The sequence below is a fragment of the Pteronotus mesoamericanus genome, unplaced genomic scaffold (genome assembly GCF_021234165.1).
Source record: "Pteronotus mesoamericanus isolate MK-2021 breed Mesoamerican mustached bat unplaced genomic scaffold, CSHL_Meso_final contig_181, whole genome shotgun sequence".
Classification (NCBI taxonomy): domain Eukaryota; kingdom Metazoa; phylum Chordata; class Mammalia; order Chiroptera; family Mormoopidae; genus Pteronotus; species Pteronotus mesoamericanus.
Window position 1 is genome coordinate 7,597,717 of NW_026555077.1, and position 994,784 is coordinate 8,592,500.

At 35.4% G+C, this 994,784-nt stretch overlaps 1 protein-coding gene and 1 pseudogene across 3 annotated transcripts; both read left to right on the top strand.

The window, feature by feature from the left end:
- Positions 1 to 197,997: 197,997 nt before the first annotated feature.
- On the top strand, positions 197,998 to 198,426 carry LOC129065575 (chemokine-like protein TAFA-2; annotated as a pseudogene).
- Positions 198,427 to 487,112: 288,686 nt separating this feature from the next.
- On the top strand, positions 487,113 to 973,365 carry ADGRL2 (adhesion G protein-coupled receptor L2). Of its 3 annotated transcripts, XM_054566901.1 has the most exons (24): positions 798,272 to 798,422; positions 831,759 to 831,931; positions 889,130 to 889,343; positions 918,560 to 918,669; positions 924,787 to 925,587; positions 931,612 to 931,905; positions 932,453 to 932,556; positions 933,431 to 933,616; positions 934,460 to 934,498; positions 937,564 to 937,747; positions 947,401 to 947,526; positions 947,705 to 947,910; positions 948,938 to 949,111; positions 950,005 to 950,214; positions 951,145 to 951,365; positions 952,694 to 952,760; positions 961,081 to 961,172; positions 961,982 to 962,026; positions 962,312 to 962,338; positions 963,003 to 963,171; positions 965,961 to 966,089; positions 966,646 to 966,742; positions 968,432 to 968,560; positions 971,898 to 973,365. In XM_054566901.1, exons 2-24 carry the CDS (start codon positions 831,859 to 831,861, stop codon positions 972,650 to 972,652), a joined length of 4,452 nt encoding a protein of 1,483 aa, XP_054422876.1. In that variant the 5' UTR covers positions 798,272 to 798,422; positions 831,759 to 831,858; the 3' UTR covers positions 972,653 to 973,365. The 3 variants fall into 3 exon arrangements, with proteins under 3 accessions (XP_054422875.1, XP_054422874.1, XP_054422876.1); XM_054566900.1 differs by lacking the exons at positions 798,272 to 798,422; positions 961,982 to 962,026; positions 962,312 to 962,338; positions 968,432 to 968,560 and adding exons at positions 487,113 to 487,182; positions 764,463 to 764,504; XM_054566899.1 differs by lacking the exons at positions 798,272 to 798,422; positions 961,982 to 962,026; positions 962,312 to 962,338; positions 968,432 to 968,560 and adding an exon at positions 797,140 to 797,237.
- The last annotated feature ends 21,419 nt before the right edge of the window (positions 973,366 to 994,784 follow it).

Sequence of the window (994,784 nt, forward strand, 5' to 3'; positions counted from 1 at the left end):
ATTCATCCTAGCTTTAAAACAGTCTTACTTGAAAATTGCCTCATTTGCATAATCAGAACAGAAAGATTAGATGGTTATAGCTTTATTTAATGAAGAAAAAATCTTAAAAAACTAAATATTGTTGATAAAAATAAGGAAATCAATAATAAGTAAATTATAATTATCATTTTGAGCACCTGTTTGGTGCCAGACATTACAGACAAATCTCCCTCACAGCACCACTGAAAGTTAGATGTTAGGCCCACATTCAATACTATTGCATGGAAGCTCAAAAGAATTAAGTTGCCCTAAACATAAAACTAGTGATTGTTACAGCCCAATTTTGAACCCAGCTCTTTTAAATATTTTAACATTTTTTTCTCAAAATCATTTTTTTTTTTTACTCTGCTGGACTGCCTGTGCCTATGATCCTTCACCCATAGCACCTGGTTCAACTGAAGGTCAAATATACTACTCACACATTAATGTCAGGCCCAAATGAAACAGGGTAATTCCATGCATGTTTAACAATATCTGAAATCATTATTGTGCTTCATGATTTTTAGATGGATGTGGAACAGACTTGTAAATGCCTATACTTGACGTTTCTTTTACCCAGCCAATTAAAGTATTCCTAACTTAATATGAAGAAAAAAGGGAATAGTTGGACAGAACAGATAGTATTTTTTTTTCAAATTTCCGTGAAGACACAGGTGCCTCTACTCCTTCAATAAGCAATAGCTATTGCCCAAGTTTTGTATTTGGGTGGGATTATAAACATTACTCCTCTTTCCAGCCCAGAATCTCACACATGGGAGTGAAATTTCATTTAAGTGGAATTCTCCAAGCACCAAATAAAGGTCCTATTAATTTCAACAGACTGTTTTCCTCAGACTTGTCACTTGGAAGTTAGTAAGCAAAGGTCACAAAAACTGGTTACCTGGGAGTTTTGTTTATTAACTGTAATTAATTTTGAACTATCAGAATTCCAGCATTGTAGAGGAAGATGAACATATATTTGAAGAATATAAAATCAGTTGATGTAGTCTCTGAAATAAGGAGCTATAAGAAGAGGGGATGCAAACAATTTTCCTATTGTAAGTTTCATTCCACAAAAGAGACCAATTTCTACCTCATACATCTGGTCTGGCCTCCAAAAGTTAATCGCCCAGTTGCTGCCATCTGGCTATATAAACCCAGACGCTGGCCCCACCCCTTATTTTGCTTTCTCTGAAATGCACATATTTCCAGCACATCTTTATTTCCAACTCTCGGAAAAAAAGAAATAGTTTCTATACTTACTTTAGATTATAGCTGAGCATGAGTGAAGGTTAGAAAAGCCCAGAAAAAAAAGAAACACACTAATCAGTATTCTGTAATTGTTAAGGATAGAGAAAAAGATTAGACAAGGTAAATTTGAATGTAACTATTGCTTTTCCATAGAAGGTAAGATGTAAAAAGCAGGAGTCATGGCTATTACTTAAAGCAAGCCATAGTTGTAAAACATAACAGGGCAAGGTATAATAATCCAAAATACTTATTAAAACTCCTCCCAATCAATACAAGAAAAAGAATAGAACTGCCAAAAATATAGGTAACCATTTCACAGAAAAGAGAACTCAAATAGCAAGGTGCTCAGCTTCATTAGTAATCAGAAAAATCCAAACTAGGAGCATAATGAGATGCTACTTTACATTCCTGGATTGGCAAAATGTCTGAAACTGGCAGAAGTGCAAGAAAGGATGTACATCAATGTAGACTCTTAGATATTCTTGGTGGGAGTAATAAATTGAAAAAAATCCTCCTGGAAATCAGTTTGGCAGCATCCTCCAGGGCCATACACTCTTAAACTCTATGATCCAGAGATAACATTCCTAGGGGTATGCCTTGTACATAAGAAGATAGATACCTTGGGGTATATTTCTTGAACCAAGAAAGCTATATATAATGTTCATGGCATCATTATTCACCATAGGAAAAAAAAACCCTGAAAAGAACACAATTACCCATTGATGGAAAGAATGAGTAAATAAATACAGCATATTAGAAGGACAGTATATTTTAGAGCAGTAATAGTGAATGACCCTTATCTGCATGTTAAAGCTTGATGATGCCTATTAACATAATATTGAGTTTTCCTGTTTGTGTTCTTTGTTCACAAAATGGTATCATGTCGAATGTAACTTTCAGTTATGCCCTTGGGCATGAGAACTTTATTTAGGTCTTAGTAAATTTTATATAGAGAGAGTTGGCAATTCCATTTACCCTACTCATGTGTTTAAATGACTTCTGCCCAAGATTTCTAGCTTTTTTGGATTATTTATATTTGAATATATACATGAATATGTATTATATACATGCACAATATATTGTGTATATATTATATATAATATAAATATGTACTACAGTTTTAAAGGTAAGGCAATGATAAACACTAAATTAAAATAATGGTATCTCTCTCTAGAAGAGAGGTTGGAAAAGGAAAGATCATAGAAGTAGTTGCAGTTACCTTTGCAATACCTTAGATATTAAATATTGGCTCATGGGAATTTATTTAATTGTTACATTTTATATTTTACATATAAATTGATGTTTTCATTTACTAAATATTATCTTCAATAATATTGTCAAGGAAGGAATAAGAGAAAGAGGAGGATAAAAAAGTGGAAGAGGAGAAAAGGAGTTGGAGGAAAGCAGAAGAAGGGAAAGGAAAGAAAGGAATACGGGGATGGGGGGAAGCAGGAGCAATGGAATGAGACCTCAATGCAAAACCTTATTCTAACAATTAATGAATGTTTGAGATTAGACGAGATCTTTAACATATGTGAGAATTCGGAATACTAACCACAAAATTTCACTTAAGGGGCTGAGGTGAATAGTAAAGGGGATTAATTCATGTAACCCATTCAGTTATTTCTACTAAGCACTTCTGCTTATGCCTTCCTCACGCTTTCTGTACTTAGAAGAACGAGATAACTGAGGGGTGCAGGAAGGAGGGAACAAGATGGTGGAACTAATCACTACTCTTTTCCTGTCGGTCATGTCTTCAGGAAGGACACTACCCACAAGTGCAAAATAAGTGATGTTTACCGCCATGGTCTTCCAGACCCCATCTCTGCAGACATCCAATAATCTTAGGTTCTAGAATACAATATTCCTAACTTTTTCTTCGTGGTTTGAATCAAAACCTAATGCTTTCAAAGACTCAACAATTTTTGTGAAGATCTAATTAGGAAAATCACAATTAGCTGTAAATACAGTTTTACCTTCACTTGGTGAGAGATTACATTCTAAAAGAGAAATTTGTTGACTAAAACAAATCTCTGGTGAAAGGTAAGCTGGAAGTATTTGTGAGCAAGGTACACCCAACCTCCCACTCATCCTTACCTGTTCTGCCACTGGAGAGAGAAACATAACTAATCAGCTTGGCAGCTGTCAAGAACCCACATCTCTGACAAGACAAGCCTTAAAGGCTTCAATAAATACACACCTTCATAAATCCAGAAACTCCAGACATGCATGGTGGAAGATGTCTGCTTAATCAGATCACCTTAACACCCGGTGGTTTTCAATGAGGGGAGATTTCCCCCCAGGGGTCATGAGGCCATTCTGGAGATACTTGCAGTTTCACAAGACAGGGGCAGCAATTACTGGCATTTAGTAGGTGGAGAGGACATGGATCCTGGAAACCTACAATGCACTGGACAGAAACAACAAAAAAAGAATTGCATAGCCTTAATATGTCAATGGTGCTGCTGAGGAGAAACCCTGGTTAAGCTGTACACAAGACATATTTAGCTGTCTTTTGTCTGACCTGGGAACCCCAAGCTAGCTGTGTATTGCAAAGGAACTGAACATCATGGGGCTCATAATCCTTTAATGCAGGGGTTAATAAGCCAACAATCCATGGGTTGGCTTAAGGTAGTTCATAAAAATCTATGAAATTACATGTGAATTTTGTTTATATGTACTGTTTTTTTAAATATGGGTCTAAAGTTAAAAATTTTTTGGAAACCTGTCTACAAGACTCAAATGACTTTTAATATTTCCCCACAAGACTCTTAACTCTCTAAAATTCTTAGCAAATTAATGGATTTCTTTAAATATAGTGAACTTTCATTTTGGATATAAATTCAAGAAGATGGTGTTAAACTCAGATATGGATTTGAAATGCAGACACATAACCATTGAGTATGTTTCCAAATCTTTATAATAGAAAATAATTACTTAGATTTAATTAATGCCAGTTAATTCACCTAGTTATGCCAAGTACTTAGTAAACAGTAGCTATAGTTTTATTGTTAAAAATAACTTGGCTTTAAAGCTTTGCCGGTAGAAGATTGTGGGTGGCATAAAATATGGCCATACAAAAATATTTTAGGGGTTATTTCTTTGCTATGTGAGTTAATAGAGGGAACATGAAGAAAAGAAGATTCGTATAGAGATTTATGAAGTATTTAATACCTTCTCTCCTTCTCTCCCTCTCACATACATACACATATCAAAACGGATGCTCTAGAATTGACTATGTCCCTTTTATGTGTTCTCATTGGCCTCTGTACTTTTAATATATAGAATCTATTACAATTGTAATTAATTAATTATGTATTAATGAAGCATGGATTATCTGCTTAATATTTCTCTTCTCCATTAGACAGCACTCTTAGTAGGCTAGGATGACAGCTGTCATACATACACACATACACACACACATGCATGCACACGCACACACACAGAGACTCACATCCAGATGCTTGGATTACACAGCCTAAGTTCTTTTTATTATGCCCTCTAGAAAGAGTAGGCCCTTTGGTATTTAGACATATATCAAAGATAGTTTGAAGGAGGGAAGAGTAACCCAGAGGATCAACTGTTTTTTAGGAAGGTACCTAGAAAAACACTGGAGCTGGAAATTTAAATAGAAAGCCATGGAGAAAGGTACAGTCCTCCATAGAGGAGACATTTGTTGAAAATAATGAGATTCTACTTTGAAGGGGTTCAGAATGACCCTCTCAAAAAATGTGCCACAATAACACATGGATCATTTTGAAATGAAGGCAATCAAGACACTCCGGACTGAAGAAAACTTTTATCTCACCTTTAACTACCTAAAAGAATTTAGATTGGGGGGCTGACCCAGAAAAATAGATATTACCAGAAATAACTTTTTATATTTTTTTCTGCTTATCTGAATGACCAGTCTTGTGGCAGAACAAGTGCCCAATTACTAAACAATTGCCCTTAGATGAATTACCTTGTTGCCTTAGAAACTCCAGATCCCTATGACATTACTTAGCCCAGGGGAGCATATAAGCCTCAACTTCCTGACCTGTCCTGTCTGGGTCTCATATTCTTACGGATGAGCCCTGTACCCCACCACATACACAAGGTCTGTCCAGAAGGTATCCAGCCATGAACTATGAAAAATTCATGAACATTTGCTGAAGATAACACAAGATACAAGAAACATTGTACATAGCACAATGCCACCTCACTCCCTGTCAAAGGAGGCACCTTGGGGCCTCACACAGTTCTCCCAATCTCTGTCAGCTGCCCCATTGTCTTCTCCTGAATCTCATCAAGGGTCTGAAATCTCTCCCCTTTCAAAGGGTATTTTAATTTAGGGAAAAGCCAGAAGTCACAGGGTGCCAAATCTGAGTTGTAGTAGGGACTGGATCACCTGGGTGATTTGATATTTTCCCCAAAAAACTGCACAAGACCTGATGCATGAACAGGCATGTTGTTGTGGTGAAGCTGCCAATCTCCAGTTGCCCATCGCTGTGGCCTTCTGAATCATCCAAATAGTTTCCATAGAGGAATGTTTAAGCTTAACACAAAATTTGATGCAGATTTGTTGCTTAGCCATTTGGAAAGCAACTGTCACACAGTACATATGCTTACTCAAGGACGTCTACAGGCCCCACTGACAAGTACAGTGAAGTTGTCATTGATCACACATGCACATTCTAGTCCACTCTCCTTGGCTACCAGGTTATATCAGTATTATGCAAACCATTCTCATTGTTTTAACAATGGCTGAACTTTTTCTGGACAGACTTTGTATAATTAAATTTGCTTTTCTCCTGTTAGTCTGTCTTGTATTAGTTGGGTTATTACGCTGCTCAAAGAATTTAGAAGAGGAGAAGAAAAAAATTTCCTCCTTAACTATTTCAGCCACTTCCAAAGTCTTTAAAGCCAAGCCTGGATGTTCAACCTTGAAAGCCATCTCTGCTCACTTCCCACTCACTTCTAGCCCTGAGGATCATCTTCTAACTGACACTGTGTTCTCCTTTCCTTTTCTTCTCTTTTCTACTTCCTCAGAGCTACCAAAGTAAAAGGTAAAGACTAACTTGGACACACTGAATATGACCTGTGGGGAAAAGAAGGAACTTGAAGGAAAACAAGACCTCATGTCTCTTTACCGTACATGTTTTGTTAAGTACAGAAAGTTCATCAAATTGACACAGAAAGTCACTTTAAAAAACTGCCTTGTCATAATCTAGAAAGTTGAATTTTACTGAAGCTTTTATTCATTCATTCATCCAATCTTTTTTTTTTTAGTCAACAAATATCTATTGAGTCCCTGCAACATTAGCCAAGTACTCTGCTCATCACTAATACACTTGAAACAAAATTGACACCATTCTAGCCTACTGAGTGCTGTCTAATGGAGTAGACAAATATTAAACAGATAACCCCTGCTTTATTATTACACATTTAATTACTTAGTTATAATTTAACAAGATCTATATATTCAAAGTACAAGGGTCTATGAGAACACATAAAAGGGACACAGTCAACTCAAGAGCATCTGTTTTGATAGATTTTTCCAAGGAACTTAGCAAAAGAAGGAGTAGAAGAATGTTCCTGGAAGAAAGAACTGTATCTTCAAAGACAAAGTGAGAAAAAAAAGGGGGGGTAAAGAAAGATAACTTGTTACCAAGTTACACTATATGGAAACATTTACGCTATTCCAGATGTTTTAAAGACTTCAAAGAGTTTCTGAGCTTTTGCTCTGATAACATGCAAAATAAAAAATGAGTCCTTCAACTCTCCATTATCAATAATTTTGTTATTATGTGAATCAACGTCAGGGTTAAAAGGAAAACCACAAGTTTTTAAAAAAAAAGAGGTTGAAGGAGGAAATAAAAACCTTCAGTGGTGAATTGAACATATGAGCCTATTTAAAAATGTTTCTCTTTCTACCAATGGGTTATTTTCACCTGGGCCCGTGGGCCCACCTGGCCTCGCTGGGCTCCTGCAGCTCCTGAACGAAGGGAAGAACCATCACTGCAGTTTGATCCCCAGGATGCAGAGGTGACCAAAGGGTCACGGGAACAGAAGCTGGGCCATTATAGAAATTGGTAATACTCAAACAGGAAAATCCACTCCCAGATCATTTAGAGCCAAATGGAGGCCTGCTAGGCTCAGGGAATCACCAGCTGGGTTTCTATTTGAAATGTGTAATCATCAGATCCATTCAAAGCCAGACCCCACATGGAAACCTCGTGGTTAGCCATATGTTTGGGACACCTTTGGTGTTTACTAATGCCCCAGGACTGTGAAGCAGAAGATCCACCAGAGAAAACGCCAGTGCTCTGAACAGAGAACACAAGGAGATTGGAAGAGAGCCCCTTTTGTTTGTGGATAAGTGATCAAAGCTGGGAGCTTTTCAACAGTGAGCTACTGTGCTGAACACAGAAAATCTAAACGCTTTAAAGTAAGCCCGTTCACGTTTCACAGAGTATCTTTAGAAATCAGCCTATTCTTAAGAAATTGTGTGGCATTGTTTTACATTTTACTTTTTCTATCCAGCTTAGTTAAAGTACACACATGCAAACACATACACGCAAGACCTTCATGTAATCATGACAAAAACTGACACAGTCACTTTGGGTTTGAGAAGACTGATTATAAGGATTTCTGAAGACCGAAATATTTCTTTTTTCTCCCTAAAAAGACTTTGGGGGAAACAGAAGGCTATATATGTTTCTTGGACACAAGGAAAGTCTGATGAAAGTCATTTTTCATTTTATTTCCATCCTGTGAATGAATATTCACGCTATTCAAACTACCACAGCGATCTGGTTCTCAAGTTAAACCACGAACCACCAGTCCACGGGGGTGAAAAAAACTATTTTTATGCACTGTGACATTTTTACCTTGTAAAACATTGCAAATGTAGGTGGTAGTTCTCACAGTCTGGTATATTTTTGGAGTTTCATAATCCTTCGAGCCAGAGTTCAGGGGCTGCCTTTTTTCAACATTTTGGCATGTCGTGGCCTTTTCTCCATAATTGTACATGTTTAAAAAATAAATCTTTTTTTTTCACTGTTCTTCCAGTCCTCCTGTTGAAAGGCAATGGAATGGGAAATTGAACACACACATATACACACTTGATCCTGCCCTGTTCTCTTCCTTTCTCTCTTTGCCTGTTCTCATTCTTCCCTCCCCTTTATCTTTTACTTTCTTTCATGCCTTTGTTGCTCACATAGATTTCTAGGAATAGACTTGATTGCTCTATTTCAACATAAATGATGCAAGTCAATGGTTAATCAAATCATATTTCATTTATACTTGTCAATTATGGCTCAAATCACGTAATCAGTGAGCTAAACTTTTGAAATGTATGATTATCAAGATGATGGTAAGGTAACTGGTTGAAAAGGAGAACCTACTTTTTGTTTATGTTTAGAACCCAATGAAACATAATATATATTTTCTCCAAATTGAACCATAGTTTAAAGGAATTGATCATATTCACTGCTTGATGAAAGGACACCTAAAGGTATAATCATAGAATTCTAACTGTCCTATGAGGCTATGTGGTCCAGATAAGTCTAATATAACGATCAAGAAATGAATACCCAGAATGCACTTGACTAATTTCAGCAAACTTCGAAGCTCCTAGGTCCAGTTGTTAGAAAGTGTTTTCTTATATTAAAACCACTCTAACTTTCCTACTACTAGCATCTGTTTGTCCCAGTTCTTCCCTCTATAGTAAAACAGGGTGACACAAAGCCTGCATGGACCCTGTCCTTCTCTTAATTTCACACCTGGAAGGGTTTTACTTCAATTTTTCCTCACCTACTATGATCCTCTCCTACCATGGAAGCCCTCTCTTGGGAGTGGTCTAGTTTATCAATATTCTACCTGTTGCTGTGTGACCATCAGAACCAGTTGCTTCAGGCACCTCTGTTATTTGTCATCCAACCAATTCTTTTAAGTATTGGTCAACAAGTGTTTAGTGAAACAGGGAAAAATTCATAAATTAATATAAATTTTATATACTTTTCTTGATATTTGGAAATAACATGTCAGTTGTTCCGCTGGCCCTTTTTTTTTTTTTTTTTTTTTTTTGAGCTCTCCCCAAAATAACTTCTACTCACAAGAAAACAATGTTTAATTTTCTAAAGATTTATTTGCTGGAATGGAAGAGAATATAAACTGAACATATCACAGCATTGTCCTTGCAGTTTCCCAGTTAGACAAGCCTTCCCCTGGCCTCACTGACATCCATTTTCCTCTCACTCTTTCCCCTAAATTTACTCAACTTGTTTAGTTATTCCCTCTCTTTTTTCTCAACCTCCGATTTTTTCACTCATACCTCCTACCTCTCAAATACCTCTCCATTTTTTAGTCCAAGTAATTTAGTTCTGTCTTGCTTCAATCTCCAACACCCTACATCCCCTGCCCACTTCTGTTTCTAAGAGTGCCAGAGACCATTAGGATGAAGATGGCAATCTCGTGTGTGAATGCTCAACAAACAAAAGACCCTATAGTTAGTACAACTCGCCCGTCTCAGAAAGCAATAGGAGGTTATAAATAACTTTATTTTTTCTGTCACACATTCAGATTCAAATAAGAGATTTCTTACATGCTCTGGCCCTGGATCATTTTCTTTTTTGACAGTTATGTTAGCAGTTGCTGGTGCAAACCAGAGTTAACTAGAACCATATTTCTGGCTATTTCCAAAGAACAGATTTTTAACACCTCTTATAGACTGGCTGTCCAGGAAGTTACCAGTCTGGTGTATCTTGGTGTCAGCAATGACAACATAAACCAAGGTAATGTAATCTGATCAATAAAGACTACAATAGGACTCTGTACTCTGCCATTGGCCGTGATATTTTAATAGCTAAATAGCTGTTGGATTAGTTTTATCCTTTTATAGCTTCCTCAATCTTTTTAATGTCAATTGCTGACACCATCATGCACTCTTGAAACTGATTTTTTAAAGTCCCTGATTATTTATACCTAAACTCATCCTGTTTCTCTTTGATTTGAGATTTAAAATCTAACCTAGAAGGTTTACACTTAATCTCAATTCAGAAATGTTAAACTTTTTCTTTTTCTAGGTTTGGGCCATCACAACTTTAGCAGATTTCAATGCTTTTATATAGAAGCCAGATTTTCTTTTAACGTCTTCAGAACCAAACAAAGCATCATCTGCCAGCACAATTAAGACCACTGTTCAGTGTTACACCCACCCACCAAAAGAGAATTTAGCTATTCAAAAGTGCTGAGATGGTATTTGCAGATAATATTAGGTATAAAACATCCATTTTTTAATTTTTAAGACCTGAAGATTTATGTCTTCAGACATATTTGGAGATTTGTACTCTGCATTATTATTATTTCCTTTTTTGTTTTTAAGTAGATGAGCTATTCTATAGCTCAAAATCCTCAAGAAGAGAACAGAAACGACAATAAGCAAAGCAAAGCTAATGTGCCAAATATAGTTTTTACCATGTTTCAAACACTTTCTAAATAAGTGGCATACAAACATGACAATCTGAAAAATGATACAGGTAACTTCAAATCAGAATTTTCCTACATACAACATGACACCAAAGAACATTGGGACAAACCAGAAATAGTTTTCTTTGACACCAAATCTACAGCTACTATCCATCCCTATAAAAAAAGAAAAAAAAAACAAACCAAAAACAAACAAATGAAAACAGGAGGCCACTTCAAAATACTACCTCACTGTCATTAAATAGGAGATGGGATTATTTGAAGATGAAGTATTCAGAACAATTTGCAGTGAGAGCAGTGAGCTCATAAATATTTCTTTACATACCCCAGGTGAATACAGACTTAGAAACAGTTTATTGACACCATGAAGAATTTATACAAAAGTATACTTGGGACTCAATGATAACACCATGGATGCATTTTATGTATTGAAAAAGTCTAAAAATAGGGTTAAATAATATTTCTTTTTTTCAATTTCTGTGCTTAAATTGTGTCTGCTTAAGAAGTGTTTATTTTCATTTAGTAATAATCCTATTAATAATCTATAAAGTTATTCTAAAGGAGAATGCATCATTTAATACCTATTATTATATATATTTAATGCTCACTTTTTATATTGAGAATGTAAAAATGATTTCCAATATTTTAAGATAAACATTGAACATTTTTGGTACTGTGAAAAATAAATGCCAAATTACTAATCTTGCTATTTTACTCAGCTCTTGTAATCACTGGAACATTGGGTATTTTTGCTTTTTGCTAGTAGCTGACTATTCAGTGAAATATATAATCATTCAAATCACACACCATTATTATTAAATTCAACATAGATGCTCCAAAAATTGTTACATTCTTAGAAACATTGTTCACATTTTCTTGATTTTGCAATTTAGTAATCCTATCACAAAACTTAAGTGAAGATTGGTTCCTAGTGGTCACTATATTATTTCCTCAATTCTTACAAACTGTTCATTTTAGATGCAAAATGATGTCCAACTTCACTGAAAATGGAAAAGAAAATAAATGCCATGTTTGATGCATTCAACTGGAAAATATTTAAAATGTGGATAGTACCTAATGTTGGTCACTGTATGTATGAGTGTTAATATCTCTTTTGATGCTATTTTGCATTACCCATTACAATTTTAAATGTGCATTATTTTTACCAAAAACTATCTTGCTGGGTGAATCTCTTAGTAATACTAACACATGTTTTCTGGGTCATAGACCTGTCAGTTCCTTGCACTGTTATTTGAAACAACTTAGTAAACCATGTTAACCCATGCTACAGAACATCCTTTAGCCATAGTACCATAATAGTATTGTACTACGATTCAAGAGTAGAAAACTAGGAAAAAAAGGATTTTCAAACACGCATATGGCTTAATTTATATAGCATAACAGCCACTCTCTCCACCCTCCTGCCTGGGCATTTGAGTTCATAAGTTGTTTCATATATGATATTCTATTCTTTATTCTATTCTCTCATTCCTATCCAGAGACATAATCAAGTTATGGTGTCCATTATTCATTTCTAGCACTCTGATTTTTTTTTTTTTTTACAGCCTCAGGAAAAAGTTTCTGTTCTGAAAAAAAAAAAAAAAAAAAAAAAGCATTGTACAATGTCCAATTTGAGGACTATCCTTCCAGAAAAAGATGAAAGCCGAAAAGCAGCTTTACCTTCTGGCTCATGATAACATCACTGTTACTCTTCTTTCCTTGTGGTTCTTCATGTAGTTTTTCAAAGACCTCCTTTTTATGTTGGGTTTTTCCCTGTGAGCATTTGTTAATGCAGACATTTTTCATTCTGGTCCTATTTATTGTAAAATATCTTGTAGAATCATTAACTTTCCATCAGGTCACACTCCCAACTTGAACACTTCTCTAGCTATTTCAGAAATAAATAAGTAAACTCTCTTTTTTAAAAAAAGTCACATTAAAAACAAATGTGACCTGGGATAAGTAGAAGCAAAAATACCTTCAATGCCTATTTGATACACTAATAGTTTTCCAAATTTGAAATAAAAGGAATTTGCATTTATTTCTACAAACTTGTTCTTTTAAAATTGTTTAATGGGCCACTAAAATAATGGCCAAGGAGTCTGGGGGACTTGTCTTACGGCTGACATGTTCATTGACAGTGCTTAGAGTCCTGGAATGCCTCAGGGAAATCAATACTTTCAAACAGCCTCTTTTTAATATCTGTTTCAAGGGAAAGAGAGACATTGGTGATGCTGAGACGAGATTTTTATTTCCATAATTTAGTTTGAGTGTCTCAAAGCACAGTTAGTTTGATTTGCCTTCTAACGTTCTGGACCACAGGTGTTTCCCATTAAGACAAGCGAGCTGACTTTAACGGAATCCAGCAGAGCAGCGGGCACAGAATGCCTCCTGTGAGCTGCCAATAATTATTTGTCCTGGCTTTGTTTCTGGAGATTCTGCTTAAATTGGTTCAAAAGCTGATAATCTGTTTCATCCCGAAAGATTAACCCCTTAAAAAATGAGTGTGCTTCCATGTAATTGGACTGCATAAAACAGCTCTCTTAATATCATTGTTAAATTAGAGAATGATTTTTAAAGTGTGATAAAAGGAAGCTTTGGAAGAGCACTCAATATGTAGCGCTGCTAATAAAATAGCTTCATCAATTCACTCAGTCTTTGCAGCAGACAATGCGATGAGTAATAAATCTAAACTACTGGTACCTAAATGCTTATATTATAAAACATGCTGACTGCTGAGTCTGCTCTAGAATATGAATTTAAACTTAAGATATCATTTACAAACTTATTCTAATTTGCAGTCTTCTGTAAAACCAAGATCCACCTTTTAAAATTTGCTTCTCAGCAATCCACTGATCCTAAAGTGGACATAGTCACTTCTCAAAGCATGAATAGATGGACACACTTCAACACCCATTGTGGTTGTGGTCTGCCAAAGCCAGGTGGATTACAATACAAGCTATTTTTATTGCAGCCCACTTCTCCCTCCTTTCATTTAAATTCCATTGCGTGGCTTCTTCTATGGTGGGCTTGGGTGAATTCATCTCTTTAAATATAACTGATCTCAAAAGAAAATCTGTGCTTATTCACTGTCTCAGGAAAAAGATCGGATCCCACATGTACAATTTGTCTGGCTTACCATAGTAGAGCCACTGTTGCAAGATAGTCATTTGAAGTATAGTTCTTGAAGGAGTCTCAGGAAGACTTACAGAATGAGATAATTTTGATGATGAAATTTTAATGAATTCTTTTCATATTATTCCTTATTTTTTACTAATAACTTAGTACTAACACATATGACCAATATAAATTAATTAAAATAGCATTCAAGGGTGAAAATTTAATTTGAAATATATAATTTAGTTTAAGAAAATTAATACATTTTTATAATAACTAAAAATGTAAAAACTAATTTAGACACCAAATTAAAAGAAAAACATAAGACTTTTAATTCAGTTGCTTTTATTTTGTAATACATAGTGCACAAGATGCCTAAGAATTCCCTGGACCCCAGGATTGATAGAAAGATAGAAAGAAAATAACTACAGATTTTAAATTTATCTTTCAGATAAAAAAGAAAACCTCCCAGAAGACTAAGCATTAGTAAGAGTTAGCTCAGAATTACTGAAGAGACTCTTGAATAACCATAGAGAATGAGAGCAATATTAAAAACAACATAGAAAGGCAGATATCCAAATTTTCAAAATAAGGGAAAATGCAGGATCCTTGAAATTATGAGCAACTATTATGAGAAACTTATGTTTCTATGAAAAATCAGTGATGTACAGTAGTTATTAATCAAATGGTTTCCATATACTTAGAATATAAAGAGGTCATTAATGACAATCAGGGACATCCAGAGGAGAAAGGCAAACACTCTTTCCTTTTCAATAGGGTTGGTTACTAGTAGATATTCCAGTGAATACTGGAGAATAATTATTTGGCTTTCAACAAGAAATCTATTGTTATTTCTTACACTATTCTTAGAGATAAGATAGAAAAATTTGGGCTGTATGACAACTGTCATCAAGGACTTTAACATCTAACTCCACATTCTTCCTTTGCTTATCTTAGACTTGCAATGCAGGACTTCAGATACTGTTTACATCATCTACGTCTCCTTCCAGCAATGGCTGTAATGATCAGCTCTGCATGGGCTCATACTATTTTTACTCATATGCACCACCCTTTGGGTCCACCACATGCACTCCCACCTCCCGTTGTTGAATTTTTCTGTGGACTCTACCTTGTGGGATGTCTTAAAACTTCATTTGGCACCCCATCGGCACAACCCAGCATTTCAAGGAATCAACACTGTATGAGGCAAAACGCTGACCACAGGGCTCTAGGAACCAATTGAGAAATACTCACTGTTGGTCCTAAGATACATTTCATCTAGCTTCTCACACTCATACAGAATCAGGAATTTTTCACCCATAGCATAGCCAACCTGATGATATTCCTCATATTGGCTCCCCCTCCTTCTCTGCTTCTTGATTCTTTCTTCCCCCAACAACTTTGTAGGCCTCACAGTTTTTCCTTTTGTATCCTTCTTTGACCACTTGAATTGTACTAAACATCTGGATCTTTCCGCTCAGCCTATAAACATGTTCAAATTTCTCTCACTTCCCCCCAAAAAATGCAAAATAAAAAAAATATGATATAATGGCATATTTCTAGATAATTATTGTTTCCTTTCTTTCCCATCAAGGATCTCAAAAGAAGGAGCTACATTTAATATCTCAATCCTTCACCATCTACCTGCTCATCAACCAACAACAATCTTATTCTGACCCCAACATATCTCTAAAACTCTTCCTGCTAATTCCATCAAGGGCATCTAATTGCTAAATAAAATTGATACTTATCAGTTATTTTACTTGACTTCTTTTTTTAATCTTTAATAGTACTGAGCAAACTTCTAAAGACTGTTTTTTGTTTTTGTTTTTTCCAGTGTGGCTAACACCATGCTATAATTGCTGTTGTTGTTGATTTAACACCCCCAACAATTCTTTTGTAGGACTAGTATGTATTCTTTTTCTGTGTGCCTTTGTGACGTTATTATCCTTAAACTTGTAGAGATTTCCATCTTAACCAGTGGCAATATCATTAATACTTCTTTTTTGTGCAAAATTCTATCTGACCTGTTCAAGTACCCTAATCTCTCTCTCTAAGGCTGACTTTGTGGGAGAATTTTAACTTCATCTATCTGGATGACCTACAAGCAACAAAAGTTTAATATGTTCAAAATTATAGCCATGATTTTCTCTTTGTTTGCTTTATAAACTTTGTTTCTTTTTACCCTTTTCAATCTCAGTTGTTTTTTGACTACCATCAAGTAAGTCAACCCACTCAGAATCAGTGGAATCTTTGTTAATGCCTATTTTTTAAATCATCAAAATAGATAAATATAAACACTTGGAGGTTTATTTTCTACATAGTTCTTGATCTGTCCATTGCCACTTCCTTGATAGTCTCAACTCTGTTACTTCCATTATCACAATACATTCCAAAGAAGATTAACTACATTTATCATAGCCTCACTTTTTCTAAGGGAAACTGTCCTTATCAAGTGGCAGCTCTATGTAGTAATGTATATGACCCTATTTCCTCTGGCTATGATTGACTAGAGTTGGTATGAATATACAAACTGAGGACAAAAACACATGAGGCATCTAATATGAGAAGCTATATCCCAACTGAGTCATCCAGATTACCAAGGTAAAGAAATTGTAGGGCATGAAAAAAATCACCCAATACGCTAGAGAAGCAGGAACTAAAAGATTGCCAACGTAGAAGCAACCTAAAAGGACATCATGGACTGCTGTTAAACTAAAGTCAGGAGTTGTCCAATGTTATAAGTATAGAGAGAGTATGAGGCAGAGGCAGGAGTTGTCCAATGTTATAAGTATAGAGTATGAGGTAGAGGATAAAGAAAGTAGAAGGTAACATAATCTCTGGATGCAAGATTAGACACAGTGAGATGCATATTGAAGAAGACACTGCAGAAAAGTCAAATTACGTTATAAATGGAGCATTTCTGTGAACTCTTAAAACTAAGGTCTACCACGGTACCTATTACAATTCCTGTTCGTACATGTGTACCCCTGTAAAAGCCTCCATTACCTAAATTAGACTTGGTTTCTTATAAGCAAATAAGTTTCCCCAGAGTACATTTACTAGTATGGCATTCTCTGTGCTCTCACTCCCAATACCTAACATTAACGCTGTGGTATAAATTGATGTATCTATAATGATACAAGTTGTTCTCCTGCTTTACTCTTCCCTCCCTGCAGCAACCACCGGGCAAAATCTAAGTTCCTAAGCATGGCATTTAAAGTCTTCTGAGATCTGGCTTCTGCTTGGCTTTTCAGACTCTTGCCACTCCTTTGCATATACTTCCCTTCAAAATTCATACTCAGACAATACTAAAATACAGCATGCTCTTTCACAGTGTGTTTTTGCTCCATTGTTTACTATTACTAGATTGTTTAACTTTTACATACTAACTTTTCAACTCATGTTGAAAATGCTGTTTACATATAACTGAATTTAGCCTTTTGCTAGCACCTATACAGAAATATTTTGTAATGGATATTACATTGCATTTAAAGCAGTAAGTTTCCCCCACCACTGTCCCTCTTTACTAGACTGTGACCTTCTGATACATCTTTTTTAACTCCAGGAAAAAAAATCACAGAACATGGCATGAAAAAGAAACTCAGTAAATCTTCTTACAAACTGTGTCAAGTAAATACAGCTAGTTGATAAGGTAGCTTCTTTGGTGCCTACTTAGAGGTTGTCTCTAGTGGACTGCCACCAGACTACTTACTCATTAGTGAGCCTGTCTAACATTTAATACTGGCAGTTTTTAACATAGTTCAATGGGGCTTCAATTTCCAGGAAAATGCTCAGAAGTTCTCCTATGTGTAGGCAGCTGATCCGTTCAGGGGTGTCCAGCCTGCGGCCTGCAGGCTGCACACAGCTCAGGATGGCTATGAATGTGGCCCAACAAAAAATTGTAAATTTACTTAAAATGCTATGAAGTGTGTGTGTGTGTGTGTGTGTGTGTGTGTGTGTGAGAGAGAGAGAGAGAGAGAGAGAGAGAGAGAGAGTATGTGTCACAACGTATTCAATGTGTGGCTCAAGACAACTCTTATTGCAGTGTGGCCCAGAGATGCCAAAGGTTGGACATACCTGAATGAAAACAAACTCTCTAATCCTATCACCCACTGCTTCCACTTCTATGCAAACATCTCACCATTGCTAGACTTTATACTTTGTTTCTTTTGGCTTTACCATCTTCTTGGGTCTTGAGTGTCTTCTCCCTCATTCTTATTTATCAAAAAGTCATACTGACTGGCATGACACTCATTCATAAATCCTTGGTAAAATATATTATGAATGAGCTTTGGACAACACTACTTTAAGTGCATATTCACCACTTAGAAACTAAGAAATTGCTAGCAAGCTATTTAAGTCTCTGGGTGTTTTTAAAAACTTTTTGCTTGCAAAATGAGAATAATAACCCCTTCTTTCACAAGTTTTTGGGTATTAAGTTAAATAAAATATTTCAAAAGCATTAGAAAATATGTCCCCTTGCTTTCTTGGTGTGAATTTTGAATTTTGACCATGACTATAATTCTCATCATATACTGTATTTCTGTGTTTTATAGTAACTCTTGTGTACATGACAAGTCCTTTATTAGTAAGTAATTCAGGGGATGATAGAGGGAGAGGAGAAATAGTTTATTGGTCTTCATTTCCTTATAGTATTTCACAGACCACATTTATTCTTAGAAACTATATATGTATACATGTGTATATATGCACACTCATATAATGTGTGGTTAAAGACAAAAAAAATCTTTATCAAACTTATAAATAACATAAAGTTGCAATAAAAGACTATAACCTATATGACAGGGTCAAGATACAAAATATTTCAATGGGGTGAAATTAGAGTTTGAACTTTCCACGAACAAATTAGTCCTGAATTTTTAACAGTATTGTCAGCAAAGTAAAGAAGAAATATCTTGAAGTATATTTCTATTTTTACCTTAGAATTGACCGATTATGAATTAAGTTTCTCAACCAAATAATATGAAGTGCCTTAAATTAATTGAACTATCACAGGCATACAATAAAATTACAGGCTTGTTTACTTCAACTTATTCATGTTACACTCTGCGCAGGTTGTTCTATCTTGGAACCTCTAAACAGAGCTGGGAAATTTCCAAGGAAATGCAGCCAGCATCCTGAGGGCTCCATGAATGTATATCGTCTATAGCTCAGATTGTCTAGGTTGAGGGACCAAAGATAGAACGTGACACCTGACTGCAAGTATTCAAATGGTTGTCATTAGAAAAATATTAGATTTAATGTCTGAGATTCTCAATGAGAGAATAATACCAGTGGAGAGAAGATGCAGAGAGGCAAATACTGACTTACTATAAAGAACTATAAAACTTTGAGAGATGACAATAAATATAACAGACTGCCCAGGGAAAGAGTAAGTTTCTATCAACTAGGAAGTTGAGAGATTAGGTATCCATCTAATAAGGATGCTATAAGGGAAATTGTTTTGAGTGAGAATTTCAAATAGATAATATGCAATGATTCTATGTACACAAATTGTCAATTAATCTATTAAAACAGGTTTAAAAACTTAAAATATATTAAATACTCATCTTAATTAAAACTTTTAAAGAGGAGTATATTAGCAAAGTATTAATGTTCCTTAGTGCACATGCAGTTAAAGAAGAAGTAACATATTTCTACAGGCAAACATTTTTAAAAAATCTGTAACTTTGGGAAAAAAACCAAAATAACCACATTTATAAAGCATTAAAATAACTGGTTCCATATCTGTTATAGTGCTTATTTGTCCATTAAGTTAATTAACTCTGAAGGCTAGTAATTAACTGACCCATGTAGTCACAAACCAATGAAAACATGAACTTTTCAATCAATGAAAAAAAATTATTGATTTATGTTCAGTGATTCCAGCCTTAGGAAGTACATTCATACCTTTAATTCTGAATGAAGTTATATGAATTATACAATTAGGCAATATACATTTAACTACAGTCAACAGAGTTCTGATTTGCCTGCCAATTATTGCTGCATGTTGACTACCACTGAAGTGAAATATGATGTGGAGGGTAAAAGACTACCTCATCAAGCCTAAATCCATCTTTTTTTTTTTTTTAACAGATCCAAGCCTACATTCAGCAGGCAATTAAATCACAAAATACTAGACACAATGTGACCTCCATGGCAAGTATCAGAATATATATTCACTTCCTAGTTGACAAGCACTGCAGTTATTTTATAGAACTTGAAGTGGTAAGTAGTTCCAAGTCTCCTATAGAATTATGCAGGATACAAACTCCAAATAACTCTGGGTTTGATTAAAAAGAAAGAAAGAAAGAAAAGGTGGGGCTTGAAATGCTTGATTGAGGAACAGGTGAGGTTAAAAATGACTGAAGAGTTACTGAACTCATTTTGACATGTTTTAAAATAATGGCCGGAAAATACAAGGGCACGTGCAGTGCAGTTAAATCTTTCCCACTCGTTAATAGAGGGGACACAAAGGTCACTGCTGTGCAAAGAGAGTTGACTAATCCCTCTGATGCATGGTGTACCCTGTACCTCTTTTATTTAATTTTGTGGAGGAAAGCTGGTCTGAATTAGGCCTTCAGTAATTATTGCAGGGACCTGACACAAACCTTAACAAGTCCCATAATGCCCTATCTATATATTCAGGCCAACGATTACAGACTAACTCATGCCATTGGGCTGAAGATTCTGCTGCTCACCCAGAACCTTTTTTGAATTATTCTACAGGTCACACAATGGGAAAGAAAATAGCTCTGTAAATTAGAGAAATGAAGAGAATACCACCCATGGTGGGGGGAGAAGACGGGCAGCTCATTCTTAATGCATTGTTTAACTGAAATGTGATTTCCTCTTTAAAGCCTGCAATTGTGCTTGAAGTTGCAATTATAGTCTTCCTGGCATTCTAAGATATAGAAAGAGATGTGATAGGTTTCTTGAAAAAGAGAACAGGACTGGTGATGGCCTTATAAGTAAGACCCAGACCAGCAGTCTATGCTAAGAATGACCGCAAAGGTGTAAAGGACTAGATGCCATCACTCTGGGAAAGTATGAAAAGAAAGAAGAAATGGGTAGTTATCAGTACAACTTCAATTCCTGCCAAGGACAAGGCAGCCTGACATTTAACTCCTTCTCTCCAATTATACTGAATGTTCCTAAATAAAATACACATATTGGTATTTAATTTACTATCCTTGGTGTAATGCTGAGCCCAGGGCATGTTGTTAACAAGTCTGCCACTATCAAATGTATCTTTACATCAGTAGCCACTTTCTGCCTCCTAATTTGGAGAAGACATCCTTTTTTTCCTTCTGTTTGCTTATTCATCACTAGAAGGTTAAAAGTGACACTAGTTTTTCTTCTTTATTTCCACAGCTGTTACTAAAGTTTGCTATAAAGATTTTATTAAAATATATGAATATAGAATCTGTGTTAAACATGACCTGTAGATGATCTTAAGCACAATGAAATCAAAACCATTTTCCTTCTTTTCTGTTACAAGATTTTTATCCCTTGCTTAACTAGTTATTGCAAAATATGCTTTTCCCTCCCTCAAAAACACATCTTTGTGTCAAAAATGATGAAAATAATATAATACTAACAGAAGACAGAAGCTCACTAGCAGTATTTATTTACTGCTCAACACATGTTTCTCTTACTTTTGTTTTGTAAATCTTATAGATTTAAAATAAACTACTAGACTGGGATGAGAGGTTGCAGTTCTACCTCTATAAATAATGCAGCTTACTAAATGCAAATGTTTCTTGCAGTCCAATGTTTCAAGGAGTAATTTTTTGCAACTCTTTTGGGAGAAAGAGGTTTTATACATTTGCTTTTCATTTTTTAAAAATCTCCATGATTTAAATTATAAAGAAAAATATTTATAAATTAAGCCCTATATTTCTGATTCGCAAAAGAAATACACTAGATACTATGTTTTCAGAGAAGAGCATTGGAATCAGGGTAGAGATGTGCTTGCAATTTACTTTCAGCTTGCATATATTTTTAAAAACTAGCCTCTGGGGGTAATGCAATCACTTTCATGATATTTCTACCCTAAAAATATTTTATAGATTTAATCTGTGCAATCCAATCAAAACCATCCATCCACATTGAGCCTTTAAAATTACATTCTTTGGACACTGATTATAGAAAAATTTACAAAAAAAAAGCTTTACAACATTAAAAAATGTTATATCAGAGTAGAAAGCAACCTTGAATAATTTACCCTTTTAAAATATCAATGCAACATAGAAAAAGATTTGGTCTCCAAAATCTGCCTATTAATGTCTTGTACACAGTTTTTCTTTTGTTTATTTTAGGGCAAAAAAAAATTACTGCTGCTATTGAAAGGAACCTTGAAAGAAATTCAGTTACTAGAAGCCCCAAGGTCACTTGAAGCAAGACCATGACAAACTTAACAGTAAATGAATAAAAGTGAAACACAAATACAGTTTTACTCAGAATCACCATAAGTCAGGAACCAAATGGAGGCATTCAGATATTTGTTCCTTTGAGAAAGTAAACTAAAAATATTTGTATAAATTGGAAAATAATCACAACAAAATTACAGGAGCAGTAAGAGAGAAGGAAAGAAGGAAGGAAGGAAGGAAGGAAGGAAAGAAGGAAGGAAAGAAGGAAATAAAAGTGAAGGAAAGAAAAATAATGGAAAAGAAACTAAAAAAAGAAAGCAAAATTAGTGAAATAAAATGCTAATTGTTTCACTAAATAAATTGTTTCAGTTTTTGTTCACTGAAAATGCCTCATATGGCATCACAGGTAGTATCAGACATGTAAACACATTCTTCTTTGGATTCTTGTTAGTGATTATTTTTGAATAGGAAGAGGGAGAGAAAAAATTTTATAGAGGCATAAATCTGTGGATAGGACAAACCATACCAGAACCAAAAAAAAAAGTAGAAGAAAAATGAATAAAGATTGAAATGTTATGTCAACAAATTGAAAGAATTCTGAAACTCATTGCTTAAATGCAATGTGTCTTTCATTCATAGCATACCATGTATGGTAGCATGGTAAATACAGAGACCTTACTATTGTTAGCTTCTCAGCTCCTTTTTCAATAGGCTAAAGAGAATGAGGGTGGCAGGTTGCCTCAAGATGTCAGCAAGTTCAGGTTCTGTTACAGAAAGACACCCTGCCCAAGGTCCTGCCCTTCCTCCAGGGAAAGCTGCATCTGGTACTGAGTGAGGCAGGCTCGAAGGGCCCATTGGTTCTGCCTAAATGCACACACTGCCCTATAATGTTCACAAAGCTCCCTTCCAAGTGTGGTAGAGGCTTTCTTGGCCTGTATTTTTAGTTTAACTTATCTGTCCCAACTGCTTCTTCCTCCTTGTCTTTACAGGTGAGAACCTTATATCTACCATCTTCCAAACTCCATTTTAGCTTCTACTTCCAGACAAACTAACCCATAAAAGTGGTTATACTAAGTTTTAGAAATATTAAACTGTGAAATGGGGGGAATCATGATTTTTCACACACACTGAGTGTTTTTAAAATTCATTGTACTCTATTTAAATGACTATGCAACACACTTTCTATTTATAACCTCCCTGCCATTTAATCTTTACCATCCAATTAGGTAAAATTTTTAGACCCACTTTACATATGAAGAAACCGTGGCAGTGAGTTCACACTAAGTCTTCAAGGGATAAAGCAGAGAATCAGATCCTGGCAGACCAAGTTAAGAACCCATGTCATTAATTTTTCAGTTTTTAATATGCTATCATTCTTCAAAATTAGATTTAAAAGAAACATGTATACATGATCCCAAATAGTCAGATAAAAATACAAAAAAAATTTCATAACTCAGATATACCCATGCTTGCGTCCATGTAGTTGGGATATTTGTATAAGCAATATAAAATTTCAACATTTGTAAGGATATTACACACTGAAAAATGTAGCAAACATTTAATATACAAATCACTGTCATGCAGTACTATGCTAGGTATTGAGTGAAAAAAATAGAAAAGAAAATGGCTGCTACCTTTAAGGAGCAAAAATCTTTTAATGAAAGGAATGTGAGCCAACAATTCTGTCCCAGTGTATTAAGTGCTAAAATGAAGGTACAAAATACACAAAGTTTATGAAGGAAGCAATAGTTCGTGTTGGAAAAGTAAGAGAAGATTGATTCCTCACAGGACACAGGCTTGATTAAAATTAGGGGTCGTTCCTGACGGAGGTAATAGGCCAGCAAGGATGCAAAGGCATGAGCAGGTGAGGTATGAGGAAAGGCAGGTAAGCCATCTTGAGTGTAGGATATACTCTGACTACTGGGTCATATCTTTTCAATGGCAGTTTCCTTGATGGCCTGACCACCTAAAATATAACTATTTCTACAACCATCTACCTTTCATTCTGGTTCTAAATGACCTTGAGTGGTATTGGTTCCATTTTCAGTGAATGTTGTAGTTATATATTTTGTCTCTCCATTTAAGAAACAGCAGGAGAATGCTGCTGTAACCCATTCCACACTCAAGCCTGAAATGCCAAGTGTAACAATAAAACAACCCTGACCTCATCCCACTCTCCCCATTCACAAGCACTCAGACCATACTAGAGGCTCCTGCTCTGTGCTCCCACGACACTCACAACTTTGCAACTGTGAGCACTCACCATTCTTTATTGTTTTTACTAAACTCTAACTTTTCCCCACTAGACCGTGAGTCTATTTGGCAGGAACCATCTCTAGCATGCGCCGCATTGAAGGAATCACTAGTGTTTAGAACTTAGCAGGTTCTTAATAGATATGGGTTAAATAAATGAATGAGTTGACTAGAGAAAAACTTTGAGATGCCTTAAATTTAATTACACCAGGTCAAAGGGTAGGAGGAAGAGACAAGGGATGTTAATCAGCGCGCAGCCCTCGTCAGGGACAAGCAAAAGACTGCGGAATTCCTTAATGTATATTGACACTTTGAATCAACTTTCAGGCAGCTGGTTCAGCTTTTATCTAGAAAGAATAGCTGACCACCAGAGGCCACTTCATCCCGTACAAACTTTTCAGACTATTGCCCACAACCAATCCAGGAGCATCAAGTATTTCTTCCTCGCTGACTATTCACCTATCCCAGAACTTTCCCTGATTTACCTTTCCTGGCCCCTTTATCTATAGCCAATGTAAATCCTTTTGAAACAACTTCCATCTTTTTTCCGCAAATAAAAGAGCTCTGTCAACCCCAGGATGACAGACATGGATATTCTCCATCTAGTCTTGGTGCTGCTGTCTTATACTGCATGCCCCAGGATCTGGTTCTTTCTCTGGATAGTGTATAGCTCAATAAGCCCTTTCTTTCAGGAAAGGAAAAAAAAAAAAAAAACTCAATCTCAAAGGTTTTTATTTAAAAGAAAGAAGCCATTGTTCACTATCATTTATTTATAAAATTGACAGATATTTATAGAGCACTTACTAGTTTCTAGACACTGTGTTAGGCCCTGGAACACAAAGTGAATGAGGCAGTTACTGCCTTAAGAAGTAAATAATCTAACAGATTAGTCTAAACACCCATATAAACAATTATTGTTGAAGTACCTTCTAGTAAGCATTAAGGACTCAGGATCTCTAGAAGGTTGAAACTCGATATAGGAGGCTTAGATAAAGATGTCATGAAACCAGTGCTTCAATTGGACGGAACAGGTTGTAAAATGTAGAAATCTTTCCAACATACCCAGTTTAAACGTATATATATACACATATGTGGAAGTTTTGACAGGATATAGTGAAAAGGGATTGGATTCAGAATAGGTTAAACTTCATTTAAAATTCTAGTTCTGCCACTCAGTAACTCTGTGACCTTGGGAATATTAACTTAAATATATTAGTGTTAATTTCCTCATCTGTTTTATTAATCAGGTTAATAATTCTCATTACCAGAGTTCCTTGTATTACCTGAAGTTTCATATGTAAAGCTCTTAGCATACCTCGTGGGACATAGTAGTCATTTAACTAATGTTAGTTTCCTTTGCTAATTTTTAGTCTAACCTAGCTTTAGAAACCATCAGAAAGGTGAGCAGAAGTTCTTTACTCCAAACTGTCTTCTCTATTCTCATGCAAAATTAATGTTACATCTCTAACAACACCTAAGGTTTTAAGAGACTTTGCAGATAAATACCCAAGTGAATTTTATGAAATGTTTTCAAACATCCTAGTTAGATTATATATGTGTCTATTTGTATGATGATACAAATACTGAAGGACTAATTTTGCTTATATTTGTTTCAATAGAAAGTATTTGTATTATTGTTGTCACTATTTTGCTCTTTAATAAAAGTAAACAGTGATAGCATAGTCTCAGAAGATGAATTAAAATGTACAAATGTGTATTCCCATATTCTCCTGTATCTATGTCTGGCAAAGTTTTCATGAATCTCCTCTAGTCTACTGGTTCCCCAGTACACTCATGTTCAACTGTGAGAGCTGGCAGCAAAATTGAATAAATAAACAAACAAACAAATAAATAAATAAATAACCAAATAACCAACCAACCAACCAATCAGCCAGCTGACCGACCAATGAGGTCATTGCAGCGAGTGCAAGAGTTTTGTTGAAATGCATGACTTGTGAGATGTATTAAGCCATTTTATTTTCAATTCTTTATGCTTTTTAGATTTATTCTCTTAGGCCTCATTCTTTTCATGCCTGTGGATGAAATTTAGGTTAACTCCCATGGGTTTCTGCTTACTCTCAGAGAAAACAACCACTATTCAATAATTAATATTATTTATAGCTGTGATAATAAAATCTTTACATATTTTTCAGTGAGGGATCCTTATCTTCTTACCATCTTGGACCTCACTCATGCTAAGCACCTGCACTGAGGGAGAAAAGTATATTTGGCATTTTCTTTCCCCATCTTTAATTTTTTTTATCATCTTCATTTTGCTCACTGATATTTTCTAACTCCTTGTGGGAAGAGGAGGAAAGAGAAAAGGAAACTTCTTTTTTGTTAAATCTGCCACACTCTATGATTGGAGTCATGATTTCTGGGCAAGTCAGATGTTTAAACTGACCTTTTTACCTAATTGGGAATAGTCACACATTAGCTGAAACATTCCCATCTTTAACAAATTTTTACGTGCAGTTCCCTAGATGAAGTCAAAGGTATCACTTCCTGATACCATTAGTTCTTTCCTCAACCCTTTACCTCACTCCACGACGTTGGATTCAAAGGCAGCCCCTTGGTTAGGACTTAAGATGGTCCTATGCTGGCTCCCTTTTCCATCTGTGCTGGAGTAATCTCATATAGCTTGTATCTGGTCTGTGGGAAAGTCTTGTACTTCATTTACTCCCTGGGGGATGCATGTTACCCTGATAAGACATCTCTGCCATGTTCTGTTATGCTTTTGATGTCGTTGGCAGTCAATTACGTCTCTCAAGCTCTGGGTTACATATTTCAAACCCTAAGTAATTCAGTTAAGTATTTTTTCCTAATGTCTGAAATAGGGGTCAGACACCAAACACTCCCATAAACCTCCCATAAGGAAGTGGAATGGGACTTAACAGCATATCTTTTTCCAAAAATACCCTTCTTATCTCTACTTTTAACACTTTCATACTTGCAAAATAGCTGAGAATGTTTAGATTCACAAAATTGGACTTCATAACTTTTTTTGGCAAATCCTTCATGGTGGTCTCATAACTCAGCTTGTAACGTGGCACTGACTGGCTTGAGTCCTCAGCTGAAACTAATACTGAAATATTTCTATTTTATTACCCTGTCACATGAGTTTTTCATAAAATTAAATTTATTTAATAAAAAAGATTTCTTTATTTTAAAAATGTGCTCCTTCCCTTTTTGTGATGTGAAAAAGTTCTTCTTTAATGCTATCCTGGTAATGGTATACTGTGATTCATTTTATAAATGTGTTTCCTTGATAAAATTAAGACTTAATCACCGGCTCTCTTGGCTCTTTATTTGATTTTTAATTTACAGGTTGGCTTATAAATGCTTTGAAAGTATTAATTTGACACTACTTTTTAAAAAAATAAGGAAATTAAAATCCTGAAGTGGCAAAGTGAAAATCCCAAGCAACTTGAACAAGTGAGTGACATATTCAGAACGAGGATGAGGAACACAGTTTTCCTGCCTCCTAATCTCGTGTTCATTCCACTGACGTTCATTTAAAGAGTTAGGTAAATTGTTTAAAAAATAAAAGCTTAAAATAAAGAGATCAAAGAGGCTCATTATAAAAGAGATAGCCTGAAAAATGCCTATGATAACGCTACAAACAAAAACTAAATCTAATGGGGCTTACAATGTGTCAAACACAGAGCACTTGCATCAGATAAATTCATTTAATTTTCACAACACCTCTATGAGATACCACCATTTTCTCCATCATACAAACAAGAAAACTGAGGTGCAGAGTGGCTTTGTAGTTTACCCATGTCCACAAAGCTGGTGGTACTCTTAAGCACTGTAACTTATAACAAATTTCTGTTAATAACCAGCTATACCTAATTCAGAAGTCATTTACATTTATTAAAATAAAATATATAAAATTAACATAAAATCATTAGGTAATAGAAAGATGGAATTAAAAAAGCAGAAATAAAGACTAATATCCAATTGTTACTTTTTAGGCACATATAAAATATAATTACAGAAAAAGTATAGAGGAACCAGAAAAATAGTCAAGAGACTATAAATGTCATAATTTGTATTTCCATATTCTCTTCTTATATACTCTAGTTTTTTTGAGCGTATACCAAGTGTTAAAAATAAATACTGATGAAGTCGGATTTTAGAATCAGATGATACTCCCATTAAAGTTTTCATATTTCAGGAGTTCATTACAATCTACTTACCATTTGTGTTGAGCTTCCAAGTTTTAAAATGACATTCTTTTAAAAAGATTTTAAATTAGTTGGTAAATAGGAGAAGTTTGCATAATAAGCATGGTTTCTTCTTCCTCCACATCCTTTTTTTTTTTTTTTTTTTTTTGGAAATAGCATAACAACTTGATCTTAAACACTGACACTGTGCAGGCTTTGTTGGACTGTTCTTTTCCAATTTAAACAAAACATAAAACAGAGGAGACATTTATCTTTGAAGAGTGGCTTTCACCACTGGGACAGCACCTTATTCTTTATTACTCTCCAGGAATTCTAAATCTAGGCAAAAATATATAGCAGGGCTTGAACAACGTATTTCAGTGAAAAAAATTAATTAGCCAAGGAGTCAAAGACTGCTTGGAGCAGAATGAGAGATTTGGGGAAGATTTCCTATAGAGTCACAATGCTGAAAAACAGATTCCATGTTGAGAAGCTTGTCCCTATTATATTTTACCTAACCTTTGGCTGAAGCTATGTTCTAGCAATGTCACCTTATTCTCCCTAAAATGTTCTGAAAACATGTTATTATTGTTATTGTTGTTTTTAATTTGTCCCCAGCTAAACATCAATTTTTTGGTCGAACAAAACAAAAATATCCAAATGATATTCCTATTCTTGGCTTCTCCATTATAGATGAGAACTTAATTTTTTCATCAATTTATATTAAATTTCATCAGATTAAGAAATATTATTTGAAACAAACTGACAGTGAAATGCCTTTCAAAATACTGTTTTGGCTTAGAACTGTCATTCTTCAGGCTTAATGGCTATAGCCCCAGGGCTGAAAAGTTACACTAGTATTACAGCTGTTCGATGTAATATTCAAATAATGTTTGCTATTGATTTAGAAGACTCAGGCAGCTTAGAAGTTTTTCCCTTTCATTTATGTTCTTAGTATCAAAAGTTGCACAGTGTTAGAGTAATATAGTAATACAGTTAGGGAAAAAAGTTAATTCTGTTGACAATCTGATCATGATCATTTTTTCTTTTCCTTATTTTCTCACTTCTATGACTTAGCAAAATTCATGTGTTCACCATTCACCAGTAAATAGTGGAGTGCCATTTGTAAACCTGAAAGGACAGTGAATTATGAAATTATTCTGACAGTTCATTCATATGGAGGAGACCTTGGACAAACAGAGATGCAATGCCTCCCTGTTGACTCAGGGCCTCTTTTGTAAAGGGCTTAACCTTGTGTTACTTAATAAAATTCAACCCTGATATGGGTCAGTATACTATGCAGTGAACCTTGAAGGGACCGTTTCTGAAGGCAGCGTAGTTTAAAGGAGAAAACAGAGAAGTTCAGAATAAAAATTTCTAAATCAGCAGTGGACATGGTGCATGACCTTGGGCAAGTTGCTTAACCTCCTCAGACTTGAGATGCTATATCTGAAAGCAGGAAAAATGCTTTAATATAAGCATAAAAAGAGCCCATTACTTTTTATTTCACAAAATTGGAGTAAGGATTAATAGGATAATGTGTGTAAAGCAATTTGATCTCCTCAGAGAAAAGCATTAAAATACATATTATGAGCATTATTATGCATAATTATTCCAGTTGATATATTTGTAAAGGGGAGAGAGCAGTTTGACTCTGCGTAGCATAAATACCTTGGGAACAGGTTTGTTTGTTTATTTATTTATTTATTTGTCTATCTGCATCTCCCAAAGAGCCAGAAGTTAATTGTGTTTTGAACTAAGAAGACAAGATTTTGACTTAAGCATAGTAATTGGCCCTGGCTAATATGGCTCAGTGGACTGAGCACTGGCCTGTGAACCAAAGTGGTTTGATTCCCAGCCAGGGCACATGCCTGGGTTGCAGGCCAGGTTCTCAGCAGGGGCGCATGAGAGGCAATCACACATTGATGTCTCTCCCTCCCCTCTCTTTCTCCCTCCCTTCCCCTCTGTCTAAAAACAAATAAATAAAATCTTTTAAAAAAAAGCATAGTAAATGGATCACTTGAGCAGCTACTGAATAGATAATAACTTAGTTCACCCTATTCTTTGGGATAAAATGTTGGGAGTTTGAATACACATAAAGATTGAGAAATGTTTATTCCTCCAGAAGAAAACAGAGCATGTTGACCAAGCACATTTTCACAATTCCTATCAAAGGGCTATTTCAAGGCCTTGGCCTTGGTATGAAATGCATAATTTTTAAAGTAAGAATTTACTTAATATACAGACAGCTTTCATGGTCTGCCATCAAGCTAGAATTTCATACATCTATTGAGAGATATAAGCAGGGACAAAATCAGTAAGCTTCCTAAGTGGTTCTTTCCAGCAGATATTAACTAGCACTCTGACTCTAGTCAAATGTATTCATTAATCCATGCACTATTTATAGATAAATCTATTTTTTAGGCCTTATATAAGATTTTAGGAACACAGGAGAAGATATACCTTTTCAGGGTTTTAGGAGAGAGAAGTTAGAAACAGGCCTGATAGCATAGTAACAGTAGTGTGTTGAAATAAAAGTCGCTGATGCTCACTTGAGCCATAAATTCAGGAATGAGCAAATATTCAGGTGTGGCTAAAACATAAAGACCTTGAGGGAAAAGGCAGAACATGAAGTTTAAGTGATACAGTGGGCAGGGGATATCAGTCAGAACAGCTCTATTAAAGGGTTTGAATACTACCTGGCAGACTAGTGATTCCCCACTGCACACATCCTTACCATAGTCTGCCACAGGTATTGATTCAAAGACACTTAGTAATATCTTTAAGTGTATTAGGGAAATCTAAAAAGGCAACAGGAGTCATCTAAAGATTTTAAACAGAAATGCCACGTGTCTGATCTGTGTTTTCCCCTATATAATTCTATAATTAGATGTACAAGAAGAATCCTGTTTGCATAGTTACATCTTTCAAATAGCAGGGGTACCCTGACTTCACAAGTGTTATTTGGATCAGTCTCCAGTACTTTTCAAGGTCTCTTTATGCCTTGTCTTATATTTCCCTATACGTTTGATCCAGTAATAATTTGCTATATGTCTAACATTTGAAAAAATAATTATAATAAGTATACATTCAGTGGTACAAATTTCATGCCCAGAAATTCTAAAATTTCAAAGTAATTTCCCAACCCACAAGAAGATAAGGAATAAACAACTGAAGATCATATTTCTACTTCCAGCAAAACAAGTTACTAACCATGTTACCTTGGGACTGTTAATTGGGATAATAGTACCAACATGGCCTAACTTTTATGTGCTTGCCAATATCATATGAGACAATAAGTATGAAAATCCTTTGACAAACTTTAGCATAGGGGGACAAAAGGATTTATCAATTTACCAATGACTGATCCACACTCCCAAATTTGACTGGAGAAGATCCATAAAGAGCCAAATGTTCAGAAAACTATGAGGGAGGTCATGCCCTAGGAACAGTAACAGACCAGGTAATTTAAGTGAACTGCCTCGTCTATAATGTCCTTCAGAGGCTCAGCTGAAAATTCCTCTCTAGTAGAGCAATGAGCTGGAGTTTCTTGAAATCTAGGAAAAGTTTTTGTTACACATTTAAATTCACATAAAATGAAGAGTATAAAATTGAACCTTTATAAAGTATGGAATATTTTTAATAAAAAAGACTATTGGAAGTAATAGCAGAATAAGTCACAGAAAAAACATTTTCCAGTGCTATTTACATTGACTGTGATTTCCTTGTGAGCCATCTTTATTTATCTTTGTGTTCCTAAAACTACACAGTTCCTGGCTCATAGGATTTATATAATTGATTTTAAATAAGTTAATAGTTAAGAAGACTTTCTGACATATGCATAAAATATTGCAAGTAGTAAGTGAACTAAATACAGAAATCCAATTTTTCCAGCATAAATCTAAGTACACTAACCTATTATCCAACAAAAAGTGTGGTATAAAGCTTTTAATAGGAATTTTAAATAAACAAGAATGACATTAATCTTAATGTGCCTGTTTAACCTTAATGTGCCTGATAAAATGGAGGAAAGGGAAACTTAAATATCTAACCAATCATCAGTTTAAGATACTGCATACCTGGGAAAACTGCCTGATGTCTGGCATCTTTCTAGAAGGAATGAAGCCATTACATGTATATGATAGAAGATGAAAAAAAGTTGGGTCAACAACTTCCCCATTAACCCTTCTAAAGAGCGTTCTTTAAAAAAAGAAAGACAAGTTCAACAATTATCCACCCTTTCGATGAGAAAATGCCCATGGGGCAAAACAATTATTTTTGTAAATAAAAGTTTCTTGCTAACAGACAAAAGACAGCCCGCATAAGAAAGCAATTGTTTCAAAATTAGTTTACTCCTAAATATACATACTTTTAAAAAGCTGAGGATGGGGTCAATTAATATGATAGGATTAATTTCAAATGAAAAATATACTAAATGACTACTCAGCATCAAGAAATGCATTATCTACTGGAGGAAACATGGTGAAGAAAATCGCATAGCCGTTTCCCTAAAGGAAGTAAAATCAGGTAAATTATGTTAATTATTTTATAGATATTTAAACACATAGCTATAATGGGAAGCAGAATATATTAAGTGTTGTAGACATGGAAAGTTATGTGACCACAGCTTTCTTCTCTACTCATCTCCTATATGTTGAATTTGTTCCATTTTTAGTCCTAAGTCCCCACTTTATACTCTATTACTAAATAGTATTATCCATTCCTGCAGTTTTAAATAACATTTATAGTCCAACAATTCCCAAATTTCTCTTTCCAGCCAAGACTTCTCCTTTGAGCTTCAAACTTGTATAGCTAACTCTCTATTTAATGTCTTCAAGTGAATGTCCCACAGGCGTATCAAATTAAATGACTTTATCAGTCATGGTTCTCAGTTGCAAGCAACAGAAACTGACTTAGGTTGAAAATCAAAAAAGAATTTTAAAAAGGATATTGATAAGCTTACAGAATTGTTGAAAGGGCTAGAAAACCAGGTCCAAAGCTAAACTTCTATGGGAAATAATCAGAACCACAAAATAAGACTGCCCTGTCGAAAAAAACCACAGAAGCTGCTGCTGTTATCAAACTCTGGAAGCTACTGTTTGCATGACTGCCATAAAGTTTGGTTTTTCATATCTGGCCACCAGCTCTGATGTCCAAAGCCAGGAGGACAATCTTGAAACCCCTGTCCCCACCCGTGATAGCTGAAGCTAATAGAGTCCATTATCAGAATTTCCTGAAGAGTCAATCAACCTCTTTCATGAGCTTATGTGATTGATGACCTTAACGCCAAGTTGCAAAGAAAACCAAGAATGCTATTTTTTGGCTTCTACCTTAGGCAGGCAGATTTATAAAGCAGAAAACTTCCCCAAGCATAGCAAATGTGGTGAAAAGGTATGGCATACACAGATAGAACATGTTGTATACCACGGTATCCAAACAGAACTATTTATTTTCCCTTCCAATGCATCACTCCACTTTTAGTAATTTACATTTTATAAAATGTTGTCTACATCAACACTGTTGTTAAACTCAAAATTTAAACATTTCCTTTAAATCCTGTTCTTCATACCCACATCTAATCCATTACCAAGTTTGGTTCATCCAGATAGATCTCAACTCCATGTACCTCTTTACATATCCACTATTTGCCTAGATCAGGGGTCAGCAAGCTGTTTCTTGAAAGTCCTTATAGCAAACATTTTAGGTTTTGTGGTCTATATAGAGTCTGTCACATATCCATCTTTATTTTATACAACCTTTAAAAATGTAAAACACATTTCCAATTTATAGGCCATATGAAGCAGGTCACAGATAGGTTTGAATCCACGGGCCGTAAATTTCTGACTTCAGTTCAGACCATGCTACCGTCCTTCAACTAATTTCTAGACAGGCACTAAAAGCTTTATGTGAATTGCCCTCTCCGCTTCATTATCAACATTCAATCCATTCACAAAGAACGGCCTGAGTAGTATTTTAAACTATAAATCTGATAATGTTGTGTTCCTTCGAAAAATTCTTTATTGGTTCTCATTGCACTTAGCATAAATACAAAACTAATAAGTGGCCTACAAGGCCTGTAACCATCTGGCCCTGTTTACATTTACTGTGTGCATATTACTTTTCAGCTACATCAGTCCTGCTTCATTTCTCTGAATGCCAAACTCTGTCCCAACTCAGGGACTTCGGCCCTTCTTTGCCTGGAATCTTCACTTTAGGTTTGCTTCACTTTTCAGGGCCAGAGTCACTTCTTCGGGGTCTTTTCTGGCCATCCCAAACAAAATTAGGCTCTTTTCATTTTTCTTTCTATGAGCGCTCAGCTTTTTGTTTTTTGTTTGTTTCTTTTTTTGCATACTACATATCTATATCTGCTATATCTGTTATATAATTGTTTCTTTACATTCTTATGCCTGCCTCCTCTTTAGAAGGTAAGTACCAAGAGAACAGGACCAGAGCTGATTTCTTCATTGCTATAAATTCCATGCCTAGCATCTTACTATATTCTCAAATAATTATTTGTTGAATAATGAATAAATAAAGGAATATATAAATTAATAAATTATATAAATTCAGGTGGAGATGTTTAAGAAATGCCTCTGTGGCGCTAGTGAATTTTGAACTAAGTCTTGAAGAATGGGAAAAATTTAGAAAAAAATTAGTAAAGTTTCAAATGTAAAGTCTAGGACACATGCAGAAAAGAGTGAACTATACACAGTATATAGAGTTACATGTTACATAAGGGATATATAATGACTTCATCCTAGAAAAGTAAGTTGGAAGCACATTTTTAAAAGTCTTGTGTGCAGAGATAAGGAATACACTTTATTCTAGTAGTCAAATCGGGTATGCCCACATAGTGGTCCCACAGCATTTAATATGTTTAAACCACTGTGACTCTCTAAAGGAAGATTGTGGTAAAAGGAATCTAAGGTGGCCTCCATGGTCCCTACCTCTTGGCATTCAGATCTCTGTGCAGTCCCCTCCTCTTGAGTGCAGGTAGGACATGTGACTTGCTTCTAAATTATGGCAAAGGTGATGGGATGTCACGTCCATGGTTACTCTATGTAAGTTTGTAACAAGTATTGCTAAGGGACATTCTATCTTATGGTTTTGGTAAAGCAAGTTGACCATGTTGGGCAACTCATGTGGCAAGGTACAGAAAGTGGCCTCTGGAGACCGCCAGCAAGAAACTGAGGCCCTCAGTCCAACAGGCTACAATGAAGTGAATTCTGACAACCGCTAAATGAGCTTGGAAGCAGATCTTCCCAGCAGAGCCTCAAGATGAAACTACCGCCCTGAATGATACCTTTGATTGCAATCTTGTAGGATACCCCGCTGAACCATGCTCAGATTCCTGATCCAAGGAAACTCTTTGATAATAAATGTGTTGCTTTAAGACACTAAATTTGTTGTAACATTGTTATGCAGCAATGTGTTATGAAATAAATTGTGTCCCCTCAAAAATGTATATGAAGTCCTAATACCCAGTCCCTCAAAACATGTGCACACTGAGAGGCAATTACATTGCAATGAGGTCAGTAGGGCAGGCCCTGATGCAAACTGACTAGTGTCCTAATAGAAGAGGAAGTTTGGGCACAGAAACATAAGGAGAAAAAATGATGTGAACACATCTGTATATAGAGGCCATCTATCAAGCAAAAAGAGAGGCTTCAGAAGGAGCCAACCTTTCGAACACTTGATCACAGATTATAACCTCCTGAACTATAAGAAGAACATTTCTGTTGTTTAAGCCACCTAGTTTGTGGTACTTTGTTACTGTAGCCCTAGCAACCTAATACATGGGTTATTTTAGGAAACATCTCTCTCTTTTTTTAAGGAGAATCTATGAACATCTAAAAGACTACTACAAATTTGCAGAGCCCAGTTTAAGAAACACTGCAACGCACAATGTGAATGATGAATTGTTGAACCAGGGTATGACATGATTAAAGCTGGTTAAGTAAATTTCTCTATATTCTCTTTTTTCCTCAGTAAGAATAAGTATATGCTCGATGAAGATATGATATTCCTTAATAAGAATATATTTCTTTCACTCTACATTCCTCAATCAATTTCTCTTGAAAGGTTTGCCAGTATGCATTTTTCAGACCTGTGCTCAGTATGTTAAAGCACTCCCTAAAAGTCATTTTATTATACATTGTATTTCATAAAGGATAATTCTTAAAAAGCAACTATAAAAATTAGTTTCAATATTCTAACATGTGAAGTATAGTGAAGTAAAGGCATTTTAAGCAGTTGGGAACATGGGTTTCATCACAGTGAAACATGTGCATGCATAAAAAATCAGGAAGAGAGATTTTTAAAAATGCAGTGAACTCAAGAGAATATTTATTGGAGTTGGCAATATCACTCAGCAGGATGATGTTTGGAGAAACTTGATTGAAATTATTGCAAATGGCCTTTGTTGCCCCATCTTTTTGGTTCAGATCAGGGTTGTGTGTTCTCTTACATACAATAAATGTCAAAGTACTCGTGGGTGGTTTTTAGGCAATAAATATGGTTTTCAACTACCATTTGCCAAGTTTTGGTTGCAAAATCACTTTTCTGAGACAGGATTCTCAGAAGTTTTGATTGCATAATTTTAGCTGGATGTGTTTGGAATGGTTTGAGTAGTCATTGCTTACTGGGAGTTCCTATCCATCTCCCTGACAGCAGTACCTTCTTCTTTCATGATTTAGTTCTTCCTGAAAACCTCCTACATCAAGTTCATGGGGTCCTTTTGTTGACCTCTGACTAATCCCTAATCTTGATCATTTATGGGCATCAATTTATAGGCTATTGCACTGATTCAAGGTATTATTTAATCAAGGAAAGACACGTTTTGCTTTCTTTGCTTTGTAATTAGCTCTTTCCTACACACAAGTTTATTCTGCAAATAAGGTTTTCATGTTCATTAATTTTCTGAAAGAAATCTCAGCAGATTCACCAATGATCTCCTCATTGCCAAATCCAATAGGCTGTTTTCAATACCCATTGTATTTGGTGGCTGAGCCCTCTGCATATCTGAAGTTTTTGACATTACTAAGCTCCTCTTCCTTTGGATTACCTGATACTGGTTCCTCAGTTCTCCTATTACCTTTTTATTTAAACATTATCAGTATCCATGATTAGATCTTCTTTGTCTGTTCTTTAAAAATATTATTATAACTTATTTTTTCTCCTAAGAACATGTCCTATTCTCCATGTTCTCTTAGGGTGGTCTCATTTAATCCCATTATTCCAAAAACAACTCTACAGACTAACTGATGACTACAAAATTTATATGTCCAGTTCAGACTATTTTACAGAGCTCTAGACCTCACATCTCCTCATCACCAAAACAGAACTCATCACTTCAGCTTTCCCTTCCTTCTTGCCATCAAACTTGTTATTTTTCTTGTAATCACTATCTTGCCATCTCGATTAATTGTGTCAATATTCTTCAAGATCAAGTTGACATTTTATACCAAACTGTCTATATCTAACCAATCACCTTAATACTTCTTCCATCCAGTTATACTATCTCTGTACTGCTGCTTACTATCCTAATTCAAGCCCTCAGCATCACTCGCCTGGCTTACTGCAGTAAATTTTCTACTGTTTCTTCTACATCCATTCTTGGGTCATATTAATTCATCTTGCATAACTGGGCCACCTTGATTCATCTTGCATACCACTGCTAACTAATTTTCCTAAAAGGTAATGTTTATGGTATTCCATTGCCTATGTTACCTAAAGAACTATTTAAACATAGAACATCATTCTTGATCTGGTCCCTGTCTTCTGTTCTGGCCTCATCTCCCCCTTTCTTTGCCACCATTATCCCCATGTGTTCTCTCTTTCAGTCATGCAAACTTTTTATTTCTTTTAATACCCATGTTTACCCTGCCTAACCTACTGGAACGCTCTTCTCCCAGACATATCCACTTTTTTATATCACGTGCCTGAACAATAGGTCATCATTGCTCATGACTCAGCTTAAGCAATGACTCTTCTTTGTTTTCTAAAAGCACTAGCTAAAATTGATCACTTCTTTTCAGGCCCCTTTAAATATTTGTATTATAACATCTTAATCACTCATCTTCAGCACTGCTGAAGGTATGGTCTACACACACGCATGACCTAGGTGGTTGTTAGATACCCAATTCAACCCTCTGCTCCCACCATGATATTCTAAATCAAAGTCTCTAAGGATAAACTCAGGACCTGGTGCTTTAACAAGCTCTCCAGATCATTGTCATGCTCACTGAAGTTTGAGATGTACTGTTCTGTAAATATATTAATATTATTGTCAGAGATCTAAAAAATAGAGATTTAATATGGCAGGTGGAAGTTTGATAGTGAAATAATCTGAAAGACACAAAAGGCCTTTGGAGAACCTAGTGGAAGAACTACTCTGTAGCCAAGAAACAAAAGTGAGGTAAAGAAGGAAATAATAAGCTGATGTACATGATGTGACTCAGTTCCTCTCTCCTTGACAAAATTAGAGTGGATCCCTGCTATGTGTGCACATTGAGTGGAGTATATGCCAGGCAGGTTGCTGGGAGGCCTCTGTTCTTCTGGAAAAGAGAAAAGGAACAATTTCAGCCTGAGCTGCTGGAAATAGGACCACTGCCAACACAGACACAAGAGAGCGATTAGCTCAAGGTAGGGCTGAAAGTGCCTGCATGGCCTTTTCCAAGGTTTGCCCATGCATGTCCAATAGAGTGTGGGAAAAACAAGATGTCACCATTTAAATACATTTCCATTTTTTAAAAAAGATTTTTTTCCTTAAATGTTTACCATGACTTTGTAAATACTTAGTTGTCAAAATCTTTCCAGTAGTGTGAAAGAAAGTAGTGGCAGAAGGAAAAGTCATGGTACAAAACATTTCCACAGAACCAATTACCTAGAAGGATTCATGAAAGATAACAGCAAATATACATTTTTAAAATATATTTCACTGTAGCAAATGTCAAGTCTTTAAGGACAGAATGATGTCTTACTTTTTTGACTAATGAGGAGCATAGTTCCTGGCACATAGTAAGCACTCAATAAAGCTTGTTGAATAAATAGTGAGAAAGGCTTTCCTTATAGCATTAATCATAAAATTTTCCAATTTTAGCTGCAACATTGTTTTAAAGAGATGATAATCTGTTAGCTAACTTGAATATTGCTTTTAAAAATCTACACACCATGTCCAGCTTAAATGAATCATTCATTACTGTTTTATTTTTTTATTTTTTTTTAACCTAATGGTTTTATGTATTTTTTTATTGTTGTTCAAGTACAGCTGTCTCTATTTTTCCCCTGCCACTCCCTGGATCCACCTATCTCCACCTCCTACCATCGAACTTACCCCCTTTGGCTTTGTCATTACTACTTTAAAGATTCTTATTCAACACCACTCCTGGCAATATTGTGTATATTTTTAAACACCAAATAGACAAACTGGAAACATAACTACCATCAAATGCCTACACAGAGAGGCTGACCTACACTCTGAGAGGTTACTTAAATCTACAGCCTTCTGGATATATTCTGTTTGTTCAATTATCTACAATGTGTCTATCCATGACTAAAACCACCTATGTAAAATAATTTGATTATTCAACACCCAATAATGCTGAAATTTATAATTTTAAATATATGCAACTAAAAAATCTGCTAATGTCAATATTGCATTTCTTCTAATTCAAAGTGATATATTATAGCAACATAAGCAAGTAATGTAATAATTATAATTACCATTTCCTGATATAAGGCCCAGTCGTGGCCATTTATGTTTTGATCTAATTATCAAAAACTGAGACACAATACCCAGTCTCAGCACAGGGTGAGCCATGGAAAAAATTCTCTCTAGAAATCATCTATTTACAAATTAACCCTTTTAGAGATAAAAGGACTTAGAAGCTCACATTTTTCTCTGCTCCATTATTGGTGTCACTTCTTTTCATCTTTCTGCCCATCCCTTAATGTCCTCGCTCACAAGGCTCAGTGGTATTCTGTTGTTTGTTTGTATTAGCTATTCTAGCAAAAATGTTATGGAACTTTTTTACCATGCTAATGATGGAACAAATAGTTTTATGATTTTTTGTTGAGTATTAAAAGCCAGGAAATTTGCGCACAAATGATAAAGTTTCAGAACTCTGAGATATATCTTAAGTCAGTGAGATATTTAAATGCTTTTATTTACCATGAAAATACTGAAAGTTAAAATAATTAGATGAAACTTTACTGATAACCTTGTTCAAAGTCACTGACTTCCCATCCAAAGATAAAATACACACACACACACACACACATACACATATAAAGATGTATATATATTTCATTCTGGCTGATATACTGTTTTTGAATTCTACTTTCACTTGTATATTTTTCTTTGAGTTCCTCATGTACAGGCACAAATAGGAATGATATGAACAATATTATCCATTGTATCATTTCATGTTCCTTAAACAAAGTGCTTGACATTTAATAGTCAACCAATAAATATTTGAAGACCATATTTATTAATTAAATAAGGCAAAACAAAATTATTATAACTTAAAGGTAAATCTGTATATATATTACAGGTGGCTTTATGTGTAAGTTGTAATACAACTTTTTATGGTTGTGTGTATGTGTATGTGTATGTTTACATATATATATATTACAGTTTCTTGAATATCCAGTGAGAACATAAAAAAGACCTACTCCATAAAAATTATATTATTTGAAAGATAATTACCTTAACATAGCAGTTTATGAACTATGATATTTTCTTTTATGACATATTTTTTATCATAAAGTCTTAATAACTTATCTCTCAATTATAACACCATAGCCACAGATAAATACAACCAGCTTTACAATGAGGTCCTTTGAGATATAAACATTGTGGAAAAAAATGTGGAAAATGGATTATTAGAGTAAGTCTATATAAAAGTTAACATTTAATTCATTGAAAATAGTAATTCATTTTGTTGTGGTGAACACAGATCTATGCGCATACCAAACACCATGCTATTGTTTTGGGAGCTAAAAAGAATTTACAGAAAAAAATGATTATTTCATCCCAAAATTCACTTTATAATTGTATTGCTAATATGCAAAAATAAGAGGAAACAGATGGTGCCTGATAAAGAGAAGGACAGCCTCAAGATGAGAGGTGCCATTAACTATGACTCTTAAGCCACCCAGCCACCCAGGCTCACAATGGGAATTTGATGGAGAAAGAATGTGCATTTCTTTATAACACTGAGATTAATCACACCAAAGGTTTGGAGTAGAAACTCATTATTTTGTCTGGCTAGCAATGAGATTGGCACCCCAATCATTATGGGGACTATTCCCCTATCTCAAGCTTGGAATTTGATTTAGATATGCCATTTATTTATAGACCATACCACTGTCCAGTTGATTAATCTAGATGTAGGCACCTTATTCAAGTTGAATCTATCACAATCTCACATTCCTGACAGTACTGAATTGGTTTCCTGGCCACAGAACAAATCAAAACCCTTTAATAAGGTTATTATTTGTGTTTTTTTAAATACAAATTTGGGACCAGGAACAAAGCTCATCCTAGGAAGCCCTATTGCATACTGTCTTTATTCCTCAATTAATGGTCAGGCCACTGAAGCAGAGGGGAGCAAAGTGACTCTCCAATGAATCACACATCTAGTAGTAATTCTAGAGTTGGAATTAAAACTCAGTTTGGCTCTAGAGTCTGACACTTAACTACCAAATCTGCTGGCCTTTAGTGTATTGTTCAGTGCAGAGAATCTTTGATCCATCCTTTATCTCAGGTTCAAATCACAAAATAATACACAGAATTCACAGGGTAGCAGAAATTTTCAAATGAATTTTCCAATCCCTGAGTGCCCCTACATGCAAAGGTCTTAATACTACGCTCAGATCAACAGCACTTACAGGATACTTTAGAACAAGGCGTTTACTCAACAACACATCTTATGCTTGAAGTATGGTACTGTCTTAACTTCTAGACATTCTTCTGCTCAGCCTTTTTCATTTCAATTCCTCTTACTCCATTCTGTAACTTCAGTCTCAGTTGTCATCTCTTTGCCTTTTTCTTTATAGCTGCTCTGTACCCCCATTAAATCTTAAAGGGTCACCTATGAGTGAACAGGACCTTTCTCAATTCCCCATTCAACTTGACTAAGAAAGAATTACACCTTTACCATACCTACACAATGAAATTGCAGCAACAGGACACAATTGATGTGTGTCTTACTAAGGACTTTTTCCTTGTAATGAATTTTGCTGAAAAGTCTGTACATTTTTACCTCTCATAGCTTTTGACTAGCTTTTCTGAAACTGCCATATGGCTGCACAATGCTGGTACAGAGTTTCAGGATTTATTAGGTACCAATCTTGATCTCAGTTTCAGGTATTCAGGAAACACAGCAGTTACAGTTCAGCTATTATGAGGTAGGAAAGAAGCAATGGAAAGGTAGTCAGCAATTTTCAGGAATGAAACTGGGAATGTGAAAGAGATACATAACATGAACAGCAACCTAAATTTCAGAGACCAGTTATAAAACGCCATCACTGACATCCCAGCGTTCACACAGCACACCTGCCCCCATCCAGCCTCCCACCCCCCGCTTAAAGGAGCAAATTTAGTCACACTGTCTGTATCATCAACAATGATATATTTAGCTATTGCTTCTCTGGAGAAATAATGAGATAATAAGCAGTGGGTGGACAATTTGGCAAGAACTGTGGTAATTGCAGTATTCATAACAGGAGATAGTTCCCATTGCTCTTGTTTAAATGAAACTATACCAGAGGTAGCTTTATTTCCATTCCTGATCCTTCAAAGAGTTCTGGTTCCTTGTGATAAATTTCTGGATTTATAATGCTGTATGTGTGTATAATATTTCTAAAATACTTTTGCTATATCTGTGAAAATATTTTGTAATTACTTTTATATATCTGCGATGATTATTAATTCATCATAACTACAAAGAGTATTATATTTTAAAACCCTATATTTTTACTATAACTGATTTTTTAAAAGATTTTATTTATTTATTTTTAGAAAGAGAGGAAGGGAAGGAGAAAGAAAGGGAGAGAAACATCAATGTGTTGTTGCCTCTCATGTGCCCCCTATAGGGGTCCTGGCCTGCAACCCAGGCCTGTGCCCTGATTGGGAATCAAACTGGCAACTCTCTGGTTCTCAGGTCAGCACTCAATCCACTGAGCCATACCAGCCAGGGCTCATTATAACTAATTTTATCAATTACTTTTGGATGACTGAAAGTGAAATTGCATTATGGTATACATATCAACATGCTGATTTATTTTTCTGACTGCAAGTTACCTTCAGTATATTCATGGAATTTCATTCATTTTTTTCTATTTTTTTCATTTCTTTTCCAATTACTCATAAGTGAACTGTCATTTTGTACTATCAGAAATCTATTTAGAACTTGATCACCATGAGAAATACATAGTATATATGTATACTATATATATCATAACTAATGCTGCCAGTATGCTTTTTATGTAATGTTTTTTATCAGTACATTTCTCGTTTTCCTTCTCTTTTGATTGCCTACATAGTAAATAAGCTACTATGATCTCTCCAGCCATCATAAAATATTCCATGCCTTTGTTGTTGGTTCCATGACAGTCTCAGAGTAAAGAGAGTTTAGCGACAACATCAGAGGGTAGCTTGCCTAGATTAAATGTCACACATAAACACCAGGCACTTTTCTACATGGAATATCCTATATAGCCAATCCTTAGAAAACTACATAGCTGACATGGAATTAAAGCATTCTTCATTCTAGTTTTATTATAGGAAAGTACTCTGTGGAAACAAAGGAAGAGTTCCATTTTAAGTTGGATTGGGCTTCCTAGAAAGTGCTCTCTTAGCATAGGAAGCTAACTTTTGCTAAACACTGTGTGCTAGACACTTGGCAAAGATCTTTATAGGCACTTAAGCCTTACTACAATGCTTGCAGAGAGAATAATTATTATCCACATTTGACACATAGAAAAACTGAAGAACAGAGCTGTTATGTAAATTGTACAAGGTTAAAGCAATACTACATGGTAAACCTAGTATAAAAACCATATAGTTTAGCCCTGACTGGCATGTCTCAGTGGGTTGGGCATCATCCCACAAAACAAAAGGTCACCAGTTTGATTCCCAGTCAAGGAACATTCCTGGGTCATGGGCCAGGACCCTGGTTGTGGGCGTATAAGAAACAACCAATGGATGTTTCTCTCACATACAATGTTTCTCTCCCTCTTTTTCTCCCTCCCTTCCTCTTTCTGAAAGTAAATAAATAAAATCTTCTAAAAAGCCATGTAGTTTAATATCATAGACTATATACCTTGCAAAATAACTAGGTTTCTTTTTCTTTAAATCTTTAAACTTGAGTCCTAATAAAATTAATGTCTAATTGTCTTTGGAAGTGTGCTATAAAAGTGTTAGAAAGACCACTTGTACTTCCTGCTTAAGGTAGTAGTAGTTAGAGTGGTGTGACAGATATTATTGTCTCTCTAACCCCAAACCCATTTCCAGATGTACATTTTCTCACTTGTCAGCCTTCACTATACAGTCTACCAAATCTAATTACTCCCTCCTCCCCCCACCTGTTTTCCCTTATACATGGAAAAGTAACCATGTGACACAATTTTGTTAATCGATGAATTTAATTAGAAGATACAATGGGCTTCTGGGGAAACTTTTGCCTTTTCTGATAAAAATTGTATAGAGATAGAACAGAGCTCAGCAAATTCTCTCCCCAAAAAGCATTGGTAAATCTGCACGAAACTGTCAAAAACAATTTCTGTTCTCCAGAAGAGGTACCAAAGGTATACAACAATTCAAAAGCTTTAATTCAAGAAAAACTACTGAAATTTATATTGCAACAGTGGGAATCTGTGGTAATTTAGCCTGAGATTGCACCTCTCCCACCCACACTCCCAGCTCCATTAACCTAGCAGTTCAACCCACAAGGCAAGCTGTGAAAAACCTCTGCCACCACAGGGGGTTGACTTGATTTGGAGCAAAACACACCCCCAGGGGTGCGGTCAAAACAATATTAACCTTGGTGACAATGATTCAAGGGAGACCAGCATCATACCTAGTCCAAAGTTTTGATACTCATGTGTTAGGCCATAGATTGGTACACTAGCCAGAAATTTAACACATATATCCAAAGAATAAAAACAACAATATTGGGTTTTGATATGTGTTCATATATCATTGTAGGCTAGAAGCCAGATTTTAAATACATATATCCAAAGAATGAGACAACCATACTGGGTCTGGATATGCATTCCCATATGCACAAGAGTGTGTTCATGTTCAGGAGACACCAGAAAGTTTCCTCAGTGCCTGTTTATCTGTGACTGAAATGTGAGACCTGATGCAGAGAGGAGACTTGAGATGGCCTAGCAAAAAGTGAAAGCTAGGGCATACTTGTAAACCGCCTGCCTTTATAATGCGTTCCTTAAATCACACACAAATTCACTGGCAAATCATGGAAGATTTGTTTGGCTCAAGGTGTTTAATCACAATTTTGATCAATCACTGTCTGACCACTGAGCTTGCTGATTCACCTTTAAGATGTCAGGCGTGAAATGAAAGGAAACCCTGAACAGATATCAGTGGCCACACATCAAGAAAGAGAGGGACTCTACAAAATTGGTCTTTGCAAGTCACTAAACAAACAGAACAACAACAACAACAAAACAACCACCCCTGGGAAGAGAGAGAATCAGAATCTAGATCTGATACCAAATAATTTCCAAGGTTGCCGTTAAAAATGCAAGGCAAGCAAAGAAACAAAAAAAATGATATATGCTTAAGGAAAAAAATAACAGTCAGTAGAAATCATTTCTAAGGGATACATGGATGTTGAACTTAGAAGACTCTAAAGCAGCTATAATACATATTTTCAAAGAACTAAAGAAAACCATAAGGACAATAGCCCATTAAATAATGAATATCGGTAGACATAGAAATTATAAGAACCAGTTGGAAAGTCTTCCGTTGAAAATACAATAATTAACTTAAAAAAATTACTGGGGAGTTTTAGTAGCCTAGGTAAGTTGGCAGAAAAATCAACAAACTTGAAGATAGAACAATAGAGATTATCTAATCTAAAAAGAAAGATAATATGAGAAAAAACAAAGCCTCTAACACCTACTGTACAATACCACCTAACACTCCAATATGTGCAAAATGGGAGGCACAGAAGAAAAACAGACAAAGGGCCAGAAAGAATATTTGAAAAAACAATATCCAAGAATTTCATGTTTATTGAAAATCCTTAACTTACATATCCAATTACACAACAGACTCCAGGTGGAATAAATTTAAAAAGATGTACACCTATCACCCAAAATCTAACTGTTCAGTCAAAAAACAAAGAGAAAATCTTGAAAGAAGCAAGGAAAACAACTGATTGCATAGAAAGGAACCACAATAAGATTAGCAGCAGCTGACATTTCATTAAAAAAAATAATTGATCCCTGGTTGGTGTTGTCCAGTTGCAGGCATGTGAGAGGCAACCAATCGATGTTTCTCTTGCACATAGATGCTTCTCTCCCTCTCTCCCTTCCTTCCCTCTTTCTAAAAATAAATAAAATCCTTTAAAAAAATAAAATAAAAAACAAAAAAATGGAGACGCAGAGGTACTGTGATGACATATTCAAAGAAAAAAAAAACACACATCAACTAAGAATTCCATTTCCAGCCAGATTATCCTTTAATAAATAAAAGTGAAATAAAGTCATTCAGAAAAATATAAAAACAGAGAATTTCTTGTCAGCAGACCTGCCATATAAAAAATACTAAAGAAATTTCTTCAGGCTAAAAGAAAATGGCATCAAATAGAATTATAAATTCACACAAAGAAAAAAAGAAACACTGGGAAAAGTACCTATGTGGTAAATATAAAAGGCAGAATATATTTATTATGTTACTTTTTATTCTTTTAAATTATTTTTTAAAGATTTTATTTATTTATTTTTAGACAGAAGGGAAGGGAGAGAGAAAGAGAGGGAGACAAACATCAATGTGCGGTTGCCTCTCACATGTCCCACACTGAGGACCTGGCCTGCAACCCAGGCATGCACCCTGACTAGGAATTAAACTGGTGACCTTTAGGTTCACAAGTCAGTGCTCAATACACTGATCCACACCAGCCAGGGCCTTTTTAATTACCCCAAAAAATATTTTACAAATGGTATTTGGGGCCTATAAATATAAAAAATTATTACATATAACAATGTTCTCATAAAGAACAAGGGAGACTATATGCTGAAGTAAAGTTTCTATATTTTACTGGAATTAAATTAACATTGATCCAAAGTAGAATGTATAAGTGGGATTAATATTTTGACCCCAAGAAAAAACACTAAGAAAATAGCTAAATATGCACAGTGAGATAACCAAAAATGTGGTTTTTATATATGTATTTTTATATATTACAGCATTCTAGTGTACTACAGAGTACACTAGAAAATGTCTACTTAATACCTAGCAAGACAGTAAGGGAAGAACAGAAGGACAAAAATGATATGACACATATAGAAGAAAAATAGTGAAATGATAGACATAATCATATCAATAATTATAATAAATATAAATAGATTATACATTCCAAAAAAAGCATAGATTTTCAAACTGGACAAATATAATAAGCAATAATCAGTCTATAAGAGACACTCTTCAGATTCACAATATAAATATGCTGAAAGAAAAGGAACAAAAAAAGGTACACAATGCAAACAATAACCTAAGGGATTTGGAGTGGATATACTAACATCAGACAAATAGATATTAAAACAAAATTTTTCCTAGAGACAAAATGGGACATTTTATAATGATAGAGCAATTAACTAAATAGGAATATAACAATTATAAACACATACACATCTAACAATACAACCGCAAATGGATGAAGCAAAACCTGACACAATGTAATTTGAGAGAAATTAACCTCAAAGCTCAGTCTAATTAATTGATAGAATAGGTGGAGAGAAAATTATCAAAGATAGAGAAGACTGGAACAATATTACCAAACATTGGACCTAAATGATGTCTACTGAACACCTCACCCAACAACAAAATCTACATCTTTTCAAGCATACATGAGCATCTTCCAAGGTAAACAATATGTTAGGCTATAAAACAAGTCAACATAAATATAAAACCATTGAAATTATACATTATAGTTGAAGTATATACTTTCCAAGCATATTAGATATCTACAGCAGAAAGAAATTGGGGAAATCTACAGATATTAAGAAATTAAACAAAACAAAAAGAACTCATGGGACAATGGAAAAAAATGAGAAAGGAGATTTGAAAAACTTTCAAACTGAGTGAAAATTAAAACACAATATATCAACTATGATATGTAACTATAGCAGAGCCTAGTAAAATGTGGTATCTTTAATTGCCAATAAAAGAAAAATAATAAAAAATCAGTAATCTGCCCTGCAACAAAAGTTTCTGAGTGCCTCAAAAACTTAAGTATATAACTAACATATGACCCAGCAATTCCACCTCTAAGATATATACCTAAGAGAACTGAAAAATATATGTTCTCATAAAGAAAAGCTTGGGAAAAATTGCTTGACAAAGGAATTTTATCCAATATTTAAAGATTAAATAATATAAATCCATTATAAACTCTAGATAAGGCAACACTTTCCAATTAATTCTCTGAATTCAGTATAATTCTGATACCAAACACCAGCCACAGATATCATAAGAAAACTGGAGATATTCTCATTAAATTATAGTAACATACAAATTCAGCAACATATAACAGGTTTATACATTATGGCCAAGTGGGATTTATCTATAGAATGCAGAATTGTTTTAACATCTGAAAAATCAATTAATTTAATATATATTAATAAAATAAAATAAAAAATTAATCATTACAATAGATGGAAAAATAATGATTTAAATTCTTAAAGCAGGAATGAAAGAACATTCACAGCCTGGGGAATCTATGAAAGAGGCTACATCGAAAATCACATTTTGGTGAAAGTAGAAATGGGATGTACATGTTACCATAAGGAGTTTAAAAAAAAAAAGGAAAAGATAAAAATAAACAACACTGAAACCAAGCAAGAAGATAGAGGACAAGAAAGGCAAGATTAAGCATTTCTGAGTAAAGGATTATTGCCTCGCATGTCTTTTAGCCTGATGGGTTCTTTAAAATGTGTATCACAGTTTCTTTCTTTACTAATATTTCACATTACTAATAATGTATTTTTGTGTATAAAAATGATTTTATTATAATTTGCATTAGGCCATATGCTTTATGTTGGTTTTTGCTTATTCATGATAATATATTGTTTTACTATATTTTCTGTAATCTATCATTAGTTCCTATTAAAACCAAGACAAACAATGGTAAAATATTTGGTATGATAACTGTAAAGTATGGCTGTAGAAACAACGCTCTCTAATTATTGTTTTGAAAATAGATCTATAGTTTACCTATTACCAAAGAACTTGATTCAATCTATCATTCTAAGTACAGATAACTTAGGCTTTGAGTCACGATGTTTTAACAGCTATATCATAGAGCTATCCATAGATGAGCCTCAAGTATAACCACAAATGCTTAACATTATGACCAATGAAAATCTGATTTTATTCTCAGTACAGTTATGTTTAGGTAAATGAAAAAAATTGTGTTTAAATATTCAATGATATATTAAATTTTGGAAACACATGAAATTATTGAGGTGATATTAAAATAAACAGATGATTTTTAAATAGGTTAAATTAAGTTGTTAACATACAAAATATACTCAAAAAGTCTCAAACAGTCATTCAAATTTCAAATCAGGACTTTAATAACATCAGATTTTAAAATGCAATAATGTTTACTATGCAATGACTATGAATCAGCTTTTATATTCATTGTGCACAGTGGTATATCATATTAATTTTATTGCTTTATTATTTGCACAAAGAGATTAGTTATAGTTACTAAGGGAACCATAACTCGGGATTTTTTGACTTACACATTTAGAAAGCTTGCCCTTAATGTTTTATTAATGTAAGATTTTGCAATTAATTCCCAAAGCAAAAAGTAAATAAATTAAAGAAAGCTCTGCAAAAAAATTTCAAACTCATAATTCACTTGTAATGGATTCTCTTTGAATGTGATTTGAAATTCAGCAAACAAAATTTTAAATGCCTAATTATGTATCCTTTTATAAATTTGTTTCCATTATAATAAATACAGCTATTATACTTTTTCTTTTCCCAGAACTTTTCACCTGAAGTAAAAATAAATGCCACAATTTAAAGGGCCAGGCTATTTAGTGTAGAACTCCTAAAAGAAGCCCTATAAATCAAGAGAAAATAGTCATGAGTCATCATTCTGTGCAAGACCTTGAATGCCCTTACATCCATTCCCTAATTTTACTCCAGCGAATCCTAGTTCCTCTATTACACCAGTTATGACTCAATAGTAGGAAACAGTATTTCCCACTCTTACTCTTTTAAAACTGCATCTGTTGCTTCTTCAAGGCGTTTATCATTTTGTGCTTTATATTAGATTCCTTCTAAAGTTTAGAAGTCAACTCTGATACTTCCTACAATGCCTGGTAAAGTATTTTGAGCATATGATCAAAAATATGTTTGGACTCAAATTAATATTTTGAGACACTCCGCTGTCAAACCCTGTGTTCTAAATAATCTGACCAATTCTAACAACTTTTCTCTCAACCCCCTGATCTCAAAGGGAGATGGGATCCCACATTCACTGTAAATCCCAATACTTAGGACACTGTCCTGTTTACTTACCACAGAACATACATGTTTTGAATGTGCTAACTTTATGTACATTTTTCTTTTCCCCAGAAAGAAGAAACAAATGAATGGTTTCACTTTATAAGGTCTTAGAGCCAACAAAATCCCAATCAAAATCCAAACCCTTTCTTGTCAGGTGAAACTTGTCAAATTAATTTTTTGTTTTAAATACGAATGCAAAAGATAAAGAAGAGACAAGAAATTCTTGAAAAACAAGGTGAAAAACTTTAAAGTTCCAGTAATTAAGACAGTGTGATATTGGTACAAGAATTGAATGGAAAAGAACAGAAAGATGAAAAGCTCTAAGGGTCATAGATAGGGTTTTGTTATCTTAAAAAGGTATGTGATAGAATGCATTAGTAGTCACTAAAATTCACTGACCCTCACTGCAGGAAGAAAATAAGTACACAAAATTGTTGAACTGTTGACCATGTACTAGCTTTGGCCAATGAAATATGAGAAATTAGTATCACCTCAGGGCAAAAGATTGATGCCCCTACGCTGGCTTCCCCCTTCCTCTCCCCTGTGCCACAAAGACCTGCAATGTCCCAGGTAGAGGTTGTAGCATAGAGTCAGAGCCCAGCCATGATGGACCAGCTCTGTAAATGAGAAATAAACATTGTGGTGGGAAACTGCTAAGGTTTGAGGATTATTTGTTGTTACAGCAAAACCTAGCCTTTCCACGTGATGAGTTTACACTGGAGAGTAGTAGGAAATTATCCATACTCTTTTTGGTTAATTGTATTGGCATAAAAAAAGCTCCACATTGAAAAGGATTTTTAGAAATTCTCCCCTGCTTCACATCATACACAAAAATTAATTCTAGTGAGTTGCAAGTCTATAGCAAAATAAAATGCTATTAGGAGATAATGTGGGAATATTTATGATGCTAAGATAGTGAAAGTTTTTCTAAACAAAACACAACAGCATTATTTACAAGAGGACAGACTAATATACTCCAAAGTGATGGAACATCTATTCATCAAAATGTACCATTATGCCTCAAAGTGGGAAAAATATATTTGCAACATATATAACTGACAAAGGACTTTATACAGAATAAACACAATTTCTTTCACCAATGACAAAATCTGTAAACAGATACTTAAGCAAGAATGTATCCAAGTGGCCAATAAACATAAAAAACAGCATAACTCCATTAATTAGTGAAATGAAAATTAATACCAAATTATAACATCAATACAGACCCACCATAGCAACTAAAATGAAAATGATAATATCATCAAGTGTGAGCATAGAAATGAACCAACTGAAAAACTCTCATATACCTTAATAAGGGTGTAAATAGTACAACCAATTTGGAAAAGAGTTTGGTATTGAGGGAAAAAGTTAAAGGTACATATATTCTATCACCCAGATACACACTTGAAGAAAATGTACCTTTGCTGGTCTTGGAGATCTGCTGCCATTCAAGGAAAACCAGCTTCCCAGAGGCATCTCAGGAAGTCAGTATACACCCTCCAGTTATCAGCTCCCCAATTATGTGCTTCAGCAGCAGAGAGCTCATCACCTAAGGGCATGCCTTTTCCCGGGCACCGGCTCTTACCCACACCTGTTACTGAAAGAGGCCAAGCTCCGAGGGCTGACCCATTTTGGCCTGCTGTACTCGCTCCTGACCTGCCTTCCAGGTTTGCCAAGACATTGTCAGAACTGTATTTCAGTTTAGCTTTTGACTATGCCCAATACTGCTACAACCTTTTTTTTTCCTTTTATAGTTGTTAGTCCCTAAAGAGCACTACATACCTTAAGTTCTATCTCAGCATGTGCTTCTGGAAAAATCAACCTGTAACAGCTGGTGTTAGGAGTGGTCTGAGAATGTATCTGACAAATTAGGATCTGAGGCTATTTCATTCACTGCCCAGCTGGTGATGAGAATTCTATCAGAGTAGTAGGTGGTACACAAGCAGCCCCTGGTGCACAGGTGTCTGTCACATTGTAAAAATTTCATTGGCAGTGAATGGAGAGGGTGTGCTGCTGAAAGGGAATACACCTGTATCAGGCTTTGAAGCTGTTTGGAGAAAACAGTAGCTATTAGGTATTGAATAACTATTGCTAAGCACCATTACTGTTCTACAAAAATAAAACAAATAGCTGAGGGCAAGGGACTGGCAATTCAAAGCCAGTTGTGAAACCCAGAGGGCCTTCTGGGTTGCATACTAAAAAGCTCTCATCAACTCTCTTAGTAGGGTTGGAAAAACTGAGCATCAAAACAAGAAATTAACAGAGTAGCTGAATTTTGAAGAGAGTTAAATGGCCAGCTAAGGCAGTGAACGCTAACCTCTCCCAGCTCACAGCCCTATGGAAGACCCTGATGATCAGCTAAAGATGGAGGAAAACTTACGAACTTGATACATGGATGGTGTTATGGGCTGAATTGTGCTCCTACCACTTCCCCAAGAAAAACTCATATGTTAAAGCCCTAACTCCCAGTAATTCATACAATGACTGTATTTGAATGTAGAGTCTTTAAAGAAGTAGTTAAGTTAAAATGAGGTCACTAGGGTGGACCTTAATCCAATATGACTCACAGGAAGGGACTAGGATACACAGGAACAGAGGGAAATCCATGTGAAGATAGAAAATGGCCATCCACAACTCAAGAAGAGAGGCCTCAAAAAAATCAAACCCTGCTGACCTCTTGATCTCAGACTTGTAGCCTCCAGGAGTGTGAGAAAATAAATTTCTGTTGTTTGAGTCACTCAGTTTGTGGCACTTTGTTATGACAGACCTAGCAAACTAATACAGATTTTGGTACCAAGAAGTAGGGTGCTGCTGTAAAAAGAATACCTAAGAATGGGCTACCGGCTTTGGTACTATTGTTACATAGAGACTGAAAGAGTTTTCACTTCCCTATTCCTAGTCAGACAAATCATTCTACATCCACTGGGGTCAATGGGAATGAGAGAGGGGAGACCTCAGGAGCATTGTGTCCATAAAGCTCCATCAACATAAAAGGGAGCATCAGGTGTGGTGGGTAAGCTTTGCCAACGTACCCTACATTGTTCCCAAGGCTTTTGTTACTTTAAAGAATTGATCTTAAACGTTAAACTTAAGGACTCCTGGGGTCTCTGACCCTTCCACCTATGAGAGGAGAACAGAAGAGCCCATCAGACAGCATTGGCCCCACTTTCATGAGGCCTTTCCTTCAACACTATTTCCTTTGAGCATCCTCTTGTAACCACTGGTGGGCAATAAAGACTTGAGTCCCAATGATTTGGGGACTGAACTGATTTTTTTTTCAAATACATTCGTCTCTGCCTACCTCTCACACTTTCCCTTGCCCCCTGCCTCCTCCCCTCCCTCCTCCCCTCCCTCAGCTCTTGCCCTTTGGTTTTGTCCATGAGTCCTTGCTATATGTTCCTTGACTTTCCCCTTCCCTTCCTTTTCCCTGACCCCCCTCCCTCCTTCCCTCTTGTCTCTGTTGGTTTCTTTTCCTTTCAGTGTTGCTGGTCTTCTTTTCCTTGCATCTTTGTATTGTTGGTTAGGTTCCGCTTATAGGTGAGATCATATGGCATTTGTCTTTCGCCCCCTGGCTTATTTCGCTTAGCATAATGCTCTCCAGTTCCATCCATGCTGTCGCGAAGTTTAGTAGTTCTTTTTTTTCTTTCTGCTGCATAGTATTCCATTGTGTATATGTACCATCACTTTTTGATCCAATCATCTACTGATGGACACTTAGGTTGCTTCCAACACTTGGCTATTGTAAGTTGTGCTGCTATGAACATTGGGGTACATAGGTTCTTTTGTATTGGCGTTTTGGTATTCTTAGGGTATAGTCCCAGCAGGGGAATCCCTGGATCAAAAGGCAGTTCCATTGTCAGCTTTCTGAGGAAATTCCACACTGCTTTCCACAGTGGCTGCACCAGTCTGCATTCCCACCAACAGTGGACTAGGGTTCCCTTCTCTCCACAGCCTCGCCAGCACCTGTTGTTTGTGGATCTGCTTATGATGGCCATTCTGACCGGTGTGAGGTGGTACCTCATGGTGGTTTTGATCTGCATTTCTCTGATGGCTAGTGATGCTGAGCATCCTTTCAAATGCCTCTGGGCCCTCTGTATCTCCCCCTTGGAAAAGTGTCTGCCCAGGTCCTTTGCCCATTTTTTGATTGGATCGTTTGTCTTCTTGGAGTGGAGTCGAGTGAGTTCTTTATATATCTTGGAGATCAAACCTCTATCTGATGTATCATTAGCGAATATATTTTCCCATATGGTTGGCTCCCTTTTCATTTTGCTGATGTTTTCTTTAGCTGTGCAGAAGCTTCTTATTTTGATGAGGTCCCACTTGTTTATTCTTTCCTTTATGGGACTGAACTGATTTTGACCTAAAAATGATTACACAGTACATTAAGCACATCAAATCCAAAGGCCAATTTATAATCAAGGCTGGAAAGGTACTCTTTCTGATTCTCATATCCAACCATGTTGTCAAAAATAGGCATCAGAGAAACTCTGGGATCAAAAACAAATGAGGATAATGAAATAGTAGGACGTCAATTTAGAGATATTCCAATCATAAACTATAAACCTGAATATCAAGTCCTCTGTAATTATTAAATTCCCAGAGCAAAATTTAAGTCTAAGGATTAAGTCCCCTTTGCAAGACAGGTGCTGGAGCACTAACTATTGTTTCTGTGCTCCAAGGAGTAAGGGGAGTGAAATAGAACAACTCCTTCCTAAACTTCTTTGAAGAATTCTGGGAGTCTCATATATCATTTTCACTTGCACCTCCTTAATCAGAACTTAGTCATGTAGCTTAACAGAGCGGCAAAAGGGGCTGTAAATATCTCTATCTTCAGTGGCAATTTGCTAGAATAAAAATCAGGATTATTTTAATAAAGAGAACAATGATATTGGGGAAAAACTAATAGTGTTTGTTTTGCTACAGTAGATCTTGTCTAAATTTCCTCCTTTGTATGCAAAATTTTTCTGTTTGCCTGTAAGCCCTCTGTTTTTAACATATTAAGAAGAAAGACACAATGACCATGTTTTCTTATAATTAGGCATTTTCAGACTTACGCCGTACTGCCTGTTTCCACTGCATCTTGCTATAGTATTTATCAGGACTAAAAAAAAAAAACCAAACAAAAACAAAACAAAACACTTTAGTGGATAAGGAAACATTTGATCTATGGACATGTGGTATGAAATTAAGATAAAGTTCTTCTCAGAACTCAGAAGCTCGCCCCTCTCAGGGTCTATTCCCTCTTCTGTCTCCAGCAACTAGACCAATAAATACCATAAAATAAAAGCACAGCTTTGAATGCAGATTTGTGAGCCTGGTATGGAGGAAGAGACTAAATGCCAAAAGAGCTGCAGAAAATAGCTGGCAGGTATAAGCTTGAGTCAGGAGAGTGCCTGGACTGGATCCTCAAGATGCTAAATTAGTAAGTGGGGGTGGTGGGAGGTGAAACATCACATTTCCTAAGTTTTTTGACATGAAATTACTCTCCCATTGCAGAGAACCCCTGACGAGGCCCCAGGAGATAGTGCCAACATGCTGTTATGATAGGCCCTGGAAGCTTAGAAAAATAGATGACCTACTTTAATGGAAGCAGAAATGTAGAAGCATCTTGGTACAGATAGTAGAGAACAAATAGGAAAAAAAAAGGTTACCATAAGAAGCATGCAGATCTGAAGTGCAAGGGGTGAACTGTAGTACATTTAAGGTGCTCAAGCACCCATTCCCAAGCTTCTGGAAATTATCAACTGCTGATGTCTCAGAGCTGTGCTCCCCAACATTTACTTGAGGTCTGGGGTTAGCAAACTATGGCCCACGAGTTGCCTGTCTGTTTTAGTAGGTAAAGTTTTACTGGAACACAGACACACCAGTTGTTTAAATATTGTCTATAGCTGCTTTTGCTCTGCATCAGCAGAGTGAAGTGGTTGTGACAGAGAAAGGATGGTCCATAAGATCTCTGCTCTAGGTCAGAGAAAATGTCTTGTACAAGGTAACCCCTTCCAGAAACAGGCCCCAGCTAAAACTGCTGATGCAGGGATAAAACTATCTGGTCCTCTTACCTCAATTAGGAACAATTTTGGGTGTAGCAGTTCCATGGGTTGAAGACTCAGTGGTAATTTCTTTGAGGGTCTATTCTTTTATTCTGCCCAGTCCTGCATTCCTGACTTCCTTATAGGTGTCCTTTTTGTAAATACTGTTGACCCTTAAACAATACGATCCACTTACAATAAATTATTTTCAGTAAATACAGCCAGCCCATGACCCTTCCTATCCATGTGTTCTGCATCTGCAGTTTCAACCAAGGGTGTATTCCAAACAGTATTTTTGTATTCCCAACTGAGGTTTCCCAACCACAGATGAAAAAAAAATGTTTTTCATCCATGGTTACTTGTATCTGCAGATGCAAAGCCTTAACTGTAGAGTCAAAAGTTCTATGCAGATTTTTGGCTGCACAGGTCAGATTGGGAGCCCCTAAACCCTGTGTTGCTCAAGGGTTAACAGTGCTCCCTAATAAACTTGTGCATGCAGCTCTCAGGTTCAGACTGTATTTCCAGGGAACATCAATTAAAAATACATACACAGTGATTTAGTGACCCCAATATTTTATATAGGCATCTGATTTCACTTATTCTGTCTTCATGTTTCGGACTGAAATTTCCTTTTCAAAACTAATTGACAAATTCCTACTCATCCTTTATGATCTACATTCAGTGAGTTTCATTACTCCTTAAAACAATTCAGTTATTCTATCAGTTGCAATCTGACAACATCATTGTATGGATTTCTGATATTCTTCTCTGTATTTACATGTGATAAAATAATAAAAAAGAAATAAACAAACAAAGAGAAAATGCATACTCTCTTTGACATCTGAGGGACTCTGTAGTTAATTGCATATGTGAGATATCTCAATTATGGTTGTAAAGGAATTCAAAACCTTGAATGTTCCTGAACAAACAGAGTAGATTTTTCAGTCATTTAATTAATTAGTGTATGTATGCATATAGGAATGTGTATGCTAGGTTTCTCTTTTACCTCACTCTTTCATTTACTTTTCAGCATGGTAAAGAGTTTTTGGTAAAATACAGAATTTTAAATAATATAATATTAATAATATAGGTATATCAAGCACTTCTTAAGCACCAGACAATATCGTATGAGTCTTATGTGAATTAACTTACACAGCCTCCAAGCAACCACAGAGCAAGGCCCTATTATTATCTCCATTTTGTAGATGAAGAGCTAAGATTCAAAGACATTAAGTAACTTGTTATGGTCACACAGCTCATAGTGACAAGAGCCATGATTCAAATATAACTTTTGAGCCCTCCTTAAACCTTAACAATTTATCAATTTATTTATAGCCCAGAAAAGACTGTTTTCCTTTCTTTAAAGCTATGCTCATGATTTAAGAAGCAGCCATTACTTATAATAAAACTGATTGTTTAATGTCTTTTTCCAAAAAATCTGAAAGTTCTAAGTCAATTATTGCCATCATCATCATAAGGTGACATAGCTGTGTGCTTCCAGAGTGGAGGCTGCATCCTAAAGAGAAGACAGAGTGAGAGAAAAGACCAAGGGGACAAGGAGTGATGAGGGGAGAGGAAAGGAGGTCATTGTGTTGGGTCCTGTATACACTCATCACAGCTCTGCTATAGTCCGGCCTGATTAGGAAAGAAATGTTTTTGCACCAAATTTTGGACTCTATGTGTGCATGTAATCAATTAATAGTGACATTTATTTTTTTCTGGTAATAGATGAGAACTTCTTCCTTTCCTAGACATGATGGGTACAACCCAGAGCTTACACATGAATGCAAGTTTACTAACACTGCAATGTGTGCAGTTTCTTTGCACAGAATAGATAACTAATAAATGTCTCTCTCCTTTAATTACATTATATCTCACACACTTGGTTTTTCCTTAGTGAAGTTTATCCCTTAATTTGACAGAATCAATAGGAAGGATTCAAACTAGTAAGATGTCATTATAAACAGTTAATATGTTTATTGCAGTGGACTCAATGATAAAATGGATAAGATTAGAGAATATTTCACACATTGGGGAAATTTCAGAAGAATATTTACTTTCAATTAGAGGCAGCGAATTTTCACTTTCTTTGGGAGGTAATGAAGTATAATGAAAATATTTCTGGACCTGTAGTCAGAGACTACATTCTTACCCTTAATTGGGCCATGAGGAAATTGCACAATCTCAGGCAAGCTATTTTGATTTTCCTTAGCTTTCTCTTTTCAGGAATATTGTGAGACTCCAATAAAATAATCCATGTCACAGCCCTACAAAAATCCTGTCACACTGGAAAAATGTTATTTTGTTATTGATCAATATACTTTATGGACATCAGGTCTTCCATAAGAATCTGCTGATCATAATTAAATTCTTTCATCTTATCATTTCAATAACACATATATGAATGTTTCTACTGATACATAAAAGTATATTATTAAAAATAGATGATATGTTTGAATTATGTTATGTACAATATTTAAATTATCCTTATAAGAACACTGAAGTCTCCATTCTTGTTGTACCAATTTCACCCACGAAGATTATAGAGACTACCTAACTGGTTATGAAGTTTCCTAACTGGTAAATGCTAGAGAAAGAATTCAGCATAGGTCTTCTAAGTATCAATATCCATTTCATTCCCATCATAAAGTATTTATTTAGTTTATATATTATTCTTTCAATGATGAAATAAATAGTCTCAGGGCAGAAAACATACTCATTATGAACTCACAATTATGAAACAAGTCCCCAAATAGTCAAGCATTTTAAAGCAAATGCATGCACGTGCACGCACACACACAAGAGCAAGTATTTATCCACATGATATTAATGAACACCATGAGAATAATGCATGTCTGTGCTGAAATCTCTATGTTCGTGGAGCTATTTCTCATTTTGTAATATCTTGGCTTTATATAATTATCCTTTCTTTCAAAATGAATGCAATTTGGAAGGATGCTATTAATTTAAAGAAGCTTCTGTTTGCAATACCACTAAGATAATCAGAAATGGTAACCTGAAGGAATAATATTGTCACAGACCTACCTTCCCATATTAATCTACCATTTCCCAAACAGTTCCTACAAAAATCAAAAATTTTATTCAAATGGAAATATTTATTTTAAATAGAAAGAGAAATATATGCTGAAGTCTTCAGAAGATGTCTGATTGCCTGTGAACCTTAGAGGCACCCATCTATACATTAGCATAGAGAATAATTGCCTGCTTTGATGATATGTACGAATTTGACTTTCCTGCTACCTGTTTCCATGAGCAAGTATAAAATATTTACCACTTCTGGCATCTGACCAACTAATTACCTTCAACAATTCAACCAGAGTCTGCATAAAACATAAAATTAAAACTTTTAAAGTAGTTTCCTTGCATTCTTTAACTTTATATACGCTTTTAATTCTAAGTAGTCCTTGGGGCTAAAAGTCTCAAAGTGCTGAAAAAGTCATTTGGAGATCCTAGAAAAATAACTAAGGTCATGCCAGCGGTATTTAAACACACTTTATGTGTTTAATTGAAAATCACATTTTCTTTGCCTTCTTTCAGCATATATTGTACTTAACACTCTGAACATTAGCCCTCAGAATAAAGACATGAATAATATATAAGTTGCTCTTTATTATGATTTTGAATCCTGATTTAAAATTAATTTTCCAGACTATTATGGAATACCAAATGTCATGTTCACTAGTACCTGTATGCTACTTCTCGACTGCAATGTGCTGTTTGCCACAGCCATCTGTTCCTATCCTCTCTCTTCCAACTTGAATGAGTATTGACGGAACCTCTTCCTAAAGAAAAAGAATTAGGGATTTGAAGCTCTACATATTTTCCAGAAAGTTCATGTAAATTTTACACTCTGTATCTAGTAATTATACAAAAATACAATTATAGGAACTCACATAAAGTCATTTGTAATATGCTTGAGTATGCCAAAAAAAGTCTGTTATTATATTTAAGCAATAGGTCTTATTGCACAAATGCTTATAAAGTATGTAATAGGAAGCCAATAGGAACTATGGACACAAATACAATGAATAATCTATGGGATGTCATACATTCTAAAAAAAAATAACACTGGAAAAAAGACTTCCATACATATGGATGCTAAAGGCCCAAACTAAAATCTTCAGCATGTCATATTTATATTCATCAAGCAAGAAAAACTTCTTAATGTTTAAAATAAGCATTTCTTGACTGCTGGATGCAACAGTGTCTGAAACAGTGCAAACTTTTTTTATAAGTAGTGTTTGACAGTTTCCAACTTGTAAAGGTATGTCAGTCCAGACAGAATGGATTTATACAGTGAACAACATTTTCATGCATCTCTTCTTCATGGAACACTATTCTAATTTGGGGGACTGAAGAAGGAAAGAAAGAAAAACACCAAGTAAATAACTGATATCCAGTAGGAAAGATATACAAGTTAATACACTGTCAGGAGAAAGAGGATAGAATATCATAAAATCTAGTAACAAATAAAATAAACAATACAAGAAGCCATCATCTCCACTAATGTCAAAAGCAATGTGCTTTATGTAGAAACTTTCCTTTTGAAAAGAAATTAGGTAATCTAAAGAGAATAGCCCATGAATATGTCATCGCAGTGTTTCTATATTCCCTAAGAAGATTGAAAAGATGGCTTTGGCAAAGTTTACTATGTGAAATAGTAGGCATGGGACACTTTCTCTCTCCTTGCTGATAAAGTGTAAATAGTGCCTGGTCCCTTTCCCAGATCAATTGCCCAATGCCTGGAATAAATTCCAGAAGTGAATATGATCTGCCTGCGACATCTTATCCCCACTGATCACCATGTCTGATATAGTTCATCAGGCCAGCTCCATAGGCATGATTTCTGCCTCATCACTTCTTGTGTGTCATACTAAAACTGTTATTCTCAATCAATTTCCAGGTAAAAGAAAACATATTCTTAAAAATAAGGCTCTGGGAGGACAGGAGCTCTCTTGCTACAGGCTCTGAAAATAGACTTCATTTAGAACCATTACTTAATTCAACCATTTTGAGAATGTAGTTTTCTATTATTTAGTATACAACTTACTGTTTTGGTCATGTCTGTAATATCACTAAGATTGCACAGTATCTCTGACAGCCATGTCTGTAACATTTCCAATTGGCATGAGCTGCCAAAACTGAATCAATGCTACTACAATCGTGAACAATCAGCGGCATGCTCAAATATATTCTGACTGGCTGAGCGGCAACTGAATTGATTCTGCTCTATGTATTCTACCACATTAAATCTTCATTTTAATATAAGTCAAGAAAAAACTTTAATTACTAAATCCCTCCAAAGTATTGTCAAGGCAATGCAATATTGGTAAAAGGCAGAGTTTCAGCTCAGGGGCATCTGGAAATCAAAAACAAGTAAAAAAAGATGTCAGAATGATAACAATCAGATATTATAAGTAAGGACAAACACATGCCTCATTCCTTAAGAGAGAGTATACTGTTTCATTAATTGGATATTCCCTCAGATAGATATCAAAGGAAAAAAGATGTGTCACACATACACACACGCACACACATATATGTATAAATATATATATATATATTTAAAGTTATTTGCCCATTACTGAAAAGAGATTACTCTAAAAGGTATCCAAGAGAGCAAAAAAGGAGACTCTAATGTCCTTTTTCCTTTCCCAGACCATCAAGTAAGCCGAAATAAAGAGCTTGATACAGCAGACCGGCTTTTAGCTGAATGTGTCAGCATGAAATACTAGCACTGTAGTAGCAAAGGAGAATGGATTATATGTTTTCAAACCAATGCACATTATATAACCTACCCTGTGGTGACCGTGGGGTGAGGCACATCAGGTGGGGATAATCAAGCAAGCTTTACGAGTAAACACTTCCATGTAGATTTTTTTTTCAATAGAAACCACATTTCCAAGGATAACTTTTATTCAACTCAACAAACTCCTGTTTTTAATAGTTTATTTAAGCCATTTTTAAACAATTCATTACAAACTGCAAAAGGCTCTGTGCGGCATTTTGAAGTGGGCTTTGCACTAATGTGATAAGAGATATCTTTTGAAAAATAAAAGAAAAGAAAAGCCAGCAGAGCATATGGTGCTTACCACTCAGACATTTCTGGCTTTTTATACTCAAACTCACCAGAGAATCCTGGAATTTTTAGGAAACAAACAAAAATACTTCCAAACCTGCAGGATGTTCCTGTTTATCCCCTATTTTAATTAATTTTAAAAACTATATTAGTCCATCTTTTAGAAGCAACCTTAAGAGTTGGATAGGAAGAAAACTAATGATTCTTGTGAACCTACTCTTGTGTTTTATTCCAGCCATTTTGCATTCGCTATCCCATTAGAGTCTTCAATAACCTCTCAAGGTGTGTCCTATTATCTCACTTTACAATGAAGATGTTGGAAACATTCTTGATGTCTCACAGCTTTGTTTGACAGGTCGCCGGATATTTATGCAGAACCCTAATTCGTGAATTCAAAAACCACATGATAAGCAAAATAGGCCAGAAAAACTACAGTCAACAGAACCAACATGCCCCTGCTTTCATGGAATCAATACCCTGCCAGTATAACAAACAAGATCCTTGGTGTCTTTTCTAACAATCCTACCTGGTAAGCGCCTTAGGGCCTCCAATAGGTCCGCAGTACTCTGCTATGACATGAGCACTATGGGACTGTGAAGAGGCTCTTCCCAGAGAAAGGACTAGAAGAATGTTTAAGCTCAGGGCCAAGATAGTATTTTTTTCCTATCCCTTTACTCTCTAATTCCCCTCGAGGGGTGTTCAACTTTTGTGGGGCAGAAAAATTAGGAAAGGGATAAAAAAAGTGGATCAGAAGACAAAAGCTCTTAATCAGTTATATCTTTAAAGTTAGATTTTTCTTCTAAATGTTTCCATTTGATTGGAGGAAAAAAAATCACAAATGAAGGAGTTTGGAGAGGCTGATAGCAGAGGGAGTAAATGGAGAAAGAGAGGAAGACATGCATTGTTTAAAAAAGCTGGCATACATGTGTCCAGTGGAAGAGCATATGCATGACAATAAACTTTTGAGAAGATCAAAAGGCTATGGAAAATGCATAAGAAAGAGGTCAAAGTGGGGCTATCACCATTTATGGAATGTCTAATTTTACCAAGAGTTCTTTGCATAATTGTATACATTTATCACAGTGACCCTGAAAATAAAGTGATATCATTCAAATTTGACAGCATAATCTAAGGCTCAAATTGTTTAAAACAACCAACTCAAGGTAACACAGCCTATCGGATACACGTTTGAATCCAGAGAACCCGATCACAAAGCCATGGTCTAGGCATTAACACTCTTCAGTCCTGCCCTTCCTAGCTGGGGAGATGGGAGAAGTGTATGTGACTGTGGGTACATGGCTTTTTTATAATTTAAACCACTGAGATACTCGCAAATAACTAGACACATGCGTTTGTGTATCACATAGCCGCAGTGGTGTCCATACCTCCTCAGAGAGGAGAATCAGGCTTCCCCTCTACTCCCACACCCTCTCCCCTATAGCTCCTTACTGTACACAACTGTGACTGCCACTCTGCCTCTTGGAGCTGCTCAGGTGGGACTGGGGAAGCCACCTGTACTGGGAAATTAATAATCTCCTCCCTACCTCCCAGCAGCTCTCAGTTAATGGCATGCGTGAGTGAGTGAATAAATGGTTCAGAGTCCTCACCCCCAGGTGGAAAAGCTCTGAAGCCTACTCTCTGCAATAGCTCAGAAGTCCCAGAAGCATAGAGCCTTAGTTGCCTACAGAGGTATCTGCTCATTAACATATCCCACCCTTTCCCTTCTGACTTGTCTATGGATGCTTCCTGGAACCACTTCCTAAATATGCCTCAAACACTCCATCCTTATTTCAGCTTCAGCTTCAGAGAAAGCTCAGCCTAAAATGGTTGATGATGCTTCAGAGAGAAGGCAGAACTTAAATTGGACCTTGAGAAAAATAACTGGAATTACAAAAGGCAGGGGCATAAAAGAATGAATAAATGAAAGCCAGGTCAAAATGTAGGTATAGAAACGCCTAAGGCAGTTTGGAGAATAAACCATTAGACTGAGCATGATACATCCTTATAAATACTATAAAATAGCAAATACTCTCAGTTATTTCTCTTTCCTTGAGAAAGGCTTAAATAAGTTATCATTTGCTCTCACTGTCACTCTTTTTTACTCAAGAGGACAGAAGTGTTTTTTTTTTTATCATGAACCATTTAATATTCACATCCTGCCTTATTCCAGAAAGGACTAGAAAAGAGTGAAAGGTTGATATCAACTAATGACTTACAAAGTTTAAAGTTCTTATTTTCCTGTTCAATTCTTGTATCAGTCCTATTGATAGAAGTGTTATGATAATGAGAAAAAATATGAGAAGGATGTGTTAATGCACTAATTGATATAAAGAACAGTAATTGAAAGTTTCCTGATCACTTTGCTATAAAACGCAATTTGTTAAATGAGGGTTTTAGTCCTGCCTTTGACTTATTATATGGAAATATAAAATGTTTTTAAACTTAAAGTGCTTATAATGCCATCAAAAAAAATTTCTTTTTGAGAAAGGAGTAAAAACTATCTTTTGGACTCCAAACACATGTTTTGGATGCCTTAGAAATTTAGGAATGAAATGCTAAACCTTTAGCAGGAGCAGGGTATTATTCTTGATATTTATTGTGAAGAGATGATATTTTCTATCTTGAACAAAAAAATATTAAAACTACATTTTTAAAAGGTATTTAAGACACAGAGCTAATCATGTTTCTCTCATGGCTTCCCTTTTCTTTCCTTTTTTTTTTTAATTCTACTTGCTTTTTGCCTGTTGCGAAAACCTTGGAGGTACTTTCAGGTGCAGAGTTAAGCTCACCGAAGTGTAGTCGAGAGCATGTAGACTACAGTTTGCTTTAGGGATGGCAATTAAGTCTTCACACAGTCAGAAATTGCTGAAGGGTACCAAAAATCTCCAAAATAGACACCATTAGATTTGAGGAGTAAACAGCTTTGCCCAAACTCTACCTAAAGGGCAGCATTTGGAATTGGGGAAAATTATTATATTTTCTCTTTTCTTCTTTCATAAGACAGCAGCACATAAAAAAATATTTCAAGGGTTCACAATCTTTATTCTACCCCTAGACCTCAGTGCCTGAATGGTGTTGGTGATCCTTGAGCTTGTTGGAGAGCAAAAGTGCATCCAATTTACAAAGTTATTTCAGGTAACCTTGAGATTCCTAAAACTGCCAAGGAGGGCCTGTGTGGACATCATGCTACTCCATTAGGAAAGCACAATGGGAGGGATTACATGGAAATTTCAGCTGCAAAAGTGGTATATTTAGCATTGTAATTTAAAGAGTTGAGCTAGGGATTTAAAGAATGAAAGCATTTTTATATTTAAAAGGAAAAAATATCTTAAATTATTACTGTTTTGCAATGAGTTTTTATGTGTCTGTCTCAAAGGATGCAAGTGAAGTGTGCTTTTCTCCTTAAAGCAGGAGAAACTAAATTGCAAACCTGCTTTGTACAGAAATACATATGGGGACATGATAGATGCCTTAAGATTTATTAAATAAACATCATAGTTTGTACGTTCTTTTCTTATTTTAGAAATTGATTTTGAAGAGTATAAAATTATATAATTATAATGAATGATAATACTTTCAATTTTAACTAGATAAATTCTCTAAAGATTCAATATTTCTATTCTCGTATTGTAGTAGGCAGAGTAATGGTTCCCAAAGATGTTTACTTTATAATCTCCAGAATTCGTGATATATTATATTGCAGAGCAGGAGGGAGTTAAGGTTGCACATGGAATTAATTGTAACAGAAACTTATCTCAAGCTAAAAGAAAAAGAAAAAGGATGAGGAGAGAAGAGAAAGAGGAGAAATGGAAGAGGAAAGGGGAGGAGAAGAAGAAGATAAGGAAGACAAGTTGTTAAAGTTTCACTTATCTCAATCTACTGTGGATTTTTATGCAGCTGGGTGGTTGTGCTCACAGAACACCCTCAGAAGCATGTCTCCTGTTTTAGCACTCTCCCACGGGGCATTTTTCTTAAGCAAGGTCTTTCTCGAGAGTAAAAATGATGGGAAAGAGGATGTTTTTTGACTTTTTTAGGCTACCTGATTCTTACCACCTATGATTGCAAACACAGACACTCACTTTTTCAATGTCGCTGTTGGTTTCATAATTCACGCAAACAAGTATCTATTTGATATCTGGTGATTGATACTGTATCTAGAAATTATGAATGCATCAGTGAATATGATAAAGGACTTTATCTTCACAAAGCTTAAACATTCTGTTGAGGAAGACAGATCCATAATAACAAAAAATAAATGAGCCCTGGCTTGTGTGGCTCAGTGAACTGAGTGCCAGCCTGTGAACCAAAGGGTCACCAATTTGATTCCCAGTCAGGGCACGTACCTGGGTTGTGGGTCAGGTCCCCAGTAGGGGACATGTGAGAGGCAACCACACATTGATTTTTCTCTCCCTCTCTCTCATCTCCTGTCTCTAAAAATAAATAAATAAAATCTTTAAAAAATGAGACAATTATACAACATGTTAAAAGATGATAAGGTTTATGTTAAAATAAAAATTAAAGCAGGGAATTTAAAATGCTAGGGGTAGGGGTCGGGTTGTAGTATTAATTAGGGGTCAGTTAGGCTCCCTTAAAAGAGTGAGACAACGCAAATGTTCAAAGGAGATGGGGGAGCGAGCTATGTAAAGAACTATTGGAAGAACGCCCAAACAGAAGAAACAGCCAATGATGCAAAGACCCTACTACAGGTGAACTGTTAGTATTCCCCCAGGAAATACAAGGAGGCTGGTGTGGCTGGAGAAAAGTGAGGAAGAGAAAGAGTAAAAGAAGATGGTTGTGAGGGGCAAATCATGTGGAATCCCACAGGCTGTTTTAAAAACTTTGACTTTGCTCCAGAGCAAATGAGAATTCAAGCAGTGTTTCAAGCAGAAGAATGGCACCAACTGAATTACATTTTAAAAAAAGCCATTGAGCTGTGTGTTGTGAACTGATTTAAGTGGACAAATATAGAAGCCAGTTAGGAGGCTATCGCAGTAATTCAGGTAAAAAATAATGGTGGCTTGACCCACAGTAATAGCCACAGTAATAACAGTTGAAATGTAGTAGTGATGAAAAGTGGTCATATTATGAATACATTTTGAAGAGAAAGTGAAATGAATTTTTTTGCTTGGTGAGAGAGTTACAAAGAAATTAGGTATGATTTCATCATTTTTGGCCTGAATAAGTAGAAAGAAGAAGTTACCATGAATTGAAATGGAAAAGGCTGTGAAAAATTTAAGTACTGGAGGGAGAAAGGAAATTTTGTTCTGGACATGCTGAATTTCAGTTGTCTGTTAGACAACCAGATAGAGAAATCAAGGAGGCAATTGGATATATGAGTCTGGGGTTTAGGACAGGTCTCTGGGCTAGAGATATAATTTGGGAATCATCCACATATAAATTATATCTGAAGACTGGATAAGATCAGCAAAGTAGTAAGAATAGATAAAGAAGTGATCAAGAAGTGATCATTCTAACAGAGAAGTTAGGAAAAGAGATAGAACTACCAATGATGACAAAGGATTAAAGTAGGAGGAAGTCCAAGAGAATGTGGTAAAGTAAAAACCAGATGAAGAAAGCATTAAAAAGAAGGAAATGGTTAATTGGATCAAATGCCTCCTGGGAGTTGCAATTAGGACTAAGCATTGGCTACTCGACTTGGCAGCAAGACGGCCACAGCGACAGGGATGAGAGCCATTTTTGTGGAGTAGACTCTAAAGACCTATCCAACTACATTTAGCAGAGAATATAAAGAAAAGGAATAGGGGACTACATGGCAGTAACTAGAAAAATTCTTGAGTGCTACTGAAAAAAGGAACTGGTGGTAGATAAGGATCAAAAGAAAGGTTTTGGATTTCATATGGCAGAAATAATTTCATGTGTATATTTTAATGACAGTTTCCAGTAGAATATGAGTATGGTGACATAGGAACTAGAAGGAAGAGTTGTTCGAACTATTTCTTTGAGAAGGTAAGAGGGTGCTGAATCTTGTATTCGTATTCAAGGAAGGATTGGCCTAAATAAACACAAAGTTATTCATTTACAGAACCACGTGGAAAGCAAAGTATGGGAGTGAAGAGGCAGTGTAGGAAGCTGGTTGCTGGGAGTGGAATTGCTGTCAAAGCTTTAATATTCTCAGTGATGAAGGAAGCTAGAGAAGAAGTGTTGAGGCTGAAAAATAGAAATGGGAAACAGTCACCAGAGTGGGATAATGAAGGGACTTGGGACATTGGATGATGGCTGGCTATATTAAGTACACTCTTGAAGTTCCTAGTCATAAATTTGAAATGAGACCAGTCAATCGGGACGGTGAGTTTTCCTTCAACTCTGTTTAGCTGCACAAGTACAGCTATAGAATAGGTAAATAGTTGAATCTAACTAGGATTTTACCATTGCCAAATTAGCTTAAATTTCCCAGGACACATGGAATATGTTTAACTTGTCAAACACAGGTAAAGTTAAAGGAATTTTAAACCTCTTGGGTATCATATTAAGAAAAAAAAAGTGTCTTATTCCTAAGTACTTATTTACCTAGGGATTTTTAAGGCTCTCACATATCTGGCAAGAATTCAGCAGCATATATAATTGTGCAGTTGAGCTTTAAAAGTTTGTGTAATGGCCAACTAATTGAAAGTTATTTACAAGCGATTAAAAAAATACTGAAATAGTACCTCTTACTATGATACACAAGTCAACATTCTATTGTTGTATCAGCATAAAATGTAGTTAAATATACAACTGTCATTTTCATTTATTGTTAAAAAGGTCTCTGTTTTATTTCCTAACTAGAGTGACTGTTTATTTTAGGCAGATACTGTGCTTTATTTTTTGTAGTCCCTACTGAATGTAGCATGCAACAGAGCACACAGAAACTTGTTTTAATTTTTTTTTTATTGATTGAAATTATCAACTTTACTAAAACAGTTCCTGACTTGGTCCATATAATATTATCCAAAAATTCAAATTCACTCTTCTGATTTTAAATTAAAGCACATTTTTTCAATTGGAGTCACTTCTGAATATTAACTAAACAAAAAAGTTTAAATTTAAATTCTGTTACTATCTTATTTCAGTAACAAATATAATTCAAAAACTTTTCCACAAACAAAAAAATAACTTGTTTACAAATAAGATATATTTGGCCTTATCTACTCTAGTCTTAAAAATATATATAACAGTAGGCAGATTTTTAAGACTGAAATATAAACTCCTGAAAAAAATAACATTTTTAACAGAAATGCTGACAGATCCATAATCATAGCAGTGCTAGCAGGCGCCTCTCTAATACTGAACATCATCAGCCAATTTACCTCTTCATTCATGTCTGTTGCTAAGTGTCTAGTTACTGTAAATGCTTTAGATTTTGCATAATTTATGTAAATTATTAAACACCTGTTCTCTTCCCAGAACAAAGATATGGAACAGTCCTTAGTTTAATTGATTCTTGGCTTGAGTTGTCATTGTTTCCCCAGCAACTACAAGGCAGTTGTAGCTCCCTGATGGTCAGATATTGTTGGAAAGACACAGATGTTAAGAATTGATCTTTCAGAAATGTATATCTGTATAGCTTTATGTGGTTGGGTGAGCATATAAATGAAGAAATGAAAATATCATTGTTTCTCCTGAATGCATTTAGACAGAATGTGTGCACTATCAATAATACTAATTGCAAAGCATTTTTACTGTTTTTTTCTACATTAACTTTTTCTACTTTCAGTATCATCCTTAAATTAAAAAAATAAATAAATAAACAATGGGTCATGTTTTCCTTTAATGAAACAATCCATACTCGTTTCAGAATACTCAATTCAAGTGATTTTTTTTTCAAAGATTTTTCAAACATCTAGTTCAAGAGGTTTGTGCTTAAGGTGTAGAAAAAACTCAGTGTAGTCACTGAAGCCTATTAGAAAAACACATTTTTGTGATAAATCATTAACTGTTATCATGTTGTTCCTTATCTAATTGCTCAAAACTTTCTGGATCAAAGGTTCTTTCACAATTTTTAGCATTTTTTAATATTATCTTTAAGTTTTTTATTTTAGAGAGGGGAAGGGAGGGAGAAAGAGAGGGAGGGAAACATCAATGTGCGGTTGCCTCTCGCGTGCCCCCTACTGGGGACCTGGCACGCAACCCAGGCAGGTGCCCTGACTGGGAATCAAACCAGCTACCATTTGGTTTGCAGGCCAGCACTCAGTCCACTGAGCCACATCAGCCAAGGCTTTAGTTCCTTTTAAAAACAATTAAAAATAATCAATATCTAAAAAAAAGGCATATTTTGGAGTGACACAACTCTGTTTTCCCTCACCACTTTGCTTGGTTTATAGTTTTCCTAAATGCTGTTTTTTATAATTACTGATAAGAATTTTTTATATTTATAAAATGAATGCTTTAGTTTATTTTTAGAAGACAGAAAAAATATTTTATTTGCCTAATTGTATAATATCAATTTTAATTTTCTGATTACAGTATGCTTATAAATTATGACATGAGGAAATAGAAACTAAAGGATTTTGCTGTAAATGTAGGCAATTTGAGGACTGTGTAGTATTTAATATATTATAGCCCCTTTTATAGCCTCTTCTGCAGTCTTTCCATAAATTGCATACAGCTAACTAATATGTTTCTGAGAAAGTAAAAGATGTTTGCATAAGTAAATTTTAAAAATTAATTGCAATTTTTCCTTAATTCTCTCATTTTCAGCTCCACCATTATTAAAATTTTAAGGTTTAATTTAATTTTACTTGAGCACATTGCAATAGAAATGATGCTGCCACCCAAAGAATTCATTCTGGGTAATTAAAGCTCACAATTATTTGTTTTGAGATGTATGTATGCCATAGAGAGATCCTTTAGAAACTACTTGGGTTTGTCAGGTGCTCTAACTAAGATAGACTCTTGACTAGCATGACATCTAAACACATGGCCAAATGAGGACTTTCTATTAGTTCCTCTTCATGGTACACTGCAACATAATATGAATGGTTGACTTTAAGAAGAAAACAAACTATATTTGCATGATTTTCATCCATATCAATAGAAGTATATTTTTGTCAGGCTATATTCTCAGTAATACCAGCAAACTGTGTGCAAAGATTATGTTAAGTTTAGGATATACTTCCTCCCATGAGAGTCAAAAGGTTATATAACTTTTAAAAATATCTTGGTTGTCAAAACTACCTGGTTTCATTGTCATATTTATTTTCAAACATAAATCTGACTCTTATGTCTGTAGTATAGTTAAAAACCTGACTTCTAGTACTAATTCACCTGCAGACTATATGGGGAACTTGTGTAAGCCACTTAATATTTCCTTACTCTCAATTGCATCATCCCTCAAATAGGAATTATACAAATCTATCATTTCTACTGTGCTCCATAGAGCAACGAGGACAAATCTAAGCATATAAAATGTAACCATTTTAAGTCATTTTCTGTGTGCAATACAGTTTGCTCTTGTGAGTTACATGAGTTTGGTTTTTCATTTATCCATAACTTTTAACATGAAAGAGTTGTTAAATATTACTAAATATGTTTCACTTGATAACCACTGATGATATTTTCTAAACATTCTGAAAATTGGTTCAAATCAAAGTGTATAAAATGTTGGTTCAAATCAAAGTGCATAAAATGATGGGGCAAATTTTCTATAATTAGTCTGCTTTAGTGATAAAACTTGAAGTGTGGAAAGTAGTTTTCTCAAGTCCTTTTCTTTAAGTTTTGCTTCTTTTTGCTTCTCCAAGCAATAAAGGTAACATTAAAATTTTATTGCTCCCTAAAATTAATTCTAAATATTCCCACATGCCCCTTAGACAGATTTGTTGTGAATGAGCTGGGTTACTTTTTTTGTTAGTTTTACTCATGACATAAAAAGATATGCATGAGTCATTTTATATTTTCTTTAATCTAGATTTTTCTTTCTGATAGTATATTTGCAGTTTTGAAATTTTATTAATTAATTAAATCTCAAGTGGCATAAGAGAAACAACAAGCTAATTTTTTTTTTTTACCTCATTGATATCCTACCATTCTCATATAGGTAAATTATACTTCAATAATTTCAATGTCCATGGTTTTATACTTACAAGCACACATAAACTTAAAACTGGCTTATAAGTTAATACTAACCATATAAGTTTATAGGGCTCCACGGCTTAAAAAAAGTAAGACAAGGGTCGAAAGAAAGGGAAAACATGTGAAACAAAATGTCCTTAGACTCCTTGTGGCCAAATCATCAATTAAAGAAAATAATTCAGGATATCAAAGAGTACAAGGCTCTATTCAGCTAATATGCATGAGGGATCACCTGAGGAACAGGTAACTCTACAAGTCAAACCAAAGTCAGAGTTTTATAGTCGGAGGAAGAGTTTTATGTTCTTATGTCTTGGTTCTGAAGGGGTCCCAAACTGGCCTCCCCAAGATGTGCTACATTGTCATGTGGATTATTTTGATCTGAAGGCAACTGAGGTCATGTGGGGCCAAGAGAAACTTTTACTTCTCCCTTAAAGAGTTTAAATTGCCTGTACTAAGAGTTATTACCAGAAATAACATGATGACCTATCTGTAGGGCAGGTCAAACTTCCCCTTATTATATGTCGGCTCTTCTGATTGTCCTGTGAATGGCCTTCCACTCTACTGAAACCTCAGGGCATCCCTTGGCTGAAGATATCATGTATATCTCATTTTCCCTTTCTGTCTCTGAACCTCTCATGAATTTGGGATCTCTGATTCTCTCATGTATGTAGGATTCTCATACATATGTATGGAACTCAATTTGCTTATTTTCTTTGGTAATCTGTCTCATGTAGATTTAATTATTAAACCAGCCGAAAGAACATAGGATAGAGGAAAATTTCTTTCTCCCCCATACCTCAGATTATACTTTTTGTCTCTAATTGCTCTGAAAAATTGTGGTTACAACAGCTGGAGGTTATTCTGGCCTCTTCCTTGGTATTATTGGTATAATTCTGTCCTGATAACTGCTTGTATACTTCTTTCTAGACCTCTTATTTACAAGCCTTGTGGTTTGGTTAAGATTCAGGAAGCAGATAGTAGCAAAAAAAGAAATGTTGGGGGTGACAAAGAGGGAAGGAAGGAAAAAATGGAAGAAGTTAAGGGTTGAAGGTTAGGGAAATTGTGGACTCTGTCATGCCTACTTTAATTTTCTTATAGGTCTTTTGTTAAAATTGTGAATATCTTTGTCATCAAATAAATGATCACTTGGGTCTAAGAAAACACATTAGGAATCAGAAAAAGGCTATGGAGTTTATAAATTCTTTGAATCTTTCTCCAAGATTGTATTTTATAGCATTTTTAAATTATATTCCATAACCCAGATATCAGTAATGCCATTTATTCCTAATAGTTATTTGCATAAATAAAGTCTTGATACTCAGAAATTTATATGATACAGAAAAGACCGAGTTCTAGACATCTATTGGAGAGAAGTTACTAGATGGTAAAACAAGCAATTCAATTACTGAAAACATTCCCTCCCCAAAGACATTAGAGAAACAATTCTTCCTCTTTCACTTATGGTAAATTTCAGTAGTTTGAATAGATTAGAATTCACATATGGTTTCAATAAATCTGAATGATAGAACAGAATGGAATGGAGCCATTAATGACATTGGAATGAACCCCTTATAATCTGAAAGTTAACAAGGGTCTTATTGGCATTCAGTCTTATTCTCTAGAGCTCAAAAGATAGTTTTATCTACATTTTGTTAAATAACCAAAATTTAACCAAGTAATTTTAAAGATCAAATTGACTTTATTCAGCGATTCACAAATGGGGCAGCATCCATTTAGCAAATAGTAAGGAATTCCAAAGGGCAGGACAAAATGGAAGATTTTAATGACAGAAAGAGGGCAGAAAAAGGAAATTATTAGCAAAGGATGCATTGTCTCAGGCAAGGTTATCCTCCTAAGAGTAACAGCAAAGATCTATCAGGAGGATCATCTCTTGAATGCTGACCAGGTAATTCTACATTGACTAGTTAAATGTTACATACCTAGGAAGCTCAAACCGCAATTAGGTTAAGGATTTATTGTTAGTTGGCTTATGTGGGCTTGGCACAACTGAATCCATTTTGGGCCTCTTGCTTTTTAATAAGCGTAATGCAATGTTTTATTTACAAACAATCTTTTTCTACAGCTATCTCTTTTTAGCCCAGCTCTCTTTGGAAGAATGAAAGGTCCTTAACATGAATTCCTGTTTGCTCCTATATTGTTATTACTCACCCTATTGCTTCCAGAACAACCCTTTTGACTTGTCTCAAAATGTTGCTTTAGAACCCATTATTAACACCTCAATTTTTCAGAACCAAAACATGACCAAAACATTTGGAAACTTTATTAGTGTTTACCCAGCTAAATTTGTCTTTGCTTGATTTCCTCACTTTAAAATATGTTTTTCTAGACGTTATATTAATTGTGTTGGAGTGTGTTAACCAGTTAACTCTAAAAGCTACCTCAAATCTATTCTTGTTTAGAATAACTAGACTTTGAACCAGAACCTCTCTGGGATTCTTACTGTTTCAGAAAATGTATGAAAAAGATAGTAATTTAGCAACATGTGCCTTATAATTAGCTTAATCGCTGACAGCATGTAGCTATAAACCAAATACCAATTAGTCCTATTTATATATCCATGGGCTTTTCTCGTTCTCTTTGAGTTAAAGTTTCTTATTTGTGCAACTTAGAGCCCTCCCATTGTGCAAGGGAAAATGTTTTTTATACATTTTAAATGTGCAAATTAACTGCATATTTAGTTTCACTATGCAAATGAGCTGATCTAATAAGTTCTTATTAGCAAAAGACAGGTTTTGTTGAATTTTGTACTTAAAATTCAACAAATGTAGAAAAGCAATCTGCGATATGCTTCAACAATCCACCAATGGTGGTTGGATATTATTAGAGATTTGGTTACTGTTTAACCATCATTTAATCCCCATAGCTTCTTGTATTTTTAAAAAAATCTTTTTCCTAATTGAAGAAGGCATAATATATCAAAATGAACCATGTTCCCAAATTAAGACAGGCACAAATAAATAGCATCCATGCTGAGAGAAGTACAGAATTCTGAAAGAGATTCAAACGTATATGAAGAAAGGCACCCATAAGCAGAGTAAGTCAAATACAAACAAAAAGATCTATGAATGCTCAGACAAAAAAATATATTCAGGAAAAAAGAAACACATTTCAGTCTAATAAGTGGATTCTAAAGCTTTATAGAAGTGTAATAAATGTTCACTGAAACCTCCTTCTTCATCTCTGGAAACAAAGATCATATTTTTCCAGCCTTGGCTGCATATGCTGTCATGTGATTAAGTTTTTGGACAAAGGAGTGAGAGAGGTAAAGAGTTCCACTTCCATGGTTTTCCCATAATGACATCCTATGTGCCTTTCTTCTGTGGCTGAATGGGATGGCGATAAACTCTATGGTGACTTTCGTAGTTCTTTGTTAAAGATGTTAACGATTATGTTAATCTGTGTAGAGGAAGAAAAATAATAATTCCTCCGCTCTTCTGGATTCTTGGTCGAGACCCCTTCTATAATAAAAATACAGAGTAACAAGAGAAAATCAAACCAAAATTTAATAACACTGGGTATATATCTCCTATGTGTGTGGGAGATTCGCAAGAAAACGAAGTTCCCCAAATGGCCCAAAGCACCTTAAATAGCATATCCAGCTAAACACAAACGAAGACACTGGGAGGTAGAAAGCTGGTTATGGGAGGTTGTCAAGCAAAGCACCGTGTACCCTGGTATGTTGTCATGCAGATTAAGTCAACAGCCATTTTAGTTGATAAGAGTTTCTAGGGATTTCCTCATCCCCCTTTTTCTGATACAAAAAGAGAGACACCTTTAGAAACTGAGGTTTTCTTTATAACTATAAGTAATTTCAGAAGGGTAATTTCTTCTTGCTTTTCAGAGATTCTTTAAATGCCTGCTGTTTCTTAAAAATAATCCATTCAAGATCATTCTTATGCAAAAAGGCATTTTGGAGTGACATATTCTGTTCTCCTTTACCTACATCCATGACTGGGAACTGAATCCCTCCTTGACTCTTTCTACCACTTTGCCATCCACCTTGACCTGTTAAAAGAAAGAAATGTATTTCTACGATATTTGAGCCATTATACAATACATCTTGATCTGTTACTTTGACCTGTTGTGTTTGGACTAACAGTGAAAGAAATACAAACATAAAGGACATTTTCCAGTTGATAGCCAACTTTCTATTTTTCATTAAAGATTGTCAAAACTTTTTGAGTCGAAGAAAATACTTGCTTCAGTGGACCTGACTTCAGTTACTGTTAGCGTATGTAGCTAGCTAGTTTTAATAAAGGAAGGGAGCCAATGGGATCAGGCTTATATCTGGAAGTTACAGCTTCAGGCTCCCCTGGGGTACTGTCACATCCTCTGACGAAGGGACTAACCCCTGGCAATCTTTGAGTAGGCAGGAAGACTCTCCCTAGGAAACAACTGGTCCATTCTGCACAGATGACCAAGGGGAGGAAGAAAAAATAAAGGGAAAATTCCTCTCCTGGGCATATGCACAGTAGAAGCCAAGATGATTCAGAGGGAGGCGAGCACATGCGCGGTAGAAAACTGATGATGCAGCAGAACTTTGGGGCATGCGCAGTAGAAACCTAGATGGTGCAGGAGACGGTCCTTTTACTATGAGGCAGGTGCAGGAGCTAAAACAGTGACATAAATGAAAGGTGCGAAGCCTAGGGAAAGGATCAGATTGGAAGAGCGCATGACACCCTGGAAAATCTAGGAAAGGGATGGGACAGGAGGGTCCAGCACAAGCCCCCAAAAGCCAAGAAAGAAATTAGTTGGATAGAAAGCTTGCTCTTTCCCACACCTGAGATAATATAATCAAGCTTAACAAAGGCCTCTCTCTTAGCACACATTTGTTCATTCACACATTTATTCACGTGTTCCCTCTCCATTAGAGTCAGGTGGGCTGGCCCCAGTGCGGAGTAGCCTGGGTGTGGCAGCACAGAGCCAGCCAGAGCACAGCTGGGAGCAGGGACTAAGCTAGCCAGATGGGGTCAGAGGCTGAACTGGACTAAGTTTGGCATGGACTAAACTGAATTACAGCAGCTTTGGATTCCCTGCTGACGCCAGGTAATGGCACATCTCTGGGCTCTGTTTCTTCTTCTGGTCTTGGTGAAGGCAAGGCTATACTTCTTCTGCAACAGGATGAAATTGAGCCACTTGGTTGTGGATGAGACACCGGACACCTGGGAATAGTCTTTTGTTTCTATTCCAATAAATCTTTACCACTACACCTCATCTTCCTACATGTTGGTCCCTGAAATGCTTTTCTCATGACTCCATGGAAGAGCCCTATTTCCACTGGCAATACTACCACGAAGTCATTGTATTATAGGTCAAATACCGAATTTAGTGAAAGATATAGGAAAGTATTGTATAAATAGCACTGGACTAGAAGTTAAAAGTTACCATTATTTTCATGATACTGTTACTTCCTAGCTGATGACATAAACAAGTAATTTTTCCTAACTAGACTTCCTTCTATTTCCACTTCTGTATGGTGTGAACACTTTGATAAAAGTTTTATCATACCATACTTATCATTCTGTGATTTTGTAATTCAAAAGGGCTCAAAATACTACAGAGATTCTTCTCTGTAAATCACAATAAAATTAAGGAAGTTGAAAAATTATACCATATGCTTTGTTTTCCTTGTATTTTCTCTGGGACTTTTGAAACTCAAGCTCTATTGTTGATGTAATCCTGAGCTAGTACATATTTACTGTCTCATTTCTTTATAATTCAAAAATTATAGGGTAATATGTACAATTTCTAAAATTATTTCAAAATCAAATTCACCATGGCACTGAATAATAAAATGTTAATCTCTAGGAATAATTAGTATATTGGAAGTTTGTTAAATGTACCTTCCTTCTGTGAACAAAAGAATAATGTAAAAAACTATCTGGGTTTTGTAAAAAGATCTGTGTGATAATGAGCAAGTTGCTTAACTGCTCAGGATCTTATTGTCTTCAACTGCAAATGGAAATTATCATTGGCCCCCTGCTGCTGTTACCAGAATTAAAGGAGATTAGAAATGTGAAGGTTCCTAGTTTAGCCCTTGCCATGCAGTAGCCTATTTGTAATGTGTTATTGGCTTATCCTCCACTTTACTGTACAACGTAGAAAAATATGTTGTACAAAAGGCCCAAGTGGGATCCAAAGCATGTAGGTTGTGGCAGAAAACGAAATAGCGATATCATTGTAAAATTATTCCTAATCATGATGAATATTTTCCTGGAATTACATTATTTATGTTTATGGAATGAAAATAGTTGTTTTTATTATTTTTTATATTAAGCGACTATTTGCTTTCAAAGTAGTGAAGGTAATTGACCTTATAATTGTTATAGAATTTAATAATCAATATCAAACTTTTGAGGTATATTCCCTCTCCCTCTATTATTTAGGTTAAAAAAAATCAGCCCTGACCAGCGTGACTCAGTTAGTTGAACATCATCCCACAAAGCAAAAGGTCGCTGGTTTGATTCCCAGTCAGGTCACATGTCTGGGTTGCAGCTTGGCCCTGGATTGGGCTATGTGCAAGAGGCAACAACAGATTGATGTTTCTCTCACACATCAATTTTTCTCTCCCTCTCTTTCTTCCTCCCTTCCCTTATCTCTAAAAATAAATGAAATAATTTTTTAAAAAAGGTCAGCCTGAGTCACATGCTCAAACAATCTGTTGAACTAAATGTAGGACAAAAAGCCACATATAAAGCCAAATCCAAGTTTGTCTGGCTCAAAAGGCCAATTTCTTTTTACTACATTACATTAACCTTTAGTAATAAAGTCTACAACACCTCCAAATCATTATGCTTTAATTCACCAACTCTTATTGTACTCATAATTCCGTCAAGTGAGTTCATATATTAAAACTCAGAAAAACAAATCCCAGGGGATGTGGGGGTACTATAGCAACTCATAGGTTTACTAATCCTCTCTAAGTCGTACTTTGCATTGAAAAGGACACAATTGCTCCCAGATATTTAAATGTGTGTATTTATTGGCAGGAAGTGTGGAGAAAATAGGAGTACTTTGATATGTGGTTAAGTCAAATAGAACATGTTTAGCATAGAGAACAAACAAGAGGAACTTTGTTGTGACAGTTGCTCTGCATGATGTCATTTGGTTTTTGTTAGTAAAAACCTGTAAATGACATCTGTTTATCCATTTGTGAACAATACACAGTCAAATTTTGTACCAAGTTTCTCTGCGAAGTCCCCTGAAGGAAAACTCCTTGTAAGTGATGATGTGTCAAAAGTCACAAAAATCTGTTAAAATTCTACTTCTGCTGAGAAAATAGTGTACTTGATGGATATGTGTGTGAAATGTATTAAATCCAGATGAGAGTGGTATTTTTGTCTCCATTAGCAACAAACACCCAAGAGAATGAAATGTTTAACTTAAAGAAAAGATTGTTTGTGATCAGAATGGCAATTTCCTCTAGAGAAGCCAAAATGCAGACAACTCTACTACCTGAATATGCTTCAAAATTTTAGTTCCCACCATCCCACTGCAGCATTATATGTGCACAAGTAGATGGCTTCAGAAAATGTTTTACTGGTATCTTTGGAAAGAATTTCTTCATTTTTTTACAATGCTCTATCAAGAATCATTATTCATAAAACTTGCAAATATTGTCATCAAAACTACAAATTAACTTTGTTTTTTATCATAGGGATTTTTTGAAATACTCTTGCATCTTTGACACATTTCAGCAGAGTTCCTATTTATGCATCATTTGTGTACCAAAGGACTCAATATTCAAATGAGGAAAAGTTCCCTTACATTTACACATTGTATTCTTCTATTAGGAGACTCAAAGGACTCAACCAGGTAAAATCTGTGGGTATCCACAATGACTGCAATGGGTGTTTGCATGTGTTGTACATTTATATCAAACCATAGAGGAATTTTCATTTACAACTTCTCGTGGGGGGGAAGAAACTAAAAGGAACACTAATATTATGAGATAAATATATACTAATTCTTTCAGTTATTTGCTGTTGCGGGGCAGAGGGGGGAGCTTAATAGCCTAAAGCTATTAACAATTTTATTTGCTCACAATTCCACAAATCAGCAATTTGGGCTTGTCCTAACTGGAAGTTTTTCTATTTTTCTCTTGATCTCCCCTGAGATCACTCATGTGATCACCCAGGTGTCTACCAACATTAGACAGCTGAACTAGAACTGAATGATCTACCTAGTGCCAACTCACATGTCCAGTGCTTGGTGCTAGATGTTGGCAGAGGCTGTGGAGACAACAGCGCCCTTTTCCCCCTCATATTCAGTAAACTTGCCCTGGCTTCTTTATGTGGCGGTCTCAAAGGACCTAATACAGAACAAATCCCAAAGTGCACGTGTTTTCCAAACCTCTGTTTTCCGCCATTTCTTTAATTGGTAAAGTTTGTTTAGTGGCGAAGCCTTGGTCACATTGCAAAGGGACATTCATACAGTGACAATTTGTCCTCCAGTCACAAATTATTCACCTTCCCCCTGTATGCCAAATACCCTCAACCCAATCCAAAGAATGAGTCTTCTTTTTACTCTGTTCTGCTTTGTGATCAGTGCTGCCAACATTAATGTCTTCAGGACTCATTTTTCCTTTATTGCAGTACCAAAGGTTCTGTGCTTCCCCGTGCTTTTTTGCTATATTCCTCTTAGCTCACATCTCTCTGCACTGCTCTTAACTTTGGCATGATTTTTCACACCCCTCCTGACTCTTGTTAGCTGTCATCTGAAATTTTCTAGGAACTCATGTATCCTGCTCTCAGATAGTAATGGATAGAAGTTAGGCCCAATTGTTATTTTAGAAAAAAAGCAGATTAATGTAGCTATTTTTCTGGGATTTTTTTTTTACATACTTTTTCTTTTCTCAATAATGACAAGGTAAGGAATGAAAAATTCATATTTAATATGTAAAATGTCTTCCTCATATTTAGACAGTCACTAACAACAAAACAAGTTAGACCATTTGCAAATTTAACTTAACAGCCAATATGCCTGGATTACACGAGTTAGTATTTAGGAACATACCTCCCAGATGTAGACAACCCCTTATTATTAAAAATAAATACTTATTGATTTTAGAGGGAGAGAGAGAGAAAATATTATTATGTTGTTCCACTGATTTATGCATTCATTGGTTGCTTCTTGTATATGTCCTGATTAGAGCATGTTGTATGTGCAACCTTGGCCTATAGGGATGATGCTCTAACCAACTGAGCTACTCAGCCGATACTAATGAGCCCTTAGTTTTTATTCTAGATGTCTGGCAGCAAAGAGTATTGGCTAATCCATGATAAACTCTATCACTTAATTCTTCTAAATTCTTCTAGTCTGGGCTCTTGAAATTATTCAAATATGTTTATGTAAGTGCTCAGACAAGACCAAACATATAGAAAATATCATCCCAAAGGATACCCAATTGGAATCGCCACAGACTCAAATGTTTCAGGTTGCATCCTTTTTCTTAGATAGAATGCACTGCAAAAAATAAATAAATAAATAAATAATAATAATAATAAAAAATAGTGAAAACAGAGCAGTTTTACTAAAAATTCAAGTAAGTCTCAAGATTTGTTTAAGTTTGAAGTAGCCCGAATCTGTATTTGAATACAAGATTGATTGCATCAATAGGGGAGTGTTTGTAAGTGGCTTCCTGGACATAAGCTCCCTAGGCAGAGGTGGATCTTCATTTGAACCATATACTTCCGAGACCATGACATGGTTTCTAAAAATGTATTCTCATGCTTATAATTTTTTGTAAATTTTTCAAAAGTGCTGTTTAACCACAATTTTATATCTTAGCTATCCTCTTACACTCCAATATCCCCTTAGTCTTACTTCACTTCTTGTCTGGTGGCTTTAGTGTGTACAAGCATAAATAGTAAAGAGAAGGAAAAGTGTGATATTTTTTTAGTTGTGTTTGATGCTTTGCAGTCACTTCTGTTTATAGTTCAAGGGTTGCTTGCTACCAACCCAGACGCAGGATGGCTTCTGAACCACCACTGCTGACACATGGGATTGTAGCTGATACTATAGGTCCAGAGGTCAGATAGCAGTGTGACAGAATTCTATGACATCTGGCATTAGAAGTCAGTGACTAACAGTTAATAGGTTTGTTTTAAAAACATTAACATTAGTTTTTGAACAAATATTCTTGAAATTCTCTATCTTAAAGTTCATATATAAAAGAATCTTGAAAGATATTTTTCCAAATTTGAAAATAATCCTAAAAATATATTTGACATCACCAGTAATAAGATATAAGCTGAATTTTTTTCTAAAACTAACAATAAGAAAATATTTCAATCAATAAGGATTAAATTATTTGAGAAAATATTGAATTGTTAGTACTTCTAAGTAAAATGATAATATGATATTTTCATGTGAAGAGGTAATAAAATAATATACAGCCAAATGTAGGAAAAAATATAGGCAAAATGTGTAACAAATGTCTCAGGTAAATTATAAATTTAAAAATATTGCTAGTGACCAGAGGGGAGAGGGAAGGAGGATAATGGGGAAAAGAAGGGGAAGGGTCAAGTCAAGGAACATGTGGAGAGGACCCACGGACAAGGACGATGGGGAGGGAGGGGATTGAATGTGGGAGAGGAGGGGTGGGCAAGGCAGGAGAGAGTAATGGGGGAAAAATGGGGGCAACTGTAATTGACCAACAGTAAAAAATTAAAGCATATATTGCTATTTCTCTGGATTTTGTGGTATTTGTGATTGGCTTTTTTATAAATTTGGAGTTTTTATGATTTCTTTTCCAATTTTATATATAATTTTTATTGTGATTGTTTTTTTCTTTTAAAGAGGGTCCCAGAAGTCACAGAAGCTTCAGGCCCTACAAAACGTGAATCTGCCTCTGCCCCTAGGGTACATAGATTGAATGAGATAGATAGAGAGACATCTAGAAAAAGTGAACAGCTCTCTCTCCTTCACTTCAGCTATTAGGAAATATAATTAATGAAAGCAGACAGCACCCAAACCATACCGGACTTTATGGATTAAAATCAATATTTCAGAGTACCAGCTTGCACTTAGGAGCTAAGAGCCATAGCAAAACACATAGTCGACTCACATAAATAAAGCTAACCTCCTAATGGAGAACATGTCAAAAATTAAGACAACAGCAACAACATCCCATTTAAGAAAATTAACTGAAGAAGCCAATCCCCTTTGTAGACATGGTGTATTCTCAGAAAAACCTTGGAACACATTAATAGGACAGCCGCCCCACATTTTCCCATAATTAGCTGTCTGTGCTCTTAGTGAAGACAAGAGAGATTTAGGAGCCATTTGAATTTGGAGGGTATTTTGTCTAAAGCTATCTTTACGATTAGGTAAAAAATATCTCCATCAGAATATTATTACTACTTTGACACTCAGTAAAATTTCTGTTCATTAAAATAGAAACTCTGGTTCTGTTTTTTGCTATTTTTTAATAAGACCCTTTATGATTTGTATTACCATTGACTATGGTGCTTAACTAAGTTGGCTTCATTGTCTCTCAGATTTTCAGAAGTTTACAGCCTGTTCTGAAACAACATGTTTTTGGATGAAGCCCAGTTTACAAAGATGTGCCTGAGAAGATTTTCTTTAATCTTCTCGAACAAGAAAATTTCAGTTGCTAATACATTTTTAATATAAAAACACAGACTTTTCTTCTTCTTAAATAAATAAATATCTAAAACGGAATTTCCTAAAATTATAACCACACAGCACAAGATTTAAAAAGCTCTGAAGATAACAAACCTGTATTTGTATGCCAGCATTGCCCCTTCCCAGGCGAGAGACCTCTGCGCAGGTGGCCTCAGCTCTCTGAGCCGCATTGTACTCATACATAAAATGAACCTTGTCATGGAGCCTAAATCTGAGTCCTGTGGTGAGGGTTAAACACGATCCTAGGCAAGGGCGTTTTATCACAGTGCCTTTATGAAATAATTAAAGGCATTGTAAAATTTCTTTGCAACTTTATATTGTTAAAATTAAAGTTACTTTGCTGTTAAAATGCTGGTCCCAAAATTTTGGGAAAAAGTTGCTAAGGAACTAGGATGACTGACTAACCCAATATTGAAAACACAAAAAAACAGAAGAAAATTGCAATACGTAACTCGAATTAGTATATATACACACATATATAATATTTTACATATATTATATATAATTCACAGAATGTGTGTATATATGAATATATATGTGTGTGTATATATAATAATATATAAAAATATATACATAAGTTCCCCTATGGTAGAGTTTTATGTTCCCAAGTCAAGTAAATATTTCTCTGAGTTAGTAACGGTTAGGGTAATTCAGAGTAATAAACATTGCCTCTGTTTTATGCTTTTAATACATTTTGCAAGAAAATGCAAAATTTATTCTTCTTCATTCTATTAAATTGTTTTTGGGGAGCAGGGATTGCAGTTCAGATTATTTTAGTAAAGAAACAAATACTGTATCACATTATCAAGGACTTGAAAACCAATTCCGTGACTTAGCACATGTCATACACAGACACACACATATTCACATACATTATATTTCTAATTTTTTCCCTTAGGTGAACAAAGAAGCAGCTTATAACTTTGTAGGTGGTAGAAGAAATGACTGTGTACTAGTATTTGCTTTAATTGTTCTTTTTGATGATTTTTAATAATTGTGTTTATCTTTCTTTTCATGAAAGAAAGCAACATAAAGGAGTTGTTACTATCCAATTATAATTTATATCTTTAACGTTATTTATTGATATCACATTTGAACCTTTTTAAGAATATACTAGAAATGTTAAATAGTAATACTCTAAAAATCCTAAACTTGGCCAAGTTCTATATTACTGACTGACAGCTACATAACAAGAATAGTTAGTGTGCTGAAGCACTAGACTAAATATTTTATTATATTATCTTCTTTATTTTTTAAAAGGTCTTATGATATGTCATTTTTAATATTTAAAAAATGAGAAAACAAAGTAAGAGCAGATAAATCCCTTGCCATGGGAAATTTCTGGGTATAGATCAACTTCTAACTTATATTTGAATTCAATAAACTATTTATTGTATTTTATTCTCCATAAGATTATCCAGAAAGAACTACTCTCTGGGTTATTGTTTGGCATACTAACAAAAATACTAATAGTTCATATTTTTGAACTTTTACTGTGACTAGACCTCTATTAAGAGCTTTACATATATGATTTTTAGAAATCAGTACAAAGCTTTACAATTTTAATATTTTTATTATCTCTAAATTCCAGGAAAAGTGAATCTCAGTGAGGTTGAAATGTGGTGAAAAGTCACAGAAGTTTGCCTGTTAAAGCCTACTTTATGTATTGCTATGCTAGGTGCCTTCTTCACATGAATTAGAGAGGAATTAATACAACATAAATTGAAAGATGCTATAGTTTTCCCATAAGATGTCTCACATATGGGGACTTTGGGCTGTTATTGTTTAAAGGCAAGTGATAGGTGGTTTATCCATTAAGTTATTTTCCCCTAATCCATGACACAGCCAAAGCCAACCTAAACCATACAGGGAAGAGACTAGTGAAGAAACACAGAAGGCAATTGGTAAGAGAAAATCTTTCCCTAAAAGGACAATTTAACTGGAGCAAAACAGTCTAGCTGTGATATCAACTTTGTGACAAAATATAGACAGAACAAGCTTAATGTACTTTAAAAAAAATCTTAAAAATGACTAACATGTACAGAGCAGGATCTCAACTTTAAATGCAACAAATACATGGGTAGGCAAAAGGAGGTTCACAGTTGTTTGTATTATTTATAATTAATACATAATAATATGAGAATAAACTCTGTGTTTCACTTACTCTCAAATGTAAACCCACTTTTGCCCATCCCTGTTTATTCACTTTGGAAGAGATCAATGAACTTTGTAAAGCAAAGTATCTCTAGAATTTCTGTTGCATGCAATTTTCCAAATGGTAACAGTTTCATTTTCACTTTGGCATTGTTATTTCTTTTGATTTGATTAAAAGGTTTGGAGATAAAGCAGATTTTCAAAAAATTGCTTTATATAGATTTTGCTTAAAGCCACTTCCCACACTATAATAGATTTTGCTTAAAGCCACTTCTATGTTGATGTGAGATGTGTAAACTAGCAGAGTTAATACTCTGTCTACTAAGTGCAATAGATATCTTTTCATATGCAAAATAGATGAGCTCCAGAAAGGTAATCTTTATAGCAATATTCATGGATTAAACAAATCTATATTAAGACACAAAGTATCTGCGTTCCCCAGAAATGTACAAGGAAACAAAGGAGTGGGTATTTAGCCATTACATTAATAAGCACTGTTGTAGTTCATCTGGGGTATATTTTGTTGACACTTCTGAATAGCCATGACAATTTTTTCCATGACAACATACAACGTCTTCTTATACCAATGAGAAACGAATACATCTGTTGAGCTTCTGTATTCATTTTACTGATTCTAAGAGTCTCAAATTTTTGTTTCTACTCTCACTCAGTCTTTGACCCTTTCTCAGGATCTCCAAATGGGGAACTTATAAAGACTTTTGGAATCCCATGGTCTAGGGAAACACTATTAAACACACACACACACACACACACACACACACACACACACACAGTAGAGCCTTTAAGTTATAAACTAAATGCATCAGTCTTTCTTGTTTCCTGGCTCCTGACCTCTCTACCTGACATCTGTCCATATTCTCCTCTATCTTCCATCCTTCAATTAACTAAAAGAAGAAGATCTGAGAAAAAATTTTAAATGGCCCACTTTTCTCATCTACAACTCACATTCATGGTTTAAGCTTTCTTTTTTAAACTCTTTTTCTGACAAGGTGCTCTCCTTCCTTCTCCAGTGTATTGCCTTGGAGGGCAAGACATAGTCCTCGAATATTGTAGGTACTTCATGAGTGTGGAAACAGAATTGGTACCTAATGGGAGGGCTACAGTATTGTTAACAACCAAAGAATAATTTTTTGGTGTGCTTGTATTTCTTACCTTTTAAATATCTATTCAACAAGCATTTAAATACCTGTCAGATCTGTGTTAGTTTCTAGGGATAAAAAGATAAATTGGACATGGGTTCAACTTTCAAGTGTCTTTCCATTTAATATAAACATGCTTTAATATGCCTAGGTATATATTGATTATGGTAGATTATGTTTCCAAAGATGGTCATAACAATATTTCCCCTCATATATGCTGTTTTTCGATGGTATTTTGTCACTCTCCTATAGAAATATATAGTTGATTTTTCCTCCCTTTGAATCCAGGCTTGTTCTGTGATCCTTTTTGATCAGTACTATGTGAGGAAAGTGGTGTTGCCTACTATTCAAGGCCAAGCCTTAAGTGTCGGTCTGGAATATTCTTTCTTGGAAACAAGTCACTGTTTTGTGAGGAAACTCAAATAACCAAATGCAGAGACCAAGTGAAGAAAACAGAAGCTTCCAGCTAATAGAGGCTTGCCATACCTGTTGGCCTGTGGATGAGGCCATGTTTGGATCTTCCTATCAGCTCTGACTCCCATGAAATACCACATGAATCAGAATAACTTCCCAAGCAACACACAGAAAATGAAATTAACACATTATTGTGGTTTAAGCCACTGAAATTTAGGGATTGCTTGTCATGCAGCAATAGGCAATTAAAAAGTATAAGTACATAGGTTAATTTTTTTTTGTGACTGGCCTCCCATACTTAAATACATAAATAAATGAACACATGTATGTGAATAATATATTGTAGTTAAGTGAGTAAACACAAATTTTATTTTAGTTCTCAGAAAAGTAGTACTATGTAAGCAATCATTCCCACTGTGCAGTAAAATTGGGAAGTAGTATTCTCTTCTTTATTCAACAAGAATCTGGGGGACTCTACTATAAGTCAGGCATAAGTCTTGGCACCGGGGCAGGAAGTAGGCCCTCCACCCTTAATAATCCTCAGTCTAGTGAAAGAGGGGAACAATTGCACTTCAGAAATAAATGATGTGTTACAATGAAAAATGTAGCCGATGCCCTGGCAGGTGTGGCCCAGTGGATTGAGCGCCTGCCTGCAAACCAAAGGGTCACTGGTTCGATTCTCAGTCAGGACACATGCCTGGGTTTTGGGCCAGATCCCCAGTAGGGGGCGCACAAGAGGCAACTGCACATTGATGTTTCCTCTTTCTCCCTCCTATTCCCTCTCTCTAAAAAATAAATAAATAAAATCATTTTTTAAAAAAAGAAAAATGTAGCTGACTTCCTTGATATCCTGACTTCCTTGATACCCCATCTTCCTACCCCTACAGGCTGCTTCCAAATTCGGCCTCAGTTACTATAGAAGTTTCCGTGTGTGCTCAGACTCACGTTGCCATGACAGGGATCTATTTCAGGCTCCTGTCACGCATCTTTCTGCTTTTTGCTTTAGAAAATTCTCCAACACAATGGAAGCCTCTACCTGAACATTTAGGGGACTAAGTAACACCAGGAGCAATTCTAAATGAATGAGGAAAGACAGGCAGTGAATAATGGAAGCTGTGGACAAGTCTGAGAAACACTCTGCATGCTTTCCAGGGTTTCCAAGGGAATTAAGCTTTCTGTGGCACCCTTAAAAATGCACACTTATGTAGGCTTTCTTTCTTCTGTATTCCACTCTGATTTTTCCTTCTCTCTTCACAAATAAACTACCTGCATCAAGTTTTGTCTCAGACTCTGTTTTTGGGTGAACTGAAAACAAAACAATGAACAGTGGTCCAGGAGCATAGATGAGGGCCACTTGAGAATGGAATAAGATAAGCAACTTGTCCTTGGTCTAAAAGTGTGGTCAGCACAACATGTGTTGATTGAATGATGGATTGACCAAGTGATTAAAGGAAGGAGCTATCATCATTCTAATCTGAACAATAGGCATGTGTTGACTTTAAATCTGCAGTACCCTAATTCAGGTTCTCTTTTGCTATTAAGAAAGGCAGGAGAAGAAAATCAGAGAGAGTAAGATGGTTGAGAATCCGATGAATAAATGCAGTTACCAGATGTTCTTTTTAAATTTAAAATTAATGTGGTGAAAAAGTATATAGTTTGTCAAGAGAGTCTATGGAATGGAAAATATTAATAACAAGAATGTCTTATAAACGATGTACTCCCCAAACAGCTGAGTATACAAGATAAATTCAATTTCAAAGCCCTTGTGTCATTAACAAACTACTCATGCTTCTCTCACTAGGCTTATGGATTCTCCAGGACCTTCTGTGCATTGCCTCACATGGCAAAAATTCATTAACTTCTCTTTCCTATTTTGTTATTGTTTGACCTCTGAATTAATCTGTCTCTGTAGAATTTCCATCACCATTGTTTTTTCAGACAAAATTAAAGAGTAAATTCAATTTGAGCGAAAAATGTTGTACAACTTCTCACTACTTCTGTCATGTTTGGAGTTGCTTGTAGGCCAGTAAAAGTAGCAAGGAACAGTGTTCCACTACATGAGTAGTTTTCATGTTTTAACAAGCTACTTTGTGGAGAATTGTTTTATTGGTGCAGAAGGAATGATCCAGGGGCTAATTTTTTAATAATAACTTATCCTCACCTGAGAACATTTTTTATTGATTTTAGAGAGAGAGGAAGGAAGAGAGAAAAAGAAGCATCAATTGGCTGCCTCCTATATTGGACCCCAGACCAAGGATCAAACTAGCAATCTAGGTGTGCACCCTGACAGGGAATTAAATCTACAGCTCTTTGGTTATAGGACAATGCTTCAACCAACTGAGTCTCACAGACCAAGTTCAGGTGAGGGGCTAATTATTATTTTAAAGTTAGATAAAGCTAAATAAAAGAAGTGTGTTCATGCTGGAGTGCAATGGCTCAGAGTGGAAATGAACTCTTCTGAAAATAACCATTCGTTTTCCCTTGTGTCACTTACAGCATACATAAGAAGACATAACAGTTCATTTTCTCATTTCCTTTAGATTTGGCTTTATTTGTACGGAAGAGTGTGAAGAAACTGTTTGGGAATGTGTGAAGTGAATCAGAAACATACCTGGACCATGTGTATTTAAATTAGGTTGGCAGGATTTCCATTTATGAGGAGTTTGATCTGAGCATCCTTCCACAGAGTAAAAGGTTCAATTCCCAGACAGGGCACATGCCTGGGTTGTGGTGGGGTGGGAGCCAAGTTCCTAGTTGGGGCCACATGCAAGAGGCAACTATTAGATGTCTCTCTCACACATCAATGTTTCCATCCTACTCTCCCTCCCTACCTTTCTAAATAAATAAATAAATAAATAAAATCTTTTTCACAAAAGAGAGTCATGTTAATTGTTATATAACATAAAAACCAAATTTGTGAATTGGGCCACATATTTTAAGTTTAACCTGTGCAAATGTATATGCTTGAAAATATGTCTATTATAAGTTACATAGCAATCTCTTTTATGATGTTTAAACTAAAATTTCTACAATTATTTGCAACATACTTAATCTGTTTAATGCTATTTTTTTCCTCAACATGTTTTTACTAGTTTCTGTTTCAAGCCAAAGAGTAAAGGCATTATTTTTTTTTAAATACCTGTATGTATTTTTCTCTTTATATATCTCAGCTGTTTCTTAAAAACTATTTGTCAGATTTTTTTTTTTAATCTACCTTTTGAGGCATAGTCAAGCCTTGATTCTGTAACTGTGCTTTTCAATGGTTCCAGATAGGCACTCCGCTCTAGGGTGAATAACTAAAGCTGCTGTCAGGGAAGAACATTCTGAGAAAGATGTCTTTAATGGTTGCTTCAATCCTGTTTTTGCCCATTTTGAACTTCTATATCTTAGATCTGGGAGAGTTCACTTTATTTAGGTTGAAGAATAACAATCATCACTATTATTACAATCCCCTCACATTTTGGTTCTGCATAGAACTGAATAGTTAGGAATTCTGCACTGCTGTTGAATCTCCAGAGCCCAGAACAGTGCCTGACACATAGTAGGAGCTCAATAAATATTTTTGATCAAATACATCATCATTAAGTATAGTCTAATATTAACAGTAATGATCATTTTATTGATTTGTATCAAGCACACTGTGAAAAAAATCAGGCCTTTTTATTTCATTTTGAAATGTACAGTTGAACCTATAGCCAATGGAGAGACCCTGTCTTATGTACAACAGTTTGGAAACTTCACAAATCCCAAAGCAGACTGGGCACGGCAGAATTCATCAGTGTGTCACTTATCCTAATACTTTCCTCCCCTATGGCCTTCAGAATAACCCTCATGAACCCGGTGGCCATCTGTCTGCTACATTTTTGAAGCATTGTCTACGCTGCTGGGCATGTTTTCATTTTTTCCTGCACCCTCCCACACCTTACATCCCCTCCGCCCCTCCCGAGACACCCATGCCAAATTTGAGTGTGATCCTCTTTATAGACCCACATAAATTACGATAGTCCAAATATAGGGCAGGGGCAAAAGCAGGTATACAGTTGTGAATATGTGAAACAGTGTTCATTCTTGTATTATTATTTATTAACTATTGTATTGTTTTCCATATAAACAATTGTAAACCTATTTGTGCCCACCCTGTATATACACTGGTACTAATTCAGAATCTCTCCAAACCAAAAAGCAAGTGTTAATAATAAGTAGGCATGGCAAAAGGATAGTCTCTGTCCTGGCCTGTATAAGAGCAACATTCTCTGCATGTAATAATGATGTTAGAGATGCTTTAAAACTCTCTGAGTGGAAGAATATTTAAATTAGGGGACGCTAGATTGCATATCATGTACACCAAACATATGTAATGATCTAAATACAAGAGAAACGGTTTTCTCACTCCAAATTAATTCTGTTGGTCAGTCTGTTCCACTTCATGCAGTCATTCTGATCTCTATGATAACAAAGGTAGTATCATTTTTTTTTTATACATAGGTTTCCAAGTTGCTGTAGAAGAATTCTCCATTCCAATAACATGGAAGAAGAAATGAATGGCTTTGAGGAATAAGTTCTCATTGGCCATACCTGGAAGTTGCACCTCAATTCTTCTCACAATTGAATAGGAACTTAGTTGCCCTGCCTTACAACAAAGAAGGTAGAGAAATAGAATCCAGCTAAAAGCTCATTAAGAAGAAACAGACTGTGGCAGCCATGAACTCTCAGAGCTCACGTCTCCTGCAGCAGAGCGCATAATTAACTATTGTGCCCCTCTCATTCCACTGCTGCATAATGACAATTATGCCAAGTCTAATACTATTGTACAAGTCTTCAAAGCACATCCTTCACCATGCCTTCTTCCTTAAACTCTACCTGAACCCTTATCCACAAAGCTTCATGTAAAGACTTACATGTGCCAAATAGAATGTAGTAGTTAAGAGTATCGACTCTAGAGCCAAAAAGTCTGAGTGACCTTGGGCAGATTACTTAACCTCTCTGTGACTGTGTCTTTATCTGTAAAGAAAGGATTAAAAAAGTTATGCATATGAAATACTTGGAAGAGCATGTGGCACTTAGTCACTCTATATAACTATTAGTTGTTCTTATTCTGCCACTCTGCTCTCTGAGATTCTAGGGTTAGTTTTTAAAAATTTTTGAATGATCTTCAGAACTGTCAAGGTGAAGTTCTTAGACCACTCATTCCAGCTTTAACCAAAGAAGCTCGAGTTTTGTCAGATTATTTGTGACTTTGTTGGTGGACACTGGTTAAGGTTTCAAGGTCTGCCTCAGTTACAAAGAGCTACGTTAGCCAAAGGCACATCCATCCCAGGGGTATATCTGATGGCTATTCAGCGCAGGGGTATAAAAGGCCTAGCCATGCCATCCACTGCTGGACAACTGTGACAAACCACACATGCTTCAGAGCTCCCTGTGGGTTTGGGTAAGGCTTTGTCTGCTACTTTGCAACTGAGCTTCTTCTTATGGCAACTCTTGCTTCCTCTCTTTTTCACAGGTGTTGTTAAACCCTCATAAACACACTGCATGCCACACTTCCTGTCAGTGCTCAGGGTCTGTGTCTAGAAAACCCAAACTGCAAGACCTTCTAGGTAAGATTCTTAAATACAAACAAAAGAAATCACTAGTCTTTTCTGTACAGTTTAACCACTTATAATGATCTCTAACTGCTTACTTTAGGATTTTCATGCAGTTAGATTATAAGGTTCTCAAAGGCAAGAACTTAAATATATAGATGAAAAGGCCAAATGCATACTTAACTTGGCTCACTGACTCTTAAATATATTTTACTGATTATGCTATTACAGCTGTCCCAAGTTTTATCCTTTCGTCCCTCTCCGCCTTGTACCCCCCATCTCTTCTGGCAACCCCGCCCATTAGTTCATGTCCATGGTTCATGCATATATAAGTTCTTTGACTACTCCATTTCCTATACTGTTCTTAACATCCTCCTGTCTATTCTATACCTACCAATTTGTACTTATTAATCTCTGCATCTTTTCCCCCATTTTCTCCCTTCCTCCTCCCAACTAATAACCCTCTAAATGATCTCCATATTTATGATTCTGTTTCTGTTCTGTTTGGTTAGTTTGTTTTTTTGATTCAATTGTTGATAGTTGTGAATTTAGTGCCATTTTAATGTTCATAGTTTCAATCTTTTTCTTAAATAAGTTCCTTTAACTTTTCATATAATAATGGCTTGGTGATGATGAACTCCTTTAGCTTTACCTTGTCTGGGAAGCACTTTATCTGCCTTTCCATTCTAAATGTTATCTTTGCTGGCTAGAATAATCTAGATTGTACATCCTTGTTTTTCATCACTTTGAATACTTCTTGCCAGGCCCTTCTAGACTGCAAATTTCTTTTGAGAAATCAGCTGACAGTCTTAGGGGAACTCCTTTATAGGTTACTATATGCTTTTCTCTTGTTGCTTTTAAGATTCACTCCCTATCTTTAACCTTTGGTATGTTAATTATGATATGTCTTGGTGTGGTCTTCTTTGGGCCCATCTTGTTTTGGACTCTGTGCTTCCAGGACTTGTATGTCTATTTCCTTCACCAAATTCAGGAAGTTTTCTTTCACTATTTTTTTCAAATAACTTTAATTTCTTGCTTTTTCTCCTCTCTTTCTGGCATCCTTATGATTTGAATATTGGTACATTTGACATTGTCATGGAGGCTCCTTAGCCTATTCTTTTTTTGGATTCTTTTTTCTTCTTGTTGTTCTGATAAAATGCTTTTCTCTTCCTTATGTTCCAAGTCATTGATTTGATTCTCAGCTTCATCCACTCTATTGATGATTCCTATATTTTTTTCTTTATTTCACTTACTGTAACCTTCATTTCTGCCTGAGTCTTTTTTTATGCTGTTGAAGTACCCAGTGAGTTCCTCAAGCATCCATATAACCAGTGTTTTTAAACTCTGCATCTGACAGATTGCTTATCTCAGTTTTGCTTAGTTCTTTTTCTGGAATTTTGTTCTGTTCTTTCATCTGAGCCATATTTCTTTGTTTCCTCATTTTGGACGCTTTCCTGTTTTTGTTTCTGTGTATTAGGTAGAGCTGCTTTGACTCCTTATCTTACTAGCATGGCCTTTTGTTGCTAACCCAACAAAAAGCTCACCCATTTGTTGGATGGGGAGGAGCTTTAGGTAATCACGAGGGCAGGGCAACCCATCTGGTTGATGAAGTCTCCGCTCTGTGGCTATGTGTTGGGGAGGGCTCAGAAAGGGGGCGGTGGCCACTGCCTGGTCTCTGGAGTTTTGTCCTGGAGGAAGCTATCCCAGGGCACTTGGCCTGATGTAAGACACTTCAGTTTCTCCCCATATGCCACTGTTGCCTTTCCAGCTGCTGCCCCAGTGCTGGAACCCAGAGGGAGTGAATCTGCATAGGTCCTAAGACCATTGCAGGCCCTTCAATAGGAGACTCCTGAGAATCCTGCAGTTTCTTCCTCTATCCCAGCCCTCACTGGTTTTTATAGCCAGAGGTTATGGGTAATTATCTTCCTGGCGCTGGGACCTTAGAATGGGTGGTCTGGTGTGGTGCTAGGATCCCTCACTCCTGAGGTATCCCTCCCAATTTTTATCTACCACACATGGGTATGAGATCACCCTTTCTACCTCTCTGCATCTCCAAATATGACCCTTTCACCCATCCAGATGAATGTGACTTCTTTAATTCTTTGGTTGTTGGACTTCTATACAGCTCAGTTTTCTGATGATTCTGAATGCTAACTGTTTTGTAATTTAGTTGTAATTGTTGCTGTGGCTATGTGAAGAGGAGAGGCATGTTTACCCATGCCTCCTTGGCTGGAAGTCCTCACTGACTCTTTTGCTGGTTAATTGATGGGAATTTATGTTAAATATATTAGTGATCCACAATAAAATTAGCACATGAGTTTATTCCTGACTCCCTAATATAGGTACCCGAAATATGACACTTCAAATAATTTATCCTAATTTCAAGAAGGAAAGACACAAGAAAAACATTGTTAAGTTCAAAAAATTAACTATCACATGTCTGTTAACCAAAGTTTTTAGTAATTATTTACTACCTTCCCCAAATTTTTGATATTTTCTGTCTTAGTCAGGCAGATAATAATCTACTAAACACAGCCTCATGTGTCAACATTTGTCTCTGAACATTCAGGCCCAATCTGGTGATACCCCCAGGAGCCAGAGGAGATGGTTCCAGCAGGATCTGCCTTCCAGAGACTGTCACTGATGACTCTAACAGTTGAGTCGTCTTAACAGGGAACTGAAATCTGCCTCAGTAAAATTTTCACCATTTTTTTTTCTTTTTCACTATTTGAAAAAAATAAGTCTGCATTCTTAAAGATTACAATCCTTTAAATATTTTAGGACAGCTCTTGAAATTCCCTTATGATGTTTTCTTTACCAACCTAACAATTCTTTGTTCATTTAAGAAATGAGATTTTCAGACTTTTTGCCATTCCAGCCATCTTCTCCTGGATGTGTTAGAGTTACTCAGAGTCTATGAGAAATTGTGGCAGCCAAAAGTTAATATTATATAGCATAGTTCATTGGGACTATTAGTTTCCATGTTTTGAACACTGTTTCTATTACCACTGTCTACATTTGCAGTAATTTTGTAGCTCCTAGTTATAAGGTCCACCATAGTGGCAGTTCTGTCAGATCTTTATAATTTTACTTTTCTCCAGTTTAATTAGACGTTTACAACATTAAAAATTCCGTCTCACCTCTTCCTTCCTCCCCTCCCTCCCTCCCACTCCATCAAGGATAGAATTTCCTCATTAATATCCTGGAAAATGTTTCCCATCTGGCCTTTTTAAAAAATCATTATAAGTAAGAATCTTACTCAGATGTTGAGTGACATGGTTCCACTTACTGAATACTGGCTCTATGTGTATACTTTATAGGATCTCTGGGATCACTGCATATAAAATATAATCTATGAAATAGAATTTATTTTCATAAAGATAAATTGATTCAGAAGGAAAAATTGTCCCCAAACCTTCTGAAAATTCAAAGCAATGCTAGTGTCTTTGCAAATTTTGTTGTTTAGTCTAGATTTTATACTTCCTTTATATTGAGCTTAGTCTACACACCTTTATAGTTCCTGGGGTCTAGCTTGTTCTATAATTGCTTCAGAAATGCTATCCTGTGGGACAACTAGCACAAGAAATTGTGTAAGCATATTTTTTATTTTAAATCTGAATCTTATACGCAGTCTGGTGTCAGGTAAAGCCAAGAACAAATTATGCAAATTACTGACACGAATATAACACAATCTATAGTGGTTTATTTCCTGCAAAAATGTGATTATCATTTTTATTATTTATGAAGCACTGATTTTTCCAGTGGTTCAAAATACAATAGGAAAGTAATAGCTAGTATTTACTCACAGGTTGTTATATATCCTTAGTTAGTAACCTTGAACTAAAGTTTCATGAACTTTTGTCTCTCCCCAAAGCAACCTTTATATTACTTAGGGAATTATGAAAGGAAAATTAATCTCAGATATTTTCCAGAGTAAATACTGTTTACAGTCAAGCAATTTAAAAAGTGGAGACCATTGTTTTGGGCCTTCAAATTCTGAGATATCCCCTCCATAACAATACTCTGAATTCCCTTTAAGAAATGACTGTTTCAGGCTCATCTTTGGAACCTCGGTTCCTAGCACCAGGTTGGTAACAAGTAGGCCCTAAAGAAATGCTTATGGATTGAGTGAGTAATAAATGAATAAAAAATCAGTGCCAACTTTGAGAGACAGCATCTTGTAACAGTCACAGACATTCGACTGAAAAGATGTGGGAGCAAAGGATGATCAGGGGAGCTACAGAGGAGGAAATGTAATTACATTGTTGGGAGACCAGAAGAGGGCAAGATGTAGCAGCAGGATGGGAAGTCATCATGAACCACAGATATGGCAGGGATTGGAGGCAACAGCAACATGAGCAGAAAAAGAATCCAAGTGCTTCTGGAAAGTCTGTACAAGAAAGGAGATGCACAGTGTACATGGAAACCATGTGGGAAGGCTGCTCTCAGTGCGCAGGCAGAGCATATGTTGCTCATTAATTGAGGGACTTAAATTTTTTATTTGATATACGAAATTAATAAAGATAAAAATTTAAAACGAAGAACAAGAAAATGAATGCAAAATCCTTAACTGCATGTGTTTAATGATCATAACAATTTATCATAAAATGCTTATAGCTATAGTCATGCTCATGGGATGAATGATTTTCATGAAATAAAAACAGCTGTGGGGAAATCACAAACTGTAACAATATCAATAAAAGCAGTAAAATTAAAAGATGTACCTTGAAATATTATTTAAGTAAACAATACATATGCAGTTATCTTTTGTGCTATATATGACTCAATTAAAATGCAATTATAAAAAATGGCCATATGTGTAAAAACTCTGTATCAGCCAATATAACCTACCACTGGAAGCTTTTATGCATTAGTATGTCTTGATAAGTATACACTTAAAAAAGATTATATTTCACCCTCTGCATTACAACCTGCAAAAGAATAAGAATAGAAAATGCTAGGTAGATGGGGTAGAGGACTCCAAATTTTGTATGAGAACATCTGTACTATGACTAATAGATATGGATCAATATTCATTAGGAGTAAAAGCCAATAATAACATAGGCCATAGGCATGAGAGAATCTCATATTTAAGTTTTAACTGAATAATATATTATTTCATAATATTAGCAATATTGCTAGAGTTTTTTTTTCTTTTTTTAAAAAAGACTTAACGTGGATATGCAAGTCGATACATTTTTTTTAGATTATGTGCGCATAATAACTTTTTAAGTTCCATATGTTTCATTTTATTTGAATGTATTTTTGGTTTTCATTTTTATCTAATTTCTGATTTAACAAATTCCTGATCCTGATTATTTGGGGAGAAACATGCTCCCTTAAATTCTTATGTAACATGATATGTGACTCAATTCATAATGTATTTTGAATTTACATAGAATTTTCTTAGTAAAGATTTTTGCCTACTTTCTCTTTTATCACAGCAATTCCATAAAATAAGCAGATTAGGTACAATAATCTCCATTTCAGAGATAAAGAATGAGAAATAACGAAGTTAAGTATTTTGATTAAGGTCATATAATTACTTGATTTCCTAGGGCTATAAGTCAGTTTCTCCAAATTGCCTTTCTTTGAAATCCCTCTCAGGCCTTTCTGCCTTCTGTGTCTAGATGTCCCTGTCACAAAGGGCTGAATAGAATCTCTAGTCAGAGTGCTAAAATTCAGAGCTGAAGGCAATCAGGGTGTTTACTACAGGTGAATAATAGCTGCCACTTGTTAGGTTCACATCTTTAAGGCCCATGCAGGTTACTTCCCTCATTTCCAAAAAATAATAAAGTATTAACACTTTTAGTCACAATGATCACATTGACTCCCTCAAAAATAATTACATTTTAACAGATATTAAGCAATCATCATATTAGGAAGAAATAGCATTAAATAGTGGAATTGTAATGATAAAACTTTATAAAGAACCTGGCTGTAGTCTTTATGATGAGAATATCTCTATTGCATGATATAAATTTTAGAAATGTAAGAGGTGGCATATCCTTCTGGACAGAAAACCACCTATCTTCTCAGGAACCTTGATCATCTATCACCATAAACACTCTGCTCCTTTTCTGATTCCAGCTCATGAAATTTTTACTATCATTCTTTTTTTGTATTAGTTTTGATTTTTTATTTGACTCTCCATTATGTCATTAACACAATTCCATAGAGGCTTCTTTCAAGTAGATTGAGAGCAGTACTTAATTACCAGAATTAGAAATGACAAACATCACAGTTTTTATCTAATCGATCTCCTCTAAGCAGTTCTTGTGTAAATTTGAATAATCTTAAATATACGACATTAACTTTTTACATAGACTTCTAAAATTAACTTTAAACTATTTTTATTGTTATTCTATTACAGTTGTCCCTATTTTTCCCCCTTTGCCATCCTCCACCCATCCTACCCCCTACTCCCACAGTCAATTCCCACACTATTGTCCATGTCTTTGGGTCATTCATGCATGTTCTTTGTCTAGTCCCTTTCTCTTCTTTCTGCTATTATCCCTCTCCACCATCCCCTCTGGTAACTCTCAGTCTGCTCCATGTGTCCCTGTCTGTGGCTCTATTTCATTTACTAGTTTATTTTGTTCATTGGATTCCTCTTATAGGTGAGATCATATGGTATTTGTCTTTCACTGACTGGCTTATTTCACTTTGCAATAATTTTTAACTTTTTTATTCAATTTCTCCCAGAAAAATGCCAACTTCTGTCTTTCTTTTCTTTATTAACATGAGCCATAATAAAAATAGTAGCCATCATGCAAATATTAGCTTTTGTTTCCACTAAAGAATTTTTTCTTCTTTAAAGTTGTTTCGCATACATTAATATTAATAAAAACCCTAGATAAACAAGTTTATCTATGAGAATGGTTTGGATTCTTTCTAAGTTATAGAAATTGACATGACTAATATAAGCACAAAAACTTGTTGGGAGAATGACAGATAGTTCCAAGAATCAATGGAAAGATAAAACAGGTTGTGAAAAAGAAAGAGATAAGAACAAGGTCAACTGTGATAGTTCAAGTGTCAAGAACTACTCAGCTCTCTAATCAAGGCTCCATTGGAATGAAGGATCTTAAGCCATCTTGTCTATCGATTCTTTCAAGAGTCAGAGTACCAACCATGAGAATCTACTGGCCAAGTTTTGTTCATATACTATACCTCAATTAGGATAAGTCAGAACTGTTTCATTTTGAGTCTCATTAAGAATATATAAAATGAGGGGAAGACAATTTTTTTAAATAAAAACAAGATATTCTTAGCAAAGGAAGAAGCAAGAGATACAGGCAGAAAACAAAGCAGCAGTAACAAAACATGTTCAACACCATAAATCATAATGCAAACTGTTTTTAAAAAGAATATAATACCAGGAGCTAACCGAAATGCAAGACATACATAACTGTTCTTTGTTTAGTGTCCAGATATCCAGAACTCAAATTTCTATAGTCACTTAACTTTCTCAACACCTGCTACGTTTCATTCCTAGCAGTCAACCATCAGCACCCAAATCTTTATCAAAATTGGTATGTCTAAATTATCTAATCATTTACTTTTGATTGAAGCCAATGAACTTTCCTCTCTGTTCAATGGATTCACAATCTTTGTGGCATCAATTCTAATGACTACAATCTATGTCACTTCTTTATTATTTGACAAAAAAAAAGTTTTTAAGTACTTGTGCAACTGTTACTCCCTAGATTGGAGAAGTACTAAGATATAGCAAGGACTCATGGACAAAACCAAAGGGGAAGAGCTGAGGGAGGGAAGAAGGGAGGGGGCAAGGGAAAGTGGTTGGGGGGAGGCAGAGACAAATGTATTTGAAAAAATAAATTAAAATAAAATTTAAAAAAAAGATTGCTGGATCCTTGAAGGTTTCACATTTAAGTGGGACACAATGAGTTTAAAAAATTATGATATTATATACTAAGGGATTGCAGAATAAGTACTTACATGCTCACAAAGAAAAAATACTATTGGATAAAGAAGGATGAAACATGTTATGTGCAGAGAAAAGGATGCATACAAAAATTCAATCATGGTATAACAGAGAATTCACATCACTGCAATAAGTTACATGAGATTCAAGTTAAGAGTGTCAGGAGCTGAATTTGTATAGCTAAATGGGATTTCATTGTAAAGGCATTTGTGTGACCTAAGAAGGGATTTAAATGTTAACCTATAGTGAGTGGGGTGCCATTGAAAAGTGTTCAAAGTAATCATCAAATTTGTGTAATATGAAGACTAGCGATGGTATAAATGGGGATAGCATAGGAAAAGAAAGAGGAAGATGATTTAGCACTGCTGCAACAATCCAAGCAAAAAATCAATCAATCAATCATGCATGCTAAAATAGCTGTCTTAATTTCCTAGAGCAGCTATAATAAATTAGCACACACTTAGTGACTTACAATGGTAGAAATTTATTCTCTCAGAATTTTGAAGGCCAGAAATTGTACTTGAGGTATTGACAGGTCCGTGCTCCCTCCAAGAACCTGTGGGAGATTTTGTTCCTGCTGTAGGAGATTTTGTGGGAGAAGTTGTTCATCCAACTTCTGGTGGCTGTTGACATTCCTTGGCTGTGGCCCTGTCACTCGCATCTCTGACTTCATCTTCCCATGTCTTCTATTCTTCTGGCTTTCAAACTTTCCCCACGTCTCTTACCAGGATGATTTAATTTAGGGCTCACCTGGATAATCCAGGATGATCTCTTTTTTTCAAAATATTTAACTTAATTATATCTGCAAAGATCCATTTTGCAAATAAGGTAAGGATTACAGTTCTAGGAGTTAGAATGTTCACACATCATTTGGGAGAGTATCATTCAATCTACTGCAGCAGTACAATGGAAAGGGAAAATAATGAATGGCAGATTTCATCAGGGATTGATAAAATTTGCTGAGTAATTGATGCGCTGAAGAACAGCGCTAAAGAGCAGTTTAAAAGGGATTGAAAATTTGAGGATGAACTCTTAAATTTCTACCTTGGGGGGAAAAGGACAAACTACTCTTTACTTGTATCTTTTTGGAGGGGGGGTATTCTTCATATATAGAGATTTCTAATTTGAAAAGAATGATTTTGTGACAAAAATATATGTTACATTAGTTACTTCCTAAGTTACTTTTATCTATGACTATCCTTATGGCCAAATTCTGTAAAGAAGAGTCTTCTGGATGGGATTTAAAAATGATTTTTAAAGATATTTCACTTGGTAGACTTACTTTATTTGCATATTTACCTTTTATTTCACTTTCCATCTTCCTCCTAAAATGAACAATGATACAATCAAGTCTCTAAATGCAGTGTCATCTTATGATCATGAAACTGAAAGCCAAGTGCTAAGAATGGTAGGTAGAGCAGGAAGACAAAAGAGTTCTGAGTCCTTTCTGGGGACAGAACAGAAATGCTGCTCCAGCCTTAATATTCAGGCACTTCACTTGAGAGAAAAATAAATTAAACAAAAAAGTTACGACAGACAGAGGAAAGAGCCGGAAGGAACAGGTGGAAAAAAAAGGAATTTGCAGAGTAACAAGGAGGTAGGGTAGGACAAAGGGAAAACAATGAAAGTGGTATTTAGAAGAAAAAATAAGAAGTTTTTTCCAATTGTTTCCTTATTTTTCAGAGCTATCTTCAACTTCTTGCACCTTAAACTATTGTTTATTAAATGCCTATTCTGTATATGTTTATTGATCAAAATCAACTTACTTCTTTGGATATTTAATTCACCTTTATGGTTTTAACTGTACTTTTTTCCTGATAATTCACATCATTTACTAACTAAAATTATATCATTAACCCTGAGCTCTCCATTTGTATCTGTTACTGAACCAAAGTAGGTTTCAGCTGCCTGCCACCATCAAAAGACAAACTCTAGAGACAGAGTCTGGTTAGAAAGAAAAATAATTTTTATTTAAATGCAGAATGATATGCAAAAATGGGGAACTCCCCATCTAATAGCTCATCTCCTCCACAAAACCCAGACAAAACCCAGCTGTCCTTAGCAAGACAAAAACACAGTCAGACTGCTCAGAATTGCTGCTCCCTTTTAAAGTATCTTCCTTTAGACAATGAGGCGAATTTTTTTTTCTCAGCAGTCATCCTGGTAACTTAGCTCATCCCCAGCTGCTGTCAAGCTTCAGTCTCCCCTCCTGGAGGTTATGCGTGGAGCGGTGCTGCCATTGACCATGTGGTCTCTAGGGCCACAAAGTCCCATGCTGCTGGGCCAGAAAGTGCACGAAGGCACTGGTGAATGCTCCACCAGGTTAGCAGGAGGGAGAGGTGCCCTCCTAGAAGCCATGGGCCACGTGATCACAGTCACATGGGCCATGAAGAGGAGAGACCAGCACATTGCCTGAGTGCAAGTCCCAACCAGCAGCCAAGAGCAAGAGAGTGATCCCTTTGTTCCAATGGGTTTAGTTTTATATTAATTCTCTGTGTAGGAAGGACGAACTAACTCACTAAGCTTGCACGTGCTTTGGATGGGTCCACCTCCCAACCCTTCTTTCCCTAGGCTAGACTGACAGGCCTCTATAGCCCAGCACTTCCCTCTGCCACCATTTTAACTTCTATTGCATATGCACCTCTGTTTTCCTGGTCCTACCCCAATCTGGTATTGGAACTGGGTAGGAGGGCTTTTTCCCTCTTACCCAATTATCTTGCTAGCCTTGCAAATGATCAGTTAAGGAACTCCTCCTGCCACCATCTCACCTGGGGGAAGGGAGAGCATGTGCCTGGTTACCTGGACAATACAGCCCAGGTATTGGAAGTGCTGCAAAACTCAATATCTTGGCCATGCCTTAGGTGGTTCCTGAAGATATTGTCTGGCTGGACACCACACCCTCAGTTCGCTCCCAGTGGTCCAGACAGCCTGTTTATCAGTATCACAACTACCTACAAATCTTTTCTTTCCTTTCTTCCCATGACCAATGATTCTAAAAGATTTCACAGCTTTCTAGATTTTAAGAAGTTTCATTGGCTTTCATTCCATTTTATGTTTTGTCTAACAATATCTGAAGTTAGACAAATTATTAGAAGGTTCAAAAAACAAATTATGTAAATTTAAAGAAATAGAAGGACCTCTCTTAATGGGAGTTTATGTTTAGGTTTGACCCTGCCATATCTCATATAGGAAGTACTCAGAAAAACAGAAAATGTTATTTTTTATGACTAAATTACAATGACTTTGTAGATTTCAAAATTAAAATGTACATCCATAAAAAGTAGCTGCAGATTCCCCCCCAAAAAAAAAAAAAAAAAAAAAAAAAAAAAAAAAACCCCTAATAGTAAGGTATGTATATTGAGCAAATTTGTTCCACAACTTGCCCTTACAAAACTAATTTTACATTATTTTAACTAAAATTCCTAGTGGCCTCACTGCTGAATTACTCTAAAAATAGGAGCTTGAGGCAGGCATTTGGATAGGCTCATGAGGTATGGTCAGGAACTTGGGAAAGAATTGGCCTGACTGTTCTTGCTTCAAGTCCCTCCTGTGGGGACAAGTCAGCTGTAAGCTGGGGCTGCAGTATCTGAAGGCTTTACTGTGCTGAATGTCCAGATAGTCACTCACAGGGCTGCAGCTGATGGTGGCCAGAGTGTCCTCATGAGATGACTTTTACATGGTAGTTTCTAGATAGTTGATCTTCTTGTATAGCAGCTGGCTTTCCCAAGAGTGAGCATCTCAAGAGAAGAAGGCAGAGAGGCTGCGCTACCTTTTCTGATCTTGCCTTGAAAGCTGCCCAGCATGACCTCTGTAGCATTCTTTGAGTTATAAACAAATCATTAAAACCAGTCTACATGTGAGTGAAGGGTCATAGACTTCCTGTTTTAATTTTAAAATGCCTGGGAAATTATCATAGTAAATATATATTTTAGTTTTCTTAATGAGAAATGTTAATTTTTATAACCAATGTATACTCTATTTAATATAATCATCTTTTCATGATTTTGGTTATGGGCAAGAAAATAAATCATTTGTTTAATATATGCTTTTAATGATCAATTTCTTACATAACAAATAAATAATATAGCCTGTTGGGTTTTGCCTTTCTACCCTTTACCCTTGAAGCAAACTTAAAAAAAAATCATTACAGTTAAACCTTAATTTATTAAAGCAAGAGACTACCTCTGGGGAGGAAAGACTTAAAAAGTAGTGAAGGCCTTGTTCTTTCAAGCTGTGAACAGCAGTAACTTTAAGTCTTGTCTCTGCAGGAAGAAAAAAACAAACATGACTCCTTAGAGTAAAGGGGAAGGAGAAAAGTAAGGTCTCATATGGACATTGGGGGAAATTGAAAGAATTCTTTTCCAGTCTGGGTTAGTCTCCCCAGAAACTTCCCTTAAAAATAGGCAAAGTAAATTTTAAACATTTAAAAACTGATTCATTGACTGTATTTCACTCATTTATTTTAATTCATCCTAACTAGTGGCTTTTCATTTTCAATTTGAAAATATTTTGGAAACTTTTAAATAAAGAAAAAGATTAACCAATTTTTAGAAAACTTTACTAAATAAAATTTCTACTACTTTTATTGTAATAACACAAGCAGTTGAGAGCTATCCTTTGTTTTACAAATATCTATTTTGATAATAATTTTAACATTTCAAAAAATTTAAATTCACTCCTTATCCATATAATCATTATCTTTCATGCTTACTTTTTTTTTGGGTCCCATGCTATTTAGTGTCCAGAAAGTTCAGATTTCTGTGTTTCACTGTGCTACCATAGCAATAATGGAAATAAATTAAATTTGTAAAGGACAGCATATAGTTTGTCAAGGGGTTATTTCTATGATTCTGAACCTGCCAGTAGATGATGACACTGTTTTTTGTAAATGTATAGGAATACTAACTAGACTTTTATTTCCAGCATAGACAAATGGTAGCTCCAGTTTTCTGTTTTCAAAGTTATGATACCTGAAGAAGCTGCTTGAGACAATAAAGGAAGTAGGCTAATATGAAAAGCCAACATCCAGAAAAGAGAAAGTAGGGGACAGTCTTGGTATTTGATATATTTGAATAGCTAAACCAATACTATTCTACCTTTGAACTCTTTCATATATGCTATAAACAAGTCTATTTATCTAAGAGACTTTTAGATAAATATTTTATTTGAAGAAAAATATCCAAATGTCAGTATTTAATTACAGTGTTTTACATGCTCTACAGAGCCAAACAATTCTATTTGCTTGTGGTAAGAAAGATTTTTGGAGTTTGGGTCTCATCATTTTATCTATTACTGATCCTCACTCTACTAGAGTCAACTACATTTTTCTGTAGTTAGGGTGTATTTAGAAATGGTGATTGGGACCAACTAATCTAGGGAGGCTCACAGCCATATTGGGGTGAAAACACAGTTTAAGAGCCAAAAGAAGGTAGCTTTGACAATTGTCTTAAAAAAATCTTCATTTTTAATGGGCCTGCTTTTCAAATGCATAGTCAGTCCATAATCTTACTATACAGGGAGTCATTTTTAGGGAAAAGAAGTGAGAAAGCTGTTAACTACTTTTTTCATATCCCCTTCAGATGTGATTTCTTTCTGCTTTTAAAGCTTCCTTTGATGTGGCTTTTAGCTTAATAGCTCTCATTGATCTACAAATGTCAGTGGGACAAACCACAGCATCTCCTTACTCCCATATATTGTTCTATGTTTGGGTTGGACTTCAAGTGGTTGTATTCTTTCACCTGTTTATTCTTAAAGCATCCATTGACCACAGATTATATGTCAAGCATTAAATTGGTGCTGGGAATAGGAAGGTGACTAAGACATAAATTCTACACTCACATTCACATAACCTTAGTCCCTTATAGAGTGTATACATAAAGTTATATATAAATGCTATAAATGCACAAAGGAAGAAGTGGGTTTTTTCAGAGTGGGTTAAGGAATTTTCCAGAGTAGACAATTAAACTGGGCTTTGAAGAAGGGTCACTAGACAAAAACAGACAGCTGGACTGAAAAAGGAGTGTATGAGCAGAGACACTGAGGTATGAGAGCACATAAGGGTGACAGGAGCCTAATGTATATAAAATCCAAATGTTATGCAACCATGCCCTGGATGGTGTGGAGGGTCTGTAAGGCACACTGACAATTTTAAACTTCTAAATATTTTTATAAAAATTTTATTTTAAGCCATGGTCGATAGCTCAGTTGATTAGAGCATTGTCCCAATATGCCAAGGTTACAGGTTCAATCCCCAGTCAGGACACATATAAAAATCAACCAATGACTGCATAAATACGTGGAAAAACAAATCAATGTCTCTTTCTCTCTCTCTCTCTCTCTCTCTCTCTCTCTCTCTCTCTTTCATGCTTACCTCTCTCTCTCAAACCAATAAATAGGTTCTTTAAATTTTATTTTGAATTTAATTAAAGAGTCACAGAAAAATTTTACATGGTGACATGTGATAATAAAATTTATATATTAAGGAAATAACTAGCCCTGACAGAACTTTAGAGTATGGCTTAGGAAAAAAAAAACGCTCCAACATCCTGTTTAGTCTCCTGACCAAGAAAAAAAAACTCTCAAAAGCATTTTTTTTTTTTTTTGCAATGGATTACTCAAATTGCTTTCCTTTTTTCAGTTCTAAATTTGGCTTTCTGATTACTAAACAAAAGTCCTTACTGAGCCAGGCATACCTGCCAGCAATTTGATAGTGGCTTCTTCCCATAGAATTTATCTCCCTGGTATTACCTTCATTAGGGGGAAAAAAAATATTTCTAAAGGAACCAAGGATTCTTGTCTTCTTTGAGTATTTTTAAATATTTTAACAAATTGAAACTGAAAATAATAGTAAAAACAGTTATTGGATATTCAAAAGAGTGGGTTATTTTTTCATATTTTGATTACATTTAAAGTCTCATTGAGTCCATGGTAATATTGCATTTGTTCAATTATTTTAGGTCACTAAAAGCCCTTGTTACTGGCGTTGTACGACTGCGTGCAAAGTCCCTTTTCCTGTAACCAGTTTAAGAGCAAACCCTTTCTCCATTTAGTGCCTGATAGTGATGAAACTTTGGATGTCCGGGCATGTCTTCTCATGTCTTCCCCATTTCGTTTTCTGCAGGTACTCATCACAGAAACACTAACTTATGTGCCAAAAAGCACCATTTTCATTTGTGTTTCATTTTTCCTCATTTTCCCTTCCTTTAATCCTAAAGATTTCTTAGTTTATGACACTAGGGATAGCTTAAAGAGAACAAAAAGATTCCAAAGAGTAGGATGAGTTTACCATAAATGGGCAAATTTATATGAACAAAATCCTAGTGGGGATTCCTTCAGCTATGTGTCATCTTAGTTTTTATGGGAATTAGCATAACTTAGTGGATTATACTCAGGTTGACTGACAGTCATTGTGCCTGTGCTTGACTATCTCTGACAGATCATCATAGCAGAGCGTGATATAATGGAAAGAGCCCGTCATCTGAGAGTCAGAAGGCCTTTGTTCCATCCTGGATCTGAAACAAACTTTCTAAGGAAATGGAAGGCAGTCCTTTACCTTCCAATGCCTCCGGTATATCGTATATAATATAAAGTCTACTAGAAAATTCGGAAGTCCAGTCCCTTCATGCTTTAAAACCCAGTAATTCTTTGAGCGAACTTTAAAACAAAGAGCTATAAAGACAAAACTCTGGTTTGTCTTTAAAGTCATAGTTCTTATTATTAAACCAAAACCAGTCACTAGCCAACTAGGGGTAGGGGGGCCTCACCTGAAATTTACATAAATATATCTTACTCTGCAACTAAATGTTTAATGTCTTGTGTTGCTGTATCTAGTTTGGTACAGCAAGACATTTCAGTTACCACACATTTCAGTACAATGCCCTTCTCAGGAACTTCACTAATAGAGCAAGAGGTAACAAAAAAGGGAAGAACAATATAGAAAAGCGCTACGTCTAGTGTTAACTGCAAAAAAAGATCTTTTCATATTCACCTCAAAAGGGAATTGAGTTCTGCCCCTTACACATTTCCTAACTTGCATTCAGAAACAGCTAGAGCCACATACTTAGGGATAAGGTAGCAGGTGCTGTCTTATGGGTATTCCAGCAGAGCGTGGCCTTGTATCTCATCCCTTCCAATCTGGGTGACCCAGAACCAACTCAGAGGATACCAAGAACCTCCAAAGAACTCTCCACGCTTCTGAACTCAAAATGAGTTGGTAAAAATGAGCTGTTTTTCCTCAGATAACGAGTGTTAATTGAAGTATTACTGAATATAATTTTTATGAGGTCAAAAGCAAGAAGCACATTGTAACAATCTTCACTGAATCAGCTCAGTTTTATGACACAAACCATAATCATGGTAGTAGGAAAACAGGAATTAAGGTTTTGTTTTTAAATGAATGAGATTTTTATTCCCAAAATGTGCAAATTATCCTATAATCATTTTTAAGAATCAAAGAAACAACCGTTGATAACTACTATCATTATTTTGCTATAATTTCTTCTAATCTTTCTCCCATTCATTCATTTTTATTTTTCATGTATATATATGTATGAATGTATACATTAAATATAACTGATATACACACTTTTATACCTTTGTCACTTAATATTACATTGTTTACTATAAGCATAACTTGTTAGTCTACCATATAAGCTATCATAATAATAATATTGAATTTAAGGATATTTCTCTTTTTGTTACTAGGATAAAATATGATATAACAGTTTTAAAAAGCTTCTTTTATAATCAGATAGACTATATTTTGATGAGAAATATAAAATGCAAAAAATCTTAACAGACAAAATTGTCCTCTATTAAATGCACTTAAAGACATACCTGCATTATAGTATATATTATGTGTATTATTTTCCTATGGCTGCCATACCAAAGTATCACCAACTGAGCCATAACAATTTATTATACCACAGTTCTGGAGGCTAGAAGTCTGAAATCAAAGTGATGACAGGGCACGCCTCCTCTAAAATCTGTAGAGAAGAAATCTTCCTTTCCCCTTCTGAGAGCTCCTGATGTTTGCTGGAAACCCTTGGCGTCCCTCAATTCGTAGAGATGCATCACTCTGATCTCTGCGAGTCATGTCTCTATCTGTCATTCTTTCCCTTCACTATAAAGACATCAGTCATCTTGGATTAAGATTTCATTCTAGTATGACCTGATATAACTAATTACATCTGCAATGATTCTATTTCCAACTAGGTCACATTTTGATGTTGAGGGGCTAGGGTTTCAACATATCTTTTTGTGAGGACACAATGTAACACATACATGTAAGAGAAAAAGTACCATTCTTACTTCTGCCTGTGCTCATGTTATTTCCCCTGTTTGGAAACCCTTTGCCCTTTCCTGTTATTCCACACCTTCTCCTTCTTCAAGGACTAAATTAATTATAGCTTTCTCCATGAATAATGACTATGGGCCCCACTCATCAAGTGCCTATGAAAAGCCAGGGACGTTAAGTTCGGAGCACTTTATAATAGATTAAAATTTCAGAGTGGTGGTGATCTTTTCTCCAAAATTCCCATAGCAATAGATGATATTACAATTCATATCTTCATGTGCTGTTAGTTATTTCCAGTGATCTCTCTTAATATACATTATTCATTGGAATAAATAGTGTTTATTTTTTCATGTCTTTCAACACATATTTGAGTAAAATGTGTGACGATTAAGTAAATGGATAAATGAATGAATGGTAAAGGGATGGACGAAATTTCCTATGCATGAGTGCTTCGTAAGATTCTGTGAGTTTTTGCATTTTCAAGGACTGGCTCCTCTAGGAATCTCCACTGTCTGCTTTTATTTTCAACTTCTCTACTGTCTTATTCTCATTTTTATTCAAACATGTTTGAGGATCTTCCATCTTTAAAATGTTTTATCTGACCACATATATCTATCTCTTCTGTTTCTGTATCATTTTAATCTCTTCACAGTCAAGCAGTTCAAAATATTAGAGACAAATTATTTCAACTCCCCTACTTGCCAGTTATTCTTTAGGATAAAAGTTATAATATTTAAGGTTACAAAAAAGTAATAGCTGTAGAAGTTAAGACCCCAAGCTGTATGCCATAATCGGCTTAGTTTGATTTATATTTATTTGTTTACATTTAATGTCTTGCAAATAAATATATACTTCTTGAATTCAGGACTTAGCCTGTCTTCTTAATCATTGTAAACAAAGGCAAGCCAGATACAACAAATATGTATTGCATAAACAAACAAACAAATAAATATTTCCCTCCTAAACAATAAACTGAATAAAAAGAGGGACAGTATTTTTTTCAGCCATATATATCCAGTACCTAGCACACAGAGTAAAGCAATATATTCTTTTTAACAAATTAAGACATCAATGAGACTATTTAGTACATATCCTAACCCATTTTTAATATTAATATAAATTACAAATACTATAAAAGATGAATTGAGCTATTTTTCCCTTCCAAAAGGGAAAGGACGTAAACTTCCTGAGAAATATAAAAGTCCCTCCTGAACTAAAACATAAAACTGTTAACCTTTTAATTCTCCAAAGAATTCTTCTTTGTATGATTAGTCAAAGAAACGTATTTGTTTAGGTTTGTTTGTTTTTAAGATGTCTAAAAATTCTATTCTATAGACCATGAAAAACAATTTTGTCACATAAAGGGCTTATAACATTTTACTATCTCTGGATAAATAAAAACCTCAAGCATTAACATAGTTCATAGTGCTTTAAAAAAAAAGGAGAACTCTACTTTTAAAGACAACATATAGACAAGCTCATATTGTAAGTTGTTAAAGACTACCACTGATATAGTAAAAGCTCATGTGTAATAAACTTACCTGTATGTTCTCTGGGCCCCTTATCTTCATCTGTGCCCTGAGGTATTGGTCACAGTGAAGATGCTATCCTCAAGGAGTCCAATCTGTCATGATAAATGAGAGCAAATAGGACAAGATAAATACCCTAGAAAAATCAACTCCACTAGCACTGCTTTTATAAGAAAATAACTACAAGCTTCCTAATTGCCTTACAACTTCAGGGACACCTGTCAATTATAATTAAAGAATCAAAGACTAAATATTCCATAACACTTAATAAGGAACTATGGGAAAAAGAAGTCAGCAGGAAATATAAGTTACTGTCTTTCCCAAGAGTTCAATAAAATCTGTCTGGGTCACTTAATATTACATACAAATCACAAATCCATAACAAGTATATCACCTAGTATAAAAAGCAATAACTTTTGTCAACATACATTTTAATTCATAATGTCAGAGATGCACTATATTTTGGAATAAATTATTAACAGATAAAAAGACTTTCCAATTTTTCATTACTATGTCACCCAGTGTGGTTTCTTTACAACTTAAGCTTTGGGAAAAAATGTGTCTCTCATAGATTATGAGGAAGGGACATGAATTATCATATCAATATTTTACATATTAATTTTTTATTATTGTGAGAAATTTGTTTACTGAATATATTCCTGTGTTAATATCTTTTTTCCCCAACTTTCTAATCAACAGCAGCCAATGGGATGTTATGGCAATGGATTCAGATGATTTCTCCACCTGCAAAATTCACCATATTTCTACTCTATGATACTTGAATTACAGCTGTCATGATCTAAAGTGAGGTGATAGAGGGTCATGTAAAAAACATAGGTTCAGAGAGCAGACAAATCTGACTTGTATGTTGTATGTTGGCTCTACATGTCCTTGAGGAAATGCAGATGTGTCTCTAGGCTAAGACTCTTCATATCAACAGCTTTTACATTTGCTAATGCTCTGTCTTGTACTTCCTTTCCTAGATCTTACATTATTCCTTATCTTCTTAAGACTTCGATCTTTGAGAGACTTTCCAGTAGGTTGTATATTATGCAAAAATCCTCTTATTCTCTTCATTCCCCACCTCCCAGCAGCTCTTTATCCCATTGTTGTTTTTCTCACTATTTGAAATTGCACTATTTGTTGATTGATACACTGCAAGTCACACATACCCCCCAACACAAACACACTGTTAGATATATAAATCAATGGTTTTCATTCAGGAGGGATTTGGTTTTCTAGGGGACATTTGTCAATGTCTGGACCATATTTTGGTTGCCCCTACTTGCATGGTGGCTACTGACTCTTAGAAGGTGGAGCTCAGGGATTCTCTTCAACATTCTAGAACTGGTAAAGATAATCCTCACCACAACAAAATTATCTGGCCCAAAATGTCAAGTGTCATGGTTGAGAAACCCTAACTTAAATCCATGAAAACAAAGACCTTGTCTCTTTAAGTCCCTGTTGAATCCCCAAGAACTAAAACATTGGCATAAAGTAACCTCTTGGAAATATTTGTTAAATAAATCTAATGAAAAGATGGATGATTGAGAAGAGTTAACAGGATAGGCACATAAACCTCTTAGCAGGGCTATATAAATGTGTTTTCTCCCCCATTGTAAACGCATATTACATCCTTAGTAGAGACCTCTGACACATGTGGTAAAAATTGTAATCTACCTGGGTTCCTTATGCACTACTTGATTGAACCCCCAACAATGTTTCAAACTCTGTTAACTGTACACCCACATGGCTTTTCTGTAGAAGGATCTATTTTGTGATTCCACTTATTTTTATGATTGCTGATAGCAAATATATCATATCACCCCAGCTTCAAGCAGTGTGTAAATCACAGATAATTTGCACCATTCTTGGTAGTTACAAGACTTCCATTCAACATTCCATGGCATCGTTATTCTTTTAATATTTTTTTCAAGGGCAATACAAAGAATATACGAAGGCATAACCTTTATCTGCGTCAGATTCTGAACATGTGTAAGACAATGTCTATGTTTATAGGTGGTATTCTTGCAATCTATCCTCCTTCAGTAAATAATCCGTTGTCATTTATATAATCAGAGTAGATGTTTATTTTTCCTGACATTTGTATTAGCCAAGTAAGTTAATACTAGATGTAGGTTTGGCACAATAAATCAGAAAATTATTTTCAATTCAAGCTAGCATCTGTTGCCACCAGAGACTTCCTGGGTAATATATAAAACATCAACAGTTCATTCTATACCTAATGTAAAAGTTTAGACCGTAAAGTTCAACCAAGTTAAAATACACGCATCTATATTCATTTACGATAAATAACATGCCACAAAACAAACTTTAGTACATCATATTTAGCAGGTAAGAAAATGGCATATTTCTCTGCAACACAATAGATTCAGAACTCGGTGTTAAATTTTGTAGTATGCAGTGCACTTTTTTCCTTTTGCTCCTAAAGGTTTCTCAGTAAATGAAACATGCTACATATGCTTTGTTGGAAAATTTTTATATTTAGTTATTTCATTACCTATACAAATGTTGTCTTATATTTACATTTTCCTTTAATCAAGTAATTAAAATAAAACAGTACTTCATGGTGGTAGAGTTAGTTATTCAATGTACATGCATAAAACAATGTTTCTGAGTAATCTTAACAATAATATTAGAACTGAAATAAAAAGTTGTTATATATCTCAAAGAGGTTATCTTATTTACAAAGCCACCAGTTTATTCCAACATGGTTGCCCTCTCAATGCCATTTTTGATAGACCATCAGAATCCTTGACACATTTACATATATATTCTCAATTGTTTTTGCCAATGGAGTAAAATTTAGAATGAGCCAGAATCCCTTGGGATTTAATAAATCTTTGAAGGGCAGGCATTTAATATTTGTTTTGATTTAAAAATAAAATAAAAGCTGAACAGGTTTCCCTGTATGTTTTAAAAAACTGTTCTAAAGATAAGTTAAAGAGAGAAGTTTCAAATTCACAGCAATATTTTTGACATACAATCTTCTTAATTGATTTCTTATAAGTAAACATAGAAATGAGGAAAGCAACTTGTGGTACTTTTTCTTGAAAAAGGCTTTTAATAAATGCCTATAAAATAACTGATATAGATAAAAATTTGAAAAATGGTAGTCAGGTAAATTTTTTTAAATGAAAGGGGCCTTCAAAGGAGCTTACTAGAAAATAGACAGATATAGTAACAAATGATAAGAAAAATAAATAAATAATAGAGAGCATAAGCAGTTTGCACTACCTATGACATGTGTGGCTTTTTTTTTTTTAAGGGTCTGGTAGATGACAGGAAATTATATCCCAGTCTTCCTATCTTGTAAACAAGCTTGTTTTATTTAAAAAATCTTAATAATACATATATGAAATACTTTGCTCCTAAAGATATGACTAGTGAAGTAATGCAAATATATTTAAAAATTGTGTTACAAATGACAGATTATGCAAATGCTAACAGTTGTATACACTTTGGTAATAAAATTTAGGACTCTCAGTACTACCAATGGCAAGAGGGGTATCCTTACAGGTGCATATTGTAAACTATTCTATCAAACATATCAACCACAGAGCATACTTGTATCTTTTCACTATTTGTGTTTGAAAAGTGCACTATCACCATGGTGAGTTTTGCTTATGCAAAAGTAAATTGTAGGATTTACCCTTGGCTTACTCAAAACTAACATTTTTGTTTCTAGACACACAACATAGGTAGTGTTTTATACATAGGATGATTTTTAATTAAACAAAACCACTGCAACAAACTCAAAGAAAGTCAGTGTATTTACATGGACATACAAAGTGAACAGCCAGGTTATGAGTACAAGGATGCTAGAAGACCAAACACACTGGCGACCTGAGGGAAGAAGGTGGGTTAGCAAGAAAAAAGAAGTGAAAGAGAAAGCTGTTTGAACCAATTTGAAATATAACAACCTGAAAATATAGGTTTCTCAAGTTTATGAAGCACAACCTAGAAATTTGAAAAAGTATTGATGATTCTTTGATTCTATGTGTTCACCATACCCTCGTGCCACATCTCATCCTAAATGAGATAACAAGCCTGGAGCTCATGAGATTACACAGTAAATTGAGCGATAGATGCTTAACTCAGTAAAAAAGAGCACTTTTATTACATGATATCACCAGGCTTTTATGGTGAGCTTTATGAGATCTCACATGGTGATTTACAGTCACTCTGTGTCACCAGTGTGGCACTACTGTTGCATTGTTTTGGCTATTAAAGTAACTGCCTCCTGAACCAATTTGGGAATGCAGACAAGTCACAAAACAGCTGTGCTTTGTACTGTAAAAATAGATGCTAGAGATAATTGGGCAAGGTGGTGTCATGTCACTTGTGTGCAGTTCATTAATTAACTGCTTGAAACTGCTATAAAATAATAGCCATGTCATCAGGATGAAAGTACAAGAGTGCAAAGGAAATAAAACTTCCTAAGAAGACAGAAGTAGATGTTATGAAGAAAAATGTTTCCTTCCCTTTTAGTACCCAGTCTTATTTCCCTGCAGTTACAAACCTGCACTTCAACTTTTCTTATTATTACTTGTTAGTGTTTATTGGGTGCTAGATGATGCATGCTATTTATGTTCTCCCTGAACTGCAGATGCTGATGGATTGTTTACTAAAAGAGCTCAGGGATCACTGCCACAGACACAGCAATATCCAGTGATTTTCCTCCCACAATTCGGAAACAAGGTCTTTATTAAAGACCTTCCCCAGAATGTCACTGATGGGATTTCTAATTTCAGCAACAACCAGATCTTTAGCAGATACAGTCATGAGTCAGGAAATAAACATATCTAGGGGAACAGTTTTGCCAATAGCAAAGTTCTTTGCAGATATATATACCGTGTCATTTAAAAAATTTGTATTGTCAGGCCTACTACTATTCTTTAACAACAAGAATGGTTAATTGGCAACTGCATCAAAAGAACACAGCAAAACTGTAAGTCAAAATGTGGTTACTGAAAAGTATTAGAACAGCAATTTTGTGCACACCATGCCAATAACTGTATCTTTCTTCCAGTTACCAGCTCCATGGCAACCTTAAACCTGAAGTTGTGAGTTGTACTTAACAACTGAAAAAATAGATTTGGGGAACCTGCCTGGAGATGCATCTGGCTAACAGAATATGCAATATGATTACACACTACACATAGCCTAGATAATAATAAGACTGAGTACTTAAAAATATTAAGTTATTTCTCTATCAATCAGAGCTCTCTCTCTATGGCAATAAGGCAATAATGAAAGAACTGGGTCACCTCGCAATGGTAATTCCCTCAGAATTATGGTACACTTGAGTCAATTTGATCTCCTTTTAGCTGAACATTGAGCTAAGGGGCAGTGCAAAAAAGAAGCAACCCATCATCCTTATCGCTGAATAGAGGAGACGAGTGTCTGCAGAATGGCCTCTGAGGTCTGTCTCTGATTGTTCAAAGGCTCAGGCCGGTGAAATATTTCCTGTCAGGACTTATTCCACACCTGACATTTCTCATATTTGATCTGTTAATGGTTATTGCCCACCTTGCTGGTTTCAAAGGTCAGATTCATAAAAATGTTCTATCTGTACTAATTGAGCTCTTCTCGAGGAGTCTCATTTAAAATATGTGTTGTAAGCTATGGTGACAAGTGCCTGATCCTTACCAGGAGTGCACAGGGGAGATGGCCCATTCCCAAAGGATCATTTGTTTTCCTGGATTTTGAGGAAGATAATAGCAGTAGCCCTTCCAGAAGTGTTATTAGAAAAAAATGGATTTTCTTTCATGTCCATTTTCACACTTCTTTATTAGATATAAGAAATGCAAAAATTATAACAACAAAGATAGACATTTGGTAGATACTTACCATTGATACTGTTAATCTAAAGTCAAGTATTTGCTAATGATAACAACCTAAAGCAGACTAAGTTGGCAAGATGAAGCATTATTAGTTTCAGAATAAGACAGATCATATAAAATACCTAGATACAACTGTACTCAAAGGATTGAATCCAACAAAAACACCCTTGTATCTCAATCTCTAGGTATCTGACTTATTGTTTCTTGTCACAGACAAACTTCTTCCAAGTACTCTTGGTATTGTTATTGGAAAACGAATAACTCTCTCATTTTTAGTTTTAAAAACTGGAAAGACCTTGACTGGCCCAACGTGGGCTTCTCATCTCTTGACTAGTCCACTGGAGGCTACGGAAAATGTATGCAATGGCTGACTCCCTGGTACCAAATACTCCCTGGTATACTGGAGGGTGGGGCTGATCGCAGTTCCCAAAAGGAGTTGGAGTGAGAGAAAGAAGGATGCGAATAGTCTGTTTTCAAAAGAAGAGAAGGATTTGCTGACCAAATAATTGTGTTAAAAATCGCATTGGAAACTTTATTTGAAAGTCAAAATGCTATGCAAAAGACCTCATATATATGTAATTAATTTATATACAGGGTCCAGCAGAAATAAGGCTTCCTTGAGTGTGGCTGGTAAGGTACATGAATGTCTTGCACAAGATGGACAGCAATTTGAATGTTTCACCTAAAATGTCATGTGGTGTGCTTCAGTGTGATATTGCTGTTACAGAATTACATGTTTATGATTTTGTAATAAAAAGGGGATATATTTGTACATGACCCTGTATTTATATGTAACTAAATACATATAAATAGGTACATGTAAATATAAATAAATTAATATAACTAAGTATACATATTACATATATGTGTATGTATTATGGGGGATATATATACACATATGAGGTCTCTCAGGAAAAGGTCCAACCATTGTTAATATAACGAAAATAGATTGCATAGCACCAATGTAACCTGGTAGCCAATGGAAGTGGACTGGAGTGCACATGTATGCACAAAGATGACTTCACCATACTGGTCAGTGGAGACAATAGACACTGAGTGAGCATGTATACTGTGTGGCTGGCTGTTGCATTCAAAATGACTGAGCGAGTAAAGCAATGAATCTACATCAAATTTTGTCTTAAGCTTGAACATTCCTCCTTGGAAAATATTCAGATGATTCAGAAGGCTGCAGTTATGGGCAACTGGTGATTGGCAGCTTCATCATGACAACATGCCTGCCTATGCATCACATCTTTGCAGGGTTTATGGGCAAAACATTGAATCACCCAGGTGACTTGCCCCCTGATAGCCCAGATTTGGCACTCTGCAACTTCTGGATTTTCCCAAAACTAAAATCACCTTTGAAAGGCAAGAGATTTCAGACCTTCAATGAGATTCAGGAAAATACGACGGAGCAGCTGAAGGCAACTGGAAGAACTGTGTGAGGTCCCAAGGTACCTCCCTGGAAGGGGGCTGAGGCATCATTGCATTATGTACAATGGTTTTGTAACTGGTATCTTCTTCAATAAATGTCTCTATTTTTCATAGTGTATGGCTAGATACTTTCTGGACAGACCTCATACATTTCATTAAAATGGCCTTGACCTTGTAGAATTTATATTCTAGAGGGGATAATTAAACAATAAACAGATAAATTAAAATTATGTATAATATCAATAGTGTGGAGAATAACACAGCAGAGTAAGAGGATGGCAGGTAGGCAGTGCTAAGGGAGTTGGTTACAGGTCTATGTGGAGTGGTCAGGGAAATCTTCTCGCAAAGGTGCTTTTAAATTGATATATGAGTCATGCACATATCTAAGAGAAGAGCCAAATATTCTTGAACAAAAAACTGCTTTAACAAAGTTGAATTTGAGGTTGATGTGAAGGATAACAGAAAACATAACAAAACAATAACAACAACAACAAAAAAACACTGACCTAAAAGCTACTCTAAGAAGTTATGAAAATTTACAGATATTTTAATCTAGGCCTCAGTTCTTCATCTGTAGAATAAACACATTTTAAAAAATCTTTTTTGCCATACCTTAAAATTCTTAATTTGATAAAATTATTTCTTAGCATCTAATTTAGATACACCAATACTGAGCAGTTTATAGGTGAGTCTAAACTCCCTAATCTTTTGCTTGGTCTGTACCAATAGCTTCACAACTCATATAACTCCGATAGCTTCTGTTTCTCTCCCTGTCTCAGCTTGTGCTACTGTTAGGGCATAAATCAGTTTGTGTCACTCTTCTGCTCAGTCTTAATGGCCCTCCATTGTGTATGAGTGAGTAAAAACCCAGTCTCTTAATGAATTACCTGAACAAGGACAAAATACTCCCTATTATGGACTAAACTGTGTCTCCCCCAACAGAAATCAATATGTTGAAGCTCTAAATTCCAGTGTCCTTGGAATGTGACTTTATTTGGCAATAGTGTCTTTTAAGAGGTAATTAAGTAAAATCAGCTTATTTGATTAGGCTATAATCCAACATGACCAAGGTCTTATAGGAAAAGGAGATGCCCTGGCAGAGTGGCTCAGCTTGTTGGAGCATCACCCTACACACCAAAAGGTTGCTGGTTTGATTCCCAGCCAGAGCACATACCTGGATCCCAGGGAAGGGCATGTACAGGAGGCAACCAATCAATATTTTTCTTTCTCTCCTTCCTTCCCTCCCTTTCTTTCTAGAATCAATATCCTTGGGTCAGAATTTAAAAAAAAAAAAAACAAGAAGAAGAAAGAAAAGGAGATGAGGAAATACGCATGCACAGAAGTGACATATGAAGACACCAGAAGAAGATGTTCATCTGCAAGCCAGGAGAGAGGTGCCACAAGAATCCAAACTGGCCAACACCTTCATTTTGGACTTCTAGCTTCTGAAATTATAATAAAATAAAGTTGTGTTGTTAAAGCCACCCAATCCGTCTACTTTGTTATGGAAGCTCTAACAAAGTAAACACTCTCAAACTGAGGTGTCCAACCTGCAACCCATGTGCCACATGCAGCCCTGGATGGCACTTTATCACTTAAAATAGTAATTGGTAAAATTTTATATTGTTTATGGTCTGTCTCTCTCCACTAACAGCTGAACTACATGAGGATAAGGATAGTCGCCAGTATGGCACCTTTTTAACCTAGAACCTTGTCTAACACATAGAGGATGTTCAAGAAATATTTCTTAAACGGGTAAAATGGAATTGATAACTGGACAATACTTTAAAGATTACTTAGTTCAATTCCTTTTTGGACTAGGTAAAAATCAATATTATATTTAATTTTTCTTAGCTAAGAAAATCTACAGCAATTATTTTCAGAGAGTAGGCATTGATCTACTTCTAATAAATACCACTTTTGTTCATTGAAAATTAGTATCTAAAATATGCTTTATACATTTGTTGTCAATCTGTAGACCCAATTAACTATGGCTTTACATTCAGCTTTCAATAGCCAAATCATGTTATTATGACAAATGTTCACTAATTTTCATTAACCTAAGACTAATAGGGATTTTGTTTTTGAGCTTGGAACTGTTCATTTCATAATGAATTGTGAATGCATTTTGGAGACCTGGGAAGGTGTCTGCTTCACACAGTCACTCAAAGCTGTCTTTCCTATCCACTGAATCCATCTTTCACTAAGTCCAAAGAGAAGAAAAGTGTAGAGAACTTACAGGAGGTGTTAAGGACGAGCTTTAGAAGTTGCATATATCACTTTCAGCTATATTCCATTAGCCAGAGTAGTCATTCGGTTCTACCTACATGAAATGTAATTGAACAAACTAGCTGGCAAGAAGAGGTGAACACACATATTGGTGAAGAGTTGTCTTTCCTTTACACAACCATTCTCAGATGCAGGAAAAGCTGAGACCAAGCAGGCCATTGGTGCCGCATGCAAATAACAAAAAGAATCTGATATTTATCATGGCCTGAATTACTGAAGATCAAAAACAGAAAACTAGCGAGATTTCTGATCACTTTAATTTTGTTATTTAATTCAATTTTATTGTTTCATGTAAGTCACCAGAATATTAAATATATTTATTCATGTGTACTTTCAAAATAGACTACAAATGTAAATTATTTTATGTGTGTCAACCAACATTTTTACTTGAATTTTTCCCAATGAGTGCAGGTAAATAAGAGTTCATTGCACAACAGAAAGCACTTGAGAACACAAAGGAAAATTTGAAACACAAGTCTTAGCTACCCCCAAATTAGTTATCATTTGACTAATGGGGAGAAATCATAAACCTACATCTTCTTCAAGTGCTTTTTTGTTAATAAGAAATTAAATTGTACAAAATAATAGAATTAACTCTTTCTTTAAAGATAGAGTTTTCTGAGCTTAAAACAATTATAGCAGTGTACCAAAAACTGAAAGGATTTTTTTTGTTTTGTTTTTAATTAAAACTTGCTTTCTGGACCTCCATACCTTATGATCCATTAGAGTTGAAAATACATAATATTTTAAGTTTTTAATGGAAAGAATATGGATTTGGGAGCCCGATCTAGTGTTAAGTACTGGCTCTAACACTTGCTAATTGTGTGAGTTGGCAAATCACTTAATTCTCTGAAACTTAGTTTCCTCATCTGTAAAACAGAGAACAATAATTCTTACCTTATAGAGCTGTTACACATTTTAGAATTAGTTATGAGAACAACTTGTTCAATCCTTCCCCCATTTTAGGCCCTGAATACACTATAATTCTTCTTATTATTGCTCCTTAAGGTAGTAAATTTTAAGGGCCAAAATAAGTTCTGGATAATAACTGTAATGAAAACTAAGATATATGGGAAATAAAATCTAAGCTGAAACAATGGGGAAGGAAGTTCAGGTGGAACTTGAGCTGAACTTTAAATTATTGGTAGTTTTTGGATGGAAAAGTGGAGCAGCAGGAACACGGTGGATTTCAAATCAGAAGTAAATATGAGCTGTTCAAAGAATGAGTGGAGCAACTTAACTAAAGAAACAAGCATTGAAATGTTCAGGATGCGTACATATAGTTTACTCTCCTGCTTTTGTACACTCATTGAGATGGATATCAGAATTATCAATGTCTGATTTATAAAAATTGCAGTTTAATAAAATATTAAATAAGTACTGGCTAAGAAAAATATCCAACTATTACTAAAAGATTTGTGCAACAGTAAAAATCAAATGGCATGTGCTTAGTCATTTATAGACTACTATTATAAGAACATTTGAATAGTAGTTTAAATTTCATACTTATTACTTTTGTAATCTGAACAATGTTTAAGATAAATACCTAGGCAGGATATATTAAATTTCTATTTAAAACACCAAATACCGGTAAAATTTTATAATTCTTTCACTTGTTAAATTATTGGGTAAAAATGACTGTTTGCAGAGGTATGAATTTTTATTCTCCTGATTATTCTTTGACCCTAAATCAGAGAGAAGACAAATATGAAAATAACATTGAATATGGTATCACTTTCCCTTTCAATATATGCCATCTGATAACTTTAAAGCGATGACAAATGTATGAAGATAATACTTTGTCTTCTATAAAGTCCTACTTCAGAAAAAAACTTCATTAAAATAAACAAACCAAAAATTGAGTAGGAATACAAACTATTCCTTTATACCTTGCTCAAGTGTACCCATATAACCACAAGTTCAAATTCGAGCTAGAAAGTTACTTTATTAAAAAAAAAAACACAAAACTTATTTTTAGCAGTGAGTGTTAAATGGTACCTCAAATCCAAATAAGATGCATTCTCAACTCGTCCATTTGCTCTCTTTTTTGGACTATCCCAGTGCCAGTCAGAAGCTGAAACTGAGATCAGTGCTCCCAGTGCCAGTCAGAAGCTGCAACTGAGATCAGTGCTCCCAGTGCCAGTCAGAAGCTGAAAATGAGATCAGTGCTCTATTGCATACACTTGGTATCACACACAGTAAGAGACTTCAAAGTATTATTTTCTAAGATATGTGAAATAATTTTAACAACTCAGGAGAATTTAAAGTTTGACAGTTAAAAGAAAAACCAACCTCATGTACTACTTTTTAAAACATTTTTTTAGTTCACTACAGGGCTGTATGATGATATATAGTCCTATGAGCCAAAATTTCCTGTGAGCCAAAATTGCAGCCCCCACTTGATAACTGATAAATGTTTTAGAGAATCAGTTTCAGTCCAACAGTTGCCACCAAAGAAACATCACACTAATATACATTTGTTACATATGGATTGATTAATATAAAGTGAAGTATTTTATTTACAGTCATACTTTCATATGGGAATTAGTAGGCCAAAAGCAATAACCACTGAATTTATCCGAAATCCATATTCCATGAGTACATTTATCTCTACCATTATAAATAAAATATAAATTTTAAAAAAGTACATCAAGCTGGTATATAGAGCAGTGCACCAAGCAATTAAGACATTACAACTTCAGGCTTGATTTAAATGTCATGTTGAATTTGATTTTTTTCCTCCTCTTCCTCCTTCTCTTCTTTCTTTCTTTCTTTTATTTTTTTGAATTTATTGAATTTATTTTTAAATGACAATTCCTTCACTGTTTTTAATATAAAATTCACATCTATTACTATGGCATTCAAGAACCATTATGAACCTGTTTTATCAATGCAACAACTATCATTACATATTTTCTAAAAGCATAATCTTTAGTAGATTCTGTGATTACAAAAATAAAAAGACAGTCACTGCATTCTTAAAGCACACAGTCAAGTAGAAATAGAAATGATCAAAATTTATTGAGATCAATTCTTTTTTCTTTTTTAGTGGGTGTTACATAACTTCTTTTTTGCAGACAGAAGTACAACAACGGATGGTGCATATTTGTTTTTCAGAAGAGATCAATTCTTAAATAAACTATTGTATCAATGAGGAAAAGCAGCACTTAATACTTCTGAAAGAGTGTCAGCACAAATGTTTTCTCTCTTCAGAATGATGACTACGTATCCAAGCAATCATGCAATAAATATTGAGTTCTTACTATGTGCCATGTATTGAATTATGGAGTAACAAATACATTTAGTAAAAGTTTGGTGAATGAAAAAAAAGAGAATGAATTATAGATTAACTTCTAAAACTTTTACCTTTTTTTGATGAGTCCCACAGAAAGTTTGCAGAAAACTGTGGTGGACTCTTAAAGATTCTCTCTGAAGACTTGATGGAATGTATTCTTTCAGCTGCCTACAGTGTTGCGGGCAGACAGCTCTCAAGTGTAGTAGGCCTTTTGGATATTGTGTTGTCTAAACAGAGTTGCCTGGCCAAAGATGATGCCTTTTTCCTATGTAGCCTATAAGCCAGTAACTAATTCATGTTAGGGAGAAAAGGCTCAGTCTCCTCCCCCAAATACCTTAACTTTGGAGCTCCACATGGGATCCACTGGGACCTTTGCTGAGACCACATTATAGACTAGCTTCCACACTGTCCAATTCTGCTTCCTTCCTTTTCCTCCCATTGGTGAGGACCCCAAAAGCATATCCAAGTAAAGTTTCTGAATGCCAATATTTATCTCAGAATGTGCTTCCCAGGGAAATCTATCTGGGACATAGGCACGCCTATTTTTCTCCCTTAATTACCAAGTATGAGGTTGTCAGTCAGTATCTCAATATGTGCTTCTATCACAGCAATGAGCTAATAAAACTCTGAACTGGTCCACAAGAACATGATACCCATTGGGTTAGAAGGCATAATGAAATAATGTCTAACAATTATTAAGGATTGTTTTTAATAAATTCTACCTCAAATGTAACTATATAGATGAGACTAACATAACTAATGTTCATCGTTGTACATTAAAAGCAGTCAATAAGATGTTAGCAAAATCATAAAATTATGATTGTTAATGATGCATCTTTTATAGTCAGATTATTCACTAACAACTGAGTCATACTAAGAAAATACAAATCTCTGCAAATACAGTTGAAATTTAGAATTCTAATTGAATTTTAAAACATATACAAACCACTAAATATTCTTTTTTCTTTTTATAATTTATAGAGTCTCCTGTAAATTCTTAATGATTGAAATATTTGAAAAGTAAAGATAAATAAACACTGACATGTTAATTTATTATGTTTGCTAATATGCATGCAGAACTATATGTTATTGCAGTAAATCTGGTTATTGTGAAGTGTCTTACCTTTTTGAAAACACTATGTAGTACTGACAATTACAGTGGATAATGAAACACCAGAAACTTAAAATAATAGATAACCTAATAACCCTAAAGAAATTAATACAGATTTATACTTTTTTTCAAAAATGTTATTACTGTTCACCCCATATTTTATATGTATAAAATTAAAATAATTTACATTAACACAACTTAAGACTCAAGGTTTAAACCTTAACCTGTAAGGACACTCATAAGTTTAATTATTATTGCTACATTCTTACTTAACCAAATCCACATGTGGTATTTATTATAACAAAGACATAAAGGCAAATCTCTATTTCTCTAGGTTATTTCCTTTCTTTTGATAAAAATATTACCAACATTTAAAAATAATACTACAATGTGCTTTTTCTTGAGCACCTAAAAATTTTATTCTCCAGTCGTTTTAAGATACTCTAACATAATTTTTATCATATTTTAAGAGAAAAAAATTACCTGGAGGCAGTCACCTATTAGTATTCTGCATTAACTAAATGGATTATGGACTTTAAAACTAACCTGAACACATCTTAAAAAGGTGCTCAAGCTTAACTATCTTGTCCTAGAAATATGGAAGACACTTTGACAAAAATTGGATCTCCCTAATACCCATATGGATTCAAATATTGCAGAAAGGAAATGGATTGTAAATTTTGGCAACTGAACCTAACTATACTTCCATATGTATGCGTTACCAACCACAGGATTTGGAATTCAAACTGTTGTTACAAACCATTTTTTACTAATTAGAAGAGTCTTCATTTTTCACCTTCACAGTAAAGTTGCAAGAAGCCCAATGTTCACCTCACTTATCTCATATTCCCATTTGGCAGGCAATGTGAAAACTAACTCCCAAAGAGCTATCATATGCCCAGAGTCTCCAACTTGGCACAACTACTCGCTTTGACCTCAGGGAATTTTCATGTGTAAGTCCTCCTGTGGTTTACCTCTGAGAGTTCTCTATAAATTGAAAAAGAGCAAGAGGAATGGGTAAAACAACAGCTCAACAAGCCAGGTTTATTTTAAGTGATGCACAAAAACAGTTCTCTAGCAAGACCAAACTGCTCCAACATGGTCTCATATAATTACTCTTACAAAGTAATTCAGGAAAAACAAGGCCAATTAGCTTAACAATTAAAGGTGCGTTTACAGCATAACACACATTCATCAGAATTAACACCCATAAATGTTTCTAAGGACATCAGATTAATCAAAGTAAGAAATATAGATCTTGGAGACTATGCCCCTGATTATAATCAAATACCATCCACTGTCATAGGGTCTGATCATTTCCTGTTCATATTTCAGCCACCATGGGCAATTTATCTAACCTGCCTCTTTGTAAATACTCCACGATGACCAAGGCAATTATAAAGAAAAACTAAAACTCAGGCTTTAACGACTTTGAACTATTATTATGTATTTCTAGATGTCAGCAATATTTTAACTGTGTAACATGTTCTTTTCATGAATCCATCTGGAACATTTCCAGTCACTGCTGAATTGTTAGGGGTTTCCATTTTCACTGTACAGTGGTGGAGAATCTGGTAAGCAAGCTCCCTGCTTCAAGTCCGAGCTCTGTCATCTACTAACTAATTTTAGGACAATTTAATTAAATAACCATTAATGTGATCCATTTGTCTATTGGCCCTCAGATTTATTCTCTGCTCTTCCCTTATTCACATTTTTATAAGAGGAAACTACATTTCTCAGGTATCCTGTAGGATAGAATGAGAGTGTGGTACTCCTCTGCCTTCCTCTCTGCCACATGCAAAGTCTCTGCAGAGTCTGTGCCTCAAGGTGCTACTTGGATAACCACTCATTCATTGGGGACACATCAGGCAGTCCCGCTGTGGTTTTACCTTGTGCAAGGTGGCCCCAGACCCACAAGAGGCACTATCTCTCTGTGTATCTCTACAGTTGGAAATAACTTCTTATCCTCCCATTATTTATGCAATAAATTTCCTATATATAGCTCTCTCTTTTTGAAAAATATCAAAAGATTCCCATTTCCCTGATTGAACCCTCATTGGTAAAACGGAGTCAATAATAATAGTGAACCTACGGAGTAGTTTTCAGAATTATTCAATGCAGTTGCTCGTAAGTTTTAGGATGTCTCATAATCATTTGGAGAGTTTATTGCAGTGAAAATTTCAAGTTTTCACCCTCAGAGTTTCCGATTCATTAGGTATAAAGTGCAGCCCAAGCATTTGCCTTTCTAACAAGTTCCCAGGTGATTGGATGCTGTTGATTTACACACCGCACTTTGAGAACCAAGAGTGAAATATTCTATAAAATTCTTGAATTAATGCTCACAGTCATAGAAATTAACACCCATGAATGTTTCTATAAACATCACATTAATCAAAGGGTTGTTTATACTTTGTTCAGACACTGCTGCCATGTCTGGTCAAACCAATCTGCTACCACCTTAGAGACAAGATATATTGGATAAACAATTGCTCCCCAATAACACAGAACTTAGGTTTTATGTTTAAAGAAACTGAACTTTAAAGATATGAGGCATCTTTGTCAAATGGGGTGTCCATATAATACATCATGACTTAAAGCTTAGGTTTTCTAATGATAGAACTATATTCTTTCCACTGTATGACTGTGCCGAAGTAGGAGTCATTATTGACAAACACCAATATGTTAAGTACAGTCCTTTGAATAGTATATTGAAGAAGGAATATGTTAGTATGTTAGTGTGGACCTGAAGGAAATGGAACTAAAGCAAGCCTGCTAGGATGGATACTCCATCAAAAAGAGAGAAGATATTTTTTGAAATTGAAAAAACTTTAACAGAAAAATATTTTATGAGACTCTCTTTGCAGGATTTGTCTTCACAGGAGTGATAAGAAATGATGGCAGAGAATTAGGAGAATTAATAATAATGATGACAGCTTTTTTTTTTAATGCACATTTATTGTATGCCAAGCATTGTCCATGTAATATTTTATGTAATCCTCTCCATAACCTTATGAAGGAAAAATTATTATCCTGACTTTTCAAGCAAGAAAAGTGAGGCCTAGAGGGGCTCAAGGTCATATTATAGTAGAAACTTTGTTTAAAAACATAACACTACTGTGTGCTAGACGCCGCCATTCTAAGCTCTTTAAAAATACAAAGTAAGTTAACCCCTATAGGAGGGTTATGAACTAATGGTTATTGTCATATTATTATCCCCAGTTTACAGAGACATTCTGAGCCAGTGGTAGAGTCAGAATCTGAGTGCTTAATCACTCTGTTATGCTTGGTAAATGGTAGGGCTGGAATGTACATTCTCTTAAGGTTGATTTAAGTGCAGATGCTCAAAAAACTAAGCTTAACTCTGTTCCTCAACCTCAAAGTATGTGTATATAAGGACAGGTAGTCACAGAAGGTGATGTATGGCTAGAATACTCTGGTAGGTAAATGAAAAAAATATTTAGAAATTAAACAATAACAAATAGAGTCCATCCAAGTTGTCCCTTAATCTTTATGCCATAACAATGACAATAATAAAAATTATGATTGCATGCTTACAATATTTTAGGTACTATAAATTACTTTTGTATTTTCCTCATTTAATTCACACAACAACCTAGAATAGTACAAATATTACCATTTTCTAAATGAAGAAGCTGAGATAAAAGGAGATTTAATAATTTGCCCAAGGTCATGGATCTAGTAGTAGTTGGTAGATTTATGCCTGAACCCCAGGCAACGCGAATCCTAAACTGATATCCCTAATCCCTCACCTACATGGTCATGACCATGATCCCTGAAAATAACCATAAAGATGGTGTGGGGTCAACACAGGGCTCTCCCACGACCTGTGGGGAAGGCAGGCAAGGGGGCCCCTGGCCAGAAGGAATGTATGTTGTTTTGGAATTGGATTGTAACTCCCTCCTTATCTCCTTTTGGGAGAAGCTTCTTGTCCTGTGACTGCCTCTTGATCTTCTCCTTCTGCACATGCAACTGATGTAATATAGCTCCAGATCACACATAGGTTTGTGCAACCTGGACTTGAGCTGCCTTTGTATCAGACCCCTTATAATGAGCCTCAGACTCCAGGTGGGTGGAGTACTGACCCACAGCCATCAGTGCACTCCCCTGTAATGTGAATAATAAGTGTCATATCCACACCAGCTAGTTCTCTGGGTGATTTTTTTTGAATATGGCAAACACTTAAGCAGCTCCATGGTTTGAGGTTCCTGTGCTAAAGAGGGTAATGTTTTATAATTCAAGTGCTAATTAGCATAATTGCATCTTTTCTGGGTCCTAACAGGGCATGGAATTATCCTCTTTTTGTATTAGAAGATTTACTCCAAATATTAACCACACCACTTGTATTGATTAACACATACACAAAGTACATACATATATACACACATACATGTATGCTAGTGTAATTTTTGAAGCATTTTTCTAATTTCTATATCTGTATAGTGATTATTATAAGAGCAAGGAAAAAGCTAAAATTGATTAATTGAACTTTGTTAAAGTAATGTGCAAATTCTCCATTTCTACTTACGTATGACTCCTTTTTGTTTAAATATATGCTGTTTTGGACATTCAGTAAATGCAACTTTTATTTCAGTTCTAACAATAGCTGTAATGTTACACTGCACAGAGTACATACATGAGAATAGAGCTGTGTTGACTCCTGTTGGCTTCCTAAAGCAAGTATTGCAGTGATGATGGGAACTAGCCATTGAACACATCTCCCTCTTTGTGCTCTTTGTTATTGCCAATATACAGTAAGATTTTCTGAAAATTCTATTCCAAATGAAGAAGAAAAGAAAGAAAGCAGTTAAAAGAAAAGACTAAGAAAAGAAGTTGGTGATAAGAGAGTTAGTGAAGGAAACGAGCTTGTAATTAACTCTACAATTCAAGAGAACAGAGCATTATGGTAGTGGAGAACATCATCTAATCATGAAATGAAAATAAGAAGGTTAACCAACACACTTTTTTCTTGGTATTGGGTGATCTGTTTTGGAGGGAAATTCATAATTTGGAACTTGGGGTGGAAAAGTTAAAGATGTATAGGAATACCTTCTTTAACTACTGCTATGAGCATAAGCTTATTTGTTGTTACGTCCTTTTGTGAAAGAAAATTTTGACACTGAATTACAGACTCAACAAAATTTTTACAGGGGAAGAATTTTTTCTAATATAAAAATACAATAATCCACCCTGGCCAGTTAACTCAGTTGGTTGGAGCACTGTCCTGATGCATCAAGGTTGCAGGTTCAATCCCAGGTCAGGGCAAAGGTAAGAATCAACCAATGGATGCATAAATGGGTGGAGCAACAGGTCACACCCTTTCTCCCCCCTCCCTGCTCCCTTAGTCTCTCTCAATAAAATCAATAAATAAAAATTTTAAAAAATACAATAATCCAACAACACAACAAGCCTGATGTACTGTCAATAGACACACATGACTCCTTTTCCTCCTTTTGGGACTAAAACAGTTAAACTTCCCCCATGTCTGCTCCTTTTCAGGCCGTCAGACTTCATCCTCATTTTAGCGTGGGATCTGATCCCTTAACATATTAAAAAGTTACTTCATTCTGCTAACATTTCTTCTTAATTGCTAATGTGTCTTATATGACATAAATTATCTGTGCTTATCATGAATTTCTAGCCTAGAAAGAAAAATTACCTTTAACAAGTCTTTCATTTCATTCCATTTCATTTCATCAAATTGCATCTTGATGGATTAAGACAATTGAGTAAAGTAATTTCCATTATCTGATTACCATAACATCTATTTTTATTAAAAACAAACAAATCAGTAGTTCAGTGTTTCATATATTTGCAGAGTTGAAATTCTGTGCACACTCAGAGGCCGGGTGCGCGACACAGAAGGGACCCATGTAGACACTTTGCTCTATCAGGAAAGCAATTTCCAGGGCTGGGTTTCTGAAACTTCAAAGTATGGCCCTTGTGAAACATTCTGACACTGTGAATTTGAAGTCTCCTTGTATGGTGACTGCCAGAAAGTTTAAAATGTTAAATAATCTCCCAAACTTGCCCTAAAAATTCAAGTTGGCTTACTAAAGTTTTTTTCTTCCCTTTTTGAAAAACTTCTTTGTTTCACTAACAGCAAATCTCTTGTGTTTTGTCACGTTGTTATTGAACAAGTTTAATGATTTGCTGAGGACCTCATCTAGAGGCATTACCAAGCAACTCGAGATTAGAAACGTATGGTGGTAGTGGCTCTCCTAGAATAAATGAAAATATTTTATTCAGCTACTGAGAAGGTCTCCAGAGATCAAATTAGAAGCTGGCTGTGAAGGGAGATGTTTAGGCATGCTCTGGAATTATTTATCAGCATTTTCTGCTTCTGTGAAAATAAGCAGACATTAAGTTTAAATTAAACAAAGGGGGGAAGAAAACAAGTTGTTTTTTTTCAGTAATTTGACTGCTAATGATATTTCTGAATTATTCTCAGCTTAATAGTTTAAATAATTTGCAATGATAATAATTGTTTCTGCTAAAGCTCCAGTAGTGTCAATTTTTTTTTTTTTTTTTTTTGCTTTTTGCCAAGATTAACCCCCTTTAAAACCTTTAATGGACACGTAATTGCAAATTTATTGTGGGCTTTCTTAATTTTTAAATCTTTTTTCTTCTTGACATTTCTTTTAATTTTATTTTATTACATTCATCAACTCTATGAGAAACTAACTTAAAAGTCCATTAAAAAGGAATAAATGTTCTTTATGTTGCACTTGTTTATCTTTATTTATAATGAGGCTGAGCTTGTAGATAGACTAAAGGCTGCTTAATTATTACTTTCAACATTAATGCACTGTTCTTATGAACTCATTCAAAATAAGTACGCTTTTAGGGTTTGTTGGAAAGAGGTAAACATGGGGTTGCAATTGCACCTTAAATAATTAAATAAAAAACCAGACTATATCCCAAATTAACACACAAGCCTGCATTTTAAATACCATCTAGGTGATAAAGTTGTACTAAAAACAATTAAACTTTGTTCTGAACAGAAGATTGCATTTTATCACAAATAACGGGTAATTGAAAATATTTTCATGTGAAATTCAGCAGGTGACTAAACTAGAAATTGAAACCCTAGGTGCTATGGCTGTTTTCCATATACAGGGAACCTAACTATACAGCTCAACATTTTGTCAGCCAGTAAATTGTCTTTCTCATGTCCTGAACTAAGTCACCTTATCAATCATCCACGTAGAACTGGTCAGGACTACAGCTCCCCTTGGCGCTCACTGTTTCCAGAGTGAAGTGCTTGAAGGAAATGACGCTGTTTCTAGAAATTCAAGTTGCATATTTCAATATTCTGCATTTATAGTAACTCTTTTTAAAAGGATCTGGTTATCCTCAAATAATTTCCATTAACTTATTCCATTGTGATTTTGAATTAAATTGTACTATAAATGCAAAAAAGAGTGAAAAGAAAAAGGAAAAGAAAAAAAAAAGTAAGCTAAGGTGAACTGAGGAATCAATAAAATACAATACTTTCCTGGACAGAGGAAAAACATTCTTAAAATTTGAAAATTATAAAACAAATTCCCTGTTTACATGATTTGAGAAAGAGATACAACTTTGTACAATTTTTTTGTTTAATCTGAAATCCCAGCAATGTTAATGATGTTTACACACTTTGGAGTTACATTCAGTACTCTCTGCAAATACTCTATTGTTCTTGAAATCAAACAATATAAGGTGAGATATCAAAGCAGTAAAGAAAGCAATATAATATTGTTAATTAAAGTAATAAAGAGAACTGAGTTACTGACATAAAGGAAAGGAACAATTCAAATGGACATTAGTAATCAAAATTTAGTAAATGCCTTAATATTAGTTTCTTTAAAAATATTCTTAGATATTATTTACATTTATATATTCTTATGTTTTCTTACCTCAATTACTTAATATTCTGAAAAAACATACATTGTTTTTTTAATAAGTTTTTTCTCATAGTGACTAAAATCTCAGATACCCCACAAAATGGATATTTATGATATGTCTTTTTTCATAACTATAAAGGCAGTTTGTTATTGCTTTTAAAAGTATAAACAATTGCTTTGCAGCCTTTTCACAGGAAGTGACAACTACTTTCAAGTATATTCTACCTATTTCCTTCATAACCTATTGTATTATGTGACTTTCTCCTTTGTCCCTTTCCTTATCAGCTCCTGATGCTCCAATAAGGGTACAGAAATTCCAAAAAGGGTACATTTTTATCATTCATGACATAATTGATAAACTGTACATGCATCGTAATTAACTGGATAGTATTGGTGAAGCATGGGCTTGAAAAGCCATTGCAGATAGCATCATTGTTCTGGATAAATGTTTAAGAGGGCAATTTACCGCTTTTAACATTTATTTTGAATCCTTAGAGGTAAGGTACTATTCTACATGATAATCTTCCTAATACACATATCTGTATGTCTAATTTATGACCCACTGATCCTCTCTTCTTTTCTGTCTCTATTCTTCCGTCTACCTCATCAACATTTTTAAACTTCCAAATATTTTTCATTATTTTCCTCACACATCAGGAGTTTTTGTCACATCTGCCTGGAGAAAACCCTCCCTATTTTAATACAACTGTCCATACAGGTATATGGGATGCTGAGGTTTGAGGGGTGAGGAAGCACAGGAATCCCAAAATCCAGCTGATTGGCACCATTCTAATTAATTTTCCTCCAGACTCTTGTAGGCCTGCCTTCCTTATTTTCTTCAACTTAAATATTCTCCACCCTTCTCAAATATTTGGGCCCATGCTCTTGGTAATTGTTCTGACAGATGAATACATTCCTACTTCACAGAAGTCAGTCTCATTGCAAAACTGCCAACCTTCCTTTCTTTTTTCTCTCCTACTACAAAACAGAGCATGTCCTCCCTGTGGTAAAAGAAACTCTTCACATCTGCTCCCAATGCCAACCATTCCTGTCTTCTTAGAAAACTTAAATACCTTCTATCATTATTGTCTTTTACTCTTTTGTCTTTACATATACTGAAGACAATGTCATCTTACAAAGAGGCAAACAAAAGTCTGCCTTTACTTCAAACTCCCCCAGCTATAATTTCCTCCTGTAAAAAATGTCACATAGTTCTTATCCACATGCTGCCTCTTCTTCCTCATCTTCCATTCACTTAACCAGATACTGCAACATTCCCAACCCTCCACAGTATGTATGTTCTCACCATAATCACCACTGACAGGTTAATGCTAAATTTTTGTGGACATTTATCAGTCCTCATCCTACTTCATTCCTTGGTACCATTTGACATCATGGACCCCTTTCTTGTTCTGATAACCTCTTATAGTTGCCCTCCTGGTAATGTATTTCAGGGATTGACAAACTATGTCCCACAGGCCAAATATGGCCTATCACCTGTTTTTTTAAATATAGTCTTTTTGAAACACAACGATACCCTTTTTTTAATGCATTGTCTATAACTGCTTTTGGAGTGTATAGTAGAGTTAAATGTCTGGGATAAATACCTATGACTCACAGGTCATATTTAAAATATTTATTGTCTTATCTTTAGCAGAAAAATTTTGTCAATCCCTGTTATATTTCATGATACTTTTTATAAAATTACTTTTTCAGTGATTGCAAATTGGTCTCCTTACTAGGTTTTACTGTCTTACTAGATCTTTTAAATGTCAATGTTTATCCAGGTTACATGCTGGGTCTTATCCTTGTCTTAATCTCTACAATCTCTCTAAAAGATCCCATCTGTATGGGATCATCACAAACTAGCTGGTCTATGTGTTGATAACTTCCAAATGTGTCCATCAGCTCAAACGTCTCTTCTGAACTTCAAAAACATATAACCTACTGCTAAAGTCCTTTGTAAATATCTTCTAGGTTTGTAAAATTTAACAAACACAAAATTGAACATACCATCTGACTCACTTCTCCAACCTGCTTTTCCTTTGTATTCAGTCTCACTGATGGGCCACACTCAGTTGAGTCATAAAGTGAGGTTTTATAAGGGCTTCCTCTTGCCTTTTACATCTAATACATCAGGATGTCTTTCTTGTATCACCATACTTCAGGTCCTCTCCATCTCTTCCATGGATTACCTCAAAAGCTAGCTAACGTTCTCTCTGTCCAGTCGTCAGTCTCAGTAATGTTTATACTTCTGCACACACTCTCTTGTCTCCTCATTTCTGCCCACATTCCCCTACTCTCACACACACACACACACACACACACACACTTGAATTCGCTAACTCCTGATTAAGACTTCATTTTAGCCCTCAGAGGTTTTACTTCTCCACAAATGTCTGCAGACTATCTTACTACCTCTTTTTTTAATGCTCCCTGACTTTCTCATGCTTCTTCTTGTCCTTATTTTTCATATTTCATTCCCTTTACTATATCCAAAGTCCATGGCAAATATTGTGTCAACATTCATTATGGCCTATTAAGCAAGTTGCACAATACTTAGCTTAAAGTAAGGCACAATAATTTTAATTAAATGAATGAATAATAAGTTCTGGTCAATTTGGAGAATCATTCATACCTCATATGCTGTCTGAAACAGCTGATAAATTTTTAAATAATTTAATATCATGAGTAACCTTTTTTTAAAGTTCTTTCCTTCAGTTCTTTCACTTCTTTCTTTTTTTTTCACTTTTTTATTACCATTGATCCCTTTACATCTCCTCTCCGCCAGTCTCACAGCAATCAACACACTGTTGTCCATGTCCTTGAGTCTTTCTTCCTTTTTGCTCAATCCCTCCACCTGCTACCTTCCCCACCTTAGCTGTCATCCTGCTCTCTATCTATGAGTCTGTCCCTACTTTGCTTTTTAGTTCAATTTGTTTATTAGATAGAAGATTCTATATCTCTTGTGGTACTACTCCTCAAAATGGCCAGTTTTGAATATGCAATGCTGATCTGTGTCTCTTACAGAAGAAATACCTTTACCCATGGATCCCTCTCTCTTTGTCAAGGCTTGGATACAGGGATTTTGCATACACAAAAGAATAATGAGCTGTTTTGCAAAGTGCTGCTGGGCAGTATAAAGCTGTGACCAAAAATGTCACCACTATAATTTGAAACTAATAAATTTGCATTTTCCAAAAGCCACATAATCATGTTTAATCTTTACTTTTGCATTTTAAAATATCATTGCCTTTATGTTTCATAAATGAAATGCATTTTTATGAATTTTATAAATGTAATCAATTAACAAACTCATAAGTACAACTTAACTTAAACTGAAGGATTAACAATAGTGGAATTCTTCTCAACATAGGAAACACATATTGTCAAATTACCACTTGTCATCTCAATGTGTTTCCTCAAAGCAGGGAGAATTCTAAGCCATAAGACCCTTTATTCTTCACTATAAAATTGCAAGCTATTTCAAGATACAGGCATAGAAGACAAAACATCTTTGTTTCTCCAATTTGTACAGTTTATCTAGTTTTCATGATTAAATTTAAAACCTGCAAAAAGAGGAATATTTAATAAAAATCCGGGCAGACTCCTAATGATAACCAAGTGAATAGACCTCCTGTACAGTTTCTTATTGATAGAGAATTCTCCATTTACTAAGGGAGACAAAGTGAAGCATTTCTTGGCAGATTATATTCTCTTCTGTGCTGCTGCCAAATGAAATACTTGAACAAGTGCAATTCCACATCCTTCACTTGATGTGAGTCTAATGTCACTATATTTGGAATGAAACATTGCTTGAAAGTTGGTAACAAAAATATTTTTGTTTTTAATAGGCCTCAACTGTTTCTCTTCTCCCTCATTTCTTGCAAATAATATGTCTCAGATTCTTAAGGGAAGATTCTGCAGAGAATTATAGCCCATTCCCACCTCAAGTCGTTGTCTATAAGTAACCAGGTTAGAGGTATCCATTAAGAAAAAGTCCCAAGCCCTAAAACATACTTTATCATTATGGTTTTAATTCATAGATGACATTTCAAGAAATGTTTTGTGCCCTAATGACAGAGAAAAAGAAGCAAAATTTCATTATACTAATCTCACATTTCTGCCAGCAGAGTAACAAAGCATTAGAGACATCCAAGCACAGTGGGTACCAAGGGATAGCTTCAAAGTGCTGATGTCCACATATTTTTGACAATACTCAAATATTGCCATTCGACTTGTCTTGTACACTGATTGTAACACACCAGCCTATACTTGAGGAAATATCTTCCTCCTTCCCGTCACACAAAACCAAAATTCTCCTGTTTGCCCTTCAAAGTTGCTATGCTCTTACCTAATGCTACATGCTTAGGTAATGCTTTCTTCACCCCCATGAAACTCGTTCGTCAGTGCTCCAAGAGCAAAGGTAATGAATTTTTAGGCAGAGGAGACTAACATGGAAAGGAAATTTAAAAAAAGTAAATGTGGTACCTAACCATAATTAGAAAAGCATGCACTTAGGAAAGTTTGAGCTTAATCCCAGGTCAACCATTTAGTAAGATTAATCCCTTCTGAAGACAAAACCATAACCCTACAGATGACAATACTTAAATGAAGAAGACAAGTAATCATTATTCCCAATCCCCTCATCTGTTTCCACTGCACGATACTAGACATGTTAAATACTCTCTTTGCCAGGCCCCTATGTAGGGAGAATTGGCCATGGAAACAGGTGTGGTCATTCAGATGTAAATAAAAATCTGCTTGGCAGCTCATGGAAAAGGTTTTGTTTTCCTTATATTAGAGGCAGATGTCACTGGCCACCTTGCTCTCTTTATTCTTGGCCTGAACATGGATGCAAAACCTGGGTAAAAGCTGCCAGATTTTGACCATGATGTTATGAGATATCATATCAAGGGGGGGAGCAAAATAGAACAACAGAGACAGCATATATTGCATTATTGAACCACCACAATAGCTCTAACCTGCTCTCCTCCAAGCTTTAAGTTAGATGAGAAACAATAACCCCTTACTATTTAATGACCAAAATCCAGAGTCAGTTACTAGTAGCCAAAACATTCTTAACTTACATGCTAACTTAAATATGCTCCATTCAATGTACACTTAGTATGTTAGAAAAAGAAAAAAATCTAACAGGTTTTATTTATTAACTAGTCAAGTCTAGAGAAAAGATATTTCATATCCTAACAATTTAGTACGTATTGGTTTTAACACAACTTCTTAAACTTTGAAATTAAAGTTTGATTCAAAGATTGTGGACACTGCTACCATCAATTCCTGTTCCACATGGAAATTTGCATGGCATTTCCTTTTTTTCACATCCACTGAAAATCTAGCTTCACAAAGATATGATGTCAGTGAAATATATGATGGTCTTGTAGCAATCTACTGTCAAAACTGTAAACTATATTGAGATATTGATTTGTATAGTTACCAACTGATGTCACTGTATTTCCTTTGAGAATTATCTATGTTTGCCTTTCTGAGTTTGGCTTGATGAACTATTTGGGAACCACAGCCTTAATTTTCAGAAATGTTTAGATTATAAAACAATGTAATACATATAGTAAATGCAACTAGCTGGCATATAACAGGTCAGCAATAACTTGGAAATATTCGTGGTAGTAGAGTTCTCATCAATTTTTGGACCTACTTTCATAAACGTCTCCCTACAAACAATTCCTCTAAGGATAGAAAATATTCTGTTCCTCATTCTCCCATATCATGGGCAATATATGTGACCAAAGAGTAGCACAGTACTTCATGGATTCCACTCCACACATGCACATATACAGGCACATATCAGTGTAAAGGTAAAATCAACTACTCAGAGATGAAGACCTAATATGGCAAACCAAAGTACAATACTACAAAGATATTATTACCCTAAGCTAATTCACCACTTAGAATTTGAAACTTAGAATTTGAATTAGAATTCACCACTTAGAAAATGTCATATTCATGAGTGCCTCCTGTTTGCCTAACACATGTTGGAGGCTCAAGTTATAGAAATGTATAAATGTAAAGAACATTGTTTGACTTTGATGAGCCTGTATTCAAGAATTTACTATCTCCTGGTTGGAATTGCAGTTCTGCAATTATTTCCTTCCTAAATTACTCTCCCAGAATTCCTAATGGTGCTTTATCACTTACCTTGTTTGTGTTCTTCACAATTAAATTTGAGTGTGGGTGTTCCTGGTACATACAATCCAAGGGGCCCTACCCATTCTCCATTCAGTGTGAATAATGTTCCCATCAACCTTGGATTGTTGCACTTAAGCTTGATGACCAATCTCTCAGATGATGGGCTTTTTCCAACATCAGAAACTGGGGGCCAAACCTTTGTTTTTCCAAGATAAATTCGTGCTGTGTTCAACTGGACAAGATGTCTCAGTGGTCCAAATAATTCAAGTTCAATGACCTCAGAAAACAACAGTTTGTCTCACCCAAAAGGGTTCAAGGTCAAATATTGGATATTTCATGTGAACTGAAAGTTAATTTCTTTAGAGGCATGAGATATAGAGAAACATGTCTGTACTCGTCAAGGTCATTGTTTGCTTGAAGAACTTTAAGGCATTTTCCAATGCAATACAAGATAAATTAGACCATTTCAAGGAAGCTCAGGAACCAGGGTTTTAAGTACTGGCTGAAAACACTGTGCCAGGCAGCAAAGCTATTGGCTTCTGGGAAGCTAAAGCATCAAGAGGTCTGTCCAAGGGGATATATAGCATGAGAAAAAGATTGGTGGGGTTTTTTGTGAGAAAGTACTGGATAAGCAATGAAGCCCAAAGTAGTGAGCAATCATGCAGGGTGACTGTAAACTGCATACTTGCTTTCAGTCAAGTCACAAGTACCTATCGCCCTTGGAGGAAATACTATAGAAAAAAGAAACACATTCAGACCCCTTTTCAGAATTTTCAATGCATAGGCAGATTACTATCTCACGTAAAATCAGTAGATTACATGGGCATAGCAAGTAATTTAAGTAGCTAAAAATACATTATTTAATTGTTCATTCTTTTTTATCATTTCATTCCTTCTGTTCTGCCACTCCTCTCATCTCCCTGTAATATCCTTTGTTCCCCATAATTTGGGAATAAAAATGCCAACTGGAGGATAAAACTCACACTAGCTTGCAAATCCTGCCACTACAAAAAGAATATGACATATTACTCTTTGCACACCCAAGTTTTCAAGATACTTGTCTCAATGACTTACATAATGCAAAATTGAGATTTATTTATTTAATTATGATATTGAATTTTCAAACTACAGTATTTGATACTGGACCAAATAACACAATATCTGTGGGTGTTTTTAATTTTTATGCAATTAGAATGAACTGTGACATGTCGATTAAAATTTATATGAAGAAGAGCTAGTGAACAGTAAGCCGAATCAATAGCTTAAAAACCCTGGATACCATATGTATTAAACTCATTCTATGATCAGGCTAACCCTTTGTCTTCTATTTCACTGCTTTAAAGTTAGAATTAGTGAGATGAAATTTGTAGTCAGATCAAAGTGCACTATATCAATATTTTAATTTTTGAGGAAAATATTATGGGTGTTTGTGTTGTATACAGTAATGAAAATAGAAATTATTTACTCTGGGGATCTAGGCTACTTATTTTTTAAATTATTTGCATCCTGATAAATGATTTGCATGCTAATGAGCATGTATTCCCAGAAAAGCCTTTCCCAAGTTTTCTCTATGGCTTTCGTATCGGGTCTAAATGATACCATGTGATAGAAAGAGGTACAACTTCAAAATTGTAAAATAAATTATATCATTTTTCCTTTGCAGTGTGCTTTTGGAGAATTAATGAACAGTCTATTTTAAACTTTCCAGCTTGTTGCTAATAAGTTCATTCTAACTGTATGTAATCTTTTGCTTAATTATATATTTATTTTTTTAATTTCCCTTCTCCCCAAGCTTTTGCCACAGTCACCTTGCTTGTCATGAGACAAAGGGCTTTACTATCTGCTGTTCAAATGACATTAAAACTCTGTCCCCTGATAGAAGAAAAAAAATATTCTGTCAGAATTCTTTTCTCACTCCAATGTTTTGCATTTGACTTTTTATTCGTATGCAACCCAAAAAGGAAAGACAGAAAAGGAAACTCTTCTTTAGATTGTAAATCAGGTTTTGCCTATTTGAGTGAATTTTAATTCTTCTGTTTCTTCTCTTGAGTAATATTTACTATTATGATCTCCCCAGAGATGGTATTCCCAACATCGACCTGGATTAAACTACTGCACTGAGGACACATATTTGATCTGAGATTCTGCAGATAGGTATTGCAAATAAAAATAAGTCAATCATCTCAAGGGGGTTCTTACACTAGCTAAAATATAACTTGAAAGGTTAGTGGGGAAGGGCTTAGTTCCCCGAGGGAAAGGCTGTTTCCCTACACTTGCTTTTTGGAGGATGAATACACTAATTGGAATACTAGAAGTTCTGGGGATTTGCAAGTGGAACAGGTGAAAATATAACTGGTGATAATTAAAGGCTAATTATCTTCAACCCACAATTGGCCACAGGAGGTTATTCTGAGCCACATAAAAAGAAAGCCTGAGTGAGAGAGAGAGAGAGAGAGGCAGAGACAGAGACAGAAAAAATATACAATTCTTTGATATGCCTATTAACTGCTATTAACTGTAAGTGGGGATTGAACTCATGTAGTAATTGTTGGTCAATGCCTGCTCACCATTCTAGTCATCTTCCCTCCCAACTCTATCTAAAGATTAGTTCACCTTATTATACATCAGCATTAATAGGATCTATCCGATTTTGAAGTTCACCTGCTGATTAGAAAATAGATGCTTCTCAGACATCCTGAAGCAAACAATTTCTAACCTGCAAAGTTACTGTATTAACTCTTCCAGAAGTTCAGGGATAAAAAAATGTTTCCATGAATCTCCACTTTGTTTGTGCAGCATCAAGTTCAAAAGAAACATAGGTCCCTTTTCTGGCTCAATTTTGATTTATTTAGACACTCTATGTTAAGAAAGATTCCAGAACACCTTCTCCGTGAAGTCCAGAGCTGTGTTAGGTTATAGGAGAGGAGCATAGTCCAACAGAAATGTACTGGTAGAATTGCCATTCCAGGAGCGATGGAATAGTGAATGTGTCTCCAGTCTTGTGGGAGCACCTGGTATACCCCTTACACCACTATTTCCTCCTCAGCATCTAAGTGGGCCAATAGCCTATCTTTTCTCCTGGATCTTCTTTCCTCATTTATGCAACCCCCTTAAAACTAATATGCTCATTCATACACCTATATCTACCCTTACTAAAGTTGAATGATCCAGAAATGCGCACTGATCTAAGCCAGGAATATCAGGAAACTTCTATAGGATTTTTCAAAATGAATCTGAGTGACAAAGGTAATCTCTCTCAGGTAGCAAGAAAAAAAAATGTATGGGATAAAATTCAAAAGCTGTCAACCACCATGTTTTCCACTCTGTAGAAAAAGCTATTCTACAGTAAGAGAATTAGGCTAACAGGAAGAAAGTGTATTAAGGACTAGAGAAGGAAGAGTCTTGTTACCTCTTGAGCCCCAAATTTGTTGGGTTCCAAATGTACCTACGTTCTCTGTGGTTTGGCTATTCAACTCTAATTTTTGACTAAAGTAATTTGAGATAGGATTTTGACATTAAAACTGAAAGATTTCTAAATGAAAGCAATGTCATGGCATATAATTTAGAAGCATTAACCAAGGGCGTTTTTGTGTGTATGTCATTGTTGCCAATCCACATGCCTCCTGCCACTAATAGAGAACACAGCATCTTCCCGTTTGGCTGAGCCCTAGTTAGAGGGAAGGTAAGTCACACCAAATGGGTTTGGAGAGGTCCAAGAGCAATAGGGATTTATTTCTTGCCACCCTGGTGATGTTTGAGATGTCACTACAACTTTTAGAGAAGGCCTCTGAAAAACAATCTGGCAGTTTTTAGTGAAATTGAGTGAGCACTGACCAACAGACTCCTTCCTGGGCATATATACTGCATAGCCAAGCATGCTAATCAACATATGCATTGCTTGTGGTTGCAGAAAACTGGCCACGGTTTAGTTGTCTGTAACGGGGGGAATGAGTAACTTTAAGTAGAATCATTTGAAATTGCTAATATTTGACCATTTTCACTATACGAAAATATTTGTTTCATACAGCCCAATCTATTACAATGTGGTAGGTATATACTATGAAGCAGATATACAAAAAGTAAATTGAATTTTCCTACAGCAACATACATATACCTTAAAACTTCAAGATAAAAATACGTAGATTCAAGATAAGATTTATAGCATAATGCTATTTACATAAATTAAAAACATACTCAAGAATACAGTGCATATCTTACAGGGATAGATGCATATATGAGGATACATATCAAATGTAGTTAATAGGGATCCTATTAAGGGGAGGAAATAGGAATATAACATGGGATAGAAGAGAAGAATCAATTATATGCAGAATTGCATGGACCATCGAGTATGTGCCATGATCCAGAGAGTAACAAACCCAATTTTCTGCACCTGAGGAATAATAAGAGTAGGAGAGTCAGAAGGCCAAGGAGAAAAAAGCAAAAGGTCTCTGTACTAATATAAATCCTCTGCAAAAAGCAGAAAATGAGAGGGAATGTGTCTAGGAAAAGAGGATCTGAAACACTTTCCAAAGTTTTCTATAGTTCTAGAAAAAAAAAAAAACTATAGTATTTCTGAATGTTTTCCTTGCCTTCTAGTAAGCCAGATGAGACTTAAAGAGCTGAGAGGGGGAGGCCAGACAAGACAAAGTCTCTTTGTGGTGACTAACTGGACACTGTTAGTGTACGTGGCAGAGATCATAGAAGCTAGGGCCAAGGTCAACTGTGAATTAAAGTAACCGATGTTGTAGGAAATGAGACCAATGATCAAAGACCTGACATCATAATTTACATCTCTGCAGAGTGTAGAAAAAGGTAAAGGTTGCTATAGCCAAGAAGGCGCCTGCATTCTCACTATCCATGCTTCATACAAGTCATGTGCATTATACCTACACTTTCTAATTTAGATGCAATCCGAGGACAAGCGAGAGATGAGTATCCTCTTTACTAAAAATAAGAAATGACTAACACTAATTTGAGTTTAATTGGTGGGAACTTGGGTGAGATGGGAATAGGGATTTTATTTATAAATTACATTTAGTAATAGAAACATGAAAGTTTAATTATGCACATGTATATTCTTTTCTAAAACTTGTATTAAATATATATATGAACATCAGTTACTCACTGCTTATTACTCATTTTAACTTATCTGTCTATGAATTTATCTTCAACATAGCATGTAAATTTTGGCTCTGTATACATTATTTTTGCACAGAGATATTACAGGCATGCTAGAAACAAGCCAGAGGTTAATAGACATGCCACTGGTATCTCAAAATAAACAACACTTTCATTAGAAACTGCTATGTCAAAAAGGTAATTATTATTCCTGGCTGCTCTTCACACAGGCGTTTTTTTGGCTTTTTTTTTTTTTTTTTTTTTGGAGTGTACGTTGCAGTTGGAGACCAATAGCTTTGCAAATGTATGTAATACATTAAAGGCGAAGAGCCTCCTTTTAATTAATGGTAGGGCTCAAAGTTGATCGAACTAAAACAGTATCAGAAAGAGCAAGCAATGTCACCCCTTTGCATGTCACAGCATGTCTACCTTTCACAAAATTTTCTCAGGAGATTCATCTGCAGGAGAGGGGTCCTGGGCCAAACGTGCACACTTAAATGATTCAGCTAAGGAAAAATTCAGTGCCAAGTGGAAAGTTCTGCTCTTCATGTGTAGTATTTGAAAAGGAACTGAACAGAAAAACAAAGAAGTGTCCTTCAGAGAACATCACTGGCTTATAAAATTGTATTCAACAGTAGAATTCATTTCAATCAAAATCCAAAAATGAACTCAGTTAAAAAAATCACCTGACAGCAGAGATGCTCTGGCTGAAGGAGCTTTAGAGGGCACTCAGAAGTCATGGTGCTAAGTCCCACTCAAAGCCAGAAACAGCACCCCACTGCTTTGCGACACCCAAGGACTTTGCCAAGCACACTCTGAAATGACTAGTGGTAGTAATCAAAATATAACAAAAGGAAACCTAATACCAAAAGCTACTTTCATTTATATCTTACTAGCTGCTGAATCGTTAATCACGCACGTCTGTCAATCTCTCTGGCACCTTTAATCCCCAGGTTACAGATAAGCAAATTATAGCTCCAATAGGTTAAGGCAGTTGCCAATATTACTAAGCAGGCTGTCTGAGTCTGGAAATCTGAGCTATTAATCACTTAGACTATAGACCTTTACACCGGGTGACTTCTTGGTCAGTGATGGTGTTAGCAGGGAAGAAAGGGGCACTAAAGAAAGAAAAGGTTTTCTTGGAAAAACAGTGGAGGGTAACAGTACTTTAACTCAGGACATGTTATGTGTGAGGTGATACTGAGATTCCCAAACAGACTTTTATAAGCACTTGGACACATGGAACAGGGATGCAAGAGAGAGATCAAAGGTAGCAAGATATAAATTTCAGAGCAACATTAACAAATAGAAGATAGATAAAGCCAAGAACGTTATACAGGGGAGTAATATAAGAGAAAGGGAAGTTAATAAGCTTTGGAGATCATTAGCATGTAAAGTTTGCAGGAAAAGGAGTGAGAGGAAATCAAGAGATTAAATTGCAGAAACCTGAGAAGAGGAGTACGTAAACATCATCAGGGCAGGGCTTGTGGGTTTTTGGGGTTTTTTTTTTCCTCTCTGTTCACTAATATGTCCCAAGTACCTAAAATAATACCTGGTATAATACAGTAAAAAGGTCAATAAATAGTGATATAAGTACGTTAGTCAGGATCAGGTGCTATGGGGAGGAAATTGGTCTTTGCACTTGAAATGTTCAGAAAACTTATATAGATAGTATCATTTAAATATCCTTAAAACACTCCTTTCCCAAAACTAAATTCAATATAAGCTGCATGTTTAAATTTCCTCAAAGTAATTTTAAAAAGGGAGATTTAATTATACAATTTTCTGTGCCTAAAAAATACTAAACATCTCAAGTATCTCTACATGCTCAAATCTTTTCAAACTAGTTTTCTAAAAAGGAGATAATTATACAACTTCTTATGACTAAAAAATACTAAATATTTCAGAAATTTCTTACTAAAAATTCATTTCCTGAGATCAATAGTGGAGTTAAAGAATTTTTAAGGAAGTAAAAGTCTTAAGAGTTGTATTAATTTTTAGCCTTAGATTTGCCTTCTTTTATACACACCTACATGTTAGAGTGTTTTCATTAATTTTTCAGTTGGGCTTATGATTTATGAAGCAGTTAATATTAATTCAGGAATTATCTGCTTCTAAAAATGCATCATAATTTGTATCTTAGTAACAACTATTTCAAAAAAGAAAACCACAGTCATCACTTGATTGTGTTGGCTGACAAACCTGGAGTAATTAATCTTTGTTTTCATTGAATATTTTATTAAATTAATTTTCAAAAATATGTACAAATTAGAGTATTAAAAAAAGCTCTTATGTGTGACAGTGAAATATAATGAAATGTACTCAGGCTCAGACATAAACACCTGTCAAGATTTGAAAAATGAGCTTTTCTTTTAACCCCCGAAATCTGGAGAACTAGTAGTTTGCCAAATAAATAGATGTAGGCATGTTAATTATTATATATGTGGTCACATGCTCACTGTTCACCTGACTTTATTCATGGTACTATGGCATGAAATATGCCAGGCTTTGAAGACAGACCTGGGTTGGACCCTCCTTTGCCACTTCCCAACAATGTGATTTTAAACAAGTTATTTTGCTTCTCTGTGTTGTTTGCTTGATCATAAATTGAAGCTACTTAGATGCCCCTTGCAAGGTTATTATAAGCTCTGCAATGGCATAAACTATATCTTTCTTGTCCAACATTATATACCCAACTCCCAGCATAGTAGGAGTTTAAAATACTTGTTTTATTAGTTAGGTGAATATGGAGAATACATGTTTAGGCCTCCTCACACAGAGCGTACCCAACAAATGGTACTTCCTTTTCTTTCTTCCAGATAATTATTTGCAACAGTCTCTCTCCAAATATTTCTGGTTTTGGAATGAATGTGCATTTTAACCTTGAATTGTCAGAATAATCATCTAAATCCCCTAATAGCCTTTGGTCTTTGGAGACATCACATCTTTTACATAAAAAATATTATCATTAGTCATATTTGATGCACTAACATAAAGCTACCCAAATATTGTTCCCAACTCCCCATGGTAGCAGGAATTAATTTCACTTTCATCCTTTTACATGACATCCATAAATTCCAAGTTTAATTATCATAATAGAATTGAGTTTTACTAGTGTTTTGGTTACATAGATGACAAGGCTTGACAGGCATATTGCCTTTGGTTGACAAGCATAACATATGTCTCCCACACTGTAAATTCTACTTATGGTTCTGGTGTCAACAGCAAGTGGTGTAATGAAATATGCACTGATTGTTATTAAAATTGAGACAACCAACAAAAAATATTCCAAAGCAACTTTATTATTTATCTTACTAAAACTATCGTAAAATGGAAGCAGTGACATTATTCAACTTAGCTTTGCTTAGAACTATTGATTTTGATTTTTTGTACAAAGAAGTCCATTTGGGCTACAGCTCTACACAGAAAATCAAATTGCTTAAAATGTTTCCTTTTATGCATAATAGCTTACTCATCAAGGACTGAAATTCTGCATGTGGGTAACACTGCGGTCTCCTTCCTTCTTGCCAATAGCTGGAAGCACTATGTAAATTACAGTTGGAATATTATGGCAAAAACTTGGAGGCCACCATCTTTCTATAAGGTTATCGAATGTCAATAATGATCCAGGAAACCATTGAAAGCTGAACCTCAGTATGAGTATCAATGCTCTCAAATTTAACTTTTAAAATGTGCTTCTATTCATTGAGCACTGAAATTTTGTCCAACGATAGACAAATACAAGCAAGTAGTTACCCACTAAAAGCAGTCTGGTCCCATGTACAAACTAAAGATTTAAGATTAGAAGTATTGAATTCAATTCTATTTCTAAAGGTGTCACTAACTAACAACCAGACTTCGTGAATTTGGCCAGTTACTTAACTTTTTTTAATCTAATTTTCTTATTTATAAAATTGGAAAGTCCCTTTTAAATCTAAATGCTTCAATTAAATTAAGAATTATGTAAACAGCTCATAAGTTGAAACTATGTTATTTTAATGTTGAAAATTTAAAGAGTGGTATTAGAACTTCTAAGACAGGCAACAAAAAGAGCATTGGGACATTCACACACATATATTTACTTCAGACATTTTAAAATGTATATAGTTTTTTGTAAATTCAAAACAGTTTTATTTTGTAAATCATATCAATCAATTTAGAAATATAAGATCTTAAATAGTACTTTCCACATGGTCTAGTAAACAATGTATTAATTAAATAAATTACAGAGAGACTGGGAAGCAATTCCCAGAATCTAATAAGTCATTTCCCTGAGCTAAGTAAACTTATTGTGGTAATCATTCCACAATGGAGAATATATAAGTCAAGTCATTATGCTGTACACCTTAAACTTATACAGTGCTGCATGTCAATTATGTCTTAATAAACTGGTATAAAAATAAAGTTTCTGTATCGGTCTTATGTAAACTTGAGCACATTGCATTGATAATTTCTCTTATTAAGGTTTAGAAATGAATTTAATGAGATGCAATGTTACTGACTTTTGCTATAAACATTACTCCTCATTGTGACAATAATTTTTTTAATGTTCTTTTTAGTTTATCTGGTATAGACCTAACTTTCTCTAATATGTCACACAAATTGTATCCCAACTCTAAGGGAGATAACATAGTTCTATGCACAGATATAAAATATACTTGTTAATCCTATGTGTACATATTACATTTTGCCTATGATCTGCTTCCAATTTCCTGAAAGCTAATTTCAGAATCATTTTCCCATAAAGATCTAACTGGGAGTGTCTCTTCACTATAGATGTAATTATTTCCTACTATACCATGAACACAACACACTTCTGGCCTTATATACCCTAAAGAATTTCAATTAATTCTAGCTATTGTGAAACATTAGGAAAGTAATTCCTACCTATTGCACAATATGCCTAATTTGTATATATCTAAAGAAATGCGATCCAACAAAGTCATATTTTACTGGAGGCCAGACAAAGGACATGAATGTGCTATTGAAAGGCAAATCTTCTGTGACTGAAATTTGTTTTTCTTCCAGAGCACAATTTCTTCAAAATTTGTCAGAAACAAGGATTATTCCATTTTCTTATGCGTAAGGGGGAACGGCTAATCTTTTAACTCTAGCAAATATGAATGCATTTTAATAAGGTTTTAAAAAATCTGAAATTAGCATAGCTTAAAAAGATATTAAGCATCTTATCAGTAACTACACATAATAACTTATTATTGAGAAATTATATTTTTCTAAATATTTATAATTTTCTAAATTAATCAACCTCAGTAAACAAATTAGCATAGTCTAATAGGCTGGTCTTCTTTGATTCCAGCTGACTGAAATCTGCTGTCTTTTCAAAATACAGTTGAACCAATATATAGAATGATGATTGAGGATGTAGTCTCTAGAGTGAGACTGACCTGGTTTACTCGCTATGGGAATTTGAGTAAAGTTCTAATATTCAAAGTCTTAATATGTTCTTCTGTAAAATTCAAATTGAAATAATGCCTTCTTCATTTTCTTCATCAGGCTCTTTATAATAATTAAATAAGATAAGGTATGTAAAGTTGTTAGAAAGCACCTAAAACTTAACAGTGAGACCAACAGTAAGTAGATTTCACTCCACATTCATCTGTCCTAGAAGTCTCTCATTTGGAGAGAAATTTGTACAAAGTGAACATAATGGCATTAGCCCTTGCCTGGTTCAAGGTAGAGTGGACTTAAATGATTTGAAGTGATTCCCAAACCATCCTCTCTTGGTCCTAATACCACAAGACCCCTGTTTAAACCAGAATATCTGTTCACACTCAGCAGTGAAGTTCTTACTAACCTGTCCAGAAGTACAGCACCTCCTTGTGTTTTATTCATTATTATCTGGTTCCAAAGGATTTCATTTCTATGCTTAACATTCCTCTCCAGCAGGAAATTCTTTGCAGTTAAAGAAATTCTTCTGACACAATTAAAGATCATTTGGTCTCCTGTTTAAAATTGATAAGATAAGCTTGTCAGCATTCTTGGCATAAGAAGCGTTTTTATACTTAAACACCAATATTAACAATGTGACAGAAAGCTTATGCAGGGTTTAGCCTTATGTAATTTGGCATTGCTAAAAACACAAAAGGAGTATGGATTATACTTAATAATTTACAAAACAAAAACAATGATACCCAACTTAAATCTCAAAACCCTTTTAGTTATTAAGTTTTAACTTACACAAAATTTAAATCCATTTGTCTATGAAGTAAGCTTATTTTCTCTTGTTCTCAATAAATAGAATAGCTATTCATTTTTTTTGCCAGTAGTTTTTATCCTTCTATAAGTTATTCATCTTTACTCAAAATCCTTTTTATCCTTGTCTTAAAAAGAGCCACTTGCCTTGTTTAAATTTGTCTATTTTCATAATAGCTCCAATAATACTTATGTAAATCTGGATGCACTTTTCCTAGCTAATAAAAACACTGCAAGTAGTTAATATCTCTATTCTTTTTCATCATGTGTAAGTGGTTGTTATTATATATTGAAAGTTATTTGTCTATATAGTCCTGTTTAATATTTTGTCATACATACTTCATTTTGAGTACATGTTAATAGCAACTCATTATTTTTTTTACCATATTTCCTTATGCCATTGCAAATTTACTTTATTAACATATTATTAGTTTGATTAATTTTATTCTCATAGCTTGAGTATTTATTGATGTGTCATAATATATTTCTTTTGGAATATTTTCTTTATTTGGGGGTTGAAAAAAGAGCATCTACGTTTCTTGAGAGAAAATGAAGTCCCCTTGTAGCTTCAACCTCTGCTAGGTTTTCAGAAATAGAATCATCAGGATTCAGTTCCCCCTAATTAGCTTTCTTTCACCCTCCTAACATTTGTTAATTCCACGGACGCCTACCATACACCACATTGTCCCAAATTTCTTGTAGTTGTCTTTATTTTCTGTAGACTTATCTACATTGTTTCTTTCTATGAGTAAACAAGATAAAATTGATCAATATCTATCCCTGGAATTTGTATTTTCAATTAAGTACTGCACTTACTCTGAGTCACTTGGAATTGGAATTGGTATACCATACTGGTGGGGTGAGGAAACAGCTAAATTAACGTCAACCTAGAAAAACAGAGATGTTCACCTTTCTTCTCAACTCTCTCCTTATGCTAATCTTAGCTCAGAAAATATCACCATTCTTGCATTAACTTTCCAAGCAAAGCCCTCAGAATAATTTTATCATCTTCCCTATGCTTTACCACTGACTCCATTTCCATGCCAAATGCTGTTTTGTTGGTGTCATTTATTCTTAATGCCTATAATGGTGTTTTTTCTTTTCTAGCAACCTCTTTATTCCTAGTCTTAACATAGGGTTTGCTCTTCCTATACAATGCCCATTAAAATGTTAATCAATTTATAGCACTCTCCTAAAAGTCTTAATTTTCCAATTGATTATTTGTGTACAATTAAATGTACCTATGCTTTTTTAAACCTGATTCTTCAACCTAAAATTATGTTCTTTGACTATTGAGTCTTATTAATAATGTCACTGAATAATGTCATCAGTGTAACTATTATTTTTCCTGCCATTTTCCCACTAATGTTTAACTTTGTATGTAATGTTTAACATCATTTCTATCTTGAATTATTTCTACCTTACATCATTCCTAACTTCATTTTTCATTCTAATGTCCACATTTGTTTTAATCTCAGTTCTACAATTAAATATATTCTGTACCCATTACACACATTGGTGAACTGAGTGTAATGTATTGGTAGATTCTTCATATGTTTTTGTGGACATGGTATTTTCTGTTTTCGAATGTTTAATACCTGTTTTTCTATAACATATATACTTGAAGACAATTTTTCAAGTCAAAAATCCTTGGCTCACACTTCCTTTCCTAGAGCATCTTGAGCATTTTACTCTATTTTCTTCTGCATTTTGTCCTTTGTAGAAATATGACAATATGATTTTTTATTCTTAAAAGTTACTTGACAAATATTTGGCAATTATAATATCTGAAGAGGGATAGGAACTGCTAATATATAAAGAACTTCTACACCTCAACAAAAACACAACCTGATTAAAATGGGCAAAGCATTTAAGTAGCTATTTCTTCAGAAAAGATATACAAATGGCCAATAAATGTAAATCATATCTACATTGGATGCCACTTTACAATACTAGAATGGCTGTTTTCAAAAGCAAGCAACAAAAAAAAACAAATCAATGAAAAATAGCAAATGTTCACAAGAATGTAGAAAAATTGTAACCCTTCAGCATTGCTAGTGAGGTTGTAAAATGGTGCAACTGATATAGAAAAAAATATGGTGGTTTCTCAATAAATAAAAGAGAATTACCATATAACTCGGCAATTCTACATGGGATTTATGCCCTAAAGAATTGAAAGCCAAGACTCAAACAAGTATTTATACACCTTATAGCAGTATTATTCACAATAGCTGAAAGGTATGAGCAACCCAAGTGTTCATGGACATATAAATTGATAAATTAAATATACATACAATGGGATTCTATTCAGTCTTAAAAAAGGAAGAAGATTCTGACACATGCTATATAACATGAATGAACATCGAAGACATCAAGCTAAGGAAAATAAGCCAATAAAAAAAGGAAAAATACTGTATTATTCAATTTATGTGAGGTACCTAGGGTAGTCAAAGTTATAGAAACTAAAAGTAGAATCATGATTGTTGGGACAGAGGAAAGGGGTAAATGGAAAGTTATTGTTTAATTTGGTGCATAGCTTCAATTTTCAAGGTAAAATATTTCTAGAAATGGATGGTGGTAATGATTATGTAACAATGAGAATGTACTAAATGCCACTGAACCGTCCTCTTAAAAATGGTCAGTAGTGAATTCCATGTCATGTATATGTCACCACAATAATGTATGGTAATAGAGACAATAAAAGTGACTATTATAAATAATAATAACTAGTAAGAGATGTAAGAAAATTTCAGGTGCTAATATTCTATATATTGACTGAGTCAGTGATTCCTAGGTTATGCACTTGTTAAAAATTATCAAATGGTACATATACATTCTCTGTATTCTTTAGTATATGAGTTTTACTTTAATTCCAATGATTAGAAATAAAACAAATTGTCATCTTTTGCCTTGTTTGCAGAGAAGATTTTTTAACCCTAAAAAGCCAGTTTCTATTTTAAGGTACATCCTTCTTTATATCCAACATCAGTCATGTTTCCCAGAAGATGGTATATTAATGTACTTTATAGACATGATTCTTCTATTATGTATTTTTTAAAAATGCTTTCATTAACTGCACATATAAATATGTGATTTTTAAAATTGGGTGTCTTCTTCAGAGACTTTGAAAACATCTATTTTTTTATTCTCTCTTCTTATATTTTCCAGTTCTTTTTTTCTCATTCACTTGATGGTTTTGTTTTATTTTTTTAAATGGCTGAGTAATAAATCCAGTTACCATACAGTAATTTCATAATTTTTAATATGCATCATCTGCACTAACATTGTGACAGCTCCATTCTTTGAACTGACACAGACTCCTTAGAGCTGATTTATCCTATTTGGCCTTTAGGTAAATAATAAATGTTTTAAGATTGCCTAACTATACCATTCTGAGCAGTTTCATTCTGCCAGGAAAATACAGAATTTTTTCCCTCTCTTTAAAAAAAATAAATAACAAAATAATTACATTTAAATAAATAACGTTATGATGATGTCAATTAAAAACTCACAGTCATGCCGAAGTCTTCTTTCTAGTTGCACTGCTGCTCAGCCCTGAGCGCGAGAACACTGGAAAGGGCAAGCGGTGTTTTTCAGAAGGAGCTGGGCCGAAGCCATGGGAGCGGGGCTCCTTCTCATTCTCTTACCTTTGTTTCCTTTCCTCGCGCTTTTATTTTCCATAAGAGAGAAGTCGGCCTTAACAGTGGATTCAGGGGGGAAATCCCATTACAAATCAGGAAACAACTTAGACATTTCCAGTGCTTAACCGCAGGGCGCTTGCTTCCAAGACCCTTGTAGTAACCTACGGTTTCTGTTCAGCCCCAGCAGCTGCTCTTGGGTGAGCGGGGCAGTCAGGTAGACTGCTGGCGAGAAGATGCTGAGCCGACGGCGGCACCTAAGATAGCAAGCATGCCAAGAGATCTGTGACATCTGTGTGAAAGTGTCTGTGATCAAAGATTGAATTGTTTCCCCAAATGAAGTAGGAATAGTTCTGTCATTTTAAACACACAATACTTAGGAGGCATGTTTTACTTACAGTGGAAAATTATTCCAGGGACAAAGTCAACGCAAACAAACACACAACAAAAAAGTAGCAGAAGAAACAGTTCAGTGCAGCCCGCGAGTCCAGCAGTTCATCCAGGCAGTCCGCGGCGTCCATCCGTCCATCCCATACTGAGGTGGAAGGGTCAACTCATCAGGCAGCTGTCATCACGTAGCTCTTCCTGAACTTTCACCAAAGTAAACCATTCCATAGGCTGAAAACAAACAAACAAACAAACAAACAAAAAAACAAAATTACGTTGTTTCCTTTCTCCAAATGAAATCCACACTAAAGGTCCTGTGTGAGTTCAAAATTTCTGCACATGCGGGCGCCACACACAACAGCGTTGGCCTTCCTGCGTACTAAGCGCCAGAACGGAGACCAGTCTGAGCAGCAGATGCTGAACAAGCCGATCAAGACGTAAGATGGTGAGAGCATCATCATCGTTCTGAGCGTGTACACCTGGTGGCGGCCGTGAAGGACAAGGATACTGGGAACCAGTGGCCAGAAGAGGTTTTCTACTTTACTTTCAACTCTGATGCCAAAAGGAGACACTGCCTCTCACTAACGCTGGAGCCATCCATCTCTTGGTGGGCAGAGGTCCCTGTGGTTGAACTTGATGTCAGCACTGCAAACAAAACCCAGCTGGCCTTAAATCTCCTTAAAGACAGAAGTCACACCTGAACACTAAAAACCACACCCTGGATGGTATAGCTCAGTGGATTGAGTGTTGGTCTGTGAACCAAAAGGGTCACCAGTTCATTCCCAGTCAAGGCACATGCCTGGGTTTCCAGCTAGGTCCCCAGTAGTGGGTGTGTGAGAAGCAACTTCACATTGATGTTTCTCCCCTTCTCTTTCGCCCTCCCTTCACCTCTGGATCAAAAAAGGAAAAAAAAAAAAAGCCCTCTAGAAAACATGCACACACAAAACAAAATCTGGTTGCGGCAGTGTCTCCCCACCCACCGCTCATCTTTTACCTCTGAGCAAAAACTCTGAGTTCTTCCAAGTGAGGATAAGTAAGGATGGTGCCTGGTGCAAGCGGATCAGTTGGGATGGACCCTCCTCAAGGGGACAAAGCTGGAACCACCACGCCACCCCAGAACCTTGAGGAGCTGGCAGATAAGACAGTATTTTGTTTTTCATGTGAAATTACAATTTTTTCCTTTTATTTATTTTATTTTTTTGTTTTTCAATTAGTTGTCCCCACTTGTCCCAGTTGCTCTCCCCTGCCCTACCTACCCCCCACCTTCCACTTTCAATCCTCCTTCCTGTTGTCTTTGTCCATTGGTCCTTTATACAGGTTCCTTGACTTGACCCTTCCCCTTCTTTCCCTGTTATCTCCCACCTTCCTCCCCTCTGTTCATTGTCAGTTTGTTCTTTATTTCCATTCCTCTGGTTCTATTTTGCTTGCTTGTTTGTTTTGTTGATTAGGTTCCACTTAAAGGTGAGATCATATGGTATTTGTCCTTCACTGCCTGGCTTATTTCACTTAGCATAATGTTCTCCAGTTCCACCCATGCTATCACAAAGGGTAAGAGTTCCTCCTCTCTGCCGCATAGCATTCCATTGTGTAAACATACCACAGTTTTTTCTATCCACTCATTTACTGATGGCAACTTAGGCTATTTCCAGCACTTAACTATTGTAAATAACGCTGCTATGAACATTGGGGTATATAGGTTTTTTTGAATTACTGGTTCAGGATTCTTAGCGTATAATCCCAGCAGTGGAACTGCCAAGTCAAAAGGCAGTTCCATTTTTACTTTTTTAAGGAAAATCCATATTGTTTCCCACAGTGGCTGCACCAGCCTGCATTCCTACCAATGGTGTACTTTTTTGTCAAGAATTCCTTTTTCTCCACAACCTTGACAGCATTTGGTGTTTGTTGATTTGTTTATGGTGGTCATTCTGATGGGTGTATCAGAAGAAGTGGTGTCTCACTGTGGTTTTAATTTGCATCTCTCTGATGGCTAGTAATACTGAGCATATTTTCATGTCTCTGGGTCTTCTATATACACGCCACCATTATCCCATTGAGATAGTTTTAAATAAGAGTACAATAACTTTAACATCCTGACTAACTTTAATTTCCTACATATTGTACTTTATTAGTTTTTTTCCTGATATCTGGTTTGTCTTTCTCTCTACCTTTCCAGGCTGGTTTTTCTCTACTCAGTGATGAAAATCTGGAGAAAACATGAGACTTTTCCTTATTCTATATATTATTCCTACATGATCTCATTTACACATATCTTTATTTAACAATTATATTTAGATGACTACAAAATTTATACCTCTAACATAGACCTCCACTTTGAGCTGTGAATCTGTACCTCCAACTATATTTTTACAATCTTCATTTAGATAAATCAAGAGTATCGGTAACATTCATATTTATAAAATGAAGCCAAAGTGGACTTTTCTCACAGTATTCATCATTACAATTAATGACTTCATTTACTATCAAATTAAGTAAGCAAAAACCTTAGGAATCAATCTTGATTTTCACATAACCGTCTCACTGTATCAAATCTATTACCAAGATTTGTTGATTTTATCTATATATTTCTCAAGTCTATTTATTTCTCTTTATAACCATAGCAACTACATAACCATAGCAACTACTCTAGTACAAACTCATCATCTCTATCTAGCCTGAGCTACAACAGCCTCCTAACTGCACTACTTCACAGATAGCCATTCTTGTTTCTTTCCAATCCGTTTTCCATAGCAGCCATAATTTTTTTCTAAATACAATTTTATGTCACACATCTACTTAAAAACCTTCAAATAATTTTTATTGATCTTGATGTACAGTCAGAAATCCGATAAGGCACTGAATACCTGGTTCCCAATATCCTTATCTAATTTCATCTCAAATTGAAACCCTTCATTCTCTGCTTTCAAGCAACAATGTTTCATTTTGATTTCTTACATGATTCATCCCACATCCTGCCACAGAGATATTTAAAATGTTCTTTTTTTCTTTTAATGGAATGCTTTCTCCTTCTCTTTATTTAGTTAACTTTTTATGCTCATTTTTATTTCTCATAATGAATCATGACTTTACAAGAGAAGAGAGCCTTCTTCATCTAGTCAGGATCTACGAATATCTTTATTTACTGTACCATGAAATTTTGTTGCTAACATCACATTAGTCATTTTATGTTTTTTTTAGTGTGATCACTCTAATAATGTGTGGTTTAACCACCAGAATTTATTCCATTTTTGATGACACACTATATTTGTTTTGCTTATAATTTGCTCCTCAGTGTCTAGCACAGTGCTTGTTATTTAATAGGCAATAAATAAATGTTCAATAAATAAATAGTATGAGATAATTCAGAATATTGAAAATTGAGACCAGATCATTCAACACAATGCTAGGGAATTGATACATGATGATTTGGTGGGTAAGCAATAGAAAGTCAGTGGAGGGTCCTGGTCAAGGGAATAGCATGAAATGAACTATTCATTAGAAAGAGTAATGTGATAATGTTTGTATGTTTGGTGGAGAATGAGGTCAGTTAGATGTTAATATTTACAGGTGAACTAAAAAATAACAGACGTGCACAGAAGATAGAAGTTCAGTGAGACTAGATGGAGATTTCCTTTCTCTATAGCATCATGTGTGTTGTAGAACAGAACAGAAGGAAGAATCAGTGTACTTTCAGACAGGTCAAAGATTACCCATACTGAAACGAGAGAAAAGATTATGAAAAAATAAAAAAGACAAGGTGTGAGAATTGAGGAATAACAAGAAATTATTGAATAGTCATTTGATTTAAGTCTCAAAGAAAGAGAGGAGGGAGAATGATGCAGAAAAAATATTTGAAGAGTAAATGGCTGAAATTTTTCAAAATTAACAAAAGATATCAATCCACAGTTTCTTGAAATTCAAGAACCTGAGATACAAAGAAGATCCCAGTGGACATGATAATCAAACTGCTGAAAACAAAAGTTAAAGTGAGAGTTTTGAGGTAAGAATACAAAGGAAAATACACATTACCTTAAAGGGAAAAATAAAAATGGCAATTGAGTTATGAGAAATGATGAAAGCCTGAAAGTAGTGGATATAACTGTTGGGGGGAAAAAATGACCTAGAAATGAATATCTGGAAAACTATTCTTTAAATATGAATATAAATAAAATAGTTTTTAGACGAATACAAACTTAGAAACTTTGTCAACAAAATAGTTAACTAAGTGTTAAAGGGCATTTATACTAAATGGAAAATAGTTCTATAATATAACCCAAATTGGTAAGAAGGAAAGAAGAGTTACAGAAATAGAAAATATGAGGGGGCAGAGGACGGTGGTGGGGGGAAGGCAGAAACAAATGTATTTGAAAAAATAAAGAAAATAAATTAAATTTAAAAAAGAAAAAAATATGTAGGAAAATATGAAATAACATTTTTCTTAATTTCTTTAAAAGTCTATTGACGTTTGAATGTAAATATGCTAAAATGTACGTTTTATAACACAAGAACATAAAGAAGAGGGAAATGCAAATTAAAACCACAATAACATTTACTACATATCTACTGCAATGGCTGTGTTTAAAACAACTGACAAAATTATGTTCTCACAGACACAAAACATTTTAAACTTCTCTGTGTTTCTGGCGGTACTGTAAAATGGTACAACCACATTGGAAAAACTTTTGACAGTTTCTAGTAACAATAAGCACACATGTATTATATACATTATCCATTCTACTTTTAAGTATATATTTTAAACAAATTAGAATGTATATTCACTAAAAATATTTTCATGAGTTTATTTACAGCATCTTTATTCATAAAGCCAAAAACTAAACATAATGCAAATATCCATCAATAAAAGAATAAATAGCTGTGGTGTGGTATATTCAGTTAATACAGTAAGGAATAATGAACTACTGATAAATGTAACAGCAAAAGTATTGCTTTGATCAAAAGGAAGTAATATGAACAGTACATACTATAAACTTATATAAAGTTAATGCCAGGCAAAACTAACCTATAATAATATAAATTAGAATACTAGAGAGTATTAACTAGAAAGGAATTCATTTTAATGTGACTTTTTATTTTGAGATAATTGTAGATTCACATACAATTGTAAGACATAATAAAGAGAGACCTCATGTACTATTCACCTATTTTCCCCAATGGTAACATCTTGGGCAACTGTCATGCAACACAACTGGGACACTGATACTGATACCAGTCAAGTTACAGAATATTTCCATCACCACAAGGACTTTTTTATAGTTGTATTTGTTTTCCTCCTATTCTACTCCCTCCTAACCCCTGACAACTACTAATCAGTTCTCCACGGAAAGAGAAGTGATAAAAATAATCTATGTCTTGATTGGAGGTATGAGTTATGTGTGTGTTAGACAAAACTAACCTGTTTATTAAAATGTTTGTATTATACCATATGTGAAAGGTACTTCAATTGTTTAAAATTCTTAATATTCTCAAAGGAAGAAAGAACTATACCCATAAAAGTAGACCAAGTAAAAATGAAATAACAAACAAAAAGACATGAATCAAAAATAGATGGATGTAAGAAGAAACTAATTAAAATCCAAGAAGTGAGAAATATAAATAATATATAAAAATAATTTAATAAAGTGTACACTGATGTAACTAAACAGAAAATAAATAAAACGGAAGTTAATTTGAAGGAATAACAACAGAATGAAGCACAAAGATGGGAAAATATAAAAAGAAAGTAGAAATAAACAGAAGATAGATTGACAGACTCTACAATGAGTCTAATAGTCTTACAGTTAAGACCATAGATTTGGAGACAAGTTCTGCTTCTTGTTATCTGTGTTATTTTAGGAATCTCTACTTCAGTTTCTTTATGTGTAAAATGGTGATTATAATAGTTCCTACTTTGAAGAGTTTTGTGAGCTTAAGTTAGTGGAAATATTACAAATTCTTAGAGAAATTTCTGGTAAATATTAACTATGCAATAAAAATAGGTATTTTATGGCAATTTTAGAAATAAAAATAAATTGAATGACAGACCAGCAATATTTGACATATGACATATAAAGGCTAAGATATTTTTAGAACTGCAGAAATAGATTCAAATTAAAACACATTGCAAATTTTGACCAGTAAATAAAAGTAAATTTAAAGCTATCAAAGAATATTACATATTTTCTACAAAACACCCCATAGCTGTACTAATGACTAATAACTAAATTTATAATAACTGAAAGAATATGTTAGTTCATTGTATTTAAGCAGCAAGAAAAAGCTGGTAAGTCTAGATGTAAAAAATTGGAGTGTACAAGCTAAGTATTTAGTAAAAGATTTTCTTAAATGAAATTATTGATAGAAAAAAATAATTTACTTATTCAAAAATGATCTATCAACCTAGATTATACTAGCAAGTAAGATAAGAGAATAATCATATAATCATCTCTGCTTTCAAGTTTATTGCAATGATATATACATATATGCATTAAAATAAGAGTAATTCTTTTTCTAGACAAGTAGGAGAAAATGAAAATAAAGTAATTATGAACAATAGAATCAAAGAAAAAAAGGAAAGAATAAATCCCAAAGAGGCAAATTAAAAAACTAAATAAGATGATAGTACTTAGTAATTTTTATACTATATATATATATATATACACACATATATATATATTTACTTACTCTCATGAGAGAGAGAGAGAGAGAGTTTATATGTTAAAATTCAAAGAGGTTAGTTTGGTATGTGTGTGTCTCTGTGTGTGTATTTAATCAACACAGAAAGTAAAGAGATAAGAAAATCTTGATGGGATTATTAATCAAAGAAAAGCTAGTCTGCACTACAGTGTTACTATTAGACAAAACATAATTTAAGAGAAAAAGTATTGACAGAAATAAAATGGGTTACTAAATATTGAAAACTGCAGTAATCCATCATCAAGAAATAACAATCATGAACTTGAATACTCATAAAAAGATATTCTTTAAAGATGCAATACAAAAACTTAGAGATTGAAAACTAAAAATTGATAAATCCATCATTGGATTTGAACTTTCGAGATTTTAACAAAACTTTATCAAAAACTAATCCATCGTGTAGTTATCTTAAGCACTAATAAAATATTTACAAAATTAAAGTTGAAATCAATAATTGAAGGTAGTCTAAATAAACCATATATCTGGAAATTATATAATATTTAGACCTGGGAAACACAAAATATATTATTCACTAAAACTTGTAGGATGGAGCTAAGATGATATAAGAAAGTTGGAACTTTGTTTTCTGTAGCCAAAAATAGCCTGAAATTAAAGAAGTACTCTACTTCAAAATAAAGCAAAGTACAAAAAGTAAACCTATAAAGTGTGAAAGAATAAAATAACAAAAATAGCAGAAATTAAATAAAATAGAACACAGAGAAAAAATAAATGATCAGAAAAACCACAAGTTGATTCCCAGAAGAATCAAAAAAGGGAAGAACTAGAAAAACTGGTTTTATATAATAGAGAGAAAGAACAAATAACACTGTTGGGAACATAAGAAACACAACCACAAACCTATAATATTATAGAAAAATTCAATTTAAAACTATTCTAAAAATGAAAACAAGGATGAGTTGGACAATTTTGTAGAAGATATAAATTTGAAACTGAAAGAGAATTAATAGAAAATCAGTATGAACCAGTAACTACTAAAGACGTTATATTAGTAATCAAACATTACTAATGAAACTCACAAAAACAAGAGTTTAAATTACCTTAAAAAAAGTGTTGCCAAATCCAAGAAAGAATTTGTTAACTTGTAGAAGTATTTCAAAAGAAAGAAAATAGGAAAATTAACCAATCTGTTGAATGAAATGAGGATAAATTTGAAATTTGACTGCAAAGTAATATTAAAATAATAAACCAATTACCCTTATGTATATAATTCTAAAATCCTGAGTAAAATTTAACAAATAAAATTATGAATTGAAAGAAAAAAACAATAATACTGAATCTTGAACAAATAGGGTTTATCTCAGAAATGGAATAATTTTTAAACCTTGTAAACATATCTATACAATTTACCATAAAGGAATAGAACATAAAATTTCTCTAAATACAGAATTTAAAAATTAACCAGTTAATGGTAGAAAAATAACTGTTAGAAAGCCAGGAATAAAATAATATTATATTAATGACAAAACCAGACTATGTCATTCTTAATAGGAAACTCTAGTAGCATTCCTTTCAAGATTTACAACAGAAGAAAGCTAAATAATAATTAGTCACTTTAATACTTTCTTAGTATTCTTATTCAAAGATTGAGACAAGAAAAATTAATGCAATAAAAATTATATACAAAAATATTGTCATTATTCTCATGAATAAAAGTATAGATAATTATATATGAAATATAAGAAAATCTATAAGCAAACATTTTAACTAATAAGAGAGTTGCATCCTAGTTTATGGAAACAAAATCAATATATAAATATTAAAACATTTTATTTATTCATACTAAGTATGTGAAAATTTAATAGAAAAAATTACATTTAAATAACAGCAAAAGCTATATAGTACCTAGGTATAAATATAATGGAACACGTGCCAAATTTAAGGACAAACACTTAAATGTTGGGGGTGCAGTTATGAATTTTTATTATTCTTGTTCATTCTCTTAGAGTTGGCCCAATTTTTCCCCCTTTGCCCTTGTCTGCCTAGCCTGTCCCCCACTCCCATAGTCATTACCCATACCATTGTCCATGACCATGGGTCATTCATACATGTTCTTTGATTTTTCCAAAGAAGCAAAGGGATACTTGAATTCACGAGCAATATATCACATTAATGGAAAAAAACAACATCAAAGATATATCAGATTTTACAAAATTAATCTATGAATTTTTTGCAGTTGCAATAGGAATCCACTAAAGGTTTGGGGGTTTTTTGTAAAATTTAAAAAATAGATTAAAAATCATATATAAGTAAAGTGTAAAGAATAGCCATGAAAATTATGCAGAACATATATGAGAGAGAATTTTGGGTATCTTCTAAAAAGATGTTTATGAAGCTATATAATAAGACAAAATCAAATTTACATAGAAATAGAGAAATGATAAATGAAGCATAATTAAGTGTCAAGAAAGAGAGCCAAATATATATGGGACCTTGGCAGGTAATTGAAAATCTTTGAGAGAAAAATAGTAGGGCAGATTTCATCTCAAGCTATTTTTTAATTTCCTTTGAATTCTTTAGTTGTTTAACAACATGTTTAATTTCCACATATTTCTTAGCTTTTCTGTTTTATTTTCTTTATTGATTTCCATCTTCATTTCATTGTGGTTGAAGAAGATATTTTGAATTATCTGAATCTTTTAAAATTTTACATAGCTCTATTTCACATACATCAACTATATAATCTCAAGAATTTTCTAGCAACCTTTGGTAAATTATAGTGTATGGAATCAGAAAAACAACAACTAAAAAATATAATAGAATCTCTCTATTGTATAAAATTAGCTTAATGATATTCAGGCAAAAATGCACAGAAATGCCTAAGACTGAAAGAGAAGAATATCTAAAAAGTAAAGAAATTGGGGTAACATAAAGAAGAGGGTAGAATATGAAATGAGATATGAGTGACAGGATGATTCCAAGAGAGACTAAGTTATTTTCAGTTCTTGAAACAGTGGCATAATTAAAGTACTTTGAATTTAAGATCATTAAGAAGCTTTGTGGAATTCTTCCATCTCAAGATGGAGTAATTGGAACCAAATCTACGCTAGTACTTACAAGGAGTCAGGGGTTGGGGGAGATCTGGGTTGAATATATCCAACCAAGCATTTCACATATTGGACAATAGACAATATAGCATAGTGATGTCTAAGAAGGAGAAAAACCACTGAAATGAGCCTTACAATTGTCATTTGGTAGAGTATCCTGGTTGCAATAAATAGATGGAGAACACAGCTGTAGTTCTCCATCTATTTATTAGAACAAAGCTGTTGGAGACAGACTATGAACTAAAACTTAATACAGGATGGCTGTATTAAGGAGAAGATGAGAACTTTCAGAGTCTAGGGCAACTGGAATCATGAGGCAGAGTACCAGAGAGGAGGATGCTGCATGGAAAAGAAAAGAAAAGAAGAATTCTTGACATCTGCAGATAGTTCCTCTTGAGTGCTCAGTTGAGTATTGATCAGCACAAGCATATCAAAAAAAAGAACTACCCTAAGAGAGGAGAGGAAAAGAGGGAGTAATCTGTAGAGATCACAGAGGTCTGGGAATAGTTTGTGTCTTCACCAACTATAGTGGAAAACATCATAATTCATGGAGTATAGGGTGCTTTAGTCAGGAGATTGCCCTAGAAATTTGCCTAAAATAGCCCTAGAATAAAAGTTACTATGTTTTAACCGTCCTAAGCTAAAAAGCAAACTTCAAAAGAATCAGATTCCAAAGTTGGAGGACAGGCAAAATCTGATTTCAACACCTTTTAAACCTCTACAGTAATCAAGACAGTGTGGTATCAGCACATATATAGATAAGTAGGTCAATGGAACAGGAATAAAGAGTCCAGACATAAACACAGATGTAGATTACAAAATTAATCTACATGTATATGTATAGTCAATTGATTTTTGACAAAAGTGTCAAAAAGAATTGAGTGTGAAAAGATAATCTTTTAAAAAAATGATGCTGTAACAATTGGGGAGTTACATGTAAAAAGAAAAATACATTGACAGTGGCCTTATACCATATACAGAATATTAACAGGGAAGGGTTGGAGACAGACTATGAACTAAAACTATAAACCTTCTTGAAGAAAATCAAGAAATAATCTTCATGATGTGGAATTGGCAAAGATTTCCTATATATGATACCAAAACACTTACTGTGAAATTTAAAAAATCAATAAATAGGACTTATTGAAATGAAATACTTTCAGTTTTTAAAAGACACTGTTAAGAAAAGAAGACAAGACAAAGGATAGAAATGTTTGCAAATCATATACCCAACAAAAGATTTGCAACAAGAGTTATATATAAAACTCTTACAATTCATTAAGAAGACAACACGATAAAAAATTAGCAAAATTGCTGAGTGGAGACTTCAACAAAAATATGTGCAAATGCCAAATAATACATGGGAAAAAAAGACAACATCATTTATCATTGGGGAGATAGAAATGTAAATCATCATTCGATGTCACTAGATATTCACCAGCATGGCTAACACTAAAAAAACCTAGCCATACAAAAAAGCACCACTAGAATTTTCATACTAGTTGAAATGTAAAATAAAAAACAGTCAGGAAAACAGTTCAGCCGTTTTGTTAAACATGAGACACACCTTAACCTATGACCCAGGCTAAGTATTTACCCAAGAAAATAAAAGTATATATTTTCACAAAAATCTATACATGAATGGTCATAGAAGCTACATTTATAGTAGCCAAAATTGAAAACAATCAAATGTCCATCAGCGGGTGAATGGGAAACAGATTGTCCTGAATCTATACACTGAAATAATTCTCAGCAATAATGGAATGAATTATTGATATATGCCATGGCATAGATGAATCTCAAAGTACTTTTGTTGAATGAAAGAACCAGGCAAAAAAAGGAGAAGAAGAAGAAGAACGAGGAGGAGGAGGAGGAAGAGGAGGGGGAGGGAGAGGGGAGAGGGGAGGGGAGGTGGGAGGGGAGGGGGAGGAAGAGGAATAATAAGAAGAAGAAGACAAAGGAGACAGAGAGAGTCAGTAATGCATGATTCAATTTATGTAAAATTCTAGAAAATAAAATTATTCTGTAGTTACATATCAATTGGTTGTTTGGATGACGGGGGCTGAGAAGGAGAGGAGATTAGAATTACAGAAAAGTACAAGGAATCTTTAGGGTTGATAAATATACTCATTATCTTGATTGCAGTGATAGTTTCACAGGTTAATATATATGTGTTAAAATTTATCAAATGATACCCTTTATATATATATATATATAAATGTATATATATATATATATATATATATATATACACACATTCTAATGTGTATCAGTTTTACCTCAATAAAACACACATGCATCAACAAACAAAATATATACTATTCTAGGAGATCAAAAATTCCATAAGAAAAAATGTAGAACAGGAAAAAGGGAACCAAGAAAGCAAACAAGGAGGCAGAGGCTGAAATTTTGAATAAGGAGGTAAAGTAAACCCCATTGAGAAGGTGACACGTGAGGAAGCTCTTGAATGAAGTGGGTGAGTTAGCCGTAGGGATATTCAGAATGAACGCAAAGGCTCTGCGGCTCCTGCAGCATTCACCAAGAACAAGGGGACAGGATACCTGAAGAGGAGGGAGTTGGAGACAATAGTGCGTAGAACGGTCAGAGAGGCTTAGGACAAGATCAGGGAGAATTTTGTGTACCCCTGGCTTTTTACTAGAGTGAAGCAGGAGCTGTTGACAGTTTTGAAAAAGGAACTTGTGAACAAATTTCCATTTTAAGAGACTGTAGCGGGACAGAAATGGACTCAGGAAGTCAAGCTAGAGTGGATGAGACTGAGACCATAGTAAATGCAATGAGTTGGGTCCTGGATATATTTGGGGTGCTGAGATGATAGCATTTTATACAGGATAGTAGTTGGGGTGTGAAAGAAAAAGCACAGTTAAAAATAAATCCACAGGTTTTTACCCAAAAGCTGCAGAAGGATGGAGATGCTATTAACTGAGATATGGAAGACTGGTTTTGATAGGCACACATCAGAAAAGGCATCACATGGTAACTCCTATTCTATCGAGTGAGTACCGAACACCTCGCACCTAACAGTTGATAGGTACATAAGAGTGAACAAAATAGTCAAGTGGGCTGGTTGATAGACAGGGGACAATCCAATAATATAACAGGAAATTTTCTATGAGAAAATTATGCCTAATTTCTTATAACATCACCAAATCTGGGAATACTAAAATGGAAAGAGCAAAATGTAAATTGTTTCAGATTAATTAGATATCTTGACCAAACCAGTAGTATACTTAGGAAGCAAATAGAATTCATTATTGATATTAAGTAAGTACAAGATGGAGTTAATGTAGTAAATTTTCCTCAATACTTTATATCCTTTCTTTCATATATTCAAGTAATAGTGGAGCTAAAGCCATCATTTCCCAAACCAGTGGCATGATCAGCTCACATTGACCACATCCTTGCGATTTGGCGGGACAGGCTCCACCCTTGCTACAGTCTGGAGGTATACTGGCGACAGGTTAAATTTACCTACGTTCAGGATTCCCAGATCGGTTTAAAAGTAGTGAGAGGTGCTCTGAAGATAGAATTCAAAGCAAATGCCAACAAAACTTCTGGAAGCAACATAAAAATTGTGAATGTGAAAAACTAATAATCTTCCCCAACTAAATTCAAATGTCACGTTGTCAAAGTGATGATATGTGTGCACCTTATGGCAGTTTAAAAATGATCTCGCCCCATGGAATAAAAACAAAAAAACAAAGCAAACAAAAGAATTGTCTTGTTCATAGATTGACATTGCCAATACACTGCAGTCTGTTTCAAAAAATATATTATTTACCAAAACATCTAAGTAAATGTGTGATGTGAAAGAAACATAAGCAAAATTAAGAATTTGAGAAAATATGCCTCCCTTTGATGTTGATCAAGGCTTGCAGCCATGTCTGTGTTTTTGAAAACCTCAAGTTGAATGATCTGTGGGTTTGACACCTACTGTCTTCCAAGATATAACACTTTATTTATATTATGGAAGTAATCTGAGATTATAATAAATATTTGGAATACTAACAAAAAATGCAAAGAGTCCCAAGCAGAAGAAATCATTTTAATCTGTTCTCTTAGAGTTAACCATTGTTAATATTTCAGTGTTTGTCCTAAGGGGTATAAAACACATATTTTGGAATAAATGTAAACACAAAAACTTTTACCAATTTCTATCAGAGACAATTTTGAAGAAAAGATTTATATGTTGAGATCACATACTGATGAAAAAGGTGACAATTAAGGTGAAGTAATTATTCTAAAACAACACTACTTTCAGACATATTTTAGAGGAGACTCGTCTCCAAAATAAAGAATCTCTAAAATCAAAAGAAAGTAATAATCAAAGTAATAATAAAAATAATAGTCACTACATATTTTATTTTCTTACAAAATTTTTGGCATACATGTTATGCATTAAGTGTTTCTATTCATATATTTCTATTCCCTGTGTCTTTTCCATCAGCATCTCCAAAGACTCACTGCCTATGGTTCAGCAATTGTTAACCATCAAAAAACAATTTTAAGATAGTTTTTACTCAGTTATTTTTTAAAAGCCTCAACAGTTAAAATGTTTTGTAAATCTTAGTTTTCTTGATGTTAAATAAACATTTATTTTTATTACAAAATAAGCATTTTCAAATTATAAATTTCTAGGGGGAAATTATTTTTTCCAGGAAAGAAAATATTTTGAATGTTGAGTACAGCAATAGAACAGCACATCTAAAAATTTTATGCTTATAGCAAGTTTTTCTGTAAACATATTTAGTAATCTATGGTCAAAGGCAAATCTAGAAAACCAACAGAATAAAGCCTACACTCTTCTGCAGTAAAATCTGATTATGAAAATTTTTATTGACAGTTACATTAGTAGCGTTTCTTAGTTGTTTTGTGTTAATGCAATCTTCTTCAGTTCTAGAATTTTCAGCAGATTTTTTTAAGTAATAAAAGATGTAAAGGATAGTAAACAACCCAATAATGATTATTATGCAGTAAAGTCACCACAACCTCTTCCAGAAGTGTCCAACCTTTTGGTATCTCTGAGCCACACTGGAATATGAAGAGTTGTCTTAGGCCACATATTATACACAAACACTAATGACAATTGATGAACCAAAAAAAAAAAAAAGCTTTAGGTAAATTTACGATTTTGTGTTGGGCCACATTCATAGCCACCCTGGGCTGCATGCAGCCTGTGGGCTGCAGGTTGGACACCTCTGCCAGTATCTAAAGCTATGTTGACCGGAACACCTTTCCCCAGCTTGGACATTAGCTCCAGGTCTTTCTTTGAACTGGTATTGACCTGCTAACTCTTTTACGTCATCAGAAGGCAGCCACTGGATTTTTACTTTTCTTCTTATGTTACTTTACCCACTTACCTCCTATTTCTAAGCAATTATACTCTTCTGATTGCCGGCTTATACCCACAGTACTGTTTATTTTCAAATGTATATCAGTACATTTTAAACACGAATAATTTTTGACAATATATTCCTTGAAACTAAGATATAACCTAAGAAATATGCTGCTTTCTTAAAAGACTTCTGTGGACAATTACAGTTCACTTTATAAACATATCCAAAGTCTAAATGCATTTTCAATGTCCCTCATAAATCTAATTTCTGATATTCTTATTAACGTTTTTTTTACCTAGGTTAGGTTTTTCAGCATTGAAATGCAAAGACCAGAGACAGATTATTTCATAACAAATACTTCCATAAATTTGTAAACTTGTGATGTAAAGATCTGGATTCTAATTTACTAGAAATGAGAAATTGATCTTGGAGCTATGCTGAGCAGGCTCCAGTCTTAAAATTTATATAGGCTTCTATAAATGAATTGAGGGTAATAAAACACTGTTTCAAATTTTCATGAGAGTCATAGGAAACCAACAAGAACAAAAGGTTTCTATAATTCTGAATCGTCCTCCTTATATGATTATATCCAAAATCAATATTGTCTTTCATTATTAATGCAGAATATATATTTCTAAAAAATGAAGTAATGCAGTTATATTCCTCAATAATTTCAGTCTCTGATTTCATGTTTTTGCTTGTTTGTTTGTTTGTTTGTTGGCACTGGGTGACATAATTCTAATCTCATGTATATTCAGGACCATTAGAAAGTATATACTAACTTTAGGTTAATTTTTTTTAATTTATCACATTAAATTGTTTCTAAGTGTCTCTCAGACATGATCTAGATATAATACATTATAAAGAATAAAATGATGAATAAAAAGCAATCTCTCTTCTCTAGGGTCTAACAATGTTCTGTGGACTTTTGGTCTAGGTAATAAAGTCAGAATGTACGCTGTTTGTATTTATAGCTAAGTTTCACATGCTTAATTTAAAATTAAATTCCTATTACACATTAGTCATGACTGTATAAAGATAATGTCAAATGTGATTATATCAATGATGATGTATAAATATACAGTCTCTCATGATTGCATGACAATATTTAATCTTTCTGAGAGGAGCAGGAATGCATTCGTGAAGGTGCAGTTATTTAGGGTGGACATGGAAAAAGAATTTCCAAATATAGAAAGAATAGTAAGAACAAAAGGAATAAAAGTGGGAAGGTACAGGGCATATTATGAAATAAGTACTTATAAGCTAAGAAACATAAAGTTCACTCTTACTAACTAGAGATGATAGTACATGCAGTGAAGAAATTTGAAAAAAACTTTAACATAATGATAGAGAAATATTATTTCCATTCTTGAATTTGAATTTGGGAACAAAAAGCCGTATTTAATTTCATAGGCAATTGGAATCTGATTAGGTTTTAGAAAAATAAATGGTAGAGTTAGAGTTGTAGTTAAAAATAAAACGCGCCCAATGAGTAGTAAATGTGCTTTTCTAGAGTAAGGAGGTACGGATATCAAGATCATGATTTTCATGATCCAGAAGAAAATTAATGAAGACTTGAACAATCCTTGTGTCAGTGGGATTAGAAAAAAGGAATGATTTTTTTGTTGTTGTTGTTTTTAATGAAAGATGATCTAATGACTAGTACCTAAATGTTTTGAGGCAATATAGAATGAAGATTTAAAGATAAGCCTAAGGCACTTACATTGTGTGGCAGAAAGAATTCTGCTCATATTGCAAACTAGAAAGTCAGAGGCAGGGATAGGTTGTGGGAAGAAAATGGGAGAGTTGATTTTAAGGGCTGACAGTGTTTTCGGGTGGTGTTGTACAGAAAACTTGGAAATGTAAATCTGAAGCTCTGCAGAGAGATGAAGGCAAGCAAGTACATTTAGGGATCATCTCAACAATGGGCTTGTTCAATCTACATGTACCTACTTACTGCCAAGCCTATATTTAGTATTTTATAAAATTTCCTCAGTCAAAAAATTTATTAAAGAGCTGTCAACACATTTTCTTTAGTAGGGTTTTAACTGCAACTTAAAATGGAAATTACATAATTTCTTTTAGTTTAGTGAATATTGTAATATCTTTGTGATGTAAGAATAGAAAAAAAGACTGCCCTTATCTCAAGACACCTAAAGCTTCAAGGATTACATAATTCTTAACAGCATGCTCTGGACTCCAGTTCTCACCACAGTAACATTGGTCGCACAATTATGAATACATTATTTAACTTCTTAATTAACTAGAAACTATGAGTAGTAACCTCTACTTTATCACCCTCATAAATGTGCATTATTACTGGGACAAAATTAAGCACTATTGAGAGGTAAAAGGTGATGATTATATTCTCCCTCCACCTCTATCTTGCATTTCCACATGAAAAATTCAGCCTACTGGATGGCAGAGGCATTATGTGCCAATTGCCAGACCTCAAAGGGGCTGCGCTCAGGGTTTGGTAGGATACGACACAGACTTCAAGCATAGGTGTGAGACGTGATGTTGTGCTTGTGGGCATGAGCTACGAGACTGGGCAAGTTAAACTGAAACTATGATAGAAGATCTCTTAAATTGTTGTGACTACTAAGCGCTCAGAAATATTAGCTATAGACTATTATTGGTATGGGTTCAAATTTTCAGTCTGAAAGTTGGATTAACAAAAATGTAATATTTATTTCCTTGAAAAAGTAAGAGTAACGTACCTCTGCAGCCTTTATTCCAGCTACTGACAAAATTCTTTTAAAGAAATTTCTTTTTCAGCAGTCATTTCTGATTTTTAAATGAGTTCAATTCAGAATTTTGACTCAGTTAATTAAGGTTTTCACACTTGCTCCCTTAGCATCCATTCATCTCTGTTGCTTAATTATACTCTGGGCCTCAGGTCAGGGGTTTCTGGTCCACATGCCCACATATCATCCTCTATCCTTGCTGCTCTCTGCTGGGGTAGAGCTTGTTAATCCCAGGACTCATCATTGCAGCCTGGCATCTAGTGCTGACAGCCATGCTCTTAGTGGCCCCTGGTTGAGTAGTTCACAGAGTGTGTCTTCATTGTACTCACCTCTATTGATTGGCTAAGTTATGCAACAGTGAAGAATAATCCCCAAATCACAATGACTTATAAGAGCTATAACGGCCACATAATGGACCATAAAGCTTCTGCTAGTAAGTGCTAATACCACTTCCAATTATATCACATTGACCACAGGAAGTCACACGGCGACGTGTGATTTTAATAGGGGTGAGAAGGTAAGTAGAATCATCTCTCAGAGAAGAGGAATAGCAATTTTTTTTTTAGAAAATAATGTAACCTACCCTAACACACAAGGTTTCTTTGAGTCCCATGCCCGGTCCCACCCCACCCCCGCCAATCATTTCTCTGGCAGCACCGTACCCTCCGCAGAAGCCGCATGGCCTTTTCACAGGTGCCATCACACCCACACGAGGTGAGCAGGACAGAAGCTGCCCTCCATTCCATCTGGCAAGGCCCCAGACAGTGCGGAATTCCAATTTGTGGAGAGGTACGCATTTCCTAATGTCAGGTTCCAAACGCTTTTAAAGCTCAATGTCTAATCCAATTCCAAACATAGCAGGCACTCTAACAGGCCTCCTCCTAACATTTGCAGAGCCCGAGGCAAAAATACAATGGAAGCTCCCATATCATGTCTAAATATTTAAAATTTTGACATGCTATGAAACTATTGCTTAAAATATGCTCTAACTTATCACTTTGACAAATAAATCTTCATTAAGCCTGGGAAAGCTAGCTCTTTATCAGAACATGACAGAACAGAGAAAATCTACCCAACCCCAGGATCCAGGCCAACTTTGATGGGCCTTCCCTTTTCACTTCCGCCCTCTTCAGTTGTCAGAGGGCCTGGCGCCCCCGCATTAAGACGCTCCAACCAGCCTTCACACGCTCTACCCACATCACCCGCATCCTGGGTTGCATTCACCAGCAATAGCTTGCAGATTTGGAGGAAATATCCACACAGGACTTGGAAGCTATCTAAGTGACATTTGGGCTAAAAATTTAGGGGCTCTGAAACCTGTAGAATGATCTAGAAGCAGGTACCTTAGGGTCTGTCCCCTATGAAGAGGGGTGATAGCCAGAGGATAACAAAACAAGGCCCTTGGAACACATGGTATGGAATAGGGGAAGCCTGACCTGTGATCTAAGGGCGGCTAACTTAAAATAACTTTAGAGCATACAAGTGCAAGTGACCTCCATATCAAAGTATACTTTTAGGTATTTTTATATCAGCAGTAGAACCTAGTCATAAAAAGATTCTAACAGATTATGTTTTCAGGCTATATGCTCTTCTCCTTTCTGTTCAGTCACAGGCATGGATTCATCTAATTTCTAAGCAAAGCTGGTGGAGTCAGAGAGCATTTTAAGATACCCCTGCCCACCCACTTTACAAAATTACTCCTTTTGGAAAATAATTCCCTGCAAGTTTCTTATAAATAATTATTTCCTTCAATACTTTTAAAAGAGCACTATTTACAAAAGTGTGTACTCTTTTAAGACTTTTCTATTGTGCAAAGTAATATCTATTTATCTTGACAAATAACACAAATTCTGACTTTTGTCTAAAGACATGATCCAAATTTATCAGCAGGATGTCTGTGTCAGTGTGATGGATCACTAAAAGACTTATCTGCCTTTCTCGGCATGATGCCTGCTCTGTGAGAAGGGTGATTCCTTTTACACACAGCTGGCCAAGATTCAAGGACTGTGCCTATGGCCAAAACAGAGAAGTTTTGCTCTGAGTAAAGTTAAATGAGACTCCAACTGTGGCCTCACTAGTACCCAAACTTCAAGTTCGCTGTTCCCAATACTATCACCACAGACCATTTGCTTAAATAAGTAAGTGGAATTTATGAGCAGGCTGGCAAGTCTGCCTGAGAAAAAGGCAGTGTGAAAATGCTTTACAAATGCAAGTGATGACATGTGAGTTAGAGTTCTGCTTGGTTTAAAATATCCAGTTGGTGTGTTTTTTTTTTTTTCCAGTTTGTCGCTCACTACAGTGTTTATTTTTTTAAAGCCAATTTGTTTTTATCTTATGTGTATTTAATTTTTTGATCCTCAGATAAGGAAAACATGAAACAAAATCTCATGTGTAACCAAGCTGACAAAAGAAAGACAATTACTTTTCCCTAATGAAATGTTCTATTTCCTTAGTTTGTTGTTTCATTAGTTTCCCGACTATTTTATGCTGATCTAGATTTTCGTAGTTTTCCCGGAGCACAACTTGAACTAAAGACACTTTAGATTTGTTCCAAAAAATTATTGTGTATCCATTGTGTGAGAGGTGCTTTTCTATGAGCTGGGTAATGGTAAAAGGCAATCCACATTCCTACTGCCACACAACTTTCATTTTAGAGCTGGAGTGAAGGCAGATTAAAACAGGCAAAAGAAATAAGAATTAAACGGAGTGATAATAATCACCAAGAACATTTTTTTTAAAAGATTTATATGACAGAGAATGACTGGGGGACACATAACCTTCATAAGGCCTTCTATGAACAGATAAGATTTGAACTAAGAACTTAGTTATGAGACACAGAAAGCAAGATGTGAATATTTGGAGGGATGCTTAGCTAACAGAGTGAACACTGATGACAACAGTCCATGGCAGAGACCAGTTTAGTATGTTCTAGGATTAGAAAGAAAGTTATTACAATGGGAACATAATGAATAAGGGAAAGAGTGATATAAAATGAGGAAGCACCAATATAGGGAGGGTTTGGAATGTGTCATATTCATTACGGTATACAAGGATGTTGTTAAAATATATTCCATTTTATTTTCAGTAGGAAGTCATTGAGGATTTCCAACTGATGGATACTGTGATATAATACACACTTTATGGACACTAGTTTGGTTGCTGAGTGTATACTGTATTTGGGGCCAGGGTGTGAGGTAGTGGGGAACAGGGTAGGAAAGAGTGAAAAACAAGGAATCGGAACATCATTATGGTCTATGGCTGGATCTTTTTTTGACTTTAGGTTTCTCTATATAGAAAAATATGACATTATCCAAACTCCATATTATCCCAATCTTTTTCTTGGCCTTTTACTTGGATTCATAATTTCCGGGCCCTTTATTTCTTTGTCTCTTTTTTCTTCTTTATCTCAGATATACTTTGAAGTCACTTATATTTCCTGCAAACATTAAGAGCTTCACCTCTGACCTCTTGTGCAGAGCTATGTTCAGAATTCTCTTTCTGGAAAAGACATGGCGACACATAGTAATTGCACTTAGCATTTCCAGCCCCTGATGTACCCTAATATCCAGATGGACAACAGTATTTACGGAAGTTACCCACTATTATCGAGAAGTTGAGAAATACGTATAAGAGTATCGGTGACCCAGTAATTTTAGATAATAGGCAAATATATTTTATTTTTGCCTCTTTCCAGCTTAATCACCATAAGTTCTTAAATTATAGTTCATCAAAAAACAACTTTATTAATATTAAAATTACTTTCAGCTATGAAAAAACAAAAGGGCTTTTTCTGTGTGTGCGACTTCTCACCCAAGTTATTGGATGCTGGCAGCTGAGTAATATTAAAAGGATTAGACACATGCATGGCCTTCTGTTTTATTTTCTGTTCTTATCATGGATGTTCATTCTAATTTCTGGAATATCACTTTTGTCATCAGTTATTAATCTTTCTGAGGTAGAACACTCAGAAGTTTTGGTTCAGTCAGTAACTTCTCCGGTGTTAAAATGCTCTTTAAATGCAGTGGCTCATGTGTGCCGGTTACTTTCATTTCTGGCCAGGTGGGTCAGTCTCCCTGTTTGGTGAAGCCATGATGGGGACTGGCTCGATAGAACTTTTTATTAAAAAGCCTCTGGATTTAATGGATAATGAGAAGTATTTCCCATTGCTGGGTGGTGCTGGGTGATTTCCACAAGTCATTTCTTTCAAAACCTCAACCTTGTAATTTCTATGCTTTCAATGAATGGGTATTCACATCAGAAATGAGGTTGTAGTTTAGACTGAAAAGGTCATAAATAGGGAGAATATCCAACTGTTTTCCAACTGATGTTATCTCTGGCTCAAAACTTATGTCTATCAAATTATTGAAAAGAGCATTTGTAACATCATGTCTCAGTAAGCAATAGAACAGAAAAGACAATCTCAATCTATCCTTCTAAAAGATTCTATGTATTGAGAATTAACTTCTACATTTGGGCAGGCTGGTGCCATAAACGGTAAAATTTAAAAGATGTGTCAAGATTCGTTTTTGCTTTTCTGATAGTAGTCTTTTTTTCTTTCCTAAAACAACTACCATATTCATTAGATTAATTCCAGATAAATAAGTATTCACTTTTCTTTTCTAGGAGGTACTACCTTTGTTTTAAATTTAGTAATGGGTAATTCAGTACATGTCAGTATTCATGGAATAAACTGTACGTGTAATACTCAGCAGCCCCCACTGTCTTTGTTGCTACCTGCTTTATGTGATCCACTGCTTCTATCACTGAAGATGTAGAATTTAATGCAAATACTCTAATGAGATGATTGTGGACTATATCATGTATTAATGAAATAGCTTTCCATTTTCCAACCTACTCAATTCAGTGGAAAATCCTGGATGCTGACTGTGAACTTGGGATTAATTTGCTCCTATCAACCATTACTTCTACTTCAATCCATGTCTTACTACAAATGACCTTATAGGAATGTAAGTTCTTTTAAAACAATGAGCCAGGATAAATAGGGTTGTGCTGTGGTAGAAATCTTAGTGTCTTCTTTATTGCTCACATACCTTGGCCATTGAAATAAACAAGGTGTACCTTGCTCATTACACTCAATGTGGGATCAAGCTGAATGCAAAGCCACCATTGCCACCAATGCCACTTTCTGAGCCAAAGGAATAAGAGTGATGCAGGGAGCAATTAAAATGGCCTAGCCCAACAATGACACACTCACAACTCATTGGTCAGAAGTAGTCACATGGTCCCAAGAGGCAGGAAAGAGAGAAATGGTTGTGTGCTGGTTGCAAGAGGTATAATTTTACACGTGTCCTAAAAGGAAACCAAAAGCATTTTCATAAACACCTTAATGATTACGACAGTACTCCACCATTGGCTTTCCAAAGGCTTTTTGAACTATTCCATTGATTTTCAAGTAAATGGTTTCTTTCTAATAGTAACTAAGCCTGAGAAATCGGTCCTTGAGGGAAAGCTGGAAGAGAAAAGGCTGCTGAGCTAAGAAGGATGAGGAAAGAGATCACACTTGCTTTTCTGCATTGGATTTTGATTAATTAGAAAATACAAGCTAGTGCTGGTGTTAGTCTCCTCCCTAACAATAGAGACTCCATGAACTCACTTGCCCCTGCACATATCCTGATGCTGGTGGAAACCAAGAATTTAGTTGTACTATGTCTCCGAGATTTCCTGTGAGAGAACTGAGTCTATCTGACACTTCCCTGACATCTTTGGACTTCTGCTTCTCTGTGAAATACTTCTAAACCAGGAAGTCAAAAACTATTAATAATCATTCATTTGGAAGATGGAGCAGACTGAAAAACAAAATTCTGAGTCATACCTGGGCTTTGCTCAAAAGATTTCCCTTGGCCCACTCCCAAACTTTCTGTTAACTTCCTCAGATTTCACACACCCCAAAAATAATGTTAACCAGAATCTCAACTTGGTTGTCCATTAGGCCGACATGTTTAACTTCAGCTGATAATGCTGAACTGCTGCTGTTCACAGTCACCAGGGATATAAGCTTGCACTTATTTCTACTTAAAATTAAGAACTCAGCTAAGGCTTTCCATTCTGATGTCCCCCTTTTTTAACAGCTTTGTTGAGGTATAATGTACATCTCTTAAATTACACTTTTAAAATGTTCAATTTGATGTGATTTGACTTACAACATCAGTGAAACCATCAACACAATCACAGAATGAACATACCCATCACTCCCAGAAGTTTCCTGGTGTCTAGCCCATTTTTTGTCTCTCCCTTTTACTCTCTTCTTGTCTGATTCTCAAGAAATGAACGGTCTGCTTTCTGTCATCAAAGATTGAGTCACATTTTCTAGAATTTTATATAAAGAAAATAATAGAGTACATACTTTTTAAAAGTTCTTCTTTCACTTAGCATAATTGTTTTGAGCTTTATGTATGCCATCGTACGTATTAGTGAATAAGCCCTTTTTATTGCTGAGCAGGGTTACACCCCATGGATATGTCCCCATTGTTCATGTGCATTCATGTGTTGATGAACATGTGGGTTGTTTCCAGGTTTTTTTACTAATAAATCTTTCATTGTAATTGTGTACAAGTCTTCATAGAAATATACAGTTTCATTTTTCTTGGTAAATGCAACCATCCAATTCAGAAAATTAACATTTATATATTATTACCACTTAATAATCAGAACTCTGGTTAAGTTTTGCTAATTATTCCAGTAGCGTCTTATAAGCGTAAAAGTCAGCTCAGAATCACATGTTGCATTTACTTGTCATATCTCCTTAGTTTATTTTAGTCTGCAACATTTCTTTACCCTTTCTTAGACTATTAGGGCCTGACACTGTTAAAGATGAAAGATCAGATATTTTGTAGAATGTTCTTCAGTTCAGTTTTAAATTTTGGGTATGCATTTTTGACAGGAATATCCAGAAATGATGTTTAGTTTTTCTCATCAAATATTAGTTTTTAAATAAAACAACTTCATTAAGGTATATTTGACAAATAACAATCTGCTCTATGTAAGGTATACAATTTGATAAGATTTGACTTGTATATATGCCATTGTCACAATCAAGATAATAAACCTCTTTACAACTCTCCCAAAAGTGTCCTAAGGCCTTTTGTTAACCCTCCCTCCAACACTCCTCCCCAGATAACAAATGATATGCTTTTGGTCACTGCAGGTTAATTTATATCTTCTTAAATTTTATATAAATGAAACCATACAATATGTATTTTGTCTAGCTTCTTTCACTTGGCATCTTATTTTGAGATTTATCCATGTTGTAGCATGTATCAATATTTATCCATGTTTATTTTCAAAGAGCATTCTATTGCATGGTATACCACAGTTGTTGGCATTTGATGAACATTTGAGTAGTTTCCAGTTTTTGACTGTTACAAATAAATCTGCTATGAACATTCATCTGCATATCATTGTGTGCACATATGTTTTTATTTCTCTTGGGAAAACACTTTGGCATAAAATGGCTGGATCATATGGTAGATGTATGTTTAACTCTTTAATAAATTGCCAAATAGTTTTTAATGTGGTCATGCCATTTTACATCCACCAGCACTGGATGACAGATCCAATTTGTTCCCTTCCTTACCAGCACTTGGTAGGTTCAGACTTTTGAATTGTATCCATCTATTCTAAAAGAGTTTTAGTTCACATTTAAACCCTAAAGACTAATGTTGAGAGTTTGTTTGTGTGCTTGTTATACATATATCATAAACTTTCAATGAATCACTAAAAATATGTTAACAAAATTTCATAATGAACATCTGTGACTCTGCTTCCCTATATTGGGGAGTGGTCAAAACATCTTTATTTTGTGTTTCAAGTCAGTACCTGCCTCTGTATTTAATGCTTGAAACCTGTTACAATCTTCAGTTTGATTTTTTTCAAAAGTACAATTATTCAGGGTCAAGATGGTGGCGTAAGTAAACAGGAGGAGTACTCGAAACCTCCTACAATCATGTCAAAATTAAAACTAAACTACAAATCAACCATCATTCAAAACCACTTGAACAATCTAGCTAAACAAAAATTCTATAACTAAGAATATAAAGAAGAAGCCACATTGATACCGGTAGGAGGAGCAGAGACATGGAAACAGCTGGTCCCACACTCATGTGTGGCTGTTAAAAACCAGGAGATATATCTGAACTCAGAATGTCCCCCTGAGGAACAAAGGGTCCCAGCCACACATGAGACACCCAGTCCAAGTTTCCAGTGGCAGAAGAAGAAGTTCCCAAAACTTCTGGCTGTGAAAAACCACTGGGTACTGCGGCTGAGGAGACAAAAGGCTGCTGGAGTCCTGGGCAGTTTCTCTTAAAGGGCTGATGCATGGACTTATTTAGATTCACTCCCTTTGAGCTCCAACACTGAAGGTAGGAGTTCAAAAGACACCAGGGACATAAGGGGAGGAACTCAACTCTCTGGCATCAGTGTGAAAGCTGAGGGGCAGGTTTCTGCCAGAAATAAAGTGCTCTCAGAAGCCATTATTCCTTTTCTGAGATCGTTCCACACACAGAGCTGGCAGACGGGTCCCATCTTCATCAACCTGGCTTACACTGTTCACCCTGCCCAGGTGATTCCCTGAGACCTCACCACACCCAATTTGTTGTTTTTGGTGGTTTTTCCATATAAACCACCTATCATGGCTCATGCTACAGACTTTCCTAAAGTCTCTCAAAGTTTCACAAACCACAAATAAGCAGCACCTGGCCTTGCATTCTCAATACCGCCTGCTAAATGACACCAGGACCGGCACTAGCAGCAGATGGCTTTAGTGCACAGCTTGGCCTCTCCTGGCTACCTCCACACTCAGTGCAAGTGGCAGCCATCTGCATATTGCTTTATAGCTCATGCCTTGTGGTCCTGTGCAGGGCACACATGGCAGCTAATCTTGGCCTGCACCTCCTAAAAGCTCCAGAACCAGCACACCCAGTAGACGCACTCTAGGGGTGGACTCAGTTGTCACCAGAGCCCTGTTGAAGAGAGTCCTTCTACATGGGGTCAACCCTTACACAATAGGTCTTCTGTGGTTGCTGCCAGGCCTCACAACCAATTGGTCTGGGGGTAAATTCCTTCCATGGACAGCAGTCAAAACTCAACTATAAAAGGAGTCCACCTGGGGGGTGCACCTGGAGCTCCCAGGTCGGGTGATAAAGGAGGTTGTGCCACTGGGCCTTACAGGACACTTACTACATAAGGTCACTCTACCGAGACCAGGAGATGTAGCAACTCTACCCACTGCATAGAAACAAACACAGGGAAGCAGCCAAAATGAGAAGTCAAAAAAATATGTTTTGGAGTCTGAATGGCAGAGGAGTGAATGGGAGTCATGCTGACCTCCTCCCAAGACCAACCTGGAATTGTGACTAAATAGTGGAGAAATCACCTGGAAAACAATGGAACGATAGAGGGAGAGGAGCCTTGGAGCTGCGGACAGACAGTGGATTCAACTCTCACACATCCCAAAGGGTGAGAAGTGTGGTGGAAGCTCGAGAGGGTGGGCTGGGTGCCCACGGGCACCAGCACCAGAGGGTCATTGAAATGGCCAGTTGGATCCCCCTGAGAAGAACCGGGTCTGAACCATAAACAGGGACCCCTAGACTACAGTAGCTGAAATTAGGAAAATGCACAGACAAAACACAACCCTGAAAAGCTTAGGGGCACTCTCTGCCAGAGACAGGTGGCTGGAGATGCAAAGAGACATTTAAAGGGCCAACGCAAAAATTTGCAGTGGCAGCCGCCCTCCTTGATCTCTGGGTAGAGGCAGCAGCAGAGTGGGCTGGTGCCTGAGGAAAGATTGGCGAGGAAAACTTTGTGAAGAGAACAGAGATGGTGGCCAGCGAAGCCCAGGTCATAACTCACCTCCCACTCTGCAGCTACCCTCTCACCCAGGCATAAGAGAATCAATTAACCTGCCTTTTGTGCGCTCCGCACACAACTTGTGGGTGTGTAGACTAGGGGCTGAGTGCAGACTGGCTGGAAGAAATAGAGGATCTCTGGCCAAAAGGGGCACATAGCTACATAGAGACCCTTGAGGAGAGACTGGAGACAGAGTGGTTGGGGAAAGAACAGGAGGATTATCTGAGATCCCCGGAGCAGAGTCCCTCCCCATTCCATAGTCCCCATTTGCGCAGGCAGGCCGCTCCCCTGAAGAGGCAGAAGCAGCACTGGAGCCAGAAGGCTCGCAATTACGGTCCGCAAAAATAGTGGCTCCCTAGCCAAAGGGGTCACAGAGCTGCCCAGAGACCCTGGAAGAGACTGCAGACAGGATTAACCGGAAAGTCCCGGAGCTGACTTCTTCCCATTTCCCTAGTCTCCATTTTGTGTGGGCAGGCCACATCCCCAAAGAGCCAAAAGCAGGGAAAGCACACAATAGAAGACCCTAACCTGACCAGTGCCGGGGCACCCACCATGCACGGTGGGCAGGTGGGCGGGCAGGCCACAAGGTCAGGCAAGTAAGACCCCTGGGGCTGGAGGGAAGCGTGCAAGGCCGGACTGTGGCCACGCCCGGGCAGGCGGAGGATCCCGGTGGGGTGGGGAATGCGCTCAAGGAGGTGGTGTGAGAGTGCAGAGCAATCCACAGAAATAGTGGATCCCTGGCCAAAGGGGTCATACAAAGGGGTCCTGTCCAAAGCAGGACCTGACTAAAGCAGGAGTGGAAAAGGGGACTCCCCACAGAGAAGGCTAACTGAAATAGAGGCAAAGGAACTATCAGATATTGAATTCAAAACAATGGCTCTAAGGAAGCTCAATGAGCTCAGCCAGCTCAAAGGTAACTATGAGACACTGCAGAGAAACTATCAGGATCTTACAGCAAACTATATCAAGCTGGAAAAGGACATAGAAACTATCAAGAAGACACAAGAGGATATGAAGAATACCATTTCTGAATCAAAGAACACAATAGAAGGAATCAAAAGCAGGCTGGATGAAGCCAAGGATCAAATCAGTGAGACGGAGGATAAGGTAGAAAAAAGCTCCCAAAAGAACAAGAAATGGAAAAAAGACTCAAAAAGAATGAAGAGGCATTTAGGGAAATGCAGGACAACCTGATACACAATAATATCCTCATAATAGGGATACCAGAAGGAGGAGAAGAACAAGGGATAGAAAACCCCTTTGAAAAAGTTATGATGGAAAATTTCCCCAATTTGAGGAGAGAAAAGGTCTCATGGATCCAGGAGGCACAGAGGACCCCACTCAAGAGGGACCCAAGGAGGCCCACTCCAAGACACATCATCATTAAAATGGCAACTATCAAAGACAAAGAGAGAATCCTCAAGGCAGAAAGGGAGAAGGAGAAAGTAACATACAAAGGAGCCCCAATCTGGCTAGGAGCTGACTTCTCAACAGAAACACTACAAGCCAGAAGGGAATGGCAACAAATATTCCAAGTAATGAATAGCAAGGGCCTACAACCAAGGCTGCTCTACTCAACAAGGCTCTCAATTAAAATAGAAGGGGAAATAAGGAGTCTCCCAGACAAAAGAAGGCTAAAAGAATACATCTCTACCAAACCAGCACTCCAAGATATGCTAAAGGGACTGGTTTAACAAGATGAAGGGAAAGAATGAGAAAGAGAAAAACACAGGTACAAAAAGAAAAAATGAATAGGTTTCTATCAGTAACAACTCTCAATGTAAATTGACTAAATGACCCAATCAAGAGACACAGGGTAGCTGAATGGATAAGAAAACATGACCCACACATATGCTGCCTACAAGAGACCCACCTCAGAGCAAGAGACCTACACAGATGGAAAGTAAAGGGATGGAAAAAAACATGCCAAGCAAATGGGCAAGAGAAGAAAGCAGGGGTTGCAATACTTATGTCAGACAAAATAGATTGGAAACAAAGGTCATAAAAAGAGACCCAAAGGGGCACTTTATAATACTTAAAGGAAGAATCTATCAAGAAGACATAAACACTGTACACTTATATGGACCCAACATAGGAGCACCAAAATATATAAGGAAAATCTTGGATGACTTCAAAAAACATATAGACAGCAACATACTGATAGTAGGGGATTTTAACACCCCACTGTCAAAAATGGACAGATTTTCCAAACAAAACATCAATAAGGATATTGTGGAGCTGAATGACGCACTGAATCAAATAGACTTAACTGACATATATAGAACCTAACATCCCAAAGAAGCAAAATACACATTCTTTTCAAATGTTCATGGCAGTTTTTCAAAGATAGACCACATGATAGGACACAAAGCAAACCTCAGCAAATTCAGGAAAATTGAAATGATACCAAACATTTTCTTGGACCATAAGGGCTTGAAACTGGAAATCAACCTCAAAGAGAAACTTCAAAAACTTGCAAACTCATGGAGACTGAACAGTAGACTATTAAATAATGAATCGGTCAATAAAGAGATAAGAGAAGAAATCAAAACATTTCTGGAAACAAATGAAAATGAACAGACAACAGTCCAAAACCTCTAGGACACAGCAAAGGCAGTCCTGAGAGGAAAGTTCACAGCAATACAGGCTTACCTAGAAAAGATAGAAACATTTCAAATAAATGACTTAACACTACAACTTCAAGAACTGGAGAAACAACAACAAATAAATCCCAGAGCAAGTAGAAGGAAGGAAATAGTCAAGACTAGAGCAGAACTGAATGACACAGAGACCAAAAGAACAATTCAAAGGATCAACCAATCCAGGAGCTGGTTCTGTGAAAAGATAAATAAAATCGAAAAGCCTTTAATCAGACTCATCAAGAAAAAAGGAAGAGGACCCAAATTAATAATATCAGAAATGAAAGAGGAGAAATAACAACTGATACCACAGAAATACAAAGGATTGTAAGAAACTGCTATGAACAATTATATGCCAAGAAATTTGAAAACCTTGATGAAATGGAAAGATTTTTAGAAAAGTATAATCTTCCAACACTGAAGGAGGAAGAAACAGAAAGCTTGAACAAACTGATAACAGCTGGGGAAATTGAAGCAGTAATCAAGAAACTCCCGGTACACAAAAGCCCAGGGCCGGACGGTTTCACAGGAGAATTTTACAAAACATTTAAGGAAGAGTTAACCCCTGTCCTTCTCAGACTATTCCAAAAAATCCAAGAGGAGGGAAGACTCCCAGACTCTTTTAATGAGGCCAGTGTCACTCTAATCCCAAAACCAGAAAAAGACCCTACCAAGAAAGAAAACTACAGGCCAATATTGCTAATGAACATAGATGCTAAAATCCTCAACAAAATATTAGCAAACTGCATCCAGCAATACATTAAAAAGATTATCCAACATGATCAAGTGGAATTCATCCCAGGGATGCAGGGATGGTTCGATATACACAAGTCAATAAACGTAATACATCACATAAATAAAAGACAAAAACCACATGATCATCTTGATAGACACAGAAAAAGCATTCAATAAGGTACACCACCCATTTATGATCAAAACACTCAGTAAAATGGGAATAAATGAGGCATTCCTCAACGTAATAAAGGCCACATATGAAAAACCTACAGCCAACATCATATTCAACGGGCAAAAACTAAAAGCTTTCCCACTAAGATCGGGAACACGACAAGGATGTCCGCTTTCACCACTTCTTTTCAATATCGTATTGAGAGTCCTAGCCATAGTGGTCAGACAAGAAAAAGGAATAAAAGGCATCCAAATAGGAAAGGAGGAAGTAAAGCTATCATTGTTTGCAGATGACATGTTAGTATACATAGAAAACCCTGTAGACTCCACCAAAAAACTCCTCAACCTAATAAGTGAATTTGGCAAAACAGCAGGATACAAAGTCAATATTCAGAAATCAAAGGCATTTTTGTACACCAGCAATGAAATAGAAGAAGAAATCAGAAAAAAAAAATACCATTCGATATAGCAACAAGAAAAATAAAGTACCTAGGAATAAATTTAACCAAGGAGGTAAAAGACCTGTATGCAGAAAACTATACAACATTGAAAAAAGAAATTAAGGAAGACACAAATAAATGGAAGCTTATACCATGCTCATGGATTGGAAGAATTAATATCATCAAAATGTCCATACTACCCAAAGCAATTTATAGATTCAATGCAATCCCTATTGAGATACCAATGACGTACTTCACAGAAATAGAACAGACATTTCAAAATTGTATATGGAACCATAAACGGTCCCGAATAGCCGCAGCAATTTTGAGGAAGAAAAACAAAGTAGGAGGGATCACAATACTGGACATCAAACTATATTACAAAGCCACTATAATCAAAACAATCTGGTACTGGCACAAGAACAGATCCATAGACCAGTGGAACAGAATAGAAAGCCCAGAAATAAGCCCAGGTCTCTATGGGCATCTAATATTTGCCAAAGGGGGCAGAAGCATAAAATGGGCAATAATAGCCTCTTCAACAAATGGTGTTGGGAGAGCTGGACGGCTACATGCAAAAAATTGAAATTGGATCATCAGCTGACACCATACACAAAAATAAACTCAAGATGGATCAAAGACTTAAATATAAGTCGCAACACCATAAAAGTCCTAGAGAACATTGGCAGGAAACTCTCAGATATCCCACGCAGCAATTTTTTCACCAATATGTCTCCTAAAGCAAGGGACATAAAGGAAAGAATAAACAAGTGGGACCTCATCAAAATAAGAAGCTTCTGCACGGCTAAAGAAAACATCAACAAAAAGAAAAGGGAACCAACCCTATGGGAGAATATGTTCGATAATGATACATCAGATAGAGGTTTGATCTCCAAGATATATAAAGAACTCACTCGACTCCACTCCAAGAAGACAAATGATCCAATCAAAAAATGGGCAAAGGACCTGGGCAGATGCTTTTCCAAGGAGGAGATACAGAGGGCCCAGAAGCATTTGAAAGGATGCTTGGCATCACTAGCCATCAGAGAAATGCAGATCAAAACCACAATGAGATCCACCTCACACCAGTCAGAATGGCCATCGTAAACAGATCAACAAACAACAGGTGCTGGCGAGGCTGTGGAGAAAAGGGAACCCTAGTGCACTGTTGGTGGGAATGCAGACTGGTGCAGCCACTATGGAAAGCAGTGTGGAATTTCCTCCAAAAGCTGAAAATGGAACTGCCTTTTGATCCAGTGATTCCCCTGCTGGGACTATACCCTAAGAATCCCAAAACACCAATTCAAAAGTGTAATCTTGGCTATTGTAAATAGCCAAGTGCTGGAAGCAACCTAAATGCCCATCAGTAGATGATTGGATCAAAAAATTATGGTACATTTACACAATGGAATACTATGCAACAGAAAGAAAAAAAGAACTACTAAACTTTGCGACAGCATGGATGGAACTAGAAAGCATTATGCTAAGTGAAATAAGCCAGGGAGCGAAAGACAAATACCGTATGATTTCATCTATAAGCGGAACCTAACCAACAATACAAAAATGCAAGGAAAATAAGGCCAGCAACACTGAAAGGAAAAGAAACCAACATAGACAAGAAGGAAGGAGGGAGGGGTGGGTAGGGGAAAAGGAAGGGAAGGGAAAAGTCAAAGAACACATAGCAAGGACTCATGGACAAAACCAAAGGGAAAGGATTGAGGGAGGCAGGGAGGGGGGAGGGGCAAGGGGAAGTGGTGGGGGAAAGGCAGAGACAAATGTATTTGAAAAAATAAATTAATTTAAAAAAATGTTCCACATGAAAGCACAGAACAAATCTCTAGAAAAAGAACTAAACAAAATGTAGATAAGAATCTATCAGAGTTCAAAACACTGTTATAAGAAACTCAATGATCTCAGTGAGAACTTCAGCAAAAACATAGAAAACATAAAAATGGAGATATAAAAAAAAAGAACCAGTTAGAAATGAAGAATACACTAACTAAAATCAAGAACGAATTATAGAGAATCAACAGTAGGGTAGGTGAAGCAGGGGATCAAACCAGCATTCAGAAGATAAAGGAACAGAAAACAACCAGCCAGAACAGCAAAAAGAAAAAAGAATTAAAAAAAATTAGAATAAGAAGTCTCTGGGGCAACTTTAAGGGTACCAACATTCATATTTTGGGGATGCCAGAAGAAGAGAGCAAGAAAGGAATTAAAAACCTATGTGAAAAAATAATTATGGAAAACTTTCCTAACCTGGTGAAGGAAATAGACATACAAACCCAGGAAGCACAGACTTCCAAACAAGATGAACCCAATAAGGCCCCACACCAAAACACATCATAATTAAAATGCCAAAAATTAAAGACAAAGAGAGAGTCATAAAAGCAGCAAAAGAAAAAAAGTTAGTTACCCACAAGGGTGCTCCCATCAAAATGTAAGCTGTTTTCTGAACAGAAACTTTGCAGGCCAGAAATGATTGTCATGAAAAATTCAAAGTGATGAAAAACAAGCACCTACAACCCAGATTACACTGCCCAGCAAAGCTATCATCCAGAGTCAAAGGACAGATAAAGAGCTTCCCAGAACTAACTAAATAAATAAATAAATAAACAGCTAAAGGATTTCATCACCACCAAATCAGTATTACAAAAGATGTCAAAGGAACTCCTTTAAGAAGATGAAAAGATAAAAAAGGTGAATAATAAAATGGCAATAAAAATATTATCTGTATGTTCATTGCAGCATTATTTCCAATAGACAAGATATGAAAATAATCTAAGTGTCCACCAGTAGAAGAATGGATAAAGAAGTAATGCATATGTACAATGGACTATGACTCAGTGATTAAAAAAAAAAATGAAATCTTACCATCGACAACAGCATGGATGGACCTAAAGGGTATTGAGCTAAGTAAAAGAAGTCAAAAAGAGAAAAACAAATGCCATATTATTTCACTTAAATGTAGAACTTGGAAAACAAACAAACAGACCAAAACAAACTCATAAATGCAGATAATATTTTGACAGTCGCCTCATGCAAGGGTGTTTGGGGAAGATTGTTTAAAAAGGTGAAGGGATTTAAAAGTGCAAAGTGGTAGTTACAGAATAGCCATGGAGATGTTAATTATAGTGTATGGAACATAACCAACAATATTGCAATAGCTCTGTATGGTGTCAGATGTGTATTAGATTTACCAAGGTGATCCTTCCATAAATTATGTATGTAAATGTCTAATCACTAGGTTGTACGCCTAAAACTAATATAATAATGCACATCAACTATAATTGTAAAACAAAAAAGTATTTTAAAAAAGTAGTTATTAAAATATAGAAAATCTTGCTTGTTTCCTTCAAAATATATTAGTGGTTGTTAAGGTTTGTTGCTTTATGTGTGTTTGTTTACTTTGGTGCTCAAAGTTTACTGATTAGAAGCATTCTATGGTTCTCAGACAGACAGAAGTAATAATAACATTTTCCATGTAGTTTTTTGGCTTTCTCAAACAGTTTTTTTTAATATAAGATATTTTATTGTATTTTTTCCCATTACCATTTTTCCCCTTAAAGATTTTTAATTTCCTCAGAGTTATATATTTCATCCTAGAGATAAAGAAGTGATGCTAGAAATAAAATATATAACTATTTTATGCACATTGGGATACAAATAATAAGAAGCCTGTTTCTTCTCTCTTTTGCTTACAGCTTACTACAATCCCAATCATCCCTTGGAGTTAAGTGTGGTCATATCACTGAGTTCTGACCAGTAGAACAGGAATAAACATAACGTGCCACTTCCAGATCTGGTTTATAAAAACCCATTCCTTGAGCTGCTCAACATTCTTTCTTTTTCTAGATGATCTTGAGACAAATGCTGAAGATGGCAGATCAACAAGATGGAACAACACTAGGTGCCAGAATCACCATTTGTAAGAAAATCACACAGGAGCCAGTTTGATAGATTATGTGAATAACTTGCATTATTTTAAGCCACTGAAATTTGGGAATCTGCCTATTACAACAACTAGCTCTACCCTTACTAATACAGAAGTCATTAGGGTCAGAAATATATGTCACTATTAAGGTTTCTATATTTTTCTACTGATGCTCTTTCTCCTTATTTGGACTTCTAGCCCTTGATGTAATACTAAAGTCCACTGAGAAAACAGTGCTTGGAGTTTAATTGAAAGGCATAACTACTGTGCAACAGTCCTTTTAATCAAGATGTTAAAAAAATGTTAAAAGGGAACTTTATTAAACTGTGATTGAATATATAAAATTAAGATGTAATGCATTTTAAATATATTAGCTCAAATTATAAAATATTAAATTAAATTTTAATATATTAAATTAAACACGGATTAAACTAGATTGAAAAAATACTTTGAAACATCTCAAATACACCAGAGGAATTATTAACCATTTTATTTAAAAGTGAAAGTCTAGCACATATCAGAGAGATAAAAGAGGGACTATCGAAAGGAACCTTGCCACATGGGTACAGAGCAGTTGCTCCACAAGGTAAATGCAATTATCAAAAGACTTTAGAAATTTGGTTCTGGATTAAAGAGTGTGCAAATGAGAGTAAAATGTAACAACATGTTGAGTACACCAGACCCATGAGATCTCCGTGGCAGCGCCGACCCTGATGGTGAGCACGCAGCTCGTCTCTTTAGAGCTGTTACGTTTTCCCATGCCCAACATGAAAGCTTCTTGAAAGTGATTTTGTTGTCTATGCTTGTATATTTTCATAAGACAGCCTGGCTCTAACAGATTCTGACCCTGTGGTCTAACAGGAGACTTTTCACACTGAAAAAAATAAAGAGAAGAGTATCTTTAACCAAAAAGTGTCAACTGAAGAAAAAAAGAATTCACCTAAGACTCCATTTTTGATGTTTAATCATGAAGGTAAATGAATGCAAGCATTTTTATTGAACTTGATAAGTGCTGGTACAAAAGTCTTTAAATAAATGTGTCTCATCTAATTTTTATAATGATCCTATAAGAAACACATTATTTTTCCAATTATATAGATGAGAAAATTACAAATCAGCAGGAATAAGATATTTTCCAGGAAGGAAACAGCTAGAAAGCCATGTAACCAGGCTCAAGTTTTTGTCATCTTATTCCAAATCCTATGCTCTTGCCATTAATGTAACGCCTGTATGTGTATGCGTGTGTGCGTCAATGTGGGCGCGCCTAGGCCAGATAACAACAGTGGTCTGTATTTACGGCTGGATTATATCCATAAAGGAAGGTAGGCAGTTTCCCAGATGACAAATCACTATGCATAATCACAAGGAACTAAAATACAGATGATAATAATAATAAATAATAATTATAGCAGTTACAATTTATTAAGTACTCAATGATGTGAAAGACAATGATAAATACTTTGCTCGCAATAAATCATTTGATCATGTGAACATTTGTGAGATAAGTGCTACGAATAAAATGTCAAAAGCCTGAGACTTAGAGAGTTTAAGAAACTGCCCAAGGAGAGAAAGTTTTTAAGTCACATGGCTGGAGTTGCCTCTGAGTCAAACTCAGAGTTGCCTATTCCTGTTGTCCATGTAAGTACCCTCCATTGAAGTGCCTGGAATATTTAGATGAACTAAGATGAGAGAATGAGAATTTTGGAGCACTTTGGGTTCTACTGTAAACCCACTCAGGTCTCTCTTTCCAGGTCTTAGAATATATTGGGCTTACATGAAATTTTTGTCATAATACTGAAATAAGCAGAGGAGATATGTCTGAGTGGTATTATAAGTGTCAGATGGGAATAAAATCTCATTTTATTTAATATCTTTACTCACTTAATTTCACTTTTCAACCCACAATAATCTGACTTCCATCTTTTCCGCTTCACTGGTTTACCAATGCTAATTAATTATTACATTGCAATGGCCTCTTTTGAGACCTCATTTCTTTTTGCTATAGCCAAATTTCAATCTCAGCATGGCTGCTCCATTTTTATCTTTTACACTTGGTTATCTTCCTGGACTAGTCTATCGCCTACTACAGATACTGACTGTACACTAAAAACACCATGTTTCTTCTCTAGTGTCTCTTATTTTGGTCAAAGGTAAAAACTTCCAGATATTTTTTTCCTGATTTCCAAAGCCAAATTTTCAACCTTCTCTACAATGAAATATCTAGACACCTATATCTAGATATTAAATGCAAGGTACTCAAAATAGATCTTATTTTAATTAAAGGGTGGTTCAGAACATGCTCACTAGAGCCTAATTCTTCCATTTCACTTAATTGGTGTGACATTGAGCAAGTTACTTAATGTCTTTTTCTCATTTCCTTCCTCTCTAAAGTAAGGATGATTACAGAGCCTTCCCCATACTGTAGTATGACTAGCTCTGGTCTAGCCAGGTCTTCTTTGTTTGGTTTCTCTGAATCTACTAATTCCTATTCATGTACTATGCTAGCATGCTTCCGAATGTTCACTGATCTGAATCAAAGCTGACAGAGTTATAGCAAAAAGTCTACTCTGTCTATCTGCACATTATCAAACATCAACTTTTGGTACCTGAGGCATGAAGGCGTAACAACCAAATTTCTCTTCTTCCAGAATGTGATTCACTAATTTTACTCAAAATACCTATAAAATGTTTGTACTTTAAAAAGTTCAATTTTTTGGCCCAATACAATAAAATGTCTGCTACAGCTGCCTGTTACCTGAAAGTGGCTTTCCTGTATATGTACTATGTCTGTGAAAGGATATATCCTATAGATTGTAAAGAACATTCCTTCTATTTTCCTGAAGAAGGTGAAGTTCAAACAAGTTCAAAGTTGAGTACTAAACATATACACACAATTTCCTATTCTTGGGGTGAATCCATGAGTGAGTCATTCAGTTTAAACTACTTTCAGTACAGCACTAGCAAACTTGCCACCTGCCCAAATGTGTAATTTAGTTATTTCAAGCTTAATAATGAGCCTATATTTGCACTGATCTTTCACTGTGCTTATAATACTTTCTTGTTCATTTGATGCATTCCTGTTCATGCTTCAAAATCTCTGTAAATATCATCACTTTAATAGTGTCTTTCATGATTCACTTAGGCAAAATTATGGCACTTTGTGTATATATACACATATATGTATATATTCATATAATAATCAACAACAATGTATTTGATAATAACATCAGGTCTTGCGTGCCTAGTAAGGATGAAATCCTAACAACTTATTAGGTAATATCTATGTTTTACAGATGAGAAAACAGACATTCAGTGAGACTGAGTAACTTGTTCAAGGCACATGTTTAACATGCACTAAACCAAAGTTTAAAGCCAGTGTTTCTGCTTTTAGCTCACATGTCCCCTCCTACTGCTACACTTTGCACACAGTCTGGTTATCTTTGTCTATCATACCCAATATTATGTAGTCTCAAGAATAAACATATTTTCCATTTCTCCAACACAATATCTAACATATAAAGTTTAAAAATATTTGATGAGTGAATTATTTAGTAATAAATAGTAATCAAATGATACATTTGTACTAAAACTACAGTATGTTGATGCTTAAAAGTTAATGACAATAGAAGACATGGGCTCAATTTCAATTCAGTAACAATTTAGTAGCAATATGGAGTAGTATAAAGATAAAAGAATAGGCTTTCGTAGATTTGAATTTGTAATTCTGACTTTGCCAATACCAGGATTGGCGGTCATGTAATTTCTCTCTTACATGACTTCGTGACTTCCCCAAAGCCAAAAGGTTACATTATGTCATAAAAAAGCTAGCTTCTACTCACAATATGTTGCTTCTCTCTAAGAAAGTCAATCCTTTGATATCAAATCCTTTCACTTGATAGCATGATTCAGTTCATATGTGTAAATTACTAGCATTTAGTGGTTTGGTTTCAACCAAAAACTGGTTTGAAGAATTTGTAAAAGAACACTTCAAAAAGCACTGGTTTAGGAATCTGTTAAACTCTGTGAATGGGTATGGATAACAAAAGGGTTAATCTAAGCATTTTGCTTTTGTTACTTTATTTCCTCTAGAACCCTGAGATTCAATTTTCTCTCCTTATAGTGGAGACTCTGAAAATATAAAAGTCCTAACCAGGAACAAACATGTAGTAGGTATAGGCAAATACCATTTCCCTTTCCCTTGTTGTCTCTAATCATTTACCCTACTATCTACAGACGTTTAACGTCTTGTCCATCTAGTACATACAGAAGTGATCTTCAAAACATATATGGCATTTAACAGAGCACCAAAACTTACCAGTCAAAGCAGGGCTCACCTTCATCATCAGGGAGCTCTAGACAACATGCAGGATCTCTGCAGGTGTGTCTGGTGGATTATCAACCCGAATCCAAATTATCTGTATTCCACAGTCAGAGACGCACTAATATTCCTTACTCAGTTTCGGTGCATCTACTTACTTTGCTCTGACTCAGCAGTGGTGTACAGCAAAGCTTTAATATTCCACAACCAGAAACCCAAATTTCACAATTTTCACAATTTATCCTTACACTTGACATTTCCCTCAACATGAACTTTTAACATACTTGTTCTTCTTAAGAATCTAAAAAGCAATCAGGAAAATAAATGCTTTTTCAATACAACCATGATAAACAAGTAAAAAAGTTATAGAATGTTTATATTTGTCAAGTGCTTACATTACACAAGGCATTACAAAAATGATTGCCAGCAGACATGGGACCAAGTGATAGAAAGAAGTCTCAAAATCTGTAGCTTGATTCCACTATAACAAAATAAGAAATGCTAAAACTTACCAATTCAGAGTTAGGTGTAATTTCATGATCTGTCTATGGTTCCCATAACATTTACATACTTATTACTTAATTTTTGACCAACAACTTCAAAGTCTGAATCATTTTAAGTTTTTTAGTAGTTTATTTTTATTGTATTTTTCTATTACCATTTATTACCCTTAGACCCTCTTCCACTTCCATCTACCCCTGCAATTACCACACTATTGTCCGTGTCCAAAAGTTCTTTTTCTTTTTTGCTCAGTTCTGCCACTCCTCTACCCCCCGCCCCCAGAGCTGTCAGCCTGCTCTCTATCTATGAGTCTGTCTCTGTTTTGGCTTGTTAGTTCAGTTTGTTTATCAGATTCCGCATATGAATTAAATCATGTGCTATCTGTCTTTCTCTGACTGGCTTATTTCACTTACCATAATGTTCTCCAGGTCCATGCATACTATTGCACAGGGTAAAATGTTCTTTTTTATGGCCAAGTAGTATTCTGTTGTGTAAATGTACCATAGCTGTTTTATCCTCTCATCTACTGATGGACCCTTGGGCTACTTCTAAATCTTGGATATTGTAAATAATGCTGCAATTAACATAGGGGTGCATATATTCTTTTGAATTGGTGTTACAGGTTTCTTCAGATAAATTCCCCAAAGTGGTCCCTGGGGATCAGGGGTTGTAGGGGCTCACGGAGGGGAAGGAGAGAGGCAACTGATAGCAAAGCTTCCCTCCAGCACCTGTCTATATATTAAGTATGGAGTTTGCCTTCGTTCTGCAGTTCCTTGGATGAGTAAGAGATACTTACAGAAAGCAGCAGAAGGAAAATTGCTAATACTGATGTTTTTTGTAACCTTGTAGGGGAAAGTTGTACCCGTTGCAAACCATCTATAAAGCTCATCATGTTAAAATGGGCACTTTGTGGGGTGGTGGCTCTCCACAGTTGCTGTGATAAGAACAAGTCAGAAGAACGGTCACAACTGTCAAGTGCTTCTGCTTCCCCAGGCAGAGGCAGGCACCACACAAGCTGCTCCACCTTGCGTGGATGCTTCATTAGTGGAACAGAAATGGTGGTACCACATGCAGCCATGTCTCAGGAGACAGTAATGTGAAGCTCTTCCAGATTGGAAAGGATGGAGCTGTTCTTTTGGGAATAAAGTAAAAACAACTAAAGTAACCCATTAACTAAGAATAAATCAAGTGATCCTCAAGGCTGATTACATTCAACATATGCAAAGAAAGTAAACTTCTGAGGTGATCCTGAAGGAAGATTTTTATACTGCTCAGAAAAGGCACTCCAGAATCTTATTTCCAAGAGATTTCATGGCTCATTTGGTTGAAATCAAGACTTTTGAAAAGTCAGACATAAACTTCTATGTCATGAAGGGTTCATCAGATTTGAGCTGTTCAGCTTGTAAAATCCCACTTGCTAAAACAATCTAAAGTTGCCACCTGACAAACTCGTGTTTCCGGGTGATGTCAGAGACACTTGCCTTTTGGGCTCTCAGCTCCAAATATGACTGCTTTTCTTGTTTCTGAAAGTCTCCCAAGCACACTGGCCTGTCGTGGGTGTGTCCCTGGGTGCAGTCCTGTGTTCAGTGATTACTGGAACTGTATATGGCTTTAGTGATGTTTCCTTTACAAACTTCTCCTCTGGCATGGTGTGGACTGAGATAATTTTATTTGTATTCTAAACTTGGAGCTCTGAAAACCTACATGTTTTAATATCTTAAAGTTGCTTTTGTTAAAGGAATGGAAAAATATGCTCAATAATACTTAATTATTGTTGGCAAGTAATAATTACCTGAATATATCAGTCACATAAGCATGTATAGATTAGCTGACATGTTTCCCAAAGGCTAACACACTACTGTAACTCTCTGTTATTTAAAAAAGCAGTAGTTAGAACTGAATTACCATTTTCATTATATACTATTTTGTGCCTATAGAGCACTCTCCCTTTCTGGGTTTTTTTTTTAATGGATTTTATTTATTGCCTTTGTGTATTTATGTTTTCCTTTCACAGAAATCAGCAGTGAGCAGTCAAGTATTTAGGTAGCCTTCAGTTTAAAAAATTGCAAGGGATGCATGTGGGCTTCTGATTTTTTAGCTTGAAAGTTATTTACAATACTTACATTTCTTCTAATATATTTTTTTAAAACTCTCCTTCTTATCTCATTTTAGAAGACTATCTCTTGGTCAATCCCAATAATTGTTTGAATGTTGTTTATTCAGTCTGTTGATAAAAGAAATTGTTCATTTTCCTTGGTCTCAATATTACACATATTTGTTTATAGTTGTCCCATTTAAACAGTTTCTTTTTAAAAAATATTTTAGTTATTTATTTTTAATAACTAAGTGGTTGCCACTTGCACGCCCCTAGCTGGGGACCAGGCCTGCTACCCAGGCATGTGCCCTGACTGGGAATCACACCAGAGACCTTTTAGTCTGCAGGGCAGCACACAGTATACTGAGCCACACCAGCCAGGGCCCATTTGAACAATTTCTTATGTCAGTTTTTGCCCGCATATTTTGTAGTCATTTTAACATTTGTGGTTTTCAGTTCCACAAAAAAATTTTATAAATATTTAAAGGCCTTAAAATGTATGTACCTTTTCCCCTAAATTATTACATAAAGTATAAATTTATACTACATTTATTTTGTTTCATTTATGATGTGAAGGAAGAGGAGAGTGGAAATTACAAAGCCATTCTGTAATAATATTGTGCAAACGTGGTTTGAAGGAATGTAAACAGAAGGACTTCTGTGTTCGGCTCATCTTAGACTAATAAGAAGATACTTCAGAAATCATCCAATTATGAGTTTCATTATGTAAGAAAAGGTGTGGACATCGTTTGTGTTTTTGAACCTCACTGACATAGCCACTTAGGTATATGAACGTTTCCATCATGGATGCTGAGACAGCCTGGAAATCTTCAGTGTTTTAATTGGTAACAACTTTCAAAGAGTGATATATTACCCAAAATCTTTTCTGGGCAGAGCAATTAAAAGTGTTGTAATTTATTAAAAATTAAATTTGTAAAAAAAATGCCAAACAAATGACCTGAAAAAAAAGCTGGGGTAGCAATATTTATATCAGACAAAATAGATTTCAAAACAAAGTCCATAAAAAAAGACAAAAGAGTACACTATATAATACTTAAGGGAGCCATCCATCAAGAGGTCATAACCCTTGTAAACATATATACACTCAACATAAGAGCACCAAAATATATAAGGAAAATCTTAGAAGACTTCAAGAAAGGTATCGACAGCAACACACTCATAGTAGGGGATTTTAACACCCCATCGTCAACAATAGATAGATATTCCAAGCAAAGAATCAACAAGGATATTGTGGCATTGAACAACACTCTAGATCAAATGGGCTTAATGGGTATATACAGAAACGTTCACTCCAAAGGAGCAAAATATATCTTATTTTCAAATGCACATGGAATATTTTCAAAAATAGACCACATGGTAGGTCACAAAATAAGCCCTGACAAACTCAAGAAAATTGAAATCATATTAAACATCTTCTCAGGTCACAAAAGCTTGAAACTAGAAACCAACCTCAAGGCAAAACACAAAAACAAAAATTAATGGAGATGGAATACTATACTATTAAATAATGAATAGGTTAACAATGAGACCAAAGAAGAAATAAAAAAGTTTCTGGAAAAAAATGAAAATGAACACACAATAGCCCAAAACCTATGGGACACAGCAAAGGCAGTCCTGAGAGGGAAGTTCATAGAAATACAGGCCTACCTAAAGGAGATGGAAACATTTCAAATAAACTACCTACCCCTACATCTACAAGAGCTAGAGGAACAAAAACAAACATAGCCCAGAGCAAGTAGAAGGAAGGAATTAGTCAATATCAGGGCAGAACTAAATAACACAGAGACTGAAAGAACAATTCAAAGGATCAATAAATCCAGGAGCTGGTTCTTTAAAAAAGTAAACAAAGTGGACAAGCCTTTAGCTAGACTCACCAAGAAAAAAAGAAAGAGGACCCAAATAAAAAAATCAGAAATGAAAGAGGAGAAATTACAACCAATACCCCAGAAATACGAAGGATTGTAAAAAATTACTAAGAACAAATATATGCCAAGAAATTTAGCAACCTTGGTGAAATGGATGTATTCCTAGAAACATATAATCTTCCAAAACTGAATCAAGAAGAAACAGAAAGCCTGAATAAACTGATAACAATTAGTGAAATTGAAGCAGAAATCAAAAAACTCCTGGCACATAAAAGCCCTAGACCAGATGGCCTCAGAGGTGAATTTTAACAAACATCTAGGGAAAAGCTAAATCCTATGCTTCTCAAACTATTACAAAAAATTCAAGAAGAAGGAAGACTCCTAAACTCTTTTTATGAGGACAATATTATCCTAATTCCAAAACCAGATAAAGACATAACAGGAAAGAAATCTGTAGGCCAATATCACTGATGAACATAGGCACTAAAATCCTCAACAAAATATTGGCAAACCAGGTCCAGTGATACATTAAAAAGATCATACACTAGGATCAAGTAGGATTTATCCCAGGGATGCAAGGATGGTGCAATATTTGCAAGTCAATAAATGTCATATACCACATAAACAAAATGAAAGACAAAAATCACATGATCACATCAATAGATGTTGAAAAAGCATTAATAGCACCCCGCCCCTATTAATGATATAAACACTCAGCAAACTGGGAATAGAGGGAGCACACCTCAACATAATAAAGGCCATATACGAGATACGAGAAACCTGCAGCCAACATCATACTCAATGGGCAAAAACTAAAACCTCCCCCCTAAAATCAGGGACAAGGCAAGGATGTCTGCTTTCACAACTTTTTTTCAACACAGTATTGGAAGTTTTAGCCACTGTGATCAGACAAGAAAAAGAAATAAAAGGCATCCAAATTGGAAAAGAGGAAGTAAAACTGTCATTATTTGCAGATGACATATAGTGTACATAGAAAACCCTATAGGCTCCACCAAAAAACTACTTGACCTAAAAGTGAATTTGGCAAAATAGCAGGTTACAAAGTCAATGCTCAGAAATTAAAGGCATTTTTGTAAATCAACAATGAAATAATCAGAAACAGAAACTAGGGAAAAAAAACCTTTGCTATAGCAAAAAGAAATATAAAGTACCTAGGAATAATCAAGAAGGTAAAAGACCTGTATTTGGAAAACTACAGAACACTGAAGAAAGAAATTAAGGAGAATACAAATGGAGGCAAGCTTATACTGTATTCATGGATTGGAAGAAACAACATCATTAAAATGTCCATACTACTCAGAGCAACCTATACATTCAATGCCATCACTATTAAAATACCAGACATATTTCACAGATTTAGAAAAATGTTTCAAAAATTTATATGAGACCAAAAACAATACCAAATAACTATAGAAATCTTGAGAAAGAACAAAGTAGGAGAGATCTCAATACCCAATATCAAACTATACTGCAAGGTCACTGTAATATAATCAAAACAGTTTGGTACTGGCATAAGAACAGGCTCTTAAATGAATGGAACAGAATAGAGAGCCCAGAAATAAACTCATGTCCTTATGGTCAATTAATTTTTGACAAAAGGGAGCAGGATCATAAAATGGAGGAAAAATAGCCTCTTCAATAAATGGTGTTGGGAAAACTGGACTGGTAGATGCAAAAAAACGAAATTAAACCACCAACTTACATCATACACCAAAATAAACTCAAAATGGATAAAAGATTTAAACATAAGCCACAACACCATAAAAGTCCTGGAGGAAAATATAAGCAGTAAAATTTCAGATATGCCACACAGCAATATTTTTTGCTAGTTCATCCTCTAGGACAAGGGAAATAAAGGAAAGAATAAACAAATAAGACTACATCAAATTAAAAAGCTTCTGCATGGCTAAAGAAAACACCATCAAAATGAAAAGGGAACCAACCAATGGGAAAACATACTTGCCAACAATACCTTGGGCAAGGTTTTGATCTCCAAAATATATAGAGAACTCATATGACTCAATGCCAGGAAGACAAACTATCCAATTAAAAAAATGGGCAAAGGACCTTAACAGACACTTCCCCAAAGAGGACATACAGAGAGAAGGCCCATAGACATGCTCAATATCACTAGCCATCAGAGCAATGCAAATTAAAATCACAATGAGATACCATTTCACACAGGTCAGAGTGGCTGCCATTAACAAGTCAACAAATAACAAGTGCTGGCAAGGATGTGAAAAAAAGAGAACCCTAGTGCACCATTGGTGGGACTGCAGACTGGTGAAGCCACTGTGGAAAATAGTACGGAATTTCCTCAAAAAACTAAAAATGGAACTGCTTTTTGACCCAGTGATTCCACTGCTGGGATTATACCCTAAAAATCATAATACACCAATTCAAAAGAACTTATGCATCCCTATGTTCATAGTGGTGTTCTATACAATAGCCAAGGCCTGGAAACAGCCTAAGAGCCCATCAGTAAATGAATAGATCAGTAAAATGGTGGTACATTACACAATGGAATACTATGCAGCAGAAAGAAAGAAGGAACTACTTCCTTTCATGACAGCCTGGATGGAACTGGAGAGTATTATGCTAAGTTAAATAAGCCAGGTGGCAAAAGAAAAATACCATATGATCTCATCAATAAAAGGAACCTAATGAACAAAACAAACAAAGGAGCAAAATAGAACCAAAAGCACGGAAACAAGGAACAAACTGACAGGGACCAGAGAGGAGTGGATAAGGGAGAAAAGAATTGGAAGGGCTTAGTTAAAGAAGAAGTATAAATGACCTATGGACATGGACAACAGGGTGGGGATTGACTTTGGGAGCGGGGTGGGGTGGGGTCAGGACAAGGAATAGCAACGGGAGAAAATTTGGACAACTGTAATAGAACAATGATTTTTAAAAATTGAAAATAAAACCATAAAAAAAGACACACAAAATATAAGAGTCTTGCTTCTCTGAGTGTGGTTGGTAGGGCAATCATATAGGTATAAAAATTTATATTTTTAATTTGAACATTTCACCTAAAGTGTCATATGTTATGCTTGAGTGTGATAGTTATATTATAGAATTACATGTTTATGATTTTGTAATAAAAAACAAAACAAACAAAAATTCCCTGCAGTGGCATCACTAGCTCAAAGGGGAGTTCCATTTTTAATTTTTGAGGAAATTCCATACTGTTTTCCACAGTGGCTGCACCAGTCTGAAGTTCCACCAACAGTGCAGAAGTGTTCGCCTTTCTCCACATCCTCACCAACACTTGTTTGTTGATTAATTAATGCTAGAGATTCTGACAAGGGTGAGGTGATATCTCATTGTCGTTTTAACTTGTATCTCTCTGATGATTAGTGATGTTGAGCATCTTTTTATATGTATTTCCTCTGTAGAGAATTGTCTGTTCAGGTCCTTTGCCCATTTTTTAATTGGATTTTTTTGTTTGCTTGCTTGTTTAGGGGGGTCGAGTTTTATAAGTTCTTTATAAATTTTGGATATCAACCCCTTGTCAGATGTATTCATATAATACTGTACATAGAGAACCCTAAATATCCCACCAAGAAACTACTAGAACTGATAAATAAATTCAGTAAAGTAGCAGGATACAAAATTAATATCTAGAAATCAGATGCATTTTTATATGCTAATAATGAACTATCAGAAAAAGAAATTAAGAAAATAATCCCATTCACAATTGCTTGAAAAATAATAAAATACCTAAGAATAAATTTAACCAAGGAGGTAAAAAAACCTGTAATCAGAAAATTAAAAGATACCGAAGAAATTGAAGAACATACTAGTAAGAGGAAGCATATACCACGTTGAAGGATAGGAAGAATTAACATCATTAAAATGTCCATACTACTTAAAGCAATCTATAGATTCAGCACAATACTTATCAAGATACCAGTGACATATTTCACAGAACTAGGATAAATATTCCAAAAATGTATATGGAACCACAAATGACCCCAAATAGCAACAGTGATCTTAAGAAAGAAGAACAAAGTTGGAGGAATCATGCTACCAATACCAAACTCTACTATGAGGCCATAGTAATCAAAACATCATGGCACTGGCGTAAAAACACATACAGAGATCAATGGAACAAAATAAAGAGCCCAGAAATAAGCCCATTTTTTATAGTCAATTAAAATTTGGCAGAGGAGGCAAAAATATACAATGGGCTAAAGGCAGTTTATTCAATAAACGGTATTGGGGAAATTGGCAGATATACACAAAAAATGAAACTAGACCACCTTCTTAATATCACACAAGAATAAATTCAAAATGGATATAAGACTTAAATGTTAGACTCAAATCCATAAAAATCCTAGAAGAAAACATAGACAGTAAAATATTGGACATTGCTCATAGCAATATTTTTTCTGATATATCTCCGCAGGCAAGGGAAACCAAAGAAAAAATAAACAAGCGGGACTACATCAAACTGAAATGTTTTTGCACAGCAAAGGAAAGTGTCAACAAAATAAAAAGACAACCCATTGAATGGGAGAGCATATTCAATGATACATATGATAATCAGTTTATTTAAGTTTTAAGAAAAAAAAAAACTTTAGTGACAACATTGTCAAGGAGGTTCTTAAACATTGTGGAATACTAATTTCTTAGCAGGAGATTGTATATACATGAGACCTTAGCTTTTAGGGTCATCCTGCAAAACATTGGTCCACAAGTATTTAGACCAATTTATCCAGGATATTTTTGTCCTGCTTTTTCATCCAATACTGTAACTAAGAGTATTGTTTAAAAAGTTATAAATAACCATTTCTGGTTATGACACAAAGACACTTCACATTTCTTGATTAAAGAGATGATAAGGAAAATTAGTCACTAGTTGAACATAACTTGGCAGAAAATTGCTAAGTACACAATAACTACTTAAAAGCAGAAAAAAAAACCTTTATTAATGGAATGTCACAAAATATCATGGTTCATTATTCCTAACTTCCTCTTCCTACTAAACTAACTATAGATTTTTAAGGAAATGGTCCCTTTTATGCACATATCTTTAAAAATACCAAAAAATATTATTCATTAAATTCAGTAAATACAATTAAGTACAAAAAAATGTAATTTTAAAATATCCAAAAGCTTCTTACTTGAAGATTACAATGTGACAAAATATCTAAATTCAACCAAATTAATTATTATAAAGTAGCTTTAAGCTTTGATTTTAATTCTTGGGTTTACTGAACTTAAAGTATTTAGAAACTTGTTTATGTTTTATTATGTGTTTGTAATTAAAGCAGTAAATGTATTCACAAGCACACTTATAAAAATTATAACAGCATATATTTAGAGTTCTTGATTTTGTTAACAGTAAAGTTAAAAAAAATTAAAACTTTAAATTTCCATGTCTTTGTATCTTCATTTTATTCTTTATTTATTTGTAGTATTAAGTAATGATTTTCTTGGTTGATTATATCAGGCCCTTTTTATTGCAAAAGCTTCTATATGTGTGAGACTTCCCTAACTCCCTAAATTAAGGAGTTGAATTCTTAAATGAACTATTAGCATTCTGACATTATTGTCTATTGACATTAAAATGAAATAAAGCAGTGAAAAATGTATGTGAAAGTATCCAGGTCTGGTCATACCCATAACATTCTCTTAATTTTTTCAGAAACAATAAGGGAAGATAACTTATTAGCTTCCTTTACTTTCTAGTTCTCTTTCTAATATTGTAGGTATGCAAGTCATCTGAAATGGAATCAAATAAACAATAAGTATTTCTCTAACTGGATAATCAAAGTAAAATATTGATTTATAATTTACTTTGAAATCTACTGAAACAATAAATATTACATTGTGGGACAAAAGTAGGTTTACAGTTGTTAGGATATGAAACAGAAGTTTATTCTTGTATTATTATTTATTATTGTATTATTATCCACACAAACAACAGTAAACCTACTTTTGCCCCACCCAGTATTGTTATTTTAACATATATTTGAAAGATAAAACATATTGTGAATAATATTTCCCTTGAGGATCTCTCTGCGCCTACTTTTCATAATTATTTTGATATGTATTGAATACCTCTAGCGACCATTTTGCATGTAATGATTATAATTATAAGCACTTGTTTATAAATATTTTAAAGAGTTAAACCATGTCTGTATCTGTTCTTATGCCATATATATATATACATATATAGTACTTGTATATTAATATCACAATTTACTAGCTGTTCACTTAACTAGAATAGTTTTGCTTAATACAACATAAAACCATATATTTAGAACTTAAGCTTGGAATTCTATAACTCATGTATAGTTAAAATTGAAGTTAAACTTTTCATTTGGTTTTAACAGAAATGATGTTTTCATGGATGATAGTACAGTATTTTCTTAGCACCAAAATTTGTTCCCATTTTATCTTAGAAGGCTTGATCTAGTTCATACATTATACATGTATTTTGGCTGAATGTAAAGTTCTCAGAGGTGCATGAGTTCAAATTTCAACAATGTTGCAAAACCAGGCTCTCTGAACTCAGACTGCTGTATCAGATAGTACAGATATCATTAAAATATTTCCTTTGTGCTATTGTCAGATAAAAATCATTCTACCATCTGAAAGTAGGAACAGAAGTCTTTAGAAAAAGTTGATAGAGGTTTCAAGGAGAAAGCCTTCTGAAATTCTGGTTTAGCTCAGAAGGTAACTAAAGCCAGAACAAATAATAAATTAGTAATTCAAAAATTAGACAACAATGGTCTGAAAAAGTAATGTTTGCCAAGAAAACCCAGGGGAAAGGTTAGCATCGGTAGTTGCTCAATAAGTTGTTTGTTTGTTTGTTTTTAATAAACAGGTACATAAACACTCAAGATCAGGGAAGGCAAATTTTGATTTATGCAGGGTGTTTGTTACTGGTCCCTTTCTACACCCTCACAGTTAGAAACACATGCCACTCAGAGATGGCTGGGTCTATCAGGGAGAAGAGAACCCAAAGGCTCATGCAACTTCTGATTGTGCAAAGACAGAGATACTAAAAATTACCAGAGATTTTTATGTGCCCCTGAGTACAAAACAGTGATTTTTTTTTTGTAAAAGCAAAAGGAAGTTGTCCAAAAATTTTCAATTGAAATCTGTGCAACAAAAATGAAAATGATTGTGGAAGTCTGATAGAAAGTAGCAGGTTACAGGATAAACATTGCCACCTGTTGTCTTGCCCCTGGAATTTTGATCTTTACTATTGAGACAAAAATGACAAGGAAGGAAAGAAGGAAGGAAGAAAGGAAGGAAGAGAGGGAGGGAAGGAGAGAGTAAAGGAGGGAGGGAGAGAGGGAGGGAGGGAGGGAAGACTTAATATAACTTTCAAAAACCAGCTTAAAGGAGGCCAGAAACAACTAAAATGAAGAACAATGGCATTTTTAAAAATAACAAGAATTTTCCCACAAGTGGGAATTTGGTGTGGAGTGAATGAGGAATAAGATAATATGTTAGAAGGTGTATCTTTATCTTCGCTGGTGTGGCTCAGTGGATTGAGTGCTGGTTCCCAGTCAGGGCACATGCCTGGGTTGCAGGCAGGGTCCCCAGGGGGGAACATTCGAGAGGCAACCACACATTGATGTCTCTCCTTCTTTTTCTCCCTCCCTTCCCATCTCTCTAAAAATAAATAAATGAAATCTTAAAAAAAAAAAGTGTGTTTTCAGGAGGGTGAAAATAAAAAGAATAAAATATGCTTGTCAACATATAAATTGGTGCACAAAGTTTGTGCAAAAAATAATAAAAGATGTAGTACTGGTTGTCTTTTTTAAAATTCAAAACCTTGCATTTTTTATAGAATGAAAAAAATGAGTATTTTGATAATTTAACTTGAGAAATACAGTCACATAAAAATATCAAACGCTGTGAAATAAGACTTTGCAGGAATGAAAACACAAAGTGAAGAAGAGAAATGCATCCAATTGAAAACTGCAGGGGAACTAAGGTGACTGAAAATCATTGTTCAAATTGGAGTCTATCCAGAATACTGAGGCTGGAACAGGAGCTATGTGGAGCTCAACACGTGGAGTTTAAAGAAAATATATACAGAGCCAATGTGTGGGATCATGGAGTCTCACACATGTATAAGCACTTCTGGAAGGTCAACACACTTGTGTAATTCCATATAAGAAAGTGATTCTGCAGTCTATTATATTTTGACTCAGAAACTGAATGATAGATTATTACAGTCATAAGCCACTTAACAATAAAAACGCATTCTGAGAAATGCCTCATTAGGTAATTTCATCATTCTGCAAGCATCATAAGGTATGCTTACACAAACCTAGATGGTATAGGCTACTACACACCTAGGCTATGGGCTAGCCTATTGCCCATAGAGCGCATCCCTGTACAGCATATTACTGTATAAGACAACATGAGACTAAATCAAGTACAAGAGAAAATGGCTCAACCAAGAGACATGATAAACATGAGATATGAAGCTGCTTCTGTCTGTGTAACAAGGCATACTGTCTTACAGAAAAAAAAAATTAATAAGTAAAAAGAGTACACTCTGAAATAATAAAAAGGGTAGTAGAGTAAATACGTAAACTAGTAACATAATTGTTTACTATCATTATCAAGTACCATGTACTATACATAATTGTACGTGCTCCACTTATATACAACTGGCAAAGCAATGGGTTTGTTTATATCAGCAACACCATCAACATGTGAGTAAGACATTGCGTTATGTTACTACAATATGACATTACTAGGATATAGGAATTTTTCAGCTACCTATACTCTTATGGGACCACCATCATATATATGGTCCAACATTGACCTAAACATCATTATATAGCCCAAGACAGTATAGTTTCAATCACTATTTAGTAACTAAAAAATGAGTCATATAATAGTAGTCAGCATTCATAAAACAAAGTCATTAGGTATACTTAAAAAGATAAAATTTCCTTACTGAGTATCAAGTTCAACCCCAAACTGATTTCTCTTTAAACAACCAGGCATGCTACACATATTGGGGGGAGGGCGGGGAAAGGAGGATTAAAATAAAATGTTCTCAAAATGGCAGTTTTTTTTTCTATTTTACCTCATGGAATACAGCAGTAAAATATGATAAAATAAGATTTATATGTGTTTTTCAAAATTTCAACATATTTAGCAATTTCATGAAGACAAAAACTTCGGAGTTTGTTTTCAGTTTAACAGAAGATACTTTGATGTGATTCACTTCTAGTGGTCTCATTATGAAATAAAATGTATTAATACTCTTTAATGTAAGATAGAAAAACAATGGTAGGGGTTTTAAGGTCAGGAACCCTGAGTTTGCATGCTAGCTTTACTGATCACAGACATGCAATTTAACTCCTTTGACCTTTATTTTCATGATGAAGAGTAATTAAATAATACTACTTGGCCCCATACAGTTATTTTGAGAATGTGACGGCTTGTTGCCAGTGCTCTATGAATGCTGTACTCAACCAACAAATTAATTTTGACTAACACTGGACTGGCTGCTGGAAACAGAAAATAAAAATATGTAGCTTTCTTGCCCTTGAGAAGCTCACTCTCTAATGAAAACACAGACCTGCCGTTACAGCACAGGGTAATAAATCTCTAATACAGCCTTGTACCTAGTGCTCAGGAGGCCTGGATTGCACATGGAAAGAAAATTCAAAAAACCTTGACCCAGCATAGAATATAACACTTTAACTTTCTTGTCTACGGTCACTGCAGTGATCCCAGTGGCAACGAGACCATAAAAGTCAAGTCAGCAAAAGCCATTCCCAGCGCCTGGGGAGGTATGAGCACATGGAAAATCTCCATTCCCAGGAAGCTGTGAGATCATGTCTGATTTAAGTCCCAATCCTAAACAAAGCAGGCCTCATGCTGGGTTTCACGTGTAGACTTTCATGTCCAATCCCTGTAACGAGGTGATAAGGCCTGTGTCACAGTTAGTCAGTAGCAGGCGATGGCAATTAACAAGATTGCACTAACCTGGAGATGTGCCAAGCTGGCAAAAGAAGGATTAGAAAGTAAATGAAGTGAGCAACCATGAACCAGCAAATAGGGCTTAATGGACAGTACAAGTCAGTGAGGCAAAAATGGGCCAATTTGTTCTCATTGATTTTCACTGCCCATTGAGCTGCATTCCTCTTTTGCTTTCTAATGCATTTATCTTGGCCTACACAAGTCCTCTGGCTGTCATTCTGAGGACAATTCCATTGACCGCAACAATACCACGAATGGCTGAAAAGGAGGACCAAAGTAAAGTTTGACCTACAGAATTCTATTTCAGGCACCCTGATGGGATGTTCTAATGACCTGGAGAGTCAGAGGAAGAAAATCCAACGAGGGCTTACATTATACCCGTGAAATCACTCAGGAGACTTTTTTTGAGAGGAATGGAAGTAAGCATTGCTAAGTTTCATTCAACTTGTGTGTTCTTCCCCCTTTAATAAATAATTTGTCAAAGTAAATAAAAACATTCTAACCTGCCATCCTACTGGTTCTGAACCACCCTCATTGGGATCATCAAATGATCTCTGCTATCCAGAAAAAATAAATCTTGGTGACCCATTGTTGTTCACTGGTATTATCAAAGCCATAATCTTAACCTCCGGGAACAGGCAAACTGTGCCAGCTAGGCTAGGACACTAGGCAATATTGCCACCTGACAGAAGCCCTTCCACCTCCGCTTCCCTCTTTTTTTTTCTTATTGCATCTTGTCTCCTGGCTTTTTTTCCTCTTTATTTCTTTTTCTCTGGCTATATCTCTCTTCTCTCTTATTCCTATTTACTAGATGCTTTCTTCTTTCTTATTCCCCTTACTCCAAAAAGTAAATATACTGCCTACTACATCAAAAGCCAATCAGGAAAATTCACCTTTGACCACTGGATTATCTGACAATTATGTTGCACATGATTTCTTCATACCCCTGCCACTTATGATTAATCTCAGATGGCTTCCAAGATTTCGAAATTTCTTCAGTTTATTGAGGAACAAAACTTCTCTATCCAGTTTTCAAGTGGAACTGAACATCTTGGAGTCAAGTTTTCATGTCTTTAAAAGAAACAGACTGGACAGAAAATATGTATCTACCCATAATAGAAAGATTTTACTGTGTTAAAAAGTAAGAGACAATGTGCACAGAGAATTGTGGTTGGTATTTACCTCAATGTGAACCTCCCTAGGAAAGGAGCCACACTGGTACCTTCAGCAGTTCAGGGTCCCTTATCATTGGAGAGAGCAAAAGGAACACATGTGGTTACCAGTGCTGCGTGAGGAAGTCTCCAAGTTTTCCCTGGCTCCCGAGAGTTAATGAGATTCCAACCTGACACAGAATGGATACAGGCCTGAAAAAGACCTTTTTCCCCCCTCCAAGTTAGTTAACAGGCTTTTTCATGAGTCCAGTCAAATAATCATTTATTTCTCTCGTTGCTGTTGTAAACAATGTCTCATTCAATCATTTGACACTGTGACACACATTCCAAAAAGTGATCAGGGATAGCCAGTGAGCATACTGACTTGACACAAAATGTGATTCCTTTGTTTTCTCGTTTCATTTTAAACTACTAACAAACTTGAGAGGGAGACAGACAGACAGGCAGGCAGAATGAGAGGGAAAGGACAGAGAGGGGCGGGGTAAACCTTGGATGTTACAGGTCATATTGCCTCCGGGTATTAGTTCTTCCCTCACCTAGGTTTTGGTTCCCCTGGACCACTCCTCTTCCATTAAGAAACTCTGCATTCCTTAGATGCAGCCTGGCAATTAAACACCCAGCTGCTATGGTACATTCCTGGAGCTGCTGCTACTGAACCCTGAAGAAGAGATGCAGGGGGCATTTCAAACTCTAAAAAGTGTTAACTGCAGCTGCTAAGCAGAAGAAAAAGAAATTCTTAGTCTAAGTTATGCATTGCATGACACATGCATTTGATGTTTTTTTCATATGTTTCCAAAGAAGCGTATGCAACGTCTCACATTCAAACTGTCACCATCTGAAGCACAGAGTAGCTCACAGGCAAATGTTCCAGTAAGAATATATTGTGCGCATGTGTCCCACCTGAGGCACCTGGAAATAACTAAACTTCCACACACAGTATCTTTGCTTTAACAGAAAAGGAAGCTTCTGTGTTGAAATTAATTGAATTTTAGCTGGATTAATTTACCCTAACAAGGACCTTCCTAATATTTTATTTTTCCTGTGGGTTAACCCAAATATCCTTGGAGTTGATCTGTATTTCTCTATTTCCTTCCTAACCCTTACTTATGCCGTCAGATTTTCTTCCGAAAAATGCACATGTTTTTTCTATATCACTCCTCTACTTGAAAACCATCAATAGTTTCCTTGATACCAAAAAATTAATCTCAAATGCCTTAGCTTGACATTTAAAGTTCTCTACTCTCTGGCCTCAGCTTGCTTATGGTACCTGCCTAGTTTTCTGAACAGTTAAATATAATTATGCTTCAAAGTGGTCACTGCTACCCCATTAAAAATTTCCACGGCCCCCCCATACAAAACCCTATGGGTTTTCTGAATACTAATTCTTTTCCTCTTTGCTTAAAATGAACACATCTCCCTTTTCCATTTGCCTTTATCCTGTCCACTGTCTAGCTTCCACTTGCTCTGGAAGGGTTTTCCTCATGTGCATGGCTCTTGGGAATAGAAGAGTCCCCTGGTAAATGTGTTTCTGGGGCGGAAAACAGACAAAGTCTAGAAACTAGGATGAAGGACTGGATTTTAGTTCCAGCCCCAATACATAACAGTAACCTGACCTTAAATGGTCACTTACCCTTCCTACCCTCCATTTCTTCATTTGTAAAATAGGCTTAACAATAACTACCTTCCATATAACTCAATTTCAAAATCATTTAAGAAAATGTTTGGAAAAGTACTTTGAAGATAATAAAATATTCTTTGAGTATAATATAGGATGACAATTTTCTTCCAAAGAACTAGCATTCCCTGTGCACTTATGCCAGGCACTGTTCTGCTTAACCCATAACAACATTTTACAACCATAGTTATTATTCACATTATGTAAATAATAAAACAAGAAGTCTAAATGACTTGTCCAAGTTAAAAAAAATGGATAAGAAAAAGAATTGGGATTCAAACCAAGAAAACTGGGCACCAGCACCTACTTTCACTGTACTACATTTTACTGCCTCCTGTTCTGTCTTGTAATTAATTAACATGTACTAGGCTTGTGAAGTCCCTAAGGCCTATCATCACAGCTTATCTTCTTTGTATCTAAGTTTCACACTTGCTCTTTCCTTTGCCTAGAATGCTTGATGCATGGTTTATAGGGCTCACAAGAACTTTGCTCAAAAGACACCTTCTCTATGAGGTTTTCTCTGACCTCCATATTTGAGATTATAACCTTCCAGCCTATCCTATCCACCTCATCCACTGTATTTTCTCTGTGTCACCTTCCTACACATTTTAGGTTTTTATGTGTTTTCATTACCTTGTTCCATTAGAATGTAAGCTCCATGAAAGCAGGAATTTTTGTTGTTTTACTTACTATTGTATACCCATTGCTTAGAACAGTGCCTGAAACATATTAGCTACTCAATAAATATTTGATAATACAATAGCAATTTAGTTTAGCATGTGGTTCAACAAATGATTCAGAACTTCTTCACTAAAGGCCATTAACATTTTTTATTCAGTCATGTAGAATTACAATATAGACAGTTTCTATAATTGTGGCATTCAAAAAATCAATCCTTGGAGAGTATCATTTTCATTAAGAGGTGCAATGAATACACTTTGAATTGGACAGGTGAGTAGGAATTATAGTTTATCTTTAACTCTGAACAAGTTTTTCTTTTGTTCGGTCTCTTAAATCTGCAATAAAAAGTGTTTAATAAGAGACAAATATCTCCATAAGATAAGTTTCTACTGTAAAAATTCTATCCATCATAAAAAGGCATATAAAGGGTCTGGCAAAGTTGGTTTACAGTCATGAGTATGCAAGAGTTTATTCTAGTATTTTTCTGTATGAACAACTGTAAACCTACTTTTGCCCCACCCCATGTGTCCATGTTGATCACAGAATAAAATCTAAATTCCTAATCATGAGCTACAGGTCGTTTTAGGACATAGTCTCCCTCTGCATGTGTACATTCATTATCATTCTCCATTTCAGAGGTGAAATAGCACAACGCCGACCTCGCAAGTGCTGGCGGCAACTCCCCAGGACTGAATCCCTTGTCACATTAACGTCTGTTTGTCTCAGGTTCCCCATCAGTAAAACAGGGATAGAAATATTAATTAAACCCTAGAATTGTTATGAAATGAAGCTACCTACATGAAACACTAAACAAACTGTCCAGCATGAACTAAGTTTTTGGTTATTGCTATGTTTAAATTAGCTTCAGTTTATAATTCAACTATGTGCAGTTCCCCAAATTTCGCACTCCTCCCTCTCAAGAATTTGTGGCTCTGAATATCAGGTTCTTCTGTGTAAAACGCTTTTCCTAAGTTATCCAAAGAGCAAATTCCTACTTACCTTTCAGGTCTCAATTTAAACGCTGATTTCTCTAAGAGGACTTCCCTGGCTTTGCAATTCAGATGAAACAATTACCCCTCGGAAGCCTCAACTTCATAATGTACATATTTTGCTTTGACAGCATTATGCTCCATTGGTTTCCTACTGCAATATAAATACCTTGAAGACAGGTAACATAAATTTAATTTTAGTATCACTAGTGCCTGGCGAGTAGTTATCACTCAGTAAAGATGTATTGACTATGTGAATTAATGACTTGAGTTTTCATTTTTTTTTGTTTGTCTGTTAAGTGAGATTCGCCCTTGAAATTACATACATCTATTTATACCTTATTTTTTTTTATTCATTCATTCATTCATTTATTTATTTATTTATTTTTAGAGAGGGGAAGGGGAGGATGAAAGAGAGGGAGAGAAACATCAATGTGAGAAAGACTGATAAGTTGCTTCCTGTATGCGTCCCCGACTGGGGAAGAACCCGCAACTCAGGCATGTGACCCAACAGGGAATCTAACCAGCAACCTTTTGCTTTGTAGGACTATACCCAGCCAACTGAGCCACACTGGTCAGGGCACTTTGTACTTTATTTTAAGATTAAATGATTATTTAGATTTTTGGAGGGATATAAAATTCTTTTAATATCCTTTGTTAGGGGGAAACACTTTTCCCCCATCCTGATGTTTTATTTTGTTTTCAATGTGAAGCAAGGTCTACTTGTGCATATTCCTGGCCTTTCTGCTTTCTCATTCATGCCTCATCACATATGAGTTCTTAATCAGATAGAAGAATTTGGAATAAAAACTGCTTCTGCTAAGCCAAGTCTCTTTCCTGTTTTTTCAAGAGTAGCTCTTGAGTTGAACTGTTATGGTCAAATAGTCACCTTGGCCATGAAAATTTTGTCTTCATGGTGGAAGTTCTTGACTGTTCAAAATTCTATCGTTTTTGAGTTTCAATATCAGGAATCTGGTTTATCTTCAGTTTTAAGCCACATTGGGCAATGAGGGCAATATCAATAATAAAGCTGATATTTTTTTTTGTTTCTCATTTGCCTTCCTCTTTTCTCCTATTTTTCAATTTATTTAGAATTCAGGTGTGGGAAAATAAGTCTCTTTACCAGACCTCTGAAACTCCAAACATCTTTTAGAATTTAATCATGCTTGCACTATGACACAAATTAAAATGCATTACCCATCATTGTTCTAATGCCTGCAAATTGAGTTCTTGTATCTCAAGGAAACTTGAATGTATATAAAAATCTATACAAGGAAAATGTTCACTATGATTTTGAAAGAAAATGAAATAAACCTTTTGAATCTGCAATGTGAAACATGGACTTCCCCACCAATAAAAGTCTTTGTGGAGATACTCAAATAATATTTAAGACAGAGGAAGTGTAAAGTGTAAAGTGTAAGTGTAAGGTATCTGATTGGTACCTTATTGCAGTCTTCAGATTCTCCAGGCAATATCTTGCCTGCAAATTTTATTTTCACAGAGTCTAACATGCTATTTATCTAGTGAATTCTATACTTATGCATGTTTCATGAATCCACTTATTCCCCTTTCCATTGAAAATAAGCCTCTAATGAATAAAACGTTGTTTTTTCCACTTTATTAAGTAAAACATTAACATACTGAAAGACAATTTTAAGTTGCCTTTTCATATCAGATTGTGTCTACTTGCTAATCAGACATGATTATAAGTGACAGAAGTGGTTTGCATTTTCATTTTACAATATTGTAATTCTGTAACAAATAAGAATAAGAAATTAAACAAATTACAGTCATACTAAAATATATTTTCAGGGAAAGTGGGGGAAATAATTTCTTATCACTGTATAATTACAGTTCTAAGACTTCACTAAGGAACTACCACAGGGTGTTGTCTTTATTTAGTAGTTTACATTTTCATATAGATTTTCTTTATTTCAGTCACTTTTATCTGAAAAAGCAAGAGCCAGCCATAAATAGCACAATATATTACTCATCTATTTGCATTCAACTGAAATGCTTTTCGCTCATGCAGGCTGTTTGTTCAAAATTTTTGTAGTTAATTATGAACATTTCAGATACAAATTATATTTTTCTTTCTTAAATCCAGAGTAAGTTGCAATTGATGAAATGTTTGTAAATTTAGAGGATCTAGAGCTACTTACCAACATATATTGGATGATATCTCTGCAAGATGTTTCTCAAATCTTTGAAATTTCATGAACCAAAGCCCTAATATTGCGATTCCATCCAGTTTTCTGAATACCTTCAAAAACATTTAAAAAGTTTACAGGGTGTTACAGGGTGGAAAAGGTATAACATAAGTGATATAGACTAACCTATACCTTTAAAAATGATGCTAAATATTTAATTTATACATTACTGTTTCTGCCTTGGAAGGCTTAGGAAAAAAACTCAAAACTTTGAAATATTCGTAAATTTATAACTGGAAAAAAGGAGATGTCATTGAAAGGAAGAAGAGTGCCCACATTCATTGAAAATTCTTACAAAAATTCATCCAAGTGCTTAGGATATGCCTGATATGGTATGTTAGGAAATTAATGTCAGATAATTCTTCATTTTTTTTCTATTTTGCAAAAGTGTTTGCACTCGCTTGTACTGCTTGAAATTTCATCATTTAGAAACTAGATCTTTCTATATTAAACAAGCATGTTTTGATTTCAAGTAATGCAATCGTCTTCAAGCTCTTAGGGACAAATTAGCACTCATCTTTTATCCCCACTCAGGCTAGTGCACCTTCCTCTTTGGCAATGGTTGAAAAGTTAAAACTATGCTTCTCAGGCTGCCTTGAACCTGGCTTCTGTACAAAAAAAAAAAAAAAAAAAAAAAAGAGGTTCTTCCAAATAGACTCACTAAAAAGACAATGAAATGATAGAAAAGATGCAGAGACCATGTGCTACTATCGTTTATTATTTTTACTGGTCAGCAAGGTCATGAAGGAGTAAAATAGTTCTGCATTAACATTCCATTTTGTCACTTCTGGCCCTGAAGTGTTAGGTGGCAATTGAGACAGAATAGATGCCAGGAACTGTATTTCAGTGTGCAGACTCCAGTGTTTATGATGGCAAAAGAAGATTCTGGAATAAGGGGCTCACTGATCCTGGTTCTTGCTCCCAGACTTGTGGGTCCTACTTTGAGGTCTTAAACTAACAGTTCCCTTCACTCCACACTCTGGATGTCATCAAGGTTATAGCTTCTCTGGCAGAACAATTCCACAGTGTTCTGGAAGTCTATTCTAGAGGTCCTATCCTCTAGGCTTTTCAATCATTTTGTAGGCATTTAATTTACTATTTCAATTTTTTTCTGTTTTAAATATTTAGTGGTTTCTATTTCCTGCAATGAACTTTAATCAATTATTGGCTTAAGCTGAACAAAACTGTAAAGAGGATTTATTGGCTGACATAACAGAAACACCCAGGCATCAGCATGACTGCAGATAGAGTAGGTCCAGGAACTCATAGAAATCAACATAACTCAGTACAACGCTGCTTTTCCATTTATTATCTTGGCTGAATTCTCAAGTTGGGTGGAAAATCGTTGTAGCAGCCCAGCTTCTCATCTTCCCAGATTTGAGTCATATGGTAAAGACCACCTTCCTCTTTAGCAACTCCAGCTAAAGCCTTAGTAAGCACTATTGGTTCTAATTTGGTCATAAGTCCAACTCTAACCTCATCATTAAGAACAAAGGAATAAAATAGTCCACTCACCAGATTTGTGCTTTATGCCCTGCCCCTGGTACTGAAGTAGCACAAGTGAGCTCCACTCAAAAGGAATAATTACAGAGTACGAGGATTTTCCCAAGAAAGCTTAGATGCCATTACCACAACAGTAAAATCACATGCTTTGAAGCCAAATAACAAAGGTCTACCACATGTTTTCTTTAAAATACAAGCACCTCAGGGAGAATTATAATTTGTAAGTCATTTACATATTAGTGGAAATTTACTTTCTTTTCAGTTTTAATGGAAAATTGTTCAATGTAAGGATTAATGTAATTAAATATTTATTAAATTTCTACTATGCTGTGTAGACTATAATCTCTGGATTCTCCTGAAAAATTGTCCTTAAGAATCTTACAAATCAATAGTAAGACAATTGTGTAATTCATTACAAGTAGAAAAACAAAAGTTTCATAAGTAGAGATTGTAACACTCAGAAGAAGGAAGAATTACCTTAGTTGAAGAAACTGAAGAAAGAAAACAGTGATGTCTTAATGACAACTCATAGGCTCAATTGCATCAAGTTCACAAACATGGGAAAATGTCAACAAAGGTATGTGATAAATTGGGTAAGAGGGAGAATTTACTGAGAAGTTTATTGAGAACTGTAAGAAAGGATTTTTCTAAGAAAAGTTGTAATTTCTTCATGATTTCTATTTTTATGCAGTATATAGAACTTGAAAGAAACAGGATATTGGAATATTTGGAGAGGGTGATTCAATAAAGTTTAGTGACTTGAAGTTGTCTATTTGTTTTGAAATTTACTTATATCTTATTTGATTCCCCCCAAATTTGAGGTGACTGACCTACCAATTGATTGGATCTGAGGAGCAAGCAATTGGCAAGAGTGGCAAGAGACAACAAAGATATTCTGGAAATGCCACTATATAGGAGTTGGGCAAGACAGGAAAGAGTTGATAGGAGTTGATAGAAAATATATTAGAACAAACTCTTCTCATGTTTGTAGCAACAGGTACTTACTGTACCCACCCACACCCCCAAAAAAGGCAATTTATTTGTCTTGAGGCGGTCCTCACAAGCTGTGTAAATGTTGTCACTGAACTTCAGCTGTGGACAGAACACCCAGTATCCTAAGTAGGGTAGAGCATACATGAACAGACAGCAAGTGGAACTGATTTTGTTTGTGGTATAGTGGGACTCCCAAATATTCCAACCTTTGCAACTGTAATTCAAACAATGCTTTGAGCTACTGACGTCATGGCACTTACTTGCGTTCTACCAGAAGTATTACACTCTCCTTCATTTCTCTCTCTCTCCCCCCGCACCCCCACTCTCTTTTTGTGTCTGTCTCTTAAAACATGCATCAAAGGCCGCTCCTGATGACTCCAGACATCCTAATGTCACCATTGCAAAACCATCCAGGGAGAAGAGTAGGGCACATCATTTGAGAAACAATTGTTTCAGAATCATTAAAGGTTTGAGTTAAATTAATGTGTTCTACAAGGACAAGAAATATTCCCAATATTCTTGTCACATAGAAAAAACATCACCTTGACTTTGTAGGTTAAAACAAAGAAAGGAAAGAAGGTTGAGAGATTTGTTCAAATTTAGCAAGATTATTGTTATGTGAGGAATAAATCAGACCTGGTTTCTGACAAAAATCAATGTTTTCTGCTTTGCCCACCACATTTTAGCCGCATGATTTGCCTAAAGCAACAATACAGAAAGCAATGCCCTCCTACAAACAAATCACTCACCAAACTGGTAATTTTATTTGGCCAGTTTGGAGTAGGCATTATAAGTCTAAATTCAAGTCTATAAGATCCAGACAGACCTGACTGTACACTGGGATAGATGACTTAAGTCACAGTTTTGTCATTGCAAAATAAAGACAACGATAATACCTTTTTCATAAGATAACTATTATTTTCAGAGAATATGCTGGGCTAAGCATGCAACACAATGTCTTGACCTATAATGTCATCTGAAAGCATTAGTTATGATTCCTAAAGTCCTTATCATGATAAAAGTTTTTTTTCCTGAAAGATAAAGTTCTAGTTTTAAATACATCATTTTCTCGGAAATAATTAGCATGTTTGCAGTGATCAGTACCACTCATTTTAGAAGGAGTAGGAAACGAGAGACTTCAGCCCTCCACAACCATTTCAAGAGTAGTCTTTTTAACAACAACAACACTCTGTGGTTTAAATCTTTTATTATTCACTTGTGCATGGTGAATTGAGAAGGATACTTTATCCTCCTTGGATGTGAAGACCAAATGTGCTCAGCTGCAGACCAATTATGATATTCAAGTATTTTCAAGACTGCTGAATGGGAAATGAACTGTACTTGTGTGATTAGCTTCATTGATTTCTGTATAAATGCAGTATTTAACTTCAATCAGTATAGTAGTTCAGTAGTTTAAGAAAGTTCACCCTTCCTCTAAAACGCACAAGGAATGTATAGTACAAAGCCAGCCTTGTAAGAGTCACAATGATGATTTACCAAAACGAGATGTTTCGGGATTGTTCCCTCGTTTGAATAGATTAGACATTCTTATAACCCAGATATGTATTTACAGTCTTACCTTACTTACAGATTATACTGTGCAATTACTTGCAAACAACTATTGATTACTTTAAAACTAAATAGGGATCCATTATAAGGGAGTCTCCACTGTTTCTTTTGCTCAGAAATGTTTTACAGTCTTCTAGTTGAAATAGTAATGTCTTGGGCATGGAAGATGAGAGCCATTCACAAAAAAAATATGAAGGCTTTTAGCACAATGAGAAAGCTTAAGTAGAAAACTGGTGGTTAATGGATCCTCAACCATAACAGATATGCAACTTGGTGAACTCTTAACTCAATCTATATCCCATCTATTCATCTAATTATTTCTATGGTGCCTATGATCTAAGTTATTAGGCGAGCTGACAGAGATATTAGAATTTCAATGTAATAAATGAAGGAAAGAAGGTTTTCCCCTGACGGTACTTGCCTGGAGCCATATTGGGAGTGTGTTAGAGTTTATGACATAATACCTACAATGTGCCATGAGCTTAGAGGAAATCATTATAAAATTTTAAAGGCTAAATTTTTATGCTTATTTTACATTTACTTTGGGTGAATCTTTCTTTGCCAACTCAGGTGAAATTTGGCCAATCAGTTTCTCTCAACAACTTAATAGCCATGATGTTCAAAACTTTGGCTGATATTTCTAATTATGCAGAAAACCAACCTGAGGATTGTTCATCCTTCCAGTGTCAAAGCAAATCTATTCATGGAGATACTAGCAGAAGCAAATTGTACACTTCCACTTCTACTTGGACTTCTCATGAAGATCATTATCTAAAGCAGAATCATATCCAAAATGGCCTGCTCATCTTTGCTGAAAGGAAGTCCAAAACCATGAGTCCATGATCAATAATGTGGCGAGTAATTAATATCTCCAATACATTTTGGAATATTATTTTCAAATGTTTCCACAGACCAGTGTTGAAAATATAGATGTTTTTCTGTTAATCTCAAGATTTTTCTGATAAAATATGGATTTAATTTTGTTAGAGTGTCAGAAATATTCATAATTTAAAAGTAAAACTCCCAGCCTACTTCCTCTCTTTTCTCTCTTGTGTTAAACTCATTCCACTTTTCCTTTTGTAAGACGGTATTTATTAAAAGTCTCCAAGACAATGTTCTATTGGCCAGTTATTATCTCTTTTGCATTCTGCCCTGTTAACTCACTGAAGTGTTTTGTCTTTGAGAACATGCAGATAATTGAGCCATGCATAAAAGAATGAAGATCAAATGACAGGTCACATGTAGTAGATTCTAAGGCTGGTGAAATCTGGGGGTTAACTTTCACCTGGGTTGTTGTTACAGAAGTAATAAAGAAATATTCCTCATATTTAATTCTTCAACACTCTTCATGTAGAAATCATGAAAGCTCTCACAGGCTTCTGTGGGGTTCCACCAAATTGAATAAACATAATATATACGTAGTCAATTCATAAGGGCTTAGCCACTTAAACTTTTGGGACAACACTATTTTGATTTCCCACTTGAGAATAATAGAATGTCCTTGATTGAACAGTGTAGATAATGTTCAATAGTAATACAAGTAAAGATCTAATTTGTTCATTCAAACAACACATATTTGCTTTCAACAAATATATTATATATTCATCTTTTATGGTAACAGAATATGCTTTTGTTCCAACAGGAGGTTGAATTTTCATTGTAATCTTATGTTTCTTCTTTTGTCTGCTACTTTATATTGTAGATAATCAGAGCTAACCTATAAAAATAGTATAATTTTAGGACACTTTATAATTTTTCAGATGTTTGGAATCCTACATCTTTTTTTCTATGACAGAATTATTTTCAATTTGATTTTATTTTTATTTGCTTGTCACTGTAATAATGTATCAGAGGGCTATTGTAAATGGATATCATTAAAAACACACTATTTCACTTTGGAGCTCACTGTTTCCAGGTTAACAAAATATTGATAATATTTTATAATGTATTCATTGCAACAGCACATTAAATATGCCCAAGAAAGGGGAGCAGAATTTGTCACCCAAATATAGCTCTTTGGAATAAAGACTATTTTAGGCTTATTATTTTTAAGAAACAGTAGACACATGAGAAACTCTAAAAACAGTAGATATTACCCTTTTGCACTGGACCTTCATTTGTTTAAGGGGAATCTCTATTCGTGTGTGTTACTTTAACAAGGAAAATGACTAAATCTCTAGAAATTTGTCAATGGAGAAGGCAAGACCTCAATCTGCATAACAACCTTACCTTTGTTTACTGTGACTTCCACCTTACCTGGTTTCTCCCACCCTCAACATCTTTTGTCTTTAGCTGGAGAAGGTATTTAAGGTGCTTGATGGCATTTAAGGTGACTTGGGCAATTTCAAAGAGTCAGTTTTCTTGGTATCTCCCTTGGATACAGGACGTATACATGTTATTAAACTTTTATTTATTTTCTTCTGTTAATCTGTCTTTTTGTTAGAGGATGTCTCAGCCAAGAACCTAGAAAGGTAGAGGGAAAGTTATTTTTCTTCCTCCACACCACACATGAGACAGATGCTTTGCTTTTGGATCTTCTCCCATCTGCTTTAGCTCTCAAATACAAATCTCCTGTGCACCAGTACATGTTTTTGAATGGTAGAAGAAAAAGCTTTTCCAAACTCTGTAGGGTTAAGCCATGGCCAAAAATCAAATGTCAAAGCATGACCATAAATAAACTGTGTACATTGCTTGTAAGAGTAATGCCTGTTTTAATATGATTATATTTCATTCTCTGTTGACTTGAGCAGTTCCCGCCCGCATGAGGTCAGATGATCCTCAAGGTCTACCTCAAAGTATCCCTCTGCTATTTCTGGAATGTGCGAGAGAAACAGTCATATGCATTATAAAATTTGCTGCCACCTTGCTCTCAAGTCACCTCAGGTTTCAATTGTAAAACAGCTTTTTAATCATTCTCTGTTCTGTTTGGATGTTAATTGGTACTATCCGTTTGCCACGGATGAAAATGTGTCCATTGTATAAGTTTTATGAGGCTAAAATGTAACTTGTTGCCAAAAGTAAATTTTAAAAACCTTATTTGGTTTAATAAAAATATCAAGAAGGCATTACAGAATGTTAAAGGAAACATTGCTCATGGACTTCTGCTTTGCAATTTGTCTGTTGAAGGATTTGAAAAGAAAAAGTGTGGATGGAGAATTAAGTAGGTCTAAGTGGAAGGCTACAAACCCTGATTGTTTTCTAACAAAAAAAGAATGAAGCTTGGTGCTTAGAAAGTTTTGCCTTTCTATGGAAAAATCAATAAAAATATTTTACTATATACTCTTTTGGTGAAAGAGGCTAAAGTCTAGGTGGAGTTAAATGTAAACTATTTTTTTTGAAAATTGTGGATGACACTAAGAAGCAAAGTTTATCCTATTTTTTAGTCCAGAGATGTGGCAGAACTCTAGAATGTAAGATTGCTCAAAAACATGTGCAACTGCTAGAAGTTAACCTATGGGAATAAAGCTTTTTTTTTTTTTTGTATAAATGATTAGATTCTTGGGGCTTCAAAGAATCTTAATTACTTCGAAGATAACTACTCCAGTTAAAAACAAAATATTCAAGGTGAAAAACACACAGTGAATTAAGCTGTATTATTTCAACCTTGAAATTGAAGCTTTATCTTATCACTGTATTACACTGTAATGGAAAACTGAACCTATGGTAATCAGTATTCCTGATTAAAAATAGGGGAATTGTGGGGATTTTCCAGAGCCTTTTATTTTAAATGAAATGTCATGACCATGGTTTAGATAGAAATATTTTGCAAAAGGTAAAAGGCTTTTAAAATTCTGATAAACACAGGCTAACTTCTGAGATTTATAACTTATTGAACTTGTTATGCATAAAATATTTAGGTTAACATTTAAATAAATGATTGGGCTGTTCTGCTGTCACTGCCTCAGCTGTGCCTGTTTGGTCTTTCTTTTCCTAAAGTACATTTAATGATCAGCTGAGTACATTTAAATACAATTTGTCCCGAATAAGAAAAACCTGAAGACAAAGTAACTGTAAATAACGAACTAAATAAATAAAGCTATAACAATGCAAAGGAGAAACACAAAGCTGAGAATTGAATGGATAGGGGAATTGCAAACATTGAATATTGATTTGGATTCTAGTTCACAATAAGCCTACCTTATTGTTTCATACTTCTAACGAGGCCAAAAAATGGATGAATATTATTATTATTTTGGTGTATAATGTCCTTCATATCATTCCAGCAACACCTGTGGTGAGATGTTGGCAAACCAGGCTTGGGGTGGTAGACACGCATAGTTTCTAGATGCTTCAACATACACAAGACAAAATGACATCCATATCTCTAAATCCCAGACCAGTTTTATATTAGTAAGACCCTAGTTCAGACCTAAGTTCTATGTTATACTGTGGCAGAAAACATTTGTAATTTGGACAGGTAATGACCCAGATTCTAGGGATTAAGTTTCAAGTTTCCCCATGATTCTGATTCAACTCCAAGACATAAAACAGAAAGTGAAACTTTGCTCAAAATAGTATATATAGCTATGTTTTTCAAATTTCTTCAGCGTAAGAATTGAGCTAGATCTGACACAGACTGGAACCTGATTTTTTCTTCTGTGCTCTGAGACTTCCTTTTCCTGAGATTTCCAGCAACTAAAGGCCCAGAGTCGATCCTGAGGGCTCATGCTCATGGCCGTAAAGAAGCCTGGGACCCACAGGTCTCCCTGTGGGATTTCTCTCTCATGGCTCCTGCTGTTGTTTGTATTCTCTGGCTGAACCTAGCATCTGTAAATATCAATGTATTTCATTGTTTTCAGTAGAATTAGAGAAAATTTATACAAACCGAAGAGAAACTAGAGCATGAGATTTACAAGAGTAATGCACCATAGACCAAAGTTCCTAAGGATTAAAAATAAAATTACTGTATATCTACGAATTCAGCAGAAAAAGGAAAATAGGTTTTAACCAAATTGTGTTCTGCTTTAGGTCTTTTGGTCATTTTTTTTCTCCAGTACATTAATTATTTCCAAAATGAAAATGAGTAAAAATAATACGTACATATTGAAAGTGTTGGAAAGCATTAAAATGGTGTCTCCTCTCTTTTGTTTATAGGCAAAATATATAAAGTACTAAAACGCTGACAAAGGGATTTTATGGGGCTCAATGCTCTGAATTATATTCCACTCAAAAGCAGTCTCCTTTTTGACAAGAGCTTTACTTCCAAAGACAAAAGGTCATTTTTTTTCCTGTGGAAATTTTTACTCTTTTCTGACTTTTTATCCTGTTGCCCATCTATCTCCCTTGCTAGTTATTTTGGGTTAGTTATGCAGCCTAATTTGATCATTAGCACAGTAAGAGATCAGACTAATCTGGTTTTCTCCTTTTGGATCATTTACTGCAAAATGTTCTAGATCCTATTAAATTTCAGGATTCCTCTGACAGTAGCACACAGACAAGGAGCATCTTTTGACATTTCTTTGTCTTTAGACTTCCTTCTACATATTGGCAAGTGAAAATAAATGGACTGGGAGATCAAATGTTCTCTCTGAAATGTAATTAGCTCTCAGTCTTGTGGCATGTTGTTAAATATGTTTTAGAAAATGCACAAATCACCTAAAGGTGTACACACGCACACACGCAGAATAACCTGGAGCAAGAATTCTCTGCAGGATATCTCTGAACACATTAGCAGTATATATTGAGCTCCCACAGAGTGTCAAACCCTGTGCGAGGACCCTGTGGTACTTACGAAGAATGCTCGAAGTTCCGATTTCACCCAGATAGCAGTTTAATGTTAGGAAAGTTGTATATACAATACACGCCAGTAGAAACACAGATGTTGAAGGGTCTCAAGGTGTAGTGCAAAAATTTATGAAGCCCAAGTCAAATGCACCTGCATTTGGATGTCCATCCCTGACATTCCAATTTTGGGACTGTGGGAGGGTTACTGAGTCTTCTGAGCCTCAGTTTCCCACATACGAAAAGAAGCAGCAGCGGCACTATCACCATATATAATGCTTATTAATTACTGTGTTCCAGGCATGCTCTTTAGTGCTTTGTATATTTTAATTATTATTCCCTGTAACAAACTCGATAGAGAAACATATCTCCAGTTTTACAGATGATGATGAAATTGAGCCATGAAGATTAAACATCCTCCTTAAGGTCACAAAGCTAAGCAAGAGAAGTTGAGAGCATCTGATCTCAGGCAGTTTGATTCTAATATCTGCATTTGTAAATTCTGTTCTACACTACCTTGTGAAACTTACATGAGAATTAAATGAAATAACATGTCTAAGCTATCTAGCAATGTGCAGAGCCATGACTTCTAAATACCCTCTGATTCCCTGATGAACTGAGAAATTTGCAAGAGGAGAGTTTACTTGAAAGTGAAATCTGACTAATGACTTAGAGGCAAAGGTAATGTAAATTTGTTCCATTTTTTAAGATGTGAAGCATTTACCTGAATTTTACTACACTTGTGTGGATGTGAAATTCTTCTTCCCTGTTGGAGTACATTAATTTATTCCAAACCAGATTCATGTTTCATCCTCCAAATTATTCTATTGACAGTTTTGAAGGTAAAATCAGGGGTGAGGTCATTCCTTAGAAGTAGTGTAGTTAAGATACATAGATTTCAACATGGAATATAGAATACAAGGTTTTCTACAAAATATATAGAAGCAAGAATTATTTTGCCTTCTTTGTCATTCATATTCTTAATCAGTGATGTTTACTAATTCAGTGAACATTTATTCATTAAGTAAATACACATAAACACCTATTGTGTACCAGACATTTCAAAGCCCTGAAAAGACAAGGACAATTTTATTGCATTACTATGACAACATTGTATTTCTTACTCCCTGGTATCTTCTTCCATCTTGGAACAAGTTTTCCTCAATTTGGTTTAGAGAAACATGTGCTACTCCTCACTCAGCTTACAAATTTTGAGAGAGCCTGGTATCATTTCATGACTTCCATCACATGGCAGCCCTCTGGCTAGAATGATTTGTTCCGAGATTGGTACATCAGTTCATTCCACCTATCCAATTGAACCTCAACAGTTTGCTAGATTCTAGTATAATGACATTGATTCTCTCACACTAGGTGACATAATGTGAATATGAAGTCCTCAGAGCTTCCAGCAGACAAATTTTCATCTTCAGGGAGATAACTGAGGTGGAATCAACCCCATAGATGCCAGAGGGTTTGGATGGGAAAAATAATCACAACAAAAATAATTATTTATGCTATCATTAAATTGCTATGTTAAGCCACCCACGAAATTTGAAACCTCCCTGCATTTCAGTTATAGGTAAATCAATAAATCTCTCTTTATTATTTAAGCCAGTTGGATTTGGATTTTTTTTTTTAGAAATGATGGATTTATGATTGCTCTAAGTTCCTAAAGTGAATGTGATCTAAAGTTCTCATCTTTGATAACTTTGAGCATGCACTAGCAAAATGAGTTGATCTCAGTCCCAAATATTCCTGAAATAGATTTTAAACCATCTGGATCTGATTAGTACTCAACTACTTGGCCAAAGGGTCTATTAGTTAGCTGAATTGCCAATGTCATTGGTTTGAGTTTTTATTATTTTGTTATATTTGTTATATTGCCTTGCTATATTTTCTGGTATGATTGCCAAGAAGAAATCCAAGATTTGGACAAGTGTCTAATCATTTTTATAATTTGTTGAAATGGTTCAATTATATATAACAATTTTGATAATCAAAGACTGTGTAATAATAAATCTCTGGATCACTGTCCTTTTAAATATCTTTAAAGACATTGCATTGTATGGGCTATTAACAAAATGTCTTACAAACACTGAATATATTAGAAAGAACAAGAGCCATAAGAGGGAAACATTATTTCTCTGATTCTTCTGACTTATTCAGTTTTTATGCCCTCACCTGCTCTATCCATCTTCGCTAAACCTAAACCTCTTATTCCTCCTCGATACGATAGGCATGTTCCCACCTTTGGGTTTTTGCTTTGGCTCTTCTTTCTATCTAGTAGATAGCTGGATTGATGATGTTCTTGGTGTTTGTTCCTCTAGATATCCAAGTGGTTCTCTTCCAAACTTTTGAAAACCCTTACTCAAACATTTCTTTTCTATGAAGTTTTCCCTGCCACGCCACCTAAAACTGTAAACACTCCCTTTCAAGCCAGTAATATCTACTCCTTCCCTGCTCTATATTCTTGATAGCATGCATTACCCATTAACACACTATCTGCTTTATTTCTTTGTTTACTGACTGCCAGTACCCACTAAACCTTAATCTTCAAGAGGGCAAAGATTTTTGTTTTGTCCACAGAAAAAATTTTTGTTTTTTTCCCCAGTGCCAACAAAAATCCCTGGCACTTATTGGCTGAAAAATACATTTGCTAAATAGAGGAATCTGGCCTTGTGCTGAAATGCAATTATTTACATCCTTAGATGTCACACTGCAAGAAAGTCTCTAAGAAAAAAGAAAATTAAGGTAGATGTATTTATATATGAGAGAAAAATCAAGACAATTAAGACTGAGTGGAATTATGATTGAAATATTGAAAGACTAGAAAAAGAAAACACACCTTGACACTTGAAAAAAATAGCATGCATGATAGGGTGTGGGTGAGAAATCAAGACTTTAGACAGTAGACTGTAACATGTGATGAGAAAGTGCCTGAAATGGGTAACTCCTGGGTGAATAAAAACCAGTTCAATACGGGGAAGCTTGAAAATTCGCATCTGTCTCAAGCCTTTCCCATGGTGGTCCAGAAGCCCTTAAGGAGGAAAAATTGCACATTACCTGCTCCATAGATGGGGCAGAGGAGAAGTGACATTTGGATTAATCCCACTCTTAGAAGTAAAATCTCAGGACAGAATTCAAACGGAAATTTCCAATCTCTGTCTTGAGAAAAGAGTCAAGAACCAACACCAAGGGAATAAGACTAGAACTTTGTAAATGCCTGTAACCTTTATCATGTTCCCACGTTTGTTATTTTTATCTCTTCAATGTTTTCCCCTGAAGAATTAGCAGTAAAATTCTTAAAACAAAAGAAGACTGTGCAATTTGTCAAAGATAGATAAATAAAGAGTCAAACTGGCCAGACTTCACAAACTTCTGCCTTCCTTCTTGGTGGATAACAAAACCCTGAAAGATAGAGTGGGCGACAGTGGCTATCAAAAGGAGTGGAAAATAGGCTGAATCTTGCCAGCTTGAAGCAAGGATGAAAAGAAGATCCCAGTGTGAGAGGGACTCTGAAACTTTGCTGTAGAAACATCTTTGGGCTCCCTAACATTTAAATTTTTTTCTCCTCTAATATACATATAAGCTCTTTATTTTATATATATGTGTGTATATATATAAAGTAATATATAATTTTGAATATATTTTGAATATATGTATTCAAAAACTTTTTAAAAATACATTTCTGGTATAACTAATTTATAATGGATAATTCAAGCAAATAAGGAATATTTAAATTTCAGTTTTGGACCGTGATGTTATGCTAAGCATCTCTAAAAACCTCAGAATATACCTGGATGAGCACCAGAGGCCAAATCATAGACTGGTCGATGATGAACCAGTTTGACTGAATATGACAAGTGTGACCTTCTGTGGTTATGTTGAGTAACAGCCTTCAAATAAATGTGCTCATGATGGTGCCCTCAGAAAAAAAAAACCTCCATTAATACATTTTCATTTCTCCCCCATTAATAGACAAATGATTCTGGGTCCTAATGGCACATGCCTCAATTGCATTCTATTTGGCATTCTCATCTTGATAATTCATTGTAGGTGACCAACAACCTGAACATCAACACTTTGCTCTCATTTAAGCTTCTCAGCAAACAATTGTGTCTACTGACTTCTTAGATGAAAAATACCAGAAGAAACTAAGTTAACAAGAAGTGAAGTGAATAAACAAGGTCTAACTCAGATCTGTTGTTTCATTTGGAATAAGTCTTCCATAAAGTGATGAGATGTCCCGGATGGCAGCCCAGACACATTCCTTGAACGATGAGACAGGTCCCCAACAATAGTGAAGTGTTCTATCAATCCCCGAGTGCTGTAACAGTATACACATGCAAACATTCCATCCTAAAGAGAGGATTTCTGGTAAAATATTTTGGCTCACTCTCCCAATTCAAACAACTGCAGATACATTCCAATGTGTCATTTTCAATAAAGACAGGTGGCCTGCTGGTTCTTCATACCGGAACTCTGCTCTATGCTGTGAATGATACGTAAGCTGCAGTTTAGTCATACACCTGTATAAAACATTTACAGCGACATAAATCAGAGACTCTTCAACTGGCTTTATATCAAGCATTTCTACTCTGTGCACACTTCATAGAGTTAGAGGGTAGTCCCTCTTTTTTTTTTGAGAGTATGAAAATTTGAGTCAGTGAACCAGCGTGAATGTTATGAACTTTCTAGCAACTGAATTAAGTGACAGCAGTAACACAGAGATAAGCTGTACTGTGCTCTCATTCCAAGCCTGAATGGTTCACTGTATACTTCTCATCTTTGCTATTTCATGTGGCACCATGTATACACCCATCTTCATGTTCTTAGAGTAACAACATTACACTCTTACAGAAAGCTTCGAGCCAGCCAGGCAGGAGTCATCAAAGTATAGAAGAGTTGTGTAAGAATTTAAAATGGATGGTGCTGCAACTGTGGTGCACTCACTTCTGATTATTAATGGAGCTATTGGCGCCAAGTGTGGCCAATTCTACATTGATCTTGCCAGTAGATAAGGACTACCATCTGGGTGACAGCAACAAAAAAAAGGATTATAATCTTGACCCATTTGGCTTGGCAGAAAGAGTGCAGTGCTGTACTAAAATAAAGAGGAGAGTTTAGGAGGTGGAGGGCTTGAAGGAAAAGGAAAAAGGACTCATGGACACAGACAACAGTGTGCTGATTATGGGCAGGAAGAGGGTATAAGGGGACTAAGTGGTAATGGGAAAAAATACAGTAAAAAATTAGGAAGAAAGAAAGACAAAAGAAAGAAGAAAGAAAGGAAAGAAAGAAAGAAAGAAAGAAAGAAAGAAAGAAAGAAAGAAAGAAAGAAAGAAAGAAAGAAAGAAAAAGAAAGAAAGAAAGAGAGACTACATAAAGTGAATTTGCTTCAAGGACCCATCTCCTAGGGTAAATAATATTTTGCAAATATATATGATAGAAAATGAATGGCATCAAAATGTTCTAAATTTTGTTAAAATCTACAAATAGTTGTTCCAATTTTAAGGCCAAAGCAGTGTCTTCAGATTCTTAACACCACTGTGTGTCCCTGAACATGCTCATATATATACCCAAGCTCACTTTCCTATAATCTATCCTTTAGAAAATATCTAAAAGTTCTTATAAGACCTTACTATACTTAATATAAACTCTCAGTATAAGTTTAGGGATGATAATGAAGAAATTCTACTTGAAATATATAGTTTATATAAACAGTTCATGGAGAAGTCTTAATTGGGGGGAAGGCAGTATAAACACGATTTTTCCTCAATCCCTGCTATTAGTCATGCTGCATTAAATTTCAGTTCCTTAGCCATTAAAGAGAGTAGGAGATGCTGCAAAGTTCTGGATGCTTTTGACAGTGAAAACTCAGTTACAGTTGGTTTAAAAATTCAGTCTTGTAGTTGAAGCTCTTCTTCTCCAAGTAGAAATGGAGCTCCCAGGCATTAGGAACAAAAATTGGAGATAGAAGCTTCGCTTGCACACTTTATGCATGTCCCTACCACCTTTATTTATGACGTTGGGTGAGGGAAGAGAGATGAAGGGAAGGGAGAAACATCTTGTTTTGTAACAGCTCAAGTGTTGCTGTTGCTTCAGCTGGTACCGACTAGCAGTGCTCTGTGTCATCCCTGTTTGAATGCTGACCCTCATGGGATCTGAGCATGACTTTCGGGTGGCCCCATGGAGCTTCCTCAATACTAAGCTCAGACTCAGGCTCGAACTCAACCCTTCAGCTTTTAAGCAAGAGCAAATGGGGTCTCCACATCCTGTAAGGGGGTGCCCGACCTTCGGTGAAGGACTAGCAGTACTGCCTTAGCTAAATTACCTTCCATGATGCCCTTACTCGTAGGAAATTCAAGGACCAGTAACTTCTCTTGTTAGTGGTAGTGCAGGCTGAATTTGGAATAAGGGGTTAACCTAGCTTTTTTTTTTCCTATTTTCAGCTTTAACTTTAACTAAGGTGACAATCAGATTCAATATCTATAACATTTAAATGGAAAAATGAAAAGAAACTATGAAAAGTAGCATCAAATTGCTGGCTTAAGTGACAGCTCCACAATTCAGGATCTCTGTGACCTTGACTAACTGACAACACCTCTGGGTTTCTAGGTTTCCTCAGTTGTAAAATGCATAATGCTAGCTCCTCCTTCAAGGTTAGCTTAGTTATATAAATATATCAGGTTAGCTATCTTAATAAAAAATATTTTAAAAATCCAGATCCCTGTTTATGTGTTAAGATTAAAACTTCAACAATATAAAAAACAGCAAACTTTTATTTCCGAAATGATTTCACATCTAGATATTTTCTACCAAAGCTATTTTTTTCTCTAAATGCCTTCTAAACATTTAAAAAAATTATTTCCCATTTCCTTGAGGAGATTATAGTTTTGAAGATTATTTAAGCACATCAGTCTTTTCTAGAGCAGTGAGTCTCAAACTTTATCTGTGACTCACTCACAAACATATTCAAATGCATTTTTCTAGGCACAACCCTCTGGTACTCTGATTTAATGAAATTACGATGGGGACCAGAGATATATGGTTTGCCAAACATCCCCTGCTTCCCCAGGAATTTGAAGCAGGTGATCCCCAGACCACATTCTAAGAAACATTGCTTTCTGATGATTGGTAAAGCTTCTTACCAACTGAATCTTGTGAATGTTTTCAGCTACGTACACACTAGTCTGCAAGTAATGCCTTGAAAATAATTTTTTAAAAAAGAGAGTCAACTTGTATGACACTAAATATGTGATTTTATCATTTATTCTGTATTTCTAGAAATAAAATGATATTTTAAAATAATTCTAGCACTGTATACTTATTATGCATGGGCAAATCTATTACCAAGCTGTGTTTCTCAATGGCGTAAAAGAGAAAACTGACCTCGAACACCATGCAGCAAGGAATTGTAACTATAACTAAGGGGAAGATGACAAAGCTCTATTTTTGTAAAAATAATGAACATTTAATAAAAGAAGTAAAGTTTATTAAAAAAGCAAATGATTTTTATACTTTTTAGAAAAATGTTTTATTATGTTTTATCTCTATGTTAAATAAGAAAACATATTTGAAATCTAGTAACAACAAGTGGGCATTAGGCTAAAAGTTTGCCTAAAAAGATTTTAGATTCTTGATTTAAATTTGAGAATTTCTACCTCTGTCTCTCTCTCTATCCTTCCCTGATTTTAAGCATTTCCTTTACACAAGAAAATCATCTGGAAAATCATTTTATTATTTTGATATAAATGATATTTTTCCTTTTTGCTTTCTACCCCACCCTCCCCCTAAGCCTCACCCCCAACACACTATTCCCCAACAGCTACGATGAATAAAATATCCCTGCTCTCAAGCAAGAAATACATTTAAATGGAAAGGGGCAATAAACACAGCAGTGATTATAACATTGAAATTTTTAAAGAAAATGATGGGCTAACCACTTTGTATGCAGTAAGGAAATGATGCCATAAATGAATAGCTTTTTTTTCAGGTAAACTTCTCTTTATCTCTGAGTCAGGAGAGACCACCCAATCATCCAGACTTTTCTACAGGGAAAAGATTTGTAAGTGAAAATTGCTGGAGGGTTTCTTTACTTATTCTGATGTCTATAGTAGCTGGTGATGTTGCAACTAGGTTTACCTTCTTTTAACATAATTTTGGATCTAAACCAAAAAAAAAAATGTATTGTCTAGACTCAGTATGATTTACCATAGTAGTTCAAATCAGTATTAAAAGCATATATAAAAGATGAATTTGTTCTGTGTCTTTTCATGTGCAATGCATAATTCAGTCCTGCAGAGAGCTCAGTGCATTCAGACATTCAACTAGCATGTGTGAACCTCATGTTATTCGGCCCTTTCTCAATATTTAAAAACTGATACGTATCTTTTCAAGAGGATAAGTGTTTTCCTAAGTTTGAAAAAAATCAGTTCATGTTTGGCCTGCATTAACTCTATTGAATTCTTCAAATACATACCAGGTTAATGAAGGCTAAACCACGGTAGGCTAAATTTTTTGATAAATATCGAAGTCTTCTTTGATCCTGATAACCCACAAATGTTCAGCATGAGTGAGTTTTCACGGTCAGCATGCAGTGATTTTGATATTTAACTCAAGCTCTAGACTTACTTCACTTAGGAGAGGTGGTATGCTTAGAACTAAGAAGCGGGAAAAATTGGAAACAGCCAGAAGTCTGCATCAGTTACTCATGGCCTCAAGGGCTCTCTCTTTGTATGTGAGTTCTTTTGAAGTAAAACAAACAACAGCTCAGAGAACACTTTTTCATTTTATTTTATTGACCAGCCTTTGTCTGCTTTCTTTTGTGACTCCAGGTCTCACTTCTCTACAATGATAAGGCAGCAGGTCTTTCCATGACGTGGCAACAGGAGGTCCAGCAAGGATGAAATGAGGCAGAGTGAAGGTGTGTAAGCCGACATGCACTGGAAATAACTTGTCTCTCAGTGCTTAAGTAATAATGGATAGCAACTTTCAATAAATGCATTGTAAACTAAAAATTCCTCAATTCTCCCTAAGTCAGAAAAAATCTTCCTTCCAGTTTGTAAGATACAATGGCTTTTTTAGGATTCAAATGGACAGAGAGGTGTGCCCATACATATATATGTAACTAACTCTGTGATTCCATTTAAATGCCCTTAGAAATCAGAATAGTGATTACTTTTAGAGTGTTATGAGCTAGAAGGGATTATGAGGGGGCTTCTGGGGTGTTAGTCATCTTGTTTCACTTGGCCTAGCTGTTACATGTTTGTATTTACTTTGTGGAATCTTTTTAAGTTCTATATTTACAGTATACTTTCTCTGTTCTTATACTTAAATAAAAATAAATAAATATACACAACCCAGCATTTCTTAATCTCAGCTATTGACATTTTGGACTTCAATTCTTTGTTGGGGCAGGGGCTGGGGGTGGGGAGGGGATGCCCTGTGCATTGTAGGGTGTTTGGAAACATTCCTGACCTTTATATATTACATGCCAGTATGATCTCCCCTCCCCGGTCGTGACAATCAAAAATGTCTGTACAACTACCAAATGTCCCCTGGGAAACAGAATCTTGAAAAACTCTGATGAAACCTATCATAGCAAAATAAGTCAGATGTTTAGAAGAAATAATTTGTTAAGATACAATTTTAAAACATCATGGCAGTAAGTGGTATTATCAGACTTGTAAAAAATTATGTGGGTTTGGCATTACTTGAAATTCATGCCGTCTTCAAAATCATAAAAGTTTGTTATAGTTTTGATACGCCATGTTTCCCACTGCTTAACGTTCATGTCTAGCTTCTATAAATCAAATATACTGGTAGTCAATTCAAAAATCCTTTTGACAACTGATTGATTGATTAATCTCAGTTGTGAGCAGACTGAGGAGAAAGGCAAGAAAAAGGAACCCATTAAAGGACTACATTATTTATAGAAACAAGAGGGCTCAAAATTACCTGCAAGACAAATATATGAGAATATTCTCAATTCTAATAAGAAAACCTGACTTTACAAATGGCCGTTGAGCAGACAATTAAGTAATTGAAACGAATGAAAGTTGCCAAATCCTTCAACATGGATAATTACTAATACAAGTTCAGATTGTTCACAACTGATAAAATTAGTAGTGACTGGGTTATTCCAGAGGGAAGCCAAAGAAGAAATTCTGATATAAAATACCATGGATAAAGATTAAAACAAAAAAGTGTTTAAAAAAATGGACATTAATGCTGTAGGCTAACACTTTAAAAGGCTTGTAGCACCAGACTCACAAACACCAACAAATCTTGATAACTTTTTTTATTAGGACAAAATGTTCTCTGTTTAAAGGGCATCCAACATATTTTTGTTGGGTTTTTGTTTTGCTTTTGGTTTTCTGCTATGTGTATTTTTTAAGACAACTTATGGCTTGAAAAGAAAAATAATGCCATCTGAATTCAATGTTTTACCCAGCACTGTTTATCAGTGCTTCACTCTGTGCACTCAGAGCATAAATGCTTTCTTTTTTCCTGAAGCCAGATTTGGATCACTCACTTGAGCTGAGCCTGGGGGAGAAACACAGCGTGTATGATGAGCTGATTAATTACCAGAAATCAAATGCCTTCCAGTCAGGAGCCTGTGCTTGAGAGCAAGCACCAGGACCAGAGGAACGGTGAGATCCGCAAGCATGCGGGACAGACAGAAACACCTTGGGGACTGGGTTTCACTGCAGCCTCTAACAAAGGACCTAAGAATGATTGTTTATCCTTGGCAGTGTGACCTATGTGATCTTTTTTCACAAGGCCTTTTAGCATATGAGTTTTAAAGTCAAACAATCCCTGTTAAATCAACCTCAAGATTTTGTCTTCATTCAAAAAAAAAAAAAATCACCATGATATTCTTATTGCTTTTCTACCCCCTTCACACTCTTTGAAAGTTGGGTAGTAATTCGTAATTAACAGTTAAGATATGACTTATTTCAAGTCTGTGTGCATAAACAGAATCCTTCGCAGCGATCTCTTAGGAAGAGCTCTCCCCATTTAAAGTGGAGTGTGTGGCTATGAGGGAAATAAACAGAGACGGGAAAACATGAAATGTAGGGAACAATATATTGCCAAGCTCTGAAACTCTGAACACCATTAATAATCATAGATGGGCAAGATCACCCTGTTGACAAACTTTTATTGTCTTCAAAGATCCTAGAAATGTGCAACTTATTCTCTCAATTCACTGTGTAGTTTTATTTCCGTTCCATGCCTAATATCCATAAAACCCCCATTAAGATTTCAGATCCATTTGTATAGGAAGACTAAGTTCAAAGGGTGCAGTACTGAATTCTCACACAGGAGAGTTTACCTACTTTTATTGCTGTTTTATTTTAACTTTTTTGTTACGGTCATCATTTGTTCCCCAGAAAGTTCTTATACAATGTACTCTCTGCAGCCAGGGAACCACCCAGAGACAGGATCCAGAGCTGCGATGTGGCTGTGTGGCTTCACATGGAGGGGTTTCCTCCGAAAGTAGTGCTACGCGGTTGCTAAGTCCACATAGGTGCCCTAAAGAATCAGGGTAGTGGTTACCCTTCAGGGGGATATGGTCTAGAAAAGATCATGAGGGGGCTTCTGAGGATCTGATCATCCTCTTTTACTTGCTTTGCTACTTCAAATCACTAAAACATCTGAGCTCTTCTCTTAAACAGGTAATTTTTTTAATCAGTGTGTTTCGCCAAGAAGGGTATTTGGCAAAACTATTCCTAAACCATTGAAGTTTATCTGTCTCAGCAAACAGGTGGATTGTGAGCTCTGAAAGTTAACATAATATTGTTCTTTATTATTGACTTTCTTCTTAGATTGTCTTAGAAAGTTCTTTGGCATTAAGTCAGTGAAGGAAGTCAGATTAGAGTTTGTCAAATTTGAAGAAAGGAGAACAAGTCAAATGTGTACTCTAAGTACTTTAACATTAACCAGTGATATGAGTGAGGTTTATATTTAAAAGTTACAGGCAAGAAGTAGCCAACACCAATAGAAGAAGCTATGTGATAGAAACGCTTTAAGATGTGTGTAGAATTTATCCACTCTTGTCCAATGAACGACTGTTCTGGAGTCACCCATCTTCGCCTGACTCACGAGTCTAGCATCCCGTGGTACACCAAGGCATCGGGCAAGGCTCTTATTAAGAACCCAGGTGCTATCTGGGTTAGTGAACCTTTTGTTGCTAATTAGGAAATTAAACTTTGGAACTAAAAACATGTATAAGAATGTGAATTGAAGAGATAAAAACTAGTTTGATTAGAAACACTGGAAAATAGAGAAATTAGGAAAAAAACATGAAAATCACAATGATTTGAAAATGTATCTATTTATACAAGGCTCAAAAAAAATCAACGCTTTTTAAAAATTTGAATGGAATTTGTTTTGTTTCCATTACCCATGCGCTATCTTTTTCCTTCTGCCAGGACCTTACTTTTTTTTTTTTAATTGCTTTCAAGTTTGCTTTTTTCCTTGCCTGCATTATTCTATCCTACCTCCGAAAGTGGTTTACTGAACCCTTCCTCTATTTTCTGGGGGAATATTGTAGCTTGGCGGTGAGACGCATGGGGGAGGTGCCGCCATGGGTTGCTGCTCCGTCCCTGGTCCCAGCAGCAACTGCCACGTTGCAGAAAGCGCAGCACTCTGGGATCTGAGGGTAACCGTCTGGGGCCAGCTGAGATGGGAGCGGGGACTCTGAATCCCGCAGAGCCCATCCCAGGGTTGTCACAGATGGGGGGAATAAACACAAGTCCTCGCAAACACTTCTCTGTTTGCCCGGAGAGGGGATGTGGCACATCCCTCTAGTGGGGAAGGCCCAGCGTCCCTTTGTTCAAAGGCTTTTATTGAAAGGGTTATCAGTGGGGCTAGGTAACAGGAATGCACGGTTATCTCATTACATCAGTATGTTAATGTTCATAGAGAACGGGTGATGTTTTGAACAAAACAAATGGAAGGAACGCACCGATTTACATGGGTCAGAGAGGAGACTAGTAAACGAGAGAGACGACTAAACATGAGAGTGTAGTAAGCACAAGAGTGCCTAAGGGTATAGGGTTAGGGTCTGTGAATAGTGTAAATTTCTTTCCCAGCCTGAGCTGGCTGTAGCTTCTGAGGAAAGAACAAAGCTCACTTTAAAGAATTTACTTTTAGGCCTGATTTCCCTGGGAACAACCAGATCTTGTTTAGGACTGTCTCCAGCATTGTTTCGAGCCTGAACCAGGCAGGGGGAGGGAGCTGCCAAGAGACGAGGAGACAAGATAGAGTGAGGACTCCGGCCATGTCCAAGCCGACGCAAGGGGTGCGGCTCTTTTATGCCCTTTTCCCTTGTCCCCCAATTTTTTGTCTGCTGCCAATACCCCATAGATATCTGTCTTAGGTTGTCATCTCTGCACGAGATAACTTACCCATCATGGATTACCAACCATCACATTGGCGAAGCTGAAGAGGAGGCAGGAAGTCAGGTTCTGTCTCCTCAGGGGGCCTGTTTCTCCAAGGCCTCCCTGATTATTTCCAGCCTTGAGGCCCTCCAGCCTGTTGGCGGGGTTACAGTTCCTGAAACCAGACGGGGCATTTCCCAACAGCATATGATGATGGAAAAAGGCAAACAAATAATTATTGTCCTCAAGTAGCTATTCCTATACTTTCACTGCCCAATTTTCTATGCCAATTCATCGACTCGCCCCACTATTAAGTAAATATTATTCTATTTACCTTTTTTCATTTTTCATTTTTTCATTTTCCTTTACTTTCTAATTTTTTAATCACCTGTAATGCATTTTATAGATAGTAAATATTTATAGAGTTCTATATATCTTTCTATAGCTTTGCAATTTGTTGATAATTTACAGGAGATTCATGGAATATTTTTTGTAAGAAAGTGCAGGTTTAGAGACTTTTAAAATTTATTTTTAAAGATATTCTCCTCATTGGACAAGTGATAATCATTTTTGGATGATATTTAACTGTGGGTTTCTATGATATGATGATCTTTTGGAGATGTATAAGACTTTTTTTTTCAAAAATTACATTTGACTTTGAAATGCATTGTAAGATTTCCCCTGTTTCGCAGAAAATTTACCCTTCTAATTATGTTTACCTTAGCCTAATATGAAAATTAGTTTGCATTCCTTGACATACAAACTGCCTCAGGGAGAGGGCCCAGGAAGAGGGACTTGACCCAGAAACTGCAGACAAGGGAGAAGTCTGCCCGGGGTGAGGATTTAACCTAGATAGTACAGAACATGGATAAACCACAAATATGTAACCAAGAGGCACTTGTTTCTAACAAGTGAACAAGAAACTTTATTAAAACTTTTCTTTCTTGCTATTTTTTTTTACTTTATTCCTTATCCCTGTTCAGATAAAAATCATAAAACTACAATGTTCTCTTTTTTTTTTATTTTATCATTTTCTCTTTGCTTCTATTGAGGAAAAAATATTTTAATTTTTGGAAAACAGAAGGAAAAAATAATTCAGCTGTTTTTACTTGGCAAGAATTTGAGTTGTACTCTTCCTCCCCTGCTTTTTTTGCAGCAACCATACAAGCCTTGAAACGTAGCTTGGTTGCTGTCTCTTTTTCCCCTTATCATGAAATCTAAGCAATAGTAACAATTATAATTAAACAGTGCTTTTCTCCAAAGAGCTCTAAATGATGTATAGCCATTATCTCAGTTGTGGACATACTTTCCCCACGAAAAAGGCAGGAGATAAGTAGTAGTATGCTCATTTCACAGATGGAAAATCTGTGTCATAGAGAGGTTAAATGAATTGTCCAAGGTCACACAACAAATTACTGTATGTTCAAGCCACATGGTGTATCTTCTTTTAGAACCTACTCTTTAGAGATTCAACCATGTTGTATACTATTAACAATATACTTTATTACTGACGACTGTTTGATCAACATAAAGACTTTCATTCAAGTCTTCCAAGTATGGGGTAGTCAATAATTAGATAAAAAGATACACAGAGAAAGAAAATATATTCTTCCAAGGGTTTAAAGCATAAACTCAATCATTCAACAGCAATGATTTTATTGCTCTCCATTAATATACTTGCAATGGGGGTATAAGTAAACACTCAGATCTTGTCTCAAAGAACTTAAAATTTGTTTGAGCTGATGACTTTAAGACACAGTTATATTTATTTGCAAGAAAGTGTATAAGGCTGCATGATCATATACTAAATGGGTCCAAAATTCAATTTTTAGCTAAAGAATCAATTTGAGTCTCGTGGGACACATTTCAGATCTTTCTGATTTTCCCTAATTTCCCAAGTCACATGGTTCACAGGTCATTCCATTCACCTCTAACCCCTCCATTCTATGGAGGTCATTTTTAATCTTCTATAACACTATATTAAACAAAAACTAAATAGTATATATTGTCCAAATTATGTGTGTGTGTGTGTGTGTATACTTAATTTCATAATCCTTATTTCAAAACTTAAGGGACTTTTTTCCTAGTAAATGAAAAAGCATTAGAGCCTAGATTCTCTTGACATCTAATTTGGAGAACTAAAGATGCTTCAGTTTGAAAGTGTTCCTCTCAACATCAAGATTAAAAGATGAGTGTCTTCTTCCCAACAGGTATATTTTATTGTCATATTCTAATAACTTGATTATATAATACATATCAGATGCCTCCACCAGTCTTCACAATGGTACTTTAAAGCTACTCTAGCCCCCTGAGACATTCTCCCTTTCTCAGGCTCCACTCAACCATGTAGTAGCTTTCAGGAATCACTCACCGATCTCCTCATTGCTGCTTCCAGTACCATCTTGGAAACTGTACCATATGCTTTCTACAAAGAGTGGGAATATGCATGTAGAAATCATTCAACATATTTTAGGTAGCTGAGAAAATCAGCACATGCCCAGGGCCTAAAAGATATCAAACATTTTATTTAAATTAAATTCACAAACTTCTCTTCAACATTCTACCGCATTAGAATCATACCTTTGGAAAGTGAGTATTGGATGGATTTAAATACATATCTACAAAAATGCAGATTTTTGTACTCCAGAAGGTTGAGGGTTCCATTCCCAGTCAAGACACTTACCTAGGTTGTGGACCCAGACAGGGCGAGCATGGGAGGCAACCAATTGATGTTTCCATCTCAAATCAGTGCTTCTCTCTCTCCTTTCTCTCTCTCCCCTCCTCTATCCACCCCCTTCCTCTCTCTCAAATCAATGAAAATATCCTTCACCCTAGGTGAAGATTAAAGAGAAAAAATAAACTTTAAAAAGTGCGATGTAACATCCTTTTCCATTCTTTTTAAATGTTTACAGCTTTACTGAGGTATAATGAACAAATAAAATTGTAGAAGTCCTGCCATTTGTGACATCATAAATGTAAGTGGAGGACATTATGCTAAGTGCAGTAAGCAAGACAGAAAAAAAAGAATACTGCATCGTATCACTTACAAGTGAATCATAAAAAGTCAATCTTGAGTTAATAAATCCAATGTCCACCTCCATTGTTTCTTGTTTTGCTTTAAGTGTGTAAATACACTCTCTCTGAAACAGATAATAAAATTTGTTTTATTATTCTACAATTGTCATATTCTTCTGGACACAATGACAGAAACATAGGCAGAGATTTGGAAAGTTTGCTTTTGAAGAAATCAAATGTCCCAAGACAAATTAGTGTCCATATTGTCCACATTCATTATTCGGTATCATTTTTCTGTTCTATTTGTCTACCCAAACCTGAAGTTTTATATGTTCAAAAGTTAAGGGTCATAGTTGTATGCACTCTTCAGTCTTGTTTGTAATCAATAATGTCCTAGGTCCTTAGTTATTCAAAAATGGATGTTTTAGAACCCTGGGGATAATGTGTCTTGACGTGAGGTTTCACCATGCACAATTGTTCAGTTTCTCTACTGACCAGTAGTATTATTTTTCTCTATGGTGAATATGAAAATGTTTAATGATAGTAACAGAACAATTAGATGAATGGCTTCCTTTCCTTGGGGAAAAATAAATGTGCCTAAACTATGATAACCAAACAATCTTTTTTTCATTGAGCTTATAAAGTCATTAATTTGAAAAGCAAACCTTAAAAAGAAAGAATGAAGATTCAAAGAGAATTCATTTTTGTACTGCTACTAGCATCATTTTATTTTTTAAATAATTAAATCCTCTTTAAGCATTTGTCCCCCAAAGGAAAGAAAAATAGATCATTAACAATTCTAAAAGAAGTGTCAAAGACACTACTCTTGTGTTTTTGTTATTGTTATTGTTTGTCTTTTTGAAGTGCTGATCTCGTTTTCAACTGTTGTTTTTTTAAGTATGCAGATGTGGTAGGAACAAAATTAAATATGCCCTTTCAGATGTAGGTGCACCTTAAAAAGGTCAAGTCTTTGAAACCTGACCTTTTTTGTGGTTTTAATTGTTAAAAAGGTAGCACAAGTCTTGTATAAGTACCCTTGTTTTTATATTTCCTTCTTTTCACATTGTTTCTAGCACCAATTAGCAGAGCAAAGTGCAAACTCACAATACTCATTCATTAAGCAAGATACACAAAATGTTTCTTAAACATATACCACATGCCTTAACGGTTCTATAGACTGGGACATGACATACAATGGAGAATGAGACTTCTTGTAATTATAAAATGTATATTTTGGGGGCATAAGGAGGTGATATGGAAAATAAGGTTATTTCAGACAAGGTAATGTTGAGGTTGGCATTGGAATAATGAGAATTAGTTAGCCAAGCAAAGACCTAGGAAAAGTATGTTCTGGACTTTAGAAAATCACAAATGCAAAGGCTCAAAAGCAATAACAAGCTTGGCATGTGTAAGGAAAAGAGATGGTGAGAACATTGAGCAAGTGCAAAACATGAAGGAAATGAGGTCAAAGAATTAGTTGGAGGCCAGAACAGAGGGGCCTTAATGACCAAGGTAGGAAGATTCAATTTTATTCTAACATAAAATCAAAAACCCGTGCATGGTTTTAAACAAAGGAGTGCTATGGTACAGTTTATATATTTAAAATATTCATTTGTTTCTATGTGAAAATGGTACCTCAGGGACATGAGACTAAAAGGAAGATCAGGAAGCTAGTACAATAGACCAGATAAGAGATGATTGTAACTTGAAGTTGGGTAGTTAGAGTGAAAATCATGCAAAGTACTGTAGTTCAGGAAATGCTTTGAGATAGAGCCCAAGACACTTGCTGATAAATTGTGTGTAAAAAGTGAAGGAAAGAGAGGAATTGAGAATAGCTCCTGAGATTTGAACCTGAGCAATTTGGTAGATGATAGCTCCATTAATGAACATAGAGTGTGATGGGGAAGGATAAGCACCTGATGATGGGAATTTTAAGAGTTCTGTCTCCTGACACAGGCATGGCCTCTGCAATCTAAAGCTAATAGAGCATGAACCACTAGCCACTGTTTGATTACTTCTAGGGACAGAAATTTCACTATCTTAAAAGCAGTTCTAAACATACTAGGGGCCTATCACAATTCCAATGCCATTCCTGTGAGGAAACTGTTGTTATATTTTCTATGCAGATAAGGAAATTAAGATTTAGAGAGGTTTGTTATATAACTTCTGCAAAATATGCACAGTGTTTATGAACTGAGAATATACACTCAGATCTAGCTGGCCCCAGAGCCAAAGCTCTGAAATAATATGTGTCAGGAAGAGAGCCCCTGATAGAGAAAAAAAGTTTTCCAGTAGAGATTCCAAGGCAGAAAGCAATTCCCAAATCCCTGAGAAATGGATCTGGATTTAGGAGATTTGGTCATAAGGATGAAGACAGAATCCAAAAAGTAGATCCAATATCAAAGACGGACTAACAGCAAACTGCCTTTGGCTCACTCCTGTGTCCTTAGACTAAAGAACATAAATTCCCTGTCCCTGGGAAGAAGATTTTTCCAAGAACCAGAGAAGGAACTTCATTTGCCAGTTGGTTGTTAAATGATCCCAGTTACACGGATTGGAAAGATGCTGGTTCGGGGATCATTCAGTCAGTTTGAAGGAAATTTAATCTCTTGTACTAAGCATGACTTATTGGACAGGACATGAATAAGTGGCCTAAGCAATCATTTCTATCAGGCTCTAGCCAAGGCTGGTGCTAGGCCGGATACTGAGAGTGATTTAGTTAAATCAGATTATTCTCAGAGTTCTGAGCTGCTGAAGCTGAAGGAGTGGCTGTTTAATGGTATTTTTTTTTATTGAAAGTTGCCTGCTTATCTAACTCACCAATTGATAGTTTTCTCTTCAGATTCTTTCCCAGATGAAATATTCTTCCATAAAATGTTTAAAATATCCTCGTGCAATTATGATAAATTGGAGACTACAGATCATTGTAGATCAGACAAGGTAGAGCACCAGAACCTGAAATATAAGGTCATTTTAGGGTTAATAAGTAAGGCCACAAGACATTTTTTAGAAGTTGGAAGAAGCAGCAGCCAAGCTCTCACATAAAAGTGCTTAAGATCCTATCCAATTTGTTAAGTAAGAATAATTTAAAATTTTATCTGGGCCATATGCTATAATTTCTGAATATAGTTTAATGAATTAAGTTGTTTATTAATATAACAATCAATTAGTTCATTCATTCAATGGATGATGTATAAGTGCTGATTAGTCTTCAGGCACTATATTGGGCATTCAATACAATTCTGGGAAAAGATCTTTGCTCTCTTGGAGTTAACAGTTTGATGAGTCAGGCAAACAAATGTGTACAAATGGAAATTTTGCTAAGTGGAGAGGATAAAAGTATAAAACTCAGTGGGAGGGAATGATAAGGAAGACCTACTTTGCCTTCCTAAATTGGCTAACCAAGGAAGGTTTCTCTGAGAAGGCAAAAGTTGAGATCTGATGTAAGGAACTCAGTCAAATGAAGAGTTGCAGAAGGAGGAAGGAAATGCAGGCAACTAGTCCAGCCTATGCAAGGACTCGGGACTTGGAGAATCCGGGATATTGAAAACCACTGGTGTGGCTGGAGGGAGAAGACAGGTGGAATGAGATGAATTTGAAGAACTGTAACCAGATCATGAGAGGTCTTACTAAGACGGGTGGGCATTTTAATTTCCTTGCTTCCAAATGCAAGAGAAACCAGGAATGTGGCAGAATTTGATAGAAGTTCTTCAAAGATCCCTGGCTGTTATGTTAATAATGTATTAAAAGGGAGCAAGAGTAGAAGCAGAAAGATATATTATTAAGCTATATTTCAAAAGAGGAATAGGGATGGCTTAGCCTATCAAGGATGTTGACAGTAAAGATGGAAAGAAAAGAATAGATTAGACATTCATTTTGAAGGTAAACAGAGCTGTGATGTACTGTACCACGGCTGAGGAAGCAGCTGGTAAAAAGGACAATTTCCAGGCTTGAGTCCATGGGTAGATAGAATTAATATAAAGAAAATCAGCATCATTTTTATTCTGTTTGTATAGTTAGGTTAGTTTTATTTAAATTATTTATTGTTTTGCCAAATAAGCTGCCTGATTATTTCTCCTATTTTGGGCTGAAACAACGAGAGGCACTTTCCCCAGGGAACTCACCTAAAGAGAACTGATCTGGAGGCCTCCCTTTTTGGCCTCTGGAAGTATTGACTGCCCACGTGGAAAAATGCTGGGAGGGTAGTGTGCAGAGGAATATGGGGAATTTCTGGTTTAATGATTGTGTTTTCAAGTAAAAAATATAGTATGCTTTCTTTTCTTTTTTTTATTTAAAAAATAAGTAACAAAGCTCTCTGTCTTAGAGCTACCTGATTACCAAAAGGAAAAAAAGAGAGAGAAATTTTTAGCCTAGTTATTAAGAGGATATGACAGAATAAGAATAAGTCTTAGTTTCTTATATTCCTCTGGAGCAGAATATGTTAGAGACTGCGTGTACCTTACATCTTATTTTTGTTTCTTTTGAAATCAGTAAAATGAGATTCAGTCTTATAAAGTAGAAGATGGTTCTTAAAGTATATAAACATTGCCTATATTTTAACTATTCTATTAATCTGCTCTCTCTCATTGTCTCTCATTGTGTGTGTGTGTGTGTGTATGTGTATAAATCTTTACACTGCACTTAGACTTATGAGAGCATGGAAATTTTTATGCTATACCTTCTGCCAATTTGAAACTAATTTTGAATCTGTTCCTTAATACAATATATTATCTGATCTAAATTTTCTGTATATATACTAATCAACTACATATAGATACTAAACTCAAATATTTGATATCAAAGTATAGCAATTTTGACTGGTGTCTTGCATAATGACTTCAACAAGACTTCCTTCCACCGCTGAGCATCTTATGCGAATTGGAATTCAAATTTTCACTTTATAGAATGACTTGGTAGGAAGATTAACTCCATTTGATCTTCTTGAACGCTTATTCTGAAAAGAATGTATAAAATATTTCACTTATGGGCAACTAGTCAGCATATAAACAGTGTCTATTGAGCATATTTATAGAAAGAACACTTGGGGCTATAGATCATTGTGAAGGACAGAGAAGATTTAATCCCACACTTTAAGAAATTACTCATTTAAAAGGTAAGTATAGTATTTTTTGGCCTGGCTGTCTCTTTTACATAACCAAATCTATGGTCACAAAAATCAAAATAATTAGAAATTAAGATGCCTAGAAATTTAAAGCTCAGGAAGAGAGGGCAAGTAAAAGTGTCCATAGAACGGCAATAAATGTTGTTCACCTTATGATTGGCTGAATCTAGCTTATTGGTTCAGTGGATTAAAATTGAAATAATTTAATGTTAGAGCATGAAAACTACCTTGGCAGGTCCCCTATTTAATCCCCTGGCTTTTAACAAGCATTTCTCCAAAATCATTTCTCCAAATTAGGAATATAACTACTTAAGATTTCTAAGTAAAATGCAGAAATATTTTCCATCAAGTCCAGTATAGTTATTAGGCCCTTATGTTAGAAGCTGTTCATAATGATATTCAATTGTAAGGCCAAAACCAGTGTTTTAAGAATTACTGGACACACAAAAATGTATCCCCTACAACACCTATATCCATTTACTCTCACTCATAGACACACGTTTACCCGCATCCTTTCGCATTGTTTATTTAAATTCTTGGAGTTCACTTTAACCTTTCACTGTATATCGATTATCTAATTTCCATATTCATTACTCAGTAAAGAGTCTGATCACATCAGATGTTATTCAGCCCCCTTAAGCATGGAAAAAAATAACTGTTGTGTCATGATGTTTATATAAACTTAACTTGAAAACGTTGTGTGAAACACATTCAATAAGTATACGTTCATTTGACTGGAGGAAAGAGGAGTTTAGAGCAGTATCTAAAGGCAAAATTCGATATGCATCACTTTTCCAAATTTGGATATACAGATGAATTTCTCAATGTTTAATTGGTCAGTGAAGCCCAAAACTCCTGAGGCATCAGAATGATAAAAAGAGAATTAAAGGACACTTTAAGAGTGTAAGCTTCCCTCAGCTGGCTCTTTCAAGTCTCTCCAACAAAAAGTGGTCCTGTCTTAAAACAAAATAGAAATGCCTGGAAAATGAGGGTGAATGTTATGGAACAGCAGGCTCACACTTTGTATAATCAGAGGTGTGCATAAATACCACTTTCACACCAGAAACACCCACTGATAAAGTCAACCCCTTCAGAAGGGGTTGAGGTAAATATAGGAGGTTCTGACAGATAATTTAAGAAAATGAAATGGAATACAATGTTGCACTTCATTATTAATACAATCACAGTCTTATTATCTGTGATATTTTTCGCATTTTTAAGAGTTAGCAGTGTTGCATAAAACATTCATTACAGATACACACATGTAATTATTAGGTCACAATATAAAATATAATTCTTCCTCTTAGTAGAGGTGCTTAAAATTTGAATAACCTTACTAGGATTAGGTATTATGTCTTTGCAAATATCTTGTGAAGAGAAATAGATTTGTTACCTAACCAAGAAGAATGTCATCAAGCACTTCCTCGGGAGAAGAGATGAAGGAGACACACTTTAGGTCCCTGGAGGCACAGCAGGAGACCTGCTGAGTAGATTCAAAATAGAGAGGTAGAGGGATTGCCAATGCAAAGCACGATTTTCCCGGCAATTTTCTTCTGGGCCAAACTTAGAATGATGATGCAAAGCAGGTGATCAAGAAATCTTTGTTGAATAACTGAATGAGTATAATTGCTTAAAGTTTGTAGGGTTTCCTCAAATAAAGCACAGAATGAAAGCTCCGTGACCACTAGAACAGATTAAACCTAATCAACAGCAATGTGAGACAAACTGCCCTGGAGGCCTGCCGGCCCCTGTCTCCCGTCGTCACCATTCCTATGTGGACAGGCCGCAGTCGCCAACAGAAAAACGGAGGGAGGGAAACAAATTTGGATTATTTAAAACTGCTTTTTTTTAAAAAAAATAGTCGATCAATGTTTTCTCACCCAGTGAAATAATGAAGTATATGTAATAGAAGTGAAAATAATGAAGTAAATATATTTCGTGTTTATAATTTTTGAGATTTGGCATATTAGAGTTACACATGAAAACATAATTTCAGTTTGAAATGTGTAATTGTTATAGTCTGTGTTTTAGAGTATAATCTGAAATTAAAAATTAAAAAATTTAGTGAGTTTATAATTGACATTGAAACATTTAAAAGAACTTAATACTTAACTTATTCATAGGTTAGTTATACTATGGAATATTAATCAACAGACAACATTTACCTGGAATTAGATAAAACTTGAGAAGTAAAGAGAAAAACTTTTATTCAACAAGAATTTAAATCCTGTCCTATTTCTTATAAAGGATTTTAAAAATAGGGCAAAATGAAATGAAAACTCAGATTAAAAATCTCCATTTTCCCCTCAGTCCAACAATGTTCACTTCGTTTTAGTTGTGCTTTTTGGATCTTTTTACTTTCTTTCTTTCAGTTGATGTATAATATTATTACAGGTATGATTGTAATACAAATATAAATACATAGATTATGATCCCAAGGAACTTAAATCTTCATTAATTTATACAGGTTGAAAAGACATACTAATAAAAATATAAATAACAATGCAAGAGAGAAGCTGACAAGGTACTTAGGGTATGATAAGACAAGCTCCACAGGAGTTCAGAGGTGGAAAATAATACATGGTTTGGGCCTTGAAGCACTGATAATAATCAGAGGGGTTGAGGCATAAGGATAAATAAATACCATAGATGCCGGGCCAGGAAAATAGAATGAACCAAAGCATTGACATAGGAGTGGACTGGATGTGTCCAGAGACTAATGGATGTACCTGCCTGACAACTGCAAAAGATTCGTAAATCAGGTATAAAAAACAAGAATAAGAAGGTAGGTGGAAGAAGATGCTAGGCATTGCATCTAAATTCTTGGACCCTTGTACGGGAATCTAGAATCTAAAGGACTAGATCAAACATGTTAGTATAAGATGACCCAAACCTGCCCTTCTCACTCTTTTCCTCTCCCTCCCTTACCTGATTGCTTCTGGGTTAGATACCTAATACAAGCTGGATGAATCAGATAACGTTTTCCAAGGATTTAGAGCAAGAACCTTGTGAAACTGAGTCATTTAACTCTAGGAAGCAGAACAGCAAGATCATGGAGGCAAAGCAAGTGCTACGGCTCACTGCAGGCACATGCAAACTGTCGTTATTGTGGAGAAGCAAAAGGGACCTGAAGGAAGGGAGAAATGAAGCCAAGCACACACAGAAATACATGGTAGAGTGTCTAAACTTTTGGTTTCTGGGACCAGACCACCTGGAGTCAATCCCAGCTCTTCTGGTAATAAGCATGTTCATATTAGGAAAGTGACTAAGCCTTCATATAAAATAGGATAAAATAGAAACAGAAATTACCCTTAGGCAATTGTGAGAATTAAATGAGATAATATACAGAAAGTACTTAGAATGGTACAAGGCACACAATAAGTAATATCAATTATTATTATTATTATGCCATTATTTTCAAGTCCTGCCCATATTTTCCACATGCGGGGCCTTAACCTCTTAAAATTAATTTGTCCTTCAAAAAAAATAATGCCTGTGTGTGTGTGTGTGTGTGTGTGTGTGTTTGAACTAGTTTAAGCAGTCCTATTTTCTTCATAACCAAATACTTCCTGAACTAAATGACTTAAAAAAATAAACTTGGGTCAGATAAGAAAGACTTTGAATATTCTGCTAAGATGGTTGAAGTCAGACCACTACAATTTTCTTCTTCTAGATCTTCTTCCTTCAGTTAACAATTTCCCACGGTTCAAACATATATGCTGAATTTCTCACTTGGCCAAAATTTCTAATTTGGTGAAATGTAATAAAATGCAGAAAACTCTGTTCAAAAAAATACAGGAAATCTTTCCATGTTTTGCTCTTTCTAAATGCAATTTGAATTTGGGGATTTTATTAAACATTTCCTGTAATTTTCAAGGTGCTTAGAAATTGAAGAATTTAAACTAACACCACATCCAGACTTTAATGTAATTTTCTCCAAATCCTCACTATTCAAGAAACCCAGTAAAACTTCATTTCTAAACAAAGATAAGAAACTCAAATTTTCTGAAATGGTTTGTTCTGAGGTTTGTGAGTTGTTTTTTTGGTTTATTTGTTTTTTGTTTTTAAGATTTTAAATATTTATTTTTAAGAGAGAGGGGGAGGGAGGGAGAGAGGGAAAGAAACATCAATGTGTGGTTGCCTTTCGTGCAGCCCCTGCTGGGAATCTGGCCAGCAACCCACACATATACCCTGACTGGGAATCAAACCGGCGACCCTTTGGTTCGCAAGCCAGCACTCAATCCATTGATCCACACCAGCCAGGACTGAGGTTTGTGAGTTCTTATGTGAAGAAATTTAACAGTCTTCAGATGCTCTATTCCAGGTAGGCTCTCACACATGAAAGCTAGAGAGCATTTTAGGGAGATTTTGCCATGTTACTTTTTTACCATATTTTATTGATTATGCTATTACAATTGTCCCAATTTCCCTCCTTTGCCCCTCTCCACTCCCCTACTGTCTCAGGCAATCCCCACACCATTGTTCATGTTCATGGTTCATGCATGTAAGTTCTTTGGCTGCTCCATTTCCTGCACTGTACTTTATATCCCATGGTTATTCTGTAACCCTATTTGTACTACTTAATCCCTTCTCACCAGTTCACAGATTCTTCCATACCCCCTCCCCATCTGGCAACCATCAAAATGCTCTGTGTTTCCGTGATTCTGTCTCTGTTCTTCTTGTTTGCTTAGTGTGTTTTTATGCTCATTTATGCAGCCCGGGGTTCTCAGTGGTGGAAATCTGCAGACATGGGGCTGGCATATGCCATGCTATTTTAAATGATTTTTTAAAACCCATTAATTTTCATTAGCTGTAAAGAGATACTCCACTTTATATAGGTATTTTTAAAGTTAATATTGAGGGGCTTTCCAAGATTAATTAGTTTTTTATGTCCATTTCAGATTTTTGTGTGATTTATATTCAGGGAAGAAAACAGTAACCCACAAATGATCATCTCTAAGAATTTGTGGGTGAACAGAAGTCTGAAAAGTTCATTATTCTTAACAAATAAAAAAATACTTATTAGCCATGTTTCTATTGTTACAACCTCATCTGAATATGATAATCCTAATATTAATGGTTTATGACACTTACTTGAATTTAAAAACAAAGTTTTTAGCAAGGTACTTTAAAATTCCATAATACTAATGACAACACAAATAATCCTTGTTTCAAAAAAAATGGTACAAACAAAATGGTATTTACATCCTATTCTGTTTCTAAATCCAAGTCAAACAATAAGTGAGTATCTAGATTTATGGAAAAACTACAAAAATAGTAAAAAAAAGTTTCCATATACATTTTACCCAGCTTCCACTACTGTTCATTAATGTTAATATCTTATATAACCACGGAATAGTCTTTAGAGCTAAGAAATTATCAGTGATACAATACTGTTAACAAAGCTAGAGACTGTATTCAGGCATTGCCAGCTTCCCACTAATAACTTGGTCTCTTCATGGATCCAATCCAGATGCTGTACAGTATTAGTTATCATGTCTCTTAAGATACTCCCAATCAGTGAAAATTCTCAGTCCTTTGTTGTTTTTCATTACCTTGACACTTCTAAAGAGTGCTGGTCAGGCATTTCGTAGAATGTCCTTCTATTTGGGTTTGTCTATTGTTTTCTCTTGATTATTACACTGAGCTAAGGATTTGGAGGAGAGCAGCACAGAAGCAACATATCCTTTGCCTCCAGTGTAACAGAATATACATATCAGCATGACGTATTTCTGATGATGTTAATCTTTATCACTTGGCTATGGTGGTGTCTGCTGGGTTTCTCCCCTATTTTTCAATTTCTATACTCTATTTTTTTGGAAGCAAGTTACTCAGTCCAGCCTATACTTAAGCCCTCCACTCCAAGAAAAAAGTAATAAATAATTTGTAATAATTAATAAGTATCTTAGAGAAATACTTTGAGGCTATGCAAATATTTAATTTATCCTTAAAGTTTTACCCACTAGTTTTAATATCCATCATGCTGCAATTATTACTATGGGATTTTCTATTTTTCTCATTTTTTGTACATTTGTTTCTTGGAATTATCTGATGAAGATACAGTCAATTCTCCAACATTCATTTATTATTTGTTTATTAATCATGTATTTATATCACTTTGGATTCATGAGTATTTAATTTTATTATTTCCTTATAACACAATACTGTCATTATTCATTTTATTGCTCAAAACATTTCAACTTTGGTCATTACAGCCTCTTCTATGTTGACTCTAGTATTCTTTTTGACATGACCCCATCCTTTTTTTTTTCCTAAAATACTTTCTTATTGCTCCAGCTCATTTTTATTTCTTGCCCCAACCCTAAAGTTAATCATCTCTCCAAGAAACCCTGTATTCTTTTATTGGAAAATGGTACATAGAATCCAAGATCTGTGTGTTAGGAGCGGTTATTGCTAGTAGGTACTACTGCTTTGAGTATATCTGAAGAGACAGAACTAGGAAATATATATGTCTATACTACCATTGAATATAATTCTTTTTCTATCTGTCTGCACATAAGTGAAAAAACATGAGGTTAATCTGATATATTTAACACTGACAAAATTCCCATATGCAGATTTTAAGTTAACATGGATTTTATTTATATATAACAGGTACTCAAACAACATTTTGATCAACACCATTTTGTTATAATATTGATGATATGCCCTGGAAAGCTGTCTTGTCTATATTAATTAGCCTATTATAAAATTGGTTTTAGTATCACAAAACTTGTTGATGGCATTAACTGAGAGCTTACTACATGTATACACTTACACTGAGCTTTTTAGCACCCTCTGTGTCATCAAAAATTCAATCAAGTCACTGACCTATGTTTTAAGTATTATATTAAATTGAACTTATTTTAAATATGAAAAACAAGTGTTACATAGTAACCAGAAAATTATATTAACTTTACATTCATTCCATAATCACTTATTGAGCACTTATTAAGCACAGAGAAAAGTAGCAACATTAACACTTAAAAGGCATCTTCCTTCATAGAGCTTTTAATTGAGAGTAATATGCAATATTTGCAGTGTTTTAATTGTTCATAATTTATTAAATTTTATTGTATGTTTACCACAAACATAATCTCAAAATACTCAAGACAGTTGTTCTCTAAGGGTGCAATATAAAGATGTAATAAAAGTTTGACCTTCATTGCATGATCATATAGGGTATCAGTATGTAACTGAATTTTTATAGATTAAATTATTCTAAAATGCTTCTTTCCCAGTTTAATTTTCCACTTTTATGAATTTTTTTAATATTCAATCAAATAAAATGTGTTAAAGTGTTTATTAGAATAACAATGAATGTCATTTGTGCCTTTAAAAAACTGATCAAACTCATCACAGCAGCTGATGTGGTATCAGGACTAGCATCTCAGCAATCCCAGTCGAAAATGAAGACTTGGTACCTACATTTGTTGTATGTACTTGGCCTTTTGGCTGCCAAACCCATACCCATCTGTTTAGATGGCATGTTGCCTACGCACAAGTTGGCTGGCCTCTTGTACTATGACATGCGTTCCAGCCAATGACAGCTAACAAAATGCTTCAGGAGGCAGCTCTTCTTACAGGAGGTTCTTTCTCATGCCAAAGATAGAGAAGCAGTTGGCATGATACATCCATCTAAACTTTGTTACACCTGTTGACACTTTTGTGCCAAAAGCAGACAATGCAACAAATGAACAAGAGAAAGCACAAAGTATTTAATGAAGTGTAAAAATAACCCTTATCACCCTCTTAGAAATAGATGCCCAATTTCACTGCTGATTAGTTACATAGTTGACATTTAATTAATAGTAAGTAAAGATTGTCTTTTAAGTGACTAGAAAAGAGTTTGCAGTAAGGTATCCTATAGCTCCCGGATATAGGCCCTTTATGCCCCATATTGTGTCATGCGCACAAAAATAATTACACTAACTATCTCCTTTGTCTGTTTTTTAAAAGTGCAGACCTATGTCAATCAAAAATTTCTTTTAAGATACCTTTCTTTTACTAGGGAATTATGGTGAGTATTACAAGGTTCAAACATTTGCATAAAAACTTAGGTTTACTTCATTCCTAGAACAGGTAAAGGTTACTAGATGGGGAAGTATACATGTAATGTTGTTCCAGAACTTCATTTTAACAAACATCAAATTACCATTTAAAATATCTCTATATATACCACTCTGGCTGATGTGGCTCAGTTAGTTGGAGCATCATCCCATAAATTGAAAGGTCATGGGTTTGATTCCCAGTCAGAACACATGCCTAGGTTGCAGGATAGGTCTCTGGTCAATCCCCAGTTGGTTCCCCTGCTACAGGCAGCTGATTGATGTTTCTCTGTCACATCGATGTTTCTCTCTCCTTCTCTTCCCCGCTCCCTAAAATCAATAAGCATGTCCTCTAATAAGAATAATTTTTGTTTGTTTGTTTTAAGTAACTGACAGGCTTGAAGATTTAAAAATAAGAAAATAAAATAAAATATATTTCAATAAAATTTTATGTTCAAATATAATGAAATATGCTTATATATAATTATAGTCATTATTTGTTTTGTTGTAATTGCCTGTGATTTACCGAGTTTTATTTTATCTTTTACCACAAACATATTCTTTGAATGTTTAAAATGTGTCTCTGTAGATAAAATGAATCATACTTTAATTATGATAGCGCACAATTCCCCACCCCCATTTCTCTTTGAAATAACAGAAGACCAGCAGCACATCAATATTCAATTCAAAACCAAGGAAATTATTCTGGGAAAAAGGAGAAGTAGTCATTATAATAATAATAATAATAATAATAATAATAATAATAATAAATCATAAAATGATTAAACTAGCAATACATAGTGTCTCAAAGGGTCTGAGGAGTGGGTGGGATATCTAGTTCCCTAACCTCCTCTGCAACGATCCTAATTAATGATTTCTTCCCCGCTTATTTTGCAAGTTGAACAGCAGCAGCAGCAGCTAGCATTTACTGAAAACATTATTTATCAGATTCTATGTGAAATTCCTTAAATCCATAACTCATTTAATACTCAAAATACCAAGTGAGATACCATTTCTCAATTTCATAGATAAACTGAAGTACAGAGAGATTAAGTAACTTGCCTCTCTGCAGTTATGAATAAATAGCCCAGTGAAGCTTCAAATTCAAGCAGCCTGTCTTTTTGAGCCCCCAATCTTAATCACTATGTATAACTCCATCTCTTCTTTTATCATTTGTATTTTAAATTCTGTGCTCCAGTGGATATTGAATTTTTTAAAGTTCTTCCAAAATACCAGTCTCACTTGAACCCATTTTGTTAGTCTGGACTTACACTTCCTTCTCTCTATCTACTTCATAGCAGTAAGTTCTAAACATCTTTAAGTTCTCAACATTGATATCACTCTCATCCTTAGTTTATATCACTGCCCTCCTGATGCCTTAATTTTAGGTTCAGTGTTTCTTCTGCATATTCTCATTATATGTCTCTAACAGCATTTTTGATGTTGCATAGAAATTGAATGAATTAATGTCTATCTTGCGATCTAGACCATAGGTATTCTGAAGGGGAAGACCCCATATATCTTGTTCATTTTTTAATTGCAGTATTTAGCATGGTGAATGACACCTAATAGACTTTCAAAAGCATTTGTTCATTTATTCAGCTGATCAACACCTACCAGGTGGCAGGCAGTGTTCTAGGCCTTAGGCAGACAACAGTGAACCTGAGAGAAAAAGTACTTGCCCTTGTGGGGCTTATTTTCTTGTTGGGGATGGGGCTAAGTTATAATTAAAATAAATGTGTATACTATGCAATAGATGGTCTTAAATGCTATAGAGAAATATAAGACTGTGAAGTAGGCTGGAGTTTGTGGTGAGCTTGAAGACTTTAAGGAAGTTAAGCAACCTTGACAAGAGTAAGAATAGGTGATTGATTGGAGTATCTTGACTGGATGGAGACATGGTGCAAAGATAATAAGGAGTTTATCTATCAAAAGGGCAGAGAAATGATAATTGAAGGAGAAAGAAGGTTCATAGAAATATTTTTCTAAAGATACTAGGAATTAACAGTATATTTGTATAATAATGGGGAAATTCCAGGAGAGACTGAAAACTTGATGATATTATATATATATATATATTTTCTAGAGCTATGTGCTTGAATCAGTGGAGTCAAATATCTATAGGCTTTATATAAAAACATTCAATTAACAATTATTTTTTTTAAATAATGGAAGTTTATTTGTCTTTCATGTAACTGTCAAGGTAAGAGCAGATCAGACCTAAGATGTTTGGACCACAATGTCAGGATCACAGGTTCTTTGTTGGTTTATTCCTCAACCGCCTTTAAGCATGGTTTGGTCCACATTGCACAAAATGCCTCATAATCACATTCTAGCAAGGAGGGAAGAAGAGGATGAAGCAGGGGTGTGCATGTTCTTTCTCTCTGAGGGCAGGAAGTGGCATGCAATACACATAGTATGATCCAATGCAGAACTTAAACACAACCCACAACTAATTTCAAAGGCTGCTGGGGAATGTCATTCTTATTCTGGTCTACAAGAGTTTAAAATTTGTGATCCCTTTTCCTATAGCAGAAGGGAAGTTGGGATTTGACATATTTTCAACTCTATAACCTTTCCAGTCAGGATCATTAGAATATATATATATTGTTCTTCCTTCTACCCAACCTCCACTCCCCAGTTTATCCCACTGGCTGGTAGCTGTAGCAGGGAAGGGGGTGGGTATGGGGGTGGGGAGATTCTATTCTCTACTACATAAAAGAAAAAGGTAATTTGTGTGTCCAGTGGAAGGAGACTTTTTCCTAACCCCAATGTGATAGTATTAGGAGGTGGGGCTTTTGAGAGGTAGTTAAAATTAGATGAGGTCATGAGAATGGGGCCCTCAAGAGTGGAATGGGCCCTCATAAGAGTCAGGAGACAACTTGCTACTCCTGCTTTCTCCCATGTGAATATTTGAGGAGAAATTGGCTCTCTGCAACTGGAAGAAAGCCCACACCTGAACTCGACGATGCTGGCTCCCTGATCTTGCACTTCGAGCCTCCAAAACTGTTGTTTATAATCCATTCAGTCTACGGTACTTTGTTATAACCTCTTGAATGAACTAAAGCAATCTTGTAAGTTTGTTTTGATTAAACTAAAACAACAAATAATAATTTCTTATTCAGTGCCTGACATATGACGTGCATAGTGTATTTTCACTTAATATCTCCTTAATGTATAACCTCTGAGGCCTTGAACTTTATATGACTCACCACTGCCTCCACAATGCACACACAACACCTGGAATAATAGGTAATTGGTAAGTATTTGTGAATGAATGTGATGCCATTGATGACAATCTAGCATTTTTTTACAAGTATTATTAAAATAAAGCACGTGGTCTAAGGTCTTTTTCCTTTCTATCATTCTGTTATTACAAAGCTCTGCCACTATGTAAGCCCTTCACTTCATTATTTTGGGCTAAAAATTAATGATCCCATTATCTTTCCTTATTGTACATCAGGTTGACCTAACTCAAATCATTTTCAGGCAGTCCGTACCAATTCCACAGAGCTTGAAGGTCAGCTATCAATATCCTTGTGGTTCTTCTGCCCACTGTGCTTGAATAACCCAGTGATTATTCATACAGTACACAAGCCAGCTCAGTGGGTCTGTTTTAATCTGAATTATAGTGTATATTGCTTTAAACAGTGTGGTCAAGCACCACCTACTTAGTGCTGGGAAACTTTTATAGCAAAGTAGAGAAATACTGGGATGCTAATGAAATTGTCTAAGAAACTGGGTGTTAATGTCTGTGACCCTACCAAAAGACCGCAGTCCTGAACGATGGAAACTACTATTGCTCAGTGGACTCTTCACTTAATTTTTGAGAAATGATCTATTAATGAATCAGAAATACATTACCTTGTATTTAGCCTGTATTCTTCTTGATTGAATCAGAATATTGCATTCCATTTTGTAAAGCAGTATTCGATTAGTAGTATTTCTAAAGAGATATGAGGTATTAATCCAAAGGAATGAGGTTAAAATATTTTTGCAAACCACTTATGATATTTGCCTTCCATTGCAAGTCCTCATCTATAGTCTTTTTAAACTATAGTAGAAAATTAGTGCTAATTTTTAAATGGCATGATAAATAAAACATTTTACTTCCCAAACTAAAAAATACATAAAATAATTTTCTGAGAAGCTTTCAAGGAAAAAAAACTACAAAATTCCTTTTTCTGGGTAAATATAAATCATCAATACTATATTACAGTCATGTCGGCTTTAAAACAAAGAAGGGAACAATAGAACTTGTTTATAAACTATAATTTATGCTTAGGTTAGGAAGGAAACTATATTTTAAAAGTGTGTGCATTCCACAGATTTAACTTTCATTAAACCCTTCCCTCCCTTTATGTATCAGGATAAATCTCACTTTTACCCTGAAGGAAGCTTTACATTCCACAAAAAAAGAAGAAACCAGATGAAATCAAGTGTTCTCTACACAACAAAGGAGTCTATATGTCTGCAGGTTTTTACTTTTTTCAATGACTTTTTCATGAAGAAAGGAAAACTTGCTGTTTGGTGGGAAGGGGGTTGTAAGTATTCTTTAGCCCATATTTGTTACACTTTTACTATTATCAAAAATAGTTACCATGGTAATAGCTCCATTTATATCTAATCTTAGAGCTGAATTATAGAAAACATTCCCACTGAGTAGTGTACAATGCCTTTTGATGGTTTCATCTAGCCTATTATTTAAAGTGGGAATTATTTTAAATACTATCAAGTTGTTACATTCTACTCATGACTGCCCTTTTGTTACTCTCAAGCTCTTGAAATCCTTTGGTGTGTAGTATTGGAAAAACCCTGTTTAATTTCAATATGTATTCTTTAATAATGTTTCATTACTCCTCCTTTCATGAATGCTTTATAAGCTTAGGTATAGATGATACTTTATTTTCTTTTACAACTTAAAACTCAAATGGAATTATTAAAAAAAACCCTAACTTAAAGGGGAGAGACCTGGGGACCTGCATGAAAGAGGTGACAGAATTAAGCAAAAAAGAAAACAACTAAACTAATAGACACAAACAACAGTACGGCGATTACCGGAGGGAATGGGGAGTGAGTGGAGGTAGAAGAGGGCAAAGCCGGGGTAAACGGTGATAGAAGGAGACTTGACTCAGGGTGGTGAACGTGCAACATAAGTTACAGATGATGTATCATAGAATTGTATATCTGATACCTACCTGATTTTATTAACCAATGTCACCCTAATAAATTCAAATATAAGATAAAAAACAATTATATTAACATAAAATATGTATGAAATAATAATATTAGCATCATTTAAGGACCCTTAAATATAAGAGAATCACTTTCTCTAAAAGATACTCATATCTTATGATCAAAAGTCATAAATAAATGAAAGATGACCATAGACTCACAAGCTTTAAAGGAACTTTGAGGGACCATTCAATTTATCCTTCCAACTTTAGTCTGAACCAACACTAAATCACCCAATATGATTCTTTTTCTAGAGAACATTCTGTAAAGATGATCCTTACACCCTCCATGATCATATACTTCAATGTTTTACAACCTTACTTTCCAGAAATCCTTCCCAGTATTTGACTGAGGTGCACTATGCATCAGTTTAACTAGACCTTCCCTAGCTCTGTGCCATGTTTACTCACTAACACTTACGAGATAATCCTCAGCAAATTGCTAATATGCTTTAAATTAAAATTTTGTTAACGATAGCAAGCTGAATATGAAGAAGGGGAAGATACCATGCACTGGCTATATGGAATTACTAAGAAAATAGGATAAATCTACCTCCAGGATAACCATTAAAATTATTGTCTAAAACAACTATTTACAAATGTTGAAAAGCCTGATGATACATTGTAAAAGAAAAGGAGACCATCTCATTATAACATAGCATAATTATAACCCAATTTAAAAACTTGACTATAGAAACCTTGAGATAAATAAAATGATAATCATTCTGTTATAATATTAAAATGTGACATTTTTTACATTCCATTTGCTAGCTTTTGGCATTTTTTTTTTAAAGAGGAAAGAATAAAATGAATGAGGTAAGCACTCTCATTCATTTTACAAGTTAATACCCATTTTCAACCTTCCCTTTATTGTTGGCTTTCAATTTGGAGGCTGAAGGAGGCAAATAGAACCAAACCCTGTCCCCTCCTGCTTCCTCAGCAAAGAACACTAATTATGCAACTGTCTGGATAATGAAATAAAAGCAGATGTTTGCTAAGATACATTTGACAAAATACACTTTCCTGCAAAAAATTACCGATGGCTATCAATAGTTATTAATCCTCTACTCACTTACCTATTTTTCCAGCCTTGAATAGAGATTTCATGTCTAAATGGAACCCTTATCTAAGAACCATAACAGAAAGTCTAATTCTGGTCTTGACATCATTTAACTACTCCACCAGCATGAGCAATTTTGAAACTCTTGACATGGAAGAAAGACAAACCTCTATTTGTTTCAGCCATGACTGCCCAAGTTTTCTATTCCTTTTAACCAAAATACTTTTCTCTTTGGTTCAATATGGCACATACAATTTCAATATTACTATGAGTTTGATAATTTTGTGAAAAACTTTTCAAGAAATTTAACACTGCACCTGAAATTCTACATGTTTGTGTTAAAATATGTTACTTGCTAGTTGTTTAAAAAAAAAACTTAAAGTAAAATTTTTCAATAGAAAAGGTTAGTGTTGTCATTAGATGTAAATGAGCTTTCACAAAGATTTTGACAAAGGAAGAGCACATGAATGTCAAGTCAATGATTATGTTTTCCTTATATATTACATAGTTTTACATGTTTGAAGAAACAGGCTTGGCAAAATTCAGATGTGACATCAAAATAAAGTCATTGGCATTTGAGTTTTTCTAGCTTTTGGTTCATCTTTGACAAGTTTTCAAGTCTGAAACTTTCAGCAAGCATGCTTTCTAAAGTAAATTTTAGTAAGTAGTAAACTATTACTATTGGCATTTACAATGAAAATGTTCCTATAGAGTACATATGTGCCCTATGAATTAGTGGGTCCTGTTATCAAGGTAGTTAATGTTAACTTGAGGAATAAAATAATTAAGAGATTTTGTGTTTTCATGGATAGATCAAAAGCAAACCAAGAATGTGTCCTCATTTTGACACTGTCCCTTTCAACTATACTAAATTTGGAGATTGCTGTTTTTATTTCAACAAGCAATGAGAGACATTGTTAGGATGATGATAAGACGAGGATCCTATAACAAATAAAGTATTTCCGACTTCTAGCTCTTATTTCATCCTTTTGGCCAGAGAAGTGGCAAAGACAGCACCCACATTGCTTACCTTAATATTTTCCTGAAGATCATTCCGACAAAAGATTTCTAATGCAATTCTCTCTGATACGAATCCATCCACAACCATAAAGTTGTTCTTGGTGAACTCCAAGGGTTCTGTTTTTTCATAAGGGACATTAATATTCACTTTTAATTTTTTTTCCATCACAAAACAACATCTGACTCTGTTTTGCATCTAACACCCGGTGCAGTGCTGAAACCCACAATCTCTGGTAATGTTCGAAAGTCAGATCCAAATGCTTCAAAAAGTACCTGAGTTAAAGGCCTTTTGGTACAGAGCATATCCACTAGTGCTTTATGAAACCCATTTTAATACCCCCTTTATACTATCTTTGTTCTTTCTGAAAGGATAAATTTTTCTTCTCACTATACAAATGTTCCTAGAAAACCAGTTGTCTTCCAAGTGGCAGTTAACCATTGAACCAACCATGGTGTCTTTGCCCGGAATAAAAACTTCTTACTAAGCTGCTTACTAAAAAAAGAAGAAAATGGAAATAATACTACATGGACTTTGAACTCATGTTCAGGGTTACATGAAGGGGCATTTAAAATATTTTTCTCATTAAAAATACCGGCACAAAAATATTATTTTATAATTACATATTTATTTTATTTCTATTATACAAAGCCCAGTTTGGCTGCCTAGAGCTATGAAATCATCTTTGACTCCACCACTATCCTCAACATTTCTTATATGAAAATAAAGCTAATTAAAAAAAAAAGCAACTCCATCACGAAGGTGTCTGAAGAAAAATGTTTCACATTCTAATATTACCTAGTTAGAGATCAAGAATCTCTTTTTAAGTACAAGAGATTTCACCAATGACACCTTCAAAGATGCGTAATTATTAAGTACCTTATACATGTTTTGAAACTCTTCTTTGTTCCCTAGTTCTTGCTACAACAAGTTCTTGCAATAGTGTTTAACCTACTGAAGTTATAATGCCATAGGCTTATATGAATAGGCTCACATATTTATGTTTGTATTTCAGTAGACATTGTTAACCTAAACCTGTTCTTACTATCAATAAAAGTAGACGTCCTTTCTTAGGAAAATGGAACAAGAAAATATTTGATACATTTGGCACAGGTAGGTTGAGACCAGTAAGAAAAAACAATTTTATATGCTCTTATGAACAGATACAGTGATTATCTCCAATAAACAAATTAAGTTTAGCAAGCAGTATACAATTTCTCTTAAATAATCCTCAATTTCACCATTGAAATGTTAAGAAATGCACTCTTGTAACAGGGAGAATGAGAGTGAGAGGGGTGTATATTCTAAATTCTAATTATCCCACTTGGAAAAATTATAGAGTTAAATTTAGGTCAAATTTAGAACTCTGATAAAGGGCTGTCTTTTTTTCCTTCATGTAGGAAAAATAAAACAGCATCAGGTGAAATGGACTTTGCTATGTTTGCAAACTTTATTAGAAATTAGCTGTTTCTAGGGAACTAAAACATTTCAACTGGAGCCAAGAGTACAGAGGGGAGGAGACTTTGTATTTTCCAAGAATAATGAAACCAAAGAGTTGCAGCCAAATTTTGAAGGGAATCTAAGTGCTGTTTGGGGAAAAGATGACTAAATGAATTACCAGTGGCTGTTTGTCACCTCCCTAAGCCCTGCCGAAAAAAGACAGTACTGAATAGCTTTTATAATCTTTTTTCTTATCCTTTTTCTTTCAAATCAAGCCAAGAAGAATATAGTTAAAGGCTTAATTTTCACTGAAATCTTCCATGTGAAATTAGACCTCTGAATCCAACTTTTCCCAGCTGTCTTTTTTTTTTTCCCTGAACAGTAAGTAATCAGTGTTTAATTACTTGACTTTTAGATGGTACAACCTTTGAGATTTTGCTGACTTACTGAGGCTTTAAGGTGCATTGTTCAGAATGTTCAATGACCCTGGATGTCCTGTTAGTCCTAACAATGTTAAGATTAGAAAAAGGGAAAGTGGACTGGAGCAGGCTCTGGGTATACCACTGCACACACTCTAAAGGCCTTAGATTTTATTAATTTTTGATGTGATCAGACATAAGGTAGAAATGGGAACATAGATCCTTGTTTCTGTTTTTACTTATGAGTGCAGTTTCATTACTAATTACTGCAGCTTAAGGCTTTCATGTGGGAGATATTGTATTGTGACTACAAAACAGAAAAATAAAAAGGAGAAAGTAGTTGGAAAAAGTCCTTTTATTCTATCAGAGCAAACAAATATACAATTCAAAACCAAAAACAAAAAAACCCATAAACCTGCTTTAATGATTATTTTAATCTCTAGTTTAAACATATTCCTTCTTTTATTTGAAGTTTTGCAGCAATAAGTGGAAAATTTTACAGTTATGCAAATCTCAACTTGCTACTTTTAAAATTATTTTACAGACTCAGTGTATGTAAAAATCACAGCATGAACATATGGTTTCTTTATTAATTTTAATCAAATATCAAGAATCAATTAAGTCAATTTAAATATCAGTAATAAATCAAGGATTTGTGTGTAATTTAAAGAAAAATAAATCAAAAGAACTTGTGTGATTTTAAATATATGTAATTTCTATTCTATCCACACCAAAAAAAAAATGAGATTCATTACACACAAGGACATATATTATAAAAAAAATTTTAAATCTCACAAATGACAACTTTGCCTTGTGAAGGCCTAAAAAAATTTTACCTTAAAATAGCTTTTATTCAGCAGTTGAAACTAGACTGAGACTCTTTGACTGGGGAAACCATTTATATTGTTAACTGATTTATCCTCAATGACTAGGCTAGTGCATGGTACAGTGCAGGTACTCCTATAAACATGTGTTCAATAGAATTGACCATGTACACAATAAGTGGACAATGTCAGTACTTTTTTTAAAGGCAAACTATTTATATTTTTCTTATCCCTCAAATATACCTACAAAATCGGAGTGTTAACATGCATTAGTTATTCCCGACTGTTGTCAAGATTTTATTTTCATTTTGCTTTTCTGCATTTTCAGTTTTATGCAATGATTACATACTTATCATCAGAAAAGCAATTAATGTGATTTAAATAATTGTTAGAATGATTTAAAGAGAAAAACCCAGAGAAAATAGGCATGTATTTACCTAGAACCAAGGTTGTCTATATGGACTGAGAAACTTAAAAAGAAAAATATACATGTGAAGTATACTTTTAAACGGCCATAATGGTTTGATCACTCACATTCTATTTTTTAGTGTACTTTTTGCAATACAAATGTGCTATAATAATAGGTATTTCTTAGAGTTACCCTGAGGTTCAAATTAGATAAAGTGAATGCATAAAAATGTCTGTGCTTGATGGAATTAAACATCTGAAGGGAGAAGGAGGAGAAAGAAAGGGAGGAGACAAAAGAAGAGGAACAAGTGGAGACAGCAATGAGGAAGAAGAAGAGGAAGAGGAAGATGAGGAGAGGAAGAGTAGGAGGAGGGATAAAGGAGGAAGAGGAGAATGAGACGGAAGAGGAGAAGGAGAGAAAGAGGAGGGGGGAAAGAAAAAGGAAGGTAGTAAGATGGAGAGGAGAAGGGAAGGGTGAAAAAGAAAGGGAGCCAGAGGGGAGGAAGGAGGGGAGGGGGAGTAGAAGAGGCAGAGGAAGAATCTGACACTATTTTATATATTGCTGCTTTTCTTTTTCCCTGCAGCTGTAAATTGCGTATCTGAATTATCTGTATAATTTTGACATTCTTTTCTTTTCTTTTTCAATTTCTGTTCACATCATTTTATTTATTTATTTATTTATTTTTATTTTCAAATCATGTTTAGTCTATTACAGTTGTCTCAATTTTTCCCCCTTTGCCCTCCTCCACCCATCCCACCCTACCCCCCCACAGTCAATTCCCACTCTGTTGCCCATGTTCATGCGTGTAAATCATGTATCTGAATTATCTGTATATTTTGGCATTCTTTCCTTTTTTATATACTACCACTGCTACTATTCATGAATGACTCACATACCAAATTAGGCCTTTTACATTTTAAAAAAATCTCATTTAATCATTACAAGGGTCCTATGAGATGGATATTTCCTCCATTTTAAACATGAAGAAAGTAACATTTGCAGTGTTCAACTAATTTGCCTAAATTCACACAAAACTAGAAATGGCTCAAACAAAATTTGAACTTCAGCCTGTTCATGTATTAAGACTTTTAAAGTCTTAAAATATGTATTTCACTTAAATCTCTTTTTGCTTCCTTGTAAAGGATAAGTAAAAAATAACAATATAAAAAATAACTATAAATATGAAGAGAAGCAGAAAATTGAATTTCAAATTAGTTCTTTTCAGATTACAGTATAGATGATTGCTTCAGTTGAAAGAAGATAATGAATCTCTTTATAATGATTTCAACTGAAATAAGAAACATGTTTCAGCTTCACTAATTTCAAATATGAAAACTCTCCTCCATTAAAAATTTACTTTTAATTCTTGCTAAAAAGATATGCTACATTATTCCATTATTGATTTTAAAATATAAACAAAATCAGAAAGATAATAAGCAAAATATCCTACATTTTTAAATACATAACTTGTTATTTTTGTTAAATTCATGTCAGATATGTCCTTTTTCATTAAACTGACAAAATAGTTCTTATTTCTTTACCTTCCTCTTTCTTTGCCCCAAACGATTATTTTGGCTACTTAGTTTATACACACCTAAGCAGGAAAAATAAACAGTATTTGCTCTTTAAAAAGTCGTAAGATAACATTTGACCAATGAAAAATTTTAAATTATTGGCCAATTCTCCCACACCAAAAGTTTTTACTTAATTTTATTTATCTTTAAATTAATGTAAAAATATAAATTTTATACTCTTCTATTATATCCAGTGTTTTTTTTAACTATCTGATAAATGGTTGGACATAAAACTTATAAAATTGTCATTTTCTCTGGATTCTTTGCCTTTTTCCAACAAACAAATGCAAGTGACTGACTTATTTTCTTGGTTTAGTCTAGTCTGAAGCTTAAACTGACTTCAAAATGAACAACTGACCTACTCGTGTACACAGTGGAGGTATTTAACAAACAACATTAAAATATCTGCCTAGATTGATTACAAAATCAATGTTCTTCAGCTCATGTAGAAGTCATTGTAGCTTAAGCATGTTACATGAACTACCTGCCTAATGCTAATATATCTTTACATCACAGACAATCCAATTTGGTGATAAAGGCTATGAAATGTGGAAAGGAAATTTAAGCATTCTCAAGCTTCTTTCAATTTGCATTTTTTCTTTAAAAAAAAGTGCTTCCTGGCTTTTAAGTTGTTGTTGGTGGTGGTAGTTTTAGTTTTTAGGAGGTGTGTATGGAGAGGAGGGGTTGTTGCCATCTTGCTTTTGATTTTTGGTTTTCAGGATGTCTGAGAGTTCTCCTGGAGCTTAGGAGAGAGTGGGCTGGTAAGAAAGCAGAAGCATAGCCCTGGCTGTTGTGGCTCAATGGATTGAGTGCCAGCCTGAGAACCAAAGGGTCACCAGGTCAGTTCCCAGTCTAGGGCACATGCTTGGGTTGCAGGCCAGGTCCCCACTTGAGGGTGCATGAGGAACAACCAAGCATTGATGCTTCTCTCTTCTCTCTCTCCCTCCCTTCTCCTCTCTAAAAATAAAGCAAGCAGAAGAATAGATATATTACATTAAGAACTACATCAAAAAGGAAACATAATCTTTTCTTTTCAAAACTATATTGTAGAAATGGATATATATCAATGACTTGAGGTGCCCCACCTGAATGACCGCAAATAAAAGTTAGCTGTATCTTTGGGCTGCCAGGCTATGATAAACTATAAAGGGTTTCTGTTCAAAGTTGATTTAATACTATTAACAGGGAAAGAAGCCAGCAGGGCATATCCTCTGGAGACTAATATTCTTCATATCTCAAATTCAGCTTTGGTTAAGGACTCCAAAACAGACTTTAGAGATTGGCAACCTGCATGTTTATGCAGTGGAATTTGACAAGCATGACATTTCTTGCATATCAAGCATGCCAGGTAGCATTCATGAGAGAACCCTAGTTGCATGTGGTTTTTGCTAAATTAAAAGTCTTTCAAAATACACAATTGTTTTCAGATTTTAATTTGGAATATGTTTTAAAATGCGCATGTATGTCTATAGGTGTCAGGCAGGGGAGTCGGATTACTAATTGAGCACATAGAAAAGAGAAAGCAGTGAAGCTACCCTCTTTTTTTCCTAAAACTGGATTTTAAAAGTTAATTGAAATATTATTTTTCAAACATTTTGGAAAATAATTGACAAATATGATTGTATATATTTAAACTGTACAGTTTGATGATTTGATGTATATGCATATTGTGGAGTGATCACCAAGATCAAAACAACACATCCATCCCCTCACATAGCTTTGTTTTGTGTGTTGTGAGACTGCTTAGAATCTACTCCCAGCAACTTTCAAGTATACAGTACCATGTTATTAAATATAGTCATTACACAACACATTAGATCCTCAGAACTTATTCTTCATAAAACAAAAAATTGGTACATTTTAACCTACATTACCCCATTTACCCCTCCTCCAAGCCCCTGACAATCACCATTCTACTCTCTTTCTATGAAGTAGGGTTTTTTTTTTCTTTTTACATTACACTTATGAGTGAGATTGTGATACAATATTTTCTTTCTCTGGCTTATTTTACTTAGCATAATGCTCTCCATTTTTGTTCATGTCACATAAGCAGGGTTTTCTTCTTAATTTCTTCATTCGTTCATTCATTGAAAGACAATTATATTGTTTCCATCCCTTGCCTTGTGAGTAATGCTGTAATGAACATGGGGTGTGCAGATGTAGCCCCGAGACACTGATTGCAAATCCTTCAAATATATACCTAGGATTAAATTTGCTGGCTCATACAGTAATTCAATTTTTAATTTTTTGAGGAGCTGCCATATTGTTTTCCATATAGCTGTACCAAGCTACATTTCTGCCAAAAGGGTAAAAGAGTTCCCTATTCTTCATATCTTTGCCAACTTGTATCTTTTGAGTTTTTTGTAATGGCCATTCTGACAGGTATGAGGTAAAAGCCTGATTGTGATTTTACTTTCATTTTTCTAATGATTGGTGGTGTTAATTCCATTTTTATGTAGCTGTTGGCCATTTGTATGTCTTCTTTGGAAAATACATATATTTAGGTTCTTTACCCACTTTTTAGTTGGATTATTTGCTTTTTTGCTATTGTGAGTTCTTTATATGTTTTGGACATTATCCACTTATCAGTTACATTGTTTACAATTTTCTTCCATTCTATAGGTTGCCTTTTTAATTTATTAATTATTTTTGTTTTTGTTTTGTTTTGTTTTAGCTTTTTTGCCAATGCTTTTGGTGTTTAACCCAAAAAAAACTGTGCCGGAATTAATGTCAAGGATTTTTTTTCTCTATTTTCTTAGAAGAGTTTTACAGTTTCAGGTCTTAACACTCAATTGTTTGCTCCATTTTGAGTTAATTTTTGTACTCATGTAAGATAGGGATATTCAGTTTTTCCAACTTCATTTATTGAAGACTGTCCTTTCCCTATTGTGTATTCTTAAAACCTTTGTCAAAAATTAGTTGGCCATTTATATGTGGATTTATATCTGAGCTTTCTATTCTGTTCCAGTGGTCTATGTGCCTGTTTTTATGTCCATTCCATACAGTTTAAGTTACTAAAGCTTTGGAATATAGCTTGAAATGCAGATGTGCAATACCTCCAGCTTTGTACTTTCTCAAGATTACTGTGGCTATTCAGGGTTTTTGTAGTTTCATGCAAATTGTAAGATAGTATTTTTTTAATTTCCATAAAATATGATGTTGGAATTTTGATAAGAATTACATTGAATCTTTCGATTGTTCTCAATGTATGGATATTTTTGCAATATTAATTCTTCCAACCAAGAACATGGAATATCTTTCCATTTTTTTTCTGTCTTCTTCAATTTCTTTCATCATTCTTACAGTTTTCAATGTACAAGTCTTTCACCTCCTTAGTTAAATTTATTTGTAACTATTTTATTATTTTTGACATTATTATAAATAATATTGCTGTCTTAATTTCTCTTTAAGATAATTCATTATCAGTATATAAAATACAACTTATTTCTGTGTGTTGATTTTGTATTTTGCAACATTCCAGAATTCACTAATTAGTTCTAACAGTTTCTTGATTGTTTAAGATTTTCTGTATGTAAGATCATTTCATCTGAAAAGACACAATTTTACTTCTTCCTTTCCAATTTGAATGATTGTGTTTGTTTATTTATTTATTTATTTATTCCTAATTGCTCTTGCTAAGACTTCCAGTGCTATTGGTAAATAGAAATGACAGAAGTGTGTGTAGCCTTGCCTGTGTTCCTCATATTAGAGAAAAAGCTTTAACTTTTCATAATTGAGTATGATGTTAGTGATAGATTTACAAAATGTAGCCTTTTCTATGTTGAAGAACATACCCTCTATGCCTAATTTGTTGAGAGTTTTTATCAAGAAAGGATATTGACCTTTGTCAAACACATTCTGTTAATATGATGTATCACATTTATTGATATTGTAACATTGCACCCTCCTTGCACCCCAGAGATGTGTTCCTCTTGATCATGGTGTGTCATCCATTAACATGCTCTTGAATTCAACTTGCAAGTTTTTTGTTTTTTTTTTTGAGAATTTTCTTGCATCTGTGTTCTTCATGAATATTGGCCTGGAATTTTCTTTGTTTATCCCTTTCTGGTTTTGATATCAGAATAGCTCTAACCTCATCAAATAAGCTTGGAAGTGTTCCTCCCTCTAATTTTTTAGAAGAATTTGAGAAGGATTGGTATTAATTCTTTAAAAGTTTGGTAGAGTTCCCCTATGAAGCCGTCTGGTCCTAGGCTTCTGTTTGCTGGGAGAAGTTTAATTACTGATTCAACCTCTTTGCTCATTATTGCACTGTTCAGACTTTCTATTATTTCATGATTCTGTTGTGTGTTTCTAGGAATTTATCCATTTTTTTCTAAGTTATCTAATTTGTTGGAGTATAATTATTCATAGTAGTCTCTTTTGATCCTTCATACTTCTGTGGTAACAGTTGTAATGTCTTCTGTTTATAATTTTATGAATGTGTCGTCTTTCTTTTATTCTTAATCAAGCTAAAGTTTTGCCAATAAGTTTTCATTTTTAAAAAAATAACTCTTAATTTTGGTGATATTTTCTACTGTCTTTCTGGTCTCTCATTTACAAATAGGAGCCCAAAAAATGGAACTTATTTATAAAAAATTGTGTATTTATTCTTACATGTTTAAACTTCAGTCACCTTCAAAGTATTAGCCACTTGATGCGATACACCTATCAAGATGTTTCTTTTCACTGCTCAAAACAGTTTTTGAACTCATTGATTTTGATGCCTTTTAGTGCTTTGTCTTTTTTTCCAACTTTTTCACATGAGCATAACATTTCCTCCTTTTCCAGTTCTTTGAGGGAATTAAAATATTCTTATATTTTTGCAGTAGTACTAATAAGTTTGGAGTAAATATGGTATAAATGAAACTTTTTTCTCTGCAGGATAAATTTGCCAAATTTTATCTAACAATATACTGTTTTGAGCATCATAATTTCCTTCCACCTGGATAGGAAATTTGAACTCATAGCAGTTCAATCTTAACAGTCAATATCTATTGTCTTAACCTTGACTTATAATGTCATTAAAAATCTTATATGTAATATATGTATGTACACATGCAATAGCAATCTTATATCTATTTGTTAAGAATGGCTTTTCCTGGATATTTGAAAAAGGAAATAATTCATGTTATTAAAAATTCAGTTTGCAAAATGCAGTCTGATATTTTGAGATTAAATAAAACTGATACTGTGCCCTATCAAAAGATGACTTCCTAAAAAAGTTTATTAAGTAGAGTATAAACATTACTTAATTTTTCCCCAATTACCTACATGTAAAAAATAAAATCACTTCTCATAGAGTTCATATGGATGCAAATTTGTCTATATTTTAAAACATTGAAAACATGAACTAATTATTTCATGTGTATGTTTATAAGAATATAATGTACTGAAGAGAGATATGAAGAAGAATGTGGGGGGAAAAAAGCTTTACCTTCCAGAGTGGGCAATCCAGAAGGACATATTTTCAAATGTACATATAAATACAATACAATCACATGTGCACATCATTAAATAAAATTATGAAGTATTTGAAAAAAATATTTTTAAAACCATTTCTCAGTCTAATATTTTTAAAACTTTGCCTTCTTTTTCAGAAGTGAAACAAATGTTGCTGGACATACATGAGACAAAATGTTCTGCAGATATGTTTATTAACAGATGAAACAAAATATATTTATTTTGTAAATTATCTGCATGCCAACAAGAAAATAATACATATTAAAACCTCTCTTGCACAGGAAAAAACATATCTGATTCAGTAATAATTTAACACAACATTATACCTGGCTAATTATGTTCTAACACAAAACCATGCCATTCAAATAAAACGTTTTTCTTTTTATAAAGCATGTCTTGCTGTAGATGCCCGCTTTGTGTGTGGCCTAGGCTCTTTGGCACAAAGACTTGGAGCATTGGCTCCAGAGACATCAAATGACCATCATCCATATCTAGACTCTTCTGCTTCAAAACTGAATAAACTCAGACAAGTTCTTTACTCTGTTACAAAGTTTTCTGACCTTCCTGCACAGCAGCAACAGTATCTTTCTCATGCCTTCTCAGTATAAATTAAATAACTTAGTCTATGTAGAGTTTGCTTAGGACATGATAAACTCTGCATAATATAGTCTATTTCATCTAAAGGCATTCATCTTTATAAGGGGTAAATGATAACATCTAATTTACTTACTACTTCATAGTTACATCTAATTAAGTTACTATTTAAGCACAGTCATTGAAAGAAACCATTAAATAATGTTACCTTAATAATATATTTATTCCACATAATAAAAAGAAATGTTTTTTGGTTAGTATTTATGATATGTACATTAATGAATTATAAGAAAAGGCTCAGTTGTTAAAAGTTTGACTAATTTTGGTTCCAGTCTTAATTCTTCTGTCCTGCTGAATCTTCTCTCGTTTTAACTATGGAAGGAAAGAGTCAATATCTTTTGCTATCTCTCTGTCTGCCCATCTATTATTTATCAGTCTATTTCTAAGGTGCCTATTGTTGTTCTACTGATATTGTATCTAGTGCATATTGTAAATTCAAAAAAGCAGGAGTAAAGAGGGAATTTGCAGAAGGCCTTGAATTGGCAGATCCAAAGGGAAAGAATTTTCAGACATGAGGGGCTTTGTTGTCTAGTGAGATAACAGGACAAAGAAAACATATAGAGGATGAGCCAAGAGAGTTCTGAGGAATAGGAAGAAAATAAGATATTTAAGTAGTGTTGTCAAATTTCTGAGAGTAGGAAGAAAATTAATGTCACCTCTGCAAACCATGTACTTTCTCAAAGAGGTTAGCTGTAATCAAATCCTTACTGACTTCAGAGTTTTCTTTCAAAGCAGTGTTTTTCTATTGGTGGAGACATTTTATAACATGTATTTGTAGAACAAATTTTTCGACAGTCTCACAACAGGGGGATTTCATGGAGATCCTTTAACTTTAGTATTTTCTGTAGGAAGATCTAGGTTCATTGGAGTAATAGAAGTATTTTGAAGCAAAGATGTGACCCTAAAAATCAACATAAATATTTTACCTACTTATTGATCATATCACTAACAAAAATTATGATTCAGTTACTATTATAATGAATTCATTATAATGAATAAATGAACCCAGGGAACTGAGGCTTGGGAAGTTTAAATAACTGGACTGAGGGTTAAAGCTAACCTATGTGCCAGAGGTAAAATCCAAGTACAGATCTGGGAAGATAAATAGAGAACCGGTTACAAAGAAACTACAAGGTATGTGTGTATGTGCACATGATGAGGGTAGAAGGAGTTCGGAGGAAATCCAAACAGGCAGACATAACCCTATATAAAAAGAGGGTGGTGAACTTTTGAACCTTGCTAGCATACAAAGCATACAATAATCCCCACCCCTTGCCCCCCGTATTTTGCAGGTAATACAATCACAGTTCTCAGAGTAAATAAGAACTAATCCCACCAGTGTGTCCTTCAAATAAGAACTTTATTTCTCTAGTATTAGTTCCTTGTTTTTTCAGTTGTTTCTAAGTCCTTTAAAATTTGTGTCATCAGTATTGCTCTGGGCTTCTAAGTTTTTAAAGATAAGGACCAATAGTTTAATTTTTCAATGAAAAAACACCTAGTAATATATCAAAAATATAGAATTGCGATATGTTTTTTTAATTATAGTGGCATTTTCTGCTTCTGTTTCCCAAATGTAAATTAAGTGTTTAATTATTTAATTTAATGATAATTTAATAATTTTGGTATGTCCTACAAATTGAATAAAATAATTCTTTTTAGAGGTTAAAATATTACTTTGTTATACCCTTTTATTTCATAGGGCCCAGTTAAGAGAAAAGAAAAACAACTTGCTGCCTTATCTTTCTAGTATGTTTTTCTCTATCTAGTATAATTTGCATGCTCTTTGGATCTTATCACTTTTAATCATTAGTATTATTCAAATTTGACAACTTGTACCAAAAAGCAAGATAATCATTTTCAGAGAAACTGTGGGTTAAAGAATATTTTTTGTTTATCTACTTGTCTTTGTCCAAAATATTACCAAGATGAAAAAAATCACATATAAGAAGTTATGATGAAAAACACGTACATGAACTCAAATGGGTAAAAAGCAGCTAATAATGTTAATATTAGCCAGTTGCTTCCTACTTACCAGCATGTTCTGTGGATTGTTTCCTTTGTCCTTCTTGTGTCCTTTAAAAAGGGTTCTATTATAAGCTCACTTTTCAAATGAGGAAGAAAGAGGCAAAGACATGTCATTTATCCAAGATGGCACAACTAGTAATCACTACACCTAACAGACTTACACTGAGCCCTTGACTCAATATTGCCTTCCTCTGTGTAATGCAATCCTTTGTGAGTAAACAAATAAAATTTTAGCTCTTATTCAGTATTTTTGGTTTTCTGCTTGTTATTTCAAAATCAAAAATAATAATAAACAAAATTGTTAAACTGTTATAAAGTAAATTGGAGGATTTTTCTATAATACATGGCACTTGCTTTTTGTCACACAATCTGGCAAAATGTCATACTTACATAATATTTAAGTGAAAGCACAATATATATTACAATGTCAGAAACTGTTATTTAAAGGTAACGAGGCATTGGTAAGTTATGGTGGAACTTATGCTCTTATAGCTCAAAATTATTAAAATTTAATGTCGTAGTATCTACACTGAAAATATTTTATATTTAAGGTTGCTAAATAAAACTTGAGGAATCATATGAAACCTATTCATTTTTTGGATTATTAATGAAAAGTAGTTATGCAGCATACAAGCCAGTGTGAAGCAATTCATGAAAAAATTTCAGTTATAGAAATTCCTTTAAAGTATATTGCTGCTTTCATACATAAACACACACTTCCCTAATATTTCATCTTATATAATACATTTTATTTATTTATGATATAAACAAAGGCATAAATACTTTGCAAAGTTGTATATTAATACTAGACAGTTTGATGTCTCTATTTCATTTTTGCATTTTTCTATTGCCATTTAGCCCCCTTATACCTTCCTTCCCACCACAATCACTACACTGTTGTCCATGTCCTTAAGTGCTTTTACCATTTTAATTGATCCCTCCACCAACTAACCTCCTCACCCAACTAGCTGTCATCTGCTCTCCATCTATGGTCTGTCTTTGTTTTTGGTTTTTTTTGTTAGTTCGGTTTGTTCATTAGATTCCACGTATGAGTGAAATTATATGATGTTTTTCTTCCTCTGACTGGCTTATATAGCTTAGCATAATGTTTTCCAGGTCCGTCTATGCTGTCATTTTTTTTTCTTTTTTATGGCCAAGGGTAATTTTTTTCTTTTTTATGGCCAAGTAGTATTCCATTGTGCAAATGTCCCATTGTTGTTTTATCCACTCATCTATTGATGGACTTTTGGGACCTGATTACCCACTTCTCCAAAGAGGACATACAGATAGCCAATAGACATATAAAAACATGCTCAGTATCACTATTCATCAGAGAAATGCAAATTAAAATCACAGCCCTGGCTGCTGTGGCACAGTGGATTGAGTGCCAGCCTGAGAATCAAAGGGTTACTGGTTGGATTCCCAGTCAGGACACATGCCTGGGTTGTAGGCCAGGTCCCCAGTAGGGGGCACATGAGAGGCAATCACATATTTATGTTACTTTCCCTCTCCTCCCTTCCTCTCTGTCTAAAAATAAATAAATAAAATCTTTTTTAAAAAATCAAAATGAGATATCACCTCATGCGTGTCAGAATGGCTCTCATCAATAAATCAACAAACAAGTACTGGTGAGGATGCAGAGAAAAGGGAACACTTTTGCCCTGTCGGTGGGAATGTAGACTGGTGCAGCCACTGTGGAAAACAGTGTGGAGATAATGGAGATACCTCAAAAAAAAAAAAAAAAAAAGGAAGGATCTGCCTTTTGACCCAGTGATCCCACTTCTGGGAATTTATCTGAAGAAACCCAAAACATTAATTTGAAAGAATATAAGCACCCCTATGTTCATTTCAACATTATTTACAATCACCAAGATTTGATTTCTATATTTTAAATATACTAAATGCATGTAGCATAAAATAAATATCATATTTTGTTAAATTGTGAGTTGTTTTGTTACTCCTTTCATATATGCTTGATACATATCACATATACATGTCATTATTCAAAAAGGGTTATGTATATGGTCATAATTAAATAGAGTTTATTACTTACAATTTTTAATTACAATAAAACAATTGGCATCCTTACTGACAATATTTCTTATCTCCAGGTGTCAGAGGAAGATTTTCTAAATATTCTAAAGAAAACAACAAGATTTTAAAATTATCCTTAGTTTGGCGAAGAAAGAAAAAGATATTATCCATAACACTGAAAATGTAATTTTTGTAGGATTACTTTGGGTAACCTTATGTCACTGGTTTAGTTTGCAGAATTAACTTAAGTTTGTTCAGTTAACACCTAGCCATCATAAAATGTTACAGCTCCTCCTGACTTCTACTTAACTTCTTAATTTATGGAACTTCACTGGGAAATTCCAAAGATTGAGTGTATCTTATGGGAAGCTTTTGATTTTTCTCTTCTAGCCACTATATATATATGTATTTTTCCATATTAAAAATGAAATATAAAAGAAAAGGTAAATGAATAACTTTTCATTTGGAGATTGTCAAATGTGGTATTAAAAATATTTATCAAGTATACACTTTTAACCTTGTACCCTAATACTGAGCACAGTGCCTCACTTGTAGTAAGTACATAATAAACATGTATTGGATAAATATATTATGTTTAACTTCATTGGATATTAACTTCATTGGAGCCTAGATGCACAAAAAAATATTTAGGTAGGATAACACTGTTGCTTCTAGTGTAAACATAAACATAATTTGAAAAGGAAATGGCAAAATCTTAGAAGTAAAACAAGTAACTAGCATTTCCTAATATGCTTCTCATTTAAAAACTTCTCAAATATATAATTAAAAAATCAGTTAGGAACAATGTTAATGTTTCAAAAACATTCAATTAGCCTTTGCAGCTAAATTTAAACCAAATTACTTTTTATGAAAGACATCAGAGAATAATTACCAAGCAAATCACTATCCGTGAAAGGTAAATTCATAATTCTGAGTAATACACTCCATTAGCACACACATTTCTCCTTTCTTAAATCTATGAAATCTTTTTTACTATTATTTTATTGTTTATAGTATTTTCTCAAGAAATGCCCAAAGTAAATTCATAAATTCTCATTTTATTACATAGTAAAAATCAATGTATTTAGAACCAATATAATCTGTAAGCATCAAATTTCTTCAATGATCAGACATTTGTAACTTGAATCTATACTTATACAAGCCTCAATGCTAAATAAGAGGTTTTTTTATTGGCAAAGACATGAACCTAGGAATAATTATCTGTTTTATGTTATCTTTGACTTAATCCAGACATTATATACTATTGGTGAAAAATCAAAAAGGCTGGTGTTTTGAGTTAGGGGAAATTAATACATTAAACTAGAACTCAGTTTGTGTAGCCCACTCTATTCACCATTATTTTTTATTACTGTGGACAAGCATATTTTCTTCATGTATCTTTGAATAAATTATGATATTTTCTATATAATAAAGCTTTATTTAAAATTTACACATCTCACATTTTACAGTTGGATCACAAATTCCACTTGTAAATTTCCAATCACAGGCCCACAAATTACCTCCCAAAAATACGATGCTAATTAATGAATCGGTTAAAAGTTCTTCATCTTATTGGGAGTAGTCACTGGCTTTGCTTCAGATCATTTTCTATACTGTTTCTCAAAGATAATATTATGTTTTTTCTTGCAGTGTCTTAGAGCACATATTTTTCAGGATACTTTATAGTGTTTTTTTTAAAGTTCTAATATTTAACATTACATTCAGCTTTTAAAATTTTGTAAAATAACAACACATTCACAACTAATGTAAGTTATTACACATAATGATAACTTGGACACTGTTATGATTATTAACTGTATGTAACTTCTCCCAATAAAAATAAAATGATAGAGGTCTTCTAACAATTTATTTAACATCACCCACTATATTACAGTTGTGACATATTGTCCTTGACATTTGATGAATGACTTATACTTTTAAATGAAGATGATATCCAATCAAAACAAATAAAGAGTATTACTTTTCAGAAGAAAAAATAAATCAAGGTGATCCTTTAGAGTCACATTTCTACAATCATCTGGTATTCATGAACCTAAATGTGTAATATTTATGTGCCGTCCCATACTGAATAGGATGTTATTTTCTTACTGCAAAAGACATGAAATTCAGGACCGATTCCCAGCTTTTCATATTGAGTCTTTGACTTAATCCAGACATTAAATTTGACTTTTTACATACCTTCTTAATAAATTTAAAAATCAGTATTTTCCCAGGTAAATTGTTACTTTCTACAAGTTGTAAAGTTTATTTCCTGAAGAATTTTGTGTTGATAATAAAAAATCTCAGAGAAAAAAAGTTACATGCAAATTTACTTCTCCAGATGTCTAGTTTTCATAATTTTTTTGGAATGAGGCTATAAAGTAATAATTGTAAAGTTAGTGCTTTAAACAAATGACATTGGGTTTTTATCGCCACTGTTGAATTATTTTAGAAAATTTGGGGGTTATGGAATAACCCCAAATAAGGAAATAAGGAAATGTAAAATAAGGAAATACAAATAATACAAATAAGGAAATGTAAAAATCAATAAAAATAGCAATAACTTGTATAAACAACAACAAATAAAATTCTGTAAAGTTGAAGAGCTCCACAAACTAAGTGTGGGTCTCCGTAATAAGTGAACATTCCATTTATCTTGTTTTTTCATGACCATTTCACGCAAAGAAGACCTATTGAATAGTAGATTGTCTCTGCTTATAAGTATTTTTATAGAAGGCTGTCCCAGAACATACAGTTCCACACTCTTTCCATGGCCCTTTGCGTACGTCTCAGGCAATACTGTCCCAGGCAGTATTCATTCCACCTCCACTCTTCAATAACATTTCTGGGATGTGACTTTCCATTGTACTATGACTCTCTACTAAATTGTATTAAAATGTTGACTTTAAAAGTATGTATTGAGAAAAACCAGTTTAAACTGTCCAGCCTTTTTATGAAGTGTCCAAATTTTGTATTCTTTTTTATTTTTTTTTATTGAATTTACTGGAGTGACATTGGTTAATAAAATTATTTAGGTTTCAGGTGTATAATTCCATAATACATCATCTGTATATTGTATTGTGTGCTCACAGCCCAAGTCAAATCTCCTTTCATCACCATTTTTAACCTCTTCTACTTCCCCCCAAACTCCTTCTCCTCTGGTGATCATCATCCTGTAATCTGTGTCTCTGAGGATTTTTTTTGTGCTTAATTCCTTCACCTTTTTCATCTAGCCCCACAACCCCTCTGATAGCTGTCAGTTAGTTCTCTCTGAGTCTGTTCCTATTTTGCTTGTTAGTTTATTTTGTTCATTAGATGCCATGTATGAGTGAAATCATATGATATTTGTCTTTCTCTAACTGGCTTATTTCACTTAACATAATGTTCTCTATAACAATCCATACTGTCACAAGGGTAAGATTTCCTTTTTCTTAATAGCTGAGTGGTATTCCATTATATAAATGTACCATAGCTTCTTTATCCAGTGATCTACTGATGGGCACTCGGGTTGCTTCCAAATCTTGGCTATTATAAATAATGCTGCAATGAACATAAGGGTGCATGTATTTTTTCAAATTAGGGTTCCAAGTTTCTTCAGATAAATACCCTGAAGTGGAAATTCAGGGTCGTAAGACAGTTCCATTTTTAATTCTAATAATCAGAAAGAAGATTCCAGTTTTTTAAGAGAGATAACTTTGGGACTTGGAGTAGTCAAACTATAAATGTGATCTAACCCACAAATTCTGTACAAAAAATATTTGAAATTATTTTAACAATATTTTCAAAAACCCATATATTATGATTTATTATTATTGCCTCTCAAAGTCCATTATATACATTAATAATATCATATATACCCATATATTCATAATATGAACATTTTCTTTTATAATAAGAATGAAGAAGGCAAGCATAAAGATATAGGTGTTAATTCTAAATAAAGGGGTATGTATTTGTTAAAATACAAGGACTATCCTATATGATTCCTAATGGTATTAGACAGTTCCATAAGCCGCATATCTCAGGTTTTGCTCTCTCCGATTAACTTGTCTATCAGGCACTCTAATTACCTAAGGCTGATAATTGGCATTCAAAAAGGTAGCAGAATGCACCTGCCATTTTGACCACTGCTGACCTTCACCATGAACTAACTGAAAAATCCATGTCAGACAGCTAATTGAATGAAGCTGTAGACTTGTAAATGGTAATGGTTATGATTAGTGTGTAACATACCACATAACGATATAATATGTGTCTCAATAGACCTCTAGAAGTTTAAGGAGTCATATTCTAATGAAAGGAAGAATAAATGACAAGAAAACTTTAAATGGACAGAGCTCCCCTGCTCCAGTCTCCAAAAGAGAGCTATTCATTCCGATTTGAAAGGCTGGTGGGTGCTCCCTTGTACCCTTGTACTCGATAGCTCCTTAAGGTAGATAGGCCTGTCAGCACTCCTTTCATTTAGGGCTGAGGAGTTATTCTTCATTTGCAGCAGGGAGTGAGGAGTCAAATTGGCCCTGCTGACTGTGCCTTTCTTAGCAGCCAGTGAATTGCATGTTTCAATGAGGTGCATGCTGAGCATGGCATGTGTATGTGTAGTAGCTTACCAGTTACTTTTTTGATGCATGTTTTCAGAGCTATTACAGTAATAAGATTAGTGATGCACAAGCTGATCATGCTTTCTGTAGACATTACACTTTGTATACAAGTGACAAATATGAAGTGAGCAGCCAGAAAATGTCATTTGGTAAGAAAGCCCCATGTGCGGGTGTTCTGGCTAAGCACACACTGTGTGCAGGATGGAAGAGCTTTTGTCGACTAGATGAATCCTGCTGGGCTCTCAGCCTCGGTGCTCTCAGATAAAAAAGAAAGCTTGTCCTGTGTGAAATCTGCTCCTGACTCAAGTTTATCCCATGCTTGTTACAATATGACATCTTGTAAATACCCTCGGCAAGACATGTTGCTGAACCTCAAAATGAGAAAAATGAAGCCTTTCATAGCAAGTATATCAGTCCAGTGACCAGCTTACTCATGAGCAGAAATTGAGCATGTGTCCAGAAATGCAAAGTAAGGCTTTAGAATGTACTGTCAATCCAGGATATTCTAAATGCGGTTGGTGCCTCTGTAATTGAACAGCATCCTGTGGTGTGTAAATGGATTGCACTTCTAGTATTCTTTCCCATAGATTCATATATGAACTGCGTAAATGATACTTGAAGTTAATAGTGACTAGAAAACTGCTTAATGGAACTCAAGAGCAAATCTGAGAAATGGCATTGGTCTACCAATAGAGCTATTAGAATGGTCACAGATTTGCATCACAGATGCTACATTAACCTTGCAAGTGCATCAACTAATTCCATAAAGCCTGGTGTGTTTATATTGTATCCTGTCAGTAGGTTTGCAAGCTGTCTGCCATAAAACTGAAGTCATGGTATGAGACTATTAGGGGTGCAGCATATGTCTACTATGTATAACCTGCATGAAAGGTAGAAGGATTGTTCTTTTCTCCCATAGTGTAAGAAATATGTTTTCAGTTTGAGTCAATATTGATGAACAAGGAAATATAAGATTCTGAATTATAAGATTAAGAATATGCATAATAAGCAAAAACTGGGAAGGAATAGTATGATTAAGAAAAATACTGTGAGGTCAATGGTAATCTTGTCAATTCACCGGGGCAAACTTTGTCTTCCAGGATATTGTTTTCACGATATGAGTTTAAATATATATTAAATTTTTTAAATTTAATAACTGGCAGCCAATTCAAAGTAGAGATTTATCCAGTACCTGGAATTTTTTTAAAAAAGAAAAGAAAAGAAAAGAAAGGAAAGAAAGGTCATGTCCTGAAAATCATCTTAGAATATTGCATAAAAATAACTTCCTGGAATTTATGTTTGGTATTGTAATTGATTCCAACCTAATGAGTAGAGCAGGTTTTTTAAACACAAGACTTCTCCGTTTACTTAACAGAGGTAATTGAGTGAGGTTTACATGAACAATTGTGTATATACAAAATGTATCTTTTAGCACAGTGTTGTTCAACTTAACCAATTATTCATTTGATCAAAAACACTGAGAAATAAGATACTTTCCACTAAAAAAGATATCTTAAATTAGTATTTTACTTTCTCATAATTTTGAAATCAGAATTTAAGGAGCATCCTCAAATATATTTGCACTGGTTTCATCTCACTATATTTTTCCTGTGTTTTGAAATCATACAACACCTTTCTATACTCTGGCATATACATGTAAACATATATATGCATATTTCATGCTATTAGTCTTAAGGATGAAATTGTAGCCAATAAACACAAACCAAAATTGAGTGAATATTGCAACCTAATATTTCTAATAATGTAGGCTTAGTTGACAAATAGCAGATATTTGTCAACATTTTCAAACAAATCATAAGAGAGTCAAAGTGTCTATCTTATGTGTAAGAAATTATTCCAAGCTTTATGATGGTTTGCAATATTATAGATGTATATGACATATACTGAGCTAGATGTGTGGCCAAAAAAGTATCTTTTACTGTCCATGGATTTAGATCTTTCCCATTACCTGTCAAACTGACAGAGACTATGAATGCAGTTTTCAAAATTGCCACAATATATGCATATATTTAAATCATTTTTATTATTATTCTGTACAGTTGTCCCAATGTTTCCCCCTTGGCCCTCCTCCGTCCATCCCACCCCGGCTTTCACAGTCACTTTCCACACTGTTGTCTGTATCTGTGGGTCATTCACACATGTTCTTTGTGTAGTCCCTCCCCTTCCTTCCACCACCACCCCTCTGGTCACTGTCAGTCTGTCCCATGTTTCCATGACTGTGATTCTACTTTGTTCATTATTTTATTTTGTTCATTGGATTCCTCTTCCAGGTGAAATCATATGGTATTTGTCTTTCACCAACTGGCTTATTTCACTTAGTATAATATTCTCCGGTTTCATCCATGCTGTCACAAAAGGTAAAAGTTCTCTTTTTTCTGCTGCATAGTATTCCATTGTGTAAATGTATCACAGCTTTTTGACCCTCTCATTTACTGATGGGCATTTAGGCCGTTTCCAGCACTCAGCTATGGTAAATAGTGCCACTACGAACATAGAGGCACATAAGTTCTTTGAATTGGTGACTCAGGATTCTTAGGGTATATTCCTAGTAACGGAATCGCTGGGTCAAAAGGCAGTTCCATTTTTAGTTTTTTAAGGAAATTCCATACTATTTTCCACAGTGGTTGCACCAGTCTGCATTCCCACCAGCAGAGCACTAGAGTCCTCTTTTATTCACATTCTCACCAGCACTTGTTTATATGGAACCAAAAAAAGACCCTGGATAGCTGCAGCAATCTCAAGACAGAAGAACAAAGTATGAGAAATCACACTACCTGATATCAAACTATATTACCAGGCCATGGTAATCAAAACAGTCTGGTACTGCCATAAGAACACATATATCCATGAAACAGAATAGATAAATCCAGAAATAAACTCAAATCTCTACAGTCAATTAATATTTCACAAAGGCATCATGAGCACACAAAGCAGTGTAGATAGCCTCTTCAATAAATGATCTTGGGAGAACTGGACAACTGCATGCCAAAAAATGAAATTAGACCACCAACTTATACCATACACGCAGAATAAACTCGAAATGGGTAAAAGACTTAAACATAAGATGTGACACCATAAAGATCCTAGAGGAAAACATAGGCAGGAAAATTTCAGATGTCCTATATAGCAATATTTTTACTGATATGTCTCCTAAGGCAAGGGAAATAAAGGGAAAAAATAAACAAATGGGACTACATCAAGCTACAAAGTTTCTGCACTGCTAACCATCATCAAAATGAAAAGGGAACTGACTCTATGGTAGAAAATATTTGCCATTGATATATCAGAAGAGGGTTTGATCTCCAAAATATATAAAAAAAACTCATATGACTAAACACCAGGAAGACAAACAATTTAAGTTAAAAAATGGGTAAAGGATCTGAATAGACACTTCTCTAAGGAGTACATACCAATGGACAATAAACATGTGAAAATATGCTCAACATCACTAATCATCAGAGAAATGCAAATTAAAATCGCAATGAAATATCACCTCATGCGTGTCCGAATGGCCATCATTAATAAATCAACAAAAAAATTGCCACAATATACATACTCTTGCACTTAACGCATACAATTTAACATTCTTTTAAGTCCCAACTACTGTAACACACCTGAAGAAACTCACACTATATTTAAAACTGATTAATCCACTTGTTAACTCTGCTTTACCTAAGAATTTCAGAAACCTCAGAATCCATTCCTGGAAAATATTCATGCTAGTTGCAGTGTATCTTATACAGAATAGTGCATTAAAAATTAAATATTGTCAGCTATGCATTCTAACTTGCTTATTTGTCAGTAGTTTGTCATGTTCTTATTTAGAGATAGAGAAATAATGCACATATAAAGACTCACAAAAAAAAAGTTTAGGTAGGCAGAGTGACAACAGAAAGTATTAATCCAAAAGAAGATTTTAAATAAAACATAGTATTACAAAGTTTGAATAATTTTAAGTTACTAAAGTTAAAGGAAAATAAAAGCAATTTATTGAAGGTATGGCACAATCAGTACTAAACCTAATAGAAGTAAGAAAATAGTAAAATACCGCTATTATAACACATGTATCATCTTATACTCTATTTCTCTTAGCAAATTAATTCAAATTTAATGTCTTTCAAGAGAGTAATAACTTTTATATAAAACTTTGGGGATAAAAAGCAAAACCTTCTCTTTTGTAACAGTTGCTTCAAGGAAAACATTTTTTTCTGAAAAAAAATAATGAAAGTGACTGGTTTAAAGTCATATTTCAAGAGTATTAAATGCCTATCACATTAAGAAAATTTTTTTAAGTCATATTATGGCTTTAGGAATATACTTTTATAACTTGGATAGAAATTTTTTTAAAAAAACAGTTCCAAAAATTTTTAAGTGTGAAAGCTTTTTAAAATTTGAGTGGGTAAAAATAATATTGTTCTTGCAAAGTTTTTGTATATCCATAGGTGCTTTTATTGTTACTTTTGTTTCCATTTTGTGCGCTAAGAATGAAAACAGCCAACATTTTTTAGAATGTAGGAATGTAAAACACGAAGAAAGTCATAGACAAGAATGCACTTATCACCCTGCACATAATCAAAACAACAAGGAACCACAATCATATCCTAGTGCCCAGTTGTGTACAGTCCCATCTACATGGGGGAGAGAACAGCACTGATATCCTTTAGTAACGAGACTTTTTGATGAGATGTACTTGGCATATGACAAATGGGTTTCCATTTCAGATCACTTGTGACAAAGGCAGTGAGTAATGTTAGTAAGAGATAGTTGACTGCCAGGCTCAGTGTCTGCCGTAGCATTGCTCCACTACTGTTATAATTCATTGAAATCAAATTGCAGGCATAAGTCTGATATCTACTATTCGTTATAGAAACATGTCTTTAGAGCTGATTTTCAGGAGAATAGATGTTAACTTGAAAAATCAAAATCCTCAAGTGTTTGCGCTTTAAATTTTTAATTCAAAGAAATTTCAAAATTTATGAAAAATATTGTTAATTGATCTTTTTAATTTTAGCAACCAGATTGTATCTACTCAAAACAAAAGACACTGTTTATTTGGCAAAAGTAAGTAAGTAAATAAATAAATAAATAACCAGTCAAATTGATCATATCCTATGTGATTAAAAATAAATGTTTCATTTCATTATTCAAAACGAGAGAAATAAGGTGGCTGTACCTACTCGCTACCAACCAATAAAAAAATAATAATAATAACCAGGCAATTGCCTATATTTTGGAAACACCTAAATTTCTGACAGGAATAATCAGTTATTTCCAAATATAATGGTATTATAAAAATACATTAAAATTATATATTTTATATTTTGTTAAAAATTAAAATCTGTTACTATGCAGCAGAAAGAAAAAAAGAACTACTAAACTTCACGACAGCATGGATGGAACTGGAGAGCATTATGCTAAGTGAAATAAGCCAGGGGGCAAAAGACCAATACCATATGATCTCACCTATAAGTGGAACCAAACCAACAATACAAAGATGCAAGGAAAATAAGACCAGCAACACTGAAAGGAAAAGAAATCAACAGAGACAAGAGGGAAGGAGGGAGGGGGGGCGGGGACAAGGAAGGGAAGGGGAAAGTCAAGGAACATATAGCAAGGACTCATGGACAAAACCAAAGGGGAAGAGCTGAGGGAGGAAAGGAGAGAGGGGGCAAGGGAAAGTGGTGGGGGGTAGGCAGAGACAAATGTATTTGAAAAAATAAATTAAAATTAAATTAAAAAAAAGAAAAAGTAAAAAAAAAGTAAAAAAATAAAATCTGTTTAATCTACATTAAACAAATTTTTTTAAACTACACTTCTATTATTTTGATGGTAACTTGCTTCTTAAGTTTCCTTTTCTTATTTTTTTTGCCATATTTTAATATATTAAGTGGCATTTCATACTCTTTAACTTCTTGTTGATTAAAATAATTACATTTTGTCCTTAACTAAAGCTTGTATATTCTTATATTTTTGTTTATTCTCATTTGTATTTTATATTTACACATTTTTCTCTATTTTCTGATAATGTACAACTATATTGTAGGTAACAAATTTAAAGAAAATTATCAGTTAATTGCAACTAAAGTGTAATGTATGACTATTAAAAAATCATTCTGATTTTCTGATTTTATTTATACTACATTAACTTACATATAAATAGTCTAAATTGTTAAAGTGAAATATATTCATCTAACTTGCTGTTCTAGGTTTTCATTTATCTTTTGTTTTTGATTATTTGTTGTTAATTTAGCCTATAAAACTATGTTATGTTTAAAAAAACATTTTTCTGTAAATTTTACTCATATAATTCAAGGGGGTATTTTACTAAAACTGGCAAACTTTTTCCTTTTGGTTTTATGAATACAGGAATGTGAACTATCTCTTTCAATTCACAAATTCAGTAAAAAAATCTACTTTCTATATTTAATCAAGGTGCCTAAAACTGAAGTATGTTTCATTTATATTATTCTCAGCTCTTTGGTGTTGGGCCATATCTTGCAAATTAGTTTATTACAGAAAAACTTTAAAACAGGTATCACTTCATGCCTACTTTCTAGCTTTTTTCCCTGAGTTCAGCCTGCCACTGAGGTAAACATGATGTAGTATTGTTAAATACTGATGTGGATGTTAAAATGAAGTAGGGCATTGCTCCAAAATGAGGGGAGGAGGGAGAAAGAAAAAGAACCTTCTCTCTGATGCTGCTAGCAAGGCTTTATCTTTATGACACTAACGATAATCCCTTGTGTAATTAACTGTAGAGTGGTTATGCATGCAGCATGCAGCCCATGACAAGCCTCATAGAAAATACATCAGTATTAGCCACAGGTGAATTCGTTTAGAAAGATTAATGACTGCACCTGAATTTTAATGTCTGAGAAGGGATGGAACACTGAATCCTTAATTAAAAAGTTGAATGACTGGTATGGTTTGTTTAACATCACAAATTTCAACGGGAGGGTTTTGTATTCAAATGAAGTATGCAAAATGAAACTTTCCTTAGATAGTGTGAAGTAAGGGTGAAAAGCAAAAATGTTTTATGTGCTTTACTTTGTGTAATTCGATACATGGATCAGTTGTTTTGATATGGATCAAATGTAGCATAATTATGGCTCTTTTCCGTTTACAGTAAATGTGAAGCAAAGAATTCTTACAGAACATCAGTGGCATTACCTTTAAACGAAGAGAAAGTTCACGTTGGCCAGGGGGGTGGGGGGTGCAATAAAAGAAATGAGTAATCTTATTCTTTTCAGAATGGGAAGCAGTTTCTTCTTCATTATTATTTTACAAAGTTTTTTAATGAAGAGAAAAATAACCTTGAAAAACAGTTTGGCAATGCCATTCCCAGTAGGGTTTTAACTCTGCTTTACAAACTCTTTTACTGAGAAAATTTTTCGATGACAATTTTAATCTCCTTTTTTAGGACTTAGAAGGGGACTAGGGAAAAGAAACTTGGGCAGGCTTCAATTTCGAAGAGAAGAAAATAGCTCAGATTAATCATTTGCTGTTGGAGTTAGAATTACTAAAAGCAAATGTCTTAAGCCAGAATGACCTAAAGTATTATTTTGGCCACTGTGCTTACAAATTTAAACTCTTTTTTATTATTTTACAGTTAATCACAGCAATAGTTAATATGATCTGGAGCTTTAACAATATCTGAGTTGACCAAAAAATAAAATTAAATAAAATTAAAAAGAAGAAAAACATACATAAAGAAACGCCCAACATACCATTGACCTATCAAGTTGACAATTGACACGCTTAGCATAGCTGCATAAACAAATTATTTTTTCTTTAAAAAGAAAGTTTTATTATCACAATGTAAGGTTTTTAAAAAAATAAAACCAAGAATATATCTAGTAGATTTCTACTAACAGTTTATACTATGGTCTGCATTTTCTGTTTGTTCTTTGCTTTTAATGGGAAGTCCACAAAAAAATTTTAAAAGATATCAAAGCATATTTAAATTCCTTTGCCTATTTATTTTCTAGCTCAAAATGCTGTTCACATTCATGGCAAAGTAGAGTTTGGTGCTCCTTAGCTTTACACATTGCCTGCTGTACCACTTTTTCTGCCAAGTAAAAGCATGGCTTTTAGTTCTGTCCACTTTCCAAGGGAACACATTTTTAATGAAAGGTCATTTAGGAGTATTTGTTACTTCCTGTAAAAGCTTCTTTCATGGTTTTGTGTGTGTGAAGATAAAAAAAAAATCAGCTTCTTAATGTTGTAGTTGTAACTGTTCCCAGTTACCCAGAACACTAGAGAGGGGAGAAAGAAACTCCACGTCTCACAGATGTATCAGATGTTTTTAATAATGGATTGAAAAAGCATGTGTTCTATGTACTACTAGCATCTCTGAGATTATTATAAAGCAAGTTTATCACTGCCGATTCACATTTGTTATAATGCCCTGTGCCATAGTGTGAGACAATGTCATTGGCACATGAACTACAAATATTTTTTAGAGATTGGATTTAGTTTTAAAGTAAACACTGACGTCCTAGTATGAAGCCAAAACTGAAACTTAAAGAAATGCTAATACTTTGGCAGTTCTTGTCTGCTGAATTCAGTTAATCTATTAGGAGTCAATCTGTGGGATAAAGTTTGTGGGGGTTTAAGGATTGGTATTATTAATACCAGTTAAAATAATTTACAGAGGTGTTCATTAAACCTGTCAGCAAAGTGTTGACGGACAAAAATAGTTGAGTCTGGATCTGCCCAGAGTTATTCACATTAAATGTCAGTTAATAATGTCTGTTATAATTTTAGTAAGTAAATGTCTGAAAGTTCAGTATTGTAGCTTTCTCCCAGTTGTGTACCTAAATCTTTTTCCAGACTTACTTAAATCCTCATCACTAAAAGTTAAGCATAGTCTCAATGGGTTCATAAGCATTGTTGGAAGGGTCCCTGTAATTTTCTTAAACTCCAGGGGGTCATGTTCACTCCTAAACCGATTAAATCAAAAAGAATAAGCAACTTGGAAACTTAAAAATTAAAGGATTAAAACCAAAAAAAAATTAAGCCACTTCTTAAATATGTTATTGCTGCAATTTAAAACAATCATTCAAAGTGATTGTTAAAGAGGAAGTTATTTAAAGAAAAATTGGTGTTACTCCTGAAAGACTGCATTTGAACCAAAATGTGAAATGGGACTAAAACTTATATTTATAAGTAATCCTATATAAATATAAGATCTTGTACACAACTCTGGTGATACACAATAAATTCTCACATCTGTGACATCTTACCCTGTTCATTAACTTGCCCCACAGAGTGCCTTAGTAGATAAATTTTGAACCACTTTCCTCCTTGCTGAATAAAGGGGTAATATGTTTGTATGTGAGTCTCCGTCCCTCTCGCTGCCCCCAAGCAAAACCAGTTTTTGATCTTCATTGTATACAATTCTTCTAAATATAGTAGCGATCTCTTGTAATATTTATCTGCTCACTGGAAGTTACATCTCTATATTTAATGATATAATTTAAATATATATATTTATGTATGTAAACATTAACCATATAGTTTTTAAAAAATAGTATAATCATTGCCAAATGTCACTTTATCTCTCTATGAAAAATAAGGAGTCCTCAAGGAAGCCAATATTAATATGTATTGATAATTTATTATACAACAGTCAGTCACTATATTACAGGTTTCAAATATTATCTCATTTGATCTGAAAATATGTTTGTAATGGATGTTGTGGATATTGTATCGACCACATTTTGTAGAATTTAAAAGAAAAACTGAGGTTTAAGGGCTGTTTTTTTTTTTATTTAAGGTGCTATTTTGTGCTAAACACACAAATTTATTTTATTCAATAATTTGCCATTTCTCCTCCCACTCTTTTAAACTATTAACCATTAGCTAAATTAAGAACTATTAAATCTTTACTCCAAAAATCCTAGAATGTTTGCTCTGGAGTTTGTTTGGAGAATTTTTATGCAATTTGAAGGCCAATTTATAGCAACAAATGCATAAATAAGACATTGCAACTAAATTGGAACTTCTTTTGGGCTGTGAATGTGGTTAGATTACATATAAAGTTTGCAGTACTTATAAGCCAATCTTTCACAGGGACATCTAGAAGATAACAGTAGATACTACCCTGGCCAAGTGGCTCAGTTGATTGAGCACAGCCTTGTGCATAGAAATGTTGTGGGTTCAATCCCAGATTAGGGCACATACCTAGGTTACTGCTTTGATCCTTACTTGGGTCGTGTGTGAGAATCAACCAATTAATTTTTCTATCTCACATCAAAATTTCTCTCCCTTTCTCTCCCTCCTTCTCTCTATATCTATGAGTCTGTTTCTGTTTTGTTTTGTTTATTCATTTGTGCCACTTTGCTTTTAGATTCCACACATAAGTGAAATCACACAGTATTTGTTTTTCTGTCTGACTTATTTCACTCAGCTTAATACCGTCTAGGTCCATCCATGTTGTAAGTGGCAAGATTTCTTTTTCTTTTTTTTTATCCACCCATCTCTGGAAGGACATCTAGGTTGCTTCCATATCTTGCCTATTCTAAGTAATGCTATAATGAACATAGGGGTGCAATTACAATGGCCTTGTAATATAGTCTAATATCAGGTATTGTGACACCTTCAAATACTTTCTCAAGATGGTAGTGGCTATATGGGATCTTCTGTGGTTCACCTATAACTTCTTGGAATATATGTTGTAGGTCTGTAAAATATACCATTTCTATCATTGGAACATCCTGCTTCCTTGGTTTAATGGGAGAAGGGAACGTAAGGCAAGCTTCAAATGGGAAATAGAAGTTATGATATGCAGAAAAAAAAGATGACATTTATAGATATGAAGGCACTCAGTATAATCAACTAACATCTGCTTCTTTGGGTTTCGGTTTTAAAAGCTTTCATTGATTCACTCCAAGCCTCTTTTTCATTCTAAGTCCAAAGTCTTCAAAATACCAGGGAGAAATATTAATGATACTGTTCTTCTTGTGGAAGGATTAGTTTTCATTACATACTTTATACTTCTGTAAAATAAAAGTAACTTAATGATTTAGAGGTAAGAAGCATGATATTTTTACATGTAAAATGCTTAAGATATATATAGTAAAAAATAATTATACAGTAGAATCTAAGTAGTGGGTGTGTGGCTTTCAACTTTTCAGTATGTTTGAAAATTTTCATAATAGAATGTTGGTTGGAGGGAGATTTGAATACAAGTAATAAGTACAGACCAAAAATTACACATCAAACTACTAACACATGATTAATGCTGTGAAGGGTAGGAATTAATAAGAAACTTTCACTTCCTCTGAATTGTTTATACAGTGTGAGATAAAAGTAGTTTAATACAATAATTAATAAATAATAATACAAGAATAAACCTTGTGTTTCATGTACTCACAACTGTAAACCCACTTTTGCTCCACCCTGTATTTTATGCAAAAGCTTGTGTTGTAAGAAATGTTACTCTATTTTATGTATAAATTAAGATTTATATAAAAAAATTATCAGCAAAACGGGAAATGGATCACTGGGCTGCTTTAAAATTATGTATCTTTTTGATGAAGAGTGAAAAAGAAAATAATGTTACTTACTTTGGAGAAGTTCTTTCACCCATGTGTTGTGCTAGAGGAATTACTTTTCAAATTTTCTTGGGATCCAAATAATAGAGAAGCAAAAGAACAATCACCTATAGAGTATATTGATACTCTATTATGTGCAGTACATTGTTGGAAACATAGAAAAATACACATTACATATTAAATTGTCACCTATCCTCAAGTTGTATATAATTTAGTTGGAGAAATAAAACTGATATAATGACAGAAAAGACAATTTAAAGCCAACCTCTCTTTAAAAGGAATTTCTAAAAGGCTTAAGTAGAGTGCTCAGGCAGGATTAATATATTTGAGGGAAACTCCAGGAGGAAATACCCCCAAAACATTTAGATGAAATAAATTAAATATACATATACATATACATATATCAGGATCATACTGCATAAACAATTTTTAACCCATTTTTATGTATATAGCATGAGAACTTGCACATACCATTACTCATTCTTCAAGCTACTGCTTTTAATTGCTGCCTGGAATTTCATCAAGTGGGAGTATCTTATTTTATTTTATCAGTCCTTATTTTGCAGATTATCATGTTTGGTCAGCATTTAATTAGTATTTTCAGGAATGTGAAAAAATATTCTTATATGGAATATTTTGATACTTTTATATGGCCTAAAACAGAACTCCTTAATTTTTGGTTTTTCCTTTGCTTTCATTTTGGGGTCTGGGATAATGGATAATTTTTATTATCCATTAATCATAGACGACATATAGCAACAAGTGCTCTGATTTAAGGAAAAGCCACATATGAAAATCAATTTCTCCATTAGACCTAACTGTGAAACTGTGGGTGTGTTTAAAATACATTTGTATTAATAACATTTTATTTAATATCTTAGTGTATAAAATTCTGTTAATACATATATTGAGTTCATTTTACTATAATTTAGATATATATTTTTAAAGATCAAATGTTTATTTATTTATATTTATTGATTGATTTTAGAGTGAGGGAGAGAGAGAGAGAGGAAGATCAGTTTGTTGTTCCAATTATTTATGAATTCATTGGTTGATTCTTGTAGGTGCCCCGACTGGGCACTGAACCCATATCCTTGATATGTCAGGATGATGCTCTAACCAACTGAGCTATTCAGCCAGGCCTAAATATATTTTTAAAAGTAAAATGAATTGATACGAACATGATAAACTTTACTTTTATGTACTTTTTATGCTGATTTTATTAATAATAAACTGGTGTATTTTATATCAAAACTATGCTGAAAATTATTTTAATATCATCCACAAGCTTGACTATTTGTATCAAGCATATCAGAAACCCAGATGTTAAGATAATAGAAAATAAATTATTCTTATAAATGCAGAGATTAAGTATTTTGAAGATGAAAACGCTTTCTCTAGTAAAGTATTCCATTTCCTTTAAAGATTTAATATTTTTCCAAATGTGGTTGTATGAAAAAGCTGAAGTGCAGCACTTCCTGCAGAACCATTTGTCATTTACCTACATTTACTGTGTTTACAGTCCTCTGTGTATTGCTAAACTTCACTTTTAATAGGAGAAAATAGGCCTTAAAAGGGAAGCTGTATTTTACTGCTGAGCCAGAAACTATTTGTATGCCTCGCTCGAAGCCTGCCGAGAAGCATGTAGAACGGCTCTTGACCAAAGGAGATGGTATGAATATTCATATGGTTTATGAATCACAGCGTTGAGGCCGTATGGTTCTCCCATTTATCAATTACTGCTTTAGGATTATCCAGCCAAAGAGTTGAACTGATTAACAACGCTCTTTTTGTTTGCGCTGTGTTGAGGTGACACAGCCCAGTGACAACTGTATTATTTCTTGCCTCTTCAGCTGTCCACACTTGTGCAATAAGCTTAACATCCTGTCAGGTTTCATCATGTAGCCTCTTTATTACCGCATTGTGAAAATTGTTATAGCTGTAAATTAGAACGACTTTTTAAAGTTTAATTTCTCATCACAGTGAAGAACCTGTGGTTACTCTGCCTAACAAGCATGGCTAATCATGCCCATCGTATGTGCTCCCAGGTATGCCTGGCATCTGACTGGAAAATTAAAGTTTTAACAGTTAATGACACAGGCAGTTGAGAAAAGCAGCTGTCGTGAGAAGCATTGGAGGGATTCAGACAAATTCACCTTGATTAATTAATGTAGCATACTTATTTTGGTTTTGTTTTACACTTGTTTTTCTTTCTCTTTCCCTAGGACCTCCTATTTTAGTTCCTGTTTAAACCGTCACTAGATTCCTTGGAGAACTTCTACTGCTATTAAAATTAGAGAACAAACAACAGTGAATTCTTTAGTGGTTTGAGAACTCTACTTTTCAGATGCTCTAAATTCTAAACCGTTTTTGGAAAGGGAAGAGAGTAGTTAGTAATCTAGAGACTTGATCTTGTTTTCCTTCTCCCTACCTCTCCCTCTCTCTCTCTCTCAATCCCCTTAACTTCGCCGTTTGCCTCCCATTCCCCCCCCTTTTCATGTTTACTCTCATCAGTATGCAATGGTATGTTTTAATGGGATAGTGTGAAAATAGTCAAAGCCTATTCTCACTTTAAGTGCTGAAGTAGCATTTTTTTCCGAGAGAACAATGAAACTGCTCATCCCGTATTTAGCAGTTGAGATTAAGATCCAAATTTTCTTTTTTGCACTGTTAAATATTGATTCCTGCTTTATCCCTTTTTCTGTTTCTTTGTGATTTAGTTTGCTGTCTTTGACTAGGCTCATCTATTTCAGTTTGTGTGTGTATAAGCATCCCCATGCTTTGTTCTCTTCTTCAGTGATGGGCAGCCAGTTTCAAATCTATAGAAGACTTTTTTTTTATTTTTGCATTTTGAATTATTTCTGACATTTTCTTTTAAGGTGAATGTGAAGGAAATCAGGCTGCCTCTACAGTCGACTAAATATCCCAGTGCAGTCTGAATTAGCTGTCATTTAGTTCTTCTATTTCCATACAACTTTACTGCTAACTTACTTGGTGAAAAGGAGCCAGGGAAAAGACAGAAGAGAGACTGCCTTGTGCTTTAGTTGTGTGATTTGCCCTAATGTGGGGGAATCTAATTTTCTCTATGAATCTTGGACTACACAGTGACAAAGTTAGTATCTCCCAGCATTTTTGAAATCCCTCAAACAGCTTTGGCTGACAAAGTCTCTGAATATTTGGATCATTTACTCTTAAAAAACCTGACACCAAATAAATAAATAAATAAATAAAAATGCTGTATAATTTAAGTGGGTGTAAATGAAGCCTAGAGTTGGGAAAAATAAACTAAGCTTTTTTTGGAAAAAAAATCACTTGTGGATTTGTGATCGAGTGTAGGACTCTAGCACATCCAGACAGACCGTGTTAATGCTGTTGAATTATTCTCTCAACTCCGAGCATATCATTCTCTGCAGAGTAGGGGGCTTTGGCTGTCTGGGATTCTGAAAATTCTGTTTGTGAGGCAATGAACAGTGTCAAATTCTTTGTTCAATATTCTGAACACCAAGGTTCACATTATGAATTCTGTTTTTCTGGTTCCTAAATCCTGAGTGGTTGCATACAGTATACATGTGGGACAGAGATTAGAAAGATCCTGTCTGTATATGTTCTTACTCCTTCCAAAGCATTTGCTTTATTCAGTGAATGCTACTCAAATACATCCACACTCATTTCTTTTTCTGATGAGTGAGTTAACTTGTTTCATTTATATGTTATCAAATAGATTTTCAACATTAGGCACACTCTAAAGCTCTAATACCACAGCTCACTTCTGATTTAGATTGCTGTCTTCTTGATCAATGTACGTCCAAAAATGATGATGTATTTATTAACAAAACAGTGAATAAAACACAGGGAAAAATAAATGAATCCATAAGAAAAAGAGAAATAACCAACAGTCTCCAAGATATAGTTTGTTTTTCAATAACGTTGATCTCTCACCTATTCTCATGCCCTTTCTCATATACTTTTCTCTTCCATTCATTTTCTTTGCATATTACAGTGCATGTATAAAAAACATCAAAAGCAAGAATCTCATCATTCTACATTGCCACTTTTAAAATTCAAGATCTTGCTAATTGCTATCATTTATTCAGCTGCTAAGTAAAAAAAAATTATAATGCACAATGTTCTTAAAATTTTCTGCATGAGGTGGTTGTATCTAAAGAGAAAGCTGCATTGAGCAAATGACAATGGAAAAATATGGCTTAAGATTTTTAAATTGACTAATGTGTGTACTGTAAACAGTAAATGATGGCAAATATAAAATCAACGTGAAGCGTGAAACCAAATCTCTATTTGTATAAATGGAGTATGTCTCCCTCCACTCTTTTAATATAGACTTTATTTTTTAGAGCAGTTTTAGGTTCACAGCAAAATTGAGCAGAGAATACAGAATATTCACACATACTCCCTATCCCCACACGTGCACAGGTTCCCCCACTATTAACATCACACCAGAGTGATACATTTCTTTCAATTTACTTTTCTATTTGTTAGTGAAAAGAGGTAACTCTCCGGTGTGGAATCCATTGACACCTGGTTAAAAAAAATCCCATTTTTAGCTCAGTTTCCAGCCTTGCTGAGGTCCATTATTTCAAAAGACAAATGATACTCTGAGTGCTGCTAAATTCATGAGACTAAATGAGTTACTGAGGCCACACTGTGTTCAATGCATGACAGGGAAGGGATACTAAAAGTAACAACTTGGAAAAAGTGTCAATATAAGAACTATTTGGTTTATAGATGTAAATTGGCAAATGCCTCACAGAGATTACACTGGGGATGAAGTCTAGCCATCCTTGAGATTTCTCCTTTTTCTGCTATTGGCAGTTGCTTCTGCCTGTGGGTGGACAGAATTCCAGATGTAATTATTCAACACTCAAGCCCTGCTTCCTCAGTCTGCTTCCTAGTAGGACTATTAACATTGAAGGTCTACAGAGAAATTAAAATGGAAGTCATCATATCATCTTCAGAAGAAATAACTAGTTTTTAAGCCAAACAAATCCCAATATAGGAGAACAGCAAAATAAAGAGCAGAGACTTAAGAGCAGACGAAACCATCTGAAAGTGATGGTAATTAGAAATAATACACTCTTGGATAGCCTGAGTTTTTTCAGGCTATCATAAGAGCATAAACATGCTTTGTCTGTAAAGTCAAATGGTGAAGCTTTCTAACAGCAATTACGTATGACTGTGGATTCCAAACATTAAATACAGTGCTGCAGGTGCTTACAAAGCCCATGAATCAGTAAGATATCTATCCTGTTTGGTCATCCAGGTCTTGAATATTAAATAGAAAAGCCTTAAAAACCCGGGATCCATAAGCTTTCATTATATTGGAGACAGATGTATTTTTTAATGAATCAGAACTATGTATTGATTCTATCAAAGAGTTCTGGGAGCATTAACAGAAAAGAGATCCTCATGATATCATGTCCATCAACATAATATGTGCATATTATCTATGTGAGCCATGTATATTTTATAAAATTATTGATGAGAAAAAAGATCCCTTAAGCCTTTACTCTTTAAATGATATAACGATATTTCTCCACCGTCCTCCTAGCTTGTTGCTTTGAGGCTTTTCCAAGTGGTTGCTGGTTCATGTATCCATTCAATTTTTCCACCAGCATCTTCTCTGCTTGAGGAATTATCCTAAAGCTTGCAGTCGGTCCTTATTGAGATTCCCACTGATGTTTTGCTTCCATACCCCTTTCTACCTTACCCAAGCCCCACAAACTATTTACCAAAAAAAATTTTATTTAAGAGTCACTTAAGCATTCACAAATCTCCTGCTTTGCAGGAAAATTGGCAATGAAATGGAAAAGCTGATGCTATAATCAAATGATTAAAACACATGTGAACTGAGTTTTCAGTTTTAAGGTGAACAATATATAAGTCAAATATAAGTTATTATTATTTTTACTGCCTGAAACTAGTTTATCATTGCTTGATATATATTGTCAGTGACATTTAAGTTATTTCTTATAATACTAACTTATTTCTATCCATTCAACAGTATCTTACACTGTTGAATAAGTAAGATAATTTACATATCCACCCTGACACACACAAAAAAAATACTCTATAAATATTTATTTTATAGATAAATGAAGAAAAGCTTTCCATTTGGCATTTGGGGTTTTCTTTTCACAAATAGAGTATTTAATTAAATAAGTATGAAAAAGCATGACCAAATCCACATGAATACATACCATGAAATATTTGGGAGCTACTATTTCTTTAAGCATTAGTTTTTTGGGGGGTTTTTTGTTGCCTCCAGGGTATACAAGGCAGTAACAAGTCTTTTATAGTGGCATAATATTGTTGAAGAAAACTATGGATAAAAAAACAGAGCTTTTTTTCATAGATTTGCTCTGACAGAAAAAAAGAATTGGTGGTTTCGATCTGTGTGCTATACTACTGAAGGCAGACAGTTACTTAGGGCTCATTACATGTGGTTTGAATGGCTAAGAATAGATATGTTCAAAGCATAGATATCAATGTCTTAAAAGCCACTCATGAAATAGACAACAGCTTCTTCTTTAAGCCACTTAATTTTTTGTCTTGAAATTAATATTTCATTATCCCTTGGAGCCCTTGACATGGTCTTTATGGTTTGAAGATGTACAGCAACCACCATACAAACTAATATTAAATTGTGTCTTCAAAACCCAGAGAGAGAAGGTGCTACAACTAAATGCTTTAGCACGTAACTGAAGTAATTAACTGGAGTAGACAGATTTAATGCTGTGATGGTTTATTTTAACCAAGCACAAAGGTAGAGAGAGGTAGGGCAGCAGAAAAAAAATGATGCAGTGGAAAAGTTAAAAAAAAAACAACAATTAAATAAATGAGTGTTGCCAATGTCAGGAACAGTGGCTCCCTGATACTTTCTGAACTACCATGTTCAAAGCTGCTGATTTAGGCTCCTGCTGGTAAACATGCTTTTTTATAACCTCAACTCATCCATATTTCACACAAGAGACTTCATAAAAGAGACAGATTTATAATTTTCTGTCACTGAATTCAAGATTACCAATTATTTCTTTATTGAAATTTTTGCATCCTTTACTGGAATAGGTATTCATAGCTTTATAGACCTTTTTTTCTCACTCAATTTAGATTTATGGAGCCTACAAGTTCTCTCCTACAGCAACTCAAAAACATTCTACTTCAAATTCACAGTGCCTCAATCAATGTAATTATTTCCAGGAACAAGCCACAAGTTTGAGAATTTATAAGTTTTAATAACAAGTCTATATTTTTGGATTATGTAACAATTTTGGATGAATGAAAAATAAAGATTTTCAAGGACAGAATATATGAGCATATATAAAGATCCCTTTGTAGCTTAATTGGACATTCATATTTAAATTTTTAATTTTCCTCTGTACACAAGCTGATGTTTAAAACTTTTCAAAACATACCAACAGTATACTTTCAGAACACCAATTACGGTGAAGTTTTCAATAATAACAGAGAATTTCAACCCAAAGATTATACAATGAAACAGCAAATATGAGGATAAGAAAGTTTATGGAATGTGCATGATCTTTTGAGCCTCAGAGTTTAAGGTCAATGCCTACAAATGGATGGATGACATATATGTTTTACGGGCACTATGCCCTGTCCTGTTGATAGATTTTTTCCTCTGGTATAATTATGATTTGTGTGGAATTTGTGGGGATATTAGAAAAATATGACCAGGCACATTTTCTAAACTATTATCTGAAAAATGGTTAAGACATTTAGAAACATGATCTAAAATATATCTTAAAGAATCTGGCATTTGTTAGAAGACTAGAAGTCATCCTATTCCACATGAAGAGCTGAGCGGTGATCCCAAGGAAGAGACTTAGGGTTATCAACACTCTGGCTTTTGAAGACCGTAAAAAAGAGTCCTTTGCCCCAAGCAGACACAGCACCTCCCTTGCCAGGTCACATGACCTGAGGAGCGTAGAGGAGGCTGATTTTATCCCTCTGGCTACCAGGCACCGCTGACAACCTTGAACAACCACATGGCATAGCCCTTAATTACGTGCCAGGCAGTTCAACAGTGAGGGCTGATACAGAAAGTGAGACCCAGATACCTCTCCCTTCCAGGCTCCTCCCCTAAAATATTCTTCGTGAACACCTCCAACATACATTTATCACTCAGAATGAGGACGCTCTTTAATAAGGTTTTCAGAGTAAGTAAATAACATAGAAGTAGGAGTCTTTAAAAGCTGAAGGGCCCTACGTTATCTGGCTTGAATACTATGTGTTTAGCTAAATAATGCTTATATAAACTATATATTCACGTTTATAGTTTACGTTAACTTCATGTTGATCTTCACAATTCTGTAAGATAGACAGTTTCCAATATTTTTATCCAAATTTTCACATTAAGGGACAGTAGCTCAGAGAGGTTAAGCAACATGCATAAAGTTACACATCAAGTTAACTAGTACCACAAGTAGAATTAATTTTCTGAATCAAAAAAAAAAAAAGAGGAAGTGGGGAGAGAGAGTACTATTGAGATTTACATGAGAGAATCAGAAATTTTTGGACTGTGAGATTTTATGAAATCATTATTTTTAGCTTTTGCTAAATATTGATGGGAGCAGAGTCCATGGAAAATACTGAGAGGTCATTTACAGCTATGTTAGCATTCTATTTCTAGTTTTCTTTATTTTTCAGGCATTTTTCAAAATATGCAACAACTCACATTAATTTTATGTTTCTCAATTTGTTTTGTTTGTGAGTGTGTGCTTGTGAGGGTATATGTGTAATGGATACAAGAATAACTACAACTCATTGAAGGAGGTTCAAAATAAGGTACAAGAATAAAGGTTTAAAGAGAGATATTTTAATAAAAATTGCTAATAAAATTTATTGTAAGAAAGTTAACAAATAACATTATAGAATTTGTTCTGATCATTCTCATAGATATTTAAGTCTTCGTAGGATATCCTCAACAACAACAACAAAAGAAAACACACACACACACACACACCCAAAGCAATGAGTCTCACATGTAAATGTGAGTCACTTTTGTTCTCTTGTTTTTGTCCAGAATTTTAAAAAATAAAATGAAAATCACAGGTTAGATTGGGTGGCTATTAAAACTACATATTCTCTTAAGATTCCATGAAATAAAAATGTTAAAAATTTTGAGATTCTAGAGTTGGTACAAGAATTGTAAATATTCTCTTTTATGAGTGATGTAAATGTACTATACGTAATGTTGAACAAGTCACATTGCAAATGAATTGATATTGTGCAATTCTAAGTTTTTGTTTATCCTCAAGGGCATATTGCTCTTATATTTTAAAAACATAAATATAACAAATGACAGTATCAGAGGCTCTTTATAGAGTCAAATTTAGTGGTGTAAACTCCAAGTTGCTGTAATGTCAAAAACACAGTATAACTTGAAGATAACAAAAGACCAAAAAAAAAAGCAAAAGAAAGTGCATTTTATGTAAAATATTTTGGCTTACACTATCCTAAAGAGGGCCAAAAAATTGTCAGATTGTAACATTCATACATTGTTTATGAACATGCTAACAGCAAGATCTGGGATTCACAAAACCTGTCCCAGTCCATTTATTTTTCATCAATACTTCTGTCTTTTACGCTATCCTCTAAACAATACATTGAAAAGAGGAGACATATAATCAGTGAAGTTTTCAAGATTCATTTTGATAGAAGTAAAATCAAGTAAACTTGCTTATATTCTCCAATAGTGAACCACACCATATTGTAATCTAGCTTCATTTAATGCATTGATTTTTATCCCTTGATAGTGTGGCGGCGTACCTTTAAAGAAACAATTTGCAATAACTTTTAAGGTGGAAAAATTTTACATCTCAATTTGTACCTGTTTTCATGGAGTAAGAATATCAGCAATTTTTAAGTAATACTGAAATGAGATATATAATAATGAAAAATGAACAGTGAAAGAGAAATCTGGGTAGTAAGAGTTTGAAACATACCAATAGACAGGTTCTGTCACTACATTTCAGTTTCCTTTCTAAGAAGAAATCTTCTTTTACTTTCTTTCTTTTCCTCTTAAGATTTAAGAAATCCTCCCAAGATTTCACAAGCTCCTTTGGTGGTTTTCCGTAATGTTGGCTGCTGGCTATTACTTCATGTGACTGTGAAATCTTCTTCATAGAAGTCAGTTGAAATTATGCTCATAGTTAGCATACTGAATTTATCCTGAAAATAGAGCAAATAAGTACATATGGGATCAGTTTTTTATATTCAATTAATTTGCATTTTACTCAGATAATTAACATGAGGATGAAAATGACCTAATGAAGCACTATACACACATTTATATAGCATGCATTATTTAACCAGGGTTAAAATATTATCATTCTGCCTGATATGCATATGTGAAAGCAGAGCCTAGGAATGAAGCATTTATAGTAAACATCCATATGTTTCAGTAAACACAATTGCATGCTTTCCAGAGTAAACAAATGTGTGAATTCCTTAAGTGGTACTGAAGAATTAAAATACTCATTCTTTTTATATCCCTAAAGGAAAAAAGCCCCCACTAAGTATCATACTTTGAGGTTATAACAAAATAACAGTGACAAAAATATATTTGGATTTAACACATATATACATATCCCTATCATACTAAGCCAACACTTTGGGCCTTAATATTCTCATATTTTACAGAAGGTTGACTTTAGACAGACAATTTAGTCATTTTCAGGTGATAGCTGATCTAGTAGAACTTAAGGTCTAGTCTTAAATAACTAGTTAATTATAATAAAGCTCACATTTACATTGTATTTACCAATTTGAGGCACTGGGCACTTTTCTAAGCGGTTTTCATGTATTGATTCATGTAATCTACATTATTTGGTTGATTTCATTATGATCTTTATTTTACAGATGAGGAAACTGAGACACAGAGTGACTAAATAACTTGCCAAATGTTACACAGCTAGTAGATGGCAGCAAGAACTTAAATGGAGCTATCCTAGCTCTGAGGTGTGTCTTAACCACGCTTTGGCTTAGATGCAGTTTTGTTAGCTTAAATGGTTTGAACCTGATCTGAGTCTGATAGTTTTCAAATCCTTAACTTATAAATATTTGAAAATATTCAGTGGCACAGGCCTCATATGCTATGCTTCCCGCTCTGCAGTAGTACCCTGGGAATCCCAGTCGTGATCGGAGCGGTGGCGTCCTTCCCCTCGTTCAGTTAGGGAATGCGTTGTCATAAGATCATTCACATTTTCAGCACTTCCTGATTTCGTGACATTGGGGGAAATTTTTTGACCTTCATTAACAGTTTTTCTTTTAGGGTAGGTGTCCCCAGATAAGGTAAATACTTTTCAGGCTGTTAGGTCAAGGGAGGAAAAAAATAGGAAACAAGGGGCATACAAATACGTTACTGTCGTTAAATCAAGAAAAAAGGAACTATGTAAATTCAACTGCTTCCAGTGGCCTTCTAGACTTGCTGCATTCCTAGGCTGGGCATAAGGGGTTCGAGACTCAGGTGAAGGTTCAGGAATGTAGTAGTCAGGGCTCCAGAGGTGCCCTTGCACCTCTTATGAGCAGCATGGTTTGAATACAGACCACTTTTCTAAACCTTCATCGGATAAGACAGGCTCAGGAAACATCATGAAACCAACCAATTTAGGTATTGCTGGGATTCGTTTATCCTGTGTGACTACAGTTATCACAGCTGTGGGAACAAAATCTCTTAACTCTTACACGTTTTATTCTCTGAAGCAAAGGCCAGAAGGAAGAAAATGGCTGTTTTTACACTAATAACTAAATGTTTTAAAATTTACCACCAGAGCTCAATCTCTATGTCCCTGGGTTTGTTTTCATCTACAACTTCCGGCTTGTGATTGTTGAAATGCATTTTACAACTAGCCTCCCAACTCCCAGCCTTTGCTCCTAGTATAATCATTTCTCAAATCCCCAAAACTTTTCTATTTTCACTGAAATTCTGTAATACTTAGAGCACCCTAATGACTCATTAAGATAGAGTACTAACTTTGGTTAGCTACCCAGTCTTCACCACCAAAGAGAAATGTTTCCCCAATGAATATGTGAGCCCTCATATAAGTACAGCATTATGTGGCATGTTCACAACTATGGATACAGGCTCATTCATTAATGCACAAATATGAATTAATACTGTGTATATGATTTAACACCTCATCCACATTCTCAGGCTTTATAATGTATGAAACCAGTGTTCAGGTATAACCATTGGGATTTCCTATTACCATCACATTACTATTCCTATACTGATGTTTGTAACTTAGCCTTTTGTTGGTAGAGGAGGTATGTGGGATATGTGGCTGTCAAGGACACAGAATAAGAAGAAATAATGTTAGGAGCAAGTCATCGTCCAATTTTCTTTCCAAGGGGATTTAGCAGGGCTGTGGGAATTGGAGAAAACTTGAAATGGCAGTAGTAAGAATTAAGACACTGAAATGCTTTTGCCCACTTGGACTTCTTCCCTTACCTCTTGTCTCCTCACCCCCCCTTTAAAATTTATTGTTATGTTGTAAGTTCCTAAGAAAATATGAAATTATTGTGCCAACATTAATAACAAGCAGTCTTTAAACACTAAGACCTTGGGGAAAACAACCTCTGATTCCATTTCTCTTTCCTTTCCTTTCTTCTGTACTCTTTGCCAGTCCTCCCCCTATCTTTCCTGGGTTGTTTTTTATTTTTCCAACTTGGCCCTGCTTTTCTCCACTGACAGTTGTTCATAGTCCTTTTCTTCATGGAGCAAAATTTGGTTTCCAGATCATTATCACAGTTCCTTTAGTGTTCAGTATCTGGCTTTTTTCAGACAAGATTTCTGATAATCAAAATTTCTTGCTATTGGGTAGTTTTTAACAAAATAAGCTGGAAGTTATCAGATAATGGGCAGATCTGTCAAAATTGATTTGTCTCTTGTGCTTAAATAAGAGGAAAATAACCATTTGAGTCAATGTCTGAAGAGGATATACTGGCAAATTCATTTAGCCTTAACCATTTATATCTCCAGAAGGGGATGGATTTACTCCACTTAAATAGACACATTCTTGATGCAAACTCATCTTTAGCTATAAATACATTCACTCATATTAAAGAAGTCTCTGTAATTAGTTTTATCCTATATAATAGAAAGGTACTCTACAATATGTTTTTCTACATCAGATGAATTATTCACTCATTCTTTACATCCCAAAGTGATGATTTGATTATAAAACCCAATCTGTCACTCTCACTAAAATCAGTCTATTAGCCCTTAACCAGAATAATTTTATTTATTGTTCCAATTGTGCTATAAACATAGACTAATAATATTATCATCTTCTAATTGATGTGTTTGCAAAGCACTTTAATATAGTGCCTGACCTGTAATAAAATCCATATATTCCATCATTATCTTCTCACTAAATCCTCACAATAGCAGAAAATATTATGGTTCCAATTTACATATGAAAAATAGAAGCTATGAAGTTAGGTAACTTGTCAATAATGACACAACTAGTTATTAACACACACAGAACTTAATTGTAGAACTTCTGGCTCTAAATGAAGCACAGCGAAGATTCCCCAAATTTTGAACATCTTTTCCATTTATTTGTCTTTGTACATCTGATAACCTGCAGATGAAAAATATACAAAATTCATCAATAAAGTTTCCTGTTATAAAGAAGAAAAATGATAAGAAACAAAGATTTGTGTGTTTACCAAAGGCAGTACTATATGATCCAAACTGTCAAATAAACTATTTGATCATAGCAAAGACTCCATAATCCACATACCCTACCTGATCACTTCTTCTAGGGACAAATTAATTCAGTGATGACAATAAAGTGTCATTGCTTAAGCAAACTGAAGGATGAAGGTGGGAAATTATGTAGACATCTGTTTCAGCAATGGGGGGTAAAGATAATTCATATTCAAATCACAGCATATTGATAGTCAATGCTTTGGGGATATTAAAATCTAAAAATACTATTAGATCAACTATATACTCTGCAAGCTTAGTTGAACATCCCATAAGAAACTAAAATGGTAACAATTAAGCTAAACTAAAAATTAATTTATAATTAAAAGCAAGGATGACAGCAATTAAAATCCTGTCCAACTCAAGACAACATTTGTTTCCTCTATAACAAATCATCCTTCCCTAAAACTGATGAAATATTGTCAAGCATTGTCAACACTTCTGAGTATAAAACTGAATTAGTCTTCAGTAAGCTCCAGCAAATTGATATTTTTGGTATATAAATACCAAATGTTAATATCATATGTTCCTAGTAAAACAACAGAACAAAACAGAAACCTCTCTGTTACCAAAAAAAAAAAAAAAAAAAAAAGATAAGATAGATCTATGGAAGAAAGTCTGATTTTTCTTTAAGAATGAACAAGACCACCTGTGTACATTTCAATCAGTTTGAGGCTCTTCAGGAGGTCTCTTATAGCTCACCAATGTATCAGAGAAAATTCTTCGAGAATCACTGTGATAGAAAATATTTATGCTCATCTCAAAGGGAGTGAAGTTATACTTTTTTTTAAACAATAGAAATTGTTTTGTGTCTCAAAACTGTTCTGGGCTTTATGATGAACACAAGAAGATAACACACCTTTCTAACTTTGAAAAGATTTCTCATGCACCCTAACTTCTCTCCCAATTTTGCATTTCTTACTTGGTAAAATATCATCATTCACAAGACTATTCATGTACCAAACCTCTTTTTCCCTGTCACATGAACGACCACTGTCATCCCTACTTCCAAGTGTATCTCAAATTTTTTTCACCACCTAGTTCAAGCCCTGGAGTCTTCAGGACCCGTGATAGCTGCTTAATTAGACCTTCTATTTCTCTTTGTGTTTCCTTACTCTCTCTACTCTACAGAGTGCTCTTTCCAAAATGAAAATCAAGTGATAACACTTTGACGTATCTCTACCAGCCACAGCTTCCCAAGACACAGAAACCCAACATCCTTCCCATCATACTCACTTCCTACCCCTTCTCTCCTCACTCCCTCAGGTTAGGTAGTCACATGCCTCCTTACTGTTCCTACAAAAACCAGGAATGTTCCCACCGCAGGGCCTTTACACTGAGAATTTTCTCTGCCTGGAATGCTTTCCCAGGAATATTTGCATGGCTTGCCTCTTTGCTGCATTTGTGCCTCATTCTTACGTCACTTACTTAGAGATGTCTTCCCTAAACAGCCTATCCAAAATGTATACTCTCATTCTTTCTCCCTTCACCTCGCTTCATGTTTTTCTGCCTATTCTTTATCACTACATAATATTATAGTATATGTTCAAATGTTTAAATATTAATTGCCTGTCTCCCCCACTACAATGTGAGTTCTATGGAGCAGAGACTATTTATCTCGGTATCCCCAGTTCCTAAAAAGAGTTTCTCATACATAGAGCATGTTCGGTACCTATTTCTTAAATGAACTAATGTCTATATTTATGGCTACACTTTAGGCCATTATTGGGATCAATTTAGAAAACTGTCTAATGATGCATTCGGGTAGCATATTACTAGAGAGTTTCTCTAGAATTCTTACTCATTTACAATATACTTGATGTTTTCATAAGCTCCCTGAGACCCAGTAACCATATCTCAAACTAGGGGGAAAGCAGGATGGATTTCAGTTTCTTCCATTCATAGCTAGCTGGACATTTAACATTCCAGAATTAATCTCTTGTTTGGAAAAAAAGCTATATCCTCACAATCACCCCACTCCAACCTGGCTCTTAGATATCTTAAACAACCAAACCACAAATCGCGTGCCCCTATTCAAAACAGTGAATGACAACTATTTGTAATCCTACTTTCCCCCTTATCTTTGCCACTTCTAGGAAAGAAAAAAAATGTATAAGAGCCCCAAACATTAACAACTCTAGGCTTTTTATTTTCTTATGACATTTTGACTTGCTACCTAGGATTGCAAATTAGAACCAAGCTATACTTTAGGTTAGATACCTATATTTCAACAGGGGAAAATATTAAAAGACACATCCTGGGAATATCATGCAAAGCTAATCCAATTAAGAACATTTCCAACTTAGAAAAGGTTGGATTTTTAAAGATCTATAACTATAGTTATATTGAAAATAGTTGAAAAACTAACATTGTAATATGCTATAATTGAAAACATGATGTATGAAAAATGGATATTGTATATTTTTACATTAATGATGAAAATAAAGAAAATAATATTAACTATAAGACCATTTGACAGGCAATATAATAAGCACTTTATAATCACTCTGTTCAAATATGGGGCAGGTAGCATTGCCTCTTGCGTGCATTATTGTAGTGGCTTCCTAACTGGTCTATCTGCTACTTCCCTTGACCCTTAAAATCTGTTTCAGTAAGGCTGCCCAAAGATGCTTTAAAGGATAAATCATGACCCTCCTACCAGTCTGGATGAATGTTTAACTCCTTGGTTGATAGAGTTCCATGAAGTTTGATTTTTCTGGAAGTTCTGATTATTTATTGTTTTCAAATTGGCTGTTATCCTTTTCTTGATTGTGTGAGGAAGCAGGGTGGGGGTGGGGGAATAAATGGGAGAAAAAATTGGGACAACTGTAATAGCATAATCAATAAAATATACTTTAAAAAGAATAAATCATGTCATAATTGTTTTCCTGTTCAAAATTCTTTGATGGCTTTCAACTTCTCTTAGAGCAACATGTAAAGCCTTTACCATGTCCTAGTAGGTCCTGCACAAAGGCCCCAGGACCTCCCTGATATCATCTTCTCCCTTCATGCATCAGCTTCCATGTTGTTCCTGAAACCAGTCAGACAGGCTCCTTCTCCTCGGCCTTTTCACTGGCTATTTCCTCCACCTGGAACACTTCCCAGATTTTTGCATCACTGCTTACTTTTTCTTCTTCAGGTCTTTGCTCACATGTCATCTTCTCATTGACACATTTTCTAACCACACAATTTAAAATTGCAGTCCTCAACCCAACATTCTTCTTTTCTCAGGTTTCTTCCATAATAGCACTTATCACATTTTATACACGTTTACCCACTGATTTGTTTTCAGCCTCTACCCATTAAAATAGAATGTAAGCTCCATTGGAGGCTTTTCCTTTTTCTTTCTATTTTTTTTTTTTGGTCTGTTTTATTTACACTGCATTCCTACTCCTTTAGAATAGTCTCTAGTACATAAAATCCAATAGATGTTAGTTTTTAAAATAAATACATTAAATAGCAATAAGCTATCATTACCTATCAATTAAAATGAATAAAATCCAAAACACTGACATGAAAACACCAAATGTTGACAAAGATGTGAAGCAGCAAGAATTTTCACTTATTGTTTGTGAGAATGCAAATAGTATATTTGCTTTGGAAGACAGTGTAACAATTTTTTACAAAGCTAAACATAATCTTACAATATGATCTACCAATTGTGCTTTTACTCAATGCGTTGAAAACATGTCCACACAAAACCTATGCTTGAATGTTTATAGAAGCTCTAATCATGATCCCTAGAAACCAGAAGCAGCCAAACTACCCTTCAATAGGTGAATGAATAAACCAACTGCAATACATCCGTGCAAAGAGATATTATTCCATGATAAAAAGAAATGAGTTTTCAAATTACAAAAATTCACGGAGCAACCTTAAATATATGTTGCTAGTGAAAGAAGCAAGTCTGAAAAGGCTACATGCTGTATAACTCCAGCTATTTGACATTCTGGAAAAAGCAAAATTATGGAGGCAATAAATGATCAGTGGCTTTGGGATAGGCCAGGTGGGAAGAATAGGTGGAGGACAGGAAATTTTAGGACAATGACACTATTCTGTATGATACTGCATTGGTGAAGATATGACATGCATTTATCAAAACTCAGAGCTGCATAACACAAAAAGTAAACCCTCATGTACACTATAGGCTTTAGTTAATAATAATGTTTACAAAATGATAACAAATATAACAATAAGGGGTGTTGGGGATGAGGGTACCCTTTGTACTAATTTGGTAATAGACAAGTATATTTACTTTTCCAATCATGCCAAAATTATTCTGATGTACTTTCTGTTCTTATCGTCATTTTTAACATGGGGAGACTGACTCGCCAAAGATAGGTGACTTTTGTCCAAGTTTGTACAGCTAGATCTTTGGGGCTATAGGTGTGGGACCAAGAATGGACCATCCCCAAAAGCAGCACTCTCAACTTTACACTCTCCAAAGGCTTTAAATTTACAAAGGAAATACAATGGCAAAAGAAGAGCTATAATAAGACATGCAAGCCTAAGCATATTTCTCCTATATTTCCTACCACGTATGCACTGATGGCTCTTGCCTTGTGGTCAGAGCGTAGAGGCATCTGTATGCCATAGTTGTGCTGAAAAGAAAATTGCCATTCAAAAAGGAAGCCTGATAGTTTAAGGGTTTTGTTTGTTGTCCTTGTTTATTATCTTTGCTGTTGACTTTGGAAACAATTTGATCAATATTGACATACATAATTTTTGGTGATAAATATGAATCTTTTGTACATTACTGCATAGATCTCAATATAGTTGGACTCAGAGACACATCTTTTTTATTTCACTTTTTAATCCATTTGTGAGGCTACTATGTGTGTGCTATAGAAGGAAAATGTGTCGTCTAATTTTTGGAAAGGGTTTTTAAGTAAACTTGAGGTGGCACTGACATAAAACTGGAGGTATGGTGAGACAAGTCATCGAGTCTGAAAGAGCAAATTCCAGTGAAGTGATGAGGTAGCCACCAGGCACAGGATCAAGAGCTTTATGGTTTTCTTTATTAAGTAGTTTCTAGATATTCTCTTATAATGACAGTCTTTCTCAAAGTCTGGATCTTCAAAATGACCTTTTCCTACACTGCCTAAAATAAAAATCTAACTCCAATTCTGCCTGTAGCAAAAATAAAGGAACTCTAATATTCACCCTCTTTCCAGATTATACAGTCCATAATAGGATATCATAACTTTGTTCCAAGTATAATATCTGTCCAATTAACCCTGAATGTGTTTTAAGAAAACTGACAATAGAAAAGAAAGTTACATTGTTGTCAAAAAGTATGACTCACCAGGTATAATAGAACCCGGTAAAATAATGCCTATCAAAAGGTTAACATTTAGCACATTACACTAAGGAAACATATTGTAAGAAATATAAGAAAATAAATAAGTAGAAAAATAGTAAATAGTCATTACATTTGAAATACACAACCAAATGAACCTAAACGTGTACAAAATACATTAAACACTATAAAGCAATACACACATTTTTGTATTTAACATAGGAATATATTTCACCATATAGACATTATTCTTGCAAATACTTATTCAAGGAATAACAGATAAAATAAAATTATTTTTATTGCCCCTTTGTGGTGTCACAAGGTTATCCTATGAACAGGTTACTACTATATCCCCTTACTAAAAGTCAAAGCCTTTGAGGTACAGTGCTTGGTAAGAAATAGGAGGGAAAGTCTTTCACACTTATAGAAATGGAGAAAATTGCTAAAGAAAGGGAAAAAAGCCCCCTTGACAGATAAGCAATAGCTATGCTTACACAGTAATTTATGGTAATATCAGAAAGCTTTTGATAAAATTTCACACATATTGCAGGGCAGGACACTGGAGAAGATAAAGGACTCAAAGAGATAAGGGAAAATTAAACCATTTATAAGAGGGGGAAGTATTTTGTAAAGAAAAAAATTGGCAATTGGTTTTGATAGTCATAACAATTTATGCGTGTTAGACACTTGCTGTCTATAAAAGTGTCAGCCTCACATTTCCCCAATTGCTACAAAAAGTCTTTTTTGAGAACAATAAATATGAGAAGTTTACAGTATTATTGTAACACAACATCCAGTCATGTTCGTGAGCTAAATTTCTGTCATTTAAATAGTTCTGTCCTTTTAAACTCTTATCTTTATTTTATTTGGTAACAAATCAATTTTCCAATAAAATAATTTTGTCATTGCAGTATTATAATGAAAAAGCAATTTAAAATACATTTCTAATAAACACAAAAAGTACTTTCATATTAGATATACAGTAAATAAATGAATATACATTCACATGAGTTGCTACTTCTTTACTTGTTATCTGAAAAATAATAAGCCTTAATTGACATTTTTTTCATCAACCCCTAAAACACTTATTAAGGTCAAAGTTTGAATGTAATATATTTTCTATTCTACAGAAATTTATATTTTGAATATAAAGTACTATTAGAGGCTCTGATTTCACTTTCTATATTAAAAATATAAGTTGGCATCAATGAAGAGTTTTTAAATGAGTTTTTGAAATATTTTTCAATGACCGTTTTTAATAAAGTAGCTATGCCTTCCTCTGAACTTCATTGAATCTTTGGCTCCTTTTTACTTATTTGATTTTTCAACTCAGTTTCTGACCACAACCATTATGGACATCTTCAATTTAGGAAACATAAAAAGTTTTGTCATTCATTAGAAGCACATTATGAGAACTCTGTTACTTGTTTTTAAAGAACACTAACAGGAAATTTTGGAAGAAATGCCAGGCTTGTCTCTGTTCTCCCTAACAAATTTCTCCTGAGGCAAAGCTTTAATGAGGAATTCTGGAAATGTCTTAGACAATATGTGTCACTGACCGGAATGGCTGGCCCTTTCAAGCTGGCTGATGCTATTCAATAAAGATACTATCAGAATATGAAGTAACTGGTTTAAGTTTCTAAAGTATTTTGAGGAAATATTTTGTGAGAGTGGGAAGTGTGTTTTAATGCCATTCACATGTTTCCCTGAGAAGGAAAGCTGATCTGTAAGGATGTTGAAAGCATTACAGATTAATTTCACTGCAATTTGGGGGGCTGGGAGAGAGACTGGGAGAGCCGGGGATTTGGTAGGGGTTCAAGAACACAGAGGTGGACAATGTTGACCCATTGGAAAATCACTAAGTGCTGGAGCCAGCTCCAGAAGGCTCATGTTTTTAGCCTTTACAGCAATTGCAGCTCTCTTGAAAATTTACACTGTCATTTTATTTATAGCAGATGTCTCTTAAAGCAAACATTTTTACTTTATACTACACAAATCTTACGTAAAATTGCAAACATAACGTGGAGTTTGGGTCATGCTATAGAAATCTACAGTATTTTCTATAATGGATTATGAGCAAAGGGAAAAAACTGATACTGATCTAAGGCTGAAGGATAAAGGGTAATCAAAACAAGGCTTCTGCAGATGCTTTTATGAAACTTGTTTTAAAAGAAAAAGGCAAAGGTTGAAACTGTGGATTAAACCAACTAAATTAAATCATCTTGTATTCAAAATACATTCCTCACTTCAGAATGAAATGACCAGAAGCCAACATCAGCCATAGGAAAGGCATTCAGTTGCTTGGACAATTCCACTGTCTGGGCTGTACAAAAGGGAAAAAAAAAAGTAGTTTTGCTTGGATTTTTCTAGGTAAAACTTGTACTTCTTTCTGTGTTCATCCAATGAAAAAGACAATCTAAAAATGCACTTCATTTTTCTAGCTAGTTCTTCATTGTAGTTTTCTCATAACTCAATTCTAAATATAGTGAATTAAATGTGTTCTGTAGCTGCTCAACAATTGTTGAGCTATCTGATGAAGTATCATGTGAAATTCATCTCTTAAGATAAAAACAAAATTTGCAATTAAAGGAAAAAGTAAATTATGTCTAGAAAGCCATACCAAAAAATATAAATAGACAGGAAACAAGAGGTGTTATAATTTTCAAAAGTGAATGTTAGAAACTTTAATTCTCCAAATAATAGTTCATCCAGCTACAGATATATACTTCTGCATTTGTTTTCCTAAATAGCAGAATTTAAAAATACAGTATTGTTTAAATTTTAGAAATTGAAATCCATTTAAGTAAAAGCTATATTTCTGAGAATTTTCTGTTCATTATGCATGGTTTGTAACTACACATTTCAAAAAGGAAGTCATTAAAGCAATGTGGTGGTTGTGTTCTCACAGGCCTTAGTGAGAGTTTAACCAATACAATAGCATAATCTCTCTGGACTTTAAAAACGTAAGTCCATGAAAAGGACATGAGATTGACGGACTTTATAATCATATATTTTTTACTTATGTAATAAATGTATCATTTCAAGACCATTATTAAAAATCTCCCCACTGTATTACAATGTGGGGATTCCTATGCTATTTTACATTATTGTCTGCAGAAAACATTGATATTCTTAATAATCTGCTCTCAGTGTTTCAGTAGATTACTTAGTATTACAATTCTGTTCACAGAGAAGGGTTAAAATATCTCTAACCTTTACAAATGTATTATGAGGCACCATTGACATACCTTTATTGCAGATAAAATCTATGACAAATTTTCTGTATGACAGAAGAACATGATTTCATGTTAAATTCCGATGATAAAAACATATTTCTCTGTACTTCTCAATGTTTTGGATGAGTAACAATGGGCAATGCTTCCTCTTTCATTACATCAATAAAATCTACTTCATATTTATGGGTCTAAAGCCTCAGTAAATATTTTTTAAGCAGAACTGAAAAACAGTGCAAAAAGTGTTCAGAATTCAGCTCACTTCTCACAAAGTGATCAAAACAGACAAAACATTCACTGGTTAGATATAATGAGAAGCAGAAAGAGAAAGCCATAAAAGAGCCTAGACATTGAGTGTTGCCATGAAGGTGTATAAAAGCTCAAGCAAAAGTTTCTCACATACAAGTGTCAGGATAATGGTAGGTCCCTCTGACAGTCACTTAAAAGAAAGAATAAAGCCTATTATAGTAACTTTATGGAGTTATAAAAACACTTCACTTTTCATGGAACCACAGACTTATAAAATATTTCTGACATTCCATCAAAAAAATTGGTATTATGACATTGTCATAATACACAATCATACAGTCAAGGAATGATTGGAAGTAAATCCATAATAGCAGATTCAAAAAATTAAATTTCACATTGCATTCCAGACATGTTTTTTTGCCATTCTTCCCTTAAGATAAATGATCAAGATAGATAGTAAAGTACATTGTTTCACCTGATTTTTTTTGCAGACAACCTCTTGGAAAAGATGAGAAATCTGGTTGATCCATATTTTCTCGCAGGTTTTGGATTGTGAAGTGCCTCAGCTCACCCTGTATGAGGACCCAAAGTATCAAATATCATGCTGAACACTTCTCCAAATTTACCTGCTCAGGAGAACGTGTCCCTTAAAATTGTTAGAGACTTTTAGATTCTTGAGGATTTGCTGGACGTAAATCTTCATCCATTGCCTTCTCTACCTGTCATTAGAGGCTGTCCTAGACTACTTAGGGAATAGGCCTTTAACCATAGGATTACTTGAAATTCTACGCAAGCTTAACATATGGAGTAGCCAACATTTACATAAATATGCCTCTCTACCCCTCCCAAAAAAGGATCGTGTGGCTTTACTTTTATTTAAACTATTTATTCTTTTAATTTATTCTTTAAAAAATCCTCACCCATTGCCTAAGCCTTTAGGCATATGCACATAATAAAAAAAAATTGCTGAACATAAATAATGTGCTTTAACTGTGCCTATTATGGTTCTCAAAAAAGTCCATCAAAATGACTTATAGTCAGAAATCTCAATTGAAAATCTATTAGTAAAATAATTCTATTAAATTGTGTGATATTACTAACATCAATTAATTACATTTATATCCATTTCTATAGTGTAATGACTTTTTAATATTAATTTGGATTTTAATTTAGGAAGAGAATTTGTAAGTCTGTCTCAAGTTTTAGCATTTAATGGTTTTTCCACATTTAGGCCATGTCCATACATTGAGACTTTTTCCATTTTTTAGTTAAAACATTGATAATTTCTAACTTCATCTTATAAGAATTTTTTTCTAAGTAGACCAACTTAATTGGTTTTGTAGAGGAAAAAAACCTCAGTAAAATAGACAAACTAAAAGTTAATACAGAATAATGTTTCATTTTGTACATGTACTGTTCATTTCTGGCCATATGACCAGTAAATTATTTTCACATATATTGGAATTGAAGTTTCCTATTGCAAAAGATAGAGAAATCCAATAATCTGTTTTTAAAATAGAGTATGCCTTTCCTGACATTAGTTGATAAAGCCAACTACAATGTCTTACTGAATCAGCACTAAACTGATTCTTTCACATAGTCAACAAGCTTTACAGCTGGTCACTTCAACTAGGAAAGCAAACTAGTAGATTACCTGGGTCTGAATCTCAGCTGCTTTCTATAGAAGCCACATACCTCTCTGTGGTTCTTGTTTCTTCATTTATAAGACAAAGGTTGACAATGAAATGAGGCAATGGATGTAAAGTGCTTAGAACAGAAGTCTCAATCAAGTAATCTATAAATGTTGGCTATAATTCTAATTCTTATTATCACTCAACCTAATATATTTGATAGGCCAAAAAAGTCCATTTAGTTGTTCCATAAAATAAAAGACACATGTTTCATTTTCACCAATAACTTTATTGATTTGGATATTTTGAGTAGGTCAGCTATCTTCCACTATTGGCTTCTTATGGGCAGAGGCCAGGGGTGCAGCTAAACATTTTCCATTACAGAAGACAGCCCCACAGGAAAGAATTATTTGGCCAAAATGTCAAAAGTACAAAGAAACTTTGCAAGCCACTTTTGACATATTCCATCAGTCACATTACCTTCTCCGTACAGTGCTCAAATCTTTTTTTGCATTTCAGTTGCTTTTTACCTTTCTTGAAATAATAAAAAATAATACACCAAAAATGTTGCCTTATCTTTTTTCCATCTTCAATATTAAAATGACTGCACAAAAATTCACTGATTTTCACAATTTTTTTAAAAAGTGCATTCTGATATGACAGCTGTAACAATAAGATCTAACCAAATTGTTTTGAATGAAGTTAAAGACAATTAAGCACTACTAGAACCATCATACGGAGAAAAACTAAATGATTTTTTTTGGCCAACACAAAAGCTATTCAAGCTTTTCCCTTTTAATATTTTAAACTCCTTCCCTGAAATGATCTCCTCCATCTGTCTTATCTTTGTAAGTTTAATAATTTCTTCATGGATAAGCTGAGCACCAGTCCAAGGTGATCTCTTTCTTCTTGGAACACGTATTGCATCTTTTTTTTTTAATTTAATTTTTAGAAAGAGAGGACGGAGGGAGAAAGAGTGGGAGAGAAGCATCCATATGAGAGAAAAACATCAATCGGTTGCCTGTTGTATGCGCCCTGACCAGGGACCAAAACTGCAACCCAGGCTTGTGGCCTGACCAGGAATGGAACAGGCAACCCTTCGTTTTATGAATGGCACCAAAACAACAGAGCCACACTGGTCAAGGCTCATGTTGACTCTATCTCAAATTGCAGTGGACGATGTGTTTATACCTTACATCTTCAAGAAAATAAAAGGTAAGTACAAGTTCCTTGACAAAGGAAGAAGGAAACACTTTCTGTATTTCTTGTGCCCAGATTTGACAAGTAATACATGCTTTACAAATATATCACAATTAGCTACCCAGAATCAAAAAAATTAACTAGTCTCTATTGAGGACATCTTTATTTTTCTGGTCAAGTTAGACAACTATAGTTTTTCAGCAGTTGTCTAGTTTGTTTTTGTTTTGTTTTTGCTTAAAAAAATAACTTATGTTCCTTTAACAGTGACTCCATATCTGCCTTTAGATTATAAAACAAATTTTTATACACTAAATACTTTGGATTGAGTCCAACAAAGTCAAGGGTTGTACAGTTTCCAAAACAGGTTATATGTCTTGATAATGCAGAGTTCCCAAAACAGATAATATGTCTTCATTTTGCATTGCAGAATATAAATATAAATTCTTGGATATGTCTGTCAGGCTCCTTCAATTCTCTGAAGACAAAAGAAATATGTCCACTATGAATGGCACAGGTAAGGGTTACAACTTACAGGTCACAGTGTTTATGCACATGCAATTCCCATTGTCAACAATGGGAGTTTCAAAAATTTAAGATTTATACTTGTATGTGGATTTCATTTGACCCCTTAGAAGTGGCTTAAATGAAGAGGGAATAGTTAAATGATTAGATGTTCACAAGGTGATTTTTTTAAAAATGTAATTGTCTCCTAGTAATAAAAATATCTGCTTATATATTAAAATGAAACCCCCCAAAATCTGATTTTATGGCTTGTTTCGTTACTTTGCTGAGAACATAGTTCATATAGTTATCATTACTTCTTTCTCATCATAAACCAGATTTCTTTCATTCCTTCTCTGTGTCATAAAAGATTCAGTAAATTCGGATCTGCATTTCAAATTCAGCTCTTTTTCTTAGGACATCACATTCAATGACAATTACATTATTAACCTCTTTAGCACTATCAGTGGGAAGCCAAACTCAAGTTCATTCTGACTGAAGCCCAAAGATGGACGGTCATCCAATACTCCTCTTTTTCAGTAATAGTGATTTTTTTAGGGGGTGAATTCTTCATTTTATTTTAATTAATCAATATGTGTTTATTTAAGCCATTTGCTTTTGTTAGATATTTCATACTATTTGTCTCCTTCATTCATTAAGAAAACTTTATCTTGTTACTTTTGCTATAGAAAAAGGATATTTTCCAGGGTTATTGACACAGCAATATTTCTGTTGTTACTTTTTCTTGTAGAAATATTAATTGAGGAAATTATTTCCATAGAAATTTGGGATGATATTCTTCTACTTTGTTTTTGTTATTTTTTAAAAAACTGAAATAAAAAAATTAAGTACTCATACACAAGTATATATGTCAGTGCATGTGTGTGTACAAATGACATATACAAATATTTGGACATATAGTGCCATGGATAAATATAAAACTAGCTCTTAAATAAATGCTCTGTGAATTAATCATTGCTATATAATTTTTGCTGTATATTCTCTACAAATTTTACTGTAGAGAATACAGGACTTTCAAAAGACTTGTCACAATTACATGCAATTATATCCTATATAGTTTATTTCTATTTTCAAAGACTTGTCACAGTTATAACACATTATATTACAGAAATTATACACAGTTACAAAAATTATATTTCCAATAATAAATGTTGCTGACTCTGTGAGGAAATAAACATAAATATACAAAGAAGTCATTATAACAATTTAGTATTGATTAATAAAGGGACTATAAAATATTGTGAGATACACATATGGCCAAGAAATTGAAACTAAAAAGAGAAATTTTTATTTTTTTCTATTTTTTGTTTTTTTCTATTTATTTTTTAAACCATTTTTATTCTTTTACAGTTTGTCTTAATTTTTCCCCCTTTGCCCTCTGCCGCCCATGCTACCCCCTAACCCCACTCCCACAGTCAATTCCCACACTGTTGTCCATGTCTGTGGGTCATTCACACATGTTCCTTGTCTAGTCCCTTCCCCTTCTTTCCACCATTGTCTTGCTTCCCCATCCACTCTGGTTACTTTCAGTCTGCTCCATGTTTCCTTGCCTGTGGTTTATTTTGTTCATTAGTTTATTTTGTTGAAGAGATTCCACTTATAAGTGAGATCATATGGCATTTGACTTAGCATAATATTCTCCAGTTCCATCCATGTTGTCACAAAAGGTAGGAGTTCCTTCTTTCTGCTTTTTTGTTTTAAATGCAGATTTATTTTATTTATTTATTTTTTAAATGTCAAAATCCATTATAAAATATTAAAAATTAAATCCATTAAAAAGTCTAAGCAATTAAAACAACACCAGCACAGAAATAAACAAGTAGATCAATGAAGTAAAATGAGCATTCTAGAAACAAATGTACATGTCTGCCTAACAATGTAATATATGATTAAATTGACATTTCAAATCAATGGGGGAAATAAGGCTTATTCAACAAATAAAGTGCATGGACCACTATTACTTGAAATAAAACTAACATAGAGCCCTATTTCACACATTATACCAAAAATATTCAGGTGAGTTAAAAATCAATATGTAAAATCTAAGGAGTTTTAGGAGAAAATACAAACTAATATTTTTCTTATCCTGAAATAAAACATTCACACCCAGTAGCTATAGAGTAAAATATTGACAATATGATTATATTAAACATTTAAGACTGTACAGTAATATACATACAGAAAAAGTTAAAGGGCAAGTGATAGAATAGGAAAGTATTTGCAACACATCTGAAAGTATTAAAAATGTTGTTAATATCAAGTATTGGTGACTGTGAAAGGAACTGGGTATTCATAGACTCTTTTTCTTCATCTTCTTAAAGCAGACCCTTTAGCATGTCTTTTAGTGCTGGTTTGGTGGAGATGTATTCTTTTAGCCTTTTGTCTGGGAAACTCCTTATTTTGCCTTCCATTTCAATTGAGAGCCTTGCTGGGTAGAGCAGTCTTGGTTGCAGCTCTTTGCTTTTCATGACCTGGAATATTTCCTGCCACTCCCTTCTGGCTTGCCGTGTTTCTCTTGAGAAGTCAGCTGCTAGCCGTAGTGGGGCTCCCTTATATGTTACTACCTCTTTCTCCCTTGCTGCCTTTAGGATTCTGTCTTTGACATTTGCCATTTTAATGATGATGTGTCTTGGAGTGGGCCTCATTGGGTTCCTCTTGAATGGGACCCTTTGTGCTTCCTAAACTTGTGTGACTTTTTCTCTCCTCCCATTAGGGAAGTTTTCCATCATTACTTTTTCAAACAGGTTCTGTATCCCTTGCTCCTCCTCTTCTCTTTCTGGTATCCCTATTATACAGATTTTATTACATTTCAGTTTGTCCTGCAATTCCCTAAATGCCTCTTCATTCTTTTTCAGTCTTTTTTCATTTTTTTCCTCTTTCTGGGAGCTTTTTTCTACCTTATTATCCAGCTCACTGATTCGATCATCTGCTTCATCTAGCCTGTTTTTGATTCCTTCTACTGTGTTCTTCAATTCAGAAATTGTATTCTTCATTTCCTCTTGTCTCTTATTAGTAGTTTCTATGTCCTTTTTCATGCTGATATAGTTTGCAAAAAGTTCCTCATAGCTTCCCTGTAGTTTTTTGTAATTCTTCTGAGTTCACTGAGCTTACTGAGCTTCCTTAGAACGATTGTTTTGAACTCAATATCTGATAGTTTACTTGCCTCTGTTTCATTTAGTTCTTTGTGGAGATTCCTCCTTTCCCTTTGACTGGGGGGTGTTTTTTGTCTTCCCATTATTTGTGAGACTCTTCTTTTTCGCTTCTGCTTCTTAAATTGATCTGTCTTGATTTCCTGACTTTGTGCTGTGAACTTCTGTGGTAAGAGACTGCTCTTTTTTCTTCCTGGATCTGCCTCTGATAATGTCAGATGTTGATCCTGCCTGAATTTAGGCAGTCTGTTAGAGACTTCCAGGAATCAACTGCCTGTGGCTGTCTCCTTCAGTTGTTAGTCTAGTCACTCTGCACTCAACAGGCCAGCTTAGACACCACAGGGTGGGGTGGAGTCCCTTCTGGAGGTGGGGTTATCAGGTCCCCTCATGCTGTTGCTGCTCAGAGGAGTCGTTTACCTGAGCAAAATGGCTGCTGATGTATGGGGGATGAGTCAGCACCAATATCCCACCAGCTACTTTCTCAGTTCTCTCCCCAAAGCCTCCTTCCCCAGTCTCTCCTCAGGCATCTCTAGACTACTCTGCACACCCCCCTTTGCCTGAGACCAGGGTAATGGCTACAAATAAAAATTTATGCATTGACCCTTTAAAAGGCTCTTTGCATCTCCAGCCACCTATCTCTGGCAAAGATAGACACTTTTCACAGCTGGTTGTTACCTGTGCACTTTTTGGGCTCTGTTGCTGTAGGCTGGAGATCCTTGCTTATGGCTCAGACTCTGCTCATCTCAGGGGGATCCAACTGGCCATTTCAATATCCTTCTGGTGCTGCCACCTGTGGGCGCCCTGCCCACCTTTTCAAGTCTCTACTGCACTCCTTAACAGTTAGGTTGTGCTGAAGGTGATTCTTCTGTCTGTCCAAGATTGTAAGGCTCCTCTCTCACTATTGTTCAGTTTCAGTTGTTTGTTCCAGGTGATTTCTCCACAATTTATTTGTAATTCCAGATTGGTCCTGGGGGGAGGCCAGTGTGACTTCCATTCACTCTTCCACCATCTTGATTTCTCAACAAGAAATTTTTAAGGGAAGTAATATAGATTTTCAAAATATTATGTTATATGTAAGTGAAATTTATGTGTAGAGTGGAGATTTTAATGTATGAAATTTTCTAATTTCTAGTTTATCAAATTATTTGAAATCATGTTTTATTTAAATCACAAATTTAAGATGTTTGTGTTACTATTTTTAAATTTTAAATTTTCAACAAATTAGATATTTGCATTAAAATTTTATCTTAAAAAGCATAAAGATACAGTTCAGTTGAGAAGTACAATCAGATCACAAAAACAAAAAATATAATGTCATTTATGTATTTTTAAATCCATATATCTGTTTTGATTGCTTGAACCTTCTAGTTACCCCAAACAGCTATTATATACACATATTGTATTAGGGATGAAATGATATTCAATAAACACTTGTTAAATTAGATTTTTCCATGACCAAGGTGGCTCAGGTTCTTGGGCATCATCCCACAAAGCAAAAGGTTGCCAATTCGATTCCTCGTCAGGGCACATGCATAGGTTGTGGGTTCAGTCTCCAGTTGGGGCATGTGCAAGAGTCAAAATGGGTGTTTCTCTATCACATCAATGTCTCTCTTTCTCTCTTTTTTCATCCCATCCTCTCTCTCTAAAAAATAATTTTAAAATAAATAAAATTTTAAAAAATAAAGAGCAGATTTTTTCTAAAAAATTAAATTAAAAGGGGAAAAGTCAATAAACTATTAAATTTTATGACCAAGAAATTCCATTATTAGAACAGAATAACCTAGTTAAATTAGCCTGAAGAATTATTTGATTTGATCATCATTTTCATTCCTTATACTGGTGTATGTATGTTTGGGTAGACACAAGTTCAGAATACTATAGGAGCAGTGGAATAAGGAAATCCAATATTAAAAAAAGAGAGAAAAAGAGAGAAAGAGCTCATGAACACAAACAGAAGTGTGGTGATTGTGGGGGCCAGGGTGGGGGTGTGGAGTGAAAGAGGGTATAAGGGAGATAAACCGTAATGGAAAAAAATACAACAAAAAATAATATTTAAAAAACCTACAATGCAAGAGGAAATTTTCCAGGTAAATTTAGTGTAAAAGGTCTGCTCAAGTTAAGAACTGTGTAAATACTTAGGAAATAGGAAAAAAGAAAATTTTAAAAATTGATTACAAAAATATTTGTCAGAAAAGTATGTTAATGTAATAAATAGTAACTTTTCTTAATAAAGTATTCTTTTATCCACCCTCGTTATATCTAAATCTTTCATTTTTCACATTTAATAAGAGAAATAAACAATAAATGTTTCAGTTACTATTTTGATATACTCCTGAACAATAAAATGTAATTTTTTGTTAAAACTGAACTCTAAGAATTGTCTGTATTATTATATATACATATGTATCTATTGAAAATGTGAAATACAGAAAGAAAATGAACCTCTGTGATGCATTGAAACTAACATTTTAATTTTTTTAGAATCAGTCTCATTGTAGAAAAATATCAGCAATGAACTGACAGTGTCTAAATAATTCTCTAGGTTTAATAGCACCCACAAAACTGTGTCTACTCAAACCAAAATAACTAAGTGAAAAAATATATTATTATTATTACATAAATGATAGCCACTAGCCATTTATCCAGAGATTAAGAAACAATTTGATATCTTTCTATTAAACAAATATTCAAATATTTGGTGTCTTGTTAACCAAACAACTGAATGACTTGACTGAATTTTCTAGCAGAATGTTTGGACATTATGTAGACAAAAATCAATGAATTACTGTATTTTTAAGAGACTTGAGGTAGATCTATAAACACTCACACAGTAGTGTTCCAAGATATGGCAACAAGTAAAAACAGCAAGCTATAAAAATCATATGGTTTCATTTTGTTAGACGTAAAGAAAAAAAATCTAACAGATATACACTAAAGTGTAAACACTGCTTATTTCTGGGGTTGGCATTTTGGAGCATGTTCCCTGTCTACCTTATGTATTTCTGTATTATTTGATCACATATTAAAAGTAAAGTAAAAGTAGTTAAAAAATAAATTTAAAAACACAAAAGGCTTGAATAAGTTCCAGGAAGTTTCTTACGTGCGTAAAGATAATGAAGTTGTATATGACTTTGTTACTATATTTGCCTTGAAGAAATTTAAGTCTTGGAAAAATTAATTTTTTTTTCTGATTTCAGGAGGGAAAGTATAAATATATTCTTGTTCAAAATTTCCTCCTTTCCTTTAATGTATATAGCCACGGAAAGAGACCAGAAAAATGTCTCCTAGTGGAAAAAGGGACCAATGGGAGGACACAGTTGGCAAGCAATAGAAGTGATGGTTGACAGGGCAGAAACAGAAAAGACCCCAGGGGCAAAAAATGTGGGGAAGCAGCTACTCATGGATTAAGGAGTATGTGGAGATTATGCAAACTTGGAGAAGACAGAACTATATTGAAACCAGACGACATCTAGTTCCCATATCTAACATCCACACATTCACTTAATTCTGGTATCCTAGAATGTGAGTATTCTAGACACAGCTTTTACCATGCTGCATTGAATAAGTTCAAAGGTAAAGCAGAGTATGAGTTTCACTAACTGAATTAATCAGAGAGCTTTTGCCTAAATAACTACTATTATATGTTTAAGAAAACATCATTTCAGATGCATATTCTTATGTAGAGGGAAAATAAAGAAATAAAGGTTTGGTTAAGATGCCACAGAATTAAAAACTACCTTAATGCAACTCTAGCTATTTTCTTTGTAATCTTTCTGCACATGTTGATATAGACAGAAAAATAAGTAGCTAGAGGAAGAGAAACCCATCAGTTGTGTCTTTAAGAGGATTTGTGAAATTAGACTCAGAAATAGATTTGTACAGACAGGCTGTCTTGGTAATTTCCTTTTTTCCAAGGAAAGGTGTTGAAATTGCATATGTCACTATCCACATCATCTGTTTCACTGTAGAAAAATCTGAGCAATATATACCATCTTTTAAAAACCAGAGCTTCTGCCAATCTTTCGACCATTAACTAACCACCAAACTCTCTTTCAAAATACTGCCATTTATTTGTGCTTACCAAAGTCTATTATTTATCTCATTGGCAAGACCTTTACTTATATAGAAATACAAAGAAAAACAATGAAATGAAATATATGATATACGCTATCTATAACCCTCGGCAACTTTCTTTAAATAATTTAAGCCTTTCCCTCATTGTCTTAAATTCATATTTTTTGTACTAAAGACACCAAAGGAAATTAGTAGACAACTGAATGCCTTAAATAACCTAGGAACCAGAAAATATGTGGGATCCTATTCCAGAAATTTCCACAAAAAAATTTTGAGAAGTGTGGTTTATTACACTGCTCAAAAGTATTAAAATAAATAAATTAGTTATAAAAATAATAATAATAATGGACATATTGAACTGATTTCAGTATAACAGTTTCAAATGTTTTCAGCCAAGGACTTCTATAACATTTAACTAAATTTCATAGACTTTGCTTTCTGTTTTACTTGCCTTTCATACCCTGAGGCCAATGCTTAAAATAACTCCAGACTCAGGTTCCCTATATCATCCTCATTTGTGTTCCCCAAAACATTTCTTCTCTCCCTCATTCTGCCTACATCCCTATCAAAGGAACTATCCATGTCGTTTTTATTTGCACTACATTCTCACTATGCTATTCCTGAAATCTATTCTCTAAGACCATGTTCCATGTGAAAGTGTTATAATTAGATCCTTCTGGTTCATTTGGTAATAAACCCATCTGGATTTGATCCAAAATGTACTAGTTTTATACCAAATCTGACCTATTTATGGCTAGAATTACGCTGACTACTCCATGTTCTTTCTTATTTAAATTGGGAGCAGTCATCCAAGGATTTTAAGCCATAAACTATGAAAATTAAGCTTACATAAAGATAATTTAGTTAAAGAACACATTATAAGGTGTGACTTTTCTAGAGGAAAGCCAGGGACCTAGACAAATAACTTGGTTTGGGGTCTACTGCTAATTAGAATAATGGCTCCCAAACTATTTTGACTTGCACCCATTTCAACATGGCAAATGTCCTTGAAACTCACCGTGCCTGTCCTTAATTTTCATTAGGAATATCACTGCAGGATAGCAATGAAATGTCCCTCACTGTACAACAGATTTGGGGAAGGAGGTTAGGATTTGGTAATATGAATGATTTATGTATGATTCACAATACCTATCTTAGAGTCAAATAATTAGAAGATTAGAGAACATAAAATTAGTGGTAAAAGTATGCCTTCCTACTACTATAAAGTTAAATAAACAACACACAGCAAAGTGGATCATGATGAAACCAAGCTAGAAGGAACTTATAAAAAAAAGCCAAACAAAATATGGAAAATCATCACCCATATAAGACAGGTTTCACAACATTCGTACAAGCAGCCTTCCTGCGAATGGTGGAGGTGCCACTCATCTCAAGAAGCTTCTAAGAAGCCCCGTGTGGTAGCCAGAGCACTTAGTGGAGAAAGAAAAAACTCCAACAAATTTCAAATTATACAAATTTTTATTTATAAGCATTAAATCGTGGTAACCCTGAGTAAATAGCATAACATTTTAGTGTTAAGTAGACTTTAATTGTAAATGAAGATGAAATGCTATGGAATCACTTGCCATTGCTCCAAAAGAACAAAAAAAAAAAGAAAAAAGAAAAGAAAAGAAAGAAAGGAAAAGTGAATATCGCTGCAGCAGTTCATAGACCATCAGTGGACCAAAGACTCTAATTTAAAAAAAAAAAAAAAAAACTGCTTGAGTCCCAATCTCATAAAAAAAATAGATGCATATTTGATATGTTAACCTAAAAATTTGCCAGTAACCATATTGTGGATCATTTGGATGATGACTCTGTAACCAAATACTATAACTTGCTTTTAGCTCCCAAATACACATTTGTGTTCAGGATATTACTGGATCAAATTGCACCTGTTTAATTGTCTAAGGTTAGTGAGAAATGTACTTCATAGATACATGAGAGGGTACTTGCTGAGTAAAAGTTACCCAATGTGATCTGAAATCCTAATAAATATTTCCCTATCATTTGAATACAGAAAATGGTGAGAGAATCAAGTCATAATAACTGACAATAGAGCACTGGCATTCCCAAATCAGAAAAGCCTGATTGTCATTTAAGTTGTGAGCAGCAATTTAATTTCCACACAAACTTCATCTGTCCATTAAATTAATGATCTTAAATTTTATTAGTTTTGTAGTTTTTATTGACTTGAATGGTAAAATGGTTTTTCTTATACATAGTTACATAAAGCTGATAAGCACACAGTTTATACCAATTTTTAGGTTTAAATGTATTTAAATAATACTATAATAAGAATAATTAAGTCAAAGTTTAGGGTTATTAAGAATCATTGCTCTCAAAATGGGCTATACAATAGTGCCCTAGGTTGTGGTACAGAGAAACAGTTCTTTGGCCTTGTTACAGTTTATTACAGCGAATCTTCAAAAGAACAAAACCATAAAATGAATGGAGCATGCTGAACCTAGAAAGAAAATGGGTGCAGAGATTAGGAAACGTTTCTGTAATCAGCTGTAAGGATTATCGTAGAGAACTGTTGAACAAGAAGCTTCATCAGGCTTTTTGAAGATTTCTGGAAACCCAGGCAACTGGCACCTCCTAGTTCTTCTAAAGAGTTCCATAAGAGCTCCAAAACATCTTTCTCAAACTTCCAGAAATCGTGTGTGTTGCCAATTCTCACTTGTCCTCACATCAGGTCAAATTCCAAGCCCTATTTACTTCCAAACCCTTGCATCAGAACTCTCCCCATCATTTCCATTACTACCATTGCCAAAAACAATGATTTCTCCTCTAAGAAACTGGAAGTAATTCCTTCAACATTTCTTCCATGTGAACATCTCTCTCATTTCAATGCATTTTATACACTCTTCAATATTCCCACTGAAAAGTTCAGATCAATTTAGTTGCCTGCTCCAAAGAGTATGAATGTTCACATTGCCCATTAAATTCAGCATTCAAGGCAATAGGCCCAGCATTCAGTCTTTTATGATCTGGCTTCAGTCTCTCTTCCCAAGTATATTTCCCAATAATCTTCAAACAATGCAGGTTTGAACTGTACAGTCACTTGCTTCTGATTTTTTTTTTTTTTTTTCAATATAGCCTGCCCATCGTATTTGAGGACTTGGAATCCCCGGATTCAACCAACTTCAAATTCAAAACAGTATTTTTGCATTCCCAGCAGCACTTTCGCAACGCGGAGTCCCAACTGCTAATGGAAAATACTGTTGTCAATCCACAGCTAGTTGAATCCTGGGATGCGACCAGCGAACTGTAAAGATCTTACAGAGTCGAGAGTTATATGTGAATTTCCTACTGCACCGGAGTCAGCACTCCTAACTCCGTGTTGTTCTTTAACAGTAAGTTACTAAGTGTTCATACCTATCACTTTCCCACCTCCATGGATTTATGCGAACTATTTACTTTAAGGAAATATTCGCTCTTCCGACTCTGAGACTCTGAAATGAATACACAGGTGCTTAATTGGAGAGTGCTCTCTGGATTGATGCCTGTAAAAGGGCAAGTGAAACGGGGCTGTTTGGGCAGAGGCTAAATTGCAATGGTGAGCTTGGCTGATCTGAGAACTCAGAAGCTAGGAAGGCCTCTCAGAGATATCCCCAGTCTAGGGAGAGGAGCCAAGCAAGCCTTTGAATCTCTGTACTGACCAGTCATTGGATGTAGGTTGTCTGGGAAACAGGACATAGACTTTGGGCAGCTTTCTTCAACTGGTGTGGGAAGAGAGAGGGGATATAGCTGGCTGTGAACAGTCAACAGCCAAAATCAGGCAGATCCCAAAAGCAGACCTGCACAGCACAGTCACTTATGTGACTCCTTGTGCAACTCAGACCTACTTGCTTTGTAGAGCAGGTTCACCCTTCCTGTAAAAAAGTTCCAGAATTCTGACTTTTCTCTTTTCTCGGGGTGACACAGAAGAGACAGGTAAGTGGGACAAAGTAGAACCCAAGACTATGTCTTATATTCATTGTCCTTCCTAGTCTACCATCTCTGCTGGTTTAAGTACAATAGTTTACCATGCAGGGTGACCTAGATCCTAACTCCTAACTTCTAGCTTCTCAGACCATAGCTGCTCCACTTTTTCCTCTTACCGTAAAATTGTGTAGGGGAATACCAGAAAAAGCCCCAGTGGATCACCTGGGTTTCTATCCTCTTCTTCTTTGCCCCTGTTGTATAATAGCAGCCTTACCTCCTCCTGATGATAAGGATCAAGTAATTAACCTACAAAGGTCACTATAGCTCTCTGTGCCTATCAATCTCTTGGCAAAAAGAATCTGACGTGACTTGGTAGAAACATGGCGTTAGAAGGGTACTAGATTCACTGAGATGATCAATTCATAAGTTACATAAATGTCAAATCACGAGGTTATAGACCTCAAACTAATGTCATGTTGTACACCAACTGTAATTTTAAACATCAAAAGAAGGAAAATATTAATGAAACTCATGATCTATGCCTTGCGATGAGTGCTCCCACTTGAAGAACAAGCATTTCTAGACATACAGAGTCTTGAGTGCCCGATCTGGGAAGCATGAACTTTCCAAGTAGGCTGATGATAAAGATGAAAAGTGAGACCCCTTATATATCCACCCCTTGATTCCCAGACTTATGTTGTCTACCTGTTGGGGATGGAGCACCCTATAATATCGGGTATTTAATTAATTATTGCATCCCATGGGGTGGTACCAGTAACATCAGCAATGAGCAATGCTGTCTATTTGGTTGTTTAGTGACTTTTTCATAGTAGATGCTCCCTGGTGAAAATTAGTATGTAATGCAAAGATCACCACACTCAATTCACGTGCTTCTTCTATAGACCTCTTTATTTGGACTATTATTTTCTTCCTCTTTTCCAGCCACTTACCCATTTGATGAGTAAGCTGAGCCATTTGATACTGTCCACAAGCCCATGTATATTCTTAGCTATACTATTAATACTTTTCTTCCATCATAAAGTGCTTAACTAGGTACAGTGACCAAAACTATACTTAATGGGAGAATTTCCTCTTAACACACTCTGTTGGGACCATCCCTGAGTAGAACTCTAGTGCACTTGTACCCACATTTCAAGCCAGTCCAACTGTGAAACACTTTCAGTCGCTTTTCTCTTCCATCACCTGGTTATAAGGGACACTCCCTCATGTGGCCATAGCTATGAACTCAGGAAAAGGTGACATTATAACTGTGATAGGAAACATGAGGCCCTGGGCATCCTGTTCAAGACTTATACCCCATGTTTCTCCTCATACCCCATCCCAGATGAATCTCTTCCATCTTATACTGGTCTGTGACTGGGCCTGCCCAATGTTATGACTCTGGGCCAGCCAGAACTCAGCTCACAGTGGGTATCTCTGGCCCCATGAACACTTGATGTTTCCTGGTCAGATTCCACATGTCTACCAGAACTCAGTAGCACACAAGCAGCTATTTGAATAATGTATCACTCAGTGCTGCAGAGGGCATGACTGGCTCCAGATTACTGCATGTCTATATTGTAATTCTGTTTTGGAGTTTTACCTACCACAGATACCTATAACACCAGAGAACAGCCAGATTGTATAGCTCAAGTTGCTGGGCTGTTTGAATTGCCACCTGCATTGCACAGAGCATATTCCTTAAAAGGTGGCAGCCTTATATGTCACTGAGTAAATGTGTAGGAGCAGTAGTCCTAAATGTGGAATATGCTGCCTCCAGAGCCTGAAGAAGCATACCAAGTACCATACATAATCCTTAGTGGTAAGAATATAAGATGTAATCATTTGTGTTTAGTTGGAAAGTGATGCCCTAGCACGCACTGTTCCCCTAAAAATTTCTCCAGTGAATCAGTTCCCTGACTCTGTAGAATTTATCTCCAGTCTTCAGAGAATACATATTTACTAAGGCCTTCAATGTACTTACCACTTTTTGCTCATTTGGTCTGATTAACATAAATTCACCAATATAGTAGTCCAGTGAGATATTGTGTGGCATGTATTGATGGTCTAGATCCCTTCTGATTGCATTTTTATAAAGAGCACAAGATATGGAACAAGGTAGTAAATAAATGCTTGTGTTTACCTTATGAGAATTCAATTTGCTTCTGGTCCTCATCCTTGATGGAGATGGAAAAGAGTACATACTCCAATTCACTGGTAATATACCATGTGCTTGAGACCATATTAATCCTTCTAGCAAAGACAGCACATTTGGCATAACAGCTTCAATTGGTGTTACTACTTGGTTAAATCTGACGATGTCTGTTGTCATCTTCTAGGCTCCATCTGTGTTTCCATAGAAACTAGGCTGGTGAATTAAACGGAGGATTTTATAGAGACCATCATTCCTGCATCCTTGATATATTTAATAGTCACACTAATATCTGCCATTTTTCCCAGGGTGCAGTATTGTTTTTAGTCATCTACATCAAGTAGGGTTTTGAGGGAGAAGTTTTAGAAGCTTCTGCTTGGCTTTCTATGTAATAGATTTTATTCCAAAAGGGTGAAGAAGTCAATGTGAGAATTTTTTCAACTACAATGTATATGTCTTACTGGACCTCATACACTCTAACAGATACACTGGATAAGATAATAACTGACGCCTGTACCCTAATGGTCCTCAAAATGCCTGGATGATCCTCTTTTTGCAGTGTATAATGGCATAGGCACTTTAAGTATTGATGAGAAATGCGTATTAGTTATTATTGTACATTTACTTGCTGTAATATTGCAGGATCTTTCTTTCTGGGACCTTCTTCTTAAGTCAATGATTCCAGATCTGAAATCAGGCTGTTATAGATATTGAGAAAGAGATTTGCTTGTGGCAGCTGACCTTGACCTCCTGGTTATCAATTCTATTTTTTAAAAATGCATAGGTAAAGAATATCCTCAATGGCTGCCCATTTACCTGGAAATAACATGTTCCATTAATCTTCTTTATTGCTCTCAGTGAATCAGCATCTCACCACATCCTGGTTACCACTCTAGCCTTGCTTGCATTACATCTTATCTTGCTTCTAAAGTACCTATTATTTTGGGATTCTGCCGTCACCATTGTTGTCAGAGTATAGTTCCTTTCCCCAATCAGCAGGCTTAGCACTTATTCACTGGATTTATTATTGTGATTTGACCCTATTCATTGGTTTGGTGGCCAGGAGGAAATGTTGGGTTACATTCAGAGGATAAGTATAGTGTTTAGCAAAGCAGAGACCTCTGCCTTATCTTTAAGAAGTAGCTTTTAAGTGGGAGCCGTGGGCCAGTTCTATAGTCCCAGAGAATTCAGAAATATCTAAGGATTCAAGTATCTTAGAACAGAAATTTAGATTTCTTTAACTCATGTCTTCCCTTGGCATAACAAATTTGCTAATATCAATAATTCAACTTCTTCTGGAAATGTCTTACTCTTATAATTAAGCCCTGGGCTGACTCAGCTTCTTCAAGCTTCCAACCAAAGATGAAAGACTTTTGTATGCTGTTCAGGGAAACTCTCTAACTTTCACACTTAGCTTATAAATGGTGGTTACTCTCTGCCTTCCATCAGCTAACCCCAATGTACAGATTTCCCTAAGCAACAGCAAACTAATGTCATAACACAATTACGATTTCCCTCAAACCTCTTGAACAATATCCTGAGATATTGCTCCCACCAGTGTAACCCCTTCCAACAATATCCTAACCCAAATACAAATCACCATTGATGAAAGTTTTAACAATCATCTTGCTATAGCACAGCAAGAGCTATTCATGCTCCAATACTCATAGCTAGTTGGACTGTCCAGCTCCAAAATTTCATTTTATTGTTCGCTTTCTAGCATTGCCACAGTACCAACTGATTCAAGCTGAGTTCCTAGGGAAACGTAAGTAAAGATTCTGAGATTTGTGTGTATAGGTTTATTGTGTGTGCCACTGAGAACAACTGTGAGTGATGAGAAAGGAAAGCAGCACTGGGCAGAATGAGGAAGTTGAAACATGATATAATTGCAGGAGTGGCTTCAGCTGATCCCCTTGGAAGCTCTGAAAGTGAGATGAGATCATTTCGTTCCAGACCAGGGAGCCAGATCTTTGTAATTCCACATTACCTAGTCCTGGTTGTGAGCTCCCCTGGGAAAAGTTGTAAACTTGGGAGAGACAGATTCTTTCAGTCAAAAACAATTACTGCAGAGGAGCATGACTAGGAGCTCTTAACATCCAGTACTCACGGGAAATGAGTATTGTCATGAGTAAGGGAGTGTCCTAAAGAGAGTCACTCACACACATTTGTGTCTTTCCACAATGCCAGGTTTATTAGGGGAGACCTCCACAATAAGCCAATAGAGGAAACACAGGTTTCACACAAAGAGGGGGATCAAGAAGCCAGCAGAGCGAGAGTCTGGCCAAAAGTCCCAGTCACTGGTGGCATCCACAGGTGGGAAGGTGGGGGTTGCTCTCAAGCTAAGTGGCTGCAATGGCCACACACATCTAGGGGAGTGGAAATTTGGCAGGGCTCTGAGCCTGACCCCTGGTACAGCCAGGCTCCAGCGTTAGGTGGTCAGAGCTCTGAGAACTTCTATTTTGTTTTGTGTGTTCACCACCCCAAGTCAAGTCTCCTTCCATCACAGAGTTCTGAATTCTTATAGCCCACAATGGGCAGAAGTCTCACTCATATCAGGGTCCAGATGAAGTCCTTATCCAAGTGTCCAGATTTGTGGTTTTGGGCATTATGGGCCCCTCCTAAGAACATTCTCTTATACCCCATTACCTCAGTCTTGACATAACTTTTGACATAAATGTCATATCTGACATTGAATCCATATTGGATTGTCAGAAGTGTCCAGAAAGTCCATCTGCTCTTGCTCTATACAAGTACCCTGATCATAAAGAGATATTTTGGTGGTATAGCACAGTATCCATTACATCATCTCTGAAACCCTACATCAGATTCCATCCTTATCCTTCCAAGTTGGAAATATTCTGTCTTCTTCTGAACTCACATTGGACTTTGCTATAAGTTTCTTATGACATTTTCTATCTTCTACAGTATGTATAGATAAATCTAATCCTACCTTTTATATTTAAAATTCTTTGGATGTAGAATTTGGGTCTGATTTATCTTTGAGTTCCCTGCTAAGTCTATTTCTGTATTTTCTCATGGTATAATCAATATTTGTTTTTATCTTGTAAACTTTTATGCATCTTAAAATCTCAGTGTACAAATCATTTCTTCAAGAAACCTTCCCTAACATTCCCAGACTCAGGGAGGTTTTCAGTATTCAAAACATGTTCAACATGTTTATCATTGCATTAATTACAATTGTACTTACTTTGTCACAGAAGTACTCGCTGGTGGGAAAAAAATCATTAGGGCAAATCTATGACTTTTTGTTCACCATTTTATCTACAGAAAGTAGCACAGTGCCTGGCGGTGTACAACTGGTCACTGAATAGATTTATTGAGTGAAAGGATGAGTGAATGAATGAATGAATGAATGAAGTGAAGAGGAAAATCTCCTTCAGGATGTATGTCATTTGGTAAAGAATAGAAATTAACAGTCATTCCTAAATTGGTCCATGAGCTTGTATTCTCCTAAGACCATGCCAGGATCAGCAGCACCAACGGGCTGGTTTGATGAGGAAATGAAAGATCAAAGTATTTTAGGCATTTTGATTGCAGGCCAGAGCTGAGTGAAAGACTCCAGAAAGGCTGGTCATCTTGAGCCTCTGAAATTAAGGATAAGATAAAGAGGCACTTCTCTATGAATAAGGGAGGAAAATATTGATAATACTGTTGAAGTCAGGCTTTGTTTTGTGTACTATTTGACCACATCCCTCCAGCAATGATCAGAGGACTGCATCTGAGCTACTTCAAAACCTTTATATCTGAGCCGCCTCACTCTGCCTTCCGAAAACAAGACCAGGAGGAATAATGCCCCTGTAGGCTTTTTCTCTTTCTTTCATGTTTCTTGACCAAGTTGCACTGTGGGCAGTAAAGATCATAATTACTTTCTTTTTTAGTCCCATCATGATTAGGGGTGACCTGTGTGTGTGTGAATGTGTATGTGTGTGTATTATATATTGTATATCTAATGTGTATATACACATCTATGTATATATAATATTTATTTATTTATAAACATATATATTCTGTGTGTCAATGTGCCAATATGTGTTATTTAATTTTAATAGTTTTAACTTATTATAGAGGGTGCACTTTTAGTGTCAGAATATCTAGGTTTAAATTCTGCATTAACCCCTTGTGAAATAAGCTGTCTGAAAACTCACTTGGGCTGGTTTCCCCATTTATAAAATGAAAGTTAATAGGAAAAGCTACCTCAAAGCTATTGTAAGGAACAAATTAAGGAATCAGTACGAAGCACTTTGTAGGTGATAAGTCACAACCCCTAAGATTAACTCTGGTAATGACAGGCCACACTCAATTAAGAACTTTGTCAAGGCATTTATTGATAAGGTTATGGGTTTCTTCTAAGTACTTTATTTGGGGCAAATAAAAAACACCATCATAATCTAAATTATTATTTTAAATATTAAAAGTGCTTTAGAAGAAAACACAGGCACTCACTCAATGACTGCCTTATAACTATCCAGCTGGCTGATGTTTGTGGACAATTAGGCTAGAAATTGGGGAGTGGAAACATTTTCAGTTGCAGTAAAGCCAGATCATTACCAAATATCACTTACAGTGCCTTCTTTTTACATTGTGTATTAAGATTTAGGGAAATAATTGGCTTACTTCTCTAGGTCAAACTATATATCTGGACTTAGTCTTCATTTTCTCATAGCCAAATTTAATCCTTATTTTTATGTCACTTCTTTATGAAGAAATTCTTAGGAATCACAGGTTTGATTGAGTTCCTGCCAAAAACATCTTCCAAGTAAATCTGCAATCCAAGGGATTTCCCTTGGCTTTCTGCCAGGTGACTCTGCATATGCAGCACAGGCAGGGCATCAGCAAAGCCCTCCTCTAGCCCTAACTCTTCCAAACGGCACTGTGAGTTTGGGCATACCCAGGCATGCCTGTGTTCTCATTTATCAAATTAGGAATCTATTTCAGCTAACATTTCCTGAGCAGATACTACAGTCAAGGATCTATACAGGGACAGAGAGCGGTTCCAGTGTGCCTTTCACAGAACATAGAACTAGTGTTCTATTTTTGAAATCAAAGATGTTTTCTTTTATTCTCAATCCATTTTCTGCATATTTCTCCTCATTCCCTTCACTCCCTTGTAATATATGTGTACATATTTTGTCTCCCACTCAAGTAAAATTTCCGCTGAGTACAGGGACTCTAGTGTAAAGTTTTTATCTGTTACCTCCTCTTCTTACTGTTAGTATTTAACAAAGCAGCTACAAATATTAGGCACTAGAAAAATTTAAGTATATAAAAATATTAATAGCCATTATCACAGGAAGGACCAGGTAAATGTCATAATAAAATTTTACAGAATTTACTCTGAATAACTAACATTTTTAAGCTTCTATTGTGTTATATCAGAAGGCAACCTCATAAGACAACAAAATATCCTTGTATTTTTACTAAAGAATTCAGACTCAAAGTAACCTAATAATTCATAGATCAGTCCTGGAGTCAAACAGAAGCCTGTCCAATTCCAAATTTTAATGTTTTTCAGGGTATCGTGAGACAAAACATATCCTAAAGAGAAGGACCGAAAAGGTTTCCTAAAACTAGTGATATTGAGGTAAATTTTGAGATTAGATAGGTATCTAAAAGAGAAATGAGACAGAAATATGTCCAGCAAAGGGAAAAATATAGCCCAAAATTGTGGAGCTTGGAGTATGATTGGGAGAATTATAATCCAAGTCAGCTATAGATTCTGCGATATATTAAAATAATAATAAAAAGACATTATGTTAGTAATATGATGCAAAATTATTTATATACTTCTGTTAATTTTAAAACACGTATATTAAATTATCTTAGTCCATTGCTTAAAATGCTCTAAGGATTTTCCATATCATTCAGAATGAATCCAAGACCCTCTCTACATGATTCCCATGTCTACCACACTGAATTCAGTAACTGCTGTGCACTTGTGTGCACGTGCACGCTCGCGCTCGCTCGCTCTTGCGCTCTCTCTCTCTCTCTATCTCTTTCTCTCTCTCTCTCTCCTCCTACTTAATTCCATCCATACTAGCTTTATGCTACTTGTTCAACCCACCCATGCCTCACTTCAGGGCATCTACACTGCCATTTCTTGGGTCTAGAAGTTTTGTGTGTGTGTGTGTGTGTGTGTGTGTGTGTGTGTTTCCATAGATAGTTCGATTGCTGGACCTCTTAATATATTCCAATTTCAATTCAACTATCTTCTCTTCAAAAGTTGACTTGCCTGGCCAGCCTATCTGAATTAACAACCCCCTTTACTATCTAACCATTTATCAAGCCTGCTTTTCTATTACTTCTTTCTAACAAACATTAAAATAACTGTCAAGGTCATCAAAAACAAGAAACATTTGAATAAATCTCATAGCAAAGAGTTGCCTAAGAGATATCACAACTAAATATAATGTGTTATCTTAGTTGGGATCTTGGGAAATTAGGTGAAATTTAAGGAAATCTTAAAAAGCTATAAATTTAAGGTTAATAATGTAAAGTTTATTTTAACAAAAGTGTGTTTGTGTGTGTGTGTCTACTGTTTGTTTGATTACTACCCTTCTCCATGGAAACTCTTGTTTACTGCTTTATTACCAGTCTTAGAACAATGTCTGGTTCATAATAGATATTTAGTAAGTATATGTCTAATTAATTAATGAATTAGTTGTCATTTATACCTCACACAAATCCTGTGATGGGCTCTGTGACCTTAAGTAATATTTGCTAACTTTTACAAAAAGCAAGAGTTAGAGCCAAGATTCAGACTCACTTCAGAACAATTCCAAAATTTGTGTCCTTAACCAGAATTTTAGTACTGAAAAGTGAAATCAGAGTACTAAATTTGTACTTACTATACATAGTAAGGAACTTTGGAAGGTTTAGAACAGAGTTAGTAGTAAAGCAGATCTTCAAAGGAAAGAATGGATTAAGAAGGACAGAGCCAGTGATGGGAAGGCCAACTTGAAGAAGATGACAATGATACCGATGAAAAGCAATGAGACATAAGCTAATGGCAATAGGAATAAAATGAACTAGAAGAATGTAAAATATATTTTGGCCTAGGAATATACAGGACTCATAAGTGGTTCATGGTAGTAAGCAAGGAGAAAAAATTAAAGATTAAATTGAAATAATGAACCTGATAACTAGAATAATACCACTATTACCAATTATAATGAGGAATAGTAATTCCTCTCTGACATTTCTACATATGCACATATTTTATTTGTTTTGTCATAACCAGTATGTAAAATATAAATATAGAAAAATAGAAAATTCTTTGAAAAAGTTAAAAACATTACTTACACACACTACAAATTACTTTTGAAATCTTTTTTATTTATAAGATTTCTAAGTGTAAAGCTAAAACAGTAGAATTTATTATGCCATCTTAGTATATACTTTGTTTTATCTGACAAAGCATTTTGAAAGGTTTTATTTTTTTATGTCTCATGTATAAAACTGCTAATAATAAAAAAATCCCTGTAGAAAGCATATTGAGACCTCTGCTCTCCACATCAGTCTTGGGGTTATTAAATGATAATTATTACTGTTAGTTAATCTCTCTCTGAGACTAACACATACAACCTACAGAACACATGAAAGATGTTACCCTGGAGCAAAGTAATTTTTTTATGATCAATAGTCTGTCATTAGCAGAATGTTTATTTTATGTATCTGCAGACTTTTTATCACCTGAATTGTGGTTTATAAATATTAACCTATTGATCTTTGCTGCTCTTCACCCACTATAAGAGTTTCTGATAAACATCATCACTTCTTTTCTCTGTACATGAAGGACAAAACAATAAAGCAAATCTCTAAATAGCTGATGACTGGACATGGCTATAGAAAGATTCAGAAATCTAATGTTGTCTAACCACATAAATTCTTCATATTATCCTAAAGGTTTACATTTCAGCTTATTCATAAAATCCAAGCTGATAATGTGCTCCTTTAAGTAAAAATGCAGAATGAGTACAATAACATACATATATATGTTACCCAGCATTATGACTTGCGACTTACATATGCTTTAAAAATTACCAAATAACATGCTGAAAATGTACTTGGTTTGTTTCACAAAAATCTACTTTCATTTATTTTCTCTTTTTTTTTCTTTTTCAAGTGTTAGCAGCAATTTATTAAGCAAAATTTCCCAAATTCTTCTCTGGAAATATGTCTTTCTAACTTGGGGGGAGTTTGTTACTCTGATAGCGATCTGATTTCATTTAGTAAGGAAAGATCAGCTCTTTGAATGACCAAACTAATATACCCTTAAAAATAATAAAAATACACCTATGGGAACCTGAAAAAATCATTATTCTTCCTAAACTTTTTTTTAATTCAGTTTGTATGGATTTCCTGATAGAAAGATTTATTTTGTCCATTATTTCTCTAATTTATTTTACTAAAATAAACCTGACATATGACTGAAACCTGAGATCAGCATTTGAGTTATATTTAATGAAAATTTAAAGCACAAAAGCACTTCAATTATTCATATTTCCTGATTTATACTGAAAATGGGTGCACATATGTGTGTTTCTTTGATAGGGTTCAAATTAGCAGTGAGCTTTTGAAAATGGGTCCTTAGTAACTTGAACAAATGTCTTTTTACTAGCTTATCTTGAGCAAAACAGAGACTTTTATATCAAACTTCTATTTCATCTACTTCTTTCTTTATTACTGAAATGAATAAAGTGATTTTGTATGGAAACTTAAATGCTTATCAAAATTGGAAGCAATAAGTACAACAATAAAACCATTTGTTAGAAGCTTCATATATTATTATATCGTATTATTATGACTGTGGTGATACAATCGTTTTTTTAATAGGGAGTTACATGAATTTCTTAAGCTGCAAACCCAGACCTGCCATGTCTGTGCAAGGCAAAGGACCAAAAATTAAGTCCAGTTGGACTCACTGAAATTTGTTTATGCAAAAGAACTTAAGAACCAGGAACCAACAGCCCCCATTTCACGACTTGCAATGCACGTGCGCAAGCACACACACTCACAACCTCTCAGTAAGAGGTCCAACAAATCCACATTCAATTCCATATGGTCATTTACCCTCCCTATGTCTTTGAAAGTAAAACTCTGTGAAGGTGGCACTTGAATTTTTGGTGACAAATTACTTTTCTCAATGGAATCAGAGGCTGTGGTCCTCTGCAATGAAGTAGATGAGCCACAGCTGGCTTTCATAATAATCAATCCTGATTGTGGCACTTCCAGATTGATTGGGAGAACCTGCAGTGACAAACAGCACTGACCAGTTCAGTCACATTGACAACCACTTATTTCTCATGTTTAGATATATATTCTACCTTATGTCATCAGAGGAAAGAGAAGAGATGGAAATCATCCAATGTACTTGGTCAATCGTGGAAACCTGAAAAGTCTGAAAATCTTTAAACTAGATTTGGAGACCTAAACTCTCTACATTATAGGCCAATACTGAGACTACATCTGTATTTTATCATTAAAATAGGAAACGACAGTTTACCAGGGACTTCTGTCATTGCTTCCTTAGCCTACATATGCACCCTAAAGAAAACTGCCTTCCCAACAACTCCTGCTATATGAACAGTAACCTACTTGATTCTGTAGTTTCTCTTATGTCCCAAGTATAGCTGTTTCAATCAGTGATGGACACCAATGAAAAGGCAGGCAGTTCATAGCATGGTAGTGTGGCCTAAGCTGATCACTGCTCTTTTGGGAATTTGGAATTGAGCATCTAAGACACTGAGTTAGTTAGCTGTTGAGAATTCACTTAAAAATAATATACCAGTAATCTCTAAAGCTAGGTAAACGGTTTTAGGACAAACATTAGTGACAGGAAAGGAAAAGTGACTAACAAATGGTAAATACATACTTTGTGCTAGACACTATGCTGAATGTTTATCAACCACTATTTTAAGCCTCAAATCACTATTAATCCTGTTGATAGATACTGTTATTATCCCTGTATAATTGATGAGAAATCTGAAATTTGGAAAGATTAATTAAATTCCCCTTATCACATAGGTATAAAATAAAAACAAAAACAAAGCTTAATTCTTTTGGACTCCACTTGACTATTCAGCTACAGAATGAGAATCTATGTGAGAGGGTAGAGATGAGAGAGGGGGTTGGGGGAGAGAGACATAGAGAGAGATAGAAAGAGAGAGAGAGAGAGAGAAATGGAAATGACCTCAGTATGCAGCTAGTAACTTTCTGTTCTTTTATAGCTCCTTAACTGCTCTTCCTACAGGTGTAAATGTTCACTGATACCTGTCCTTGGGCTGTCATGAACTTCCACTGTGTCTCTAGATTGGTTAGAGCTATGGAGAGAATTAAAACAAAGGTAATACTTGTCTTCATTTCTTCATATATTTGTTTCAATGATTGGTAATTTGCATTGATTTCAGAGTTCAGAGATTTGATTTTAGCATGTATTTTTCTGAATATAGGACATGTAACTGACTGTGAATAAATGTGAAATTTAGATTTTTTTCAGCAATATCCTACTTTTCAATTTATAAGGAACACCCAAGGCCAAGTCAGAAAAAGACTTACTTATTTATCGTTAATACTCTACATGATAAGTGAATATACATGTGCCTCTTCTTTCGAGAATCACTTTCATATTGTGAGAGTACAAAATCTGTTCCAAATCAATAAGTCACTAATAGCTTCAGCTCATTATAACATTTGGATCCGGTAAACAAAGTCCCAATTTGCGGACAGCAGAGTCAGTCTTTTTTCCACTCTTTAGCAACTAAACTGTTAGGATGAGACATTGGGGGTCTTGTAGCTAACCATCTCTTCTCAAAGCCTCAATACTATTCAAGAAGATGAGGAAGGCCTGGATGATTCAGACAGCACATTTCTGAAGAATGCTGCTCTCTTATGTAACAGTGACATTCAAAGGGGAACAAAAAATCTGTATTATTTTACAGCTATGTTATTTGTATATTTCAGTGCCCTAGATTTGATTTTCCCAGGCTTTGTCTGAGGGAGGGAGTTTTAACTACATTGTCAAATTGGGCAAATTCAAGTTTCAATTGTTCAAAGGCAAGATTCTTCGTGAGTTCCATTGCTAGCCATGTGGCTCTGTCTGGGCAGAAGCCCCACACTGCCTGGGAGTCCATCAGCATCCTTTGTTCCATGTTCCACAAGCACACAGTACAATCAGTGTTTCTTCTCCAGAGGTGACTACTGCTGTGTTTGGCAATAGTTAACTGTTTAAGCAAATCTAAGATCCTGAAACACTTAAGGATGTACAGGGTCCGGCACAAATAATGCTCATTTTTTATTACAAAATCATAAGCATGTAACTCTGTAACATAACACTATCACACTTAAGCACACCATATGACATTTTAGGCAAAATGTTCAAATTAAAACTATAAATTATCACCTTACCAACCACACTCAAGAAGGCCTTACTTCTGCAGGACCCTATATAATGAAACACAGAAATAGTTCCTTAGTATGTTCTACTTTCATAAGGCTCTGTCATCATTCTCCCTAAAATTGTTTCTCTTTGTTTTTAAAGGAGGAGGGGGAAGGAAAGTTTATTTATTGTGAAAATCTAAAGACTCTTATTTTCTTTAATATTGTTCACCAATTCTGTTATTTCACACAAATTGTTGAGATTTGCAGATAATCTTTTCTCAAATGCTTTATACTTGTTCTGCTATATTTTTCCCTTAGAATAATGCCTTTGCTATAAGCGATTTTCAAATACATTAGCACATTTTGTCTTTGATCCTTTTCATGTTAAATAACTATTAAGTCTATACATTGCATTCATATCAGTAAAATATATAAACATTATTTAAATATAGATATATTTTATATAATTATATCATTCTATTGCATTTTTTTAAGGTTGATACTCCATTTGCATTTATATGAGTAGAAGGGCTTTTGCTACACCAAAATAAATAAATACATACATACATACAAGCCTACATTTTAAAATGATGTAAATATAATGCATGAAATATACACTTATTATATGTGTAGGGGAATATTAAGAGAGAGAGTAAACACTCTCTTTTTTCCTTAGAGTTTTGTTCAAGATTCCAAATGCTAAGATCAACAGATGCTATAACATCTAGTAGATAGAACTTGTTATAAGGTTGTAAAACTAGTGTAGCAAATATACCTTGAGGACATATACAAATAAGTCATGAGATTGATAGGAAAAGGATTTCTTTGAAGGTAGTTGTAGATGTGTATATGAGATCAAATAAAGGAATTTCTTAAAAGCTACTGAGAACTCCTGACATGTGTCTCCTGGAGTTTGAGAGTGAGCAGAGGGAGAAGCCCAAAGGAAAGTGGCTGGCTAAGCAAAGCAGGAGGAGAGCAGTGCTACTTCCCCACCAAAATAGTGAGGGAGGGGTGGTGAAGGACTGAAAGAAAGGAATTCTCTCCCCCTGGCCAAGAAAACCCACAGAGGGTAGCTGGTCTTGAGTCAGTCTGAGGAAGATCTAATGAGAAAGAGGAGTTGTACACTGAATGTAAAAGCTGATGGTTGATTTTAGACATTCAATCTAAGTTAAGGAACAGCCCAGCAAGAGAGATTACTGAAGACTTCACAAAACTTCCTCCAAAAAAAAGAGAGTCAATATTTGGGTATCTGCCACACCCAGAGAGCACCTGTTCCAGTGTACAGTAGCACCTTTAGCTATGGCCTCTATCCTTCCTTTCTTAGCTCTGACTTGGGAAACAGAAGAAATGGAATGGAATGGTAAGATATAGAAAGAATGAGGAAGCCACCCCGGCTCCTTTCTCATCGCAGTTCACTTATATTAGTCAGAACCAGACTGGGGCTTCTGTATCTTTAAATTAGAGCAGAGAATGAGACCTTGATAATCAACTGAACTAGATTCTAAAATCTGGAACACGATTATGTGTTATTTAAAGAGAGTGGTCTGGAATGTAAGAAAATACGCCCAAGAGTTTATATTAGAACAGGAAAAACAATTCAACAGAGTCCTGTTGACAAAGAAACTGAGGAAAAGAATAACATTTTATGCTGCTTAAAACCCTACAAATGCCAGCTTCTTCATTATACACATACATTGAAATGTCTATTCAGGATTAAACCAAAATACACTGGTTAAAAAACAAACTGTTTTTTAAATATGCATACATATGCATATTTAAGAAAATGAGTCTACTGAAGTAATACTGCATATTCACTTCAAATGTTTGTGGAAATATTAAAATGCTCTGCTTGCAAAAGTAAGACAGAAGAAGAGGGCCGAGGGTGATGGTGGGGGAGTGGTATTATGCTATGAAGAATAGCACCTGTAACAAGGCACCATTTGAGTAGATACCTATCAAACTGATAGAATCCATGTTCAGTTTGGGGAAGGTCAACTGTGCAGAGGATGCAACACGTACAAAGGCCTGAGATCTGAACATGCTGGTTGTGTTCAAGGACTGATGAAAGGTCCAAGAGGCTGGAATGTGTGGAAACAGAAGAAGGTGGTAAGAGGTGTAGTCCGAGAAGTACCAGATCAAGTAGGGCTCCACAGGCAATAGAAGGGTTTTACATTCTATTCTGGGAGAAGCGGGGGAGGTGATATTGGAGGGTTCTAAACCAGTTATTTTCAATGATTGTGCCTGCCACAAGAATTTTTAAAACATGACAATACCTATTTAGTCAAGGGGCACTGCCTTCTTCTCCGTTAGGTTGTCAAATAAAAAAATGACAACAGCCAACACAACAGCAGCTGTCCAGTGTGAATGAATCAAAATCATACATATTGTCAGATGAGCAAAAATATGCTTTTGGTGTGCTGCAGAATTTGTGTAATTAGTTCATGTGTGCCATGAGATGAACACGGTAGAAAAATGCTGTTTCTAAGCAGAGGACAGCATGATCTGATGTACATCCCTAAAGGCTCACTCTCTCATGTTTTGTTTTCTTAATTGCTGTGTGTGTTTGGGGTTGGGCAAGGTATGCACTGTGCTAGTGACTGTGTTTCATTATCCTTGCTCTGTTGTCTAACATGAGGTCTGCTTCACTCAGTCACTTTACCTTCTTGGCCACTAGTGGCACTTGAATTTGTAACCAGACTCCTACAATTTCTGCCTTTTACCGCACAATAGGAAAACACTTTTAAAACGTAAGCTCTTAAAACATAAGCCCGTTATGTTTCATTTTTTTCTCTTGATGGGCCAGGTCTCCCAGGCATTGCCATGTTCACATTCTGAATTGTAAAGCAGTTCTAAAATCGTGAGTCTTCTGGCACTTGCCGCAGCCTTCAGAACAGTTGGGGCCTAAAAACTAGACACACCAGAGCTCTTGAGCTTGTTGCCAATTGGAAGTCAGGTTGGTTCTAAAGATATTTTTAATTTCTCTTGAAGAAGAACCAGGCAGAACTGGATCAGGACTCTGTCTAGACAAAGTCATCCCTAGGGAATGAGGAGGCCAGCCACAGTACATCATAGGGTATACTCTTTGTCTCCAAAACTTTGTTACGTAAATAGAATCAGTTGAAAATTCTCTTCCAAGAGAGACTTAAAGAAGTAAAGAAATATTCAAGGAGTAGTCTAAACATGTTTGGAAGTGGAAAGAAAATGGTACCCATTTGTTTCAGTAATGGCATTGTAAGAGTCAAATTTGGGGGGGAAATGAGACAGATTTTGTTCTCTTACAACATCCCCTCCCTCTAGCTGCCTCCAAAGGTACCGAGCATGGTGAGAGTGTTCAGAACTATCATTCCCAAGCACAGTACCTTCTAGGAACCCCAATTAACATTGTATATAAGAGCAAATATGTCATATTTTGACATTTAGTTCACCTTCTTATGAAATTCCCAGAGCTGGCTCAACAATATTCCAGAATTAAATGAATGCAGTCTATAAAATTCCCCCGGAAAATTTATTTATTTGCTTAATATGCATTACCAGTTAGATTTATTAAGCATGTACTATGTCAAGTTCTTTGGGCCCTGGATATTGAATTTCGAGTATAACAAAAATAATAACTATTCTGTCCTTGATGAATGCGTGTTCTAGTAGAGTAGACAGAGCCATTAATAGATAAATAGTAATGTAATCTATTTGGTGTTACTACTGAGCTAGAAATAAAGTATGAATACACAGAGGACACTCTCTTGCTGAAGGGAGAAAATCACATGCAGAAGTGAGCACCTACCTCACTTTTTGTTGGCCACTCTACATTTTAACTCATGTTAGAATCCAGGAAAAATAAATTCACAAGTCTCACAAATCCTATAAGGTTGTTAAGGCAAGAGAATAGGTGGGCTTGAATGACATCTTAAAGATATAAAACTGTATGTTATAGCAGTGGGAATCTGCTGAGAATGTCTAAGCAGAAGAGATACTTAACAGTAATTACATTTCTTCATTTAGATCCTTAGACCAGACTTCTAGCCTGAACACATATATCAAACAGCCTACATTCTTTATGCCTCCATTTGGAGGAATCATGGGTTTTGCAAACATGACATATTCAGAACTCTTCATTTCCTTCCAATCCAGTTCTTCCCCAAATCTTTGTCATCTCAGACAGTGACGGGCATGATCATCTACTCACTGCTAAAGCCAGAATTGCAGGAGACATCCTCAAGTCTTCCTTTATCCTCATCTCTCGTCACTGAGGCCTCTCTTTTGTTCCTACCTCCAGCTTTATTGTGGATGTGTCCATTTCTATCCATTTCCATATTCCACCTAGTCTAAGCCACCTTCCTGCTACATCTTTACTGGGCATTGAATTCTGCCTTGGTCCCCCCACTGCCACTCACTCCTGCCTTGCTCCAGACCATCTTCTACAGCAGCCAGTAGTGATCTTAAAATGGAAACTAGATGAAGTCCCTCTTAGTTACCCCTGTCCCACCTGGAGGCACCATGTAAACCTCCCCAAAGTCCTCATATTATACTTAAAGTTCAAATCCTCACTGTGGCTTTGAGTTTCAGAACGCTCTGGCTTTCTCACCTCTCCAGCTATACCTCCTGCCATACTCTCCTTCACTCTAAGTTCCACCCCAGCTCTCTCTTTATACTTGAATGTGTCAGACATTTCACATACCAACCCAGGTACGGTACATGATGCCTCCCTTCGCTGCAATGTTCTTTTCTACATCCCTCACGTGATTTTTTTTTCTTACTCTTCTGTTTTCCTCTTAAATCTGAACTCTTCCTTGAGCACACTGCTCCTCTACTCTTTTATATCATAATACCTAATTCACATCCTACATAAAACATATTGTGGCTGGTGTTGCTTAGTGCATTGAGTGCTGGCCTGCAGACCAAAGGGTCGCCAGTTAGATTCCCAGTCAAAGCACATACCTGGATTTCAGGACAGTTCCCCAGTAGGGGGCCTGTGGGAGACAACCACACATTGATGTTTCTCTCTTTTTCTCCCTTCCTTCCACTCTCTAAAAATAAATAAATACAATCTTTAAAAAAGGATAAAAAATACTTTAAAAATATAATGCAGCCTATAATTAGATAGATAGATGATAGATACATACGTACATACATAATTAAGAGACCAACTGACTGACGGGTGTCTGTTGTTTACTTGTTTAATGTTGGCCTCACCCATTAGACCATTACACTTCAACCTCCATGAGGCCTGCTTTGTCCATTGTATCCTCAACATTAGAATGCTCAATCAATTTTTGTTGAATGAATGAAATACACCTTTTTCTTTTTTTCCATCACTTTTCTTTGAATTTAGGTAACTAATTTGTATAGTTTCTAATTTATTTTACTTAGATGTCAAAAAATTCTCTCAACTGGTCACTTTCTTCTATAAGGTGTGAACAAGAATGGAAGGAATAACATCCCATCTACCCTCTTTTCACTGCCCAGCACTAAGAAAATGATATTGCAGCATATTTTCAAATGCTATAATGTTTTTAAAATTCCCACTGACTTAAAACGCCCACTGACTTACTGCATTTCTCATATTCCCATATAAGACCAATTTCTAGATTTATTGGAATGATTATTCATATACATATTTTTATTATCTTCTGTTACTAAAATGAAGCACATAGTTAAATGTGCTTCTCTGTTGTTTGTGTCATGAGCAAAAATTTTAAAAAACAAAAATTCTGCTCAAACTTTGTTTCTATATATAAAGCAGTGTAGGTGACTTTCACTGCAAGTGCACATAAACATTTTTCTTGTGTTATTTCATTCCTAGTTTCTAGCCAAGACATTAAAAAAGACTGTTCTTAAATCCTTGCAGAATTTCACATCTTAGTCAAGGAAGAAAGTCCCAAAAATCTTTTCAGAAACCCTGTTTGGGCGCTATTCCCAACCTAATTTTGCAGACAGAGATGTTTGGGCAGTCCTGGTATGCTGGGGATAAGCAGTTGAGGATTTTAATCTGAATCAAACCCAAACCCCAACCCTCATTAAAATACCACAACATTGTTAACTCCTTGACTGTTAGACATTGGTTTAGTTAAACTAATTCCACTTCTGGAATACAGCCTCTCATTTATGTCGCTGCTGACTGCTTATATTTTTATTTCAGCTCTCCCATTGCTTTTCAAAGGATAGAATATTGTCCCACTTTGTGTTGCTATGCAAACATCTCTAGAGTTACATAAAAAAGCAAAATTACTAAAGCCAGATAACACAGATATAGTAACAAGACCTTCTGGAGCTTTCTGTTTTATCCATTTTTCTCCCTCTGGAGAGTGGGAGAATGGTGGAAGTAAGAATGGTGGAAAAAATTATATATATAAATTGGTAAGCAAATTTCATTTAATGTTGGTATGGAAGTTCACAGTCCCCTATGTAGGAAGGATGAACTGACATATTGGTGCAAACTCTTATGTGTTTATATGACGTAGCTACCAGTTGGTAAGAATATGCCCTAAATAATTTGAAATTGCATCAGAGAAAATCAGCAAAGAACATATGTTCTCTGCCCCTCTTCCTAAGATGGCTTTACATGTGTGTCCACATTTTGATACTGTTCCCTTCAAACCTTCTTTATGCCCGTAAATTTCAACTTGCATTTCCTGTTGCCAGTGCAGTGGCTAGTCCCTCATTACTATTTCTCTCCGAGTTCGGGAGCCCAGAATGAAGTCAAATATAAAGTGACAAGTGGAAACCAAGGGGCTTCAAAGTACAAATTGGATATGATCTCCTTGCCATAACAGAATAGTGTCATCGTCCTGTAAAATTAGAGCATCTATGCTCTGCTACTCCACAGAATTAGGAACAGGAATTCTATTCAATAGCTAGTGGAAATTCTGGAGAGATTTAGAAACATTACCCAGAAGTAACTGAAGTAGGGTGTTCCCTGATTCCCCACATAAATAATTTTCTCAAATCATAAACATACCATTTATTAAATTGAACACTTATTTAGAGACATTTCTCCTCAATGCTAAGTTTAAAGCAATGAGAAAAAATGAAAAATGTCTCTGCCATGAAGCACACGTTCTAGGTGGGAAGACAATTAAAGAATGGGTTAAGTCCTCTGTACTTATGCATATCGTATGTTAAGTGTATATTAGTTTGGAGGATAAGAGAAGCAGGGAGAGAGGGCGGGGCTGGACTGGGGATGAGAGGTGTTGGGCAGTGGACGGAATTTTAAGAGAATGATCAGGGCAGTCTTCACTACATAAAAGACATTTCAGAAAAATCCTGAAATACTCATGCTGGTGAGATGTCTGGAGGAAGGACATGCTGGGCAAAGGGAACAATGAATACAAAGCCCCTGAAGAGGGTGCATGCCTTATGTATTGGAGGCATAGCAGGAAGGCCACAGAGGCTCAAGTGGAGAGAACAAGCAGGAAAGAGTCAGATATGATGTCAGAAAAGCCAGGAAGAGGGGAGAGGGAGTCGAAGTAGAGCCTTGTGAAGACTCTGGCAGGTGTGTTTTACTCTGAATGAAGTAAAAAGCCGCTGGCACTGTGTTAGTTCCTAGGAGTGTCTTAACAAAATACCACAAACTAAGTGGCTTCAAACCACAGATTTTTTTTTCTGTCTTAATTCTGGAGGTCAGAAGTCCAAAAGCAAGGTGTTAGCAGGGCCATGCTCCTTCCAAAGATCCTAAGGCAGAGTCTTTGCTTGCCTTTCTCTGCTTTTAGTGGCTCTAGGCATTCGTTAGCTTGGGACTACGTCACTTCACTCTCTGCCTCCCTGTTCACATGGCCTTCTCCTTGGTGTTAGTATGTCTTCTCTTCTGTCTCTTGTAAGGACAGTTGTCATTAGATTAGAGTCTATCCAGATAATCCAGGGTGATTTTATCTCCAGACCTTTCACTTAATTATGTCTACAAAATACAGTCACATTCCCAGGTTCTGGACATTGGCATAAAGACATATCCTTTGGGGAAGCTGCCATTTAATTCATTACATAGTTTTGAGTAGAGGAGTGTCAAGGTCTGCCTTGTGTTCTAGCAGCTTTATTCTTTTTCCTGTGTTGAAAATAGATAGTAGGGAAGCAGGAAGATGACAGAGCAGCATCCAAGAGAACATAGGACACAAAACAATAATTAGAGTGACTATGTGGTCTATACCTGGACAGTAGAAATGGAGGTAGCGAGAAATGGGTGGAGTCTAGATATATGTTAAAGGTGGTGATGGCAGAATTTACAGGTTTTATGTGAGATCTAAAAGAAAGGGTAGAGTCAAGGGAAAATCCAGCTTTTGGTCCTGAATACTTTATCTGTGAGTTGCTATTATATATATAATAGCAGCTATATATATATAGCTGCTATAATAGTTGCTATATATATATAGCAGGAATTACTCCTTTCCTCTAAAGCTTTTATATTCTGGGGTCATGGTCATTTGCTAGCTGCTATTCCTCTGCCATCAGGTCTCAGGTTAAAAGTCATTTCCCTCTGATAGCCTTCTCAAACTTCAATAGGTTGCATTATCATGTCTCTATGATCTACACCCTAAGGTTATCCCTGTCTTAGCTCTTTTTTGTCAGCTGTCTTTGTTTGCTTTTGCAAACCACCCCAAAAGTTAGTATCTTAAATAAACAGACAAAGAAGAAACCATGTGTTTAGCTCATGGTTTTATATGTTGACAATTGGCTTAACATGGCTATTCTTTGGGGTCTGGGTCATGGACCACTGATCTTGGCTGGATGTGCTCATGCATCTGCAATTAGCTAGTGAGTCATAATGGCCTCAGGTGATATGGCAGAGATGACTGGAGTCTGTCTCCTTGGGCCCGCTCATTCTCCACAGGCTGGCCTGGGCAGTTTACCTTGCAGTCAAAGGGATTCAGGAGTGTAAAAGCAGAAGCTGCAAGACCTCCTGGAGCCTAGGTTAAGAGCTGGCACGATTTCATTTCCATCAAATTCTATTGGCAATAACAAATTACCAAACAAGCACAGAATCAATGGAGGAGGAAATAGACACACCCGTCTGTTCGAGAAGTCACTAAGTATTCTTGTAATTTTTGTGATCTGCAGCATCATTTAATATAATTACTTATTTTGATGTCTCTCTTCACTGCTGGCTACCCCACAAACAAGGCTGGAAGTTTCTCTTTGTTCACTGTTACAACCCCACACAGTAGATACTGAATACATGTTTGTTTTAAAATATGAATGAGTGAATGAATGAGAGAATCAATCGGTGTATAAACTAAAATGCAACTCTGTCTGCAAAATGTCATAATCACTTGTTCAGCCTCCATTCTCTTGAGTTCTGCATCAGGATATTCATACATTCAATATCTATACTTTGTATTTGCAGGTGGGGTAAATATTGCTTACATCTGAATTAATGTGGACATATGCAAGAAGTGGTCAAATAGATGTTATTTCTTAAATTTTTCAAGCATTATAAATATTAGGGATAATTTTTTAAGGGAGCTAAATACTCATTTGCTTCATATTAGCCTAGAACAATGAATTATTTTAGTTTTCTTTGAAACTGTTGTATTTGTATATACATACAAGTTAACGATATCCTTGCATCATGAGTTATATATAGTCACTTTATGTAGACCCATTTTTCCTTAAGGTTCAGAGTTCAGGTAAATCTCTTCTTTGCCTAAATCATTTGGGTCTCTTTGGGAATGTCTCACAGAAACCAAAGCTTTTCTAAAGTATTCTTATCCTTCTTGCTGATGTTCACTTTAGAATCCAAAATACAAAGAACTCATTAATGGTGATATGACTTTATTGTTAAACAATGCCATTGTTTGGGAAACTCTGAGTGTTTTACAAATGAAATGCAGTGGCAAGTTGTTACTTTTTTTTTTTTTTTTTTTGCAGTGGGAACGTTTAAGTGCCTTGTTGATAGCGATAAGAATTGAATTAAAAATCCCTGTGCCCAATCGTTCTCACTAATGGCTTCATTCCTAAAGCTTCATTCATTTTTCTCTGCTACTCCACGTACCACGAAGAATTTATACTACCTACCAGTAAGCTCCTTTTAGACTCTCTTACATCTTTCAAACCCTGCGTAATGTGAACTTCTTTCAGCACTGAGCCTGAATGTCTTCCAGATCCTTATTGATCTAAGTACATCAGCATGTTGTTTGTGCTGCTTGTCTATGTTGCAGTCAGTCTATTAAGTCTACTGGACGATTCAGTTCTGTGTTTGGTAGTGTGCCTGTGTTTGTACTGAATACTCCAGTGGTGTGGAAACAAAGTAGTAACCTGAGAAGCAATTCAGTGAGAGCAGATCCTGGAGAACCCTTAGCTCTCCAGGAATCTTTCATTGTTCCAAGAACAGGAACACCTGGGAACAGAGGCCTAGCGAGGAGCTATCTAGGAGTTCTACAGATATATGTAGATAAAGAGCTCAGTTCTTCAGAAATTGAAGAGAAGAAATAAGAAGCAATAAAGAATAAGTTGGTTCCACATCAAGTAATATTGTTTGCTGTTAGGAAGCAGTAACCTGTGTCTGTTAGGGAGCAGAGCCTGAGAGGAGTTAGACATCTCAGAGTTTTATCAGGAACCCAAGCCTATGAAAGTCAAATGCTGGCAGAGGCAAGGTTGGGCAGGGAAGTGTTAGGGGAATCCTGCGCTGGGCAGAAATGGACAGGCCCTAAGAGCCCCTCTGCATGCTTAGCCATTGTCGTAGGCTTGAGGAGGTGAATTGAGAAGGCACTGATAGCTGGCAACCTGCCAGCTAGCTTCACTCCTTACTGCGAAACCACAAGATTTTTCTTGAAGGGAGATCTAAGTGGCACACCTTCTTGGCTGCCACGAAACGTTAAGGAGTTTTAAACTATTTGAAAAAGAGCTGAATATTGAACTAAGCTGCACTCCTTCTATGTCCATGGGGGGAAAGGTGGAAGGACTGCAATCAAAAGATAATTTAGAAGAATCTTAATGTATTCAGTGATTTTGTTAATCAGCATAATTTTTTTAATCATTTGTGGTTTGGGTGCCCTTTTTGGAGGTTTTACTTGTCATTGAGTTTATGGGAAATTGACAGTTATTAATTTTAAGCTTGAACCAGTCCTTATTAGAATTCAAATATATTTCTCACTACTGGGTCAAATATCTATGTAATCATTTATCTTACAGTGAATTTTACAGTAAGTGTAATATTTACAAGAAGCAATTTGTCATTCCTGGGTTAAGCATAGAGACTTCAATATTTTCTGGATAAATATGTCAAAATAAGTAAGATTCAAGCAATAGAAGAAAATGGGAGGTTTATAATATAGCATTTTATATTAGAGTTAGGAATTTTTATATCTGGTTTGACTCTGTTATCATATTGTTTTTATAAATATGATTTTCCAATTATTAACCATCATTAGTATTAATGGCATTAATGCTGGTAATCTGTCTCACTAAGGATTTCAAAGTACTGTATTTTTTATGTGCTAAATGAGTTTCAGGGCTCCAGCAGTGATTTCTACCTTGATTTGCTACATCCCAAAGTCTCCAAACACAATTAATTTTAATTCATATATGAATATGCCATAAGTACTTTAGGTTAGGGAATGGAGCGTCAGACGCTCACAAACAGTTCCATGGTATCTCAGCTCCCTAAAGACTTAATTCTCTAATCTAATTGCCAGTACATCCCGTTTTCTCACTGGGGACAGCACTCCTTGTCATTTAAACACTGTCTTAAGTGCGTTTCACAGGACTAGGGAGCCAAATGAATATACACGCAAGGTATCCAGAGGCAGAGGACAGACAAAGGTCCAAGGCTCAGGTCCAGTGGTACACAGGATCAGCTCTGCTGGCACCCAGTCCCCCCTCATTGTGACCTGCTCCTCAATTCTTGCCTCATGTTCCAGTCACATCTCTACATTTCTACTTTATGCTCTGAGCATACTGGAGTGATGGTCCCAGCTGGTTGTCTCCCTCACGCCGCCCTGTCTCTAGACTTATGTTCACTCGACCTGGAACACACTTGCTGCCTTCTCCTTCTTCATGCCTTACTGGCCCCAACAGCTCCCGCTGCCTGCAAGAGTCATATCAAGCATTGCACAGTTTGTAAAGGCTGTCTTAATTATCCCAACTTTGCCTTCATTGGCTTCTTTCCTCTGTACTTTTTTCCCTTTGTACAGATGTCCAGTATTACAATCGATCTGTTTACACATCTATTTCCATCATCTCTACTAGAAATGAGAGCAAGGACCACTTGTTTTCTCATATACAGCCCAGATTTTTGCTAACGAAACACTCAATGTATTTTTGGTGAATGAATGAATGAATGAATTCTTGCTCCTTATCCCAGTGCACCAGGGGCAGCACTTCCATGTTACTCCCTGAGTACCAACCACAGGCCCTCCCACATACTGAAAGATGCAAGTGCACACAAGCACAGGTATGGTCTTATCCTTGTTAGTGCTTCATCCCCCCATACCGTTGTACCCCAAATGAGTTTTATCTTCACCTTTGTCAAAACCTGGCTTTTCCCTGGCATCATTGATCTTCAGCTGGTTACTAGAAGAAAGTTCTTCTGATGGAATAATTAAAACTACTATGGATCCACGTGTTACTCTAACTATAAACTTGTTAATGTGTTAATTCTGCCAGTAGTACGTGCATTGAAAAAGAAAATGGGAAGCCACTAGAACATAGAAATGAACCCTTAATGGTGGCATTTCAGGAAATAGGAAAGAACAGATGGGAAAATATTTCTGGGCCAGGAGCTTCTGGGTGCCCTTCACATTGTACCACACAAGCCATTTCCTATTTCTATACAGAAGGTTGGATCTGCTGTTACAACTTGCTAGCTCTCCTGAGAATAGTATTTCTATTTCTGTCTTTTATAAAAATGTAGAGACACCAGTCCTTCTGGTTGTCAGGGACCTGAAAAGAGCCCTCCTCATACGATGGCCAGAAAAAAAACCAAGAACAGAGAAAGAAGTTTCCTTCTTCTACACATGGTACTGTAATGACAGCTTCCAAGTTTAGAGGGAGACAATCAGGCTCAGTGGAAACAGATTTATAAAAATTATAAAATAGCATGCACTGATTACGTGTTTACTAGGTGCTATGCTAAATCCTTTTCTTTATTCCTTACACCGATCATATAGTAAAGGTCATTTTATTATCCCCATTTTACAAGTGGGGGGGATATTTATTATCCCCATTTTACAAGTATCCCCATTTACAAACAAGTTATGTAAATTGCTTGCAAATTGCTGATAGCTGTCCTAGTCAGCGCTGGTGATCAAAAAGTTGTGGCTCAAATACTAAACATACCTAAACATAAAGAAGGGAGAACTTAAGCTTCTGTGTCAGTTAGCAGTCCAGCACTAATGCTACCCTTATTGTGATCCTAATATGGCACAACATTTACATTTTATTTATTCTATTTGCTTTTATGTCATGAGGGTACAGAAGAGATTGTAATTTCTGAATCCAATTTCTACATTAAGCAACTGGTATAGAGAATGTAAATGTTATGCCATTATTTCTAATATCTTTTCCACAAACATATATGAGACATTTAAAATATATAAAAAACACACCTTCAAAATATTTGGGCAGATGTTCTAAAGGATATTAGATTATATGGTCCCTGACTCCAAAGAATTTATGACCTGAAAAGTAATAGTAAGACCTCATTAACATTCCAACTCCAACCTGTGTACAAGCTGTGCCCAAGTTGATACCCAAAGCCATCCACTCAGAGAGCAGACTATTGGGTATCACAAGCATAAAGTAACTGTTGTCTTCACCCTTTTATTTTCAAGCAATTGTTTACTAAACACTGTTATAGTCACTAAGTTTGCACACTTCAGAAATTCCAGATCTTTAGTAAGTCACATGGAAATGTGTGTTGGCATTTTCCTTGAGATTTCTTTTAAAGTACCACTTCCGTCCATCAAGTCAGAGTTCTTGTAAGCATAGTGTGTTTAATCTTCTTTATCTTTACTGACAGAATGTGGAGTCCCAACAGCAGCAAAAATCTAACTGTTCTCCTTGCTACTCTCTGCAAATATTGCTTACATGTTTATGTTGAGAGTTTTCATGTCATATGTTGAAATGTATTTAAATGATGTCATTTGGTCCACACCAAGTTTATACTGGTTTCCCCCAAAGCTATGATCAGTTCATTCCACCAGCTGGTTTGACTGATTTTTCCTTTGAATCCACCTAATTGCCTGGCTGTTTGGGCATCTGCAGACACCTTTTCACAAAGAGAAGGCAGGCTTTATGTTAACTTGCTAAATGAGGGTTATTCTTTTCTTCTGAGATCTGCCACGGATTTATTGAGTGATTGTTGGCATGAGTTACAATCATGGCCCCCACATCCTCTTTCCCATTTTTAAAATGAGAATACAAATATATAAAGCTCTGCAGATGCTAAATGGAAAAGCAAATAATAATTGTATATTTAAAGATACATCTCTATATTATAGAAAAAGGGAGTTCTGTTTTGAAATGCCAGAAAGAGACAATATGAATAAAAAATACAATTAACAACTTAAAGAAATTTTTTAAAAGCTCCCTTTTAGTTGTATACTGAGGTTCTTTCAGATAATCAATCAATGATAGATATTTAGATTTTTTTCTTACATTGCAGTGTATACCACTAGCTCTTTAAAAGTTAACAGGGATTGATTTTCTTCCAAAATAAATATTCTACTTAACAAATTGGCTAGGTTTCTTCACTAACACGTATGGCAATTAAGTAGAAGCTCTGATTTCATTCAAAACTTAAGGGTTTTATCCAAATTGTTTACCTGTCTTCTAATAAAAGATTTTCAAAATATCATATACAATCCTGATGACAAAACAGAAAGAGTCATAATATGTTCATAAAAATCGTATCAGATAGATCATCAGCTAACCTGGGTATATTTCCCTATGATTAACCAGTTCTTAATCACAACATTTCTTATCTTACAACTGTGACATGAAGAGGGAGCTGTAGCTCTTCTGAGACACAGTTCTGCAAGAACCAGCTTATCCACGCTCTCTGATATCCTGTCTGTTTCTCTTTCTCTCTCTCTCTTGCGCGCTGTCCCTCATTCATTCACTCTTCCATCTTTTTGCCATTGTGCCAGCTCAATTTAAATGTATCTGCTCTGTATCTGTTCAAGTGGAGATAATCCATGCAAATCAGGAGCAGTGGCTTTCAATGCTTGGTTCACAGGACTCAGCTTGAGGAGGTCACTCGTTCACAGCCGCTCCTCCCATTATATTTTTCCCCTTATTGCAGAACTGCTGTATGTATACAGTGACTGAAAGGACTCAATTTACTGCATCTGCTGCCTGGCTTTACTTACAACTTTGTTTTTTTTTTAAATAAAGGAACTTACCTCCATCTGTCTTTCAAGGTAGGAAGTCTGATTCTTCTAAAGACGCATGTAATGCCTCCACTGTCTGCTCATTATCAAATGTCACTTGAATGCTCTATATTGTTGCTGGCATTAGGCACAAATGCTGTGGTTCCAGGTGTCTCACGCTTTTGTTACTTAACGGTATAGGTACAATTGTTTAAGTGCCGGGTATTGTATGTAATGTTTATTTTCCCTGCAGCCAGCTTCAGTTCTACAATGCCAGAAAGATTATAGTGTCCACTCTCTAATCTAGAAAGACAATCCCTATCAAGTTCTCCCTCTTAAAAAAATAGTAATAATTTCTCAGTATGTTTTAACTTATCGTGTACCCTGGGCAATAATAGTCAAGTGTAAAATACAACCGTGTTTGTCTTTCCTTTTTTTTTTTTAACCTGGAACCATCCTGCAGCATTTTATGTAAAAAAGAACTAACTGTTGAAATGTTTTTAACAGCAAGAAAAGGATAGATTTTACTTCATTCTGCTGCAAAGCAAGAAGCTGAAGGCCTTCTTGCTAACAAGCCTGTTAAATAGATTTATTCTTCACAATTCATAAATTGTTACTAGGTTATGCAAATGTATCAGAATTAGAATTGTTACTGTCATAATACATACTATTATTTATTGTTTTGATATTGATTAAACTTTACATTATAAAAAAAGTTTAATGTAGCAAGGCAAAAAAAAAGTTTATGTTTGGTGCCATTTTTTAAAATTGATTTCAGTAGCCAAGTGGTAATGTTTAGATGAAAAATACATTTAAGAAAATAACAGATTTGATGAAATACATGCTGATTTATGAAGGTAATTCTTGAGCTTACATTACTTCATATTGAAGTGTTTTATTGAAGTTACTTGTAATAATATTTTAGTCATTCCTTAATCATTTAAATTTTAAAACATACTAAATGTCATAAAATTACAGACTCAAAAAATCTTTTCAATTAGCATAAATATAACATTCCAGTTACAATTTTGATTTCATAAATGTAATATTTTGGACACACTCCTTATTAATATAATTTTACATTTATTCATTTTTCTAAGAAGTTTTGACATGTGGCTATGACAAGACTCTTTAATTTCTTGTACAGTATAGAATGGAACATAAACAGTAAACAAAGTTGACAATGCTGAAAAGAAGAAAAATTATCCTCTGGTCTACTGGATAGTTTTGATAACATAAATTTTAGATTTCATCTTCTAGGTAGATACTTGCAGTTAGTGGAAAATTTATTGTCCACATAAAATATTTCAGTGTCAAAAAACATGCAATTCTTTTTCTTTTTGATAGAGTCTTCTACTGTAAAAAAAAAAAGAAAGAAAGAAAGAAAGAAAAGCTCCAATTTTTGAATACGGCGCAAGGCACGAAGCCCTGTCATTGTTAGCATAAAGAAGACATCTGCACTAGTATCGCTGTGCAGAGGGCAATCTTTCTGTCTCTGGCATTTGTTAGGTTACTGTACATAGAATTTAACAGATAAATATGTTCTGCTTCGTGGCATTTCAGTGAGCCTATTGGTATGCAGGCTACTCTGCCAGGATAGCAACAGGGGGGAAAAAAGATATATGTTTCATAGCAGTGGGTAATAAAAGCTCTTCACAGTGAGAGATGAGGAATTTGACTTATTTCATATGCAGTAATTAGAATTTCTTTAAAACTCTTTGAAATACTGAGTGGAAAAGTAAACTGAGGCTTCCCAGTAAGGACTAATTGAATTTATCTATTTGAATCGTGTAGTTGCCCATGAATATCTTCTTCCCAGACACTGTCACTGGAGGATTCCATTCACATTTTCAGCATTACAGGAAAGGAAAAGGATTCCTTACTAATGGTAGAGGGTCATTCTTTCATAGTTAAAACGAGTTTGAGAAGAGCACCCCACACAGGAAAACCGTAACAGAGAGAAAGGTGTGTGGGCTTGCCTGTTTGTGTGAACTTGAGACTAGTGTGAAACTAAAGGATGCCCTTTCAGAACAAAGGAATGCCATATAACACTCTGTCAGCAGTCAAGCCGAGGATAGATGTAAAAAGTGGCCGGGGAGATCTGTTGGGGACTGAGAAAATGCAAACAACTAGGCATTCTCTTCCCAACCAATTTACCAGTATTTGATAGGTATGATGGTATTCCCCCATGGAATCTCAACCATCATTTCAGGGTTATTTCAAAAGCACATACTTTACAGACTTTCACATTTGTTTTCAAACTTCCTAGGGAACTCTCAAAAGACCTAAGTTGTATGCCTTATGTTAGGTTTTACTGTGCATCTTAAATTAAATGGTCACAGCCTTCAGTTCCTGTGGGTTCCTTTTGCTTCATCTGTAAACTTGCCATTCCTCTAGTAACTCTTCAAGATAAGTTACGGTTTACTCCACTTTAGTGTGCCTTGCAGCAGGATCTCTGGAACTGGTAAAACTTGTAGCTGTATATAATATCATGTTGTTATTCCCACCTGACTCTTCTCTGCTGGTTTTACTGAGTACAGTGAAAAAGATAAATTATCATTTTAAAAGGATGCTTTGGAGGGTGTTAATAAGTTCCCTGTAACTTCAGGAGTGTTCAGTGGGGCCAGGGAAACTTGCAGCCTTGCTTGAGGGGAAACGATGTGCTTCATCAGCAGACATTCAATGCCTGTATCATCTGTAGACATGCAAAAGATGTCAGGAAGGATAGTATCATACGATATAGGCTTTCTAAATCTTGGAATTCCATGCTGTATATGGATTGATTATAATATTAAGTGAAAACTCAGCAGGCTAATCGCTTTATCTGTGTTAATTTAATCTGCATATCACTGTAAGGTTCATGGGACCGTCCTCCCCTTTTCATAAAGACATCAAGGTACAGAGAAGTTTCAGTAACTTAATTAAGACCATACAGTTGTGGTAGAACTGGGATTTGCAATCATTTATTTTGATACTGGCTTCAAAATATCACACAGCAATATCTCCCTCCTAATTAGCTCAGATAACTAAATACAATAAATACATTCCACTCCCTCCAATAGCGAAAACATTTCTATGTACCCATTTATAGTCTTGATACAAATATCTGATTCCGATTCCTCAACTCTTTTCATAGCTCCTCATTGTTATCCATATTACCATTATAGCAGAGTTTTATAAAGTTGTTTCATTTGATGCACGCCAGGAATGGTTACTCGTGCAGGACATTTGTCTTTTACCTCAAGGAGTTAAGAACTAAATCAGATCTGTAATTTACTGACTTGTCTGCTGACAGCCTTTGAAGTACTGCCGGCACCCCCCACCCCCCCCAACACACACACTTTTTTTTTTATTCTGTCTAAAGACCAGGATTGACATCTCTTTATGTGTTTGGAATTTTTCAGTGGTGTAAAGTGCCTGGTAATGATGGAAATTAACCTGAGGCTTTATCTAACTACGTTTCCTTGCAACTCTTTGGAAGTTCTGGTAATAATTAGAATTTTCATGCAAATAACTGTTCCTATCAGAAAAAAAAATATATATATACTTTTTTCTGCCTTGTCATATCTTTTTTTCAAAATCTTCTGTGCAGGGAAAGGAAGCCCTTTCCCTTGACTTTCTTTCAACTGAGCTCATCTGAATGAAAATTTCTCTAGTTGAACTAGATCGGCACATTAGAAAAGCACATACAGAAAACAAATGAAGTGAAAATGCACCTTTAAATGGTGAGATTTTCAGACATTGTGCATAGTTATCCGTCCTTGTGTCAGAAAGTGTTATTTCCTCAGGTAGAAATGGGCAGGACAGGGAAACACTTGTGGCTACCCTTCAGTCTGTTTATGTGGGGTAGCTTAACCTGTCTCACCCTGTTTTTTCCTGCCAGTGTCAAAAGATGAACTATAATACATGTAACTCATAGGAATCTGATTCAAAAGACTGTGTTCATTTGATCTTTGAATATCAAATACATAATGTAAACAAAAATCTGAACAGCATTAACACATAATGAGGTGGCAGAAAGGTGGCAGACCTGGGACAGTAGCAATTGAGCCAGCTATACATTTCTTAAGTAATGAAAAACAATTTTGATGCCATTCTGAGATACCAGCATTCTTAGTAGATCTTAGTTGAAACATCAGGCAGATGAACTGCCCTATATATCCAGGAACCCTATCTGCTAGCAAGCAGAAAGCCTGAGAACCTATCTTTAAAGTTATTATAATATGTCAGTTTTGCCCAGATTAGCTAAGTGAGACATCCACCATTTGTGTAGGATAGGCTGGGATTTAATTTAAATTTGAGCTTACCCTCCCATCATCTCTTGCTGAGTGAGTTCTTTTGCTGGTGAGACATTTTGTTCAGATTCGATTTCTCTGTTACTTGGTTGGTGTTCCCACCTTGAAAGAAAGAAAAGGGAGCAGGAAGAGAACAAGGAATGATGGTTATGAGCTATGTGTTGATATAAACATTGAAAGGAGTTAAGACCTAACTAAAAACATTTGAAAAATGTGTCCCTCGTTGCTAAATTCTTCAGCTGTATAACTGGATTTCCTTTCTAAAAATGTCAGTTTCATGAAATTAAAAAAATAAAGTTAAAATATTTTTCTCACTGTGGAAAGCTTGTAATAGGAGCAAAATATATTCAAATAGCTTCACAAATTACTAGCCATCAGTTCAGACTGGACAGCTATTGATATCTTTGCACTCAAAAATAAAACATCACTAGCTAATAAGATCCACAGTTTGGAAACTAAATCCAAAATTTGTATAAAGTATTCAACTAGGATTGGAAAGTCTGTTTGTTTATTTGTTTACGGCTGTTGTTATATTTGTTATTCTCTCCCAGAAGCATTAATGAAGTGCCCTTCCCACAGTCATTGAGACCTCTTCCCTGTATTTCCACAGCACCTACAGTTCATTCCACACAAGTCAGCCACTGACTGTTCTTTTCTCATATTTCTCTAGTTGTTTTATGGGTAATATTGTTGTACCTCATGTAGCCTGAAAATTATTTATGGTAAAAGTCAGTCATACTTAACTCCGCTTCCTTCACAGACATTGGCTCAGTATGAAGGCCAGGGATTATCTTGATTTATACTTGAATGAGTAATTGAATTTTTAAAAAGCTAGTTGGTTTAGGTTATATATTTTTTAAAATTTTGTCTCAAATGCAAACTGAGAAACATCTATCTCATTCAAAACATTTCTTAAGGCCTACCTGTATTGTATACACGGGGTCTATACCCAGTGTCAATTTAAAAAATAGCAACAGGGTAAGAGATTAATCCAGTAGATAAAATTGTGTGTGTGTGTTTCCTCATTTTGGAAGTTACAGGGAGAGGCAACTCGTAAAAACAAAGGTGGGTGAGAGCAGGAGGAAAATAGAAAAGACAAAGAGAAAAGGTCATTGAGAAGATGGTGAAAGAATAGAGAAGAGATATCTTGAAAGAGGAGGAGAGAAGGGTTTAGAAGATTTTAAGATTTCAGATCTTGGAATTTCTTACTAACCGCAGTTTACAGCATTTTAACTTCTATCATTAAATCTTCATACACTATAAATGGAATAGAAATAATAATTAATCCCAAGAGAGACTATTCTTTGGCCTGAAGCCTTGGCTGCCTGGGAATGCCTACATTAAGTGGGGCTGAGGTCCTAAGTAAGGATGAAAGCAAAGAGGATATAAGGTGGCTTTTAAGGCAAACTATAAAATAGTCCATCTAATAAGAAATCCCACAGAGAGAGCTTACAACCATGAATCAAACTCTACAAAAAAAAAAAAAAAAAAGTTGTCAAATCCAGTCTTACCCAGGCAGACATCAACACCGAAGCAGGGTGGAGATGCAGCCTGTCAGAGGCGTGGGTTTCAGGGCAGCTTCAAAGATAGATTGTGAGCCAGTGCAGGCTTGGAAAAAGCCTGGGACATCTTGACTAAGACCCAGGCTTCAGGAAGCAGTGCTGGCAGGAGGGAAACATGGAGAACAGTTTGGGGATCATCGACCTAGGCAGAAAGCAGGGCTTCTCATCTATCCCCTTCTGGGTGCCAGGGCCTGGAGGAAACAAATCTCCCGTTTTCTCTGGAGATTCAGGATCAAGGCACTAAACCTCTTGCTGTCCCTGCTCATTGGGGTATGCTGGCCTCATGCTAAAGACATTTTGTTATCTCAGCTCTCCGTCATTTTATTTCCCGGCCCTTAGTCATGGAGATATTAAAGACTGCTTGTGATATCCTTCTGGTTAGTATGTAAAAAGCCATTGCGTACTGGCTCCTGGGATTTTGCTGGATTCAAAGAGAGATAGAGCAGCCTGTAGGTGACGGAATCGGTATTGCTAATTGAGGAAAATTAAATAAGACCACGGTTTAAGTTTACATTCCTTATTGGAAAACAAAAATAAAAGGCATTTAAAATCATGTAAACTGCCCTGGCCGGGTAGCTCAGTTAGTTGCAGCATCATCCCAATGCACCAAAGTTGCAGTTGGATCCCCAGTCAGGGCACATGCAAGAATCAAACAATGAATGCATAAATAAAGGGGAACAATAATTTGATTTCTCCTTCTCTTTCTCTCTCTGCCCCCTCTCCCTCTCTCCCTCTAACTTCAATAAATAAAAAATCTAAAATCAAAAGAACTGAATATACAGGGGATGCATAATGAAACAGAAAGAGCACAAGCTTCAGACAGAAGGACCTGAGTTGGAATCCCAGCCACTGGAGAAATCATTTAATCTCGCTAAATTTCAGCTTCTTCATCTGAAACTGCAAATAAAAATATCCACTTCTCAGTTTTATAGTAAAAAATAAAATAATATCTGCTATATGCCCAAACAAGGCTGAGCCATAGAAGACACTTAACAGTACTTCCCCATATTCATTTTATTTTCTATTCAAAATCAAATCTGCATTACCCTGGATCCCACTCATAGACATATGTATTTAAATGTTTCATGGCTTAATTTTAATCTGTGGCTAAGAAAAGAAAAAGATTCATGGGACAACAAAGCTCTAATTCTGTTACTAACATAGCATCTGAGGGTAGTCTGACAAAATTCTTAGGTCTCCTCACATGGCAGTGAAGCAGATCATAGCCGTGAATAGCAAATCCTTTAAAAAAAAAAAAAGATTTCCTATGCCAGGAATTATATTTATAATTTTTACTGAAATTAATATAATTTTACCTACCTCTAGTTCTGAGGGCTTGACTTAATATCCTCAAAGCCTGATGCCTAATAACCAACATGTGTTAACTTCTACGGCTGTTAAGATGACACGCCTGTCAGCGCTGCCAGGCAGAGGGGTGAAAGGCGCTAGCTACAGAGCGTGCTGAACATTCCCCCTAGTAGGGCCAGTGCAGGACACTGCGTGTTTCCAGAACCCAAGTTCAAAAGCAAACTGAGAACATTTCGAAGAGTTGACTATGAATTAGTCAAATATAAAATCCATCTAAAAGAACTTGTTTTTTATCCTTAGCTTTTTCTGTGTGTGAGTTGAGCACAGAGCACATGCTAGAAGAAAAGAAGAATTAGGACAGGAGAAACTGAGGAGTATATTTCACTGCTTTGTAGGATTTTTCTTATTTCTTTGGAACCTATGTAAATGAACTTCTTAAACACAGACTGTCATTGATTTTTCCCTGATGCTCATTGATTCCGTCGCCATTGCTTCATGCATGTGTTCTCCCAAAACGTCTAGTAGCGATATTTCTCTCCCTCAACTCTGTCCCCAATCCATTATAAGTATATCATTAAAACCTATTTAATTTCCTATGAAAGATTATATTAAGTGCACTTTCAGTGTAATTATGTCAATAGTGGAAGATAAACATGTATTAGGTAGTTTGAAATGCTGATTATCTGTCAGGGCAAATCTGTTTATTTCAGAGATAGCAATCTGACAACCCCCTGGTGTTAATCTGAAAAGTACAAGCTCGAGCCAGGTACAGTGTGGTGGGGTCCCGACAGCGGAATGCTCTCAATGGGCTCCTGCTGGGACACAATCTTCATCCTATATAAACCCATATACATGTGTATGTAATAAAATGCAGACATGTGACTTGTGTTTTAGGTGTACATAATATACTTACATTTTGGTGGCTTTGAAGGTATAGAAAACAAAGTGTAATGTGAGAAGCACCAAAGCCTAGTCTGTATTAGCAGCTCTGCATAGGAAGGAATGGCTTCGGAAAGAGGATTAGGCTGCATTTGAGCTTGCGTCCAGGGCAGAGTTTGCTCTCACTAATGTCAGCTCAGACCCGTTTGTATTAATCCACAGAAAAAAGAAAGAGCCAGTGCAAAGAAGGGGAATCAAGAGACATAGGTCTGGTAGAGGATGTTTGTTTATCCAGTTCTCAATGCAAGCAGGCTTCTTTTACTGCTTTAACTCTTCTCTTTGAGAGAGTAGTAGCTAAATATATCCTAGAAACACAACTGACTGCCAGCTGCTATTGGGCAAGAAGTTTCTCTTCAATGAGATAAAGCAGTATCAGGAAGTCAATATGCCACACATGCAGTGGCTGAATTTCACCAGGTTTTTGTGCAGCCAAAAATAAATCAAAATGAAAATTAATTTAATATTCAGGCACAGTTTGCCAACCCTTCTGAAAAATAAATTTGTCTGGCTTTATTACATTGTGATCATTTGCTGAATGCCACAAAATGCTGAGTAGAATAATAAAAATTGATATGTATATTGACATTTCAGTTTTCTAAATAGAAGCTGAGAAAATATAAACAGCATTTGGTCTTTGCAACTCTTCCTACGAACCCTTCGTTTGCTGACTAATTCACTTACTCTCAAAAACCTCATTCAACATTAATATAAATGTCTTCTGAAATACCTTCTCCGCCGTAGATTATGCTCATCTTCAGTTTGATTCAGAATTTACATGTGTAGTTTGCATAGTTTTGCATCAGAGTGACTGCTTTAAATTAGGTAAAGGTCACTGTCATTCATAATCAAGAAGAAAGTGGATTAAAGGTCACAACTCAATAAAAAAAATCTGATTAGATGTACAGGTTTGTTCATGTGATTCAGTATCATTGAATAAGTGGCAATTGTGAGTCAACAAATTAACCTCAGTGAAATGGGTGACTTGCTTCACTGTGATCAAAAATATTTGGATTTCTTTCCTAGTGTATAACTTGTTTGTCTATATGTAGCAGTGACAGTTACTTGTGTTAATACTGTTACCATTAGGTGTCTTTTATAATGTCATTTGGTTTTAGGAGTGACATAAATGACAATTTTATCCCCAAAATAAAATAGTAAGTTATAATGAATTAATAATAGACAGATGGGGATTAGCAAGTCCCCAAGGACCTACAGTTACTTCTACGATTTTTCCCTGAGGTAGTTCCAAGTTCTTCAGTTCTTTTTAAAAGATGGAGCTGTCACTGCACATTTTTTTCTCTTGCATAACTATTTTATACCTATCACAGACACCTAAGAGCCCCTATAAACCTTTCCAAATCCTGACATATGCTCAGTATATCTGTCTCTGATTAGAACTATATAAAATAAATGTAGCCTGAGGCAGACAATTACATCTTTTCAATTTGTTAAACTTTTAAGGTATATTTGAAAATGACTTGAGTAAATGGAAAGCAGTTGAAAACAAACAAATGCTAAGTTTCAGTATGTATTTATTTTGTCCAAAAGTCAATCCGAATACCTGAGGTGTTCACAAATCTTACTATAACAGAAATCACTATTACTGCCCAAAAAAGTAGAGCCTTATTTCTTCATCTTATATTTCTTTTCATTTTCACATGTGCTCTTGACTTAAGGGGAAATCTTACTTTCTCCCCTTGTTTGTCTACTCTCTTTGCTCTGTTGGCATCATAGTATAGGATAGCACAGGATCATCCACCAGAAAAAAAAAAAGGAAGGCGAGAAAGAAGGAAGGTAGGAAGGAAGGAAGGGATGGAGGAAGGGAGGGAGGGAGGAAGGCAAGAAGGAAAGAGAAAGATGAGAAGGAGCCACCTTTTTAGAGCACATTGTTTATTTTTCCAAAGATAATCAAACATTTTTACAGGAACTATAAAGGTTAAATGGTTTAAGCAGATTATAATTAGTTAATTTTGTTAAACATATATTGGATCAATTTTACATTATTTTAATTACCTTTTGGAATAAATGCTTTGGTGAACAAATTCACTTGATGTTCAGGATCAAACAAAATTACCTTTCCTCTGGGTAGGCTTAAGTTTCACAAAGTGATTTGGAAATGACCTCCTTTGCTTTCATCTAAAAATAACTTTGGATTTAGAAAATGATTAAAGTTGGATATATTGTGTTTTAAGTCAATCATATTTTATGATTTTCATAGCTTATTCTTTGTTTAAAGGGGAATATAATGAAATTTCACTAAACAGACTTCCCATCTGAAGAGCATCTTGGAATCCTTGCCATATAATGGCATTTGTAAGGTTGATTCAACTCTTATTTCTGCCAGAAGATGTACATTATATTCCGTTAAGTTTATGAGTTTTTAATAACAAGACACAGGAATAAAAGCTACATAATTATTAAATGTGGTGGCCAAATCAGAGATGTTCTGATTTACATCTCTGCAGTGTATGTGTGTGTATATATACCAGTATTCATAGCTATAAATAGGTAATCTCTAAATTGTAATTACTAGATCTCAGATAGTTGGATAGTACATAAGAAAACTATGTAATTGTCTTTCACCCTCCCCATTTTAGGACATCTAGGGAGCCACTGTGAAGAGTGCAAATACAATTTGCCTTTTTTTTTTTTTTTTTGGTGAGACATTTGGTAATATCTGGACACATTTTTGGTTGGGCGGGCGGGAGTGGGGCAAGGTACTTGCTGGTAGTACTAAAGCCTAGGGAGTAGAGGTCAGGCATGCTGCTCAACACATGGGACAGCCTCCACCCACAACAGTGAATTACCCTATTCAAAATGTCAGTAGCTCAGAGGATGAAAATCCTCCCTTATAGTAAAGAGGGTCATGTTTTTTTATAATGCGTCTCAATTCAATAATACCACCTTTCCCACCACCCAATTTCACATCATCCTGACCTGCATCTGGCTGATTTCTCTTCATGCTTCAGTGCCATCAGGGCACTCATCACCTCATTCTGAAAACTGCTGGTTTGTATTCTAATTATAATTACATACCTTTGTGTTATCACACCACTGTAGCCCTCTGAATTCTAATGATTGATTTGCTTTTCTGTATCCCATGCTGAGCTATAAATCTCCTGAGTATTATACTTTGTACAGGATGGGCAAAAGCAGGTTTACAGTTGCGAGTACACAAAACACAGTTTAGTCTCATATCATTATTTATTACTGTATTATTTTCCATGTGAACAACTGTATTGCTAACATCTAACATAGTTTGTGGGATATAACTGTCTTATGAAGATTTGTTGTTGAATGAACTCAAGCTTATCTCTAGAACACCTCTAGAAGCAATACTGTGCAGGGTGCTTTGGTTTAGTCTAAACAACACTTAAGATACAACTTTAGACATTATGAATTAAATATGTAAATGGTAGTTGCTCGACTAAGTGCATGGCTGATTAATTTTTTTTTAATTCAATCACAACCATGGTAGGGGGTCTGTCTGCACATTTATTTATGTCTATATAGATGGATGTGTTTTAAAACATCATCATGTGCCCTACAAAATCATTTTCCCTACGAAAAAAGTAGAGAAAAGGGGAGAGAAACATCAATCGGTTTTCTTGCACACCCCCAACCAGGGATCTGGCCTGCAACCCAGTCACATGCCCTAACCAGGAATCCAACTGGTGACCTTTTGGTTTGCTGGACAACACTCAGCCCACTGAGCCACACCAGTCAGGTTAATCCTGTGTTTATGAAACATGACATGATTGCATGTATATATTTTTTCAATTAAGGTATAGTCTTAATGAAGACACTCCAAGATACTGGATTGGCCAAAAAGTTTGTTTAGTCTTTTTCATGGCTCTCGTAGTGCTTAAATGTCTCTAATTTCATTCAAAACAATTTTGTTAGATTGTATCATGACAGCTGTTATATCAGCATGCATTTAAAAAATGTCTATCAAAATTGGTGAATTTTTGTGCAGCCATTTTAATATGGAAGATGGAAGAAAATACATATTTTCACTGTATTGTTCTTTCTTATTTCAAGATAGGTATAAATGCAACTGAAACACAAAAAAGAGATTTGTGCAGTGTATGGAGAAGGAGCTGTGACTGATCAAATACGTCAAAAGTGGTTTGAAAAGTTTCTTGACATTTTGGCCAAATAATTCTTTGCTATGAGGCTATCTTATGTATAGGAAGATGTTTAGCAGCACCCTGGCCTCTGCCCACTAGAAGCCAATAGCAGGAGATAGCTGACATACCAAAATATCCAAATCAATAAGTTGGTGAAAAGGAAAAATATTTCTTTTATTATACAGCGGAAAAAACCAAACAGACTTTATGGCCAACCCAATATTGTAAATTTAGGTTATGAAAATGGTCAATAATGGTCAAATTATGAAAATACATCTCTGCAATTGAATAATAAGTGATCAGTTAACTTACTGATTGGTGTTTATTGATAAGATTTTAGGACTACCTTTTACATTAGTTATTATGCCTTTCAACAGAAATGTTGTAAACTCTGCATTTTGGCAATACTGTGTGTTCCTTATAATTCCACAAAGAGAAAGGATGAAGTCTACATCTGGCATATTCCGATTTGTAAATGTCAATGTAAGTGGCTAATTTGGCTAAGTAACAAAGTATTACTTCATAGAGCTTAAAGAAAAATTTATTTCCATTTTTGGCTCTGCCATTTAGAAGCTATAAGACCTCATGCAAGTTAACCCCCCTAAGCCTCGTGTTCATCTATAAAATGGGGACAGTACCAACATCTCCTAATGCCCACCTCACAGGGTTGTTGTATATATAAATAAAGTGACATTTTTAAAAAGAATTTTTATGTACCCATAAGCACAAAATTTTGCTTCAATAAATTGTGTGTATTATTAACATAGTAGTTGCAGAAGTTACCATGTTAATAATAGCAGTGGTTGGAGACTATCAATCCAGAGTGTCTTTTATACTCTGGCAAATATACCTAACAACAATTTCTATAATTTAAAATTGAATTTATATTAGAAAGATATTTACAGAAGAAATTTTCTAATATGTTCTCTTCTTATTGCAGTCATAATATTCAGCATCACTTGTTCTAGTAACTACTGTAATCCTCTCTCTTTTCTTCTACTTCCATCCTTATGTTACATGTAACATTCATTTTATCCCCTATCAATTTCATTATGTTTTCAAGTTTGAAAGAAACTTCTTTAGTAAACTCAACAGTGTTTTTCTACACTTCCATGTGCTGCCACAGCTCACCAGAATCAATGTAATCATAAACACAAATTCAGAATTTTTTAACAGGATGCATCATCGATAAGAAAGGTTGTGAAATATATAAATTTCTCATCAAACTTGGAAAATGCCATCCATTTCTCCTCCATTGATCCCAATGTGCCAATGTGCCAATGTACCTTTGGCAACAGCATTTCTATAAGGCTGGCCATAGAGCTTCAGTTCAACAAATGCATTCTGAATGGAACTGGAAAAATGAACCTCTATTAGAATTACAAAGGCTAAAATAATCATGAGTTGAGTTATCTCAAGTGTTTTTATTGCATTCATTAATTTTATTTTTTTAAATAAAGCAATAATTGAAGAGGAAAATAAGACCCATTTACCATTTTGTCATCTAGGCCTCCTTGGTCATTTTTAAAAATTATCCTTTTAATATTTATATAAACTATATATAGCTGAAATTCATAAGATATGGTTAGTATTAGACTTTAATAATTTAAACTTTTTGTTTTTAATTAATTTTAAAATAATTGAGGCACAGCACTTATTTTAAAACTTAAGGAAATGAAATGCCTCTGACTGTATATTTGGATGAACTACTATTCTTTTACCAAAATATTTAAAAAGCAAATGCTGAAATTTTTTAAAACTTAAAATCAGCTTATTAAAATATCCATGACTTATATGGACATTCTGTATAGTATGTAATTATATGTGCATTACCAACCAAATGGTGTGGCTACTTGACACCTACCTGGGGATGAGGGGGGGTGAAATGCAAAGCCCTATCCGTGGCCCTTGCTCTTTCTACATTGAATGCGAACAAAGAAAATACCCTTATCAGACTACACATGAAAAAACCTGAAAGAGATTCTCAATAATATATATGCCAATGAGCCATAAATGTAACTTGGCTAATAAATGTAACTTGGCTAATAAATGTAACTTAGATAATTCTGTACATCAGTTAAAAACTTAGATGCACAACTTTAAATGGGAATGAGTCTTTCTAGCTAGGAAATTTAGGGAGAAAAAGATTTATGGGTTTTAGTTAATCATAAATTTAATATGCACCAATGGTAAGATCCAGCTGCTACAAAAGCATACCACCACCTTAGGCTAAATTAAGACATTGTAAAAAGGACATTGGAAAGAACAGTACCATTATAGAGTCTCTAATTATTAGATCACATTTAGCATATTAAAATTAGTTCTCTATATTTAAAGGAGAACATTGAAATATACAGTGTCAAAAAATGTGTGGCCAAGTTGGAGAGACATTAAAAAACTATGTTGTATATGGAATAGTAAAGGAATCGATGTTTGGCCTAGAAAAAAGAATAAGGGGAAATACAATAAATAATTGATATGGGCTGTCTTTCAAGAAATATTTATTGACACCCTGTGGCAAGCATTGTGCTTAAGTATGAGATAAAGAGAGAGAGAAAATAAAAAGGAAGCTACTCTTTAATTCCTTTGTTACCTAATTTTAAAGTCAAGAAGAGGGGACAAGGCTTTAAATAATCACACAAAATGAACATTTGAAAACAAACGATGATAAAAAGAAAGGAAAGCTATATTGTCAGATAAGGCTCTCTGAAGAACTGATATTTAAATCAAATAAATAAAGATAGCGGAGTAGACTGTTCCAATCAATGATAACAGCATATGCAAAGTCTCATAATCAAGGCCTCCATGGTGGGAAAGAGCTTAGCAGAATTGAGAAAAGGGAAGAGAGAAGGATTAGAGCATATCAATGAGTAAGGAAGAATGGTGTGAGAAGAAAGTGAGGCCAGACTGTTATAGCCCTTATAGAGCCACATTAAGCCTTTTATTCTACGTGCCAGGAGAAGCTACAGAAGAATTTAAGCAGAGTGAGAAAAGGAGATTTGCTTTTACAAAGATCGCTCTGGCTTTGCGAATAATGTATTCGGATGGGGTTAGAGGTAGGTGGCGAAGGATCGACTTCAGAGGCTGTTGCTGAAGAGGCAAGAGATAAAAGGTCATTTGGCCTCAAATGGAGAAGATGGAGAATGAATAAAAGAGAGAGACTGAAAGACATGGTAGACGTAATATCAAGAGAATTTGATGATGAATTGAATGTGATCGTGGAGTTGAACAAAAGGTGAGCTAAGCAAAACCATTTTCCAGTATGAGTAACTAGATGAATAACTGAGTAAGAGGTAAAGAAAATTTAAAGCAAAATGTCAGCTGCCTTGTTTGGCCACAATAAGTTGGAGGATCAGGATCAACAACAAATAAGTTGTTTAAAACAATAGCCACCACAAAAACTGTAAAAACATTTTTTATATTATTTGGGTGATTATTTGGGGAATTGTCAGAAGAGAGAGCTAAATTGTTTTGTTTCCTTCAAAAAGAGCAGATCCTTGACCACAATGTTATATTTGCTTAGAAGTCAATTCTAGCTCCCTACACAAGTACACAAGAAACATATTTTTAAGAACTAGGCTATTTGAAAAAAATGAGGACTTCTCTAAAAGGGGCTAAGTTTTCCCTCACGGAAGCTATGCTGGCACAGACTAAAGTATAGAGGAGATGTTTTTTAAAAGATTTCTACAATTTGTGGAAGACTGGACTTGAATTTCTCTCAATACTCTTCTTTTCAATTTAAGACACCAAGTTTTAACACCTTGAGGAGAAAACAAAGAAGATTCTCACTTAAGTCCCTGCAGGTGTTTGGTAAACCATTTAATTGCTGATTGCCACTGGGCATGTTCCTGATACCTTCCCACCAGAAGGGTTATTGATTGCATCAAGCAACTATTGGCTGATTACTGAAATATGTATACTTTCCTTCTCAGGTAAGGGAAGGTCAGCAACATGCAAAGGTTAGAAGCTGAGAGTTCTCTTCCATTATGACCCCAAACTCTCTTATTGCAAATGTCAGTAATTTATTATGGCTTGCTTTCTTGCTGTTCTTAGCCTCAAGCATCCTTCTCGATCCAGTACTCCCAGACAATCAATACCCACTGATTGGCATTGTCATTTGAGATGATATTCAAGTCAGTTGTCAAGAGTGCTGAACCCCATGACTCACAGCTCTTAAAGGTGTCTACTCTTATAGGCGCCACCGGGGATGAGAAACTGTGATGATTTCTCCTAGGCTTGTAGGATCTCACTGAGAATTAATACAACTTGTCAGCCAGAATACTATTTACATTTTTCCTCCTCATTGGTGGTGCCTAATTTTTTTCTCTAAAAAAGCTTTGTGAGTTTAAGAAGATTCTTCAGTATGGCATATGTAAGTATGTGCAGGTGGAAAGACTATGATGTCTTTGTCATAATATCTTGGTGTGTCACCCTGCCTTAAATGGAGAGCAGGAGAAAAAGTTGGCTGCCCAGCCAGACATCCCATGATAGACGCTGTACCTAATCCGAGCCAGAGGTTTGAGGCAAAATACTCCAGTCCTCAGGGGGAAAAAAAAGGCTTATTTTTCTTTCTCATAGACCGAGTCTTCAGTAATAATTGTATGCTCTGTGATTGTGGTTCACGGATAGTACCTATCACATTAGAGTTCAATTTTAATATATCTAGAGCTCTTTAATAAGACACTGTGTTAAGACTAGGGCACTGACTGATTAATAAGTTGGTTCAAGTAGACTTTCATTCAGGTCTCTGGAATAAGTGCTCTGTCTAGTTGATAAATTTCCACACTAAACACAAACGTTGTTATTTGTCATATACTAACTGTTTTAATGGGCCATTCTTCATGATCTTTAACAACTATCAATTGATCTCTAGGACCCAAATGTCGTACTGCAATCCAGCTATGTTCAAATAACCTAACTTTAAAAGAACTACAATACAAAAGAAGTAATGAAAAAAAACCCATAAATTTGCTCTAGAGACAGAAATATATTAAGCACATTAATGAAGATGTGAACAACAAGCAGTGACTCAGAGCTGTTATTTTTCTCCATAACAGATATATAGTAGCCATCCAGATAGTTATAGCCTCAGATCCTCAGGTTTTAATAAAGGTATGTCTAAGAATTCTATTTAGATTTTCAGGCCATTACATCTTGAATCATCAAAAAATAATCAGATATGTTTTAAATCAGCTGGGAGATAAACTGATCGATTTCATACTTGTAAAACATGAACTCTAAAGGTAGCTTAATTCTCACATTCATCACTTGTGATTATTTTTCCAGTTCCTCTTTGCCCAAAAAAGCTATATATCAAACTCAGATTTCCCTTCAGCAGACTGGTAGGCCTATGCCACTTAATACAAATAAAACCCAAAATGCTAGAAATTAAACGAGTTTTTTTTTTTAAAAAAAAAAGAGGTTTAAGACAAACAGTTATGTCCTCAGAGTACAAAGGAATATGCTTACTTCTTATCTGATAGTCTCCAGCGGCAGCATTAGCACATTGATGTTTCATGCATTTCATACATAATGTTCAGTGTGATTATGAAATCCAGAGCTGAATTAACTTTGCTGAGAATGGAGTAGGATGGGAGGAAGAACATGTGCTATTGAGAACAATCATCCTTTTCCTTTATCTTCTAGGAGATCAGTGGAAGTCTTTCTTTTGGAAAGTGCTCAAAGACAGATCAAATGCGATAATAAAGGTTCACTATCTGAGCAGGTCTGCCCTAGAAATAGTGCTTTGGAAATTTGAGGTGGGGAAGAAAGGCAGCCTCTGCCAGAAACTGATTAAATTTCAGTCATCTATCCAAAGAAGTCCCTAGTTGCTTGTAAAATGCTCCATATAATTACAGTAACTATGGGTTTTAAAGGAATTTACACATTAGCCTTTATCATGGGACTTTCTTTGTGGGTGTATTTCTACTTTAAAATCAATATCCCTAAAATAAACTTTAATAAGATTTATTAATTTTATCTATGTGGACTTTTTAAAAGTCAATATCAAATATCTTTCTCTAGATTCTTCTTGGCATTTGAAGAAGCTTAGGTATAATCAAATACCATGTCCTTTGTATGTTAAAAAAATCATTGTTCTGTGACTTTGCTCTTATATACAACTTAGCCCTATTTTAAACTTTGAAAGAGTTGTGAATCAATAAAAAGACTATTTAAAGTGTACGGGTCATCCTGATGCATGATCTCAGTACTGTGGACAAGGCACATTAGTTGCTTCTGGAGCTATTATCTTGCTCAGTGTTAGCTCTGAATAACCCGCGGAAGTAGTTTGACAGCCCCCAGCTAACCCTGCACTACAGTGGTTAAAATCACTTTTTCAAAGCAGTCTACAGGCTTTACAAAAAACGAAAAGGCTGTTGGAAAGTTGTGCCCCAGAGAAAAACAAGACTATTACCTTTCATTGAAAATATAATAAGGATACCCGAATTTTAAACCTTTTCCTTCTCAGAAGAGACAGCACAAACATTTCTTTACGATCAGCTTCTAACAGAAGGCTCCTACCAAGTACACATCCAATAGCTTCCTGTTAGGTGGCTATAATCTTAATCCAAAGAAGAAGGAATTTATATTTTTCACTGGAAGGAAGACTTCCGAGAAAGTCAAATGTTAAGATTTTATTGATGCCAGGGGAATTCTATCAGTGAAGCATAAAGGAAACATCAAATTTTGTTACCCTCTGAAAATGAAACTGATTTCACCCTAAATCTCAGACATTTGAAACATAAAAGGCAAGCCAATGTTCCATCCTGAAAAGAAAGGTACAAATTAAGCCTCAGCACTAGATTGAAAGCAATAACTGTCTTTTCTGTCTCTATTCCACCCTCATTATGTCTAGTTTCTTGAACTATAAGTTTCTATGTAATTAAGGTCTTTATACTGTCCTGGAAAGCTTTTCATCAAATGAATTCATAATATTGAGACGATGGGTCAAGCATACCATAAAAAGATGATAATTTAATAGTTAATGTCATCCTTCCACTTGCAAAAATAGAAAAATATTCCCGTATTATAACATGGCTAACGAGCCAGGGATAAGGATCACCTCAATTCTAATATCTATATCCACCCAACCCAACAATAAGCTATCTCTAACTTCTACCCTCTCCTTCCCACACACAGAAAAATGTTATTTGACACTGCATTGACTCAAAACATCAAAGAGCATGATGTACTTCATTATCGTTTTATAGTCTGCCTTTTAACTGGACTATTTAAATTTTAATTTCCTTTAATTTGCTAGTAAATGATATTTTATATGACCTATGGAGGATCTATCAGTCTATACTAGAATTGCGTCTAGTTGCTTGTGACATAAAACCCAATGACTTAAAACAGCAAATACGTATTTTTTTTTTCATGCAAAATAAGCCTAAAGGTCATCTCCTCAGGAGCAGTATGGCGGCTCCAGGGTTAGGAGACATCCATGTTCCTGTTGTCTTTTCTCTTGGCCACCTTGCATGCTGGCTTTTTAAAAATTTTCCCCATGTTTGCAAGACAGCACTAATGCTCTAGACATTATGTTATTTTTCCAAACATCAGAGGAAAAAAGGGGAAAGGCATGCAGGATGACCCTAGTGCATTCTTTGCCTAACACCACCGCCGCCACATGCCCACACTCATCTTTATATCTCAGCACCCACCTCTATTTTGAAAAGAGGCTGAAAAGTAGTTTTGTAGGGGGACACATAGCTGTTCACAACAATATAGGGATACTGTTATTTATGGGAAAGAAAGAATATGTATTAGGTAGGCAATTAACATTCTCTGTCATCCAATCTTTATATTTTCCCTTTAAATGTACTTCCAAGTTGGCTTATTTGGGGAACATGTAACTGCAATTTAATGCAAAATGTTTCTCAAAAGCTAAATGGAGATTCTGTTAGCTGAGTTCTTTTTACCTACGTATTCGTGCCTGAGCAGCATTGTATTTTAGAAGTGAAAGCTCTAAATGTAAACTGCAATTTTAAAATAATTTTATTTAATTAAAACTGCCCAGACCACGAACATTTTTTAGGTACCAATTTATTTTTCACTTCTGAAATTTTGAAGTGATAGACATCTATGGTTTAAGCAACTGATACTTCAAACCTTAAGTGATTAAGAAAGAAAATGTTTGGCTTTCACACTATTCAATGTTCCCATTCTGGTTCCTCTGAAACATTACAGTTACCAGCACATTATTACATTGCTCTAAAAATCGTGATCTCTATAGATGCATTGTCATCTGACAGTTCTGCTGGTACAGATTTCCTCCTTTTGCATTCACGTTTGTAATGATCAGTTTTTAATTTGAGTCAAGGTGAAATAGAAAGAAAATTGCCATGTTGATTAAATTACTCTTAAGTAAATGGCAACATTTTTGATCATCCAAAAAGCTTTTGAATTTCTAACTGGTATTTGCCCTAAACTAATAATCCACCGCATCATGAGATTAAGGATTATTTAAATATGAATTTTCCGAACCATGTTTAACATCTCTTCATCATGATGAGGATGATAAAAATATCTGAATTATGCTGATGTTTTACATAAAAATAGGGTCATAAGATAATCTCAAATACTGACCTAATGACGAGTAATTCAAACAGATTTCTGGAACTGTCACGTGCCACCGAATGAAACACATGTGATACACTGCCTGGCCTATGACATATGTAGGTTATAGCTGCTTAAAGAAAAGAGAAGTTACACACTTTTATAGTTGCATGGGTGCACACTTCCTTGGAAAATATTCTACTGGTGGGGAACATACAGAGAATGCAACTTTAATTAATCTAACTTCAATCCAAAATTATCTAATGTATCTCACTTGATCAGAGTCAAAGAACACTACACAGGTTAGTCATCTGGAGTGTTTGAATGTCCTTAGGTCAGAAATTATTATTTTAAACTGGGATATATTGAAAATTTAGTCAAATTAATAGGCCTTTCTTTTATACCATGCCATTGTCATCTAAGTACACAAAAGCTGTTAACACATGACATACCTGATCATCATCACTACTGGCTACCAACAGAGGTGTCAGTCACAACAAATGTATTTTAATAGTGCCCTGGAAAGAACTGTTTCACACCTTTGGACGATGACATCTGCACCATGTAGAAGTGCAAAAAAGTGTTTAAGGTCTCCATTTAGTGTTACCTGTTCTGTGCACTTGAAGAAACACATAAGGATTGCTCAAAGCATATGCTCGAGGAACTAAGAATATTAATATTAATTACTGTCGATGAGAGCATTTTAAAGTTTAACAACATAGAATTTGATTGATAAATACATATATGATTGAATCATACATTTTATGAGTGCTTGAACCATGTCCTAAACTTATTTGCATACCCCATACTGCCTGGCACAGCACCTGATAAATTGTACGTCCTCGGTATATATTTGATGACAGTGAGTGTTTTACTTTACATCTACATCAAACCAAAATATTAATTAAAAAGTGGAGGGTTTTTGACATTTAGATCTCTTTACTTTCTTATACTCCTATCTCATTTAATTTCTTTTTTTTTTAATCAACTAATATAGGACTGCCTGGAAATAGGAAATATGCAAGAATGCTAAAGACAATAGATAATTTAGAGAGATTTCTCATTTGCAAGTTAATTGGATGGTTTGGGAATTAATTCATGATACTAGTTAGGCTCAGAAATAATGACTAGGTAAATTTTGACCTTGTGTGGGTATGTTCTTATTTATTTAAATTTTGGGACCATGGCATTCAGGCAGTGGAAATATAGACAATAATATATGAAGTCACTGGCATGATAGAGCAATGACTAAGTGCTTAACTTTTTCAGAATGATTACCTCCAAGTTATATTTATTTTCCCCAAATAATTATTAGCTTTATATAAATAATACACTTTATTCCCTTGCTAGTGGAAAATGATGTTTGACATTAAGGAAAGGTCAGGTATCATGAATGGGAAACCACAATGAGCATTGCCTTTAAAGATTATTGAAGTATGAGGTACGTATATTTGACAAAGTATAGAAATCAAATAGCTGCCATGTTAGCAGTGCCCTTTTACATGCCATAGATTTATTGACATTTATGGAATATAAAAAAGAGTTGAAACTATGAGCAGTTACTCTGCATTATGATGAAAAACTTAATATTACCTCCCTGAAGATTATATGAGAACAATTTAACCAGAGTAAATTCACCAATTGATTGGATATCAGATCAGAGTATAAGTTAAACAAGATATTTAATTTCAGAAAATACAGAAAAATAAATTAGTTAAATCATTTATGTCAGTGTAGTTGAATCTGTTGACCTAGGTACAAGTTAAATCCATATTGTACCCACATGCATACATCAACATAAATGTTCCATAGGCCTAAGTTGTACTTAATATTTTGAAGTGACAGATGAATTCTGCAGTTCACAAGGGTACTTACTGCTATAGATGTCTGAAATGAGAAGAAAAAATTGTCCAACTCCACACCTTTCACAATGTAGATTTTATATTTACAACTATAGTGTGAGAAGTCAAAAGAAATATATGCATTCAGGGTTATAGAATATTTACTCTTACCACTTCATTTATTTCCTGATAAACAATACAATTTTTGCCTTAATTTTGGAGTCTCCCATTTAATTATTAGTATTTTTGATCAGTAAAAGAAATATTTTTTGCAGAGATTGGGAATTTTTTTAAAAAATCAGAATTTTATAGAGATTTTAAAGTCTTTCATATGCTAATAAAGTTGGATAAGTACCTCATGGGGCCAAACTGATTTACGTTCATCAGATTTAGAGATATCTGTGTTCCAAGAGTTTCAGAAATGTTGAATTCAGACCTCTTTGTGGAAATACAATTTAATCCCAGGTAAATGTTCTTGTTTGCCATTACCTGAATGATTAGATGGCCTTTGAATCTTACAGAAGCTTGAAATATACCCAAAATGTTGGACTTCTCTAAGGAAATATATATTTAAATGTATAACAATAATACTATATATGAATTTGAACCAAATATTCATAATATGTGTTGTTTGCCTTATTTTCTGTAGTAACACATCAAAACAAGAAAGTTGGTTTATAAAAGGGGGAGAGAAGTAGATTTTATATGAAATTTGAAAATACTTAATTTAATAGGTTTTGTTATTTCATTTTTAAAACTGTTTGTCCCTAGTTTTGCTTTATTTTCCCCAGAGAAAAGTGAATCATCATGAGATTATAATATTTCCCAATCAAGAGAGCTTATAGGTCATACACTAAAAAGAACAGTGGCCTGAGAATTAGGAAACTAATTTCTGAAATGAACTCTACCATCCTGCAGTTGTATAGCTCTGGGAAAGTCATGAAGCCTCTCTAGACTTTGTACACATTGTTGATGATGTTGTAAAGGGAGGAAATCAGGATAAATCATTTAAAGGCATTTATTATGTCAGTGTTTTACTTAGCATCTGCCAGCTGCATGGAGGGAAAGAAAGATAACCCAAATGCATAGATTTTATTACTGGCTGGGACTCCAATCCTGAATCTGCTCTCCTGCTTAGAGGAAGTAGGCTGAAAAAAATAAAGAAAACAAGAATACTCTTCTTGTTTTACTCTTAGTGCCTAAACCAGAATTAAGCCAACAGACCCAGCACGTTAGCTGCCTGTACCTGAAGCCTGTACTTCAGAGCTAAGGGTTTTCCATGTCACCTCCCACCACACACAGACACACAGACACACACACACACACACACACACAGAGTTATTTCTAATACTAATGGGAAGTGATGAAACAGTAGTCGTTTTCTGTAGTAGTCTTATTCTCTTGGAATATTTTGACTCTGAAACTTATGAGGAATTTTTCCTGTCTACTTTGTGTCCCGTAGCCCATTTCAATAATATGAGTGTGGATAGCATTTCTCAATATTTACAACTCAATGGCATCTTTAAGCCTTCACAATTAAAGCAGAATGATTACATACAGAGAGACAAAAATACTCTACAATCAGCCTGTGTCCTTGTCTCAGCTTTGCCACTTATTGCCTGTGTAACTGAGCAAGTTGCTTGATTTCACTAGGCCTCACTGTCCCCATTTGTGAATTGCAGATCACATGGGGACTTTCCTCCTCAGGTCTTCTAGCATATCTGGTCTTTGACCCATACAGCCTTGACTGCATAATCCATATTCTTTAACACTACACTGCTTCTCATCCTACCCATTGTGGCATTCTTCATCCCAATTTCCATTAAAAAAAGGTTGTCTTTGACTTATTTAACACTTCCTAGAGCACAACATGGGAACCACATGGAATAGGACATTTTCTGTTTGCTTGTTTAAGTAAATTAAAACATAGTCTTGACTTGGCATGTATTTGATATCAAATAAGTATTAGTTTAACTTCCTGCCTTTGTGAGCACCTGGCACAGTGCCTTGCCAATATAGACATTTACTATAACTATGACCATTAAATAAGGTCTCTATTTCCCTGAAAAGCTACATGAGGAGGGTGGCTAATTGCTGACCTTACCATGTGCCTTAACCACAATGGCTTGCAAGAATCATTGTGGTGTGAGGAATTTGGCCAGTCATAAAGTCACGAATTTAAGCAGGTAGGTAAAGCAGGAAAACACATAGGCTTCCAGCATTCATTCATCCACCATTACTTTATTCATGCAATAAATGTTTATTGTGATGCTATAATTGAGCAGTGAATGATAATTTGCTCTTACAAACATTCTAGTTAGGGAAGATATTCAATGAAAAAAGGAAAGAAATAAATAAGCCAGTTAATGTTGGATAGTAAATGCTTAAAAGACTCTTTTTAAAGGGTAATGTGATAGAAAGTGACTATGGTAGACTGGGATGGTACTTCAGGTGATCAGGAAGGCCCCTCCAAGGAGGTGACTTTGAGCTGAGATCTCAGTGACAAGGACAAGCAGACACAGATGATCTCCGTAAAGAACATCCCATTCAGAGAAGCAATAGAACAAGCACTTGGAGAAAAGCAAGAAGATCCCATCCCCATGGCTGATGCTCAGTGATTGAGGGAGGAGAGCACATGTTGCCAGATAATGTCAGAGACCTGGATACCTGCTCAACAGAGGCATAAATGGCAGGCAGAAAAAAGTGTAGAAATCAATCTTAACAATATGTCCAAGGCCAAATTTGAGCACCTTTGGTTTCAAATCTCAATTCTTCTTCCTAATTTTGAGACCTTAGGCAAGTCACTAAACTTTGGGAGTCATACTAATTACTCCTCGTGTGAGAGTTGAATGACATAGTGAATGTAAAGAGCCTAACACAAAAATACTCACCAATGACAGGAATGTATAACTATAATTCTTATCGTGATGATGCCATCATAATGGTGGTGGTGGAGGATAGCTCCAATTGTCTACTTTTCAGTCGAAGATATCTTCTGCTGAAATAAGCTAAAAAAATTATGGTTCTTTAACCAAAATACAAAATAATGTCACTATTTATTTTTATACATTAAAATATGAAAAAAATAAATCCCTTATGCTCAATTCTGGTCACTTCAAGAATACCCAGTGCCCCATTAATAGTCCCCGCTGAGTTTTGCCTGGATATGGATCTGTTTGCAATTCCAGTCTTCAGATCCAGCATTAATGATGAGATTCAAGGAGCAAAAGGCACAAGACTTCTCCCAAAATTCCCAGAACTGCATCAGGTTAACAGCACAGGCTCTGGAGCCTTCCAATCCAGATTTCAATCTGGCTCCACCTCCTGCTGACCATCAGCCTGGGCAATGTGCTCATCTTCCCTGTGTCTTCCTTTTCCTCATGTTTAAAAGTGATACCTAGATCTTGGCAATCTTGTGACCATACATTAGATAATGCATGCAAAGTACATGTAATAGTTTTTTACATAAAATGCATTCTAAAAAAATTAGCTGTTTTTATTACTATAACCCATGAACCAGTATTTCTGCCATACAAGTTTTACTCCTTTTAAATAGTTCTCTAATTTTAGAATGAAAATTTAGAAAGTGATTTCCATGTTGCAATCTCCCCAGCTCTATCCGGACATTACCCTTTCAGTAGGTTAAAAGAAATACCAGTTTTACAGTTATGATTTTCTGGCCAATACACTGTTAAGTTACATGAATATATTTTTCTCCAAAGGCCTTAGTAAAACAACAAAAAAATTAAAAAGAAAGTAGTTTGGTAATATTTAAATGGGGTAGTAGAATTTCAGGTGACTTTTACCGTACTCTCTCTCTCTCTCTCTCTCTTTTAATATGGCCTATTAACACATCTACTTTTCCAGAATTGGCACTTGTAAAAAATGGTTGCTCACCTCTGCCCAAAGTCATTATCACACATTGATTATCAGTCAGCACCTTAGAGGGATTAGTAACCAGTCAGAGACACTAAGAATCTTCACAGGATGAATGTGTGAAGGAGAGTGGAAGCTGAGGGACTGAAGAAAGTGTGCCAGGAAAAGGGAAAAGAAAGACATCTAGGGTGACCATTAAATGAAACAGGGTATGCCAAGTGTTTAACTTGTTCCTTGGCTCACAGTGAATTCTAGTACCACTGAAAAGCCTTCTCCACTTATGACTAATGATCACAAATTCCTTCTTTTAGAAATGAGATTAAGTGATTTGCCCAAGGGCCCATATATGCAAGAGCCAAAATATGAAAATGTGTTGGTTTGAATCCAAAGCCTTATTAATGCCATGATAACAATAAGATAAAAATACTTTAAATATTTGCAAATGATTCACCACTTTTTTAAGAAACTATTTGTGAATCATTTTATCTACCCCCACACAAACACACAAACTATTGAATATCATTGTTTCATTTTGTAGATGAAATTTCAAAGTTCAGAATGTGCAAGTTATTTAAAATCACATAACCAGAGCTGGATCTTGAACCAACAATTTCTGACTCTTTGTCTAGTGGTTTTCCAGTACACCACACTGGTATATTCGTTAATTGATTACACACAAAAAAATATCTTATGAAGTCTAAGACAATCCCTTACCCCAAAGCAAAACTGTGATTCTTGTATGCAAAAACACACAATTTAGAAATAAAATTTCAAAGAACACACACACACAAAAACCTAACATCCCTTCCATAGTACAGATGAGCAAATACAGGATTAAATATAATTAGCCTATATGATTCCAACTGCCCCTCACACACTCCTTCCACCTCCATTTTCCCCTACTATTAGTCATTCACAATCAATTTTGGAAGAAGGAATACAATGGATGCATTTCTTCCGTCATCTCTCTCAGGTTTCACTGATTTTGAGATTCCTTTCTTCCTTTAGTCATTCTATATTTATTATATCCTACTAATAGCTAGATTCCTGTAACAAGCATTGAGACAATAATGTTAAAAAATATATTATCATTCTCTTAGGGAGTTTATCAATTCTTTAATATTTGGTGGAAAACTTTTAGTTCAGTAAATATTAAAATTAGTTGAAATCTGATGTCCAAAATTTCCAAACATTTTCTTCTCTTCAAGTCCCTGTTTTAAGTGTAAGACTCCTTTAAGGGTGGCTGTTTGTGAGACAGGAAAGATTATTATCATAGTCCCATGGTGATGACCTTCACTTTATCTTTCCTTTCATTCCTGATTAACGCTGAGTGACTTGTCAGAGCCTCTCCTCCTCTGTGCCAATCTACCACTTTCAGATGTGTTCCCCTCTCTTTATTGCCTGCAACATTGAGTTCCAGGATTTCTGAAAATTGTTTGTGCAAGCTATAATAATGGTGCCTTTTTATCAATACACTGATAAAAATATTGAGGTGACAGATTGCGATACTAATGAAGGATTAAGAAAAGGGAATAGTTCCACCGCAGTTCATTGTTATCCCTTGTTTCTCTCTTCATGTTGATTAGAAATAGTTTTATAATTTCAAATATTAGCTAGACACAGAAGCAGATGAGACTGTCAATCTTGGTGGCACCAGATAATTGTGTCCATCTCTATAATCTTCCATCTGAAGGAATATTTGTTCATTGCCTTGATTATTTTCTTGTTCTCATCACCCAGGTCCCAGAGCACTGATAACGTGAAGTACAACTAGGCCTATGTATCTATGGTTGTCAATGCACAAAGTTATTCTGTTAATACCACAATCCACGTAAGTGGGAGATGATTCAGCCTCTGAATCATCTGATCATCCTCTGGAAAAAGGATCAGTACACAATCTGATCATCCTCTGGAAAAAGTCAAACTGTTGCATATGTCACCCTAGCATTATGAGATCTCACAGAGCAATAACATTTGTTTTAAACTAAAGGAGACCAAATCTTCCGTATGTTCCATGGCCGCTACTATACAATTATCTTTCAAGCTCATTACCAAGTTATTCCACTATCCATATCTACTTTCTTTTAAGATCTCCATTAGTCTACAGGATTTGGTAGGGAAAAAATTGCAAGAATTACAATAAATTTTATACATTAGCATTGGCATTTTTTTTGTTCAAAGTAATTCTCCAAACATGATTTTGTATCACATGGTCATTCCCAGTCATCTGAAGTTTTGTTATATGCGTTACGAATTCCGTGACTCCGCTCAAGTCTTCAGTCAGATAATTTTCAAATGGGGATCCAAATAGAACCAGAGTGCTTAGTTATGTGAAATATGACTCTAAGATTTTAATTCTATTGTTTAATAATCTTCTCTATATAGGAAAAATTATATACATGTTTATATATATAATTATTTTAGAAATTGTTTACCCTGAATGTGGTGTTTATCTATCACAATTAATACTCCTCTTAACATATGGTCAACAAATATTTTAATGACATCAAGGCTAGACCAGGCACTAAGTTATTGACTGATAGTACAAGGGTCAATGATAGTGTGTTGGCTTTCACAGTAATAGAAATTAAATGATGACTAAGGAAGGGCAAAAAATGCTCAGGGCCCCAAAAAGCTCCTGCACAATTACAGATTTTACTTTAGACTAACTCCAGCACAAACCTGGAAATGTAATAACAGTAGTTAACAATTTCATAGCATTCACCATGTGCCAGATAATGTTCTAAGTAGTCCCTTACTCCACCCATAGAAAATATTGGTATCCTTTTGCAGATGAGGAAACTGAAGCACAGAAAGATTATGGCACTTGACTAAATTCGGACAAACCACAAATGGCAGAGCTAGAAATTGAACCCAGACAGTATGACTGACTGCAGTGTCCATGCTCTTCACAAGCACATGATCCAGCCTCTCATGAATTCTGCTCTTGACCTTTGGGTCTTAAAACACCCTCTTCTTCCATTTGCTTTGAGAGTTTTGCTCTTTTCTTATTATCCCATCTCATTGCACAATCCTAATGCCTGGAATGCTCTTCCCCAATCTTCTTCATCTTCTTCTTCTTCTTTTTTTTGTACCAACTCCTACTCATCCTGCAAAATTCAATTTATTGACTCTCAGAAACTCTCCCTTAAATATTTGGTCTAATTTAACTTAATAGATGTATCTCTTATGTGTTCCCATAGTGCCTTGTATATATAGGTGTATATAATAACTAATATTTATTGAGCATTAATATGCACTGGGCATTAATGCCTTTCCACAATTAGTTTTTTTCCATCTTTTGAACAACCCTTTAGGGAAAACACTCCATTTCAGAGAGGATATTGAGGCATAGCGATAATTAAGGAATTTACTTAAAATTAAAATAAACAATTATTGGTAACATCCAGGATTCAAACTCAGACAACCTGATTCCAAATGCCTTGCTTTTGAGTACCGTATCCATATATATGTTGCACATGCACACAACACACACAACACCACCCCCCACACAATTATACTCACAATGCTTGCCACATAAACATAAATATTATTATGTTTCTCACCTTTACTGACAGCACCTTTAGGGTCAGAGCCATTATTTATTTGATCTGTATTCCCACTTCCTACCACAGTGCCTGGCAAGTAAGTATAGCTTGAATTTTTAACTGCTGTCTTTCTGATTCTTCCTCATTTATCCCCTCCTGTTTTTCACTTTAGTCCTTCATCTGGCACTTACTCTGTACTTAGTCTTCCCATGACAGGTGAGATTCACTGCTATGATTTTAGCTCCCACCTATATATATGTATACGCATGATTTTCAAAATACCAGTGCTGATGTCTCCTGGAATTTGCCTTTCTCCCGCCCCTTTTACACACTGATCCTTCTTTCTTTCCTTTCTTTGACTTGCCAACTCCATGTCAGCTTAACCATGAGCTTTATTGGGTTCTGCATTTGTTTCTCTGTACTTTTTCATCCATGTTTCTATGTTAGCAGGATTTCTGATTTGAATATTTAAAAAATCATATGTTAACCAATATCCCCCCCTAAGGAACTATCAAAAAGAGCTGTGCTATCTTCATATCAGTATTCCCGTGCCTGGGAGAGTGCATCTCATAAAATGTGCTCAAGAGCTTTATTTAGTAAATGAATGAATGAAGAAGTCTGAAGAACGTATTTTGAGTAACGCTATAGTTACAGAAAGATGCTTTTTATTGGGAAGTTTATGTTAGTGTTTTGTTATTTTATAATGAAAGAGGTTTGAAGGCATTGCCACAGACAAATAATATGTTATTAACTCCTTTATTTCAAAATATAGACCTAATGTAAAATTTTACTTTCTTTTGTCTTTTTCATGCTTTTTCACTATATGATTAAAAATAGGAGGACACATTAACCTTGTCACTAATATCAAGCCTCTGCTTTTTGAAGCATCAAAAATCCTTTGCCCAACTTGTGCTTTCCCTGGGTTATGAGTCCACATCAATGCTTCTGGTACAGAAGCAATTTTTTTCTCTCTACTAGGGTAGCAGGGTCATCTGATTGGACTTTCCATGGTCCTGGCTGAATAGGAAGGGAATTAAATTGTAGTGTCAAAGGAAATTACTCATTCTAAGAAGCATTCACGTATTATCTATGGCCAAAACCATCTCTGACACTCATTTATGATTAAAATTAAAACTAAGAAAGAAGGGGCAATTTGTCTGCACTTCTATGACAATAAAAATGTGAGGACCAAATTAAATTGATGGTAAAAGTCTGTGGCACACCAGATAAGAAAGTGGTTTTATCAGTAGTGTTTTATAGTTTAGAGGCATACCCAGGGAGATGGAAAAGAAATGTGTACCCAGGCGGAAGATGGTATGTACAGAACTTCATTCTAGAACAAACCTTATTTAAGGTTATGCACAGTAAGTTCAACTCACCCAGGAACTCTCTCACTGGAAGTTTTTAAGGAGCAAAAGCCTTCATAAATGGAACCCCTAAAGTCTTAAAAGAGAAACCTTCTCAAAAGCAAGCTCATTCATACATTGTCAATAAGCATGTATTCTTGTGCCTAATTTTATTGTTACCATAGTCCCAGTCATATATTTGAAAGCTGTGTGCCTTTTCTAAGGTAATGGGTGTCAATGAGTGGTGGGGAAGATAGTAATTTCTTGATACTGTATCTGTGAAATAACATGGAGTTGAGGTAAAATGCATGCTTTAAGACATTTCAAAATTATACAGCCTGACTTAAAAATTGTGCTGAATCTTCTGCCTGTAGAGAAAGTAAAATTAAAATGTTAGATTTAAAAGGAAACTCAAATTGATTGCTAGGAGTAGAAATGTGGTTTTTTGTTGTTGTTGTTGTTGTTGTTGTTGTTTGTTTTTTGGAAGGCTATGGAACTATTTTAGTCCTTGTAATAAATATAGCAGGAAAGCTAGTTTAAAGGAGAAAGCTTATAGATTTATTTAAAAGACATGTCATCTCTTTGGCCTCTTCACACAGGGCAGACAGAACAAAAATGATTTATCAGCTAGGCCATTTGCCTTTTAGAAAACTGTGATTTGTTTCTTTAAAAGGCCTATTTTTATACTTTTATTTTATCATCTGATGTTTAAACACTTAAGTTTTTTTCAAATACCAGCTTTCTCAACAGTGAATATGTATATTCTCCATATAGAAGCAGCCTTCTTTTTAAAATTTCAAGTAACAGCAATCATACCAAGCATATTCTCTGACCAAAATGCTTTGAAATTAGAAATAAACTGCAAAAAGCAGGTCTCAAATAACAGTGTACTATTTATTTTATTCTGATACTTAAGCATGGAATGTAACATGTTGCATTCATGTGATCACACTTCTAGATGATTTGCTACTTGCATAAAAATGTGTTTGCGGTAGTCACTGGCAGCTATGTACATTCATGTATCCTTGTATGTACCTATCTGCTACACCCTCTCAATACTAATGGAACATTAGGACCGATGACTATAGTACATGTTAATAATTTTATCTATTTCAGATCAAAACTTGAAAAAAACAAATATAAATTTAAATTTTAAGTCTGTATAGTTTCTTTTAGGACATGTAAATTTTATGAAAACTAGTTTTTTTCTGAGGGGAAGAAGAAATAGGAGCTGAGTAGAGGTTATTATTGTTCCGGCAAATATGTTCAAATCAAATTGTGCTGCAGACTGTCTCGGTGAGTGGAGCAGGATTTTCTGAATTAGTAACAGTCAGATTTCCTGGACATCAAACTTAAAAAAAAAAAAGTAAGAGAAAAAGAGAGAAATTGTTTTAGACCCAGCTACAGGGCTGGAATTATATGCTGAGAATAAGTATGTAAGAATAGGCAACCATTCAAGTAACAACCAAAATTTCCTGCAGGATTTTTCTTTTTGGTAAAATCCTTATTATAAATACTCAAATAAATCATTTTTAAAATCACTTACATGTTTTAGAGCCTATGTTAATAATCCATAGAAATTAAAACAAATGTTGAGGAATTAGAATTACACTGGAATTGATCAAACCAAATTAGATCTGTATTCTAAATTCATCGCATGGTGTTTGATAATTCTCTGTTCATTTTATAATGATTTTGCAAGAAATTGATTGACCATGTCTGAATTTGGCTATGCTACTCATTATTATCAAGATATGCCTTCACTATAATTCATTGGTCGTTTAACCATATTACAACAAATGATAGCTGGAAAAAGCTTCCATATGACAATTTAGATATAATTTTAAATCAATGTCAGTGGAATTTAAATTTACTTGGATCAATCATTTCAGCAGGGAAAAAAATAAGTAATCAAATTAATTTAATGAATTTTAATTTTCCATTAAGTAACTTTGTTTCTCTTTTTTTTTTTTTGTCTTTTTTAATTAATTTTATTGAACTTATTGGAGTGGCACTGGTTAAAAAAATTATACAGGTTTTGGGTTCATGATTCTACAGCACAGCATCCGTACACTTGGGTGTTCACCACTGAAGCCAAGTCCCCATCCATCACCATTCTTCCCCTCTACATTCTGCACCATCTCTTCCCATCCCCCCTGCCCCCAGCAATCACCACATTGTGGTTCATGTCCGTGGATTCTTTCTCTTTTTTTTCCTTTTTGCTCAATCCTTGCACCACCACCACCCAGCCCTCGCATAACCCCTCACAGCTGTCAGCCTGCTCTCCATCTATGAATCTGTCTCCATTTTGCTTGTTAGTTCATTTTGTTCATTAGATTCTACAAATGAGTGAAATCATATGGCATTTGTCTAGAGGCCAGTATTATTGTCCCCGACCTTACAGATGAAACAAATCAAGGCCCACAATTGTTAGCCAACTTTTCTTCTAACAGAGAGCTAGTAAGTTATGGGATCTATATTTGAACTCAGCTGTTTCTGTTTGCAAAACATGGCTCTATCACAACATCAGTGTTTTCCAAATTGTACTCCATGTTCTTCTAGAGATGTTTATAGATATTCTGTAAAAAAAAAAAAAACAAGTAACATGTTTTATCAAAAATTTAAAAAACTAATGTACATGTAAAGAAAATAAAGATGCATATAAATATATAATAATTTTTCATTAACAGTAAATTATGTTATAAGTGTGTATAATAAAATATTTTTTAAAGCCAGTAAAATCTTAACAGAAAATCAGAACCACAGTTTCTTTGTGTCTTAGTCTCCTCAGGCTGCTATAACAAAATAGTAGAGACTGGGTAGCTTAAATAACCAACATAATTTTTTTTACATTCTGGGGGCTGGAAAGTCGAAGATGCACATGGTGCTAGAAGTTTGGATTCTTGATAAGGGCCCTCTTTCTAGCTTGTAGCTGGTCACCTTCTCTCTGTATCCTCATATGGTGGAGGGAATGAGCTCTGATATCTCTTTCCCTTCTTATCAGGGCACTAATTCCATCATGGAGACTCTACCCTCCTACCTCATATAAACCTAATTACTTCCCAAAGGTCTCATCTCCTAATGTCTTCCCACTGCGGGTTAGAGATTCAAATTATGAAAGTAGGGGTAGGGCACAAACATTCAGTCCATAACACCTCAGGTGAAAAATATGATAGTTTAGGGAAGTAAAACACAAGTGTATGTTGTTGTCAATAATCTAGTGTTTAAGTTTGGTGATAGACTGATATAGGGTCATCGTATTACAAATTTTTTTTTTAAAAAATGATTGCCATAAATGAATCGATGATGAAGATGAGTCAGGAGTGACAATTTGTCCGATTTATGATTGATTCAGTTTTCTGCACTTGAGATGAGGGAGGTGGGAGGAAAGGGGAGAGAGGAAGGAAGAAAAAAACTGTTTGCCATAATGAGAAACCCAAATAATCAAATAAGACATAATCTGATTTACAAAAGGATGGTGTTTAGTCCTTATAGTTAAGCTTTGGCAGCCTTTACCAACTAACCTCCACATTAATTTCTGAACTATGTTACATGGGTTTTTTTTTCCTTATAACTTCAATTAGTAATTTTGATTGTTAATTTTTCCTATGTTAATTATACAACATAAAATTTCTGGTCAATAGAATATTTTTTTAAAGTATTGTGTCCAAGTCCAATAAGCAAATTTGGAACATTTTAAAATGCATATCAGAAAACAGACTTTGAAGTTCTTAAAAATCATACAGCAATTGTTTATACAAAGCAGTTATTTTTGAAGCAAAATTCACTCTGTAGATAATGTAATTAGTGATTTTCTTTCCCTTAACACTCTGTACTCATATCAAACAGCTAAATGATGTTTGTAATCATTTTCTCATTTGTAAAAGATTAATTTTTCTTGCATGTAGAATTTTCCCCAAAATATAAAATTAATTATGTTCTGTGTTTTCCTTTATCCTTTAAGATTTGTTTTTTATTCTTAAGAAAATAAAATGATTTCGCTTTCATGCTTTACTGACAGTTTGGGGCTTAGTATAAAGTTTGTGTGATATTAGCTATCTATTGCTACTTAACAAATTATCTCAAGACCTAGTGGCAAAAACAACAATGAACATTTTTAAAATTAATTTGAGAGAGAGAGATCAATTTGTTGTCCCACTTATTTATGCAATCATTGGTTAATTCTTCTATGTGTCCTGACCAGGGATGAAACCCACAAACTAGGCACATCACAACCTTGATGTATCAGAACAATGCTCTAACCAACTGAGCTACCTGGCTAGGGCTAGCAATGGACATTTTTCTCTCTCACACTGTTATGGGTCAGAAATCTAAGAGAGGCTTAGCTAAGTGGTCCTGACTCAGTTGCTCATGGGGTTAAATTTAAGACATCAGATAAGGTACTAGTTACCAAAAAGCCCAACCAGGCCAGTAGCAGTGGTATGCTGGAGCTGGTTCACATAGTTTACAAGAGAAGATTCTTAAATTTTCAGTAATTGTGCAAGTTAGCTCTTAAATATAGTTATTAAATATTAAATTATATAAAAATTATAATAAATTATATATAAATATATTAAAATCAAAAGTAATACTCAAAACAAATCACTGTTAATAATTGTGCTGTTTTATTGCAATCAATGTCTTTGAAGCAATCTACTTTTATGTCTGTGTAGTGGAAACACTACAGAGCTGTATGCTGCTGTGTATCTATTCTCAACTCCACATTCTGTGACGTAAGTTACTAGGTTGAAAGCGGTCATGGTGTGAGATTTATACAATAAAAATGGACAAACACTTATAAATTGGGCCTTGATTTAATGTTTTGTTAATTGCCTAGACTTCAGAAAGTGATGCAGAAAGTGTTAATAATGCAAAATATATCTGTAAGTCTGTTGTGTCGTTAGCTATCACATCGTTGATACCATAAAATTTTGAAATATTTTTCTGGTATTTTAAAACTGCGTTCCAATTAGACAGAGAAGTTATTTGTGCTATTGATGAACAAGTGAAGTTTCAGTTTACATGTTTGTTTTTCCACTTTCATTGTAGTTATTATAAACAAAAGTCTTAACCAGCACTCATCACAAAACTACACTAATTCGTCAGTGACATGAATGACTTCTTTGCTGAATTGACTAGTAATCAAGCACTTATTCAAAGTCTGATTTTTTGACACGATTGTTGCCAAAAAATGACAGAAGCTGACAATGAATTTTACAAGAAATAGGTCACACTGAAGTATAGTTATATTGATTTATACTAAAGAATACTATATATTTTATTGTTATTGGTAAAATTTATGCTACAAAATTTTTATAATAACTACTGCGAGTGTGTATGCATGTGCAGATATAGAGAGATACATACATTCTTTTTCAGGGAACAGGAAAACATTTACCAGCCTAGCACTGAGCCAATCGGCCTTCTGATGTGGCTCACGCACGTGGCTGGGAAGTTGGCGCCTGTTGATAACAAGAGATTTCAGTTCGTCACCATGCAGGCCTCCCCACAGTGTTGCTCACAATGACGTCTGGGCTTCCCCAAGAACATCCAAACCAAGAGACAAAGAGCCAGATGGAAATTCCACCTTTTTCAGGACTTAACCTTAGATCTCACCTAGCATCTTCTCTATTTCTTGAAAAGAAATTCAAAATATAAGGCTGTTCGCCAAAAACATTTCGATGTAAGTCACTACTATTGGCTGTGTCTCCCCCAAATTTCTGTGTTGAAGCCCTAACATCCAGTGTCAAGGTATTAGGAAGTGAAGTCTATGGGGGTGCTTAGGCCAAGAGAGTGGAGTGTTACAAGGAGGCCGGAGCTTTGTAAGAAAGGTTCCCTTGCTCCCTCAATTAGGTGTGGTCACAGTGAGAAAATGGCCATCCAGAACCAGGAAACTCTCTTTCACCAGACACTGAAGCCACTTGATCTTGGATTTCTTAGCTTCCAAAACTATAAGGGATAAATTTCTGTTGTTTAGAAGCTACCCATTTTGTGGTATTTTTGTTACACAGCAGCAGCCCCAATGGATGAAGTCAGTCACTGAGCCAGGCCACATCTGAGGGAGGGAAAAATCAAATTCATTCATATTCTCTCTCTCTCTCTCTCTCGTTCTCTCTCTCTCTCCCCCCCTTCTCCCTCCCCCCCACCCCACCTTTCCCTCTCCCCACATCCTACTGTCATCCAGGTGATAAATTTATCTCAAGAACAGCTGTCAGTATTCCAATGTATAATAGTTTTGAAAGAGCCACACTGGTCAAATAGGTTTTGAAAGCCATGCATCCTGCTACATTGTCCCATCTGTTATTACCCCCCACAAAATGACTTTATGAAAGTAATTAGAAAAGTAATAGTATTTTTGCTAAAAAGTAGAAAAAATGATAAGTAAATAATCTGTTAATACCAAAATAAAAAATATATATATATAGCACAATTTCATCTTTATAAATAGTAATACCACAGAATCTTTTCAGCACCTAGAAAATTCAGGTGAACTACTTTTGCTTACTAGCCATAACTGTCCTAGATTTAGAATTATGTCATAAAAGAATGAGAGGTGGGGGGGGAGGAGGAGAGACAGAAAAGAAGACGGTAAGGAAGAAACTTCATGTATAGTGCTGTAAATTTAATGTTTAGGAAAATTTTAAATCATATTCTAAAATTTGTTAGTAAAAATCTAGACATTCATTTGAGATTATGAAGTTTAGAATAGTCATTATATATTCTATTCACTTTCCTAAGTACCATTTCAAAAGATTTGAGCTTTTGTTGGATGTGCTCTTGGATTTTATGAATAAATAATTTTTTATATTTCTAGCTTCTATTGTTTCACATTTGATTTCCTGTGACAAGATATAATACAGGAACATTAACACTTTTCTCTTCCATAACAGTTTCTGCAGCAAGTTTATAAAAGTATTGTCTGTTAACACAAACCTAAACTGCATGCTGAGAATTATGACATGCGCTTGGGTTGAGGAAGGGAGATAAAAGGAGGTGGACAGGGGAATACTCCTCTGGGAATACAATGCTTCCTACACAGGCTTGCAAAATATTTGCAAAATGAAAGTTATCCATCATACTTAAGTAGAAATAGGTCACAGTCGTATTTCTTGAAATTTTTATAATTTTTTTTACTAATGTCCATGTTTGTGGCATTATAATCTCATAATTAGAAGGAACAACTTGGCAAACCATGTTTACCTCAGGGTTGGATCTTTGTTCACACGCTACATGCTCCACATTCCATATTTCATTACAGCAGCATCAGGGACTGCTATGCACTGAATTTTGTCCCCACACCCCCGACTTTACATCTTGATGCCCTAATCCCCAGTGTGACCATATCTAGAGATAGAGTCTTTAGGAGGTGATTAAGGTTAAATGAGATCATAAGGAGCTCAAATCCAATAGGATGATGGCCAGTAATAAGAGGAAGATATATCTTTTCTTTTTCTCATTCTATGACTCCTTGTCTTTCATTCCCCACTGTGAGCACATAGTGAGAAGATGGTCGTCTATAAGCCAGAAAGAAGCCTAACCAGGAACCAAATTGGCCAGTACCTTGATCTTAGACTTTCCAGCTTCTAGGGCTATGGGAAATTGCTGTTCTTTAAGCCGTGCAGTCTGTGGTGTGTTGTTATGGCAGCCTGAGCTGACAAAGACTGATGTTGGAATGGAGAAGTGGTACACTGTTATAATGTGTGTCTAAAAATGTGGAAGTGGCTTTGAAATGGGGTGATGAGAAGATCCTGAAAGAGTTTGAGGTATGTGCCAGAAAAAGTTGAGATTGCAATGAAAGCACTGTTGGTATAAATATGGACATTAAAGGTGATTTTTGATGAGGGCTCAGAAAGAGAACTGGAGAGAGAGCTTCATCTTCTGAGAGAATACATACATGATTGTGAAGAGAATACTGTTAGAGATACAGACATTAAAGGTCACTCTGGTGAGGTCTTAGATGTAATTGAGGAACGGGTTATTGAAAGCTGGATTATTGATTTTTGGAAAGGCGATCCTTGTTATAAAGTGACAAAGAACTTGATTGAATTGTGTGTTAGTGTTTTATGGAAGGTAGAAATTGAGAGCAACAAAACTGGATGTTTAGCAGGGAAGATTTCTAAGCAAATTATTGAAGATATAGCCTGGGTCCTCCTTACTGCTTATCATAAAATGCAAGAAGAAAAGAGGAATTGAAGAAGTAACTGTTAAGCAAAAAGAAATGGAACTCAAAATGTATAGAAATTCTCAGTTTATCCATATTCCAAAAAACAAGAAAACTTGTTCTCATTTTTCTCACTTTTCTCATTTGCTCTCCTGTTCTCACTTGGTGTTGAAGAAAATACTAAGTATATGGTTGAACAACCATTTGATAAAAGCTTGTGGTTGCAGCTCATGGACTTAATCACTTATCTCAGCAGAAGCCAGGAACAAGGAAATTTTACCCGCAGAGACAGTGCAGCTTGAAACAAAGAGGACCGAGAAAGGACAGAATGAAGGATATTGGGTTTTCTTGAATACATAGGACCAGACCGTAGAGCTACTTGGCTGTAGCATGTGCTATCTTTCAAGAAAAAGGAAAACTGACCCCAAAGCATTCAGATATCATCCAGGCTGCCACTCCCACCACAGAGTTTAAGGGGAGGCCTGCCCTGCAGAACCATGGAGGTGACACTGCCACCTCTGTGGTCCTGGAGAGAAGAGCATAGAATGAAAGAGGATTAGAGCCTTAAGATCTAATGGATCTTAACTTCTATAAGAATAATCTATAACATACCTCCCTGTCCACACCACTACCAAGCACACACATCACTAGCATATTTTGTTCTTTAATTGTATTCTGTCCATTAACATTTAGTCCCCTTATACCTCCTCGATCCCCCACAATCACCACACAGTTGTCTATGTCCATGAGCCCTTTTTCCTTTTTCTTCAATCCTTCCACCCCCTTAGCTGTCAGCATTTCTCTTTCTATGAACCTGTCTCTACTTTGCTTATAAGTTCAGTTTGTTCATTATATTTCACATATGCGTAAAATCATATGGTATTTGTATTTCTCTGGCTGGCTTCTTTCACTTAGCATAATTTTCTCCAGGTCCATCCACACTGTCACAAAGGGTAAAATTTTCTTATTTTTACAGCTGAGTAGTATTTCATTGTGTAAAGTCCCATCGTTGTTTTATCCACTCACCTACTAATGGATACTTGGGCTGCTTCCATATCTTGGTGATTATAAATAATGCTTCAATGAACATAGGGGTGCTTATGTTCTTTCAGATTAGTGTTTTGGGTTCCTTTGGGTATTCTCCCAGAAGTGGGATAGCTGGGTGAAAAGACAGATCCATTTTTAATTTCTTGAGGTCTCTCCATACTGCTTTCCACAGTGGCTGCACCAGTCTGCATTCCCACCAACAGTGCCAAGAGTTCCTCTTTATCCACATCTTCACTGGCACTTGTTGTTTGTTGATATATTGATGATAGCTATTCTGAGAGGTGTGAGTGAGATGGTGTCTCATTGTGGTTTTAATTTGCATCTCTCTGATAACTACGGACATTGAGCATCTTTTTATATGTCTATTGGTCCTCTGTATGTCCTCTATGGAGAAGTGTCTATTTAGGTCCTTTTCCCATTTTTTAATTGTTTTGTGTATGTGTGTGTTGAGTTTCATAAGTTCTTTATAAATTTTAGATATTAACCCCTTATCAGATGTATTGGCAAATATGTCTCCCATTCTGTGAACTGTCTTTTTATTTTGTTGATGTTTTCCTTTGCTGTGCAATAACTTTTTAGTTTGATGTTGTCTCATTTGTTTATTTTTTCCTTTTGTTTCCTTGCCTGGGGAGATATAGCTGATAAGATATTGCTACAAGCCATGTCTGAGATTTTACTGCCGATGTTTTCTTCTAGGACATTTATGGTTTCAGGTCTAACATTTAAGTCTTTGATCCATTTTGAATTTATTCTTGTGTGTGGTGTAAGAAGGTGGTCTAGTTTCATTTCTCCACACATATGTGTCTCATTTAATTCAGATAGTCCTACTGTTTCAAAACAGGATCATGACAAAAGCAATTATCTGGGATTTTAATGTTTTTTAGTGCTATGCAGAATCTAACTTCTTAAAATTCATCCGTCTCTTTCATATCTATTCCACTTTGTGGATGACAAAAGTCGCAATGTGTATGATAGGTCTACAGTGCGATGGGTATGAGGGGAGGGGGCAAAGATGACTTTGTTACAAATGGGACAGTTTCCCTGAGCCTGGCTAAAAGAAACATAAAATGAGATGCAAATTCTTGAATTTGAGAGCCAGATTTTTAAAATGTCAAAAAATAAATGAAAACAAAATGCAAGAATGAATAACAGAAAGTTCACCATGAATTGCTTTGAGAGACTGCTTCTTGCTGTCATTAAAACATTAAAATAGCATTTGAATTAGGACAGTACAAAAATATGAGGTGGTCCAACTAAGCCTTTCTAGTGTAATACTGGGAAATAGTAAACAATTATATTATATAAACCAAATGTCTAAGCGGAAATGGTAATTAAAGTCATGCAGCTGTATGCTTCATTGATTTATGAATTTGTTTAATGATTCTTGTTCAGAGTAGCAACAACTATTATGTGTTCACTGATTTAAGGAGAAAATATAACCGCATGACCTTTTGTGGCACCAATGCAAGTAATTTACAGTAATATACCAAGAGATTCAAATGGTCAAACTGATTTTTGATTACATTTTAAACCATATTTTTTTTGCCTTCATTGAAAAAGTTTTATGATTGTGTATTCATAACTATTGATTGTTTTGGAAAGAATCATGGCACCTGAGCAAAACTGCTTCCCGAGAGCCAGGGTTAGGCTTAAATCAATGCAGGCAAAGCCATTAACTGAGGTGGGAATCTTGGCCCTGGGGCCGGGGCCTCACCCCACAGCCACTAAGGTGTCTGCTTGTAACCAGTTGCTGCTGGTCAAATGCTAAGTGGCAGGTGGTTGTTCTTATCAGGGAATGCTTTTGTTTATGTGGTGTTCAGTCACAAGCTGATCTTTCTATTCATGTCTTGTGGTATAAACTTCCTTGTTTGTTTTCATTTCTTTTTAACCTGGGAGCCAAAGACCTTACCACGCAAACTAACCTGAGAAGAAAAAAATAATTTAAGAGTAACTGATGACAAGAATGGCAGGGATGTAGGAACAGTATTAGTCCTCTGAATTTTGAGCTCTTTGAAAGCTTCCTTCTCTCTTTCTCTCTCTCTCTCTCTCTCACTTTGTACCAATCTCTCCAAAAAACCAAAGACAGAGATGTTAAAGAGAGACCTGTTTTGCAAGCTGAATACACACATACATATCAGCATTTATTCACTCAGTAAATTCAAACATTCTCTCCTCAGCACGTCCATGCTTGACTAGAAGCAGATATAAGAAAAATATGGGAACAGCCAATTTGCCATATCAGATCATACCACACCCTTATCTATTTCTGTACCTTGCCTCTGGGAGTGACCAGTTTCTAATGCTTTATGGGATAGATGGTAGGGAAAAAAATCAAACAAAAGAAAAAACATTTTCTTACACATGCTTTACATAGTCATTCCCTAGTCAGGATAACACTTTACAATCTTCTATTTCCATGCTCTTTTAGCTTTTTTTGCCCCTGCACCTTCCTATTTCATATCAAACTTAAAACAATTACTGCAAATGCATTTGAGTATTCTGTGAAATATTTTGACAACCTTACAATTTATTATTCACCTCCCTTTTATTTCTCTTGTTTTGAGATTTACTGCTGTGGAAAAGTTCATTGTGATTTTAGGAATGATTTTTTAAGAAAAAAATATGAAATGACAACTCTCTGATTTTATGAGTGCATAGCTATAACTATGCTGCTCCATTTTCTGCATAAGATGTGTTGTATTAAATGATGCAGTTATTCAACCTACTTGAGAATGTTCTAACAGTAATCCACGTGCTTATTGCCGTCAGAACTTTGCACAGAGGCTATGCAGAGATTTGAGGTTGATAAAGTTAATATTTGTAAAATATTTGTCCTTTCAACCAAGATTAAATTGGATATTCAAGGACTTCAGGAAAAAGTACCCAAAATTATTTTGGAGTCAATTTGAAAAGAATTGACAATATTTGAATCTCAAGAGTAATCAGTGAAGAAGCCAGTGTAATAACACAAAAGATTGAGAAAACAGTTGAAAATATTTGAATATAGAGTTTCTTTCATCACTATAGAATAATTTGGACTCCATTAACAGACTCTGGGGGCCAGATTGCATGGAAGTATAAAGTAAGCACAGGAACATAGTCTACCATAATTAAGATCTTTCAGTGGCAAATTTTAATGACTATAAAGCAAGATTGGGATATTTGACAAGTTTAGCATCTCATATTGCAATTTTAAAATTTTAATTTTGTAACATGTAGGCATTTGCTAATACATATGCATGTGTAACTTGTAATGCAGCATTAGACAAATGACTTAAGTGTTGATTTTGTAACAATAACATGGGTTTTCTATCAGCATATATCTGAGCATAAAAAAATTTTGCTCATTTTTAATGACTTAAACGACTCAAAGGCATGATTCTGAGTTAGCAATGTCCATTATGTTTTCATTGATTTTCATGAATAAATGCAAAGGTATAAAAAATAAAAATGTTTAAAATCTGGAACATATTTCCCACCAGGTTATTACAATTTAAAACTTGGTCAAAATTTGACCCTAAATTATTTGACAGTGTCCCTTTAAGCCTTTTAAGGGTCACTTAGCATTTCCATTACAAATCTCGACTTTCAGAGGTTTAACGCTTGGCAGTTTAAAGTTGCAAGAGTCTGGAACTTATACAAGTTGTCAGACCAGATGTTTTTTATTTATTTGTGTGAGATTTTCTTTTAACCCTTTTCTGTTTCACTAAAGTGTTTCTAAAACTGCTGGTAACTTTCAAAGTACACTAAAACTAAAAACTTTAAGCTTTTTATTTTTCTGAGCCAGAGATATAAATATTTTCATTTAAAAATATGGTAATATGTAAGGAGTTGCTCCCCAACCCCATGATGAAAATAAGTCTACTCAAGTCCAGAATTGATTATATGTTTTATGATGAGGATAATAAACAAAAATGAATTTTAAATACCAATGAGAAATAACAATCTGGACATATAAACCAAATGAAGATATCCTATTGAATAGACAAGGTATTTGACAAATGTCCTAAGGAAAAAAGAATGATTTCAGATTAGTTGTGGAAAAATCCTGAGTGTCCTTTATTAAGCATGTAAAACCTGCATGTGGGTGAAAGAAGGTGTGAATCCTAGGGGGGAAATGCTGAATGCTCAGAATCAAGTTAGAGTTAAAAATGGTTTTAGTGCTTACATTTTCAGCCAATAAAAAGTAGTCCTGTTACCAAGTGTACTTGCTTTTTAAGAACCTGAATGATTACATAGGTGACAAAGTTATAAACCCCTTCAAATAACTGACAAGTGTCTAAGTCAGTTTTCAAAGATTAAGAGTGTCTCCCTTGTTCTAAAATTATACAAAAGTGCCATTTCACTTTTCAAGCAATTTGAAAGCCACTCATTTCAGTGGCAGGTAGCCAAAACCCAGAAGCTAGAGAATGGCAGCCAGCATACACACGTTTTCCAAAGGCTGTGCTGCTTCTGACCTCAAAGGCACAGCCTCAATAAGTTGCATAGATGAAAGAGTCACAGCAAAGATCTGCACTAGGTGTAAGCATGTGTTCTGGGCTCTGGCTTGCTCTGACTTACCCACACTGATTGCCATTGTTCAGCTGAACTCTTGAGGCTGACGTCAGTGTGAAGTTGCAGGCAATCGAGCAGTATTCGCATCATCCCAAATATTTGATGGACAAAGTCTAAGGATGCCATTGGACATTCACATGAACCATACCTAGGTTTTAGTTTCAAAAATCTTTTTTGCAGCTTCTTTACCTGCAACCTATCAATTAGAATGACACAAAGTCTGGAAATATATATGCAAACAAATACTCCATTTTTTTCTCCCTATCCAAAGTAGTTGAAATAAAACTTTGAACAAAAACTTAAGCTGTAGCTGTAAAAAGTTGAGTTTGAACAGCCTGATATGGTGTAAGGAATCGTTTAAGTCATAGGCTAGGCAGTGTGCTAGGGAATTATACTAGAGCCTCCAGTGGGAGTTGGGCAAACAAGACAGTTTTGTAAAACTTGGGAAATTCTGTTGTACTTCACAGTTCTACCTTAAATTCTCAAAGCCAATTGTTATTAAATAGTGTTGAGGTATTGTTTGTCCTTCCTCCCAATTTAAGATGTGCCATGTAAGAAAAGAAAGAATTTTTTAAAGTTTCTTTGGTGAACCTCATGCACTTGTTTATTTCACAACCATTCATTTTAGTCATGTAGAAACTTTCAGTGTAAAAAGCAGAACACTAAATAAAAAATTAAAGCAGTCGCAATTAAAGGGAAAGGAGTATCTAAATGTGACTTTTTGAGTAAGAATACAAAAGGCCTCAAAAATAAGACATTAAAAAAGGTGTTTCAGGAATAAAAATAACTCCAGCTGTTGCGGCTCAGGAGTTTGAGCGTCATCCAGCAAAGCAAAACGGTCACCGGTTCGATTTCCAGTCAGGGCACAAGACTGGATTGTTGGTTCACTTCCTGGCTGGGGCCCTTATCAATGTTTCTCTCTCACATCAATGTTTTTCTCCTTCTCTTCCCCCCATCTAAAAATAAATCAATAAAATCTTTTAAAAATACTTTTAAAATAAAAGAGATAGAAGGATTTAGTCAGGTAAACAAATTAGGTTAGGATGTTTGATAAAAAATCAAAACTAATATTTTAAAAATATTGAGCACTAGGGGTTGCAGAGACAGTTAGAACTAATTATACCTAACATATGATGAGTGCCTACTAAATAGTGGGCAATATTCTGCATTGTTGTATATGTTAGTCAGTCAGTCATCACAAGGACCCAACAGTCAGGTGTTATCGTTAACCTCCCTTTACTTAGAAGGATTTGCACTGGGGAAGTCTTGTTGCCAGATCTTTGCACTTAGGCACCACCCACACTGCCAGTAGCAATGAACAAGACTGTACTGACCAGGAAGGGTGAAAACACCAAGAGTCATGCATGTCATGATGGACAGTTCAAACTGGGTCCTTTTACTCTATAGATATTATGGAGCTTTTGAAGATTTTTGAAATGAATGTCAAAATCCAATTCGCTTGTGATCAAAATCAAGGACAGATTGGAGAGGAGCAATCTTGGAAGGAGAGCACTCATAGTACATAATATATGGGCCTACAAACACACCTGAGCTTAGAAAGAGGAAGGTTTGGGGACTCCACACCATATCTGCAAACGAATTTGTGAGACGATGGGGGCTTTAATAAGTGGAACACCAAGAATGTCAGAGAAAAGGGAATGAATTTCAAGAGAAATATGTAAAGAAGATTATACAAGACACGACGACTGACTGGAGGTGGAAAGATGAGAAAGAGGGAAAAGTCTAGGTTATCTCCAAGGCTTCTGCGGGGGGACTCACTGGAGAGCAATGTCTTTAAAAAGTGAGAGAACCCAAAAGGGAGAAAAGGGTGAATGCTGATGCATTTTAAGAGGGGGACCTGTCAAGGATGCTGTGGTTCTGGAACTCACAAAACAAATCTTGCACAAAGTTACGATTAGCAGTTGGTATAACTGATGGTGGTCAAAACCATGTGAAAGGAAGAGGGTGTCCTGGAATACAAGGCTAAGTGGGAGAAGAGCATCAAGCATGAACCCCTGGCAAGTGTAGCAATCAGTAGGTGAGAATCAAATAAAGAATGTGAGGAGTGTTGGAAAAGTTGTAGAGTTGAAATGTGAACAAATAGCATGGAAGAACTACAGTGTGAGATTGTGGGAGTAAGATAACATGATGGCAAAAAACATGGACTTTGAAGTCCAGCAGACCTCAGTTCAAATTTATTGAGTCATTAGTATAAGCTAAGCATTATGTAAGTACTTTTTATGTATTATTTTATTTAATCTCCCTAATAACTCTACAAGCAAACTACAATTACCAGTCTCCTGTCACTGATAAGGGAAATATATCATAGTGTGTTAGGACCTTATTCAACATCACTTAACTAGTTGATAAGGAAGCTAGGATTCTATTTCTTCCCTGGAGCCGCAACTAAGCACATGCTATACTGCCTCCATAAGTCCATTTTTCAAATGTAAGGACATGTATATCTTGTTGAACATTGTATTTCCTTGTACCTACGCCACTTCCATAAATGAAGTAGTTTCTCAAAAAACATTAATTGAATCAAAAGAAAAGCAAGGGTTGAAGTGTATCTGTTGTCTTTTTCCATACCATTGAGACCCCTCCCAGAATGCTTTTCTACTAACCTTATTTGAAACCAGCCCAGCACCAGCCTCACATTTACATCATAAAACCCCATCCGAAGACAGGCTTCCTTCTCCCGTAATCATACATTTGTCTGTACCACTTACCTAGAATTTATTTGACCTTGGCTTGTATAATCAATTCCCTTTCTGGATACCGATATCTTGCTTTAAGAGCAGGCTACAAGCTTTGCAAGAACATCTATGTACTTCTATGTTCCTCCGGTCAAATAGCTCCATGGGTTTTACCAGATAGCTCTTAGTAATTGTTTGCTGATGGGTTTAAGTGGGTAAAATCAGAATATTAAATGCCACTTAACCCATGACTATATCACAAATATCACAATCCTCTTTTCATCTTTTTCAGAAAGATTCTAAAGGATGTAAAATGTAGATTTTAGGAAAAGCAACTGCACAGGAAAAAATTACATGCCAGACATTCTCAGTTAGTCTCTGTAATATTCTTTGCTACTTAGCATTGCAGCAGACAGGCTTTTTCTGTGCTTTCATAAATCCCAATTTTCATAGCTTTTAAGTCTTACGCATTTCAAGTTATATTCAGTTGAATCTTGGCATATAATTTTCAGAGTTTCAAATATTTCCATATATATATATATATGTATATATATATATATATATATCCTCTTAATCTATAAAGTTGTTTGAATCTATGACACAAAAGTAAATTACCAGGTGCCTAGTTGGATAAGATAAAAGTGAAGGAGTCTAATTGTCCATAAAAGGAATATAATGTCTGCTTGCATTTGGGAAAGAAAGCACTGCAGTTCCAGAAAGTGTACTGCAGGCAACACTAGCAAAGCTTTCATGGAGGACAAGAGGTGATTAGAAGTAGGATGACTCTGAGCCTGCAGCTCTCACAAACATAGCAGTTTCTGAATTCTCGCAGGTATATTGTGACCAATAAGCGCTGCTTTTTGTCTGCCGTTATCCAATAAATGGTGACCTGTTCTCTTTCAGCCTAATCTTGTCACTGTCTTTGTAACCCCTGGATTAGACCATTGCTCTGCATTTATACAGATAACATTGACAATGGCCTAAGAGCCTCATCTTGTGCAAAATTAAGAAAAAACGTTTTCTTATCGCCACCATTACATATTTTTTCCTCCTGGTATTATTCTTTTCATCTGGGGTAGGATAGGAACATTGTTTGCTTTAGGAACCTTGACCAAATGCTTGCCAGTTGACATGAAATTATTCTATTGGGTAATGATTTGCTGGTGCGTAGAAATTAAAGGACCTGAGATAGCACTCCAGGACAATTCTCAAATGCCTCCCTCATTCCCACCCCTAATATTTATACAATTGTTCTCCTCAATTAGATTTAAAATGAACTAAGGGAAATGGTGTCATCTCTAACAAGAATGTTAAAAAAAAATCAAGCATTCTAAATTCAACCTAAAATTTCACTGAGGCTTAGGTTATAACTTGCAAAATGCTATCACTCCTTTCAGGGAGGAAAAAAATTCTCAAATTATGTCAAACAAAGGTGTGGATCAATGAAACCAATAGGGGATTTTTTTTATTTTTTATTTTTTGCCAGGCATAGATTCACCTTCTGTCTCTTTGACTTACTATATGACCTTGGACATATTACTAAGCTTGAAACTAATTTTTGTTGAGAGGAAGACTCAAAATATAGAAAACAAGAAAAAAGAGGAAGAAAGAAGAGGGTCACATCCAATTCTTTGTGAAGGAATCCCTGCTTATTTTCTCTGTGTTGTGGAATGATGTGTACTAGACTTTTCTGACAGAAGCCTCCTAAACAGCTTCTCAGTGGGACGTTTGTATCTGCCTTCAGAGGAGCATTAAGAAGGTTTCTTTTTTAAGAGTCACAGTTTTCCTTTCATCTAAGGTACTAGGTACTTAACGCTCATCTGTCCAGGAGATGGCTAGATAATGGCTACTCACACACAAATACCCTCTAAGAAAGAATGCAAACACAGTTGAGACTCGTCTTCCTGGGTTGGCCCTCCTCTTTAGCCTGAAGAGATAAACTCAGAAAGAGGAACACAGAGTCTTTGGGCATTGTGCATGGTTTGACTTATCCTTTGTCTCAGGATTTGTATTCAGAGGCTATGGAACACTAGCATTTTGTGATCAGGCTCTCAGACATCCTTTTTCTTGTTTGTAACTTATGTATATCCTACAGCTGAAAATGTAACATCTGCCTCCCTCAACCCCAAAAGTTTTATTCTAGACTCCTTTACATTCAGTTGATTACTTTGCGAAATCCTACATTTACTAAAATCATCTATCTTCATCCTTGTACTAGATGGTTATAGAACAGAAAGAGTTTGTCTACCAGTGTTGGCAGAGCCAAACACTAAACACTGACAATTGAAATGGAAAAATACTGGCCATTTTATTGTAAATGGTGCCACTCAGGAGAATGGAAAGCTAATGCTCAAGAGCCCAAACTCCCAATGGTGTGTAGGTTACAGATTATATAAGGCAAAGTCACAAACCGCCATGCATTAGGGGCTCAGGGTCATGCTGGGAGCTGATTGGTCGGCGGTGAGGTCAGGGCAATGAGTCATGTCTTCAGGTCTTGAGGACAAGCTCTGAGGTCCTTTCCAGTGCCCCTCTGTTCAGTCTCATGGGAAAGGAGCCGGGGGTTGTTTCACCTTAGGGCTCAGGACCTGAACATAACTTAGGTCAAGATGTTATCTTCAGCCTGACAGCGGTTCAGACCCTGTGACCGTAAGTCCGGCCCACACAACTGTCTTCTGCTGCCTTGGGGATTGCTGAATATCGGTGCAGAAAATGCTAGGTCTGTGAGAGGTATAAACAGACAGAGAGAGAAAGACGTATCTGATTTCTGGAGATAGGATTTAAAACTAAGTTTAGTCAAAGTCATGAGGCTCCTCAGTTTCAGGTCTTTCTTTCAAAGTTTTCAGCATTTTGTTGGGATATAACTCAATTTTTAATCCCTTTATTTATTGTGATGTAGCACAATGTTACAGAAAATATACTCCACTTAGTAAAAACTCTTAGTACCATTTTGATTTTTTTTAATTGACACATGTCTAATAATTTAATATTTACAACAAAGATATGAGAGAAATAATAACACCAGCATATTACAGGTCAAATAAATGAGGCTTGGCAAGGGTGGAAAGAAGTGGGGATTAAGGGTAGAAAGGTTAATAAGTAAGGTGCCTAAGGCCCTACTGCCAGTAACTTATAAAATCCATGTACCAACCTAGCTCTCCTGGTTTTAACATGCATGCTCTTTTCACTAAACTATTGTGCCTCTGAAGTTATTTACACTCCTTAAGACTTAATTCGTTCATTGACAAAATGAGGATATTAATCTCTGTGTAGCTCTTGTGAAAATCAAATAAGTGAAAGTGCTTGATAAACATTAGAATTTTATAGAAATATGGGGTAATAATAAAGTAAATTAGCAAATGCTGAGTGACAATCATTTTCTTATAAGTTAATACACATGTTAAACTAAACGGCACTTATTAATATTAGCCTTTTTTACTTAGAAGAATGAAGCCCTCCAGTATGGAAATGAGACCTCTAATTCCCTTGTCAACATAATTTTAAAAAATAATCACAAAAGCTAATTTATGGAAACAGAGTAAATTTTGCACTTTTAAAACCGTGTGACAGGGGGTGAATTTCCAAGGCAATGTGGGAAAAGACAGGTTTTTCATAAACAGGTATGAGAATATTTTTCCCACATCATATGAATACGATGCGGTGAGAGAAGGCAGTGACCTCCCCTCTCTTGAAATGAGTGTGCCTTGATGACCAAGTCGAAGATGCCATCGCATGCCCTGTGTGCTCAGGGTAAAGTATAAGCAATGAGTCTACATTTGTCGCAGCTGATGGTGTCCTAGATTTTGTGGTATTAAATGCAGTCTGAATCTCTGAATAATCCCAATTCAAAATCAGATACGTGTGCAGTGAAAACTCTGCTTTTGTGTTCTTTTATTCAAAGACACAGTACAGATGAAATTCTCTTCCTGGTAAAAATTTTATTAATAGTTTTATCAATTTTCATTGATATAGTTAAAAATCAGGTAGAATAAATAGAACAACCTTGGTTTTTGGGGGGTTTTTTTCCTCGCATTTTAGAGATGCCGTAATTCTTTGGAATGATGTCCTTTGGATATTATGAAGGTTTTTTATCTTTATTAAGCACCTACTATTGTCCTTGACTACATAAAATGGTGAGACAAACAGACCTGTTAAATTATAATTGGAAACTAAGATATTAATCAAACAATTAAACAGTGTATAGTTAAGAATTTTAGTAAATGCTCTAGGGAGATTTACCAGATGATAGGGGAGAGACCAACTCAGTGGGATCAAAAAGAGTCCCCTGAAGAAGTGATACCTGAGTTAAAATTTGAAAAATGAACAGGAGTTAATTAGAGGAAGAGGATGAAGGAAAAGGGGAGGGAAAATAATTCAGGGGGAAAAAATAGCCTATTTAAAAGCCCCGATACGAAAGGGCCTTCAGTTCTCCCAAAAAGGTTAAAAACAAAACTGTGTAGTTAGAAGGGTATAGGGCATGACATATATAAATGGAGGCCAGATCCTTCGTACGTATAGACACTTTCTCAAGTATAAGCAATAAATATAAAGGCTTTAAAATGACTGTAATAGCTTAATGCTTAAACTTGATTGTTTCATTCTGGTATATTTATTGGGCATTAGCCATTGAGAAGCACTATGCTGCAAGGGTGACTCGAAATAGAGGAGCAAACAAGAAAGAAATGGCTTCTGTCCAAATGTAGCCTGTAGTCTATAGTTCCTATCCATCTTTGGTGACCTATGTGCTTCAAAGGAGGAAATAACTTCAACTTTTGATTGAAGTTTTGAATTTTAAGTAGTAACCATTTAGATGTTACATTCTTTCACTCATTCATTTCATGTCCTCCATTCTGGTTATACTTTCAAAAAAGAAGCTCCATAAACTGTCTCTGTGGACACACTATTCTACTACCTGGACAAATTCATAAATAAAATTTGTGATGAACTGAAATATATGTTTACAAACCAAAATGTATGTATGTAGGAGAAAGGGTGAGTTAGGAGGCTCAATATTTTATATGAAACTTGTTCCTGGATCTGGCTTAATCATTTACTGGAGAATCATGATTATTTTGCTCATTCTTTTTCCACTAGATTATAACTGTCTGTACAGATCTGGGTATAAGTTCCCAGTAGGTATAAGAGGAACCATTACCGAACAGAAGTTGGGGTTCTGCTGCCAGCTGCCCATAGGCAAACTCTGGAGTCAGAGGTTTGGTGAAAAAAATGGAAGAAGCCATTTATTCAAAAACTACATAATTTTGGAAGAATGGCAGGCATCTGCCTGAAAGCCCATCCCTTCAGGAACTCCCAGAGGAAACCACCCCCCAACCCTCTGCCAGACCAATCCAAGGCTGCTCCCAGAGTTCCTTTTCCCATTTAAAAATACCATCCTTTTGGAAACTGCAGGTAGCCACTGAGTCGTTCTCTAAGCAGCGCAGCTTCTTTCCTGATTCCTGTCAGGCTTCAGGCTCCTTTCTAGAGCCTGCAGCATGCGGACTGTACCGCCATACACCACTGCTGCTTCCTATGCTGGTAAGCCCAGCGGTTTGTGCACAATTGCACTTGCTCACCAGCCCATGTGCAGCTCCCAGAGGAGGAGAAGAGGGGTCCAGGTCCAACCATGCAGCGGGGAACACACTGCAGCCTCCCACAGGTCACCACCAGGGCAGCGTCCCTGAGGCATAGCCCAGCGCACACAACTTGGCCTTGACTGGGTCCTTGACCGGGTGAAGAAGGAGATGACCCAAAAATGGTGTGTTTCTCCCTTCTTTATTTGGATCTCCCAGCCCAAGTTCCACCTGTCAGGAAAGGTTCAGACTCACAGCCAATCCCATCCTTTTCCCGGGCTAGACTGGCAGGTCTGCACCTCCCCCTGTTGCCATATTAACCTTCAGATACACCTGCCTCTGTGTCAAATGGTTTCCCCCTCAATCAGGAACCAGAAGATGGTAGAACTTTTCCCAGATCCAGATGTTTCTCCTAGCCTCACGCATACTCTGCGAAATAACTGCCTCCTGCTGCATCTCCGCCCCAGGGCAGGGAATCTGTCCTCAGGCACTGTGCTAGATTGGTTACAAGGGAAACACAATACTGTCGTGCTGCCTGGGGCCCCTCCCTCCTGCCCCCAGCACCGTGCCGGTAATCAGAACTCCTTGGGGAATTCACGAGCGATTTCTGCTCTGAGAATAGCTAGATCAATTTAGTAATAATATGATACTTACCAAGACATTGTCATTGGAAAGGGCTGGTTGCATTGCTTCACAATGAAATTTTAGACTTTATTTCTAATCTTTTTCCAATCTTCTGCCACTAATCATAAGAGAGAGAAGATGAAGAGGGGTGCATGTGTGTCACTGCCCCAACTGGTATATGGGAGGAGGGGGCAGGTCTAGCTTGCTTCCTGAACTTAGAATTAAGTTTCTATTGCCGGCCCTGATTGTGCTCCTGAGCTCCAGTATCGTATGTACAACTGCATACTTGTCATCCCTACCTAAATATCTAGAAGGTATCTCAAACTTATTATAGCCCAAAGCAGAAATTTTTGTTTACTAACATACACCCCATACTCCCAACATGTTTCTCTCCTAGTCTCCCACAGTGTGTAATAAAAACTGCCATTCTAGTTTTTCAGACAAAGCCTTATGAGTCATCCTGGATTCCTCATCCTTCCAACATCCAATCCATTAGCAAGGGTTTTAATCTCTACCTCCAAAATTTATGCAGAAGCTATCTCCATCGCCATCTGTCATACATAATAATCCTTCTCCACACAGTAGCCAGGGTGATCATTTTATAGTAATGATCAAATTGTGTCACTCCTTAACTTACAGGTCTCCCGTTACTGTTTATTTGTATAGAATCTGGACATTTGACAAGGTCTCCCAAGACGATATATGATCTATTCTGCCTAATTCTCCCACTTCGCCACATACCATGCTTTTATTTCTGTTATCTATTATTGCTCTAAGCTTATCTCGTGCTAGCTAATTTTCTATTTCTTGAACAATTTAAACAGGGCCTTTGGACTTACTATTTTCTTCGCTTGAAACTCTCTGTCCCCAGATCTTTACTTGTTTGTGTTATTTGATTCTCAGTGTTACTTTTACTTCATCAAGGAGATTTTTCTCAACCACAACTATGATGTAATATCTTGCTCATTCAAATTATTCTCTATAATTTGATCTACTTTCATTTTCTGCTTTGTTCTATATTATTCTTACTATATTTTACTTAGAATAGATGTGCTTACTTTCTGTCTATTCCAAGGAAAATATAAATGCGTAAGAATAGAAAACATATCTATCTTTTCCATGTCTATATTGCCAAGATCTTATAAAGTGATGTATAAGTGTTTATTAAAAGGAAGGAGAAAAAATGAAGAGAGGAAGAGAAAAAAGAAGGAACAAAAAATGAAGGAAGAAAAACAGGAAATAAACAACTGATGTGTTCAAAAAAACAAGTTGGCACTCATTTTCTCTCATATCCACTATTCAATCTAGATATTATATAAAAGAAAATAGAATAACTTTCCCAGAGCATTCCCAAAACATTTTAACATACCCTAAGGAGAAAGTCTACTTACCTCATATCTATATAGAAAATTTATTACTGAATGTGTGGATAAAAGAGGAATACAAATGATAAGAGACAGAAAAAAAGAAAGACCCAAGTTTGTACTCTTGAGCAATGTTAGTTGCATTATCTTATTTCCTCTCTCATTTTTGGTAATCAAAGAAGAAGAAGAAAAACAACAAACCACAGTGGCAGCCCAAATGCATGTACTGGGTATCATTCATTAGATGACACACTGGGCTACATTCTCACAGTGCCTATTATTCCCTCTGAGCAGAGCTCCATTGATTTCAAAGTCTCTAAGCTGCCATTTTGGAGACTGCTGAGTGCAAATATTATAATGCCGTTTGGGATACTCTAATGTGCTTTTGAGAAAATTAGTCTCTCAATTGTACTCAAACTTACCCTGATTGAGGTTTGGCTACATTCTTACTAAGAAAAGATGGCTCTCCTGGCTCTTATGCTTTATTTTCAGCACTTTAAATTTGACAAATCATATCAGAGTTCTGTCCAGGACTTTATTAATTTTACAAAGGATGGCCGCGCACCTTCAAGTCCATGGGCAAGGGTTCTCTAAGGACAAGGACTCTATGTTACAAATCACTGTATCACAAAGGGGAATAGTATGTTAGAGGCACTCAGTAGATGTTTGTTGAATAAATAAATGAATAAATGAATCAATGTTAATTTCTACATTTTTAGTAAGAAAAAATTAGCAATTTGCCCTGTCAGTCTGATTTTTCACTTCAGGTATTCAGGAGTGGAATAGAAACTTTCTTTACCAGTCCAAAAAGGTAGAAATACTCTTCCTTTATTTTCTATACAACATTTATCAACCAATGTGTTTATGCAAGGCATTGGAATGAACAGAAAGCAATTTTAAAAGATCTTCTGCCCTAAAAGAAAATTGATTGAGACATCCCCATGAAGACCTATACTTATCTTTAAATTTTTTCCTGCTTTCCCTACCACAATTCTCTGCTCTTAGAGAGTAGACAATTTTTTTTCAAAAATAAATTCCCTATTAGTATTGCCCTTCATTCCTCAAAAGCCCTTGGTCCTCCTGATTTATGTTTAGTTAAGAATATAGAGCCTATTATTTCTTCAGGCTTTAATAGACACTGTGTCTGGATTCAGATATCACAGCAAGCTAAACAGTAAATGATACTTTTTTGGCCCTCAATAGGATTTCATTCTCCCAAATACTTTAGTATGGTGTCCTGGGCTTTCATTAGGTATTCCTATAGTAAAACACTCCAGGAATCTCACCTTGACATTTAATATAGGGAAGTGCTTTGAGCATAATTTTTTCATTATATCACTCTATGTCCCCTCTGTCTATGAAATGTCACATGAGAAGATTTTTCTAAACTAGGCTGGGTAAGTTCTCACTTCTCCCAAAGAATTCTCTTCATTATATTCAAGGTTAACCTTATAATTTTTGTAGTTGCCTCTTGATTTCTTTTTGACTATCAAAAAGCTTAGAGTTAGAAATACAATCAAACTTTAGTCATTAATGGAATTACATTGTTCTTCTATCATTATTCTAACTTCTCCACAGAGATGAGGAAATAAAGGCCTTCAAATTTATATGTAAATTTTTTAATGAAAGCTAATTTCAAAAACTATAAGATATGTTTTGCCCTTTTTTCAGAGAATAGAGAGCAGGTGATCAGATCAGAAAGTACTTGTCCTCATAAAATTTATATTCCTTTTATTTTTCCTCACTTTTTTTGAGTATGAAAAGTGGAAGAAGAATACCCATCCCTTGATCACTCATTTAAGCAATCACACATGACAAATAATTTCCTTATAATTTGTTTAGATATAAAAACTCCCATGTTATTAAAATCTTTTCGCAAATGACCAATTAATATATTATGATGATTATTATTATTACTATTACTATTAGGTGAATATACCTGATTTGCTTAACATACCCTAACACCTTAATTTTGCAGGTCATTTCCTGTTCTTTAATTATTGTAACTCTGTTATGTTAGTCCATAGGACCTTCCACCATTTTTTGTTAGATTACTCCAGACACACACATATATTACTTTATTGTATTCACCACAATAGCCTTTTATGTAGTTGCTGTATGTATTTGTATACTAGCAGAGATTTAATAAACAAAATGAATATTTAAGTCATTTGAGTATCTGTATGTAATCACTGACATTAAAAAATGCATTTTAATAAGACTGAATATTAAAATATGTAGTATTTCTGACAGCCATAAAGATCAAGAGTAGGAAACGTTGATTTAATATTGAAAAAGGAGGCTTTCTGTGATATTTCAATAATCCCCTTGTTACAGTCAAGCATGCTAAAGGGTAACTTAGTCATTATTCAAATTAGGCTATTAATAAGTCAATCCTATGGTAATCCAGCTGAATAATTTTTTCTCTAGAGATATCTATACATAACAAATTTTCCATAAAGTTTGACAATTTAAAAAGAGTGTTCTAGTACCCTCCCTCTGAGGGACTGCAGAACTATAAACGGGGTAGAATTCTCACATAAGAGTAGTCACCAGAAAGCTTAAAGCTATGTTTACCCTGCACCTAAACAGTTGGTTCATTTGGTCAAATAAATAACAAGTCTTTCAGTATGCTGTTAACCAATCAACTCATTTAAATGTTATCTTTGCATAGCAATAACAATGTAAAAGAGCTGTGTTTTGTTTTATTTTTTCCCAATTCAGAGAAGCAACTTTCTTCCAAGTTAAAAGTTTTTCTGAAATACACATTGTATGATAAATGAATGTGTCTTTATAATGTACTAAAGAAACAATAGCTTAGTAATGAAAGCCTATAAAAACCATGGCATTTTCCTCTGTAAATATCTACTCTATTAATGCATTCCTATTTCTAATATGAAGTGGAGAAACTCAAGTAAACCCCATTGCAAATAAATTTTCTGAGAGCATTTAATTGACGAACTTATGATTTTTTGTGAGGGTGAATCATTTTTACATTCTCTGTCTGTAAAGGATTTAAGTCATTTCTCAGCTCTTCTCTCGGCTGTGTTTTTGTTTTAAATCATCTATTATTACAGCTCTCTTTTCATCTCCGTCTGTCCCTTGTTTCCTACTACTCTAAACACCAACAGAAAGCCAGGCTAAGAAATAATATGGGAAGGTGAACTTTTGACTGAGAAAAGGAAAATATGAGCCCTTAAATTTTCTATTTTTACTTTTATATTTTTCCTTGGTCAGAGTCATGTTTTCTTTTATTCAAACCAGAGTGAAAGCTCACCATTTGTATTTTGACCAGTTTCTTTGTTCAAAGTACATAGTTCTTCGTGTGTCTTCTCTGCAACTAAAAATTTAACCTAAGTATTCACCCCATGATTAAAAACACAGAGAGTAAAGATATAAAAAAGAGTAGAATATTGATCATTTTGAATGTGATGAACCCAAGTATAGGACAATTAAATTGGTAGTTATGGAAATGTATCACTGCTGTCCAGACCCAGCAATTCTTAGCATGAAATACAGTAAAATAATTGAGTACTCAATAAAAAAACTTCATTTTTATTGGTATTTTCACTACTTTAAAAAAAGAGGAATGAAATAATAGTAAAAACTACAAAATTCTAATCAGTATTCTTGTAATCATTCAGTCACCAGAATTTTTCACAGCCAGCAACAGCTTTGAGGATTCAGGAATAATAAGATAGTGGTAATTAATATTTTAAATGTGTGACTTATCTGCAACTTGGATTAGAACAAGAACTGGTTGTTCTTGGCATTTATTTGCTTTTATTTACTTCTGCATTCTATCTAACAGCCAATTCACCTGATCTTAGAGCTTAGGTGGAGGTATACTAGACCAAGACTAACTGAGCTTCCCATTGGACATTTTACCTCAGAGGAGTAGGACACTTTAACAAATAATCCATTTGTGTGAGGTAAATCAAACTGGGTCAAGCCAGGAGGGAGGCAGTAAACCATGAATTGGAAGATGAAGTGGTGGTTTAGACAATAAGGCCCATTGAACCAAGGAAGAAACCACAGTGAAGACTGGTGGCATAGAAAGTAGACAGGAGTGTAAAGCTGTTAAACCATAGGGAAAGTAATGAAATCTATGGACACCGATTTTCTGTTGCACTCCCAACAGATATAATACATAGCAAATATAATACATACCTCACACTCTTTTTCTAAATTGGAAATAAACATTTTGTTATGTGTGCCACCCTCCCTCTTTACATCATGATTATCCCCACTCCTGCTATGTTTATTTCTGTCAAGACTAAAAAAATATCAAATGTTTTTATTCCCTCTTGAATCAAAAGAAGTGGACTCCTGCTTTGTGACATAAGACATGTCTCTTCATGGCACTGAATTATCTAGTAATATGTGGTGACCACAATACCCATAAGCATGACTGGGACGCCATCTGTATTTTACTATTGTGATTCAACTCTTACATTTATTCAAACTTAGTTGAAATCTGTTGGATTTTAAACAATAATGTTGACTTTGGGTCCTTTAACTTTGAATAATATTTATGTCACTGAAAACTAGCTACCTGATTTTCAACACATTACTTGGTTTTTCCAAGGTTTGGTTTTTTTCATTGGCAAATGGAGTAAAATATCTGAAAAAAAATGTTTGAAAGGCTGAATGTGTCTATTAACTCATATGGACACTATTAGTAGAGGACATGACTCCTCATGTGTTCTAAAAGAGTAGAGTTTCTTTTTATTCTCTGCTACTCTAGAAAAATTCCTTCTCTTCTGATGTATAAGAGAGACACTGGGGATTTTAAGAGGATTCTCAACAGGTATTTTCATACCTTCCTCTTGAAAATTATCAATGAAAATCTTTAAAGACTGGCTCATTTTAGTCATCATAAATTTCATGTGTGTCCCTGTTTTTGAATAACAAGTGAACTGGTTACTACAGCAATGTTTTAGAGTAAGGCATGTAAGTAGAAGGAATCTCATGCATCTCTATTATCTTCACAAGCTCTTTACTAGAGAACTCGCCTAGATGTGTACAAATGGCTCCAGAAAAAGAAATAGTGAATCCAGTTTGTTCTTTTTTAAGATGTGTTCTTTTTTAAATCACATTTATTCAAAGAAACGGGTTCAGTGCCCAAATATGTATAGCAACACACCAGAAGCCCTACAAAACCACTGTCACCAGAGAGTAGTAAAACAAAGAATTGTAAAATTAGATGAAGAACTTATTTTATACAAATTCTAGGTTTTCTATCTAGTTCGTTTGTCTGCTTATTTATTTATACTTCACTGTTGCTGTCTTTATGGTTTTCATTAGCCCAGGATCACATACTTTTTTTTATGAGGATTTTAAAATTTTTTCTTTTAGTGATTATCAAATATGCAATACAGTATTACTAACTTATTAACTATCGTCACTATACAGTACATCTTCATGACTTATTTTATAACTGGAAGTTTGTACATTTCTACCCACTTTCCTCATTTTGCCTATTCTCTAACTCCCACCTCTGGCAAACATTAACCTGTTCTCTCTACCTGTGAGCTTGGTTTGTTTTGTTTTAAATTCCACACATGAGACCATACAGTATTTGTCTTTGTCTGTCTTATTTCACATAGCATAATGCTCTCCATGTCCATTCATGTCATCATAAATGGCAACATTGCATTCTCCTTTATTGCTGAATAGTATTCCATTATATATACATGCCACACCTTCTTTATCTATTCATCTATTGGCAGACACTTAGGTTGTTTCCATATCTTGATTATTGTAAATAATGCTGCAGTGAACATGGGACTGCATATATATTTCCAAATTAGTGTTTTGTGGAACTGCTGAATCATAAAGTAGTCTTATTTAATTTTTTGAGCAACCTCCATACTGTTTCCCACAGTGGCTGCACCAATTTACATTCCCACCAACAGTGCACAAGGGTTTTTGTTTTTGTTTTTTTATTCCTCAGCAACACCTGTTATTTCATATCTTTTTTGATTTAGCTATTCTAAAAGTATGAAAGAGTACCTTATTGTGGTTATAACTTGCATTCTTCTGATGATTAGTGATATTGAGCATCTTTTCATCTACCTGTTGGCCATCTGTATTTCTTTCAAAGGAAACTTAGTTGAAAATTTGGAAAAATGTCTATTCAGATTCTCTCCCCATTTTTAAAACAGATTTTCTTTAATATTAAGTCATATGAGTTCTTCATGTATTTTGGATATTAACTCCTTATCAGATATATGATTTATAAATGGTTTTTTCCCATTTGGTAGTTTGCCTTTCATCTTCTTGATGATTTCCTTTGCTATGCAGAATGTATGCTTTAAGATTTTTCTGTCAACTTCTTAAATTCTCTGGCCTCTGATTGGACATGAAAATATTTTGTACTAACCTGAATATAATATTTGAACTATGAATTTAACTAACCTTTCTTTGAAGTAAAATAATATGAAATGCCTCAATATTTGAAGTTTAGCCTTATATATCTTTTTTAGACTCTCAAATGACATTTAGTTACTTCTTTTCAAATCTATGATCTTGAAAGCCTCTCATTCATTGGATTCTATGTCATAAGACTCTTCATTTTTCTACTTCTTTGATCATTTCTACTTCTCCTCTTCTCCTACCTATCCTTAAGTATTATACCCCCAGTGGTATTTATCAATAATTTTATCCTTTATAATGCTACATATTTTCCAGAGATGATATTAATCACCCTCTGAATACTTAAAATTTATAAAATCTCCCAACATTAACTTTCTCCAAAATTCCAGACTTATATAGCCAACCTATTATCTTACAGTCACACATTCAAAATGCCTAGCAGCTTTCTTTGCAAGCCTGTTCTTTCTCACATATCTCTTTTCCTAGTAAATGTCACCAATTTTCACAAACTTGAACAAGCCTCTAACCAGGCAATATTCTTAACCTGTTTTTCCTTTTTCTTTATCTAATCATTTGTCAATTCATCAAATTTCTCTCCTTAATATATCTAAAAGGTTAGCTCTCTCAACCTCCATTGACCATCCTTTAGTTAATGCCTACATATTTCTTCTTGCCCCATTTCTCCCCATTCACTACTCGTCTGCTGGAGTTGATTCTTCTAAATGTACATCTGAATGCATCAATACATTCTTTAAAAGTGTTTAATGACTCTCTGTCCCCTATAAGATCAAGCCAAAACTACATCAATAGCATACAAAAACCTTTGTCATATAATCCCTAACATTTTCAACATCTGTCTTTAATGTCTTTTCTTTACACTTTACATTCCTACAATACTGCACTTCTAACACTCCGACCCACTGATTCTATACCCTGCTTTCCCACCACAGCACGCTTCTGTATTCCTTCATCCCCCTGCGTACACCTCACTGATACGTGACATGTGCAAACTGACTTCTCCACATGCCCATCCACTAGGGGCACTCATTCTCATTACTCTACCCCTTTTCATGCATAACCCCCCTACAAAACCTTCTCTAGCACCATAAAAAATCTTGCAAGGCAATTTCTTTCTCCCTCCACCTCTAGGAAATCTGGATCATCTCTCTCTCTCTCTCTCTCTCTCTCTCTCTCTCTCTCTCTCTCCATGAGTACTTTGTGTGTGCATGTGTTGTAAGGACCCAAATGACAAATGTTAGCTTTTGCTCTGAAGAAAGTGAAAAAAGTAATGGAAAAAAATTAATTGTTTGTAAGTGTGTGTGTGTGTAAGAGACAGACACAGGCAGAGATTGAGACAGGAGATAGTGATACATGGAACAAGAGAAATGGGGACAGAAAGACGGAGAATGCACAGTATGTATTTGAGGATTTGATAAATTCAATATTTGGAAACAGGAATAAAATTATCATTGAAATATTTGTACTTTTGTTTATTATTTCCCCTTGAAACAATATCATCTAAGGATTTATCTAAGAAAAATCTCTAAATATTTATAATTGACAGTAGTATAAAGATATTAATATATGTACTGATAGTAGAGTTGTATTTCTTGTTTTGCTTACCTGGTAAATCTTTTTAAAAATGTATCATCCCCTTTAATCAAGTGCTACAATATGTTTAATTGCATGCTTTTTTGACAAATGACCCCTAATAAATAGTGATAGAAAGGCATGTTTATTCTTCTATCAAACTAGGTATATCTGAGATTTAAAAAAGAATACATGTGCTTGTGCACATGTACATATACACTTATATATGCATTTACTCATACTCATATATACACACATATTACACTTACATAAATACACACACATATATGTAAACATACACACACATTAGTTGTCTGAGACTCGTAGTCGGCCACTTGGCACAATGCAACATTTCCAGTGCTGTTTTTTGTTTCAGTTAAGGTTAAAGGATTTTGTACAAAGCATTCAGACATAGTCTACTTCTGGCAAAATGCATGCCTCTCCATACAGGGCTATTGTTCTGCTTCTAAAAGCAATCTTGCTTCAGCTGAATGGATGACCTTATTCTGAAGTGATTGGTTCACTTTAAAGGCCACGTATACTTTTCTTTTTTCCATGAGCAAAGGAAAGCTAGACTAAATCAATTTATATTTCCCATGAATATGAAAAAAATCTCTTTGGTTCAGAAAAGCTATCGCAGAAAACCAAGCCATATAAAATAAGTTAGCATTGAACTTGAACACTAATTTACATGAAACACTTGTAATCTTATTGGAAGTGCTAAACTATCTTTGGCATTGGAATTATTTTTACTTCTTAATTTTTTATTATTACTAAGTTTTGGTATTGAGGTATTGTAAACTGGACAGCAGCTTGCACTGATTTCCACAGCCAGGGAAACAGCCTTGAGAGCTTCTTTTTACAGGTGATGTCATCAGTCAGCCAGGTCCCGTCGCATCCCACATGCTACCCAAGAAGTTCCTCTCTGTATTAGTTCTACCTTCACCTGCCAAGAAAAGAAAATACACAGCTTCCCTTATTTCACAGTTAAACAAGGTCATTTGGACACAATTTGGAGGAGAACTGCCAGAATAAACAAAAAGAGGCTTTAACTTAATATTTCCATATATTTAAATGTTCTTCTAGAATGTGTGACTTTAAATGATTTTTACATTTTTTATGGAATATAACTGGCAGAGTAGAAATCCAACTTTGGCATTGACCAAGAATTTAAAGAAAAGACACAAAACTTTATGAAGACTAAAACTATTAAATCATTACTGGAGGCTGTTTCTTGTTTTGTTTTGTTTTGGTTTTGCCTTTCACAAAATAGCACAATACTTATTTTTAACAAAAATAATCCTAATTTTATTTGAAGTAATGCTTTTGTTTGTTTTATCTGAGAAAAATTCTAAACAAGGTGATTTATTAAAAGCTCACTGTATCAAAAAAACTTAAATAATTGCTATTGTTTCTACATGGAAATTATTCACATTATTTGTACAACTAAATTTAGGCATCTTAAAGATACTTGTAGTTTTCATTCTCAGAAGACCATCCTTGCTAAGCAAGGTTACATATAGTAAGCTCTGAAGACGGTTAAAACTCATCTTACCATCAGAATGCTTAAGACAGAGAACTTAAGAAATTCTGAATTATTCCAATCCTTTTAGAAACACATTGTAACTCTTACGATTATCTCATTCCTCATTAGATATGATTTTACCTCCTTATGCTTTTAAAAACTTTATTTTATATAATAAATTTTCATTTGGAAATACCAAAAGTATTAAGTTACACAAAGTGTAATAGAATCATTGATATTAGAGATGAGAAAAACACGTTAGGCCTCTCCTTTGAAGTCTCATGAATGGCAGTTTTCAGAATAGTGTGTGACTTAGTGAGTTTTCTAGTCTAGTGTTTAATGGGAATTTTCAGTCTGCCAATAAAATCCTTTTTAAAATCTATTTGGGCCATGTGTACCCAAGTGAGGTAGATGTTACTGGAAGACAGAATAAGTTTTCATCTTCTGTAGTTCATTAATATCGGCCTTGAGAGGAAAGGCGGTTTCTTTAGGGTCTCCACAACTCACAGAACCATCAAATGAACCAAGGCCACTAGAGCCAACCACCTGTCCCTGTCGTGCCTATTTGGATGATGGCCTCAGGGACAAAACTTTAGTGTTATACACTAAATTGGGGTATACACAAATTGGGGTAGCTATTTCCTCAAATTCTACTTTTATATACTGAGTTATGTATTTTAACATATAGCAGAGAAATGAACTAGAGCTGGACCAAAATAATTAAAAGATGGAGAGTAGGATAATGATGAAGGGAAAGTATAAATGAAAAGCATGTTTATGGAATTAAACCTGGGTTCTCAAAACTGTTTCCATTAAAGTTATTAAAAATGTCTGCTAATATTCTCACTTATGAATGCTTGCTTGTTTTGAATAAAAAGTGAGATAAGAAATGTGAAGTATCTAGCATAATGTATGTATTCTATAATTAATCACTTTACTTCTTTATAAATGAAATGTTCTCTCATATGCAAGAAGTAACCTGATACAATGTAGAGGTGTAGCCTTAAATTTCTGTGATAGTTTATACTGTAATTGTCTAGGGAATATAGAGGCTATTTTTCACAAAGTATGTCATAATTTTGAGCAAGAAAAATCATGCATTTTGTCATATATTCCTTCATTCATTTATCCAATAAAAACTTATGGAACAAATCAGCTCTCAAACATTGTGTTAATTGCTGGGCAGAGGTGAACAGAAAACCCTGTGTGCTCAGGTCCCAATAGATGTGACAGGTATATAAAGAGACAAAGAAAGAACAAAGGAATACGTGCTGAAATGGACATGTGTTGTAGGTACAGCCAAAGGGCAGTCCTGGGAGAAGGGTCAGCATAGGAGCCCTGGGACAGAGAGGCCTCTGTCTCCCCTCGCTCCCCAGAAATAAGCTGTAGCATAAAGATCTTAGATACCACACACCAATGTGAAACAAACAACCTATCGTTTATGTGAAATGGCAGGTCGCCCTTAACTCTGCTGCATTAATATGACCTTATACACTCTGAATCAATCGGTTAAAAAAAAAGTAGAAAATTATTACAGCAATACTTCAATTAATATCTGAGAATAAAGATGAATAAAGTCAAACTCTGTTTAGACATAAAAAGTGAGCAAAAGTTTTTGTAAATTATTCAAAGAATGTTAGTGTATCACAGAGCTCAGGAACCATGACCCTCTAAGATATAAAGGTGTTTGGCAAGGCCAAAAAACTATTGCTTTGTGTAAGAAGGTAAAAAGGGTCAATTACAAGGAAGAAATAATCAGTGCAGTCAAGTTTGCTTTTCCCATTTGTCCCCTACTCACCTCCATTTTCTAGCACCTGTACAACCTGATAAGCTTATCTGTTGCTGGACTTGCTGATTATAATTTACTATAAGCTCCAGTGCGTTACCTCATCAGATTTTGGTTTCCTGTGCTTACGGCTTTTTAATTAATTAATTACTTGATTAACTTGCTGTTTGTTCTTCCACCTTATTTCAAAAGTGTTTTTTGAGGTGATGATTTTATGATTGTTCAATAATAAATTTTATCCCCATTAAAATAATGTACACTGACAGGCAAATGGAGAAAGATTTTCTTTCCATAAAGGGATCCTTGAAACTAAACTGTACTTATCCACCCAAGTATGATTAAGGCACAGATCTATGATGTATTCCCATATTATTGTGGTTAGGCACTCCTCTATTCTCCAGACTCATGCTGATGATGATAGTATTGCAATACTATAATTATTTTCTTACATATGTGGCTTATTCCAATAGTTCTTCAACTTTAATATGCATTATCATAATTACTCAAGGGGATAAGATTTGTTAAAATATAGGTTCTAAATCAGTTCTGAAATTTATCTTTCTAACAATTCCTATGTGGCACTAATGCTGCTAATTCGGGAACTATACTTTGAGAATCACTGTTGAATCTTGGTAAATACCTAACTGGTAGTGCTCAAGTCTTACCTCTGTATAGAACCTTTTAGGAAGTTCTCAATAAATGTTGAAAACACTGAATAAATGAATGAATAATTGTACCTGGTTTAATTCTTCAAGGAGAAAAAAATAAATAGCTCCTGATCCCACTTCTCAACATGTTGGCCTTTGAAAAACTCTAAGTAGAGTGAGCTTGGGGGCAAGACCACAGCGGGAGCAGAAAGCCGTCAAGCGGAAATGTCAAACAGCGTTTCGATCTTTGCTTTTCTCAATGAGAGACAAATGAACTTCACATAAATCCTTGGCAAGATTTAGTAATATATTGCTAAAGAGATGGGTTGTAAAAAAATAAAAAGGGAAGCCTCAATCAAGAGAATCTTACCCATTCACTAAGGACAAACAGAGAATGACAGGCAGCACTTTTTTTCCCTTAGCTATGTTACTTACTGAGCTCGTCGTGGGAACTAGGATATGCATACAGTATCTGGGACCACAAAAATACCTTTCTTCTCATGTACAGCATGCTGTTTATAAAAGCAGGAATGCATCCTTTGACAGTCTGTTAGCACAAAAAGACCCGTATCAGGTCGTATGCTTATCATGATCAATATAATAAATGAATTCATTTCTTAATTCTATAACAACAACATTACCACCAAGATAACAGTAAGTCCTAGCTTCCACTCCCCAGTGCATTGGACTCTGCCACTCCTGGTGTTGGCCCTGCTCACTCTTCTTTTTACTAGACTAAATAATACAGATATTCTTTGCTTTTCTTCACAAATTAATTTATAAACTTTTGAAATTTCATTTTTTTCACTTCAGAATTGTGAAGTCTAAAGTTTGACATACTCATTTGTTGCTAACCTATTCCAGAGAACCATTAGGCATTTCCCCAGCTGCCTGTGGGCTAACTTTTACTTTTCACACTTCTCATGAACTGAGGAGGGAACAACAGCACACTGCCAACCAAGAAAGCATTGCCTAGTGGCTTGGTAATCTGGGAACTTTTCCAGCCTGCGTTGTGGAAGCAGCCCAAACACCACAGTGTTCCCAAAATGCTGACTGGGTTGACTAAGCCTATGGTAATTTCACAAAATTGTACGTTACAACCTTGTGAATTACAAACATCACCACTTCCTTCCTTTTCTTCCTTTCTTTCTTCCTCCTGTTCTCCTTTCTTCCTTTTTTGCTTCCTCCCTTCCTCCTTTCTCCTCTCCCCTCTTCCTCCCTTCCCTCCCTCCCTTTCCTCCCTACCTTTCTCTTCTTCTTCCTTCTCTCCCTTCTATATCTCCTATCAATTATCCAGCCCTCAACATTTTGCAATTTGGCATGAGGGACACTTTCCTTGTGCATGACAGGAGAAGACAAACACCCCAGGAACTGGTCAGCACCTTACTGAGACCCACCAGACAGAACATGGGCTGTAACTATTGGAGTATAATGAGTTCAGACAGAGGTTGCCAGCACGAACAGCGCGGTGCTTGGTCAAGAAGATAAATGCATGCAGTTTTGTATTTATCAAAAACAACCAAATCAGAGCAAAGAAATAAATAGTATATTCAGAAAAAAAAATCAATTTTCAACAAATATGTAAAATAAAGATAACTATAATATTGTGAGGCTACTCCAAGAGCAAGGAATTGCAAGAAAAGTACTCAGTACATGTATGTTTGCCTTTTAATTAATAAAATGCTCAGTAAATGGTACCATCATTATCATCACCTTCCTCATCTTTTAATTATTGCCAGTACCAAAATTAACAAAACCTTAGATTAAGGCCAATTTTATTGAAACCACATCTAGGTATTGGTTGGCTCTTGCCTGATACATACTCACAGTAAGACTTACAATACCCCAGAGGTTCCGGAAGGGAACCACGTAACACTATCATCAGCCCATGCCTAGGTTGACTATTAGCTTCCTATTGGTGTGACAAATTTATGATAGGACAACCTGTGTGAGTATTTTTAAGTGCCTGACAATTGTTCTTCATTTAGAAAATATCTTACTTTAAAGTGTTATGCCTTAATTCTTCAAAACTTCAAAAAGAGAAAATGATGTATTATTCATCTCACCACCTTAATACCACATCTCTCAGCATTTTATGTATTTTATTTTGAATTCTTATGCACACTTTAGAGTCATAATAATGTGCATACCATGGTGTTTCACATTACATATATTGTGGTGATTAACAATAGATTTTGTCATCAGAGTGTCAGTATTCAAGTTGTGGCTCTGTTGTCTATTAGGAATGTAATCTCACAAATCTCATAACCTCCCTGAAACTCAATTTCTCCTTCTGTAAAAATGAGGTAATAATAACAATAACAATGTATACCTCATTGTGAGAACTAAATTACAGAACCCATGTAAAGTGCTTCCTGCAAGGCCCAGAACTTAGTACTCAATAAACCTGCATTTTGATCTTTGAGGGAAGTCTCTAATCTTTTAACACCCTTTAACGGGTTGTTAGTAATAATGAAACATTATAAGTGATGTATAGGTAACAAAATTTCAGGTTTATACCACCCTTCCTATTAATGAATGTTTTCTAAGTTTTTTGCAGATGTGATCATTGAAAGATAGCATCATATTTCATATCTGTTAATATCACCCTTAGCTGTTTATTAAAATTCTTACTTCAATGGTAATAGAAAAAATACAATTAAAGAAATAATGTGAAAAAATTCTTACTTCAACTTAACTAAAGACATAATGGTACATGCTGGCTGGACTTTTTCAACCAAGCTTCCTTCTTTTACCCCTCCCCCCACCACCGAGCCACCTTTACTCAGGACAGCTTCAGGGAGAGAGCGAGCTGCAGGAGACAGGTCGCCATGACAGGGCTTTCTCCCTTTCATCCACAGATCACCCTTTCCCTAACACAGAAATCCCAAGACTCAAACCGCTTCTATTCACCTTGTTTTTTCAGAAGACTGAGCTCGAAGAACGAATCGTAACTTGTTTTTCAAATCTAAGTTTAATTTGTATTTCTTTGACTACTAATGCGGTGAACATTTTCCCATATGTTTGTTTACTACTTGTATTTCCTCTTTGGTGAATTGTCTGTTCATGTCTTATATCCGGTACTTATGATTTTGTATAGACTTTTTAAAAATTACAATGTTATTAATTCTTTATCAAGTATCGAGAAGGGTAATCTTTGTGAAATAAAGATTTTACATTTATAAAACTAAATTTATTGGCATTTTTTTCTTTAGAATTACTTTTTAATCATGTGTAAATTGTCTTCTATCCAAAATTCCAATTATTTTTCACTCTTTTTTTTACCTTAACAATGTTTTTCTTTTGTTTAATTTTTAACAATCCACTTAGAACTTATTTTGGACTCTATCCTCTACCCCTTTTGTCTAAACCTTCCCCTCCCCATTTTATTGATTTACAATCATTTTATTATACAAGACATTTTTATAAGAAATAATTACTTTGGGGCTACTTTTCCTTTTCCATTCAGCTCTCTATTTTTATGCCAAATCCATGAATTTACTTATTCTGTTTATAATGTGTTTTGAGTTGTGGTGGTAGGAGTGGTTATTTCAAATTGACCTTGATAGTCTTTCTTGTTTATCTTTCTAAATGAATGTTATGTTAGAAAAAATATTTTAAATTTACCCAAAAGCTCTTATTTTATTTTAATTACATGAAATAGATAAGTAAATGTGGAAATTATATTACACATATAAATAAATGTGGTTCAATCATTTCATTCAGAATCATGTTCTATTCTTAATTAAAAATCTCAATAAATTTTTTTTCATTTTTATTTTATATTTTACTTTAGATAACAATTATATTTGTAGTTTTTATATATGATTTAGAGATTTCTTTTGAAAATTATCCTGGGTTACTGATATCTTTTATTGATATGTTTGACTGTGACATCTTTTAATTGCATTTCTAGCTTTTTATTAAACAGAACTATATTTTAAATCATATTAGTACTATTTTATATGATATAGTTCTTTGTGGATTATAAATGCTCAAGATGTATACTCCATTTTTATTTTTACATTACATTGGTTAATCAGAAATCTCCAAATAATAATAAAAAATAATGATGGTAATGGAGACCTTTATGCTATTCCTAGGTTTCACCACTAAATAAGTATTGGCTGTTGGTTTAAAACAGTGACTCTTTATCATGTTCACAGAATAGTCTATTCTTTTTTAATTTTTTTCATAAAGAATGTCTGTAGACACAGTTTCCTTTTCTGCACCTTTTGACATAAAATATAATTTCCTTTTAATATATCAATTTGCTATTATCTGTGAATAGTATTGTAATACTGAATCATGCTTTCTCTCCTAAGATCAAACCTCATGTGGTTCTGGTAAATTATTTCTTACAACACTCCAATAATGGACTTATAATCAAAGAATTTAAACAAATAATAATTGTTGTAGCAAACATTTCCCCAATGTCCTGATCTTATAACCCCACTTGCCTTCCTTTATCCACCAATTTGGTAATCCTATTAAAAAAAAACACACAATTAAGCCTGTTTTGAGGGAGGTCATGCCCTTCATTGGTCATGATTCCTTTGTTCAACAGTAGTTTAGTTTTTCTCCCTTAATATTCTTTTTTATGTTTCATTAATTATAGACACAGAAGAATTATGTAGATATTCTTCCCAAGTACTAGCTTAACTGAGCCCTTCTGTGATTTAAGGTTCTAAGTAAGTCTCAGCATAGCATGGCATACATTATATAATAATCATTATATATATTTTCCTAGCGGAGTTATTCTTCTGTTCATCAACAGTTAGCAATTCCTCTGCTCTCACACCAAATTACATCAGCATTCATAGCTATAGAGCAGGTTTTGTTTTTCTCAGCCTGATGATAATTTTCAAGTCACCCAGACTCAACGTACGGAATTTTTCAATAGCCCATTATTATTAAGACTACTATTTTTATACTTGCTTAAAATAATAACTATGTGGACATCTATTCACATAACAGGGTTAGCTGTTTTGAGCTACTTGTTTAGACATATTGTGTGCCTGGTGACCCACACATGCCTGAGATAGAAACGGACTGTTTTCAATTTCATGCCATTGTCTTGATTATTTGCTTTAAAAAGCAACTTTTACATTTACTTAATATTGAGAGAAATTACAAGGCACTGGGAAAAAACAGGCAAATAAAGGACAAAGTAGGAAATTCAGTGGATCAAAAACAAGCTGTATTTGAAGAAATGCTGAAAAGCAAAAATTGGATTGATATAATTGTTATCTTTCAATCCTAGAATCATAGGGAGAAATAGGAAAAATGAAATACTTTCATTAAGTGTGTTGAGAGAGCCTATTCTGTTAACCCGGTGATTACAAACCTTGAATCTTTCCATAGGGTCCCCAACTAACATATGGTCTGGGGTGCTTTTATTTATCAAAGAAAATTTCTAGGATTCTTCCTCTGATATATTTTCCTAATTGCTTTACTCACATATTCAGCATTTACAATTTTCCATGTATCCGTTCAGCCTATCTGTCTGGAGCACATAAAAGTCAGGCACTGTCCTAGACTTTAAGCAAACACAGTGAAGAGAAGTCCTCCCGCTTCCAGTATTATTCTCACTCACACATTATCTGCTCTCGCCATTCATCACTCCAACTGTCTTTATTGAACTATATTGAACGATAGCTTAGATATATATAAAGAGTTTATTCCTCTAGAGTTATTTTAAATTGAAAACTCAACTCTAAATATTTCTTTTAACTTGATTTTAGTTGCATATCAAAGTAATCGACCTGAAACATTTCACTTAAAGATTTGACAGCTAAAAAAAAAGCTTTTGGATTTTGAGTGTCCCATAACAGTGGGGGAGAGAGAAAAGGAGAGGAGGGAGAGTGTGTGTGTGTGTGTGTGTGTGTGTGTGTGTGTGTGTGTGTGTGTGTGTTTGGTTACTCAAGCCACCTCAGGTGACCATATGTTCTTCATTAGTTAACAATAACAAAAAGTTCTCCAGAGAAGAGTTTGTCAAAGATGATCAGCTTCTCTAATAATTAAAGAAGTGTTCATTAAAACTACAAGGCATACTTTATAAAAATCTAAAGGCTTTCATATTACTCAATCTTGATCAAGGCTTAGGAAAGCAGAGTCTTTGTGGACTTCTGGGAAAACTCGTGGTACAACATTTTTAAAGGAAAAAGTTGAAAATGTCTATCAAAACAAAATGCACAAGCCTTTTCATTCATTATAGCATTTCTGTGCATTCTTTTTAATAAAAATTCTTATATAAACATGCAAAAATCCATGCAAAAATGTACATTATGGCTTGTTTATAATTGAAGCAATCTAAATGCCTATCTGATGGTGACTGGTTAGATAAATTAAAGTATCCTTATAGCAAGATACATTATGGAACTTGTAAAAATTAGTAACATCTGTATGTGCTATATATTGGGAAATGTGCCATTAAAGATATCTTAAAATAGGTTGCTGAAAGATACTACAAGTTCATTTGCATAGAACAGGAGGCATGTGCATGTGTCTGTGTGCTTAAATGACTAGAAAATTACCAGAAAGATATTTAAGAAACTCTTAAAACTCGCTACCTGGCTAGAAAGGATAGGCAGGTCTGAGGGAGTAGGTATGGAGACTTACTTTTCAATTTGTACCCCTTTTTTATTGTTTTTTATTAGTATTTTAAATTAATCTTTAAATAATGAAGCATTCATTTCCTTTTTGGGTTATAGAAAATAACAAGTTTATAACAGATGTGAAATCAGAATGTACCATACTACTTCTGCCTCTATCACTATAATTCTATACATTGTGTGCTTTTTTACAAGGTTTTATTAATAAGTGATCTGAAACATTTGAATATTTTCTGTATTAATCTGCTCATGCTGTCATAACAAAATACCAGAGACTGAGTGACTTAAACAACAGACATTTATTTTCCCACGGTTTTGGAAGCCGGAAGTCCAAGATCAGGGTACCAGTATGGTTGGTTTATGGTGAGACTTCTCTACCTGGCTCACAGAGAGCTGTCTTCTCATTTTGTGTTCACATGACTTTTACTCTGTATGGCAGGAAGAGAGAAATCTCTGGTGTATCTTCCTTTTCTTATAAAGTCACCTATCCTATTTTTTAGGGCCCTAACATTAAAAGCTCATTTAACCTAAAAACCGCAAAAAGGTCCTACCTCCAAATACAGTGACATTGAGGGTTAGGGCTTCAACATATGCATTGGTTGGGGGCTATAACAAAGGCTATATATGTTTTGAATACTTAAAACCCTTTAAGTAACAATGTATCAAAGATAACTAATATGTTAGAAAATGTGGTTTAGAAAGGCTGTTTCATAATATATGTGGTCATAGATTAGGACAGTGATTTACAACCTTTTCTCATCTCATGGCACACATAAACTAATTACTAAAGTTCTGCAGCACGCCAAAAATATATTACTGTGCTGATCTGACGAAAAAATATAGGTGTAATCTTGACTCATTCACACCAGACGACTATTGTGTTGGCTGTTGTCTTTTTTTTTTAATTTCACAGTCTAAGGGAAAAGATTAAATAGTCAAGTGTTGCATGTTTTAAAAATTCTTGCAGCACACCAGTTGAAAATTGGTAGATTAGAGTAAAAGAAACAGCCAAGTTATCCATTTTGTCAACTCACTTCAGGTAAAAAAGGATTTTAAAATAATTTTCATAGAAAGATAGTTACATAGATAGACATAGATAATATTTTCACCAATTGTTAATGTTCATGAAAAAAAATGACTTTATCTTCCTGCTGTTAACTTTGAGCACCATAACCCAATGGCTACCATAACAGCTACATTTGTGCAACTTGATAGCAAGTTGTAACCAGCTCTGTACATGATGCCTGAAGTCAGGTAGTCTTTGATAAATATAGAAAAAGGAAACATAGTATTCCATTTCTTTGTTCTTCTGCCACACCTGAAGAGAATACTTAAATTTTATCAATACTATTTCCACATATTCTTTTACTATATGACTGTATAAAAGTGATGCTTTTATACATTTATTTAAAACACACTACTTTTATTTAGTGAAAGACAGCTATTGGGGCATGGCTGGGTACTGGAAAATCATAAAGCCATGTGAATATAAGCCTAGTATGAAAATATAGATTCTAAGCTGACTTTATTTTCCTGAGTTGAAATGCACTCCATAGGCTGCATGAGAGTTAGAAAGATGCCGTAGTACTACATTTGTAAAACATGAAAATTTCACCTATTCACAATGGTTGTTGTCAAGTAAAAGGGGAAAAGCAGATGAAGTTTTTTATCAATGAGAAGAATAAATATACAAGTAATTTAGATAAAACATAGAAAAATATTTCCTGATACACAAGGCTATTAAGCATTGTTTTAGAGAGAGTGGCAAGGAGAAAATTCTTAGATAATACCCAGTGAAGCCATAATGCCTGCTCTAGAATTATAGAAAGTTATGGTAATCATTTAGGAAAATTGGAAAGTGAGTTAATAATGTGTTAATAATAAAATATGTGCTATATTTAGTCAGTAAAATAACTAAATAAAAACGAAATAGTGTCTGCAATATTTATATCAAGATGGTTCCCTGAAAGAAAAGTAAGGAGACAATTCTATTTTTCTTATCTAGAGTTGCTGCTAAGTAAATATAAAAATTTGCTCAGAAGCAAAAAAGGAATCATCCCTGAAATAATTGCTAAAGAAAATGAAAGGTCTTCAGAAACCAGGAAAATAAGTGTTAACTTGAAGTCTGAGACCACATAGCTCAATATGTTTCTATAATTGTCTAATGTCCTTTAGTAACTTGTGGCTAATTACAAAAAAAAATCACTACAGAGCAATCTTAATTTGTTTTCTGTTCAAACAGCACAATCTATTATGTTTCAAATGTCTCTAACTTGAAAGAATTTTATTTCTTTTTCCTGAAAAAAAGTCCCATTCTTTACCATAAAAAATGACAAGTACAAGGTCAAATTCAAAGGTAATCTAATGACCTGTCTGACTATTCTTCTATCTAAATGAAATAAAACAGACACAGGCTCTTTTATAAAGGTCCTAATAGAATAAACCTAGTAAGCAGGAAAACATTTTATTTAGCTTAGTTGTTTTGACCTTGGTTTCAAAGGTGACCAGCAGTCCTGTGTGTGTGGTAAGGTGGTAATCAAACTGGTTTTGTTTGCTAACAAAGCCTCCATAAAGCCTTCTCTCACAGTGTTTTTCGTATTGTGCACCAAAACACCCTCAAGATATGTTTTTCTCCTCTCCTCTTTAATAATTACATGGTAATAGATCTCCAACCAAGGCCAAATGAATATATACGGGTACCCACCATGATTTTTTCTGGTGTCAGAGAAACAATCTAGAAACATATATTGTCTTTGTGCTGGTACCCTGTAGCTTTGGTGGCCATGCCTTACAAAAAAATATATACCAATCTAATTAAAAAAATACCTTAAAAGAAATACGATGTGTGTATATCAAGTGTAAAAGATCTCTGACCAATTTGGTGCAAAGAACTGGTGCTAAATAAATGTTCACTGAATCAATGGTTATTATGGAATATGGCTATTGCTGCCCTCTCATAAATAGCAGCAGACTTTCAAATGTACTCTCTATGATACTGTCTTTTTTTTTTTTTTTATTCTCCTGCCCTCTCAATATTTAATCTATATAATAGGAGGATAGCGAAGATCAATGTTTTGTCATTACTTTGAGAAGTGGTTAGTCAATATGTCACAATAGTAGACAATCATGACTTTTTAAAATTGATTTTAATATAGTCCAAACTTTAATGAAAGTTGATTCTATTTTCTGAATAAGCTGCAGCTGGTATTGCTTGTGATTTAAGATTCCACAGAATGTTACCCATTCTCCAGATGATGGTAGTGTTGGAAAAGTCAGTCATGGAATGGTACATGTTAAAGTGCTTTGAACTTGTAAGATAATATACAATATTAATTATTGTCTTTATTGTTCTTTGAGTCTGTGCCAAACCCTATAGAATATTCATTCACCAATATTTTTCCAAAATAATTCAAAATCACAGACAAGCAGGTTATACAAGCAAAGTATCCTGTTGTAGAGATAAACTTCTGGAAAATAAGAAAAATAAACTAAGAAATTTTTCATATATATATGAAATCATGCAAATAGTCATTTTTTTGTAGTATGATGACAAAGCCAATTTACATCTATTTTTTCCCATGTAAGGCACTATTTCACATTCTTTAAATACTTATTTAATTCTCTCTACAATCATATGAAATAAATACTATTATTAACCTCTTTTACAGAAAAGGGACCTAAAGCTTAAAGATACAAAGTAACTTGGCCTGTGTCAGATGACTGAACAACCTCATATGGCAGTCCAACCCCAAAGCCCTCAGTCTAAAGTACAAATTAGCTCATTTATCCAAAGTTATTTGTTAACTAAATGCCGTATTTCAGGCACTCTGTTTTTTGCCCCCTGCAATTTCATGGTGATGTAGGTATTATGCTTCTCTTTCTACTTACCTTGCCTAAGACTAGGGGTGTTTCTTGAGCCTGTGGATTTTATCTGTCTTTAACTGAGAAAAAAATTTCAGCCCTTTTCTCTGCAAATAATGCCTGTCTCATCCTCCCTCAACTCTCCTCTGTCATATGTGTTTACCTTTTCTTCTGTATTTTCCATCTTTTTGTGTCCCTGCTTTTTCTCTAAATAATTTTTCAGATCTACATTACCAGTGTTTTATATCCTGTTAAATCTGTCCTTCCTTTTGATTTTAATCTTGGTTTTTGAAGTTTTCTATTCCAAAAAAAATTTAAGAGATTTTTAAAACTTCTCTGTTGCTTTTTAGAGCTCCTGTTCCTTGGCAGCTACTTTTAAACTTGCCTTTTAATTCCTTCATTGTGGCAACAGTATCTCGAGTCTCTCTGACAACCCCAGTACCTGAAATCTGTAGGCCTGCCCCTTCTGACAGGTGTTTTTCTCAGTCCTCTCTCACAGCGCTTTGTTTCTTCATGTATTTAGTCACAGGGATTCCTTGAGGTCTGGCACGGAAGTGTCTTCCTTTAGACAAATATATGTTCATTTCTGCCAAACACCTGGAAGCACTAGTTGTTGGAATCACCTCAAATCAAGTTCATAGATGGAAGAAACCAAGACCACCAAAGCAATGCGTACTGTAGGCTGCAAATCTCACACACACACACACATTAGCAGCAACTTCTTTAGAACAGGCTGTTTTTCTCTTTCCTTCTCTCACCCACTTCGTCATGTGCCAAATCAACGCTCACTGCAGTCCCCAAGGAGCATAAGATGGAAAGGGATGGACATGTTTACTACTGGTTCCCTCGTCTTTTGAGATGGGGGGCTTTTTAGGGCACCCGGCCATAAGATGCCCTTTTACACTCCCTTACTAGAAGACCCTCAAACTGCCTTCCAAAGTACAGCTCTATTTTGCCGGAGTACAAATACACCCTTGGGACAAAGGCAGCTTAAGTACCCTGTGCTCTACGTGCTTCTCTAGATCCCCATTTTTTCCTTCACTTTCATCCTATAGAACTTCCTACTTTGTCACCTCTCAGAAGCTTTTAAGAAAACCTTTTTAAGGTTTTTGTTGTTGTTGCAATTTTCGGGAAGAGGATTTCTCTGAAAAATGTAACCTTTATTGAACCATTCAACATTCAATAATGTAGCCATTATTGGAAAGACAGTCCCTATAAATAACGAAGACAAGGTCTTTTTCCTAAGAGAGACTGTGTTCTAGTTGGAGAATCATACCTAAAAGAAGTAAAGAGACAAATAAAATGATTGTGAGTTATGAAAAGAAATATGAAGAAAATAGACGATGGGCTGAAATAGATATTAATGGAGGGATGCAGAGGAGGGCAATTTAAAATTACATAGAAGTTAAATGTTTTGTGACAAATGATTTAGGCAAAGTATGATTTAGGATATAAGAGGAAGAGGTCTGAATTGGGAATGGGTTTGGATGATCCCTTGTGTTGTTTACCTGCTGAATGACCTTGGGAAAGTTTTCTAACCTAGTCCTTCTAATTCAACCAATAACCACAGAGATTTTAGTATCTGTAACTGCAAGCCATTGTGCTAAGCACTGGACGGGAGTGGTCACAGGACGTGAGTGTGAAGTGAACAAAGCACAGTTCCTACATTTCATGCAATGTAGAGCTAATGTAAGGCTACAAAGACACTGTATGTATGTATATATGTTCACACCTGCTGATCTGAATTCTGAACTCAACTCCTTAGCTTGTTTGACCTTGCGTCAACCACATGACCTGATGGTGCAGATGGTGGTGGTGGCTTGTGGTGGTGGTTTTTGCACTGAGTTTCCTGTAAGGTCAAGTGTTTCATGAATTCCCCCTTCCACCCTTTGCCCCTCACTCCTACTTTAGGCTGTCCCACCACAAGGCTAGAGGGGGGCTGAGGCTTCATTCTGATATCCGAAGACTTCTGCTTTTATTCATTCTGACCTTCGGCTTTCCTGTAACATTTCCTGAGCATGAACCAAGAGTGGTGCAGCTAACAAACATTTGAACACTCACAGTTTATTTATATGTTTGTTGAAAGGGTAAAGAGTTAAAACTGTGGGAGACTGTTTTTTATTTTAGTGATGAAAAGAACTATGGGAGAGCTATAGAATTATTGCAAAGGACATTCGCAGAGAGCCAGGTACCCAATATTAGCCACTGGCAGAGCATATAGGTCTTAAGTGAAGAGGGGGGAGGTACACACACACACACACACACATACCATGTGAGACATATATATATATATATATGTATATATATATATATATCATGTACATAATACAGAAAAAGAGATAATAGGTAGATATGCTATTCTGATTCTTTAAATACAAATAGTTCATGTTCATAAGGGGAAATTCAAACACTATAATAGGCCATAATATGAAAAGTTAATGTCCTCTCCCTATCAAGTTCATTTCAACTTATTGTACATTCTTCCAGCATTCTTCCATACTCTTCCTAATAGGTTTGTGTATTTTTTTTTACAGACAAAGAAATTATACTGTACATTCCATGCTGCAGTTTGATGTTCTGTCTTAATATGGCTTGGATAATGTTCTCTATCAGTACATGTAAATCTGTTACCTTCTTTTTTAGTACTTGAAATATTTCATTATGTGAATGCAGCATAATTTATTTAACCAATCCACAATGAGCAAACATGTATTATTTTGTTTTCATGACCTGTCTTCAGTTGTTTTGTTATTACATGGGTGCTACCACAAACACCCTTTAGATCACCAGTTTTGAATAGAAGTGGGAGCTGTGTTTGGCAGCTGCTGTGTCTTGTATTTTTCTCAATCAAGGGATAATTCAAGTACAAATACTCATGACATTTTTTGACACTTAAAGGAAAGCCTCCTGCTAAAATCATTTGGTAACTACTGAGTTAGAAATTCATTTTAAGCTTTAGTTTAGCATATGGTGTTTTGAAGTATAACAGGCAATCAAGTTTGTTAGCAAATGAGATAAGTGAATGCCCTTATCTGGAACTCACTGAAATTGATTCATTGATGCAGCAAACTCATTTTTTGAGCACTTATTCTGTGCTCAGGATTGGTGATACATGAATAAAAAATAGCCCTTTGCTTGTAGCACTTATGGGAAAGATAGTCATGTTAACATAAATTGCAATACAAGGTAGCAAACGCTACATGGAAGAGCTACCCTGTGATTTTGCTATTTTAATATAAACCCTGAAAAGGATGAACTAGAGCTCTTTCTTTCTACCAAAGTATGTAGGCAATCATTCTTCAGGCATTTTTAGTAACTGTTCAATGTTTTTTGCAGAAGGAAAAGAAAACTGAAGTTGGCAAATGAGCTTCAGTTTTCATGTACTTTGCAATCATTTCCTATCAGCAGTTCACACGTTTTCCCTCTAAAATAAAAGAAAGATTTATTTTTTTTACTCTCTCCTCTCTAGCAACTCCTCTGTTTTTTTATTTATCTTTATATGCTGTGTGAATGCATCAGAGGTTTATCCTTTCAGAAGTTAGCCTATAGTAAATTCAGACCAACATTTGACAATTTAGCCACTTATACCTCACTCTCTATCCAAATCTAAGACACACTGAGTGGTATTTAGTGTCTTTTTTACTGATCAGAAGATGCCTGTTTGGATTTCTTTTCTGGAAAGGAAAATTAGAGGCTATCTAAGAACAATTATTTTACTGTGGTCAATGAACATTAGGAATGCATCAATAATAATAACAATAGCTACTATTTATTTACTCCTTACCACTGTGGTAAATACTTTACTTGCTCTACTCAACACTTTACATTATCATCTTATTTAATTTCTGTAGTAATTATTATCTCCAATTTACTCATGAGAAACATGAGGCATGGGAGAAAGTAACTCACAAAGTCATAAAACCAGCAAACCACAGAACTGAGATTTAAATCCAGGTCTATCCAATGACATTGTGCATACTTTCAACCACCACACAGTACCTCTATAATTAAAGGTTATATTCAAATCTGGATAGTATCGCTATCTCTAAAGCACATGGGAAAGCACCAAATATATCTACAACCCTTCACCCCAAGCCCCCCAACCGACACACACACACAACAGCAAGATTTCCTGAACTTAAGGAGAAACTCTGGGCCTCAATACCAGAAGTAAAACTCAAGTGCACTTTAGGAGAATGATTGTGAGTATATTTGCTATATTTAAGTTGTATATCTATTTTCCCATGTAACTTTGCAGCCTTAAGGTCTTTGTGGATACTAAAGTCTCATCTATTTTTACCAAATCCTACTAAATTATACTGGAGGAGCAAGCTAATGCTAACAAAGAAGCTATCTTGCTAGATAAAGCCCTAAGGAAATAAACAAAAAAAAATTATCTATATTAGAGTAGTATTAGTCTAATTCCATATACCAAAATGCCATATTTGGATTAACTAATCTCTCTAGATAAGTAGGATGTAAATTACCAATGGGAGAGTTGGTCCAATCTCTCTGCTGGAAGCATATTATGAGGAGATGATGCCCAATAGTATTAGGGAAATATGTGTTTGACTACAATCTTGAAATCCAGTGGGAATGAGTACCAACTGGCAGGGGTTTTTTTCTTTTTCTTTTTCTTTTTTTTTTTATTAGTTCAGCCTCTCTTGCTTATATAATGTGGCAGAGGTAAAATCATTCACATTTTATAAATGTAGTCATCTACTAGAAACCATACCTGTCTGTCACTGACTTAGAAAATCTTTTGCAAAATCTTGCTCTAATATAATCCATCTCATCTTATTGATTCACAATATTTTTCTGAAAACAGACAAGTGTAACTTTTTGTGCCCTATCCAACCGAATCATGCTTCAATAAAATTGCTTTCCTCTTTCATTGTTTGTACACATTTTTTTGATTGTCTGATAACATCTGCACAAGAGTGTAAATTTCAACATTGTTGATGTTTCCAAATAGTTATAAGTTCCAGCTGTTAGCCCTTTCTCTCCAATGTTGGAGATCTAGCATTACAAAGGAAAAGAGGAGGGAAAAACTATATATGTAACTAGTTCCCTTGTCTCTCATTAAGGAGGAGATAAATTGTATGGTAAAATTCTATTAGAAATTACATTTTAACAGATCAGAAAATCTCAGCAAGCAATATATAAATTTTGCCAGTTGTCTCTATAGTTTTGGGATAGGGAGGTAATCAGTGATTACAATCTAGGTATACAAAAAGTTCAGAGAAAACACAGAACCACCATCACCCAGAAAAATCATGACACGTATGTAGAATTACATGAAGAGCATCCCCTTGAAGTTCAAGAACATTTGTAAAATTAGCACCAACTATTTTACAAGTGAGGCCCTCTTCAGCTAAACAGCCTAGGTTCCTATTGCCCTCTAAATGAAATCTATGCCAGTTTAACTTTTGGTAAGAAAAGAAGAGTCTACAAGTTGTTTTTCCCTTTGTAATTACCTGAGAGTATTATCTGTTTTACTCTAGCAGTGAGAAAGAAATGCCAATGAGAAGGTGAGGTGATTCAAGAGGTAAAAAGATGTTCCCTATTATCCGTCTCCATCATGTACAATAACCTAGCCAAAGTTTAATGTTGAGTGGATCTGTAACAAATGGCCGCATAAGGACAGTAAGTAGGGAATCTACCCCATATTATAGATATGCATCAATCACCCAATTTATAATTGAACACCTATTATGTTAATACCAGCGTCTTCATTTTGAGAGTGGTTACGAGAGTACTTGATTTCTGAGAAATTTTTTTTCATCAACTTCAGGAAATGTCGCAGTCATCCAGGACATGATTAAGTAGCATCATTTTCAGCTACCTGCTCAAATTCACTATGCATTAGTGGATTTTCTGTTTAGGGGTACAAAACGTACATAATTGTGTCCCATTTTTAACCTTTACACTTAAAATAAAATCAACCCAAATATATACAATGCTTCCATTTCTAGATATATTCTCCCCTTGAAGATAATAACTGGTTCAACCATATGGAAGAAGTAATATAATAACCAGACTTTCTCTCTAAAGGATTGGAAGCAGATTTCTTTTTTTTTTTTTTTTCAGTTCCAAGAGTAGTAACTAAACAGATATGAATTGGTGAGGGAAGGCGTAGTAGATGACGCACTGTCTTTCAAAATAGGTAACCAAAATAGTCTATCTTTCTTTTTTCTCAAATATCAGTCCATCTAGCCTCTGTTCTTGACTAAATGAGAAGATAGCTGTCTCCCTATACCACGGGGTTATGATAGAATCCTTGCTGTTTTCTTAGCCTGGTGCTTTTCCCATTGAGTATGTCATCCACAAACAGACAACACAGTGTCTTTGGGAAATTGAGGTCAGGAGAGAATATGCCACTCTGCCTGCCGGGCTCCCTAGTATGTTATTTCACCTGCTGGGTACTGAAATTTCTCTCCAGAGTTCAACAAAGAAAGTGCTTCCTTGATTAATCACATACGAGTTCCTGTATCCAGGGGTCACTGGGTGATGATTCCTTGATACATAGCAAGAGACTCTACCACATAAAGGTGATATTACTGCTCCCATCACCCCTCCTGGTATACATTGTTCTAACCCGCAGGTTCTAACCACAGCCAGCTTGTTTTAATAAGATTACAGAAAGGGACTCAACTCAAAACTAAAAAATACAGGGAAAAAAACTTTAAAATTTCCTGTTAAACTCCTTACTTTCTTCTAAAACAAAATGCTAAGTCATGTTTTTCCTTTTAAGTTGATCTTCTTTATGTATTTTTTAGTTTTCTTAGAACTATTTTTCAATATGTACTACTTGAAATAACAATGAAATGGCATTATACACAGAGCATTCTTGTACGCACAGCTCCCAATACTCACTGATATGCAACCAGTTTTCATTTAAACTACTCACTGCCCACACTCCTAAACAACCTTGTCAGAGGCCAGTGACTTTTGTTTATTTATTTGGCAAACATTTATTGAGCAGTTATCCCACTCTTTTCTGGATACGCTTCTAGTTGTCAGAGATAAAAGAATGAGCAAACCAAAATTAATACTTATATTCATGAATTCATTGAAGTTGAAGACATGCGTTTTTTTTTAAACAATCATTTTTAAGTGTGTAATAAAAATTGTGACAGGTATAAGACAGAAAGTTTTGTTCAGTTGAGGGAAGATGTAACCAACAGGTCTGATCTACTCAGAGGAATCTAGGAAGATGTCCTGTTGAGCTGACCTTGGTAACAAGCAATTATTTCCACAATAGAAACAATAAAAAAGAAGCATCTATTGGAAATTGCATGAGACTCTTCAATGATAATATCTCTAGGTTCTCATACCAAAATTAGTGTTATTTTCAAAATATTTACTATGCAGGTAGGCTTTGGGAGAAAAAATGGACTTAAAAGTAAATTGCCAGAAAAGAAAAAAAACACTTTCACAAACATTGTCCACAGTTTGTATGAATTGTGTTTCTATATTTTGGTCCTTATTTGTTACCACTCTTTCCTTAAATGACAGAGACTATAAAATAAGAAAGTCAGCATCTTTGGATTTTATCAGATGTGATCATAGTATCTTAATTGATAGTTAAAAAATCATGCATAGACCTCATGCCCTGTTAGCTTCCTTATAGCACAGTGAAGCTTGTGGCTTCTGAAATCAGACATATAGAATTCCAGCCTCTTCACTGCCACCTACTAGATGTATGATCTTAGGCAAATTATATCAACTCTTGGGGCCTCAGTTATATTTGCTTTAAAAAATGAAAATTATGTTTTTCTATCACGGAGAGTTCTCATAATAATTAGATGAGAATATATTTTAATCAACATTTATAGAGTGCTTAGGGTATCCCAAACATTGTTCCAAGAATTCCCCAATATGCATTCAATTAATTCTCATAACAAACCTATAAAGAAGGTTCTCATGACTCTTTATTACATGTTACATGTGATCTGGCCAAGGTCATAAAACTAGTAAGAGGCAAGGTTCAGATTCAAACCCAAAATGTATGCTCTCAGCCACTTCAGCCAGAGGCTTTAAATACTCACCAAGAAAGCATGAGACAAAATGCCTGAAATATTGTAAGCACTTAAAAATGTCAATTACTGTTCTATCCCATTATCTATACACACATGTTTTGATGAATGATCATTCCAACTTTCCCTAGACTACTAGTATATTCTAGGTAGAGAATAAGATCTCTTCTTCCTTTTCCTTTGTTTTCTTCCTCAGTGTTTCATTAAAATTATCATTCTCTTTCTCTCCTGTGCACTCTTAGTAATTAATTCCTTCTAATGGACAAATATATGCTATCCCATTTTTAATTTATTATAACAGACTAGTAGAAAAAATACTATGAAATACTTACAGACTCATATAATATCTGAATTGAATATAAACATGTCTTTTAGCAAAGATTCTAAAAGCCATGTTTATATTCTCAATTTCCGGTCACTCCTCTACAGTGTTGAGATTTTAGTACTTGCGCTAATCATTTATTGTCTTCTCAATGTAGAAATGGCTGTTAGTTCATACCACAGAGTACACAGATTGCCCTAAATTTTATGATGGTTCCATAACAAGCCTAAAAACATATGCAAGCATTTTCTGAGGAATCCTCAATCTGTGAGGGAGAGCATGCTTAAAACTAAATTTCATTGAGATACTATCACTCAACACCATGAAAAAACTGGAAGAAGTAATTTTTTTTTTTTTTGCATTGCCAATGATTCTGTGTTAACTTAGAATTGATAATCTATTTTGGATAAGACAAGACCTAAATTCCAATCTACTTCCATAAATTTAGGGAACTATTTGAGATGCTACAGTATTGTCATACTTTAAATAATATCTCACATTCTCAACATAATAATAGAGGCTGCTTTCATAAGATTTTTACAATTTTCCAGTAAGTAAAAATTACTTGGGTAATAATCCTCCCAAAAATCAGGGTGGAATCATGACTGTGGCATGTAAGGAAATCATTCTTATATATAATACTTTTATTTCATTTCCTTTTAAAATCCAACAAAATGTTATCTTCTCATGAAAAGTTATAAAATTTTAGTCCTCTTGAACAGATTATAATTAATCTGAGGTTTCAGATACATATTTAATCTATTAGTTGAAAAATTGCCCATCTGTACTGTAATTATCTTTAAAAAGTTGGAGATGAGACTTTTAAAAATCTTTACTCATACATTAAACAATTTTGAACATTGCTCTGTTTTACTGGGAACAGAGACCAAAAGGAAGTACACTCTTAGCTGCAGTATAAAAGATGTAGGCTAGAGAGAGAAATGGCCTCTGGTGGTTTTTACATCATGGATTTTTTTTTTTAATCAGTGGAAATCACAGACCCTCTGTGTTAAGGGCTTCACAATAGGATTTTCACCTTTCAAATACAATTTAGGTTTAACACTGTTTTGAGATAAGGCGTGAACTGAGTGACATCCTAGCATCTTTTGATCTCTCACCTTGAGGGACTGTACTGGACTATAACAGCACCAGTCTTCAGTGGAACCAATTTTGCTAAAACATCTGAAATATACTCCTCCTAAATAGTAACACCTGGACATACAGAAAGTCCCAAGGAGTCTTTGTTCCCAGGAGATTCCCCAACCCAGTTTTCCATTACCCGAGAGGCTCAGGTTATACAACTCAGGTGGAAGAAGGAAAGGCAGACGTGGATCCAGCCTCTGGGCTGTTCTTTAAATAGAATCGCTTCTCTCACTCTCCTTTCTCTCAAGTTTTGACTACAATGCAATTTCGACCATTCCTATTGATATTCTTCTGTTAATTAAAAATAACAAACGACATTGTTGTCTGAGAGGAGTTTCGCTCTCCGTGGTGGATGCCACCAGAGCCAGAAAATCACTGACTTTGGGGAAAGCAGAACTCTGCTCCCCAATCAGCAACATCTGTAATGTGAAAAGGGGCTCTGGAGGTTAAAACCAATTTAAGCTTGTCAGTCTCTCAGCAAATGCCACAGAATCTTCAGAAACAGCTTGTGAGGGGACTGTTGGATAGAAATAAGCTCTATCAGCCTTTCAGTTTGGATCGTTGAGAACACTGGGATTTTTAAACGTTTATTTATTTATTTATTGTTGTGTTGTGTTTTGTCTGGTAAAATTGGTTTAAGCCCTTTATTCCCTGTCTGGTGTCACTTGAAGAAAAGTGCACTTCTGTGAGATGTATTTCCTCCTGTTTCAAGAAATCTTCATGGAAGAGAAGTTCATTGCTACCATCTGCACTTGGTTTAGGAGATCTTTGATTAATAAGGACCACCCTATTGTTCATTTGTTTGACATGTGGAAATATTTGTAATCTGTTCCTGGTGAGAGAGATTTCAGCAAGGACCCGGTTTGACTTTCAAACCCACATTGCCAATGAAAACCAGCCTCCTGAATCCAGGGAGGTGAGTGGGGAACAAGCGAAGGTGTTTTATCCTGCCCCTCACCCCTTCCTGCAAACAGCAACACCTGTAAGAAGCGAGGTTGAAACGATCCTGTTGGAGCTCTGGGATAGAGACCCAGTTCCAGCCTGAAAGAGGCTCTGATGTGTGGCGTATAATGAGAGCCGGATACTGCCCACCGCTCCACATCATTATCATTCAGATCAGGAAAGAAAATGAAATGGTTCAAGCAGATAACAGCTGTTTTTATTCTGCTTTTCAAAGATTCTCTTACACAACCTGATCTCATTGCTTTTATTTAAGGGTGAACACCCAACTGTAAACATAGGAAAGATGCATTCTCATGATGTCAGTAATAAAAGCATGTATAAAGCAGCATGTGTATTCTGGAAAGCTAACTAACCATTAAAGCCAAGAAACATAGTCTGGCACAAATCTTATTATGTGTCCAAGAGGACTTGATGGTATGCACATAAGAAAATGTAATGAAACAGCAGGAAGGAGAAAAGAAGGGAGGAGAAGGAGCCGGGGGTGGGGGGGGTGCACAGTGTTATATCTGTGAGATGTTAGGAAAATTAGGACAGCAAAGCTGCCAGGATCATCTGAGAAAAGGGTTTGCAGAGCAATTTTGTTTCTGTTTCACTAGATGTTGCATTACAAAATCACCTCTTTACGTTTTTATTTATTAGTTATAGACAATGAGGCTGTTACACAAGACACACACAAGAAAAGGGAGGAGACCCAGGCTCCCTTTAATCAGGAGTTTAGATCTCATTTGGAGCTGATGTACATCTATTGTGTCTGTAATTTCTGTGATCATTATTATAAGCATTCAGTAGAGCTCGCTTGAGGAATTCAACACCACATGTTGCTCATCAGAATTTTGTAAAAATAAAAATGTATGCCAGGGCATTTTGACAGGGTAAACCTTATACATAGCTGGTCTAATCGATATTCATCATAATTTTTCATTTTTTTCAAAAATAGAGCAAGAAAATAGGCAATCTCTTCTAGATGTACTGCATGACAATGCTCATTTTTTCTTCTACTAGAAGTACAGGATGCTACTAAAGTAATAGCATCCTTTATGAAATAGGTCATATGTATTAATTAAAGCAGAAATAAAGTACTCCTTTAACATATTTGATAATTTATTTTGTGTTTGAGGAAGGACTATGTATGGGTGTATATATACATATGTGTATACATATGTAAAATTTACATATATGTATGTATATAAAATACATAAAATGGCCCACATAAATTCTAACTTAAAAAAAGATGAGTTTAAAATTGGGGAAATCTATTGTTCATGTGCTTTGACTTGTGCTTTGGAAAAAAAAATAGAAGGCATTAAAAATGAGCTCCATAGCTTCGCTGCTGAAAAAATTCCTGTTCACTTGTGCATGAAATACAACTGCCCCCAAGGGTGTACAATTTTACAAAGGCAAATTATTCTCATACCTGTCCAATGCTCAAACTATAATGTATTTCAAAATTGAACAATATAAACTACTAACTATGAGGTTATTTAAGATAGTTCTGCCAAAGGAAAACTCGATTGAATGATATGGGGTCTTAAATTATAGCTAGATTTTCTGCTCTTAGATATTCATCAGTTTACATGGAAAGAGCCAATGAAATAAAATGGCACCATCTTGTACCACTATATCACTTTCTAATTCTTGGAATCAAATAGGAAATGATGTGGATGCTTTTGACGTTTTGAAGTGCCATTTCCAGCTCTGTTAGGAACAATGTTCAGATGAACTGCAAAAACATTTTTTTATCAGTGTCAAAAATACTGACTCTATGGGCTTGTGTTAAAATCTAGCAGTAATGTGAGCACAGACACTCACACACACAAAGTGGTCATTCCTAATGACTTGAACTAATATTCCTTAATGTCCTAGTCATTATGGACTAAGGTTGTGTTAGTTTTCCAAGTTGTGAGTTATTTTGACCCCAAACTCCTGTTCTTTTTTTTATTTCCTCCTACCTGTCAAGGTTGGGTCATTCTCTTGCTCACTGGTGTATCCACTACCAACAAACAAGTACAGATAAAAGGAGAATACATCCACCGCCCTGGAGAGGAACACAAAAAGCACACACGTTTATAATGATTAGCACCTCTAAATATCTAACGAATAAATGGTTTTAAACAACTGACACAAAATAGAATTTTCAATCTGAGTTGGTTAGGCAGCTAGGCTAGGTGCAAGGTATAGTTCAGAAGATTATTTCTATTTATGGCACATTATATAGTCACATGGCTACAAAACAGGAATTTAGATGCCAAGTGAATAGCAAGTATGAAGGCTGAGTGCCAAGTGACTTTAAACATCTGTGAAGTGAAAATATCCCTGATCCAAGGCATGCTACTGTGTTGAAAACAATTGTTACTGATCATTTTCTCACTTTACATAAAGTACATCTCTTCTGATGGGAACAGGTGTACTGATGGCTTTGTGAATCATCATTAATCAAATCACAAATAGATGCTCACCCCACTCTTTTGGTCAATGCATGCAAACAAAATCGCAATACTGCAAAGAAAGAAACCTGTGATTTGTTACGGAGGAGGGATAAATTTCACCTTCCACCTCTCCAGGACTCACTATACTCCAAAATCAAGTGAACAAGAGGCACTTTGAAAATATGCCCCTTTTACCCCCTGCCTTCAGTATATTAATGACTACAAGATGTTGAATGAATATTTGAGCAACAAGAAGAACCTACTTCCCAAAGGGAAAAAGAAACTTGGAACAGACCCGAAGGAACAATAAGTTAGTGAATAGGCCTAAAAAGCTCTGAAGTCAGCACGTTCCAAAGCTTAGAAACAAAGCTTAGACTATTGCACGATCTCTACATCAAAAGCAGCACGAACATTTCTTTCATTATGACTTCTAGAACATGACTTATTTTTCATAAACAGGCTTTTTTTTTTTACTTTGGAATTCATTGTATGATGCTAACAATTATTTAGCATTCTGCCATTGCCTTTTTTTTTTTTTTGTCCTCACCTTAAAATGGTTAACTAGCCAGCTTAAAATAATAATAATAATAAGGTTAGGGACCAGGGGTCATTTGTGTTTGAGGCCATGCATTGAATTCAGCCTTCTCTTTAAAGGATGGGGTAAAGCAAAAATGCCCTGCTTTCTAAATGCATGTTTTGATTTTGAAGAGCACTCTCACTCGTGTGCCATTCTTTCAGTTGCCTCATTTTTCCTCCACGCACCCATGATGCAGATTAGCGCAGGCCGCCAAGCCCCAGGCATCAAAGGAATTAGGTCAGACCCAGAAGAAATCAGGTTGCAGGCAAGAAAAAAAAATTTTAATAAAATAGGATCTCTGCCAACCTGCAACTTCCATATTCCTTCAGGCAGAGTAAGGAGCCCCGACCTCAGATGTAACAGCATTAAGTAATTGGTATGTGGGGAAAAGGCAGAAAAGATTTTTGAGAGACCAAAGATTTTAATAATATTAGCAACATGATGATATGCTGAATTTATTCCAAGCCAGTCTCTATATACTGCTTAGATAGGCTGGGTTCTCAGCCTCTAAAAAAAACACAAAATAAAATTTGCAATTAAAAATAATTCCAGAAAAAGAGCCAGTGCAAATATCTGTTTTCCTGTAATCTGCGTTTTTTTTTTAAACCAGCTTGTTTTTGTGTTTCTTCAAATCTACAGGAAGTTTATTTTATGTTAGCATGGTTAATGTTTATTTACTGAAATAGTATTACATTATCTTATTTTGGATTATTCTAAGGACAAAAGAAAAGATAGATGGATTTTAGTAGAAAATGTCCACACTTAGTTCATTCTTTAGATGACCATTTTAGTTGCCAATATTACTGCTTCTGAAATGATTGGAAGAGGATTTCAAATTCAACCTATCATATTATTCAAGGGCATTCTATGAATAGCTGCAACCCAGAGCAAGTTCTGGCAAAGATGCACAGGCAGCCTATCAAAGTCAGCAATAACATTCAAGAGTGTTTTCCAGAGTTAGCGAATGCAGATGAGAATATTTATATGTGATCTCTCAAACTATAGAAAGTATTTTGGGACAGATGTTTTTCAGATTCCTTAAAATAGCCATTATGTATTTTTTTAAGCATTTTAAAGGGTGGGATTTGGGGGAAAATGATGAAACAAGTCTTTGGGTGATGCTGGTCACATTTACACATGTCCTCCCATTTAATCTTCCCAGGAGCCCCATTAGGGAGACATTTGTGTCATTAGCATCCCCATGTGTGATAAGAAACTGAGGCACAAACATTAAGCAACCTTGCCAAGGCCTCAGAGGTGGCAGATAGCAGGGACAAAGTTTGAACTCAAGGCATGTAAATGAAACTCTAATGCTTTCTCTATCTTTCGGAAAGCAGTTTTAAGTTTTAGAAAAGGTGAAATCTCTATGGCTTTTGAATGAAGTAAATCTCAGCTTGTGATAGCTCTCAGACATCCCTTTAATCATTGTTATTATCATCAATAAGTTAATATTAATAGAGAGAAAATTATTCTAGCTAATACATATTGAGAGATTATTTCATACCACATATACATGTGTATAAATTAATTCAATGCATACTCTAAGAGATATAATATTATCCCCAATTGAAGAAAGGCAAATTAAGTCAGAGAGATGTTGAGTGATTTCCAACAAGTTATCAGCTAGAAAGGAGAGGAGCCAGTATTTAGATCCAGTAAGTCAGGTTCTAGAGACAGTGCATGTAACCACTAAGTTCTACTGCTTCTTCACATCAGTTAAATGAATCATTATATCCTGTTGTGTATACAGGAATAGAATTTTGTTAAATGATTATGTTGTGAATATAACTGAATGTCCATTATCAGCAACATGTTTTGACACAGGCAAGATAGCAGCATAGGTACAACAGCTCACCTCCTCACACAATCACATCAAAATTACAACTAAAATGTAGAACAACTATCAGAACCATCGGAAATCAAGGTGAATGGAAATATGACAACTACGGAATTAAAGAAACCACATCCATCCAGACTGGTAGGAAGGGCAGAGACATGGAATGGATGGGTCCCACACCCATATGTGGTAGATAAAAATTCAGGAAGGATATCTCAGGAGCAAGGAGTCCCAGCCACACAACAGGCCCCCAGCCCAGGGTTCCAGTGCCAGGAAGATAAGTCCCCATAACTTCTGGCTGCAAAAACCAGCAAGGATTGAGACAGTGGAGGAAAATTCTGGAGTTCCAAGCAGTTCCTCTGAAAGAACCCTCACACAAACCTACCCAGATTCATTCCCTCTGAGCTGCAACACTGGGGGTAGCAGCTAGAAAGGCACTGGTAGCACACAAGGAGAAACTAAAGTGTCTGGCAACAAAACAAGAGCTGGGGACAGCTTTCTCCCAGACAGAAAGAAGAGCAGAGGCCAGTGTCCCTTTTCTGAACCCTCCCCACACACAGCCATAGAGCCAGCAGATGGGTGTCATATCTGAGACTCCGTCAACCTGGATAACACTGTTTGCCTTGCCCTGGAGATCCACAGAGACTCTGTCCCACCCAGCTCCCCCGCAGGCTGCTTTTCCTATGAATGGCTGGTTCTTAGCTCATGCTTCACAACTTCCTAAATCCTCTCAAAGAAGCAACAGCCGCCTCAGTGAGTCCCCAGTCCCCGTACCTCTTGCTTAGTGGCCCCAGGCCTGTCATTAGCAGCAGCCAGCCTAGATCCAAAGCGTGGCTATGCCTGGGAATCTCCAAGCCCAGTACAAGAAACAGCCATCTTAGATTGTTTTACAGCTTAGGCAGAGTGGCCCCAGAAAAAACACAGGTGGGGCTGATCTTGACCTGCACCACCTGGGGAAACTCCTTAAGCTACATACCCAGTGGGCTGCTATAGACCACACTGGAGAACCATCACCCTGCCCCCACATAGTTGATCCTCCACAGAGGGTGGAGGTTGGTGGTCAGTAGACACAGCCAATCTTTGCAACTGACTGGCCTGGGTAAATCTCTTTCATTGATCTGCCAACAGCAATCAAGGTTAAACTACAGGAGGAATGTGTACTCAGCCCACATGAAGGACGCTTCTCAAGTACCCAGCATGGGTGATAGGGGAGGCTGTGACACTCCCCTCAGGACATCTACTATGCCCCCAGCCCAGGACATCTACTATGTTAGGCCATGCTACCAAAATGCAGAGTCATAGCAGCTCTACCTAATACATACAAACAAACACAGGGAGCTGCCAAAATGAGGAGACAAAGAAACATGACCCAAAAGAAAGAACAGATCAAAACTCCAGAAAAAGAGCTGAATGAAATAGAGATAACCAATGATCAGATTCAAAGTTCAAAACACTGGTTAAAAGGAAGCTCAAGGAACTTACTGAGGATCCCATCAGAAACAAAGGATACACTAATTGAAATAAAGAACAATTTACAGGGAAACACTAGTAGCGTGGTTGAAGCTGAGAATCAAATCAGTGATTTGGATCATAGGAAACAAAACACAAACAATCAGAATAACAAGAAGAAAAAAGAATCCAAAAAAAAAAGTATAGTGTAAGCAGCCTCTGGGACAACAATATGCATTCCAACATTTGCATCACAGAGGTTCCAGAAGGATAGGAGAAAAAGCAAGAAATTGGAAATATATTTGAAAAAATAATGAAAGAAAACGTCCCTAATTTGGTAAAGGAAATAGATATTCAAGTCCAGGGAGCATAGAGTCCCAAACAAGATGGATGCAAAGAGGCCCATCCCAAGACACATCATGATTAAAATGCCAAATGTTAAAGATAATGAAAGAATCTTAAAAGCAGCAAGAGAAAAGCAGTTAGTTACCTACAGAAGAGTTCCCATAATCCTGTCAGCTGATTTCTCAAATGAAACTTTGCAGGCCAAAAGGCATTGGCAAGAAATATTCAAAGTCATGAAAAGCAAGGACCTACAACCAAAATTACTCTGCCCAGCAAAGATATTGTTTAGAATCAAAGGGCAAATGAAGAGCTTCCCAGACAAGAAAAAAACTAAAGGAGTTCATCATCATCAAACAATTATTTTATGAAAAGTCAAAGGGACTTATTTAAGAAAAAGAAGAAGATCAAAATTATGAACAATAAAATGGTAATAAATACTTATCTATCAACAATTGAATCTAAAAAAACAAACTATGCAAACAAGTAGAACAGAGACAGAATCATAGATACAGAAAACATCTTGATGGTTGCCAGATGAGAGAGGGGTATGGGAGAATGGGTGAAGAGGTGAGGGGATTAAGAAATATAAAAAGGTAATTACAGAATAGCCATGGGGATGGGATGTAAAGTACAGTATAAGAAATGGTGTAGCTAAAGCACGTATATGCATGACCCATGGGCATGAACAATGATGTGGAGATTGCCTCAGGGAGTGAGGGGTGCTGGTGAATGGGGACAAGGGGGAAAAATTGGGACTCCTGCAATAGATAGTCAATAAAATATAATTTGAAAAATAAAAACACCCCAAAGCTAAAAGAAGAACATGTTTTGTATATGCCATGCTTTTTGCCTAGAATTACCTTTCTTCTTTACTGTCTACCTAATTCTTCCTACATTTAAATATTCAACTTTAAACTTAGCATTTCCAGGTCCATCATTCTGATCTACAGGCCAGTCCATCATCATAAGGTCATGCTATCATAGCATTTAACACACGGTATAATATTGATATTCTTAACTTTCCAACTGGACTCTAAGCTCCTTGAGGAAAGGGACACCATCTTCTTTGTCTCTATGTCACTAGTAACAGTGTTTTCTTATGTAGCAGCCACCCAAACAGGTTTGATTTATGAATGGATAAAAAATAAAAGGTATTAATACTATAAATAAAATGTGTATAAATTCTTTGTTGTAGATGGATGATTGGATGGAGGATGGATGACGGAAACGTAGATGGATGAGTAGAAATACAAAAGACGAAGCGACATACATGTAGGAAACATTGGTAGTCCAATGTATGTGCTAGCTTTGAATAAACAAAGCTTCTTGGACATATCTCTAAAAAAAAGAAACATTTTTAAAAAGTGACACATTTCCCTACCTTATCTTTAAATACCATTCTTTCTTCCATTGTTTCCCTTTAATGGCCATTAATGATGACTCAGCAAGTTAGTTACACATTTGCTTTTAGAAATTTTCTCTACCCTTTTTTCTTTTTTTGTCATGTATATGTTAAAGATTCTGAGTGTGATTTCACCCTTGTAAGTCAGACATCCTGATACCTTTTGGCTGGAGTTGCTGCACTGCATTCCCTCGCTGTCTGGCTGAAGCCTCTGCTTTCCTCCACCATTTGTCTGGCAGGTGCTACTTGAAGATTTGGCCTCTGTTACCCCTGGTAGATTTAGCAATGAAGCAGCGTGAAACCCTAAACCTATTGCCAAGTGTGAATCTTCTTTTTCAGAACAGATATATCATCCTGGCCCTAACAAGGAACAGATAACGTAACATTTTCAAGATTTAAATAGTATACCACTCCAAGTGTCAAACTATATTTACCTACCTGGCAGAACAAGAAAAAATGTTTTTATCATTCCACAACATTGTAAAAAATTAATTTTACCTTAAAAAAAGACATGGAAACTGCAGGATACCATGACAGATACTCGGTAACAAATGTAATTACTGGAGAGTCATTTCTCCATAAGAGATGTGGAGTTGTTTATAACCAGAGAAAAATTATCCATTGCTTTCAGAATTACATTGGACAATTACTAGTCAAAGCTTAAAAATACCAAGGTGAGTAAAGACTGGCCTTTTCCTCGAAGTCTACAGCAGTTCACTAATTTTTGTCAAGAAAAATAATTTACTGGATTTCCTTTTACACTCTCAAACTTCCTCTTGTTTTTCACGTGATAGATTAATTATTTTCCACAGTGATACAATTTTTCCCTTCATTATTTCCCCAGATATTGATAAAGAATCTACCATTTGCGAGGCACTACAGTGTTATATATTTCTTGACTAGCGCTTAAATATCTAGTTTCTCTCATACTGTGTTTTCGTCTCCAGTGACCTAGTATTTATGACTACACAAACTTGCCAGTCAAAATCTCCAAACAAAATAACATTGGGGGCAAAGTATGTGTGTCTGTGAGTTTATTTTAATTGATCACAAAGTAGTCCCCAGCTTACATAATGTTAAACTACTAGAAATTTGAGTCAGCTAAAGAACACATAAATTCACATTGTTGTTGGTTGCTACTCAATGGTAGGAAGGATGACTGGACTCTTGCCATCATTTGGTCATGTGGTCATGTAAATTAGAAAATATGCATAATCTCCACTTAATTCTTGTTTTAATCTTGATGAATCAGTCACAGAGCCAGTACATGTAAAAAGTTTGTGAAAACCGACCAATCACTTAATATACAAAAGTCATCACAACTTTTAAAGGCTACCAACATAATCTTTTAAAACAAATTAAAAATTACAAGTTGGAATATCAAAAAATTCTTTACGTCTGGCTTGCTCTGCTCTGACTCTTATTCTTGCGAGTCTCATGAGATGCTTCTTAAACACACTTCACCTTTCTTTCTTCAGTTTCAGGGTAGAAAGGGTCCCTTCAACTCCTGGAGACAGTAAATCACAGTTTGTGTGGTGGTTCTCAGAAGACACTTACAGAACTGAATTGGATGCTCTACATAGCACCCTTGCCAAAAGCGTTCGGAAATGACTTCCAGCTTCCCACAGTAATAAAATGGCACTGTTTGGCATCTTAAAGGTAATAAAAATGATTTTTTTTTTCACTCTAGTAAATAAGAAGAGAGGCCTGGTTGTTTTAAAAACTGATTAAAATTCATGTGTTTTCCTCAAATTATAGAGTGTGATATGAGCACACTTACATGTGAACATCAGACCATCTCAGAACATTATTATATTCAGCTCGCTGAGGAAAACAGGATGTGCTAGTTCGTGGGTGGGTGGAAGGAAGCCTGGGAGACCCATCAGGTGCTGTGAATGCTGAGGCCGGGGTTCAGTAGGTGACACTCTTTTCTCTGAGTCAGTGGTGAATGAATGAGGAGTGTGCCCTTTGGAGGATATTTCTTTGAAGGAAATGTTTTGAAATTTCCTAAGTGTTTCTGGCACCTTAAGCAGCTGCTGAATTTAATCGCAGACTGGCTGCATTTTGGTAATGGGAAAAGCTCTAGAAAACAGGCTTCGTGTCTTCCAGAAAGGGCTATATAAGGCATTGTCATTTGTCTAACTGTATAAGACAGGTTTCAATTGTTTCACTCTCCTTGCTGTGTCAAATCTTTAGTCATTCCTATTTGACTCATTGGGTCCAGGAGGAAGTTTGATCATTTTCCATTTCCTATCTGGTTATTCATAAGGCACCTGCATCTCAGTCATTTTTACTAGACTAAACAATGCTAACAACTGAAAACAAACATTTTGTAAAGGAAGACCACCTTTTAGAAAATGCCCCTGAACATTAGAAGCTCATCAGCCAAAGGCACAAGATACAGTTTTCTATCCTTATTTCAACTGTACTGGAAGTAGAAATTAAAATTGTTTTAACCAGAAAAGACAAGATTGATACTTTTTATGTAGTCTAATCCACACTTGTCTTTGTTTATAATGCTGCAATTAGAAGGCTATTACAAACAAATTAGTAGTACAGGGAAGAATTTTTAATGACTTACTGATTTCAACTATTGCCAAATACCTTTGTCTACCTGTCACATTTTTAATTAAGAGACACTAATGGCTGTGTTTATATAATCTCTTTGTTAAAATTATGCAATAGTGTCCTCGGCAGTCAGGGGTAAATCCATTAATTAAGTAGATAAAACTATTGAAGAAGTTAAACAGATTATTACAAAAGAGGCAGGATGTAGACACACCCAGTTTTACAATAGTTAGGAAGGAGGTATCCCTAACAAAGATATGAGAGGAGGAAAGGGAAATACTTCTGCCCTTAATGATGGTCTGTAAACACTTGAATACATGTTTATTAAGTTTATGACAGCTCACTTCAACAAAGAGAGAATTAGATGTAAATGGTAATGCCTTTTGCTCACAAATACTCCCAATGAGTATGACCCAAATCAGAGCATCTGACTTTAGTGTGTAACCATCTGTGATAAAAAGGAGAATTTATTTTTTCTGGGCGAGCACTGAAATACCAACGGAGGCAGCATTCCTGCAGCTTAGTCCTTGACATTCACCTTCAAGTACATATTTACCAGTTAAATTATGTGGTCTCCAAGCGGACTCATGACAGAGGTTTAAGAAAGAGAACTGTAGTCCCTGATCCACTACTGATCATCCATAAAATACAACGTAACGTGTTTATAGACCTATACTTGCCCTTATCCCTTTGTAATGTAAATTACAATATTTTCCTCAATATTTTCCTCAATATTTTGAGCTATGAGCTTTTCATGGTGAAGGACCATATTTTATTTAACAATGAACAAAACAGGCAGTCAATATGTATTTGCTGAATGAATGAGTGAATAAATGAATACATAAAAGCAAGTTTCCCATTTTCTTCATTGCTAAAATAGCAGTAATCTTACTTTCAGCAAATATATATAAGGGTAAGAACATTCATGTTCTTTTTTTAAGTGTAATAATGTTATCCCTAAATACAGGAACTATCCTCTGTTTACTCAAAACAACCTTACTGCTTAAAAATATTAAATTGTTTACTTATTTTCTGTTCCAAATATTATCACATACCTGTAGTAGATAAAAAAATTACCTTTGAAAATTCCTTATTGTGATTCTTTATTCTAACATGTATATTTTGTATCCAAAATTTGTTTTTGTATAATGAATATAATACTGCTTATACATTTATTTAACATATATTGGTTGATTGCATACCATGTGCAAGATAATCTACCAAATGCAAGGATGCAAGAGAGATATTCAACTTCTCTTTCTTTCACACATTTTAGAGTTAATCCCACTGGTTTACTTAAATTTGGCTAGTAATTCTAAATAATCATACAGGCTAAACATTTGCCTTTAAGAGAGTGATTCTGAAAGTTGTTCATACTTAAGAAACATGGGTGACGATGTATGCAGTGAAGCAGGTTCTGAATTTCATTCTCCTGGCATCGGGCTCAGTAGATCTGGCAAAGAACCTAGGAGTCTGCAGCGTTTCAGTGTTTCCCGGGTGGTCCTCAGAACATGCGCTAAGAATCACTACCTTGAGAATTAAAGAGTTTTTTATTTTTAGGCCATTCTTTCTTATAGATACAACAAACATCTTCATTTACTTCCTCATTATTTTTTTTCCTATAAAATACAGTTTAAATCTTTCTGAATTATGCTTTATAATTACAATGGAATCTGTTGTGACCCAGGAGGAATACCGTAGGGTTTTTTGTCCCTCTCAAGGAGGTATGAATATAAATTAGGAATATTAAAATGGGATGTTTTTGAAAAACTCACATTTTCATGATAAGAAAAATAGTTTAATTGCCATATTTTATTCTAAATTGGTATTCATTATGATGAAAATCATTGATTTCTGGATGTTAGCTTTGACTATTATTTTATAAAACAATTTTCAGAAGTTTCTACTAGGTGCTTTTCTTTAATGCTTTCTTTTCTAATTTTCTCCTAAACTATTCCAAGTCCCAATATAAGTTTTTCCTATGACTTTAAAAACATAGTAATAAGAGAAGTGAAATTTATTTTCCTCCTTATGTCAATAACATCTTACTTTAACCTCTTTGAATAGATTTTTTCTCTCTACAAGTCCTTCAGTAGTATGGCATCATGTCATGGATTGTGAACACAGTGACATTATTTAAGGTCAGGGTGGATAGAAAATTTGTGATGAGCTTCTACTTGTTATATTAGGTAGGGTCTGCCTTTCTCCTACAGAAATGTAGGCTTCTTAGTTCATACTTTGAGTTCAGGATATGATTTCCTTGCTTCTAAAGTTGACAAACCATTTTTTAAAAGATTGGACATATTTCTAAACTTTTATAATTTGAATATTGTCATTGTGTGGTATGTTTTTTTTTATTTTTAATGTAAATCAATAGTCCCTAAGTTGTATTGGGAGGCTTTGGTTGATATTAATCCTAAAAGCCTCCTCCAGTCAAATGTGGCACCATTTAAACATTTTCTTTGCATTTCAACTTCACATTTACTTTTATTCTTTTCTTCCTTTTAAAAAAAAGTACTTCTATTAAGAGGCTTATTTGGAAACAGTTTATAGTAATAGACCATCATGAAATGTTCAGTTTCACCAAGTACTCCAACCGCATTCACCTTGAGTAGTCCAGCTCACTAAAGACGGAAATCTATTCTAGCTACTTGTGAACACAATGTCCCACGGTAGCTCTCCGACAAATATGCTAGAGCTAATTAAAATATAATAAACCAGAATATCTTCCCTTCTAAAAACAAACAAAAAAGTAGATTTTTATTTTGAAAGTTTAAAAGTCTAAATAAATTTGAAAACCTGTTTGAAATATGTGTGTACTTCCACATGATAATATGCCCTAGGGCCTGGAAACAATTATAATAAAATGCTGTGGAGAAAACTCCCACTGTTTCTGTGGTGGCATTTCTGCCATGGTTCAAATTAGAACTCCTATAAATCTTGGAATTGAGCAAATAGGGAAATAAAAATCTCATAAAATACCTGTCTGAATTCAGGCTGAAATAATGAATTTGGATAGGATTACAAATCAAACTTCCTCACTTGTTTGAGATTGATACATTTATACCTCCTTTTCAATTTGTGGCAAGTTATCTAAACAGTTCCAAGTTAGAATAGAAAATACACTTCGATCATTCCTTTTTAAGTAAAATTATGATAATTTTGGCCCAATTCCCTACACTAATGTAGCCACTTCCCCACGTGGAGTTCTGTTAGATGCTGCAAATAAATAAACAATTGAAAGGTTTTCTCCACACATGATGATGAGGCTGAGAATCCAAGGTGCCCATGCACTCACTGGCCCACAGCAGCTGAAAAAGTGGAACTCAGCCCCAAAAGAGGATGGTAACTTCACAACGGTAAAGTGTAAGCTAGAACACATTTACCATCTTGACTCTTTCCTTTTCAGCAATCTGATACAGAGAGGCTTCTTTATTTTTTAAAATGTCATCCTTGCATAATTACAAATGTTATGCAAATTATCTATTTACTTGTCGAGGGGCAAACCCAAAATACTAAGCGCCCTCAAACTTTGAAAACTGCATAAATAGCTCCAGGGCAGTATTTTCAAATGATGCATAGGGGTAAATATAAATGCTTTTGAACCATGGACAAAGCTTTAAGAAAAAAATCCTTAAACAAGAAAATCTCTTAAGGAGAGGGCTGGCTCTGGCTCTATGAATAAAAATCACCGCAGTGGGACAGAGAGGAGCCTTACAGTAGCGCTAGTCCATCTAATTCCGCAGAGGAGGTACCACTCAAGTATGTGCCTCACAGTGAAATCGCTTACAGTGAAAGTCTAATTGCCTTTGCTGTCTTTCTGGAATATATTATTGGAAAAGGAAAATATCCTTGGTCTACCATAAGCAGTTAAAGGATTAGATATAGTCATGACAGGCAACAGTTGTTTCCCAGTAGACCTGTAATTGTAATGGAAGTTCATAATCCTCTTTTTTTCCTCATAAATTCTAATTTACAAATGTTAGAATTTTGCCCAGACAAGAAAAGAGAAACAGAAATAAAGGGAGGCAACCTAGCCTATAATCTGTTTTTCAGTTGCTTACCAATAATGTCAAAGCAAAAAGAGATTATTAAATTAGGTAATGTTTTGGATACTGAAATGTATTTAAAGCATTCTGTTTAATAATTTTAATACCATAATTCTCATCAGCGTATTGCATATCATCCTCAAAAGACTTCAATCTCATTAAATGCCTATGCTATCTCCTATGCTTTCACTTGTTGAAAGCCTTTTTAAAGTACTTTATCTGTCTATCTTTCTAACAATCTATCCATCTATCTAAATATCTCTATATTTATATCTATATCTATCTAGTTATCTTCTAAAATTAGAGGAAAAAGGGTTTTGTAAATACCACACCAAAAAGCTCCCACACTAATAAACAAATAGAAATGATAAGAAAATGAGTTTATCTTCCAGGTTGAAACCAGGGACATCTCTCCCTTTTTACTTGATTTCAGCTCAGCATGATTTTCCGTACGTTTTCTGAGTTTTCTCAGTGTTCTTTTGATAATGAGACAAAGCACATGTTTGTCCTCCAATACTGCAGCATGATGTTAACACAAGTCATTTTGATTTGAGACTGTTTATCTGGCATAATTATGCATTCTGCCCAGAACTCCATTGACAGGAAGTAAACTGTTTCTCTCCTCAGTCGTCGTGCGAAGGGGAAAAGCCAGATGGGTCCAGCAGCTAAAAAAACCAACGAAGCCTTCCTAGGTCATTGGTGGGAAGTTCAATATTATTGCAACCCTAATAGCAGTTCCTTCTGTTTGAACTCAGAGTTATGAAAGATGAACTACATTAGATGGCAGATCATTAAATAGCGGAGTGAAAGCACTGCGGCGCGTCTCCCTGCTTACGTCACCAGCATCTGCCCTCTCAAGTGCAGAGTTGCTCTTTACAATCATCCACTGAAACACGGACAGAAGGGCCGAGGCTGAAACCGCACCAAAAAACCTCAAATAGCATCTTTTGGGGTTTCAGTTGGTGGGTAAATGATCATCCACAAATATTCAGTGGTGGAACTAAAGCACACTGTTGGATTTAACACAGCTATAAAATATTTAGGAAGGCATAATCCCTTTAGAGCCTCATTTTTCTCCTATTATGTGTTTATTCTTCAGGAGAAGAAAAACAACTGTTTAAATTATGTCCATCTAATACCTTAGATTTATTGCAAAGCCTACAATTTGCTAGTTTCCTTTTACTATTGATCCTCCTCTTACTTATGGGGATGTGAACCTCATAACTAGAAGTAAAGCTCACACTGATTCAAAACTGAAATTGACAATAATGGATACCACAAAGAAAGGCTCGAGGACCATTACAAAAATGAGACCTTTCTCATCTCCTTCAGTTGGGTAGCTGAATAATTTCAAATGGCAATTATAGTTTTAATGTCCTACTCCCTGCCTGACTCGGATTTATATTAGTTATACTTACAACTGCAAGCAGTCACCCTAAGACAGTGATGCTTCTTTATCCTCATGCTGCATGTGCTTTTATGGTGCTCTGCTCCGCTGTGGGTTTAGTTTGTCCACATAAGTGCTTGGGTTGTCATTATGGTGTCATACTAGCTGCCAGTTTTATGGCAAGATACCAGAGGTAACCACAGAGCATCCCAACTACATATTCCTTCTACCTTCCTTGAATATATCATTTTGAAATAAAAAAACAAAAAAATTAAGATTCACTTTTAGATTTTCAATTAGTCATCTCTCTTTTGTATGAGACAGACTTCAGGGTTGCGACTTTCAAAATTGGGGCAGAAAACATAAAGTTTAATTGCATAGGATATGCTCTACCAATCACTTTTATGGCAGGTTCATTTTCAAAGTGCATCCTGTCATGTCATTCCCACACGTGTCTCAGCTGTGAGCACATTACCTTCTATAGACAATACAAAGAAGGTCTCTAAATTTTTTTTCGTTTTTTTAAATATTTTATTTATTTATTTATTTTTAGAGAAAGGGGAAGGGAGGGGAAAAGAGAAGAACAGAGACATCAGTGTGTTGTTACCTCTCGCGTGTCCGCTACTGGGGACCTGGCCTTGTGCAACCCAGGAATGTGCCCCTGACTAGGAATCGAACCTGCAGTCCTTCGGTTCACAGGCTGATGCTCAGTCCACTGAGCCACACCAGCCAAGACAAAATTTCTTAGTTTTACTTACAAGCTCATTTGACTCAAAGATGGATGGGAGAATTTTCTTTTAATTTCTATTAAAGGAAATTATATAATGCTCTTTATATCAATCATAAAACAATGAAATATTGAGAAAAAATTGTTTACTAACATTCTACTTAGTACAAAAATGCCTGAACCTTCGAAGAATACATATTTTTATATCTATTCAACTTTTTTATAGGAATTGTATTATTTTGAAGCCATAAAGATGCATTGTATTGTAAAAGAAATCTACTTTTTCAGTGCTTTATTAATTAGCACCTATATCCATAGGGAATATTATAGGGCAATTTATACACACAAAGTCATACTGTTGTTTAGAGAAGAAACAGTTATATACCCTTGTAAGAAGTTGTAAGGATCTGAAAGACCATCTTATTGTGTAACCTTAAGCAAATTATTTATCAGCTTTGTGCCACCATTTTTTCGTTAGTCTAATAGGAGTAATAGTGTCAATCTCACATACTGTGAGAATAAATAAAACTTGTAAGGTACTTATCATAATGCCCGGCACATAGTAAGTTCTTAGAATAAGTGAAATGTTTTTGTCCCAAATGCTATCTTGATCTGTATAATCTGCTTCAAAACTACCATGTAGTTTTTCATGTTTCCCATGACCTCTGCCCTGCTATACATTTACCAAATAGACACCTTTTTACAGCTTGTTATTCCATGTGTTTTATCCACTGAAAGTTTTTCAAAAGCCAACCAGTGAGACTAGCTTGCAAATATATTATCAAAAAAACATATATAGCATGTGGCTTCCTCCTTTGTGATGTGAATAGACAAACAGAAAATGTCTAAGTGTCGTGTTTTAGAAGAAATATAAATCTTTGTGAGCTGCTGGACATGATTGTGCTAAATGGAAAAGAAAACACAATAATTTTGATAAAAGTAAACTTAACTGTTTGTGACATGGTTACCCTCATGTTAACTGCTTTTAAGGTTTTATAGGCCTGTATTAATAGTCAGGTAAAACTGAAGATGGTTGAATATGTTTTTGTGGCACTGGAGGGTAGATTGAGCTGGCTGGCTGGTATGTGGAGTTACTGGCTAGAACACAGAAGCAAGATATATACCTATTATTCAAGACTGTCTTTTCATTGTGTTAAAATATGTATATATCCAGACAGCCCAGAGCATTCACTGGACAGAAAAAAGTTTCTAGAACCTGAAAGGGTTTGTGTAACTGAGAGGAAGAAGCATAAATCAGTCATATGGAATCTATAATTCTAATGTTGAATACTGAAAAATCTAGCACAATTACAAACATTGTTGAGTCATTCATTGTCCTGCATCTTTGTCAATAGAAGACAATTATTATTCCTATTATTTTCTTATTCCCATGATAATGTTACACACATAGATGTACTCTATGAATAATGAAGCTAGAAGCTTAAGTGTTTCATGTTAAAATGCTACCTGAAATGTTAAAAGAAACCACTTCATTTCTTAAATCATTTTAACTAATTTCATCACAGATTATATCATTCAACAATTCATGTCAGTACTGAAGCCAAAGTTTAATTGCTATTTTTAGACAATTCTTTATCTTTTAATATATTTATTGAGGTGACATTGGTTAATAAGATTATATAGGTTTCAAGTGTAGATTTCTATTACATATGATCTGTATATATTGCATTGTATGCCCAGCGCTAAAATAAATTGCTCTTTTTAAAAAAATATAAAGCTAATCTTTAAAGAGCTTTACAATAATGAAAGGGCTGATTGATCTTCCCTTACTCTCCTCCTGAAGAAAAAGTGATTTATCTATCTACCAATGTATCAGGCTCTCTATATAGTTAATCATTCTTACCTGTAACACATTAGTTAAAAAGTTTCCAAGGACAATACTTTTTAGTGTTATATTGCACATTTTATTTCTTAAGGACACTTCAATTTCTCTTCATTTCTGGAGGAAGATGAATTTTGTCATTGAAACTTCCAGACCCATGTTGCTCGAGAAAAGTCAGTTGCACACCAACACTTGCGGAAGTCCAGCACTTGGGTGTCAGAGAACACCCAACAAAAGTATGAAGCATCACCCGCAGCTGCCATCTGTTGAGCTTTTTTCTGACAGCTGTATCTCTTGACCATCGCAAGTGTAGATAATCACAAAAGGCATGAAGGAAACGTGCAGCCATCAGACACAGAGGAAAATTCCATGTTTGACTGTGAAACAACATTGTTTTTAATTACACCATAATGATTTTCTAACAGACACTATGGTATGTAGGGTAGCCTGAGAGCTGATTTAAAGCACACAATAGACCACAGCGCAGCTGAAAAACCAGTTGAGATATCTTAGTGCCCTGAAGGATTTTGTCCTACATGATGAACACATAAGAGCATTCCCACCAGCGACTCGGTCCACGATCCACTTTTACCAAATATACCCACCTCTGGTATTGTGCAGACGCAGTTTTCAAAAGTAAATAAACATTTATTTCAAGTAGCAATGAAGTTAAGCCTTGGTTTTATATTTAGTCTTCATGATATACAATCATAAAATAAGACAAGTTCGTTGTGTAGTTGATGGCTCCAAATCTCACTTTTTAAAATTTTTTAAAACCGCTTAACATTTTTATTCTTCCTCTTTAGTGTGAAAGTCTTCCCTGCGTGACTGCCTGATATTAGTCTTCACTTCTTATAAAACATTCTCTGACATAGCAGTTGAGATGCTATTGAGATGATGGAATTGGCTGGTTGGACATCAAAACCCTTGGTTTCTTAATAGGGGAAATTAATAACAATACGGGAGGCTGCCAGGATTTGAGGACCCAACACAGGGCCATCTTTCTCTCAATACTTCTGGGTTTGGACTTGAAAGATTCCAGTCAAAACGCCACTTTGTGCAAAAGCCTAATACTGTTTCTGGGAATTCAGTTGTCAAAATATGATGGATTAATCAGCAGAGGCTTTCTAAATTCCCCAGCCCTATTCTATTCTGTAGCATAAAAGAATGAGAAAGGCAGAGAGAGAATGGAGAATGAAGGAAGCTTTAAAAGACCTATACTTTTACACCCTCCATTAATTTCATTATTATTAATATAATAACCAATATGCGTAGACCCTATCATATATACACACAACAGACACACATGTGCACACACATACATGCATACATGCCTTATGTACTTTAAATTCATTTTCTTCACCAACTGCCACATCTCACTTATTTGTGTACTGTTTTATTACTACGTGTTACTGCTGCTCAGAAGTGTGGCAAAAGCAGATATTGGATCCAAATTTGAAAACAAAAAATCTGTGCAAAACTTGCAGCAGATACACTTGAGCTCATCCTCTATTTGGGGGGTGGGGGCTGGAGGGTGGGAATGCACCTAAATGAGCCACTCAAGCCTAGAAGTGATATTTTTCAGAAAAAAAAAAATTGAACCAGCTATCTAGTACCCCAGATGGCTCAAAAGTTTGGTTTATAAACTTTTGAAACCTACCTGGATTTGTGAGCTATACATAATGCGTTACAAAAATAACTTGTTCTAAAAAGACCCATTCTTCTTGGAAGTAAAGCCTGACTGTGAACCTCACTTCCCAGTTTCCACTATTCAGTGAATAATTGTGAGAGATAACAGTCAATTGTGCTGTCACCTGGGGGCTACTATTACTTTTTTTTTTTAATCCAATAAATGTTTTCACTCAAATAGTAAGTAAATATTCTCTTTTCATTTTTAAAAAAAATTGAATACACTATTCAAGAGATATAAAGAGTCAGGAAAGCTAAGAAGCCATGCCTAATTTGGGGAGGAAGGAACAAGGTGTGAATACAGCCTCACTCTGTTTAAGGAATCTGTCTTATCCTTAAATCAGTCGTCAGGCACGATTTCAGCCTACTCTGGGACCTAAGAAACGTGACTCCTGCTATTCAAAATCAGTTGCAGTGAAGAATGCATGTACCAAATGTCTGCCTCCTTCAGTTGTGCCACCAGGGACTCTTCAATCTCTTTCTTAAAACAATGGTTACCGTATACCAAACAGTGCAGGGTCCACACACATTTTTTTCTTGCCCACAATAAAATGAGAAAAATGAGGACTATGTAATTATGCACGTATAAACAAAGCAAATATACTGAATACCTCACAGGTATCAGGCAATATTTTGGGTAGTGGAAGAGAAGAGGTGAACAAATGATACGAGGCCCATGACTTCATGAACTTTATATTGACATGGAGGCAATGGATAATAAGCAAACAGATGATGTCTAGCCAAGCTGTAACGAGTACTTGAGGAAAAAATAAAGCAAAGTAAGGAAAAGGAGAGGGATGGAAATGGAGAGGGAGGAAATGGGGAAGGAAGGGCATGTCGGGGCTTTAAACAGTACAGTTAGAAACATCCTGCCTCTTGTAGTTGCAGTTGAGTGGAGGGCTCTTCCAGTGTCCCAGGGATTAGATTTCCAGAGGAATGGCGGGAGCAAATGTGGTCAGGTGGGGCAGGGCTGGACAAGTTGCAGGAACTGGCTGCATCTGAAGGCCTTTGTGGCATGTAGGCATGAAAGTTGCCAACTTCTCGTTCTTGCTAAGGGTGCTTTGGGTTCTGAGATGTGGCTTTCCTCCTCCCTCCCATTTCCCACTGATGTTAATATGTCCTTTTTTTTTAAGAAATGACGTAAGAACTCAATGTTAGTTGTGTTTTTATAACAACCTAACTTGGCAATATAAAATGTTGGCAACCTTACGTTGTTCTCTCCGCCGCCCCCCTCCCCTGCCCCACCAAGCTAATTCATGAAATACAAAACTCTTTAAGGACTGGCTTACGATGAGGTGTCCTGGAAGCGTCGAATCTCCCATTGCCTCCATGGAAAACTCCACCGTAACCCACTCCTAAGTGTTCATTTCGTTTTACTAATTTTGGTGCTTTCTTCTTATTTTCCAGGTTTATTCTAAAAGAAAAAGAAACACTGTGCTCCCCAAATTCACATTTTATATGTTTGGCTTACTTGATTTTGTTTTAACGTGAAAAAGTGGTAGTAAAATATATCCTTTATTCTTTCATAAAACAGCATGTCAGCAGAAGAGGTTCGGGAAATGGGCCCTCCCAAGATCTTTTATAGTCTGACATCAAATTAAATTGGGATGTGGAGAGCATCAGGGCCCTCCCCCTTTTCTGTCTCCCTCCCAGGATTTCCAAGGGATATCTTGTTTGTTTAGCGTTTGTGTTTGGGGGGTAAGGTGGGGAGCCAGAGAGCTGCTTTTTTTTGTCTTCAAGAGAAAAAGCGAAAACCAGATATTTTCAAGGGAATTGACTAGTAGTGGCCAGTCTAACAAAGAAACCCCACTAAGCCTAACCACAACCTGACAGAATGAAAAGTGATTCCAGAGCTGCCACTCACCACAAATCCCCCTGAAACATGCCAGGAAACCAGCTGAAAGCAGTAGAGAGGCTGCTTTGCAGCAAGGGCCACAAATGTGGCCCCCAGAGAATCTTCTGGTCCCATTCAAATTCGAAGTTGTAAAGTGGGGGAGGGGTGGAAACTGGAGACAGAATTAGCGGCCCTGTGATCACTTTCAGGGTTATGATGGAACTAATTTAAAATGCAAAACCACATTCCATTGTAAACACAGAGACAAACTGGAAGCTGAGAGGAAATAAGATTTCATTTGGTGATTTTCCATTTTAGGATTTGAAATGGGGATGGGAAGAACCACGCTATTGATTTTTCCAGAACTGAGATTGCCTGTTCTTTTTTTGTAGGATAATATTACTTCTTTAGGCTTCTATGCTAATAAGGCATACTTCCCACAGAATCTGACAGAAAGAATGAATACCTTGCCCTGCTAATGGTTAATTTATAGTGGCATGTGTATTTCTTGAATGTTCATGAAGTTTTCTAATTCATCAGCACACAATTGGGCTTTTTTCCTCCCTCTAAACAGAATGAAATGCAGAGAGGGCAAGGGGTTTGGGGTGTTGTATTGTCCCTCAACCAGTGTATTTACTACCCAAAAGTTATCGCTAACTTTTTCTCTACCTCGGGAACAAAATTGTTCTTTGGCAAATAATGTAATACTGACCACATTTTAAAATGTTTATTACTGTTGAATCTGTCGCAGGTTGCAGCAAGCCACAGAGATGCTAATCTAGCTCATGTATTTGAAACTCCCCTGGGAAACATATATTTGTGCTTACTGCTGAGTGAACATGACTGGTAGGATTATGGAGACCATACAGAGTGAAGAAAAGCAGCATCGCTTTTCTGACTGGAAAGTAAACAATAGGCCGATTGTCAGCTTACACATTGGGGACAACAGCCCTACTGCTGAGGAGCTGTATGTAAAAACCAAGATCAGCAAGCAGTCTTGATGTTTTCTTCTTGGAGTTGGATGTTGTCAAGGATTCAGATGAGCCACCCCAGTGAGTATGCAGGAAACAAAACAGGATATTCTTGTTTAAGGACTGCTTTCTGTAATTATGTTGATTTTTTTATGCGGCACTTGAACTTTTAAAAACTCAAGGATGCATAAGAAGTACTCCAGAGGAGAATAAATGATTGGAATTTTGTCTTAAATGAAATGTTATCATGCGTTCTTAACAAAATTAACTTGTTTGTATTTGGGAGTGGGTCTGTGAATTAAGTATACTTAGACCTTGCCTGTTTCGTCTCTCCCACCTCGCCTCCCCACCCCCATTGTCAAGCAAGAGGTCAAGTTGTCTTTGGAAAATCGTATTTCCTGCTTGGAAAAGGCACTGGATTGTATAATAGTCTGACAGGAAGGTTTCAAGAGGACCAGGAGTTTCCCTGGAAGGCTCGAGGAGCGGGGATTGTACAGCATCTACAAAGTTCTTTCCTTTGAGCTATGGTGAGCTGCTCTCTGGTGTGTATACAAAGTCTTCTGGATGGAAACAGCTAAAATAAGCTGTAAATACCCTAAGGGAAAATGTCTTTGGAATGACAAGGCTTGCTTGGCACATTTGCACTTTTATCTGTCCCTCGTCGCGGAGGAAGGAGCATCTGGCTCAGTGGCTTCTTGGTTAGTGCCGTCATGCTGCAGACATCGGTCACTCCTTCCCCATCCGAATAGCAGTTCTGTGTATGAGACAAGAGACGGACTGTATTTGTCTGCTAAGAAATGTGATTTGGTAATAATTATTGGCCCTTTAATTTAACAAAATTACTTTATCATCCTTTTCTTTAATCAAAACGCCACACAATTTCCTATTTCACTTGAATAATTCTCATAATTTTACTACACAATGAAAAGATTATAGATGAACAGGTCAATCTCCTCTATATCCTTCTTATTTTTCTTAAGATTCTAATCACATAAGGTCACAGACAATATAATACTTCCAGGCCAAGGACACAACAAGGTCCCTTTGAAAAGTAGCCCGGCTGGGCAATCACATTCCAATGGCAGTGTGCCCCACATTTTAACCACTGTGATTCAATGGAGAGAATGAAATGTAAAATAGTCTGCAATTGCCAAGTTTAGTCAGAGATGCCCTGGGAATGCTGACCTCACTCTAGGGTTAGACCATGTAGGGTAGAATTCAAAATAGTGCTCAGGGGTCAGTCTTCTAGGATTTGGATCCAGACTATACCATTTGATGAGCAAATTACTTAACCCCTCTTTCCCTTGGTTTTCTCATCTATAAAAGAAAGATTATAATTGTTCCAATTACTCATTGCTGCAAAACAAAACACCTCAAAACTGAGTGTATTATAACAACTATTTTTTTTACTGTCTCTCACTTTCCTATGGATAAACTAGTACATGGGAGGGAAAAAAATTATACTATCTTTCTAGGTTCTTTTGGCTGGTCTAATAATTAAATTGACATAAGACAGACTTACAAGAGAAAAATAAATCATGTATGTACAAGAGCTGCACGAAGACACGGGAGGTTCCTGACAGTCTGGTAGTAGAAGTTTATATGCCATCTTGGGTTAAGAAGAAGAGGTTAGTGATCTGGAAAGGAAAGGAAGACATTCGTGAAAGATAGGAAGGTCAAATGTTTGTCATGCCCTGCGGAGGCAATGGGACACAGGCAGGACTGTGAACCAGCAGGCCCAGCCGGGCTCCCCGTGGCTTGTTACGACTAGCCCATTCTCTTTCCAGTTATCTCTGGAGACCAGGCCCTCCATCTAAATCTATTTAGGCAGGTAAGGGAGAAGTAAAGTTCTCCTTGAGTGTGCTGGGTCTTGACTGGCTTTAGCTCAGAGTAGTCCACATGTCAAGGGGGCACATTTTGGGGTGGCTCATTCTGAACCACTCTGCTAGGCACAATTGGGTGGTTCTTACTTGGAGCTTGTCTTTCTGGTACAATCAGAGAGCAGCAAGAATTGGAGTCCTTTGAAGGTGTGATGAGGCAGCTGGCCATCTAACATGGTTCATGCGCGGGTTGACAGTACACTGGGAGCTCTCTTGGGGTTCAGTTTACACCTAACATGTCTGTGTGGCTCAGACTTTCTCAAAGCATGGAAGCTGTAGTACTTCTTATGTGGCAGGTCAGTGCTCCAGAAGAACAAGGCAGATGTTCCAGTCAACTTAAAGACTAGGCTCAGTCTCATTTTATTCATCAGGCAAGTCAGTAAAGCCAATTCAGATTCGGAATTAAACTCTACCTCTCACTTTTGAGGAGTGGTTAATAATTTGCCACCATCCTCATTCAACAACAGAGTTACCACATAAAGTTTTGTGCGAATAGATAAAATAATCTGTATAATGTACGTAAAGCAGTATGTGGCAATAATATTTTTTTTTAAGTTAGTTGTTAGTGGTATTTTCTAGGGCCTTACTCCACTTAATTTTTCTTCATTGTATTTATCACTATTTGACCTTACTTTTTAATTATGTTTGCATATATGTATGTATGTGTTTATTTTCTCCCCCTCCCATCCAAATATAAACTTCACAACTACAGAGGCTTCATGTTTTTCCAGGGCGTAGGAAAACGTCTGCTATATAATGAGAGTGCCATACATGCTTCTTGAATTAATGAGTGAATAAGTAAGTGAAACTCTATTAAATATAAAACTAGAAGAAAAAAACATTTTGGATTTTTGTTGCAGAAAGTGCAAGTGTTTTTGGGGATAGGGGAGGCTTATGAACAGAAAGGTTGACATTCTGATTTATTTAAATGTATTAAAAATTAGGATCAATATCATCTCCCATCTGGAGCAGTTTTTAACTAAAACTGTTCTAGGAAGCACAAAATATATGAACAAGGCATACTTTGCCTCCAGAATAACTGACCGCAATTGGGATCATACGAAAAAAAACTACATTTTGCGACCTGCAGGCCTTAAAATCAGACAGGCCTGCGTCTAAGTCCTCTCTCTGGCTCTGCTGTGTGCTTGGTTCTTGACACAAAAGTTTTTAACTACTCTTAGTTGCAAAATCTGTAAAGTCAGACAACAAGGCATACTCCATGGAATTCCTGCGAGCTGAAAAGGGTTTCAACAAAAGAACGGGACAACTGATAAAAATGTACCAATCCCCCAAAATATTAATGATAAAGAAACTTGAGTGACATGAATTTGTTCTACTTTATATTAGAGTAGATGGATTTTTCATGCTTGTTGTTCAAAAATTCCTCTCACGTTTGCAAACACAGTAGAAAATATTAAAATAATATTAAGTTCACTTTTTTACTAACTCAACTTTCAGCGTGTAAGTATATTGATTCATGAATTGACCTTTCTACTCCACGAGTATTTGATAAAGAAATTGAAGCAGAATATGGAATAAGTTTTAGCAACCATGTTAAAGATAAATATTTAATTTTATCAAGAGAAATTGTGACATCAAAGGAAGTAAACATCACTTCCAAAGAATAACATCCTAGAATTCAAGGGGAATTTCCCCAAGCACCAACCCTGTCAGTGAGGATGTCCAAAAGTAAATTACTTAATCAACAGATGGTGATTGTTAAGATTGCAACATATTCAAAGCACTCAGAACTTTGGGGAATATTTAAAGGGAAACTACTTGTATTTTAGAGCTCAGTGTTTTAAAACAAATTTATTGAACACGACGGAACTAACAATTTATTTCCTCAAAACATACATGTATGAAGTAGAGCCCCAACTGCTCTCCCATTGTCTGCAACCAGAAATTTTGTCTTTTTCCTTTTTTAACAAAGCTACCCAATACCTCTTTCACTGAAAGACAGCTCTAGAACATGTGAAAGAGGCAAGCTGGAAAAAAGAAAAAAGACGATTCAATAAAGAATTGTATGTCTTTAAAATGAAAATATTCAGCACTAATGTTGAATGTTACTAGCCAGTACACAGTACTGCATATATTCTTTACTCCAAGTAACAAAATACCAGAATTGGCACATGGCAGACACAGCTCAGGTTTGCAACATGAAGGAGAATGTTCGGGCAGAAGTCACAGCATAGAATAGTTAAATTAATGGATTTGTTTTTGTTTGGATGTGGCTATATAACCAAACACAGGCACGGCTGCCTGCCACTTCAAAAGCCACTAATCAAGGGATGGACGCTGATGTAAAGGAACGTGGTTTATTTTCAGGTGCCAGCCACCTGGAAGATGGGGGATTCACGTCTCAAAGCTCATCTCAATATCTCAGTGCAGGCAGGGGTGTTTTTAAGGAAGGAGAGGGGAAGCAAAACAAAGAGGTTAAGGCAGGGGGTTGACATCTTTTCTACGTGTGGACGAGCACAGTCCATTCTGATAAGACAAGTGATGACCCAGTGTGCGTCATCTGGTTTTACGTCATCCTGACTCCACGGTGGAAGGTCAACAAATCTCCTGGAGCTGAGATGCCTGAAAGTAGAGTCTATATCTTTTGAAGCTGGTTCCTAGGATGCTTATACAAACATGCTGTTGATGTACAAGCTGCATATTAGTCAGAGTCTGCACAGAAATGATGTCAAAAAGAACGGTGGATGGGTTACAATTCCCCACTATTACAGGGAGGCCCCAGAAATACAGGACTCGCTAACAGGTTTGATACCAGAGAGGGGCAACATTAACATTGCATATTTAACATACCTGACAAATACCAGGTGGTTAGTAAATATTAGTTTTCTTCTTTCTTTGAATTATTTGTTCTCTTTTTTTTTGGTCCATTAGTCTAATGTCTCGGTCCTATTACCGGGAGTGTGCTGATATCACAAGTAAACAAACATTAAACATTGGTTGGTATTAACCAATGGTAGGTGATTGGCTCTGTCAAGAGGAGGAATGGGGAAAGCAGAGACCAGAGGAAATAAACATAAATTCATCTGAGCATTTCCATTTTTCCATATTTAGTTTCTTCATGATTCATATATTACAAAAAGAAGTATGACAGAGCTTATCTCTCTGTGAACCCCACTTAACATGAAAGGGGAAACACTTATTATTCTTTATCAGGTTCTGTTGGATCAGATTATATATTTATATAATAGATATTGATACTTATGCCACCATTATTTTTACTCTACAGATATACTAACAAAATAACTTTTTTTTTCTCCTTCCAGACCTCACCCCTTTGAGAGAATGTCTATAATTCTACTCCATAAAATAGTAAATCTAAATGTTAAGAACTCCCACAAAAGGCATTTATAGACATTTATCTGTTGCTTCCATATCTGTAGTAAAATAACTAATGCCTGATAGTTTTTATTTTAGTTTGTTCAATTCATCAGACCAAGACAAAAGCCCTTTAAGGGAATTTCAGTGTCTCGTCTATTATTTAACCTCACGAACAAAAATACCATATTCACTCACTTAAAAGGATTCATTGCAAGGTTTAGAACAGATAAGGATGGGTGTCTACAGTCTCCTGGAATCCCAAATGTAGAAAACAAGAGAACTAATATTTTTGAACTGTTCTTGAAAAAAAAAAAGGGAGGGGGCTTTTTCTAGCACTAGGCAAGCAACAAGTGGTTTAGTCTCATAAATTTACATATCCTAAGTAGTGTCATTTTTCAGGCAGAGTAGATTAACAGGCTTTAGTGTTATCATCTAAGGAAAAGAAAAATATATCCAAAGTCATCTGGTTAATTGGAGGAGGTAGGGAGATGAAGTTGCTTCCATTAAGTTCTTTTGGAAGAATTACAAGATCCACAAAATCTGTTTTTAGCTCAGTCATTCATCCTGTTGAATGTGTGATGTGTTCTCAATTTAATGATAATTGCCCTTTCTATTTCTTTGATAATTGTTCTCTCTATTATCACTTATGGAGATTGAAATTATAAATCAAGACAAGACAACCAGAAAAATATTATGATTGTCCCTTCTGAGGCCACGGCAACTCAAGTTACAATGCCAACGTCTGAGAGCTTAACTGTTTTCATTTGCATGTTTCTGAACATTTTATTTTAGTAGGACCCAGTGGTTTTCCTAAGAGGAGGTTGCATGACAATAATAGAACTGAATGATGATGAACGCACAGAGATTTTAAGTTTAGATCCAATTCAAGGGTTGTAAGTTTGTATTTGAAATCAGAAACTTGCTCCTCTGACTGAAAGCAGAGGTGAGGAGCCAGCTAGAAATGTGTGCTCCTAGTCAGCTGGTTTTCCATGGAGGACTTTGCGCAGCCTGCTTCCTGGGAGCCCCTCTCTCCCTCTCGCTTGGCCTGTTTGCAGAAAAACACACACACACACATAAATCTCACCGAATATGCTCTGATGATGCACACAATGAGATAAGTGCAAAGATATCACTGAGCTCTCATTCGAGATTCCTGCGACTGTCTCCCCAAACTAATGCAGGAAAATGTGCCCCCAAGAAATGGGTCTTTGAGGTGGTAACCATGGTGGGCTGGTGCCAGCTGTACCTGCTCAAGGACGCTATTATTAAATTTTCACCAATTTGACAAGCTGTTTTGTTTTTCCAAAGAGGTGCTAGTAGAAATTAATTATATAAATTGTGAGTTAATACATTATATTAAAAACAAAAGTACTGAATGCACAAAACCCATCATTTCCTGTACATTACATTGTTTTCTATGTTCCCGAGGATATTTTCATATTATATCTGAAGAGCAGAAAGAACACGTAATGGTGTGACACAGAGCATCTCCCAGCTCCGCATTTGGTAACTTCATGTTAGTAGCTAGAAATCAGCAATGGTATTTACACTTCTGTACCAGAAAATGCTGCAAATCATTGTTTTTTTCCCCAGGGAGCGGGTTGTTACATATTTTGCAGCCCAGCTCTGACGATAATGTAGTTTTGTGATAGAAAGAACCTTGGAGCTGGGATGACCTGGGTTTCCTTTTAGCTCAGTGAATTAGTAACTATATGATCTCGGACAGTTAACTAAAACTCTCTGAGCCTTCAGTTTGTAGCTCTTATGTAATCCCTTCAGTATCTTCCCATTACTCTTAAGATAAAGTCCAAAATCCTTAAGGCCTTTTTCCTCTTATCTTTGCCCCAGATATTTTGATTCCTCAATCTTGCAAGTCCCTCCTGCCTAAGAGCCCTCCAATGCCCAGTGCCCTTTTCCCTTTTTGTCCTGCTAACTCCTAACAATGATTCAGGTCTGTAGAAATGTCACTTTCTCAAGGTAGACTTCCCTGAGAGCCACCCCCTGCGCCACCTATATAATAGTTTGGATCTTTAATGTCGACTCCCATAGAATCAGGAACTTTCTTTCATAACCCTTATCAAAGTGTAACAGAATGATTTTACAAGTGGCCATTTGCTTAATGTCAAAACCTACTCTTTTGCCTGTGTTTCCCGTACACAGTACTATCCCTCTCAAGGTCAGCCCTATGCCCCTGGATGTCTGCTTTGCTAAACTATCTACTTAAATTTAATCTGTAGGATTTCTGTTTTAACAAGAGCAAGCCTTTTTTCAAAATCACTCACTCTGCCTAAGATGTACTACATCATTGTAGTTAAGGACGGAGACACAGGCTAAGTTCTTTATGTTTGAATACTGACTTTACTGCTTATGAGCTGTATGGACTTAGGGAGCTATCTGTGCCTCCATGTCTTAATTTATAAAAGGGAGTTAATAACAACATCTACTTCCTAGGTGTTGTTGTGAAAGTGAGGTTAACCCCTGTAAAGTCCTTAGACAAGTGCTGATCATATAGAAATCAGTATTTGCTGTTTGCTAGTGCTCTACTTGCCTTGATTCTAGTTATGCTTTCCCCTAATTATGTCATTTCTTAGAACTTCTATGGAGACTCTCATTTTCCCCTACCTTTATTGATAATAGATCATCCCACAGCTTTGACTATCTTGTCCATTAGGTGGAACTAGCTCTAGTTTCTCCCTTAATTTATAATTTACATGTCCAGCTACTTAACTGTCATCTCTGTGAGACTTTTTGACACATCGAACACAATGCACGATACCCGGATTCATCATTATCCCATCAAACTGGTTTGTTTTTTGTCATCTGTATTTCTGTTAATAGCATCCCAGTTTCTTCAGTGAGGCCCCAACTTTGTAATCGCTTCCCTCTTCTTTACTACATATCTCAGCAGTTGCCAATTTCTATCGATTGTCTCTGAAATGCCTCTTGCATCTTTTTCTCCCTTTTAATTCCCACTGCTCCCACCTAGTCTAGGTTCTCATTAATCTCTTTCTTGTCTGGACTATAAAAATAGCCTACTATACATTCTTTACAGCTTTAGACTCAGCTTAACATAACAAGAACCATTCTTCTAGAATTAAACACTTTTATAATACATGATTCTCTCCCTCCCTTCCTCTCTATCCATTGTGTGTTTCATGTCTGTCTTCTGTCCGTGAAAGCAGAGACCTTGACCAACTAGTTCACTTCTGTATTCTCAGTACCTAATAGTAATGAAAAAGATTATATACTGTTACATTTAGTAATACCATTATTAAATATTACTAGAGTATCATAATGTTTTATTATTAAAATAGGATATTATTTTTAAATAGCACTATTAAATTTTAAATATTGCTAAAATTATTTATTGGGTTAATTATTGAATAAATCAATTTTCTGTCCTGCTCTGATCTATAGTACACACACTTTATCTACTTAAATTGTATTTCTGGTTAATTCACTTTCTTGCTCAAACATCAGCAGCCCCTCCTAAATGATTGCCTACTGTCTAAGTTCCCATTCAAGAATATGAAGCTCCAATTAAGAGGCCAGACTTACCTCTATGAAAGCTCCATCCCACTCAGGATATTCAGAGTTATTGTTGTTTTAATTAGGGAAGTGATGATATTAGTTGAGATTTCAAAATCTTCCTCAGGCTATAACATGCAAGAAAACAGAAGTGCTAATCTTTCCTTATCAATTATACAAGCTCATAAAACAGAAAGTACAGGTAGTTAGAGTTTATCTTCATAGTCCAGGCATGAGGATACTATTCAAGGAAAAGAAATGTGACTTTTTAAATAACAAAAATATTAAGGCTGTGAAGTTTTCTCAAAACTTATCAAAATAATTTTTTCTCTTTTAGATGTAAAAGGTAACATAAGATGACACTGGAAAGTTCCTTTATTTTACTTAAATTCATTCCACTTCACTTTTCTCTAGATGAGATGTCACTGGATGTACTTTTTCTCTAAACTGACATTTTTTCATTCTTGAGCTTTTTTTCATACTGATTATGCACTCTTTTCTCAGTAGATACTCATAACTATACTTTGTTCTTTTTCATCTTGATGATTAAAATGTTGCTTTAATATTACTTGAAACATTTTTTTCTTGACTATCTTAGAGCTTTTCCCCTTGAATTTCAGTTAAAAAAATTTTCTTTCTCCAGAAGGCACATAGAAAGATGCTCAACATCACTAACCATCAGGAAAATGCAGATCAGAATTACGATGAGACGCAATCTCACAACTGTCAGAATAGGTGTTGTCAAAAAGATAAAAAATAATAAGTGTTGGCAAGAATGTGGAGAAAATGGAATACAGTTAGTAAAGCTGGTATAGCCACTATGGAAAACAGTAGAGAAGTTCCTCAAGAAATTAAAACTAGAACTACCGAATAACCTACCAATTCTACCGTTTGGTATGCATCTGAAAGAATTGAAAACACTAATTCAGAAAAGACATATGTACACCTATGTTCATTGCAGCATTATTTACCATATTTAAGATAGGAAGCAACATATGTGCCCATCATTAAATGGATAGATAGTATTGCGTGCGATGGAATATTACTCAGTCATCAAAAATAAAACACAAAATCTTGCCATTTGTGACAACATGGAGCAACAGGAAGAGCATTATGCTACCGCATATAATGAACACCCATGTTTTTGACCCAAACTTTCAGGAAAAAAATATCTTTCATTTTATAGTATATAGATATGGAATTAGTACTACCCATGTATAATATTCATCCTTATTTTTCCCTCAGAAACTTGGGAAAAAGCCCTAGTTGTTGTGGCTCAGTGGACTGATTGCCAGCCTATGAACCAAAGGGTCACTTGTTCAATTCCCAGTCAGGGCACAGGCCTGGTTGTGGGCCAAGTCCTCAGCTGGGAGCGCAGGAGAGGCAACCACACAATGATGTTTCTCTCTCCCTTTCTTTCTCCCTCCCTTCCCCTCTCTCTAAAAATAAATAAAAATAAAATCTTAAAAAAAAATTTGGGAAAATAGTGCACATTACACACTGCAAAATACGGTAAGTCAGACAAAGACAAATACCATATGATTTCACATGTGTATAGAATCTAAAACACAAAACAAACAAAATAACAGAATTAGATTCATAGAATACAGAGAACAAATTGGTGTTTGCCAGAGGGACACAGGTGGAGGGATGGGTAAAATAGGTGAAAGAGATTAAAAGGTATAAACTTCCAGTTATAAAATAAATAAGTCACAGGGATGTAACAAAAAGCATAAAGACTATAGTCAATAATACGGTAATAATTTTGTATGGTGACAGAGGTACTAGACTTCTCATGAGGATCCCTTCAAAATGTATATAAATATCAAGTCACTATGTTGTACACCTGAAATTAATATATTGTAAGTCAGTTATACTCCAATAAAAAACTACTCTGATTTTTTTAAGCCCTAGTTTGCATTTTTTAATACTGTTACTACCACTACATGATGAATACGTTACTCAAACACCTGGCTTGTTTATTAAAATGCTATTGTTTTGAACTTGGAAATTTTTACAAAGACACTTTGTAGACATTTTTACAAAGAATTTTCTTTGTAAGAAATTTTTACAAAAAAACTGACCTCAAAATTTGTAGAAATTATACATGGAGCAACTCTTTTCAAAACAGTTTTTATTCAATAACTGTAAATAACAGCTGTATTCAAAGGAGACGAGTAAGCCAAATTCTGACAAATAAGGCATTTCAAACTTTAGCAAAAATAACACCTTTTATACATTTGACTGCACTTGGTTAATGTTGCTCTCAATAGAGTTACCCCCAAAATTAATACAGTAGTCCTCCCTTATTGGCAGTTTTTGCTTTCCGTAGTTTGTTATCTATGGTCAGTAGCAGTCCAAAAATATTAAGCAGAAAATTCCGGAAATAAACAACTCATAACGTTTAAGTTGAGTGCTATTCTGAGTAGTGTGATGAACTCTTGCATCGTCCTGCGCCATCGCTCTCCCACCCCGGCTGTGAGTCATCCCTTTGTCTAGCTTATCCGCCACTCTGTACAATACAGTAAGGTATTTTGAGATAGGGAGACAATGTTCAGATAACTTTTATTTCACTATATTCTTATAATTGTTCTATTTTTTTCCTTTGGTTATTTTTCATCTCCTACTGTGCCTTATTTATAAATTAAGTTTATCATAGCTATATATGTATAGGAGAAAACCTAGTATTATAGGATTCGTACTATCTGCAGTTTCAGGCATCATCTGGATGCCTTAGAATGTATCCTACTTAAATAAGGGGGGATTAATGTAGGAATGATCTATATTTAAAAGAGTGATATAGAAATTAATTCTATTTCTATTGCATCTAAATTATCCAATATGGTGTTCCCTGAATCTTTTACCATGTATCCAAACTCTCAGAAAAAATCTTAAAAACCCCTTGAGTCCTGAATTTGCAAGTATACTCGTAAATGCCTACTTTAAAAATAGAAGTCTGGCTATTAGTTCAAAAGCTATACTCATTACTACAAATGTAAACAATTAATCAAGTACCTTGTCCTCTTAAGGTTGGCATAGTTTGATAGCCAATGTTAACCCATCCTACAAAGACGAACTTTTTATTACAGATGAAAATATCTCTCTGTCACAAAACTACACATTCAAATATCCATCCTTTCTGTGTTAATCACATGTCTGTTACCTTACTATGAAATGAAGACATTGGGAAGAAAAAACTTTAAGTGCTACTTTATTCCTTTATCATTTTCCCCATAGTAATAAGATATTATGCTTGTTTATGACTATATTTAACCAAAGGGAGTGTGACGCCTAGAGGTGACTCTATCTAGCAAATTTTTGTTACTCATCACAGAACTTTTACAATTATGTTAGACCCTCCCCGTAAAACATAGTGCTAGGGAGCAAAATTCAGTGTTAGATTTGTTTAGATGCATCCACACTGTCATGTTGATGCCAAGTGCTATGGTGGAAGGAGGTATGTCTACTCCTCATCCGACATTATAAGGTCCAGTTTTGCAGTCTCACTCAGCAATCTGATATTAGCCTTTGTATTCATGAAGTACTTTTTTATCCAGCTCCATTTCATGTCAAACTTATAGCATGTTGGAAAGTTAAAAAATGCTGGTCTCCCAAAACTTAGTCCCTTGCTCTCACAGTAGTAATGTACATACGTAAAAGTGTCAGAGAGCTGTATTCTTTACAACATACTTCAGTCAAGGATGTTGAAGTGATATTTACCAACCCCTTTAAATTCAAGAAATAACTGATCTAAGCCTCCAAAATATATAAAGTTTTCCAAATTGTTACATTGGAATTCGATTGTTTAAAAATTTACTAAATAATTATTTTTAATAGCCATCGCTTTTTTTATGTCAGCCCTCTTGAGAAACTCCATGGCTCTTTTAACTAGAGACAGTGCTTGATTTTCCCTTGCAGCCTAAGATACACTTGATAGAAAATCTGCCCATCTACCTACTATATACTTAAGTAAGAATGAGTTTTAAGTATTCAGAACTTGCATGCAACACTTTGACTTTTAGAGACTAAAATGAGAAGAGAGAACAGTAGTTAGTTAACAGGTCATCTCACTGCTTTGAGAAATTTTAAGTGTCTGCTACATTTCTCTATTCCTCTCCTAAATTAGCATTTTACTGTTTGCAAAATGTTTTTGACCAGAATAGGAAAGTTCAGCATAGAGAGAAAGCTGTTACTTGGGAATCAAATAAATACTAACTGCTTGAATATCATGATCAATAAATAGTAAATATACATACCATCAAAATTAAACAAGGTAAATTAACCCCACTGGTTTTATTAAAGAGAATGACTACTTCTCTGCTACAAAGGCGGGATGATCTGCAGCCCTCCCAGCGCACACCTGACGCCTGGCCAAGCACAGTGTCAGAAAAGGTTGGGAGGCCCGTTTATAGCTAGAGTCTGCAGAAGCTGAGAGAAGCAGATAATAGCATCTGAGGAAAAAGGCTCTATTCCCAATATACATAAAATAAAATAAAATTTCTTCTTGTTGACCAGTGGTGAACAGGCATGCACTTTGCTGTAGAAAATATAAAATGTTTCTTTTGAACATTTAATTGTTGGCAAAACACTTCATTGTTGGCTAAACTAATCTTCCTTTATGTTTTTGGGAGAGAAAAATTGACACCTGAAAAAGAGTGATTCTCAAAGACCATGAATGCAAGCAAAACATTTGTAATAATTTGTGCATATTTAATATATGGCTACTTCACATCTGAGAAAGTTGCCTGAGAGGAAAGAAATTCCTCTGAGTCATTTTAATTTTTACATTTAAAATGTGTCAGGAGTTCACATTAATATTAACTTTATCAGCTCCTCATATTCTGGTATTTTCATCGAGGAGGAGACCCCGCACCCTCCCTTCTCCTCGGGTGAAGACTTGCTTTCGATTTGCCCTCACATCTGCGTTTACCAGGGAACAGATGCTCAACTTCTAAGGGTCAGAGTCTGGCCTTTTCCCTCCTATCACTAGAGCAGAAAAGAAGGGGGCGAGGAGGAGGGGGTTCCGAAACGATGGTGGCAGCTTTCCAATGGCTGGCCTGGAGTTTTACATTTAAAGCAAGCAGGTGGCATCAATGGGCTATCTAATGACTAACAAGATAAGAGTGCAATTGATCTTTTTATTAACCCGTTTCCCCAGGAGCAGCCCGCTCCTCCCTCCTGGGTTCAGTTACATTGTTCAGTTCCAGGAATCATTTTAGACCCTTTCACTTTTTTCTCTGAGCTGATACTCCAAGCACAGGGCCACAAACACTGATACTCCGTCTCATCTAAATTCTCCTCTCTGAACCACCAAACTGGTAAATGCCTTTATTATTAGAATCTGAGTCAGAGCACTATTTAACACACATGTGAATATATCCTCACTTCTCTTTTCATGCTGACTTTGAACTGTTTTTTTGTTTGTTTGTTTGTTTTGTTTTGTTTTTGTCTTCTCTAGGTTGCAGACCACTTACTCTAAACATCACAACTAGTTCCGAAGAATATGGAGCCTACCTAGGTTCTAAGGTAAATGATTAATTTCAAAATAAGGTACAATGGATTCCATTATAGTTATAGTATGAATTTCAGCATTGTGTAAATGTGTTGTCCTTTTTCTACTGGAGATTTTCTAAGTGATGATATCAAGTAATCTTTCAGGAGAGGGCAGAATCATGATTCAGGATAGCTGCTGAGGGGAAGAACAAACTATGTCTGTGGGTTCCCTCTTTTCAGTGTCAGGCGATCTGTTGCATATTGCACAAGGCTGGCTACCTACCCAGACTTCTTACAAAAGTATTCTTGTAATCCTTTAGGCGGCTCCTACCCTGAAGTATGTCAGGACATCTCAAATCACATAGTCGAGCGGAGAGAAATGGGATCTGTCATTTTTATCAAAGAAGCCTGCAATGATTAGGCTGTGTTTCTTTATAGACATAGGAAGAGGTACAAAACGTCCCAAGGAGGCTACTGCTACCACAGACGGTGTCAGACATGGCAGTATGGGACAAAGGAATTCATAGAGAATGTCCTCGTATTTCTCCTTCCCTGAATCACGGTCACCACTTGCTTTTCTGCTTGTTAAATAATTGTATATTCCTGAAGCTACTGATTCTATATGAAGGTGGACTGATACGCGATCTTTAATCCCACCTATAATAAAATGATTAATAACCTAGGTTCAGAGCCAACCTAAATTCAAGTTGTGGTTCTGCATTACTAGCTGCAACACTGTGGGCTTCAATTTTCTTCACCCTACAAAGTAGGAGAAACAGTATACACTTCCAAGACCTGTGGCATAGTACAAACAAATGGGGAGATGTGAAGCGCTTAAAATGTTGCCTGTCACCTGGTAATCCCTAAATTTACTGGTTAACTAAAGCGCTTCCATTCTACCTCCTCACATTGTCTCAGTTTTTCAGTTCTTCTTTAGTCCAGAAACTCTGTGGTTGTGGGAATTACTAAGGAACCAAACTCCCAATTCCCTTTCAGCCGACTCCCTCCTAAAAGAGATATATTATACCCTTAATGTAAATGCCAGGAAGGAAAATAATTGGCAACCCATTGCCCTTTGAATGGACCCCTGGCTAGCCCTAGGTGGTGTGACGGGTAAAGTGACCTGAAAGCAGGGGACCTGCCAGCTCCGGGCACACTGTAGTGGGAAAAGCAATTAGAAGGCTCCTCACCATTTCAGAAATATGCAAACATCAACTGGCATAGAGTTTCAGGAAGCAGAATAAAAAGGAACCTACAAAACAAAAAGCCTTTCAAGGGGATGGAGGCACCGTGCTTCCAAATCACAAACGGATGATTATGATTACCATTAGAACTTAAAAAGTCTGTATATGGAGAAAGAATGACTTCGTCTCTCCAGTAGATTTGCCAATGGTCCACGTTTCCACTTGTATACATCTACTTTTAGGAAGCAAAACGTGGTGCTCGTTGGTCAGAACAAGTCATTGGATATCCCCCTCCTCCATGAGCAAAAGCATATTTCTCCAATATACCATCCCCCTATTTCCTGTCAGGACTGAAGGTAACAGATCAGAGAAAAGAAGAATAACAGTACTGTAGGATTCACAGTCTCCTACAACACCTGGGTTCAATCCAAAAGTAGTCATTAACACTGATTTGGTTTTCTCATCTCCACGATGTAATTTGTCACTATCCTGTTTCCTAAGTTAATTCTTAAGATAAACATATATGAGGGTAATCTTTTAATACATGTAAAGATATGGTTTACTTAATTTAGGTATTTGTTGCAAATGCAATCATTGATTATGGCTATATTTTTTATTTCAATAACCCAAATGCAGAAAATGGTATTAAGGTTTAAACAAGCTATTGGCTAAGCCATTTAAGACTATTAATTTGAATAAGAAGATCTAAACTCAAGTTGAAATATTTTTAAGTAGCCATATTATTATAATATTTAATAAACAGTGATAGTGTTAAAAACATTTAAAAAGGCAAAATTTGGCAAAGTAGAAAAAATGATCTATCTTCTAAAGCATAAGGATTAATAATAGCTTTTCTGTGTATTTGCTTTTTCTGCTAAAAGCTTTGTTTCCATGTGATCTGACATATAGGAGCAGGATCCAGGGTAGTTAAAAGGATGCCTAGTGGTTTCAGGGAGAGACTCAGGCAAAAGCCAGATACCAGGGGAACACACAGGGGCCCCTCAATGTCCTCTGGGCTCCAAAGGCTCCTAGTTACACGTGAGGGTGAGCCTTCAGAAGAGATACTTGCCCAGACCGGCCTCGCACCCACGGGCCACCCTGCAAAGATTAGTCAGGTGGTTGCCCATCTTCTTGATGAGTCTCACCTTCTCATCCAGGAAGTGGTTCTCCAGGAAGTCACAGGGAGAAGGGTCTGTGTGGGTAGAACCCAGGGCATGCAGTTCCCAAAGGGCTGGATTCAGGTTTTTCTCCATGACCATGATACCTCCATGGCATCCTAAGTTTCACCCCACTCATTGTGGGAAGGCTCCTACAGGTCCTAGAACAGAACACAGCCACTGCACTGGTTTTATATCTCGAAGAGACGCTGAGCACCCTTGTGCTTCTTCTCTGCCAGCTCCCAGGAGAAGGGGCCCACGCTCTCCAGTGCCACCTCGTCGGGGTGGAAGTAGAAGACCAGAGAGAGAGGTAGGTGTAGGAGGCCACAGATGCAGGTTGACCAAGGGGTTGGCGGAAGCCTCTACCTACACGGAATAATTCTGACAAATTTGGGAGCTCTTGGTTGTCTGACAATAAGGAATTAAGGTCAAAAAATGATGTTGGTTGGTCTCAAAGGCTGAGGATGGCTGAAGTGCTTCCAAAGGTGGTGACTAGATAGAGAGGTTTGGAGGGTGTTGGAAGCTAGAAGAAGGGACGTCCTTGGTCTGTTCTGTCCAGACAATGTTGAAGCAAGAGACAGATCTGAGGGACCACCAAGGGCACTGCCAATAATAGGGTTTTTTATTGGAAGAGGAAACTATTCTTAAAAATAAGATACTATTTCCTATATGAAATCTTTACTCAAATTTCAGTGCGAATATTCTTTAATTTTTCTACTTTTAAAATATAATCCAGTAAATGTAACATATCCTAATTAATACAATCTTGAATGATAATTATACCAATATTACTGTCTTAATATATAGACTCAAGTATCACACCACTACAATATTAAACCAAGATATGTAATATCTATGGTGGAAACAATAATGTTAGCTATTAAGACAATGTTTTAGTATAATACTTCAGAAATTTAAAATTGTTTTATGTTAAAATAGTTCAGCATTATTTTTCTTGGGTCTTTATGCTATAAATAAACTTCGATTGCTATGGTAATATAAGAAACATAAATGGATAATGTCTATTCCTGTAACAGGAAAAATGTGACTGTTATAAACACATGGCTGGGATAGCATTTTTGGGTTCTAGTCCCAAATCTGCATCTGAACTTTCTGCGTGATCTTGAGCCATTAGCATCCATCTGAAGAAATAACGGAGACTCAAAAGTGAAGTCTGATTTTTTAGGAAAAACCTTCAGCAACAGATTCTAGAAGGCAGTAAATCCACACTCTGCTCTCAGCCTTTCCTAACACCGTTTTTCTACTCCTCCTGCCCCGCTGATCCCACCATTTGAGAATAAAAGGATTAGTTTAAAATGGATCCTTTTTAATGTCATTTGAAACTTTAAAATTACAAAAAAAGTACAAACTAAATTGACTTTTTAGTCTCACCAACTAGATATTTGGAGACTTTTTACAAAAAAGTCATTTAACTAATTTTACTAGGGGGTATGATATGTCCAAAACTGCTCCACAACAAAGCAGTTTTAAAAGAATATAATGTGCGGCTCCTGCTCTCTGCAGTTTATAAAGGTAAAATCAACATATACAAAATAAATAATATCAGTAAAAATATGTGTATGTTCTTATGTCAGTATTATAAATAATGAATTTTGTACGCATTCTGATGGAAGAAGTGGGATACCAGATGTGTTTTAATAATGAATAGAGCTTGGTATGTATAGTGCTTCTCTGGGATGAACAAGAAGTTGTCCTATATTGATATTATGCAGGATCTATACCATAGGCTGTTAGACTGGTAAAAGCAAAGCAAAGGAGTAGTTGAAAGGACTGATATTTCTCCATGAAGCAGGTAAATCCCAGCAAACAAGTGTTTCACTTTTCTGTGCCCAATGCAAGTACAAATAGACCTCCCACACGAATCCTAAACTCAACTGGAATATGTGGCTCTCCCCTCAGATTGCAACCATGAAGATTGCAGGGTAGGTAGAAAGAATCCATTCATCTCAGAAAGAAGCACAGTCATGGTAGCTGAGTTAAGACCCAAATGTTAGATTTAGGTATAAAGCTCACTGACTAACCCCAAGTATCTGAAATAGAAACCCAATGTCTCAGAGGCTCATCAACCCTAAGCATACGCTCCCTGAGGACTCAAGTCTCCTTGGCTCTCCTGATGGCCCATCAGCTTTGTTGGAGTTCCTGTCCAGGTCCAAACTGAAGCACTTGAGGAAGAGAAAGCTGGTACCATTGACCTTGACAGAGCAAGATTTGAGAATATAGATGAATCCTTTTCATATCTCATTCTATGAATTAACCATTTTCTAGCAAAGGAAAAAATGAGATTATTCTCATATTAATAATCCAAAACTTGAATCACACAAAGAAAACCAAAATTAGATATTTTTCTTGAAACACTTAAGTTGCATTGTGTTGACAGTAAACTGTGAGTATGCTAATGACAGTGATAATTAGAGCTACCAGCTCTAATTATATTCTTATTAATATTCTTATTAAGAGTTTATTGTATACCTGGCATTCTCTTATATACTCTAATGTATGTATATCACATTTAATCCTTACAAAATTTATCTTAGGAAGATGATATTGTGCCCGGTTTAAAGATAAATGAGGCTCAAAATTTTAATTTAATCAAATTTAACAACTAGCAAGTGGTAGAGTCAGGATTTAAAACCATATCTATCTATCATCTTTCTTTTTTTTTAAATTTAAAGGTTTGATTTATTTTTAGGGAAAGGGGAATGGAGGAGAAAGAGGGAGAGACACATCAACGTGTGAGAGAAACGTTGACTGGGTGACTGGAGACCTGGTCCGAAACCCAGGCATGCTCCCTGATCAGGAATGGAGCTGGTTCCTCTCAGTTCACAGGATGATGCCCAGCCCACCGAGCCACACCAGTCAGAGCTGAACCCATGTTTTTCTGAGGCCAAAGGCCATGCTTTTTTTTATTATGTACACTGCCTTTCAGACAGTGCTGCCTCCAATGTCTAAGGATGCTTTTATTTAATATACTCAAGTATACCAGAAAGATGGTAGACAGTTTTATTGCATATATGTACATTAACATCAACCAATACTTATTATTTAGTCCCATGTAGTCAATGAATGTTTTGCAAGCAGATGGGCTACAGATTCAGAAAAATCAATGAATATTTGACTATGCAAGTGAATTATAAAGAGTAAAAGCATTATATGTGCTTTTTCTTGGAAGTAAAGGGAGAGCTATAGTGTTAATAAAACAGACCCAATGCTAATGACTTAGAGCCCCTAAGGTAGAAATCAGTCTGACTCTAAGGTTTTGCTCGTTCCATAAACTTACGTCCCAATGGGAGTTTCTTAATTTTGACATTCATATTACAGAATCCTGTCATGGCTCTTTACTTTTAGATTTAAGGCCAGTTTACTTCATAATCTCTTCTCATTTATTATTCACTTTCATTTAGGTTCACTTTGCCTTGTTTTCACATTCTTTATGTTCTTACACACTCTGTAACAAACTGTTCTCATTGCCTGGAAGATGTCCCGTTGATCTTAACTTTTCTTCCTTGTATCTATCAAATCTTCATTGTAGTCAGCTTCCAGAATCTGTAGTTCTGATTTTGCCCAAAGCTTTCTCAATTAATTAAATATAAAATACTGAAATCTTTCGATGGAAATCATCTTCCTCCCTAGCCAACTGCATTACCAGTAGTAAAATGTATTTATTTTGTTCACAACACAAGTTTTAAATGTTAGATTGTACTTTATATTGATTTTTTTTTCTGGTTAGAGTAGAAATGCTATTGTAGAAAATTTATAAATATCAAAACAAACAAGAAAATAAAAGCCATTGTTTACGCCAACCCCTTAAAAAAGCTTTGTTAACACTCTTGTTATATTTCTTTCCAATCTTTTTTCAACATATATAGTTCTGTTTTAACTTTAACTTTTCCTGCCTTAATATATTTTTATTTTGCTTTGTTTCTCCTAAAATTAAACCCTCTAAGATTTAGATTCACCCAGTTTCTGGATTCATAAGAGCCAAGTAGTCAATAAAAGGGTTGACCATTAACAGGCTTGGAGAAGCATTGGTTCATAGACATCTAGAAGTTTTTCTATTTCTGGGATTGTTTACAAAGACCTAACTCCTATGTGGTCTGGGTACAACTCCTGGGTAGTTCTCCTCTTTACTTTCATCATATGTTAATGTCCTATAAATTAAAAGCACTCTTATAGAAGCTAGAAAAATATATTAATATTAAATTATATAAAGCATGGCATTATAAAACAATACATCTTTTTTCTTAATTTCTAAATTAAATTATATATCTAAAACACGATTTTATGTGTATGTAATGTAAATTCGCTCTGTGGTTTTTTTCTCCCATGTTCGTGGGCCTATCTTAACTATATGAAAGAAGAAATTTTCTTGTTCAACTTATACCTTTTAGATATCTTGCCTTTTATGAATCCCTCAGCTCATTTTATCAAGAATTCATCAGCTTTTAGCTTTAAACAGACATTGTCTGAAAACTTACCTTTCTCCATGTGACTAATCTCATCAATTTTGGGGTTCAAGTTTTTATCATTTGGTATTTTGGAAAGGACTTTGCTCTAAATAATTGTTATACATCTCATTTCTTCCACCTAGTAAAAAAGATTTAGATATTTATCCAGTTTAGCTTTGTTTGCTAATCAGACTTTTAAAGATACTAACCAACTTTTCACCAAAAATATATTAACATATAACTTCATAGGAGAAATAGCTTCACAGTCTTACCAAACACCATTCTCACAGTTCCCTTGATAAAAAGTGTATTCTCAGCACCCAGCACATAGCATGTCATCATTAGCTGTTTGTAAATGAATAATATTCTTCAAGGTATCAAAACTCATTCCCAAGCAAACAAGAGTACCGACTGATGTAAGCTAAAGATTTTCATAGTTTGGGAGAGATGGAAAAACCTTTTCTTTCACACACAAAATAATATATATATTTTTAAATGCTATCTATGAACCACTTGCCTATGAAGTTAGCATTTCTCCCACCTTTTTTTTTTTTCTCACACAACCCCTAAAAGAGATATTAGAGACTATCTAAGTTAAACCCTGAGTCTAGAACTTCTGGAAAGTATAGTCACGCATTTGTAGTGTAGATCTTATAACAGTAAAGGAGCTGAAGAATCAGCACCATGCTGATGAGCCAAGAACTGAACAGCTGTGGGTGCCCAGGTTCCCTAGACAATGGGGACTCAAGAGGACCATCGTGAGGTGTCAGGACAATCAAGACTCCGCAGTATTTTAAACTGCAGACATTCTGCATCAGTGCAGATTCTGCCAGCAAGAGGTCTGTGTTTTATTGAAGTCTAAACTAATTCCCCTTGTTTTATGCTACTGAATGGTTCATTTGCTTTGGGAGCCTCAGGGGGTAAAGGTGAGGGAAACAAATTAAGTCAAAACTGCAAAGACTTGTTAAATCTGGGCAAGGTGTGTCTAGCTCTCTTATTGTTATATGATATGCTAGGAGAGAAAAAAAAAATTGGTGGGAATTCCACCCTGGCTGACTCCATAACAACTCACAGCTGATTAAGTTAACCTTTGAAACAGGCATTAAGAACACAGAGAAAACCCGACTTAATATGCAATAGCATAAACCAGTCATTGTTTCATTTTCTGGAAACTGCGTTGGCACCAGGATGAGAAGTAGATGAAAACACTCCAAGAATAACAAAGACTTTTCTGTAAATCAGTTAAGTTTACTGATTAATGAAGAGCCAGACTTTGATGTTAAGAACTTGATGCGCAGTGATTATGAGCACGTCCCTCCATAGAGGCTGCCACTTAAGAGTTCCAAGGAGGGACTCAAACATGTGCTTAGAGAAAGAGGGGAATAGAAACGTTTATGATTTTTGCACCACCCAATGTACACAGAAATACACCCTCACCTAATCCCTGACTATAAAACTTAATATTTGTGTTAAAATATTAACACAAATTGGGATTTCACAAGTTGTAAATTGGGAAATCTCAGGCATAAAACTCTCCATCTTTTAAATATACAATGGTTTAGTAGACTGGTGATTGTGGCCGGCTTGCTGATTTTTGCTTTTTCTGGCAGCAGATGATACAAAATCATAGGGAATCCATATCTCTAAAACCAAAGAATAGCTTCCCAGTCATTTGTGGCATCATTAGCAACATTGTGATGTCCCTTCAGGACAAAACACATAAATGTTCTTCTGTCACTTACAATTGTGTCAAGTAGAAAACCAAAATAAATTTGCAAAGTCATGCACCAGCTCAGTTTTGGAAGGAAAAAATCTCCCTTTGAAGGAAATAAAATCAATCCCCAGTTCAAATTAAATTTTGACTACTCTGTGAAGCTTCAATACACAGTTCCAATAACAATCAGTACTTCGGACTTAACGTGCAGGCAAATAATGTTTCATTTAAAACAAATTGAAGGAGGATTACTGAAAGAGAAAGTTTTGATGCCATTTTGTCATTAGTTAAAGTTAAATCATGCCATTATCGGCTCAGTCATGACTATCTCAGTCCTCACTCTCCCTCCCCATCGCACCCGCCCCCAACTTGCAATAGGAGCCCTTTGCCTGGCTGGGCTTGTGGCTTCATCTTATTTAAACTTTGTCAGGCAAATGTATCATAAGTGTAACCTGAAGACTTTGGTCTCATGCAAAATTTAGCTTAAATTCTACTGGCATGAAATACTTCATTATGCAAAAACCTTCTGTTTGGTTTGCTGACATTCTTCTTAGTCGGCTCTCATGGTGATTCATTATCGTGTAATATAGATTTCCAAGTATCATCTTTGTATTGATCTTTATATCTTTAATAACCACTCCACAGAAGATGGCTCCACTGGTGTCATTGATCGCATCAAAAATTCAAGGCTTACAGAAATACTAGAGGGCTAATTGGTAGCAGAACATTTCAGGCTTAATCTTAATGCAGTCTTAATCTTCTGCATTAAACCTACCTGAAGGTTTCCTCTAGGAGTAGACAAGGGGAAATTTAGGCCTTCATTGAAAAGCACCTGGTGAGAGCATACAAGAACATTGAGATACATCGACTGCAGAGAGGGAAAATGCCATGAAACAAACATTCAGAAAACGAGAGCAACCCTTTCCCCTGGAGCTGGCGTCCCTGGAACGCCCCTTGTGCTCCCTGTTGCTTCTGGCCCCACCAAGCCAAGTTGTGCTTCTGGGTTTTAGAACCAAAACTGTGAAAGAAAAATCCCCCTAATTCTACAGCATGTGCCACCCTGGGTTTGATCATTTTCCCGTCTGACAGAAATTCAGTCCTGTGCAGAAACCCAAAGTGAACATCTTGTTTGTGTAAATGCTTTTAAGCAACACATTTAGGATGGCTGACGCGGGGCCGGCAAGTCTGGAGACCCAGTATTTGACCAGGTATGTCACATTCTAACTCACTCCCTTCTACACCCCATTCATTCGATATCCAGATCTGCTTTAAGTCATTAGAAACCTAACCGAAAGGGAGAAGCAGGTACTTTGTGCAAATTTTAAGAGTAACTTGATTATTAGGTAGAACTTGGACTTAGGGTATTCTTTCCAAAAACTTTTTGTGAGCCTACTCTGTGCCAGTTACTGTATCAAAGCACAGTAACAGGTATAACCCCACAACCTGCCCTGAAGAACTTTACTTTCATTTCAGAAGGTTATGGATGGAAGGTGGAAAGGAGACTGGGACATATTTGATAACTAACTGGAAGGCAGAATGTACAAGGATGTGGGCTTTTAGAAATGGCTTGTAAATAATATCTTTGGAGCCACTTTACACTGGAGCAGGAGCTGCCATGACAGAGGAATTGCCTTGCACGTCCCCTGGGTCAAATCTTTGGAATGTTAAAACAGGGCAAAGTAGCCTTTGGACTGGGACTAAGCAACGGGGGTGTCCCAAAAATCTGTTTGCAAAGGTAACAAGTGAGCAGATATTATGAATAGTGGACTGATGACTACCAGACCGAAAATTTAACACATTGTTTAGAACTGGTGTTACTGTGTTGTTAACTTTACCAGTAGACATGCTTTCCTACTGTTGATGTAATCATTCCCTTCCCCTTCTCATAAATATTTATTGCCTTTGTCTCCTAATTGGAACATAATTTGGGCTTCTGCTTAAATTAATGATTCCCAAATACCTATTCTTATTGATCTCAAATAAACTCATTTTTGCATTTTACTATGAAAGAACTCTTTATTTTAAGTTAACAAGGCAAACTTTAATTTCTTTTTCCCACCTCTGACATTGTGCCATGTGGCACTTGGTAGATTGCTGCCTCGCTGAAAAATGGTGACATTTAAAAATCTCCTCCTCATAATAATAAAATGATGCAATGCATGCAATGATGAGTTTTAAGCATGTTATTTATGCACCCTAAAAAGATGTGTTACCTATTAGAAGACAATAAAAGAGGAAACTGTGTGTGTATGTATGTGTGTGTGCACGCGCACATACATGTTTCTTGCTGTAGAAGTTGAGGATGTCTTATGAAAAGGTGGAAAAGGGGAAGAAATAAAAAAAATGTATTATAATGATTTGGGGGCAAATGTTAGAACAAAGAGTTAAACATATATGCCAATTCAGCATTATAGATTTTGCGTAAAACACTGAATGGAATCTAGAATTTTTAAGACATTTGCAGTCAGAGAGAAATTTTAGAAAGACTGGCAAAATGAAGAGATGAGTCAGGATGGAGGCCATAGTGACATAAAGGCCATGATGAGTTCTTGATGTTTAGCATTTAGGTGCTTGAATATTGGGATTCAAATAATTCTAAAAATATTAGAAATTATACCTGCAAGTTTCAACGTTTCTCATTTTGAAAATGAGATGTAATAATCTAATAAAATAATGAATTTGTAAGGGTCTACACAATTCATTTTACTATCAATGCATTGTTAGAATTTATTGCTAAGATTATCTTCAAAATGTGACAATGTAAGTGTGGATTTCAAATAACTTACTTAGGATGTGATATTTAAAGAAATGGCAGACACCTGTATGGTACAAATTATTTTTCTTTTGAAGTCATTCTTCTTCTTGAATAGTTATTTGCTTCACAGAACTTAGTCATGTATCTGGTCTATAAATACCCATTTATTGATGAAATTCAATTTGGACTTTTATTGCATCCTCTTTCCTAAACAGGCTACAGCTTTTAACCTGGGAGAGCAAAACATTTTCAAGCAATTTCATTATAGATGTTTTTATTTCATCATTGTGTATCTACCTTTGGAGCTGCCGTCCCATAAAGTAGTTCCTGATATTACACTTTCTCAAAGACTGCATCATCCCACTTTCCTCCTTCTCCTTTCACATTTTATTTTCTTCCTCCTTTGCTTTCTCTCTCCTTTTCCTTTTCTGCTTTCTTTGGCTCTTTTGCAAAGCTTTTACTGATTTTTCTCCAATTCACTTCACTGTCTCTTCTCCCTTCATTTTTTCCTCTTTCCTTAATCGTGTTATTGCCTAAACTGAAACCCAATGCACAGAATGGTAAGTTCAATTCAAATGTTATTTATCCTTTGGACATTTTAAATAACAATACAAGGAGTCCCCCCGTGTGATGCTAAATACATTTTCCATCTGTTATAAAGAAGGATTATGACATGAAAGGGAACAAAAATTATGCTAAATGCAGATGCTACATAAATGCAGTAACGATGATTGTCAAGTGCTGAAAAAAATTTTATTTCTTAAGCTTTACCTTTGTTATTCTCCAGTATAAGAGAAACAATTAAGGTTCTTTGTAGTCCTCAATATAGAAAAAAGTTAGTTTTGCTCGAGATAGTATGGAATGTGAACATTAGTTTTCCATTTTCTATTTTTAAAAATGCCAAATACTATAAAAATACAGGTCTTGATTCTTAATACACTAGAAAAAAGTTAGACATTCAATATTAACCAGCTTACTGTTTCTAATTTTTTTCCTTTTTTAAATAATATTATGTATTCTTTACCACTATCAGGTAATTACATTTTTACTTATTAATATAATGTTAATATTCACAATATTTGATTATTGCCCAATAAGCAAAGGAGTGGAATATACTAAAATCCTACTAATAAAAATATATGTATATAATTTTCCTTTTTATTAAATTTCTCTTTAATAACTACAAAAACTACAAAAGTGAGAGTTAACAGAGATTTCCAGCCCAATGAATTTAAAAAATTGGGTTTGTATATAAAATGTCCAAGAGATGAAATATGAACATTTGGCTCTTCCCAGGCGCTCCCTTTCCAGGGCTTTCTCCTGATCACAGCTGTTACGCTCTCCAAACGGAGGCCCCGCATTGCTCCACAGAACGGGCCGCCTCTGCCATCCTTACTGACCCATCCTTGAGAGCAAACCACAAATGCCTTTCAATTTGCCACTGTGGAATGTATGTATTGTAACATTATGTCGTAAGTTCAACATCCAATGGGCAAAACTGGCATTCCAACTTTAAGTTAGGAGATAATATTACATGCCACGTCTTACACAACTATAATGCTTGTACTGGTATTATCCCGAATGCTTACAACGATCCAATATGAGAAATATATATATCATCTTTACTATACAAGATGGGAAAACTGAGAATCAGATTTTAAACAATCACCAATGTTGCCCAAATGTACAAAATCAATAATTATTCCACAGACTTTCTTTCTGTTTGGCAAATATCAATGTCTTCCAAAATAGCAGTTTGGCAATGGTTAGTAAATGTTTTTGTTTCATTTTGTTTTATTCATTGTAGTAAGAACATATATCACAAGATCTAGCCTCTCAAGATGGTTTTAAGTGTACAACACAGCATGGTTAACTATAGCCAGAATGTTGAACAGTAGATTTCTATAATTTATTCATCTTGCATAATTAAACATTCAACAGCAGTATTTGTGTATTTAACACGTCTCCCCCCACAAATCGGATATGCTTCTAGGGGCTTGAAGAGTCACCTCTTTTACTTTATAAACAATGAACAAAATGATCAGAAACAGGAGTAGACATTTTTTATCTCCTGGCTCCTACTACCAGGCCCCATGTCTAACCAGGCAAAAGACATGCACAGACATTGCTATAAGCAACATTTCCATGCTCTAAGTCTTCCCTACAAAATTGCTGGAATTTTTGCCACTTCAGAACCATCTATCTTGCATGCCTCAGTCAGGCGTACATTTTATATCCAGTATAAGAAACAGCAGCACTCATGCAGATGTGTGGCAGCATATGGTCAGGATTTAGATGAGTGAATACTTGCACCTGGAAATCAAATATCATCACAGGCAGACCCCTCCTGCTCGCCCAGGGCCACGTCCACCTAACAGGACTGGAAGAGCTGCCAGATCAAATACGATCCAGATGTCTCCTCCATCTCCTCCTCTTTCCCATACAACCTTCATTGCTATTTTTTTTTAAGTCCTTTGGCAATATTTCTAAGTTTTTAAAGAAGTTAAAGAGCCCAGAAAATAGAACTAAATATGTTTTTAAAATAAAACAAACACATCACCCATTGAACAGTTAAAGCTTTTTAAAAAATAATTCATTTCTTCTAGTCTTTTAAAAGGTTTTGCTTTCATTATCTTTTTAGAAAACATGTCAGATTTTATAGTAACCTTTGGTGGAAGATTTAGAAGGTGTCTTTCATGGCTTAATTTTCAAATTGGCTAAGGCAGTTTTTTAGAAAGTCCCCTTTCAGAGGTCACAGAGTGTCAGTAATATCCCAGGCACCTGCACCAATTCTGGCTTTTACATAGTGCTGTCCTTTTATTGTGTAGTGCGCTGAAATCAAGTGGGTCACTTGGGGTAGCTCCCTAGTAAAGGATCTTGTTTTATCTTTTCAAAACATTTTTCTCCCTTAGGCATGTCATGTAATCTCTTTGTACTTTAATATCTATACATATAAACTTTAGAGAGATAAAAAATAAATGTTTTAAATGTGTTGAGAGCTTCTGATTACTCTGAAGTTGTAATTAATCATTCAAAATCTCCCATATAAAGATAGAGTTATAAAACAGGCCAAAACAGGTTTGGGAGAAGGACCTGGCCAGGAATGAAGGAGTAAAATAAAATCTAAAACTAGCCAGTAAACACGAATTCTTTAAAACAGAAAAAAAATAGCTGATAGTACAACAACAAAGAAAATAGGGAGGGAGGAAGGAAAGGGAGGAAGGAAAGGAAGGAAGGAAGGAAGGAAGGAAGGAAGGAAGGAAGGAAGGAAGGAAGGAAGGAAGGAAGGAAGGACGAAGACAGAGAAGAAAAACAAAAAAAAGAGTTAGCTTTATTAGTTCATGATTGTCATTCTCAATATTTGGACAAAAATGCCCACTTAGGAGCAAACTTAAAGTGATAAGAGATAGTAGCTTCTGATGATTAATATTTTTCCTACAAGATCTACAAATGTGACAATTGACAAAGTTATCAGTCTAATTCTTAATTACTTTGTTACTAGAAATCAGCCTTGTTCATATTAGCTCCTTTCTCCTGTATTATTCATGCTTTAAATATTTGACTTTTATGACTTTCTGGTTAGTCAAGATCTAAGAAAGCTATCCATATTCTGAAAAAAAAAACAAGCTGTTGTGTTTATTTTGTAAAAAGATCATTTATCAGTGAGGGCATGGTAAAGAAAATTAACATAGAAAAATAAAACAAATTGTAGAACACGTGTATAAGAATATAAATAATCATTGTCTTCAAGTGTGTGTGCAGCAAGGGGAGAGTTGGCATCAGACAGACGCGGACCGAACGGAACGCTGAGCCCCTGCTTCCCTGACTGCGCCCTTGGTCTCTCTGCAGCTCAGTTTCCTTCTCAGTGAAAGGGATAGAATAATTTTTGTGACATTTCAATCAAGCAGAAGAATGTAGACAAAACATTTGGTATTTGGTCACCTTGTTAAATGTCATTTCTCCTTACTAATTTTTTTCTTCTAAATAGTTCTACTGTTTTGTTTTGTTTTGTTTTTTCAACGGTGATTCCCAAACTAAGAACTGTTGTTACGAAGCTGTTGCAAACACGGCCCTGGAGACTCAGACCTGCCGCTGTGGTCTGACTTCAAAACGAGGAACGGTGCCTCTCTGGCCTCTTTCCCCATCTCGCTGACTGGAAAGGTGTTGGGAACAACTGAGTCTTGTTTTTGTTTGTCATGGACTCTCTTTTTGGGGACAGTTACCTAAATTAGTAAACTATATAGATAACAAAAGAACCAAAAATGCAATAATTCGCTGCCCACTCAGCCCTGCACGACTTACCTCATGAGATGCTGCTGAGGCTGTATAAGGAGATGGACGTGTGTGCGAAGTTTCAATTCTTTGCCCAAAGTATCATTCGTGTCATTATTTATTACCAGGAAGAATGAAGATAACACTACTGCTCTCATTAAATTGTATTGAAGCCAACTTTAAACGTGTTTCTCAGATTTCTCCTCGTAATATGGAAGATGAAAAATGTTTCTTCTTTCTTTCCCTTTCTCTCTTCTTTTTATTGCCAGCAAACCCTATATGTGTATCTATATCTAAAGGAAGAGAATATCGCACACATACAACCATATTAGTCATATGCCCTCTCAGAAAAACTTGAAGTGATTGATATTTAAAGTATTAGCATCTCAGGTGGAAGCTCCCATCAAGAACAAATTTACAACGGTTGCATATTTTCCTTGTCTTTCTTTTCTGCAAACATGTAATACAAACCCCAAAGAATCGGGCTTGCTAGCTTTCTTTTTCTCTAACCGGTGCCCTCCCCTTGTCTCCCTACCTTGCCTCGTTACCCAGCCCCACTTTGGACACATTCTCCATCCTCCCCCACCCCCACCCCCCTCTATAGCTGTGTGAAAAGAGAAAAGCAGCTGAGTATCTGGGCAGCCTATCAGTTTGCTGAGGTTCATTTTAGCTAATCCAGACATCCCACACAGCAGGGGGGAAACTGCTGTATCTAGTGAAACAAGAGCATGAATAATTAAAACTCTGTTATTAATGAACTTGCAGTCGTTATGTAAATGAAACTGATTTCAAGACTAATTTGTCAGCCTGAATTCTTTTTCTGTTCTCCCTTTGTCTAGGACAAGAACTCATCATAATGGCCTTGATAATAAAACACTAGTAGACATGCTGTGTGCAGTGCCCATCTGAGTTAGAGCTTTTAGCGTGGTTAATTGATACAGTTACTCCAGAACAAGTCTATAAGGCATTTCGCATGGCTTTAAGTTTTAAAAGCCGCTCTCTTCCCCTTTGACAGGGCTGCCTATTCTTTGCACATACCTCATTATCATTTACCTTTACATGAGGGGCGGCATACAATTACTGCCTAGTAAATAGTTTCTTTTGCAATATCCATGATGTTCAAAGACAGCAGAGTTCAAAAAGGTCCAGGGGAAGGAAAACCCTCCAGTATTCCAAGAATGACAAACAGCCAGCAGGGAGAGAAGAGAAAAAGGAATACTTGACAAAGCACAAGACCACTGAGTACCAGTTGCCCACTGTTCCACCATCAAGTGTCACGCATGCTATTGGTGGCATTGTCCAAGTGATATCCTCATGTCTGTGGTGACATAATTCAGCTATATTGTTTAGATCCACTGTATCGTTTGTGAAATCATTCACTATTCAGTGCAGCTTCGAATACTACCAGCTGATTTCCTAGACTTACATATATTTTACAAAACATAAAAGCAATAATTCCTTCAACAGAAAGCTGGTCAGCAGCTATCGGCTCATTGAGAATTTACTGAGCTGGGATCTCTAGGTTTGAATTTTGAAAATGCTTCTATATTATTTTTAAGGAAATGTATAAATTAGATATCAGAAACTAATTAGTATTTTAGATTATTTGGCACATGATTTTATTTCTAAAAAGCAATGTGCAAATAACATAGATTTACTCCTATTTTGTATATCTTTTTACATTTAAATAATTTTGCTCCCATGTTTTTAGAGGGAGGGACAAAACATTCAGAAAAATCCTAAAGCTTTTAAATGGCAGATGCTAATAACATGATTCTTGCTAATCTAGTAGGGGATTTTCATGAATAGAATCTTGCTTCACAGTAATATTAAGAACCAAAAAACTCTCTAGGCCCCCCAAATATTGGTGCACCATCTCCTAGGAGGTTTTAGATCCCTGTACTGACATCTGTAGTTCCTTTGTAGCATTGGAATTAGAGAAGTGTTACAGGCAATGTTTTCTTCTGCTATCTTTTGTTATTTTGTAACAGTAACAAATAATAACTAGTATCCTAATCACAGGACATATCAGCATCTGCTGAAACAATACAATCAATCCTCAGGGATCAGTTATTATAGACTCAGAAAACATTTTCAGTTGCCAAAAATGTGCTAGACAATGAGCTAAGCAATAGAAATAAAACTTTGAAAAGAGAACAATCACTTTCAAAAAGATGGAAAAAGGTCAATTAACCAATATTAATAACTTGATGTGAAGAGGTACTACAGGTGCTCCTGGACTTATGATGGGGTTATGTCCACATGAACTCATTCTAATTTTAAAAGAATCATTAAGTCAAAAATGCACATAATACACCTAATTTAACGAACATCATAGCTTAGCCTAGCCTATCTTAAATGTGCTCACAACAAAATATACAGAAAATGCTGGCAACACAGTACATTGTAGAATATCGATTGTTTACCCTCGTGACTGTGTGGCTTTCTGTTGCTGGCCAGCATCATGAGAGAGTATCATACCTGGCACTAGCTTGAAAAGAAAATCAAAATTCAAATTTTGAAGTATGGTTCCTACCAGAAAATCATAAGTCAAATCATTATAAGTCCAAGACCATCTATTGTGTGTGTGTGTGTGTGTGTGTGTTTCTGTATACATAAATATATAGTGTACAAAAATGTGCAGTGTCAGAGAAGCATCCCAAAAGTAATTTGTCGGAAGCCAGTGACTCAATGCTTCGGAGGATGCTGTCCTTTTTACTTTGTCTCATAGCAAAAAATATTATCCAGCCCAAGACACTCTTAGTGTTATCAGGCATGTGCATCTGGTTACAATTTGATTCCTGTTCTTCTGGATGCATTATGTAAAAATCCATGCCTCAATTTCCCAGGCAGCTAAAGGCATACAGTTATTCCAAAAACATGTCTGATTTTCCTGATGTCACAGTATAGGTTAGCATGTGGGTTAAGTTCCATTTCACAGGACCTCGCATGGCATCCCAGGAGGGACAGCACGCTGATCATTCGCTAATTTTGATAAACCCTGGGATTCCTCTAAGCCAATCTAAACCTAACAACATTAAAAGACAAAAACACCCCAGTGATAAAGTCAAGATAGGTGATGACATTTATCATTTACACACATACATGTGCACACATACACACTGTACCTTCCTACTTTGATTGATATTAAGGCTCATGGGGCTAGAAAATCTGTTCTTTCTAATTCCTAGCCAACTACTGGAGAAGTCATAAAAATATGTAATCTGAAATTAAAGTCAATTAAACTACGTTGCTTCTTTGTAAAGTTAAAAGGAAAACACACATAAGTAATAGAAATCAATTATTGTATATTCCCAGGCCTGTTCTTATAAGCTGGAGAGGTAATCAATCACTCCAGAGAATTCTACAAGGTAATTACTGTTTATTCTTTAATGATAGCACCGTCTTCCTCTTCTTACTTCTCACCAGCCTCTTGCAGCTGCCACCTCACAGAAAGCTAATAAGCTGCAGTTAAAAAGAAAAGATTGGAAGAAAGTTGATGTTCTGAATAATGTGGACAATAAGATAGCTGAACTTCATCCCTTTGTGTGACCTAAGGCTATAGTACTTTATGGCCCACGCTATATATACACATCATAACTGCTTTTCAGTAATAATCGCGGCCGTGGCTTTGAGAGGGGGCACCGCTGCACAGGGAGAATTAATGAGAAATATCTTTCTTGTGGATGTTTAGTCACGTAAAAGAATGTAGTTTGAAAATAATAAGCAGCTGCAAAATAGCATGGGCCAATTAAGAATTTAAAACAAGTAGCATCCAACTAAATCTCTTTCCTCTCTTAAAAAGAAGAGGAAAATAATTAAGAGTTAAAATAAATGCTGCTGCTATTATCGAAAACCAAAAGCACTAACCAAAAGATTTTACAGTGTTTCAGTCAGAGCTGAGCTAATGAATATAAGTTACCTTAGCTGGTTTTAGCTGACTTTGAAATTAAAGTTCCAAAACCTTGCATGCAGGGAGAGCTGGACTTCAGCAAAATGGACTTAATAAACTCCATTGTGTGATTAGATCCCTAGTGAGATTTCCTGCCCATCCATGACCAATTGGCATTATTTTTTCAGTGCCTGGTACTTTTGTGAGCAAGATGGGAGTTTGTGGGAGTGATTAGCACTTTTCACTGTTGATTGACAGGTTCAAACAGAAACGAGACAATGGGAGGAGTCATTAGGAATTCAAATGCAAGGGTAGTGTTTGCAGGCTTTGCAACTGATTTTAATAGGAAATATACATGTAAGAAAAAGAAACGAATGTTTAAAATGTTAACTTATGAAACATAAGTTAATTTTTCTAGTTTCAAAAATATTTTTTTCAGAATTGAAATTAATCAAAAATAAGAAGATGAGACAGCAATATTTTAAGTGTTCTTTCTAGAAATATCTTGTTTTGGCTGTTGGTATTTAAGACCTGAAGATTTAAGATCTTAGAGAAATCCTCAGTAGTAAAGGTTTAGATTTGATTTTCTCATAGATTTTTGGTTTTCTCCTAGATTAAAAATCTTGTTGAAAAAAAATATAAGTATTGTTTTTCTAAGAAAAGAAACATTATGAAGCCTTCCATTATATCCAGGGAACATTCCTTAGGGAAATAATTATGGTGAATGATACTAGCATTGACCAGAAATTGATAATTGGCCACAAATAATTAGAGTAGAAAATCTTTACTTGTACAAATTATGCTAATATTTCAGCCTTGTCCCTAGGTGCTGATGTTGGTTTCTTATAAGTAATTTCATTTTAAATTTACATTATAAATTTAGCATACTGTATTTGCAAATTTAATCTTGTTTAGCATCAAAGCAAGGTAGATAGTACAGAATTTAACCAATCTAATCAAAGATGAAAAATGAGATGCACACCATCACTTTTCAGGATGTTTTGGTAAGAGTTGACTTCTTCTGGGAAACAAAGTTACTGTAACAACAATGCACACAAAAAACAAAGCAGAGAAAAATGTGTGACTAGAAGTCACCTCACAAATTTGAATAGAAACATTTCCAATACCTCCTAAGTTGTTAATATGGAAGGGACGATAGAATAAATCCAATACCCGGTGCATAAAATGATCACCACATCAGATTTTTATGCATATCTTGTGTGTAGCTCAGCATTCAAGCTGCATTTTTGAATATGTTGTGACTAATTTATGCCAAGTTTTCATCAACCTAGCATTTTTCATTTTTCAATTGACATACGACGTTCTGTAATTTGTGTGCTCAGTATGTTAATATACCAAGATAGTAAGAGAAGATTCAGTGCATCACAATAACAGAATAAACTGTCAGGGAGCCTCCCTGAAGTCAGAGGTCAAGAAAACAAGCACAGCCCAGGGAGTGGTAGTGTTAGGATTTCTGTGGATCATTGATAATGCACACTTCCCCTGTCAAGAGATGATTTCCTTCCTCCTTTTTTGATCAATCTATACACCACTGGCCCTTCCATTTCCTTCCCAAATTTCAAGGCATGCTCTACGAGTGCTTCTCACACTTTTCAGAAAATTGGAATCACCTGGCATCGAGAGATTCTTCTAAGCTTTTCAGAAGATTCTAATGTGTAGCAAAATTTGGGACACATGGCTATATATGCTTTCTGCCTCAGTTTTCTCTAAGTTGGCCTGAACAGACACCAATGTTAAAAGAAATACTTCTCCATTTACAGTGATTTCAGGCACACAGCTCCCTGATCGGCTGTCCTTTCTGAGAAGGATCGTATCACCATACTCCGTGCTTCTCTGCTGAACTTGCTAAAGCCTCTCATCCACTCTCAACTTCTTTCTTATTTTCCTTTTTATACTTTCTCATCCCCTAAATTACTACAGAGCAGTGGTTATCCCTCCAAGTTTTCAGCCCTTATTCAAGTCCTTATCTTTAGCTATCTTTGGTATCTTACTGCCAATCTAAACATGAAAAAGATTCCTTTTCTTTGTTGCCCATTTCTTTCTCTTTACCCAAAACCCACAGGCAGAATCTATTCCTTTCTCCAGTCTTCATCCAAGAGCCAAGTTAAGACCCTTAGTGATTTTCTATGTCATTATAGTGGACTTCTCTGTTTCAGACTCAGGTTTTCTACCTGTCTCCTCACAATAGACTCACTGCTTTCCCGTACAAAATGCTACTGTCACAGACTTCTTGTCATTTCTCCTGCTTGTTTAAACACCTCATCACACCATGTCAAGAGATGGTGTAAGTGTGTTTTTAAACACTTCCTATCCAATTCATGTGCCTAGTATCTTTCCCCAGAGGCTCCTGCAGTCCCAAGCTAAACTGATGATTAAAGATTTGGATGAGAATCTGCTAACAATTGATAGCAGCATTTCACTTAATAAATGCTTATGTACCAAGAACGTGCATGCAGAGTGCTGCTGCATACTATCGATGGCCATGAGCATCTCTAGATTTCCTGGAATTACTATAGGCCTTAGAAATGCATTTGTTCCTTAATGTGTTCTTTTTCCTTTCCTCAACTCATTTTACCCAGACTCATACAGCTAACACTGAGCCAGGATCATCCTGAGAGCCAGGAAGGAAGACACAGGACTGAGAGTTATAAGATCTCTCCAGAAAGTACCCAGCCATGTAATATGAAAAATAGAGGCATTTATTGAAGAAGACACAAGATACAAGAAACATTGTACATAGGACAATGATGCCTCAGTCCCCGTCAAAGTTGGCACCTTGGGACTTCACAAACTTCTCCCAATTGCCTTCAGCTGACCTGTTGTATTTTCTTGAATCTCATCGATGGTCTGAAATGTCTTCCCTTTCAAAGGTGATTTTAGTTTTAGAAAAGCCAGAAGTCAAAGGGCACCAAATCTGTGCTGTGGTGGGCCTGAGTCACCTTGGTGATTTGATGTTTCACCGAAACACTCTGCATGAGACATGATGCATGAGCAGGCACATTGTCAATGATGAAGCTGCCAGTCGCCAATTGCCCATCGCTGTGGCCTTCTGAATTATCCACGTAGTTTTCACAGAGGAATGTTCAAGCTTAATGCAAAATTTGATGCAGATCTGTTGCTCTACTCACTCAATCATTTTGAATGCGACAGCCACACAGTATACATGCTCACTTAGCAGCGTCTATTGCCTCCACTGACTAGTACAGTGAAATTGCTACTGTTCATGCATGCGCATTCCAATCCACTCTCCTTGGCTGCCACGTTATATCAATGTCATGCAAACTGTTCTCATTGTAGGAGCAATGGCTAGACTTTTTCCAGACAGACCTCGTATATGCATCTACGTCTGTGTTCTGTTCTGTGTTAGATGATGCAAATTGTACACTTATTAGAAAAAGTATTTTAAATAAGAATGCCTCCTTATCTTCCATCTGAAGGGCCTGATTCCATGTAAACTATGCTTTGTAAAATCGATCATCATCCTTGTTTCTGTCTACCAATGCACCCACTCACCATTTCCCTTCTCCTCAGATTCTACACCCAACAACTTTCAGCATTTCCTCTTTCTTGTCTATATTAACCTAAGTTTTATATTCTCATTTGTTAGGTCATTATCTTGGATTTTTTTCAACTTGCTCTTGTAAATTTATTTCTTGCATGACATTTTTTTTGATAAGTCTTCTTTCTAAGGAAACAACAACCAAAAAATAAAATTTTAAAGTCAAATAAATGTACATCAGTGAGAGAACCCTATCTTCCTTCTGGATGCGTTGTATTTCTAAACAATTTAATACATACGTATCACATGGTTATGTGTCAAGTCCTGGGTGAAGAAATGAGTTAACGGTAACACACGAAAGAGAATAACTGCTCAGTCATCTAAAAAGATTCTATTGTAACGTAGTGAGTTTCTAAAAGTAAATGACTGATACAATTATTTTAATTTATTAATTTTAACTGAACTCATTAACATATAGACATATAAATGTATCACATATACATTTATAAGGAGAAGAGTGGCTTCTCTCTGAGTTTGGACTTGGAAATTGGACAGATTTGTTTCAAGTCTTGACTGCCATTTTGCTAGTTGTGTGACCCTCGGCAAGTAACTTAACCTTTCATGGTTTCCTTGTTACAGGTGTAAATAATATTTTATTTTGAGGATATTTTTAAGGTCTCAATGGGATAAAATCTGTTCAGCACACTGTAGGGCTGGGATAGGAGGAACTCTGCAAACGCTGGTTAACACTGTCATTGACATGCCTCAGTAAGCCTGTTACCGAATAGCTAGGTATTTTCCCTATATTTCTTGGACAGCTCTGATATAATTCTTTTTTCAGACCAACCCAAACCCATCCCTGTTATTAGACATTTCAATTCAAAGAGAGTTTATACATTCTTATCAATGCCTTAGCACTTTTCAGTATTATGTATACTTTGCCTATTTTTCATTCCAGTGAATAATAAATGAAAAACATTTTAACATACTCTATGGGCTTTTAATGTAGCATATCTGTTATCAGCCTCTGTAGCCACTAGATGTCAATACAATGTTTACCTAAAAGGTTTAATAAAGACTCATTAGTATCCTATTTAATGATTAAATAATGTATTCCCTTTGCAAGGTATTTTAATATTGAAGGGTTTCAAAGTACTTACTGTAATATTTATGGAATTCACGCCACTAACAACTGAAATGCTTCACCTCATCCAAGTGTAAACAGTTGTTGAATAGAAACAGTTTTAAACCTGAATCAAATTAAAATTGCTTAGAAAAATGTACATAGACAGAATATAATTGCCCTAATTAGATTTTTTTTGCAGGTAATTTACTTGCAGAAATATGTGATCTTTATTATTTAAAACTGGATAAGACCTACATCTTATGTTTGATTTTAAAGTTAGCATCTTACCTGTTCATATTTACAATAGTGATTCTGAGAGAAGAAATAATCTGAAGTATTTCTAAAATTATTTACCTCAGGATATTGGCTATTTTATTAGTGATTTGGCTAAAGATAATTTAAATTCTTGTCAAAACTGAGCTTTTAAAGGTTTGAGCACTCACTCTTCAATCTTTAACCCTGAAGTTACAGTCATAACCTTTCTCTGAACATACTAAATGTGTCTTTATTATTTTTGAAGCCCCACAGTGATAGAGAAATCTAATTCAAGTAGCCTTTCCTTTAACATTAGATTGTCATGACTTACATGTAAAATAGGGAGAAAAGACCTCAGAACAAACAAAGTTAAATAAACAAAGAAAAGAACCATATTTATCTTTATCTGAAGTAGTTATTACATGTATTTTTTCCAACATCAACTTTATATTTTTTCCCTTAGATTTTGTGTCATATAGCCTATCTGCTCATTTCAGCCAAAATAATAATGATAATAATAATAATGATAACTTGGAAAATCTACTAACTAAAAGAAATCTTTAGTCTAAATATCATTTGTTATGTGCCCTGATAGAGTGGTATCCTATATTGCTAGCCCTCAGTGCTAAACAAATGGTACTATAATGAAATTTTATGACAGGAAATGAAATTTTAATACTATATTAGAAAGTTTCTTTTATTCTTTGCCCACCTTTCCATATCCACATTGTAAGTTGCCGATGTTTTACACAAGATTACAATTTAGCATAGTCAATACTTTAGGGAAAAAGAAAGTAAAAGTAGGGAAAGGGAGAAGAAGAAACTAAAGGCAAGGGAGTCTAGTTGAGGATCTGTTCATTAACTTCCAACCATTTGATGGAAATTCTCTTCACTGTTAGGACTCCCATGTCTGTTATGTGAGTTGGATAGATCAATGTAAGCAAATCAGACATGGAAAAGAGGAGGAGAAGGAGAGAGTGATGGAAGGTGTGTAGGAATGACAGAAGGGAAGGTAGGAGAGGCAAGAAAGCTTTGGGTAGGTTTAGAATGTTGAATTGACCTTCCAATTGTCCAAAAGTGTCAGTTGAGGGTCAAAAGTTGAGGATAAATAGTCATTGTTACCCCACTTCAAAGTAGGGACTGAGCAGTGCAGTATAGTAGTTTCTAGACACATGAGTGTTGAACTGGCTCATGGGAACACGGAAGACGGTGAGAGGAAGTGAGATGTGCCGTGTGAAATAGCAAACACCAGTTTTCAAAGACGCGGCCTGAGAAAACATGAAATATTTTTATATTGATTATTAAAATAATAAATTTTGGATTAATTTGGATAAATAAAATGATTATTGAAGTTAATTTTAGTTTTTCTTTTGACTTTTTATATGCGGCTACCAGAAGATTTTAAATTACTGTGACTTGGCTTCTATTTCTGTTGGACAGGACTGTACTACCCCAGCCAGAAGTTACCAGCCTTGATCGTAGACAGCAAAAATGTTTCTGCGACTCTTCTGCTATCACCCATTCCCAGCTTAATATTGCAACATTGATTAGCAAGTGAATGCCTTCTGAAAGAGAAGGATAGGCCCCTCAAAAGTAGTGCTGTGCCATCTTCCTTCTGTTGGGCAAGGGATGTGCTTTCTGCCCACTGCAAGCACAGCAAAGAGGAACTTCAAAAGAAAACCATTGGTTCAGATCGAGATGCACATCCAAAGGGGAGCCTGACACTGCATGCTGTATAGGTATCTGTAGGATTGCAGAAACTCTTAGATGACCCCTTCCCCGGTACATGGAACTAAAGGTAGTAACAGAGTGCTTAGAAAAACTTGAAATAGGCTTCTTGCAATTGTAGGGAGTCAGAAGCAGGAGTTAGGGAAGGGGCAAGAAAGGAGGGTAAGGAGTTAGAGGAGAACACTTCCCCTCTCCCTGTTGGAGGTGCCTAGTGTGGGCAGGTTGCACTTGAGAAAGAGAAAGGAGTTTTTTTGTTTGGATAGAATAGGCATTTTAATAACTGGAAGTAATACTTCTAATACCAGTAAGCCTATGGAATATGCCTAAGTTCAGAGGCAGAAAAATGTCTATAACTGTATTTATGGTCTGTCTCCCCATTAGCATTTGAGCTCCAGGAAGGCAGGGCTGTTTTATCTATTTTCTTTTGTTTTGTTTTCACTTGCATCCTCTGAGGCCTAAAATAGTATTTGGTATATAGTGGGTATACAATAAATATTGGCTGAATAGATGAATAAATGAATCTGATTGAAAATCAGTAATATGATTGAAAGCAGTAATGGGAGAAAAAAATGCTTCCTTTTGTACCTCTAGAGTCTAGCATGTTCAATAAACTCGACACTTGTGTAAGGAAAAGCAATGCCTATGTAATTTAATGAGCATAAAGTGGCTATCAGATAAAAGGAGGAATTTCTGGTCAGTTCAGCAAATGTAGTCCATTTTAGAAATTATAGAGTATAGTCAAGTCACTGTATGATGCTATACTATCATGGACTCTTTTACATTTTCCTTGACAATAGTCTCATATTTCAGCTTTTGGTGCTTAAAAATATTTCCACTGTTTTCGCATTATTGAACCTCTTTCAGTCAGTATAATGCTTCTTAAAATTTCTTTCATCATTCATGGCCAATTACTTTTGTTTTTTCAATTACTGGTCATTTAGTTTGAGATGAGTTTTGAGTATGCTGAATATGTTGCATCGTTATTTTATGTAGATTTGAGGTACAGTGAGAAAGATCGTAACTTTGCAAAGATACATGCTGCCACCTGTACAGATTCTACCTTTACTAAAGAATACTTTTTTTAGGTGCCATGTGGTAGCCGCACTGAGGACCCAGGATGTACAAACATTCAGGCAGCATGATTAGTTCTTTAGGCTTCTAAGGCTTTAGTGCTTTGTTTCCTTAGTTTTTGAGAACTCACTGGCATCAGTTTTGTACTTCAAAGTCAATGAGAATATTATAAAATATTAAGCTTCTAGATTAAAAAGTTTGTGCCTGAATATTTTCTGAACAATGTACTCATGGCATATTCATGATTATTGTATTTCAAAGTATAGATGGTGATTATTACTTTACCTGAGTACGTGAACTTAGCTAAAAAGATGTAAGCATAATCAGCTCATCTCCCAAGAACAGGTTAGCCATCACAGTTTCCATTACTTTGATTCATGTACCAACAACTCTATCTCTTTCTTTACCACCTGATATTTTTGTTCAAAGGTACCAACTAGCCTTTAAGCTATATAGATGAAGTTTTATTGAAAGATTTGGAAAAGAATTTATGCATATTTTAAAACATTTTATGAAAGGGAATTGGGGATCTTTGGTTTTATATTTCTTAAAATAAAAAGAGGCCATTTTAAGCTAATATCTATTATTTCATAGGTAGTAGAAAAAAAATGTTACAACCTTTAAAAATTTTGGAAATTATTTCATCATTCTTAAGGGGAAAAAAAACAATGAACTAAAAAGAGAATTCTACAAGAAGAGATGGGCACAGAAGTACAAGGACAGCAGTAAGAGATAAAGTCTGGGACAAGAAAATCAAATAGAAAAGGAACAATGCGAAGATATCAGACTGTTGCCAACTCAAGTGTCAACCTGGGTTAATAGTTACTTTCGTGGAGTAGGTTATTTAGAAAAAAATTTAAGGCCATTACAACCTGTGTAGAAAAGAGGGTCATGATCACAGTGCAGGAAAGGGGAGTATGTCACAAAAGCCATGTGTTTCTGTTTTTATTCTAGCAGGTAAGGTTCTCTGCCACAATGAGAAAGCCAGTGGGTGTTCAAGGAACCCGAGTTATCACCTATGGCAGAGAATCTTAGCCATGTCAACATTGAGGAACTAGTTCTGAAGTTTTTTCTCACTCAGAAGAAAATACTTCACACTCGATATTTAAATTTAAAATAAATATATGGTTTGGGGAAAACATAAACCGAAAGGATAGAGGAAGAGGAGAATAAGATTGACTATTTCATACTAGTTTACATATTTGAGGTCTCTGTTATTATACCCCAGATTACTGAGAGAACTTGAATACATGATTGTTGTGCCACTCTAAGTAAAATTACAAGAATTAGGAAGGATGCAAAAAGTGCTGGAACCTAAGTTTGAGGTAAATAGTCTTCTGGTGCATAAAAAAGAGAGAAAAAAATGGATTGTATTTACCATGGAAACAATGACCTTCTTCCATTCCAAAGTGAAAACCTCCACCTATGCTCCCTCTCCTTATGCCAGGACCCCTCCTCTTCCTCTTACCAGATTTATTGTAAGACTGGTTTGCCTAGTTACCTTCCATTTTTCTTCTCTTACTGACCTCTCAACTCCTTGCAGTAGATTCCATTTCATTCTTCTGGAAACTCACAAATTTCCTATCCAAAAAATTGCTAAATGCCCCATTTACAGTGCATCATTAACATATTTTATTACACCTTCTTTCAGATATCATTGTGTTATTTTAATGTCCAAGAACATATGTTCTTTCTGTAGTTGTCCTACCTCTTTCCCAAGCTCATCTGGCCCCTCCTACTCAATATGAGTATACTCTTTGATTCTGCCCTCCACTCTCCCAATCCAAGTATCTTTCCTGGGAATGTTAGCAACAACCATAGATTAATAGTTTGTATTTATATCACTGAAGCCTCAGTCTATCTGCCTAGTCTAGGCTTTCTAAATGTTGGCTTTATGTTCCAGCTCCCCAGTAGAAATATTCATGGTCGTCTTATACATTCCTCAGGTCAACTTGCTCAAAATAAAATTTATCTTCTCTGTTCACAAACCTGCTTTTTCTTCTGTTCTCCAGATTGGTTGACCATTGCTGATGACTTATTCTTAAACCAATACCCTGTAGCCACCATGCACTTTGTTATGGTTTACATGTGCCATATCACATAATATGCCCAACAATCCTCAGAGATGGATTATGATACCCATTTTACAGATGAGGAAGTAAAACACTTGCCCAAAAGAACACTAGGATAGTAATTTGTGGAGCTGGGATTCCTATGACATCTGACTATCCTAAGAGACAATAACATTTTTATATCAACCTCAAGGAAACATATGTAAGGTGAGATGAGTTTATTCTGCTTCTACAGAGGGTAGAACTAGAACAAGGAATAGAAATTATGTGAATATGGATTTCAGTCAACTTATCAAGGAACTTTTTAAGAAGTAGTGTTACAGAGCAGACACAAGTTTCCTGGAAAAGTAATAGCTTCAGACTCAGGAATGTTGCAGAAAAATCTTTTGGATGGAGGAGAAATTTAGAATGCACAAATTCCTAAATTTCACAACAGAACAATGTTTCTTGGCACTGCCTCATTTGGACAGTCAATTCAGTAGTCTGCTTATTAATGATATAAAAATGAAACAGATACACGTGAACATTTAATAAATATACTGCTTATTGGATGATCAATGTTCTGTATATTAAACAGTCTAAGTCATGAAAACTTTGGTAACTTAAAGTTATCATTTTAAGTAGGAAAACGATGTAGTTTTTTTTTGTTTGGTTTAGTGGTTCAGCTACTTTCGGTCATGTCATGTTCCCTGTTTGGAAAAGCAGCTACTCTGGCTGCTACAAATATTTCTAAATGACCTGTCATGTATGAGAGGGGACCCAAAATACCTGGAATTTATTTATAAAAAATTGTGTATTTGTTCTTACGTGTTTAAACTTCAGTCACCTTCAAAGTACTCTCCATTTGATGCAGTACTCCTATTGAGATGTTTTGTTCACTCTAAAATTTTGATGCCTTTTAGTGCTTCTGCCGTTTTTTATTTTACCTCTTCCACATGGGCAAAACATTTCCCTTTGAGGACTTTTTGCATCAAGGAAACAAACAAACAAAAAAAGATCACTCAGGGCAAGATCAGATAAATAGGGAGGGTGGGGTACCAGTGTTAAGCCTTTTTTGGTCAAAAACTGCTTAACACTCAGTTTAGTGTGGACAAATGTGATTGTAAACCACCCATCATGAAATGGGCAAATGAATTGAAAGAGTCTTCAAAAAAAAATTCACTGGGGCCGAATGCAGCCTCTCACAACAACACCAGCTGGTACACTGATACAGATGGGTTCCTAGAACACTCTCCTAGCAGGTGAAGCCTATACTACACGGGACCTGCCCTCCAGAAGATAATTCTGGGCTTTTTTGGGTCCTTCCTCATAATGTCATTCTGGCTACAGCATCATCTTATGTGGTTTCAATAGAAAAAGGAATGAAAAGTGTGGATGGAAAAAATTAACCCTGTGTAAAACTGGAGAGAATATTTCTTGTATTTTTGTGTGTGATTTTTGCTTTTTCTCCATAGGTATATTACATTTATGTTTTATGCCTTTTGGTTTTTCATTTGTTCATTTTTTTATGTAGATTTTAGTCTGGTATTTTATTTTTGTTTTTGTTGTTTTTGTTGTTGTTGTTGCTTTAATCTCTGCTCTCAGAAAGGTCTTTGCTCAATATGTTGCATCATATGCTAATTATTCCTCAGGAGAACTTATAAATAGGTGCAAAGGGAAAGAGGAGTCATCACCAACTAAAACCATGAAGGGGAAAATCTGAAAAGCGAGGTATCAGAGAAGTGATGCCCAAGGCTCTAGCCTACAATGAGACTATGTGCATCCCCTTTAATTAGCACCTCATCACTTTCAAGTTGGTGTCACCCAGCTGCTTAGAGCAAGACGACACCTTCGGCTTGAAGTGGGCTTTTTTCCATTTCCCTCCATCTCAGTGAGACATGTGGTGCTTTCTTTAAGTTCAGCTGGGGCTGTCACTTTTATTGTAAGTTTAAATCTCTGTTTGGAAAAAGGGGATAAGAACAGTTTGTTTCAAGGCCCTGGTGTTTAAGCTTTAAGAGATTCCCAACAATTACATTCAAGGCCCCTTCTTATTTGATGACTACAGTTTGCAGTCTTATTAAGAGTAGCATCATTCAGATTTTCCTTAGTACAATGCACCCCAAGGAAGTCTCTACATGAACATCACTGTTTCTCTGCAGTTCAGAGTTTGTGTTGATTGATTTTAGCATTTTTAGTGTTGCTTGCTGATCAGTGCAAATTATGAAAAAAATACCAGCATCTGTGTGCATTTATTTGCAGTTTCTTTCTTGTTTCAGTGGCACAAAATGGAACGCTTACTAGATGCATTTCATTTTGTTGCAGCTCTTCAGTAACACAGGTACTAATATCCAACACTGCACAATGAGCTACATGTGAGAATAATGTCTTCTGTTTTTCTATACAGTTTTCGTTCATCAGTATTTAACTCATTTCTTTATAGATTATCTTGATGTGTGTTGTGTTTCAAAGTTATCATATTAATAACATGTTTATTTATTTTATCATCAATTTATGTGTCTCTTGGCTTTTGTCCCCAAGATGAGTTGTTGATTAAAACATTTCCATTTTCTTTGATTTCTTCCTAAATCCCTTTATATGCTTCCTAGGCATCAGGTACAGAAGATTTGGAGATAGAGAATTTAACAGTGCATTAAAATTATTTCACTTTTATATAATATTCTAAGCAATCTACAAGATATCCTCATTTTGGTCATTTAACTTCAAGATCACTCCTTTAAAAATATCATTATAAGTCATCATGATACCTTAAATTATATGCGAAGTGTTTTCTGGACATTATCTGATTTGGTTCTCATTGCAGTTCTGAATTTTATAGGTAAGGAAACAAATTTAGACAAGTTAAATGATGGACTGGGATCACCAAACTGATAACAAAGCTGGCAGACCCCAAGCCTGGACCCTGTTATACAACACAAGGCTGGAAACTTGCTGCTCCAGATTGAACTACCTACCTTCCACTAGAATCTCTGACCTAGTAAACAACAAACAAGAGCAACCAGGAGGCCTTAGGCATTTGTAAGGGCCTCAGACATTATTCACCATGTACTGAGCCCTAGTAATTGAACTGCTCAGAGCCTAGTTTTACATTTGTAAAATACACAAAATCATTAAAGACTCACATGACTGTTTCTGAAGACTGGATAATGTCAAATATTTAGCACAGTAGTAAATGTTACCTTCATTTCTCTTATACAAAAAATATAGGTGGCTAATTTAGTATTACCAGATGAAACTGAAATATTTTCAGTTGGTCAGTTAAGAGCTCTATGATGTTTATCTTCACTATTTGTCCTGAAGCAGACCAATAGTTCAAACATATTTGATTCCAAGAACTTACAGTATAAACCAGAGGGGAAATGTTTTTTAAATAACAGAAGATATAAGTAATCATATTGGGAAAAGGAAGTACACAGTTTTTAAATTTATTTGATTCATAATAATAATAATAGACTAATAGTAATAACCAACATTCATTGTTCAACTACTACATGTTTTTTATAAACTCATTTTATCCTTACAACAAAACTATTTGATGTGTAGTTTTTTATTAAACCTATTTTGCAGACAAGGAAACTGAGGTGCAAAAATGTAAGGACATCCAGGGTCAGAATTTATGCCAATCAGTTTTATGACAGCTCCCTTGTTCAACCATCACAATATAATACCTTAAGATAAATTAACTGCTACTTGTAAAAATAATTTTATCAACATGTATATCATACTAATGAAGAGATGCCCTGAATGTTTGTTCCCAGATTAGAACATACACATATTTTAACATCTGTCATTTCTTTACTTATTAAAATCAATCATGGTCAATAAAACTACTCATTAAAATTAAAAAATAGATACAAATTAAAGAAATTTAATTTGGACTTTGGATAACACTAAAAATATTTGTTCATTAAATGTTTTCCATTTATTTCTATCAGTGTGTAGTGACAATTATTTTAAACATATTAAAAATAACTACAGATATTAGAAAATAATTTGGAAAATGTAGAAGAGCTCATTAAGATTCTAAACTAGAAGACCCAGTAGACTACATTAAATGACAATAAAATAATTCCACAAAATTCAAGCTTTAGAAGAAACAAAATTTTCCTGTTCAAATTCTCAGATGTAAAATCACAGGGGAAATATTCCCTGCCCACCCCCCACCCCCAGGGGTATGTATTAATTCCTTAAAGAGAGAGAAACAAATTAAAAGAATGCAACATCCAACATCACTTATAATGTTTTAGTCCTTTTTTGAGGATGTTTCCACTATCTCCAGTAGCCTGAGGGAGGAACAACTGGGCCCTTCCTCAGCAGCCCTGGAGCAAATGGGCAATTGCCTGGGCCCGGACCAGCCAGAAGCTGCCCACAGCATTCCTCCCCCTGATCTGGAGGAGAACCACGATTTGTATTTTGTTCATCTGGGTAACCTCATTTTCTTCCCATTTAACTAGTGGGAGTTAATTGAACTACCTGCTGAGATCTCTGGCACATAGCTAAATGAGGTGAAATGAGGTTACAGTGTTCCCTAACCCACTTCTGGCCCCATTTACAGAATGGGCTGGCTTTCACAAAGGGTCAGAGAACGCTTCGAAAATGGCAGATTACAACCAACTACTTTGTAGCTACATCTACGTAGGTTCTTTGTTTTCCTATTCATTAACCCCACCCTCCTAAGTATTTAGTCTTCTCTGTTTCTTCCCCTCCATCTCATCCAGATCTGCTTCCCATTTTTTCAAGCCAATTACCAGCAAATCCTTAGGACCTTCCCGCTCCTATCTACATGTTCCATTATGTTTCCAGATATGTCAAGTCCACAACTGCAGTTCTCTGCAGCTCTTTGTCACCTAGCGGACCTCACCAGTTCCTGTGTCCACTTGGAAAAAACTCTATCTATGCAAGGTTAAACATTGCCTTGCAAAAATAAAAATCCAATCCACCAAATGTTTATATTATATTAAAATATCAAACTATCTGTTATTTTAGCACTGCTATGACTGATTATTTCAACTTTAATAGAAGTAGATACTGGTTATGTCTTACATGAAGAACAGAATATAGTTTGTGACAGTCTCCACCCCCCCCCCCAAAAAACATTGAAAAAATATAGTTTTCCCTTGGAGAAGTGCTAATGGAAGATAATTTTCCTTATCCCCTTAAAAATGTATATTATTCTTTTACTACCCAAGTAATACATTACAGAAAATTTTTAACTCAAAATATGTATAATCACTGTTTTTGTTTTGAACACATAAGTATAAATTATTATAAAGAAATAAAGTAAATAGCCATTTATATCTTGTCTTGTCTGTGTGATTCTGAAGCTGAAGTCAAAATGCCTGAGTTAGCCATATATATAAGGTCCCATAATTTTCACTTCACGTTAGAAGGATTCACTAAGTATTTTGCCTTTATTTTTAACTGATGTTTTCATCACTATCAGTTCTTCATGCTAGTTAAATAATAGTAATTTTAAAACTGTTTATATCACAGCATGAATACACCTTTACTTCATATTTATGAGCGCAGTAGACACTAGCTAGGGTTCTGTTTGTAGGTGTTATATAAAAATTTCTCCTTATAGATTATGATTTTAAGTCTACAACCTGCATTACACACATTCTTACATTTTACATTATGCACCACTCTATTTCTATTTAAATTTCTTACCTCCTCCACCTTGACTTCTCCTGTTCTCACCAATATGTTTATGTCAGAGTCACCCACGTTTTGGGGGTTATTTTCCTTACTTGGGCCATCTCCAAACTTACTGTGGAAAGCGGACGACCATGCTGGCACCACAAAGGAGAACAAACTGTCACCCTCAGGACTCACCATAAAACAACTCTCCATCAGGCATTTTATAAAACCAGAACCCAAATCCAATGTGAATTATCATAGAATCGTTTCTAAAATTCCATCTGTCTTACGTAGCCTCTGATGGGACACCATTTAGACATGTAAGTTCAAGTTCAGAGTGCCAAGTGCCTTTTATAGTGCATCTTACTTAACCCATTTAAAAAAGATTCATGGGTGTTTTATCCTAACAAGATATGGTAGATGAATCATTCAAGCAAAATATGAAGCTGTTGTGTTGAAAGCTCAAGTATATTTGTGCCTTTAGAAGCATAGACATGTATTGACAAATAGCAATACTCCTGGGGTATATTGAAAAAAAAAAAAAGGAAAGAGGAGCAAAATAGTGCATGCATGAGCCAATCTTCTGATAAACTGTTATTTATAATTCACTCTTTCAATGATAAGACTATGTAAAATCAAAAACTGCAGAGGAAGTATAACCTTTTTCAGAACTGCTTATATATGGCAACATATAAACAGAATCAAGAAGCCAGGCATGATGAGGTCTTACCCACATTTCCCATAAACTGTCACTCACAGAATGATTACAGGATAAAAATAGGAGAGACATTGACCAGGTTATTTTTTACATTGGATTTGACTTGATGTTTGAGCTTAAACAAGGTGTTTTCAAGCATATTTCCTTTCATAAAACTTTTAGGATGGAAATGGAAGACACATGTTTAACAATTATAAGATAAGCTCCTTTGAAACTCTCTAGACTAAGGCTGAACATTCTTTAAATCATGGTGTCTCTGATTTTCAAAAGACCAAATCCTCAAAAGAAAGCAATTGTGATGAAGTTAATTAAGAAAACTCTATGGCTATATTTGATCATTTTTAAAGGCTATAAGTTTCTAAAGGGTATAAGTTTTCATGTTTTAAATTGTATAAGTCTTCAGTATAAAAGACCAGTTCCGCTCACCAGATGTATATGTGTATCTGCTGAAGAGTACTTATGCACACATAATGTGGGGAAAGAAAGCTCCTGTTGATCTGATTTTTATAACTTTAAATTTAAGAACAAAATTCAAAGATTAATTGATCACAATCACAGAAGCAGATTAAAAAGACAAATGTATCTATATATTTTTTATTACATCTAATTATTTAATGAGTACAGTGTTAAGTCTTAATCTCTTTTCTAGTTCAAAAGTCTGATTGGACTACAGAGGAACAAAACAATTTGCCCATGCCAACAAATCATTTTAGTTGGGCTCCAGGTTTCTGAATGAACTTCTACACAGACCCTTGTAGACATCTGAATTCCATAAATCCACAGGTGTTTAAGGAACCCTGAAAGGTTGGGTCAGATAGCAGATTCGTTCCACTATAACTTTACAAGGATTTTATACTGTGTAAACAACACTTGCAAGGATTTCTCGTTACTACTGAGTTAAACCAGTAGCAAGGAGAGCCACTTTTAGTTTTCTTCCTTAAACTATGATGTGGTTCAGTTTTATTTCAGTTATGAGCTATGTATGGCAGGTTATCTTGTATATAATGTAGGTAGCATGAACAGGACACTTGGGCACAAAGCATCACCTCTTAAAAGGAAATAACACCCATCTGGGAGGGGAAAATGTATTCTGCTACAATGATTTTTTAAAATCCATGTGTTGTGCTAAGAAAATAATTTTGAGATGCTCAAATACCATTTATTTGTTTCTCTTTAAAATTAGAAGGTTTGCACATCTCAGATACATTTCCTATAAGGGAAATTTGAGTGAAGTTACTATGAGGAAATGATGGATTCCACCCATAAAATGTCTAAAAAACATCTTTGTTCTTTTATTTTTGTGGTGTTGCTTTTTTTGTTCTGTTTTAGTAATTAAACCAGAAACCAAATTCAGAGAGCAAATTTTTAAAAAAAAGCTTCATAGGATGATAAATATACAATGTCTTGACTGCTATGACAAACTATGATATTTAAATGTCCCTCAGCAGAACATTGCTAGTTCAGCCTAGACAGGGAAATTGAGTCTAAAGAAGAAAAACAAGAAATTTAAACAGGAAAAAAAATGTGCTTGAAGAGTGAAAATAAAAAATAACCATAAACTGGGAAAAGAAATAAAAATCACTAAGCGATTTTCAAAATCAGAACAATTCAAAGAGAAAAATGTAAAGGACTATAAGAGGAGTTTGCCTGCAAAGACCTAATTAACTCAAATAAAAAGCCCAGAGTATCCATATTGCCCTGTTTTAGCTATCAAAATATTTTAGAAATATGTTTATGATAAAAGTTTTCTGTCATAGTAAAATGGTAAACTTTGGAGTGTATTTGATAGTGAGGCAGAATAAAAACATGAACATCAAAATGTTCCCCTGTGTAAGTGTCCAAGAGTTGTTTCATCCACTCCTCTTCTCATGGGCCCTTGGGCTGCTCCCATATCTTGGCACTTGCAACTAATGCTGCAGTGAACATATGGGCGCTTATTTTCTTTTGAATTAGTGTTTTGGGTTTCTTCAGATATATTCCCAAAGGTGGGGTCTCTGGGTCAAAAGGCAGACCCATTTTTAATTTTTTGAGGTAAATCCATACTACTTCCCACAGTGGCTGCTCCAGTCTGCATTCCCACCAACAGTGCACTGGGGTTCTCTTTCTTCTACATCCCTGTTAGCACTTGTTGATTGTTGATTTATTGATGATAGTCATTCTGACACATGTGAGGTGGTATCTCATTGTGGTTTCAATTTGCGTTTCTCTGATGATTAGCGACACTGAGCATCTTTTTGTATGCCTGTTGGACATCTGTATGTCCTTTTTGGAGAAGTGTCTATTCAGGTCCTTTGCCCATATTTTTAAAATTGGATTCTTTGGGGGTTTTTCGGTGGTAAGCTCGATGGAATACTACTTGGCTATAAAAAAGAAAATTGTACCCTTTGCAACAGCATGGATGGAGCTGGACAATGTTATGCTAAGTTAAATAGGCCAGTCAGAGAAAGACAAATACCATATGATTTCACTTGTATGTGGAATATAATGAACAAACGGAACTAACAAGCAAAAAAAAAAGACAGACTCATAGATAGAAGGCAGGCTGACATCTATGGGGAGTGGGAGGATTGAACGAAAATGAAAACGGGCTCATGGGCATGGACAATAGTGTGGTGATTGCAGAGGGGGAGTATAAGGGATTAAATGGTAATGGAAAAATTACAATAAAACATTTTTTAAATGTTTCTTTAAATGGTCACTTCTGTGCCTTGGTTTAAATGCAATATTTCATTTTTATAGATTTGTTTCTAGGATGCCTCAAGAGCAATGAGCACGTCCCCCAGGGCAATAATAATTTCTTAGACAGCACTGCTGTAGAGTACACACAGGCATCAACAGGTACTAGAGTCTTGTGACCTTCTGCATCAGGAAGGTTTCCCCTGCCTCACAAACATTTGGGGAAAAGGGAACCAGATCCACTCAAGTAAACATTGATTAGCAGTCCAGCCTGAGCCAACCATCAAAGAGTCATGTATAAATGATGAATCAAGTAAAAGACCTAAGATCAAAGACCCTCAGCACGTAAAAGTAAAGAGTCAGGATTGACCTTCACATAATTAGACATCTACCAAGCTAACACCTTCTGCTTTATGTACAACACCCTCCTCATGCTTTGTGTGCATGTACAGTTTCAATAGTTCTTTTTAAATGCCATCTATATATAAATCATTATTCTAGCTTTCTAGTAAAAATGTGCCTAAATTTTTCCTTCGAACATTTCCATCAGGAGATTGTAATTTCTGAGAGGAATTTGGCTTTAAAAACAAACAAGAGTTATTTGTAGCCTTATTTAGTGAATCAGATGATTAAACAAGCCAATCAATGCATGTGTAGTCAAAACCCATGTGTGTGCATCCTTCCCTCTGGCTGTTGCTATACTTTATTGACATTATGTTTATAAAGCTGATCTTTCCACTCTACCAGAAGCTCCTCAAGGACAGGAACTAAGCTATGGTCACCCTTCTATTTAAACTCCTAGTATATTCTCCATTGGTTGAAAAAAGCTGTAGTTCATAGGTTATCTCTGAAAGCAATTCAAAGGAGAATTGTAGAACATTGGCATCTCTGTAATCAATGTTATCTACTTGACAGAAAAAAAGTACGCATTCTGAGATTTTAAAAGCTAAGTCCAATTATTTATAGATCAGTGCAGAATATCTTCTACAAATTGATAAAACTTCAATAAAATGTCAGTGCTAATAGGTAGATGGGGATTCTTTAAAATGCATATCAAGTTATATCATTATTCCTATTTTCCTCCCAGAGTGCAGTAAAGAGATTGTGAGTCTATCTCTTGCTTCCAGAGTTATAGAAATATTCTCCCGTGCCTTTTGCACATTCAGACAAGCACACGGATATGCATTTCTCATGTTTTGGATATATGAGTTAGAAAACCTTCCTCATGTTTGGCTGATTTTCAAATGATTGAGTTATTTTCATTTCTAATTCTAGTTTGTGATTATTGACTCAACAGGAAAAAAGTAATTTCAACAAAACGTACACCTGTTTGAAAGTGTTAAAGACTTGAGAAATGTAGCAGGACTACCAGACAGAAGTAATGGGCAGGCTAATTGTTGTATGAACTTCAAACAAAGGAATATAAAAGAGGGCTAATCGCACCTCTGAAATTTAAACAATATAAACCCATTTGAAAATATTTTAGAAAATGAAGGATATTGCTGAAGTACAAAGGAGCTAAAGTTGTATATTTAATACTATTGTCAATTCACATAACCATTTCAAGGTTATACTCTAGAGCAGAGACTTTCAACCTTGTTCATCTCATAGCATACATAAATTAATTACTAAAATTCTGCAGCACAGCAAAAAATAGATACTTTTGCCAACCAGACCAAAAAAATAGGTATAATTTTGATTCATTCACACCAGATGGCTATTGTTGTGTTGACTGTTGTCATTTTATTTATTTATTTTTTTTGGTAATCTAAGAGAAAAGGGGTCAATGCCCCTGGTTAGATAGTCAGGTATTACATGTTTTAAAAATTCTTGTAGGTGTTGGAAGGGTGGAGGGAAGAGGAGGAGGGTATGGGGAGATCAATGGTGATTGACAGAGACTTGTCTTGGGGTGGTGAACACACAGTCCAGTGTACAGATGACTTGTGGAATTGTGCACCTGAAGCCTAGATTATTTTGTTAAGCAGTGTCATCCCAAAAATTTTTTTAAAAATTCTTGCGGCACACTGCTTGGAAATCACTGTTCTACAGTTTGAAAAACAGGCAGGCTGAAGAGGAGATGACATCAGTCTACACAGCATTGTTTTCAAAAATTCTTAGGAACTGCTGGTTTCTTAGCTACACATAGTAATATATTTATTCAGTTCATTGAAATAGTTTAGTAAAGAATACATGCATTAATTATAAACTTTTTGTTTGTTCCTGGTAGGAAATAAAGCTGCTGATCTCTAGTGATATTTCTTTCATCTTTTTTCCAATCTAATAGTTTGATTTTCTTTACCGAATATGTTTGAAAACTCTCGTGACTTGACATATGTTGTTTGAATCAATAAAAAAGAAGAAAACTGAGAGGTAAATACCTAGAAGACATTTTACGTAAGTCTTTTTGTGAAATGACCAAAGAAGTGAAGAATACTTTAAATTCTATTCACTCTTTTAATATCAATTTTCAAGTAGATTTGTGTATGTTTCATAAGTTCAAAATTCAGTTAAATGGGAAGAACTGTATTCTGATAACAACAGTCTATTGACCGAGGTCACATGGGAATAAGAAATGTAATAAAACAGAAATACTTAGAGTATTGCTAGGGGAAAAAAGGGTTGTAAATGAGAACTACTTGGGCCTAGACGTGTTATAGTATAAATGTGTTTCTAATCATTGAAAATCATCACTGTGCAATATTTAAACTTAAACTAAGAATACTTTATTTCTAAACTTGGAAAAACTGATTTCATAAGAATAAAATCACACTCAAAATTGGATAGAATGTTCAATATTCTGAGTTCAGAAAAATGTTTTAAACAGCAAGGCATTTAATATTGCCATCCAAACACTGTTCTGATGTGCTGATGCAGAGTGCACTCCTGACGTTGATCGGACATTTGCTGGCATAGGGGCTGGTCAACACACTTCCACTCTGGATTTCTTTCCTGCCCACAAACAGAACAGGAAGTTCACTGTTTGAGGAATAAAAGAGTATGTGAGTAATATAAAATGACTTGGATTATGACTTCTTCTGACATCAAATATCTAATGTATATTTTTAGACCCACAAACAAATATAAAAGTACATGTACGTGATATGTTAAACCTGCAAAAAACGGGATAAAAATCTTTAAATATATATATTTATACGTATATATATATATATATTCCTTGTACTAGTGAGAAATACTTACATCTGACTATTACACAACTCTAACCATTATAAGAGACAAAGTTATTCAACCTCAAGGAGATCAGTGAAATACAGGGTCTGGCAGAAGTAACACCTGCTTGAGTGTGGTGGGTAGGGTACGTGAATGTCTCACATGAGATGGACAGCAATTTGAACATTTCACCTAAAATGTATGGTATGTTTGAGTGTGATATTGTTATGTTACAGAATTACATCCTTAAGATTTTGTAATAAAAAAGCAGTGTTGCCCTGGCTGGGGTGGCTCAGTGGATTGAACACCAACCTGCAAAGCAAACAGTCGCCAGTTTGAATCCCAGTCAGGGCACATGCCTGGGTTGCAGGCTAAGTCCCCAGTAGGGAGTGTGTGAGAGACAACTACACACTGATGTTTCTCTTCCTCTCTTTCTCCTTCCCTTCCCCTCTCTCTAAAAATAAATAAATAAAATATTTTTTTAAAAAAGAAGCAGGGGGTGTTACTTGTGCTGGACCATGTTTATTTCAAGGGGCAAATAAAAAACAAAATCCTTAAAAAAATAAATGCAATAGCGTGATAGCTGAGCAGATATAATATCAGGTTGTCCTGCATGTCTAATAACAAGACAGTATACCACAGTAGCCAAAAGCGAAACTCCTAGTGAAAGAATATTTTTCTGTCCATCAAACCAATGGTTACAATAAATATTTCTTTCCATATATGTCTGGCTAACTGCCTATCTTTAATTTCAGGACCTTGAAATTTTATCTCATGAAATATTAAGATATGCTGTGCTCTCCTATTTTTAGTTCCATTTTTCAAAAGTGTTCTATTTGTATACTATATCAGAAAAGAAAACAGAGTGGCCGTATGTTTCTTCCCTTTGTTGGAATATGTGGAAGGAAGGGAGTGGAGGTTATTTTGGGCACAGGTTTATCTCTGATCAGCTGAAACACAACAGTGAAGTAATTTCTATTCAAGTGTTGGCTTTGCCATTCAGTTTGTAATAAGCCAGAAGTATCAAACAGAAATCAGGACATAATCAGTAATGGTTGCCAGAGAAAGCACCAGAAGAATTACATTTATAAGGCCAGATGGAGTGGTCATTGGTCATTCACAGCCCAAGCCAGCAACCCCATCAGAAATTTAGGTCAGTAGGTGCCGTGCACCTGTTTCAAAACTTCCATAACTCTTTAAAACATGGGGGCAGCTGGATTGGTCTCTCTCTGACTGTTGATGTGGAGAAATAAGAGGAGTTGTTGGGTGAGTAGGACAAGGCAAGGCACTTTCCAAAACAATTTTACATGAATAGCTCTCTTCACTTTTAAATGAGCTCAATACCCAGAGTGTTAACATTCACAAACTTATGTCTCCTTCATGTTTTGACAACGTTCACCGACTTAACAGCATCAAGTTTTGCAAACGCTCTTGCCTAAATGCCAATTCTGCATATTAAGTTAGCTCCATCTTGCTAAGAGTGTCAGAATCTTGCTGATTTTCACTCACTGAAGTGGAAGACGTGCTTCTATCAATCAGCAAGATTCCTAGCAATTTATCCATTCTGTAAACTGAAGCAAGATACAGTGTCCCATTTTTAAAATTTAGTCTATACTCATCATTTTTAAAAGTGCAATCAGAAGGCCCTGAATCCTTCTTCTGAAGGTGGATAGTTTATTTTGAAATGGTTTTTCCCTGGGCAAGATCAAATGCCTATGCTGAAGTAAACCATAAAGTAACTTTCCATCATCTGCAGTGTGTTTCATAGGAATAAATAACACAGTCACACAATTATACTGGTGGAGAAAACCTTTAATATGACCTATCACATTCATTTTTATGTCACCATGGAGGAAACAGAAGCTCAGAGAAATTAAGTAACTTTCCTAAGTGTGCGCAGCACTTTGGTGGCAGGTTATGGGCTGGCACCCACAAGTCTTGATACAAATGTTCCCCAAACAGTACACATTAGCTTTTATCTTTCACAAATTCTCTCTCTCCTTCTCCCTCTCCTTCCCCTCCCCCACCCCCAGTTCTTCAGTTTTACTTTTGCTTCACCTTGGGAGATTTAGAATCAACAATTATTTTCTTGAAATACTTTTCTAAAATACATTACTTTTGTGTTGTTGTTTCTTGCTGTGTCTGTGCTCAAGGCCATTAATAGCGAAAGTGTTCAGAACTGACACATTCCAAAAAATGAAGTGCTAACCTACATTACCTTTTTTTTTTTTTTTTACTTAACAAAATTCATCTGTCCATGTGAACTCTGGAAAGGGTTTGCACTTAGAACTCACCAGAGAATGGTATTTGTGACAGAGATAGATAACTATTAACTCCTTTTAAGCTTTTGACTACCTTAGGATGTCAGAGTAAAGAACCTAAAAATTGCAGATCTTATTCAAATGAATCAGGATGGAGCAGATGGTTGAAGAAGGCACACAAGCAAGAAGGAAATCTCCTGTTCTCCCTTTCTGACTGCATTGCCCACAGAGGAATAACGATTCAAAGAAAATCAGTAATCATGGCGGTTGTCATTAGCATATTCCCAATAAGGGAGCTTACATAAAAATTCCTAGAGAAAATGAACGACTGCTTTAAGATCAATGTGCGGAGAGCACATTTCCTGCTGCCTACCTTCTCCCAGAACGTGAGCTGTTTAAGACTTTTAAAAATTGCAGTTTGTAAAAGATAGAGGCAAATACTGAGGGATATTTAACAATGATGATGATTATAAGCAAAATAAAGCAGGTATATTTGCAAGTTTGTCAATGATTACAATGCTGTAGTACCTTATGTTTTATATTCTTTAATTGAATTCCATTTGGTCTGCCACACATTCCAAAGGCTTATTAAAATATTGCACATACCTTTTCTCCTCACCCCTTTGTAATGTAGGATTAAGCAAGCTACAGTGAAGTGCCTTCACTGTTTTATCGTGAGTCCGTGGGTAAAATGTGTTTCTCTCTCTTAATTGATGTGCAGAAATCATGGAAACAACACACCTACTCTAAAGAAAAACCTGCATTAAACAATTTTACAGAGGGAAAAATTCTAATTCCGGTAACTATGAATTTAACATGCCAATATTGAGAAAACATTGTATAAGATGTGCTTTTAATTAAATGCTAAGGAAAGAATAGAAGCTTACTTAAAGTCAGACATTACACATCTGATGAGAGCTTGTCATTGGTATACACTTGTCTTTGCTTCCTTGCACAGTTTCTAGATTTCTGTGGGACACGAACATCAATGGTTGTTCGTCGAGCTAAAGAGGTAACCCTCAAACATGACACTAAAGGATTTTCCCTTTATAGGAGGGATGGCAGTCACCAAATATGCAAACATTTTTATCGATAATAAATTTCCTTTATAAATTACCCACGAGACAAAATATTGGCAGGGCTTCTTGTTAACTAGAGAGGACCTAGGTGATGTCATCATTGATTGGACCAGTAGGAGGCAGATGGCTAAATAACACAATAGAAAATGTCACAATAGTTTCAATCTTTTTTATTGAAATCCAAACTTTCAGTGGTGGTAGACAGATTGCCTTCATTTTTCATCCATAAAAAAAACATCTTGAACATTTCATCAAAAAGAACTTTTTCTTACACTGGCATTGCAACCAATAAAACCTTTTATGCATGGCAAGTTGGCAGAAACTATTAATAAAATGTCTGTCAACCACACATCTCTCTTTTTTTCTTTAGCAAAAAAGGGGAGAAATCATTAATTACAGTTTTTGTCACATGTAAAAGACACAGTGATTGTTCTGGTTTCTTAACAGCCTGAATTCACCTAGTGACCACCTCTTCTGTTGAATTTGAAAAGGGATAAGTCCTTATCCATCTAAACAAAAAGCTTCAGAGGAATCTGAACACATTGCCTGTGTCTGTCTGGGCAGCAAACGTGGTATTTTAGGTTGACTCTGAAAGAGGATTATGAATATGGATTGAATGCAAATACTTCATCTATCTTAATCAGAATACAGGAATTCAAGCTGTTGAGGGGGAAAAAAAAGAAAGACCTTCGAATTCCCATACAAGGAAAGAAATTTTATAGTGCTTATTGAATTTAGAAGGCAGAGATCTAAAATGAACTTAATGAATTGCGTTCATCAGAAAGCAAACAACAGACTTAGTAACAAGTGCAGATCAATTACCCTGATGACAAATACAATGAACTTCCAGAGTGGGAAACAACTCCTTAACACAATTAAAAAAGAAAGCAATTTCTTTTTCCTTTGGCAAATTTGCTTTGTTCTCACTTTCTACCTGATAATTTTTCCCTCTATTATTTTTAAACCCTTTCCATTCTCCTAAAATAATCTTTCCTCATTCAAATTTTGCAGATGTTAATAGTAGAAAAGAAAGAATATAACTCTACAGTTTCTGTAACCAAATATATAAATGGCCAGCAATGACTTGCATAGGTTCCTTCTGAATTTGTAACAAGGTTTCAGCAATAGCACTGTAGAAAGCTGCCAGTTTTCTTTATTATTTCAATTTATCTGCTCCAAGTAAGTCAATAAAGAGGTGTAGGTAGGTAGCCAGGTTCACCTCGTCTGGGTTCCCCATTTCTTTTCATTTAATGGATGCATTTGTGCTAAGGGTACTGAAATACAAGAGGTTTCTTTCTTTTTTTTATTTAAAGAAACTTTTCAATGTAGTATTCCTACATTGAACACTGATACTTACTGTGAACACTAATACTATGAACACTAATAATTACCAGTCCATGATGCTATAAGTTTTTAAAATGCATACTATAATTACTTTTTGAAGTTCATTCAAGGATTTCTTTATGCAGAGTGGGAAATCTGAGGGATTAAGTTTAATCTTATGGAACAAAAGGCTTTATAATAATCTATAAGTATAAGAAGATAACAATAGTTATTTGTTCTTAGCCTACAAGTTTATTACAAGTTTATGTTATATCTAGATTCAAATCCTAACTCCACTTGTTATTAGCTGTGTAACTTTAAACAAGTTGTTCAACATTTCTGTGCCTGTTTCATCATCTACAAAAGGAGAAAAATACTAGTAGTTACTTCACCTAAGAATTACATGATTTGAAGTATACAAAGTGCCCAGAACACTACTGGGATGCAGTAAGTGCTATATAAATGTTAGCCATTGTTATGAACTGGTCTGTTTTTATTTGATCCAAAGCCAAAAATGAAAAGAAGTGAACTAAGTTTATCAATGAAAAGATCAATGCTAAATCTTTACTCATTCCTGACTGCTAACAGGGTAGATATGGTAAAACTTCTAATTGGAATTTTACAAAATGAAAGTAGTGACCACTCATTATGAATGGGATCCTATAAGCAACTATTTCATTGAGAGACTGGAGACAATAGAGGACAATAATGTTGGTAATATTCAAGTGTGTATTGTTCTGTCTCAGTTAGAAAAATGACTACCAAAATCTGGCCAGTATCATGGAGTTTATTATCTTGTTTATAAAGTTTGAATTCAAAGTAAGAGGTGGCTGTGGTCCTTCTTATGTGACCTACCATAGGCATATACACAGATATATGTCACTTTGTAATATTTTTCTTAAAAACCTCTATTAAATAGAACTTTTTATTACCACTGGTTAAAAATGTCATATCATAAGAATCTGGCAAGCATTCAAAACCATTTAATCTTTCATCAAGGTTTCATCAGAAGAGGTTTATATCTCTTTTGTGCATTGTCAAGTGCCCACCACAATTTGTCTCCCGCGTACTGGACTGACAGATTGAGCGAATAAGCAAAGAGCCGGAACATTTGAGGATAATTGTAGTGTCAGCACTGTTAGCTGTATTTATGAGAAGAGAGTTAACACTGTGACATTAATAATTTCATCAGATTACACATGTTTGCTTGACAAACAAGCAAGCTATTCTCTTTAAATTATCTGTGACTAGTGCCATTTTCAGCTGAACAGCCATGAATTCCAGTTTAAAAAGAAAAATAAACTCACCAAAACACTATTCAACTTACAATGTTATGTTTTGGGGAGAGGAAAAAAAAAGTCTTTAAATATTTGCATTGAGCCAGACTTTATAAATCCTGGTTTCCTGTCAATACAAAGAAAAAATGGTTAGGAACGTACAATAAAAAGTAAGGGCCAGGAAGTATAATAATTGTGTCTAGCTGTACTGTAGTTCAAAAATAGCTTCAGGCAGAGACATGAAGTCTTTTAGTTTGCCTTGACTTTTTAAACCACTAGATGCTTACCTGCACTGGTTTCTGTGATTTGTGGCAGCTCACCAAAGGCACAGGATAATAAAGACAGTTTGTTACCCTCTAATTTTGGAGGGGCATAACACTAGAAGCTTGTACAGCAATCTCTTACCTACATATTTCACTCCATAAGGGGAAACAATAAGAGAGAACATGACATGTATTAGAGAAGTAAATTACAATGTTATACTCTTTGGTCCAATAAACCATTGTGAGCTGTCATGCTCCTGACTACTGAAGTGTTGTTTTATGCTACAGCTTAATCAGCTGGGTCTAGGCTGTGCTTTTTTAGGCAGGTGCCTTAGGCAGCATAAATGCTATGATTCACACACATGATCTCAGGAGCCTATATGATGAGGTCTGTACAACCTGCCATGGAAGTTATTGGTCGAGGTGATGGATCTCCTTGCACTTAATTTAGAAGAGGGAATGGGACTGGAACCTGATTGTAAAAATTATCACAAAATACTGAGCCACCTGTTTGTCTTATTTAATATGAGCATCTTTGCTTGTGTTGGTTCCAACAAAGGTAATGTTTCATCATTGGAGCCTAGGATCTATGCCCTTGTGAGAACCTCGCAGGCAGGAACCATCTGTACTTATAAAGCTTATGTAAGGCAGCATGATGTGGATTTGAATGCAAAATTTTAAAAAGATATATATTGATTCCAACATTAGCAAACCCCAAAACAAAAGTCCACACCTTCTATAAATACATACAGAATGAGATGACAAAATAAATATTTGACCTAACCTTTTTTATACTTCTGGTAGTAGTTTTATGTTCACTTTCATTATGATAATGAAATAGAACAATAGTAACAGATACATAGAAAAATATAGATGATATTATATAGATATAGATGCAGAGAGACAATATATGCATATATAGATATAAAATCTCCAATTACAAATAAATACACTATTACTATAATCTTGAATAAAACTAATCAATTTTTTTAAAGTCCAAGAATATATTATTCTTTGGGCTGAAAAAAAATCTCAACTAGTGTCAACAAGTTAGAAATCATATCATCAGAGTTTTAAACAAAATGCAGAGGAAAAATATTTATAAAACATAAAAGATAAAGCAAGCTTTCCCACCAAGATGACTATTATAAAAAAAAGTGGAGGTGAAGATGGGGAGAAATTAGAACCTCACACGTTGCTTGTAGAAATGCAAAATAGCATAGCCCCCATGGAAACAGTATGGTAGTCCTCAAAAAATTAAACTTGGAATTATCATATGACCCACCAGTTCCACTTCTCAGAAGAATTTAAAGTAGGCACTTGAATGTATATTTGTATACCAGTGTTCTTAGTAGCAAAAAATGTTGAAACCACCCAAATGTTCATCTATGGATAAATGGGTAATGGTGTACATATTTAATATATATACACCACATTTTGTATATGTGGTATATTATATATCATAATACTCCATTTTACACACATGAGTACAGGTATGTCCAGAAAAATTCCAGCCATTGTTAACATAAAAAGAGTGGTCTGTGCAACATCTATGTAACCTGACAGCGAAGGAGAGTGGACTAGAATGAGCATGTGTGAACAATGATGACTTCACTGTACTAGTCAGTGAGGGCAGTAGATGCCACTGAGAGAGTGTGTACTATGTGAGCGCTGCATTGAAAACAACTAAGTGAGTAGAGCAACAAATCTGCCTCAAATTTTGCGATAAGCTTGAACATTCCTCTGCAAAAACTATTTGGATGATTCAGAAGGCCACAGCCATGGGCAACTGGTGACTGGCAACTTCATCATTGACAACATGCTTGCTCATGCATCATGTCTCATGCAGAGTTTTGGCAAAATATCAAATCACCCTGGTGATTTAGCCCCCCTGCGGCACAGATTTGGTGCCTTGCACTTCTGGCTTTTCCCCAAACTAAAATCACCTTTGAAAGGGAAGAGATTTCAGACCCTCGATAAGATTCAGGAAAATACAATGGGCAGCTGATGGCGACTGGGAGAACTGCGTAAGGTCCCAAGGTGCCTACTTTGAAGGGGACTAAGGTGCCATTGTCCTATGTAAAATGTTTCTTGTATTTTGTATCTTCTTCGATAAATGTCTCTATTGTTCATATTACATAGCTGAATACCTTCTGGACAGACCTTGTATATAACATAATGGAGTATTATTCAACCTCCAAAAATAATAAAATTCTTATACATGCTACAACAGAGATGAATCTTAAAGACATTATACTAAGTGAAATAAGGCAGGCACAGAAAGACAAATACTGTATGATTCTACTTATATAAAGTACCTGGAATAGTCACATTCATAAACACAAAAAGGTATTTAGTATGTTTAGTGGGTAAATAGTGTGTTTCATGAACTTGGGAGAAGAATGAATGAGGAATTACTGTTTAATGACTACAGAGTTTCCATTTGTGGTGATGAAAGTTCTGGAAATGATTAGTTGTGAGTGATAGTTGCAACACAATGTGAGTGTACTTAATACTACTGACCCGTATACTTAAACTAGTTAAAATGGTAAATATTATGTTTATATATATTTACCACAATAAGAAAACAAGTTTATTAAAGAAAAATAGGGCCTCTCCCCCAAAACTATTTGATACACAGAACTAATCATTTAACTACCAAAAGGGAACTAATATAAATTTAGAAACTTTAATTAAAATGAAATCTCAAGGTTGTAGATCTCAAATTGATGGTAATATGTTCAAGCTAGGTCAAAACTTCCTACGTGTTGAACTCATACCCCTTGTCCTAAAGAACACAAGTGCTCATTAGGACCCTCTAGATTACAGTTCAGGGGTAAAGTTTACTGCTGTTGCAATGTTCATTGTTTAAGGATAGATTTGATTCTCACATTAGAGAAATGCAAGCATGAAAGTAATTTTTGAAACTCATTCTGTTCTCTACTCAATGTAACATTTTAGCCCTCAAACTATGAGTAAATTTTTATGGGTTTTACCCGGGACATCTGAAAATTCGTCCATGGGTACCTCTCAAGAACTTATAGGTATGCTCTTCTGCAGAATTTCCACTGTGTGATTTTACTCATACTAGCTCCCTGGGTCAGCTCCTGTGTGTGTTGAGAGTGTAATGCAAGTTATTTTTGCTTAGGGCTGCTGTAACTTGAAATCCTGTTCTCGTAATAACTTATACTCTGTTCTGAAAGTGTTCTGTATGCCTTAGAAAGTTTGCATTTTGGCTCACCTATCAAGGTGCAGAGCATGTCTCTTTGTTTCTACATTAACATCAACTACAAAAGCAAGTTTCCAAAACCTGAAAGTGAGAAAATCTGAGTTTTAATTTTGTCTTTACTTTCTTATCTCTACCTCAGTTTTTGTTCTTTAAAATGGGATTGATATCATTACACCATTCTCATTAAAATCACTTGGAAAACACCACATTGTGCACCAGGTGGGCCTCAGTATTGTGCAAAGATCATCACATGCAGTTGGGTTCCTTTTGTTTGTCCTGGAGGAATTTCTGTTCCTATTCTGAGAGACTGGTGAGCATGCAGAATTATAGGAAATGCAGAGAACAAAAGGGCAGAGTAAACAAAACTGTGGCATTTGCATCAAATACAGGTCAAAAGTAACCTTATTTTTGTGTGAAATTCAAGAATATGTTGAGCCTGGAAATGGTAGCACCTTTCTCATCAGCTTATGAAAGGCTGCCTCATAAAATATTAAGAACTTGCAGGGAAGGGGTGAATTTACCCTGATAAAAGGTTCACTTAAAATTCTGTGAGGTCAATAAATTACCACTTAAGATAACAGTTCCCAAAGTGCGTTCCAAGAAATACTTATTCTAAAAGGGGGGCAGGGGGAGTCCCAGCTTCCAAGTGGCTTTTACAGTATATCTTCATTGGAGATTGACGATGCACATTCAGCTATCAAAGACTCTGTTAAGTTCTGAATTAAAGAAGATAGTTTTGTTTATTCCAGACTTTCTCAAACTTGCTTGACCTTCAACCCATTCTCCATGTCCCCCACCCCAATACACACACATTCCTTTATCTAACAAATGTTTATGGAGGACCTACTCTAGGCCAAGCGTTTTTCTAGGTCCTGAGGATACATAAGTGAAAAACACAAAGATTTTGCCTTGGCAGACCATATTATTAGGAAGTGATAGACAGTAATAAGCAAATCAAGTGGAGTACATAAAATGTCAGACAGAGTTAAGTGCAATGGAGAAAACATTTTAAACAATAGCAGGAGGAAAGGGTTGCTATTTTACAGAAGGTGCTCAGGGGTAAGAGGACACTTGAAGCACAGGGGAGATGTGCTGATTTGGTCACTGGGAGTGGGGGGCGCAATGGAAGCCCCAGGGGAGTATGTGAACACTCTCCTGGAGAGGGGGCCCCGCGGCACCTTCTCTCTGACAACAGGAGACAATATCGATAAGAAAGTTCTACGTGGGGGCACCAGTATTAGGCAGTTCTAATAAGAGATTGATTTTACCAGTGTGAATAAGTAAATTGCACATCTTCTAAAAGCAAATTAAGTCTTTGGGACCCCTAGGGTATTGTTCATTTACTAATTCATTTACAAATTGTTTGCTCCTTGGCTTCTAATTAGTGACATTTCCTTGGTGACCGCATGTTTTGGAAGTGAGTAACTCTCAAGTCCTTCATTTCACATTATATGGTGGCCATTTATCTAGCTCCTTGGGAGGGAGGCAGCACGTGGGAGCGACTGGTCATACATCATTTGTCATAACCCGAAAGATAGCCTTCAAGTTGCCAAGTGGAACAATGAAAGGGGACTGACATGTTTGCTGCTTGAGTGGATTTTTGATACTATAAGAAGGGGCTCCAATTACTATTGTTGTAATCGAGATTGAATGACACTCCTTCAAAGATAAAATAGTTTAGAAAGATGGGAAGTTCACCTCTTGCTCTTTGGGGACACATAACATTTTCTATTTCCCTGGCAGAAATATTTCCTACTTTCAGAGCCAGCTACATAGTTTCTCAGGTTCAGAGAAAAATTAAAATATGAGACTTGTTCAAAAAGCAGGAAAAAATATTTTTCTTTCCTCCATGGTCTCTTTCTTTTGACTTGTGTTAGTGTTTACTCACAACTTAATTTCATTCTAAGTAATGTTTTAAATTACTAGCATAAATTTTTTCATTCAATTTTATATTGTGCCATGCCCTTTTTAAATGCAAATATAAGAGCATTTAAGTCACATGGAATTGCTAAAATTACACAATTCGTATTTCATAACTTAGATAGGTATATGCATTTCATTCTTATCAGAAAAGTGGAAACACTATGCAAAACTAACTCAACTGTTTCATTTTACTTCTTGATACATGTATGTTGTACCATCACTCTTTATCTTACCAAAGAGTAAGAAAAGTTTAAAAAGAAAAAGGGCTCTTTTGGCCTGCATTTCGGTTCCCTTCTATGTCATCATCATTGACACCACCTGGATAACAAATGCAATGCACTTTGCTTGTACTCACTTTAGGACTCACTGAACTCCCACATATAAGTCCAGAATTTTGTGCTCATGAGGCATAACAAACACTTTGTGTGAACGGGGAGACAAGAGATGATAGACACATATATTGTGAGTTACTCCGATGTTCACGTGCATGCTCCATTGTCTTATTGGACTTCACTTTACAACACAGTTTCAAAAATAAAATTATTAAGAATTTTACACTAAAATTAAAAACTAAAAAGCTTCTACACAGCAAAAAATAAAATCAACAGAATAAAGGGGCAACCTACAGAATGGGAGAAAAACATATTTGCAAGCAATCTATTAGATAAGGGTTTAACATCCAAAATATGTAAGGAAATCATACAGCTTCACAGGAAAAAAAAGCAATAATCTGATTTAAAAAAATGGTCAGAGGACATGGCTGGATGTTTTTCCAAAGAAAGCATACAAATGCCTAACAGGTACATAAAAAGATACTCAACATTACTAATCATCAAGGAAATGCAAATTAAAATCACAGTGAGATATAATCTCACACATGTTAGAGTGGCTATTACTGAAAAGATAAGAGATAGCAAATGCTAGTGAGGATGTGGAGAAAAGAGACCCCTTGTGCACTGTTGGTGGGAATGTAAATTGGTGCAGCTACTGTGGATAACAGTACATAGACTCCTCAAAAACTAAAAATGGAGCTACCACATCATCCAGTAATTCGGCTTCTGGGTATATATGCAAAGGAAATAAAATCACTCCCTCAAGGAGACTTTTGTACCCTATATCCATGGTAGCATTATTGATCGTCACCAAGGCATGGAAACAACCTAAGTGTGGATAAAGGAAATGTGTGTGTACGTGTGTGTATGTGTGTGTATGTATACATACACACACACATATATATATATATTTATGATCTGTCCAGAAGGTATCCAGCCATTGAATACGAAAAATAGAGACATTTCTTGCAGAAGATATAAGATACAAGAAACATTGCACATAGGACAATGACACCCCAGCACCCTTCAAAGAAGACAGCTTGGGACCTCACACAGCTCTCCCAGTTGCCATCAGCTGCCCTGTTGTATTTTCCTGAATCTCCTGGAAAAGGTGATTTCCCTTCCAAAGGTGATTTTAGTTTGGGAAAAAGCCAGAAGTTGCCAGGCACCATATCTGGGCTCTAGGGGGGCTGAGCCTCTTGGGTGATTTGATGTTTTGCCAAAAACTCTGCATGAGACATAATGCATGCGCTATCACGTAGTCAGTGATGAAGCTGCCAATCACCAGTTACCTATAGCTGTGGCCTTCTGGATGTTCTCAGTCATCCAAATAGTTTTTGCAGAGTAATGTTCAAGCTTACACAAAATTCGAGGCAGATTCATCACGTTACTCACTTATTTGTTTTGAATGCAACACCCACACAGTACACACTCACTCAGTGATATCTACTGCCCCCACTCGCTAGTACAGTGAAGTCATCATTGTTCATTCCTGTCCATTCTCCTTGCCTGCCAGATTACATTGATGTTGAGGAAACCATTCTTGTTACATTAACAAAGGCTGGACTGTTTCCAGACTATGTATGTGTGTGTATGTATGTATATATGTACATCTATATGTATATCTATGTGTATATTTATGAAATATCATTCAGCCATAAAAAGAAGGAAATCTTGCCATTTATGATAACATGGATAGATTCTGAAGGCTTTATGCTAAGTGAAGTAAGTCAGGCAGAGAAAGGCAAATACTGCATGATTTAATATACATATACAATATTTTTTTTTAAAAGCCAAACTCATAGTAATAGAGAATAGAATGTCTGTTGCTATACCCTGGGGTTTGGAGGAAATGGGGAAATGTTAGTGAAGGCTTTAACTTCTACTTATAAGATGAGTAAGTCCCAGGGATCTAATATTCAGCATGGTGACTGTAGTTAACAGTACTATATTATGAACTTGAAAGTTGCTAAGAGACTAGGTCCATAATGTTTTCTTTATGAAAAAAAAAGTTGTAATTATGGGAAGTGATAGATATGGTAACTAACCTTACTGTGGTAATCACTTTGCAGTATACATATATATCATATCATCTTATACATCTTAAACTTAAACAATACTCCATGTCAATTCTATCTCAATAAAACTGAGAAAAATTAAAGGGTACAGAAGGAAGCTAAAAAAAGAAACCCCAATTAATAGGAAATACATTCTGATAAATCAGATTAATTCCAATCTTGAGTCTATTTAAATAACAGAATTGGTTAATAGCATAAAAATAGGATTAAAGAAGGGAATAAAACTCTTTTTTCACAATTTGTTTCAAAATATTAAGATATTCGCTGGCTGATGACATATTATGTCAATTTGATTGTACTGGACGTAATAAAGCAAGCCCTATAATAGTGAAAAGAAGGAGGAGGAGGAGAAGGAGAAGGAAGAAGAGGAGGAGAGGGAGGAGGAGGGGAAGGAAAAGAAGAAAAAGAAGAATTTCAAGATTGTGGCAGCAGAGCATGAAAGCAAGCGCTAGGCCCTCCTGGAGGGGGGCCTGTGCCCTGGCTGTGCACCCGGGAAGCTGGCCCTGCCAACTTTGTGCAGCGCACACCCGTAGGCAACGTGGGAACCGCAAATAAGGGTATTGCCATCTCACAAGGAATGTTACATACGCTGTTCATTTATTTTCCAGATGTACTTCTGACATAACCTTTAGAAGATGAAATATTCCCTCAAAATATGTATTACATATTAATTTTAAAAAAAGCTTCAGGACTTAGTTTGAGCAATTAAGCTCATAAAGCTCCCAGCTTATATGCCCTTTTTCTTTAGGCTCAATTCAGGAAACTTACTCCACTGATGAAACAGTTCAACCATCTTTCAGTATACGCAGTATCATTCCTCTTTCCCTCTTCTCGTGCTAAAATCACATTTTGTTTAAAGTTGCCCATTGCTCCTCCTTTCTTTCAACCATTACCACATTTCTTGTGTAGCAAATCCCTGTCTTTCAGAATGATTAAAATCTAGAGTAATGGAGTACTTCAACTGCCAAAATGATTTGTAGATCAATGCTCAAAAATACGTGACGCCAACAACCACTCTAGTAACTCTGACACCCCCTTAACTACATCTTAGGGTGTGGAGGCCTATGTTTCTTCTCTTTGGGACAACATAGCCCTTGTTCTGCTCAAGTTGCATGGTCGTCCTTTCATGGGAAATCACTTAGAATATATATTTAGGTGACATGGCAAAAAGATACTGCCTAGAGCAGAACAGAAGCAAAAAGCTGCTTACTCGCTCTATCCTTTTCCCCACCTCTCTGTCATCCTACACTGCATTGAGCTTTTGCCTTATTCCGATATGTGCTTTGTAACTGATGTGGAATAGACAGCATTTTGACAGACAGTTCATATAGATTTACTGTAAACCTAATGCCTGCCTGTATGGTGGTAGAAATCATATTACCAGAATCCTAACAAGAAACATTATGATGTTAGAAACTGTGTAAAACAAAAACAAAAACATGAATGAAAAGAAGACCCCTTTACAGAGAGCCCGAAGAACTAGCTCAATTAACAAAGACCTATTTTCCATTTTTTATGTAAAGCAAATGGATTAACAACTGGCACGAAGCTAAACTGACACCCTGACTCACTCTGCCAGGCAGGCTCTCTATTGAATTGTTTGTACCAGCCATTTCTTGTGTGCAAACAGGAGGAACTTGTTCAGGCAGCAGCCACGCTGAATGGTATGTGAGGATTTAGTGAAATACATGCTCAGGACAGCTTTCTTAATCCCTGCAAGTCTGCCCAATGAAGGGAATTCCAGGGTGACAGATGAAGGACGTTTCTGGTTTCTCAGGGCGTCCAGTCAAGTCCAGAAAAGAAAGTTTGTGGAGCTTTGTTATATATTCAGTTTCTGCTCACCCAACAAACACCACTGTTAGGAGAAAAAGTTAAATGAGTGACAGTAATAAACAGGCAGCTACTTTGCACGTATGAAAGTGTCACGATGCCTCCCTAGAAATCAGAGTTATCCTGCTAATGAACTAAATGTGACTGAACTAACATTCACGTTCATAATTATTACTCACAGAGCTAGCTGCGTTCGAAGTGATCGTGATAATGTGAAAGGTGGATATAATAATATTTCTCAGGTGCATATCCTCCTGTTTAAAGCAAATTCAACAGGAACATGCAAGTACCCCAGTGGCCTAATTTTGAGGACTGAAGGGAATTTTTTTCAGAATAAGGATAGTAGATTGGGTCCTAGGTGAGTAATGAAAAGAAAGCTGAAAAACAAAACTCCTTATTAGAAACAGAAGTGTTAACCTGACAAACACACTCATTCAAATTCTTTAATACTGTGTATGAAATACATATGGTACTCATTTTTCCTTAAAATGAGCCATGATTAAAAAAAAACAATTTCATATTCTCAGAACCAGAAAAGATATGCATTGGTGATAATATTGATTTTTTTTAAATTCTACTGAAAGGCTGTTATTAGACCTAGGTTATAGTTACAGTGAAAACTGAGAGCTGCTTTTAATCCCCTGTGGGGGAAAAATGATGTTGGCTCCTTTTTGTCATTGTCAAGGTGTAGAAAGAATGAAAAATACTTTGGTGTATTTCATTATTAGTACATATGAACAGTTTGAACTCTCTATTATTGGCTTGTCTTTTTTCATAGTTCATGCCTTTTTCAGCCTCCCTTTTAAAAAAACTATTTGACAAGGAGAAAATGGCTTTCTTGGTTTGACATGTGGGTATATACAAGTTCACACAAGTTTTCACAAGAAAGTAAATGATGAGCATGCCCGGCAAGCTTAATCACATTAATGCTCTGAATACAACCAAAGCTTCAAATTTGAACTCTATCTTAGTGCTAAGTGTGAATGGTAAACAGAGACTAAATGCAGATATTTCTTGATCCTAGACACATTTTTTTTGACAACTAAAATCTATCCCACCCTTTAAAGTAAAATCTATATTGTATCTAAAACAATATAAGCTATCTCAGTTAGTTACAGCCACATACCATCACTTGACCACTTTGAAGGTGGCATAAAATTCTCCTAAAATCAGCAATCACAGACAGTCAGAATGCTCCTGATACCTTAAGGGATGTTGTATCACTTTCAACTAAAACCACAACTAAAGAAGACCACAGGCATTTCAACACACCGATGACAAGGGAGCTTTAGGATTGCTATTTTAAATATTTCAGTTCTCTAAAAGTATTGCTGTAAATAATTAAGGGTAACTTGCTCCTTTATTTTCTTTGTGTATGGTAAAGAAGGTGGCCAAATGATTTTTTAAATTAGTGATCTCCCCTTTGACATCGAAGTTTAATTGTTTGATATGATTATACTTTCTACATGTTTCTCCTGTTCTCCTGTGTTGCTTTTTCTTTTAAGACAAAAAGAAAAACATGTTTCATGTGAATATTTGGCTTTGACACACTTTGGACCAAATCGTAAGGGAAACAATGCTGTAGGAATAATTTTTTGTTGTTGTTAAACTTATGAATTATCAGGATACCTTAGTGAATCAAAAAATCACATTTTCAAAATTATTTCAGTAAAGGATGGGGAATTGTAAAAACAACTTTTTAAATCTCAAAATTTTACAATAGCTTTTTTTAATTTTTTTCATACAGGAATGCTAATTCTTAATATCTAGGTGTTCGTCCATGATGTATGTCTGTGTGTACTTAGGATGGATTTTACCTCATTGTGCTAAATGAGCAAACAAAGTGATTTTAAACATACTACATTTCTATATATGAGCCTTCAGCCTACTGTGCTTAGTTTTCACCAGTTTATAGTGTGATGTTTCACATCAATTTTAAAAAAAGATGAGAGAATGGGTTAGTTGAAGGGTTTGTTTCCTTGTAATCAACTGTAAAGAAATCAAAGTCATGTAACAGGACTTTCTTTCTTTCTTAGCAGGAAAGCCTATGTGAATGCAAATTGCTATATTGGTGAAGGGAATTAAAATTATAAAAAGCCAGGCTTAAAGAAGCGCAAAAATCAGGGCTGAGTCAGAGCAGGACAATATAATTGTGGTATGGATTCCCATATGGGACTAAATTATCTAGATTTTTGTAATGTCAGCAGTTCTGTGTAGTTGCTGGAATGCGGCCAATGTGCCATATTTGCTTCATTTTTTAAGATGGTTCTGATTCCACACAATTTTAAATATGCAGAAAGCTAAAGTTGTTAGAGTATTTTGGTGGCGTTTCTCAGATACATGCCTATGCATGTCAGGAATTTTATTTGGCTATTAAAGAGGAAGTGATACTGATGTGTTTTATTTTTCTAAGCAAAATGCCATTTATTATCATCTCTATCTAGACTATAAAGTCTTCCCAGTAGGGGAAAAAATACCCTCTTCTGTGAGTACATATCAAGGTTGTCTTCCTTTACAGTGTACCATTCAGTAACACTGTTTTGTAGCAACTCAATAAAGCTGATAGTTTTTCTGGGTAATTACCCACAGCCCCCTGCAGGACAAATTAGCATTCATGACCTGAATAATGCTCACTAGAAAGAGTTCAACGGAATTTACTTAATCAGAATCATTGCTTTCTCTTGGCTAATTTTCTTTTTTTTACCTAGTCCCCAGTCCTTTCTAATAGCAAATATCTTTCAAGCTAGTATTTAATACTTGCTAGAGAAAAAAAAGCATAAATCTTTAAACTTTATATTGTTCTTGTGGTCTCAGGGGCAATGTGTATTTTTACATTTAGTGTATAAAAAATTAAGATATCTACGTTCTTAAAATTTTTTCTTATCGGATTTATAGGATTTTGGGGTTTTTTTTCCAACGCTAATTGGTTTTGAAAGAGAAAGAGAGATTTTTTTCACTTTCTAATTATTCCTCAACAGTTTCTCAGTTTCTTGAGGATAAACTTAGAAAATTGCTCATGGTCTTGGAGTGGAAGTTTTGTAATATCTCTGTACTCCTGGGCATCAAAAATTAGAGAACTTTATAACAGACAATAGCTGTTGTTTTGATGATTTGTTTGGTTTTTATTTTGTTTGTTTTAAACAATGATGTGTTTGGTGAGTTAAACCAAAATACCAAAAAAAATGTAGTTATTAGGATATTAGAAGAAATGAGGAGAAAATAGCATTAGTTGAGCTTCTACTATGTGCAAAAAATTGCCAGATAAACAAATCTATTTCATTAATTTTAGAAATGGCTCAGTAAGGGAGGTACTAGTATCTCCATATTTGCAAAGGAGGAAAATGAACTTCAGAAGTTAAGTATTTACTCCAATTTATACATCTGTAACCAAAACGTGATCCAAAACCTGCCTGAATCAAGAGCTTATACTTTCTTTGTTTTTGTTTTTGTGTTTACATGTAATGATTTTACATTTTTAGGAAGGCAAGAAAAGGAAGTCCTACACCAGTTCCATTGACTGAATTTCTAATCTGGAAAAGACTCCTAACCTGAAGGGCTGACATTTCTAAAAAGCACCTACAAATCTGAAGGACAACCCAGCAGATAGCAACCATAATCTGAAAAGGGTGGAGTGGTCCACCGCAATGTGATTAATTGTCTTCCAAAGGTTATTTTAGCCCATCTCCCCTCCTTCCAATCGTCTTTTGTGACTCCCCACAACCCAGTGGAGTAAAAAGCAGGTGTGAACTGCTGGAAAGGGGGTTTCCCTGATGGAACTTTACTGAGGGTTGGGAAGTAGTCCAATCAAATGAAGCTAAAGGGCAAAAGTATAAGATAAGATCCAAAGTAACAAAGCAATCAGGGAGGTCCAGTAGTGTTTCTATGTACTTAACTCTGTGGAGACACAAGAATTTCTGCAGGATGGGGAAACTTGTCTGGAGAATTAGTTTGCATAACAACCTCACAGTTTTTACTTAGGTGGTATGGTTGTTTGGGTTTACATATTGCATTTGTTTATTGTTTATTTATTATATGTTTATTGGAGGTGACTTGAGGGGAAGCTGGTGATTATATGGAGTAGTTAGATCCCCAGAAAGAAACCTTTTGGCTCCTCCACTGATTCCGTTCCATAATTCAAATGTATTAAAACAGTTCAGTACAACTGAAAAAAGAAATTCATTCATTTAGGCCCCTGTGCCATGCGGTGCTGAACTGAATTTGGTACTTAATTAAGTTTCCTGGGGTGCAAAATGGTTATCCCATTTCTAAATCTAAATAAATCAAAATGTTTTTTCAACTTTGGGGGTTTCAGAAAACCCACAACACATTTTTTGCACAGATTTTCCTTCCAAACACTAGAATATTGCAAGAAAAATTCAATCCATATGTTTCAGATTTAGTTAGAGTTTTATCAAAATCTTATGTTGCAATTGACATTTGATGTTCATGAAGTTTTCTGAATGCTTTTGATTTGCCTTTAACTCAAGAACAGAAAGTTGATTTGTCAAGCTTATATGTACCAAAACCCCAAAATATTAAATTTGGGTTGAAGACAACAAACTTAAAATTCTGCATCAGGCATAAAATTTAATAAAGCATTTGTCTTGCCATCTCTACAATGTTGTGTTTTTGCAGCTATGCATATATTCCTGGCAACATGGAGTACATAGAAACAAACACCTGCGATATTGACATAGTGAAGAGAAAGCGAGGTGATAAAAAGAAACAGGGTCAAATATTTTCTTAATTCTGGTCCTCCTTCCTGATTTAAGTATTAACAGTATATTATTTATAACTTAATGCAAAAGAAATAGGCAGTGACAGCCTATATCTAATTTTCTTCCATCCTTCAGTATCTGATTGGCACTTGAGCTCTTCATCTCCTGCCAGTGGGCAAAAAATGATGTATTTTCTGGTCAGCAACCCCTCCCATCACTATGCAGACAGATGACAATGGAGGAAGACAGGCAAAAGTGAAAATAAATAGTTTGAAGTACAGCATTAGTAGCGACATAGGTAAGGTGGTATAAGAAAATCTGCATCTGTTGCTATTAATACTATTTTAAGGGGTTCTAAAATAACTACTTCCTTTTATCTACGTTAATAATGTGGTTGTTCCTGAGCTTAGAACATAACAATTGATCCTTCTAACCAGAATTTGTTCAGAGAGCAGCATTATAATCCTAAGGAGCAAAGAACATCAGGAAAAAAAAAAAGGTTTTTTTTAGTACAAAATAAATAACAATGTTCTATCATTTTTTTTACAGCGTAGGAACAGGCCTATGACTTTGTTATGTGATTTGCATATGCCACCTCTTTAAAATATTTACTTTTTTTATTTTCAATGTTTTTTTCTTTTAGAACAAAAATGGTTTGTAGAAAAATAGTATTTCCATGTAGAAAGATAAAAAAAGTATGTAACCAGAACAAAATTAAAAATTCTTGAAACCTGAGTTCTCAAAGATAACTGTCACTTATGCTTGTCATATATATCTGTCCTTCCATTGTAATTTCCATACATAAACATGCATGTATTATATTTTTTGCAAAAATGAAGTCTTACAGCATATACTACCTTATTTACTAGCAGTACAGAGCAATAGAAGATTATGCTACATTTTAAATAGCTGTGTCTGGTATTCCAATATTGAAATGAACAATTTAATCATCCAAATATTCAAATTTAAGTATTCAAATTTAATGATTCTAAATTGTAATTTTCAGATTGTTCCAATATATTGTACTGGCTACATACACAATAACTACAAATATCATCTTTACTTAAATTTTTGCCTATATCAATAACTGTTTACTTAGGATGAGTGTCCAGAACTAAAATGAATAGTCAAAATGTTAAAGCTTTTAAAACATATTTACAAAAATAGCATGCGCTTTACATTTTTTCATTCAAAATGAGAACGGATATATGGTTCTCTCTCCATGGCTTCATCTGATCCTTGTCAGGACCAGTTGCCCACTTTTGCAAAAAGACTAGAAGGCTGGGAATGTATCAGTATCAGGTGGTGGGTGACCACAAAATAAAAGCAGGCTGAGAGTCCAAAGTGGCTAAAATACATGTATTCTTCCAAGACTCCAACTCATTATTTAGATTCCTGTATTTCCTTCCTGCATCTTACTCAAGACATTTTTCACTCCTCCAAAGTTGTTACCTGACCTATAAGACTGTTCCTGAGTCCCACGTGTTTTCCATGAATACAGACCATTTTTTTTACCGAATCCGATAGTTTTATGAAATAATATTTAATTGTAGGAAAGGTTTCCAATGTTGAAAATTCTTATAATACGGCATTGACCAACTTCCATTCGGGGGCATAGTCATCTGTGATATCACTGTGAGTGGATAGGAATGAAGTGATCAGAGAATGCAATCACTCTATTCTTGCTTAGGGACAAGACAGGAGAACTAATTGAAAAAATGTGTATGCACAGAAAACGTCCCAGCGTTTATACCCAACCCTCTACTTAATCCCTGTGTGACTGTGAGCAAAAGGCTCGTGCTATCTAAGCTTCAGCAATCTCTCATCAGACACTAATAATATCATCTTCATAGCTTCATACAAGAAGTCAGTGGTACTGGCAAAGGATCTTGTGTGTCATGGGTGCTTAATAGTAGATACGCTAGATATGTTTTGACAGGAAAGATGCAAAGTACTCATTGAAAGTCATTTTAAATGCCTCTAGCCTATGACATCCAGAAGTCCTATGGATTAAGATTTGTGTTGTGCTACAAGTAATAGAAAAAGAGTAACAAATAAATAAGGGGCTTACTTTTTCCCACAGAATTCCACACCCAGAGGTAGGCCTTGTTGCTGTTAATTAGTGGCTTACGGGTCACAGAATCAAGCTGCTTGGGATTAATTTAGCCTTTTCCCTCAGCCATCAACATCCGGCTGCTGCTGCTGCTGCTGCTTTAGAACCAAGGCCTTATGTTACGAAAAAAAAAGGGGAAGTGACCAGGAGGGAGATGACACATCCACATGAGAAATTCAGAGCAGACTGAAAATATCTCATTGGTCATTGCTGCTCCTCACTGCAAGGGATGTTTGGAGAGCTGACACTTGATTTCCTAAAGAAAGCCCCAGTAATCATCAGCCTGCCAAGGATGTCATTTTCCCTCCTCTTACCACAACCTTTCTCTTATTTGCTTCCTATTTGAGATGGAGTAGGCTCAGGTGGCATAATTTGAAGGGTGTTTCAAATCCCACCCAAAAATTCTTTCTCACCCACCTAAAATTTTATCATCAATGAATTAAGTAACCACTCCTTTTTGTTTAAATGCCTTTATCTCTGGAAAGAAAGTTAGCACATTGCTTCATGTCTGCTATTAACACCACAAAACACCAATAAGTTTGTTGATTAGATCCTTAAAGAGGAACTTACGTGAAACTAGGTTGTTAGTAAGGAAGGATGAAGAGCTCAGATCTGAACGACAGGTACTAGCCAGTTGGGCACAAAAACAGGTAACAGGAAAGGGGATGCAGAGTGGTCTAGAGACTTTTGAGGAGAGACTGGAGACAAAGGTGTTGGGGAGAGAACTGAGGGAGTAGCCGAGGGGAACTAGGTGCTGACTCCTCCCCCACCCCTCAGAGTCCATCTTGTTCAGGCAGACCACTCCCCTGAGTGACAGCATCATGAAAGGACATAATAGCCCTGCCTTCAGGAGGCTCTGCCCCGCCCTATGGTGCCTAAGCCTGACAGCTGAAGGCAGAGTAACTAGATTAACAACTGCAGGAGACAGAAACAGACAGTAGATTCCTGGAAGTCTCAAACAGACTGCCTAAGGTCAGACAGGGTCCACATCTGACATCATCAGAGGCAGATCCAGAAATAAAAAAAAAAGAGCCACCTACTACCATAGAAGTTCACACCACAAAGTCAGGAAATCAAGGAAGATCAATTTAAGAAGCAGAAGCAAAAGAGAAGAGTCTCACAAATAATGGGAAGAAAAAGAAACACCTCCCCAATCAATGGGAAAGGAAGAATCCTCACAAAGAGAACTAAATGAAACAGAGGCAAATAAACTATCAGATATTGAATTCAAAACAATGGTTCTAAGGAAGCTCAATGAGCTCAGTGAGCTCAAAGAGAATTATGAAAAACTACAGGGAAATTATGAGGAACTTACTGCAAACTACATCAGCATGAAAAAGGACATAGAAACTATCAACAGGAGGCAAGAGGGAATGAAAAATACAATTTCTGTATTGAAGAACACAGTAGAAGGAATCAAAAGCAGGCTAGGTGAAGCAGAGGATTGAATCAGCGAGCTGGATAACAAGGTAGAAAGAAGCTTCCAGAAAGAGAAAGAAAATGAAAAAAGACTCAAAAAAATTAAGAGGTGTTTAGGGAAATGCAGGACAACCTGAAACATAATATCCACATAATAAGGATACCAGAAGGAGAAGAAGAAGAGCAAGGGATAGAGAACCTGTTTGAAGAAGTAATGATGGAAAACTTCTCTAGTTGTAGGAGAGAAAATGTCACCCAAGTTCAGGAAGCACAGAGGGTCCCATTCAAGAGGAACCCAGTGAGGCCCATGAAGACACATCATCATTAAAATGGCAAACAACAAGGCAAAGAGAGAATCCTAAAGACAACAAGGGAGAAAGAGGTAGTATCATACAAGGGAGCCCTGATACGGCTAGCAGCTGACTTCTCAACAGAAATACTACAAGCCAGAAGGGAATGGCAAGAAATAATCCAAGTGATAAAAAGCAAAGGTCTACAACCAAGACTGCTCTACCCAGCAAGGCTCTCAAAAAAATGGAAGGCAAAATAAGGAGTTTCCCAGACAAAAGAAGGGTACAAGACTACGTCTCCACCAAACCAGCACTAAAAGATATGCTAAAGGGACTGGTTTAAGAAGATGAAGAAAAAGAGTGAGAAAGAGAGGAACACAGGTACAAAGGGAAAAAATGAATAAGTACCTATAAATAATAACTTTAAATGTAAATGGACTAAATGCCCCAATCAAAAGACATAGGGTAGCTGAATGGATAAGAAAATATGACCCACACATATGCTTCCTACAAGAGACCCACCTCAGAACAAAGGACCTATGCAGACTGAAAGTAAAGGGATGGAAAAAAATATTCCAAGCAAATGGACAGGAAAAAAAAGCAGAGGTAGCAATACTTATATCAGACAAAATAGATTTCAAAACAAAGGCCATAAAAAGAGACCCAGAAGGACACTTTATAATACTCAAAGGAAGAATACATCAAGAAGACATAAACATTGTAAACCTATATGCCCCCAACAGAGGAGCACCCAAATATATAAGGAAACTCCTGGAGGACTTCAAGAAAGATATAGAGAGCAACACACAGGGGATTTTAACACCCCACTGTCAAAAATAGATAGATCTGCCAAACAAAACATCAACAAGGATATTGTGGAACTGAATACATACTACATCAATGGACTTAACTGACATATATAGTACCTTTCATCCCAAAGAAACAAAATACACATTCTTTTCAAATGCACATGGAACATTTTCAAAGATAGAGCACATGATAGGACACAAAACAAGCATCAACAACTTCAAGAAAATTGAAATAATAACAAGCATTTTCTTGGACCACAAGGGCTTGAAACTGGAAACCAACCTCAAAGGAAAAAACTCAAAAACATTCAAACACATGGAGACTGAATAGCATACTATTAAACAATGAATGGGTCAATAATGAGATAACAAAAGAAATCAAAAAGTTTCTGGACACAAATGAAAATGAACACACAACAGTCCAAAACCTATGGGACACAGCAAAGGCAGTCCTGAAAGGGAAGTTCATAGCAATACAGACTTTCCTAAAAAAGATAGAAATATTTCAAATAAATGACCTAACCCTACAGCTTCAAGCACTGGAGAAACAACAACAAACAAATCCCAGAGCAAGTAGAAGGAAGGAAATAATCAAGATCAGAGCAGAATCGAATGACATAGAGATGAAAAGAACAATTCAAAGGATCAACCAATCCAGGAGCTGGTTCTTTGAAAAGATAAACAAAATCGGCAAACCTTTAAGCAGACTCATCAAGAAAAAAAGGGAGAGGACCCAAATAAATAATATCAGAAATGAAAGAGGAGAAATACAACTGATACCACAGAAATACAAAGGATTGTAAGAAATTATTATGAGCAATTATATGCCAAGAAATTTGAAATCGTGATGAAATGGACAAATTTCTAGAAAAGTATAACCTTCCAACACTGAATGAAGTAACAGAAAGCCTGAACAGACTGATAACAGCTGGTGAAATTGAAGCAGTAATCAAAAAACCCAGCACACAAAAGTCCTGGACCAGATGGTTTCACAGGAGAATTTTACAAAACATTTAAGGAAGAGCTAACCCCTGCCCTTCTCAGACTATTACGAAAAATCCAAGAAAAGGGAAAACTACCAAACTCTTTTTATGAGGCCAACATCACCCTAATACCAAAACCAGATAAAGACCCTACAAAGAAAGAAAACTATAGGCCAATTTCGCTGATTAACATAGATGCTAAAATCCTCAAAAAAATATTGGCAAACAGTATCCAGCAGTACACTAAAAATATCTCCCACCATGATCAAGTGGGATTCATCCCAGGGGTGCAAGATGGTTCAATATTCACAAATCAGTAAATGTAATACATCACATAAACAAAAGGAAAGACAAAAACTACATGACCATATCGATAGATGCAGAAAAAGCATTTGATAAGGTACAGCACCCATTTATGATAAAAAACACTCAGCAAAATGGGTATAAATGGGGCATTCCTCAACATAATAAAGGCCATATATGAAAAACCTACAGCCAACATCATGCTCAATGGGCAAAAACTAAAAGCTTTCCCATTAAGATCGGGAACACGACAAGGATGTCCGCTTTCACCACTTCTATTCAACATCGTATTGGAAGTCCTAGCCACAGTGGTGAGACAAGAAAAAGAAATAAAAGGCATCCAAATAGGAAAGGAGGAAATAAAACTATCATTGTTTGCAGATGACATGACAGTGTACATAGAAAACCCTATAGGCTCCACCAAAAAACTACTCGACCTAATAAGTGAATTTGGCAAAACAGCAGGATAATATTCAAGAATTGAAGGCATTTTTGTGCACCAACAATGAAATATGAGAAGCAGAAATCAGGAAAAAAATCCCAGTTGCTATAGCAACAAGAAATATAAAGTACCTAGGAATAAATTTAACCAAGGAAGTAAAAGACCTGTACACAGAAAACTATACAACACTGAAGAAGGAAATTAAGGAAGACACAAATAAATGGAAGCATATACTGTGTTCATGGATTGGAGGAATTAACATCATTAAAATGTCCATACTACCCAAAGCAATTTATAGTTCAACACAATTCCTATTAAAATACCAATGAGGTATTTCACAGAATGAAATATGACAGCATGGATGGAACTGGAGAGCATTATGCTAAGTGAAATAAGCCAAGGGGTGAAAGACAAATACCATATAATCTCGCCTATAAGGGGAAGCTAATCAACAAAACAAACAAGCAAGAAAAACATAACCAGCAACATTGAAATAATAAAGAAACCAACAGAATCAAGAAGGAAGGAGGGAGGGGGAGGTGGGGAAAGGGAAGGGAAGGGTCAAGTCAAGGAACATGTATAAAGGACCCATGGACAAAGCCAAAGGGTTAGGGGAGGGAGGGGAGGAGGGGGAGCATGGGAAGGTGCTGGTGGGAAAATGGAGACAAATGTATTTGAATAATAGGAAGGAAGGAAGGTAGGTATGAAGAAAGGAAGGAAGGGAGAGAGGGATGGAGGGAGGAAAAGGGGGGGAAAGGATGGAAAGGAAAGGAAAGGAAAGGAAAGGAAAGGAAAGGAAAGGAAAGGAAAGGAAAGGAAAGGAAAGGAAAGGAAAGGAAGGGAAGGGAAGGGAAGGGAAGGGAAGGGAAGGGAAGGGAAGGGAAGGGAAGGGAAGGGAAGGGAAGGGAAGAACAGGTGACAGGGAATGAAGAACAGGAAGTGCAACATGAAGACAGTGAGAGAGTAAAAGCTGTTATAAAATATTAGATAAGCACATCCATAACAAATGCCACCTTCTTTACATTTTGTCTTAGGAATAGCTTGATTGCTCTCTTCTCTTTAGTCCTTAACACTTGTGGATATGTCTAATCATACATGGAAGTTTATATTGATACACATGACACAACAAAGTACCAAAAAGAAGAAAAGAAAACTTGCCTAACCTGTGCTTGATATCCTTTTCGATCCTGTTTCAAATTCCACATTAGGTGATGCCTGATGTGACTACACTCAGGACCCACTATCCAAAGGAAGGGGAAGCGCTGGCTACATAGGCTGCTGCTCAGGTGTAAGTCTTCTCATTTGATGTTAAGGGATGTATTAGGAAGGAGGCATTATCTTTAATACAAAAGAAATAGTGTAGTGTTGTGATTCAAGCTAGGCTTTCTGGAACAAAACTGCCTGGGTTCAAATCTATGACGACTGTGGGAAAGGTGTTTCACTCTTCTGCACCTCAGTTTCTTCATCTGTAATATGACCATAATAGTGGTATTTATGTCTTAAATTTCTGGTGAAGAGGAAATGAGGTAACATAGTTTAACTACTAAGAACTAGGTCTGGAACATAGAAATATTTGCTAAAGCAAATAAGTTAAAAAGCATTGGGTTTTCTTTCTCTCAATTTTTTTCTTATATAAAAATTATATATCCAGAGTCCTTAAGAGTTTCCAAAGTGTTCTCCTATGTATTTACTCATTTCAGGTTAGGTAGGCCATTTTTATTATCTCCATTTTACAAATGAGTGCTTGGAGTAGAGAGCTCATGCCCCAGGTCACACAGATAGTGACAAAGTAGAAATTTCAACACAGAAATTAGAAGACAAGTTCAATGAACTTTCTGTTATGCCACATTAATTTCTATTTGGATGAAAAAAGATTGAAACCATAGCACAATGAATATTTCAGAATCAATTCTGTTTGCATGTACTCATGATTCCCAAAAGCTGAATCTTTCTTTATGTGTAATTCACTATACTTACCTATAAAACTATAAGGAGTGTTTGACTTCCTGATTTCTATGTAATTTTTGCGCTATTCCTAAAAGGCCACAGTTTATTTCCCTAATATTGCATGACCCAGTTTAATTTTAAAAGCCAAAAAGCAAAAATAACCTAAGTATTTTGACATAGGATTGGTTAAATAAACTAAGATACAATTCAAAGAAATCATGATATCCACAGTAACTGATATGTATTTATTGAGCATTCACTGTGGGCAATGCATTTCACTAGCTGCTTTTAAATAGCATCTCTTCTGACTTCCTAAGGGTTGGGCATCACTGTCACCCTATTATATAGATAGTGCCACAAAACCAAGGTCTTACGGCTATGGAGAATGATATAGCTACGGACTCATCCTTTGACCATTCTTGTTTTGTTTGTTTGTTTGTTTATTGCTAATGGAGCACTGGTTTCGTTTGAGAAAAAAGGCAAACGGCCCAAAGAGATGAATCAAGAATAATCTAAGCTGATTAGAGTAGTTCCCCTCTTCTTTGTAAGTAGTAAATCCAAGGATGGGCATCTGATAAATTTCTGATCAATGAGACTTAATAATTTGCTAGGGGCTTCTTAAAAATAACTTCTCCCAACTTTTATTTTTTCCTTTTCTTTTTCTGCTCCCCTTTGCCTTTGAATATTTTCATGTAAGTAGATTATGCTGAAGGCTAAAGCAGCAATTTGGGGATCATGAAGGGATTCAAACAAAATGATGAGAATGATGAAGTAAACAGGAAAATCATCTAGGTCCCTGACAATGTAGTGAGCTGCCAAGGTACCCTGGGATTGCGTGCGTTTGAGAGTTTGTTATGTTTTAGGGTTTTTTAATGGAAATACTATACATCCTCTTGGTATAAATCACTGTTCATCTATTGTTAATACTGAAAGCAATTATACTAGTTAGAATTAGATAAAACAGTGAGTGATTTAGAACCTGAAGTCTCTTTTGTAAAAGCCCATGATAAACAGCCTGGGGCAAATGGGTCATTTCACAAAGTCCTCAGAAACTCAAGCGTTTCCAGTTTTCCGTTGCTCCAACCCAGCAGCGTGCTTTCGCTGCTGGGATCCGGACGGCTGCGCGGGCTGCAGCCTGCGTCAGTGCGTCCCAGCCGCCTGAGAGGGGGAAGGGCCAGAGAAGAGCAGAGTCCTTCACTTTAAAATAAAGCCAGGAAATTTCATACATCCTTTCATGCATATCACATCGGATAGAACTGCTAGGCACAAGAAGGCAAGAAAATGTCATCTTCATTCTGGGAGGTCATATACTCAGCTAAAAATCAGCGATTTAATTAGTAGGAAAAACATAAAGAACATTTAAAGGAAGACACATACAATGAGGAGCCCACAACGATCAGTCTCCAAAGTCATGTACTTACTGTTATATTTCATTGTTTTTTGTAGATAGTTAGGCTATGTAATGATGGGAGAATTCTTTTATGGCGCTTCTATACTTTATTTTTAAACTTTCACAATTTTAATATATTATAAAAAGAAAAATGTTTTTAATATGCTATGTAGGATAAAATTGTATACAAAATACATATGGGTAAAAAGGTGCTTTAATAAGATTTGAAAGAGAGGTTGTGTTTGAATTTAGGAACATGACTGAATCAGAGATTTATTCCTACATTCCCCTACTTTTTGAGGCTTCTTTAATAAACAAGTAATAATTTTATAATAAAATTATCTTACACATATATATATATCTTATTGAAAGCATATGAACCACACAGAGAACCTTTTTATGTAGAGTCACCAAGCAGAGTTTGTAAGTGGCGGATTTTATGAAGAAGAAAAATGATAAATAGCATGTCATTTGATGCTTCATAATTTTTGGTTTGTAACTTCTGGGTCACTGATTTCTCAGAGAGTTTTCATTCTTTCCGCACAGTAGTTAGGTGACTGAGGGAGGTGTCAGGCTACTGAGACATGATGATGTGGAGGAATTAAATTCTTTCTTTTGGCTGAGTATACAAAATACTCAGTATGATATAGTGTCCACCCCCTGTGTGCATGCATTAACCTCTGTCTGCTGTTGGCACTGTTGAGAAGACATTGTCATTGGCATTCAAATGAGATACATACTTTATTTTTTTTTAAATGCACTGGTTTAATAAAATCAATGCTAAGAATTGATGGAATGGTAAGTACCAAGAAACTTGAGAAATGGGAAAAAAGAATTGCTGGTTTATGTGATTAAGGACTAAGTTGAGAAAGGGGTCAGAAGTAACATGATTAGAGGATCATGATGAATATAATTTATCAGTTCAACAGATCATGATCATTCAATGAATACACATTCATAAGTTGATTAAGTGGTAGCAGGGATGGTCAGCAGCACATATCAAGAAGGAATAGAATTCTGGGATTGTCCTATAAGTGAGGTATAAATTAAGAAATTATAGGTATATGCAGTTTAATCTATACTTTTGGTGACTTTTATATTTGCTTGCTTGCTGGCTTTTTAAGAGAAAAAAGAACAAAAACTTAACATTTTAAATAATTTAAACATGTAGACTAACATGTAATTATAATAAGGGGTAAAATCTACATTTTAGCTCTTAAATTGTAAGGATGCTAAAGATAACTTTTTTATTTTATATTCATTTTCTAGTCCAATAAATTGAGTATAAAAACCTTACCATTAATTCAGTGAGAAGTCTATGACATTTCTAGTAATTTATTTACATTCAAAGGTTCAATAGAAATTTCATCTTTGAATATGTCCTTAGATTTCCTACTTTTCAATTTCTCAAAATTCAAGAACTATAAATTGAGGTACAATAAAAGTTTGGCTTCTCAATAGCAACAGCAAAAACAAACTATCTGGGAGTAAATTTAGCCTCCCTTACACCCAAATGAGAAAACACTATATGATGAAACCTAAAAACTACTAAAAAACAGAAATGACTTGAATAGCTATAGAGGCATACAGTGTTCATTGGATAAGAAGTCGTACAGCATAAAGATGTCTATGAATGAATAAGATGTACACATTTCCATAGAATAGTTTTGTATAGATACCAAAAAACTGTGGTTAGGATATAGGGGGGATGGGAATTTTCTAAATCTAATTTAGAGAGGCAAGGTAAAAACAAAACAAAAACAAAAACAAAAAACACTCACAATGAACCTAACATTCTATCAAACATAAAATTGTCAAAATAGATGTCTAGGTGTACTTTCAGACATAATTTGTAAAATGTCTTTCCAATTCTATATTCAGTGACATTGTATTGGTAACTGGAAATTGACACTCTGGTGGGAGTATTTTCCCCAAGGAAATCATCAACACTACATAGAGTTTTATTGGAGTTGGGGAGAGGGAAAACACAGTGCTGGCTCAAATGTTCTAACTCTTGTCATGATTTTCTTTGAGACTTTCAAATGGCTTGACATTCTTTCCTAATACATGGGTTTACATTTACCTGACAGTAAAGCTGATGAGAGATGTGTAATAAGAGTAGATAAGCTTAATGCAAGTGGAATGCTAATAATTAAAAATATATCCTCATCTTAATGCACAACAAATGGCATTCATTGAAAAGAATGAGCATAGAGACACCACCTGCTGCATTTTCTGTCTCATTTTTAAACAATTACATAAAACCTAGAGAAACAAATTAAGCAGTTTGCAAGCTTATTTTTTCCCCTTGTATCATCTAATGCATCTCATTTAATATTTGCTTGTTTTATTAATAACTGAAAGCAACTTTGTAACATATAGGCATGCAGAATAACTTTGAATTCTTTTCAGAATTCAAACTTTTGCAGAATGACACTATGGTCATTAATGTCTAGAGACAGTGGTCCAGAAATTATATGAGTTATTACAATAAAACCCATAGTCAGCTGTTTTACACATAACTATGTACTATTGATATTTTCCTTACAAGAATACCCTGGTTCACATGGAATTTTTACAACAAATTCATCTAGATATAATAGCTTCATAAGTAGCAAACTACTTATAAATAGATATATGGCCATAAACTAAAGTTAACCTTTTAAAAATAAATTTGAGGAAAGAAAAAGCAAAATACCATGCATCTTCAAAAGAAAATTGCTTTGAATGTGAAAAAAAAAGAAATGTAATGTTTAATAGCATTTTGTGTTAAACTTTTATAAGGCTCCCTTCTCCTGAGGTTTTTCTCTGGAGTAACTGTATGTTCAAGAGAGAGAAGATTTTGCGTTGGGGGAGTGTTTATATTTTTCTTGCTTCAGAAACAGCCTCTCCTTTAAGTAAATATATCTACATAGTTGTTACTTTTGTCAGTACTGCTCAAAGGGAAGTCTATTTCAAATACACAGGCTCTCCATAATTAAAAATACAAATTTATTATGTATTTTTGTTTATTTTGTGTTATTAAAATTCTAAAGGAAGTTTGTTAACACAAGCACACCCTTTTACTGCTGTAATGCGCATATTTACTTGACTTGAAAGAGTTACATTGACCATTTTGACATATCTCTGACTCTGGCACTTGTATGGCTCTCAGGTTAGTGGATATGCTTGGGGTTATTAAAAATCCAAAGCCAATGGTCTTTAAATCATTTTAGCAGTGAAAGTTGCAAAAGCAAAAAATCAAATCTATATACAAAAATCAAAATGTTTTTATTTAATAAATTCAAATTGAGCATTTAAACTGCTAGGTATCATTAGCATCACTAAAAAAAAAATGCCAACATGGATCTACCCTTTTGGAACCTGAGAGACAATGAAGATCATTTATCATCTGTATAAATTTGAACAAGTCACACAGCCTTCCTAAACCTGAGCTTGCTCATCCCACAGTGATATCAGTGGGAATAAAATATGCACTATGCATTTGGTACCAAAATTAGTGATCCAATGGGTGCTGCAGAAACTAGAGAGGGAGAAACTGAGGTCTTTAGAATGTAAACAGACCCTTTAATCATATCAGGAATCTGAACACCCAGCACAGTGCTTGGCATAGAGGGAGCGCACTCCACGGACACCCATTGCAGGACTCGACTAATCAGTCATTCCTTACTGACTGAGAGAAAGAAAACCTTATGGATATAACTTTAAGTCCATCTTGAAGGATATCAGGCTTTGTATTGATAAGCAGAACAGGAAAAAGGATATTAGAAGTGGGGAAAATAGCAGAAGCTTAGCTCTGGAGAGGAAATGAGAAGAGCGTTTTAAGAGGACAATGAATAAGATTTCCAGACTAGAACTAAGAGCACATGGAGCCAAATCTAAATGTTGCTAGGAAAGGTGAAAAAAGATTTATGAAGAGCCTTAAAAACCAGCGGAGGAGTGTGGACTTTATTAGGTAAGTAAATGAGCAGTGGAGGAAAGACATGATGAAAAATGCTGTTTTAGGGAGTTAACCTGGCAGCAGTGGGGGGAATAGAATCCAAGGAAGGAAGTTTGAGCTGCGGCCCCACAAGGGGAAGTCGATGCAGCAAAACAGCTGGTGTCGAGGTGAAGGGCAATGGAAACAACCAAGAGGAACAGATCTGGGAGAAATGCTAAAGTAAGAATCCAGAGCATTCAGTGACTTTCAGTATGAAACATGAGGATGAGGGGCCAAGAAAATAGGATAAGTTTGGTGCTAATAATAGACTGCAGTGAGACTAAACAGCATGTTTCAGATGTTCCCTGTTGGCATTCTTCTGAGAATAATTGCATTAGTTGTTACAACTAATAAAATATGTTGGATTGAACCATCCAATATATATTAGTCACAATTGAGAATTAATTGAATGCTTACTCTTTGTCCAGTCTACTAGGTATGATGGAGAGTAGAGAGGAAATGAGTCCAATGACATAGATGTCCTTAGGATACTGGTTAAAATAAATATAAAGAATACTAAGACAATATATATTAAGCACATAGTATGCACTAGCTACATTAAAGAGAGTGTGTTATTTAACCCTCACAACTTTATGAGGAAGGTACTACAATGCATCCTCAATTTACTTATACAGAAACTGAGTATTACAGTGATTGATTTATTTTTACAATGTAACAACACCAGTAAATGGTAGATTTAGGAGTAAATCCTACCATCTGACCCCAAAGTCCACAGTTTCAACACTATATAATACATGACTGACATGTATGGAAGTCACCAATGGATGGTCAAAGGCTAAATATTGTCAAGCAACAATATTTGTGGTAGCATGAATTTTGTTTTAGGACAGGAAAGAGAGAGACAGGGCTTACAAGAGAAGTTGTGTAAACAACTATACAGAGATGAATAAATATAATGTGCCCAGAAGGTTGGGGACATCAGCATGAGGGTGAGTAATGAAGATAAGAGGGTTGAAGGTACAAATCTGGGCCAGACGATGCCTATAGGGCTCTGAATGCCTGGAATAGAGTTGTGACTCAATATCCATTGGAGTCAATCAGTTAATACTGACCACTAATCACTTTTTCCAGTAGTGGCAGGCCTAGGAGTTTGGGATGAATGGACCTTCTTCTCACACTTTCCAGGCTTTTCCTTCATACCAGAACAGGCCCAGGATGCAGTCCATGCGGGCGTACATCTTACCTGAGATCAATTCAAGTTGCTTCTTTTTCAGGATGACATGAACTCAAAGCCATTCCTGAGGTCTTCTTCATCCCACTCAGCTACATAGAGTTCAGTCTTTACTACACTGGGACAAAATCTCTAGAGACTCTGTGGTAGGAGAAGAGTAACATTTTTAGTACAGAGGTTGGGCTAGAGTTTAGAAGGTTAAGTACCTGGCTCTCTGTGAGATATACACCTCTATACAATAAATATTTGTTGGAAGAAGAAACTTAAAGAAGATATTCTAATCAAGTTTGAGAAGAGGACTTGTCCTAGTAGAAAAGGATAATTAGAAATGAATCAAAAGATATTTCACAGGAAAAAATCAAATTAATAGATTAGATATGTGAGGAAGGAAAGAAAAAAGTCATGACTACTCCAAGTTTTTCAACCTGTATATTTGTGATGAGGTTTACTTGAGAGGGGAACAGAAATTCCCAAAATTAGGGTAGGAATTATATCTCTGGTTCTCTGTTGTAATCCAGAAACTAACAGCACACTTCATACATAGTGGACAGGCAATAAATAATTAGGGTATTGAATAAATAATCTATTATATTTAAGAAGGAAACCAAACTTTAATATCCTGAAGCTATGAATTTCAACTCAGACCAAGGGCATTTATTGCTAAGATTCCATGTCTTAATGAACCACAGTTATGGAAGGGACTTTGTTATATCCTTTAATAAGTTTGAGCAGGAAAAGGAAGCAAACAAAGTTTGAGGACCACTGCTTTAATGCCTAGTACAAATGCTTAGCGGCATTCTTCATTTAAAGTTACAGCTAGATCAGGTCTAAAATGAAGGGCCTTTGTTAGGTACTGGCTAGATTCCTGAAACCAGCTCCAATATGAATTTATCAGGAAGGTCAATGGATTCCTCACTAACATAAGCCCTGATATAATTTATTTTTAATTTCTTACATTTTTATAAGCTTCAGACACCACAAAACCTGGACCTACATCTGAACCACTAGCCATACATGAGGTCTAGCTGGTGCATGAAAGTATTTGAATTCCTCTGTTGCTATTTTATGATACCAGATAACTGAAGTTTACATCCTAGACTTTGGGTTGAGTTAGAGCTGAGTCTAAATTCCAGTTATGCCATTTATAAGCTCCATGGCTTTAGTCTGATATTTCTAATTTCCTCATCTGCAAAAGGGGAATACTAATAACTACCTTCAGGGTTACTTTAAAACATAAATGTGCATGGGAGTCCAAATTGTATTTCTATTATTATTATTATTAATTAGTCCAGGGATTTTTATTCACGTTTTTCCCATTTTATGTTTAAAATTTCATATATAATTGACATTTTGTTATAAATCCTCAGAAGCACATTAAATAATACTACCATAACTCTTCCTTTACTTTTCAAATTATCTTGTTAGGAGAATTCCTGGACATGTTCATTTGCAAGAATTATGTACTAATTTCAGAATGTGTGTGTGTGTGTGTGTGTGTGTGTGTGTGTATATTTCTACAATCTCAACATTCATTGAGTATAAGTCTAAATTTAAGCACTAGACTTTTATGAATAATAATTTGGGACTTCCAAGATTACCATCTCACAAAGTCATTCCAAGTGATTTTTCAGGCCAAAAAAAAAACCTAAATTCAGAAAATAATTTAGTGGTCATTCTTACCATCTGGAAACTCAAATAAATTAGAAAAATCAATGAATAAAACCACATAATTTGTATTATAACAATCACAACTAAAGAGTGACATAGTTGGGATGGAAAATACTCTCACATACTTTTGTGTTTTAACATGTTTCCCTGAAAATTATTCCCAACTTACTTTCCAGTACAGGAAGAAATGGATTAGACCAAAATTTCCCAAACTTTTAAGGCCTCAGGGGTCTTTTTCCTAGTAGTCGTATGTATTTAAAAGTATGAGGGAAGAACCCCTAAAATGGAATTTATTTATAAAAAATTGTATTTATTCTTACGTGTTTAAACTTCAGTCACCTTCAAAGTACTCTCCATTTGATGCAATACACCCATTGAGATGTTTTTTCCACTGCTCAAAACAGTTTTTGAATGCATCGATTTTGATGCTGTTTAGTGCTTCTATCATTTTTTGTTTCACCTCTTACATATCAGCATAACATTTCCCTTTAAGGACTTTTATCATCTTGGGAAACAAAAAGTAAGTCACTCAGGGCAAATCGGGTGAATAGAAAGGGTGGGGCATGGAGAATATGCTATTTTTGGTCAAAAACTGCTGAACACGCAGTGCAGTGTTGGTGGATACACTCTTAAATCACCACTCACCATGAAATGGTCAAACACCTTGAAAGGGCCTTCAAAAAAAATTCTCTGGAGCTGAACACAGCCCCTCACAGCAACACCAGCTGGCACACTGATCCAGATGGGTTCCTGGAACGCTCACCTAGCAGGGGAAGCCTGTACTACAAGCCCTCCCTCCAAAAGATAATTCTGTTTCTTCGGGGGGCCCCTCTCGTATTCCTTAACTAAAAAAAAAAAAAAACAACTACAAATTGCTACTTTGAATTCAATAATGCTTTCAGATGAATTTTATCTAAAAAATCTTAGTAGCAGCTACATATTGGAAGTATAGTAATACAACTGTGTGTAAACGCTTATATATAATATATTCTATTACAGAGGTTGGTGTATGTTCTTCTGGAAATAACTCCATGTCCAGTCTCTCCTCACACCCTGACTTCATCCAAGGATCCTAAGGACGACCAACTAAGAATCATTGTTTTAGGCACTTCAGAATTAGGCAGAATCTGTCCTTTTTTGCTCATTCTGTAAGTCTTGACTCCCTAGCCTGAGAGAAAACCACAATATGAATTCAGAAAAGAAGGGGTACACATGGGGCTGCATTCAGGCCCCATGAAAATCTGAAAAAAACATCACCTTTACAGACCATGATAAACCCAAGTTCTAATTCTGGTCCTGCATCCAACAAAATGTGAGTTAAGCAAAACAGAACAAAATTCCTCATAGACAGACAACAGTGTGCTGATTACCAGAAGAGAAAGGGGATAGGGGAAAGTAGAGGAGGGTAAAGGAGAGACAAATGGTGATGGAAGAAGGCTTCACTTGGGGTGGTGAACACAATACAATATACTGATAACGGAGAACATACTTGCCAATGGTGCATCTGATAAGGGATTAATTTCCAAAATATACAAAAAATTTATACAACTCAATACCAGGAAGACAATCCAATTTAAAAAAATGGGCAAAGGACCTAAATAGGTAGTTCTCCAAAGAGGACATGCAGATGACCAACAGGCATATGGAAAAATGCTCAGCATAACTAACCATCAGAGAAATACAAATTAAAACCGCAAGGAGATATTGCCCCATGCCTGCCAGAATGGCTACCATCAATAAATCAATAAACAAGTGCTGGCAAAGATGTGGTAAAAAGGGAAACTCCATGCACTTTGGTGGAAGGGCAGACTGGTGCAGCCACTGTGGAAAGCAGTGTGGGGTTTCCTCAAAAAATTAAAAATGGAACTGCCTTTTGATCCAGCAATTCCACTTTTGGGAATATATCCTAAGAATCCCGAAACTCCAGTTCAAAAGAACATATGCACACCTATGTTCGTAGCAGCACTATTTACAATAGCCAAGATCTGGAAAGAACCCCAGTGCCCATCAGTAAATGAGTGGATAAAAAATCTGTGGTACATTTAAACAATGGAGTACTATGTGGCCATAGAGAAGAAGGAAATCTTACCTTTTGCAACAACATGGATGGACCTAGACGTTATTATGCTGAATGCAATAGCCCAGTCAGAGGAAGACAAATACCATGTCATTTCACTTATATGTGGAATCTAATTAACAAAAAAACTGATAAACAAAATAGAAACAGAGATACGGACACATAGAACAGGTGGACAGCTGTCAGAGGGAGGGAGGCAGGGGCACTGGATGAAAGAAGGTGAAGGGATTAACCAAAAAAAATGTATGTATTACCCATAGACACAAACAACAATGTGCTGATGGACAGAGGAAAGGGGGGCAGGGGACGGGTAGAGGTGAGCAAAGGGGGAGAATGGAGACATCTGTGTTAGTAACACCAATAAAAAGAAAGGGAAAAAAGAAATATCTAAAAGAAAAAAAATTTTTCCTTTTTCCAATAAGGGAATTGAAACTCAGAGATTAAATAGGTTCTCCAAATTAGTTTTAATTAGTGTTTGAGGCAGATGCCTAGCAAGGTCTTCTGATTCTTAACTCCTGACCTTCTGACTACACCCACTGACCCCAATTCTATAAATATAAAATTCTAAGAATCATGTTCTATCTTCGAGACACTCTACATGACTTAATGCCTGAGGATACTTTTTGTCTGGTAAGAGCAGAAAAATGCTGCTGTTCTTTAAAGTTTTTTCAAAGGTTACAGAAACAAATGCAAGCTATTTTAAAAGATGCTTTTTTAATTCAGATACTGGGTGAAGGTTGTGATATTTTTATTTCGATGACAAGAGCATACATTTAAGAAGATTCCCTCTCTCCCCCTCCTCCCAACACTTTTTAACTCACAATTAGGACTCGCTGGTTCTAAGCTTCTTGGCATCCTTGGATGAATCTTAGTGATATGAAATAGCTGCTGTGCAGTACTTCAGTCCAAGTCTGGCCTAAGTGCACACAACATAGAAGCAGTTCTTTTCTGAGGACTGAGACTCTAAGATTCCAGAATGGTTAAAGGGTTTTGTTTTCTCAGAGCTGTCAAGTTTCTTTGAAAGAAATGAAAAGAAGCAACAAAGAAAGATGTGAGAGTGATTTTAAAATATTTTAAATATCTCTGGCTTTCCAGTCTTTTTCAAATTAGTTCTGTCGTTAACCATTCCAGAGTTAAATGCCTCTGTCTTTGGAATGTTGCTCTGTAGTGATATGACCCTTCTTCATTGTTGTCTGTGAGTGTGTGTATGTGAGAGTGTGTGTTCTTTTCTTTCTTTCAGCCTTTTCTCTGAATGGTAAAGGTTCATCACAGACCAAGAACTCCTTATCTTTCCAAAAATTGAATTTGTAGTAAAAATGATTTGATCTTGAAATAAAGATGGAGAAGATAGGAAAATAAAAGTAACTGTAAAAGTAAGGAGGGAGAAGAAACAGACAGCAGACCAAAGCTGCACAGCAGACCATGTTTAAGTGATTTACTTGGGGTTATATGTTTTTAAAAGCAGCATATAAATGCATAGCAGGATTCTGGCGGATGAAATTATGTTGTGTTTACTTTAAGGATTGCAATGATGATATACAGTTATTTAGGACAAATAGAATAACTGATGGTGCAAAGAACACTGAATTAGATACAGTTCCTGCAAAGTAGGTTTGAAATCTAAATACAAATTAGGGAGGCAGGATATAAAACACCCAGAAAAAGCCTAACATTCTACACATTTAAAAATGTCATCATGGGCATTCTAAGTGTACTTTCAGACATAATTTGTAAAATTTCTTAACTGCACATACAAACATTGTAAATAGAGTCATTTTACACAGATTTGATGTGTGCACAGATGTAAGCACATGGATCTCAGATGCGCAATTTCAGGGTGATTTGTTTAGCTGTTAAATATAGGCATCCACCTGAAAATTGCTGTTTTTATTGCTCATCTCCCTTACATGTTTAATGCCTTCTAAATTCCTTTTTAAATTACAAGTTTGAATAAGCATGCAAACATTTGTTGTTTCAGAATACTATGTGTCAAGATATATTCGAGTGAAATATCTTCTAAATAATTCGTTCATTTTGAATTTCATCGCTGTAATTGCTGTTTGCTCATTGTATGAAAATGTTTTCCCTTTTTTTTTTATTGGCAATATGGAAAATTGAAGAGATGGTAAGAAAAACAATCCAAATTCTTCATGTGGACAATTGTCTCACAGTGATGTCTTCAAAGCAGGAAGATTTCTGCTCTTTATTTATCAGAGATACCTAGAGATAATTTCATTGTGCACTGATTTTCTTTAAGGAGGGAGGAAGTGTGCTCAACTAAAACAAAGCACTGAAAGGGCACTCATCAGCCATGGCTTCTCTTCTTTATCTTCAGAACTTGCTCTGATTCACAGAGGCTAATTTGATTAATGTGGTCCCCATGTTTTCATGTCCTTCTTTGCCTGTTTCTTTTGGTCACGTTTTATGTTTTTAACAAACACGGTCAAACTTATAGAATGAATTCTCTGAGTTCTTTTATTGGGATATTCTTATTGGCCTGGGCTATAAACACAACATATTGATAAAATGGGAGCCAGGACAATTGTAAACCATTCAGGAATATAGTCATTCACCATTCATGCAGCCAAACCTGTCTATTAGTGCGAGTCGACTGTACACAAGGCCCTGAGTTAGGCACTGCATAAATTTATTTGGTCCTTTAATCACAACATAATTATGAAACGGTCGTCATGAGAAAATATAAACTTCCCAGTAGACCAATACTGTATGAATTAAGGATGATTAATTTTAAAAAAGGATTGCTGTACACTTTAACTACAAAGAACTACTTTAGTTTTGAAAAGTACCTGTTAAACATATAAACAATGTCAAATCCCTTAACTTGTATTTATTCTGTTTTCAAATTACTGTTTTTAAATTTGTAGAATATGTCCATTATATACATTGGGAAACTTGGCATGGCATTGTATACATTTGGAAATTAGATATACTTATTTGTATATTTACATATGTGTACAAATAGAAAAACAAGCATCATGCTTATACCAGAAACACATATGCCTGTGCTTTTCAAATTATGAATGAGGACTCACAGTAGTCCTCATTCTATTTTTAATTTAAAAAAGAAAATTTTTTGGAAGTGTGTGGGCGGGCAGGGAAAAAAGAAATGGGTGATGATTAAAGGTAAGCTTTCTGTATTAAGAAATAAATAAACAAAGTTTAAAAGAAAAAGAAACCAAATTTAAAAGGAAGTTTAGAAATGTGGAGTTAAATAACAAGTAAATAGGTAAAAGTGCTTGATTTCAAAGAATGAAAATTTGCAGTGGGGAGAATGACAGCACAGAAGTGCTATTTTATTATTTTTACAATGGGAATGTTATTTGTTTCTGTTTTTGTTTTTTAATTTATTTATTTATTTTTCCAAATACATTTGTCTCTGCCTCCCCCCCACCTCTTTCCCTTGCCCCCTCCCTTCTTCCCTCCTTCAGCTCTTCCCCTTTGGTTTTGTCCATGAGTCCTTGCTATATGTTCCTTGACTTGCCCCTTCCCTTCCTTTTCCCCGCCCCCGCTCCCTCCTTCCCTTTTATCTTTGTATTTTATTATTAGGAGTGAACTTGCAATATTTCTCTGTGTGTTCTCAAATCTTTTTTATGCCAGTTCCATCTTCTTGGTTATAGTGAAAAATAAATTAATAAATAAAATGTCTTTTTCAAATTGTTTGAAATTGTTTTTCAAATTTATATTCATGCTACTTTTTCACTTATTATTAAAAATATTTTTAGGATTGGCTGTTTGACAAATTCTGTGACTTGTGCAAGATTTTATATGTATTTTGCTCTTAACATATATATTAGATAGGAATCTAGTTAAGCTCTTGTAACAAAACACAGAGGGTCAAACAGGAAAAGTGTTTATTTTCTCTTGCAGTTTTGATGGGCAGGACTGTTAGCGCATAGCGGCCATACAGTGTTAGGGACAAAGGCTCCCTCTGTCACATTGTTCTGCCATCCTCAGCTATGGATTCTGTCTCCTGACCCAACAGGGCTATTCCAGCTCCAGCCCTCATGTTTGCCCTTTAACCAAAGAGAAAGAGGTAGAGAAATGCATGCCTCTTTCTTTTGAGAACATAATCTCTGAAATTTTCACATATAACTTCTGAAATAATTTATAGTAGATATTCAGGCACCACCACACTGCAAGATACAATGGAACAGTGAGATGCTTGCACCTACACACAGAATCTCTGAATTTAATCGCCATGTTATGTTGAAGCAGCATTATGGTGGGTGATTTTCTGGAGTGGGACAACTCTTACTAAAGTTTGGAATAAGACAACATAAAAACTTCCCTCAATTTACATAGTTTTTGCATTAATGAATAATCTGTGTGTTAAAACAATGTAAAAATTAAAATTAAAAAAAGAAACCTTCATGGGGATGTAAGAGAGAATTAGGTTCCAGACTCAGATAATTATAAACAGGTTTTTAACTTATAGAACCATCTAACAGTGTTTGAAAATAATGAGAGATGTAGAAAATTTTTGTTCTGTGGGACTTCCCTTTACCTCTTGCAGGGCATTTACCATTTCTATTCTTGACCACAAAATTCCCTCCTCTAATTATTTTAATAACCGAAAACAGCTCCACAAATTTCCAAAATGTTGCCCAGGGACAGTCCACTCATACAGACAGCTTTAGAGTTACAATGTATGTTGACACATGGTCTAAAGTCCAACATATCACAGATAAAAATTTTACCAAATATTTTGCAATGGTCTAATGAACTGTCATCCGATTTTTAATCATTAGCATCTATATCATTGCCATCCTCCACCCAATGCCAAATATTCAAGGTGTCTTTTTTTCAGGGCTGTGCATCACTTAAAGGTACCAAATCATGTACCAGTTATGAGTGCAGATGGTTATATAGTATATATATGAGGAACCATTTATATATATTTATATTTTTATATATTTATATTTTATATATATATATATGAACCTTCAAGTTTATTTCCTTTATATGTAAAAGTTTTTCTAGGGATTCCTGGACTCATGGCACACTGATAATTTGGGGACCCTGGTTGCCTCTCTCTTTTTGCCCTGCCATTCTCACTCTACAGGGTTGTCATTTCAGGGATACAATGTGGCTGCTCTAGCTCTAACCATTACAGCTATATTCCAACAGTGAGAAGGGACAAGATAAAAGAAAAAGCATAATCCTTTCCTTTAAGTGCAAATCCCAAAAATCTACACAGACTTCTCCATGCATCACTTTCTCTAGAACTTAATGCTTTTATGTTTGAAATTCTAAGACTACATATTGTTGATAACTCTAAGCCCATAGTAGATATCTTCCTACCAGATGGGTGGCATAGCGAAATAAACCCCAACCTAGAAATTTTAATTCCGGCTGTGCTGCTAGCTAGCTTCAAGATCCCAGGCAAGTCATTTAATTTCTAGGATTCTAGAAATTTCAAAATGAGAGAAGGGGAGTATAATAGGTTATTTCAAATTTCCAAATTCCAGATAATGCCTAAAGACATTTAATGACTACGTTCAATCTTAAAACCTCTTTTTTCCTAAAAAAATTTTAGTCTATTAATTGTAGATGATTGATGTGTATGTTCAGAAACCATTCCGGTTTTACAAAGTACAATAGGAACATAGATTTTTCATTTTATGACAATTGCCCATGTCCATTTTGATTGGACAGTGTTATGCTGGAGTGGTTACTTAAATATACTTTAATGTCATGAGAGATGTGTATCCTGTTATTGACATCTGTCTCCAATAGGGGCCATTTTGTTATTTGATTCATTTGTTTTTACCTGTTCCCAAACCTAATCACATCTCTCCTCAACTTTTATACTACTTGTAATGACTACTATCTATTCCCTGCACTACTGCCTTCATCTCCTATTTGGTTTTCTGCTCTTACTCTGGTCCTCTCTAGTTCTTACTCCACAAAAGTAGCCATGTGATCTTTTTTTTTTTTTACCCCCCTTCACCTATTCCTCCTACCCCTAAACACCCCAGCCTTTGGTGTTTATATTTTGGATGAGTTCTTTATATGTGAGATGGCCAACACGACATTTCTTGTCTTTTTGATATTAGCCATTCTAGTAGGTATGAGGTTTTGTCTCATTGTGGTTTTAATTTTTATTTCACTAATGGTTAATAATGTTGATCATCTTTTTAACTACCTATTGGCCATCTGTGTCTCTTCTTTGGAAAAATGTTTATCCAGAGCCTCTGCTCATTTTTTTAAATTGGATTGTTTAGGGTTTTTTGCCATCGAGTTGTATGAGTGCTTCATGTATTTTGGATATTAACCCCATATCAGCTATATGATTTGCACTTCTCTCATTTAGTATGCTGCCTTTTCATTTTGTTGATGGTCGTCTTTGCTGTGAGAAGCTTTTGGTTTGATGCAGTCCCACTTGATTAGTTGCTTTGGCTTTTGGTGTCATTGCCAAGACCTATGTTAAAGAGTTTACTACCTATGTTTGCTTCTAAGTGTTTTATAGTTTCAAGTCTTATTTTCAAGTCTTAGTCCATTTTGAGTTAATTTTTGTGTACGATGTAAGATAGTACTCCAGTTTTTTTTTTTCTTTTGCATGTGGCAATCTAGTTTTCCCAACACTATTTATTGAAGAGACTGACCTTTCTTCACTGTATATTCTTGGCTTCTTTGTCATAAATTAATTGACCATATATGCATAAATTGATTAATGGGAAGAACACAAAGCTTAATGAAAAAATTTACTTTATGTCTTTGTCATAAATCTTTTAAACAATTATGTATTGAACAGTGACCACATGCCAGCCACTGAATTAGACACCAGAGATAGAATGGTAGACAATATTGGCAAAATTTCTTTTCTTGTGCAGATAAATAGCAAAAAAAAAATTGTATTTTATAGCAATTGCTCTGAAAGAAATGTGTAAATGTCTAAACAGGAGACTAACAGTGTCAAGGAGCTTTAGATAGGGTGGTCACAAAAACCAGAGACTTTTACAAGAGAATAAGATGGCTGTGCAAATTGTGGGGATAGTGAGAGCATTCCAGGAAGAGTAAAGAGCTTGTAGAAAGATCATAAGACTAGAGGGTGAAAGGGTGCAGGTAGGAAAAGGAACACTAGTGTGAGGCTGTATCATAATGTGGAGTGAAGGAAAGGGAAAGTGACCCAAGAGGAGAATGGAAAAATAAACAGGGACTAGATCATACAGATACTGGTAGGCCCTGAATTGCATTCTAGTTTATTTTCAGGAAAAGGTTAAGACATTACAGTGATTCAGACAGAAGAATCATATAAATCAATTTCAGTTTAACATCGTTTTTTTTGGGGGGGGGAGGACATAAAAGGGAAAGCTGAGAAACCAATAAGTAATCCAGGGAGAAATGTTAGCAGTTAAGACAGAAGGGTGGCAATAAAAGAAAAAATAAAAATACCTTGCAAATTAACATTTAAAAGTTTTAATTATACCTAATACTATATTACAATCAGAGAATGAACAATCACATTTTTGGTCCTACTATATGTCCAGCATGAGAGTGAAAGGTGCATGATGTGCTGTCCCTGACACAGTAAGTCCTCTAGGAACTTGTAATTTATTAGGGGGAACAACTAACATGTAGGAAACCATGTCAATAATCTCATTGAATCTTCCTAACACCTTAAATATCATTTCTTTGGGTAAACAGGGAAAATATGTAGAAATTTGAAGATAATTTTTTTGTATCATAGCTGTTTTTTGTTATATTTATAAGCTGGTTTTCCTATACCAGCAATCAGGATCTGAGCAATGTCCAAATAAATATTTCATTCCATTCCACATATTATATTTTTCCTTACTTAGACCAGGTCTTCAACATGGGGTAGATACCAGATTGCACCAGGTGGTGGGAATATTAAAAGAATACTTAGTTTAGACTTTGCCAAAATATTCCCAGCACTCACTCACACCAGCCTACAAAGACCCTGAACTCTGGCTTCTTCACAGAGCTACTTTTGCAAACACTTCTGCCTAAATTAGAGACAAACTCACAGATGGCCAACAGAGGCTATTTGCTTTCTAGAAATTGTAAGGTACTGATTTAAATTCAAGAAGAAGAGCTCAAATGTAGCCAGTGATCTCATTTAAAATAATTAGTGAACTTTATTCGAAGTATCTTTTCAAAGCAATATCTTAGAATACATTGAGAGTAACTTGCCTCTGACTTAAAGGGCCTGGATGAAGGAAACAATATTTTTGCTGCTTAAATTACTCTTTGAGGCAAATTTTTAAAAAATATTGACATTGGAGAACTTCTTGCAATAGCCCCATGTCAATAGCATGGGGTTTCAGTCTGTACTATGGATTTAGAAACTACCAGCCTTCATATTTGTAACAGTAACCCCAATTCTTGTGGAAGGCAATGTGGATGATCCCCTGAGTGTGTAAAGGAAAACTGGAATCAGGAAAATAAAAAAGAAGTTAGAGACCTGATAAAAAGCCATTCCCATTCCCAGAGTACCTTTTGCAAAAGTGGGGAATGGTGATTTTGATATCCTGGACACATTTTAAGCTGAATAATAACACTTTGCCTACTTAAATGCACCCTGTAGTTTCAATTAGCCAGACATGCTTCTGAACATTCTTTTGCTGTTAGGCGAAGCATGGTTACAGCCAGCATGCGTTGCTTCAGCAGTGAATAAAAGCATGTTCTCACCTAGAACCAGCTTTTCAAATCTGTGTAAGGGTAAGAATGTAATTTAAACATTTAGGCCCTAATTTGCAAGACATTTTCAGAATTGTATGGTCAATAACACTTGCATAATATTTAATATATGGAAGAGGCATAAAATCCAAGAATGCAGTGGCCTATTACTTTATTAATTCAACAAATAGCATCATGACATGATTGCTACAGAATGTCTAGTTAATAACCATACAACAATACTCCAACAATTAAAGGAAATATAAAGGGTATTTGTAATTCAGCAATGGATTCAGATTTTACAGTAGATGTTTCTCAGCAAATAATATTGGTTCTAGAAATCATATTTCCCTAACTCAAGATTTCTTCCACTGTTCAATGAAAAACTGGTGTGTTTGGAAGTATTAACAGATGCCTATCATGTTATCCAACAAGTTTGTGGTATGCTGGGTTGAATAAAGTTTAAAAAAATTTTATTTTGCTTTTACAATGCATTAGTATTCTAATGCTTGTTTTACCGCCAAGAAAAGGGACATAGAATGTAGGACTTCACTTCCCAAAGTCTTGTGACTGTAGGACCCTGGCACATATATTACCATAAATGATACCTATTTACACTGGTTATTCCTCTACTTGGAAGGGTCTCCCCTTGGGAACCACAGGGCTCACTCTGTCATTTCCTACAAGTCATTTGCTCAAGTGGCACTTTCTCAGTAGGCGCCCTCAGTAACATGTTTATAATGCCAACCTGTATCCTCCCCCATTTGGCTCCCTTTATCCTGCTTTACCTTTTATCTATTGGAGTATCTATATAATTAAGTAGTTTATTATGTTTATTTTCTAACTCCTTCTACTAGAAAGTAAACTTCAGGAAGAAATTAATTTTTTTTTTATTCATCCCTAGTTCCTAGAACAGAGCTGAGACTATATTAAGTTCTCAATAAATATTTGTTGGCTGAATAAAAAAAGAGAATATTTTTCATATGTTTTTAAATTCAAAATATGTCATATGAATGATAGGTTTCTTTTTTCCTTTAATAGAATTTATGATGTATGTTATGGTCAGTAATGTATTAGAATCTGGGAAATATATACATCAGGGGGTCACTTGCATTTTTCTGAACTCACTGCTTCCAGAGTTAATGTAATATCTGGTAAGAAAGAAAGAGCTTAATAACATTAGTGACTTCTCTTTCTCTAATTTTATGACTCCTACTCCTCCATGTACAATTAAGTTTTTTACTAAGTTGCCAAGCCCTGCCAACTCTATTTCAAGAATAACTTTCTCATTAATTTCCATCCCTTCTTTCCCACTAATAAGGGCACATGGTGGGGCACGGCTTGGAGAGGAGTAATAATCTTGGAGAGGAGGCCAGAACCTTATCAGAGGTGGTCTTTGATGTAATTAGACTTGCTCTAAGAGGCAATAGTGAGCCACTGCATTCTTTTAATCAAGGACAGAATTTTTATAAAGATAACTCAGAGAAAGGGATGTAGCAAATGGCCTGGAGGCCGGCATGATTCATATTCCTAATTCTGCACTAACTCTTGTTTTCCCTTCCTGTGATGCCTTTGCCATAAGTTTCTCCTCTGCTTTCTTTTGGGCCACCTACTCATATCTCAGACCTGCTCATTCTCCAAGACAGTCTGGATATGCAAAAAAGACACAGGTTCAAAGACAGCCTTGATCCATCTCCCTCACTCCAGTGCTTTCCATCATGTCATCTTGCCTCCTGTGGTATGGAAGGCAAGAGCCACGAGGACACATACTGGCCTGGCCTTGACCCTCACTACTAGATGGCTTGTCGCCTTGGTTATCAGTGAGCCCTCTGCTCTCCCTGCTGTCAACATGCCTGCAACAGCCATTTATCCTGCCAGTGTTTGTGGTGGAGAAGGAACAGCCCTGAACACATCAGTGCCCTTAAAATAAAAGGTCGTTTTTTTATCCTCTTTTCCTGTTTTGTTTTAACAGTTTATATCCCCTCCACCACCACCACCTTCCCCTACAATTGTGCAGAAGAGAAAAAACTCTAAAGGTTAAGATACAAAAATTATAGTTCAATCTCAACTCACTATCAAAGCAGAAAAGTCCTCTCTAAACTTTAAAATTTTATCAGTTTTTCCTGCCCAGCGCTGTGGGTTGCATGGGTGCTTGGCAGCATTTTATTTAGAAAATCAGAGACTGGCTTTTCCCTTTTTTCATTATTTAATAATCATCTGAGGTTGATTAGGTAGTTGAGGTTTTCAGTAAAGGCATCTAAATTAGATAGTTGTTAATTTGCACCAAAGGAGTACTTACTAAAAATACTCCATGATATAAAGACTAGCGCAAACAAAGACTTCGAAAAATTTAATTCCCATAGATATGATGATATGACACAATAATCATGATAATACAGAAATATCATAAATGTAATTACATTATGCTCAGCAGTACAAAGAAATGGGGTTTCTTTCTTTCTTTTTAACTGATCAGACTTTCTTCACAATCCCATACCCACCAGGTAGTTTAGAAAAGCTATTTTGGTTAATTTTTTATTTAATTTTGTTTTTTATTTATTGATTTGAGAGAAAGTGAGAGAGTGAGAGAAACATTGATTTGTGGTTCTGCTAATTGATGTATTCATTGGTTGCTTCTTATATGTCCTTGAGTGGGAATTAAACCCACAATCTTCACATATCAGGATGATACCCTGATCAACTGAGCTACGTGGCCAGGGCTAAATTGTTGATTCAGTCTTAATTGGTAATTCATTGCATCTCTTTATGTAACCCAGTTTCTGCTTAGATGAGTCCGGGAAATGCTTGTCAGAGTTCTGCCCTCTCCACTGGGTATATGTTGGATGAGTGAAGTGTATGTAACCTTAGGGGAGTTGGAGTTCTGACACTCATTGCATGAGTGTCCTCTCAGCTTTCTGGGTTTGACCCACTCCCAGGGTTGTTAACATCTCAGGATCGATTTGTCCATATTCAGGACATTCTGATACCCCCATTGCTAGAAATTGCCCATAGTGATTGTCATTCATATTTTGCTTACTCAGCTCTAACAGAGATCTGGGATACCATTTCCCCTTGCTTACCAGTTCCCATCTCCACGTCACTGACATTATGTAGTCCCTGGAACACGAGTATGGCTGACTATTGGGCCTTGGTTTAAGGTAGAGGACTTCATTTTCCTTAAGCAACTTCCTTTGGCAAAGTTACCTGGCGGGTCCCTCAATTCAGCCAGATCCTTCTGGGTTATTCCACAGGATGCGAGGGAATTTCTAGATAGCTACCCTAGAAGCTGAGGGAATTTCTGAGGGGTTTAAACTCAGACCTTTCTGAACAAAATCATGTTAAGCCACTGAATTTAATTTGATATAACAGCCCCTATGTTTAACCAGAAACCTGTAAGGCAATAGTTTCCAATATCCTCTTGGAGGGCAGAAGCCACTCTCTCCTCAGCATGTCCCTAAGCCTGACGACAACACCTCTACATTTCTCTCCCACTGAATCCTGTCACAAGTGAGTGTTTCTTGCTACAGCCTTTCCTATAAGTTAGCCACCAATCTTTGTCATGGACCAGAGGTGCCGGTCCACCTATATGGCCACCAGCCCTACAGGTGACACATGTACCAACACAGATGACTATGCTGTTCTCTCAGCTTTTATTAATGCAGGTTCAATTCAAACCTATAATAACCCAATAATGATGATAATTACTTAGAAACAATCAGTAATAACATCACACAGGATAATTGGAGGATAACAAACCTGAGTCCCAAGAGTCCAAATCAGGTCCAGGTCTGGGAGGCAGTCAGTCAGCATCTTGCAAGGCAGAGTCTACAGTGGCTTCAGAGTCAACTAGAGCAGGGTCTATCAGAGCAGCAGAGCATCTCTCAGGGGTTTCAGCTTCTCTTGGCCTCTGATTAATACATGTTATTTGTGGCACCTTGATAAGCACATGTTGATTATTTTGCTCTACTGCGCATGATTTGAGAGGGTGATATTGGTGTGACCCTTCAGATAAGCACACATTTTCTACCATATTGTACTGCACATGCTCCAGGGGTTGCATCATCCCTCTGAGTCATTGCACTACTGCGCATGCTCCAAACATGAGTTTCCTTGATGCCATCTTAGTTGATAGGGCTGGTGTCATCTTAGTTAAGTCCTGCTCTCCACAAACACTCATCTCCAGGAATTTTTGAAGAGAAGAGAAACTGAAGCTCACCTACCTCTCTGACTTCTAGCTAGAATCCAGTAGGAACTCAGAAGCCAGGATTTTCCACCTTCTTCCTAACCTATCTTGCCCTCCTCTCTTTAAGTCTCCCTAGTATTGTTAGTCTGGCCAGCTTCTCAATATGTTAAAGAAGAAATAAAGGAGTTTAGAAAATCTTTTTCTTTCTTACAACCCAAATTTTATGACTACTGTATTGTCTCAAAAGAGTCAGCCTATGAGATCCAGAACTGATCAATGGCTTCTTTGTTTTAACTTTAGGAATGTCCAGCTTCTTCCCTGGGGCTATGTGCTCAGGAGGTAAAAGTTTACAAGGGAACTTTACTTAAGGGAGAAGTGTAAGTACTTTGATTTATTATTTCAAATGATTCAAATATTATTTCAAGTATGATTTCAAACAATTCTCATTATAACTCCCACTGAAATAAAAATATTTTGTTTTTAGTATGTCAGATATTATGTGCCAACATTATTTTATTTTTTACATGTCTTAAAACAACCTAATTATTAAAGTCTTATTACACAGATTTTCAGAGAAGAAAACCAAGGCTTAGAATGATTCACACAGTTGGTAAGAATTTCTTGCCCTTAACTACTGCAGTCTAGAATATTGTTTCTCAGTTTGACTGTAATTCACGTAGAAACATAACTTATATCACAATCCAGATACACACATAACTAGAGTTTCACATAACAATACTTAAGATCTACTCATTATCTTATATTCCATGCAATTCTATTACTTTTTTTTTCTTTTTAATGCTGGTCACAACCAACTAAATTGATTTCACAGCCTATTAAATAAAGGGTCATAATTGACCATTGAAAACACTGCAGCAGCACCTGCAGTATCAATATCACCAAATTTTAAAAGAAAGTTTATCAAACTATTTAGCCATTTGGAAATAAGACAAAGGTAATTTTTCATGTTGAAGTTGCAATTGGGAGAGCTTGAGTATGAAAGATTGAAGCAAGTAAAATAATGAGTAAAATGTCAATTAAATACTGTTAAGTAGCTTTGACACTACTTAGCAAGAGGAAATCCAGAAGCTGAACAAACATAGATCTGTGGTTTAAAGACATGCCATTTCTTCTGTAATTCATAGTCTGTGAGAACTTATATCTAGGTATGTTCACGCTTAATGTTGATCTGCAGGACTTAATTATATCTCAGAATTTTAATTTTTTCCCAAGGATTTAGATTAAATAGCACCATCGCTTCCTTCAAAATTGTATTTCAAACCTCTAGTTTTAAAAGAGAAAGGCTTTCCTGAGTTCCAAATTCTTAGATCATAAAGGATTTGAGTCAGTAGACATTCTGCACTTAGAGAATAAGCAAGAGAAATCCAGGATTAATAATGCCAATTAATAATTTTGGGATAAGTGACATTTCAGGAAATGGATAGTTCAGAAAATGGTCAAGGATTTCAAGATCCTAAGAACCTAGAAAAAGTCAATAGATTTCTGACTTTTCAGCCCAAGGATCATTACAAGGCCATGTGTTGAAGTACCTTGCTTTAAGCGACTTTCAAGTAAATAAAGAAATGAGCTCTCTCCCATGTTTATTACACTTTCCCATTCTCACTAAATTATACCATTGACCTCTGAGACATTTGCAACAGCACCAGGATGTGGTTACAAATTGGATTAGTATTGCCAAGTAGATCCTTTGGCATGCTGGAAGCCCTAATCCATCAGTTACCTACTGAAGCCAAATGGATGACCTTAGTAGCTTATAGGGTTAGGTTTTCAAGATACACAACTGAAGGACAAAATTGATGATTTTAAAAAGACGGGGAAAAAACTGTTCAAAATATGGTAAAAGGGACGGTGCTTGAGTAGATGCTGGGAGACCTGGGTTCTAATCCTGCAACCACTGCAATGTTGGTTGCCTTACAAAGTTACTTGGCCATTTTAAACTTCATATTTATCACTTGCTAATATCTCCTAAGCTTATCACCTATAAATGGCCATATAGCTACTAATGTTATACCAAATATTTGAGATCAATTATTACCCTTAAATTGCACATAAGATCAAACTCACCATTGCAGGGTCGTTTTCCTCAAAACCTGCATTAGATTACACACTTCGGAGAATACTATAAATCAACAGTTCTTCTGGTTTCCAATGCCCTTGAGAAGAACTTAGTTCTAGTGGTCTGGGGATAAGGTTAAAAAAGTGTAGATTGTGGGAGGAGAAATTCCTATAACCTGCAGGGGGCACTGAGGTACTTTTAGAAGAAGGATCAGATTATGGACAGGAAAGGTACCTGTTACCCCAAATGTAAGGAGGAAATGGGAAGAAAGGAACAGAGATATTTTCATTTATCATTCCTCATATGGTTCTGTTACTCTGTCTTCTATCTCAAGTAGACAGCCCAGACAGCAATCAGTGATTAGAAAAGATAAACTACTAACTGAAAGGAGACAGGGAAAGATCCAAAAAGAGAAGCTTCTTTCTAATGATTTGATAAATGAGCCCTTGCTACCTAGTAACTTTAGGATTTGCCATTTAGTCAGGATTAGGAAATCCAAGGAGAAAACGTTGAGAGTTTATGACACATTGATTATTGGCAGAGCCGAGGTAGATTACAGAGAGAATTCTAGGAGTCTCAGTTCTTCCTTTATAGGGTAGGGTCAAAAGGGCATTACAGATGGAAGGCTCAAGTCAGTGCCTTATATTGCAGGATTGCTTCTCAGAAAGGAGTGAATCCGGTTAACAATGATGCCCAGAAATGCCCTTACATTTGTATAATACTTAACAATTGTAAAGTCCTTTTGTATAGATATTATCTCACTTGATCCTCATGATCGCCATTTTATATTTGAAGGTTTGGGGTGGGGGGTTAAGTGGCTTGCCCAAACTTACACAGTGAATTTCAGAAAGAGGGGTTTTTAATGGAAATATTGATTTCTAGTGATTTTTAAGAAATATTGAGCTGCTCTACAAACCAAGTGTGCTTTGTGGGGTTTACTCACAATGGAAAATTTCTATTACAAGGCCAAGAGATGTCAGATTATGCCTCAAAGTGAAAATCAAATGGCAGCTATTTACAAAGCAAACTAAGGAAAATTTCTCATCACATGCTTTGTGGTTCCAAGAAGCTAACAGGAGTTTTCACAACAGTGTCAAGCCAACACAAATGGCTAATCTTAACAGTATGCTAAATCGGCAGTCTTGTCATCTGCCTGATCAACAATACGCCATACTGTTTAAATTTACCCTGTTACAACTCCTCTGGGTGAAGGCATTATTTCCAAAAGGTCTGTGTCACAAAGTAAATAGAATTCTAATACTAAAAGTTAAATAAAATAGTAAAATAAAAATTAAATAAACATTATAAAAGTAGAATAATGTATGTCTTCCATTTCCCTATTCCCCCCTCAAAAAAAGATATTTACTACTGCCGGTATTCCAAAGCCTCAAAGCCAAGGAGAATCTAAAGTCGAAACAGGAGGAACAAGTTTGGGTGTGAACTCCACAGGGAATCCTCCAGTCTCATGATGAGACATAATGAATGATGTCATGAGGTTGAGGAGGGGCTTTGGAGTCAGTCCTGGGATTACAAACAAGCTCTGCCCCTTAGAAGTATTTACACTCATTGAGCCTCATGTTCATGTCTGTGAAATGGGGATAAAATACTGACCCTGTTAGTTGATGTCAGAAGAAATAATGCATATAAATGTACGGCATATAATAAACCCTTAATAAATAAATGATAACTAGAATTTTTGGCAGGGTCCTTGAGGCATGGTGGGAAATGTGGTACAAAGCCCTGAAAATAGCTTGCCTTTTTCCCAAACCTGCCTAAAGTTAGCCCTGACCTCAGGCCTTGTGGTGGGTCTGCACATCCAACAGGTAAAGGACTCTGTCAGACATCTTTTGCATGAGTGTCACTTTAAGTTCCAAAGTGTAAGTATTTATTATACTTTGATTTGTATGAGTCCTCCAAGATCAAAGATGCATTCTGAATGTTAGTTGTCAACTGAACAAATGATTGTAGAAATATAAAAGCAAAGGAATTCATGTTGCCACAGGAATAGCTCATTTGCGAAATCTAATACGCTATTACATTGACATATTTCCTCATTTCATCTATTAAATCTTTAGTAAAACTAGTTTGTCACAACCAAATGCTGCATTTGTGTACATACTGTGTGTGTATAGTTTGTCCGCAGTGTCTAACAAAAGTGGCCTGATAGGAAAAAAACAGGAAATTAAGGTCCTGATATGAAAAACAGCCTCTTCATTTCATATATTTCTGTGTGGCCATGTGTTTTTAATTCTTCTAAAATTCACATCTTTGTAAAATTTTACTTCTAACATATAATTAGAACTAAAAATTGTTCTTAAAAAATCTCCATTGAAAAACCTATGAAAATAGAAACTGTGAATTAAAACACCCTCAGATTAACTGGAGTGTGTAAATGGGCACTGCCACTGAGATACATTGGAGATAAGTACTCACTTTCCTGTTCCCTGAGCTTTTGTTCTAATGTTGTATCTAGGACTTGGCCTACTTTATTTGAATTTGCCTCAATTTGGCCTGGGAAAAAATGTTAAAGATTGGCCTCTGTTTGGTCTCTCAGCTAGTTCAAACTCCTCTGTACACTATTGACGAAGACCTTGAAGAGTTCTTCAAGCTTCACTAGGCCCCAAGAAGAGTCTATTGAGAGTCTCAGCCTTTTTCTTCCTGCCAAGTTATTTTTTTTTATGAGGCTGATAGACTCCTGAATTGTTGAAAAGCAGCTGTTCATAAACAGACTTAACTTATTCTCATGGAGTTCCTGGCTGTAGGGGCGATATATATGTGCCTGAGATGCCTTGGTCCCTAGCACAGTTAAACTTAGTGACCTCTCTTTCTAGCTTTAAAAAAAGTGCCTGGAATTTGGTGGAAACACAGCACTACTCTTCAGAGAAAGCCGTAGCTACTCAATTTCCTTTTCCTTCTTGTCTCCCATCCTGATGAGGATAGATGTCTATAAATATTAAGTTTTCAAAATTAGGATTTCAAGTGTTCACTTGGTGAATGCTAATCAGATATGCTAAATGGTTCTTTCCTGAGAGAAGGAAGGGAAAGGGGAGAAAGGGTAGGGGAGACAGAGGGAGAAGAGGAATACAGAAGACCAGGGGAAGGGAAGAACAGGGGAGGAGGAGGAGGCAAGGGGAAAAGGAGGGGGAGGGGAAGGAAGGAAAGCGAAGAGAAGGGAAGAGAAGAAAGAAGAGTGGAGAAGAGAGGGGAGGGGAGCGGGGGAAGGAAGAAGCAGTGGAAAAGGAAGAGGAAAGGAAAAATAGTCTAGTCAGAACTCTAAGGCTAAGTCTAGTCAGATGCCTGAAAGGGTTTAAAACTGTTAATTTTCACATATTGCTCAAGTAAGCAAAACAAAAGCATTCAATTTTTCTAATAATCTCAGACATGGTTTCCTTATAATGTACTACAGAATCTGTATTGATTACTCTGTGGGTGAGATACGCATTTAATAATAAACATGCAGTCTAAAGTGAAGCATAAAATCAAACTTTAAATTACTATTTTTGAAAGCTACTTTCCCCCAGTGTGTCAAAACAAAATGTCGACTGGGGAAAGAAAGACTTACATTTCAATTGTTTCTTGAGAAACTAATTCATAACAGGCATTAAGATGAACATGGCAAAAAAAAAGGCAACAGAGGACCAGAGGAATAAATTCTACACTTTTTAAAAACAAATTAAATATAAGAACATCTTCCATGAGATCATATGGGGACACAAAAGAGATTAGCTGGAAGGTTTAAAGAAAGAACAAATTTTTATGCTTCCAAAAAACAAACAAAAATTTCCAGTATTACTTGAAAATTGTTGAATTCCTAAAAACATTTAAACATTGATCCACTAAACCTGCCATTTATGTGCAAATAATAAAGATTAGAGTATAAGCTTTTAGCATTATTTACAAAGGGCATTACATACCTATAAGAACAAATGACTGTCAAATTTAAACAAGTTTCTCAGTGTTTAGTATCCCCCAAAGCAGTATATGCAACTATGCAAAAATTTCACACATTTTTAATGCTCTTCAGAAGAGGTCCATAAGAAAGGAAATTGTAAATGTGGAAAGTGGTAAATACAAGGGGTGATTAAAAGGAAAAGCAAATTTATATTTGTAGTAGTAGAGGGTGCTGTTGTTTTTGATTTGTTAGATGCTTTAATCTGGCATGCTATTTCACCCTTCATGACACACATCAATACATTCTTTATGTCTGGCTATTACCACTCATTTAAAAATCTATTTTACATGATTCTTCCAGCCAAAAATGGACCATAATGACACAGAATACAGCATGTGCTTCATAAATTCTGAAAGAATCAATACTTTGGCTAGAAATTTGTCAGTCTTTCAAAGTTATGCATCATTAAACTTTACTGTTATTACAGTGGACTCTTCTTCAAAGTTTAGTACCTAGCTTGTATTGGAGAATGGCTTTTAGGGCCAGGAAAAGTTGAGAGAAGCAAAAGCTACTTGCAATGGGATATGCAGATGATCCTTAATTTGCAAAATGCAAATAGAACAAAAGCTATTTTGCTTATGTATGGGTAGGTAGTTTATAAGATTCTGATTACCTTTATCTAATGGTCACATGAGATGATATCCAAACAAGTGTGGAGAATAGGAACTGTATTCATCAACTGACCAGATTCCACAATACTTTAAAATTACGGCATAGAAGTCAAGAAGCAAATGACACCTGAATATACAAACAGGTTTGGAGAATAGCAAAAGTATCCATCTAGACCTGGCTGGTGTGGCTCAGTGGACTGAGTGCCAGCCAGAGAACCAAAAACTTGCCAGTTTGATTCCCAGTCAGAACACAGGCCTAGGTTGGAGGCCAGGTCCCCTGTCAGGGGCACGTGAGAGGCAGCTGTTCAACGTATCTCTCACACATTGATGTTCTTCTCCCTCCATTCTCCTAGCTCTAAAAATAAATAAATAAAATCTTTTGAAAAAGGAAAGTATTCATCTACTGACCAGATTCCACCTTCCTTCAAATACTCTAACAATTATAGCAAGCAAGGAAAAAATAGATGATGCCTGAATTCTTTACCCATTTCCACTGATCCCTGGATTAACTTGTAAAGAGAACACCCTGATGTCTTTTGTTTTCCCCTTTGTGAGCGATGCTTGGGGTTTGTCATAATGACTGGTCTCTGTAGACTCCTTCTCGCAGCCACACCTATAGGGATTCCAGCTGTAATCATGTCACCTACCAAGGGCCCGAGGAGCCTCACAAACAAATATCAGTGGAGTTCTCTTTGTAAACTGTCTCCTGCGTGCCTCTCCCATCTCATTGAGGCAAGATCTCACTATTCTTCTAACCATAATGAAACATGTAGAGTTCCCAGAACAGAGAGTTCTTGCTGGTGGCTTTAAGGCTTTGGCTCCTGTAGTTCCTTTCACCTGTACTGCCCTTTCCCCTCCTAACTATTACTTTCTTAATGATCTCAGAGTATTTTTCACCTCTGGGAAGTCCTCCTTTATCACTTAGATTTTGTTCAGTAAGCACACTGGTGAGCACACTATATTACCCTACATGAAATGTATACTTAATTAAATTTCCTGTTCATTGCCTGGCATTGACAATTGAGATAGGGACTGTGTTTTATTTGCCATTGTACTCCCTCACCCAATCCAGTGTCTGGCACATAGTAGGTGTGTTACAGAACCTCGCCTATCCTGTTCTGGAACAGCTGTGGGGATCGATTGCCTACCACGAAGAAGTGTGACTCCCAATGCAAGTTTGGTGAAAAAGGAAAGGGGCTATTAATTTACAGGTTATACAGATTCAGAATAATGGTGGATTTTTGCCATTAAGTCCCACTCCCTTTAAAACACCTCAAAACACATAATCTTGCCCCACCCCCCATTTTTCAACCCAAGCCAGTTTCAAAATATGCCAGTCAGAGGTACCACCTTTCAGAAAAGCTGAAATCTGCAGCTTAGCATTCCCAGTCGCAGCTCAGCTTTCCACACATCTCCCACTAATCCATGCCTGGTTAGACAGGTCCCCACACAGCTCCATCTGCCATGCTGCCATGTTCTCCAGACAGGTTTCCCAGCAGGTCTCCTCTTTCTTCCTCCAGCTGTTAATCCAAAACTGTGGGGCATCTCTTTACTCCAACCACATGGCATCTCCTTTTCTCTCAGCCCTCATGGCTGCTACTCGCTACTAACCCCATGGCTGATGGGTCAGCCCTACTATACCCTTTCAAACCTTATGGCTGCTACCCCTCCTATCTCTCAGCCTACACCTATTTTAAATGCTGACCTGGAGTTTCCTACTGTGGCTTCATGTCTGGCCCCTCCTACAGTGTGCTACTTTTGCCAGTTCCCCCTTCTTCCAGCTGCAGTCTTTAGTCAGGGCAAGAGTACAACGTGACACAGGAGTCTCGGCATCCTGCCTCCCTTGCAGGTACTATATAAGCACCCCAAGCTACCACATGAGTCACTATATGGTCTGAAAGTCATGTAGACATTTAACCTGAACGGCAGCACAGCTACCAGCTAGCAATCAACTTCCTATTGTTATGAAAAATACCTTAACTGCCCTGTCATCCTTTCCCCCATCCCCCAACCATGGGCTGTGGGGAATATATTCGGGGACCTCCACTTTGCACCCCTTCTCAGGTGCACACAAAAAAAATCATCAATAAATAAATGAAGCTTTCCAGGTGCCTAGTAGAAGAGTAAACAATAAAAATCTCAAAGAGGTATAAAATTAAGCTCCTGTTTTTGAAGGGCTTACAATAGTGTAGGGAAAACTATGTTTGTTTTTAACATAGATTTAAAAGAAAAAAAAGAGAAGGAAGAAACTAAAAAAAAAAATTATAAAATTTATTTTAGTCAGCTTCAATAAAGTCTTACTTTCTTTGTAAGAATACCCCCAAAATATTATTTCTCCAATCAGTCATTTACAGACTACACAAATAAGTAAAAAATAAATGGTCATTGGATGAAGGAATTATATTGTCAGAACACCTTTCATAGCGTGTTTTCACTCATTCCTGTGGCTGAAATGTCTCACCCACTCGTTTGTTGACAATGCCTTCACGGTCACATTACTACATGGGAGAGTTTGAAGTGCAAAGACTCCTTTATATTCATTCTTTTACCCACAATTTCAGCTCTAGATATATTTCCAAATTTGGCCTAAGCTATTAAAATTTTGTCTTGGGATTCCCTGGCTGTGGTGGCTCAGTGGATTGAGCACTGGCCTGTGAACCAAAATGACACCGGGTCAATTCCCTGTGCTTGGGTTGCAGGCCAGGTTCCCAGCAGGGGGCGCGTGAGATGCAACCACGGACTGATGTTTCTTTCCCTCTCTTTCGCCCTCCCTGCACCTCCCTAAAAATAAGTTTTTTAAGAAAATGACAACAGCCAACGCAACAATAGCTGTCCAGTGTGAATGAATAAAAAAAAAGTTTTAATGAAAAAAAATTTTTTTCTTGGGAAAAAATAAAGCCTGATTCTCACTTCTTAGATGATTTAGCATAATGAAGTGCTTACAATAGTACTTGGTCCCTGGTTAACTTTCAATGTGTATTTATTATTCTTATTTCATACCCCATGATATCTTTAAATTGCCCTTCAAAAGCACTATATCTAAGCCATAAAGCAAGTACATATGGAGAAGAAAAGTGATATAATGAATCTTGCAGCAAATTCTGAGACTATTTAACATGCATTTGAAATTATAGTTCTCAGTTCAGTCATTGGGATTGGCTGCTAAACAATAGGAACTGTACCTGGCCTGGGTAGGTGTAAGCAAGTTGGAATCTGCAGCAAGTAGGGTCTTCACTAGTCAGTCATTCTGGCTGTGTGCTCAGTCTTTCTTCCATAAAATTCGTCTCCAATTTTTCTATGAGTCTGCAAGAGGTCTGAGGGTTGGTCATCCTGCCACCATATGCTGAAAGACAGCCTAGCATCGCGGGCCTTGGGGTCAGAAATTCCTGTGTTTGAACCTGGCCCCATCATTAGCTTCCCCCAAACCTTCTTTTCTTTATTTGTGAAGATGGAATTAATTAGTAACTAGTTATACTCCAAAATCTCTTATGGATAAGTGCTAATTAAATATAAAAGTAATGATGGGGTATGCACTGATCTTGATAAGAGAAAAAAGGTAACTGGTTAATGTCAGTTATAATAGATAAAAATACTATGAAGAACTGGCATCATGTACAGTTCAATAACATGCTAATGCATCACACTATATGATCTGTGTTCATACACTATGGTCCATATTTTTAAAATATAGACCACACAGTTTTACACTTGTTCAGAATTCTACAGGCATTTCTTTTTAACTGACTAGAATTCATAAGAATAAGAGACAACTCCAAAGGTGTGATGGGAATATGTAAATCTTTATTATCTTATTACCGTGCAAACAATAATTTCCAACATTGCTGAGTTATCTGATTTATATGGGAATATTTTTTTTAAAGTCTATCAGTAAAGCCCCAAAAGGTCTTATAGAAAAGAAATGGGTTTCTTGACCTACTATGGGTATTGTATTTTTTGATTTCTAGGGAGCAATGTTTTGTTTTCTTTTATTTGGCTCATACGGAGTGTCATGAGCAGCACCTCAGGTAGTGCACTTCTTAAGGACATCACATCTGTAGGGCCTCATTTACATCACAAACACCTTTACTATTTTGACTTTCATATGTACTTGGACCTCCAAATAAATTTATATATTTATTAGGACAATTTTCCAGCAATGGCAGTTAAGTATCTTTTTCTTAATAGATCAGAAATTTCCAGTAGATTTCTAACAGAAGAAGGCAAAGTGCCTTGAGGAAGAGACAACCTTTTTTTTTAAAATTCACACAAAGACACCATAAAGGCTTGCAGTTGCCTATTTCCACAGTGCCTGACAGTTGTGAGAAGAAAGTAGGATGTTAATAAATACTTAGTGAGCAAACAAGTGAATGAACAAAACTTTTCAAAGAGTACAGGGTTAAGGGTTGTCATAATAAAAGGCAGTATTGTCAATGGCCAAGGACACAGACTCTGGAGTCAAACGTATCTGAGTTCAAGAATTAATTCTGTGGCTTACTGTTTGTATATCTTGGATGAGTTTTTTAACATTCTTATGCTTCATTTTCCTCATCTTTAAAATTGGAAAAAAAATAGCATCCATTTTACAGGGTTGTTGGGAGGACTAAATGAGTTAATACATATAAAATATTTAGTATTATGTCCCGTTCAGTGACAGTCCAGAAAATTATATTCTATAGTCAGTGTCCAAAAGACTACAGCTTCTACTTTTTAAGTGTGTCTAACACAAAGATTTGTGCATATTAGCAATTCAACACTTATTTTTGGATTGAGTAGAAATTATAAGAATAAGAAAATTGTAGAAATACTCCTGAAACTTGAGAATCTTGTTACCGTTCACATCAAAATAAGTATTCAATAAATGTCAATGAAGGTGACCATGGTGAAGAAGGAAGAGGAGGAGTAAGTGGAGGAGAAAGGGAGTAGGAAGAGAAGAAAAGAGGAGGGGGAAGAGGAGGAAGAAGAGAAAAGGAAGAAAGTCAGACTTCACAATGGCTTACAAGTTCCTAAATGATCTGTAAAACCACCCCAGCTCCAGGCACATTATGCAACAACCTATCTCCCTTTACTCCCTCTGCTTTCTCTGTTTCAGCCACATTTCTCTTCTTGCTGCTCCTTGAATGTACCAGACACACTACTGACTTGGGACTTTCATTGAAATTATTCCTTCTGGCTCAAATACATTTTCTTCAAATATTCTTGGGATGATGGCCTTACTTCTTTAAGTCTTTGTTCAAATGTCACTTGCTGAGTAAGACCTACTTATCAATGCCACCTTACATATACCACCTATATACCGCCTATATCAACCATATTCTCAACCTACCTCCACATACTCTCAATTTTCCATACCCTACTCTATTTATTCTTTTATCTTTATTGCATATTACCTTCAAGTATATAGTTTATTTGTCATGTTTGTTACTTACTGTCTCTCTCCCTTCACCCAAGGATCCCTTCCCCAACTACAATATAAGCCTCGAGAGGGTAGAGATTTTTGTTGATTTATTGACTGATAGAACCCAAGGACCTAGAACAGTACCTGACCCAGAGTAGGTGCTAAATAAATATTGGTTGTAAAAGTTCTCATTTTCTTAAATCATTCTCTCTGTTGTCATTGTTCTTTCTTTCTGTTTAAATCCAATGTTTTTCTCATTTCGTACTGATATTACTTTGGTTATAAGATTTTAATAAAACAATTAACACTATCTGTCCTGGTGTAGTTCTAACAGAGCAAAGACCATACAGAGCTTAGAAGCACAAGATTTTGTTTTTTCAGTTTTGTTGTCCTCAACCAAACATTCATGTATTTCCTGGCAAGTTATAAAATTAAAAAGTTTGCGTCATTTATATAAAAACACCCTTGATTCAAATCTTTCTTAAAGCCAAAATATTTTTTTATTTTAATTTTTAAGGTACATGTAAAGCATAAATGGCTTTCCAAGGAACTCAATCAACATTCACAATCTTTAATATGTATTTCTGATTGTAAAGAAAAGTACTATTTAGCCCTGGATGGTGTGGCTCAGTGGATTAAGCACCAGCCTGCGAACCAAAGGGTCACTGGTTTGATTCCCAGTCAGCGCACATGCCTAAGCTATGGACCAGGTCCTCAGTATGGGGTGCTCGAGAGGCAACCACACATTGATGTCTCTCTCCCTGTCTTTCTCCCTGCCTTCCCCCCTCTCTAAAAATAAACAAATAAAATCTTTTTAAAAAAGGGGGGAATAAAGGTACAATTTAATAAATATTGAATAGATGATAAGGAAAATATAAATAAAGAGGGGGGAAACCAAGTTATACAAAAGAGAGGAGGAAATTACATAATAAAATATAAAGTAATTTAAATTTTGTTGAGGCTCTCAGGCAGGTAAGAAGGATAATTCAATTGGAAATGCCAGTAACTTCATGCTGTATATAAATTTCCACGTGTATATATACATAAATGCACTATACTCACACATATTTTCATATAAATCGAAGAAGTAATCACACCCAGACTGTGTATGTTTAATGTCTTTGAAAACTAACAAACTAGGATCAAGAAATTAACTCTTTTTTCCTAATACAAACTTAATTTCTCTATTTCTACATTTAAATTATCTTTTATGCTGAATAAATGTAAATACATGTTATTTGTTTCCATTTAGTACCAAATATTAAATTATACATTTTAAGCTGTAAAATATAATTTATATATTTTTACAGACTTAGAGACTTAGTTAATTTACTGCTATTTTCTAGCAGATATTTCTAAGATTTAAGCAAATTCAGTATTTTTGTAAACTAAATGAATTTTTCAGTATTTTAAAAATATTTGATATCAACATACTATGAATATTAGGAAATTTGGTTTTTATATTTACTATCTGTCTAGTAAAGTCTTTAGAGAATTGCTTTTCCTATTTTGGGTTAACTGTTGTTTAATTTCTAATTCCAAGTGGTTAATTCCTAGAATCAAATATTATGAAATGGAATACAATTTTATTAATATTATTTATATAATATTTCATATAAACTTGTAATTTTATTCATTCATTCATTCCTTTATCCATTCAACAAATATTTCTGTACTTCTTTAGTACTAAAGCAATGGTTGGCTTTTTGACTTTGACTTTCTAGGTCTCATTGTTAGGTGAATGCCACTTTGTGCTGGATATTGTGATGCATTGTATTTAGCTATCAATATCTACAAACATTTCTCAATATGACCTGAGAATGTTAAATTGTTTACAATATTTCCTGCAATTATCTCTTCAGAAATATGACAGAGGAAATGGGCTAATGTCACCCATAAGATTTGAGGAGCATCTAATGAAAATTATTGTAACCTGGCTTTTATTTTAAGACATTAAATACCAGTCATTATCATGCACTTAGATTATTTTTGTGTCTTGCAAAATATTTTAGAATGGATTTTATTGCTGTTCATTCTCCTGATGTTCAGGTCACTATTATTTCCTTTTTTTAATGGGAGTTCTTTGATTACTTAGGGATTAGGGCAATATCATTTGGGGTTAATTATCAACCTCTTTTGTTGGAAAGCATTACCTAAAAGAGGAAGAAAGAGAGGAGATGAGAGAGACATTCAAGGAACGGTGAATATACAATTGGCTTGTTTTGTTTGTCTTATCAATGTCATGCATAATGTAGATGGCATTATTTTATATGTACTTCAGTGACTTACAATGTAGACAGAATGAATCTTACACCTAAAAGCTCCCTTTTTCTTTCAGTGAGGAAACTAAAACCAGAAGAGAAAATAAAATTCAAGTCTCCTAACTCTAATGCTAGCATTTTTCTGTATCTCTTAATAAATCTTTGTCCTGCCTATAAAAAGCTTAATCTCAAAACAGGCATACTATACATAAATATTAGTAGCGAATTTCATCTTCTTATACAATGTATTTGCATATGCAAAAATTGCATTTGTACCCAAATACACATATTTGTAATAGAGAAAGCAGAGTTTAAGGTATGGGAAATAATATAGTTCTTATCACCACTAACCTGACCATATCTCTTATCAGTAAGCAATAACAAAATAACACCCACATGTACCTTTAGATCCTCTCCTCCAGAGGAAAAGCTTATGTTTGTTCATTGATATTTACAAAATTCCATTGATTATTAATTTTCCCATAGAAATAAGAATATTATAAATGCAAAACAAGGTAGATATAGTTAATAAATTTAAATTAAAATTAAGAAATAATTGTATAAAATAGTGTACACTTTCTGAGTGCCTACCAGATGCTAAATATTATTGTTTTGTTTTCATGATGTCGCTAAAAATAGAAAAATTTTTTTAAAAACCCTATGAGGTAGGTAATATAGATAGATTGTTTTACAGATGAGGAAAGGAGAGAATGAAGATATTAAATAATTTCCCCAGTGTCTTAGAGCTAATAAATGACAAATCCAGACACAGCCCAAATGTTTCTAATCTCAGAGCAATGATCTTATCCACCATGCAGTTTTTATAGTTACTGACATCAAATCCTTTTCCAAAAGTAAACTGTATAGTGGGAAGGACATTGTATACATAAAGGGTAGGGAAAAAGAATTCTGTTAAAGCCAATGTATTAGTTACATATTGCTGTGTAACAAATTTCTCCCAAAACAGCAGCTTAAGGCATAAAATATTTATCTTCTCTCACAGTTTCTGTGGGTCAGGATTTGGGCACAGCTTAACTGGGTCATCTGGATCAGATCCTCACAAGACTTTAGTTAAATTGACCACCAGAGCTGCAGTCACCTCAAAGATGGACTGGAAGAGAAAGCACTCTGAAGTTCACTCAAATGGTTGTTGACAAGGTTCAGTTCCTCATGGGATGTTGAACTAAAGACCTCAGTTCCTCATAGGTGTTGGCTGGGGTCTCTTTCAGTTCTTTGCAACATGGGCCTCTTCATAGGGCACTCTAGAGAATGACAACTGGTTTCCATCAGCTTGAGCAAGCAAGAGAGCAACAGAGTGTGGGCAAGACAGAAGCCAGAGTCTTTTTGTAACCTAATCTCAGAGGTAATACACCATCTCATTCATCATATTTTATACTTAAGAAGCAAGTCCCTAGGTTCATCCCATACTCAGGATTTTACATGAATACCAAAAGGAGGGTACGACTGAGAGCTATCTTAGAAGCTGCCCACCACAGTCAAGAATATGTTTTCAGAGGATATTGTGGATTGAAGGCTCAGTTGACCTTAGGTACATCTGTCTCTAGCAAAATTCTGAGTGAATGTCCTTCAGTAGCCTTCATCATAATTCAGGCAGAGTTTAACATTACGCAGAGAGCAGCATGCCAGCTTCTAGCATGAACGGAGAAACAGTGTGAATCTACCCAGGAATCACCTACACCAAAATTCCTTTCTTTTCAGAACTAAATTTTCATCTAAAAGATCAGGAAAACAAAACAGTAGATGTAAGCAGTACCCATTTTTGTGTAATATAATGAAAAGAAGGCAACCTTCTGGATTTTTCTGACCACATTTAAAGATACATCTTGAAGATACCAGCTATTTGAACACAGGAAACCTTATTTATCAAAGCCTCATCTTACAGTGCTACTATAAAGATTAAGGTGATCTATATGAAAATATCTTGTTAATTGGAAAATGTAACATAAAAGTACACATTTTGCCAGTATTCCCCTTAGCTGAACAACAGGATAAATTTTTAAGAACAGCTGCTTAGCATATTATTTATCTTATTAGAACAATATATATCTTTAAATATGGATAATAAATGGGCTGTTTGGATACCATTCCACATACCACATTTGCTGTTCTTTATGAAAGAGAAAAAACAAAAAAGATGTCCATGCAGTTTGTTTCGAAGAAGCAGTTGGGGTTTTAGAACTCTCATGCCTTGATCACACTGCAGAGGATTCAAGGCATTGCATAAGCTACCTACAGTGTTCAGACAATCTGACAGTGTCCACTTCCTTCAGCCGTTTTCCTTCATTCCACTGCTCCCAGTTAAAATGTTCCCATTGTGTGTGTCTGGCTTGAGAGAAAACATTTTCCTATTTCATGTAAGCACTGCATGGACTTTAGGCCCCTGATGGGCCAGAAGAGTACATTAGCCTCTCTTCTTTAGTGGCCCAGATTGAAATCTCATCTAATGTTTTCCCATTAGAAATGAGATGGCAAGATATTTTCTGGGAAGTGATTTAGGTACACTAAACAATCTATAAGGATCTATTGATTAGAAGTAGACTTGACTCAAACGTGATTTGTGTGCAGTGAAGTACCTTGGAAGGTGATGTGATTGACAGGCAGTGCAAAATAGATCGGGGGCTGGTATGGTTATAGTGCAGCTCTTTATGAGGTACATGGATAGTGTTAATCTGTGGAGAATACAAAAACTGAAAAAGAAAAATAATGAATTAAAATACTGAAATACTGCGTACTCTGTGGTTTTGGTAAGGCATATAAATTCAAGCAAACAAAAAAGAATTTCACATGCAGTTATAGGAGGAAGTAAATTTCAGAGTGTGTCTACGAACTTTGAAAATATTCCTATTCCATAGCACAAAAAATACTTTTAAAAAGAAAATATTCCTATTCCCCCAAATATGTATTGGTTGCCATTAGATTATTTTTAATTAGTTTTGGTTGATCACATAGCTTTGAAATTACTCACCAGACTTACCCATTTTAAATGGAATCAGTGAAGCAAACAAAAAAAAACCTAAATCTAAATGACTTTCCCATAATCTTATAATACATCATGGTGAGACAAGGAAAGGATAAAATGATGACTTAGGAAATTCACAACTGAAGTAATAAGGATAAAATATATATTAAAGTAATAAGTCAAACCCCAGCCAATATGAAAATATAAGAGTCTGTTGAAAATTTTGCATTTTTATGCCCTTTCACTCCACAAATTTACTTAAACTCCAATCATCATGTAAGCAACATTTAAAATAATATAATATTAATATCTCCGGGCATATTTTGCCTCAGATGAAACTGAGACAAATATTTTAGTTGTTCATATAATTAGAAAATCATAATTTGATAGCATTTATTCTGAAAATAACTCTTAAAAAACTTGTTTAAGGAAATTTCAAAGTAATCATTTACTGAAACAAAGAAGAAATGACGTATTAATAAATCATAAATTTGAAACAACTAAATTTAAATTAAATTTAATCTGAGCAACACAACTTTTTGCAAAAAGTAGTTAAATCTCAAACTGTCTATATATGCAAAATATTTCTAATGGCAAACTTTCTCTAGTAAATTTAAGCCTATAGATTTTTAAAAAAACCCAAAGATTGATACTTTTAGACTTTATCAATGTGGGAATTACAGTGTCAGAAGGTAGATATTAGGATAATCAATTGTTGTGAAATTAGCTGGTCTCTTAAAAAATCTGGCCATAAATTATCAAATCCTGTGTTGTTTAGTATGGTAGCTACAAGCAACACATGGCAATTTAAATTTCAATTAAAATAAATAAAATTAGACATTCAGTACCTCAGTTGCACTAACCACATTTCAAGTGTTTAACAGCCACATGTAGCAGGTGGCTACAATTTAGGGCAGATTAAGGCTAGTATATTTACATCATCACACAAACTTCTATTGACAGCACTGAATTCTTCCTCTCATTCACCATGTCCCTATGCATGGTCTACGTCATCATGGTAGACTCAGGAAAATACGTAGAGCTCTTGATATTCTGTCCCAAATACTGATAATTAGATAGCATTGCTCCTCCTCTTTAAAAGTTAATGAACACAAAATGCTTCATGGCCCAAGGTGCTCCATTAAACTATGGAAGTTATAATAAAATGAGGGTTAGGCACACTTAGAATTACATGTTGAGTTCAGCAAAGCACTAAAACATGTTTATCAAGTCTTCATTTGTCCTCTATTTGGAAAGCAGTTAATGGAAAAGAGCATATTTTTTAAAAATACTTTTTATACTGAGCAAAACAATATTATGAAAAGAAGTTCTCAATGTGTGTAAAGATTAGAATGTTACTTAAAATATCTGATAGTGTGGAATGGGCTTCACTCTGCAGGGAAAACAGTACTTCTCTTCCACATATTCCAGTATTTTGTTCTTGCAGTCCTTAAACTAAATGTGTTTAAATGTTCAGCCATCAATAAGTCAGAGTATTTTATTGTATCTGAGAACTTGCTATCTGAGGATCTCAAAGTAATATATGTAATTGCTGAAAAACATTTAAAAAAAAGTCAGCCTACCACATGTTCTCCTGGTTTTTACTGCTGGTTCTGGTGCTAAGTGAAATACAATGGCTTCACTGAGAAAACCAAGAAGTCTGAAACCTCAAATTGAATCATTAATATGGTGATTTAAATAGAAGGCAGATTTTTTTTTCTAAGAAAAAAATGTAATGATGTTTTCCACTGTCAAGGAAGGAAGAAGGAATGAAGGATTCAAGGAAGAGGAAAGGAAAGGAAAGGAAAGGAAAGAGAAAGAAAAGCAGAAGGAATGGCTTTTCTTTCATGTAATATATTTCCAGAAACTTTTCTTTCATGTAATATATTTCCAGAAACTGGGATCATTCTCTCTGAACTTTCTTGACCTTAGCCTGTTCTCTTTTGCTAAAGTCATTAAAATGATTAGAACCTAAAGGAGGGTTACAGCACCACATTCTTTTTCTCTTTTTAACTTACTCTGAACTGAATCAACAGCTTTAAATCCTCCACACATCCTATTAATCCCATCTAGCTCTTCGGTCCGTCTGGATGGGTTTCTTCAACAGATTCCCTGAATATACATTAAAAAACATAAATCACTGGATTAAACTTGTAGAGAATGATGAAAGCTAAATTCATGTATATACATGTAGTGGGACAAATGGACCCTTTTATTATTTAACCTGAATGAAAGCAATAAATTTGAAACAGGTTTAACTGATGATATTGGTAATCCACAACAGATTTCATAAGTGTTTCTGAATGAACATTGGTTTTATTCAATAATCCCTTGGATTAAAGAAGGGTTAGATAACTCAAACAATCTGCAAAAAATCTTATTATTTTGTGATTTACCTTTTATTTTTACCAAAAAGCAATATGCATGGTTTAGGCTTTAGCAAATTAGACCGAAGTCACATTTGTCATTTAGTTTTTTTTTTAATTTGTGGCTGGGGTTAGACTATATACCTATGTTCTTGAGCAGTAGCTTGTTCTTCATCCTCTATTGCTTATATGTAATATTAGGGAGTAGTAATAAGCATCTTGTTTTCAGGTATATTGACCATAGCCTCTTCTCTAAACTACTTGCTTTGTTGACTTACCGCATTCACCTTAGGTGTTCAAAGTTGTATAAACTAGCATGAAGGATATGTTTTTTTAAAAAAATTCTATGGATTCACTTAGTTGTCAACCAAAAGAGTTTTGGAAGAATTTTTAGGTGCATACTTGCAGTTAGTTCTAATAATAACTGAAAGCAAATAATTGTTAATGTTTATTAAGCAATTACTACATGCCTGGCAGTCTTTAATACATTATCTCATTGAATTCCTCACAACAATTCTATGAGCTATGGGCAAATGTATCCCCTTTTCTGCAGATGAGGAAATAATATAATTAAGTAATCAGCCCAAATTCACACATCCAGCAAGTAGTAGATTTGGGATTCCAACAAGTTGCATGACATGAGAGTCCACACTATCCTATACCATATTAGTTATCTATTGCTGCATAACAAATCACCTTAAATATTAGTGGCTTAAAACAGTACACATTTATCATCTCATAAATTCGGAGAGTCAGGAATTTAGGAGTGACTTAGCTGATTGGTTCTGGCCTCAGGTCTCTTAGAAGGTGGTCGTCAAGATGTTAACAGCCACTGCAGTCATCCAAAGGTTTGCCTGGGGCTTCAGGGTATGGCTCCAAGAATGCCCACTTGTGGCTGCTCGAGGAATGCTTCAGTTCCTCTTCAGCTATTGGCAGGTGGCTCCGTTCCTTCTCACATGGCCCTTTCCAAAGAGCCACTCGAGTGTTCTCTCAACATAGTAACTGTTTCTTTTTTTAAAAAAGACAGAAATCATAATGTCTTTTATGATCTAGCAGCAGAAGTCACACTCCATAATTTCTGCACTATCCTATTGATTACACAAATCAGCCCTATTCTGTGAAAGATGAGACTACATAAAGTGAGAATCAGGAAATAGACTATCTTGGAGTCTATATATCTACTAAAGTATGGTATCTCTTGAAACAAGTTCTAAATTCCCAGCATAAAATGTATTACTACAAACTTATGTATTCCAGTTTTTCATATCTGTACTTATAGATATTGAACAAAAGAACAGCATTAAAATGGAATTCCAATAGCTACTAATTTAGATCTTTAATGAAGACATTTGTATTATTATATAAAATTTCCAGAACAATATTTACCTCATATTCAAATATGGAAACACAATTATAGCCAAAAGGAGATGTTGAATGCTTTTTTTAGTGATCCATCATTTTGCACTCACCCAAATTATCATTTTGCTCTAACCCAAATTACTAAGATTGTCTATGCTACTTCTATAAAGGGCCAGATAATAAACATTTTCAGCTTTGGAGGCCATACAGTTTTTGTTGCAACTATTCAGCTTTGCTGTGGGAGTGTGAAAGCAGTTGTGGACATTAGGTAAGAGAATGGGCAAAGCTGTGTTCCAATCAAATATTATTTACAAAATCACATGGTATGTCAGGTTTGGCCCATAGGGCACAGTTTAAAAACCCTTGATCGAAACCATTCTTGGGTGGACTTTTGAATAGCTATTCCTTTGTCTTAAGGTAACTAAAATTACTTTAAATTTTATGTGACAATCATCTTATGTGGTTTTGTCCATATAACATTGTTCAACTCTAGGAAATTTGGCAGCATTGTCAAGATAAGAAAAGATGAACCTCTGCAAAAAACAGAGCATAATATTACAGAAGACAAAGAATTTACACATTAATTGTGTTCTAAAAATATCAACTCATTCTACAATATAAACTGATTGGGGTGATGAAATTTTGATAATTAACTCTGTTGATATCTGTCTATAGATTATTTTATTTTTTTGGTTGACCTTGAGTAGTCTAAACTTTATGCACTGTGTTTGTTGAATTAATTAAACATCTTTTCTCTTTTACTTCTTCTGTACCACACACTCCTCAGCCATAGGCCTTCGCTACTGTTTCTGGTCTTTTCAGTAAGTTTGTAAGAGCATATGAAGCTTACTGATAGTTTTGCCTTTAAGAAATTTTTCAACAAAAAGTGAAGGGTAGGTAAGAAATAGCTATTAGAAGTTAACTAAAGATATGCAGACTTAAAAACAAATTAGAAAATTATAGAATAGAATGAACATTGACTTCAAATAGACCAGCTAACAGGAGCAATGAAGCATCAGACAATAGGGTAATTGGTGAGGAATTTATTGGCCTCTGACAAAGCTATTAAAGACCAATTTAATTTAGTCTTTCTCACCTTCACTTCTGTTATTTTTGAGGCTAAGGATTAGTTTTTTTGAAACCCTCATTCTAATGTGGTTATATCTATAACTTAAAAAGATATCTACTTCAGTATTCATTCATTCATTCAAACAAATATTTATTGAGTGCTTACAATGTACCAAGCACTATGCAAATTCTTAGAGATACAATGGAAAACAAAATATAGACCCTGCCCTTAATGTACTTAAGAAGCTGATAGGGATACAAAAAATTCAACAGGCGGGATAAAGATGAACAACATCATAAGGTATAAGTTTATATTCAACTTAATGAACTGCGTTTAAACAGATGTTTTAAGCTTTAATATTCTGGTTTCAAAGACAGTACCTACTGCGTACCTCAGCTCTTTGTACTTTTTAAAACAAAAGCAACAACAAAAAATTATAAATATTAATACTGACATGTGTTGCTTTATAACCATGTTTCAGAAAATGCAAATCATTAATAGTGCTTTAAGTGAAAAAAGTTTCATAACCAATTACTTTTAAATTTGGGTTCAATATAAACAGGGCTTTTTTCATGGCAGGACTTCTCAGTGCCTGTAATGTAATAAGCATGGTGCCAGAAGGCAAATATAGTTTAGTATCTTAAAATGTTTTTGAGCGGCCTACTTTTTTAAAGAAAGCATTCATTAATATCTTGAATAACATAAATGTTTCTTAGAACATAGTTTTAGAAACACAACCATATACAATTTATTTAACTGAACTAACTATCTAACTGAAATATAAATTACATTCTTTTGTTAGGCAACAGGTTGTTTTTTCAAAGCTCTCTAATTTTGCATCTTTCAAATCCAAAACTTTGTTGCTTTGCTCTTTTTAAAAGAAACATTTGGGCTTTGGCTGGGTAGCTCAGTTAACAAGAATTTTGCTCTGATATGCCAATGTGATGGGTTTGATCCCCAGTCAGGGCACATACCAATGAATGCATAATTAAGTGGAACAATAAATCAATGTTTCTCTCTTTCTCTCATCAACAAAAAATTTTTAATTATTTTTTTAAATCATTTTAAAAAAGAAACATTTGCCCATGGTCCCATTAAAGACTATCAGGTTTTGCTAATCCCCAGCTAGTTATGTGGCTGTTAAGGGAGTCCAGCTGGGGAGCAGAGGTATCCGTGGTCTCAGCCTGCAGAGGACAGCCATGGATGAACAGATTAAACCAAATGATGGCAGCACTCAATAGTGTTCCCAACTTAAGCATCCTTTTTTTCTTCCCCCAACTTCTTTCCCCTTCTTATTACTTCATATTTCTACTCTGCTTTTGTTGTTGGGGGAGGGGGTTTTTTGTGGGAGGGGGGTGTTGGGTTTTTTTGTTGTTTTTTGCTTCCCCTCCCTTTTACTTACCTCCCTTACCAATGGCTTAGGTCTGTCTACGGCCACTAAGGTTTAACTTTAACCTGACTGATGGCCATTGTGGCAACAATATTTCAACAGTATTTTATAACTCAGTTATGGGAATAAAAACAGTGAAATGGGCCGCTCACTCATAGCAGTTGAATGGGAAAGAAGCTGTCATCATCAGCACAAACTGACATCTGGTTTCACAGTCTCCTTTCTGCTGGCTCTGTTGGTGCTGGCTCAGTCTCGCACGAAGTAGTTTGGGAAGGGAAAACTACACCATCCTAGTGCATGTGCATGGAGGGGCACTTCTTTGTAGGTAGGTCTGACCTAGAAGTTTTCTCAATACTTACTTTGAACAATAAAATACTGTTTGGAGAAGGCACCCAGCCTTAAAGGAACTCAAACAACAATAGTTTTTGAATGTTTAAAGAAGTCTCTAATTGAATTGGTAAAAATAGGAGACAAAGAAATTTAATGCAGCCAGTAATTATTTCTGGAGTGTCTTGCTTCATAATTGGAAGTGTTAGATAATGTTGTAAACAGACTTTATTCAGATAACTTTTAAAAAAAACAATATAGTAAATTATTACAAAGTGGAGATCGAACCGATACCTACAAAATGATTTTTTTTTAAATTTATAAGTACTTTTAAAAGAAGCTTATAGGAATCCCTACAGGCTTAAACACTAAAATCATCTAACATGCAGTGAGTACTTACAGAAGGGGGAAGAAGCCGGGGGAGGGGCAGGGTATGAAAATGAAATGGCTTAAGCTACAGAAGGAAGGAAAATCAGAGATTGGTGACACCAAAGGAAGCACCTGCTTTCCGGAAATTAAAATCATGTATTAGGCAGTTCTGACTTAATTGCCAAATGGGGTGTAGCCCAGTCTCTAATGTAAAAGGGTCTCAGATTATAATTGGACATCATGGATTAAAATTCAATACCTGAAAATTTCCTTACAAATGAATAGGCAACTGGGACAGACCGCAGAGCCCAGTACAATATACTTCCCGCAGCTGACACTGGCAGGTCATTTTATTTGGCACCAAATAAAGTTCCCAAGTGGTCTTTAAGGGCATTCAGCTGCTGAGTGCTTATTTCATTCATCCCTTATTGTGCTGCCAGTGGCAAATCCAAAGAAGTAGCACGAATCAGCTGTGTGGATGAAATTTTCTCAGGCTGAGTAATGGAGATGCAACTGGACTGACTTCGCCTCTTTAGTGGGACCTCTGCTAGCAGCAATACCCTGAATGGGGAACGGTTTTCACGGAATGCCCTTCAACAGGAAATGTTAGGGGGTACAGGATAAAAACGAATGCTAGGATGTTTCCAGAACAGATTCCATTTGGTGAGGGAAAAAAATCACAAGTAAGAAACATTATTATATTTCTCATCAGCATAGACCTTAGAAAATTGTGAAATAAGGCTGTGTGGCCTTCCTTTCTGTGTACCTCCAGACGCAAAGCAGATGCTGACCCTTAAATTTCCTACATTAAGAATAAAGCTGCAGCACTATGTTTAGCTCTCTTTAGTTGCTTCCTTGTAAGATTCCTAGAGGAGTAAAAGTCAAACCATCTAATATCTTTAGCTTTATATGTGTTAATTTCAGAGCATAGACTCAATATCAGAATTTGTTTCCTTTTTTTCCATCAATTCTAGTAAAGTTTTCTGATCATAAAGCAGTATTTTGCATCCTCCGCCAAGCCAGTTTAAGAACTGCAGGCGCTAGAGCAATTCTACTGAGGTCATGAACCTGTCTGATGAACTGCAGATGAACATGAAATATTCTTCCAAGCTAACAGGCTTTATTAATGTGCAGTTCCAGTACACATTTTTTATTTAAATTCATGGAAAGGTTAAAAGGCAGTAGTTTTTATTATTGTTTTGCCTTTGGTTTAGGACAAATTCTGCATGTTTCCATTATAGAAACAGTCTGCTAATGATTTCATATAGATCACTGTTAGCAGCAGTATCTAATAGTGTTGCTATCACTGAATAGTTAAAGTTTTACATTTCCGTTAGAATTAGGACCAAGGGCTAATTATTTTGGTTAAAGCTAAATTTGATCTAAACTGGAAGCACATTTGGCATTCAGTCTGGAAACCTAGGGCTGTTATAAAAAGACTGCTTGTGAATGCAGATATTAGAAAAACAGTTTTTTTGGTTTTCCACTTTTAGGAGGACTTGGTATAGTTACAGTGGGATCATTAACATAAGCCTAGTAATACAATACAATTAATATAACATGATCTGTTTATGGCCAGATTTTGCAATATAAAATTAATTAATTTGCCCAAGTAAAGTTATATAAGTATCTAAATGTTTCTCCAAATTAAATTTCTTTTAAGTGTTTATTATGGAAAATTCAGAATTTATACTAAGGCAAACAGAATAGTATAACCAACTCCATATACCCACTACCCAAATTCAGTGATTAACAACATATTATCAATCTTGTTTCATCTATACCCCAACCCTTCCCTCTTCACACCTTTTCTTTTAAGCAGGCTAAATGTAGAAGACACATAGTATGAAATTTAAAAATTGGTAGAAGTTATTTTTTAAAACTGTTATGAATTCAGGATGAAACATCTTAGGAGGCATTTTCCCTAGCTTACTAAGGAAAACAGTGGTGTTCTATACCCACAACATGAAATTATGAATGAAATGAATATTTAGTAAAATCATACCTTGAACACCAGAAATTCAATGATCTGTGTTTTCATTTTCTAGGTAATCAATATGGTGTTCTTTTTCAACAATGGGATCTCTAGTCTTCCAGTTCTACCACTCCTCTAAACCTCTCAGCTTTTCTTTCTTTCTGTCCTTATTTATTTTTGTCTCTCTATAAATCATAGATAATAATAGTTCCCACATCATAGCTTGTTAGATTCTAATGACAGCCTCCAAGGACAGGTGCCAGTTAAATGAAACATATAATTAAAATTTGTGCTATTCTAAAATTGGGTTACTTGGCAATACTCCAATCAGAGACTAACCCCATTCAGATGATAGGCATGTAGTGCTCATCTGGTTACAGAGTGTGCGGCAGATTCAATGCAGGCGAGTCTGCTAGGTGCCAAAAATATGGTAGAATGCTTAGTTCAGCACACCTTCATTTCAGGTGTTTCTCCTTGGCATCTGAATAAGTGTTCTACTCCTTGGGACTTTGGCAACCAGTATTTGTGTCCTTGATTAACTCAACAATTTAGGTAAAGGCTATATATGTTTTACCAAGCAATTAATTTAGATATATGTACAAAGTCTGTCTGGAAAAAGTCCAGCCATTATTAATATAACGAGAACGGTTTGCAAGACATCAATGTAACCTGTCAGCCAAGGAGAGTGGGCCGGAATGCCCATGCATAAACAATGATGACTTCACTGTACTAGTCAGTGGGGGCAGTCGATGGCCATTGAATGAGTCTGTACTGTGTGGCCGCCACATTCAAAACAACTGAGTGAGTAGAGCAGCGAATCTGCATCAAGTTTTGCATTAAGCTTGAATATCCCTCCGTGGAAACTATTCAGATGATTCAGAAGGCCACAGCTATGGGCAACTGGTGATTGGCAGCTTCATTGCAACAACATGCCCGCTCATGCATCACATCTTGCGCGAGAGTTTTTTGGCGAAACATCAAATCACCTAGGTGACTCAGTCCCCTAACAGCCCAGATTTGGCACCCTGCAATTTCTGGCTTTTCCCAAAACTAAAATCACCTTTGAAAAGGAAGAGATTTCAGACCATTGGTGAGATTCAGGAAAATACAACAGGGCAGCTGATGGCAATTGGGAAAACTGTGTGAGGTCCCAAGGTGCCAACTTTGAAAGGGACTCAGGCGTCATTGTCCTATGTACAATGTTTCTTGTATCTTGTCTTTTTCAATAAATGTCTCTATTTCTCATAGTACATGGCTGGCTACCTTCTACATATGCAATAAATATGATATTATAGAGTTATTTAACCTCCGGTACTTCCTCACAAAGAAACAGAGAGGCATGACCTCAGTCTCAGTTCCAGTCTTGAATGTGCACATCACCTTGCTTATTCTTTCAGCCATCATTATCATTTTCCTGCAAGGAATATCTCTTAAAGTATACTAACTTGGTGCATGAAGCTCCTGAGACTCCTTTGGCATTTACTCAAGAGCAAGCTCTCTCTGATTGTTTCTGTCCTGTTAATTGTGCTCTGGTAACTCTTCGATATTTCATGGATTTCTGTATCTTTGGATTTGCCATTTCTTCCCTGCACCACTCTGCCGAGGGAGAAACATACTTTTTAACTGTAAAAAGTCACAATCTTTTCACCTGTAGCTCTCAAATATTGATGCCCTGCATGAATTTGTGCCTGGCTCTAGTTCTCTGGGCCCCACTAACCACTGAGACACATTCGCCTCTACTCTTGAACTCCTGGGTCTTCAATCTGCATGCTATACATGGTCCTCTGACAGTGGTCTCCTCTGCCTGTACAGTATCTCTCAGACAGTATGACTTTACTGGCAAGTCTTATCTATGTTCTTGCCAGGCTCCTTGGTAATGCACTGGCTGGCAGGCACATCAACCAGACTCAGCTCTGTTTTGTAACCAAGTCTTGAGTGTCAATGATGTCTCTGGGCCTCTGCAAATCAGCAAGTCATTCTGCAACTTCTCTCCAACTGGTGTCACTTGCAAGCATTATCCTGTTAGGAAATTAGCCCCTTCTCTGTGCTCACTGATCCAGTTTACTATTTCAATTTTTTTCCTTTCTCCCATAGCTTTGAGGCACAGGGGGGAAAGTTTCTACTATTCAACCAGAAACACTTTTATTTTTAAAGCATTGAAATGTTTCAGCCTTTCTTGCCCCAGTGTGTGTGGGTTTCAAACTAGCAAATGCTCTATAAAAAGATGGATGTATGTTTTATTTGATTTTCTTTTGATTAAATCTGATTTTTTTTTTTAATCAGTAAGAAAAGGTGCGAACCATTAGGAACACATTCAGGGTAGATTAATTGCTTATCAAGTTTTCATTCTCTCTTCAAACCATATTGAACCACTTGTTTTACATGAATTTCAAAGGCTGGCACTAGCTTTCATTTCAGGAAATAAATGACACAGGGTATTATATTTTAAGGACCATTAAAACCTAGAAAGTGCACAATGACTTAAAAAACAAGTTATTTAGCCTGGATAGCTTTGTAATATTATACAATGGGGAAATTCATTGTTAAATGACCCTCCCACTCTCACTTCACAAATAATGCTTGGCAGGAAGAGGAAGGAGAAATGAGACTAGCATCTGGGTACACAGGATGCAATAGTGTGCATGGTGCAGGACACGATGGGCCTGTGTACCACATGAGTCAGAGAGAGTGCACTCAATCTTCCCCAACTTGTATGCTCATTGGCCCACGACTGATGATTAGAAACTAGTACTTTTGCCTGGACAATGAGGCTAGTTCATGTCTGTTGTCATAATTCCAAACCTCTATATTCTGTTACAGAAGTAGCTCTCATCTCTATGTTAATATGTTTGAGATAAACAACAGAAGGTAGCTGTGATATTAATGAAACTATTCTAATATAAAGGATTTGGGAATTACATTAAGTGGCATTTGAATCTAGAGTTTCTGTACCTAGTTTATCACCTTTCTAACCTTTTCTTTTACACCTATATTAGGACAACTATGAAGGTCATTAAAGCTCGCTACCAAATTAAAGATAGAACAAGACAAGTTTTAAAATAGCAACAACGATAAGATAAAGAATTCTTTTGAGCAAAATTACAAAACAACAACAATAAAAAGCAAAGCAAACCCCACCTGTTTTTAAGATGAAAACCAAACAACATTTGAACCTATAAAGAAGCAATAATTGCTTAACTAATCAAAGTGATTCCATTCATTATTTTTCTATTGCAGGTTTATGTGGTTTTCTCCCCTGAAGCACACACATAATTGGGGTTTTTTAAAATATGATTTGCATATGGCACTTGAGGAGAGATGTTTTAGAAACCCATAAAGTGCCCTCCCTGGTAAAGGCAATGTCCTTTCTTGTTAATGCCAAGGATGCTTCCCCTCAAGCATTCATTCCTTGCTCAAGACAGCGTAGCCAATAATAAGGAAAACTCAGCAAATACCTCAGTTGAATATTTTCCTTGTGTATCTACAGGAAGTTCAATCTGCAATAGGAAGAACCCCTTAGTATCAACGAGTATGAAAGTGCTCAAGTTCTGCCAAGAGGAAAGTTATAAAGCTTTCATACCCACAGTCTAAATTAATCTAAAGCGAAGCAAAAGGAACTCTGATTATCTGAAAGAACATCAACCACACTACTTCCATTGTCTCCATTTATAAAATACATTCCATCTTATTTACGTGGGTCCCGTCTCCAGTTACAGGGTCACTGGTTGCCAATACTAGAAGATGTGTATCTAAAATGACAAACTCTGTTACTGGCACTTGCCACTTATTAAAAGTATATGATGTTTTCCAGCCTATTTGAGGTTTCCAGAGTAGTTCCAGTTACTGGCAATCAGTCCTTGAAAACGACTCTTTGCCCAATAATAATGAGCACCTTCAGATGGATTTTTTAAGAAGATGGCATTAATTCAGAATATAAATTAAGAGAATACGTTTGATGGTGAAAAAGTACAAACCTACCCACACGTTACAGTTTCATGTATAAAATATAAATGGCATGCGAACTCTCCCTTGTGTCCTCAGAGAGACCTGCAGCTTTTTTTTCCCTTCTGAAGGCTGTTCAAAATATACTATTTTAAACATAATAACCCATAAATAAAATATGGTGCTTGCCAAAATTATTTTTTCATATATATATGTATATGGGGCCTTTCGTTCTGAACCCTGACTTTCTCCTGAGATACAATTTAAGAGCTTTAAAAAGTCTTTAAAAGACTTTCTGTGTAATATGCAGGGTTTTTTTTTTTTAAATTTGTGTTTCTCTAGGACCAAATTGCTCTGTTGTTATGAATACTGTATGTAAAATTACCAGATTGCCTGGCATTCCATTTTTAGAGGGGATCCTGCATCATTAAGCATTGAAAGAATATAACTACTCAAACTGCTTAAAATATTTTGTAACCATAAATTATTATCCAAAAATATTTTTCAAGTAGATAAAAAGAGTTGTCAATTCTGCATAGTGAATGCCTCATAAGGGGCTCGTTTGTGGTTGAAAACTGAATAAAAGCAGTAAATTAAGACCAGACTTAACCATCGAGAAGCTGTAATCCACTGCAGATTTCCTTGGTGAATGAAGTATTGTTATGTGGATTTATCCTCCTTGCTTGTACAGTTAACCAGTCACATCTGTGGCTATAGTGTTGTCTGTGCTCACAGACAATGTGGGTTCCCTAACCCCAAGGAGGTAAGCCTACGCTGGTTTACATTGTATTGATAGGCACAAAATAAACTTCACAACTGTTTCATAGAGGCTGCCTTTGAAAGGGCAGATAGGGCCTTGAAACTGGACCATTGTAAAGGACAGACAGGGGTGTCGCAAAATGAGTGGGCTCTTGAGAAGCTGCAAGCTGTGTAGACGTCCCGTTTTCTCACAGGCATGATGTTAGCAGAGGGCACCGCGATGCAGCCAAGGGAAAGGCGGGTGTGAGAACAGGACAGGGGTATCTGGGGTTTCTGAGCCCAGCCAGAGCTGGAAACTGGTGGAAATATGGTATACATTAAAGGAGCATCACTCTTCATAAATATTCAATTTCAAGAATTTAAATAGTTTACAGACATAGAAGCCCTTGATGATTATTTTATCCAGCATTGTTGATTTTCATCTGTTGTTTGTCGGCAGCCACGATAATTAATGAATAAGACCCAGGAAGTCTTGACAATGAGTTGGTTTCATCTTAAGTCTGCATATTTTTCTTTGTGATTACATGCCAATAAAATAACTGATTTGCCTTTCTGTAAGTTAAAATAAAGGGAGCCAAATAAGCCATATCGCTGCTATTATTATTTTTTTCTTCTTTCAGAGCCCAATATTTCCAAAGGACATTAATTTTGATTTCTCTGATGAAGGCATATGGCGGCCCCTCATGCTTTACAAAATATTACCAAGTCAGAGCCAAGAGAATCATAAATGAACAATATTTCAAAAGACTTATTTTTCATTATTTAGGAAAAATTCTCAGATTTCTCAATAATTTATCTCAATATATTCCCTTTGTAAGAGTGTGGGGTAGGGGGGAAGGAGAAAGGAAAAAAGTGAGAAATGTTTTATTCTGTAGAGGGCTGACACCTAAAAAATTTTAAAAGTCCAACACCTTTCTAAAATAGTGTTTTATAAATAAGGCCAGCTTGCAAGGAATAAGTTTATTCTGGGACATAATTATTCGTCCCAATTATTCATTACCTTAATGCAATGTACGGACATCCTAGCTTCTTTGAATCTTTCAGATAAAGAAATGTTTCTTGGAATTTTTCAAAATTGATATTACTTTTTTTAAGAGGAAAAATATTTAGTCAAAACTTTATCAAACTCAGTAGCTCTACTGAAGTGTAAACTAGGTTATCTGCTCAAGAAAAGGCCATTGGGAGTAACATGAGTGTCCTTTTATTTGTAAAGTGATCCCAGAAAACATTAGCTCTTCCTAATATGTGCTGAATTTGGTTTGATTCCTTAGAATAAAGTTTATAATTACCATCTCTGCTTAATTAAGGAAAACCACAGCTTGATTATACCCATTACATCTTTACAAGCAAAGATGTTTCTAAGGAAAGCACAATCTTCAAATCACTAACATTTCAGGATATATATTATATCAATATTTCTGTAGTTTCAAAAGCTTTTTCTCCCAATTAGTGAAAAGGGGTACTGGGCTAGCTGTGTGTCGGTGTAGCTCAAATAGACTGTAGATATTCTATGTGCTTGAACCAAAAGACAACCCTTTTTCTAATCAAATACAATTCTTTAAATCACCCCACCCCCGCACACACACCCTTTGGAAGTTGCAGGAACATTTCAGTAGAAACTATAATTGGCAGTAAATTACTCTTTGATGCTTTGGAGTTACATTTTCTAAAATGTCTGCCGATTGATCAAAACAACAATTGATTGTTATACTTTTCCATAGGTTCTATGAACTGCAAGAATTTCATAAAGTAATAGGACTTCCTCCTTAAAAGAAAGGGTGCTCATTAGCGTTTGTAATTTCATATTGTGCATCACGTTAAGTGTCGTGAAAAGGCTATGGATCTACTCCCTGTAGCATCCAAAGTGTAAAGGTGATAGGTGAGATTCTTTTTGTTGCAAGTGCTGAGAAATAATCATTTAAAGGTTAGTCGCACACACAAAAAAGAATATTTGTTTAATAAGTAACTCATTTTGGGATATGCTGCACTTTTAAAGGTTACAGAGTAAACCAATTTGCTAGTGATGGCAACAAGAAGTACTATTAAAGTCATTGGGCCTATTAAAACAATCCTTCATAAAATTCAGATTGCATTCCTTCTCACATATTCCAGCACAGCTAAGCTATTTATAGCATGGCTTCAAGTAGACATTGCCTTGTACACTCTAAGTTCTCAGCTCTTCTTAAAACAACAGGAGAGAGTTAACAGGAAAATATGTTAGTACACACACATATGTAGCATGCAACATAGGATCATTCTATTCTGCTTCCTTCTTTCAGTTTTATTAACTTCTAAGAACATGTGCCTATGTGTCATGGATTATAACATTTCTCACTGCATCCTACACTGATAACCATCTTGCTAGGAACTCTTACATAAATGAAACAAATATTAAATAACTTACATAAATTTAAAAAACTATTTATTTCTATAATTTTCAATTCCAAAATCAACTTCCCTCCACTACTCTTCCCCCAAAAAGTCAAAGAGAATTTGGTTTGGCAATAAAATTGGGTATTAATATGATATATAGGCAAAAGAGAAGTAAAAATAATTATAATATGAAGTAATATGAGCAAATTTTTAAATAACAGGTTTTTCGCAAGATCTGTATGAAGGTAGTGGTTTATTCAATGTAACTTTTGTACTATTAAAATTTTGCCGTTAGGGAACTGATGCACAACAGATAAAAGTTATCTTTAAATATTTAGCATTTTTGAAGCAGTGCTTTAAACTGATAATAATTTTCTCTAGAAGATTAGTTAGCTCTTGGCTTGAAATGAATATATGAATAAAATGACTTCAAGGAAAATCTCTGCGGAAAGCAATATGCCTGAACATGTGATTGCTTAAGATTTAATTTTATTTATTATTTTTTTTTTTACTTTTCACATAGGTTGCAAAGTTTCCTAGTGGTGACATTTTGTTGGTAAACTGTGAGTTCTCAGATTTTTATAAGGAGTTGATTTTCAACATGGGCAGAATAAGACATTTAATTATAGTACATTTTCAGGCAAACTCCTAAGATTCATTATTTAGATTAAAGGAATAGAAAGCTTATAACCCTTACCCTACTGTAAAGTAAGAACTGTCTTTATGTACATAAGACATTTGCAATTAGGAGAAAATACAACACTCTTGTTTTAAGCAACCTAGCTAAGAATCAAGTTATTCTCTTAATTTGCCTTGCTTTTCATTTGGAATAGGGAAAAATCTATTTCCTGGGCAATTTTGCAGAGCAAAGATATTAATACTTTGGGGTTTAATTGTATCCTGTGTTTAAATACACTGTGGGTGAAACCCCAGACCTCTGCTTAATTGCTGTGAGAAAATAGCCTGATTTCTCTGAGATTAGGCACACGCTTATGTATACTTTGACCCAAGAGTGCCTCCTTCAGAATTAATCTTCTAAGGTAGAGGGATTTGCTTTTATATGTGCAGCAGGGCCATTCGTGACAAACGAGGCCTAATAAACTAACTTCACCCTCCGGACCTCGCTTTTGCTGTCACCATTTTCTTCCTCTATTCATTTCACACATCTCTTGTCCAGTGGCTTATTAGCCAAACCCTAAACTGAGCAGGAGGGATAATTTTAATGATGTTTTTTTAATTAGAGGACTTTGAAATTTAAATCAAATACTTCAGAACTAAAACTGATAAAAAAAAAAACCAACTTTCATTTTTACTAATGAAACATAAAGTGTACTAAAATAATTCCATTTAAGTAAATACCTTGGCCCTGTGAAAAGACAAACAATTCATATTTACTTGAAATTTTGTTCTGCAGCTGTATTTTGTTGGATTCGTCTAATGTATGAAAGCACTTTTTTCTTTCCCATCAGCTACATCAGAATTGTTTTTGTAAGATGTAACAGAATGTTCTGCTTTTTAAATATTTATATTAATCAAAGTTAGGGCTGTTTATATTTTTTGGCAACAGGGCTTTTCTTTAAAAGTGATGCACTTCCATTTAACTAAACAAAAGTGTTGAAATGGCCTGTCATATAAACTTCAACAGAGTACAGTTTGTAACAGAAATTTTGAAGACAAGAAGAAGGAGAGCTGGTTTCTAAGCTTCGGGTTAAACATGGATTAATAAAATGTGAGACACTGGCAATTTCCAAGATATTCTTGAGGAAATATCATTCATTGCCACTTATAAACTATATAGTTACCTGGTTGAAAGGTTTGCGTTCAAGTTCCTTGATCTGATTTCTGGGGGAATTGGTAAGTCAAGCCTAAAAGCTGGCTGCAAACATGGCAAACCACAGAAGCTGGAGGCTTACTAAATCATTGCATTCATTAAAATTCATTTATATTTTATACATTTCTAAACCATTTTCCTAATGAAAAAATACCTTCATGTTACTTACCTACAATCCTCTATAGTTGTGAGCAGGAATAGCTCAAACTAAAGCATTTCTCGAGTCAAATCTCCAGTTATTGTTATTGCTAAAAAGATTTAATTAGTTTATTTGGAATCATATAGTCAATCCAGATTTTCATAAGGGAAATGCAGTTTTTATTGAAGACATTTAAATAGCAAACCAATCTTGGAGAAATTCATAGTGTATATAATTGTTTTTTAGTTTGAGCAATCTCAAATATTCTGGAAGACTTCATTGGGGATTTTGGTGTTATTTTTGTTTGGGAACTCAAATTGTATAGATTGACTTCTGTGGGAAATAATCCTAACAAGGAAGAGTGGAGCCAGAGCATTTAGTCACTAACGTGGAAATTTCAAATGCTTTTGCTTCGAGGGGATGGAAAGCATCTATGAAACAAACAGGAAGTATTATTATGCATTGCAGGCAGAAGGACTAAAGGTCTCTGGTTCGAACTTTTGGCCCTTCCAGAATCCCTGATCCTTCATTATTTTGTTTAACTTGATGTAAGTCTTGACCAGTAGCTGACTCTGAGAAAAACATTTCCTGACATCATTTTCAGAGGTGATGTGGGATTATTATGCCTGCTTTTTCATTTTGGGTTGAGGGTGAAAAGTCCAACAGTGGTTCCTGGTGAATACTCCATGTATGGTCCTTTAATTACAAGGCCAGGCTAATTCATTCCTCTGGCCTTTAGCATTACAACTTTATTTTCAAACATTGGTTAAAATAATCAATGCACACACACACACATCCACAAACACACAAATATATTTAAAGAGGCAATAATATGCTATAGTAGAACAGGGAAGAATAGACTCTTTTTAATTACCTCATTCATAATATGAAGTGCTGAGGGAAGAGCAAGAAAGGTCAGGGTATAATAAATATAAAATTTAAATCTCTAAGTTAATTTACTTTTTTTACTGTACCAGCTAAAAACCAATGAAAATAAACATGTATCCCATTAGGTTACACCATTATGGATTATTATTAATATCTTGTTTCCAGTTTTATGCAATTTTGATATAATCCAAATCTGTGCCTTAGGTTAAGTAGGGGGTTTGGCTTGAGGTAATTGACATTATATAGTCCAAAGCACAGAAAGAAGAAAACATATCTATAATCTTTACCCATTTCCAAATAGGGAAGGATAATCAGACCAATTCTTCTATTGTGTGCCCTCCCTCTTCATGCAGAGTTCCCTTTGAAGTCAGAGGGAGCTGGAGGAGCCAAGGCTGAGAATGTGGCTGGAGAAAAACAATGAATATTATTATCAGGTCAGATTCTCATAACCAGGTTTTATGCCACATTAACCATTGAGTTCCTACACTACAGAGCCTTTATTATTGTTTTCCTCTTCTGGTTTATTCCAAGATCAGTAATATGATTTCTCATAATATACTGGGGATTTTTCTTAAGTATATTTATTTGAACTTCCTAAGGCTAGATCCACAATCCAACCCCTCAAAAATATAAAGAAATGATTTTTCAGTAAAAGCTGGAAACCTAAAAAAAGCATTGTTTTCTGCTTATCTGAAAGTATAGATGGTAGAAACACTGGCCAATTAAACTGGCTTCCAGAGTGACTATGAAGTTAGTGGGGTTTACTACTTGTAAAGCAATTTCTTCTCTCAGTTCTCCCATGCTTGCCACCACCTTCAAGGAGAGAGAAAATAGAAGCTTGTATTTATGTCACCTTGCTAAATTTCAGTCTTGCTAATGCCGCTTGGAAATTTATCTTCTGCCCCTGTTATAAATCACAGGGAACATGAATGTGTGTGAATGCGTAGGATGTAAAGTTACATAAACATATACAATGATGGGCTGGAGGCATGGACAGCCATTTGACATAGGTGAACAGACAGTTGTCCAAAGACTCTCTTCACTTCCCAAATTTCCAACAAGAGGAAAATGATTGAATGCAGGAATTGAAACAGAACTGACCAACTTGTCAGGCTAAGAAACTATCTGAAAATAAGCCAAGTTCTTTTTATCTATCTATCTATCTATCTATCTATCTATCATCGATTTACCTATCTACCTATCTATCTCTCTAGCTAGCTATCTTTAAGAATACTCTTCTAAGCCATGTGATAATTAATACAGATGCAAAGACAAATCACATGGTTCTTGAAAAATTCAAGTCATGTAGAGGAGAAAATCATGTTAATAAACAATCACAAAAAAACATGGCAAGCATTATAACACAGGTGTGTGCTGAGCACTATAAGAGCACAGGGAAGGGCTTTGTTAATTCTCACTGGAGTTTGGAAAGGAGAACTGGATTGCTTGGTAAGAGTTTCACAGAAAAGTTAATAAATAAGCTGTGTCTTAAAGTATAAGCAGGTATTCACAAGCAGAAGAGGGGCCATCTCAGGCAGAAAGAATAGCATGGATTTGAACCAGAGGATGTCTCATTCAGGGACTAAGAAGTTGTTGCTCCTGACTGCAGTTTATGGTGTACAGCCTTCATGGAGGGAAAAGTGTCTACTGTAATTTGGTTTCAAATTGCAGCCCAATAAACAAAGCCTTGTATGTTATGCTGAAGAGCTGAGACTATCTAGGAAACAGTGAAAAGCCACCAAAATGTTTAAGCAGAGGGGTAACATGATCAGAATAGTATTTTAAAAGGTAGTTGGCATCAGAATAGAGGAAGGCTTGGAAAGTAACAGCATAGAACAATGGTCATCAGTTACAGTGGAGCTGAGAATTGAAAATGACTGAGAGCCTTGGCTATGGTAATAAATTAAAGAGAGGTTTTAAGAGCTCATTTTTTTTTTAAATTGGCAACTTCAATCTATATAATTTTTATGTGCATACTATCAGATTTGGGTCAGAGTGATATGAATGGAAAAAATATTTTTCCAGCATAGTTAATAGTAGAAGATGGTTTCGTAAGTCAGAATTCCTAAAGCTGGGCCTGAGATTGAAATTTTTCTGAACGTGATTTATTAAGGGAGAGCTTTCAGGAGAAGGGGGATAAGAGAAGAAGAATCAGGCAAAGAAGACAGCTGAGAAGGCTGTGGCCTCAGTTGAAACCTGGCTGTAGCTTAACCTGGTCCCTTGGAGAGATATGCAACATAAATTATACCTCGAGGATAGCCCCTCTTACCCCCAGGAGGGCAATTCTCAGGTGAGCTGACCCTGTTCTGCTAAGGGTAAATCTTTGGCAAGGGTGCAGCCATGAGCTGTAGCGGCCAAACACTCTCCACAGCTGGGCAAGGGGAGGGGTGCCAACACCAAGCCCGGCAGCCCACCCACTGCAATGCTCAGACCCACTTGCTTCTTTTATTAAGTTTACTCCATCCAGGCACAGCTGTGTCGGGATTCTGGTCAGTCACATTGTCTGGCCTCTTTGTAAGAGAAGAGTTAGCAGAACAAACTCTCCCTTCCTCTGCCATACCTCCGTCCCCTGTCCCCCTTTGAGATGCTCCTCCACGGGGACCAGTACTTCTGCAGGTCTAGGTATATTGCCAAAAGAGGGGAGCCAAACTGTCACCTCTGCGGCACCGGAACACCCAATTATCATGCCCTATTCAGGCTGTGGTTGCCAAACTTGCTCATTATAGTTTAATAAGGCATGAGAAGACAAAATATGCCCCAATGGGTCACCTGAGGAGTGACAAACACAGTGCTCTCTGCCTTCAGTATGTGACAAGATTGCTGTCTCCTCATGATAATCAGGTCAGCTTCCCTGCCAATACACTAACTTCATTCACGCCTGCTAGTACACTGGTACAAGGAGGACAGAGTCACCTGGAAATAGCCATAGCTTTAGGGTTACTGAGACTCCTGCTGTATCCTCTGGTGGAGGTTTCCTCCCACAGGGACCTAGGACCTCTAGACTCACAAAACAGTAATTATTAGGAACGGATCCCTGGAAGTGATGGTGAGTGGAGTCCATATTATGTTCACCCTTTGATTCCTGGGTTCATGTTTTCCACCTGTTGGGAACAGAGCGCCATTCAATATCCATGTGGTTAACGTGTGTATTAGACCCAGAGAGATGGTACCCATCCTCACAGGGTGTCAGCCCTAAAATGGTGCCTTTGTTATGCTAGACTGTGGTGGACCAGCGAGCCCCATGGTCCTGTGCCCACTGCCCTTCCTCCTATCATAAAGGGAGTTCCTTTGTTCAATTAACCTGATGCTACCCAGACAGTGCGTAAAAATTGAGGCTCTGCGGAACGTTCAGACACTCCCTGTCCCTTCAGGCTGTATTCTGACTAAGCTGTAGAATTAACATGGCACTGAGACAAGGCCATGGCCACTGTTGTTCAACCATATGAATGTAAGCTATTTCTTGATCCTCCTTCCTGATGGGTATTTATAACACATTTGTTAGAACAGTAACCACATACCTTGGATCCACTTAACTTGCCCTAGTGCATTTATCAATTACAGCATAGCAGCTGCAACTGCAACTACAACTTGGTTGCCAGTAGTCCACTGTCATCCACCATGATCCATCTGGTTGGTGTATCAACTAAGAATGAATTACAAAGGGGTATGATGGGGATCCTTCTCTGCACCCTTTAAATCTCTGAGAATGGTACTAATCTATGCAATTCCCCTTAGGATGTGATCACTGATTTTAATTAACTAACTTGGCAAAGGAGATAGTTTCAAGGATTTTTATTTGTCCTTTGGTAGCATAATAGCCAACCAAGAAAGCAATGATAGTATCAACTCCTAATAGGTCCTTTCCAATCACACATTCAAGGACTAGGTAAATGACCACTGGGTGAGTGTGTAAACCCAGTAGACCCATCATGAAACGTATCTGAGTTAGGACTCCATTTACTTCCTGACATTTAAATATCACCACTCTAACAAGGGGCCCATTACGATGCTATCAGCATAAACTCATACCTTGTATCTATCAGTCCCAGGAAAATCTGAGTATCCCCTTTTCTCCAATGTACAATTTCCTGAGTAAATAGCTCTTATGCTTTTAGGTGTGGACTGGGGGGAGGGTGTCACACACTTGCCATAATGTTACAGTTCTTTTCTCATAGGGACCCAGCATCTCCTTTAGTCAATGGATTCCAGATCTGAGAACTGGCTCAAGGCCAAAGACAAAGCAAGAGATTAACACTTTCCATCACATTACCTGACCTCAGCCTTTTGCTCATCTATTTTTTTCAAATTTCCTGATTATACATACCAATACATACCTTTGTTGGCTGCTCATCTCTTGTGCCCTTACACAAAGTAGCATTTTTCCATTTCCATAAATACTTTGGGACAACTTTCGTCCTACCTGCTAAACAGACATTCCACTTTGTGGTGGTTGCACCAACTCTGCTTCTGATGGTCACATGCTGCCCTGTAGCCGCTGTTAATCTGTGACCCTACCATCCCCACTGCCACAGTGAACCCCAGTCCTGTAACAGCACCGCCCACTATTCCTGGCCTAAGAAGGACTAGGCTGCTTCACAGTTGAAATTCCCCTTATGATCGGAATTGGAATTCTCTTTAAGGCCTCCTGAGAAACATAGTCAAATATGGATTTTTCAGTCTTACGTAATGGGCTCATTTAAAATATGTGTGTGTGTGTGTGTGTGTGTGTGTGTGTCTGTGTTTTCCTTCCTCCACAATCTATTACTACAGTGCTGGGATCTCTACTTAATTTCATGTGGGCCATCATTTTTTCCAAGTAATTAAAATCTATCCCAACCTTATATTAGACCTATAACCCAGGGCCTCGGTAAACTGTTAAATACTGTGTCACAACAGAGTAATACCACATCAACATATAGCTAGCTATTGAGCTTTATGTTCTGCACACCAAGATGTAGGATCCTCAGGATCTACTCCCAGGCAACTTTCTGGGCACACATGCCAGCCAGCTCCTGGCACTCTCTTGGAATATCTCCATCCTGAGTAGGCCATTATATTCCTAACTTGGATAGGACAAGATATGGCCCAAAGTGTCAGTCTGACTCCCATGAGGGAAAGTACAGAAAGAACCTGAGGTTGGTGTTACAAGAAACCTGCCATACCTGAAACTTCTGTATAGTCTTCAAGAAAACATCCCTCTTTTCCAACAAGATAGAAGAGGCTTACTAGACACTGCTGCACGCCAAAAGTGTTCAGAAGAATATGTAGACTTAAGGTTCTCAACTACGCAGATAGCCTATCCCAAAACTCAGGATCCTACTGCTTTTCTTCCAGGGCCCTGAATTTGGACTTGTGTAGGCTGAGAGTTTGGCCTTCTTAAAGGGTATGCCACTTTTATCATTATGATGTGAACCTGATCTTCAAATCTGTCTTCCCTCTAGCTAAGATAGATGTCTCTTTAAATGCTTCTAATAAGTCATTCTGACTCCCACAGTGCTTTAAATTCCGAAGAATAGATCTGAGCCTGCATGGCAGACACACTCTAAGATGGTTCCCAATGAGCCCTGACCCTGAACATTCACACCGTTGTACAATCTATCGCTTGAGTAAGGGCTGGTTTTGTGATTTGCTTTTAATCAACAGAATATTGCAAAGATGATGGGATGTTGCTTTCATAATTAGGTTGTATGAGTTTGTCACTTCCTCCTGGCAAACAGAATCCCACTCTTACTGGCTTTGATGAACTGATCTGCCATGTTGGAGAGAGGCCCATGTGGCAAGGAACTGAGGATGGTCATTAGCCAGCAAGTAGCTCACAAGGAACTGAACCCCATCAAAAGTGGCATGAGCTTGAAAGGGGGTATTTTCCCCAGTCAGGCCTTCAGGGGAGAGCCCACTGCTGGATGACACCTTGATTGCAGCCCTCTAAAAGATCCTATAGCAGAGGCCCCAGTTAGGCCACAGATTCCTGACCCAAAGCAACAGAGTGTGTATTTTTTTAAGCTGCTAAGTTTGTGATAAATCATTATACAGCAGTAGGAACCAATAGAGCTTATCATTTTCTCCCTTCAGATCATCAACGATACTTAGTTATTATCACTCAAATCCATAGTCCTTATAGTTCCAATTCCCCCCAGTCTCTCAAAGCTGGAAACGTTACACTAGCTAAGGTATCCCTTCCTCTCTGTGTATCAACCCATTCGACACCAGTGAGTGAATATTTTAGCCTAGAGTTGACAGTTTTTCTATAAAGGCCAGGTAGTAAATATTTCAGGCTCTGTGGGCCAAAGAATATCTGTCTCGAATACTCAGCTCTGACAATACATAAATGAATCTGTTCCCATAAAACTTTTTTTAGCGCTGGCTGGTGTGACTCAATGGTCTGAGCACTGGCCTGAAAACCAAAGGGTTGCCAGTTTGATTGCCCATCAGGGCACATGCCTAGGTTGCAGGCCAGGTCCCCATTTGGGAGTGTGTGAAATGCAACCAACGGATGATTCTCTTCCTCTCTTTCTCCCTCCTTTCCCCTCTGTCTAAAAATAAGTACATAAAATCTTTAAAAAAATAAATTAAAAAAACCTTATTTACAAAAAGCAGGGAGCTCAATTTGGCCCACAGCCATCATCTGCTGACCTCTGATCTTAACAACCATACTGCTCTGGAATGCCAGGGACTAACTATACTGTACCTACCACCAGTGACAGGGGCCTCATTGCCATCTGCTGAGAATCCCACCTTAGACTCGGCTTCCTAGGTCCACATGCAGTACCATCCATCTTGACTGGGGTTCCCTAAAAGCAGAACCTAGGAGAAAGGTTTTCATAAAGGTGACGTACTGCGGGAGTACTCTTAGACGCGGAAGGGAGGAGACAGAAGAGGGCAAGGAAAGAAGCTAAACAAGCACGTGTGTTTAGGTGAAAAGGACGGGAGCCCGGTTGCACAGGAAGCTCCTGAAGTACCAGAATTCAATTCACTCTTGCAGCAAAAGGGGGAGCCTGGAGGGGAGAATATTTATACCCCTATCAGTTAATTGTTGGCTGCTGGCTGCCCCAGGGGAGAACATTCCAAACAAGGTAGTTTCCCTTTTCAGAAGCAGGGGACAGCTGTTAGTTAACCCAAAACTCACAGCAGCTGGGGTATGGGGTCCTTCCCTATCCCTACCCTGGGGCAATCCTCTTAAACTTTCCCAATTAAGCTTTGGTTAATAGCTTGGAAGCATTTTTATTCATTTCTAAGGGATGGAAATGGGGGGTTAAAATACAAAGAATATTAATGATGCCAAAAATGGTGCAAAATAATTTCTGGTAGTTTTCCTTACATACTTTATAGGTGTTGCTGATTATCATTTTCCTTAGCCCATGTGTCATAACTAGAACTAACCTAGTCAAAGCAGATAAAATTGAATGACAGTTTAGGGAGCAATTAAGGGAAACAATGGGCAGTACCAAGATGCAAAGCAAACAGGTCAGCTCTCATATCATTTAGTGCTCACTATTACACAATATAATAGCAAATAACACAGAGCCCAGCTGCTTCAATTTCTATCCCATTCTATCCCACACTAGCTGTGGGAACCTAAGCAAGTTAGCTAAAGTTGTGGGCCTTAGTTTCCTATCTGTAAAATGGAGCTAATGCTAGAATCTGCTCCAGAAGGTCATTGTGGGGTAAAATGAACACATGGAAGTGTTTACAACAGTACTTGGCACATAGTACACATTTGGTAAACGTTAGCTTTATTATTGTTGTTGGTGATGGAACATTTATTGTGATCATTAATTTATCTATTGTTATAGTTCTATTTTTTACCAAGAAACAATTTTTATTTATTTTTGAAATTATTTGTTTTATTTTAAGTATAGTTGGGATATAATATTATATTAGTTATATTAGGTTCAAGTGTACAGAATAGTGATTTGACTTTTTATTGTTATATTTATATGTATCTTTTACAATGTACCCTTAATTGCACTGTGCTATGGGCTCTATTTCCTCTTAGCCCTGCACTTCAGAATACTAGAAAAATAGAATTAGATTAGTCTGCTCTCAAGCAAAAATCCAAGTCTCTTTCCTAGACCCCAAGGGAAATTCTGCAGAGTCATATTCTTAAGCCCCTTCTCTAAAGAAAGAGTTGAAAGTGTACCTATGCTTCTAAGCAAAATCCATGAAAAAATTTTTTTCTCTATCCACATCTGAGGTAATAATTCTCTAGTAATAAAACTTTAAGAGCCTCCAATTTGGGGGTTTTTATTGTGTTTTTTTTCCTATTACCATTTAGTCTCCTTATATCCTGCACCCCACAATCACCACACTGTTGTCCATGCCCATGAGTCCTTTTTCCTTTTTGTTCAACCCCTGCACCCCCTAACTCCCCACCTTAGCTGCCATCTTGCACTCTATCTATGAGTCTGTCTCTGTTTTACTTGTTAGTTCAGTTTGTCCATTAGATTCCACATATGAGTGAAGTCATATGGTATTTGTCTTTCTCTGACTGGCTTATGTCACTCAGCATAATATTCTCCAGATCCACCCACACTGTTGCAAAGGGAGCCTCCAACTTTTGGTGAGGTAAAATTTTGCCTTAATTTTGTGAAGTTTGGTGGCCTGGCTGACCATAAACAAGAAACTTCAGAGACTTCAAAAATATTCTGCAGTTTCCATACCTAGATTTGCAACTATGTATATAGAAGCTCGTAAGAATATTATTGTTTGCATTGTATATTTATATACAATGCCTCAGGAGATAAGTTTCCAAATTTTCAATTTATAAAATTACTCTTAAATTTATAATAATGCGCAGAGTACAAGATTCTATACCTTGGACCCACATGAAATATATCTGATTCCTGTCAACTGTCCAGCATTTCTACTTTTTCTCTTCATCTTTATAAATCCCTGCTTCTCTTTATCTTTCTAAATCACTGCTCAATAAACAAGAAAATAGAAACCAAGCAACTAGGGAGATTTGGAGGGAAGATCACAATTATGTAAGGGGTGAAACATCTGGAAAAGGATCATGGCCTCATTATCTTTCAAAAATAGTTAATGAAATTCTTCTTTTAGTTGATCGAAGAATTATAAGTGGAAGTGCTATATCAAACACTAACTAAGAAAATGTATCCCAATGCTTTGGATAAGTCAAGTTGTCATTCTGCTCCATAAATATTTATTCTGCAGATGGTTTTTAAACCCACCAGTTTCCTTTTTATAAGTAAAAGTTAAGTTGGTATATTTATCTTATATTACAGAAATTTTCAACAGTTGAGACTTCTAAAAACATTTATTCCTCTTCTTTTCCTATTTAAAATCGGTGGCTTGAATTGAACAGACCATCGTATAGTAGGAATTTCACACTTACCCGGTGAAAAATCGCTCTCATGTACTATATCTATTATGTCTTTTCCTTGGCAATGTAGAAATCTGTTTTAAAAAATTAAAGTCCTTTGGAAATCCTCCTCTTCAGAGAGAAAATATTTAAAATCAATAAACCATTATTTATTGGAAGATAATTAAACTAGAGAAGTAAATTATCTTTAACCCAAATGTGACCATACCTTTCTGATTTAAAAGCTCATTTTAAAAAAAAAAAAAAGTCTCATTTTTTTTTAAGGACTTAAGTATAATGTAATATGGAACAACTGGTGTCATGTGAATCAAAGAAAACACATTAAATATCAACTCACAACATTATGTCTATTTGATTCAATCACCAAACACACTGAGCACTGACTAAATGCCAGGGACTGTGACAGGTGCTAAGGATGCAAAAACGAAATAGTAGTTTCTGCCTTCAGGGAGCCCATAGTCTAATGTAGGCGACAGCCACTTCAGCAACTGTCTACAATCCAGTACGACAAATGCTGTGCTAGCAGCATCAGCTAAGTATTACGGGAGCCGGGGGGCGGGGGGCGAAGTGCCCAAATGTTGTTTAAAAATTAAGAATTTCTTAAGACCCAAGGGTCACAAAGAATCAGTCGGTATATGCATTAAGATTAGCAAAAGCCTTTGTGGGAGCAAACATACAGGAACTTTAACTATGGCTTCTCAGGAGAAACAAGAGCAAAAAGATATAGAGAAATATTTTGTGAGCAATGTGCCTATTTTTAACATCTCCAGAATATTTCGACGGAACCTAAGTTGTGACTTTAACAACAGACCTCATTCTGTGCAATAGTATCCCTGCAACTGCTAAAATCATTAACAATTACAAATAATCATTATTTCAATAGGATAGTCAACCACATGCTAAATCTAAATTTACACCATGGCATACTCAGTTCTGAGTCAAATGTGGTCACAATTATTAATATCTAAAAAAATTGTAGTGTGACAAAACTGAAGTGCTCAGCTCTTCACTGAGTTAATAAAACTCATTTAGTCAGCAAGATATAATTACATGAAACTGCAGTATGAATGTATTGCTTTGGCATTTGTTTTCATATCTCTTTAAGCTATTAAATATACTACAATCATGGTTCTTTATCTGACTTATCATCTCCTTTGCCACTTTGCTTCTACAATACATAGATTTTTTTTTTTCCTAAACAGGTTTCTGATTAAAGTGGTAAAAGTAACAAAAACCTCTGGCTTGGCAAATTTTTTTCCCCTGAAAAATTTCCCACACATTTGCTTTTATTGGGGAGGTAACATATAGGGTTAAATTGTCTTTAAATCGCTGCCTCAAGGTTCAGCTTGCATTGCAGGTGGTGAATGGACTATGAAAACTGCTGCTGCTTACATTTTACCCCCTGTAGGTCCCCCACCTGTCTATTTTTGGTCACTAAGGTGGGTTCACCTCATCTTTCTGAATATTTGAATAATATGATTTGAATTAACTTTCCAAAGCATTCTACAACATGAAGATTTAAATATGGTCTCTGCCCTGTGAATTTATAATATAATGAAAAAACACCTTTCAAACAAAGAAAAGATGGAAAGATATTCTTCCCTAGAAAAGTAGTACAATAGGGAAAAACCAGTTGTCTCGTTTCTAATTCTTTGTCTTTTGACATCTGTCATTTGGGGGAGAGGGTTATGTGGGTGTTGGGTGGTATTACATTAGTACTTGGAAGGTTCTCCTCATTCTGTGGTGTTAATTCTCTACCCTTTGTTAATAACATCTTACCTTACATTATTACCTTCAGGTATTTTTCTCTTTAGCTCACAGCTAGAGAATTGTATTTGCAAACATTGTATACCCTTGAATTAAAGTTTGAAAAACACGGTAGCAACAGGTATAATAATGATTAAAATACATGAATTTATTTAGTGTTTCACAAATTTCAAAGCACTTTGTACATGTTATCTTATTTAAGCCTCACAATAACTGTGTGGAAAGGTATAGTTTTCATTTTACACAAGAGAAACTTAACTACTTTGATTGGGTTTCCCCAGAAGCTTATAAGACAAGGATTCAAGCGCATTTAATTTATATGGGAGCTGATCCCAGAAAACACTGACAGGGAGTGAGAAATGAGACAGGGAATGGAAGAAAGCCAATAAAAAGTGCATTTTCAAGGCAGTTTCCAATTTGGCAACTGGAGCTCAGTCCTGCTGGGGAACTCTGAAGGATGGCGTATTGTAGAACACAATTCAATATTAGCCCAACCAAGGGGTGAAAAAGCTGGGCTATTTATCTACCAACTCCCCGTCCATCTTTGGTTGAAGTTGGCTTCAATAGATAACAGCTCTAGGGTACTTTGGCCATCCTTTTCTGTAAGCTGAGTGTATTCTCAAAGCCAGAAAAGAAAGTCCTCAGTCCCAGAGTCACAGGTATTTATGGTACACAAACTTTGGGGTTCAGAGGTGAACACTTAGGGAACATGAGTGGGGCAGGACAGAGTCTGCTGACCAAGCTCAGCAAGGACAGGCGATTTCTCAATCCAAAGTCCTGCAGGTAGTGCAGGCAAGGTTGGGAAGGGGACTGACCATCTGGTAGATTCTTTACTGTAGTAAAATTTGATGGCATTCCTTGTGATCAAAGTATAAATTAGGAATAGAGAAGACAGAATATACTCAAACAAAAAGATATCCTTTGAAACTGTCTTATGGTAAATAAAGATTTATTCACCATATACGATATGTATAATAAAATCATTCAAAACTTATAGTTTTTACAAAGTGTGAAGTAAACATCAACACATTGTCCTTTATATAGCAAGCATACTAATTCTCTGCCAAAATTTTCAATTGGAGGCATTTTGCCAAGGACACTGGAACAAATTTTAGTATTTACAAGTGCCATAATACATTTAAAGGACATGTACATTGCAGAAAAATATGACAAACAAGTGGTCAGGCAAACATTATGTGGAAAAGTCGCAGCCAGTGTGTATGTGTCACCATTTGACAGCCACTTCACATCAGCATCACTCAATCATCAGTATTAGTAGGTTTTCACAGTTGTAAAATATTTGCATACAGATGTGAAGGTATTCTTGTGGCTTACTCAATAAATGAGAATGGGACTTTATGCACCCCTGAGTTTTCAATTAATGTTGTTGACAGAATGAATGGCTATTTATGCCGACCAGTCTTTCATGTTCATTCATGTTACACAATACCTAAGTCTTAAAGATCTCATCTAAATGCCTCCCCTCCGAGGAGGGTGCCTATGGATTCTATTGTATCTATAGGGTAGCATAAGGTTCAATGATTCTAGCTAATCAGCAGCAAGGCTCTTACATTTTAGCAAAGGCTGCTGAAGCCTTTGTTCTGCCAAGGGGTGTTATCCCTCAATTTCTACAATAACTCGAATGTCTGATTGTAATAAGATCTTAGGCAACTCATGCCTGAACTTAACTTTCCCAAGTATACCCATCCTCACTACATCCTTTTAGGAAAAAGGATCCTACACAGGAAAATAATTTTCCAACGTGTAGTAAATTCTTCCTACACTCATCCATCTGACAGTGTGAACAGGGGCCTAGCACATAGTTGGAAACCAATAAACGTTTACTAAATTTGATCAACAAACAAATTGCAAAATTATCAGCCTTGGCCACTGTGTATTCTGAGATTTCTACAGCATGATACAGTTTCCAGGAGGCGAGAGTGAGGGTGAGTACCCTCCTTCACCCCACCATCTCACAGTCTCTTTTCACAGGGAAAGGGATGTGTACGTGTCACGTGAAAAAAGTGTTCATGATAAATGGGTAAAATTCCACTCCTCTACTTGGATTAGAAATGAATTTCAATGGGCTTACTCATTATTCATATTAATTAAAACAATATTTTTTTCTTTCTATACAGACTTATTGTTTAAATATTAACTTTCACAGACACATGATCTTTTTTTTAGTCGCAGATCAGCCCTATGAATGGCTAAGCTTAAATGTTGTCTCCAAAGTTGAGTATTTAAGTGGAAGGAAAACTAGAATTCCATTCAGGTGACATCAGAAAGTAGGATATTGATGCAAATTTATCAAATGTAATCTAAAATAACACATTTAAAAGTTCAGACTAGGTTTCCCAAGCTTTGAGACTCCATATTAAAAAAAGTGCAAGCATGTTTGTTTACTTCTGCAAAGCAAATTAAATGTGTAGTCCATGCATTATTGATGTCTATTATTTTAATTCCAAGAAGTATGTGTATCAAATTGCCTTTACAAGAGAAACCGTATTAAAACAACTTGTATTTACATGCCTTTTAGTTTTCACTTGAGTGTTTATTTTACCACTAACTTTAGTACAGTGATATAACGGAACACTAGTTTCAAACTCTGACATGCTCGTGGCTGTTCCGGAGCACAACTCAGTGTTTGTATACCAGGAAACCAGTCCTGGATGGGCGTGCACCAAGACTGGAGGTTCCTCGTTAAGTGTTCATGTGCAAACAAGAGAAGGAGTCAGACCAAATGGTCACCAAAGGCCTTGAATTCTGTAAACAAACCCCAAAGGATCTGTTTAGAGTTTTTACATCATTTGCCCATCAGTTCTAGAAGAATCTCTGGTGGTTTTAACCCATCTCTAACTTAGTCTTTTCGAGTATAGCTCATTTTCTCTTGAAATCTTTTTCCTGCTCTATTGCCAGCACAGGCGAGAAGGGGCAGACAAGCCCAGCACAGACCCCACACCTCCTAGAGCTATTTCCGGGCCAAAGCACAGAGATGCCTGGGGCAAATATTCATGAGGCAACCAGGAGCTCCACCAGCAGAGGAAATCACTGCCCAGTTTACAGCTTTATACTACAACTATCAGAATTTTAAATCTGGAAGAGAAATTTAGAGATTATTTCATACAGATATACTCACGGATAGATTAGGAATAGGAAACGAAACTGAGAACTTAAATGACTTACCCAAGTCACTGGCAAAGTTAGGGATAAAATATACCACTCAGAGTGGGATAGAATATATGTATTTTTTAAAAACAGGAAATGTAATCAGGACAGACCAGTGGTAAGGCTGGCAAACCAAATTTGAAAGCACAGGATTTCTAAGTAAATCTCGATTTATTTAGAAGCCTTGTGACAAGATAAAGTTCAGTTTGGCCTCCTTGCCTAAATAGCGAGGTTAGTATTTATTTCTGAAAAGGCTTAGATCTATCATCTAAAGCCTTAAATCACATTCATTCAATGCCATGCTTAAGCATTGTAGTAATGAGAAGGCACAGCCAGTCTGGAACACAGAGGCTGCTGATAGATGCTAAAATAATGAGTGTGCTTCCACCTTCCACCCTGGGCCTAGGTGATCACTGGTGAGAGGAGGGCATGACTAGCAACTGCAGTATGGAGTTGAGCAGGATGATTTATAAACCTGAACACACTGAAGACCAAAAAATAAATCATTAAGTAGCATCGCTCATGATTCAACTTGCTTCCCCCCCCCCAATCATGAGTAATAAATTGTGTGGGCTTTAATAATTTATAGGAGATGTTGTTATAATGTGAGAATATTAACTTTGGTGAGTCTTTTAATTTGCTTGTGGTGTCCGTAGTGTGCTGAAGTGTTTCTTCCACAGGACAGCAATACTGCTGGTGTTCAATTGTATTTTGACACTTCAGTCAGTCAGAGGCTCCGGGGACTAGGAGAGGCAGTTCACTTTAGCACCGAGCTTATCAATTTGGTGCATGTCCCACAGGAATTACACGCCACAGAGAGAATTAAACCCAAAAGTTTGAAAGCACTTAGAATCATATTAGCACATTTACATACAACAATTTTCCCCCGCGTCCTTGTGGAAGCAAAATGTGACAAAAGCCATTTTATTTTTGCCCAAGACTACTCCTCAGGCTTGCTGAGGGGAAAAAAATAGTTGAAAGAGAACATTTAGAAACTAACAGAATGCGACACCGGGAAAGCCACCGAAATAGTCTAGATTTATCTGGGAACGTGGCCAATCTCTTCTCAGTTAATAATGTCCTCCAGAGAGTCCCTCAGATGTTATCTAATCATCTCACAAATATGTGACAATAGTGGCCCTCTCGCATTTTAAGAATAATTCCTCACTGTCCTGCCTCTGTTTCCACTCTGGAAGGAAAGAGCCATACAACACTCTAGTGAACAGCAGAACCAAAAAGGAGGCAGAAGGAGAGAGAAAGGAAGAGGAAAAACTCCAGATGATGCACAAGAAAAGCAAGTGTCTGTGAGACAGGACGGAAGAAGCTGAGAACATCAGCAAGTCACCATTCCCAAATGCTAACTTTGCTTCGGAAGTCACACATAGAAATAGACATACCTCCTTTTGTGTTTCAAAGCAACATCTCTCTGATATATACTTTTTAATTTAAAAAATGTGAAGCAGTACAATTGCAGAGATTAAATGAAGTGGCCAATATAGGGAGAAAGCAGCAAAATGAGAGAGTTCAGAAACCATTCGTGGTACAGTGAGGAAGGCTGGTGTTAATGTCTCATCACATGATGGTGGAAAGGAATGAATGAGTGAGTGGAAGAAAACTGAGCAGAATCAATGGCTTAATGCGAAGTCCCTCTTTCATGTTTCTAATGACTATTCCTACTTCTTTGAATTTTCATTAAAACATTTTTCCTGTGGCCTGAAATACTTCGTTCTTCCCTCCAAATGTAACCTGAATTTAGGCCTTCCTCACATTACCAAACTCAAGAAATTCTCACAATCTCAGTTAGCTATTTGTTCTTGAAACGGCACTTAATGGCCCTGCTTCTTTTACAGGTTCTAGCGCAAGGTCTGGCTCTTTCCAAAGGTGATTCGTGTGCATGTGCACGTGTGCATAATGATATGTGCCTTACAACACATAATTACTGTTTTTTTAAGAAAATGTAGATGCCTATCTATGTAATAAATCCCTTTGATGACTAAATCAACCTGTAATAATACCAGGTGTATATGCTAATGCCAAGGCTGACCCACAGGATACCATACATTTCTGATACACTAAGAAAAATTTTGAAACTGCAAGCTTTTAATATTGTTTTCTTATATTTCAAAGTGCCCCCTATTAACCCCAACATTCTGAGTAATGCGCATGTGTGGAATAGTGCATGGTAGTGTTTTCTGTCGCTTAGAGTGGAAAAGACTTTCTGAAAGAAAGGACAGTTGGGAAAACTATTTTACAATGATCAATATACAACTACTAGTGCAGTATTTTTTATCCCCAACCAAAGAAGGGAAAAAATCAAAGACTGTTCTATCAAAGGTTAGTCTTACTCCTCCCCTTTTCTTAAATGCAGTCTGGCTTACTTATTAAAGTCTAAATAAAGTTACTAACTTGGTTAGGACGATGGTTCTTGAACTTTGTTTAACAAAGGAACATCTTTTCACTGGCCAATCTTCCATAGAGCCCAATACTTTTTGTTTTAAATCCTCACCTCAGGATATGTTTATTGATTTTAGAGATAGACAAAGGGAGAGAAAGAGAAACATCAATCAGTTGGCTCCAATACACACCTCAACTGGGAATCAAACCCACAACGTTTTGGTATATGGGACAATGCTCCAATCAACTCAGTCCCTGGCCAAGGTGAATGCAATATCTTAAACAGGATGTGGAGGAGCTACCTTGGTCGAAATGGTTAGAGGAGAGCCGGAGCTCCCTGTAAGGCTCTCCTTGGACTCCTGGAATTCAGTGAGATACGGCCTGAAAACTCTTGCATTAAAATGTAACACAAGTTGCATTCCAGTAGAACCAAATAAATAGTTAAGGTCAAAGCAAATTGTCAGAGCAGCAGGCAACAGTGCCAAGTGCAAGCAACCATCTCCCACTGTTGAGTTTTGATGAGCAAGTGATAAGAACTGAGAATCAGTCAAGCCCAGGATGAAGGGTTTGAGGATGAAAGTTTTTCATTGCAAAAATTGGGACAGTTGGTAGCAAATAAGACAGTTGGCCACCCCACCAAGGGGATCCTCTAATGAGAGTCCAAATGATAAGTCAGATCATGTCTTTCAGTGCAGAGAGTCTACATCTTCATATAGAGAACACAGCACATTGGGATTCTGCTGAGCCACGTGTGGTTGAGTTTGGAAAGCTCTAAGTTCTTTGATAGGGGAAATAGGAGAGACGATGAAAAAGCACCCTGTTAAAAAACCACAACACAGAGGCCAGGTCAGCAAAGGCACACCCACATACTTTGAGAAAGACTTAATATGTTTATTTTATTTTATTTTATTTTATTTTTTTAGTACCAATCACTTCTTTCTTAGAGTAGATAACAAAGCCCTGGCATATAATCTCATTTCAGCCTCCAAACTGAGAAATATTACAGATGAAACTGAACCTCAGGTCTTTTCACTCCAAACTTAGTGCCCAGTGTCCTACGAACCACATAACTTGGGGATATGATTGAGGGTCACAAATAAGAACAGCATAGAGGCAGCAATGCCCTGGAATACTAACATGCCTGCCGCACGAGGTCAGCACAAAAAACCCTTCCCCCAAGCTGCAAATCCTGTTGCATCAGCCCTGTCTGTGGAGATTGGGCCCTGCTTAATTACAAGGCTGAATTCTTAATGTGCTTGGTGTTTGTCAAGTCAGGAAGAGGAAAAACTATCCTGTCTGTGATTTATGTGTGCCCAACAACAAACTATATTAGTCAAGTGAGAAGAGCAGATGGCCCCAAAACAAGGCAGTTATGGCCTACAATTATAATAATTATAGTACCCAGTGGATCTCCAGGTTATCAAGTGAGCAAGAAATCTAACAGTCACCCCAAAGACACTTAAAGGGAAAGGAGTTTAAACTAAGCCCCAAGTAATAAAGCAAGTTAAGACCCTTCTTCATCAAGATGAAAAGATTTATTTCCTCCCCACAGAAGGCAGCACCATTAGGGAGAGTGTGTCCTGCATAGACCATGGCCCCAGGCAGGACTGGCAGCATCTCTGGGAATGGCACCAGCTACGCCTGCGAACATCAACATTGTGAGCAAGGGCACTGTACTGATTTGGATTATCTTAGGAGAGACCTAACTTCTCTCGGGCTGATTTACATCAGTCATTTTTGTCCCTTATTTCCATTGCTGACAGTCTGGTTCTATTGTCTGTGATGATTAGATTTTTGCAGTCTTGAAAATAGCCATGCAAATTACCAAAATGTTTTCCATTTGAGACCTTATACATATTTGAATAAAATCAACTCTAGGCTGTTAAATGAAATAGGCTAAGTCTGATGACTGAAATTTTAAAACTTCTGTAAAAAGGCTCCCTCTAACCCACCCCCTTTATTAATGGCCAATTGTTAAATGGCTTTCGCACATGGAAACACCATTTGTCACTTTTTTTTTAACATGTACTGAATTGTACGTAGTTTCAACTCCCCCTACTCAATTTAAGCATCAAGATTTATAGCTCGTCGTGAGCTCCTCTGTCTTTCTGTTCCTTCTTTGTACCTCTCCAAATGCTCAAGTAGCTTTTTTTAGAATAAAATGAAGATAGTTTGTACTGAACTCAAATGGAACATTCTGAGACTTGACTTTCAAAAATGTATATTCTCCCCTATTCCCTTGATCCTATTCTCTCCCACAGTAGAGTCTGTGTTTCTTCTCTCCTGTCCCAACATCACCGATATTCTATATGAGCCTGCATTTCACATTTCCTACCCTGTGTATCTTTGTTTTTGCTTTTGGTTCCTACTATTTTAAACCAGTCTGCATAATCTTGATTGGCCAGTAAAGATTTATTTGGCCCACAGCAACCAATTACACTAAAAATTCCAAGCTATTTCATTTCACTTGTTCTTTCTGTAATGTGTGGCAAAACTTTTGTCAACAAACTGCTTAGTATTACTTTATCTGTATAGAGGAAAATTTTATCAAAGACTACAGAAAGCTGATACAACTTCTACATAAGCCAATGGAGACAGTGGGCTACCAAGAAATGACTCCTACACACACACACACACTTCATTTTAGCTTATACCCATCAAATATCTGTTTGGTTTCCTTTGGTTAACTTATCTGTAGTAGGAAACTAAGAATTTGGCTATGGACTCTGTTTTTTCTCGTACAGCCTATTGACTTTCTTCTTCTTTCTTTCTTACTTTATCTCTTTCTCTTTCTTCCATCCCTGTCTCTCACATACATATATCCTAACATAGCCATACAAACATGCAAATGAGTGTCTCTAAAAAAACAACTTGTGTGTGTGTGTGTGTGTGCAACCTAAGTCTTTCATCTACTTGCTTATTCATCTGTTGTTTTCGTATAAGTACTTGACCTCTATAATCATGTGACTAGAAAGCCAGAAAGCAACTCATACATTTCCGTGAATCAAACACCTGAAACAATAAAATACCTCTCAATCATTTAACTTTGACTTTATAACCAAATGCAATGCTTTCATGAAGTGAATCATTTCTATGAACTTGCAAAACTCAAGATTACTTGAAAAACTTCACCTCTTAAGTCTTTAATTTCTAATTTCCATAATTGTTAAGCTAACCTTTCTCTTTGAATTCTGCTTAAATCACCCCGGAGCCAATCTCAGGAATATACCTTTCTCTGAGTGACTATGCCTGTTAGCATATATATGAACATGAAATTAATATTTATGCTGATGTAAGTTTCCCCAAATGCAACTTTGGATATCAAAATGTAAATTATATTCTGGTAAACCAAAACTGTATTAACTGACCAATTTATTAAGCATTGATTTCCTGCCAGGCAATTTGTTAGGCTCTGAGGACTAACCAGTGAATGAATACATGTGGTCCCTGCCATCCTGGAATTTATTATCTGAGGGTAAGTGGGCAACTAAAATGATAACCAAGTGTAGTAAAGGAAGTTATAAAGGGGGCACCAAACTAGTTTCTTCCAGACCAGGTGGGCAGATCAGGGAACATTTGCCAAAATAAGTATCATCTAAGCTGAGGACTAAAGAACAAATAGCAATTAAAGAGGTAAAGATGAGACCAAAGAGTTCTAAGTTGAAAGATAAGCACAAGTGAAGTTCTAAGGGTAGGAAAGACACATTCTCTTCATTATTTTTTTCACCCTTGTATACATTAATTTGTTTCTTATATTATTCAAACATTTAGCAATGTGATTGTCCGTATTTTAGAGTATTTATATTTTAGAAATTTCTCCCAAAAGCATTTGCCTAACTCTCCAGCATCTCTCTTTGGCAATTACTAAGTTTAGAAAATCTAACAAATTCCAATGGTTTAGCTGCAGTATTATGGAAAGGAGATAAAGAAAACATCCATTAAAAGTAGCTTTTCTTTTCCTCTCTCTCCGTCCCTACAGTTTATTCTCAAGGGCATTCTCAAGGCCATAAACTCATGAACCTTACTAAAGTGAAACACCTTCATAATATTTCTCTCAGGGCCAACAAAAGAAATCATTGAGCATGTGTGAGCATTAGGCTGATGTTTAAAAGGATGTAGTAAGTGGGTTTCACTGTACTGGCAGCTCTCATGGGTTCATTTGTTCTGCTACACTGAGTAACACGTTCATATCCGATTTTCGGTGCATGATTGGTCCTGGATATCTCTCAGTATTCCTGCTTCAGGAAGGTTCAGCTATTCAATCCATGTTTTTTCCTCTGGGTGAAGGCTCGGTCAGGAGGTAGAAGCAGACTGAGAGCTGTTTCCCTGCTATAGATGTTCTTCATACGTGAGGCATGCAGGATGGAAAGTTAGACTCTGGCCCCAGAACTAGCTTCACACGCTAAAGACAGCACTGGTATTTTTTTTGGCCAGTTTTCTATCCATAGCCTTTATGTCTCCCTAAGAAACTTTTTCAGAGTTTGTTAAAAAGTGTTATAGAGAAAAAAAATAGAGTCCCATGTTCACTCAAATGTTTAGAAAATATAGGATAAAACAAAGTTAACAAAGCATTTTGTTTTGTATGTGTGTTCCCTAAAATGCCTCTTGGAGCCTTTAATATACTCATGTGCACTGTGGATATTAGACGAGAGGTTTATGTAATTTTATTTAACCACTAAATTTTTTTTTCATAGTATTGTACAGGGTTGATATTCCAAGAAATAAACTTTGGAAATCATAACTATTATTCTTCATTGTCTATTAAGGACTAAGGACTCATCCTGGCCAGGTGGCTCAACTGGATGGAGCATTGTCCATACACCAAAAGGTTGCACGTTCAATCCTCTGTCAGGGCACATACCTAGGTTGAGAGTTTGATCTCAATTGGGACGCAACTGACTGATGTTTTTCTCTCTCTCCCCCTTTCTTTAAAATTAAGTTTGTTTGTTTTTTTAAAAATGCATATTCTCTGGTCAGGATTGAAAAAAAGAAGCCTAAGGACTCTTCTGTTGTTGACTTTTTGTCCATGTACCTATTCTTTAGTATTCTCTCCAGTTTTCCTTATCCTTATTCCTCTGTTCTATTCTTCTTACTTCTTTTCTCCCCCTACCCTTTATTCTCTTTTGGAAATTTAAAATAGCTAGTGAGTCACGAAAATAGTGCCTCCTGGGTCCAGTGCTGGTCAAGGCCAGGGGAAGAGATCTTTGAAGACCTTTGCTCTTGGGAGATTTACAATGGAGTGGGTGTGGAGTGGGGTGAGCAAAAGATACTAAACAGATAAACAAATGCAGAAGTGAATTTTATCTACTAATTCTTGTAAAGTAAACCACTGTGCCTTTGCTATGCACAAGTCTCAGGCTCTTTTTGGTAGATAATGAATACTGCCACAAGCTGTAAACTAGGTGTGAGCCACTTCCCCGATGACCTTGCTGTTAGGTTATAAATGAAGGTAAGACTCATACCAAATTCTGCCACACATAATGAACTTGTATTAAATAAAACTTATTAGCAAGTAAGTGTAACACAGTTAATAAAACCTGTTCGGTGGCTTGATGGAATACCATCTTTGTTCTTTTAGGTATTCCCACCATCTTACATAAAAGGTTCCTTCAAAATTGTTGATGTAAAAACATCCAAACTTGTAGAGAATTTTTATAAAAACGTATTCGAGCAAAACAGAGGACATACCCGAATGCAATGCAAGATCTCATCAGAGTGAGGTAGATGCTTCCAAGAAATTACAGTTTGCAGCTTTTTTTTTTAATGTGTTTAGAATTCAGGAGGCAAACAGAAGGAAGATTACCTGAAGGTGGGAGAAAGCAAGGCAAGTATCAGATTACAAGGCAGTTAATAAGATTGTGTGCTTTCTTGAGGGCGTCATGCTTTAGAAGGAGGGGCTGTAAAAAGACATTTCAAAGGTATGTTCACCTGCATGCACAGAAGCAATGAGCAAGACTTACTTATGGCAAAGGGAAGCCTTTTACCAAGACGTTATATGCCTGGGGCTTGACTAGGCACCATGACCAGCCCAGTTAAGAATTTATGATCAGATCATTCTGTGAGGCTATTTTTGGTGTACCCCTTTTTTTATGACCCACAAGATGGATGTGACAAGAATTCTGCTACCCTCCTTGGCCATTAAAAGTCTTCTAAACCAATGGCTAGACAAGAAAGTGTTTTCTAGTTTTCCATACCTTGTTCATGCCAGATATAACCAAAATGTGTTAGACACATCTACCTTTAAGTTTATTATTATTAGTCAGAGTCCATCTCTACCTTTCATTCTGCTAATTAACAAGGCACTACTTCCACCAATAAAAATCCATTTCTGGCATTCACTATGCTAATTAGCATACATGTTTATCAGAGACAAAGATAGTTGAAATGCTTGTAGTAGCCTCCTCTGGAGTGTGGCCTTTCTGTACAGTGTTAGCTAACAGCCTCCCACTCTCTTGTGGGGGAGTGAATTCCTGATTAGAATGCTATGTGCATTTGGGTGCAACTCCAACTAATTCATCCTTAGATTACAAGATCTATTCTAATACATTTTATGTAAATTACAGTGTGGCCTCTCTAAGTTCTACAAAGACAACAAAACAGGTTAGTGACATGGAGTTTATTTGAGAAGGTCTCTAGGACAAGGACAGGTGATATCTAAAGATAATCAAACTAATATCTGAGTGAAGAGAGCAACTAGACTTAAAAACATCTTGAGGAATTGCATTCCTCACAGAGGTATAAGAAAATGCAAAGGGTCTGATACAAAAGTAAGCTTGATGTGTTCAAAGTGCCAACACAACTCTAGTGCAACTGTAACCAAATACAGGTCTGGCTGCCTGCCCCTTTGAAAGCCAATACTCAAGAGGCAGCTACTGATGTAAAGGAAAGTGGTTTTATTTCAGGTGCCAGCCACCTGGAAGTTGAGGGACACTTGTCTCAAAGTCCATCATTACTCCATCTCAGTGCAGGCAGATGTTTTTATACAGAGGGAAAAGGGATGCAGAACGAAGAAGTCAAGGGAGGGGGTCACAAAGTTCACTACTACAGACCAGCACAGCCCATTCTGACAAGGGGGGTTCACTGTGGCTCATCCTGGTTTAGTCATTCCGCATTACATCATCCCTACTCCATGGTTTAAAGTCAACAAAGCTCCGGGAGCTGGGAGGCCTGAAGGGTGGAGTCCCGATGTTTTGAGGTTAGTTCCTAGGATTCTTATACAAACTTGCTGTTGAACTACAAGCTACATATTAGTGTGAGTCAGCATTTACAGAAACAATGTCAAAAGAATGGTGGGGTGGGTAACAATCCCCCACAGTTACATGGCTACGCAATGAGACAATGTTCAAATGAGAGGTGAGGTCAGAAAGATGAAGAGAAACTCAATCGTGGAAGGCCATTATTAAGGAGTTTGGATTTTATTCCAAATGGATTGGTAGTGTGCGGAGAGATTTAAGTATGGGAGTAATACGGGATTTATATTTTGAAATAGGTCTCTGCTGAGTGAGGAGAATGGATTGTAGAGGAGCAGGAGAGGAATCTGTAGGACCACTTGGGAGGCTATTGCAGTTTATAAAAGAGATTATGGTGGTCTGATTTAAGGTGGTATTAAGGGAGATGGAGAGAGGATGATGGAGAGAAATGGACAGTGTTAGTGTATATTTGGACATAGAGCCAGATGGATTTATTATGTATGAATGGGAATTAGGAGGCACAGTGAGGTTAAAAGGAATCCAAACTTTAGTTTGGGCTTGGACAACTAGGTTGCTTGTGGTACCATTTACTAAAATGGGGTTGGACTGAGGGAGAAATACAATTTTTTTGGTGAGTGTATGGAGAGCAGAATCAATATCCACGAATGAGATCCTCCACATGTAATCTAGGATCTACCTATAAGGCCTCAAGTTTTAAATCAGTGGTTCTCAAGCCAGTTTCTTGCATCAAGCCTAATACATTTTTTTTTTTTTTAAGTTGGTGGAAATTGCTAAGGGCATACTAAAGCCTTTAGTGGCATTTTGCCATACATTCCTTTCAGGAGTCTTACAATCAAAACCCTTATTCTTTTTATCTTAAGAATCTAAAAACTGTGTGAAAATAAAATGTAGTTCCTTTTCATATAAAGAGTAGAAGCCCTGCTGTAAGAGTCATAAGGCTACAAGGTCGTTAGTGAGGAACTGAATACATCATGACTTTCGGATTCAGATGATAAAGATCACATTTTGGCTGTGCTCCTGATTCACACTATGGCTTTAGACAAGTCTGAAAGCCTTTGGTTTTCTCCTTTGTAAAATGGAAATAATCTATGAAGTGAGCATGGAATGGAGTAATGTATGTGAAAAGAAAAATTAAACTGCTACATCATGTTAGCCGTTACTTTTGTTAGTATATTTTAAAAAAACTTAGATAACAAAGACCTCATTTGTGAATGTAATATATGTGAAACCCACTCACTGAGCCCACTACATGAAGGCCCTCATTTTAAAAGCCTTTGGTATTTATAAATTACAGATTTTAACAAAAGTATATTCTCCGGAGCCTCCAAGAAGCAAATCTGGATAATAAATGACATTACTGTTAGCCAAAAAGTCATTTTGGCAGGTGGTATACAGAAGTTTACTGAAGCAAAATCACCTGTGGAGACTTCAGAAACATTTGCCTTGTCTTAAACCTGCAGAATCTGAATCTCTGAATGGGACCCCAAAAATCAGTATTTACCAAATACTGCCCTAGTGATGTTGATGTAGCTGGCCCACAGTTTAATACTTAGGAAGCTGGTTTCTAGGAGAGAAAACTGAAATGCAGAGAGAAAAACAAAAACACAATGAGCCAAATAGCACAATTAGATTGAGATCCTTCCTCTTTCTTTTTTTTTTTTTTTTTTTCCTCACAAAATCACATTTAATGAGACAAGGTATCTGGGTTTGTTTTTTTCTCAAATTACCATTAGTTAATTAGTCAACAAATTATTATCTGCATTCTTAAAAGGACATAAAGTACAATGGAGGTAGAGATAATTCTTAACTCTCCAAGACTACAGATGGCTATACACCAAATTAGAGGCTTCTCATGGTTGTCTTTTCCTTCTGACATCCTCCAGCAGTGTTGAATATGACAGAGTTCATGTTCACATCAGATTTAGAAGTTTCCTTTTTTTTTCAAAAAGAGAAAAATATAAAATACATCAAGTTTTTTTTTTTAAAAGTGTGTTCTTATTTGATGTCTCCATTTCACAGATCAGTGTTCAGATGCAAAAAATGAAATTCGTTCTAGCTGGTTCATGCAGGAAGGATCTGCTACAGGTATTAAATTGCTTACAGAATGAAAGTGGAAGTTGAAGGAAGACTACAGAGTGAGCTTTAAAAGAAGAGTTAACTTTAAACGCTACACTATAAAACTTGATTGTAAAGAGAACTCTGAGTTTTTTCCACAATCATGAAGCACTCCGATCAGCAAATACCAAAAATCAAAAAGTTTACTCCAGAAATGCCAACATGCCTAAGGTTGAGCTTAGCAGTAGAAGCTGAAGAAGTATCTTTCTAATCTAGACTAACATACCTTCCATTAAATTTCACGGGCACCATCCAGGGCCTGACCTTGCTGATCCTTCTAAATAATAAAACCTTGAGGGGAAACAAGAGTAAGAGCCAAGCTTCTTCGATGTGAAAAACAGTATGTGGATCCATGTTCAATTTAATCACAAAAATCAGTAAGTACCCTTAAGACTAAAGTTCAAAGTGAATCGGAATGGGCTCAAGGCAAGTAGATCAACAGGCCTAATAAAAATTTGACAGAAAGCCTCTACTTTTGCATATACTTGGTCTCTTCCATGTATTTAAGTTGGGGGTTCATTGGCAATTGTTTGTTGTGAAATCCTACAGATATTTTATTCCTATTTTCTGTCATATGAGATTGCAAAATGATGTATTCCAAAAAACGTGGGAGCTTTGGGGACAAATCTATATAATCTCAAAAATGTCTCTCAACCCCTGAGCCTCAAGTTTTCCAGTCTAAACAAAAATGGTTTTATCCACTCTGCAATGTTTTATGAGTAATGTACACAAAAATACATGTAAATTTCCTAGCATATAACTAGCACTTGTTAAATACTAATTATCTTTGCTGTTGTTATTAGTAAGCCGCATATACTATGCAAGATACTGTGGATAAGAGGTGATCATGACATGGTCCCTGCCCACAAGATATTTAAACAAGCAGGGGTGACAGACAAGGAAACATATTGCTATAATAGTATAATTTTAAAAGGGTGGACTCTGGAAGAAGTTTGAATCCCAGCTTTGCCACTTACTGGCTCTTGGACAAGTTACTTAACTGAATATGAAATTTCCTTGTACATAGATCTGAGATCAGTATTATACTTGCCTCCTATGCTTGTTTGTGGTGATTATAAAGCCAGTGCATGAAAACACATAGTGCAGAGTCTCGAACATAATTAAGGGCTCAATAAACAGCTATTATCATGGTTAACATGTTATATTAGAAGTGGGCAATGGGTGTGATAGAAAGGAAGGCACCAAACCAAACCCAGCGGTGAGAGATGGCTTTGGTGTACAAAAGCCTGTGAAGGAGGTGAGGCCAGAACCACATCTTGAAGGTCATATGGAGATGACCTGGAGAAGAAAAAGGAGTGGAGTGTTGAGCAGATGGTGCAGTTGGTACTAAGGTGGGATGGAGTCCGGGAGCTACAGATAATTCAGCCTGGATGCCACGAGCAGACAGACATGGAAAAGAAGCTGGGAAGATGGACAAAAATAGTGAAAGAAGTGTCTCCTACAGGGCTAAGGAGTTCGGACATCATCCTGCAGGAAACCCGGAACCTTTCAAAGATTTTGAGCAGAGGAGTAGCGCAAGTAGATTCGTGTTTTTAAACAATAAGAATAAACAGTATGTTCCAATGGAATAAAAAAAGCTAGAGTGGGGAGAGATTAGCACTTATAAATGTGAGCAATGCCTATGAACACTTTCTGAGCTGAATGACTTTTAAAACAATTTCCATTGCTGATTTAAGAGACTTTGCACAGATGTGAAAGCACATTTTTTTTTTCTGACAGAAACTCATTTATGTTCTAAATTCTTTTTATCCTTTTGTTTGCCCTCATTTGTGTTTACACCACCTGTCAATTTAGTATAATCTGTGATTTTAATGTGTTTCTCCTTCTTCCAGATCATTATTAAATGCGCTAAATAAAACCAGACCCATCCCTGCCTCTGGCACTTCCCCCCCACCCGCCGCCCCAAAACTTCCACCTAGTTCAATATGCTGATTGTTATTGGCATAATACCTCTAAACTCCTTGAAACTTCCTTCATATGCTCTAGTCCATGTCTATAAACAAGATAAATAAACAAATGTTTTCTCTTTAACTAGTTAAGATCAGGGCTCTCTAGCTTGGTCCTGTGAGCCTTGACCATCTTGATTGAATCCCTCACGAGGGCACAGGTATGGAGTCCAAAAAAGAGGTTATTTGATGAGGTACCTGCAAATCAATGGGCCCTAGGATGCAAATGTCCTAGTGGGTAGATTTAGTCAATATTTTTATTCCGTACTACAATGACTGGGGAGTGTGCTTGTGGGGGGGTGGGGGGGAAGATGGGCTTCTAAAGCCAGATTTCATGGGATCGAAGTCTCTTCTTTACAGAGGAGCAAGAGGCCCAGATATCTTTCATGTAAGTCTGACAATGCATGCGTTAGTCACACACATCTTCTTAAGCAGTCAGGTCACTCCAGCCTTTCCATCTCTTAACTCCACCTCCAGCTCTACTAGAGTCCCGTTCTTCCGAAGGTCAAAGCCAGGGTTCATGGGCATTCTGAAATGGCATGTGTACAGAAAGAGGAAAGGCTGTCTCCATGGCAGGAGGCAACTCTAAAAGCAGATATCAGTACATTAAAAAGCAGTAAACATAAACACAAAATACCACAGACCATTCTTATCTGGGTTCCTAGATTTTGTTTTTCCATTCACCTCTTCAGCAAACATCTTTCGAGGTCCCATCTAAATGAAGAATGAGAGGAATGATGAGGGGAAAGCAATCCAGAGCTTGTGTTTTCTTGCACTCTAATTCCTTCTCCCATATCCAAAATGGCATCCCAGAGAGTGGTTGTATTATAATGATGCCTTCAGCTGATTAAGTTGGGAGTTTCAAAGCAGGCAGCTTCAGACTGCATATACCAATCATTCCACCAGACCCATGCCTTCTGTCACGGCATACACATACCTCGCGCTTCCACCCAATGTCAAGGCCTAAAACAGAGTCTGCTTTATTCACTAGTGCTATAGTCCAAGCCATCCCTAGAAGCATTTGGGGACTTAGCATCTCAACCAGTTCAGGACCTACCACAAATCATCCAAGTTAGGAGGAAGCCACACTGTTAACAACTCATATAGGTTCCCTGACAGAAACTTTGGAAATGAATTTTAATGAAGCTCAGAAAAGAGGAATCAGGTAGGATGTTTCCCCCCAGTCCCATTCCCTTCCGTCAGACAAGCGCAGGATCCAGGGAAGCTGCCTCATCTCCCTAAACAAGAGGCAGGTCTAATCAGCTGAGCTTCTCTACTACATTTGGAATATTGCAAAGTCTGGCTATTTCTGGTCATATGGTGCCTGTTTGAGCTCAGTTTCTCTTTTCAGGTCATGTGTCTTCACATTCATCTCCGAGGGTAGAGGAGTTTTCGGAGAAATTGTACTCCTCTGACTGTTCATTCCCAAAGGTTAATTTGTTGCGTGTTCTCTATCTTATAAAACTACTAATTCCAAGTCTTCAGCCCTGTGATCCCTTTCACTTTCCCTCTGACGCTGCCTGCTCATTAGTGTCCAATTCTAGTTTTCAAAGAGGTTAGACACTCACTTTTCTGGGCAAGTTCATTGAACATCAGCCCATGAGACTGCTAAAAACATAACAGACAATACCACTCACAGGTATTCTCCACTTGGGTTACTCATTGCAAAGTCCCAAATCTCCAGCAAAGCAGCTTTCTTTCCTGACTTTTGGTAATAGTCTTAGTTTTTCATTTCTTCTTTTGATTTTTAGTACTAGGTCTCCATGTGGAATTTGAACAATCACGGATTTACAAGAATGTCATTGATAAAGGGCACGCAATCCACACAGAGAAACTTTTCCTTTTCAAGAACAAACCTGGCTTCTTAGTTGTAACAGAAAGGTAGCAGAGCTCAGATCTATGTCAATGTTTCTTTAAAAGGTGCTTTCCATTGCGTACACCATTCCTGTAGCATAATCTAAAATATTCCCCATAGAGTTACCTCCACAAACAAACACACCTCAGTAAGTAGCCCTTTGCCGGGGTCACTGGAACAAAAATGAACAAAAATAAAATTCCACCCACTCTTATTTTTGCTGGCGACCTAATGTTACCCTCAAAATATGGACTGAGCAACACCCCAGGGCATAACCTTAGTTGGTTATGGACCTTTCCCTTGGTTATAGCCCTCTTTTACTTTCAATTGCTGAATTTTTACAGCTACATAACAAAAGCTTTATTGTTAAAGGCCATGGTGCTTGTTTTCCCTCCTTGTAAGGAGTGTATCTTTGTCTTTGCAGCATAGGCAAGGCAGGGAGATTAAAAGAGCATTAAACTGGTATATTAAGTGATTTATTTTTATCATAGGTAGTTTGGATTATGGTAGTCGACACAGACATTTCACTACATCAAAGCATCGGGAAACAAAGCTTAAATAGTAAAGTTTTAATAGAAACATCAGTCCTTGGTTATCATATAATAGCTTCACGGATCCCTTGCCCCGATTCTCTTGCCATCACTCGTAATGCACCGTTCCCAGTCCACTCAGAGGCTACTGTCTAAACAAGATTGACTATTCTAAGGGGAAGAACAAACAGTTTCCCATGTAATGTCACCCTTTTTTTTTTTTACATTCTGAGAATTCTTCCCCAGGCTCCAGCATAGTTTTAAAGGCAGAAAGATGACCATATTTTCATGACAATTTTTTTCCCTTGATCTGAGGTTGGAGCACAAGAACAAAATAGCTCTTTTTGTTCATTGTACCAAGAAATTCCCTCCTGGATCTATCAAGTGTGACTGTTCACCTAGCAAATAGCTTGGACATATCCAGACATAAACACCATATGAATAAAACATATTGCAATTGTTGGATATAGTTATGTTTTTACAAAGACAAGGTGTTCTGCTCTATGCTATCTGCAGAAGTCCACAGTAATCATTCTCAACTGTGACACTTTATCTTATTAGCTGAATAAAAAAACTTTTAATTATCTTTGTTAACTCTGTTTATTGTGGCAGGATATGTATTGCTAAGGTGAAGTTGTTTGGGAGTTTTTGAACTGTTACTATAGCATAATGGCATGTCTAGGTGGAGTTCTGAATTGGTTTTTTTTAAAGGTTGAACATTTGGTTTCCACATTTCAACTCAGACATTTATTTATAAATTTTCTCTTCTGTTAACTGTAAATGAAATCTTTTAAAATGAAGACTGCTTGGGGGAAAAGATCATTAATTAGTCATATGTTAATGTTTTACAGATAATCACAAGTTCTGCAAAACAAGCAACTCTCTCTAATCCCAGTTGCTGTATCATGTCTAAAGAGAATATCATCCTTAAAATGAAATTAATCTAGATCACATAGTGAGGTATAGGCTGAGAATAGCACCTTGATTTGCATTCACCGGTGGAAGAAGAGGCCTGCACACATCACCATTTCTGGATGAACTGCCAAAGCCCAGCACCACTGTGAATTTTTTTTTTTTTTTAATGTCTGCCTTCAAACCACCTGCAGTGCTTTTAGTACCTCATTGCCCTGGGCACTGACCCGGTGGAGATTTCCCTATTCACCAACAATCTAAAGCAATTTGCACTTATTGACACCATAGCAACTAATTGGTCTTCATGACCTGCAAACTTTCAGGAAGGTCAATTTAAGCCACCTTTGTTGTGTCAGGGATCAATGTAAAATTTCTCAAATCAGATGCTCTTCTGCTCTCTAACCCCACTGGAAAGTTGTCTGAAGTTTTCTTAGTTGCCTCAATGAGAAGGCATCAGACTTCTCCAGTCTAAGGCTTAAAGGCTGATATGATACCATTTTGTGATCCCTATGAGAGGAGGAAATAAAATATACCAATATATCTTCTAGAAAGACCATTAAATTGTATTGAACTCTTTCTATAAATTAGGTCTGGTGCTAGCTGAGGGGTGTGTATGCACATGCACATATGTGCTTTTGTGTTTTGTTTTGCATTTAATCTTCATAATACCAGATTAAACCAGGGAAGCAGTGTATGAAGTGCATTAGCTAATGGAACAGATTCTGAAGTCAGACTGTCTGTGTTCAAACCCCTGATCCTTGCTTACTAGATGTATGACCTTGAGCAAGTTACCTAACTTCTCTGCACCTTCGTTTCCTTGTCAGAAAAAAAAAAAAGTGGGGGGAAATAATAACATAGGATTGCTTTGAAGATTTAATACATGAATACATATAAAATACTTTGAATTATACCACGTACATAGTACTTAATAACAAACGTTAGTTATTATTATTATGGTTATCCTATATTTTGGACTCAGAAGGCCAAGGTCTGGAAGAGGCAGAACCAGATTCTGGACCAAAAATGTGTTGCACTGTGTAATTCCTAACAAGTTGTATGAGCACTATTGGTGTTACAAGAAATATTTGTAGGTGGCATATAGACAATACTGTCTTATTATATATTTTTAGGTGAAATTGAAAAAATGTATAATATATTAAGTGCATGGTGTGGATAGTATTGCTTAGGTTGAGGTAAAGTAATATTCAACTTTTAAAAGTGTTATGTAAATTGTTGTATAAAATATATACAAATATGGCCAAAACATGAAGTACTTTAGACAGGAATATGTGGCATTCGGGAACACAGTAACATACTGCCTCCCAGGACTATTCTCATCTGAAACAATAGTTTTCCAAATCCAAGTACCTCTATGGAAATGAAGTACCTGTGCTCCAACTCTATTTTCTGAGTTTAACCAATTAATGGAACTAAATTATATACCTGTGATATACTCAGAAATCTGCTTAATAAAAATATGAGATAAGAACTCTGTCCTCGAAGAGAGACAAAATCCAAAAAATATGAACAAGGACTCAAAAACTCACTATGCCCTGTGGTAGTATTCATAAGTAAGTGCTCAAATATATAAGCTCAGGATAGAAAAAAAATTGTATGCACTGGAAAAGTTGAAAAAGGCTTCATGTGAACATGGAAGCAGAGCAGCACTTATAGAGGCTTTAAATATGTGAATGGAAAGCGAAAGCCCTTCCACTTGTTAGGGAGCACAGAGAAGGTCATCAGACTCAACTACAGAACTTTGAAAAAGTGGAAATACCAGGTTTGTACTGCAAACTTTACATCAGAATCTCCGAAAGAGTAGACAGGGTGTTGTGCATTTTCCCCCTACACACTGGCGACTTTGTGGCCTACGTAGCTGTGTTCTTTGCTGTTTGTTTTCTGCTTTCTGAATGCTGAAGAGCTTTTATCTCTTTGGCTACCTCGGAGAGCGGCCCCGGCCTGAAAAGGCCTGAAAAGGCCTGAAAAGGGACGAGACTGGGCTTCGGGGTACAGTTCATCATTCCTGCTCTTTCTCTAATTGTTTCTTAGAGTCTTCTCAATGTGCTTTGTTTTCTGATTGTTTTTGTTTTGTTTTGTTTTGTTTTAATATTCATTTATTTGAGAGAGGTGAAGGGAGGGAGAAAGACAGGGAGAGAACCATCAATGCAAGAAAGAAACATCAAGCAATTGCCTCTGGTACACATCCCTTTAGGGTCCGAATCCACCACCTAGGCCTGTGCCCTGACGCAGAATTGAACTGGCGATGGCCAACCAACCGAGTCACACCAGTCAGGGCTCCATGTGCTTTAGTAAGTGTGGTAGGCAGAATTCCAAGACGGTTCCACAATCTCCATGACCAGGTGTCATGATCTACCTCGTCCTTGAGTGTTGTCAGAGCTCTGATTCGCTTCGAGCTAATAAATATATAAACTTGATGGCATGTCACTGTTATCTAAGATTATGTCTTAGCAGACTGGGAAAAAAAGATTCTCCTATAAGCTTGAAGAAGCAAACAGCCAGGGTATAAGCCCCCCTGTGGAGAGAGCTACATTGCAGGGAATTTGCCTGTGGCACCGAAGGCCTGAGGGCATTTAGCTGACAGCCAGTGAAAACCCAGGCTGTCTGTCAGAGCTCTGCAAGGCTGGGAAATTTCAATGAAGAAAGAAACTTCAATGAAGCTGGAAGTAGATTCTTTAGTTGGGTCTCTTAGCCAATACCCATGTCATAGCTTAGTGAGACCCTACAAGAAGACCCCGATAAATCATGCCTGAACTTTTAAATCTACAGATAATCTACAGACATGTGAGATGATAGATGTCAGTACTGTTTTAAGCCTCAAAGTTTGAGGTGATTAGTTATGCAGAAATAGGAAATTAATAACCTGACTTTAACCTAAACAAATAGAGAGGTAAAAAATCACACTAGTTCTGGATCACTTCCTCCTCTGCAACTAGTTACATTAATAGTTCATCATGCATTGACACTATCCTGTGGTCACTTGTAAGGACGAATGGTTCTACCATAGGTTGAAAGCCCATCCCTCCCTCTTCAAATACCATTTTAAATTCTATCTCATGTTCAATATACAAATCAATCTTAAAAAGTAGGACAAAAATGTAGATAACTAAAATTTTTTAGTGATAACTTCTTTACTCCTTATTACAGAACTAATAATATGTGCTCATTGCAGGAAGTAAAGCATAAGAGGATAGCAGTCATCTAAAAAAAAAGTATGAAAAATGTCCATTGTTAATACTGTCCGATATTTCACCAGTCTTTTTATATACATATTTGCTCAAAAACTGGCACCATGTATCTTTTGAACCAGAATTTTTGAATTAACAATATACCATGCATGTTTTTCTAAGTTATTTAATGACCTTTGACATCACTGTTAGTTTTATTTTTCCATTAAATATTTTTTTATTTTTGATTTTTGAGGGAGAGAGAAGAAGGGGGAGAGAGACATTGACTCCTTGTTCTGCTTACTTATGCATTAATCGGCTGATTCTTTAATGTGCCCTGACTGAGGATGAAACCAGCATCCTTGGCATATCAGGACAGCACTCTTAACCAACTGACCTACCTGGCCAGGGTCTCATTGTTAGTTTTATGTTTCTTATATAATATCCCATTTTACGTAGTTGATTTAATTTATTTAATCAATTTGGATAGAGTTAGGATTTGAAGGGACTTGAAAGATTTCTGGCAAGTTAGGGAAATATTAAATGGGCATTAATTTTGCTCTGAACCACATCAGAGTTCACATTTATTATGGCAATTCCAGGAAACAAATACAATGAACTGATTGCCAAAGTTGTAAAAACAGAAGTTTGAGATTGAAGAACACACCTGTCAGAGATAGGGGTGTCAATTTAGAATTATAGCTCAAGTTTGAATAGTTTAAACCACTATGAAAATAGGCAGAAAGAAAGAAGAATCAAGAGCATAGTCTTGAAAATCACTCACAGTTGAGGAACTGAGAAGGGAAGTAACCCCAAAAAGTCATTTAATGTCCCTAAGCCCCACTATCCAATTGTGAATAAAAGAAAAGGCTGAATTTGACAATCTTTCAGTTCTTTTGAAGCTCTATTATTTTACATCCATCATTGAGCTACTATTTTGGGCTAGGTGCTGGGACACTAAGAAGCAATAAGAAAAAACCACAGAGAATCTTTGGTGATAATGACAATAGGAATACTTGGTATTGTGTCTTTCTGGGGAATTCAAAATATTTGTATCTATAATATGCTGGCAATCCTAACGCCTTTACTATGAAACAGAATGAGCATTATCATCATTTAAAAGATAAAGAAACCAAAACACAGGAGAGTTAAAGGAAGAAGATTCTTCAGTGTAATATATTGCCTGAATGAGGCAGAATGCTTATCAGGAGAAAAACTAATGACAATATAAAGAGCACAGAAATACTGGAGGGAGACTCATCACATTCTCACACTCTCTCTCCCTCCTTCTCTCCCTCCTTTTCGGCTCCCCCCTCTCTCTCTTCCACCCTCCCTCTCTCCTCTAAATTACCTTGCCCCTATTTGTAAAAATAGATTTGGTTACAGAGTATTTGACATTCAACAAAAGAGAAATAATTGACATGTTGGCTGATCAGGAAAATAGGTATTTTTCTTTCTGGTTATTTCAAGTAGTTTTCTTCTTTGGGTTAATGAATAAAGAATAGTTATGTTAGATACTCTATCATTTCAGTAAAGCTGTCAGTTTTCTCCAGTCTTTAAGGACTGGAGCAGCCATCAATGGTATTTTACTTACGGCACAAAACAACAGAGCTGCCAAATCTATGTCGTGAGAGTTGAACCTCATTTTGTTCTTTAGAGAAAGCCAATTTTTAAGCTGTCTTACCCCTTCAAAAGAGACATTCCCAACATGCTTAATCAAAGTATTACAATTTTTTACCCTTTCTATATGTTATAGTTGCACTCTTTGGGGTGCTATTACCTAAAAGTTGAAAAGCAACAACCAACACATTAAAGCACACACTCCACCAGCAACCATGACTTCCTGTTGGCAGTAACCATCTTCAGAGCAAATCATACTTAAACATAATGGCATGCCTTGCACAAGTTAAATTGTAAACTATATTTAGTTAAAAGTTCTTTGTTTAAAAAGTTGCCAGAGAGGAATTTTCCTTCTTTCAATTTGCCTTTGAAGAGTGACTGGCCTGCAGCAATCTCAGCTATATTTTTTCCACTATGACACAATAACAATCCCAAGCGGCACACCCTCTGAATGATTGGAAATTGGGTTAGGCTGCAGGAACTTCAGACCCAAAACACAGAGGCTCACACATTCTGCTATGAGACCCCAGCAGTGATGGGTAGCTTCTGAGCTTGCTTTCCTAGTTGTACTTCTCTAAGATTACTTCACTCTTTTCCAACTCTCGACTAGTAAATACTCAGGACCAACCAACATCACCAAGGATCGAGCTAATATTGCTGCTACCAGTCAGTGTTACCATCATTTAAAACATGTAAAAACTGACACATGGTCAGTTTAGTCGAAAAGGTTCTTCGCTGTACCATAGTGAGCCAGCCAGGGGAGGGGACACCTGAGACATTCCAAGGCCCTCTGTACGATTAGATGGTCCATGAAGGAATGTTCTACATCAGTCCTTTGATCAGTGTCAGAACAGGCATTTAATAAATATTTGCTGATGTGCAAATGAATGCATGTGTGCCTATACTTTACCAGTGGGAAGAGAAAATTGGCAGTTACACAGTTTAATGATGCCTCACACACTGGTGAACACCAGAATGGTGAAGGGCACAGGTGGGTGGGGAGGGGGGAAGCTGAGGGGAGGGGATAGCTCTGCTCTTTTTGAGTTGACATTTTATTCATTACAGTGATGCCAATCCAGACATACATCCCACTCAAAGGGTTTTTGTAACATCCTGAGTAATTATCAGTAAATGTTTAACTATTATTCATATTACTATTATAGAAATTCATAATGGACTCAGAAGAAACAAAAATTAGATTCATATTCCTACAGCAAATGTGACTATAAAGGCATGTGACCATTAAAAAACATACTTGAATGTACAGGTAGGGGAAAAAGTAGTTGTTTGTATGGAAAATAATGCAATAATTAATAAATAATAATATAAGAATAAACTCTGTTTTGCATACTCACAACAGTAAACCTCCTTTTGCCTCACCCTGTATATTCAATTTATCCAACCAGCTTTGTACCTTTAATGGCTTTCTCTTCTCCTATAATCTGAACTCCAGACATTTTATAGGAGTTTTCCCACCCCAGTAATTATTGTCTAGTATCCCCTTTGGGGTAAATCCAAGAGAGCCAAGCATCTAATTGAGCTGGGTTTCCTAGGCATTGAGCTGGCACAGAAGTAGGTTGGGCTGTATTCAGCTGCTATGAATAATAAATAATAATAATAGCTCTAATTTATTGACAGTTTATTCTGTGTCAGGTGCACCATTGGGCACTTTATTTTCATTATTTTATGTCCTCTTACAACACCCCTACTGGAATGTATGTACTATTACAGACTCCATTTTCCATATGAAAATTCCGAGGTTCAGAAAGGTTCAGTAACTTTTCCTGTGATCATCGTGGGACTGTCTCATTCTGAGTAAAAGCAAACTTTGAGAAACAGGGGGAATAAGATAGCTTGAACTGGATCAGATCTATACATCCAGTCATATCTCAGCTAAAACAGATTCTAAGCCTGGAGTTTTGAGAGATACCCTGAATGAGGCTCTTACCGATTTTCAAAGCTCCCATGTCCCAAACTCCAAGGTCTGGGACTCAGAGCACAAGACGCCGCAGCCTGGCCCTGGCACAGTGCTGAGGTTTGATCCTGAGCAGCTGGAAGCCACCATTAGCTAGTTGATATGGATCACCATCAGGAGTTCGCATCTTCTTGGCTTCTCGGCAAGTAAGCTGATAGTCTTCAGAATCACATTAGTCCCAGTGAATCACAGAGTTTTTGGAATTTCTCTTTTGATGTTGCCTTCAGGCCCTGAATAACATTTTTTAACTTTTTAAAGTAGAATTGGACTTGGGAAACCACCCAAAGTCATTGAGATCTAAGCCTGATGAGAAAAGAACAGAATCCAGCTGGGTAAATACTGAATAACATCCGTCACACAATGTGACTGTAAAGTAAGATTTATTCTGAGGAACTTCCCAAAGAAGAGTTTCAAAGATGTTCAGAGAGAGGACATCATCAGTAGGCTCTATATGAGGCCTTTCAGAGCTACTGTTTGATGTATAACTGCAATGAATATTTAAGCCATCAGGATTTGCTTATGTTTTCTATGACCTCTCTCACCAGGCTAGCTAAATGCCCTCTTCTCATGAGTCTTCATTGATGTAAATGAACATTTACTGAGTGTCTACTGAGTGGCAATGAGCTTGTCGTTCAGTGTATTATATTTTTTCTCACTGAAAACTTGTGAAATTAAAATTATTATCCCATTTTACAGATAAGAAAACTGAAACTCATAAGCAAGCTCTGGGCCACCTATTTCTTTAGTAGAATTAGTATTTAAATCAAGGTCATGCTTAGGAGAAAGCTTTCTTTCCACAATTCATAACAGTTTTAGCCCTGGCCTTCCTAAACCCTTTTCCACAAAGAATACTCATAGAAAATAGCACTTCTTCACTTCTAAATCAATCAAATGGCATACATATGTCATAACTTCTTCTCAAGAAGGAAATGAAATTTTAGGCTCAAAAACTAAAGTTCTTTATGTATATACACATTAGATATCTTTACTTTTCTAAGAAATAACCAGAAATAATATGATTTATTTTAGGCAAGGTTTTAAGATTACCTTAAAGCTCTTACATTTGGAGAATAGTACCTGAATTACAGATTGTATATTATCCCCAAGTCTCATTAGCGTTTTCAAGGAGAAAGTCATCCTTATATCCACCAGCTAGTAGAGTGTCTGCCAATAGAATTTATAGTGCCAGAGTGATCATTAACTCCTACTTCTTTAAAGTGCCATTTTCTCTTACAGACCTTGACAGTTTAGATACAGGGCAAAAGCTTCATTTATTGACTTCTAGTTGAAGAAGATGCAAAGAGTATTTTGAAAAGAAACATTAATAAAAATAAAGGATGAATCACATGAATCTTCAAGGAAGAAAATAATAATATCATGCATATACCAGTTGCAGATGATTTCTCTTGGTATTAAATATTATATCATGTTGAATACCTGAAGATATTAACAAAAACATTCTTATATCTCATAAAATCAAATATGACACTAACTGAGACAATATTTTCAAACTGATTATTACAACTCTCAAGCACATTGCTATATCCATTTAGTGGTCATGGACAGCATTTTCTAAAGAAAAGAATAGAATAAAATAGATTACAAAAAAATATTAGAATAGAAAACAGTATATCAACCTGCATGACACATGGTAAAGTTAAGTTTTGTATTATAAATGTAAATTCCATATTCAATGCTATTTCCCTAATAAATAAGAGAGAAGACACTGCTTGGTACATAATAGGCAATACATAAAAATTTGTTGTTAAATGAATAAATGTGTGTGTGTGTATATATATATACATACTTATTAATCTTTTACTGGATCACAATGTAAAATGCACTTCTTACTGTAGGACAAAATTTCAGCAAGGTTTGTGTGTATACACACATATATGTGCATATACATAATATTCCTACATACATACATAATATCTTAGGTTAGATTTCCTAGTAGCTGAGTCTGAGACAAGGATTCTTGTGCAAGTGATGTATTCAGAGTGTCTTCAGAAGACACCTATGGAGAAAGATGAGCAAAATGAGACAGTGGAGAGAAAGCAAGACAATGCTGCAGTTTCAGAAGTCTCCCTCCCAGCTCTCTCTAGCTCCCATCAGCCAAGGGCAATCCCACTCCAGAGAATGGGGCGGCAGGGGGCGGGACGCAGGCGGGCAAGCGGGCCGCACAGTGCTGAGCTAGACTTTCTCCACACTAAATGCTGATTATTCATTCATATATTCAACAAATCCTTATTGAGCACCTACTCCATGGCAAGAAAGACATTATGCCCTGGAACCTGACCCTGCCTCAGAAAGATTACAGTTTAGTAGGTCAAAGCCCAACTTCAATTTAAAAAACATAGAATACATATGACAGGATACTTTGTAATAGGAAAAGGGGCTGTTTCATCACAAACCAGATTCCTTGGGTCACCCTCAAATTTCTTTCACGTAGTTTTTCTACCTTTTCTGAACTCTTCACAGTGAAACCAGCACATGCATTTAAAATGAGTTAACAGGAATGTGAAGGTATATATATTGGGTTTGATTAGCAGCCTGGAGGAGTTTTTGAATATACCAATACTTTCTTAAAATATGTAAAATATGTTACAGCTTTAAAGTTTGCAATTGTAAGGCCAGTTATATGAAGTGGCAAAAAAAATTATGTCAGCTCTGCTATTAATATGAAAATAAAATGCTGTATTTCTGAAGAAAAGAATTTAGCAGAAACTTAACAAAGCTAACCAAGCAAAACAATTTCTAATCTGTTGGCTTCTGCATGCTCTCCTAATTTTAGGTGATGTTTTTAGTATTTGGATGATTAGAATAATAAACAACACAACCTAATTTTATAAGACTTGTGGACATACATTAATACTGAAGGATAGTGAAAAAAATTCCCACTTATTCTTGCTTTTGTACTATCCTCACTTCATTACTTTTTTTTTTTTTCAGGAGCGCATTAAGAATCTCTATCTGGTCAATTTGAGCCCAAAATATATATTTTATCATGTCACTCACGTGCTCCAGCACCATCACCATCGTGGCTCATTTACAGTCTGGAAGGAACTTATTTCAATCTTATCTCCGGCCAGTCACCACACACTGGATTTAAACCCTGCCTGGTTTCCTATTCCATTAACTGACCTCATTTCAGAGCTAATCACATGTGTCCTCCATTTGCAAGGCCCCTACTTCCACCCCCGACTCTCGGGCTCTGGATCTAACTGTGATCTAAATCAGGAAGTGTAGAGAGCATAGGGGATTTATGGTCCTCAAATTCACCTCAGGGAGTTGAGGATTAATGACCTACTCTCCCACCTCGTTCCAACCTTGTAGTCTAAATTAGCACTTCTCAAATTTCAATGTGCATACAAATCACCCACATTTTATTAAAATGCAGATTCTGATGTGGTAGGTAGACATGGAGTCTGCAATTGTGCGTTTCTAACAAGTTTTGGGTAATCCCAGGGCTGCCAGTCCGGGGACCACACTGAATAACACAACCTGTGTGCACTTTGGAATCACCCATCCCCAGATAGTCTGACTTTATTGGCATAAAGTAAAACCTCATCACGGAGAGTGTTAAAAACTTGATAGTTTATTATAATATACAACGAAATTTATGAAACGCTGGTCTAAAATATACCCTAATTCTAATAATGAGGCCCTTAATTATTCTATTTTGCATCAAATCCAGTTTTGATAATCTATACAACATGATTATTGCCTCCTAACTTCCTCCCTCTCCAACTCTGACCCCTGAATCAAACACCAACGCTTTGAATGGCTCCCTGAATGGCCGGTGGGGAACCCACTACATTTCTAGAGATTTCCTTGATGCTGATTCTAGGGCCTGCCTGTCTAGGTCTTTGACTCTACCTTCTGAGATTTTCTATCACAGCAGACTTTTCCTGCCTATCAAATATTTCTTATGTGGCATTCTATAAATTCTACAGTTATATAAGAAATACTTGATGACATTAATTTTAAAAGAATCACGTGTTCGTTTATCCAGTTAAGTCCTTATCAAGCCTCTCTTATGTGTCAGGCAATGGCCTAGCACCTGGGGACAGAGCATCAAAAAACAAACAAACAAACAAGTAAAACCCCTGACTTATTGATGCTTCCATGCTTATAGGAGAGACAGATAATAAGCAAATAAACATGTAAAATAAGCTCAAGTAGTGATACAAATTATGAAGAGTAAAGTAAAGGGATAAGCCATGATGGAGTCTGTTAATTCACATAAGATGGTCTCAGTGGAGCCTCCTGTGTAGGAAACATTTGAACAAGGCCAGAATGAGACTAGGTCAAAAGCCATACACATGGCTGGGAGGAAAAGGGTTCCAGACATAGGGAAGGAACAAGGGCAAAGGCTCTGGGTGGGCAGCTTGTAATGTTTAAGGTAGAGTATGGAGGCCCTAGAGGGTGGACCTAGGCGAGCAAGGGGGCTGTGTTAGGAAAAGGGGCAGAGAGGTAGGCAGGGGCCAAGGTCAGAGACAACAAAAGTCAGACATGGCTGGAACTTTTACTCTAAGCAAAATGGGAAGTCTTTGGTGCGATTTGAACAGAGGATTTCAAAAAGACTAATTTGGCTATAATATACTTTTTTTACCAAAGTCTTTTCAATGATGATTGCTTAACCTTTTCACTTGCAAAGCTGCCAGTAAATATAAAATATACTGCAGAGGAGTGTTCATCATCTCACATCGTCCTCTACTCTTTCCCAAGTGCTTAATATTAGACAAGTGTTCTTCACCACTGTAATTCCAATATACAGAGAGGAACAGAGAGCTGTTATATGAGCTACAACTTTGTAAAATCCTCATTTGGCTTTTTAAATACAGATATGGGTGAGGGAATCTCTCCTTCAGATGAAGCGCTCAAATACCTCACACATCTTATTTGGGTACAAAACAGGCCTCTCAAACCTAATATAGTCAAAACAAAATCACTGATTTCCCTGCCAAATCTAATCCTCCCCATTTCAGTAAAGAACACCACAATTTATCCAGTTATTCAGGTCCAAACTGAGTTGCCCTCTTTGATTCCTCCAGTTCCTCAAGGCTAATCCAGTGTTAAGTCTTGTTAGCTCTGCCTCCAAAACATCCCATGAACCAACCAATTTCACCACCTCTGCTGTTACAACTTGAATCCCTGCCACCATTGGCAGGGGTGTGAGGAACCAAGAGTACAGTTTTTGACATGTTAGGTTTGAGAGATCAATCAGACACTCAGAACGGTGGTAAGTTTTGTAGTGACATAAATGACTGGAGTTCAAGAGACAGGACTGGGGTAGAGATGCATTTGAACAAGTATGGATGCCACTGGTATTTAAAGCCATAAGACTACACAAGATCACTTAGGAAGTGTATAACGATAGAGAAAACATCCCAGAAACTAAGGCCTTGAGCATTCCAAAAGAAGAAGACTGGGTAAAAAGTCAGACACAGTGGGAGGAGAATCTAGAAGCAGTGGCATTCCAGAAAGCCAAGCCAAGAACATTTCGGAAGGAAGAAGTGCCACCACAGTAACTTTAGTTAACACCTAGCACCTCACAGTTACAAACTATTTTCTAGTGATGAGAACTTTTAAGGTCTCCTCTATTAACAGCTTTCAAATATGTAGTTCAGTATCGTTAATGACATTACATCCCCAGGATTTATTTATCTTATAACTGGAAGTTTGTACATTTTGATCCTCTTCACACATCACCAACTTCCCACTGACCACCACAAATCTGTTCTCTGTATCTATGAATTCATTTTTATTAGATTCCATATATGAGTAATATTATACAGTAAAAAAAAAAGTGATCAATTGTGTCAAATACTGCTTATAGATTAAGTAAAATGAAGACTGATAACCTACCACTGAACCCAACTGACTATGATCTCTTGCCTGGAATATGCCAATTGCCTCCTAATCCATCATCCTGCCTGTTTACTTGGCTCCTTACAGGCCATCTTTCGTAAAAAAAAGAGGAAAGAGAAAGGAGGAAAGAAGGAGAGGGAGGGGAGGGGAGGGGAGAAAAAGAAAAAAGAAAGAAAAGAGCCCTGGCTTGTGCGGCTCAGTGGATTGCACGCCCCCCTGCGGACCAAAGGGTCACTGGTTCAATTCCCCTTTCTAAAGTTCATCATATCAAATCATTTTCCTACTTTAAACCCTCCAATGGCTACTCATTGCAAACGGACTTAAAACAAGCCAAGTTGCCTTGGCTGGTGTGGCTCAGTCGGTTCGCACTTCATCCCAAACTTCATCCCAAACACCAAAAGGTCGTCGGTTCGATTCCCAGTCAGGAAACATACCCAGGTTGCAGGTTCAGTTCCCAGTCAGACATATATAAGACAGCAGAGAATCGATGTTTCCCTCAATCTCTCTCGCACTCTCTCTCCTCTCTAAAAGCAAAAACAAAAAACTAAAAAACAAAACAAAACAAAAAAAAAAACCACAGGCAAAGTTACCCATCATCTGGTTTCTGCCTATCTCTCTGGCTCATCTCCATGATCCACCTAGTATACTACAACTGAGTTAGATTTGCTTTATATTCTGTGGAAGACAGATTCTGTTGATGCTGTGCCATTATTCCCCTTGCAGTTGAAGAGTGTTCAGCATACTGACAGTTTTCTATCTTCACTACCTGTGTCTTTTTTCTTTTTTGCCTGAGGGCTTTTCTTTAGTTCTTCAGGAGTTTGCTTGACTTCCACAGGGACAACCAAAATGTGAAGGAGAATTAACACCCAAGAATAATTCTTAGCTAGTGGAACAGGGGAAAAGGCGGGTGTGTGACCCAGCCTCCCAGCACTCCTTAGGAAGATCCTGAGGCAGGCTCCAAATAGTTTCTCAAAGGGACCCTACCCCAGGAGAAATAATCCTTCATTATCCATAGTAATAGCCCAATTATAATACACTCTTATTGGGGTTTTTTTTTCTTCTCTCCTTGCCCACTTTCTTCATTTCTTCTCTGATGCTTCATGGAGTGACCTCCCAAATAAACTACCTGTAACCCAGTCCTTATCTGTGGGTCTATTATAAGAAATCCATTTCACATTTCTGAGCTTTTGTAGGTGCACTGCCTTTGACTTAGAAAGCTCTTCACTCAAACTTTTGAATGACATCTTTCTCATCCCTGGGCTTCAACCTGAACGTTTTATCCTCAAAGAGCCTCCCTGACCCACTAATTCAAGTACCTTCCATCAGTCACCCTATCACCGCTGTATATTTTTCATGCTTCATGGGATCAGTCAGTGCTAAAAGTTATCTTACCAATCACCTCACATGTTTATTGCCTCACTTCTTCCCTCTTCAGACAACAGCACAAAACCCCCACCCCCCTGCCACAGACACATGAATGGGACATTGGATTATAAAAATTTCTTGAAGGATACAAACTCTTTTTTCCTCTTGCTCAGCTCCTAACACAGTACCCAGACTTGAGGAAGCTGTCAATATTTGTTGACCAGCTGACCAAGGCTTTGCTTCTCATACTGAAGTATGTGTATTCCCCCGGTGGCCGTACACTATTGTATCAGAGAGCCTGCATTTACATACCCTAAAAGCATGAAATACGGAACATCTTGCAAGAACATAAATTTGCTCAGAAAAAAAAGTATGTGTGTTGTGTGTGTAGGAGGGTATTCAATTATTTACTTTTCAATAATTAAAATTTTTGTTTTTATATTTAAACAAACATCTTACAGAGTAACATGGGAGGTTCTCATGGGCTTTCATGATAAAATAAGTGCTCAGTGTCCCTTGCTTTAGGGATGCTTAGATAGGAAAGTCTGAAAGCCTTCCTCTGAGGGACCCATACTCTAATTGGAAAAAGGGAGGAAACTCTAATGGGAATGGACAGCTACACAAGCTGGCCCTAATTTTTTTCTAAGTTTTTTCCCTGTTCTCAGGAGCCTTAAAGACATTACCCATACTTCCCCAATTTTTTGGCCCAGTTTTCCCCATACTGAGTTCCCCAGAACCATTAATTTATGTTCTCTAGAGATTAAAAAAATCTGCATTCAAATAAGATTGGAAAACAGCAGATTAAGCCTCTTTAGAACCTATAATATGCTGTGGTGCATTTTCTTATAAGAAAAGGTAGAGCTGAATATCTGCTTTCCCCCAAGCACTTACCATTGAAATCATTTGTGGGTTTTTGGAAACAGGTTGGGAAACTCTGTGCTGACCTAAGAGAAAGAGGGTTGTAATCCAAGGACAAGCACCGTGGTACATACTTTTCACAGGGGTTTGTATACCTGTAAGGTAATGGAGTGATGATTTCTTTTACTCCTCAAAAACACAAACAACGACGACAACAACAACAAAAACCTTCAAGGCAGGAATTAAAATTTTCAATTTCTGAAGAGAAAATTGAGAAATGAAATAAACTGACCAAGGTTTTACAGCTAGTAAGTTGTGCAGAAAGAATTTGAAACCATGTTGGTGTGGTTTCAAGGGCCCTTTTTTTCTCCTCAGCACAGCTGAAAAAAGGCTGGAAGGAGCTTCTGCTGAAGGTAAGGAATGATATTTCCAGATGTCCTCATTGAATGTGAGGGGCTGGGCAAAGGGGGTGTGGGGACTAAAGACTGGATATTTTTAAATTATTGCTGATTTCAGCTGGTATTTTGTATTTATTGTTTGTAAAATATTGATTTATGTAGTATTCTTTCTAGAAATAATGGTTTTTAAACAACTGCCTGCAATCTTGAAAAAAATTCAAACTTCAGTTTGAATTCATTGCATATAATCTGTCCACACATGGTTAATACATTAAAAATTAATCCTCCTGGTCCCCCCATAGAAGCACTGAAGAGAGGCATAGTACAAATTTCTTAAGTAATTATGAAATATTAACTTAAAATTCAGTAGTTACAGTGAACTGGATGTTGTTTGTTGGCCTGAGGATGTATCTTATAAAAGGTACCACATTTGTCCCCATAACACTGCTATTGTCCTTGTCAACCGTAAACAAAAGTTGACTAGGTTCCTCATCACCGAAAAGGATTTATTCAGGAAAAAGAAAGGACTGCAATTTGGTCCACGTGGACATGGCGGGCCCCATGCGGGCACGCACACTTGCACCCACACAGCATCCGAAGCAACAGGAAGCTCTTTCTGCAGAAGGGAAGGGAAAGAGAAGCAGGGGAGCGGTTTCTACCGTAGAGCTCTGTTCCTCCGGTGGGGCTTTAGCAATAGACAGGGGGTGCAAGAGCGTCCCCCTTAGGCTCTCCCAATTTTTTTTCTTGGCAAAAGTCTCTGCCATAAATTCTGACATTATATATGCATTTTTAATTCAACCTTTTTAAAGTCTAAATATTTTATTTAACCTCCACATGCTCTTTATTTTTTTGTATCATACTAGACAGACAGTAACGATACAAGACGGTCTAATTGCAGTTACCGAACATCTGGTAATCCTATTGAGAAAAACTAATTGGGAATTTTTTTTTTTAAATAAAAACAGTGTTCTGATGGTAGAACAAGCTAAGTGACATCACTTAACCAGCCCAAAGTCCCATTTCCAAGTCTTTGACTTTTCTTCTTCCACTCCTGTTTTTGCACCAGAAGACCCTGAGGTAGGTATACTCCCAGCCCCCACTGGCATTAACAGCAATAGGTCAAACTGATGACCTAACAAATGGCTGAGGGGTAGACAGCGCATTCTTGGGGTAAACAAGAGAATCCTCTCACTCACTGAGCAACCATTTACATAATGTACCACTGTTGATTGTTTTCTGGTATCCTTTAGGGAGGCAGATAGAATGTCTGCATTCTTACTTTCAAAAGAAACCATCACTGAACTTTCTGAAAACAAAGCAACTGAGTGAAACTGAAGATCTGGCTCTCTCCTGCTGAGTGACTTCAGGCTAGTCAGGGTCTCTCTCAGCCTCTCAGTCTTCTTATTTGTAAAGTGAGGCTGTTGGAATCACTAAAAATTTATCTAAACTTCTACAATTTTCAAAATTCTATGGTTTTTTGTCTCAGTTCTCCCAAGTATGCTACATCTTCTCTGTTATCCTTTCTTCCCATATTCCTCTTTGTTTCAGTTTGCTAAATTGCAGACAGATTAGCAAGAGAAGATTGCTAAATTGAATACATGCATATGTATGGGAACCCCCTAAACAGGAGAGAATCAGAGACCCCACACGCAGAAGGGGTTCAGAAGCAGAAGGGGTAATGGAGCTGTATAAGACCTCCTGAGCTAGGGATGAGGTGATGCACCCTGGGGGCTTCAAAGGAGCTTTGCAAGATAAGAGCAGATGCTTCATAAATAGGAGTTTGTCCTGCCCTACAGGTATGTCAACAGAGGTTATCTCTGATAATCGCTCATCTAGGGCAAGGCTCCTAATTCAAGTTCTTCTAGGTAGTTAAGGGAAGGGCAGAAGTTTTTCTTGAGCCTGTGGCTAAAGCTGCCTTTAGCTCAAAACAACCTGCATACCACAGAGGCACATCTTAGGGTGACTCATTCCGAACCCCCGCAGTATAATAGGCTTCAGTTTAGAAAGAATTTATCGTGCACTTTTATCAATGTGGCAGCTTTCGTCACACATTTTATCATATTTATTTTTACCAGCAACCTGAACAAAAACGTATTGTTCATCCGGTGCTATACAGGTATACCTCAGAGATATGGCAGATTCAGTTGCAGAATAAAATGAAACATAATCTTTTTGCTGGTGGAGGGTTTTGCATCCAATCTGTAAAATAAAAAATCCACGAACCATAATAAAATGAAGCACAATAAAATGAGGTACACCTGTATTCAGATTTTTCACACAACTTTTACGGGACCCACTGGGCAAAACCAGGTCTTCTTATCTGGAATGCACTTTCCACTACACTACAATCAACTGTCCTTTAGTTCTTTAATTAAACAAAATTTAATAAATTTTCTTTGCAAAGCCATTTTCATTTTATTGCTATCAGAGCTTCAGAATATATTATTAAAGTGGAAAAGCGATGAAGCGCACTTGTAAGACTCATTCTCTTGCCTATTCTCCCATACTTCTCAATAGTTTCTACTCTTGTAGTTGAAAATGTTTAAGTATATAAAATAGACTCTTCTAACCAGTCTCAAAGTAAGATACGAACCAGGTAAAGTCAGTGTTTTGTTCTCAACGTCAAAAGTTGTTCCTTTCCTAACCCTTTACCCCAAATTCATAAGAATAATAGCATCTTACATTTGCATCGCAAGGAATTTCAGCAGGAGACACTGTCATCCCGAGCGGGAGCTCCAAATGGTGGAGGTGTCACGGGACCGGACTGGGCCCAGAGCTGGTCTGCCTCCGGCCAGCCCGCAGTGTGTGGGTTTTTGACTGCTCAGGAAAAGTTTCACAACCTGAGTTCAGATGATTTTACGAGTCTGTTTATTAAAGCTGGGGACAGAGAAATAAGAAAGGGCCTAGGATATAAGAAGCAACAGGAAGAGCCTAGGCAGTACTCTGCTTCGACTCTCTAGAAACAACATGGGAAAGAAGTGAGCAAAGGCAGGGCTGCAGTCAGCTCTCTGGTGAGTCAGAGAAAAGGGGGCCTTGCAAACAGGATCAGGGCGTTAGTCCAGAACCAGCTGTCACTGCCCATTGCTCCCCTGGTTGCAGTTTATGGCATGCATGCCTGTGGGGGAAGGTGAGGGGGAAGGGAAAGGCAAGGGTGTGCTCCTGGGAAGGAGAGCAAGCACTACTACCTTCGTTTTGAAAGTTTTTAGAGGCTGGGAGTTGAGGGATGGGCTTAGGGGAAGATCTCAACAGAATATTCATCATCTTTTCCAGAAGTGTCCTTTCAGGGTCGTAGTCTCCACTTATTGGTCAGTGCCAGGACAGGGGGTCACTAGTCATTGCAGCTGGTCCTGGCGTCACCTACATGGCTTTGCTGCTTCTCTGGGCCTGAAGCTGAAATACGACTGATGCCTAGATGTTATCTCCAGGGAGGGAACGTCAGAGGGTCCTAAACCTCATGACCAGAGATATGCTGGGGAGGAAAGGCCCGCCGGGGGCAATGTCCGGCGCCAGTTTGGCCGGTTCCTAGACACCCGGGGCTTTCTGCCTTGGTGACCTCTTGTATATGTCTGTAAATTGCTTGGTCAGTTTGTTTAGCTGTCTCAGTTTCCCCATTCCACCCGTCAAGGAATTTTCTTAGTTTCTTACTATCCTGCCTCAGAGGGAGGAGTAGAAAAGAGGTCGGATTGAGGATTGCAGTCCACCTGAAGCACTAATAAGCAATGTGACCTTCAGCAAATTCTCCTTGCTTAAAAAGAAAGGGGTTGCTTGTGTTTAAAATCTTTTGAGTCCTTGTAGCTCTCATATTCAATGATCCACTTTTGATTTTTAGAGTACCTGTCAACTAGGTATTATTACGCATACAGTGCATTCTTTCTTCTTTTTAAATACATGAGAACATTCCAATGAAATACCCATCATTATACAACTGAAAGCTCCTTTAAGTACTCCCCCCAAATCTCAGGCCTAGAGACCATCATTTTTACCCATTTTGAGTACATATCTTCCAGAATTTTTCTATGCATTCCGATCATAAATGAACATATATAAACATACTGTAGGGTTTAAGGGAGAAGTGTTATTTTTTTCATTAACTTCACAATATGTATTAAATAAAAGGCTAAAAAGAGAGATAACAAGCATTTGAGATCCAAAGGAGAAGCACTGATTCAGGCAGAAACCCAAATAGGGTTCCAATCAGGAGGTGAAGGAAAGGGTATTTATGGGAAAGCAAAGGAATAAGTACATGAAGAGAAGGAAAGAATTTCCCTGGGGGGGTTAAAGGAGCTCAGGAAGGAGTTTCTGTAGGTGCAGATAAGCTAACAGGGTGATGCTAATTCTAAAGAATGTCTTTAATTTTCAATCCAGTAGTCATAGCAAACAGTTGTTTGGAATACAGTGATGCTTTTGGCCCAGTCCAAAGGTTATTTTGCCCAGTTTTAACATTCCAAAGGTTTGATGAGTAAGAAGTGCAAGGCTGTTTCTCTGGCATCCGATTATATTTTACATTTCCATGTCAATATACATTGGCTTCATTCTCTTCAACTGCTATTATATCATGATATGAATGTGCTTTATTCAGTGAAATTATTCTTCCTTTACTGGACATTTGAACTGTTTATTTTTCTCTTTTCCTATAATAAAGAATGAAGCATTGGGCATCCTAGCATGTGTCTCTTTGGTCACATGTATAATGTTCCTTTGGTTAGATATTGAGATGAAATTTAATTTTAATAGACTTCTAATTCATCTTCCAAAGTCACCATACCAATTCACTCTTGCCACCAGCAGAGAATGAGAGAACTTCACACTTCATGTTGTCAAACAGCTTAAGTCAATCTAAGGTTGAAAATGTTGTCTCATTCTTAATTTCAATCATTCTTTTCTGTAGTTTCTGGCCCATATCCCTCCCAACTCTCCTACAGGGGTTTGCACATTGTTCTTCCTGCCAATACATCTTTCCTCAGGAAAGGATCTGATATCACTTGGCTTAGTACAAATATAAGTCAGTTTGTTGCTATTCTTACGGATATTTGCATTTCAAGCTTTATCTCTAATTGCACAGTGAAAGCTATAGAGCGAATTTAAAGAGTTGTTTAAGAGGAGAATTATTTTTTAGATTAGGAGGCATTCATAGTTTCAGAAATCACAGTATTAAAGGTCCTGGTCATGATCCACTTGGAATAACTTATTGACACGTGGAAAATCATGATGTTCTGGTTAGAAAAACACTTGTTTATGATGATTGCTACTCAGATTGTCTTAACATCAGAGAATTCTTCAAGTAGCAAATGAGCTAAGCTCCCTTCTGGAAAGCAATGTGTTATGGCTGTAGAGGGAAGATGAGATGCTAGAATTCTGCAACAAAATTCTTTTATATTAACAGAAACCCCAGTGAGGTGTAGTTTTATATTTACTGGTCAAAAATATCTTCCTCCAGGATTATGAAAGAAGACAGACATTTTAACCAGGTTCTTTTTTTTTTTTTTTTTTTTTTGTTCATTATCAAATACACTGCCCCTGAGGAGGCCTTTGGGTCTAGAATTCAGTTTGATATAAACTAACACATTTTACCAACCGCACAAGGTGGTATGAGATTAAAATGCTATGCTATCTGTGTAAATACATTTATCAACTCTAAAGTGGGGGTTGTAATTATTGTTAAGTGAATAAACTAATAAAACAATATTTTTGAATACCTACACATGGCTTGCAAAGATCTTGTGAAATAAATATTGTTTCCCAATAGAAAGTGGAATACATAAATGAAAAATTGCATTGTGTTTAAATGCAGAATTCTGAATACCATGAGATTCACTTAGATATTTAAACATGTAAATATCTAAGCCATAATATCAGTCGTATCTATTACTCATAATGCATAATAGTTCAAGGTGCATGCGCGAAAAGACAGCATCTGTCTGTGGGTAGTGTGCTGGAATTTGGAGTCACAAAATGGGTGGTAGGACTGATAGAGCAACTAGGAAGTTGCTATGCCACGCAGTTTCCCCAGGCTGGTGCCAGTACACATTCTGGGGAGATGCGATAACAGCACATTTTACATCTTCATGTGTTGAAGCAAATAAATCTTAGTCCTTCCAAAAGCACAGCCTTGCTTTGGGGTAAAATTGCAGCCATTGATCTACAGTTCAGCTCTAACTTAACTTTCTGGCTTTTTTTTTTTTTTCCTTTCATGCAACCTCCACCTATTTAGATGTGGGTCACTGGGTGGCAAATGCAAAGGAAACCAAATGTGGGGACGATAGGAGGAGTCGATAAAGCAAGTATTTTGGGATTCTTGCTTCTAAACAGAGGCTGGAAAAAAAGAGGATTTCAAAGCAAATGCCTGTTTACATCCCAGAGCCAGCAGTGAAATCAGAACTAAGGAGCTATGGCTGCTAATTTAGAGCTGAACTAAAAACCACCTTTATATCAAGGATGACTGGATTCTGCCACCTCAGAAGATTAGAACCACAGACCAAAAGAATCTGATTCCTACATTTTATAGTTTTGGAAACTGCTGCCCAAACAGGGGAGACACAGCTGGGATTCAAACTCAGGATTCTAGGCTCAGTTCCCTGCCTTTGGCCACCTCCCTCCCTCAGTTGCAACTGCTCACTGCTGAATGTATCCACGTGTGGGAGCCTAACACTCCATAAATCCTTGCTGTTTACTGAGGCAAAACAAAGAAAAGGCACATCTTCCTTCTCCCAGAATATTGGGCACAAAATCATGCACAGATGCCATTTTAAATGCAGTTCAAATGTGATGCTACAAGGACAGCCTGCAGTAGGTGGGGAGAGAGGATTAAAGAGTTAAGAGGCTCCAAAGAGAACCAAATGTCTGATCCTCTGAGAAGGATGGCTTACCTGGGGGCTTTGGGGGCTTTGGGGACTTTGCACAGCTTTCAGGATCCATGTTACATAGTGACATTCCCATAAGCTTCAGGTTTCATTCTAACCGACCCTTTAAGCAGTAGAAGGGAAGACCTATTCCTGGGCTTCCTAGCTTGAAATATTTCAGAGAAGACCTTTAAAGATATAACTTAAGTAATGAATGCAAGCAGGTTTCAGGGAGGAAATAAGCTTTGCACAACCAGGGATTCTGGCTCGGAACCAGAGTGCTGTGCTATACTGCAGTGTTTGCCCTGACCAGGATTCCCCCTCAGCCCTTCCGGCCCCCTCTCAACCTCCCCCTCAACCCCTGCCACCCCCCCCCCCGCCCCCACCGCCCCGCAGCCCCTGCACTCAGCCCCGTGCCACTGGTGCCCACAGCAAGCCAGGGGAGGATTTTTATTGACACCAGGCAGTTAACAATCCCAACCAAAATTGCAAAGTAAAGAAAGTTTATTTTGGAGCTCTTCCACATCTTCCAGACTCTTCTTCCCTCTCTTGGAATGTCCTGCCTCTCCTCATCAAAGCACCCAGGGCCCTGAGGCTCCCACCGTCCTGGCCAGAGGCATTTCACCTTCCACCTGATTCTGTTTTTCCTAGACCATTCCTACCCTAAAGTGTACTAGAATCCCTTCTGCCCCACTGTGCAGGAGATCTCAAATAAGATAGTATTGGATTAAAAGAATTCAAAACAGGAAGATCTCTGAGAAATGCTATCACTTTGCTCCTGGGAAGACCAAAGATTTGCATTTTAAAGCATCTGTTGACATATCCTAAAGGAATCTCTTAATATGCTGAAAAGCTCTTTTTGAGCTGAGGCCCTAGACTTCCTTGGGCACTCCCTACTCCCATTACTAGCTCGGACCAGTCAGATACACAAATAGTTAATCCCAGACATTTTATTTCTTTTACTCCACCCAACTGGAGTGTCTCCATTTTTAAAGAGTTCCTGTAAGTAGCTGACAGGGAATTTCTGATCCTGCTTGAAGGATAGGTTAATCTATTCTAGGGAACCCTCTCTGTGTCTGGACTTTGTGCTAAGCACAAGTCTTACATTGTCGACTCCTTCCCACAACCCTCTGAGGGAGATTCTGTCATGATCTTCATTTTAGAGAGAACAGGCTTAGAATAGTTAAGTATCTTGCCCAAGTTCATGGTAGGGCACAGATCTGTGGTCAGACCTAAATTGCATGGATTCCAGAACACTTGTTCTCAGCCACTGCACCATAATAAGAAAAGCACTAATTCCCAGTCAGAAGACCCAAGTTTATGTCGTAGCTCTGCAATGATAACCGCCAATTTCCTTAACCTTTCTAAAAGTCTCTCCTAGTCAGTAAAATAGGTTGATAATAATACTTATCACGCCAGGCTAAAGTAAGAATTAAATGTGAAAAGTGATTTATAACATGGTACCAAATCTACATGGCTATTTCTCACTGATATAAGTATGGTGCCTATTCATTTTTTTTAAACCACCTCTCCCCAAGGGAATTTTATTTCTGTGTATATGTGAATTCTACAAAAGACAGGCATAAATGACAATAAATTGTGACCCTCCTTGTTTCGTTCTTCAAGCTTGCTCTTAGAAATGCTTGTTAAATAGCCCTGGCTGGTGTGGCTCAGTGTATTGAGTACCAGCCTGCGAACCAAAGAGTCACTGGTTCGATTCCTAGTCAGAGCACATGTCTGGGTTGAGGGCCAGGTTCCAGTAGGGGGAACACAAGGGGTAACCACACATTGATGTTTCTCTCCCTCTCTTTCTTTCTCCTTCCCTTCCCCTCTCTAAAAATAAAATAAAGTCTTTAAAAAACAAAAAAAGAAAATACTTGTTAAATAAATAAATGATTGATCTTTGCTTGGAAAACAAAAGAGGAGTATGGCAGGTGAAGGAAGAAGGCTTTGTTAACTGAGAAATTGTCATGGATATCAAGGAACACTATTGACTTTTACACATGATTATCAAGTTTTAAGTTGCTAAGTAGTAATAAGATGTACTCTGATATCACATTAAAATAAATGAAATCTTGTGTTAGCTTTTAACAAATCATCAGGTTTTTAAGATTCAATGTGTAGCCCTGTTTTGACCTCTGTTTAGCTGCATTTAGGCTTGCTAAAACTACCTTAATCCTGCTTGAACTTCTGTATCCCATTTCCCCGCATTTGCAAGTCTTTAAAAAACTGGCTATGTGGAGAGTGTGTTTGTTTAGTCCAGTTCCTTTCCCCGCCCCCACCTCTATTTTCTATTTTCAGCTTTCACCCTCCCCTCCTGTACCTGGCATGTTTCCCAAGAAGTGCTTCAGTTGCAAAGAAGGAAAATACTGACAGTGCATAATTTAAATGAGAGAGATGTGCCATGCCACATTTTCATTAAAATTACAGAAAAATCCAAGCTGTGTGGAGTTTAAGGGAGATCAGAATAGAGTCCAAAGTACTATCATTACATTTTGTAGTGTTTTTTTAGCTCAATAAAGCAGCTGTCCTATATTTGCAAAATAGCATGGAAATTGTTGGTCGTAGAAAAGGAAAGATGCACACTGGGTTTTTTCTGTCTTCATTTCACTTCAGAGTTCTCTGCTAGTTACAAGAATTAAAAAAAAAACATCAAAGTGCACAATTTCTCTCATCTCTATTAGCATCTAAATATCAAACCCAAAATATGTTGAAAGAGCTTCTAACAAGTGGATGGGGCAGAGTCTTGCTAAAAAGTATTTACCACAAATCTAATATTCTACAGCCAATAAGCTTAATACAACCATGGTGTTTGTTTCTAATGGTTGTTCAATAAGCAAAATTTTCTGTGAACTTACACAAAGCAACTAAATAAAGGTGTGATTATGGGAAAAAGACCTGAAGCAAATGTGGAATATAAAGAATACCACAGCAATATCAGTTTTCTCCATAACTGCAAGGCTCCCCCACACTTGAGCTCAATCATCCTTTAGAACTAGGTGTTCGTTGTATTTTGACATCAGTTTGTCATGTTTTGGCATCCATTTGACTCACAGAACACCTCTGTCATCAACCAGGAGATTTTCAACTCAATAACTTTCCTGTAAGTGACTAATCCTCTGCCCGTTTTGTTACACTATCTTAGGATCTAGCCCAAAGGGTCAGAGATAGCAAAAAATGTTTTAATTGTCTGTGCTATTTGGGAGTCCAACAGAAAGGAAACAAGAATGTTGAGAAATTTCAGAGAAAACAAATGAAAAGCTAATTTATTTTACTCATTCTTCAGTAGACTACATTTCTACAACTTCCTAACTGCAGGTTTTGTATTCCTGAATACAATATCCTTAAATGTAATCCAGCTTTGGCTATTAATAAGTAACATTCTTACTCTAATATACACCTAGGACTTTCATTCCAACAAATCACCCGATATGTACTATGTTTTTGTCTTTTCTCTTTTAATGTTATACTTAATTACACAAATAACCCATGAACACATTACTGTAAAAAGAATAAAATACAGAGGGAGCAATTTGTTACTCAACTGGCATCCTCATATGTTATAGTTTTGGCAGTTTTGAATTTTTAAGTCTCTTCGATCACATCCCCTTCCAGCTCTCTCTTTCTCTCTCTCTGTCTCTCTCTCTCTTTTTTTTTTTGTCATTGCAATTTGTTGAGTAAACCGAATCATTTGATTATCTGTTTTGAATAGATCTTATCTGTTTGGATTTTATTGATTGCATTCCTTTGGTGTTATCCAACACATTCCTTCATTTAAATTGATAGTTGATCTAGAGGCTTATTCAGATTCAATGCCATGCCAAATATATGTACATATATGTATGAATATAATGTAATATAATATAAATTTATTCATATTCAAACTACTTCATAGATCATGGGGTACTTCTCATCAAGACATCTCTCTTGCAACTTAATTTTTACATAAAGTCATGGAGAGTCCTACATGTTCATGTAGGTTTACCTTAATTCTTTATTCCATAGAATGATGTATTATAATTTATTACATGTATATTTTATTATTATAATTATAAAAATTAAAAATTATAATACATTATAATTTTATAATTATAATTTGCATTGTCTTCCCCCTCCTGGTGGACCTTAAGGTTATTTTTATCTTTATCAACAATTCTACATTAAACATCTTATACGCAAACTCTTGCATACACATGTAAAGGTTTGTTGGACAATAAAGTCATTAGTTCTTTTTCTCCCACATGCCCTGTAAGAACCCCTGAAAAAGGGAGGTTTCATTCACAGGAGGAAAAGGTCATTTTGTTCAGTACAATGCATTTAAGCTCCTTACCAGCACTGGGAAAGGAAAAAAAAAATTAGAAATATGTGCAAACACTTCAGCTATATAGTGGGTATGTGCTCAAAATATTCAATCAAAAGGATGTTCTGCCCTGGCCAGGTGACTCAGTTGGTTGAGCATCATGCTGTACACCCAAAGGTTGTGGGTTCAATCCCCAGACAAGACACATGTCTAGATATCGGTTTCGATCCCCAGTAGGGGCACATGTAGGAGGCAACATATTGATGTTTCTCTCTCACATCTCTTACATCAATGTTTCTCTCTCCCTCCCTCCCTTCCTCTTTCTCTAAAATCAACAAGTATATCCTCAGGTGAGGACTTAAAAAAATAGATCATTTCTCTCTTTAAAAAAAAGATGTTTTGAGAACAAAAGTACAGATATTACTGTGTATTTGTTATATGGAGCTGAGTTCCTGCAAAGCCGATTGCCTGCCATGTATCTCCACCTAAATGATTTGTCATCACCTCCAACTCAGTCTGTGAAGAAATGCAACCATCATTTTTTCCCTCCAGGCCCAGCTTCTCCCCCTGACTTCTGTGTTTCTATTAATGGCATCAGCAGCATTTCCCAGTCACCCAGCCTCGAAACCTTGAGTCATCTTTCGTTTGCTTCACCTTTCATCTCAGTGTCTGCAATAGCTTTTACGTGTTTCCTCCTTTCCATCTCCTCTGTCACCACCTTCCTTTGGGTCCATTTAATGACTATTACAATAAAAGTCTTCCTGGTCTCTACTCATGCTCTCTCTTTTTAAACCAGTCTCTCCTACAAGATGAATCTTTCTGAATCACAACACAAGCCTCCTGTAATCTCACATGTAATTAAAATTTGCCAACTGGAAAATGTCAAAATTACCCCCTAAATGTGGTATTCAAAAGCCTTCAGGTGACTTGGCTTCGACCTCTGTCTCTACCCCACTTTTCTCTGCTTTTCCATGTGTAGATATTTAATTGAATCCATAGTCCATGCCCTGACACTTTGTTATCAGCAGGGACAAAAAAGTTTTCCTGGACCTTCTTAGGGCCTTGAGTCCAGGAAAAACAAACTAAAAAGACAGTTTCACAGGAGGAAAACATACAATTATGTAATACAAAGCACAAAATTATTTAATACACTTCGTGGCATGGAAGGCTGTATAAGGAAATGAAGACCTAAAGAAACAGTTAGACCTAACTATACTTCTGCTAGATTGGGTGAACAGCAGGCATTTTTATAGAAATATGACAGGTTAAGAAGAATGAGGAAAGTGTAGTCAAGAGTGGGGGGTGACACTGAGCAATGCCTGTGGGTAAGATTCTTCTTGGCGTCTCTCTGTCTCCTGAGATAAGGATGCTTCTTTCCTCTAGGCATTCGGAAAGTGCCTCTCACACAAGGGTTTGGTGACGTCTCCTGGGAGAATGAGAAGGGCCGAGAAGGAAGGACTCTGACCTCCCTGCTTCTGCCGTTTTCTCAGACTCCTTAGGCTCAAGATATTCAATGTGCCAAGGTGCCGTGTTTTAGGATAGCATGTCCTGAACCCCATCACTAGGCATATTATGGGTGTCATCTCATTTAATTCTCACCATGCTCTGTGCAGTACATGGCTGAACGAATAATGAGGGGGATTCCCCAACCTGAACGTTTGGATTCCAATGCCTCTTATCACCTGTGTGACAAGTGACTTGCGTGACAGCTTTGTTAACTGCTCTTGTCTCAGTCTCCTCACCTGCAAACTTGTGGCAATTATTGTTTCTACCTCACAGGGTTGTTGTGAAGACTAACTGTGTCAACGCCTTTGAAATGCTTAGAACCATGGAACCATGCCTGGCACAGAATAGGTACTCCAATAAATGTTACTATTTTTATTATCATTATTATTATTGTTTCCATTTTGCAGAAGACAACACTAAGGCTCATAGATAGAAGTTAACTCAATCGCCCCTGTTCATACACTAGTATCAGAACAGGAACCCAAACCCACATCTGTCTGATGGCAAAACCTGTGTTCCTAACACAGTCCTTTGTTGCTTCAGGTTTCCAGACCCATCTCTTCTACTTCCTACACATGTGTACTGGAAGCTCCAGTCAGTCAGGTTATTCACACATCTCCAAGATGCTTTGTATTTTTTCCTTTCTTTCTCTTTCTTTTCACAGTCTGCTTCTCCTGAGATAGGTCATTCATCTCCCACCTCTTCAGTGGTGATCTCAGCCTTTTAAAATCCTACCCCTTGCTTTGAAAGGCCACCTTTTGTGATATCATTATTGACCCTCTTCTTTCATCTTCCATGAAAAGCCAACTGTGATCTCTCTCTGTCTGAATGAACATATATGTTGTGGTTATTATCATATGTATGCCTTTTAAAGATGTTTGTGCACCTACAGTAGAGACCAGGATTTTTTTTTTTAAGATTTTATTTATTTATTTTTTTTAGAGAGAGGGGAAGGGAAAAAGAAAGGGAGAGGAAGATCGATGTGCAAGAGAAACATTGATTGGTTTGCATCTTGCACGTCCCACAGCTGGGGGACCAAACCTGCAAATCCGACATGTGCCCTGACCAGGGATTGAACCCAGGATCTTTCATTTTGCGAGATGACGCCCAACTCAATGAGCCATACCAGTCAGGGCAGAAACCATTTTATGTTTAAAACTCCACCAAATGCTACCTTGCCTAATGACTGTTTTCAGAGCCCCAGGTTCAAAGGAGTCAGTCCAGACCGCCAGAGGCAGCTGGGAAAGACTGAGTGGGTGGACCTGTGTCCTCCTTACACACACCTACACTTCTTCAAACAGAGTGTCCCCTTTTTATCTGTTTCACATATTGGGGTAAATGTCTATAGGCATCCTATAATAATAAGTCATTGTCTTCTCTCTCCCACTACCTCTCCAACACTTTGTGGGAGGAGAGAGTCGTAGGAATAGTCTGTTTCTAGTAGCAAATAGCTCAGAGCCTAGACTCACTGCTTATTCAAGGCAGGTCCACGGAGGGAAGACACCCTGTGCTCAACACTTGAACCTGTCCTGTCTCAAACATTTAACCTTTGGACGTCCTGTGAGGTAAGCATTATTTTCATCTTAAAGATACAAATATGGAGGCTTACCTCAATGAAGTTAAGAAATCTGCCCATGTTTACACCACTCATGAGAGACAGGAGAATTTAAACCTGGATCTCTCTGGCACAGATTCTGGATTTGGATGGATCAAGATTCGAGTCCCCGTCTATCTCTAACTAGCTCTATAATCTTGGCAAGGTGTTTGACCTTCCTGAATCTCACCTTTAGAGCAGGCATAGCCATACCTCTAAACATTAGAATTCGAGTCTGTGTGCCAGATGTTGAGCTCTCAAAGTTGGCAAATAATATTTTCATTACACTATCTACCGCAACGTTTTCTGAGAAATCTTGAGGTATCTTAAGCTCCAAATCTTCTTCAGCAACAGGTGCTAAAGAGCAGCATTCTGAGGCATTTTGCTCCATACTCTAAGTGAGTTTAAATGTTCTGAGAGCCATGCAGTTTTCATCAGGGAGAGACAGCAATTCAAGGCTTGAATGTAAACCAGTTTTGTTTTATAGCACAGTTTGGGATTTGGTAAATCTAGTCTGCTAAAGAAATTCTTTCATGGTTAAAATATCCTAAGAGAAGTATCACTTCCATTCCATGCCCACCAAGCCCCTAGTTCTCCAGCTCCTTCCTCTCCTGCCAGAAGGAGCAGAGTAGATTGCGACTTGTGCGTGTGTGTGTATAGTGTGTGTGTGTGTCCTTATTTCACTGCTATGAGGACAGGTTATTTATAAAGCATAAAAATAGAAAGAATGGCAAGCCAAAGGCATATCTGCTCCTGGAATGATCCTGATAGGCTCACTGTCATAGATTTTACCATATATCATGTAGTACATTCATCGATGGTGAATCATGTCTTATTATTTATTTGGATATATAACAATTGTATTATCTGTTTTTAAATGCTTGCTTCTAATATGTAGTTTGCTTTACTGAATGCCTATTAGTTACAGGTTGGATATTGGTTGCGCTTGTCCCTAAAAAAGCATACCAGTGGAAATGAAAGACGTAAACTTTGAACCCAGAAGGGAACTATTCTAAAAAAAAAAAAATTAGTATAAAGATTGTTTTTTTTTAATCTGTCTAGGCCTTCCCCTTCTAAGATTTGGGTTAGGTTCTTATATGAGAACCCAAACAAAGCAGTAATTAGTTCCATTTATCGACTTTCCCAGAGAATACATTAATTTAAAAAATGGATTGACCGCAAGCTGTGCAACATCTTTCACACTAGAATATTGTCATGTATGGAAAGGCACTTACTAAGCATCATTTCATGGAGATGACTTGTAGATGGCTGTTCCTTGTCACTATTACCCTTACCCTCTCTTTTAGTGCATATTTTTTTAGTGCATCTGACTGGTTTAACACATTCTAATCAAACGTCTCATAACTGATTTTCACTGAATGTATTAAAAATATTTCTAAATTACTTCCTTTCTCTGACATTAATCTAGGTAATGAGTCATGAATCAATGTTTATTGGAAAAACATAGATTCATATACAATGAAATGCTCTTTGTGTGTGGGAAAGCACATTTTTGCAAAGAAAACCGTTATTTCAATACCCAAATATGTTCAAAATCTATCACTTTGCAAGGGCCTGATGTGATCACGACTGATGATTTTCAGATTGATATTTGCCTTTTTGACAATATATTACCAAATACCACATGGTCATATTTTCTTCCTCCTAAGTAGAGAATCCACTACTGACTTGGATATATTCTAAGAGTTTGGGTTTAAAGTTTCCTTCGTTAAGTATGCCCATGTTAGAGCTGTGATCTGAGGGAGACAGATGACAAAAGTATACTTCTTAAGTGTACACTTGTTTGATGGGTTCAATTTGTTTTATCACTCTGCAAAGTAATAACATGCTGTCTTTTGTGTATTAGATCTACCATCAGCTGCTTGTTTTCCAAACTGTTAATAGGTTGCACTGAGTAATCTGCACTCTCCTTGTGACCCAAGAGAACTCACTGAGCTTGGAGGTACAATCTGTGACTCTGGGGCAGTTTTTCTCTGGATAAAGCTAATAAAACCCTTATTAGTGCTGTCCTCTCACCAACTGAGCTGACACCTCTGAAAGTAAATAGTTTATTTACACAGAGCCACATTCAATTTCCAAATCAGTTCTTCCTGTGTCACAGTGGAGAGGTATCCTGTGGTGAAAACTCATAGAACTTTCAGTAGTTCTTATAAGCTTCCTTGTCCAGGTTTTAGTGGAAAAGGGCTCTTTGAAAAAGCTCAAACATAAAGTCAAAGAAAAATAGAATCTGGCAAAGACCTAATACCACGTACTAATATTCAAATACAGATGTCTTATTCTGTTTCTCTAAATTTGTCATCGACATTAATTTGGTAAAAAGAATATTTATTGAGTAACTACTTTGGATAGATAAGACATACTTAGGATTTACAAGGCATATAGTCCAGTAGGGATCACAGTTAATAACAACTAAGCATCAGAGTGGAATTTCAGGATTCAGGGAAGGCTTTTTGAAAGTGTTAGCAAATCAAGGGCTGACAGTGTTCTAGTCACAAACATCCATTTTTCCTTCCATTTTATTTAAACATATTTCTCTGCAGTATTTTAAACACTATGTTTAATTCCATGTGTTCTCAGACTCTTCACACCTCCTCTTTTACCTTTTTTTGTCATTACAAAGGTTCTGAAAATAAATATTTAAGCTTAAACATTTTAAGTGTTTAAAGTATTTCCATAAGCCCTACCTAGGAAATTAAGAAGTGTTACTATCACCTTTGTAGCAATTAAAAACTTAAATCAGGGTGAAGGTAAGTCTTACTTGGTAGTAGCATTACAGTCAAACCAATATTCCAGGTTCCTTAACTGCGAATTGTCTCTTCCTTTCGCTTCAAGTCTCATGAATCTCACCTATTAATCATTAGAGGTTTTTGGTTGCCCAGGAATTTGTAGTACTACAAGAGTTTTAGACGATAAGAGCTTTTAGAAAAACAAGGGTGAAGAATCCTGAACTATTCTTTGGGGAAAAATGTATGTAAATGCATGCCATTGAACCCATTGAAGATACAGTGGAGCAAGTTTATTTGAGTCAATGACATCATTTTCAAAAACTAGATAATCAACTCTGTGGTCCAAACATTAAATTTTTTACCTTACAGAGCTTCGGCTTGTATACAACAACTAACTTTGCTGATCTGTCTTAACTCATTTAAAATTGTTGATTTACGGGGAATTATTCATAGGTTAATCATACCTCTCAGTGTGCTTGGAATCATTCCAGTTGACATCAACTGTCTGTCATAATACCCCCTCCCCCATCACTTGAAAGTGCTGAGTTTCAACAATAAATTATATGGTCACCCTAGTTATTCACCTAATTCTAATCAACTGAGTTAAAAACAACAGGCTTATGCTTCTTTTACCCACCCTCCTTCCCCACCGCACATATTCTCATTGTAAATAATTTTGAATCCTACCAGACAAGTATTACTCGACTGTGATATAGTACAGGAGAAAAAATGGAATACAGTATGCTTAAGTGTTTTTCAGGTATTGCTGGTAAAGTTACTTCTGTGTCATTTGGTAATAATATCCTGGTCAAATTCTTCTGGACTAATCACTGTATTTTGGTTGTTTTAACTTAGGTCTCATTGATTGATGAGCAGGTGGTAAACATTTGCCCATTTGCTCTTGCTGTTAAAAGTTCCATTTGTAGGGTCCAGGCATTTGCTGGCCATATTGTCAAAATTGAGTTTAGAAGCGTGGTAAGAAGAGAATATCTTAAAATTTGGCTCCTTTGTCAATAGGTATGAACTTCCAGTTATAAAATAAATAAGTCACAGGGATGTAATGTCCAGCATGGCATAGCATTAATAACACTGTATTGCAAATTTGAAAGTTGCTAAGAGAATAAATCTTAAAAGTTCTCTTCACAAGAAAAAAAAATCTGTAACTATGTAAGGTGATGGATGTTCTCTAGACTTATTGTGGTGATAGTTTTGCAATATCTACAAATAGTTAATCATTATGTTGTGCACCTGAAACTAATATAATCTTGTCTATCAATTATACCTCAATTTTAAAAAATTGGCTCCTTCTTCTCATAGCACTTCCTGTATATGATTTATATATTTTTTCAAGTATGGCAAATTAATGTGGTGATTACATGTTGTTTATTATAGTACTGATTTTTGAAGGGGGGGGAAGGAAGGATGTCCATCTTTCATTAGGTTATCATCTGTTCACAAAGCTAGAAGAATCATTGCACACTAATGTGCTGCTGCCCTTAAGAATGATTATAGGTTATAAGATATCTTAAAAACTGTCAAAAGAGAATACTGCATGTTGTGTCTTTTTTCTTTTTAATAACCATTTTATTTTCTTTTTGTTTGCATGTTTGAATTGTTCATATCCAGGGAATCTTTGTATTTTCCACAGTGCCCACACAATGCCTTATAACTAATACTCAAATATTTATCATTTAAACAAATGAAAGAATAAGTTTTTCATACTTAACACATACCTCAGATTGCTAAAATATATGATATAGTAAGATAAGCTATATCCCAGATTTATAATAAAAATATTTTTCTCATGTTTTCATAATTCAAGATTATGTTAAAATCTGCATGTGTATGTACACTCAGAAAAGAAAAAAAAAAATCCAGGCAGAGAAACCCATGATTCCAGTCTAGTTTCACTATAATAATGTTGTGCTTCTTTCAAAAATAATCAGTGTCATTAAAAAAAAAATACAGCATGTAGTGATTAGAATATGCATTCCATGAATGGTACCAAACTTTTTTGTGAATCAGATTCTTTTGATTCTGATGAGTTTCCCTAACCAGGCATAGATTCAAGAAGTTTTTCAGTTGATTGCCTTGCTTACCAGTGAGTGATTTGAAAAGAACATACACTAAGTCTCCAAAATCTAAAAAAACTTTCTGAGGGCACAGATAATTGAGGCAATTTAAGAAACTATTTTTATTTTAGTCTATGAATGATAGTATTGCATTATCATTTTCTTCTCTCTGTTCCTCTCTAGTCCTAGGATACCCATAAATATATATCTCTGCCTAAACTCATTTAATTTATTTATTATATTTATCTTGGTAGAACTTTAGACTGAAACTGATTTAATATGTGTGGTGTTTAGGTCACATTCATTTATTTTATATGTATTTATTGAGTCACTGCTGTAGCAGGTACTGAACTTGATGCTGAGAATACAATAAAAAATGAATCTGACATTGTGCCTTCCCACAAGGATATTGCAGTTAGAGGAGGGAGAAATGCAAAGAAAGAAAGTAAACACTGTGTAGCTCAGACAATAAAAAAGGGTTGATGGAAGGCACAGTGACGACACAGAGATGAAAGTGGTTCATAATGAACTCTGCATCGAATTGTAAAAAAAGAAAAACACCTTCAGAGATAGATGAATAAACTAAATCTTGAGGATTTAGTAGAGCTTGTCAAGGAAACACAATTCTCGTGAATACCATTCCAGGTAGAGGACATGCAAAGATACATTATAAAAAGATCATGAATAAGTACCTTGAGATCACAGAGGAAGTGTCTTAGTAAATAAGTAGCATTTTCCTCTAAAAATTGATATGTGTTTTCTATGTGCATATATGCTAAAACATTGAATGCTTTTCACTATTATTTTTAAATAAATTAATATCTAAGCTGAGAGGTACTTCATTTCTTATGGAATAATGAAGACAGTAAGTTGCCATGAAAGCAACTTCAGTTTTAAAATGCCGTTTTTCACGCAGTTATGTTTGTCATTGGAAAGAGTAGATGGAGTCAACATTGGGTCTTCCACTTCTCTGGGGCTAGGAAATCTGTAGGTACGTAAGGCATTAGATGTTCTCTAGACTTACTGTGGTGATCATACCATAATATATACATTTCTTTCCTAGAAATCTCTCCTTTTGTGCACTGGCTTTGGCAATTAATCCTTTAATTATATTCCTGCTTATATTTGATTTTTGATCTTCTGTAGAAGGAACCATTAAATGAACATATTACATAAAGACAGTTTTATTTTGCAAAGCAAACAGCTGCTATTGACTAAACAACTCTCCTAGGACTGTCTTTCATCTGTCAACAAGTTCTCTTTATCATCTCTGACATACTTCTTAATTTTTACATACAATTCTGCACTTAAAATTGCAATTACAAATGCAATTCTGGACACTAGTAACATTTGAAAACTTGAAATTCACGTTTGCATTCTTAATATATCTTAAAGTAAGCATGACTTTGAGGACTTATGTGAATCTGTGTTTTTTGTAAAATTCAGCATTCTAAAAAGAGCACTGTCAAAATAAAGGGGCATAATTAATATAAAATTATAACTTAATGTCCAGGACACATTTACTTTTAAAATAGTATAAATAATAAAATTTGCATCTGCTGCATATTTATAAGATCTATTCTGTATTGTTTATGCACCATCTTTGTAAGATTTAGGTAACTTAATTTAAATATAATGTCTAACTCTCAGTAAATTATCATTGAAAAAATGTTGGATATTAAAACTTTTTGAAATCATAATTAAATCTATTTTTAACAATTCTCTGATAAAATCAAAGTACTCATATATTGTACTATTGAGAAAATTACTATAACACTAATTCATCAGCTTCACCCTAGTGTGAGGTGCTCTACATAAGCAAATTTTCCTGACAATTGTAGCTTGCCCGCTTCTGTATTTTATGAAAATCAAATGTGATAAAGTATAAAAAGTGCTTTATATACTTTAAAATGCATTATAATGGATAATATTATTTTTTTTATTATGCTACAAATTTGCTTTTAGATAATTTATATAAACATTTCCAAAATATATACATTCTTTTCTTCCTAAATTATATGTATGGAATATAATTTTACCTCTATTTTTTTTTACCTGACATTTATAATTATCAACATTCATTGTGGAATTTTGCAGTTTTACGAAAGGTACCTTCTGCCATGTCTTGCCCCTGCTAACGGCTTCACTATGTTCTTTCAGTTCTTTCATCTGTGGTGTTCTGACTTCCCCTTTGGTGAAACTGTTGGTCAAGTTGGCCTTTTTCATCCCTTCTTTATCCTCCCCCCTTCTTCTCTTTCTAGTTTACTAATTGCATCTGTTGTGGTTTGGGAAAATAAATGAACAAATCCACTTGACTGTATCTAAATAGGAAATTGGTCTGAGTGCAGACCAGTCAGTTCCTGTATATCTTGGTGAATGTTCTTTATTGTAAGACTTTTGGAGTTTATATTTAGGCTACTAAACATGAATTAATTGAACAAGTATTTATTGAGTGGCCAGCGCATTTCAAGCACGTAATTAGACAGACATGGCCCTTGCCTTCATGAAACGTACAGCCTACCCAGAGAGACAAACATACAACGCATGGATGGATAGGTGCTATGAAGAAGAAATGCAGGATGCCCTAAGCACATTTAAATGAGGGCACCTAAGCTAATCTACAAAGCCTTCTCATTTAAACTCAGACCTGGAGGAGGGAGTGAATTAAGGAAGGCAAATAAAGAAAACAGCACATAAGGAAAGTGTGTAGCATTCAGAGAATTTTTCTTCATTTCCAGAATCACCTAACTGAAATAGCCAACTTAAAGACTTCTTAATAAATGGGTAGCTTGCTACATAATTTCTGTAAGGAATTTTAAAAATTCCTTTGATGATTGGCTGCAGTTCAACTTCTTTTCACCTGCTTCTCCTTCCAGAACATGGGGGAACAAACTCTCCTCTAAATTCTCAATGCATTTGCTATTTAATTGTGGAATGTGACTCCTCTGTAACAAGGCCACTTATGCTGCCTTACCTTGAGGACGAATTTCCAATTCTAGCATGTACTCTGTTCTCAGTCAGATTGTAGGACTCCCACTGAAGGCAGTTGGAGCAGAGCTTGCGTATCTAGGAAAGCACACTGCCCTCTGTGTTACTGTCAGACTCCTCTGGCACAGAGCCTGGAAGCCTGAGTGTGGATGTGAGTCTCTAAGGAAACGTTGCTCCCGGCAGTGCCGCACTTGCCGCAGTGTGAATGGAAGCGGAGAAAAATAGATGAAAAGGAAGGGCATGTCATCTGGTCTAGCACCCTTATCCTGCCCTACTGAAAGGAGGGGTGGAAGGAATTGCAAGCATTACTTTTTCAAGACTAGACGCTCTATTTCATAAAACCATCAACTTTATAACCACAGATTGATTTTTAATAATTACCATACCTCCAAATATATACAAGGCCTGGGCAAAAGTACAAATGGAGGCCTCAACTTGGGACCAGCCCAAACCCTTCCCACCCCCGCTCCGTTCTGCAGGGCAAGGGGCCTACCAAGCATGTCTAGTCTCCATCTCCCGCCTGCTCTCCGCCGTAGACAGCCCCACCTTTACCAGGGAAGAGGCCCAAGTTGGCCCTGGAAATGAGCTTTAGGCCATTGGCACAGGGAATTTCTGGAAACACTTGCTCTTACCACTCACTAAACTATACTACATTAGACAATGGGGAAATTTGTAATGGTTTGGAAATTCAGATGCATGGGTTTTAAAGATGAGGAGCTGTTCAACTGGTATTTAAATCAGTGCTTGTCAAACTTAGAATCATCCAGGGATCTTGTTAAAATGCAGGTTCTGAGTCAGTAAGTCCAGAGTAGGGCTCCAGAATCTGCATTTCTAACAAAATCCACGGGATGCCTGTCTGTAGACCACATTTTGAGTAGCAAGCCCTATGTGAATATTACTGGTTTCAGTTGAGTGTGGTTTTGTTTGTGTGAGTGTATTCTGTTACATTGGGACAGGAAACTTAAATACTGTGTGTAAAGAGAAAAATCACATGGTAGCATAAGTTTAAAAGACACAGCTTTTACATCTATTATTATTTAAGATTCTCATCTCAGATGGTGTCCCAGACAACAGCTTTTCATACCTATTCTTCCTCCATATTAATTTGTTGTGAGTGATAACCCCATGTCTTATCTTTGAATTGAGCTCTCAAGTGTTGCTTTAGCAAACTTCTAAAATTGTATAGGTTTCTAAGATACATATTAGAGCCAATGGAAGACTAACTGCCTTCTGGTGTAGAAAAAAGGTTTTGATTAAATCTAAACAGCTGTCATCTCTGAAATTTTTCTCTCTAAATCATTTTCTGCTTTCACAAGCTCTTATATGTTGCTTTCTTGGATGGGTGCTGATTGTTGGTACCCTTCTGACTATTTGTGTTAACTGTGTCCTGTTGCATAGAACTAATATATATTTAAGAACATCTTCACTAGCTTAAAAAGCATTCAGCTTAGAATACTTTTACTCTGGGCTCTTCTCTGCCACAATTCTGTTTTTCCTTGTATTGAGCAAAACACAACTACATGAAGAAAGACAGGGATATCACAGGTCACACTACTAAAAGCAGTTTTAAAAGCTGTCATAAAAGTCATCACTGTGCATTTTACCTAGATGAAATGTAATCTAAAGGATATATGTTTTCAAAAGCAACTTTATTTCAATTATCAAGGTCCCTGGACTTGCGGGAAATGACAATTGAAAATGTTAACATTGAACCAAGATTACATAATGGAAAATTGGCTAATGCTTTAAGGATAAATATATTTCTAGATTGTGTTATTCTACATTTTAAAAGTAAAATGTGAAATATTCTACTGGGTATTGGACTAACCTTCTCCCTGAACATTTATAGATTATTAACTGAAATGGCAGTTTTCTTGTTAGTCATGATCAAAGTGATTTGGGAAGGTCTAAAAACATGTGAAAGTTGATTACACATTTTATTGCTGGCACCATATTGACTGGCCACCCATATGACAGAGAAATTGTGACTGTGGACTAGTTCCAACTAGCCTCGGGGAAGAGTATATTGAGTTAAGACCTTTAGAAGCATTTATTTGTTTGCCTCATTTAGTCAAGTGACTTTGATAATTTTTTAGCTTTTAGCCTTATTTATTTCACATAATGAGAAAGAAAAAAATCTTACTTCTGTTATTTAAACAAAGAATATTTGGCATTTACAATTTTTATTTCAAGACCCAAATACCTACCTTTTGCATAAATTTTATGTTTTGTTTTCAATGAAAAAAAATAGGCATAAACAGAAGAATTTGACTTGTCTCAAATTAACCAGTATTTGTCTTCAGAATCATACATGCTTCTCAAAACCTTACCTATTTTTCAAGACACAATATAATCCCTTTCCTTCTAGGAAACTTGTATTCCTCAAGTTAGAATTACCTTCTTCTTACTCTCTGTACTCTGGCAATAGAATTTATGCATATCTAATAATATGTGTTGTGTATAATCTTTATGCAACTAGACATGTTTGCTACTAGAAGAAGTTTGCAACTAGACATGGGATGCAACTAGACATGTTTGCTACTAGAAGATGAACTCCTGTGAAACAGAAATCGTTATTGACTATATAATTTTCATTTAATTTATTTAAATATAAACTAAATACATTTACTGAAATTAAATGCATTTATTTGAACTTATTTATTATTTTTCAAAAAAAAGCATAACCCAGTGCTTTCTAATAACAGCGGTGAGTGTATAATGCTTCGATTGAATCTTTATAATTGTTAATGACTGGATGAATGCATTGTGGGGTGATCCACTTTATTCATTAAAATCGCTAAGTCATCATATTGACTTTTTAAGAAATGGCCCACGATAAATGATTTGTATAAATTACTAGAGGCCTGGCAATGATAAAAATTTAACATTTGAATACAATTTGGATAAAATAAAGCCACATTTTAAAATGTTTTGTGCCTAATGAATCTCTATTTTTTCTTGTTCCCAGTTTAAAATGTTTATTTAAATCATTTTTAATTTTTCAATTATAATTGACATACAATAGTACATTAGTTTCAGGTGTATACCCCAGTGATTAGACATTACATAACTTACTAAGTGATTATCTCAATAAATCTTGTACCTACCTGACACCATATGTAGTAATTAGAATATTATTGACTATATTCCCTAAGCTGTACTTTATATCCCCATGACTATTCTGTAACAACCAGTTTTTACTTCTCAATCCCTTCACCTTATTCACTCACAGCCCCAAACTCCATCCCACCTGGCAACCGTCAAAATGTTCTCTATTATTATGAGCCTGTTTCTGTTCTGCTTCTTCATTTATTTATTTATTTTTTATGATTCATTTGTTGTTATAAATGCATTTGTTGCCATTTTGTTGTTCTTATTTTTTATCTTTTTTTTTTCTTCTTCTTAAAAAAGACTAACATTTCACGGGATACTGGCTTGGTCGTGGTGAACTCTTTCAGCTTTGTCTTGTCTGGGAAACTCTTTATATGTTCTTTAAATGTACTTTAAATGATAGCTTTGCTGGATACAGTAATCTTGGTTGTATGTCCTTGTTTTTACCACTTTTCATTGAAAGAACTTACTTTTGGCCTGCAAAGTTTCTGTTGAGAAATCAGCAGACAGTCTTATGGGAAGGACCTGCATTTCTTTTGCTTTTTAAGATTTCTTTTTAGGATTTTCTCTTTGCCTTCAAACTTTTGACTTTTAATTATGATGTACCTTGGTGTGGGCCTCTTTGTGTTCATCTTGTTTGGGACTCTGCACTTCCTTCACTTGTATGTCTATTTCCTTCACCAAATTAGGGAAGTTTTCCATTATTATTTTTTTCAAATAGATTTTCAATTTCTTGTTCTCTCAGTTTTCCTGGCATGCCATGATGGAAATGGTGGTACACATGAAGTTGTCCTAGGGGCTCCTGACACTGTACTCATGTTTTGGGGATTCTTTGTCTTTTTGCTGTCTGCTTAGGTGTTGTTTTTGTGTTTGTTTGTTTTGCTTTCTTATATGAGGTCTGTCCAAAAGGTATCCAGTCATGTAATATGAAAAATACATTTATTGAAGAAGATACAAGACACTTTGCACATAAGACAATGACACCTCAGTCCTCCTCAAAGTAGGCACCTTGGAACCTCACACAGCTGCCATCAGCCGCCATCAGCTGCCCCATTCATATTTTCCCAAATCTCATCAAAGATTTAGTTTTGGGAAAAGCCAAAAGTCACAGGGTGTCAAATCTGGGCTGTAGGGAGGGTGAGTCACTTGGGTGATTTCATGTTTTGCCAAAAAAAGTGCACTAGATGTGATGCATGAGCAGGCATATTGTTGTAATGAAGCTGTCAATCACCAGTTGCACATAGCTGTCGCCTTCTTAATCATACAAGTAGTTTCTGTGGAGGAATGTTCAAGCTTGACACAGGAGTTGATGAAGATTTGTTTCTCTACTCAATCAGTCATTTTGAATGCAATGGCCACAGAGTACACAGTCACAGAGTGCTCACTCAATGGTGTGTCTACCACCACCACTGACTAGTACGGTGAAGTCGTCATTGTTCACGCATGTGCGTTCTAGCCAACCCTCCTTGGCTACCAGGTTACATCAGTGTTGTGCAAACTGTTCTCATTATATTAACAATGGCTGGACATTTTCTGGACAGAACTCATATTCCAATTCTCTGATTTGATTCTTAGGTTCATCTACTCTACCTTGGATTGCCTATAAATTAATCTTCATTAGGGTTAGTGTATCCTTCATTTCTGGGTTGTTTCTTTTATGGTTTCCATATCTTTTTTTTATGCTGTTGAACTTCTCACTAAGTTCATTGAACATTTTTATAGCCAGTGTTTTAACTGCACATCTAGTAGATTGCTTGTCACCATTTTCTTTAGTTCTTTTTCTGGGGTTTTGTTCTGTTCTTTCATTTGGGACATGTTTCTTCATCTCCTTATTTTGGCCACCTCCCTGTGTTTCTTCTATTAGACAGAGCTGCTACATCTTCCAGGCATGGTAGAGTAGCCTTATGTGGTAGATATTATGTATGGTCCAGTGGCATATCCTTTCTGATCACCCAAGCTGGGCTTTCTAGGTGCACCTCATCCTCCACCTCAGTGTGGACTGTGTACATCTTCTTGTAGTTGAGACTTGATTGCTGTTGGCATGTCAATGGGAGGGATTTACAACCAGGCTGATTGGCTGCAAGGGCTGTCTGCAACCACCAGGGAGGATCAGCTATGCTGGAACCTACCCCACAGAGCAGGACTTTCTTCACCAGGGTTCTGCTTCCCAATAAGTTCTCCCCTTGAGTATGTCACCTGTAGAGGTGGTTGAGTGGTGGTTTGACAGGGTCTAAAGCTGTCCCCTGGGTGTGCCGGCTCTGGGACCCCCCAGTAGGTGCAGGCTAAGGTCAGCAGTCACTTGTGTTCTTCCTGGGGCCACCCAGCATGAGCTACAAAGCAATTTGTAGCTGGCTGCGACTTATGCTGGGCTTGGTCCCAAGTGAGGCCAACCTGTGAGGCCAAGCTATAAGGCTGGCTGCTGCTAGTGCTGGGCCTAGGACCACTTAGTGAGGGGTGTGGGGGATGCTGAGGCCTGATACTGCTTATTTGAGAGATTTTAGAAAAGTCTGAAGCGTGTGCCAAGACAAGCCATTTGTATTGAAAAGCCACTGGAAGCAACTTGGGTGGGCCTGAAAGTTGGGTGGGGCAGTGTCTCAGGGAATCACCGAGGTGGAGCAAACAGTGTGAGTCAGGTTGATGGAGACTCAGATATTGTGCCCGCTTGCTGGCTGGCTCTGTGGTAAGAGAGAGACAATGGCCTCTACCAGCACTTCTGCCTCGGAGAAAGCTGCCCCCCAGCTCTTGCCCTGTTGCCAGGCAATTCAGTTCCTCCCCACATGTCCCTGATGATTTTTGAGCTGCTGCCCCACAGCCGGAGCTCAGAGGAAGCGAGTCTGAGAAAGTCTGTGTGTGGCCTCTCTAATTGGAACTACCCGGGACTCCAGAAGCCCTTCATTTCCCTTAGCCACAATCCCCACTAGTTTTTACAGCCAGGAGTTATAGGGACTTCTCTTCCTGGCACTGGAACCCTGGACTGGGGGCTGCTGTGGGTTGGGACCCCTTGCTCCTCAGGGCAGACCTTCACAGTCAACAACCCGCCTGTTTTTTAACTGCCATATGTGGATGTGGTACCAGCCCCTTCCATGTCTCCACCCCTCCTACCAGTCTCCATGTGGCTTCTTTATATGCCTAGTTGTAGGACTTTCATTCAGCTAGATTTCAGGTAGCTCTCAATGATGGTTTTTCTGCAGTTTATTTGTTATTTTGATGGGTTTGTGGAAGGATGCAAGCACCACATTTGCCTACACCGACATCTTGCCTGGAAGCCACGAATCTCTCTTTAATATTGAAATTTTTAAAATTTCAATGGTGTTTTTCTTATTTTCAAAATTTCATATAGCATTTACCCCTCTTGCCTTGAGAATGATTAAAAGTGTGTATTCCTAATGTATAGCTGAGAGGGTATGTATTGATGGTCTGTCGAGATGCTTCCACATGTATTCAAAATAGTCTCTGAATTTTGAAAAATAGTGCATTAGCCAAACTAACACATAATAATATAGAGCACAGATAATGATTATTTCTGTATACTGTTTGCTATTAAAAGAAAATAAGGCCAATAGAGAATCAGAGCCAACATTAAACAACGCTTATCCTCCAGCTCAAATTTTAACTTATAGTTTTTGCAATAAAATATATATTCTTTTTCTTTTCATGAGTGACCTTGGCAACTTATCTATGTTCCCTATTTTTTGAAGATTGCTAACCAGTCCATAGGCATCAGAGGAAATATACTCTCTGGAGTATTAGAGCTCTAGAAATAATAAAATGATAACATCCCTCCAATCCAAGGAACTGTTTTACAGTGGCACTAGGAAGTTTTCTGATGGGGAAAAAAAAAGTAAATTAGTTATTTAAATTCAAGTAATGAAGTCAGAAAAACTTGGGTCTACCAACTACACCTATCGCTTACCAGGTGAATGACATTAAGAAAGATACTTCATCTTTTTTGGATTTTATTCCCTCACCTGAAACAATGGAGATGGTAATAAGACCCACCTCGTAGACTGGATGGAGGACTCTAATGCGTGTAAGGTACATCCCACTGGGCGTGGCACAGAGCCCATCCTGAAGTCGAGGCTGCGTGCTATGGTAAAAAGACCTTATTCCTGAGCGCCAGGCCTTCCCATCCATCAGCTAGTCAGGCACGTGAGCTCATGAGCCTGTGTGTCCCCTCACCAATTGTTTCTGTTTTTGTTTACTTCCAGGCAAAAGGGGACACCAGATGGTAGCAATTAGGAGAGAAAGTGAGAACCCTCAAAGTCAGAGAAAGAAAATCAAAGCAAAAACTTAGTCATTAAATCTTCCAGAAGAAAGGAGGAGAAAAAGGAGCTAAAGCTTGATGGATCAAATTATGAATGTAGTTTCTTAAAAGGCATTTTTGTGGCAAGGGACAATGGAAAGATACCAAGTTGCAATACAAGCCCAATGGCAGGCCTCATGGAATTCAAAAAAAGTGACAGGACTGGCACATTGTACACTAAGGGGGAGTTTGAAAAGAGAGGGGGTATTTACCATTTTGCTTGATCTACATTTCAAAAGCATCCTCCGACTCCACATAGAAGATCCTTGCAGGAAAATGTTTCATATGAAAAATTTAAAAATAAAATAAGAAAGAAAAAAGAAAGTTATAAAGGCCATGTCAGTTTTTCTTCCTTCTTCTTCTCTTGCACAGATTTTAGGCCAGGTGCAAGTAGCTCACACAAATGAATACCTTCCCAAATCACCACAAGAGCAAAAGAAGATGCTAGGAAGTACAGCATCCACCAGACTAAAATGAGATGACCTAACTGTCAAACAGAAATTTAAAGGAAAAAAACAAAACTATGTGGCCTCAGCATGAAAAAACACAGCCTCCCCGCCCTCCACCCCGCCCCCCCCGCCCTGTCAGCTAATTACCTATTATGTAACGAAAGCCCACTGTGCTTATTAGGAAAAAAGAAACTTTTGCTCAGCTGACTTTAGAAATATTTTTCTTTGATAATATATTTCCCTAAGTATTTTGAATCAATATTATTGAAAAATTTAAAGGAAAATCTCCAATAAATTGAAATCAAGTCATTATCTATTCGAAAATGTATGTCATTCTACCCATGTATTAGGCCTAATCTCTAGCGATTCCATGGCAAAAATTTCCTTAACAAAGAGATGTCAATCTATTTTTTACTACGAAGCAGTTAATAGAAGTTTAAGCTTATTTTCTGTTTTGGTGGTGTTTGGCAGCAAAAATATTTGTTTAGGCATTTAAACAAAATTGATAAATACTTCTAGGAAAAAAAAAGAGTTCACTCAAGATGAAAGTTTTAAATTAGTTATAACATGTTAATCAAGTGTATGATTTACTCGGATTTAAAACCCATACCAGGGTTTTAGAAGGGAATTTCATGAACACCCCCTGCGGCTGGTGGAAGTGTGTGAAGAACATGCTGACTTTTGCGGAGACTCAGGCCCCGGTCCTGACTCCATCGTGTTCCAGTTGTGAAACTGGACAATCAGCCCGTTTCACCCTTCCCGAGCTCCACAGGAAATGGGCATAGAACTACCTGCTGTTTATGGCATATTATTCTTCTGAGATTTAAATCATTTAAATAAGAAAGCAATTCAGTAGAGATCTTGAAATTTTTGGAGTCCAAAAAATGTTAGTATTATTTCTCATAAGAGCACTACCATCAAGACAATTGTTCAAGGTGACCACCCTCTCGCACACACGTTGCATTAGCTTTCAAGTCCTGTCCGTTCAACCTCTTCAATATCTCTCAATCGTATATATATATATTTTTTTTCATTTTCATTCACACTTCCCAAGTACAGCCCCTCATTTTCTTAGGCCTTGATTAAAATAATGGCCATATAATTTGTTCTTACTTATAAACTCAACTATTTCCAAGCTATTCTTTATGCTGAATTCTTTTCCTAGAGAATAAATATAATCATATTATCCTTCTGCTTAAAACTCTTCATGACTTCTGATGCCCATAAAATATATTAATCTCCCTGGAGTGATACAAAACGTTCTTCATCACTATATAATTCAACATCATCCTCCACTATTTCTTATCTTATACTCTAAGTAATAGACACACTCTAGTATCCTTTTCCCTGGATTTCTATTTTTGGACTTGCTGTTCCCTTTGCCTATGATGTATTTCTCACGTTTTGACAGTGAACAGCTATTCATCTTTAAGACACAGCTGAAATGTCACCTCCCACATGTCACTTTCTCAGAGCACATAGGAAGAATTTATAATTCCTATAAGGCTATTTCCCTTACAGCACTCCATATTTTATTAATTACTTGTTTACATGTCTGTCTCCACACTGGACTGTGAGCATCACTGTATAGCATAGAGTCAAGAATGTGGTAGGTAGTATTTGATAAATATTTACCGAATTAATGATTGAGAACCACAACAAACCGATGATGTTGCAAAGGGTCTGCTTGTGAATTAATGTCCCAGTTTTGCAAGTGGCCTTTTATTTTTCCTGTTTATTTGGAAATGGAATTGAAATCATTCTTTATGAAAGAGAACGAAAGAAAGAGGATAAAGAAAGGTAAAGAAAGAAACCCGCAATCCTTTTAAGTCATTTATATTGATATTACAAGCAAATGAATCTTTGGCCTAAATTATCAAGTTTAAATGTCTAGATTTACTCTGCATGTTTAGACATAGCATGAACACAGAGGGTTTGTTTTTCCTCCTTATTCTTAGAAAATACAAATTTTTCTGTGCAATACAAATATTGCAGTGCAATAGCAAACTGACTCTTGCATGTGGCTTCAAGCACTGACTCCCAAAGTTTTCATTCAGCACACTCTGTCCCTTGGTTCCCCTTTCCTCAAAAGAAGTACCAACCTCTATCTTCAGAATGCTGTGGATTTAATGAAGAGATTCAGTGGTGAGCTCCCTGCCCACCCCCAAATCTTTTTTGTCAAGAAAATAAAAAAAAAATAAAACATGTTAGTGTACAAATGTAGGAGCTCAGCTTCAGTAATAACTTCATTTAGTGCCTAGCATAATGCTGACAGTGAATAAATGTTTCTTGCTGGTGATGAAATACTAAATGTAAGAACCTGTGTTTCTGGTTCTGCACTGTCATAAAGCTGCTATTATTTAGCATTTATTAGGTACCCACAGAGTATGAGACATAAACATGACAACTAGAAAACACAAAGTCCCTAGCCTCTAAATTACAAAAGGCAGATAGATGCACAGGAAAGTAGGTGGACCTCGAAATTGTTTCCAAATGGCTGTTTGTAGGAGGATTTTGAGGCTAGGAAAACAGAAGGGGGGCACAGAATGGGGTGGACTGGACAGAATGTTAGGAAATGGGAGGTATAAGAGGAATTAGTGTTTTCACTGAAGGAATAAGGTAGAAAGTCAGGTCAATTTCCAGAAGTTTAAGAGCGAGCATGAGAGAGGCACCAGTGATAACGAAGAACCCAAGGGAATAAAGAAGGAACAGTATTTTTCTGTTGTGTCTCCATATCATCTTTGCAATTTCTCTAGTTTTCCTGGTTGGCAGTAAGAGGGAAAAAAATCATTATTTTAAAGTAAGACACTCCCATGCTAAATGAATGGTATTGCCATTTACTAGCCTCAGTTTCCTCACCTTTCAAATGGTACGATAGTACTTCAAAGAATTGACCTAAGTAGATGAAGCGTGTAAATGGCCCACACTGGTGTCTTCCATGTATTTGAGAAAGCAAATCCAGAGTCCCTGGAATCTCAGCCTAGTGTTTGCAATCTCTGATGTTCCAGATCTGCTTTTTTTTTCCTTTCTCTTTCTTCTGTTTGTCAAAAGACTGAGATATTTTCTAGAAAGAGATCACCTTTAAGCAAGCAATATTGGGGCCAGTGAGATTTTAACCTAGTTAGTATTTTCTTTTCTTTTTTTTTTTTTTTAGCAGTCATTAGATAGAGACCAAAAAAATCACAGTGGGAGCCTTGTAAAACGGTTCTCGGGGGCCCTCAAGGGCATTTCTCTCAGTCTTTTCATCAACAGAGCTGGTCTATATCATAAGTCTTATTTATAAGGAGGCTTTCAGGCAATTTCACACTGCTTTTCTCTCATGCAGCCCCCAAAAACATGTAAACCCAAGGGATTAGTAGCGACTTAAAGGGAAAATAGTGTAAAGTTACACCATGAACCGAAGCAGTACAGCTGCCTTGATGCACTGTTCCCTTGGGCTCCTGCAGTGAATGAAACTTATCTAAGTGGCCCAGTCCACTCCCACACTGCCGGATCCGCAGCCCTTTGTTACAATGTGCACGAGAATTGCTCAATCTCAGGGGGCAGCCGAGTCTGTAATGACCTGCATTGTAGAAACACACAGGAGTTCACTATCTAGGAATGAAAACTTAAATCTCCTTTTATATTTCTTTGTTGACAGTTGCAAGCAGGGCTGTGTAATAAACAAAATGTTTATTCTGGCAGTGTAGCTTTCATAGGCGGTTCAGATACATTTATTGAGTCGGGCTGCAGCTTGAAATGGAAATGAAATGGCAAAATCATCTTAGGGCCCAGTAGAAGTCTTGAAAAAGACTGAATATTCCCCAAATGCAACCATCATGAGGCTGGCATACTTACATTGATGAGCTCATCAGACCAATAATTAATAAGCGTGAATTAGGCTAATGAAATCAGATAGGATAATGAAAACAGCCTCCTACTTCTTAGCATTGCTATTTTCTTCATTATTTAATCTCTGATAGAAACTGAATTTGCTGCTTGAGATCTAACTGAGCCTATTTGACATTGAAACAATTTTTTAAACTGTGTCAAAGAGCCTTTAAGAAGATGTAATTGTGAAAATATTAAGAACCTACACAACACATACAACATGGGGCACATAGATCAAATCAGAACAACTGTTCAAATGTACAAGGGGCATTTCCTGCTCCTTTGGTAAAACTAAATAGCAAGTCAAAGAAATGATGAAGAGGATTTTTTTCAAGGCCAGGATTTTTTAAAGGCTGAGATTCTCCATCCCCAAATGGCAGCTTTTTACATTTCTTGACACACATCGTTTAATAAATAATTAAACTGTAAGGCACCTTTCTCTGTAAAGGTAAGCACTAAAGTATGATCTGAAAGATAATAGGGAGCAAAACTGAGTCCTGTGACCTGTACAATGGAGCTGTGAAAACTTGATCTGGAAATGGAAATGGAGGAGCTCACCTTCTCTGATGAGAATACAGTAGTGTCAATGTATCTTAAATCTGCCAGAAAAAGCTGGATGTCAGTCTGATGTGATTTGGTTTCAGTTTGAGGCTTCCCTTCCAAAGAAAACCTGAGCATCTGCAAAAGAAATCAAGTGCAAAGCAGGCATGTGCTCCCCGTTCGTTCTTTCCAGTGAGCAGCGTGTGGACAAGGGAAGCGCCCCGGTACAAACGGGAACTGCTCACAGCCTAGTCCGGTGGCTTCGTTTGTTCTCATATCTTCCGTTTGAACACAAGTGCCAAAAAAGAGACAGGAAGTATGCCCTTGTGAGTAAGGAGTTAAACCCAGCAGGATGCGTGGATAAAATTACAGTATCTTTCTTATTTGATAGTACTGGATCTATTTTGAGGTTACTTATCAGTTGGTTATTGTGCTAATAATTGCCATTACGATTAATACTGCATTTTGGGAATTAGGCAAAGAGCTAACACGTTTGCTTTTACACAGAGCTTTCCAAAAGCAATCTGGTAACTTGTTTCTGGAATGCAGCTGTGTAAGTTTTCATTAACATCTTGCAGGTGGAGCCTAATTTTAGTTCAGCCTTGAGAAGGGGGAATTGTTTTCCTCATGACATGCACAGCACCACAACAGCAGCAAGGCAGGTGGGGCTTTGCCAGGCACTTGTTTACCTTCCTGTTTTTAAAAAACAGATGATTCATATCATTAATCATACAGTTTCTATTTGATTTTCACATGTCTTTCACAGAATAGTCTGGAGTACATCTGACCTACAGTTACTCAAATGTGAAACAAAAACAATGAAATGGAAAAATGATAAGAAAATGAGCAAGGAATCCTAAAAATAGTGGAGGAGAAGCCAGTGAATGAAGTGGAATAAAATTTAGAAATACGTCTGTTTAGCTATAAAAGCATTTAAAAACACAACCTTCCAGCTTCCAGTTTGGCAATTTGAAGTTGGCTCAGTTAGTAAGTTCAGTATTTTTTTTCCTGCCTTTACAAGGAGGAAACTATTAGTAGTTGCTGGGTAGAGGGGAGCTGAGGGGTCAGAAAGGACAACGGAGATGCAGATTGTTTTCTCTCACAAGTTCTTCCCTGGCCTTTGAATCTTAGGGAATGACTGGTCATCAGCTTAAATGTTAGGTCTGAAGGAAAACCGTTTTAATGAATCAGAGAATGATTAATGACAGTAATTTCTCTTTTAATTTGTTTAGGAAATATTTTATGCTTTCCATTAAGCTTCCAGGGCACAAACCCCACTCCTTTGCTATGTTAATGTGTTTCAGCACAGTGAACCTACTATGTGTCTCTTTGGATGTGAAGACATTGTGATATCACCATAATACATAATAGTGCAGCGTGTCATCTGGTTTAAGCAAGCGCCTTTGAATTCTTCTGCCCTGTGGGGTGTGCATGAAAATTCCATTACCTCCACAGAGAGGGGGCAGCTCCACACACAGATTTGTTTCTTCCAATTCAGTCTCTTGGAATGGATGGAATTTGTGATTATGCTGTATAGAAGTCCACTGTTCTGAATCTTGAAATAAAGCTTTTCTTGAAAGACCTCTCCTGGATTTTGAAGGTCACCATTCAAGGGCTTTGCCTATACAAAAGTTCTTGACCCAGGATACAGGTTTGTCTATGAACGTGCTTCAGAATGTGCATGAACAAAGTTTCTTGTTTTTTGTTTTATTTTGTTTTGTTTTTGAGTAGATGTGACTGGTCATTTTTTGGTCTCCGCTCAGGAGAGAGTCCATTGCTTTCCTTGGATTCCTGAAGGATTTACACCTCCCAAAATCTAAAGAACTGCTTCCTTATACAGAGTATATTCAAATACTACCTTTAATCTAAAGGAAATAGAGCAGGTCACTTTTGCTAATGATTATAATTAAAATATAGTATTTGTCAGCCTTCATCATAGGGTGATCTCAGTCTGACAGAACTTAAGAATTGTTTGTTTATTCAACCTAGATTTGTTAAGCGCCTATTATGTTTAAGTATTCCTGGATTTCAGAAACATAAGACACAGTCTCTCCCGTTAAGAAGTTCCCGGATCTGTGGCAGCGACAGTCAGCTAGGAAAAGAAACTCAGCCAATTGATCTGTTTGTCAAAGGGGAACACATTACGTGAGGTGTCAAGATTTTTCAAAACACAGTGCACCTTGTCATTTTGAAATATAAATGCAAAGGTTAAAAACAAATGACTGTGACCCGTTGACAATATGACAAGGTACCACACCCAAACCTGTTTGTTCTGCCATCCCATTCCACCCACATGCAGATGTGGCTGGAAAGGGACACATGTGGGTATCAGAATGGAGGGACAGAACTTCAGACGTGACTGCAAAGAGTGGACTAGGAGGAAAGGTTATCAAGAGGCAAGAAGAACCAGTTTGTTTGAGACTTAGGCTAAGTATTTTTTACTGATTTGATCTTACGGATTCCCTCATGCACCATCTGATTGTGATTTTGCAACTCTTGAGAATAGCTCTAACAGAGTTTTCACAAAAGCATTACAATGCCCTTTGGTTTTCCCAATATGACCCAATCTTTGGAGGTGAACTTCCTTCCTTCCCCTACCTCTGATTTTCTTTTAACTCTCACCAAAGTTTTCTTTGCCTTCAACTTATTCACAGAAATAGGAGGGCAAAGACAAGGGGAAATCAGTTCACATGGAGCAGGAATCGAATATTTTCCATTCTCTCTATTTGTGACTCAGAGTACCAATAGCTGAGGCCATAGATTTGATATTCCCAATATTCGCTTCGCAGTTAGTCTCATTCAGAACATAAAATTCCAACTTCTATTCATCATGAAATGCTGGACTACATTGGAGAAGATAAGATGGAGTTACAGCCTTATTTCCGTAAAGTGTAAAAGTTTGTTTTGACTCTCTATGCCCAAGGCTCAGTTTTTGAATATTCCTAGTTAAAAAAAAAAAATCACAGAATTGGCAATCTGCCTCCCTCATTTCTAGGTTTTTCATTTCTTTGCAAATTTTTCCTTCACTCCTCTCTAGGCAAATCTTCACTTTTCCTGCTGAGATTCCTTAACTCATAGAGTAAAATGTCACTTACAGGAAACATGTGATTCATTTCACTTTTGCTGGTAGGTACATTCAGAATTCTACTTCAAGAGCTTTATTTCCCGTTTTTAATCTAAACCTTATTGGGCTGCCTGCAGGGGAATCCTCAACCGCAGCTGCTGAAATAAGTCTTCACAGAAGCACTTAAGGAAGACCTGGTTGTTCCGGTGCTGCTTCTGAAGAAGTTCCAGTCAGCAGCAGGGGAAAATTTATGGGATGCTTATGAGATTTTGGTTTCTTAAAAGAGCACACATGCCACAGAGAATCTGAATCCATTCTCTGAAAACTGCACATTCCTCCCAACCAGCACGAGGATATGCAGAGGAAATTTGAGAGGTCACTGTTTGGCAGGACCACACTAAACTCATCTCAGACGAATGAGATAAATCCTGTTTAAAGACATAAAGTAAAAGAAAGAGATCCTGCAACTTCAGTTGGGGAGCTCTGCCAATATCTAATTGTTATCTTTAGTTCTAGGATCCGTCTTTACTATTTATTGGTATCAACTATGCTTGTTTTTTTAGCCTACACATTGGGTAAGGATAAACAAAACTTTGGCCAAAAACTCCGTAAGTACATGAGAATCTCTACTCTGTAGAGAAGAAATAATAATTTAAAAATAGAGAGTATTTTGATAGCTCATACCAATATGTTTGGGTAATGTCTCCTTTGAGTTTTCTTTGTTAGACTTTTGGTTATCCAGAGTTAACGTAGGCTGAGGCAAAATGGCTCTCATATACATATATTATAATCAAATTAGATAAAGTATTTCCAAAGTGTTTGTACCCATCCTACTGCCAAAAGAAGAGCTAATAATACTCACATAACTTGAAACAGAGGTGCCAACCAGTCTTCATCGGCAGTCAGCAGTGTTGGACCGACTCTTTTGATATCAGGCTATGTAGTATGCCATGTTCTTTTTCGTACCACTGTTAGATAAAAATAAAGATGGAAAAAAGTAAGTGAGACACAATCAGCATGTTAAAAAATAAGAAGTGACAGCATTAATAATAGAAATAGTATTTCAATTCCTGTAGCACATTGTGATTTTCTAACTATCAACAAGACAATTTGATCTTTCTAATTATCTCTTGAGGAAGATAAAGCAAGTGTTATCAAGTCATTTCATAGAATAGAAAGTGAAAATTGGGGCTATAAAGTGATAACAGGCATTTACCAACATAATATTTAATAAAACATTAAATTATTTGTCAATATTTTAAAAACTGGATATTTCACATAAAAAATGACTTATTAAGAAAAGTTGAAAGTTCTAGTATCACTAGGTAACACTGGGCCCGTGTCCTCCATGTCAACAGTACCGCTATTTCCTGTTGCCTTATCTCCAGTCTCCTCACTTGATAATCTTAACTTGCTTGGTCATTTTAGGCATTGGAGTTTTGCACCCCTACTGTAAAAGACTTTCATAAGGCCATAAGGCCATGACTTGAGCTTGTGAATGAAGTCGACCTAAAGTACAGGTCTACTGCTGCATTCCTTTATTGTAAAATGTCCACACAGGACTGTGTGGCTAGCATCTCCTTCTCCCCTCTCCTCCAAGAACCTCTCACTCCACTGAACTTCTCATAGTTGCCCAAGAGATCAGATGCCCCCATGTTCCAGCGTGGTTGGTGCTATTCCTTCTGCTTTTCCTAATATGTCTGCCAATCTTCCCTCTCTTGACTAAACCTTAATCCTACTGTTACACCCCAAAGTCCCCAGCTCTCGGCAGCAATCTCCGGGTGCACCTGCAACTCACTACCTCTCCGTTGCTGTCATTTATTCAGTCTCTCATTTATTTCATAAATATCACATAAGCGAATGAAGAAAGGAAAGTCTTATGCCAATGTATTAGTTTGCACTTGATTTACTCTTTTCTCAGGTCTATGTTGGGGTGAAAACATTAGGACCTTCTCCTTTGTTTAAAGAATGGGTCGGGTTATTTAATAATAAAAATTTTGAGGTGAATGGCTTTGAGCCACATTTGTCCTAGGCGATGTGGGCAAGCTTTGGGCAACTTTGAGACAGTCCAACACAAAGCTTGTTGATTAAATATTTTTACCTTATTGCAGGAATGCACAAAAGTAGGTTCACAGTTGTGAGTACATGAAACACAGAGTTTATTCTGGTATTATTTATTTGTTATTGTATTATTTTTTAATATTACAACTATAGACCTACTTTAGCCCACCCCTGTATTTATCAGAAATGTTCCTTTAGGTGAGTAAACAGAAAAAAAATATATTAATTCAAAGTCTAGAGAAGGCAATACTCACTTTCTCCCATCAGGAGACAAATTGGTGCCTGGCAGAGAAAATGATGTGTTGAAAAGAATGCAGAAAATATAAAGACTAGCCCCAGTTACTGACTCATTGCACACATGATCTTTAACACCTAATGCGTTCCAACACCAAGCTAGGCCCTGGAAATAAGTATACATGTAAATAAATAGGTGCTGGGGATATTATGGGCACATATAAGCATCTTCACAGGGTGTGGGTCACGAAGGAAGCAGTGGTCAGCTCCGCCGGATGAAATCAACAAAAGTTCTGTAAATAAGTTGATCCTTCAGCTGAGTGCTAACAGATGCAAGTATATATTATACTCACTTTTGAATAGGATATTAAAGACTGCTTAGCATTACCAAATACATTATGAAGACGAGTTTCCCCTTAAAAAGGGTGTAAATTGTATGAAAAATACATAGTGGGCACATAACGAAAGCATGCAGTAGATGCAAAATAAATCGGTAGAGATATACAGTCTCCAGTTGGTACCTGAACTTCAATCCTGGCCCAATTATTTGCTAACAGTATGACTGTGAACAAGTTGTTTAACTTCTCTGTACCTCAGTTTCTGTCAAAAGATGATAATACTATTTACTTCATGAAGTTGTATTAGTAATAAATTAGATAATGTGTATAAAATGTTTCTCATAATATCTGGCATATAGTAATAGAACTTTGGCTATTTAGAATTAATATAATATAATGCAGTATAAGCCCATGTAATATTTTTTCTTTGAAATAGCCAGCATGAAAAAAAGGGATCATATAGTTCAAAGTACTTATTCATAAAACTTAGATAATTAAAACAAAAAAGAAACCTCCTACCTAATATGCCTCGTATCATCTATGTTTCAGCTTTGCATTTTATTCCCACTTTTCTCAGATAATGAAACCAGACCAGGTCCCATAATTGCCCTTCTGCAACTTACTGTTCAGTATTCAGTTCCTTGAATTTTTCAGTGAGGTTCATCTTCCAGCCATACTGCATTAGCATATTACTACTATGCTGATGCTGCCAATAATACATCTTACCAATGGGAACCATTCTCAGCAATACATTTTTACTTTCAAACATTGATGAAAGTAGTGAATCTTAACTTCTCTGTTACATATACACATACATATATGTATACATGCAGATATGCATCTCTTTTAATAATATATAAACTATTTTATACACTCCATCAGAATTATTTTTATTAATAAATATGTTTTATTAAAATGTTTTAAGAATATTGAAGATGATACCAGTGTTCATATACACAATGTTCTTCTGGAAAAAAATTGTCTCAAAAAACGTTTATTCCTACTAATTCTTTGGTTATTCTTATGAAATTTATGTGAAAGTGATGCTTTAGTCTTTTCTAGATAAAGTAACATCTTAAAAAATCTTTCACATTTGGGGAACTCTATATTCTCTTGAAAGCATACATTTCTTTCATTCTATTCTTACCTACCAGAAATAATCTAAAGCATTTCTATGTCATAAAATATATACTATTCTATAAAAGAAATTAATACAACTTTAAAAATATATCAGTAAATATACTATTGGGAAAACTATGTCAATAGACTAAAGAAGATAGAGGTTTTATTATTTTCTAATATCCACTCATATTGGAATTATAAAAGTTACCAAATAGAAACTATTGCCTCTTCTAAAGATATTTTTTAATTTACAAAATTATGATTATCCACTATATTTCCATCTTGAAGAAAAGGATCCTGCCCTATATTATTATATCTGTGTCATCCCTTGGGCTAACCTAGATCTGAGGCAGCTATGTTTTGAGATCTGAGTATGAGTAGCTTCAGAATTTCTCCCTGGCTCTATTCCTCTGTTGTGTTCCGGGCTTTCTGCCATGCTCTTGGGCAACACCTCACACAACTTCATATCTCTTCCCTTCTTCCCATGTCCAAGTCTTGTTGCCCATGCTGACAAACTGTTCATAATTTATTAGAGAGAAATTTAGCCCTCACTTTATCCAGTGTTGCCCATCAGACTATGCCCAAGACCTTGACTTTCTCAACTTGAATCTCTTACCTAGATTAGTTATTTCCCTTAACAAAAGAACCATTCATGTGTGATATGTGCTGCTCTACAAGAGGGAAAAATAGTGTTCTTTTTCCTTTTTTATAAAGCAGGACTTTCCCCTCTCTCCACTACGTAGATTTTTTTTTTCAACAAATATTTTTGAAGTGTGTTATATATGTAAGACTTTGTGCAGAACAATTAAAGTTTCACTTTACTTCCAATAACTCCCGTTATGGTAAAACCCCAAGGAGGTGAAGAAGATAGTGCCATAAATAAGTTCCAGTGTCATCAGGAAAGAAAGACATTCAGATATGTTCGTGGAACGCTTAGCCAATTATTTTTGAGGTATCATGGAGAATGGGGCAGAGTCAAGAAAACTAGAGATGAATCCATGCTGACTTGATTTTATTAAGAAAGAAAGAAAGATTCTGAGAACAGCAAACCGGTGAGTTTGATATCAGCCCCTAGGAAAGTAAAAGTAAACATTTTGAGAAGGTAGCAGGAACTATTAAGAATCAGTATGGGTTCACAAGCTGGTGCAACCACTGTGGAAAACAGTATGGAACTTCCTTAAGAAAAATAAAAATGGAACTGCCTTTTGATACAGTCATTCCACTGCTGGGATTATACCTTAAGAATCCCAGAACACCAATTCAAAAAAACCTATGCACCCTTATGTTCATAGCTGCATTATTTACAATAGCCAAGTGCTGGGAACAGCCTAAATGCCCATCAGTAAATGAGTGGATCAAAAACTGTAGTACATTTACACAATGGAATACTGTGAATCAGAAAGAAAGAAGGAGCTCTTACCCTTTGCAACAGCATAGATGGGACTGGAGAGCATTATGCTAAGTGAAATAAGCCAGGAGGTGAAAGACAAATACCATATGATCTCACCTATAAGTGGAACCTAATGAACAAAACAAACAAACGAGCAAAATAGAACCAGAGACATGGAAATAAAGAACAAACTGACAGTACCGGAGGGGACAGGGAGGGGAATGGCAGGGAAAGAAGGGAAAGGGTCAAGTCAAGGAACATGTATAAAGGACCCATGGACATGAGCAACTGGCTAGGGATTGACTCTGGGAGCAGGGGGAAAAATTGGGACAGCTGTAATAGAACAACAATAAAAAATTTTTTTTTAAAGAATCAATGTGGGTTCACTAACAATAAAGCAACCCCAAACAAACTAATTTACATTTATTCTTTATATGAAAATATACCTGAATTTTATATGAAAATATACCTGAATTTTGAAACAAAATAATCATACATTCTTAGAATATAAATTAGAAATATTTTATAGTATGGCTAGGAAGTTTCCAAAAATGGCAGAATTACTTCTTTAGGAGTGATTAAGAATAAACTTTGGAGTCACAGAGCCTTGGGTGTTCAGACTGAAGCCCTGCAACTCATCAGCTATGTAAACGTGGGCAACTTTCATAAACTTCCTCACACTTAGTCCCCTCAGCTGTAATGAGGGTTTAAAACTATCTGTCATTAAGATGTGTGCTTCTTAAATGACAAAATGTACAAAAAGTGCTTTTTGCCTATCTTTAAATAAGTGCTCAGTTAAAAATGATAGATGTTAAAGTTTATTCTCATTAACTAAGGCTGATTGATTGTTGTGACTCGAAAGAGAGATCTCTGAGACATGCACTGGCACTTTTATTTGCCAGTGACTTAAAAGAAGTTATGGAAAGCATAATAATTATATTCGCAGTCTTCTTGATTGCTATGCTGTGAGCTCTTTTGAGAAAGTGACCAAGTCTTCTTTCTTGATTTTGGTATCATCACTGCCAATACCAAGTCTTGATTTTGGTATCATCACTGCCTGATATAGTGTCTGACCCACTCAGATGTGTTTTAAAAGATGACAGGAAGTGAAATACAGGCATTGGCCAGTGTGGCTCAGTTGGTTGGAGGGTCGCCCTATGATAAAAGGTTGTCAGTTTGATTCTTGGTCAGGCCGCCTACCTAGGTTGTGGGTTTAATCCCCAGTTGAGAAGCATACAAGAGGCAACCAGTCCTTGTGTCTCTCTCACATTGATGTTTCTCTCTCTCCCTTCCTCTCTCTAAAAAGCAATGAAAAAGTGTCCTTGGGTGAGGATTTAAAAAAAAGTGAAATACAGTAACCAAGATTATGGGTAACAAAGTCAGGGTTTGAAAATGCCACAAATAATTAGAACAATGGGCCAGTACCAAAGATGAGCTCTAGTATGGGTGGACATAAAGTGCATATTTCTATCCAAAATATCAAATGCTATAAGAACAAGATTCATGATATTTAATTTAAATTTAGTATGAAAAAGATTTAGACATTTTAGTTTTATAAAAGTTTAAAAACTGAGACTATGACAGTGATGCCAACCCCTCCTCTAAGTACATTTCCTGCCTTCATAAAATTTGGAAGTATTAAAAATAAAGTCCAGAACAAGGCAGGCATCAGGATCCATGTACTTTGCATAATTAGACCACATCTCAAGTAATGCATTCAGTTCTGTTGCCACATTTAGGAGAGACACGGACAAACTGGAATCTATCCAACGTGGTGAGAGGCCTTACAAGCCATCTCATATTAGAATGATTAAAGGAATGTTTGGTCTGTAAAAAGAGTAGACTTAGGGAAAAATGATAGCCATTTTTCAAATAACTTCCATGAATAACTTTCATGTGGAATAGGGATTAAATTTATCCTCTAACCTTCATGAAGCTTCAGAAAAAAAAATCATACCAAAGAAGACAATTCAAGAAGATATTGGTAAAAAATAAGAAAGATCTCTAGCTAAAATGAGAATGTATTAGACTTAGTAATATAATCCCATCAAAGGTATTTAATTTCAATTTATTTAGCAAATGATTGTTGTTCACATTTATGTGCACAATAAATAAGCCTTGTACAGGAAAGGAGCCTTCAAGAGCTTTCAGGTTAGTTGATTTATATCATTTACAATGTCCACATATACAGTTATAAACATACCACTAAACATTTACGTGGCAAAATTTATTGAATGTCATTACATGTCAATTTTGTGCTAGGTGGTGGGAGATTTGGAGAAGAAAAACAATATTATATATAAAACTCCTGCTTTTGATGGGATATTGGACCAAACTTAATATCTGAGGTTAAATCAACAACAACAACAAAACAGTTTGCTTGATTTAAATGTCACTGAGGAATTAAGGGATCTGAGAAAATTAGTGTCCCACTACTTCCAGAGTACATTGATAATGTGGGTAGAAATTGTAAATTAGACATGCCATTTACATTTAGTGGGCCCTGTACTGTCTAGACCTTCTTTTTATCATGCTATATTTATAATGATGAGTAAAATACATAAATTTGGAACGTTTCTAAACTCTTGTCTTGCCACTCCCATACCTGAATTGCATTTACACATATGCCAATAAAGAGATATGCAGCCAGTCAAATATTTTAATACCATCATCCATTAAAAAAAAAAATCAAGTGCCTGCTGTCTACAAATACTCCTTATGAAGTAAAATGTTCCCTTTTCTTAAGAAATTTACAGAACACGTCTCCTGTTGTCCTCTTCTCTTAAGAAGGTGGCAAAGAAACATAACTAACAATTGTATTTCATTTGCTATCAGAAAATGCAAGACCAAAGTGTACAACACATGCAGTCATGTTCATTTTAATTGTTTGAGGAACTCCAATTTCCTTCACCTTTGGTTCCACAAGTGCTTGCTTAAAAAAAAAAAAAAAAAGAAGTAAAATGTAGTAATTCTCTCTGCCTAAAAAACAACTATATTTTAAATACTGAACATAAAAAAGAACCTGTATTTGCTCAATGGTTAATTAGAAGAGGATGGCTTCTAAAAAGGAAGCGAACAGAAAGCGGTAGAACTGCCTGGTCCTGCTCAGTGCAGCCCAGTCCTGATTCAGCAATTAGGCATTTGCCAGCAGCAATGAGCATTGTGTACTACAATGACCGGGCTGCTTCAGCTCGATACTGTTCCCACACCTCTGTGAGTCGGGCCCAGTGCGTGGGTAATCCATGAAGTCACTGGGGACCGGAGCGAAATATTGAAAGCATTGGAGGTTATGAGGGTTTAGAGACAGGTGGAACTGGCTATATGATGACAGCCACGCCCACCTCTTAAAATGTACTTGGCAACAAAATTCATGTCAATATGACACCTGTCTGTGTAGGAAATTCATGACAGGACAGAAGGGCAGCCTTCGGATCATAACAGTGTTGTGACGTGGTCTCTCCAGAAGCCTCTCAGGGAAAGGCTCAGCACTCCTTCCTCACTTGTATGCCAACTGGAATTTGAAGGGAGCTTGCTAACTGATGCTCTGTGTGGACCCAGAAGTACTACTCGTGAGGTAAGGACAATTACATCTCTTGGTTTGATGCTAGAGATTGATTATAAAGAGATTCCCTACTGTACTGGGTCACTTTTAAATGTAGGTTACTGAGGCAATCTTCTTGGCAGTCTGTTTCAGGATCTCGAACTTGGGGGATGGAACTGTTTGGTGCCCACTCTAAAAAGAGGCATTCAGTGCCTGTAATAGCTGTCTGTGCGGTTCCTGGCTAATGGCACAGAGAGACAGTAGGGAGATGGGGAGCTGTGGCCGAGTAGGAAGGAATGATTCCAGAGAAAGGTACCAGAGACGCTCATCGCCTGGGGCTCTGTGTGACCCTGCTTTCAGTAGCCACCTGTGTTCAGAGATTTAGATTTATGAAAAGAGAATCAGAGTGATAACTTTATTGCTTTAAGGATGGCTTTTCAAAGGAATTGTCACAGAAAGAGTTCCTTCACAGGAATTGAGAAACCAAAAGGAGACGGCTTTATTGTGGAAGAGCCGTGGAAAGCCTTCTGTCCTCGAAGTTAATGTTTGTGAATCTTTTTGGCAAATAATCGTCTCTGTTGCAGTACTGCTCTGTTTGATGAGGATTCAAAAAAAGTCTTAATCAAATCTAGCAGTCATTGCTGCTTCTTTCTCTCCTAATCTCCCTGATCCTGAATTATGGGATCCTTATCTATTAAAATAAAACAGCATTTGTTAAAGCCTTTTCAAAATTAAGACTAAAACCATCAAACTAATTGCTTGCTAGTATCAAATAAACAAATTTTTTAACTTTGATGAATTGTTTGTAAGCAATAATCAAGTGGGTGGAGTCATCAAAGAAGGGAGGGAACCATCTGAAACAATACATGTAATTTGTTTGCATTATTATTTGAGATAATTACAAAGCAAGTGTTCAAAGCTGTCCTTTATACCAGAAGTGGGGGAAACAGGGAGCAGAGGAAAAGCACAAGAACACCCAGCCATTGTCAGCTGCAATCTAAAATATTGCTGGATTAACAATTGCCGAGCATTAGCATTACTAAAAATGCCAGGGACAGAAGTGTCACGTTGAATGTAGAGTGATGACTTCATAAGAAGGCAAAGCTGGGGATATGACCAGTTTGCAGTTACAGAGAAATCAGCTTTAATTAATTTGAGTGCCAGCTCTGTGTATAATTACACAGCATGAGAGTCTGCATGCAAATGCAGAAATGCTGACTGTTCAAATACTTGCACTTGCTCATTAATACGATGGGACTAAGCAGGGCTGGCAAGCAGACAGAGCGCAGCACACACAGTGCCTGCAGGCCAATTTGTATTTTACTGTAGTTAGCAAACAGATTTCAGGTGTTTCTCCTTTCTTTAAATAATAAGCACAAAAATACATGTGTCATTTTCATCTGCGACATACCTTGTTTTCTTGATTAAAATAAAATGGTTTGAGTTTTTAAAAAACTGGTGAGGGTACACTAAACATTGCTATAGTGCTGATTTTATAACTATTTGATGTCATTAACATTTATACCAGTTATAGGATATTTCTATTTGACATTTCATCTAATTAACTAAAAGAGTCATTTTTTAATAATTGGTGAAACTGTTTTCAATAAAGGTAAATTTATAATTAAATCTGATGAGGAATAAAGCAATGGTCCCATTTGAATTGCCTACTTGTCTGTCAAATCGAGTATCCTGTGTTCAGCAACAGTTAGGTCCACAGGCTTCATGGAAAGGATTAATTTCTTTGACAAAACACCAAATCTTAAAATGTACTGAGCTGCGATTTCCCAGTCTGACCTCTGAACCTTTTAGCAGAGAGTGGCTTCAACCAAATTCCCAACTTCTCTGACAAGGCCCTAGGGAAAAATCTTCCTAAATTACAACCCAAGGAATATCTGATACTTTCTTCAGAAAAATACTATAAGAAAATAGGGAATTTGCCCAAGTCTCAAAAATCTGGTATTACCCCTGCCAATGCATTCCATGCATTTTAATGCATTGCAATTCTACACATATTTATGGAGCCCTATTTCTGTCAGACACTGCAAAGCAGAGAACATACAATAGAAGCAAGAGAGACACAGTCTCAGCATTTGCCATCTCTTTTCTTTCCAGAGTTGTGGAAGGAACATAACCCAGTTTCCCCGGGAAATTCAGCTATTAGTTGTTATCACCTTGGAGAAGTCCACGTTGCAGAGACTTGAATCTATGGCCTTCCATTAACACAGTTCTCCCAGCCTTTCTGGGAGACCAATGCCCTCTCTGGTATTTCTTCGGTCTCATGAGAGGATCAATCCCCTTCCTGTGGGAGGTGACGGGAGCGGCCTCTGTCTCCAGGGTTGAATGGAAACTATGAAGGGTACATGAGACAATCCATCCAGGGAGCCCAAAAGTTTTATAACCCCATCCACCATCAATGGATTGATGAGGAAAGCTGTCAATGCCCTTCTGTGAAAGCCTTTATCTGTAAGAATAGTCATTTCTCAAGGACAAAGGTGGGCACATTGTATAGGTAAATATAGGATACTTTCCACCATTTGGTCTGACCAAAGGTAAGAAGTCTCTACCTAAGTGACCTCCATCAGTTCAGTATATGACACTCTGAAGAACACCAGCTAGTGGCATGGCTTTTCCTTCCTAAAAAGTCTGTTCAGATGCTTCACTGTCAAAGACTCGCTGTAGGTACGGAATACGTATAAGTACAAAGCGGGGGAAATGATGGCTAAAAACATTCATACACATCACCTAAGTGTCCACATCACTTTTAGGGTGGTCGTAACTCTTTCACCCTTCATATAAAAAGTATACAGGAAGGAAGGGAAAAAAATCCAGAATAGTGAAAAAACGCAAAGGTGTCTATCTCCGTGATATACAAGACAGTAATTTTGAAACAGTGGCTTTTCAGGGGCTAACTATGAATTGCAAGTACCCGCACTCAAACAAGTTTTCCTCTTAGTTCTAGCATGATTGGAAACCCAAAATCATAAAAATAAATAAATAAATGCATTTCCAAAGTGTGTATGCATTAAGAATTCCATCTGGCCAGGACCAAAATATTACATATGTGGCATGTGGATATATTGGTATCTACCAAGGAGAGCAAAAAAAAATCTTAGAGAATTTTGTCTGTAGCAAATGACTTCTAAAGTGGGGTTGTGGTGATATATGGAAGGGCCTGAGAAGTAATTTCATAAAACAATTGCAAGGTAGGAAAGAAAGAGAGTAAATTACATAAAGCAGGAAAAAATAATGATTTACTCTGTAGACAGAAAGTATTCAAGAAATCTGAAGAAGTTCTACCTACAGACATGAAGGAAGTATGTCACCCCGCGTGGAATCACAGCCCACCAGGGTGACTTGGAGGGGTCAGCTATGCTGATTCCTAGAGTGAGGACCATAGATGGGCTGGCAGTGGCTAACAGTTCAGCAACGATTAGGTCAGCAGGAACTGTTCTCACAGATTCCTGAGTACAAGATACATATTTCCAGCCATGAGAAGAATGAAGGTGAAAACAATTGGAAATAGAAAGTAAAGGGGATGAAGTGAGGCAAAAAAAAAAAAAGGAGGGGGGTGGATATTTGACCATATTTGCAAGAAGGAAAAGAGCTGGCAGAGCAGAAGCAGTGGGGGTTGTAACGGTAAATGTGTCCTTAATTGGAGAGGGACTGGGGACAGTCCAGGTAGCTTTGCTAGTTAAGGAGATTTTTCTTTCTTTTTAAATCCTGCTCTGAGAAAGGAGAGGAAAGGGGGGCTTTGACAGAGGAAAGCCTGAGATGGAGATGAGCTGTGAGAGTGTGTTTGCAGGTGCCTTTGGCCCCACTGAAGACGCGGGGTAGATCGGCTCCTGGAGGGCACTGGAAAAGGTAGACGCGGCACAGAGGTAAAATATAGCCTTACTGTGTCACTGAAAAAACAAGGGAGAGCGAAACAATCTACAAGGAAGTCAGGTGAAGCAATGAGAAGCAAGGGCAAAATGGAAACTGGTCATGTAAAAGCTTCAGTTAGACATCAACTCCAGCCAAGGAAAGTGAGTAACGACTAGACTTGTAACACTTAACAATCTGTAAGCTGACCATTCTCCACTAGCAGCCAGCCAAAGCAACTGTTTGTAGGTCAGCACTCTTGTATTCTACAGTGAGGGAGGGACTGTGGGGAAGATACCTGCTCATGAAGTAAAGGAGACAATGCACAAAAGAGCTTAGTGTTTGGTGGGAAATCTGTCATCTCTCTGGGGCTCTCCTTGCCCCTGGTCACCTGTGGCCTTGCTGGGGACAGTAACAATATTTATTTAACAGAAGAGAAAACTGGGGTTTCCCAGGTCTCCCTTATCATCGCACTTTCCCCGTATATAACCCTGAAACCCTGATTCCTGTTGGCTCCTGCTGCCTGGGTTAGGCACCAAAACCAAGGCGGTGTGTCCGGAAAACCAGTGTTAAATACAGCACCCACATATCACTTGGCAAAGAGAAAGGAGGCCCCAAAGGTTTAAGTCTTTGCTTCATATGTCTGGAGTTACCCATCAGCATTTTAGGACAGATGGACTCTTAGGTTCGGTTTTCAGGCCAGAAGGCAGGAGCACAGCACATCAGTCACTGAGTGGCTGCCGATAGACACACGGCATCCCCTGGGAATGGAAGGCCTGGGTGTCGTATAGCAGAGCCATCCAGCACTCTGAGATTCCTGGAGGGATTGGGGGTTGTGACAAGTGAATGTCTGGGCCACCAAGGACCAGGTGAGCAAACGGTCCAGACAAAGATTGTCGCAGAGGGCTTCCAGCCTGCCACTTGCTGCTACCCTCAATTTCCTTTCTGTTTGGGCCTCTTTCCCTCCCTTCTGCTATTCATTGCCCGACCTTTCCTAAATCCCAACTCCTAGGGTCTTGTTGGCCTGGTAAGGTCATTTGTAGCATGAAAAATAGAGGAAATGCTGAATGCTTTTAAACAAAGTAATGATACGCCACCCAAGCCAAAGTCAACAATTTCCTGAGGATCTTCATCTTGGCCACTGCAGTGCATGCAAGGGATTTAAGGATAATAATATCAGGCTCTTTAGTCATGGAGCTCACTATGAAATGGGAAGAAAAATCTTTTAGACTGGAACACTTGATGATATAAAGGCACCAAGAAGAGAGAGAGTTCTTCTGTAGGAAAAGAAAAATATTGGCAAAGCAAATGGGTGAAGCAAATGGATTTACATATGAAAATGCACATAAACATGAACAAACTGTTTTAAAGAGATTTTTCTAGCCACAATATACAAAGTGGTTTGAATGCAGAAGACCTATTCTAGAGCATTTGGGAGGCAACTTGGATAATCTGTAGAAGGGAGGGCATAAAAAGAGGATACAAAAGGCCAAGATCTCTCAGAGGAAGTATTGACAGGGTTTTGCAAGTTATTGTAGAAATACACAGGAAAGGTGCCAGATTGGACTTTACAGTTTCAATCCTTGGTGATGACAGTTTAAAAATAAATGGGAAACATGAGGAGGAGATGGAAACGTGAGAGGGAAGACACTGACTTCAGTTTGGACCTAATGAGTGTTTTGCGATACCAGATCCTATCCTTGTAGAGAACAGAAGTGTGTAGGTGGAAACCTGTGACCAGCACTCTGAGGAGGTGACAGAGCCAAAGACAGAGTTCGGGGTCATCTGCAGAGAAGGCTCAAAGAGTAGATGAGATGGTCAAGCAAGAGAGAGAACTAGGAGAGAAGAGGGCTGAGGAATAGACATTTAGATCACATATATGAAGAATGTGAAGAGGAAAGAGCCCAATGTCATTGTTACAGTTAAAAAGAAAACTGGGAATGTCCATAGAGGGGAAGGGCGGAGAGTTTCTGGAAGAAAGTCCTGGTCAGGTGACAAGGAGGAAACCCAGACAAGGAAGATGAAATATAAGAATGTTAGATTCACAATTAGTCATCAATGACCTTCAGGAGAGAGATTTCATTAAAATGCTGGGAAAGGAAATCATGTTGCTAGGTAATAAGTTCTTAACAAATACTTCCAGTGTGTTTGAATATTGAAATTAAAGCAAAGCATTAAGCTTTTTAGTTTACTCTTAAACTAGAGGAAGAGAAGACAAAGAATAAGGACCACCTCAAAGAGTGAGGCAAGTGGCACCAGCTTAACTTGGTCTGCTATGCCATTTTATCCACCTAGAGACCTGATGTAATTCTGGTTTCTGTCAGACACTTACTTCCTGATGCCAAGTGAAGGTGGGTGGCAGTTAATGGGGAAGAGCTGGTGATGGTCACAGATGACTAAGGCTGAGAAAGACAACCAGGCTCTTCTTACAATTCATGCTTAGGGATTAAAAGAATTTCCCCCAAGAAAGTCATCTCCACTACACCCACTGTCCCTGGACTATTTTCTCTTTTTGAACACAATTTAAACTTATAGATGTGTGTAGAAATTTTCTGTCTTATGTGGCAGGCCCATTTGAAAAGGGCTTGAGAACATCCCTTTTGTGTAAAGGTGTGTTCTTTGGCTATTCGTGGTTTTTAAAGTCTGTAGAATTTTCAGAATAGTTTTGCTATCCACGCAAATTTAGGGAAGGCTGACTCCCTTCCTTACTATGCTTAGCTTAAGAAAAAAAGCTATTCTAGAAAATTCTAAATGAATTACATCTTTCATTGGCTTTTGCTTTGATATATCCACATGTTGCAGTGCTCAGTAGTCAGACCTACTTGAAGTAATCTGGTAACCAATACTGCCATATTACCTGTGAGTAAGAAGTTATTTTTTTGTCCTATACAAATACTTTATTTATGAGCCACCCACAAATCTTCTAACTAATAGAGATGCCTGTTTGCGTGCGCAGCTGAGATACGATATCTACATTATTGGAAGATAACATAAGTATGTGTTTACCTAATAGGTAATCTCTGTGTTTCCAAAGATTATATATAAGGAATACAAATTATTTGTGTGCCATATTAACATAGCATTTAATTACACATAGTGTGTGTTGTTTTTTAAAAAGATATAAGTAGCTACTTGACATGTCTTGGCTTTTTATATATACATATAATTTTTTTAGCTGGAAGAACATCTCTACTTCTGCAGAATTTTTGTTTGTTTGTGTGTATGTGTATAGACAGATGATAGATAGGTAGGTAGATAGATTGATTCTCTCTCTCTGTCTCTTTCAAGCACTCAGTAAAGCACCCTCATAAACTTGCCCTGCATGGTTGTTGGTTTATCTGTCAAAGAAATTCATTACTAAGAGAATGCCTTGCTTTATATGCTCACTAAATTTTTTTAAAATGTTTTTCATTATATTTATGCAAACATAACTTGCATAGCTCATAATTTACCAAATGTAGGCATTTGTCAGGGTTATTTACAATCACTCAGAAAAATGTGCCTTTGTGTATTTTGATTATTTAAAGCAATTTTGGTTCCATTATGTGTATGTACAGCCAGAACAGCATGACTGTCTTGACTGAAGTGGGGATGCTCTTAATTTTCATACATGCATCTGCAGAAGTACTTTTGATTGTTTAACCAATGTAGAGATAGTGATGTGGGCATAACTGTTATTGCGCACATTTATTTTCCTCAGCATTTCAGAAGAGAGGGGTAATCCAAAGGAAACTGACACATGCTGTTATTTGCGTTTAAATATATATATTATGTATAATATATATTCAGTTGTAAGCTGGGAAATATTTAATATTTTGAAGCACAAAAATTGGAATGCACTCCTTATATAGAGATCTGTCTGGTGACCCCATCTTATTTATACATCTGACATTGTCCCCCTGTTTGGACTTGTGCATGTTTTATACCAAACTCTAAAATTCTCAGTGATCAAATATTGTAACTTAAACTTGCTTACTTTGCCTTGAAGTAAAATCAGCTTATTTCTCATTGGTTGTGTTCATTATCTTCCAAGAAGCCTGAAAGGGAAATAGAACTGATTTAAGTCAAGGCATTAGGGACCACTATCTTGTAGCATCAAGATTAATTTTTTTCCTGGGCTTCTACTATATTCCATTGACTAAAAGATACTATCAATAATATGCCCCAATATTTTATATTCTACAAATTTAAAACTCTGCTGATGAAACTGTGATACATCATTGATTGAATAATCTATCCCAATTTCAGAAATGTTAACATGAGGTGGGAAAGGCATCTTACAATGGGTAAAACAGCACATATGGAGTACTTAGGGGGCTTTGGTGCTTGGATCCACAGAACTCGGGTTCTGTGCTAACTACATCAGAACCCCAGGTGCTCCTGTCCTGGCAAGAGGTTTATTGCCTTGTCCATTAAGTGGGACTAAAAAATGTACTAGGTATTCCAAACTCTTCCTACCTTTTCTCTTTCAGAGTCAGCAAAAAGATACTATCTTTTAACTTTGTCTCCTTTAGCTTTATTGAATTATAACTGACAAATAAGGCTGTAAGATATTTAAAGTGGTGATTTGATGTTCATATACATTGTGAAAGGACTCTACCCAAGTTAACACATCAGTCAACTCACATATTTCCCATTTTGTTTTTTCCCTTTGGTGAGAACAGAGTTGACTTTGTCTCAAAGGAAGCAAAAATAGTAATACAAAAAGAAAAAGAAAAACATAGAGTTTAGAAATTAAAAAAAACAAACAAACTTCTAACTTGATTCTTAATTCTATGAGACTTTAAGCTCTATATTAATTTGAGACTTTCTCTGTCTCCACTTAAACTGTTCTCTCATGTCCCTGTTTTTCTGCCCATTGAAATCCCCCCTTCACGCCCCTCTGTGGCTAACAGACATTCAGACTTTTGTTACAGAAACCGGAACAGAGGTGGATACTAAATATGCCTTAAAATACAGTGATTAAAAAAAAAACAAACGAGCAAACAATACTTGTAAAAATCTTCAGAAGGTGTTGAAACTATCCTATCCCAAACAAATTTTAAAAATATATAAATTGATCATTCAACAAGGAAATTCTTTGATGTGGCTGTCAGATAATAGATCGTAAGAGAAATAACCTACTTCCCTGTCCCCCTTGTCACCACCAAGACTTCACCCGATGCCTGGAAAATTGTATTTTCCCAATAGATGTTTCTTGAGTGATTTAATTTAGTGATTAATTGTGATCCTATAGTCCTCCCTTTCCTTATCTCAATTTTAAAAGTAGGCATCATGAGGCAAGAAACAATGGTAGGGAAAAAAAATTATATGCAGTTTAATTGTTTCCTCACATATTGCATTTCAAGATATTTTCTATTGCAGTGTAAGATTATTCTGATATTATATACAACATTCAGTTACTCATTACCCACCCATCTATTAAATAACCATGTATTGAAGCTTCTAGGGAATCCCAGGCACTCTGGATAGAAGGGTGACTGGCTTTGCCGTTCCTGGCAGTGGTTCTTAAACTTCTGGTTTCAGTGCCCCTTTTCATCCTCAGAAATTAATGAGGATCCCAAAAGCTTTAATTTATATAGATAATAATTCCCAATGTTTATCATGTTAAAATTAAAACTAAAAAGTGTTTAATGTTTATTTATTAATTCAATTAAAATAGCAATAATAAACCCATTGTATATTAGCAAAAACATTTTTATGAAAAATAACTAGTTTTGAAAGCAGAATATTGTCTGAAAAGTGGCATTATTTACACTTTCTGCAAATATTTGTAATGTCTGGATTAAGAGAGAGCAGCTGAATTTTCACATCTACTTCTATATCAATGTGTTGCAATATGTTTTGTTTGAAGTATATGAAGAATATCAACCTTGCACAGATATTAGTTGAAGAAAAGAAGAAATATTTTAATAGCCTTTTCAGATAAATGTGATATTCTTCTTTAACACTACATCAAATTTCAACAAATAATAGTTTATTAAAGGTTAGTTGTAAAGTGGAATCTGAACCATATCAAGGAAATTTTTTAAACTGTTGCATTAAAATACATTGGTTTAATCTCTCATTTTGAATAGATCTTTACCCATGCATTTCTAACACGATTTTGTAACACGGTGCACTGGTCACTTGGAAAATATTGTTTCACTGAATTACGCACATATTTTTACGTTGTCATTATTAATATCACCACCAAACTTATCAGAAAAGTTTTTAATATTGGAAAGTTGTCAAGCTCACAGTAGCGGATAAAAATTACTCTTCAGATGGTAATTTTGCTCAAATGTTTGAATTTTTCCATTGGCAATAAATACCAGTGGTTGTTTTCCTTGAAGTGACTTGCTTGCTTTTATTCATCTTTTGAAAAATATCTGTGAAATACCGAAGTCGGAGTAACCACAGTTTGTCTGTCAATTGCTTTTTAAAGTCAAAATGGTATTCCATGAAAAGAGCAGCTATTTCAGCCTGCAACTCAAACATTCATCTCACAAGTGCTTTTCTTCAAAACAATCATACCTTAGTATTCAATGGAAGTGCTTTTTAATTACATCCCATTTTGTCACACAGAATATTAAAGACATGTATTCAGGGATTTGGATTTTATAAAACGAACACTAATTTTCATTGTTTTTTAAAGCACATTCTTAATGGAAATCGAGGTACTTTTGGTTCATTCTTTGTTTTGTATTGGTTTTGTTTTTGTTTTACTGCAAGAGGTGATTAAGAACACAATGACTACAACACTACAATCCAGTCTGCTGCCAGTGCTTTCACTCAAAGTGAGAGCAGTTTCTACACTGATGCTTTTCATCATCAGTGCAAATGGCAACAGAGTGAAAAAGACAAATAATGTGTTAGCATTATTTTGAAAATAGATTTGACTTTGCAATCCCCCAAAAGTTTCTCAGAGACCTTGAGGGGCCTGCTTATTTCAGTGTGAGAACTGCTACTCCAGAGATTCAAAGGTTACAGGAGCAGGTAGATAAATGAACATGAATTTTCTGTGGTTTGTAAATAAGTACCAAGATAGAGGAAAGCACTGTGTTTTTTAGGACTATTTCCCAAAAGAAGTTGTATCTGAGTGGGATCCTGAAGGACACCTAACTGTTGGTTAGCCAAGTAAAGAACGAAGTCTTTGGCTGATTATGTCCCGTACCTCAGAATATTATTTGTGCTTTCACTTTACTAAGGCTCTTTCAAAAGGCCAAAGAGCTATCAACCAAGGAGTTCCTATATGGCAATTGGATTCCCAAAATCATGCATGCCCAGTTAAATGAAGTCATTAAGAAGCTATCACCGCTCAAGGTTGAGCTACTCCAAGAATCTGAAGGAAAGAACCTGGAGAGTCGCATGAGATTCCGTGTTGCATTGCACCCACATTTTTATGCGGGAAGCCGGAGGTCATCTATGTTATGTGTTTTGGGGCTCTGTGTCCCAACAGAAATAAATTCAAACCAGTCCTTATTAATATGACTGACTAGATATCATTAACCATTTTAACTATCACAATATGCAAAATAACAATATGTAGATTAAATTCCTAATGTGTGATACAATGACCTTACAGGCACTATCACATTAATTATGAAATAGTTTGATAGATATTTACAGTATCTCCATTTTTACGACCAGAAGACTGAGGCTTGGAGGCATTAAGTGATATGCCGAAAATCACAGAGTTTGTAAAGGGCAGAACTTGCTTCTAAGCCAGCTGTTTTTAACCGGGAAGTTTCTCTGCTGTTCCTCAAACTGGAGCTGTTCACATAACCTGGGAGCAGACAGAAGTGTATCAGGAGGAAGATGAGGCCCAGAGCGCACACTGCCAATCTCCCCGGAGCACCAGTTTACTTTGGTGGCAAATACTTAAAGCATTTTAAAGTTTAAAACAAAAACAGCTATATAATGAAATAAAATGGAAGCCACTTGAATTTTTAAGAATCTGATGTCCCAGGAGGGGACAGTCTGGGACCATCCCAGATTGTTCGAGAGTCAGCGTTCAAACACCCTGCACTGGGGGGATTTGGAGATGCACTCTGAGGCGGTTGTTCTTGTAGCAAACAAACCAATGTGTTCCCCCAAGTAACTAGATCAATGCCATCCAGTTAGTGTGTTCAAACAGACTACAAGTGCTGGTAAAGTGCTCATAGTTCCTGATTGTTATGGGTACATGGCAAATTTCCAAACATCTTCCATGGATGTGACATCAGTAAGTACCAGAAAAGATGAGATCAGAAGGAAAAAAGGAATTAACTCTAATATTTACAAATAGCCACTAATGGTGAATGATAACGAAGATTAATAGAATGAGTGTGATGAAAACTGTATTTTTTGCGTATCTATCATGTGCTGAGCACTGTGGATAAATTCATCATCTTAAGTAAATTGTGCAACAATCTTGTAAGGTGATACTATTATCCCCATTTGTGTATGTACTCAGACATAATGTTACTGTATTCATGTTATCCCAACAAGTCTATGAGCTATTATTATCCATATGCTGCTGATGACAAAATTGGTCTCAGAGTGGATAAATAATTGCCCATGTTTACACAGTAAGTAAATGGTGGAAATATGCACAGACCTCATTGTGCTTGTCTCAAAAGCCTCAGGTCGTTTTGTTTTTTTTTTACCATGTTGCTTTGATATTAGGTAGAGGTAACTATACAATTTTTACCTCAACTTGGATACTTTTGAGAGCAAAAGGAATGCTATTAATAACTGTGTCAGAGCAATAGACGTAAATTGGTATTGTCTCAGACAACAAGGGATAAATGGTTAACTTGTTCTTAGGTAAATGTAGGGGCTCTGTAGTATCAAACTTCTTATAAAAATGCATTTTGATATTTTTTTGTTTTTAAATATTTACTAATAATTTTACCTTAAACAAATTTTTGTAATTTAGAGGGGAAAACACCTTTGTGTCTGCTTGATATCTGAGAAATAATTTTTACCTAGCAATTTAAAAAATAACAGTAGAGAAAAAAATATGCACATTTCTGATATTTTTTTATACACAGTTAAACAAGAGTCAGACATAAACTCTAAAGGAGATAAAGAAGATTTGGAACTCTCTAATTCAGTATTAGAACTTAGTGACTATGTCACATGCTGTGTTCTGAAATGTTATTACTACTGATTGAGGAGGAAAAATTCTGAGAAGTATGTTTCATACTTGAGTATTTTCCTATTTCAGAAATAATCCTGTAACAATAACTTGAGATAGTTTTATATAATTGTGGCAGGTAGCTAACTACTCTACCTTGATCCAAGTATAGGTTCGGGCATGTTTTCTTTTTCTTTTATAGTTGCTTCTACTCAGCATATCATAGGTGTAAGTCTTAATAATTTCTTTCCAGTAAAAGAAGAATAGCTTATAATTTCTTTTGTTTCTTTTTCTTTGATGCAAGAGTTCTCTCCTCCCAGTTTTTAACCTGCTTTGTTCAGTCTTTTCTTTCTCTGCTCTCATTTTTTTCTTCCTCAGTAAATTTACATAAAGTTAAGTGACTTAAGCTGTTAGTAATATTATTTTTGGATTTAACTGCTTCTTACTTTGGCTCCTCCTGATCATATCCAGATTTATTTTCTAGAGGAAGCTAATTTAGTAAAATCTTTTCTTTGGTAAAATAAGTACTATAAACTTTCAAGCAAGCAGGCCACTCAGAAGTACAGATTTGCTCACAAACAGATGGGTTTTCTTTTTTCTTTCTTTTTTTTTAATTCTAAAGAGACAGACATATTCTTGAATGATACAATATGCACCAGCTTTGAACAAACATTTTATCCAAACATTAGATCTAAGCAAGGGAAAGAGCAACAAGTTGAATAGTGTATTTTTGCTGTGTGTATGCATCTTATACATTTTTGTGCTGAAAGTTGCCTTTTAACCTTTTAAAATCATCCTTGTGGATCTTCAGTTGGCTGGACACAAGAAAAGAAGGCTCTTCTCTTGGATTAATATGAGAGTTATTATGTTAAGATTTGAGTAAGTGTGTGCTGAGCACTTAATGTAACCTGAATGTATGGTGCTCCCCACAAGGTTACCTTCCAAAGAAGGAGACAGAGACCAGTACGGATGTGCATACATGTCAAACTGTCAAGTGCTGGGAAAAAAGTCTCTTATCCCCCTTGCTTTCTCTTTCATTGTCTCTTCATGAGGCCAAGAGCATAAAACATAATGAGGAACAGAAGTCAAAGGAAGTAGAGTTTTTTGATCCACTGTCCACTTCAGTATAACCTGGTGTTACAATTACAGCGGAGGTTTTGAAGCAAAACAGATCAACGGAGGCAGGGCATCCTTTTCCCACAGGCACCTTTAAGTGTGGCAATGCGAAAGTCAGGAACGTTTTGTTCCTTCTCTTCGCTTATGGCAACCACTGCCAGAACATCCACAACCCCACAGCATCAGAATTGCTCAACGTATTGAAATGTTTAATACCATTTCAAATGAAAATGGGACATGAGCAGACAGAAGAAAGATGCACGTGATAAAGAATTAAATGCATGTATGCTATTGTATCTAACACTAATGGCCTTCATTCTTCAGCTCTAACAGTTAATCAGATTTTAAAGGTTATTTCTAGCCTTAAAGAAAGTAGCTTAAAACAGTCCACATTCCTGGATATGGCAGGCAGTGTGGTGAAGGAAAGAGTGGAGTCCCTAGAAGGAGAAAGATCTGTGTTGGATCAGTCCTGCTATAAACTTTGCATAACCTTAAGTAAGTTTAGGTTATTGGAGCTCCACTTTGTTATTTATCAAATGGTCGCAGTACTCTTTACTCCACAGTGTTGCGAATGCTGAATAAATTTCTATACCCAAAGTATCTGGCACAGGGCCTGGCATGGGTGGGTGCTAATTCATTGGCTATTATTATTGTCATTAAAATATAATTATGCTCCCGGAAACTATATTTTGTGATTGTTAGAATCATATAGCAATCTCTATCTGAGGAATGACAAACTGAGGAACAACAAAGTAAGGAATCTATCTTCCTTTCCCCAGATGGTTAGCATTTTTGAAGAAAAATCTTTTCGAGGAATATTAAACCAGGATAACCAACTGTGATTTGTCTGGATCATACAAAAAGCTGCATCCTACCGCCAATAATGACAAAATCAGAATCTTAGACCTAGATTAAACACCATGAAAAACAACATAGAAAGATAAGGCTACCAGAAGTTAATGTAGGGGGCTGAGAAGGGGTAGGTAAAATAGGTGAAAGGGGTCAAAAGGTACAAACTTCCAGTTATAATACAAATGTCATGAAGATATAATGTACAGCAAGGTGACTATAGTTTATAGTGCTCTGTTGTAAGTTGCTAAGATCATAGATCTTAAAATTTCTCATTATAAGAATAAAAAGTTCATAGCTATGTATGGTGACAGATGTTAACTAGATTTATTGGAGTGATCATTTAACATAATTATGCAAATATCAAATCATTATATTGTATACCTAAAACTAATATAATGTTATATGACTATTATATCAATAAAAATCGGTGTGTATCTTATATCAACTTATATCAATATATAGAAAGTAAATTACTCTTTAGTTGATGGTGGTGGTGGTGGTGATGGGGCAGATGGAAGATGCTGAATATAGTTTCAAATCCAACTTCACTACAAAGCATTTGATCTTCAGAAAAAACGTATTGATTCTCAATCTTCTTATCTGTGAAATGGGAGCAATAATAAGAACTACTTCATAAGATTGTGTGAAGCTTATATGGGATAATGCATGTAAGACAATCAGTACAAGCTTGAGTAAGCACTCAATATTATTAGTAGTACATTTGAGTCTTTTGCCTCTATTTAGCATAGGTTGGTCACATTGTCTCCATTTTTTCATCTGGTTATTTCTCTAAGTCATCAGAACTTCCCAAAACAAAGTCCTGGAGTACTTCCTTCCAAACACTTGAGTGCATTTGAGGGCTCCATGAGAATGAACTATTCTAGAATGTAAGTCATGAGCCAGTCATATATGACTCCACATAGGAGTCCAAGGCTGGGGATACTCTCCTTCGGAGAAGGGCACCAGGTAGCTCCCAAAGGCCAATGGTGAGTCAAAGGTCATGTATCATGTTTGGCATTTCATCATCAGAATTCATCTACCTGTGAGACTCAGTTTATATGACTAACCTTGTTTGTTTTGGCAATGTAAAGAAATGTCAATAGGCTGCCTATTTTGACAGAAATTATTAAATACACCAAAGGGAATATTGCATGTTTGTTAGTCATCCAGAATAAAGATAAGCATACTTTCCTGAAAAATTCAACTATACTAATGAGATAATGGATCACCAGAATATTTTATATTTGAAATGCATACTTTGTTCACATTCTTTCTTCACTTGGAGAATTTTGTCACTTTTGACAAAGTCTTGCGTTTCCTTTACCTTATGCCTGGATTCTCCATGGACACTCTAATGGGAATTCCACCTTCAAGCACAAGATAGTGTATGGAACGAAAATGACAATAGCAGAAACAAGGTAAAGAGTGCACTTCATACATTGTGCCACAGAGTATTTTTCTTGACTGTTTCTGTTATAGTCATTGACTATTTCTAAGAAAGACCCATTTGGAAATCTGAAAACATATTGTCTCTAGAGGCTAGCCTTTTGAAAACACACTTTTACCCATACATGTCATCATAAATTATAAAAAAATAATAATTATAGATCAATCTACATAATTTTAATTTTGCAGTTAGTTAATTATAAAAGCATATCCTTCTTGCATTACCCTTAGTCTATAAGGTATGTGTGCTTGTTTTTCTCAACCTGAAGGAATGGCATTTGTTGGGGGTTGGGGGTAGAGTCTGTATTTTCTTAAGGGAACATAATGCAAAATTTGCCACTTACTGAAATTTGAAATGTGATGAACTCTCTGTAGTTCATGTTCACACATTAACAGTAACCTGTAGAGCTATGAGCTGTTAGAGTGCAGCATTAAAAAAGAAAACCTATGCAAAAGAAGAAATACAAAGCCCATTTTTATGAGTGACCAAATGTCAAAAATGTATTAAAGACATTTACAGGCTATCCTGTTCATTATTTTGCTGACTTAGAAGACTTGAAGTGTTTTGTATCCATTTCATTATCTGCAAAAGTGTGAACTGTAATGGAATTTACATAAAAATCTTGCTAGAGAGTGGGGACTTTACTGCATAGTCAGCTTTGCCTCCTAATCCAATCTTCCCCAATGCAGTTGGTATGGCAGTTGCCAAACTCAAACAGCAGGATCTCTTTTGTAAAGAAAAGTATGAATGTGAGCTGTAAAATGAGCACAGGTATTTTTCTATTACTCTGGATGCTTCCTCTTGCTGAGTTTACACAAGAAGTCTAGCAGGAGGTGTTATTAAATAGCCTCAGAAATTAGCCCAAAACAATTATCTTGGTTTAGCTGTGGAAAAAGACACAAGAGGCTTAATGAAAAAAACATTTTAAATTTTTGTGATTGAGTATCTGTTGGACCCCTCTGCAGTTATTAACCCTTATAGGCAAGATTTCAGATTTTTAAATTATTTTTAATTAAATTGTTTTTGGAAAATTGTAGATTAAAAGCAGCTTTCTCCCTTGCGGTAGACAGTCAGAGATCCCAGGGCAAACTGCGTTAATAATAGGTTCTTTAAAAGTTTGGTTTAAACCTTGTTTTATGGCAAGGAATATGCCTTTGTTCAACAGAATTTGGATTTTCACATTATAACAGATTTCTAGAAATACGCAGTAGAAAAGCACATATTCAGTCATATAGTTTTCAACCCATTCCTACAATCATCTTCTTCCAACACCCAGGGCTGTCTTTGCATTTAATATTAAGTTTGCAGTGAATTAAAGCTTCCGATGGACTCCCAATAAGAGAATATGCCAGAAGTTACTATTTTCTTGTTTTTTTCATTTTCTCCTATACATAGCCAAAATTTTGGCTTTCTCAGTTTTGCTTCTTTTCCTGTGGTCTTTTACCATTCCAAATAATTTCTCTGTCTCTATAGTATTTGTTATTTTAAGATATTCGTTGGCTCTTATCATGTCAAATCTTAAAATTTACTTAGTTGGTTGCTTTCATCTTTCCTCCCAAGCCCCATCCTAACCTCACCTCCCTAGTCACTTCATTATTTTTTTTCATCTTCACTCCCTCCCATCTTCATGTATTTCTGGAATTGAGTTTATCCTAACTGAATGCACTTTTCCAGGTGCATCATATATCATTCCCTAAGTCTCGGGTGTGATAGTTCTTTGTATACAGCCCAAATGCTAGTGAGGTTTGTCTTTTTGTTTCCTGATCACTCTCTGCATGTTGACTCAGAGTGTTTTTTGAACATGTACCACTGATGATCCCTGAGGGAGCCTTTCTGAAAATGGGCTATCTTCTTCCAACCAGGCTATCTTCCTGGCCAGTCTATTTAAGGAATGTAATATGAGAAAAAGCTAGATTTTGTGAACTGTGTTAGAAAACTGTCCAGTTACCCCACCCCATCCCCTGCCATTTTGAGAAACACATCTATTTTGTTGGCATTTCATTCTTCTTAATCATATTTTATTATGAAAATGAAATAGAGGGATATGCAAACAAACAGATGCTAGGGCTATCAGAAAGTGGAGAACTCAACTAAGGGCAGATTCCCCTAGCTGTATTACAGATGTTATAAAAAACAAGAAAAAGCAACTTGAAAACAGTCTGCACTGAAAGTTAAGTGTTTTTTATTTAATGTTAACATGCTTGGTCTTTATAGATTATTCAACTGTTCATTCCAGTTCTTTTTAACCAATGTTTTTGACCTACCAAACAGTTGCCAGTAGCTAGAAAATTGAGGGTGAGGAACAAAAGAAAAGAAATATAAAATTAGCAGTGATATGCCAAAATTTTAGTAATAAGTTATATAAATTTCTTTCTATATCATCATAAGGAGTACTATTCAATATTAAAAGATTATATGGTTATTAGTCAGAAGTAGGCTATACCAAAATCAACCACAAACCACTTCAAGCAGTATAAGAAAAGATCACATAAAACCTATGTATGTAAAAACCAAATCTGGAGACTGTATGAGCTGATGAACACTGGAAAAAATTTTTTTGTCCTCTATAAATTTTATATATTAAAATAAATATATATCAAATCCATAGATTCTAAGGGTCTGTCGATTATAGCAACATAGTCCCTCTTATTTGGTAACAGTTTTTCAGAAAATAAACCACATCAATTTACACACACAATTGTTTTTACTAAATGATAATAGCATACATTTACCTACTAATTACCTATCATTCTTTTCTTTGAATTACAAAGTTTGACTCAAAATCTTTATATCCTTGATGTTACTTTTGAGCCTTTATGGTAGCATCAATGAGACAAACACACTGCTTTTCAGTTAATTCATCTTTGCTTATATATATCAGTCAATATTCCTTAAATTACATATCTAAACAACAGAACAGAATCAAAATATCTTGAGCAAAAAGGAAAATTACTGGCTTTGGTCATTTAAAAATCTGCGGTACTAGTCGGGCACTCTTGGCTTCTGGAGTCAAAACCATCACATGATCACGTTTCCCTCCATATGTGGGCTCTGTCTCTTCCATGCAGTCTCCATACACAGCAGGTTGTCCCTTGTAGAAACTGCAGTAGCTCTGGTCTCACAATCTCTCTTTTATTACAGTAGAGCCATGAGAGCTTCTTCCACCTCAAACCTTTCAAAGTCCTGGGCCTGGCTCTCACTAAGTTGACTGGCTCATGTGTTCTTTCCTGGACTCATCACCGTGGCCGGTCACATGGGATTTACAAAGTTACCTAAACCCCAACATACAATTCAAGAGAACTTCTTGTGATGATGGAAATGTTCTATAAGTTACACTGTCCAGTGTGGTAGCCATAAATCAAGTGTGTGCCTACTGATCACTTGACATATGCCTGATGCAACTGAGGAACTAAATTTTAAATTTTAAATTATTTAGGTTTAAATTAAATGTTTTGTACATTTCTGTGTTGTACAGCAAAGCTCTAGACTAGAGTTTGGTGTGTGGGTCAAACCTATTTATATTACATGGGCTGAGGAATGGTCCTCCAAAGGAAAGGATTTTTTTTTTTTTTTAGAATAGCAGGTCCTATTTTACCAGAAATGGGAAATATAGATGTCAAGGGGGTAAAAACAACAGATGTTCACTATACTGTACCCTGAAACTTGAACTTTTTATTAACTCCTTTAAGTCTGAGAGTTTAATTTTGTATTGTATGGCATGTATCATATCACCTGTAGTTTTTCTATTCTCTATTGTTTTATTTTCTTAATTAAAATGCATACAGTAGGAACTTTGGACACAGCTGTTTGGGTTAAATAGGAATGCATCTCAAGCTATTGCTAGGGATCCATTGTCATAAATAGAATTATCTTTTAAGTACACTGTGCTCATTTTCTCAAAGGACATTTTAAACAACATATATGGATTCAAATTTAAGTTAAAATTCATAGGAAATTTTGACACAAATAACTTAAGTAACAAAAGTGTTAATTATTTTCTAGGCATCATTAATGCCAAATATACACAGTGACAATTGCCCTAAAATGTATTCCTTTGCCTGAAGGATGAGGAATTTTTTTTGACATTGACACATTCATTGATTCAACTAAGTTTCCAAGACAGACAGATTCCTGCCCACACTGAGATTATTATTCCCAATTTTAAATATGTTAAATGTGAAATATCATGAATCGTATACTTGAGGGAAAAGATACCAAATTATATAGGTTTATTACAGAAATCTAGAATATGAAAACATAATAAGAGATCCCACCACAAAGTGGTAATACTTATTTCTTTTGATTTTAAGAAGTATATGTGTGTGAGTACTTTTGCATTTTTAATAAGGATGAGAACCCATTGTAGTAACTCCATTTTAACATAACACATTCTTTAAAAATATTGTGTTTAATGACTGCATAGTATTCCACTGTGTGAAAAAAATATATTTACAATACATAAAAAGTACAACACTTAGGTTAAAAGAATGTGTACCTTTTTAAGTATTTTGAAAATTATAAGTTCTAGGCAGGCAAATATTTTTTGACTGTTTTCTTCACTGCTGAATTTCAGGGCTTAGAACAGTATCTGAAGTCTAGAATGCATTCACTAAACATTTGTTAAATGAATGAGTATTGGTATATTTCCAATTATAATTCAAAGGACCAAGATGGCCCATTTTCCTAACCCTCATCAACTCTTGGTTGTTCTTTTTTTCCCCCCCCAGTTATGTAGACAGAAGATGATAGCTCATTACAGTTTTGTTTTAATGTCTTTATTTCTACCGGAAATACAGGTTATGTCAAATTGTGTTTGCCTAGGCAAAAACACATTTTATATAAGAAGGAATTATGGCTTAATTTTGGCCAAATGTCTCGAAAATCTTAAAGTTTTGACTAAGGAAATTCTAGTGGGAAGGTTATGTGTCTGGAAATCATATTTCAGACCACCTAAGACATCACAGGACTTAAAGAAGTTACTAAGCACATTCTAGCTCATTATTACATCTTAACACATATGGAGCTTGCAAGTGCAGGTAATGTGCTTAATAAATCACCAAATAGAGAAACCTGAAAGAAGAGAGATGTTACTTTCTCCCTAATTTTGGCAGAACTTTACCTTTTCTCTATGTTCTATATTGAACTCAGCCTAATATTTAAGCATGAAAGTCATTTATTGTAAAAGCTATTGGGAAAACTTATAGATAGCAAGGTTGGGAACTCCAGTCAAACCTCACATGGAGCCATAACCAGGTCATACATCATAGAACTAACACATTTCATGGGAGCTGTCTCTCACTGAGCATCTGCTTTTCTCTTGTTCTCATGCCTCCCTTTCTTGCTCTTGCCCCTTATTCTCTCCCTCTCCCTCCCCCGCCCCCCCAATCTCCTTCCTCCCTCTCAAGTGGCTTGCTCAGCTTCAGCACAAGCTCATGCCCACACATGACCTTGCACTGGCTTTGCATCCCTTTCTAATTCCAGTACTTAATTAACTGTGCTTCAGTTCCAAATTTTCTAAAGACAGGATCAGATCCACCCACTTTGGGGCAGGTATTTCTCTTCTATATGTCCCCAGTTCAATTGGCTATGACGATAGGGAAGGATCAACCAGTTCAAATACCGCACCTAGTACCCACTATAGATATGGGATTAATTTTCAAAGAAAAGGGTCAGGGCTGGTAAAGATCCCAAAAGGCATATGCCGTACTGTGCCTGTATTTGTTAGACGCTGGGATACAAGTATAAGTAGAAAGTGGTTTCTATTATGTAATAATTTACCAATCTAACTTATATTTTTATAAATCTTCCAATCATCATCATTTTGAAAGTCATTTATGGTAATCAGGGTTTTGTTTTTAAATTTAGTTTTCATTCTATTGCTAAGCTTCTCTATATTTACTTTTCAACTAAGCATTTTGCCATTTATCCTTGTCAGAGATCTTTGATTCCACAGAAACAAAAATTTTTAAGTCTATTTTTTTGTTCTACCAAGTATAGGTTTCTATTTGCAGTTATTTTTAACTGGGATGCTGTATCTAGCAGTTTTAGTGTTTTCTGCAGTGTTTTTCTCAAAGTTATCTGACTGTGCAAAAATTAAATAAATGAAAAGAACAACCTCTTGCAATGCCACATTTCAAGCATTTTTAGAGCTAATCCATTATTAACTGTGCTCTCTATACTAAGCAAAATGATTCATCAGAACTCGTAATTCGATGATCTGTGTATTTCTTCCATATTTTCATTTTTTTTGCATTTCATAATTTTTATATTTTTTCCCTTCAATTCTGTTGTAACTTAAGTCTGTTATGGGATAAACTAAATAATTTTCTGTCTCGTTCAAGTAATTTCTGACAGTTAACCTTTCCAGTCTTAACTAAGGCTATTTTGAGGAAAAAAGAAAATAAATCACATTTAATTAACACCTATGAACAATAAACTATTCAATATACATCACTTTGGTCATATATTCTAGACCTTGTAATATGTGACAAATGCCTAAATGTATAGGATTGACAATGTTGCTGTTTCATTCCTACTACTATTCATATATGTCCCCCAACTGTGGCAACACGTGTGTAATGACAGCTTTCCTTAATGACTGATGGGGATAGTATTATTATGGTTCAGTCACCATGATGAGCATCAATCACAAAGACAGTCAAAGATGTCAAATCCTCTGAGATACTCTTTAATCTTATGATCTTAGAAAGTCATAACTGTCAGTACAGATCCAAGCAATTGTTTAGCTCAGTTGTACCTACCCTTTTCCTGTTAGAAGAACCATATTATACTGGAAAACAGTGTTGAAGAATTTCACTTTTAGTTTTGTTTGGGAAAAACATGTGCCCAAACCAGGCACATTGTAGTAAACACCATGTGAGATTTTTTTGCCCTGCCTTAACTAACTAACCCCTTTTTTTCTGAGAACTGATCCTACATCTACAGAGGTGGCACTTTGTGCTGAATTGAAGCTCAGAAATATTTGTAAATTAAATTTTGCTTTACTAACTATCATAACACTTATTCAAAGAAATCGGTGCAAAACATGCTATTTATTTAGTCAACAGATATTGCTTATTTTGCTTTGAACACTGAGGACCACTGATCTAGAAAATTCACCCTTTATAAAACCCACTGTTACCTTAATGATTCAGATAATTGAGGGAAAAGTTTTGTTTTGTTGTTTTATTCTTTACTAAACATTATTGATCAACTTGATTCTTTACTTCACCTAGCATATACAGGCAAACCTGTGATTTTATAGAAAACTTGTCAAAGGTATCACAATCACCTTCCCATGATTCAGATAGGGTAAAATTATGAGTGTTTCCCTGAGGTGCAGTAAAAATAGTTTATTCATTACTACTTCCCCAACATCTCACTCACAGGTGGTGAGATTTTGAAGGATTATTAGCTGGGCTTGTGCAGGCAAGTACAACAATTTGACTTCAGAAAGCCATTACCTGAACCAGCCTCCCTCCGGCTCGGACCCAAGAATATTATTTACAGAAATGCACCAGTGTATTATGTTTAATACATTCTTCGAACTTCTGTACATACAAGTATACTATGTAAAGTTTTCCTGCTTAAATATTTCTATGTTGCATGAGTTCATTAAAAAATTTTTCCACAGAATTTTGTCCCTTAATTCCATCAGGCTCTTCAGGTTCCTACAGTGGCTTTCTAGTCTGTCAATTTTTACACTTCTCCTCACCAAATGAGAACTCTTAGCTTCCAAAACCTGTTTCAAAACTTATTTTCTCCAAGGATTTTCCACCATAAACTCTATTTGATTTTGCATTTTCTCTAGAGACTTCCTAAGTAAGATTTCAAAAGTTCTATCATCCTTTTTTTTGTTTTTGTTTTTGTTTTGGTATGGCACATATACCATGTGTGTATGTTCCATTTGAACTGCTTTATGCTTTGTTTATATATATGGATATGTATGTGTGTGTATATAGTAATTGTTGTTATTTCCTTATTTTACAGATCTGTGTGTTTGTGTGCATGTGCTTGCTTTTTTCGCTGCACCTTGATAATTCTTTGTTTGAGCCTTGAGGAAACATGACTTATGTGTTTTTTGTTTCTGTTTTTATTTTTCCAGAAGGGGTTTAGTACCACTTATCACTCTTGACAAAACAGCAAATATATCTTTTTCACTGAAGAGTGATGATATAATTTGTAGTTTGCTCATAGATTAATTTACCCATTAAAATTATTTATTGATCACTTCCTGGGTGCCTGATACTGTGCTGAGCACTTGGGATACAATGACAAGAGAGAAAGACTCAGTCCTGGTAGACTTTACAACTTAGACCAGGACAATCTGTTCAAGGCACTTAAATCATGATGATACCAAGGATTGTTCCAATGTTTACATGTTCGCCCAAGACTTGAGCAGCACTAGTCCCCATGTGCCTTGCTTTACTCAGTAAACTATTAACTGCTGTTAACACAGTAACAGAACACAGCAATTGCAGTAACTGTGAGAAATCCATGTATTTTTCAAAGGGAAATGAGCAGTAGATCACATATTTATTATCTTGATCTTGGAGCCAGTCAGAGTAGAAACATAGGAAAGGAACGTTGCCTGTTGCCAACTATTGTTAAGAGGGTACAATGTGAGATCCACCCCCAGAGCACTAGTTGATGCATTGCCCTAAAATCTCTAGATATGTCAGTCATGAGAAATACATTATATAACTATTTCAGCAATAAACATATTTGAAATTATACTTACCGGAGGAAAGTTTGAGAGAACTATGTATGCTCTTTAACCCTATCATTCCTGCTTTTTGCCTTAGTGTTTGCTAATATCATTATTAATATTTACTGTTAATTGCTTACATATATTATTTGAATGCAGGCATGGGCTTACAGATATACTGTTTTTAATGACAAAGATAATGATAACTAAAATGGTAATTAAAAATATACTCTAAGCTTGTCATCTTCATAGCAATCCCAGAGTTCTTTACAAAAGCAGGAAGACAATGAACTAAAATAACAGCTGTGTGAATAATAAGCTAGTTTTATTTTTATTTTATTTTTTTTTAGAGTTAGAAATTTATTTATTTATTTTTTTAGAGTGGTTTGTTTTTTCTTAATCTTATTTTAATTTATTTTTTCAAATACATTTGTCTCTGCCTACCCCCCCCCCCCCCCACTTTCCCTTGCCCCCTCCCACCTTCCCTCCCTCAGCTCTTCCCCTTTGGTTTTGTCCATGAGCCCTTGCTATATGTTCCTTGACTTTCCCCTTCCCTTCCTTTTCTCCGCCCCGCCCCTCCCCACCCCCCTCCCAGACTCCTTCCCTCTTGTCTCTGTTGATTTCTTTTCCTTTCAGTGTTGCTGGTCTTATTTTCCTTGCATCTTTGTATTGTTGGTTAGGTTCCACTTATAGGTGAGATCATATGGTATTTGTCTTTCGCCCCCTGGCTTACTTCGCTTAGCTTAATGCTCTCTAGTTCCATCCATGCTGTCGCAAAGTTTAGTAGTTCTTTTTTTCTTTCTGCTGCGTAGTATTCCATTGTGTATATATACCATTACTTTTTGATCCAATAATCTACTGATGGACATTTAGGTTGCTTCCAACACTTGGCTATTGTAAATTGTACTGCTATGAACATTGGGGTGCATAGGTTCTTTTGTATTGGCGTTTTGGTGTACTTTGGGTATAGTCCTAGGAGGGGAATCACTGGATCAAAAGGCAGTTCCATTTTCAGCTTTTTGAGGAAATTCCACACTGCTTTCCACAGTGGCTGCACCAGTCTGCATTCCCACCAACAGTGGACTAGGGTACCCTTTTCTCCGTAGCCTCGCCAGCACCTGTTGTTTGTGGATCTGTTTATGATGCCCATTCTGACCAGTGTGAGGTGGTATCTCATGGTGGTTTTGATCTGCATTTCTCTGATGGCTAGTGATGCTGAGTATCCTTTCAAATGCTTCTGGGCCCTCTGTATCTCCTCCTTGGAAAAGAGTCTGCCCAGGTCCTTTGCCCATTTTTTGATTGGATCGTTTGTCTTCTTGGAGTGGAGTCGAGTGAGTTCTTTATATATCTTGGAGATCAAATCTCTATCTGATGTATCATTAGCGAATATATTTTCCCATAGGGTTGGCTCCCTTTTCATTTTGCTGATGTTTTCTTTCGCCGCGCAGAAGCTTCTTATTTTGATGAGGTCCCACTTGTTTATTCTTTCCTTTATGTCCCTTGCTTTAGGAGACATATCGGTGAAAAAATTGCTGCATGGGATATCTGAGAGTTTCCTGCCAATGTTCTCCTCTAGGACTTTTATGGTGTTGCGACTTATATTGAAGTCTTTTATCCATCTTGAGTTTATTTTTGTGTATGGTGTCAGCTGATGATCCAATTTCAACTTTTTGCATGTAGCCATCCAGCTCTCCCAACACCATTTGTTGAAGAGGCTATTATTGCTCCATTTTAGGCATCTGCCCCCTTTGTCAAATATCACATGCCCATAGAGACCTGGGCTTATTTCTGGGCTCTCTATTCTGTTCCACTGGTCTATGGGCCTGTTCTTGTGCCAGTACCAGATTGTTTTGAGTATAGTGGCTTTGTAGTAGAGTTTGATGTCCGGTATTGTGATCCCTCCTACTTTGTGTTTCTTTCTCAAAATTGCTGCAGCTATTCGGGGTCGTTTATGGTTCCATATACAATTTTGAAATGTCTGTTCTATTTCTGTGAAATATGTCATTGGTATCTTAATAGGGATTGTGTTGAATCTATAAATTGCTTTGGGTAGTATGGACATTTTGAGGATATTAATTCTTCCAATCCATGAGCACGGTATATGCTTCCATTTATTTGTGTCTTCCTTAATTTCTTTTTTCAATGTTGTATAGTTTTCTGCATACAGGTCTTTTACGTCTTTGGTTAAATTTATGCCTAGGTACTTTATTTTTCTTCTTGCTATATTGAATCTTTTTTTTTTTTTCCTGATTTCTTCTTCTTCTATTGCATTGCTGGTGTACAAAAATGCCTTTGATTTCTAAATGTTGACTTTGTACCCTGCTGTTTTGCCAAATTCACTTATTAGGTTGAGGAGTTTTTTGGTAGAGTCTACAGGGTTTTCTATGTACACTATCATGTCATCTGCAAACAATGATAGCTTTACTTCCTCCTTTCCTATTTGGATGCCTTTTATCTCTCTCTTGTCTGACCGCTGTGGCTAGGACTTCCAACACGATGTTTAAAAGAAGCGGTGAGAGCAGACATCCTTGTTGTGTTCCCGAACTTAGTGGGAAAGCTTTCAGTTTTTGCCCGTTGAGTATGATATTGGCTGTAGGTTTTTCATATATGGCCTTTATTACGTTGAGGAATGCCCCATTTATTCCCATTTTGCTGAGTGTTTTGATCATAAATGGGTGCTGTACCTTATCGAATGCTTTTTCTGCATCTATCGAGATGATCATGTGGTTTTTGTCTTTTCTTTTATTTATGTGATGTATCACGTTTACTGATATGCGTATATTGAACCATCCCTGCATGCCTGGGATGAATCCCACTTGATCATGGTGGATAATCTTTTTAATGTATTGCTGGATGCGGTTTGCCAATATTTTGTTGAGGATTTTAGCATCTATGTTCATCAGTGAAATTGGCCTGTAGTTTTCTTTCTTTGTAGGGTCTTTATCTGATTTTGGGATCAGGGTGATGCTGGCCTCATAGAAAGAGTCTGGGAGTCTTCCCTCCTCTTGGATTTTTTGGAATAGTCTGAGAAGGACAGGGCTTAGCTCTTCCTTAAACGTTTTGTAAAATTCTCCTGGGAAACTGTCCGGCCCTGGGCTTTTGTGTGCCGGGAGTTTCTTGATTACTGCTTCAATTTCCCCAGCTGTTATCGGTCTGTTCAAGCTTTCTGTTTCTTCCTCCTGCAGTGTTGGAAGATTATACTTTTCTAAAAATTTGTCCATTTCATCAAGATTTTCAAATTTCTTGGCATATAATTGTTCATAGTAGTTTCTGACAACCCTTTGTATTTCTGTGGTATCAGTTGTTATTTCTCCTCTTTCATTTCTGATATTATTAATTTGGGTCCTCTCCCTTTTATTCTTGATGAGTCTGCTTAAAGGCTTGTCAATTTTATTTATCTTTTCAAAGAACCAGCTTCTGGATTGGTTGATCTTCTGAATTGTTCTTTTTGTCTCTATGTCATACAGTTCTGTTCTAATCTTGACTATTTCCTTCCTTCTACTTGCTCTGGGATTTATTTATTGTTGTTTCTCCTGTTCTTGAAGTTGTAGTGTTAGGTCTTTTGTTTGAAATGTTTCTATCTTTTTTAGGTAAGCCTGTATTGCTATGAACTTCCCTCTCAGGACCGTCTTTGCGGTGTCCCATAGGTTTTGGACTGTTGTCTCTTCATTTTTATTTGTTTCCAGAAACTTTTTCATTTCTTCTCTTATCTCATTATTGACCCATTCATTGTTTAATAGCCTACTGTTCAGTCGCCAAGAGTTTGCAAGTTTTTGAAGTTTCTCTTTGAGGTTGATTTCCAGTTTTAAGCCCTTGTGGTCCGAGAAAAAGTTTGGTATTATTTCAATTTTCCTGAATTTGCTGAGGTTTGCTTTGTGTCCTATCATGTGGTCTATCTTTGAAAAACTACCATGAGCATTTGAAAAGAATATGTATTTTTCTTCTTTGGGATGTAAGGTTCTATATATGTCAGTTAAGTCTCTTTGATTCAGTGTGTCATTCAGCGCCACAATATGTTTATAAATGATTTGTTTGGAAGATCTGTCCATTTTTGATAGTGGGGTGTTGAAATCCCCTACTATCAGTGTGTTGCTGTCTATATCTTTTTTGAAGTCATCCAACAATTTCCTCATAAACTTGGGGGCTCCTATATTGGGAGCATATAAGTTTACAATGTTGATGTCTTCTTGATAGATTCTTCCTTTAAGTATTATAAAGTGCCCCTCTGGGTCTCTCTTTATAGCCTTTGTTTTGAAATCTACTTTGTCTGATACAAGTATGGCAACCCCGGCCTTTTTCTCTTGCCCATTTGCTTGGAATATTTTTTTCCATCCCTTTACTTTCAATCTGTGTAGGTCTCTTGCTCTGAGGTGGGTCTCTTGTAGGCAGCATATGTGTGGGTCATGTTTTCTTATCCATTCAGCTACCCTGTGTCTTTTGATTGGGGCATTTAGTCCATTCACATTGAGAGATATTACTGATAGAAACTTACTCATCTTTTCTCTTTGTGCCTCTGTTCCTCTCTCTCTCATTCTTTTCCTTCATCTGCTTAAACCAGTCCCCTTAGCATATCTTCGAGTGCTGGTTTGGTAGAGATGTATTCTTTTAGTCTTCTCTTGTCTGGGAAACTCTGTATTTCCCCTTCTATTTTAATGGAGAGCCTACCTGGGTAGAGCAGCCTTGGCGGTAGGCCCTTGCTTTTCATGGCTTGGAATATTTGTTGCCATTCCCTTCTGGCTTGGAGTGTTTCTGTTGAGAAGTCAGCTCCTAGGCGTATCGGGGCCCCCTTGTATGTTACTTTCTCTTTCTCACTTGCTGCCTTGAGGATTCTCTCTTTGTCTTTGACATTTGCCATTTTAATGATGATGTGTCTTGGAGTGGACCTCTTTGAGTCCCTCTTGAGTGGGGTCCTCTGTGCCTCCTGGATCCATGAGAGCCTCTCTCTCCTCAAATTAGGGAAATTTTCCATCATTACTTTTTCGAGGAGGTTCTCTATCCCTTGCTCCTCTTCTTCTCCTTCTGGTATCCCTATTATAGGGATATTATTGCATTTCAGGTTGTCCTGCATTTCCCTAAATGCCTCTTCATTCTTTTTGAGTCGTTTTTCCATTTCTTGTTCTTTCTGGGAGCTTCTTTCTACCTTATCCTCCATCTCACTGATTAGATCCTCGGCTTCATCCAGCCTGTTTTGGATTTCTTCTACTGTGTTCTTCAATTCAGAAATGGTATTCTTCATATCCTCTTGTGTCTTCTTGATAGTTTCTATGTCCTTTTCCAGGCTGATATAGTTTGCTGTAAGATCCTGATAGTTTCTCTGCAGTGTCTCATAGTTATCTTTGAGCTGGCTGAGCTCATTGAGCTTCCTTAGAACCATTGTTTTGAATTCAGTATCTGATAGTTCCCTTGCCTCTATTTCATTTAGCTCTCTCTGTGGGGAGTCCCCTTTTCTACTTGTTTGGGGGGAACTTCTTTTTCTTCCCATTTTTGTGAGAGTCTGTTAAGTATTTTTGTCCTTTACTTTTCTTTCTGGGCCTGCCTCTGATGATGTCAGTTGTTGACCCTATATGACCTTGGGTTGTTGTTTGAGCCTTCCAGGAGTCTACTGTCTGTGTCTGACTCCTGCTTGGGGCAGTTCTGTGACCCCTTCGGTCAGGGCTGGGCTATTTTTGGGGATCTCTCTGCACTCTCACAGCGGCTCCTTGAGCGCGCTCCCCGCCCGGCAGGATCCCCCGCCTGCCTGGGCTCGCATGTGCTTGCCCCAGATCAGGGGGCTTATTCGTGACCTCGTGTACTCATCTGGCCCCCCTGGCCAGCGAGCTCCCCGGCACTGGTCAGTTTAGGGTCTTCTATTGTGTGTTTTCCCCGCTTTTGGCTCTTTAGGTGCGTTGCTTGCCCTCACCAAATGGGGACTATGGAAATGGGAGGAAGTCAGCTCCAGGACTCTGGAGTTAATCCTGTCTCCGGTCTCTCCTCCAGGGACTCTGGGCAGCTCTACTAATTTTGTGGGCCGCTCAGCAATCGCAGGCAGGCAGGTCAATTTAGGCCTGCCCTTGCCCTTCTGCGCACTCCCTCGCAGGCCGGATCAGTGCCAATCTGTGGGAGGCCTTGCCGGCTGGTGCAAGCATTTGCCAGCCCGCGCAGGTCACACACACGCTCGCCAACCCTCGCCGGTCACTTGGCACAAGTGTGCGCGCCTGCACTGGGTGGCTTTGGGGTGTCTATGTGTGCTTTTCGGCTTTTGGCTCTTTGGGGGTGTGGCCTCTTCCTGCGCAATGGAGACTAGGGCAAGGAGTAGGAGCCGGGACTCCCCGCTTCCTCCTCCCGTTCTTTCCCCAACGCCTCCGTTTCTAGTCTCTCCTCAGGGGCCTCTGGGCAGTTCTGTGACCCCTTCGGCCAAGGATCCACCACCTGTGCGGCCTGCATTTCAATTGCAGGCAGTGTGCCCCTCTTCTGCCTCTTTGGGGGCACGCCTTTCCAGCCCACAATGGAAACTACGGGGAAGGAGTCGGGGCTCCCTCTAGTTTTAAAAGATAACAGTTGAGAGTGTAGGGTTTTTTTTGAAACCCTTAAATTATAAGATGCAAAGTTTCATGTTCAAGAAGACTAACTTTTTGAATTTGCTAATGGAGTATGGTAGAAGGTGTGATTAACAAACAAAATGGCTCGTAAGTTGAAAAGGGGTAGAATATCACCTATATGACTCAGGACTATTCTTTCACTTTATTAATCCAAGTTGTCAATTAACCAAATTTTATTTTACATTTAACTTGTAAAAGAAAAAGGTAGATCACAAGAAAAGCTTATTATAGGAATGTTTTCTCTAAAGAAAATTTAGTACTTTTTAATCCATATTCTCTATACCTCTAGATTTCACAATAGCCACAATATTCATTACAACAGTCTGAGACACTGCAAAATTTCAGTTACCAAGTACTTGGCTATATTCACTGTATTCCACTTGATCCAACTTGCAGAATCAAAGCGAAGTTCAGTGGTGTGACACTGCCTTGTGCACTAAGTAGTAGCTGAGCAGAAGGGGAAGGGACTTCCCTCACATTGGAAGATCCCTTCAAACAAGGGGTTCCTGACCGGGCTGTAAGGGGTCAGATTCCATGTGCGAACTGTTCGACACCTAAAGAAGCTAAAGAAATCAAGGCCAAACATTTATATGCTTTATATTAGTTTGCTATGTGGCCATAACAAAATACCATAAGCTTAAACAACAGAAATTTGATTTCTCTCAGTTCTGAGGGCTTCAGGTCCAAGATCAAGGTGTTAGCAGGTTTTATTTCTTCTGAGGCCTCTCTGCTGGGCTTGCAGTTGGCCACTTTGTATCCAACCTTCCTCTCCTAATAAAAACACAAGTCAAACTAGGTTAGGGCTCACTTTAATGGCTTCAGGTTAATTTAATTGCCTCTTTAAACATCTTATACTTAAGTACAGACACATTCTGAGGGCTTCTCCAAAGGAATTTTGGGGGATACAATGTAGCTGATGACATGTTTTGTAGTGGATTGAATAATGTTCCCCCAGTAGATAGGTCCACTGGGAACCTCTGAACATGACCTTATTTGGAATAAGATCTTTGCATGTATAATTAAGTAAAGATCTCCAGATAGGTCACCCAGACAGACCCAGGATGAGCTCCAAATCCAATGATGTATGTCCTTATAAGTAAGAGAAAAAGGGAAGGCACACAGAGATACAGAAGAAAAGGGACTATGAAGACAGAGGCAAAGATTGGAGTTACGTGTCCACAAATCAAGGAATACCAAAGATTGCTGGCCCCTAGAGAAGCTAGGAGAGAAGCATGAAACGGATTCTCTTTCAGATTCTCTAGACCCTGTTGACAGCTTGATTTTGGACTTCTCACCTCCATAACTGTGAGAGAATATATTTCTCTCATTTGTGCTAATTTTGTGTGACAGCTATAGGAAACTAATGCAGATATTGGTACAGGGAAATAATAAACACAGCTACCATGTACTGGTGACTTTCATGTGTGAGGCACTATACTAGATATATATTATCTCTTAAATCCTTTCATCATCTATGTGAGATAGGTTCCATTTTATTCATTTTACAATGAAAACACTTAAGTTTAAAGAGATATGAATACATTCCGGTAAGAGAAACAAATAGTAAATGTTAAGGCTGGGATTGAAACTGACATCAGTTTGACTCCATGTTGTGATCATTCCACTATGCAGCACCGAACTCACAGATTAAAGTATCTTGGAGCTATGATGAATTTAAAATTTCGTGCTGTAAAGGCTCAACTTGTTGAGTTTAGGCTGTAAATCACAGAACCAGTTACAGACAAGAGGCAGGTAGAAGAGTTATCCTCCCTCAATATTATAGGGAATGCCTTGCCCAAGCATCATTCCGTAACTACAGCAGAGGGACGAGGTCACCCTTTTCTCCTAACTCCCTGTACCACTTGGGGTTCCTATGATTTTCTCCCTCAAGGCTCAGCTGAACCTAATCTCACCAACAATTCATTTTTGGGCAAGACTGTGCTTTTCCTTGACAGACTATTCTGGACTCTGGGTATCATGAACAGACCAGAAGTGGTCACTGAGGACAAGTAGATCGGTAATAAAAACAGAGACAACAGCTGGAGTTTTATGTGAACATTCCTGCGCCACCCACTTATAAGGTTTTCCTCTTCTCCATTTATAGTTCTAGAAAGTCTCCGTCAATCTCAGCGTCTCCACAAGGCTCCAGTTGGTAACTTTTGCCATGTTGATTGAACCCAATTTTTCTAACTTATTTGGCTCAGATACTTCCATATATTTATGTATTTCCAACTCATGGAATACTTTCATTTTCCAGCTCCTCTAAAACCCATAACACTATCGGCATGACCTGAGCGCACAAATACAAGCTGACTGAACAATCAATAGGATACTAGCCATGGAGCTTCTAGGGTTATCCTGGCAAGGCAAACCTTTCCGAGCTGGCCTTCAAAGTTAAAACAATATATATCTGTTTCTATTTATAACTGTCAAACTAGAAGGTATCCAAACTTCCCAACCCAGAATATATTTACCCCATAGAATATTATTGCTGAAATTACCAAATGATCCTTGATATTTCGATACAACTAAAGACTTAAGAATGAACTGAAACCCAGGTTAGAATGCAAAATTGGAAACAATCTGGTAAGAAAGATCACAGCAACCTCAGATCTAAATTTAAGTAATGATGATGTCAGAAAATAAACAAACTCTGTATATCCTGCAATGCAGAAAATAGATCAACATTGCCTAAGTATGTCTTTATGGTGCCACACAATTTGACAGGATCTAGATATAGGTCAAGATTGAATGCTGAGCTAACTGACAAGCAATATACCAACCAATGTCTCTTATATCTGGGTCTTAATTCTCAGAACTGAAAGAATGACAGATTCTCTGAGCTAGCCCTTATCCTTTCACAGTAATGCCTAGCATTATACTTAGAAAGTACTGAAGACACTCTTCAGTCTCAATCTGATTCTCCATCAGTAGGGCCAGCCTAACACAAGGAAAGTCAATGAAACAACGCAACGCAATGAAACAACAATGAAAAATGAAACCTTTCCACAGATTTCTAGAGACTTCTCCATCTACACCTAAAACTGAGAGATTGTATGCATGGTGTTCACTATCAGGACCTTCCAGAAAAGTAGGCACAAAGGAGTTGGCATGGCAGTTAAGGTGAGCCTTGGAAGAGGCCCCTCCTATTTCAGTGGGGTATCCTTCCTTCTGTTACTCATCTGGAGGTTCCACATTTCCTCATTCTGTATAATGATCCTGAGATGTGGTGTGATTCTTTTCCCTGTCTTTTCCTGATGCAATCTGGCATTCTAACGCCTGTGTTCCTGACCTCACCTTAAGCCCTGAACGTCGTGCTCTGTACCTGGAACCCTTAACCTGGTGACCTAAGTGATCAGTTCCCTAGATTCTATTTTCGCAACAATTAACCCCGTTATGGGGCTCCAGCCAGAAGGCTTGGGCTACCTCTGTTGTCACTCATTCCACCAGGTGCTCCTCTACGCCTGCTGCCCCAGGGACCAGCAGCCTAGTGCTCTCTTGAGAGTGTTGGTGCTTTTGCTCTTAGAATAAGCAGGCCAAGAGAAAGAGCTTTGCCAAAAAGACCTTTTAGGCTGGCAACTGTAGACAAGGCCATCTATTCAGCATGAACCAAGTCAGCTAAGCGAACCTGACAGACAGAAAACAAAGCAAAGCAAAACCACAACCTCACATAACAAAAGTTGAATTAATTAACTCAGTTATCCTAGGGCAACCTTTGTTGTCTAGACTGCAGCCTCTCAAGTCAAATCAGAGTTCCACCCCTGGTTTCACCACTTGCTACATGACCTTAGGCAAACTATTTAACTAAACTCCTTAGTTTCCTCATCTTAGAAAAGAGGATAGATGTGTTAGCCGGCTAAAAATGAAATCATTCATGTAAGCATCCTCAGTAGTGCTCGCACATAGCAAGTGCTCAATAAATTATTAATGGTTTGATAGAGCCCATCAACCCATTTCCTCTACTTTAGACACAAAGCTATCAGCTCACTCAAAAAAAAAAACCAAACAAAAAACAAAAAGCCCTGGCCTGGACCAGTGAGATGGAGCCAGAATAAGATCTTATTAACTATTTATATTAGGACATAATGAAAACTAATCTTTTCTACCCCAACTCTACACTATGGGAGGCAGAGAAAAGTAGAAAATGAGCCTAACCTGTTAATGGTGATTGATACATACTGACCGATTGATACATAAAGGTTAATGAAGTGAGAGATACTTGCCCCAGCAGAGGCCCTACAAATTCCAAGCTTAGACTCAACTCTACTCAACATGCCAAAGAAATCTCTACAATGCCTCAGTGTTTCTCAACAGGAGAACTCTTGGGATGAAGTCACTTTAAAGAAAAGAGTGTTGTTTATGTGTTTTTCTTCCAAATGATTCTCTGAAAAAAACCTTATTATTCTGTTTCCATCGATTAAACAAGGCTTTATTAAATGCCTACTGAGTACATAGCCCTACTGGGTGCATATTCACTTAAAAAAGTTTGCTTGAATCAGAACAAACCACAATGAATGTCTAAGATTCTTGAATATGACTTCTAGTCTATTTAATAACAATGTCTGAAGTGGTAACTTATTTTTGATCTCTGAGTAGTAGCCATTAACTCATATTGCTTAAAACCAAAGTTTTCCTTGTGGTTATTTTTCTAAAGCTAAATCAAACTCTTTGGCTTGGCAATATTTGTTACAGCTTCAATGGCTTTTGGCCTGAACTATTGCACTGAAGAAGAAGCCTAATTGAGTTGAGAGAACAGCAAGGTTATTCAGACATAGATTTGGAGGCCGGACATACACACAGACATGACTCAAAGGTTATAAGCCCCCATAATACTTACTGTTTGTACTATACAGACTTGCCACTTAGCTCCAGCCAACACTCACATTTAATATTTGGAAGTTAAACCATTTGGAATGCTTTCTCTACTATATCCCCTCCCTGGATGACGTATCTAGGAGATCAGTTGCTATGAATAGAAGTGAGGGAGATTTTGAGAGGAGAAAGGCATGCAATATAGGAAAAGGGATGAAAGAAGTTCAGATCTCAAAGAGAGTAATAGAGGAGAAGGGTCACAACCTGCAAGTTGAGTGTGGAAAAGCGGAGTGATGGATTATCGAACAGAAGGGGAAAAGGCATGGTTAAATGTGTCTATTACCACTGAAAGAAGGTCTTCATATGGAAAAATAAATACACTCTAAACTGGAGTGTTCTGTTTTCAGTACACTGAATGGTCCCATACCCCTTTTGTGTATTATAGGCTAGAGGCTAACCTCAGGTGAAGACAGGACAAGGGAATTCTAAGAAAAGTGACAGGTTATAGAATAAGGGTAAAGAAAATTAGAGTGAAATGAAGTTGAAGAGTGAAGCCAAAATAGATATAAGAAATGGGAAGGAAACAAAGAACCAGTGATTTTTTTTAAAGCATATATTATAAAGGAAAAGAAAAGCATACAAAAATAATTTTATGATTTCCTTGAAATTTAGAGTCATCTTACTTTTCAGAAAACAGATCTTTGGGGAGGTGTATGTTAGCATCTTGAGCACTCTCCATTGAGGTACTGAAGCTTATAGTTCAGGGAGATGCGGTCTTTACATTTCAAGATCCATACCCTGAGATCAACTTTCACATAGTAATGATTATATACAAAACAACATAATTAGATGATTCAAATACATTTAATTGAGTATTGCCTTTACTTCTTACAAGACTTGGAATCTTTTGCACTTAAAATTTAAAGGTACATGTGAATTTTATACAAACTTATCCTCTTTTTCTCTAAAACCTAACATAGTAATAGTTGCTAAATTTTCCAAAGAAGCTATATTTTTCTAAGAGAAATCGACTGAATACAACTTCTAAATATTTCTAACCAAGAAGACTTCAACATTCAATCAAGCTAAAGTAATTAGTGTGGTGATTATCTGAACGCCTTTGACGTCAAAGTCTTACTGCAGAATTTCAAAATTCACTTCACTCATATATAAGTAGACATGCTTTTTTTCTACTGTAATATAAAATACATATATTAAAATTTTATCAAAAAATTGAATACAAAAAGGAAAGTGCATACGTTGCGAAGGATTTTGATAAAATTTAATTTGTTTTCAAATATCTTATTATTTATGAAATATATAAAACATAAGTTAACTGTGAATGTGGTTGGTGTATATTTTACTATTTGTATGACAAAAAACTGAAGCTTTACTGCTGTGGGTTTACATTAGCTTGTGCATTTTTAAAAGGCAGAAGTATGTATTACAATGAAAAAAGAAAAGAGGGACCAGAATTTGGAAAACCTATGTTTTAGCCTCAATCCTCCCTTTGTCTACTAGCTGTGCTCTTTGTTTATTTCTTTTCTTTTAAACTGAGAATAAAGTGTTACCCACCTAATTTGTTGAGTATATAAAAAATGTTGTAATCCAAATCTGTATAAACACATGAAAATAATTAGTTATTTAAATGTAGTTACCCTCAGAGTCATAAATGACTTTACTCATTAAAGTTTTGTTATCCAACACATGACTAATTCTCTTTTCTTCATATTGTCAAATCCTTGGACTTTTCTTCTACTAGTGGAAAAGTGGGAAACAGAAAAGAGAGATGAAAACATTTCACTTTTCAAGTCAATGACTTTATTATCATATATTAAACTACTCTGGTTGAGAATTTTCGGGGTGACAGCATTGAATTCAACACTTGAAATCAAGCGTTTGATGTCTTATTTGTACCTTTGCCTTTAAATGGCATTATGTGAAGAATGGAAGTGAAGAATGCAACAAAAAAATAACTTATTCCAGAAATGAACATTCCCCCAAAGGAAATTGTTTGCAGTTAGGCTTGTTATTATCATTCCAGTATTCAGCATAGTGAGGGATTGGGGAAATTTATGACAAGAATGAATGAAGAGATAAATGAATGTCTCTATCTTTACAAGAAAAAAATATTCTTCTCATATCTAATTATTTGCCATGGAGTCACTCTTACCAAAATTATCCGTCTGTCCTCAAATAACTGCTTTTCCCAGGATATCTGAATTGTGATTTATTGCCAAATGTAGAATCTACAGTCATCTTTTAAATTGTTTGGCAAATTCAGTAGTGACACATCTCTTCTACTTAATGCAGAGGTGACATTTCCAGAAACACTTAAAGAAAATAAGCACAGGAATTAGAGAACTTATAACCAAAAAAAAAAAAAAAAAAAAGGTGGCCCTATCCTTCCAAAAACAGTGATGTAAGAGGTAAGAAAGTTAAGAAACAAAGCTGAACAAATGAGTTTGGGGGGAAAGCTAGCCTTTTACAGAGTACAAGGAAACAGAAAGATTGAAGTACTTTTGGCCGGCCTAATGAAGGGTTTTGAAACTGAGGGCCCTTAGAGGAAACCTGGAATTAGAACAAGTTAAAGAAGTAAAGAATGTTGGGAATGAATGGAGAGAGCTTGTTTGTCTAGAGTTGGTGCCTTAATAGAGAAAAGGCAGCCAGATGCAATAGCTACTGCTGATAAATTGGCATGTATAAGAATGGGGGCAGGAAAGCTCAGTGCTAATGATGGTTAGAGGTTCTTTTTTTTTAAAGGAGCACATGAACTAATCCAAAAGAGTTACATAAAATTACAGTTCGCTTCCCCTCTCCCTCTTTCTCAGAATTGTTTAAAGAGAAGAGGGAGAGGAAAAGGAAAGGGGTAATTTATAGGATGTACCTTAGGAACTATTATTAGAAGAATAAAAAGAGAACTACTGGCAAATGTAAGTGCATTAGAAATGCAGTAATTAAAAGGTTCTATAAGAAAAAGTGAAAATCAGAGCTAACAGTCTTCTGTTAACCTACCGTGACTTATAATTCACATTCCACTTTTTTCTCCTAGCATAAATTTTCCTGTTCCATGTGTAATATCCACATGCAATTTTTTTTGTTGTTGTAACCCTATACATGTAGTAGTGTGGATGCTAATTTGTATTTGTATGTGCCTCTAGTTTGTCAGCTTTAATTTTAGGGCAGACTTTCTCTGTGCTTTGAAAAGAACCCAGCACGCTGCTCTGTTAGCAACTGATGTCTATTTTGGTAATACAGCAGTTATCAGTAAGTGATATGGAAAACAATGAAATGCATTACAACAGTGAAGGAAAGGAAAGGACAAGGATAGATGCAAGTGGCGATAAAGTGTTTTTATTCTGGGAAAACTCAGATGATACATGTTAGGAAGTGGGAAGTTAAGGTTATATTTTGGGGAAAAAAGTGGGAATAAGATCCATGCAAGGAGCTTGATGAATCACTTCTTAAGGAAATTAATCTGAAGGATGTTTAAGCAGTTTATGAAAACATGAAAGCACTTGTGTTTCTAAATCTTAAATTAAGGAATGTTCAAAATTTCATGAGAAATCAATATCTGTTAAAATACTGAGTATGTTTGGCATGTTCTAAATGCTATTTACATTAGCCCATTTAAAATGCTTCTAAATTGTATAAAATAGGAACTAATGGAACCCCCCCTACTGAATGAGAAACTGATAGAGATGTGAAACAGCTTGCCCAGCCACGTTAAGTGGTTAAGTGCAGAGATTTCAAATACAGGTTGAGTTTGGTTTTGAACACAGGTTGTATCCTGAACCATATGCACTGGTAACCACTATACCCTCTTTGTCCAGGAGAACCATAAAGATAAACTGTTACTATTGTAGGTGAAATTTTTACAAAGAAACCAATAACTGCATTTAAGTACCTCATTGAAAAAGCAGCACATGCTGAAGAAATAAGAAAGATCTTCGTGTTCTCTACTCCAGGGCTAAAGATGGTCTCTCCTGGCCTTATTGCAGCACACCAAATGCCACTCAAAAATAATGTTTCAAAGTACCTAGCTTATTACAAGCAAGTGTCTGAGACAGTGGTACAAGTGGAGCAAAAGGGTGAAACAGAACAACCAAACATTGCTATTTGGGTTCCTCTTTCTTCTGCTGTGCACTCTTTCTAAAATGTCTCTGGTTCCAGCTCAAATTAAATCTCATTAAATTATGGTTGAAGGGTTGTCATTTTTTTTTTTTTTTTTGGTATGCTATTTGAGATGTTGGTAATGTTTCATGAATTTTTAAATGTTATCCCCAATAGCCCTTGCACCTCATTTGTTCCAAAGACAACATAGAGAATAACTTTAGGACAAACCAAAGTACTCCAGCGCGTTAATCATTTAGCCAGGGATGAAGAGGAAGCATTTCAGAAGATAATAAATATGAAAGTGTTTTTCTGGATAACAGGGGCTTTGTTTCCTGGTAATCCTTGATTAATGGGGGATGAAAGACACTGAGGTTAGGAAATGAACACTTCATAATACTACCAACAAAACAGTTTAGCTTTTTAAACAATGTATAATTTACCAAAAACATAAGCACATAGCTCTCTTTTTCCCCATTTTTGTTTAATGATTTTTATTTACAATCTACTATAATTACACAAAATAGACATTTCTTATATCTTGTAGTTTAAGCTCAAATTTTATCTTACTAATATTAGAATTCTCAATTCTTTAATCTGCCTTACACTATAACCTATAGAGTCAGAAGAAAACCAAGAAGGAAACTTTTAAAGCAAATGTATTGTATTTAAAGTTCATGTATCTCTCTTGATCTATCTCTCTGAGAGGCAGAAGCTGTGTATTTTAGAAAAGTTATTTATCCTTTGTTAAGCATCAGCTCTCTCAGTTGTAAGATGGGAACAACAATGATTCTCCTTAGGCATCAAATACCACTGCAGTATACCTTTTGTCCTGTGGTTTCTATGCTGCCAGTGCTTGTATATTTTATCAGGGAACTTCTAAACAATCTGAGCTGTTTCTCCCTCCCCTTCAAATTTGCCATCTATAGGGTGCTTGGCTACTTTTGTAGTTGAAGTTTTAATAAATACTTGTATGACCTTGTTTACCTTGTAAAACGGCCTGAGACCAAAAGAGTACTGCTCTGTTCGTCAATTCAGAGAGGAGTATAAAAGCATGTCAGTATGCCAGAGGAAATATTTTAATGGACACAGGTGCTGCTTGGTTAAAGACAAAGGAAAATGCAGCTTATTATATAATATTATATTTAATACAGGGTGAAAAAAATGAAAGTTTAGGGTCATTTGCTGTATATTCTAACTGTGCTGTGGAGAGTTTTTTGTTTTGACCTTGATTTCTAGAATACCAGTTGTAGGTGAACATTATGCTTTTGTAAATATGTGTATAATATGTATACTAAATTATATACATTAGAAAGAAATAATTTATTAAAGTTGAAAGGATAAGGTGCTAAATATTATGAAGGCAAAATGAGTGAAGGGAACAAGTAATTTTAAAACTGTTAATCTATATTTTATAAAATGCCTTTGAGGATGAACTAGAAAAATGATGTGCTATTGTGTGAAGTATTCTCTATTTGAATAAATGTACTATTCAAAAGTCAAGGTATGATATAGTTATTAAAATATATTATTGGATTGTTCTAATAATTTAAAAGTGTAACAGTTATTTTGGCTATTTTTCTCTGTAAAAATGAGTAAACTAATTTAAAGTTATACTTTAAGCATTATTTATTTAAGGAATAATGTAGAATTACCAGGATTATTCCCACAAAATGATCTTTTCATTTTCTCTCACCTTTCTTTTTTCTCAAAAGTTATCATTTGAGAGGATATAATTTTTTAAAGAATCAAAAAAAATACAGTAATTTAGTGAAGACTTTTAATAATTTAACATGGAACATATTCTCTTATTTGACTGAAAAATAACGTTTCTTTTAATACTGTGTAAGTGTATATATATAGAGAGAAAGTGTGTAGAAATACATGAGGCTGGTAGATTTCTTTTTATTGGGCTTTTTGTTTGCTTAATTTTATAATCTTGGTTTTAAATGGTCACTTTAGACAAAAACTCACATCATCTTCATTTTACCAAAGACTGGAGATAAGAAAGTAGAAGTGATTTGCCCAAAGTTATATAACAAGAGATAGGAAGAGTTAGAGCCAAGTCTCAATATTCTTTGTCCAATAGTTTGTGTTTTTTTTTCAGATGGATGCTACTAACATGTTTACTAATATATCCTAGAATTTAAACACTTTCATATTCTTTCTTTCCTTTAACTGATAATATAAATTCTTTAAATTTATAATGATATCATTGGAGTAGACAGATACCCATTGAGCTAAGGAATAAAATCCTAATTTTGCTTGAGAATAATAGAAGACTTGGGACTATATCCTCAATTTAAATCATTAAAATAGAGTCATCATTTGTGGAGTTAGTGAAACACTTATCTGGAAAATAGCTAATGAACGATACGTAGATTTATAGATTCTGTCTATCTCAATCATTTCACTTTCTATTCATTCTTTTAAGGACATATGAGCTTTATCAGCATAATGTTTGAAGTAGAATTTAGCTACTATAAAAATACTTTTAAATAAAAACAATTTTTAAAAATTATGAAGATACTGTAATTCACATAGAAAATTCTAGCAATATAAGAGTTTTTTTAATTTAAAAATCCACTCAAATTGCTTTCCCAACTCTTTTTTTCCACTTCTATACCCAATTTGTCATCTCAATTGATATTTTTCCAGTCTTTACAAAATGATTTAGATGCAGCTAAGAGTTATTAATTTGAGCCAAAGATACTAAAGAAAAACAGAAAACAAATAGGAGAATAATATATTTCTCATTCTGAGAAAGAGATAAATGACAACCAGATGACAAGAAAAAAACTAAACAAACCATCTTTCTAAGACAGCCCACCTACCATCACCCCTGCTTGTTCACACTCTATTTCATCACCTTTATTTATTTTTCTTATTAATGCTTATCATAACCTGGCATACCACATATTGCCTATTTATTGTTCTTTTTCTCCCTCACTAAATGGTAATTTCCATGAGAAAAAGAAATTTGATAGATTTCTATTTTCTTAAATAATACTTGGCACATACAGAGGTTTCTTAAATATTTGTTAAATAAATAGACTGGAAATTGTTTGGGGAATATAATTTTATGGCTAACTGAATAAAATTATATTTGTTAAAATGATATCTAAAATGTCTGTAGTGAGCTTGGTAATATTTCTATTGTAACTGAGTTTCATATTCTTGTTTAGTGTCATAATTCTGAATACCATTTTTTATAGTATAATATTTAAGTCATGGGAGTTATGGTAAAATTCATACAGCCTTTATGACTGACACTGTTTTGAATAAATCTTCAATTTGGATGTGACTTCTTATAATTGGCCAATTTCCTTCAAAAGCAAGTAAGTAAAATATATTGATTAATTGAGAACTGCAGTTAATTGGGTTTTTACTAAAATTTATTATGTAGAATAGAGTAGGCACTCAAAAAATATGTCAAATATATGAAGTCTAGTTAGTTAAAAGAGACTTATTATTTTGTTTTAGTTTCTCAAATAAAAAGAAATTTTCAATTAAATATGAGGGCAATAGCATCATAGTCCACCCAGCAGACAAGTAAGCTATTTTAAAAATATCTCAAGTTCTTCTAATTCGCTTCTTTTTTATCTTCCTTTACCCTAGTCTATTTATTTTTCTCTCCCCTTTCTCTCCTGAAAAATTTAGTCCTAAACCTATTAAGTGGGACCAAGTAAGGAGGCTTCCATAGAGGTTGTGGGATGGGAAGCCCTCAGTGGCCTAAAGATCAGTGTGGAAATTCAAGGGAGGTGAGAAGGACGCCTGTGTGGAGCAGTTGGAGTGTTTAGCAGCAATAGGATATTCATTATACACAAGGATGTTGACAAAGAAGTAAACATATTTTTAAAATATTTATTTATTTTTAGAGAAAGGGGAAAGGAGGGAGAGAGAAGGGGAGAGAAACATTGATGTGTGAGCAAAACATAGATTGGTTGCCTCTTATATGCCCTTGGACCAGGGACCAAAGTTGCAACCCAGGCCGTGTGCCCTTATCAGGAATTGAACCAGAGGCCTTTTGCTTTCCAGGGCAATGCCTGACAAACCGATCCATACCAGTCAGGGCTTGAATAAGTAAACATGTTTAAAGTACTTGGAAGATAAGGTTTTTATTGTTGGAGAAAGTAGTTACACATATGAAAAGAGATAAACTACAATGAATTCTGTGGCACTGGTTTGGACATAAATACCAGTGTGAACTCCTGATGTATATATAATAGACATAGATGGCTATATGAATTTTTTCATTCATGTATTTCATTGGTTATAGATCCTGAGAATGATGAGACACCCCCTAACAATGGGCACAATTGCCTGCCAAATTTTGGTTTCTAAACACTCTTTTTAACAAAAAGTCCCCAGGACTCCTTGGGAAAATAGCTGATTCCAGAGCTAAGGCATGAAATGGAAAATGAGCCTGGAATATCTTATTGTGCCAAAAGTATGAAATACTCAAATAATGCCAAAGATATGTCAAAGAAAGAAAAAGTCAGATAAAGGGGAAGTACACTGGCCATATCTGAAACTATTTGAACATCAAAGTGAATAATGGTAAGAATAAACTATAACCTATAAACTATTTATTATTTGGATAAAATGGATATTCATGAGTCCATACTGATATAAAGAAATAAGTTGAAAGTTAAGGTACTTCCCACAATATTCTTACAAAAATGGGGGAAAAGAACAAAATTACAGTGATCATGAGATTAATATTAACATCCCAAGCAATGTGCAAAAAGATAGGATGCATTGGGATGAATACTGAGTCATTTTTGCTATTTTCCTGCCGAAGACAGACAATGTGAATCTAATAATGAGTAATTAGAAGACAAACCTAAAACAAGCAACATATTACAAAATAACTAATTTGTAATCTTCAAAATGTCAAATCCATGAAAATCATGGAAAAACTAAAGAAATCTTCCAGATTGAAAGAGATTAAAGGGGCATAAATAACTAACTCCAATGCTTGATTCTAAACTAAATCCTTTTACCATAAAGAACATTACTGAGACAAGTAGCAAAATTTTAATGTAGTCTGAAGATTATATGGTAGTGATGTATCAATTTTCTGATTTTTATGGTTGTATTTCAGTTGTAAAGAAAAATTTCCTTGTTTCTAGGAAAAATATGTTAAAGTATTCAGAAGTAATAGGTCATTATGTTAGAAAATTACACTCAAATAACTCAGGAAAAATATCATTTGCACTGTAGTTGCAATATTTTTGTAACTTAAAATTGTTTTGAAGTAAGAAAATAATTTTAAAATTTCTATTCAATATCTTCCATGAAATTTTGTCATAATCCTAAAAAAGTTTTCAGGTTAATTTATTTAAAAGGTCTTTCATATTTAGTAAATTTTTATAATACAATATGTGGTATATAATGCAGATATGTCTCCCTCATCCCCCTTTAAAAATAAAGTGGAAAAATAATGAGAAAGAGCAATTATATTTTGTGTCCATTACAATTAGAACAAAACCTCTTAGAGTTTTGGTACTATGGCTTTAGTGGTGGTTTTCTGTTTCCTTTTGTTTTATATTAAAGGCTTTGCTATACACTTTTGCAGAAGGAGCTAAAGAACTACAATAGGTATTAAGATATCAATGAATATTATCAAAACAGAAAATTATGATACTCCCTAGGGACAGAAAGCTGGTAAAATTGATATGTGGACAGGTAACATTTTAAGTTTACATCCATCAATATAATAAAATTATTTTCAAAAAGCTTGCCAAATAATAGATTACAATGTTCCCTGGCTGCATAAACTTAAAGTGAATGCCAGCAAGAATAGTCATGCATGAGGAGAATCCTAGGATTGTGCTGCAGATATCACTGAGTCTATTCAATGTTATAGATGTCTGGGAGTGCCACAGATGCAGCCAACATTAGACCAGCAACTAAATTTATGGAGTGGGGCTTGAATGTGCTATCAAGATGGATTTACCCAAAAGTATATTGGTGTACTCAGGGAAATTGGATAATTTTCTTTAAAATGAAATATGAAAGTATGTAATTTCATTGATCAATGTGTCTGTTCTTATGCCAGTACCAAGCTCTTTTGATTATAGTGACCTTGTAGCATAGTCGATTTGGGGAATTGTGATCCCTCCTACTTTGTTCTTCCTTCTCAAGATTGCTGAGGCTATTCAGGGTCATTTTTTGTTCCATATAAATTTTTGAAATATTTGTTCTATATCTGTTAAATATGTCATTAGCATTTTAATAAGAATTTCATGAATCTATAGATTGCGTTGGGTAGTATGGACATTTTAATGATGTTAATTCTTCCAATCCATGACCATAGTATATGCTTCCATTTATTTGCGTCTTCCTTAATTTCTTTCTTCACTGTTCTATAGTTTTCTGAGTACAGATCTTTTACCTTCTTGGTTAAGTTTATTCCCAGGTACTGTATTTTTCTCGTTGCTATAGTGAATGGGATATTTTCCTAGTTTAATTTTATGATATTTCATTGTTGTTGTACAAAAATGCCTTCGATTTCTGAATATTGACTTTGTATCCTGCTATTTTGCCAAATGTACTCATTAGGTGGAGTAGTTTTTTGGTGGAGATTATAGGATTTTCTGTATACACCATTACATCCTCTGCAAATACTGACAGTTTTACTTCCTCCTTTCCAATTTGGATGCCTTTTATTTCTTTTTCTTGTCTGATCACTGTGACTAGAACTTCCAGTACTATGTTGAATGAAAGTGGTGAAAACACCCTTTTCTTGTTCCTGATCTTAAGGGAAAAGCTTTTAGTTTTTGTCCACTGAGTATAATATTGGCTGTAGGTTTCTCATATATGGCTTTTATTTTGTTGAGGTATGCTCCCTCAATTCCCACTTTACTGAATGTTTTTTATCATAAATGGATGCTGGATTTTATCAAATGAATTTTCAGCATCTATTGATATGATCATGTGAATAGTGGCACTATTTACAATAGCCAAGTGCCAGAAAAAATCTAAGAACCCATCAGTATGAGTGGATCAAAAAACTGTGGTACATTTACACAATGGAATACTATACAGCAGGAATAAGGAACTCCTACCTTGTGACAGCATGAATGGAACTGGAGAATATTATGCTAAGTTAAATAAGCCAGTTGGTGAAAGGCAAATACCATATGATCTCACCTATAAGAGGAAACTAATGAACAAAATAAACTAATGAAAAAAATAGAACCATAGGCATGGAAATATGGAACAGACTGACAGTGACCAGAGGGGAGGAAGGAGGGGGATAATGGTGAAACTAAGAGGAAGGGACTAGTCAAAAACCATGTATGAATGACCCATGGACATGGACAACAGTGTGGGGATTGATTGTGGGGGTGGAGGATGGGATTAGCGGAGGAGGGCAAAGGGGGAAAAATTGGGGCAACTGTGATAGAATAACAATAAAAATTATAAAATAAATAAATAATTAGAGTTTAAAAAAAGAAAGTATGTAATTTCAGAAATTATGATATTGCAATATCAAGTTTGGCTGTGTGTAATTTAAATGTTAACAATTTAGAATATTAAACTAATGTAGTAGAATACATTAAAATATTTCACTTGTATTTGATCTTTAGTTGGTCAATCAAGAATTAATTTTTGTTATATCTGACACTTAAAATATCTAGAAGATCATCATTATTTTTCTTATTACTAGTAAAAAATCACAGAGATTGACTATCTTTCTTAAAGGCAAAGAAAGTTTAAAGGATGCTATCTTTTGAATATGCCTTTCCATTTGGGGGTACTCTTTATTCTTCTAGGAAATTAAGTTGTGGTATGAAGAATCTGGAATACAACTGGAGAGGTGAAGTATATGGGAGCCGAGGTTATCTTAGATTTGCTGGCCTTTCATCAAAAAGACTTTGCCTCACTCATATCTAAAAGTCTGCCAGCCCATAGGGAATTCTGTGGGTCAGGCATTATGGTATGCTGATAGAAGCCCAGAAATAATAATAAATCTCCATGAACTTTATAGAATCTTTCTTAATTTGTTAGAATATTAAGTTTTCAAAAATATGATTTGAAGAAATTTATAGTGTCCACTTAAGAAAACACCCAGAGTTCCATGCTACTAAGGATAAAGTAGATAAGTAACACATTGCAGTTCATTCAAAATAGACTTTTGCCCTACACCTATGGAAATTTAAACAAATTATTTATTCTCTTTGTGTCTCATTGTCTTTATATGCAAAATAAGGGCAATAACTCCCAAATCATAAGATTGTATGAACATTAAATGAAACAACATGTGTAAATCGCTTAAACCAGTACATGGGACACAGGAAACACTCACTAATTCTTAGCCATTATTATACTTATGGGGGATCAAGGAACAAAGACCAAGCTATCAAGCAAAAATAGAAGCTACACCAAGAAATCAGCAACTTCTTAGAACATGTGTTGATTGATCACTCTTGGAATAAACATTTATTATATGTAGCTGACACCATATTAAAGCACACAAGTACTCTTTTTGTCTATAAAAATGGAGATGGTAATAGCAGTATTCCTCGCAACATTCTTATAAGAATTTAGTTATAAAACTTAGCAATTTTCTTGGCACTACTAATAAACACTAAAAACCCCCACTACCTGAACAACTATTGCTAATCATTAATATTATCATTGTGATCTAATAAAAGAAGATTTTGAGAGATACATTGAAGGCATAATTATAATTCTATTGTAAGAACAGAACAGAAGAGCTAACACTTCAAGTCTTTTTAAGAATGAATATGGTTTTTCCAGATGGAAAGGAGGTGAAGAACATTCGTGGATTCCCCATGTGTTTTACCTAAACTTGGCTTGTTTTCAAAGAGTCACTGGACCCACAATTATTCCACTGAGAAAGTGCTTCTGAATTAACCATGTCCACATAAACTAATCAATCAACAAGTAATTAAGCACCAAATCTGTGAAATATTCAGATAAAGTGTAAGACAGCCTTCCAGATGGTTTTCCTATATCTACAGTCTCCCTTCTTTAGCATACTTTTTATGTAGTTGACATACTAATACTCCTAAATGCAGTTTTCGTCATCCAAAACTGTCTAAGAACATAAAGTCATTCTCAAATAAATGCCTGCTGTATCAAAGCCAGATGACTCTGTTCAGCTTTAAGGATTCTATAGTCTTGCAGTTCAAAGTATCACCAACACCAACATCACCTGGGAACTTGTTAGAAATAGAAAACCTCACAACTCAATCCAGACCTACTAAAGTCTGTAGTTTAACAAGATCCCCAGGTATGCAAATTAAAGTTTGAGAATCACTGTTCTACAACATCCATTATTCTAAACCAAACAAAAATCACTAACCCCTAACACAACCTACAGTCCCATCAAGAAGAATTAAATACTTTCATTAATATTTTTGCATCCAAAGCAATCCCTTTGCTCATGTTGTTAACTCCACTAGACATATACCGTTATTCCTCCCCGCTTGCTAAGTCCCATATCTTACACCAAACAAAGGCCATTTCAAGCCACGCTAACCTTGCCAAACACTTCTTGCATTTAGATCAAAACCATTTCATTCATTATTCATTGAATAATCATTTCCTGAATGCTTACAATTGTTTACCCAGCCATGTTGCACTGGCCAGGATGCAAACAAAAATGTAGACTTTCCCTGCCCTCATCAAGTTCACAGTCAGTGCGATAATGGTTCAGTAAATATACCTGAGGTTCCACAGGCAAGAAGTGGAAATCGGTAGATGGAGGGGTGCAAGACAATACTGGATAAGAATACATAATTTGTGCTTTCTGTTGTTGTTCAAACTACTTAAATAAAGGAAGTGATGTTAAAATATAGCTTTCTGTGACATGAAATAGATTAAACATGTCAACTGATAGAGACAAGACAAACACAAGAGATGGAGTGCTTGATTGTTTCATGTCAATTTCACAATCACATAGACCATTGCAAATCTTTTTACAGACCAGCAATGATATTCTTCGTTCATTCAACAAATACCAGAATTTTAAAATAGCTCTATTTTTCTTCTTCTAACTCCTTAGGTTTAGACATGGTAGGCACTAAATAAATACTTATTGATTGAAGACAGTCTTTAATTTCAAGTTGGGGACTAGGTTTGCACACATGGAACAACCATTGCACAAAATACAGTCCTTTCCTGCTACTGCTGCTATTCATGACATAAGGAAACGCTCATGAATTTGCAATGACACTTTAGTTTACTAGTAGTGTCTCTTGGATCAAAAAGTTCCTCCAGGGTGCCATGGAAGTTTCTGTTTCTCTCTAGCTAATGTTTGTGTTCGCCAGATACTGTGTTGGAGCACAGCCAACCAAATGGAATTGGCTAGTAAAAGCATTTGTGGGTGAGCATTTTGGAAACAAATTTCAAGACCATTTGCCAGCAAAATCTCAGCAGGTGGAATTTTAAACAACATAAGTTAGTGTACACATCTAACCTGGAGGGGCAGGTGAGATAAAATAGTTAACAAAGTATATAATATCTCATATTCTTTGAGAGTAAAAGTTAGCTTTCCTTGTTATTGTGAAACTAGTCATCAATTCTTTAGACAGAAACAGATGCTTCTCCTAGACAGCCATTCTTCAAAAGATCTCATGCTCCAAAAGCAATGGAGTAAATTAAGGTTCAATATTATGCAAGACTTTCCCTTGGTTCCTTCAATGTGATTCGAGAATGAAGTCACAGAAGAAAACTTCAAAACCAAGCATAGTAAAAATACTATTTCTAACTAACAGAAACCAGAACTCTATTGAACTTTGTGTCACACAAAAAGTACACATTATTTTGACTCAAGAATCAGCAATTTCCTCGTATATATATAGTCTTAAAATTGGTTACAACTTTATCTTACTCAACAAAATTGCTGAAGATGAGCATTCCCACATGATGCACAATTTTCTCTTCATCTTCTAATTTCTATGGACTCAGAAGAAAAACTCGGGACACTTAATTGAACAATTAATATTTCGTAAGAGAATATAGAGTTTGAGGAGAGTGCCAAAATCTTCCTTTCATCCAGAGAACCGATCTAACATAGACAGTGGTGCCTGCATTTTCTGGCAGGCACTCCACTTTTAGGTAGAAGAGCCAAGTCAAAACAGAAAGGGGAACTCATTCTTCTCCTCTAGGCACTCCCTGGCATCTACTGAGGCCCTTGAAAGAATGCCAGTTAGGACCAATTTACGTGTTTCCTTGGAGGTTTTAGACAACTCTTCACTAAGAACTGTTTGGTTTCCTCATTTAGACAATTCTCCCGAGTAGGATTTGCAAACTTGCTGCTGAATGTGCTGTTTGCAGATCATGGCTAAGTTTCCATACCGACATAAAACACTGGTACTTGAAAAATTCATTAAGAAGTGACTCACCTTAACTCCAGACCTAAATTTGTGGAGTGATTCTACTATATTTTTTATAATCTTGTCCCAGAATTCAAGCAACAGAAAATAAAAGAGTTCATATGCGAACAGTTCATGGAGTATGCCTAGCCAAGGAACTTGTTGCTTCGTACCTTGTGCCATTGTTTATACACTTTGAATTGTTTTGAGCTTTTCTTCATACAGAGCTGGAATCCACGTCTCTGGACTTCTACCATTTGTCTTAGTTTTCTAAAACATTACTGTCTCCTTTACATAAGAATGCTTCTAAAGTTATATGGCTTCCAAACTTCAACATGAATGAGAAATCAGCTTTTCAATAACCACATTTTGAACATAGTCTGTTACTCCTTGGCTCAATTAAACTTAAAAAAAAATACATAACACCTGCATTTTAAATAATCTTTTTTATGTTTAGTTTATGTTTGGTTCAATTTTGATTGAATACCCTATTTAGTCATCTGTGTTACATAAGATACAATCTAGAAATCCTTTATTAAAACATCATATGGTAGACCCAGCTACAGAAAGTATCTTTGAAGCTGCCTATATTAATGAAAACTTTTCTAGACACTACCAAATGGTGACTGAAAAAAATATGCTAAATATTACAGTTAGCCACTGGTATAAAATTTTTCACCAGAGAACTACACACTTGAGGATAAAACGCTTACTATCTAAATATATATTTTAGCAGCCACTAAAATTGTTAGGAAGATGTCAAATCACTGCCTCTTAATTACACTTTAAACATTTTTTATTACATAGGATCAATTAAAATATAGGTGTTATTTGCAAAATTCCAAAAAACTGTTTGAAAATGTAATTTCTAACACTTGAAATCAGACTCAAAGACAGTTTAAATATTTCTTATATGCCCACAAAAGCTTCCCTAGTCTTTTGAAAAATGCTAATATGATAATTTGTCCAACAATGGAGATGGCTAGTATTCACCCAAGTGACATCAGCAATTTAATGCATCATGACTTTTTTTTTCATTACAAGGGTATTACTGAGGCTTGACCAAGTTATCTGCATGTTTGGCCCTCCATTTAAGTTTAATACTCTACAGTAACCCTCCTGTATCAGGTTTTGCCCCGTCTTCACTTATTATCCTACTTTCTCTTAGTGCTTTCAAGAAATAGAAAAAGCCTCTTTGATGTATATTCAGGTAGAAGGTAAATAATTCAGTAGGCTTATTGAGGTTTGGTTTTGAATGTTGGAAGTTGCTGTCTTTACTCATTTGCTTGCCTGTTGAGGTCAGATGACCCATAGAAGTGACTTGTTGGGGTGTGTTTGAATTGGAAAAAAAAGAAACCTTCTAATAGAGGAAAGGTGACAGAAATAACAAAAGAAAAAAAAATAAAGTACGAAAGTCCAAATACATATTTCTATCAAGTCTAATACTTGTCCAATAAATACAAGCCTCCCTGAAAATATTTGTATGTGCGGGTGGAGGCAAGTTGCCCATTAAATTGTAAGAAGCGTTATCATATTCATCAGGACTTGGTTGTAAATTTGACTACACAGTTTTGGCTCATAGAGAAATGAGGAGGAAATATCTGATTAAAGTGTGCATTGCTGCTGAGGCAACTGAGTGTTGCCATAGCGATTGAGATGAAATGTGCAAGAAGTGAGATAATTAAATCTAACCCCTTTAATAGTTTTAACAGTCAGCGCACTGCCAATAGAAAAAGTTAGCTAAGGTATTAAGATAAAACACAGATCTCATGGAAACTCTTCTTACTTGTATTTTGTTGTATCCTTTCTAAATACATTGCTTTAGGTGTCTAATTTGAGTGTTCTCTTTTAATAATCAAATACAGTTTTGACCTTGGTCTGCAGCTGCCTAAAATTTCTGCTGGTTTATTGTATCATGGGAGTAGACATCTATAAAAAATATCCAATTTTTTCCCTCTGGTTTTTAAAAAATGTGTATTAAAGCCAAAGCTGTCATATTTGAGCTTGGAATTCGATAACATCTAGAACGTGCTGCCCTCTTCAGGAGCTGGTGCTTAAAAATACTTTGATAATTTTTTTAGCCATTTAGAAATTATAAATATGAGTTGTAATATCAAAAGTTGTATTAATAATTATTTAGGAATAAAAACCACATACAATAAAGCATTTCTAAGTGTAAATTTTTCCTCATTAAGGATCTTTCATTAAAAAATCAATAAATATAAAAGTTGGAAATAAATGAATATTTATGATTAACTATGAGAAAGTTTCCTTAAAAGAAACTATACCCATGGAGAGAATTTCTAAAATATTACAGAACTTCAGACTTCCACATTGACTATTCAATATTTCTATAAAATATCTAAAAAAATAATATATTGTCTACGTGAAAATCTTAAGTAAGATGCACTTTAAATCTTAATTTTATTCTCCAGAAAAAAAGTCAGTAAATTTGTGAACATCAATATTTGTAGTTTGAAATTTTCACTAGTTTTAATTTGAAGAAATATGATTTTTCTTGGAAATAATGATTTCAAATTACATTAACACATTATAATTTTTATTCAAAATACTTCACCTGAAAATAATATTGAAGGATATGAAGTGTCATCATCGAAAAATTCAAACATATCCCTTTTCTGTGTATGTTATCTATTAAAATTTTCTTAGCTATCATCTAGTTTTGGCAGAGGGAGATGAACTCAGTATGTTTTTCTCTAAAATAAGTTTTTCATACTTGAAAAATAAAGAAACAGAAAATGACAATAAATTAAAATCATTAATTATCAAGATACAAGAAAAGCGTATTTTCTTAATCTTAACATGTTCCTTTATGTCCAAACTATTGAGCTTATTTTGTATTAATTATTAGATGTGAAAATAAGTATTAATTTAAAATTTTAAAAACAAAAAAATAAACAACAAATACCATTTCAAAATACAATTTTGTTCTAATTCTTATGTGATGCAATTAAAACCTTGCTTATAATCAACAGAAAATAATAAGAAAAATGGATTGTTCTTTATTATCATTTATTTAGTGTGGAAAAGTAGGAGCTAGGACTCCTAATTTGGTTTCTCAGCTTTTACATCAGATTTTTAGTTCAAGATTCTAAACAGGAAATTAACTTACATGTAAATAGATGTAATGAGTAGACTGGCCCTCAATTTTCCTTTATAGTTTTACATACTATACAGCTGTCCCATGTGTATCAAAACTCAAGAGCTAAAGGGGAGAAGGGAAACAAAAGCTATTGACAATATTTTCTTCATTCTATAATATTTCTTTTGTGGAGAATATAATGTTTTATTCTTGACTTTGAAAGTACTTAACACAAAAATTGCTTAATTCTAAAGTAGCTCTGTCCAAAGGTATGTAATACACATTCAAAACTTCCTGGAACACTAATCTGTGTTTTCTGCAATAGATTTACTTCATTTTTGTTTTGCTGCTGATGGCAGTTAGAATCCTTGTGGATGGAGATATAATAAATAATATTTTCCTTGCTTTTCAGGGTATCTATGGCACAATGATAAATTTCACCTTTCCCAGAATGGTATGTAAAGAGTTCTTTCTATATTTGATAGTGCTGAACACAAGTGAGAAAAAAAGAAATTGTTATAATAAAAGTGGACTATCACTGTTAAATGTGTTGAATGACCTGAGAGTTATAAGGTAGCTTATACTCTTAAAATCAATAGATGTTGCATTCTCTACTATAGTCATTTCAAAATTCTCACCAAGTATGCTAGAGGCTCTTCAAAGGAAATATAAGGTTTTGCTTTCTCTGGCGGATTGCAGTTGAACATAGTATATTCAACATTTTGTCGTCTGGGATAATTTATTTTAAAATATACACACATATAGAAATAAATGTGGTTTACGTTCTAAACCACATAAAGAAAAAATATATATGTGGTATATATTGAGAGTGAATAAGAATCTTTTGGAATTTTTACTGTTGCATAAACACTGATTGTAACTTATATTTGACCAGGGCTTTGCAGCACCTGTGAATTTGAGAACATGTATCATATCTTCTAAGCAAGTTAACTACTGTATAATTTTATCTCAACAAATAGTTTTGTTGTCTTTATGTTTTATGACTTAAAACGGTAATATTTAATTTTAGTTTTTAACCATTATATATTTACAATTCAAATAGCAATAAAATTAACCTTTTTTCTATTGTTCGAGTACAGTTGTCTCCATTTTCCCGCGACCACTATCCCCTGCCCCACCCACCCCCACCTCTCACCCTCAAATCCTTCCTCACCTTGGCTTTGTCTCGGAGTCCTTATACTTGCTTCTTGACGACCCTTGCCCTTCTTTTCCCCGGTATCTTATTGAGCGGGAAAAGTCAATGTAAAATGGTATTACTCAGCGAGTGCTCCATGAAGTCCCTTTCCCCCAGTGGTTCTTAGAGATGTTCTATATAATAAAGGAATTTCTCACTGTAAGGAAAAAAATCACTTTGAAATAAACCAACCATCAAAAGTGCTATGTTACGTGAAAAAGCAGGGCACCAAATACAGACATTACATGTTGTGCGTGTATGTGTGTGCTCGTGTATTGAGGGGAAAGACTATTGGGATCATATTGCAGGGTTAGAAAAAAAGATCCAGAAAAACATACAAAATAGTAGGAATATATGTATTTAATAGTTTTAATTCCTTCTTCACTCTGAATTTTATGTACTAAGTATGTATTAGCTTAATAATCAAAACAAAATCATTTTTTAAGTAACAGGCTATTCAAAACAGTATATTTATTATTAATGAAACATGTACCATATTTTGCCATGTATAATATGCATCCTTGTTTTTGGCCCACATTTTCAGGAAAAATATCTTTCGTTTTAATTATTTATGTATTTATTTATATTTAGATACTTATTTTTTATATTATAAAGGAATTTTAGCATTTATTTTTAACATATTATGGTACACGAAATTTTATATAACAGATAATTACAAAACACAAGAACAGATACAAGGTATTTCAGGTACTATCCATGTATAATGCACATCCTTATTTTTCCCTCAAAAATTTGGGCAAAAAGTACACATTATACACAAAATATGTATGCAAAATACGAGTATATACAACATTGAGGAAATACCTCTTTGTACCAATTTCAAAATCAAAATGATCTTATATACTTTTAAAGCATTCACCTAGTCCCAGAAGAAATTAAAAATATAAAATAAAAATTAATTGAATTTAAAAAATCATGAAAGATTCAAAGTGAGGGTAAAGCTATTACTTTAATTAATTTTACTCCTATACAAAAGTACTGCTAGAATTCAGGCATATACATGTGAAAAAATAAACATTTAAAAACTGAAATAAAAAGATCTTCAACTTTGTTATTTTATGAACTTTTTTCAGAAGAACAAAAAGGTCTAGCTAGAAATAGCCAAAAACATGAAAGTAAAACTTTTGAAATAAACCCGCACTTTAAATTAGTAGATTAAACTACTTAATAATAACAGAAAACTTTGATTTAAATTCTACTGTATGATTTACCCATCTATAACCAATTGCCATCTCTGTAACTTTAATGTACAGAATTATTTTAAGATTCAAGTTTAAAAGAAATTTAAAGACAATAGACAACTAGCTAAGCATAAAGAAATGTTAGCACAATAATTACTTTTAAACTAAAACATTGTTAACAAATCATTAAGTAATGCTAATAAACCAAAAAGTTAATGGTAAACATAAATAGTGCAACTAATAGAATATTTTTGAGATGAAAGATTTCGTCTCAAGAGTAATGTATTATAAGGTGAAAATTTACCATAAGAATATATATTGTACTTATATCTCATGTGTCCAGCAACTTAATTGGAAACAAGCTGATAACTTTAGAGGAAACCGGAGGCTTGGGGAGGGGGTGCGGGGGGGACAGGAGAGGAAGTGCTTTAACAAGCACCTTTCTATACCTGATAGTACCGAACGCAAATGAGAAAACATGTATTGTTACAATAAAAATAAAGTACCTAATACTATTCACATTAATGCTTCCCAAAACGTCACTTCCAGAACTAGTCAGTTGTCTGATTGTCTAGCTCAAAAACTAAAAGGGGTGCTGCAAAAATTTGGACAAGGGAAGAACGCATTGAAAACTAGAGGCTGTTTGCATCTGTTCCCCAGAAGTAAAAAGTTGAGGGACCAGAGACTAGTTGTATGACTGTGAGTAAGATATTTCATATACTTTGTTTAAAATTTCTGATATGTTAAATCAGAGTTATATTGGAAGATTTTTGATAAAATCTAAATTTTTTCCCTAGCCGTGGGATTTTGCGATAAAATGATATGTCCTTAAATTTACTATGTAAAGAATAAGGTAATTATTTATTATTGTACAATTTGGACTTGTTAGGAAGAAAAAGGTTTTAATGAATAAAAGGGGAAATTTCATTCATTTGCAAATTTCACTTATATTGGAAGTCTCATCCAAATTTTATTGTGTAAGAGAGATTATGCATTGTGTGTTTTGATAATATTCTTTCCATATCTTTATTTTTAAAAGGCACCCAAAAATTTAACCTGGATTTTCTCACTTTGATTTGAATGAGGTAACACTGCATATTATGTATGAGAGAAAATCTAGTATCAGCCTTTTTGAAAGAGTGTGGAGCCAAATTCATACACGTATTTGTATATGGAAATGTAGATTTTTAATAATTTTATGCTGCCAAGATGTTAATCTAATACGTTGGACAATCAGAATTCATAATTTTATTTGTTTTTGTATCCACTCTATAGCATCTTTAGTACAATTAACATATTATGACATTTTTAAAGCAAGTAAAAAAAAAGAACCTCCTCCTCTCCATAACCAAGAGCAAAAATTATTGGATAAACAAAACATCTGCTCATTCAAACTTTTTATTTTTATTTGTAAATGTGCAAATTTTAGCATAAAGCCTAAATTCTGAATTATTAAGTAAACTGAATTGAAATGTAGATATATATATTTCATTGACATGTATCTATTAAAGCTGAACTTTAAAACAGAGTAAGTTTTCAGCATTACCAAAATTTTAAAATAGATTAGTAATATATGCCAACTATTTAAATAAAGCTAATTTCTCAATGTAATTAACCTGCATGTCAACAAAATAGATCTTTCCTCTCATTCCCAATTCAGGCTGTATTTAATGAGCAAAGAATGGGTGCATATTTCTGTGAACTGTCACAGTACTCAGTCAATCAAAAATATAATATACTTTATTTCTGAGAACATTAATAAAAATGTGTTTACGTATTTCATTAATGATAAAAATTCCATATTGGAGTTAACTGTAGCCAATAGCCATTTTGTGATTTACCTTTTAAAATTCCACAGCATTTTCCAATATATCCAATGCCAATTTTTAGGTCAGATGATAATAATATCAATGTATAATTAATTGCCCAACAGATTGATTATTTTTAAGATTTTGAAGAAAGCAAGATAAAAACAGTGCTCTCTTTTTCCTTCAATTAAAATTGCATGCATTTGTTCATGAAGATTATAGATCTCTTTTGGGATTTCCAGTTTCAAACAAACTTTTTGGTTCATTTCACAAGAATAATATTCATTTTAATTAGCATAAAACAATTGATGAGCTTTATACAGGAGGGAATTCTCTCCATGTACTGATTACTGCCACTAGATATCCAAGTAAAAATAAAATAAAATAAAATAAAATAAAATAGTCCTGCTTTTAAAGCCATTGGTTGAATGTGTTATCTGTTAGTAGCCGTTGTTTTGAAGATAAGATGTCTTTCTTGATGAGTGGTTAATTAATTTTTTTTAAACCTCCAAACTTTCCTAAGCAGTATCTAAAGGTGGCTTCTGAAATGATTTATTACCATTTTACATAAGTTCAAATATACAAATCGAAATGATGAAATAAATTTCTGGCATGCCATTGAACTGTTTTACATGGTTTAAAGTTAAAAAAAAATACTTGTTTCCCATTTTAAAAGGAAAAATGTTTTTTTAATATTTAGTAGTTAAAAAATGAAATTGCTAATATGTTATAAGAAGTAACAAATCATATATACCCGACTCTCTGTGACCTTTCAAATTCTCTGTATGTCCTTCTAAAATTCCTTAACCTTCTTTAATCAAAGCTAAGCATGACTCTAAATTTTCTCTATCCCTTTCTTTTCCTTGTAATTTTATCTCATGTATTTGAATTCCCTAAATATACTGTTGTTTGGTTTTCATGTTTGCAATTATATGTAAATAAAAATATATGTATTTGTAACTTTTCCATTCAACATTAAGTTCCTAAGTTTAAAAAATTTGCAGCACATAAATATAACTCATTAGTTTATACTGTTTTATAGTATTCCATTCTAAAACATAATTTATTTGTCTTCTTCAACACTGATGGATATTTGAGCTGCTTCCAGTTTTGTTGTTGTTGTTGTTTTAGGGTTTTACACATTACACATGCTACTATACATGATACTGCTATGAACATTTTAGACATATGTAAGTTGAAATATTTATGTATAAAAATTTCTCTAAGTCAAGTGGTTCTTAATCTAGAATTATTTTGCTGCCAAGGCTCTATTTGTCAATGTGTGGAAACATTTTTCGTTTCATAACTTGGGGAATGCTACTGGTTTCATGTAGGCAGAGGCCAGGGGTGCTCTAAACATCCTGTAAGACACAGGACAGCCCTCACAACAAAGGATTTTCTGAACTAAAATGTCAATTGTGCAATGTTGAGAAACTGCTCTAGAATATATGCTTGAATATGAAATAGCTAGGTCCTAGGGTATGAAGAATTTCAAGTTTATTAGATAATTCCTAACTGTAATACATAGAATCAATTTTACACCCTTACCAGGAGTGTATAGATGAACGTTCCAACAGTGCTACATTCTTGTTAGCACTTAATATTGTCACATACTTTACATATTTTTTTATCCATTTTGTGAATGTGAAATAAAAACTCCTTATAGTTTCTATCATAATCTCTCCTAGTCATTTTAAAACTGGAATTACAGCCCTGGATTGTGTGGTTCGGTAGACTGAGCTCCATCCTGTGAACTGAAAGGTCACTGGTTCCATTCCTATTAAAGGCAGATGCCTAGGGTGGAGGCCAGGTCCCCAGTTGGGGGTATGCCAGAAGCAATAGATTGATAGTGTTTCTCTCCCTCTCTTTCTCCCTCCCTTCCCTTCTTTCTAAAAGTAAATAAAATCTTTAAAACTAGAATTACAGAACACACTCTCAGGCAAAGTGGGAATTTATTGGCTGATGGATCCCAAAGAAGGCTGATTCTAGGACTTAATTCTAGTTATTAAACTTTCTAGGGACTCCATGAACCAGTAAATTGCCTTTACTTATTTGAGTTGTTTCTGTAACTTGCAACCAAAAAGGTCTTGATAAGTACACTTTTATAAAGAAAATTTAATTTTGAGATGGTTTCCCTGCATGCTGATAGTTATAGAAGGCAATGGATGAATAATAACTTTATTGCCTTTTCATCACAGTGGAAGTGAATTGGAATCAGTCTCTGGGTGAGTTCTTCTGAAGCCCTGCCTTGACCAGAAGGTACCTTTCCCCTCTGATTTATTTATTCCTGAGATAGGTCAAAGTAAAAAGGATTACCTTAGATTATTTCTTATGATAAAGTTTAGATCTAATAGCACTTAGACAATTAAACTTCTGGTATTTAGAGTGATTCTAACAAGAAGCCTTTCTGGATGTAATATTATCTTCCAGTTACTTTCTACTTAAGATTTTGCATAGCCTTATCAAAGAAGAAGAGACTGCAATTCAAGGGAAGAACTTAACAGTTACGGAGCATTTTATGCTATGTTAAGGATCTGCCTGGTCCACTTTAATTTTTTTACTATTCAGATGTCACAGGCTGAGCTGTGTCCCCCCAAAATACTTGTGTTGAAGTCCAAACCCCCAGACCTCAGCATATGACTGTAGTTGCAGTTAGTCTATAAAGAAGTTATTAAGGTTAAATGAGGTCATTGGGGTGAGCCCTAATCCAATATGACTGGTATCCTTATAAGAGATTATGACGACTTGATACAAAATAATACTGAATATAAACTGTACTTACAAATTAAAAGAAGAAAAAGAAGAGATTGAAACAGACACATGCAGAGGAAGACCATGTAAAGATAAAGATATAGATGGAAGACAACTATCTATAAGCCAGGGAGAGAATTCTCGGAGGAAACAACCCTGTCTGTCAAATATACCCATTAAATATCTTTCAAATATCTGCTTTACTCTCTGTTCCCACTACTACTACCTGCATTTAGGCTTTGCTTTCTTGCTTGAAATAGATCAGTAACCATCAGCTTTCATCGTTCTAAATCAAGCATTCATAGTCATGCCACTTGACTGAGAAATTGTTGACAACAAAGTCTGCTCTGTAGTCTCTTGCTATCCCTAGCACGCAGTCCACAGTTCCTATACCTGGCTATGCACCTGAACTTTGGGTGGCATTTTTTAAACTACAGATTTTCAGGCCCCAGACCATATCTGTGGAATAAGAATCTACAGGCATGTGGGCTAGAAACTGGTATTTTAAATATGTTCCTAAGTTGATCTTATGAATAATGAATAAGTTACTCTTATTTGACCATCTTTTTCTTAACAATCATGGACAGCTTAACCAAAATTTCTTACTTCAGCCTTTTGTCCACTGTTTGTTACTGTGCCATCCATTATCACAGTGCTTAATGAGTAATAAATCTAATTACATTTTTTTGAAGTAAAGTGGTGATTCTTTCTACAGTAACGATGTATTTTGAGAATTTTCTTGTTGAAGGTCTATATCTATCTTATGTTATAATGTCTGTTTTAAGAGAAACTACAAAAATACCATAAAGACAATTTATGTACCTATCATTTGGCAAAAATTGACAAATTTATACCCTGAAAAGAAAAATCGTACTGCTCTTCTTGCTTTAAATACAAGACTTCAAGGCTGAAGCAATGGGTCTTTGTATTTACTCATAGATAGGAAAAATAACTCTAAAAAATACCAAACAATGGCAGTCCTTAGAGATTAACTCTGCTGTTAGTCTATACTTGAAATCAAAGGCACTCTTTCTGACCATACTTAGGTAACAAAAGAAAGACTTGCCAAACTGTTAGATTTAATAAACATTTGCTTGTGTCTATTATTTCAAGCATTATATAATATAGGAAGATTAAAACGTGACATGATTCCTGGTTTGTTTATTTTTTGGAGTTTTCACATTAGTCAATAGGACTCCCAGTTTAAAAAAAGGGGAGGGGGAGGGGTGGTTACACAAGCCTGGAGTGGAGGCAGAGAGGTAGAGTGTGTGAGCAGAGGTCTTGCCCAAATGACATTTCCTGGACGGACCACTTATTCTGTGCTCAGATGTAACTGCCAGGAGGAACCTGAAACTTCAATAAACAAAAGAGTATGACCTCTTTCAGTACAGTCTTTGCTATCCATGAATACTTTGTAAAAAGGCTGTTACAAAAACTATATATTATCCACGGTCACCTTTGCCTGTTCTAAATGTATACATTCATATATTCATTGTGCAAATATTTTAGTAAAAGTACTTATAAAATAAGTCCCCTTGAGCAGACTGAAAGGGCTTAGTATGAAGTAATACACTAATCAATCACCTAGTCCTTGGGTTATTATTTCCTGGTTTATATTTTTAATACTGTTGATTATTCAGATTATAATTTTGACCACATAGAACAACAAAATTTTAGCACTTCCAAACTCAGCATCTCTAGGAACAGCAAGCCTGCTATATCTTCTTTCTATCAAGATACTGTATTTTTGAAAAATTCTGACTATAAGTGGCTTTGTTTTTAAATGGAAATATGTCTCATTGTACCTTACATCTTATTTCAGCTTCTTTGGGCCATTTGCAATAGAGCTGATCCCTCTTGCATATAATTTTTTCATTTAAAAATATAGATGAGGCTTTTATTAAGTCTTAGTAAGGAAGATTTGGAAAATTGAAAGAAGTAAAAAAATAACAGAAGAAAATAGCCTCGCCAGCACTTGTTGTTTGTTGATTTGTTTATGATGGCCATTCTGACTGGTGTGAAGTGATATCTCATTGCGGTTTTAATTTGCATTTCTCGGATGGCTAGTGATGATGAACATCCTTTCATATGTCTCTGGGCCCTGTGTATGTCCTCCTTGGAGAAGTGTCTGTTCAGGGCCTTAGACCATTTTTTAATTGGATTGTTTGTCTTCCTGGAACAAGTGCTGGCAAGGTCGTGGATAAAGGGGAACCCTAGTACACTGTTGGTGGGAATGCAGACTGATGCAGCCACTGTCAAAAGCAGTTTGGCATTTCCTCAAAAACTAAAAGTGGAAGTGCTTTTTGACCCAGTGATTCCAACAGCAATTTGTTGATTAGTGGAACCTAATCAACAAAACAAACAAGCAAGAAAAATATAACCAGCAACACTGAAAGAAAAAACAAACCTGACAGTAACAAGAGGGAAGGAGGGAAAAGGTAACAGGGAAAAGAAAAGGAAGGGTCAAGTCAAGGCATACGTATAAAGGACCGATGGGTAAAGCCAAAGTGGGGAAGGATTGAGGGTGGGAGGTGGGGGTGGGTGGGGCAGGGGAAAGTGGTGGTGGGAAAATGGAGACAAATGTATTTGAACAATAAAAAGAAAAGAAAAGAAAAGAAAATAGCCATATTCTCAGGATTCACGGCAACTACAATGAAAAAATTTATATATCTATTTCTAGATTTTTTACTTTAAATAGTTTTGATTTACTATTGTTTTACATAACTTGTCATCACAAATGTAAGCCATAAACACAGAAATTACATAATTTTGTTTCCTTCTAGTGAGGGAAATCTGCTATAGAGGATATGTGGGCAGACACTGAAGACAGACTAACCTAAATTCAAAGTCAAGCATTATCACTTGCCAGCTTTCATTGCCTTGGAAATGATACTAAATCTCTTTCAGCCTCAATTTTCTAATCTGTAACTACAATGCACTTCTTCCAGCTTTGGCTAGCATTAATTAATGTAAAATATTTAACATCTTGCTAACAAATAGTAAATGCTGAATAGTAATTAAAATTATTATGTCTATAGTATTCTGATATCAAAGACAACTTTCAGTATCCAGTTCCTCAATTCTTTCAGCTTTTTCTCATATGAGGCAGTTTCAAGTTCCTTTCCCATGCAGGCTGCTCAATACTGAAAGTTTTGAAATCTTTCCATTCATATCTTCCTCAAAATTTTGTTTTTAGAATAAACATGGTAATCCAAATATAAAATAGAGTCAGACTACGTCCTCCATTACCCTATACAATTCAAACTAATTAATGCAGCCTAAACTATTTTTCTTCTTCCTCTTCCTCTCTCTCTCCCCCTCCCTCTCCTTTTCCCTCCTTCTCCTTCTCCCTTCCTCATCTTCTATTTTTCCTTTCTTTGACCCCCACTTCTGCTTCTGTCTTCTTATGCTCCTTGTCTTCTTCTCCTTCGTCTCTTCCTTTTCCTCCTATCTTTTCCTCCTTCTAGTAACTATGTTATACCATTGATTCACTGCCAAGTAAAACCACTCTTTTTTTTTCTTCTTTAATTTCATGAGTACTATTGCTAAGTCACATATCCCTCAAATCAAATTTAGGCAGTTGGTGTTTTAGTCCCAAGGCACAACCTCAGAATGATTTCAACTAAATCATGTATTGTTAGATTTTGCCCATGTTTCAGTTGTTAAGAGCTTTTAAATCCTGATCTTATAATCCAATGTATTTATTTACTCACCTCCCCTATGACATGTAACCAATTTTTAATAGTCATGCCTTCTTATAGCTATATCTCGGTCATTGATAAATATGTTCACATCACACAGGGCCAAGGACAAAGGTCTGTGTTGTACCACTTGAAAACCCTTCCTCGAGGCTGACACAGAATCATTAAAATTAACTTCGGGTGCAATCATTCAACCGGTTATGAAAACATATGATAGTGCTATCCCTAAACCTGTTTTTCTCCCTCTGGCCCACAAGGATATAGAGAAAAGTGTTTTATAAATACAGGGTCTGGCAGAAGTAATGCCTGCTTGAGTGTGGTTCGTAGGGTAATAATATGGGTATAATAATTTATAGTTTTAATTTGAACGTTTCACCTAAAATGTCATATGGTGTGCTTGAGTGTGATATTGTTAAGTTACAGAATTACATGCTTATGATTTTGTAATAAAAGAATTTGTAATAAAAAAGGGCCATTATTTGTCCTGGACCCTGTATAATCTAGGCTATTCCCACCCCCTCCCCCCTCCCAAGCAACATCAGTTTCATGGATCTGACATTGCAGTCTCTGCCATTTTGTTAACATAGAGTATTTTTCTCGTATCCCCTCTTCTTCATTTCTCAAAGGTAATAAGACTACTTCATAGCCTCAGTTAGAGGATCTATGGTAGTAATTCATAGGGGTCAAGAGATATATTGATAGCTGGAACAGTCAGGCTCTCCCCGTATAGCATATACGGGAAGTGCTCAGACTATGGACTTAACTATTTTGGCTAAAATCCTAGCTCTACATTCTATAGTTGTATGATTTGGGACAAATAATTCAACCAGAAAATAATGCATGCTTTATAGGGTTGCTACAATGATTAAATGAGTGAATGCATATAAATGCTTAGTGAATGACATCTACTAGGTCCTCAATAAATGTTACCTATATTTATAATCTCCTTAACTATTTTGGCTTTTGCTTTTTAACCAATGTCTAATGGTCATTAATTTATTCATTAATTCAACAAATATTTATTGAATAGTGGTTTATATACAAGGCCTCAAGATACACGACCAAACAAATCAAATTTCCTGCACCCATAAAGCTTATATCCCAATATAGGAGAAAGAAAAAGTTTATGTAATATAATGGCAGTCAGTGACTTGAAGGATTTAAAGTTTAAGAGTTAGAAAATGTCAAAGAGAATTATTTTAGAAAGGGTGATTGGGGTCCTCTCTGAAGGGATGACATGTGAACAGAGACATTAATGAACCAAGAGAGGAAGAAACATAAAGGAGTAAAGATGCTTTGCTCTCTCTTTTTCATGAATGAATTTCATGTCTTCTACTTTAAAAAATACACCTATTCCTGTATTGATTGTTTTTCTCATTTCATGCTAAGGAAATCATTTTTGGTTCTCTTTAGCATTTTTCACAAGCTCCAGCTAGTGCTTTAGTCTTGTCGGTATTATTTTTGTAGGCCTACGCTCCCTTCATATATTTGTGCTTGATCATGTGTCCCCTTTTACCATCTTTTGCACATGCCGTTTTAAATTCAGAGCCTGTTGGTAGGTCCCTGTGCAGCACACTGGTTTCTTTGGTTTCCTCCCCATTTTCTTGCTCATTAGAATCATTCGTGTTTGCATAGGCAGAACACTGCTTAAATCAAACTCTAAGAGGGCATGCTTGCTTTTCCCCAAGGTTCCAATCATTTCCATTTTACCTATTGGTTTCTGTCAGAATTGGGTCCAGAGTAGGAGTTCCCCTTACTGCTTACTCTGCCTTCTGGGAAATGAAATTATCAGCATGGCTGGTCAAGAAATTGTCAGTGTTTTGCTTTTGAAAAACGAAAGTTTCTGCAGATACTTCAAAACTAAAGTCCCTTACACTAAGATATGTTGCTGCTCTGATAATTTTGTGGTCTCTACTGAAAAAGCACCCTTCTGTCAAGAACTTTGTAATGCAATCACATGGTGCTATCATTTCTCTGTTGTCTTTCAATATTGGTACATCCAGATTTTTTCCATCTTTCTTCCACCCTCAGGTTCTCAAATTTATGTCTATGTTCATAACTTCAAACCAGCAAGGAGTAATTGCCTACCTTTTTATTGGCTTGGCCTAATTATAACTTAAAATAGAGTGGACTTAAAATTAAGTCGTTTGTACGACCAAACTCTGTGCCCTCAAAACCAGTAAATTTCTCTACTACTTACAATTTATAAGCAGCATGAAAACCCACAAAGCTATAAAATAGCAGGTGGATTCTATTCCTGATGAAGCCACATACTAGCTTGAAGCTTGATAACATCAAAACTAACAGGCCCTTAATTGGAGGACCAAAAATCTGAACCATCTACTCTTACTAATGAGGAAATTGTGGACTAAGCAGGTCCAAAGTAGGACTTGCCCAAAGTATCACAGCTAGCTAGGGATAGTGACTGCAAGAAAAGGTAACTTTTTCCTTAGGCCAGTAAGTTTCTCCCTTTCCATGATTAGCCCAGAGAATTACTTTCCCCTTGTGTGAAATCCAAATGTTATCTCCCCTTCAGGAAGGGTATAGTCAAGGAATATGTATAAATGACCCACGGACATAGGCAGCAGGGTGGGGATTGATTGTGCGAGCAGGGAGTGGGCGGGGCAGTGGAGAGCAACAGGGGAAAATTGGGATAGCTGTAACAGAACAACAGTAAAATAAAATAATAAAATAAAATAAAATAACCAAAGAAAATATTGTCTCACCTTCAACTCCTCGTGGACTTGTGAGAAGGGATGAGATAATAGGTGTGTAATAATAGTAGTTGTGTAGGGTGGTATTATTATGACACTGATTTAAACGATTTAATCTGTAGGTTTCTCTAGGCTTTTCCCCCTTCTTGTTTAAGTGATCTCTATTTTAAATTTAAATCTGTCGTAAAATGTGCTTACTTTCTTAAAGATTTAAACAAACTGCAGGCTGCATCCCACAGAAGAAAGAGCCTGAATTTTGGAATCCCTGAGACCAGGATGGTAATCTTTCTGTGTTCTGTCACTCAAGGGACTCAAGAGACATTCCTTCTCTAATTTTAGTTTTCTTATCTGTTTAAGAGCAAAACATTCCTGTCTCCAACAGCTGTGAGAATTGATACAAAAGTCTCAGAATCAGTGGTTGTTTGGGCTTTATTTATTTCCTGCATTTTTCTCATCTCTCAGACTATGAGCATCTTGATGGCAGAGATCATTTACTTATCTTTGTATTCCTGGAGCCTGGCACTTAGTAGCCACACAGTATGTATGCTGAATGAATTATTTACGAAGGTGAACAGCACGGAATGGGTCTGAGGGTGGCAGCATTTTGTAAGTCAATGTTTTTCCAACTCGACCCTTAAGAGCACAACACTGAATTTTCTGGAGGTACCCATATTTTAGAAGCTGCTAAAAGTAGTGAGTAATGAACTCTTGGCCTTCATCTTGCTGTAATAAGAGCAGGTATACATACATGTTTCTTTTTAATGTATTGTCTTGCCACATAAGATCATTTTCAGAGGAAAAGATTTTTTAGCCAAAAGAAAGTTCAGACAAGACATGTGTGCTTTAGAATCTCAAAGACACATCTTCTAATACTTCATTCACCATTAGGCACCTTAGGAAAGTTAACCTTTCTTTGTCACAATTTCCCCACTTATCACAGGACTTGTAGCATTTCAGGTTGGTTATAGATGGTCAGGAAGCTATTACATGAACACCTGCCATTTCCCAATGCATTTAGCCAAGAATAGCAAAGTGGATTCCATCTGGATCCAGGTGGCCATTTGTATCAGCAGCAGGTGCATACAAACACAGTGTACCTTGGCTTGGGTTTTGTCTTCCTCTTGTTCCCTATGGGCCACACAGCTGCCAGGGACAATACTGCCAGCTTTGAAAACCACAATTTTTAAACTCAAACTTCAGGTGAGTTTATCCTTATGGCTTAGGCACTTCCACGAAAAAAAAAATTGCTTACAAACACTGGGCTCTCTCAATTCTAGAACCAAACTAGCACAAGCAAGAAAACCTCTAGGCAGGTTGGGGAGGAACAGGCAAGTCAGAGCCAGAGGTCTCTGAGTGTACCTCTGCCTCCAGCTTCCAGGGTTTCCACTTCCCTGCAGATTTATTTTGAAGATTAAATATAGTAGGAGTAACACTAAAATATTTAGTAATGTGTAAATGGTTGGGCTCAGGCACCAATAGATCAGGACAGATGCTGGTCATAAACTATCTGTAAGCCTTGCCAGTGCATGCCAGCTGAATGCCAACCCTAAAATAAAGTAACATTAAAATGTCCTCATGATATCTGACACATAGATGATGCTGGATTAATGTTCATCCCCTATGTTGCTCCCCTCGTCCTCTTGAACAAAATCCTAGAAAAACAAACAAACAAACAAACAAGGCAAAGCCAAGGAGACATATCCCCAAGTAACCTAAGTAGTCAAGTTTATTATTAGTACAAAATATTAATGAAGGGATAATTTCTAACACCAAAATTCATCCTGTAGTCTACAATAAAATGGATTTACTAAAAAAAAAAAAATTAATTGTAAACTCTTCCCTAAGTTAGAACCCAGCTGTTAGCTAACTAGTAGTATATCTTAGTTCCTCCCACTGGGGCCATTGTGTCTCCTCTGAGGTCATAATTTTCCCTGGTAGGAACAGCTAATTCATTAAATTTAGTTATATTGTATCATTTGCTTTAAGGCAGTATTTCCCAGAAATATGAACTGGAAATGAGGTACACTCTGCCAAAGCCACTTGGGTCTTTCTCCCCACTCCCCCAACTCCTTCCACAGAGTTTGATGCCTTTCTTCCTATTAAGAATCTGCCAGAATGAGCCTCTGGAAGTATGTATAGGATTCCCCAGTTAAATTAGCTTAGAAAAAAGTTAAATTAGCCTTTGGGGAGGTCTTGTTGTTGGAACTTCTGATGGATATATTTGTAGCAGAAGCAAAACTGGACTGTGCATCAATTTTAGTAATGGAGAAGCCAGGCTAGAGGATGAACCACAAGGAAAGAAGGGATTGGAAGACAAATAGTTGACCAGCTTCACCATTTAGTCAGGGTTCTCGTTAGCCTCAACATTAGATTGTGCATTTGCTGGGCATTGGGAATCTTGTAACGGCATTTCTCTCTGTGTGGCTCTTCGACTATAGATAGGCTGGCATGCATTGTTTGCACTGACTTCTCCTGCTTTTCAATGTTCAGTCGTTCTCTTGCTTTGCTATTAGTTATTTTTATTACTTTTATTCCCATTTGTTTGTAAATCCCGTTAAATTATCTTTGGAATATGAAGGGTTATAAAATAGTAAATAAGTCAGTGTGCCTAATAGATAAACTGTCTTTGTGTTTAGCTCTTTCAGAAAAAATTTAAAAAAAACCCAGGAATATAATAAGTTTAACAGATATTCTTCTCATATTATGGATTTAAGAAAAGAAAAACTAAGCACTTTTGACTAAAAAAATGAAAATCATAAGCTATGAATATAACTAAGAGTGAGTGTATCCTTCAAATTGTTAACTTAAAACAATAAAAAATACCAGCAATAACAATGGCATACATTGGACAATAAATTCTTATGAAATATAAAACAATGTATTTCAAATTTCTTCAAAATTTCTATGCTATAATACAACACAATATGTAAGTATATTCTAAATTGTTCCACCTCAGCTTGTACAATTTTAGTCATTTATGTAACAGCATTTTGAAGAATTGTCAATTGTTTTAGTAAAGGTACAAAAATAATAGCAAATATTTGATGACTTACTATGTGCCAGGAACTACCTATATTAATTCATATAACCCTCACAACAACACTAAAAAATGGTTAATTATTATTCCCACTTTATAAATGATGAAAGAAACAGTTCATTTAAAGATGAGCTTCCATATCTTGCTTAAGGACACACAGTTAAGATCTGAGCCCACATGGTCTGGTCCAAATTCTAAGCCTTTCAGTTATGTTGCTTTTCTGAAAAATAATAAAATAAAATAAAATAAAATAAAATAAAATTAAGCACCTTAAAGTTAACATTAACCAAAGTGAAGTGCAGTTACATTTTACTTTATGTGGCCTTTTCAGATCTTTTCAACAGATCTTTTTCAAGGTAAGGAAAAAGAGGTTAATCTTTAATATAGTTTTAATTTTTAAAAAAGTAATGTCTGTGTCTTTTTTTGAAAGAATATGTTGAGTGCTTCAGTGGTGGTGCTTCAAAAACTTTTGCAGAGCAAAGTGATTTAAAATGGTATTTACCAAATTCTTGACTGTACCAAATTGCAGAATTTTAAGTAAGAAGGGAATATAAATGCTTTCAGCTAGGTATAGCTTCATTGGATGCTTATTAAGAAAAGAAATTTTACCTCTCAACATATGTGTTCTCTTAAGAGTTAAAAATAATAGCAAAAAATGCTTCATATTTTTATATGGAAATAAATTAAGTTGATTAGCCAAATAAATTATCGATTTTTGTGTTTTCAATATATTTTTTATTTTACATTTTGGCAGGAAAAGTGAAAAGAGAGAAACACAACTTTCGAAAAATAAATACTATGATAACTAAAAGCTCAATTTTACTTGTGTCATTTGAAAGAGCCTTGCTTAATGAAAAAAAAGAAAGAAAGAAAATTTCTAATATGAAAGGGATCAATCATATATGCCAACATTAGTTTCTAGGTTACACAGGACATCATTTGTGATGTTTTCTTTTAAATAGAGTCTCTCCCAACAGTTGACAGATATAATTGTTCTAATAAAGTTTTAGTGGTGAAGCTGCTTAGATAATTCTTTAATATAATGGTAGGCAGGTGTCTGTGTGTTCTGCGAACAGTTAGTTGAATGTTTTATAAAACTGTTAAATAAAGGGATGCAGTATTTCAATAAGACTACTACAATGAGCACAGGTGGTCTTTTGAGAACTTATGTACTACTCAGGATTTTTAACTCATATAAAGGATTTTGCAAACAATATAACTTTTAGGAATTTAAAAAAACTAGTATGTTTAATATAGGTGATTCTTATTTTGTGGAGTAATTCATTTTGATCATATTTTCTATTTGGCATACATATATAAAATAGAGTTACCTTCCATGGAAAGATATTTTGACCTATAATCATATTAAAATTTGTATATGAAAATATAAAATCAAATTAGGAATAATAATAACACAAATAAGAAACATAAATTTGGGATAGTAAAAAAAATGTTTCTAACTCAGTTTAAGATGATAATCTCAATTCTAAGTAAATATCCTCCTTTGAAAAGTATAATCCTGAGAAAAAATATTTTTGAACATATCTGAGACCATCAGGTTCTTCTAGTAATTTTTCGTTAAAGGCTTAGCTTCTATGTCTTAAAACATTTTGTGTTTAGCTGTTTCTGCTACACAAGCATTTCTTAATTATTTGTTTAGCTAATATGTTTTAAAACTATGTGTTTAATCTTAACACATAGGATGTTTGTTCACATTTGTTAGGTTGAATAAAACAGCCTTTCATTTGTTCTCTTGGTGAAATATATTTATTAAACATTAGGTAATAAAGAATAATCAAAATCATGATTTGTTGCTGTCAAGGTACGTTTCCACATGGAGAAACTGACAGAAATAAAAAAAATGCAAGAGTAAATATCAGTGGAAGAATGGTGGAAAGTGGTGCCAAGTGAGGAGAAAAAGACAAAACCGGTAAATGTGAATATAGGTAGAGGGAGGATTAAGGAAATGACTAAGTGTAAGAAGGGTACTGTAACTTAAATATTGAGCTATGTGTAGTAAGTGCATGAGATAGTATATATGCACATCATTTGGACACAGTAAAGCATTATTACTACAATTCAATACATTTATTTATATATTATAATATATATATATTTACAGCATAAATCACACATCCATTCACCTACCAATTATTGACCACTGGAACTCAAAGATTTCAATGTTCATAGAAGCAAGGAAGACAACATTAATGAGTGAAGGGCAGTTGGGAGCTGGATGAATTACATAGTCCTCTTAGGCATCTATTTCCCACTTTACAGAGATATAAGCAAAGATACATTTCACTTTCTGTTAATGCCACTGTTAAAGTAGAACACAAAACATCACAACTTGAGTGGTAAGTTGGATTTTTTTTTTCCCATGGAAAAAACTGTCAGCATTATTTCTCTAAGATGTTGCTTCTCAAATTGTGATCCCTGGGTCAGCATTATTCAGGAACTTGTTGGAGAAGCAACAAGACTGTTGGAGAAATTTCAGACTCTCTCCAGACATGCTGAACTAGAAGCCTTAGGAGAGGGGCCTAGCCCTCTGTATTTCACGGAGACATCCAAGTACAGGCATACCTCAGAGCTACTGTGGGTTCAGTACCAGATCACTGCAATAATTGTTTTACTAATGGAGGGTGTTAACTTCAGTTTGTAAAAACTGCAACATCTGTGAGTCTCAATAAAGTGAAGCGTAATCAGAGAAGTCAGTCTGTGTTTCTAGTGACCACTCAAGTGCGAGAACCACTGCTCTAGAATGTAGCTCTCAAGTTGACCTGCTTACTCAAAGCACTTGGCGAGCTTTTAAAACTATCTGCTCTGGACTCCACTTCTGGAGATCTTCCTTCAGAGGTCTGGAGTAGAACCCAGGCTTCTGGATGTTTTTTAAAACCCCTCAGGTGATTTTGATGTGTAGTCAAAATCGAGAGACAGTGCCTTAAGGAATTCAGCCTATTTTGTGTTTTTTAAAATTTCAGAGAAAAACAAGACAGGGCAACTGGCCCCACACTAGCTTTTGTGTACAAGTTCTTTCTTAATCCTTACTTTCATTATTGGCTCTTTTTTAATAATTTATTTTTTATTGTATTTTTCCATTACCATTCATCCCCCTCTACGGTCTCCCACCTCTACCCACCCCTCTCCCCCAAACACCTGGGTAATAAATAGGATATGGTGGGGAATGCAGGTGAGTCAGAGTGCATGTTTTCTTTAAAAGAAAGCAGGTCTCTCCTGCTGAATGTTGTTAGGAGGTGATGTATGCACAATGTTGCCATATCTTTCCATTTTTTTCAGAAGCTGGAAATCTCTATTTTGATTGAAACCTTCTAATTTAAAAAAATTGACAAATAATAAATATTAAAAAACCCAGCACACTTTGTGACCCAATATCTACGGGGCCAGGAAATTAAATTTGTTAGCTAGATTTTATACAGGCCAGCAGTTTATGACCTCTTTTATATACCATGCTAACAACAGAGCATATAAAGTTTAGTGCAGTTTTCAAGGATCTTATTGTTTAGTGAAGGAGGAACAAATCAATAAATACAATGAGATATAATAAGTGTTATGATGATCAATATTCATTTTGATAGTCCTTTAACACTGAGAATTTCCATGTCATCAGAGGAAGATAAAATGATATTTACTATGATTTTCTTAGATAGAAAAGTGCTATACTAATGTATTTTGTAAAGATTTAAAAAAATAAAAAGGAATGTTAACTGAAAGAAAGCCTTTAAAGTACCAACAGGAAATCAGAACATCTTCCTTGGAAATTTTGATTAATTAATTTACTCTGTAAGAAAAGATAATTAAAATTTGCTGGTTATTTGGCAGGAAAAACTTGGTTAAAATGCTTTCTGGCTCTTGGATATAGGTTTCTAGTCTTTGAATGCTTAGTGAATCATAAATGAGCTAAGATGAAAAGTATGATATTTTTTGCCATAATGTATAAAATGTCAGATGTTTTGCCTTTGAATAAAACCAAAGTACTAGGGTGCAAAATATAACCCTTGAAAAGCTTCATGTAAGTCCCATTGATTCTAATTTCTGAGGTTCCCTAGACACGTCTTTATCTTATTTAAGTTGGTATAGGAAAAGTAGAAGGGAGACAGACTGTTCTATGTAAAATGGGTCAGTCACTTTTCAACTTCTCTGAATTCAAAACCTCAAATTAATTTCCTCCTTCCTTGAGCTATTTCCCACCTGCCTCACACACACACACTCTCTCTCTCTCTGTCTCTCTCTCTCCATGAGGTAATTAATAGTGCTAGAAACTCCTAGAACAATTTGTCTATATTTGCATTTTTTTACTTACAAGCACACAAACATTATTTTTAAATTTATTTTTTGGAAAACTCAAATTTTCATTGTAATCACTAATTTGTGAAGATATTAAAATATTTACATGTGGCCTATGAAAGTATTTCAATAGTTTTACTAAACAAATTTGTTAATTAGTAAATTTACGAGTGTGTTTATATGTACACTTGTGATAGGTACATTTGTATATGATTTCTAGGTTATTTGATTTGTAATATTCATACCAGCAAAGCAGTGTTACAATATTTGGATAACAAGTAGCTTTATAATTGAACTAAGTATTATAATAATATTCATTATTATAGGATTCTAATTCACTTATTCCATAAATATTTTTCAACAACCAACTACAGCTCTGACCCTTTGATAGACAGTAAGAGGTCTCTGTTTTTCAAACTCTGAGAGAAGTGAAGTGTTTCCAAAATCATTTTGTCTGATTGGTGTAATATCACTTCTTGTATCATACAAATTACAGGTATTTTGGGAGTCATTTATACCATACACACAAGAGTATGATTGGGAAGAGAGGAGCTTCCAGAAAGGAAGTTCCAGAATGGGGTTGTAGTTATCTTGAACTTTTTAAAGACTTTGTCTTCCCCAGAGTTCATGATGATACTTTGACATATCAGGAACTTTAAAAGATGTATCAGACTGCTGAGGACCTCTAACACCTCTTTGCTGAAGTTTGTATTGTGGGTAATGGGTATAAAATGGTATAGTGTAAATGCCATAAACAGATTGAGATTTTAATATGCATACCATTAGACCCTTCTTGGAAAATTAAAGCTAAAAAGAATTCGTTGAAATGATGGGTCACAAAAGTAAAATAAAATCTGAATAAACCACTAAAGCCTAATATAATAGAGAGGGGAATAGTACCCCAGATGAAAAGTTTCCAAAAGAAAGGCAACTAGAAAGTAAAATAAATAAATAAATATAATGTTTAGAAATAAAATTGATGACAACCTGTTAAAATTGTAATTCATTATATAGACTCACCAAAGCTGGGGGATTATTCAAACATTTTAACTGTTTTTATGAATAAAAATTAATCTTCAGGGGGAAAAAAGAACAATAACATCTATCTAAGAGAAAATTTTGTGAATAGTCTGTGAAGAAATACTTATATAGTTAAAATTCCTGAATGCCATGCATATTAAGCATATTATATAAATCTTTATGTCCTAATTAGTTTTGTGTATTTGCTTATAAATTTTTGTGTATATATATTTTTATTTTCCATGCATATTTGCCCTCTGTTTCCACAGATGATTTATTTCTCTGGGGACAGATTATGTTTACCACTTTCCAGTAGCACCTAGAGCACTGAATTGAGGAAAGGAGGTTTTCTATGAGCGTTGAATAATTGCCTTTATTATACTTACATTTTGAAAAAATATTTCAGCCTACAATCTCAGTAAAAATGCAAATTTAAAAATGAGTTTAGAAAATAATGTGCACGTACTTTTGACATTAAATCCCCATTATGCCAAATATAGCACAAATGGCTCCCTAACAGGGGTCCTACGCAATCACTCTGTGATCAAAGAACACATCAGCTGCAACACCAAGTCATACTGGTAGTGTCAAGGACAATGTATTCTAAATTCTAGTTTGTATTTCTTCTGTGATACTATGCCAGAGCACAAATATATATATATAGACACAGATGTATACACATACATGTGCATATATATAGATTTTACAGAATTTAAATAATTCATTCAAATAAATTATTTAAATGATTTAAAAATTCCTTTGTCAAACAGATTAATGGAACCTTGTTATTCAAAATATAAATCATTTTATATGAAGTGGAAAAGACTTCAAGGGCTAATAAAGGTTTTATGAGAGATAAACTTTTAATGAATTAATACTTTTGCATGTACTTATTTTCCATATATGTAAATATACACACAAATGCTCACGATAATATTTATATTAACATTTCTGGCTGATTTTTAAGGAAATAGTATTTAATGTTTAAAATTACTTCTGGTCAAGACGGTGGCACAGGTAAACAAAGCTCACATTCTCGCAAAAAAGCATCAAAATTACAACTAAAATATAGAATGATGATCACTCAGAACCATAAGAAATCAAGCTGAATGAAAGTCTGACAACTAGAGGATTAAAGAAACCACATCCATCTAGACTCGTAGGAGGGGCGGAGATGTGGAACAGGATGGTCCCACATCCATATGCTGTGGATAAAAAATTTGGGAGGAATATCTCAGGAGGGAAGAGTCCCAGTCCCACACCAGGCCCACAAGTCCAGGGTTCCAGTGTCAGGAAGATAAGTTCCCATAACTTTTGGTTGCAAAAACCAGCAGAGATTGAGTTGGTGGAAGAAACTTCTGGAGTCCCAAGCAGTTCCTCTTAAAGAACCCATACACAGACTTGCTCAGACTGATTCCCTCTGAACTCCAGCACTGGGGTAGCAGCTTGAAAGGCACTAGTGGCTTACAGGGAGGAACTGAAGTGTCTGCCATCAAGGCGGGAGCTGTGGGACAGCTTTCTCCCAGAGAGGAAGGTGGATAGAGGCCAGTGACCCTTTTCTGAACCCTACCCCCACAGAGTCATTGAACCTGCAGGTGGGTGCCATATCTGAGACGCCATCAACCTGGCTAACACTGCTGCCCCACTCTGGAGATCCCCTGAGACTCTGTCCCACCCTATTATGGGCCCACTCAAAATGTTAACCATGACTTTTTCAAATGAATAGTTGGTCTTGGCTCATGCTTCACAACTTCCTAAATCCTAACAAACAAGCAATAGCTGGCCTCAGTAAGCCCACAGCTCCTGTACCTCTTGCTAAGTGGCCATAGGCCCAGCATTAGCAGCCACTGTAGATTCACATCTTGGCTTCACCTACCTCCAAGCTCAGCACAAGTAGCAGCCATCTTGGAATGATTTATAGTTCAGGCAGGGTGGCCTCAGGGAAAACATAGGTGGGAGCAGACCTTGGCCAGCACTACTTGGGAAACCCCAAGCCGCCATAGCCAGTAGACAGCTACAGACCACATTAGAGCACCACCACCCTGTCCCTGCACAGCTGATCCTCCACAGGGGGTGGAGGAGGGTGGTCAGTGGTCACAGCCAGCCCTTGCAGCTGACTGGCTTTGGTAAATCCCTCCCATTGACCTGCCAACAGCAACCATGGCTCAAATACAGGAGGAGGGTATAGTCAGTCAATAAGAAGGGCACATCTTGAGTACCCAGCTTGGGTAATAGAGGAGGCTGTGTCACAGAACCCTACAGGTCACCTACAACATTAGGCCACACTACTGAGACAGGGAGTCACAGCAGCTCTACCTAATACATAGAAACAAACACAGGGACACTGCCGAAATGAGGAAATAAAGAAGCATGGCCCAAATGAAAGGACAGATCAAAATTCCAGAGAAAGAACTAAACAAAATGGAGGTAAGCAATCTATGAGATGCAGAATTCAAAACATTGGTTATAAGGATGCTCAAGCAACTTAGTGAGGACCTCAACAGCATAAAAAAGATACAGTCAGAAACCAAAGATACACTAATTGAAATAAATAACAATTTACAGGGAAACAACAGTAGAGTAGATGAAGCCGAGAATCAAAACAATGATTTGGAACATAGGAAGCAAAAAACAAGCAACCAGAACAACAAGAAAAAAGAATTCAAAAGAAAAGGGAGAATAGCAGCCTCTTGGACAACTTCAAAAGATCCAACATTTGCATCGTAGGGGTGCCAGAAGGTGAAGAGAAAGAGCAAGAAATTGGGAATCTATTTGAAAAAATAATGAAAGAAAAATTCCCTAATTTGGTGAAGGAAATACACTTGCAAGTCCAGGAAGCACAGAGAGTCCCAAACAAGATGGATGCAAAGAGGCCTACTCAAGACACAACATAATTAAAATGCCAAAGGTGAAAGATAAAAGAGAGAATCTTAAAAGCAGCAAGAGAAAAGCAGTTAGTTACCTACAGGAGAGTTCCCATAAAACTGTCAGTTAACTTCTCAAAAGAAACTTTGTAGGCTAGAAGGGATTGGCAAGAAATATTCAAAGTCATGAAGAACAAGGACCTACAGCCAATATTGCTCTACCCAGCAAAGGTATCATTTAGAATTGAAGAGCTTCACAGACAAGAAAAAAAAAGGAGTTCATCATCAACAAACTGTTACAAGAACTGTTAAAAGGACTTATTTAAGGAAAAAAAAGATCAAAACTATGAACAATAAAATCACAATAAGTACTTATCTATCAACAATCGAATATAAAAAACAAACTAAGCAAACAAGAATAACAGACACAAAATCATGGATATGGAAAGCATTTTGATGGTTGCTAGCTAGGATGGGGTGTTGGGGGTATGTGTGAAGAGTTGAGTGGATTAATAAGTACAAATATGTAGTTATAGAATAGCCATGGGGATGAAAAGTGCAGTTATAGCAAATGGAGTAGCCAAAGAACTTATACTCATGACCCATGGACATGAACAGTGGTGTGGGGACTGCCTGAGATAGTGGGGGTGCTGGGTGGAGGAGGATAAAGGGGAGAATATTAGGACAACTGTAATAGGATAATCAATAAAATATGATTAAAATAAAAAAAACCTTAAATTTAAAAATTAAGTAATTTTCCCCAGCTGGTGTGTCTCAGTGGATTGAGTGCCAGCCTGTGAACCAAAAGGTCACTGGTTTGATTTCCAGCCAGGGCACATGCCTGGGTTGCGGCCTAGGTCCCCAGTTGGTGACAAGCAAGTGGCAACTGCTCGATTTTTTTCTCCCTCTCTTTCTCCTTCCCTTCTCCTCTCTCTGAAAATGAATAAAACCTAAAAAAATACATACGTAAAATTAAGTATTTTTCATATATTTGATTTTTAGGAGCTGATGGGTCATAATTTATCAAGCAAGTAGAAGGAGGTTTAAATAACAGTGTTGTAAATGTTATTTGTGTAATGAGATAAAATAAACCTTTTTATTTGTAATTTATATGAATCCATAATAATTAGTCCTGAACAATTTTATATATGTCGTTTCCTATGGTTTGAAATGTATTTAGCACTCAAGTCTTTCTTCTGTGTAGGTCCTAATTAGAAAGATGTTTTGCTGTAGAAAATTACAGTGAGCTAGTATTTTTATAACAAGACCTTAAGACCCTGAGAAAAATTTTAAGGATTTTTATGGAGCGCAGTACACATTCTTTAGCTAAATTTTGGCATAGTTTCAAATTGAGACTCCAGTGAAATTCAATTGGTTTATTTATAATTAAAAACAAGGAAATCATAATAACAAAAATATATAATGTATAGCACTCGTGTTTATAATAGAAACATCCATAAAGAAAGAAACATGTTCTAACTTTTCTCATTACTCCAAAGGGAATTGCATCTTTAATCACACAAAGCACAACTGCTTTCTAATTTTGTTTAAAGTGTTTCAATACTTACAAAAACCAGATCAGGTTATTGTAAATCTAGAGCAAATTAGAATCATTGGCCTCTGCTCAGCTCTATGTAAGGGTTCTATGTAAATCATAAATTTAATGACATACTAAGACACACATCTGTTTCAGTTTTGTAGAAGTTAATAATCTAACTACAGAGTATTTAAACACTTCTTTCATTAACTGGAAAATTGAAGCAAAGATAGACTTCCTTCAGTTATAAGGTGTGATATTTTACCTCCAAATTTTGATAAGTTATAAAATACCTAAGTAGTTAAAGATGGTTTTATAAATATTCAATCTAGTATCTATTTTTGACATTACATGATTTCCCATGTATATAGAAAACATTTGATATAAGCAAATAGGCCAATGTTATCATCTCATAAATACACCTGCGTAAAATATTTTGATTTTTATATATATATTTAAAATCATTTTGCAATAGGGCCCTGGAGAGAAAGTAAATATTGAGAAATCATATTTAATTTCAAAATTCATTTTATAAAAAATATTTTTCAGATTCCTTATTTGGTTACATATATCTTTATTTTTAAATGATAAATGATAGTCTCTTGGGGGTTCATATTATGTAAACACAGTTCATATTCTTGGATTTCTTGAACATTTACATTTTATAGTGACAGTTCATGCTTAAATTTTCTCTAATTTTAATGAACTATAAATATGTTTCATGTCATATCCCTGACCTCTTTCTTTGAGATATGCAACTTCATATATAGCATTAACCCAATATTATAATAAATAACTATGTTTCTATTATGATTAGATAATAAACAGGAAATTATTTTTCTTGCAGTGCATTCTACATTGAGCAATGAAATATATGTGGTTTGAATTTGGGTCATTAATTCAGGTAGTAAGGACATAGTACTAATTAAATTGGTGTCATAAATTACATTCCCATAATGAAGGGAGCACTCTTTTAATGCACTAATAATCCATTGTAGTTATATTGTAGATACGTGATTTTGGTAACCAGGACAATTGGATAAGAGTGTGGATGGTTCAGTGCAACACATCTCCATCACTGAAACAAAACATTTAACTAATACATTACTGAGGAGAGGAGATGGTTTGGCAACTTCTCTTTAATGTAGAATAGCTGGAGATGTTCTTTATGTGTTTTTATTTTGTATCCTAAAACAAAAAATTTTCTATTGGGTATTGCTCAATATAACCTTATCATTACCAAATCATTTCATACTGCTTTGAGATGTAAATTGATATTTTAGCAGAATTCTAAATTTGGATGCTAATTTTCAAGAAAATGGACTCTTTTCTACAGTACTTTTACTTATCACAAAAATATATCACTATTACATCATTGTTTGGTCTAGGACCTACGTGATTGATTTCATAGTGACCTTAAGAATGCATTGTATAAAGGGCTGCAGTAAATTGAAAACTAAATTATAAAGATTTAAATTATTCTTGAAATTAGAGGTAGCAACATTTTATTATCAAGAAACTATGATGATAGCTAGGTTTAGAAGAAAAATCTTTGCAAATTGCTGTTTTCCTTTTCACATGCTCGCAGTTATTTTTACTAAAATATACAGAACAAATAAGGCCCTTTTTAAATTAAAGCATATAAGTGGAGTTAAAAGAAACTATCATATTAAGTATAGAACAATAGAATGAAAAATGTTAGTCACAGCTAATAATGTGTAATCAAAGAATGAACCAAATTCAAGGTGAAACATTTCATTTACACAATGGTAGACTCTAAAATATTTTCAAAATTGAAACAAGATAATGTTTTTGTTTAGAAATGACTAAGATCATATATTACAATTATTTTATGCTGCATTAAGAAAACGTGATGCATTGAAATATGAAAATAGTGGAAGTGTTATATAATTGTATTTTTGACTGACTTTCTAAACTGTAAAGGGGGCATTTGTGAGTTTGTTTCCTGATTCTTAAAAGCCTTTTGCAAGTTTTGCTATACTACAATGAACTATGCCATAAATAATCAAAGTCATATTCTCAGAGGCAATAAAAATTCAATTTAGACTTCTGTGAAATTGCTATTTATTTAACTTTGAGGGTTCAGATTCAATAGAGTGGAGTTACCTCTACTATTAACCATTGGTTTGCTTTTGTTCACACCCAAGCTATGCCTGATGCTTGATCAAGAACTGCCCATTTAAATGCTTTATATTTAAAGCTAAGAGTTGTGATCTTCGGAAACTCTTAGCTTAACTTTAAAAATTAAAAAAATATATAGATATTTCATCTGCATTGTTGACAAAGGTTAGCACATTTTAAAAGGGAGGCCTATTTTTAAATGACATACTTTAATAAAACACTTGATTATGAGTATTCATGATGAAAGAAATGATTATTATAAAAAAGTTATAGATAGTATTTTAATAAAATGACTGTTATTATAGTTATATTTCCTGATTTGACAGAAACATTGATAAAGATGATCTATAAGACCCAATTATAGAAAATCCAGAAGATGTAAAAGTTAACAGGAGTTATGGGAACAATCTCTGGAAAAGAAAGACAAACTGTGAGTTGTGTTAAGACTCTGTGCAACAATGATTAGGAGGGATTTTTAAAAAGTTTGTTTACTTTTTATTATCATAATGATAATGGCATAAACATTTTATAATCCTTTAAATAGTTATACATATATAAACACGAAGTGCACAGAGTCATGCTACAAGTTGTACTGTTCAATATTTTCAAAAAGTATTAATCACAAAAATGATAGGTACTTAAGAATATATATGTGATTATATACTTCTAAATAATATCACTAACGACAGTATATCATAATAAATTTTGTAATATGGTTTAAAGTGTCATTAGTTTTGGAGACTGCATCTCTGCATTTTAGATAGAGTTGGCCTTTTTGGCCAAAGACTAAGATTGCATCTCTGCATTTTAGATAGAGCTTGGCCTTCTTGGACAAAGATTTAGCCTGAAGAGAGCCGAGAGAATAGTTAAAAACTTATTGGCTTTGCCAAATGCTTTCATATGTTTCTGCTCTCATGGAAAATTAGTTTTGATATTTTTTCAGCCTACATGCATGGCAAAGCTAAATGAAAAACAAAGCTAGCAACTTTCAACCAGTTCTAGTTAAGTTTGGTATTCACATATTGCTTTGATCTTCTCTAGAGCTTTAAAATTTTTTCTAGAGTAGGCAAAACTAGTTTCAGCACTAAGCTTCATTGAACAGTAACAATGAAGAAGAGGAAATGGTAAGTTGAGGATGAAATCTAGCTAATTTTACTTCTATATCTGTATCAGAAGCTCGAACAGTTTTACATGGTTTTGTTTGTTTGTTTGTTTGAGTTTAGAACTCTCACAGAGCTCTCATCACAGGCAAAAACATGTTCCCTATAATGAATACAATCAACCTCACTGATAGTTATTTACAGCTGTGTAGCTCAAACTTCACACAATTTTTGGGCCACTATCAAGTCCCGGATCTTCTCCTTACCACATCCCATCCCACCTCAATGCCAGAGTGGGGCAGTGAAGAAGTTACTGGTACTCACTGTGTTCTATGTACATAATAGTCACAGTATTTTGTAACCAAGCCCAGTTTCATACTTCCTCAGATTCTTTAATTTTTTTACATGCATGTATTTTGACAAGTCCTTTTATCACTTACCTCTAAACAAAAATGCTTGGATGGTATATAAATTTAAAAATTAGCATAATTTCTGTATCAGAAATATGTGAACCCAATGAATAAAATAATCTTCATTTCCTTTAGGTTGCTTAAATTAAAAACATGAGTTACTACAGTTGGAAAAAACATGTATGGTTAAAATGTTTGAAGGCCATCAATCTCTCTAACCACATAAGCTAATGAGTTCCTTCTGTTTTCTTTGAATGAAATCACCATGAGTGGTTGGATGTTGATTTAACATAAAACAAATGGAAATGGGTGTTTCCTTTGTGCTTTGTAGAATTTATTTTTAAAAAACAATTAGCAAGTATTATGAATACGTAATGATTTTGCTATTACTTAAATAATAATACAGTTTGAGTAGTTAAATTGATTGCATTGTAGGGAATACATAACATACTCCAACATCCCTTACCTTGATAACATCTGCAGACATTATTAAGCTTCTCATTTCATTTTTCTACCATAACACCTATATTGTTATATAACAAGTTATGTTTTGAATTGTCATAAAATATCAGTCAAATTATGTTTTTTTGATGTGTGTGTCATTTAAGTGACCCTTTGTAATGGCAGGTTTGTGGCTAACAGCTTAATCTTGAATATGTCAATGCAATTAAAAGCTCTGTTTCAATTATTCCTTGTGGGTACAAAGAAGTTTGAAGCATTATTATGTGTAAAGTACAAAGAAAGAATTAAAAATTCTTTACTATTTAAAACATTATCCTAGAGAAGGAATATATTTAGATGTAATTTTAAAAACACAGCAAACTTATTATATTCTTAGGAAAAAAGTGTTGAACCCTTTGAACTCTCAAATACACATCCTTTTGAATTGAAATTAAAAACTTGTATGAGGCATTTTCCACTCCCTCTAGTTTTAACACACTTCTGACAACTTCTTCCCCCTCCAGTGCATCCTTCTTTTTTGTGTGATGTAGTCCCTTTAGAAGAAACATATTAGAGAGTGACTCACTCATGTCCTGGACATCAAAAATGTCACACCTGTGAAATCTAGACAGTGGGTTCTTCCAGAGATTCTGAGAGAGCTAAATAAATAAGTAAATAAGCCAACATATGGCCAGCTTAATTCAGGCAAAAATTTCTATTGATTACTCACTAAGCTCACTAAATAAAAACTTCAGACTAAGTTTTGCCTCCCAAAAGAAAATAGGATTAGACTGATCTATGCACTCATTGGGGCTTCTTGTGAATCATACCCAGATGAGTGAAAAACCTTCAAAGATAAACAAAAGGGCTAAAATGTTTCGGTAAATGCAAATTATTATTAGTTTGACATATTTTGGTTTACAATCTTGAATAAAGTAATTTTAAATTCCAAAGGAGACCATGATATAAATTACCCCTGAGGTTTGAGAATTCTACATTTCTGTCTTTTGTTCAACTAAAGTAGCCTGATTTAATTTACCTAGGTAGATCTGTTGTATGTATACATTTTGACAGATGTAAAAACTTAAGTACATAATAATGTTTCATACCAGGTCTGCAAAAGTGTGTTTTTTCAGACTAGTTTATAAGTATATAAACTGTAATATTTAAATTATATTACCTAAAATATTCCAAATGGAAGTGTTTATGTAGTTTATAGCACAAATACTCGAAGTGTTTCCTCTTACCTTTTGGAATGGTGTGAATATTAAAACATTAATACATTAAGTAGAAAGAAATTTCACCATCAAGGATTCTTGTTTTAAAGAGAATTATAATGAATCAACAAAAAGAGCATGTTTCAGTTATTTGCACTTATGTACTCTAAACTTGCAATTTTTTACAAGAACAAACTTGGCAAGTAGCTGGATTTACTTTAGTACTAGAAGTATCTGGCTTTGTGACAAAATACTGATAGGTATTTAGAGTCTTCATGTTTTTTTGAACAATGTGCTGTTGACATTTTAATAACATTGTTGTTTGAAATGATTTCTGAAGTATGATGACTGCAACATACCCACAGCAAGAAAAAGTACATATTGTTTCTGAAAGCAAAGAAGCTTAAGTTTCGTCTTATTTACCAGAATTTAAATCTTGGAGAATCAGTTTTCCTGAAAACCAATGCAAACGTGCTTCTTTTATTGGTATAATCAGTGATTTAGATATACATTTGAAAACTCAGTCACTTTCAGCTCAGAAACTTTGTAATTAAAAAAATATCCAGGTTTGGTTTGCCTCGGATGCAGAGGACACTTAAATAGCTTTTAAACATTTTTCAAGCATGATTTCTCCGTCGTGGTCTGTTCTCTTCACCTTGGATGCATCGTTGGCGCTGCCTGGCTGCTTGCTGACACTATCAACAGAGATGTACAGGGAAGTGTGGTCAAAGGACAAGAGCAAAAGCAGTTTCAATGTTAGGAAATGAGAGAAACAGACCTAACAGCACGTTGAACGCACTTGCGAGTACAGAGCCTTGTAGTCTCCTTTCCTTTCTTTGCTTATCCTGGTGAGTTTAATCAAAAACAAAAAAACGCTCTTGTGAAATATAGTCAATAAAGTCGAAGTTTGGTTAGCTCTCTGTAACTACAAAGAAAAAGTCATCGCAATTTTAAAAAATGTAACTTTCATTAACGAGCGCGCCGGAAATCTCAGGTATCAAAGACATTAACCCTGGAGCGTCCCCCGCGCGCCGCAGCCGGACGGAGGCAGCCGCGGCAAACAGACGTTCTTTCTCCTCGGAGCAGTCACACAAAAGGAGGGCTGCGGAAACTAAAAGTTTCGGGGCCTCCGGCTCGCTGCGTGGAGAAAAGAGAAAACCTGGAGACGGGGTGGGTAAAAGACGCATCCTGGGCGCCTCTTCCAAGTGCAGGCAAGGAGAAAGCTCCTGGGCCTGGAGGGAAGAGGGGAGGGGGGTGTGAGCCGCAGGCCAGCCCCCTTCGTCCCGCCTCCGTGGCCAGAGCGCCCGGTTCTGCCGCGCTCTCCCAAATACCCTTCACCCCGTTCCAGAAATAAAATAAATGTTTAAATTTCAAGTGCGTGTGTGTGGACAGGATGGAGAGCGCGCGTCGGCGGAGCGCGCGGAGGACTGAGCGCGCAGTGAGTGGAGTTTGGGGGTGGGGTGGGGGTAGGGGTTGAATGGGTGTGTAGATGGGGTGGGGGAGGCTGACTGCGGAGCCCTGGGACTGAGGTGGGGGGGCTGGGGGTGTGCCGAGCCGGAGGGGAGGGGCGCTAGCCACAGCAGGCCGCCTCTGGGGCGCGTTCCGCGGCCGTGTGCGCGCGTCCCTCGCCGCCGCCTCCGCCGCCGCCCGGACAGCCCTGCGGCTGCCCCGCCGCCGGCGGAGCCGGGGCCAGCCTGTCCTCGGGCGGCTGCTTGAATACCGCCACCCGCACAGCTCGAGCCTGTGAGTGTCCCCTTTCGCTCCCCTCCCCCCTGCTTGGGCGCACCGCCGTCGCAGCTGCTCAAATGGAGTGGAAAATGGCCATTGGGCGGCAATGAGTTATAGATTATCTGCTCCACGTTTTCTACTTAGCTGCCTGTAATCTTCTTTTGAGTTTGCCTGAGCTCCTTGCTGGAAAAAACAGGAGGGAGAGAGATTTGTCCTTTGCCGCTGTACATGCTAGTATGTTTATATGATTAGCCGAACTCGGGGTGGGGGGGCGGTGTAGGTGGGGGTTTGGGGTGGAGGAGGCGGCTGGAGGTGACTCCAGTTCAGACCTCGCCGTGAGTCTGTGTCAGGACTTCGCACTCCCCCGTCTCTCTCCCTCTCTCTCCCTCTCACTCTCTCTCTCTCTCTCTCTCTCTCTCTCTCTGCTCTCACACACACGCAGAGGTGCAGGAGCGAAATCGGGAGCTTACCGGAGAATTCCTTGGGATTGTTGAGGGACATCTCCCCTCCGTTGCTGTGCGTGACGTGGCTCTTCCCTGCACCTCCCTGCTTCCCTGAGCCCGAGTTCTCGTCTTCAGCCTTTCGTGGGGCAGCGGCCACTGCTCAGCCTCGGCCCGGAGACCCGAAATGTGAGGAAGGGCCGCCGCTGCCTCTCGTCCCAGGCCGCAGGGTCTGCGCCGGGGATGTCAGTCGGCCCGGCTCGGACGGCGGGCCGTGAGGGGCTTCGCCGGACAAACTGAGTTGGCCGAGCGCCGCCGGCGTCTGCCCGCCCCTCCCGCGGCTGCAGCTCCTAGGGGACTCGCAAGTCTGCGCACCTCTGTCAGGCTTCTGCCTGCGCCACCCCTTTCGCTCTGATTCCCGAATTTTTTATTTTTCCAAGGGAGCGTGCGATCTGGGGGTGTGTGCGTGTGTGCCAAAGATCCCTCTCGCGGAGCAGCGTGTGGGAAACTGCGGGAAAATGTTGACCTAACCCCTGGAGCCGCCCGGCGCTGGCTGCTTGGTTGGAGGAGGCGGCAGCGGCGGCCGAGCAGGAGGACGCTCCGAGCCGCGGCGCTGCCTCCCGCGCGGACCCCGCGGCTGGCGACCCGCTGGTGGCCGGCCGCCGTCCTGGCCGGCCGGGGTCGCCGGTGCGCTCTGCGCCTCTCCCCGCGCGGCCCCTGCGCCAGACGGCCCGCCCCCGGAGCGCGCTCGCAGACCGAGGTAAGAGCCGCAGGAGCGAACAATGTGCCTCTGTGCGGGGCTTCGGAAACCTGTTTGCTTTGCGCCTCCTGCTCGGGGGTGGATGCTGGAAGTAGGGGGAGCCGCGGGTGAGTTGGGGCTCCGCTGTTTGTTTCTGTTTTGCCGGGGCGAGGGGGTGACCCGCTCTCGCTCGGGCTGCTCGCCCCCTCCCCCTTCTCCCCACCTTCTGTCCTCTAAAATCGATAGGCAGAACTCGCAGTCGGTCCAGCCTGCTTTTTTTCTGGGGGAGCTGTAGTAACGTTTTCGAGGCTTCAGTCTAATTGCAGGGGGCGCCGAGGGAGAGGAGAGTAGGATTGCGTTGTGCATATTTTGATTTTTGGGAAGCTTGCGCCGAAAGGTTCCCGTTTACCTTTTTTCACAGTGCGTCTGGGGAAGGGGGCTGCGAGGCCGCCCTCGTCAGGGCTGCTTAGCTCCGGGTGCAAGGCCCTGCCCCCCATCGCCCCGCCCGGCTGCAGACCCGTCCGGGTCTGGAAGTGGAGCGGGGAGGCCACGCTGTGGGAGCGAGTTCAGGGGAAGTGGACGGTGGGGGAGGGCTGGCCTGAGTTGTTTCGGATTGTTGTTTCTTCTTTTCGGCGGTTAGGTGGTGTGGAGAGGCGAGGATGACAGCAAAGCGCAGCCAGATGTGGCCGGGCTGACTCTGGGGCTGGCAACGATTAGGGACGGCCCGGCGGGGCGGGAGGGTGGCGGGGCCGGGCACCCGTGGGCCCTGGGGTGGGCAGAGAGGCTCCCGGACCCGCAGTGAGAGGGCAGCAGCGGGCTGCGCTGGGCCTGCGAGAGAAGTTACGGGCTGTGGGCTCCTGGGGTGGCTCTGCGACTGAGTGCCTCGGGAAGCCTGGTTGGTAAGAGAGGGGACCGGCTGGGGAGCGGCTGGGAGAGAAAAGTGTGGTCGGAGAGCGAGGAAGGGGAGACCCCCGGGCTAACCGAGCGTGGGCTTCTTGATTGGCTGGGGCGCCCGGACCCTCTGGTGGAGAGGCAAGGGCGAGCGAAGCGACGAAAGCGTCCCAGTACTGGGGAAGACACTCTCGCAAGACTCCTGCGTTTGGGATCACCAAACTTTGTTTTTTTCGCCGAACTACGGGGCTTGGGATAGGGAAAATCTCTGGAAGCTTTACTTTGTGTCAAAGTCTCGCCGAGCAGAGACTAAGGGACGAAAGTGTTTCGTGTATCTTTTTATCCTCTGTTCCCACTGTCCTCTAAAAGCGCAGTTGGAAGGACAAGTCCTGCGGTGTCCGCCTTCTTTCCCATCTTCTGTGGACTGCACTCCCCCCTCCATCCTTTCCCCCCTTTCGGGCCCCTTTATTGTTGTCTCGAATTCAGACCGAGGAAATGTTTTCCTCCTGTTTCTTGAAAGGTGTCAGGCTGCTTAGCAGCTTCTCCAAGCAGCCTGGGAGCGTCTGAGCCGCAGCCACCTACCATATGGTTCCCGTTACAAAGGCCAGGTTCTGAGGCGCTCTTCTCCTCGCCCCCATCCCGTATTTCCAAATTTTCTTCCGCAGTCTTTACACTGTGTGCACTTCTCTCTTCTCCTTTCCAGAGGCGTAGCTTTAACGGACGTGGTTGGTCCATTCATTTCCTTGTCAGTGTTTGTGTTTGGAACGGGCCCCACCGAGTGTGCTCTTTGCTCAACTCCAGTTGCACAAGGAAGAAAAGTCACATCCGTTTGGTAAATAATTGCCTGTTGAGATGTCTCTTACTAAATCAGGTTTGATCTTTGGGCGAACCTACAAAGATGGGCACTAAGGAGGCAATATACATCCATAGCACAAAATAGATTGGTTTGTATGGTATCTTTGGCAACATTCCAAGTTGTGATGGGACTCTTGACCTAGGTAAAAGGTAACTTTGTAACTTTAAATTTAGTATCATCCTAATACTTGAGAAACTTTTTATAAAGAAAATCTACTCCTGTTCAGGTGTGTTATGGAACTTTTTGCTCTCCCTTCTTCCACCCCCCAATAAATTTATGCATTATAGAGAGAATACTGCAGAACAACTGTTCTGTTGTTTAGTTTCTTCAGACATTCCGATTCTCTCCTTTTGTTGCTTGCTTCTAAAAGAGGTGCCATTTCACATCATTCTGCACAAATTGTTTGAATTAATGCAAGTGTGAATTCTTACCGTTTGAAGGGGGCTATTAGCATATCAAAGGTTTCTTAGCTTCAGCTCAATTGAGAAAACTTCAGCCTGTCTTCCATTTGCTTCCAAGCGAGGCCCAAAGGGCAATGAGAATTGTAAAGGGTAAAAATAGGGAGGTGGATTCAGGCTGTGTTTCTGAACTTTTACTGTTTTGTAATTATGTGAGCGAAAAACATTGTCTATTGCTGTGGAGCCCTTGCAAATGGCAAGACAATTATTTTCTATTGATGAATGGTTTGTTCCTAGAAAAAGGGTGACCTTTTATTTTATGATAGTCACTGTTGCCTGTCTTTTGGGGTCCCTTCAGTGGAAGAGAAAGCTTTTCCTTTTAACTTAATACTTTTCTAGGGCCTGTACTTTTGTTATATTAATAAAATGAGAAGAGAAAGGCTTTTCATGAACCTATAAAATAATAGAAATCTTGTAGTAAAAGCACGCTCATTTTTCACCTAGAAAACTTTGTTTTTAATACACTTGCTAAATTAATAAAAAAATCAGTGGAGGGTTTTGAATATTAAAACTCAGTAAGAACTTTGTTAATGCAACTTCTATTGCAAGTGTAAGTTTGAAAAGGGATTCTAAGTGGTACTCAATTTTTTTGTGAATTGTATTTAAAGAATAATGTTTGAATATTGTTTGTCTCAAGTTTTGCATTTTATCAAGCAGTAAGTGCTAGAATTCAGCTTACAGTTGTTTTATTTTTCTTAATATTTATAGGGTATTTGCTAATACTTTTTTATATTTGTGGAAAGATTCATTCGTTGAATTTCTTCCAACAACTCAATATCCATGAGTGAAGAAACAAGAACAAGTACTTGGGTCATTTGGGTCATTTTATGGTGAGCATATGGGTGAAGGGAGAACATTTTTTTCCACTTTTGGAGAAGTATTGCTTTTATTTATTTAGCTTTAATTTTCTAAAGCTTTGTTAAAGATGAAAATGAATCTGAAAGAAGGTTTTGAAAATTTGTAAGTTCATATTTTTTGTAGTTTTATCTTTGATGGTTGGTTGATTTTGAACGTGAATTGATATCCTTTAATAGGAGAGATTTTTAAAAAAATTAATGTTAAGAACTCCTTGTCTTTATTTCAATAATGAAGACTTACTCTAATAAACATTTGGAAGTAAAAAAAAATACAAACTGCCTACCATTTTGGGGCTGCAGTTTAATAGAATGATGTATTTTTTCAGATTAAGATGAGGTGGTTTTTTTTTTAAGTGCCATTCAAATTGTACATCATTACTCTGAAATCATTTTATGGTAGTTTGTTTATCTGATTCCTTCAGTTCTCTAAAAAGTACTTTTGAGGTAAAAAAAGCGTTACATCGATGTAATTGCTATTATTGCGCTTAAGTTGCTGTTTAACTAGTTTGCTTTGAATGTAGAGTGCTAGAAAGAAAACACATTATCTTTCAGAGCTATTAGTGATAATCTAAAAATTGCCTTGAAAACATTGCTCTTCATTTTACATCATGGTGATCCTGAATTCAGCAGATCTCTAAAGGTGTAAAATGCAGTGAAAGGAAGACTTTTCAACATTTAGATGACAGAATTGGACTACTTAGAGAAAAATTAATGTATTGTAGAAGCACTCCAGCTGCCATTTTCAATCACTGTGGGTTATTCTGTGTTGGCAACAGAAAACGAATTTAGAAATGCAGATAGCTCTGGGAGCAGGTAGTTGGAGAAATCAGAATATTGAATCGTGGAGTAGAACAAACCAATTACTTCAGGTTTTGACCTGAGAATTTCCAATAAATTTATTTTTTTTTTCAGGCTCTGACTCCCTGCTTTATTAATGGACTAACATCAAAGCAGACAACAAAACTTCCAAATGTTATAAAAACTAATATAAACATACACATCTCACATGGAGTACTGCAAGTCTTAATTTAAGACAAGCAGTTGGAGTTTTTATTGCTGCAATTTTCACAATCAGCAGAAACGTTAACACCAAGCTTCTGGGCGTTTCCTTTCTTAAAATTAGCAAGCGGAGAGCATTAAAACTAAGGTTTACTTAGGTTTAGATCTGTAGTTGATCATTTTTGAAGCTTTCTGAGTTATATTAAAATTTTTAAAATATTTTAATGTCTTAAGCAATATAGGAATATGTGAACTAAGATTGAAATTTTGGGAAGGTCAGGAAGTAATTAAAAATCTGTACTCCATAGGAATGAAGTGTTATTGCTCCATTTTCTATCAGAAATATTTATTTGACCTGGCATCAGTAAGTAAATGTTCAGATAACGCTTAATTTATTGACAAGTCTAATATGAGATGAAGAGAGCATTACACTTTATTTTAAGATATGGGCTAAACACACGTGTACCTACCTGACAGAAATATGTTTTCATTTTAATAAAAATCCATACCACTTGCCAAATTGCTGATATTTAAGAGTGCAGATCAGTTATACTTAGATTAGGCGTGAAATACAGTTTAGGAAATTTGAAGACTTTACTGTCATATAGTATTGCTATTTTTATAAAAAGTTTCTTCAAAGACTGAACACTTTGCCTCTTGATGTTCATTGTATCTGGTTTCGTGTCTTGAAGGAAAGGTACACTTTTAATATCTATCTGCTTTTCTGCAGAAAAAATTCAAGTAAAATAAAAATGGAATTGGTGTTCCAAGCTAGTAAATTTTAGATTAAAATGCATAACTACAAAAAAATGTTAATTTAGTTATTTGCAAAAATGCCTAACTAAAAACTGCACAAATTGATATTTTTGATGAGGATTAAAAATAGCGACGTTAGCTACTAGCCCTGTAAAAAATTTGAAATCCTGCTTTATGTATGGTCATATCAGTTCCTAAAGTAATTTGTTTAAATATTAGTTCACATTACCTAAATAGATAACTGTTTTGTAACTATTTTCAAGAAAGATTAAAACACTCCTATTTTACAAACAGATTAAAACCATAGCTTAACTTCTCTTACATAACACTAATTAGTGTGTAACCCCACCCAAATAGTCATCTCTTCAAATAATTCTTGATTAAAGGTTGAAAGGTTGAAAAGTGTTTAATCACCTACATTACTGTAATTAGACTTGATGTTATCAGAAAAATTTTAGACTGTTTTCTGAAATTCTTTTACTACTTAGGATTGGTCAAGTAGTAATTATTATTGTTTTTTTAATGCTTTAAGAAAAAGGTTAAGGAAATGGGTTATTTAACCTAGAGACGGTTAATGATTGGAATTAGGGGCATAGAGTACTAAAATAATGGCATTTTTCTTGACCTGTGATAATTTTTAAAGGAGTGACAGTAACAAGGATGTATAATCCTTAAATTTTATTCAAGCCTTCAGTGTAGCATTTCAAGTTCAGTATAAGTAGATATTATGAACTATGAAAATCTCAATGTTATTTTGATGTAAGTAGGTATTTGTAAGTGGATCATTGTGTCATGAAAAAAGGTCTTAATCACCCAAAAAATAAACAAAATCGGTTTAGGTCACTTATCTGGTGGACTAAATGTAGGCAATAATTTGCAGAAACTTTCCAACATACTCATATCCAATGATTTTTAGAAAGCTGTTTCTTAGAAAAAATTCCATATTTTGCAAATAAAAATTATCTTTAAAAAAAGGTAGATTGAATGAAGGAACCAAGCCCTTAACACCTGCAAGCAAAGTGCAGCTTATAGCAAAATGCTATTGATTGCTTTGGAAGCACAGAACAAGTTAAATAAAATTTGTTTAATTACAACAAAAAAGCAGTTCTGTGAAGTAATATAGTTTGTCTTCATAGAGGATTTTATGCATTGTGTGGTGGTAAGTAAAATCCCATCACATTTGTATAAATTCGTTCAATTACCAGAAAGGCTAAGAGAAAAAAAAAATGAATTTAAGTTGAAATTCAACAGAAATTAGATTAACCTTGGTTACAAAGAACTTGCCAGCAGTGTCTAAATAGCTTAAAAATATAAAAAGTTACCATGTTTCACAGTGTAGGGATATTGGTGCCTGTTTTAATATGCATACATCTTGTTTATTGGTGAGTTTAGTTATGTGAACTTTTTACTTTTTTGTTTTTATGGAAGCTATTACATGATGTACAAGAAACTATTTCCACTTGCATGTTCTCATTTATTTTAGAGGTTTGTTTTTTAGTAGTTTTCTGGATTTCTCGAAATCGGGATCAGTTGATGTTTCAGGTCAGTGCAGGGAAACAGCAGATGGGATTTTATGAATCAAAAGAACCCAGTCCATCAGTAGGAATAGCTAGGTTATTAGCAACAGAAACACATAGCAGTTTTTACTGTTGACTCTCGAAATATACAGAACTCTAAATCTTAAACTCTTGTGCCCGTAAAGTGCCATGGGGTTGATCAGAGCACATAGCTTGGCACCTGTGTTATTACCTATACTCTGATTGATTCTGGCACCCAGATTTCCTGAAGTGCAGAAAAGGCACAACTACTGAACAGCCACTCGGCTGATTTTAGGTCATGAAGTCAACTTCCTGGAATTTCTGGGGGGAAACAGTTGAAAAGGGAGGACAAATGTCACTTTAAATAGAGATGTTTAAATCAGATTTCTGCCCGAGGGTGAAATTTAGGTCTGTTTTAGCCCGGATGTAATGTCTCCCTCTACAGAGCACAGCATTAATCACTACCTGACAAGAAATCATATGCTGAGCAAAACGGGCCCTTGTCGGTTTTGTCATTGATTTTTCCAATCTGTGAGGAGTACATTAAAAAACTTAATATTCACACACAGGGATTACACCGTAATCTCTGAATTTCAGTATTGAAATTAGTTGCCTTAAAAGAAGCCTACTTAGAGCAGGAAAATCTTTGGGAGACTTTGTTTTTGTTTTCTAAAGGATAAATTTAGTACCTTAATAAAAATAGAATTATTTTCTAATATTAAAAAACAGGTCGATTAAGCAGAAGGTAACTTCCTGAAATGCTGACCAAATCTTAATTCTATTTCAAGATGCATTAAGTAATTTAAAGATTGTGTTTTTAAATCTAATAGAAGAAAAAAGAGACATGATTGAACTATTAGTTTTTAGGCATGCGAGAGGGAGAAGTTGAAAAGGTGGTTAACTTTAGATGCAGATTAAGTCAAACATATTTTGTTAGAACAAAATCCTGTATCTTTTTTCTGGAAGAAAAATGAAACCTTTAGCCATTGTAGTAGCAAAGAAGAATACATCATGAGGTTCCTAATTAAAAAAAAAAAAAGGTTTAGTTTAATTCTTTTTTAGATAATAGTTTAACTCCTTTCTTGGTCAAATTATGTGTATACACATGTACATACATAAGCTTACAATTTATATTCTTGTCCTTTGTTTATACCAATTTTCATTGACAGTCATTTGCTAAAAATTAGTGCAAATGCAAGTTTAAATTGTGCAATATGTGTGATTAAGGTAACTTTTTAAACTGGTTTTGCAAATGATGTGACTTATTTGATGTCTGTTTTGTTCTCAAAAGTATTTCCTGCCTTTGGACCACAAAATGCTTGTTCTGTCCAGACTTTGCATCATTTTTTAGGTATTTTATATTGGTCCACACCTCAAACAGATTGTTGCTTTGGATTTAGATGACAGAATAATCTAACCCCGATTGCTGTCCAAAATGGTTCTTGGCTGCTGGGGGCAGGATCGGTGACCTTGCTTTTGACGAACGCATTCTCTTATAGAGAATAGTAAGTAATGTCTCTCTATGGAGATAGCAAAAGAGAATTCTCTCCTTTGTTTGTAAAAAGTTCTAATTTTAATCATTTGTTCTTAAAATACGGTGACATCAGTTCTCTTAAAATGGATGAATCATTACAAGATTTTAGATATAGCCTTCGGTTGATGTATTTGTTTTATGTCCATTATATTTACCTAATCAGCTTTCAGTTACAATTTATATTAAAAATCACGTTCAAATGATCTTCCATGTCTTTACTTTGAAGCGAAATATTTCTATTTGGAATTAGTTCTTTATCCCACTGGTACTGTTCACATGGAAATTTTTTTCCTCTGCATTGAAAGCCTACCTTTTTTTACTGTTTATCGCTGTGGTTATTGATTAGAAGTTACAGAACACATTTTATAATATAGTATTTTATCCACTCATTTGTGTTTTTAATCTCCAGATGCTCATGGTGTGTTTAAATTCTTAATTTCTTTGGCTTTTCTGTAGTTAACATTCAATACAGTTTGGGAAATGTTAATGTTGGTGGTGATATAAGTTTATACATTTGTATCTGTGATTGTACATATTTTCATAGAATTTGACAAATGTTTAATGTATTAAATGAAGAATTGATGGATTTTATGTATCTTGTTTTCCAGTTTATGAAAAGATTGACATAATTCTAAAACACTTTAGTTTACTTCATATGCATCAGCAAATAAAAATTTTGTTAAAATTATGATGGCCTACACATTTTCTTTTTTACTAAGGACATTTAGCTGTTTTTGTCTTCTATAAAGTCTCTTTGTCATGAAAAAGATACTATTTGAATATTAGGTGCTTCCTCTTGATTGCTGTACAGATGAATAATAGGGGCTTTGCTCCCCAGCCTTGTTTTTTCTGCTGCAAATGCTGTGTGTGATGCCCATAGCCTTGATGGAAGCCACTTTTCATATTGTTAATTGGTTTTAACGAAGGTCTAGGGCCTCATTATTTAAAGCTATAATTGAAACAAAATTTCTTTCTCTTAAGCACTAAGAAACAGTGCTTGTTATTAAGTTGCCTTTTCCCTTTATTTTATGGGGAAAAATGTAATTGATATCTCTCTACGGTATTTCTATATGTTTTAGCATGAAAGTTCACATATCTTTTAGAAATTTTCACTTGTTTAATAAGGACATTAGTTTTTTTAAATCACTTTTTATAAACCCATCAGTTCAGTTCATTTATATCAAACTGAATTTGCCTTAAATCTGCAATGGGGAAATCTTGAAAGGGGAGGGTCATCAAACATTGTTCAGCAATAATTTTTTTGCTACATGTTGCCACCAAGACCTTGAAAACATTGTTAACAATTTTTTTTCTCCCTTGGCAGAGATGCACCTTATGTATCTGTATACCTGGGGAAGGGAACAGGGCAGAGGAGAGTGTGTAAACAAATCTAAAACGGGTTTTGGGGGAAAAAAAAGTATCATGGTGGGGTAAAAACTTATGCAAACCAAATCAATTTTTCTTTTTTGTATTGAATTAATGAAAAGTTTTGTTTTTCAGAAGTAAATACTCTCAGCTTTAAGTTCTAGGATTATTCTAAATAATAAAATGTGGTAGTTACTGCATTCATTTAAAATTGATCTTTTCTCTCTCACTGTAAATTAATCCTAAAATGCCACCTTTATTGTTCATTTTGCAGTCAGATGATATATCAGATATACAGGTTGAGCAGTTTTGTTTTGGGTGGTCTTTCCTTTTAGGCTGCTTTGTAAACAAGGTAATGTTTTCTTTGAAACACACCTTGTCAGAGTAGCTCTTGGGTGACTGAAAAGTTTGTGTATCTTGCCTGCTCAAGCTACATTCCTAACCAAAACGACAAGGATAACCATGTTGAACCACAAATTTTCAGGAGCAGGTATTTTGATCAGATAATTGGCAAATGATGGAACAATGCCAGAGAGTAGTGTTTTTATACAATAGTGACCTGCAACTTTATGCAGGCGAACTGCCTGCATGTTTGAATATTTTTGCTAACCCTTGTTATTACCTGCAGAGGGAGCTTGTATATGACATAAAATAATCAAGGCAGTATAAATTTGTAATTTCTTATTTGAAAATTGTTTTGTTAACATACCCTTTCATTTTTGTTTGAGAAAAATTAAGGAAAATAAAGCATTTTGGGGTTAGTCAATTATAGTGATATTCAGTGTACTAAATGCCAGGTATTTTATCATTTCCAGAGTTCACAGATTAACAAATGTGGTTCTTACTTTTTCTTAATAAGTAAAGATAACTTGAAAAACAAGGAAGATAAAGAGTCAAATTCATTTTAAGGTTCTACCTTTAAAAAAAATACTAGCTAAAGGCTCTAGGAGGATGGCTGCAGAACCATGTCTTGTTTAAATATCTGATAATTGTTAGGAGAGATCCAAATTTTAAAGATAATTTTCCAAATTATGTAAAATATAAAATGATCACTTAACAGTAGGTAGTAAATTACATTTCTCTAATGAGTAAATTAATACATCAAAGTATATGAGTTGCATGTGTTCTTTTCTAAATATAAAAATGATCACTTTAGGTTAATGACGTTTACATGTAATAGTGGATGGATCAGTGCTATCACACTTAAATGGGGAAACTACCATTAAAGACCTAATATTAAATGGTTTAGAAAACTGCTGACTAACTTAGAAAAAAGTGAATGCAGGCAAGATAGAAAGAACTTTAGATTAATAAATAAATTGTATTTGTGAACGCTGTGTGAACTAAATTATAAGCTGCATACTCATAAATACTTCAGAGTTTTGCAATAAGGTGTTTTGATAATCAGGATGAAAAAAGGCCTTCTGGGGCATTTGGATCTTTTTTTGAGCAGGGTTTTATTTTTTTCCCACATTACTTGCATATACTTAATTTTTCTGGGAAATTTAAGCATAGAATATTATATTACGTAAGTTCTAATAAAAATGAATCTTTATGTTTGTTTTTTTATGTTGGTATCATAATGTTATTTCAGAAATTGCTTGTTGGAAAAAAGAGAAAGGCTTTCCACCTATACATATATGAAAAGGGATGTAGTAGTTCATTTTTTCCTCTTAGTTTACCAAGGAATGACAGGACAAATAAAAATATTTATTTTGTATTTTAAAGGGGTTTGTTTCTTAAAGGAGTTTATTGTTGTCGACTTATTGTATTATTAGCTATTCTTTGCTAATGTGAAAAGTCAGATTGTTATTGTTGCACAGAATGACCTTCTAAGTAAGGAAACTTGTGTGTATAATAAAAAGATTTATGGTGCTGGCATGGGTTTTTATATAGTATCACTCTCTCAGCGTGGCCATGTATCATCTTAACAAGCCCATGTTAATGTACATTGATGCAGAGCATTTTCACAGCGTAATAATGTTTGCAACAGCAATTACGCTCCAATAGGGTTATGATGGTATGCTTCACAAAGGTATATCAGTGCTCCTTTTTTGCAGAATTATTGATTGGCATCCCGTACTGCCAACTTGACTTCATTGTCTTAATATGATAAAAAGAGCTCTCTTATCATAGTTGGTGCTAAATATAAAAGGCACCAGAAATGGAATTCAGTATTACAGTTCATTACCCTTTTTCTTCAAATACCACACCTCCCTCCCTTCACAGTGAGGTAAGGGTTACTAGGAAATTCATTCCAGGAAAACTGCTCTGTGAGGAACAGTAACTGTCACGGAGTGCATAACTTCTGTGAGGTTATTGGAAAGGCACAGCTAGCGTAAGTCCTACTTGCTCTGTCTTAAATTTGAGGGTAGACTACCGAGTGGTTTGTAAAATAGTGAGATTTCAATCCATTGCAAAGAAAATGTGCTCTTGAAAAGTTAATTAAATTATTGTTTTGAAAGTATTGTTATTAGATTGGGGATATTTACAACAAGGAAGTTTTTGGCAGTTGATTTTTAGTTTAACATAGCCCTGACATTCTTGGTAAGTGAGCAAAGAAATTTTTATTGAATATTCTTGAATATGTTAAGAGTAAATGTGTATGCATTTAATTGTTCCTGCATCTAATTGAGCAGATTTTTAAAAAAATGCTGTGTTATATGTAGAATGTAATACGAAGACTAATTCTCCAGATAACGATAATGTGTTAGGAATATAGATTTGAAATAATCTTTTTAATATAAATTTTATAAGAGTGAAGCTCTTATTTTAAAAAAAGATGATACATACATTTTATACTCTGATCCGAGTCAAATATTTTAACATGTTAATATTTTAAATAAAGTTAATAAAATGTGTAGCTAAAAAACATTTGTTAAAAAAATGTATGTATACCTGTATGAAGAGTCTGAAATGCGAAACTATAATCTGGATGTTGGAAAAAAAATATTTGAATTGCCTTAATATCAGGATTTACAAACTAATGTATTTTAATTATAAGAGTGGGTAAATATTAGGTTCTTTTTTTTGCTTTTTATATGTTTCAAAGGCATTCCTTTTTGTCTGTGTGATTTCTCCAAACTAAAATCAAGCAAAGATTTTTAAAAAACTACCTTTTGTCCTGACCGGTGTGGCTCAGTTGCTTGGGCGTCATCCGCAGAGGGGAAGGATCGTAGGTTTGATTCCCAGGCAGGGTATGTGCCTTGGTTGCAGGTTTGATCCCTGGTCGTGCATGAGCGGCAACCTATTGATATTACTCTCTCATATCATGTTTCTCTCCGTCCCTTTCCCTCACTCTAAAAATAAATAAAACCTTTTAGAAAAAAACTTTATTACATGCATTTTAGTATGATTTTTGTGGCATTCACATGATGGTGCTAACTCCAAGCTGCGCTGAAGAGTGAACACATTTCTGTTCATTTAAAAAAAGTAACATATCATGTATTACAAATTTTCTCCCTAATTTATATGTAATGGAATTACTTTTATTTAAAAGTAAATACCATACCTCAGGAAGTATTTGAAATTAAAAATAATACTGATGCTTTCTGCTTATGGATAATTTTGTCTCATATGGTTTCTATGTTTTAATATTATTAGCACTGCTTTTTTGACTTATATTTAAGGAAGAAAATAAAACATTTAATTATTGAATATTTTGTGTAACAGTTTAAACAAATTTAATGCTCGTTAAATCAGATTATTGATTCAAAAGGCATTTTTGTTTTGAGCAAATACCAGTCAAAGCAAAAAGGTAGTTACATCAGAGGCCCTAAATAAAAGTTAGTTTAGGTTCTAAGAAATGGCTTAGTGCAATATTTTACTACTTGTCAGAGCATCGTAACAAATGCTTTGTTATCTCTTAGTAGTAATTACTGGCCCACAAAAGCTATTGGCTAATGCAAAATCATACCAGGACATTTAAAATTTGTTGAATTTCACTTCAAGAAAATTTGCTTTACCTCTTTGCTGTGTGGCATTCAGATAAGAGTTGAAACACATTAAGGTATTTAAGAATATATTCTAAAAGCACTTTTCCATCTTTATATTCTTTATAAGAAACTGGGGATGATTCATCTTTATAAAATATTTTGTAACATTGTGGTGACAGAATTACATTGAACTTGGTGGTTAAACATAACTTAAATTTTGCATATTTTTTCATGTGCTCTTTCACACCTCCATGTTGTTTTCATTTTTTACTAATTTCCTTGTATTGTGTTACTGAGGTGTTAGGAAGTACCTAAATTCTTCTGATGTTTCAGCCTGGGAAACTGTAATTGCTTTCATTAAATGAGATTACATTTTTTAAAACAATTATTACTCTTAATATTGTGTGATTAAAAAATTCAGGAACAAATATACAGTATCTTAGAAGTCACATTTTCTAGAGTTGTACTTTTCAAAAACATTTAGGATTGATTCTTAATAGTTTGAGTATTGCTAAAAAAAAAACGAAGAATAAGAACTAGAGCTCGTTAGAACAATACTAAATTGAATAGCCTGTAATATAATCATTGCTTAAGTATTTTAAGGATATTGAGAACCTTGTAGATTACATACACTAATAGACTCATTTCTCTATATTGCCTGTTTATTCTGTCAGCAGCAAATTCACAAGGTTGCAATCAAATCATAGTGTTAACTTTTAATTGAAAATAAACTAAATAGAGCTTTAATTTGGTAGCTTACTTTATTAAAATTGATTTTGCCTGTCTATAAAGAATAAGTCATCACAAACTCATATATTTATAAAGTTGATGATATCAGATTTTTTTGCAGTTCTTCACACCTTTTGTATTTTATGTAATAGTTCGTAAACTGTTTCAATATTTTTGATATTTTCTTTTATAGCATGTTTTCTTAAGAGGTTTTAATAACTTGATGCTGGCTGGGGTCTCATTCTTTTCTTTTTAAAGAATTAAGTCACATTTTTTATTTGACTTCCCAAGTAAACTGCTGTTTGACCTCCTAAAAAGAGCCAAGATATAAACTTAGGATTTAGTATTAGTGTGTAGGTTTTTTATTAAATGTGGAATCATATGGGATGGTCCTCAGCGTGTTTCTATATGACCTAATTTATTTGAAGCCCTCCATAATCTAAAAAAGGAATATTTACCATACCGCCATGCTTGACATTATTCAACTCTTATAAAAGACGTTTTTAATGTTTAGTCTAATAATCAGTTATTCATTATAACATGAGTGATCTTTTTAGACTTGCATATTCTTATTCAACCTAAAAAACAGAAACTTTATTTCATGTACTTTTTTCGCAAGTAAAATACAGAAGCTTTTTTATTGAAGCAATGACAGATTGAGGCATGTGTATATACTGCCATCCTATAATTAAATTTGTGTTATGAATAAAATGATTTAAAAAATAAACTGCATAGTACAATTGATGCCTATGATTGGCCTGCCATCCTACTTTGTTTTATTTAGATTTGTTTCAACCAAAATGTGGTAAAGTCTGTATTCACTCTTGGCTAGAATTTATTATCATCCTGATTTTACTTTTCTGGCTGAAAATTAGGCTCTGTTGCTTAAACATAACAAGTATTGTATTATATGTAAGGTTTAAGTATCTATTGATTTTTTTTCTCCTTATCTCCTTTTCTGTTAGAATCTAAAACTTAGACTTCTGTGGTAACTTTAGTATTGTAAATTGTTGACTGTAATTTATATTTATTGCATGTAAGAAATTAAAAAAAAAGTATATGCAGCCATGTATAAGGATTGGCTTGTAGATAAGGAGCTATAACATGTATTAATAATTGAAGTTGTTGGAAAGTCAAACTGAAAATGCTAGGAAGGATTCCAGGAAACAGTATATAAATTTGGCTAGTTAAAATTTTAATTAATACTGTTTATAGCGGTTCATTTTTGGACAATATCACAACTATACTGTGAATTTTAAAGCTTTGCTTAGTTTTATTTGAATGTTAATTCTTTATTAAAATAAGCTTTAATATTTCATATCATTTTAACATGCAGTCAGAAATTGATGGAATTTAAGTGTTTTATATCCAGGTTAATATATTTTGAAATTATGTATCATGGTGGTATAGAAATAGCTTTAAAAGAAGGACTTCAGTCCATTTTTTTGTTGTTGTTGTTGTTGCAAGACTTACGGATAAATTGAAAAATATTTTAGCAAGTTAGTGGAATCTAGAAGCTCTTTTCTCTATCTTTCGTAGTACACTTCCTTTATAGGGACTTTGAGTTTTATAGATTCTACACAAGAATAGCAGATAAAGAATCGAACAATAAATCTGGAATAGCACAGTTTTTGGGTTAACATATACATATTACAAATTTTGAAAATTGAATGTTCTTAGTTCTAATTATAATCAAAATTTTATCTTTATCTTTCACAACATAGTGGTGTATTCGGTTTTTTAGCTGAAAGACAGATGTTTCCATCTTTGGATTTAACATTCAAGTATGTATCAATCCAACTAAAACTCCTTAAGCCAACTTTTTATTTATAGGAACATTTATAGGCTACCATTAAGACCATAAAGGTATATTTGAATGAAGTACATCTTAATTTTTGGCAGCTTTGTCACTCTTCTGTGTTGGGCAATTATAGTTTTCTCAGGGACAGAAGTTACACCAAGCCAGAGTAATTAAATTTTTGCCATTATCTTGCCTCTCATGCCCAGTTTGGAGAAATTAAATTGTATTGAGATGCACAGTACTAGAGAATTTTTACTAATAAAAATTCTCTTAATAGTCCCATTAAAACAAAAGTCATACCCAAATGTGAGTATGCTCTCTTAAAAAACATTATACTTCTGTAGTTCAGAGCAACCATTCACAACAACGCAGCATATGTATAAATGACAGGTAAGGGCTTGGATTTACTTTACTAATTCACAGAATTTATATGCTTTGAGTTTTACTTTCAAGATGTTATTTTGGTTTCCTGCAATGCCACAGAAGTTATTATGGCAGGACATGCGGTTTTTAAAAAGTGACAACTTCTAGAACGAAGTTTGCCAACGTTGCCAAACCAAAAATATGCATTTGCTTGCAGTGGTTTTAAAGTCTCTATTTTTAAATGTTGATTTTGTTTTACCATTCACAAGAACAGTTTTATCTATTAGCACATTTCATCTAGTTAATCCATTAACTTCTGGGTTTTAATTCTAGTCATTTTAGATAAACAGACATTTATTAAGGCCCTTCTTGGAGAAATGTACTGTATATAGGGACTGTGCTCTCGAGGAACTGATAATCTCATGAGACAGACATTTCCACAAATAATTTTAATATAAGGGCTGCTGTACTGATATGCCATGAAGTGTAGAGGAAAGGCTGTGGAAATACAGGGTCGGCAGAGTGAATTCAAAATGAGTAGTATAGAAAAAAGAGACCCCACTTATGTAGACCTGAAGGCAGAGGAGGACTTTGTCAGATGAAGTCTTTCTGAGGAGGAGGGCAGGACAGAGGGGAATACACTGGAAGACAATGGCACCTTAAGAAGAATGTATAAAATGTGTGAATTGCACAGGAAGTGGAAGGAAATGAAACTCGGACATTAGTTTGGGCATATTATTTGAGGGCCTAATCTGCTAAGATACCAGGGGGGGCAGCCCCAAAGCCCCAGAATTATCTTACTAGGTGAGTCAGGGACCCATCTGTATCAGGGTACTTACTACCTGGCGTTGTTGTGAGAGGCTGCATTTGGTTTCAGTGAATTCTTTTTGAAGACTCAACATTTTTGCGCATTTCATAATGAGTGATTTAAGAGTGCACCTGCCCACGTGGCGCTGAGTGTTCAGTAGTTTTTTATCAAAAAATGGCATGATCCCTGTGCCCACCCTCCCTGTTCACTAGATCTTATCCCAAGTGACTTTTTTGTGTGTCTCCGGATGAATAAGACCCTCAAAGGGAAACATTTTGGCCATGCAGAAGGGGTGTGTGTGTGTGGGGCAGGGGGGGACCAATGGCAGAAGCACTAAAAGGCATCAAAATTGAGGAGTTCAGGAACTGTTCTGAGCAGTGGAAAAAAGTCTCAATGGGTGTATTGCATCAAATGGAGAGTCTTCGAAGGTGACTGAAGTTTAAATATGTAAGAATAAATACATAATTTTAAAATAAAAAATTTCCTGTTTTTGTCCCCCCCCCATATATTTTATGATGTAGGTATAAAAGATGTTAACATTTTTGATTGAGAAAGTGTTATATTTAATTGCTAACGCTCAAGGTGGTGTAGTCACTGAATTAGAGTGAGGAAATTCTGAAGGAACTGGAAACCTAGTTATGAGGCTTGGATGACAGTTCATCCAGGTGAGAGGCTATGGCACTAAGCATTTGGGAAAGGTTTTATAATGATGGGATAGAATTTAGTAATCGATGGAATGAATATGGGGTAGGGAAGAGCTAAGAATCAAAGCCTAGTTTCCAGGCAAGCCATTTATTCCTGCTATTGCACTGCTTGAAAGCAAAGGAGGGAGAGTGAGCCTGGTTTTCTGACAGTACTTTGAGGTGCGCACATTACACCAGACGAAGATCAGCTGGACCGCACATTGCTTCAAGATGATATGTATATTTTTATGTGGTATTTGTGAAAAAATAAAATTTTCCTTCCTTTATAGATGTTTCTAAGAAATATTCTGTATGTGTTTAAGTGGTATGTATTTTTCAAGTGTTGATTAAAGAGAAAATTTTTATTGTGTGGAATTAAGGTTATAAGATTTAGGTTTTTGGTTTATTTTATCTGAAGTTTCTTTAAGTTAATTAAGACTATAAAAGCCAGTTTTTAAAATCTGGTTAGAGTGAAGTATTTATTTTGTGAAAGAATACCTTTGTCATGATTAGGTCTGTTGAGATACTTCCTTTGTTCAAGGTCATCTTACTAACGTTCTTAATAGCTCTTTAACCAATAATTTGACATTCTTGCGTTGCCTTAGAGACTAGCCTGACTGTTTTAGGAAAGCTTAAACGTTTCTATGCCATCAAATACTTTTTCTTTCGTTTTCTTCTTTAAATTATTGCAATTTTTGGTGGCTTTTTCTCTTGCTATTATGAACTTATGTTTATTCTCTTGGTACATAGGAAATTTCCCAGCTACATCTCATTTATTATAAGAATAAAGAAATCATTTCCTCAGTAGCTTTTCAGTTCTTTAGACTCAGCAATAGCTCTTAGGCTTTATAGCTGATCCTTTGTATCTAGTTAACTATGGATGATGACAAGGGTGAAAACCAACTAAAAGCATCTATCAGCACCTATCATCAGTGATGAACTCAGACCAGGCTCTTAATATATTTTTGACTAAACAGTTATTGTTGATAATGAAGGTCACAGTAACTTTTGCTAGAATCTAACCAATTTCAGATTCCTTTTGTAGACATAGGAATGATAAAGGTAATAAATAAAAGAATTAGTACTGATACTTTCTGTGCTAATCCAAAAGTATTCTTGCTTCCATATAGTAGAGAAAATTTGTGTGACGCAGTTATCTTACTGCTTAATAGAGCTGCATACATGGAAAGCTCTCTGTAAATGCTCGTTGTTATCATTATTGATGTGGATTAAATTTGCTTCACATTGGTTTACATATTGAAGCACATCATGTTGTTTGGCTTCCATTTTTTACTCTAGATTGTTTCATTTTTTTCTCTTATTTTTGTTTGGGAGGTTTTTCCTCCTCTTGTCAATTATGTTAGAGGTTTTCTATATATATTTTTTATTACAGGGTTTTTCTATTACTATTGCCATCTTCTTTAGATGATAAATCAGTGACTGGCCTGACTGGCATTTTTCAGAATGGATGCTCTGATATTGAAAACGGGAAGCCCAAGCACCTGAAAATATCAGTACTTTCTGCTTCCACTTTTACTATGTGATTTCTTTTATTATAATCTGATGCCTGATTCAATTACCACATGGAAAGCATGCAAGTAGGATTTTGTTTTGGTAGTTCTTCTCCCTGACCGACCGTCACAGCCCCATGTCTCTGCTTCCAAATCATCCCAAATATTATATTTTCCCATGTATTATCAGCTTTACAAGGAAGTCAGTAGAGGATACTGTCAGCACATGTCCTGGTATGAAGGCTGGTTCCTCCTGGGATCGGTCATACTGAAGGCATAGATCAGCATAAGGTAATTGATGTGGAATAAAGGGAGGTTAACTAAATGTGGTGGTTGATACTGTAGTGTGAATTTTATTTTAGTTGGTTAAGGAAACCATAAAAATAATAGAAATGTTTAAAAAGACAGGTTGTAAGATAAAATATGTAAAGAAGAGTTTTGAAACAATATTTTACTATACATGGTGTAACAGCATTTGATATCTCAAACTTTTAGCAAAGGTGGTTCAAATTTTAGCATCGAATATTTTCTAGTATGCAGGGAGCCCCATTCTTCAATGGTAATTAGATATCACAGGTGCACTATCTTTACCTTTTAATTATGAAGTGATAGTTTTCTTGGGGAGGTGGGAGTGGTTGTTTGCCTTCCAAAATATCTTTTAGTGACACACTAAAATCTGATTAAAATCTCATTATGTTCTTGTATTCACAGCAGAGGACTACTATAAATTGCCTTGTATGAAACTGAATAGTAACTATGGTTTGAATTAAAGTATTAATAAAATCTAAATCTGTGCATTCAAGATTTTAATTTAGTGTAATGCCAGAACAGTTTCTTGTATTTAGTTTGACAAGTGTTATGTGAGAAGCGTGTCTTCTTAAATTAGGACATACATATGTATATAATTCCATTTACAGAATCTATTAAAACCTGTTAAGTATACTTAATATCAGATATTTTTCTCTAAACAAGCTGCTTAGTTTTATTGTAAACATGGTTAAATTTGTGTATTAAAGTTGATTAAATTGCAAATGCTAGTCTGAAGAAAGGTGTAGGTAGGATTTCAAAGTAGCCATGTTAAGTCATAATTACAAAAAAAAATAAACCCAAACCCCTTCAACCCCACAAAGTACAAAACTAGAGTGCTGCATGCATTGTAGGAATATCAGATGGCTGAAGTTTAGTCCCAAGTGTGAAATTTCCTGCTTCCTCATATAGAGTTGACACCTAAGCCCAAGATTGGCATTGGAGTGCTAATGCCAGTCCCATAATTTTGGAGGAGAAAATTAGTATTTTAATTTTTTTATTCTTTGTTCTGAATGCTGACAAAAGTGTGATGTGCCTGTATGTTGCCCTCTATTTAAAATTTTTCACTTTTATGAGGAATTACACCATTGAATATAGTTTTCGTAAGTTCAGAAGATTACTAGGAAGGTGGGTAGATGTGGCATCCAACATTGGCCAAATTTTTTGCAATAAGTGGTGAACACAATACAACATACAGATGATGTATTCTAGAATTGTACACTTGAAACCTATATGATTTTATTAACCAATGTCACCCCAATAAATTCAATAAAGAAAATAAAAAAATTATCTTGCATTTTTAGGTACTTTGAAAATAAATACCATTATTTTTCCAATTCTGTTTTTATTTAAATGCAAACTTGTCAAGTTTATAGTTTTATATAATTCCATGTTTTGTAATAATTTTAAAGGTTTTAAATTATTTTCAATATTTTCAGTTATAAATTGTTTATTAAATTTTAATAAATTTAATATTAATAAATTTAAATTTAATAACTAAATTTTCAGAAATTTTGAAGCCAAACTCCATCAAAGGATTATTCTACAGGAATTTGGTTGGACCTGAGTTGCAGGTTCAGTTTCCCTGCTAATTGTGGACCTTTCTGCTTTCTCACTCTTACTATGAGGAGGCTTACTGGTTTTTAAAACTCTTCCTTGTTGATGGTTTACCTGACTTCGAAAAATGATAAAAAGGATAAGGTATTTTATGGCAAACTGATAAATTAAACTTTCTGAAAAACAGCTATTTCTATTTTGTATTTTAAATTGGCCATCCTCAATATTTAATCAAACAGTTAATTAAAAAATAGTCTCAAATGGGGGAAAAAACCTTGAAGATTCTATTTTAGAAGATCTCTAAGTTTGTTTCCAGTCTAAAAAAAAAATGTTTCAGTTTAAAAAAGTTAAGAATTTAGTTTCTGAATCCCATTCACTTTCTTTATCCTTTCTGCTATTCATGTTTATTACTTCCCATAGTTTAGTTTATTATTCATTCACCCTTTCCTCCCCATCTCCTCCCTATATACCTACCTTCCTTTCTTTTTGTCAACAACATTTCTTAGGTGCTATTTGCCAGGCAAAGGTGCCTGGTGCAAAGTTAATAGGTGTAAAAGCCATGGGTTCTGTTTTCAGTTATCTAGCAATAGTTTGAAAGTGATACTTCCTCAAATTTTTGATAGTGGCAGACATACTGTACTTTGGAACAGTGGCAGTGGATGGTGGAGATTTAGGAAAGGGAGGGAGTAAGATAGATTAGTCAGGTGATGGGCCTAAACTGAGTTTTGGGAAAGGAGTCATAGTTGGCCAAGGAAAAAGCAGCAGATGGGATTCCAGGGAGAAAAAATAGCATACGTATGCCAAGAAAGCTACAAAGATGAGGGTCTTACGGACCTTAAATTAAGTTACCTTAATATTTTAAGCAGAAGAACAGGAACTAAAGATGGTCATTCTCAAGTTTAATTGTTAACTAAAAAAAAATCCATTAAAAGTTTAATAATTTTTACAGAAATTTGGTTGATTTAATTGTATATTTACTGTATTAATCATCAGGATACTACACTTAGCAGAATCAAGATGGAAGTGAAGAGCAAAAGTCATGGTCGATATGGAGCATGTACTCCCTTAATCACATTAATTTGTAAAGTTATTTGTACCCATGGTTTACTTCCTTATTTCCTGCGTCATTGTATTGCTTGTGATACCAACCTTAGTGCCTTGAACAAAGTGTGTATCCTGGAAATTTTGTTGGTATGCATTGAAAAGATGTATGTTGAAGAAAGATAAATATTGAAAACTCTGACATAAGAGATATTAAAAGTAGCTTAAAAGCTTAGTTGAAGAGTAGTCATAAGACAACCCAATGACAACTAGTATGCAAATAATAGATGTAATGACCTTAGGAATTTGTAGAGGGAGAGGCCCCCCAACCAGGTGATCAGGTTGGCTTTATGGCATGGGTGGTTTTCAAACCTATCAAGTGTCTTGATGGTGAAAAGGAAGGAAATGCTTTGACTATGGGTAAACAATCTAGATTAAAAACTATTTTGAAAGGTGTATTCAGAATTAACTGAGCAAATCAGTGTGACAGAATCTGAAAATTGGATTAAATATATTCAAAGTTAGACCTGTTTGGGTTTTTTTTCCCTAGTTTTACTTTTTGACACATTTTGGAAACTTTTTCCATCTACCACCACCTCTCCAACTCCCCCAGCCCCTCCTGCCCCCGTTGTAATTTCCCTACTGTTACAATAGAGGTATTGCATTTGTTGTGATAATTATAGTGAGATAATACTATGTGCACTTATGGGGAAATTTTTAAATCAGCAGTTTAGAGACCTGCCTTTTTCAACTCAAAACCCCAAGTGTTTTCTTTGTCTTATATATAAAATGATCTCTAGGATTTGTTCCAGTTTTACACATTTTTATGGTGTAGAGTGAAATTAAGGACGATTAGTCTAATGGAGGTTGGCAAGCTGAATAGAGGGTGAGAAATCAGCTACGAGATTTTTGCAGAAGTTTAGAAAGAGGTTAGGGCAGAGGGAATGAAAGGAATGAGGGAGTATTAAGATATTTCAGAGAAGGAGTCAATAAAATAGTGAGAGAATTTATACCACTTTATAATGAAGTACCTTTTATATTAACAGAGCTATATGTTACCCAAACTTAAAATAAATAATGCTCCAGAGGATTTTTGGTTTTAAAACCTACTAGAGACTGAGTTAATTTCATTTATGTGTGTATATATATCTGCATGCACACTCGTACACATGTAGTAAGCGTGGTTCAAATAAAATCTGTTATTTCATAGTGGATGTGATTTTTTTTTCTTTTACCATTTTACATTAATGTATTTCATTGTTATTGTAAATCACCAATTGAAGGATATATGTATAATTTATACTTAACCAGTATATTGGTCTAGAAGGTTTTTTAGGAGACTAATAATAGAGTAGAGGCTTCTTTAATATATATGGCTATATAAAACATTATTAATGTTAACAGATGTTGAACTTTAATCCCCTAGAATGATTGTTTGGTAGCAGCAGGAGATTTATTAAGCCTGAATTGTGTGAAATTGTGTGTGCATAAGCTGCTCCTTAGATTGTAAAAACACTATTGAAAACTGTTAAAAAGTTTTAGCTATAATTGGCAGAGAAGTATTAACTGTGCTGAAAGAGGTATGTGTTTATGATTGGCCCATGTGCCTTAACCTTTTTATCATTTATCTTCTTGTATTAATGTCACTGAATTACTAATTCATGAGCTGGGGTGGGGTGGAAGTGTGAAGGCACCATTTAAATGTGTAGCAAATTTATTCTTATCGCTAGAGACATAAAAAAAGTCATTTTGTGTTATCTGTAAAATGGAAAGGACATTTTAAAATTTCATTTACTGTAATCCACTTCACTACCAGTAAAACACCTAGATTATTACTACCATAATATAATGCTCTGATTAAAAATTTGTAATCTTCTCCATTCTTTTGCCTTATGTGTAAAATTGATAGAAAAGTTTAGCCTTTGTGTATTTTAACGTGATAATTATTAATTGTAGCTTAGAAATATCATATGGTATGTTACAGCATGACTGTTCAATTTTAAGAATCATTAGATTGCAGACAATAAAAATATTTGTTGTAATAATAACAAAGTATTTTGATTGGGGAGAGCCTACAGAGAGAGAATTGGAAAGCTGTAGAAATACTTTTGTTCTAAAAGAAATGTGTGCATTTATAGTGACCTCGTAATTTTTTGGAATAAAATTGGTGATTTTGGCCTTGTAGAATGTTTAGATTTATAGAGCAATTCAACAAATTAGAATTCAGCAGTTTCCTGTTGAATACAATGTGGAACTGGGATATATCCAGTTTTTCATATGGGTGAGTAGCAGTGGCGACAGAAACTTCAGGAGTTTGAAGTCACTTTTACCAACAGCTATTTAAAACTATCATACTAATGGTAGAAGACCTCAGGGAGTCTTATCCAAACCTCATTACTTCTCAGTCTCCCATTACTGACTGTTTTGATTGGTTTTACATTCTCTCCTGCCAAACAAAGTAGTAAGATAGGTTACTGTGGTGATGTCCTTTGTTTTCTTTTCTGGAGTTTCTCCCCAAACACTCTAAGTTCTACATATGGATCTGTTATACACGTACTGAAACACTAATTTGTTTTGGTCAGAGTAATGCTGCTTTGTTTTATTTTTCTCATTTCAGCATGGATAATTTACCTTTATATTAGCATTTAAATTAATTTCTTAACAGACTAAAGTTGGTTTGATTATTTTGGCATGACATTGATAGTTACTGGTCAGTTCATTACTTGACTGAACTGCATTCAGTTCTCTTTATCTTGTGCCTGTTCATCTATAGCAGAGGTTGGCAAACTGTGGCTGGTTGGCTGTTGGTGTAGTAAAGTTTATGGGCACACAGCCATGCCCATTCACTACCTATTGTCTACGGTGAGTTTTGTGCTACAGTGGCAGAGTTATATAGTTGTGACAGAGACTGTATGGTCCTTGAAACCTAAAATATTTACTCCCTGGTTCGTTACAGAAAAAGTTTACTGATCCCTGCTGTATAATATCAGTCTACATAATTCTTGTTTTTAATCTTTCCAAACATGATGGAATACTATAGATAGATTTTAGCTTAAGTGATCCAAAGAGTCACTAGTTATTATCATTGGTAGTTGCTAACTACAGTTTTTTGCTTTTCTTGATACGTGCAATTGCAACATGAGATGCATCTTCCTCAGTTTTCTGAACTGGAAAATTTTAATATATTGTTGAAATATTGCAAAAAATATATTAGTCTTTTACCAAATAAAAGAGTCTTGGCAAGTAATTCAACCTTTTACTCAGTTTTTCTCAACTTTTTAATAACCTTTCTTTTTATTAAACATCACTGTTTTATTACTACATTAATGTTATTTGAAATTTTAATAGAGGTTATAAAATTATATTTTAAACTTGAAAATTCCTTTTCTAAAAGCCATGTACCTTCTCTATTCCATGGTTGAGTAGTTAAGAAGTAACACGTAAAACTTGATATATTTTAATTTTTAAATAAACTATTGTTTTTAACAACCATTCAAAATGACTCAGTTCATAATTGTTTCTTAGAGTTGTGTCCATGAGTATTTCTCTTGCTCTCCCCATCTGAGCCTTCTAATGCTCTTTAGAGAAGTCAGACACTCCAACGACACAGAATCTGAGTAACACTGAAAGTAGAGTCTGTTCTGTTCGTTCACTAAGACTACAACTTTTATTTCTAATGTTAATTTTCAGAAATAATTGATATAATTCCTCTTCTCTACAACTCAGTGAAATGCTGTTTTGCTTGTAGATGCAAATATATATGTAGATGGTATGGAATAGAGGCCTTGATGGAGACCTGGCTAAAGCACAGGAATTTGCTCCTTTTGGAAGAAGACTCAGATGTCATCTTGCTTTTGATCACGTGTAGTTTTCCACAAAGCATAGTGAAATTTGTGAGCTTTATGAGTCTCAGGTTATTATATTATGGCCACCAATGTAATATATTATAAATAGGTTTCAAAAAATGTTTTTGATTTAGCAACTTCTTTAGATTTAATTTTAAAAATGGAATTATGAGAATAATTACTAGGATGTTTTGATAGAAGAGATAAGCCCGTAGTGAGACATTTTTCAGTAGCCCCTGAAAACCTTCCTTAAAATTATTAAAGATGGAATCAGAACCATAAATCTCAAATTGGAATAATTGTGAAAGTAATAGAATAGTAGATTTATTGTGTATTTCTACTCTCGTTTACAGTTGTTGAACTTGAGACATAGATGTTTTTGAGTTGTACAACCCTCAAAGTGTTTGGTTAAGCCAGTATTCTAGTGTGCTCCTGATTTCAGTCTTGATCCCTTTTCATCAAGATGATATTGGTTGATCTAGGTATACATTTCAAGGGAAACAGAGGTCCAGAAACTACTTTTATTTCTCTTTTCTCATTATTTTGGTACCAAATACATTTATTACCATTAAGTTTTTGGGAGTTTAGCAGTTATTCATATTTTGGGTCTTAGTAATTTCCTTGGGTATTTAATTCTTAGATTATGAACTTTTTGAAGGTGGCAGTTATACCTTAATTTGTTTTATAACTCTTTAGTACCTAACACAGGACTAATTAATAAATCAGGTAAAAATATATAACACTCATCAGAACTTAATGAAAAAAATACCTAGAATGCAATCACTGCGTATTCATTGACTTAAACTGACATACATGCAATTACATGAGTAGTGTTACTGTTATCTACTTTATTTTAGAAGTTAGAATTGCAAGTTTATTTATTTTTAATTTTTATTTTATTGATTTTTAGGAACTGGGGAGAGAGGAACATAGATATGTTGTTTCTACTTATTGATGCATTCATTGGTTGATTCTTACGTGTGCCCTGAACAGGGATTGAACCGACAACCTCGGGGTATCAGGATGATGCTCCAACCAACTCTGCTACCTGGCCAGGGCTAGAATCACAAGTTTAGATAACATTATTTATATATTGACATCGTTTGCAAATAAGTTGTATCATTTATTGATAACAAAAGGCAATGTGCTATATACTTAAAATTTTCTTTAAATTCTTACGGTATATTTTTAATTTTTCATATTTTAAGGTCATTTAGCATATTTTACTGAGATTATCTCATTATTTCTAAGGAACCTCTGATGGTCATATTGATGATCTAATATATACAAACAGGTCCTGGGCCATTATTATTTCATTTAGTTATATGTATAAATCAAGAGGGAATCTGAATATTGATTCAGAGAATGTCTACTAACAACGATGTGTGAAAAAAGGGTTCAGTGCAGTGAGCAAAACATGAGATTGAATCTTATGAACAACATTGGATTTTTTTCTTTTCTGTATGCCTGACCAATGATTAGTTCAGTGATTAGATGAAATCAACGGTAATATAAAAGTTCTTGGCTTAATAAAGCATCTTTTTCATTCACATAATCACAAGAAGCGTGTGTACAGTACAGTGAGACATGTTGAGAGAGACCACATTCACATGCTTTTATAATTTGTAAATTAAATTTTATGTTCGGGAAAAAAGCAATATATAGAGAGTTCAGTATCATCCAAATGAAAAAGAAGTCCATCCCAGTTTTGGGCATCCAGTGAGGGGTCTTGGAACATGTCCCTCTGTGGATAAGGGAGGTAGACTGCTTTAATTAGCTTTTATTGAAATTCATGTTCTGCCACCTGCTAATGATGCTATTTTTCCCTTACTGAACCTTGTATTTCTGACCTTTGTAATATTGACCTCATAAGGATTAGTGATATGTTCTAATACAGTATTTCACACATAATAGGCACTTAGGAAATATTTCTAGCCGTAGTATCCATAATTTGTATTCAACTCAAAAAAATTGCATGGGAAACCTGGACTACAAGTAAGTCAAGGGGCAATACGTCTTAAAGTTGGAGAGGGCTGCCATTTAAAAATGGAAAAAAAGGAACTTCTATATTGTAGGTATGTTAAAAATTTAACAATAAATACAAAGTATTTTAAACAAATAGAATTATGATTTTTTTTTTGTAGAAAAGATGGAGAAGCCATCAAATTGTCATGATAGGTAATATTTTGAATTGGGCATGTAGATTTAATTTTTTTCTTTTGAAACTTCATTTGCAAGTTTATGTTCCATCATAAAATGTTCCCTATATTGGTTTGAAAATGACAGCCATTTGTTTTTATTATTTCAACTAGAAGGATTTTAATGAAGAGAGTCGCAGACTGCCCTGCGCTGTGCCTCTGGTGTCCACAGCTACAAGCCTCTTTTGCATGCTCAGCATGACTCCTAGATAGATATTACTGCGGATAGCAGATGTGGTTTACTAGGAGCATTCGTGAGCTCTTCTCTTTTCTCCTCCTCCACTAAGCCCTTTAGCAGGAGAGTTTCTTCGTTTACAATGAAGAAATTTCAATAAAGGGTAACATCAGTGATGAATGTCAAGGGGATTTTGGCATAACTAGTTTCATTAAACTACTCTAGACTTGTTACCGGTGTCTGCAGAAATGAAACGGAGAAAGAGGGTGGCCACTAGTGTTTGGTCACGTGGTTTTAGAATCTCCCCCCCCCCCCCCCCCCCCATCCCCAGCCCATATCCTATTGTCGTGAGGGAAAGAAAAGAAACTCGGACTCTAAGAACTTTGAATGCCTGGAGCTGAAAAAGACTTTCTGATTAGGGCTAGCAAAGGTTTTACAGGGACAGAAAGTAAACTCCCAAGGGTGTTGATGTTTTCCTCTGTTAACAAGAAGGGAAAATTCTGACCTGTAAGGACTGCACATGCGATATTTCTGAAGAATGAACACCCTGAATGAGGTTTAGCTAAATTGAAATGCAGTTAATTTATTTTCCACTTTCTGTTGCATGGAGGCAGAGTGGGATTGGTGTCCTTTTTTGTTGTTTTTGTTTTGGTAAAATACAGAAAAGCAGATTTTTTTTTTTTGCTGGTAAATTTTGTCCCATAATGATTACAACTTTATAGCACATGAACATCAGAAAGACTGATTTACAGCTATCTTTAACTTTTATTTAGCATTGACATACATTTAGGGCATAGACTTTTAGGTTTACCCAAAGCACTGACATTTAATTTTACACAGCATTCTTGCATAATTAACAGGGAGGAGGGGTGACTTTCATAGGTCTCACGCTTGGATGGCTCCCTGTTCTCCTCATGTTTATGGGTATTTTATTCACAGCAGTTCAGTGTCTTAGTAGAAATCAAAGATAAAGCTTTATATATGAATCTTTACAGTGGCTTTCCTCTTAATAGAATATCAACTTAGTTAACCAGTTTCAGGCAATTCTAAATTATATTATCCTCTTACTAATTTGAAGCATATTATCTTCTACTTTCAGTGATGCCTATCAACAAATGGTTTTAACTTTTTTATTTTTTGCTAAACAGTCATTATTACATGTAAGATTATATGTGATTTCCTGGTAATGCTGCATAAATACATGACAGTGGTGTTTTCCTAATTTTGCCCACAATTTAAGGCATGGATGTTTACTGCAGCTAATAAATACAGAATGGGGCAAAAGCAGGTTCATAGTTGTTCATATGGAAAATATGTAAAGTAATTAATAATACAAGATTAAACTTTTGTGTACTCAGAACTGTAAACCCACTTTTGCCCAGCCTTGCGTAAGCAGCTCTGAAAGTCTGGAAGACTGCAGCTAACTGTGCAGTGTTAGTGTAGAAAACATTGAGGCTGTAAGGATGTGAACAGTGCTGAGGCATATTCCTGGAAGTCACTGTTCCATTGTTCTCCTTTGGAAGTTTTAGTAGTAATGATGCATTGACTTGTGGCAATGATGCATTAATTGACTTTTTACATGACAGAGTAGTAAGATACTTAGACCTTAAAAAAAAAAAAAAATCTGGCCATAGGTTTGGTAGACAATGGCATGTGGTTTATAAAAATAAAATTAGGGTGATATTGTTTTGAGTCTTCTTATTTGAAGGATAAGAATAAAATATAGGAAGAGTTTGTACATTAGAAGGGGATTTATATTTATAAATCATATAAATCATTTTTATGATTTATATATGTATAAATCATATTTATAGTTTAAGTAGAAATGTTCTGTTTTTATTAAGAAATGAACTATGCCCTGGCCAGGTGACTTATTTAGTTGGAGTGTTGTCCCATGCACCAAAAACCTGTGGGTTCCTTTCCCAGTCAGGGCATATACCTAGGGTCGTGGGTTCCTGGTCAGGGCATGTACAGGAGGCAACTGATTGATGTTTGTCTCTCACATTGATGCTTGTCTGTCTTTCTCTCCCTTCCTCTCTCAGTCAACAGACATGTCTTTGGGTTAGGATTAAAAAAAAAGAGAGAAAAGTGAACAGTCACTGAGCATTAGGAGGGGTTTCATCTGTGTACTGTGTCTTTACACTCCCAAGTCCTCTCGGAGGTTCTTGCGGGAAAGGTTTTCTAAAAATCTGAAGACAAACTGGTGGTTAATAGGGGACTCGGTTAATTTTTTTTCTGTCGTTGAAAAATATTTAATAGCCCTTTTCTGATTTTGTTTCTTGTTTTGTTTTGCGTTGTGAGAAGGTTTCACTGAACTTCATTCTGCAGGTATTTGCAGTTAGAAGGGAGAGTGTTACCTACATCTATGCCTGTGAATGTCCTTTGGCTTGAGTTTGATTTAGGAGCACTGTTTTCTTGGGATTAGTTTCACCGTATTTCATTGTTTATTCGTTGTGTCCTTTGCTGATTGTGGTTTGCTAAGTATTTCAGTTTTCATTAACATTTTAAAGTGGAGAGTTTTTAATTTGACTCACATCAGTAAAGTCTTTTGACTTAGTTTTCAAACTTGCACTTAAAACTTGAGCTTTTGAAATAACTTTATTTGATTAGGTTGTAGAATGAGAAAAATAAATTAGGTATTCTTTTTACTTAGTGCACAGAGTGATGGACAGACTTCAGCTTTAATTGTGTAGGAGAAGCCATGATTTTATTACATTCCAGAAGTTGTTTCTGTTTGTTAAAACAATCTTATACTGTCTCATAAGTGACTACAGCATACTTTTAAAATTGTGTTTCATATTCAAACTTTAAGAATACACTGAAATTTTAGTATAGTTAAAATCTGTTCATGTAATACTCTGCCCTGGCCAAAGACCACAAAAAAAAAAAAAAAAAAAAAAAAAAAGTCTTGGTTGTGTGGTTTCCTCCTCCTCTTCCCTCACCAACAGAGGCTTTCCTATCTTGGCAGCTGTTTCCTACAAGGCAGTCATCAGTCCCTGATTTCTTCCTTCCCCTTCTTCCCACAAACAAGGACTCTTTCAAAGAGCAGATGACTGCAGACAGACTGATCTTGGATTGCTCTAAGAAAGTAGAAATGTGTTCAAGAGTGGTGCATGTGGGCAAGCAGCCTCTGTGCATTAGTTCATTGAAATGAAAATACTCATTACAGCCAAAACTTGGACAGTCAGAACTCTTGGCTTGAATCAGGAACATTCCAAAGGCTCACTTAATTTTACTGGTAGTAATGAATGTACCTCATTCACACATTAAAATTATTCTGCTTGCTTCATCAGATCATTGAACAATCTATAGGGTATAAGAAATTGTTCATTGATGAGCCTTTTCGATGTGACAGGCCATGAAATTGTCTTACTTCTCTTTACGCTTTCCGTAAAAGAGCTTGCAGTTTTAAGGCAGGGACTTTGCCACAGCAGTTGTAAACTGCTGGTTTACTTTTGGGTTTTGTCTTTTTAATAGTCTTTGGGAGCTCAGAGTGAAAATGGATAGGGAGAGCTAGCCAGTTCTTCAGGGTTGTGTGCCATGTGTCTTTATCACATTAATTTTTGATGTATCATTCTTCTTTTTTATACTTTTGGCAGCCAGAAAAGGAAATGTACCCTTTCCTTTGTTTTTGTTTTATTTCTTTGGACAGAGAAGCAACTGAGGTGTTCTTAGAGCTGGGTAATATGAGTTCTGGCTTTCCTCATTATGATACCTAGTTGTCTTCAAAGATCTCAGAAAAAGCTAAGGAAAAAAAGCTGATTAATGGTTGCAGAGGCAGACATGGGGAAATAGTTTCATCTTAAACTTTAGGCATGCTAAAATAAAGTTCTTAGTGTAGAAATACCCTGCTAGTTTAATCTGTGATTTTATGGATCTTTTTATTTAAACACTAGCTGTAGCTTCAGGTTAATTTTTTTACATTCTTTTTTGGTGTATTTGTTGGACCCTTAAGGGCTGGTCAAAATTATAACGTGGCTCAGGGTTTTATATTTTTACCACCTCTCCCATTTTTTTTTAATAGAGATGCAACTTTGGGGGTAAAAATAATCATTTTCTGGGGCTTTCATTTGGGTTCAGTGGTTGGATCAATCTACTCAAAGATGTAGGGTTGATCTTACTAAGTTATACCTTGCTGTAAGGAAAACCAATATATGAAAATCTTTACAATGAAGTAGTTAAGAGACTTCATTAAACTGCTTCCTCTATGAATAATAGTAATCAGAGAAATAACAGTTTATGTGATGTTTGGAAATGTGGAGTTTTTGAAATGTGGTCATTATATAAAGTACAACCATGTGTTAAAAAATTGTGCACCCTTCTGTAGCCAAATAAACAGTCTCATTATATATCTATCTTGCAAGGTAACATGATAAAATTGTACACAATGTTGCTGTTACCATTACTAGAAACAAACAAAAACAGTGTATGTATTTATAAAAGTTTGTAGTGTTAACATGTATTAAAGCTAGTATAGGGGACCCTTGAACATTGTGGAGGTTGGGGTGTTAGACCTACGCAGTAGAAAAATTGTGTGTAACTTTTGACTCCCCGCAAAAGTTAAAGTTCTCCCTTGGTATCTCTGGGGATTGGTTCCAGGTCACCCCCTAATCCCATCCCATGTGGATACCAAAATCACAGATGCTCAAGTCTCCTATGTAAAATGATGTAGAACAATGCATACAGTTGGCCCTTTGCATCTGCAGACCCCCAATGGTGAATCAAAAACAGTACTGGTTTTGTGGATTCTAAGTGGAATCTCAGAGTTAAAACCTACCTTGTTCAACGGTCTACTGTAATTTAATAAAAAGGCTAATATTTGGCCTAGAGCAGCAGATGAATTATTCTAGAATGATGTTCTAATCTTTTCAAAGAAAAATTTATCATTAGGAATTTAAGTGTTAGGTAAAGTCCTATGTTGTCTATACATGCTTTTTGGGTTTTGATCATTTTTAAGATGTGAGGTTCAGCTATTCATCGTATAGGTGCAGCTTCCATATTGGATATAGAATCAAAATGTATAGTTTAAAAATATATACACTCAGAGGGAAGGAAGAAGGGAATGAAAGCAAGTTATTGTTAATATTATGTTTGCATTTTTTGTAATGTACCGGGACCATAGAGTAAATGATGGATTTGTTTGTTTTTCAGATATGAGGATCAATGATGCAGACTGTTGGGTTCGATGAAGCTGGGCATTTATAACTAGATTCATTAAGGAATACAAAGAAAATATTTAAAGGGATCAATAATGGTGTCTTCTGGTTGCAGAATGCGAAGTCTGTGGTTTATCATTATAATCAGCTTCTTACCGAACACAGAAGGTAAGATGCAATTTAAATTTTATTTTTCACATCCAGGAGACTGAAACTGTGCAACCTTATTTATAAAGAAGTGACTGGAGAGTATTATTTTATTATTTTAGAAATAGGTGTTAAAATGATTTTATGAATATTGAATTATTTTCATTACATAGCTATGTATTATAGAAAGTGCTAGAAGTGTGTTTATGTTTTATATAAAATTTTAAATATAATTGTAAATGATCCTTAGAGAAATAAATGAAAGCTTTGTTTTGGTTTAGTATTTCACATTTATTGACTAAATTTGTTCTAGTAAAATTGCCACATATTTTATGGTAATTCTTTCACTTTGCCTTTAGATTTGTCTCCTTCTTATGTGTGGTCATAGTTCTAAAACTACTAAATAAAATTTTACACACCCTGTGGAAACATTTTTTATAGTGCTTCCATTTTAATGTTACCTATATCTTTTTGATGACTCATCTGATTTTTAAAGAATTATATACACTTTTGAGCTGTAATGAAATAATCAGAACCATCACTATCAATTACTATATGCATTTCCTGGTATCCATTATTTCTGTAGATACGTTTTTTCCTTGTGAAAATAAAACCCTTCCAGGTGCTGTTTACAGAGCAGGTCAGAAGTTAATATGGAGCTAAGATGCTGCTTGATAGTGGTAGTTGTATTCAGCATGAAAATATATTAATCTTGTAAAGTCTGTAAAGAATACAAAGTCTCTGATAAATACATGTAAAATATAATGGATAATTTTGGCCCTCATTAAATATTTTTGAAGAAAATGTTTTAGAATGTTATAGTTGACTTCATATGTATTTTTATTTTCTTAAAGATTTTATTTATTTATTTTTAGACAGAGGGGAAAGGAGGGAGAGAGGGAGAGAAACATCAACGTGTGATGCCTCTTGTGCGCCCCCTCCGGGGACCTGGCATGCAACCCAGGCATCTGCCCTGACTGGGAATTGAACCAGCGACCTTTTGGTTTGCAGGCTGGCACTCAATCCACTGAGCCACACTAGCCAGGGCTCATATGTATTTTTAAGTGATCACATTTATACCTATTAATAAAGTGATAGGTGGAGAAAAAGACGCATACTGTTGCCTACTTGATAGAAGCAAGCTTATTATTCCAATGTCTTCATAATAAGCTTCAACATGTTAACATTTTAATTTGGCGAAAGAATTTCATTTGAATTGTTTGTTCCAAGATTGTTTTATTATTTCTCCTTGCCTTCAAAATTTCCTACTTTCAAAGGTTCACATAATAATACAATTCAAATAAAAAACACATTTAGGAATATTTTTTAATCAAAATTTTTATAATCAGAAAGTAAATAATGTTCACTTGTATTTAAATCATGCATGGAAGTTACAAATAGGTTAATATTTTGTTTTCAGGAGATATTGCTGTTTGCATCAGAAATGAAAGATACATGAAATCTAACATTAAAATGTAATATGTCTGAGTGAAGACTACTGTAATGATAAGCAATGAGCAGAAACTGAGCTCAATAATAAGAATCTCTGGCTTGAATCGTTAAAAAAATCTTGAGTGTATTCTATAATTTTATGTCTGTTTTTTGAGGGGGTGGAGGTGAAACTAACTGAATTCCTGCTGTTATATTTGAATTATTTTATACATTTAGGAAAGATTCCAGGTGTGGACCAATGGCTCATTAGTCCACATAATGAAAAATTTTTCAATCAAGATAGAGACCACTTTGCTGGCACAGTAGCTTAACTCAGCAGGGTGATAGCAAACAAGAGACTTTTTCATGAGGTACTGCAGTTTTATTTCAAGTGTCACCTGTCAGGTCAGGATTCATATCTGCTGTTAAGAGAAATTTCATTTTTGGTGCATCAGGCCAGGGGGCATTGCTTTTGAAGCATTTCCCTCCTACGGGTAGAAAGAACCTGGGACAAACACACACTGCTCATTGTGGGAGTGTACACAGCTAATGCACGCTGTTAGAACGTTGATCCAGCGTCACATGGTTTTGTCATAGAAAAGTTTTACATGACATGATAGTATCTATAATGCCAGATAGAAGATAATACCCTGTGAACATCTATAGAGAAAATTAATCGAAGTCATGTATGAGAGCACAGGAAAGAGAAAATGAATTTAACGATTCAACCATTAAATGATTGTTACTTTTTGTACCAGTACTTAGATCCTTACAGGTAAACTCAGACAAGTTTTCCTGGGTGGTTTCCTCCTCCTTCCTCGTTTTACTGAGTGAGCGACTGAATCAAGCCAGGTTACTTAGGATTCAAAAATATACAAGGCACTGTTTTTGCTCTTGAGCTCCTTGTCTTGTGTGCAGGGATGGAAACCTCAAACACCTGTTGGGACCAAGCAGGCTGCGGGCCACTGGAGGTCTGCAGCAGGCAGGAAAGTGTTTGCTGTGGGGAACCATGAGCGCCATTTATTTTAGCCTGATTTTGCCAGTTTTCTGGCTTTGCAATACAAAGATAATAGATTTTTAAGTAATAGTAACTGATCTAGTTTAAACAGCAAAACAATACAAGCCTTTGCATTCAGCTGTGAACCATGCCTGCCTTTTTAGAGTTTTCATTTTCCCTGTTTATAGTAGTGTTTTACCTTAGTATACGATTTTAAAGGTGTAGTGTAATTTTGGATTTATATTACTTCTATACATATGACAGGTGAATTTGTACATTTGCAAGGACTTAGGTGTTCTGTGTTCAGATGAACATTATAAATATTGTTTTGTGTATATATACGAGTAAATCACTAAACATTTTATGTTTTATGTATAAAGGTCTAATTGTTAATATTAGCTCATCTCGCCCTCTGTTTCAGTTAGTATTTAAGAATCAAGTCTTACCCATTAAAATTTACTTGTTTTTGAAAAATAGGGACAATGCTCTACTTATTCTTCAAGTCCATTCTCCCTCTGTATTTTTGAAAATTATGTTTAGAATTTCCAAATAAAAAATGATTATGAAAAACTAAACTTCAGAATACTTTGTACGTTTTTCTTAGAATTGATTTTATTTCTAGAGAACTAACCTCAAGGCCTTCAGAAATCAGTTTTGTTGAGAAACTGGTGTGTTTTGATTTTTTTGACTGATTTCTGTAAGCATAGTAACCCACAGTGGAATTGTGCATCAGTAAGTAGGAAAGTAAATTGAATTTTTGTGTCCTAGAGAATTAAATTATGGTATATAATGGAGCCCTGGAAAGTATAAGTCAGACATATGAAGGCTTGCTCAAGTGACAAGTTACAAATAATAGCAGTTCTTCAGCAAAGTTAGTAATATGGATTTCAGGTTAAATTTTTTATGCGGCATGGATGTAATTGGATTTCTTTAGTCAAATTTTTAGTCAATTAACTCAAATTTCATTTTTGCTCATCCTTATTTCAAAGCAAAATATTATTCCAGGTATAAATGCCAGATATGCCAGATAGAGCTATACATATTTATTTTATATACATCAAGACAATTTTAGAACATAGTTGTAGAAATAGTATTGTCCTAGTTTTTAATGTAGTTTTAAATTATTTAAGCACAGTTTACAATGCCTTTTATGTAAATGATATCTTACTAAAAAAGAATGTTGTGAGGTCTTTTTGCTACTTGTGTGGCAGGGAAAAAGTAGATCTAGGGGTTAAATGTGAATTAGAAAGACTTTTTGGCATATAAAGATTTCCTTCAGAGTGGTCTTTAATTTAGTGGGAGGAATAGGTTTGTTCTCCAGTGTTAAACTTAAGAAAGATTAAAATAATTCAGACCTATATTCATGTATCTTTTTTCCATCATTCTTTTATTAACACACATGCAATGAATGTATAAGATTTATATTACACACACATTCAGTATGCACGGTATGTCGGCATGTGTTTCATAGGGATCTTTTTATTTTTTCTTTTGGGTTCAGTGATGTGCTTAAGTTGCTTAAGTTCTATATCCATCACATAAATAGCATAAATCTTGGAACAGGGTCATGGTTTTAGTCAATGGAGAGGGGACGATAAACAGTCATAGTAACAAGGTGTTAAGTGCCATCATGATGCTATTCCAGAGGTACTGAGGTGAAAGGTATTTGAGTTGTGTGGATGTATGTCAAGAAGTAATGATGCTTTAGCTTACTCTCAATAGGAGCTGCATAAGCTAGTTAAAGAGAGTGCTGAACATGATTGTGGAGGAAAAAAAAAATCAATGGAGAGAAAACAGCATGGATATGAAATAAACTATGACAGTGGTTCTCAAACTGTAGGAGCAGCGGAATCACCTAGAAGGTCTGGGGTAGGGCCTAAGCATTTACATTTCTGACAAATTTCTGGGCGACACTGGTTTTGCTCAGCAACACACTTAGGAAGCAGTGTTGTATTGTACGAATGAATGTGGGTGGATGAGGTGAGGTATTAGGGGTGCATGGGTGTGATATAAAGTAATTTAAAAAAATTTCTTTTTGGAAAGAATGTGGTTTAATTCATTGTGATTCAGAGGTTGTAACCAGGTGTGTATGGGGAGTTACTATCTGTGATTTTTTCATTTGGCTCTTTATACTCTTTTGAAGCTCCTTGGGTATAATTCTAGGCTTTAAAAAGGAATTATTTTGTTATTATTTTCTGACAGTGTACTAAGAAAGAAAAAAAAAAAACAAAATTGAAAACTGTCTCCAGATTGGAAAAAACAGAACATATTTCCTGTTAAGGGGAAGTGTGACATTTTTCGAACCCCAAAACCCTTGCTTCCAATTTGTCTCTTTTCATTGTGATAACCTTGTTCTTTTTCTTGTTGGGAATAACTACATGGCTATTGCTATGATAATGCTGAATTAACTTACTGTAGGGATTTTAGATTTCCCAGTTTAGCAAAATTGACTATTTTTGTTCATTTCAGTATAGTTGATTATTCGAAAGCTAGGAGGTAAATTTTCAGCAAGGTGCATGGGGATTTTGGCTGTATGACTCCTATTAAACTTAATGGAAGTTACAACTCCCATTAAATTAATAGGAAATACACAGAATATCTGTGTTTGCTTGTAGCAAATGTAACCCTATTTTTTAAATTCACAAATTATTTAAATTAACATTTGATTAAACCAATGTATTTTTAAAAAATGATTTTCTTTATATTTTTAGTGCAGACCAATGTGATTTTACTCCTTACGAGAATACCTAATTATATTGCTTGTTAGGACACTTTAAATATTCCTTATTGTATTATATGAGTGTAATGTAATTTGATTGCAGCAGCTTTCTTCTGCATAGGTTGTGATGTATATACGAGATTCAGTTTTAAAAATAAATATTAATTTCATTTATAAATTATATGACATTGCTTATCTTGTAAATGCCAGCTGCCTTGTAGTGTTAAGACCAGGATTCAAAAGCAAGGTATGCTTGTTCTGAATGTGACTCAAATTGAAAAAAAATAACACTAAATAGGATACACCAGCATTTTTTTAAAAGGTTAATATGGGGTATACTTTGGCCATCTTATTTATCGACATTCAGTGTCAAAATCTGCTACATTTCATATAAGATTAAAGTGCCTGATTGTCAGTTTTCTCCTTTACATTTTTCTTCCCACGTTGTTCTTTTTCATTCTCTTGTGCTTCTTTTCAGCATTTGAAAAGGTTTGTTTATTCACAATCTCTGTGATTCATCAATAGACCTATGATTGGTGGTAAGGTGTTATAAACCACTGTGCCATATACAACAGTCACCCAGTAGCCCTCAATAACATTGTATTGCTTGACTGTTAAATTTTTGCAAACCTTTATTTTCTGACAGAAAAGACTAATCAAATGTTTAATAAATAAATATGTTACTATGAGAAAAAAATTTGCTAAAAGAGGATAATAATTTGTCCATACGAGAGGAAATTTTTGAAATACCGATTTTATATCTGTATTTGGCATTTATCACAGTCGTATTTTGAAAGAATCGCTAGTATAATAAAGGCCACTTAATTAAAAGCGCAGGAAGCACATAAAACACTTTAATTTTGCTAAGTGATAATTGTGTTAAATATTCACTGAGTGCTTTCAGTTTTGATGAATCTCTTAATTTTTTGACTTCATACACATTTTATCTTTTTCTGTGAGCTATATATTTAGGTTGTGGTATTAGAGAATAAGATAATACAAATGATTGAGCACATCTGAGTATTAATGTTGAACTGGTATGTCTCGAAGAACCGATTTATCTGCCACATTACTAGGGAGTGTCTTACTGAAACATATGCTTGGTACCCCATGGTACTCTTTATTTTCTTTTCACCTTCAGCATGACAGAGAATGACATATGACAGCCGTGCAGTCTACATGTATTAGACATCAGTGTGGATTAGTGAATATCTCATGACATCTTTCAACCCTGTTCTTGAACTCCTTTTGTCAACTTGACAGAAGTGATTCCAGGAGAATACCTAGCCCCAGCCCTGGGATCTTTTGGCTAAAATGTAAGGCTGAGAAGGGAATTCCATATCAGAGCTTCAGGAAGCAAAAACATTTATAATCCCTCCTTATCAGCATGGGACTCTACTGTGTTTGACTTTTATGTCTGCCATTATTTTTGCTTTGAAGGCTTATTTTTCTTGAAAGTTTTTTTCTGCTATTTAATATTGAATGTAGTACATTCTCATAAGAGAAGATTAATAAGAAAAATTGAGGTAAGAATTTTAAATTGTTCATAATTCTAGGACCTTGATATAACCATGACACATTTCCTTTTTGTTTCTAACACACACACTTGGTATTATGGATAAAATACAGTTATGATGTATAAAACAGAGTTAGGTTTTTCATCTTGATATGTTTGTATATTCTGATTTTTCACTATATTATCATAGCTAGTATTATGCCATTATATACATAGACAATGGATTTTAATAGCTGTGTTGTAATTTATCATGTACATGTCAAAAAATGATTTGATCTTCTACTTTTTGGCCATTTGAACTTAGGTAATTTCATTCAAGTATATGTAAAATAAATATGTTATAAATCTTCCCCTTTTTATCTGGTTATTTCCTGAGACTAGAATTCTGGAATTCTGATTAATTATATCGGGCACATGGATGGATTCAACTGGTTTTTCTGAAGAGTTATATCAATGATCATTTTGATTGCTAGTGTGTGAAAGTACCAATCTACACACTTTACAAGCATTGACTTAAAATTTTTAAAAGGATTACACTTTCATATGTGAAGTGGGGGTCTGATTATAAATTAAATTTGTAACTTGGACAAAAACAATTTTTGGGTTTATTTAATGGCCAATTGTAATTTTGATGTTTTTTTGTTAACTACCTTCACCAGTTTTTGTTTATGTTGTTACAGCTTTTTAAAAAAACTCTTTAATGATATCCTTAGGTCATTTTTATTATGAAAAATGTATTTGCCTTTTCACTTAATTCATGTTGCTTAATTGTATAATGAAAATTTCAAATAGAAGAGAGGATTTTGTAAAGTCACAAATCACAGATTTAAGTTACCAATCATTTACTTAATTTAAAAATCTATGTCTTGAGATTAAATGTTCACTTATTCAGTTATATTTTCCTGTAGTTCTTAAATGTTTTTATTTATGTTTTTCATCTATTGTGAATTAACTTTGTTTACAGGTGAGAGTCAAGGTCTCAGTTAATTTAAAATGAAGTGGATTAATATTAAATCATTGGATATGAATCAAATTTTAACTAACAACGTAGATGAAGTTCGGATATGCTCAAAAGTGGATAATGGACAGTAGTTTAAAAAATAAAGAGACATGAACACAATTCATACCTATATGCATAGAATGAACAATGGATGAAAATGTCACTGTTCTGATATCACTATTAGTGTTCTTTTCTACTAAAATGATTTCTTTTTGCATCTATTCTATTTAATAAAGTTTATTTTTAAGGGGTAATTTTTTTGCAGACACAAAAATTTTCTGAGAAAAATAGAGGGATTCAGATAAAGCAGAGTTTAGTTTTGTATACAGGTTTAATTTGAAAAAGATTAGGTAATATTAATTTTGCTGGTTATTTACAGAGTGCTTTTTACTATTGCTTTGTATCTAATTGGCGTGTGTTGAGTGTGTGTAGCAATCATTAGTTTTCTCTCCCCTTCCCCTTATTATTCATCTTTCTCTCTTTGTAGTAAATCTGTCAGGTAGTAGATATGCTTAATATTAAATTCAGGTCTTGATGAGAGGTAATATGTTAATAAGAGCCAGGGACTTCATAAACCTTAGTCAGACACAATAGCAAGGATGAACGGGGGCCTTGCTGGTGGCAATGAGGAGAGAGCTATCTGTTGGATTTTGAAAGACTCACTTTTATATGGCAGAATGCTGTGATGAGGTGATGGTGGCAGGTGATGCAAAAGTGAGTAAGTCAAGTGAAGGACACAGGTGGTGTAGGTTTAAGTGTATTTTGTTGTTGAAGGAAAGTACTTTTTATAGTTTTCTTTTTGGGTTGGTTGTAGTAGAAATGTCGGACACCTGAATTTGTTTCCAGACAGAAAGAAAAGAAATGGGATCCAGTGCAAGGAGAAGTCTTATATATGCAAAGAGAATGGATATTATGATATTTGGAGGGGGAGATTCAGGAAGAGATGTGTACAGGAGAAGAACAAATTTAACGGAGGTCGTACTGGATGTTTTTAATCTTAATTATCTAGAACAGTGCTCCTTAAAATTTAATGCACATGCAATGCACTTGGGAATCTTGTTAAAATGTAGTTTTTGATTCAGCGATCTGGGATGGGCCTCGAGAGTCTGTACTTCTAATAAGCTCCCAGGTGATGCTGAGGTTGCTGGTGTGTAAGAGGACACCTATATAAAAGAGTTTGGGTTATTAAAATACTTAGGAAATTAGATTTTGCATGACAGTAATGATTTCTACCATTGCAGATCGAGGTTTGTTTCTAACCTTAACACAGTTGAAATGTAGAACTAACATCACTTTCAGGTTTATAATTTATTTTAAAAAGGAACTAAGCTATCATGAAACTTTATGAACATTTTTGTTTTGTTATACTTTTAATCCTAATTTATATGCTTCTTACTGACCTTTTATCTGATGTTTTGAAAAATTCCTGAGCAACAGTGCAGCCCTGCCCTTTCTCCCTGATATTTTCCTCTATTCCCCATTGATCTGTCCTACTTTATTCTGTTATGTGAAAATGTAATTTTTAATAGCATTTTATTAAAAATATTTTTAATTCTTAAAGAAAAATTATAGTTATGTAATGCAAAATGTATATTTTGTTTGTCTTAACCCATATAGAAAAAGTTTGTATTTATTAATTTTTCAAAGTCAACGTATTTAAAAAACTTAAGAATTACTGTCATTTTCACTTCAGTATTAATGTTCTGACATGATGGAACCATAAAAGGGTAGAGGATAGGACTACTCAGATGTAAACTGATTATCTAAAAGAGTTTAAAGATACTTTAATTGCTTAAGGTCATCTAGTAATTTTTCTGCTTTGTATTATTATATTTAACCAAAGATTTTATTTATTTTTAGTAATAGACATCAGATCTGCTTTTAATTTTCCTATCAGAAATGAAGATAAGTTACTGATATGATTTTAGTTTTATGATAATACAAACACAAATTATACTTCTTTATGAAGTTCATAGATTCTTCAGCTTTTAAAGCCAAACATAAAGTGAGTAGAAAATTTTAAGTAAAGAGAATACTACATAGGTATCTTAGAGGCCAAAATATTCATTGTTTTTATTTTTTGATAGACCTGCAGAATTTTATACTGAGAATCACTACCTGGAGATTAGTTAGCTATGTAGACGTTTTCAGTTTACAGATCAAGAAACTAAGGCTTGCAAAGATTGCCTCTGTCCAGCTCTACTTACTGCCACTCCATTTTTCTTTCTGTAGAACTGAATCCTTAGCCTTAGGTCGTCGGTATATTTTCTTACTTCATCAGGTTGTTGTGCAAGAATATTTAAGATATACTTTAAAATACATTGCTTAACATTGTTTAATGGTGATGACTGAAAAAGATCATTTTTTCAAAGTTTTTAATATCATTACATTCCAAATTGAAAACTTTTGACTTTATTTTAGAATACGGAACAATCTTGGTAACTCCCTGAAACTTTCAAATGTCCAGAAATTATACAGCAATAGACATATATTTTTTTTTAAAATCACAGTGTCTCTTTGAAAGTACAGTTACTCAGAATGATTAACTATCAGTACACTGAAAAATTAAAATATTACAACAATACTTTTAGTTTTTACTATATTTAGGTTATTAGCTCATGCTCATTAGCATTAATCATTAAAATAGTTAAAGGCATGCTTTCATATCCCCTTTTTCAGGTATGGGCTTTAGATACTATCTTTTTCCCTTTTGTTTGCTTAAAACAGGAAGCTCCTTTAATCCTTCGCTTTGTTTTTAGAGTTTAAGCAAATAGAGGCTATCCCTGTTAGCTTTTAAAAGCTTTTACTTTTGTCGCATTAATGGCACTCACTGTGGATTCTGTGATCCTGCTTTATTTACCAGAAAGCTTGCCTTTGAGAGCTGTCATTCCATTCTTTTAACCCTGTTGTTAATTGACTGAGAGCAGAGATTGAGTGGAAAAACCTTTAGTGACAAAACTGAATATAGGTGTGACTCCAGTCTAAAGGCTGATGAATCTTTGTTTTTTTGATCTCATCTCTATTATACTAAAATACTAAATACAGATGAGAAGAACAAAGTACATTTAAAAGCATTCAGAAATGTTAAGCAACAATAAAACTCCGTAACCATTTAAATGACAGCAGCTGACTATTTGAATTAACTTTGTGTTTGGCTTAATTTGGGGCCCTAATTATTCCTAACCTACGTGAGTAGATTTCAATTATAGTATCCTGCAGGGATTTGTAGCTAAGGCAACTAAAAGAATCATTTTACATAAAGTACTTCTGTTCAACTGATTAGGCAAGTTAAAACGTAATGATGTAAAATTGAAACCCTTCTGACAAGATCCAAACAAGTATTTCCAGAACTTTGTTTAAAAAATTAAAATAAGTATAATTTAAAATAATATTTTGGTTTTGGGGAAGATTGTCTTTATTGTGATACTATTAATACATACATCTCTGTCTCTATATATACTGTGCGTATATATACATATATATAATGTATGTTAAGATTCCTTTTTTTAATAAAGTAGTAAAACAATAAAGATATTTGTCACAGTGGAAACCTTCCTAAATAATAATCACTTCATATGGTCCTTAACATGTAATTTGACCACTTCAGATGCATAGATTTAGAGGAGAAATACACGTAACTTGAATGACTAGCACCTTTTTTGCATTTTGGAAGGCATTAGTTAACACAAATTGGAGACTAATTTGTAGATTTGAAATGTTATATACCAAGAAGTGCAAGGACACATGATGTGGTTGACATTGTGCTACAGTCAGTAGACAATGCAATATTTAACTGGCCCTTCCTAAATATTCTTTCTTCTAAGAGCCCACAGTAATTTTGAACACCTTTACCAGACTGAAACTGACTTTATGACTCTTAGTAATAAATGCTACTTTGGTTCCTTACTAATCTATGTATAGGGACAAAATGGTTTTTTAAAAAGGCACTTGCTGGCATTAATAGACCATTTTGAGACTCAACCATACATTTCACTGGGGTCTCATTCAGTAATATTCTCCGTTAGTGAACAAAGTTAAGAGCCAGCAGCTCTGTTGTCGTATCTTCTCAGCACCCCTGTGTTGTCTCTTCCTTCATCCTTTCCCTCTTTTCTCCTCCTTGGCCCCACCTCTCAATTCTTGAACATCTCTTATGTTGTTAGTCATTTTTTTATAACTATATATGCATTATTTCCTTTAACCTTGTCAGTTATTTGAGCAGTTCACTAGATAAAAATCTATATATTTAAGGCCCCCAAATTTGACTTTGAAGTGGGGTTTTCCTCCCATAACTCCAGCCAAACTATGTTACTAATTGTTCCTTTAAAATAATGCTAAGAGGTCCACCCTTCCACCTACACAGTTTTATTTGTTTTTTGGGATACTTTTCAAAAGCTTGTACCTTTAGGAGGCTTTTTCCCATATAAACAGAAATCCTCTGAATTTGTATAGTAACACAGTCCAGTAGAGTTAAGTCACTACGGGGAATGAGACTGAGAAAGTACATTGTTTTATTTAATGTTAATTAATTTAAGTCTGAGTAGCCACAAGTGGCTACCATAATGGACAGAACAGTTTATAGGTACTTTTCTTTGTTCATGTAACACTTTTTTTTTGAGGAGAGCTCACCCCTTATACCTCATTTATATGTTTTAGTGGATTCCTTCAGGTCAGGGATAATTTTCTACTTATTTCTGTATTTTTATAGTGCTTTGGCACTCAGGAAAATACTTCAGTTAATTGAGAAGTGCATTCAAGAAGTGTTTAGCACCAAAGCAATATTTTAAAAAAATATGATCACCTAAAAACAATATGGTGAGTTTGTGAACATCAAAACAGTGTCTCTGTATGAGAAGTATGCAGCTTGCAAGAATGGTGTCTTTGGGATTACCAGCTGAGTGTACTTTAAGCATACTTCAAGACTTACAGGTAGCAAACCCTAGTTATTGACTACAACCCAGTTCTTAAATGAGTTTGATAGTTTTTTAAATTTTCTGGTTAGTGATAGCCTACAATAACTAAGTCAGCTAATGTTGACTTTTAGTCCCTAAATTGAGCTTCCTTTTTCAAATCCAGTAATAAACTGAGTTGATGGTGCCATTAGCTTTCTATGCTTTGAGAAATTGTTTTAGAAGATAACCAATTATGAAGACACCAGTTTAAAAATAATAGTAATGAATATCTACAATCATTTAGAAAATTTGCATGAATTTCTTTTTTTAATAACTAGAAAACTCTCTGATTGTAGCTTAGATATAAGAAGGAGGAAATTTTATTCTCATATAGATAATGATGTTTTATGATAATGGCATTATATATAGACATGTTACATTTGAAACTACATTACTCTTTTGGTTAATATGGTTTAAAGATTATTAATATTAAAATGTTTATAGCTTATAATGCTAAAACTGATGACTTTGCTGGGGAATCTTCATTAATATGTCTTTTAATTATGTGTGTGTATGCACATATATTTATGTATGTACATGTGTGTGCATATCTATATACACGCACCCTGGCAGTCACAATTCTTATTCTGTTTAAATAACATTTGCAAATAGTTACTGGTTTAACATGCTGTGTCCCTCTCTTTTAGAAAAACATTGACAAATTCTATATTTAACTTTGTATAGTTAGAAATTGAAGTAAATGCAAAGTGAAACTAGAGGAAATATTTTTATGTAGGTATCCCCCACTGCTAGAAAGTTCTTGTTATATCACTTTGCTTTTTCAAAAGACCTATCTTAGTACTTGTTTTCACTAACTGAAAAAATTCGAAGAGGATTTTCACTTTCACACACAAAAAAGGCAAAATGCAAAAAAAGGCACTCCGCTTTACTTTTGCAGCAAGCCATTATTAGGGGCAAACTTATACCTGGAGCAGGGAGAGAGGCCTTGCCAAGCTCCGTCCTGGGAACTGCACTCAGCATCAGGGTCACAGGAGCTTTGAACTATGTCTGTGAACTTCTGTACTTCCATCTTGATCTATTTTGTGTATCCATTAGTAAGATGTGTTCTAAGACATCAGAAAAGACTAAGAGAGCTTGCTAAGGATATTAAGCTTAATCTAAACCTGGACATAATTAAATGTTTTGATCATGGTGAACAAAATAAAGACACTGCATGCATTGAGTTTTGGACCTCGGAGCACTCAAAAACTGTTCCAAATAAATGATAATTGCTTCTTCGATTTATGCCATTTTGGCTTATGAAAAGTTTCTGAGGAATGCCCTACTTTCAGATAGTGGGGGGAACCTGTACTCACTAATTTTGAAGACAAATGAATTTGACTTGGAATGATGCATTTAAAAAAAATAATTGTTTTCCATGACATACTCATCATTGATTTGAGGTTTCAGAAGTGCCAGTTCCTGAACACCACATCTCATAGGCCATCACCATCTATTATTTTATAACAATGATGATGTCTCATATTGAAGCATTATTTTATCAGCTTCATTCCTGGATGATGTATATTTATTTTAGCAAGTCAGTCCATTCTTGAAATGCAGTTTGGCATCACTGAAAATGATTGAAAAGAATGTGTCGCCGTTTCATAGAGCACAGTAGAGGAGAGTTCCAGAAATGGTTGAGTCATGGCTGTGTTATTAGCACAAACAAATTGCCATCCAATTGACTCCCTGGAAGGAAAGAGCATAGTTTATTATAGGGAGAGGTGTGTATAAATATAATCTTGTGTACATATGGAAAAATAACAAACAGTAATACTTTACAAGTATGGTTTATATATTTCTCATTTAAATATGAAGGGAATAAGTAAATAAAATATAAGAAAATTTATAATGTCACCAATATAGCATTAGACTTAATTGCTTTTATATAATTCTTTGTAATATGATCATATAAAATTACTGGATAATAAACTGGCATAGCTTTAGGTTAAAGTTTGTGTGGTTATCCCTCTCTTTCTTGCTTTATCTTGCTCTCTTTCTGTCAGTTTAGAAAAAAAAATTAGCGAATTCTATGTTTAGGAGACATATGTATGTTTCTGGTTTTGGCAGCTGAGGAGTGCTGCATATATAAATTAAGATCAGCTGACACTGAATTTTTTTATAACTTCATTAATTTTTTCTTACTGTGCTTAAGAAAATTTTATTGGTCTTTAATTTGCATGAGAATCTGATATTTAAAGTTTTCTCTGAATCTCCATTTTCATTTTGTTGGTATAGTTGAAAAAAGGACCCAACTGTAAGTCCATTCCAAGAGTGAAGAAGGCAGATGCATTTGGCCCAGAGGAGAGAGGGGCTAGTTGGTGCATAAAAAATTCATGTCAGCATTTCAGCACTGCATTCTTTTGGGGTATCTGTTATCACTGAATAGGAAACTGTTTCAAATTGACAGGCAGACAGAATGTTGTGCTGAATGTGTAAATTGGAATTATCACATCTAGCAGAGCAGTTCCCTTCACCAGGTGCTGGCTTGGAGCTTGGTTCTGCTCTAATGTTGAGAAAGTGCCAGGAGTAGTTTTATTTGTTAATTATCCCTCATGTCATCTGATGTCTAGTTTTTTAGTATTCAGCTTGCCCAGGTGTTTTAGGAATGCCTAGCAGGACAATGCAACACTGCAGGTGCTTATGTGGCAAGAAGATCCCATACAGATCACTGAAAACATCTGTATCCATCTGTATGAAAAAGATCAGTGTCCTCAAGGATTTTACTATCAAATATACTGAAACAACATTTGTCAGTATTTTGTTGGCTCTGAGATACTAGTGAGGGAAAAAAGTGGGGGTTGGTGTTTTTAAGAAAGTAGGAACATTTAATTAGGCTTATGTTTGAATCTCTTTGAAAAACTGGTATGCAGCCCATGTGGATCAGCGGTGAAGTTTTCAAAGATCGTAAAAATGAAAGCTAATCAAGTGTTAAAATAATATTAAAGATAGTTTTTTCTTTGTTTAGTTCTTTAGGCCTTTTGAACTTACCGAAAATATTTACTACTATGTAATATAATTGTATTTTTTTCTGTCATTTTGTAAAAGAACTACTTGTGATGTTTGAAAACAAATTAAAATTTAGAATTTTTTATTCTATTCGAACTTATGTCACAAGCTGCTTTTAAGCACTGCTCAAATTAATTTGTGCTTGAAGCATTTATAATGGTGTTATTTTTCTTGAAATTTAATAACTTGAATCTGAATTGTTCTTTGATTAGCCCTGTTAATTATGTTTTCTTGACTGTCATAAACATTTTTCATAAAGAGTTTATGATCTATCTTTTGCCTATCCTGTGGGCATTGAGTTTTCTTACTACATTTTCTGTAGTAGACTGATTTTCTGTTTTCTTTTTTCTAATAATTTTTCCATTATGGTAAGACAATGAAGAGCTAAGTGCTAAAAAATGTGAAGATTTTATGGAGTTTTGTCTAGCTTGCCTAGGACTGTGAAAGTTGTCATGGCATTTTGACAGCCAGTCACATTTCAGTGATACTGCTGAACATTTCACAGGATTTATCCTGTCAACTTTGATTTAGGATTAGACATTATTATCTTTTGTATTGACTTGGTCTCTGTTTTCTTTTACTTACATAGCTTGTAGTGAAATTACATTTATACCAAAATTTCCCATGAGAGCGAGAAAGGGATATTCAGGGGTTACAAGTTTTGGTCTAAAGTTCACTGCTTTAGATTCTGACTCTTACTTAGCAGTTATATGAACTTGTGTGAATTATTTAGCTAGAGTTGCATTTACTTACTGTAAAATTGGGGAAATGCCTGCTTTTTAGAACTGTTGATGCCGATGCTTAAATAATTATTTAATCATCAGTAATTATTGAACTCATCTAGTTTGTTAGGACTGTGCTATGTGCTAAGCATGAACTTTACAGTAATTTTGGTACCTATGATACCTACAAGGGAATTAGAGCTGTGTAAGTGGTACATCCAGCTGAAGTGGGTTTGCGAAGGAAGGCTTTCTGGTTAGAGGTACCTGAATGGGTAGGAATTGGCCAGCTAAGGAAGAATGAGGTATTCTAGGAGGACTAGCAGGGTGTCCAATCTGCAGCCTGTGGGCCACATGCAGCCCAGGATGACTGTGAATATGGCCCAACACAAAATCGTAAATTTAATTAAAATATTAAGAGATTTTTTGTGTGAGTATGTGTCACAATGCATTTTAATGTGTGGCTCAAGACAACTTGTCTTCCAGTGTGATGCAGAGACGCCAAAATGTTGGATACCTGAGTGTGCAAAAACGTTGCCACTAAAAAATGTGAATTGCAAGCGATGCAAGGTGAGGAGTGACAAGAGATGGCGTAGGTTAAAGAATATGAGCCAGCTCATGTGAAACATTTAGAATTTTATCATGGAGGTGATAATCATTGAATAATAATTGAATAATTTCAAAGGTGATTATAGATTTTTATTCTAAAGTATTTCTTTGAGTTGATGGGGCCTACTGTTGAAAGCAGAGAGAACATTGAACAAGTTCCTATGAGAGCAAGCAATTAACATAAAAAATAAAGCATACAAAGTATAAAGAAATGAAACAAAACTGGAAAATGCATGCCTATGTAAAGTGGAGTATGCTACTCAGATATTTGTATCTGAGTATCTGAGTATTTGTGTCATTTGTCAGTATTTTGATCTTGGTCAATGTGCATTTTTCAGTTTCCTCCAAGAAAAGTCAGAAATTGATTTTGAATGTTATATCTCCATATTTTGAAATGTTGACAACTAATTTAAAATACATATTCAGATACTGAGGGGGCAAATGAAACATACTGTGAGCTGAATTCATTCTGTGGTTTGCCATTTTCTATCCTTTTTCTTACATGAGACTATTGAAGTAATCTAGGTGAGAAAGAATGAGACTGGAAAAAAATTGCAGTGAGATTACATAAAAATGAATGAATGGATGTGATTTCAGAAGTAGTATTGATGGAATTTGGTAAATCACTGATGAGGAAATGAATGATTTTTGAAGTTGATTGGTGAATGATGGATGTTCAGGAATAAAACAAACTGGACTCTACCAGGACTCAGAAACAGTCATACTGACTGGCTTGTGCTTCATGGAATTTGGAAGATGAAAGGAAACTGGTCATATCAGCACGGATCCAATATCTGGAATGACACGAGTTTCTGGGAATCTGTATGCTGCTTGCCGTGGGCTCCTACCTTCTTTTTGCCAGGAAACAAATTGGCTTTTCTTTCCCTTTTCTCTGTCTTTTCTTTAATCTTTCCCCCCCTTGCTTTACTCAGAGTTTCTCCTCCTTCACAGTGTCATCTGAGGATGACTACCAGTGTATTCCACCTTGTTCCACTCTGTTAGCTTCATTCCTGCTCTATTTCTGGAATTGCTCCATGCTTCCCAGTTCAGATACTAGAGAGAGAAACTCAGGGGCCGTACTCCTATTTTTGTTGAAGTCACATCATACATTGCTCTTATGATCGATCATAAACTGCCATGATCATAATCTGGTTTTTACAGTCAGTTGTGTTCGATTGCTGATGTCTAATAGTCAGATTGGCTTTGCCCCCTCAGCAGTGCCTATAGGCAGTTTTCAGCTAGAATGATCTCAGTGCTGGCAGAATAGGCAATTTATATCTAAGCCTGGTGAGTCATGAATGTGGGGAGTCAATGTACATGCATTCTCCAAGATGAGAAATATAAAAAAAAATGGATGTGATGGATAATTTATGTGGTCAGTTTAGTGAAGTTACTATTACTAAAAACATAATTATTTATTGTAACCTCAGACTTAGACAACCTTGTCAGTGGGTTAGACTTACAGAATTTTTTTTTTAAATCTTAAGAATTAGATCTTTAACGTTCATACTCCATATGGCCTTACTAAAACTGTACCATGAGGCTTGTTTTAATCACTAAATAATAAACGTGAGTAAAGTTTGGAAAGCTTTTATTTTAGATATACAGAAATTACTGTATACCCATCCCTAATTTGAGCTTTTAATTTAAATCTAAAAACAGTGGTTGCATTTTGTTGGACCCATACAAGATAAAGGACTCTCTGTTTAGTTCTTTCTAGTCACTGACCTGGGTATATCTGAGCAGGTCTGTGGGGTTTATATTATTTTCTTAATTTTGTACCTGAGAAAAGAAACTTAGGCACGTTAAATCAATATAAATGCAAAAATGAGGTTCATTCATCCTCATGACCGATACAACATTCTTGATGCTCTTTAATTTATGCAGTAATGAAAATCCATTGTACTTTTTGGTGTCAGAATGTTTCTAGATATACATGTTTCTAGTGTGGTACTTAAGATTTACCCTTCTTCCATAATTGAAGCAATTCACATGTGAGAAAAGGAAATGGCTTTTAAAAGGGGTTCATGTACACCCACCATACATGCTTTGGCTGGGTCTGTTTGATACCAGAAAGCTTATTGAGAAAGTGGAAGATGAAGGCAAGAACTATTTTCTGACATTTTTTATATGGAATATCATTGTTTATATACACTATTGATCTAACAATATATGGACTAGTGAGAAGAATTTTTCTTGTTTATATAGCAGTTAATCTCTTTTATTCTCATTGCTGTCATTTAAATCTTTACTATTATTAATATTTTGAGTCTGGCCCTTGATAATGTATGGGAATAGTAAAACATTTCATCTCAGAAGAGAAATAAAATTAATATTTTGGAATAGCAAAATAAAGAAATGTAAAAGTAAAGACGACTTCATTTGGACCTACAGAGCTCAGACTAGAAATCAGAGAGCATGGTTAACTCTGAGGAATAAGCAGTTCTTCTTAGCCACTGAAACTCACTGTTATTTTCCTGGGGTGATAGCAGTGTTGTTTAAAATGAGGCCACATGGCGAAACTTTGAAATTCTTTAATGGCACTTAGGAATGGAGAAAGACAGACCTAGCAACAGGACATGCACCTAATACCATTGAGCCACTCCTTTACTTAATTTATTCATAGAATCATTTATTATTTCATCTAGCAAAGGCTATGCATATTGAGCTCTTACTATGTGAAACATTTTTTTTTTTGTGTGTGGTTAGGATGAAGAACTAAAACTAAGAAGAAAGAACCTCATTTTAACAATTTTCATAAAGTTCCCCTTAAGGCAGGAACACATGTATTATAAAAATACTTAGAGCTAAGATGTAAGACAGTGTATTCCTTAGTCTTGGCTGACTTTCCAAGGGTAACACAGCCGTGACCCTTTAGACAGCAACAGGGTCCATATTTGCCTTAGTGTTATGTCTTACATTATCGGAATTAGGGATGGTTACTTAGATAAAGGCTAGAGAAATTTTTGTACCCTTTAAAATGATAGCAAGTGTACAAAGACCTGAAAAAAATTTATAAAACAAAAACATATGAAATTAAGATGTGGACACATTTAACACCCCCCCCGCCCCCACAAGTAATGTGAAGGATGAGTGCTGTTTGTAACTGAGTGCCTACTTACCTGTTTTTATTGGATATGGCTTATATTTAACGTGCTATGGAGTCTGTATTTTAACTTTCCATAGAGATTGTAGTCATATAATGTATAACAATGTATTTTTCTACATGTGTGAAAATGTTGACTGAAACCAGTTTTGAGATATTCCTCAATGAAATAATTGTCCAGAGTTTATTTAAATAATTGTGTTTGAACACTCAAATTTTGATAGTAAGGACTGAGGAGATGCTACCAATACGGTTGTAAATAATGGACACCATTTAAGATAGTAAAGTAAAATACAGTGACTGAACTTTTATAATACTTTAATAATGAGAATCAAATTATTTTTAAAATGCTTGTGTCACTTTAATTTGACATGATTGCGTAAATGTATTTTATTTTTATGAAAAGATAGTGTGTTTAAATTATATCAGTTCCACAGTATTAGTTTTGTTTCTGTTGTTTTTGAGTATTTTTGTAATATTTCATTCTTTTACCTTTGTATGATTAGAAAGTCTAAGTGTAAAATGATCTCAAAACAAAACTTTTAACATTATTTGATTTATACTCTTTTTGTCATTTAGAATATGATACTGTGTGAGGCTTTTTAAAAATGTAGAAGTATTTTAATGACTATTGAATTCTAAGCAACTAGTATAGAAAATTAGAAAGAAAATAATACAGTACTTGAAATTCTGAAATCCAGAAAGTAACATTTTTTGGAACATCAAAGTGATTTTTCTTTAATTATAGAAATTCTTGTTTGGCTTTCTGTGTTTTAAATAGAAAATAACATGGTATTACTTTAATTTTTTTGTTTATGCACTGAGGTATTAAATGTGCACTATCTCTAGCAAGTATTATAATCATGTATTACTGTATAGTTTTAGTAACTTAGGTCCCGTGGTAACTCGGAAAATTTCTTATGGTAGCTTGACACAAGAGGTACTTTGAATAAAAAAGAAAATCTAGGAATCCAAGATTTTGGATCTTGGTCTAATTAGTTAATTTTTCTGGTCCAGTTTCTTCATCTTAAAAATTAAGAAATTAGATCGGAAAGAGACCAGTGTCTATGCTGACTCTAAATGTGACATAAAGTCGTGTACTATTTATTTGTAACTTTAAAAATCTGCTTGTTTTATTGTACTTTTTACTGTTATTTTTAATTTTGCCTTATTATACGACTTTCAGCATGTGATAGGTGATTGTTACTAAGTATATGATTATCTTCCAGTTGCTTGTCATTTTCATTACATATCCTCATTAATTTTAGAAAATGTGCACATTTCACTGACATTTTAATAGAATGATAAAGTATCAAAGTATTTTATTTGTCATAACTAATTTTGCAAAGATTTTATTTTTTTCAATAATATTAAGTGAGTTTAAGGAACTCAGCTACCACTTGATAAGAGACGTCAGAATGTCATGGCAGGTTTCACATGCTTGATTAAAGGTGTTGCTATGCAGTGTTATATCTAGAGAAGTTTATTGATTCTGTCAGTATCACTTCTAAAATGTCTTAGCATTTGATATTGTTTTTAATTAACAAATACATGAATGTGCTATGTTTAGATCTTGAATTTTCCATTGTGAGTTATTTTGTGTATAAGAATTTAGACTAGTCTTTTTGCTTTACTTAGCATCAGTCTTAAATACTTTTGTCATCATAGAATATAGAAGGTAATTTATGAAAAAAAGAATATTATATTTATCCTGGATTTTATTTCACTTTCTAAAATTAAAACTAGCAGGTGTTATAAATTAAGAGAAAGGAAAATAATGTGGATTCATATTATGTTATTTATCAAGGACTTAAGGGAGGCTAAGATGGATGACAGAAAGTAGTTTCTAAGTTTTGAAAAGTAGATACTTTTTTAAAAAAATAGATTAACCATATTGTTTTTACATTATTTCTATTAGTAATTTCACCAAGAAAAAAAATCAACTGATCCATCATGATCCAGCAGCACCTTTTAGCAATTAATGTGTTCCTTTTAATTTATTACCACTAATTTTTGAACTTTCTCTAGTAGTCCCTATCCAGTTTTTTCTATCTTGCCCCGGACTTCAGGAGTTCTTTGTGATGGGAACCATGTCTCTTGCTAGCATGTATTCCCGGACCACAGGAACATGCAAGGCACATCTAATATTTTTAAATGAATAAATATTTGATGAATGCTCAATAGATCAATGAATTAGTGAGTTTCCCAGCAGGTGATTGTATATTGATGGAATGTGAATAGTAAGCCTTTTGGGGGGTGGGGTGAGCAGGCTGGATTTACTTTTTATAAATTCCAGAGAAAGAAGAGAAATATTTAGTTTTTCATACCCCTTATATTTGACCAAGTAAGTTCACCTATCATTTTTTTACATCTACCAATGTCTGCCATGCAACTAGAACAGTATATGACATATGCAGATACTAAAAAAGCATTTGTTGGAGAATGAATAAATAAATGATCCCTATTCACAGTATTGTATAAAGAAAAAGAAATTGCCAGACCTTGACTGAGAAAAAAAATTGCTCATGAAACCAAATAACATAAAAACTATGCTGGTTTCTAAATCACAAAGAAAAATAGCAGACAATGGAAGGATGTGAATATGATTTTTAGTATTATGTTTATACTTTCTTACAGACCACATTCTGTGTAGATTTTACATAGGCAAAACACTCTTCATTTTATGGAGGTTTAACAGTGGAGGGAATTTAGATGATTTCTTTGTGATAAATAGCTGGAGCTAGCTGGTGTCGGAACATAAATTAGAAATCAGTTTGTGTGGTTCCCACACTATTGATTTTTACTCTGTGTAGGAGTGCGAGCTGAGAGTAGGCAACGGAGAGTTCATGTTGGTCTTTATATTGTATTCCAAGCTTTTGAGGTTCCCAAACCACAGTAACCATTGGTTGGGACGCAGGTTGCTTGGTCGTAACATGTCTGTGTTGTCTGGTAAGTATTGCTTAGTGCCTAAAGAGTCTTGGCTTTAGATGATGGTCCCAGAAAGGATCCTCTTCTAGAAATTGAAAATAATCATCCAAAGCCATGTTTACAACTGCCTTTCCTTCACTCCCTTCCCCCAGCGCTCCCATAGTTTGCAGAACATGATGCTGCCCTCAACAACAGGGCACTCTCCTGTGCGGATTCTCAAGTTGCTGAGAGTGGGTTGCAGTGACCAGATTAAAAGACTGAAAAAGGGAAGAGAGGGGGGAAATGTCAGTATCTTGCTGTTATTTAAATTTGATGTAATGCAAAGCAAGATTTAATTGTTTACATTAGGGGCAATTAAGGGAGAAATCCAAGAAACCCCGGTATCATTGCAAACTGCTGCAGAATAAATGAGCGTGTTTTCTCACCCAAAAAGATTTGTGGTTGAGTTATATACACATTAGTTGTAAAATAAAATAATGAAGTTGTCTGAAAGGATTAGAAGCCCATACGTTTGTCCCAAACTTACTGAATTATGTGTCATGAGTATTAAATCACCCTTAGACTCTTGTACTAGGGATTAAATTTATCTAGATAGCAGCTGATATTTTATTTTTCAACAGTTTTAAGTATTTATAGGAACATTAAAAATAATAACAATGTGTTTATTGTGGAGGAAGAGCTAAAAATGCTGGGACTTAATTTTTATTTATTATAAGTTAATAAAACGATGAAAACCATCTTACTTTTACAGCAGTTTTGGTCTTTTTAATTTTGTGCTTTACTATGCACTTACTTACCATAGATATGGATTAACAATGATATGGCAACAGTCATAAACATCTCTAAGTAGTAAATTGTCACATATATTTCATCACCTAATTCCTATATCCTTCTTACAATAAGGCACTCAGTGTGAGCCTCAGAACTGTCTAAGCATGAAGATGTTGTTGCATGCAAAATTAATTGCCAAGTGATGTGTCTCAAGGCAGCATAACACTTGGCAAATGTGTACATGCCTAGTGCGGCCCTGCGTCTGATTCAGAAGAAGTTGAGTTTCCTACAGCATTGAGACGTTGCATAGAAAATTTTTTTCTTCTTCCTCCAAATAGCAATCATTGAGTTATGCAAATATTGCACCAGAGAATGAACTAAACAATGAATTGATCAATGGCTTATTAACAGTAAAATTAAATATATATATTTGCACAGTTATTACACTGTTTCTTTATAAGTTGACAGCATCATTTGCATCTTTGTTAATATAAAATTTTCAATCATTATAAATATATTTACAACTAAGTCGGAAAATGAGTGTTTCCTATCTACTTGGATTTGATTGTCTATTTTACATTATTTCTAAAACTTGTGAAAGCTCTCAGGTACTGCTTTACAGAGAGCAGATTCTCCATGTGTCAGTATGCCTACCCCTCTTCTCTATTCATGATTCACTCTAAACAGACAAACTTAACTATTTAAAAGAGATATTAAGTTAGTTAACGTGCTCCATGTCTTTCAACTTCCCATCTATGTTTCGTATTTCTTAAAACTGTGACCTTAAATTATTTGTTTTTCTAAAATGTAATGTAATTTTAACTGCTGGACAAAACCAAGTTGTGACAGTGCCCAACATTCTTTCAGTTACTTCCATGCCAATCTTTACTTATTAGCTAAATATATTGATGAAATACTAAGTAAAAGTTGGTGAGTGAGCTACATCTAATTTTCTAATTTGCGTTCTACCGATACGAAGATAAATGGGAAGTTTGAAAACTGGAAGCCTTTTTGCAGTTTTACTACATTGCAGCTATTTTTTAGTCACTTTTATTTGGGAATATGGAATAGTTTCTACACTAAGGATTATGATTTTCCCTCCTTTCCTTCCATATGAAAAGATCACTTTCCTATGAGCATCATAGATTAGGAGCCTAACTGTTCTAGGAAGTAAGCTCTGGTTATTCCAAACTTTCTATACTTTCTGAGATGTGGGATTGGTAGTTTTAACTACTACCTTTGAGCCAGTAGTTTTCTTTCCTGAGAAGCAGATACACAGGAAAGTGAGGTGGCCTTTGTAAGTTACCCTTACTGTGTGCCACCCAGAGAACTCCCAGGGAGACAACTCACTATCCAAAAGGGAGGAGAGAGAGAGGGCTTACACCAACTGTAATTTTCCATGAAAACTTGATTATTTCAAGGGACATTGAAAATTTTGTTTGAAATAATTTTATTGAAAATGTTCTACATAGATTGTAAAATTTAAAGAGAAAACAATTGGTTGTATTAAGTTCCGAAAGATAAAAGTGACATCAGTTTTGGAAGGAACATTTTATTGAGCATTTTTTGTTTGCTGAAGATTTCTTATATCAATGGCCCCTATGTAGATTAGGAAAAAGGGGGTTAAAAATGTTTTAGCAATTTATTACCCAAAATGACATAATTTTTAAGGTAGTACAGCTGAGATTCAGATCCAAACTGCTTTGCTCCAGAGTCCATGTTCTTACTTTTAAGGATCTGCTGATCTTGGAGGAATAGGAAAGAAATGTTAACGTTTTATGAATGTGCCTTCTTTCTCTTTCTGGAACAGGCCAGATTTTTTTTTCTTGTGTCTGGAACTCATTCCTTGGCTTGTCACATCACTAATTTTTTCTCATCCTTTAGGTCTTGGCTCTAATTAACATCATCCCCCAGAGATTTCCTAACCATCTTATGGAAAGTGCCTCCCAAGTTACATCATCCTATTTATTTTCTTCTTAACAGTTCTGGTACCTGAAAATCCTTTATTTGTGTGTCTCTCCCACTGTAAGCTCTATGAGGACAGACATCTGTCATTTTTATTTTTGTTTCCTGAAGTTTTATTTCACAGACTAGTACTTGGCACACATTACTATATTTAATAGCTATTGGGCCAATAAAAGAATACAACTTATACATACCTGGCTTTTCTTTTTTAAGTATATGGAGATAAACAAGTACTATTTCCTCAAAAAAATTTTTTTAAAGAAATAAAACTACACTTCAGTTTTAATTCCCGTTGTTACTGTGGCAGTCAGAAGTTATTTTAAAGAAATAGTAAGTTACATGTAAATTTCCATGAAAATTATTGGAAATTCTTACTAAAACTATGCTTTATTGGTATGACATTTTATACTCTTGCATTCATTTTTCACACAATATCCACCTCTGCAAGGATGTCTTTTTTTGTTGTTATTTTTAAGATTTTATTTATTTGTAGAGAGAGGGGAAGGGAGGGAGAAAAAGAGGGAGAGAAAATTTGATGTAAGAGAGAAATATCAATTGGTTGCCTCTTTCACATGTCCCAACCGAGGACTGAACCCACAACCCAGGCATGTGCCTGTAATCGAACCCATGATCTTTCGCTTTGTGGGATGACACCCAACAACTGAACCACACCGGTTAGGGCTGCAAGCATGTCTTAATGATTGAGTTATTAACTTGATTGTATATCTTACACGAAATAAAGTGATACCTCACTGGTCTTTGGGATTTTGCATGAAATAGTTATTCTCAGGACCTTGTGTATAGAATGAATCAGAAGCTTACATGAGTCTTAACAAACATTAACCAAGAGTGAGCTCATAATACAGAATTTTAAGTGACAAGAAAATACTTTCATTGCTATCTGTGCTTATAAATTATACAAAGTTATTTGAGAATTGCATTATGTTTTTAGAAAGAAGAAAATGAGACCTTTGTTACATCAGTGGTTACTTTTTAAGCTTTGGGAAACAGAACAAAACTCCACTAATTTAAGTAGTTTTTCTTAAGTAAATTCAAGTAGCAACTTTTCCAACCTTTTAGAGAGGATAGAGGAGAGGAAAAAAATTAACTTTGTAAAAGATTTCTAGAGATTTAATTGTAGCCAATTGATTTTGTTTTACACATTACAGGATTTTCAAATCTCAAAATTCTTATGCCTCTTACTTGATTTTGTCAGTACATTACTGTTGTGATTAGTGGTTGATGATTATGAAAATCTCACTGTTCATGAATGTCTTCTTTCCAGTGATAACAAAAAAAAAATACAGCCTGGATATAATAGTGTTTTGCTTTTCTGGTGGACAAGGTAGCATTTTTCGCTGAGCCCCATGGGAAGAGGGAGCACTGTTTTGGGTGTTATAAAAACAAACCAGACTCCTTCCCTGGAGTATTCTGACTTCCTTTGCTGTGTGCACACCAGGATGTGTGCTGTGTAGCTTTTCTTAGATCTGTGTCAGTAAGTCAGAGAGTATGAGGCAGCTCTTCTTTATGTAAGAAAGAAATCACAATAGAGGCTAATGAGCAAGTTGTATACTTAACTCTATCCATGAAAGCTAGTTAAATAACTGCGTAAAGCAGTACCTGATCATCTGCAGATTAATTCTTAGTCTACAAACACTAAAAAGAAAAGTATGATTGGGTGCACTGCTTTTCCTCACTTGGAATTACTAAATGCCTAAATGAAATAGAATTATAAAGGAAAATCAAATACTGCAAAGGCAAGAATAAGTGATGTTTTTAAAAAAATTTTAACCTGTATGACATTATCAGGAGTTAACCATCTGTGAATAACTTAGATTATTTTATTCTGTGTCTACTTTAGATTATGTCTTTATGTCCTCTGACAATTTTACCTTCTAGGTTTATGGTCCTTAGTGGTTCTTAAAATTTTGGAGCATGTGGTCTCTTTGGATTATCTGATAAAAGTTGGGCAGCAGCAACTCCCAGACAAATTGAAATTTCACATAGACACAAAATAGTATACCCTTGAAATCTACTTAAAATAAAGCTCTGAAACAGAAAGAAACTTACAGATACGGAAAACAAATTGATAGTTGCTGATGGTAGGGGCATTAGAGGACTGGGTGTAAAAGATGAAAGGGATTAAGTACAAATTGGCAGTAATAAAAATAGTCACAGGGATGAAGACAGCAGAGGATAAAGTAAGTAATACTGTAAAAACTACGGTATATATGTTGTCAGAATGACACAAAATATTAGGGGGATTTTACTTTATAAGTTTCATAAATGTCTAATCACTATGTTTTACACCTGAAACTAATAATATAGTCTATCAACTGTAATTGAAACATTAAAAAATGTTTTTTAAAAAAGTTTCTCTTTGGATAGGTATGAGTATGTAGAAAAAATTGTGAAGTTGGGTTGGTAGAAAACTAAAATACTGTTTATTCAGGGAGATTTGAAAGGGTGTTGCTAGAGTAGTAGGATTAAAGATCAATAAGTGGATTATTTTGCTAAAAGTAGAGACAGAGAAAAGGGAATGATTTAGAGAGATACTTAAAACATTAAAACCAGCCAGAGTTGGAGATGGGGAAGATGTTGTCAAGGATGTCTCTGGGTTTTGGTTTATACCACATGGATGAAAGGTGTTGGTGCTTTTGGCTGTAATAGGACCAAATTGTTTCTTGGGGGTTTTTCCAGATTATTTTTTGCACTTTCAAGATATGTTTGTTTTCAAATAGTGTAAGAATAGAAAAATACAGGACCTGATCAGAGTTTTCCCATTAAAAAAAATCATGTTTTTTTTTTTTTTTTGTTTTTTTTAATAAGGATTGGAAGACCTTGAGCTACTTTATTTTAACCAGATAAGGATATACAGATCAGCCTTCTCTTTTTTTGAGTGGAGAGTAACCTTGCTGTTTCTTTTCCCACAAAATCCACTTAACATTGGCCACCTGTTATCAGTATTAGATCAGCAGTATAGTGACTTTCAGCCAGGGTAAATGAACCTGAGGATACATATAAAAATATCATAATAGGAAAGTACATATAGGTACAGTTTAACTCCTACAACTACGCTTTTTATAAGTTATAAAGAAGTACAATTTCTTAATGTTGTGTAGAGAGGAAGTAATGTCAGTCAAATTGATCAGAACTATTTATGAAATGTTTATAAAATGTAAAAATAACATGACTTAAAATGGGGTAAGGTACATTAAATGTTCAAATACATATTTTCTGTTCATTCAGGACATATTTGTTCTCCCCCTCGCCAAGGAGATTTGAATTGAGTTCCCGTGAAGTCATGTTTAATTTTGAATTCTTTTGTTGTCACTTATTAAGAGTCTGTATCTTTGTATGAGAACTTGTTAGTAATTTGATCTACATTGTTGAGTATTATGTTTGACAGCTACATATCTTGAAAATGTTGGGTGCTGTACCATATCAAAATTGAACAAGCAGGAAATGCATGTTTTCCTTCTTGAAACAATAACAAAAAATTAGTAACGCTCATAAGATCTGTATGAAAGACTTGGCTTTTGCCAGGCAATTATTCAGTTAATTTCATACATATTGGTGTGTGTATGTGCACATAAAACTTTTTATACATATTCATGAGACTTTTTTATAAAAGGAGAACAAAATGTGGTTATTAAAAATACTTTTTTTCCATAGTTAATATTTGTTGAAACTGAAGACTTTAGCAAAAACTTTTATTTACTCCTGTTATCTAAATTGGAACATTTGGATTCTTTAGATCTTACTTAGCAAATCTACCTATTGGAAAACAAGAAATAACCAGTGTTTCTCATACTTGAAATGCTAAAGGAAAACTAAGTACTCCTGTTAATTCTTTCTGGAGACATTTTGATTTTTGTTAGCACAATGTAAAACTTTAAAAGGTAACATTTCTAATTGCAAGAATCAGTTTTCAAATAAAACAAAGGTCAGAATGGGGACTTTCAAACAATTTCAAATAATAGCTTCACATTTTGGAAAGTGTCCATAATGATAATCTAATTTTAGTATATTTGAAGATTGTGAGCTATGGAATTTTTTTCAAGATGTAGGAATATAAATTACAAATTAAGTTGTCAGAAAAGCTAGTATGGATGAAAGCATTTTTACATTGATTTTCAGATGAATATTATGAAGTGATCAGGGTTTTGCTTTTTATTGGTGTTAATACAGTTATAAAATGCCTTGTAGCTGTACTTTACTCATTTATATGTTAGCATAAGTCAGTCAGAACAACCAAAAACATACTTTTTGGGATTTCCCCCATTTTTTTGCTCGAGAAAATATTTACATTTATATTGACTGGTATTTATTTAAAACTACTTAAGAAATCTTTGTACACTTTTACCTACAGATAATACCTATTAAAAGCATTAGTAAATGATAGTCTTTCCTGCCTCTTTTTAAAGACATACTTTTTAATCTGATTAGATGGACCATACAACTTAAATGTAAATGGCCGTTATTGGTGAAAAATGAAAAATAAAACTACTTTTCAAGTCAGAGTTTAATAAGGTCTTCATTTCTCATTGACTTTAAGTATTATTTTGCCACTAGGTTCTAATAGGTTAAAATGGTTTAGAAATTCAATTTTTCATTTTTTTTAAAGATGAGGGTGTAGACTGGTTTGCTCCCTATCTACTTTCTAATCTCAAAGAAAGGCATGAGGGCACAGTAGTAGTGAACACCTTAGGCCACAGCCTTCTTCTGTTCATGGATATGGAGATGTTCTTAGAATCTTGATTTTTGTTTGAAAAAACTGTTTAAGTGGTAGAATCACATCCCCGCCCTCAAAAGATCCTTATTTTTAAAGTGTGTGGTTCTAATTTTTCATATGTTTATTTTGAAAGCTCTTGCAGTGCTGATTATTTTCATGTTCTCTGGCTTTTTTTTTTGTATTGACATCTTTTATATCATTAAGACATCTTTATTCACACTGTATGAAGTATTGGTGCTGATGGACTCGTGTTTTAGTCCTGCTCTTGGTATGCTCATGTCAGACTAAGGAGAAAGAAGCATATGTCCTTGGAAATTATTTTAATTACTTTGTACTTTTATTTCTGAAAAGTCATTGCCAACTGAAGGCAACAGATATTTTCTTGATTTCTTAGAGCTAGTACATAACCAATATAATCATGATTTTCTTACCATGATGGTGTTAAAGTGTGCTTTAGTGTTCACCAGTATAAAGGAATGCTGACAAGTCTGTAATGTGCAAAAATAGATAAAATAAAAGAAGATACCAGAAACACTTAAAATTTCTTACTAGATCATTTTGTCAGCTTTATTAGCTTAAATGCTTAACTCTTTTTGAGAACATGCAGGATTAAAATGAGCAAATTTATGGTGTGAAACCATTAAGTGGAATGTAGATTAAAGTAAGAACAAACTAAGTACTATGTTTATTCTGTATTACTGCATCTTGTAGAGAAAATGATGAAGTTAAAGCTCATGTTTATTTTTAATACAGGGTCTTGACTGAAATGTAAAGGCGTTTCAAGCCACCTACCTATTTCAAAGATGGTATGGATAGACCACCTGCTGTTAACACGCTAAAAGGAAAGTGGAGGGATGGAAAAGAGGTTTAGTAATTTGCTTGTCTCTGAATATAAATGAGGCTGAAAATAATCTGTCTTATGCTCTTAATAGAGAATTAGTGCAGTATTCAAGTCTTTGTGCAAAAGTGAAGGCTGTTGTAAAGGGTTAGCATTAGCTTTTAATTTTTTTATTATGTGAATAATTGTTAACACTGTATAATCAAATATAAATCAAGTATAATACTTCCTCTTTAATATCTCTAAATATGGTACTTTGTGAATGTGCTTTGACACATTCTAATTGAAATATAGAAAAACCCACTGAACATCATAAATTGTAAGTCAGAGTTGTGCCTAAAAATCAAAGAAAAAGGAGTGGCCTTTACCAAGTATACAAAAGTAAGATTTGCTAAGGTAATAAAAATATTTTTAGGAGTCAAATATCTTTCATACCAGGCAAGACCTACTAAAATATGTCAAGTATATCAGAAAAAGTCTAGAAGTTTTTGAAAACCTTGATAGTATATTCAGTGACTAAAATGACAGTCTTTGAGTAGAGAATGAAGGAAATTGAGATAGTCATATGATTCTTAGCTGCTCCTCAATTTGGAAATACCTAATTTTTACCAGTGAGCACATCAGAAGTGACAGTGTTGCTGAAGAGTATTTTAGTTTTAAGTATCCATTAATAAAGTTCACTATAGGCTCACGTTCCTTCTGATGTTTATATTGTATATCAAACTGAGAAAAATGTACAAAACTATCTAATTTTAGATACGTAGGTCAAGAGATGAAATAGCCAGAAATTACATTTTTGAATAATCAACTATAGATTTGCTTGACATTTTTGTCGTTTTATCCTAAGACTTTCCTAGATCTTTTCCCACTCATAAACTTTCAGAACTACAGAATCATGATTCATTTTAGAAGGGCAGCTGCTCCAACTTGCCCTCCTTATGTTCATCCATGGCATTGAAAACTTGCCATTCCACTTTTGCTGCATGCTTCTCTTTGGAAACAACTTAATTGTATGAGAGTATCATAATGTAGCATTGTCCTTCTGAAGATCATAGGTCAAGCTGAAAATTAAAGGTGAGCCTTGCTTTATAGTGGCAATTATACCTTTTGGATCAGTGGTGGAATATAGATGAAACATTTTAATAATAAGTTTCAGTCTGTATTAATTTACATCTTGTAAGGTTCATTAAAGGTTACAATACAATCAACATAGAATGAAATTGTGAAATTTTTTATCCTGCAGGTCCCTGCCTTTTTACCCTTAATGAAATTATTTATGAATGAAATTTTTATTAAAATTTAAAAACTGTAAGATATCTTTAAGTTTTCCCAAAACGCTTCTCCAGTTTCTATTTTCCAGATCTGAACTCTCTCATTGTAAAACAGCAGGGGCACAACACCTTAGTATTATTAATATGCGTTTACAAGTATTACTTTGTACCTAAGTCTGTCTCTCATACAAGTGTCATGTAAATTTAAGGTAAAGGATTTATGGAACAGTCATTTGCTTTTGTTGATATAGCTCTAGGTATTGAAATCAGTTATTATAGGAAAATATTTGATTTGCTAAATGAGCAGAAATTTTTTTTTGTTTTGATTTGCTCATGATACCAAAAGAAAAATACCTGGCTACCTTATGTTCCAAACTCTTAATTCCATAGGCTTCATACCTTTCTTTCCAAAATCCCTGCAGTAAGTGACCTTATCAAACAGAAGTGGGGAATAATGGGAGGCAGCCCAGGGATGGTGGCTCATTTGCAAGCAGCTGTTTCCTACTGTCAGAACAAAGGCAAATCAGAGTGGCATTAAAAGATATGACAAGCAGAGGGAACAACTGCCCAACTGCCAGCTCACTTCCCTAATAATGCTTATCTCCTGTTTGGTTGAAAGAGTGACTGGCTTGAGTAGCTATTCATAAGGGGATGAGATAATATTTCAAAACACAGGATTATTAAGTAAAGTTTATTAAAGCACCTTTATAATGTTTATGAGTGAGAGAAACGTTATGAATATGTTATGTTCAATAGGCTTTTAATTGCACTGTTACTGTTAAGTTGGACTTGAACTATGATGTGTTTGAATCTCTTTAATATTGCCCCATGTTGTGATCAGATTCTTGATGTACTTTGTAAATTTGGGACAACAGTTAAATCTCATTCTTCCAAATAGTATTTAAGTGCAGAACCCTCTTACATGTTTACATGGAAAAAAAAATTTGTCTTTTATTTGAGACTTAATATATAATCTGCCTGCCCTTAGTGTGTTTTTGGAGGGGGACCTAAGGTTTATTGTGTGACTTATGTGATGTGAAATGGAGAGCATCACCTGTATCTGGCATTTGCATTTTTAATTATGGCTTTAAAAATGTTCCAGAGAGGAGGTACCTTTTCTTCCACGCTGCCTTTTTAATGCACGGTTAACAATATGTCCTTCACTTGAACTCTTTTCTCCATAAATCAGTTATGCATTTGCTATAGTAATTCCACTTTTTAAAGTGCATAAAGGAGAATGCTGTATATCAAGTGTTGTGGAATAGTCTAGATTCATGTGAATAAGAATCTAGACCTTGAGAAATTTTCATATTTTTTTGGTCTTTAATGGAACAGCCAAGGTAGTTTTAAAAAGTTGACATATATAAAAGTTGGAATATTCAAGCTAACTTTCAGAATATTGAAAAAAGCTGAACTATCAAAATGCTTTTCACATTTGACTTTTATGATATGAGTGCATTAAAAAATATTTTAAAAATTAATACCTGGCCAAAAGTGAGATTCAGATAGGTGTTACCATATTCTTTGAATATATCCTTGATACTTTAAAGCAAATACTGGTATATTGATCTCTTTTTTTCATTTATTCCTATCATAACTTTGTGTGTATTCTACCATGAAATAACAGTGCAGAATGCCAACATTTATTTTTAAGGCTATATCTCCATTATACTGTAGTCAATATGTATTATTTTCCCATGAAGCTCTTAATTATACTAAGTGGAAAATACGTGATCTTTTACACTTATTTAAATGTGCTATATAAAATCACTCCGTCCATTGACTGTATTAGATGATTACCGACCAGGAGAGAAAACCCTGATTTACACTGTAAAAACAAGGAGAGTGAGTTAGCTGTGTATCAGTAAGTGCTTGTTTAACTTGAGTGACTAAGTTAAATACTATAAAAGTTAAAAGGACTTTGGAGATGATTTAATCCAACCCCTTTGTTTTTGACTTGAGAAGTCATTCATGACTTGATGTTTGCTCAGGCAGAATCAGAGTAACTCAGACCCTCAGACTGAAAAAAATTCTTTACATTTATTATTATTCCCTGCCTTTGCTTTTCAATACAGCTAACGCTACTGATGAAGCTCAGTTTCACAAAATCCCGGCCTTAGTTTGTAAGCTATGGACTGGTGCTGCATATATGTACAAGGTGGGGTAAAAGTAGGCTTGAAGTTGTGATTACACAAAACAGAGTTCTTGTTTTATTACATATTAGTTACTGTATAATTTTCCATACAGACAACTGTAAACCTGCTTTTGTCCCACTCTGTATACATCAACAACTTAGCCTTTTATGGAGTAGAACTGAAAGTAGAATTATTCACTTTTCTGAAACAGGATTCTCTGGGTGCTCATCTTAGCTACTCCTGCTCAACTCCTCATCCTACAACATTGTCTTACTATTTTTGTTTCCCTAATCACTCTTTTTAATACAGTAATTCCTCATTTAGTGTCTTCAGTAGGTTCTTGGAAACTGCAACTTTAAGTTAAACAGCATATAATGAAACCAGTTTTACCATAGACTAATGGGTATAAACAAGAATACTTTCTACAGCGTTATTTCTGGTCACAAAAACATCACCGGACATCTCAGTAAAGACCCCAAACCCTTCTAATACTAAACATTGGAATACATGTGAGTTATCCATACTTTTAAGAAAGATGAATAAACACAAGTAAGGTAATTACTTTCCAACCCACTTCTTCCACTTCTGGATGGTGAGTGGCTGAGGTCTGTCCCTGGCAGCTCAGGGCACAAGGTGGGACCCCAGCCTGGGCAGAGACAGGACACCCTTTCATTGCCGGGCACACTCACACCTACTCTCACTCAGTTTGGGACAATGGCGACACACACTCCAGTTTACCTCACGTGCACATCTTGGGGATGTAGGAAGAAACCATAGTACCCAGAGAAAATTGACACAGAGCTGGGGAGGACATGCAAACTCCATGCAGACAGTGGCACCGGCAGGGAATCAGTCCCCTCCCACCCCCATCATCGATGTTATAATTACACTGTATTTGAGGACCTGCTATATATTTTTTTGTCTTTTCTTTTTTTGAGTGCCAGCAAAGTTAACAACATTTTATTATGACAGATATTCTCACTTTAAGATGGCATAAAGAGGGATATTTCTCAAGATTGACTTTCAAACTAAAAAATGTTTGCCTTTATCTCTGTGCATCAGAATTTATTGCTTCGATTGAGATGACTAATGTGGCATGACATAGTACTTACGAGCGTAGTCTAGGGCCAGAATGGTTGAGTGTGAATCTCAGCCTGTTTAGTCTTAAACAAGAGTCCTCTCCTGTTCATGACCTTGGGCCACTTAATCTGTCTATACCTTGTTTTACTTATATTTAAAATGAGGATGATAATAGCACTCTTGGAGGATTAAAGAAATTAATATTTGTGAAGCACTAAGACCCTTTTAAAAAAATCACTTGATATTTTTGAGGAGAAGGTTAGAGGTGGATCGTAAAAGAAATTTTGCTGCTGGCTTAAATACATAGTTATATGGATACCTTGCCCTTTAAAGTTATTGAATGTAGCTTATCTGCTTCATAGCAATCAGAACTGTTGAAAATCTTTAACTGTTGTTAATTATGAGTCAGGCTTGACAAAGGCAGCTTAATTGTGTTTGAAGGAAAGAAAAATCCCTGTAAATGATGTTTACAGATTTCACAAATAGACTAGGAATATTTATCAAAATCTGTAATTTTCCACTTGTTTACTATATTAGAATACATATATAGATTTAATGAAGAAGGATTTGCTGTTTTTGGTGTTAAAATTGTATTAGTAAACTTGGGGCGGCATTTACTCTTCGGTTATGCTCCCCAAGCGATATAGGGGAGTCATAGTTTTCCCAGTGAATACATTTCTTATTCCCCAAGCCCATACATTAGGCATAGGAAGACTATTAGAATGCTTACCTTGCTTTTTCTTCCCTAATATAACCTAACAAGGTGGAGTTTCTCATTAGGAACACAGCTTACATACCTGCTATAGGTCACACATTATGCATATATAGAAATTACTATAACATACATTAAAAATCTGTTAATTGATTTGACATTTTCATAATAATTAATTTGTAGATAAACAACTATTACTTGACCCAGCTCATTGAATACTGAGGACATACATTTTTGGAACATGTTACAAAATACATGAAAATATAGCAGACTATGAAGTATGTTATTATATTTATTTTTTATATGTTTGGAAGATGTTTATGTTGGGGACATTGCCTATGTATATATGAATAAATGTTGAAGAAATATGAGAGGAATTGATAGGAAGTTTGATTTTTAGTTTGAATAGTTAACATTTCTTGACAGTATAAAAACAGGTTTTAGGAGATTTATTTATACTTTTGATTAAAACATGTATTTAAAAATTATTCTTTTGTTTGAAAGTTGTAAATAATTAATGAAAAATCCTTTTTACATGGATTGAATCAATCTGTTATCTTCATATTCTTTTTCTGAATTTCGTTATGATGGTTCCTTTCTCACAGCAAAGGACATTTATTCATTACTTTTCCTGAATAATCCTAACACACTAGCAGATGGTCACTTTCCAAATGGTTTGTCTTCAGAAAAGAAATTAAAACATTATAGTACCAAAGAGAGATGTTGTAATATGTCCCATTTAAATTAACAGGTTGTCCTTTTCAACTGTCTTATAATTATAAAACATCTCAATGTCACATGAAAGGCCAAAAGCTAGAGTAAGTGGCATCATGGGAAACTTGAAATACATGCAGGTCTTTGTGGTTTAGAGTCCTTTACTGGAACACACCAGAAATTCCTATTTTCTTAAAAAGATGTACATGATATAGTATGGTGGCATTTTGGTTCTGTTGGACTCTGGTAAAATTGGTTCATATAAGAAATTAACAGTTTTAAAACTTACCTACATTCTGAAAGAAGATACATCATTCAGAGCTGTTTAACTAAAACAAATAATCTTAGCCTAACAATGAAATCAAATATGAAAATAATTAATCTGCTTCACTCTTCTACCCATGCCTCCACCCCTTCAAGGAATGATCTCTACCTCTGATTGGCTCTGAGGCTATTGAATTATTTTCAGTCTAGGATAAACTGAAAGTAGCATTGTAGGATTAGAAATGCAACGTATAGATTCAGTCAGTATGTTTAGGAAGTATCTGGAGAAACTGAACCATTCTCAAAACACAGGGTTATTATTGAACAAACAGGAAAATTCTAAAAATACTTATTAGTAAATGAAGACACTGGAATTATCACGGTTTAAAAAATCATTTGTTTCAACCTTTCTCTGTTAAATAGCCACTAACTGTGTATCCCTGGGCAGACACTTAGATCTAGGTTATCATTTCTTCATCTAGAACATTAGACAACTCTACAGTCCTTTTTGAAAACTTTGTAACTATTTGATTGGTGATTAATTACTCAACCTAGAATAAAATATTTAAAATTCATTTGCTCAAGGTATATCTGTAATGAAGCACAAAGGAGTTCTTATAATGACCTTCCTAACTATAGTAAAAGTTCAAATGTCATAGAAACTCAGATGCAAAACAATGAATTTGATTTTTCACTTCTAATTACTAGCACTGAAACAAAAATAAGTCCTATGAATATTCTGAGATTTGTTTGATTCCTAGTCTGAGCAAAGGAAATCATAATTTTTCAAGTTACCCTGATGTTTTGACTTTTACATAGTGTGATCATTTGAATATCTTTTTTGGGTGCCCTTGTTGGAATGCTTTCTAGAGTGTTACACAATCCTCACATATCCTCAGGGGAGTTATTTCTTAAGTAGTTGGATGTTCCTTGTCTCCTTAAAAGACACGAAACAACCTTCTCTGATTTGTGCAGAGATGGAAGTTTAAGTCAGCCTTAAGTCTTTCTTAACTTAGAGTGTTTTGTAGAACACAATTTTAAGAACCCTTAGCCCTACCACCTCAAATCCTGATTTTAACAAGTACAACAGCATCTATGGTCTTTAACATTGTAGTGGTATTAACTTTCCACCCCCCGAATAATCCTGTGGTTTGCTGAGTTTACCGGTTTCAACTACTGTTTAATTAAGAAACACTGCTTTCTAGCAAACTTACTGAAGGATTTTAGCCAACTATACTACTAATACAATGTTCCACATAGATTTTAGGCTCTTTGATATTCATCACAATGAAAGTCATTTTATCTAAAAAAATTAACAGTAAAAAAATACCCTTTTTCAGTAAAAAAAAAAATCATGCTTTCTGTAAAGCATGTCCAGATAATTAGAGCTGTTTATATGGATAATGACATGGTAAATGTGAACAAAATTTGAAAAATTAGAAACATTGTAAACATACAAGTTAACTTTATGGGCAGAAGATAACCCTGAGGGAGAGACTAAATGCTGTTTGTTTCCATGACATCTTTTAAATTGAAAAATACGGAATCGGTTTTTACAGCCCATCAGATGCTCTGCTTGTCCCTTTCAGCTGGTTCTGGTAGATAATTAAGACCTACTTCATCTATTGTATGGAATACCTCAACTTCTCTCCAGTGCATCTAGATTAGCAGAATTGGGAAAATAGACCCTCAACCATTTTATGTAGGGCTTTAGAGACATAAAATTGTGAATTTTTTTTTCAGGATTTTACTTTGATCGTCGTTATTCTAAAAATGACTAACATAGAAAATTGAAATAATGAGGGAAAAGTTAAGTGAACCATTTTGAGTTATTAATGTTAGCTCAAAATTAATTATACTATTAATGTAATTAGTGATTTTACTGTTTTACTTGGAGTACTTGGTTTATAAATGTCAAGTTTATGTTTTAATGTAAATATTTGTCTTTTTTCAAATTTAATATTTCATCTTTATATGCAAATGATTTTTTAATTGAGATTTTATGTTAAGATATTAATGATTTCTGGTTCCAATTAGTAAAAACTTCCTATAAACACAGCTTCTAAGGACTGCCCAGGTGCCATGGTTCCATTTCTGATCTAAAGCTTGATAAGAATATACTGCTGCTTACTAGTTAATTATTATCTCCACATAGAAAAAGAAAGTCTTTAAATTCAGTGTTTGTATGGTTGCATGGCCCTGTTCAGTCAAGCTCAATGCATGTTACATGATTGACTGAGAGGGAATAGAAAGCTACTTGCTCAGTCTCTGACCAGAATGCATGACAAGGCGTGGTGTCGAAAAGAGCAAGATGGGGATCACAGTAATTATGGCAGAGGCAAAGTGGTTTCTGTGACTACCAGATTGAGGATTCATTGTGATTTACTATTGACTATTTCAAAACCTCAGTCTGTGATTTAATTAAGGATTGGAATTCCCATAATTTTTTCCCCCATATTTGTATACTGTTACTATTGTCAAGATGTACACTGACACGATTCCAAACTGATGTTACTCTAAAGTAGGGATAAATTAGGCTTAACCTAAGCTGTGTGAAAATCTAGACAGGTCATTTTAGGTAGCAGTTAACTTAAATGGATCTTATGGTGAGTGATATTATTAATCAACACTTACTAAAAACTTACATATGACTCTTCTTGGGGGTCTTCCGAGAAGTGTGGCTGCAACAAGTGCAGTTTATCTTTTTTGTTGAGAGCAATTAAAAATAGTTGGTATTACAACGTGTCCTTTTAGATGTAAAAATACATATTTTTGGAATTATCTGCATAATTATATACCTTTTATATTGCCCAAAAGTTCAGCTTCTTAAAGTGAGCTAACCGTCAGATAATTTTGTATTTCCTGTGCTTTCTCTTCCCAAATATTTCTCAGATACTTATTAACTTGCAGATGGCGCTCTAAGTTGACTACTTATTCTGCATTATTAATAATCAAATATGATAAGCTTTTTAACATGGGGTTTTTATTTAAACAACAAAAACTGACAAAAATAATTTCAAACCTTTATTGAATTCCTGTTCAAAATGAATTATTTGCATGTACTCTTTTTAATTAAAATAGCATCTGCTTAGTTCATTTACATTTTTTCTGTCAGAATTTCTGCCTGAGGATTCTATATATAATTAATGTAAGAAAAACAAGACAGTAATCCCATGGTAGAAAACTGGTAATGGATTAAAAGACCATAGCACTGAAATTCCAGGAATGTGAGACACTTTCTGAGAACGATGCATTTACTGTTGAAGTCTAGAAATATTGAAAAGTGCCCTCTAGTATAATTAGTCAAAGCTAGACACTGAGTATATATATATATAGTTGCTATTTAATAGGGATTATTATAAGTAAATTTATAAGTGATATTAAATATTAAAGGAGATTCATTCCTTTGTCCAGAGTAGAGCTTTGCGTATTCATTGGAAACTTTAGATTTTTACTGAACCAATTGGAAGAATACACAGAATGCACATTGAGACTGTGCAGAACAGTTGCCTAGGCTATGTGACTGGTGTCTTAGAATGTAATGACTGACATTAGCTAAGCTAGTTCAGAAACTTCAGGGAATTCCTATAGTCATCCTGGATTTTCATTTCTTTTTAAGATTTGAACTACAGTGCTTTTCAAATTGTAGATTGCCACCCATTATCAGTTTATGAAGACAGTATTTTAGTGGGTATGAACAGCACTTAAATGAAAGAGCAAAGCAAATAGAGGACGTTATATATAATATTTTTATGAAAGTTGGATGTGAACATAATAAATATATTTTGATGTATAGTATTATGCCTGTGGGATATTGTTGAACTATATAATACACATAAAGAAATACTAGGATGGGTGTGCTAAAAGTCTCTCCCAGTTCCAGTATCCCCAAATAAAATTTTAATTACTTAGGTTTTTTTAAGATTGCAATTAAAAAATAGAATTATCATGTGGAGATATTTTTAGGAATAAAAAGATAAGAAAGGTGCAAGTCTTGAGACTCGGAGAGAATAGTACCTAAATAAATTGTGATTATTCCTAATTACTAAGTGTGATAATTTAGGCCTGTATAAAAGCTATGAAAGTATAAAGAGCAAATGATGGATTGTCAGGCTTAGAAAATACCTCATGACATTAGAATATATTCTGGAAATATGAGTATGATTTGATTCATTTGGGGAACAGAATTGAGAGACAAGTCTGGACACTTGGGATGTGACTAGAAAGTCAAGAGGCCCTCTTTGCCATACTTAGGCATAGTGAGCTGTCACACCCATTAAGTCTGTTGGGATTGGATCTATTTCTATAAAGATAAAGGTAGCAGAGTGGTGTTCAACCCACGTACAGACAGACTGAAGGTATGGAGACAGTGAGTTACGGGAGAATTTTAGAAGGGCCGTTCACACAACGATGATAGTTGAGGCTGTTAACAGTAAGTCAGAAACTTGTCTTAGGATATGTAGTAAATTAGTTGGACAATCTTTATACAGCACAGTAATTGAGTTTCATTGAGTTCCTCAGCCCATGCAGTTTCAATTTAGTATTTTGGAAATACTGAATCAGTTTTTGATACCACTGCAGAATACCCAAGTATAAATAAATGTGAAATGTTGAGTGACTGAATTGAGGCTAGCATTGTTGATTAAACAAGAACTATAGTGAGAAAAAATATTTTCATAGAATTCTTTCAAAATTGTGTATTTCATATAATGTGTACTTTTTAAATGAAAGTTCTTAGAATGAAATAATAGCAGTAGGTTAAGAAATGACTTTGATGTGGCCTTTTTGTCACTTAACTCCTGGTGAGTTCCTTCCCTTTTTCACGTGTATTCTCAATATTGGAGATTTTTTTATATGTTGCTTTTCCCGAGGAACCTTCCATGACATCTTTCCTGTAAAGATAGTTCTCTATATTTTGTGAGGTTATTCACCTTTCACTGTATGATGCGCTCCTTTTTTTAAGACTGAGCTGCTTAAAAGTTGCAACTGCAAAATTTAATTTCAGTATATTGTATTTTCTTTAGCACATGGCAATCATTAAATCAGTAAATCTTGGCAATCAGTAAATCTTTCAGTGAAGAATAAATGAACCAAACAATGGAAATATGCAATAAAAGTAAGGTAATTAATAGAAAAATTGAGTTCAAAAAATGACAAATGGAGTTATCTCAAGGAATTAAAATTTAATAACATTTGGACATATGATAAGTTACTGTTGATGTGTTAACATATACTTATTAAGTAGCCACCTTTTTAGGTTCTGTGAATGTAATTTGTGAACAGAATAGAGACTCTTTGTACCCTCATGCAGACTTCATTTTCCATCTTTAGTCAGAAAGCATGTGATTTCATACTATAGTGTGATGGACACCGGGAAGGGATCATGAAAAACTGTGTAATTGTACCTGAGAAAATAGTGGAGTTGCTTATTAAAAATATTCACATAATTTTTTGTTACTGAACCTACTAGATTTTTGACACCACTGTATCTCTTATTTTTGCAGACCATACAACATATATAGCACATTGAGTCTGAAAAAGTAAATGATAAGAATATTTAGAAATAGTGAGTACATCTGATTATTTTGGTTAAGGTAAGGTTGTTAGTAAAATAGGAGACTGAGATATAGGGTCCTTGGCAAGATTACAATTCCTGCATAAAAATATATGCAGTTTTTCATTTTTAGAAAGCATAGCTCAACAAATTCCTCCTAAAAGCTTTATATGGATTAGGAAAACTTTCTCTGTAGCTCTCTGTGTTTGAAATAATATGTTTTTTTCCCGTTTCTGTTTTTTGTTCATTTGCTCATTTGTTTGTTTTTTGATATGCTCAGAGGACATATCCATATAGATTGCTAATATATACTTGTTACAAAATAATGTCTGGGCAGGGCATATTTCCTCAGAAATAATAACATGGAACTTTATTACAATGATTAATTTATTCAGCAAACTGTACTAGACAATGAAAGCAAAGGTCGCCAAGGCAATCGATCAAAATATAGAACCCTTTGGACAATTTTTTTTGAAACCTACAGAGGTTTTATAGTCTTTGATCATTTGGTTTGGGCAATTAAGAATGCTGACATCTGAATTGCATGGTAATATTACATATAATGAAGTTACGTCATCATTAAAATATTTGTTACTAACTTTTTGATGACTTTGACATTTTGATCATTAGAATATCAAATAAAATTTCTGCTTTTATAATATATGAATTGTAACTAGATGAGGGAATTACATGTTCATATATATGGTTTACAAAATATTAAAACAACCTATTGAAAATCTGTGAAGAACTTATTTATGTCCCCTTAAATGTGCATTTGATGGATTTAATTTAAATGCCTAGGAAAGATTTCTTAGGATTGCAACAATACATGTGGTAAAATAGGCTAAAAGGGTGCTGAAGTGAAGTGGCTTGGAATCTCAAATATTGACTACTGATAGAACTTGATAAAGTAGCATGGTATACTGGGAGGAGCATTAAAGGTTCAGTCTTCTGATTCCTTTTTTTATTAATGTGACCTTGGATAAATCAGAACAGTCTCCATTTTCTGAGCTGTAAAATTAACATCAAGTTAAGTGCTAATATAACCAACAACGGTGCTTGGGATAAAAACAAGAGTATTTATTCCTGCCTTCAAGGAATTTTTAGTCTTAAAAGGAGGAACACATAAGTAGGTAAATTTGAGGCCACTTGATAAGTTCAGAGTATGTCCATGGTGTATTGTCATAATTTAAGTTAAAGAGATAAGATTTAAGATAGGTTGGGTATGTGGGTCAGAGAAGACACCTCAAAGCAGGTTTCTCCTGCTTCTAATCTTACCAATTGAGGGGTAAGACTCCACCAAGCAGCCAGGATATTCTGTGGATTCAGCCAGGATCATCGTGATAATTAAGAGAAGATACAGTGTGTGTAGAATATTCTAAGTAATTGCAAATCCCTGTCTTTTTTCCTGACCTATGGTCCAGGGTACTGTGTGCGTATGTGCACATATATGTACACTCACACAACAGACAAGTGAACTTTGAGTCCTCAAAGTGTAGGGGACAGAGGTGGGAACAATAAGGACTAGCTGATCTCTAATGACCTGTAATTATAATTTCATAATCTGAAAATTATCTACGTATAATGAGTTATTCAATTACATTTGGTTGATAATTGACCAATTAGGCTGTTTTCTTATTTCACTGGAGATGGAATCCAGAACTTACGCCCTGGTGTCAAATGCACCACTTTGAAGGAGAGTCAGCTGGCAAAATTGAACACTTAGAGTTGCCAAACACTGTTTTGAAGACTTTACAATACAGTAACTTATTTAATCCTTACAAAATCTTAGGAGACACAGGAGTTATTATTTTCCTGATTTTACAGATAAGGAAACTGAAGTTCAGAGTTTTGCCTCTGAACAACATCACTCAACTAGGAAGCAGTGGCACCTAGGTTCAGACCTGGATGGTCTGTGCTGAACAGTGTACATTTGCAAAATAGCATATGGTTCAGAAGTTCCTAGAAATAGCCTTTGTGTCCCTGGAGACCAAGACTTTCAAGATAGTGTGGCCAAGAACTAGGTTTTAAGAACACAGGAAACAAGCAAGCACATTAGCCAGCCTGTGGGATATAAGTGGATACTTTGCTACAAGGTAATGCGGCTGACACGCTTGCCAGAATACTATTGCAGAGCAGAAACTACAAGTCAGATGTCCAAAGAGCAGGGAGATGGGGAGAGCAGCTCACTAAAGGGCAGGAGTGGTTCTTTGTTTTCACATTCTTGGGGCATCCTTAGGAATGTGGTTGTCCTGGTGCTTTGCTTTTTCAGCAAAACTCAGTGTAGGAGAGTATTACATGTGAGGCACTATGATAACCCACAGTGACCGAACCGCCCCCCCACCCCCCGCCATTTAAATGCTTTTCTTTGAAAAACCTAACATTTGTTATTGTGATTTTGGGAGTCTTAGGCACATAATTTGTGCCCTAAGTGTAAAAGCTATTATCTCCCCTCCGAATCAAGCCTAACTTTTAAGTTAGGTTCTTGATAGTTTTATACTGTATCTTCTGCCACAGAAGGCTTTAAGAGGAGGGAGCTTCTGACCCCTAAGTGAGGTTGGGGAGGGGTGAAGCTGAGCATACTGTAGGGAATTCCAAATAGGGAGAACGGTATGAAAAGTTATGAAGGCAGGGATGCACATACTAAATTTCAGATTATGAATAAATTAAGACTCATTTAGTGTAAATAGATTAAATTGGTATATTTTGATGAATTATATGGAATAAGTGAATGGCATTTTATATGAAATGGTCATAGGCACCATTTGCTTTTTTTAATATGAATAGTTAATTTCATAAAAATAGACCATTCATCCACCTTTCAGCAAGTAAATGTTAACACACAAACATCAGCAAAGTGGCAACTATGGATTTACTGGGAAGAAGCCTGGATTGAGTTGGGAAATTTGGAACAAAGAGCAGGAAGGTAATTATGAATAGAACACTAGGGCTTAGCAACACTGATTCAACCAGGGTTCCTATGAGCCATTTCTCTTGCATCTCCTTACACAGTTGACCCTTGAACAAAATGAAGGTTAGGGGTATGGACCCCACACAGTTAAAAATCTGTGTATAATTTTTGACATTCCTGAAACTTAACTAGTAATAATCTGCTATTAGGAATATTACCAATAGCAACAAATATTTTGCATTTATGTGTTATATACTGTATTCTTACAATAAAGTAAGCTAGAGAAAAGAAAATGTTATTAAGAAAGTCATAAGAAAGAGAATATATTTTTATAGCAGTTATTGAAAAAAGTCTGTGTGTAAGTGGACACAGGCAGATGAAACCTGTGTTATGCGAGGGTCAACTGTCATTTGTTCGAATGTCTGAAACCAGACTCTGGGACTGCTATGTTGCCTCTGCACTCTTGGTACCTGTAGGAAGCAAGTAGGAAGGATGCCAGCGGGTTGTCTGTCTAGGGTCAGGGCTTATACACTCGCATTTCCCGCCATGCTGTTTCTTAGCTCCCTTGATGTTCAGTTTGGAAGTTAAGTAGAAGAAAGGATATAATTTCAACTCTGCAGAAAAGTAGTAGTATTTCTTTTTTAAGGCAACACCTTATAACTTTACAGTGTCAGATTTAAATTGTCTCTCTCTCTCTCCCTCCCTCTCTCCCTGAATGTTCAGGTGACACAGATTTGAAAATAGCTGAATGTGTTCTTTGGAACCTCAGCTTTTCATTGAAAATGGAACAGCAACAAAAAAGAGAGAACAACAACAAAAAACTTCAACCTTAGAATACAAAAATAACACCAAAATCACCCATGAAATCAGAGTCATTATATTGTCATTTAAGAAATTATTTGATAATTTTCATATCATTTTGGGAAGTGGTTTCTATTTTATCTCATAGTATCACAGTTAGTAGAGTAGTTTTATAAGTCATCACTTTGCTTCACGGAGGACTTTTTCCACTGCTTGGGCTTTCTGTAGTTTGTGGAGGCAATGGAATTGCTCCAACTAGAGAACTGTTAGTTTCTGTGGCTTCTTCCGGATTCTCACGGAGGAATTAGAATGAGATAAGGACACAAATACAAAAGGATGAATGAATGAGCAGTGCCTGGATGAGGTTGCTAAAGATGTTTGTAAGAGGTAACGTTAGAAATACTATTTTCCATTTGGTGGTGATTTTGATTATTTTGACTTTGCATTTTGAAGTGAAATTCGCAAAATGGGCTCACTGCAGCAGATGGTTTCATTCATTTTATCATTTTATAATTTTTAATTGGTCGAGGAATATTGATGAAAGTAACGGCAGAGTAATGCAATGTTGACTGGAGTAATTTTTTAAAATATTCCCTTACATACTTGGTGATTTGATCCTATAGCTCTGTAAATGTTTTAGAAATTTATCTTCACAACTGTTCATGAGAAAAATAATCTTCAGTGGTAAAGGAAGAGTCTTACATGTAGTACTAGGTTTGGGTTTAAAAATTTCATGTATATAGCATAATTTGGAATAAAATTTTAAGCATTGTTAAGGAGAAAAGGGGGAAATTTTTAAAAAAAATTTACTTTGATCTAGTTATTTTTTGAGGTGGGAAAGTACTTCAGTAAATATTTTATTTTTTTCTTTTAGAACCACGTTGGTTCTAAAATCCTTTACTTTAGCAGAAAAGCCCTTCTATTATTTCTGATAGGTATTATTGTGATTAGTTTAAAAAAAAAAAGTCCTAACTTCAAGAATGGGTATTTTGAGGTTTAGGGGAAAGAGTGACTTACAGTACATTGGAAGAAAGACAGGAAATTTCTCCCTTCAGTGGGAAAAAGATTAAACGTCTGACACTTTTTAAATGATCTAAATGTTAGTGTGGGTAACAGTTTGTGAAAAGTCAAGATATAAGAGTTGAGACTGGTTTCAGGCTGTCCGAATCTTTCCAACCTGAAGTGAGAAATAAGTACCTCATGCATATGGAGATAGAAAGCCTTTCCCTTCTAGGATATTCACGCGTTTGAATCATCTGTGGTTGAATGTGATTGCATTTGGATTCCTGTTTGCGATTGAGTGAAATGAGTGGGTGGTTGCAGTGCAATTTCGATGTAGGTAACTCACACATTTTACAGTTGGTATTAACTGCCTGCCTTATAGTAGATACCTTCGATGAGGAAGCTAATTGTTACACTGGTAACCTCTTTCCACCTGTAGAGATCATTGTTGCCAAATAAAAGTTAATTGACAGTTAATTGACATGAAAATCTCAACATTCTTGTACATTGTTGTCCCTCTTGTGATTAGACTTAAATGTAACTTTTAAAAGATGAAATTATGAAAATATTTAAAAATGAAATTATGGTTAATAATTTTGTGTGGATTTAAAAAACTTTTCCTTGTTTATATTTAAAGATAAGAAGGCAATAACAAAAAAATCTTAGAATCTGAATTTTGACTCTCTTGTTTCTGGGAGACCTCCCTGGCGAATACTGTAAGCGAGGTCTCCACCCCTAAATAGCTTTATTCATCAGATTAATACAGAAAAGGGAGAGAATGCTTTAGCCAGTATGGCTTTTGGGGGTGAGTCACTGGATGAGGGAACAAGTCTCCTATTTTTGCATTTTTAAAAAATTATTTAGCCTCTTTTAAGGACAAACATTATGAGGTTGGGTGTGGCCAGGGAAGCTATGGAATTTCTGGTAACAGAAGCACAGCAAAAAATAATAAAATTGTGAAAAGATTATGTTAAATGATCACTATGGGAGTAGAAATAAGTTGTACCTGAGGAAATAATGAAATCAGTGTTTCGTTACTTGGTGATTGTTTTCAAGTTTTGTTGTTGTTATCAGTGAATAATTATGCAGCATTAGGTAGGAATTTTAATTTGATGGTACAATATGAATGACTTCAGAAACTGCATTTCTGATAGCAGCTACTTAAAGTTAAACTGGTTTTAACTAGTTATAAAAATAGTACATCTAAGAGTATTCCCTATTTTTCTTGGGGAAGTAAAAAGAGAGGGGGATTAAGTTGCTTTTCTGGTTTTTGTGATGCTTTTATGACTAAGGACCTCAACTCCTGGATGATTTTGAACTTTAGCAGGACAGTCATTTAAGGGTGCAATTCATAGTTAAGTCCCACTGATTTGGGGATTTCATCTTTGTTATATTAATTGATCTTCTGACAGCTGCCTTTTTAATAAAAGATTTTCTTAGCTTAAACTTCAAAACTGACATATCAAAAGATAAAATTGTGGTGTGTTTTCTTCTTCCCATAAAAATATTTTCATTTTGTATTCTTGGATATATTGGATATCTTTTTATATAAGGAATTAGAGTATAAAATAAAACATACGATAAAATTAAGTAAAATGTGCATGCCTGCTATGTGCCATGCACTGTGCTGGAAACAAAGAACACAGAAGTAAATAGGATTTACTTCTTTTTATTGAGCAGCTCAGAGTTCAGTAGGAGAGGAATCTATAAGAGAGTATGTTACCTGCTCTGGTAGAGGAGGTCGTAGTTGTTCGATCACTTAATTTACTAGTACATTTGTTTATTTAACATGCTTTTATTTCATATCCTCTATAGAGAGAGCAGTGTAAACTGACTGTTAGGTTTTGGCATTATGTTGGTCATCCAGATAGATAAGATACCTTTCCTCTGGGAGAATTCAATTCTCATGTAAGTTACTCAGGCACAGGGATCATTGATATTTTTGTTCACTGTTATATCCCAAGTATCTAGAAGGGTCCCAGGCACATAGTAGGTCCTAAATAAACATTTGCTAGAAGAAAGAAAATAGATGATCCACACTTGAGCTCAGGTTTTCCTTTGCTCATTATCAGGGAAGCCTTGAACTGGATTCTGAGAATAATTATTGTCTTAAGAGAAAAATGCATAAAATACTCTGCAGAGGGAATAGTTTAAACATAGTCACTGAGTGGTAAGGGTGACACTGTGACTTAATACAAAATTCACTATTTTTCTTAAAAAAAAGGAGATAGGAATTAAGTATTCTATATTTGTGAACTTGGGGGAAGTTGCAGTTATATGCTGAGACTATTGATAGCATCTCTTTGTGGCATATATTATTTTTAACAGACATGCTTACCAGGAATTTTTCTTTTAGAGTTTTGAATTGAACTGATCATATTTTATAACTTTTAATCGCTTTATTTTAATGGCACTTGTGAATTATTAATCAGTGGTTTACAAGTTTTTTTAGTGGAAAGATTAATTTCTTTTTAATGAGGAATTTAATCTCAAAACTGTCTAGAAGGACTTGTATACTTTCTCCCTAAAATATTAAGAGGATTTCAGAAGTAGTAATATTTGAACCTAACTACTAATGGTGTTCTAAAAATAAATTTTTTACCTTTGACTGGCAAAATGTGTCCAGTATTTTGTTACTTAGTGAAGCCCAAGAAACTATAATTGGATTTAATTATGCATTCATTTTTTTCATCAAGCATTTATGTGTTGGGAAATTTTTTGTGTATGCCAATTTAATTCACAGTATTTTGTATATAAGTTAAGTTGGCTTAAAACTAATTTTTTAATTGTCTTAGAAAATAATTTGTTTGAAGTTCTTCACAATTTCAAATATATTCAAAAATAGAAACATCTTGTAAATAAATGACCCAAGAAGTGAAGGCGTATCACTTGTGTATAGTGAGTTGATTATTGTGTAGTTACATGATCTTAAATTTAATGCTTTCTTTTGCACGCACTTTATATTTCTGTAAGGATTTGATTGGTGTTTCATGCTCATAACCAAGTTTACTTACACTGAAATTGATACATTTTCAAGGTCAGTGTGCTTAAGCTGGAAAATGACATTGCATTCTTTTATCTTAGTATAAAAACAAGATCAAAGGTGAAAGTAAGTTCTTTCCTCTGTCTCCATTGTCATAATTTAGGCTCCTCACATAATACTGACAGGTTAAAAGGATCATAATGGTAATGAATAAAAAATTTAGATGTTTTAGGGTTGGATTTGTAAAGTTATTTCCTAAATGGAATAACAGGGTAACCAGAACAATAGAGTGACAGTCTGAAAACTTACATGAAATACGTTTTCCACAGGCTGTATACAAAGAAAAGTTTAGTGTACAAATGGAAGTTTTATTATACGTCCTTGATTTTTTAATATTTTATTTTGATGACCTCATGAATATGCAGAGATAAGTGAAAAAGTTGAACTACTGGTGAAATATTTTTATCTTTTAGGTTTACTTTTTACATTCCCTTTTCATCTAAATCCTAATGAATTGGAAATACGTTTTCTGGAAGCTTGCAAGTTAGAGTTCAGCTTGGTTGAAATCATGTCCCCTCCTTATTAAGTAGTTTTCTCATTTCCATTTTAGGAAGAAATCTCATTAACATATATAAACAGGAATAAGTCAGAGATTTTGGATGCCAGCACTGGTAATAGACTCTGGCCTGAGTTAATGTTTCAGAAGAGCTTGAAGTCACAGCCCCAGTCCCATAGAGGTCTCTGATAATCAAAAGTCACGGTGCTTACTGGAACCCTAGACAGCATGAACACTAGCAGCCATGACAGGGCTTAGTTCCAAGTAATTAAGAAAAACAGCACCAGAAAAGTTGAAGTTTTTACATTACAGCTTAATAAGAAGACTTTTATAGGAGTGCGTGATTTTACAGAAATGTGCAAAAACTAGACTGAATGGAGAGAATGTTAGAAAAGCAAAGTGTTCCCAATCAAGTCTAAGCTTATAGCAGCATGTACTATTTATTGCCACAGTAGCATATTTTCTTGCAAAAAATGCTCATAAATGATGCAGAATTCAGTGACAGAATTCCAATTCTGGTCTCACAAATTCCCATCTGGTAGCAGTGCATCTGTTTATTAGGAGTTATCCCCTGAATGTGAATGATTCCAGGCCTAAGTCACTGCACCTGTTGCTGGGAGGTATTTATTCCAATCACCAGCCTAAAGCACAGAGAGTTATTGCTTGACATCTTATAGCTTGGGGGGAAAAATTGTCTTTTCAAAATCATTTGTTCAGAGTGGAGAAAATGGAGCAAAACAGTTCATTTTACACTAAGTACCGCTATCTGGCAGTGTTCACATTTGCACAGCACAAAGCTGCAGTATTGATTCTTTTGCTCCCCCGGCCTCCCACAAGTGCCCCCCGCCAATTGTTAGGGCTGCAAGAGAGATTGGATTACATTTGTTGGGATGCTTATTTTTTTCTTTGTTGAAATAGGCATAAGTTGAACATGTACCTCAGAATAAATGTTAGAGTAGTAGTGTGAATAAAAGGCTTTAATTTGGAATTTCTTTATGTTGATTATGTCGACTGACCAATTTCATTGAATACTTGGCCATCAGGCACTATTTCCTTTTCTGCTCTTCTTTCTCTAAGACTAGAAGCACACAGTACACCCTAACTATGCCCTCTGCATGAAGCCCCCAAACTTGCTGCTAATTGTCATCATTTGGAGAGGCATTAAAGTAACATTTAAGTCCATGAACCTGGGAACTGAACTACCATACCAGGCTTCAAACCTTCATTTCATTCTTCCTGGGTTTGTGACCATGGAAAATGTAATTTTCCATGCTTCAGGTTCTTCCTCTGTAAAATGGTCGTAATAACAGTACCTATCTCATACAGTTGTTTAAAGGATTTATAGTCAGTAATTTTTTGTAGTCTTTGGAGGAACTTCTGGTGGTGATGGAGTGACAAGAGTGGCAAATCCTCTCACTCCCAAACAAGTATAAAACTGGACAGAATTGTCAACAACCATTTTAGTGCTCTGGAAGTTAAACAAAACCATGTAAGAAATTGGGAGGCATTTAAGTATGAAAACTTGTGGTAGAGCTTGTGGTGTGACCAGTGGAAGTTCAAAGCTGTTCAGCCTGGGCTGCTCCTATCCCCACCCCACCCCGCAATTCCTTGTCATTTTGGTCCTTTCGTTAGGATAAGGCCAGCCTTGAAATTCAGTGACTTTGCTGCCGGGGAAAACTGGCTTGTTTTGGAATGGAGTGTGGGAACCCCTGCCCAGCAGTGTTGTCAGGAAGAACAGTAAACACTGCAGAAAACGGATGGGGAAAACCTGCAGCTCTGCCTGAGGTTGTGGTCTCAGGTGGGGAGACTGAAGGGCCAGTCTGAAACATAACCAGGAAAACTTGGAAATCAAAAAGCCCAAAGTTCTCTATGCTCTCTTGACAAACTGAAAGCTATACACATGTGTTGATGAGAAAAGTAACCCAGGCTGACTTGAACATGCTCTGGATTTTGAACATTGTCCCTAACGCACTCCGATCACGAGGTAGAGGTTAGAGATTGTATCATGGACTTTGTGAAAAGTCGCTGTTCAGTTATTGCGTGACCACGAAACTTTGCAGAAACAAGGGTGATCCCTAAAGCCAGGTGAGAAAATAAAAACCAGCAACATTAAAATAACAACCACAGCAGTAACAATAATAGGAGTGACACAGGACCTGCATACTGTGGGGGAGGTGAATTTTGCAGATTTAAATCTAGTCATGAAACTAAAAAGAAAATATCACAACAGCAGCCATTCTCAGGGGAAAGAGGTCTGAATGAAGTGTTGCTAACAGTATATTATTTCAAATGTCTAGTTTTGAACAACAAAATGCTAGAAGACATGCAAAGAAACTGGGAGGTTGACCCATACTCGAGAGAAAATGCATTCAGTATAGATTTCCTCTGATGTGGGCCCAGAAGTTAGGTTTAGCAGATAAACATTTCAGAGTGCCTATTAAGAATATGTTCAAAGATTAAAATAAAATTATGTTAAAGAATTACGGGGAAATACGATGACAATGACTTAAAAATATGTAATCTCAGTAGAGAAATAAAAACTATTTTATAAAGGCCTTGGAGAAATTCTTGGCACACATTAGTTATTATATATCAGTGTGCTGCAAATAAATTTGTGTTTTCCTCCCTGCAAACAGATATCTTAGCTTCATCTGAACCTAGAGATTCTTATTGAATAGGTCTGGATTAGTCTTTTTAAAAACATTTACCAGATGGCTCTGATGCAAAGTCATGTTTAGGTATCAATCATGTAGTCTTGGCAAGTTATTTTTTAAATTTTTTCTAACACCCAATTTAAACAGTTAAGAATTATTCCATATATAAAGGAAGAAAGTGTGATTAAGAAATAGTGACCATACTTGTGACGGTTTCTTCCATTTGTTATTAGTGTGTAGAAAAGGGGATAAATGTTCAGGAATCAGTTTTGTTGTGCCTTTTCAGAAGTTTTGCTTAATAAAAATACTGAATTTTTAAAATTAATATTAATTGCAATATTTTTTATTTAAACTATGCTGTGCTCCACAGTTTTATGTGGTTGTTTGAATTTCTGCAATGCTTTTGCTATAGAAATGTCCTTTCTGAAACCCTCAACATATTTCAATTAAAATAAATATAATGAAACTAAGCTGGATTATCTGTGAAGGCAGTACAGTCCAATATCTGGAAAATGGAAGAAAGCAATTTTTTTAAAACAGATTTTTATTTATTTATTTTTAGAGAGAGGGAACGGGAGGCAGAAAGAGAGGGAGAGAAACATCGATCACTTGCCTCTTCACACACTCGCATCTTGGGACTGGCCTGCAACCCAGGCATGTGCCTTGGCAGGGAATTGAACCAGCGACCTTTTGTTTCACAGGCCAGCACTCAGTCCACTAAGTCACACCAGCCAGGGCGGAAGAAAGTGCGCGTGCATGCATGCATGCGTGCGTGCGTGCTTACGTGTTCTGTCTGAAAAAGTCCAGCTTGTGTGTGTGTGTGGGTGTGTTCTGTCTGAAAAAGTCCAGCTATTGTTAATATAAGGAGAATGATTTGCACAACATTGATGTAACCTGGCAACCAAGGAGAGTGGATTGGAATGTGCATGTGTGAACAATGACGACTTCACTGTACTAGTCAGTGGGGATGGTAGATGCCCTTGAGTGAGCATGTGTACTGTGTAGCCTTCTTATTCAAAATGGCTGAACAAGTAAAGCAATGAATCTGCATTAAATTTTATGTTAAGCTCACACATTCCTCTGAGGAAACTATTTGGATGATTCAGAAGGCCACAGCTATGGGCTACTGGTGATTGGCAGCTTCATCACTGAGAGTGTGCTTGTTCGTGCCTCACCTCGTGTGCAGAGCTTTTTGGTGAAACATCAAATCATTCAGCTGACTCAGCCCTGCTACTGCCCAGATTTGTCACCCTGCAACTTCTGGCTTGTCACAAAACTAAAATCACCTTTGAAAAGGTAGAGATTTCAGACCCTCGATGAGATTCATGAAAATATGATGAGACAGCTGATGGTGATTGGGAGAACTGTGTGAGGTCCCAAGGTGCCTACTTTGAGGGGACTGAGGTGTCATTGTCTTATGTACAGTGTTTCTTGTATATTGGGTCTTCTTCAGTAAATTTCTGTTTTTCATAGTATATGGCTGGATACTTTCTGGACATACCATAGTATATAAAGTATATAACTTCCCCCAAGTTGATAAATTAATTCTTGGAAAGATTGGCCTATTTTCTGTTTGCCTTGCCTTTTCCCCAGCTCAGTTTCACTATTTCTTCTTCATTCATAGTGCACCTCTCTACATACTTTTAGTAATCTCATAAGATCATAAACCCTTCTTAATGAAAACTTAACAAAGTTGGGGTTTGCCACAATCCCCTACTGATTTCTGTGCTCCAAATTGTGTCCTTTCCTTCCTTCTTCATTTCAATTACACTCTTAGTTTTCTCAGTAAAACTGAGAGGTCAGCCAGGTGGGAGAATTGCTAATTTTCTAAATCATACTCAGGTGTAACCCAGTAACCCTTTTGTAGGATTATTTTCACCTTAAAAAGAGGATGCATGTTTATCCAGGAGACTTTCTAGTTCACTAAATTAGTGAGAGGCATTAAAAGTTAGAGAGAACAAGGTTTTGGCTTTGGATTGACCTGAACACAGCCCAGTTCTTGAGCTTGGAAATTTGTATTTCAGTTTACTTCTGAGGGTTGGTGTTTTTCAATTAAAAGGAATAATTCCTGTGATGTTGATCCTGTAATTAAAGAACAGACATAAGAAAATGATACCAAAATTGTTGCTAATATTTTGTAACAGAAATAATCTAGGTGGAAATAGGTTATACACAACAGAAATGAAAAAGAAAATTGAGGCAGTGTAGGACATGTTTTTGATATGGCAGCTGTCCAGTAGGTAGCATACCAGCCTAGCGAAGATGTGCTTCTCTCTAGCGAAGAACATATAGTTCTTGGCTGTCCTTGACTTTTTTCTATTTTTATCTTTTCTCTTATGCTCTGTTACTACCTTGGGACCCATGGTTGATAAATGGTTAAACTTAAAATTCTAATCTTTTATTTAATTTGGGAAATCTTTACAGTGTTCATGAACAGTGGCTTATCTATACTCTGCCTAATGCAATATACATAAATTCATACAGGATTTTTAGTTAGGCACTTGTATGCACGTTATCTCATTTTAGAGTCACACAGGTAGAAAAAGTAACATCATGGATGTTTGCTAATCTCCATTCTGTAGATTGACAGAACTGAATCTTGAGACCTTTATCCTTCCTGGGTGTTTCAGTTTGCTGGACTGCTTTGTAGCAGTGCTGGCTCCTTTACCCATCTGTTGATTTTTGTCAGTGTTAAATAAAATGTGCATAAATTGAAATGTTATTGTGCTGTAATATGTTACTGTCATAGTGTCTTAGTTACTTTGGAGGGAAACTGCTAAGACAAAAGTATTTTTAAGATAATGCTACTGACTGGAATTAATATGTCTTCATTAAATGAAACTATAAGGCCAATGTATAGCAGAGTTTTTATTCCATTGCATAAATGAAAACCATTTCTTGATTAGTTGTCACATTTTATATTTGTAAAACTATTCATTGATTAAATTTGTCATTTTTATGTAAATTAGCTCAAAAAGAGCCACTTAGTTTCTGATTATGACAAGATTATATATAAAGTATTTTGTTTAGAAAAATTTTAAACTGTCTTATAAAGGTGAATAGTATAGCCAAAGGGGGGGGTGTGTGTGTTTAATAATAAATTCTTGACACATAGTAAAGACCCAAGGATTTAAATAAATGTAATAAATGTATGAATGGATAACTTTAAAAAACATAGTTTGTGTGACATATCTTGAATATAGACCTGAATTATGTTACTTGAGAATGTCTTGTTTAATTAATACTTTATAAATAAGTTAATTTTATTTTATTTTGCTTTTTTAAAGGTTTCAGCAGAGCAGCATTACCGTTTGGGCTGGTCAGGCGAGAACTGTCCTGTGAAGGTTATTCTATAGACCTGCGCTGTCCGGGCAGTGATGTCATCATGATTGAGAGCGCTAACTACGGTCGGACAGACGACAAGATTTGCGATGCTGACCCATTTCAGATGGAGAATACAGACTGCTACCTCCCAGATGCCTTCAAAATTATGACTCAAAGGTAAATATTCATGTGTTACTATCCCATTTTAGCTACTATGTCCAAATTGGTGAAATTATTATATTAATCCCAAAGTGGGTGGGAGAAGTCCGTATTTCAGCCTATTCATTAAATCAAGTTAGGGTTTTACCTGCCGATGTTGATTTCTACTTTATAAGTTTTCAACATTTAAATGTTTATCATTTTCATACAGATTGACATCAGAAAGAATATGTAACATATCTTTTGATATTTTTTAAAAAGATATAAAGGTACAGGTGTATAATATTTTAAATGTAACCTTGTTTTTTAGGGTTTCAGAATTTTGAAATATTTTTATAATATCAAGAATGTTTAAATATCTGGGTTTGGCAATAATTGCTCCTCAATTTTGCACCTCACACTTTATTTAGTAAAGCAGAAATAGCAGAGAGTTATCATACCCCAACCCCCAAATGTGCACAACATCCTCAACTATTAACATTTCATACCACAGTGATACCTTTGTTAAAATGAACCCTTGTTGGTACATCATTGTTACCCAAAATCCACAGTTTTCATAAGCGTTCACTCTTGGTGTTGCACATTCTGTTGGTTTTGACAAATTTATGATGTATCCACAATTTAATAAGTAATCCCCCTTATCCAGGGGGACACCTCCCAAGACCCCCAGTGGATGCCTTAAATCTGGGTAGTACTGAACCTTATATATACTATGTTTTTTCCTCTATATACAATTTTTTCACTTAAAAGAAGCACTTTACCCCCTTTTTTTTGGTGTAGTTGAATTGCCAGCATCACTACTCTTGCACATGGGGGCCATTAGAAAGTAAAGTAAGCGTTACTTGAACATAAGCCCTGAGCTACAACAACGGTTGATCTGATAACTGACACACTACTAAGTTGGGTAGTATATGCCGTGTGTATACGCTGGACAAAGGGATGATTGATGTTCCAGGTGGAATGGAGCAGAATGGCATGGGATTCATCATGCCACTCAGAATGGAGTGCTATTTAAAACATAATTGTTTATTTCTGGAATTTGCCATTCAGTATTTTTCTACCACAAAGGTGACCTCAGGTAACTGAGGCTGTGAAAGTGCGGGTGCAGGGCTACTATATCATATAGAATAGTTTCACTGCCCTAAAAATCCTTTGTGCTCCACCTATTCATTCCTTCCTCCCTGTGAACCCATGATAGCCACGGACCTTTGTATTTTCTCATAGTTTTGCCTTTTCCAGACTGTCATACAGTTGGAATCTTACAGTATGTAGCCTTTCCCGGTGGGCTTCTTTCATTTGGTAACATGCATTTAAGTTTCCTCCATGTCTTGTCATGGCTTAATAGCTCATTTCTTTTTAGCGTTAAATATTTCATAATCTGGATGTACCACAGTTTATCCATTCACCCACTGAAAGATACCTTGATTGCTAGGTCTAGGCAGGTTTTTGTGTGGTAGTACATTTTCAGTTCATTTGTATAAATACCAGGGAGCACAATTACCAGTTGTATGATAAGAGTGTGTTTTAATTTTGTAAGAAATTGCTGAACTGTCTTTCAAATTTTATTGGTTTGCATTTCCACTAGTAATGAATGAGAGTTTCTGTTAATCCACGTCTTCATCAATATTTGTCATCAGTGTTTCAGATTTTGGTCATTCTAATAGGTGTGTAGTTGTATCTTATTTTAATTAACAATTCCCCAATGACACAGTGTTGAACATCTTTTCATATGCTTACTTGTTACTTGCATATCTTCACTGGTAAGGTGTCAGTTCAAGTCTATTGCCCATTTTTCAATTGAGTTGTTTCCTTATGGCTGAGTTTTAAGAGTTCTTTATATATCTCAGATTATATTCCTTTATCACATGTAGCTTTTGCAAATATTTATTTTCTCCAAATCTGTGGCTTGTCTGCTCATTCTCTTTATTCTTAGCTTAAAACAAACAAACAAAATAAAAGCAACTCAAGAAAGCATTTAAGGTGCACATGCTCTCTCTTTATACACACACAGTAATAAACCATTGATTAATTTTGTGTTTTAAAAATGATTTGTTGGAAAGTGTATTATAAACTTAACATAAATTGTATCTCTTAAGTGGACAGCTGCCTTCCTACATGTAGAGAGAATACAAAAAACTGCCAACAATAGGTGTCACGTTTCTTCTCCCTTAACACAGAGTACCTAACTTTTGGCATCTTTTCTCCTAAGTTTTGGTACTCTTACCATTTTAATTAGAATTTTCTCATATATACTGAAATAATGGTTACTTATGGTTAAATTGATGTAATTACCATCCAGCAATTGTATTTATTTGGAACATAGAGACTGAAGAAAAATTCAAGTATCACAGAATTTCATACATTGTTGTCTTTTATTTTGTTCACTAGGAAAACCCTTCATCTTTATTTTCAAAGCCTTCACCCTCTTCTGCTTCTTTTTCTGCTCTGGACACAATATTCTGTCTAGTTCTATAGTTTATTTACTAGTCTGCCTGAAAGTTAAAATAGCAAAGTTTTTTATGATTGGTCAGTGTAAGCACACTGAAAACACCAAAAGGTGGTAAGAAACAATGAAGGAAAAAAAAATCCATGCCATATGAGTATGGATAGGAATTGCTGCAATAGGTCTAATTTCACAGAGACTATCAATAAAATATGTAGTAGCATATTTTTATTGATAGTACAGTTATAGTAATTTATAGTAAATAGCTTTTAAAATGTTGATACTAATCACAGTGTTTTTAAGAAAACAGAACATATAGAATACTTTTGAAAGATTTTTATTACACGTTTTTATTTTTATTTCTTAAAAGGGTAGTTATTAAACAATTATGGCTAAATCTTATTTTCATAAGTGGTATTTGATAAGATTTTTTAAATTTAAAACTGAAGTTCTTTATGGACTGTGTGGAATTTGAGATCTGGCCATTGAAGCAAAGCAAAAAAATATTTCTTACCTTCTTTGGAAGAATAGCTTCAGTGCTATAGTAATATTGTAATAGAATAATTTGCATATAGTATTTTAAACTTTGGGAGCTGCCTATGCTAGAGAGAGAATAAAGGCAGTCATTAATAATTGACTGTTTATTCATTCTTTACATGTTGATCTAACCGTTCAATGGAAGTGATACGATTTCAGCATTTGGAATTAGGCCAGAGAGAATAAGGAAGTAAAGAATTATTCTATTTAATTACATGCTTTTACTAGATTGACAAGGAAACGCAGTGGGACTTTGGTAGAAAGAAAGAATTTGGAAGAGCTGGCCTTGAGGAACCGTATATTGTAGGTAACTTACCTTTGTATGTGCGGTCATACATTTTAAATACACAGTTGAATAGCAAAATACATAAATCTTGTCATATGTGTACATATAAATATAATTACATATTATAGGAAATATGGAAGATAGATACCAAGTTATTTTTATTGTTCCATCATGTTATAAGAGCAGGGCTTCATTTTTGATAATTCTTTTAAAGGAATTAGAGTTTTGAGGTACTTAAATTCTGTGAAAGTACGCAGTTGTTTTCTGATCCTTTGTTATCAGAATCTCCAAACAATTTATGTGTATTAGTGTAAATGAAGGGGTTAATTCGAAAACTGGCTGTGCAACCCTATTTTTAAATTGCTGTATTATGCTAGTCGTTTATGATTACTTAATCATCACAGTGACATTTTAAATGTGAACACTTTATTGACAAGGAAGACAATGTTAAGATGACTTAAAAATGAGTTCCATAGTGGTAGCTTATAATTACTCCATTCTGTGTATGTAGAATATAAACCTTTAAGGCAGGTTGCCATATTTGGCTGCTGTATAGTTACAGTAGCTGTAAGAAAAATAGGTAGTATATTTGCAGGTGAATTATTACTGAATAACTTCTAAGTGTGTGCAGTACTTGTCCCTGTTTCGTTTGTAATTTAAAAAATATTTTAAATATAAAGAGTTATTTTCACCAAACTCCTAATAATTTGGCAGTTTTTTCCACTTATAATCATAAAATGTTATATTCAATAGTGTAGGAAAGAGACTTTTTTCTTTAATATAGAAAAAAATTTTGGAAAGCTTGAGCTAGAAAAATTCAAAGCACTAGAATTCTTCTGTTAAATTTGAATGTCCCCAGTTTCTACCAGTAATGATGGAGATGGCGCAGAATATTCTATTAACTTCAGCAGTTGAGAGGCAAGTAAATAAATACACTTGTAATTTTGAATGTGGTGATGGTAAAAGTATTGTTATTCATTCTTCATTTTCTATTTCCTGTTCATTTAAAGTATGAAACCAAGGCTCGATTAGTAACTGATAGTGTACACCAAATGGCCCAGTCTAAGAATTGAGAAATCAAATTCCTTTCTAAAATGATATGTATTTTAATAATCACTATTAGAGATAATATTTTAGCACTCCTTGAAGATAATATTAGTGGAGTAACTTAAAAAATATATGAATTATTGTTAACAGCTTGAATTCATTAAAGACAAAAATAACCTGTCTGCTACTCTGCGGTATTTGATGAGTAAGTAAATGAGAATTTGCCTATAATATTGGCTCTTTGCAGAACTTGGGTACAATCTAGTTAATGTCTTAAAAGTGATGTGCTCAATTGTACCTGAGATCCTCGTCTAGCATTGCTTACAACTGTCCTTTTGTTCATATTCTTCACTCCAAAAACCTGTGCATTCTCATCAAGGTAGTTTGCTGCCTAAGGTTTTGCTCTTATAGCATGTCCTTAAGTTTTTTTAGCATTTTGGCCTAAAGACCTGAAAGTAAATGTTTATTGTTTTTGTTTTCAGTATTAAAGGTAAGATTAATGTGCCTGGGTAGGTTCAGTTTCAGAGGCTCAACACATACCGTCAATAAAAAGAGGTTCTAAAAGTAGTATGTACTACTCTCAAGAAGATAGAATATATGCCTCAGTTTTTCTCTTTGGTAGTAAGGGTATATTTTGTGTAAGTGATTCAAAGATAGCTGTTTGATTGATTGATTGATTGGTATTGAAATTGCCCTAGGAAAGTACAGGAGTATCCTACACTTAGGGAACTAGCCTGGCTCCTTAAAAGCTTTTAGCCAAAAAACTTTAACTCACACATAAGTAGCAACTGGCTAGAGCCTCATAGCAAAACTGTATAGGGTTCTTATTAAATAAAATTGAGTGTATTTTTGGTTGTTACATTACCCATTTAAGCTTCTCTAAGTTTATTTGGAAACAGGGTGGCATATAAAAAATAAATAGTTCATCAAGTACTTGTTTATACAGATATAGGACTCATAAGAGTGGTGAAAGAATGTACAGATGAAACTAAAATAGGCATAAAGTTGGTGGCTGCAGGTGAACAGATGATACTACCCACAGAGGTTATGTAGTTTGAGCATGCGGAAGCTCGAGAACACCTGCATTTAGGGTAGAGGTGCAGTTGCCATCCAGGAGGTAGAACAGGTGCAGGAGGATAATGTCTTGTAAGCCTGCAGTAAAGTATATGAGACATGCATTTTTTTTCTTCTGTTGATTTTGAAGATTTTTTATTCTATTTAGAGAGCTCAAATAAGAGAACATGTTAAGATTTTTAAGGTAGTGATTTTCAGCATAGAAATCAAGAAAATAGCATTCAGCTTTGCACAGATCAAAAGAGCTAGGTAGTCCCCTAGTCATGTGAAACTAAATGCATAAATATACCTTGATTTATAAAGCAGGGGTACAATTCAGGGATTTTAAAATCTAGCTTCTAGAACTTGTGTACAGTTTAAACTAAGTATCACATCTTATTTTAGAGCCTAGATCTTTTTCACAAAGGAACCAAATTAATCTATTCCCATTCTGTATCCAGTTAAATAACTTTTCTGTTCTTGAACTTTCCTTTTCTAAACCTGTCAATGTCTCAACCTATTATTTCCACAAGTATAATAATTCCACTTGATTTAACATTGTTAACCCAACAGCAGCTCAGGTGATGACCACTTCTTGTGTGAATGAAAATTTGAAAAAACACATTATTGTATATGCATGTGCATTACATTTATCTCACACACACTGTTTACATTACAGTAGGTGCAGAGTGAGACTGGAACCTTGAGTGCCTACTCACAGCATGCAGTTAGAAGTAAAGCTGCAGAAAGGGCCAAGCATGCCTTGGTCTGGAGTAAGCGGAATGAACTTTCCCTCTGCCTCTCCACCTCCCTTCTTGCCAGCCTACAAGGCAAGGCACATAACTAGGGACCCTTTAACGGAGGGGAAAACATAGGCAATTGTTTCTATTTTCAGAGAGTTATTGCCTAACAGATTTGCTTTGTTCACACTGCCGCAGGGGCCGTAGTCCCCCTTTATTTACAGGGATGTGTCCAAAGCCCCCAGTGGATGCCTGAAACTATGGATAGTACTGAGCCTTGCACATACTATGTTTTTTTAAAAGTTGGTTTACAGTTGGTGAGCCTGTGAAACGCAGTTTATTTTTGTATTATTATTTATTATTTTCCTTATGAAAAACTATAAACCTTCTTTAGCCCACCCATGTACATACCTGTGGTAAAGTTTAATTTATAAATTTGGCACAGTAAAAGATGAATAATAATTAAAGTAGAAGTTATAACTATACTATAATAAAATAGTATAGAATAATAATCTTTTATTAATGTGAGTGTGGTCTCTCTCTCAAAATATCTTCTAGGTACTGTGCTTACCTTTCTTCTCATTATGATGTGAGATGATAGGTGCCATACCTATTCCCGAGTCTATGAAACCGTCCCTTACTTGCAGTAAACTAAACAGTTTGGTGTCACTCATTTCAGGGGATCCCTTGCTGAAGTCATCGTAGGCCCAGTGCTTTCTGGTGTAGCCTTAGCTGTGGATTTTTTTTTTTCAGGACCTTAACTTTTTCATGTAAAGGAAGTATTTTATAGCTTCTCTTTGGCATATTGGAATCACCAGCATCACTACTCTTATACTTTGGGGGCATTATTAACTAAAAGGACATTACTTGAACATAGCACATATATGTAGCGATATCACTACAGTTGTCCTTGAACATCTACCAAATGCCTAGTAGGTGGGCAGTGTACACAGCCTGCATGCTCTGGCAAAGGGATGATTCATGTCCCAGGCAGGGCAGAGTAGGACTGCATGAGATTTTTATCTCGCTACTCAGAATGTCACACAATCTAAAACTGAAGAATTGTTGGTGTATGGAATTTTTCATTGAATATATTTGGACCGTGGTTGCAAGCAGGTAACTGAAACCCAGAGAACAAAACCGCGGATAAGTGGGGGCTACTGTGTATTCTCCTTATTTGAAAAAAAAATCCTTGGAAAGAAGTGGCAAAATGATATCCTCCTTTTTATTTTGTGAACTATTAAAAAGGCTGACTTATTTGCCACAGGGTCTCAAACATCAAGTTGTCCATACCTGTAACCTCATTAATTTCTTAGTCATGAAAATTTATTCTTAAATAATAATTACTCTTAAATAATAATTACCTAGGCTTTTAAAAACATACTTTTGTTATTTTTAAGTATACTAATAGATATTAAGTGTGTGTGATACATTTTTTTAAAAAGGAGATGCATGTACACACAGCCTTTCTATGATGAATATTGGAAGCTTCTTAGAATTTAGCTATGAAAATCCATTAAAATGCAGTCACTGTTCTGCCAGTGTTCTCTGGCAGACTTCATGATTATAGATTTCAGTGTGGGGATACTCTCCTTGACATACAGCCCTCTCAACTTTTATATTGATCTTTCAGTCTTCATAAAGAAGCTTTGTATTAAAGTCAGAGCTATGTGAAAGAATTTTTTTATTTAATTAATTTTTTTGTTTTCTGATCTCTTGTTATAAGTAACAATAAACTTCAAATCTGTCTTTCTAAGATGTTCACATTCCTTTCTTATTAATGGCCTTTTCTTAGAAAAATATTTGCCCAATCTGCTTTTTCACCTGATTATTCAGCATTTTGTAATATTTTATTCAAATTCTTAGTGGTCAGGATTACTCCTCTCTTGTTTAGGGTATTTTTCCCTGTACCTATTTATTTTTGTAGGAACTAGGCATGCCGTTTCTGAGAAACTACATTCTTATCTTTATGCTTTTTATCCCAAGTACATTTATCTGTCTGTGGTGTCAGATTTATCAACCATTTGTTCATTAAGATGAAATGTATCTTGGGGAAAATTAATAACTCAGATGCTTCTATTTCATCATCTTTGTGTGATGTACTTAGGTTATCTTCCTTAGATGATGGGTTCCACTAATTCTTTTACTCTTGGTTGAGTTGTTTTAAGAAAACTAACTGAATTACAAGCACCTCTCGTTACGTAAGGATTGGGAAGTTACTAGTATATACTCTTGAACCTTTGTATAGTAATAAATAATCATTAAAGCTCTAATCAGTATATCTCATTGGACACATACTTTGCATGTCATTTACTGACAGACATTTAAATCAAAGCATTCATTATAGAAAGGGGTGACTATTGGCAGTAATAAACATGAGCCATATTAAACAGTCACATTTAGTGTGCAAGAAAGCCTAATAAATTATAACATGGGTTAGAAGACAAATCATCTAAATATTCCTTACAACCCTACCTAATTAGCAAATGTAGAAGAAACAATGTCACATCAAATGTTCTGCCCTAGAGGGGCCTCTGTTTCTTCTTTTAAAATGAAAATTAGTAAAATAACTCTACTGGATAATGAAGACTGAGAGTCAAAGTGTGAATTGCTGATTGTCACTGGTATTTCTGGTTAATATGTAGGTTTTTACCTTTTACATTATGTGTCTATTGGTCAAGGAGGCCATGACTCTTTTCCTTAAGGACACTGCATTGTTGATCTTCAGTATTTCCAAAGCATTATTCAGTGAAATTAAGAGGCTTGAATAATCCCTTAAAAGTTTGAACTTGATTTTATTTTCGAACAGATACTGGTCAGATGAAGGAAGAGGGATTCGTTTTTAAAAGCAAAGGCATATCTTACTTCAACTCGGTGATTTTGCTTCCCTTTTTATTTTTAGAAGTTGTCTTAATTTTTGAAACCAAAGTCGAGAGGTGAATAAATAAAAACAAATGCCAACATTTGACATACACATTTCAATAATATTATAATAATATTTTCCTAGTGCTTTTCATACGGTTAGTATTATTTATTCCAGCTTTCTCACTTGAGAGATGAGTGTTACAGACGAGGTGACGGTGGCATTTCAATACTATATGTAGTCTTACACTTTGTAGTTTTAACTCTCTTCGAACATTTCCTCCTACACACTAACGTAGTGCTTTCTGTTTATAAAGTAAATTTAAATTAATCATGTTAATTGACAGAAACCAAGTCCAGTTCAGTGTTGTGTTAGTACGATATCCTAACAATCAAATGTAAATAACTAAATCAAAAGCACATTAGACTTTTTTACATCAGACTCATTTTAAATATCCATTTGACTATTTTGTTTTGGACCCAAATGTGATTTCTTTTTAGTGCATATCTACTTTCTGATGTTGTAATACTAGTGTCAGTGCAGAAATAGGGCTTACAAGCATCCTTTAAAAAAAAACACTTTACTTTGAACAATTATAAATAGATGTTTGATTACAGATGTAGAGAATAGAAACAAATTTTATTTTAGAGTTTCAAATCAAGGCATAGTCACTATTTTTCCTTCAGATTTGTTTTTTTGTTCTGTTCCCTCCCACCAAAAACTCGTAGCCAAATGCTACTGAAATATAATATAATGCACATTTTCTGCCTATTTAAAAAATGAAGAACTAATAATGAATTGTAACTTCACTTAAGAATTTGGAATTATTTTTCATATGTAGTACAACTTTATATTGGCCCTTTTATTATTAGGAAATTAATACATGTATTCATGGAAGCTTTGGAATAATTTTACTGTCTGGAAATATGCTGTTTACTACATTTCATTATGTGATAAATAATAACAATTTTGAATAAACTTGAATTTCCCATTTTCATTACCTTTTTTTAATTTTAAATTTTTCTTTTCAATGACAGTTAACATTCAGTATTATTTTGTGTTAGTTTCAGGTGTACAGCACAGTGGTTAAACAGTCATATAATTTGCGCAGTGATCCCCTGATATTTCAACTACCCATCTGGCACCATACATCGTTATTGCAATATGGTTGGCTAGATTCCCTATGTGGTACTTAACATCCCTGTCACTATTTTTTAACTGTCAATTAGTAACCTTTTCCATCTATCTCCCCAACCTTCTTTCCCACTGGCAGCCATCAGTCTGTTCTCCGTGTCTGTGAGTTTATTTCAGTTTTGTTTCTTCATATTTTTTTTATTCTTAAGATTCCATATATAAATAAAATCATATGGTATTTTTCTTTCTCTGTCTGACTTTTTTCACTTAGCATAATACCCTTATTATCCTTTCTATTTTATTGAGGTTTCTGAATACTGGTAAGTTAAAAAATTATCTATATAAGTTAGTTGATGAAGAAAATACCCTAAGTCATTGATTTATTCCAAATCCATATTTCTTCACTACAGTTGAAAAGCTCTGTTTTGCCACTTCAAAAGCAGATTGTAAGCCAGTATCATTCATAATGTACTCAAGTAACTAACTTTATTAAATGAAGAGAGAAAAAGATTTGACAATAAATTATTTAAACACTACTTTAAACTCTTATTTATTGTGGGCCTATTAATTTTTCCATATATCACGTAATACAACCCTAGACCATATTAACCGCAGCACCGGTAACAAAAGTACAATGTCTAATTTGTACATGTTCAAGGAAAATTATTGTAGGTGATTAGATTTTTGATAGCATTTTACTAATACATATTTATCTGTCTTACAGATTTTAAGACCTGTTCTTTTAAATTACCTATATATTTTTATAAAGTATCTTACAGCAATTTTGTTACAGTTTGCAGTACTGTTTGCTATTCTACAGTTAGATTTCACATAATTCAGTAAAGTATGTCATATAACTAATGCATGTCACGGTTCTCCTAGTATATCTTAACATGTTATATGTGACTAATAAAGACATAGTTTTAGAACTTGCCTAAACACAGTCCCCTTGGCCTTGAAGAGTGTCTGACATGACTTATTCTGTATAAGTTGGCTTGAGACTACAACAGTGAACTTTCTGTTCTTTTTCCCAGATAGCAGGTATATCATTGTTATTGAACTCACCTGAAATTTGTGAAAATATTACTCTGTTTCTATATGGATTTACCATGAAGCTAATGAATCTTAAATGTCAGAGCCCTTCTCTTGCACAGGCTGCATCTGAGGCAGTGTTAGGGCCACTAGCCATGTGTTCACAGGGCCATATGTTTTTGTAAAATTTGCTAAGTATGGTTTTCAAAAACAATCTTTTAAGGTTTTAATTTCTTCTAAGACTTTAATTTCATTGTTGGACTTCTATTTTGTTATACTTCCCCTCATTTATGGTCCCTTAGGGGTAGCCAAGAGCATTTTGGGATTCTGCTAAGTGGAGGTTCATTTAGTGACAAATTCAGTTTGGATTTGCTGGGGTATTTTTATGTGATTTGCTGACACTTGCACACTGTTTAGTTATTGCTAGCTCTTCTGGAAAAGAAAAATTGCCTCTAGAAATACTCCTATTACTCATTATACCACATTACTGATCATGACATAAATATACAAGGCCAGGTGTCATATTAGGAATATCAGTGTGACCTTTGGCACCTGAAATATGTGGAGAAACAAGGTTTGAAATGTATAGAGCCAGATGCTAGTGTGTAGAAAGTTCTTTCAGTCATTAAATGTGTAAAACAGTAAGTGAAGGCTTAGTTTTCATAGATAACTAATCAATACAAGTTATTTTCTACTATTATTGGTAGAGTATGCATAATAAATGCATAGAGAACATATCAAACGTGGTACTTAGAATTTTACATGCACCATCCTGTTTCCCTCTTTTAATGAGTATATCAAATAGAATCATAAAAATACTTGTGTTTGTAGGGCATGGGCCATAGCAGGTCAACAAACATAAGCACCTATGACATTGTAGATGCATATTTTATGTGTCCCAACCATCATTACTTAGAACTAAATTTTAATCATATGTTCTAGAGGAAAGCAAAGAATCACAGAAAGTGACACTGTGAAATTGTTAGATAAGGAGACAGTCATAAATAATGGAGTAAAAAATTATAAGGAAAGTATTACAAGGAATGTCAGGCAATTAAATTTATTAAAACATTAAGTTTCAGGGTTTTGTTTCTTTTGATATTAGGAGGCTTTTAAAAAGGTTTTGTTCACTCTGGCTGATAGGACTGAATGAATTGAGCACTAGCCTGCGAACCAAAAGGTCGCCAGTTTGATTCTCAGTCACGGCACATGCTTGGTTTGCAAGGCCAGGTCCCTGGTGGGGGGTGCATGTGAGGGAACCGCACAATGATGTTTCTCTCCCTCTCTTCCTCCCTCCCTTCCTTCCCCTCTCTCTAAAAATAAATAAATAAAAATTTATAAAAAAGTATTTTGTTGCCCTGCCTGGTGTGGCTCAGTGAATTGAGTGCCAGCCTGCAAAAGAAAGGATCGCTCTTTCGATTCCCAGTCAGGGCCCATACCTGGGTTGTGGGCCAGGTCTCCAGTAGGGGGTGCATGAGATGCAACCACACATTGATGTTTCTCTCCCTGTTTTTCTCCCTTCCTCCCCTCTAAATAAATAAAATCTTTAAAAAAATAGAAATGTTTTGTTTGTTTTGATTTGATTTTTTTCTAAGTCAGTATTCACTTTGGAACCTGATTTTCTACTTGTAATATTTTCAAATTTTCCCTTTAAATAGCACCCCTAAATTTTAATCTTTAGATCTCAGAAAACTGAACCTATTTCTACTTGTTTTATTTATAATGTGACAGTTTGAAGAAATTGTCACAATGTTCCACTGATGTTCATAGGTTGATGTGTGCATTTCAGGATATTTCATTATATCTTTTTAATTTTACTTCATTGTTTCTCCTTTGTATTCTAAAAATTTTGGGATTTGGGAGGAGAAAAATGAAAAATTTAACTAATATAATTTATTAAGGGGAATTGATTATAAGTAGATAACAAAATACTCAATGGAACATTTGAGATAGAAGAAAATTTTTACAGTTTATGTTAAAGACATGCTTGGTTTAGACCTTTTATATTATACTATAACTAGAAGAAAGAGGTTTTAAACTAAGGTACAAACAAATTTTTAAGAAATTATACTAATGGGCTTTGTTTTTATATGTTTTGCCCACTCTCCACATTCACCATTTTTGGAGTTTTTTTCACCTTTACCCCCCCATTCCCATGACAGCTTCCTTGTGGACAAAAATATTATTTTTAAGTTTTTTTTGTTTTTTAGTAATGATTTCAGTGAGTTTATAAAAGATCCATAATCAAAAAATCTTGTAGTATACCTCAAAGTTTTTTTTTTCTCTCCCTTATTAGTCTTTGAACTTGCCAAACAATTTAGCTAGAGGAGGCAAGAGAATACACGATGATTTTTAGGTCATTTTATAATCTGATAATTTTTTTCATGCATTATATTATGATCCAGTCCTAAGATGTTCTCATCGTTAATTCATGGAACTCTGTATGTATAATTGAAAAAATGTTTTTGTAAGTAATTTTTGAAATCTAATTATGGGTTATGTGAATGAGAATATACCTTTTTAAATGTATATAAACACATGTTAGAGAGATAGATAATGGTAATTGCAAATATATTATCTGATAAGTAGATTTAGGACCTTTATATGTGCATTGCCATTTATTTCAACTCTTGACGAGTAGACCTTTATTAAGCTGTGATGATTACTGAATACGAAATGTAACCAAGATTATTTTTATTCAAATATAATTTAAATATTCATCAAAGAGAAGTTATGCTTGAGACTGACAGAGACTATTAACATCAAAAAATATAATTAACTGCATTGGGTATCATGAAGCAGAGTTAGTCAAATAGCCGAGAGGTCTAATTGCTCTAAAGTTAGAGAAGCAATGGTTTTATTTTATGCTGTAGCTGTGGAATTAATAGTAATGTGGTTTCCTATGTGGGCCAATTAAAAGCTGCCTGTTAAGGTTCATTGCTCTATAGGAAATCCATTGAATATCGCTTAGTAAACAGGATTGACATGTCAGTATGTACAGGAAGATAAAATACAATAAAAATCGTGAAAATGAGACATACAGTAGTATTAAAAGAACTGTTTTGAAAACAGTTCTCGAACTCAACTGTTACACTGTTGTGTAGTGGATAATTTCCCCTTAGGATCAGGCCACCCACTCTCTCTGCCCCAGCTGCCAAGGGCTGTGCCTGCTGACAGGCTCGGAGTGGGTCCCTGCCAGGGCTGAAGGGATCCTAACACTCTTCTCCCCAGAGGCAACCCTCCTCAGATGCCAGAGTACAAAGGCTTGGCCGAGGTCCTCAGCCTTTGCTTCATTTTGAGACTTCTCTGAAGGGCTTTCTCAAATCCACAGCCCTCTCCCTTCCTGAGGAATTTTTGGGCCTCTGTTGCAGGCACACTGGACTTTTGACAGCACCAGTCCTGTGGGTGACTTCAGTGGCAGTTCTGAAAGCACTGGATGCCTCGCAGAGATGTCTGCCTCAGTCAAACCCCACTGCCCGCGTTACCCAACCTACGGGAGCACTATTGCATAAAAAAGATCTGTTGGTGGTACGGGTGACTACATACATTACAGGGATCTGGCAGTTAAAAACATTTTTAAAAATTTGACAAATTAGTTTTAAAGCAAAAAAAAGAAAAAGCCTGAATCAGGTCTAAAAATGGCATTTTTACATTCTGAAGTTGATCTTTGTCACGTGGTCCTTATTCTTTAATAAAGGTAATATTCTGACCTTTGTGGTTTTATTAAGCTTTTCACTGTATATGAAAAAGAAAGCATTGCCTTGCTTAGGCTGTAGAAATTTAAAAGTGGGCAGACGTTCTAATGGCATTTTGACATTAATGAGGTTGCTGAAATGGAAAAGTTGAAGGGTCAAAGATAAGAGCAGTAGCAAGCTCTAGTGTTTCTTTTTCTTCATAACGACATACCAAATATAGTTAATACATTTACTGTGATTTCTAACTTAAAATAATTAACTATATGTGTGAGTGTAGTACTTGAAGTATTAGAATGCTTTTGCAAATAAAAATAAATCTAAGACTCTCTAGCTATAAAACATGTAACTTCAAATACCTTTTATTAAATTACAACAATCTCGATTTAGCTGTAACTTTTGTAAGAAGTATAAAATCTTAAAATAGCTTAATAGATTTTAATGTGTACAAAATAATAAATATGCAGTATGCATTGTGTCTTTAATCTGCAATGATAAAGATGTTTTCCTAGCCATGCATTATTTAATATGCTTACCCTGTTTATATCTGTGGCCTAAGAGTGCATGTTAGCTATCAGGAGAGCAGGGTTGCTGCTGCCCAGCACACAGCCCTCCACTCCCAAACCCGTACATAGTATGAGTGGTGTTTAATGCTTTTGAGTCTTAACATTTTATCGGTCACAATGACGTGAGCCTTTCAGACAAGTTACTGATATGAAGCTAATTCAGGGTAGGGATATAATATAGAATAGAGGCTTTCTGCCTTCATTGTAATTATTAAAAACTTACACAAACAACATAAATCAGAAAAGTTTTAGTTTGTTTATATCTTAACGGTAATGGAACCGAAATTATTTTATCTATTATTAATTGGTTTATGCTACCAAATAATTATTTAGTTGTATGATGTATAACTTAATGGGCCAAATACTCTGAACTTATTTATGAATGATCGGTAAGAATATTTTCAAGTCTGTAGACTGACATTTATGGACTTAAATTTTAAATAAGGCACAGTGTCATGCACTGCAAATGATTCAGAGATTGTTAAAACAGGCATTGATCCCTCAAAAAATGTTAGAGCCTGGTGAAGATGAGATATATACAGAAATAATGATGTCAAATCTCTAGATAGCACAATGAACTTCCAAAAACTGATGGAGAAGCGGGAGTGATAAGCAGTGGCCTAGCATGGGAACCTGTACGTCCTGTTGAGGAAACACTGAGCCATAGGTCTGATAAGGGAGTCTTCACCTTCTTCCCCACCCTCTCAAACTTCCTGTTGCCTGTAGCATTTCACCAGCTTTCTCCTTCCTTGGTGGCATTGGAATCCTCTTTCTGCATTTAGGCTAAGGAGAAAAGGATTTTTAAAAGATTGTGTTTTTTATATTTCTCAAAATTGTGGAATAAATTATAAAATTTATGTTAAAAGTTGATTTTTAACTCTATAATATCAATGTGGAAAATAGCACTAGTGTTTAATTCCTTTATATTAACTCTGAAGCAATATGGAATTTGCTTTTATAGCAGAGAACAGTAATACATAATTTCATATTCATTTGTTCACTTATTTTTTCTGCATAGATATTGTTTGGATATTACATATTTAGGGTATTACTCTGCTTTTCTAAACTAGATATTTCTACACCTAAGATATGTCTTATATTGCTGATAATGTCTTATATTACTGTTTCTAGTGGCAGAATGTATATAAAATTATCATTCTCTTTCTCCCTCTTTCCCTATCTACCATCTATCTATCTGCTTTTAGATAATTTCTTGCCTTTGTGACTGAGATGCAGCGGAAGACACTTCCCTTGATCTGTGTGTGTATCTTTTTTAAAAGCGTGTTTTGAGTAATACGCTGTGGACTGAATGCTTATGAGAAGGTGTTCAGTTATCGAGAATGCTATCAGCAGTGCCTTGTTGCTTTCTTATCAGCTACTTCCTGCTGTCAGCTTGGCACTTATTTCAATAGAAAAGGATTTGCATCACATGTAATGCCTTATTATATACAGCTGACATGGGGTTTTTAATTGTGCAAACACATGAGACTCCTGCAGTGATAGTCAATTTGATAAAAGGATTAGATTATGAATATTTTGTCATGATTAAAGATTAGTTCTGATTTATCAGAAGTAAGCCAGTGAAATTTGCCGTATATTTATCAGTCAGGTGAAACTCCATTAATTTTGAGAGTGTATGATCCACAAAGTATCCAGCTCTTTGTAAGTCTCTGATGGATTCGATTATTTATATTCAAATTGTGGGTATTAAGGATTGTTTTCAGCCTTCCACACCTGCTCTGCTGCTAAGAGTATCCCAGGAGTCTGTCGATCTAGATTTTTGCTTTTGTTTTGCACCTCTTATCTTACAGAAGAGTTAGGTAAACATCTGTACAAAGTTTGTGCAGTTTTTATTAGGGAAATGACAACTAGTATGTATCAAGGGGACATTTTGAATTGTTCCTTTACTGATAAAATCTTAGTAAAATACAGAAGAATGAGAAATCCAATTTAGAAAGTATTAATGAGAGAGTAATTTTTGCTGTAAATAGGACTAGAAATTACAGTGGATTTAAAAGAAGCCTAACTGAAGAGATAAAACAAGATTCCTAGAAACAATTCAGGGCATTGTAGGAGACCCCATACACCAGCACTCTTTGGAGTGTTTGGAAAAGAATGGAAAGAAAAATGAGTTTACAGCTTAATTCTAAACATGGAAAATACTCGGTGAGTTAATTAACAACTAAAATATAAAACAGAAGTAGAGATACCTCAAAGCAGAATATAATTAATTGCCAAGATAAGTATATATGTGTAATATATGAATACATACATGTATAATATATATATCTGCAGTTACTGCCATAGAGAAAGGAGAGGAACGGTCACTTCAGGTTTGGATAATCAAGGGAGCACATAATACTGTTTGCCCTACATAGTGTATGTGTTGGCTTTCTCTGTACCTCCTCCTCTGCTGAGGCTCCCTACAAATGTGTGTGCTTCCCTCATACCCAAGTACGGAACTGAAAGTTGCTACTCAGAGGCTTGCATAGAGGGTACCACTGTGAGGTGGAAAACAGTTCCTCAGGCTATTGCTGAGTGTCCTAATCTCTGTAAGTGTTCCATCTCAGAGACTTAAGGTCCTTCAAATGGTTCTTTGTATTAAGGAAACAGTTCAAGAAGTGTACACAGACATTAATTTCTGTGAGAATTTACTTCCGAAGCATCTTTCTAGATTAGAAAGAACAACCTACGGAAACTGTAAATAACTGTTTTTATGGGGCACAAAGTTAAAACTAGTAGGTAACTAACAGAAAAAGATTTCTGACTTTCAGAATGATTACATAGCACTTTGTTTTCAGATTGAGTTTTCACTTTGAGCCTTTGGAGAAATAGTTACATATTTCTCTGTCCTCAATATTAATTTATTAATTCAAGTCATATTAAAATTTGCATCTCCTTTTACCAAGGTATTCCTATATGTTTGTTTACAAACTATGCCACATTCTTTACTATCAAAATATTTTATAAATTCCAGGAGGAAAATAAAATACTTTAAAACTTAGAAGAAAAATGCATTGATCTGAAAATCAAGTTTGATGAGGAAATAGTAGTACTAAAAGTTGTGAAAGATTTTATACCAAAACAATTCACTTTGGGTAAAGAAAAGAATAGCAAATTTATTTGCCTCTTGAGAAAAAAAAAACAAAAGAAAAAAAACAAGCACTTATACAATGTAGTCATTTTAATAAAAAGTAAAACTTTCCTGAGTTAATTAAATATTCTAACAAAAAGTTACATTTTATCTAAAATTTTGTGTAGATACAAAAAATTTTAAAAGTCATACTACCAAAAGTCTTCATGATTTTGTTTCTATGCTTTCAGTTTGCTTTGCTATGTTGTATAGGAAGTTCTGTGAACATTTGTTGCTGTGCTGTAATCAAAGTGAGGTCTATAAAAGCAGAAATTATATTAGCTGTCAATTAGACTAGAAATTTGCTTCGTTCATATGCAGAGATTTATAATACTGACAAATGACATCCCATCAAACATCTCGGGAGGCAGAAAAATATTTATGGCATAATTTTTCTGTTCATCAAAGTCATATCCAAACCAAGGGAATAATCTTTAAGGCAAATTTAAAATATTAGTAACAAACATCTAGTTTACTCAGTTTGCCCTCTAAAATTCCTTTTAGTGGTAGGTTGTTTTTACATTATTTCAAACTCTAATCTTCTGAGCGGGTAATTAACGGACCAGAAAAGCCATTTGTGGAAAAGAAGAGCCATAAGGGTGAAAATATTTCTTCACCAAATGATCTTTAAGAAGTAAATAATTACAAAAGCAAAAGATGTGGGATGCCCAATTTAAATCTGAGGATAATTAGCAGGAATAGAGAATGAAAATCAAAATGCTTGGCATGTACAACAACTCTCATATCATAACAAGACTAATTAAATATTTAGAAGCCAAAAATCCCCTCACAATTTGAAGAAAAATAATCCATGACAAAAGGGTCTGTAACTTTGCAGATAATTAGCAAGGGTTAGAGGAAGGAAAAATCATCACAGATTGGCTCCAAGACTTTGCAAGGTCATGTTTTATTGCACTATGTCTTTTATATGGTCTGGTAACAAGTTTCTTGCACATTTAATCTAACCAGGGCATCCCATAGTGATTTCCCATTTCCCTTGTTAAAAATGTGATAGTTTCTGCAAGTGCAAACTATAGTAGGTTAACGTTTTTAAAAATCATTGCTCCTGATTGATACATGTCATATTAATTTCTTTAAATTATTAAAAGGAGAGTTCTTGAAAACTTGGGCACAAGTGTTATTTTTAAAGTAGTTAAGTATTTTATAGTTTTATCTCCACACAAATTATTATTTTTTTCCTTTCAGTAAGCAGTTAGATCTGATAGCTCTGTGAATGAAATTCAGTCTCTGTGGCATGCTTTGTAAATAAATACTTCTTATTTTGCTAATAAAAGCAAGCAAATATATGTTGAATGTGCATTTCTACAAAGAGGAAATCTTGTACTGGACTGATAAGACTCTAAGTGAGTCAAGCCTGATTTGCATTAAATTGACCCTATAGTCCAGTAGAAACTGCAAGGAATTTCAGACATTTCTAAAACACAGAAAGTTGTTTTTAGTAGATCAGAATTGGCTCTTCAAAATGCTTATTTTGGTAATTAATGTGGAATTTTTGAAGTTATTTTTTAAGTTTCTAAGATGCATATTTAGCTGTAAATAGTACAGTATGCATACTTCGTGTTTATTATTCCTGACATATTTTACTCTGACACAAATGATTACGGAAGGTGTCACTTTTACATTATTTCTGTTTTCAATACATTGAAACACAGAATGGCAATCTTCTGGGCATGATCTTAAGCTTTTGTTAACTTGCTGTAGGTTACCCGATGTTTATTTATTTGACTTTCTATTTCTTTTACATACTGTACACTTTTTCAGTCATAAAGGTTTATATTTATGCTTTCTCTGTACTTTCTCTAGTACTGAAAGATATTTTGTGTTTTTTGCTTATAGTTAATTAAATAATAAATTGGCTTTTTTTATACCGTCCTAAAAATACAGTTGCAAAATTTTAAACAGGATTATATTTAAATTTTTTGAAAATAATAATATATAGAAAGCTGAGGGGAATAGAAATTATTTATTTTTCCAAATTATGTACCTATACGTGTACCAATATATAAGCATATTTTCGTAGAGATATTGGTGGTAACTTTATTTCAGCAATTCAACTTTATTCCAATGATTTTAAAATACTTTAAATAACAATATTCTTAATGCTAGGAAAGTACAATATCCTAACATGTTTCCAGAATTAATGCTTTATGATGGATAGAAATCTAGAATATACAAATTATTAAATAATGACATAATAGTTATATGACAGATGGGAACATTACTATAGAACACCTCTTTTTTACTATATTATTTATATACCATTAAGCTTCCTAATTTAATGTTTACCTTGCAATTAGTCTCACAAATCATCATTAATAAATATTTAAAGAAATCAGGAACCACTTTCCTTAGCTCTACAGAAGTTTAGATTATAGAAAAGCATTTCAATATACAATAAAGAAATAAAAGGTTTGATGAAATATTCAACTCAGTTTCTTTCTTTAATCTGTGAGGATGATTGTTACCTGTATCTTCATATCCCCGCAGTTTATTTGATTACTTTGCTTAAGCAAATGTGTTTGGATTTGAAGCTGCCTTTCATGTTTAAGATTATCTGCTATGTGTATGAAAATTTATTCTAAATGTGGACTTAAAAAGACAGGAGTTGTGGTGCCTGCAGTACTATGTTCCTTGCTGATATGGAATTGTTTGTGTATGAAGAAATGATTTGGAAGCCAAAGGGTACTTTTTCTCCTTGTTCCTGAAGTAGACCTATCTCCCAGATGTTACTTGGGTTGGCCAAGTATTTTTTTTTTCCTGTAAGATGACTCTACTAGTGCTTATTGTCTAACTGCATTTGAAATAATTGTGTTAGATTGTATTGTGACAGCAGTCACATCAGCTTGCATTTAAAAATTGGTGAGCTTTTGTGTAGTCATTTTAATATTGAAAATGGAAGAAAATACACTATTTTCAGCATATTGTTTATTATTTCAAGAAACATAAAAACACAACTGAAAAGCAAAAAAAAAAAAAATCTATACAGTGAATTGAAAAGGTACTGTGACCAACAGAAGTGTAAAAAGTGGTTTGTGAAGTTCAGTGCTGGAGATTTCTTGCTGGATGATGCTCCATGGTCTGGTGGACCAGTTGAAATTGATAGTGCTCAATGGAGACATTAATTGAGAACAATCAACACTATTCCATGCAGGAGATGACATATTCATAATATCCAGATCACAAAGTTATTGGGAAAATGAAAAATATATATTTTATTTTACGGAAGAAATGAAATGGATTTTTTTTTTCCAACCCAGTATTACTGGCTTTCATGATACTAAGCTGTGTCCAAATTGACTGAACTCTGAGAATCAAGTACAGCTGATTGAAGCAGAATTGGATGTCTAGTTTCTGCTAGCTGTGTTTATTTATTAGCAGAAATAACCAAGTTAACTATTCATCATTATCTCATTTATTTTTTAAAAAATTACTGAATTCCTATTATGTGTTAGGTATATAATCACCTGTGAGATAAGCATTTGTAGATTACCAGTGTCCTTTTTCTTTTTTAACGTTTGTGGTAATGTTCCTAAAATTTTTAAACTCATTTACTTGAATAGAATAAAATTTACTTATAGATATATAATAGTTTTATTAATTGAAGCTCAAGAATGACTGTTAATTCTGTTTCATTAGTAAGAATGGGTTTATAGTGCAGTAATTCCAACAGTGCATGTTCTGTTCATTTAGAAGATACAATTCCCCTTGTGAATGTCGTTTAAACTCTTCCCGGGTATTCCTTTGAATGTTCTGCTTATTTTTGGCACTCTGGAAAAGGGTATCATTACATGAGGTACACTGGTATCTTGAAAACATTTATTTCATCTCCAAGATTTAACCAAGACAGAAAGTAACTCAGGAAAGATACAGACTTCTTAATGATAGTATTTTATAATTGAATTTTTAAAATAGCCATTGCCACTGAAACTGAGATTGTTGAGGCAGTCTTCACTGAATATACAGACTCAGGATAGAATTGGATTAATTCTAGAGGATAACTCCAAATTTCAGCAAACATTAATTTTTAGTTTCTGTTGTGATATACTAAGGTTTTTTGTTGAATGCCTGAGTATTTGTTCAAGTCGGTAGATTTTGAATTTTTAATCTTCCTTAGAACCGTGGTGAATAATGGCCCCTGGCAGGAGATAATGAAATTTTCTTAATTTATATTTTCAAGCAGAAGCTTCAATTGAAAATGGCATCCTATGGCCCAGAGACATAGCTCTAGTGTACGTTTAGGGGAGAGTGCAATAATAATGCAGTGCCATCAAGACCAAGAATGATGGGAAAGTGAAGAAGTAATGTATGGAAGAAAAGAGAATGTACCAAAGCTTTATTGTAGCATATCTAATGATCTGCTGAAGATTCCCAATGGTTTTTGGAGCATGACTGGAGAAACTAATGTTATCTTGCCAAAACAGAAGCCCCTGCTTAATCAGCAGAGCACGACTATTGATTAAAACACCTCTCACAATAGATTACACATGGAATCTCATCTCCATACTTTGCACTTGGTAAAGTGTAATAATGAGCATAAGATAATCAAAAGAAGAGTAAAGGCAATTTGTTGGGCATTGTACAATTCAAGATTAGAGTTGGAAAGGAAACAAATTTGCACGGATAGTTCAGCCTGTTTTTAAAGCTGTGTACAGGAAATCATGCACAGTAGAGGGACTATAGAAGAATAAGGTATTCTGCCCCTTTAAGGTTTGCAAATCTATGTCCATTTTATACAAGGGAGTTGTTATTAATGATTTTTTTGTTTGGGTAATTCATATTTGTTTAGAGATTATGCAAAAAGTTTGCTCGCATTATCCCATTTGTTAACAACTAACTTCTAAAGAAGGCATTGTTTTACTAATGAAAACGCTAAGGTTCAAAGTTTGAATACTTTGCTTATGGACTCGCGGTTAAGTAAGCAGTCCAGCTGGAAATTTCTGATTCTAAAGCATCTGCTTTTAAAAAGTAGTCTTTTCAATTAGCAAATGGTTTTGATTCTGAATAGTTCAATATTTTGCTATATTGTTGATTTTTGTACAATTCATTCTCAGATTATTGTAAGTAATGTGTGCATGGTGCCTCTCTTTATACAGTTTAAAAAGATTAAGGGAAAGCAGCATTTGGATAGTTTGTTTGCATTAATACTTCATTAGTGGTGAAGCACTATTGCTCCAAAATAAAAAGTATTTCTTTAAAGTACTGCTATTACTGTGTATGATAATTTCTAAGTAAATTCCATATACAAGTATGTAAATTAGTGATAGTACACATTTATAAAATGCTTTTTCATCAATTACACATTTTTCTTAGTAACAGTTACCGTAATTTCAAAAAATATTGTGGCTGCCTTCAGCGTTATAAACTGAAACCGAAGAACATTCATTACATCCAGAAGATAAAATATACTGTTTTAATAATTTTAACTTTTACCATCTCTTAATATTGATAGTTGAAAGATTCATCAGATATTCCTTGAAGTATTTTTTTTTTACATACTGTGCACAAACCTGGACAACTGACTTTAAATGTTATATTCTAAATTTTGCTAATAAGCAAATGCATTGTTATACTCTTGTGCATATGAAGTAAATGAGTAAATTCTTAATCTCCAAAATTATTTGATTTTATTTTATTCACTGTTGAGGTGTACATTTGGCTTCATTCTGAGAAAGCTTTTTTTTTTTTTTAAATTAAGAGTGGAAAGACTTAAGGAAATGATGTTTAAAATAATTTTTAAAATTCAGTCTTCTTGCTCCTTTTAAAACAGCTCCATTTATGGCCTGTAAAGCAGGATTTAGATTTTCTTTGTTGTAGTTGGTGGGTTTTATGATTAAAATATAAGTTATAAATATTAATGTCAGAAATACTACTTTTATTCTGATATTTGAACTTGATAATGTTACAAAGCATTTATTTTGGATTTAACTCTGTTACATATGGAATTCTCAGGATGAGTGTTGTACTGCATGTATATTTTAGATTAGTAAGAAGATTAGAGGAAGAAATACTATGATATAACAGAAAGTTGAAATCTAAAATAATGTTTAGAAATTATATATAGGTGATATTTTTTGAAATTGCTTTTAACACAGTGAAATGATGACTAGCCTTTTGTCTATACATGTCAACTTTTGGAAATTTTTGAAAGGTCTTTAAAGTATTAAGAATGATTAAATGCTTAGAATTTGAGGCTGAGTACATATGTACTTTTACATTTATTTATTAGGTGTTAAGTCATACATTATACCCCAGAAGTTGCTTAGACATTATTTGCAAGGGCTGCCTTTATGTCTCTTGAATTATTTCTAAAAATAATCATATAATTTCTTCCTATAGTTGAGCTGCTTTGTTTAAATAAATTTGAATAAATAAGTCAAAGGTTGAATATTGAAAACTTTGTAATGACTACAGTAAAACTTTTTTTTTGTTCCTGTTATTATTAATGGTCTGCCTCCAGGGAACACAGTTTATTTTTACACATTGTCAAAAAATATTTATATCCAGGTGTACTTAGTGTTAGAAATTGTCATTGGCTTGCAGATTTTTAAAAAAAGATTGTATTTTCCCTATGTTGTTAAAAATGAGCTCGTATGTGATATATGCATGTTGTAGATATTGTACTTATTTAGACCCCTCACATTTGAGTATTTATAAATAACTAAGCACCTAAAACCCTTGATTCTTATGATGAAAATAGCAAAGGCAGTCATTTTAATATTGTATTGTAAACTCTGTTATATATTTGCTGCATAAATCATATTCATCACATAATGATTTTCTATTCTCTTGTATTTTATAAATAGATTTATAGAGCAAAAAAGCATGAGTTTCCATATGTATTTATTCTTTACTAAAATACCTAAACCTTTCTCTAACCCAATGGTTTTTATTCATTAGAATCACCGGCAGAGCTGATTAAAACACAGATTGCTGGGTGTGGCCTCCTGATTCTGAGTCTGTTGGTCTTGAGTAGGGTCTGAAAATGCATTTCTAATGAGTTCCCAGTTGATGCTGGTGCTGCTAATCTGAGGACCTCATTTTTTGAGAATCAGTGCTTAACTATCCTAACTCATCTGTCCATCTTTACAAATATGAAGTAAAATATAGTCAATTTTTTAAAAAGACGAAATGTGTAAAATATATGTAGAATTTGTTTTCTTTATGATAAATAGTATTTCCTTCAAGTTGTAACCAGAGGTCCACCTATTTAAAAAACTGTATTTCTTCTTCATTCTCTTTCATACTCATTTATATTTAACATTTGAGAACAATGTAAAATTTTAACATAATTGACATAGTATTTCTAAAATATGCTGATGCTTTAATGGTTAGTACAACCATACCACAGTGGGACGGAGAGGGAGAAAATTATGCCAGGAAATATGCCCAGGGCTGAGAATACAAACAAGTGAATGTCTTTCTGTCCTTGGTTTAGTTGTGCCCTTTCAGGGCAGTTGGTGGGAATTTACTTTGCTAACATTGGGAATTTGTGGCTAACATTGCTTTTTCTTTGCCGGTCATCTTTATAGATGTTTAGAATTTTACAATTTTACGATTCATAGAGAGAGGGAAAGGGAGGGAGAGAAAAACATCAATGTGTGGTTGTCTCTCATGCTTCCCTTACCAGGGACGTGGCCTGCGACCCAGGCATGTGCCCGGACTGGGAATTGAACCCGCGACGCCTTTGGTTCGTAGGCTGGCACTGTATCCACTGAGCTACACCAGCCAGGGCCAATTTTACAGTCTTAACCAACAGTGTATTGGTTAAGAAGTTTTCAGGTTTTACTTTGTACTAACAGCATACTTTGGATATTTCTGTTTCAAACCTTGTGTCCCATACTTACTGTATTTGGAAACTTAAGGCTACGTGCTTCATTCATAATTGAATGTACATAGTCTGTGTTTTTATTTCCATCATTTGGTCCTCTAAAACCTTTGGTTTTCTTTCCCATGAATCAAGATACTGTTATATAAATCTGATATATTCATGTGTTCTACTTCCTACTGATCCTTTACTATTTTAGCCCCTGAGTATGTCTCTTTTTTTCCTCAAAATTAATTTTCTGAATTTATGATATATAAATGGAACATTTTTGACATCTAGAGAGGCCACGAGTTCTAGAAATATACATAATTATACTTGCAGGAACTCCATTAAGTCTCCTCACCATTAATTTTACTTAGGAACATAGCTCAAGAATGAACAACATTTGCTGTCTTAAAGTGAGTGTTTTGTACAGTGTGATTATTAATTATGGTAATTGCTTTCGACACATTTGAACTTGTAATTTTGGTATGATGACTAATCCAAAGATCCTAAAAAGTAAATTTGAGCAATCATTTTTCATTTAAATGGTGTTGGTCTTTTAAAACATAATGGAAGCAGTAATACTTTATCCCTTGTATATTTATTGGAAACATTCTGTGACCTTGAGAAACATACAATAAATTTAAAATTCCCTATTAAAGTCATACTTATTTTTCTGATATTCTGGTGGGGAAAATTGGGTAATCTTCAATTTATCCTTTGTTTTTGAAAAACAATATAAATTCCTAGGTCCTTTGGGCTATGTACATCCTTCTTTACCTTGGTCTGAAGTCCTTCATGCTCTTTGTGCATTTCAACCTTTAAGTACAATTCCCTTTTTCTCCCACCTATTCTTGGTTTGATGGAAATACGCTTCTGCAGGAAATAGGGTTGGTGATGATGTATATGAAAAGTTCACTGACAAGTGGAATTATATTAAAACCATTTGCAGCATGGCAGAATCAACATTCTTGAGTGGGTATGAAATGTGTATTGAGGGAGTACATAAAAGGGATATCTAACTCACATGCGTTTAGACAACTTTTTTTTGAAGGGCGTGAAGATGATATGAAGGGAGGATCCTTGTAAGTATAAAGAAATACAGGGAAGAAAATAAAAGAACTTTATTTTGTGATGAGGACCAGATGAGTGATCGAGGGTTCCTAGGAGACCAAGAACCTTTAAAGAAGTGATGAACTCTGTTTTGCTGTAAAATTTAACTAAGGAGAAAATAAAACAGTTGAAACATTAGATACTTTTGAGAAATCTTAAATTCATCTGCTCTGCTGCTTAAAATTTTAGGATCTAAATTTGGTTCTGTGTGATTCATATTTAAATAATTCATTTACACTAAATTGGCAACCGTTGGCAAATTTCCTCAAGTGATTAAGCCAATTTATGAGAAACACAGAATAATGAGAGTAAAACATGATGTTGCATAAGAATGTGACAGGGCACCATTTATATTATCCAAGCTCTTGGAAATTGTTTTGTGTTGTATGTTTTTTAAAAATATGGCATCGAGTCTTATAGATTAATTATGATACAACAGCACTAGTTTAGTATTTGCACCAACAATATTTGTTATAACTTCTTTAATATTTAAGACTTTTATTAATAATAAACCTGGACCTTAAAACTTACCTTTTGGTTTCTGTGGTAGTTTTCAGGTCTTGCTGCTCTTTAAGGGAGAGTCAGTCTGGCCTGAGTTGAAACGGCTGTTGGGTGCCTGACTTACCTGTCCCTCTCTGACACAGCTCCCCTTCCACTATCCTTTAGTTACTGTCACTGCTGTGCTAGAAGCTGGGCTGCTTTTTCATTCCTTATTTAATTCCTTATGGTAACATATTATAGTCCCGGTATTTGAGGCACCATATAATAATGCCTGGTATTTGAATTGTTAAATGAATTTTGTTTTAATGCTCTTGTTCTGCTTGCTTTGCCGTCTTACATAGTATTTGAAAATACGATAAAAGCCTACAAATACTACTTCTCAAGGATAGTTTTTGCCTTTACAAAGCTTATAAAAAGATCATTTGGATAAATTCATGGGACTTAAATATCATCTTGCCTGGAATTCTAACTTAATTCTAATGATCTTGATAATTTACTGACAACACAAAAATAAGGAAGTACTTCCAATAGTAAGACATAGGACATTCGAGGCATCATGTTTGTGATGTTCTTTTTAATGTTACCATCTTAATTTAGAAGAACTAACATTCATAGCCATACCATATTAATAGTATAAGCACAGTAATCTATGAAAATACAAAGAGTAAAAAAATGCTCAATATGTACTGGGCACTGTGCCAAATGCTTTAAATGTGTTTTATCATTTATGGAAGCCATTGATGGAAAGTGCTATGGTGTGTGAGATTCAGGAGTATAGAGAATGCCTGTGATAGAAAGCTTAACATGAAACTGGATTTAGAGGTTAAGCTGAGAAACCTGGCTCCTCCTTTGTTTTAATATATTTTCAAAACTCAGTTTAAGCTATTCAATTTTTGATTGTATGTTTCTCTTCCACCATAGTATCATTTTTATTGTAATTTTAATTCTTAAATATGGAGAGTATCCTGGTATTTTTTTCAGTACATACTGAATATGTTAAAATTACTTAAAATTTATGGTAGAATAATAGAGAACTATAAGCTATTTTCTTTTTACTTCGAGTTAAAATTTAGTGTGGCCCACAATACAGAAATATCACAACACAAAGAAATTAAGACTTTTGTAATTAAAAATGATAGCAGTTGAATTTTTTGTTTCATGGTGCTAGTTCCTTGAAAAAAATGAAGCCATTCTCAATTATTATTTTTAGTAAAAATGTGCAAATAAGTTATTGTGTCACACAGTTTGATTTGTTTTATTTTCCAGGTGCAACAATCGAACGCAGTGTATAGTAGTTACTGGGTCAGATGTATTTCCTGATCCATGTCCTGGAACATACAAATATCTTGAAGTCCAGTATGAATGTGTTCCTTACAGTAAGTATGAAATTTGTATTTTTCAATTTCTCCAGCATTCCTTGTTGATGCTGAAAGACGACACGTGAAAGAAGCATATGTTTATGGCCTACAAAACCATTATGCATGCAGAGCACTAACAGACTCGGGCCTCCAATTAGCTTCATGAAGTGTGGAAGGAAGCCATAGTGTGATGCTGGCCAAGTGTCTGTCTGTGTTCTTAAGTGTTTGGCTTTTAAGGCTAGTGTTTTTCCAGAAAACAAACTTGAATTAGCTATTCAATAGGGCAGATAGAAATCTGTACTTTTGCCCGATACCAGTTGCTGACAAATTGGTTTGGCTCACGGTTTCGTAAAGAAGGAATTGACTTTGGTTTTAATCGTGAGCTACTCGAATGGCTACCTGCTGTCGTGGTAACTTCAGTGCCTGGGAAAAGCTGCCATTGCAGTAACTGAGGCAAGTGCTCTTCTTTGTGTTCCTTTGTCCTTAAGGGAGCATTTCTTTGCCATATTCAGTGATGAAATATTAAAGCTGAATAAAACAGGTATAACAAAGCCTTGCACATATTTTCTGATTTTAATTTGGCCTCACATCCATTTTTAGTGGGGTCCATAAAGGGATATTTAAAATTCAATTGGAAATTTGTTCAATTTCCAGTTTTCTCAGCTAATGTTTTAATTCTGTGTAGTTTTCCTCCAAACCTCAAAATTCACATTTCTAAATTGTATTCTATATTTCACTGTACATTTTATACAACTAAAAAATTTCAGTACATAATTTTCACAAGCTAGTTTGCTTAATAGTGTTCATGTATTCTTTAATTTTTAACTTGGAAAAAAATGTGTCATGTCACCTCAATTCCTAAGCATTTGAATGAAAAGTTCTTTAGCAATTTTATTGATTTGAGGTAGTTTTGGTCCACTTCTTTCCTAAAAAAAGGCCAGATTCAAACTAAATAATGAAATTGCTTTTTCCAGAACCTCAAAAACTAGATCATTAGTTCTGATAGATTCATATGTCTAAACCGTCCATATTTCTATAACCAAAGGGATGAATTCCAGTAGATATCCTATGTCCAATATGGTAGTAATGCATCCTTACACATCACATGAAGGCGCTGTCTCTCTCTTTTCTGCCCACAGTTTTGATTAATTGGCTTTTTGTGGGGTATCAGTTAAAGGCCAAACACAGCTGATTTTTTCTTTTCATTCCTGCTCTGTGTTCCTGTGTTGCTGTGAAATGGATGCTTTTTATGTTTTCAGTATTTTCTATACCATTTGTAGGATTGGAAGCCTACTGAGTGCACTGATCTTTGTATCGTTTCTCCTGTGTGTGGTGTTGGTGGCTTACATAATCATTCTCCTGTGCCACTAGAGGAACATTGTATTCTTTTGAGCTAACCAAAATTTTGTTTCATAAAGTCACTTTCACTTGAATTTAGCATGGTTTCTGTCCTCAAATTAGAAAAGGAGTACAGCATCCATTCCCAAACAGTGGAATCAGTAAGAGCTGCCAAGAATTGTGTCTTTCTGGAGCCTGTTCCTGTAACCTAGTGTATAGACCAAGAACAGTGTTAAGCAAATATCATTTTCAGACTCTTAAGTTATTTCGTGTGCTTTTTAAGAAAGGAAAATGTGGATACCTTCTGGAACATCTAACTTTCAATTTTTTTTTTTTACTTTTTCAGTTCTCCAGAAGTATTGTACATTGTGCACTAAACTTGCAAATAGTTATACTCAAGAGAAGTATTTGTTTTTTTATAGTTTTTGTTCTTTAAAAAAAAACAGGAATTAATTTGATGTTACCTTTCTAGATGTTTGCACAAGGCAGAAATAAGTCTGTGGCCTTTTTTAAAACTACTTCTTGCTCAAGAATTGGTGTGATTATAAATTCTGTATACCATACAGTAGTGACACACTGTGAATTGCAGGAATGTGTATTTTGTTACCTCTTTCCCCTTTTTTTCAATTATTTTGTTTCTTTATGGTTCTCTTCATTGTACCAACCCCTTACACTTGCTTTTATTTTAAGCCTGTAGCTTTAACTTTCCTTTTGTTTTAATAGTGTCTTTGTACTTGTAATTTTGTATACCCCCACACCAAGTTGATAAAAGTTGTCACACATCACATAATATTTATTATATGTCCCTTACCATATTGCTTTATGCCAGTTTCTGTCCAGAGCAAATTCTCCAGGAGCTCATGCATCCCAAACTGTTTTCTCTTCTTTTAAAAAATATTCAGACAATTTTTTATGATTTCTGAAAATTTTATAATTTACTCAACAGATCCCATTAGAAATCCTGTTTGTTTAACTTTGTGTGTTTATAGACAAGCACATGTATTATATCTGACATATTTCTGCTCAGACAATGTCTGTGTCAAAAATAGATATACACATGTCATCCTTTAACATTAACAGTGGTGTTAGTAATTGAATCTCTGTGTTTAAAAGAATTCATAAGGATGTTGTAGGAAAAAGGTAAAAAATATGATTGGAAATTCATATTTAGAGGCAGAATTTGGTTTTGATTTTTGTACCCTATTATTTCAAATTATCATTAAATTATAAAATTTTAGCTACAAGTTTTATTTGATGAAAAAAGAACCATCACAGTTATATAAAACGTTATTAATGGAGTAAACATGAGATTACTCAAAATGGAATAATGTGCCACTTCAGGTACAGAGTATGTAGGCTTTGGTTTGTTTGGGTCAATTTCTTGTCCTACATATCCATGTAGTCTTCCACTGACATTAGTGGGTCATGCATTTACGTTTGTTTGGTCTATAGAATAGCAAACATATTGTTATGAATAAATTCATACATTCTCTTAAGACAAGTTGCAGTACCTATTTGGCATGTGATGAAGAATGCTAATTTCATTCATTTTATTGTGCTTTCATATTCTCCTGGGTTGAGGAATTTTAATTGGCTGACTTGACATATACCTATCCTTTGGGTTTCATTAAAATTATAATATAAGGACATTTGTTTTAAATATCCATATCTTATTTCATTCATTAATCATCAAAGATGTTATTTAGTTACTTTTATCTTTCAATTTGAATATTCTCAGTTTTCATCAGAATTATTAGATACAATTTATATCCATTTTATTTTTTAATGTAAATGTCAATTAAATCACAAACAAAGCCTTCCCTATTTAATATTTTGCTCAGTAACTGCACTGTCATTTTAGTTAATCAAATAATAAAACCCAGCCATTTTCAATGAATGGAAAACAAAATGTACTTTCTGCATTTCTTATTGAACTTGTTTTAAGTTCTAAGTATGTAACATTTGTTAAAGTATATTATTCCCATCCTTTATATTTTAATTGGTTTCTTTCAGTAAAATCATCCTTTTCTAAAAGAATATAGCTGTATGTAAATATAGTCTGAGCAGTCACAACACTAATGATTTCTCTTATCCTCATTTTCCCACCACGCCCTTCCGTTATTGATTCTAAGCAGGTATAATGTTGCTCTTCACTGAGGAGTAATTTTAGGACTAGCGGTTTATAAAAATTGTTTCATGTCAGTAACACTTAATTTCTTTTTACTGGATGCAGTCAGAATTATACATTATAGAGCAAGTATGTTTCCTGAAAGTAGTTAAATACACCAAGTTGGATGGGGAGGCGGTGGCTTAATGTGGAAGGAATATGCTATTTTTACGGCAGAAATATTTGTGTGATATTTCTCCCTAAGGTATTTTAGGAGGTCAGTATTTAATCTTGATGAATTATTATAAATTTAAAGATTAATCAAGCTAAGACATCTAATGAAATGTGCAACTACAGTATCTTTGAGTAATCAGTTTGGAGATACACTGCTAGCATACCCTAATGCATTTTAATAAGGGAAGAAGAAGCATAGACATTAATCTGGACACTTTATGAAATTCAGGCAACATACTTCAAAGCCTACACAAATCTAAAATAGTCCTTTATGGTTTGTAATTATTAGAATACTATTTACCAGCGAGAATCTCATGTAGCACCCTTCCTTAACAGCATAATCCATTTCTTTAAACTTCTTGGAGGGAGGATTTTTTTTTCCACATATAACTGTACTAATCAGGTTTGTCTTATGAAAGCATTTACCTTTTCTGGGGTCTGTGTAGTCAAGGTATTTGCTTTGAATGCTTGATATGATCTCTGTTGCATGCTAGCTTGCATTCTGTGTAAATTGATGATAGAAGGCAATGTCATAATAAGCTAACCATATTCTTTCTTCCTTTTTCTCCTTGCCTACTGTGCTTGCTTTTTCCTTGTATGTATTTTGCTTACTTTTTTAAAATAGTCTTAGCATTACAAAGCTTGAGATATGTATTGTAGAGAATTTAGTAAGAATTTTATAATATAAAGCACATATAATTTTTATGTTTAAATTTACCAATTATTAGTGGGGAAGAATGGCACTAGCCTACCCTACCTTCAAAATCCCTATTGGGATAGGTGGGGGAAATTTGTATATTCCTTTAAAGGAGGCATTATTTTTATGGTTAAGATATATTTTTGTAAAAAATACAAAATAATAGAAAAACAATTGGAACATATACTGAGATGCATAATTATGTATTTCTTTTACATAAATATATTGCTAAAATGTTAAAATGTAGCCATATTAATATTTATTACGTTTGATCTATGCTCTGAAATTGAGTTTTCATTTGTATAAATACATTGTGTTGTTATGCTTAACCTAATTTTGGTCAATGTAATAATGAGTTTACACAGTTAGATAAATGAGGATGATCTGCCTATGCATGCAGTTGTGTCTGTAGCATACATATGTTAAAGTAATATTTGATAAGAATGGTGAATGACTTTGGAAAGATAAGAGTATGTATACTATGCATTAGTAAAGAATTTCATTATTTATTCAGGTACACTAAGTGAAGCAACATGCCAACATATTTGTATTGCCTCCTTAATCTATTAAAATGATTGATCCATGTTTTTTTATGTAACTCTAGAATCTTTCTCCTGCTAGGTTTTCCTGTTGTGTGTTTCTCTTTATCCAAAGTAGTGCAGCTCTTATTCTTCCTATATTTAGCATCTGTTACGAATTCAATCTTAGACTAATAGTCAATTTATTTTAATCTTTTTTCTTTTTTCCTTGCACTCTTTTTATTTTTCTCCTGATGCTTAAAATAGAAGTGGAGCAAAAAGGTAAATAACGTATACAGTCTGAACCCCAGCTCCCTGTTATGTGCCTTATGGATGTTACCTCCTCCCTCCCCTTTCCCCGCTACACTCCTGACATTAAAATAATCAGCAGGATCTCATAAATGCACTTCATAAAGAAACCAACTGTTTACAATGAAATTTTATGACTGCTAAATCTGGTGATGGGATAAAAATTCTGAAGTCGGCGAGGGGGAATTGTCCTTTCTCTGTTTCTTTTTCTCCCTTTATCTCTTTTTTCCGACACCCTTGGATATTTTATTATTAAAGTGTCATCTTGCCTGGTTTCCAGAACCCTCTCCATAGCATGCCATGGTTCCAGGGCCTCCTGGTCGCTTCATCACTGCTTTTCTTTTTACTTTTCTCTGCTCCTGATTGCATTTTCCAAATATTTATGTTTCTTCAACTGAAGCTTTTTGATTTCAGTCTAACTTCTGTAGAAGTTCTGTAAAAGGCTGTAATAAGCCTTCACATTGGGTTGTTTTGTTGTTGTTGTTGTTGTTGTTGTTCTGTTTGCTTTACTTTGGTCTTTTGATCTTGGGTTTTGGGGGATGAGAAGCAGGCCAGGGAAGGGAGGGTTTGGTGCTGGGACTAAAGAATGGCCTTTGTACACTGCTGTGCACAAAGCTCAAAGTTCTAAAGCATAAATTGCTAAATTTTCATAAAAACACATCACAAAACTGTAAATTCTCAGCTCAATTATGAATTATCTTAAACTTGGGGTTTATATTTGTGAAAGTAAACCACAGCCACTTTGTGTGCTGGTACTTTGATTACGGTAACTCAAGGGAGGAAGAGTAGTACACTTGTATTAAGGATATATTTTGGCAGAAAGTTAACAAAATGAATTTTTCTCTTTTGATTCATGATCCTTAAAACTTCTGTTCACCTCTATCATTTTTTTAACTTGGCTTAATTCTTGTCTTTTTTTCTGTGACTATCAGTTTTTGTGTGCCCTGGGACCTTGAAAGCAATCGTGGACTCACCATGTATATATGAAGCTGAACAAAAGGCAGGTGCATGGTGCAAGGACCCTCTTCAGGCTGCCGATAAAATTTATTTCATGCCATGGACTCCCTATCGTACTGATACTTTAATAGAATATGCTTCCTTAGAAGATTTCCAGAACAGCCGCCAAACAACAACATATAAACTTCCAAATCGAGTAGATGGTACTGGATTTGTGGTATATGATGGTGCTGTCTTCTTCAACAAAGAACGAACGAGGAATATTGTGAAATTTGACTTGAGGACTAGAATTAAGAGTGGAGAGGCCATAATTAACTATGCCAACTATCACGATACCTCACCATACAGATGGGGAGGAAAGACTGATATCGACCTAGCAGTTGATGAAAATGGCTTATGGGTCATTTATGCCACTGAACAGAACAATGGGATGATAGTTATTAGCCAACTGAATCCATACACTCTTCGATTTGAAGCAACATGGGAGACTGTGTATGACAAACGTGCCGCCTCCAATGCTTTTATGATTTGCGGAGTCCTCTACGTGGTCAGGTCAGTTTATCAAGACAATGAGAGCGAAACAGGCAAGAATGCAATTGATTACATTTACAATACCCGATTAAACCGAGGAGAATATGTAGATGTCCCCTTCCCCAACCAGTACCAGTATATTGCTGCAGTGGATTACAATCCTAGAGATAACCAACTCTACGTGTGGAACAATAACTTCATTTTACGATATTCTCTGGAGTTTGGTCCACCTGATCCTGCACAAGGTAAGAATGTTTGCTTGCTAGTGTATATGTCTTTCATGAACGGCGTACTTCTAAAAGACTTCTTAATTTCTTTTCTGTTTATTTTCTTTCCCTTTTCATAGTTAAAGCACAAAAGATAATCTTGTAACATTTCATGTTGTTGAGTACTGTGTACATTTTAGCACTTTTTTTCCCCTGAATTTCTTATACATTGGCTTCCGAAAATTGAAGCATCATTCATTGGTCTTCTAGTTTTCATTGCCAAATTTATAATACCAGCTACAAACCTGTTAATCTTGCTTCCCCCCACCCCCCACCTGACTTCTAAATTGATTACAATCTACGTGCAGACCTTTTAACTTCTTGGCGCCAGTGGGTAAGGGAAATATGTGTTAGGGTGTCCCAGGAGAATTGCTAGGCTTGATGTACAATGCCAGGCGTTAAGTGTTTTGAAGTTTTGGCGTCTGCTTTCTGCAAGGGAAGGAGCCATCCAACATCTTCCTAGTTCATAATGTAAAATTATACATTTTTATTTCCTGAGAAATTTATAATGGTTTTAAGTCAATATTTCTGTGACTTTAACTATCACACATGGACTAAACATTAAATGATTCCATGTGACATAATTATGACATAATCTGCTAGCATTTTTTTGTATTCTTTTTCGTTAACTTTATGGAGGACCATTACTTAAGGAAGTAATGCTGAATCTTTGGAAATAGACTTCAGTTTATGAAGCGAATTCAATTCTGTGGGACACATTTTTTGAGGGTAAATTAAATGAATATTTCATTAAAACAAGATTATCTCACATTCATGATAAAAGAATAACCTATTAGGTTATTATAGAACTTGCACTGATTATAAGGCTTTTCTATTTGAACAATATTTGTGTATTAAAATTCTGAATTAATGTTTCAATTTACTGAGTTAGTTGGAATTCTCATATTATTGAGTTACTTCAAAATTTTAGGAACCAGAATATTGTATGGGATGATTAAATCAATTTCTTCAACAAGGTGGAAAAAATGAATATTTTTCTTCTGTTAAAGCAGTACATATCTACACAATTAAACATAACTACATGTACCCACACATATTTTAGGATACTCTGTTACTAAATTCTAAATATTGTTGTGGGATTGGAATCGCAAAAGCAGAAGTCATAGCATTTTGTAGTGGAATTTTTAATTTGAGTCATATAACACCAAAATATGTGATGTGATTTTTCTTCATAAGAACAATAGCAACATGGTTTAGTGCAGGGCCCCTTTTTCTCTAATTCATGTATGTCTAGAATTTATTGGCTTAAAATTGTAACAGTAATGTCCTACTAAATTTTCAACAATTAAATCTTCTTTTAGGGCACAAATATATTTACTGATAGTAACTCAGAATTGTTTATTTTCAAAATAAGGCATATATAGACAGAGCAATCTGGAGGACAGCAATTTGGAATGTTTTTTATATCTCATTTGTTTTCCTAAAAACTAGTCCCATGGTTCTCCTTTATCCTATAGGTTGGTAAAAGGTAAATGTCAGGAACTGACAAAATTTGGCGTTGTACTGATACTTGTCGTAGCCTTTTTTGTAAACCTTTATTATTGTGACAGGTGTTCCATTTGTTTTGGTTGGCAGTACATCTCTTCCCCTCCATTAGAAAAATAAGAAAGAAAATGATTTTTAAAAATGCAAATTCATGACCAGGCCACACTTGAAGGATTCTGAATAAAGAATCATTGCCTCAACTACTTGTCACATAAGTACTTGAGTGAATACAAGATGAGTAGTACTCTCATTTTCTACATGGGGTTTATATTCTAGTAAGTAATTTCATCCATTGCAGATGAAGAAGGCTGATAATGTGGATGCTTTTTGGAAAGAGCAGTTACCAGCTTTGAAAATGAGAAACTTAAATACATTTGGTAACTGTGTTTCTGCAACTGTGTTTTGTTCTCCAAAATAGCCATTCTTAAATAGTCCCAGAAAGTGAAAATTCATTTTGGCCCTTTATTAAACCCTTAGTGGTAAAAAATGTTATCAGACCTAAATTTTTCTTGTTGCTGTTTGAATCATGTTCTCTTAGTCGGTTTCCTTATGATTTATCTTCATGTGCTCTTAGAAAGACTCCAGTTCTCCCTCGTCCAGGATGTGTGCTGAAATCTAGATGGGGCTTTGCAGAGCTGTGCTGGCCCATAAATTTAGGTCAAACCAATAAGCCACTGTCAGCATTCCAGAAGCAAGATCTGAGGAACTGATGGGACAGAGCAATTAGAGATCAGGTTTTTGCCTGTGTCATACAAAGCAGTGATTGACTAATTTGGCTAAAACTCACAAAGTCTTATGTACTGGATTTGCCACAGTGTATGTCACCAAGGTGTACATTGTGCTATAAAGTTATTCATTGTTTTCATTTTTCACTGTGACTTGATTCATAGTGTATTAGCTTCAATACTTTTTCCCACTTATAAATCCAAGCCTTTTTGTTTCTAAGAGCACAAATGTGTTGTTTGCCTTGATCGTGGTTTTCAAATACATTTTTTTTTTAATTTGAATTTTAGTTTTTCGTGATTTTCATTCCCTTAAACTAGGTCTGTTTTTTTCCTTTTACCTTCCTTCCTTAAGTGGACTTAGGAAAAATACACTTCATTCTTATTTTAACTCTTCTGTTTCTTAATCTGAATGCTTTGTATTTACATAATCTGCATGCAAATATGATCTCCCAAATGTTATAAAAAATATTGTGTCTTGGGTTGTGACAGCTCCTGAATAATTACTCTAATTATGAAGTACAACATTTTGGAAATATGAGGGAAATTTTTTATTGAGAAAATCAGTTTTTTTTGGTAGTATTTAGCATAGGATACGTATTTCTAGAAACATCTTCCCACTGATAATGAATCCTCTGAAAAGATGGCCAGTATTTTTAAACATTAAATAAGGGTAAATTTAATGACTATGTAGTTCTGCCTTACTAGGCTACCAACTCATTGTAGCTCGATTTCATTTAGTGAATAATGGGTTAGTTTTCAGACCTGGATGATGGAAATACTGCCCTTAGCACCAGTGGTATTGTCCTTAATGCTTTTCATGCAGGGAAAAGCTGGTGATAAGTAAGTCCTTAGTAAACACTACCATAAGAGACTGAACCATTCTGTGTGTGTGTGTGTCAAATTTTCATGGGTTCCTATTAAATATGTTAATCAACATTTTATTAGCACCATTTCTAAGTCTCTGTACTCAACTGATAACAGTAGGTAGAATGCTAAAGTGGTTAATCTAGATGCTTGATATGGCATCCTGATAACTGATAAAGCTCTGTGTAGTACGGTTTGGATTTGAAATACAGTTCTTTTGTGAGTTGCCTTGTTTTCCCTTACCATTTATAGGATATCCTAGAGTTTTGAACTTCTTGCCACGTTAATTTCTGTATGAAGCTTTACAGTTTATTGCTCCCACATCTTATGCTATCCCTCCCACATTTTTTCTTCTTTTAGAGATTTACTCAGAGTACCAGTGTCAGTTAAGTGCTCCAGAATAAGAGCAGATTGCTTTGTGGTGTGCCATACTTTTCCAGAATCTTTGAAACTCTTACCTAGGGAAATTAAGGTCATAGCATTTAAGAGTATGGGCAAGTGACCTTGAACAAATTGCTGAACCCTCTCTGTGGCTCAGTTTCCTCATCTTTAAAAGAAAGGTCATCATAGTGCCTACTTTATAAGGTTGTGGTATGGATTAAATAAGGTGAGCTCATGATTTTTGGATTCTGATTAGCATTGAGTCTGGTACCTAAGTGCTGAATAAGTGTGAGCTTTTATTATTATCAGATGCCTTGTCTTCACTTATGGAAAGAAATATTAATCTTCAGAAATATCTTTGCATTTTTAACTTCAGCCTTACAAAATATTGCTTTCCTTGAAGTTGCTAAACTTTGGCCTTGCAAAATCCCAGGAATTCCAGTTGTTCTCCAAAAAAAATTAGAATTTGCCACATAAAGCTTACTTTTATGTTTATTGTCATGATGTCCCCATACTTCAGTGATTGGCCTTTGAAAAATGTGTTGATTCCCTTTGAACTTCTTTTGTTGAACAAAAGGTGAAAAGGTATGAAAATTATCAAAAAGCACATGGAAGTCGGCTATAGAATGTTGCATGATACTGTACACATTTAATAGAGGTCATTTTATTACCTACCTTTACTCAGTTATTATGAATCTTTACTGATGCTTAACTAACAGATCACTAATTGTAGCATTGTTAATACATATTTCAGTGATTAAATATGTCCTGATTAGTTCAGTGTCAAGGGAGACATAAGATGGTTTAGCACTAAACCACTTTGCTCTGCCTTGTTCTCTTTTTGCTCCGATTCTCCACTCTCTTTTAAAATTGGATTGAGCAGCAGTCATTTGACACTTCTGCAAAAGATTGTGATGCTTTTGACAAATGTTAATTGAGAAAGCACTGAAAGCCTGGCTGCATTGTAATCAAAAGAAAATTACAGAGGTTTAACAAGATGTCAGGCAAGTGCTTTTTGGAAAAAGATAAACGGGTTTGAATAGGTTTCTGTAGCAGCTGGCTGGGCATGATGTTTGACTAATGTACGTAGGCATCTCTCATATGGTCAATAAATTATGCCCTGGAAATAAAACATATGTTTAAGAAGTTTCTCTTGCTATAGAAGGAAAAAAGGTGTAGAAGGTGTATTGATAACAAGAAGTTCATCACTACTAAAGGCCTAGAAACAAGTTTTTCTGATAAACTCAACATACTCTCTCAATAGTATCAGAATTGTATAAAAAACTATTTATGGACCAGAGTTTAAATATAAAACAGTAATAATATGTACTTGTTATCTAATCAGTTTTAATGTTCTAGTTTGTTTCTTTTATATAGAGAAAACATAAAACAGCTAAATTTTACAAGATTATTTGAAATGGTTATTTTTAATTTGCTGTGCTCTTAACAATTTAAATTTAAGTCATCACATATATAAAGCTGTTAAGAGCCCCTAACTATAAATGTAGATAAAATTTCAGTGTGATCACCTAATAGAGTTCAAATGACAGTATTAAAGTTGTACTGACAGACTTTTTGTTGTTTAAACTAACTAAATTGTAATTCATGAAGGAGACATAAGCTCCTTTAATTTTTTTAACCTATTGGATTTAATAGTTTGGAAGTCAAAAAATAACCTTTTAAAAACTTATTTGTAAATTTCTACTTTTAAATATGTAACTGTAGTTCCTTTTATACTGTTAAGGGTCAGTAAGTAAGATATATAGGGCTGGTTTTGAATTAGGCATGGTTTGATCTAACCTGTTATCTTGATAAGTGATTGCATTATAACCTCTTACCAGAACAGTTGCTTTTTTCATACCTACATTTTCAAAAGTAAAGAAGTGGAAGCCTCTGATGTGTTTCCTTACTAAAACAGCCCAGGCATGCCAAAGTTACATTCTGTTTGGGTCTAATCAGGCATGCTCAAAAATCTCTCAAGCAAGAATGGCTGCTGGGTAGAAAGATATCACAAATTTATTTTCCTGCAAGATGTAGAGTGGGTTACTTTAAGTTTTCTGTTATCCTAATTATATGTAGTTGTCAGACTTTTGTTGATACTTTACCTTAAGTTTGATTGTTTCGAGAGTATGAATTTATACAAGAAAAGAATTTTTCTAAATTATTTACTAGTGACAGAGTGCATTTGGTTTGTATGTTGAAACTTTATATAAAACTGTCCATTTCCTGTTAGATGATATATGATGAAGTTACACTTAAACTATATTGTAAAATATTTCATTGAGAAGGAAACCTAACACAATTAGAGCCATACAGTAAAATCTATAATGAAGCCTAAACTGCCTTTGCTTAGCTGATAATGGAAATAAATTGGAATAATTGAAGAGATTTCTTTTTCCTCCCCATACTGATGTTCTCATTTTGCTGCTTTTGGGGAAGTTGGATGGGTGGGCTTTTGTGTGTGCATGCATGTGTGTGTGCACATGAGTGTGTGTGTGACATTAACATGCTCATCTTCTTTCCATAGTGCCTACCACAGCTGTGACAGTAACTTCTTCAGCTGAGCAATTCAAAACCACTGTATCAACTACAAGCACTACTTCACAGAAAGGCCCCATGAGCACAACTATAGCTGGATCACAGGAAGGAAGCAAAGGGACAAAACCACCTCCAGCAGTTTCTACAACCAAAATTCCTCCTGTAACAAATATTTTTCCCCTGCCAGAGAGATTCTGCGAAGCATTAGAAGCGAGGGGGATATGGTGGCCTCAGACACAAAGGGGAGTGATGGTTGAACGACCATGTCCCAAGGGAACAAGAGGTATTTTCTGTAAAATAATATATATACACTTTAAATTCTATTTCAGGTAGATTCTGAATTACACTGAAGTGATTTTACTTGATGAAGGAACTACTCATAATAGTGGGCTTTATTATTCTTGTTACTTCGGTCATACAGCATCTGTAGATGACTTAAAGGTTTTTAAACTGTAAAAATTACTTAAGGTCAGGTCCTTAATTACCTCTCCATCTTAAACACCAGGGTCAAGCCTGAGATATTTGCCCATGGACTCTAGTGTGTCTTCCTAACAGCTGTCTTTCTCATTATATAAGTATCTTTTTGGATGAGTCCCAAGAAAATCAAGGGCCTTTTGTTGTATGTTGTAAATGTCTGATATTTCTATGCTGACTTTATATTTTCTGTTTATAATCTGCATTTCACCCTACTTTTTGTCAGTTATAGTCAACTACTTCCATTAGCGTTTATTCAAAATTGAACATGCAGGGTAGGATCATCATAGCTGATTTCCCGAATGTATGCAGAAAAATGGTTTCAATTTCACTGTTGTTTTCTACATCTGTTGTAGGAACTGCCTCATATCTCTGCATGGTTTCCACTGGAACATGGAACCCTAAGGGCCCTGATCTTAGCAACTGTACCTCACACTGGGTGAATCAGCTGGCTCAGAAGGTTGGTTGGAACCTTTTATTATGATACACATTGGTGATTAAGGGCTTTAACTTCTAACAAAGAATTTAGCTTTGTATGTTAATAAAACCAGCTTCATTACTCTTTGTTCAGTATGAAAGTAAAAAATTATGCATAGTTTTGTCTGTAAACTATTTATTCAAAGTTGCATATGTTTTGGGGCATGCTGTTTTCTTTGTTAAGCTTTTTAATAAGTACATACTTGCTTAATTTCAATCACATTTAGTTATTTCTGTTTCTTTTGATGTTTGTAAGACAAATAGTGCATTGGCCTAATAAATCAAATATCATTATGTTTGCAACTGAATTCACAGAATGTAAGCAGATGTTTATATCATAGATGATTATGATAAAATAAGTAAAAATATTTACAGTGAAATACAAGTAAAATATTTGATATTACAGTGGAATGCAGTGACATTTTACTTTCTCCTTTTCCATCTACCTTTCTGAAGTGCAAGCAGTAGATAATAACCCTCAATATCATACTGATTACATTATGATTTAAATTTCTATATTAATTGGAATAAATAAATTTAAAATAACAGTTTAAAACGATTGCAGTGAAGTAAGCATTATCTGCAAAGTTTTACAAAGGATTTCTGTTTTTCCGCCCGCCCCCACCCCCCGCCTTTGTTTCTTTTAAATTTCTGGTTAAGAATTTCTTTTGTGTTGAGGATCTGAGAACGTTTAATCATCTGAAATGAAGATAAAATTATTTGTCTCAATTAGTTGTAGATTTTGACACATTTGTAAATAAATACATTTTCACTACAACAATGATGCTCAGGAGAAGAGCAAGAAGCCGCCAACAGAACAAGAAATATTACTGAGATCATGTAAATTGGCATTTCAGATCAGAAGTGGAGAAAACGCTGCTAGTCTTGCCAATGAACTAGCTAAACATACCAAAGGGCCGGTGTTTGCTGGGGATGTGAGTTCTTCAGTGAGATTGATGGAGCAGTTGGTGGACATTCTTGATGCACAGCTGCAGGAACTGAAACCTAGTGAAAAGGATTCAGCTGGACGGAGTTATAACAAGGTAAGTAGGAAATTTCTGATTTATGCAATTAGAGATTCTGTATACCAGCTCTGGATTCAGTAATAGCACTTAACCATCAGACGTGTGGCCCCTTTGACATACACTTAGAAACAAACTTCTAATTTGATTGATGTCCCAAGAAAGAATTACAGTTGAGAAAGGAGCACTGTGGCTTTAACAAAAAAAGATAATTACCTGAGAGTGATCTTAGTTGGTGGCAAACTTCACCTGGTTACCTTTTATGGTCAGTAGTCTCATTTTAGAATGCATTATCTACACTTGGAGAGGTTCTTTGTAGAGATTGTGTTCTGCAGTGCATATACTGTGCATACTAGTCCATTCACCTCTTAGGGTTGCAACACGATTGTGATGCATATAGTAATATTAGCCACTGAAATACTGTCTTTAAGGGCAGGTTTTGGGAGAAGGACAAATATCCCTCTCTAGGAATATAGTATATTAGTGCTAGTTATTTTTTCATGCTGTGACAACAATTTGATAGTTATTTTAACCATACTCTAAGTGTTCAGATGAGATTCATATGATTCCTAAATCTGTGGCTAATATGGGTTCTTAAAGAGAAAAGTAGGCGTTCTTTCCTTTTGACCTCATGTTTTGTCTCTAGTTTACCAAAATACTTGGAATAGTATACCTAGTAACGTACAGCTAAAAACTATAAACATGCAAAGTTGGCAGTCAGTGCAGACCCATGAAAATCCAGGAGACCTAATACCTAATAAACTCTGAGCTCAGGAACACCAGCTTAAATTTTGAGGATTTCTTCTTTCCTCATTTTCAACAGATAAAATCTAACCTTTGATTTTCTTTTCTTTTACTAAAAAGCTCCAAAAACGAGAGAAGACATGCAGGGCTTACCTTAAGGTATCTCTCCTGTGCTGTCACCCTGCTTTCTCCCTTCTTCAGCTACCTGCCACGCTTTATCATCTTGCTGCATGATCCAATGTATTTCAGTCTTTGATAATTATATAATGTGCCCCATATCAGCTGTACAAATGTTGGCTTTTCACAGGTATATTACTCTGAGAATAAGCAAATAATTTATTTTTATAATTTTTGCTGTTTTTCCATTCATCCAAATGTACAAGAATTTTAATGAAATATCCTCTGAATTGGAAAGTAATCATATAGTCTCTTTGTTTCCTGTTGTCATCTCTGTGGATTAAAAAACAACTTGAGTACCACAGCTATGATATATTCTCGGCAGTTTATCATATCAAAGACTGTATAGTCATAATGTATGTGCATGAAAAAGTCACTGCTTTCTTATCTGTGTTATATTCTTAAATAAAATAGGCTTTGTCCTGAAATTTTTTGGGCTCATTTCTAGTATCAGGTTGATATTGGGAAGGGTCACAAGAAATGAAATATAAATAATGTGACAGTGCTGTTGATACATGTTATATGTTGGTTTTTATCAGGCTGTTATAAACAGAAAGCCACTGTGTGGCTGAGAATCCTTGCCTATTCCAGCCAGTTTTTCTCCCACGTGTATCCAAAAAGTAGGAAATATTCTGAGTGAGGCCAACAGAGGAATTACACCATGTTAGTTCTGTGCAATAGGTCAAAATAATTTCATTTTGTTTCATTCTGACTTTTAGACGTTCTTTTTGGAGGGATAGTTCCTTTCTAATCTTATTCATCAGGGAACTATATCACAAGTAAATCAAACCTTGAACTAATTCTTAACACGTGACAAACAAGGAAAAGAACTTTGTAGTTTTGTAGAACAGAGGCTATTTGAACACTGTGGCTTCACTAATATTGGTTGGCGAGGTCTAGATAAAAAAAGAATGGCATCTCACTAGTTAATAGCAGACATTGTGAGATCCAGAACTTTACAAGAAAAGGTGGTGGGAAAGTCTGTTGTTAAATAGAAAATCCCTTTTAGCCTTTTTAATGGGGGCAAAGAACTGGTAAAGAATATAGAATTTGTCATATTGAAATTTTCAGTTCCCCATAAAGGTATTCATTAATGTGTGAAATGTAATAATTGGTAGGTTGCCCAGGACATATATGTCAGTGGGAAAAGAATAGCTTTCTCTCCCTGCTCGCCCGCCCCGCCTTTGGCAGGGAGAGAGACTACTTCAGGAATATGATTAGGCTAATAATCATTTTGATTCCACTAGCAAAGTACAAATGGTAATAAATAAGGAGTGTTTCAAATTAATAAAGCAGTATCATCAGTGAGTTATGTGTATACATAGTAAATTTCAGCATGATCTTAATTTCTGACCAGTGTCATTTTCTGTATGTCGCAAATGAGTTTCTCTGTTCAGATAAGACTAATAAAACTCTTTAAATTACAAATCAGAAGCTGATTTAGGCTATGCAAATGAAGCGGTTTCCTGCTTTGTGACAGAGGATTCATTTGTAACTTAGATTAGAGGCTCTAGTCTGTATTTCTTGGTGACTAATGAATCTGGCCTCAGCAGACCAATTTCTGTTCCACTCTAGTTAATGGCTACAGCAGTATCAGTGTGAGCATTTTGACTATTCTATCTCCCATTAGAGAAAGAAAAAAGCCTTTAATGCCACTTGGAAGTATCTTCACCTGCCAGGAAGGTCGTGGTGGCTCACAAGGCAGACAGAACGAGGATATTAAGATGGATTAAGCTAATTAATCTTACTCTGACAGTAGCCTCAAACAACTTTCCTCCCTGGTTATTTTAATATAGTACTCCAAACTAGCAATTTTTGTTGTTCTTTGTACAAGGTATGTTTTCTTCCATGTGTGATTTCCAGTAGATCCAAACAATTTATGTACGGGCTTAATGACACATTATGACTAGGTAAATGGGATAGAATAAATAATCTTAGTGATTTGAGCTATCCAAGCCATAGGGTACAGGTAGAGTAACCATCAGTACAAAGGCTTGCCTTTCATTGCTTAACTGCTTGAGTTATATATTTATTTACTGTTATTTTCCACAATAATAAACTAAACCTATATATGTGAATAGTTACAACTTGGATGTTTATAAAGACTTTAATATGCTTTTCTATTCCCACTAAATTATTAGTATAGGCTTTAAATATTTTGATTATTTGCTTGATTCCTTTAAAAACAGATCATTGACCTCGGCTGGTGTAGCTCAGTGGATTGAGTGCCAACCTGTGAACCAAAGGGTCACAGGTTAGATTCCCAGTCAGGGCACGTGCCTGGGTTGTGGGCCAGGTCCCTAGCAGGGGACGCGTGAGAGGCAACCACACATTGATGTTTCTTTCCCCCTCTTTCTCCCTCCTTTCCCCTCTCTCTAAAAATAAATGAAATCTTTAAAAAAATAAAAGTAAAAACAGATCATTATTATGAATTAAGGTGTACTCTCAAGTGTTTTTTTTTTTTTTTTTTTTTAGCTGGGCAGGGAACTGGAGGAGTGAAAACATTCATAGATAATTTACAAACTTTGAAATCATCTTGTTTTTTCCCCCAATGGTAATAAGCAAACAATGTTATAAGCACAATTTTGGTTATTACATTTTGACTCACATTCCAAAACACAATGTTTTACTTTGAAAGCATAACTACTAGGCTACTCCAGAGGCATCAGTGTTTTCTATTTAGAACTTAAATTTTGAGATTTTAAGTAGGGATGACTGCATGTAAGAAAAATACCTGAGGTTAAGACAGTGGTTGTATTTTTTTTTTCAGCAACTGAGATGATTTGATAAACAGAAAAGCCATCTTTTTATACTTATTTTTATAATCAAATAGTAGTCTACTAATATTCAGTCAACCCTGTTTTGAAATAGTCGGATATGTTACAAGTTGACCAGAATATGTTGTCCAGGTTGAAATAAGAGTAAATCCATCTTGAGATAAGAGTAAATCGTCGTGACAGTTGTTATAATTGTCACTAGTCAGTGATTAAAAATCACCTCCGTGCTAGAAGCAGTCAAAACTAATGATGGTTTTCTAATGGATGCAGGCAATTGTTGACACAGTGGACAACCTTTTGAAACCTGAAGCTTTGGAATCATGGAAGCACATGAATTCTTCTGAACAAGCACATACTGCAACAATGTTACTGGATACATTGGAAGAAGGAGCTTTTGTCCTGGCTGACAATCTGGTAGAACCAACCAGAGTCTCAATGCCCACAGAAAATATTGGTACGTGGATCTGTTGTCAGGTTTAATTTTGATTTAGAAGATAGATGTTTAAGAGAATGATGTTTCCATTCTGAAATCTGTTGAGCTATGTCCCAGTGCCAAACTTCTTTTTTTTTTCAATTATTTTTATCTATTAACAAGAGATATTATCGATCACACTTCATCAAGCAAAAGCCAAAATCTATCCTATATTTTTTAAAAGTTGGTGTCATGTGGTTTCTTTTTTCCAACTGAAAAATCGTTAGAGTACTTAAATGCCTGAATATGGATTGCTTAAGTAATGAAAGTGCTTGCTATGGAATTGTGGCAAATGCTTTTCCATTTGATATAATATGTTCCTAATGAATTTAAATTACTTTCTGGAATATGTTCTCCCAGTCAAATATTTTAGGCAAACAGAATTTGAGCCAAATGTTTATATTAAACACAGTTGCCTTCAGGTGAAAATGTAGTCAGTGAACTACATCTTCCATAATGCAGAACATCCATGCTTCATAGATTGCAAACTAGCTGCCGATAGTTTTGAAGCATAATTTAGAATGTAAAGGCTGGCAGCAAGAGGCAGGGATTAATTTGGGATGATATTTGAAAGAGGTACAGTAAATACAGTCAAATTATATTACTTCAGGCTTAGCCAATTTAGAATTGTTGATTATTCAGTGAGTTTGAGCTTAGATGAAGCTTTATAGTATCCCTTAGTAACATAAAAAAGTTTTCCAAGCATAAATGTAAAAAGAAAACCAAGAAGGGATCATAGACTACTCTTTTTACCAAAAAAAAAGTATATATATGGAGCAGGAGATAATGAATGAAGTCTTGCGGTCTGAGATGCCATAACTCACTATCTAATTTTGTCAGCCTAAATCATGGCGCTGTATATTTAAAAAATGTAGAAAAGTAAGGTATATAGAAGAAATAGACATTAATCAAATTATAATACTTGGAATTAAATTCAGACTTTAAGTTTTTAGAAAGAAATAAACTATTATTAAAATTGTTTTTTATTTTTTAGTGTGAGGTTTTGGAATGATAAGTAACTCAATAACTTCAAATTAAGTGAAGTTAAAATAATTTGGCCTATCATGATCTAGGAGACCAGTCATAAGGAAAATGATTACCATGGCCTTATTAATACAGAATGAATAAGTCTTCTCTTTTCTGTCTAAAACTTTTATTACTTTTAAGGTTAATTTATTTATTAGTCTAATGAAATGCCTAAGGTACACCTTAAACAAGTCTTTTCTAATGTTTTCAGTGCCTCTAAGCATAAAGGAGTGTAGACGTGATCATCCTGAGAGGATGACTCACAGAAAGCATTAGAAATGGCATGTTACGACCTCAGCTTGTTTTCTAAGCCTTCAACAGCTATTTTTAAAACCAAACAAACAGATAAAAAATACCTCCAAAAATCATAAAGTTTCCTTCTTATGCTCCCTCCAAGAGTGCAAGAAAATTTGACAGGCTAGGCTGATAGCCTGTGCTCCCATTAGCCTTGTATAATGCAGAACAACTTGTATTATGTGTCGGAGATATTTTTTCTCGGTTTGAGACCAGTCTGGAAATTGTAATGTCCAGGAACATATTTTTTCCAATACTAGTATTTTTTAGAGTGTTAAAGGATTATTCTTCATACTGTTTCTTTCTTCATTTTTAATTAAAAAGAGAATATTATGGGTGAGGATGCAGTATACATTTTTGACTTCTCAAAAATAATGCCTTGCTTTACCGTATTCACATATTGATTACCCAAGAATTACCACTGAAAGTCATTTTACACATTCTAATATAGTTATGTGTTTTTATTTCTAAGATATAAACTATTTTGTGACAAATATTATACATGATTTAGTATGAGGAATTTGTTCAGCTTTTTCCTAAGACTTGTTCTCATTTTAAAAGGACTAAAATGGCCCATTACGTCCTCACTCTTGATCCTCTTATCTAAATTTAGGATGTGGTTACAATGTCTTTGGTTATTAAGACAATTTGATTTTTCTTCTTAGTGATTTCTCCTTGAATCCTTAATTTACTCTTTTGTATGTTTTTATCCTTAATGCATGACCTCATAAAAATTGTATAATTATATCTGCTATAGCTTTTAAAAAGCAACTTTGAGATTTAATTTATATACAATAAGAACAGCTGTTGTAAGCATACAGTTTCATGAGTTTTGGCAAACGCACACCCATATAACCAACATTTCTGCCAGTATTTCTGTCACTTCAAAAGGGTTCTTTATGCTCTTTTGCAGTTAGTCTCCTCGTACCCCCAGCTCCAGGCAACCACTTGTCTATTTTCTGTCACTATAGTTTAGCTTTGCTTTTTCTAGACTTGCAGTGGAATGGAATCATATTATATAATACATACTCTTTTTTTGATCTTGCTTCTTTTATGCAGAGAACTGTTTTTGAGATTCATCCATGGTGGTGCAAGCATCAATAGTACAATCCTTTTTATTGCGGAATAATAGTCCATCACAAGGATGTACCACTATTTGTATGTGTACTCACTTATCGGATACTTAGGTTGTTCCCACTTTTTGATTTTTTTATTGTTGTTCAGTTACAGTTGTTTCCATTTTTCCCCCATTACTCTCCCCTGCTCTACCCACCCCCGCTTTCACTCCTCCCCCCATTGTCTTTGTTTATGGGTCCTTCATACATGTTCCTTGACTAGACCTTCCCCCTTCTTTCCCCTGTTATCATTCTCCCTGCTCAGCTCTGGTCACTATCATTTTGTTCTTTATTTCCAGGTCTCTGATTCTGTTTTACTCTCTTGTTTGTTTTGTTGATTAGGGTCCACTTACAGGTGCGACCATATGGTATTTGTCTTTCACAGCCTGGCTTACTTCTCTTAGCATAATGCTCTCTAGTTCCATCCATGCTGTTGTGAAGGGTGGGAGTTCCTTCTTTTTGTCTGATGGTAGTATTCCATTGTGTAAATGTACCACAGTTTTCTGATCCACTCATTTGCTGAAGGGCATTTAGGCTGTTTCCAGCAATTGGCTATTGTAAATAATGCTGCTATGAACATTGGGGTGCATAGGTTCTTTTTAATTGGTGTCTCAGGATTCTTAGGGTATAATCCCAGCAATGAAATTGCTTGGTCAAAAGGCAGTTCCATTTTTAGTTTTTTGAGGAAATTCTATACTGTTTTCCACGGTGGCTACACCAGTCTTCATTCCTACCAACAGTGTACTAGGGTTCCCTTCTCTTTACAACCTCTCTAGTGCTTGTTTTTTGATATGTTTATGATGGCCATTCTGACCTGTGTGAAGTGGTATCTCACTGTGGCTTTAATCTGCATCTCTCTGATGGCTGGTGATGCTGAGCATCCTTTCACATGCCTGTGGGCCCTCTCTCTGTATCGCCTTGGAGAAGTGTCTGTTCAGGTCTTTTGCCCATTTTTTAATTGAGTTGTTTGTCCTCCTGGAGTGGAGTCATGTGAGTTCTTTATATATATTGAAGATCACACCCTTGTCAGAGGTATGATTGGCAAATATATTTTCCCATATGGTTGGTTTGCTTTTCATTTTGCTGATTTTTTCTTCAACTGTGCTGAAGCTCTTTAATAATGATATAGTCCCATTTGTTTATTCTTTTCCTTATATCCCTTGCTCTAGGGGACATATTAGTGAAACATTGCTGTGTGGAATATCTGAAATTTTCCTGCCTGTGTTCTCCTGTGGGACTTTTGTCATGCCACAACTTATATTTAAGTGTTTTATCCATCTTCAGTTTATTTTCGTGAATGGTGTAAGTTAGTGGATGAGTTTCATTTTTTTGCATGTAGCTATCCAGATCTCCCAACACCATTTGTTGAATGATTGCTGTTATTATTCTACTGCTCTTTATCCCTGTCATTTCACCATTTTATACTTCAGCAACAATGAGAGTTCCAGTTGCTCCACATTCTCACCAACATTTAAGATTGTCTTTTTTAATTTTAGCCTAGTGGTTTGTAGTGACATCTCATTTTGGTTTTATTTTTGCATTTGTATGATTGCTAAGCTATATTATTTATTGTTGATAACTGTTCAACTTTACATGTGCTTATTGGCCTTTCATATATCTTTTTGTGAGGTCTCTTTTCATATATTTTGCCTATTTTTAATTGGATTGTTTGTCTTTTTAGTAATAAGTTATAAAGATTCTTTATATATTCCCGATAGAAAGCTTTTGTGTAGTGTATGTACTCTGAATGTTTTTCCTCAGTATGTGATTTTGTAAGAAAAACGTTCTTAAGGATATCTTGAGAGCAGCAGCAGTTTTTAATTTTGATAAAGCATTGTTTATTACCTAGCTTCAATATCTAAGCTAATCCTGTTTCACTTATTCTTCTCACCATTTTATTATTTTAAAGCAAATACTAACAACACTATTGTTACTGTAAATACTTTAGTAAATATTACATACTTTTTTAAAGAAAACAATTTATCACACTTTAAAAAATATACCTTTAAAAGGTAACAAAAATGTGCTTCCATTTACTTGATTTTATAAATTTGTTAATACTTAATTACTAAATTTTTAAAACAGGATACAAACAAATTCATGTTATACATTCAATGGATGCATTTCTTGAGTCTCTTAATTCAAGACAATTTCTCCCTATATCTTATTGTTCAAAGACTTTTTCATTTTTTTTTAAGAAATTGAATGGATAATTTGTTTTTGTAGAATATACCACATTCTGGATTTGGCTTACTTCATACTCATGATACCATTTTACTGTGATTGATATATGTTGATAACTGCTCATAGACCAAGGAGGCTTGATCAGGTCAGGTTTAAGTTTTTCACCCCAGGAAATTTCTGTTATATCATATTCAAGAGGCACGTGTTTGGTTGTCTTTCTTTGTGATCTTATGATTAAGTAGGTAGTTCAGGTATTATCAGCCTAATTCATTCATCCTAAAATTCTCTATTATTTATTTTCTCAATGGGCTTAGCAGGCAGCACAATCGTGTCCATCAATTTAAGCTTAGTTACATTGCAGTAACAAAAACCCCAAAGTCACAGCAGTTCACAAACACAAAGGCGTACATTTCTTCCTGCTGCATCGCCCTTGAGGCTTGGTTTTGGCTCTGCTGCCGTCCGCTTCAGTGGGCTCCATACTGTTTTTACCTGGGACTCGGTGCTGGGGTAGGGCTCCTGGCAGAAGCCATAGATTTCACTACATGGTCTCCTACTTTTTCCCCCCTTTTCTCTCATTGCAGCAAATATTATGTGATAAGTTTGAAAAATAGAAGGAACGAGGAAATGAATTTATTTATTTAAAAAATTGTGTATTTATGCTTACACATGTTGAAACTTCAGTCACCTTCAAAGTACTCTCCATTTTATGCAGTGCACCTATCCCGACTTTTTTCCACCACTCAAAACAGTTTTTGAGCTTTTCAGTTTTGATGCCTTTTAGTGCTTCTGCCATTTTTTATTTTACCTCTTCCACATGGGCAAAACATTTCCCTTTGAGGACTTTTTTCATACAGTGAAATAAAAAAACGATAGTCACTCAGGGCAAGATCAGGTAACTAGGGACGGTGGGGCCATGGGGGTCATGCTGCTTTTGGTCAAAAACTGCTGAACATTCAGTGCAGTGTGGGCTGGAGTGCTCACAAATCACTCATCATGAAATGGGCAAACCCGATGAAAGAGTCTTCAAAACAAATTCACTGAAGCCGAACGTAGCCTCTCACAACAACACCAGTTGGTACAGTGATACAAATGGGTACCTGTAACACTCACCTAGCGGGGGAAGCCTGTACAATAAGGGGTCCGCCCTCATATTCACTTCCAGGAAATCTGTTGGATGTGGCATATATTATTTCAAGCATACAGAAATAGAAAACATCATAAGCACGTGTTCCAATCACCCAGCTGAACCCCATCTTATTGTTTTACCATATTTACTTCAGATTGTGAGGGAAATAGTTTTACATAATGTGTAAATCCCCTGGTCTCCTCCTTCCTGACCAGATCAGCCAGGGAGTAACCATCCCTAAATGACAAAGGATGATTAAGTAACCATCATCCCTGATTTTTTTCTTAGCATTAGTAAGCATTTAAAAATTTTTTTTGGCTCTACAGATAATGTACATTTAACAATCACTTTTTATGTCTTTAAAGTTAATGATTCCACACTACAAATGTAATTGTATAATTATTCTCTACCATGATGATTTTTGTATTTATGCATAGTTCATTCATGTGATCTAAGAAGACTTTACGATGATTTAATGGTGCGAGAGATAGATATTTTAGTGGCTTACGCTTTTTTGCTGATACTATAAGGAAAACTGCAGTGAACATTTTTGTGTGTCTGCTTGTTCATATGTATGTGCCTTCTCATACTTAGAAATACAATTTTTGAGTGACAATGCATGCCCATTTTCAACTTTACTAAATACTGCCAAATCGCTTTTTAATGTTGGTTTACCACTTTACATTCTCACCTGTAATATCATTAACCGCAATCATTCTCTTTGCTAACACTTTATTATTGATGTAAACTTGATTACAGTATTGTTTTAATTTGCAGGTCTTTGACTACTTAATGCATTTATGGGGCATTTTAGTTTTCTCTCCTGTAAATATGTTGTCTACGACTTCTTCCTGTATATCAGTTTCTCTGTGTGTGGTTAATGCATTCTGGACATTAATTCTTTGATGATTATACAGTTTACTTTGTTACTTTGTTCATGGTATCTTTTGTTTTACAGAATAATGAAGTAAAATTTATCAGTCTGTTTTTTCAGGATTGGTGCTTTTGGTATCTTATTTAAGAAGAAGTTTCCCTTTTGGTGCCCTGCTCAAGAAAATTTTCTCTACTTCGCAGTTATAAACATCTTATATACTACTTTGGAAATGACAAAACTTTGTCATTTTACAATTATGTCTTTATTTCACCTGAAATTTATTTTTGTTTATGAAGTGAGGGAAGGAACTAAGTTGATTTTCATTTTAATGTAGATAATCAGTCGTTCAGTACTTTTAGTTGCATAATCTATTCCCCAGTGGTTTGTAATGAGATCTCTGTCATATATCAAGTTAATGTACATATTAAGAGTATGGGTTAATAGGTTGTTGTTTTTGTTTTATTTCAATATTATTAATATCTAGTGAGTTCTTTCAGTTCTTTGTGAGTACTTAGTTGCATTGTCTGCTCTTGGCATGCGCCCCCATGTGAATTATAAGTCAATTTGTCAAATTATAAAGTAAAAAAAAATTTGTTGGAATTTTTATTAGAATTAAACTGAATTTATAAATTGGCTTAAAAAGAAGTGTCACAGATTTGCTTTTTGTGTGCTCCCAAATAAGACTGTGATACAATCCTTCATTTGTAGTTAGGTCTTTTAATAAATTCCTGTGTTTTTCCCATTAACATCTTGTACTTTTCTTTTATTAGGTTGACTCCTTGGTAAATTAGACTGTTTGTTTTTATTGTTAATGAAATTAAATTTTATTAAATTTAATTATTTTAAAATTACATATAACAAAATTTTTAAAAATTACATATTCTAATTGTTTATTGCTTGGTCTATAGGAACACATTGATTTTGCTTATTGCAGCCTTGCTAAATTCTTTTACTTCTCATAGTAGATAGAGTCTGCCTCAAGATTACTTACTATGTTGTTAATTACATTTTCTGCAAATAACAACAGTTGCTTTTTCCTTCTAGTCTTTATATCTTGGTTTTTCTTGCATTAGTTGGTGTTTTAATACAGTGCTAAATAAAACCAGTGATAGGGATCATCTAGACTTTAAAAGGAATGCTTCTAGAGTTTTTACTGTAAGTTTGCTGTAATGTTTTGCTGTAAGTTTGGGAAGATAACCCTTCTCATAACAAAAGCTTTATCTGAACAAGAAATTTTCTTTGTATTTCTATTATTTTGTAAACATTTCTTATATTAAATAGATGTTGAAATTTGTTGAACTCTTCTTTAATTTCTTAATTTGGTGCATTACATTAATATATTTTCTAATGCATTAATTTCTGTAAGCCTTTTTGAGTTAAATACATTTTGTTCAGATTGTATACTTAAAGTGTGTATAATGTTTTAAATATTTTTGCATCTATATATTTAATAGATGCAATTTTTAAACTCTAATGAGTAAATAGTTGTTGAATGAAATTAGCTCTTTGTACATGGATATCTGTATTTGGAACATTTCATGAAACTCAAAGGCTTTTCTTCTTTCACCCTGTCTTCTGTCTTGTTTTAAGAATAGTAATTTAGAGTGCTTTTCAGTGAAAGGAGGAGAGAGGTATATATTAGGTGTATATTTTTGTCTCTCTTCTTTGCCCATTTGCCTTCTACCCACACACACGGAATCTGATCTGAAGAAGATCATTTACCTGCCCACCAGCTTAATCTTTCTCAGCTTAGATCAATAAAATAAGTACCTCAGCTGGTTTCTACAGCAGATAGATTTCTAGGAGTTATGTGACTCTAATTACAAACTTGTATTTTAGGTGCTTGACATGTAGTCTGATAGCTTATGCAAATATCCCAGTGTTACGATTTCATATTTACAACTAAATCTGTATGTATTTTACAAAACAAAATCATAAAAGATAAAAGTAAATCGTATCCAAGAGTTACTCTGTAATGGTATATGCCCGTTTTTGTAAAAGGAAAGGGAGTAGGTGAACTCATTGCGTGACTGCGTGCGCACATGTGTATGTATACTCACAGATTTGTCTAAGTATAGAAATAGCTATGCAAGGATCTATACCATTAGAGAGGGTGAAATTCAGAGAAAATATATGGGCAGTATTAACTGAATTATTAAGAGTATGCGTTACTCTTGATTGGCAAACTTTTACTTGAAAGCCCAAATAGTATATATTTTAGGCTTTCCAGTCCTTGTTGTTTAAGTTACAAATGTTTAACTGGCAATATGGCACCAAAACAGCCATAAACAGTGTGTAAATAAGTAAGCATATCTGTGTTACAATAAAACATTTTTTCCAAAAACAGGTGGCAGGTCAGATTTGGCACACAGGGCCTATTTTGCCTAACTTAAATATGTAAAGATTCATAGTTACTAGTGAGAATTAATGGGGAGTTTTAATATCATGCCAGACATTTTCTCATAAATTAGGTGTATTAGGTGTCTTACTACTTTTAGAAATTAGAGAAAAATCTGTAACTGTAAACTGACCTGTGTAATCTTACATATTAAAATGTATCATATACATATATAGATGCATACATGCAATAAAGACATTCCAATGTGTACCTCATGGTTTTACCATTGACAAGCAAATGGCCATTGAAAAGTTATTTAATGAAAGAGTCAAAGTATCATTTTGAAATATTTTTATTTAATCATTTAAATGAAACTGAAAGTTTTGTGTTATAAATTTAAACATTTTTCATATTCATAGGCTAAAAGTCTGGAATTAGTCAATGACAAAATTATAAAACTAAATAAAATGCATATATGAAATATACACAAATGATTATATGAATTTTTTTAGTTAGGCTTAAGAACTTTTTAGAGTAATTTATTTCATATTTTGTTGAAATCTAACAGTACTGTAAGTAGATAAAAAGAAATAGTGGTTTTCGTGCAATTATCATTTGCTTGTTGTAGTTTAAAGAATGCTCTTTTATTCTTCCTCCTTATTCCTTTGCCTCACCCAGTTCTGGAAGTTGCCGTACTCAGTACAGAAGGACAGGTCCAAGACTTTAAATTTCCTCTGGGCATCAAAGGAGCAGGCAGCTCAATCCAGCTCTCTGCAAACACTGTCAAACAGAACAGCAGGAATGGTAAGATGGAACTGTATTTTAAAAATTGATGTTTTTCTTTTTGTTCAGTTAAACCTATTAGTTCCAAAATGCTAAATAAAGATTCCATAAGGAATTTTTTTATTTTTATTTTTATTTTAATGTATTTTTAATCATAAGCCTGTTCCCTCTAAAGTCATGTGATTTTTTACTTTCTTAGGACTTGCAAAGTTGGTGTTCATCATATACCGGAGCCTGGGACAGTTCCTTAGTACAGAAAATGCAACCATAAAACTGGGTGCTGACTTTATTGGTCGTAATAGCACCATTGCAGTGAATTCCCACATCATTTCAGTTTCAATCAATAAAGAATCCAGCCGAGTATACTTGACAGATCCTGTGCTTTTTACCCTGCCACACATTGATGTAAGTTATGTATGTTAATGAAGTAGAGGAAAGAAAGCAAAGCTGACATGCTGGGATGGGGAGGGAAGGAAGGGGGAGAAGGCAGAATGGAAAGAAAGGACCTTTCCATCTGAATTTCAAATGTTGGACTAGGTCAGAGACACAAGTTTTCTTAAGTCTGTGGATATAAAATTAAATGAGATTCAGTGATTATTAGAACTTAAATGTATTCTTAATAAAAGCTAATATAGTAATCAATAGGAAAATGTAAATGACTATCATTTATTTTAGAATGAAAATTAACTCTTACCTTAGCAGCAGGATAGCCGAGTATTCACCAGTAGGACTCTGCTGTCATAGTGTGGCAGATCTGTTTTGGTTTAACTGATCATATTTGACATAATTGTTATCAGGCACTGTGCTTTTAAAAATCTAGGATTGAAGAGATATGCTTTAGAATGCAAGCTGGCAGTTAAAGAATTACACTGTGTTAGAAGACTGTCTGCAGAATTTGGGCTGTTATATGTAGAGTGACTGCTCCTGGGTAGCCAAGAGGATCCCCAGAATTGTCAAGAAAATTAAATTTGTGTGGCTATTTTCTTATATCTGCTGCAGTATATTCACTCTTTTATGAATCCTGACATTGCTGATATGCCACCAAGAACAAAAATGAGAGCCCAGTATGGGAAATGGATTTTAAAACACTTGGTCCTTATAGGATTTTCTTAGAACAAATTCATGGGTCTGATTTTGTTGAAAAACGAAATGATTTTAATGTACAATCAGTAGTAAAATCATATGATGGAAATTATAATTGTGTAAAATGGGTCTTTGGTAATTTAGAGTACTCTTCAGAGTGTTTCAGATTATAAAGCCCCTTTTAAGTTAGGTATCTACCTTGTATAACATAGTCTACAGTTTTGCTGATGAAAAACTTTATAGTCCGAAACAGGCAAAGTTTAAATTAACTTTTTACTCATATTAAACAATTGCTATTGCCATCTTACAGTGTAAAATCCTAATTTCATCTTGTCATTTTATTTCCCAGCCTGACAATTATTTCAATGCAAACTGCTCCTTCTGGAACTACTCAGAGAGAACTATGATGGGATATTGGTCTACCCAGGGCTGCAAGCTGGTTGACACTAATAAAACTCGTACAACGTGTGCATGCAGCCACCTAACCAATTTTGCAATTCTCATGGCCCACAGGGAAATTGCTGTAAGTATTTGCACTTGTAATTAGTAGCAGAGAAAAACTTCAGAGATTCAAAACAGCTTGTGTGATAATCCTTCTTTGGGTGCTAATCATAACTAAAAAGTAAACAAAGTAATCTAATTGTTTCTACACTGGCCACATATTTTAGGTAGCCTTGCACTATTTATTATTACTTCTCAGTATCATGTGCTTTACAGACCTGTTCTAAGTTTTTCTCCTTTGGGCCAGTGTTTGGCAGAGGTGGTTGGGGACGGAGCAAGCAATAGGTCAGAAAGCGAGAAGGCTCTAAAATTTAATATACCCTCCTCATCTTGAATGTTCAGATCTCATTTTACAACCTTAAGTTTTCTAGTCACTTTGCACACTACAGAACTGCTGATTTTGAAAGGTCAGAATGACTTCTGGAATGTTTCTTACCATTCCTTTTTGTGATTAAGAAAAGGATGCCCAGAAGATAAAAATATTTTAAGAAACATAGCATGCAAGCTCTCAGATATGTTGTGTACTCAATTCTCAGTATACAAATATAATATAAGATCCAAAGAGATAGTTAAAACTTAAAATTTGACTTCTATATTGGCCTGGAAAGTCACTTAAATACCTTTATCATTTATTTTATATTTTATATATTTTCTATATGTTTATGTAGGTAATTATTTCAATCATTTTGAAATAACTAGGCTCTTGCATTACTTTCTAGTAAAACCTTCAACTTTCTTAGGTCATTCTTTGGATATCAAAGTTAATAATATTGAACTCTATTATATGATCAGAATTTCTTCTCAGTATTTAGCCCTGTTTGAACACACATGAAAATTTATCACATGTGAAAGCTGTCTCACTTTCAGTTGATGTAATGCAGGAATATTAATGTTCCTTATATCTTTCATTTTCAGTACAAAGATGGAGTTCATGAATTACTTCTTACAGTCATCACCTGGGTGGGAATTGTCATTTCACTTGTGTGCCTGGCTATCTGCATCTTCACCTTCTGCTTTTTCCGTGGTCTACAGAGTGACCGTAATACCATTCACAAGAACCTTTGTATCAACCTTTTCATTGCCGAGTTTATTTTTCTAATAGGCATTGATAAGACAAACTACATGGTAAGCACCCTTTCAATTAATTGACCTAGGGTCTCTGAAAATTTTTATGACAAGTGCGAGTCCATTTATATGCTGATATTATGTGACCTTGTAACAGTATAATTGACATGGCAATATTGAAGGGTAATTTGTAATAAATTGAAAGACAGCCCAATCATTAAGTAAAATTATTATGAGTTAATTCATTTCTCATATTAAGGTATAGTTGCATTTTTCTGGGCTGTTAGTAAGATACGCAATTTGATTAGAAGAATGCTGGGAATACTGAAATGGAAAGATCCTGTTTTTACAATTTTAATTTTCTCACATACTTATTCTGACCAATGATCATTTCTTCATATTCTGAGCATTTCATTTATCATGATGTTTCAGTGTTAGAAACAGAACTTAATAATTAGTCAGTTTTCATCCCATATTCATTTGCATTGGGTTGACTTTAGAATGTTTCACATACGACAGGAAAACGATGTAAAGTAATTAGGTGGGTGTATTTGTCATTAAAGCAAATTGTTTAAATTCTGGTACAGAGAAGGTAGAAATAATATATTTGGAAACAACTGTTCTGAAGACTTATGAAATATGATCAGCTAAAAGTAGAATATTCAGACTGAGTAATAGGTAATTCTAGAATGGAAATTATGTTTTCTTATTTCTTGATTTTTTTTTTAAATTTCACTACAAATAGTAATGTCTTACAGTGGTGAAGTTTCCAGCACACCTGGCATTATACTACAAGCAATAAATTCTTCAAGTTTGGCAGTGTCTGTAACTCATTTCCATTTTTGAAAAATATTTTAAAGAAGCAGTATTTAAATAATGATGGATTTTAAAGATAATAGTGAGCACTGTAGTGACTATTTCACAGTTTTTGAGTGGGCTGTTTACATTCACGTGTTCTCCTTTGTGTTTTTTTGTTTTATTCTTTTATAGATTGCATGCCCAATATTTGCGGGACTTTTACACTTTTTCTTTTTGGCCGCTTTTGCTTGGATGTGCTTAGAAGGTGTACAGCTCTATCTAATGTTAGTTGAAGTTTTTGAAAGTGAATATTCAAGGAAGAAATACTACTACGTTGCTGGTTACTTGTTTCCTGCCACAGTGGTTGGAGTTTCAGCTGCTATTGACTATAAGAGCTATGGAACAGAAAAAGCGTAAGTAATTGCAAGTGACCTGAGTGTTTTTCAAGTGAATAATTTTTTAAAGCCTGTTAGCTGTCACTGAGGTTCCTTGACAGACTAAAATAGCCTCTGAAAGCTTTATTGGTAAGAGAATGGGCATGCCGTGCACAAATTACAATCAAGTCTTTTGTAATTTTCTAGGTTCAGAGAATTTGTACTCTGGTGAGGCAGATACTAAATTATGGACTTTCTTTTTAACACAAAAGATTGACCTGAAACAAATTGAAAAAGTAAATAACTTTTTGGCCTTAGAAAGATATTAAGTAAAAATTCTTCTGAACTTAAAGCATCTGACAGGTTTAACTACTCAGCTTTAAGTTAATGCTTCATTAGCTCTCTTTGTGCAGCTGGCCCTCTAGCCAACTCTTATTCTGAATTGTAAGAGTAGCACATTCCTTCCCATATGTTTTACTTTGATAATATTTTATCAGGCAGTTTGAAAGGATTAAAATAAGTCACTGTCTTTCATTTATAAAAAACAGATATTCATGGAACGTGACAGAAGGTACACATAGCCATATTTCTAAGGATTTTATTTGCTAGAGGCATGAATTTGCCTTCCAGTTCTGTTTATTTTTTTTCCTTTGATAAAATTAGTTCTATAAAGATTCTTCGGACTAAAGAAAGCTTTTGGACTGTACAGATGATGAAAGACAAATAAAAGAAATTCAGTGGGGATTCAGTGTTATATGAAAAATGAACCACTAAGTAAAATCTGTCTTAATAAGTTTATGCATCATTTACTCTAATATTGTATGAGTGTCTGTGCTTTGATTTTTTTCTAGTATTCATCCATTACCAGTTGAAGTGTTATATATATACTATACAGTTTTGCAGCAAACATAATGTAAACTTTCTTTGTTATGTTTCTTAAGTTTAAACATGTTAGCTCATTTATAGATATAAAAAGGAAAGATTGAATATAAGAACTTTAAAAGGATGAGATAGTTGGGAGCATTGAGTTTCAAGTTTTTCTTACAAAGTCAGAGGTCTTGAGAATTAAGGATTGGAATGTGGTGGGGTTTGTTATTCCCTAATACAAGCGTAAGTATGTCTTTATAACATTTAAAATATGAAATGAAAATTAGTAGGTTGAAGTAAATAAATTACTACTGAAAACCAACTTGAGTTGGTTTGTAAGTCAGAACCAACTCAAAATCAGTAAAATTGTTTACGTCTATGATAAATGAATTTTCAAAGGCAAATGTAAAGATAGCTTTGTTAAATTTTTTTAATTTTTATTTTCATTGTGATGTCGAGGATGCATTTAAGCTAATTAATACATATTCTTTTCATAATAGTTGCTGGCTTCATGTTGATAACTATTTTATATGGAGTTTCATTGGACCTGTTACCTTCATTATTCTGGTAAGCAGACTTTATTTTCCCTTCCTTTTCAGCTTGCTGCTTTAGCAGTGCTTTCGAAAAGGGGATAATTTATTCCATTGTCAGTTTATCTATGATATAAAGATTATAAACACATCTAGCTTCTGGAATAAAATCATGTAGTATATTTTAAATATTATACCATTATTGAGAGTTGATACACTTACTAATTAGTACTGTGTCTAAAAATTCTCTCTCCTCTAAAAAGTACTTGTTCTCATTTCTAATTTAGTTTTGATAAAAATGTTATGTCATAATCTTTGAACATCTACTCATATATAAGCTTTGTTAAGATTGTATGATTTGAAACTAATTTAATAATTAGGAATATCTGATATGTGTAATACAGAATTGTTTTTGAGTAGCGGAGTTTTTTTGCTAAGAGTTTCAGTTCAGGAAGTTATATCTTTGTAATCTATGATATTAGTCCTGTACCAAGCCTGTATGGCATTTATGAGTTAAGTAACTGTTTTATGGAAGTGAAAGAACATTAGCTTAATATTTGTATCTTCATTTACACACAGTAATTTAGCACTTTTAACTAAATGTTCATCCGTAAATTCTTTTTTAGGATAGTTTTTCTTTAATTTTATTTTTCAATTACAGTTTGCATTCAATATTATTTTGTATTAGTTTCAGAGAACAGACTGTTATGTGCCAGAGGGGAGGGTCTTTGTGTGTGAAAAAAGGTTAAGAGATTAAGAAGTACAAAGTACAAAGAGATTAAGAAGTATTTGGTAGTTACTAAATAGTCATGGGGATGTAAAGTACAGCACAGGGAGTATAACCAATATATTGTAATAACTGTATATGGTGCCAGGTGGGTACGTGAAATATCAGGTGGACCACTTTGTAAGGTATATGATTGTCAAAAAGATATTTGAAGCTTAGATTAATAAATGAAAAATAAATCAATTTTAGACTCAAAAATAAAACTACTTTTCTAAGACTTAAAATACCAAATAACTTACTTTAAAATAAATTTGATATGCATTAATTATAGTGACATTAAAGTATTTTTAACTTATTACATTATTGTTAGTCAAATATTTGAAATATGGTTGAAATAAGAACGTAGCTAAAATTTTTGAATTTCAGTATTTAAAAATTTGTACTCAGTTATAGCATTAAGTTGTTAGAAAGAGGTGTTATAAGATTGAAAAGGAAACATAAACAAGTTTAAATATTGCCTACATCTTTTTATTATTATTTAAGCATTCTTTTTTCTTTAAAAAGTGACACAAATGAGCCTATTAAGATATTTCCATGATTAACTAGTGTTTCATAAAATTGAGAACAATTTTAGTAGTTCAAAGACATTTAAAATTACTTTGTATATGTATATTTGCATTAAAATGCATTTTTTACACATTTATACAAAGCAAAAAGAAAATTTGAAATGAATGCCTGTGTGATGAATTCAGCTGCTAAAACATTCTGAGGTCTTCCGAGGAAAGCTGATTTCTTATCAAAGTTATTCAGTACAGAAAATTGTCCCAGCTTTTGTTCTTGTTTTATTTATGTTAACAGAGCCTAAGTCTATGTCGAATTGTATGACAAGTAGGTAACATGGAGGGGTATGTTCCTTAAAGACTCAGGGTCCTTTTTGTCCCCTTATCCCTCCGCCAAATGTACCGATACTTTGAAAATTGTAGAGATTATTATAGGGATATTTGGTCTATAAAAGTATTATGTGTTTACTTCCTTTGTACTACAGTTTTGTTTTTTTCTTTCTCTAAAGATAAGTACTGACTTTCTGAGTATTTCATTTTGTGAAATTTCACAGATACTCAGTTTCCAGTAAGAAAAGAAGAAAAAGACATTGTATTATGTTACCCATTTGCAGTGTCATTATTATCCTCTACCGAATCATTTAAGTTGAGATGTGAAGGGCTTTTGGGAACAGTGTTCCCAACTTAAAACAAAACAAAACAGCAGGTAGCAATCACAGTAAAGATCCTGAGAGTAATTCTTCTCTTGCAATTGCTTTGCCCTCTAATTGTCCTAGCACAGAGACAAAGAGTGGAATAGAGTGTAAAACATTACCTTGCATGTAACCTAAATTGAAATATGACATGATTGTAGAATACATGTTTGTTGAATGCTAATATATTTACTTGCATATATTCTTTTGGTAATACAGTCAGTTCAGACACAAATCGTAATGATATAGATTAGATAGCATAATACGCTTTTAAGGAGTACTCATAACAGGTTTTGCATTTCCACTTTTTTTTTAATTGAAACCATTTAACTCAGTAGTGTTAAATAAGTGTACATCTTTAATAATGTCCTATGAAGAAAAATAGCATGCTATGGAAGATAAAACCTCCTACTTCGGTATTTCTTTTGAATGTCTAGCCTACAGGCCACTAGAGTTATTATATCTATGAGAAAAGTGCTTGTAAGTAATGAGCAGTGGGAAACCATTAGTATGCCTGAAATGGTTTAATGAAAGCTTGGATCATGACACCTCAGAAGCTATTCTTATCATTTGGACAGCTCCATCTGCATCGTTAATAATTAATTCAGTTCAGTAAGAGTTCAGCTCACACACTCATTTAGAAGTCTTCTTCAGAGAACACCTCTCTGGCTGCTAGTTCCTGGGAGAAATCGGTTTCTGCTTGGCTAACAGCAAAGATTTGGAGATACAAGTGCAGTTTTAGAGTTGCATTTGCCAGGTAGCAAAAGCTCCAGGGAGGACAAAAAGGGTCAGAACATGTGCAGTTCAGTTAGGTTACTTCAGAGTGGTGTTTCTGTTCTTCTGTCTTATCATATCCATGTCAGCACTGCAAGCTGTGGAATGAATTTTAAGCTGCTAAGCTCAGGCGGATGTGATTCAATTGAGCAGGTTGATGACTGTAACACAAACTGTGCATTCCTGTAATCTGTGGAACCTCTATTTTTAAATTTCTCATGTCATCGATATGGGTGATGAATAGCTATGCTATATCATTAAGCAGCAATGAATCTTATCAGCAAATTATACTTGGAAGATCATTTAAACAATAATTTATGAAATTGTTATTTGGGGATAAGTAAAAGAGCATTATTTGTCAATGGAAGAGAAAGAATGCCCCATTTGGCGGTTTACTTGTTTTTTCTCGCTAAATAGGGGAATATTTTTCCTTTGAATTTGCTGTCGTGCTTTCACAAAGAATTCTGTTTAAATATATACCTATTTACCTGTGTACAGATGTGTGTGCAAATGCGTGCACAGACACACAGCAGAGTTAAAATCTGATTAATTCCTGAATAAGTAGCCTCATCTCTGAAATTAACCACCAGTATGGCATTTAGGCTGGTGAGTTGACATGTATCATGTAACACAGTCCTATTAACCTGTGCTTCCTGTGGGCTTCTATGTGAATGATTGAGTAATGACATGTACCTCCCAGGTTTATACAAATTTTTGTGCACCTAGCTGTAACTCCATCTTTTTCCTTTTGCACTGATGCATAACACCTCTCAAACTATCCCAAATACTGTGTTTAAACTCAGTAGTATTTATGTTGGAAAGAAAAAATTAATTAACAAGAACACAAAGTGGCTTTTGCATTGGAATTGAAGGGAGCAGAGCTGCACTTGGACAGGAGAGATTTTCTTCTCTCCTTGTCTTTGCCCACTTTCCAAAGAGAAATAGGAAGATTCCGTATTGGATGATTGTGATTTATTTTTTAAATGCATAACAAAGGCAGAATAATAAATTGGAAAAAATAAAAGTGAGAAAAAAGAAACTGCTTTAATGGCAACAACAATGAAGAATAAGAAGCACAGAAGTATATGGCTGCAAAGTCATTTATGCCATGGGAAAAATACAAAGAGGAAAGAATTCAGAATTACCATCAGTGCTTTACTTGAAGTTAACCCTTTTAGCCTTTAAGTGACTGTTTTAGATGATAGATTTTTATCAAAGGTGTTCCCGTTTGCTTCTTTGTTCTGATTTCCAGTCATATTTTAAGAGAACAAGAATTGATTCAAAGAGGAGGGACAAACTTCTTGAAGTGTTTTACTCTAGAAATCAAAATTCTTATTAGAATATATTATCTCCTGAAAAGATCATAGCAACAGTATTTATCCTCTGAAAATAAAAACTAGCAGTGATATTTTAAAGCATTGGAAAAATAAAAGAACCAAATTCACATTTAAAAATTTTGTTTAAACTTCAAACAAATACCATTTAATCTCATGTATAAGTGGAACCTAATCAACAAAACTAACAAGCAAAATAGAACCAGAGACATGGAAATGAAGAACAAACTGACAGGGACCAGAGGGGGGGGGGTGATGGGAAAGAAGGGGAAGGGTCAAGTCAAGGAGCACGTGCAAAGGACCCATGGGCAAAGCCAACAGGGGGTGGGGGAAGGGGGAGGATTGAATGAGGGAGGTGGGGGTGGATAGGGCATGGGAGAAAAATAGGGACAACTGTAATCGAATAACAATAAAAAATGTTAAAATTTTTTGTTTAATCTTCAGTATATGTTCTATTTAATTCCAGAAAGTATTTCACTGTCATATATGTTAGTGGTAACATATTAAAATGTTCAGTACTTAAATGATACATATTTTTAACTTGCCTGATAATACTAATAAATATGCATTAGTGGAGTTTTTTAATGAGTATTGAGGAAAAGTGTCTTAGCTGTTTTTTGCCACCTTATATCCTGATTTACAGTATGTCTTGCATGCCTTTTTTCATAATTATTTTGACTTGAAATAATGGTATTTCATCCTATTAAAGATACCATTACCTCACCATTTGTCTACCTTCAAGTCATATTTCAAAGACTAAATTAGTGTTGGATTTAACTTTAAATTTCTTAGGACCTAAACAGCAGTACATTGGCTGAAATTTTATTTTTAATTTCTTTAAATTGGAGAATTCACAGACACTTCTGAAACCATCTAAAGTCAAATATCCTGTGGTTTTATGATTATTTTTCTATTATTTTTAGTTACTCTTAAAGAGACACACTTTTAAAATATCCTGTAGACACAGTTAATATTAAGTTCCTTAAAAGAATAGCCTTTAGTTTTGCTCTCAGCTTTTATGGCTTTGTGTGGTATTTAGCTATGTCAGTATAACACAAACAGGTTCGGGTTTGAGAAAACACAACTAACTGTTAAGCATACAGTTTGGGTAGTGGGAGTAGAAGTATGTGGACATTTTAGGCATTTGCTGATGACGGAATGGTAGTGTTTTACAAAGGAAATGGAGGATTAGTTATTTTGGCAAGTCCACCAGGTAGAAGTCATTTGACAAGCACACCTCATGTTCTTTAGGATTTCTTTGAGGCTGTATTTTACACATTAATTTATTATTTATCTTCAACTCATTTATCATCTGAGTGATTTATAAATTAGATTATTCTGGGTAAAAGTGGAATGCTTTTTAAAATGTAAAACTAATGTATCTTTGTTCTGTTTGAAGGCTAATTTTTTTTCTCCCAAAATAAATTGGTTAATTTTATTTGGAAAGACTGGTCTGTGGAGCCAGACCACAGTATACTGAATCTCAGCACTAACACTGTAGAAGCCACAGGTACTCTGGGCCAGGATACTTAGCATCGCAGGTTTGTAAAATAGCTCTCCACTAATATTTCAGAAGAACAGAAAGGGGTAGTGGTAGAGGGAGAGTGCTGCCTGCGACTTACCTCTGGGGGTAGATCGTTGTTGGGTTTCTTTCCTCCTGGAATTTTCTGAACTTCATGTTTTCCGAATGCATTTTATTTGTAACTAGAAAAAAACTAAATACATATACATACATACATACATACATACATACATACATACATGTAATGTTAACTGCAGTAGGATGAGGGGAGAGAAAGGGAAAATGCATCTAACAGTCTATTTTTTTTAAGGATTAAATGAGGTATGTGTTCTGTGGCACATTCTGTAGTACTGGGTTAGTCCTCAGTGTTAAAAGATGAATGTCTCTATATCATACTTCACTTTAATTCTACTTTTATGTAGTGGATTTTATTGCTATTGGAAAATGTGTTACTGACTTTTACCTAATTTTCTTCATTGAAAATTATATTTGGGTGAGTTCAGCTTCAATATTTCAGATTTTCTACTCATTTTCTTTTCATAGCATAATGCTTTATGCATCCACATTTTTTCCACGTTCGTGCTCTTTAAATTCTTATAACTTATACATTGTGGTGGATAGTAACTTTTTTCTTGGTATGGAATTTACTACTACTACTATTATTATTTTATTCCTTAGGGAATCATTAATATACACAGGAAGTAATGAATACCAAGTTGTGGCTTTATAGGCTTCAGGAAAATGTTTAAGAAAAAGGAAGGTTGGGCGACAACTCTAGGTCCAGAAGTTTGGGATAAAAGAAATAAATTATCGGACAGTAAAAAAAAAAAAAAGGGTCAGGAGATTTTATGATTTTAACTCTCAACCTGTAATGCAGCCTTTCTTACCTAAGAGTTGTCATTTTGTTCATTTACATGGGTTTTGGTTGGTTTGTTTGTTTTCAGAATATTTGAGTTTCTGTTTTTAACCTTTCCTTAAATTCACTAGGTAAGGCTTACTATTGCATAAAATAAAAACTAAAAACACTGTTGCTTTTGCCTTTTAAAAATGAGAGGTAAACCATGTCCTGATTTTTAAAAAACCAAATCAAATATTTACTTACAGCCAGCAGGATTTGTCTAATTTCTCAAAAGCAGAACGTATATCTTACCCACAATACAATAAGGACATTATTATGTGGGGAAGTAAAGTCAGTAAATATTTGTTGAATAAAATGTATCACACTGTAACATCCCTGGAAGTGTAACCTTTTATTTATATCTTGACCAACTGGAATAATACTCAGAATATGAAACTAGAAAAGTATTTCTACAAATGTATTTACCTTTCCTCTACACAAATATCTTAAGAAGTCAATTTTAAGTACCATTTTAAAGAGCGAGCTTCTTTTGTACTCAAGTAATTAACATAGAATCCTGTCTGCCAACACTTGCAAATTATGCCCATTAACCTCATTTTCTTCCTTAAGAAGAAATTCTACAGCTAAGAGAAATAGGCACAGTGAACAAAATGACTGATAGCTTAGATTAAAGCTTTTGCTGTGTTCCTAAACTCATTAGGAAGAACTTGGAAATTTTATTTATTGTACTGTATTTTTCCAAATAGAAAATCAGAAGTAATGAAGGGTTAAAATATGTTACCACTGTGTCACATGATATCATGATAGTAAAAATGGTCATGTTACTGCAGCACAGTTAGGTCTGTTTTCTACCACCAGGAGATTGCTTTCGTCCTACATACAATGGGTCTTTTTCTAAATATACCATTTGGGCTTGCACTGTCTTCAAGTCATACAAAGCTCACAAAATAATTTTATTTCACCTTTTTTTAATATAATAATCTGAAGTAAATAAAATGTCAAAAAATCCAGGACCAATCTAGTTTAGTTATATTTTTACAGCTTAAAAATTGAACTGCCTTTCCTCTGTCCAGCATGCTACCACTAGACTGCAGAAGGAAATGCAAATTACAAACCTTTACCTCTCCTCAGTCAAAACACAACTCCTTTCTCCGAGTTCACTCCTGTCTATCTCCCAGACTTCCATCGCATGTCAGATTTCATCTTCCCTAGTTTGCTTTTATTTGCACCCTGATTTTTGGCACAACCGAATGTTTTAGAGGGACTCAAAATGGCCCTCAGAGACTAGGAAAAAAGAACTGATGGCTTTTAGTGGTTAAGGAGCAAAATATATGTGTGTATATATTTAAGTTTATCTTTATACAGCTAACTTTTTAAAATATATTTTATTACACTTGAGACTCAGAACTGTCTTACAAATAGATTGCGTAAATGTTATTACCCTGATTTAAGTGGCAAATCAAAAGCTAGACTCAGTCAACTAAGTGTTCAGGTCTCGAATCCAGGAATCCTTCCACTATAATCTACATGATATAAATGCTTTTTCTAAGGAATTTACTTCAATGTTTCCTAGATGGCTTTTAGGCCCTAGAGTACCTCTAGCTAAATAAACTAATTTAGGTATCTAATTTATTTAATCATCACTATGTGATAATGATTTAATGAGGTTGCAGTTTCATGTCAAATGATCTATTAAAAAATTGATCATACATAGCCAGAGTATTTTATCATTTAGACTTAACTTGATCATTACATATATAAACTAAAATTGGATCATTGTCTATTACGTACTTGTGTTACTGATATTTAACTGCATTACTTCATTGAATTTGAAAAAACTTTATTCTTTGGTCATAGTGGTCTAATTATTTTTTTATTTGTTATAACAGCTAAATATTATCTTCCTGGTGATCACATTGTGCAAAATGGTGAAGCACTCAAACACTTTGAAACCAGATTCTAGCAGGTTGGAAAACATTAAGTAAGTATTTTGTATTTTAATTTTAGTGCTTGACAAACTAAGTGAAAGATATTCATTCTCCACAGGGAATACATGAATACCTTCTATCAACTGTAGAAATTATTCAGAATGAGGTTTTACTGATTAAGGTTGAGTCTCACTGTGACCATGTCACAGACATTGGTCAAAAATTAGATAATAATGTCTGCCTTGATCTAGAGCCAAGAAATTGTTTAAGTAGCTTTGTGAAAATTCCGTATCACTGTAGCAGTTTCATTTGAATTTAAAATGCAGATCAAAATGATGTTCCTGTTTGCATGGCTGATAATACTATATTAAGTTTGTTTTGTTAAATGACTTTTTTTTTGATTTGAGGATCCTGAGCAGTTGCTACTTCTAATCTTGCTTTCCTAAGAGAATACACTCTCTTACTATTGTTAACTTAGAGGTTGTCTGTTGTTTTCATGATAATTAAATAAATGTTTATTTTATTTCAATGTTGAATAAAAATGCTCTCCGATTAACAAAAAATTGATAGCTGTTGACTTTTACGTCATTTTATGGAAGCATTTTTAGTTAATTTTTAAATATGAGCCTTGATTTAAATTTTGATGAAGCACTATTCAAATTGGTTTTAATGGGATTGTGAAAAAATATTTTTAATGTAAAAAAATGGCAGATCTATAGTCAGGGTAATTTTTTTTTTAATTAGCTATTTTAGATAGGTTAGTGCCAGCTTCATTGCATGTTGCATGGTAAGAGAGAGAGCTAATGTTTAGCATCTCTCTCTTTTCTTCCTTTTCCTCTTTCTATATTCTCATCTACACCAGTAATTACCGTGTTTGTGATGGCTACTATAATACGGACTTACCTGGGTAAGGTAGAACCCTACATTAACAAATATATGGCATGACTTATATTTTTTACAAATCTGTCAATATCATGAATTGCCCTTAATTTTTATAATTATTTTGGAATATCTAATTTGCTACAGTATTTTAAAACTATAATATGCCTTTATTTTTTTAATTGCTTGCCTCTGCATTTTGACTTTCTTAATTTTGAATAATTTATAAAATATATAAATGCTTTCTTATTACTTTCTATTTTAATTCTGTCTAATAATTTTGTTTCTCTTTTCTGCTTATAATGCTTTCTAGCTATGAAGATAATAAGCCATTTATCAAGTAAGATCATTAGTTAGACATGGAATGCACTGACTTTAAATCCTTCTCATTCCGTCCTATTTTCCGCAGTTCTTTTCTCCTTAAGCTATTCATGACGAAATCTCTCCAAAATTATTTTATTTTGAAGTTGTTCTCATGTTTTTGTCCCATTTCAGCTAGGCTGCTTCTTCATACTTTAGTTATAAAACTTGAGGTTCACTTAAGATCAGTTTATGAGAATCTGAAGTTGAGGTGGTGATTATCTGCCATTTAACCTTTCTGTATGTGTCACATTATTCAGTCATGGGTACACCACAGGAATAAAAATATAGGAGTAAACTAATTAAGGACTCCTAATTTCTTAGACTAAAATGCACATAAAAGATAGTGAAGTCCTGGGGGATGTTTTACACCTTGTATTTTAATATAGTTTTGATGCCTTGTTTATTCTGGAGTAAAAAAAAAAAAAAAAGGTTATACCTGCTGTTGCTGTTTTCACTGGAGGCTGCAGTACTAAATGCTATTATTCCTTCTTTAATCAATGAAAGGTTAAAGCCAAAATGCTGTTGAATATGAATGTGAACATAGAGAAAGTCAACTGCTACTACTGACATGTTAATATTTAAGTGTAATGTGTGTTGTTCTCTCATTGAACCTGTTAATAAACTTCACTCTATTTTTTCAGGTCTTGGGTGCTTGGCGCTTTCGCTCTTCTATGTCTTCTTGGCCTGACCTGGTCATTTGGGTTGCTTTTTATTAATGAGGAGACTATTGTGATGGCCTATCTCTTCACCATCTTTAATGCTTTCCAGGGAGTGTTCATTTTCATCTTTCACTGTGCTCTCCAAAAGAAAGTAAGTGAAAACACCATGGGGTTCTGAATGGCTTGCTCTTTTATTAGAAATGATAGATCTAATAGAGAAGATTTTAAATAACACCTGGCATATTATCAAATAGCATTATATTTTAATCAAATTAATTGTAATACATATCTGAAAATTTCGGTTTCACTAATAAAAGATGTCAATAGCAGTCATTTTTGGATCTCAATTTGGGAATGTTATAAACTAGATATTTATGTTAAGATTTCTTTTTTTCTAGGGGGTCTGTAAAAAAGCTTTGTACAAAGAGTATGTAAGATAAAGAAAAGGTTATGATCTTGTTATTTGCTAGATAAAGGGTATGCAATGGTCCAAAATATAATTGAGTACAAGGATAAATGCCCTTAACTTAAAAGCACCAGACATACAAAAAAATTAAATTAGTGGTGACTTTTGATTAAGTTTATTAGATATAAAATCCACTAACTCATTATTTCACATTTTATTATTTAGTCCCCATTTTATATTAAGTGGAGTCAACAAAAATGTTTCAAAAATTAATGTTTGAAGATGAAAGATTTCAATATGTTGCAAGAAGATATAGGCCTAAGAGAAGAGTTGAACACCATTCAAGTTTAAAATTTCTGAACCTTTCACTATGTATCATCCTTTTCCTGCCAGCATACCCAATGAAGTCCTTTCATTCTGTTATTACTAGTTGGTCACTTAAATTGAACAGAGAAATCGAATTGCGAAAGTGAAAACTATTATGTTTTCAGTCCTGACAAGATGATAGTGTTGTTACTTCCATCAGTTTCGAATAAGCTGTAATTTTGAGATAATGACAGTGGGATGTGCAGTTCTGACAGATAATGTACATTCATAGCAATATAGGCATTAGGCAAAACCAACACCAGAGGGTATTGTTCGGGTAAAATACAGTTGTGATTACCATTGTCTTTGTTATACAGCATTTCAGAGCAGTTAATAGCCATTAAATGGGCAGAAATTTTTTAAGGTATTACTTAACACTGAATTTTAACTTTCTAAACATTATTCAGGTATAACCTTAGTAATTACTTTGTTTTTTATGTATTTCTTACTTTATAAATGAGCATTTTGTATACATGCATACGATCACAATCATAATTCCTGACAAATTATTTTGAGATGAAGCCTAAATAGAGTTATGTGTATTAATTGAACAAAGACTTTGCTCTGCTTTTTAAATTAGAATTACATTGAAGAGCATAATGTAGCACTTCTTTTGAACATGTCCTACATAGTCTTGAAAACATCTTACTGGGTGCTGCCAGGATGAATCGTTAAGAACATGATATAAAATGATTTAGTTAAAATCATGGTTTTTACCACTTTGGTTTGCTCACTCTGAGCATATTTAGGCAAAGAAAATGCTTTGAGAGTTTAATCCCATTGTTATTTGTTCTAATGGGTGTAATTAAATAAAGCCAAGGGGAGGAATATGCAAGTGCACTTAGATTTAAAAGGTCATCTAGTGACTTTAATTATCTGATTTTGCAAGGAATAAGCGTCAAAGCCATGGTCTTTGCAGGCACTGAGTGTAGAACTGTAAGGTGGGCGGAAAGCCTGTGACTGTTTCTGTAACTTGCTCAAAAAAATAATTTTTTATGCAACATCTCCTGCTTGTCTGTCTTGTGATTTCAAAGTCTCTCTCTAAGCCATAACAATACATGTTTATATGCCAATGTAGGTGCATAAAATCCAGCATTCTCCCCTACTCTTCCCAATTTTGTACCCTTCTCCACGTTCCCTATTATTTAGTGAGTGTTTGGAGTGTTTTTTGTAATAGTCTTTTTATTTATAGTTGTTTTTTTTTTTGAGACAGAGAGAGAAAGAAAGAGGGAGCGAGAGAGAGAAAGGGAGAGTGGGGGAAAAGATAAATATCACTGTGTTGCCCTCCCCATTCCTGTATTGTCTGTGCCCTGAGCCAGGATGGAGCCCACAGTCTTGGCAGATCTGGACAATGCTCTAACCAACTGAGCTACACCACCAGGGCTGGACTTCACTTTCTAAAGTTTACTTTAAACTTCCTTTTAGACCTAATAACTTTTCTGTCTATTCATATATCCAAGATTCAGGGGGGAAGGGAAATTAACCGGATAACTCATTAATGAGAATGGAAATTGCATAAATAGTTCTCTTGTGTGCTAATGAAGTGAATAGGGATTTTATACTCTCTACACTAAATGTTAAATCTAGACATAATCAGAAAATGAAGAAAACATTCCATCCTAAATAATGACATATTATCAAAGTACTTTTTTTCTTCATTCTTGTGCCAAAATAGTCTTGTCATAATAAAGAGGTTACCCACAAAACTATGCAATCTAGTAAAGGAAGTTTTATTTCTTGACCTATCTCAGAGGACATGAAAGATATAAAACTTAAATGGCTGAATTGTGAGCAGTTAAATGTAATTAAGCAAAAAATTTTTTGTCCCATTTTCTTAGCATGAAATATAAAATTGGAGTTACTAAGTACATAGATAATACAAGTCTTTTAAAATACTACTATTGTATTAATAACATTTGCATAACAGGTTATAAAGCATTACTACATAATAATATATCACATTTTAAAGATTTTATAGCCAGTCTAATGGACAGGGAATATTTTTCTGATTATAGCAGTTTCAATTGAAATTAATTTTGTAAGCTTAATTTATTTTCTCCAAAAAATGTTTGTGGAACTTCTTGGTTGTCTCCATTGCTTATTTAATTAGAGAGAGAAGCAACTATATTTATATTAATCCCCCTCTGTCTCCTGGTTGTTCAATGCAGGTACGAAAAGAATACGGCAAGTGCTTCAGACATTCATATTGCTGCGGTGGCCTCCCAACTGAGAGCCCCCACAGTTCAGTGAAGCCATCAACCACCAGAACCAGTGCTCGGTATTCCTCTGGCACTCAGGTAACAAAAGAATTTGACAGCATCTTTAATTAGCCTTCTTTATAGAAAGTCTACTGAGACAGGTTCTGTTCAGATGCACTAATTGTCTCCTCATTATAATGATGTCTAGATAATAAATACTTACTTTTTAGTATTTTGGTTTTAATTTCTTATTAAGTATTTCTCTTTATATGTTTCTTTCTCTGTGAACATCCTTTTTTGAGAGGTATACTTCTTTAAAAAGTATATCATAATCCTTTCATATCTTAAGCTTTTACAGCCCAGTACTCGGTGTGGGTACTCAGTAAACATTTGTTGAATAGTAATCAATTCCACGCTAAAAAAAAAAAAGGAATAAAAGAAAACTTTTTAAGAGTAGAAGATTAAATACCCCTTAGTAGAAAGCAATAGAGCAGTATAGATTTCCTTAGTTTTAGATCAGAATCAACACACATTTTCTTTTAAAAGCCCAACAGATAATCCTACACAGACTGTTAGGGTAAATCTTTGTGTGTCTTTAATAAGATAAGCTTGGGGAAACTAACATAACATATGTCTTGCTATTTTATGTTAATAGAGTCGTATAAGAAGGATGTGGAATGACACTGTGAGAAAACAATCTGAATCTTCTTTTATCTCAGGTGACATCAATAGCACTTCAACACTTAATCAAGGTCAGTTATTAGGAAAATTTGAGTTTACAATATAAATTTTGTACCTTCTGCCACTTTACAATAACTCTAGAGAAAATGGGGAATTTTTCTCTCAGATGGGTTTATATCACAGCTCCTAAACCTGTTGAGTAAATTTTTATCCTTTATTAAAGTATGTATAAATTTATTAATTTAATAATGCAACAAGTATAATTTTAAATTCTACCTTAAGAGTAAGGCTAGAAAAAGTAATTCCTGAAAATATACTTTGTCACTGATTAAAATATTTACTTGGTGAGTACAAATTTATCCTTCTAACTGAGACATTTATGAAAGTTTTTATCTTAAAACAATACAATTATAATAACTACTCTTCACATTAAACAGTGCCAGTTTTGTAGTGAAAATTCTTATTTGGAAAATTGATAATTTAACATTTTTTTCAAAAAATAAAAAATGCCAAATACATTTAAAGTAAATCTTCGTAAATAAATAATTAAAATACATGAGAATTTACAAAGTACTTTACCCTGAATTACTATTTTTGTGTGTCTACAATTACAACTTTAAATTTATCATATTATCAATATAATTGTTACTTACAATAAGTTGACAAATAAAATATTTTAGTAAGATAAGGACACAATTCCATGTACACACACGTATTTCTGAATGGAAGCTTAGTAAATTTCAATTTGGTATGAAAAAAACATGTTATTGTATATAATCCGTGGAAAGGTAATTTATCCAGGTAATATCAGCTTTGTTGTACTGATTGGTAATATAACATGTTATATTTTATCTCAATGATATTTTTCATTGTTGACATTGTTTTGATGAGAGTTGGTTTAAAATGAGAAAAGAGGTATGTGTGATATCAAAACCAAATTGAATTTTAAAATATTTTAGTCACATTACATTAGCTATGCAAAGCATATTTGATAAGTATTGAAAGGTTTGTAAGTTTTCAATTACAATAAGTAAAATATGTGTTTATTTCATTGCTCTAATGTTTTACCTAATTTTGCTAAGATAACTATCAAAAGGGAAATGATCAATGATTCATTTTTGAATCCTGGCAGATAAAATTCTCATTACATAAAATTTGTGAATGGTCTAATAATTCATTATACCCAGCCTTTTTCTTCCCTAGCATGTGTGCTCTTGCATTTACTAAGAGAAGCTCTGTGCAATGTGTCGTACTTTTTATCTGTTTGAAGTTGTTTTCCTCCTCCTTGTATCAAAGTTGGTATTAACACAGATGTTTTCATGAGGGATAATCCTACACCTGTAAATTCTGGAAGTTTGAGATTCCCTCTTCTGGGCCTCAGTGATTCGGTTTTTAATATTAAGCAGTAACATCTTGAAACATAATGTTGATCTCTGTGCATTTAATTGCCATTTTTGTTTAACAGTGATTTTGTATAAATTAGTAAATGTCATCCTCAGCAGGTGTTTACTTGGGGGACATAGAAGGCACCTGTGAATTACTGAAATTTAACTTCCCTCTACCCTTTCTCCTTCAAATTAGTAGTTCAAATACAGTCAGAGAATTTCAGCAGATTTTCCGTTGCCAAGTTATCCACTACCCTTGATGAATGCAAAAAGTACTGTACTGCAACTGTAACACTAAAATAAGAAAACTGATGTGTTCTTTTCTTTTTTCTTTTCTGTTTTTTCTTTTTCTTTTTCTTTCCTTTTTTGCTTTAGGAATGACTGGCAATTACCTACTAACAAACCCTCTTCTTCGACCCCACGGCACTAACAACCCCTATAACACATTGCTCGCTGAAACAGTTGTATGTAATGCCCCTTCAGCTCCTGTATTTAACTCACCAGGTGTGCTTATACTTACAAATAAAACTACCTTTTCTTTGCTGCTAAACAGAGCTCTGATCTTTGCCCTTTTTCTAGAATATTGAAGTGCCATATGTTGATTATTATAGCCTTAATTTCTCAATTAAAAAAGAATGGTATTGACCATGCCAGGCTTCTAAAACTGCACTATATTATAGTAAAAATTTAGTCATTATAGTATTTACCAATAATTATCCATGTTTTTGACACAGGTGGCATAAATCTTAATATATTATTACAGGACTGACATCACATGGTCCGAGAGCCCATCTTCAAGATTTATATCATTTAGAGGTATCCTATCTATGTAATATACTGTTCAGTTGACTCTAAAGTTTGCCGACGGAATTTGCTTTAGGAATGAATTAGCTACTAAAGATCATTTGGATGCCTAGGTATAGAAAACTACACCCAGCATTATCAATGTAACCAAACTATAGTATAGTGCAGCTTTATGATAGTTTTTCTTTTTTCTTAAAATAACTTTGGAAATAAAGTTAATATTAGTCAGTTTATACCTATAGTTCGTTTTTTTTTAATTGGGGGAGGGAGAGAGATTGTCACTAACCCATCCTGTATTACTATGTTTTCTAATGGCTTATTTTTATAAAAGCATATATATTTAACAGAATTTTCAAGTTTTTTGTAAAAATTATCGCATAATTACTGCTAGTATGTAATACTTCATTTGTGATTGATAATTGCCACTAAATTTAACACAGAACTCCGTTTCTGTTTTTATCCTTAAAATTCTTTTTTTAACGTAACTGTAGCTTCTCTTTTCATTCTCTTGTTTTTCTTACTTTCCTTATGCTTTCCTCTAGCAACCTACAGAGAGACAAGTATGGGAGTAAAACTTAACTTTGCCTATCAAATGTAAATTTTTTCAGCATGATTTTTAACCAGCACAATTAAAACATAACTAGCAGTCATGAAGTAGACTCAGCGGGCAAGTGGTTCACAATTTGCAACTAAAATATTACCAAATTCAAACAGTACATCCATCTGTACTGCCTCTTGTCAGTAATAGAGGTCTGTAGCAAATGCTGTCCATACTTAAGTATACACAATGCTGAAATAATTTGCTCTTTAAAGCCTGAGGTACTGTCAACAAGAATGCTTAATAATTGACTTATCATTTCTGCATTCCCACAGTAATCTTGCTACAGGCTGTGGAAAGTCTTCAAGTGAATTACCTGAACTTGGCAGAAAAAGTTGCCTCTTCAAAACCAGTCAAAGATGTGCTTAAATCTGCAGTATATCATAGAAAACACCTTCTGGATTATCCAGTACATATTTTTATATTTATTAAGCAATAATAAAAAGGAAAAAAAAAAGGACAAGGTCAAACCTATACAGAGGAAACCATTGCTGGCTAGTGATCCATGTGTCACCTTGAAACACCAAGTGTTTTCTATTGGTGGATCTTACAAACATAAGATATGGTGCATAAGTAAATTTAGAGAGCTAGAGAATTGTGTCACCAAAGCTAAAGGAAGCCTTACAAATAACTGTCAGAACTTCGTTTTATTATACATGGAGCATGGTATTAATTGAATTGCCAGTCTTTCAAATGTAGAAGTTGGATCAGAGTTTTTAAAATAACATGAGTGACCAACAAATATAATCCCCCCATTTTCTCATTTTCTACTAATGATAATTTATCAAACAATTATCATATATTTATTGGTCATGAAATTGAGTTTTCTAGGATAATCTGCAGCTTTAAGAGTGGAGTGAGGACTAAAAAGGGAAATTTTCTACTTTTTTCAAGAATTAAATTTTTTTTTCCTAAACTCCTCCAAGCCTTGCATACAATGCAGCAGCCTCACAGTGGTCAGTTTCATTTCAATTTCAATAACATCATTTCATTCTTTTTTTTTTTTTTCCAGACCTATCTGTAGACAAGTGATTTTCTTTTCTCTAGGATTTTGAGAATGAATAACCTAACTTTCCATGGTGCAGACCATTTAATTTTCTCTTAATTTTTCTCTTTCATTTGCCTGAAAAGCACTGTGACGTCTTAGTTTACATGTTTATGTGTCTGTAGGAAATACAACTCTGATTCAAAGAGAGCATGTTGCCATACTTTTTTTTTCTTCCTAAATCTCTTTTCATATCTCCAGCAGACTTATCCAATCTTCCATTCGTTTAGAGATAAAAATATATTAGCCAAGGCTGACACCCTTTTCCCATTCCATAGTTAATATTTATTCTTGGTTTAATTTCTGTGACCCATACTTAAGAATCTCTAACATTTCTGCATTTAACCTCCATGCCCATGGTGCCTGTGGGCCAGTCTCCTACAGTAGACTGCTGGTTCATTCGGTGCTGTCACTGTGACTGATGCAGACTGCAGGGCTGCAGGCAAACACTCTGACCATAAGGAGCCTGGGGCCATTCCTATTTGACTATTAGTACCGAAAAAAACACCAAAACGATAAGAACTATTAAATGAAAAAGTAAAAGGCTGCTATTGCTGGTAATCTAATTTGTTGAACCCTTGCTCTGACTAAGTTGCTGAGAAGCTTAGAAATTCTTCATCATGTTACAATAAATCATTTTACTTTCTTTTATATATCAGCTACTCTTAGGCCAGATAGCCTGAGCAGACAGACATGATGTGAGTTGTCCAAAGTGAGTCATTCCACCTGCTGTCTATCGTGTTGTTGGATGGTGCTTGTGGGCCCCTGGTCCAGTCAGTATGAGAGATGGCTGTCTTTGTTGAACATAAATTCTTTGTATCTGTCCATTTTTTCATTCTTTTTTTTATTTCATCTCCAGAAAAAGGAAATGTTAGATGTTGTTTAAAAAGTTGCTTGCCACTTACGTGGGTTTATGTTGTACATTTGCCTTTGGTTTTTGTATGTGACTTACCCTTTTTAATTTAGTGTTGTTTAGGACAAATTCTGTTAATTTTATTTTTATAAATCATAGTCTTGTACTTTAAAATGTAATTGTCAGTATTGAATTGCTTTGCATTAACTATGCAAGGGCATGGAGTGAAGTCTTTTTTTGTAAGTGCTAGAGATTTGACCCAAAATCAATTAACTGCTGTTTCCCCAGAATTGACCAAGTAATATTCGGTATGCCATCTTCCCTCCCTTGGAAGACAGTATTATTCTTTCACACTTTTTCGCATTATCTAAGGGGTTGCAACTGTTTACAGTTGGGAATGCGGGAAAGCCTGGCACTTTGCAAGTGTTAGCTTTCAAATACAACTTTGTCCTGAACGACATTAAAAAGTTTTGTAAAAAAGAATTAATGATTCTTTAGGAAGAAACAGAGGAAGTAATGGACACCCCGTTTTCTGTTTCAGGACATTCACTGAACAATGCCAGGGACACAAGTGCCATGGATACTCTACCGCTAAATGGTAACTTTAACAACAGCTACTCTCTGCGCAAAGGGGACTATAATGACAGCGTGCAAGTCGTGGACTGTGGACTAAGTCTGAATGATACCGCTTTTGAGAAAATGATCATTTCAGAATTAGTGCACAACAACCTACGGGGCAGCAGCAAGGCCCACAACCTCGAGCTCACACTACCAGTCAAACCTGTGATCGGAGGGAGCAGCAGCGAAGATGATGCTATTGTGGCCGACGCATCATCTTTAATGCACGGGGACAACCCAGGGCTGGAGCTCCACCACAAAGAGCTTGAGGCCCCGCTCATTCCTCAGCGGACTCACTCCCTTCTGTACCAACCCCAGAAGAAAGTGAAGCCCGAGGGGACTGACAGCTATGTCTCCCAGCTGACAGCCGAGGCTGAGGACCACTTGCAGTCCCCCAACAGAGACTCTCTTTACACAAGCATGCCCAACCTTAGAGACTCTCCCTACCAGGAGAGCAGCCCCGACATGGAAGAAGACCTGTCTCCCTCCAGGAGGAGTGAGAACGAGGACATTTACTATAAGAGCATGCCAAATCTTGGAGCTGGCCATCAGCTTCAGATGTGCTACCAGATCAGCAGGGGGAACAGTGATGGGTACATAATCCCCATTAACAAAGAAGGGTGCATTCCGGAAGGAGACGTTAGAGAAGGACAAATGCAGCTGGTGACAAGTCTTTAATAGTGCAGCTAAGGAATTCCAAGGGCCCCATGCAAGTATTAATAGAGAAAGAATCCATTGGCCCAATGCAGCTCCCTCACACTCTGCTCAAAGTGACAGTCTGACGACCTGTGGTTCCTCCAGTGTAAAAAAGATGACTGAACCTTGCAGTTCTGTGAATTTTTATAAAACGTACAAAAAACTTTGTATATACAGAGTATACTAAAATGAATTATTTGTTACAAAGAAAAGAGATGCCAACCAGGTATTTTAAGATTCTGCTGCTGTTTAGAGAAATTGTGAAACGAGAAAACAAAACTTTCCAGCCATTTTACTGCAGCAGTTTGCGAACTAAATTTGTAAATATGGCTGCACCATTTTTGTAGGCCTGCATTGTATTATATACAAGACGTAGGCTTTAAAATCCTGTGGGACAAACTTACTGTACCTTACTGTTCCTGACAAGACTTGGAAAAGCAGGAGAGAGATTCTGCATCAGTTTGCAGTTCACTGCAAATCTTTTACATTAAGGCAAAGATTGAAAACATGCTTAACCACTAGCAATCAAGCCACAGGCCTTATTTCGTATGTTTCCTCAACTGTACAATGAACTATTCTCATGAGAAATGGCTAAAGAAATTATATTTTGTTCTATTGCTAGGGTAAAATAAATACATTTGTGTCCAACTGAAATAGAATTGTCATTAAAATAATTTTAAAGAGTTTGAAGAAAATATTGTGAACAGCTCTTGGTTGCACATGTTATGACATGTTTTTTCTTACACTTTGTCATGGTAAGTTCTACCCATTTTTACTTACTTTCCACTGTATACAGTGTTCTGCTTTGACAAGTTAGTTTTATTCTTACATTTAAATTTCTTATTGCCAAAAGAACGTGTTTTATGGGGAGACAACTCTTTGAAGCCAGTTATGCCATGCGTTGCACAAATGTGGTGAAATCGAGAAAAGATTGTGTGCCACTGCTCTGTTTATTCTTGAACAGAGTGCAGAGAGGGCACTGGGCACTTCTCACAAACTTTCTAGTGAACAAAAGGTGCCTATTCTTTTTTAAAATAAAATAAAACATAAATATTACTCTTCCATATTCTTTCTGCCTATATTTAGTAATTAATTTATTTTATGATAAAGTTCTAATGAAATGTAAATTGTTTCAGCAAAATTCTGCTTTTCTTTTCATCCCTTTGTGTAAACCTGTTAATAATGAGCCCATCACTAATATCCAGTGTAAAGTTTAACACGGTTTGATGGTAAATAAATGTGAATTTTTTCAAGTAGTTAACGTGCACTTTTATGTATGATACATAATTGGCTTTAATACACTGGTCCTTTCTCACTCCTCCCCCTTGGATGTATTTAAATCCCTTCATAATATAACTCATGGATATGTGAAAGAATACAGTGAAGTTGCCTGATGGTTTTATATGCTAAAAAGAATATATTTGTATTTTGATTACCCATGCTCAGAATTTGGCAGGTAGGTTTCAACAGGGAAATAAACTGAAAGTTTTTTGTTTGTTGGAATGCACCAGAACTTTTAAGAAAAAACAGTGGAAAAAAGAAAAGTCGAAATTCTACAAATTGAGCTCATTAAAAAAAATGAGTTTTCAGTCGTAGGCAGAAGAAATTCCTAAAACATACTTTTACAGTTTAGGATTATAAGTAATCATAGGTAGCTGTGAATGATGATGTTGTTATCATGGAAAGGTTCAAAAATCATATAATTGAATCTCAACAAATAGATTTTTCCTGTCCACATAGTAAACATTTATACCTAATTCTTCTGCAGCTTAGATTTTCTCTAGTGATCCTATCAAGTTATTTTATGTGGACATACTTAGTCATGCCTGTTGAATTTAAAAAGAGTAATGAGAAAAAATTTTCAAGTATATATTTATATATCTAAATGTGGGTATAGTAAGGTAGACACTATATAATGAAGTACCAATATTTAATAGTAGGGTAACAATGGAGAGTATATTCACATGTAGTTAATACCTAATAAGTTGGAGATTGACTGTAAGAAATTATATGCATATTCAAACATTAATTCTCTGAGAAGGGTATTCATATTTCTTTGGCTAAAATTCTTCAGCCATTTACAAATTTTTATTTGTTACAAGTGGATATTATATAATTAAACAATTTAATTTTCTATTTTATACTCTTCCTTTCAGAGCCTGAAACTACAGTGTTGTGTGATATGTACTTCCCAGTATACAAACTTAAGTAGGGTCAGGTTGGTTTAGTAATAATGAATTAGCCAAAAAAAACCCCCAAACATATATACATATATATATATATAATTCAATTAGAGCTATTCTCTTGAAGCAGTTCTTAACTGGTATGATGTGATCAAGTGCATAGTAACTAAGTGGTTAATGTTCTCTTTAGAAAAAGTAATTTATTATGAGTCTTTATAGTAGAGAATACAGTTTGGAAGCTATTATTCATCTTTGCCACCAAAAGAAAAATTGTTTTTAAAATGGATTTCTTTTTAAAAATGTGTAAGTGTTGCCTTAACTTCCATCTAGGCTTCCTCCTAGTATGAGTTAATTTCTTAAGTTCCACATTATTAATCTACTGACTGATGCATTACTCTACTTATTAGTTCAGTAGGTTCTTTGGGTCTGCCCAGACTTCACATGGATATACAATTTCTACATCCTTGATTGTTTCTCTTTGTGATAGTCACAACTGTGAACTTTTATAAAGTCACATTATTGTACCTCTTCCCAGGGTCAGTTACTCCACTGCTCTGTTAATAATACGGAATGCTTGTTCCCATTTGTTTTAGATGTAGCTTGATACAGGCTAGTCCAGATTGACTTATTTTAAAATATAAGCTTGTGTTTATTCTATTTACAAAAGAGAAGTACAGCTTTTCTGTATATATTCATCTCACAGGCTTTAAGAATCATTTATGTGGAAGGGAATCCATACAAGTCTATATGTTATAAATATGTTGTCAATTGCAACTCATCCACGTTTATTTGAGGGTATTTATATATAATATTTTAACCAGTGTAACAACTGGTTTTAAAGTAATGGGACAATTATTTGACAGAAAATCACCATCACTATTCTCTCCCCAAAGAGAAAAGCATCATGCACAAATTCATTGCCAAATTTCAAAAGAATATTCATGTGCACTTGTTACAATGGTGTTTTTCAGGATGCCTATTTTATGTATTTATTTAAATGAAAAAAGGAAAAAATGTACTTTTCCATCTATTCAACTTTGAACCTCAGGCTTCAAACTGACCTTTATGATGCTCTCATGGGATAGAGTGTTTTGTAAAAAACTTTAACTCACTAAAATTTTATGGCGGTTATAACCTAAGTAGAAAAACTTGAAAAAAATGCATACAAGTTGAATTTTTGTAATAAAAACAGCTCTTCGTATTTTATTGATACTGAAATTTTCTTTAAAGACAGTTATTCATGCAGTGTTTTACAAATAAAACTACCTGTGTTTCAGATATTATTTCTCTTTCCATGAAATTGTTGCATTAAACCTCAAACATCAGTATGAAAAGGTACTGACATGTTGAATGTAGATGAGGATTGCTTCACAGGGTAATAAAATCAGGGTGCTTTTTGGTGAAAATGCTGTATCACATACTTTCTAGTAAGCATCAAATTGATCTTGAGCAGGCCTTATAAATAGCAGACTAGAAAATCTAGAAGCAGAGCTGAAGGAGGAGTGAACGGTACTGGGTTTGGAGATTGATTAATGCCTGCCTTGATTATCATTTGAATGGTATGGAGTGGGAATTTTCTGTTAGGTCACTTCAAGTCTCCAAATGATCATAGAAACCCATCATGTTAGCAAAGTGCACCAAGCAAAAAAACCCCTCAAATGTTCAAGGATATCACATTTTTAATTGATGAGCACTTTGTGCATATTACTGATGCTTTTTTCCAAAAGGTATGGGACTGATGGAAACACCTGGACATTATCAGAGTCCATTTCAAGGCACTATGGTTGCCACGCGTTCAAGGCCAGCGTAACATATCTCTGTCAGAGGGCACTAATAATAAGTTGTAAATGTACCATGTAATTAGGCTAATTAAGTGTACTTTTCAAATATTGGCAACAGACCACCCTTCTTCTCTTCAGCCTTCTGTGGCGCTCTCGTCCCTTCCCTGACAGCATTGCTGTTCATTGAGTGTGCAGTTTCTCGGACATCTTCAGAAGTCAGTTTGATTTTTCAAGCGAATTTTAACTGGTAAAATTTTTCTGAATTAATGTGTTGTGAAATGCTGTTGAGTATACTGGCTTTTAACATTATAGATTATTGTTTGAAATAAGAAATAGTAAAATAGGTAACCCAATACAACTGAGCTCACCAAACTCTTTTCCTGCTATGGAAACAAAAAGGACTGCCCTGTGAATCTTTCACACAGCTCTCTAGTATGTGCTTATGAAACTGTCAGACCAAAATCTTAGAAATGCATAAAATGCATAGTTAGTCTGAAGCAAACAATGTTGTGTGAGAATAAGAGACTAGTAATTACCAATTTTTGAATAGTTTATTGAATATGTCTCCATAAGCATTGTTAAATCATGTCAGAACTGAGCTTTTTAAAAAGCATTTTGGGAGTCACAGCAACATGGCTTTCTTGTTTGATTTTATTAGCAAAAAATGAGTAATCTTTTGATACTCTCTTAGAAAGGCTGACAGCTGTTCTATAGAACACCCAGGAATAATAATGATAGGTATCGGAGATATTGATTAGATGAAAAATTCATTCATTAAATGTTTTTCTGCTGAAATACCAGTCTGAATAAATAGATGGCTTTTAAACCTAAACATAGTAGTTTTAAACATAAACATAATTCTTTTAACACTATTAAAAAGAACTACAAAACAAGATGTCTAATTTTTTACAGACATTGCAGACTAAATGATTTTTGTCCCATTTACTAATTTTACATGTTGCAGCAAGAATGGAAGTGATAGCATCTACCATTTAATAGGCGCTTCATATATGCCAGGCTCCATACATAGTGTTACAGTTTTTCGTACATTTAATCCTCTCAGTGGGGTACTTACACACTTTTGCAAAAGTAGAAAAATAATTTGCTGAAGGTCTCAGCTTGTGAGTGGCCGAGCCTAAAAGCATTTAACACGTATCACCTTTGGGTTTACTTTGAGTTCCAAGAATGTTTCTTAACACTCCGTGAATCTCTTGCGGGTAGAGGAGGTTTATTTGTTTGTTTTGAGTCTGTAGAGCTGTAAAGTAAAATGAAGTAAAGAAGTCAGTGTTTTTCAGAAGAAGATGCTGCTGGTAAAAGGTAATCTATTTACCTCAAATCTTTGCAGAAGTGGGCACATTAGCTGGGTGGTAGTGGAATGTAAAGTTTATTGGTTACTGATTTTACCCCTCTGGAAAGCACATAAACACAGGTCATCACGAGGGCATTGTAGCAGAGAGGGGAAAAAATTCAAAGTTTTTGATTCAGGATGTCAGGTTTCTGGTCCTCATCTGACCAATAAAATAGAATTGCCTTACTCAGGCAGCAGTGTGATCAACAAACACGAAAAATGAAAAGCAATTTATTCTAGGGTGTGCTTTTTATTTTCTTTTACCACCAAGCTGTAACAAGAATGAAAAAGTCACGTGAAATGTCAAAATATTTGAGTTCCTTAAACTATTTCAAAAGTTAATATTTTAAATTTAAATGAGGGGGGCTGTGTATTTCAGTATTTAGGGCTTTCAAAGTTCATAGTCTAGTTTTGTCTAGAGACCTTTCCTCTGAAAAACGGAGAGCTTGAACTAAAACAGTATCGTGTTTTGTTTTTTCCAAAAATTGTCCCACAGAGTCCTGGAGTTGCAGGAGGGACTCAGAAAGGCAAGGTGGTTAAGGGTTTTCCCTGTGAGTTAAGTTGTAAATGCAGTCTACTAAAGCAGACGTTATGCTGAGCTTTGTGATTTATTGCATTAATTCTCACAATGGTAAGGAACCTGCGCCAAAGTACTTCAGCCTAGCCAGCCCTAAAGTGGTGGCTGGGAATTGCCACTTAGCTTCATGCCTGAGCCCAGGCACTTGAGCACTGCTAATTTTGTCTTTGGGGACAGTCTGGCCATCTAGAGCCCCCCAGAGCCCTCAGAGCCCCCTAGGAGCTCCACAGCAGTTAGCACCAGAAAGCCATACACACTGATTTTTCTTGGGAAGTGCTCTTGTGTTCCTGGCCCCGAGGTCACAGAGGAAAGGAAGAGCACATAAGGAATATGAGTCTGTGTCTGGGGGCTGCTGTCCAGGACGGACACTCTCTCCTGGCCACTGCACCCGGGGGCCCGCTGAGTCTAAATGGCCTTGTTGCTGCTGCTCGCTTCTGTCTTGTCTCCTGCTCATCTCCCTTCACCCCTCAATTGCCTCTGCCTCTTTCCTCTTTGTTTTTCTCAATTTTCTCCTTTTAAAAGAATTAATTATTTGATTTTAAAAATCATTTTAGTTCTTAATCATGTCTAGTTTTATGTGTCTCTTCATAGATTTTAGTCTTTTTTCTTCTAGGGCACATACAGGGTAGAGCAAAAGTAGGTTTACAGTTGCTCCTATGGAAAGTAATACGGTGATTAATAATAAAGAAAAAACTGTATTGTGTACTCACAACTATAAACCTACTTTTGCCCCACCCTGTATTTTAGTCTGTGGATTTCTTCTTTTATCTCATTGTCCTCTGGTTTCATATGCTTTTTAAAAATTCTCATCTAATTTGTGTTTTTTAGCCCTAAGCTTTCATCTTTATTGGAATATAAGCTTATATTTAAATTTCTTCTAATTCCACTTCTTAATTTCCCTCTGCCCTTCATATTCTTTAAAAAACAAATAAAAAATTCTCTCTGTCCTTAATTTTTTTCTCTTAACTTTCTTTTTCAACAGTCGGCAAGAGTTACAGCCATAAAGATGGTGGTGGCATTGAAAAAGATTCCCCAATATTTCAATCCTACTTGTAATCCAATTTTAGTGTTCGTTTGATATGAGATATTCATATAAATAATTTAATGAAGTAGAGGTATTATGGTTGTGGAAACTTTAGATTCACATAGACATAGATCTAAGCCTTTGCTGTCTTGTAGGCTAACGACTTAACCGCTCTCAGATTATTTTCTCCTCTGTAAAATTGGAAACAGCCTACCTTGCCAAGGGTTGCTGTGTGGATTGGAAGTAATGTATGTGAAGTGCCTTAGTGCAGTATCACACGTGATAGGCACTCAATGGATAGTACCTTTTTCTTTCTTTAGGAAGATATTTTAATGGCATAAACATCTCGTGACTTTAAGTTGCAGAAAAAGAATCAGCCATCAGGACTTCAACTGGATTGTCATTATCTGCCTCAAGCCATGCGGCCAGGATATAGCTGTAACACTTTCATGAACAGCACACCTACAGCCACCAGGCTCCTGCCTATAATGGAGGGGGACCCTAGGGAAGGCTCAGCTTCCTGCGGCAATCTAGGTTAATGAGAGCAAAGGGTAGCAGGCCTCTGAGACTCCTTCTGGAATATTAATTAAGCTAATTAAAAACATATGCAGAGAAGTGTGTCACTTAATCTTTCCATTTCTCTACTTTCTCTTTTCCTTCTTTGCTGCCTTGTTCTTTCCTACAGAGCAATAGACAAGTCTCATGCTCTGTTTGTTTAATTTTCTTTAACAAATATTGGTTGAGTATCTACTTTGTGTTTCATGTATAAGAGTAGATGGTAGGACCCAAATATAAAGGATGTTCTTGTCCTTGAATTAATAATGGCAAGGACTAACATATTGATTTACTACTTGTTACTACATTCTATATTTAAACCCTTCATGAACATATTTCATTTAAAAAATTCTAATTCTTGAACAATTGTATAACATTGAAACTATTATTACCTGCCTTGTGTAGGGGAGCAAATTTAGGCTTAGCAAGGTGAAGTAACATGCTCAAGATTAAAAATCAAGTGGGGAGCCTGAGACCTAAGTTCTCAAGGACTTTGTTATGATACAATTGACAGGGCTTGAAACCGGAACATATTTAAAAGGATAGTTTACAACATGATGAGATAAAGGCTTAACTATCATGTGCTCTCAAAGGAGAGAGTAATTGAAAGAACACCGCAAAAGGCTTTATTGAGGAGATAGTGCTGGAGCTGGGTTTTGAAGGATGGGTAGAAGTTTGCTGGAAGAAAGTACAGAAGGAGCATCTAGGTGGGTAGAAAATTATGTGAAAAGCAAACAGCTATGAAAAGACATGTGATGGTTTGAGTGAGAAGTTTAGTGTGACTGGAAGAGTAGAATGTGTCTGATGGAGTGTGGTGGACCAAAAGTTTGGGGAGATAGACTGAGGCCAGACTGAGAGCGACCTCAAGTGTCCCTTTCCTGCTGGAACTGATTGTCGTCTGCTGATCTTAGCCCATGTTGGAAGAAGGGAGGAGAATTAGTGCTCAGTTTCTTATGTGTGTGCCTTATTTACAGTGTTTCATACTTAATTTACATTATTTTTTTAATTCTCAACCATACAAGGAAGTTATTTGTTATCATTATAATTTTGATTGAAGTATATAAGTTATAAGCATAGCATTTGCTGAATTTTTACAAAATGATCATACCCATGTACCTAGCGCCCAGAAGGGGGAAAAACATGAAGCTCCAGAAGCTGCTTCGTGTCCTCTTCCAGTCATCAAACCCCCAAGGCTCATACTACTTGACTTCTAAAACTGTAGTTTGACCTTGCCTGTTTCTGAGCTGGGCAAAGTAAAATGTTTCATATGTAATATTTTGTATATGATTTCTTTTTTTAAATTAATTTATTTACTTTAGAGAGAGGAGAAGGAAAGGAGAAAGAGAGGGACAGAAACATCGATGTGCGAGGGAAATGCCAGTTGCCACTGGCATGCCCCCAACTGGGGACCTGGTCTGCAACCCAGATATGTGCCCTGATGGGGAATCGAACTGGCAACCCTTTGATTTGGGGGATGACACCTACTGTGCCACACCAGTCAGGACTTATGTATGATTTTTTATCTTCAACATTATGCTTGTGAAATCCATCCATGCAGGCACATGCAGATGCAATTCATTCCTTTTCATTGCTGTATAATGCTCCATGGTCACTAAATTTTAAATTATTTATCCAGCCTTGGAGTCTTTATTATTACCTCTCTTTAATGAATAATAAAACTGGGGTAGGTTAAATAACTAGTTTTATGTCAGATCTAGAGAGGAGCAGAACTAAGACTCTGATCCAGTATCATCTTCTAAAGTCTGAAGGACAGTATAATAGATGAGATTTAAATCGTTCAATCAGTAATCAACAATAATTTGAGTGCTTACTCAATGAAGCACACAATACTTTATTGTGTGCCCAGTACCCTTCTAGCTGCTGAGGGCACGGTAAGAAATAAAACAGATTCCCAGCCTCCTCAGAAACATACAGACATACAGGAAGCTAACTTTAGCTGACAATAAGCACCACGAAGAAGATGGTAATAAACAGAGTACTGAGTTTGTAGAAGGCCTCGTTCTGCGTACTTGATCTGTATCACTTTGTATAATTCTCAGAACAAACCCACGAGGTGAATCCAGTAGCCGTCCTCATGGCCGTCCTCATGACTGTCATTTTGTAGATGAGGATGCTGAAGCATGGAGACTCAAAGTACCCCTCTCTCTTACATCCTGCAGTTAGTAAACTCAGAAAGCAGTGTTCAAATCCAGGCGGTTCAGCTTCAGAATCTGTGCACGTAACCACAGAGCTATGAAGGGTAAAATAATGACGAATTCTGTAGTGACAAGGCTGGTCTAGCTAGGAATCTGGGAGAGGTCTCCTGAGGAAGGCTGGCTGAGCAGGAGAACTGCATAGTGAAGAGGGGTCTTTGAAGACCTGGAGGGAGAACATCCCAAGCATAAGGAGTAGCAAGTAAAAAGACTGAGTCATGGGTGCATTTGGCATATTTACAGTCAGAAGAGAATGAAGGGAAATGAGGCCTTAGCCAAGACCAGGTTGGAAGCTGTGGAGAGATGGGTTGGAATATCACCTTCAATGCATACTAGATGTATTTGTCCCACATTGCTGCTTCCTAATCAATGGCATTTGGCTCTTCTTTGGAATAAATGTTGTCATCCATATAAAGGTTTAGAATGACAAGGCAAGTAGCAAGTGTTCAAAACTTGGTTTCTTCTTGCTCGTGCTTTCACGTGCCACTCCTATCCTGATGGCTGTGGTGTAGCCAAGAGCTGCGGGGGGTCAGTTGCTTGTAGAAGAATATGACTGACTTGTGTTTTCTTGGAGCTTCTTGTCAGCTGCTGTTTTTTATTGATTGCAGCTTGCCAGCTGTGTTTTAGAGCTGTCATGAAAGGCATCTCAGGCCGGAATCTTTCCACACTCATGTAGCAGATGTGGCAAAGGTCAGAGTGAAAGGTGAAGTGAGCAGAAAGAGCACGAGGCTCAATGAAACTGTACAAGGACACGTCTGAGGTCCAGAACTGCATTGCCCGGAATGCTAGAAGCCCACCTGGGTGCATTTCAAATGAGGAAACTGCCTCTCTTTGAATTAGTCCTTACTTTTGAGACAGGAGGCTCTGCACTGTTTCAAGGTGAGACAATGTTATGTGCTGCTCATCGGATGAGCCTGTTCTAATTATATGCCTCCTTGATTATTGTTCTGCAGACTGATTAGAACCATATTCAAGACATTTGTAGATCATAGTTCCTGACACTTCTATATGTTAGCAAATCAAGTATGATTTATCCCTGGAATTACTGGTTAGGGACGGCTTCTTTTTTTCAATGCATGTTCTCTCTAGCTTATAATTTTAATTAGTGCTTGCTCCCAGTTCACACCTAAAATAGGGATGTCACTTCAGCACTGATGCACAGCCTTAGCGTGTAAAGCAACTTTGACTTTCGCATTTGGATTCGTTAATCAATGCTGGATGTAAAATAAGGGAAACTACTGAATTAATGTTACAGTGTAATAGGAAATTGAATAGTCCCTTCAATTTAGGAGGTGAATTTGAATTAGATGACTGATAGGCAAAGCTGGATTCGATAGTCCAGGGGTCCTTATCTACCAAACCCAATTCTGAGTGAAGATCATCCTCCTCTTGCTTCTGACCCAACTGCAAGTGACTAGACCCACATGCTGGATAGGATCCATGAGGAGGGGGAGACTGATGTCAGCCTTCTCTCACTTGCAGCTTCTTGAGACGGTGACTTGCCACTGTCACTGCTGCACTATCGCCATAGCGTTTGCTATTAAGATGGCCCCATCATCTTCCTTCATCCGTATAGGGACATCAGGTTCTCTCCCTTTTTCTTTTACATTGAGAGAGGTAAACAGGCACTTTCTTGGACATTCTCTGTCTCATGACCAGGGAAAATGTCTATGTGAGAGGGAAATACACTTACTTCCTAAAAATGTAAAATAACTATCAGAAAAAGCTGCTTTGAATTTCTGATTACTCTCTTTCTACCGGAGACAATATTGTATTGTTTCTCAAAAGATCCAGTATCTTGAACAAGATAATTATATTCCTCCTAACACTCAAGTAGACTTTTCCTTCTGTGAAATACAAGAGAGCTACCTATTTTTAAAAGATTCAAGTTCAAATTTAATCACTTCGTCTCTGAACTTCAAGTGAAATTTAATTATCATCATCTTGACATATGTTGACTAATATACAAACAGTGCCATTGAGAGCAGAAAATATAGAATGTGCTAGAACATAAAGAGCTGAGGGAAGTTTGACAGAGTTTGGAAGTTTCAAGAATGCAATTTGTTTTGGCAAGTTCAAACTCTTTTTCTTCTTAAAAATGCAATCGCTGTTAAAATGCAATGTTGCTTGGCAGTGACAAGATGAATATTTAACAGTAACACATTGATGCAGTTTAAATGTTCCTGGGCGCAGGTTTAACAGAATTTTGTAAGGAAGATTTACTCTCATGAAGTGAAAAGAGGGGTTTGAAATGAAGTAGAATAGCCTCAAGGATTTTTATCGCCCAGCTTAAAGAAGGCTGTTTTATCACAGAATTGAGTTCGATCATCTGAAAGCCAGTATAAACTTTGCCCTAAACAAATGAACAGTCTAGCTAAGGGGAGAATTTTCCTAAGTAAATTTAATGTCTTGATACTTGTTGTGTTAGTCAAGTTTCTCCAGAGACACAGAGCCAATAGGATGTGTATAGATAATGGATACAGATATATATAGGGACATTCATTTTAAGGAACTGGCTCACATGATTATGAAGCCTAGCAAGTCCAAAACCTGCAGGGAGGGAAGGCAACCAGATCCCCAGGGAGGAGTCGATGCTGCGGTTTGAGTCTGAAGGCTGTCAGGTTAGGAATGCGTTCTCTCTCAGGGGAGGTTGGTCTTTACTCTATCCAGGCCTTTACCTGATTGGATGAGGCCCACCTACATTATGGAGGGCATTTTGTTTTACACAAATTCCACTGATTTCAGTATTACTCTTAGCCAAAAACACCCTTAAAGAAACATCCAGAATAATATTTGACCACATATTTGGGCACCATGGGCCAGCCAGGTTGGCTCAGAGATCAGACTGGCGGTTGCCCGAGAAGAGGAGGGTCGGGGACTAGGTGAAAGAGGTGAAGGGGTTAAGGAGTACAGATTAGTAGGAACAGAATAGTCACAGGAATATAAAGTGCGGTATAGGGAATATACTCAATAATAGTATGATAAATATGTATGGTACCACATGGGTGCTGGAAATATCAGAGGGAACACTTTGTAAAGTATACGATTGTCTGACCACTATACTGTACACCTAAAATAAACACAAAACAATATTGGAAGTAAACTGTAATTTAAAATAAAAAATACATAAATTAAAAAAATAAAATAATCATCTCAGTTATTGATGACAGGTTTTGCAATCTCTCTACATTCAGTTTGAGGCATTTTCAAATTATTCTATTGACCCTGTTTCACTTTGCATTTTTTAAATATTTTAACTCTTAGGATTCTTATGAAAATCAACAATAATTGCTGCATAATGAACTCGGGTTTTAGGAATAAAAATGTTAATAAACTGATACTTTGAGGACATGGATAGAAAAAAACTCACAATACAATTAATTCAATTAAAATAGACATCCCACTGCCCTTCCCATTTTTGTCACCGATATGCAACAATTCCCCATATCGCAGTTTAAATCCTTTTCCATGAAGGGAAATAAAACTAGTGATTCTTAAGGGCCTATTATTTGCAAGGTACTCTACTAAGTCCTTAAACTCATTGTTTCGACCCATGTTTTCAGTACAACCCTGTCTTCTCCATTTCGGTCACCACTGCCTTAGCACAGGCTCTGTAATACCAGACCTCCTTGTACGTTCTGCTCCTCTCTCCACGCTCCAATAGTTACTGTATTAATACCAGATGTATTTTTTCTAAGACGTTCTTCCCTTTTGTCCACACATTTTCTTCCCAGTGACAGCAAGATAAAATTTTCGTTGTTGGCATTCAAAGTTCTCTATGATCCGACCCCCTCCAACTAGTCGAACTATTGACTGTGCCTTCCACTCCTGCCTCTGCCTAGCTCTCTATCCCGCTGGATTACTCAGCAGCTCATTCCACACATCCTTCTCCCTGTGCTTCCCTGTGGTCTGAAATTTGATGCACACTTTCCGCATGATATCTCTAGTTTCTAGCAGAGTTCTTGATGCATGCTAAAGACACATTAAATGCCTATATATATTGATCATATAAATTAATGAACGTCTTTTTCTGGCAATAGGGGTCTAGATATCCTGTCTGATCCTCCCACAGAATACACTTAAAAACGTTGAACAAAATATTTTAAAATGTCTTTTAAAATACACTGGTGAGCTAGTCAGAAAGTAAAACCAAAAACCAAGAGAATGAAGGAACCTATAGAGATAAACGAATGTAAGCTGAAACCAAATGTTTCCTCCTCCATCAAGAGCTTTTATTGAATCTGGAAAATTTGATCTTTGGTTTTCATGGTGTGTGAAAGCATGGGCAACAGAAGACAATTTATGGGGCCTCTCTGAGAATTCGTAGTTTCAAGCTGGCTCTCATGTGGGTTTGTGCCTTCAATTTATATTGGGAAATCTCAAGTTTACTTTTATTATAGAGGGCCTGTTTACATGAAAGAATAGTAAAAAGTTGACATTCCCTAAACATGTGTCCCTAAACCACTCAGAATATCAAGGGGTTTTGTCATCTATTGTTCAGGCCTCACTTTTTGAAGTATCCAAATGAAATATCAATTATTTAGTCATCATTTATTTAACATATCTACAACCAATATAAAATGGACCCAGAAACCAACTGAAAACAGTTTTTCCTAAAGCAGATGTGTGTTCTATATGACACCTTCATGTATGAAAAGGAATATCATAAAACGCTAGGAAATATTTTTACTTTTGGGGGTAAAAAAATGGACTTAACCTCTTTTGAAGTGACATGCAAAGAAAAACAAACAACAAAATCATGAATATTAAAGCATTAAATACAAAAATTGGAATTTTTTAAGTTAAACAATGTAGATTAAGAGGTTTGGATATAAGAAGATTTTATATCATAAAAACATGAAAGAAAAGACAATATAAATATTATTAGAGCATGTAAAAACACAATTATTCATACAAATAATTTTAAAATCATGAAACAATCACTACTTAATAAAAAATATTGAAATATATTCAACTTCATTAGTATCAAACAGATATAAATTATTACTAGGGAGAACCACTCAGTAAAATAGGCAATTTCAACATCATAGCAAAATGTCTAATAACCTGAGTTACCATTTTTACTAAATTTATCAATAGTGAAACCAGAGTTCTTTGCACTGTTTTGGCCTTCACAAATTTATGTGAGATTTCTGGGCAAGTTCAGTGAGGAGGCTCAGAGATAATTAGATTGCAGCAAAACCAAAGAAGCTGTTATTTATTTAATCTAGGAAAAACAAGTACTTAAAACCATCACAGAATTATTATTATATAAAAGGGTACTAACTGGTTTCATTTCTACAGAAGAAGGAGAACCAGGAAGAATATCTTGCAGGACAATTCATATTGCAGTGCAAGTATTTTGGATATTCTGAAACAAATTATGCAGTGGGTTATGAAAGATGGTTTGAAAATCTTTTCAGATGATATTTAAAAACAGAAGGGATTTTCCTCTATCTCAGGTACTTCTGTTTTAGATTAGAAGTTCTACTAAAAACTTTCTCAAGGACCTGTTTGGAGCTGTGATTCCAAATCCAGACTTTCTGTGATGCAGCTTTTAAAAGCATGTTTTAAATGGACTGCACTGCTTGATAAAACCAACTTCCATGCTCTAGGCTGGAATATTCCTCTAAAGTTACAGAGGCCACTTAACACATGCTACTTGATTTGTTACAAGATCACGTGAATGGAGAAAGTTATTTGTCCCACCAAAAATTCTCTCGGGGATCTGTTAAAATTAGATATTCTCTCAGCATTTATGTGAAGTGGATTAAATTAGAGAACAATGTGAAAAATGCCTAACCAGAGCCTGATCATAAGAGGCACCTCAGCAAATAGGACTTGCAACACTGGCAGGAAATAGGGTTGAAAATGGAGGGGAAATATATACATTCTCTAGTCATACCTTCAAATTTTCAAAGCTGGGCTTACATTAGTGCTATAAGTAATGATAATTGTAATATTAATACAGATAATGCTTACTATGTGACGGACACTTGCTTAATCTTTCAATAGGTGTGTGAACAAGGTATTAATACTATTCTAAGATGAAACTAAGACACAGAACAGTTAAGAGAAATATGCAAATGTGAAGGGACTAGGGACAACTGGATTGGAAAAGAGCCCGAGGATAGATGAGACATGGAGGACACAGTGAAACAAGTTTGTATTTTATTCTAGGGGGGCCTTTGTGAGTTTCTTAGAAGAGGGATGACTAAATACAGGTATGCTTATAGCATTGCATGTAGTTCTTATTCCAGTGATAAATAGGTGCTGGAGGTGAGAACTGTAGTCTAGAGATGTTGAAGTGGTTTGGATGTTAGGTAACAGAGAGATGAGTGGGAATAGAAAGGCAGGCTTACTTGGGAGATTGTGGAGGAAGGATTTATAGGACTCGATTGCCAGTTCTATATCTGAGAGAGGGAAAGAGAAATTGAAGATATTTTCTTTTTGTTAACTTAATCAAAAAGTAAGGTTGCATTTCATCAAAAATATCCGTACATAGTGGGCCATAATTTATGAAATGAATTAATCATCCAGGTCACTAACTTCCTTGAGTTTTTAATTTGTTTATGCCAAATTTCAATATCCTATCAAAGACTTAGGTCTCTTAATACATGAGAAACAAAGCCAAGTACATTTTTGTAAGTTGTGACTAAATAACAGAGAGATTCATGTCAACCCAGGCATTTGATAAAATAGATGAGGTCAGTAACTGTCTCTTGAATGAGTCAAGCAGGTAAGCTGACCATCTTTCCCAGGTCATTATGGCAAATTCTTCTAAAGTTCAGGACTTCTTAGCAAATTTTAAGTCTAATCAGAAGTTCAAGTTACAAAAACACTAGCTACAGAAACACTAGTCACAGTATTTAGTTGCTTATAACTCCCCAGAAAGTATAGGATGAGAAAATATGTGAGAATCAGTACTTCCAACTGTACATGCAAGGAAATAACACCATATATACTGGTAGTGTGAGCAAAGCAGGAAGACTCTTGCACCTCCTTCCAGTCATTCTAGTTATTCTTGGCATCCTCATCTCTCTACCATTATTCTCTCTCCTCTCATGCTAATCTTTTTACCATTCAATTCAATTTTCTGCCCTTCATTCAATTCCTGCTCTCCTTCATTCTGGAGACACCTCAACTTTTGTCTAATTGCCTGCTTATATGCTTTCCCCTCCCTGCGTCTAGAGTGTTTCCCCTGCCTGGATTTGCCAAATTCCTTCACTTATAGCCTTCAAAGATCTCTTTCATTTTTCCTTCCTCCCCATGGCCCATGATAACTAAGTGTGTGTGATATTGAATCTCTCCTTTATTCTAACGTGCTACTTGCTCACTCCACAAAAACCACAACTGCTGAACTCAAAACATAATGTAATACTTATTTAGAAAGGGCTTGCTTTTGCTCTAATATACCCCAGGTTGGATAATTATATTTTGACCACATTAATGTAGTGTGGTCTGAAATATAGGCATGTAGGCATGGGAATTGATTCTATTTAACTCACTTAGAAAAGCATCAGCACAGCACAATGAGGCTAGATACACTATTAATAAGTCCTGCAGTGAGCACCATTTTGTACCTCTGGTCCTAGAAAGCAGACTAAGGCTGTGTGCAGAATGGCCATATTCAAGCTGTATGTATTTGTGCCTCATGGTGCAAGGTTTGACCCTTGAGGTCAGAGCTTGGAGACAAGAAACAGGAAAAAAAAAGACGGAAATGACACATTCCATGAAACGCCACCTAGTAAACCTGCCCCTCATCCCAGTGAGAACGTGTTAGCTCTCTCTACACTGTGTGGGCTGCTGTCATGATTTCCTCGCATACACTCTCCCCTCTGCTTCATTAACTAATCATAGAGCAGGAGCTGTTCTGCCAGCATGCACTGTTTCTTCTAACTCTGCAAGTAAAGCTAACACTCACTGCTTAATCACTTTTCTCTCAACAGGTAAGGATAATAAAACAGTGGGGAAAATGACAAAATTTAGTGCACCATTTTCTGAGGTAGGAGCCAGGCGCTAACTTTGTCTTTGACATTCAATCACTTACTGTAGCGCAGCAAGAAACTCAAGCAGGTGCGACCTCAGCATCCTCAGCCCTGAGATAGAATAAGCAGTATCCTCCAGGTCAAAGTCAGGGCTCGCAGTGCCTGCAGTACCAACTGTGAGATGGCAGTAGAGGATTGAGCAAAAGTCCTTGGGCTTTCTCTTTTGTAGGACTTCCTGAGTTCCCAGGGACACTGAGGCAAAAACTATGAAATGGAGATCTGCAAGTTCCATTTATTGATGTTACCTACTCCAATGCACTGCTTAGACGTTAAGAAACCAAAGCCCGTTAGGTCGAAGTGACTTCAATAAATGACTTCAGAAACTGGGAAATCTGACTTCTATGACAGATGACTGGATTAAAGAGCATCAGTAAACTCTGTTAAATATTTCAGGGTTTGATTTCATTATACCTTTGGTAAACATATTTTATAACATGAAACATTGAAAAGCAGTAAGCAGCTGCCTCATATCTGTAATTTACAAATAAATCATGGTGGATTATGGTAAACATTACTAGTGTTTTCCACCAGAAAGTCTTTTCCTAGGACCATTGAAAACTATCTTACCAGCTTCTTGCAGTTGGGTGAAGGCCTATGACTAAAAGTCATGTGAATCCCTTCTGACGTGAGGCAGTGAACATTTACATGAGTGTTTAGCACTCTCTCTCTCTGTCTGCATTCATTGTTTAAAGTGGAGGCCATGGGATGAGATGGCCAAGTGACAGTGCTGAGGCAGCCCAGGTCGCTTAGTTATCACATGGATGATTAGCCACTCTGAACAATTATCTGAAGGAAAAAAAATATTTTTTCTGGATGCTTTTATGTTTTTTTTTTACAATTACAGTTTACGTTTAATGCTATTTTGCATTAGTTTCAGGTGTACAGCATAGCAGTTAGACAATCATATACTTTACAAATATTCCCCCTGATTGTTTTAGTACCCATCTGGCCCTGTATGTAGTTTTTACAGAATTACTGACTATATTCCCTATGCTGTATTTTATATCCTGAGTTTCTATCAATAGATGAGAGGATACAAAAGCCCTGGTACATATATACAATGGAATATTATTGAGCCATAAAAAAGAATGAAATCTTACCGTTGGCGGCAGTATGGACCGGCCTGGAGAGTATTATGTCAGCTGAAATGAGTCAGTTACAGAGAGACAAATACCATATGATTTCACTTACATGTGGAATCTAAAGAACAAAATAAACTAACAAACGAAGTGGAAACAGACTCTCAGAGAGAGGACAGACTGATGGCTGCCAGAGGGGAGTGGTCTTGGGGAACTGGTTGAAGAAGGTGAATGGATTAAGTACAAATTAGTAGTTTCAAAATTTTTGCTTTAAGTAAATGAGATTTTAGGATGGCTTGTTACTGTACATAAGTGTAGCCCATTGTAACTCATAGAAAGATTATGGTATTTTTATGAGTTTGTTTGCTATTATTCTCAGTCTTTAATATTATCTTGCAGGTGTGATGTATTATTATTTGTGTCAAACTGTGATCTGAGAGAAATTCCCTGACATATGATTTACATTTTGTGATGCTCTATCGAACACCCTTTGTCTATCATTCTGTGATTTCCATCAGGGCTGCTTACCTTTTTGTGATGGCTTTCTCTCTTAGGACAGGTTTTTGAGAAGACAAAATCTGAAGCAAAAGCTTCGTGCTCATAGTTTATGAAAAGGAAAACCCAGGGAACTAGAAGTGAGGTATAAAGGAAGTCAAGGCCTAGAAAAGAGAACAAACAGAAGGAACTAAATTACGGTGCGGGCCATAAACTTGTGATGAACCGACTGCTTGGTTTCTCAAAATGCCTTCTGAGAAGCTGAATGAAGCCATTGTGCCTCCCGACAGTATGGAGGGTGGACAAGAAGAGGGTAAAACAAGCCCTCTCATCCCCATCTCACATTGGGTACCTTTGCCCCATGCAACTTGAACTCCCAGACATTTCTGATGTACATATTCATGGCTGTGACAACTTCTCATGCCTCAGAAGTGACAGGGAAAACATGAGGTGTGAGATAGGAAGGCTGTGCCATGTCTGTGAGCAACACGTAGGGCTGGGAGCCTCTGCCACAACCGACAGCAGGACCAGCCCCCTGACGGAGGACTAGCACTAAGCCTTTGCTTTTGTCATCCAGCTAGATGGCGTGTATAGGAGCAGAACTTAGTGCATAAACTGAATTGGTTGAAGTTTCAAATTCCAAAAAGACAATGCTACCATAGCTTATTTAAGAATTAAAAGGTATAATGTATATAAAGTGCTTAGCACAGGGCCTGGCACTAATTAATTTGTAACTGGAGGCCAATGAAACAATTTGGCCATAATATAGCTTGTTAAATATACATAGGACTTTTGCATAGTTATTATCCATTGTCCTTTTATTAGCTCCCTGAGCAGTGGGAGGAGCAGGTCTCATTTCTGTGTCACTGGTGGGGAATAGGGACAGCAGAGGCATCAGGCTACCCTCCCAAGGCCAGTCAGGCCTGGTTGCAGAGCTGGGAGATTCAAGAATAGGAGTCCAATTGTCCCTTACCAATGGCCAGGTCTTTTTCTTTTATTCTGTTTTAATTCTTAAGTCACTATACTTTTCCCCCCTACTAATTTGAGAACCAAAAGAGCTAGACAAACAACAAAAAACAACATGACAGTATGGTACCATTCATCTTTGACTTGATACCTGGACTTTTGACAACCATAAAAAGCTGACTGCTCTTAAAAAGGAACATCCTTGAAGTTCTTTTAGAAAGTAAAATTCAGATTTATTTTCCAATCACTTTTTAATGAAAAGAAAAATTAATGAAATCAATAACTATTGGTTAAGTTAGTAAACAAATGGAAAACTTGGGTATCTGGCAAAAAATATGGGATGAGAATTCTGGCACTGCAGATATATCTAATTTTTTTTTCACATATATACATGCATAATATATAAAAATAAGCAGAGGTAAGCAAAAAGAAAAACAATACACAGTCTCAATAGACAGAATTAACTTTGTCTAAACATCTCAGAATTAATTTTCTCTATTTCATGCTCTCCCCTCTCCTCCCCTCCCCTCCCCTCTCCTCTCCCTGCCTTTCACCCTTTCCTTTCTTTCTCTTTCCCATATAAAAATATTTTGTTTTCAATTGGCTTTTTACTTAACATTGTGACTCTAATAATATTTTGAATTCAAGGGAAAATTTCACTTCTACAAATTTCTACTGCTTTAGCACTTCTATCTTTAATTCTCAGAACATTTCTAATTACAGAATTCTACTTGACATTTGTAAAAGCAACACTCAGAGCTTGTTTTGTTTGCCTAAAGTCACACAGTCTGGTATCCTAGGAACTTGGTTCCTTCGGCCAATGCAGCGAGAACCAACAGTTCAGCTGACAGCTCATTATCCTCACCGTGGAAGTAGTGAGCAACACAGAGGCATGGGCCCTCGTCACAGACCAGGAGGAGTCCCCCACCATTTCCATTCTTTGATGATGAAATGTTGATGTGCCAGTCACTGTATTGTAAAGTTGCAGATGTATTATTTTCAGAACTTCAGAGATTTGGAGAATATTACTAAAATAAATTAAATATGCTAATAAAAAAAATCACACCCTTAGAAGATTCACTGGGTAAGAACCACCAGCCTTGCAGAGTAGAAATTATTCAGGGAAAATTCCTAAGTTAAAAAAAATGACTCCTAGAATAAATTTGGAATAGCACATTGACTGCTCTATTTTCATAATCCATGCCATTCTGTCCATAGTCTGTACAGATAAGTAGCATCAGAAGAAAACAGCTCTTCCATTGAAAAGGTGCAGAGGTGTAATGTATGACACCTGTGCCAACACAGTGGGGACTGGGACATCATTTCACTTTCCGCTACTAGCATGCAGGAAAACAAAGGAAAAGTATTAATATAATACATCATTGCCTTTGGAAACTGGGAGATTAATTAAGTTCTTCCCTGACTCCCATTAACACAGTTTGCTATTTGCTGTACTATCCAGTCCCTACCTTGGAATGATTATTACATGAAAGAAACAATGAGAAACTCCAAAACTTGAGGCAAAATTAACTCTATAAAATGAAACTTGGGAGTGCTATTAGTGGTCCAGCAATGTTTTTAGTGTCCCCCACCATATATCATTTGATGGTTGCAAACTGCAAAAATGAATTGCAATTGAATTTTTTTAATCAATTCAGTCTATATTAGTGAGCCACATTGTTCAAAGGAAAGCAATTCAATTAAAACTAGCTGTAAATATAAATGTGATCGTGGGCATATTTCTTAAGGTTCTTGAGCAGCATGTGTTATTTGGAGCAAGGAAAGGCCAGTTCCAGGAGCATTTAACAAATGCCTACTATGTGTCCAGGCTATGGGCTGTGGACT

What these genes read in the sequence shown, in the direction of transcription:
- ADGRL2 (XM_054566901.1), top strand. Translation starts at nt 831,859, where the DNA reads ATGGTGTCTTCTGGTTGCAGAATGCGAAGTCTGTGGTTTATCATTATA. An exon ending in AGCAGGTTGGAAAACATTAA is followed by an intron (nt 961,173 to 961,981) that starts GTAAGTATTTTG and finishes CATCTACACCAG; the next exon opens with TAATTACCGTGTTTGTGATG. An exon ending in GATAATAAGCCATTTATCAA is followed by an intron (nt 962,339 to 963,002) that starts GTAAGATCATTA and finishes CTATTTTTTCAG; the next exon opens with GTCTTGGGTGCTTGGCGCTT.